General features: G+C 46.7%; 1 protein-coding gene and 1 long non-coding RNA gene across 7 annotated transcripts; one reads left to right on the top strand and one right to left on the bottom strand.

The window, feature by feature from the left end:
• The first annotated feature begins 37688 nt into the window (after window positions 1-37688).
• DZIP1L (DAZ interacting zinc finger protein 1 like) lies at window positions 37689-834663 on the top strand. 5 transcript variants are annotated; one of them, XM_078665841.1, is made up of 19 exons: window positions 37689-38013; window positions 162379-162969; window positions 188230-188314; window positions 289076-289200; window positions 319221-319382; window positions 380619-380753; window positions 417652-417786; window positions 437687-437821; window positions 448832-448966; window positions 478412-478474; window positions 482614-482748; window positions 493491-493521; window positions 536635-536748; window positions 570347-570480; window positions 657924-658116; window positions 723937-724096; window positions 772962-773176; window positions 830544-830683; window positions 832845-834647. In XM_078665841.1, the coding sequence occupies exons 2-19, from the start codon at window positions 162439-162441 to the stop codon at window positions 833022-833024; spliced, it is 2808 nt and encodes a 935-aa protein (XP_078521967.1). In that variant the 5' UTR covers window positions 37689-38013; window positions 162379-162438; the 3' UTR covers window positions 833025-834647. The 5 variants fall into 5 exon arrangements, with proteins under 5 accessions (XP_078521967.1, XP_078521968.1, XP_078521970.1 ...); XM_078665842.1 differs by having other exon boundaries at window positions 162430-162969; XM_078665844.1 differs by lacking the exon at window positions 482614-482748 and having other exon boundaries at window positions 832845-834663.
• Window positions 834664-1002130: 167467 nt separating this feature from the next.
• On the bottom strand, window positions 1002131-1009638 carry LOC144792675 (uncharacterized). 2 transcript variants are annotated; one of them, XR_013602594.1, is made up of 4 exons: window positions 1009553-1009638; window positions 1009217-1009340; window positions 1003984-1004086; window positions 1002131-1002293 (listed from the first exon to the last, which is right to left on the bottom strand). It is a non-coding gene; the product is annotated as an uncharacterized LOC144792675 (long non-coding RNA). The 2 variants fall into 2 exon arrangements; XR_013602593.1 differs by having other exon boundaries at window positions 1009217-1009638.
• Between the last annotated feature and the right edge of the window lie 56498 nt (window positions 1009639-1066136).

The raw sequence follows: 1066136 nt of genomic DNA on the forward strand, positions 1-1066136 counted from the left end.
ACTGGTGAATATTCCTGCTGTTCACCATAGGCCCCCAAAATGGCAGAAAACCCTTTGCGAAGTCTGCAAATTCCTGACCCGCGGTGTCGTCTTTACTCACGACACCTCTAGCTGTCCTTGTCCGATGGTAATCTGCTCTGGCCGTGTAGGTGGGAGGCAGCAGAAATGAGATGAAGCATGTACCTGAGAAGTCAGGGGGCAACCATGTGTAGGCTTGGTCGTGGCAGACGAAATACGTGCCTTTGGCTGCTAAGAGTATAGGGGAAGTTCGGGAAGCGAACACATATGTTTCCGTGCATATGCTCTTCATAAGTGACCTCGGTGGGGTACTATTCAAACTGGGCGGGATTTCTTTGCTGTCTGTCCCTTACTCAGGTAAATCCCATTTTTAGTTATGTTCCAACGACTGTATGGAGTGAGTTCATCTTTGGGGATCGTTTGATATGTGTCGAACTCCCTACTCATATTTCTTATCCCTGCTACTAGTGCCTTGTTACTGGAATCGCTCTCAGTGGAACGGGTCGGGTATGGTTCTAGGGCGAATAGGAACATGGTCTGGAAAGCCCACAGAGAACCATAATAACTGAATGGCAGGATGAAGTATGGGATACCCTTATCCGTTGTGTGTGGCATGAGTCCACATATCCAACAATTCGATGTGTTCATTATGGACTGGTGTTGGTGTAGGAGTTGAATGAATGAGTTGTTTACAAATTCGAGTCTTCTGGCAGACTCGTGTTCAGGTAGAGGGTGAAAGGAGTGTGGAGAGATAGTAGGAGGAGGTGGTGGCCGGGTGTCATTTGAAAAAGTAACTTGGAATACGAATAGAGTATAACCAGTCAAAAACATCGTCATGCTACACAACATTAAAATACATGTTATCAAAAACCTTCTTTTGGCCAGTACAGTGCATAGTTGTCTTTCAATGTTCGTGAATCTGGTAGGTCTCTTTACCCTAGGAAACTCCATCCTCTAGTTGCTGCCCGCGGTGGTAGATTGATTCTGCCAGGGAGTGCGCTCTGTTCAGTCCGGGGTAACTCCCTTGGACCAACCAGAACCGTTGACCTAAACGTCCCCAGTTGCATTCCCCAGACTTCAACCGCGACCCTAGCAGCAGAACCGGATGGCGGTTCGAAAATCAAAAATGAGCAAGTTCCCTGGGCGAGAGAGCTGAAAAATCAAAAATAGTTCTTAGGGGAAAAGAAATTCACATTAGTTTGCCTTTTATTAGTCTCTTTGTCTAGACCTTAGATTGTATCGTCGTTTCCCAGGTACGGTGTGGTCTTCAAACAATGTCTCAGGTTCGGTAGTGTCCAACTGCATTGACGGTGGCACAAGTCCTTGTAAAATATGATCACTCTCCTTTTCGGTACCAGTTTCTTTTAAACGTGCATCGCTGAAAGGGATGAAGCGAGGTATGGATTCTGTCTCAGAGTCGGCAAGTCCTTCATTGACCCACCGGTCGTATGGGAGGGGTAGAGGGACCCGTTTACAATGGGTCCCGTGCACCCAGTTCTTTTTTGCTTTCCACCCGAACAGCTGATCTCGTGGAAAGAAGTACCAGGTACGGTCCGGTCCACTTCGGCTGTCCGTTGTTTGTGCGCTAATAATTCCGCACCAAGACCCACGTGCCGGGTTCGATGGAGTGACCTGGATCGTCAGAGGCTGGCGGAGAGGAACTGTGAACCTGTTGGTGTAAAACACGCAATTTAGTTGTCAATTCGCACAAATAGTCAAGCAGTACGGGGTGTTCTATTTCGCTGAGTTTCTTTGGCCTTGGCACGCCCCAGACGTTGGCTGGGCGGCCAAACACTATCTCATGGGGGCTAAGTCCTAATCTGGAATGGACGGTCATTCTGGTTGACAAGAGTGCTAGAGGCAAGGCGTCAGGCCATTTAAGACCTGTACAGGCTTGGATCTTGGCTAATTTGAGCTTTAACGTGCCATTGTAGCACTCTACTAATCCAGCTGATTGGGGGTGGTTCGCAGCGTGGAACTTTTGGTGTATGCCTAGACACTCACACACTCTCTTCATCACGCGTCCTACGAATTCACTTCCATTATCACTCCAGACGATTCTAGGCATACCGAATCTAGGGAAGAATTCTTTGACAAGGGCTTTGGCAGTTGACAAGGCGGTATTGTCCTTAAGGGGGTACGCTTCCACCCACCTTGAAAAAGCGCAAACAACAACGAGCACATACTTCAGATTGTTGCACCTCTCCATGTGGATGAAATCGAGCTGCAAAACCTCGAACGGATACGTTGGAGGCGCAAAATTACCAGCTGGAGTTGGGGTTCCCTTACCGGGATTATGCTTCAAACACACCATACATTTTCTGACCACATTCTCTGCATATTTTGGGATATTACTATTCTGCCATACTGGGGCCAATAGTTTACATATTCCTTTCGAACTGATGTGCGCAAATCCATGAGCCATTGTTACTACTGCAAGTACATAGGCGTTAGGTAATAGCCATCGCTGGTGTTCTGACAATTCGACCCAACAACCATTCGCATCTAATCTACCTTTACTTTCTCTCCATTCATTCACCTCTTTCTCAGTTGCCTCGGCTTGTATAGATTTCACGATTTCGATGGTGTCCTCACACATTCCCACATCAGTAATCCATCTAGCGGGACCTACAACATACATCCGACTCATTGTGTTCCTTGCAGTCTCTTTCGCAACCTCGTCTGCAAATGCATTCCCGCGGCCAACATCGTCTTGAATCTTTTTGTGTGCACTGCACTTCACAATGGCAACTTGTAGTGGCAAGGTCAGTGACTCGAGGAGCTCATTAACTAGCTGACCATGCTGTATCTTTGCACCATGTGACGTCAGGAATCCACGTTCACGCCACAATCTCCCAAAACTGTGAGCCACACCAAAGGCGTATTGGCTGTCAGTGTACACATTCACTCGCTTTCCTTTCCCTAACACACATGCTCTTGTAAGTGCAATTAGCTCTGCAGCTTGTGCAGAATTGTGGGAAATGCGCGCGGTCTCTATAATGGTGTGTAATGTTGTTACGGCATAGGCTGCAGTCGTATCACCATTTGGCAACTTGAAACATGAACCATCAACCCATAAAGTATCATTGCATTCAGGAAGGGGAGTGTCCTATAAGTCTACTCTCCCTTTTGTCTCTTCTTCTGTCCTAAAGCATCAGTCATGTTTATCAATCTCGTCTGTTTCTGTCGGGATGGGTAGTAGCGTAGCGGGGTTGAGTGTATCACACCTCTTTATGTGGATGTGACTTGCTAACAGTGTAAGTTCGTAACTGGATAGTCGAGCGCTAGTGAGATGTTGTGTCTTCGTCCTGTTTAGCAAAATGTCTACTGCATGCGGGACCATAACGATCAGAGTATTATTCATGACTAATCCAGCAGACTGTCGAATGCAGACAGCTGCTGCGGCGGTAGCCCTCAGACAACTTGGTAGGGCTTTAGCCACAGGGTCTAGAGTTGCCGAAAAATACGCGCATGGGCGCTGCTTGTCCCCAAAGTGTTGTGTTAGGACTGATAATGCACAACCTTCCTTCTCATGGACGTATAATGTAAAAGGCTTACTGTAGTTGGGGTTTCCCAACACAGGAGCCGAACACAATGCATCACGCAACTCGTGGAAACTCGTCTGACAATCTTCAGACCAGGGCATAGGATTGGGCGTGTCTTTACAGAGTAGTGCCAGCAAGGGTTTGGCTAGTAGTGAGAAATTCGGTATCCATTGTCTACAGTACGATGTAATGCCCAAGAAGGCTCGAACCTCTCTCTGTGTCCTTGGGGCACTCAGCTCTGCAATTGCCTGTATTCTTTCTGGTGTCAGTCTCCTTCCCTCCTTCGATAAGATGTGACCTAGGTAGGTTACTTCTTGTCGACAAAATTGTAGTTTGGAAAGAGAGACTTTGTGCTTCATGTCACATAAGTGACGCAATAATGACAACGTGGCTTGTTTGCAAATTTCTTCAGTGTCTGCAGCGATCAGCAGATCGTCTACATACTGAATCAGAGTTGACCCATCTGGCAGAACAATAGTGTCCAGTTGTGTTTTCAGGGCCTGACTGAATATTGATGGGCTTTCGCAGTAGCCTTGAGGAGCGCACTTGAAGCGGAAGCTTCGTCCTCCTAAATTGAATCCAAAAATATCTCTACTCTCCTCAGCAATCGGGATGCTGAAGAAAGCGTTCTTCAGGTCAATCACCGAGAACCAAGCTGCTGAAGCTGGAACCATTGTCAATAAAGCAGTAATGTCGGGGACAACTGGAAACTGTGGGATAACTACCTTGTTTACTTCTCTGAGGTCAATCACAAACCTGTACACAGGGGGCTGTGAAGGATCAGTACGCTTTAAGACTGGTAAAACCGGACTGTTACAAACATTTCCTGTTGTTTCTTCGATGACATCTTTGTCAATCAGATCATAAACAATCGTCAACAACGCTCTTTCGCATTCGCTGGATATTTTGTATTGGGGAATACGTGGCAACCTAACGTTGGCTTTCAATGTTATGACATACGGTGCTATCTCCAAACGACCTACATCATTAGAACCATTAGCCCAAAGTATATCAGGAAGACACGACAATTCAGTTGCAATATTTTCTTTTGACACATACATTGGAGAAACGACTTTCTTACCTAAAGTAAGCTGTACTCCCAAGGGAGAACAGTACAAAGTCGCATACAACCTCTTTAGTAAATCCAAACCTAACAAATTTTCACCGCAACCTGTTGTCAAAATGAGGGGTGCTTCTAATTCGCATGGGCCAACAGAAACGGACATGGGACTAGAGATCGGGTTTCTAACAGGGGCGCCAGAGAAACCTACTGAGACATTCATTTCGCCAGACAAAGGTGCGCCAGGAAGTTTTGAGTGCATAATAGAACTTTTTGTAGCACCAGTATCCAGCAGAAATGGCTCTGACACTCCTGAGGTAATTACCTCGACATAAGGTCCATTCTGATCTACTGGAACTGAAACGACTCCCTCTCTTTGTCCATGGCTGTCCTAGCAATCATTACCCTCATTTTCGTGTTCGGTGTAATAGTCGTCAGCATAGTACTGAGCTGACCTAGACGATGCATTATTCTGTTGGTCAAAGCTGTTCATGGAATTCTGAGGCGGAAAAGAAGCTGTGTTCTGGGAGAAATTTCCACGGCCCCTACCTCTAGGGGCATGTTGAACACCTCTTCCTCTTACACCTGAAACACCGTTTGAACGTCACGCAAGAGCCGGACAATTACCTTTAAAGTGACCCTCTTCCTTGCAATACGCACATTGATTCGGGCCATACGGAAGACGCTGATGGGAAAACTCGTTTCCTTGCGCGTTTCTCGAATACTGCTGTTGTGGTTGATAATTGGGCTGACTAGCCACACGAGGTGGATAGGCCTGCTGGAGAAGAACCTTAGTTTTCAAATCTTTAGTCTTTTTGTCTACCTTATCTAGCTCGTCTTTGCGCCTATTTTCATAGTACTGGGCTGTAGCTAAAATCTGCGCTGACGTAGAGACAGCCCAAGCACTCTCTGAATCTTTTAGTTTAGTACACAGTTCAGGAAGCAAATTATGTACGAATTTGTCTACAAACAATCTTTGACCACCCTCGGTAGCCATATCTTGACCACTATGATCGGTGTAAGTCTCCTCAAATCTCGTGAAAAAGTCAGACACATTCTCATCTTTCTTCTGCTTGCACGCAGATAGCTTGTCCCAGTTTACGCGTACTTCAGGCATTATTGTTTTCATGTACGCTATAATCCTACCGGGAAGTTCGGCTATTAACGGCTCAGGTTTAGAACCACCAATTTGTCTAGCATCTATAGCGGTAATATTAGCCCATGAATCACCTAGTTCTTGGTCATGGTCCGTATGACGAATTTTACTCCATAAAGGATGTGGGACAACATTCCCAAACAACATGTCTACATCCGCTAAATTCATTATACATGAGCTTGCAGTTTGCGATAACTCCTTATAATACCCAGTCGGGTTTTTACGGGGATCAGGTAGTGTCTGTTTGAGCGCTAAAACTTCTGATCTTTTCCAGGGGACATGTACCCATACACGCTGGAAATGTGGCAGAATTGGCGGTACTACATTCGCATTGCCTTCCCTCCAAACCGGAGGAACCTCTCTCATGGGGTACTGTCTCGCTCCTTTCCTACCTGATACGTCGTCTTGGTACAATGATCTAGAGACGTTTCCCTTACTCCTATAAGAGAGCAATAACTCTATCGCTTTCTCAACATCTGCACCTACAATCATACCTTCATGGAACTTAAAGCGTGTACGCCATAGTTCGTCCATTGTGCATTTGGGATCATTTGTCTTCAAATCTTCACACAGATATACACACATCTCTTCGAATACGTATCTCTGAGTGGGTGCATTCCATTGACGGAAAACTTCCATAACAGACTGAACATCATATCTAACAGTATCCGCAATCCATTGGCGTGCCAATTCATTCAGCACTTTTCTTTCCTCGTAATCAGGCAGTTGACTACGTAACTGTCTATCTTCTGTTTTAGGGGTCGTTTTAGGCGACCCGAAGAAAGGTGAAAGCAGACCAGTGACGGTACCTGTCACTCTTTGTCTAATAGAAGGAGAACCTTGCGGAGGGGCAAGTGCATCGGAAAAGACAGGCTGAGGCAAAGAAGAAATCGAGGCCATAGCAGAGGAAGTTGAAACAGTGGCAGACGTAGTATCATAGGGAACAGTTGGAGCTGTAGGCAAAGTCGTAGAAGTAGATGGAGTAGGTAGCAAAGATGGCGGCCCTTGAGAAGGCTGCGCCGGAGAAGTAGAAACCAGCTGAAGAGGCGCTGGCGTTCGTGCAAGAGCTGGGTTACGTGCGCCGGGGCGCGGTATAGTAAAATGCTTTGGTGGTGCGGTAGCGTCTAACGCATACGGCGGAGGTGAGCTCAATAATTGGGACATTAACGGATCTTTCTCGGATCTTTCCTCTTGACCTCGTCCCTTATTTGGTAACATCGGGTAGCATTTATCTACTGCTAGTTTCTTGCTCCTAAGTATTTGTTCGCTTTCTTGCTCTTCCTCTTTATCCCTGTATGCAACGGCAGCTTGCACCATTGACATACCTCTTTTCTTCCTTTTTGCTAATTTTATTTCTTTCTGTTTGGCTTCTTTGCGCCATAAGCGAAAAGAGTCAAACATCGCCGGCCGGGCTTTTTTCTTGAACAATTTGACCTCTAGGTTATCTAATATTTCTGAGTCAAAACTACCATATTGGGGCCATTTTAAAACACCATCCTTGGGGGTGTATTTTATCCACACTTCATTATATGTGATGGGACCTACGCCATGCTTCACATAGAGCTCATACGTTGGAGTTCCAATCGGAGGAACCGGACAAGAATCCTCTAATCGGGAGTCCTTACTACAACCAAGACAAAACAAGTTTCCAAGTCTGCTAAAACCAGGCTTCTTCGCTCACTAGTCTAGCTTCAAACTTCAAAGGAATATATGTTACGATATTTCTCGTGAAAACACGAGTCCTTCGGCTTTGGGGCTTGCAAGTACCAAATCAAAGCGTATCTCAAGGATACCAAAAACTAAGGATCAAACTAAGGACTGGGAGACGCTCCACTTATACTTAACTGAAGTATTTGAAGATCGGTGACGTCGCTAGAAGACTCATCTATCGTTTCGCTCTACCAAGGATCACTGGGTCCAAAACAAGGCGATAGTCAGGGCAGCAGTCCTTTGTAGCCGTCGGGACGCGGGGAACCTCGCAGCAAAGACCTTCGGAACCACGTCGACATACAGGGGTCGCTGAAGTGGCTGGCCGTCCTCTCGAATTTTCACACGAAGCTCCTCACGAACATCTGGCTTGGACCGTCGCCGCTTGATACCGCCCCGAGTTGGGCGCCAACTGAGGTGCCGGGTTTTTAAGAACCCGGTGGTGCCAGGGGATAACACCCGAAGACCTCTGAGTTCTCCCTTGTTCCGGACCACAGAAACACGGAGTCTTCTAGTCGCAGTCAGAGATCAAGTTTTATTGGCAGCTACCAAGTAACATGTGTCCTAGAAGCACGACAACGCGGATCGTGTGTTCTCAGGAGACTGTTTGTTTTTACAGAACAAGCCTTCTCCTTATATACAGAAATAATAGCTGCAAGCAAGAATTCTTGAGTTTATGATATGGCTGTACACATATTTCTACAATAATACAAAGAGCGAAGTCATGTAGGCAAGCCCATATTTTAGACGTCCAATTCGTGATAGATTACCCGGTCAGGCCCGGAACTCCCATCAGATATCGACAAAACCCCAATAAAGAAGGGCACCTCCTAGTCATAAAACTGGCCATAAACAGGGTGCGTGGACAGGTGTGTGTGTGTAGAAAACATGATTTGTACGTGGAGAATGGTTTGTGGTATGTTATGCATTGATGCTATCGTATTCGGCCACTGGGCGAAGAGCTGCCCAAACAGGTTTGGCTGGAGGCAAGGGAGTCAGTTGGGACAGGTCAGGGGGAAGTCAGGGAGAGGTGGACGTGTCCTTTTAGATCAAGCTCGACCTTACTCAATTGACTTATCATGAGGGCAAGACACAAGATGGATGCCATTTACAAAATGGAGTCTGAGGGGTCGGAACGGAAACTACGATTTAGGGGTGTTGGCATTCCTCGATCATGACGCAAATGATTAGGAATGATGTCCTAATCATTACCGGTCTGTTGATACCAAATTCGTCATGGGATATTGATATTTTGTGGCACGGGTATTGGATCTCGATATCGTGATAACAGTAGGGTCCAGAATTTCAGAACCACATATCCTTCTGGTAACTTTCTCAATTCAAATAAATGACTAACCTATCCACCACTTAAAATGTACTTGCGTGTTTCACTATACTAATTTAGCACTAATCCTCTATGGGTCCTGGAGTAGCGTGCTACTCGCCGAAAAAGCGCTTCGACGCCTCATCAGGGGTAGTAAGTGCTATATAAATGCAATTACAATACAATACGATCTCGCACTGCACTGCTTGAGCCTGCACAATATATTTAGTGTAAATTGACTGCCTGCATAAATATCGGATCGCAATTGATAGCCTGCATAATTATTTGCTTATCGCTAAGGTATTCCAGATAGCAGCTTTGTATTGCCAAGGTGCGCTAGTCCAACTTGTAATTGTGCTGCCTGCTGATTTAATTTGCCAGATTTTGCCGACGCCACTGCCATTTGCCTCGTACATTTGTCTATCGTGCCCCAGTCCGGTTTCATTATTGGCTTGCAGCCATCTTGTTTGTTGTTGTTTGAGCCTCCCTGCCCTGATCTCCGCCCCGCTCCCAGCTGACCCTCCCTCCCACTGATACTGATCACCACGCTCCGCCGTAGCTGCGCTGTGACCGTCCTGCTCCCAGCAGAAGCGGTCGCTCCACAAGCTGCTCCACGCCTTCACCTGGTACAGGGTACAGTAGCGATCTCGCACTGCACTGCTTGAGCCTGCACAATATATTTAGTGTAAATCGACTGCCTGCATAATTATCGGATCGCAATTGATAGCCTGCATAATTATTTGCTTATCGCTAAGGTATTCCAGATAGCAGCGCGTATTGCCAAGGTGCGCTAGTCCAACTTGTAATTGTGCTGCCTGCTGATTTAATTTGCCAGATTTTGCCGACGCCACTGCCATTTGCCTCGTGCATTTGTCTATCGTGCCCCAGTCCGGTTTCATTATTGGCTTGCAGCCATCTTGTTTGTTGTTGTTTGAGCCTCCCTGCCCTGATCTCCGCCCCGCTCCCAGCTGACCCTCCCTCGCCCGTCCCTCCACCACTATCTACTTATGAGAGATGCATTTGCGCGCAGCGTTCACGCGCAGCGGATGCGCGCCGAAGGTGCGCCAAAGGTAAGCCCGTCTACGCCCGTCCGCGCCTGGACCGCGCCCAGCGCCAGACCCCCTGGTCCTCGCAACACCCACCCCACTCGCTTAACGTATGACGCCGCTACTCTCCTCGCCCTTAACCCCGGACGCACCCCACAATGCTGCGTAGCTACCCCAGGACACACCCACGGACCATTCGTATGCCACTCATGCAAGTTCGCCTGCATCAGGACCCACACCAAATCGTCCTCCTCCAAATACAGCTCCGACCCCACCCACCTGAAGTGCATCCTGCTGAACACCCGCTCGATCCACAAACACGCCACTGAACTCTGGGACCTACTCGACACCACATCACCAGACGTCGCCTTCCTTACAGAAACCTGGATGAACGCATCATCAGCACCCGACATCGCCATAGCCATCCCGGACGCTTACAAAATCATCCGAAAAGACCGCACCAACCAAACAGGAGGAGGCATCGCTATCGCCCATAAGAACACCATCCGAATCACAACCAGCTCCGACGATAACCTCGCGACCGCCGAACACCTTCACTTCCAGATCCACACCGACCCCAGGACCACACTAAGAGGCACCCTCATCTACAGACCACCAGGAACCCGCACACAATTTAATGAAGACATCACTGACTTCATCAGCCCACATGCTCTTACCTCCGAGAACTACATTTTACTGGGAGACCTCAACTTCCACCAGGAAAAGAATAACGACAACAACACCATCACCCTTCTGGACAACCTGGCCAATCTCGGACTCAAACAACTTGTTGACACCCCCACCCACCTTGCCGAACACACGCTCGACCCCATCTTCACCTCCAGCAAACACATCTCCTTCGACCACACCACGGCTCTCCATTGGACGGACCACAGCTGCGTTCACTTCAGCTACAAAAAGACCATGACCCACATCCCACCACAACCTATTCCTCGAAGAAACTGGAACAAAATCACCACCGACCAACTCCTCACATCGCTTAACCAAAACCCCCCCGCCATATCACCAGACCCAAACCAAGCTGCCACCAAACTCACACAATGGATCACCCACAGCGCTGACAAATTAGCACCCTTGAAAACCACCAGATCAAACAAGGTAGCAAAAATGCCCCTTGGTTCAACGATGACCTTAAGAAATCCAAGAAACTCTGTCGTACCCTCGAGAAAACCTGGAGAAAAAACCCAACCACGAACAACCTGACCACCTTCAAGGACGCCACCCGCAAACACCACCAACTGATCCGATCCACCAAGAAATCAGCATTCAAGGATCGACTCGACAACAACACCCACAACAGCAAAGAATTATTCAACATCGTCAGAGAATTTACCAACCCCACCGCCGGCACCAACGACATCACTCCCTCCCAAGACCTCTGCGACTCCCTATCCTCCTTCTTCCACAACAAAATCGCCGACATTCATAACAGCTTTGGAAACCTGTCCGAAGAACAACCCACTCCACCCACCTCCGAACCAAAACAGCACTCTCACAACCTTTGCGCCTGGAACCCAATCACGACTGAAGACACTATCCGCCTGATGAACTCCATCCACTCAGGATCACCAACCGACCCATGCCCCCACCACATTTTCAACAAAGCAGACTCCATCATCGCACCCCATCTCCGCGATGTCATCAACTGTTCCTTCAACTCCGCCACCTTCCCAGAAAGCTGGAAACATGCCGAACTCAGCGCCCTTCTGAAGAAACCCACAGCGGATCCCTCTGAATTTAAGAACTACCGCCCCATCTCACTCCTCCCCTTCCCGGCCAAAGTCATCGAGAAAGCCGTCAATAGTCAGCTCGCCGCCTTCCTTGAATCCAACAACTCACTTGACTCCTCACAGTCCGGCTTCCGAGCCAAACACAGCACCGAAACCGCCCTCATCGCTGCTACAGACGACATCCGAAAGCTACTGGACAACGGAGAAACAGCTGCCCTCATCCTACTTGACCTCTCCGCCGCCTTCGACACAGTCTGTCATAACACCCTCATACAACGCCTCAGCAACATCGGAATACAAGGAAAAGCGTTGGACTGGATCATCTCGTTCCTCGCCGGAAGAACCCAGAGAGTCCGCCTCCCCCCATTCAAATCAGAGGCAACCGAAGTCATCTGCGGCGTACCACAAGGGTCATCACTCAGTCCCACCCTCTTCAACATCTACATGAGTCCCCTCGCATCCATTGCGCGACAACACAACCTCAACATCATCTCCTACGATGACGACACCCAGCTGATCCTCTCCCTCACCAAAGATCCTAACACCGCCAAAACCAATCTACACGAAGGAATGAAAGAAGTAGCCGAGTGGATGAAGAACAGTCGTCTAAAACTAAACTCGGACAAAACGGAAGTCCTCATCTTAGGATCACCCCCCTCGGCTTGGGACGACTCATGGTGGCCACCGGCCCTGGGCACAGCACCCATACCTACAGATCACGCACGTAACCTGGGCTTCATCCTAGACTCCTCCCTATCGATGACCAGACAAGTCAACGCCGTCTCATCATCATGCTTCAACATCCTTCGCATGCTCAAAAAAATCTTCTGCTGGATCCCCACCGAAACAAGAAAGACAGTCACCCACGCACTAGTCACTAGCCGACTAGATTATGGAAACACCCTCTACACCGGAACCACAGCCAAACTACAGAAAAAACTCCAACGCATCCAAAACGCCTCAGCCAGACTCATACTGGACATCCCCTGTCAAGCTCACATTTCCGGTCATCTGAAAGATCTCCACTGGCTTCCCGTCAACAAGAGAATAACGTTCCGTCTCCTCACCCACGAACACAAGGCCCTCTACGACCTTGGACCCGAATGCCTCAACAAACGACTATCCTTCTACTCACCCACCCGCCAACTACGTTCATCCAATCAAGCCCTCGCCACAATCCCGCGCATCAATAGATCCACCATGGGAGGAAGATCTTTCTCCTACTTAGCGGCCAAAACCTGGAATTCTCTCCCCACTCACCTCCGCCTCACACAGAACCACCTCTCCTTCAGAAAGCAACTAAAAACCTGGCTATTCGATAAATAATACACCCACCCTCACTCAAGCACCTTGAGACCCTCTGGGTGAGTAGTGCGCTATACAAATTATTGAACTAGAACGATACTTCCTCGTTGCGGCCTTTGCAATCCTCTCTAAGCTGTTTCCATGTGGCCAAGGCAACCCAAGCTTCGTAGAACTTGTAAGTTAGCTATCTCATCCACAATGCCCTGGCTTTTCACCCGCAGACATACACACAAACATCCACGCACACTCGTTCTCATCTTTGAGAATTTTCCTGCCTGAAACTGTTTACCACAATACTTTCTTCCTCTTTGAAGATTCTCTCATTTATGTTTTTTTGATTAGGTAGAATATTACGTAGGCCAGGCAAAAAGGGTTGTTTTAATAAGGCATATGTATATTAGCCTCGGAGCTGTTTTGGTTGCTAAATTTCAAGGCCTTTCATATTATTTTGCATATTTTTTTGGAGCGCTGTTAAGGCTCCGTAGAGTGTCAAAGCGCTGCACAAGGAGACACACAGAGGCAAAAATGGAGCCAGACTTTGTAATTTCGATTTTGATTTTTTGCTTATATTGTATCCTATGACTCATAACTACAAAAAAGCGTGAGGACAATCTGGATTAAAGGGTTACTTTACCCCAAACTTGCGAAGTGCCCCTGAAACTTTGCATAAGGAGGTAGTGAAAAATAAGGGCAAATACTTGGAAGATGACGTTTAACGATGACATAGGAATAAAAAGACAGCTAAAATAGAAAACTAAACATACTGTGCCTATACATACAGAAGAAAAATTGGTGCACAACACGTACCATAATATGTTATGAATGTGGATAGGAGATGGGTCTATGCCATACCAGAAACCAGTTTCACATAACATTCATTAAAAAAACACAGCATTGTTAAAAAGATTTGTCCTGACACAAAAACAGAATTTTACTCGGTATGTGGATGTTGCTGCAGGCAGAAAAAACAAATACCACCTCTACGAAAACAAGCATTTTCAATTATAGTTGTTTAGATGTTTATATATTTTGAAAAGTTGTTCGCAGCATTGAGTAATTGGGGCTTCATTTAAAGGTGTTGAGAGGAGTGCAGGGTCCAAAGGATGGAGAGCAGTCAGTGTCCAGAGGGCAGAGTGCCATGCAGGCTTGATAGGTAACTGTGAATGGGCCTGGTTGAGCAGTGGTGGTTGGGCTCAGACTGCCCTGGTAATAGGCAGGGAGGGACACTAGAATTATGCAATGTTGCTGCAGCTGTGTATTCTGCATAGCTGTAGATTTGGCTATGAACGTTCCACACAGCGCGTTCCACACAGCTATAAATTAGCCTCAATTTGTGAAGAACATTCATTTTGGCAAAAAGTGCAGTATTGGCTCTTCTGCCTTTTAGCCATCAGATTTATGTGAGATTGGGTTCTCAGCATTGGCAGTATTAAAGACGAAGTACAGTTCAAGATTTGAGGTGGAGCACAGAATGCATCCAAAAATTGACCGTTTCTCTGGAGAAAAACAGGCACACCCACACATTAGTTCAGAAATTTGTTATTATCCAAATAAGCTGTGCCAAATTATGTTGTGTTTGTGAAGAATAATGTACCATTGTGCGTTTTGGGGTAATTCTTTTTGGAATCTTTTTCTTTGAACTGTGTAGTAAGCCTCCGACTCCGAACCACAGTCACCCACAAACCTTTGATTTGCTAAACCCGGTTTAATAATATTCCCCCACAGTAAAAATGATTTGCCATGGGAACTGGGGGTGTTTATGGTTGTCAATGATGAAGAGGACCAATTCTGAAATTTTTGTCAGGAGGGGGTCCTTATGCCTGAAAATTTTGACAGGGGGGTCTCGGCATCCAAAAGTTTGAAGACCTCTGCTGTAGGTTGTTTTCATCTTCCCCAGTTGTCCTTGTCTGTGTTGCTTTCTGTGTTGCTTCTTCCCCTCTCACTTCCGTGTACATATTGCTTCTAACGCCCAAACCTCCCTTGGCCATGCCCTCCACCCCCAGCCCTCTAGTGGAGTAGTGTGGCTCACTGGTTAGAGGCGGCAGGCCAGAGAGAAGAAGTCGGCCCGGGACCAGGGTTCAATTCCCGACGCGGCAGGGTCGTGGACCTTGGTCAGCGGACTCGATAATTCTCGCTTCGGTGCTTACTCTAATCAGGGGTTCCACTCGGCAACTCTGGGCATTAGCTTGCCTAATCTCCACAACGGCCCCACCAGTTCCGGGGATGCCTGGCTCCACCTTGGGGACTCCCAGCAAGGGACCATCCCACAGGGAAAGCCAGGACGGGTTCCCCAGAGTTATACAGCGCCAGGAGACCTATGGACGGGTAGCAGTGCGCTTTACAAGCTCAAAAACCTTTACTTTTTTCTCTGTTTCCCTTATTGCTTCAGCTGCATAGTGTGCACTGGCATAGATGCAGTGGCATGGAGTGTTGTAGTGTAGAGAGGTGTAGAATGCAGTGGCATAAAGTGGAGCAATGCAGAGTAGAGTGGCATAGAGTGTAGTTGTGTACACTGCATTGGCGTAGAATGTAGTAGAGTGGCATAGAGTAGAGTGGTCGGAGTAGATAGCAATAGCATAGAGTGCAGTGGTGCACAGAAGACTGGCGTAAAGTGTGGTGATGCAGAGTGTAATGACGTAGGGTGTGGTGGCGTAGACTGTAGTGGCGCACAGTGTAATGCCATTGAGTGCATTGGGGTAGACTAAGAGTGGTACAGAGTAGAGTGCAGTGGCATTGAGTGCAGTGGCAGAGAGTGCAGTGTTGCATACTAGAATGATGTGGAGTGCAATGGTGGGATCACTGACATAATATTGAATACAAAAATATAGACTTACCAAAATTACGTTGACAAAATATAGAATGCGAAAATATCGAATTCCTATCTACAAACAGGTAAGTACAAAAATATTGAATCAAAAAGATTGTTGTAAAAAATATAGTTAGTCAAAATATCGAATTTTTTTAAATGTCTTACAAGTAATTTAAAATTAATGAAATAATAAATATAATTAACTAAAACATACTTAAAAATACTTAATAACCTTAAAATTTATAAATAATTAATTTAAGTTAAAAAAACATACAATTTTATTTTTTAATACATATATATACTAACTTAATATTAATTAAAAAAAATACGCATTTTTACTGTAAGATAGCGGGAGGGTAAAATTTACTATTACCACTCAAGTGAGTGCAACAGTAGGGAAAGTGTTGGATAGCGTAGGGGTAAAAATGACTATTCCCACTGAAGAGAGTGCAACAGTAGGGAAAGTGTTGGATAGCGTAGGGGTAAAAAATACTATTCCCACTCCAGAGAGTGCAACAGTAGGGAAAGCGTTGGATAGCGTAGGAGTAAAAAATACTATTCCCACTCCAGAGAGTGCAACAGTAGGGAAAGCATTGGATAGAGGGAGGGTAAAAATTACTATTCCCACTCCAGAGAGTGCAAGAGTAGGGAAAGTGTTGGATAGCGGGAGGGTAAAAATTACTATTACCACTCCAGAGACTGCAACAGTAGGGAAAGCATTGGAAAGCGTAGGGATAAAAATTACTATTCCCACTCCAGAGAGTGCAACAGTAGGGAAAGCGTTGGATAGCGTAGGGGTAAAAATTACTATTCCCACTCCAGAGAGTGCAACAGTAGGGAAAGTGTTGGATAGCGTAGGGGTAAAAAATACTATTCCCACTCCAGAGAGTGCAAGAGTAGGAAAAGCGTTGGATAGCGTAACGACTATCCTTCTACTCACCCACCCGCCAACTACGTTCATCCAATCAAGCCCTCGCCACAATCCCGCGCATCAATAGATCCACCATGGGAGGAAGATCTTTCTCCTACTTAGCGGCCAAAATAAAAAAATATACGCATTTTTACTGTAAGATAGCGGGAGGGTAAAATTTACTATTACCACTCAAGTGAGTGCAACAGTAGGGAAAGCGTTGGATAGCGTAGGGGTAAAAATGACTATTCCCACTGAAGAGAGTGCAACAGTAGGGAAAGCGTTGGATAGCGTAGGGGTAAAAAATACTATTCCCACTCCAGAGAGTGCAACAGTAGGGAAAGCGTTGGATAGCGTAACGACTATCCTTCTACTCACCCACCCGCCAACTACGTTCATCCAATCAAGCCCTCGCCACAATTTTTAATATGTAATTAGATACAATTACATTACTTCCCACCCTATTCCCCTATAAACCTACAATCCACTACAGAAAATAAATAAATAAAATAATCATAATTATCAAATATTAAATAAATAAAAATTAATTACCAATTATTAAAATGAATTACCAATTTAAAATTAATTAACAATAAATTAAAAATCAATGCCAATAAATAAAAATATTTACTTAATTACAACTAAATTACTTCCCACCCTATTCCCCTATAAACCCACAACCCGCTACGGAAAATGAATTAATAAAATTAACATAATTATCAATTAATCAATTCATAAAAATTAATTACCAATTAAAAATTAATTAACAATAAATTCAAAATGAATACCAATAAATAAATAAAAATATTTAATTAATTACAATTACAATTAAATTACTTCCCACCCTATTCCCCTAAAAACCCACAACCCGCTACAGAACTAAAAAGCAAAATTAAATAAAAAATAATTACTTAAAAATAATATTTAATTTAATATCATTAAATTACTTCCCACCCTATAAACCCACAACACGCTACAGAATTAAATTACGCAAAAATGAAATAACATAAAATGAATTACTTAAAATAAATTAAACATACATTACAAAAATAATATACACTTTTCACACATATACTAACATACAAAACACTTTTAAAAATTTGATATTATAAAAAATTCGATATAATTTAATGCCTATATTATATACTTCGATATTTTAAACTTCTATGTTTTGACAATCAATATCATATTACTTACCTTCAATTCGATATTTTTAACCACTATATTTTATTCATTCGATATGTTGTTCATTCTATATTTTTACTTTGATATTATGTCCATTCCATATTTTGTATTCGATATTATGTCTAGTTACCCAGTGGTGTATAGTAGAGTCCATTGGCGTGGAGTGCAGTGACGTAGAATGGTGCTGAGTAGAGTGGTTTACAGAGCAATGCTGTACAGTAGAGTGGTGTAGAGTAGAACAGAGTGGTGTAGAGTTCAGTGGCATATAGCACATTGGTGTAAAGTGTTTCAGAGTAGAGTATAGTGTTGTAGAGTGCAGTGATTCAGAGTAGATTGGCATAGCATTCATTGGTTTTGAATAAAGTGGTGTAGAGTTTATTGGCGTAGAGTGTAGAGTGGAGTGGCACAGAGTAGTTTGTTCCAGAGTAGAGTGGAGTGGCACACGGTAGAGTAGAGTGGTGTAGAGCAGAGTGGCACAGAGTGCACAGTAGATTAGAGTAGCATACAGTGGATTGGCATATAGTGCACTAGTGTAGAGTGGAGTAGTACAGAGTAGAGTGCAGTGGCATAGAGTGCAATGTGGCAGAGAAGAGTGGCATAGAGTGGAGTGGTTTAGAGTGCAGTGGCGAAGAGTGTAGTGGTGAAGAGTGCAGTGGTGCATAGTAGATTAGTATGGGGTAGAGTGCATTGGCCTGGAGTGGAGTAGTGCAGTGTAGAATGATGCAGAGTAGACTGGAGTGGTGAGGAGTGGTGCAGAGTAGAGAGGAGTGGGCTTCAGTGAAGCATGCATGGTGTGGCAGCTACTGCCATTACAGACAACTCATTTTCAATTGAATGACCATTATATTTGCACACACATACAGTTTTACTGCTAAAAGTATACAGTGCACAAACGATAATGTGTGAAAATGTACAGATGTGTTTTGATCGTATTAATATATTTATTTCTACCACAGTTCAGAATTACCCAAAAATGTTCTTCATTTGTGCTTTTCGAATTCTGATATATTCTGAAATTTCTACAGAGTTCCTTTGCAAGCATATAAACTTTGTTGTGTGCTAGAACAAATAACAACATCGCACAGTCATCATCAAGCACAACCCCAGTAGCCAGAATGATTGTCAAATAAATCCTCTCATTCAGAAGTCAATTAAAGAGAATTAAACACCAATCTCCCTGGAAGACCGAGCCTTACATTTGACCCCTGTTTTTGAATGCACAGAGTGTATGCCACTACACTCTATGCCACTCTAGTGTGCATCACTCTCCTCTACACCACTGCACTCTACGCCTAACCACTCTAAGCCACTCTACACCATTGCACTCTATGCTACTGCCACTCCACTCTACAACATGCTACTCCACTCTATGGCACACTACAACACAACTACACTCTACAATGCTGTATGAAACTCTCTCTATGCTCCACTTTACTCCACTCGATTCTAGGAGAAACTACTTCACTCTACTCCATTCTATTCCACTCTAATCCACTCCGTGCCTCTCCACTCAATTACACTCTTTTAGTCCACTCTACTCTGCAACACTCTATAACACCCTACTCCACTCTGTCATTCCATTCTCCAACATTATGCCACTCTATGGCAATCTACTCTGCTCTACTCCCCTCTACAGAACACCTCAATCCACAGCACTCTATGCCACTTTCACTTTAAGACACTCTACTCCACTCTGACACTCTATTCCACTCTATGAAAGTCGACTCTATTCTACTCCCACCAGGACACTCCCCAACACTCTACACCACTCCACTCCACTTAACTCTACTGTATGTCACTCTACGACAATCTATAGCACTCCACTTTACTCCATTTTATGACAGTCCACTGCACGTCACTCTCCTTTACTCCACTAACTTTTAAACATGCTGAACAGCAGACACACTGATGTACAACATAGCTAAAACATATTGGCAAAACCAATACCTCTTGCATAGGTGATACCTATTGGCTTTGACAATGCATGTTTCCATTACAGACAACAGCATTTGATACTTATAAACAGACATTTCCAAATACCAGGTAGCCAAACAAAGGGCAGAAGGAAAAGGGGTGACTAAAAGTAGGAATTTTTCTTCAGAAATGTATTTAGATAATGTCAGAACAAAATACCTATTATCGGTGTACATATATCATCACAAGGTATTGATACAGTACTTTGTAGCTTTGTAAATCAGGTGCAGCTACTGGGTAAGACATACACTTAAGTAGATCAAACAGATAGTAGCAAAGGGGACATTACTGTATGTTTACATTTGAACTAAACACATAAACAAGAATTGACAAACCAACTTGTCTGGCCTTTGCAAGCTAGTGCAATTTTGTTTTTAATTTATTTTTTAGTGCAAGCTTATGAGACAAAAAAAAACCATGCTGCTGCGTAATATTGCAGCCATATGCTTTAAATATAAATTTAACACAAAAAAATAACCATTGTATATAATTAAATATAGCAATATGGGTACTTCCTAGCAGTAGGTGTACATGTCTAGAAATGCACTATTGACTTTGCATTACTGCGATCTCAATGCATAGTTTTAATATGCAAGGATGGCTGTAACAATAAAAAGGATCATGATTGGACACTAAAAGCATTTGGAAATTAAATCATTGACCCAGTAGCTCTGAAGTGCCCTCTCCTTTTATTCAGGTGTGCATATGTGCATGGGTGTTTCTTCAGGCGGGGTGTTTGGGGTGTTACACCCCCCTAATAAATGTATTTTGCAGTACATAGTTGGGTGCAGCTGCTATGAGTCGGGGATGGTGAGGTGTTTGTCGGATTTCACTTGAGACACACACGCACACACACGCACACACACACACACACACACACTCACTCACACACTGTCTCTCTCTCTCTTTTAAAGGTCTTAAAATTGTTATTTTACAAAATATTGGAAGTAGCGCTCGCAGTCCGCACTCCTCAACCTTCCTACTGCTCTTTAAGCCCCCCTGGGTCCTGCTTTGCTTCTCGTACAATGTATTTTAACAGGCGTGGTTGTAGGGAAAATTAAAGCTCACGCCCCACCCCCAGTCTTACTGACCAAGCTACGCCCCTGCACATATGACCAAGATAAACCCTGTTGCTCACAGTGTAAGTGGGCCAATGGCTAAATTGGGCTAACCATAGAATTGAGACCGCTGCACTCCAAGATAATCCAAAGATAAATTGATGCTATGGGCTAACCCCATACTGTCTGAATGGGCAGAAGCAACATGTGAATGAAAAACAGATCAATGGACGAAGAGGTCAGACCTAAAGCTTCTCTATGTATGTATACGGTTACCTCTTTTACTTTTTACTTGATGCTGACAAAACAGCCAACCCAGTGCTTTAAATGGGCCGGTACTCACTGGTACTGAGTACCGGCACTTCTTCATTTTCTCCCCTTGAGTACCGGCACTTTTTTCTAGAAGAAAGAGAGTACCGGTACTCATGGGGATCTGACGTTAACCGAGGCAGCGCGCTCCCTTTATCCCTCTAGTTATACTACGGCAGCACCTTTCAAGCACTGCACGGAATCAATCACAGGAGCTCGTCACCAGGACCCAGCATGAGCTGCTTTGTAAATCCGAGCAGGGGTGTGTCTGCTGAGTCATTTGCTTATCCAAAGATCTTCCACAGTGGGCGCTAAGAGGGGGCTGTAAAATCTACTGGATGGCGGTGGGAGGCACTATTCAGGACATAACAAAAGAACGTATGGGACGGCTTTTACAGTCGCCACGCATCTGAATTGCTTTCTTGGACACTTCCACACTCGCTGATTCCTATTTCATCGACCTTGGACAGACCTTAAGACCAATCAAAAATGTGGAGATTGGCACCTGTTTCCCCAGTACAGACGTTGTCAGGTCTGGCCCTAACTTCGGTTTACAAATGTTCCAGGAGTGACTTGTTTATTTATTTTATGCGTTTTTATATAGCGCGGCCTTTACCCGAAGGTGTCAGAGCGCTTCACAATAGGAATAGTAATGATACATGAGGAGAAAATTACAAGTGAACAAATTACAAAAGCAAACGTTAAGTTACATGAGGCAAAAGTGACAATCGTGAGCAAACAAAATACAAGAGGTAGCAAACGATACATTACAGGAGGAAAAAGTGATATGTGTGTAGGTTACAAAAGCATACAAAGTACAAGTAGAGATATTAGTACTGCAATAAATGGCAGACACTCCAGCACAAGAACAAACGTTATAGGAGGCAATGGTGGCACTTGCGCAAGTATCAAAAGCAAACAAAATGTAAGAGGTAGCAAACAGTATGTTAGAAGAGAAAAGTGACGTGTGCATGTTACAAAAGAGTACCAGTACTGGACAGATGGCTCAGTGGGCTGTAGGCCACCGGTTCGATTTAAGGCAGGCTGAAGCAGCATGTAATCCTTAGGCGGTTGATAAAATGCATGCAGATTTTGTGCATACAACCTTGGCACAGTCAAAAAGCTAACCCCGCCCCTTGTTCCCCCTTAGCCCCGCCCTAAACTCCGCCCACTGCTCCTTTTGGTGAGTACCTGCACTTATTTTTTTCCATTTAAAGCACTGAGCCAACCTAACTCTAGGCCAGGCCTAAAAATAGCTCTGGAATTGAAAGTCATCTGTACACTCATTTAGCACCTGCATCCTTAACATTCCTCGGCAAGTGGTTGTGTATTTATAAGACAGTGCAAAGCTGAAATGGCCACATTCGGCAGACAGAGAACTCCTGGTAGGCCGAGAACGAGAGGGCTGCCTTGAGGGGTGGAAGGACTGAGTGATCGTCAACTGGTTCAGCCTGGCTCCGAGAGGGCACGAGCAATTTCTTGTGGATGTGAACTTAATTAGCCCACTCCCCTTAAAAAAAATCCTCCTGGAAACAGTCAGACTCACTTGGTACAATAAGGGCTATTTTTAGATCTCAGTCCACCGCTATGGGCTCCAAACTTGTACAGTGTATTGTGCATGTACGTTTATTACATATTTGATATCAAGATGAATTCATACTTGCTTGCTAAACAATACCTACTCCAAATTTGGGTCGAAATTGTAAAACGTGTATCCAGGAACACATTTGAAGGGCGGATGTGGCAGTGTTACTGTGAGCAGCATGTGAACAGAGCAGCTCCGCGGGGACACCAAGCCCTCTGGTAGCTCAGTAAACAAACATACTGAAGCCAGCACCCTGGGGGCCTGAGATCATTACCTGTCTCACAGACAACCCCTCACTTCTCCAGGGCCCGCTGGCTTTTAATGAGAATAAACATGCTCCTCTAATGAGCAACTCGACTTTCCTATTGTGACACTCAGCAGAGTCCTGGGCACGTGGACAAGACTTTCGATCATACCGCAGTTCACATCTGCCAAGGTCTCAACAGTATCTACCGCGCGAGGAGGGGGCGGGGCCTTCCTCACCAAAATAAACTATATAAAAAAATGTAAATCAATAAATGAAACAAAGAAACGTCTGAGGTTGTCGCTGATGTCCTAGGGAGGTTTGGAAACCCGTAATGGGCACTGAAGGTGTCTTTATTTTACAGTACCAAAGTTCGACTTTTTGTTAGCGCCATGTGCTAAATCTATTGCGACGTTTAGTAAACATAGAAGAAAGTCTCCTGCAAGCCAACAGAAGGCGGCTTTCTTTCGCTCTCGTTGGTTCATTAACCTAGCGGCTATCTGGTTGGGGACACTGGATGTTTCCCTAGGAGTACACCCACCTCACAGAAATAATCCAAGTTCACTGGACCGTCATTCATGGAACAACTTGCCCTGCATTGTTGGGCTTTTTTCAACAGGTGCCATTGTGCTAACATTGTCACCCACTGCATACAATCGGGTGCTAACTGTGTTCAGTCCAATTCTATGTCAGGAAGCGAAGGCGAGGATTTTGCTTGTCCTTTCTCCATTTTATTGGACAGCACGTTAAAAGAATAAAGAAAAAACTTCAACCATGAACTACCCTAAGCAACATGGCAGCGGTAGTCATGGTAGCACAATAACCAATCACAGTCCAAGCAACATTATAAAGGAATCCCACGTCGGTAGTCCTTTCTCTTTCTCCATTGCTGCCGCGTCAAGATAAGTCCCGTTTTTCCACAGCTTATTCTTGTGGCGTGGCAGTTCTTGAATATTATTTCCATTGGGTCATCCACACCCTCTGGTTCTCCAAGGCTATCTATGTCTCATGGCCTGGAGGATTTCAGGGGACGTTGGTCTAACGACTCACTTTCGAAAGACGCTGAACTCCTCATTCAGCGAGCCTGGGCCCCTAGTACCACTAAACGATACCGATCTGCCTGGAACAGATGGGTTCGTTGGTGTGTGGCAAAACACCTGGATCCTGTGGGCTCTTCTGTGACAGAAGTAATTAACTTCCTTGCTAAGCTTTTTCACGACAAACTTTCTTACTGTACTATCAATTCTTTCAGATCAGCAATTTCTGCGGGTCATGCCCTTGTGGATGGCTCTCCTGTGGGAGAGCATCCTTGGGTTTGTAAACTCCTCAAGGGTATTCGCCTGTCTCGCCCCCGGAACCTCGTTATTCCGGTCTTTGGGATGTGAATGTGGTTTTACGATTCCTTCTATCCTGTCAGGATAACGAGTACCTTTCACGCAAGGAGCTTTCGGCTAAATTGGCTATTCTCCTCTGTCTCATTTCTTGCAAAAGGGCTTCCGATGTTCGCGCCCTTGATGTTTCTGCCAGAGTCTTTACCCCTGAAGGGGTTACTTTTACCGTCTCCAGAAGAACTAAGTGCAATACCAGGTCAGTATCTTACCCAGCTTTTCCGGATTCACCTAAACTGTGTGTTGTTCGTTGCCTCAAAACATATGAAGATGTGACTTTAGAAGTCCGCCCCCCGGGCGAAAGACAATTGCTAATTGCGATAAAGAAACCTTTCAAAGCGGTTTCTTCTCCCACCATTGCCAGGTGGGTCAGGTGGATCATGTCTGAGGCTGGTATTAACATTACAAACTTCGGCGCTCATTCCACTAGAGGCGCTATGGCTTCCAAGGCTGTCCAAGTTGGGGGCAGATTGGAAGATATTATGAATGCAGCGGATTGGTCTTCAGATTCAACTTTTAAAAAGTTTTATTTTAAGCCAATCCATGAGGCGACTTCTTTGGTGGTGAGTAAGCTTTAAACAAGCAAAATCCTCGCCTCCGCTTCCTGACATAGAATGAGAAATTTCCTAGTTTGCACAAAGGAAAGTTTCAATTCTATTAAGGACGCGGAGGCGAGGATTTTCCCACCCTGGCTTTGTCTAGCCTTTTCCCTCCCTGACTTATGGATTCCAGTATTGTTTCTTCATATGAGGGAAGTAATTTTTTATCCTATATGTTGATGTATACATTGATTGATATGTTTTACTTGATATATCTTGTTTTACTGCATTTATCTTTGCCTATCTCCTTTACAATGTGCTAGATTCTTGTCAACATTGTTCTGGACGAGATATTATCATTATTTCTCTTTCCTAGGCTCCGATCAGAAAACGGACTAGAGGGTAGAGGACTTCTTTCCAGCGGCAACAACGAAAGAGGAAGGACTACCGACGTGGGATTCCTTTATAATGTTGCTTGGACTGTGATTGGTTATTGTGCTACCATGACTACCGCTGCCATGTTGGTTAGGGTAGTTCATGGTTGAAGTTTTTTCTTTATTCTTTTAACGTGCTGTCCAATAAAATGGAGAAAGGACAAGCAAAATCCTCGCCTCCGCGTCCTTAATAGAATTGAAACTTTCCTTTGTGCAAACTAGGAAATTTCTTATTCTACGCAGTGAAAAGATGTCAGTTCCGTCAGGACTTCAATTCGCCAGTGTTGCAGCGACTCCGGTTATGTCGCTGCCAGAGAATGCTTTGATTACTGGGGGTAATCCCCATTACTCTTAGTCCTACTCGTCCTCGACCCAGTCATCACACAAGTATGACTGGGTCGAGGACGAGGGACGTATAGGTAATGGTGGCATTTGTGGATGATGGCCCTAATCTCGACTGTTGACTGGATAGGAAGACGATAGGCAAATTATCGGTCTGTAATTCCCTTGTAGGTTCATGTCGTTTAGAGTGCTGTCTTTGGTTGTAGGTGTTTGCATTTGTTTTGGGATTGTGCATCTCTTTAGTTCCGTTTGTGTGCATGGGATTTTATATACGTGCAGACTTGCGCGTTTGGTTGTCTGTATATCAGTTGGTTTTGTGTGCATATGTGTCTGCATGCCTGTTTATAATTCTCTCCATTCATGTGTGACCCAGGGATTTAAGTTGGGCGGGTCCTGTCAATGGTCAACATCGGCAGTAACTACAACAAAAATAAGACACTGAAACTGGAATCTACCTGGTACTATATTCATATATCTAATTGCATAAGCAAAAACTGTGATTCCTTTCTCAACAATGTGTGTAAAAACTCTTAACGCAATCCAAGCAGGTGACCGTATTACCGTTTCACACATTTTATTTCATGATGCATGGTTTATCTATTCCTCTTTCATTTACCCAGGTGTATTTCTGTACTTTTGTTCTTGATGCAACCTCAGTCCCATGGGCGTAGGAAGTGTGGGGGACGCGGGGGACATATCCCCCCCAGATTTTTGAGTGGGGGGGACACAGGGGACAAGGGTGGAGGAGCGAGGGAACAAAAGAATTTCCCCTCTCCCTTCTGTTGTTCGCAGGGCCATTAGCGCGCGAAAGCGCTACCTAATGGCCCTGTACTTGACCTGTGACCTCACCTGCCTGCAGTCAAAGAGGCCGCCCGCCCTCTGCCCTTTGTTATTCTGCAGTAAGGCTGTTACTACACACATTCAGTCAACCTGTATCTCATGTCCCTCCTCATGTGTTTTATTCCCATAATCGGGGTATGTTTACAAATGCGCCTCATAAAACACTCATTTAAAAGTGACCTTTGTGTTTAAAAATAGGCTTTACTTTGCTGAGCCCTAATTTGAGTTTTAATCGAGTTTCGTTGATTAGCTGGTGGTTCCTCCAGCCATCCGCACTACTGGGCTCCTCTCCCAGTCATCCAATGAGGGGAGCTAGCGCTACGCCCCACAAACAATCATGACAAACAAATGTGGGTGTTCGCACTTTTAAAGATAAAAGGTAGAGCACAGATGCTTTTGCTCAGTACATTAATATTGCAAGCAGTGTGCCTCTGATCGACTCATTCGAAACAGAAAATCAAGGTTACCATGCACATGCTGCATCTAGTGCCAGGGACCCTAAGGTAATGGAGGCTAAAATGATGTGGCAGAGTTGACTAAATTATGTGAGACGTAAAAAATGTAATTATTTTGTATACTATTCAGTAATTGTAAAACATGCAGCACACAAGGCACTTACGGACTCACTCGAACCCACGTGTGCGATAACCAGGTCAGAAACCAGACAAGACCCCTGCTCCTCCTGTGGGTGACCCGTGTGCTATCATAAACACACAGGGGCAGATTTACAAGCCCCTTGCGCCACTTTTGCGTCACTTTTCCCATGTTAAACGTGACGTAAAAGTGGCGCAAGGGGCTTGTAAATCTGCACAACAGTATTTACCAAACCTACACCACCAGGTGGTCCATGTGTGGAGTAAAAGGGTTCACAAAAAGAGACATGCCTCCTCAGCCCCGCCCCTGCTGGTGTATTTATATTTTCAGAAAATGTAACGGATCACTGAAAGAATATCGACTGAAAGAATATCGACTACCCAAAATATCGTTGAGAAAATATCGAGTACAAAATATCGAGTTTCTATCTACAAACAGGTAAGTACAAAAATATCGAGTACAAAATATCGTTTACAAAAATATCGTTGTTAAAAATATCGACTTTACTAATAACAATGTTTAATTACATTAATATAAAAAATTAATTACTAAAATATAATTAACAATACTTAAAATAACTTTTAATAATTAAATAATTAATGAAAGTAAAAAAATATTTTTTTTTCATCATATTTCTTAAAACATATATATATAGTAACAAAATTTAATTAAATAATAGGCAAAATTGTATATGTACCCCAAAAACCCCAAACTGACCCTGAACCCTAAAAATACCCCTTTACCCAAAAACTGAAAACTGACCCTGATCCCTAAAAATACCCCTTTACCCAAAAACTGAAAACTGACCCTGAACCCTAAAAATACCCCTTTACCCAAAAACTGAAAACTGACCCTGAACCCTAAAAATACCCCTTTGCCCAAAAACTGAAAACTGACCCTGAACCCTAAAAATACCCCTTTACCCAAAAACTGAAAACTGACCCTGAACCCTAAAAATACCCCTTTACCCAAAAACTGAAAACTGACCCTGAACCCTAAAAATACCCCTTTACCCAAAAACTGAAAACTGACCCTGAACCCTAAAAAAACCCCTTTACCCAAAAACTGAAAACTGACCCTGAACCCTAAAAATACCCCTTTGCCCAAAAACTGAAAACTGACCCTGAACTCTAAAAATACCCCTTTACCCAAAAACTGAAAACTGACCCTGAACCCTAAAAATACCCCTTTGCACAAAAACTGAAAACTGACCCTGAACCCTAAAAATACCCCTTTACCCAAAAACTGAAAACTGACCCTGAACCCTAAAAATACCCCTTTGCCCAAAAACTGAAAACTGACCCTGAACCCTAAAAATACCCCTTTGCCCAAAAACTGAAAACTGACCCTGAACCCTAAAAATACCCCTTTACCCAAAAACTGAAAACTGACCCTGAACCCTAAAAATACCCCTTTGCCCAAAAACTGAAAACTGACCCTGAACCCTAAAAATACCCCTTTAATTTAACATAATTAGCAATTAATCAATTAAATTAAATTAATTACCAATTAAATTGTAAATAATTAACATATATTATTTAATTACCAATTAATTAATTATTACTACCAATTAATAAATTTACATATTTAATTTATTATAATTAAATTACTTCCCACCCTATTCCCCTTAAACCCACAACCCGCTACAGAAAATACATTATTTTAATTTACATAATTAGCAATTAATCAATTAAATTAAATTAATTACCAATTAAATTGTAAATAATTAACATATATTATTTAATTACCAAATAATTAATTATTACTACCAATTAATAAATTTACATATTTAATTTATTATAATTAAATTACTTCCCACCCTATTCCCCTATAAACCCACAACCCGCTACAGAATAAAATTACACAATAATTAAAAAAAATTATTAATTAAAAATAATTATTAAAAAAATGACACTTTTCACATATATTATAACATAAAAACACTATAAATAATTAAATATTATTGAAAAAACTATATTTTTTACTATCTAGATTATATACTTGGATATTTTCACTGTCTATATTATTTACAGTCGATATTACTTCACTTACCTTAAAAACGATATTTTGACTGTCGATATTCTGTCTAGTCGATATTTTCTCCAAACGATATTTAAAACTCGATATTCTTTCCAGTCGATATTTTGGAGTCGATATTATGTCTGTGCACCAAATGTAACCTATGTCCCTCCCACTCGTAGCTATAAAACAGTCCCCCAGCGTGTGACCCGTGTGTGCAGTAATTATTGCTTTTTGGGTTATAACTCAGCTGCCTTTTACCCCGTTGTTTGATAAGCTGCGGATCAGTAAGATGCTCTAGTAGAATGAACAAGCATTGCTTTTTTTGTGCCTTAACTCAGTTTCGATTTTAAATGCCTGTGTTGTTTGTTTTGATTTTCCTGTTGTGTGACTGATGACGCACAAACCACGTACCCCCAGAGTATAACTCTGCTGCTGAAGCCACGTTACTGAAGTGCAGCCACCTACACCTGTCTACGTTAGCAGGCCAAACTGTGGGAAGTAGGCCAGAAGGCCAGTTCATGGCATAAACACATCACTCCAGCAAGTGCTCAACCCTCTGAGCTTTCTTGCTGCGGACACCCTATCTGTACATTGTAGGAGACAGAGACTATTCCTCTGGGTAAAGAAAAAGGAAATTGAAAAAATATATTTTAAAATGTCGACTTTACCTATGAGTTTCTCTCTAAAATCACGGAAGAAAGTGTGATTTCGTGCCGCTTATGGAAACAAAGGCCAGTGAGCTGTTTAGTAATTTCTCAAAGTTGCAGAGAAGCATCTGGGGACATTTTAGGCGTCTGGGGAGATTTTTAGGCATGTGTGGCTACCATCAGTCCCCAACCCTCTCCCCCAAACATATGAACTTTAAAAGTATAGTGTCTATTTTATAATGCAAATCACAATCTGTTGTATCCAGTATGTATTATATCTTGCATTTAACTGCCGGTGTCTGCATATGTGCACAGAACTTTAATAAAGAACTGCCTCTGAAAGACTTGATTAATATCATGGTACACATTTGTTTTTAACAGTACAATCAGGTTACAAGGGCACCATACTAGGGCCCTTCCTCTCCTGGTACCTTTCTACAGTTTTAAGATCTTATTAGAGTTTCTCGTTGCCCAAATGGGTCTAATTGCAGATATTTTTATGTTTCCCTCGTCTTGATTTTGCTCATGAGAATGTGTCACTCATAGTTGTTAAAATGTCACTCATAATTACACTGAAATTATGAAAATGGCACACATATCAATCTGAAACCTTGGCAGCTATGTAAGGCTTGGCCAGTCTGGGAAGGGCAGAGAAAGAAAACAACTCTGTCTCTTTTCCTTCATGCCCAGAGAAGGCAAGGACAGTGTCCGCTTCTCCTGCTCTGCCTCTGGTAGCTTCCCTCCTCCCCCCCCCTCTCTCTCTCTCTCTCTTTATTCCTCCCTCTCTTTCTGTATCTTTCTCGCTTATCCTTAAGTGCTGATTTCAAAAGACAGCTGTTACATACACTCTCTTGCCTCTCCTTTTCTTTATTTGTTCCCCCGTGAAATGGATCCAAAAAACGAGCAGAACACTTTGGCTGGAAATGTCCTCCTTTTCTGACAGGGTTCTATTCCAAAGTACAACCTTGGGCGGAGAGAAAAAAGTATCAAAATAAGAAAAATAATTAAATAACCAAATAAAGCAATACAGAGTGGTCAGCAGACAGGCCAGATTGTTATTTACACCCATGCACCTTAGCGCTGCTTTACAGAGTTTTCCAGTGAAGCACTACTTTCTTTTTATCTTCTTTCTTTGAACAACATTGTTTTCCCAGAGTGGGGAAGTGCACCATTCATAAAGGTACTGCAATACCTGGTTGAGGGGTGGACTGGAAAATGTTTAATATGAGCGTTTTCTACTGTTATAATCATTTTAGCCTATAAAATGTGTACAGCAGCTCTGTGTTGAAGGATTTGGTCTTTTTTAAACCAAACTGCTTACATTTTGAAAGGATATAAGCAATGGACATTGAAACGGGTCCCTTCCTGGTCCTGTAGTCATATCCTGAACTTTTCAGGCAAAATGACTTACTAATTTTTGAATAATGAGTTTAAAACCGTTAAGGTAACCACGTTGTTACATGCTGCTTACATTTCACATGCTTTGCTCATCCTTGCATTCAGTGTTTGCTTTTTACAGGGTGTTACGTTTTTTTCAGGCAGCATTTTAATCTTGTCCAATGCATAATTTGAATCGAATCTCAGCACAATTGGGTTGTAGCTGAAGGCAGTGCCAGTTTCTCCCAGTGGGGCAGTATGGTGTTCAGAGGGGGAGAGGATGCGGCACTCTGGCCAGAGCTGCCAAATTTGGTACTGGAGCACCATTTTCAGCCTTCATGACCAGTCCATCCTGACAGAGCTCATTCCGATGCTACACCTTAGAAGGCCCAATAGACCTTAGAAGCCCTGGTGTCTGAGCACCAGCAGGTGGACCCTAACGGTGGCAAGTGTGGGTTAACCTTGAAGGCCTGTCCACCACAATCCATGCAGTTCACCTCCAGTCTTGTGAGCAGGCATACGAAGAAGCACACACTAGAGCGACAGTGACTCTGTCACTGAGGTCACAAGACCCTTGAGGCCAGTCCACCTCGTCCATTGGTACCTCCATTGGACTTTTTCAGCTCTAGTAGTACAACTTACCAGGGGTTGGTAATGTTGGATTTGCATGCACATTAAACTTAGGGGGTGATTATAATGGTGGTGAGACTGCCACATCACCGCGTCGTTGACAGTCCCACCGCCATTGATGACTGCATTACTGCCCGCCATATTACAATATCGAGAAAATAACACAGGGTCGTGGCTCAGTGCCAGCAAGACTAAGCCAAATCAATCAAAAGAACAACACAAATGCCAGTACTGGACGTCACTTAAACTTATTCTAGCCGACCTTTACGAGAAAAAACATACAGGTCCGTTACATTACTTCCATCACTAGTTTATTGATTAATTTTTTCACTAGTGGAACTCTTATTTGTTCATCATATCAAATACTTTTTCGTGTATGTACAGATAAAAAACATTACAATACATAAAGTTTTCAAAAACAGTACATTTAACAATTTTACAACACATCCAACTCACACAATGGCCACTTCATTCATCATTCATCCTTCCCAAACATACAAAAATAAACATTGTTGGTCCTAAAGTCAATAGTGGATTCTCTGTCCATATAAATGGTTAAACTTTTGTTGTCTTCATTGGATGTTTAATGACTATTTACAGATGGAGTCCTACTTCTTCAATGTAGTTAACGTTATATTTCAAATGACAATAGGCACCAAATAAGGGTCGAAGCGTTTCGAACCCCTGAATGCGGGGTTCTCCTCAGGACCTACACGTTCTTATCAATATGAAACACCTCCTAGCTGTGATGGATGGATGTGCCAAGCCACTCTAGTTAATGTAGTGGCGCCGTGGTCGCATCATGTTAAATCGAGGCTTTGGATGCCCAGACCCGTTTGGATTTCTGTTTTTTCTTTTTTAAATTCGTCCTTATTTCCAAAACGTTTGCATCCTTCACGGTAAACCGTCAGTCTGCAACAGCCTGTTGCAGACTGTAAATAGTCATTAAACATCCAATGAAGACAACAAAAGTTTAACCATTTATATGGACAGAGAATCCACTATTGACTTTAGGACCAACAATGTTTATTTTTGTATGTTTGGGAAGGATGAATGATGAATGAAGTGGCCATTGTGTGAGTTGGATGTGTTGTAAAATTGTTAAATGCACTGTTTTTGAAAACTTTATGTATTGTAATTTTTTTATCTGTACATACACGAAAAAGTATTTGATATGATGAACAAATAAGAGTTCCACTAGTGAAAAAATTAATCAATAAACTAGTGATGGAAGTAATGTAACGGACCTGTATGTTTTTTCTCGTAAAGGTCGGCTAGAATAAGTTTAAGTGACGTCCAGTACTGGCATTTGTGTTGTTCTTTTGATATTACAATATCGGGCGGTTGCTGGCAGTCGGAGAGACCAATCGCCACGCACACTTCTCCCTTCCATAGGGAAGGGAGAAGGCTGGGATCCTTGTGTCTTGCAGAAAGGAGATACAAGTGTGTATCTGCTCTTCAGGAAGGATATACAATGCAGAAAGGGCCAGAATAGCCACTCTGGCATTACCTTTGTGGGCTGCAAGCTAATGATGCTTAATTTAAGTTGGTGTCTGCAGGTGAGGCGTAACTGTATTCTTTGTTAGAGACCGGTACATTATTTAAACCATCAGACTAAAACCGAACAAGAGAAAGGCATCAAGAGTTGTTGGCGGAAGGAGGAAGGGAAATATGGAAAACAGAGAAAAAGGAGAAAGCAAAGATGAGAAAGTACCTGGAAGAGTGAGATAATGTGGAGGGAGGGTATGTTGGTGGATTAAGGAGGCAGGAGATGAAATAAGATAGACAGCCTTGGTATTCAACAACCCTGCTCCGCCACAGATTCCCTCACTACCACCACCCCTTAATAGTGCTGCCCAAGTCTCCATAACCACTCTCTGATGCATTTAATTAGTTATATAGCGCCACTCATACCAGTGCAGGGTGTCAACACTTTACATCATTCACACTACACAGAGGCAGTCAATCATAGGTGTGTAAATCTGTGTATAGGAAATGTTAAATAAAACTACAGGGTGTAGGAGTCACATGTCATCCATACTTGTAGACAGTATTGTTTAAGAGTGCTAGTTCTGGATGTTGGAAAGTGGGTTAATAGTAGGGGCAAATGTATATCTGTCCCCGGCAATAAGGACACTACCTCAATATATAGCTCCGTACCAGTCTTCGAAAAGTATTCTCATGCTCAACCCTTGGTAACGTGGCTGTGAGCAGGTATGTAAAGCATTTAAAAACACCAATTCAGTAAGTAATTAAGACACAACACACAATAAAAATCCAACACCAATTTATAAAAATACAAAATATTTTTTTCTTTAAAATGAAAAAAATCCAATGTAGGGAACCGGGAATACGACTTTAAAAAACAAAAAAATTAGCATGATGTAGCACATAGAAACGTATATCCCCTTTTGGTACATCTGGTCACGCTGGACCTGCTCAAAGTCAAAATTTCAGACCAACCATGATGAAGCCCTGCGGGACTACTCCTTGCTGTAGGTCTCGGTCAAAGTTTTTACCTTCTGACTTAGAAACTTTTCTGGAGCTTTTCTTCACGGGGTCTGTCGAAGCTCTCAGCCAGCCCTGATTCGCTGAGGGTTCGCCGGTTTGCCTCGCAACGAAGTCCCGGTCAAACTTATGGAAGTCCAACCTCCGAAGCTTTCCAGCCGTACGAGCTAGGGGTGCAGGCTGGCACACAGTTGATGGTGGGTGGCTTGTCTCTCATGGTTGGCACCGGTCACCTTTTCTAAGTTTGGAATTAGAAATGTTTGCAGAGCTTTTTCTTGCATGGTCCCTCAATGCTTTTCACTAGGCCGGATTCGGTGAGGGTTCACCAGCTTGGGTTTCCGCAAAGGCCCGCAGGGAGCTTTTCAGCCAGAGGAACCTGGGTGGCAGGCCAACTCATGGTTGATGGTTGTCGGCTTGGCTGGCCAGAGTGAGTCGGTCCACTTATGGAGCTTTTTACCAAAGTTGCTCCAAACTTCTCCAAACCTCTTGAACTTCTTCCTGAAGTTTTCCAAGGGGTCTCAAAGTGTCCAAAACTTACTCCAAGGGTCCGGAATCTCCAAGATGGTCCTTGAAATGGACTTCAGTTACCACAATCCACTTGGACAAACCCCATTCAAATTACCTGGTAGTTCTCCAGGCTGGGGGTTCTTGGTGGTCCAGGTGTGCTCTGTTAACCTTCAGCTTGCAAGGAGTCCACTCTTTAGTCTTTTTGAAGCAAGGTAGTCCATAGGACTGTAATTCCAGATTGTGCAACAGGCACAATCTTCAGAGTCCAGAGCTTGGTTGGTGCAAATCAAACTCCTCAGCAGGGACCCTTCTTCTCCCAAGTTTGAAGCAGCATCATCTGAGAGGCTTTGTTCTTTTCAGATACTTATTCCAAGTTCTCTGGGTCAAGAAGGAGAACACTGTTGTCCAATGAGGTGCAGGGGAATGCTCCAGGGTATGACCACACCCTCTAAAGTGTGGCATTATTTTCCCAAAGAGAGCACAATTTCTCCAAAATTCATCATGGCTGATTTTCCAGCAGAGGGAGCAGAACTAATAACTAAATCAGCCTACAGGATGGCTTCATCTACCTAGGTCCACTCCCCTTATACCTGGGAATTCCTCCTTAATCCCCTCATCCGACTGTGGGGAGAGAGATGTAAATGAAAGTGATTTCCCCAGCTTGTCTCCTCTATCCCTTGAAGAGCATTATGTACTACCCCTCCCCCTGGCTCTGGCATTCCCATGACCAGCAACCTCTACTCCCAGACATGCCTCCTAACTCCAGGGGTCATTTATCACCTCTTAAAACAGCCAGTCCAATCCACTTACCTCTGACAAATCAACGCAGGGCACTAGAGGACTGAATTGTGACTTGCAGACAAGAAAGTCTTATAACTTCTTGTCTGTACACTTTAGAACAAATTCAACAATACCACATTGTTGCATTTATCAGTAACATTCTTCTGAGTCTTTTAATCCTAGTTGTATGGCTTTCCTTTCTCCAGTTATTAATTAATAACCTCTTGCAACGTTAACCTATGGGCTGGGGATCTGCAATGGAAAAATTACCTGGCCAATTGATCCAATACCAGGGCCTATAAGAGGATCCTCCTTATACCACAGGACCCCCACCCGTAGAATACACAGGAAAGACTTTAGGGGTTCTGATTATATCAAAATATTGCAGATCCTCACTTCACAGTGCTCCTAGCACAAAAGCCGATTTTGGGCAGCATTATACTACAATGTAGGCAGTGAAATGTGCAATTTCACTAAACCCAGGGCATATAACACTCATTTTATAAGGGTCCTCCTTGTAGATACCTTACCTCTAACCCCTGGGACACCTAGGGGAACCCCTGGGGATACCTAATATGCCCCAACATTGTAGTTTATCAATTTGTAAGTGCCCTAAACCCAAAGGTCAAGATTGGGCACAATTTGCATTTTAAAAGCAGTCCTCCAACATGGGCCTGCTTTTAAACTGACCTCAGGCTACAGCAGTGCACACATGCAAGTGCAGGAAGGGCTGCTGGCCTCTAAACCACTATGCCCTAATATATACTAGGGACTTAAAGTTAGTTTAAATCTGCATGCCCTATTATGTACTAGGGCCTTTGTAAGAGAGGTCATGTCAATCATAGGGGTACTCTAACCCTTAGTGCACCCTAGTGTATGTAGGTGTTTTTACTGTATTTCTACGTGTCTCTTTCAACATAGCACTGGCCCTGGGCCTGGTTAGTCAGAGGCCAGGGTCAGCAGAGTCAGGTACCACCAGTACCAGTCAGCAAAAAGTTGGGGATTGCCCAGGGCACAGATCGCTTTGCAACACTAGAGAAGCACAAACCCAGAATTTAAAACATAACACCATGGTTGGGGGTTCTCTTTAATAATCAGAATTGATTTCCATCCTAATGAACCCATTTTCCAACCTTAGGATAATGAAAGACTGGGTAAAAATCATAACATTCTAATCTATACCTTGCAGTTTTCATGCAGATCTTTGATGACGGTTAATAGCTCACTGTTCAATGTTAGGATTTTAACTTATAAACTGCAAATAGCAAAAGAATCTCTCAGACAAAAGCAGTAACTCACTGACCTATTTACATTATATGCCTTTTTTGATCTGCGTGGTACATGTTCTTTGCAGCAGGCAAATTAACACGTGGTTACGTTACCATGTGACAAAACTTCCAGTAGTCAGACCTCTGATCTCTCTCAATAAAGATCATTAATCACCGAAGTTATCTTCACATTTTTATTGTTGCCTGAAAATTGCTGGAGACCAGGAATGCAGCAGCAGGTACTTTTCAAACCATAATGCACTTACAAACATGACGCCCTCACCCGAAGTCAGCGACCTTTTTTGCTTGGTGCATGAAGATGCAAGATTCATATACATGTTTTTTTAACATTAGGTCTGATTACTATGTGAATGTAAATATCAATAAAGCATACATGCAAACTGTGACTACATGCCTGCTTTTCTCAATATTTCACTTCAAAACTATGCGACTGTATTTGTTTAACGGGCGGTGATTTGTATAGGGTCAATGGAAAATCCACAAGGTTGTCCCTGTCCCCCCCAGAATTTTAGTGTCTCCTACGCCCCTGCTCAGTCCTGTATAGAGCATTCTGCAAAAACATAGCTGTTTCTAGGTGAGCTCAGAGTGTGGTTGGATGTTCATGAGGAGGGGGGGGGACTGAGAGCCCGGGAGTTGAAGCCCTGACGGCGCACCGAGTCCCGGAAGAAATAACCAACTGTACGGTTTAAAGGGCGCAATGAGCAAACCCCTCCCGAACTGCATGCTCCGTTGGATAGCATTTCTCCCGGTTGCCCCGGCAACGGCGTGGCTTCAACATATCACCGAGCTACTGTATTACTCAGCAGCTGGCCCAAGCGAGGCAAAAACAGCACACAGACGCTGGGAGACGGCGGTCAGGTACTGGCTGCGACGAGACTGTAGCGTAAAACTAACACGCCTCCCTTGCAAGACCAGGCAGTTACCGACAAGCGGCTGTCTGTTCTAAGTGTTTACAAATAAGTACATTCTGAGGCCGTCCCTGCACAGACTGGATTGGATTGCACCATTCCTTTTTAGCCAGACAGGAAGAGGGGCTTACGTCACCACTCTTCCTCCTCGCAGCCCCTCTCTGAAGAATTCTGGGAATCCCGCCTCCTGTGAAGACCACAGAGCTACAGATGCCTTCCTAGGTAAGGCGACATTTATGGTTTAAAAAGAATGTAAAGTAGATGCCTGAATGAAACTTGTAAGCACCCACGCCCCCCCTCCCCCCATAACGTCTTGTAAGCATACGCGGCGCTTACTTCGCGTTTAAAATCCAACTTTGCTCGAGCGAACGGTGATGCTAAAAGCGTTGTGAAAAACATGTTTTGTTTACAGTGTGATGTTCACCATGCGTATGATTCTAAAAATGATGCAGGCTTGGAATATGGTTTGCAGTTATATGCTGTAGGTCTGAAGCAACAGACCGTTCAACTGACAATTCAACTGACCGTTCAGAATGTGATGACAATCACATGGCAGACTCATCACACTGTACCAACTGCAGCGTAAACATTGCACGCGGAGCCTCCCTCGCGTTACAGAGGGCTTTAAGTGGAATAAAAAAAGCGGCGGGCGGGGGGAGTGAAGCATATTCTCTCAGAAGAGCGTATATATCAAACCGCAAATAGTCTTTTTTTTTGGGGGGGGGAGGGGGGCTCGGTTTAGCTGGGCACGCGACGAGACAAGGGCAAGATCAAGCACAATATTATCCACAAAGTGAAGAATCACGTAGCACTCCTCTTGGCTGATAAAGCTGATTTATTCAGACCGTATCTCTCCTGTTCCTACGCGTTTCGAATACCTAGTTCGTGATCACGGTAGTTAAACAGAGTCCTTTCCTTTCTGCTTTATATACTAGATATAATTGATTGATTACATGATCTCCATGACAACTACTGTCTAGGAACACGGTAATCTGTCACGTAACGTACGTATTGTGCGTTTCAAACTGTGTAACTTTTAAATATATACTACACAGTACTAACATGCTTAAGAAGGCGAATAATGGTCATAGTCCCGAATGTACTCTGGGGGCGCTGCGTGGGATTAACCTAGTGCAACAAGAAAGTCGCAATCAGTAAGATTGTAATTGTAGAATTACTAGCCGCATAATGCTTCATTAAAGGCTACAATGGATGTCTAGCATATGAAGCAGAAATGAAAGAAGGCCTCTGTTTAACTACCGTGATCAAGAACTAGGGCCCCCATTAGGATGGCGGGCGGACTTTGCCCACCCGCCATCCTCGCGGAAAACGGGACCGCCCGCAAGCTGAGCGGCATTGCCGCCATGCATATTATGATGCGCCTGCCACACTGGCGGGCGCATCATGGCATTTATAACATTGCGTCGGGTGGTGTTTACACCAGCACCCGCCGCAAAGTTATAAATGCATGGCATGCATATGCATACACAAAGCGGCAGGCACCGCGTGGTGCCTGCCGCATTGTGTATGCAAATGCAGGGGGGTACCACAGGTACCCCCATGTGCACCCCCCACCTCGACATCACCATGGGGGGCCTGCAACGGGCCCCCAAAGTGAAGACCGCATGCAATGCCGCCACGGAAAAGCATCTGACAACGTCCATCCTAATATAGCTGGCGGTGTCTGATAGATACCGCCACCATATGAACCCTTTTACGCCCCTGCTGTAAGGCGACCAGGGCGGAAAAGCGGCGGACGGTGTTTCCGTCCGCCACGGTCCCCCCCGCCATAGTAATATGGCGGGGAGCAAATGGGTGGCGGGCGGACAAGGATGTCGGACGGATCGCCGGCGGTGGCGATCCGCCCGACATCCTAATGGGCCCCTTGGTGTTCGAAACCCGTAGGAACAGGAGAGATACGGTCTGAATAAATCAGCTTTATCAGCCAAGAGGAGTGCTGCGTGATTCTTCACTTTGTGAATATATATATAGTTAAAACCTAGTTTCCATAGGAAAAGCATTTTTTGATATGCTAATAACTTTGGCGTAGTTTGACGAATCTTCCTGAAATTCTCCCAAAAAAAGTCTATCCAGGTCAGCTCCTATCCTGAAAGTTTGGGGGTAATTCGTCAAGCGGGGCTGAGAAAAAAGGAGGGTCCCAAAAGTAGTTTTCTCCATGTTAATTTCCATAGGAAATTTTGCGACAAGCTACAGCTCGAACTGCTGAACAGAATTACCCCAAATTTGGCAGAAAGGTAGAGCTTGGTTCAGAAAGCGACCTTTTTTTTTTTTAAATGGTGTAAATCCGTTCAATAGTTTTTGAGAAATTCAAAAAATAAGAGTGAAAAAATAATTTTCCCATAGGAAAATTTGTGCAAGGCTACAACCAAAGCTACTGAATGGAATTACTCCAAATTTGTCAGAAAGGGAATTACTCCAAACTTGGGTCAGAAAGCGACCTTTTTAAAAATGGTGTAAATCCGTTCAGTAGTTGCTGAGAAATTAGAAAAATAAAAGTTTTGCTTAAGTTCTGTGCGCGAGCTTCACTGTGATTGGCTGCCAGCACTCCAACATTCCAGGAAGTGTTGGCAGCCATCTTGTGACTCGGTAGAAGCGAGTTACCCAAAAACAGAGAAACAAAGGTATAAAACAAGAGAAGGGGGCAGGGTAGAAACACCCTAACCCCCTAGGCCTGCTCAGGGGGTACCAGAAGGACCGCCAGGACCAAAAAAAGCATAAAAAAAAAAAAAAAAAAGGGGGGGCGTGGCCAAGATGGCGTCGGAGTAGGACGCTTTTCCTTGTCTCTCCGGCGCCGATCCGGCAAAGCTGCTAACAGCGCGGCACCTGGTGCCCAGCTCGGCCCCTACTCGGTGGCGGAGGTCGCCGGGACGCTGCGGTGGAGCGCGGTGCCGTCGGCGGGGTGAAGGATCGCCCAGGGAGGCTGCGAGACAGGCGGAGCTCTGCGGCCTGCGGATCCCCGGTCTTGATTAGCGGAGGCCGGCCCGGCGTGACGCGGGGCCCACCGCGACGGAGGGGGTCCTTTCTGCGCCCCGCCCCGCCCTGGGTCATCTGGCATCGGACCGCCTGGGCTGCGGGCTGTCGGCGGAGGCAGCGTGGGGCGGCTGCGAGCTCCGGTGGAGCCTGAAGGTGCCGGCGAGTGGCGGCCTGGAGAGCAGAGAGGTCCCGGAGGCCTCGGCGGGGGGCGGCACCACTGAGCCCGCCGGGATCCAGAGGTGCATCTGTGGAGCGGCAGGGACCGGGCTCCGCGAGGGCCCCAGGAGGCCTAATCCTGGTGAGTGACCCCCCGCTCTGGACAGGGGAGGTGCGGAGGGAGCCCGGCCCGCAGAAGGGGCCCATCGAGGGACGTCTTGGGAGAGCTGCCGGCTCCTGGTGTGGCGGCGACTTCGTGACTGCCCCTGGGGTGGTGCTTGCCCTGGGCCCTTCTATGGTCTGGCACGGCGCCGCTAGTGCTGTGGGGGTGTACCCACGAGACGGAAAGAACTGACTTGCGAGAAGTGTGGGGACCCGGGAGCACGGGCCGGGAGGTGTGGTGGAGGCCCCGGGCGCTTCCCAGAGGCCGCATTTACCCGGTCAGGAGCTGCTGGACTCGACGCGTGGAGACGGGCGCCGACCATGTGGGGGTGTTAACGGTGGTCAGCAGTTCAAGCAAGGCGGAAGCGATCGAGGCTGGCGCGGCCTCCTACGCTGTTGCAGGACTTTACAGGCTGCGTTTGGGGCCCGTCTAGGTGGTGTGTGACCCGAGGGGACTGCGGCTGCCCATTGCCTGTGACCGGACTCCCAGAGGAGGCTCCAGTCCTACGCTGCGAGCTGGTGCGGACTAGGGGTGCTGTTGGGGGTGCGTACCTGGAGGCCCGGAGGTGCTCTGGTTGAGGAGCGTGGCGCCGCCATTTTGCCTGGCTCAGCCGACTGTTTCAGTGCGTAGCGCTCGCTCATGGACTTTTGCTGTCTGGATTGCCTTCGTGCACCGCCTACCTAGGGCTTATCGTAGCTGCCTGGGGGCCTCCTGACTCCTGGGCTTTGCGCTCTCCTACCTCCTGGTATCTGGACGCCGGAGATTCGCCGGGAGCTTCTGGCCAGGAGCTGTGTGGTGGACACGGAGTGGGACTGCCCGCCGGGGCCAACTGCTGCATCTGCAGGCCCGGATCAGGGTACTGCTTGGTTCTGGTGGTGATTAGTGGAGCGTTTGCCCTGGTGCAAGGCGCCCGGCATTATGGCTAACCAGGCCCGCAAGGGACGCGTTCTGAAGGACGGCGCGGCTAGATCGTCGCAGCAGCCGGCGTCCCCCGGTGCAAGTGGGTCGCCTGGGATACCCGATGACGAGGCCCCGGCCACTAAGGCTTTTATGACCGAACTTTTTGCTTCCATCAAGGAGGACATCTCTGAGCTGCGGGCGCAGCTGGCCTCTGATCTCCGGGAAGTCCGGCGAGATGTTGATGGGATTGGAGAAAGGGTGGCGACTCTTGAGGACCATGATTTGAGCACGGCCAATGATGTCCACTTACTCCAGCAAGATGTCATTCGCCTCACGGAGCAGAACTTGGACCTACAGGCACACATGGAAGATCTTGAGAACCGCTCCCGGCGGAATAACATTCGCATTAAAGCGGTACCGTGGGATGGTGAGTCGGGTGACCTGCGAGGCTATGTGCAGGAGCTGTTGCTGCAGATCCTGGATGAGGATGAGGTGAAGACTATCCAGATGGATAGGGTCCATCGCGTTGGTTTGCCCAGGAGAGGGGGGGGGCCGCCCCCTGACATCCTTGTCTGTGTACATGACTTTCAATTGAAGGAGCGCATCCTCCGGAAGGCTAGGGCCATCGATTCGCTGCACTTTCGGGGCCATCATCCCCAGCTTTTCCAGGACCTTGCTGCGTCTACGCTTCAGAAGAGGAGGGATTTTCGGCCGGTGACTTCCTTTTTGCGGGAACGCAACATCGCCTACTCTTGGGGGCACCCGTTCAGGATCATCTTCAGGTGGCAGAATCGTCTGATGCAGATGCGCTCCCTTCGGGAGGCGAAGGAGCTCTTGGGTTTGGAGGAGGTTGCCCCGTCCCAGGGGTCGAATGCATCCCCGTCTCGGAGGCGGCGTCGGTCTTCCTCGTGGCATAGAGTGGGGTCCTCTCCGGCGAGGGGGCGCCCGGACCGCGATGCCAGTCAGCAGGAGAGGGGGAGTGCAGTGGCGTCAGTGGCTTCAGCGACGGTGCCGGCGTCACAGGCCAGCTCTGGAGCGGCGTGACGGTGACTTGATTCTGCGGATCGGCGCTGGAGGGGCATGGACCCCCCCGGTCTGGGTGAATGGATGTACTTTCGGAGAAGACTCCCCAGACCGTGACCTTGGGAGGAACCGAGATGGTCTTCCTGACCAGTCCCCGAAGTGGTCGTAACTTCGTGACCTGTGGACCACTGGGACTGATGAGTATTTTCTTCATTGTTAATGTTTTGTTTACGCTTTCACTGTTTCCTTTTCCTTCGGCCTACAGGGGACTTCGGCTGATGTCTCCTCGCCAGCCCTGGGAGGACTTTTGTGGACTTTGGATGGGTTGTCTGGGGGTTTCCGGGGGGGGGAGGGTCTTGGGGGGGCTGTTTGGGGTGTTGGGGTTGGGGGTGTGGGGGGGTTCTGGTGGTGACGCGGGCTTGTTGTGGGTTGTGTCATGTGATGGTGAGAGGATGGGTGGGAGGCGCTGTTGGTATGAGAGTTGCGGGGTGATTTTGCATGGGGCTCAAGGTTGGAATTGTGGGGAGGAGGGTTGGCGGGAGTATGCTTTTCATATGTGCTGTGACCAGGGTTCCTTCTGGCGGGGGTGGAGGGCATGTTCCAGAGTCATGGAGGATTCTAGTTTTGTGTCTCACGATGCCTGTTAGCTTAGGGACCTGGAATGTTAAGGGGCTGAACTCCCCGCAGAAAAGGCAAAAGGTATGGAAGTATATAACTGACCACCAATTGGATATAGTGGGACTTCAGGAGACTCACCTTGCTCGCAAAGATGAGCTGCGTCTTAAGCATAAGGCATATCCCCTAATATACAGATCCTCTGCGTCCACGAAGCATAAGGGGGTGGCCCTACTCTTCCATACTTCGCTGCTTTTTCAACCTGTGGCGGTACGCACGGATAGGGAGGGCCGTTGGTTGATGGTGAAAGGGCTGGTGCAGGGGAGGCTTTGTACTTTTGTTGTGATGTATATTCCTAATGCTGGCCAGAATAAGTTCTTACAAGACCTGTTGCATAAAGTGAGTGATTTTGTAGAAGGGCGGTTGTTCCTCATGGGGGACTGTAATTTGGTGTGGGACAGGGCGCTGGATTGTTCAGGCGCTCGCAGGGCGGATACTGGTGTGTTCTCTGAGCTGTCACGGCAAAAGATTGCGGAACTGGGGTTGGTTGATGGGTGGCGGTTTATGCATCCAACGTCCAGAGATTACACGTTTCTTTCTCATGTACACCACTCATATTCACGATTGGATCATATATTCCTCAGCCAGGCTCTTAGGGGAGATGTCCGTGACTCCACCATACTGCCCATCTCGGTCTCGGACCACAGCATGCTGGTGCTTACTCTGCGCTGGTCGTCGGCAGACACCGGGCAACGGAAATGGTATTTCCCAGCTTCGGTACTTCGGGACGAGGATTCTAACAAGGCGCTGCGGGTGGCCATTAGGGAGTTCTTTACCCTCAATCCGCCGTCCGATACCTCGGTATCCAACACATGGGATGCCTTTAAGGCGTCCGTCAGGGGCACGTGCTTGGGCCTTAATGCACAACTTAATAGGTTGCGCCGCAAGGATCGGGAGGCCCTGGAGACTGAGCTGGCATCTCTCGAGCGGGCGCATAAACTTAACCCCTCGAGGGTGACCCTCCGGCCCCTCACGGCGGTACGGGGGAAACTGAGGGCACATTACAATAACAGGGCGGAGTTCACACTACTGAGATTGGGCCGACAGTCCTACTCCTGTGGTAACAAGGTGGGGAGGCACCTGGCCCGACAGCTTCGCGACAGGCGGGAACGTGAGTACATTGGGGGGATCCGCGACTCTGTGGGTCAGTTGCAGCACCGGGACGAAACAAAGGCGGCCATTTTCGGACGATTTTATTCGGATCTATACGGGGGGGAAAGGCTGGGAGCAGCTGCCCAGAGGGAGTACCTGGGGCGTCTGCACCTTCCGCAGGTGTCCAGGGAATGGAACGAGCTTTTAGGGGCCCCGATTACCAGGGAGGAGGTGTTAGATGCTATTGCGAACTTGAAGCTTCACAAAGCACCTGGCCCAGACGGTTACACCGCTGTGTTTTATAAATCCTACGCTTCCGAGATCTGCGATTTCTTGGTAACCCTTTTTAATGACATGGCTTCCTCCGGTTCCTCTACTGGCTCCTTGGCGGAGGCGATGATTACGGTCTTGCCAAAGCCGGGGAAGGATCCAGCGCAATGCGCCTCCTTTCGCCCGATAGCGCTTCTTAATTTGGACGCCAAACTATACTCGGCGATCCTGGCACGTAGGCTACAAGACCTTATGCCGGCGCTAATCCATCCAGACCAGTCTGGCTTCATCAAGGGGCGCCAGACGCATGATAACACTCGTCGGGTGGTGCATCTAATAGAGAAGGCAGAAAGATTTCGTATTCCGGCAGTCCTAGTGGGCCTGGATGCCGAGAAGGCCTTCGATAGGGTGGACTGGGGATTTCTGTTCAATACCATGACTGCCTTTGGTTTCTCGGAGGCTTTCATCACTATGGTGAAGGCTAATTTCTGCTGCCCCCGGTCCCGGGTGACGGTGAATGGTCATATGTCGGCGTTCTTTACTCACGCTCGGGGCACTAGACAGGGTTGTCCTCTGTCCCCCCTGCTGTTCGCGCTGAGCATCGAGCCGCTGGCGGTAGCGGTGCGGGAGCACGTCGGGATCCGAGGTCTGCCGTTCGCGGGGGAACAGCACAAGATTTCGCTCTTTGCGGACGACGTCTTGTTCTCTATTACTGATCCGGAAATCTCGCTGCAGTGCATCCGGGAGGTCTTATTGGAGTTTGAGGCCGTGGCCGGTTTTAAGGTCAACTATGGCAAGTCCTACATCCTGAATCTTACCCTTTCGGAGGTCGAGAGGAATCGGGTACGGCCGCTGACTCCGCTGGCCTGGGCCACAGGTTCAATCGTCTACCTAGGGGTCCATCTGACTCCGACAGTGGGCGGGCTGTTCCAGGCCAATTTCCCATCTTTGTTGGCGAAGACCCGGACGGAATTGGACAGGTGGAAACCAAAATTTCTGTCGTGGCTGGGTAGAGTTCATGCCGTGAAAATGGTTCTCCTCCCTAAATTTTTATATTTGTTCCAGGCATTGCCTATCCCCATAGACAGCGATTTCTTTCGACGGCTCAAGACCCATGTATTGCGCTTCATTTGGCAAGGGGGTCAGGCACGGGTCTCCTATGCGGTTCTCCGTCGGCCGAGATCTGAGGGTGGAGTCGGGCTCCCTGACCTGCAGTTATATTACAAGGCGGCGCAACTGCGAGTGTTGGTGGAGTGGTCGCAACAAACCTCCGAGAAACATTGGCTCCATATGGACCGATGCGTTGCCGGCAGGTCGATCTGGGACTTAGCCTGGAAACCGAAGAAGGACCGCCCTCTCAACGCATATATAAGCACTCCTACGAGCACAGTGTTGAAGGTGTGGGACTCGCTAGCGGCGGATGACCGTTGGACCACGTTCCCTTCGCCATTTACGCCCTTGCATTACAACCCGGCTTTCCCTCCGGCGCTTCATGAAGGGCCGTTTGCGGTGTGGAGGGAGGGGGGGTGTCGGGCGTTGACCCATCTGTTCCACGGCCTGGACACCCTCACTTTCACTAATTGTATGAGAGATTATGGGGTCCCCCAGTCTGAACAATTCCGGCATGTTCAGCTGCTTCACTGGGCTACGTCACCTGGGGTGGTGGAAGCGGCTACGAGACCGCCGACACCGTTTGAAGCCTTTATATTACGCACGTCCGCCATGAAGGGGGCCATTTCCTTCATATACCAGTTGTTGCTCAAATCGACGGTAGCTCCTCGACCTCGTTATATGGGGCAATGGGAAGAAATGCTGGGGCGAGACATTTCGGATGTGGAATGGTCGGCGCTTTGGCGGGACCTGACAACCTTTAATCATTCCTTGCACCTGAGGGAAGCCCACCTCAAGACGGTCATGCAATGGTATATGTGCCCGACTAGGCTTCACCGCATTTTCCCGGCGACCTCGGATAAGTGCTGGAGGGGCTGCGGACTTTTGGGAGACTTCCGCCACATCTGGTGGGACTGCCCGGTGATCCGTCCGTATTGGGAGGAAATCCTCTCACATATAAAGGAAGTGCTGACTTATCCCATTGATGAGTCTATGGCTTGTGTCCTGCTAGGGCTGCGTGACCCTGGCCTGGTTTATCAGACCAGGGCCGATAAGAAGATTTTGTGGCTATGCCTCGGCGCTGCAAAGCTCACGCTGGCTGCGGCCTGGAAAAAGAAGGATGCCCCGGCGGTGTCACTATGGCATGCACGACTTTGGAGGTTGCTCAGTTTGGAAAGAGTGGCGGACATCTTCCTTGGCCAGTATAGGAATTTCCGATATCAGTGGGGTCCCCTGGTTGACTTTCTCTCTAAGGGGTTACCCTCGGCGGTATGCCCGGCTTCATTGAGATCGATGCACCTCTTTCAAGTATAATATGGATGTGGAATGAGTGCTGAGTGAATGGCGTCACCACCAGGGGGGAGGGTGGGGGTGGGATGGGGCAGTTGGTTGTCATGGTTTATGGGCTGTGGAGGGTCCGCGGACTGATTATCTGCACCGCCTGTGTGGAACTTGGAGGATTGGGGCCCAATTTATTGCAGCTCTGGTTCTCCTGGACGGCCTGGCCTACTGATGGGCTTGTAAGCCGCTGGTACTGTGGCCTAGATACTATGTTGTCTCGCTCCTGGCCTGGATATGCTTGTAATATAGTCTGGGTCACTGCTGATATGTGCACAATGCTTTGCCCTGATCTGGAGTAATGTGCGGTTCCTCCGCAGCCCTATGTTTGTCTGTTTCTTCTTTTTTGCAAATCAAAAATAAAAAATTTTACAAAAAAAAAAAAAAAAAATTGGCGCAGGGGTCGCGGGTTTCCGTGTTTTATTTTAATGAGGCCCGTGGGTTGGCTAGGTCTTGGGGGTATTTGTTAAAAAAATAATTCGGTGGCTCGCTGGGGCTCCCGCAGTCCCGGGGCTTCAGATTTGTTAAAAAAATAATAGCGGGGGCTCGCTGCGGCCTTCCGCAATCTCGGGGCTTCAGTTATGTTGGGAGGGGGGTTCAGTAGGCTGTGGTAATTATATCGGGCCCCCGCAGTCCCGCGGCTTCACTCATGTTGGGAAGGGGGTGCAGTAGGCAGTGGAAATTATATTGGGAAAACAACAATGCACCGTATTGAGGCATTTCTTTAATATAATGTGGAATAATGTTAATTTATTAGGCAATGTTCCCTTTTGTTACAGAGTCACTTTGTTACAGGAAATTTATTAATATGTGGGAGGTCATGTTCTGTATGTGTGTGTGGAACAAAATTAATGTTTAATTGTCTGAGGTGGTCCAACAACAGGCTTAATGTTTATTGTGTGCGAACCATCGAAAGTAGAAGGGTTTTTTGACATTCACTTCTCCTCTGCAGAGTATCAAGGACATCTAATCTGCTCACATGTTGTAAGGAGGACCTCCCTGAGCTTAATGTTGATTGGTTGCGAACTATTGAAAGTAGAAGTGTTTGCTAGGTATTCCCTTCTCCTCCACTGAGTAGGAGGGACATCTGATTGGCTGATGTGTTCCTAGGATGAGCTTCCAGAGCTTCATGTTGGTTGGTTGTGAGCTATTGAAAGTAGAAGTGTTGGCAGGCATTCACTTCCGCTCCGCGGAGTAGGAGGGACATCTGATTGGCTGATGTGCGCCAAGGAGGACTTTCCCAAGCTTATTGTTGATTGACTCTAAACCATTGAAAGTAGAAGTGTTGCTAGCGATACCTTCCCTCTCCGTGGAGTATTAGGGGCATTTCATTGGGTATCATGTTCCAAGTGGGACCTTCCGAAGCTTAATGTTCATTGGTTGTGAAGCATTAAAAGTAGAAGTGTTGGCAGCCATTTTCTCCTCCTCTGCGGAACAACGTGTTCATTTTATTGGCTAAAGTGTTCCGAGCACAAGTTTGCTCCTTATTGGGTGGGAACGGTTCACTGTTGTCAGTCATTTTGTGACGCACTTCCAAAGGAGTACCGGAAAACAAAGTAGTAGAGGGGAGGGTAGGAACACTATTAACTCTGTACAGTGTTCACAAGGTGGTGGACAGGGATTGTGAAGGTAAACATTGTTTTTTTATATGTTTTAAGGGCCATTTATATAATTGCTGTGGGGTGTACAAATCACGGCGGAAAAATAACAGTGTCTTGCGGTGTTTTTTTAATCAAGTTTGTGGGTGGAATACTTCCCAGGAGCACTATTTACTTATAATGTGGTGTTTACTTTTCTGACGGGGAGGTGTGGTTGTGCAGCAAAAAATTCAGTCTAGGTTTGAAACGTTTTTATTTAGCAATTACAAACAAACTTTCTTCGGAAACTTACGCTGTATATATCAAAGGGGTGACAAATAAAAATGGAATTTCATAAAATATCAGTTAAGCGTGGCAACACCCTCCTTTTTTCTGCTATAGTTTGTAAAAATGTTGCCCCATATTCTTGATAATATAAGAGGGCATCAGTTTGTTTTAGATAAAGTAGAATAGAAGTGCTGCAACAAACATTCCCGCACTACATTATCTGAGGTCAGAAGAACAAGTAAAAAACAGTCAACCACAAATGACTTAATTTTAGATAGAAACGTATGCATTATCATTTTTCAAATATGTATTTTGTATAATTTAAGAACGTTCTGTCGTAGTGCTTAGAGGTCGCACACTGTTCCGCTAACAAATCACATACTCATTTAAGAATATATAGGATAGTACTATTATAATATACAGTACTGGTCCTATATATTCTATAGGGAGAACGTGAATAGGAACCGCAACTGAGAAGAATAGAAATTAGAAAAAAACATTCAGAAATGTAGGGTTTATCAAATATTTAATGTAACAAAGTATGTATGAAAGCTATATTTTTTTATACTACAATTTCGTAAAATATGCTCACTGAAAAAATATCTTATCAAGTACGTTCTAATATTAAGTAAGCTGAATTACAGATGGCGCTGACAAATCTCCAATTCCTCTTCTGTAACAACAGGACAGTCTATTACAATATAACGAATGACACCATTGTTACACAAAAAAGAACAGGAAAATAAAGTTATCTATAGAACAGAAGATCCTTAACTAAATACTTTCAAGCGGTAATTATTTTCTGAGTGTCTTTTCTCCGGGACGTTGAAAAGTTTGATCTTCGTGGCGACGGGTCATAAACTCCTCTGCGATCATTATGACTGTGAAAATTATAATATACATATTCACAGTATACGGTCAAAAGGAGGGAACAGACTAAAAACCAGAAGCGGGTGACGTTGGTTATATAACTTTACCCTTTGTGCCGACAGGTCATGAACTCCTCTGAGATCAACATGACTGTTCATATTATAATATACATATTAACAGTATATGATCCCTAGGGGAAAACAGACTTACAACTGGAAGGTGGTGAATTTCATTGTAAATGTTTAGGGTTTGCGCCGACGGGTCACCAACACTTCTGAGGTCAAGTACAGTGTCAATATTATAATATACAAAGTCACAGTATATGAGCTCAAAGGAGCCAGAGAAGGAGCAATGTTTGCTGTAATCTGTCTGTTTCTGAAAACAAGCTGATGACGTTACAGAAAAAAAGGCAAAAACATGGAATAACACTTTTTTCAACATATAAATGTTTAAATATTGACAAATTGCTATGTATTATAAATATCTACTATGCCATAATCAAACAACTTACAACTCCGGAATATGTTTTGTTAACGCAAAACAAGAATCCGATGCTAGAAAAGGGAACCTGCATCACAGAATGGGCACGGAGAAATAACTTGTGAAAACGAAACTAATCGCACAATGGGTGTGGTTTATATCATTTTTGGTTGTTGAGTAGTCTATGGAAGGAAGATGCGGCTCCGCCCGTTTAGATGTCACGTTTTACAGTTTACACGTGCTCACGTTTAGCTGTTTACCTTGTGCGCGTGTTGGGAAAAGTTACAAACTGTGAAGCTGTAAAGGTTTAAATTTCCATCGTAACATGATTAAGGTCCTTAATATCTACGTACGTTGGAGAGCTTAAAAAGTGTTACCCAGTAAACTGTCATTTGCATTCTCATGATTAAAAACATCTAAATAGAAGACCGTAAAAAAATGTTGTTAACAATAAAAGAAAAAAAAAGTGCTAATATTTGTCATCACTATGCTGTTAAATTAAAAAAATGCCAGCATTTGTAAAGCGTAAAGCTACCACCGGAAAGGTGTGCCGGTACTCGGGGCGTTGGGAAGATTAAGCAAGGTTTTACCCACGGTGAGATAGTGGTGGGCTAAGATGCTGCTGGAGTCGGGAATCAAACTGTGAACGCTGTTGTTCGGAGTCAGGTATTATAGTATGTTAATTACTGCTAATTAAGTTGAAAACATTGTTAAATTATAAGTAGGGCTCCTTGTTTTCCGTTTTTACTGATTTTTCCAGATAAATACAGACAGAAAAGTATTTATTTTCCTCTCTGTATTTATTTTGAAATGTGGATAAAAACGGAAATTGGGTTATTTTTTGAGAGATTCTAAATGCTGTCAATGATGAGTACCAGGCCAATAGGTCTGTCGTTCTTAAAGTAAAAGGGTTAAAGCAATAAAAGACTTTTAGTAAAGAGCCTTAAAGAGGAATATATATGATCATATAAGAAAACATGCACATTTTAATATCAAGGTTGTGTATAGTTTATTGTATTGTAATTGCATTTATATAGAGCTTACTACCCCTGACGAGGCGTTGAAGCGCTTTTTCGGCGAGTAGCACGCCACACCGGGACCCATAGAGGATTAGTTTTTTTTTTATTAACTTTATTTTTGCATTTTCAAAAGATAACATAGGAGAGGTTTGACTGGGCGATACAGAGCACTAACACCAATGACACAGAGCGCGAGCGTGGCCCGCATACACAGCAATAAAACATGTCAAAGGAAGAGCAATATCCCAAGCATGACACGTATCAAATAGAAACATCAAACAGCAATCATTGCACAGTACAGTCACAGGTCATAGATCAAGATAAATGAGGTCCGTGGGGAAAGAGGCAGTTATTGGCTAGGGCATCAGACAATGAGAGCTGTCACGGAGATGTTGCATGTGCGGAATCCAACTATACAGGTACATAGAGGAGTAGTGGTCGGAAGTAGTGCTCACTGGCGATAGTACATTTGTGTGGAAGCAAGCGCAGTATAATTATGTATCGTCACCACCATGTGCTTCTCCCCCACTCGGGATGTCCTCGTCCGCTCCCTGGGCTAACAGATATGTGACTAGGGGACCCCAGATGTCTTTAGGTCTACTGGAGATCGGGAGTGTCTCAGCAAAAATGCTATACTGTTCCTTACAATAGGTCAAATCTGCGAGCCAGACCTTAAATTTTGGGCCCTACCACGACCCCATCTACAAGCTACGCGGCGTTTCGCGAGAAGCAAAGCAATGTCAAGGAATTTCCTACAGGACTTGGGGATGTGCAGCGTATGTCCCAGTAACATCAGCAAAGGGTCTAGGCCTATGGAGACCCCAGTCATGGACTCGAGGGCAACATGTACACTTTGCCAGTAGGCATGGATCTGGGGGCACTCCCGGGAAAGATGAAAGAAACCAGCATGTTCCGCGCGACAGCGTTCGCATCTATCATCCCTGGACAGGTGAAACCTAAATTTCCTCACCGGGGTGTAGTATAGTCGTTGTAAGAATTTATAGTGGATAATCCGGGGTCGGCAGCTGGCGGATATCCTACACGTGAGAACGCAGCAGTAGAGCCACTGTTCATCAGTAATCTCTGTAGCCAGGTCAGTGGCCCAGTGCGAGCGGGCCACCCATAGAGGATTAGTTAGTGTTGAATTAGTATAGTGAAACATGCAAGTACATTTTAAGTGGTGGATAGGTTAGTCAGTTATTTGGATTTGGAATGATAGCAGAAGGATAGAGGAGGAAAAAAATGTTTGTATTTATATAGAGCTTATTACCCCTGATGGGGTGTTGAAACATGTTATTCAGAAAGCCCATAAAGGATTAGTGGTGAATTAATATGGTGAAATATGAAAGTAATTTCAGTGGTGAATATTAGTCAGTTATTTGGAGTGAGAAGGTTAGCGGAGGAATAAAAGGGAAAGAATGGTTTGCATTCATATAGTACTTGTTACACCTGATGGATGTTGAAGCGCTTTTCTGGCGAGTAGCACGCCACTCCGGAAGTCATAAAGGATTAGTGTTGAAAATTAGTATAGTAAAATATGAAGTAATTTGAGTAGTGGATATGTTATTCAGTTATTTGGGTAGAGAAGAGTAGGTGGCGGGATAGTGAAGGGAAAGAGGTTTGTATTTATGTAGCACTTGGTACCATGAAAGTAATTATAGTGGTGGATATTTTAGTCAGTTATTTGGATTGAGAAGGGTTGGGAAGGGGTAGAAAAGAGGGAATTTTAGAAAGGTTTGTTTTGGGGGATCGGTAAAAGAGGTGTAAGATGATGCAAGGAGGGGTAGAGTAGGAGAGAGTCTAGAAAGGGTTATTTTGGGGGTCATAGTATTGGTATGGGGTTTGGGGTTAAATGAGAGAGTGGATGTAGAGGATATATTGAGCCAAGTATAGGCTGAGAAATAGGGAAGTGCATTGGAAATGCTAAATTAGAAGAAAGTGATAAAGATATAGATCCATAAGTACATTGAAAGTATATAGATGCATAATGGAGGTATATATATTGGGCAGCATTTCTGGCCCTGACCCTGGTCAGTGTCGAATAGGCTCAAACAGGCTACTGCCCTTGTCCTCTCCGCCCTTAACAGGCTCAAACAGGCAACTGACTTTGTCCTCTTCCGCCCGGATGTATGTCGTTACCACGCATACTTTTACAACGCATGCCTTTACCACGCAACTTTTACAACGCAAGTCGTTACAACGACTTGCGTTGGGGGGCGCTGGATAGTGAATAGTTTAATTTACTATTCCAACTCCAGTCCCCGTGGATAGTAGGGAAGGTTTTGGATAGTAAATTAAACTATTCCCTATCCTACAGCGCCCCCCAGCGCAAGTCGTTGTAACGATTTGCGTTGTAAAAGTTGCGTGGTAAAGGTAGTGCGTGGTAAAAGTTGCGTTGTATACGCTGTTTACCCATCCGCCCTTAGCCTTGACGCCCGGGCTGAGACGCCCTAAGCCTGGCCTTTTATAGCCCTATTAATCAGGTGACCCCGTCAGCGAATGGGAACCCTAGCCCTAACACTATCCAATCACAACACTACCCTAAAATGTGGAACCAATAGGAGACCAGGACCTTACAGCCAATCTTAGCCCTAGTCCAAGCACCCAATCAGTTCAAAAACTCTAATCTCTACGTACAACAGAGGCCCTAGCCCTACCAGTAGTCCCACCCCAAGTCCAAGCAACCATTGGCACAGGAAGCCCTTGTCCCTACTTCCAGTAGGATTCCCGCGCAGTCCTCTTTCTCTTGCCATGTTCAGGGAACCCATGTGACAGGCCGGGTGGAGATATAAGTCCATTTCTCCCTGCCCTCGGTGCTTGTTATCTAGTCGTGTGGTTCCTGGTCTTTGGCTAGGGGCTATTATTGTACTTTGGGAATTGCTGTTTTTCACGGGCTCGTGATTTTCCCTTCCTAGTTTCTTGGCTCTTAGGAATTCCCTTCCCTCCTTTGGTTCTTTAGTTGAGTAGTTTGTTACCCTCCTAGGTTTGATCGTGACCCTACCTGTCCTGGTGTCTTCGTGTTTTGTTGTTCGTCTGGTTGTTGTCTATTTTGTTTGTTTTGTGTTTTTGGAGTCAATTTTATCCCGGCTGGGAACAAGGAGTGGCTGGGGCTCCGGCGCTTCTTGTGGGAATCGGTGGTCCGGCTGGATTACCCTAGTGATTCCCTGTTGTTTGCGTGTAAAACGCTATCCCGCACTTCCGCCTCATTGTACTTTCCATCCACATCGTTGTGTGGAGGCGGAGTGCTGTTTTGGGCGTTTCCGGGTTCCAGACGAAGCGCACAACGAAGCCAGTGTTGTGCAGCGCATTTTCCCCTGTTCTGGTCCCCAACTCCTGTACGCGTGGAGCACTTTTATGGATCTTCCATAACGGAAGTTTTTTCAGTCGTTTTCACGACTTTTTCCTCCATACCCCCTTTGCTTCCAAGTCTCCAGACGCGTAATCCCTGGCGCCAAGCCCTTCCCTCCCCTGTTCCCTTTTTGCCTGCCGGACCAGACGTAATATCTCCTGGACGGAGCTCTCCACCAGGCATTCACCACAGCATTCGTGGGTAAGGAGGAGTGTGAAGGGGTCGGTGTGTGGGGGCATGAGAAGAGAAAGAGGTACTGTATTGTTTATCTTTTTGTTTTGTGTGGCAGACGGTGATTTATCCTGTTCCCTGTGGGTAAAGCACGTGGAGAATATCGGTCCTGGCAGAAGGTCCCTGGAATGAAGATCTAGGATCCCTTGTCTGTCTATCCCTTCTTTCCCGCCCCCTGTCCCTTGCCACTCTGTTGACCCATGGTAATATCTACGGTGTGGGTCATAGAGGGGCAGGTTCAGAGGAACGGGATTATCGTCGCTCCTGCATTGCACGGGCATAGTTGGGCAGGAACCAACAGAATAACAAGCCCACGTATTAATTGCATTGCCTGAGCGACGATGGATGAATCTGTGGGGGCCACGGCAGGTACGGTCCCCACTTTGCAGGATGTCATGGGTGCTTTGTCTGCCCTACAGGAGCAGATACATGACTTACGACAGGAGAATGTAGCCATGAAACAAGAGGTCGGGCACTACTTAGCAGGGAGAAAGGGCAGCATAGGACCCCCCAGGCTCCAGTGATACATCCAGCCACCTTTCAATATGGTAGTGGGCAGGGATCTGGTGGCGGGGTACCGGTAGCAGTTACTGTGAATACTCCTGTTCCTGTACCATGGGCGCCGCCAGAGAGGTTCACAGGGGATAGCGCTAAGTTTGGCACTTTCATGAATCAGTGCCAACTGCACTTTATGTGTAAACCAACTGCTTTCCCCAATGATTCGGCTAAAGTGGCATTCACGATATTATATTTGGCTGGTACTGCGGCTCAATGGGCTATACCCCTGGTAGATAGGGACGATCAGGTATTGACCAACTATCCCGCATTTAAAGAGTTGATGCACGGTTTGTTTGCGAAACATGCCTTTATGCAGGCAAGTGACGCAGAGCTATTGAAGCTAAGGCAGGGACGACAGGACCTGCTGACGTACATTTCCACCTTTAATCGTCAAGTGTCTGAAACCCATTGGCCCGAGGATAAGAGGACCTCTTTGTTTTATCAGGGACTGTCCGAGGATCTGAAGGATATAGTATCACAAGTGGTAGATCCCCCGGTCGATTGTGCAGCCTTCATTGATCTAGTGGTCAAGTTGAATCATCGTCTGGCAGAGAGACGGGGGGAGAAGAGCCGCTATCAGACGCCACGGGGAGGGTTTGTGAGGTCTGATAATAAGTCCACCGGAGCAGGAGAGACGAAAATTGTGTCTGAGCCTATGGAGATAGGCGGAGTAAGAGGGCCCTTGTCTGACGATGAAAAGAAACGCCGTAGAGAGTTGGGCCTGTGTTTGTATTGTGGCCAAGGTGGGCACTTTGCCAGAGAATGCCCAGTGAAACCCTCTGGATCTTCTTATAGTAAAAAGGTGGCCTGTTTGTATCATGTGAGGAAGGAAAGACAGTATGAGGTGCTCAGAGCGATCGATAGGGCTCCTAGGCACTTCATCATAAATGCTCATTTGTTACTTGGCGGAGATAGCCGAGTGCCAGTATCGGTGTTATTGGATTCTGGGGCTACAGGGAACTTTCTTGATATCACGCTGGCTGAAAAGCTGATGGTTCCTTGTTGTGTAAAAGACCAGCCAGAACCTGTGAGGGCAATTGACGGTACCGAACTAACGTCTGGGTCAATCACTAGGAGGACAGTGCCTTTGTGTTTGGTGTGTGAGAACGGTCACTCGGAGATGGTGTGTTTCGATCTCATTGACGCTCCTTCCTTTGGGATGGTATTGGGTGTGCCGTGGTTGCAGGAGCACAACCCCAGGATAGATTGGGTGCAACGGTTAGTGTCTCTTGACTCATCACATTGTCTAAAAAACTGTTATAAGGAGGCAGGTGAGAGGGAGTTGTCGTTGTCCTGTGCCGCCACTGATATGGATGTAGTACCATCACAATACCAGGCGTTTAAGGAAGTGTTTGATGTAGATCAGGCGCAAGGCTTACCCCCTCACAGATCATTTGACCTTAAGATTGATCTGATCCCCGGGGCGCCCCTCCCTTGTAGCAGGGTGTATGCTCTTTCTGAACCCGAGGAGCTGCACCTTAAGGCGTATCTTGATGAGATGTTGCGACTGGGATTCATTCGTCCCTCTTGTTCGCCCGTTTCCTCGGCGATCTTCTTTATTCCTAAGAAGGAAGGCACATTGCGGGCATGTGTGGATTATCGAACGCTAAACAAGGCTACAGTAAAGAACAAATATCCGCTTCCACTCATCCCTGTGTTATTGGACCAGCTCCGCAGCGCAAAAGTGTTTACTAAGTTGGATTTGCGGGGCGCCTACCATCTGGTGCGTGTGCGAGCAGGGGATGAGTGGAAGACAGCGTTTAAGACAAAGCATGGCCTGTATGAATATTGCGTAATGCCGTTCGGTTTATGCAATGCGCCGGCGGCCTTCCAGTTCTTCATAAATGAAGTACTTCGGGAGTTCCTGGATCGGAGCGTAATTGTATATCTGCATGACATCCTGATCTTTTCTGAGACAGGGGCTGAACATCAACGACACGTGATCCAAGTACTGCATAAATTGCGTGAACATCATTTATACGCAAAGCTAGCAAAGTGTCAGTTTAGCACCACGCAGGTGGAGTTCCTGGGGTTTGTGGTGTCTGCCGGAGGGGTTCGGATGGATCCGAGAAAGATTGAGGCAATTACTACCTGGCCTGTTCCAACGTCAGTGAAACATATTCAGGTGCTGTTGGGATTCGCCAATTTTTATAGGCGGTTTATTTCCCATTTCTCGGACATTGTGGCCCCCCTGACTCAATTGTTGAGAAAGGGTGTTTCTTTTGTGTGGTCCCCAGAGGCGCAGGAGGCCTTCCAGCGGTTGCTGGGGGCATTTACATCGGCGCCGGTTTTGATCCACCCTGATCCTGCCTTGCCTTTCTTTGTGGAGACGGATGCCTCGTTATGTGCAGTGGGAGGGGTGTTGTCCCAAAGAGATGTTGAGACCGGTTGTATGCATCCCATTGCCTATTTTTCTAAGACCTTGCTGCCCGCAGAGCGCAATTACACCGTGGCTGAGAGAGAGCTGTTGGCAGTTAAGTTGTCTTTCGAGGAATGGAGACATTATCTGTGGGGGGCGCGGCATACCGTTACTATCTATACGGATCATAAGAACCTGGAGTTCTTTCGTTCTGCGCGAGCCTTGACACCACGCCAGATGCAATGGGTTCTCTTTTTTAATGAATTCGATTTCATTATCACGTACAGACCTGCAGCACAACAGGCTAAATCTGATGCCTTGTCACGTATCCATGTAGACTCAAGAGAGTTGGGCCAGGGTAGGGAGAGTAGGCCCATGATACCTGAAGACAGAATCATAGGTGTGGTGGATGGGGAGGTTTTTCCAGCATCAGTAAAGGAACAACTGCGGAAGATGGATCTCACCCCATGGTTGTCACTATCCCAAGTATCGGTCCAGGATGGTCTGTTGTATTATGAGGGTAGGTTGTTGGTTCCCCCTACATTGAGAGAACAGGTATTGGAGTGGTGTCACTTGTCTGCCTTGGTGGCACATCCTGGGATACCTAAGACGAAGGAGATGTGCGCGAGGTGGTTTTGGTGGGATACACTGGCACAGGATGTTCAGGGGTATGTGACAGCATGTCCGGTTTGCGCCATCAGTAAGCCCTCTCACAGTAAGCCATCGGGGCTGTTGCATCCCTTGGAGGTACCTCCTTCTCCCTGGCATACCATTAGCATGGATTTCGTGACCGAGCTTCCTTCTGTTTCCGGATTCACCGCTATTTTGGTCGTGGTTGATTTGTTTACTAAGATGTCACACTTCATTCCTCTTCCTAAGATCCCTACGGCTAGAGAGATGGCTTTAGTGTTTATGTCTTCTGTAGTGCGGATACATGGGTTGCCATCTGCAGTGGTGACGGACAGGGGGGCTCAGTTCGTTTCCCATTTTTGGAAGGAGTTGTGCTCAGTGTTACGGGTGGAGGTCAGATTGTCTTCCGCTTATCATCCACAATCTGACGGCCAGACTGAACGAACCAATCAGACCATGGAACAGTACCTTCGGTGTTTAACATCTTCCTTGGCATGTGATTGGGTTACGGCTCTGCCCATTGCTGAGTTTGCGTATAACAATAGTCAGCATTCCGCCTTAGGCATGACTCCCTTCTTTTGTTCTTTGGGTTACCATCCCAGGGCATTGGCCATTCAACCTACAGGGCGCGTACCAGCCATAGATGATGTGTGTAAACGTCTGGGTGAGATATGGGACATCGCCCGGGAGCAGTTGCTGTCTGCTAAGGCTACTATGAAGTTACAGGCAGATAAACATCGTGCTCCCGCACCTGGCTATCAAGTTGGTGACCAGGTGTGGTTGGCTACAAAGAACCTGAGGCTTGGGGGGTCTCGCAAACTACAACCTAGATATGTAGGACCTTTCCCGATAGTACAGATCATCAATCCCGTGGCCATGAAACTTGATCTGCCCGGTGATTATCGGGTTCATCCTGTGTTTCACACGTCCCTGTTGAAGCCCTTTATGCCATCCTCACAGGTGTTACCTCCTCCTCCACCTATAATCGTGGATGGACAGAAGGAGTTTGAGGTCCGGGCCATACTGGACTCGGAAAGACGGAGGGGCCGTCTATTCTATTTGATCGACTGGAAAGGGTATGCCCCTGAGGACCGTACCTGGGAACCGGCTGGGGGGGTTTACTCACCCCGTCTGGTCCGTTTGTTTCATCGTCAACATCCATCCAAGCCACGCCCGGTGGGGAGGATTGTTGGGCGGGGGTACTGTTAGGATTCCCGCGCAGTCCTCTTTCTCTTGCCATGTTCAGGGAACCCATGTGACAGGCCGGGTGGAGATATAAGTCCATTTCTCCCTGCCCTCGGTGCTTGTTATCTAGTCGTGTGGTTCCTGGTCTTTGGCTAGGGGCTATTATTGTACTTTGGGAATTGCTGTTTTTCACGGGCTCGTGATTTTCCCTTCCTAGTTTCTTGGCTCTTAGGAATTCCCTTCCCTCCTTTGGTTCTTTAGTTGAGTAGTTTGTTACCCTCCTAGGTTTGATCGTGACCCTACCTGTCCTGGTGTCTTCGTGTTTTGTTGTTCGTCTGGTTGTTGTCTATTTTGTTTGTTTTGTGTTTTTGGAGTCAATTTTATCCCGGCTGGGAACAAGGAGTGGCTGGGGCTCCGGCGCTTCTTGTGGGAATCGGTGGTCCGGCTGGATTACCCTAGTGATTCCCTGTTGTTTGCGTGTAAAACGCTATCCCGCACTTCCGCCTCATTGTACTTTCCATCCACATCGTTGTGTGGAGGCGGAGTGCTGTTTTGGGCGTTTCCGGGTTCCCGACGAAGCGCACAACGAAGCCAGTGTTGTGCAGCGTATTTTCCCCTGTTCTGGTCCCCAACTCCTGTACGCGTGGAGCACTTTTATGGATCTTCCATAACGGAGGTTTTTTCAGTCTTTTCACGACTTTTTCCTCCATACCCCCTTTGCTTCCAAGTCTCCAGACGCGTAATCCCTGGCGCCAAGCCCTTCCCTCCCCTGTTCCCTTTTTGCCTGCCGGACCAGACGTAATATCTCCTGGACGGAGCTCTCCACCAGGCATTCACCACAGCATTCGTGGGTAAGGAGGAGTGTGAAGGGGTCGGTGTGTGGGGGCATGAGAAGAGAAAGAGGTACTGTATTGTTTATCTTTTTGTTTTGTGTGGCAGACGGTGATTTATCCTGTTCCCTGTGGGTAAAGCATGTGGAGAATATCGGTCCTGGCAGAAGGTCCCTGGAATGAAGATCTAGGATCCCTTGTCTGTCTATCCCTTCTTTCCCGCCCCCTGTCCCTTGCCACTCTGTTGACCCATGGTAATATCTACGGTGTGGGTCATAGAGGGGCAGGTTCAGAGGAACGGGATTATCGTCGCTCCTGCATTGCACGGGCATAGTTGGGCAGGAACCAACAATAGATCCATAAGTACATTGAAAGTATATAGATGCATAATGGAGGTATATATATTGGGCAGCATTTCTGGCCCTGACCCTGGTCAGTGTCGAATAGGCTCAAACAGGCAACTGCCCTTGTCCTCTCCGCCCTTAACAGGCTCAAACAGGCAACTGACTTTGTCCTCTTCCGCCCGGATGTATGTCGTTACCACGCATACTTTTACAACGCATGCCTTTACCACGCAACTTTTACAACGCAAGTCGTTATAACGACTTGCGTTGGGGGGCGCTGGATAGTGAATAGTTTAATTTACTATTCCAACTCCAGTCCCCGTGGATAGTAGGGAAGGTTTTGGATAGTAAATTAAACTATTCCCTATCCTACAGCGCCCCCCAGCGCAAGTCTTTGTAACGATTTGCGTTGTAAAAGTTGCGTGGTAAAGGTAGTGCGTGGTAAAAGTTGCGTTGTATACGCTGTTTACCCATCCGCCCTTAGCCTTGACGCCCGGGCTGAGACGCCCTAAGCCTGGCCTTTTATATCCCTAGTAATCAGGTGACCCCGTCAGCGAATGGGAACCCTAGCCCTAACACTATCCAATCACAACACTACCCTAAAATGTGGAACCAATAAGAGACCAGGACCTTACAGCCAATCTTAGCCCTAGTCCAAGCACCCAATCAGTTCAAAAACTCTAATCTCTACATACAACAGAGGCCCTAGCCCTACCAGTAGTCCCACCCCAAGTCCAAGCAACCATTGGCACAGGAAGCCCTTGTCCCTACTTCCAGTAGAAAGCCTAACCCTACTCTTAGGCCCAAAAACAGTCCAGCAACTAATCACTCCAGAAGCCCTAATCGCTACTTCCAGTTGAAAGTCTAACCCTAGCCCTAGTCCCAACAACCAATAATACAGGAAAACCTAGTCCCTACTTCCAATAGAAATCCTAACCCTAGCCCCAACCCTACATTGATTGAATCACAGACCCAGAAACCAATCAGAACACTCAAATACCCAACCAATGAGGACACTAACCCTCATCCAATAGAAGCATCAGATACGACCACCAATCAGTGTACACATGTACCAAACAATATCAGACCATATAAGGTCCCAGCGACCTCAGACCAGGTTTGCTGGCCAGGGAGTTGAAAGCTGCTTTTCCTGTTCAGAATCTCCTAGGAGTCAGACAGGCTCAATCCACACTTTGGACTTCTGCAGGTAAAGGCCCCACTAACTTGAAATCTAACAATACTTTTTGAATAAAATGTTACTCCCTCTACTGGCCAAAAAACGAAGTGCACAGTCCCTAGTAAACACAGTTTAAACAGCTCACAGAAGCACCCTCTGATGTAGAATATCCCTGTTGCTGGGGGGTGGGGGAGGCAGGGGGGCTAGTTTCACTGGCTTGTGAACACAAAATGGTGGCTGGGGGTGCACTGTTTTAACATATAGGTCTTAGCACAGAGCAAAGGAGACATATGGAGAGAAAATTGAAAGTCATCAGCAATGAGAGGGACAAACTACTGTAAATGAGTTTGGACTGCAAATCCCACAATTCAACACGTTAAATGGAAGCAGTCATGGGCAGGAAAAAACACAAGTTTAAAACACAAAACAGGTGATAAAATATCCAATAACAGGCAGGTTAAAACTAAAATTTTTAAACTGTAAGAACCACAGGCAAAGACAGAAATCACAGAAAGGGAAAATCGTTTCTTTAAAAACTTTTGTTTTGGGGAAGAGACAGCACTAGTCTGCCTCCTTACCACTTCCTGGACTCTGCTCACCGCAATCTGGGGAACAGTTTATATGACTGAAAACGGTCAGTCCTTCAGCCATGAGTGCATATTTATCAGACAAATAAATCTGGAAGTATACTCATTTCAGATTCATTTTTTAACAAAGCCCAAAATATATATGGGTAAATACAGATATAATCATTTAAAAAAAGTATGGATAAATATAGACGGAAATGCCCAAAAAATAAATACCATAAAACCAGGAGCCATAATTATAAGTTATAAAAGACTACTGTTAAGTTTGTTTTCACTATAAAAAGTTTATACATGTTTTTAAAATGTACTTAAAAACATTATAGGTTATAGGGATATTCTGAGTTAGAAATTAGAATTTAAAAAACCTTAGAAATTCACTGAAAAAACCATAGGTTTCAGGCTTGTTATAGTTAGCTGGACATTTCACTCGTACAAAACCATCGAAATTCCACCGTTATAGTTAGTTCAGCTAACCATAACTCACACCCCTGCAATGCACTGCTCATGACGTCCCATATTATATCATTCATGGCATGGTCAGAGACATTACTGATGATATCACTGATGACATCTCAAATGAAATCTCTGATGACATCATCCACATGATAATGTGATGCACCTCCTCACACCCCAATATAACCTTTGAAACACCCATTCTAAAATATAGACTACTATTTTTGAAACCATTGACACACCAATGCCAGTTACTACATACCCACTCACTGACTCCTAGGTCTACAGACATCCACTCATTCACCCATACAACCACACACACATGCAGTCACTCCTCATTACAACACTATCATATGCAGTCATACACCTATTCAGACAGTCACATACCGCCACTCATCCATGGAGTTAATCACAGACCTAGATAGTCATGCAAAGAATCAATCACACACCTATTTACTCACCTGTACAGTTATGCACACACCACCTCACTAATTCATACAGATAGTAGTGCATATAAGTGATACAAGAACACACTAATTCATACAGCCACTCTCGTAATCACTCACTCACATATAGTTATTTATATACACCAGCACTCACATAAACTGCCTTTTACATATGTAGCTACTTACATGTATCACTGAGATCTCCATTCACTCACGAACTCACCCATACACACACTCACCCAGTCATAGAGCTGTTTCCACAGGCACTCTTGAACCCATGCACCCAGTGAATCAACTAGTCACACATTTTTGCACAGTCACACTCCTCCAACCCACCCACACATACACACTCGGGCACTGCTACAAATACTCAGGCAAACAATAACCCATATAAACAGTCATGTAGCTACTGACTAACCCATGTACTAGCTTACACAACAACAGACACACTGATACAGACATTCACACAGTTTAGTCACTAATGCTTGCATTCATTAAGACACGTTTAATCAGTGACTTCTACAATCAGTCACAGACCTCGTAAATCCTTCATCCAGACACTTATACACCCACTGATTCTTCAACGCACCTTGGCATATATATAAAACATATTTAAACTTTACAGAAACACAAAGTCACTGGATGATGTTATCAGTGATGTAATCAGTGATGTCAATTGAGATGTCATCAGTGATGTCACTGACCATGCCATGAATGATGTAATGTGTGATGTCATGAGCCGTGCATTGCGGGGGCGCTAGTTATAGTTAGCTGAACTAAGTGTAACGGTGGAATTTCTATGGTTTTGTACTAGTGAAATGTCCAGTTAACTAAAAGACCCCTGAAACCTATGGTCTTTTCAGTGAGTTTCTAAGGTTTTTTTAAATGCTCATTTCTAACTATAATGGGCCTTAAACCTATGGTTTTTTCAGGGAAAAAAATAAATATATATATATGAATTACCTACTGGCAGTCACCAGTAGGTAGTTATACTTAGGACCTTGTTTCTATTCAAAAAGCATTTTTTCTTTTGCCAATATCTTTGGCGCCGGTTGATGAATCTTTGCGAAATTTTCAAAACTAACGGGGCGCTCCGGTCAGCTCCTGTCTTGAAAGTTTCAGGTTGATTGATCAAGCGGGGGTTGAGAAAAAGGGGTCTCCCAAAACGCGTTTTCTCCATGTTCATTTCCATAGGAAAATTTTGTCGCAGCTACAGCCCGAACTGCTGAACGAAATGACACTAAATTTGGAAGGGAAGTAGCTCTTTTTCCAGAGTGCACTCTTTGCTTTAAATAAATTTAAAAAAATCAATATTTGTTGACCGCGTTGGATCCGCGAACCCTCCAGATCACGTGCTTGATTCTGATTGGCTACCAACACTTCAAACCAAGAAAGGTTGGCAGCCATCTTGTGACTTGGTTGAACCTAGTCACAAGAAAAGGGGTCAGGGTAGACACACCCTGACCCCCTAGGTCTGCTCAGGGGGTCCCACAGAAACCATGAGGGCCCACAAAAGAATAAAAAAAGTTTTTTAGGGCGGGATTCGCATAGGGTCAGCAATTCCCTTCGAAAAAACGCCCCAGAAAAACAAAGCTCTGTCCCCCCGCTTGGTTTTTCAGAAGCCCCCGGGTGGGCCAGGTCTCAGGGGCAATGCCGAATTATTATGCGGGGGCCCGCCACCTCCCCGGGGCTTTTTAGGAAACTACGTGTGGGGGCTCCTGCCACCCCACGCTGCCCTGGGACCGTCACCTCCCCGGGGCATTAGTTTATTATGGGGGGCCTCTCGCCCCCCTCCCAAGCCCCAGGGACGCCACATCCCGGGCTTTATACTTGATGGAGGAGGGGCCGTGCGGCCCCCCTCCCGGAGCCCTCCATGGCCCTGGCGCCTCCTCCCAGGGCCGTCTCCAGCAATGTCCCGGGGTGCCCACCCTAGGGACATTGCAGTTTCCAATGACGGGGTGGAACACTGCTCCCGCCCAGCCAATGCAAACTTCCGCTTTGCTTCATGGAAGCGAGAGCAGGAAAACTAAAGCAGATTTGCTTTTGGGCAAAGGGAGCTGCATGTTTGTCCAAAAGTAATGCCGGCTTCCGCAGGAGGTGGGGAGCCAGCAGAAACTGCGGGGCATTGGGGCAATCTCTGTGGTCCCCAATGTGAGGCCAGGCCCCGGGGGATGGGGTTCCCGTGGCCAAAAGTGGCCCAGGGAAGGCTGGCCACGAGGCCACCCTCCCGTAAGGAAATAAAAAAATTGAAAAGCGGCAAAGCACCGGGGGATTGGGTCCTCGGGACCAAAAATGGCCTTGGGAGGGGGGGCCACGCAGCCCCCTTTCCATTTTTTTCTTTACTTTTTTTTAAAAAGGCTCAGGCCCGTGAGGATAGGGTCCCCAGGGCCCAAAAAATATTTAGAGAAGGGGAGGCCACACAGCCCCCCTTCTGAATAAAAGAAAAGCGAAGCAGGCATCTCGCCGGAGGCCCTGCCCTCCTCTGCAAACTTGCCTCCTGGCACGTTTTCGGTTGGGGGATTAAGTCCTCTTGAATCCTAAGGGTCCTTCGGGGACAACTAGCCGCCAGGTAAGCCCCACACAGTGGGATTACTGAGAGGTGGTCTGAGGCCATGCCCCTTTTTGCACCACTCTGCAAACTCGCCTCTTGGCGCAATGCTGTTGGGGTGATGAGGTCCTTTTGTGTACTGAGGACCTCAGGACTAAAGTGGACTTCATCCCCCTGACCAGCAGTGCGCCAGGAGGCGCGTTTGCAGAGTGGTGTAAAAAGGGAGCGTGTCCTCGGACCACTCTCAGCAATCCAACTGTGTGGGGCTTACTAGAGATAACAGGAGGGCTAGTTGGCACCCAGGGACCCTCAGGAGGCAAGGGGACTTCATCCCCCAACCAAGAGCGCGCCAGGAGGCGTGTTTGCAGAGTAGTGGAGAAAGGGGGTGTGACCTGTGTCCACCTCTCAGCACTCTCACTATCTGGGGCTTACTGGAGGTATCAGGTTGGCAAGTTGGCCCCTATGGACCCCCAGCAGGGAAGGAGACTTTAATCCCCATCCAAGAGCACACCAGGGAGTGCGTTTGCAGAGTGGTGGGCAAAGGGGGCATGGCCTGCTTTGGGAACTTACCAATCCTGCTGTGTAAGACTTAATGGACATAATAGGAGGGGTAGTTGGCCCCTGTTAGAAATGGGGGTCTCTAGTTGGCAGAGGTAGGTACCTTTTGTCCATATAGGGACCCTTGCTTCTAGTCAGGGTAAGGGGGATTCACACTTTAGGTAACCCCTGCTCACCCCCTTGGCAGTTTGGCACGAGCAGACAGGCTTATCCCAAAGGCAATGTGTAAAGTATTTGTACCAATACTCACAGTAACACAGTGAAAACACCACAAATGGACACCAGATCAGTTTAGAAAAATAAAATATCTTTATCTAAACTAAACAAGACCAAAACGACAAAAATCCAACATACAAAAATTCTGTAGAATGTCTTTAGAAAGGTTGTTGCAAAAAACTTGTAGATGATGAAATGCTACACTTTACTCACAAATTATCTGGGATGCGTAACGCGAAGCAAACAAAAGGGGTCGCAGAGAAGGCAATGCATCGATTCTTCCTGCGCTCCGGTTCCGATGCGACAAGATGGCACCTCGATGCGGTGCGATGTGACAAAATGGCGTCTCTGTTGCGATGCAACAATGTGGAGGCAATGTGTGCACATCCGATGACCGTGCAGCGAACCTGGTGGTTTTCTGAGCCGGGACAGGCCCTGCGACACGCTTCTCTGGTGACGTGACGACACACTCTGTGACGGCGACACGCTTCTCTGGTGTTGCGGCAGCGTTCAGCGGCTGTGCGGTTCCTAAGCGATGTGACAGCGGCTGCTGCGGTGGCGTCACGCTTCTCTCTCGTTGTATCGCGCTTCCAGCTCCTCACAGCAAAAAGGCCTCACTCACAGTTGCAGGCCCTCCTGGCAGACTGGAACTCCAAGCAAGGAAGTTCAGGGAAGCTAGGGGTGAAGTCCTTTTGTGCCTGGGACTTCAGAAACAGGAGGCCAGCTCTTCTCAGGCCCTTGGAGACTTTTCTTCAGATGGACACAGCACACAGCAAAGACCTTCTTCAAGCAGGGGACACAGCACACAGCAACGTCCTTCGTCCTCTCCTCAGTAGAAACCCCAAACTGCAGGCCAACCCCAGACACACAGCAAGGGCAGTACTTCTCAGTCTCTTCAGCTAATCTTATTTGGCAGGGATTACTCTTGATCACAAAATAGTCCAACTTTCAGGGGTTTCAGCTCTCATATTTATACCCCAAAAGTCTTTGTTCTCTATGTATGAAGGGTCCTGGACCCAGTCCAAACCAGTCCTGGGTGCACTCTGCCAGTGCACAACTTCTTTCTTTGTCAGTGTGGGCCAGGATCATCAGACACACCACTGGAGGTGGAGCCAGCATTGTGAAAGGCACGTACATCCCTATTCAGGCCCTGGTGCTACTCCTCCCACCACTCCAAATGCAGATAGGTGTATTCAGCCTAGTGCTGACTCACCCAGACTCCTGGAGCCACCCCCAGCCCCTGTCACTCTCAAACCAGACAGTCAATATACAACCAGGCAGAGGCACACAGAAAGGTTGAACAAGAAAATAGCCACTTTCTAAAAGGGCTATTTTCAAACACCAAATTAAAAAACCATCCTTCCTAAAAGATGTGTTATTACATTCTGAGTTCAGGGATACCAGATTCCAATTTTCTAACTCACTCCTATGGGAACATATGCAGGTAAACATGTTACACAGTTTACCCTTTCTGGCCTATGGCCAAGATAGCCTTTCAATAGTGAAAAACGAAATTGGGAGTATTTTACTACAATGACATGTTACACGCACTAGTACATGTCCTACCTTTCATATACACTGCACCTTGCCCAGCGGGATACCTTGAGCCTACCATAGGGGTTGTCCAATGTGTAAGAAAAGGGATGAGTCAGGGCTGGCAACTGGGTACACTGGCCAGGTCAACATGGCAGTTTAAAAAATTGCGCCCAGGTACTGAGGTGGCAGGCCTGAGACCTTGTTTCAGCGCTACTCATGTGGGTGGCACAATCAGTGCTGCAAGCCCACTAGTAATATTTGGATTACCATCCCTGGCACACTCAGTGCGCTTTACTATGGACCTACTGGTAAACCAAATAAGCCAATCATGGATAACCAATCACAATAACAATTTACACAGAGAGCATATGCACTTTAGAACTGATTAGCAGTGGTAAAGTGCCCAGAGCCCTATAGCCAACAACCACAGGCCAGGAAAAACAAAGGAGTAAGAAGCAAAAAGTTTGGGGATAACCTTGCAAAAAGAGCCATTTCCAGTACAACCCCATTCCAGCCTAAAGCCAGGGTAGATCAATCGATATCTCGATGGGATTCCCTGCCTGGGGCGATAGAACACGAAAACTGTCCCAAACAGCAAGGGACTATTCCTGTTCTACATCTTCATGAACCCAGTTGGATCCCTCTATCTATACTCTCAGGGCCCACTAGGTTAACCCATGGAAGACCCTTCTCCTCACCTGGGGACCCAATCTGTGCAGTGCCTAAACCTACTTTGCCCACAGATGTGTTTGCACCGGTAGACAGTACCCACCTGGCCAAAACAGTGGTCTGACCCAGTCCACCCCCAGGTGTTACTCCAGCCCCCCCTCCCAGGGGCAACTCTGTCCACCAGGACAACCAGCCACAGTGGCCACTGACAGTGATGTGAGCCAGGCCTCATGCCTGTCTGGCCTCTCCAACCTGTGTGGCATCAGAAAGTGGGGGGCAGTAGTCCCAGGTGCCTGGTACCTTTTCTCCACTCTCCCTCCTGCCAAATCAGGTATAGCATCCTGACACAGGCCCACCAGCCCAGGATTCGCATCCTCAGGGCACAACTCTCCCACCAGTTCAGGACCTCTCTCCTGAAACTGGTCTCCCAACCTAGGATCTAAATCCTCAGGTTGAACCGGGGCCAGAGGCAAGGACTCCCTTCCTCTGCACCCCCTTCCATAGTTCTGCACCCTCCCACCTGGAGTGGTACCCCTAGAAGCCAAACCGGTCAGGACACTGCTTACAGTCATCCTTCCCTCCAGGTCAGAACCTTGAGACGGAACCCTGTTGCAGAGCACTTACCTGGCATGTCAGGACTTCTAGGGACTCACACAGTATCCCCCCGGTCAGGACACTGATTACAGATTTCCTGCCCTCCAGGTCAGGCAGAACTTGAACCTGGACTCCCAACCAAGGGACTAAACCCTGCTGTTGAACACTTGCCTAGCACACCACGATTTCTGGGGACTCACACAGTATACCCTGAGTGTAACACATGACCCAAGTGTCGTGTGACAGTCTGCCTGGTGCAGATCTCCCAACCTTTGCCCACCTGACAGTGCGCGAAGATCCCCCAGGACAGAAGTGGTGTCACCATGATCACTACTAGGAGGCTCAGCCCTTCTGGCTGGCCCCTGACACACTGGTTCTCCCACTGGGAAACACATCCCCCTCTCACAATAACACAGTGAAAACACCACAAATGAATAGCACACTGTGGTAAAGTGCCATCTTTCTTGCATTGGTATGCCCCCACTTTTTTCTGAACTGCTGATGTGCTTTGACTTAGTGTGCCTTGGGCTCCTGCCAACCAGGTACCCGGGGCCTGTGTTCCTTCCCAAAACTCTGGCCACCTGTCAGCCCCTAGTAAATGGTACCCTAGGTACCCAGAGCATGGTGACCAGAGAAGACCCCTGAGGGCTGCAGCACTTATTGTGCCACCCTCAGGGGCCCTGTACCCTGAAACCCACACCCTGCCTTTGCAGGCTGAGTGTCTAAGTACAGAACTAAACAAGGAGTCGACAGAACCCACTGCCCTGGCATACTTCAGTCATCCCTCTAGCTGGGCGCCCTATGCCTGAGGTGTGGGCACAGGTGCATGAGCCCTGTGCCCTTACAGTACCCAGGGCCATTCCTGGGCACTGTAAGTGCAGTGATGCCATTAAGAGTATATGGTGCTGGGAGGTAGTAATTACGAACTCCACAGCACCATAATGGCTACACTGAAGACTGTCAAGTTTGGTACCAAACTTCTCAGCACATTAAACCCGCACTGATGCCAGTGGGGGATTTAATGTAAAATGCACCAGAGGGCATCTTAGAGATGCCCCCTGAAAACCCAACCTACAATCCACGTCTGGGCTGAGTGGCTGCAGAGGCTGCCACACAGCAGACATGTTGCTGGACCCCTGGGTGGAGAGCCCCCCCGCTCTCCTGGGCCTGCAACAATGCACATCCTGGGCGAGGTGCTAGGTCTCCTCCCCCAGGATGGGCAGGCGGAAGCTTCAAAGGCATGCCGCCTCTGTGAGCTTCTCCAGACCATTTGCTGTACTCAGCAACTGGCCCCCACCGGTTCTAACCCCCATTCTGGCAGAAAGACTGGCAGGTTACCCTACATCAGGAAGGGGGGTTTGCCAGCCTGTGCCAACCCCACCCCTCAGGTGAGAGAGGCGAGGTGAAGCACAACCCCGGGCTTCGGCCATCCTGAAGATGGGGAGTCCTGCCCAATCACAGCTAGGCTCCTGCCCCCCTCCCACAGGAGAGGAGCAGGCTAGGGGGTGTACCCACCCCAGGACAGGGACCTATTGGTCCCTGCCCTTGCCCTACCTGTAATGCCCCTAAAATTAGTACTTAGGGGCACCCTGAACCTTCCTTCCTCAGATCCAGATATAAACAGAAGAAAGAAGATCAAGAAGAAGAAGACCTGCCGTGCAGCTGGTAACAACAGGAAGACAACAACTGACTTGGCCCCAGCCCTACCGGCCTGTCGAACCTGGAACCTGCTCCTGCCTAATCCCGGCGACTCCTGCGGACAGCAACCTTGGGACACCCAGAGGGCCTGCCTGCCTTGACCCTCTTAAAGACTAGGACTCCCATCAGCAGAGGCTCTGCTGCAACAACACCCCTGGTGCCAGCCAGGAAGTTCCGGACCAGCCCACTCTGCACCCGCCAAGCCCGGCCCGTGCCCGAGTGATCCAAGACCACGAGGACGTCGCCCCGGTGACTGGGACCCGAAGTCCAGAGCCCAAAGACCCTCCTTGACGAACCAGACGACGCCTGCAGACTCAGAACCAGGGCCCCCCCTAACCACGGCCAGCTGAGGGTAAGCTTTCCCGACACCCAAAGACACCCCTGCACCCGGCGCCCTACAGACCCCTGTGCCTTCCTTTGGGGTACCTACCTGTGCGCCAAGATCCCAATTTACCTCTCGAAGTGGTAGTCGCCCCTGAAGAGTCTCCATCCCCGAGCCTGCAGCCTTTGTTCATTTGTTACCTTTCCCATTGAATAACATTGAGCGCCCGACGGCTCAAAAGCACCCTGCACCCAGCCGCCCGAGTGCCGCTGGCCGTGCCACCTTTGCCCTATCCTACTTCCCCATTTGCCCTGAGCAAGTGACCAGGAGCCCAGTTCCCACCGCCGCATGGCATGCTAGCCAGCAGCCACCAACCGGAGGCCCCCTGCCCCTCATTGGATAACATTGGGCCTAACTACCTCTGCACCCGGCCGCCCCTGTGCCGCTGAGGGTGAACCAACTGTACCTACCTGACCCTCTGGGACCCCTGAGTCTATGCCCAGAACCTTAACTTCACCTGTCGAATACTCACCTGGAAACTGGTAACTCACTTACCTGCCATTGGATAACATTGACTGGCTTGACTTGAAAAATCTTCTAAGTGTGAAGTTTTGGAAACTTAAAATATTCATATAAAATCAACCGAATTCCGAAGTACTCGCCTGTGATCAGGAGAGAAGCCAGTACTGTACCTTGTAGCCCAGTACTGAACCGCAAAAGTACTCCTCACCCGGTTTACTAGTAACCTGTATTTTCTCCATAGGAATCCATTGTCTGCTTTTCTATGAAATTTCTTCTAAGTGTCTACTTTTGAAAACTTGAAATTTTCTTTAAAAATCATACGAAATACTGAAACGTAATCACTTACCTGTTTTAAGTTGAGACCCCAGTGCTGGACCTAGGAGCCCAGTACTGGATTACAAAAATAACGAGATCGTACTTTACCGGCAACCTGAATTTTCTCCCATTGGATAACATTGCCAGATTTCTGTTGAAAGTTTCTAAGTGTGAACTTTTAAAATAGCTTTATATTGCTGAATGTAGGAGAGTAGGGTCTGCTTCCTATGGTCACCCCCACTTTTTGCTGTGATTCTCTGGTTTTTCAACTTTAATGTGGCTGTGGGCCTGCTAATCAGACCCACATCCTAGCTGTTCTCTCTCTAAATTGATACCATGTACTGTACAAACCAGATGGGTTACTGGGTCACCCTTGTGAGCCCCTGTATAGGGTACCATAGGTACCCAGGGCATAGGTGTACCCTAGGCCTACCAGGGGCTGCAGCATGTATTGTGCCACCCCTGGTTTGCCTTCCAAACTGACACCACAGGTCTGTTCACACAGCCTGGGTAAGGTGGTGTAATCACCCCTTACTTAGATATAGTATACCTATATCTACATTTACATATAGACACATATACACCTACAAGCCACTCCTATGGTAGGCCTCGACAATCCTGGAGGCAGAGTGCTTGGTTTTATGTGAGAGGATGCCCTAGCATGAGCTGAGCCCCTCTGCAGCTTTTGGAACCATCTCCTTATAGCTGTTCTATGATATAGCCATACCATTTACTCTTAAGTGCATTATAATCCTCGCGGTTAATGCTAACTTTGGTTTGGCTTTATCAAAACATGTTGTGTAAGGTGTCAAACACTTTGGAATACTACCCCCCCACCTATTCTTGCAGCGGGGGTAGCATTCCACCCTTCTAGAGGGAGAAGACTTGTAGTTACTGCTTGCTTTACCCGGTTAATGTTAAACAGAGCCTCAGCATCACAAAATAGATGCTGCTGCCACAGACACGAGTCTGACCTCCTGCTGCTGAACGAAACTCCGGCAGGGGAGGCCTGGACAATAGGTTTCCTGTCCAGGGAGGTGCTGGCACCTCCACAGACAGGGTTTTTTTGTATTGGGGCAGGGAGGGCTGCATTCAGTGAATGCTTCTAGACACTGCCTGGGGCACACAAGGTGCTCCATGCATAGCCCGGTTCAAACCAGCTGCTGGGGCACTCCAGCCTCATCTCTGGTGCGAAACTGGACAAAGGGAAAGGGGTGTAACCACTCCCTTCTCAGGTCTACCCATAGGGGGGACCTAGTCAGGTAATCATTCTTTTTTTTTGTTTTTTTTTTTGGTTATTATAAACTTTTATTCGCTATCAATGCGTGCACACAGCTTTCGCCTACAACCCTGGGGCCGGCAGCAATCTAGAATCACATCAATACAAGTTGTTGCTCCATTGTTCCAGAAATTATGCTAAAAGTATTACCGGCGTCACCCGTTCCAGTTACCTGGGTTTCAAATACCATTACAACAGTTTAATGTATTGACGCCAAGGTCCCAAATCGATACCCCCCAGCACCACAGGAGGGTAGCTACAGCTTTCTCTAGCGCTGTATTGATAGTCTCTTTCAGTGCGCGCTGTCAGCTACGTGTTCAAAGTCTAACTCCCCTAACCCAACTTGTCCACAACCACCCTCCCCTCCCCCCTCAACTGCCAGTGTGCCTCTCCCCGACTGCTAATGCCTACTCAAATGTATGTGTCACTAGCCTCAGTCACGTCCTCTCGCCCCCATTCCACCCCACCAGTCATTCATCCACTCTGTGTTCCTGACCTGGAGGATCCCACACGCATGCACCTATGTGTCCTAAGTCTCTGTTGTCTGCATTACCCTGGCGTCCCTCCCTCCCGGTGCCTCCATGTAACCCGAGATAGCTCAGTCCCCGGTGTCCCCCTCCCCCTCCCGCCGCTCCTCCTCCTCCTCCCGATCCTCCACCGCGGCGTTCCTGTTCGAGACGTATGTCAGGTACTGGTCCCAGAAGTTCCGTGGTCTGCTCACCGGCGGCAGTAATTCACTATACAGTTGGGATTGTGTACAACTGTACAACAGAGCCCTTTCCCATTCTTTTTTTGTTGGAAGCGGGCCGCGCATCCACTTCATTGCTATCGCTCTCCGGGCCAGAAGTAACCCTATGCCAGCCAGGCGACGTGTAGCTGGGGGTAAGGCTCTGGTATTCCCCAGCAGAGCCAATGCCGGGTCCACCGGGAGGTCCCTTCCCAGAATCCGCTCCAACTCAAGGAAGACTTCTTCCCAGAAGGCGTTTATCCCGGGGCAGTTCCAGGCCAAGTGCACGAAGTCCGCCACTGACGCACTGCAGCGCTCGCATTCCGGCGTCTGCCGTAGCCCATACCTGTGCAAGCGTTCCGGAGTGTAATATACTCTCTGTAAAAATTTAAACTGCACTAGCCTATGTCTAGCATTCAGCGACACCCGTTTCGTGTTCTGACAGCAATATTGCCACATTTCGTCGCTTATCTCCACCTGTAAGTCTCGCTGCCACGCCTGTCGGGCTTTCGAGGGTTCTCGCTTTCGGTGACACTGCCCCATCCTGTACAGTCGCGTTATCATCTTGCCGCTCGTTTGTGTTTTAATGACGTAAGACAGTTCTGGTAATTCTGCGGGTTCCTCCATATCCGGCCCCAGCAGCACCTGCAGCGCTGCGCGGACTCTATGCAGATTGAAACGGTGCAGCAGCGTCGTAGTAATCTGGGATAGATCCACCTGTTCCCAGGTGACCACCTTCCCGTCCCTGAACAGGTCCCCCAGCTTGAGTATGCCTAGCTGATTGAGGGCGCGCGTGACTCCTTTTTCTCTCAGCGGTGGAAGCCACAAGGCCCATTCAATCGGGACCAGGGGGGAGTACAGCAGTGTGCAGTCATGGCTCCTGGCCAAAGAGTGCCATGCGTGATTCGTACTCTTAATAGAGTCCAGAGCGCCGACCCGTCGCGTGGCCGGTTCGAACACCGTAGCCGCTGGATGGAGGGGTTTTGTGAAGAGCGTCTCTAGAATCACATGAGGAACATTACCTTCCCCATGTATCCAAGTGTGCAAGTGCATTGCTTGCGCGGCCCTGTAGTACTGTTCCATGTCCGGGGCCCCCAGGCCGCCTTGGTCATATGGGAGAGTCAGGACTTGCCACTTAACCCTCGGTTGCTTACCTCCCCATGCCAGTCTCGTGAGGGTCTGAGTCAGCGTTTTAAAAAATGCCTTAGACAGTACCACCGGAAGGGTGCAAAAGAGAAACAAGAATCTCGGGAGCACTAGCATTTTCATGAGCGCAATACGGCCCGCAAGGGACAGCGGCAGCCTACACCATCTGTCTACATCGTCTACCAGTTTCATGTAAGCCACTCCGTAATTTTCCCTGATCAACACCTCCGGGTCTGGGTGTAGTTTAATGCCTAAATACCTGACCGGATCCTCCGACCACTGCAGTGGGTAGTCCATGACAAATTCCTTTGTCACAGGCGTCAGCGGGAATGCCACCGATTTAGACCAATTTACCTTTAGACCAGATAGTGCCCCAAATTGCACTACCTCCCTCAGAACTGGCGCGAGGTTAAGCTCCGGGTCCCGGACATACAAGAGCGTGTCGTCAGCGTACGTGGATATGCATATCCTGTACGTGGGGAAATTAATACCTTCATGGCTGTGGTACTCTCGGAGCGCACACGCTAGGGGTTCCGCTACTAGAGCGTATAACAACGGGGAGAGCGGGCAGCCCTGTCGAGTGCCCCTGCCAATCCCAAACGCCTCCGTGACCGTATCGCCAATTCGCAGCCTGGCCTTTGGTTTGTAGTACAAGGCGCCTATCATTTGTAAAAAGGGCTCACCCAATCCCAGTTTCCTAAGTACTCTGGACATGAAAGGCCACTCGACAGAGTCGAAGGCTTTCTCCATATCCAGGAATATCGCTAATGCTTTATTCTCCGGTTTCACGTGCTGCATCGTCCCCAGGACTGTGCGGATGTTGTATGTGAGGTTCCTAGATGGGATAAAACCTGCCTGTTCCGGGGCCACCAGCTCCGGGGCGAGGAGTGCGAGACGCGTAGCCAGCACCTTCGCGTACAACTTAGCATCCACGTTGATCAAGGAGAGGGGTCGGTACGAACCGCATTCCGTGGGAGGTTTCCCGGGTTTGAGTATCGTTACGATGAGTGCCTCTCGCATCGTCGGGGGCATGGAACCTTCTACGCATATGTCATCAAATAATGCTGAGAGGTAGGGGACCAAGAGTTCTTTAAACGATTTGTAGAAGCCGACAGTGAGTCCGTCAGTGCCCGGTGCGCTGCCCACCCTCATACTATCTAATGCCTCCACTATTTCCTCCCTCTGGATGGGCATCATGAGGAATTCTCTTTGCGAATCAGACAGTTGTGGCATCTGGATATAACTCAGGTAATCGTCTATCGCCCCTTCCAGCCCCGTCGATTTTGATGTGTATAGAGCGGAGTAGTACCGCCTGAATTCCCCTACAATCTGCTCCTCATCTGTGAGGGTCTCTCCCAAGCTCGAGACCAACTCGCCAATCAACAGCGGCCGCCGCTCATGTTTAACCATCTTGGCCAGGAGAGAGCCAGGCCTTTCACCCTCGCCATACACACGGGCCGTGGCATATTTGCCCATGTGCTGTACCTCTCTATCTGCCTCTGTGTGATATTCTTTTAACAGTTGTTTAATCTGTTCTAGTGCGTCTCCCTCTGGTTCCGCCTGGTGTTTCCCTTCAAGGTCCTTCAGTTGACCCTCTAAATATGTGAGTCGCTGTCTAATGGATTTCAGGACACTGGAGTGTTTGGCCATGGCTATCCCGCGTATGTAGACCTTGAAGGTTTCCCATAACGTCTGAAAACTGTCTACAGAGCCCGTATTCGCCACAAAAAAGTTTTCTATTTCTTCCGCAAGCTCCCCTCGGAACACCTCGTCCAGTAAAGAATACGGGGGGAAGCGCCACGTAAATGGGGGGATACCGCGCACCGGTGACTCCAGGAGCAGGAGGAGAGGAGAGTGATCAGACAATGTGCGTGGCAGTATGAGACAGTCCTTAATGTTATTGGATAGCTGTTGTGAAACAAACCAGTAATCTATTCTAGTGTGCAGTGCATGATACGCTGAATAGTGTGTGTACCCCCCTCTGGAGTGATGTCTACTGCGCCACACATCCAAAAGATCTAGGTGCACCATCTCAGTGCAGAGCGCCGTGGCAGCCGCCGACGGGCACCTGCTCGGTCCAGCAGATCTGTCCAGATCCGGATTTAGGACCAGGTTGAAGTCCCCACCCCAAAGCATATACGCACAATCATACATTTTGCATTTCTGAGCCAAGTCAGTGTAGAACTCAGGTGAATCGTAGTTTGGCCCGTAAACATTCACAAGCAGCATATCGTGCCCCCGCCCCCTACATCTGCAAACGACATACCTCCCCTCTGGGTCCGACTCCAGCGACTGTAGTGTGAGTTTGGAACGCGGGTTCACCCATATTAGTGTCCCTCTCGAGTGTGTGGTGAAGCCCGCTGCAATACTATTTCCCGCCAACCCCTTGTGTTGTAGCATCCTGCTAGTGAGAGGCAAATGTGTCTCCTGGAGGAGAGCGAGGTCTACGTTCTGCCTTCGTAGGTAACTAAGGACCTTTCTCAGTTTCCTATAGTCATTGAGGCCCCTGACATTCCATGTCAGTGCCCTCAAGGGGGCCCGCGTCGTTTCGGACCGTGGTGCTATTTCCTCAACCCCTGCCATTACAAATAAAGTGTGTGATAAGGCTGCCCAGCAGTGGTATCCGTCGGACCCTAGGAGCAAGAGTTGGCAGGTGACACAACAGAAATTTGCCTATCCCAGGCCTAGTGGGACTCCCCCAATTCTCAGGTGGCAGCAACTCGGTATTCAACCCCAATAACAACTGACATTCAATAACAAACCCCAACAGTCCCCCCACCTCCCACAGCAGACCCACCCCAATTTGGCCTTGCAGAATCCCATCCCACCCACCCACCCCCAGTAACAAGTAGAATGCTCCCATTTGCACAACGCTCAGAATGATTAAGGTCATTGAGAAGACAGGGGTACGTGTCCAGTCCTTTCAAGTCTTCTCCCGCCGCCGACCGCCGAATCTAATTAGAATCAGCTCAGCGTGCTGCCGTCAGCCATCAGCCGTTGCTGCCAGTTCTAGTGCTGCCGTCTCAACTGCCGCCCTTTGTCCCTCCTGTATCTCCTCCTGTGGAGGGCGACGCGGTCTGCGCCGTCGTTTCTGCTGTCGCCATTGCCCTGCAGTGCTGGTCTCCGAGAAGTTCCCCGGTTGCGAGTCTCCCGCTGGTTCAGGTTCCTCGATGCCTAACAGCCTGCAGGCTTCAGTGAGAGACCGAATCTGGTGCACTTTGTTGTTTAATTTAAATACAATCCTGAACGGGTGTCCCCAGCTATAAGTGACACCAAGGCGTCGCAGTTCAGCAGTAACCGGTCTGAATGATCTACGCTTTTCCAGGGTGATGGCCGCCAGGTCCTGATAGAGTGTCGGCGAGTGTTCGCCATAGGAGACGGAGCCCAGCTGTCGCGCTTTGGCGAGAATCTCCTCTTTGGTGCGATAGTCCTGTAGGCAGACTAGGATATCCGCCGGCGAGGCACCCGAGGCTCTAGGCGGACCAGTCCGATGGGCTCTGTCTATTGTGATAATGGAGTCATCCGATCGGCCCAAAATGTGGTTGAAAAGACCCTGCGTGAACTTAAAGAGATCCGCCGTGTCCGGAGTGGGTTTTACACCTCTAATTCGTATGTTATGCCTCCGAGACCTGTTTTCCAAGTCCTCCACATGGGATTGTAAGTCGACCTGCTGGTCATGGATGCGGATAATTTCTTGCTGGAGCGCTTCCATCTCGACGTCTCGCCCGTCACTCTTCGACTCTAGATCCGCTACTCGCTCGCCGATGGCGTCCGTGTCTCGCCTCAGCTCTCGAATCTCTCTCTTCAATTCAGTCTTAAGTAGCTGGAGATCTTCCCGCAAGCCACCGAATAGCGATTCCAAGAAAGATCTCGTGACCGGCTCGTCATTGCTTTGGGGGCTGTTGCCCGGTGTGCCGGTCGTTGACTTAGCGGACGCCGCCTGGTTTCCAGCGCTGTGAGGGTCCGGTTTTTTCCCCCCCACGGAGATGGGCGTAAGCAAGTCCTTTATTGTCCTGTCTTTTCGCACCCTGCCATTCGCCATGCCTCCACAGCCTGTCTGCAGAACAGTCGGTCGTGTGCTCTGTCCAGAAACCCGTCCCAGCACCAGTAGCTGTGTACCAGACGGTCCGGTGCTAATAGTCCACCTCCCTCGCACCGCTGTCGGTCCCCTCGGTTCCCAGCGCCTCCGCTCCTAGGTCCTGATCGCCTGCTTGCCCCCCAGATAGTGCTCGGGGCGTTAACCCATACGATGTTGTCCCCGTGGGAGAGCAAGTAACCAGGCCGGGTGGTGTCTCGAAATGGCAGTCCCCTGGGCACCACACCTCAGCAGCCACTCCAGGTCACAAGTGCGGCGTCACACACTGGGGGTCTCTTCAGCAGCAGCACCACTCCGGAGTCTCCACTCCTCTCCCCTCCGCCACTCGTTTCCTGCTGCGCAGGGTGGGGGGACCCCTGCCCCTCACCGATGACTAAGGCTGCTGCACACCCAAGTTCCAACCCACACCCCCTTGCGTGTGGGGGGGCAGACGTGTGATTGCAGCGGTGGTACGTGTGCACCGGTCAGAAGTGTCCAAATGTGCTTCCCATTCAAGCGGAGCTCTGGTCGCAATCACCCGGCCCTAAAATGGCGTCGCCTAGAGCATGGATCGCCCCCAGTGCCAGGGGAGGCTCCAAGGGCGGCAGTCCGCAGCCTGGGGGGTCGGCGCTATGCCCAGCTGCTCCTTGCTGACCCAGAACCGTAGTCCGGAGCGGCGGGGGATTGTCTCCGTCACCCCCCTCTCCTCACCTCAGGCCGCTTCTCGGGCTCTCCCGTTGCCGCCGTAAACTCCGCTGCCGCCCTCCAGCCGTCTCGTGTGAAACCCGGGGACCCTGGGCAGGTAGGTGCAGTTGCTCGGCAGGTCCGCAGAAGCCTCCGCGGGGGAGCCGCGGGAGGCCTCGCACTCGATCGCGCGGGTCAGGCCTGCCGCTTCCCGTCAGTGATGCCTCAGCGCCGGCGTGATGGCTCCGCCCCTCTCGGCCTCGCTGTCACTGCTCCGTCCGCTGCAGGTCCCCGAAGGCCGCAGCTCCCTGGTCTAGAGGCTGTCCGAACGTAGCACAGCTGGACCGCAGCGCCGCCTCATCGATGTCCACCCCAAGCTGGGAACTGGTCTGGGGTCCCAATGAGGCCTCTCGGTACCCGGGAGGATGCTTTAGCAGCTATAAATCGGCGGTCGGCGGCGGGAGCTCTGCAGAAGACGTCCGCTCACACCGCCATCTTGGCCACGCCCCCCATCCGGCCCCCATTCTTAGTATAAGTATAGGAGCTGTGTCCCTGGGACTTTAGATTATCCTGGACGAAACTTTGAAAGACATATCTTGGACCTTCGACATTCCATTCTGACTGAAAGATGGAAGACATCTCCCTTGTGGTCAAGGAGTGACCACCCTGTGAAAACAGGCACCAACAGCAACTTTGCCGGTCAACAGTTTCAAGGCTCCCGTCGGAACCCGAAGACTCTGCGACACAAGAACTGGACTTCCAGACTTCTCTGACCCGACCCACATCCACAGCAAAGCTGAGACCCGTGGCGGACACAAGAGACGTGGGACCGGACATCTTGGACATCCTGCATTTTGCTACCTGCACTCCTTTCCTGAAGCCTCAGTAAGTTGTGCATTGGGGTACGAGAAGCCCCAGCCCCGAGCACCATTTGCACTGAAGCCCAGGCCCCCATACTCTGCGAGTGTCCTGTGGGCCCCGCCTTTGCATTTGAGCTTGACGCGTCTTCCTGGTTCCTTGCCCGTTGGCTTTTGAGCCCCCTGAAGACCTTCCTTTGAATTTAACTTGCATGCCTGGTTGCTCCAGGCTTGCTCCAGCATCCCTGAAAAGGAGAAGCGCCACAGACCTTGCTGGTCTGTAACAGAGCCAATCTCGACATCCTGCGTGAGTTGCGGTTGCCAAGGCTTGTTGGGTCCAATTCGGATACCGACACTGCAGTCATCTAGATCCATTGTGGGACAGCTCGAATCCAGCGCCTGGTCAACGTTGATGCCTCCTGGACCTCGTGGCTGAAGAGACAAACTCACCTTCTTCACCTGCAAAGCACCTGACATCGCCTGGTTCCTTCCTGGTACCTTTCTGGTCACTGGCTAGTGACCCAGACTATGTCCCCTCTGCTTTCAGGTTCTTCACATCTCCGATCCACCCTTGGATCCACCCGGACACTTTTCCTCTGGTCGCCTGCAGCACTTCTTTGTAGCTCTCCATAGAAAAGACGACGAAACCCGAACACGAAAAGACACCTATGCACCCGGCTTCCCTGGGTGAGGTAACACGAGTACTCCGGTGCTCCCTTGGGCCTTGACTCTCGAAGTGTCCTAGTTTAAAAGGATTCCAACCTAGTCCATCCGGAATTGTCCTTAAATTGTATATTTGTAACTTCTTCGTTTCCCATAGAAAGTCAATGGTAACCCACGTCTGTGTTTAGACACTGCACGCGTCTCCCTTGGGCCTCCTCCTTCCTATCCTTTGGTCGAGTAGAGTAGCCCCAGCGATTCCACAGGCCCCAGGCCTGCTTTCTAACTCTCACGTGGTACTTATACCACTTTCTTAGTATATGGTTTGTGAGGCCCCTAGGGCATAATGTATACTGTGCAACTTATCGTATATTAACAGTGTGACTTGTATTGTATTTTTACCTCTGACCTCATAAAGAGTGCAGAGGGGTTGTGTTTAGATTAAGTACATATATATTTGATATATACCTTGTGTGGAGTCCTTTCATTTGGTATTCAAGGGATTATACATGGTAAAACAACTTGCTTAACTCTCCTACTGAAGTCTTAGCCTGAAGACTGCTGGTTCATGCTACCACTAGGATAGCTTTCTATAAGGTTGACTTTACAACCACCATCAATAAGGGTTGATTAGACTGGTGCAAGGTGCCCACTTGAACTAGTGGACATCATATGCCAGGCTAAATTCTCACATTGAAAAATCACTGCAATAACTAAAATGTTTTTACTAGATTGTTTTCAGCTTAGACCCCAGGACTGAATCTAGGATCCAGTCCTGGAGAACTACCAAAGTTTTTACGTCTGATGCGTACATCAGTATTCGAAAGATTATGAGGGCCCGGGGGGGGCTGATATTTTTTTTTTAAAGTATGCCGGAAACCTTCGCGGGAGTGTACTCAACAACTTCCCAAAGTTTCATGGCGATCAGATGAATGGTGTAGTAATGCATAAAGGACAAACAGACAGACAGACAGACATACATTCGTTTTTAGATATATAGATAACATGCAGGGAGTGCTCCAAAACCAAAATGCTATTTTGCTCCCATATTAGTAACTCTATGCCGCTAATCTTTCTTTCCTGCTCTTTCAAAACAGCTCAAACTGAGCTTCAAGCTGTAGAGCACAAAGGGCTGACAAAGAAGGCTACACTTTACCACATCCAGCGCACTTTACACGTTCGCTTTTTACAAAATACCACTTTTTGCCCACTTCTTAATCTTACGGAAAAACCTGCACCCTGCACTAATATAAAGCTCAGTTGGGCTACCTTCCTCCCATGAGTGATGTTGTATTAAATGTTGCACATGTTCCTTTTATTTCGATTAACATGCAGGGAGTGCTCCAAAACCACAATGCTGTTTTGCTTCATTAGCAGTAACTCAATGCAGCCTCTAACGTTTCTTTCTCGCTCTTTCAAAACAGCTGAAACCAAATCTAAAGCTGTGGAGGATAGATGTCTCCGAGAAATTGCCACCCAGAGCTGTGGAGGAAGTTTCTGGGGCTTAAAATCATTTTTTGCCCGTTTTCAAATATCACATTGAAGGCTGCTCTTTACCCTAATAGGGAGCTTTATTTATAGCATACACAGCTCAGATAGAATCACAGGGGCTCGTGCCATATACAGCGCATTTTGTATGTCCTGTTTTTACAAAATAGCACTTTTTGCCAACTTTCTCCTCCTATGGAAAAAGCTACATTCTACGCTAACAAAGCTCAGTTGGACTTCCTTCCTTCCAGGGTTGCACACAGACATGCTGTATATTTGGCTGAAACTCCTACACTACACTATAATATAATTGTAATTTTAAATTTTGTTTAACTTTTGTGTGCGCAGCTACCACTTTCCAGAACACATTTTTTTCTCGTCTCCCCATTATAATACAATATTATTTAATACAATATATTTCTCACATGTTATATTAAATGGTGCACGTGTTCCTTTTTATTTTGATTAACATCTAGGCAATGCTCCAAAACTAAAATGCTATTTTGCTTCATTAGCAGTAACTCTATGCAGCGCCTCTAACGTTAAACTAAACCTAAAGCTGCAGAGCACAGAGGGCTCAGAACAATTGCCACACAGAGCTGCGGAGGGAGTATGTGGGAATAGACTTTTTTTGCCCATTTTTAAATATCACAAACAAGGCTGCACTTTATGCTAATAGGGAGAGTTTTAGCACAGAGAGCTCTGGATGGAGTCACAAGGAAACATGCCACATCCAGCGCACTTTACACGTTTTCTTTTTACAAAATACCGCTTTTTGCCCACTTCTTAATCTTACGGAAAAGCTACACTCCTTTTAGGGGTGATAGTATACTAAATGGTGCATGTGTCCCTTTTATTTTAATAAACATGCAGGGAGTGCTCCAAAACCAAAATGTTATTTTGCTTCGATAGCAATAACTCCATGCATCAGCGCAAACCCTTCCTTCGAGGGTCCTAGGGAAATTGCCCCAAACAGCTCCAGAGGACGTCCCAGGGGCTTGATTACACATACATGCCCTTAACCACAGCTTTCCAAACTTTTCATGTTGGTGACGCACTTTATAGACATTCCTGATTTAGTGACACAGTAATGCAAATCCTAAGCACTGGCCTACAGCCTACCTTTGCTGAGAAAACAGCAACGTATGTCACACACAGAATTGAAAACAAGCATTTGCAATGCAATAGGTCTCGTATTTTCAAGAGTTTGAGTTATTTGCATTGTAAAATGACAATACCATCTATTTATCTGTTTTAAAAACAACACATAAATAAACGCCATTGTCATTTACAATGGCAGTGGCTCAAACTCTGGTAAATGCAGGACATATTGCATTGCAAATTCTTGTTTTTAATTGCTGGCGAGAGGGCGGGACTGGTTACACCTGGAAGGGAGGAAGGGGGTGCAACACAGAGGGTGTTGATTCCTGTCATATCGCCCTCCCGCCAGCAATAAAAAGAAAGAGCTAGATGCGACAATCGCTGACCCTCTCATAGTGCTTATTGGACAAATTGTAATGAATATCTATTTACAAGGTTTCTGACTCTCAAGTGATAGTTTCACGTTTCCTCCATTCAACATTTTGTATTTTTATGTAGTGAATTACGAGGTTCGTGCTATTACCTTTCAAAGTATTAACTCTAATCCAGTGCCTGTCGTTGTTAAAAGTTTAGGTTGAGATTACATTTCCATGTCACGGGACTGGATTTATAAAGGTAAAAAAGTCGACAGAATGAAGGCGTTTGCTTTCGCATAATAACCAAGGCGTCCTGAACTTACTGCTTTTTTATTTAGAAACTGAGAAAAATCGATTTGCTTCATGTTTACTTTGTACACAATTTTGGCAGAGGCACCTTTCTGTCATTTCCTAGTTTCTCGAACTCACAAAAAGTCAATAATCTATTTCGAATTGGCAATGTGCTATTTATATTCAAACTGTTTCCGCCACCTGTAGTGCAGAGATGGTTAGGGACAGGTTTCCGCTTTGAATTGCTCACTCCGAAGTCTTGTTAGGAACAGGTGATGAAGAAATCAAATGGCGCGAGGTTGGCTAGAAGCCAGCCTTGCAGCATGGTGGGAGTGCCTAGGAGTCCCCTTACCTGTACACACCTAGTTACAGTGGCGTTGATCAACGCAACTGCTTTTGTTGTGGAATGTCTCACAGACTGGGCTCTCTCTGTGGGACAAGCTTGAAAAGTAACAGAGGCCACACAAATTGTGTGTGCATACTAGTCTGTGCCCCCAATAGAAGATTTGATGCAGTGGTTGGTACGTTTTTTTTGTTTCATTTCCTCCTCGGTCACAATTACACTGGATTCCTCTTACTCTCTCTTTTTGTGCCTCTGAAGGGCTGAGAATAAGGTGAATGAATATCTCCGAATTTCAGTTCTTGTTCTAAAAAGATTCTAAAATGCGTTCTAAATGGATCGGGCGAACAGTGCTTGTACATGAGACTAAAGCCCTAATGTTGAACTATTTTTTTATAGGAAGGCTCCTAAAGCATTCTACCATTCTTATGAAATTTAAGCACAATTTAAAGTTACTTGAATGTTTGTTGGTGAATATTTTGGCCCACGGTCGAGTCACAGGTTTCAGCCACACTTAGTATGTTCGGGCTCAAATTCAAGAATCGGTTTCTGCAACAGAAGTAAACGAAGTGATCGATGTCGTGGGGTCCCATTTACATATTTATATGCATTTATGTAGTACGAACCTAGCTATAGTGCAACAGAGTGCTTTACAAAGATGCTTTTAAATGGTATGATTATGGTGGGAGATGGGCAAGGGGATTAGCAGCTGGGGAATTATCACCTGGGGAAGGGGGGTGGTTACACGTAGATGAAGTGTTGATTGAGACCCTTCCTGAAAAGAAGGGGAGAGGGAGCTTGCTGTCCATGAGTGGGCAGGGTGTTCCAGATCCCTGGATTAAAGGCTTGGCATCTTGACTTCTCATTCCTGCAGCTTTATGTCTCGAGCTTTACGTGGTTGTATCAGTGAGTGTTATGTGGCCACTGGAAACTCCATTCTTATTTGCCAGGTATAGTGGTGTGCTTGCATTTACAGGTCTGTACGTGATCGAACAGATTATGAAAATGATGTAGGCTGAAGAGCCCTACTCAGGAAGCTAGATATAAATTGAGACAATCATAAGATCTAAGAAAGGACAGATGCAAAGTCCTAATTTACTCCTGTTTGTCTACTTTACAGAAGTTCTATGCATAACATAGGCCCATGGGAGTTACTGGGTATAATTGCATCGAAATCACAAAACACCCATCTTAAGCCAATGCAAATGTTCAGATCAGCCCGTCATTGCAGACGTTAGCAACTCAGATGATATCATAGGAGCCCATCCAGCTCTGAAAGATCCCTAACCTATAGCCCACTGGGAGAATGTTGGAGTGAAAAAGAATGTGAAGTCTGGCCTTGAAATTATCATCATCACTGTAGGAAAGGGACCCTTTTTGACATGGTCACCTGCACTTTTTGCCTGGCATTTGATGTAATTTTGATTGAAGTGCTCTGGGTTCCTGCTAACCAGGTCCCCAGTGCCAGTGTTCAGGGTTGTGGAATTTAATAAAATAACTACTTGTCCATGGGACAAGTTTCTTCAGAAATCTACTTGTCCTGTATAAGAATCCACTTGGCCCTTTGGTGCAGCGATAAATTATGGCAGCAATCTTATTATATGAGAGCTCTGATAATAGCCTTTCTGATTATGCCGGGGCTCATACTAAAGTAGGGTTTGAAATCTAGCAATTCCTGTATTTTGCCACCTTTCCACAGATCTACATACTGGGGCTGGAGGTAGCATTAAGCAATAGGTCCAGGGTTGGGATGTGCTTTGGGGTCTGTGCAAACCTACTAATTTGCTTTTGTTAGGAGTTTTGGCCAGCTCTTTTCTAATATTTTCCCATGCTTAGAAATACTAGAAATTTATTCCTGACAAGGGCAGAAATAAAAATGTCTTCCAAAGTTGGGGAAAAAACATGGTTGGAGGGAAAGTGAACTTGTAAACGCTCAACAGATTTTTGCATGAGCAAAATCTACACTTGCATATTTGCTCCTGCTAAAGGCAGTTCACAAATATCTTCTAAGAGTACGATTTCCTGGCCTACTTTTGTAAATTATTGAGAATTGTGAAAGCTGTAAATATGCACTAATAAAGGGCATATACCAGAGGTGCACTTTTGTGACTTTATTTAATAATTGGGCCCCTAATTGGCTCTTGAATTAACCTAGACCTTTTTGTTTTTATTAAAATTCTGTCTCTCTTCCTCTATCTATAGACTGGCTTCACTGGGAGTGACAGCATTCTGCTCTTTCACAAGGACCATATTGGCACACAAAGTAGCTTTGCTCAGTGCCGTAGACTACTGTGGCAATGTGTGCTTTTTGAGAACCAAAAATATTATAGATTTTTGCCAATGTTTGTTATAATGATGAGGTCCTAGTAGCTCCCACCACAATAAAGTTTTACAAAAATCTTGCCAGAACAAGACATGCATTGAAAAAACCAAAACGCGGACTGTTGGACCTGGCCCTTTTTGCAGGGTTAGCCTCCAATGTTTTGCCTTCTTCCTCGTATTATTTTTTACATGTTTATGTTTGTTTTTGGACTCTTTGTATATTACCACTGCTAACCAGTGCTAAAGTGCATATGCTCTCTATCTAAATTGTATTGGTGATTGGTTAAACCATGATTGGCATCTTTGATTTATAAGTACGTCCCTAGTAAAGTGCACCAGGTGTGCCCAGTGCCTGTAAATCAAATGCTACAAGTGGTGGGCCTGCAGAACTGATTGTGCCACCCACTTGAGTGGCTTCCAAACCTTTCTCAGGCCTGTCATTGGAGTGTCTGTGAGTACAGTTTTAAATTGCCATTTCGACCTGGCAAGTGCACTGTTCGAACTGGAAGTCTCTAGTTGGCAATGGTTTGCGCCTTTGTCCAAATAGGGACCCTTGCTTCTAGTTGGGGTAAGGGGGCTACACTCCAAAAATAATAACCCCTGCTCAACCCTGTGGTAGCTTGGCACTTGCAGGAAGGCTTATCTCGGAGGCAGTGTGTAAAGCAACGCACACAGTAATACAATGAAAACACTACAGATGGACACTACACAGGTTTTATAAGCATAAGTATTCTTTATACAGACTTAACACAAGACCCAAATGACAAAAATCCACAATACAGTATTTGGAAAATGACTTTTAAATGTTAAAAATAGCTTAGTTCAAAGTTTTTTTGTTTTTTTAAAAAAACTTTATTTTCAAGTTTTGCTGAAAAATACAAGATAAAAATCTCCCCCCCCCCCCTCAAGGCATCATTAAAAACATTTGTACACAGATCGACGGACTCATTATGGTTTATGGTTTTGTCAAACCGACACCGACACTCCCGCAGGGACTAGCGAGGAAGCTCGGAACCCTCTTGACGAAACCGGCACTTACTAACAGGTCAGTCCTCAGACACCCCGGCAGCATTATGGCGCGTTAAAACCCTGAAAGCCACCACCTAAGCGATGCGTATTCTCGCTCTTACTAGCGTTTTTGATTTACAGATTGCATGACCAGATAGAAAAGCGGCGCACGTAAGCATGATTACGAATATCCTTCACTATTCTCACATAGGTTTTGGACTATTTTTAAGGTGCCACCATAACACGACACGTTTCCAACCACCAACCCCCCCCACGTTTAGATCCTAAACATCACCCAGACCCCATGGACCCACCCCAGCACTCACCACGACCTATTTCTCACTTTATTTCAGTATCCTTTCCCTGATGAAGAGGCGGATATGCCTCGAAATGCATTGGATGTTAAACAAAAGGACAGTGCTGACACATCAAATATGTAACGAATATTTGCAAAAATGTCGTTAAAATGAACAAATGATTTACTTAAGAAGAAACTAACCAAATACTGCTGAATAAAAGCACATTTGAAACCGAAGAACTAACTCCGGAACCTCTTTTTTAGGAGAGGAATTAGTGTGTGCGTCACAGGATGGGACAGTGACTCACTGATCCCACTAACATTTAGTTTTACATGTCTGAGTATGACAACATCTGAAAGCACACAAGGCTATTGTAGCAACGCGGTTGACCCAATAAACTTACATATGACGTTGTGAGGAAAACCTGCCCAACCCAGCTTCATGCACATTTCAAGGACCCATCAGTTGGCCCCTCCCCTCCCCCCTCAGATCCACTCTCAGAGTACAACTCACCGCTCGTCCCCTCAGAGTCACTGGGTGACGAGCACCCCTCCGCCGCCAGTCCTGCCTTGCACATGGCTCGCCACGCCAACAATACCTCCTCCAATTTCTCATCCCTCCTAGTAAGCTGCATGTGTGTTTCCTCTGCGAGCGTCCACTCCTGCACATCCCTGAGCCATGCATCTACATCTGGGCCCCGCTGTCCCATCCATGTAATGGCGACCCTGCGCCTAGCCAGCACTAGCATTAATTGCAATAACTTGTAGGATAGCTTCCGTTTCCGGGGCCTCGGGACCAATGCCAACAGCCAATGCACGGGTGTGAGCTCAATCCGGAGGCTTGTGGTAGCCTTCACACGGGCCACAACCACTGACCAAAAACTCCCCACTAACGGACATTCCCAGGCCAGGTGCAAGAACCCCGCCCCCCTTGCGTTGCATCTGGGGCAAGTGTCCCTGCCGCTCTCCGAGAAGCGGCTGATCGACTTCGGGGTAAGGTAGGTGCGGTGCAAGAAATTGAAATGTATGAGTTTAAAGCGCGCATTACAGGAGACCCGCCGCTTGAGGGCCCCTATACGCGTCCGCTGACTCTGATCCAGAGGCACCCCCAGATCCGCCTCCCAGGCCGCCCATGTCGGTGGCACTGGAGGAGCAGAATCCCGCTTCATAGCTGCATACAGCAAAGTTATCAACCTACGTCCTCTGCCGCAAGAGAGTATGATATGTAAGGTATGGGTCATCGGAGGGATCTCCGGGCACTGAGGCCAGATCTAGCGCACTATAGACCGCAGCCCCTGGTAATGTATGTATTGTCCGCCGCTAAGGCCAAACGACTCCACTGCCTGCTCGTATGACACAAATCACTCCGAGGGATATAGGTCTGCCAGAACTTCACAGCCCCCATTTCTCCACTCACGGAAGGACATCCGAGTGTCCAGCTCTACTATCGGGGCCAGTATCCAGAGCGGCAGTTCTCTGTGGAAAGGGGCAGACTGTAGGACCCTTTCTATAAAACGTTGCCAGACGCCCACCGTGTGCCTGACCACATAGGGCAGCTCAGCGTCGGCTCCAGCCCCGCGCATCAGTGCCAACCTAAGCTCCTGCGCGGTCGACCTCCCTGCAAGTAACCGCGTCTCCCATACATCCGCGTTTGCGAACCATCTGGCCGCCGGAAGTATCTGCGCCGCTTAGTAGTAAAGGTCAAATTGCGGGGACGGAGCATCTGAATCAATCAAACACTCACACCCAGTCAAAAGATCTGGGTTTAATCCATCACCGTTCTTTAGCCCACTCTGCCACCCCAGTTCAGACATGGCTATATGCAAATCAGTCTGACCCTGTGCCTCATGGGAACAGTCCAGCCCGAACTGCCAAGCCATGTCTTCCCTGGACCGGAAACAAGCTTCCGAGGACCGAGGGTTCAGATGCTCCTTCCATCACCACCCCCTTTTGTACCGCTTTTGGCCGCCATAAGTGTGGCAGGGTATGCTCAGACGTGAGTCCCTTGCTCACTTTGCCACTGGATTCAAGCAAGCCGGGCTGAAGACGGCTGGAATGCCAGAAACCGGTCTCCGGAAGCTTGTTTCCGGTCCAGGGAAGACATGGCTTGGCAGTTCGGGCTGGACTGTTCCCATGAGGCACAGGGTCAGACTGATTTGCATATAGCCATGTCTGAACTGGGGTGGCAGAGTGGGCTAAAGAGCGGTGATGGATTAAACCCAGATCTTTTGACTGGGTGTGAGTGTTTGATTGATTCAGATGCTCCGTCCATCACCACCCCCTTTTGTACCCCAATATTTATACTACTAATTTATTTGTTCTCTGAAGGCAGAGCGTGTCTGTACATGGCCAAAACCAGTTCTGTCCTCACTGGGGCAGCTTCTGGCAGGATGTGGAGATAGCATTGTTGAAAGCAGACATGGCCTCAGTAGCTGAAAGGAAATCTCCTCCCCTACTCTCTATTCTATGAGGGCTCAGGGGAGTGAAAGGAAATCTCCGCCCCCTACTCTCTATTCAGCCAAGGTCCTATTCAGCCCAGCCCTGAATCACCAGACTGCTGGAGCCCAAGCCCTCCTGTCACTCACAAACCAGACATGCAATACACAACCTAGCAGAGGCAGGCTGGATGGATAGGTAAGAAAATATCTACTTTCTGAAAGTGGTATTTTCAAACACAGAATGTAAAAAATCACCTTCACTAAAAGATGTATTTTAACATTCTTAGTTCAGGCATACTGAATACCATTTTCTACCATGTTCCCTGGGTCAGTTAGGATTATACGATGTTATAATCAGATTCCCCATTCTGGCCTATGTGCACAGGTAGCCTTGCAATAGTGAAAAGCGAAATTGGCTGTAATTCAATATTAGGACTTGCCACACACACACATCAGGGCATGTCCTACCTTTTACTTACAATGCACCCTGCCATTGGGCCTACCTTAGGGGTGGCTAACATGTAGAAAAGGGAAGGTTAAGGGACTGGTAAGTGGGTGCACTTATCAAGTCGACATGGCAGTACTAGACTGCACACAGGCTCTGCAAAGGCAGGCTGAGACACACTTTACAAGCTACTTCTGTGGGTGGCAGAACCAGTGCTGCAAGCCCACCAGCAGCATTTGATCTACAGGCCCTGGGCACACATGGTGCACTGTACTAGGGCTGCCAAGTAAATCAAATTAGCCAATCATGGAGTCACTAATCCATTACAGCAATTTACATTAGGGAGCACTTGCACTGTGGCACTGAATAGCAGTGGCACAGTGTCCAAAGCATGTAAACCAGCAAAAACATATCAAAAACAGAGGAGACCACAGCAAAAAATGGAAGGGAGACTTACGCCAATGGTACCAGGTCTAACATGCACCCACTTGCCAGGCCCAAACCTTCACTTTCACTACATGTAAGTCACACAAAGGTAGGCCCAACACAGCTCCAGGGGCAGGGGGCAGTGTATTTATGGAATATTTTTTTTTTTTAATTTAGACACACCATGACAGAGCTTATGCCTACAACCACTGGCCGGCAGTGAGTAAAATGCAAATGGGAGGTACACAGTTATGTGCCTACAACCCAGAGGCCGGCAGCAAGTCTCATGAAAAGAAAGTCCAAGCCTGTGAAAAGCAGTGTGCAATGACTGTGGTGTAGCCCTGTGTATCTAAAATTTGAAACAATAAACACCCAAAGAAAAGCGCCCCGCCCTGCCCACCCCCCTCACTCACCCTAAGCCTCCTCCGCATCACCATGTGACCATACTCTGTGTCCCCGGTACCCAGCTGGGGCTCTTTCCGAGCACAGACACAACAGTTTCTCCACAACGTGGTTATGTGGTGACTTCCTGATCGTTAGATGTTAGGCGCAGGATTCTTAAAAATTGAGTCATTTCCCTAAATTATTTTGCTAGGATAGTGATAAATGGTGCCTATAACTCGGTGTAGGTTTCAGCCCTGTTGTCGATCATCATTGACATGTGCTCCATGGCTAATGCAATCCACAGTCTCCTCAGCCTTGCAGTGTGGTCTGAAACTATCTCAGTGCCCCGATTAGCTAGCAGGACCAGTCTTGCAGTGTTCAGAGCTAAGGCTATTTGCCACCCTCTAAGCGAGCACAAGGGAAAGGTCAGGGGATTGGGGAGACCCAAAAGGGTATAGACCAGGAAGCATAGGGTAGCCGTATTGAAAACTTTGTCTATGTCATTACGGAGCAGTTCCCAATACCTAACCAGTTTCTGGCAATGCAATAGAAGGTGTATCAGGGATTCTGCCTGCACACACCCTCGCCAGCAGGATGCCAAGCGATCTTTGTTCCATTCATGCAGTCGGGCTGGTGTTAGGTATCAATATGATGCTACTTTGTATGCCGCCTCCGTGTCCGCTGTATCAAGTGCTGTGTTATGGTTTTGTAGTGTATGTCCTGCCATTCTTTCTCATATAATGTTCAGCCCAGTTCTTCCTCCCATCTCAGCTGTCCTTTAGATTTGGATGCTATAGGGGTCGCTGAGAGAAAAACATATAGTTCCGAAATTACTCTTTTACCATCAGTTTTGGTTATAAACCATTTTTTAAACCGTGTCATTGGGCGAGATGCTCCCGCCCGCATATCCGGTGATGTCACCCAGTGTACTGCCTGATTATATGGGAAGAGATCAGCTGCCTGTAGCGCGTATTTCCTCTGAAGTTGATCGAAGAGAATGATCCCGTTGTGGTCAAACATTGAGCCTACCCTTTTGCAGCCCTGCTCTCACCTTCGCTGAAATATTTCAGATTTACAGCCGGGGAGGGAGGGAGAGTCCTGGGTGTCCACCATCGGCCTCATCGGGGAAGGGAACTTTGAACGTTGTGAAGCTATGCCGGAGTGCCAAAGCATCCCGTAACTTTGAGGTGGTTGCCGTTACTGGGGAGGAGTAGAGCCCCATGATCTGTGCTTGCAGGGAAGCCAAATCTCTCTCCATATATTTTGTCCCGCAATCGTTTGGTCCCTGAAGGACCAATGTTTCTCTGAAAAGGTACGATTATACTCCAATACATAGCGGAGTTTGGACGCTTGAAAGTATCTCGAAACCATTGGGACCCCCATTCCTCCTTCCGGGTTAGGCTTGGCAACAAGGTGGAAGCTAAGGCGTAGGTGCTTGCTGCCCCATATGAAGCAAGTGATGGCGCTTTCTGCAAGGTCACTGGGGACGAGGACATGGGAATAGTCTGATATCCAAATAGTAGGCACGGCAAGATCATCATCATCTTGACTTCAGCGATGTGCACGGCCTGAGAGCAGCCCTCCCTTGACCAGCTAGCTTAGGTCTTATTAGTTTGTGCCAGTAGAGGGCTATAGTTAGCCACCAGCGTTTTTTCTGACGTGCGGACCAAAAGGATGCCTAGGTATGGTATAGTGTCCTCGGCCCAGGTGAAGGAAAATTGCGTGTGCCGTGTCGCTACTATGGATGGGGGGTTGTGGGTTGCAGAGAGGTTCAGTATCTGGGACTTTATGATATTGACCTTGAACCTGGAGACAATGCCAAAGCATCTAAATTCCTCTACTAGACGGAGAGCGAGATCGTGGGATTTGTTAGGGAGAGGACCATGTCATCAGCATATAAGCATACGGTGTGTGTGTCTGCCCCAAACCGGATCCCTGGAATCAATGGGTTGTCTTGGATTCTTTGTGCCATTGGCTCTATATAGAGCGCAAATAGCACCACGGATAGGGGGCAGCCCTGTCTCGTCCCCTGGCATATGGGAGAGAGCCTGGAGGAGAACCCATTGACCTTAACCAACACTCTGGGGGCATAGTAAATGCAATTTCTCCAAGCTAGGAACCTGTCTCCAAATCCAAACCAGCATAGCGTGCTAAATAGGAATGGCCAGTGGACTATGTCAAATGCTTTTTCGGCTCGACAGGGCATATGAGAACTGTGAGATGTATGAGGCGTTTTGTGTTGTCCCCACATTGCCTCGAGGGGGATAAACCCGGCTTGATCCGGGTTGCTCAAACTGGCCATGAGGGGATTAAGGCGTGCTGCCAGAATGCTTGTGAATATATTTTTGCATCCGTATTGAGCAGCGATATGGGGCGGTAGAACCCACACTCCATAGGATCTTTGTGGGGCTTTAGGACAACCGAGATAGAAACTTCGGATAACTAATCAGGTAGGCGCCCTGTTTTGAGAAATGATTTGAACAGTCATTCCAATAGAGGTGCTAGGATCTGACAGAACTTTTTATAAAACAGTGGAGTGAAAACATCGGGCCTGGTGCTTTGGAGAGTTTAAGGCGCGCTATTGCATAAATCACTTAGTCTACTTGGATGAGGCGGTCTATCTGGGAAGCTATCTCAGAAGGAAGCTGTGCTAGCTGCGCTTCCTGAATATATGAATCTCTGTCTCCGGATGGAGAGTCCTCCCCATACATAACCTGCTGTAGAAAGCTTGAAAAGCCTCAGCAATCTTGGGATTTGAGCATGCCTCTATCCCAGAGGGGTTCCATATCGCTGCAACCGTTACCGAGGTTTCTTAATGGCGCAGTCTGTGGGCTTTCATACAGCCTGTTCGGTTACTGCTAATAACAAATTTGTGCCAAAGGCATAGCATGTCATATTCTGCTCAGTCTTGGTCGAGGCGCCGGAGGGTTAAGTGTTGCCTTTCCAGTGCCCTTCACACACCGGGGGTGGGCGCCTGTGCCCTTATGGATTGACTCGGGCTCTGCTACTGCCGCCTCTATCTGTTTCTGTTTTTCTGCGTGCAGCTTGTCTTCTCCCATGGAGATCGCTATAAGTTTGCCTCTTACTACTAAATTTAGTGTCTCCCATACTGAAGCAAACCAGGCCTCTTTGCGGTAATTTAGACTAAGATAGTTTGTGATAGTCGTGTGAATCGCTTTCACGGCCTGGTCAGATTGTAGCATGACGTCTCGTAATTGCCATCGAGATGGGCTGATTTGGAAGGCACTGAGTTTCAGCGATAGCGTGATTTGGGCATGGTCAGACAGGGAGTGAGGCTCAATGGCAGTGTCTATCACACAGTCCCTCCGTGTATCTGTTATTAGGAAATGAACAATGTGGGCATAGGATTTATGGACAGTTGAGTACAATGTGTTGTCCCTGGTGGCGGGATGCATGAGACTCCAAATGTCTAAAAGCAATCTGTCGGTTAGCCATTGCAGCCTGCCGGGCGAGAGAGCCCCTGACTGTGTTATGCGTTGACTCGGCCGATCTAGGTTTGTGTCCATGACTAGATTGAGATCGCCTCCTACCACCAAGGCCCAGCTGGGAGAGGTTAAGACCTGTTTAAGAGCGTTTTTTTTTTTGTTTTTTTTTTGCAGAGTTTTATATAGCGCGAACTAGAACCGAACCGAATCAGTTATCAGAGCGCTTTACATAGCACCAGTTACGTTACATGAGGACACACTTTCATGAGGAAGTGTTCCTGATTATCATTCGATGCGTATAGGAAGGCCACTGTGAACTGAATGGATCCCCACTGAAGTCTGATCCCTAGTGCTCTGCCTTTGATTTCGATAAATGTTGAGGTGACCTTCCCATTAAACTTCTGAGCAAGCAGTATGGCTACCCCTATTTTAATCGTGGCTGAAGACCAGTACTGTTGTGGTAACCACAGGGAGCGCATGCGGTGAGTATCCCTAACTAGGAGATGAGTCTCTTGAAGCATGCAGACTTCGCAGCCCGATCGCTCCAAGAGAGACATGATCGCCTTGAGCTTTTCTGGGCTATTAAGGCCTCTTACATTAAGGCTTAATATACAAATGGATTATGACATGTGGCTGCGAGATACCATATATCGTCGATCCTGTTATGCCTGCATCGCTCTAGTGTGGTGGGAGGGGAACACTCAAACTCTCTGGCCGTGTTGCCGTTAGTGCAGAGGAGAGAGAAATTAAAGAAGACCGAAAGATACCCACAACTGATATAAAGGATACAACAACAGTGATCACTGATGTCCAAAGTTCGTCTGTTCCAGTGGAATGGGGCGGTCTGTGGCCATAGAGGACATGTCTACCCCACCAGGGAAACCTTTGAGGTATTGCAGAATCATACATGAGACTGGCAGTAAGGGTGACGTCTTCAGTGTCCTCGATATACCTGCTGTCCCGCCGTCGTTGCTAACACCACCCGACTCCCTCTACGACCTTATGTAGTTAGACTGCCCCTACCTCAGGAAGCCTCAGAGAGGGCAGAGTCCGCTGAGAGGGCCTGCAGGTCTGCTGGTCTTTCTTTGCAGATGGTATCCGGGTCCCGTTTCGTTCTGTTTCTGGCATTCTTGGCTGTCTGCCATGTTTGTCGTTTCATTTTGTTGGCACCAGGGGAGGAGGGCCACTACTCTGTGCCCTCCGGCATGTCAGTGTGCAATAGGGCGCAGGCCTACCTGAGGGATCTGATCTGGTGGAGGGCTCCCTCGAGCGGAAGATGATACGGAAGGGGTGCCCCCATGCATATGGTATGTTGGATTTCAGTAAGTGTTCTGTGATTGGGCGAAAGTCCTTGTGTTTTTGTAAGGTGATCCGGGAGAGATCTTGATATAGCACTGGTGTGTGACCTTTGAACTGGATTGGGTGTGCGTCTCGAGCTGTTTTTAGGAGTCTTCCTTAATTTGAAAATCGTGTACTCACACCAGTATATCCGCTGGGGGTCCTTTTCCTGTCCATTCGGGTCCCACTTGATGGACCCGGTGTAGCTGCAGGTTGGATTCCTCTGTCTGTCCCAGGACATGCCGGAAGAGGTCTTTGACGTATTCTCATTGGTTGGACCCTTCTGCTTTCGATGGTACTCCCCTGAAGGTATGTTGTTTCTCCGGGAGCAGTTATCCAAACCTTTGTTATGTGCCTGAAGGTCCAGATGCTGCTTTTTGAGTCTCAGGACTTCCTGTTGTAACCATTCAAGTTCTTCCTCTCAGTTAGACTCCCTGTCCTCCCGCATGGCCACTCTTTCGCCCACCTCTTCCATATCGCGCCATATCTCCTGCAGACCTGTCGCTAGTTCTGTTTTCATTACATGCAGGTTGGATTGCAGGGAGGTGAATAGCGATTCCAGGAAGGACTTAGTCACCGGACCCTCCCCATCTTCGGGGTCCAATTTGAAATCAGCGCCTGCACTTGTGTGTCTGTCCTCCGTGGAGGAGCTTCCCTTCTTGCCAAACATCTCCTTGAGGGAGCGATCTTTCTAGGATCTGTTCACCGCCATGCTGCTGAGTCTCAAAGAGTTATTGGCACTGGGAGTTCCTCCCCCTCCCCCCACGGGCGACCCTCTCTTTTCGATGTCCTGACATGGTGTATCTGTGAAGCCTGGTAGCCAGGACCCCCGAGGGCCGGCGGAGCGACGAGCAGAGGGACGGCCCCCACCCGACACCAGGCCGCGTGGAGTCGCAGAGGACCCCAACTTGCCCTCCAGCCTGGCCTCGTCAAGCAGGCTTATTTGCTGCTTTCTCTCCCAATATAGCTGTGGCTGCGCTGATCGGAGGGGCAAAATGCGCCGGGAGGCACGATGGGGCTCTGTTCGCTGTGTAGGCTGGCCTCGGCCCAGTACCACAATCTGAGCCACAACAGAGATTCCTGATCTTCAACCTGGCTGAGCACTGAGCAGCCCAGCTGTGTCCGTTGTATGACCTGGAGTGCCGCTCCAACCTCAGATCGCGCTTCAGACCACACTTGAGTCATCTGCCCTAGCAGTCATCTGCAGTCTAGAGAAATAGAATGTGGCACAGACATAGAAATAGTTTCTTCTAATGGTTTCACCTTGTAACGGTTAAGCATCAATTCTGTAGATTTTTCCACAAAACTTATTATAGATAATTATATGCGCTTTAGGGTCTGTTTAGAGGAGGAAGCGGAGTGTGAGGATATCATAAAATGCTTTTAATGCAGTTGCCACCAGGATTAAAGAGCAGTTGAAGATTCCCCTATAAACCAATTATAATCAATTGAAAGTTTGGTTTGATTCAAGAAGTACCAACGCACTTAGATCCCTGAAATTGGCACTAAACAAACCAGAGAGAATCTGGGAGGAGGTGTAAGCTTGTAAACGAGAATACAAGGCGGCTTTAAGATCTAGGACACAAGCAATAAGAGATAAAGCATGGCAAGCATTAATCGCCGCCAATAAGCTATGAGATAGTACCTCATTCTGGGAAATAATTAATAGTCCTTTTTTTAGGGGCGAGTCCAGTACTTTGAGGTTTCCATACCACCAAAAGAATGGGTTGAGCATTTTGGGAAAATGTATTAAAATTATCCAACCTAGGGCAATTAGCAAGAGGAATAAATTCATGCAGGAGAGAAAAACATCCCCCTTGTTTTCACCTTTGAAGATGTGATTAACCCCTTCCGTGCTCACGACGAGCTGAGCTCGTCATGAGTTGCGCCGCTCGCATGCTCATGACGAGCTCAGCTCGTCATGTAACGCGGCTTTTGGAAAAAAGCCGCACAGCGCAAAAATGACCGCAGCACGCATGCGGTTAAAGCTATTGATTCTAGTCACAGTGGGAAGGCCCCAGCTCCGAATGGTGTCCCATTTGACCTTTTCAAAATGAACTAGGTATTATGGGCTCCACGACAAATGTCCTGCGAGCTGTTTGCAGATCCGGTGTTTTAAAGACTTGAACAGCGTCCTTGATTGTTCCAATATAAAGAAGGGGGATTGAGCAGATCCAATGCGATATCAGCCTATCTGTCTCCATGACTGTTCACTGAAAGTTGCAGGCAGAATACTACTATACAAATTAGAAAGCTGAGCAGATGAAATGGAAGGATTCTATGGCATACAATATGGTTTCCGAAATGGGTTAGGGACTGTTGAACAGTGCCTAAACCAAAGTATCTTTTTTTTTTTTTATTTTTATTGAATGCAAGCAGATTTAGAAAGCAGTTGTTACATCTTGAAAAAGCACAAAGAATGCGCAGTCGAGCTCATACAAATTTCACAGTACCTTCTAGCAGTAAAACATGAAAGGATACATCATTTTTCATTTTGTTGAACAGTTCTAACGGTAACATAGGTGTACATCAGGGCAGACATCAAGAAAACATTGTCATAAGTGTGTGAACATAAAAGCAGCGGAATATACCTTTATTCTAATGTGTGGTTGGGAGGGTAAGCAAATGGGATTCCCAGCAGTGACGGTAATGTGTGCAGAGGTCTAGGCGCAGTGGGCAACTCGAGGGCATAAGGCTAAGCAGCCATCGCCAGTTCACCCGGCACTCATCCACACCACAATGCACCAGGGTCGGACAGGAAGGCAGGGAAAACCAGGCAGGACAATCATCCAGCGAGTCATGGGTGTTCAACAAACCAAAGTATCTTTATAGGCAAATATTCACCAGCTAAGAGGGAACCCATCTATCTATCATTTGTTGATCTGCATCGCTATTTTAGCTGGTTAATCACAGCAAATGGCACCTGATGACTGAGATCAGTTTTGAGCAGTCAATAGTACATTTCTTGACCCCTTAACTGCCGGGCCTCCCTCACCTCCCCCCAGTGAGGAGCCCTTTTTTGGCTATTTGGGGTAGTTTGCTCTTAGGCCCCTGTAACCTTTTGTCCACAAAAGGTATCCACATCAAATTTGTGTCCTTTTCTTCCAACATCCTGAGGTTTTTAAAAGTACCCAGGATTTGTGGATTTGCCCGGAGGGGACACAAAACTTAGCCAAAATACAGCTAAGTTTTGGGTTTTTGCTGAAAAATTGGAAAAAAGTGCTGAAGTAGAAAGTGCCTATGTTTTTCCCCTGCAAATGGTATCGGTCAAGCATTTGTGGTTATATAATCACCATTTCCCCAGCGTTCAGGATTAGGCAGATGTTTGTTAGAAAACCAAAATTTTCTACACCGTTTTGGCATTTTAGTAGGCATAGCCTATTTTTTAAAAATATTTTTTGTGCTTTCAACCTCCTTTCAGTTAGTGCTGAAATTGATGTAAAACCAATAATGGATCCCAGAAAGCTATACATTTCTGAAAAGTAGACAGACTTCTGAATTCAGCAAGGGGTCATTTGTGTAGATCCTTCAAGATTTTTCTACAGAAAGTAACAGTTCAATAGATGGAGGCAAGATGGCCGCCGGCAGTCCGTAGGGGGTAGCAGCTCTTAAGCCACTCTCCTATGCTGACAGCCTGATGTAATGGTGTACTGACCTTGTCCACGTTAGATCTCCAAATTGGGCATATTTTGGACACAGAGATGCTCGAGGGTTTTCACAGGCTGGTGATTACTCCTGTGTGGCTGCCTGTGGATGCACAACTAAAGAGAAAGCAGAGCGACGCCTGGGAATCAGCGGCATCTATAATTAAGGAGACAATTGCTCTTCTTCTTGAGAGCTGGGAAGCCGTTAAGCGTGTCATGGCCCCGAAAGTACAGAGGGCAGTGAAGGAGGTTCAGGAGAGAGGGGAAGAACCCGGACTGCTAAGTGAACCCGACATCCCTGCAGCGAACCTAAGGGCCAAGGCACGACAGAGAGCTCAGGCCCGGAAGGAGGCTGCAAAGAAGCGTGAGGAAGAGCGCTTCATAGCGACTGAGAAAAGGAGAGAAGATCGGCGCAAGGAGTTACCTGGGGGGGGGCACCGTGGACTTTGGTGCCGAGTCCTTGAGAGAGGCGATCCTGCGGCAGCCTTTGATCTTCGAGTCCTTTTCGCCGCGTGGAGAGCAAGCGCTGCCAGTGTTAACAGCGTTGACGGTCCTGCCGCTGAAAACGATGGAGGCAGAAACTGTACCCGCGGAGGTTGAGAAGAAAGATGCAGTAGAGCCGGCAGCAGTACTGGTGTCATCAGAGTGTATGGCATTGACTGTAGAGCCCACGATGTTTGATGGGGCTGCTGACGTGGCTGGGGAAGCGGCGGGATCGGAGACAGCGGGATCGGAGACAACGGGGTCGGAGACAGCAGTGATCACAGTGCGCCCTGCTTCAGCCGAAGTTACAGAGCAAATGACCGAAGCTCCCTTTGTAGGCGGGGCCGCCGGCAACGGAGGCGATGTTGCGAAAGATGTTGCGAAAGACGGGATCAACGACGGGGTCAATGCGTCACAGGAGTCATTCAAACCACAGCAGACTGATGTACAATCTGATGTAGATGTAGATGTAGATGTAGTATCAAGTTTGCAAACAAGTGAGCAATCGCGAGAAGGAGCAGTTTGTTTGGTAAAGGAAAAGAAGTTACAACTGAAAACAAGCGATCTCGATGTAGCAGCGACTAAATCTGTGATTGATCAGCGAGGTGACCTACAAGGGGGCAGGTTGGCGACAACAATAGGACATTCTGATCGTTTAAACATACAGGTGGACGTGAAAGAGGGGGAAGGGCAAGCATCCTCTAGGCAAGCAGGAGCTTCATATGTAACCGAGTATGTAACCAAACATAATGGCCAGCAAAGGGGAGTATTCATGCAGCAAAGAGCAACCATTGGCACTCCAGTAAACGTAGTAAGCATACCAATCACAGTAAATTCGAGCAGTGGTGCAATCCCCAAGGAAAATATTAAAATGAAGTCTCTCAGGCCGGCTAGATCTGTTAGATCTGATGATGTCTTATTATCAGACTCTAGGAGGTTGAATCAGGAAAGAAATAAAAATATCTTCGGACAACTATCTGTCACAGGGTCACCTAGCGACGAGTGCTTCTTTACAGATAGCGATGATGATAAGGAGGAAGAGGAAGAGGAGCACGATGAAACGGACTCAAGTTCTACCTCGCCTGCAGAGTCAGAGCAAGATCATTCTTTGTCGAGCGGTTCCGATGAATCAGACATTTATTCCTCAGGATTAGAGATGGAACAGAATACTCCTTTAAAAAGAAACCCGAAAATCAAAAATTATAAACCCAGGGGGAGGCCTCGCACGAGAATTAGTAGAGTAGAGAATACACCACAAAGAGGAGTAGCTAAAAACCTGGACTGGGATAAGACGGTCATTTCGCAGAGTCATCAAGATGGGAATAGTGGTGCTGGTTTGCATGAGGTGAAGGAACGTGAGCAGATTCAGGACCAACACCAAGGTTTTTCAGAATCACACACAGATAGATTTGATCTTGTACTCTCTACATTGAAACAGATACAAGGAGAAGCTCGGTTGGAGAGTCAAAGAGCCAAGCGGGCTAATAAGAAAATACAGAGATCACTCCACAAAGTACATGAAATGTATACTGAAGTCACTGATAGATTGACGGAGGTCGAACAGAGGACTGGCAAAATGGAAGATGAGGTGGTAAAGCTGCAGGAATCTAGACAGGGGCAGGAGAAAACGGAATCTGATATACTTTGGAAACTTGAAGATTTTGAAAATAGGCAGAGACGTAACAACATAAGATTGCTTGGAGTGGAGGAAGGGAAAGAGGGAGGAGATGTAAGAGCTTTTGTGGTGGAGTTGCTGAAAGGTGCCTTTCCAGAGATGGATAATTGGGACTGGGATAAGGAAGTGCAACGTGCGCATCGATTTCCCCTTACGCAGAAAAAGGGCAATGTGGGCTCAAGAGCAAGAGCTATTCTTGTGTATGTGGGAAACTACCTGTTAAGAGTGGAAGTAATTATGAAGGCTAAACCAATGAAGAAACGAACATATAAGGACATAACTTTTTTTGCTCGTCCAGATTTTTGCCACACAACAGTGGAGAGAAGATGGCGTATGAGGCAACTTATAATACCATTTCAAAATGTAGGGTGTGAAGTGTATTTGCTGTTTCCTTCTCGCCTTAAAGTAGGTCGTAATGGTCAGTTCAGAGTATTTTTCTCTGAAATAGTTGCGCAAGAGTATTTGACCTTTCTTCGAGAAGAGAGAACACATAGGGAACAGAATACGCAATCCGATCGGATTGAAGACATAAGACAAACAGCTTGCATAACAAAGAAATAAAATTCTAAAAAAGGAGGACAAGTTCTTTACACCTAGAATGAACGTTTTAAGAGATGGATCATGGGGGAGTGGCTGAGGGAAAGTCCCCTGGGGGGGCTCGGCTGTCACACATAGGTCAGGATTGACCTATTTGCCAGTAAGGGAGGGGGGTAGGAGGGGGAGGAGGGAGTTGGGGGGAAGTTAGGGGGGGCACAGGACACGGCACGACACATAAGAGAGAGATGTATCTCAGAAGGGGCAACAGCAGAAATGGGAGAAAGGGTAGGGAGGCGAAAATCTGAAGGAAGAAAGATAAGAAATAACGATGCTAGAGTGTTTATAAGATGTTGGATAACAACAATGGCTTGGGTGTATATGAGATTAGATGTGGGAAAAAGTTATACTATAAGTTAAGTTATGGTTGTTAGGTGTGTAACATGGAATGTATGCGGTTTGAATGATGCTCAAAAAAGATCAAGAATATCATTAGCCTTAAAACAAATGAACGTGGACTTTGTATGTATCCAAGAAACACATGTTATGGTAACACAAGCATATTTTCTTAGTCATTTAGGATTTCATTTATTAATAGATTCTAGTCAAGGGGTAAAAAAAAGAGGGGTAGCTATTTCAGCTAGAAATAAAAATACCTTGACTAGGAAGAAAGCACAGGATAAATGGGGAAGATGGGCCATGGTTGAGTGTTTGATAGATGGGGAGTGGACAACGCTCGTAACTGTTTATGGTTCAACGGAGGATGACCCCGTTTTTAGATGTGGAGTTAGCTAATTGGGCACCGAAAATTATTTTGGCAGGTGATCTTAACATAAATGGGGCAGATGGATTAGGACTGGGCTCTTTTGGAAAATATAAAGGTCGGAAAAGGAGAGTTAACCAGGCACTACATAGTTTAGTCATAAATAATGCTCTCTCAGATGTATGGGGGAAAAAGAGATTGGATAATAAAGGTTTTACATATTACTCAGCCCCACACCGAACTTGTGCAAGACTGGATTATTTTTTTGTGTCAAGTACTACCATATCGAATTCAAATATTGAAAGGCTGCCACGGATCCTCAGCGATCATAATCCCTTAGTACTTACAATAGCAACAAAAACAAATCCTAGACAATATACAAACTGGACTTTCGAAAGAGGGCTGTTAAAAGAGGATAAATATATAGAACATATGAATAAATGGATTAGCGATTTTTTTTTCATTAATAGGGATAGCGCAGAATTGGGGGTGGTCTGGGACGCCTTTAAAGCACGGGTACGGGGGGAAACGAAGAGCTTTAATTCTTATAAACGGAAGCAGGAGCAGTTGAGGAATTTAGAGTTATCCGAAAAGGTACTTAAGGCAGAGGAGGATTTAGAAAAATGTGTTTTGATTGGAAGTCAAATAGATAATGCCTTGATAGAACTTGTGAAAGCAAAAGGCGAAGCAGACAGTGATATAGCTAGCAAAGCAGCGAAAATATACACTACTAAAAGGGAGAAGTGTTATGAACTGAGTGAGTCAGTAGGGAGAACTTTGGCTACCCGGACAAGGCAGCAAGAAGCGGCAGGAACAGTGAGAGAAATTAGGGATACATCAGGCAGGGGGTATACAGATTCGAATGAAATAAGGGAAGTATTTAGGACTTTTTATGAGAAGTTATATGATGATGAATTAGCGTGGGGAGACACCCGGAGAGTTAAAGAGGACATGCAGGAGTATCTTCAAGAGATCGCGGTAGATATATTGGAGGAGGATGACGCAAATGGCCTAGAGGGGGTCTTGCAGACAGAAGAAATTAAGGAGGCAGTATGGAAACTTCCCTCAGGGAAAGCAGCGGGCCCTGATCAAATACCTATAGAGTTTTACAAAGTGTTTTGGGATGTGTTGGAAGAAGAGCTAATAAAGATCATGCAGCTAGCACAGTTGGGTGAATCAGCACCCAAATCATGGGGGAGTGCCGAGGTGGTAGTAATATTGAAAAAAGGGAAAAATCCGGAGGAACCAGGATCTTCTAGACCGATCACCTTAATGAATGCAGACGTGAAAGTATTTTCCAAGGCATTAGCATCAAGACTTGCCAGGGTTATTCACAAAATAGTCAGTAGTGCTCAACATGGATTTATACCGGGAAGAGGGACTACTCACCACATACGCTCTAAAAGTAATAACTCTATTTGATGTTACAACAGTCACAGGAGACCCGATGGCACTAATGTTACTTGATGCAGAAAAAGCATTTGATCGGGTATCCTGGGATTATCTTTGGTATGCATTAGAGAGAACAGGTGTTAAACAGGGATATCTCAAAGCAATACATATTCTATATTTAAACCCGGTAGCAACTTTACGTGTGAATGCTGGGAACACGGGGCAATTTCGAATAAAAAGGGGTACAAGACGGGGGTGCCCCTGCTCACCGCTTTTGTTTGCTATATATATGGACCCACTAATCCGTAGAATGGAGGCGTCTGAGATGATTACACCTTTAACAACACTCATCGGGCACTGTAAAATCTTAGCCTATGCAGACGATGTCGCTGTAATCACTCCTAATCCTACTGAATCTATAGAGTATGTGGAAATTGAGGCGATGAAATTTGGAAAGATATCTGGTTATAAATTAAATACCTCCAAAACACAGATAATTAAAAACTCTTATACTATCTGTACAGATAACCGAGTGACGCAAGAAGGCATATACTTAGGGGTAATTATCTTGGCAGACTTGGACTCCTTAGTAGAGAAGAATACTTCCCCTTTAATCAAGAAAGTGGAGAAAGACCTGGACAGGTGGGACAACTTGCACATGTCAATTGTGGGGCGGACGAATATAATAAAAATGCTGGTTCTCCCAAAAATTCTATATCTATTCAGAGCCATACCTTTGTTATTCGATGTCAAATTATAAAAAAATTAGAGTACATAATCAACAGATTCATTTGGGCAAAGGGGAAAACGAGAAGAGCCCTCAGATTCATGACACTCCCAAGAGAGAGGGGAGGCTGGGGAGTACCAGAATTAAAGCTTTTTTTTTGGGCGGCAGCTCTTCAAAATATGATTGGTTTGCTGGGAGGGGCAGAGTCAGAAGGCTGGAGTGAATTTGGAACACTGGCAATTTATGGACTAACCTTGGGAATAGAAGTAGAGAATGTGTTTTTGAAGTTTACAGAGGCTAGTTATTACAAAAGGACAAAGTTCAAGACGCTAATAGCAGCATGTACAATTTGGAAAAGCTTTATAAAAAGAGCAGGCTTGGGGAAATATAATGTATATACTAGATTTATAGATAATCCAAATCTTCCACAAGAGATATTCTCAGGGTCCACATTCATTGAGTGGGAAAGCAAGGGAATTAGAAGTATAGGGGATGTAATGGGGGAACAAGGGGTTTTTCAATTTTCAGAATTGCAGGCTAAATTTAAGCTAGACACCAGGCAATTTTTTAAATATTTACAAATTAGGAGCTTCTTGTTGAGTAAAAAGGGGGGTCCATTGGGCTTTAGGCACGATCCGATTATGGAAGTGGTTCATTCAGGGGAAGATTGTACTATCAAGAGGTTTTACGCCGAATTGATAAAATCAAAACAGGATGATTATGAAAAATGGAATGAAAAATGGAAAGACAATCTTAATATTAGCGGGGAAAGCTTTGGTATCTCTTTAGAAAAGGGATATTCTCTGTTATGCTCGGCACCACTGCAGGCGCAACATTATAAAACGTTATATCATTTATATTATACCCCTGCAAAAATAGCACAATGGGGAGGTACTGTGGGTATTAAGTGCTATAGGTGTGGAAGTCTGGAAGCTGATCTAAAACATGTATTTGCAACGTGTCCTCATCTATATTCACTTAAAAAAGATATCGAAGGCTTCATCAACATTTTAGGAACTCAAATTGTGCTAACTCCCGGAACAATATTATTAGGAGTGAATGTGGAGGAAGAACAACTAGCAAGCGGGAGGGAATTTATATTTGTAGCACTATCAGTTATGAGATTGTGTATAGCGTCTGCATGGATTGACCCTATTCCCCCTACTTTTCATAACTGGTTGGCCAAACTAATAACAACATATAATGTGGAGAAAGAGATCTATGCACGGAAAGGGAAAAGGGGAAGGAAGTTGGGTAAGCTAATATGGGGCCCCATTACACGATGGAAAGAGGGTGAAATAGAATAAAAATTAGATGCGAGTAAAATTCGGATGATTTAGGATAACATATAAGGTATCAAATGCTACTATTGTAATATTGTGAGAGACATAAAAGGTAGACAGCTGATTATGATTTAACTGCATATAAGTGAAGCTATGGAATATTATAGAATGGAAACTTCTTTTGATCAGATTTATGCTTTCAGAACATGGACTGCTATTTTTTTTTTATTATTCTTCGGTTGGGCGCTGCTCTTTTTATTGTCACTGTTCTTTTTGTTCTTTCTCTCATTGTGATATATTTTGTTTGAAACAATGCCGTGCCCTGTATGTAACAGCAAAAACTTTCAATAAAAAGATTTTTAAAAAAAAGAAGAAAGTAACAGTTCAAATTAAAACATTGAAATTGAGTTGAAAAAAACTGATATTTGTGTCTTCATTTTCACCTGTAACTTCTTCTAAGTATGACAGATTTTTACAATCAATATACTGTTATGTCCACTGGACCCTTATGGTTGCAGGGGTATATAGGACTTGTAGGTTCACCAAGAATCCAAAGTGCCCAGAGCCAAAAACTGAGCTGCGCCTTTCTATGTTTTTTCATTGTGTACCGGGTATACAGCAATTCACTTGGTAAAATAAAAAGATTGAAAAATAGGTATCAAGGAAAACGATGTATTTCTGAAATGGGAACAACATATGTATTTTAGAAGCAGTGGTTATTTTCACAACTCCATATATGTGGGTACCTATACTAGCATGTGAATTAGAGGGCATTTTTGACACTAAATTCTTTTTTACACACTGCCTTACATTTGGAAGATAAAGCCATAGAAAGACAATTGGCAAAAACACTTGTATTAACCTAAGTCGCCCGGTAAACATGGTACCTCACTTGTGTGGGTAGGCATTGTGCCCGTGACAAGACATGGCCCAAAACGCAACATGGGCACATCATTTTTTTCCAGTGAAAACTCATCTTTTTTTGCAGTGTGCCTAGCTGTGGTTTTTGGACCCTAGCTCAGCTGGCACTTTGGGAAATCTAGCAAACCTGTACATTTTTGAAAACTAGACCCACAGGGCAATCCAGGATGGTGTGACATGGGTGGCTTTCACCAGGTTCTGTTACTCAGAATCCCTTGCAAACCTCAAACTTTGTAAAAAAAAAAAGAAAATCCCACCTTTTCCTCACATTTCTGCACAGGAAAGTTCTGGAATTTGCGTGCATCCACAAAATTCCACCCACCCCGCATTCCACAAAATCTCTCGATAAAAATGGTACCTCACTTGTGAGGATAGGCCTGCCTGTGACAGGAAACGGCCCAAAACGCAATGTGGAGAAACTACCTTTTTACAGTCAAAACTGACCTTTTTTGCCAAGTGCCTAGCTGTAGATTTTGAACCCTAGCTCTGCCGGCACCTAGGGAAACCTAGCAAACATTTTTGAAAACTAGACACCCAGGGAATCTAAGAGGGGGAGTCTTGTCTGGCTTTCACCAGGCTCTGTTACCCAGAATCCCTTGCAAACCTCAAAGTTTGTAAAAAAAAAAAGAGAACAAAAAAAAGAGAACACCTTTTCCCCACATTTCTGTGACGGAAAGTTCTGGAATCTGTGTGGATCCGCAAAGTTCGACCCACCTCACATTCCCCAAAGTCACTCGATAAAAACGGTACCTCACTTGTGTGGGTAGGCCTAGCGCCTGCGACAGGATAGAGCCAAAACGCAATGTGGACACTCCACAAAACAGACCCTTTGTTTTGCAAAGTGCATAGCTGAAGATTTTGAACCCTAGCCCTGCCAGCACCTAGGGAAACCTAGGAAACCCTTACATTTTTGAAAACTAGACAACCAGGGGAATCCAGGATGAGGTGACATGTGTGGCTCTCGCCAGGTTCTGCTAGAATCCCTTGCAAACCTAAACTTTGTAAAAAAACAAAACGCATTTTTCTCACATTTCTATGATGAAAAGTTCTGGAACCTGCATGGAACCACAAAAATTCCACCCACCCCGCATTCCCGAAAATCTTCCTATAAAACAGTACCTCACTTGTGTGGGTAGGACAGGAACCAGCCTATAACATAACGTGGAGATGCCACATTTTTACAGTGAAAACTGACCCTTTTTTTGCAAAGTGCTTAGCTGTAGATTGTGAACCTTAGCTCTGCCGGCACCTAGGGAAACCTAGCAAGCCTATACATTTTTGAAAACTAGACACCCAGGGGAATCCAGGATGGGGTGGCTCACACCAGGTTCTTTTACCCAGAATCTCTTCGAAACCTCAAACTTTTGTGAAAAAGAAAATACATTTTTCTCACATTTCTGTTGCGGAAAGTTCTGGAATCTTCGTGGATCCATAGAATCCCACCCACTCCGCATTGTCAAAGTCTTACGATAAAAATGGTACCTCACTTGTGTGGGTGGGCTTAGTTCCTGCGGCAGGAAACGGCCCAAAACGTATTGAGGAGAAATTTGGCTATCACAAAACGTCATGTGCGGTATCATTTTACTCGGGAGACTGAGGGGAACCTGAGTGGTAGGACATTTGTGCTGGCGCATTGATTCCAGCTAGAAATGTGATTTTTTTTTTTTTTAGTTAAGTTTGAGATTTGCAGGGGATTCTGGGTAGGAAAACATTTGGGGATCCACACAAACCATACCTCCCTGAACTCCCCTGGGTGTCTAGTTTTCAGAAATGTTTGGGTTTGGTAGGTTTCCCCAGATGGCTGCCGGGCGGGGGACCAAAGACGCATGTGCCCCCTTTGCGAAACCAGATTGTTTTCTGATCGTCTGCGTTTTTGGTCCTGGGGTTGGCAGCCGTCAAGGGAAACCTACCAAACACACACATTTCTGAAAAATAGACACCCAGGGGAGTCCAGTAATTGGAACTTAGGTGAATCCCACTGTTAGAAATGGGATCTCTGGTTGGCTAAGGCTTGCACCAAGGACACGTGGGAGCCCCGTGAGCGCAAGATGCAACAATGCCCCCTCACCAGGTTGAGATCCGTGGCTCTAGGAACAAATGCCACCACGCTGGGGTTGGCGGCTCGCTGCCAACCGGGGCCGCTATACCCTCCAAAAATGCCCCCAGAATTGTAGGAGCCTCTCGTGGGCTTGAAAGAACAATGCTGCCACCACTGGGGGAGCGGCCAGCTGGGGCCGTTCTACCACCAAAAATGCCCGGGATCGTGGGAGCCTTGTGGGCTCTGAAATACAAAAATACCCCCTTTTGTACCGCTTTTGGCCGCCATAAGTGTGGCAGGGTATGCTCAGACGTGAGTCCCTTGCTCACTTTGCCACTGGATTCAAGCAAGCCGGGCTGAAGACGGCTGGAATGCCAGAAACCGGTCCACGGAAGCTTGTTTCCGGTCCAGGGAAGACATGGCTTGGCAGTTCGGGCTGGACTGTTCCCATGAGGCACAGGGTCAGACTGATTTGCATATAGCCATGTCTGAACTAGGGTGGCAGAGTGGGCTAAAGAACGGTGATGGATTAAACCCACATCTTTTGACTGGGTGTGAGTGTTTGATTCAGATGCTCCGTCCATCACCACCCCCTTTTGTACCCCCGTGCAGGTGGAGCCTTTTGGGCTCTAAATACAAAAATGTCCCACACGTTGAAGTCCCGCTCGGGGGACTCACGAAATGATGCCCCCCCCGAAACGAGAGTAAAGGGGGGAGCGGCCCACTGCTTCCTGGGGCCACTCTTTAATAAAAGAAGTGCCCCCGACGGTGGAGCAAGTCCCCCTATCAGGCGGGGCCGCTCGAGCAGAGTAGAGGGTCTTGGGCCTTGCAGGGTACCCAGAGTCTGGAGCCCTACTCACCGGGCTGGAGGCCTCGCCGGTCAGCTCTCTCCCTCCGGGCCTCCGCTCTCCGGGATGCATCGTAGGGAGTCCGGGTAGGCTCCCGTCCTCCTTCCTGCCTTGCTTTCAGGGGCAGCCAATGGCAGCGCGGCCCTTAGGACGAGCCTCTAGGCTCCGGGGCGCGCTGGAAAATGGCGGCACGGCGATTCCTTGTAAAAGTACAGGGTAGGCTCCCGTTTTAACGATGAGGTCCCTGGCGGACTAAATCGGGGTGGGCACCCTTGTACGGTGAAACCAGGACGCCAAGATGCTGGGTGGGCACCTGCGCTCTTGGATAGAAAAATAGCGGCGATTCTGCAGGGTGGCCCTTGCTCTGGAATTGCAAAAAGGGGGGATCCCCACGCCGGGGAATCCCTCGAGTTAGGGATCGCAGCGCTGGGCTGCAGATGAGAACAGCAGCGCTCTTGGGCAGGTAAATCAAGCTCTGCCCAGGCGCTTTAGGGACAAAAGTTTACAAGTCAAAAAGAAGTCCAGCAAGGTCCTTAGGCAGGCAGAAGGGCAAAAGCTGGGCCCAGGGGCCAGCTCACAGGGTCCTCCAGGCAGGGAGGCAGTTCCCAGTGGCGGTCCTCCTGGCGCCCAGCAGCCGCAGCAGGCCCCCCCCCCTTTAAATTAGGATCAGGAGAAGAACATTTTGTAAGGAGTCACAGCCCCTTTTTATACACACAAATCCTGTGTTTGTAGGGTGGGGGGAAACCAGTCGCAGCTGGTTTTGGAGCACTCTGTTATGCTCAGCCCCCTCACTATTCACTGGCCAGACTAGAGTCATCAGTCGCACCACAGGGGGCGGAGCCAGCATTGTGTGGGGAAAGCCCAGCCCTATTCAGGTCCCAGGTGCACTCCTCCCTCACATCAGTCATGCAGAGCTCTCCACTCACCACCGGGGCAGACCCATCCTGACTCCTGGAGCCAGGCTCACCAGCCAACTCCAGCCAATCACAAGCCAGGCAGCCAATTCACATAGATTACACAGACATGCCAACTTCTAGAGGTGGCACTTCCACACTAGACATATTAACGCCGCACACATCATCGCGCAGCATTTAATCACACGATTCCGCACATACCAAACTTGACCCTGCACTCCCCATGCATCAGGAACTACCAGGGACACATACATTACCCATGCATTCCTATGAGAGGGCAGGCCAACCTCACCACACGCACGCACTTTACCTGGGACACAGTGGTATAGTGCACAGAAGCCAAAAACCACTAACATCAAGTCACAATTAAAAGCAAAAAGTTTAGGGGGGAACCTGCCAGAAGGGCCAAGTCCAACACCCACAAATTTTTTAGCCCACAATACCATGCAAACTTCAAATTTTGCTTACATTTAATTTTTCACAAATTTATGTGTGGGAAAGTTGTGAGATCACTGGTCTGGCACAAATTTCCTTCTAACCAGAATTCCCCCAGGTCTCCCGATAAAAATGGTACCTCACTCAAGGATGGGCCAAGTGCCCGCAACAGGCTAGGGCCCAAAAAGTATTGTGGGTAATCAAATTACCTATCACAAAACAATCTGTTTTTGCATGGGGGAGTCACCTGAGTTTTTGGCCCGGGGCTCGGCCGCCAGCTAGGGAAACTCACCAAACCCACACATTTCTGAAAACAATACACCCTGGGGAATCTAGGGAGGTAAGGCTAGCGTTGATCCACCAATGTTTCCCTACCCAGAATCCCCTGCAAGCCTCAAACTTTGCTGAAAAAATAACATTTTCTCACATTTTTGTGTGGGAAAGTTGTAGGATCACCGGGCTGCCACAAATTTCCTACCACCCAGTGTTCCCCCAGGTCTCCTGATAAAAAAGGTACCTCACTCGTGTGGGTGGGTCAAGTACCCGCGACAGGCAAGGGCCTTAAGCATATTGTGGCGCCGTCAAAATTACCAATCGTAAAACAACCTGGTTTTGCAGGGGGGGTACCTTGGTTTTTGGCCCTGGGCCCAGTGGCTATCTAGGGAAACCTACCAAACTCACACATTTCAGAAAACTAGACACCCTGGGGAGTCCAGTGAGGTATGGCTTGTGTGGATCTCCCAAAGTTTCCCTACCCAGAATCCCCTGCAAACCTCAAATATAGCTGAAAAAAAATCACTTTTTCCACACTATTTTATTGGGGATCACCGTGCCGGCACAAATGTCCTACGACCCAGCGTTCCCCTTGCTCTCCCGAGTAAAATGATCACTTACTTGTGTGGGTGGGCCAAAGGCCTGTGACTTGGAAGGGCCAAAAATATATGGATTAAGGGTATAGCACCGCAAATTGTAAGCGCTGCATTTTTGATAAAATAAGTTGTTAGCTGATTCTGCATTGGACAGCCACACTAGTGAAATATTATTTTACTTGGGTGACTAAGGGGAACGCTAGATGGTAGGGACATTTGTGACGGCACAGTGATCCCATACAAAAATGTGTAAAAAAAGTGATTTCTTTTTCAGCTAAATGTGAGGTTTGCAGGGGATTCTGGGTAGGAAAATGTTGTGGGGTCCATGCATGATAGGTAATTTTGATGTCTTCACAATACGTTTCGGGCTGTTTCCTGTCATGGATAGTAAGCCTATCAATACAAGTGAGCTACCATTTTTATTGGGAGACTTTGGGGGATGCTGGGTGGGTGGAAGTTTGTGGATCTACACAGATTCCGGAACTTTCCATCAAAGAAATGTGAGGAAAATGTGTTTCTTTTTTACAAAGTTTGAGGTTTGCAAGGGATTCTGGGTAATAGAACCTAGTGAAATCCACATAATTCACCCCATCCTGGATTCCCCTGGCTGGCTAGTTTTAAAAAAATGTATAAGATTGCTATGTTTTGTTGGGTGTCGTCTGCGCTGGGACCCAAAATCCACAGGTAGGCTCATTCCCAAAAAAAGTAATTGCCTAGCAGGCTTTCTGCCTCCCTGAGGAGGGGGGAATCGGGGGCTATTGCCCTGATATGTCCCCAAGGGGGGCAGAAAGACTGTGGCAATTGGGGGGGGGCATTGCGATGCCCATTCTTGGCAGCCCCTACGTATAAAAATGCCAGTATAATTGCTGGCGTCTAGTTGGCTCTCTGTTCCCCGGCAAATCAGGGGATAATGCCCCCATCGGCCTCATGGGGGGTGGCAGGAAGACTGTGGCATCTTTTTTTGGGAATGTGGGGGCATTGGCATACCCATTATGGGTAGCCCACACCCCTGAATTTTAGAAAAAATATATCCATTCTGCCTAGTGGGCTTTCTGCCTCCTGAGGGGGAAGATCAGGAGTATTGCCCTATCTGCCTCCAGGGGATGGGGCAGAAAGACTATGGCAATTTGATTGGGGTGGGGGATTGGCAGCCCCCACCCCTACGTATATAAAAAAACATCCCTGGTGCCTAGTGGGCTTTCTACCCCCACCCGAGCGTTGATCAGCGGCTATTGTCCCTATCTGCCTCCTTTTTTGTGGGGTAGGGTGTGGGCATTGGCACCCCTACTTCTGGCCTATAAAAAAAGAACCCCTGCCATCTAGGGTGCTTTCTGTCTATCCGGGGGGGGGGGCAGTTTGGGGGATACTGGGCAGAAAGACTGTGTCTCAAAATTGAATGGGGGAGCAACGGCCCTTGCCCAAGGGGCTGCTCCCCTCTCCCTGGTGGCTAGTGGGTGGAACTCTGCTTGGGAAGTGCCCTCCTGGGTCGATTCCCAAGTAGGGATCCGCTAGGGAACGGTACCATTGAAAAGCAGAGATTCTCTCCTTTCCAAAGATACCTCTCCCAAGTGTTTCGGTGCTTGGGGGGTGAGCTAGCCCCAAGAGCACTGAAACAATTAAACTGAAACTAAGTTTGTTTAGTTTTCAATGGAACCGTTCCGTCATGAGCACCGAAAGGGTTAAACCTGAATGGCATAACAGAAGTCGCAAAATACCAGTCGAGCAGAATCCTAAGCTAAGCACAGAATTTCAGCTCCCCCCCCCAGATCTTTCTGTACACACATATGTGTACAGAAAGATCTGGGGGGGGAGGTGAAATTCTGTGCTTAGCTTAGGATTCTGCTCGACTGGTATTTTGCGACTTCTGTTATGCCATTCAGATTTAACACTTTCGGTGCTCATGACGGAACGGTTCCATTGAAAACTAAACAAAATTAGTTTCAGTTTCATTGTTTCAGTGCTCGTGGGGCTAGCTCAGCCCCCCAAGCACCGAAACACTTGGGAGAGGTATCTTTGGAAAGGAGAGAATCTATATATATATATATATATATATTACCTACTGGCGGTCGCCAGTAGGTATATATAGTTAAGACCTAGTTTCCATAGGAAATCCGCAACATTCTATTGGGAATAACTTTGGCGCCGGTTGATGAATCTTAGCGAATTTCTCAAAGAAGATGGCCCGCTCCGCTCCGCTCCTTTCCTGAAAGTTTTGGGGGGATTCGTCAAGTGGGGGCTGAGAATAAAGGGGGGTCCCAAAACGTGTTTTCCACGTGTTATTTTCCATAGGACGATTAGACACGGCTACAGCCCGAACGGCTGAATGGAATTACTAGAAATTTGGCAAAATGGTAGAGTCTGATTCGCAGATCACGCTTTTGCTTAAATGGTGTAAATCCCTCCAGTAGTTCCTGAGAAAATTAAAAGGAAAAAAAATTATATATCTGGGCGGAGCCTAACCACACATCTCATCGTGAGATCTGATTGGCTGTCAGCACTTCATCCAAGAAGTGTTGGCAGCCATCTTGGGACCAATATACATGATAGCACCTCATTAAAAAGCATTGCAGTTAATAGAAGGTTTTAGGACTTTAGTTACATTATAAACCATTTGGCGATGGTACCATACTCATTTTAGGAATTGTGGTGTGTTCTAAGGTGATTTTACCATGTGAAAAAGCCTTCTGCTGGGATATCATGAATCATGTTTGAAAGAAAACTATCATCTCATGCTTTTCCCACAGTGGTTTGGAAAGGGGATCTATAAGCTAAACTGAAAGCATATTTTCTGTAAATTCACATTATCTTTCTCAGTCATGTGAGAATGAAGTCTGACATTCTCAGTAAAACATGTACATCCAACAAGGACAGAGACTGTCAGTTGATTCCTTTGTGTTCTACTGCAGCCTCCTAGAGTGTTCTAAAGAACAACTAGAGCGCTAACAGTCCTACTTATTACAAAGGTATGGCACACCTGAAGACATCTTGATTGGAATAAAGTGGTAACTCTTAAAACATTTAATTTTAAAAGGAACAAAATGAGAAGGTATATTTTGCCATAGAAAGTATGATTAGTGCTGCAGAAAGAAAACTTAGGGCACATTTTGAGTGACTTCTCAAATCCTCTTCTATTCCATTAAAAAATTCTGACATGCAGTCTCCCAACATGGCCACCAGAGACAAAAGAGCCCAAATGTAGCCCAAATATCACCCAGATGTAGCCCAAATATAGCCCAACGACAGAATGTCCCAGAGTGTTCTAAAGAACAACTAGAGCGCTAACAGTCTTACTTATGACAAAAGTATGGCACACCAGAAGCCATCTTGATTGGAATGAAGTGGTAAGTCTGAAAACATTTAATTTAAAAAGGAACAAAATGAGGGGGTTCATTTTGCCATAGAAATTATGATTACTGCTTCAGAAAGAAAAATTAGGGCACATTTTGAGTGACTTCTCAAATCCTCTTCTATTTCATTAAAACAATTCTGACATGCAGACTAAAACATGCACTTTGAATACCAGCAGCAGACTTCCCTGGTGAGCAGTAGCTTTACTACAGTGATCTAATGAGCAACTAGAGTGCTAACATTCAGAATTTATGGCAAATGTGTGACACATCTGAATGCCTTCTTGATGGAACCAAAGTAAACAAGCATTGAAAATGCAATAAATCTCGCCCTCGTTTAAGTTAAAGCCATTATGTTTGTAATGAGGTGGCTTTTTAGCTTTGCTTTTATTAGCGATTTTCAAACTTTCATGTAAATAACATGCATATGTATGCATATATGTATATGTATGCATGCATTTATATTTGTATTTATATAGATAAGCAGATTATATATGTTTATATATGTATGTATACATATATATAGACACATACATATATATAAATGCATATGCATATATATGCATATATATGCATATATATGTGTGTATATGTCTGCGTGTAGAGAGAGGTAGAGAGGTAGAGGTAGAGAGGTAGAGACTAGTAGAGAGAGAAGTAGAGAGAGGTAGAGAAGTAGAGAGTGAGTAATAGAGAGTAGAGAGTGAGTAGTAGAGAGTAGTAGAGTGAATAGTAGAGTGAGTAGTAGAGTGAGTAGTAGAGAGCATAGGGAGTGAGTAGTAGAGAGTAGCAAAGAGTAGTAGAGAGTGAGTAGTAGAGAGTGAATAGTAGAGAGTGAGTAGCCGAGAGAGAGAATAGTAGAGAGTAGTAGAGAGTGAGTAGTAGAGTGAGTAGTAGAGAGTAGTAGAGAGTAGTAGAGAGTGAGTAGTAGAGACTAGTAGAGAGTGAGTAGTAGAGTGAGTAGTAGAGAGTGAGTAGTAGAGAGTAGTAGAGAGAGAGTAGTAGAGAGTGAGTAGTAGAGAGTAGTAGAGAGTGAGAAGTAGAGAGTGAGTAGTAGAGAGTGAGTAGTAAAGAGTGAGTAGTAAAGAGAGAGTAGTAGATAGAGAGTAGTAGAGAGTGAGTAGTAGAGAGTGAGTAGTAGAGAGTAGAGAGTAGTAGAGAGTGAGTAGTAGAGAGTAGTAGATAGTGAGTAGTAGGGAGTGAGTAGTAGAGAGAGAGTCGTAGAGAGTAGTAGAGTAGTAGAGAATGAGTAGTAGAGAGTGAGTATTAGAGAGTAGTGGAGTAGTAGAGAGTGAGTAGTAGAGAGTAGTGGAGAATATTCCAAAGTTTGGCACAGCACCACTTGCACAACAAGTCCAATCAAATCATATCACTAAGAGTCTTTATTGAAGCGCTGAATCTTGGTGTATATTCAAATGCTTTTATTTTCCTTAAGTTTATGTACCACAGCCAGCCGACGCGTTTCGTTCTGTACAACAGAACTTCTTCAGGGCGTTCTTATTTCCTTCAAGTTATGTCGGTATCCTGTTGTCATATAACTAGATATTTCTTCCAAATGTTAGACGAGACGTAAGTACATTCTTATTCAAAGTGACTAGGTATCAATTTTACCCACACAATTCGGGCAGACTTGAGTAATTTATAGCATCCTCAAAGTCAGTCTTTCAAAAATTCCCAAGTATAGGACATGATAATCCAAATCCAAATGTTTCTCAAGAAAAGTCATTTTCAATTGTTCGGAATATCGGCATTTGGGCAGATATGACCCACGGACACGGTTTATGACTTTTCTTGAGAAACATTTGGATTTGGATTATCATGTCCTATACGTTGGAATTTTTGAAAGACTGACTTTGAGGTTGATATAAATTACTCAAGTCCATGGATGCTGCTAGGAACGCCCCAAGCAACACCCATTGCACACCCCTTTAACGCAGGACACTGCGTTAAAGGGACTGATATTAATCAGGCAGGATTACGCCACAAAAAGTGGCTTAGTCCTGCCTGATAAATATCACTCAGTCTTCTGCGCCACCGGAACGTCACAAAAAGTGCATCATTCATGGCATGGTCAGTGACATCACTGATGACATCACTGATGACATCTCAAATGACATCACTGATGACATCATCCATGTGACAATCAAATACACCTCATCACACACTAGTATAATCTTTCATCACTCACTGTAAAATAGAAAGTGCAATTTTTGAAACCATTGACACACCAATAGAAATTTCTAAACACCCACTCAGTTATTCATAGAACTATACACACATCTAAACTCTTACCTATAGATTTAGTGTTATATGCAGTGAATAATCAACAGAACACTATCAAATATACGTATACGCCTATTTCAACATTACACACCAGCACACATTGTATTCACTTATAAAGACATCCTTCTGACTTATGCAAACAATTGATTATACTTACATTTACTCACCTACACACTTATACAAACACCACTTCATCTATTTATATAGATAGTAACTCACACTTAGTGTGTTATAAAATCACTATTACAAGTATAAAGTTATCCATATAGTGACTCATACAATCATTAAGTCTTAGACACACTTAATTAGATATAACTGTCACATACACTGCTTTTTTTTTCAAGTTTAATGGAGATGTACCATTGAGAGAAATATTTCATCACCACCACACCCATAAACATATACAGTCACTGAAACAACTGGTATAACATGTAGTCTTAACCTCATATACCTACTGAATGAACTATTCACACATTTTTTGGCAATATCACACACCCCCACCAAACCACATAGACATTCATTTACCCATACAAATACTCAGTTAAGAAACCAATAACAAATATAGTCTTTAACATAGCAATTAAGACAAAGCAATAAAGACTTTCACACAGTTTAGTTACTACACATTATATATAGAGAGACTCTACAAATTAGTCAAGGAAACAATCAATGACACTGTTACTAAATCCACCATCCACACATTTATATTTATATATCGACTCATTCTTCAATGCAAAGTAGTGTATTTATAATACATATTTAAATATCAAAGCAAACCACATTCACCGGATGATGTCATCAGTGATGTCATTTGAGATGTCATCAGTGATGTCATCAGTGATGTCACTGACCATGTCATGAATGATGTTATTTGTGACATCATCAGCAGTGGATTGCGGGCGCGCGAGTTATAGTGAGTACAACTAACTATAACGGGGGAAGTTCAATGGTTTTGTATGAGTAAAAGGTCCAGCTAACTATAATATATATATATTTATATATACATGCGCGGACCTTCGCGGGCGCAAGCTGCATGCTGATTGGCTGCCAATGTCTGTCAACACTCCAAAACAGAAATTGTTGGCAGCCATCTTGTGCCTCGGTAGACTGAGGCACAAGCAAGCAGAAAAACAAACGTGTAGAACTCAAAAAGGGGGCAGGGTAGAAGCACCCTGACCCCCTAGACCTGATCAGGGGGTCCCACTAGGACCCCCCAAGGCAAAAAAAATAAATGTTTTTTTCGAAAAATCACGGGGTGCGCGTATCGTGCGCGCACGGGTCCGCGTACGTACGCGTACGGTATGCGGACGGTGCGCGTACCTTTCCGAGAAAGCTGCATGCTTATTGGCTGTCAACACTCCAAACCAGGAAGTGTTGGCAGCCATCTTGTGCTCATTAGACTGAGGCAAAAGAAAGCAGGAAAACAAATGTGTAGAACACAAAAAGGGGGCAGGGTAGAATCATCCTGACCCTCTAGGCCTGCTAAGGTGGTCCCACAAGGACCCCCAAGGCCAAATATATATATTTTTTAAACCCGGTATGTTTTTTTTTAAATTACCCCCCAGGGGGACCAAATCGCAGGGGCATAGTGATAAAGAAGTATGGGGGGTGCCCAATCCCCCCCACACTGCCCCGGGGCAAAGCAACACAGCCCCCTGGCGCATACTGGAGGCTCCTGGTGGGCTAGTTGGCCCCCAGGGACCGCCAGTATGCAAGGGGAATTAGTTCCCCCTCTGCAAACACGCCAGTGGGCTGCGTTGCAGAGAGGTGTAAAAAGGGGCATAGCCTCATTACACATCTGTGCAATGCAGCCCCCTGGCGCATACTGGAGGTTCCAGGTGGGCTAGTTGGCCCCCAAGGACCCCCAGTATGCAAGGGGAATTAGTTCCCCCTCTTCAAACATGCACGGGGCTGCGTTGCAGAGAGGTGTAAAAAAGGGTGTGGCCTCATTACACCTCTCTGCAATGCAGCCCCCTGGCGCATACTGGAGAATCCTGGTGGGCTAGTTGGCCCCCAGGGACCCCAGTATGCAAGGGGAATTAGTTCCCCCTCTGCAAACGCGCCGGGGGCTGCGTTGCAGAGAGGTGTAACAAGGGCATAGCCTCATTACACCTCTGTGCAATGCAGCCCCCTGGCGCATACTGGGGGCTCCAGGTGGGCTAGTTGGCCCCCAGGGGCCCCCAGTATGCAGGGGGAATTAGTTCCCCCTCTTCAAACATGCACGGGGGCTGCGTTGCAGAGAGGTGTAAAAAAGGGTGTGGCCTCATTACACCTCTCTGCAATGCAGCCCCCTGGCGCATACTGCAGGTTCACAGTGGGCTAGTTGGCCCCCAGGGACCCCCAGTATGCAAGGGGAATTAGTTCCCCCTCTGCAAACACGCCCGGGGGCTGCGTTGCAGATAGGTGTAAAAAGGGGAGTGGCTTCGTTACACCTCTCTGCAATGCAGTCCCCTGGCGCATACTGGAGATTCCTGGTGGGCTTTCAGGTCTTATATAGTTAGGAATTAGCATTAAAAAAAACTTTGACATTCACTGAAAAAACCTTAGGTTTCAGGCATTATATAGTTAGGAATTAGCATTTAAAAAACCTTGCAAATTCACTGAAAAAACCTTAGGTTTCAGTCCTTATATAGTTAGGAATTAGCATTTACAAAACCTTTAAAATTCACTCAAAAAAAATATAAGTTTTAGGGGTGTTATAGTTAGCTGCACATTTCACTCATACAAAACCATTGAAATTGCTCCTATATAGTTAGTTGTACTAACTATATTTCGCGCACCCGCAATCCACTGCTGATGATGTCACATATTACATCATTCATGACATGGTCAGTGACATCACTGATGACATCTCAAATGACATCACTGATGACATCACTGATGACATCATCACGTGACAATCACATACACCTTTTCATACACTAGTAAAATCTTTCATCACTCTTTGTAAAATACAGAGTATCATATTTGAATCCATTGTCACAGCAATACAAGTATCTAAAAACCCACTCAGTGATTCATAGATGTATACATACATCTAATTACTTACCTGTAGATTCACTCATACATGCTGTCAATGAACAATAGAACCCTATCAAAAATACTTATACACCTATATCGACATTACACACCAGCACACATCCTATTCACATATGAAGTCATCCTACTCACTTATGCAAACAATGGATCATACTTACATATTTACTTAGCTACACACTTATACAAACACAACTTCATCTATTCATTTAGATAGTAAGTCATACTTGGTGAATTATAAAATCATTATTACAAGTATACAGTTATCCATACAGTCACTCACACACACAATCATTGAGTCTTATATATACTTATTTATATACAACAACTGACACATACACTGCCTTTTATTTTTCTAGTTTGTTGGACATGTACCATTGAGAAATATATTTGCTCATCACCACACCCATAAAGATATTCACTCACCCAAACAACTGTTAGAACATGTCGTTTTAACTTCATATATCTAGTGAATCAACTATTCACACATCTTTGGGCAGTGCAAGAGTATCAGGATCTTCAGTTATCCCATCTTGTCTAGAAAGATCATCTTCAAAAATATTCTAGGAACCAGGAATATAGATTATGCAAAAATCATATTGCGAGAAAAAGTATGCTAAGTAGGCCTGCCTGGTATTCCTGCACCGCATACCCTGAAGAAGAAAATGTCATTACTGTTGTCAGTGCCAACTTGAAGGGTTCCTTCCAAGGCCATCAAAATATATTGCCAATCAATGCAAGCATGTTGTAAGGCCAGAAGGTCTCACTGTAAGACTGAATTAATGCGTTCACATAAATTTAGGACAAGAGACCAATAAAAGAGGGGGTGCTCATGATCATCTTCTTCTTGGAGTTAAAGTGAAACAGTTCCAGCAGCTGAGCCGGAACAGTCTCGCTCCAACAAATCTACTAGTTGGGCCTGGATGCTTGAGAATGGGCGCTTGGACAAACAATTTCTTGAGTTCTAAAAAGGCTTTATTTGCTTCTCTGATCTAGTGAAACCACTGGAAAAGTTCTTAATTAACTGTCTGTAAAAATTAGCCAGACCCTAGAGAGCTAGAGTATCCTTGCTGGAAGTTGGATCAGGCCAATCTTGTACAGCCATTATCTTGAGTGGATTCAGAAATAGACCTTGCTCTAACAGATGCTGTTCAAAGTACTCAACTTCTCTCTTTTTGAATTTTTCTGGCTTACAAGTTAACTTGGTCTTTCGAGGATGACTAGGAACTGAAATAACATGCTTTTGATGCTCTGATAAGGATTAACTTAAAATCAGAATATGGCTGCAAAAGGCATGCCTTTGTTAATCTGCAGAACAGGGTTGTCATTTTGTCTCTAGGACTTGATGCACATTGCACTTTACCAGTCTCTTATAGAAGAGCTTCCTGAAATATATGGCCTAGAAGCTATGCATTGCATTTTAACCACATTGTAAACTGCTTTATACTAGTAGGCCAATCTTTTGTTAGTATTTTAATTCATAGATATGTTGCCTGTTACTGTTTTTTTCTAAGTTGTTTTCATATTTTAAATAAGGAAGCTTTTACTTTAAGGACTCATAGGTTGATTCGTTTTTTTATACTTATGGTTTGAGAATGAAAAATGTCCTAACTATCGTAATGGATAGTTTCAATTCTATTAAGGACACAGAGGCAAGGATAAGGCTGTACTTTTTTTTCCACCATCAGCCATTATAACATTTTATTTAAACATCACAAACTACATTTCCCAAGAAACAATGGGAAAGAAATTGAAGAAACTAGTATCTGTGATCTTTCTTCCTGTGAACACAGCCCAGAACTTCAGACTTTATTCCTCTTCGAAAAATCTGCCCTTGAATGAGAGACACACGTATGTAATACGTTGTTTCAGATGGACGGTCAAAGTTTCAGACTTCAGGCTCAATTTTTAAATCTGTATTCAAACAAGTCAAGGTAGACAGAGTATACCCAAATATTCCATGATCAAATACTTTATTCAGGGTGGGAGTAATATGAACATACCACTGCGGGTCGGCTAATCCTCGCCTCCGGGTCCTTAATAGAATTTAAACTTTACTTTAAGATAGCTAAGACACTTTTCATTCTATTTCAGGACAGAGAGGTGAGGATTTGGCTGGTTCAGAGCTTTTCCACCACCAAGGATGGCAGATTTTTAAAGTAAAACCTCTTGTAGGTATAGTCCCAGGACTAATCCGCTGCATTAATGATGTCCTCTAAATGGGCCAAAGCCTTGGCTCCCCTAACCGAGTGCGCCCCAAACCTGAGGGTGTCTATACCAGCTTCCTGCATTGCCTATCATACCCATCTGGCAATGGTAGTGGAGGAAACCGCTCTATGCGGTTTTGAACGAGCAATAAACAATTGTTGTTCAACGTGAGGACGAATCTCCGCCGTCATAGATTCATATGCTTTAATAGCCCGTGCCACTCACAATTTTGTAATACCTGGAAAGGATGGGTATGAAACCATTTTGGAATTGCACTTTGTTTTTTGTGAAATAAAAAAGGTTATTCCTTCTGCAGTAAACACACTACCTGTTAAATCCAGTGCTCTCACATCTGACACGCTGCGACAGGACATCAAACACAGTAATGTAGCTAGCTTAGCTGACAACTGTTTTCTTGACAAATATTTGTTTGAGGGCCATGTCTTAAAAAGGCACTGAACCTTGTTGGCATCCCATAAAGTTGAATACCTGGTTTCAGGAGGAATGGATAACCTGATATCGTAGTAGTTTGCAAACCAATGGATGTTCCCCCACAGGCCGCCCTTCTACTGGTAAATGGCCTGCGGAAATAGCCAACCTAAAGTTGTTAATGGACCTGTAAGCTAGCCCCTCTGAGGCCAAGGAAGCAGTTAATTTCAGGATGTGGACAACTTCTGACCACTCAGCATTCACTTTCCTTTGATGACACCAACCATTGGGACCTGGCAGAACGATGTAGATTGCTCATGCTGTCTGCCCAAGATTTGGCGACTAAGGAGGCAGCTTCTCGTGAAATCCCTGGGACCTGCCTGCATTCCCTCCAATCTGCCATGCCATGAGACAAAAGGAGTCTGATAGGACCAGCTGATGTGGATTCCCGTAGGGATTCTGGAGGAGATCTGAAAATAGGGGTGCAGGAATTGGAAAATCTCCAAAAATTCCCATCAGAACTAGAAACCAAATTTGAGATCTCCATACTGGTGTGATTAGCACCAGATCGCCAGTTTTCAGATCTGCATTGATATCCTCATTATCATGGAAAAGGAGGGAAACACATACCTCTTCTCCTTGCTCCAATCCTGGAGGACGGCATTGGTCCCCACTGTTTCCGATTCTGGGCGCCAACTGCAATATCTGTCCAGGTGACGATCTAATCGGGAGGTGAATAGGTCTATTGTGATCCCACTTGGATTGTAGTGGCTGAAACACTCTTGGGTGCAGTTGCAAGAAACTGGTGTCTTGCCAGTGGCGAGAGTTCCAATCCGCCACTTGGTTGGATGCCCCAGGAAGATGTTCCTCGGAGATCTGCTTGTCAAGTTGATTTGATTTAGTTCTCATCTGAGAACAACAAATATTTGACGTTTAATATTACATTTTGGTAATAAAATTGTCGTTCTAATACAAATTTAAAAATGATTAAAAAATGTATACATATTAATGCACACAAATTCATTAGGTGGTGCCTTGCAGATACAAATCAGATTCTGAACAGAGTTAATTTTGCGATTTGTTCTGATTGGTTTAAAAAATCTCTTGCTAGCTTCTACGATAGACACATTTGGGCAAACAAAAAATACGTGTTCTAAATCTTGCACCCTGCCTTTACATAAATCACAGATATTAGACCCTTTTTCTTTTGGATACCACTTAAAAGTAAATTATTTCAGAGGCAGTATCCCGAGGCGGAGTAATATAATACTTCGCCTGGCTCCCTGATTTAAGTTAAAAAAGATGTACTGTTGCGGTTTCTTAAATACAATAGTTTTTGCATATTGTTTGTACATTGATAGTTCGGAGAAATGTTGGATATCAAGATCCATGCTTAACCTTGGTGTTAGCTGTTTAAAATAAAGTTTCAGATGTGCTGGTGTCCAAGATTTCAACATGTCAAGAGTAACATTTGATAATTTAAAAGCGATAGATAAGTTTCTACAGAATACATACTTTGGCGATTCTTGCACAAATGTCTCAATTTTTAGCAAGGATCGTAGAGTTCCTTGATCCGCATGAACCTAATTGTATGCCCATCTTATTATGTTAGTGATCCCTCTTGCAAAAGAGCTGACTAATGATAATTGGAGACGAAGAGCTTGTACCAGCACAGCTTGTGACGTCTTCGTCAGATTCCGGAGGACTTTCCCTACTTTCAGGTCAAGTTGTTTCCATTGATTTATTGGAATGTATTCCATTGCATATGCAGGGGAGGGGAATTCGTATCGCCCGACGCCCGAGACATCTAGATTTCTTGCAAGGGCAAGAAGTTTTAATGTCTGTTTCGTCCAAAGGACAAGAAGACTGTGCACTGTGGTAAATCAAGACAGACGGAAACAAAGTGCTTTATATGAGAGGCAGTTACATTACACAAGGATTCATATTGTATTGCTGTAGGCACGGGGAGATTAAAAGATATGCCCAGACTCACAGGTTGTTGAACAGACAAGGAGAACCGAACCTGGTTCCCCAGCTTCCAAGTCGGCCGCTGTGGCTGTTAGGCAGCATCGTCTCCATTGCATATGAGCATGATTAAGTTCAAATTGGCAGGTTCAAACTGAAATTGCACAGCGCTGTCAGTAAGAGGTTTTTGTCTTTCTCCACGAAGCCTTCATGCAGCTTCCAGGCGCCTCTTCTGGCTCTTTCAATCCTTAGAGCAAGAGGGAAACATGATACAGCTTCTGCAGTCTGAGAACAGCCCGCATTGGAGGGTAAGAGCCTGGCGGACCCTGCTCTTACCTGGGCTCTCTGTTCACCCTTTTGATGTGCTGCCCTTGGGCCGCTCAGATTCAGCCCCCAGGTCGCTCTCCACTCACTTGCATTTGACTCCTGCAGTGAAGTAATTCACGGGCCCCTCCCTTCGCACATTGCTTTCCCTCTGCACTCATCTGGTGCCTGTGCTCCCCCCCTGGCCTCACCTGCAGCCCCTGCTCCCCGCCCCTGGACCTCTCATGTTACAACGAGGGTGTGCAATAAAGCTCCGGCCAGTACTTCCCTTTCCATGAGCCTCTCACGTTTCACACGGTACCAGCACAATGCCTTTATCTCTCCTCATGGCTTATCTGGCCTTTGAGCCTTAATTTCAATTAAATAACGTTACCAAAACCTTGCAGTTAAAATTGTCGGAGACTTTACATGCTTTTCTGTGCAACAGTAAGCGTGACTTTAGGGATGCACTGGGGCGCTAAACTATGGGTGATCTCTTCAATTTAACACTTGCCCAGGATCACACAATGTGGTTAAGTGGTTTTGATTAGTGGCTCCGCGCCCCCATGTGGCAGCCGATAATAAAGCCACATTTCCATAAGAGCCTTGTGCGTTGTGTGCCTACATAAGGCAGGAATGTACTTCAAAATGTACTGGGAGAGGTAAATAAAGCAGCATGTACGGTAGGACAGTGTGTTTATGGAAGGAAGTTTTTTCTGTTGGAAAGTAATCATATTCGAAACAAATAAATACACAACATGGAAAAGTTCCAGGTAGAAGCTTCTTAAAGCAGAAACAGCTAACTTTGAAAACCTCTCAGGAGTGGCAGCATAAGCAATTGAATGTGTACGTATGCTGTGTGCCAGCCGGCATAAATTACAAAAGTACAAACTATAGAACATCCTCTACTTGCTATGTAACACCCTAACCACCTCGAGCTATGTCTACCACCCTTACCTTCTCCTGTTTGCAGTCTCAGAACTCTGTCTTTTTTCTAATTCCCTGCTCAACTCATCAACTTTCTCTTGCTGTGTCAAGTCTCTGCCATTGGTACAGTTTAAAATTGTGACCCAGTCTAACCCCCATGCTGGATTTCTTACCCAATCATAGTCCCCTTTCTTTTCTTGCTGTCCTCCCTTCTTTCTGCCCTCTACCAACCATCTAGTTCCCTGTGTTTCTCATCTCCCTTTTCTTTTATACGACAAACCATCTCTTTTCTTTAAAAATCAGCATAGCCCTAGCTTTGTTGTATTCCCTCCCCTGAAGCCATAAGTGGTTCCTTCTTTAACCCGTATCATGTGCCGCCGATTTTGCGGAAGTGTAGCACTTCCGCAAAACGGGCGGGCCGTGCACTGGGCAGGTAGTGCTGCCGTCGGCCAATGGCAGCATGGAAGGGGTTAAGACCTCTCCATATTTCGCTGTGAACTAATGGTCCATCAGTGGTTCCCACTTTAACCCCTGCCTAAGGGCATCACTGCCTTCCTCTGCGATTCCTACTTCCACCTGCCCACCCCGTTACATCACTGCAACGCTGTGTAACTCCTCCCTCAGGGCATCACTGCATCCCTCTGTAACTCACCTGCACCCCCCATACATCACTGGCTCTCCATGTAACCGCTTGGTCATCACTGACTCCCACTGTAACACATTTTCCATCTCTAGAACGAGCCCAAGTAATGTTGATGTGAATGTTTGCAAATGTTGTTACCTCTGTCATACATGTGATGGAGGGTTTTCCATGTTCTGGTGTCAGGGCATGCCTAGAACATATTACACCTGGAGGACTGACAGGTGCTTCATTTTAAACGTCTTGTGTACAGTGCACAGGTTCAACACTTGCCACACTGGTCACTATTGACTTGTTCACTGGCTGCTGTCCTGAGGGAGACACCTACGGATTTGTGAAGTATTAATCACATACTGGGAACATGATCAATTTTTGGAAGCTGAATACTGGCGCAGCCACCGCCATATTAACCTCATGACCAAGGTGACTGCCACGTTTACTGTGAGTTCATCATTTTCATCCTATTTTTCCATTCCTCTTTCTTCTTTTACAAATGTCCTTAAATCTCCACTCTTCCCATCTCTCTCTGACTTTTTATGTTGTCTTTCTAACAACCAACTTGGTCACCCTTTCTTTAATTTGCCATTGATTTTTGACCCTATTCCATAACCTATCATTCCTTTCTGTCTATCTGCAGACTTGTGAGTTGGCTTTCCGGTACAAAATGATGGTTGAGCACATCTCAATAGCACTAAGTCAAAACTATTCGTAAATTGTTGTTTCTGGTCAAAATGGTCTGTGTCTGCACCCAAGTCCTTTCAAAATGCCCCCACAATTTATTTGCTAGAGTACTCTCAAGCCTCTATCTGAAAAGATGGGGAACGTTTTGAAAACAAACAAGTTAATTCTTCTGGCTTTTGTCATCAGGCCCCCAAGTTCTTTTTTTGCTAGATTTGTCCTTTCAGTCACATTATTCATGGTTCTCCCTGGATGTATGCTTATACCACAATGTTCTTTATTTTAAAAAAAATGCAACGTTTGGTTTTACCTGATTTGTGACAATCTTTTATATTCATTGTAAATAGCTTGTACAAAAACATACGTAATGTTAATATGTAATATTGATTTAGTAGTATAGCATACACCGGGTAAAGTATAATTTCTGAATCGTTTATGCTTCCTCTTTGTTGACATTGTTCTCCCAATACTTCAGCACTAGGATGTCTAAAATGCCTCTAAGATGAAAGGCACACTTTTGGCGGTCAGTTTAATTGATTTAGGAAATGGGTTAGACAAGTAGATTTCTTTGCAGGACAAGTAGTTTTCTGCACAATTTTATCCACTGGACAAGTACATTTTTTTAAAAATTCCACACCCCTGATATGATAGTACCGAGGGAATCTTTGAGCTATATACTTGTAGAAGAGAAGAGAAGTGTCTTTGCCCAGTAGAGGAGTAAAGTCGTTGGAGAGCCCCTAGATGGACATCTGCTTTTCGGCCCATGTTTTGCAAGTGGGGCAGATTTTGCAAAGATTGAGAAAAAATTCTCCCAAGATATGTATAGTCTTTTACAATTTCCAGCGGTTTTCCCCCTAAAGACCAGTTGTATTTGACGTAACCCTTCCTTCCTGTAAACAGGACAATTTTTGTTTTAGTGACGTTAGGTATTAAATAGTTTTCTTCTGTATATTTAGTGAGTGCCTGCAGATATCTTTGAAGACCAAATGGAGTTAGATCCAAGATTACTACATCGTCTGCATACATCATAGAATTAATTTTATACGCTGCAATTTTAGGTGGGAAATTATTAACCTGATTGAGTCTTTCCAGCAAGTCACCGAGGTATAAAGAGAACAGTAAGGGAGCTAGGAGGCACCCTTGCCACAGGCCGTTAGGTGTAGATGTTGGGCGGGTGAGACCCTTCTCCCTCCCCATTTGGACTTGACACCATGTCCCAGAGTACAATGATATTATTAAATGGAAGAGATTATCTGTGTAGGAGAGTAGGGTCTGCAATCCTATGATCACCCAGATTTTTGCTTTTTTGCTGCACTGGTTTACGACTTTCCCTGGCTGTGGGCCTGCTAATCAGACCCACAGCCTAGCTGTTCTCTCTATCCAAATTGTACTCAGGTACTGAATTGGCACTGGGCCCTCTCCAAGTCCCTGTACCCAGGGCTGAGGTGTACCCAGAAGTCTCCCAGGGGCTGAAGCATGTATTATGCCACCCCTGGGCTGACTAACTAAACTGACACAACTGGCTGCACGACAGCTGGGGCAAGGTGGTGTACTCACCCTTTGCTTTAGATATAGTATACCTATATCTAACCCTAAAATGGACACACAGATCTCCTATCAGTCACTCCTATGGCAGGCCTTAACAATCCTGAAGGCAGAGTGCTTGGAATCGTGTGAGATGGTGCTCTGGCATGAGCTGAGCCTGTCTGCGGCTTTCGGGATCCATCCCTTAGCCGTTTCCATGATATCGCATACCATATACTCTTAAGTGCATTATAACCCTCGCGGTTATATGCCAACTCTGGTATCGCTTTATCAAAACATGTCGAGTAAGGTGTCATACGAATTGGAATACTAACCCCTCGCCAATTCTGGCGACGGGGTTAGCATTCCACCCTTCTAGAGGGACACGACATGTATGTAACCCCTAACCCCGGTTAAAGTCAGACATAGCCTCAGCTCCACAAAATGGATGCTGCCACCGAGACACAAGTCTGCCTTCCTGCTGCTGGGAGTCCTCCCAGAGCAGGAGGCAAGGACAAAGGGTTTCCTGCCAGGGGCGGTGCCAGCACCGTCCCAGACAGGGTTTTGTGTATTCCAGGTAGGCAGGGCTACAGAGGAAGGTGACTGCAAGTGGCACCCCGGTGCTCACTGTGCATAGGCCGGCTGAAACCAGTTCCAGGGGCACTCCAGCCCCTGGCCTGGGGAAAGCCCGCCAAGGAAGTGGGTGTAACCACCCCCCTCCTGGTCCCACCCCTAGGGCAGGACTTAGTTGCGTGCCAGCCCCCTTTTCCCAGATAAAGGTAGGGACTGGCCCCCTTCCAAATCAGATCATCTTTGGAATCAAGATACCGCTTTCCACGAAAGGACTTCACGATTTCTTCCTCAAGATTCTCCCTTGTGGCTAAGGAGTAGTCACCCTGCATCCGCAGGCACCATCCAAGAACACTGCGGTCTGCTGCACGTCCTTCCTCCGGAATCCGACTGCCCAGCTCGACGAGACCCGGCTTCCCTGGCACCTCTGACCTCTACCCACCTCTACAGCACAGCTGAGAACCGTGGGTGCGACGAGACCTCGAGGGACCGGCCATCGCCAAGACTGCACGACTTCTGCACAGCAAGCCCACCGAGTAATTTCCTGGTGAGTGCTTTGGGGTCCGAGAAGCCCCCACCCTGAGCAGCTCCAGCACCGAAGAGCAGCCCCCCAGCATCTCCACGATCGGCGTGGGGCCCTTCTGCTTTTTGCTGCTCACCGCGTTGTTTGGCTACTAGCCCGCTGGCTTGTGGCCTTCCGAACGACGCCCGACGACAACACTGCTGCTGGTCTGGTTGCTCCAGACTGGCCCTTGCTTCCCTCCATCGGAGAAGTACCCTGGACCCTCCTGGTCCGGCTAAGACGCCATTTTAGGTCCACCGCGTGGGCCTTGCATTTGCCAAGACTTGTTGCCCAATCCTGGGTCCAGCGACGTCGACAGCAAGAACCTTCGTGGGACAGCTCGCACCTCCATCCTGGTCGCCGACAACGCCTCCTGGTCCGAGAGACTGCAGGGCCCAGCAGCGCCCACTCACCTGACTGTGGTGACTTCGCCCGGTGCCATCCTGGTGCCCACTTAATCACTGGCTAGTGATTCAAGAACTTGGTCCCCTCTGCTTTCAGGTTTTCTTCTTCCTTGATCCAGGCTTGGATCCATCGAACTTTTCTTCACTGGTCGCCTGCCAGCAACTTCCTTCTTCCAGGCTCCTGGTCCGGCACGAGGATTCCCGACGTCTTTTCAGACCTATGCAGCTGCAGCCCCTGGGCTAGGTAACTTCGGCATTTCGGTGCCCCAGCATAGCCTCACTATCTAAGGGTCAGGATCCACTGTCGTTTTCTCCCTACCAGGTCGGGTTCGCCCGTGAACACTAACTTTGTGAATTCTAGCTTCCATAGACTTTGTCCCGCATCCCGCGTGAGAGTGCACACTCTGCACCCGAGTTCCCTAGGCCTCCTGCTAGTAATCTAAAGGTTCAGTAGTCCAGTCCTAGCGATCCCAAAGCCTCTGAGAATCGTTACTTACCTGCTAGTAATTCGCATTCCACTTTTAGAGTATATGGTTTTTCGTGCCCCTCGGGCATTTGTGTATAACGTGCTAACTTAAGTATTTTCATAAGAGTTTTGTTGTGTGCTTAGCACCCTGTCCTCATAAAGAGTACAGGGTTGTTGTGATTCTAATAAATACATTGTTTATTTTCATAACACTTGTGTGGTGTCCTTTCACGGGGTGTTCAAGGGGTAATGTGATGGTAAAACAGCTGGCTTAACACGCCCTCGAGAGTCTTAGCCTTAGACTGCTCGTATCCATGCTACTAGGATAGCTGGTCTATAAGGTTGACTTACAACCAATCATCAATAAGGGTTGTTTGGACTGATATATAGTGATCACTAGAATAGTGAGCACTGCACATCAGGCCAACTTCTCACATTGGTGAGCAGCGGTTGGGATTTGAGCTTGCTGTTGTTTTACCACACATGCCCTAAGAATATCTTGTGAAAGATCACATAAGTACTAAAGGTACATATAACTTAGCTTAGAATACTCTGAGTTCTACTGAACCAGCTGTTGTAGCTCCTAGGGCCTAGCACACCCTAAACTACAACTCTAGCAAGGGATCAGTAGGCAAACATATAGTGTAGGTAAGTGCACCACTTACACCTCACTAGAAAAGCATGTCTACCCAGGGAGAATCTACTGAGACTCCCCTGGTCAGTGTTGACCCTCCACAGGTCACTTCAAGATATGCAGCTCTCAGTTTCCAGGAGATGAGACAAATCTGTGTCTCCAGAAAACTGAAGCAGGGGTCTAACCCCACCATTCCCTTTTTAATAGGTCTCTTAGAGACTTATGATGCGAGAAAGCTTTCTCAGCTAGATGGGAATATGCCAGCCTTAGAGGGTACCTCTGGGGATCCAGACCTCCCCAACATTGCCAATGCAGTTGAGGAGGAGGATCAGGGGGAACTCTCTGGGGACGAGGTAGACAAAGGTCTTGAGGTAGTCAGAAGGCTAACCAGGGCCAACTTAGACTTGCTTGGGCTAGGATCTGGGGGACCCCCAGTACTGACCCTAAGTAGGCCTAACCTTGGAGTTAGGAGAGATATATCTCTTTCTAGGGACTCCAATAGATCTCTGCACTCTAATGCCTCTTCTCAGAGGAGAAGGAACTCTCCCCAGAGGAGATTGACTTCCCCTCAGAGGATGGAGCATGAGGCTAGGATGAGACAGGCTACTCTGAGGATTGAAAGGGAAGAAATTGCCCTGGCCAAAGAGAAGCTTGCCCTGGCAAGAGAGCAGCAGATGAGTGGGTTAGCTCCCACTGGTGGCAGCAATCTCCCAAGAGATAGAGAGAAGGGTTTAGATACTAAACACCTGACTAAGATAGTGCCCCCCTTTAAGCAAGGGGATGATATCCAGAAATGGATGGCTGCTCTGGAGAGGGCCTGCACTGTGCAGTGCATTCCCCAGAGTCAGTGGGCAGCTATACTGTGGCTCTCCTTTGATGGTAAAGGTAGAGATAAGCTCCTCACTACAAGAGTGGAGGATGCTAACAATTACCAGGTCCTGAAGAATACACTGGTTGATGGGTTTGGTTTAACCACTGAACAGTACAGGTTGCTGTTCAGAGACACCCAGAAAACTCAGTCTCAGGACTGGTCTGACTTTGTGGATAGTGCCACTAAGGCTTTGGAGGGCTGGTTGCTGGGTAGCAAGGTTACAGATTACACAGGATTGTATAATCTTATGATGAGAGAACAAATTTTAAACAATTGTCAGAACCAGTTGTTGCACCAGCACCTTGTTGATTCAGATCTGACCTCTCCCCAAGAATTGGGAAAGAAGGCAGACAAATGGGTCAGGACAAGGATCAAGCAGAACCAGAACCAGAACCAGGGTGGTCAGAAGAAAGCAGACCAGAAGGGTAATGCAAAGAGTGAACAAAATGACCAGAAGTCTTCACCAGGTCCCCAACAAACCAAAGAGGGTGGGGGTCAGGCTTCCCAGAAGAAGAAGACTCAAGAAGGCCAGTCAAAAAGGTGGTGCCAGTACTGCAAAAGTAAATCTCACTGGTTTAGTGAGTGCACCAAAAGAGGAGGACAAACTCCTGCCACTACAGCCCCTAAGGCAACTGCACCCCCTAGTACAGTCAGTAGTGGTAGTGTACCTCCCAAGGCATTAGTTGGGTTAACCTTGGGAACTGAGGGGTCTGACAACTTAGTTGGCACACTCACTCAGGCTGTCCTTGTCTGTACAGGGGATATGGATATAACCCCTGAGATAAGTCCCAATACTTTGGGCAAATACAGGCAGACGCCTTTGATTAATGGCAAAATGGCTCAGGCCTATAGGGACACTTGTGCCAGTGTCACCATGGTGACACCTAACTTTGTGGACCCTGGACAGATCATGCCAGGTACTGATTTCCTGGTGACCAACGCCAGCAATGTCACTACTAGTCATAGTGTGGCAATTGTGGCTTTCTCCTGGGGTGGAGTGAAGGGACAAAAGAAAGTTGTAGTCAGTTCAGACCTCCCAGTTGATTGTTTGTTGGGCAATGATTTGGAGTCATCACAATGGTCAGAAGTGGAGCAGAGGACTCACATGGAAATGTTAGGCTTGCCAGCACATGTGCTTGCTGTGACTAGGTCACAGGCCAGAAAATGCCCCACTGAACAGGTGCTGGATCCTGAAATGATGGACCAGACACCTTCCAAGAAGAAGAGCAGTAAGGGTAAGGCTTTGCCTTCCCCCTTGCCCCAGGTTGAGGATCAAGTCTCTGAGGAGGCTGATCTGGAAGAGCTGAGGGAAACTGAGCCTAAAGAGCTTGAACTTGATCAAGTTGAGTTTCTGGGCTCAGGGGGACCCTCCAGAGCAGACCTGGGGAAGGAACAGTTGAGCTGCCCTTCCCTTGAACCCCTCAGACAGCAGGCTGCTGCTGAGGCTGCAGGGAATGCCACAGGTGCCCACAGGGTATACTGGGAAGATGGACTCCTGTACTCTGAGTCAAGAGACCCCAAGCCTGGTGCAACCAGGAGGCTGGTCATCCCCTTGTCTCTGAGAGGTTTCCTTCTCACCTTGGCCTATGAGATTCCCCTTGCAGGTCATTTAGGTCAGACAAAGACTTGGGACAGGCTTGTCTCACACTTTCACTGGCCCCATATGAATGAGAATACCAAGGAGTTTTGTCGCTCCTGTGTCACTTGCCAAGCCAGTGGTAAGTCAGGTGGCACAACAAAGGCCCCCCTCATACCACTACCTGTGGTGGGGGTTCCCTTTGAAAGAGTGGGGATTGACATTGTTGGTCCAATGGAACCCCAGACAGCATCAGGGCACAAGTTTATACTGGTGGTAGTGGATCATGCCACCAGGTATCCTGAAGCTATTCCACTTAGGACCACTACAGCACCTGTAGTGGCAAGGGCCCTAGTTGGAGTGTTCTCCAGAGTGGGCTTCCCTAAGGAGGTTGTTTCTGACAGAGGTACAAACTTCATGTCAGGATATCTGACTGCAATGTGGAAGGAGTGTGGTGTGAACTACAAGTTCACCACACCCTACCACCCACAATGCAATGGGCTTGTTGAGAGATTCAACAGGACCCTCAAAGGGATGATTCATGGGCTACCTGAAACTCTTAGGAGAAGATGGGATGTCCTGATCCCCTGCCTCTTGTTTGCTTACAGAGAGGTCCCACAGAAGGGGGTTGGCTACAGCCCTTTTGAGCTTCTGTATGGGCATCCTGTAAGAGGACCCCTGTGTTTGGTGAAGGAAGGATGGGAGAGACCTCTCAAAAAGCCTGCAACCAACATAGTGGACTATGTACTTGGTCTCCGCTCCAGGATGGCTGAGTATATGGAAAAGGCATCTAAAAACCTTGAGGCCAGCCAAGAACTTCAAAAAGCTTGGCATGACCAAAAGGCTGTTCTGACTGTGTACCAGCCAGGACAGAAGGTGTGGGTGCTGGAGCCAGTGGCCCCAGCAGCTCTGAAAGACAAATGGTCTGGGCCCCACACCATCATTGAGCAAAAGGGAGAGGTTACCTACTTGGTGGACCTTGGAACTCCCAGGAGCCCTCTCAGAGTGCTCCATGTTAACAGGCTCAAAGCATATGTTGACAGGAAGGACATGAGCTTGCTCATGGCCACAGATGAGGGACAGGAGGAAGAGAGTGACCCTCTCCCAGACCTGCTCACTCAGAATCCTGATGATGGATCAGTTGATGGTGTTGTCTTTTGTGGCAGCCTCACTGAACATCAGCAACAGGATTGCAGGCAAGTCCTGCAATCCTTCAGACATATGTTCTCTCTGACACCCAGCCAAACTGATTGGTGTACCCATGATGTTGACACTGGGGACAGTCTGCCTGTCAAGAGTAAAATCTACAGACAGCCTGATCATGTTAGAGACTGCATCAAAACTGAGGTGCAGAAAATGTTGGAGCTGGGAGTCATTGAGCCCTCAGATAGCCCTTGGGCTAGCCCAGTAGTTCTAGTGCCAAAGCCTCACACCCAGGGTGGTAAGAAAGAGAAGAGGTTTTGCGTAGACTACAGAGGCCTCAATGCAGTCACTAAGACTGATGCCCACCCAATACCAAGAGCAGATGAACTTATAGATAAATTGGCTTCTGCCAACTTCTTAAGTACATTTGATTTGACAGCTGGGTATTGGCAAATCAGGTTAGCTGAGGAGGCCAAACCCAAGACAGCATTTTCTACCCCTGGAGGGCATTATCAATTTGTGGTAATGCCCTTTGGACTGAAAAATGCACCTGCCACCTTCCAAAGGTTGGTGAATCAAGTCCTCACTGGGCTGGATGACTTCTGTGCAGCATATCTAGACAATATTGCTGTCTTTAGCTCCACCTGGGAGGATCACCTGGTCCACCTGAGGAAAGTGTTAGAGGCCCTGCAAAAGGCAGGCCTCACTATCAAGGCCACAAAGTGCCAGATAGGGCAGACACAGGTTGTATACCTGGGCCACCTTGTAGGTGGAGGCCAGGTTCAGCCACTGGAGAGTAAGATACAGGCCATCAAGGACTGGACTCCTCCAATCACCCAGACTCAGGTTCGAGCTTTCTTGGGCCTGACTGGGTACTATAGGAAGTTTGTCAGAAATTATGGGTCCATAGTGACCCCTCTTAATGACCTGACAAGCAAAAAGATGCCAAAGAAAGTTCAGTGGACAGCAAGCTGTCAGAAAGCATTCAATGACCTAAAGCAGGCCATGTGCACAGCACCTATCCTAAAGAGTCCAGATTACTCCAAGCCATTCATTGTCCAAACAGATGCTTCTGAGTTGGGTGTGGGGGCTGTTCTGTCTCAACTGAATTTTGATGGTAATGATCAGCCTATTGCTTTCATTAGTAGGAGGTTGACACCCAGAGAGAAAAATTGGTCAGCTATTGAGAGGGAGGCCTTTGCTGTGGTCTGGGCCCTGAAGAAGCTGAGGGCCTACTTGTTTGGCACTCACTTCACCATTCAGACAGACCATAAGCCCCTCTTGTGGCTAAATCAGATGAAGGGTGAAAACCCCAAACTGCTTAGGTGGTCCATTTCCCTACAGGGGATGGATTTTACAGTGGAGCATAGACCTGGTACTGATCACAGCAATGCTGATGGGCTCTCCAGGTATTTCCACTTAGAGCAAGAAGACTCACCTGGTCAAGGTTAGTTTATTGTCCCAAAGTTTGGGGGGGGGGGTCATGTAGGAGAGTAGGGTCTGCAATCCTATGATCACCCAGATTTTTGCTTTTTTGCTGCACTGGTTTACGACTTTCCCTGGCTGTGGGCCTGCTAATCAGACCCACAGCCTAGCTGTTCTCTCTATCCAAATTGTACTCACAGGGGTGTGGAATTTTTAAAAAAATGTACTTGTCCAGTGGACAAAATTGTGCAGAAAACTACTTGTCCTGCAAAGAAATCTACTTGTCTAACCCATTTCCTAAATCAATTAAACTGACCGCCAAAAGTGTGCCTTTCATCTTAGAGGCATTTTAGACATCCTAGTGCTGAAGTATTGGGAGAACAATGTCAACAAAGAGGAAGCATAAACGATTCAGAAATTATACTTTACCCGGTGTATGCTATACTACTAAATCAATATTACATATTAACATTACGTATGTTTTTGTACAAGCTATTTACAATGAATATAAAAGATTGTCACAAATCAGGTAAAACCAAACGTTGCATTTTTTTTAAAATAAAGAACATTGTGGTATAAGCATACATCCAGGGAGAACCATGAATAATGTGACTGAAAGGACAAATCTAGCAAAAAAAGAACTTGGGGGCCTGATGACAAAAGCCAGAAGAATTAACTTGTTTGTTTTCAAAACGTTCCCCATCTTTTCAGATAGAGGCTTGAGAGTACTCTAGCAAATAAATTGTGGGGGCATTTTGAAAGGACTTGGGTGCAGACACAGACCATTTTGACCAGAAACAACAATTTACGAATAGTTTTGACTTAGTGCTATTGAGATGTGCTCAACCATCATTTTGTACCGGAAAGCCAACTCACAAGTCTGCAGATAGACAGAAAGGAATGATAGGTTATGGAATAGGGTCAAAAATCAATGGCAAATTAAAGAAAGGGTGACCAAGTTGGTTGTTAGAAAGACAACATAAAAAGTCAGAGAGAGATGGGAAGAGTGGAGATTTAAGGACATTTGTAAAAGAAGAAAGAGGAATGGAAAAATAGGATGAAAATGATGAGCTCACAGTAAACGTGGCAGTCACCTTGGTCATGAGGTTAATATGGCGGTGGCTGCGCCAGTATTCAGCTTCCAAAAATTGATCATGTTCCCAGTATGTGATTAATACTTCACAAATCCGTAGGTGTCTCCCTCAGGACAGCAGCCAGTGAACAAGTCAATAGTGACCAGTGTGGCAAGTGTTGAACCTGTGCACTGTACACAAGACGTTTAAAATGAAGCACCTGTCAGTCCTCCAGGTGTAATATGTTCTAGGCATGCCCTGACACCAGAACATGGAAAACCCTCCATCACATGTATGACAGAGGTAACAACATTTGCAAACATTCACATCAACATTACTTGGGCTCGTTCTAGAGATGGAAAATGTGTTACAGTGGGAGTCAGTGATGACCAAGCGGTTACATGGAGAGCCAGTGATGTATGGGGGGTGCAGGTGAGTTACAGAGGGATGCAGTGATGCCCTGAGGGAGGAGTTACACAGCGTTGCAGTGATGTAACGGGGTGGGCAGGTGGAAGTAGGAATCGCAGAGGAAGGCAGTGATGCCCTTAGGCAGGGGTTAAAGTGGGAACCACTGATGGACCATTAGTTCACAGCGAAATATGGAGAGGTCTTAACCCCTTCCATGCTGCCATTGGCCGACGGCAGCACTACCTGCCCAGTGCACGGCCCGCCCGTTTTGCGGAAGTGCTACACTTCCGCAAAATCGGCGGCACATGATACGGGTTAAAGAAGGAACCACTTATGGCTTCAGGGGAGGGAATACAACAAAGCTAGGGCTATGCTGATTTTTAAAGAAAAGAGATGGTTTGTCGTATAAAAGAAAAGGGAGATGAGAAACACAGGGAACTAGATGGTTGGTAGAGGGCAGAAAGAAGGGAGGACAGCAAGAAAAGAAAGGGGACTATGATTGGGTAAGAAATCCAGCATGGGGGTTAGACTGGGTCACAATTTTAAACTGTACCAATGGCAGAGACTTGACACAGCAAGAGAAAGTTGATGAGTTGAGCAGGGAATTAGAAAAAAGACAGAGTTCTGAGACTGCAAACAGGAGAAGGTAAGGGTGGTAGACATAGCTCGAGGTGGTTAGGGTGTTACATAGCAAGTAGAGGATGTTCTATAGTTTGTACTTTTGTAATTTATGCCGGCTGGCACACAGCATACGTACACATTCAATTGCTTATGCTGCCACTCCTGAGAGGTTTTCAAAGTTAGCTGTTTCTGCTTTAAGAAGCTTCTACCTGGAACTTTTCCATGTTGTGTATTTATTTGTTTCGAATATGATTACTTTCCAACAGAAAAAACTTCCTTCCATAAACACACTGTCCTACCGTACATGCTGCTTTATTTACCTCTCCCAGTACATTTTGAAGTACATTCCTGCCTTATGTAGGCACACAACGCACAAGGCTCTTATGGAAATGTGGCTTTATTATCGGCTGCCACATGGGGGCGCGGAGCCACTAATCAAAACCACTTAACCACATTGTGTGATCCTGGGCAAGTGTTAAATTGAAGAGATCACCCATAGTTTAGCGCCCCAGTGCATCCCTAAAGTCACGCTTACTGCTGCACAGAAAAGCATGTAAAGTCTCCGACAATTTTAACTGCAAGGTTTTGGTAACGTTATTTAATTGAAATTAAGGCTCAAAGGCCAGATAAGCCATGAGGAGAGATAAAGGCATTGTGCTGGTACCGTGTGAAACGTGAGAGGCTCATGGAAAGGGAAGTACTGGCCGGAGCTTTATTGCACACCCTCGTTGTAACATGAGAGGTCCAGGGGCGGGGAGCAGGGGCTGCAGGTGAGGCCAGGGGGGGAGCACAGGCACCAGATGAGTGCAGAGGGAAAGCAATGTGCGAAGGGAGGGGCCCGTGAATTACTTCACTGCAGGAGTCAAATGCAAGTGAGTGGAGAGCGACCTGGGGGCTGAATCTGAGCGGCCCAAGGGCAGCACATCAAAAGGGTGAACAGAGAGCCCAGGTAAGAGCAGGGTCCGCCAGGCTCTTACCCTCCAATGCGGGCTGTTCTCAGACTGCAGAAGCTGTATCATGTTTCCCTCTTGCTCTAAGGATTGAAAGAGCCAGAAGAGGCGCCTGGAAGCTGCATGAAGGCTTCGTGGAGAAAGACAAAAACCTCTTACTGACAGCGCTGTGCAATTTCAGTTTGAACCTGCCAATTTGAACTTAATCATGCTCATATGCAATGGAGACGATGCTGCCTAACAGCCACAGCGGCCGACTTGGAAGCTGGGGAACCAGGTTCGGTTCTCCTTGTCTGTTCAACAACCTGTGAGTCTGGGCATATCTTTTAATCTCCCCGTGCCTACAGCAATACAATATGAATCCTTGTGTAATGTAACTGCCTCTCATATAAAGCACTTTGTTTCCGTCTGTCTTGATTTACCACAGTGCACAGTCTTCTTGTCCTTTGGACGAAACAGACATTAAAACTTCTTGCCCTTGCAAGAAATCTAGATGTCTCGGGCGTCGGGCGATACGAATTCCCCTCCCCTGTACTCAGGTACTGAATTGGCACTGGGCCCTCTCCAAGTCCCTGTACCCAGGGCTGAGGTGTACCCAGAAGTCTCCCAGGGGCTGAAGCATGTATTATGCCACCCCTGGGCTGACTAACTAAACTGACACAACTGGCTGCACGACAGCTGGGGCAAGGTGGTGTACTCACCCTTTGCTTTAGATATAGTATACCTATATCTAACCCTAAAATGGACACACAGATCTCCTATCAGTCACTCCTATGGCAGGCCTTAACAATCCTGAAGGCAGAGTGCTTGGAATCGTGTGAGATGGTGCTCTGGCATGAGCTGAGCCTGTCTGCGGCTTTCGGGATCCATCCCTTAGCCGTTTCCATGATATCGCATACCATATACTCTTAAGTGCATTATAACCCTCGCGGTTATATGCCAACTCTGGTATCGCTTTATCAAAACATGTCGAGTAAGGTGTCATACGAATTGGAATACTAACCCCTCGCCAATTCTGGCGACGGGGTTAGCATTCCACCCTTCTAGAGGGACACGACATGTATGTAACCCCTAACCCCGGTTAAAGTCAGACATAGCCTCAGCTCCACAAAATGGATGCTGCCACCGAGACACAAGTCTGCCCTCCTGCTGCTGGGAGTCCTCCCAGAGCAGGAGGCAAGGACAAAGGGTTTCCTGCCAGGGGCGGTGCCAGCACCGTCCCAGACAGGGTTTTGTGTATTCCAGGTAGGCAGGGCTACAGAGGAAGGTGACTGCAAGTGGCACCCCGGTGCTCACTGTGCATAGGCCGGCTGAAACCAGTTCCAGGGGCACTCCAGCCCCTGGCCTGGGGAAAGCCCGCCAAGGAAGTGGGTGTAACCACCCCCCTCCTGGTCCCACCCCTAGGGCAGGACTTAGTCGCGTGCCAGCCCCCTTTTCCCAGATAAAGGTAGGGACTGGCCCCCTTCCAAATCAGATCATCTTTGGAATCAAGATACCGCTTTCCACGAAAGGACTTCACGATTTCTTCCTCAAGATTCTCCCTTGTGGCTAAGGAGTAGTCACCCTGCATCCGCAGGCACCATCCAAGAACACTGCGGTCTGCTGCACGTCCTTCCTCCGGAATCCGACTGCCCAGCTCGACGAGACCCGGCTTCCCTGGCACCTCTGACCTCTACCCACCTCTACAGCACAGCTGAGAACCGTGGGTGCGACGAGACCTCGAGGGACCGGCCATCGCCAAGACTGCACGACTTCTGCACAGCAAGCCCACCGAGTAATTTCCTGGTGAGTGCTTTGGGGTCCGAGAAGCCCCCACCCTGAGCAGCTCCAGCACCGAAGAGCAGCCCCCCAGCATCTCCACGATCGGCGTGGGGCCCTTCTGCTTTTTGCTGCTCACCGCGTTGTTTGGCTACTAGCCCGCTGGCTTGTGGCCTTCCGAACGACGCCCGACGACAACACTGCTGCTGGTCTGGTTGCTCCAGACTGGCCCTTGCTTCCCTCCATCGGAGAAGTACCCTGGACCCTCCTGGTCCGGCTAAGACGCCATTTTAGGTCCACCGCGTGGGCCTTGCATTTGCCAAGACTTGTTGCCCAATCCTGGGTCCAGCGACGTCGACAGCAAGAACCTTCGTGGGACAGCTCGCACCTCCATCCTGGTCGCCGACAACGCCTCCTGGTCCGAGAGACTGCAGAGCCCAGCAGCGCCCACTCACCTGACTGCGGTGACTTCGCCCGGTGCCATCCTGGTGCCCACTTAATCACTGGCTAGTGATTCAAGAACTTGGTCCCCTCTGCTTTCAGGTTTTTTTCTTCCTTGATCCAGGCTTGGATCCATCGAACTTTTCTTCACTGGTCGCCTGCCAGCAACTTCCTTCTTCCAGGCTCCTGGTCCGGCACGAGGATTCCCGACGTCTTTTCAGACCTATGCAGCTGCAGCCCCTGGGCTAGGTAACTTCGGCATTTCGGTGCCCCAGCATAGCCTCACTATCTAAGGGTCAGGATCCACTGTCGTTTTCTCCCTACCAGGTCGGGTTCGCCCGTGAACACTAACTTTGTGAATTCTAGCTTCCATAGACTTTGTCCCGCATCCCGCGTGAGAGTGCACACTCTGCACCCGAGTTCCCTAGGCCTCCTGCTAGTAATCTAAAGGTTCAGTAGTCCAGTCCTAGCGATCCCAAAGCCTCTGAGAATCGTTACTTACCTGCTAGTAATTCGCATTCCACTTTTAGAGTATATGGTTTTTCGTGCCCCTCGGGCATTTGTGTATAACGTGCTAACTTAAGTATTTTCATAAGAGTTTTGTTGTGTGCTTAGCACCCTGTCCTCATAAAGAGTACAGGGTTGTTGTGATTCTAATAAATACATTGTTTATTTTCATAACACTTGTGTGGTGTCCTTTCACGGGGTGTTCAAGGGGTAATGTGATGGTAAAACAGCTGGCTTAACACGCCCTCGAGAGTCTTAGCCTTAGACTGCTCGTATCCATGCTACTAGGATAGCTGGTCTATAAGGTTGACTTACAACCAATCATCAATAAGGGTTGTTTGGACTGATATATAGTGATCACTAGAATAGTGAGCACTGCACATCAGGCCAACTTCTCACAATCTGGGATTCCCATTTTTGGGAGTTTTTTTCCAAAGCTTATCTCTGTCTTCCTTGTCAAATGCAGTCGTAAAGACGACAAAGGCTGCATACACTACCTGTGACTTATTGATGACGTATTTTTCCATTATTGTTTGCAGTAATGCGATATTGTCTATAAACGAGTGTTTTGATCTAAACCCGACTTGATTAACCCGAATGGAACCAGTTGAAAATGCCCACTCTTTGAGATGGTATAAAACAGCTGCTGCAAATATCTTCCCAGTAGCGTCCAGGAGAGCTATCTGCTGATAATTGCAGGGCAGCAGCCTGGAGCCCTTCTTATGGATTGGAATTACGATGCTCCCCAGCCAGGACTTTGGGATTTCCCCTGTTTCGAATATGTAGAAGAAAATGCGAGCTAGAATCATTCTCCACTCTTTAGGGTTGTTTTTTAGGACCTTAATTGGAATTTGGTCAGGTCCCATTGCTGCTGACGACCTTGCCTTTTTTATGTAATATTCAATTTGAAAAGGAGATGGAGCCTCATTATATGTACTTTTTTCCTTTCCTCTCTTGCTTTGTGTTAGAGTCCTACTTTCAGTCTGTCCATTTGTTTTCTATAAGTTGGTTATATATATTTCCCATTCTGATGGCGGTACTGGATTTGCTTGTAGTGATTTTTTTGTACCCGTTGTCCAGGCAATAAATCCAAAATGTTCTCGCCAAGTCAGCGATTGCTTTCGACTGCATTCCTCCTAAGTGGTTGATGTAGCAGACTGCCGCCACATTGCCCATTTTTAGAAGGACGCAACATTCAACTTTGTCTTTGGTCCAACACTTCACACAAAGGATCCTGCCATCAGTTCTAGACAATTTATGTGGATGGCCCTTTCTGATGATGACCATTTTCCTCCTGTGGAGAATTCCCTGCAGCTGGCTTCCCAGCGCGAGTCGCTGACATCTAATTCTATTATACAGTCGGGTTGAGAGCCGAATATGGCCTGGCCATTTCAGGCTTCCATATGCAGGATCCAACATTGCATTTCCTCCTACGCTTCCTTCGAAAGTGGGGCAGATTGGGAATATGTGAAACCCCCCTGGAGGTGTGAGAGCTTGAGGCGCTGCAGTGCCCGATAATGCAGGGTCCTGGGAAGATGGCCTCTATGGAAGAGGACAGGAGGCCCACTATATGGGCGAGGTGACGAAGGCAAATGAAAGGTTTGTTCAGAGTTTCCCATAATTTGTGTTTGATTTTAGTAAAGTTCCGTGATGGAACGCTCAAGTTAGATTTGAAAGAATCAACCATGAACCCCAGAATTAATTGTTCCCCTGCAGTAAGTCTCTTAAAATATAGCTCCCCTCCATCTTGAAGTGGCGAAAGACCAGCCAATCATTGAACTCCTTCAAATTGATGATAGATCGCTGACCCCCATCCCTCTTGTCCACCAGGAAGAGGTTGCTGAGAAAACCATGAGGGTGTAAGGACTTCTTTGTAATAGCACCTTCATTCAGAAGTTGCCCACTCTCCTCCCCTACCAGATCCATTTGGTTGGAGGAATAAGGAAGGGGTAGGGAGGGAGTTGGAAGGGAGAACCGTAAAACTCTATATGTAAACCCCTTCCGGTCGGAAGGACCCATGCGTCAGATATAAGAGCCTCCCAATTGTGAAAGAAGTCTCCCAATCTCCCCCCAAGTCTGATCCCTTAGGAAGGTTGAACTCTCATCTTGAGAATTGTTGTAGGAGCCTTTGCCTTTGGCATTTTCTTTTGAACCTTGGGGAGTGGAATCCTGCCACTGTCTTCTCCGGACGACTTCAGCTCTGACAGGGGCTTGCTGAAAGGAGCGTCCAGTCGAGTACCCCCGACCACGACTGGTGCTGGCAAAAACACAAGAGGCTCAAGGGAATGACTCAATATTCAAGTACCTGAAATGAGTTCAAGCTGTCGTCTTGTATGGGAGCAGGAGGTATGCTCCTTGGAGGTCAAGTGTGGTAAAATACGTAGCTCCTTGCACCAACAACTAAAATGTCCTTAATGGGGAGTAGAGGGTGATGAACCTCGGTAGCCCATACATAGGTTGAAATCTTTAGACTTCTTAGGCATTAAAACAGATGCTCAGCAGGAAAGAAAGAGTGGACAATCCGATTATTCTGAAGATATTCTTTCAATTGTTGTTTCATAACTTTTTTTTGCTGAGATGAGAAAAACATTCTCCTAAAGTGAAATCATAGCATTAACAGCATTAGGCAAGGTGGGAATGGAGAAATCCAAATATCTGTGTGGAGGTAGAGCAACTGCTGCAGGTTTTTGGAAGACATCCAGAAATTCTTGGCATGGACTGGGGACTATGGATGCCAGGGCTGTTGTGGACGTGGACTCCATTTCTGAGGACTCCTGCTCGATAGGTTACCTGTACATACCATCAGGATAACTGTTTTTTACAAACCTGGGGAAGGACAAAGAGAGCGTCTGAGTCTCCAAGTTGCTGTACAAGTTATGACGTTCCAACCAAGGAATACCTAATGTGATGTTATAGTTAGGTATAACAATTTGATTAACTGCAACCATCTCTTTATTGCCCAAGGAATGCATCAAAGTAACGATCATAGAAGTCAAGGAGAATCCATCTACGGTCTGGACATGCTCTGAAGAGGCCTTCCTTCTGATTGAGAATTGAAATTTTGAAATCCACTCCATATCCATATACATTTCTGAGGCCCCTGAATTCAACAAGACAGGCTGGCCTTCCAAGAGTGATCTAAAGGAATATGTGTAGAATATACAGGTGAGATCTGGATCCTGCTGAAGAATTCAAGGGCTTCGAATTTGGAAGAAGAGACTCTCCTGTCGTTTTCTGCCTTGAAGGCTGAATTGCAGCTGTCTTACCATGTGACCTGGGACTACACAGTGTAAACCTAGACCATTCTTGCGCTGTTGGTCCTTTTCAGAGCCAAAAAGAGGGCCACTAGTTGAACCAATTTGCTTTGGGTTCGTTCCCTTGTGAAGATTCAAGGTCGGGGCGTGGCTCAGGTCATCTGAAACACTGAAATGGAAAGATATAGGTCCAGGCCAGCTCTATGACTCTACAGGTTTCTTTCCTGAAACCTGTGTTCAGTTAGTAAGACTTGATCCATGAGATGGGAAACATAAGTGGTCCTTGGAGTTTAAACTAGTTCGTCTTTGAAGTTTTCCTTCAGCCCTCTCCAAAACAGGTTTATGTTAGTGCGCACAACCCAAGTAGTTTTGGCAGCCAATTCTCGTAAACAGGTAATATATGTGAGAGCATCCGAATTTCCTTTGAAGATGTTGCACAAAGCGTCTTATGCAGAGGTTCTTGATTCGGTCCCTCAAACATCCTCTGGAGTTCCTACAAGAAGTTGGAGTAATTATTCAAGGTAGGGTCTTCTGCAGAAACCAGCAAATTGTGCCCAGGCTAAAGCAGCTCCTGACAAAGATCCATTCAGGTAGCCAATCTTTGTGCAGTCAGATGAAAATTAATCAGGATGAAAGGCATTATGAGCTACTAGGCCATCCAGATATTCTTTCAGTTTAGCAGGATCACCAGAAAACGTAGGCATTGAAGGACTAATAGCGGGTATGTCTCCAGTCTTCAACAGAACTGCGAGACAGACAGGTTCATTCTTGTTTTTTAATTGATCTAGCGCCAAAAACCTATTGAAGAATAGTCGCCAGGTCCATGTCCAGATCCATTTCGGAAACTGCAGTCAGCAAGCAACCTGTTCAAAGCTAGAAGCTGTGTCAACTTTTGAAGCCCGAGCTTAGGCTGTCTGAGGTACGGAGGACTGCATCCTGAAGCCAAGATGTAATCACACAGGTGGATCATGTTACAAACAAGTGCCCAGAAGAAGCCGTCCGTGTCAAATGAGGAGAAAGCTGTAGGGATTAAAACAAGCTCCTTGCATGATGCAAGAACTTTAATAGGAACATGAAGGATTATAGAGCGCATGAAAGATTTTCAGAAGAATCACCCCACCACAAGAAACGGGAACCGTTAGTTAGCACGAGTGAAGATCTGCCAAAGAAAAATGCATACTTTGCAACTCACTCTCCAATCAAACTGGAGCCCTTATATATGAAGAAAATAGGAACAGGAAATGATTAACTGGCAGATGCATCAAAAATCGGTATTCCAAGTCCTTATTAGCGAAAAAGAAGGAATCGCTAATAAGGACATGCAAACCGCGATGCATCAATAAAATCGCTAAATATTACCGAATCGGTAAAAATCGGTAACAATAGCAAAAACATTGCTGCGAGAACCAAAATAAAGATTAGCAAATACCGAATTAGCAAATACCGAATCGGTATTTGCGAATTTGGTATTAGCGAAATCGCAAAAAGACGCGGCGCATCAGAAGCAGGCTGATGACATCACAACCAGGAAGTAGCACATCCCATTCTTCACTCGGTGCCCTGAGGAGCTCAGAGGAGGAGGCGGAGCACAGGAGCAGAGGAGCAATACATAGCCAGCAGTGACCAGGACCTGCACAGCAGTGCATAATGGAGAAAGAAGCACCCAAGGGAAAGGACACCCCCAGGAAGAGAAAACGAAAGTTCTCTGACAAGGAACTTGAGATCCTAATAGAGGGTGTCAGCAGCAGGCATGAAAGGCTGTTTGGCAAGCTCTCCCTGAAGGTGCCAGAGGCGGAGAAGAGGAGGATGTGGCTGCGCATCAAGGACAGCGTGAATGCTGTTGGAGTCACCCACCGCAGCATCGACGACCTTAAAAAACGGTGGTACGACCTCCGCAAAAGGCCTAAGGAGAGGATTGCGGAAAGGGTGAAGGATGCGGCTGGCACAGGTGGTGGGTCCTCCAATGTGACACCGAACACAGCCCTCGAGGACCTTGTGGAGTCGACAATCGAGCCGGAAGCTGCTGTGGGGGTCACCCAACTGGACACCTCGGGTACTGCGGAAGGTGGACAAGGTAAGATGCATGCCAGCGCAGATATGCAGCGTCTTGTCAACCCCTGCCCATTTCCCCATGCCAAACACAGTACACATGTAGCCGTGCCTAAAGCACAATCCCTCAACAGTGTGTTGCATCAATTGGAGTTGTAGTCATAACATGAAAGAGCGCATGTCTGACCCCTGAGGTGTATGATATGAAAACAGCAGCAAAGGCCCAAATGTCAGTTCACATATGTCCTTTATGTAGATGACAAAAGCAAAATAAAACAATATCCACAAATGTATAACAATGCTCTGTTTCACACACAGATGCCTCCCCCATGGAATCAGATGACAGCAGCCGCCTAGTCATCTGTGAGAACCCAGTGGTGACCGATGCGGAGAACACGCTGGAACATGGAGGCAGTCCTTCCCCTTCACCACCACCGCAAACATCACCACCAACACCACCACCACAGCGGACAAGAACACCACCACCACAGCGGTCAAGAACACCACCACCACCACCTCCACCACCACAGCGGTCAAGAACACCAACACCACCTACACCTCCACCAGTCCTGTCAACCACACATACCCGCAGGGCAAATGTCCCCTCCCTGCAGGAGATGGAGACGGAGCAGAGGCCAGCAGCCCCAAATGTACAGCAGCAGGCTGTCATCACCCCAACCGCCCGAACAGCAGCATGTCTGCGAGCTAGACACCGGGCCGGATCCCTGGGTAGGGCTGCAGCAACAACAGTTGATCCTGCAGATGTGTATGGAGTCGTGGAGACCCGGATGCTGCGTGTTCAGCGCCTGCAGGGGAGAAACATGGGTGCAATGAACATGAGCATGACAAGAATGTCCAATAGATTTGCATCAATGACTGACGCTGTGCGTGAGCGTGAGCTGACCACAGCCGCTGTAGAGGGCAACAATGACATTAAGGAATGCCTACAGGAACTCACACGTGCTGTTGTTGCAGGCCAACGGAGTGAGCGCAGGAGACATAAGCAGTACTCAGTAACAATGCCACAATTAAGGCCATCAAGAAGCTGTGCAACAGCGCAGCTGTGCTAGCCCGCCGATCGGTGTCCCTGCAGGTTGACTTGGGCCATTATTGTGGGGATGTGGCAAGGACCCTCGATAGAGTGACCACTGCAGTGGAGCATCTGCAGTCTGGAACAGCCAGTATCAGCAGTGTGGGAGGGGATGAGGTGAGTGAGGCAGCCTCAAGTGTGAGCAGCGTCACCATGCCTGAGACAAGCGGGAGGAGGCTCAGCGTGCGCAGCGCACCAGCCACTGAAAGTCATCAAGGAGATGTTGAGGAGTCACGGGACAGGAGGCTGGGTGTCCGTGGCAAACGTAAATAGCCATGATGCAATGGCCCCCTGGCCATGGTGAGGTAACCATGGGCCAACTGTACAGCCACATGCAGCACCTGTGTTGTCAATGGACATTTCATCTTTTGATTTTATTTACGCTGCTTCATGTTTCTGTTACATTAATCAGCACCAGTCAGGTGTTAATGGGCATTAAACCCTTGCAATGCATCATCTTGTCATGGCTCTTCCTTACCTGTCTCAGAAGTGATGCCGTGTGATGTATGCCCGCCTCCTTTGCCCTTCTGCTGTGTTGGGCACATGTGCCTGTCGGTGTTGGCGGGGGGTGGGGGGGGGGGGGTTGCTGTGCACGTAGCTTGTCTTCACCGTACACCTCTATGGGTATCCCCCTTCTTGTTGCGATGTTATGCAGGATGGCACAGACAGCTATGATCTTGCAGCAAGTCACTGGGTTGTACTGCAAGGCACCTCCTGTCTTGTGCAATATTCTGAAGCGACTCTTAAGGATGCCGAATGTGCGCTCCACCACATTCCTTGTGCTGATGTGTGCTCTGTTGAAGCGCTGCTCTTGTGGTGTTGCTGGGTTGAGGTAGGGAGTGAGTAGGTACTCACGCAACGCGTAAGCGCTGTCACCTGCAGGATGGGGAGAGAATGGTTAGCGGCATGAATGCAATGGTACATGTGGGGATGGAGTAAATGATGTTGCATCAATACGTGCCTAGTAGGTGTCCAACTCCAAAATCACAGTTGATCAGGCGCCTGTGGATGCCACTGTGATGGAAGATGTATGCGTCGTGTGTGCTCCCTGGGAATTGGGCTGCGAGGTCCATTATGATGTGCTTGGCATTGCACACAACCTGCACATTAATGGAATGGTATGACTTCCGGTTGCGAAAGATGTATTCGGTGGCTGAGGGATGACAGATGGGGACATGGGTGCAGTCGACACACCCTATCACATGGGGGAATTGTGCCACCTGGTAGAGCTCACGCTTGGTGCGGTTCAACTGCTGGGGGGTTGTGGGGAAGGTGATGTGGCATTGTATCGATGCTAGCATGGCATCCAGGAACCTGTGGAGGAAGCGTGATAGTGCGCTTTGCGACACGCCTCCGGCTTCTGCAGTTACCCCCTGGAAGCTTCCAGACGCCAGCAGGTGCAGTCTGCATAGGACCTGGACATGGGCTGGTGGGTCCTACGGGTCTGGTGCTGCAGTTGTGGTGCCAGATCTGCTATTAGACGCATGATCATGGCAGGGCTTAGTCTGTACTTATCGTACACCTGCTCCTCTGTTTGCCCCAGCAATGTTATGCGCACCTTGAAGACCCTTTCCTGGATCATCCTCCTTTGCTGGGCCTGAGCATTGATCCCCCTCCTCCGAGCAAGCACGTAGGGGGCAGCCATTTTGGTTGACTAACGGGGTTTCCAGGCTCATTTTTAAAGGGTTACTGATTGTCAGCACCTGTCATTTTTTTTTTTTTCTTCATTCGAATCACTTTACCTCCAGTTTGAGATTCCCCTTATTTTGCTCATGCTAAATATTGATTTTTGAGGTTTTTGGTATTTGCGATTTTTAATGCATTCCGTTGCGATTCTTTATTAGCGATTCGGTATTTCCGGGGCCTGCTTTGGTTTTCGTTATTTCCGATTGGCTGGATAGCGATTCGGTAATTTACCGAGGGGGATTTTTTTAGCGATTCTTTAATATTTACCGATTTGTGTTGATGCATTGCATTTGGGGGTTTTGCGGTCGGTATCGGCCTGTTTTACCGAATCGCTATTTTACTGGGAGGTATTTTGCTTGATGCATCTGCCTGTAAATGAATAAATAATAATAGAAACAAAAACAAGCATTTGCAATGCAATAGGTCTCGCATTTATTAAAGTTAGAGATGTTGGCGTTGAAAATGGCAATGCTTTTTAATATTTTTTTATTTGCAGTGGAGTAATAATATTTGCATAGCACTATTGCTATCAGTATAAAAAAGTAAAAGTAAAAAACATTGTCATTTTGAACGGTAATAGCTCTAACTTTAACAAATGGAAAATGCTTGGCAGTTAGATGCTCCCTCACCCCTCTGCGATTGCAGTCTAATGGACCTGAGCATTCAGAAGACATGGGTGTAAAAGCTATTGCACAGGTCTTTCTACTTTCAACAATTATAAAAGTGCGAAAACTGTTTTGTATTGGGAAGGTAGCGCAAAGGGTTAATAGACCTACTGTTAGTGGTCAAGGTAAATGCTTGTTGCTCTTGGAACAATGTAAGTAAATGTACTTTATGTGAGTTATTGCTCTGTGTGCACTGTTCCTGCAAGGAAGGCTTGGGCAGATGGCGGGAAAGGGGCAGAAATGTTGGGAATTTACCAGTTTTGTTTGCCGTAAACAAAATAATTTCAGTGGGCATTGTGGCACAGACACAACCTTGGCTATTAATCAAGACTAAATATTTTTTTTAAGTAGCCAACAGAAAACAAATACACAGCAACTTGCTTTTAAACATTAGCGCGCCGCATTGGCTGAGCACTGTATGTACCCAGCGGATTTTCTGTAGTGGAGATTGTTGAGGCAGAACTTCGTTTCTATTGTAGTGTTCAGGGTGCAAGCTGCAGAGTCTTCCTACAGTGCAGGCTGATTCTATTGAAGAGGTGCCTGTGATAGGAACACTGTGCAGTGTCTCTGTGCCTGAATTAGCCGCCATGCCATGTCTCTGAATCAGCCGCCATGCCATGTCTCTGAATCAGTCTCTGAATCAGCAGCCATGCCCTGTCTCTGCGCCACACAGTTCAGATGCCGCAAAAGCAGAGCCTGCCCTTCCAGTTAAAACAAGCCCCACCTTAATTTAAAGAAGTGAAAAGCAAGCATACACAAACCAAAAGAAGTCCAAGACGAGCATAATAAATAAATAAATGCGCACAACGAGTGCCGTTTGATGATTTCATAGGTGGGACATGTCTACTTTAGAGGCAATGCAACAAAAAAACTATAAGGGCTCCGTAAATAAAGGCGCAGAACGAGCCTGCTCGATGCAGTTTCATAGGTGGGAGGGGTGTGTTTTGCGGGCAAGCTATGAAAAATTATACGGGGCTGTTAAGGCACACAGTGAGCACTGCTCATGCTGTGTTGGAGGTGGGAATGGTCTGCTTTACAGGCACAGGAAGACAAGGGCAGCTCTAGCGAGTGGTGTGTGTGTTGCGGCCTCCGCAATTGCGCTGCTCATGCTGTGTTGGAGGTGGGAGGGGCCTGCTTTACAGGCACAGCAAAACAAAGGCAGCGTCCTGTGAGGAGTGTGTGCGGCAGAGGCCGACCTTGTGAAACTAAAAGCGTGCATGGCGCACTGAAATAAAAAATGAAACTAAAAGAGCGCAAGGCTCGCTTGAAAATAAAAACAACACAAGGATTCGTCAATGCAGGAAAGTATGCTACAGCCTATAGAACTTGAGGAAAAGTATGGGGCTCGCAGGTGGCTCACAGGAGCCAAGAAAAGCCAGGTAAGGGAGGGGTGGTATGTAAACCCTTTGCAGGCAGTACCTAAAACAAACCCAATCACCCTTAAAAGTAAGCCCAAACAAAACAAATATCCTACCAGAAAAAGCCCAGCTGATGGTGGACATCGAGCGGAAGCCGCGGTGGGGAGACAATAGTAAACAAGCATTTACAATGCAACGGTTTCGCCTTTGGAAAAGTTAGAGCTATTGGCATTGTAAATGACAAAATTTGTATTTATGTGTTGGTTTTGAAAACAGATAAATAAATGGATTGTCATTTACATTGCCAATAGCTTAATCTCTCGCAAAAGTGAGACCTATTGTACCCTACGGACGAGCTCAGCAGACAGCAATTACTACCACACACACACACCCAGAGCCACACACACACACACCCAGAGCCACACACACACCCCCAGAGCCAGCAACACACACCCAGAGCCACACACACACACCCACCCAGAGCCACACACACACACACACCCAGAGCCACACACCCAGAGCCACACACACACACCCAGAGCCACACACACACACACCCAGAGCCACACACACACCCAGAGCCACACACACACACCCAGAGCCACACACACCCACTCAGGAGAGCAAGCACAGCGAGGGTGCAGGGAAGCAAGCACAGCGAAAGGGCAGGGAAGCAAGCACAGCGAGGGGGCAGGGAAGCAAGCACAGCGAGGGGGCAGGGAAGCAAGCACAGCGAGGGGGCAGGGAAGCAAGCACAGCGAGGGGGCAGGAAAGCAAGCACAGCGAGGGGGCAGGGAAGCAAGCACAGCGAGGGGGCAGGGAAGCAAGCACAGCGAGGGGGCAGGGAAGCAAGCACAGCCAGGTGGCAGGGAAGCAAGCACAGCCAGGGGGCAGCGAAGCAAGCACAGCCAGGGGGCAGGGAAGCAAGCACAGCCATGTTTCCAGTGCTTGGCTATTCTGAACAATTGGTATCCGGCCTGCCACTCAAACGAAAACAACTCCCAGAGTACCTTAAATAGCTAAATGAAACCACAGAAGTAGAAACATTATGTCCTGACTACACGAGAGAGGCTGCAATTGTAACTGCGAGGGACAAATACCACTGAACTGGGAAGAAGACGGCGTACAACTATAGTGGAGGAATAACAACCTCGTACACTACTGCATACCACTGTGCTTTGGATGTCCCATGCCTGCCATCCATGTTGCTTCATCCCACCTCCTTTCCTTCGGTCACTCGTTGCTTCTCCTCCTCATACCCAGACTGTGCTCCTTCCTTCCCCCAGCTGCACCTTCCTACTGTCACCAACGGCTTCTCCTCAATACCCCTTGTACTGCTCCCCCCCCACCCAATTAGTGCCATCAGTGTTACTCCCCTAGAACAGAATGGCTAAAAAGCAGTAGTAAAGCCACTAGGTCTCAAGAGTGAAATATATTGGCTTTGCTAATGCTCGTGTTTGAGGTCTTGCCTGACAGCATAGCTGTCCCCAAGACCTACTGTTACCAATAACTTATTTATAAGCAGAATGGGCTTTACATCCATCCGAAAGTACACTGAATTATCACACATGAAATTCTCTATCCCACACATGCACTATTTACAGAAAGCAATCTTTTCTGGTATCAATTGACAACGCATCTGTCAGCAAGATGTACTGTTACAAATTCTTTAAAGTGGGATTTGGCGTCATCCAGTGGAGTAATACTCTCTGACCTCAAGCTAGTGCCTATTTGCTTTCTACCTTCCAGGAAATGCATGAGGGACAAGGGCATTTGAATTGTACACTCAATCATCGCGCTGCTTGTCACATTCAATTATTTATTTCCTATATGTATTCCATACAGAGAACAATCCTTTTTCCCAGCACTGGCAAGGCCAACACGACAGGATTTAATGTAATAAACAGCATTTGTGCATGCAGCACATGGAAATACATTTGTGAATGTGTGTGTTTACATAGATTGGCAAATTAAGTTGAGACTTACTGGTGTTGTCAATGCCTGTTTCGATCTGAGATTCCACAATTTCCCACAAACTGGGAACATGACACAGGTGAGGACATGTAACCTCGTCTCCAACACACCCTCGTATTGAAAGCTATGAACATTGGAACATGCAGCTCGTACTGCAAACCATCTTTTTTTTACATTTTCAGCTCATTCTAAATATGAGATTAACATTTCAGTATTTTGATAAAGAATCAATTTGCTCCAAATTTAACATGTATACCTTGTGTCTGCATTAGAGCTCGTTCCAACATCCGCCAAAACTTACATCAACAATCATATACAGATACGGTTCCTAAAATAAGATAAATATTAATTACAGCGTACATGTCAGCAGAATGGGGACTTTATGGTCTACTCTAGATGCTGGGCATTCAAGGTATATAAATGCAGAGTTTTCGATGTACCTGTAAAAAGCAATGCACACCTAATTCTGCCAAATCTACATAGTTTAAAAGATCTCTATGTATGAAGAGGATCTGCGAGGTCAGTGTAAACTGAGGGATAGATCTGATCTCTTAAGGTAGGAGCTAGTGAGATCTGTCACCTGATACATGGCTATGCTGCTCAAGATCTGTAAGTGGAAGTCACTTCAAGAAATAAACAAGTGTCCCGTGTGCAGTTTGCTGCTCGCTTCTCATGTGTCACCCTCAGGCAGTACGAGACGACAGGAGGTCACCCTCAGGCAGTACGAGACGACAGGAGGAAAGCCATACCAGGAAGAGAGCTCGTAAGGGGCTAGGTGGGAACCAGAAAAGGACAACGTTTGTTCGAAGGGCCTGGACTGCAACATACTAACAGCAGCAGAATACAACCCCCTCCGACAGGAGAATGAAGCAACAGGGCCAGTCGACACACAGAAACTGCAAAACAGAACCCAAGTGACACAACAGGACCAGCACTGTGCCATAGCAAAACGTGCTGTGCCAGAAAATCATAAGAGTGTCAGGCCAAAACCACCCCAGTACCTGAAAAGGACCAAAAGTACCCAAAGAATAATTCAGATTTCTCAGAAATTCAATACGACAGTGCCTATAATAACTTGTACCATAACAGTGTCTGACGGAACCCTGCCGTGTCTGAGTATATCTGTAATAGTGCCAGAAACAACTACACCACCAAAACAAAACCAGAGACAATGCATAAGCAACTACGATGTCATCAGTGGCAAAAGAGAACCGCCAACGGACCAGAACCGTTTGCAAGCAAAAAGATTGGCTTTCTGGATAAGAAAGTAAAGTAAGCAATAGGCAAAGAGAAGGGACTGCTAGCTGCACATATAAAAAGCAAGCTGCTGCTGTGTATAGAACCACCGGTGGCTGGGGAGCCCAGCCTGCTTTCAGCAAGTAAACACTCCGTTCAGCGTCGTCAGTGTGACAAAGTTCCCAGAGAAAATAACAACAATGCTGCGTGCTTAGTTTCACAAGCACTGAGTGCTGGGGCAGACTGACCTGGTGGTGACAATTACGGCTGGCATGGCTGCAGAAATCCTTCGGGGCGCCCCGTGCCCTCTGCAGCTCGCCTCCTGCTCTGTCTCTCCCGGGCAAGGCTCGGACTCCTCACCGTGCTGGGTGCAGTGCCGACGCCGTCACGAGCTCTGCAGAGGGAGAGGCTCCGGCTGTGAATCAGAGGAGCAGCCGTCACTCCCCTCCATCAACCCTGCTCTGTCCTCTCACAACATGGCGGGCACTGATTTCACCGTGCACAAGACGCAACAAGTGTCTCTGGGCTATCAACCACCTGCAACAGTTTGAACTGTACAAAACATAAATCGGGCCCCATGCATTTCAACTAAAGTTCCAAAGAACATTGATGTAAACAATCCCCTGTTATTGCCTTCTGGATTTCATATGAACTAAACTATTGTTGTGTCCGTTATTGGCTTTATTCAGAGTATTCAGGGCTCCACACTTCCTAAAAGTCACTCATTGAATATCACTTTTTCCAAAACCCTTGCCATTCGCAAGAATATTTAATAATTACCTTCAATCTGCACCTCCCATTGGTGATTGTACTAGTTAACCCACCAGGACCAACTGTGTCTCAGAAAGGTGAACCCTTTAAGTTGGCAGAGAGCGGTGATCACTTCACGTTATATAATTTCCCTCTGTACCTTTGTTCAGTGATCTCCATTCCCTTCATTACGTGCATGATTACCCTCTGAAAGTTTAAAGTAAACACTCTGTTCAGCGTCGTCAGTGTGACAAAGTTCCCAGAGAAAATAACAACAATGCTGCGTGCTTAGTTTCACAAGCACTGAGTGCTGGGGCAGACTGACCTGGTGGTGACAATTACGGCTGGCATGGCTGCAGAAATCCTTCGGGGCGCCCTGTGCCCTCTGCAGCTCGCCTCCTGCTCTGTCTCTCCCGGGCAAGGCTCGGACTCCTCACCGTGCTGGGTGCAGTGCCGACGCCGTCACGAGCTCTGCAGAGGGGGAGGCTCCGGCTGTGAATCAGAGGAGCAGCCGTCACTCCCCTCCATCAACCCTGCTCTGTCCTCTCACAACATGGCGGGCACTGATTTCACCGTGCACAAGACGCAACAAGTGTCTCTGGGCTATCAACCACCTGCAACAGTTTGAACTGTACAAAACATAAATCGGGCCCCATGCATTTCAACTAAAGTTCCAAAGAACATTGATGTAAACAATCCCCTGTTATTGCCTTCTGGGTTTCATATGAACTAAACTATTGTTGTGTCCGTTATTGGCTTTATTCAGAGTATTCAGGGCTCCACACTTCCTAAAAGTCACTCATTGAATATCACTTTTTCCAAAACCCTTGCCATTCGCAAGAATATTTAATAATTACCTTCAATCTGCACCTCCCATTGGTGATTGTACTAGTTAACCCACCAGGACCAACTGTGTCTCAGAAAGGTGAACCCTTTAAGTTGGCAGAGAGCGGTGATCACTTCACGTTATATAATTTCCCTCTGTACCTTTGTTCAGTGATCTCCATTCCCTTCATTACGTGCATGATTACCCTCTGAAAGTTTAAACCACATCTTTTCATTCCAGGCAGCAGACTCATCGTGCACCAAGGTCTATGGGGGCCCTCAAGGCCATGAAACGGGCTAACTGCCGGGCTGAATGTAAACAACTGTATAATGGCCCGGACGGCGGGAGGGGGCGGGAGAAGACACGGACGGCGGGAGGGGGCGGGAGAAGACACGGACGGCGGGAGGGGGCGGGAGGGGGCGGGAGAAGACACGGACGGCGGGAGGGGGCGGGAGAAGACACGGACGGCGGGAGGGGGCGGGAGAGGACACGGACGGCGGGAGGGGGCGGGAGGGGGCGGGAGAAGACACGGACGGCGGGAGGGGGCGGGAGGGGGCGGGAGGGGGCGGGAGAAGACACAGACGGCGGGAGGGGGCGGGAGAGGACACGGACAGCGGGAGGGGGCGGGAGGGGGCGGGAGAAGACACGGACGGCGGGAGGGGGCGGGAGAAGACACGGACGGCGGGAGGGGGCGGGAGAGGACAGCGCATCTGAATTCACTTTCAGTGAAAGGGGAGGGAACGGGAAAAAACGTAACTCCGCCCTGGGAAAAAATCTCGGGAACGCCCCCGAATCTGGTCCGGCCTTGACGGACAGATCCGGCACTCAATGGCTAGCCTCCATTTATGGAGCTAGCCAATGAGAGCCGGGGGACGTTCCCGAAGTGCTTAGTGTCGACATAGGATTTCACCTGCGCTGAAAGGCTGCGCAGAGCGCAGCCTTTCGGCAGGCGAAACCCAAAAAGGCAGCAGTATCACAACTGTGGCATTAAGAGGAAATGGGAGGAAGAATACTATATTTGAATCTAAGCAGATAGGGCGCTTAAGCTAAATGCAGACAAACAGTAACAAAGCAGGAAACCAGGAAATAAATAGCCCCAAAAGAACACGTAAATAACCATAGTGGAATGAGACATTTCTCAACACATTGTAAACTGCTATGTGAGAGGAACAGAAAAGAGAAAGGAGTAACAAAGATGCAGGACTAACCACTAGCAAGCAATGATTTTAAGAGGACACTGACATAGAAAAGGAAAAGCTACAGCAAGAAAGGCTTCAGAAATGTTTGCTGCACTTTAAAAAGACCCCAAAATAAATAAAGTTGGCCCCAGTCTGTAGAATATCCAATAGTGCCTTCGTAAACAATTTTCTGTAAGTACTATTAGAACATTGCTTTGGTTCCTACCCTTTTAGTAGTATTTTAACAATAACTCATAATCTCTGCTTGAACATTTCAGTTATTTATCTCTTAACTGTTTTACATTGTGCTTGGATGTCTCCTGTATACTGGCTCCTCTTGAGCTCAGATAATCTACCAAACTGTGAATCGAGAAATATATTCGAGAGAATCAGTCTAACCTTTGTCTATCTGTAGATTAATTTGAGATTTGAGGAAGCACAGCATAAGTGTGTTCAGTCTCTATCTTTTCAAAATCAATAAATCCAATGAAAAATGCAGGCAAAAACTTCAGAGATGCAAGATCACTTACCAATCCCTGACTGTGGAATTCATGTTGAACTTGCCATTGTGTGCAATCCAATTCTATCTTTGTGTATTTATAGAAACAGTGGAAAAAAGTTATGAAGGCAGAAATTGCTGTGATAAAGTTGAATTAGGCAATGGATTAGGAAAGAACAAAATAAAAATTCAGTTACTGACATTGGCATTCACAAAGCCACTTGACCTGTTAGTATGTAACTGAATAGCTTATTGCTCACACCTAGTGGTCTCTAGAAAACCTGACGAGTCCATCTTCCATTTCAGAGAAACTCTGAGGCTCCGTGGCACGACCGGTGGAGAATAGCCCTATTTTATGCCTTGAAAAGCAAAGCTATACTATGCTCCATTTTATGAACGTTTTGTTTAAGTACAGTGATAAATGTATTGGTTTGGACCACGCTTAGTTAACCATATTCATTCACAATACTTTCATATGCTTTTGTAAGTAAGAGTGGCTCATTACTTTTATTCATGTTTAGTACATGTAATTATGTTTAATAAATGTATTTTTTTTCAGCCTTCCACCCAGAACACTTACTTTCCATTGCTATCTTTACGTGGATTACAGTACTTTCAAATGCCTGGACAGACACTTCAAATGCCATACCAGCAGTCTCCCAGCATCGGACTTCTTTCCGGGAGCATGCAAGGAAATATGGGGAGCTATCCAGCATTTCACTTCCGATCACGGAGAGACAGCATAGACTGGAGACGTTTCAGTGCAATTGATGTAGACCGAGTGGCTCGGGAATTGGACGTGGCAACTCTACAGGCGAACATCAACAGCATCACGTTCTGTAACTTCGACTCCGAAAAGTGCCCCTACTGCCATCAGCCAGTGGACCCGGTGCTTCTGAAGGTCCTAAAGATGGCGCAATTAAGCATTGAGTATCTGCTTCACAGCCAGGAGTATCTCAGTACCAAAATGGCAATGTCGGAAGAGCGTCTGCAGGCCACTGTGCAAGAGCATGAGCAGACTAAGAACGAGATGGGAAAGATGGCCGAAGAGCTAAAAGATGTGAAGGAAGAAAGCAAGAAAAGGAAGAAGATGTTGAGCGAACAGCAGCTTCTTCTACAGGTACAAGCAGCAACCAATAACTACCATAAGGTAAGCTCCTAATTCATAGTAGAGTATTTTGTGTTGCAAAAAATCGGAAACAATGATTACTGTGGCATACTTCCTTAATACACAATAATTACCCAAGATATATTTTCTCATATGAAGTCTTTGTGGTTGGGCCTTGGTAATTGGATTTTTTTTACAGTGAAATAGAATCAGTCCTTCTTTAAACTTTTAATTGCATCCCTTCAAAATTGAAGTGTTTTCCATTGGAACAAATTACGTGCATTTTTACCGGGAAAGCAACACTTTGGTGTTACTCCTATAGACAAGGGCAAGTAAATGTACATTTCTCAGCACATTGTAAACTCTTTCAGTGGTGTATATTAACCTTATACCCAACCCTTCACCCCTTAAACTCGAACCCCGACACCCAAAACCCCAAATCAAGTACACCAGTATTTAAACTTATACTTTAAACTCTATACCCATAACATCTAACATTCAACCTTCTGATCCTTAACCTACATACCATTAATCCTCATTCCCTATACCTTTAACCCCATATTTCCTTAATCTTTTACCTCTTCTCCCTACACCCAAAGCTATAACCTTGTGCTCCAGGGCCTTAACTTTGCATCACATACCTGTACCCCTATACTCTTAACCCATGTACCCCTAGCCCTACTGCTTAACCTCATGTCCCAAACTCTAAAATGCTAACACCTTACCCTAGACTTTTGACCCCTTCTTTATACGCTTAACACTTTATCTCTAGCCCCTATATCTCTAACAAGTAATCCCTGCACTCCAAATCCTTATCCTTGTACTCTACACTCTGTGCTCTCAACTTCTAACACAATGCCCATAAACCCTATACCCTTAAACCTCACCCCTTAACTTCTTTCACACAGTCCTTACTTTAGTATATTTTGGGAACAAGCACTTTGGAAGTATTTATTTGTATAATGAACAATTGAGAAGTGTTTTTTTAATATGTTACTTTCAAAGATTTGACATAATGCTGTTTTTATACAACTTTTTTTTTTAATCAGTCAGGTTTTACAATGCTGATATATACTATTCTTCGACTAAGGGAGAATAGAATAGAAGGCAACAGATGCTATTGAGTACCCTTGTCTATCTATGTAGATCTGAACAAACAAGCAAGGCTAAGCTTTGTTTTTCTGCAGAAGTAGCCACTGTGTAGTTATACGAGAGCCAGGCTTCTTTTCACAAGAGTGTTTTTTTTGTCAATAGCTTTGGCGCCGTTTGATGAATCTTAACAAAACGTACCCCAAAAAATTCATCCACCTCATCTCCTTCTTGGAAACTTTCACTGAGATCCTTCATGCAAGAGCCGAGACAATAGTCATATCTGTTTCCGTGGGAATCCTGCAAGACTTCCCTTAGGATAAAGAGATAAAAATGAATTCTGATTGGCTGGTCTCGCAGGAATCCTATGGGACCGAGCAATGTGATTGGCGGCCTTAACAGGAAGAAAATGTTGCAGCTGCCATTACAGGACTTTTGGACTCACTCCCAGAGTGCTAAAACACTCAAAAAAGCACATAAGGGGCCAGAGTAGAAAAATCTGGACCCCAAGCCCTTGTAGGTTGGCTTACATGTGTTTCGCTGACATTACAGCTCTTCATAGAGGTTTAGCTTGGTCCAGGCACAAGGGAGCACCCAGTATAAGTCAAAACAATAAATACCCTTTCAGATTTTGAGCGCCACATAAATTATGAAAAAAGGTAGCACGGAACTCTAGGTAGTTCCCAAGAGTAGGGGTAGAGTGGCTCTTGTATAGAACACCCAAAAACACCAACTACACTCTGAATCTACTCACCTGAAATATTTGTAAAGTTTTTAAGCATAGGATTAGCACAGTGCCTTCCATACCGATCAAGAAAGTGAGAAAGTCTTTCGCCATTTTTACAGCAAAGACCTTGAGCATAGGATCAGTAATGGCCATCCTTGATGAGCTTAAAAATGACAATAGCCTTTTACCGCTCCAAGCAGAGAGTTTTAGCTTTGTCCAGACACAAAGGAGCACCCAATACAGGTCAAAACAATACCCTTTCAGGCTTAGAAAGCCAAGTAATTTATGCCAAAAAGGCAGCAAGGAACTCTGGGATATCCCAGATGTAGGTGGAGAGCAGCTTCTGTATAGAGCACCCTACAACACCAGCGACCCTGAATCTGCTCACCTCAAATTTCTAGCGAAGTTTATTTTATTTTTTGTAAAAAACATTTTTATTTTTGCTTTTAACATGTACATACAATCGACAATTACACTTTAATCGTGTTTGGAGCAATAGCATCAAATGTATCAGTTATCCCATTCTGCACCATCCCACGCTCCCTTCCCTGGGCTTTATTCCATCCTGGCCTCCTGCCACTCCCATCCAGTCTCACAGACCTGATAGGTTCTGCCTCAATCATTTAGTTCCTTGGAACAGAGCGTTTAGACAATACACAAACCTTAACCAAGCCCATACTGAGTTATCGATCCACCCCAAATCTTATCAAACTTGTGGGTGCACCCTCATGCACTATTTAACTCCCTTTCTGCCACCATATACACGTCCATGCCTTTGAACCATTGGCTTTTCTTGGACAATTGTTTCCTACAATACATGGCAATATCTCTTTTTGCTAACATAAATCCCAGATTACAGAACAATAGCTGCACAGACTTAAGACCGACATCGCATGGAATCCCCAGAAGGAGGTACTGTTATCAATCCACCTCAAATCTTGTCAAACTTTTGGGTGCACCCTCACGCACTATTTACCTCCCTTTCTGCCACCATACACACGTCCATGCCTTTGACCCATTGGCTTTTCTTGGACAATTGTTTCCTACAATACATGGCAATATCTCTATTTGCTAACATAAATCCCAGATTACAGAACAATAGCTGCACAGACTTAAGACCCACATTGCATGGAATCCCCAGAAGGAGGTACTGTGGGCTGGCTGGGATAGTCACTTCCAGGACTACTTCTAGTTCCTCTTTAATGGCCGTCCCATATTTAACTACTCCAGGCTCATCGCAGAGAATATGCAGGAATGTTTCCCTTCCAACCCTGCATCGTAAATACTGCATGTATGCTGCCCTACCCATCTTATGGAGTAGTCTTCTATTATAATAGATTCTATGAAGGATTTTTAATCAAACAAATCTCAGTTTAGATTGAATAGCCACTTCTCGTGGGTGCATCAAGGCCACCTCACAGTTCACGTCCTCCATAGTCCCCAAGTCTTTCTCTCAGGCCCCCCAGCGGTTCCCAAGGGTGTACGGCTTATTGTTCAACATGGTGTTGTAGATATGAGACACCACCCCTGGGTCTAGTTGTCCACTGAGGACCCAGTTCTCCAAGAGGCTAGGCTTGGTAATTGAGGCCCAGTCCAAGTGTTCCACGTGTAGGGTGTGTCTTAGGTCTAAGTAATTGTAGGGTTGCGTGGGATTCAATAAGTATTCACTTTGTAGGGTTTCAAATGATTTCCCCATAGGCGAGAGATACCTATAAGGTTCCACCTTTGAAAGTATGTGCCCTTTCATAGTTGTGTATGCACAGTCACCATGCCATACCAACCCAAACGTCTATTGACTTGGGCCCATGCACCGAGAATGGCTCGGTGGGTTGCAACAGAAGTCGCCTGCTCTTGCGATTGCCTTAGAAATAATGCAGATATGAGTGGTCTTCCATAACTGCCCTCTCCAGCCTATGCACTGGGTCCAATCTCGGGGTTAAAGGTCAACAATTTACGGTTTCTTATATGAACACAGTGTGATCCCAATTCTGTAACTAATTATTTGATTCCTATATGTTCAAAACAGCCATTCTACCTATGCATAACTGTGGAGTTTGTGGTTTTTTACACATTTAGGTTGTTGCAGGGATTCTTCGGAGTCACAGAACTATGCTTGGGATTATGGAACCTTACCACCTGAGTATTCGTCAGCCCGGGACCGGTAGCTATAGTTTCTCACTTGCCCGTCTGCTCACTCACAGAGGTACGAGTGATTAGACACCCCAGAACACAACACATCTGGCCCTCTCAGAAATCACGGTTGAGGACACAGCTTATCACTCTCACACTCTTACTGTTCCACAATAAGTTCTGACAGAGGCATGAGGAATGTTTAAAATGTGTAATTTAATTATCGGCTCTAGTATGCAGTATTTGCACCACAACAAGTTTTCATTGTGTTATGTAGGGGTCCCCTTATTTTTTCAAACCACTGGTCAGGCCCTAGCACCTAGACAAAACATGCAAATGCAGCTATTGTTTGGGAACACGTATGTTTGTCATCTGGGTATGCACAGATAGGTAACACACACTTGGAGATGGACCTTTCCAGGGAAAAGAACGTGACAGCACCTCAGATGTAGAACTTTCATCTGTGTATACTAAGGTACAGGGTCTGATGCTAACACCTGGAGATCTTCTGATATTAATAATTTCGCTTCTGTGGAAGGGGTGGAAGGTTAGGCTACACATACGTATATAATGACCGCTTCATTTCTGATTTACGGTCTACTTGCTATGCTAACCATATTTGTATTGGGCATTTTCCTACTTGTTGTGGTGCAAATACTGCATACTAGAGCCGATAATTAAATATGGTTGGTTCCAGAACCAATCGCTCCCCGGCCCGGGCCCGCTCCAGAGCAGTATCAGTACCTGCTCTAAGTGCCATCTGCAGACGAACCTCCCCCTCACAGCGGACCCATTTACTGAGCTCCGCTCGCCACCTCTCCACCGTGGGACCCCTACTCGCCTTCCACTGGGATGTTATGGCTCGTTTCGCTAAAATCAGACCCAGGTCCAGGAACTTACTAGTGATTTTGTTCTTTGATGTATGTGGGAACCAGTTTAGAACGCAGTGTGCCATTGTGGGTTGTAAATCCATCTCAGTGACCTCTCGCAGGCTCTCCACTACCCCCTGCCAAAAGGAGCCCAGTGCCAGGCAGGACCAGAACATGTGTTGGAAATCGGCCACCTCTGCCTGGCAGCGCGGGCAGGCCGCTGAGTGTGTCGGGAAGTACTTATGTAATTTGTCAGGGGTAAGGTATGCTCTATGCAGGATGTAAAAATGCACCAGCTGAAACCTCGTGTTGCGTGTCCCTTTCCAGGCCCGCTCCACTATACCAGACCACGCCGCCTCAGGAATCTCCGTCGTTAAATCCGCCTCCCATCGCGCTTTCAGAACTAGTAGCGGGGTTAAAGCTTCCATAGCCATGCGCTTATAGAGGCACGTAATAGCCTTAACCTTCACCGTGGCCATTACCACGTACTAACAGCCCATGGACAGTGGCAGTTCCGTCATACCCGTCCTCCAATGTTTACTGATCGCCGCTGACAGCGCCGCATGAAGGAGGAAGTCTCCCTCCGGAAGTCCAAAGCGATCCCTCAAGAGATCGAAAGGCATTAGCACTCCGTCATCAAACAGATCTCCAACGGTCGCTAGACCCTGATGTTCCCAGTCTTCCAGACGGTGCCATGTGCCCCGATGCGGGAGCGCCCTGCTGAACTTGAGCGGGATCTCGGGTGCGTATGAAACCGCAATATGTCCCCTCCGCAGATACCTATTCCAACACTTCCGGACCGTCGAGAATTCCTGGGTGAGATGGAGGTCCCCCATTGGGAGGCCCAGAACGATCCAGGATACTACCCGAACCGGTCCCGCCGGTTCACCGGATCCGTCCTCTTTTCTCGTGGCTCTCACTACCCATTGTGTCAACCACTGTAACTGGGATCAGATACATATAGAAGTGGTCGGAGTCTATTGCTTTCATAGACAACAAATGTCAACAGATATCACATGTCAAAGTTATGCAATTAAGAGTCCATAAGTGCAGTGCATATTTTATTTTAGCACATCATAGAGTACTAGGAATCAATCTATGAATAGTGAAGTATGAAAAAATCAAAAACTCAAAACATATCAATTGCTTCATTAGATCAAGGAGAGATTGAAAAAATACAAATTGAAGAAACAAATGTGTTAATCAAGTAGAGAGTAATTTACATTATAATATATCAAAGCGCTCATAAGTGAACAAGAAATAGGATTAGTTAGAGGAGATGGGTGTGATTGAATAAAGGTGGGGACCGGGTAAAGGTGTTGTGACTTTAAAACAATCACAGTGAGATTCAATATAGCCTTTACAGTCTGGGTTAGATCGGTGGTTCCGTATAGATCTTAAGCACAGGATCTGTATTTATCCATTGATTGTTCCTATGCTCAGAGAGATGCCATGGGCTAATTGTCTACGTTTCGACCCCTTGTGGTTAGGGTTGTTGAGAACCTCATGGTGGGGTCTTCCTCAGGACACGAAAGGAGCAGGAGCGCTTTACGTAGGGCCAGATCAATGACCGTTCAGATAGGACCTTCCTTGGTTCCTATGTGGTTGGAAATGGCTGGGACGTGGTAGCTTTCCAGGTAGTTATTCGGTATAATTTGGAATCATCTTCTGTCCAACGCTGGTCATGGGGGTGCGTGGCTAGACTCACCGACCCGGTGGTTTCTAATCGGCACCGTGGGGGCCGCCTTGCTCTGACGGCAGCCGCTGGAAGTCTGGGCTTACCGCGAGGTGCAGGCGCTCAATACTTCCACGGTGCCGATTAGAAACCACCGATCTCACCCAGACTGTAAAGGCTATATTGAAACTCTTCAAGTACAAGCTTTAAGTACATTTTTATCAAGAAGCAATACCCCACTAGTGATCAATATCAAGGCAAAAAAAAACCAAGATAATACTGAACAAAACAAATACTAGTCACAGGGAGGGTGAACTAAATCAATGTTCCCTGGCAGGGATAATCATCGCCTCCTAGTCCTTAATAGAATTCAAACTTTCCTTACAATAACTAGGACATTTTTCATTCTGTGGCAGGACTGGATTCAAGGATTATGTCAGTTCAAAGCTTGCTCATCACAAGCGGAGCTAGACCCACCACAGGCTTGAAATGAAACCTTTTTTTATTTCACAAAGATTTTTATTGAGAGAGATTGGCATGATATGAACAGTACATACAATAGCAGATAGAAATTCGCGGTATAATTACAAATGAAATCGAACAAGTGAAGAATAACATAAGAGGGGGGAGAAAAGAAAAGAAACAGGAAAGTAAATCATCCTATCAGTACAACACTGCTGCATTCATAATGTTCTCCAGACATGCACCCAGACTGAACACCTTTGAAGCCATCGCTCCTCGCGCAGAGTGCGCATCAAAAATCCAGTTCTCCACCCTCGTTTCCTTCATAAGCCAGGATGTGATGGTAGTCAAAGATACCCTCTTGTGTGATATCCTAAACGCAATCAAAAGCCTTCTCTCCCCCAAAGGGTGGAATTCCTCCGACATCTCATATGCATTAAGGCATTGCACCACACAGAACTTTGGAACATCTGGAAAAGATGGAAACTAAATGACCTTGGTGTTGGACTTAGTCCTTCTGTTAATGGTGAACAAGACCACACATGTCAGAGACACACCTGCAAGACACCAGGCACCACAACATGGCCAATCTTGCTGACAGTTCTTTCCTTGACAAGAATCTGTTTGGTTGCCATGACAGGAGCAGGTTGAGCACTAGGTTCACATCCCAGAGTTCCGAATATCTCAGAGCCGGTGGGAGTGACAAATGAATACCACATAGAAGGCGCCAGACAAAAGGATGTTCAACCACAGAGGAATAGGCACATGTCCACAGAAATAGCGGAACCGAACGCATTATTGGAGCAGTATGCCAAACCCTCCTTGTGCCAAATAAGCCAGAAAGTTGAGAATCTGCACTACAACAGCGACCATGAGATCGTAACCCTGTCGCAGATACCAATGATACCGTTGCGTCCATGCTTACCGATATCTCTTGTTGGTGCGGTCTGCCAAGGCCTTAGACAGGAGCTCTTCAGCCTTGCTTGAAAGGCCTGGGACCAACCATTGACTCAAGAAGCGCTCCATGCCATGAGCCGTGAGCAGCCCTCCAACACCATTTGATGGGGAAGGTCATCTGGGCTGAGCAGGAGAGTCGGAGTGGAAAATCCCAAGATAGTGCCAGTAGAACTGGAAACCAAACTTGGGATTTCCCAATCAGGGTGCCTAGGATTACCTTTGCCTGCTGGTGCCTGATTAGAGCTGACGCCCTGATCATCATGGCGAATGGGGGAAACGGGTAACTCTTTTCCAGACTCCAGTCCTGGAAGAAGCCAAATATGGCGCTTGCCTAAGGATCAGGTCTCCAACTGAAGAACCGGGACAACTGATGGTCCAGCCTGGATGCAAACATATACACTGTGAAAGGATCCCACTCGGTCTGGATCAGGGTGAAGACATCTGGTGTAGTTTCCAAATGCTGGAGTCCCAAAAATGATGAGACTGCCAATCTGCCACACAATTCACTGGGCCAGGAATGTGTTCTGCTGTGACTGAGATCTGGTGATCTAGACAGAAGTTCCAAAAACTGGCCGCGAGATCCGACAGTGCCCTGCATCGAGTCTCACCCAGATGAATGATGTAGGAAGCAGAGCTTCTGTTGTACATTTTGAGAAGCATGCACGGCTAAATCCTATCCCTGGTCCTGCAGATAACCGCGAACGAGCTGGCCAGGCACGCCAAACAATTTAGGAGTAACCTATGTTCTTGCAGAGACCACACACCACCTGAGAAGAACTTTCCACATCGAGTGCCTCAGCCTGACTTGCTGGCGTCGGACTTTATAATGAGGTCTGGGGAGGATCCGAAGATTGATTTCCCATTCCAAGCCTCCATATGGGAGAGCCATCAATGAGTTTCTTCTTGTATCTCTGTGGACAGGGCGACCTAGTGGGAATAGAGAGGCTCTTGTGTGGATCGGCTGCTTTGAGGCATTGCAGAGCCTGATAGTGGAGAGGTCCAGAGCCTGAATGATGGCTGAGAAAAGCCCCACTAGGTGTGCAAGCTGGCTGCAAGGACACGCATTGGCGAGACAGAGCCCTCCTGAGCTTGTGACAAATCTTTGCCACCTTGCTTGAGGGGATGCTCAGTGTTGCCGCCGTAGAGTTCATTACGAAGCCCAAAAAGGTGTCCTTTTGAGAGGGTAGGAGGAGTGATTTCCCCTTGCTGATGACATAGCCCAGGCTCTCTAACAGACTGATCGTGTCTTGCAGGTGCACCAACAGCCTGTGGGGATCTTGATCCATGAAGAACATGTCATCCAGGTAGCCGATCAGGCGCAAACCCTGTGCCCGTAGATGCTCCGCAACTTGTTTCAGAACCTTTGTGAAACGCCATGGGGGGAGGAAAGGCCGAAGTGAAAAGTGGAAAACTCAGTCCTTTTGGCACCAGAGGGACTGGAGAAAACACCTGTGTGGGGGATACACTGGAACGAACAGGTCGACGTCCTTCAGGTCCAAACAAACCATCCAGTCGGCGGGGCGAAGCACATTGCAAAGTAGGTGGATTCCCTCCCTCTTGAAGTGGCGATACACAAGCCACTCGTTGAATTTACATACATTTATAACTGGCTGCTGATCCCCTTCGGCCTTGTTGACCAAGAATATGTTGCTGATAAAGCTGTAAGGGTGCGGAGCAGTTGGGCAAATGGCCCCTATTACTAGAAGTGCAGTGACCGTTGCAACCACCAGTGCAGCTTCTTGGGCCGAGAACAGAAGGGGTCATGGGTGCACTGCTTGGACAAGAGAACCAAGGAACTCTATTTGAACCACATGGTTGGTCTGCAGGACCCACACATCAGTTGTTATCTGCTTCCATAACAAACGTCCCCCTGCTTTTAGAAGAATTGGCAGCCTGGTCAAAGACTCTGGATTCGCATCCTCTGAACCGCCTTTTGCTGGTTAGCTAGATTTTGCCAAATCTTGACTGGTTCTGGTATCCCGATAATGTCCCCTTTAGGTTAGTATTGTGAGGAGTATTGGCCGGTCAAGCGGCCCCTGCCTCGACCGCCCCCCCATAAAACCTGAGTGGCGAAAACTCTTTTGTTGGAGGACTGGGCCTCGTCCAAAGACGTGAACATATTCTCAGACTATCCCAGTTCTTTGATCAAGGTTTCCCTGAAGAGTCCCTCTTGAGCCACAGCGCCAGCCTCTGAGTTAGCCAGATCCCCAAGCTTTGGGTCCACCTTTATGTGCAAGGAAAGGTGCTGCTCCGTCGACAGTGCACAGGTCCCGTTGGCCAAAAATAATTGTGCGCTGCCCGAAGTTTTGGCGTCCTCTTCCATGTCAAAGATCTTGATGAGCGGGCCAAGAGCATCCAGCAGCTTATCCTGGCAGGCTTTCCAAGATCTATCAATCCCCTTCTTTGGGATCTTCATAAACGTGGACTAGAAGGTCGTCATCCTTGGCCTGAGCTTCAGGGTAAGAGCCACCTTTCCGTCTGAAGAGAGGTGCGGACACTCGGTCCTCAGTTGATTATGGCCCTCTTTGCCCATAGGGGCCCTGATTCGTGCCTCTTGTACTTGGCAACTTTCATGAAGGGAGCCCACTTTGAGGAGCTAGTATGCAGTATCTCCTCAGGATCAAGCAAATCAGTGGATTTATCTGGCGCAGCTGGGGTACCATGCTTTGCAACTGGAGTTAGAGGCAGAGGGGCACCAAGGCCTGGAGGGGCCCGCAGCATTGTTAGTCTCCATGCCTGTCATCATCAAGGGAATCAGGAAAGGGTCATTTGCATCTAAATTGGGTGTAGGAGGTTGGTGCTACCCAAGAAAGCCTCTCTAAGATGCTCAAACGTGTCCTATTCCACCCCGCCTCGTGAGGGCGCCTAGCTGTGATCGGATCTGGGTCTTGACTAAGCGGTAGGAGGGAGGCGAGGGCTGGAGAAGCGTGGGTGGCAGTCAGCTTTGCGCATGCTCTCTTTTGGGACAAGCAATGCTCCATGGGCGCCATGGCTTTCTCCACAGCCCGAAATATAGAGCCTCATATAAAACTTGCCATCCCAAGAGGGGCACTTAAGCAACATATCTTTGGATATCTCCATGGCAAGCCGTGGGAGAATACGGACAAACAAAGGCAGTAGTTATTGCAAAGGACCCACAAACCCCTGAGGGAGCGTTATCTTGGTGTTTTATGGTGGGTAACAGCAGGGCTGAAGCGCTGCAGGTTTTGTTTTAGGGCTGGGTGTCAGCTGTAGATAGGGGTGGGCAAAGCTGCATAATCAGATGAGTTACAGCCCAGGGACACACACCTCCTTATTTGAAAGGTTTCTTTGAAAGGTTTTATATAGCGCTGGCTAGACCCAGAGGTATCGGAGCACTTTACATGAGTATCAAACCATAGTTGCAGGTTACATCGTTACAAAGGTTACACAGTTATTAGAGCATAGCTACATAGGTACATGTTAGGTCGAGACAAACAATAAGGACATATACGTAAGGAAAAAAAGCAGGCAAGGGGAGAGATTCAAGGCGAGAGGGGGTAGGAGCAGGGGAAGTAGACAGAGAATGCAGGGGGAAAGAGGAGGGGAGGGTGAAAGACACAGCAAGAAAGAAGAGGGGGAGGGTGGCGGGGCACAAACCGGTAGGCGTGAAATAGCTGCGTCTAAAGTCCAGTAGACTGTGATCCCAGGGGAAGTGACATCGTTCCCCCATCTCCGTTGCGAGAGGCTCCCTATTACGCAGTGGACTCTCTCAGAGGGGTCTCTGAGACTCCAAGACCTACGTACTGGATCCTTCCCCAAAAAGGGGAGAGGGAGTGCTTTGGCGAGGGGCGCATACCATACCTCAACTGTGAGTGGCTCCCTTAGCGCTGTGGACACTCTCAGAGGGAACACCGAGACTCCAGTATCCCGATAATGTCCCCTTTAGGTTAGTATTGTGAGGAGTATTGGCCGGTCAAGCGGCCCCTGCCTCGACCGCCCCCCCATAAAACCTGAGTGGCGAAAACTCTTTTGTTGGAGGACTGGGCCTCGTCCAAAGACGTGAACATATTCTCAGACTATCCCAGTTCTTTGATCAAGGGTTCCCTGAAGAGTCCCTCTTGAGCCACAGCGCCAGCCTCTGAATTAGCCAGATCCCCAAGCTTTGGGTCCACCTTTATGTGCAAGGAAAGGTGCTGCTCCGTCGACAGTGCACAGGTCCGTTGGCCAAAAATAATTGTGCGCTGCCCGAAGTTTTGGCGTCCTCTTCCATGTCAAAGATCTTGATGAGCGGGCCAAGAGCATCCAGCAGCTTATCCTGGCAGGCTTTCCAAGATCTATCAATCCCCTTCTTTGGGATCTTCATAAACGTGGACTAGAAGGTCGTCATCCTTGGCCTGAGCTTCAGGGTAAGAGCCACCTTTCCGTCTGAAGAGAGGTGCGGACACTCGGTCCTCAGTTGATTATGGCCCTCTTTGCCCATAGGGGCCCTGATTCGTGCCTCTTGTACTTGGCAACTTTCATGAAGGGAGCCCACTTTGAGGAGCTAGTATGCAGTATCTCCTCAGGATCAAGCAAATCAGTGGATTTATCTGGCGCAGCTGGGGTACCATGCTTTGCAACTGGAGTTAGAGGCAGAGGGGCACCAAGGCCTGGAGGGGCCCGCAGCATTGTTAGTCTCCATGCCTGTCATCATCAAGGGAATCAGGAAAGGGTCATTTGCATCTAAATTGGGTGTAGGAGGTTGGTGCTACCCAAGAAAGCCTCTCTAAGATGCTCAAACGTGTCCTATTCCACCCCGCCTCGTGAGGGCGCCTAGCTGTGATCGGATCTGGGTCTTGACTAAGCGGTAGGAGGGAGGCGAGGGCTGGAGAAGCGTGGGTGGCAGTCAGCTTTGCGCATGCTCTCTTTTGGGACAAGCGATGCTCCATGGGCGCCATGGCTTTCTCCACAGCCCGAAATATAGAGCCTCATATAAAACTTGCCATCCCAAGAGGGGCACTTAAGCAACATATCTTTGGATATCTCCATGGCAAGCCGTGGGAGAATACGGACAAACAAAGGCAGTAGTTATTGCAAAGGACCCACAAACCCCTGAGGGAGCGTTATCTTGGTGTTTTATGGTGGGTAACAGCAGGGCTGAAGCGCTGCAGGTTTTGTTTTAGGGCTGGGTGTCAGCTGTAGATAGGGGTGGGCAAAGCTGCATAATCAGATGAGTTACAGCCCAGGGACACACACCTCCTTATTTGAAAGGTTTCTTTGAAAGGTTTTATATAGCGCTGGCTAGACCCAGAGGTATCGGAGCACTTTACATGAGTATCAAACCATAGTTGCAGGTTACATCGTTACAAAGGTTACACAGTTATTAGAGCATAGCTACATAGGTACATGTTAGGTCGAGACAAACAATAAGGACATATACGTAAGGAAAAAAAGCAGGCAAGGGGAGAGATTCAAGGCGAGAGGGGGTAGGAGCAGGGGAAGTAGACAGAGAATGCAGGGGGAAAGAGGAGGGGAGGGTGAAAGACACAGCAAGAAAGAAGAGGGGGAGGGTGGCGGGGCACAAACCGGTAGGCGTGAAATAGCTGCGTCTAAAGTCCAGTAGACTGTGATCCCAGGGGAAGTGACATCGTTCCCCCATCTCCGTTGCGAGAGGCTCCCTATTACGCAGTGGACTCTCTCAGAGGGGTCTCTGAGACTCCAAGACCTACGTACTGGATCCTTCCCCAAAAAGGGGAGAGGGAGTGCTTTGGCGAGGGGCGCATACCATACCTCAACTGTGAGTGGCTCCCTTAGCGCTGTGGACACTCTCAGAGGGAACACCGAGACTCCAGAGTAGAAATATTGGATCTTTCCCCAACAGGGGGAGAAGGAGAGCTTAGTCAAAGGGCACAAGGGACAGGGGGCTAGGCGGAGGAGCTGGCAGGGGGAGAGAATCAGGGGAGATGGGCTAGGAACAGAGGAAGTAGACAAAGAATGAAAGAGGGAAAGCGGTGGGGAAGGGTGAGAGATAGAGCATGAAAGAGGAGGGGGAAGGTGAAGGGGGTACACACCGGTAGACTAGTAAAAGCCGTGTTCAGTAAACAGTGCTCCCTGGTGAAGTGGTATCATTCCCACATCTGCGCTGCGCGAGGTTCCCTTTACGCAGTTGACTCTTTCAGAGTGGTCTCTGAGACTCCAAGGCCTACCTACTGGATCCTTCACCAACAAGGGGAGAGGGAGTGCTTTGGTAAGGGGCGCCGTACCATACCTCAACTGTGTGTGGCTCCCTTGACACTGTGGACTCTCTCAGAGGGGTCACTGACACTCCAGAGTATGAATATTGGATATTTCCCTAACAAGGGGAGAAGCAGTGCTTAGTCAAAGAGGAACAAGGGACAGGGGGATAGGAGGAACTGGCAGGTCAACAGAGGGGGACCAAACGCAAAAGAAAGAAAAAAATCACATTCATTACAGAAAGATAACACATTCAATGCCAGGGTAAATTAGCGATCCAGAAAAAGACAGGATCCACAAAAGGCAAGGGTCAGGGGGAACAAAGGGAGGGAGACAGCGAGTTGAAGAGTCCCTCATCATGTGCTTGACGAAATATTTTTCTTCCAACTCAAATTTTGATACTTGCTATAATTCTACAATGATGAACAACCGACTACTGCAACCATCACCAGGAGGAACAGGGGGAAACAAACAAGCAAGGTCTGGGTGAACATTTCACACCCGACGAGCGATACATTTTGCTTTAAAAGAAAATATTTCTTTGCACATCAGCAACACTAAACCAGTGGGTGTAAAGGAAATCACCATTGGCCAGAAAGAGTATCCATCACATATAACACACACAGAAAACATTGTTCCAAGTTAGAGGAAGAAAAGGTCTGGAAGGCTCAACTGCAAAAGCAGGAGAGAGGGGAGTTCCAATCCCACTTTCCAGAGGGATCAGGATTAGGTAATTCCGGGGTCATGTAAAGGCCCCCGACCTTTAGTTCTCCAAACTGGCACTGCTCAGCGACAGGGTACATCCTGGTATTAAATTATTATATAAAAATGAATATGAGACCAAATTTCATCAATAAACGGGAATCACATTTTAGTAGCTAGGTAATTATGTATTTTCTTTAGAGGTCATGCGTCTGTGTTTACGTTTTCCTACGTATTAAAAATGTAATATCATAAGATGAGCCACTCAAGGGCAGCGTTGTAAAGTGCATGGGGGGTGGCAATTAATCTCCCATCTGCACTTAAGTGGCTCTTCGAGAAAACAACTCTGTTACATCATATTCTCAGCAGAGGAAACTACAAAAAGTGCTGATTAAACTGATCCCAAATGCCCTTGTAAGAATGCCGTACCAAAGGGTATGATAGACGGAGCGTTTAAGCAAATCAAACACTCACCCCCAGTCAACTGATATGGGTTTAATCCATCATCATTCTTTAGCTCACTCCACCACCCCAGTTCAGACATGGCCATCTGCAAATCAGCCTGACCCTGTGCCTCATGGGAACAGTCCAACCGGAACTACCAAGTCATGTCTTCCCTGGACTGGAAACAAGCATCCTGGAACCGGTTTCAGGTTCATAACCCTCATCAGCCAGGCTATCTTGAATCCAGTGGCAAAGTGGAGTGGTGTGGCTCACTGGTTAGAGGCGGCAGACCCGGAAGCAGAAGTCGGCCCGGGACCAGGGTTCGATTCCTGACGCGGCAGGGTCGTGGACCAGGGTCAGCGGACTCGATAATTCTCGCCTCGGTGCCTACTCTAACCAGGGGTCCCACTCGGCAACTCTGAGCATCAGCTTGCCTAATCTCCACAACGGTCCCATCAACGCCGGGGATGCCTGGCTCCACCTTGGGGATTCCCAGCAGGGACCATCCCACAGGGAAAGCCAGAACGGGTTCCCCAGCGGTATATAGCGCCAGGATGCCGACTGGCAACAGTGCGCTTTACAAGTATACACATTACACATTACATTAAAGTGAGCAAGGGACACACGTCTGGGCGTACCAGCAAGGAACTATCCCCCCCCACAAATACCTACAGACCAGGAATCGCAGATACTGGCGATAGATAAAATCCCTATAATCAATCTTTCTCCTAAAATATTTAGCAGAGTAGAAAGGGAGGTTTTAGAGCGAGGTTTCAGCTTTGCACCAACTATAGTCCCGAACCAATTTGAATTTGAAAAGGATCTCAAATTGTTCTTTAGAAAGATTAGGCTCAAAGATTTTTTAGCAGAGAGGATCGTCCCAATTATAACATCACAGGGTTTCGGGGAAAATCCTCATTTACCCCGACTCTTGGACAAGTAGATAGTAATATTGAGATATTTGAAAAATCTGTTGCGATAGAGATAAAAAATCTTTTTTATCGCCCTAACCAATCTAGGAGTAATTTTTCACAAGAACATAGAAAGGTGCTTCAAACATTGACGGAGGACCACAACATTGTCATTAAACTCGCCGACAAGGGCGGCGGGGTAGAGATTTTTGATTATAAAGACTATGATTATAAAATGTTGAACCTCCTCAATGTAAAAAAACACTATATACAAGGGTCCCATTCCAGGAATATCCAACTCAAAAGAGAGGTAGATGAAATGCTAGACCTAGCTAAAAGCGAGAACTGGGTCTGTGAGGAAGAATTACATTTTTTATTTAACTCCGATCCTATCACTCTTGCAATTTATGGATTGCCTAAGATCCACAAAGATTTCATTGACCCCCCTCCATGAGACCAATAGTTAGTAGTATTGGCTCGAGTTTTGAACCCCTCAGCAAATATGCGGACTTTTTTTTAAAACCTATTGTTGCCAAACAAAGATCATACTTGAGAGACTCTGCAAATGCTATTGCTACTTTTGAGGGTTTGGGCTTCAATGAGGTGACCCAATTTTTGGTCTCCCTGGATATTGAAGCCCTATACACCACTTTACCCCAAGAAGATACCATTAGAACCATCTGGTCCATCCTGCAAACTGAAGACCTGGGTGGAGGCAACATTGATTTCATCATGAGCTGTGTCAGTTTGGTCCTCAAGAATAACCTCTTCCTCTACAAGAGAGACCTGTATCATCAGATTAAGGGGACCAGCATGGGCACAACTTGCGCCCCGAGACTGGCCTGTTTGTATGTCAGCCATTTTGAACAGGTCCATATTTTTTATGAAATGGCCCCCTTTTTTGAGAATATCAGTCACTGGTACTGCTTCATTGACGACATCATTTTGATATGGAGGGGTACCAGTGACCAACTGGAGGATTTCATAACTTGGCTTAACCTGGGAGATCAGAATCTCAAATTTACATCTCAATGGAGTAACTCACTGTGGAGAAGAAGCAGCCCTTACCTCCCCGGGGCGGCGTCCGAGCCAGGGGTCCCTGACCTCCGCGACCGGTCATGCAGCGTCCCTATCAAACAGGACTCCTCCCCTCTCTCTTCCCCTACAGGAACCGGCAGCAACCGCCGAACCCGAAGGACCGGAAGCAATCTCCCGTGACCCCGGAAGTGAGGCGACACTTGAGGAACCGGAAACGACCGCCTCTGACCCCGGAAGTGCTTTTCCGGAACCCTTCCCGGAACACAGAAAAGCCGTCAGCAAGGAAGGAGAGGCGTTCCAAGCAGCGGACTCGTGGCAGGAGACAGCGGCAAGCGAAGAACCACTGACAGTGAGCGGAGCAGAGCGGAAGAACCGAGACGAGGACGAGGAAGAGGACGTCTGGACCGAAGACTGGTGGCGTCCTCAGGAGGTGGCTGGAGAGCGGCCGCAACTCGCAGGAAAGTTGCGGCGGGGCACGTGAGTACACTTTATCCTTCTCCGTGTTTCCCCTGTATTTAGTTGTAAATAGGGCCTCACGAGCACGAAAGCACTGTATATTACAGTCTATCGCTGGCACTGTAGAGAAGACCCGAGCACCGTTTTCCCTACACGCAACACCCTTTTCCCGTTCCCTCTCTTGGCTGCCTTTGTCCATCCTACCCTACCGTCCCTTCCTCACGTTCGGTTTCTGACTCCCTCACACCCCGGTGTAGGTGGAAGTACTCAGAGGTCCGTTTCGCCCAGGACTAACAGCCCTATGCTTTTCTCTCCCCTGTATACCTCCGAGGAGTACCTGTACCCTACCTTGGAAAAGACGACATCGGCCCAGCAGAGGACCCCATCCAGACGACCCCGCCGCGCCAGACCCTCATCTCTGCTACCCCAACCTTGCATATCCACCCGGGACTCATCCAACAGCACTTGATCCGAAAGACTTGTGTCCTGAACTTTCAATAAAGTCGCTGACCATAGCACACTACATCCGGCCTCCCCGCCTGTTATTCCGGTCAGCCCAGACCCCTGCTCCACACTCACATATTAACTTTCTGGATATCTGTATCAAAGATAATGATAAGACACTAGCAGTAGAATTGTTTGGGAAACCTACCGATAAAAACACCTTACTTCATTACAACAGCCATCATCCCAAAGCCCAGAGAGATAATATCCCCTTTGGTGAATTTCTGCGCTTGCGTAGAAATTGTACAACAATTGATGACTTTTATTTACATGCTGAAGACCTTAAGAAGAAGTTAGGGGCTAGAAGCTATCCGAAGAAACTAATTAAAAACTCTTTTAAGAGAGCAAGATTCTACAATAGGGATGCTATGCTTGATCTGAACAAACAGAAAAACAAGACCAACAATACTGATAAAGTAGTATTTCTGAGTACATTTTCATTAGTTAGTAACCAAGTCAAGAATATAATTAACAGAAACTGGAGAATCATTAACGGAGACAGGGAGAGGCCATTTGAAAAAACATTATTCGCATTTAAGCGTAATGTTAATCTTCGCAATTCCCTGGTTCATATTACAGGGACAATGAAGATAATATTCAAACAACACTATTTCAGACCAAAGCAATTGGGAACAACAAATGTGGTTCCTTTTCAGTCTGCGAACAATGTAGAGTTGATAAAGAAGTTTCCTACAAGGGCTTGACTTTTTTCTCTAAAGATTTAACGAATTGTAGGACGGAAAATATAATTTATCTCCTGTTCTGCCCGTGTGGCCTCGGCTACGTGGGCGAGACAGGTCGTGAGCAGCGGTACAGATTAACAGAACACAAATCAGCTATACGAACTCGCAGAGAAAATGCACCGCTGACATCTCATTTTGTCCAATATAACCACAAATGTGAAGACTTTTGGTGGTTTGTATTGGAGAAAATCAAATACAGCAGGAGAGGAGGCAATGTTGAGAAAAGTAGAAAAATGAGGGAACAGTGGTATATATGCTGATTGGACATGGTTAACAAGGGCCTGAATTCCAGAGAGGACTGGATGTCGTTAATTACCTAAATAGTCGTCAAAGAAATCTTTATGCCCAGTTGAAAGTAGGTATGTTTAGATAGCAATTGAGAACATCTCAAAGCACAGTGCCTTTTCTCTCTATACTATCCGAAAAATATGTGACATCCTGGTAGGGAGAGTGCTTTTTTGATGAGTAGATCCCTTATCAATACATATCATATCTAGGGTGCCCTTTTAGCTAGGGCGATGGCTAAACATATTCCTGTGCCACTTTATAATGAAGAGAGTCTGCACATAAAGAGATTGGCTGTCACCTGCAAATTCTGAGGACTCCATGATGACTTCATAAGGGACCAAATCATCATGCATACAGTGAACACGTCCATTCATGAAAAGTTATGGGTCAGCGGAGAAGCCCCTCTCATGGAGATAGTGGCCATGGTCAAAAAGGCAGAATTCTCAAAGCCGTGCGCGGAAGCCGCCAAAAAGGACACTACCAATAAAGCCCCAGTGAGCAAGGTCACAGAAGCCACCCCCCAGGAGCGGAAGCAGCCGTTTGCAGGAAGCTCTCTGCAGCCCAAGAAATATATACCAAAGACGGCCGCAAACCAGAAGCCCCAAGGAGGGGACAGGAACAGTTGCTACAGGTGCGGCAATAGGACACACGCAGCCACCGACAAACGATGCCCAGCCTTCAGAGCCAAGTGCCTATACTGTGGGATCATGGGACACTTTGAGAAAGTCTGTAGGCGCAAACCCAAGAAAATGCCAGTCAGATATGTGGGGCAAGAGTCAGAGACAGAAGAGGGAGGTGGCGAAGACGACGATGAAAGTGTGCTGTGCATAGACGACCAAGTCTTAGGCATAGACTGCTCCCGGACACGTAAACCGCTGTGCGAACTCACCATGGGGGAGTCCAAGTAGAAATGGTCGCCGTCTCAGGTTCACCATACACTATCATACAACGTAGCATTTGGGACAGAGACTTCGCTCTGACCATTGGCACACATCTTCTGGCCCCGGACATCCATCCGGTTACCTTCACAGGAGAGTCCATTCCCATGGTGGGGTACCACCCCCTACAATTTGAATTCAAAGGCCGCACGGCGGAAGGGAAGCTCTACGTGGCGGAGAAAGGACCCTCAGTCCTAGGATGGGTGGATCAAGGGGAACTTGGAATTCAACTAAGCTCAGGAGGAACAACGCAAGTCCTAATGACGAGCCCCGCACAGGCATACGAAGCGGATCGGTGGAAGACTGAATTCCCGACAGTCTTAGGAGGCACCATCGGCAAATTGTTGAAGTTCACCCACAAAATATGCCTCAAGGAGGGGGCCAAACCAGTGAGCCACAAGGTACGGAACATTCCCTTTCAGAGTAGGGAAGCAGTGCAGCAAAAGTTGCAACACTTAGAAGACAACAGAGTGATTGAGCCGTTCGAGAGCGCAGAGTGGCTGGCGCCCCTGGTTGTAGGCAGGAAACCCAACGGAAAGGTACGCCTTTGCATTGACTTACCAGAACTCAATAAAAACATCTTGGTAGACAAGTTCTCGTTGCCTAGGATCAATGAAATGTTAGCCCTGACTAAGGGCATCAAATGGTTCTCCACCATACATCTAACCTCTGCTTATCACCCGATCGCACTACACCCATCGTGCAAGAAATTGACCTCGTTCATTACGCCGTTTGGGTGCTATCAGTTCCGGCGGATGCTGTTCGGTCTCGCATCGACCGCAGCGGTCTGCCAGAAATTAATGCATAAGCTTTTCAGAGACACAGAAGGGGTGCAGTATTTCCAAGATGAGATCCTGGTCATGGGGAGAACCAAAGCAGATCATGACGCCAAGCTCTCAACGGTGCTGCGCATACTAAGGCAAAATGGCCTCACCGCAGAGTGGGATAAGTGCAAGTTCGGAGTATCATCGGTCACATACCTGGGCCACGAAATAAGCGACAAAGGAATTGCACCTAAACAGGCAAATGCGAAGGCCATTAAGGACGCACCCACTCCCAGGAACAAGGACGACGTCCGTTACTTCCTAGGGATGGCGGAATTCTACAGCAAATTTGTACCTCATTTCACCACAAAAACACACAACTTGCGTCAGCTCCTAAAAGGGAAAACCGCTTTCACTTGGTCAGAGGCATCTCAGGATGAATTTCAACAAATCAAGGAAGACATCTGTGGGGCCGTACCTATACACGGTTTTGACCAACGGACGTTATCCATTCTCACCACAGATGCGAGTGACAGAGGGTTTGGGGCTGTCCTGATGCAGAAGTCCGATGAGGGTGAAATGACAACCGTCAGCTTTGCGTCTCGATCCCTGGCTCCGAATGAAGAGAAATTCAGTGTGGTGGAGGAGGAGATGCTGGTAGCAATTTGGGCAATGGAAAGATTCAGACAATTCCTGTGGGGCTCCAGATTCCTACTCAGGACGGACAAGCCATTAGTAAAAGTACTCACACCCAGAGGACATGCGACTGCCACGCCCTGCATAGCAAAAATGACCCTGCGGCTACTGGATTATGTGTATGATGTTGAATACATTCCAGGCACCAAGAACAAAGTCGCCGACTTTCTCAGCAGGGCAGAGGCAATGGAAAACGTACCTACACCAACGGAAGAGGTCGATTACACCATAGCATTCACGGAGGACCAAGAGGCAGTCATAAGCGCACAAGAGCGGAGAACGGCATACGAAGAGGACGCAAGTCTCGTAGCAGTCAAATGGTTCATAGTAGTAGGATGACCAGAGAAGAAACACTTGGACACAGAACTGCAGAAATTTTACGAAGTTCGGGAAGAGCTGTCGATAGCGGACAATGAGATATTTGTGCTGAGAGGTGACAAAGTAGTGCCCCAGGCCGATTGGTTAAACGGTTACTCACCATACTGTACGAAGGACATCTAGGCATAGTGAAAACAAAACAGAGAGTCAAAGAAACATACTGGTCGCCTGCATTTGACAGCCAGGTGGAGAGACACGTCAGAGAATGTGCACAGTGCAGCAATGCTGACAAGACACAGACCAGGATGTGACACCCGTTAGGGAAATTCACCAACCCTGTAAACCCGTGGGATGAGTTATCTGTGGACACATTAGGACCAATTTTAGACGCGCACAGTGTATCCAAGTATGCCATCGTGCTCGTCGATCGGTATTCCAAGTGGCCGGAAATTGAGATATGTGAGACAGTTGATACAGATGCTGTACTCGCCTTCCTCACTTCCATGTTTCTGAGAGAAGGGATTCCACGAGTCATTAAATGTGACAATGGACCTCAATTTACGTCTGACAAATGGAACGCATTCATGGAATGGGATGGAATAATGATTAAACACACCCCGGTATATCATCCTGCCGGGAACGGCCTAGCAGAAAGATTCAATAGGGTTATTATGGGGTCGATTCAGTCCGCCATCAACGTAGGAAAGAACCGGGAGAAAGAACTCAAGTGCACAATATGGGCTTATCGAATCACTCCCACCAAGACTGGTTATAGCCCATTCAAGATTTTTGAGGGGCCGAGACCCATTTACCAAGGACAATGTGGCATGGAAACAACGCACAGTACAGAGCAAATGGGCACCAGCAGTGGTACGCAACAACCTGGAAAAAGCACAGAAGATCTACATGGACCACCACAACAGAATGCACAAGGTCAAAGAAAAGTCGCTGGGAAAGGGGGAATGGGTCAGAGTGAAGCTCGCTCAGCTGAGGAGGAAGGGCGACAGCAAGTACAGTACGCCCCTGCAGGTATGAGAAATTTACACCAGGTCTGCCCTAATAACCGACAGGAAGATATGGTCCCAAGACAGAATGGCCAGGTGTAACAAAGTGATGAAGTGGGCCGAGACAGGAGCGACACTACCGCAAGAGAGCAATCATGGTAACTTGGAGGAGGAAGACATTAATGGGGACACAGAAACACCAAGTAGTGACGCAACGGGCATCAAAGCAGAAGAGGCGATCACCACCAGAACACAGATGAATTCAGAAGACACTGAGTGGCAGGCACAGCAAGAAGAACAAGGTGCATGTGGTCGGGACACCAGCGACCACCTACAGGAGACACCTAATGATGCCCTACCCAGTGGTAGCAGAGATGCTAGGACACGTACACCCTGCACAGGCAGGACCGTTGTACTGCCAAAAAAGTAATGTGAGTTTGACATGAAAACTTAACCTTCTAACATCATGGACTATAACATTTTCAGCACTATGTTATTGTTATAATTCTTTGCAGTGTTGCTAAAGGGGGGAGATATGTAGTGTTGCACTCTAGTGTTTTATGTCACAAGATGACGTAGAACGTTGGAAGCGCGGCGGCAATTGCAAGATAATTGCCCAGCCGCATTTCGAACCGGAGCTTTTCCCCGGCGCTCTCTAAATATAAAATAAATACTTTAAACCACGCATCGTGTCCGCCTCATATGTACCCCAGTCGCCTCACTACAGAAGAGCCCCTGAAATGAGAGACTGGGCTAAATATGCCTTTCCCGAAGCAGGGCTGGAAAGAATAACCGAGGCGTGTCATTCCCTTCATTCATGTAAAATGCACGTGTGTTTGTGTCTTGGCTGCGACTGCCGCTCCGCTGGGAAATTAATGCCTTTTATGCTGAGCTAATGTTTATCAACTTCAACCGCTTACAGATTTACAGCAGGTTGCACTGCTTCCTATTTTCGTGCTTGAGCTGCATTTCCAGGGCAGCACGCGACAATGCAGGCGTGCAGAAAATCCCGGGGATTCCAAACATTACACAATACCACGGTCTGCACGGGAGAAAATTAAAAAGGCAAAATCTTCAAGCCGTGCGACCAACCCAAAAGAATCGTCAAACCTGAGGTCCTGCATTAACAATACATGTACACAATGTGTGGCGTATAACCTGCTCTTCTTGTCCCCATTGTGCCTCCAATTAAAAAATAATTTTAAATTATATTCATTGCCGAAATGTCTGCTTGCTATCATACTAACTGAACTCTGAGTAAATGGCGTGTCAGGAGACAGAGGCAGTTAATGCACGCTATCAAAAGCGTAAATATAGGGAAATCATAATGCACACACATAATACCCCGCATCCTTTAGCTAAAAGTTACGCAACAATTGTGCAGAAGAAACAGTGTGCACTGCATAAAGTTAAAAAAAAATACCAAATGACTTCTGTCCTCATGGAACCAAACATGCAGGGTGCACCATAAAACAAAAGAGTGGTGCGCGCGCGCTTGTGTGAAATCAGACACAACAGATGGCACACTGCGCGCCGCTGCTCGTAACCGCAAGCCTTAGGCCAGTTCACACGCACAAGCGTGTGAAAAGGGCAGAGCGATTCCTAAAGGTCGTCTTCCTAGAGCAGCGCATGCGCGCTGTCTAGGCTCGACCTAAAACACTGTAAGTGCGACGGGAAGCCTGGGTACAAATGTATGTAAAGATTGCAATGATAACTGAGACAAATAGTGAAAGGGAAAGTCCTAGGAAGGGAAACAACGGTTATGTCAGATGGAAGTCCCTGATTGGATGGACTTTCTGGTCCTAGAACTTTGTTATTGTTTTAGACTCATGGATATGTAGCCCAAGTGTTACGTGTTCTGTTTTGACAGACTGCTGTAAAACTAAACAAGGAGAGAAAAGCCTAACCCTCGCCTCTGGGTCCGGCCATAGAATCAATGCACAGCATGTGAATCCAGTAAAGGCTTGATGCTGCAAAACAAAATGGTTACTTACCAGTAGTAGTAGTTTTGCACTTTCAACTTTTTTGGATTCACATGTAGCCCACCCCCCTCCCCAGAAATGTGAGGGGACAAACTGGTAAGGTTAAGGACGCATCAGGAGAAGAGGAAGCTCCAACTAATAAAGCTGTCAAGGGGAAAAAAGAATCTGAAGATGGCGCCCAGGCATGGGGACTTCTGGGGTGCCGTCTGACATCTCACGACCCTGAAATAATGTACAGCATGTGAATCCAGAAAACTCTTCATGTTGCAAAACTACTCCTATTAGTAAGTAACCATTTCATTCCTAGCAATAACACTCTACTACAAAAGTACCTCATTGTGATATACTGACTGAGGAAAATGAATAGGCAGAAAAAAAAAAAGAAAAAATGCGCGCATGTGTCACACTAGTGTTTTTCATTTCTCATGCAGTGCGAACTCTGCGACAAAGCCTTCACAAAAGTTTCCTACCTCGATTGCCATGTGGAACGCCGACACCCTGAGGTCACTGAGATTGGTAAGTGCAAGCATAGTGTTGGTGAGATGTGTACTCTATGTCACCATGTTAAAGCCAAAGATTTGAGTGTGCAGCTGAGTCTTGTTTGTGGTAAGTTTATAAAGACAATCAGCATGTGTTGGAAAACGAGGCAGTTTCTGTGAGGCCTGCACAAATAACATGTCACATTTGTCCTTCACTGGGAACCAAACACCCTAGTGTAGCGCCTGACTCTCAGAGGGTAGCGTTGCAGAGCAGCCTAAGGCTTACTCAACAGAGGTGGTGTGGGCTAGTAATGGCCATTACAGGTGCGCAGAAATAACACTCAATAATTGATTGTCCAGTCTGTACTTTGCTTTATAAAAGTAAGAGTACATTTATTAAACACATACACTACTTAATACTATGCACCAATTTACAAATATACATAAGCTGTTGGAATTATTTTGTGACTTTGCATAACTTCTCCACACCTTCCGCAGGGCGGGGGGGTGGGGTCTAGTACCACCACTCCCAGGTATGCACATCATCTCACCCCCTAATGCACAGGGTTGACACAACCTGGATCGAGGGCCTTGCCAACAGGCACCATCCCAATGGCGACCCATCCCATCATCTCAACAAGTATTACAAATAGGTACACCTGCCCTGGGGACACATAACCCTGACTGGGCCTGGTATACTGACCATACAGTATGCACCTCTACATCTTAGTAGCTATCAGTCTGGGCTGTCCCTCCCCTAACGCAGTAACAAGAATACATGTTTGGGCATCACTTCAAGTGAGGTACTCATAGTTGATAGCAGTTGTAATGCATTGCAATCACAGCCTCTAAAAGGCATCACAGGTCAAATCATAGTATTACGCAAATACAGCCAGAAACCCTAGCAGATACCTCCAGCAACATAACCCCATTTGGCTTATGATGTCCCCTAAGACAGGTATTTTACATAACACATGTGACTTTCAGTCCCTCTAAAAGGAATAACGTTAGTAAATGCATTTTTGGTGCAATTACACCTCTTCACCTCCAGGGGATGCCCTTCTCCAGACATCCCCAACTCAGCCCTTCATCCCTTTGGCGAAGTCCCTAAGGCACCCAAAGCTGAAGAACAAAAGTTCCAGCCACAGGATGCTGTTGACGCCTGGCTGAGCCCTTGAGGGGTTATTTCTATGAAGTCCCCAGAGACTTAACAAGGGACTTTCCATCTTCATGGTGGGGGATACTGCGTTGCTCCTGCAGCTACCCCCCGCACCCTTGCACTCACCTGGCGGTGACCCCGTCCTCCTGAAGCTGCTTTTCCTTGCAGGCCGGTCTGGGCCTGCAAGGCATTATGGGGCGCTTCATTTCCATGAATATTAGAGTGGCGGATCTCCTGCTGCTCTGGAGTGAGCCATGCTGCCCTTCTTCCTGGTGGCCTTATGCTGCGTTCAATCTCGGTGGGGGGCCCGATCCCACCCAGACCCCTAGTTGAGTGTGGGCAACTCGGGGATCCCACCCTGGCTGCTCCGGGGGCCTGGTCCCACCCGGGGGCCTGGCACCTCCTCTTCCTTTCAGGGTCCCAGTCCCACCAGGACTCCCTCATGGTCCCCACGCTGGAGGACAGCCCGGGGCTCCCACCCCCGGCTTCCCCCGCCGGCTCCCTCCCCGGCAGCATCCTCGGCACTGCAGTTCTTGTCTGCCCGCTCCGGCGGGCAGATGCGAAGACTCCCACCGGCCCGGCTGGACCTCAGGGAAGTGTGGCGGCACTCCACTGGCCTCCTCCTTCTCTTCGGGCCTAGGGATGGGGTCCCGGGCCTCTGCGCCATCTTCAGGGGAGGCTTGATGGCGCCCTCCGGCTTGGCTTCGTTGTTTGGAGTTGGGATCCCAGGCCCCGGCTTTTCTTCACGCGCGAGGGGGGTTGCGCGACGGTGGGCCCCTTCCTTCTCAGCGCCATAACTGGGGCCCGGAGTTGGGGGTCCTGGGCCCCCGACCTCTCTTCTCTGCCGCGTTCCCCCTCCCTCGATGACCTCGGGGTTCAGGGTGTGCTCCTGGCACCCCTAGGTGGCATTTTCATACGGAGTGCGACGGCGCTCCCTGGCTTTACTTCTTTCAGGGGCAGCCCCCGGGACCTGACCCTTCCCGGCATATTGGAGACCGGCCGCGGACCCCTCGCGATTCGTCGTTGGTCCTCGCAGAGGTCAAAGGTTGCCTACCTTCTGGGAGAGGAGCTGGTAGGAAGTCTCTGTTTGGCCTATCAAACAGTGACACATCACTTCCCTGCCTCGCTCCCTCCTTCCTACCCAGGCCTTTGGGTATGTTTGTTGGTGCCTGGCACCAGGTGCCAGCTGCTGATGGATGAACCGGTAGCTTCACCCATCTTCTGTTCATGGAGTGGAGGCCTTCGCCCATGGAATGCTTTTTGTGCAAGGCTGGGCCTCTGATGCTACAGCTTGAGGAGGAAGGTATTTAATTCAGCCTGGCAGGGTCAGACCTAGCCAGGTCCTGGTTATGAGCTGACTCAGAGAAATATGAAATTTCTAGATGACCCAAAAGCAGTACAAGTATGACTTTGCAAAATACTTCTTCTCACATAAGTTACAGTGGACTATAGTGCATGTCTGGAATTTGAAGGCCCTAAACAAATGAAACTAGCCCAGGTGCTCTCACCCTCATAGGAGAATAATGAAGTGAAAAACAGTAAAGCACACTGACTTTCCCTGGCAAGGTTCTTCCCACTGTATAAAGCCTATTCCATGTCGCACCCTGCTCTGCTTAATTCCTGCTACACCGTTCTATCTGTACCTGCTCCTGGGCTGGGCACGCCAGGAATCTCCCCTGCGCAGCCCCTACACGTGTGCACACGCATGTACACGTGTCTGCATGTAATCAGCCCGGTGCCTAGGCAGTGCTGCGGCCTAGTCAAGCCAGGTGGACACCGGTAAAATCCACATGCATTCTCTTCCATCATGAGTTCACTGTGGTTGAGTCCCAATTTATGAGGCTCTCCCACAGTGAAAGCTCCACAATTAAGTGTTCAAAAATCTAAAAATCCGGGCGACTCAGATAGTCAGAACCACCTTCTAACAGCATGTCTGAGAGGTGTGGTGCAGCGGCCAGGGCAGCTGACTTCAGAGCGCAGGGTCCGCCGGTCGATCCCCGGCTCCGGCAGCAGCTCAACTCAGCACCATGTGACTCTGGGCAATAGCTCACTTAATTTCCACAACGGCTCCCAGCACCTTGAGACCCGTAAGGGTGAGTAGTTCGCGCTTTACAAATACGGATTTACATATTTACATATGTCTTTATATTTGCCAAGATGAGTAGGCTTTGGAAAGGTATTGTGTACACTTATCGAAATGTATTTGTTCATATGAGCACACATTCTCAGTTCAAGTAATTTATAACACACATATACAAGTGTCTGCAATGGGGATATTGACACGGAAGGGAGAGGCCCAATATCCCATTGCCATCGAGAACTGTTCCATTTGCGATAAATGTATTATTTGATGTGCATTTGACAAAACTGTGATCAGTGAACATTGAACACAATTAATTACTTTTTAAAGATTATTCTAAAGTTTTCACTCCAGGTAGACCATCATCATTCAATGCTCCATGAAACATGCTCTCCCAGAATGATAATGCATCAAATCTAATGTTTATTCACTTGGTTAATAATGTGAGCAGACATTCTTGTAGACATTTATAATAATACAATATTCCATAAATGATTAGGATTGGATCCTTGAAAAGTCTTCAGAATGGTAAGACACTACTACACATTTATAGTGTCTGCGTCCACACAGCAAGGTAGTCACACAAATTGATATACATATCCTTCCACCCAACGTGAAGTAGATATCTTTCGAAGTCCATCTTAGCCTTAATAGACCTCTCTATAAGGACTGTCTCATCCACAAATGATTTTCACAGCCTCTTCAGGACATAGCACAAAGAATGCGTATTATTCTAGTGAGTACTAGTTTGAAAATAATGGGTGATTTATGAAATTCTTCACAATCTTTATCCTGGACAAAGCTGATAGAGTGACAAGACAGCGGTCGCCTCAAAAAGGGTTGAGAGAGCCAGACGCTTTGATTCTGTCCTGCCTGGCACTCCCAACCAATAGGTCTGGCTTATAATGGAGAGTGTCCTTTCAGTCATTATTCAGATCAGACTCTCAAGTCATCATACATATTCACTGTCACTCATCCATCCATCCGTACATAGATTTGTCCACTGACTTGCATTCTCACACTTACCCATCCACAATTAAATACAGACAGAAACTCAGCAACCTAAACAATGAACGTAGAGGAAAGAATAATCTGCCTTATCCAGTATTGGGGTATCTTTCATAGATTCACATACCTGAATCATTCCCCGTCGTCGAGGCGGGAGTACCACGGTAATAATATATACAATAGCAGCGTCGTATAAAATTATTTGTAGTAGGCTGAAAAGACTATAGGCCCAAATAGGCCCAAAACTTAGCAGCCTATCTACCTCATTATGTAAAAAGAACTGAAAAGTAGTTCCAACCAATCAGCTGACAGCACCCTCTAGAACGTTCCCAACAGAGGCAGTTCTCCTCAGATTTTCACCGCACATCGTGTGGAAGGGAGTCTCCCTGAGTGCCTACTCAGTTTTCAACCTTTTTTCTTCAGAATGTCTGAGAAGAAAGCTCTTTTCAAGGCCTGCAGGACCTGTGATAAGAAGAGGGTCCATGTAGATGATTCACACAAGGACTGCATCTACTGCCTACATCCCTCTCACATTGGGAAGGATTGTAGGATTTGCCGCACCTTCCCTGCCAAAACCATCAGGGACAGGGAGGCAAGTGTTCTACTTTGGCTCAAATAATCTTCCACAGATGATGAGGACAAGGCTTCAACTTCCAGCAAGAGAGCCAGATCAAGGGATAGCTCTTTTCCTGAGAGGAAAAAACATCACAAATCCTCTCATGGAGTGTCTGAACCCTTAAGGAGGTTGTCCTCTCCTCCTATGGAATCCCCAACTTCTCCAGGATCATCATCATCATCAACAACTGTGAGTACAGCCCAGACTAAGACTGTCTCTCTGGTGTCTTCTCACACAGTCTCTGTGACTTCTGCCATTTCAAGCTCTTCGGTGACGGTATCTACTTCTGCCATTACCTCACCTATTGTTTCAGCTAAGATTTCCTCTAAGAAATCTTCAATGGACGAAAAATCACCGTCGACGACCATTGCATCGACGACGATACCTTCGTTGACGAAGTCATCGACGATAAAAGTAAAGGGGAAGAGTGGAGAGTGGCGCCCGATTCTGGATCTGCGCAGGCTCAACAAATTCTTGAAGAAACAGAGTTTTCGCATGGTGACATTGGCAGACGTGTTCAATTGTCTCAACGAAGGCGATTTTATGGCTTCTCTGGACTTGGAAGACGCCTACTTCCATATCCCTATACACCCCAAACATCGCAAATACCTCCGATTCACAGTGGCTGGCGTCCACTTTCAATTCAAGGTGCTTCCATTCGGGCTAAAGTCGGCACCAAGAATATTTACAAAATGCTTGGCCCCAGTTTCTGCAGCGTTGAGGTCTCAGGGAATACAGGTGTTCCCGTACCTCGACGATTGGTTGCTCAAAGGACCATCGAAACAGATCACAAGACAAGCGGTCAAAAGCGCCCTTTGTCTATTCTCAAGTCTGGGCCTCACTCTAAATGCGAAAAAGTCACAATTACAGCCCCTACAGGAATTAACCTTTCTGGGAGCCTCTCTGGACACTCGAAAGTGCAAAGCATTCTTGTCTCAGGAGCATCAGGACAGACTTCGCAGACTGGCAAAGCAGATCTCAGCAAAAAAGTCACTTTCTGTCCGGTCGTATGCGTCTCTTCTAGGGATGTGCTCTTCAGCAATCAACCTAGTTCCCTTTGCAAGACTCAGGATGAGGCCACTGCAGGAGGGATTACAACAACAATGGCAACAACTAGGAGGATCTTTCGACGATCGCATAAAGGTGACACCCAGAATGAGGCAAGCTCTCCAGTGGTGGTCGAAAGAAAGCAATCTGTCTCCTACAGATGCATCAATGGAGGGATGGGGAGGTCATCTTCAGGACCTCCAGATTCAAGGCCGATGGTCTCATCAGTATCGGCAGAAGCACATCAACAGTCTTGAATTGAGAGCCATTTTCCTTTCTCTGCAAGCGTTCCTTCCGAGAATTGCAAATTCATCAGTACTGGTGCGTACGGACAATACCACCAGCATGTTTTACATAAACAAGCAAGGGGGAACGAGATCTCTATCCCTATCGCAGGAAGCTCAAGAGATGTGGGAATGGATTATACAGCACGGCATAACACTCAGAGCGGCGCACGTGAAGGGGGTTCAAAACTCCTTGGCCGACAACCTCAGCAGATCCCTCACAGGTTGCCACGAATGGGAGCTAGATCAAGAACAGGTAAACAGACTCTTTCAAAGTTGGGGCACACCAACTCTAGATCTGTTTGCGACAAGACAAAACAGCAAATGCCTGTTCTACGCCAGCAGATTTCCACAACGGGGGTCAAGAGGGAATGCCCTGTCCATGAGATGGTCAGGAATCTATGCATACGCTTTCCCCCCGATACCGTTAATACCAAGGATTCTGCAGAAGATGAAGAGAGAACATTGCGCTCTTCTCCTCTTTGCTCCTCGCTGGCCGAGGCAGTACTGGTTCCAAGAACTGCTCCTGTTATCTCAACGACCTCCAATTCATCTCAAACCGACTGTGTCCATGCTGTCAAGGGAAGGCGGTCAGATTCTGCACCCGGTTCCTCTATCGCTGCACTTGCACGCATGGCTCCTGACTTCTTAGAGTTTAAAGATCTCCAAATCTCTGAAGACTGTAGGCTAATCCTGTCTCAAGCCCGTGCTCAGAGTACTATCAGAACGTACCGTTTCAAATGGAAACGCTTTTGTTGCTGGTGCGAAGCAAATAATATTCATCCTCTTCAAGCTCCACCTGAGGATATTCTACCTTACTTACTTTCTCTTGCCAAGGCGGGCCTGGTATTCTCTTCTAGTAAGGTACATCTGGCCGCCATATCCCGATTCAGAAGAAGTTCGAACAAGCCTTCACTATGTTCATCTTCACTGATAAAACAATTTCTGAAATGATTGTTTCGTGCCTTTCCTCCAATTCGTCTTCCGCCTCCTGAATGGGACCTCAATATTGTTTTGTCCCAATTAATGAGGAGACTGTTCGAGCCTATCCATAGAGCTGAACTGAAATTCTTAACCTGGAAAGTGGCTATTTTACTTGCTCTCACTTCAGCCCGGAGGGTTAGTGAAATTCAGGCTTTCACCATTTCAGAACCTTTCCTACATTTCTCAAAGGATTACGTCACATTGAGGACCAATCCGAAATTCATTCCAAAGGTACAGTCTCAATTTCACTTAAACCAGCCGATAAAGTTGAAGACCCTTTACCCGGATCCTGTCACACCGGCAGAAAAGGCCCTCCACTCTCTTGATGTCAAACGATGTCTAAAGTTTTACCTTCAGCAAACTAAGGACATAAGAAAATCTAACCAGCTAATTGTTGCTTATGGACAGGTCACGCTAGGACAAGCTGTAACTAAAGCAACTATAGCTAGATGGTTATCCTCAGTGATACAATTCTGTCATGAAAAGGCTAATAGACCTTTAGTCAGAAAGGTCAGAGCGCATTCCACCAGAATTATGTCGGCGTCGACAGCGTTATTTGCTGGAGTCACGCTGGAGAACATTTGCCGAGCTGGTACATGGAAGAGTGTCCATACGTTTACAAGGCACTACTGTTTGCAGTCGGCATTACAGGATGATACAGCGGTTGGAGAGGCGGTGCTGCAGCATCTTCTTCATTAAGGTTAGACTCTTCTACGGTCTCTTACATTACATGGATGTTATGTAAATATGTATGATTTACCGTTATGTTCTGTTTATCAAATGCTGTCTTTATTATTAACAATAGTATAAGAAGGTTCTTCTGCATATGTGTATACTTACATTGTAGTGCTCTATAACCTTCCGGTTGTGTGGGGGATAGGTACAATTACGGTTTGTCTCCCACCTTCCGCTAACGACAGATATGACTTTACTGCTTGCTATTCTGATTCAGGCATGTGAATCTATGAAAGATACCCCAATACAGGATAAGAAAACAAGTTACTTACCTGTAACTACAGTTATCCAGTATTGGTATCTTTCATAGATTCACATGCACCCACCCTCTTCCCCGGCAAGGCAGTTCTTTTTTAGGGATACATACTTCTCACTTGTCCTGGGAAAATCTGAGGAGAACTGCCTCTGTTGGGAAGGTTCTAGAGGGTGCTGTCAGCTGATTGGTTGGAACTACTTTTCAGTTCTTTTTACATAATGAGGTAGATAGGCTGCTAAGTTTTGGGCCTATTTGGGCCTATAGTCTTTTCAGCCTACTACAAATAATTTTATAAGGCACTGCTATTGTATATATTATTACTGTGGGACTCCCGCCTCGACGACGGGGAATGATTCAGGCATGTGAATCTATGAAAGATACCAATACTGGATAACTGTAGTTACAGGTGAGTAACTTGTTTTCATCTCCAACGTGGCACGCATATGCTTACACTACAAAATAAGATTAAGCATAGCAGCGGGTGCTCTCTAGCAATGATACATAATGTATGGTTGTAGAAAGCTGGGTTTCTGTTGCAGTAACCCCGCAACTTTTTGCCAGACTACTGATGCACTTTGACTTGATGTGCACTGGGTCCCTGCCAATCAGGTTCCCAGGGCCTGTGTTCTTTTCCAAAACTGTACCTTGTACCCCAAGTTTGCGCGCACACACACACCCACCCACCCAGCCCATCAGGCCCTCCCACCCCAGGCTCCCTGTTTTGGTGCAGAACTAAGTGAAAAGTCGATATGGCACACATCCCTGTGTGCCATGCCTACAACCCACTGCCCTGGCATAGGCCAGCCACCCCTCTAGCTGGGTGCACTATACCAGACATTCTAAGTGCAGTAATGCCATTAGGAGTGTATGGTGCTGGGAGTTTGTCATTACGAACTCAACAGCACCCTAATGGCTTTACTGAAAACTGGAAAGCTTGGTATTGTAGTGTCAGCTAGGCCTGGTTTGCACACATTGCTATGTTAGCATGGCTTATTAGAAGTTAAACACCATTTTTACCTTTTGCTGCTTTTTGCACACAACACTGCATATAGCTGTTTTTGTAAGTTAGGCTGCGCGAATGTCTTCACATGAGAAAGGCTTGTTTTCGACATCCCTAGACTTACATCGTGACCTTAGTCTGCACAGTGAGTGCCGAAGCCTTCAAGGTTATCATAACAGAGTAGCTGTTGTTCGAACTGATCGATTCACGTTTTTAGACACAACACTTGGCAGATGCGAGCCAACTGAAATTCTGGCGCCTTTATTATTGCACTGCAGCCATGATTTCACACACTTAGAAGATTTCCGTTTCCAGTGATGCAGAGAGCTTTTGCTGATCCTGATGTGATTCACTGGTGCTGAGTTGAGAGGTAATGGGGTCCCCCAAACAAGCCTAAGGGACCTTCTTCAGTTCATGAAACATAGTTGCTAGATAGGGAGGGTGTTATAACTAGGCGCTATACGACCTGTTTTCACCATCATTGTAATATGATTTCTCCCTTTGTGTTTTATGGAATTGTAACAATGCTGACCGTATTATTTCTAATCATCAGTCTGCTTATGTTGGCAAAGATACTGCACCTGAGAGCACGTTGTTAAAATAAATATTTTAACCTTACCTATGTCTCTTTTTTTACTCCTGTTGTGGACCAGTATGAAAGTATAACGAAAGAGTGTTCTCACTTCCCACCATTCCTGAGTATATCCTAAGTTGCATGTTCTGGGTTGTCTAATCATTGGTTGCTTTGCTATAGGACGAAGAGCTAATGTGACCCTGATTCTAGCTGGTTGGCGTTATCTAGGTACGGAGGTGAGTTTTTGGTACACCACAATTCACTGAGGTCCTGGGTCTCTTTGCACAGTTCTGTGTAGGAGCGGAATCCTTGCAACATGGCGCACCTAACGTAGTGCTCTTAGTTTGAGACTCTCGAGTAGTGCTTCTATCAGTCCACGACCCACTCACTATTGTTGCCAGATGACAGTGGTGACGGACAAACTTACTTATATATAAATAGGTCCTTTCAAGCTTGACAATTTTAAACGGTTTCTATTGAATTGCTACCCAGTTGTGCAATTTTACTTTGCATTGTACTTATCTCTGTGTTCGTTATGGCCGTTGACAACCCGTAGCACAGTAGATTGGCTGTACGCAATCACTTGCAGGATTTCAACATCTCCTTGGAGGGCATGGCAGTAGTTTTTGTTGTATCTGCTGATGCAGGTTACTCGTTTGAGCTGTTTTACTCATGGGTTACGTTTCCTGCAGTCGATGCTAATACCAATGTGTTTCATACTTACACTCCCTCTGCTGTGCCCAGGGAGTACACTCCTTATAGGACACAGGAGATTCCCATTTCTGCTTGACAGCACAGCGTTTGGTTTAATGGCGCCCTCCCCACACTCAAACAGCGGTTAGACTGGGACTGTTGTCGATTCCAGTCGCTTCGTGGCCTGTTTTGGCTGGTTTTACCCCACACCCTGATGTGGACCGCTGTACAGCTCTTGAATTGAGATCCCTTTATGCTTCTGCTGTAGCAGTTGTACAGGGCTTGGTTCATTATGTTTCGCGCAACCTTCCGGGTGGTGCTCCTCGGAGGTGCGGCGCATCCAGTTGGGTTGAAGCTCAGTCCGGTTATGGTTAATGCGGTTATGGGCAAGTGTCCCCAATATAAGGATGCAATGCCTTTCTGGCTTGCTGACAAATTTGACCAACTGGAGGCAGTCTTTCCTAATACCACTCCTGTGGAAAAACACAAGATCCTAACGAAAAGTTTGCAGAAAGACCTAGTGCCAGAAGTGACTGACTGTACCACATGGGGTATGATTTTTGCGGCAGTTTACGCAAGGTGCTTCGGCACACCGTCTATGACTGTCCTACCCTCCGTCATTAAGTGCGTTCAGGATGAACACGGGCCGGAGGCGGCTGTGGAATTGGGGATGAGACTCGTAGGAGTGTTTGACGTAGTTTCCGATCTCGTCCTTGCTAATGTGAAGGGAGATGCGGTAAGCTTTCAGGTGTCCAATGACTTGCGCGATGTCCCAGACGCAGAGAAGACCCGTCAGTTACAGAAAATTATTACGGCAGCTAATAAGACCATTGGCCGTAATAGTTTGGGTGTTAAGCCTTTTGCTAAAAAACATTTGCAGCAGCAAACTCAGTCGGTGAATTCTAATAAAGACGATCGCCAAAAAGTTCCGAAACAAAATTGGAGTAAGAATAAAAAGCAGGGGAAGCAGCAGCAGAAACAGGGGTCCCGTCCTGCTTCGCCAATATCTGCGACCACTGAGCGTACATATGAGTTGCGCGACGACACTACGATTAAGTGACCTGATAGATTTCAGGTTTCCTGATCAACGTTCTCCTCGCTCTTTACATGAAACATCGGTCTCACCAACCGGTGGAGGAGGCGCCGGCAGAGGACAAGGTAACCAACAGAGCCATGAGCAGCCTTGCAAGGCCGACGGTAAAGGCAAGCAGGACGACTCACCACGTCAAAGACCTCAGTTTCAAAAGAAGAAAGTTGCAGCTTTAATAGCGAGATATGCCACAGATAGTGAGAACGCAGCTTCAGAATCTGACATGAGCACTGACGCTGTTGGACAGCGCGGCGGAGATTACCATAGTGCAAGAGGCGCTGCGTCCACTACTGAGGGTGACAGCGACTGACACGTTTGTTGTAGTTGAGACAGCTGACACTAGAGTGGCTCCCCCTGAAAGGCTTTTTGAAATCGACCTTTTAATTGAAGGTGACATACAACGTACTATAAAAGTTTTTTTTGGGGAAAATCTAACTACTACCTATGACATTTTGTTGGCGGAGGTCGACTGGCCCCCACCTTTTGTCTTATCTGCTCCGCAAGGGGAGGAGGTAATCCTCCCTAGTTTCGCACACACTGTGCCGAAGGAGCACTCCCTGCGTTTTGCAGAAGATTGGGATAACGTGCTTGCACCCGCTTTGTACCATACTCACTGTGGATGGGACAAATTTCCCCCCCGACATGAGATACATTTGCGGTCTATGCCACAGCCTCAACCCAAATACACCATGCGACGTGAAGCGAAAGCTCCCGTGGCAGAGATCCTTGAACAATTGGAATATCAAGGTGTGATTGAAACGTGTGTGTTTCCGATGAATAAACCTCTTTTTACTGTGACTAAGCCTGATGGCTCGTACCGTTTGGTAATGGATTACCGGCACCTAAACTCTCATTGTCGTACGTGCGTGGTGCAGAACATTCACCGTTCCGCTCTTGTGGATAGTCTTGTGCGCAAAAGGTTTAAAACCACACTTGATATATCCAATGGCTTTTTCGCCCACAACCTGTCCTCTATTAGTAGTCAATGGACAGCTTTTACCAGTGGTGGCAAACAACGGCAATTTCGTAGTTTGGCGATGGGCTATAAGAATAGTCCAGGCGTCTTTGCCACCCGCATTGTCTCTCTTTTGGAGAGACTCGACCCAGATGCATGTTCGTATGTGGATAACCTTTATCTCACAGGCGACGAGTTGTGACCGCATCTGTGTCGCGTTGACCGCATAATTTGTCAGTTTGCGGACTTCGGTTACAAATTCAACTTTGCAAAGACTCATATTGCAGAGTTTACAGTGTTGTTCCTGGTCTATGAGCTCAATAATGAAGGTCAAGGTTTGGCTCCTCACTTCCTGGAGAAGTGCGCACTTCTGCGCGCACCTACAACGCTGAAGAAACTACAGTCTGTACTGGGCTTTTTGAATTTTGGGCGTTCTTACATTACCGAATATGCCCAGCATTTCAAGCCTCTTTACGCTTTGGTACAACCTACTTTTTCCAAATCTTGCTGGCTGCCTGCTCATTCAGCCATTTTCCAATCTTTGCAGGCTGAACTAGAATCTAAATTCTTGTTGACTCGTGATAACCACACCAACCTGGTAATACGAATCGTCCCTGGTGCGGTGGGTTTCACGTACCTGACTTTTAATGAGGGTGACACAGTCCCTATCGCTTACAAGTCACACTTGTACACTTCGGCTGGGTTGCGGTTTTCCACTGTGGAAAAAGTTTTGACAGCAGTGCAAATGGCGATTCTCAAGGAACGTGCACTGTCGCAGGGAAAACGCATTTTGGTTGTTACTCCGTATCCTGCCCTGGAGGCAGTGACGAAAGCCAGTATACCTAATTCGAAAGCTTTTCACCCAAGGTGGATACAATGGGCTACGTCCTTGACATCCCCGGATGTCACTTCATTTTTGACGCCTCTTTGCAGACACAGGAGTTTTTACAGTATGAATTCGTTCATCCAGCTCCTCTGACCATGCGCCCGCTGGAGGATTTCCATTGTATCATTTACAATGACGGGTCGGCGCAGCCCGCGACGGGTTCAAAGCACGCATTTTCTGCGGCCTGCGCAATTGTGGTGGGTAAAATAGTGAACGGTGAGTTCAAATCCGATGTCGTGCATACACAGACGTTAGGGGACTGTACTGCCCAATTGGCTCCACGCTCTGATGCTTGCATTGGAGTACGCAGATCCTGGTGTGACTACTCTTGTTGTAAGTGACTCTTACTACTGTGTTCAATCATACAGTGACAATTTGTTCTTTTGGACTCAAAATGACTATCGTGATTCCAAAGGTCGCACAATAAAACATAAAATGATCTGGGTTCGAGTGGCGGAGCTTTAAGAACGGCTCCCACAGGTGTTTGTAGTTCATACTCTTGGTCACCAGCATTTTAGAGTTCATGCTGTTGGCAACAGTCTCGCGGATAAAGCCGCCAAGATAGCAGTTGCAAAATATTCAGTAGCAGCAGTTACACGTTCCAAAAGTAAGATTGATGATGACATCTTGGCAGCTATTGCTGCAACAGAGAAGGGAGGTAATTACCCAAAGGTTTTCCCTTCTAAATATTCTCATCATTTAAGTCCTGATAAAGTTCCTTATGTGAGAATTAACGACGTTGGTGAAAGGTTGATTCCCAACGCGGACCGCAGGCAGACTTTAATTACAGCAACCCACGAAGGTATGTGCATACCGGCGTGTCAGCTACTGTATCTCTCCTACTGCAGCGATACTGGTGGCGGGGATTGTACAAACAAACGCGTCATTATGTCCTTCATTGTGACATTTGCCAGCAGATTAAGCCTTCTACTGCTGCGTGCCCGCCCCAGACGCAGAAGGTACATATCTAATTGACCACTTGGTTGTGTTTACTTAGATCACTGCGGTCCTTTCTCATCTGATACTGCGTATAAGTACATCTTAGTTGCAGTTGATTCTTGCACGGGCTTTGTGTGGTTATAGCCCCAACGGAGTGCTGATTCTCGCACTGTCATCAGGGATTTGAGTGTCTTTGTGGGAATTTTTGCATGTGGTACCTTCCATTCAGACCAGGGTCCAGCGTTTGCCTCTAAGGCATACAAGGATGCCATGAGTTCTTTGGGGGTCCAAGTCAAATGTTCGTCTCCATATCGGCCTGAGGGCAATAGGTTTGTGGAGCGGATGAACCGTGACTTAAAGCAATCCTTGTAGGTTATCAGGTGCAGAAATGGACACTTGTTACAATTCTAAACCTTTGGTTAGAAAAAACTCTATAGCACCCTCAAAAACTCAATGTATCACGGTATTGCGGTATATATCTTTCATCCGCCCCACATTGTAGTTGTGGCATTTATCATTGGGTGCTATAGTACGTGCTTGGTGCCCGCCTCATCCAGAGGCTCCTCTGGTCTAGATTGCAGTGTCCAGAGATTTGTAGGATGCCCCCACTAGGTAAGGGTAAGTGAAATATGTGAGTAAAAAGGTGAGTTTAAAAATTATAGAATCACACCTGGAAATATTTAATAAATGGTGTGAGTCTATTGGAGTAAAACATAAGTGGTACTTGTAATAGATCGAGTTACTTGATCTATAAGTGTATTAAAGGTTTTGTCGACATGTTTCAGCCCCCCTTGGCTCGGCTGAGTATATGGGGCTTTCGTCAGGACTAACAGACAGACAAACAAACATCAAAATGTGTCTTTTACTTACACAACTTGTTTAGTATCTTTAGATTGCCTATTTGTAGGCATTCACTGACCAATCGCACTCTTTTAGTCTAATGGTAATTGGTTTTTGGCCTCGTCAGGGGGTTCAAGCTTCCTTGTAGCTCAGAGCCGCATGGCTAAGGATTCTGCCGCTTGTGCTGACTCTGCCCCTGAACCAAAGGTTTAGAATTGTAACAAGTGTCCATTTCTGCACCTGATAACCTACATACTTAACCTGGGGAAGTAAATGGACATTTATTCCTCCTCCCTACCTTCATGATTATCTAGATTAAAGCAATCCTTGACAGCTAGGGTATTAGGTATAGGCCGGAACTGGCTAGCCCACCTCAATGGCGTTCAGCGTGCACTAAATAATCTACCTAGAAGGTCTCTGGGTGGGCGGACCCCATACGAAATGCTCTTTGGTATCAAAATGTTTGTTCCGGACCTTGAGGGTCTAGACCAAGCGGCATCAGCCGCGCCCTTTGACGTAGATGAACATTGTACTGTTTTCCAGAATCTACAAAAGACCAGAGACAGTCTTGCAAAGGAACATTTACCCTCCACCTCTGAGGCTGCGTTGCAGATTCTGGTAGTTGGCTGGTTACCCCGAGTTGGTGAACTGGTCCAAGAGAAGGTTGAGAACAAGAAAGAATTCGGCCCCTCCTATCGAGCTCCAATTGCTGTGCTTGGCGTGCAGGGTACAAGAACAGTCATTTTACCTCCTCTTCCTGGACGAAAGGGGAATAGGTACATCTCCATTGACAATGTCAAACTACACAGAGTGGCCGATTCTTCTTAGTATGACACCTACAGTCTCTTGTCCAGCAATGCTGCGAAACTCTGTTTTGGGTCCGACACCTACTGCCAGGACAAATGTTTCCCTTGAGATGAATACAGTTACTAATCCTTTACTGAATCCACCGTCTGATGATCCACTTAATGATACTGAGTACACTTACCCCACTGACTTATCCATGCCTGATTTGGAGACCGGTGTGGCTAATCAATCACGTTTTTCATTTGACACCGGCTCTACCAACTCAAAGTCCCCTTCAAGAGTTTCGATTTTTGCTACTTGGTTTAAAAACATTTTTTTGATTCCCCCTTGGACTTACATTTGGCTGGTGCTTTTTTCAATTTTTTTGTTCATGTCCATTGGATTTGTGGTATATTAATCCGTCTTGTGAACGGACACTAGGTTAAAGAGAGATCTACAATTAGACTAATTGATGGAACATGGCACCGCACTCCTCATCACACAGAATGAATAGGGACCAGACATTTGTGATTATCACTGCTTGGCCTGTCTTAGATGGGATTGTATGGGATGCTGTCCAATTCCTGATACATGATCCCACAGAGGTTATTAATGTCCCTAATGTACTTCGTGTTTCTATGGGGGATGTGGTCAAGCAAAACATTCACTCTGATGATTGGGACGTCCAAGCCGTAGAGGCTCTGTTTTCTGATTTGAAATATTATGCTGCCTTTGATGCTGAAGATTTGTATTTAGATTCTGCTAACTATACAGATTTGTTCTGTTACCAGCTCTATGGTAATCATTTTCTGCACAAAGCAAACACCTTTAGAAATGTGGTTGATTACACGCAATGGGCACATTGACCAGCTCCTGTTGAAGGCAGCTCCAAGACACTTTTAAATACGTTTTCTTACTTCCAAAGTTAGACTTACCCACACAAAATTACTATATTCGAAGTCCTTTATTGACCAATTGGCTGTAGGAGCTATGAGCTGTGGAACGATACTATTGATCTTAAATCTTTTTGGGGTTCTAAAAACTGGCAAGTGCAAGGCACTGAGGCTTTGCACCGTGCATGTCACATCCCGAGCCATATGTTGTTTCTGATTAGACTATTTCACAAAAACCTGCTTTGGATTGGCTATGTCTAAAAAACTAAATGCTCCTTCTTTTCCTGATTTGGGTGAATACCCCCAATGGAATAATTACACCAGTAATTCCCTTATTCATTTGCAGACCCTGTTGCGAAACTCATCCTTTAATATTTCAGGTCTGAATCCTGAGGGCTGGCTGCTATGGCAAAAAAGGGCAGATTCCTGCCAGCACCGTTTTCTAGGTCTGACCCCTGGCTATACAGAGGTTAGAGTAGATCCCCATTTTGAGAGTGACCATTCTGTCATTACCTATTCAGTAGGCAAGCTATGCCAGAGCTGGCTTAAGCACTCCGCCTTAGCGTCAGTAAAATTACATTTATCCAAATTAACTGACACGGTTGACCTAAATGACTTTGTGAAAGGTCCTGCAAATGGCAGGTCCAAAAGATGGATTTATGCTATTTACAATGAAGTTTGGACATTGTCCCAAGTTGAAGCTGCTTCTAGACTACGAGGTATTGATCAAGCTAATTTAGAAAAGGTGCTTGCAGTTGTAGATAATAGCATTAACACACTTTCTTCCCATTACTTGAACACAACTTCACTACTTTTGCCTTTTAACTTGACTGTTAAACAACAATTTATGTCAATGAAAGATGCCACGTTTTCACTGTTACATATTGAAAAGTTAGAACCATTAGAGTTTTCTGTGGCCGAATCGAATTCTGCTGTTTGGCTTATCCATGGGTTATTAACTCTCCCTTTCCCTCCGTTTCCATTTGAAGCTTGCATGAAACATTTTGCCATAGGCAGATTTGAACCTTTAGGTAGTGCTTTTCTCCATGAAGTTTGGAATCTCCTTTTTACATATAGATGCTTAAGGGAAGGAAAGGAGATTTATTTGAAAGGTAAAGATTGCACTTCCACCCCTGATCACTCATTGGTCTGTCGGAATCTGCAATTGCACGGTTCCTGTAACATGACAGCCCTGAATTTGGCGTGTGGTTTGAAAGGCACTCCTGCCCCAGCTATTACACCTACTTTCACGTTGTTGGCAAACTGTAGTTATTTGTTATTAAATAATGAGGATTGATGTGGTATGCTTGCGGGAATTCCGTACATCGTGTTGTCTGCTGTAAGAATGTGCTGTTTCGCCCTCCGCATGGGAGGCTCGATGTATCCATCCGCCCTTCTATTCCGACCTTAAAAGCTGAGTTCAACAAGATGAGTCAAATAAGGGCTCTTTTGTCTCAGAAAGAAGTTGCCCTTACATCTGCGCGTGAAACATTTGTCCTTCACGTTGCTAACACTCGTACTGAGATACATGCCTTATTAAATACAGATCTGCCCCTGCATTTCGGTGCTTTGATTCACACGATATTCAATGCCTCTTCCACCACGGGCTTGGCACACTTTTTTAAAGTAGTAAGTTCTGTCCTTATGACTTAATTCCAAACTATATTTGGTGTGATATCGGCATTTTTTCATTCTATTTTTTCCATCCTGTTTGGCGGTTTCCCGTTAATTGTCGCTTTGGGAGCCAATGTTCTACTGTTGGTTTTCTTGCTGAAAAGTGGTTGCACATCCTGTGCCCCTCGACAACCTGCCCCGGCTGCTCCAGCTTCGTAACCGGATGCTTGAACACTATGGGTCGCTACCTCTGACTACTTTGAGTGTGGCATATGGTTTATCCTTCCGCTATTCGTACTTTACATGCGTGCAGCCTGTTTTCCACTGCCTGGATTGCGGTTTTGAATGGGCTTTGGATTTGTGTCTCTGCAACACGGTGTCTCTTAACCTGGATTATGATTTACTAATGAGCCCCTTAGTTGCTCATGAACTAGATTGTTCTGGAGTCGGGATTATGGCCTGCGCAGTGGCGCATGGAGTCCTAGGCAATCGGAATATATGGTCTGCAGCCCATGACTTCTTGGCATGCAGTTATCTCGAAGAACACCCGAGTTGTCCTCACGATGGTGCTAGAGGCTCTGGCTGTTGAAGAACATGCATGTTCTTTTCCATTACTAAACTGGATGGCTGAAATGTTCACTGACTAGAACGACTTCCTATTTGAGGCGGTTGCAACGCACTGTGCCTATACGTTGTTGTTAATAAATATAAGTAAAAAATATGAGAGAGGACCCCACAAGTTCCAGGGAACAGTGTACTTGAAACACTAAAAGTCAAAGGGCTATCCCTGGAAAGATTTGTAGATAGGAGTACTGCTACCAAAATACCGTACTCTTATCACATTCACTCACGGCAAGCACTAAATATGTTGTCAAAATCACTGGTCACAAACTAGATCATAACGTTTACAGTCTGTTTTATTAAAAATTCAGTAAGAGTTCTGTTAGATTCTACTGAAAACATTAGTATAGAAACATCTCATAACATGAAAGAATTATTTTTAAAAGAAAAACATAGTAAAATTACATATATACAACACATTAAAAATGAAAGACAAAGTACATTTTTCTTAATCCTCCAGAATAATCATACAGTATATCACAAATGAATAAGAAAGAACACACAAAAAAAACCTTATCTTCAATAGAGCAATGAATGTTGCTACATATTAACCGATTCAATTGCCTTTACATGAATACATTGGGACTTCCAGTATTATAAAGTAAAATATCTCTAGAATCCCCTAGGCTTTGTTTGAATTCTGTATGGTAAAGTGCGTCGACACGTTTCGGTGTTGGAGCCCGCAGATATGTTCACACCTTCATCAGGACAGTTTATTTGTTTGGGGTCATCAAGTTCAAACGACCGTTATCCTTTCTGTATATTAGAAAAGCATCAGTCAGTACATGTTTGTGATTAAATATCAACACCATGATATGACATACCGGTCAATAGTCTAACAGGCAGTTATGTCTCTTTACATCAGTAATCCTTGCCTTGGGTCATATAATATTGCACACATTCCGGTGTGTCCCTTAAAAATAACACCTGTTTTTTTCATACATATTTATTCTACTTCAAACTACATTTTATAAATTCATAGTGTTCAAACTTCTATCATCCATGGTATCTAGTCCCTCCATTATGTTGTAGTAAGTGACCAGCTTTCATACATCACTCGGGCCGACTGAGCTTATATGTACTGACCTCTTAAGTGTGTAGTACGGTTGTTCCTTGTATTCAATGGTTCTCAAATTCCATCATACGTTATTGTCAACTAGTCATCTCATTCAGGAGACTCAGTATTGAATCTAATGGGGGGATAAATCAAAATATAGATGGGGTTTTATTTGAATATGTAGATTCCTATTGCTCGTTTAATTTAAATATTTTTAGCAGGTAGTAACATATTACCGTTTCTTTTTGGTGGAAAAGACTGTATATGCAGCTCTTTATTCTTTTACTCCTACAGGCTACTGATTCGATACTCCAGATTGTTCCAGTCACTCCTTTCTCGTGAGGGTTCCTAATTAGGATGTATGGAAAAGGACTGGTTTTGTATTTCTTGTCACATACATTTCTTCTGTCTAATGGGCCCCTTCTCACTTCTTCCTTACCTTATATTATTAGAGGCACCTCCTTCCCCGTGGTTTCACTGTGCTCCGGGACTGCCTATCGCGTCCTGGTGCAATCTAGTGGAACTCGATAGTTTCTGCGGTGGGGAAACAATGTATGCCACTTTTGGTAAAACATCTCTTATGTTGGCCTTTTACAGATAGCCTTTCTGTCTACCTTTTTCCTCCTTTACTCACCCTCTTTAAATTTACTCTACCATGCTACAGATTCTTTGCCTGATCTCCAAGCCTGACTCTGGTTTTTGGGGGGGTCTGGCTATTTGTAACTATTTATATCAACGATTGTCATTGTTTACCACCTCACTGTATTGGGCAAAATATATCTCTCCCGAGATTTTCCTTCGTTTTTAAGTATTGTATCTCGGGTACATACCCTCTCTATATGTTTATGTTAGTTGTGATACATCGTGCCTTATCTCTTAGGAGGCCGATCCCCCCCTAGCATGTTTCTCTTATTTTTCATCTACTCTCCACATTTTTAACTTGTGAGTCTCTCTTGCGATTTTAATACCGCTACCTTATCGCCCCTAGTTAACCCAGCGGTCAACATTTCGCGAAAGTGCCCGATTTGCCTCTCACTGTCCTAATGCGGAACAGTTACCTCCCAAGTGGGTAGAACCCCGATAGGATCCCCACCCGCTCCCTAGCTCACCTCTTGTTTCGTTGGTTTCTTCACTACCACGGGTACGTCTCGTCTCAATTGTCCTATTTTACACGGACGTTTCCCTCTTCTATTTATATCACTCATATCTCATTGTTTGCAGCTGTGGTATCAGGCTGCTACTTTCTACTCGCGCATGCGCAGAGGGCATTCTTTTTCCTCGATATCTCGGCGGCCATCTTAACACCGTGTTTACCTAATCTAAGTAACATTCATAATGATAGACTTGTGATGGGTGCCCTGCCTCATTAGATATTCAGGGGGCGTACCCGTGCGGTTTACTATATTAGTGTATTTAATATCATAATCCGTTTGTATATGGCCATGGACGGTATATCGATTTTCATCTTAACTGTTACCTAGCACCTCTTATACATTGTTTTTAAATTGTTATATTTTAGAGGGCTGATCGTCCCTTACTTTAAATGACCAATCTGTTGTTTTTATTACACGTCTTATGATCACTACAAACCGGGCGCGTGAGTGTGCTGTATTTTTTTTTTATATATATATGTAAGAGCAGCGGCCATTTTAAAGTAATCCCCACTGTTGTGCACTGTTTATGATTATCATTCTAGATCTACTAGGGTGAGAGATCTTGTTCACTAAGGGTCTGAAGTCCCTTTTAGGGTACTCTACCCATGTCTCCATAACTTGTTTGGTACCTGTACATTGATAGCGGGTTGTTTAGTTGTTCACATACTTCCTTAAATTAGGACGTCCCAGTCCTCTCTGGTATTCAACCCATTTTTAATTGTCTTAAACTTTATCATATACCACTGTTCTTGTTGCTTACGCCTCTTTGTGCTATTACCCATTCTGGTCTGTTCTTTGATCTTTTCTAGGATTACCCATCTTATGTCTAACTCACTATGTTTTTTTCTCTTGCCAATGACTTACTAAAGGAGCACACTCCTTATTAAGTCTAATGGCTGATTTGTGCTCTCCTATTCTAACTCTAAGTTCTCGTCCGGTTTCCCCTATGTAGCCTTGACCACAGGGGCACAGGATCAAGTACACCAGGTTCTTGCTCCTGCAGTTAGAAAAGATCAACGAACAGACCAGAATGTGTAATAGCACAAAGAGGCGTAAGCAACAAGAACAGTGGTATATGATAAAGTTTAAGACAATTAAAAATGGGTTGAATACCAGAGAGGACTGGGACGCCCTAATTTAAGGAAGTATGTGAACAACCAAACAACCCGTCATCAATGTACAGGTACCAAAGAAGTTATGGAGACATGGGTAGAGTACCCTAAAAAGGACTTCGGACCCTTAGTGAACAAGATCTCTCACCCTAGTAGATCTAGAATGATAATCATAAACAGTGCACAACAGTGGGGATTACTTTAAAATGGCCGCTGCTCTTACATATATAAAAAAACAAAATACAGCACACTCACGCGCCCGGTTTGTAGTGATCATAAGACGTGTAATAAAAACAACAGATTGGTCAATTAAAGTAAGGGACGATCAGCCCTCTAAAATATGACAATTTAAAAACAATGTATAAGAGGTGCTAGGTAACAGTTAGGATGAAAATCGATATACCGTCCATGGCCAAATACAAACGGATTAAGATATTAAATACACTAATGTAGTAAACCGCACGGGTACGCCCCCTGAATATCTAATGAGGCAGGGCACCCATTACAAATCTATCATTATGAATGTTACTTAGATTAGGTAAACACAGTGTTAAGATGGCCGCCGAGATATCGAGGAAAAAGAATGCCCTATGCGTGAGTAGAAAGTAGCAGCCTGATACCACAGCTGCAAACAATGAGATATGAGTGATATAAATAGAAGAGGGAAACGTCCGTGTAAAATAGGACAATTGAGACGAGACGTACCCGTGGTAGTGAAGAAACCAACGAAACAAGAGGTGAGCTAGAGAGCGGGAAGGGATCCTATCGGGGTTCTACCCACTTGGGAGGTAACTGTTCCGCATTAGGACAGTGAGAGGCAAATCGGGCACTGTCGCGAAATGTCAACCGCTGGGTTAACTAGGGGCGATAAGGTAGCGGTATTAAAATCGCAAGAGAGACTCACAAGTTAAAAATGTGGAGAGTAGAGGAAAAATAAAAGAAACATGGCCTCCTAAGAGATAAGGCACGATGTATCACAACTAACATAAACATATAGAGAGGGGATGTACCCGAGATACAATACTTAAAAACGAAGGAAAATCTCGGGAGAGATATATTTTGCCCAATACAGTGAGGCGGTAAACAATGACAATCGTTTATATAAATAGTTACAAATAGCCAGACCCCCCCATAAACCAGAGTCAGGCTTGTAGATCAGGCAAAGAATCTGTAGCATGGTAGAGTAAATTTAAAGAGGGTGACTAAAGGAGGAAAAAGGTAGACAGAAAGGCTATCTGTAAAAGGCCAACATAAGAGATGTTTTACCAAAAGTGGCATACATTGTTTCCCCACCGCAGAAACTATCGAGTTCCACTAGATTGCACCAGGACGCGATTGGCAGTCCGGGAACACAGTGAAACCACGGGGAAGGAGGTGCCTCTAATAATATAAGGTAAGGAAGAAGGGAGAAGGGGCCCATTAGACAGAAGAAACATATGTGACAAGAAATACAAAACCAGTCCTTTTCCATACATCCTAATTAGGAACCCTCACGAGAAAGGAGTGACTGGAACAATCTGGAGTATCGAATCAGTAGCCTGTAGGCGTAAAAGAATAAAGAGCTGCATATACAGTCTTTTCCACCAAAAAGAAACGGTAATATGTTACTACCTGCTAAAAATATTTAAATTAAACGAGCAATAGGAATCTACATATTCAAATAAAACCCCATCTATATATTGATTTATCCTCCCATTAGATTCAATACTGAGTCTCCTGAATGAGATGACTAGTTGACAATAACGTATGATGGAATTTGAGAACCATTGAATACAAGGAACAACCGTACTACACACTTAAGAGGTCAGTACATATAAGCTCAGTCGGCCCGAGTGATGTATGAAAGCTGGTCACTTACTACAACATAATGGAGGGACTAGATACCATGGATGATAGAAGTTTGAACACTATGAATTTATAAAATGTAGTTTGAAGTAGAATAAATATGTATGAAAAAAACAGGTGTTATTTTTAAGGGACACACCGGAATGTGTGCAATATTATATGACCCAAGGCAAGGATTACTGATGTAAAGAGACATAACTGCCTGTTAGACTATTGACCGGTATGTCATATCATGGTGTTGATATTTAATCACAAACATGTACTGACTGATGCTTTTCTAATATACAGAAAGGATAACGGTCGTTTGAACTTGATGACCCCAAACAAATAAACTGTCCTGATGAAGGTGTGACCATATCTGCGGGCTCCAACACCGAAACGCGTCGACGCACTTTACCATACAGAATTCAAACAAAGCCTAGGGGATTCTAGAGATATTTTACTTTATAATACTGGAAGTCCCAATGTATTCATGTAAAGGCTATTGAATCGGTTAATATGTAGCAACATTAATTGCTCTATTGAACATAAGGGTTTTTTTGTGTGTTCTTTCTTATTGATTTGTGATATAGTGTATGATTATTTTGGAGGATTAAGAAAAATGTACTTTGTCTTTCATTTTTAATGTGTTGTTTATATGTAATTTTACTATGCTTTTCTTTTAAAAATAATTCTTTCATGTTATGAGATGTCTCTATACTAATGTTTTCAGTAGAATCTAACAGAACTCTTACTGACATTTTAATAAATATAATTTTTAATAAATCAGACTGTAAACGTTATGATCTAGTTTGTGACCAGTGATTTTGACAACATATTTAGTCAGACCCTCCAGTTTATCGCGATTTCGCGATTCACGAAAAAATCGCGAAATCGGCAGATTACCGCGATGGCCGCGATAATAACGATATTGGCCGCGATATTTCAAAACAAGCAATGCCTGGCTGTGCGCGCCGCCCTCCCCCCCACTCGTGTGTGTCAGCAGCTTCCCGGGAGACAGTCAGACTAAGCCTCATTAACAAGTGAAAGGTCTTTAAATGACCTGTGAAGTACTCGGGTGCGGCTGGCAGTTCAAAACTGCCAGCCGCACCCGAGTACTTCACAGGTCATTTAAAGACCTTTCACTTGTTAATGAGGCTTAGTTTTTCACGCCCCGCCTGTTTTCCTCGGCTCTGGCAGGTGTCAGGGGCTTGCGGTGGTGCAAGCTTTCATCAGACAGTACAAATACAGAACAAGCAGCAAATGTGTAAAGTTCAGCTGCACGACACACGACCCCATCTTGATGTACACATTTAGCCTAATATGTACAGACTGCAGTGCTGTACTATCTACTAATTCTTACACAGACTGTCAACACCGTCGAACTCTCCGGGCAGTACAGGATGTGCATATTCTGTACTATGTATTCTCTGCCTGCCGCGCATGATGAAAGGAGCGGAGGAAGTAGCAGTGAGAGTAAATTAGAAAGTCAAACAAAACCTTTGTTCAAAGTACCGCCTGTGTCTGATGCCAGTTCCAGCCATGTGTCTGTAGATAGTGTGGCTTTTTAGTAATCAAAATAATGCGCAGACTTTATGACAAAAATGTCAGTGAGAAAGTTGCAGCCACGTGTTACCTACAAATGTGCTTATTATTGCTTACAGCGCCATCAGCTGCCTGCCGCTCAAATGTTATGACTCAGACTCGCCAGCATTGGACACGATAACGAGGATGTTTATTGTAAAATGTCCTAAATGCTGAGTGAAACCCGGCCTCCCATGCTGAGGTACTGGCAATCGCCACTGTCCGGTAGGAGGCCTGAACCTAATGGATGGAAGCAAATTTCATATGCCCAGCTCTCCACTTGTTGGAGGGAGGGCAGTTCTCAGCTCCCCCACCTGACCTAGAAAACAATCTGCCCACTTGTAAGGGTGCGAGGGGCCGAGGCACACTTGCCTGGTCCTGCCAGGTTCACCGAGCCAGTGACTGGACTCCACTCTGACAGCACACGGGCTGCTCTGCCTCGGCCCAGAGACCCTCAGCCTGTAGCAGCTCACCAGCAGCAATGCCTAAGGCCAGCAAGCTGTGAACTGCTTTGAGGCATGATTTGCAGCGAGTTAGACCTGTTCTGTGCTCCAAGACAGTGAGAGACCGCCTCCGATAGTGTCCCAGCCTTCCGTACTGTGGAAGCCTAAGTAGCATAGTATCCACAGGTAAGTAGGGTTGACAGCTTTTACATGGAGGATAAAGGTGAAAGGTGGAGCGCAAAGGTAAAGAGGGGGAGCAAGAATGAAAACTGAGGGTATGGGGCAGGTGAGACGAGAAAGAAGGGGTGAAAGGGGGCGAGCAAAGAAGTCATAGAGGTGGGAAAGAAGGAAAGGGTAGTAGGGGGTGAGAGAAACTGGGCGAATGAAACTGAAAGGTGGAGAAAAGTAGAGAGGAGTGAGCAGGAGAGAAAGAGGGAGGGTGAATGCGCGAGAAAGAGGGCGAGAGAGGAAGGGGAAGAAAGACAGTGTCTGGAAGAACGAAAGTATGAGAGTTAGAGAGAGAAGAGAGGGCGAGGAAGGGAGAGAGGGAGACAAGAGAGAACTAGAGAGGCTGGGTGCTAGAGAGATCCGAAGATGGAAAGAGAGAGGGACAGGGGATAAGAGACTGGGCTGATGAGAGAGATATGTGTGTGTGAGAGAGGATGAGTGAATGAGGCACAGAAAGGAAGGGGCATGAGAAACAGAAAGCTGAATGGGACAGTGGAAAGAGTGTAACAGGAAGGAAGATAGAGGAGCTAAAAGCGGCAAAACACAACTAAGAGAGGGAGAATTGGGAGGCAGAAAGAGTGTAGGGAAGGACGGGTGACGGATGGGGTCACTGGAGGCCGCTTTATCAAGGTCCAGGGCCAAATAAAATGCCGCAAAATTGCCGCTAAATTTCCATTTTTGTGCCGCTAAATTTCCATTTTTGTGCCGCTAAATTTGCTAATCCATGCCGCTATATCCTGGGGGGTCTGTTTAGTGCTTGCCGTGAGTGAATGTGATAAGAGTACGGTATTTTGGTAGCAGTACTCCTATCTACAAATTTTTCCAGGGATAGCCCTTTGACTTTCAAAATTTCCTATACGTTGTTGGACTGAAGTGACACTTTTTTCTGCTTCATAGACACGTACTGGACCTGAGAATTTTTTTGACTCAATTTTTCGATTTCTTCCTTTTTCTTTGAGTTTTTTTAATACTGAAGTTTTTTGATGCCATGGCCACCCATTTATGTTTTGATACGTTTAATAATAGCTAATTCGGATTTTTACTACCAATTATAATGTTAGGCAAATTTTCTGAACTTGGTTCTGTTTCATTCGAATTTGAACTCTGCGTTCTCTAAATGTTGCCCCCTTTATTGTACGGTCTCCGATCAAGGGAGGGGGTAGTGTGGGCTAGGCCTGGTTTGCACACATTGCTATGTTAGCGTGGCTTATTAGAAGTTAAACGCCATTTTTACTTTTTGCTGCTTTTTGCACACAACACTGCATATAGCTGTTTTTGTAATTCTGATGGATACATCTGCCAGTGGATTCCTCACCTTGTGATTATCCCCCTGCGTCAGCAACGTTTGGAAAATTCTTTTGTAGCAAGCCGGCGTGGACGACGTCACAGGAGCACGGCATCGCGCGCGACTCCGACTGACGTCACTGACTCCTTATTAGGCCTACGTCGGCGTGATGACATCAGTTCCCTTTTTTCCGTGTCGTCGACGCTAACGGTTTCTCGGGATCTTCTGTTGTACGGATAGTAACTTTGTTGCTTTTGTGGATTACTGTATCTGTTTGGTGTTGCTGTCTTCTGTCGAGATGTCATCCAGGAAGACGGGCTTTAAACCATGCGATACATGTGGGAGGATGATGTCCATTACCGATCCTCATGGTGACTGTCTATGGTGTCTGGGTTTGGATCACGACGTCAAGGGTTGTCGATCCTGTTTTAAAATGAACCCAAAGGTCCTTCGGGAACGAGAGGCAAAACTGCTTGTTGCCAAGTTGAACGGTAAGGATACCGAGAGAGCTTCGAGGTCAAGATCGAGACGCTCGAGTTCGAGGTCAAAGTCGAGGTCGGCTCCGAAGTCGGCTTCGGGTCATGCTTCTGGTTCATCTAAAAAGAAGCATAGGAGAAAGAAGCACAGTTCGAGACATCATTCCAGCAGGGAGTCGGACTCGAAAAAGAAGTCATCTTCACGAAAACATCGTAAGGGCATGATATCTCCCTCTCCAGTTCGTAATCCTGAAGGTGAGGCTATGCCTTTACAATCTCGGGGGCCTTCGCCGGCTCCGGTATCGAATCCGTCTCCGGATCCGTATCAGTCTTCGGAGCATGAAGGAGAAGAAGTTCCTCAGGGTTCGACGACTCCGGTACATTATCCTGAGGATCAAGAGGTACAGGAGGAGTCGAATCTGGTGAAGCCTCCTCAGGAGCAGCCGGTGGGTTCTTACCCTCAATTTCCTGGTCCTGGTCAGGACCCTTCGCATTTTCTGAACGCCATGTATGGCGTATATGCGAGAGCAATGTACCCCTCTGGTGCTCCGACTGGTCCCATGGGTCCATTAGCTTATAATCTGGGCGTGCCGCAGGCTTATGCTTCGGCTCCTTTCCTGCCGTTTATGCCGACGCCGACTCCACCATGGCTTCTATCGGCGCCTCCGAGGTCATCGACTCCATGCACGGCTTCACCGGCTCCGGAGCGACCTCGAGATCCAAATTGTGGTTCGACGCCGGTACCAGCTTCACATTCGAAGGCGACTCCGGCTCCAGCTCCTCATTTGACGCCAGCTCCGACTCCATCGGAGTCGTTACCGGATCCTGCGACGTCGGTTCGAATGGAATGGTCGAGGCGTAGAGCGCAGCGCCTTTTGGAGGAAAGAAATTATGGAGATGCTGAGATTGAAGAAGGCGAGCTTCAGGATCAGGAGGATTATTTTGATGAGCTGCATGATGCAAGTGGTCTAGAATTTTCACCAGAATGGGGGTTGCCCACGGTATCTGATGCTCCTTCTAAGGATGTGGCGCCTTACCATGTGGTGATTAAGAAGGCTGCGGAACTCTTAAATTTGACTTTGCCATCTGTGGAGTACAAGTCGAACATTCTTACTGAAGTTCTCCATTCTCCATCCTCTGTGGTTGAGCCACTTCTTCCATTTACTGAGGCTCTTACTGATCCCACATTGGAGGTATGGAGTAAACCTCTTACTGCTCCTGCAGTTTCAAAGTCAGTGGCAAGGCGCTACAGAGTGGCGCCTGGAGATCCTGAATTCTTAGCTTCACATCCTTTGCCAGAGAGTTTGGTGGTTCAGGCTGCTTGCTCGAAAAGATCTGCAGGTGCTTTTCCCCAGGTTCCTGGAGATAAAGACTCTAAGAAGCAAGATCAAAATGCAAAAAAAGTGTTTTCGTCAGGCAGTATGGCCCTAAAATCGACAAATGCTACTTGTTTGCTAGGCAGATATATCCATTCTTTGATGGATACAGTGAAAGATCTATCTCCTAAGCTTCCTGAGGAGAATAGAAAGAACTTTAATGAAGTGATATCTGACACGCAAGCTGCAGCTCGCCAAGTCATACAAAGTGGTATGGACACAGCGGATTCGGTGGCTAGGATCATGGGGTCTTCGATCGCCACCAGAAGAGCTGCTTGTCTATAGACTTCTGAGTTTACTGCGGATGTTCAGGCTGCTCTGATGGATTTGCCTTTTGATGGCACAGGCCTTTTCGGAAAGAAAGCTGATGCTGCTTTGGAAAGGTTTAAGGATAGCAGAGCAACGGCAAGATCTTTGGGTTTGCAAACTAGAGGCTCTGTCGCCAAAAGATAAAAGGGTTTTGGAAGGTCTAATTTTCGTACCTATAAGCAGACCCAGCAGCAACAGCAGCAGCAAAATCCTTTGTACAGGTCCTACAGAGGCAGACAAAGGGGTCGTTCTCTTGGACGTCAGGCCTCCTCCTCTACTTCCTCCTCTTCTACCCACCCCCCACCTACAACAGCAAAGCAGCCCTAGACCCGCCATTCTGGATCATATGGGTTCTGTGGGGGGTCGGCTTACTTATTTTCTACAGGATTGGGAATCGGTTACATCAGATCTTTGGGTTCTCAATCTTGTAGAGAATGGGTATGCTCTTCCCTTTCGGGAATTTCCCCCAAATTACCCTCCTTGCCAAGTGTTTTGTTTGGAGGACCACCTGTTGCTCCTACAGGAAGAAGTACAAGCATTTTTCAAAAAGGGTGCGATAGAGGTGGTTCCGGAGCAGGAAAGGGGTCAGGGATGCTACTCCCGGTATTTCCTGATTCCAAAGAAGGATGGCAGACTTCGTCCAATCCTGGATCTCAGGATCTTGAACTTTTACCTAAAGCAGGAGAAGTTCAAGATGCTCACTCTTGTGCAGGTTCTTCAGGCGCTGATGGAAGAAGACTGGATGGTGTCAATCGACTTGCAGGATGTTTATTTCCGTATACCCATTCTGAAGTCGCACAGAAAGTATCTCCACTTCATGGTGGGATCGCAACACTACCAGTTTGCGGTTCTACCGTTTGGTCTTACTACTGCGCCTCGAGTCTTCACCAAGGTGATGGCTGTGGTGGCTGCACATCTCAGAAGGTCAGGGATTCCAGTATTCCCTTATCTGGACAATTGGCTAATCAAAGCAGATTCTCCAGAGATAGTGCTCCATCATCTGCAAGAGACAACTCAGTTGTTGCACAGGTTGGGTTTTTCGATAAATTTACCCAAATCTCACCTGGTGCCCTCCCAGCGCAACCTGTTCATAGGTGCGGTACTGGATACAACTGTATGTCGTGCATTCCCTCCACCTCAAAGGATTCACGCCATACAGGAAATGATTCCTTTATTTTACAATGGAGTGGTTGTTCCAGTCCTGAAGGTCCTTCGTCTGCTCGGTCTGATGGCTTCTTGCATTCTGTTGGTCAACCATGCACGCTGGCACATGAGGGCACTCCAGTGGTGCCTCCGCAGGCAGTGGTATCAACACCAAGGGGATCTCAGGGAGTCAGTGAGGATCTCTAGAGAAGCTGCGGCGGATCTGTCTTGGTGGGGAGTGGAAGGCAATCTGTCTCAAGGAAAGCCTTTTCAAACTCCTCCGTCGGTGGCCACAGTGATAACGGATGCATCCACTCTAGGGTGGGGTGCTCATCTGGGGGATCTGGAGATCAAGGGTCTATGGTCTCCAGAGGAAAGGTTGCTTCACATCAACCTTCTGGAATTGCGGGCGATACGTCTGGCGCTCAAGGCCTTCCTCCCTTGCCTTCGCGGTCGGTCGGTTCAGGTCCTGACGGACAACACCACCGCGATGTGGTATGTCAACAAGCAGGGAGGAGTAGGGTCGCGGTGTCTCTGCATAGAGGCTCCACGTCTCTGGTCCTGGGTTCAGGAACATCAGATTTGTCTGATGGCAAATCATCTGGCCAGTGTTCAGAACGTGCATGCAGACAGTCTCAGTCGGCAGTTCTCGGCCGACCACGAGGGGAGGCTTCATCCAGAGGTAGTTTGTCACGTCTTTCGGACGTTGGGGACTCCTTGGGTGGACCTGTTTGCCACTCGAGAGAATGCTCACTGCCCGTCATTCTGCAGCCTCCAGTTTCCGATGCAGGGAGCCTTGGGGGAAGCGTTTCAGTTGAGTTTGGACTCGCAATTCCTTTACGCTTTTCCTCCCATACCCTTGATTCCTCGAGTTCTGAGGAATATTCGCCAAGACCGGGCCTAAGTTATATTGGTCGCCCCGGATTGGCCAAGAAGGGTGTGGCACACAGATCTTCTCCACCTCTCCTCGTGCCCGCCGCTCCATCTCCCTTTCAGGGCAGATCTCCTCTCCCAGATGGAGGGGCAGGTTCTACACCCCCGCCTCCAGACCTTACACCTTCATGCCTGGAGATTGAACGGGGCAACCTGAATTCCTTTTCTCCCCCACCTGATGTGGTGGATGTCATTCTATCGGCCAGGCGTGACTCCACCAAGTCCATCTATTCTTATAGGTGGTCTAAATTTGTATCCTGGTGTGGGGAGAATTCTGTTGATCCTTTGAGAGCTCGTTTGTCAGAAATACTCCAATTTGCTCTTTCATTGGCGCAGCAAGGTTTTGCTGTAGCTACGGTAAAGGGATATCTATCAGCTTTATCGGCTTTTATCTGTTTACCGGATCAACCATCTTTGTTTAAATCTCCTGTTGTATTGAGATTTTTAAAGGGTCTGACAAATAAGTTTCCTCCTACTCCCTTTATTGTGCCTGAATGGGACTTGAACCTGGTGCTTACATATTTAATGGGTTCTCCGTTTGAGCCTCTACACAGGTGTCCTTTGAGACTTTTGTCTTTTAAGACTGGTTTTCTTGTCGCAATTACCTCGGCAAGGAGGGTAAGTGAGCTTCAAGCTCTTAGTTCAAAGCCCCTGTTCTTGACCATTCATGCTGAACGAATGGTTCTTAGGACCAGGGCTGCTTTTCTGCCTGAGGTGGTAACTCCCTTCCATCTAGGACAGTCCATTACCTTTCCTACCTTTTATCCTCCCCCTCACCCTTCCAAGGAGGAGGAGCGACTTCACCGTCTGGACCCCAAAAGGGCGGTGAGCTTTTATCTTGATAGGACAAAAGACTATCGAATGGATGACCAGCTCTTTGTTGGATTTGCTGACTGAAAAAAAGGAAGAGCTGTGCACAAGCGCACACTCTCAAGATGGATCATACTATGCATCAAAATCTGCTACGCCCTGGCTTGTAAGGAACCTCCAGAAGGTATAAGGGCTCATTCTACTAGAGCAAAGTCATCAACATCTGCTTTGTCTAGAGGTGTACCTGTAGAGGACATTTGTAGAGCGGCGACATGGGCCTCCCTCCACACTTTTGCAAAGCATTACTGCTTGGATAGCGAGATGAGGAGGGATGGACATTTTGCGCGCTCTGTCCTTCAAGATTTTCTGGTATAGAAGAGTGGACACCCTCCTCCGGGAGTGGGGACTGCTGTGGGAATATATTCAAAAGGTGAGGAATCCACTGGCAGATGTATCCATCAGAAGAACAAGTTACTTACCTTCTGTAACGCTTTTTCTGGTGGATACAGTATCTGCCTGTCGATTCCTCACATGCCCACCCGCCTCCCCGTTGTCCACTCTTCTATATCTGAGTTTATGACAATGTTTAAATGCATTGATGTGTTTATATATATATATATTTATATATATATATATATATATATGTTATATATAGTGTTTTTCATGCATTATTTTCACACTATGTGTGTATTTTTGGAAATTATGTACTGGGTACATTGTATATGTATATGTCTTCTATCATTGGACCGTCCGGGTGTCTCGAAGGCACGGAAAAAATGGCGGCACTGATGTCATCACGCCGACGTAGGCCTAATAAGGAGTCAGTGACGTCAGTCGCAGTCGCGCGCGATGCCGTGCCCCTGTGACGTTGTCCACGCCGGCGTGCTACAAAAGAATTTTCCGAACGTTGCTGACGCAGGGGGATATTCACAAGGTGAGGAATCCACAGGCAGATACTGTATCCACCAGAAAAAGCGTTACCGAAGGTAAGTAACTTGTTCGTTAGGCTGCGTGAATGTCTTCACATGAGAAAGGCTTGTTTTCGACATCCCTAGACTTACATTTTGATCTTAGTCTGCACAGTGAGTGCTGAAGCCTTCAAGGTTATCATAACAGGGTAGCTGTTGTTTGAACTGATCAGTTCACGTTTTTAGATACAACACATGGCAGATGCGAGCCAACTGAAATTCTAGCGCCTTTATTATTTCACTGCAGCCATGATTTCACACACACTTGGAAGATTTCCGTTTCCAGTGATGCAGAGAGCTTTTGCTGATCCTGATGTGATTCACTCTTGGTGAGCTGAGAGGTAATGGGGTCCCCCAAACAAGCCTGAGACCTTCTTTAGTTTATAAAACATATTTCCTAGATAGGGAGGGTGTTATAACTAGGCGCTTGTGAGGGGGAACAGTCGGATAAGGGAGTACCAGGAGTACTCAGCAAGGCTTAGCTCTCTGGATACCGACTATGTAGGAGGGGGTATTCAAGGTCAGACAAAAGGTAGGACCATTCTTAGAGGTTAGGAAGGTGCACTTTAATTCCAGTATTGTACCACCAGTCACAATTTATCCGTGCTTGTCTCTGGAGGGAGAATTCCCCTCAAATAAACAATTTCCGACCAGGGAGGGTGAAAGCAAGTACACCAAAGAAAAGTATCCGGGTCTCCGGGGCTGTCAGGATTCTTACTGGCTTCAACGTCCTGCCTTCAGTGTTACACCCAGTCGGTCAGCTTGGATTCTTCCAGCAAGGCCATGCGGAAATAAAGAGAAACAACCCTGAGGTTACTGATAGATTCTGGGGGTCCAGTACGGAAGAGGGGGGGAACGGGGAGTGAAGGAGTCACCAGGGTCCTACACCAGGTAATCAGTCTGTGTCCGACATAACAGATAAGTGAGGGTTCAATACACACACACACTCGGTCCCGTGACCTCCCTCAAGCCTCCCCTACCCCGTCCCACCCTGTGATGAAAACAGTCCCCTAAACCGGCCCGTACCTTGTCCAGACACACTTCTCCAGAAGTGCGGCGGGGCGGCTTGTGGTGACGGTGGCCTCCTGGCGTGTTGGTTCTGCTGGGCTGCCCGTCTTCTTCTCCTCCTGGATTCTCCTCTCGAGTGCTGCTCGGCTCTGTCGCCTCCTCTCACGTTCGTCCTCCGGCTTTCGCGCTCGCTGGTTCCAGTCGGGCTTCCTGATCCGCCTACTCCGTTACCGGTTGGCCAGACGAGAGTGACATCAGCACAGTCAGCTCCGCCTCCACTGTAGAGGTCCAGGCCGTGTTAAAGGGGCCGTAGGAGTCCCGAGTACTGGGCGGAAAGGAACAGCTGTTAAAGTCCTCGCCCCATCCACCGACGTCAAGAGAGGCCCCGTGACGGCGCTATACGACCTGTTTTCACCATCATTGTAATATGATTTCTCCCTTTGTGTTTTATGGAATTGTAACAATTCTGACCATATTATTTCTAATCATCAGTCTACTTATGTTGGCAAAGATACTGCACCTGAGAGCACATCGTTAAAATAAATATTTTAACCTTACCCGTGTATCTTTTTTACTCCTGTTGTGGACTGGTATGAGAGTATAACGAAAGAGTGTTCTCACTTCCCACCATCCCTGAGTATATCCTAAGTCGCATGTTCTGGGTTGTCTAATCATTGGTTGCTTTGCTATAGGACGAAGAGCTAATGTGACACTGATGCCTGCTGGTTGGGGTTTTCTAGGTACGGAGGTGAGTTTATGGTACACCACAATTCACTGAGGTCATGGGTCTCTGTGCACAGTTCTGTGTAGGAGCAGAATCCTTGCAACAGTATCAAACTTCTCAGCACATTAAACCCTCACTCAGCACAATAAACCCACACTAATGCCAGTGTGGGATTTAATGCAAAATGCACTCAGAGGGCCCCCTGAAAAACGTCCCGCCTCTGGTGGGTTTCCTGACTGGTACACACCAGCCTGCCACCACGAGACATGTTTCTCGATCCCTGCCTGGGATAAGAGTCTTTGCTCCCTGAGCCCAGAAACAAAGCTTTTCCTAGGCGGAGGTGGTCACACCTCCCTCAGGCCTGGAAGATCCATCATTGGCAGGGGAGCTTCAAAAGCCTTGCTGCCGTTGTTCTTTTTTTAACCATTTTTATTAAGTTTTCCATTTTGTACATTATATTAACAGCATTATCATATACCATTAACAGATAGTGATTGAATTCCAACTCTGGGGTGTGACCATCTTGGGTTTTTGTTTGTGTTTAGTTGGGTTATCTATTGTGTGGTCAGATGGGAATGTGTTGTATCTGCATTTGCTGCCTCTAGTTCTAGGGTTAATCGTTGGGCTAATTTTCTGTGGGCACGAGATGTGGATACAATATATTAACTGGGGATTAAACTGGGGGTGGATGGTTGGGATAGGGGTGTAGGACAGGCGTCTGTGTGTCTTTCTTTTGTGGTCATACTGTGATAGGCATGGGTTTGTTATTGCTGGGTTGAGAAGGTGTATCTGTTCACGAGGTGAGATCAGTGTTGTATCCGTATGGCAGATGCTGGGGGGGGGGGGGTGGAGGGCACGTGTGAGTTTATGGCTGAGGTGGTTGGGTCCAAAGGTCCCGTCTTTTTAGGTGAGTTCCTGGGTGATTGAGTTGGTGTCTTTTTGTGTTTGAAATTTTGAAGGAGTGTTGTCCACTCCATGGAGATCTGGCGTTGCCTTGTCCCGTGTGTTTCCTCGAGTCTAATTGCGTCTTCTTCTTCCACGCCCCATTTAATAACAGCACCCCTACAGGCCTCTAGTGGAGGCCCTGTAGGTGCGCGCCAGTGCATTGCGATGCATCGCTTTGCCAGGAGGAGGGTCAGCGATACGATCCTTTATTCCACCTTCCTATCCTTCCTACGCTTGGACATTCCCAATGCTATGGCCTCCCATGTGTTGAGGCCCATGATACCTGTGATTTCTTGTATTACGTTGTGTATTTCCACCCTGTAGAGTTGCAGGTTGGGGCAGTTCCAGAACATGTGCTGGAATGTGGCATTGGGGAGGTGGCAGCGTGGGTACCAGAATTGTGTCAAAGGATAAAAACGTTGGAGATTCGCTGGTGTCAGATATGCTCGGTGTAGTATGTTGAATTGAAGGTTTTTAAAGTGCTGGTTACGTGATACCTTCTTGGGGTGTTCTAATGCCATCTGCCTTAATTTGTCGTTCAGTGGGCACCAACATTCCTCCTCCCATTTCAGCGTGAGTTGGGTGAGTGTTGTGACCATGAGCTCTCAAATAGGTCTATAGATCTACAAGATGAGGTGGCGCCCTATACCCATAGTCAGTATTGTGTGTGGTGTTGGGTGCCTCGTGGGTTCCCCCCCCCAGGACAGATCCCAGGTCTGTTTACAGTCTGAGACGTTTTCTGTATATAGGAGAAATTGTCCAGGTGAGAGCCCGCTCCCCTCCGCCAGGTCCTCAAACGGAATGAGGTGTCCGTCTGCAAATAACACTCACTTCTATAAGGGAGTGTTCCATCCAGACTAGTAGGTCTCGGGCCGTGTAGTGGCCACGGCCGTGGTGCAAGCCCTCTAGCGGCAGCATTAGGGTGTATAGCGCCGTGTCGCGGGAGAGGCGATGAATTTGTTGCATGCAGGACCTAGCTACTGTCAATTGGATGGGATGGGTCTGATCAGGTGCCCAGTAAGAGTAAACAGTGTATCACTGGGATCGTCAGGGGTCCTGAGAAGTATGGTATAAAACGCTATATTAAAAAGATAATTAATATTGTTTTTCTGCTGCTCTTTTTCACAAGATGTAACTCTAGATGATAGAGGTCTCAAGTCGTTCCAATAATCTCATGAAAATTTTGACTGCATTTCTATTTTTTTTAATATAAATGTATTTTCACTTTCTATTTTTTAAAGTTACTGAAAACATACAATACAACAATTGTTGGTCGCATCAAAACTTTGCCATCGTCAACATAGACCCCCCCATTCCTTTTATTTCGTGATGGTTTATTTCAATGCCATTGCTCTTGCATAACAACTACATATCCCCTTTGGATCTAAAAGTAATGAAAGACCAGGTGTCCCCTCTATGTGAGTCTCTCCTCATAGCCCTGTATGCTGTGCACTTCGAGTGGTGCCCCTGATGCCTTCGCGCCGGCTGCAGAGGAGCGACGCGCTCCGCTTTTCATGCTTTGGCTGCCTTGCATCCTAGTGAGGAGCGACGCCCCTGCCCAGACATTCGGCCCGGTACCAGCCGCGCTGCCCACGGGTCTTCCTGGCTAGGGCACAGTGTGGATTATTGCGGAACTGCCGTTGGCTGGGTGGCAGCGCTCGACCCCCTCACTGGTCTATTTGCCCTGTCCATTACCGATGTGGGAGTCTAACTTTGGGATCCCAGTTGGGCCGACGTGATCTGATAGAGTTGAATAGCGACATTGACCGATGGGGACATTTCTATACCACGTCCCTCATGAGAGACAAAATGGCGTGGAATCCATGATCTTTACTTCCTGACCCCTTAAGATGGACGCTTAGCCAACAACAACAAACGTCCTGACCGCTTATCTTTTCCCTCCTGAACCACAATGACCCTATACAGACCAATTTAGACCTGCTAGCCTTGAGCGCCACCTAGTGGTCCTATCCTGAACTTCTCCCCTCAATGCTCATTTTATACGACCAGCTATAGTCTTATTCCTTTCAGACCTGCTAGCCTTGAGCGCCACCTAGTGGCCTTATCCTGAATTTCGCCCCTCAATCTGTTTATTTATATGACCAGCTTTGTTATTTCCTTATCATGACCCCGATAGGCCTTTATCACCCGATGTCCTATTACATGCACCTATATTCATAACCTACCACTATCCCCTACTATGCCTCCTCTTCAGCTATCCCAACATGGCCCGAACTCCTGGTCCATTCTCTACCCCCCCAATCTCTCGAAATACGCAAGAAAAAAATTCAAACACAACCTTCTCGTCCTTAACCCTGAAACTCTCATCGTGGACAACTATTACAGCCTGACCGCCCCTATTATTACCAACTACATTTTCTATTCCAAACGCCCCTCTAAATGGAAAAGCATTGTCCTACAATATCTCCCAGTCACGAAGTCCCTCAAAATCCTCCATGGCCATAAACTATCCACTTCTCCCTCTTCTACCTTTCCTGGGGAAATCAATATCTCCATTTTTAAAACCGGTAACATCCTCATCCAAACGGCCGTTCCCCACCTCAACACCTTTGAATTACACTTCAGATCACTGACCATCCAACTTCAAAACTCCGCTAATAACCTACCCCCCTCTCATCCTTTGCCCTCCCCCTTAACCCCTCTCCCTCATCCTATACTCCCCTCCGCCGATGCGCCCATGTCCAGCAATACCTTACAATTGCCGACCATCCAGCTTCACAATTCCGCTAATAACCTTCCCCCTCACATCCTTTGCCCTCCTCTTTTATCTCTCTCTCTCATCCTATACTCCCCTCTGCTGATGTGCCCACAGTCAACAATGCCTTACAATTGTTGACCATCCAACTTCATAATTCCCCCAACAACATTCCCCCCCTCTCTCCCCTTGCCCTCCACTTTAAACCCTCTCCCTTATCCTTTACTCCCCTCTGCAGACATGTCCACGACCAACAATGCCCTACAACTGCTGGCCATGTACACGTCCAACAATGCCTCACAATTGCTGCCCCCCCCCCCCGCATACCCCCAGGCCCGGCCTTCTCCCATGGACCCTCCTCTTCCCCTGATCCTCCCTACTCCCCAAAGCTCCCAATCCCCCACACATACGACCTGCCCACCCTCTCCCCTCATTCCCCACACCACGAGTGCTACCCCCCACCCCCTTTCTGACTCTCTCTGCCCTTCCTCTCCTACTCCACCCTATTCCTCCTCACCCAAACCCATCCTCTGTCCCCCCGAAACTCAATGCACCCACCAACCCGAACCGTCTCTCACTCTATTCCAGAACCGCCCCTTCACCCCCCCCTAGACCCATCCTCTCTCCCTTTGATTATCATGGCTCCCCCCTCCCGACCCGTCCCTCACCGTTCTTCCGAACACTCCTGCCCCTGCATTTCCTCCTTCTTCACTCTCGATGACCACATACCCACCTTCCCCCTCCATGCCCCTCCTCTTGCCCTACTACCACAGTCCTCCCATCTCCCTTTCTAGGAACCCCACCCTCCCTCCCAACAGCAAACCGCCCCCTACGACGAACATCGCTCATCCCGTGCCGCTCCCTCCCCCTTCTCCAATATCCCACCTTAGTCTTATATCTAACTAGCAACATTGAACACGATCTCGCCACTCTCACCAGAGATCTCGCTCATCTTAGATCTGATTTCTATTCCCTCAAAAACTGAGCCCTCCCACTTCGGTTAAACTGCGCTCGTACTAGACATATGAATCCCCCTACTCCCAAACCGTTTTGCACGACTCCTCTACACTGCCGCACACACAGACCTCTCCGCACCTCCTGCCCCCTCTCCCCCATGGAGATCCTCGACCTCTGCAAATCCTACCCTCACCCACTAATATCCGGCCTCCCCCGGCCTCCAGCATCCCTGTCATACTGGGGACTAGCCGAACTCCCCGCTCACCTTGCTCACCTAGGCCTCCTCCCCAACTCACAGCCATCCACTCCCTTCCACTCCCCCGAAACCTCTTCACTGCATGCTTGTTAATTGTCGGTCCGCTGTGCGACATGCCACTGAAATATCAGAAACTATCCTTAGTGAATCCATCGACATTGCGTTCCTAACGGAAACCTGGCTCAAAGATCACTAGACAAGCATCCTGGACTTCCTAGCCCCTCCGGGCTATTCTATTCTCAGGAAAGACCGGTCCATCCGAATTGGCGGTGGTGTTGCCATCATCTTCAAAGAGGAACTACAAATTTCCCTTGTCAATAATACTAATTACTCCACTCTTGAATACCTTGAAGCTGAACTCAAAATTCATGGCTCCCAATCCATTCGCCTTCACAACATATATAACCCTCTCGGCAATACTCATTCCTTCGTTGATGAGCTATCCAACATTCTTACACAATCCTCACTTTCCAATTCCCTCAACATTTTCCTGGGAGACCTTAACCTCCACTGGAATGAGCCCAGCGATCCCTCTATCACCCTCCTTGCCAACCTTCTCGAGATCAATGACCTAGAGCAACTCGGTCACTCCCCGACCCATTCCAAAGGAGCTATCCTAGATGCCATAATTACTAGCAAAGATCTAGCCCTCCTATCCAACATTGTTCCCATCGACTGGTCCGACCACCATCTCATACTGTTCTCTATAGCGGTCTCTGCAACTCCCCCGCCCACGAAAACCACTAAACCCTCGAAACTGACAAGAAATTTGAATAATACCCCCCCAGATGTACTGGAATCCAAACTCCATGCCCAACTTCTTGCCATCCCGCCCTCACTTAACACAAATGAGCTTACAGAACACTATAACAAAGCAGTTGTCGAAACCCTAGACCTCCTGGCCCGCTTAAGCTCAAAAACCAAAGAACCGTTCCTTCCAAATCATGGTTTAATACGGACCTTAACAATGAAAGACGCTCACTGAGACAGACGGAAAGAACATGGAGACTGCACCCTTCCCCCTTGCACCTAGCTCGCCTCAGACTTGCAAGATCCTCTTACAAAAAACACATCTTTAAACAAAAAGCATCCTTTTTCAGAACACAACATGACCAAGCCAAAAACAGACCCAGAGAACTGTTCAACATTGTTCGCAATCAAACCTCAGCCGCTCCGCCTGTACTTATGGCCTCGACGACCAGATGCGAAGAAATAGCCCTCTTTTTCTCTGAAAAAATTGCAAAAATAGATTAATCCTTCCTGCCGACTCTGACCCCTACCTCCATACTACACATCCCCCCTACCGCACCTGCTTCCTGCCCACTCCTCCCCGCCCCCTCCACGACCCTCCATAATACTGATCTCACTCCCCCCTCCTTTCCCTCCACCCTCCAAGATTCTAATCCCCCCAACACTCGCACTAAAAATAACGCCGCTTGGCATAATTTCCAGCCAGTCACTGAAAGAGATGTCTTTGACATCATTGCAAAACTTAAACCCTCCTCCCACAATAAAAACCCCCTCCCTTCTAAACTCGTCCAAAACCTCAAACATATCATCACACTTGCCTGGACCTCGATCATTAACACCTCCCTAGCCACCGGCTGTGTCCCCACCTCCCTTAAACTGGGACAAAGCACCCCAATTCTTAAAAAACCCTACGGCCCAACAGGTCCCCCACCCTTACGGATGATTCCCACATTCAACACTCCACACACCGGACTTCATTCCCTATTCGCAATCGCAACAACCGCCCCAACATGTCCCCCACCCTTCCGGATGACTCTCTCACTCAACATTCCCCACACTGGACTTCAATCCCTGTTCGCAATGACAACGAACACCCCTCACCCACCACCACCTTCCCTCCCAACAGGTCCCCCACCCTTCCGGATGATTCCCACATTCAACTCTCCACAAACCGGACTTCAATCGCTGTTCGCAATCGCAACAACCGCCCCAACATGTCCCCCACCCTTCCGGATGACTCTCTCACTCAACACTCCCCTCACTGGACTTCAATCCCTGTTCGCAATCGCAACAACCGCCCCTGTCGCCCACGCAACCCTCTTTCGGACCTCGACACTCTCACCCTCCTCCGCTCCTACGACCCAGCTCCCCTATACCACACATCCACCACACACCTCGCCATTCCCACGATACACTCAAATCCCCTTAGATCCCCCCACAATAAACAACAGAATCTCCATCCCTAATAACCTTAGAAAAGTCCCCCTCTCTCTAGAACCCTCTACCTCCCTCGACACACCCCGTCTCAAATGCACTCTCCTCAACTGCAGATCGGCCTCTAGACACTCCTCCGCCATCGCTGATCTCATCTTAACACTGGACCTTGACCTAATCATCATGACTGAAACCTGGCTAACCGAATCTTCTACACCTATAATGGACATTCTGGTTCCTCCAAACTACCACATCATTAGACTTGACAGGTCCGGCAAAATAGGTGGTGGAATCGCATGCATTTACAGGAACAACCTCTCTGTTCTGAAAGTCACCTCCCCCTCCCTACCCTCCCCAACTTCCTGTGAATACATCTGCCTCGATATTATCAGTGAGGGCAAATCGATATGCTCTCTTCACGGCATTTACCACCCACCCGGGGACAACCCCACCTTCTCCCAACAAATCATGGACATGATATCAACCAATTCCGGTCGGCAGCTCACCCAAATATACCTCGGTGACTTCATTCTCCACTGGAACGATCACAATGACGCGGTGGTAAATAGTCTTAAAAATGTCCTCAATGCCCTTGACCTCACCCAAATATGCAACAGCCCGACCCACGAGAAAGGCTCTATCCTCGACCTTATCATCTCCAAAGAAGACTCTATCCAACTCGAATCTATCCAACCCTGTGACTGGTCAGATCATCATATTGTCACATTCTTCATCAATGAAAAAGTCAAATTTAACCCGGCTCAATCCTCCAAGCCCAAAATCTGGAAAAGAGACCTGAAAAAACTCAACCCAAACTCTTTACCCCCTAACAGCTGCAATCTCCTACTTCCCCCTACCGGCACTACGGACGTTCAATCCTTGACTGACCACTATCTCAACGCGATGACCTCAATAATTAATGAGGCTGCACCTATGCAACTAAAAAGAGTCTCCACTAAAATCTCCAATTCATGGTACGACGGGAGTCTCAATGAGGATAGACGAGCCATGCGAATGGCAGAGCGCACCTGGAGATCAGCTCCCTCTGCACTGCACCTAAAAACACTGAAGAAAAAGAGAAACGCCTACTTCAGGAAAATTAAACGCTCAAAAACAGATTTCTTCAGCCTCCAGCTCGACCAAGCAAAAAACCGTCCGAGAAAACTGTTTGAGCTAATCAGAACACAATCCAAGGAACAACCCCAGCCACTCAGCACTATGCGCGAGGCTCCCTCCTGTGAAGACTACTCCGCTTTCTTTATCCAAAAAACTGACAACATAAAGAGCGATCTCCTCATTGACGCAAGCCTCTACTCCAAACCACACTGCATAGCACCCACTGAACCAAAAAACAATGCTACATGGTCATCCTTTGTCACCTACTCTGAAGAAGAAATTGGCAAACTGCTCAGCACCTTGAAACCATCCAATCACCTCACGGACCCCCTTCCTGCTAACGCTGTAAAAGACTTTACCCCTTTGCTCCTCCCACTCTGGACTAAAATTATCAACAGCTCACTTCAACAAGGAACCATCCCTGACTACCTCAAAGTTGGACAAGTCACACCTTTACTAAAGAAACCTACAGCCGACCCCTCTGATTTAAACAACTACCGTCCCATTACCAATATCCCCACTCTCGCCAAATTGTTGGAAAAATGCGCACAACTACAACTGACTAAACACATTGATCAGTTTGATCCCCTCAACCCTCATCAATCAGGCTTCCGAGCAGGACACAGTACAGAAACTGCTATGACCCACATATTTGACGACGCCCTTCAAATCCTAGATCAAAACGATACCTGCCTCCTCATCCTTCTTGATCTCTCTTCAGCATTCAACACCGTTAAACATGAGAATTTACTCGAACTATTAAACACAAGAATGGGTCTATCTGGGACTGTTCTCAAGTGGTTCACTTCCTTTCTACACAACAGGTCGCAGAAATTCAAGAGCAACAACCTGATGTCCTCGCCAATACCTGTTTCGTTAGGTGTCCCCCAAGGTTCCTCCCTATCCCCAACTTTGTTTAACCTAGTTATGGAACCTCTCACCACCTTGTTACAAGCATCCAATGTACACTTTCACATGTACGCCGATGATACCCAACTATATCTCAAACTACAATCCCCCAAAGACATTTTGCTCCTGAACTCAACGATCAGAAGCACCCAATCCTGGCTTGCCGATAATCATCTCAAACTCAATGCTCTGAAAACAGAGTTCCTTCTTATCTCACCTCCCGCGAAGATCTCTACCACTCAAATTTGGCTTAAACACCTAACTGCTCTCAATGTCCAACCCACCATCGTGGACTCAGCAAAATCTTTAGGCATAACACTTGACACCAATCTCAACATGCAGCAACATATCAGCAATGCAACTAAGGGAGCGAACTACCAAATCAATACCCTGAGGAAACTTAAACCCTTCCTCCCTGCCAAAGACTTCCAAACTGCAGTACAAGCACTAGTCATCCCTCGAATAGAATATGGCAGCATTGCCCTCTGCGGACTCCCCCTAACTACTACCGCACCCCTAAGAGCTTCTCTAAATGCTGCAGCGAGACTCATCACTGGGTCAAAAAAACACTCACATATCTCCCCTGACTTGAAATACCTGAACTGGCTGCCTTTTGAAGCCAGAATACATCTGAAAATCGTCTGCATGACGCACAAGGCTGTCCACCTGAGCTCACCCGGCTATCTCACTCAGAAGCTGACAATTTCTGGCGGCTCTAGAAACACCAGAGGCACAAACAATCTTCTGCTGAAGCCTCGAAGATTCCGGAAGGAAAAAACTTATAAACGCTCCTTCTCAGGAATGGCACCCAGGATCTGGAACTCACTCCCTCCTGAAACGAGGCTCATCTCCTCCACTACACTGTTTAAGAAAGAAATAAAAGCTATCCTCATGGCTAAATACACTTGAACTATTATTTTGGACACTTTTAAGACTCTGCACCGATCTGTACTACCTGTTCGACCCCTTTGCTTATTTGTTTTACTTGTATTATCTTACGTGATTACGTGACTTACGTGATTTTCTATGCTCCCACGTATTTGTACTATTAGCATTACTGACGTACCTGTTTGACTATGCTCCCTCATGTTCCCCCTTTCTATGTAAAGCGCTCTGATATCTGCAAAGATCTTGTTCGCGCTATATAAAACTTTCAAAATAAAAAAATAAAAATGCCCTCAACAACCTCCGTCCTATCTCCAACTTGCCCCTCCTCTGGAAAGCCCTTCAAAAATGTGTCCTTTTTCAGCTTGACAGACACATTGAACTTTTTAACTTACTTGACCCTCTTCAATCAGGCTTCAGCAAAGGCTGCAGCACTGAAACCGCCATGCTTAACATTATAGATGACATTCACCACTCCCTCGACAATGGCGAATCTAGCCTACTGATCCTCCTCGATCTCTCCGCAGCGTACGATACCGTTAACCACTCTGTTCTTCTCAAAGTCCTTAAAGAACGATTCGGCCTTAAAGGCATGACTCATAATTGGTTTGTCTCATACCTGCAGCACCGCGCTCAGCAAATTAAAATCCACAATTGCCTTTCGAACCCCCCCCCCCATCTCTCGAGGAGTTCCACAAGGATCCATACTATCTCCCTCTCTCTTTAAACTCTTCATGGAACCTCTCACCCTCATTCTCAAACAAGCAGGGATTAACTATCACCTCTACGCTGACGATACACAACTCTACCATAAGATAAAAACTCATGCTGACATCCTCCACCTCAACAACACCCTCATCAAAATTCAAGCCTGGTTCCACTCGAACCATCTCAAACTTAACCCCAAAAAAACTGAAATTATTCTTTTCTCCCCAAAAAACAACCAGCTCCCCATTCAAAAGTGGATTACAGACCTTAACGCCCTCAACTGCTCCTTGTCACTAGCCACCTCAGTCAAATCCTTGGGCATCTCCCTTGACAACCGCCTAACTCTCAACGTTCACATCAACAACTCTGCCAAAGGAGCCCTCTTTACCCTCCGTAACCTTAAGAAAATTAAGCCCTTCTTCCCAATTGATGACTTTAAACTGGCAGTCCAATCGCTTGCTCTATCGCGCATTGATTACGGCAATGCCATCCTCACCGGAATTCCCAAAACCTAGGCTTATCACGGACTGCAAACGATTTGACCACATCTCTCCCGCCCTTAAATCCCTTAAATGGCTCCCCATTGAAGGTAGATCCACATATAAAACCGCCTGCATTACGCACAAAATCCTCCACCAAAACACACCGACATACCTCTCCAATAAACTGACCAAAGCAGGCTGCACGCGATCACTGAGAAGCTCCAACTCCCTCCTACTTATCCCCCCCTTCAGAAAAAGAATTCCACTCAGTCACGCTCCTTTTCAGGCAATGCCCCACTTATTTGGAATGCCCTCCCAAAAGACCTCCGCTGTAACCAGTCCTACCCCAGCTTAAAAAAAGAACTCAAACTTCTTCTCCTTAATAAATACTGGGGTTTCTAATCCCTCCCTGGTAGCCTCGCCCCTCTGCATCACCCCACCTAGCTGCTCCGCATATGACTTGTGACCAACCGCCTGGCCAACTCCCTTTCCTTCTATCTGATCACCTAACCTCCCCTCCTCATGACCCTCAGTTCTCTTGCATGTTTTTTGTATACTGAGGCTTCCCGCCAAACTGTGACTGCTATTTTGTATTACTCATAGTGTCTAGCAATTGTTTTTACTTTTTTTTAATCTAGATGTCATGTATCCTATGTGGCTTGCTCTTTTATTATTCCATTGTCTGTGCTTATAGACACTGTACCTGTATGGAAACACCTTGTAAAGCGCTCTGATACTCCTGGGTCCAGCCAGCGCTATATAAAACCTCTTAAATAAAAAAATAAAAATAAAAATCCGGATTACTGATAGCCAGCTGACAGCTTATGGTCAAGTATGGCAATTCACGCCTGCTTTTTAGCCTGCTTTTTAGCTGCTGGTCACTTCCCCTCCAGCACCATCCTACAGTAAAATGCACTGCAGCAAGCGAAGAGGGTAAAACAAAAAGGCAGTGGAGAGCAGTGGGATCAACAGGAGAGACCCCCATTCCTAAACTGCATTCTGTGGGAAGTAGGGAATTAAAAATACAGCAGTGTGCAGATGGGCATGGGGTATGTGAGAAACCAACATCAGCTTGCATGTATGCAAATGGTGGTTTTAACACTCCCTAGAATTATAATTGCTGGAGGTTAGTTGAGAACCTGTATTTAGAATGTTATCTACAATTTGCTGTATTTATGCCGTCTTGCCAGAGATTCTCTAAATGATTGTCTGAATGTGGATACCTTTTTTCCCTCAAAACTTTCAAGATCCAGTTTCTACTTCTGAGTATTCCTAACCAGAACTGACTACCTTAGCACTGTCATCTGTGAGAATCAATGTGATGAATGACAACTGTTGAAGGGCTGCTTAAGGAAAAGCAAACACTCCTTAGGAAGTACTTGCATTTCAGCAGGTCTGAACTTCATGTCTTCCACTCGGTTCCACCCACTAGCAACACCACGTCTTTTCTGTTCTCTGTCCTCTTGGATACCATTTGGATACCATTTTCAATGTATGCGGAAGACCAGATTGTAGCCGCCGCTGCTGGCCCAGCTTCAATTTCCCTTAGCCTGCACCTATCGCTTTCGGATCACAGAATCAGTGTGGGTTTCTGCCTCTGTAGTTCTCCTACAGGTATCCCCAGGCTGAGGAAAGGCTGTCGCTAGCCCATAGGAACTGGACCTTTGTACTATTGGCTGGATCATTCTTGCTCCATCGCCGAGGGCTTGTTTCTTAAAGTATGAGTGTAGGAGCTATGGTTGGCTTACAGAGTACTAGGTCTGTGGCCATGAGACATAGCCTGGAGCCCACCAGTACTTTATTCTTGGGTTTTGGGACAGAGTGGGGAAGTGGAACTCTCTCTTTCTCGCTCTCCCTCTCTGTTTCTTTCTATTTTTTGTTCTAGCTCTTCATTTTCTCCTCACTCAGTATGTATGTATGCATTATTTATGTAGCATTGACATTGGCAGAAAGACCAGTGGAGTTCTGTATACCATCCCAAGATAGAGATATAGTGAACAAGAGATTGGAGGGATGGCTAGTTTCTAGGAGTAGAAGTGGACTGTCACTGCTTTGTAATGTAGGGTTTAAAAAGAGGAGTTCCCACATCTCTTTCCTAAATTGAAGTAGGATTAGACCAGTTCGAGTGGTTAATGGAATGCTGTTTAAGATCCTTGTTGCCTCGATGGAGAAGGCTTGTTGTGTTCTTTCTATTTTTGCCATTTTTTTTATTCTGGGAATGCCTGGCTGCAGATGTGCAGAGAGCCACTGGAGTGGCGATCCTGTGCGACAGATTGGAGGAGTGTGTGTGTGTATGGGGGGGACAGCCATATTGTTTTTCTCTTTCTGAAAGAAACACGTAGTGATAGATTCCTTACCTTAGAATTACCCCCAGGCGTCAGACTGGATCCGGAAAGTTTTTTCGTCAGCAGTACCCTTGCGCATCGGCAGGCGTCGCCGTGCAGCTCCGCGTGCGTCGTTGGCACTGGGATGATGTCGCTGGAGCTTCTTAGGCGCTCCTACACGCACTGACGTCAGTTCTTTCTTTTTCCGCGCCAGCAAGCGCAGATCTGGGAAGAGCAAGTACCCCAGTCAATTATTGACTGAGCTTTTTCGAGGCCTTTTACCTCATTTCTTCGAGACGATCGACTCCTGGTGTCGTAGGGATGCCCGCTTCAAGAACTGTGGGGACTGTCATCGCATGCCGGTGATAGACCCACACCGCATGTGTTTCTACTGCCTGGGGCGCGACCACGACTCCAAGTCGTGCCCCGACTGCCGGGCCATGGCGCCGAAAACTTTGTGGGAGAGGTCCCGAAAGTTGCTGGGAGTCCGGCAGTCGGCTCCGCGCCGCTCAAGGTCCTGGTCCCGCAGGAGGTCGAGGTACTGGTCGCAGAGCCATCACCATCGTTCTTCTGGTTCTAAGTCTTCGCACTTGGAGTCAGGTAAGTCGAAGCATTCCAAGAAGAAGTCGAAGAAGCGCCATCGCTCTTCGACTTCCCCTTGCCGGTCGTGGCTGAAGGTTTGGGTGGAGCCACCTCCCCGGCTCCGGCGGGGACTGCAACGTCGCCGCCTGCCTACCCGCCCTTCCTGGGTTAGTCGGCGACGCCTGCACAGGTGCAAGAATTTCTTGCTGCCATGGCCCCGCCGGCGCGCCTTCGGACACCGCGTGCCTGACTGGGAGTCCTGCCCTTCCGATGCTGGTTGTTCCGACCCCGGCGTCGCAGGACCTCCCTGGATCCGGGCTCGGATCCCGGGCGACAACGGTTGACTTGATTACACCTACACCGGCGTCATCCCCGGTACCACCTCCGACGCACGGCGATTCCGATGCCGATGGGGCCTTTCTACCCCTACGTCCGTCCTCCTTATTTTCAGCCTGTTTCACAGACTTCGGAGGAAGGGAAGGAGTGGGAGGGGGTCTGAGGACCCTCTTGCACTACAGTGCGGTGATGACCCGGACTGGGCAGAGGATTTGGGAGATGCCAGTGGTCTAGACATGTCGCCTGACCTTGGCATGCTGTCTCCTCCTTCCGTGGCTATGGAGGAGGGAGCAATTTACGCAGTGGTGTTACATAGGGCGGCCGAGGTTCTCCACCTTGAATTCCCTACAGTGGCCGTCGGGATTAACCGTTTCGTTTCGTGATGACACCCTGGCTGATGGGGGGCTATAGCCATGAGCGCAGACTACTGACCATTATACTGGCTTTTGGAATTTGGCAATATTGCAAGGGACTTTTTGTGGTAATCCGGCCCTTTATAGTGGATTAGAGAGATTTTGGGTTAACCCTTGGGCCTGTATATCTTAGAAGATTGTAGGACATTTGAATTGAACAGTTCAACAGCCCTTGTAATTTACAAAAGCTGTTGTTCTATTCACATTAATCGAACCTTGGAATTCATTGGCTCACACATATATAACTATTTGGACTGATAGTTGGATATCTGAGCCCTGACGAAGTTCCTTTCGGAACTAAATGCTTTGGCTGATGACCAATTTTTAATACTACAACTACAATAAAGGAAATATTTTTTAATAGACTTGAAGCTTATTGACTAATTCCTGGTGCACCTTCCTTCTTTGTACAAATTGAATATTCTGGTTTCCAGTGGAGTGGAAGTGCGGCGTACTCCGGAAGCTGTTGCACAGGCTGTTTAATTGTTTTTCTAAAATTTGGAACTGAGGTGCTGAACCGTGGTCAGCCGCATTTTGTTTTTCTATTTAGCCGACAGGACTAACCTCCTGACAGAAGTGCTTCAACCAGCGGCAACCTCTTCCGAGCCCTTTCTGCCTTTTAATGATGCACTATCTGACATTCTTTTGGGCACTTGGTCCAGGCCCAACACAGGGGCTCCTGTGGACAGGAACGTGGTCCGACGCCATCACCCGGTTCCGGGCGATCCCCTCTTTCTATCCCAACACCCCACCTCTGAGAGCTTGGCTGTCCAAGCCTCTGCATCCCAGAGCGGAGTCCTTTCCGCACCCTCGGATAGTGAATCCAAGTAGCTGAAGCAGCTTGGCAAGAAGCTGTTTTCTTCTGCCAGCTTAGGGCTGTGGTCAGTGTGAGAAAGTGAATAGATGTGAATATTGCACTCATTAATAAGTATTTTAATCCGTTTATTCGGTAGGTGTGCTGCGCTAGATTAGTGCCTGCCAACAGTGTATATCAAAGTGTGTGGCCTGGTGCTGAAAAATCACCAGGACTCTGGCGCGCACTACAATAAATTGCAATTCTCCAGTTTGATAGTTTGCATGTATTTATATCAATTATTCATCAATTATTAACTACATGAATAATTTTTCTTGGTATAATCATATTTCAAATATTTCAAAAAAGTAAATACATCATTACAATGCATCATCTGTACATATTACACAAACACAATATATTGCACAAAAAACCCAATGCATTTCGGGGCTACGGCCCCTTCGTCAGGGGTCTGCTGAAAGAAGGAAAGAAGGAAACTTAATTACTCGCGGTGCCTTGGGGGTTTAGTGAATTTTGCGATATTGACAATATTAAATGCCTTACCGGGTTTAAAGAGTGACTCGATGAAAATTCTATCGAGTGCTGTGTAACGTGGAGATAATTTTCTATATGAAATAAACCAAAAGCATGGGGTCGAGATTCATATTTAGGGAATTCTATGTGAAGAAAACGAGAGAGGCTTGCTCTCCAATTTTACCTGTTTCATCATAGGTTTTGATCTGAAAAAATATACAAACGAAGTTTTGAAAATAAAGTATTTGCACCGTATCCAATATATCCTGCTTTTTGGCAAAAATGCTGCTGGCTCACCTGTACATGATGTCTAGAGCCGCTGATAAAGAATCTAAAAAGAAATGTGCAAATTGTAGGAGTTTTTCTAAATACAAAGAACATGCCTGTTGATATTTATTAGGCGAAACGCCGTTTACCTGTGAGCCTCGGTTATTTTCTTTAAAGGTCTCACTGAGATGATGATGTCGACTAAACAAAACGGGAAAAGACTACGTTAGTAAATAAACGTGTGCTGTGGATGAATCTCTTTACTATGCGCATTGGCGTTTTAAGCTTACCGGCTTAGGGGAGATTTTAACCGGAATCGACGTCCTGAGCTGACTCGAGGAACGCGGGTTACCTTCTTGTAACCATAGTCCTTTCTTTAATGTAACTGCACCGGTGTTGAAACGAACGGAGGACTCGGAGCTCAGTGCCAAAATAGAAAAGGGACTCTATCATGGGTGTTACACGGTCGCCATCTTTTGCTAATAGTTTGAAAGTACCCAAGTTTAAGTAAAACAATGGGCTATTGATTACGACATTGTATATTACCAAGGGGGGTATCGGCGTATTATAATACTTAGCGGAATTTCATTAGTTGAATCACATATTACACTCTCTATGAATTCTGAGACATGTTGCCAATGATATACATAACGGTCATTCATAAAGACATACAAAACATTAAATGTCATCTCTGTGGACATGAAAATAAATTTATCAATCTGCCTATTTACAATCTACTGTGGTTGTATGCACGCTGTAGCGCCTATGTGATTTTAGGTTTATATTGGGTGTGTTCCTATCACTGTGTTTAGGAAGCCCCAGCTGGTCGGGTTAGCAGTATCTATAGTTTAATGTATATTTACAGTTTTATAGAAAGCAGGTCATTTCCAATTTATCATTGAGTCCATTCGGGGCCAGTGTCTGGAGTCTATACATCCAGAAGGTTTCTCTTTGGAGTAGGATCCTAGCATTATCGAATCCCAGCCGTTGGGGGACTTGCTCAATAATCTGGAATCGCAATTGAGCTATTGTATGCCCATTCTCAATCCAATGTTTTGCAAGAGGAGATGTGAGGTTCTTATTCCGTATCCGGCTTTTGTGTTCCGAGAGTCGTATTTTTAGTTTTCGGTCTGTTTTACCGCATATAACAGTCCACACGGGCATTTAATTGAGTAAATTACATGTTCGGAGTTGCAGTTACTGGTGTGCCTTAAACTTATTTTTTCTCCTGTGTGAGGATGTGACAACATTTGGCCTGATATCACGTTGTTACAATTTTTGCAATTATAACACTTTGTTGTTCCCTTATATATTTCTGTGTGTTTTTCTCCTTTGTCATGTTCTGCAGGCTTATTGAGAAGCTCTTTCAGGTTCCGTGTCCTATTATAGGCGAATAAGGGCCTGTCACTAAACAGACTTCCAAAATCTTGCTCTGTTTGTAGAATATCCCATCTTTTTTGTATGATCCTTTTTATGTCCCTTAAAGCTGTGGAGTGCTTAGACACAAAGACCATTCTTTTGTTTTCCACTTTCTCTTTCTTTTTCAAAAGTTCTATTCGTGGTGTAGCCTTAACTTTGTCCATATGTGCCTCCAATAGTTTTTTAGGATATCCTCTATCCAAGTATCTTTGTTTTTGATGCTCAAGACTCTGTTTACATTGTTCTTCGTCAGATGATATCCTCTTGATTCTCATAAATTGAGATGCCGGAAGATTATTGATGAGATTCATGGGATGAAAACTTCCGTATAATAGTGCTGTATTTTTGTCGGTGGGTTTTTTATACAATCTCGTGTTGATGGTATTCCCTGTATCTCTACTTGGACATCCAGAAAAGGTATTGATGTAGTGCTTATCTGACTTGTGAATTGAATCCTCGTGTTCGCTAGGTTCAGACTTTGAATGTTTTTTTCTAATTCTTTGGACGATTTTTTCCATATAATGAAGATGTCATCGATATATCGTTTATAATATACGATGCCTTCTTGCCATGTGCTATCCTCTAGAATATAGTCTAATTCAAACTTGGCCATAAATATATTTGCATATATACAGGCTCCAGGAAAGCCCATAACTGTGCCAGTGAGTTGAATGTAGTATTCTTGCTGCCATGCAAAGTAGCTGTTACTCAAACAGAACTCCAGCAGTTGCATTATGAGCTGCTTTGTCTCCATTGGTTTATCTGTTCTAAGGAGGGCCCATTCCATGGCTTCCAGTCCTTGTTTGTGAGGGATAGACGTGTACAAAGATACGACGTCGATCGTACATAATATCCAATTCATACAGTCTTCAGTTTGGATTGATGAGAGGCTCCTTAGAAAATCTGATGTGTCTTCCAGGTATGTTGGCCATTTTTGAATAAATGGTTGCATATGGGTGTCAATGAAGATGCCTAAGTTTTCAAATATAGGTGAACAGCCAGAAACTATCGGCCTTATTGGAGGATCGTGTAAATGTTTATGTACTTTCGGTAGAAAGTAGATTTTAGGCCTCCTCGGGTAAATTTGCCTCAGATACCGCTTGGTGGTGTTTGTGATCCAGTTTAGTTCTTCGGCTTTATCCAACATTAGATCCAACATTTCTGCAATTTCCTTAGTTGGGTCTTGTCTGAGTTTAGCATAAGTTCTTTCATCTTGCACATGTTCATTACCTTTTTGTATGTACTGTTCGGAGTCCATAATTACTAGTCCCCCTCCTTTGTCCGCCTTCTGGATTATGATATCTTTGTTATTGGCCAGAGAACGTATCGCACTGTGCTCAGCTCGTGTTAAGTTTTTCAATTTGCTTCTATATTCAATCTTTCTCATGTCTGCTTTGACTAAAGTTTCGAATGTGTCCAGACTTTTGTGGGACACTGGAGCTATGAAGTTGCTCTTGGGTTTGAACTGCTCAGTGGTGGTGACAGTTGTTGTGATTGGATTTAATACTGTGAAGAAATATTTTAGACGCAAAATTCTCATGAATTTGAAAAAAGCAACGTCCGTTTCTAATTCATTTGTACGGTACGTGTTGACGAAAGTTGGTCCTTTATTTAACAGCCTTTCTTCAAATTTCGTTAATGGATATTTAGAAATGTTTATCACTAAATTCTGCTCTGACTCCGTAGACCTGTCTTCTTTGCTTGTTCCCTCTCTTTTTCTTTTTCCTTGTCCTCTTCGTGTCTTTGGTCGTTCAATCGTGTCATTTCTTGGTCTGGAGGTTTGGTCGGGAGCTGGCCCTTTGATAAAAAAGGGTCCGGAATAACTGTTGGTGTTTTGTCAGTTAATACTGCCTTTTGTTGTTGTCCTTGTTTCGCCTGTTGTTGTTGCGTTAAAGGCTGTCTGGAGGTGCTTGCTTCACTGTCCGATACTATACTTTCCTGCGAAGATGTTGCTTGCTGTTTTTTACCTGTGTATCGTCTAGTGGCGTAGACTTCAGCCCAAGTATACGCCTCGTTCAATTTATAGTCAATAGTATCGCGTTTAAACTTGCGTAACTTTGTTTCTTGCAATTCTTTTCCGTATTTGTCCAATTTTATTTCTATATCCTCCAGATATTTTTTCCATGGATCTGCTTCCATTTTAGCAGACAATTCCTGTTTGATATTGAATATTTCCTCTTCTAGATCGCTGATTGTTTTTGCGAGTTCTTCTATCAATAATAAAATCAGATCCAATGAGCACTTATTTAATATTTCAAACCATTTCTCCATGAATTTTGGGTTATTGTTCAGTCTATAGAGCATTGGTCGTATTGCTAACCTGAGGCCTCTGGGGATTCTTCTGACACGGTGATACTGTATCAGTGTCGAAGCGTGTAGTCGCTGGTTTAATTCTCGTTTCGATAAATATTCCAATTGTTTCAGCTGCTGAATTGTGGAACCCCCCTGGGCATCGAAAGTTTTGGTTTCCTTTATGAGTTTGTAAATTTGAGTGGCTTCATCCGGTGTGTATACTTTAGTATTCGCTCTGTTGTCCGTGATTGCAGCTATTGTTTCGAAAGACATTTTTAAGGGTGGTGCAAATACCTCGTTTTGCAGTAAAGTAAACAATGAATAGATGTGGGTATTGCACTCATTAATAAGTATTTTAATCCGTTTATTCGGTAGGTGTGCTGCGCTAGATTAGTGCCTGCCAACTGTGTATATCAAAGTGTGTGGCCTGGTGCTGAAAAATCACCAGGACTCTGGCGCGCACTACAATAAATTGCAATTCTCCAGTTTGATAGTTTGCATGTATTTATATCAATTATTCATCAATTATTAACTACATGAATCATTTTTCTTGGTATAATCATATTTCAAATATTTCAAAAAAGTAAATACATCATTACAATGCATCATCTGTACATATTACACAAACACAATATATTGCACAAAAAACCCAATGCATTTCGGGGCTACGGCCCCTTCGTCAGGGGTCTGCTGAAAGAAGGAAAGAAGGAAACTTAATTACTCGCGGTGCCTTGGGGGTTTAGTGAATTTTGCGATATTGACAATATTAAATGCCTTACCGGGTTTAAAGAGTGACTCGATGAAAATTCTATCGAGTGCTGTGTAACGTGGAGATAATTTTCTATATGAAATAAACCAAAAGCATGGGGTCAAGATTCATATTTAGGGAATTCTATGTGAAGAAAACGAGAGAGGCTTGCTCTCCAATTTTACCTGTTTCATCATAGGTTTTGATCTGAAAAAATATACAAACGAAGGTTTGAAAATAAAGTATTTGCACCGTATCCAATATATCATGCTTTTTGGCAAAAATGCTGCTGGCTCACCTGTACATGATGTCTAGAGCCGCTGATAAAGAATCTAAAAAGAAATGTGCAAATTGTAGGAGTTTTTCTAAATACAAAGAACATGCCTGTTGATATTTATTAGGCGAAACGCCGTTTACCTGTGAGCCTCGGTTATTTTCTTTAAAGGTCTCACTGAGATGATGATGTCGACTAAACAAAACCGGAAAAGACCACGTTAGTAAATAAACGTGTGCTGTGGATGAATCTCTTTACTATGCGCATTGGCGTTTTAAGCTTACCGGCTTAGGGGAGATTTTAACCGGAATCGACGTCCTGAGCTGACTCGAGGAACGCGGGTTACCTTCTTGTAACCATAGTCCTTTCTTTAATGTAACTGCACCGGTGTTGAAACGAACTGAGGACTCGGAGCTCAGTGCCAAAATAGAAAAGGGACTCTATCATGGGTGTTACACGGTCGCCATCTTTTGCTAATAGATGTGAGAAAGTGCCATCTTTCTTGCATAAGTATGCCCCCACTTTTTGCTGAACTGCTGATGTGCTTTGACTGAGTGTGCCCTGGGCTTCTGCCAACCAGGTACCCAGGGCCTTTGTTTCTTCCCTAAAACTGTGTTGAAACTAAAACCCAATTGGCATCTCTGGCCACCTGTCAGCCCCTAGTAAATGGTACCCTAGGTACCCAGGGCATGGTGACCGGAGAAGACCCTTAAGGGCTGAAGCACTTATTGTGACACCCTTAGGGGCCCTGTACCCTGACACCCACACACTGCCTTTGCAGGCTGAGTGTCTAAGTACAGAACTAAACAAAGAGTTGACATGGCACACATCACTGTGTGCCATGCCCACAAGACCCACTGCCCTGGCATACCTCAGTCACCCCTCTAGCTGGGTGCCCTATGCCAGTGCTGTAGACAGAGGTGCATGAGCCCTGTGCCCCTACACTACCCAGGGACATTCCTGGGCATTGTAAGTGCAGTGCTGCCATTAAGAGTATATGGTGCTGGGAGGTCGACATTACGAACTCCACAGCACCATGATCGCCTCACCGAAGACTGAGAAGTTTGGTATCAAACTTCTCAGCACATTAAACCCGCACTGATGGCAGTGTGATTTAATGTAAAATGCACCAGAGGGCATCTTAGAGATGCCCCTGAACCTAACCTACAATCCACGTCTTGGCTTAGAGGCTGCCTATGCTGCCACACAACAGACATGTTGCTGGACCCGTGGGTGGAGAGCCCCCCGCTCTCCTATGCCTGCAACAATGCACATCCTGGGCGAGGTGCTAGGTCTCCTCCTCCAGGATGGTAGGGGGAAGCTTCAAAGGCGTGCCGCCTCTGTGAGCTTCTCTAGACCATTTGTTGTACCCAGCAACTGGTCCCCACCGGTTCTGACCCCCACTTTGGCGGGAAGAATGGCGGGAAGCACTACGTCAGGAAGCAGGGTGTGCCAGCCTATGCCAACCCCACCCCTCAGGGGGGAGGGGCGAGTTGAAGCACGACCCCGGGCTCCGGCCATCTTGAAGATGGGGAGCCCTGCCCAATCATAGCTAGGCTCCTGCCCCCCTCCCACCGGAGAGGAGCAGACTAGAGGGTGTACCCACCCCAGGACAGGGACCTATTGGTCCCTGCCCTTGCCCTACCTGTAACACCCCTAAATTCAGTATTTAGGGGCTTCCTGAACCTTCTTTACTCAGATCCCAATATGAAAAGAAGAAAGAAGATCAAGAAGAAGAAGACCCGCTGTGCAGATGCAACAACAGGACAACACCCACTGACTTGGCCCCAGCCCCACCGCCCTACCGGCCTGTCGACCCTGGAACCTGCTCCTGCTACATCCCGGCGACTCCTGCGGATAGCAACCTTGGACAACCCTGACCCTCTAACAGACTGGGACTCCCATGAGCAGGCTCTGCTCCAACAGTAACACCACCGGTGCCAGCCAGGAACCGCAAATCCAGCCCACTCTGCACCCGCCAAGCCTGGCCTGTGCCCGAGTGATCCAAGACCATGAGGACATCCCCCCGGCGACTGGGACCTGAAGTCCAGTGCCCAAAGAACCTGCTTGACGACCCAGACGACGCCTGCAGCCTCAGAACCCTGGCCCCACCAACCGCGACCAGCCGAGGGTAAGATTCCCGACACCCAAAGACACCCCTGCACCCGGTGCCCCACGGCCCCCTGTGCCCTCCTTTGGGGTACTCACCTCTTCTCCAAGATCCCAACTTACCTCTCGAAGTGGTGGTGGCATCTGAAGAATCTCTGTCCCTTAGTCTGCAGCCTTTGTTCCCTTTTTAGGTCTCGCCTTTTCCATTCTGCAGGAATGGATTGGAGAGAATTCTAGTGGTCAAAATACTCGTCAAACTATGGCTTTTTCGGTGCGGTTTTCTTCGAGTTCACGTGGCCACAGGCACGCGTTTTTGGGCCATAAACTTTTAAGTTCTCGTAGAGAGACCTATTGCGGTGAAACTCCTCCCCCCTAATTGCTCTCACTCTCCATCTGTTGCCACACGCACTAACCAGGCAGCCCACCCCCTCCCTCTCCAGTGCGCGCCCCATTCTCTCTCTGTTGCCACACGCATTAGTAGGCAGCCCACCCCCCTCCCTCTCCATATGGTAGCTCGAGTTGCAGGCAGCCCACCCCCTCCCTCTACATCGCCTGCCTCCTCTCTGCCCACGCATCGCACAATTCACTCACTTTCTTTTGCCACAAAGCCCTCACAAGCGCACACTCACATTTGTCTTTAAAAAAAAAACCTGCATTATAGGGGGCGTTTTGCTTTTCCCACTTTATTCCTGCAATACGTTACATTTTTTAACTTGTCTTTTATTCTGCTTCATGCAGTACCCGAGAGTCGCTGTACTATCTGCTAATTACTATCTCCCTAATTACATCCCTGTTCACGTCCGCGAGGCCGTGCTTCAAAGGGATCAGCAGTCCCGCCCCTAAAAGCTTCTTTCCTGACTCCACTCTTCCCCTCCTCTTTACTTTCCTGGTTTTCTTTCCGTTCTCTCTTCGTATCCCCCCTCACCCCCTCCTCTCTCTTTCTCTCTCTCTTGAGTCATGGGCAGTGCTATGAATCGTGTAGTGCTTGTAGCTTCATAAGGTCACAGGCTTTCTCTCCTTTTGTCATACCCCACAGCCATCTGTTGCTTTGCGATCGGCCTCAAGCCGGCATTTCTCCTCCCCTAATTATTCACTGCATGGCCGGCCGGCACATCAAAGGCTGCTGCTTCCCATGCGTCTCGTCACCCTTCCTCCCTTGTTGTTCTTTGCCTGCTGGTTTATTTTGCAGACCTTAGTTTTGAGTAAGTACTATGCAAGCAGCTTGAAACACCACGCACCATTCCCTCTTAGTTCCCGAGTTTGCACGGCAACACTTTGACTTAAAATGTAACTCCACTGAGCCGCTTTCAATTCTAATGTAAAGGAGTAGCAGAGGTGAACGCCACTAACACAGTTCATGGCAGTGTGCCTTTATTTATTTATTAAAGGTGCAGCTTTCACTTTGAGCTTGCATTTCTTTGTTCAGAATCAGCGCCACTTTCATGCCCCCTGATTAGTTAATTAAATACTATTAGTTTTGTGTTTTCCTTCATTACAGAAATTTAAAATAAACACCTGGCTATAGTATGAATGCAGCTCATTACAAGGAGAGCCCGGGTGCTTAATTTTGTGACACTGAGTTTATCATGATTATATTGTACACTACTCCGGTGTGGTGGGACTGGCTGACTCACTCTATTGTGGTTATGAAGATGAGCATCCAGACGCCCTGTGCATAGGAACAGCTGCCTATTCGTTTTCACTACACCCTGGCACCGGCTAACTCTCTCTCTATACCCTCCCAACTCCTTTCCCCCCCCCTCCATCGCTATCGTATTCCTTCAACTCCGATCTTAGCACCTACACATTCCAAAAGGACAGGCCCTCCCTCCCACTCGCTGGCTCACCCTGTAGGGCATGGCTGGTTATCAGCAGCTCTGGTGCATCTTCAGGTACCCGAAATCGAAATGTATAATCCTATTCATGGCAGACTCTGTACTAGAATCAGCTGCCTAACCAGTGATGTGGTTTTATGTCTTCTAACAATGTGACGTATTCGCCTCATCTCCTGCGTTCATTCTTTCCAAGGAGAGCCAGTCACTTTCTTTCTCTGGTTTCCGCTCGATTTTCTTCTACATACTGGATGCTCCATTTCCTTCTCCATCATGGGTGTAGGATGACCATTGCCAGGCACTATTATTAATTGATATGTACAATGCTGCAGTGGAGATTGTTCTATGACCCTCACACCCCCTCACCCTTACCCTCACCCTCACCCCCCCTCACTCACCCTCTCTCACCCTCACACACACTCACTCACCCTCACCCCCCTCACCCTCACACCCCCACACACCCTCACTCACCCACACACCCACCCTCACTCACCCTCACACCCTCACACACCCCACTCTCACACACCCTCACCCTCACACACCCTCCCCCTCAAACCCCCTCAACCTCACACCCCCTCACCCTCACATACCCTCACCCTCACACCCCCTCACACACACCCTCACCCTCCCTCACCCTTACCCTCACACCCCCTCACTCACCCTCTCACCCCCTCAGCACCACCACATTATCACTCAGCACCACCACAGCACCACTCGGCACCACCACAGCACCACTCAGCACCACCACAGCACCACTCAGCACCACCCAGCAGCACCACCCAGCAGCACCACTCAGCAGCACCACTCAGCAGCACCACTCAGCAGCACCACTCAGCAGCACCACTCAGCAGCACCACTCAGCACCATCACAGCACCACTCAGCACCACCACAGCACCACTCAGCATCACCACAGCACCACCACAGCACCACCACAGCATCACTCAGCAGCACCACCACAGCATCACTCAGCAGCACCACTCAGCACCACCACATTACCACTCAGCACCACTCAGCACCACCACAGCACCACTCAGCACCACCACAGCACCACTCAGCACCACCACAGCAACACTCAGCACCACCACAGCACCACTCAGCACCACCCCAGCATCACTCAGCACCATCCCAGTATCACTCAGCAGCACCACTCAGCATCACCACAGCACCACTCAGCACCACCACAGCACCCCTCAGCGCCACCCCAGCATCAATCTGCGCAACCATTCAACAACAACTGGTTCAAATATGTTCTCTCAATGTTTCAAGCGTTATTACAAATGTCACAAAAAGATGTTAATATTTCACTTCTGTTCTTGGATTTTCGTCACAATAAAATACACTGAACATAATCTTCACAAAAGTTATTTACAAAGGTTTAAGCTCTTGCCATTATAAATTAAAATCACTTTTATTTAAGTATTAATTATTTAAAAAAACTAAAAGCCATTGTAATTTGTAATATCTATACATCTAAGTCACGTAAATACAAAACATGTTGCATTACAAATGCTATAGGTGTCACATTTGCGAAAGTTATAACTATTGGCATTGTAAATGAAAAATCTATTAATTTAGCTATTTTCAAAACCAACACATAAATAAAAAAAATTGTCATTTACAAGACCAATAGCTCAAACTTTCCTAATGCGAGACCTATTGCATTACAAATGCTTGTTACCTTTTCCGTTGAATAACATTGGGTGCCCGATGGCTCAAAAGCACCCTGCACCCAGCCGCTCGAATGCTGCTGGAAGTGCAACTACTACCCTTCTCTACTTCCCCACTTGCCCTGAGTAAGTGACCAGGAGCTCAGCTCCCACAGCTGCGTGGCCTGCTTGCTTGCAGCCACCAACCAAAGACCCCCTCCCCTCCATTGGATAACATTGGGCCTAACTACCTCTGCACCCGGCTGCCTCTGTGCCGCTGAGGGTGTACCAACTGTACCTACCTGACCCTGGGGGACCCCTGAGTCTATGCCCAGAACTTTCACTTCACCAGTCGAGTACTCACCTTGAAACCGATAACTCACTTTCCTGCCATAGGTAACATTGACTGGTTTGACTCGAAAAATCTTCCAAGTGTGAAGTTTTGAAACTCTAAAATATTCCTATAAAATCTGCCGAATACCGAATTCCGAAGTACTCACCTTTAATCAGGAGAGAAGCCAGGACTGTACCTTGTAGCCCTGTACTGAACCGCAAAAGTAATCCTAACCAGGTTTACTAGTAACCTGTATTTTCTCCATAGGAATCCATTGTCTGCTTTTCTGTGAAACTTCTAAGTGTCTACTTTTGAAAACTTGAAATATTCCTTAAAAATCGTACCAACTACTAAAACGTAATTACTTACCTGTCTTAAGTAGAGATCCCAGTGCTGGACCTAGGAGCCCATTACTGGATTACAAAAGTAATGAGAACGTACTTTACCTGTACCTTGAGTTTTCTCCCATTGAATAACATTGCTAGATTTTCACTGAAAAGTTTCTAAGTGTAAACTTTTAAAATACCTTTATATTCCTTAAAAATCATTGCAATTACCAAAACGTTTTTACTAAACTGTTTTCAGTTTAGACCCCAGGACTGAATCTAGGAACCAGTCCTGGAATTACAAAAGTAATTTACAAAGTAATCAACTGCATTTTTTGTAGAAAAACCCATTGAGCTCAATGCTAGATTGTGTTTAGAATTGTGTTGCCTACTGCAACCTCTCTACCTGTTGTGTTTACAAAGTTATTTCCTTTCTGCAAAGTAATTACCTGAGATCACTCATAACTGAGAAAAGTATATTTTGATACCTGTTGGTTCTAAAAATAAAACAACTATATCTTTTGATATAAAAACAATTGCCCTGGACTTCAGTCATTGAGTGTGTGAAACCTTTTGCTGACTGAGCGTGTACAACAAATGCTTTACGCTGTCCTCTGGTACTGCCTTACTGCTCGACCAAGCTACCACTTTTTTAGAGTAAGGTCAGCCCTGACTTTAACCTCTGTTATATCTCTGGGGGTTGTGGCCTCTCTGTACACACTGTACCTTACTTTGGTCCAGTATATATAGAGCCACTTTCTCACATTGGTGGCAGCGGTGGGATACAAACTTGCATTTGTTGGACTACTTGGCTACAATCTGATCACACGACAGAACTCATAAATTGCCTTTAGAATTCTGAAATAGTTTTTTTCCAAAATACTAAAAGTCTGGTAGGGCCGTGCTTAAGTCCCATTAGGATTTTAGAAAAATAAAAGTCACTACAGCTAGGTTAGAGGGTTAGAACTGTCAGGTTAGAATGTCTCAACAGAACACAGATATTAGTGAAGATAACACCATGGACCTGGTGGTCGAGGAGCTCGACCTCAGACCTTACTTACACTTGTCCTTCAAGGAATTGAGGTCCTTATGCAAAATTAAAAAGATAGTCATGGGCCTGCATCCAACCAAACAAGGGCTCCAGGAGCTCCTGGCTGAGTATGCAAAAGGCCACCCCTTTGAGCAGGGTGACACCCAGTCAGAGGAAGAAGAGGAGGAGGATGAGAATGACCTCCACCATCTCTAGCGAAGTAAGGGCCCCCATGCCCTTAACTCCAAGAGACAACTTCCGGGAGCCTGGACACCACACAGGTGGGCTAGGCCCCGGAAAACACATTGGGGCGAGCCCCAATGAAGAGGACAACTTCTTAGCAAAGTTGGCCAAGAGATTAGATCTAGTGTCCAGACTCCTGGCTCTTGAAAAAGAAAGAAAAGAGATGGGCTTAGCCCCCATCTCTGGTGGCAGCAATACCAATAACAAGGATAGAGAGCAATCTTATGATCCTAAAATCCCATCCCCAAAGGGATCGTCCCTAAATTTGAGCAAGGTGATGATTTCACCAAGTGGTTCACAGCCTTTGAAAGGGCTTGTGACATGAGAATATTAAAGAAACCTCTCTGGGGGGCACTCCTGTGGGAACTGTTCTCTGGTAACTGCAGAGACAGGCTTCTGACCCTCTCTGGGCCAGATGCAGGGTCCTATGACCTCAGGAAGAACACTCTGATTGAGGTATTTGAGCTCACTACTGAGGAGTACAGACTTAGGTTCAGGGGGGCTCACAAAACCCAGACCCAATCCTGGATATATTTTGTAGACTACTCACTAAGGACACTGGATGGTTGGTTAACTGGACACAATGTGCATAACTTTTCTGGACTTTACAATTTGTTTATGAAGGAACACATTTTGAGTAATTGCACACATGAAAAGCTGCATCAGCATTTGGTAGACCTAGGTCTAATTTCTCCCCAAGAATTAGGAAAGAATGCAGACCATTGGGTCAAGACTAGGGTGACAAGGACAACCACTGGGGGTGACCAAAAGAAGGTGGTTACAAACCCTCCCCAGGGGAAAGGTGGTGAGATCCCCCAAGATAAAAAGTCTGAGTTTTCCAAAGGGCCCCAAAAACCTGTACAGGGGAGTGAGTCTCAAACTACTCCCTATGTGCCTCAGCCCTATAGGGGGAAGAGCCTTGATCCTAACAAGGCCTATTGTAACAACTGTAAGAAGTTGGGACATCTAACTGTAGACAAAAACTGCCCCTACAACAAAGCCCCTAAGGCACCCCGTACAGTTACTCCAGGGACAGCAAATCTACAGATGGGATCAGAGGAGTGTCCAGAGCAAATCTGGGAATACACTCAAGCTAGTCTAGTCTCCTTGGGGGAAATGGAGTTTGCCAATGTAGCTGGGTTACCACCCAACTTGAAGAAGTATTTGCAATACCCCTCTATTAATGGAACTAGAGTAGAAGCCCTGAGGGATACAGGTGCCAGTGCCACTATGGTGAAGGGTATACTGGTTTCCTCAGAGCAATACTTGATTGGGAAAACTTACCCAGTCACCAATGCTGACAGTGTTACCACTAATCGCGCTATGGTGACACTAGGTTGGGGGAGGTTACTGGTCTGAAACTAGTGGTGGTCTCCCCACAGTTACCAGCTGACTGTCTGCTTGGAAATGACCTGGAAACTTCAGCCTGGGCTGAAGTTGAGCAAATAACCCATGCAGCCATGCTAGGTATTCCTAGACTGGTGTGTGTGCAAATCAGAGCACAGAGCAAAAAGAAGGGCAGAACCCCTCCTGAGGCGAAAAGCCGGGAGCCACATTGCCGATATTTTTAATATTACTGTCACTATTTTCTGTGTTTTTAAACGCACTTACCCTTCTGGGCACTCTTCATTCGAGCTAGCTGACACCCCGCACAGCTGATTGAACGCTGCCGCGGACGAGTGTTGGTTGCAATCTTGACGCCATTCCTGGCCCAGCTGACACGCCCACTCGGGCTGGCCACGCTCCCTCTCCCGCTCATATAAACGCGCGCTGAATGAGAGCGACGCATTAGCAGAACCCCTCCTGAGGCGAAAAGCCGGGAGCCACATTGCCGATATTTTTAATATTACTGTCACTATTTTTCTGTGTTTTTAAACGCACTTACCCTTCTGGGCACTCTTCATTCGAGCTAGCTGACACCCCGCACAGCTGATTGAACGCTGCCGCGGACGAGTGTTGGTTGCAATCTTGACGCCATTCCTGGCCCAGCTGACACGCCCACTCGGGCTGGCCACGCCCCCTCTCCCGCTCATATAAACGCGCGCTGAATGAGAGCGACGCATTAGCAGAACCCCTCCTGAGGCGAAAAGCCGGGAGCCACATTGCCGATATTTTTAATGTTATGTTATGTTATGTTATGTTACAGGCATTTATCGTGCGCACAGCTGCTCCAGCAAAGGAGCGTCCTGGCGCATGACAAGGTAAAACACAACACCGCTAAAAGCAAGAACAGAAAAAGAGCAGCTGTGGGGCAGAGTTAAAATAGAAAGGTTTTAATAGCCTTACGAAACTGCAGAAGATCCTCCAACAAACGGATCTCAACCGGGAGAGAGTTCCAAATAGCCGCAGCTCTCACTCGAAAAGATCGGCCCCCGGCACGGCAAAGCTTGAACCGGGGAACCACGGCGAGAGCCTGGCCCAGGGATCGGAGAGAGCGTGTCGGGACATACAAAGATAAGAGGTTGGTCAGGATCTGGGGGGCAGTGCCTTTCAAAATTTTGAAGGCCAAACATAAGACCTTAAAATGGATTCTCATCCTCACCGGCAACCAATGCAGGGAGCGAAGGGTGTTAGAAACGGGGAAAAATCTGGGCAAGCCAATTATCGCTCTGGCTGCAGCATTTTGGACGCGCTGCAGGCGAGTGATTTCTGCCTGATTAGCCCCCACCAGGAGAGAGCTGGCGTAATCAAGCCGGTAGATTACCGTAGCCTGAATCACCAGCTGCCTGGTCGGGGCATCAAAGAATTTGAGGACAGGTCTTAAGCCCCTAAGAACACCAAAGCAGCAGGCCGCGGTTTTCTTTGTATGGCCAACAAAGTTAAGGCTAGAGTCTAGCCAAACTCCCAGGTTTCTTAGCTCCGAGACCGGAGTCGGAGATGGTCCCAATTCCGAAGGCCACCACCTGTCCCCCCAGAACTCCGCTCTCTTACCGACAATCATGATTTCTGTCTTACTTGCGTTGAGCTGGAGACAATTCGCAGTCATCCAGCTGGCCACCGCCTTCAGTCCATTCTGAAACCTAGGGGCATCCAGCTCCGCATCCCCACTGAGAGTAACCGCAAGCTGAGTGTCGTCGGCATATGAAACCATAGTCAAGCCCCACTGCTTTACGACCTCAGCCAGCGGTCTCACGTAGAGATTGAATAACGTGGGACTCAGCGAGGATCCCTGCGGAACCCCCATGACCAGAGGATGGAATTTGGACTGATAAGGTGTGATGGCATATTACTGTCACTATTTTTCTGTGTTTTTAAACGCACTTACCCTTCTGGGCACTCTTCATTCGAGCTAGCTGACACCCTGCACAGCTGATTGAACGCTGCCGCGGATGAGTGTTGGTTGCAATCTTGACGCCATTCCTGGCCCAGCTGACACGCCCACTCGGGTTGGCCACGCCCCCTCTCCCGCTCATATAAACGCGCGCTGAATGAGAGCGACGCATTAGCAGAACCCCTCCTGAGGCGAAAAGCCGGGAGCCACATTGCCGATATTTTTAATATTACTGTCACTATTTTTCTGTGTTTTTAAACGCACAAACCCTTCTGGGCACTCTTCATTCGAGCTAGCTGACACCCCGCACAGCTGATTGAACGCTGCCGCGGACGAGTGTTGGTTGCAATCTTGACGCCATTCCTGGCCCAGCTGACACGCCCACTCGGGCTGGCCACGCCCCCTCTCCTCACTCTCCTAACCTCCATAAATTATGCTCATCCATCGGACGCGCAGCGGGCGCGACGATTGCGCGCCAAAGGCGCGCATAAGGCAAGCTCGTCTGCGCTCGTCCGCGCCGAGGCCGGGCCTAGGGCCACCCCCCCTGATTCGCCTGTGCCTCACACATTGCCTAATACGGGCGTTCTCACATATACTTCTGAACAACTCCTAAACCTTAAGGCCTCAGCGGACGTGCCCCATGCCCTACCACACCTGCTTTACACCAATTCTAGCATTGGTCCTCACAAATGTCCTACTTGCACTATCCCTACCCCCCCCTCACTATTTCCCCCCGACAAGTGTTAGCAGCACTTATTAACGTGCGATCTCTCCCCAAACACAAAATTGAAATCTCCGAATTCATTGACTCACATAACTTAGATTTATTATTCATTACTGAGACCTGGGGTGATGAATCCTCCGGTCCAGAGTTCAAAGCGGCCACTCCGATAAACTACTGCGTTTGCAGACTAGATAGACCTAAAAGAAAGGGCGGAGGGATAGCCATCATTTATAAAGACCATCTTAAAGTCACAATTACGGACTCTAACTATAGTGAGTGTGAGGCTTTCTCCTTTACCATTGGCCTCTCTGGTAAACAATCACTCACAGGCATGTTAATCTATCGCCCCCTCGGGTCTAGGTTGAAATTTCTCTCGAATCTTGGTAATCTAATCGAGGTCTCAGTAGGAGCGCCACAATTTACCATACTGGGAGACTTCAACTTTCATCTTGAAGCGACTGACGACCCTGACACCTCGGTGTTAATTAACGACCTAGAAGCTGCTGGTCTTCAGCAAATTGTCAAACAACCTACCCATAAAGCGGGACATACCTTAGATGGGTTGTTTACCAGCAATCCACTCATTTCTGTTTCCAAGGTAATCCCTCTCACTTGGACGGATCATGCGGCCGTCTGTTTCTCTATAAAAACCAACTCCCTTCCACCTCCCTCCATATCACCTTCTTCCATCTCCTTTAGAGACTGGAAAAATATTAATCCTTCTCATCTCGCGGCTATGATGTCTGATAGTACTACCACTAACGAACAGGATCCTACATTAGCTTCCATCAACTATCTGAACAGCCTAAATATGGCCTGCATTAAGTTAGAGCGGTAACTGCAAACACAACAATGATGGACAGAATGTGGATCAATGTCACACATTCACCCCAGTCCAAAGATCTGGGCCCAAATCCATCGTTTTTCCACTCCACACCACCCTGGGTTAGACAATGGCGATATGCAAATCAGCGCTGACCCTGTGCCCCATGGGAACAGTCCAGTCCGAACTACAAAAGCCATGTCCTTCCCAGAACGGAAACAAGCATCCGAGGACCGGCCTGGTTTCGAGGTAACACCTCTCTTCAGCCCGGCTAGCTTGATTCCAGTGGTGTGGAGTAACTGGGACTCACGTCTGAGCATCCCCAGTACACTTAGAGCGGTAACTGCAAACACAACAATGATGGACAGAATGTGGATCAATGTCACACATTCACCCCAGTCCAAAGATCTGGGCCCAAATCCATCGTTTTTCCACTCCACACCACCCTGGGTTAGACAATGGCGATATGCAAATCAGCGCTGACCCTGTGCCCCATGGGAACAGTCCAGTCCGAACTACAAAAGCCATGTCCTTCCCAGAACGGAAACAAGCATCCGAGGACCGGCCCGGTTTCGAGGTAACACCTCTCTTCAGCCCGGCTAGCTTGATTCCAGTGGTGTGGAGTAACTGCATTAAGTTAGCTCCTATCAAAACCTCCTATCGCAGCAGAAAGCTCCCCTCAGCCCCTTGGTTTACGGAATCCTTACGACTGCAAAGACAACACTGCAGGAATCTGGAAAGGCATTGGCGCCGCCATTACGGTCCGATGGACAAAAGCGCCTACAAAAACGCCCTTTCCAAATATAAAAAACTTATCACCTCAGGAAAAAGTCACTACTATACTTCCCAAATCAATCAGGCGAAAAATTCTGCAAGACAATTATTTCAGGTGGTTACACATCTTTCTAACCCGCCCGCCCCTCGCTCTGATGGATCACAGATTCTCTGTGATTCTCTTGCCAAATTCTTCGAAGACAAAGTTAGTGCTATTTTTTCAGCCTTTACCCCTCTTCCTCCTCTCCCACCCCCATGTTATCCCCTCCCAATAAGGCACCTAACTTTTCCGTCTTCGAAGCTGCCACGGAGGAACAAGTCCGACAACTTGTCTCTCGCACCAAATCAGGATCACCTCTAGATCCTTGCCCTCCCGCCATCCTTAACCTCATCCCTGAAGCTATTTCCCCCGCGTTGACCACCATCTGCAATGCTATGTTTTTAACTGGCATATACCCCTCGGTTTGGAAGGAGGCTATCATCAAGCCACTTTTAAAAAAACCTACTTTAGATCCCCTCCTTCCCGCCAGCTACCGACCCATTGCCTGTCTCCCTTTTCCAGCTAAAATTTTCGAAAAAACCATGAATACACAATTATCGAAATTTATAGATAACAACAACCTACTGGATGACACCCAATTTGGGTTCAGACAGGGGCATGGAACGGAGACCGCGCTATTAAAAGCAGCAGACGAAATAAGGATGACATTGGACAAAGGAGGAGCGGCAGTACTAATACTCTTGGATCTCTCCGCAGCCTTCGACACGGTCGATCATGTCATCTTGATCGACCGTGTCGCAGCCATAGGAATTAAGAATAAAGCTAAAGAACTTCTTGCTTCATTTCTGGCTGACCGTCCACAGACAGTGAAGATGGGCCATCACACCTCCCAGACCTTTACCCTCCCCTGCGGAGTACCACAGGGCTCCTCGCTAAGTACGACACTCTTCAACATTTACGTTTCGGACTTAGCGAGGGTAATAAAATCTTATGGGATCGCCCTCACAACCTACGCGGACGACACTCAACTGGTGTTATCTGTATACAACGACGATACATCAGTTGCAGCAAATTTCCAAGAGGGAATGCGGGCAATCAGTTCCTGGATGTCATCAAACTGTCTTAAATTAAACTCTGACAAGACAGAGGTGATGACATTCGGGAAACTGGAACCAATCTGGTCCCCCCAATGGTGGCCACCCGAGATGGGAGCGCCACCTCAACCGGTTACCAAGGTCCGTAACCTGGGAGTCATACTTGACAATAAAATGACTTTCCATCAACATGCCAACTCTGTGGTCTCCTCATCTTTTTATATCCTGAAAAGGATTAAAAAACTGATTCCATACTTACCTCCTTCTGCTGGCAAAACTCTAATCAGTACTCTGGGCTTCTCCAGAACAGATTACTGCAACGCCCTTCTTCTGAATGCCCAAGAAAAAGTCCTCAACAGATTGCAGCTGGTCCAAAATGCCTCGGCCAGAATTCTACTAACCATTCCCAAGTTCACATCCGTCTCCCCTTACATTCGACAGCTGCACTGGCTCCCAGTGAGGAGCCGGAAAAAATTTAAGGCACTATGCATTGCATACAAAGCCATTAACAACTTAGGCCCACAATTTCTAAAAAAAGCCTTCTGCCCGCTTGAACACTCAAGAACTTTACGTTCGTCGTCAGCCCATCTGCTCAAAGTCCCGCGTACAAGAAGGGCCAATTGGGGAGATAGATGTTTTACCATCTCCACAGCCAAACTTTGGAACACACTACCCCTCTATATCAAAACTGCCCCCACGCTCATCAGTTTCAGGAAAAAACTAAAAACCTGGCTGTTTTCGGTATAACTTTCTGCCACAGTGACGGTTCTGTTCTGCAAGTGCCGAGACACCCTTTGGGTATTTGCGCGCTCTAAAAATCGCAATAAATAAATAAATAAATAAATAAATAAAGGGTGAACAAGTAGGTTCGGAGCCTGAAAGTATGGCCCAACCAACCAAGAGAAAAAGCAAGAAGACTGGGGGGCCAGCTTCTGCACATCAAGCCTCTCAGGACCCCTCTCCTCAGGGAGAGGACTTGGAAACCCTCAACGAAACTGAGCCCATGGAGCTTGAGCCTTACCAGGTTGGACTGCTGGGCCCAGGGGACCCACTAGGGAAGAGCTGTGCCAGGGTCAGCGAGATTGTCCCACTCTTGAAAGCATAAGGCAGCAAGCTGTTTCAGAAGCACAGGGAGATGTCAGTGGTACCCACCGAGCTTATTGGGAAGAGGGATTACTGTATGCTGAGGCAAGAAACCCCACTCCTGGAGCCACCAGGAGAGTGGTAGTGCCACGGAAGTACAGGGAGTACCTCCTAACTTTAGCTCATGACATCCCTCTAGCTGGACATCTGGGGCACAACAAAACTTGGGAAAGGCTAGTCAGTCACTTCTACTGGCCCCAGATGCACCAAAAGGTGAAGGAGCTTGTGAGCTCCTGTGTTACCTGTCAGGCCAGTGGCAAGACAGGTGGCCCCCCAAAGACCCCCCTGATACCACTGCCAGTGGTGGGGTTCCCCTTTGAAAGGGTAAGGCTAGACATTGTGGGTCCACTGGAACCTCCCAGAGCCTCAGGGAACAAAATCATTCTAGTAGTAGTGGATCATGCTACTAGGTACCCTGAAGCAATTCCCCTTAGGGTTACTACAGCTCCTGCAGTAGCCAAGGCCCTCCTGGGTGTCTTCACCAGGGTAGGGTTTCTTAAAGAGGTGGTTTCAGACAGGGGTTCCAACTTCATGTTTGCTTACCTGAAACACAAGTGGAAGGAGTGTGGTGTGCAGTACAGATTTACTACCCCATACCATCCACAAACCAATGGCCTTGTTGAAAGGTTCAACAAGACATTGAAAGGTATGATCACGGGACTCCCTGAAAAACTCAAAAGGAGATGGGATGTCCTGTTGCCATGCCTGCTTTTCGCTTATAGGGAAGTGCCACAGAAGGGAGTAGGGGTTTCCCCCTTTGAGCTTCTGTTTGGTCATCCTGTAAGGGGACCACTTTGTCTTGTGAAAGAGGGTTGGGAGAGGCCTCTCCAAGAACCCAAACAAGACATTGTGGACTATGTGATTGGCCTACGGTCCAGAATGGCTGAGTATATGGAAAAGGCATCCAAGACTCTTGAGGCCAGCCAGGAGCTTCAGAAGCACTGGTATGACCAAAAAGCTGCACTGGTTAAATTTTAACCTGGGCAACAGGTGTGGGTTTTGGAGCCAGTGGCACCAAGGGCTCACCAGGGCAAATGGAGTGGCCCTTACCCTATCCTGGAGAAAAAGAGTGAGGTCACTTACCTAGTGGACCTTGGCACAAGCAGGACACCCAAAAGGGTTATCCACATGAACCGCCTTAAGCTCTATCATGACAGGGCTGACATCACCAGCTGATGGTGACTGATGAGGAACAGGAAGCAGAGAGTGAACCTCTCTCTGACCTCCTTTCTTGCAGCCGAAAAGATGGGTCAGTGGATGGAGTAGTCTTTTCAGACACCCTCTCTGCCCAACAGCAGACTGACTGCAAACAAGTTTTGCAACAGTATGCTAGTCTCTTTCCCCTGACCCCTGGTCTGACCAACTGGTGTACCCATGATGTGGACACTGGTGACAGTAACCCAGTCAAAAACAAAATCTATCGACAATCAGACCAAGTCAAGGAAAGCATCAGAGCTGAAGTCTGCAAGAGGCTGGAGTTAGGGGTAATTGAACCCTCTGAGAACCCCTGGGCTAGCCCAGTGGTTCTGGTCCCCAAGGTGGAAAGAGCGATATGAGGTTCTGTGTGGACTATAGAGGGCTCAACTCTGTCACCAAGACAAATGCTCACCCCATTCCAAGAGCAGATGATTTGATAGATAAGTTGGGGGCAGCCACATTTCTCAGTACCTTTGACTTGACTGCAGGGTACTGGCAGATTGGCATGGCTCCAGGGGAAAAAGAGAAAACAGCATTCTCCACCCCTGATGGGCACTATCAGTTTACTGTAATGCCTTTTGGGTTAAAGAATGCCCCTGCCACCTTCCAGAGGTTGGTGAACCAAGTCATGACTGGTTTGGAGTCCTTTAGTGCAGCTTATCTTGATGATATTGCTGTCTTTAGCTCCACCTGGCAGGATCACCTGATCCACCTTGGGAAGGTTCTACAAATCCTGCAATCTGCAGGACTGACTATCAAGGCATCCAAATGCCAGATAGGGCAGGGCACTGTGGTGTACTTGGACCACATTGTTGGTGGAGGCCAGGTCCAACCCTTACAGCCGAAGAACCAGAGTATCATGGACTGGGCAGCTCCAACAACCCAGACCCAAGTCAGGGCATTCCTTGGCTTGACTGACTGGGTACTACAGGAGGTTTGTGAAGGGATATGGGACCATTGTGACTCCCCTCACAGAACTCACCTCCAAGAAAATGCCCAAGAAAGTAAACTGGACTGTTAGCTGCCAAAAGGCGTTTGACACCCTGAAAGAAGCCATGTGCTCAGCACCCATTCTAAAAGCAACAGACTACTCCAAGCAGTTGATAGCGCGGACTGATTCCTCAGAGCTGGGGATAGAAGCGGTCCTATCCCAGATCAATGAGGAAGGCCAAGACCAACCTGTTGCTTTTATAAGCAGGAGGCTACTCCCCAGAGAACAGTGTTGGAGTCCCATTGAGAGGGAGGCCTTTGCTGTGGTTTGGTCCCTGAAGAAGTTGAGGCCCTACTTGTTTGGAACTCACCTCCAGGTTCAAACTGACCACAGACCTCTCAGATGGCTAATGCAGATGAAAGGGGAAAATCCAAAACTACTGAGATGGTCCGTCTCCCTACAGGGAATGGGCTTTGAAGTGGAACACCGACCAGGGACTTACTATGCCAATGCAGATGGACTTTCCAGGTTCTTCCACTTAGACAATGAAGACTCCCTCGGACAAGGTTAGTCTCATCACCTTTCGTTTGGGGGGGGGGGGGGGTGAGAAAGTGCCATCTTTCTTGTATTGGTATGCCCCCACTTTTTGCTGAACTGCTGATGTGCTTTGACTGAGTGTGCCCTAGGCTCCTGCCAACCAGGTACCCAGGACCTGTGTTCCTTCCCTAAAACTGTGTTGAAACTAAAACCCAATTGACATCTCTGGCCACCTGTCAGCCCCTAGTAAATGGTACCCTAGGTACCCAGGACATGGTGACCAGAGAAGACCCTTAAGGGCTGCAGCACTTATATGCCACCCTTAGGGGCCCTGTACCCTGACACCCACACACTGCCTTTGCAGGCTGAGTGTCTAAATACAGAACTATACAAAGAGTTGACATGGCACACATCCCTGTGTGCCATGCCCACAAGACCCACTGACCTGGCATATCTCAGTCACCCCTCTAGCTGGGTGCCCTATGCCAGTGGTGTGGGCACAGGTGCATGAGCCCTGTGCTTCTACAGTACCGAGGGCCATTCCTGGGCACTGTAAGTGCAGTGCCGCCATTAAGAGTGTATGGTGCTGGGAGGTTGACATTACGAACTCAACAGCACCATGATGGACTCACTGAAGACTGAGAAGTTTGGTATCAAACTTCTCAGCACATGACTTAGACCCGCCACCCGATGAAGCTGCACTCTTGTTACCTTAGCACTGGGCCATTTCATTTTCTGGTGCTGTGTCCTGGCTTGACTCCGTATGCTTTCTGTACAGTTATGTCGTCCTCAGTTCAACAGCTGCGCACTTGGGGGGAGGGGCGGGAGGGGGGTCGGGATACTGTTTTCTATTAAAAGTCTGTCAATTATATTTTGATATGTTATTGCTTGCAGCGGTCCCCGGTGTTCGGAGCAATGCATCATATGTGTGTCCAGACAAATAAAATCTGTTTTCAAAAAACTTCTCAGCACAATAAACCCGCACTGATGCCAGTTTGAGATTTAACGTAAAATGCACCAGAGGGCATCTTAGAGATGCCCCCTGAAACCTAACCTACAATCCACGTCTGGACTGGGAGGCTGCCTAGGCTGCCACACAGCAGCCATGTTGCTGGATCCCTGGGTGGAGAACCCCCTGCTCTCCTGGGCCTGCAACAATGCACATCCTGGGCGAGGTGCTAGGTCTCCTCCTCCAGGATGGGCAGGGGAAAGCTTCAATGGCCAGCCACCTCTGTGAGCTTCTACAGACCATTTGCTGTACCCAGCAACTGTCCCCCACCAGTTCTGACACCCACTTTGTCGGGAAGACTGTCGGGAAACCCTACGTCAGGGAGGGGGGTGTGCCAAGCCCACCCCTCAGGTGGGAGAGGCAAGGTGAAGCACGACCCCGGGCTCCGGCCATCTTGAAGATGGGGAGCCCTGCCCAATCACAGCTAGGCTCCTGCCCCCCTCCCACCGGAGAGGAGCAGACTAGGGGGTGTACCCACCCCAGGACAGGGACCTTTGGTCCCTGCCCTTGCCCTACCTGTAACGCCCCTAAATTCAGTATTTAGGGGCTCCCTGAACCTTCCTTCCTCAGATCCCGATACGAAAATAAGAAAAAAGATCAAGAAGAAGAAGACCCGCCGTGCAGCTGCTATCAACAGGACAACACCCAGTGACTTGGCCCCAGCCCTACCGGCCTGTCAACCCTGGAACCTGCTCCTGCTACATCCCAGCGACTCATGCGGACAGCAACCTTGGCCAACCCTGAGGACCTGCCTGCCTTGACCCTCTAACTGTCGAGTGCGACCCGGTGTGAACCAAACTCCACAGGAGCGAAGACAAATACCCCTAACTTCCAAAAAACCGCACCCAGAATGTGATATCTAACACACTCTCTGTAACTGTTCTCTAAAAGTATGGGGGAATTAAAACGAGGGAGTGTCCACCACTCTCCCCATAAGTGGTTGAAGATGTTGGTGGGGTTAGGCAGTCAGGAGCAGCAGATGCTGAAAAGAAACAGCAATAAAGTGACGATAACACACACTATTTTTCTATGCTACACAATAACCTGTTTATACATTGACATGTGTTCAGTTCTTTACTCCACTTACCCCAAGTCTTTCCAGGAGAAAGAATGTAGTTAGCCACTAAAGAAGGTTCTCCAGGTGAAGATTTCAGTATCCAGCGTGATAGGGGAGGTATCAAGTGTAGGCACACACTCACCATTCACACCAGGGGAAATATAAGTGGAATGGGATAGCTGAAGGTTCACCAAAGGAGAAATAGAAGTGAAATCTTTTTTTAGGATAAGCGATAAAAATTAGCTGTGCCTCGTGGCTGGGAAAATGTACAACCTCAAAGCAAAGAACGGGATTTGGGGTGTTCCGCCTGGCTCCCAAGGACCAGAGAGAGCGGAGCAGACACACACCCAATAGGTGTGCCTTCCGGCTCCGGAGGGGTGAACGGAGCGGAACAGCAACACGCTCGATAAGGGGCACGAGGAGTGTTGTCCGGCTCAGGGAATAAGCAGAACAAGCAAACACTTGTGAATAGGTAAACGGAATAAACAAACAAACTTTCAAGAGTTGTGGCAGAGAGGTAGTGTGCTGCACTGCAATGCGGGAAGACTTTCTGCCACACACAAAAATAGGGATGAGGCTTCAATGAAATAATTGTAAGGGAGGCGCTGCAGCTGGTGGAAATGCTGCTAACAAATATCAGACATTTAAACAGGAATCCTCCAAGCCCAGATTTCGATAATCTGGAACACACAGTGGAACGCTGAAGGGGAGATGCCAAACAGGAACAGCGTGGATTCAAGGAAGGGGCGTGGTCACGTAAATGTCAGTAAGCCAAGCGACGGCTTGCGTGCAAGACGTTCTATTTACGGAGCTTAGGTAGCGTCTCTCATTAACATGCCCCGCAAATGAAGCCCAGCCCTGAACACATGTCAATGTCTCCGACATTGACCCTTACCCCTAACACTAACAGACTGGTACTCCCATGAGCAAAGGCTCTGCTCCAACAGTAACACCCCTGGTGCCAGCCAGGAACCGCAAATCCAGCCCACTCTGCACCCGCCAAGCCCGGCCTGTGCCCGAGTGATCCAAGACCACGAGGTAGTACCCCGGCGACTGGGACCCGAAGTACAGTGTCCAAAGACCCTCCTCAATGACCCAGACGGCGCCTGCAGCCTCAGAACCCGGGCCCCCACCAACCGGGACCAGCCGAGGGTAAGATTCCTGACACCCAAAGACACCCCTGCACCCGGCGCCCCATGGCCCCCTGTGCCCTCCTTTGGGGTATTCACCTCTTCTCCAAGATCCCAACTTACCTCTCGAAGTGGTGGTGGCACCTGAAGAATCTCTGTCCCCAAGTTTGCAGCCTTTGTTCCCTTTTTACCTTTTCCATTGAATAACATTGGGCGCCCGACAGCTAAAAAGCACCCAGCACCCGAGTGCTGCTGGAAGTGCAAATACTACCCTCTTCTAGGTGTCTACTTTTGAAAACGTGAAATATTCTTTAAAAATCCTACCAACTACTGAAACGTAATTACTTACCTATCTTAAGTGGAGATCCCAGTGCTGGACCTAGGAGCCCAGCACTGGATTACAAAAGTAACAAAACGTATTTTACCTGTAACCTGAATTCTGTAGTAGGGGATCTCTGTGCATAGTCATAATCTAGTGAATAATCCCGCTCATGTGCGGGGACCCCGGAGCAATCAAAAATAATCTCTTAAGCTGTCTTCTGTGCAGTCCTGCATAGACACTTAAGAGAAAATTAAAGACAAATAATGCAGCCTATACCTGCAAGGCTACACTGTCCAGTACTTCAACTAGAAATGCAAAGGATATTCCACCACTATCATATTCAACACAGTCTGCCAAATTTCAGCCATAGAGAAACTTCCCCTTCACAAAATCCTTGGAATGATAGAGAGGAAGGGATGGACAGACAAGCCCCCCATAGGCTGCCATTATGTGGCTTAAAAAGGGATACCGTGCCTTTAAGGAAACTTTCCAGAACTCTCGGTATCCCAGAATGCACAGCAAATCCCTCCACTTTCAGTTCTTTTTTCCGGCTCCTGCTAGCAGGACCCTGGAGCATTGAGCTCTCCCTTTTTGGGTGTTTTATCTAATTTGTTTGCAATTTCAAGTGTTTAGAGTGTTTCACTCGACGCTTTTTTGCTCCTTCTTCCTTTTGCTGGAGTTTTCTGGTGAGTTTGGCCACTCTTTTGTCAGATATGCCTTCCTTATTTGACAAATGCCTTGAGTGTGCCAGGAAGAAGGCCAAATCTGATCCACACAGGATGTGTATCCTCTGTCTCCCTTCTTCTCATGTCCCTGTGGACTGTGAGATCTCCCAGCAGTTCTTCAACAGGACCCTGAAGGACAGGGAGAAGACTCGGTTCCAAGCACTGGAGCAAAGAAGACAGCAAGGTCAAGGTGGGTCTGGGCATGGAGAGGCCTCTTCCTCTGCCCGTACTTCGGCCTCTGGGGGGCTCCCCAGGAAAGAGAAGGCCAGAAAACGGCTCAGGTCTCCGTCGATAGCCACGACGTCGGCGTCGAGAGGGATGACCACCGTCTGCTCCCCGTCTCCCCAGGGCTCTGGGTCGAAGCGACGTCGCCATTCGACGTCGAGGGGATTGACGTCGAGACCTCGGACGAGGTCGACGTCAAGGACCGCTTCGTCGTCGAGACGCCATCGACGTCGTGGAGGGTCTGGAAGGTACCGGCGCTCGCCGTCGAGGCGACACCGCCGTTCGGCGTCTACTCGACATTCGTCGTCGAGAACAACATCGTCGACATCGAGAAGGAGATCATCGACGTCGATAAGAAGATCATCGACGTCGAGAAGACGATCGACTCCGAGACGCTCGACGTCGAAGAGGAGGTCAGCGTCGAGGAGGAGAAAATCGACGTCCAGGGGGTGTTCTAAGGCCAGGACGTATTCCCAGGGCTCTGTCGTCAGCCTTTCCTCGGTTTCCACGAGCCCACGGTCGTGGCGGCGCCGTCGCTCGCCCACGATGAGGTCGGCCTCGAAGTCACCCCCGTCAAGACCGGCGCAGAAAAGAAGGAGAGTGGTAGAGTCTCCGGGCTCGGAGTACTCGCAGACCTTTTCGCCCTCACGGCCCAGGACGCCTATGCCTCCCCCGTTGCCCAAGGACCCTCCTCCGTGTAATCCTACGCCTCCACCGCCTCCTCCCCCTTCTCATAAGCCTCCTCCTCCTCCACCGCCACCTCCGCCGAGGTCTCTCTCTTTGCCTCATCTCCCGACACCGCCTACGGGGCCTCCACGTCCTAGGCTCCGGCCCCCTCCACAGCTCCCTCCTTTACGGCCAGTGGACAAACCGAGGCCAAGGAGGTCGAGATCTCGCTCCAGGCGGAGGGACAGATCCAGAAGTGACCGTCGGTCTTCCACACAGTCCAGACGGCGCCACAGGAGGGACAGGTCTAGGTCCCGCTACACGGACTCGTCCACTGCCCGGGAATATTCACCTACATTGTCGGACTCCCCTCGGACGAGGGTGTCTCCAGTAGACGACATCGTCTCCTTCCAAGAGGTGTTGTTACGTGGGGCGGCAAAACTGGGCATTGCACTCACGGTGCCCACACCATCGACTTCAGTCATCTTCGTAACCCTGCACGAGAAACAGCTGTCTCGCCCCTTGTTGCCCTTGGTGCCGGGGCTGGAGGAACCTGCCATGGAGCTCTTCCTTACACCTGCCTCTACAAAATCGGCACCTTCCAGGCTACAAAAGAAATACAGGGCCCCGGACTCAGACCCGGCGTTCCTTAGCTCAGGCCCTGTACCGGGCTCGGTGATCGTGACTGCGGGGAGAAAACAGCACGCCACCGCCCCTTCGTCGACGGTGCCTCCTGATAAGGAGTAACAAAATTTCAATTTGTCCTCAAAGGAATTATTTAAATTTTCTTCATCAGTTAATACAGTTGTCACTTAAGTGATCAATCATTCACCAAAAGCAAGGAAAGTACAGTATATTACTGTTGTTTATTTTATCAAAATTTTTATCAAAATTATTTTGGCATGGCAACAATGATACTACTACAGTCGATTAGTTTCCAGTAGTATATAACACCTTTTGCTATTTACATGGACTAAACAAAATACCATGCAAAAAAGAATTTTTCATTGCAGTACAATCTTTGTTATAGCACAAAATGATATAAATGCAAGCAAAACGGTGTCAGGAGTCGACGTTTCGGTCCCTCTTCGGTCACTCAATCCATAGGACCATCATCAGGACAAGTTGCACATATATATCACTAACCACCAGCCCCGCAACTAACGAGGCATGAGGAAGTTGAACGCTGCAGCTCCTACCTTAAAGTAATTGAATCTTCACAGTTTGACTCGGTTGAAACTTTAAAAATTTCGGCCAGCGTGAATAATTTTGGCAATCTTACTTGGGACATTTTTGTCCACTCAGGCCTTACAACCAACCACAAAGATTGTACTGCAATGAAAAATTCTTTTTTGCATGGTATTTTGTCCTTTGAGGACAAATTGAAATTTTGTTATTGATTATACCCAGTCCTCACGGGACTATTGGGTGGCTCTGTTTTTCATGTACATTCCTGATAAGGAGAGCCGCATGATGGACTCGGCCGGCAGGAAAGTCTGCGGTACGGCCTCCACTTCTATGAAGGCCGCGAGAGCCTCGGCTCTGTTGGGCCGTTACGACCGGGCCTTATGGGAGTCCCTGCAGCAGTTCCTGGAACACCTTCCCAGGGATAGAAGGGAGGATTTCCAAGAGATCATTAATGAGGGGATGAAGGTCTCCAACCAGGTGATAAGCTCGGCTGCGGATTCCTCGCTCTTGGCAGCCCACAGGTACTGCCATGGGATCAACCTGCGGCGCCACGCCTGGCTGCGTCTGACATCACTGAAGCCAGAGGCGCAGCAGATGGTCGCCAACCTTCCATTTTCAGGAGCGACCCTGTTCGGCAAACATGCGGATGAGGAGATGGCCCGCATGAAGGCGGAGCCTGAAACCCTGACGGCTGTCGGGTTGGAGAAGCCGAAGGAACAGAGGAAGACCTTCCTCCCGTTCCAGAGGCGTTATGGTGCGCAGGGCAGAGGGCAAGGTCGGCAGGCTGGACAGCAGCAACAGCAGCAGCAGCAGTACCAGCTGCGGCCATTCCAAAAGCGCCAGAGGGGCAGAGGTGGTCAGCTGTCCTCCTCCGCGAACAAGGGCCCGGCCGGGACTAAGCCCTGAGGTGCTACTTCCCCCTCGTCCGTTACCCGCTCCGGTGGGGGGAAGCATACAAAATTACTTGGCAGAGTGAAGAAAAATTACTCCGGACAAGTGGGTGCTGAATATTGTTTGCAATGGATACAGTCTCCGTTTTCTCAGCACGCCTCCAGCGATTCCACCAGTTTGCTCGCAGTTCCAACTGCGCGAGCTCCAGGCGGAGGCCGATACCCTGTTAAGAAAAAGGGCGATAGAAGACGTCCCTCTGTCTCAAAGGGGTAAGGGTCTTTACTCACGCTTCTTTCTGGTACGCAAGAAAGACAAGAACGAGTTCAGGCCCTTTCTGGATTTGCGACAAGCAAACAAATGGATTCGCAGGGAGAAGTTTCGCTTGCTGTCTTTGCACCAGATTTACCCTCAGCTGCAAAGGGGAGACTGGCTTTGCGCGATAGATCTGCAGGATGCGTACTTCCATGTGCCCATTGCACGGAAATACCAGAAGTTCCTGCGCTTCCAAGTCGGCACCAATCACTATCAATACACCGTACTCCCGTTTGGACGGAAATCTGCGCCCAGAACTTTTTCAAAGTGCATGGCAGTGGTGGCGGCACATCTGAGAAAGAACAAGGTGTTTGTTTACCCTTACTTGGACGATTGGTTGATCAAAGCCTCCACCTTCCAGGAAGCGCAATTGCACTCCAACAGGACGGCCGTGCTGTTGAACCAGCTGGGGTTGCACATAAACATGTCCAAGTCTGTCCCGACTCAGGTCCAGTGCCTACAGTAGTTGGGAGCCTCCATCAATACGCTGTCAGGAAGCGTGTCTCCTTCGGAGGAGAGACGCTTATCGCTCCTTCGGAAGGCTTAGGCTCTCATGGCTGTTCCATCTACAACAGTGAGGACGGTGTCTTCTCTACTGGGGTCGATGGCCTCTTGTATCTTCCTCACTCCACATGCATGCCTACACATGAGGCCGCTGCAGGAATGTCTACAGGATCAGTGGGACCAGAGGCGAGAGACCTGGGACGACAGGATACGACTGTCTCTGCATGCTCAGCAGTCCTTGAGATGGTGGTGTTCAGCAGAGAACCTCCTCAAGGGGGTTCCGTTCCACAAGGACATCCCCACTCAGACTATCGTGACGGATGCTTCTCTCCACGGCTGGGGAGTGCATTCCGGACAGTTACAGATCCAAGGAACGTGGTCCCCGACGGAGTCCACGTACCACATCAATTTCCTGGAACTCAGAGCTGTTCACTTGGCGCTGAAGGCCTTTCATCCGTCTTTGCAGACCAACTCTCTGCTTGTACAGACTGACAATACGACCACAATGTATTACCTCAACAAGCAGGGGGGCTCGAGATCGCGCACACTGTCACAGGAAGCACAGGTGATCTGGCACTGGCTGCTAGCCAGAGGACTGACGATAACGGCTACCCATCTGCCAGGTGTGCAGAATGCTCAGGCGGACGCACTCAGCAGACTGATCCAGGAAAACCCCAAGTGGGTCATAAAGAACGAAGTGCTCGAAGACGTCTTTGCCAGGGGGGGCACTCCAGCCGTGGATCTGTTCGCCACCGCCGACAACAGCAAATGCCGAGACTTCGCATCCAGATATTACCATCAGGGGACTCTGGGGAATGCGTTATGGATCAACTTGTCGAACAGCTTTCTGTACTCTTTTCCACCCATTCCCCTGATTCCGGCGGTGCTCATCAAGCTGTCCCAGTCCAGGGCGCGGATGATCCTCATTGCTCCGGAATGGCCCAGACAGTTGTGGTTCACGGACCTGCTTCACCGGTCTCTCCTTCCTCACATACGGCTGCCGTGCCGGCCGGACCTTCTCACGAAGTTCGGGGGGCAGATGGTGTACCCCAATCTCTCGTCTTTGAGTTTGGCAGCATGGCTCCTGAGATAGTGCAATATGGCCATTTGAATCTTCCTGAAGATTGTATGGACATACTGAAGGAGGCTAAGCGTCCATCCACTAGGACTTCCTATGCTTACAAGTGGAAGAGGTTCTGCATCTGGTGCACGTCCATGAGCTATGATCCGACGACATGCAAGAAAGATGTCATCATCCTTCCATACCTTTTGCATTTGGCGCAGTCTGGCCTTAATTTCCATTCTATTAAGGTTCATCTTGCTGCGCTGACTGCCTACAGGAAATGCCCTTCACAGACATCCTTCTTCCAGATTCTTGTGATGAATGATTTTTTGGAAGGCTTGAAGAAAGTGTTTCCTCCTCTTCGGCTTCCGTCGCCTTCGTGGGAGCTGAATGTGGTGCTGTCCAGGCTGATGAAGGACCCTTTTGAACCCATTCATAAGGCCTCGCTGCAGCACCTGTCTTGGAAGGCGGCGTTCCTCGTGGCCATTACATTGGCCCGCACAGTGAGTGAAATTCAGGCATTGTGTTGCCAGGAACCTTATACTATATTTCATGCTGCTAAGGTTGTGATGCATACTCACCCAAAGTTCCTTCTTAAGGTGATTTCTGATTTTCATGCTAACCTGACTATAACTTTGCCTACGTTTTTTCAGAATCCTTCCACTCCAGCTGAAAGGTCTCTTCATTCCCTGGATGTCAGAAGGGTGTTGAAATTCTATCTGGATAAAACCAAGGATACTCGTAGGTCAGACCAATTGTTTATCAACTATGGTTCGGTCAGGACTGGTCTTGCTACCTCTAAACAGTCCATCTCTAGGTGGATTGTGTCCTGTATCCAGTTATGTTATCAAAAGGCTAATAAGAGGGCGTGGCTAGCTACGAGCCAAGATGGCAGCAGCATAGCGGAGCTCTGTAACTGACGAGCCATCTCCACCAAAATCCGCTCACCTATCCGTCTCATCGCAGCAGCCAAATAACGCCATCGGACACTCCTAAACCTCCGATACGCAAGGAGCTATTCAGTTTTCCAGTGTGACTGACCTACGCCGAGAAACGCCGTGTTGACAGCCGGGGCCTGTTTTTGCGCCACAGACCGGGGGCTCACGTAGGAGGCTGCACCGCCGAGACTAGCGGAGACCGGGGCAGGTGCCAGACCACGGGAAGGTACGTCGGACGGTATCGGATCCTAGCCGCAGCCGGAGCATTGCAAGCAAATTAACCCCGCAGCGGCACAGGGCTGGATAGCAGACTCCGAGGTGCTTATATCCTGGAGCGGACTTGGGAAACGGGAGGCGCACGGCGGATCCGAGCTCAGGGCGGGGAGAATCTCGGACGGCCTACGGCCTCACTGCGAGCTGTGGGGGACGGACGGCAGACAACCCCACGTCCTGGGGCATGAAAAGTGCTGCAAGCCGGCGCAATCGGAAATAACTGAACCGAGGCAGACTGGAAGACATCACCAGTTCTGGGACTAAAGCGTACTGCGCCACTGCGGCGACCACAGCGACATAGGGCTGAGGGCAGCTCTGATCTCCGCAACCGCCATCAGCCGCCATTACAGACAGGGAGCGCAGAGCACTGGCAGACTGACAGCGCATACCTGGCACCGCACCCTCTTCGGCAAGGACACTACATAGCCACTGCACATCCCTATCTCCTGCTCAGCTAACTATATCCAGCGCTATCCGCAATGAGTGGCAGAGGAACCAGAGGGCAGCAGGCCCCCAAACTGGACAAATTTGCGTATCACAAAGACCCGCCGGACACCGCAAGAGGGGACCCACAGCGCACACCGCCCCAGACCATGGGAACGCATAAGGACACTGAACAGGTCACCCTGCAAGATGTAATGGCGACGCTAAAGATGATACAATCATCGATGGGCACTATATCAACAGATGTCTCCCTAATACGGGCAGACTTTGCGAAAATGTCGGAAAGGCTAGTAACAGTGGAAAAGACAACCACCGGGCTGGTGAAAGACACGTCGGAGCTTCAACGGAAGGTTCAACGCCTGGAAGACGACAACGCCGCACTGAAATCCAAACTGGACAATCAGGAAGGCCGCTCCAGGCGCAATAACGTGCGTCTGGTGGGTTTACCAGAGACGGAAGGCGGCCCTGCCCTGGACCTCTATATGGAGGATCTAATCCAAAATCAGCTCCAACCCAAAGGTTTGTCAAACTTTTTCTCGGTCGAACGAGCCCACCGTGTGCCCGGAGGGAAGGCCAAACCAGGGGCACCACCCCGTCCCGTCCTGATAAGAATCTTCAACTTCAAAGACCGGGACGCCATTTTACAAGCCGCACGCACACGTCCGCCGATAAGAATCGACAACTCCGAAATTAACTTCTACCCGGACTACACGGCAGCGGTGGCTCAACAACGAAGGAGCTTCATAGACGTAAAAAAGGAACTGAGAGCCCGTGAACTCAAATATTCCATGCTTTTCCCGGCGAAACTGCGCGTCGAATCAGAGGGAAAGACGTGGTTCTTTGAGTCGCCACAGGATGCCCAAGACTGGTTGGAGGGATGGAGGCCCGCCAGAGGACCCAGACATCGAGGCCCACAACGCGGAAACGACAAGGGAAGCCCAAGGATATCCGAAGAGGCGGAATAGCCAGGGAACAACGCAGGACGGATTTGTTGGACTCCTCTTGACACTGGACAGGCGGCACCAAAACCCCTTTTTTGACCTGGAACTCCCGAGTTCACTCCCAGCCTGGGTGAAGGGAGGCGGAAAGGGCGACCAGTGGAGTGAACATTTATCCACTGAAGCAGGTAGCCAGCCATGGTTAGAGACTGACCGCGGGTGCGTGGGCCCATGCAGGTAAGAAATTCTAAACTGGACAGACACTGCATGGTATCATTGAAGGAGGGGCTCGGCAACGGACACAGAAGTCTCACCCCCACGAACATTCCTAAAAGTTGGGACTTTAAGCACTCTGCTCAGTTGGGGAGGTGGAGGGTTCTTTATCCACCGGGCAGGGAGGCAGGGAGGGGGGACGAGGGTTTACGCATTTCACAGTTACCTTGTTTTTTGTTCTTAGTTAACGGCTTTGACACTCACTCATGTACACATACAACATACATTCAGACTCTTCTTTATACACCTCGACACGTAGCCTCGACTGAGCCGCGTTCTGGGGAGCCGCTAGCGGATTCAACATTATACCGCACCCACCTCAGGAACCGACCATTGAAGGGCCAACAGTCCGCAATGGATAGTGCCAGATATACAGCACCACCACGAACACAGCAGTCAGCCCCACAATTACACTTGTACAGAACACACCATGACGGAACGAACAACGCTGGGACTTGATCCCTCTAGAAATAAACTGGTCTCCCCACCACTGACAATACTTTCCTGGAATGTGAATAGGCTAGGTCATAAAATTAAAAGAGGACTAGTTCTCCAGTACTTGAAACGTAAGGCACCGACAATAGCCCTACTACAGGAAACGCACCTGACAGGCATGGCGACGAAGGCACTAAACCGTTGGGGGTTTAAAATGATCACCCACTCAGAGTTCTCCTCCGGCTCCCGGGGAGTTGGTATTTTAGTCAACAAGAGTGCCCCGCTGGTAATTAAAAAGACGTGGGCGGATGATCAGGGGCGCTTTGCAGCAGTCACATGTCAGTGGGAGGGACGAAACTTTAATATAATATCAGTATATATTCCCCCAACACTTCACCAGGGTGCTTTCCACGACTTAGGGACATTTTTGCTCGAGCTCCCAGAGGGGACCTAATCATGGGAGGAGACTTTAACGCGGTGCTCGACACGGCGATAGACCGTCGACCCCCGCGACCCCCGGCGAAACCCAATCAACTTTTAAGAGATTTTCAGGATGCGATGGGGCTAGTGGACATGTGGCGACTGAAACACCCCAATGACCGCCACTACACATTTCACTCGGGAGCCCATAATAGCCTCTCCCGAATAGACTACATACTAACACTGGCGACTCCGCCAGAACGAGTGACAGCGATAGAACATTTACCGAGAGGTATATCAGACCACTCACCAGTGCTGCTCACCTACACTACACACCCTATGAGGCGGCAGAGAATATACCCTATTTACCCAGGTTACTTAAAAAACCACAAAATTTTCAAGACTTTAGACACTGCAACCACACACTACTTTGAGGAAAACTTGTCGTCAGTCAACTCTCCCTCGATCCTCTGGGAGGCCTTTAAAACTGTCATTAGGGGGCAGGCCATCTCCACCATCACTAGACACAAGAAAGACCAAAGGGAGGCAATAGAAACGCTAGAATCGGCAGTCTTGACAGCAGAAATAACCCATGCAGCAAACCCCACAGACGATACGGCGCACACGCTCACTATGGCATCGAGCGAATACAGAACCTATGCAGAAGAAATGGCTAAAATTAGGCACACAGACACGTTACATAGGATCTATGAACTGGGTGACAAAACAGGGAAAATGCTGGCATGGCTGGAAAGGAAGGAAAGAGCAGACAGGTGGATAGCCCAACTAGCCCTACCTGATGGCACACATACTTCCTCCCCCCCAACGAATAGTGGAGGAACTGGCCTCTTACTCATCATTTAGCTTTTATTCGATATGCAGAGATATCTTATAAGCACATTTACAATACAAACATAACAATGCACACAATAAAAAAGCTAGCTATAAGAGTCAGTATTAGAACACATTAAAAAGAATAAAAGGGCATAAAAATGCCCGAGGATAATTTAAGTAAAAAGGAATTAAACCGCTACTGACAATCTCTTACAACGAATAAGCCAAAACTGTTTTAAAAATTTTGCTGTTCCACAAACAATAGAGGGGGAAGTGTCCGTAGTTAAAATACGCAATGCTTCCAAGTGGCTACGTGTGCCCAAATTCCGGCAAAGAGGTTTCAACCAAAAAGCCCTAGGCCTTGCATAATCCGGACACTCAAATAAGACATGTGCAATGGACTCAACCCTACTCGGGCAACATGCACAATTGGGAGAGGTACGGGCCACTAATGACCATTTTGATACCAAGGCACCCAGGGGGAGGGATCCAACTCTAAATTTAAAATAAAGGGCTCGGTCAAAGGGGAGAGTAATCAAGTCTAGGTAGGGTTCAAAGGCCACAACATCCTTGATTTGTAAGAAGGCAACAGTTGACTTACAGTGGTTAGAGTTTACAATTAGGCGCTCCACAGTCCATTTCCAAAAAAGCGCTTTAACAGTTTCTTTTGGAGGGGCTGAGCGTGTTGACCAACAGTCCCCTAGACCAATCTTTTCCAAAAGACTTTTTGTTTCCCTTAACCACCTTATCTTGGCCCATCCCCCCATACTCATTATTTCCCCCAGGCCATCAGCATAGGATTTTAGTTCTTCACCCCTCCAGATTCGTGTCCATAGTAGAAGCGGGCGGAGCTGGGCTTGATCTTTAATGTTTTTACAGCCCGTGTCCAACAGCACTGGTACAGATGGAGTGCTCAGTGGAATGGAGATAAAGGATTTCAGCAGCTTGGTCTCCGCTGTCACTAGGGCATCCAAGCGGCAGTGACCCCACAGTTCGGCCCCATACAAGGCTGATGACACTACTTTGGCCGTGTAGATGTCGATTACTGGGGTAAGTGATCTCCTGGGTGAGGCCCTGAACTCCCTCATGAGTGCTCCTCCTACTCTCTTATGGTTAAGGACCATTTTATCAATGTGGTTTGCCCAAGACATCCTATCCGTAATCCGAATGCCGAGGTAATCGAATTCGGCCACTTTCTCTAAGGGAACAGAGTTGAGTGTAGGTGGGCGGCCCAGTTTCCTGGGGGGGTTTAGGACTAAGTATTTTGTTTTGTCCACATTTATTGTTAAGCCTTTGGCAGCACAGAATTCCTGGAAGCGCGTTAACAATTTCTGCAGGCCTTGGGGGGTCTTCGAAATCAGGAGCGTGTCATCCGCAAAAAGCAAGGTGGGGATGCGGACTCCTCCTAGACAGGGAGCGTCAGCTGGTTCTTGTTGAAGATGTTTTACCACCCCATTCACATATAGTGAGAATAGGGTGGGCGCCAAGACGCAACCCTGTCTTACGCCCCTGGACACTGGAATCTTTTCAGTGAGCTCTCCGTTTTTACCCCAACGGACCTGTGCAAAGGTATGGGCATGAAGGCTAATAAGGAGGGACAAGATGTAAGGGGGTAGTCCCAGCTCGTAGAGCACCCTCCAGAGTTCTTCCCGGGGAACTAGGTCAAAGGCAGTCTTCAGGTCAATGAAGGCCAAATAAAGACTGCCCTTGCCTAGTTCCACCACCTTCCACCCCAAAAGTAACAACCTAAACACCTGCTCTATTGTCCCCATTCCCGCCCTGAAGCCTGCCTGAAAGTCTGATAGGATTTTGTTCTCCTCCACCCAAAGGAGAATCCTACCAAGGATAGCTTTGCCAGCTATCTTTTGGGTGGAGTCTATCAGGCTTATAGGGCGGTAGTTCCCCGGGGTTTCCCTACACCCTTTTTTATAAATCGGGACCACAACCGCCCCTTTCCAGGATTCTGGCACTGCCCCTCCTCTCATGATGGCATTTAGAAGGGTGGCAATGACCCTTTCCCATTCCACTGGGAATGCCCTCATGAGGTCCCCCGGAAGGCCGTCTGGGCCCGCCGCCTTGCGAGGCGCTACCCACCCTATGACCCCCTCAATCTCTAAGGGAGTGAAGAGATCATAGGCGTGAGGTTCAATCACTAGAGTAGGGTTTATCCCAACATTCAATTCCCCATCTGGAGGGAGATATAAAGTCCCAAAATGTTCAACCCAATTTTGGGGCGGGATATTACAGGGTCTCATAGATGCATCGGGTTTATTCCGTGTGCCTATGAGATTCCAAAAGGCCCTTGAGTCCCTACTTTTACTAGCCTGGAGCAGGTCTTCCCAGAATTTATCTTCCCACTCCCTCCTAGCAGATTGGATGGACTTGTTATAGGCCTTCCTCGCTTCCTGTATTTCACTTCGGGCTTTGTTCTTAACTGCCTCTACTAACTTTGCCTTGAAAACCCTGCAAGTTTGGGTATACCAACCAACAACTGTTTTTTTAAGTTCTTTGTTGCCCGACTTGTAAGGGTGTGCAGTAAACACTTTAGTTAAGGCTTCTATCAAGGAAACAAATAGCCCACTGGCACTACCTGGCCCTTCTAGAGATGTTCTAAGGGTTGTTACCGCATGATTTAGAAGGGTTTGAATTTCCCCTATCTTTGCCTCGGAGAGTACCAATTTCGCCCATTTTATACGTCTACCACAAGGGGAGACTTCAGACTCGTCCGGGCATGCGGCTACCAGGTTAATGTTGACCTTCCTTAAGGGGCGCCACCACTGATCCATGCTTAGGGAGAGTGAATTGTGGTCACTTTCTGTCGTGGGGACCACCTGCATGTCCCTTACGTAAGACCATAGGTTTACATCTATTTGAAAATAGTCTAACCTAGAAGTATGCCCTGGTCTATTAAACGTATGGGCACCCCCCCTATCCGAGGGTGTCCTCCCATTAGCTGCCCTTAAGTTAAGTTCGAGGCTCAGGGAATATATCTGGAGCGCCACTTCTGTCCACCTTCTAATCGGTGGGATTTCCAAGGCCGGGATCCCCAACCTCATATCCTCCTCATCTTGATCGAGGGAAACATCCGAGCCCAAGGGCTCGAAGGTACAGTTCATGTCTCCCGCAACCAGGGTACGCTTCTTATGTGGGGAGTTAGTTAGTAAAGACTCAAGGAGAGATATTACGGGAGACTTTCTCCCACCCTTGGTTCCCCGGGCATAAACATTATAAACGTTTAAGACAATTCTTCCCCTTTGATCTATTAGGGTAATGTTTTGTATATCCGGGCTCCCTGTAGGGAGCTCCACTACTCTACAGTCTAAGGAAGCTGCAACCCAAATGAGAAGGCCACCCGAAGGTCGCCCCCTCCCTGTTTCCGAGGTTTGCGCAGGGGAGAAAAAGGAGGAAAACCCCACCCTATGAACTGGCACCAGGCTCCAAGTCTCTTGGAATAAGCACAAAGAGTGCTCGTCAACCCAAGCAGTAAATTCAGGTAGAGCCACTTTTCTTGCAATCCCTGCGACATTCCAGCTGAAAACCTTAAAAACTAGGTCCATCCCAGCTGGAATGTCACGGGGCGCCAGAATACCCCTGTCATTGGGACTCCTCGAAAGTATCTGAGGGGAACAGGGATCTTGTGGGATGACTATAGAGGCTCCTATCCCGCTTGCAAGGTTAGTTTGGGTGGATGACGCTCCGGCTAGCTCTACTCTACTCCCTGTTTCCAGTCAGTAGGGGCCTGGTGTCCACAAATGGTTCTCCCTAATACCCCCCGTGACCCCAGCCCAGTTTTGACCAAAATTTGGGGGACTTAAACTTCCTCCAATTGGGCTAAAAGTTTGTCTGGGGTAAAAATAAGAAAGATCTATCACTTTCACCCCCGGAACCCCCATATTTTTAATAGGAGTACAAATCGATGGTACTACTCTTGGGTCTTGGAAGTTTATAATTATACAATCCCCCTCCTGCGTTTTTTTCCCCTGCCCTACCCATCCCACTCTGCGAACACTTAGAATAATGCCATCCACACCCGACGGGATTGGCTTGTTTGCCTTCAGCCAGTGGATACACTTGTTCTTGAGTGATTGATGGTTTTCCAACTGGCCTTCCTTTAAAGGGGGCACATTAACCATGACAGCAACAAAAGGTTGACAGTCTGGTGGGAGATTTACTGGGGGGATCCGTCGTACTGGATTTCTGGGGACCGGTAGGGAAGTAGAAGGGATAATAGGTTGAGTTACGGGCCTAGAGGCTTTCCCTGTCGTTATCCCATTGGATTTGTTGCGCGCCCCTAGTTTTTGGGAGTCTTCCTTGTTGCCACAAACTATCTGTGGATGCTTTTGTGGAAGGGACTTAGACTTATTTTTGTCAGGCTCTGAATGTGTAGTTGGTCCTTTGTGACTTGGGCCTGCTTTGGGACGGGGAGGAGATTTAAGAGCTGGAGTTGATGGGCTATTAAGAACAACTTTATTTGTGGATGTTTGGGACTTAGGGTCTCTCTGAGCTGGTTGTTCTTTCCCCTTTACACCCAAGTCCTTATTTTCAGTCACTCTATTTATTTGTTTAAATGTTGTTTTGAGTGAGTGAAACCCATCAAGGGTTGATTGCTCTAATTTGTCTATCCTCTCCCCTAGTGCCTTAACTTGTAATAGTAACGGTTTCAAGAGGGTAGATACCTTCTCCAAGATATTTTCAAATGTTACTGAGTCTGAGGGCTTAGAGACCTTGGCAGTATTTGCATCTTGGTGTAGCCTCTTGGGAGAAATCAGAATTTCCCCATCTATGTCAGTTTCATTCAGCATAGGCGCACCCCTTATAGTTATCAGACGAGATCCAGAAGGCTTTCTTACTCTTTGGTAAAGGGCGGCCTGCCTCACTAGCCTGCCCTTTTTGCGTTTTCGTGGCTTTTTACCTAGGGGCCTATTCTCCTGCCTAGTATCGAGAGTTTGGGTGTTAGGTGAGGCCCCAAATAACTCCCCTTCTGATATAACTATAGAGTGTGTGAGCGGTTTTGGGGACTCAGGGTCACTGATAGCTTCGCTTGGGAGATTTAATGATAATGATGTGGACATCTTACTAGGGCCACCATCTTCCACTGTAACTATAGGGAGAAGAGCGGCCAATTTTTCCAGTCTATCTATATTGTGCTCTACACCAGCCAACTGGGGAGGGTCTGTGGAAACACCAGGCACACTAGGTGGGGAAACAAGTTGGACCCGAACACTGGCCGGTGTAGGCGACTGGGCAGCAACCCCCAAGGATGAACGTCTTGAGGGGAGGTAAACCTCGGATAAACGCCGCTCCGACATAGCAATCTCCTTTTCAATCACCGCCGTCACCCTAGTGATGAAGAGGTCCATAGATCCTATGACAGGGCTCGCAGCATTTAACCCCCTTTCGCCTTCGCTCCTCAGAAGTTTTCCTGAACGGGTAGACATGGTTTGGTGAGCAATACGGGAAAACACACCAGGCGTATGTACTCACTGATAGTGGAAAGGTAAGGGACGTGGCCCAGCCCAGCCTTGACAGCCCCTGACTGCCACAGACTGCCCGCCCTTTGCTCGGGCTTCGCTCGGCGTCCCGCTCGCGTCCCGCTGAGCGACAGGCAGTTCGTTTATAATGGGCGTTGCAGGCAGTGGGCGTGTCTCAAGGTGGGCGCGTCCGCTCTCAGGGCTGGGTAAGCAGGGACTCCTGGTCTTCTGAGTCCCTGCTAGTGCCGGCGAGTATGTTCCTTCCAGGCGCCTCCCAGTGTAGCGTGCCGCCTTCACCTCTCCCTCCTCCAAGCCTCCAAGCCGCGAAGCGGCACCCGCGGAGCGGGTGCGGCGAGAGGTAGCGGCAGAACAAGCAAACAGAGCAGGCACAACCCGGCAACAGGTCAGACTCCGAGCGCAGGGCCAACAGCAACCTTTTCGCTATGTCCAGGTGGGTCCCAGCAGCTAATGCAGACACGCGCCTTTTCAGCTGGACAGGCGGTGGGCGTGTCTCAAGGTGGGCGCGTCCGCTCTCAGGGCTGGGTAAGCAGGGACTCCTGGTCTTCTGAGTCCCTGCTAGTGCCGGCGAGTATGTTCCTTCCAGGCGCCTCCCAGTGTAGCGTGCCGCCTTCACCTCTCCCTCCTCCAAGCCTCCAAGCCGCGAAGCGGCACCCGCGGAGCGGGTGCGGCGAGAGGTAGCGGCAGAACAAGCAAACAGAGCAGGCACAACCCGGCAACAGGTCAGACTCCGAGCGCAGGGCCAACAGCAACCTTTTCGCTATGTCCAGGTGGGTCCCAGCGGCTAATGCAGACACGCGCCTTTTCAGCTGGACAGGCGGTGGGCGTGTCTCAAGGTGGGCGCGTCCGCTCTCAGGGCTGGGTAAGCAGGGACTCCTGGTCTTCTGAGTCCCTGCTAGTGCCGGCGAGTATGTTCCTTCCAGGCGCCTCCCAGTGTAGCGTGCCGCCTTCACCTCTCCCTCCTCCAAGCCTCCAAGCCGCGAAGCGGCACCCACGGAGCGGGTGCGGCGAGAGGTAGCGGCAGAACAAGCAAACAGAGCAGGCACAACCCGGCAACAGGTCAGACTCCGAGCGCAGGGCCAACAGCAACCTTTTCGCTATGTCCAGGTGGGTCCCAGCGGCTAATGCAGACACGCGCCTTTTCAGCTGGACAGGCGGTGGGCGTGTCTCAAGGTGGGCGCGTCCGCTCTCAGGGCTGGGTAAGCAGGGACTCCTGGTCTTCTGAGTCCCTGCTAGTGCCGGCGAGTATGTTCCTTCCAGGCGCCTCCCAGTGTAGCGTGCCGCCTTCACCTCTCCCTCCTCCAAGCCTCCAAGCCGCGAAGCGGCACCCGCGGAGCGGGTGCGGCGAGAGGTAGCGGCAGAACAAGCAGAACATACAAGCAGAACAAGCAAACAGAGCAGGCACAACCCGGCAACAGGTCAGACTCCGAGCGCAGGGCCAACAGCAACCTTTTCGCTATGTCCAGGTGGCCTCTTACTATGAAAACATATACACTGCACAGAGTAATGTAACAGAAGAAGATTGCACTGACTTCCTACACGACATACCACTCACCACTATTTCACAGGAGGAAGCACAGGAATTAGAACAGGACCTAACAGCAGATGAATTGGGAAAGGCACTGGCAGCATTACACACAGGCAGAGCAATGGGACCGAACGGTCTCCCGGTGGAGTAATATAAAGCACTGGCACGACAGCTCATCCCTAATATGCTTTCCATGTACACCGACTGCCTATCACAGGGTACCTTAGCGGTTGATCAGCGATTGGCCACCATTGTCGCAATTCGCAAACCTGGCAAACCGCCCGACCTGACGTCCTCTTATCGTCCGATCTCACTAATAAATGCGGACGCGAAAGTATTGGCGAAACTGCTGGCACTACGCCTGCAACCATACCTCACAACATTAATCCACCCGGACCAGTCGGGCTTTATGCCCGGGCGGAACACATCGCTTAATCTGAGACGCCTGAATGGGGTACTACACCGCATTCCTGACCTCCGAGAGGAGACAGCCGTTCTGTCCCTAGATGCAACCATGGCGTTTGACCTCGTAGAATGGCCATTCCTTTTTGCAGTGCTCAGGAAGATGGGCTTTGGCCCCAAATTTTGCGGCTGGATCAAACTAGATTATTTTTGATTGCTCCGGGGTCCCCGCACATGAGCGGGACTATTCACTAGATTATGACTATAACAGAGATACCCCTACTACAGAACTGGAGTTACAGGTAAGAAACTACTCATTTTCTCCCATTGGATAACATTGCTAGATTTTCACTGAAAGTTTCGAAGTGTGAACTTTTAAAATACCTTTATATTCCTTAAAAATCATTGCAATAACCAAAGCGTTTTTACTAAACTGTTTTCAGCTTAGACCCCAGGACTGAATATAGGATCCAGTCCTGGAATTACAAAATTAATTTACAAAGTAATCAACTGCATTTTTTGTAGAAAAACCCAATGAGCTCAATGTTAGATTGTGTTTATAATTGTGTTGCCTACTGCATCCCCTGTGCCTGTTGTGTTTACTAAGTTATTTCCTTTCTGCAAAGTAGTTACCTGAGATCACTCATAACTGAGAAAAGTATATTTTGATACCTGTTTGTTTTTTCTCAAAATAAAACAACTATATCTTTTGATATAAAAAACAATTGGCCTGGAGTTCAGTCCTTGAGTGTGTGTGAACCCTTTTGTGTGTACAACAAATGCTTTACACTGTCCTCTGATACTGCCTTACTGCTCGACCAAGCTACCATTTTTGAGAGTAAGGTCAGCCCTGACTTTAACCTCTGTTATACCTCTGGGGTTGGTGGTCTCTATACACAATGTACCTTACTTTGGTCCAGTATATATAGAGCCACTTTCTCACAGTCGGTGAACACTGCATGCCTCTTGGGCCGTTACTCCCACTCGGTGTGGGACACGGTTGCGCAGGTGCTGCATTACTGTCCGGAGGAGGCCCAGACAGTACTTTCCCAGGCTATTGCAGCTGGGAGGGACACAGCTAAGTTCACCATCCGTTGTGGGCTTGATACCGCCTACTCGCTGGGCAGGGCAATTTCCATTACGTTGGCGCTTTGGTGCCATGCCTGGCTGAGGACGACTGGCTTTTCGGGGGATATCCAAAACACCTTGATGGATATGCCTTTTGATGACATTCGACTTTTTGGCAACAAAGCTGACAGTGCGTTGGAGCGCTTTAAGGATTCACGGGCTATAGCCAAGTCCTTGGGCCTCTCTACCTCTCGGCCACTCGGCTGCCTCGGCCTTCTGCTTTCCGCTCCTTTTGTTGCCACGGAAGGGGTGCCCCAACACGTTTGTTCCAGAGCCACAGGCTGGCGCAGCAACCACATCAGCGCGGCTGCGGATGTGGGAACTGTCAAGGCAGTTCTGGGTGCCAGCAGGTGGGTCAGACCACTTCCACCCCCGCAGCATCCACGTCAAAGCCTTCCTAGTCAAAGCTTTCAGGCCCATCAGACGCCAGTGGGCGGCAGAATACACCAGCATCTCCCCCACTGGCGCAACATGACTTTGGACAAGTGGGTGCTACAGGTAGTTTGAAGGGGCTACTCCCTCCCCTTCGAGACCACCCCTCCAGCCATGCCACCTCAGTACCACTGAATGTCGGGGGACCATCTTGCGCTTCTTCAGCAGGAAGCCACAGCCCTCTTGGCCAAAGTGGCCATCGACCTCGTTCCTGGGCCAGAAGTAGGTCTTGGTTGCTATTCTCACTACTTTTTGGTCCCCAAGAAGGACAAGGGCCTGCATCCTGTCGTGGAACTCAGGGACATCAACAGCTTCCTCCGGAAGGAGAAGTTTAAGATGTTCACGGTTGCTCAGGTCTTGTCTGCTCTCGACCCTGGAGACTGGATGGTAGCGTTGGACTTACAGGACGCTTTTTTCCACATCCCCGTACTACCAGCCCACCGGCGTTACCTGCGATTCACGGTAGGCCACGAGCACTTTCAGTTTACCGTGCTCCCCTTCTGCCTTACCAGCACACTCGGGTGATAGCGGTGTTCGCAGCTCATCTGCACAGATCAGGTGTTCCAGTCTTCCCCTATCTCGATGACTGGTTGTTGAAGGCGGGCTCGCCCCAGGCAGTCGATTCCCACCTCCAGACTACCGTCGACCTCCTGGATTTGCTGGGGTTTTCCATCAACATGCCGAAGTCGCACCTGATGCCCTCTCAGAAGCTCCTGTTCATCGGAGCGGTTCTGGACTCGCCGCAGTTTCAGGTTTATCCTCCCGAACAGCGAGTCTGGGATATTCAGGGTATGATTCCAATTCCCGGTTTTTGGTCAGTATGACCCTTCGGCTACTGGGCCTGATGGCCTCCTGCATCCTGCTGGTGGATCATGCCAGATAGCATATGCAGTGGGACCTGAAGTATCAGTGGGCACAGCATCAGGGCAACCTGTCCGATCACGTCCAGGTCTCGGAGGGCACTGCACGACAATTGCAGTGTCGGCTCATGAATCGTGATTGGGTCAATGGCAGATCCCTCTCCCTTCCCCAACCGGTGCACACAGTTGTGACCGACGCGTCCCTTCTGGGATGGGGCGACCACATTGGAGAGGCGGAGATCAGAGGCCCCTGGTCTCCAGCGGAGTCCTGGCTCCATACCAACCTTCTGGAGATTTGAGCGATCCGACTTGCACTGAAGGCATTCCTTCCCTCTGTCCTGGGGAGACTACTGCAGGAGTTCACGGACAGCACCACCGCCTTGTGGCACTGCAACAAACTGGACAGGGTGGGGTCATGGACCCTAAGTCAGTAGACGTTGCGCCTCTGGACATGGCTGGAACATCAGGGCGTTTCCCTGGTGGTTCAACACCTGGCAGGCTTTCTTAACGCCAGGGTGGACGAACTCAGCTGCCTGTGCATGATGGATCATGATTGGCGTCTGAACTCGGATGTGGCGCAAGGTCTCTTTCAGGAGTGGGGAGAGCCTTGGTTAGATCTATTCGCCACCAAAGAGAACGCGCAATGTCAGTTCTGCGGGTTGGAATTTTCAAGGCGGCACTCGCTAGGCAACGCTTTTCGTCACAATTGAAGTTGCGGTCTACTTTACGTCTTTCCGCCTATACCACTTCTACCTAGAGTGCTGAAGAAGATCAAGAGCGACCAGGCCCAAGTCCTTCTTGTGGCTCCGGACTGGGCTCGAAGAGTATGGTATCCCGAGCTACTCAGCATGGCTATCGATCCCCCGCTTCGTCTGCCTCTTCGGGAGGATCTTCCGTTGCAGCAGCAGGGGAGGGTCCTCCACCCGAACCTGTCCAGCCTCCACCTCCTTGCGTGAAGATTGAGCTGTGGCAGTTGACGTCTTTTGACTTGCCTCCGAATTTTGTGAAGTTATCTTGACAGCCAGGCGTCCCTGCACTACAACGGTATACGCCTGTAGGTGGAACAAATTTGTGGCATGGTGTACAGCAAAGGCTGTGGATCCCCTTTCTGCCCCTTTTTCAGAGGTCCTTCTATTCCTGCTTTCTCTGGCCCAGCAGGGCTCTGCTTTGGGCGCTATCAAGGGCCATTTCAGCCTTTTTACGGCTTCCAGATCAGCCTTCCCTTTTCAAGTCACCTGTTGTAAAAAAATCTTAAAAGGCATTACTCATCTTTTCCCTCCTGTTCCCTTCATAATCCCTTCATAATGCCTCAGTGGGACTTGAACCTGGTTCTAACATATTTGATGTGTGCTCCCTTTGAGCCACTTCACAACTGTCCTCTTCGTCTTCATGTATTGAATACTGCATTCCTTGTGGCCATCACCTCTGCCAGTAGAGTGAGTGAGCTCCAGGCCCTTTATTCTAAACCTCCTTTTCTCTCTGTCCATCTGGACAAAGTTGTTCCAAGAACTTTTCTGCCAAAGTTTGTCACTGCCTTTCACATCGGGCAGATCATCACTTTGCCCACCTTCTTTCTGCATCCCTCTAAAGAGGAAGAACGGCTCCACCGTCTGGACCCAAAACGTGTGCTCTCTTTCTATCTTAACAGCACGCAACAGTTCGGGGTGGATGACCAGCTCTTTGTTGGCTACGGGGGCACCAAGAAAGGTCGGGCGGTGCACGAACGGACTGTCTCTCGGTGGGTCGTTCTGTGCATTAAGGCTTGTTATTCTTTGGCTAAAAAAAAGCCTCCGGTGGGGCAGCGCACCCATTCTACCAGGGTGACGGCAGCCACTACTGCTTTGGGACGGGGTGTTCCCTTGCATGACATCTGTCAGGCAGCTACGTGGGCCTCGCTGCACATGTTTACTAAGCATTACTGTCTGGACAGCCAAGTCCGGAGAGACAGCTTCTTTGGCCGTTCTGTTCTCCAGGACTTTCTGGTGTGATCTTGGTTCGCAGACCCACCACCGGGGTTGGTATTGCTGGGGTATCTATTCTAAGGTAAGTAATCTATCACAACATGTTTCTTTTAGATGCACAAGTTACTTACCTTCGGTAACGATATATCTGTAAGAAACATTAGCAGTGATAGATACCTTACCGCTATACCCATCCTCCCTGTTTTGCGAACTGTATTTTTAGGGTTAAGGTCACCCCTTTCAGGGCCCTAGTTTCATGGCACCAGTGGTCAGTTTCTTGCATGGCTCTGCGTTCCTGGCGCAGAAAGTCGTGTACAGAACTGACGTCAGCGCATCTAAGTAACTCCAGCGACGTAATTCCGGTGTCAACAACACACGCGGAGCCACACGACGACGCCTACCGACGCGCAGGGGTACTGCTGACGAAAAAGCTTTCCGGATCCAGTCTGACGCCTGGGGGTAATTCTAAGGTAAGGAACCTATCACTACTAATGTTGCTTACAGATATATTGTTACCGAAGGTAAGTAACTTGTGCTTCTCTCTGTAACCTACGCACTTACTCTAATTTTTCACCTTAATTAGACATGCTGAGAAACAGGTGATACCTAAGTTAGCATAGCGTATGTGTGATCAAATAGGAACAGGTTTTTAAAGCATAAAGCGCCCATGCTAACTTCCCTATATTTTACTTTATTGCCAGAAAACCATAAGAAGAAGCAGGTGGCTCAGTTGGAAGAGTGCATAGAGGATCTAAAGCTTAAACTGAAACAATCCCAGGCAGTTTTAGAGGAAGAGAAAGCAGCAGAGCAACGTCGTAGGACTCAGGTATGTGTTTGTAGGGGCTGTAGTCCAGTGAACCAATCGTCTTTATGAAAGCCTTTTGAAGATTGCAGACTTGTTCTTCTGTTGTGGAGGTACCATTTTCTCCTTTCCTGTTCAACTCTTTCAGATTGTTTTAAAACCTTTTCTCATCATTGCTATAAACATTTACATTCGTATTTATTAAACCATTAATTATGCAGTGTAACCGACTCTTATTGGTGTCAGTAAAAATAAAGGCTGCTCTTTTTCACTGCTGGCTCGGGCTTATCCATGGCCGCCAAAATGCGAGGTTTCTTTGATTGTATCGACTGAAGGATCCTATAACTTCATTTGTCCTGGGGTATCACCGGCAGCTACTTAGCACTGCTGCTCGTTTTGTAAGAACTACTTCTGTTTCAGAAGACAGCTGGCGGATGCTACTCGTCAATAACCATATTTACCCTGTGCATGTGGACACTTGACCACAGTTACAAATCTGTCTGGCCAGACCCTTTGGATCTTTTAACCCCTTCGCTGCTAGGCCTTTTCCCCTCCTGTGCTGAGGCTTTTTTTGGCGTTTTGGAGTAGTGCGCGCTTAGGCCCTTGTAACTTTTTGACCACATAAGGTATCCACGCCAAATTTGCGTCCTTTTCTTCCAACATCATGTGGATTCTAAAGGCGCCCAGGGTTTGTGGATTCCCTTGGAGGAGTCCCAGAAATTAACCAAAATATAGTGATTTTTTTGTTTTTTTCAGAAAAATGGGAAAAACGGGCTGCAAATGAAAGCCTCTGGGTTTTTCCCTGAAAATGGTATCACAAAAGGGTTTGTGGGGCTGAAATCTCCATTTTCTCAGCTTTCAGGGAATGACAGTCTTTTGTCAGAGAACCGAATGTTTTCACTCAGTTTTGGCATGTTTCTGGGACATAGTCTATTTTTGCTATTTTTAGAGCTTTCCACCTCCTTCCAGTTAATGGTAGAAATGAGTTTGAAAGGAATAATGGATCCTGGAAAGCTTTACATTTTCGAAAAGTAGACAAAATTCTGAATTCAGAAATGGGTCATTTGTCTAAATCCATGAAGGTTTCGTTATAGAAACTAACATTTATATTTTGGAATAATTGAAAATTTGTTGAAAAAAACAGCCTTTTGTCTCAACATTTTCACCTATAACTTTTTCTAATTTTGACAGCTCTTGGAAAGCAATATACCGTTACATCCGTTAGACCTTCCTGGTTGTGGGGATATATAGGACTTGTAGTTTCACCAAGAACCTGACGAACCCAGATCCAAAAACTGAGCAGCAACTTGCAATGGTATTTTTTCATTTACTGGGTATAGTGTACTTTGTCTTGGAAAATGTATACATGGAATAATCTGTATGAAAGACACCTATGTATTTATGAATTGGGTACAAATTATAGCGTTCAGAAACAGTATGTAATTGCACATTTTCAAAGTTGGGAATACTCATACTAGCATGAGAATTATTGGTCATTTTTCATAAAGATTTTTTTTTTTACACAATGTCTTTCATTCAAAGGGAGAAATGCATGAAAGCTCAATTGGTAATAACAGTTGATTTACAAATCTGAATTACCCCAAGTGTTCCGATAAAAACGGTACCTCACTTGTGTGGGTCTGCCTTGTGCCTGCGACAGGAAACGGCGCAAAATGCAACGTGGTCACACCTAAATTTTGCAGTCACAAATTGACCCTTTTTTGGCAAAGTGCCTACCTGTAGTTTTTGCACCCTAGCTCTGCCGGCACCTAGGGAAACCTAGCAAACCTATACATTTTTGAAAAGTAGACACCCAGGGGAATTCAGGATGGGATGACTCGACTGCCTACCACCAGGTTTTGTTACCCAGAATCCCTTGCAAAGCTAAGATTTTGACAAAAAAAAAACACATTTTCCTCACATTTCTGTGGTGGAAAGTTCTGGAATCTGCGTGGATCAACAAATTTCCACCCACCCAGCGTGCCCCCAGGTCTCCCGAAAAAAATGGTACCTCACTTGTGTGGGTCAGCCTTGTGCCTACGACAGGAAACGGCACAAAATGCAACGTGGTCGCACCTCAATTTCCCAGTGAAATCTTAAGCTCTTTGGACAAAGAGACTACCTTTTGTTTTTGAGCCGTAGCTCAGCCAGCACCTAGGGAAACCTAGCAAACCTATACATTTTTGAAAACTAGACACCCAGGGGAATTCAGGATGGGGTGACTCGTCTGCCTACCCCCAGGTTTTGTTACCCAGAATCCCTTGCAAACCTAAAAATTTGACAAAAAAAACACATTTTCCTCACATTTCTGTGGTGGAAAGTTCTGGAATCTGCGTGGATCAACAAATTTCCACCCACCCAGCGTGCCTCCAGGTCTCCCGAAAAAAATGGTACCTCACTTGCGTGGGTAGGCATAGTGGCTGCGACATGAAACAGCGCAAAACGCAGCATGGTCGCACCTCAATTTCCTAGTGAAATTTAGCACGTTTCGGACAAAAAGATTACCTTTTGTTTTTGCGCCGTTGCTCTGCCAGCACCTAGGGAAACCTAACAAACCTATACATTTTTGAAAACTAGACACCCAGGGCAATTCAGGATGGGGTGACTCGTCTACCTACCCCCAGGTTTTGTTACCCAGAATCCCTTGCAAACCTAAAAATTTGACAAAAAAAACACATTTTCCTCACATTTCTGTGGTGGAAAGTTCTGGAATCTGCGTGGATCAACAAATTTCCACCCACCCAGCGTGCCCCCAGGTCTCCCGAAAAAATGGTACCTCACTTGCGTGGGTAGGCATAGTGGCTGCGACATGAAACAGCGCAAAACGCAGCATGGTTGCACCTCAATTTCCCAGTGAAATTTAGCACGTTTCGGACAAAAAGATTACCTTTTGTTTTTGCGCCGTTGCTCTGCCAGCACCTAGGGAAACCTAGCAAACCTATACATTTTTTAAAACTAGACACCCAGGGCAATTCAGGATGGGGTGACTCGTCTGCCTACCCCCAGGTTTTGTTACCCAGAATCCCTTGCAAACCTAAAAATTTGACAAAAAAACACATTTTCCTCACATTTCTGTGGTGGAAAGTTCTGGAATCTGCGTGGATCAACAAATTTCCACCCACCCAGCGTGCCCCCAGGTCTCCCGAAAAAAATGGTACCTCACTTGCGTGGGTAGGCATAGTGGCTGCGACATGAAACAGCGCAAAACGCAGCATGGTCGCACCTCAATTTCCCAGTGAAATTTAGCACGTTTTGGACAAAAAGACTACCTTTTGTTTTTGCTCCGTAGCTCTGCCAGTACCTAGGGAAACCTAGCAAACTTATACATTTTTGAAAACTAGACACCCAGGGCAATTCAGGATGGGGTGAGTCGTCTGCCTACCCCCAGGTTTTATTACCCAGAATCCTTTGCAAACCTAAAAATTTGACCAAAAAAACACATTTTCCTCACATTTCTGTGGTGGAAAGTTCTGGAATCTGCGTGGATCAACAAATTTCCACCCACCCAGCGTGCCCCCAGGTCTTCCGAAAAAAATGGTACCTCACTTGCGTGGGTAGGCATAGTGGCTGCGACATGAAACAGCGCAAAACGCAGCATGGTCGCACCTCAATTTCCCAGTGAAATTTAGCACTTTTCGGACAAAAAGACTACCTTTTGTTTTTGCACCGTAGCTCTGCCAGCACCTAGGGAAACCTAGCAAACCTATACATTTTTGAAAACTAGACACCCAGGGCAATTCAGGATGGGGTGACTCGTCTGCCTACCCCCAGGTTTTGTTACCCAGAATCCCTTGCAAACCTAAAAATTTGACCAAAAAAAACACATTTTCCTCACATTTCTGTGGTGGAAAGTTCTGGAATCTGCGTGGATCAACAAATTTCCACCCACCCAGCGTGCCCCCAGGTCTCCCGAAAAAAATGGTACCTCACTTGCGTGGGTAGGCATAGTGGCTGCGACATGAAACAGCGCAAAACGCAGCATGGTCGCACCTCAATTTCCTAGTGAAATTTAGCACGTTTCGGCCAAAAGACTACCTTTTGTTTTTGCGCCGTAGCTCTGCCAGCACCTAGGGAAACCTAGCAAACCTATACATTTTTGAAAACTAGACACCCAGCGCAATTCAGGATGGGGTGACTCGTCTGCCTACCCCCAGGTTTTGTTACCCAGAATCCCTTGCAAACCTAAAAATTTGACAAAAAAAACACATTTTCCTCACATTTCTGTCGTGGAAAGTTCTGGAATCTGCGTGGATCAACAAATTTCCACCCACCCAGCGTGCCCCCAGGTCTTCCGAAAAAAATGGTACCTCACTTGCGTGGGTAGGCATAGTGGCTGCGACATGAAACAGCGCAAAACGCAGCATGGTCGCACCTCAATTTCCCAGTGCAATTTAGCACTTTTCGGACAAAAAGACTACCTTTTGTTTTTGCACCGTAGCTCTGCCAGCACCTAGGGAAACCTAGCAAACCTATACATTTTTGAAAACTAGACACCCAGGGCAATTCAGGATGGGGTGACTCGTCTGCCTACCCCCAGGTTTTGTTACCCAGAATTCCTTGCAAACCTAAAAATTTGACAAAAAATACACATTTTCCTCACATTTCTGTGGTGGAAAGTTCTGGAATCTGCGTGGATCCACAAAATTCCACCCACCCAGCGTGCCCCCAGGTCTCCTGAAAAATATGGTACCTCACTTGCGTGGATAGACATAGTGGCTGCAACAGGAAACGGTTCAAATCGTATGGTGGTGAATTCACATTACCTTATTGCAAAACTACCTTGATTTTGGGGGGGGGGGCATCTGAGTTTGTGGCCCGGGGCTCGGTGGTATTCTTTGGAAAGTAGCAAACCCAAACAGTTCTGAAAACTAGACACCCGGGGGAGTCAAGGGAGGTATGGCATGCGTGGGTCCCCCAATGTTTTCTTACCAAGAACTCCTTACAAACCTTAAAATTAGGTAAAAATAGCACTTTTCCAAACTTTTTGGCGTGGGATCGCCGTGCCGGCAAAAAAGTCCTACCACCCTGCGTTCCCCTTGTTCTCCCGAGTAAAAGGATACCTCACTTGTGTGGGTGCCCCAAAGCAGAACACCCCAAAAATTAATTTTGAAAAAAGTAGTTTTTAGTCATATTTAAGTTTTACAAATTAAGCCCCCCAGCCTGAGTCACATGCCTTTGGCCCACCCACACAAGTGAGGTATCATTTTACTCGGGAGAACAAGGAAAAAGCTGGGTGGTAGGACATTTGTTCCGGCAGCGAGATCCCACCCAAAAAAGTACGGAAAAGTGGGTTTTTTGACCAAAATTTCAGGTTTGCAGGGGTTTCTGGGTAGGAAAACATTGGGGGACCCACGCATGCCATACCTCCCTGGACTCCCCCGGGTGTCTAGTTTTCAGAACTGTTTGGGTTTGGTAGTTTCCAAAGATGCCCGCCAAGCCCCGGGCCAAAAGCTCAGGTGACCCCCTCAAAAAATAAGATTATTTGGCTAAAGGTAATGTTTTGGTCGCCACAGTATGAATTGGGCCTTTTCCTAAAGCAGCCACTATGCCTACCCAGGCAAGTGAGGTACCATTTTTATCGGGAGACCTTGGGGAACGCTGGGTGGGAGGTAATTTGTGTGAGCCCAGTGATGCCACGCTTTCCCACACTAAAACGTGTGAAAAAACTGATTTTTTCCAAGCACAAAATGAGGTTTGCAAGGGATTCTGGGTAAAGGAACGTTGGAGGATCCACGCAAGCCATACCTCCTTGGAAGCCCCCGGGTGTCTACTTTTCAGAAATGTGTGGGTTTGGTAGGTTTCCCTAGATGGCTGTCTCGCACGGGGCCAAAAACCCAGGTAACCCCTCTTGCAAAAGCTGGTGAACTTAACATTTTCACCATTGTTCCTCAAAGACACACACATACAGGTTGGATTTGGCACGAGGGCGAGTGATGGTTCAGTACATAAAATTTTATTAACAAGATATTTCAAAAAAATGAAATGGTCTGTCAATAAATAAATGCATAAAAACCGAACCAGTGACTCGCAACTCGTGAGCTGTAAAGCCACGACAAGGCACCAACCGTTTTACAGGCCATTCACGCACCTTTCATACCTGATACAAACCAGACCATTGACAGCATCCGAATGGAAAAGCAACACATTACAACAATCACAATAAGGGACAAGGTACACCCTAATGCAGAAAGAGAAAAAAAACAACTATTACTGCACACCCATCTAATCCGCAAGCACACACACATACTGGTTGGATTTGGCACGAGGGTGAGTGATGATTCAGTACATACAATTGGATACGCAAGTAATTTCATTTAAAATGAAATACACTGCGTATAATTGAAAGTATGATAAACTGAACCACTGACTCACAGCTCGTGAGCTGTAAAGCCACGTCAAGGCACCAACCTCTTTACAGGTCATTCATACACCTTTCGTACGCGTGACACATACAAAACATTCACACCGCCAGCCGCGGACCCATCACATTTCAACACTCACACCAGCAAACAGCGCCATTCAAGGGCCCATCACTTTCACACGCCCACATTTCTGACACTGCAACTACACAAAATGATGGACTGTGTGGAGTGTCACTCAACTAGCAGTGTGTGTAGTGACCAACAGAAAGTAACTACTCACACACCGCCTGCCGAGCGCCAGTCCACCCACACCACCATCCAAGCACCAGACCATGCACACTGCCAGCCAAACACCACTCAGCGCACACCGACAGCCAAGTACCACTCCACACACACCACCAGCCAAGCATCACTCCACACACACCACCAGCCAAGCGCCACTCCACAAACACAACACCAGCCAAGCACCACTCCACACGCACCGCCAGCCGAGCATCACTCCACGCACACCACCAGCCAAGCGCCACTCCACAAACACAACACCATCCAAGCACCACTCCACACACACCGCCAGCCAAGCATCACTCCACGCACACCACCAGCCAAGCGCCACTCCACAAACACAACACCATCCAAGCACCACTCCACACACACCGCCAGCCAAGCACCACTCCACACACACCGCTAGCCAAGCACCACTCCACACACACCGCCAGCCAAGCACCACTCCACTCACACCGCCAGCCAAGCACCTAACCATGCACTCCGCCAGCCAAGCAAAAATCCACGCACCCCCCCAGCACAACTCCAATCCATGCACTATGCCAGCCAAGCACCAGACCACGCATACCACCAGCCAAGCGCCAGTCCACGCACACCAACAATCCAAGCACAATCCTGCACACACCACCATCGAAATTAGAATTTTTTAAAGAAATACCACAAATCAAATGTAGAAACCTACAAATCTGCTAACACAAATTCAAAAACTAAATGCTTTGCACTAATGCAAACCTTAAAGCAGACTAAAAAATATTACAGAAAACAGACCAGACAGTACACTTACAAGCTCAATGAAACTCCCAAAACTTCTTTTGTGTGTGGTACGATTTAAAACAAGCTGGCACACACAATCCAGGATTTGAAGGACAGTCAGGACAGTGCATACGAGACTCCCTCCGCACTTCTCTTCGCCAACAGACTCTACATCTTTTAGTGGGATTGTCTTTTGCAGTTGTGGGAGGAATGTATTCTGGAAAGTGGCGATCTTTCAGTCTAGCCACTTCCTCCACCATTCCTAATCTTGCCACACTTGCCTGTTCCACTAGTACAAGGCTGCCTATTATAGTCTCCTGAAACTTAACAAAAGGCATCTTTGACTCAGGACAAGATTTCTGGAAAACAACAAAAGCATTAAAGGATGCCAAGTGGAAAAGATGGATAGCCAACTTCTTGTACCAAACGTAAGCCTTTCGAAGAGCAGCATAAGGTTCCAACCTCTGATCTACTCTGTCAACACCACCCATGTGCCTATTATAGTCTAAAATGCACACAGGTTTACGCACTTCAGCAGTCTCACCCCGAACTGGCAGAGCTTCAGTGCTTTCGTCATGGATAGTAGTCAGCATGTAAACATCTCTCCTGTCTGAAAACTTCACAGCTAGAAGCTTCCCACATCGCAATGCAGTAGACTGTCCCCGCACAAGCCTTTTGCAAACAAGTTCTATTGGGAAACCTTTCCGGTTACTGCGCATCGTGCCACATGCAACAGTGCCCACTTTGGCCAACTCCTTGAACAAACGCACACTAGTGTAGAAGTTATCTACATATAAATGGTGGCCTTTGTTAAATAATCGTCTACCTAGTTCCCACACAATTTTCTCAGTCACTCCGAAAGTGGACGGACAAGCAGAAGTGTTAATGCTGGAATCCTTACCGGTGTACACCCTGAAATTATAAACATATCCAGTATCACTGTCACACAGCATATACAGTTTGATTCCATAGCGTGCCCTCTTACTAGGAATGTATTGCCTAAAAACCAAGCGGCTCTTGAACAATACCAAAGACTCGTCCACAGCTATTTCTTTTCCAGGTGCAAAGATCTCAGGAAAACGATCAACAAAGTGATCAAGGACAGGCCGAATCTTAAAAAGACTGTCACAATCAGGGTGATCGCGTGGCAACGCTAAATCATTATCAACAAAATGCATCATGCGAAGAAGAAGCATATATCGATCACGAGTCACAACTGCTGGAAATATAGATGTTGCCATCAAGGGACTAGTGGACCAATAAGAAGACATTGATGGCTTCCTTAGCAAGCCCATCAAAAAAGTTAATCTCAAAAACTTCTTCATCTCTTCAACATATGTGGGAGACCAATGGGTAGCTCTAGAATGGGGCTTAAGGCTGGCACTGTGGTCCCTCAAATACTGCTCTGCATACAAATTAGTTTGCTCCACAATCTCCTGCAAAAACTCATCGTCAAAAAACAACTGAAAAAAATTGAATTGGCAAAAAATTGTCAGTATTCACTCTACACCCTGGAACACCAGTGAAGTCTGGCAATTCCGGCTGCACCATGCCAGGGGCAACCCAGACGTCATCACTAACATCAGGAGAAGAAGCCACCCTAGCCTGCAGGCCAGATGCCTCTTGCTGCACTACATCAACGGGAACACTAGCATCCCCAGATGCCTCTTGCATCACTACACCAACAGGAATACTAGCATCCCCAGATACATTTTGCATCTCTACACCAACAGGAGAACTCACATCCCCAGCTGCCTCTTGCATCTCAACATCAACAGAAGAACTTGCATCCCCAGATGCCACTTGCTGCTCAACAACAACAGAAAGACTAGCAGCACCAGATGCCTCATGCTGCTCTACAACAGGAAGACTAGCAGCACCAGATAACCTTTGGCGCACCACAGCAATGTGAAACCTTTTGGGCGCAGCCTTTACCACACTTGCCTCTTCCCGACGAGAAAAAAAGGGAAACCTTGAGGACCTAGGCTGCCGCTCACATGGCTCTTGCCTCTCTACCGGCACATCAATGTCCCTCTCTACCACAGGCACTTCATCAGCACTAGAAGAAGAATCATCATCCGATGATACCATGCGAAGAGAAAACTCACTGCCTGAATCTTCTGCACCTACCTCATGCTCCGATTCGGAGTCAGTGTCTGGACCATGGTCAGAGGAAGACTCAAAAAGCAAACTAACAACCTGCCTAGCAGTCATCCTGCGAGCAGCCATTATCCTTACAAAGCAAGAAGACTACACACACAAGTGAACAACAACCTACACTGTGCAAAGTAAGAAGTAAACAAGGTAGAGTCTTCACACAAAAATCAATACACTCAAAAACAATTCAAATCTAACCAAATATAAGAACACTCACCAGCACCTACTCTGCTGAAACACAGCAAAAAGAAAGGAAATCCCACTGGAAAGAAAAAAAAAGTATAGATTAGACAAAGTACACATCAAGCAGCAATACAAAAAAAAAGTTAACAATCAAGAAACACAAAGCCACACAAACAGCAATAACTTCACTTTTCATAAAAACACATTCATCTAGGAAAAGTAGTACAAAAAACATTTACTTACTACACAAGCTGCAAAACCAGCATTAACTGAACCACAACCTACACCAATACAAACAGCAAAAGCCTGGATCAAAAACAAAGAAGAAAAAAAATAAATTAATACTACATTTCACAAACAACATAACAAATGAATAAACAACACACAAATTTACCCCCAAAATCACATCCACACAGATGGGCCATCAAAAAGGGCAAAACGGACAAAAGTACGGGTTGATTTGCCCACGGGGGGGGGGGGGCCAGAAAATCTAAATTTAAAATCCGACCCACCTGGAAGCGACCCTTGCCCAATGGGTCACTTCCTACAATCTAAAATAAGATCCCTGGTGCTAGTGGGGGCATTTCCACCGCACAATCGCAATGCTGTGTGCGACCGTGAGGCAGAAATGCCCTGCAAAGAGACATCAGAAGAGAGGAAATTCACTTACCTCTCCCCTGATGCCTCTTTGCAGCCCCAAACCCCCCCAAATATCTCAAAACCAACCTAACACCTCCAGGCGCAGGAAGCAAATGGCTTCCCGACCGCCTGGGAATCCCTGAAGATGTTGGCGCGTGCTGTGCGCGCTGACGTCATCAGGGATTCTCATGGGGAGGGGGGACAACAGAATTACTGTGGTTAACTGTGATGCTGGACAGAGGCACTTGCATCCTTGATTTTCACAAGCGCAATCCAAAAACAATTCCTATGACCAGGAGCTTCTTTCTCCCCATCTGCTGCTCTCATCAGTCTCTGACCATTTATACACATAAGAGGCATGTGAACTCACACAGAAGATCCCCGTTTGGCAACACCCACCAACTAGCGGAGTGCACCATCTTTCCTAAATTTACCCACTATGATGGACAGCTCACTCAAGGGACCTGTGCACACATTGGTGCGATGGCATAGTAACACACACGGTCACTGGAGACAAAGCAAGCGCTCGAGTTGCAGCACAAATTCAGGAAAACAATCATCAGCCCAAAAACATTTGTGACCTTCCCACTATGATGGACAGCTCACACAAGGGACCCCTGCGCACATCTGTGCAATTGCATAGTAACGCACACATGGACACTGGAGACAAAGATGGCGCTCGAATTGCAGCACAAATTCAGGAAAACAATCATCAGCCCAAAAACATTTGTGAGCTTCCCACTATGATGGACAGCTCACTCAAGGGACCTGTGCACACATCGGTGCGATGGCATAGTAACACACACGGTCACTGCAGACAAAGCAAGCGCTCGAGTTGCAGCACAAATTCAGGAAAACATTCATCAGCCCAAAAACATTTGTGACCTTCCCACTATGATGGACAGCTCACACAAGGGACCCCTGCGCACATCTGTGTGATTGCATAGAAACGCACACATGGTCACTGGAGACAAAGATGGCGCTCGAGTTGCAGCACAAATTCAGGAAAACAATCATCAGCCCAAAAACATTTGTGAGCTTCCCACTATGATGGACAGCTCACTCAAGGGACCCCTGCGCACATCGGTGCAATGGCATAATAACACACACAAAGGTCACTAGAGACAAAGCAGGTGATCGAGTTGCAGCACAAATTCAGGAAAACATTCATCAGCCCAAAAACATTTGTGGCCTTTCCACTATGATGGACAGCTCACACAAGGGACCCCTGCGCACATCTGTGTGATTGCATAGAAACGCACACATGGTCACTGGAGACAAAGATGGCGCTCGAGTTGCAGCACAAATTCAGGAAAACAATCATCAGCCCAAAAACATTTGTGAGCTTCCCACTATGATGGACAGCTCACTCAAGGGACCGCTTCGCACATCGCTGCGATGGCATAGTAACACACACATGGTCACTGGAGACAAAGCATGTGTTCGAATTGCAGCACAAATTAAAAAAAATTAAAAAAAACAGCCCAAAAACACTAGTGAGCTTTGCCTAGGCAGGACAGGTGTGTTTTTTAGCCACTTCAGATAAACACAAAGTAATAGAAATGAAGGACAGAGGCACTTGCATCCTTGATAAATATTAGCACAATAATACTATGTTCAAAATGTCCCCCATAAGCATTTTATTTTGAAAAATCGACCATTCCTCAACATAGGAGGCACACAAAGACATCCAAATTAATGATCCCCCAAAAAGGGGAGCGACCCTTCCCCAAGGGGCCGCTCCCCGAACAACGAAAGTGGCAAAAAAAAAAATAATTTAAATCCCTACCATTCCAGCTGCACGATCGCACGATCGTGCAGCAGGAATGCTCTAAAGTTGCATCGAGGGAAAGGAAAGGCCTTTCCTTCCCCTCGATGTACGTTTCAGCAAATTCCCCCCTGCCCCAGCCGCAAAACAAACCTCTTTGCAATCCGACGCGCAGGAAGCAAATGGCTTCCCTGCGCGTCGGTAAACAAAAGGAACCTCCAGTGACGTCAGCGCGCCTCGCGCGCTGACGTCATTGATGACGCGGGCGGGGAGGGCGGGGGGAGGCAGGGGAAGGTCTTCCCCTGCCATCCCGGCAGAAAAGCAGAAAATCGGGCAGACTCGGGGGGAGCGCTGGCGCTTCCCCCGAGGGTGGGGCCCATGACGAGCTGGGCTCGTCATCAGCGTGCGAGCGTCCTGCTCCATGACGAGCCCAGCTCGTCATCAGCCCCGAAGGGGTTAATCGCGTAGAATCCCGTCAGATACCTTTTAAGGAGCTACCACAGTGAATCAATTTCGGTCGGAATATTGTGCTGACACTTTAGGGTCACTTACACGCTCTGGCCAGAATCAGATCCTACACTGTCTGCGTCGTTGGGCTGACTATCGCCTTGATATTTAAAGTGGGACATGGTTTACACAGGAATTTCCTGCCCTGATGAAGTTCCTATAAAAGGAACGAAACGCGTTGGCTGTAGTGTTATTTTAACCTAAAGAAGAATAAAGATATTTGAAAAGATCATACTGGCTAACGTGACTACATACATAGTGCTGCCTCCATTCTCCTTCAATTTGTGTCTCTGGATTTTCAGTGAGACCCAACTGCAGCAGGTCTCGGAGGCTACTGGCACATGACTCTAATACCTTGTGGACACTATGATTGAGGTGCTAAACGTATCGTCAGCTGCAGTATCAATATATTCTGGTACACATTTTATAATTAGCATGTTTTACTACATAATTTATATATCAATGCCGTATAATTCGGTTTTTCATGCCGCATAATCCTCGTAGCCGTAACAATGTTATAGCTCTGCAGAGGGGTTTTGGGGCTGTCATTATGATGATGAAATCAATATTTCCTGTGCCATAGTTTATGGCTATCTGAGAAATTACTTTTTATATCATGGCATTTTGTGCAATAAAATCACCAAAAGATGCAAACACACAGAGCCACAGAAGGCTCAAAGCTGATGCCTGGCTTAGCTCTAGGTCCACAAACAAGACGAGCCTCCATGTGGCCTCTGCTGTTCATGCTCTTACCTCACCCTTAAACCCTCCCCCTTCTGCAGGAGAAGATTTTCTACCCATCGCCATGGTCATTTACCTGATAGTGAAGACCCTCCAGAGTGCTGTGACAATGGTTTGTGAGAGATGTGATGGTAATGCTTTTTCAATCAGTCTGTTGTGAGAGCGGACAATTTGAAAAATCGCCAGCAATATGGTCCTAGCGATGCACTTTTACAGCATTCTAAAATTCATATAGCCTGCATAGTGTGGTTGTGTGTGAAAGTCTGCTAATAGCTAAACTGTGGCCATTATTTGTGTCACCTGATCTCCATGGGTTCTCCCAGACCATTGTTATGTAACTGTGTGTAATTGCCTTCACTGAAGGTGATGAGCATTTCCTAAAATACGTTTCTTTGTTAAGTCAGGGAAATCAGGTGATGTTAACATTCAAAATAGACTACCCTGCCTTCCATTAAATAAACTATTAATTTTGTTATAGAAAGATGTCTTAATTCTAATAGATATTAAAGTATGATGTAAATTGGGAGAGAGAGAGAGATAACCCATGTTATGGCAAAATTGTACAATGTGAAACCAGGAAACATGAGATTAAAAGCGGCATCCCCTGAACTAAATTCCAGGCAACTACTTTATTTAGCTGTATCTTATTTTCATCCGTCATCATATTTGAGACCACCTTGAAATATATCTGTTCAGAATATACGCTGCACAAACATCTCTCTCGTACTTGGTTTAATAGATTATGAGGCTGCACCATCTGTCATAACCCAGGCAAAACACATATGTTTCATAAGGCAACTCACTTACCTCTTGTTTCACTAATGGTATTGGTATCCGGGTGAAGAGGTTGGGGGGAATGTTCTTAAGTTATTGCTTAGAAACTATCAACGATAGTGAAGGCCCTTCAGAGTGCGGTGAAAGTGCTGAGAGAGGGATGTTATGCAATTCAGGATGTTAATCCAGGAGGATTATTGCAGATTTTCATAGCATGTCAGTAGGGGTCACTTACTGCACCAGCTTTTTATGGCTTGTGCGACGGTGTTTTATCAACTTAATTGGAAAAAAAATCGGTGATACCACTGCAGCTGTGTGGACCTGAGCATGTAAGACTGGAGTAATCCGTCTGAGCTCAGATGCTGTCAACTCTGTTTCACCGAACAGTCTGATTCCTTTCTGAAACTCTTGAATTTGTCATACACTTCTGTCTATTGCAAATGATTGTCAGATTTCTACAATGTTTGATTTTTCTACTCTGCCAAGCCTCTGGGATTTGTTCTACTCTGCTGTCTGTCAGATGATTGTCAGATTTGTATACCTTTTGGTTTTCCCATCTTCCAAGCAGATTTTCACAATCTGCTTGGAAGGGGCAGAATGGGACAAGCTTTAGCACGGGCAATAGGTCAAGCCTTTGAGACCTTTTGGATTAGCCAATGTTTTTGCCGGGTCTCGTGGCTCAGAGGACTAATGCATTCATTGAAGTGGCCTGTGTTCGACCTCATGGTCATAGATTCAAATCCCGACGGGTCCGCTCAGCCTTTCATCCATCTGAGGTCGATCAAACGAGTACCATTGAGTTGGGTAACAATAAACATCTGTTATTTAGCACCAAGATGCCTAAGGGTGAACGTGCGCTTTACAAATACACATGTTATTTTATGTTTTATCCCCGCTGTAAAGCATCCCTGATGCTGAGCAGTATCGCAAAAATAATTAAGTAAAAAAAGCATTATGGTGTCATAGTCACATAATTTTGTACGCTTAATGCAAGAAATGTTGTTCATTAAATTAAAAAGCAAGAAGTAGCGCAAAAGCTTTATTTTTTGGGTCTCCGAGCATGGGTTAATGAGGAACAACATAAAGGGTGGGGTTGGGAAGCAAAGTGGTGAGAATAGAAACAATGCGGATGGCGAGGTAGAGATGAGAAGCAACGGGCAAAAGAGGAGGGCTCAGGGGTAGGGAAGCAACGTCAAGAGTAGAGGAGGGGAGAAACAGCAGCAGCGATGGGGGCATGTATGAGGGGAGGAGAAGTCATGGGCTGGAGTAGTAGGGCATGAGTTTGGGACGCAGCACTGAGGGTGGGTGTGCGGAGGAGAAGCAGCAGATGAGATAGCAATATGAAGTGGGTGGGGAACAAACACACAGGTGACAAAGAAACGCACCAGGAAGTACATGATGGTGAGTGCAACATGGGGGGGAGCACACTGGAAGCAACATGGAATGCAGGGGTAGAAAAGTGCGCAAGGGAGATAGCTGGAAAAAGCATGCACTCCAATGAAGTGTTTTTTAAGTTCAAAAGAAGTTTATTAAGGGGAGACAAGGTAATATTTCAAAATAGGAACATAATAATGTGGGGAAAAACAAAAGAAGGAAAAGGGAAGCAGATGATGATTAATTGAGAAGAAGGAAGAAAAACAATGCAATATAATAGTAACAATTCAAAACATAATGGATTAATCATGAGTATCAATAGGTAAAAAGCAGATATTGTAACATATGAATAATAGAAACAAATGCAATTAGAGTCATGCAATAAAACAGTTTAGCCGAACATGAGGAAATGGAAAGGGTATCAAGGGGGTTTAGAAACCTCCTGCTGATCAGGTCGTGGACGAAAGGAACGGGTTGTACAATTATCCAAATATAACGTGATAGGAAGCCATAACTCAGCACGTTTAGCTGCCAACTGTGCAGGAAAAACAAAAGCATTATCAAGTCTGTGGTTGTGGCAAACATTATACCACCAAGCTTTGAAGGTGATATTGGACGTAGACTTCCAGTTGACAGTAATTTGTTGAAAAGCAACTGCTAATAGTAGGTCTACAATACGGACATTTAGGTCAATCTGATCCCAACAAGGGGAGAGGCTTCCCAGAAAAATTCGTGCATGTGAAAATGGAATGCTGGTGGAGAAGATAACATTAATTTGAGCCCAGACTTGTAACCAGAAGGCATGTACCTTTTTGCAAAGAAACAACATGTGAAACAAAGTAGCATTAGGGGAAGAGCATGACCAACATGTGTCTGGTGTAGTAGGGAAACGTTTGTGAAGGGTGGAAGGAGTATGCAATAAACGATTGTAAATAAAGAATATAGTTTGCGTCAGAGAAGCAGCTCTGGAGGTTTTACGGATCTTCGTCCAGATCTTATCCCAAAAAGAAGTTGGCCAAGATAAGGAAAGATCATTTTCCCAGTGCTCCTCCACTGTGCTTTTGAGTCTGGGAAGGGTGTGTGTATGAAAGCGTTTGTATAGGACAGAAGCTTTTGGGAGGGTAAGTAGAGTAGAATGGAGTTGAGTAGTAGGATCAGGGGAAGATGGAGAAGGGTGTGATTTGGGAAGTTTGTTGTAGACCTCCATAACCGATGCTTTAAGGAGGAGATATTGGTGAGCAGAAGAGAGGGGCAATTCAAAAGTGGAGCGAAGAGCATGAAAAGGCAAGAAAGTGGATTGTGAAAACAATTGGGAGATCCAAAGCAAACCCTTGGCTCTCCAGGATTTCCAGAAAATAGGTTTGCCGCGGATTAAAAGGTATTTATTATGCCAAATGGTGGAGGAAAGGAAATCAGTAACACAAACAGGAGGAGGAGGACGGGAGGATAAGAGAAGTTTGAGAGTGAATTTATGTATGGGAGAAAAAATTGAGGAGGGTTTGCGTGAAAAGGAGATACACTCAGCAAAAGAGAAAGGCGATAGGAAAAGGCGCTCCACCTTAGTCCACAGTGGGCAAGAGGAATCAGGATCTTGTAACCAAAAGGATGATTGGCGCAGCAAAAAAGCTCTGTGATAGGCCAGGAAATTCGGAAAATTAACACCACCCTCCGAAGCCGGACGAGTAAGTCTAGCAAGAGACATTCTGGGTTTATTCTTATGCCACAGAAAGGAAGATAAAACTGAGTTTATTTTTTTTATGAACTTAGCTGGAATGGCGACAGGGATATTGGAGAGAGTATAGAGAACAACAGGGGATAGCATCATTTTGATAGTATCTAAGCGACCCCACCAGGACAGATAAAGAGGGTGCCACTTAGCCGTGAGGTCAGATAGTTTCTGAATACACTTGGTTAGGCATAAGGAAACAGTATCAGGGATGGAGGGGGTTATATGCAATCCCAAATATTTGATATGGGAAGAACTCCAGGTGAAGTTGGAGGCATTGAAGTCATGCTTAAAGGTGAACTTCGTCAATGGCAGAATCTCACACTTATCATGGTTTAATTTATAGCCAGATATTGAAGAATAATGCTGTACTTCTGCTAAAAAAGCGGGAATAGAAACAGTAGGGTTCGAGATGAAAAGTAGAATATCGTCTGCATACGCAGCAAGCTTAATGGAAAGATCCTTAGTCTGAAATCCGTGAATATCAGGATTTTGGCGAAGTTTGGACAAAAAGGGTTCTAGGGCCAGGTTAAATAAAAAAGGTGAAAGAGGGCATCCTTGACGGACACCTCTACCAAGATTAAAATAAGGAGATGTTTGACCATTGGCAAAAACTGCAGCTCGCGGACGGGAGTATAAGAATGAAATTAAGGAGACAAATTTAGGGCCAAATCCGAACCAATTAAGAGTATGGAAGAGGTAAGGCCATTCTACCCTATCAAACGCCTTCTCTGCGTCTAAGGCTATTGCTGCAAGGGGGTATTGGAGACGTGAGGATTTTGTTAAAATGTTAAATAAAAGTCTTGTGTTGACAGTAATGTAACGCCCCTTAACAAAGCCTGATTGTTCATCTCCTAAAAGGTCAGGAAGCAAGTGATCTAATCTAATCGCCAGTGATTTAGCAAAAATTTTGTAGTCTATATTGACTAGGGAAATAGGTCTGTAATTTTTACAATACTGGGCGTCTCTCCCGGGTTTAGGAATTAAACAAATATGTGCATCCGAGAAAGTACCGGAGGAAGAGCCAAATTCAGCAAAGGAGTGGAGGAGGGAATGGAGTTTTGGAATGAGTAAATTTGAAAAGTGAAGGTAAAACTCAACAGTAAAACCATCAGGGCGGGGGCCTTGTTAAGTTTTAAACGTTGAAGGGCAGCAAGCAATTCTTTTTGTGAAACATCAGATTCTAAGGAAGAAAGGTCAAGAGGAAAAGAGGAAGGGGTTAGAATGGTAGAGAAAAAGTGAGCAAGAGATTGAGGAGAAGAGGAGGTGTCTGAGGTGTATAGGGTCTCATAGAAATGGGAGAAAGTAGTAAGAATGTCAGCATCCTTGTGTTGTAAATGTGCATCATCATCATAAATCGATTCAATGTTCACCTTGTTATGCTTGACCTTCAAGTAATTAGCAAGAATCTTTCCAGCTTTGTTCCTACCACCATAAAATTTAGCACTGGATTTAAGCAAATATAAAGAAGCATCTTCAGTAGACTTTTCATTAAATTTGATTTTAGCAGCGACCAGAGATGTCAAACTATCCGAGGAATGGGAGGTAAAGTAGGCGTGTTCCAATCTTTTAATGTCATGAAGGAGGTTCTTGGTAAAATGGCGAGCAGCTTTTCGTTTGTTAGCAACATAACTGATAATGAAATCACGTGCAGCTGCTTTAAAGGTGTCCCAGAGGGTATGTCGTGAAATGGGTGGGATATCACTGAAAAGAAAAAATTCATCAAAAAAGTTAGAAAAAGAAGTGGAAAACTTGGGATCCAGAAGGAGGGCATTGTTAAAACGCCACCTTTTAGGACCGTCGATTTTGGGTAAAACCTCAAGACTGACCACCACAGGGGCATGGTCGGAAAGTAAAATCGGACCAATTTCTGCCGCCTGAAGCGTTTGAGAGAGTGCATGGGAAACAAAAATATAATCAAGACGTGATTGGGAACGATGATGGGGTGAATAAAAAGTAAACTCTTGTAAAGTCGGGTTACATAAACGCCATGAGTCAACGAGTTTATGTTGCAAAATGGCCTGAGTAAATAGTTTGTGTGATTTTGTGGGAATATAGTAGGCATCAGATTTCCTGTCCAGAAAAGGATCAAGAGGGTGATTACAGTCTCCTGCAAGGATAAAATTATCATCCATGAATTGGGTAATATGGGGAGAAAATTCAGCCCAAAAAAGGGGTTCACCGTTTGTGGGACCATAGACATTAAGGAGGGAGATCGGAACACCTCTAAGTGATAATTTGACATGAGTCCATCTGCCATTAGTATCTGAGGCTTGAGAAATGAGTGTGAGAGGGAGCGACTTGCGACATAAAATGGCAACACCATTACGTTTACCATCACCCTGTGAGTAAAATACATCACCTACCCAACCTCTCTTAAGTTTCTCAGATTCCGTGTCTGTAAGGTGAGTTTCTTGAAGAAATGCAATATCAATATTTAATTTAGCTAGGTGAGATAAAATGCGCTGTCTTTTAACCGGGGAGTTGATACCCTTAACATTCCAGGAAACAATATTCAAAGACATAATTTACACAATAAAGCAATAACTTGGTGCATGGAGAAATCCAAAATAGAAAACAAAAAAGAGGAGATCAGAGAAAGAGAAGGGAATTATCAGAAATGTAAGGAGAGTAAGAAGAAGGAATTGAAGAAGAAGGAAGCAATGTGCAATTAAAAGAAAAACAAGAGTAAGGAAAAAACCCAAGATTAAAGAGTAGAAAGTAAAGAGAAGAGAAGCAGTGTAGATAAATGGATGGAAGAGCAAAGAATATAAATGCTCGAATCTGAGGAGAGAAGAAATACAACCTGAAAAAAGAAAATCATCATCATTATGCATGAATGGAAAATGATTGAGCGAGGAAGGGGAAGGGGAAAAGATCAAAAAACAAAGGAGGTACAAAAAACATGGGGAGAACATACCTACAACAGAGAAATACGAGAAGGAGTTGAGGGGAGGAAGGGGCCAGGTAGGCAAGGCAACACAACTGAGGTCAGCCGGGCAGGGAACCGGGAAGACGTCATCAGACAACGAAGGGTTCCTGTGGAAACATAGGCAGGAAAAAAGAATAGGGTGTTACATAGGACCGCATCTATACAAAGACCATGAAACACAGCTTGTGGGAGAACAGCACGAGGATAAAACATTCAAAACAGGCAGGAAAATTCAAAAAGGGAGTAGCCATTATAACAGAACGTAGGACTAGCATCAAAGCTGGCTAATAGAAACAGCTATCAGCCATAGGCGTGAAGTAAACAGCAACATTGCAATGCGAAACAATGGAACATTCAAACAAGCGAGAAAAAGGAGCATCAAAAAAGTATTAAAAGTCAACCAGGGGAGGAGGACGAAGGACCAGAAGCATCCATGGCAGAGGTGTGATGCGCATTAATGAAGCTTTGCAATCTCACTGGGTCTTCATATGTGGTAGTTTTGTTGTTATAGGTGACTTTGAACAAACAAGGATGGTATTGGCCATAGCGAGCACCCATAGAGCGAAGGACTGCTCTCATGCTTAGAAAGGCTTTCCTGCGGTTGGCAGTGGCTTTAGCATAGTCCTGAGCGAAGAACAACGGAGAATCAGACCATGTCAATTTAGGAAGAGCCTTGGCAGCTGCAAGAACTTTCAAGAGATCAGTGTACTCCAAGAAATAAAGAATTACACCTCTTGGCCTTTGTGACATGGAGAGTGACGTAGGTAAGCGGCCTAGACGATGTGCGCGCTGGATGTTGAGAGACGTATCCTCTGGTAAGTGGAGCAATTTAGGGAGGAAGGATTTAAAGAAAGCAGGCGGATCAGACCCTTCAAGACCTTCCGCCAGGCCGTAAATGCGAAGATTATTGCGCCTGCCTCTATTTTCTAACTCCTCCACCTGCTTCTGAAGAGCGCCCACCTGCGAAGACAGACGTGTGACTGTGGTTTGAGATTCTTGAAAGGATGCGACGGAGTGCTCCACCGAAGAAACTCTTGTTTCAATTTGGGACCAATTGTCTGTTAGAACCTGAAGTTTGGCAGTAGTCTCCTCCATGAAAGGGCGCAGCGACCCAATTTCCTCGAGAAAAGGGCGGAATGATCGGATTTCCTCCAGTAAGAGCTCCATAGAAACTGGAGATGATGACTTGGGTGGCGAAGGGGGATGTTTCTTCAGCCGTTTAACAGTTATTTTCCCTGAGGATGGCTGAGAGGACGAATCCATGGCTGCTTCCGAACCTGATGATGCAAGGGAATCCTCTAATTGGGAGAAAGCTGAAAACACTTTAGAGTTCTTTACAAAAGCCACCCTTGTAGTCGATTTGGAGGAAAAGCAAGACATATGTTTTTGTCGTCCCATACAAAGACACTGAGATACTCACAAGAGACGCAATGTAACAGCAGAAAGAAGAAGACACTTTATAAGGCTAGTATAGCTGCTCGTAATTCAGTTCGTTTATGATGCGTCAAGCACAATTAATATGAGGGAGGAGTTTAAGCTGGAACATCCAATATGAACATTGAGAGGATAATTCAGCCAAGTCAATGTTGCCAATACAGAGAATACATATTCGTATGGTGTAATTGCATAGTCAATTGTGTCATAGAAGAAGTGCAACCAGCTGAAGCAGGAGGAACATCCAAAAAGCAAAACCTGCAGTAAGTTGTGACAAAATTTCCAGCGAAATGAGAATATCCAGGAAGGAAGCCTCTACAGCGTTGAAATATGTCGCATGGAAAATTCTCTGCTGGTGGGGGCCGCAAGTAATCTACCGCCTCCACTCTTCAATAAAAGGATGGTGTAGAGTAACGAGAACATTCCAAACAGTGGCTAAAAAATACTACATTTTGCCAAGAAAACTCATAATGCGCAGTGAAAGCGGAGTCAGCATATCACTATATAGCCAAGAGTACTCCGAGGTGCTCAAAATGGCGGTCGCGCTGTGGGAAAGGCTAGTCAGTCATAAGTGCACAACATTCCTGAAATATTGTAGCAGGCTGCAACTTCGTGGGGGTTATAGAAGTGAATCCAGGATTGCAGCAATTTGCAGGCGAAGAAATAAAATAAATGCACACTCGCCTTTAGGAGAAAGACGCTCCGTGTCGGGACCCGCAAGATGGCGGCCGCGACCACCGGAGCGCCCTCAGAAGTATAACAGCGGAGAACTCCGCCGTCCGCCCAAACAGGAACGTCTCAGTAGTCACGGAACATGGCGTAGGCTGTCAGACGGCAGGACCGGACTTCCAGTGCAGGAACAGAGGGTATTAAGAGGTGAGTCCCCCGGTGCCGCGTCGGAGCTTTACTCAGGCGCCGCCATCGCCCACTGCGCCAAGCCACGCCCCCCCCCAATGAAGTGTTTAACCCAAAAGATCTAAGTAGTTCTTGAAAAGCAGTAGAATCATAGAAGCCAACCAACCAGAAGAGATCGTAATGAGGGTATGCTCAATGTGTGTGACAAACACACTATTGCCAACACAAAAAAGAAGCTTAGAAATGAGTGACAGAAAAGCCAACCAGTGATAAGCAATTGGCAGGCTCCAAGCACCTGCAGGTGCTTGGTGAGTCCACCACCTGACTTGCCAATGGCAGAGTATGAGCTCTATTTAAAAAGATTGCTACATACATTTTTGAAATATGATGTGCCATATGGAATTGCAAGCCTTTGGTACACATAGTGTCTTTAGCTAACATTTAGGGATCTTGTGCTGGAAAATCTGTTTATTATATGCTGAAACAACGGTTCCTATGGCGAACAAGAGTATCAAGGAAATTATGATATTAATATGGGCAATCGCTATGAATGGCAGGGTTAATGTGATGTCAGAATGAGACCAGCATTGGCATAGCCAATAGGTCTCGCATTTGGGACCTTATAAATGTTTAGTCATGCAACAGTTGGTGTTGTTGCACCAAGGATATTCTGCCATATAACTAAATACTTATACGGTCCAAAAAGCGAGACCTATTGGCTATGCCAATGCTTTTTAATTATTTATTTAAAAAATTTTTTTTGCAGTATAGAACATTTTTTTTTAAAGTTCTTTATTGAGCATATAATATTCATACAGCATATGCCTGTTCAGTCAAAGATCTTCAGTATATAACATTCAACGAACTTCAACGTAACAAAGCCAAAGGTTACACTAGTTGGTAAGTAATAACGGGCACTATGCATCAAGCAGAGGTAAAACTGTCAGTCGCAATGTATAATAGCTCTCCCCACATCCAACACCCCACATATAAGGCTTTACTATCTGAGCATCGTAGGAAATGTTAGACCCAGAATCCATAATTGTCATGTTCAATCAGAGTTCAGATCAGCACATGTCAATAAATACTCCCGCAGCGGAGCCCAGACATCCCTGGGCCTTGAGGAAAGTGGAAGTTCTTCTGCATATGTCTCCAACTGGTCTCTGCAGTACACCATATCTTTTAACCAGCTGTCTGCGTTAGGGTGCAGTCTACTATCCCATATAAACAGACTGCGTCTTTTTGCCAATAGTAAGGCCAGTTGTACAAATTTACCCATCATGCCCTTTAGTTGGGGATCGTGACCTAACAGACACAACGATGGAGCATTATGCAGGGTTAGTCCTGTCATCTCGGTGATAAGTGCCAAAACCTTTTCCCAGTACAGAAAAACTGGCCCACATTTCCACGCAAAGTGTATAAAATCGTCCCCCTCGCGTCCACATCGTTTACATTCATCTGATGTCCTGAGGCCTATCCTCCGTAGCTTGTGGGGAGTGTAGTATGTTTGATGGATAAACTTAAGGTGAATGATGCGGAGGTTACTGTTTGATGTTAATCTCCCCGTAAGTGAGCATATCTTTATCCATTCCTCCTCTGTGATGGGGGGGATCTATTTCATTGTTCCAGCGAAGGAGGCTAGCCTCTTTTGTGTCGCCCTGTATAATTTGGTGATCAGTTTCTTTTTCGTTGGGGTCGTGATCAGTGTCTACAGAGCCGACAATGTCTCCGGTTCTTCTCTATCTCCCTCTCTGCCTCCCTCCCTCTCTATCTCCCCCCTCTCTCTTTATCTCCCTCTCTACCTCCCTCCCTCTCTATCTCCCCCCCCTCTCTCTATCTCCCTCTCTATCTCCCTCCCTCTCCATCTCCCTCCCTCTCCATCTCCCTCCCTCTCCATCTCCCTCCCTCTCCCTATCTCCCTCCCTCTCCATCTCCCTCCCTCTCATCTCCCTTCCTCTCCATCTCCCTCCCTCTCCATCTCCCTCCATTGATTTCCCTCTCTCTACCGATCTCCCTCTCTCTCTCTCTCTCTCCCTCTCCATCCCTCTCCCTCTCCATCTCCCTCTCTCTCTCTCCATCTCCCTCTCTCTATCCATCTCCCTCTCTCCCTCCCTCTCCCTCTCCCTCTCTCCCTCTCTCTCTTTCCCTATCTCCCTCTCTCTTTCCATCTTCCTCTCTCTTTCCATCTCCCTCTCTCTTTCCATCTTCCTCTCTCTTTCCCTATCTCCCTCTCTCTTTCCATCTCCCTCTCTCTTTCCATCTCCCTCTCTCTTTCCATCTCCCTCTCTCTTTCCATCTCCCTCTCTCTTTCCATCTCCCTCTCTCTTTCCATCTCTCTCCCTCTCTCTCCCTCTTTCTCTCTCTCTATCTCCCTCTCTCTCTATCTCCCTCTCTCTATCGATTTCCCTCTCTCTCCATCTCCCTCTCTCTCTACCTCTCCATCTCCCTCTCTCTCCATCTCCCTCTCTCTCCATCTCCCTCTCTCTTTCCATCTCCTTCTCTCTTTCCATCTCTCTCTCTCTCTCCCTCTCTCTCCATATATCTCCCTCTCTCCCCATCTCCCTCTCTCTTTCCATCTCCCTCTCTCTTTCCATCTCCTTCTCTCTTTCCATCTCTCTCTCTCCCTCTCTCTCCCTCTCTCTCCATCTATCTCCCTCTCTCTCCATCTCCCTCTCTCTCCATCTCCCTCTCTCTCCATCTCCCTCTCGCTCTCTCCATCTCCCTCTCTCTCTCTCCATCTCCCTCTCTCTTTCCATCTCCCTCCCTCTCTCTTTCCATCTCCCTCTCTCTTTCCATCTCACTCTCTCTCTCTCTCTCTCCCTCTTTCTCTCTCTCTATCTCCCTCTCTATCTCCCTCTCTCTATCGATTTCCCTCTCTCTCCATCTCCCTCTCTCTCTACCTCTCCATCTCCCTCTCTCTCCATCTCCCTCTCCCTCTCTCCCCATCTCCCTCTCCATCTCCCTCGCTCTCGCTCTCTCTCTTTCTCTATCTCCCTCTCTCTCTCGCTCTCTCCCTCTCTCTCTCCATCTCCCTCTCTCTCTATCTCCCTCCCTCTCCGTCTCCCTCTCTCTGTCTCCCTCTCTCTGTCTCCCTCTCTCTGTCTCCCTCTCTCTGTCACCCTCTGTATCCTTCTCTCTGTATCCTTCCCTCTGTCTCAATCCCTCTGTATCCGTCCCTCTGTCTCCCTCCCTGTCTGTCTCCCTCTCTCTATTTTCCCTCTCTCTCCCTGTCTTCCTTCCTCTATCTCACTGTCTCCCTCCCTCTGCCTGTCACCCTCTGGCACCTCACCCCACCCTCCCAGCCACGCAGGTCTTTTAGAAAGAAGCAATTTTTACATAGAAATTTGACTGAGGAAATTGAGTAAATGCCGAGCCAGCAATGCATTTCTCTTACCAAGGACAGACAGGCAGTTTTTAAATTGGCCCACATTTATTGACAGAGATTGTTTTTTTTGTTTTTGCTTTTCAGTATTTTCGTTTTGGGACATGTTTGCATCGATTGGCTACTGTGCACTCTCCTTTCAGATGTCAGTACTTTATAATTTAAACATTGAGGGAACAGGTAAATAAAAAAAAATCTAAGGATCTCGCGTTTTTGAGGTGTTAAAGGCGTCTTTAAAAGACCATTTACTTGTTAATGGGGCTTTGTTGTGAATCTCCCGCCCCCACTAGAGCAGAGTGTCTCGGAGTCACTGCTGTGGCTGACTCTGAGACACTCTTTCAAAGGAATGCCTCCTAATTAGCAGTTATGTGCTAAGTGCCTCATCCTGCGACACACCCACCACTTGCAGGCGACACACTACTGTGTCGGGACACAGAGTTTGGAAAGCTCTGGTCTAAACAGATGCTTCTGAGTTGGGGGTAGGTGCTGTGCTTTCACAACTGAATAAAGATGGTCAAGACCAGCCAGTAGCATTTATTAGCAGAAGGCGGACCCCTAGAGAGAAACGTTGGTCACTATTGAGAGGGAGGCCTTTGCTGTGGTTTGGGCCCTGACGAAGCTGAGGCCATACTTGTTTGGTACTCACTTCAAGATTCAGACAGACCATAAGCCCCTCTTGTGGCTAAACCAGATGAAGGGTGAAAATCCCAAACTGCTTAGGTGGTCCATTTCCCTACAGGGGTTGGACTTTACAGTGGAACATAGACCTGGGACTGACCATGCCAATGCAGACGTACTCTCCAGATATTTCCACTTAGAACACGAAGACTTAACTGGTCAAGGTTAGTTTAATGTCCCCGCGTTGGGGGGGGGGGGGGTTGTGTAGGAGAGTAGGGTCTGCTTCCTTTGGTCACCCATGCTGTGATTCTCTGGTTTTTCAACTTTAATGTGGCTGTGGGCCTGCTAATCAGACCCACAGCCCAGCTGTTCTCTCTAAATTGATACCATGCACTTTAGGTGCATACCAGATTGGTTACTGGGTCACCCTTGTGAGCCCCTGTATAGTGTACCATAGGTACCCAGGGCATAGGTGCACCCTAGGCCTACCAGGGTCTGCAGCACTTATTGTGCCACCCCTGGTTTGCCTTCCAAACTGACACCACAGGTCTGTTCACACAGCCTGGGTAACTGTCTATCTTACTTAGATATAGTATACCTATATCTACCTTAACATATAGACATATTGACACATATACACCTATAAGCCACTCCTATGATAGGCCTCGACAATCCTGAAGGCAGAGTGCTTGGTTTTATGTGAGAGGGTGCCCTAGCATGAGCTGGGCCCCTCTGCAGCTTTCGGAACCATCTCCTTATAGCTGTTCTGGGATATAGCCATACCATATACTCCTAACTTTGGTTTGGCTTTATCAAAACATGTCGTGTAAGGTGTCAAACACTTTGGAATACTACCAGTATTATCTGCCCCTTTGCGACCGGTATTTTTGCATTTGGGATGCATCATCCCAAATGCAAAAATCGCAATTTAAGGAATCTCTAAATTGAGATTCCTTAAATTGCGATTGCATTTAAGGAATCCCAAATTGAGATTCCTTAAATGCAGTGCAACAAAGTAAAAAATTAGAGATTTCGCTAATAGGGGGAGCAAATTACTATGAAGTTGAACTTCATGGTAATTTGCGCACACACATGCCCTTAGGGCATGTGTGTGCGCAACATATGTGCACAGATTAATTTCAATGGTGCATCAGGGTGTCCTTTGGACACCCCTGCACCCTTGAAATTGCATTCTCAATTTGAGAATTGAGAATGTCTTCCCATTCATTCCTATGGGCATCTAGGCCCATAGGAATGAATAGGGAGGTATTCCTTAATTGCGACTCGCAATTTGCGAGTCGCAATTAAGGAATATTAAGAAATCGCAATTTTTTTAGTGATTTCTCCATGCATAGCATTTTGCTATTCCTTATTAGCGAATCCTTATTTTTCGCTAATAAGGAATCACAAAATGGATGCTTGATGCCTCTGGGGGATAGTCCCTTCTACTGTAAGGAATGTGTAGGACACCACGCAGATCTCAGTTGCCTACTCCGCCAGGTCCCTGGACCAAGAGAGGACCAGGCCCAGGCAGGACATGGAGGAGATGTAGGCCGCAGCAGACAATAAAGGGGGATCGCAGCACTCGACCAGGCCAAGCATCCAGCACCAATCAGGCCGCCCCACACTCCAGCCCCACTTGCAGCAGGAGTATCGGGGGGGGGGGGCACACCACAGGAGCCCCAGGTGAATCACGTTTTCGAATCACAGCATGGGTCCTAGGCAGGGGTATAACTTCACAAGGAGCACCTAGGGCTCCAGGATCGCAGCTCACGACCGGGAAGAAGTGGGGGCTCCGGATCTTCAATGTCGCGAGGAGTCACCTCTCCCCCAAGCAACACAAGGCAGAACCAAGGCACCGGCTGCACCCAAAGAGCCACAAAGCTACAAAATCACAGAGTCTCGCGTCACCTGCCTATGGATCTACCTAGCACTGTGCCCCCCAGCTGAGTCCTGGTCCAGCGGTGCCGTGCATGACCGCAGTCCACCGCGGCACCAACTCTGAGCCCGGGACGAGCACCTCAAGGATATCCAATGATTAGCGGCACCTAACCGCGGGCACACCGCACCCTTCTCCGGCATCGCACGTACCAGCAGCGTCGCCTCACTGCTCTCGCCCCAGCCGTGGCCCCACCTCCGTCTAGCCCTTTACCGCAGTCGGGACGCCTCCAAGTGTAGTCAGGTCGGAAGTCAGCCGATGAACGGGGATGATTCGCGGGGAAGCACGGCCCAGGCTCTACTCGCCGGCACTACCACAACATCACTGTCGCTGCTTCAGATTGGGGTTTGGCCATTCCCACAAAATGGCGTGGGCATGGGGGCAATATATATGGGAAACTAGGGGCAGGATACAGACTGATGAACAGGATAGTTGTAGGATTACGAGTGGGCCTCCGAAGCTCGTCTAAAGCACGTCAGCCATTATGGACCGTTTGGCCACGCCCCCTCATGGTGCTTCACTTTTGAGCCCGGCCTTCTTGTTCTCCTCCTCTGCATCAGATATGGAGGAGTCAAAAGTGGGTTCTCTTATTCAACATCCTCTTGTCTGTCCATCATGCCACATGATTGAATCACCTCTATATGTACAGGTAGTAGTACTACCTCAGTTGCTTTCAGATTCATCGGTTCCTGAAGAGGAGTTTTTTTCATTTGTTGGATGGCGGCAAAAGGGCAGTCCTGGTGTATCTTGGTCGAGTTGCATTTTTCAGAATTGTGGATTCATTGTTTTCACGGCCAGACTGGGATCCAAAAGCGGTCCTGGCAAACAGCTCGGCCGGCCAGGCGGGGTAGCTTTGTTAGGGGGTTGCTAGTTGTAAGCACCACTCCTGTCTCACTGCTGCAGCTTTTGTACAGGGGCCGATATTGCAACTATGCTGCAACACTGGCTCCTGTTAACAAAACCAGCCCCCAGGGTCCTAAACCGCCTGCCACCCTAGTGGCCCACCCTGAAAACGCCTGGTGCCCGCTACAGCCAATCCGGCCCTGAATGTTTTCTCAACTGTGGATCAGCTAGAAAGGGTTGAAAACCTTCTGTCCAGTCAAGTTGGCCCAAAATACTTGGAGCTTTGATATTCCTCAAAAGTAAAGTCTGGTATGGGAAAGTAGACAAGGAGTTAATGTCTCAATTACATACTGGTAGCTTCATTATTCAGTCTTATCCACTTCAGTTTAGTCAATATATCCCACCCTCCATTCCTGTAAGGGTGGTAATTTGTGTACCATCATTGGTTTGGCTTTGTACTTAAGGATGTGATGCTGTCGGGCATGGCCTTTATAGAAGGACTACTGAAGCGTTCTTTTATTAAAATATGAAAATGGGACTGAGGTCTGTGGAAGGCGATTTTTCCTATATATATTAACTTGAAAGGCGAAGAAAAGACTGAGACTAATGGAATTACCTATTAGTAAGTAATTGAGGCATTATAGCATGCTGTTAGCAGTTGTGGGTATATTTATAAAAGACTGGCCACCATACAAGGCATTTTCGTTCAACTTTTACCCATCCTTGATAGGGTTTTGTTACAAACATTAATTGATTTTGCTTCTTTGTCTGACAGGACTTAGAGGAGATCTCTCACCTAAAGGAGGATGCAAGAAAAGATTTTGAGAAGTGGAAGGAGGAGGAGAGAACCAGGTTTCAGGAGGAGATGGATAGTCTGAAACACCTTTTCCGCACTGAATTTAGGAGCATTGAAAGTAAAAACTCGACCTTGGAAGAAGTAAGTAAAATACACCAAACAGAAATATCGTGAAGGTTCTAACATATGCACACAGTGCAATACAATTAAATTGCAATTTATTGATTTGACATACTGTTTTAAAAATGAAACCTTTATTGGTTCATAACTTTTCCCAGAGTACAAGTAAGATGTTTTGGTCTCTGTTAGTGTCACAAGCTGACTGTTACTCTACTGCAGGGGTCTCCAACCTTTTCTGCAGTGAGATTTATTTCTGCTCAAGGAAAGTCCACCCGAGCTACTAGCAAATGTTATCACACTAAAGTAGCGACCACATATATTAGACTGACAATATTACTAACCTAAGCAGGATTATCAGTAGTAACCATCCGAGCATTTCAGGTGAGGTTCCATGCTTTAATGCCAGGGAAAAGCTCATAAATATTAAATGCCTCCACATGGGTAATAAAATACCAGCCAAAACACTGCCTGTTGTCTGGTACAAAGGGCATAGCCACAGCAATAAGACTCTCCAACTCAGCTTCAATTATCACGCAACTATCAATTTTAAATGTATTTTGGAACTGCAGCCTTTCATCTTCATCCGCATGTCAGTTTTTGAAAGTAAACCTTTTTTGTAATCAAATACCAGTTTCCACTTGAGCAAACAAGCTCAATTTGAAAGACGAGGCCCTTTTCTGAAAAAAACATGTTTTCCCTGACATTCACCTATTCTGGTTCAAATGCCCAGGTATTACCATCATTGGTCATGAATGCTTACCATAACACCAAAGATACCGGTCACTTGCTAATAATGCCCACATATATATCAGGGGACCCATTGCACCAAGGTTGAAAAACATCATGGCCAGCTTGTCCACTATATATCTGTCACTGTCATTATTATGTAATGTAAGGGGTGAACACCATTATGTCAGGGATGGCTAAAAGTATATCAGTCATGCTCTTAATATGTCAATGGTACCAAGTATATAAAGAATGCCCTAAATATGTCTAAATTGGTCATTGATTTGCCACTGTCACGACTACGCAATGAACGGACACGATTATCTCAGAGATAAACACCATATGATGGGGGCTAGCATATCCTTTTGGCTGTCTTTGACGCCAGACATAGTTTCCAAGGTGTGACACAGTTTATTAAGGAGGAATACAATTTCACACACACTTGCATACAAGCACACAGTGAATACATGAGGCTCTTACTTGCCTCCGCTTTAGACCCATATTCTGCTCTCCTCTGCTCTTGGGTTGAACATGCACCCAACTAGTACATTTTCACTCCGTCTTCTGCTATCCTACAATTTGTAGGTGTGAGGGTCAGCACTGGGTATTGCTCAGGCTACTGCTGCATCTCTTCTTTCTTGGGCCACTGTACACACACAGTGTTACTGATAGGGAAGGGCGAACATCATGGCCAATCTCCTTGTGACTCAACTATATTGAGGGTGGAGATAGATGGTCATTTGTGTCCCCTGTGGGCTGAAACAGTATGTGATTGAGTGTTTTCATGAGGCCCTGCCATTGATTTGGCTGGTTACCAAACTAAGGGATGTGACATGAGAAGTCTTGCCTTTAATATTATGCACAGACTCTCTAATTGAGACACTGGGCTTGGATTCACCTCTGAAAGCTACTTCGGGGTGCTGGTTTTCTACCAGTAGCTCACTAGCTATTCGTTGGGACCCCCTGCTTTACTGTATGTTCTCTTTGAGATTTTCCTTGGTAAAATGTGCGTCTTGTATTCATCTCCAGGTTTGTGAAGTCAGTGATCCTGCTGGCATATTAATCATAGCAGAAAGTGTGTTGCTTCTTGTCTATGGCAGTGTGTATGGAAACAAGTATTTTTTTTCCATGAGGTCGAAGTTGCCTTGTTGATAGGTCCTGTCTGGCTTATCTTTCCTGTTCCCACTCTGCCATCATCTTACAGTCTTTAGTCTATGGTGACTGATCTTATATTTGATGATCATGTGCCTGTATTTTGAGTTCTGTTTTTGATAGTAATTATATATTCTGCTAATAAGTTGTTGTGTACTTTTTGTAGTATCTCATTTTGCTTTATATCTGTGTTTCTTAGCGGACTGAATATTGATGTTTCATTTTATAGCAGGCTCAGGTGATGTCGTTCTGAGTGTCTCTGACCTTTGTGGGAAGTGTGTATCAGTCTATATTATGTGGAGGGATTTGAGCAGAAAAAACATAGTGCCTGGTTTAGAGTTCTGTAGATGGTAAACTCCGTCACAAATGTGATGGATATCCAGTGCACCCAATTGCAGTTGGCATAGGATATAATTTAATTGAAATACTGTGAACACAATATTAATCAAATTTACGATACAGTATCCCATACACACACTCTAAATCAGTCTCTTGTTATTTTTCTAGAGGTTTTTTTTTGTATTACTTTTGGTAATCTGCATTACTTCTGGTCTTCTTGCCTTTGCTCCATTACTTCTGTCTCCCTGTCCTTGCTTTATTACTTACATGGTGAAAACATCCCAAAGAAATATCGAGATGAGGCATGTCCTAAAACAAGAAAAAGACAAAACCACATAAAGTGATGCAATAAGCAAACAAATGTATTGACATATCTGGAGAATTTTACCTTAAGTTAATACAACTCTGCCCCAGCTAATGCCTCATTTTCTGAAAACAATGGTGCTGCACAATGATAGGCCCTTCAGCTCACGTAGCAGCACAACAAACATCCAACAAGCCTATGCCTGCTGAGGAGGCTCAGGAAGCAGCAGATGCCTTCGTTTAATTCCTTGGGCAATTGGCGAAAGTGCTGCCTTAGCTATGTCATATGCTTTAATAAATAAATTAGCAAACTTGTCTAACATCTGCCCCCAACAGATCAGGAGAAATACCATCCCAAGAGAATAGAGGTAGACTAATTTACTGATCCAAATGTAACTGCGTCACAATCTTTGGGAAAAAAAGGAAGGTTTGGGTTTTGTTTCCAAAGCATCGAGTAGTAGGGGAAAATATGGTTCAGTACATACTAAAGACCACCGATACTTCAAAAACCTCAAATTCATATTCACAGTAAGAAAAAACGAAATAATAGGAAAGTAAATCAAATGGAATACAATCTAGTGCCTCAAGTGGAGGATGTTGCATTGGATCAAAATTTCATGGGGGTAGCAGAACATTTCTGGGTGGATTAAAAAAAATTAAACCCTTTCAGGGGGACAGAAAAATCCAACATTTCTGAATTTCACCAAGACTGACGGAAGAACATAATGACTGTCCATTGTATTTTCTGGGTAGTAACCATCTAACCTTTATGAACCCCTCAAGAAGGTAATCTAGAATTTTAGAAGGAGAACATATGAGAGAAGTTAGCCCGAAATGCAAGACCCAGATCTGAAAGACATAGATTGATGAGCATAGGAATCTACTGTGGACATCCACCTAGATTGCTGAACTTCCAGGGCTGCTGCTTCTGAAAAGACCTAATTGTTGCAGTCCACTCTTTTTCGCTTCCAAAATCCTAACCTCAGGCGGCATAGTTGCAGTTAGGACAGCTGAAGAGAATCAAGGGCTCCACTGCTAGGCTCAAACTTTGGGGAATTCATTACGGTAATTTCACTCTTTCCCTCTGGACTTTTTGGCATGACCTAAGGAATGCTGGGAATTCGTAGAACAACTCATGTGTCCACGTAGGCACCGATGCCTTCACATCCCCCAATATAGCGGACCATGAATCTAGGAACACAACTAATGTACCCGCAGACTCTCTCAAGACTCAAATAGGTCTATCAGTGATAGACTAAACCTTCGACAGATGGATTAAAGCAGAGTATAGGCATTACTTCGCGGGAGGAAGCAAACACCATACAGAGTTGACCCAACTGCTTATTGTCCACCCTTCTCAGATGTACAGCTGTCAGGAAGGAAATGCAGGATTCTGCTTACTGGAACATGTTTGTCACCTAAGCCCCTCAGATTTGATCCCTTCTTGTCTGCTGATGTAAGGTTTTGCGTAGTAACACTGAATTTGGTTGAATTTGGTTGAAAACCTGCCCTCTGTCGAAAGGAGCTGGGGGTTCTGAGAGTACCTTTACAGCAAAAATGGCTTGATCCAGCCAACATTCCAGCCTATTTGAACGGATTGTGGGGCAAGAAGGGGATAATTGGGATCCTTTGATTTGGGGTGCCAATTATTGTAATAGATGATAAACTAAAGGCTTGAGATTATGCCAGGCCCATGTCACTAAGAACACTGGATTCTATGTGCCCCAAAACTTTAAACCAGGCCTTCACCCTGTAATAATGCTCTCACATGACTCGTAATCCTCTGTGCCCTGTGTTTTGGAAGGATCATGATGTTAGTGTTGTGTGAAATTCTTCTCCATTGAATTCCTGCGCCTGAGATAATTTTACTTGTGATTTTGGAGGGTTGCTTAGGAAACCGTGCTTCAGAAATACTACACACACCTTAAAATATGACCCTTGGGTGGAATGAAGGGGCATGAATGAGCCAGTTGTACTAATCCAGATGCAACTTAATGCCTGTCCGATGCAGTAGTTCTACCAAATGAGCCATTAGTTTCGTAAAGACCCTCAGGACTTTCTTTAGATGTAAGGGCATAAGAGTAAATTGGTAATATTGGCCTGGCTTGACAAAGTCGAGAAATGTCTGGTAAGGATCCCATATTGGTAGGTGGCAAGAGGCTTCCTGTAGATCTACTGAAAAGAGCAACTCCTGAGGTCTCACCATCCTCAAGACCTCCTATATTGTCTCTGTTTCAGTTTCAGATTTGATATGCAAACATTGAGTCTTTTGAGGTTCAAAACCAATTTCTATGAACCAGATGCTTTTAGTACCCCACAAATTATTGTGCATAATCTGCTTCCCCAATCGTTCTTGCGTACCAGACATGCAGCGTTCTTTTGTAATAGATCCACTATCCGTTGCTGAAAAGCAGTTTTTTCTCCAGATAATTTGGCCTGGTGACCATCAACAACCCGGATTCTACAGTATGTGACATGAACTTTGATGATAATTGAAAGTACCCATGGACCTTTTACCGCTTGTTCCCATAGAGTCCTAAACAGGTGAAGGTGCCCCCCCCCCCACTCTGCCATTGCTTGTGGCAGTGGAGGAGCCATCCAGACAGGAATGCTGCTGCTTTTTTCTCTGATACACCACAGAGTACTTTTTGGGATTTGCTATGAGGACAGAAACATAAAGAACCTCCAGACTGCGATTTGGATGATCAATGGTTAGATGATCTGATTTTAGTTTGCTTTGAAACGGAAAAGCTAACTTTTTGTTCTGAAACATTTTCTTTAACTCTTCTTCAGTGTTTTGGTTGTATCAGAATGCTACTCCCTCACTCAAACATTGCAATGGGCAGCAACTGTCAGAAGTCCTGTGAAGGCTGCTTTTGTGATGGAATCAAAAAACATATTTGTGAGGTAATCTACCTATTACTCCAAAATTACCAGAGTAGCTGAACACTTTCATACTTACAAAATCAAGTCATACAGATTATCCAAATCCTGTTTACATTATATCGCCAAAGAAGCTGTATACACTCAAGCTTTCAAATTTTAGATCTGACATTTACCATTTTCAAGGTGGCATCCGCTCAGCTATCCATGGAGTCTTTTGAAGTTAACTCATGGGCTGCCAAAGGCATCCTTCCTGCCAAATTTGTCAACATAACACCTGCATTATTTGATTCACTACAGCCCAGTTCCTCAGCATCGACTGCATACAATCGTGCCTCGAATTTGGAGGGAATATGTTTTTTCTGACCTTTCGGCTAAAGTTGAATTACACTCCAGCACTGAATTATAGAATGGCGGTTGCAGGTTAGATAGAAGACAATATTTAACAAAAATGTCCTTCACCTCCTCTGAGGGTTTCTAAAGGAAAGACAACCCACATAACCCTTAACATGTACCAATATTCATTCTTATGACTGGGTCTGACCAGAAGCCTGTTTCTTCTTCAGAATCCAGTTGTGGGGACCCTACATTGTGTGACTTCCTTAAAGCCAATGCTGCTTTTAGTGCTTGTAATATGAACTTGCTCTGGACCAGACCCTTCACCATTCCCCTGGGGAGAGCGAGAACTCCAAGGAAATCAGGATTTTGAACTAGAACAGTAAGCAACATTTCCCCTGCCTTATTGCATACATATTTACAAGAAACCATTGACCCACAAGCTGTCCACAGAACATGATGTGTTAGAACCTACTGACACCAAATGAAGGCTGTCTAGTTACTGCAGTGTGGAGATAGCGCACCTTTGAAAGACATTCTCTGCCCCCTCCTCAAGCTGTTTGTTACAAAAACAGTTCTATCACTTTAGAAACACAAACATAGACACAAAAAGTAGAAACCTATACCCTTTCTTCCCAAAGCTTTCTAAAAAGAACACAGAACACACAGCTCTTGTAAGCGGACTATCGGATGTGACTTTTAGATGGAAATAACTGATTGTCAAGCACATTCTCTCAATCATTTTTGATAGATTTCTTTCTGATGCTTACACAGAGTATGATGCAATTTGAATTGTTTCATGGCCAAGAAGACTCTGATATTCCAATTGATTGTCCTGTTGAATACCCCTTTTCAAAGCATAGTTCCTACTCCTTTATGGCGGGTCGAAACATTGAAAGATTTTTAAAACGTGCCAGTACCTAATCACCACGTTGGGCAAGAACTTTGTTGATTAATGGACAGTCCCAACACAAGACACTTTGTTGGACTTTGATGTAACAAGGCTTATTGTACATTGATATTGATAGTTTCTTTGATCCTTTTATTGTTGCTTATGTACTGTTCACTCATTGCATGTGGAACTCTGCACCATACTTGGAGCATCTTTTATAATAATATTGTAGATGTAATTTGATCGAGACTCCTAGCTGCAGATTCCTTACCTTTAAATTCCCCAGGCGTCAGGCTGGATCTGGAAACTTTTGCTGTGGTATACCCCTTGCACGTGACATCTGGTGGCTCCATTCGGGTCCGCTTGACGTCATCGGTGTCGGTTATGACATTGCAGTGCCTACATAGGCGCCACCCAGGCGCGCGGACGTCAGTTCTTTTCTTTCTATGCAAGTTAAGCGCCGATCCGGGAAGAGCTACCCCTCTGCCTCTTTTTGGCAGGCTATTCTCTCGGCTTTTGTCAACATTTTTTGAGTAGTGAATTTGTGTGCGAGGGTTGTCTGGTAGGAAGACAGGTTTGAAACCATGCAGTATCTGTTCCAGCATGATGTCGGTTACCGATCCCCCACCGTATATGTCTGTGGTTTTTGAACGCGACCACAATTCAAAGTCGTGTCCAGACTGTCTGGCGTTGGCTCTGAAGACCTTGAGGGAGCGGTTGATGAAGTTGCTCGCGATACCGTTAAGTGAGACTCCGAGGAGGTCACGGTCCAATTCAAAGAAGAGGAGGTCACGGGAACGCTAACGAAGCCCTAAGTCTTCTTCCTCTCATTCGAGGTCGTTTGGCCACTCGGGGAAGAGGCACAAGAAGAAGAAAAGTTCATCCTCATCCCTGATAACACAAAGCCGGGACGACGTCCAACGATGCAGATTCCAACATCGACAGAACACAGGGGTTCTATTTTGTCGCCTGAGCACTTTGTGGATGTGTTAGGCTCAGGAGAGGAATGGGAGGAGTCTGGAGACCCACTAGAGAACCAGGATATCTCTGAGGAGACTATGGACTGGTATGGGGAACTTGGGGAAGCCAGTGGTCTGGATACTTCCCTAGACACTGGCATGCTTTCTTCTCCTATAGAGTAGCTACGGAGGAAGGGGTGTCCTATGCTATGGTGATTAAGAGGGCAGCTGAGGTCCTTAGACTGGAGCTCCCCTCAGTGCAGGTCAGGACTAATCTCCTGACCGAAGTGCTTCAACCTGGGGCTTCCACCTCTGAACCCCTATTGCCATTTAATGAGGCACTTACGGGGTTCTTCTGGGAACCTGGTCCAAACCTAGCACAGGGGCTCCTGTGAATAGGATGATTGCACGGCGCCATCGCCCAGCTCCTGCGACCCAAAGTTCCTCAGCCAACATGCCACCCCAGAAAGTTTGGTGGTGCAGGCCTCTACTTCACAGGGCGCATTCCCTTCTGCCCCTCTGGATAGGTAATCCAAGAGACTGGACTCATTTGGGAAGAAGTTGTTTTCTTCCTCCAGTCTAGGTTTGTGGTCGGTGAACACTACATGCTTATTGGGCCGTTTTTCCCACTCTCTTTGGGAGACGGTTTTGCAGGTGCTGCCACAAGTCCTGGAGGAGACTCGGGCTGTGCTCTCCCAAGCTGTCAAGGATGGGAGAGATGCAGCCAAATTTGCTATACGGTGTGGTTTGGATATGACCGATTTGCTGGGCCGATTAATTTCAATGACGGTGGCCATGCAGAGCCACGCCTGTCTTCATACAACTGGCTTCTCAGGGGATGTCCAGTCCAATTTGATGGACATGCTCTTTGATGGAACCCGCCTTTTTGGGGAAAAGGCAGATTCGGCCCTGGTCTGGTTCAAGCTACACCAGATCCTTGGGCCTCTCCTCTACTCCTCGTGGCCAATCTTCCTTTCGCTCCTTTCCTGGCAACACAAGGGTTTCCAGCCGCATCAGCACTATACCAGCCACCATCCCGCACATACTGCCCAAGCTGTGCATGGATATGGACGCAGTACATTCCGTCCTCTGAATGGAGGCCAAAAGTTGTCTACCACACTGCCCCCAGCAGCCGTAGCCTCCAAGCACTCCTAGGCCGATTCTGCAGGACCACACTACTTCAGTGAGAGGCAGAATTCGTCATCATCTCCCCCGCTGGAGATCTATAATAATAGACAAGTGGGTCTTTCAGATCGTCCAGGAGGGTTATTCTCTTCCTTTGACTTCTCCAACTCAGGAACAGCTGGCGGAGGATAATTTGAAACTGCTCCAAGAGGAAGTTACAGCTCTTTTGGCCAAAGGAGCTATAGAAAGGGTCCCAGCTTCGGAAGTAGGCAGAGGCTGTTATTCCAGCTACTATTTAATTCCTAAGAAGAAGAAGGGGCTATGCCCATTTTAGATCTTCAATCTCTTCATTAAAAAGGGGGAATTCTGAATGCTCACATTGGCTCAGGTCTTGTCTGCCCTGGACCAAGGAGACTGGATGGTGGCGTTGGACCTGCAGTATGCATATTTTCACATTCCCATCCTGCAGAGCCACAGGCGTTACTTCAGTTCAAGGAAACCCACAAGCACTTTCAGTTTACCGTGCTCCCCTACAGTCTTACCGTGCCCCTCGGGTGTTCACCAAGGTGATGGCGGTGGTTGCTTCTTATCTGCATGGGTTAGGGGTTTCAGTCTTCTCCCACCTCCAGACTATGGCAGACCTCCTGCATTCGCTGGAGTTCCCTATAAACGTGCCGAAGTCACACCTGACTCCTTCTCAGACGCTCCGTTTCATCTTAGCTATTCTGGACACAGCGCAGTTTTGCGCTTATCCTCCCGAGCAGCAAGTTCAGGATATTCAGGTTATGATTCTGATGTTTCAGCCTTTATCCTGGCTTTCGGTGAGACTGAATTTGAGGCTGTTGGGTATGATGGCCTCCTGCATCCTGTTGGTAAGACCCGCCAGGTGGCGTATGAGGGCTCTTCAGTGGGATTTGAAGTTCCAATGGGCACAGCATCGGAAAATCTCACCGACGTGGTTCAGATCTCGGAAGGAACTGCGAAGGATCTGCAGTGGTGGTTAACAAACCGTGGTTGGGTCAAAGGCAGACCTCTCTCCCTTCCCCAACCAGATTTCACAGTTGTGATGGATGCGTCTCTTCTGGGTTGGGGCGGCCACATGGGAGAGGCATAGTTCAGGGGTCTCTGCTCTCCGGCGGAAGCAGGGCTCCATGTAAATTTGTTGGAGCTCCGAACGATTCGGTTGGCATTGAAAGCATTCCTTCCCTCGGTCAAGGGGAAGTTGGTGCAGGTGTTCACTGACAACACCACCGCTATGTGGTACTGCAACAAGCAAGGTGGAGTGGGGTCGTAGACCCTTTGTCGAGAGGCCCTGCGTCTCTGGGAATGGCAGGAACAGCAGGGCATAACCCTTGTGATTCAACATCTGGCAGGTTCTATGAACACCAGGATGGACGATCTCAGCTGTCGATGCATTCAGGATCACGAATGGTGTCTCCAGTCGGAGGTGGCGCAGGGTCTCTTTCAACTGTGGGGAGAACCTTGGTTAGCTTTGTTTGCCTCCGAAGAGAACACGCGATGTCAGCTGTACTTCGTGTCGGAGTTTGCAAGAGGCTATCGCCCGGAGGCGCGTTTCGTCGCGAGTGGAGTTCAGGCCTGTTGTACGCCTTTTTGCTCATACCACTCCTGCCCAGGGTTCTGAAGCAGATCAGGAGCAACCGGGCCCAAGTTATCCTTGTGGTGCCGGGCTGGGCAAGGAGAGTCTGGTATCCAGAGCTTCTGAGCATGGTGTCGATCATCCGATCAGGCTGCACTTCTGGAGGATCTTCTGTCACAGCAGCAGGGGAGGGTTCTCCACCCGAACCTATCAACTCTGCACCTCCATGCGTGAAGATTGAGCAGCAGCAGTTGATGGCCTTTGACCTACCTCCCGAAGTCTGTAATGTTATTCTGGCGGCCAGGTGGCCCTCCACTAAGTCGATATGCGTCTTTCGTTGGTGGAAATTTGTACTATACTGTACAGAAAGGTCTATTGACCCTCTTTCTGCTCCTCTTTCTACTGTCCTTTTGTTCATTCTAACCCTTGCCCAGCAGGGCTCTGGTTTGGTAACTCTCAAGGTTTACCTTTCTGCTCTGTCTGCTTTTTTGCAGCTGCCAGATCAGCCCTCTCTCTTTAAATCTCCTATTGTTAATAGAGATCTATAAGAGTTGGTTCATTTATTTCCACCTTCACCCTTTGTTATGCCACAATGGGACCTTAATTTGATCCTCACTTATCTGGTGTGTGCTCCTTTTGAGCCTTTGCACAATTGTCCCCTCCGGCTGTTGACCATCAAAACAGCCTTATCCAGCTCGTCCCCTTATCTCATGTCCTTTCCGGACAAGGTGGTGCTTCGTACCAGGCCATCATTCTTACCAAAGGGTGTTACCCCATTCCATCTGGGTCAGACCATTACTTTGCCCACCTTCTTTGCTCCCCCACATCCCTCTAAGGAGGAGGGGTGTCTCCATCGACTGTACCAAAAAAGAGCGTTGTCGTTCTACCTGACCGCACAAAAGAGTTCCGGGTGGATGACCAACTCTCTGTGGGGTATGTGGGAGCAAAGAAGGGAAAGGCAGTGCAGAAAAGAACCATCTCTCACTGGTGTGTTTCTACATTAAAATCTGCAATGCCTTGGCAAAGAAGCAGCCCCCTGAGGGATTAAGGGCCCATTCCACCAGGGCAAAAGCAGCGACTACTTCCTTGGCATGGGGTGTCCCAGTTGAAGACATCTGTCAGGAAGCGACGTGGGCATTATTGCACACGTTCGCAAAACATTATTGCCTTATTTATTTATTTATAAAAAGTTTTCTATAGCGCGAACAAGACCCTTGGGTATCAGAGCGCTTAACATCAGATGGCATCAGTTAAAACAACAATGTATATAAAAAGCAATAAGATTGTAAAATTAGTTAGTAATACTTCCATACCTAGTCTATAGGTAGATAATATAAAGAAAACGATAAAGGACCGGTACATGATTAGACACGAATAAAAAATGTTCAGAGGTAGTAACTGATTGCTTTTAGAGACTTTTCTTTAGGACTCTATCTTCTCCAGTCCCATGGTTTGTCTCGTGCCGAACGCCGGTGTCATCTTACCGTAGGTGATTTTCTATATATTTCCTAAATTTTTATCTAATAATCACCTCAATGTTAAGTCTTAGATGGCGAATTGCCTTACCTCTGATGGTCAAGTGCTCAGGGAGGGGCATTTGCCTGCTCAGTCCTGCAAGACTTTTTAGTCTAGCTCATGAGTCTGCAACCCACCACCGTGATGGTATGGCTTGGGCATCTGTTTCAAAGGTAAGGAATCTGCAGCTAGAAGTCTCTATCGGATCAACAAGTTTCTTACCTACGGTAACGCATTATCTGGTAGAGACTCTATCTAGCTGCAGATTCCTTACATCCCCACCCATGCCTCCCCGCTTTGCGGACTGATGTTGTAGGTCTAGGGATTCTCCCCTTTCATGGCCCTAGTTTAGCACACAATTTCGTCAATCACTTTGTGGCTCTGCTCTTCTGGTGTGGAAAAAACAAAAAGTACTAATGTCCGCGTGTCTGGGTGGGCCTATGTAGGCACCGCGGCATCATAACCGACACTACTGATACCAAAGACGTCACGCGGAGCCGAATGGAGCAAACGGATGTCGCGAGCAAGGGGTATTGCGCAGCAGAAGTTTCCAGATCCAGCCTGACGCCTGGGGAATTCAAAGGTAAGGAATCTGCAGCTAGATATATTCTCTACCAGATAATGCGTTACCGAAGCAGACTAGAACATAAATCTGTTATGTTTTTTTAAACAAACTTGATTAATATTTTTGTTAGTACAAACAACAGGCCACAGGCTTGGCAGCATTGGAAGGTACACGCTCATTATACAATAAGATATTACTCAAAACATCACATTAAGGGCTTAATAAGTCTTACTGCAAGCATGTGACATTTGTTCTCCAACCTGTGATCAGGTGCACCCCCCCCCCCTTTAACTGCTGCACAACAATGTATAACAGGCAGCTACCTCCGACAGTCCCAGCACCCGCCATAGACTAGCCCTGGCAAGCCCTATTATCTGTAATAGGTGTAAGCACCCACAACCCCATGGGTGGTGTACAATGCTTGTTTGTGTGCCTATGTGGCGCCCATGAAACCCAGGGGCTTAATGCCTTCTAGGTACTATCGCCATCAGGAAGGCTAATTCCCCACAGGACCATAGATTGCTAAGGGGTACCTGACTGTCCAGCTGGGGAAGGCAGATCAGGATTCTGCAGGGCGTCCACAAATGTTTCCCAAGCTCGGGCCATGTCAAGTGACCAGGGACCACGTTGAGCCTCCCAGAGCTGCACTACACTCTCATAACCTGCCCATGTCACCAATTCCTTCTTCCAAACCGCCACCCGGTAACCCCTCGGGATCTTCAAGTTTCTCGCAATTTCTCTTTTTGCAAAAATAAAAGCTAAGTCTTTGAACCCACTCGTAGCTTTATTTTTAGCAGTATGCGGAAACTAACTCAAGAGACAATGACCATGTGTGCACAGAATCTCCTTCTCAGTAATCGCAGCAAGCGCTCCAGTAATTTCCTTCCAATAATTCCCTGCCTCCCCACACCTCCGGCACTTTGCTCCTTCCACTGCAAAGTCTTTTAATCCTTCCAGGGTTGAGATATCTTCTGTGTAGCACATAGATATTAATAAGCTTAAACCAGCATTTCTGGAAACCTTACGGATTCGCTGCAGGATCGCCCTCCAGTCTCCTTCTGGAATGGGAATTCCCCAGATCTTCCTCCTACTGGGTTCTAAGGGCTCCTAGAGGTAGGATCACTTTCCCCCGGATTGTAGCCAAGTATTGGCTGCTTTTTGTATGGAGTGGCTCCGCTATGGCCATCCACCAATGTCTGCGGATGGCCGCCATTACTGCACTACGGAGGAGGAAGGAACTGGCTCTGAGGTAGAACATGTTGCAAGCAGAACTCTTCGATTGGGAGGAGCATCTCATCTTCAAAAAGGTCCGAAAGCGTTGACGCACCTGTCTGTACCCAGTCCATCAGCGCTCGCCAAACCCCCATGTGGCAGCGCTTCTAGGAATCCAAGGAGAATATATGGGGAGTATGGTGATAACAATCTTGTCCTTTGCAGACTCCAAGTCCAACAGAGGTGCAACACTCGCAATTCAGTGGTATTATCCCCAACCCCGGAGTGAGAAAGCCTGAGAAGTACCCTCATCCAACAGGAAAGGTCAGGTAAGGAGGGGCCCAGTGGCCTCCCAGGGGTGAGTCTCCCTGCAAAGATCTGCGTTAGCCACTGAAGATGTGCCGCCAGATAGTAGGTCTCAAAATCGGGAACTGCCAGTCCACCCTCCTCCCCTGGACGCTGCAATGGGGCCAGTGCTACTTGCCTACGGCCTGTACCCCATAGGAAGCCTGTGATAAGTGTATCGATATCCCGAAACATCGGGCAAGGGATCCAGACCGTCAACACTACAAAGAAATACAGCAGACGGGGAGGACTATTCTCTTTAGTAAGGCCGCTTGACCCACCACCAAAAGGGTAACATTTCCCAAAAGTCAATACTGAAGCGGAGCGCTCGAAAGGCCTGCCCCACATTTCACTCCAGCAGATCTGCTGGGTCATGATAAATCCATACCCCGACATAGGGCAAGCACCTAGGTTCCCATTGTAGAGTTCCCAAACTCTCTAGAGGGTCTCTGGGTACCAACGTGGGGAATATGCAAGATTTTTGCCAGTTGACACGTAAACTGAAGCGGGAGCCAAAGTGCTCCAATAGCCTCAGAGCGCCCGTCAGGGCCCTCACCGCGTAATGCGGGAAAATCAAGAGGTTATCTGCGTACAACGCAATATGGTGCATTTGGGCTCTGATTGCTATACCCTCTTAAGAATTCTCAGCTTGAGCATGGGAAGCCGACGGCTCCATGGTAAAGCAAAAAGCAGCAGCAACAGAGGGCAGCCCTGTCTAGTGCTACGCCCCACTCTGTAGCTCCCCGAGAAAACAAAACCCGTCCTCACTCTGGCCGAGGGATACGCGTATAGCAATGTGGTCCAGTTTACAGTTGACCAAACGATTCATCACGCTGTAGAGGAAATCCTATTATAGGCTATCAAATGCCTTTTCAATTTCTACTTCAAAGATCGCCGCTTACCCTTTATCGTAGGAATCAGCCTCTAACAGCATGAGGAGTCTGTGGATATTGAGTGCCGTATTTCGCCCCGTGATGAATCCCGCCTGGGCAGAATGGGTTAGGGTAGGCATATGGTGAAGTGAGTTGGGTGGCTAGATTCCCACTCAAAATGTTGTCATCTATATTTAGGATCGAAAAATTGCCGGTAGGCCTTCTTGTTGTTAACTAGTGGCACAATCTGGGCCTCTTGTGTGGAAAGGGGAGTAAGTCTGGGTCCTTGGCAGACTACTAGTGGTCTACTAACTTGGGGCAAGGACGTCCACATAAGTGGAGTAAAACTGGCCCAGTAGCCCTTCAGTGCCTGGTGTTTTGGTCCGGGCAATGGACTTTAGGACAGCACGGATCTCCTGAAGTGTAATGACTCCCAGTAGATCTTGAGCCTCCGCAGGGGTAATATCAGGAAACTGCAACGGTGCTAAAAAAAGCCTCAGCATTGGCAGTCAGCATTGTACGATAAAGGGCAGAATATTATTAACAGAACACCTGATCCATGTCTTTCTGCCTGTAAAGCTTACAGCCGCAATCAGAGTCAAGCTCCACTATTACTGAACCCTCGTGTTGCAGTGTTTGCGAGCCATGCAACTAGCGAGCCCGTGTGGTCCCTCTCCGCATATGCCCGTACCATATAGTTCTTATAGTGAAAACATCACAGTCCACCTGCTTCGCAACTTTCTCCCTAGCCTCAAGTTGTGCATGCTGCAATTTGGGATGATCCAGTTGGTGCTGCTCAAGGGCATGCAGCTTTGCTTCGGAGGATAAGACTTCCATCAGCAGGGTCCTGGGGACTCCCACCAATTAAGAAATACAGGTGTCACGTACCACCCTCTTAAATGCGACCCACACCACTTGGGGTGGGGGTGCGGGGGGGGGGGGGGGTGACGCAGAACCAGCATTTTCATCAAAATAATGCTGTATCGCATTCCCAATCGCGCCCCGGAAAACCAGATCCTCTTGGGCCTCCAGCTTTAAACTTCACAACGTTTTACAGGGTCTGGCTCTCACCCAACCTAAGCCCAGCAGCAGAGGGTTATGGTCCGAGATGGCCTGTGATAAATATTCAGTGGCACGGACATCCAGCGTGCATAAATCCACAGTCAAACGTACATGTAGGTCATGCAAGGAGAAAAAGTAAGAATAATCTCGTTCTCTTGGGTGGTGCGAACGTCCGGAATCAAACAGGCCCCACTCCCTCTGCCAGGCAGAGAACGTGCGAGCCATTCTAAGTGTCGGGGAATCCCACAGCAATGGGTGAGAACAATCTAATATGGGATCCGCCACGTAATTATAATCCCCCTTCCCCCCCAAGAGGACCAAGCCCATCAGATGAGGTGCCAACGCCCTAGAGAGGTCAGCAAAAAATGCTGCCTGGTCCCCATTTGGCCCTTATGTATGCTACCTATGGTTTCCTCTCACCCATCCAACCATCCAGTAACTACAGCATATTGGCGAGCAGGGTCAATTACATGCCCTATATGTTGGAAGGGGACCCCCGAACGCACCCACACCATTGCTCCTCTTTCAAAGGACAAGTAAGTGGTTTAATAGGTCTGTCACCTCCATCTACGCTGCAGTGCTGCTCCCTCTTTGGCAATGAGGTGGGTCTCCTGAAGGAGCACTATCTGAACCCCTCGTCTGTTGAGATATGAAAAAACGTTGTGTCTCTTAATTAGGGTGTGCATTCCCCTAATATTTTAGGATAGAACTTTGTAAGCCATGGGCCGTCGCCATTGTGTGTATGCGACTGAAATCAAAGGTCATCACTGGACTCTGACAACTTGAGGGAAGGCAGCCCTCCCACTCCTGCATTGAAGGAGGCACTTAAAACGAGCACAAACGATAATGCCCCCCTCAACATACAAACACCCCAGGACAAGCAGGTAAGTACCTGCCATCCAAAAAGACAGTCAATGTGCATCCATTTGTGGGTAGACCCACTGAAACCTAAAAGCGAAATGGGGGTAATGACCAGCGAAGAACGCTGTGCCAGACTCTTTCCCTCCCAGCCAGCTGCAGGAAAGTTGGATCAGAACCCCATGAACCCCAGACTTTAACAGCAGTGTAACTCCGAAACAATTTCAATCACCCAAAATGAGTCGACATTAGTCTTACAGTATGTCATCGAAAAAAAACATCTCTGAGGTAAATAGATCAACTAACAAGAATCATAAAGACATTAAAATCAGAAGGCACAGCAGGACTAAATGGAATCCGAAATGCTCTCTTTAATGGAGAAGCAACACATTGGGCCCCTTACTTTATGCCATTCTTTAATGAGCTGTTCCTGCCAAATAGGATCCCAGAGTAATGGAAGGGCATTATTTTTTGCCCAATTTTCAAAAGTGGAAATCCGCTACAGCCAACCAATTATAGACTCATTGCATAAATAGATGTAGAGGCTAAGCTTTACGTAGACTGCATACTTGAACATTTTAACAAATGGTCAGACGACAACAAACTTATCCCTTGGACCCAATCAGGGTTCAGGGTCGGTGCAGGCACGTTAACAAATCTTTCTGCACTAACTCTTCTAGCAGAAAATGCCAAACATAAGAACAAGTGGCTGTTTGCCTGTTTTGTGGACCTCAAGTCCGCTTTTGACCAAATGCCTCGAACACGCTTATGGGAAAAAATGGCAAAATGGGGCAATCCAAGTAACTTACTGAACGCCATCAAAGAATTGTATAGAGGAACATGGGCCAGTTAAAAAAAGGGGATGACAGTTGGGTAACGAAGAAAATTGACCCAAATAACAGTTTAAAGCAGGGGTGTGTGTTAGCTCCTAGTATGTTCAATTCATATTTATCTGATGTTGAAGAAGCTTTCTGGAAAGTAAATAGTCACCCACCAATGCTGGCTAAAGAGGAAATAGAATGCCTTCAGTACGCCAATGATATTGTGAGGAACTTCATCCACAACAAAATCCTGGCCAACTCCAAGGAACATTTCGGTGTCATTCAAGAATTCACCAACCCACGCAGCGAAGCCACAGACATCACCCCATCCCAAGCCTCTGCGACAAGCTTGGAACCTATTTCCACCTCAAGATCAAAAACCACTACGACAACTTCATCGACCATCCGCCAGGCGCCACAGATGGACTCCGCCCCTCAGAAACACCATTCAGCCCACCATCTCCAACTGGACACCGATCAAGGCTGAAGACACCGCCTCAACCATGAAAAACATCCACTCGGAAGCCCCCACTGACCCTTTCCCCCTCACATCTACCACAGAGCCGCGGCCGCCATCGCACCTAAACTGCAACACACCATCAACACCAGCTTCAAAACAGGCACCTTCCAAGATGACTGGAAGCACGCAGAAGTCAGACCGCTGCTCAACACCACCTTCAAAACAGGCACCTTCCAAGATGACTGGAAGCACGCAGAAGTCAGACCCCTGCTCAAGCAGATCACAGCTGACCCCACCGACCTCACGAACTATCGGCCCATCTCGCTCCTTCCCTTCACAGCCAAAGTTGCAGAGAAAAAAGTTGACAGGAAACTGACACAATTCATTGAAGAGAACGTCTTTCTTGACCCGTCCCAATCCGGATTCCGAAGCAACCACAGCACAGAGACCGCCCTACTCACCCCAACAAACGACATCCGCACCCTCCTGGACCAATGCTACTCCGCAGCCCTCATCCTACTCGACCTATCAGCGGCCTTCGACACCATCTCCCACCGCACACTAGTCACCAGACTACACGACGCAGGCATACAAGGAACAGCCTGGACTGGATCTGATCATTCCTCACCGGAAGAAGCCAAAGGATCAGACTCCCGCCCTTCCTCTCCGACCCCACGCAAATCCCCTTTGGAGTCCCACAGGGTTCATCACTGAGCCCCACCCTCTTCAACATCTACACGGCCCCCCTTGCAGCCATCATCCGATAACATGGCCTCAACATCGTATCCTACGCCGATAACACCAAGCTCCCTCACGAAAGACCTCACCACTGTCAAACTCAACTTCCAGAAAGGAAAGACGTCGCAGTCTGGATGACCAACAGCTGCCTGAAGCTCAACACCGGGAAGACAGAAGTCCTAGTCCTTGGTACCACCCCTTCTGCTTGGAGCAGCACCTGGTGGTTGACCGCCCTCGGAAGCCCACCTACCCCCTCAGACGATGCCAAGAACCTCAGCATACTCGACTCATCACTCACCATGAACCAATAGGTCAACGCTGTCACTTCCAGCTCCTTCAACACCCTCTGCATCATCCGCAAGACCTTAAAGTGGATCCCCCCTGAGTCAAGGAAGACAGTCACCCATGCACTCATCACCAGCAGACTGGACTATGGAAACGCACTCTACGCCGGCATCAACAAGTCCCTACTCTGCAAACACCAGACAATACAGAACACCGCCGCCAGACTCGTCCTAGGCATCCCCCAACAGAAACACATCCGCCAACACCTAGGAAGTCTCCACTGGCTCCCTGTGGAGAAAAGAGTCACTTTCAAAATCCTCACTCATGCCTACAAATGCCTACACAACAACGGACCCAAATACCTCAACGACAGAATCAACTTCCACATACCCAAAAGAAACCTCTGATCTTCCAACCTCGCACTGGCCGAAACCCCGCGCATCCACAGAGCCAGAGCAGGTGGAAGATCCTTCTTTCACATTGCAGTCAAGACCTGGAACGAGCTACTGGCAGACATCAGACACGCCCCCTCCCTGAACACCTTCAGGAAGACCCTCAAGACCTGGCTCTTCGGCTAAACAGATCTGCGGACCCGCCCCCCCCCCCCGCCTCCCCCCCGTCAGCATCTTGAAACCCTCATGAGAGAGAAGGGCACTTACAATTCCTTGATTGATTGATTAAGCCAAACCCCAATTCGGTTACAACGCTGTATGAGTGCATTAGCTAAATACATGGAAAAGCAAGGTCTAGAACTAAATTTGACCAAGACAAAGGAAGTACTGTTAGTGGATGTCAAACATAAGACATACTCTTGGTATTGGGATAGAAGAAAAGTCGAGACTGTAGCCACATATAAATATCTTTGATTTAAATTCGAACAATAATTGAGTTATAAACAGCATCTTATAGCTATGCGGGCAAAAGCCCAAACACTCATATATGGCTTCAAACTATTAAAGAAATTAGGCTGTCCATCCTATGGCCATCTACTATTGGTTATGTGCGCACAACTAATGCCATCGGTGACCTATGGTACTGAAACCATGAGGGATCATAAAATCCCAACCTTAAACAAAATCCAAGCAAAAGTTTATAAAGCTGTCTACCACATCCAGAAATTAGCATCTCCAGGACAAGTTCGATTTGCGTTAGGCTTGCCCAACCACATATTCCGGAGCAAAGGCACATTCATTAAAGTATGCGGGAGGCTTCGTGCAACTGAAAGTGGTTTTATTAATAACCTGTGTTGGAAAGAAATTGAGGATCAAAAAGAGAACAAAATACAAGGCTCCCGAGGCTGCTATCTAAACAAGGCTATAGAGGAACTTTGCCCGCAAGACATTTGGAATCCCGGCATTGGGAAAGATGCCTTTAATGAAAAAATTAAGCTAACAACAAAATACCTGTCCCACTCTATAGAGCAGAATACTCTATTACAAAGACGTTACGCCTGGACAGTGATTAATTCATATTGTACCTGGAATCCTCAGGAATATTTACTAGCTCACTTCTCAATGGCCCTAAAATATCAAACCCTGGAAAGACCAGATTCAAAACCAAGACCAGGCCCCGACTAGCCATTGCGGGCACCGGGCAATCCCCTTGTGTGCCGCAAGGGTGGGGGCCGATTTTGGGCCCTGGGGGCCGTTTTTGTTACAGGGACGTTTCTGCAGCATAGCTGCAAAATCGGCCCTGTAATAAAATCGTCCGAAACCGGCCCCGCAAAAGAGCTTGGTCGCACCCCCAGGGGGCCGGCCGAGCACTTTGAAAGGGCCGGTTTTGGTTCTCAGTCCGGCCCTGACCAAGACTGCTGATTGTGTGACATCAAACAATAATCTTTACCATGTATTCTCTGTGCATGCCCAAAGTTCTTGAAAGAAAGAAAAATATTACAAAACATTTTTTTTATAAACATGAACATTCGACCAGGCAGAGAAGCTGTAACCACTGGGTTAGGCGGGTCTTCAATCCCCCTAGTTTGCAGGGGAGTAAAAGTTTTAAATCTGAACCTAAAAGAATTAGGCCAAATTCCAGTGGAAAACCAAAACTGATTTTTAGACCTTTAGGAAATCTCAAAAGCACTTTATGGATAATGAACAGTATTTGTCGACCAATGTTTAAAAAAGAGCCACAGTCTTATATTTTTAAAATTTTTTGATTGGGTTCACAATGATGATTATTTTAAGGTTAAAGCACTTTATGGACAACAGAATTGAATTCTTTTTCACTAAACGTCCAACAATGATCCATGGTTTTATACTTTCTTTCCGTGAATTTCACTAGGATGTTATATGTATTTAAAGTATGTTGTTTTAGTGTAATGGTTTTAAAAGACTGAACATTTGAATAAAGATTAAATGTGTCAGACATCTGAGTAACGAGGAACTTGGCATCCTGGTCTGTTAAAAGAGGGTTTGGAGAGTAGGAGGGGTCATGGCGGGGCAATACCAGTGAAACAGTCACAGTTTCTCTTAATCTCAGCTGTTTCCCTCAGCTTCCTTTGCTTGGGCAAGGGTGAAATATCGGTGGGTGGTAATAACAGTGATAATGGTGATGAGCCAGCTGGAGGAGCTTGGGTTGTTGGAAAACCTTCTAGGCTGCAGCTCTGTGCGCTTCTGTTAGAGCAGATGAGTCGGCGGGAGAGGAATGTAGGGGAAGGTCGAGGCTTTTGGCCTCAGCAAGCAAGATTGTTTTGTCGATAAGTTCCACTGCCCGCTCAGTAAATCCATCCACGGTGGAATGTTAGACTTTGGCTGTGTTAGGTGCCCCCAACTTGCCTATGCCCACATTGTAGCCTTTATCAAAAATCACATGAGGCCTAGCAGAAACCAGTTGGATGCAAGTTGGGTACAAACCCTAACAAGCTTTTACCTTGCCGGCCTAAATGAGAAAAAAATCATAAAGGGCAGACACATGTACCCAGCTGGAAACTGCATCCCATCTTGCTTCTTCCACATGAGTGGAAACATGTCTCATGTGACCAGGGGGCACAGCGCCACAAGCTAAGACAGGCCCTCACTTGGCCTGGGCGTCACCATGGGGCAGCCTGAGCACGTCCCGTGGGTAGATGAAATGCGCTTTATAATGCAGCAAGATATCGGGAAAGCCTCCTATCGCCCTCGCCTCCTTAGGAATCCTGGGACAGGTTGTCCCCCAACAGCAAAGCGGCCCGCACCCTGGGTAGATGAAATACGCTTTATAGTGCAGCTGGATGCGGGGACAGCCTCCTACAACCCTCTCCTGCTTAAGAATCCTGGGACACGTAGTCCCTTCAACAGCAAAGCGTCCAGCGTCACGAGTAAGAGAAATGCGCTTTATAGCTCAGCAAGACGCCGGGTCAGCCAACTACCAGGAATAGTAGGATAGGTTGTCCTTTCAACAGCAAAGCTCTTTCATAGCAAGCGTTGGCATTGCCAATAGTTCTTGCCTTTGGGACCTTATAAGTATTTAGTTATGCAGCAGGTCCCAAAGGCGAGACCTATTGGCTATGCCAATGCTTGTTTTATCCAGTATTATAGGTGTCTTTAATAGATTCACATGCCTGAATTATTCCCCGTCGTCGAGATGGGAGTCCCCGGTACATAAATAAGTAATGTCCCATAGACATATAGAGAACAGTAGGCCATATGGCCTCACTTTTGTAAGATATCTATGTCCTTTTGTAAAAAGGACCAAACTCTGGAAAAGAGCTAATCAGCTGTCACCTCCCTCTAGAACCTTCCTGGCAGGAGCCTCAGTCCCTTAGATTTTCTGCCGCACGTTGTGCTAAGGGAGTCTCCCCTGAGCTCTGCTCAGGTTTGTTGCTTTACAGCATTTTCAGCAGTTTAGGATATTGTTTCCTGTTTTCCTCTTCAAAGAAAATTAATATGGCTGATGCTCCTAAGAAGGGTCTCTTCAGAGCTTGTACCTCTTGTGGAAAAAAGAGGTTACACATTGATGACCAACATAAGGACTGCCTGTACTGTCTATTTCAAGATCACGTGACTAAGGACTGCAAGGTATGTCGAAGCTTTTCTACTAAGACTCTAAAAGACAGAGAAGGACGCCTTTTGATCTGGCTCCAAAGGCTTAAGTATAGAGACAATCTGGATTCCTCTGAGGGAAGTGAGGGTTATGTTATGTTATGTTATGTTAAATTTTATTTCTATAGCGCACGGCTACTCAATAAGAGTGTCCCGGCGCTTTACTTAGGCAGCTTAGTGTAAAAAAACATAACACCATAAAACAGAGACAGACAGGGGAAAGAAAGACCTCCTAAAGGTTGAAAAGCCAGGTCTTGAGGCTCTTCCTGAACAGGAGCAGATTAGATGTGCGCCGCAAGGCCAGAGGCAAGGTGTTCCACAACTGAGGGGCCCTCAAACTAAAGGAGCGACCCCCGGTACGGGCCTTCCTCACTCGGGGGACCACGGCCAAAAACAAAGATTCCGACCGCAGAGATCGAACCGGGCGATAAAAGACGAGCCTGCGCTGTAAATACCTTGCTCCAGAGCCAAAAAGCGCTTTGTGAGCCAGGGTCAACGCTTTAAACATAATCCGCTTCCGGATGGGCAGCCAATGAAGCGACTGTACCAACCCGGATGCTCTCGCTCGCCTATGGAGGCCGAAGATGGCGCGAGCCGCAGAGTTCTGCACAACCTGCAGCCGCTGAACAAGATACTCCGGAAGACCTAAATAGAGGACGTTGGCATAGTCCAATCTGGAGCCAATTAAGGCTTGCACAGTGATCTTTCTATGCTCTTCTGTGAGCAGAGGCAGGAACTTCCGGAGCATCTTAAGAATGCCAAAGCAAGTGCCCGTCAAACCAAGAATATGTGATCTCAGCGTCAGATTATTATCAATCTTAACTCCCAGGTTTTTTGCCACCTGGGATGCCTGAGCAGGGGGACACATATCCATTGGCCACCAGGCCAGCCAGTCAGGGTCCAAGGAACAACCAAAGAACAGTACCTCCGATTTGCTGGAATTAGCTTTGAGGCTGTTCTGCTGAAACCAGTTGAAGACCATCCCTAAACAGCCCCGAATGCTCTCTCCATCAAAAGCCTGATCTTTCCTACACGTGAAGAGCAATTGAGTGTCATCAGCGTAGGACACGATCTGGGCCCCAAAGGACTCCACCAGTGCCGCCAGAGGGGTCATAAAGATGTTAAAAAGAGTCGGGCTCAACACAGAGCCCTGCGGAACTCCGACTCCCAAAGGCGGCATCTCAGCGGAGCTCGGGGAGGCCCAGACCGTTTGTCGGCGACCCTCAAGAAAAGATGTAAACCAGTTGAACACCGTCCCCCTCAGACCGATGTCATAAAGTCTGGCGAGGAGCGCCTCATGGGGGACGGTGTCAAAGGCCGCCGACAGATCAAGCATGACAAGCATGGCCTTGCCTCCTGAATCCAGTGTCTCCCTGATGACTTCTGACACCTCCAAGAGTGCCGTCTCCGTACTTAAATTAGGGCGGAAACCGGTTCTTCAATCTCCTCAAAATTGTCTCTCAAAAGACCTAGGGTAGCTTCCCCTGGCCCCTTGGATACTCCTCAAAAGAAGGCAGCTAAAAAGTCTTCAGAGGTCAAGGCAAAAACAGCTTCAGAAAAGGAAGTTCACACCTTTAAGAAGCCTGCACCGTCGACGACGACGGTATCGTCGACGACATCATCAGGGATAAAGAAAGCAGTATCTCCTGTTTATGTATCTACGTCGTCGACCACAGTCTCGACGACGACAGCGTCGTCGTCATCATCATCGACGACGACAACTCCATCGTCGACGGTGGGTAAGGCTGCATCGTAGACGATTGTAATTAAAAGATCGTCGTCGACGACCAAGATTCCGTCGACAATAGCCTCGCCGACGACAACGTCGACGACGAGACCATAACCGTCGACTTCGTCGCCGTCGACAAAGATACCGTCGACGAAGACACCGTCGACGACGGGAACATCTATACCGTCGAGGGCAACATCATTGATGACGACGGCTGTCGTCGCTACTCCGTCGACGATCTCACCGTCGACGGGCCCGTCGACCCTGATTGATTCTGGCTTTCAGTCAGCTTCGGTGTGTCTGAAGATTACCAAAAAGACGCTGACGCCAGAGCTAACTTCCCTTAGCCGTGTGCAGCTATTACCACCAGCACGTCTACTTCAGGATGAAGATTCTGACGATGGGGATATGTTCCAATTGGCCACTAGCCTATCAGAGCTAAATGTCAAATGCCAAAGCTCGGATGAGGAGGAAGTTGAGGAGCAGGTGATCCGTCCGCCACCTACACCTATGGTCTGTCTGCCAGCTTCCCTGGTTACAGATCTAAGATACCTTATAGAAGACTACAAGCAGAGGTTCCCAGAATCTCTGGCACCTCAAGCTCCCGCAACGGCTCCATCGCCGAGACCAAGACCCCCTCCCCTAATTATTCAGAAGGAACGGGTGGATATACCAGGTCCTCAATCTTCGGAGAGCAAAGAAGAGGAAGAAGAGTAGGAGGAACATGACTGGGAGGATTATGTTGCAGCCTCACCAGCATCTCCGGATCCTGCTTCAAATTCGCCACCATTTGATATAGGTGGTTTCCATAATGTGGTAGAGAGAGCCGCTAAGCGGTTCCAGATTACAATGGAGTCTCAGGAACAGGAATGTTTCCTGTATGATTTCAAGGAGCCATTAAACAAGTCAACGAGAACAATTCCTATGATTGATTATCTCTGGAAACAGGGGGAGCAGATCATGCAGAATCCCGCCTCAGTTTCACCTGTAATCTCTAGATTGGACAAAAAATACAAGGCTCCAAATTCGGCACCGGCCTGTCTGACAGGTCATCCTAAACCGGATTCTGTGGTGACGCAGACGGCCCAGAAAAATTCTAGAAATCCTTCTTCTCCTGTATCGGCTCCTCCGGATAAGGACGAAAGAAAGCTGGACAGCATAGGAAAGCGTTTTTCAACAATGTCGGCAATGACTGTCAAGGCTGCAAATGCCTTAGCCCTTCTCGGGCGCTATATTAGACAGCTGTGGGCAGACATAGCCCCATACCTGTCTGAGTTACCTGACGCATCCAAAGAAGAGGTGAAGAAAATACTCATAGAAGGGGAAACATCAGCATCAGAGATTATAGACTGTGCTATGGATGTTGCAATGACAGGATTTGGACAGCTGGCTGGTGCAGCAGTTTTAAGACGTCAAGGATGGTTAAAAGCGACCTCATTCCGTCCAGAAGTGCAGTCAAAGATCTTGGACATGCTATATGATGGCCAGCTGCTATTTGGCCCCAAAATTGATGAGGCGTTACAAAGCATTAAAAAGGATATGGACACTGCAAGGGCCTTAGGCACACTTCAGTATAAAAGTCAGCCCTTTCGAGGAAATAGAGGAAGAGGACAATCTTACAACAAAGGAGGTTTCCAGTAGAGATCCTCTTATTCGTCCAACCAGAATAGGCCGCAATACCAACAGCGCCAGCAACAACAACAAGGCCAACAGTCCTCATACGGAAAGTCGTCCTTTCGAGGCAGAGGGCAGAGAAGAAACAACGGGCGAAGACAATGACCTCTTACTTCGGCCAGTCCACACTTAATTTCCCTTAATAAAAATTGGAGGAAAAATTACCTATTTCCTACAGAATTGGAAAAAGATTACTACGGACCGGTGGGTCCTTCAATTAATACAATTCGGCCACTCCATGGAATTCATGAGCATCCCTCCACAAACCCCGCCTCGCCCAATGCATCACAAAAACCTAAGACTGCTTCTGCAAGAAATCTCTGTTATGTTGCAGAAAGGAGCGATAGAGAGAGTTCCACCATCCCAAAGAGGGAAGGGATTTTATTCCCGTTTCTTTTTAATCCAAAAGAAGGAAAAGAAATGGAAACCAATCCTAGATCTCAGGGCTCTTAACAAGTTTCTGAAGAAACTGTTGTTGTAAAGCTTTATTCGAGATATATACTCATAAAAACACAAATGTACATTTAAAAATACATATTTGTTAAAATCAATATTTCATTCATACAATGTATTTAAAACAATTGTGCAAGCTTTAACAATAAAAGGTTGTTTGGTCTTTAAAACAAATTTAAATTTGGATTAGCACATATTGCCCTCCGCCTAATGGACCATGCCCACCCCAAATACTTAGATGTTCCCAGTACAATAGGCATATCAGTGGTGGTACAAATGATTCGTAGGCCCTCAACCCCACTAGATACCTCAAGGTTTCGGCAAACTGGGGCCAGCCATACTCTTCTCGGGATAACATATGCCTCACACAAAAATAAAAAGTGGCCTATACTTTCATTGGTTGCACCACACACCGGGCAGCATGAGGTATTCGAGCTCCGCCATCTACCCGTCAGAGATCTCAGGGGAAGTGAACCAGACCTTAGCTGGAAAAATAACTTCCTATCCATTGGGACAGTAATACTGTCCCAATAAAGTTCTAATGTAGGACTCATTTTAATTTCCAGAAACCTCCCCCCCATTGTATCAAATGTTGTACTTCTCCAGAGTCTTCCATCTATGTAGTCCCAATATAAAGTTTTAATAGTGTTTTTACTTGGGAATACTTCCCCAGATGGATTATCCCAGAGATTAGGGAGGCCAAGCTCACCCAAAGCAGCCCTGAGTTTCTTCAGCCATGGTATTTTGTGAAAGGTGTCAGCTTTAATTAGGGCTAGAAACCCGTCGGCATAGTGCCGAATCTCTGGGGTGGTCCAGAGGCGTCTCCAATAGAGAATAGGTCGTAGATGAGCTCGGTCACTAACAGATCTCCTCCCTAGATCGAGGACGAGCGGAATTAATGGTGCGCTCTGGGGAAGCCCCGTTATTCCCCTTAAGAACCTATTCTCTGATGTTTGCAGAGGAAGAAGCCTCCCCAAACCCCACACTTCTGCCCCATATAGGGCTGACCCTATAGCTTTGGCATCATACACAAGAAGAACCGGTTTTATGGGCTTGGTCTTTGATTTTGTTTGCTCTACCCGTAGAGCCCCTGAGACCTGCTGGTGCCTTAGTACCGCCTTTCCTATATGGTGAGACCAATCTGGCTTACTAGATATCTCGACCCCAAGATAGGTAAAAACACTGACTACCTCGAGCTCACTATTGTTCAGAGATATCCTTGGGCGGGATCTACGCCTTTGGGAAAAAGCCATCAGCTTGGTCTTGCCAACATTAACTTCAAGGCCATGCTCCCCACAAAAAACATCAAATATATTTAGGGCGCGCTGCAATCCAGCCGGGGTTTTCGACAATATTAAAGTGTCGTCAGCGAACATCAGGATCGGGACCCTGAGGCCCGCTAACGAAGGTGCATCTACACTTGCGCCCAGCATCCTACCCACAATTCCATTAATAAATAGGGAAAAGAGCAAAGGCGCCATTGCACATCCCTGTCGTACCCCCCGTTCGACCGGGAAGTCGACAGAAGATTCCCCATTCAACCCCCACCGGACTTTGGCAAAGTTGCACTCGTGCAACCGCATGATCAAGGTGAGCAACTCGGGCGGGACCCCCATTCTGCTCAAGACTATCCATAGCCTGCTTCGTGGGACCAGGTCGAAGGCAGCCCGCAAGTCGACAAAGGCGACATATAGGCTGCCCTCGCCAAGCAACACCGTCCCCCACCTCAGCATGGTGAAACGAAATATTTGATCTACCGTGCTGGTCGCCCGTCGGAAACCTGCCTGGTAGGTGGACAAAGCATTATTATCCTCTACCCAGTCCATCAGTTTGTTTACCACCATCTTCCCCACCACCTTTTGGACGGTGGCAATCAAACTTATCGGCCTATAATTAACCGGGAGGGACCGATCTCCTTTCTTGTGGATGGGTATTATTATCGCTCCCTTCCATGTTTCGGGTATTGCAGCCCCCATTGCAATAGCATTTCCCAATAGGGTCACATACCTGACCCACCGTGCTTTATCATTTTTGAATACATCTGATGGTATTCCGTCTAAACCCGGTGCCCTAGCCCCTTGTAAAGAACAGATTACTAGTTCTACTTCTTTAGGGGAAAACAAACTTTCCATAGAAAACACAACTGGAATTACCTCCGCAGCCAAACATTCCTTATTTTCTGCATACTGGGGTTTGAAATACTCAACCCAGGCCGCCTCATCAACATTGTTATCTGGTTTATTTGGGTTGCCACCTCTGCCCCACTTCACAATTTTCCAGAATTGCCTGGAATCCTTAGCTCCTGAGGCCACCAACAATTCATCCCAGTACACTTCGTCCCATTTTTTTCCGGCCTGGCAAACACTAACATTATAGTGCTTCCTGGCTAGACCAATCTCAACCCTATCCCTACTTCTAATTGCTCTACCCAAGGCCAATCTTGCTACCCTACACTGCTTATTGAACAACCTAGCCGGTTTAGGTAGGACTTTCCTGTTTGTCTTAGAAGGTCTCATAAAATGTGGTTTTAAAAGGGAAAAAAACTTATCATGTATGTCTGTAGTTACACTAGACCCAGGAATTACGGGGCTTGCTGTCTCCATGGCGGCGATTGCAGCATCCAGCTCTGAATTTATGTAGGCCATAGATTCTGCATTCGCCAACACACTTGGCCATTTAAGCCTACGCATATCGTTGGTCATAACCGGTAGAACTTCATCTCGAGGTTGCGGGTTGCCTAACGTTGGCGTCCACCAATTGTGGGTGACACAGAGGGGATTGTGGTCACTTTCCAATCTACCCTCAATTACCATATCGCATACCCCCTGCCATAAATAGAGGCTACAGATAACATAGTCTATTCTACTTTTGTTATGGCTGTTGTCAAATGTACAAACACCTTCCTGGTCGCCCCTAGTCCTTCCACTTAAGGCCCTCATCCCATATTCCAAGCACATAGCATTCAAAAGCAAAATATCCTTCGTCCACCGTTTAACCGGAGCCAAGTTTAGAGACGGAACACCCCATACGTTGTCTTCCTCTTGCCCTAGAGGGTTTTCCGTATTATCCAACGGTTCGAAGGTCCTATTGAGATCACCAGCCACTACCACTCTGTTTCCCAGAGACTTTGATTCAAGGTAAGTGGACAGGGCCTCTAGGGTGGGGGAACTCCCATTATTAGTACCCCTAGCATAAATGTTATATATATCTACCACTCCCTGCTTATCCGATTCTATTCTTAGCAGTTGTATATCCCTACAACCCAGGTCCAACACTTTCACTTTGATTTGTAGACCTTGCTTTACCCAAACTGTTAAACCTCCCATGGGTCGACCTCTAGCACCTTTGTTAGCTGGAATGGAAACATTTAAGTAGCCTGGGAGAAAAATAGGATCGCAGGCCCATGTCTCCTGGAATAGACAGACTTCAAACCCCTTAACAAAATCTATCCAATTTTGGGACAATAGCCTACTACCTAACCCCGCAATATTCCACGAGAAAAACTTCCCTGGAATAGGGTTGTCTCTATTTCCCGCCTCCAGAGCCAACATGGAGGAAACATTGATCGGGCTTTCGGTATTCCTTTCCTGATCACTTGCAATGTCTACAAAATTAGCGTCAGTTTCCTGGATATCAATCGTACTTATTGTGAGCGGGACTTCTCCCTCTGTACTTTACATACACACCCCACTGCTTCCCTTCAAGTTCACAATCTCTCTACCAATAATCACTTCTTTGGGGTACACCTTTGTATCCAAGGTTGGCACGATAAAGTTCCCATATAAGTCCCCCCCTGTCACATTTCCCCCAATGTCCAGGGAATCATTCGACCTTCGTCAACAACCCCAACCCAAGTTTTTTGCCCCATCATGGGAATTGTAGGTTGGACCGCTATAAAGGTTTGGTCTTAACAAGGACACAGTGTGGGGAACAAAACCCGTCAGTGATAAACGACTTAAACTACCCAATTCGTTATTCACGCCAAATTGGCCACCAATTGGTCTTGGGTAGATAAAGGTGAGATCCACAATACCAATCCCACCACTACTAGTGCCCCAGCCCGGCCTCGTTATCCAACCTACAACCCTTGGGTCTTGGAAGTTAATAATAATACATTCCCCCCCCAAATTTTTGGGAGTGCAACCTATCCAATTGACCCTTCTTACCCCGATGATCAGACCATCAACTTCCCCAGGCAATGGTCTATTAACCCTTAGCCAATGCATGACTTTTTTTTTTAACATTTGGAAGCTTTCTCTCTGGCCTACCAATAAAGCTGGAGCATTGGTAAGGACAGCCACATAAGGGTAAGAATCTGGGGTGAGATTTATAGGGGGTATCCTGGGTGGGGACTTTATCACAGGGAGTATGGGGCGGCTATTGTCTTGAGCAACACTGCGGGATATTGGGACATTTACTAATACCTGGGAAGCCTTAGAATTGTTCATTTCAGCATTACTTTTTCTGGAGCTGTTACTACCACCGTCTACATGACCAGGACAAGGTTTCAGGGTACTGTTGTTCAAAGGGATAACATTTTTGGGACACTCCTTACTACCTTTAGCCATAGTGTCAGGGGGTTTAGTTTTCCCACCATTCTTACTACCTAGAGTGGCTGGCAGTTCGATGTTAGTCTTACGGCTTTGTCCCGTTCCATGTGTCCCAATTACAGTGCTCACCACGGGCGAATTGAGATCGACCGTGGGGGCACTTTCAACCTGCCCAACCGGTTGCTGGGGGTTCCTACACTCCCCCCTCCTAATATGGGACTTAATTAGTGATTTAGTGGAGAAGAAATTATCCAGAGTGGCCTGTTCAAAGTGATCTAATCTATCCGCTAATTTTTTAACACGTTCCTCTATAGGAGTCAGAAGGGACCGCATTAGTCTCTCCAACTCGAGGAGCAATTGCGGAGTAAACAGTGGTGTATCAGGTGACGGAATCACTATAGGATCTGGACTTAGTATGACAGCTTCCCCCTCTCCCGTCAGTACCCCACTAGAACTATTATCAGGGAGGTCCTGTGGGCGTGTAGATATTCCCACTTTTCTAACTTTTATCGGGTGTTTTGGAACATGACATTTCTTTGAAGCAGCACTCCTCTTCCTTTTAGGACAAGGTTTTGGTTGTACAACTTGGGGTAAAACACTAGATTGGGCCATGCATAGCTGTACAATAGGTGGATTATTAAAATTACTAGAAGGGATTACAGGCAAAATAGTAATATCAGATTCCAAGGACAAAACTGCCAATGGCTCAATAGTTGGAGGAAAGGGGTATGATGTTTCCGATACAGCTGGTAAAGTTATAGATGATAGGGGGGTAACCAATGCCGGGAAACTTTGTACAGGGCGTTTGTTAACAGGGGTTTTCAAAAGTTCGATGGATAATCTCCGCTCTGCACGTCTTTCCGCCAGAGCAATTTCTTTATCAATGTCTGAAGATATTCGTTTATAGTATGTGTCCAAAGGACCGGTGGTGGCAGTCCCCGCTTCGTTCAAGGGGGGCAACAATGTGGGAATACTAATAGAAGAGGACATACTGAGGGGCCTCCTACGCTTTCTAAGAGGCTAAGAACACTATAAATATTAAAATGACTTACAATACACACGGTTAATAAGCTAAATATCCTAAAAACCAGAGCAGGAAAATGTCAGTAAGGTGGCCCAGCCCGGCCTCTTTCGGCCCCGGACGGCCACAGACGGTCCCACCCTTGTCCCGGGCTTCTCCCGTGCGCTCTCCCGTGCGCTCCCGCGCTGCGGGACACAGCTGATGAAGATATACGGTTAGAATGAGAAGGAGGAGGAACCTGCAGGGAGAGCGTCCCAGGTGGTGGCAATTGGGGGTTGCAGGCGCTCCTGGGACTGGTAGTCCTGCGCCTACAACACGCTCGCAGCCCTGCTCAATTAACCTCCCAACACAAAATCCCAGCGTAGAATAACTGACTCCTCAGCCAGCACGAACAGCCCACATGAAGCGGGACCCGCGCAGCGGGTTCCGCGAGCAGTAGAGAGGAATGCGGGGAAGAAATCAGCTGCTTACAGTCCCAGCTTGGAAGTAAAAAACAACATGGAGCAATCCACAGGAGAACCAGCGGTGACGGCTTTTACCGTGAGGATGGCGGGGAGGAGCCTGCAGGGAGAGCGTCCCAGGTGGTGGCAATTGGGGGTTGCAGGCGCTCCTGGGACTGGTAGTCCTGCGCCTACAACACGCTCGCAGCCCTGCTCAATTAACCTCCCAACACAAAGTCCCAGCGTAGAATAACTGACTCCTCAGCCAGCACGAACAGCCCACACGAAGCGGGACCCGCGCAGCGGGTTCCGCGAGCAGTAGAGAGGAATGCGGGGAAGAAATCAGCTGCTTACAGTCCCAGCTTGGAAGTAAAAAACAACATGGAGCAATCCACAGGAGAACCAGCGGTGACGGCTTTTACCGTGAGGATGGCGGGGAGGAGCCTGCAGGGAGAGCGTCCCAGGTGGTGGCAATTGGGGGTTGCAGGCGCTCCTGGGACTGGTAGTCCTGCGCCTACAACACGCTCGCAGCCCTGCTCAATTAACCTCCCAACACAAAGTCCCAGCGTAGAATAACTGACTCCTCAGCCAGCACGAACGGCCCACACGAAGCGGGACCCGCGCAGCGGGTTCCGCGAGCAGTAGAGAGGAATGCGGGGAAGAAATCAGCTGCTTACAGTCCCAGCTTGGAAATAAAAAACAACATGGAGCAAACAGTCGTTTCGCATGGTAACGATCCAGGAAGTTTTGCAGCTTCTGGAGGAAGGGGATTTTATTGCGTCATTGGACTTACAAGACGCTTACTTCCATATACCAATTCACAAAAATCACAAAAAGTACTTGAGATTTGCAGTAGCGGCCAGGCATTTCCAATTCCGTGTCCTGTCCTTTGGACTCAAGTCTGCGCCCCGCATCTTCACCAAATGTCTCTTCCCAGTGGCGGCATATCTCAGGCAATGCCGTCATCAAGTATTTTCCTATTTGGATGACTGGCTAATCAAGGCACCATCCTTCGAAGACGCGTCCAGGTCTTCCAACGCCTGTCTGAATCTCTTCAATTGCCTGGGTCTCACGATCAATCAGGAAAAATCAATCCTGCGACCATCTCAAACTATCAACTTTTTGGGAGCAACCTTGAACACGACCTCCGCAAGAGCGTTCCCCTCTCAGGAAAGGCAAAACAAGCTTCTCGGGCTAGCGACTACAGTAGCCTCAAAAAGAGTGTTGAAGGTCCGACTCTTCAAGTCCCTTTTAGGGATGATATCTTTGTGCATCCTGTTGATCCCTCACTGTCGCCTACGGATGCGTCCTCTGCAGGAGGCACTTTCGAGACAGTGGGTCCAGTGCACGGGGTCATTCGACGACCACGTGAGAGTGACTTCTCAGATGGTAAAGGCCCTAAGATGGTGGATGTCTTCACGGAACCTGTCCCGAGGTTTGACATTCCTACTTCCAGCGGCTCCTCATGTAATAATGACGGACGCTTCCAAAGAAGGTTGGGGAGCTTTCCTGCAAGAACTGCAAATAAGCGGAAAGTGGTCAACCACAGAGAGAGAGCTCCACATCAATCTGCTCGAGTTGAGAGTGGTATTCTTGGCTCTACAGTCGTTCCTACCAAGAATCAAAAACTCCCTAGTGCTTGTCAGGACGGACAATACCACGACAATGCACTATCTCACCAAGCAGGGAGGGACGCGCTCGCTGACACTCTCTTGCGAGTCGCAAAAAATCTGGAACTGGTTGATAATAAACAATGTAGCCCTAAAGGCGGAATACGTCCCAGGAATGGACAATGTGCTCGCAGACTCGTTGATCAGACACAAATCATCATCTCACGAGTGGGAGTTAGACCAGAAGATTCTCAACCAAATCTTCTCGAGATGGGGCACACCACATATAGATCTCTTCGCTCCGAGGATCAAAGCCAAATGCCCACACTTCGCAAGTTGGCATCCCCAATCAAGGTCTCTAGGGAATGCATTTTCCATCGCATGGCGCAACGTCTTTGCGTACGCCTTTCCGCCATTTCCGATGCTTCCCAGAGTCCTCAGGAAGATGAAGGTGGAGCCGTGTACTCTCATTTTAATAGCCCCAACTTGGCCAAGACAGCATTGGTTCACAGAGCTACACTGTCTATCCCTGGAACCGCCAGTCCGTCTGAGGCAGAGTCCATCTCTACTCACTATGCACAGCCGGCAAGTTCAACACCCGGATCTGAAGTCTTTCAAGTCAGCCGCCTGGCTCCTGAGTTCCGAGAGTTTCGGGATTTAAACATTCCGCAGGATTGTAGAGACATTCTAGCCAAAGCACGAGCAGATAGCACCACCAAAACGTATTCCCTGAAGTGGAAGAGGTTTTGTGTTTGGTGTGCAGATCAAGAGATACATCCCTTCTCTTCTTCGCCGGAACAAATCCTGCTTTACCTGTTACATCTGGCGAAGGCAGGCCTAGCCCACTCTTCAATTAAAGTACACTTGGCTGCGATATCCCGTTATAAAAGAACTGCAGCGGGACCTTCCCTTTGGTCAAGCAGATTAATCAAACAATTCTTGAAGGGACTATACAGATCTTTCCCTCCAGTGAGGATGTTGCCACCTACATGGTATCTGAATGTAGTCCTTAATCAACTTATGAAGCATCCATTTGAGCCGGTGCACAGACCTGACTTGAAATGCATCTCTTGGAAAACAGCGCTACTTCTTGCGCTCACTTCCTCAAGGAGAGTGAGTGAGTTGCAGGCACTTTCAATTCAGGATCCCTTTATGCTATTTAAAAATGACAGGGTGATCCTTAGAACCAATCCGAAGTTCATCCCAAATGAAAACACAAGCCTAAACTCAAAACAGAAAAACAATGGCTGCAATTGCAATCCGTTACTAAAAAAATTAGAATCGCTCCCGGAAATATTGTCCACCCTAATTGAAGATTTGAAAAACACGGCACAGGCCAGGCCCCAGAAAATAACCACTTCCTTGCATCCTCAAACTCAGAGTAAGTCAGCTATAACCAAAGCACATTCACACAACGCCGACTGATCAAGCTGCAATACGAGTGGTACGAGAACAAATCATTCACCCCATGATGCTAAGATAAGCAGTCAACGAGAACACCCCTTTACTGCCGTTCAAGAGCAGGTACCAGGCACCCAGAGAAGCGTCGACAACTCTGCCTACTTATCCGCCTCAAATTTGCCAACATTGAAAGTCCAAGATAAAATAACCCTATTTAGCACCGAACCTGTGTTAGCTAACTCACAGAGTCGCGCGGGGCCCTTAAATACGACCATACAAACCACGAAGGAAGGAAACTCTATATCAAGGAAGAATAAGAAGAAATTAAAGAAATTAAATAAAGCTAACAAAAAGGGCAACACATTATTACAGTGGCTAGGAACAGATAAGAGCGAACTAAAAGCCAACCTATCTCCTTCAACAGAAAAATCTGTTCATTACAAAGAAGAGACTACAGAAAAACTAGATGCGACCTTAACTAAAGCTAGCAATGTCTATAATTACCCGCCAGACCAAGCTAAGAATTCAACGATTCCTATGGAAAAAAAAGATATTGCAGAGAACAATAAAAACAAAAAAACCCACAGTACTTTCTCTAAGGCCAGGGAAAATGTTATCAATCCACTTAACAAAAGCACTACGCTAATCGAAAAAAAATCTATTGATCAGAATCCAAAGCATAAAACAATAAATTACCATGATGAAATCTCCTTGCCTAAAATAGAGGAGGAAGTAATAAATACTGAAATATTTATAGAAGTGCTACCAACTCAAGTTAAAATGAGGGACGAGAATGGAAACAAAAAGCAAACAGACAAACCCCGGACTCTCATGAAAAGAGACGAACATACGAGGCAGCTCCCCCAAGAAATAACGAGAGAAAGCGGCCATCTCAAGGACGCCTGCCTCCCGAGCCCTAAATCAAACAGCCAAGACGATTTAGGTTTAAATCTTTTTATTGAAAGACAGTGATCAATCAATCAATCAATACATTTGTAGAGCGCGCTACTCACCCGTGAGGGTATCAAGGCGCTGAAGGGGAGGGGGGGGTGCCGCTACTGCTCGAATAACCAGGTCTTGAGGTGTCTCCTGAAGGTGAGATGTTCCTGGGTCAGTCGTGCAACAAGATACGTGGTTCACAATTACTATACAGGTCAATACCCATAGGGCCCAATAAGATCAAAGGGCACAAAAAGGCCCTGGCGGTAGTAGCAAAGTCCGACCTGTCTGGAAAAAGGCAGCAATATGCAACATCATTTTTAATAACTACCCAAAAGGAACTCCCCCCTCCCTCAGACCCCATCCCCTGCCCCCCCTGAGCCCCTCTCCCGCCCCCACCCGGCCCCTGTCCAGTGCTCATGTCATCTCCCGGCTGACTATATACCCAAGCCGATGAAATCCTGCCAATAGCGAGTGTCTCAAGAGTCTGTGGCCGCTGGCTCAGTGAGACGCAACAATCGAAGGTAACGGGGACATGTGATTTCTGTGAATTCGGTAAGCAGCAAGGATCGAAATGGCTGCCAAAGTTCTTCAAATTGGTCTCTATCCCCTGCCAGGGTGAGGGACAATTTTTCCATACCCAGCACGTGCCACATCCTGTGGAGCCAGCCTGTGGTGGAGGGAATCGTGGCGGTGCGCCAGTGTGAGAGATTATGTTTTGCAGCGCCGACCCTAATGCAATGGCTATTTGGCACCCCTACGAGAACGCAATGGATACGTCAGCGCATTGGGGTGTCCCAACAGAACGTATGCGGGGAAGCGTGGTATGTCAGTTTTGAAATGGGTGTCTACTTCATCGAGTATTTGCGTCCAATATGATTGTAGGTGTGGGCATTCCCATAACAAGTGTACCAGGTTGCCAATTTGGCCGCAACCTCTCCAACAGTTCCTATATTTGGTGCGATCCATCTCGTGCAACCGCTCTGGGGTGTAATACCAGTATGTGGAGATTTTCATGAAAGTCTCAGTGAGCCCCGTGTGATACGCAGAATGGCTTGCTCTGTAGGAGATCCCTCCCCACTCTTTGTGGCTGAGAGCCCTACCTAGCTCCCTCTCCCAACGTTCCCGGTCCGGATTGTGGATGTGTGTAGGCGGTGTTTGAATCATCTTGTAAATGTTGGAGATAAGTTTGGCGTCGGAGGTGCGCGTCAGTACCCACCGCTCGTATGGTGTGAAACGTCTCTCCGCGGTCTCCCGAACCTGCGGCTGTAGCGCCCAGTGCCTCACCTGGAGGTATCGCAAGCGTTCGGACTCGGGGAAGCCATACTCCTGCTTGAAGAGAAGAAAGGGGAGCACCCCGTCTGGGCCGTATACATGATATAGGAACCGGCAGCCCGCTGGGCGCCAATGCGCAAAAGCCCCCTTCTCTATACCCGGGACAAAGTCTGGGTTGTCCACCAGTGGCGTCAGCGGGGTGGGAAACGTGGTCAGTTCCTGAGTGCTGTTGGTAGCATCCCAGACCTCCAAAGGGACCCGAGTAACATGGGAAGCATAGAGGTTTGCAGGCCTGTGTATCTTCCGGAGGAATGGGATCTCCTGTAGTGGATGACCCGCCACCGCCTGCGCCTGAAAAAGCCAGTGCTTTTCAGATTCCCACCGGCTCCACTCCACCAAATAACGAAGTGGCGCCGCCTGGTAATATTTATGCAGATCAGGAATGCCCAACCCTCTGGCCTCCGGGGCCAGCATGGCAATCGCCTTCTTCAGTCTAGGCTCCTGGCCTTGCCAGATAAACTGGGCCAGGTCCGCCTGAGTTACCCGAATCCACCCAGCGGGGGGTCTTAGCGGCAGGGCTCGGAAGAGGTAGAGGACTTGTGGCAGGATGGTCATTTTGACCGCAGCTATTCTCCCAAGCCAGGAGAGAGGAAGATGTTTACAGCGGTTCAGTTCCTCTCGGATCCGCTTGCAGAGGGTAGCGTAGTTCGCCGTCGTCATGCCCGCGAGTGTAAGGGCGAGCTGAATCCCTAAATAGGGAACGGTATCAGTCGCCCACTGAATGGGTAGGAGGCTCCGCAAGAAAGCCCTGGAGGAAGCGGAGACTGACAAGTCCAACGCAGTGGACTTATCCGTGTTCATTTTGAACCCAGCCACCGCTGCAAAGGCGTCGAGCTCGGCATTGCAGGCCGGAAGAGCAGAGCGTGGTTGAACTAGGGAGATCAATATGTCATCAGCGTAGAGACTGATGGTATGCGCGTCGCTGCCGAACTTTATGCCGGTGGCGTCCTGGTTTTGCCTTATCCTTTGAGCGAGTGGTTTCATGTATAGGGCGAATAGGAGGGGCGATAGCGGGCACCCCTGCCTCGTCCCTCTCTCAATCGCAAAGCTGGTCGAGCTGTAGCCATTAACCCGCACTACTGCGGTGGGGGACCTATAACAATTAAAGATAAGGGTACCGAACTTCTCCCCTATCCCAACCTTGGCCAGAACCAGTTCTAGATAGGGCCAGTGTACGCGGTTCTCGGGATCGACTGCCAACATCATTTGTTCACCCGGTAAGCGGGAGGCTTTTTCGATCAGATGGACCACCTGTTTGGTGTTATCCACTGTCTGCCGTTCAGGGATAAAGCCCGCCTGATCTGGGTCAATAAGGCCCGGGAGACAGGCGGCTAGACGTGCTGCCAAGATACCAGTATAAAGTTTGAGGTCGATGTTAAGGAGCGAGATAGGACTGTAGGCCCCGCATTTAATCCTGTCCTTTCCAGGCTTCGGGATGACCGAAAGAAATGCACGGAGATCAGGCGGGATGGCCCCGGGTTCGGAAAAAGTGTTAAAAAGGCGGGTGAGGAGTGGGGCCAAAGTGGTGCAAAAGGTTTTATAAAAAATGGCGGAAAAACCATCCGGGCCTGACGCTTTCCTTATCTTGAGCCGGGCAATAGCGGCAACCACCTCTTCCATGCGGATATCCCTCTCCAGATGCTCTGTCTGTACCGGGGCGAGGGAAGGGAGCGTGACCGAGTCTAAGTAACGCGTCGCAGCCAGCACGTTTGGGGGCCGCCGGAGTATAGCTCCGCATAGAAATTGCGGAAGGTCTCCGCAATCAGCGCATCTTCCGATACTTTGGACCCATCCGGCCGAGATATTTCCTTGACATTCTGTTGTTGCCGCGCTACCCGCAACCGGTTGGCCAGCAAGCGGCCGCATCTATTTCCACCTGTATAATAGGCGTGTTTGAGTCGCAGCGCAACGTATTCAGTGCGGTCCATATCCATAGCCGTTAGAAGTTGCCGCGCCACCTTGAGTTGTTTCCAGATTCGGGGGGCCCCGGTCCGGAGGTGCATTTGTTTCAATTCATGCACCCTTTGAGTAAGCTCGTCCCGCTTATCTTGTCTAGCCCGGTTTTCCGCGGAGGAAAGGGCAATAAATTCCCCACGGAGCACTGCCTTTAAGGTGGCCCATTGAGTTGCGAGGGTGGTGTCTGAGTTAGCATTGTGGGTCAGGTAGTCTTGAATAGCGGTCTGAACATGTTTTACCACGTCTTTCCGATGTAGTAGGGTGTCGCGGAGTCGCCACACTCTGGAGAGGTGCGATGTAGGTGGCAGGGTCAGTGTTGCGATGATTGGAGCGTGATCCGATAGTGAAATGACCCCTATATCAGTGGATGTAGTAAGAGTGCATACCGGACCTGTGGCTAAGAAATAATCTAATCGTGCATACGTTTTGTGTGCGTTGGAATAGTTAGAGTACTCCTTCTCGTGTGGATGGCCTAGGCGCCACAGATCGTGAAGGTCGAGGTCTGTCAGTCTCTCTATGCAAGTGGAGGATAGTGTCCCTGCCTGGTGAGTGCGTTGGCCTGACCTGTCAAGGACCGCGTCGAAGACCATATTCATGTCACCTCCCAGTATGATATGCCTGTCCGGTGTGGCTGTGATATCGGTGAGGGCTGAGTGAAGGAACTGTTCTTGGCCCTCGTTAGGGCAGTGCAAGGAGCCAATCGTGACCGTGAGGCCGCCTAGGGCAACGCGGTATGCCAGTAGTCTACCTCGCAATTCCGCGCTCTTATGAAGGACTTCCCCTTTGAAATGGCGCGCCACCAGGATCGCCACCCCTGCAGTTTTAGTAGGGCCAGAAGAGAAGTACTGTCCCAGAAATTTGCGTGAGCGGAGTCTATAGCAATCTCGGGCCAATAGGTGTGTCTCTTGGAGCAGACAGATGTCAGCTTGCGTGTTTTCCAAGTAGGAAAGGACTGCTCGTCTCTTGACTGGGTTATTAAGACCCTGCACATTTAGGGACAGTATCTTAAGTGGTGGGCGTCATGGTGTGTAGTGCATTAGAGCATGGTTGCGTTGTCGGTCATGTGACCTCTGGCAGGGGGATAAATGGAAGTCCCCAAGTGGCACCTGTTGGCCTGTGTGGAAAGGAGACCTTGAGTAGAGAGACAAAAAGAGAGCACTGGACTACCCACCCTCCCCACCCCTCCCCCCTCTCTGGCCCCCCCTCCCCATCCCCTCCCCAAGCCCCCAACTGCAACTCCCCCCCCCCTTGCCCACCTCCCCCGCCACCCCCCTGGCCCCCACCCCAACTTGCCCCCCTCCCCCCTATCCTAACCTCAACTCAATGTCCCAGAAAAGCGGCATTGTCTCAGTCCTGTTCAGCAGCAGCACAGAGCTGTGGTAAAGTACTTACAGGAACATGCAGCCACGCCGCTGCCCGCTGCCCCTCCTGCCTCGCCCCGGACATGTGCAATAGCAAAGCTGAAGTGCTCTCCCCCTTTCGAGATGTTCATTCTGCGGACGCCGTGTCTCTGACTACCTCCTGAATGGCATTAACCATCTCTCTTTTAATGGTCTGCGCGTCCGGCTACAAGTTCGGTGGCGATGACCGTCGCCGGGGGACTCGCTGCCAACCATCTCCGAGGGGCTTTTGGGAAGCTTTAGACGGTGTGTTGTCTTCCTTCTGGTCGATGCCTAACAAGGCGCATGTCTGCTGAAGGGAGCGTAGCTGTTGTAGTGCGCCGTCCCATTTAAAGATGAGGCGGAATGGGTGTCCCCATGAGTAGGAAACTTCTTTGCTTCTGAAGAAGTCTGTGGCAACTTTGAAAGCCTTGCACTTCTGGAGCGTAATTGCTGACAAGTCTTGAAAGAGTGCAACCGGGCGGTCACGGAACCTCGGGTTGCTGCTTCCGGGCTTCTTTAAGGATACGTTCTTTAAGGGGAAAGTCGGGCAGAAAGGCTAAGATGTCTGGGGGAGGGCCTGGCGATCGACGCGCCATTCCCACTCTGTGCGCTCTGTCAATATTGATTTCAAAGTCCTCCGATTCCCCAAGGATCTCTCGGAATAAGGCCTCCAAGTAGCCCGCAACGTCCGACCCCTCTTCTTTCGTTGGTACCCCCCAGACCCTTATGTTGTTCCGCCGCAATCTGTTCTCCAAATCTTCTGCGTGGGCCTGAAGGTCTACGTGCAGCTCCTTCAAGCGCAATACCTCCTGTTGCAGCTGCTCCACTTCTTCACTGTGAGCCTGGTCGTTTCCTCTATGGCGGCCACCCGCTCCCCCAAGCCGTCCACCTCTCTTCGGATCTCGCGGACTTCTCCGGCTACTTCTTGTTTTAAGGTGTGAAGTCATCCCGGAGGGAATTAAAGAGGCTTTCAAGGAAGGATTTGGTTATGGGTACTTCGCCCTCTGTAGAGTCAGTGGTCTGCTTGGGAGCGCCCGGGGATGCCTGTCCCTTGTCTCCTTTAATCTGTCCCTTGCTTAACATCTCCGGAAGGGTACGTTCCCCCTTCTTGCGTTGGCCCGCCAATGGGCACGGTCCGTGAGGGCACAGATCGTGCCGATCTTTTAATGCTGCTTTGTGCCCTGAGCAGATCCCTGACGACCCCCAAACCTTTGCACTGTGCGTGGAGGGGCCTTAGCCGCCGCTCGTATCGACCACAGCTGGCGCACCCCGGGGCAAGCCCTCTTAGGGCATTTGGTAATGGTGGTGGGGGGAGCGGAGGAGTCTAAGATGTGCGGCAGCTGGAACTTTCCCCTTCCAAGCTCTCTATATCACTGGGTGCTGGCTGTAGGTAATATGAGGTATTCGCGGTGAGTTGTGGGGCTGGACCACCGCTGCTTCGACCTCTCTGTCCGGGGAACGGGTCTCAGGCAAAACGCTCTGGAAGAGACGTGTTTGTTTCCACTGGTGGGTCACTCCGCCACAGGGTAGGCAATGGGGTCTATCATTCCTGTAACCCCCCGATGCGTGTCTCCCCGGGCCTGATTCTTGGCGGCGGTGTGGGGCCCACTACTCCTGTTGCTGCATCCCTCTGCCGCTCCTCACCTCTTGTACTGAGTCCGGTCCGTGGGGCATAGGAGTCCTGTATGTCCGGGTGAGGCGGGCAGCCCCTAAAGATCTCCCTGTCGTTGTGTTGCTGGGCATGGGGGCCGTTGCACTGCTCCGTTGGTGCTCCGCCGGGGCCCCGTGAGTGTGGGTGGAGTCAGCCCGCCGGACCAGGCCGCGTGGCAAGCACAGCCACTACTAGCACCAGGCCGCGACCTCGGCCCCGGCCCCGAGCTCAACGTGACCGGCGCTCAAGAGCGCCCCAGATGGTGGCCCCACAGCTAGCTCCCCGTGGGCCTACCGCGGCACCTCCGCGGCCGGGCCCCCCGCTGCAGCCCCTAGAGCGGGCCCTCCTCCGGCGAAATCCGGGAGCTCTGCCTAAGTCGTCGTCTCTGGGGTGGGTAAGTTGCTGCGGGGGCGTCACTCCGCCGGCTAGGCGCAGCTCACAAAGCCCCTGATGGTGCGTCGAGTGCCCGCCGAAGGAATCTTCCTGATGCAGGCCGGCCTGTTCTCCCGCCGTGCTAGGCCGCGACCCCGGCCTAGATTTTGGCACCGCCGGTGTCGGGGCGCCGCTCCACCGCTGGGACTCGCTACACACCCGCCCCCGCTACACGCCCGCCCCCGGGTGTCGTTCCTCCGGGACAGCAGGGGGGCCACCGGGCACCACCGGAGTCGATGTAGGGGTCGGCGCCACTGCCAGAAATCCCCTCAGACCTTGCGAGGCGCTCCGGTATCTACCTCCCGTTCTCTAGGGCCTCCGGTACCACGTCCCCAGTTGCCGATGGCGCCGCCGGAATGCTGTTTCCGCCACACAGACTGCGGCCACCGCTGCACCCCAGGCTGCCGGGGGTTCACCTCTATTTCCCCACCCCTGCTATGTAGTCGCGGGGGAGAAACGCTAGTTTTTACCCTCCGGGCCGGGTCGTGTCAGAGGAGCACTCGGGATATGCGTCCGCTCTCTCTGCCATCTTTCCCACGCCCCCCCAGCCAAGACGATTTAGAGTTCTCAATTAATGAGAAGTTCTACACCGAGAAAATAGTGGCACAACCCAAACAACAATACCTGAATAAATTAAAACCAAACCCTCGAGAATTATCTCATCACTCTCAAGAACATAAAAAAATATTACTGTATCCAGAATATGTATCTCAAGGAAAATGGAACACTTGAAATAGAGGTAATATCCTAAAACTATGCTCGCACCTCCCTGGATTAGAAAATATAATATCAATGGGTATTGAAAGCGTAACTTTTCTTGAACCTGAACAGGGCCAGAAAAACGAAACAACTGTGGTAACCTTCTACAACAAAGATCAGGCCTCAATCCTAATGAATAACAAAGACCTACTGAGTAACTGGGGCATCCAGGTTAGTTTTCGTACCAACATCAACTACCCAGAGTTCCTAAAAGATAACGTATGGAACTCACCAACGGCTGGCAATAACAAATTATTGCTAAACCAGGACAAGAAGACCCACCAGCCCTCTCCAACATTATGTAGCCCAAGACCAGGAACAAAAACAGTGCCCTGGATTGAGAATCCACTCCAAATAATAGCGCCAAAAGCGGGCGGCCCACGCAAATGTCTACTCACGCCACATAAATCACAAGATTGGTCTTGGATTTCTCAGGCCTTAGGGTAAAACACAGAAAACAAGGAACGATGAAAAAACCATTTATGACAAAGTACAATATCTTAATATTTGCTCCTGGAACATTCGAGGGTTAACAAAATAGAAAAATCAACAGCTAACCAAGGGCCTCCTGAAGACTCAGGACATATTTGCTCTTCAAGAAACCTGGGCCCTGGAAAACACCTTCTGGGAGGACTTTACTGTTATTGAGTCCCATGCTATTCCTTCCGTCGTGGGTGGCCACGCCGCAGGAGGTGTGCTTATCGCTGTGAAGAACACACTGGTTGCAAAGGTAGCATTGCTCTTTAAGGGCCAGGGTGACTACATTTTTATCAGCATCGAGATTCAGTGCCACGAAAAGGAACAGCTGAGACGGCGAAAAATCATTCTCGGTTGCGTCTACTTGCATCCTTCTAAAGTAAGACGAGAAGACACACTGAGCAAAATGCTCCCCGACATAAACAACCTCGAGGCTCATCACCCAAACGACATATGGCTGATAATGGGCGACTTTAACACCCATCTTATGGAGGTAGCGCCCACTCTTTCTCTTCAACCATCCTCAACCGACGAAATGTGGTCTATTCCAGTGATAAAATCTCAGTTCCAATGCAAGGAAGGTAAAGGGATAAAATTGTCAACGCATCTAATCCAACTAGGCCTTCGCATTTTAAATGGCAGAATTGACTCAGATCAACCAGCGGCATATACTCACGCATCTTCCTCTCGAAGGCCACTTTGGATTACATATGGATCTCGCTAACTCACTTCCAGTTGGTACAGCAGTTTTTGGTAACTCCTTCATTGGAAAGCGATCACGCAATTCTCACGTGCAAAATTGACCTCTGGCATTCACATCGCCCAAAAATTCCCTTAATTGGAAAATAATCTATTTTAGAAATCATCAAAAAACTAAGATGGTCTGAGGACGATTGGGAAATAATGGAAGCAAAGGTGGATGAACTTCTGACCAAATGGGAATCTGACTGCAATTGTCGTCTGACAGCACCGTCATGGGAAATCATTGTGGCCGAGTTTAGAGAACAACTAGCCTTAAAGTTAACAAAACGTCAAGGCAAAGGCATCCCGGTTTCATCCTCCGTTTCAAAGCAAAAACACCTCATAATTACCACCAAACACAAACTAAATAGGCTACAGCTTAATTACGCCAACAACGAAAGTGCATACAAATCTCTGCGGGGTGAAATAACAGTTGCCCGAAAAAGAATACAGGAAGGCCAGGTTCATCCTCAAGAGATTGGAAGAAGAACATCATTGGGCAACTGCCCATGAGATCATAAAATCAAAAGATCAAAGAAAATTCTGGAGTTGGATGAACAAGGCTGCTAAAACCACTAAACCACCAAGCACAACAAACATCTCTCCAGCTGACTGGGAGGTTTATCTCAAAGCACTATACACAGAACCGAATGGCATAATCTGTAATGGCCTCTCCACCTTTACCCACTCTAGTTCCCACGATGACACGAAGTTGACTTCTAAGATAACCCCAAACCAAGTTGCGCTCATAATAAAGAAAATGCGCTCAGGGGGCGCCCCAGGACCTAATGGCATTCCCACCCAAGTATACAAAGCCGCTGCCCAGAAATGGGCCAACCTGCTGGCTCCTCTTTTCGAAACAGCCATACTGGGTGGATCCATCCGGGTTTCCTGGCGAGGATCGTTACTCGTCCCCATTCACAAAAAAGGCTCTCGCTCCAGCCCTGATAATTATCGGATGATTGCTCTTCTCGACGTAGATGGAAAGGCGTATGCAAGTGTCCTTTTATCAGAACTAACAACCTGGGTGGAAAATTGCAACTTAATTCCCTTCACTCAAATCGGCTTCCAAAAGGGCTGTCATATTTAAGACAATTTGATCTGTTTATCCCATATGATTGAGTCCACTCTAGCCACGAAAGGCAAATCATTATACTTGGGCTTTATTGACTTTCGGAAGGCTTTCAATAGTGTGATTCGCCCCAAACTGTGGGACAAATTGGCAAAATGGGGCATCCCTCAGCCCCTATTGAATGCTCTCATAGCTCTACACACAGATACCTAGGTGAAAATAAGAGTTACCTCGAGATGGTCATCAGCCGATAAAATCTTCACCAACAGAGGCCTAAAACAAGGATGTATCCTTGCACCCTTACTCTTCAATCTGTATCTTGCAGATCTCCCTGAATGGCTAGCCGGATGCCGAGCTTTCCCCCGCGAATCGAATCAACAAAAATCCAAACCTTGCAGTATGCTGACGATACCATCCTACTTGAACCCAGGTGGGCCTCCAAAGATCATTCGACTCCCTCGTGCAGTATTGTAATATCAGCACATTGGAGATTAACATCACCAAAACCAAAGTGATGACAGTTTCGCCCTCGAAAACAAGAAATAGTACTTGGTTTATTGAGGGGAAGGCACTGGAATCAGTTACTGCATATAAATACTTGGGTGTTTGGATGGACCACAAGGGGAGACCGGCCGGGCACATTACCGCAATGCAGAGTGTCGCCCGCAGCTTGGAGGGGGCTTTCATTAGAACAAAGAGAGCCCTCCACTCCCCGGATTTTGCCCCACTTACAAGACTGATAGGCGTAAAACTCTTGCCGACAATAGCTTTCGGTGCTAAAACTTACAAAGACAAATTGTCCACCTGGCTATATAGAGCTCAGTCAGCATGCTTCCGCAGAGTGTTCCAATTACCAAACTCGACCTCTCACGCTCAAATCCGAATGGAATTTTCTTTGAATCTTAGCTTGTCCGGACGCGGCCACGCTGAATCTAGTAATTACCTTCAAGACGGGGAGTACCTTACTGATGTGGTGATTAGGAGTTATACATGCCTCATCCCACCTTGATTTTTGCTCACTTGTAGTGCTCACCCCCGGTTTTATTGTCCTAAACCGTTCATGTTTGATATGGTCGCAGTCCATGCCGAGTATCTACGTTACAATACAGTTATGCCTCCAATATATGGCCCACTGATCAACCCACCGGCAGTCTTGATCTTATGACTAACTGCTCTGGAATATTATTTCTCTTCTCCCACTTGGACTGTTACCACTTTTATCCATATTGGATGCAATTGTGATTTTCTGCAACCCGACTGACCACGTCTCTTCCAATAGTTAGAAGATTTAGAGGTTTATCTGCCCACAAAGTGGATGATTTTTGTGATCTGCGTTTCCTTGGTTACGCCATGGGAGACTGCTAAATAATATAGCCCTGGCGAAGTTCCTACGGGAACGAAACGCGTTGGCTGAGGCCTTTTAAAGATTTACAATAATAAAGGAACTTGTTCTAACTACTATACCTGCTGCGGACTTCTTATTTTGGTGCACCATCCATTTGATATACACATTGGAGATTAACATCACCAAAACCAAAGTGATGACAGTTTCGCCCTCGAAAACAAGAAATAGTGCTTGGTTTATTGAGGGGAAGGCACTGGAATCAGTTACTGCATATAAATACTTGGGTGTTTGGATAGACCACAAGGGGAGACCGGCCGGGCACATAACCGCAATGCAGAGTGTCGCCCGCAGCTTGGAGGGGGCTTTCATTAGAACAAAGAGAGCCCTCCACTCCCCGGATTTTACCCCACTTACAAGACTGATAGGCGTAAAACTCTTGCCGACAATAGCTTTCGGTGCTACAACTCACAAAGACAAATTGTCCACCTGGCTAGATAGAGCTCAGTCAGCATGCTTCCGCAGAGTGTTCCAATTACCAAACTCGACCTCTCACGCTCAAATCCGAATGAAATTTTCTTTGTCTTCCCAACACTGGGTCATGAGTGCAAGATTTATTGCTTATAGTCTAAAAACAAAACTAGCTCGCCCCCATACTCTAAAGAGCAGTATATGGTCATTGCTTTGCAATCCGGACACATCTTGGAATAAATATTTGTCATATTGCTTGGAATCACTAAAGGCCCAAGACATATGGTCAGCCTTGCTACCCATAGAGACGACATCAAAACTTTTGACCAAACAAGCAAAAATTCTGTCCTATGAAAACGATGCTCAATCAGTATTAAAGCTCTTTCATGGCAGTTGGGCTTCTAAACTCTACGCTCCCAAAACATTACCGCTCTACCTTTCATCGCCAATGAAACCATATGTTAAGCACCAATTAATGAGGTTTCGTTTTGGCCTAATTCCACTGATGGCGTATAAGTTCGGACAAGGATATAAGAAAGCAACTCCTACGCAATGCCGTTTATACAAACAAGAGAAAGAAAACCTAATTCATATTCTGTGCATTTGTAGATGCTTGATTGCCCTACGAATCTTCTGGCTTCATCCGATCTGGCTCTCTTTTAATATTAGGACATGCCATGAAGCACTAGAACTGTGCATAAGGGGAGACTCACCTCAGATGGCCACTCGTTTTGTAAAATTTATGTCAGGAATCAACAATTTATTCCCACCAGGTGACCAAGAATGACCTCCAATCTCTAAAATTAACTGCCCCCTTTTTTCTATGTGCTCACTGTTTTTTATTTGAATTTGATCAATGCTTCTCTTTTAATTGTAATTATTGTCTGTGCAAATTGCAACAATTTTAATTAATTATGCAAATAAAATACTTACTTACTTACTGATACAAAGCATGGGAATCTTCGAAAGTTCCAATACTGGGGCAAGAAAACAAGTTACTTACCTGTAACTTTGGTTCCCCAGTATTGGTAACTTTCATAGATTCCCATGTGCCCACCCTCCTCCCTGGGGAATGCTCAGCCTTCAGCAAAAGCGGTTACTGTTACACAACGGCTGCAAAAATCTGAGGCTCTCACCTGAGGGTTCTATGGGGTGAGGCTGATCTGATTGGTTGTTGCAAACTTTGGTCTCTTTTAGACAAAGCGGTAGATAGGCTACAAAATGAGATGAGGCCTAGGCCTTACTTTCTCTTTTGTACATACTGCTATGGTATTTATTGTTTACCGAGGCTCCCAGGCTGACGACGGGGAATGATACAAAGCATGGGAATCTATGAAAGTTACCAATACTGGGGAACCAAAGTTACAGGTAAGTAACTTGTTTTCTTACCCCTACTCATGTTTCCAATCAATTAAATCAGCACATCCTTTCAGTAATTCTGTGTCATTATCATGTTGCACTTGCCCCGACCTCGCCCACACCCTCTTGCCATTGCCTATTATCCACCCATTTCAATGTCAACGTTCTTGGTTCTGGAATGGTTGATATTTCATCTGGATGGGTGTAAGGGAGATACTACACCTAAAGTTTTATGTTCCTCTCTCACTGACTGTTATTTGCACATCTTCGTGCCCTGTAACTCTGTTATTGAATAATTTTTACTCCTCATCTCGTTCGGACTCGCTCTCCAGTGTTTCAGAGTAGTTCTGCCATTACGTACGGAAGTCTGGCAATATCGCATCTCACATTGCTGCCAGTGGCTGTTTCCGTATCCCCACTTGCCTTCGCGGCGGAGCACTATACTTTCGGCCTGTGCCCAGCAGAGGAGTGATTGAAACCAGGCCTTCGCGGCCGGGGGTTCAGGGGATTTCCAGCGTCTCATAAATAGACGTTTGGCCACTATGAGCCCCAGGTCTATATATCGGGTTGTCACTTTACGTTGTTTGGGCCTTTGATATAAACCTAACACGCATGTCTCCCATGTCCAATCAAATGTACGTTCCATGCATTGAGCCAGATGCTTAGTAACTATATTCTAGTATGCACGGATGACCATGCAGGCCCACAGCATGTGTAGCAGGTCCTCCCCTACCATATCACATCTTGGGCATCTGGCATCGTTTCGGTTAAAATAGCGGTTTATTTTGGGTGGTGTCAGATAAGCTCTGTATGTAATGTAATACTGAATGAGCCGGAATCTGGCATTACTGGGGATACGCGTTGGGTTCACCAGAATATTCTCCCGTTCCGGATCTGTACCAGGTCTCTGGAAGTTGGTGTCCCAGTGGGCTCAGAGCGATAGCAGTTGCGGTGCTGTATGCAGCTGCAAGGAGTCCGCCAACTACCTGGTAAGATGTCGGCCTGTGCCCAGTCGTGTAGCTACTGAATTGTTAAGTGGGTGGCAGGTTCCCGCGCCATATGACCCCATGACATGCACAACGTGTGTACAACCGCTGTATGTAATAAAAACTGGCCTGTGGTAATTCTGATTCTTCAGCGAGTACCTCCAATGGCAACAGTTGGATATCGCTGTACAAGTCCCCCAGAGTGTGCAATCCCACCTCTTCCCAGTGGGACAGTTCTGCGTCAATAAGTGCTTGGCGTCTCCTTGACATACCAAGTATAGGGAGTGATGGCACATATGGGGTTACCAGTTTTGTGAGTTGTAAACTGCGGCAGAAGCAGTTGTAAGCTACCCGTGCTAGTAATCAGGCAGGTGATTTTCCCTTTCTGCCTGGATAAAATAGTGCTACTATCTGGGAATGCGTAAAACCCAGCGCAATTGTGGCAGTGTCTTCTAGCCATCTGGCCACCCATTGGAGCTGTGCCTCTATGTAATACTGCTCCATATTAGATACTGTGAGGCCCCCTCGATCGGTCGGGGTGTACATTTTGGTTAGTGCTACTCCACTACTTGACCCCTGCCAGTTTAATTGCCTCATATCGCGTTCGAACCCTCTGAAAAACGCCGGCCTGACATGTATTGGCAAGTTCGTGAAATGGTAAAGGAGGCATGGAAGCACTACCATTTTCAAAAGTTCAGTATGTCCCATAACTGCCAGAGGTAGCGTGCCCCAAAAAAACATCTGTGCACGTATTACTGTAACAGCTCGTACCAGGTTGCCTTCAAGTAGGTCCACTGGTTCCCTGTATATGAGTATCCGGAGATAATGGTATACTGTCAGTTGCAAAATGGGATCAAATTGATAAGGCAAAAAATATTCCCTCAGATTCTATCTAATGCGATGGATCCAATATTACAGTGTTTAGATCCTGAATTATGCCCGAATCTACTTCCACCCCTGTTACTGGAATTACTTGGAGAAGTCAAACTTGCTTGGACTCAATCCACCCCCTATAAAGAGGCCCTAGTAAATATATGGTTTGACACTGCCTGTTGAAATTCTTTGAAATAGCTTCATAGGGCCCTCCAACAGCAACCAACAGACCAAGCACAGCTTAAGATTATGGAAAAGGCGTAAAAGTTAGCAAGAAAGACCAGGGAAATTAACCTTAAGGAAGCCGCTTGGAAAAACCTGGCTTGAACAGCAATTTCATGAACACAAGGGAGTTCTGGAAGGTGAATAATGCCCCTTTTCTAAAATTAATCCAGAGATAACTTTGGACTCTCATTTTAATGAGGAGGCGTGGGTGGCCCATTTTGAACAGATCTTTATGTCCTCCAAGTCAAGTACACAAGATCAAACCAGCGTTGCCCTAACGCCAAAGGAGTATCTGGTATTCTCTCTGAAGGAAGTAGAAAAAGCTCTGGGAAAATGTAGAAGTACTAAAGCCTCTGGCTCAGATAGGGTACTCATCCATTTTTTCCTAGAGCATCAAGATCTGTGCGCCCCACTTATACAACACACGTATTTAATGCCTTATAAAAATTGGGTCCCATGGCCTCCTGGAAAACCAGCATCATGTTCCCAATATATAAAAAGTGAGATAAATCAAAACCCCAGAATTACAGACCAATTTCCCTCTTGGCTAGTACTTCATAATTGATGGGCTGTATTTTGCTAAACAGGTTGGAAAAATGGGCTAGGGAAAAAAACATCCTGATCCCAGTATGGGTTCCAAAGGTGGAGAGGGACAATCGATCAGGTTCTGAATTTAAGTTTGATTATCTCCAAATACACCTCAGCAAATGTTGGCCAAACCTAGGTGGCATTCATGGATCTAATGTCAGCATTCGACTGTGTGAGTCATTCCAAATTGTGGAAGATAATGGAGGAGATGGGTATTGACTTAGTATTAATCAACTTTATTCGTCAGCTGTATTCCCATGCCACCGCATTTGTGTGCTATGGAAGAAAAGGGGAATGCACTAGTTCTTTCCAGATTGTGAGGGGTGTCAGGCAGGGATGCATTTTCGTCCATTTTTATTTTCAATTTATACAAATGGGGTGGAGGCCGCTCTTGCAGGTTTTGCATAGGACGTCCCTTCTTTTACACACTTTATCTTCTGGTCTTGGCATATGCTGATGATGCGGTTTTAATAGCCAGAACTGGGGTAGTCTTACAACGTCTTATAGTGGCACATATGGGTTTTATAAAAACAGTGGATCTAAAAATAAATGAGTCAAATCCTTTGTTTTGATTACAGGGACTATGCCCTCTATGACAACCCCATCTTTCTATAGAGGGACTCGTGAACTGGATGTGGTGGACACTTTTCCCTTTTTAGGGGTATAATTTGACAAAAAACAACTGAGGTCAAATATAGTGGAAAGTAGGGCCCTTGTGATGGAGAGGAGTATGGCTGCTATCTCTGGGTATACGAGAAAGCTGGGCTCAAAACCAATTGTTCCTATTAAAAAGATCTACAGTGCGAAAACCATATCTGCGGGGACGTATAGGGCGGGGCTCTGGAGAATGGCGCATATAGAATCTTTGCAAAGGACAGAGGATTTTTTTAAAGAGGGTTATGTCCCTTCTGGGTTCCTGCTCAAGTTATGTTTGCCACCTCGAATTAGGTTTACCATACGTAACTGATATAATAAGACTTATCTTGTTACTGCACTCTTTCTGTAGAAGGAACTCCATCAATTAAACGCAAATTATAATAAAAAAACTGCTTTGCTTTGGACAATGCACATAAAATCACATGGCTCCAGTACGTAAGGTCCACTCTGGCCTCATTAGGTTTATCCGATTTATTTATCAGTCCTAGTGCATGGATTACATTTTCGAAGTCGCGAATAAAGTCATTATTTTTATCCAAGGCTCAATATGAAAGGAAAGAAAAAAAAATGATGCTAAAACTAGTCATGTTATACCAAACAACCCTGCTCTTATTGGAATGAGAGTATTTGTATCTAGATAAAGTAAGAAATTCCCAGCATAGATTAATCTTGTTGAGGTTTCGGTTAAATCTAATTCCTTTGATGCTGGGTTTCGCCGCAAAGAGGTATGGCCACAAAGATCTGTCACCTTGCCCCTGCAACATAAACATCTTGGAACAATCTGATCTTCACTTATTTTTCTAGTGTGGTTTTTGCAAGGAACAGAGATCAAGATACATGCTACCCCTTCTGTGACGTTATAATTTTAACCAATGTTGTCCACCTTTGTACTTCCTTAAGAAACTTGCTGACACATTTAGTTGTTTTCCCTGCCACTTTTCTATGAGCCTGTAAGAGGAGGAGGAACTTTTATATAGCTGAGTAGTTGTAGATATCGAAAGTAGTCGTTTAAAATGGTTAACTTATGCACCAAGCACTTTATGAATCAAATCGGACTGAAACCTGATGGGGGAGGAATGTCGTACTTAAAGTCGTATTAGTCAATTGGTAGTTCGGCGGTACGGACTGCAGTTTTTGGAGCCAACAGACTAAGGTTAGTTTTAAAGTACTATCATTATGAAATTTTTAACGTTAACTTTTATGGTGTATTTTTAATGAAATGGTATGCTGTGTTACTTTTTTTATACTGTTCTTTTATGATCTATGTTAAACTGGATCGAGTAAAGTTATAAATGATGATGTTATTGCCACGGAGTGAATTTCTTCTTTCTCTACTTGTTGAAATGAAGCCCAGCATTTCACTGGAGCAGCCACTGGGTATCCATAGTAAATGGGATCTAACCTGTCTCTATTTAAGTTAATGCTGTCAGATCTTAGTGATTTCGGTAATAAAATACCCTGCAATAGGGTTGCAGAGTTCTTGAGCGGACTGAAGAGAACCTGGGATCCAATTAGGCTGAGTGAAAGATCTTAATGAAGAAATAACTCACACAATATATTCTGAGATACAATAATAACCTTTTCAAGATAGTTGGACTTAGCTTTCCTTTGATGAATTGGAAAGCCAAGTGTTATTTGTTTTTACGATTAAATCTAGTAGGTTTGACTGGTAAAAAAGTGACCTAATCTAGATTTGAAAAGTAGTCTTTGAAACATAGCAACCTTCTGTACATTAAAACAGAGATAATTTACTGGCCGATACATAAAAATCATTCACAAATGTGTCTTCCCACTTAGGAGGGAGGTACTCTAATAAAACATAAAGAGAATGATCAACTGCTAAAGTACACTTAGTTACTAGAGCCTCATAAATTCCGCCAGCTTTGTGTTCCAGCAAGGTACAGCGTATTCCTTCCTAAATATCAATACGATGCCCACTCGGTGCAGGGTCTGTTGACATAGATAATCTACATAGGTACAGCATTGTGCATCCCGCTTGATGAGTAATTTGTAGAAGGGTGTATCCATTAGAAGAATTTACTTACCTCACGTGCGTATACTGAAAAATACTCAGAGTTCCCACAAATTCATCATCATTCTCCTTTCTCCTATCTTTTGAAAATGTTTTTAGTATTCTGAGTGGACCCATTTGTAGGAGAGTAGGATCTGCTTCCCCACTTATTGCTGTGTTTTACTGGTTTTTCAACTTTAGTCTGGCTGTGGCCCTGCTAATCAGGACCACAGCCTAGCCGGTCTCCCTCTAAATTGATTGCATGTACATTAGCTACACTCCAGATTGGTTACTGGGTTACCCTTGTGAGTCCCTAGTATATGGTACCTTAGGTACCAAGGGCATAGGTACCCCAGAAACCTACCAGGGGCTGAAGCATGTATTTTGCCACCCCTGGGAAGCCTTCCAAAATGGCACCACAGGTCTGCACTTGCAGCCTGGGTAAAGTGCTGTAAGCACCCCTTACTTAGATATAGTATACTTATATCTATCTACCTATATATATAGACACACATTAACCTATAAGTCACTCCCATGGCAGGCCTTCACAATCCTGAAGGCAGAGTGCTTGGTTTTGTGTGAGAGGGTGCCCTAGCATGAGCTGAGTCCCTCTACAGCTTTCGGAATCCCGTCCTTATAGCTGTTCTATGATATAGCCATACCATATACTCTTAAGTGCATTTTAATCCTCGTGGTTAATGCTAACTTTGGAATGGCTTTATCAAAACATGTCGTGTTTGGTGTCAAACACTTTGGAACCCTACCCCCCCTCCCCTCCCCCCCGCCAGTTCTGTTGGCGGGGTAGAATTCCACCCTTATAGAGGGAGAAGACATGTGCACACTTACTTACCCAGTAAATGTTTAAAAGAGCCTCAGCATCACAAAATGGATGCTGCTGCCACAGACAAGAGTCTGCCCTCCTGCTGCGGGACGAAACTCCGGCAGGGGAGGCCTGGACAATAGATTTCCTTTCCAGGGAGTTGCCAACACCTCCCCCGACAGGCTTTAGTGTTTTGGGGCATGGTGTGTTGCATTCAGTGAATGCTTTTCAGGCACTGCCTGGGGCACACAAGGTGTCCATGCATTTCCCAGTTCGAACTGGTTGCTGGGGAACTCGGCCCCAGCTCTGGCGCGAAACTGGACAAAGGGGAAGGGGTGTAACCACCCCCTCCCCAGGTCCTCCCATAGGTGGGACCCTAGAGTTAGTCCAACCCCTAAACTTAGTATAAGTATAGGAACCCAGTCACTGAGACTTTAGATTACCCTGGAAGAAATTCTGAAACATAATTCTTGGACCTTCGACATTCCATATCGACTGGAAGACGGAAGAAATCTCCCTTGGGGTAATGGAGTGACTCCCCTGTTCAAACAGACACCAAAGAAGCATCTTGCCGGTCTGCATTTTCAAGGCTCCTGACGGATCCTGAAGAATCTTCGACACAGGACACGGACATCCAGACATCTCCGAGGCTGACACGATCCCCAGCAAAGCTGAGACCTGTAGCTATCCTGAGAGACATGGGACCGGAACTCCTGGACATCCTGCACATTTGCTAGTGCATCGACTTCCCAAAGTTGTGCATTGGGCTACTTGTAGTCCAGGCCCTGAGCACCTTTTGCCTCGAAGATTGTGGGCCTACACTCCACGAGTGTTCCATGGGCCCGCTGTGAGAAGTTAGCCTGGCATATGATGTCCACTAGTTCTAGTGGGCACCTTGTACCAGTCTAATCGACCCGTATTGATGGTGGTTGTAAAGTCAACCTTATAGAAAGCTATCCTAGTGGGAGCATGAACCAGCAGTCTTCAGGCTAAGAATTCAGTAGGCGAGTTAAGCAAGTTGTTTTACCATATATAATCCCTTGAATACCAAATAAAAGGACACCACACAAGGTATATATCAAATATATATCAAATATATATATATTTAATCCAAACACAACCCCTCTGCACTCTTTATGAGGTCAGAGGTAAAAATACAGTTCAAGTCACACAGTTAATACACAATAAGTTGCACAGTATACGTTATGCCCTATGGACTCGCTAACCATATACTAAGAAAGTTGTATAAGTACCACGTGAGAGTTAGCAAGGAGGCCCAGGGCCTGTAGAATTGCTGGTGCTACACTAAACGACCACGGGTTAGGAAGTAGGAGACCCACGGGAGCCGCGTGCAGTGTCTACACACAGGCGCGGGTTCCCATTGACTTTCAATGGAGTTCGTAAAAGTTACAAAGTTACAAGTTAAGGACGCTTCCAGATGGACTAGGACAGAACCCTTTTAAGACTTAGACACTAGGATGGCCAATACCCTCGAGACTACCAGAGTACTCGTGTTACCTCACTCACGGAAGCCGGGTGCATAGGTGTCATTTGATGTCGGGTTTCGTCGTCGTTTTCTATGGAGAGCTGCAAAGAAGTGCTGCAGGCGACCAGAGGAAAAGTGTCCGGGTGGATCCAAGGGTGGATCGGAGATGTGAAGAACCTGAAAGCAGAGGGGACAGAGTCTGGGTCACTAGCCAGTGACCAGGAAGGAACCAGAAAGGAACCAGGCGATGGCGGGTGCTTTAAGGTGAAGAAGGTGAGTTTGTCTCTTGAGCCACGAGGTCCAGGAGGCATCGGCGATGACCAGGAGCTGGATTCGAGCTGTCCCACAATGGATCTAGATGACTGCAGCGTCAGTGTCCGGATTGGACCCAACAAGCGTTGGCAACCGCAACCCACGCAGGATGTCGAGATTGGCTCGGTTGCATATCAGCAAGGTTTGTGGCGCTTCTCCTTTTTAGGGAAGCTGGAGCAAGCCTGGAGCAACCAGGATCGCAAGTCAGATTCAAGGTGGCGACTTCAGGGGGCTCACTAGCCAACGGGCAAGGAGCCGGGAAGACGCGTCAAGCACAAATGTAAAAGCGGGGCCCACGGGACACTTGCGGAGTGTGGAGGCCTGGGCTTCAGGTCAAATGATGCTCGGGACTGGGGCTTCTCGTACTTCAATGCACAACTTACTGAGGCTTCAGGAAAGGAGTGCAGGTAGCAAAATGCAGGATGTCCAAGATATCCGGTCCCACGTCTCTCGTGTCTGCCACGGGTCTCAGCTTTGCTGTGGATGTGGGTCGGGGTCAGAGAAGTCTGGAAGTCCAGTTCTTGAGTCGCAGAGTCTTCGGGTTGCGGCAGAAGCCTTGAAACTGCAGACTGGCAAAGTTGCTGTTGGTGCCAGTTTGAACAGGGTGGTCACTCCTTGACCACAAGGGACATCTCGTCCGTATTCTAGTCAGAATAGAATGTCGAAGGTCCAAGAGTTCTGTATCAAAGTTTCGTTCCAGGATAATCTAAAGTCCTGGGGACACAGCTCCTATACTAAGGATGGGGGCTGGATTACCTGACTAGGTCCCTCCTATGGGTGGACCTGAGAAGGAGGTGGTTATGCCCCTTTCCCTTTGTCCAGTTTCGCGCCAGAGCTGGGGCTGGAGTGCCCCAGCAACTGGTTTGAACCGGGCTATGTATGGAGCACCTTGTGTGCCCCAGACAGTGTCTAGATGCATTTACTTTATGCAGCCCTCCCTGCCCCAATACACAAAACCCCTGTCTGGGGAGGTGCACCTCCCTGGACAGGAAACCTATTGTCCAGCCCACCCTTGCTGGAGTTTTCTCCCAGCAACAGGAGGTCAGACTCTTGTCTGTGGCAGCAGCATCCATTTTGTGATGCCGAGGCTCTGTTTAACTTTAACCGGGTGAAGCAGTAACATACATGTCTTTTCCCTCTAGAAGGGTGGAATGCTACCACCGCCGCCAAAATTGGCGGGGGGGGGGTAGTATTCCAAAGTGTTTGACACCTTACACGACATGTTTTGATAAAGCCAAACCAAAGTTAGCATTAACCACGAAGATTATAATGCACTTAAGAGTATATGGTATGGCTATATCATAGAACAGCTATAAGGAGATGGTTCCGAAAGCTGCAGAGGGGCTCAGCTGATGCTAGGGCACCCTCTCATATATAACCAAGCACTCTGCCTCCAGGATTGTCGAGGCCTACCATAGGAGTGGCTTATAGGTGTATATGTGTCTATATGTAAAGGTAGACATAGGTATCCTATATCTAAGTAAGGGGTGATTACACCACCTTACCCAGGCTGTGTGCACAGACCTGTGGTGTCAATTTGGAAGGCAAACCAGGGGTGGCACAATACATGCTGCAGCCCCTGGTAGGCCTAGGGTACACCTATGCCCTGGGTACCTATGGTACACTATACAGGGGCTCACAAGAGTGACCCAGTAACCAATCTGGTATGCACCTAAAGTGCATGGTATCAATTCAGACCGAGAACAGCTGGGCTGTGGGTCTGATTAGCAGGCCCACAGCCACATTAAAGTAGAAAAACCAGAGAATCGCAGCAAAAAGTGGGGGTGACCATGGGAAGCAGACCCTACTCCCGCTTTCAGCATTTCCCCTCAATGCGCCTTCGCGATCCCTAGTCTGTTGGCTAGTGGGTCCCCACGAAGGAATCTACTTTATTTCTAGGGCTTCCCTGGTTGCTCCAGATGTGACCTGACTCCCCTCCAAAGGGTGAGTCCCTCAGACCTTGCTGGTCTGCACCGAAGCCAATCTTGTCATCTTGCGTGGGTTGCTTGTTGGGTCCAATCCGGATACCGACGCTGCAGCACTTGTCATCCGACGTGGGACAGCTCGAATCCAGCTCCTGTTTATCGTTGATACCTCTTGGACCTCGTGGCTGAAGAGTCAAGCTTCACCTCCTTCACGTGAAAGCACCCAACATCGGCTGGCATCTTCCTGTCGCCTTCCTGGTCACTGGCTAGTGACCCAGACTCTGTCCCCTCTTCTTTCAGGTTCTTCAGATCTCCGATCCACCCTTGGATCCATCTGGACACTTTTCACCTGGACGCCTGCAGCACTTCTTTGCAGCTCTCCATTGGAATCGACGACGAAACCCGACACGAAAAGACACCTATGCACCCGGCTTCCTTGTGTGAGGTAACACGAGTACTTCGGTGCTCCAGTGGGTCTTGACTCTCGAAGTGTCCAGTACTCCAGTACTGAAAGGGTTTTACCGTAGTCCACTCCTAAGTGTCCTTAAACTTTAAAACTGTAACCTAAACTTTCTCCATAGAATCAATGGTGATTCGCGGCTGTGTTTAGACACTGCACGCGTCCCCTGTGGGTCTCCTGCGTCTCTACCTTGGGTGGTTCCTGGTTGCCCCAGCGGTTCTACAGGCTCTAGGCCTGATCTGTGTGTTGAGAGCGGTACTTATACCACTTTCTTAGTATATGGTTTGTTAGGCCCCTAGGGCAAAACGTATACTGTGCTAGATTACTGTGTGCTATTTAAGTTTTTGTATTGTACTTTGGCCTCTAGCCTCATAAAGAGACTAGAGGGGTTGTGTTTAGAATAAATACATATATTTTATATATATACCTTGTGTAGTGTACTTTCATTTGATCATTCAAGAGATTATAGACTGGTAAGACAAGCTGCTTTACATTCCTTCAAGACTTAGCCTGAGGGCTGCTCTCCACAGCTACCACTAGGATAGCTTTCTATAAAGGTTGTCTTAAACCTACCATCAATAAGGGTCGTTTGGACTGGTTCAAGCTGCTCACTAGAATAGTGGACATCATATGCCAGGCCAACTTCTCACACCATTTACTTGAGAAATGTTGCCCTTTTGTTGGCGCTCTTTTTCTCTCTTAGCCATTTCTGAGCTGGGAAATATAGTGGTAATGTAATGCCATAGCCAGCACATCACTTCTAGTGATGAAGATGGCAGTGCAGGTCCGGCTGTTGGGATTCTGCCCCACCTAGAGCCTGGTGGGTGAACTGCTTGCAACCATTCCAGCTCCAGTTTGGCACTTGAGGGGCTCTTCTAGGTAGTGTGTGTCCAGGAAGATAAAGTAGCTATTGGGACATGCTTTACTGAAGATATCTATCTTATTTTTATTGACACCACTTCTGTCCCTATTATGCACACCTTATTCTCCATCTCTGCATTTTTTTGCCTAAGGCTCAACAGTATTGACTAACTTTTCAATCTTCCGTTCCAGAAAATAAAGGAACTAACTTCAAGGAAGGTGGTTAAATCTAACCTTGGGAATATTCAAGATGACGAAGATGTCAGACATGAACCCCGGCTGACACAGAAAGAGCTCAAAAACATGATGGAAACAGTTGCTTCAGAGGTAATGGTGGTGCTTGATAGAACAATTTATATTTTGCTAGAGTTGTGCAGTTGGATTTCTTAAGGTAGCTACAATAGAGCACAATCACTTAAATTCCCACAGGTATCAGCCCTGACTCCGTAATGGTTATTCGTTTTTTGCATTTTTTGTGAACTCTTTATGCATCCCCTTATGTGCAATTACCTTTGGAATGCAGCTACCTCTTGCGCTCCAGTACCTGAGTACAATTTTCTAATGTGATTTACAACACATCTTGATTTTACCTGAAGCCAATTTTCCATATACATCGGAAAAGACAGTCACAATGTTTTTGTAGAAATGCTAATGGGAGGGTTTAATAATAGTAATTTGCTCATGCAATTATACTTCCACAAGCTACGTGAAGAACTTTTTCCACAAAGCAATATCCCAAAGGGAAGTGTGAGGGTATGGTACAATGGTGACAGGTTAGAAGGAAAGATTTTGCTCATTTGCATATCTAAACTTTGAGGTCAGTGCTGCGATAACCAAAAATTGTGATTTTGGTACAAAAATGTTTGAAATAATACATGGGTTGATTATGGGTCATCAATAATATTTAATAAACTCATCCCTCTGTGATTCAAAGTCATCCCACTCTTCTATTAAATTGTGATGCAAGATGTTCAAATATTTGACACTGTACGCTACAACTCTAGATTCCTAGATGAAATTCTTAACTGGCCTTACACCAACATGCAGGTTATTGGTGATTTGAATATATGTTAGATGGATCTGACAACCATTCTGCTGCACACCAAATCGAAATTGTGAACGCTTTGGTGATCACTAAAGCTTGTAATTGACCTAAAAAGATAACAGGACGTACAACCGATTTGCTTTGATGCTTTGATCATTTCTTTGTCATATTACGCATGAAAAACGTACATTTAATCTACATACCAAAGAACAGGCTTAAGCCAACTATGCAGTGCGACTTAATGCAAAGCACTACACAACAATGACCCTGAATCTCTTATAGGGAAATTCTGCCACCACATACGAAAAAGTAGGCACTACAAAAGTATGAGGAAACCAAACAGGATCTCAGCCACCTATAAATTGTTCAGCCCTAGACTGTCAGAGTTGAAAAGACAATGTCAGAATCTGGAATGCCGATGGCAACAATGTCTCTCTCAAAAGTGTCAAATATCTTATCAGGAAGCGGTATGGATAGAAAAAAAGCAAACATTGGTTGACATATTTACTGCTTCCTAAACCAGCTGCAACTCAATTTTGAACAGTCTTCAGTTGTCTTCACTAGGGATTGATAGGTTCAATGCCCAGGACATGTCCAGATTAATTTTAAATCCTGAGGTTGCTTCAAAGGACCTAAGCAGTGATAGCAGGGCGGGCAGATAGGTTCGTCAGCAAATAGTGCTACTTTGTGTTCACTCCACCCAAAGGGGATGATATATATATATATATATTACTTACTGGCGGTCGCCAGTAGGCAGTTATAGTTAGGATTGATTTCCATAGGGAAATCGCAACATTCTATTGGGAATAACTTTGGCGCCGGTTGAGGAATCTGCCTGAATTTTTCCTCAACTTTGCCTCGCGGCTCTCCGCTCCTTCCCTGAAAGTTTGGGGGGGATTCGTCAAGCGGGGGCCGAGATAAAAGGGGGGTCCCAAAACGTGTTTTCCCCATGTTAATTTCCATAGGGCGGTTGGTCGCACTTTTAGCTCGAACGGCTGAATGGATTTTCACCAAACCTGGCAAAATTGTAGGGACTGGTCGCCCGATGTGCCTTTGCTATGTCTCAAGATATGTGATCCAGAGGATTTTGAGTAATTTAGGTTAAAAATGTTTTATATATCTATAGCCGCGCCCCGGTAGGGGCACCGGGGAGCGCTCCCGGCGCGCCACGCGACTTGCGCACGGAAAGCTGATTGGCTCTCGGGTGTCTGTAAACATTCCAAACAGTCCGGAGCGGCCGCCATCTTGTGTCTCGGTAGGATCGAGACACAAGAGGTGGCAAAAAACAAAGGGGGAAATGACCAAAAGGGGGCAGGGTAGACCCCCCCTGACCCCCTAGGTGTGATGTGGGGGCCATAAAAGGGACCCTCGGGCAAAACATTTTTTAAAAAGTTTTTTCGGTTTTTGCAGGGGGAGCGCCCGGTACGCGCACCGGGGAGCGTACCGGGGAGCGTAGCATGGGGAAAACCCCGTTCATTCACTGCGTCACCTCTACGACCCTTTCTTGCGTCAATATACCCATTTTGCATACATTACACCTGACGTAGGTATAATGTGGCGCAGGGGTTTACAAAGTGACGCATCTACCTAGATGCGTCACTTTGTAAATATGACTCAATAAGGTGCATTTTAACAGCACTGGTGCGTCACAAAAAGTGACGCACCGGTGGCGTAAAAGTGACGCATGGCCTCATAAATGAGGCCTTCAGTCTTCTACTCATGCGTCATATTAAATATATGACGTATTATTTCGCAAGTACTTTGAGATATGTCAGTATTTCAGACGTATCTGTAAGCACAAAAGTGATGCATTGCTGGAGTCTGTCACAAAAATGATGCAACTCCAGGAATGCATACTTTCACATGGGGCCAGGCCCCATGTGAAAGGGCCTGCACCAGTCTTACGCCTGCTGTGAAACAGGCGCAAGATTAGGACGCAACAGCGTCATAAAAGTGACGTAGTGATATCTCATAGATTTTACTGCATCACCTCTACGACCCTTTCTTGCGTCAATATGTCCCTTTTGCATACATTACACCTGACGTAGGTAGAATGTGGCGCAGGGGTTTACAAAGTGATGCATGTACCTAGATGTGTCACTTTGTAAATATGACTGAATAAGGTGCATTTTTAACAGCACTGGTGCGTCACAAAAAGTGACGCACCGGTGGCGTAAAAGTGACGCATGGCCTCATAAATGAGGCCTTCAGTCTTCTACTCATGCGTCATATTAAATATATGACGTATTATGTCGCAAGTACTTTTAGATACGTCAGTATATCAGACGTATCTGTAAGCGCAAAAGTGATGCATTGCTGGAGAGTGTCACAAAAATGATGCAACTCCAGCAATGCATCTTTTCTTACCCTTCCACACCCCTGTTCCTTTTCTACATTTTGTTTGAATAACCACATTCCCCATGTTCACTCTCCTTCTCCTTACTTTCGTTCCCAACACTCACCTTCTTTCAGTTCCCCTACTTCACTTCCTTTCTCCTCTCATACTTTTCTGTTCTTTCTTACTCATTTTCCTTTCATTTATCAATGCACTCCACTTCACTTACTCTTTTTCATTTTTTTAAGAATATAGCTCTTAGATGAGAATTGGAGGTAGTTCTGAAAAGAACTTTTTTTTTTCTTCTTTTTTCTTTTTTTAGAACTACAACAAAAACAGGGAATGGAAACTGCTCAACAGGAGCAACAAAATAAAATAAAAATTAGGGCTGGTAACGACAGTGATGGTTCTCCAATGCTCGAACCATGAGCAGAACACTTTGCTCCCCACAGGAAAGTAGCTGATCACAGTATCTGCATTTAAGGGCGCCTTTGTTAAATGCAGGCTGAATGTTCGGAACCTGCTCTTGTGATCTCCCCCTCACCGATGGTGTTCGTCCTCCGGTTGATGTAGAGGCCCCATCACTGGGAACCTTTTGTGCCAGAGCCCTGACACTTTCCCGGGCAAAATTCTGGGGGTGCCTTCTCTCCACATGGCGAATCATTGTGGAGTTCCCCAAAAAATATTTTTTATTGGGGTTACCCCGTGACAGGACTGTGTGACAAATCCTGCACTCCACTTTTGGAGCATTTACCTTCTTCTGGTGATCAGGTATGGAAAAAAAATTCCAGATGAAATGTTATTTGTATTTTGGCTGAGGAGGCTCTTCATCGATGAATTCATTGGAGTCATCTTCACTGCTGGATGGTCTGGCAGCCATGATAATCCAAGATATCCAACAAAGAACCAACAGCAAAACAGGCAGGTCTTTCAGTCACAAAAGTGAAAGAAGAAGTGAAGGAAATGGATGGGGATTTCATTCTTTATAAAAAAAATGTTAGCAACCAATGAAAAGTGTTATTTTCAGGTCACATGACCCGACGCGCTTACGCGTAGTCGCGCTCCAGGGCGCGCCCCGGGGCACGCGGCGTAAGCGCGTCGAGATGTTGCGCGATCGTATGCGCCCAGGTGCGCTTACGCTGTGCGTCATATGACGCATCACGCGTCTACGCGATACGTCACGATGTTGTTTTCGTTCGCGAGAATAGCGCTAACGGGACGCTCCCCGGTACGCGCCCCAGGGCGCGCCGCGATCGTATGCGCACGCGTGCTTCCGGGTGCGCTTACGCTGTGCGTCATATGACGCATCACGCGTCTACGCGATACGTCACGATGTTGTTTTCGTTCGCGAGAATAGCGCTAACGGAGCGCTCCCCGGTACGCGCCCCAGGGCGCGCCCCAAGTTAAAAATATTTTTTTTAAATTATTTTTTATACCTATAAAGATTTTCTAATAAAAAAAATTGAAATTCACTGAAAAAACCATAGGTTTCACACCAGTTATAGTTAGGAATTAGCAGTTAAAAAACCTATTAAATTCACTGAAAAAACCATAGGTTTTACACCAGTTATAGTTAGCTGGAAGTTTTACTCGCATAAAACCATTGAAATTCCCACATTATAGTTAGTTGGACTCACTATAACTTGCGCGTGCAATGCACTGCTGATGACGTCACATATTACATCACTCATGACATGGTCAGTGACATCACTCATGACATCACTGATGACACCATCCAGTGAATGTGTCTATTTTTAAAAAATAATTATGTATTATATATGTATATGTAAAAGTTGATGGAAGAATAAATGTTTAAATAAGTGTTTACATGGATGTTTTTTTAAAATACATATATTAGAGAGTAATGTTTAAATATTTAAATATATGTATTAGTGTTTCACTTTGTGTATAAGTGGCTGCATGGGTTGCTGAGTAGCTACATGTGTATGTATATGGGTTATTATATGTTTTTCTTAGTATCAGTATGAGTGTTTGTGTGGTTTGGTAGGGGTATTACTTAGCACATAGATGCATGAATGACTGACTCTCTCTTTGTATGTGTTTTGAAGACAGCATATGTGCAGGACTGTATGGGTGGATGAGTGTGTATATGTGTGTGTTAGTGAGTGAATGACTGTCTCACTAGTGTCTTTATCAGTAACTACATATGTTTTAATCTAGTATATGTGAATATTGATGTATATAGGTGAGTATATGTGAGAGTGAGGGATTGTAAGAGTTCCTGTTTAAATTAGTATGTGTTTCTATAAGTGATTGTTTAAGAGAGTAAGTATGTGTAAGTCTCCTTAGAAGTAAAGTGGTAGTGTGTGTATAGCTGTATATGCAAATAAATGGATGTTACTCCAGTATTGGAACTTTCATAGATTCCCATTGCTTGTATCATTCCCCGTCGTCGGAATGGGAGCCTCGGTAATCATATATATATATATATATATACCTAGGTAAATACACCCTAGTAGGTACAAAAAAGTAAAAAATAGGCCTAGGCCTCATTATATTTTGTAGCCTATAGGTGTCCTTATGTAAAAAGACCCAAACTCACCTTAGCAACCAATCAGATTAGCCTCACCCTGTGGAACCTTCCTGAGAAAGCTCAGAACCTCAGATTTTCTACCGCATCGTTGGTGACAGGGAGTCTCCTTAGAGCTCTGCTCTAACTTCTACTTTGAGGTATTATTTAAACTGTTTTCTGACAGGATTTGTTCAAGATTTAACAATGGCTGATAAGGAAAAGAAGCCACTTGTGGCAAAAAACGACTTTATGTTGAGGACAAACACAAGGACTGTATATATTGTTTATACCCTGATCATAAAGCAGAAGATTGTAAAATATGCAGGATGATGTCTGTTAAGACCCTTCGTGATCGTGAAGGAAGATTACTTATTTGGCTCAGGAAGTTGGGAAAGAAGGATGTAGGGGTATCAAGTGATGAGGAGGATGCCAGGTCAACGTCTTCTAAAACGTCTCTAAAGAGGGGTAGATCATCTGTGGAGGTATCATCTGAACCCCCCTCAAAGGCTGTGCGTGGGACCTCTGATAGGTCTGGCAAGCCCGAGCCTGGCAAATCTCCTCACGGAAGTGTAAAGGAGAGGGAAAGGCAAGCACCTCAGGTGCAGAAGGCAAAACTTGATGAGGGCTCGGCCGGGCCTACACATCAGGATAAAGTTTCTAAGTCCTTCAAGAAGCCAACTGTAGAAGCCTCAACAGTGGTTAAAGAAGGCTCTAAGGCCTCTTCAGTGACTTTGTCTCCTCATCCGTCGGCGAGCCATCCAGCGACGACGAGGACGTCGACGACGAAGGCGTCGACGAGGACTTCAAAGACGATGCCGTTGACGAAGACTGGGGCGACGACAGCGTCGACGACGATAACTACGTCGACGGTTACCACCTCGTCGACGAGGACGATTCCGTCGACGATGACAATCCCGTCGACGATGACAATCCCGTCGACGACGGCAATCTCGTCGACGACGACGAGCCCGTCGACGGTGACGAGCCCGTCGACGGTGACGGTCCCGTCGACGGTGATGATAATCTCGTCGATAGCCCCGTCGACGATGGCAGTACAGCCTAGGGATTTGGTGGACTCATTTATGACGCAGTCGACGGCAGGTGCAAGGGAAAGCACCAGGAAAAGGAAGATAACTCCGGATATGACTTCACCTAGAAAGGTGGATTCATTACCCCCAGCCCTATTATTTGACGAAGAGGACTACTCAGAGGAGGAGAATGAGATGTATGGAGATGCATATAGTCCATCACAGTTGAATCTTAAATACCATGATTCTGACCAAGATGATGGTTATTATTATCGGCAAGAACAGCGACAGCAAGACCAAGTCGCATACCAGGAATCCCAGGGGCAGCAGGGCACGGTTACTATGCCTATGAGTCTGCTGACAGACTTAAGAGCTATGCTGGAAGAATATAGAAGCAGACAAGGGTCGCGGCCAGTGGAAAGTCAAGTGCAGGTTCAGCCACAGGTGGTGGCAGCTCAGTCTGTGCCTCCGTCACATGTGGATGAAGAGAGGGAATATCCTAGGCATACACCACACCGGGATGACACCTCGGATAAGGATGGAGCAGGTGACAACCAGGATCAGAACCCGGATAGTGAATGGAACCAGTATATTATTCCGGATCCGGCTTCTCCGGTGCCTGACCCGATAGATTCACCTCCGGCGGAGGTGGGAGGTTTCTTCAGCTTAATGGAGAGAGCCACGGCACGCTTTAAACTAGCCATGCCTTCAACATCTACTGATTGTTTTTTATATGATTTTAAAGAGGCTTACCGTAAGGCAGTGCGTTCGATTCCCATTATAGAACATATATGGAAAGAGGGAAAGAAGGTGATGCAGGCCCCGGCGACGGTCATTCCAACCCTACCACGCCTAGAGAAGAAGTATAAAGCTCCTGATGACAGTCCCGCCTGCTTGATTGGACAACCTCAACCAGACTCAGTCATATCACAGGCAGCACAGAAAAAATCGCGAAATCCTTCGGCCACCCTCACAACTCCACCAGACAAGGAGGGTAGAAGGTTAGACAACGCTGGGAAGCGTTTTTCATCAATGGCTAGCTTGCTGGTCCGGGCGGCCAATGCCCTGGCGATTTTAGCAAGGTACGACCGTCAGATGTGGAGTGATATTGCAGCCTATGTAAACCTACTGGCGGATGACCCTAAGGCTGAAGCACAAAAACCTTTGGAAGAGGGGCAACGTTCTTCTTCAGAAATGATTGACTGTGCGATGGACATTGCAACCACTTCTTTCCGTGCTCTGGGTAGCGCGGCTGTTCTTAGACCGCAAGGTTGGCTACGAGCTACTTACTTCCGACCAGAAGTTCAAAATAAGATTCTGGACTTACCCTTTGATGGGGACATGTTATTTGGAAAACAAATCGATGACACACTGCAAGGAATAACAAGCATTGGAAATGCAATAGGTCTCGCACCATTAGAGTTAGTGCTTTTAGAATTGTTTATGGTTTTTTTTTTGTAAATGTTTAGCATTTTTGTTTCCTGTAGCCAATGCTAAAGTATTACAAATAAAAAAAGCCATAAACATTTCTAAAAGCTCTAACTGAAATGGTCTGAGAACTATTGCACTGTGTGAGGGTGAGGGTGAGTGTGAGTGAGGGTGAGTGAGGGTGAGGGTGAGTGTGAGTGAGGGTGAGTGAGGGTGAGGGGGTGAGGGTGAGTGAGGGTGAGTGAGGGTGAGTGAGGGTGAGTGAGGGTGAGTGAGGGTGAGGTGTTGAGGGTGAGTGAGGGTGAGTGAGGTGTTGAGGGTGAGTGAGGGTGAGGGTGAGTGAGGGGTTTTGGGTGAGTGAGGGTGAGGGGGAGTAGTTGAGGCTGAGTGAGAGTGAGGGTGAGTGAGGGGTTGAGGGTGAGGGGTTGAGGGTGAGTGAGTGAGGGTGAGGGGTTGAGGGTGAGTGAGGGTGAGGGTGAGTGAGGGTGAGGGGTTGAGGGTGAGTGAGGATGAGTGAGAGTGAGGGTGAGTGAGGGGTTGAGGGTGAGGGGTTGAGGGTGAGTGAGGGGTTGAGGGTGAGTGAGGGTGAGTGAGGGTGAGGGTGAGGGGTTGAGGGGGAGGGGTTGAGGGTGAGTGAGGGTGAGTGAGTGAGAGTGAGGGGTTGAGGGTGAGTGAGTGAGGGTGAGGGGTTGAGGGTGGGTGAGGGTTTGAGGGTGAGGGGTTGAGGGTGAGTGAGTGAGGGTGAGGTGTTGAGGGTGAGGGGTTGGCGATTCTAAGGTGGCCCCTTACTGCAAAACTGGTTGCGGAAATCCTGGTGCATGAGCTGGACTGCTGCTGGGGCGCATTGGTGCTGTTACAAGGGTGTAAGTGCAGCAAAATCACCCGATTGAGCGCTGGGCGCTGCGCATCTAAAATGACGGCAGCGCACTGAGGGGGAGACTTCCACCGGCTGCGGCAACGGGAGATGTGCACTCTGTTTGTGAGCGGCTGGGAGGCGATTCGGCGTGCAGACTCACAGCGGAAAACTGCGGAGGCGGCAGTCCTGGGGGAGAAGTCTGGAGGGCGAGATCGCCTTAACCTGTAGTGTAGCTCCTATTTTCCCAATAGGCTCTGCGCATTGGAATAGTACCTACAGCAGTAAAGGCCTAGGCCAGACGTTAACTAGGTCTACTACTGTCGAAACTAGACTTAATTTTTGGGTTTGCCAGCTAAGCTCAGAGTTCGCTAGAAACTTTCTCGAATGTTCAAGGAAGGATGAACTCCCCTGATTAGACAAGAAGGGATTTAGTTTCTGACAACCATAGAACATGACAACTTTGCTCTCCCCTAATCAAGAGTCAATCTCGAGAGTCGTGTGAGCACAAGGCAATTATTTTACTCAGTCAGTACGTGCATTCTTAGTCTCATCAGAATGTAGAGAAAAGGAAGAGACGGGCGTGTTCAATAAAAGATGTTATTTATTGATCAGTCTCTTTTCTCGTACAAGAGAAATGGATCGATATTATTGCAATACTTATAGTTAAGTAAAGTGCATACATTAGAAGCAATAGTATAAAATAATATGGTTTCTGAGCCATATGATGTTTAAAATGATTAAAATATATTTACATACACATATACATTTGACTAAACGTACTCAACTGGTGTTTCTAAATACGCCTACCCCGTGTACCTGACCTAAGTCTAATGCGTGGGCGGGAATAGAAAGTTACAGTTTAGTTTAAGTTTGTTTTTGCCAAGTGAATAACTAAAGAATTCTCTAGGAGGGGTTATTCAGTTCTGTACCTGGAATTTAGGATGAATGAGGAATGGTATCTCTTTCTCTGCTCTCGATATTCCAGGCTGCCTGCGAGGGCTGCCCAGAAGCGCCGGTGCTGGGTCTCTCGGCTTGAGATAGCAGCGCGTCTCTCAGCGCGTCAGGAAGACGGGGCTGCTGCCTGCGGGGTCTGCTTCTGCTCTCGGCTTCGGCAAGTATGGCTGCTCCGTCTTGTCACCACGCGTGTGTTTGCATAGGGCAAGGTCGGCAATATTTATACCTTAAAGGTGCCGAGATTGACGTAAGGATGGACATAGGTACGTCAATAAAGATGTCATACGACTTGCTCGTTAGCACATTCTTTACTAAAGTTCTCTGTGAAATCAAAACAATGGCCGCACGGATTATCCAGGTTGTCATAGGTTTGATTTGTTATGAGAACGTCGTATGCCTTATCAGGGGCTGGAGGAATATCGCTTGTCTAATTAGATCTCAAGCGTTATGACCTAATCAGATAACACGTTCCTGTGCCGTAGTGTGACTGCGTCAGATAACGGTATCTGCATCATGGGGGATTTCTTGCCTCATGGGCTGACTGTTAGTTAACTAGCTAGTAAGTTTAACCAGAATAGGGTCAGGAATAGGGGGATCGAATCAGAACCTATAGAAATACACGACACCCACTCCACGCTAACTATGGTCATATCTACTAATCTATGCATAGTATAACATAGTACAACATACTATAGAGTATAGTGTATACCTTACCACCCCAAAATACATAAATGCATTTCGAAATTTTCAAATATACTGAAAAATTGCAGTCATATATATTGTATGCACTTAAGCTATGAATTAAATGCAAAAGTGAACACGCATTGTTATGCATTATTGATTGTTGGTATATGAGAAATACACATGAAATGGCTCTTAATATGGCTATACAGAAAAAAAGTCGAAACCATTTCATCACATAAAATCTATTGCGAACATACCAGCGGGCAGCTAAAGTCTATAAAGTCTATAAAGTATCTAAAATAGAAATCTTAGTTCTCTAGGAATAGTCTCTTACTTTAAGCAGAAAATCAGTGTCCCGGGAAAAAATATATAGAAAAATATTTTAGGGGCTTGCTGAAAAAAGTTGCTGTCCGTGAACTGGATTGTAATTGTTCATGTGACTTTATTTTTAAAGTTGAAGGCCGAATTCAGGGAACGCCGTGTGCGAGTTTACTCAAAAGTCTCTATTTCTGTTCCGGAGAGAACATCATATCATTCAGGCTTTCGAAAAAACTGTCAACAGCTTCATGGGAAAGTTCCTCTAAGTCGGAAATAGGGGTAACCATGCATTCATGCGCATGATTGTCTCCATTGACATTCTGATTTGCATTGCTGACAGAAGGTCGTACCTGTTCGATGCTGCTTTCATCTTGAACTTCACTACTCTTCAATCGCAGTGGTGAAGATTCCAGGAATGCCGTCATCAGAATTGGCAGCCTTTGAGGGCAGCACAGTGCGTGAACCTTGGTAGGAACCAACAGTGTATCTGCATCCACCGGCGCATCCGATTGTAGCGTCAGACAGGTGTCTAACACGCATTCTTCTCCGCATAGCAGACACCTTAGTACAGGTAAAACACACCTTTGCCACATTGGTCGAAATGATAGAAACCAAGTCATGTTTAGGTCTCTAAGCCGGGATAGTCCCAGGATTTTTGATATCCGGTCCCGGTATCCAATGGCTAGGATCGTATCTTCCATTGTCGCGAGAGTTTGATCTGTGACATGGGTTGCCATAACGAAAAATAAGGACTAGGAATAGGATTCCTGCAATTAGTCCTAGGATCAGGGGAAGTCCGCCAAAAATCGAATGGACGAAGTCTGGAAAAATACCCAGTATGGCTTTGAATGGTGTTAATGCCATCGAAAATACTGTCTTAAATACCTTTGAGACCCCTGTGGTATCAGAAATATTTAAGATTTCGCTCAGGATTTCCGCGAAATGTACGGGGGAATTAGTTGATAATAATGTATGTATCTCTGCAGTCGTCCTTGCGACTTGTAGATCATACGTTTCTTTAGATGACGTGAGCCTTGTAGGCGTCTGAAGAAGCACTGTTTTCATTCTGCTTAAAGTGTCTATTCGAATAGAAGTAATTTTCAAACTGGGCCATGCCCTCGCCTCCCTGTCTGGAAAGGAGCTGGGAAACAAAGAACGTCCACAGCACTTGACCTTCGCCGTCGTAGTGACGAGATAAGGAGTCCCGGGCATAAGACTACAGCATCTGCGGTCTACAATAAGAATGTAACTCCCATTATAGAGTCTTTGAAAGAATGGTTCTATTTCAGTTGCAGGTGCGCCTTGCTGGTGACATGAAAGGTTGTATGAATTCCCTTCACAGGCTCCGTGCAAACTAATACCGTTACACAGAAGCGTGCCGCTTAGTGACATAGCACAATTGATGCCACTAAGAAACACTTTCTGTCCTTTGTTACTGATACATGCATGTGAATAGGGCAGGTTCCATGTTGTTTTAAGGTACCCCTTTCCCAATTTCTCGTACATGCCAGCCTGTATATATTTTTGGCAGTATTGAAACCTGAAGGTTGAGATTGGAATATTTATGATTCCGTGGATTATCCATTCACTGACAGGTCGTTCTGACATTGTCAACGGTAATCTTTCTAGTTTTTCAATGCTCAAGATTGTATAATCAGCACCCTTCTGCGCCATACCGATTTGTCTATCAGTAAGGTTAAAGATTTGAAATAGTGACGTTGTGTTGATTAAACGCCAAGGCACATAGCCTGAACGCAGATTTTGTAACGTCCAGCCAAGCTGTACAATAGAACGCAATTGTGACTGACCATGTTGTAATAACAGTAAGTCTTGCGATAATATATCGATTGCTGAAGACACAATGCTGTCCAATGAAAAAATTCTGGAGGACAGAGTCATTAACCCATTGTCCACTACAGAAAGTGATTTTTCCAAATTAATACGGTCAATTTCCCGTATTCTTTCTGCTGTCTCAATTTGAGTAACCTTCCAGGCCTCATTGTATGCTGCATATACAGAGGCTGCTATGAAACGCTTTTGACGCTGTTTGCGTGGTCCCTTTATGAAATCACGCAAGTCAGCACCATCAGTAAGTAAAGTTAGGTGTTGCTTAATTTCAGGCAGTGTGGAAGTTTGTAGCCATTGAAGGCATAATTTGCCCACACTGTAGGTTGTTATTATCCCTGGGTGATGTCTTTGGGGATATCTAGGGTCTGGCCTGTTCATTTTGAACCCTGTGTTTTATTCAGGAATCTATCTTGACAGTTATTTGTATCTGTGGGCCAGATCAACCATTGTTTCCAATCAGGATGTGTTCTGTTTTGGTTAAGTATATGGTTTATGTCTATTTCTTCATCTGTTTCAGAGTTATTGCTAAACATTGTTGGCTTTGGAATAGACAGGTTATTTAAATCTTTGATTTTGGCTAAGCCAAGACAGGTGGTTTGTTGAACGGTGTCATTTAAAAATATCATTTGTTCTGGGATCATGCAGGCTCTAAACAAAGCTTCTATACCCTGTACTTGCCACTCTTTTGTACCCCAAACACTTTTCCAATCAACATGTTTGTCCCAATAATCAAATCCAAAAGTATTCATTTTTTCAAAGAAAGAATCTGAATATATCAATTTTGTGTTGGTTATCATGGTTTTCATCCCTGTCTTGTTTGACAATTTGTAATAAAATGTTTCAGCATTAGTTATGTTAAAACCTGAAAAATATGAATATTTGCCATACACGGTTCTAGAGCTCCCTTTTGGAGGTGTAGCACAATGTTCCCATTGATTAAAATTTAAAACATTTCTAGGTTGTGCAGATTTATGCAAGAAATGGTTACCATAATGGTTATAGCAGTACATGCTGTCATAATTTGTAGAACCCTGCAAATAATCATGTTTTGTAAATTTAGCAGACATTACTAAGTCAGACATCATATTGTTTATACTTTCAAAGTCCCAATCATCAGCAAATGAGTTTGGTTTTGCAAAGTCACTCAAGGAGATCTTGATTTGGTGTGGATATTTCAGGATCTCGACCGGACCATAAATTTCATAGTCAGTGTTGTCCCAGGCTACCCCACCAGATATTGGAATTGCTGTGAAGTTGGCTGAAGAAAGTTCTGAAGAAAGTTCTCTTTTCTCGACGTGTGAAGATGTGTGTGGTTTGAGGACCAAGTTGATGTTCTGACTTGCTGTGTCCATTTTAGCATATTTTCCCTCAATGAAGCGTCCCAAGGTAAATACCATGATGAGCCAAAGTATGAGGATAAATGCACCAAAACCCACCCAAAATTCAATCCATGGAGAAACTAGATATGTTTCTTTCAGTTGTTTCAAAAGTTCCTTCGCTTTGTCTTTAAAGGATTTTGATGATGGCTGTGTCTTTTGTTCGCTGAAGCCTTCAGAGGAATCATCGAAGTTGATGAAGTAACCGGATGCAGTTCTGTCAATTGTTCCAATTGGTTCAGGATTTTTGTTTCTTGCATTTTCACTTGGTACTTCTGTATAGATTGGTGTGTCTCTGCTAAATGTCTTTATTTGGGTTTTCAGAGGTCTAAGTTCTATTGCATTGTTGCATAGTCCTTGTTGTTCTTCTGTAGGCGTTTCAAATGTGATGAGCCTCTTTGATAGGACCTCTGTACTGGTAGCAAACCTTGGTGTTCTGCTACTTATTGGGAGTCCACTTGGCCTACTGTTGGTTATCGGCCACATGTTGTGGTTTTACCAGGTCGATGGATACAACTCGGTTCTCCTTTTTTCCAGCAAGTGGCGGTAGTACAACTGATCTTGTCCCGTTGACAGACAATACAGGAACTGCTTTTCTGTAAGAAGGCCCAAATTCCTTCTTTACCGCGATCTTCTCCCTGACTAGATCCCCGACTTTTGGAATCCAGACAGGTCTTGCTGGGACAGGTGGTGATTCTTCAGTGGTCGTTGGCTGTTCTTTCAACTGTATGTTGCTCAGGTCTTTTCTTGTTTTGTTTAAGTCCTGCAAAATAGCCAAACGGTCTTTGACATCAAAGCTTTTTTCTGTTACCACTGAAGTCTGACTATCAAGGTCAGAGATCAACATCCTAGTTCCGAATAATAATTCGTACGGACTGAATCCCTTCAGAGAATTTCTTGGCAAGTTATTTAGACTACGTTGGACACTTATTAGATGTTTGACCCACCCAGCTCCCGAACCTAATATCCTTTCTATTATAGATTGCTTTCTGTCTTGGTTTTTTCTTTACACCATCCCATACCCTCAGGAAGGAAGTGAGAAGATTCCCGCTGGGCTGTGCTCATTTGGCCATTCTTTCCCCCCCCCAGGCTGGATTGCCTGAGAAAAAGAAAAAAAAATGGTCGAACGTAGCATGCTCTTAGCGTATATGCCATTTAGACTCGCAAATCTTGTATAACAGTCCGGACGTCAGCCGAGTGCTGTGGATCTACATTATAAGTGGGAACTAGCCTGTATATGTTAATCGCAAGCCATTCTTTTTAGTGGTGATGTTATCTGCCTTGATACGACGAGGTATTAAACTGCTTCTCTCCCCACTGCGATCTCTGTTGCAGTTTGGGCAGTTTTTTACAAACATGGTGTAGTGCAGGCTCATGCCTGGCCACCAGTACCGTGATTGTAATTCTTCCAGAGAATCTTTTAATTTAAGGTGTCTGAGACCCTCGCCCATGTGTGCGTCTGCGATTAACAAGTTTCTCCTGTCCATGTTTGGAATCACTCTATCCCCCACTCCAGGGATTCGAGCAAAAGGAATGGAGTTTGCATCTATGATGTATGTGTAATTGAGTGGATAGTTGATCGGTAACGCCGAGCAGTCGCCTTTTGATGACGTTTTTACTGCCAGCACTGTTTCGCCGTCAATGTATTTTAATGTACGCTTTTTTCGATCTACGGGAGCCGGTTTACTGGCTGCCGCTGCGGCTGTTTCAGCCAATGAATTCCCTACAACGTGAACGCCATCACGCTGGTGACTCAGTGAGTGTGTCACGTGAGTCTTTGGTAGTTCTTTTTTCAAAAGAGCTACCTGTTCCCAAAGCAATCTCTGATTTATTGGTGCATCCGTGTCATCTTTGTAATCGTTCTGAATCCAGGTCTGCAAATCCTTGTTATATGCTTTGACGCAGAAATATGAATCTGACACTATAAGTGTCGGGAATTCGCGATCCGCATTATCTAGCGCCATTTTCAAAGCTAATATTTCAGTTTGTAGTTCTGAATTAGTTTCTACTGAGTGTGATTTTGTTAATAGAGGTCTTAGTTTACCTCCGTGCCACACTTCTTTTGTAATCTCACATGTGGGATTGTATGCATGTTCTCCCCAAACGGAGGGTTGAGCATGTCCGTCTGTATAGATTACACAGGCGTAATGTCGTAGAGGCAGAATGTCGATTGGCAGAGGATACGTTTTTTCATATTTTAGATTTTTTAATTCTTCTAGTTCTGGATCAAAGAAGTAATATACTTTGTCCGTTGTGATTGAATTTACCCATTGTAACCATTCTGGATCCAATGTTGTTGTTGGTAAAGTACACGGTGTTGTTAATGCCTCAAAGGCTGATTCTGCTGTTCTGACTGTGATATGTCTACCGTCAGCTATGTCTTTTTCTCTAGCTATTGCGGTTTGAACTGCTTGAACAATTTTTCCTTTGTTGTTGAATCTCTGTTCAGCTTTTGTGTACAAATGTGATTTGAATGCAATTGGTACCTTATCTCCCTCATTAGAGGTTAGGTATGTGAATCCGTATCTCCCTGGGATGACTCGGATCACAAGGTTGCGTGTATTATCACGGGTTTCTAATTTTGTTTTAATTAGCATGTCTGTTTGTAAGGATCTCAAAATTTCTGTGTGTGCTTGAGTCCAACTGGATCTTTTAAAGTCTGGTTTAATTAGATCGTAAAGGGGTTTGACCCTTTCTGCGTAATTTGCAATGTAAGTTCTTCCGAAATTTAGGAAGCCTAGAATTGACTGTAGGTTTTTTAGTGTTTTAGGAGCTTGGATTACGGCACATTTCTCTAGGAAATTGTCTGCCAGGCTTTTGCCTTCACTTGATAACTCATATCCTAAGAATAGGACCGTCAGATGGGCAATTCTGGACTTTTTGAAGTTGAATTTGTAACCCTCTGCAGCGAAACCAAGTATTATGGTGTTCACTCTTTTCAAGTGAGTCTCCAAGTCATCATCTGTTAAGTAAATGTCATCGACATAAGATAATGCTTCATCATCATATAGTTGTAGTAATTCTGTTACTCTCGCTGAGAATACCCCCGGGCTGTTCTTGTACCCCTGGGCTAACCGACAGAATTGTTTTTGAGTGCCATTTACTGAAAATGCAGTTAAATATCTGCTCTCTGGTGCTATGTTTTGACAAAAGAATCCGTTGGAGATGTCCAAGGTTGTTTTGTATTTTTTGCGCACTATGTTATTCATTAGTGCAGCACTGTGTGAGTTTTGCACTGCAAAAGTTTTGCAACATGTGTTAAGGTGTCGGTAATCCAAAACTAGACGGTACGAATTGTCTGGTTTGGAGACCGGAAACAAAGGATTGTTCATTTGTGAGGTGCAAGTTTCAATCACCCCCTGGTATTCTAGCTGATCTAGTATTTCATTTACTTGTTTTTTAGCTTCTTGCTTAATTGGGTACTGCCTTTGTGCAGTAGGTTGTGATTTTAACTGGACTTTGTGAGGAGGAGAATCCTCATCCCATCCTACGTGATTTTTATATAAAGCAGGTGCTAAGGCCACTGCCCACTTTCTAGCAAGTGTGTATTTTTTATGAATCGGTATTTGATTCGAGAAGGCAGGCATAATTACTTCTTCGCCATGAGGGCACTCCCTGACAAACTCCGGTGGCCAGTCTTTTTCAGCTAGAAGGATGTCATAGCCCTTGGATAGGTTATCCCAAAATAGTCCCCTTATTTGCCTAGTCTTATCTCCCTCTATACGTAATGTTATCTCGTATATTTTGTGGGGCTTGCTAACTCTGGTATCTGCAGTTTCCACTTGAAGGTATTCATTCGTGTCCACTGTCTCCAGATGATTCATAAGGACTTTGCGAGCTATGCTCACCTCTGCTGCGCTGTCTAGCATTGTCTGAGCCCATTCTCCGTTTTTCAGTTGTGTCCTCAGTATTCTCGGCATTGTTAACTACCTTGATACTGGCTACCTTCTTTTTTGGAAATTGTGATTTCTTTTTCAGTTGAGCAGGTTCCTTGTCTTTGGACTTGGCGTGCTCTTCTGATCGTCCTCTTCTTTCCGATTTCTGCGAGGAATTCTGAAAAGATTGAGACGGACGTGTATCAATGTCTTGATATCTATCAGGTTTTTTAATATTATCCCTATTTCTAAGGTTATATCTATTCCCAGAGGGTTCACTCTGAGGTGACCTTTGTCTCGGGTTTGGAGATTTCTCTCTTCGCCTAGGAGACCTTCCTCTGGACTGGAATTTCTTTTCTTTAGGATTGGATTGTTTATTTCCATCCCAGTTCTTTTTTGGTGAATTATTATTAAAAAATATTTTTTCTGGACTTGTAGTCAGTTGCGGTTTTACTGGTATTCCACCTAGACTATCTCTGCCTAGTTCTTCATAGGATTTTTCTATGATTCTGGCAATTTCAGCTGGTTGGTCTGCTATATCTGTCTCTTTTAACCTCTGGCGGATCGCCACGTTTGCTGCTTCACCTTTTATGTTGGCTAATAATATAGCCGAGACCTGCTTGAAGTCTTTTAGTAATTTCATACCAAGAGTTAAAGCAGGTTCTGGACCGTATTCATCTTGAATTTGTTTTAGCACATCTGATATTACCGAAATGGATGGAACACCGTGCGTTTTTGTGTAGATGGAAGCAAAGACTGTACCCCAAGTGTCACAGTCCTCAATGTGTGGTGCGATTCCCATTGGGAGACATATAGTCAGAATCCTGTGCTTTTCTAATGGGGTGGTGTCAGGAAACACCGCCTCTATTTGGGTGATTTTCTGTGCCAACCAGAATGGTATCTGTTCCCGTTTAGCTGGAACTTTACCTAGGCAGGATTGGATGTTCTGTGGTGTGATTTTATTTGTGTTCCCCTGGTGAGGGGTCAGCTGTGGAATTTTAATCGCTGGCTGAATTGTTGAAGTCCGCATTACATATTGAACTAATTGTCTGTGAATTTTTAGTAGTTGTTTTAGCTGTATTAATAGCTCTGGTGCAGTCATCTCGTCGATGTCTGGATGTGGTGTGTATCCGGCTAAGACCGGCCACGTTGCTCCTGGTCTTCCTAAAGGACCGAGCCTTGTAATGTGATTATTATGTTTTAGGGCGCCATCAAATAAGAGCAAATGCTCTTGGAATTTGAGTGGTACTTCCACCTCCTCGGAAGGAGTGTACGTTTCAGGAGGTTCCTCTACTTTGTAATAGTGGAAGTACTTTGTTACAGCATTTGCTGCTGGAAAATGTATCCATGTATAGTATACCTCTGTCTGCCGATATTCGTGTGCCTCAATTACGAATATGACTGTGCCACCTCTAGGTGTCAGTCCATTTTCTATAAGTTTTAAGGTTATAGATCTCCTTTTGGCGACCTGGATGAGTATTATATCCGGGTCTGCTGTTTGCATGGTAGCATCAGCATCTGCTATTTCAGTAGCTAATCTAATTGCCTCTCTTTCTCCATCACTGTCTCCCATTTTACTGACAGGATGGTATTATTTTTATTTGCAGATCAGGTTTCTTTATGGAAACAGAGATTAGGTGCACAATATTTTGGAACTGTTTTATCCTTCAACGTTGACTAGACCAAGAACCATACATAGGAGTTCCCTCCTGCGAGGTTTTGGAGGATATAATAACCTTTCACCCACTCCAGACGTCTTTGGAGTATTTGGGAGAAGGGGTCTGAGTGAGAAAGCACGACTGAGTTACTCTAAATGTCTTACGTTAGTTTTATCGCCCTTTCCAAACACGTTGGGCGCCATGTAGTGTAGCTCCTATTTTCCCAATAGGCTCTGCGCATTGGAATAGTACCTACAGCAGTAAAGGCCTAGGCCAGACGTTAACTAGGTCTACTACTGTCGAAACTAGACTTAATTTTTGGGTTTGCCAGCTAAGCTCAGAGTTCGCTAGAAACTTTCTCGAATGTTCAAGGAAGGATGAACTCCCCTGATTAGACAAGAAGGGATTTAGTTTCTGACAACCATAGAACATGACAACTTTGCTCTCCCCTAATCAAGAGTCAATCTCGAGAGTCGTGTGAGCACAAGGCAATTATTTTACTCAGTCAGTACGTGCATTCTTAGTCTCATCAGAATGTAGAGAAAAGGAAGAGACGGGCGTGTTCAATAAAAGATGTTATTTATTGATCAGTCTCTTTTCTCGTACAAGAGAAATGGATCGATATTATTGCAATACTTATAGTTAAGTAAAGTGCATACATTAGAAGCAATAGTATAAAATAATATGGTTCCTGAGCCATATGATGTTTAAAATGATTAAAATATATTTACATACACATATACATTTGACTAAACGTACTCAACTGGTGTTTCTAAATACGCCTACCCCGTGTACCTGACCTAAGTCTAATGCGTGGGCGGGAATAGAAAGTTACAGTTTAGTTTAAGTTTGTTTTTGCCAAGTGAATAACTAAAGAATTCTCTAGGAGGGGTTATTCAGTTCTGTACCTGGAATTTAGGATGAATGAGGAATGGTATCTCTTTCTCTGCTCTCGATATTCCAGGCTGCCTGCGAGGGCTGCCCAGAAGCGCCGGTGCTGGGTCTCTCGGCTTGAGATAGCAGCGCGTCTCTCAGCGCGTCAGGAAGGCGGGGCTGCTGCCTGCGGGGTCTGCTTCTGCTCTCGGCTTCGGCAAGTATGGCTGCTCCGTCTTGTCACCACGCGTGTGTTTGCATAGGGCAAGGTCGGCAATATTTATACCTTAAAGGTGCCGAGATTGACGTAAGGATGGACATAGGTACGTCAATAAAGATGTCATACGACTTGCTCGTTAGCACATTCTTTACTAAAGTTCTCTGTGAAATCAAAACAATGGCCGCACGGATTATCCAGGTTGTCATAGGTTTGATTTGTTATGAGAACGTCGTATGCCTTATCAGGGGCTGGAGGAATATCGCTTGTCTAATTAGATCTCAAGCGTTATGACCTAATCAGATAACACGTTCCTGTGCCGTAGTGTGACTGCGTCAGATAACGGTATCTGCATCATGGGGGATTTCTTGCCTCATGGGCTGACTGTTAGTTAACTAGCTAGTAAGTTTAACCAGAATAGGGTCAGGAATAGGGGGATCGAATCAGAACCTATAGAAATACACGACAAACCTTCCTGTGGTGCACTACGCTCCCAAGATGGCAGTTATGGGATGCGGGCGGAGGCCTGATGCCGACGAAGGTGAGAGGCAGACCGAGGCGGTGAGGCGAGGAGGTGCTGAATGCTGGAGTTTCTTTGTAGCTCGGGACCTGGTTCAAGCAGCTGTAGGGACCACCAGCAACCAGGTTTGATGTCCTTGCGTGGCAGGCCGCGTTGTTTGGGGGAGCACGTTTGGGTGAGGTGGCGAGCCTGCGAGTATATTGAAGTTACAGTAGGAGAACGGGTGCGTTTGCCTGTGCTGGATTTTATTCATGCAGTCAGGATTAGCACGGTCGGGCAACTCATGTGTGGGATAAGAGAAGGGCGATCCAGCACCGGGCTAAGGGGGAGCGTGGCAATTACAGCACCGGGCTAACGAGGACAGATCCAGCACCGGGCTATGGCAGAGGAGATCCTCCGGACCGGGCGGGGTAAAGAAAAGGGGAGCCAGCAAGAGGATAAATAAACGGAGACCTCGCAAAACCGAGTTAAAAAGGGGAGAACGATATATCAAGCACTGGAGGTAAAAAGGGGGAAACATCGCGAAGGTTAAAAGGGTAAGAGTTAGTAAAAGCGGTGCAAGTTTGAGTAAGAATAGATCATCCAGGGCAGCTAAAGGAAACAAGACGGAGGGAAGAGAGGGGAGGGGGGAGGAGAAATGCGTCTCGGCCGGAGCAGGGGGCGGAGCAGGGAGAGCGGGCTTTGGAATGTAATTGACACGGCCGGCCGGTCGTGAAACTGAAAGCATGGCCGGCCGGCCGTGAAAGCCTTTGATGCGGCAGGGGAAATGCGAGACGGCGGGGAGGGGGCGGAGCGGGTAAACAAAGACGGACGTGCACGCGCTTTTAAGCTCAATGCGCATGCGCATTGAGCTTAAAAGTCACGGGCACTGCAAGGAATCGCCACGATTCCTTGCAGTGTGGATAAAGAGTGGATAAGTCCCAATACTCTCGCTTGCTCGATGCGCATGCGCATCGACAGGCGAGACCTAAAAAAGGACACAGAGACGGCTAGGGCTCTTGGTACCTTACAATATAGGAAAACACCGTTCCGTGGGGCAAGAGGAAGAGGCTTCACTTCGACAAGAGGTGGTTATCAACAGCAATGGTACTCGCAGCAGTCGCAGTCGTACAGACCTCAGTATGGCAATCAGTATTATCAGCGGCAGTCACAATCTCAGTTGTTCTCTCGTCAAAGTAAAGTCCACATTTGTAAAGCGCACAATCACCCGTAAGGGTCTCTAGGCGCTGGGGGGCCGTCGGGAAGATTAAGCGAGCTATTGCCCAGAGTCACATGGTGCTGGGCTGACCTGCCGCCGGAGCCGGGGATCGAACCGTGGTCCCCAGATTCCAGCGTCAGTCGCCCTGGCCGCGGCGCCACACCTCTTCCACAGTCAGAACTCTCGTGGACGTCAAGGGCGTCAAAGCAAGGACGCTGGCAAGCGTCAATAGCGGCCTCCTGACTCTGCCAACTGTTCCTCCGCTCCATGGGTCTCCAGTGGGCGGCAGGATAACTCAACATCTGAGCAGCTGGGAAGAAATAACATCGGATCAGTGGGTATTGAACATCATCCGTCATGGGCATACGTTAGAATTCCAGGAATTTCCACCTACAAGAGCTCCCCACGCCACTACTTCAAAACATCTAAACCTTCTGCAATTGGAAGTGCAACAAATGCTTCGGAAAGGGGCGATCCAACGTGTTCCCCTATCGCAAAGAGGAGAAGGTTTCTATTCAAGATTTTTTCTGATCCGCAAAACAAAGGAAAAGTGGCGTCCGATCCTGGATTTGAGGGAGCTCAACACCTATCTCTTAAAACTGTCGTTTCGGATGATTTCGCTCCAGGATATCTTGCGCCTCTTAAATCCAGGCGACTTCATGGCTACGTTAGACCTGGAAGATGCCTATTTTCATATCCCAATCCACCCAGCTCACAGACGTTTCCTTCGCTTCACAGTAGGCAAGAGTCACTTCCAGTTTATGGTGCTCCCATTTGGATTAAAGTCCGCACCCCGGATATTTACAAAGGTGCTGGCCCGGTAGCAGCGTTTCTGAGAAGACAGTCGATGGAAGTATTCCCGTACTTAGACGACTGGCTGCTGAAGGCACCAAGTTTCCAAGCGGCAACAGAGGCGGTGGAAACATGTCTAAGTCTCTTCATTCGGCTGGGTTTACAACTCAACAGAGAAAAGTCGGTTCTTCGACCGGCGGGTACGGTGAAGTTCCTGGGAGCAATACTCGATACTCAGGTGTGCAAGGCCTTCCCTTCGGAAGAGAGGCAAATGAAACTCATATCTTCAGCCGCTCGATTGCAAAAGAGAAGTTGGATGACAGTCAGGATGTACAAATCTCTTCTAGGGTCGATTTCATCCTGTATTCAATTGATTCCGCACTGCAGGCTGCGAATGCGCCCCTTGCAAGAGGATCTAGACCTTCAGTGGAAGCAGGTGGAAGGGTCTTTCAACGACAGGGTAACTGTCACCCAGCATATGAAACAGACGGTTTCATGGTGGATGAAAAAATCTCACCTCTCGGTGGGTCTCAGTTTCAGAGAGGCGCCGGCTCCTCGCGTCATTACAACAGACGCCTCCCTTCAGGGTTGGGGAGTGGTCATGCAAGATCTCCAAGTCAGTGGACACTGGACGCCAAAAGAACGTCGCTTGCATATCAATGTTCTGGAGCTACGAGCTATTCGGTTGGCAATGTTGGCTTTCCTTCCAAAGATTTCAAATTCTGCCATCCTAGTGCGTACGGACAACACCACCGCAATGCATTAGGTCAACAAGCAGGGAGGCACAAGATCGCCACTGCTTTCTCAGGAAGCCCAGCTGTTATGGGAATGGGCAATCTCACAGAACATCATGCTTGTGGCGGAACACCTTCCAGGAGTATGCAACACGAAAGCGGATACGTTGAGCCGCCTGAAGGCAGTCTCACACGAGTGGGAATTGGACAATGCAGTGGTCAAGGACATCTTTTCCCGCTGGGGGACCCCAGCGATCGACCTGTTTGCCACTCCGATGAACAAGAAATGCCGGTGTTACGCAAGCAGGGCACACCATCGAGGATCGCTGGGGAATGCCCTTTTGATGTCTTGGTCCGGCGCATTTGTTTACGCCTTTCCGCCATTTCCCCTGATTCCTCGAGTCCTCAAGAAGCTCAAGATGGACAAGTGCAGGATGATACTGATAGCGCCCGCCTGGGCTCGCCAGTTCTGGTTCACGGAGTTGCTTCTTCTGTCAGAAAAACAGCCCATTCATCTTCACTCCAACCAGACTCTTCTATCAATGTCCAATGGCCAGGTTCTCCACCCGAACCCGAGCTCGCTTCAATTGACAGCATGGCTCCTGAACACAGAGAGTTTAAGGATCTAGACATTCCGGAGGAATGCAGGAACATCTTAGGACAAGCACGAGCTCCTAGCACTAATAAAACATATAGATCGAAATGGAAAAGGTTTTATTTATGGTGCCAGAGAGAAGGAGTGCATCCATTCTCATCAGCTCCACATCAACTCTTGCCATACATTCTTTCTTTGGCAAAGGCAGGTCTGGCTCATGCGTCCATCAAGGTCCACTTGGCGGCTATTTCCAGGTATAGAAGAACAAGATCTGGTCCTTCTCTGTTATCAGCAAGAGTGATAAAGCAGTTCCTGAAAGGACTCTTTAGAGTGTTTCCGCCAGTTCGGCCTCCACCTCCGGTTTGGCATCTGAATGTGGTCCTGGCTCAACTGATGAGATCGCCATTTGAGCCGATACATAAGGCGGACTTGAAGTTCCTGTCATGGAAAGTGGCGCTTCTTCTGGCACTCACCTCGGCAAGGAGAGTGGGGGAACTTCAGGCTTTAACTATCAAGGAACCTTACTTGCAGTTCAAAAATGATACTTTGATCCTCCGAATGAACCCCAAGTTCATTCCGAAGGTACCGACAGACTTTCATCTTAATGAACCGGTGGTTCTGAATTCCTTTTTTCCTCGGCCTTCAACCCAGGCTGAGAGGACACTTCATTCTCTGGACGTTCAGAGATGTTTGAAATTCTATCTTCAACGCACAGCTGGTTTTCGGAAGACGGCCCAGCTGTTTGTCGCTTTTGGAGCCCCAAGGAAAGGCTTTCCTTTGTCAAAGCAGGGAATTTCCAGATGGATATCGAGTGCGATCCGTTTCTGCCATCAGGCGGCAGGCAAGCCGTTGGAAGGGCAGGTGAAGGCGCACTCCACAAGATCAATCTCATCGTCTACAGCACTGTTTGCGGGAGTATCGATAAAGGATATTTGCAGAGCGGCCACCTGGAGCAGTTCTCATTCATTTACGAGACACTACTGCCTTGAGGCGGCTGCAAAGGGGGATTCGGCTGTTGGTCAAGCAGTCCTGAGAAATCTCTTCCAGTAAGAGGTGAGCTTTCCTCTCTTCCCTCCTTCCTGTTTTTCCTCACATTTCGTTGATTACGCTATGGTTACTGATTGATGATTATTATGATGTGTTATATCATTGGTTGATGATAGATTTGTAACTATGAACGAAATGTTTGAGGCATGCTAACTGCTATCTACTCTGATACAAGCAATGGGAATCTATGAAAGTTCCAATACTGGAGTAAGAAACTTACCTGTAACTTTAGTTCTCCAGTATTGGTAACTTTCATAGATTCCCATGCGCCCACCCACCTCCCCTGGGAAAGCTCACTTCTGGTCTAGGTGACTCTCTAGCAAGGCAACGGCTACGAAAATCTGAGGTTCTGAGCTTTCTCAGGAAGGTTCCACAGGGTGAGGCTAATCTGATTGGTTGCTAAGGTGAGTTTGGGTCTTTTTACATAAGGACACCTATAGGCTACAAAATATAATGAGGCCTAGGCCTATTTTTTACTTTTTTGTACCTACTAGGGTGTATTTACCTAGGTATATATATATATATATATATATATATATATATATATATATATATATATATATATGATTACCGAGGCTCCCATTCCGACGACGGGGAATGATACAAGCAATGGGAATCTATGAAAGTTACCAATACTGGAGAACTAAAGTTACAGGTAAGTAACTTGTTTCTTCAATAGTTTATTTGCATGTGTGAGTATGTGTGTGAGTAACTTTTGGATGCCTGTCGTTGTGTAACAGGATGTATAGGTGTATCACTACATATGATGAGTGAGTATATGTATGAGTGACTATATAGAACTGTTGGTGAATGAGTGGATGTGTATATAGATGGTGGAATTATTGAATTGGTTGTTGTAAGTGGTATGGGTATCTCCATTTTTTTGAAAATTTTAGTTTCTATTTTTGAATATGTGTTTCAAGGGTTACATTACAGTGAAAGGAGGTCTGTCACTCTGTCACAAGGATGGTGTCATCAGTGATGTCATGAGTGATGTCACTGACCATGTCATGAGTGATGTAATATGTGACGTCATCAGCAGTGCATTGCACGCGCAAGTTATAGTGAGTCCAACTAACTATAACGTGGGAATTTCAATGGTTTTATGCGAGTAAAACTTCCAGCTAACTTTAACTGGTGTGAAACCTATGGTTTTTTCAGTGAATTTAATAGGTTTTTTAAATGCTAATTCCTAACTATAACTGGTGTGAAACCTATGGTTTTTTCAGTGAATTTCAATGGTTTTTTAATAGCAAATCTTCCAGCTAACTATAACTGGTGTGAAACCTATGGTTTTTTCAGTGAATATATATATATATATAAAACATTTTTTAGCCCTTGTCCCTAATCTGTGCTTGGGGAGCGGTGTAGGAGGCCATTATTCAAGAGACCATAACTGGACCCAGTCCTATTTTCTGGAAGACTGCCTGCAGAAAATTCAGTCAACGCAATCAAATGCTTTTCAGCATCTAAAGTGAGTAGACGAGGAGGGATACGCTGGTGCAGAACTTTTTCTAGTAGGAAAGCCACCCGGTGTGTGTTATCCGCTCCCAGTTGCTGGTGGATGAACCCCACCTGATCTGAGTCGAGCAGGCCGGGCAGATCGGGTTCTAGTCGGTTTGCCATAATTTTAGTGTAAATTTTTGCATCTGTGTTCAGGAGAGCGATAGGGCGGTAAGATGTGCATAGATGAGGGGGTCTTTGCCTGGCTTGGGAATAAGAGCAACCTCAACCGTACACATATTGGGTGTGAGGCCTTTGCTGTCAGAAAGCGAGTTGAAAACACGAATAGGAGGTCTTTTAGCTGAGGCAAAAACATGCGGTAAAATGAAACTGGGAAGCCAGCTGGACCTGGGTTTTTGCCGGTTGGTAAGCCCTTTAATGTTCACGGACAAGCAGAAAAGAGGGAGAGTATGTTGCTGGGGGATGGGTAAGGCTCTTTCACATATAGGGCAGTGTCTGCTTGTCGCGTTTCGAGATAGACAAAGTATCCTCTGCACTTTTAACCTTTGCAATGTGTGCCCTTGCTGTCTGCATACATAGTCAACGCGCAAGGACTGTTCCCACTACATAGTATCTCTGCTTCAGTGCCAGTAATGACCTTTCTGCCTTGTTCGTCCGGTGCGCCCTAAGATGGCCCCGGAGTATAGCAAGGCATCGGTTGTGGCTTCTACAGGGTGTTGAATGATCCAATCGCTCCATCGCCTTGATTTCACTAGCCAGGCCGGTTCCAACCAGTCTGGCCGTTCGTCTGCGCGCCATCGCAATTGAGGTGATGACGCTCTGGGTTACTGCCTTAAATGTGTCCCAAACGATATACTGCGGGGTTTCACGTACTTAGATAGAGGCAAAGTACACCAAGATCGGGGGCGTGGCTTAGCGGGCGTTGATGGCGGACGTGGCTTGCTAGAGCTCCCGCCGGCCCGAAGATTATCCTTTCTATTCTCCTGGCCCCCGGACCCGAAAAGGGCATTAAGTTTGGGGTGATAGTGGTGGAAGATCCTGGGAATCATCCGGTGCCGAGAGCGGCGCTCCGGGACCCTTCAGAGCGGCGTGACACGTCGGAGCAGCGAGCGGCCTGGTGCCGGCCGGACAAGCCGGGGCCTCGATTTTGGAGCACCTGATCCGGAGGGCTCGCCTGGAAGCCGGCGGCGCCGCACCTCGGTCAGGACCAGGGCCTCCCTGCAGTCAGCGAGCCATCGCGGAGTCCCCTGCCTCTCCCCATAGTACCGGCGGCGGAGACGGCTGCCCAGGGACCGCCGCGGAGGAGCTGCGGCCTACCTGGCCTGGGCGAAGCCGGGGCCTCGAGTTTGGTGACCCCCGCCCGGAGGCACCATCGCCTACCCTGGAGCCGGGAGTGCAGGCGCAGCGGAACCCGGGAGCTGAGGGATCAGAAGTGCGCTGAGCCCAGTCTACTGCCTTCCCCACACCAGTGGTCGCCGGAGCGGTGGACAGAAGACCTGTGGATAGACCCGGCGGGGCCCGTGTCTGCGCCGAGGCGAGTGGGCCGGTGGACCCGGCGTGGACCTGGCGTCGGCCCCGCAGTGGGGTCCAGCAAACCGTGAGTGTCTTTCCCCCCCCCCCTGGTGCAGCCCCCCCCCTCCCATCGCATTGCAGTGACTGCTGGGGGCGCGGAGCCGAGTGAGCCGATTGGGGGCCCTGAGCAGGCTGCCGGGCCTGGATATCCCCGGACTATAGTGGGGGCTTGCGAGGTGCACCAGTGCGGGTGGAGGTGGAGGACACGTGGGGAAAGGTGCCCCGGGTGGCTCTCGCTCACGCTGGACTTTGGCCGGCGGGGGTCTGCGGAGACGAGTCGTGGGCCCCCCCCCCACCTCACTCTGGGTGGACGGAGACGGTGAGCGGGAGGAATATATCGCCTGCGAAGGGGCCTGGACTGTCAACTAAACTTGGCAATTGTCGGAGGTGGGGACTGGCCCGCTGAAAGGATCCGCTGTTGAGGCCACTTTTACCGGACTTAGCCTTGGCCATGACCAGAGGGGGGGGTGGACCCGCTAAGCAGGGGCCCATCGACAAATTCACGGAACCGCATGGCGGCCCCGGAGCGCAGGGCGGCCAGGGCCAGGGGCCAGATAACGCGGCGCTAATGGCAGCTATCACCCAATCGAGGGACATGCTGGACGCCAAGATTGGGGCAGTTGGGGCGGATGTGACCCTCCTGAGACAGGACCTGCGCAACGCTGTGGCGCGAATAACTGAGACAGAGTCCAGGATCTCCGTGGTGGAAGATGATGTCGGGACCCTGAAAAAGAAAGTGGCGGAGATGGAGAGTGTTCAAAAGGGCCTCGCACTTCGGGTGGAGGATGCCGAAGGACGGGCGCGCAGAAATAACCTTCGCTTCGTGGGTTTTCCGGAGGACTGTGAGAAGGGTGGCATGGAACGCTTCCTTTCCCAATGGCTGGAGAGCTGGCTCCCCCCGGATACCCTGTCCCGCTGCTTTGTGATTGAACGCGCGCACCGGGCCCTGACGCAGAAACCGCCGGTAGGTGAACGACCCAGGCCGGTGATCGCCAGGATACTGAACTTCCATGACAGAGACACCATTCTGCGGGAGGCGAGGGCCAAAGATTCTCTGTTATTTGAAAACCATAAGATCATGATCTTCCCCGACTACACCAAGAAGGTGCAACAACAGAGACACTCTTTCCTGGCCGCCAAGGCAAAACTTAGGGGCCTGAAGATTCAGTATTCATTACTCTTTCCGGCCCGTCTACGAGTGGTCTTTCAATCCCGGACTCACTTCTTTGAAACACCAGGGGATGTCTTCAAATGGACGGATGAAACGGTGAGGGTCAGGCCTCATGTCCAACCGGGCCTTGATCCGGGACACATGAGCGACTCATCGCAATCCCAGGGCGAGCGGACCGCCCAAAGCCAAAGGAGTAGGAAATCAAGATCGCGGCGGCGCACGGTCTCCAGCACTGAACCTAAGACTGCTGCGCCCACTGATCCAGACCTCTCGGGCGGCGAGGGCTGAGGGGCGATGGGTGGTCTGGCCCACCTACGAAGCCAGCTTCCTCGGCTGAGGGGAGTGATCTGCATGTACATCGCTCTGTGGACAGCTGCACACTGAGTACACTGATACGCTTGGCTGGTTATTACACCAATTGTTGAGCCCATGGAAAGGGTTCGGGGCGCTCCGTCACAGGGGCTACCTGCCTCCTACGTGGTTGGGAGTGGTTGGGGGGACGGGGGGTGTTTAGCGTAGCGGGTGTTTGGGATCCATTGGTATGGTAGGCTTTGGGCGCTCTTTTTTGGGCCCGAGGTCGCCCATGCCGCGACAGATACTTCAGTGTTCTTTGAGGTATTGGGGGGGGGGGGGGGGAGGGGGGCAGTTGGGGGACTTGGTTGGGGATACAGTGGTTGGGGCAGGTGGGGAGGTTGGGATGGCTGGGTGGGGTTGGTGGCCGGGGCGGGGGGGGGAGGGCGGTGGGGGGTGTAGATGAGGTTGAAACAGTGTCTGCGTTACATAGGCGATTGTATGGTATGTGTGTGTGGCTCCAGGAGCCCAGGGCTCTTCATGTTCTTCCCATGGACAATGGTTGATGCCCAACGGTCAGGCCCCCAACGGGCAACGATACGAGTAGTGAGCTGGAATGTTCGGGGGATGCTGGATAAAATAAAGCGAGGGGCGGTGTTGCGGCTGGGGAAGAAGGAAGGGGCGGACATTCTCCTCCTACAGGAGACGCACCTCCGGGGCACCAAGACCCTCAGCTTGCAAAGATATGGATATCAACAAGTGTTTCATGCGGGCTTTGCGAGGGGGTCCCGGGGGGTGGCGGTCCTGATTCACCGTAGGCTCTCATATGTACACGATATGCACATGGTAGATATGTGTTTGTCAAAGGAATGATTGGAGACGAGCCGATGATCTTCGGTAGTGTGTATGCTCCGCCCCCGTTGCAAGATGCACTTATCGAGAAGTTGTTCGAGGTGTGGGCTGCTATCCCGGATGTGCTGGCGGTTGTGGGGGGAGACTGGAACGATGTGATGGATGGACGGATGGACCGCTATAGGCCCGGTAGGGAACCCCAGGTTGCGACGCCGACGAGGCTTCACGGCTTAGTGCAGGGCATGGGTTGGATTGACACATGGCGCTATCAGCATGCTTTGTGTAGGGAATACTCCTATGTGTCGGCAGTCCACAAGTCCTTCTCCAGACTAGATTACTTGTTCGTGCCGCTCCCCTGGCTGGCGAGGGTCGCCTCCACGGCGGTTCTCCCCCGTGGTATCTCGGACCACTCCCCCGTGTCCTTGGACCTACTGTTGGACAAGAGGCGACAGCCTTTCCGATGGCGCCAGTCTGCGTGGCACCTGCAACAGGATAGCTATCGCTCACATTTACGCGAAACCATTTCCAATTACTGTGCGGAGAACGACGGGCCGGAGGTGGATGCCGCCACCCAGTGGGAGGCGCTGAAGCCGGTGATCAGGGGGGTGGACATTGCTTGGTGTGCTGAGGCCCGCAGGACCTGTCTGAGAGAGGTGGATGAGGCAGCGAGGCGGGTACAGGACCTCGAAAGAGACTGTACTAGGAGTGACACTGATGAGTCTGTGGGGCAGCTCCTGCTGGCACAGCAATCATATTCGTCCCGGTTTCTCAATGAGGCACGGCAGCTTTGGCTGACCACACAGAGCAGAATTTATCAGTGGGGGGATAAATCCAGCACCATGCTATACCGACTCTGCCAACATACCTTTCAAGCTCAGACTCTGCCGGGCATTCGAGATGAGCAAGGTGACCAGTTGTCGGCCCCTGAGGACATAGCGGCCAGTTTTGCACGGTACTACGCGGCTCTGTATGCCCCCCGAGAGGTCCTCCCCACGGCGGACATTGAATAATTCTTGGCTGACCTCCCGCCGCGCGCGCTCCCGGATGAGGTCAGGGATCAGCTAGACCTCCCCCTATCCCTCGAAGAACTAGGCACGGCGCTTGGGGGTTTGAACTCTGGTAAAGCCCCAGGGCCAAATGGGTTTCCATGTGAATTTATGAAAACCTTCCACCTCCAATTGGAGGGGCGCTATAAGTTGGCGCTAGAGGCAGCCAGAGAGGGTGGACGCCTCCCAGCGGACTGGCGGCATGCCGAAATTGTTGTTTTCTGTAAGCCCGGGAGGCCCCCTGAGCACCATTCATCGTACAGGCCGATTTCTCTTTTAAATTTTGAGGCTAAGGTGTTGGCCAAGGCCTTGGCCAACCGTCTCCTCCCATACATCACTGATCTGGTGCACCCGGACCAGGCGGGGTTCATGCCCCATAGAGCGACCAGACATAACATTCGCCGCGCACAGGTGGTGGTGGAGACGGCCCGGGCCGCGAAGATCACGACGGCGCTCCTCCTGGCCGATATTGATAGGGCGTTTGATTCCCTCAGCTGGGTATACCTTAAGGCGCTGCTGTCCCGCCTCAATCTCGGGCCAGTTTTTCTCTCGTATCTGAACCTGCTCTATACAGACCTGACCGCGTCGGTGAGAGTGGCGGGAGCGGCGTCCAAACCCTTCCCAATCGGACGGGGCACCAGGCAGGGCTGCCCCCTCTCACCCTACCTATTCGCTCTGGCCATGGAACCCCTGGCGGCGTGGGTGCGGATGGATGCACAACTCTGCGGGCTGGAATGGGCAATGGGCCCCTCTGATCTCATCGCGCTATATGCCGATGACGTCCTATTCTTCCTTACGGCCATTAATAGGTCCGGGCCCAGAGTACTAGAGATAATGAGGACTTTCGGGGAAGTTACAGGATTACACCTAAATGTGCAGAAATCTAAGCTGTGGGTGCTGGGCGACGACGTGGGACTGGGTGCTTGGGCTTCGACGCTGCAGACTGCGGTGGGTGGCCTCAGGTATCTGTGCGTCTTTATCACGGACACTCCAAATGTGGCATGGGAGCGCAATGTGGTGCCCGTATGGGACAGAGTGCGCTCGGACATGAGAACCTGGTCCAGAATGCCATTGAACATTTACGGCCGGTCGGCGATCTTTAAAATGGTGGCCCTGCCGCGCCTCCTGTACCAGCTGCAGAACCACCCATGCCCTATAGCACCACAATGGTTTTGTCAGGTGAACGCTGCATTGAGTCATTTCCTCTGGGCCGGGGGTGTGGCGAGAGTAGCCCTCCGCACTTGCTTCCTATCTACGTACTGCGGGGGCCTAGCCACCTCCGACATTTTATCATACTATCAGGCGGCGCACCTACTGGTGCTTAACGACTGGTGGTATGGGGATCGGAGTGACCCGACTTATGCCCTGGAACGGTACCTGATGGACCCAAACACGGTCACACCATCCTTTACTCGGCGGCTATCAGGAAAAGGCTCCCCATGGTCACCCAGGTGGTCTTCCGTGTGTGGCGCGCAGCCCTGCACCGCATGGGGTGGTGGAACAAATTGACGCGGGAGACCCCGCTGTGGCAAAATGGACGACTACCAGCGCTGGCGTCCCTGCGGGGATTCGAGGGTTGGGATGCTATTGGCATATCTGCGCTCGGCCACGTCATGAGGGGCACCACCCTTAAATCTTTCCAGGCTTTGAGGGAGGAATATGCCATGCCCAAGACCCAATTCTTTAAATATCTGCAGCTGCGTCATGCGCTCTCTCCATCGCTGGTGGGATTAGAGTCCCTGCCCGAGTTTAGCCCCCTAGAGGCCAAGGTATTTATGGGGGAATTGGAGGAAAAGAAAATGTCCAATATATACCAGACCCTGGTCACACACTGCTCCTCCTCCCTGGATGGGCTACGCGCGGCGTGGGTGAGGGATATTGGAGCGCTCGAAGAAGAGGACTGGAGGGAAGCCCTAGAAGCCCCTAAGGGGGCTGCTATTGCGATGCGTCTCCACTTTATTCAGTTTAAATATTTACATAGGGCCTATTTTACCAGAGAACGGCTGTGGAAAGCAGATTTGATTGCCTCCCCTGAGTGCTTGAGGTGCGGACGGGAAGTTGGGACGTTTGTTCACACTGTGTGGTCATGTGCAAATCTGGCGAGGTACTGGATGGGTATCTGGGACTGCTTGGATGAGGTCTTGGGCTGGGACCTTCCCCGATCACCGCAACTCGGTTTGCTGCATATTATGGAACAGGTGGGGGGCAACATCTACAAACGCCACCTACTGGTTTTGGCCCTCACAGTGGCTAAGCGAGATATAGCCAGGGCCTGGAAGGACCCCAGGGCCCCTTTGTTGGAGGTTTGGAGACGGGGGTTGGACTTTTGCATGGGGTTGGAGCGTCCTGTCTTTGAGGCCAGGGGATGCCCTCGGAAGCATTTTAAGATATGGAAAAGATGGGCGGACTACAGAGGACTGTGGCTGGAATCACCGACGGCCCAGGACACTGGAGAAGATCTATAGCAGTTGCATCCTGGGTGACAGGGAGCACACACATCTTGTATTACCTAGCTTTATGCCTTTTAGGTTAGCAGACACTGTAGGGGGAAAGGGGTGGGACCGGGGGGGGGGTGGTAGGGTGTTGGGAGTTTGGGGGGCGGTTACCTAATCCAATATTGCTTGTACTGACTGCATATCCTTTTCATGCCTCGGCTCATTAGTCCTACGATGTAATGTGGGACGGTGTCCCCCCTTTGTGTTTTGTCGGTACTTCAATAAAATTTTGTTCTGAAAAAAAAGTACACCAAGATCGCCCACTATATCTCATCTACGTCAACTGAGTTGCGTAGAATATGGGGGGGTTGGGGTAATTGCCGTCGGGGTCGCATCGTGTTGTTGTGTCCCTGCAAAAACAGTTCCAGATGTGCATGATTGGGTGTGGAGATATTGGGATAAGAGCAGATTGTAGGTCTCATATGAGTGGATTGGGGAGGAAAAAGTGATTGATGCGGGAGTACGAATGGTGAACGTGTGAGTAGTAAGAGTAGTCTCGTGTGTCTGGGAATTGGTATCGCCAGGCGTCTGTGAGGCCCAGATCCGTGAGAGTCCTCTTCAGTGCTGCAGACATTGCCCCTGTGCCATGGAAGGATGTCGAACTGCGGCCTAGGTCAGGGTCTTAAACACAATTAAACCTCCCCCCCCGAATTAGTCGGTCTCCTTCTCGTGACATCTGTTCTTTCAGTACATTTCTGAGGTATACGTCCTGTGCCTGGTTAGGGGCGTACACATTATGCAGCGTGAGGGGTTGTGTGTTATGCTGAATCACGATTTTCCAAAACCTGCCCCCCCTGTCCCTCACCACCCGCGATCTCTGTAGGTAGAGTCCCCTTTGCATAGAATTGTTTTAGTTGGGGAAGATACCCAGAATTGTGCAGGGTACTTAGGATGAGCCATTCGACATGTGTCGGATTGCAAAAGGTGGGTCTGATGTAGTAAAATAATGTCTGGTTCTTGGTTAAGTAAATATTGCAAGTCCTCCACCCTCCTCCTTCCCTAAGTGTAGGAAAGAGAAAGAAGGGGGGAGGCAAGAAAAGAACAACTAAAGTTATAGGCCTACAGGGCCATGAAACTCCATTCCAGTCCGGGAATACCCATATCCAATCGCCTCTTAGCTCTACGATGTGGCTATGGGATCACGAGGCATCCCACCTGTTGAGAGCCTCCCGAGTCTGGCAGTGGGTTCATGCGCCTTTACCAGTCACCGCCTGTGGTCTTTGGGAGCAAGGGAGCCAGACCGCCAGTCCCCACGCGGTAGCCGGCTCCCACCTGTGAGCCCATTTCAGGGAGGTGTTGCCGCTAGGTCGTGGCAGGCAGGACTGGGGCCTCAAGGACAGCAGCAGTCAGGAGCAACAGGAACAGACACTTGTGGAAGGCCTCCAGTGGAGGCAGAGGGGTGGCCTGGAGCGGCGATGAAGGCCCTCAAGCAGGTGCAGCACTTGCCGTTGATCAGTTGCGTAGCAGGCGGAGGTAATGCTCCTGGCCACGCAAGGCCCAAAACTTTCGCTGCACTCGGCTGCGCTGCAGGCCCGGCCCGCCCCGCCGTCCAGCCACGGGCAGAGCCCAAGGCCGTGGCTCCCTCACTCTCTCTCCCCCAGGGTTGTGGCTATGCACCCGGATCCGCCACGGGCGCCAAAGTCAATAGATAGGGCGCCCCCTCACCTGAGGGCAACACAAGGTCCAAGTCGAGGGCCCCGGCCAGCCAGCAGGGCCGTAGATGTGTTTAAGTTGTTTCCACCAGGCACCAAGAGCAGCTGCTGGAGTCCTGGCAGGTAGGGAGCCCCCGAAGCTCACACTCGGCTCCACAACGTCACGGCGGGCCTCAAGATGGCGGGCGTCGCGCGACGGTGGAATCCAGCGGCAAGATCAGTCCTCACGGAACCAAGGAGACGTTTTCAGCTCCCGTGCCTCCCACCGCCTTTCCTTTTGCGTGGGCGATCCTCGACAGGGGTCCACCAACCCCGATGCTGGAGGATTGGGTGGGTATAGGCTGCGGGGGTACGGAGACACGAGAGTTTGTGTCTCACTCCATTAGCGGCTTGGCCACGCCCCTCCCTTATCACTTTTCAAACCAGTTCTACCAAAAATGGTTTGCAGCTCTATCTGCCAGCACATCACTTCTAGTGATGATGATGACCGTGCAGGGCCGGCTGCTGGAATTGTGCTCCACCTGGAGCCTGGTGGGTGAACTGCTTGCAACCATTCCAGCTCCAATTCGGCGCTTGAGGGGCTCTTTTAGGTAGTGTGTGTGCAGGAAGATAAATTAGCTATTGGAAAATGCTTTACTGAAGATATCTATCTTTATGTAATGACCTCACTGATGTCCCTATTGGGCACACATTATTCTCCATCTCTGCATTTCTTTTGTCTAAGTCGCAACAGTATTGGCTAACTAACTTTTCAATCTTCCTTTTCAGAAAATAGAGGAACTAGTGTCAACGAAGATGCTTAAATCTAATCTTGAGAATATTCATGATAACGAAGATGGCAGACATGATCGCCGGCTGACACAGAAAGAGTTCAAAAACATGATGGAAACAGTTGCTTCAGAGGTAATGGTGGTGCTTGATAGAACAATTTATATTTAGCTAGAGTTGTGCATTTGGATTTCTTAACGATGCTACAATAGAGCACAATGACTTAAATTCCCACTGGTATCAGCCCTGACTCAGTAATGGTTATTAGTTTTGCTTTTTTTTTTAACTCTTCATTCATCCCCATATGTGACATTACCTTTGCAATGCAGCTACCTCACTGTCTCCAGTACCTTAGTACAATTTTCTAATGTGTTTTACCACAAATCTTGATTTTACCTGAAGCCAATTTACCATAAACATCGGAAAAAGAGACTGTCGCCATGTTTTTGTAGAAATAGAAATGGGAGGGATTTATAATAGTAATTTGCTCATGCAGTTGCATTTCAACAAGCTACGTGAATACCTTTTTTCATAAAGCAATATCCCAAAGGTGAGTGTGATGGTATGGTACAATGGTGACAGGTTAGAAGGAAAGAATTTGCTCATTTGCATATCTAAACTTTTGAGTCAGTGCTGCGATAACAAAGAATTGTGCTTTTAGTACAAAAATGTTGGAAAGCCATAATACATGGGTTGATTATGGGTCATCAATAATATTTAATAAACACATCCCTCTGTGATTCAAAGTCATCCCACTCCTCTATTAAATTGTGATGCAAGATGTTCAATTATTTGACACTGTGCCTTCGTCGTTGCAACAATGTAGAGACTTGCAAGCTAGAACTCTAGATTCCTGGATGAAATTCTTAACTGGCCTTACACCTGCAAACCAAAATGCTGTTTCTTGGTGATTTGAACATATGTTAGACGGATCCGAAAACCATTCCGCTGCACACCTAATCGAAATAATGAACACTTTGGTAATCACTAAAGCTTGTAATTGACCTAAAAAGATAACAGGATGTCAACCTCAGATTTGCTTGGATCATTCCTTTGTCTCCTGAAGTTGTGTTTTCAACTCCACCCTCATAATAGTCAAGAAAAACTTCATGCATGTTCCCCATCTCCTGTACCTCCGAGGGTTTTAAGCGCCAGGACACTCCACGGAGTAGCTGAGCGCTATATAAATCTCTCCTTAACATAACATAACATAACATTTGAAACTGATGAAGTTATGCAAATTAGCTAATGTCTTTTCCCAGCATTTTGATGTGTCAGATAAGTGATCTGCAACAACCTCTAACCATAGTATTTGCACGCACCTTAACAAATCGTTGGTAAGCATTATAATACTTTGGTGGTAAAAAAACAAAAACACGCATTTATTCATTAATTTCTAGTTTTGCGGTATGGAGGGTGGAAGGGATGGACATCGATCTCCAAATGTGTTATCATATCTGATAGAGACATCTAGCTTCAGATTCCTTAACTTAGAATATCCCCAGGCGTCAGACTGGATCCGGAAATGTTTTGCAGCAGCACCTCTTCGCGCCAGGGGACGGCGCCACGCGACCCCGCCCTGAGGTCGTCCACGTACGTGACATCAGCGAGGTCATTTAAGTCTCTCCCGGTGCGCTGACGTCAGTTTCCTTCTTTTCCGCGTGCAACACGGATCCAGAGTGAGCGATTCCTCTCGCCTGTTTTTAGGCCCCCTTTTTGACGCTTCGCGTCAGGAACAGTGTGCGATGCCTTCGTGCTTCAAAACTTGTAATTCCTGTTTGCTGCAGATGTCCGCGACGGACCTGCATCTTATTTGTACGTGGTGTCTGGGCGAGCACCATGATTCCACGGACTACGAAGCCTGTCAACGCCAGAAGCCGGAGTCTCGGCAGGAGCGCCGTATGTAGCTTCTCTCTGCACGGCTGTCCCTGTCTGAGTCGTCTCGCCTTCGGCCTCTTTTCATTAATGGCAGGTCCCTCTACCGTCCGGTTCAGCTGTCGATCACCCTCTGGGGTCCGGGGTCGTTGTTCGCCACATGGTAAGTCGAGGCGCTTGTCGCCGAGGTCTTCGACCTCCTCTTCTTCTGTTGTCAGGGGCGCTGGTTCCCGGAACATTCCGGATGTGCGCTCCCGACAGTCGCCCCCCTCTATCCACCCTTTCCGGGTGTGGAGGCAACTCGGGCCCAGATGCATGCTTATGCTGCGGCTCTGCAGGCCTTCTTTGGGTCTTCTCCCATTCTGGGGCATCCTCGGAGCCTCTGCTTCTTGTGGGATCTCCAACGGACTCGGACACGGGTTCCCCCCGGTGCCAATTGAGCCTTTGCCCCCCAGGAACATCGGAGATGTGGTGTCATTAGGGTGCGGCCTGGTTGGGTCCCCCTCTACGGTCCACATGGAGTCGTTAGGGCGCGGCCCAGCTGGGTCCCCCTCTACGACCCACGGCGCCTCTGCCACGCCACACAGCCCTGCTGGGCTCCCTGTGATGCCGCAGGTGGTTGCCGGTGCTCATTGCCCTGCCTTGAGAACACCCCAGGCTTCCGGGCAGGTAGCCGCCTGTCCGGAGCCGGGTCAGCGCCGTTCCGGTGCCGGAGGCTCGCCTCCACTGCTCCGCCTCCGCTCCTTTCTCCGTAATCGAAGCCTGTCTTCGATGAGGCGGAGGCGGCGCCGGGGCAGTGCAGAAAGCTTGCCTCGCCCGCGCCGGCACCTTCTCCTTCTTCGGAAGGGGAGCTTATCATAGTTGCGGCGCTGGACAGCGCCGACTCGACGCCAGATGGAGCCGAATCGGCGACTGACGAGGCACAGTCTGTGCCGGCACACGTCGTTTTTGCACCGTGTTGATGCCGGGTTGTGGACTCTTTTCTCGAGGCCTCTGGAGAGAGTTCAGCGCTGCCTCACGCTCGGCGTCGCCGGAGGTATTGTTGCCAGTGCCCCACTTTGAATTTGTGGAGCCTCCTCAGGAGCTCCCAGCTCTTTTCGAGGCTGCGGGGTCTGGATCCATATCTCCCAGTATGTTGGAGCTTTTATGAGTTTTTAGCAAGTTGCCCATAGGTTCCTCCTTGCTTCTGCTTACTTGGGTGATTTTCCAATTTGACATATGCTCCCTTTTTGGTGTTCAACGCTGTAAGTGTCTTTTCTGGAGTGTTGGTCTCGGATTCTGAGTCTCTCCCACCATTTGTTAACTTGGTGTTTTTGGCCACTTCCTTCGGATATATCTTTCTTCCACATTTTTATACTATTGTTGAGGCTACGGGACGGCTCTTCTGATGGCAGTGGTCCTTGACTACTGCCTGCGAGTCTATATTGTGGGTTGTTTCTCACTTTTGCTTCATGCTGCCCTGTCGGGCACTCTTATGCTTCTTGTGTGAGCCACTTTAAGGGCTCTATGGCCATTTACATGCTGCATATTTCTACCTGCTCAGCGGGTTTACAATTGATGATTTTTGTCCCTAATTACCTTTTTTTGGGGGTATTGTGTGGGCACTTGGCATGTTTCTTGTCTCGCAGGCTACTCCCAACGCATTGCTCAGGTTCTAGCTCTTGCCTTTGGGCTCTTAACACCGGCTCCTTCGGCTTCCTTCTATAGGCTAGTCTGTTAGGCTCTGGTTGCATCTCTTCAAGTTAATTTCGAGCTTGGGTCGGTGTACTCGTCGTGCGCCATTAAGCGGACCTTCTTCCTCTCTCTTTGCTCTGGTATAGGGCTCATGCCGTTCTACCTGTCATTTTTATACGGGTATGGTGTGGCGCCATTCTGGTATTTTTAGGATATCTTCTATCCTGTTATTTATGCACTTGGAGCTGCTTAGGTTGCTGTCTGGCTGTTCCACCACAGCTTCCCCCCTATATCTGTCACCTTGTTGCCAGATTGGATGCTTGGCGCTTTCTGTTGTTCTGTCGCAGACCCCCCCCCACCCCATTTGAGGTATGGCTGTGGTATCTATTCTAAGTTAAGGAATCTGCGGCTAGATTTTTCTATCAGATGTACGATTTACCTACCTTCGGTTACAATGTATCTGGTAGAGACGTTGTCTAGCCACAGATTCCTTTACGCCCACCCAGCCTACCCGTTCTGCGACGACCTTGTCTAGTGGTGTTCTCCACTGGCCCCTTAAGTTGCCGTTGGGTTATCTCTCAAGGGGGTTGAGATTGTTGTACTCCCCTGGGTGTTTCCATATACAGTTAACTTCTGCTAAGGGGCGTATTTCCTGTTATAGGGTGCCTTTTGATTCATGAGGAGGTTTGTTTTCCTCTCCAGTTACCTTCCGTCTTCTCTGCTAACTCGGGGTCCTGGTCTCCTCGTGGTCCTCCTCTTTGAGGGTCGGTTGTGCTCTATTTCCAACCTCCATTTTTAGAGGGAAAAGGCCAGTCTTTTCCTACCTTCCTGCAGGGGACTGTTGTTCTGTCTGTGTTCCGTTCTTACTAGACGACACAGTTCTACATGGCACTATCAGTCTATTTCTGTCGGTTGAGATGTTCTTCCCTGTTGCACTCGGGGAAGGGTCTTCGCTTAGCTTGCGGGGCTCTTTCTCACAGCTTCCACTTATATGTAGGCAGTGTCTAATTCTGTCTTTTACGATGGTGTCTTCCACCATTCTCCTTCTTTATTCACGAATTTTCATTCCTCGCACACTGTTCCCATACTTTCACAGGTTTTTGTTGGCGGCTCCGCGTTGTGCCGCGAAAAAGTTTCTCCAAAGAAAACTGACGGCAGCGCGCCGGGAGGGACTTATATGACCTCGGTGACGTCACGTACGTGGTGCTGTAGCAAAAAATTTCCAGATCCAGTCTGACGCCTGGTGATATTCTAAGTTAAGGAATCTGCGGCTAGACAACGTCTCTATCAGATACATTGTTACCGAAGGTAAGTAACTCGTACTTTAAGGGGTGGCAAACACCTGGGTCGAAATGTCTTAAACCGGTTACACTTTATTACCTTGGAACAAAACGCTGCAAAAAATATGACAACGCCAGAATCAAGTGCGGAAATGATTAATGCCACTTTGCTGTCAGGAAGCTTTCGGTGTTTACATTCGTTCTTTGCTTTTTTGACTTTACATTGCTTTGCTGTTCCTTTATGATCCTTTGCTTGTCTACCTTTACTTTGCTTTACCTTCCTTCAGTAACCGTTGTTCTTTTCAATTTTTTCTTTTTTCACAACTATCATTGTCGTTCGTTTTTAGTTATTTATGATTTTTATCCCTTCTGCATTCCAATCTCTTTCTCTGTTTACTTTTTAGCCTTGTTTCCCTTTTTTCACTTTCTTTTTCATATATGCTGCCTTCCTTTTGCCGTCATCATTTCGTTTTCTTACTTCCTGGTTTTCTTTTTTTCATTTTCCTTCCTTTTTTGTCTTTGTTACATTATCTTTCGGGTCTTCTTTCATCTATATAAAGCACTTCTTCGGAGGTAAAAAACTAAGATTTTCATTCATTCTTTCAATTTCGAGACTTCCCTCGATTCAATCGAATGTGCCTCATTTACATCAAGTTTGATAAGGGCATCTTTGTTGGCACGTGCCCTTTGTACACTTCACTAGTTCCTTAAAGCAGAAGAAGTCCCTAGAGCTCTAGTCGGTACCTAGAGGTTGTCAAGTGCAGAGTGTCAGTCCCTCTATAAAAATGAAACTCATCTCTTTGGCAGATAAAATGGATCTGATATTTGGAAATGCGATATGATGCTTGGCTCTGAAAGTGAAACGTTCATTTAGAAAGCGTGAACAGCAGCAAATAAACAATCCTTTATTTAAAGCATTTCCGTCGACGCATCCACGTGCCTCTAAGTATGCCCGCAGCTGTAAATAAAAGTATATACATGTATTTATGCATTGCTAGCACTGGCAGTTGTATCTTAATGAACTTAATGTGAAGAGGTGTGGTGCTAAATAATAAATTTCTACACTGAACGTGTTTAGCATGTTAAGCATCTGGCATAAACAAGCGCACGCCGCCAGATGCGTTACAAGGGGGGATCCGGGCTGTGTGAGGCACTCCCAGGCCTGGGGTGATTCCGGGTAGATTACGGTGATTAGATGAGTGTGGCTTCCTCTGAATAAACAACCCCCTTTCAAAATACCTAACACACGGGTTCCGCTTTGCATGATACTTTAATGCTAGTAGTTCCTGAACAAACTTAAACATTACCTGATTTTAATTATTTCATAAATTATACATGGGTATCTAGATGTTGCAGAACATTTTAAAAACTGTGACTCAGGACAACTGAAGACCTGTCTCCCCTACCATACGTCCTCACTTATACTTGATTACATGTGTAAACAAGCGCTCGCCATTGCGGGATGCAAAAATAAGCACGTGGTGCCCTGTCTACTTTTGGGAGGGCCCATCCGAACTGGATCTCATGGCTTGTTTATATAACAGGCCTCCTTGAGAAAAGAAAGTGCTTCACGACAATCGTGAAGCAGGCGATCCAGTCCGGATGGGCCGGACCAAGAGGAGAAAGGGAGTCAACGCAAACAGCTAATTTCCAATGGTAGACCACCGTTCAGCATAAATGGTGACGCCAGCCAATGGAAATGAGGGGCAGGGCTTAAAGCCCTTTTCCGAAATCCCTCTCTCACAAAATTTCCCGCCAGCATTCAGCGCATGCGCTGCAACGCAGGCGAGACCTAAAAAAGTAGGCACTACAAAAATATGAGGAAACAAAACAGGATCTCAGAGCCATCTATAAATTATTCAGCCCCATACTGTCAGAGTTGAAAAGACAATGTCAGAAACTGAAATGCCGATGGCAACAATGTCTTCTCAAAGTGTCAAACATCTTATCAGAAAGCCGTATGGAGAGAAAAAAAGCAAACATTGGTTGACAGATTTACTGCTTCGTAAACCAGCTGCAACTCAATTTTGAACAGTCTTCAGTTGTCTTATACACTCTTCCAAGCTGTCCCACGGCTTTGTCGTTATCACTTTTCTTTCTTTTCAAATCTGTTTATTGAAAGTTTGAAAACTTGTACCACAGCATGGACACATATGACAAGAGGTGCACAAGTATATGTCTTGCATTAAAGGCTACACAAGCATGGTAGAAACATGAATAGTGCTCATTTTACATATAATATCATTGCGACTTAGGTCATAACCGTGCCGTGCTGGTGAAGCAATAGCTGTGGGCTGTAGGTAAACAAGAAGGAAGAAGAAGAAAGAATTGAGGAAGTGAGGGAAAAAAGGAAAAGAAAAAGAGGGCCAGGAGGAGGGCAGGCCTATCTCAAATGGGGTCAATGAGGCTTCTAGGGATTCTTCTGTAGTGTTTCAGTACTCAGGAACAGTGACAGGTCTTCAAGTAGCTGGTGGGCTTGGAGCAGAAGGGGGGGGGGAGTGGAGCAGGCATGCTCCAGTCTAGAGAAGTGATCGACCAGTAGCTGCCAAATACGTGTGACTTTGGTTTCTGTGTGTGGTATCCGGCACAAGAGAAGTTTCTTCGCTATACCATGCCAGAGCTGGTAAACCATAGGGCGATGGAAGATGCAGAGTGCTTCTCTTCCAGGGGATCCTCATCAATATTCATAAGCATTAGAATATTCCCACCCATGCGCGGGACCCCGGAAACATTATATTATATGTGCCCCACATATATATATCCATATATATATATATATAAATATATATATATATATAAAAATAAGCAATTGCAGCCTAATAAACACCAGAGCTGAATTATGCTGTAAAGAATTTCCATAAACCATGAACAAGCATGCATTATAAACATGAAAGACAACAACAGCCTTGTTTTAGAACTGTTTTAATGCTCAGAAAGCAGTGGAAATTCTCATGAAACACTGAAAGTATAGGAAGCTCCCAGGCTGCATTGCAAAACTACAGTATAAAAAGACTGAAAAGCTAACCTGCATCAACATGCAGCAAACTGACACTGTGCCTTTAAGGCACCCATGACCCCCAGCTTCCCATCATGCCTCAGGGGTGACAGTTAGGTCAGTTGTTCTTTCCGGCTCCTTCAGGAAGGACCCTGGTAACTCAGCTCCACTCTTTTCTGGCTTTCTGTCTGAAAATTCCTTCATATTCTGATTTTGTTTGGCTTACTTTGACATTTTACATTAAGTCAAGTAAGTATCTGTCTTTTATTGACAGTTTTTTTGAGGCATTTTCACTCAAAATGCCCTCACTCTTTGACAACTGCCCTTCTTGTGGCAACAAGAAGGCTAAAACAGACAGTCATGATGTCTGTATACTTTGTTTGCCTGATCATCATGACCCAAAGACCTGTCCTCACTGCGAGCTCCTGTCAGAAAGAGCTCTTAAGGACAGGGAGAGGAATCGCATTTATGGCCTAGCCCAAAGGTCATCCAGAGGAAGATCTCCGGTGAAGAAGGGCTTCAAGAGGGCTAGATCACATTCAAGGGACAAGTCTTCACGTCCTTCAGCTTCAGCGTCGGGCTCGGCGTTGAAGAAACAGCTACCGGTGGGTCATTTATCGAAAAAACGACCGTCGACGGCGGGCTCGCCGTCGAAAAGAAGATCATGTTTGTCGCCGACGTCGAGGATTCCAGCTCCGTCGTTGAAATCCCCTCCGCCGTCGTCAACCAGGCGACGATCGGCGACGAGGGAGGTCACACCTCCGCCATCGTCAACAGGGTGACGATCGGCGTTGAGAAAGGTGACTCCTCTGCCGTCATCAACCAGGCGACGATCGGCGTCGAGGACCATAACCCCTCCGCCATTGTCAACTCGGCGACGATCGGCGTCGAGGACGAAGACCCCTCTGCCGTCGTCAACCCGGCAACGATCGGCGTCGAGGGGCGTTACACCTCCGCCGTCGTCATCCAGAGGACGATCGGCGACGAGAAGTGTGACCCCTCTGCTGTCATCAGCAAGGCGACGATCGGCGTCGAGGCCCAAGATCCCTCCGCCGTCGACAACCAGACATTGATCAGCGTCGAGGAGGCGATCTTCGTCGGCGTCGAGGGTGGTCAATACCCCTCCACCGTCGTCGCATAGACAATCGACGTTGAGAGAGGAAGCTCCGTCATCGGCTGGTCATCGCCGTTCGGCGTCGAGAGACCATCATTCCTCGCTTCGCTCGCCGTCGAGGCATTCGACTCCGAGATTGCTTGCTCCGTCGACGCCCAAGAGGTTTTCGACGTCGAGAGAGAGGGTTCCATCGTCGGCAATGCAGCACTGTTCGACTCCGAGAGACCAACGTTCGTCACCGTCGAGGCATTCGACGTCAGAACACCCGACGTCGAGGCCTCATGAAAGGGCTGATTCGACGGCAATGGACTCTGTGATTATGGTGACTGAATCGGCTTCGCGCCACTCCTCTTCATCTTCTGGCTCCTCAAAATCACCCTCAAGATCCAGAAGTCCGGCCAATAGATCACCTTTACGACGGGCAAATCCTTCTTCGGAAGTGGTGAGGTTGTCCCCTAGGTGGAACCAACCGTTGGATCGTTGGCGAGAATCAGGGGCTGCCAAGCGGATGCGACAGTATGCCAGTCCTGAGCACAGGTCTCCACTCCAAAGATTGGTGGCAGAAGTGGACAGACGCAGCCCTCCCAGGCGCCAAGCAGAAAGATCGCCTGTGAGGAGGACATCCAGATCTCGTTCTCCCAGAAGAGAAGAGCCGATCAAGGCTCGTTCTCCCAGAAGGGAAGATCCAGCCAGATCTCGCTCTCCCAGAAGGGAAGAGCATCCAAGAAGATCATGTGAAAGGAGGCACGGTGCTCACCGCAGGAGTCGAAGAACTCCATCTTCTTCTTCTTCTTCTTCTTCCTCAACCCGGTCTTCCAGGAGAAATTATTCTCCCACGCTTACAGATAGCCCCATCTCCAGAGTTTCTCCAGTGGACGACATCAACACTTATCTAGATGTCCTGCAGAGAGGGGCTAAGAAACTGAACATTGAAATGTCTGTCCCCCAAGTGGCTAAGACAGTGATTTTTGAAACGCTGCATCAAAAATCTGTTTCACGTCCATTACTACCCTTGGTCCCGGGAATTATGGATCCTGTCAAAGGCATTTTTCTAACTCCAGCGACTATTAGGGCGGTGCCAGCTCGCATACAAAAAAAATACAAACCAGCTGACTCCGACCCAGTCTTTGTGAAAGCTGACCCTCCAGCAGACTCTGTGATTGTAGCAGCGGCTCGGAAGACACGTGCAGTGGCTGCCTCCTCCTCAGTTCCACCAGACAAAGACAGCAAATCACAGGACTCATGGGGTCGAAAGGTATGCAATTCTGCTTCTTCTTCCCTGAAGATCTCCAGTGTGGCCGCTCTATTAGGTAGATATGATAGAGCCCTATGGGATTCCATGGATTGGTTCAAGTCCAAACTGCCAAAAGAGGACCAGAAGGACTTTGAAGAGACACTGACAGAAGGCTGCCTAGTGTCTAACCAAATAATTAGCACAGCGGCGGACGGCGCAGTGCAAACGGCTCATTCTTATTCCCATGGAGTTTGTGCCAGGAGGTCTTCTTGGCTGCGCCTTACAGGCCTCAAGCCTGATGCACAACAACGCATCTTAAACCTTCCTTTTTCTGGTTACTCTCTCTTCGGTGAACACGCTGACGACGAGTTGAGTCGAATGAAGACCGAGCTGGACAGTGTGAAAGCGGTCGGTCTAGAAAAGAAAAAGGAGTTCAAGCGCCGCTTTAAGACCAACAAGGGCAGAGGGGCTCAACAGAGGGTTCAAACCCCTCAACGGTCCCAAAACAAGAGTCAAGGCAAGACCCAATTTCGAGGAGGCAAATCGGGCAGAAGTAGAGGAGGTCACCAGCAGTCCTCTAACACGGCGAGGGGAGGAAAGGCTTGAACAGTGGCTTCCTCTGGCGCCGTTGCCCACTCCAGTGGGAGGAAGTGCTTCACAACATCTGGCAGAGTGGGTCAGCATCACAAAAGATCGTTGGGTGCTGAATATACTGCACAATGGATACACGCTACGTTTCCGTGCGCTCCCAAAGAACATTCCTCCGAAGAAATCTCTTCCCCACCAGCTGGACTTGCTCCGGAGAGAGGTGAAAATTCTTCTGCAAAAAAGAGCTATAGAAGAAGTACCTCCCTCTCAAAGAGGAAAAGGAGTCTACTCCAGATATTTTCTTGTTCCCAAAAGAGATCAGGAGGACAAGTTCAGACCCATCCTAGACCTTCGTCTTCTAAACAAGGTCATAGTCAAGGAAAAGTTCTGCATGCTACCTCTTCACCAAATATGTCCACATCTTCAAGTCGGGGATTGGATGTGTTCGGTGGATCCGCAAGATGCATACTTTCACATCCCGATTGCACTGCGTCATCGAAAGTACTTGAGGTTTGTGATAGGCAACAAACATTACCAGTACAAAGTGCTGCCCTTCGGGCTCAAGTCCGCACCACGAGTCTTCACCAAATGCATGGCAGTGGTGGCAGCTTTCTTCACAAAAAAGGTCTTTTCATCTATCCGTACCTGGACGACTGGCTCATAAAAGGTCCATCTCCAGCACAGGTAGCAAACGATTTCCAGCTTTGCCTGCACCAGTTGCACAAACTCGGGCTCCACGTCAACATGGAGAAGTCAGTCCAGCGGCCAACACAGTCCATCCACTACCTAGGCTCCGTTCTGGACACAAAATTGGGAAAAGCGTTTCCTTCGGAGGAGAGACTTTTTTCTATGCGGCAGAAGGGCAGAGTTCTGCTCGAGTCTCGAAACCCAACAGTCCGACAGGTTGCCTCCCTGCTAGGTTCCATGCCGTCATGCATCTTTCTCATACCGAACGCCAGGTTGAGAATGCCTCCTTTACAGCAGGCCCTGGAGGACCAATGGGACCAAGCGACAGGACGTTGGAGGACCGGATCAGTCTACCCCAAGCAGCGAAGGCTTCCATCAAATGGTGGACTCGACCGCAGAATGTTCTAGTCGGAGTACCTTTTCATCAGCCTCTCCCAACGCAGTCAATAGTGACAGACACTTCTCTTGAAGGCTGGGGGGCACACATGGGGTGCCTTCAGATTCAAGGTCGGTGGTCGGCGCAAGACCAGACCTACCATATCAACATGCTGGAGCTCCGAGCGGTGCATCTTGCTCTCAAAGCTTTTCTTCCAGCGATCAAGACCAACTCTGTCCTGGTTCAGATGGACAATACAATCACCATGTTCCATATGAACAAACAAGGAGGCACACGGTCAAGCCCTCCCTCCCTGGAGTCACAGGCGATCTGGCACTGGCTTCTCGCTCGGAATCTCTCAGTGGTAGCAGTGCACCTTACAGGCGAGTTAAACGTCAAGGCAGACGCACTCAGCAGGCACTTCGAAGATCAGCCAGACTGGGTGCTAAACGACGAGGTAGTAGACGAGCTTTTTCGTTGTTGGGGTCGTCCAGCTATAGACTTGTTTGCAGATGACGAAAACAGAAAATGCCTTTGCGTCCAGATTCCACCTGCCTGGGACGCAGGGGAATGCTCTGTTGATGGATTGGTCAGGGACATTTGCTTACGCATTTCCTCCCCTATCGCTGATCCCAAAGGTGGTTTCCAAGCTCCTCAGGTCGAACATGGAGATGATTCTAATAGCTCCAGACTGGCCACGGCAGTGGTGGTACCCGGACCTTCTTCATCTGTCTGCGTGTCCACACAAACGGCTGCCTTGCAGACCAGACCTGTTGAGCAAAATGAACGGGAGGATTCTGCATCCCAACCTCCCGTCACTGAACCTGACAGCACGGCTCCTGAAGTCTTGCAGTACGGACATCTGAACCTACCTCCTGAATGTATGCACATTTTAAAAGAAGCTAAGAGGCCTTCCACAAGAGCGTCTTGTGCGTTCAAGTGGAAGAGGTTTTATATGTGGTGCAGGGAGCGTCATCTTTACCCTACTACGGGGCAGGAGGAGGTTGTTCTACCATACCTCCTTTCCCTAGCAACATCTGGGTTGAAGTATGCTTCCATTAGAGTGCAGCTGTCAGCCATTGTAGCGTATAGGAAATCACCAAGCCAAACTTCTTTCTTTCAAGTTCCAGTGGTCAAGGATTTCCTTTAGAGGTTGAAGAAAGTCTATCCCCCTGTACGGAATCCTTCTCCTCCTTGGGAGTTGAACCTGGTTCTATCCAAATTGATGGGGTCTCCTTTTGAGCCCATCCACAAGGCCTCATTGCAACACCTCTCTTGGAAGGTTGCATTCTTGGTGGCAATTACATCAGCGCGAAGAGTAAGTGAGATACAAGCGCTGTGTACAAAAGAACCCTACACTGTTTTCCACCACAACAGAGTAATCTTAAGAGCACATCCATCCTTTTTACCTAAAGTGGTCTCTGATTTTCATGTTAATCAGTCCATTTCTCTTCCATCCTTTTTTCCAAACCCTACGACCCCTGCTGAGCGGTCTCTGCACTCTTTGGATCTCAAGAGAGTGCTTAAGTTTTATTTGGAAAATACCAAAAGTATTACGACGACGGATCAGCTCTTTGTCAACTATGGTTCAATGAGAACAGGCTTTCCAGCTGCCAAAAGATCCATCTCCAGATGGATTGTTTCCTGTATTAAACTGGCTTATCAGCTGGCGGGCAAGCCTTTACTGTTGTCACCTAAAGCACACTCTACTAGGGGGAAAGCGGCCACAGTAGCTTTCTTACATGATGTCCCTATGTCTGAGATTTGCAAGGCTGCAACCTGGAGATCAGTTCATACCTTTACAAGGAATTACTGTCTTGAATCTGTTTCCAGGACTGATACACAAGTAGGACAAGCCTCTTTGAGGAATCTATTTGGGTAGCCAGCGGCCTGTACACGCTTAGTTTTTTTCTAGGCTTAGTATTGATATTACTGTTTTTCATTATTCCTTTGCCCGCAGGGAGATGAGGTGAGGCTCACTATTCTATTCTAATGCTTATGACTATTGATGAGGATCCCCTGGAAGAGAAAGATTAGTTACTTACCTGTAATCCTAGTTCTCTTCCAGGGGTATCCTCATCAAAGTCATTAGCAACCCTCCCGCCTCCCCGGGCAAAGGATTATTTTATGTTGGAGATATGGTTAACCTGAATGTTTCATGGTTTTTTCAGTCTCCACAAAGAACAACTGACCTAACTGTCACCCCTGAGGCATGATGGGAAGCTGGGGGCCATGGGTGCCTTAAAGGCACAGTGTCAGTTTGCTGCATGTTGATGCAGGTTAGCTTTTCAGTCTTTTTAGACTGTAGTTTTGCAATGCAGCCTGGGAGCTTCCTATGCTTTCAGTGTTTCATGAGAATTTCCACTGCTTTCTGAGCATTAAAACAGTTCTAAAACAAGGCTGTTGTTGTCTTTCATGTTTATAATGCATGTTTCTTCATGGTTTATGGAAATTCTTTACAGCAGAATTCAGCTCTGGTGTTTTTTAGGCTGCAATTGCTTATTTATATATATATTTATATATATGTGTTTATATATATATGGATTTATATATGTGGGGCACATATAATATAATGTTTATGGGGTCCCGCGCATGGGCGGGAATATTCTAATGCTTATGACTTTGATGAGGATACCCCTGGAAGAGAACTAGGATTACAGGTAAGTAACTAATCCTTCTTCCAATGGAGGGTTAGTAATTGTTTAGCTGTGCCAAGCATTTGTGTAATAAGATGCCAATTGAGTGAGTCAAGGCGGTGAGTGTCAGGGGTCGTATTCACTATATAACCACAGCAAAAGTGTTCGGTATGGGGAAGCCAATAGTGCCTTTAATGTGACGTAGGATTTGCTTACCGTAAAGGGTCTGCGAGGGGCAGGACCACCAGATATGAATGAAGTCCCCAGCCACTGACTGGGAGCGCCAACAAGAGGGCGAGGAGGCAGGGAACATCTGTTGCAGGCGCTGAGGAGTGTAGTACCTTCTTGTCATTAGCTTGTAAGCAGTTTTCCGCTTGGGTATGCTTATGTATATTTTAAGTATGTCGTGCCATAGCTGTTCCCATTGTTTCAGGGGATTCTCCTATGTAGTGCCAACGTGCCATTGTGTTTGGTATGAGTGGAGTCTGATTGGGGTAGAGCGTTGTAGTACCTGGTAGGTGCGAGAGATCAGGCCTCGTGAGCCCTCATTAGAGCATACTAATGATTCAAAGCAGGTAAGTGGCCGATTAGCCACTTGCATGTTTAGAGGTGTCAGCAACCAGCGTGGTTTTGGCTAATATTGTAATCTGGCCTCATCAGGTAAGTGAAAACTGTGTTTGAACTGGTCGAAAATTTTGAACGTTTCTCCCTCAAAGAGATCTTAAATCGTACGGCATTCACCTTCTCTCCACGCTGCGAAGGAATGGGACTGTAGGTCAGGGGGAAAGTCGGGGATGCGTGCCAGAGGTGTGCTGGGGGAAGGAAAGGAGGTAAGGCCCTTTACTGCGACTTTGTCCCAAAGGTCTAACACTGTTTTCGTGGGAATGGCTATGTGAGCACTACGTGTCCGGGCAGGCCGCGAAAACCAGTCCAGGTCCCAAAGTGGCCTGCAGGGCATCGCCCGGTCCATGTGGAACCAGTGTTTCTCACTTTTGCAGACCACCCACTCTGAGATGAATGAGAGGTGTCGTGCTGGATAGTACTCTGGAATGCTGAGGCATGCCAGACACCCCCACCCCCATCCCTAGGAAGCAAAAGGAGTTTATTGGTAAATCTCTGACATTTCCTGCCCCAAATGAAAGCAGTGATTTTGCGCTGCAGACGCATTATGTCTGCTTGTGGTATGGGGGTTGGCAGTATTTGGAATATGCATTGTATTGTCGGCAATATGTACATTTTAACTGCGTTAATCCGGCCAAGCCAAAAGATTGAGAGAGATTTCCAAGTTCTTAGGTCTTATAAAGCTGATTTCCTACACTCTGGCCAGTTTGCCTCTGTCCCTGTCGATAGGGAAGGGAATGTGAAGTCCTTTGAAAAGTGTTGAGCGTTTGCAAGACCGGCATGTCTTCCCCAGGGATCAATAGGTTCAATATCCGGGACTTGTCCAGATTGATTCTAAATCCTGAGATCACCTCAAAGGACCTAAGCAGTGATATCAGCATGCTCAGAGAGTTCCTGGGATCTGTCAGGATAAGTAAGAGATCATCAGCGAATAGTGCTACTTTATGTAGGTTGCCCTTGATGTCTCCTGCCTGTCTGATAGCGATTGCCAGTGGCTCTCCCACTAGGGCAAAAAGTAGGGGCGAGAAAGGGCTACCCTTTCTGGTGCCCCTATATATATGTATGTGCTCGGTGAACCGGAACTTGACCCTAATCCGAACTTGGGGAGTGGTGTAAGAGGCCATTTTTCTAGAGACCATAACTGGGCCCAGTCCTATTTGCTGGAGGACTGCCTGCAGAAAATCCCAGTCAGCATCTAAAATGAGTGGACAAGCAGGGATATCCCGGCGCAGACCTTTTTCTAGTAGGAAACCACCCAGCGTGTTTTGTCCACTCACTGTTGCTGTAGGATGAACCCCACCTGATCTGTGTTGACCAGGCTGGGCAGATACGGTTCTAGTCGGTTTGCCAGAATTTTAGTGTAGATTTTTGCATCTGTATTCAGGAGAGCGATAGGGCGGTAAGATGTGCATAGTGAGGGGGTCTTGATTCTGAGACTACCTACATCGGGTAAAACCGTGAGTTTACCTCTACATGCACAGACATCCCCAAGGTTAGGGTACGCCTTAGGGTGCGTATACCGCCTGGGGAGTTTTTATTTTTATTTTCTGGTCCTGATGAAAGCTTTGCTGAGCTAGCGATTACAAGCAGAAACATGTCGACCTACACACCTCACAGGATACATTTGGCTCAAACTCATTGCCATTAGTGTCCGAATCACTTGCTTTTAACAATCGTGGTCTGACTCTTTATTAAAGTTTCGTTGGAGTTCAGTCCGCCATCTTTTAATTCACTTATCCCTCTGAGCACCATTTTACATGTACTCTACATACCAGCTCCGCTGTAATCCAGGCGTGGCAGCACACCAGGGAGACATTTGATCTTCTTGGTGGAACCCTATGATGAAGCATGTCATCAACTATGTTGATGAGTAAGTGTTCTACTTTTTAACAAAAGTTGCTTTTCACTTAGTCATTTCACCCTTATATTGTGTATCTCCTTTTTCTCTTTTTCTCCTTTTCTTTATATATTTGGAAACTATATACCTGAACAAGATCACCTTGGGTTGGTTTCTTTTATATTTTTGGTCACTCCCATGTTGTTCTAGAGTCTTTCACGTTTAGTGCAGTGGAGAAGGTGTAGAACGCCTGTTGTTCGTTGCGTTTCGAGGTAGCCCAAGTATCCTCTGCCCTTTTAACCTTTTACGATGTGTGCCCTTGCTGTCTGCATTATTTAGTCGACAGGCGAGGACTGATCCCACTTTGTTCCCTCCTTCATAGTATCTCTGCTTCAGTGCCTTGTTTGCCCGGTGCGCCCTAAGCTGGCCCCGGAGTATAGGTCGTGGCTTCTCGAGGGCGCCGAAAGATCCAGTCGCTCCAGCGCCTTGATGTCACTAACCAAGACGCTTTCAACCAGTCGGGCCTTTCGTATGCGCTCCATCGCAATTGAAGTGATGGCGCTCCAGGTTACCACCTTAAAGGCATCTGAAATGATAAAGTGCGGGGTTTCAGGTATATTGTTAGAGGCAAAGTACGCCAAGATCACCCACCGTATCTCAGCCACATCGACTGGGTCGCGTAGAATATGGGGGGCGGTAATCGCTATCGGGGTTGTGTCCTGTTGGCGTGTCCTTGCAAAACCAGTTCCCGATGGGTGTGATTTGATATGGAGATATTTGGGATAAGGGCAGATTCTAGGTCTCATGTGAGTGGACTGGGGAGGAAAAAGTGGTTGATGCAGGAGTCTGAGCAGTGAACATGTGAGTAGTAAGTGTAGTCTTGTGTGTCTGGTAATTGGTATCACCAGTCGTCTGTTAGTCCTAGATCCATGAGGGCCCTCTTCAGTGCTGAAGACATTCTCCCTGTACCATGGAAGGATGTCGAACAGGGTCAGGGTCTCAAACCAAATTAAAGTCCACCTCCCCCCACCCCCCGGAATTAGTCGATCCCCTCCTTGTGACACCTGTTCTTTCGACAAATTTCTGAGGTAGGGGTCCTATGCCTGTTTAGGGGTGTACACATTAGGCAGGGTGAGGGGTTGTGTGTTATGGTGAATCACAATTTTTAAAATCCTTCCATCCTGTCCCTCACCACCCGCGATCCCTGTAGCTAGAGTCCCGCTTTGCATTGAATTGCAACCCCAGCCGTTTTAGTTGGGGAAGATGCCCAGAATTGTGCCGGGTACTTAGGATGAGCCATTCGACGTGTCGGATTGCAAAAGGTGGGTCTCTTGTAGGAAAATAATGTCTGGTTCTTGGTTAAATAAATATCGCCAGACCTGACGCCTGTTGTTGGGGACATTAAGACCTCTCACATTGAGATATTTAATACAACAGGGGATACCCATTGTCAAGGATATGGGGAATTTCCACCAACATAGGACTGGCCTGTAGATGCATATTTCCCGGAGCTGGTGAGCACTTTCCGGCGGCATCTGTTTGCATGTATAGTGAGTCTCAGGAACGTCATCCATATGGGGGAGGGAGCGTGGAAGTCCCAGGAGAGCTTGCCAAGGATTGTAGTAGTAGCTAAGAGTGGCAATAAGTCATGAGTAAGACCCAGCGTGAAGGAAGAGTAACCTATGAAAGACCCATCCTCCACCCACGGCCTCCCGTGAGTGTAGGAAAGAGAAAGATGGGGAAAGGCAAGAAAAGAACAACTAAAGTTATAGGCCAACAGGGCCAAGAAACTCCATTCTAGTCCTGGAATACCCATATCTGATTGCCCCTTACGTCTAGGATGTGGCTAGGGTATCACAAGGCATCCCAGCTGTTGAGAGCCTCCAGAGTCCTGCAGTGGGTTCATGCCCCTTTCCCAGTCGCTGCCCATGGGCAGTGGGAGCCACACCGCCAGTACCCACGGAGTAGCTGGCTCCCCACCTGTGACCCCATTTGAAGGAGGTGTTTTCGCTGGTAGGTTGTGGCAAGCAGTACTGGGGCCTCAAAGACAGCATCAGTCAGGAGCAGAAGGGACAGACACTTGCCAAAATCCTTCAGTGGAGGCAGAGGGGTGGTCCGCAGCGGCGATTAAGGTCCCCAAGTAGCTGAAGCACTTGCCGTTTATCAGTAGTGTAGCATGGAGAGGCAGTGCTTCAGGCCGAGCAAGGCCCAAAAGTTTTGCTGCTTGGCAGCGGCGCTGGCCCGGCCCCACCCCTTGGCCTCATGCGGAGCCCAAGACCTCGGCTCCCTCACTCTCTCTCCCACAGGGCTGTGGCCAGGTGGTCCTCCCACCCGGATCTGCCACGGGGCACCAAAGTGAATAGATAGGGCACCATGAGGTCCAGGTCGAGGGTCCCGGCCAGCCAGCAAGGGCGGAGATGTGTTTCGGTTGTTTTCACCAGCCGCCGAGAGGACCTGCTGGAGCCGTGAGATGGCAGGTAGGGAGACCCCGAGGCTCCACAACGCCACGGCAGGCCTCAAGATGGTGGGCGCCACCCGACGGGGACCCCAGCTGCCACGGCTAGATCAGTCTCCGGAGAGCTAAGGAGACGTTTTCAGCTCCTGTGCCACCAACTGCCTCTTCTGTTGCCCGGGCGATCCTCGGTGGGGGTCCACCAACTTAGATGCTGGAGTATTAGCCGGGTACGGGCCGCAGGGGTACGGAGACACTAGAGTGTGTGTCTCACTCCATTAGCGGCTTGGCCACGCCCCTCCCTTATCACTTTTCAAACCACTTCTACCAAACATGGTTTGCAGCTCTATCTGCCAGCACATCACTTCTAGTGATGGTGATGACCCTGCAGGTCCTGCTGCTGGAATTCCGTCCCACCTAAAGCCTGGTGAGTGAACTACTTTCAACCATTCCAGTTCCAGTTTTGCGTTTGAGGAGCTATTCTAGGTAGTGTGTGTGTGCAGGAAGATAAAGTAGCTATTGGATAAAGCTTTAATGAAGATAGCTATCTTGTTTTTATTGACCCAACTGCTGTCCCTGTTAGGCACACATTTTTCTCCAACACTGCATTTCTTTTGCCTAAGCTCAACAGTTTTGGCTAACTAACTTTTCAATCTTCCTTTCCAGAAAATAGAGGGAGTAGTGTCAAGGAAGGTAGTTACATCCAAGCTTGAGAATATTCATGAATACGAAGATGGCAGACATGAACACCAGCTGACAGAGAGAGAGCCTCAAAGCCTGGGGGAAACATTTGCTTCAAAGGTGATGGTGGTACCTGATGTCAGAACAGTTTATATTTAGCTAGAGATGTGCAGTTGGATTTCTTAAGGTAGCTACAATAGAGCACAGTCTCTTAAATTCCGACTGGTGTCAGCCCTGACTCAGTAATGGTTGTCCGTTTTGCATTTTTTGTGAACTCTTCATGCATCCCCTTATGTGAAATTACCGCTGGAATGCAGCTACCTCACTGTCTCCAGTACCTTAGTTCAATGTTCTAATGTGTTTTACCACAAATCTCGATTTTACCTGAAGCCAATTTTCCATATACATAGGAAAAATCGACTATCACCATGTTTTTGTAGAAATGGAAATGGGAGGGTTTTATAATAGTAATTTGCTCATGCAGTTGCACTTCAACAAGCTACGTGAATACCTTTTTTCATAAATCAATACCCCAAAGGTGAGTGTGATGGTATGGTACAATGGTGACAGGTTAGAAGGAAAGATTTTGCTCATTTGCATAGCTAAACTTTGGGGGCAGTGCTGCGATAACAGAAAATTGTACTTTTAGTACAAAAATGTTTGAAAGCCATAATACATGGGTTGATTATGGGTCATCAATAATATTTAATAAACTCATCACTCTCTGATTCAAAGTTATCCTACTCTTCTATTAAATTGTGATTGTAGATGTTCATTTATTTTTCACTCTACCATCGTTGTTGCAACAATGTAAAGACTGGCAGGCTAGAGCTCTAGATTCCTAGAAAAAATTCTTAACTGGCCTTACACCTGCAAACCAAAATGCAGTTTATTGGTGATTTGAACATATGTTAGGTGGATCCGACTACCATTCCGCTGCACACCTAATCGAAATAATGAACACTTTGGTGATCACTAAAGCTTGTAATTGACCTAAAAAAGATAACAGGAAGTAGAACCTCAGATGTGCTTGGATCATTCCTTTGTCTCCTGAAGTCGTGTTGTTACCTCCACCCTGATAATAGTCAAGAAAAACTTACATTTAATCTACATCCCAAAGAACCGACTTTAACAACTATGTAGTGCGGGTTAATGCAAAGCACTACACAACAATGACCCAGAATCTCTTATAGGGAAATTCTGCCACCACATAACAAAAGTTGGCACTACAAAAATATGAGGAAACAAAACAGGATCTCAGAGCCACCTATAAATTATTCAGTCCCAGACTGTCAGAGTTGAAAAGACAATGTCAGAAACTGAAATGCCGATGGCAACAATGTCTTCTCAAAGTGTCAAACATCTTATCAGAAAGCCGTATGGAGAGAAAAAAAGCAATCATTGGTTGACAGATTTACTGCTTCGTAAACCAGCTGCAACTCAATTTTGAACAGTCTTCAGTTGTCTTATACACTCTTCCAAGCTGTCCCACGGCTTTAGGTCTTTATCACTTTTCTTTCTTTTCAAATCTGTTTATTGAAAGTTTGAAAACTTGTACCACAGCATGGACACATATAACAAGCGGTGCACAAGTATAACTCTTGCATTAAAGGCTACACAAGCATGGTAGAAACATAAATAGTGTTCATTTTGCATATAATATCATTGCGACTTAGGTCATAACCGTGCTGTGCTGGTGAAGCAATAGCTGTGGGCTGTAGGTAAACAAGAAGGAAGAAGAAGAAAGAATTGTGGAAGGGAGGGAAAAAAGGAAAAGAAAAAGAGGGCCAGGAGGAGGACAGGCCTATCTCAAATGGGGTCATTGAGGCTTCTAGGGATTCTTCTGTAGTGTTTCAGTACTCAGGAACAGTGACATGTCTTCAAGTAGCTGGTGGGCTTGGAGCAGAAGGGGGGGGGAAGTGGAGCAGGCATGCTCCAGTCTAGAGAAGTGATCGACCAGTAGCTGCCAAATACGTGTGACTTTGGTTTCTGTGTGTGGTATCCGGCACAAGAGAAGTTTCTTCGCTATACCATGCCAGAGCTGGTAAACCTTAGGGCGATGGAAGATGCAGAGTGCTTCTTCCAATGGAGGGTTAGTAATTGTTTAGCTGTGCCAAGCATTTGTGTAATAAGATGCCAATTAGAGTGAGTCAAGGCGGTGAGTGTCAGGGGCCGTATTCACTATATAACCACAGCAAAAGTGTTCGGTATGGGGAAGCCAATAGTGCCTTTAATGTGACATAGGATTTGCTTCCAGTAAAGGGTCTGCGAGGGGCAGGACCACCAGATATGAATGAAGTCCCCAGCCACTGACTGGGAGCGCCAACAAGAGGGCGAGGAGGCAGCGGACATCTGTTGCAGGCGCTGAGGAGTGTAGTACCTCCTTGTCATGAGCTTGTAAGCAGTTTCCCACTGGGGTATGCTCATGTATATTTTAAGTATGTCATGCCATAGCTGTTCCCATTGTTTCAGGGGATTCTCCTCTGTAGTGTCTATGTGCCATTGTGTTTGGTATGAGTGAAGTCTGATTGGGGTAGAGCGTTGTAGTACCTGGTAGGTGCGAGAGATCAGGCCTCGTGAGCCCTCATTAGAGCGTACTAATGATTCAAACCAGGTAAGTGGCGTGTAGCCACTTGCATGTTTAGAGGTGTCAGCAACCAGCGGGGTTTTGGCTAATATTGTAATCTGGCCTAATCAGGTAAGTGAAAACTATGTTTGAACTGGTCGAAAATTTTGAACGTTTCTCCCTCAAAGAGATCTTAAATCGTACGGCATTCACCTTCTCTCCACGCCGCGAAGGAATGCGACTGTAGGTCAGGGGGAAAGTCGGGGATGTGTGCCAGAGGTGTGTTGGGGGAAGGAAAGGAGGTAAGGCCCTTTACTGCGACTTTGTCCCAAAGGTCTAACACTGTTTTCGTGGGAATGGCTATGTGAGCACAACGTGTCCAGGCAGGCCGCGAAGACCAGTCCAGGTCCCAAAGTGGCCTGCAGGGCATCGCCCGGTCCATGTGGAACCAGTATTTCTCACTTTTGTGGACCACCCACTCTGAGATGAATGAGAGGTGTCGTGCCGGATAGCACTCTGGAATGCTGAGGCATGCCAGACACCCTCGCCCCCATCCCTAGGAAGCAAAAAGAGTTTATTGGTAAATCTCTGATGTTTCCTACCCCAAATGAAAGCAGTGATTTTGCGCTGCAGACGCATTACGTCTGCTTGTGGTGTGGGGGTTGGCAGTATTTGGAATATGCATTGTATTGTCGACAATATGGACATTTTAACTGCGTTAATCCGGCCAAGCCGAGAGATTGAGAGAGATTTCCAAGTTCTTAGGTCTTATAAAGTTGATTTCCTACACTCTTGCCAGTTTGCCTCTGTCCCTGTCGATAGGGAAGGGAATGTGAAGTCCTTTGAAAAGTTTTGAGCGTTTGCAAGACCGGCATGTCTTCCCCAGGGATCAATAGGTTCAATACCCGGGACTTGTCCAGATTGATTCTAAATCCTGAGATCACCTCAAAGGACCTAAGCAGTGATATCAGCATGGTCAGAGAGTTCCTGGGATCTGTCAGGATAAGTAAGAGATCGTCAGCGAATAGTGCTACTTTATGTTCACTGCCCCCAAAGGGGTTGCCCTTGATGTCTCCTGCCTGTCTGATAGCGATTGCCAGTGGCTCTACCACTAGGGCAAAAAGTAGGGGCGAGAAAGGGCTACCCTTTCTGGTGCCCCTATATATATGTATGTGCTCGGTGAACCGGACCTTGACCCTAATCCGAACTTGGGGAGTGGGTTAAGAGGCCATTTTTCTAGAGACCATAACTGGGCCCAGTCCTATTTGCTGGAGCACTGCCTGCAGAAAATCCCAGTCAACGCGATAAAATGCTTTTTAAGCATCTAAAGTGAGTAGACAAGCAGGGATATCCCGGCGCAGACCTTTTTCTAGTAGTAAACCACCCAGCGTGTGTTGTCCGCTCACTGTTGCTGTAGGATGAACCCCACCTGATCTGGGTTGACCAGGCTGGGCAGATATGGTTCTAGTCGGTTTGCCAGAATTTTAGTGTAGATTTTTGCATCTGTGTTCAGGAGAGCGATAGGGCGGTAAGATGTGCATAGTAAGGGGTTCTTGATTCTGAGACTACCTACATCAGGTAAAAACCGTGAGTTTACCTCTACATGCACAGACATCCCCAAGGTTAGGGTACGTCTTAGGGTGCGTATACCGCCTGGGGAGGATTTATTTTAATTTTCTGCTCCTGATGAAAGCTTTGCTGAGCTAGCGATTATAAGCAGAAACATGTCGACCTACACACCTCACAGGATACATTTGGCTCAAACTCATTGCCATTAGTGTCCGAATCACTTGCTTTTAACGATCGTGGTCTGACTCTTTATTAAAGTTTCGTTGGAGTTCAGTCCGCCATCTTTTAATTCACTTATCCCTCTGAGCACCATTTTACACATCCTCTACATACCAGCTCCGCTGTAATCCAGGCGTGGCAGCACACCAGGGAGACATTCGGTGTCCTTGGTGGAACCCTATGATGAAGCATGTCATCAACTGTGTTGATGAGTGAGGGTTCTACTTTTGAACAAAATTTGCTTTTCACTTAGTCATTTCACCCTTATATTGTGTATCTCCTTTTTCTCTTTTTCTCCTTTTCTTTATATATTTGGAAACTATATACCCGAACAAGACCACCTTGGGTTGGTTTCTTTTATATTTTTCGTCACTCCTATGTTGTTCTAGAGTCTTTCACGTATGAACGCCTCCTCATCACCCGACATCGACATCGCCATCCCAGACGGATACAAGATCATCCGGAGAGACCGCGTCAACCAGACTGGAGGAGGCATCGCCATCGTACACAAGAACACCATCCGCATCACGACCGACTCCAACGACACCTTCGCCGCCGCCGTGTATCTCCACTTCCAGATACACACCGATCCAAAGACCAGTTCCCATCCCAAAGCAGACCGTGAAAAACTTGGGAGTGCTATTCGATCAATCCCTGACATTTAAAGATCATGTCAACCAAGTTGCCGGTACATGCTTTAGGGCCATTGGACTATTGCGAAGGGTGTCCCCCTATCTTTCCGACAACCATAGAAAGACCCTAGTCCAGGCACTAGTTATCAGTAGATTGGACTACTGTAATGGCCTCCTTTTATCAACCAATGAAGGCCAATTTAACAAACTACAAGTATTCCAAAACACGGCGGCGAGGTTAGTCCTTAACGTACCATCTAGGACCCCCTCCCGACCTCTACTGGCTGAACTTCATTGGCTGCCAGTGCGGCAACGCACCAAGTTTAAAATTTTGTGTACTATTCATAAATGCTTGTTAGGAAATGGCCCAAAATACCTCACAAAGGCCTTTTTACCCTATGTCCCAGGCCGCTCGCTACGTTCCAGTAACCTCCAGTTATTACAGATCCCTAAAATAAAGAAATCCCGACAAGGAGGCCGTGCTCTGGCACACGCTGGACCAGCTCTTTGGAATTCCCTTCCTCTTACATTAAAACACATTACCAACCACTTGTCCTTCCGAAAAACCCTTAAAACTCACCTTTTCACCAGTAGTTAATCACCCCTCATGCCCCAGCAATTCTCTGCAATGACCTGGTACAGTACTTGCTCCTTCTTTATGGCAAAGCGCGGAGATACCCCTACGGGGGTCTATTCATGCGCTATAGAAGCACATAAAATAAAATAAAATAAAAGACGACCCTCAGAGGCACCCTTGTCTACAGACCCCCGGGACCACGGACACAATTCAGCGAAGACATCACAGACTTCATCAGCCCGCACGCCCTCCGCTCCACTGACTACATCCTCCTAGGGGACCTCAACTTCCACCTGGAGAACAACAAGGACCGCAACACCGCCGCCCTGCTGGACAACCTCGGACTCAAGCAACTGGTCAACACCCCCACCCACTACGCCGGCCACACGCTTGATCCCGTCTTCTCATCCAGCAAGCACATCACCTTCAGCCACTCCACCGGACTTCACTGGACCGACCACAGCTGCGTCCACTTCAGCTTCAAAAGAACCACGACCCACCACCACCCGCAACAGGTTCCTCGCAGGAGCTGGAGCAAGATCACCGCCGAGCAGCTCACCACCTCCCTCAGCCAGAACTCACCCGCAAGCACAACAAACCCCAACAAAGCAGCACGCAACCTTACGCAGTGGCTGACCGCCTGCGCTGACGACCTCGCGCCACTAAAGAACCCGCCCAGCAGACCCAGAAGCAAGAAAGCCTCCTGGTTCACCGACGAACTCAAGGACTCCAAGAAGAACTGCCGCACCCTCGAGAAAGCCTGGCTGCTCGACCAGACCACAGACAACATGACCGCCCTCAAAGACGCCACCCGCAAGCACCACCAGCTCATCCGCACCACCAAGAAGAAATCACTGAAGGAACGACTGGAAAACAACGCCCACGACAGCAAGGAACTCTTCAGCATCGTCAAGGAGTTCTCCAATCCCAGCACCGGCAACAACGACATCACTCCTTCACAAGATCTCTGCGACTCTCTCGCCTCGTACTTCCACCGCAAGATCGCCGACATCCACAACAGCTTCGGCGCACCTTCCACGCACCGGACCGTCGAACCAACGCCCCCCACCGCCACCCTCCGCACCTGGACCACGGTGACCACCGAAGACACAGCCGGCACGATGAACACCATCCACTCCGGATCTCCGACCGACCCCTGCCCCCACCACGTCTTCAACAAGGCCGACTCCATCATCGCACCCCAACTCCGGGACGTCATCAACTCCTCCTTCAACACCGCCACCTTCCCGGAGAGCTGGAAGCATGCCGAGCTCAACGTCCTACTGAAGAAACCAACAGCAGACCCCACCGACCTCAAGAACTTCCGCCCCATCTCGCTCCTCCCTTTTCCTGCCAAAGTCATCGAGAAGACCGTCAACAGACAGCTTGCAGCCTTCCTCGAGACGAACGGATCCCTCAACCCCTCGCAGTCCGGTTTCCGAGCCAACCACAGCACCGAGACCGCCCTCATCGCAGCCACCGACGACATCCGAGCCCTGCTCGTCAACGGGGAAACAGTGGCCCTCATCCTCCTGGACCTCTCTGCAGCGTTCAACACCGTCTGCCACCGCACCCTAGTTCAACGCCTCAGCAACATCGGTATCCAAGAAAAGGCACGGGAGTGGATCATCTCGTTCCTCGCCGGAAGAACACAAAGAGTCCGCCTCCCCCCGTTCCGATCCGAGGCCACCGAAGTCATCTGCGGCGTACCGCAAGGATCATCGCTCAGCCCAACCCTCTTCAACGTCTACATGAGCCCTCTCGCAGCCATCGCACGCCAACACAACCTCAACATCATCTCCTACGCCGTCGACACCCAGCTGATCCTCTCCCTCACCAACGACCCCGCCACCGCCAGAACGAGCCTACACGAAGGGATGAAAGACGTCGCCGAGTGGATGAAGAACAGCCGCCTGAAACTGAACTCAGACAAGACGGAAGTCCTCATCCTGGGACCATCGCCCTCCGCCTGGGACGACTCCTGGTGGCCTCCCGCCCTGGGCACCGCTCCCAAGCCAACAGACCACCCACGCAACCTGGGCTTCATCCTGGACTCTTCCCTCTCGATGACCAGACAAGTCAACGCCGTCGCCTCATCGTGCTTCAACACCCTGCGTATGCTCCGAAAGATCTTCCGCTGGATCCCGACCGAAACCAGGAAGACGGTCACCCAGGCACTCGTCACCAGCCGACTGGACTACGGGAACACCCTCTATGCGGGAACCACAGCCAAACTACAGAAAAGACTCCAGCGCATACAGAACGCCTCCGCCCGACTCATCTTGGACATCCCCCGACGCAGCCACATCTCCGGCCACCTGAGGGACCTGCACTGGCTCCCCATCAGCAAAAGGATCACGTTCAGGCTCCTTACCCACGCACACAAGTCTCTCCACGACCTGGGCCCCAAGTACCTCAACGACCGCCTGACCTACTACACGCCCACCCGCCAGCTACGTTCTACAAGCCTCGCCCTCGCCGCCGTACCACGCATCCGAAGATGCCGGAGGAAGATCCTTCTCCTACCTGGCAGCCAAGACATGGAACTCCCTCCCCATCCACCTCCGGCTGACACAGGACCATCTCGCCTTCAGGAAACCACTCAAGACCTGGCTGTTCGAGCAGTAGCGGACCCCTCCCTCAAGCGCCTTGAGACCCTTCCGGGTGAGTAGCGCGCTATACAAATGCTATGATTGATTGATTGATTGATAGGGCAGTGGAGAAGGCCCAAGTATCCTCTACCCTTTTAACCTTTTACAATGTGTGCCCTTGCCGTCTGCATTATTTAGTCGACAGGCAAGGACTGTTCCCACTTTGTTCCCTCCTTCATAGTATCTCTGCTTCAGTGCCTTGTTTGTCCGGTGCGCCCTAAGCTGGACCCGGAGTATAGGTCGTGGCTTCTCGAGGGCGCCGAAAGATCCAGTCGCTCCAGCGCCTTGATGTCACTAACCAAGACGCTTTCAACCAGTCGGGCCTTTCGTATGCGCTCCATCGCAATTGAGGTGATGGCGCTCCAGGTTACCTCCTTAAAGGCAACTGAAACGATAAATTGCAGGGTTTCAGGTATATTGTTAGAGGCAAAGTACGCCAAGATCACCCACCGTATCTCAGCCACGTCGACTGGGTTGCGTAGAATATGGGGGGGTGGGGTAATTGCCATCGGGGTTGTGTCGTGTTGGCGTGTCCTTGCAAAAGCAGTTCCCAATGGGTATGATTTGATATGTAGATATTTGGGATAAGGGCAGATTCTAGGTCTCATATGAGTGGACTGGGGAGGAAAAAGTGGTTGATGCAAGAGTCTGAGCAATGTGAGTAGTAAGAGTAGTCTTGTGTGCCTGGTAATTGGTATCACCAGTCGTCTGTGAGGCCTAGATCCATGAGGGCCTTCTTTAGTGCTGAAGACATTGTCCCTGTACCATGGAAGGATGTCGAACAGGGTCAGGGTCTCAAACCAAATTAAAGTCCACCTCCCCTTCACCCCTCCGAATTAGTTGGTCCCCTCCTTGTGACACCTGTTCTTTCGACAAATTTCTGAGGTAGGGGTCCTATGCCTGTTTAGGGGTGTACACATTAGGCAGGTTGAGGGGCTGTGTGTTATGGTGAATCACAATTTTTAAAATCCTTCCATCCTGTCCCTCAACACCCGCGATCCCTGTAGCTAGAGTCCTGCTTTGCATTGAATTGCAACCCCAGCCGTTTTAGTTGGGGAAGATGCCCAGAATTGTGCCGGGTACTTAGGATGAGCCATTCGACGTGTCGGATTGCAAAAGGTGGGTCTCTTGTAGAAAAATAATGTCTGGTTCTTGGTTAAATAAATATCGCCAGACCTGACGCCTGTTGTTGGGGACATTAAGACCTCTCACATTGAGATAGAGGTATTTAATACAACAGGGGATACCCATTGTCAAGGATATGGGGAATTTCCACCAACATAGGACTGGCCTGTAGATGCATATTTCCGGGAGCTGGTGAGCACTTTCCGGCAGCATCTGTTTGCATGTATAGTGAGTCTCAGGAACGTCATCCATATGGGGGAGGGAGCGTGGAAGTCCCAGGAGAGCTTGCCAAGGATTGTAGTAGTGGCTAAGAGTGGCAATAAGTCATGAGTAAGACCCAGCGTGAAGGAAGAGTAACCTATGAAAGACCCATCCTCCACCCACGGCCTCCCGTGAGTGTAGGAAATTGAAAGATGGGGGAAGGCAAGAAATGAACAACTAAAGTTATAGGCCAACAGGGTCAAGAAACTCCATTCCAGTCCCGGAATACCCATATCTGATTGCCCCTTACTTCTAGGATGTGGCTAGGGTATCATGAGGCATCCCAGCAGTTAAGAGCCTCCAGAGTCCTGCAGTGGGTTCATGCCCCTTTCCCAGTCGCTGCCCATGGGCAGTGGGAGCCACGGAGTCCCCACGGGGTAGCTGGCTCCCCACCTGTGACCCCATTTGAAGGAGGTGTTTTCGCTGGTAGGTTGTGGCAAGCAGTACTGGGACCTCAAGGACAGCATCAGTCAGGAGCAGAAGGGACAGACACTTGCCAAAATCCTCCATTGGAGGCAGAGGGGTGGTCCGCAGCGGCGATTAAGGCCCCCAAGCAGCTGAAGCACTTGCCGTTTATCATTAGTGTAGCAGGAAGAGGCAGTGCTTCAGGCCGAGCAAGGCCCAAATGTTTTGCTGCTTGGCAGCGGCGCTGGCCCGGCCCCACCCCTTGGCCTCATGCGGAGTCCAAGACCTCGGCTCCCTTACTCTCTCTCCCACAGGGCCGTGGCCAGGTGATCCTCCCTCCCGGATCTGCCACTGGGCACCAAAGTGAATAGATAGGGCGCCATGAGGTCCAGGTCGAGGCTCCCGGCCAGCCAGCATGGGCGGAGATGTGTTTCGGTTGTTTCCACCAGCCACCGAGAGGACCTGCTGGAGGCGTGGGATGGCAGGAAGGGAGACCCCGAGGCTCCACAACACCACGGCAGGCCTCAAGATGGTGGGCGCCACCCGACGGGGACCCCAGCTGCCACGGCTAGATCAGTCTCCGGAGAGCTAAGGAGACGTTTCCAGCTCCTGTGCCACCAACTGCCTCTCCTGTTGCCAGGGCGATCCTCGGTGGGGGTCCACCAACTTAGATGCTGGAGTATTGGCTAGGTTCGGGCCGCAGGGGTACGGAGACACAAGAGTGTGTGTCTCACTCTATTAGCGGCTTGGCCACGCCCCTTCCCTTATCACTTTTCAAACCACTTCTACCAAACATGGTTTGCAGCTCTATCTGCCAGCACATCACTTCTAGTGATGATGATGACCGTGCAGGTCCTGCTGCTGGAATACCGCCCCACCTAAAGCCTGGTGGGGGAACTACTTGCAGCCATTCCAGTTCCAGTTTTGCGTTTGAGGGGCTATTCTAGGTAGTGTGTGTGCAGGAAGATAAAGTAGCTATTGGAAAAAGCTTTAATGAAGATAGCTATCTTGTTTTTATTGACCCCACTGCTGTCCCTGTTAGGCACACATTTTTCTCCGTCTCTGCATTTCTTTTGCCTAAGCTCAACAGTTTTGGCTAACTAACTTTTCAATCTTCCTTTCCAGAAAATAGAGGGAGTAGTGTCAAGGAAGGTAGTTACATCCAAGCTTGAGAATATTCATGAATACGAAGATGGCAGACATGAACACCAGCTGACAGAGAGAGAGCCCCAAAGCCTGAGGGAAACATTTGCTTTAAAGGTGATGGTGGTACTTGATGTCAGAACAGTTTATATTTAGCTAGAGATGTGCAGTTGGATTTCTTAAGGTAGCTACAATAGAGCAGTCTCTTAAATTCCGACTGGTATCAGCCCTGACTCAGTAATGGTTGTCCGTTTTGCATTTTTTGTGAACTCTTCATGCATCCCCTTATGTGAAATTACCGCTGGAATGCAGCTACCTCACTGTCTCCAGTACCTTAGTTCAATGTTCTAATGTGTTTTACCACAAATCTCGATTTTACCTGAAGCCAATTTTCCATATACATAGGAAAAAGCGACTATCACCATGTTTTTGTAGAAATGGAAATGGGAGGGTTTTATAATAGTAATTTGCTCATGCAGTTGCACTTCAACAAGCTACGTGAATACCTTTTTTCATAAATCAATACCCCAAAGGTGAGTGTGATGGTATGGTACAATGGTGACAGGTTAGAAGGAAAGATTTTGCTCATTTGCATAGCTAAACTTTGGGGGCAGTGCTGCGATAACAGAAAATTGTACTTTTAGTACAAAAATGTTTGAAAGCCATAATACATGGGTTGATTATGGGTCATCAATAATATTTAATAAACTCATCACTCTCTGATTCAAAGTTATCCTACTCTTCTATTAAATTGAGATTGTAGATGCTCATTTATTTTTCACTCTACCATCGTTGTTGCAACAATGTAAAGACTGGCAGGCTAGAGCTCTAGATTCCTAGAAAAAATTCTTAACTGGCCTTACACCTGCAAACCAAAATGCAGTTTATTGGTGATTTGAACATATGTTAGGTGGATCCGACTACCATTCCGCTGCACACCTAATCGAAATAATGAACACTTTGGTGATCACTAAAGCTTGTAATTGACCTAAAAAAGATAACGGGAAGTACAACCTCAGATGTGCTTGGATCATTCCTTTGTCTCCTGAAGTCCTGTTTTTACCTCCACCCTGATAATAGTCAAGAAAAACTTACATTTAATCTACATCCCAAAGAACAGACTTCAACAACTATGTAGTGCGGGTTAATGCAAAGCACTACACAACAATGACCCAGAATCTCTTATAGGGAAATTCTGCCACCACATAACAAAAGTTGGCACTACAAAAATATGAGGAAACAAAACAGGATCTCAGAGTCACCTATAAATTATTCAGTCCCAGACTGTCAGAGTTGAAAAGACAATGTCAGAAACTGAAATGCCGATGGCAACAATTTCTTCTCAAAGTGTCAAACATCTTATCAGAAAGCCGTATGGAGAGAAAAAAAGCAATCATTGGTTGGATTAACTGCTTCGTAAACCAGCCGCAACTCAATTTTGAACAGTCTTCAGTTGTCTTATACACTCTTCCAAGCTGTCCCACGGCTTTAGGTCTTTATCACTTTTCTTTCTTTTCAAATCTGTTTATTGAAAGTTTGAAAACTTGTACCACAGCATGGACACTTATGACAAGCGGTGCACAAGTATATCTCTTGCATTAAAGGCTACACAAGCAAGGTAGAAACATGAATAGTGTTCATTTTACATATAATATCATTGCGACTTATGTCATAACCGTGCCGTGCTGGTGAAGCAATAGCTGTGGGCTGTAGGTAAACAAGAAGGAAGAAGAAGAAAGAATTGTGGAAGTGAGGGAAATAAGGAAAAGAAAAAGAGGGCCAGGAGGAGGGCAGGCCTATCTCAAATGGGGTCAATGAGGCTTCTAGGGATTCTTCTGTAGTGTTTCAGTACTCAGGAACAGTGACTTGTCTTCAAGTAGCTGGTGGGCTTGGAGCAGAAGGGGGGGGAAGTGGAGCAGGCATGCTCCAGTCTAGAGAAGTGATCGACAGTGGCTGCCAAATACGTTTGACTGTTTTCTGTGTGTGGTATCCGGCACAAGAGAAATTTCTTCGCTATACCATGCCAGAGCTGGTAAACCTTAGGGCGATGGAAGATGCAGAGTGCTTCTTCCAATGGAGGGTTAGTAATTGTTTAGCTGTGCCAAGCATTTGTGTAATAAGATGCCAATTAGAGTGAGTCAAGGCGGTGAGTGTCAGGGGCCTTATTCACTATATAACCACAGCAAAAGTGTTCGGTATGGGGAAGCCAATAATGCCTTTAATGTTACATAGGATTTGCTTCCAGTAAAGGGTCTGCGAGGGGCAGGACCACCAGATATGAATGAAGTCCCCAGCCACTGACTGGGAGCGCCAACAAGAGGGCGAGGAGGCAGGGAACATCTGTTGCAGGCGCTGAGGAGTGTAGTGCCTCCTTGTCATGAGCTTGTAAGCAGTTTCCCGCTGGGGTATGCTCATGTATATTCTAAGTATGTCATGCCATAGCTGTTCCCATTGTTTCAGGGGATTCTCCTCTGTACTGTCTACGTCCCATTGTGTTTGTTATGAGTGGAGTCTGATTGGGGTAGAGCGTTGTAGTACCTGGTAGGTGCGAGAGATCAGGCCTCGTGAGCCCTCATTAGAGCGTACTAATGATTCAAAGCAGGTAAGTGGCGTGTAGCCACTTGCATGTTTTGAGGTGTCAGCAACCAGTGTGGTTTTGGCTAATATTGTAATCTGGCCTCATCAGGTAAGTGAAAACTGTGTTTGAACTGGTCAAAAATTTTGAACGTTTCTCCCTCAAAGAGATCTTAAATCGTACGGCATTCACCTTCTCTCCACGCCGCGAAGGAATGCGACTGTAGGTAAGGGGGAAAGTCGGGGATGTGTGCCAGAGGTGTGTTGGGGGAAGGAAAGGAGGTAAGGCCCTTTACTGCGACTTTGTCCCAAAGGTCTAACACTGTTTTCGTGGGAATGGCTATGTGAGCACTACGTGTCCGGGCAGGCCGCGAAAACCAGTCCAGGTCCCAAAGTGGCCTGCAGGGCATCGCCCGGTCCATGTGGAACCAGTATTTCTCACTTTTGTGGACCACCCACTCTGAGATGAATGAGAGATGTTGTGCCGGATAGTACTCTGGTATGCTGAGGCATGCCAGACACCCCCGCCCCCATCCCTAGGAAGCAAAAAGAGTTTATTGGTAAATCTCTGAGGTTTCCTACCCCAAATGAAAGCAGTGATTTTGCGCTGCAGACGCATTACATCTGCTTGTGGTATGGGGGTTGGCAGTATTTGGAATATGCATTGTATTGTCGGCAATATGGACATTTTAACTGCGTTAATCCGGCCAAGCCAAGAGATTGAGTGAGATTTCCAAGTTCTTAGGTCTTATAAAGATGATTTCCTACACTCTGGCCAGTTTGCCTCTATCCCTGTCGATAGGGAAGGGAATGTGAAGTCCTTTGAAAAGTGTTGAGCGTTTGCAAGACCGGCATGTCTTCCCCAGGGATCAATAGGTTCAATACCCGGGACTTGTCCAGATTGATTCTAAATCCTGAGATCACCTCAAAGGACCTAAACAGTGATATCAGCATGGTCAGAGAGTTCCTGGGATCTGTCAGGATAAGTAAGAGATCGTCAGCGAATAGTGCTACTTTATGTTCACTCCCCCCAAAGGGGTTGCCCTTGATGTCTCCTGCCTGTCTGATAGCGATTGCCAGTGGCTCTACCACTAGGGCAAAAAGTAGGGGCGAGAAAGGGCTACCCTTTCTGGTGCCCCTATATATATGTATGTGCTCGGTGAACCGGACCTTGACCCTAAGCCGAACTTGGGGAGTGGTGTAAGAGTTAAACAAATCAGAATGGGTTTGGGTCTCAGGGAAAATTTTTTAACGACCACTCAACAATACATTCCCCGAAAGTAACTAGACACAATACAAAAAGTAGTGGAGGGTCAAGAGGTATGGGATTCACAAGAGACGACTATGTGGTGGGTAGTGATATTAGTTCACTAGACCGGGTACAACAATCATAGTTACTGAAAAATACCCATCAGTAGCTCTTCCTGGGCGCCCTTTTCATCATGTGGGTTCCTTCTTAACCATGAAGGACAGAAAAGAGTTTAGTCATGAATGACAACAAGGGAACCAGTGATATTATATCTGGGTCACAGGTGGCTACTGAAAAGCAGTGCGAGAAAAAGTGAAATAGTGCAAAGGTGCAAAATAGTGATGTTTTAAAATTAGATGGCTCTGAGGAAGGTACTTATTTATTGGAAACCACATGATGAAAAGGGCGCCCAGGAAGAGCTACTGATGGGTATTTTTCAGTAACTATGATTGTTGTACCCGGTCTAGTGAACTAATATCACTACTTTTTGTATTGTGTCGAGTGGTGTAAGAGGCCATTTTTCTAGAGACCATAACTGGGCCCAGTCCTATTTGCTGGAGCACTGCCTGCAGAAAATCCCAGTCAACGCCATAAAATGCTTTTTCAGCATCTAAAGTGAGTAGACAAGCAGGGATATCCCGGCGCAGACCTTTTTCTAGTAGTAAACCACCCAGCGTGTGTTGTCCGCTCACTGTTGCTGTAGGATGAACCCCACCTGATCTGGGTTGACCAGGCTGTGCAGATATGGTTCTAGTCGGTTTGCCAGAATTTTAGTGTAGATTTTTGCATCTGTGTTCAGGAGAGCGATAGGGCGGTAAGATGTGCATAGTGAGGGGTTCTTGATTCTGAGACTACCTACATCAGGTAAAAACTGTGAGTTTACCTCTACATGCACAGACATCCCCAAGGTTAGGGTACGTCTTAGGGTGCGTATACCGCCTGGGGAGTTTTTATTTTTATTTTCTGGTCCTGATGAAAGCTTTGCTGAGCTAGCGATTATAACCAGAAACATGTCGACCTACACACCTCACAGGATACATTTGGCTCAAACTCATTGCCATTAGTGTCCGAATCACTTGCTTTTAACGATCGTGGTCTGACTCTTTATTAAAGTTTCGTTGGAGTTCAGTCCGCCATCTTTTAATTCACTTATCCCTCTGAGCACCATTTTACACATCCTCTACATACCAGCTCCGCTGTAATCCAGGCGTGGCAGCACACCAGGGAGACATTCGGTCTCCTTGGTGGAACCCTATGATGAAGCATGTCATCAACTGTGTTGATGAGTGAGGGTTCTACTTTTTAACAAAATTTGCTTTTCACTTAGTCATTTCACCCTTATATTGTGTATCTCCTTTTTCTCTTTTTCTCCTTTTCTTTATATATTTGGAAACTAAATACCCGAAAAAGACCACCTTGGGTTGGTTTCTTTTATATTTTTTGTCACTCCTATGTTGTTCTAGAGTCTTTCACGTATAGGGCAGAGGAGAAGGTGTAGAACGCCTGTTGTTCGTTGCGTTTCGAGGTAGCCCAAGTATCCTCTACCCTTTTAACCTTTTACAATGTGTTCCCTTGCATTCTGCATTATTTAGTCGATAGGCAATGACTGTTCCCACTTTGTTCCCTCCTTCATAGTACCTCTGCTTCAGTGCCTTGTTTGTCCGGTCCGGAATTTTAGTGTAGATTTTTGCATCTGTGTTCAGGAGAGCGATAGGGCGGTAAGATGTGCATAGTGAGGGGGTCTTGATTCTGAGACTACCTACATCGGGTAAAACCGTGAGTTTACCTCTACATGCACATACATCCCCAAGGTTAGGGTACGCCTTAGGGTGCGTATACCGCCTGGGGAGTTTTTATTTTTATTTTCTGGTCCTGATGAAAGCTTTGCTGAGCTAGCGATTACAAGCAGAAACATGTCGACCTACACACCTCACAGGATACATTTGGCTCAAACTCATTGCCATTAGTGTCCGAATCACTTGCTTTTAACGATCGTGGTCTGACTCTTTATTAAAGATTCGTTGGAGTTCAGTCCGCCATCTTTTAATTCACTTATCCCTCTGAGCACCATTTTACACATCCTCTACATACCAGCTCCGCTGTAATCCAGGCGTGGCAGCACACCAGGGAGACATTCGGTCTCCTTGGTGGAACCCTATGATGAAGCATGTCATCAACTGTGTTGATGAGTGAGGGTTCTACTTTTTAACAAAATTTGCTTTTCACTTAGTCATTTCACCCTTATATTGTGTATCTCCTTTTTCTCTTTTTCTCCTTTTCTTTAAATATTTGGAAACTATATACCCGAACAAGACCACCTTGGGTTGGTTTCTTTTATATTTTTCGTCACTCCTATGTTGTTCTAGAGTCTTTCACGTATAGGGCAGTGGAGAAGGTGTAGAACGCCTGTTGTTCGTTGCGTTTCGAGGTAGCCCAAGTATCCTCTGCCCTTTTAACCTCTTACGATGTGTACCCTTGCATTCTGCATTATTTAGTCGACAGGCGATGACTGTTCCCACTTTGTTCCCTCCTTCATAGTATCTCTGCTTCAGTGCCTTGTTTGTCCGGTGCGCCCTAAGCTGGCCCCGGAGTATAGGTCGTGGCTTCTCGAGGGCGCCGAAAGATCCAGTCGCTCCAGCGCCTTGATGTCACTAACCAAGACGCTTTCAACCAGTCGGGCCTTTCGTATGCGCTCCATCGCAATTGAGGTGATGGCGCTCCAGGTTACCACCTTAAAGGCAACTGAAACGATAAAGCGCAGGGTTTCAGGTATATTGTTAGAGGCAAAGTACGCCAAGATCACCTACCGTATCTCAGCCACGTCGACTGGGTCGCGTAGAATATCGGGGGGGGGGTAATCGCCATCGGGGTTATGTCGTGTTGGCATGTCCTTGCAAAAGCAGTTCCCGATGGGTATGATTTGATATGGAGATATTTGGGATAAGGGCAGATTCTAGGTCTCATATGAGTGGACTGGGGAGGAAAAAGTGGTTGATGCAGGAGTCTCAGCAGTGAACGTGTGAGTAGTAAGAGTAGTCTTGTGTGTCTGGTAATTGGTATCACCAGTCGTCTGTGAGGCCTAGCTCCATGAGGGCCCTCTTCAGTGCTGAAGACATTGTCCCTGTACCATGGAAGGATGTCGAACAGGGTTAGGGTCTCAAACCAAATTAAAGTCCACCTCCCCCCACCCCCCAGAATTAGTCGGTCCCCTGCTTGTGACACCTGTTCTTTCGACAAATTTCTGAGGTAGGGGTCCTATGCCTGTTTAGGGGTGTACACATTAGGCAGGGTGAGGGGTTGTGTGTTATGGTGAATCACAATTTTTAAAATCCTTCCATCTTTTCCCTCACCACCCGCGATCCCTGTAGCTAGAGTCCCGCTTTGCATTGAATTGCAACCCCAGCCGTTTTAGTTGGGGAAGATGCCCAGAATTGTGCCGGGTACTTAGGATGAGCCATTCGACGTGTCGGATTGCAAAAGGTGGGTCTCTTGTAGGAAAAGAATGTCTGGTTCTTGGTTAAATAAATATCGCCAGACTTGACGCCTGTTGTTGGGGACATTAGGACCTCTCACATTGAGATAGAGGTATTTAATACAACAGGGGATACCCATTGTCAAGGATATGGGGAATTTCCACCAACATAGGACTAGCCTGTAGATGCATATTTCCCGGAGCTGGTGAGCACTTTCCGGCGACATCTGTTTGCATGTATAGTGAGTCTCAGGAACGTCATCCATATGGGGGAGGGAGCGTGGAAGTCCCGGGCGAGGGAGCGTGGAAGTCCCAGGAGAGCTTGCCAAGGATTGTAGTAGTAGCTAAGAGTGGCAATAAGTCAGTCAGTCAGTCAGAATACTTTATTTCGATAAATCAATATCATAAAAAGACGATAGTACTATACAAAACTTACACAAAATACAATACATTAATTATACATGCTAAAAACAGAGCTAATTATACACAGTAAGAAATATATCAAAGTCTTTAAAAATATCCTTAAAATTTTTTAAATGAGGTCATGATAAAAGAGATACAAAACGTCATCCAATATAGTTCCCCTAATCACCATCACATAGTGCAAAACATTATCTTTAATTTCATCCCAATACATTTCACGACCTTTTAGGAATTCCCATTCATATTCTTGTTCCTAATCCTAACAGCACCCACTAGAAAACTAGCAACGTGAAAAATAATTCTAGGGGTCTGCAGTAGTTGCAGGTACAAGAGAGCTGGCTTAACCTGCAAAAACCCAGCCTCCTTTAAAATTGGGACCAGAAATTTTAGCCTTAATGCCGTGTAATGACCACAGAACATCAAAAAATGCATTGTGTTCTGGGTGGAGAAGTTATCACAAGAACACGGCATTGAGTTATCAGGGGAGCTCCAATTAGGGAAATATCCAAGATTCAAATGAATCATATTAAAACGGAATTGAGTTAAAAGAAACCTATGATATGGTCGATTCACAATATTAAGATACATTTCCAGTCCTTCTTGGCTGATATGATGAGGTTAGTCCTCACAGTAGTTTTTTTTTAATTCCAGTTGTTCTCTCTCCAGGCTTAACATTTGTCCCATTGCACTCTTAATTAGTGCAATGTCCTTTAATGTTATTGACTCAGGAGAGAAAAAAAGCTTAGGTCTCCCTAGCCTGACAAAACTATTTTTAATATATGTCAACCACTGAATTTTATTTTTTGTATCTAGATGTAAACAATCTTTCAAAATGACATGATTCAGGGGAATTTCCTGATTTAGCCAGGTCTTCATCCAGGCTTTTAAAGGGGCCATTTTTATCATATCTGAAATACGGCCCACCCCAAGTTCTGGATGAATAGTATACGAGGGGGTAGACTGTGGAACTGAAAGGACGGACCTCAAGAATTTGTTTTCGGTGACCTGCAAACAATCCGGGGAACCATGTCCCCATATTGAACTACCATAGGTAGCCACTGCGAGGCATTTTGCTTTGTAGATTTTCATTAATACAGCTATTGGCCTAGCCCCCAGTTTTTTCGAGAAGCCCTGGAGGGCAGAGCTGGTTCTCGCCAAGGAAATGTTTCTGTTTTTTATCTGCGGACCCCAGTTCCCTCTCTCATCAAATGTAATCCCCAGATAGGGAAATGTGGGAACTCTACAAAGTTCCTCTTTTCTGCAGGTAAACGTTTTAGAGTACTTCTTCCTAGAGCACCTTCCCATTATCATTATCTGAGACTTCTTGACATTTATTTTAAGGTCCAGGGAACCCATGAAGTCCTCAAAAACATCCAGGAGGCGTTGTAATCCAACCCCTGTCCGCGAGAGAAGGACAGTGTCGTCCGCGTACAGGAGAACTGGGATACCGAGTTCTCCTATACGCGGAATGTCAAGGGTGGCCTCCTTTAATGCGGGTTCCAGAGCATTTATATATATCGTAAATAAAAGGGGAGCCAGGATGCACCCTTGCCTGACCCCCCTTTCTGAATTAAAATGACTAGAACAACGGCCCTCCGAAGTGACCGTAACAGAAGCTAATAAACCAGAGTGTAAATCTGCTAGAAGGTTAACCAGAGCCCTGTCAAGACCCATGTTGAGTAAAATATTCCACAACTTTGAGCGATTTACGAGGTCAAAAGCTGATGAGAGGTCCATGACCCCCAGGTACATGGACCCCTCCTTGGTCCTTGTATATTTATCTAATAGCAGATGCAAATTTAGACATTGGTCTATTGTGCTCCTCTTTGGTCTAAACCCATATTGGACATTTGATAGAACCCCTCTATCATTCACCCATTCATTCAATTTAAACAGAATGACCCGTCCCAGAATTTTGACTGAGGAGTCAATTAAGGAAATGGGTCTATAACAGGAGGGGTCCTGCCTATTTCCCTTCTTGTAGACAGGGATAATGATCGATTTTTTCCAAGAGGCCGGTATATTATCGTGGGATAAAACATTAAAAACATTACACAGTATCTTTGCCCAAAATTTTGGTGGCTGCATTTATTGTCTACACCCCTCACATGTTGAGAAGGACTGTAGGATTTGCCGTACCTTCCCTCCAAAAACAATCGGGGATAGGGAGGCAAGGGTTCTTTTGTGGTTGTAATGATCTTCCACTGATGATGAGGACAAGGCCTCTACCTACAGCAAGAGAGCCAGATCCAGGGAAAGCTCTTCTCCTGAGAGAAAGAAAAAACTTAAACCCTCTCAGAGAGCCTCAGAACCCTCCAAGAGTGCATCGTCTTCTTCGCGAACAACAACTGTGAGTACAGCCCAGGCTAAGACTGTTTCCCTGGTGTCTGTTCATACTACTACTTTGACTTCTACTTCTTCTACTGCTTCTACGGTCACCACTTCGGCTATTACCTCACCACTGATGTCTGTAAAAATTTTGTCATCGCCTGTGAAGCCTTCGACGACGGAAAACAAGTTACCGACTGTCCCGTCGTCGACGACTGCCCCGTCAACTAAAACCTCCGGTCCGTCGACGAAAATCCCGTCGACGAAGCCAACATCGTCGTCGACGAAGACACTGACGACAATCTCGTCGACGAAGGACTCGTCGACCAAGAAACCATCGACGACCTCGTCGACGAAGGACTCGTCGACGAAGACACCATCGACGGTCTCGTCGACGAAGGACTCGTCGACGAAGGACTCTTCGACGAAGACATCATCGACGCCCTCGTCAACGAAGGGCTCATCGACGACCTCATCGACGAAGGGTTCGTCGACGAAGATAACATTGACGACCACGTCGACGGCAAAATCATTGCCATTGACGACAGTTCCATCAGTGGACAAGCTATCGACGGTTCCGTCGACGGAGAATCCAATAACAATGGCTTCATCGTCATCGACTACTGCGACGGCAGTGGCATCTGCTCATCTGTTGCCCAGTTCACCTCCGACAAAGATCCATTATACGCATTTTTAAATGAAAATGTATCAGAGGCACGATTATTCTCACATTTCTCCACTCTTACCCTCACATCTTTTAGAGGCATATGTGGAGGAAGATTCAGATGAAGGTGAAGAGGATGATGGTCCTTTTGGCATTGCCCGTCACCCTTCTCAATTGAATATCAAATATCAGGAGGACGATGAGGATGATGTCCATGGTCATTATGCGCATGAAGATTTCTCGACGTCATATCAATCGCCCCCTGCCAGACCTCCAAGATCTGAGGACACTGGTCATCTGCCATCTACTTTAATTCAGGATTTACAAGCGATGTTGGCAGACTATCGCCAGAGATTTCCTCCAACTCCAGTTGCACCTGCTGTGCCGTCTACCCCAGTTGACGTGCCAAGGCCTCCGTCACCGTGGGCATCATTGTCCCCAAGACAGGATACTGGTCCTGCACCTCAAGATGACACGGATACTTCTCATGATGACGATGATGGCAGGGAAGAGGGCGAATTGCCAGATAATACACCTATAGATCCATGGGAGGATTATGTCATTCCTATGCCTTCACCGCCTGCGCCCCGCCCTTCATATTCTCCACCTGAGGATATTGGCGGATTTCACAATATTATGCAACGTGCAGCTAATAGATTTGAATTGACCGTCACAGTTGAGCAGTCTGACTGCTTTTTGCATGACTTTAAAGAGGGATATCGCAGAGTTACCAGGGCTATCCCCATTATTGAATATATATGGAAGGAGGGCCTCAACAGCATGAAAATTCCTGCAGTCCTTCCACAAATAGAGAAAAAGTATCGAGCACCATCGGATACTCCATCTTGTTTACTAGGTCACCCTCGACCAGACTCTGTCATATCCCAGGCTGCACAGCAGAAGTCCAAGAATCCTTCTGTTCCCATTTCAACACCACCTGACAAGGAAGGCAGGAGACTGGATGCCATTGGGAAGAAGTTCTCTGCAAATGCAGCAGCCTCCATTAAAGCTGCCAATTCGTTAGCTATCCTGGCCCGTTATGATAGGCAGATGTGGTCCGATCTGTCTGAATACCTTGATTTGATCCCTGACGATCATCAGCAAGAGGTGCGCAGGATCGTACTGGAGGGAGAAAGGGCAGCTTCGGAAATCATTGATTGCGTCCTTGATATTTCGAACACCAACTTCAGACAATTGGCAGGAGCAGCAGTACTTAAGCGTCAAGGTTGGCTCCGGGCTACCACCTTCAGGCCTGAGGTCCAAACAAAAATCTTGGACATGGCGTACGATGGAGATTCACTTTTTGGAAAACACATCGATGACGCTTTGCTGGCAATAAAGACAGATACAGAAACAGCTAAATCCCTTGGTACCCTGCAATACAAGAGGGGATCCTTTAGAGGAGCAAGAGGCCGTGGTTACTCCTCCAGGGGGAACTATTCCAACCAGCAAAATCGCCAATACCAATCTCAGTACAAACAACCGTACTATCAAACCTCTTACAGACAGCCTGCCTCTGGATCTTTCTCTCATCAAGGAGGGAAACGACGCTCAAACAATCAAGGGCGTGATTCCAACAAGCGACAATGAGCTTTGCCGGACATCAGCCATTCATCCTCCCCTTCCCGTGGGCGCCAAAATTTCCGCCTTTTACCAACAATGGCGGACAATAACTTCGGATCAGTGGGTCCTGGATCTTGTCAGGAATGGACACACTCTGGAGTTTTTACAGAAGCCACCAACAACGCCGCCCAGGGGTCCCCCTCCCCCTCGTCTACACTTACTCTTCAAAGAAGCCTTAAAGATGCTACACAAGAATGCGATAGAACGAGTTCCTCCTTCTCAGAAAGGGAAAGGATTTTATTCTCGCTTCTTCCTCGTAGAGAAAACTTCAGAAGAGTGGCGTCCAATACTGGATCTGCGCAAACTCAACAAATATCTAAAGAAACAGAGTTTTCGCATGGTAACGTTGACAGACATTCTGAATTGTCTCAACAAAGGGGACTTTATGGCTTCTCTGGATCTGCAAGACGCCTACTTCCACATCCCTATTCACCCAAAACACCGCAAATACCTAAGGTTTCAAGTGGCTGGCGTCCACTTTCAGTTCAAAGTACTTCCATTTGGCCTCAAATCGGCCCCCAGAATCTTCACCAAATGTTTAGCCCCAGTGGCAGCAATGTTGAGGTCCCAGGGAATACAAGTTTTCCCATACCTCGACGACTGGCTGTTAAAAGGACCATCGAGAAACTCCACAATGGAAGCGGTCAGGAGTTCCCTCTCCCTCTTCTCGATTCTGGGTCTGACTCTCAATTCGAACAAATCTCAGCTTCAACCTCGTCAGGAGTTGACCTTTCTGGGAGCGGTCTTTAACACATGCCAGTGCAAGGCGTTCTTGACTCAGGAGCGGCAGAACAAACTGTTAAAACTAGCAAAACAAATATTTGCAAGAAGGTCACTTTCAGTTCGGACATTTGCTTCCCTTCTAGGGATGTGCTCCTCTGCAATCAGCCTCATCCCTATGGCGAGACTCAGAATGAGACCGTTACAGGAGGAATTACTTCGCCAGTGGAGGCAAGTCGACGGATCGTTCGACGACCGCATCAAAGTAACTACCAAAATGAAGCAAGCCCTTCTTTGGTGGTCGAAGGCGCACAATTTGTCACCAGGCCTCACTTTTCTCCAAGACATTCCAGAGTTCACCCTAACTACGGACGCTTCCATGGAAGGTTGGGGAGGTCACCTTCAGGACCTTCAGATCCAGGGACGATGGTCTCGTCAGTACCGGCAGAAACACATCAACAGCCTAGAGCTGAGGGCCATTTTTCTGTCCCTGCAGGCCTTTCTTCCAAGGATTGCAAATTCGTCCGTGCTGGTCGTATGGACAATACCAACAGCATGTACTATATCAACAAACAGGGAGGAACAAAATCTCTCACCCTGTCGCTGGAGGCTCAGGAGATGTGGGAATGGGCCCTACGCCACAACATATCCCTCAGAGCTGAACATGTGCAAGGCGTCCAGAACTCTCTAGCCGACAACCTCAGCAGAGCTTTCACAGGCTGTCACGAATGGGAGCTCGAACAGCATCAAGTAGAGAGGATCTTTCAAACATGGGGAACACCAACGCTGGATTTGTTCGCCACGCAGCAGAACAGCAAATGCCTGTTTTATGCCAGCAGGTTTCCTCAACAGGGGTCAAGGGGAAATGCCCTTTTGATGAGATGGTCCGGAATATTTGCGTACGCTTATCCTCCGATTCCGCTCATTCCGAACGTACTGCAAAAGATGAAGAGGGAACATTGCACTCTCATCCTCATTGCTCCAGTTTTGGTTTCAGGAGCTCCTTCTGCTATCTCAGCAGCCTCCACTTCGTCTCAAACCGACAGTGTCAATGTTAACAAGGGAGGGATGCCAGATCCAACATCCGGATCCTCAATCACTGCACTTGCACGCTTGGCTCCTGACGTCCTAGAGTTCAAGGATCTTAACATCTCCTCAGACTGCAGTGCGATCTTATCACAAGCCCGTGCTCAAAGTACCATCAAGACATATCGTTTTAAGTGAAAACGATTCTGCTCATGGTGTGGAGAAAATAATGTTCATCCACTTCAAGCTCCTCCTGAAGCCATCCTTCCATATCTGCTGTCTTTAGCTAGGGCTGGACTGGTTTTTTCGTCCATTAAGGTGCATCTGGCGGCGATATCCAGGTTCAGGAAGAGTTCCAACAAACCATCCTTATGTTCATCATCTTTGATCAAACAATTCCTTAAGGGGCTGTTCCGAGCTTTTCCACCAGTTCGTCCTCCTCCTCCTGAGTGGGATCTTAATATTGTTCTTTCTCAACTTCTAAAAGACCTTTTGAACCTATTCACAAGGCGGAGCTAAAGTTTCTAACTTGGAAAGTGCTATCTTACTGGCTCTCACTTCAGCCCGCAGAGTCAGTGAGATACAGGCCTTCACTATTACACAGCCTTTCTTACAATTCTCTAAAGACTTTGTGACGCTTAGAACTAACCCAAGATTCATTCCAAAAGTACCAACTCCATTCCACATCAATCAACCGGTCAAACTCAAAACTTTTTTCCCGGATCCTACAACTTCAGTGGAGAAGGTTTTACATTCTCTGGATGTGAAACGGTGCCTGAAGTTTTATCTTCAAAAAACAAAGGACATCCGCAAATCTAATCAACTTTTTGTTGCTTATGGTCGAGCCACCTTGGGTCAAGCTGTAACGAAGGCAACTATAGCTAGATGGTTGTCTTCTACGATTATCTTCTGTCATGACAAAGCCAACAAACCTTTAACAAGAATGGTCAAAGCGCATTCCACCAGAACAATGTCAGCGTCAACGGCCCTTTTCGCTGGAGTGGCGCTGGAGAACATTTGCCGAGCTGCTACGTGGAAAAGTGTGCACACTTTTACCAAGCATTACTGTCTGCAGTCGGCAGTTCATGATGATACAGCAGTTGGAGAAGTGGTACTGCAGCATCTTCTTCACTAAGGTTAGACTTTTGACAGTCTTTTATTCTTCATTTGCCTGTTTTAAGCATATGTTTTCATTATGATGTTTTAGCATTTTCAAACGCTGTCATATATATAATGTACTTATGAAGGTTTTGATGCATATGTTATGTTAACAAGTTTGTGCTCTATTACCTTCCTGGTTGTGTGGGGATGTATATGGTTTATTTTGTCTCCCACCTTCCTCTAACGACAGACATGATGTCACTGCTTGCTACTCTGATTCAGGCATGTGAATCTATGAAAGATACCCCAATACTGGATAAGAAAACAAGTTACTTACCTGTAACTACGGTTATCCAGTATTGGTATCTTTCATAGATTCACATGCACCCACCCTCCTCCCAGGCACGGCAGTTCTGTGTTATGGATACTCATTCTCACTTGTGCTGGGAAAATCTGAGGAGAACTGCCTGGGCTGGGAAGGTTCTAGAGGGTGAGGACAGCTGATTGGCTGAGGCTACTATTTCAGGTCTTTTTACATAATGATGTAGATAGGCTGCTAAGTTTTGAGGCCTAGTTAGGCCTTTAGGCTTTTCCAGCCTACTACAAGAAATTTTTAGGCACTGCTATTGTATATATTTTTACCGTGGGACTCCCACCTCGACGACGGGGAATGATTCAGGCATGTGAATCTATGAAAGATACCAATACTGGATAACCGTAGTTACAGGTAAGTAACTTGTTTTCTTATTTTTCACTCTACCATCGTTGTTGCAACAATGTAAAGACTGGCAGGCTAGAACTCTAGATTCCTAGAAAAAATTCTTAACTGGCCTTACACCTGCAAACCAAAATGCAGTTTATTGGTGATTTGAACATATGTTAGGTGGATCCGACTACCATTCCGCTGCACACCTAATCGAAATAATGAACACTTTGGTGATCACTAAAGCTTGTAATTGACCTAAAAAAGATAACAGGAAGTACAACCTCAGATGTGCTTGGATCATTCCTTTGTCTCCTGAAGTTGTGTTTTTACCTCCACCCATTATAATACTCAAGAAAAACTTACATTTAATCTACATCCCAAAGAACAGACTTCGACAACTATGTAGTGCGGCTTGTCACCTGTGGCAGTCCCTAGGCCAACTGGCCTTGTTGGGGCTAGGACGCCCTGTGTCTCAATGTCAGGGGCCTAAACGGTGCAGGTGCCCACTACTTGCTGGGCACCTGTGAGCAATCCCAAGCGCCTAAACGGTGCAGCTGCCCACTAATTTCTTGGCAGCTGGGAATCATCAGCAAAACTGTGGCAGGGCCCTCACTGACCCTTTGGCGCAAACTGCGCCCACTGCTGGAGCCACACAGGCTCTGGAAACACTCTACACGCGTTGGAGCCACACAGGCTCTGGCATAACACTTGTGTCCCCCAAGAGCCTCACAGACTCTTAAAAACAATTATGGCCCATGGAGCCCTCAGGCTCTGCAAACCATGGCCCCTCGAGCCTCGCTGGGCTCGTAAATACAACTGCCCTCAAGAGCCTCACTGGGCTCTAAATAACGATGTGCCCCCTAGAGCCTCCGTGGCTCTACACTGCGCGGTCCAGGCAGACTTGGACTACGTTCCCTGCTGTGCAAGTGGCATCTGGCACTTTAGGGCTGTCCGGTGGGTCCAGACGACACTTGGTATCCCTGCTGTACGGAGCAATGGCAGCACATGTTGCAGGTTGACCTTTGGGTGCCTGGGCAACCTGGGAGACTGCTCTGGGCGCTCCTTTGGAGGACACTGACTGACTGGGCTCGCGCCTGCTCCCTTGCTGGGACTGTATCTAGCAATGCCCGATTTATGATGGTCCCCTAGAACTTCCTCCATCGCACCCTGCTCTTCATCAGATGTCTCGGACTCATTTGGATGTGTGTCTGTCCTGCAGACTTTCAGGGGCTGACTGCGTACACAGGGCCCGGAGGTGCCCTCAGGTGCGAGACTTCTGTGTTTGTGACACACACATTTCAAATTGTTGTGGGGCGCACTCATCCCACAGTTGTGTGTATTGGGGAACATTGGCCGGCCTAACGCTCGTAAGATGGCAATCACATATTTACTGCTGGTATTGGTGCTGGTCCGACACTGGGTGGCGATGACGTGGATGGGTCTACGCTCCTCTGACGAAGAAACCAGCACAGGGATGTAGGGAGGAACTGCACACAAAGCATAGTAGGAAGGAGGCCAGGATGCGTGATGACTTAGGGGCACATGCATCAAGGTAGGCTTCTGCGATTCCTTAATTGCGCTTATTAAGGAATCGCAAAAGCCTATGCATGTAGATATCCCTAAAAAAATAGCGATTTCTAAATATTCCTTAATTGCAACTCGTAAATTGCAATTCGCAATTAAGGAATACCTCCCCATTCATTACTGTGGGCCTAGAGGCCCATAGGAATGAATGGGGAGACATTCTCAATTTGCGATTCTCAATTTGCGATTCTCTAATTGAGAATGCAATTTCAAGGGTGCCAGGGTGTCAAAAGGACACCCTGTTGCACCCCTGACATCTACATATGAGTACATCTTGCACACACACATGCCCCAAGGGCATGTGTGTGTGTAAAATGGAACTTTGAAAAATGCACTTTAGTGCATTTTTCAAAGTTTTTGCAAATTACCATGAAGTTTAACTTCATGGTAATTTGCGCCCCTTATTAGCGAAATCGCGAATTTTTTTTCTTTCATGAATTGCATTTAAGGAATCTTAATTTACGATTCCTTAAATGCAATCGCAATTTAAGTAATCGCATTTTTGTGATTTCTTAAATTGCCATTTTTGCATTTGAGATGATGCAAATCCCAAATGCGCACCCTATTAGCAAAATCGCTAATTTTTTTTCTTTCATGCATTGCATTTAAGGAATCTCAATTTGCGATTCCTTAAATACAATCGCAATTTAAATATTGGGATTTTTCATCCCAAATGCAGAAATACCAGTCGTTTGCAACCGTTTTTTCCTTTAATGCATGTGGGCCATAGTCACATGGAGGGTCTTGGGAGAAAGGTTTGTACCTCGAGATGATGCACCCTCAAGTGGGGAAAACACCGACACGGACAGTTAGACTTCCTTTGACCTCAGGGCATGAGGTGTTCGATGTGGTTTGCCCTGGATAATGTGCAGTCCTGACGCTGGATGGTCGACTCTTGAGGGATTGTATCAGTTGTTTTTCTGGGGGGTAGCGGGCACATGCATCATCGTTTCAAATAGCGATTCCTTATTTGCGATTTTTAAGTTTTATTTTAATTTGGAATGCATGATTTTTTTCGCAATTCTTTAGCGATTCGGTAAAAATCGCAATTTTTACCGAATCGCATGATTTTTGTGATTTCTTATCTGCGAATTCGCATTTTGCGAATTCGCAAATTGCGAAAAAGCACACATGCTGAATTTCATTGTGACTACAACCAGGAAGGCAGGAGAGTAATTGCACACAGCTGCTCCCAGGTTTGAAGTGGAGGTTTGGCAGTTGGAAGTTGGAGCTCTGCCTGGAGGTCCTGCAGCAGTGTGTGTGTGTGCAGTTTTTTGAGAAATGGCTAATGAAAATGCTGAAGCAGAAATCCAAACCAGGAAAAGAAAAATTAAATTCAGTGACCAGGAACTTGAAATACTTATTGAGGAGGTCACTGTGAGGAGGACCAACTGTTTGGTAAACAATCTGTGAAGGTGCCTGAGGCAGTGAAAAGGAGTCTTTGGCTTGCTATCCAAGCAAAGGTGAATGCTGTTGGTGTTGCACATCGTGATATAAACAACTTATAGAAACGCTGGTATGACCTGCGCAGTCGTGCCAAGGAAAGAATAGCAACCAGGATGAAGGCTGCCAAAAAGACTGGTGGAGGAACCCCAAGGGATAGGCCCAATACCACCCTTGAAGACATTTGAATCGGACACATTTTATGTATTCTGGGAAAGTCATCTGAATCAGACACTTTCTATGTTGTCTGCAAAAGTCATCTGAATCGGACACATGTTATGTTGTCTGTGAAAGTCATCTGAATCAGACACATTTTATGTTGTCTGTGAAAGTCATCTGACTTGGACACATTTTATGTTGTCTGTGAAAAGAATCATGATCTCTGAAAGTATACTGAAAAGAAAAGGAATTGTTTTGACAACTAAGTTTTTGCTGCATCCAAGCCTTTAGCACTAGGCAGTTAGTGATTTTTCAACCATCAACAAACTAAGCACGAACGGGGCATGGCTAGCCACACATGGAGTGAGGCGCATTTCTTCGGACCTCCTGTATCTGACTGCATCCTGTAGAACTGTGGTACTCATAGTACGGCGTGCGCCCGGGCCGCCAGCGGCCCGGTAGGCCTTCATTGGTGGCCCACAGACCTTGCCTTGCAGTTTCCACGGCCAGCAGTAAACACTGATGACTGCAGGAGCATACGTAGTAAATATGTATTAAATAGGTATTCACTACTTATTAGGGTGGCCAACTGGCATGGGTGCAAATTCAGGATTGTGAGTGAGTGTAAAAATTCAGGACAAGGGGTCAAAATTCAGGACAAAATTTCAGGACAGGAGTTCAAAATTCAGGACAAAAATTTGTGACAAAAGGTATGCTTCGCAGACACATCAGTGGATGTCATGCAATAGTGTATAAATAAATAGGCAAGGAACATAAGTACAAGTCACTTCTCCTGCTCTGTCACTTTCTTCTGCCCGGTCTCTTCTACCCGGTCACCGCTCCTTTGTCATTTCCCCTGCCCCATCACTGCTCCTGCCCATTCACTGCTCCTTCCCGTTCACTGCTCCTGCCTCTTCACTCCTCCTACCCGTTCACCCCTCCTGTTAATCCCTAATCACTGCTCCTCCTCCGTCACTACTCCTGCTCCATCACTTCTCCTGCCCCATCACAGCTCCTGCCCATTCACTGCTCCTTCCCATTCACTCCTCCTGCCCTTTCACTGCTCCTGTCCAGTCAATACTCCTGCTCGATCACCGCTCCTGCCTTGTCACTTCCAGTACCCCTCACTTCCCCTGCCCCTCACTTCCCCTGCCCCTCACTTCTTCTGCCCCGTCACTTCTGCTGCCCCATCGCTTCTGCTTCCCCAACGCTTCTGCTGTCCCAACACTTCTGCTGCGACGTCACTTCTCCTTCCCCGTCACTTCTCCTTCCCCGTTCACTGCTCCTGTCTGTTCACCGCACCTGTCCGTTCACCGCTCCTGTCCGTTCACCGCTCCTGTCCGTTCACCGCTCCTGTCCGTTCACTGCTCCTGTCCGTTCACTGCTCATGTCCGTTCACCGCTCCTGGCCTGTTACTGCTCCTGTTCATGCCTAATCACCTCTCCTGCCTGGTCACCTCTCCTGCCTGGTCACCTCTCCATCCCTGTCGCATCTCCTTCCCCGTCGCCTTTACTGCCCCATCGCCTCTCCTGCCCTGTCACTTCTCCTGCCCCATCACTTCTCCTGCCCCGTCACTTCTCCTGCCCCGTCACTTCTCCTGCCCCGTAACTTCTCCTGCTCCGTCACTTCTCCTGCCCCGTCACTTCTCCTGCACTGTCACTTCTCCTGCCCCGTCGCTTCTTCTGCCCTGTCACTTCTCCTGCCCCATCACTTCTCCTGCACTGTCACTTCTCCTGCCCCGTCGCTTCTTCTGCCCTGTCACTTCTCCTGCCCCATCACTTCTCTTGCCCCGTCACTGCTCCTGCTCCGTTCACTGCTCCTGCCCGTTCACTGCTCCTGTCCTTTCACAGCTCCCGCCCCTGGTTACCGCTCCTGCTCATGCCTAATCACCGCTCCTGCCCATCACTTCTCCTGGCCCGTCACTTCTCCTGCCCGGTCACCTCTCCTGCCCCTTCATCTCTCCTTTCCTGTTGCCTCTCCTGTCCCGTCACTGTTCCTGCCCCGTCACCTCTCCTGCCCCGTCACCTCTCCTGCCCCGTCACCTCTCCTGCCCAGTCACCTCTCCTGCCCAGTCACTTCTTCTGCCCGGTCACCTCTCCTGCCCCACACCTCTCCTTTCCTGTTGCCTCTCCTGCCCCGTCACTGCTCCTGCCCCATCACCTCTCCTGCCACTTCTCCTGCCCGGTCACCTCTCCTTTCCTGTCTCTTCTTCTGTCCCATCACTGCTCCTGCCCTGTCCACTCTGTGTACAACATTGACAAATTACACAAGGGGGCAAGTTCCCCACAGTACTCTGTTTGGGTAAAGCTCCTCAGTTTTTTTGGACATTTGTACACGCTAGCCAGCAGCGTGTTTAAGAGGCCCCGTTCCGCTTTGTGGCCGGAGCATTGCTGGCAAAGTTGTGGACTTGACCAAGGGATTGGTAAGCTCCGGCCCGCCTCTGACTGCACAAGCTGGGACAGGGCTGTTGCCAGGAGCAGCTCGACACTGAGCGAGGAGCCGGGAATGATTGCATCCCGATTTGCGGCCCACCCGGTGCGTGCAGGAGTGGCTGGAACGTCAGCGGGGACCTGAGGGGGTCAGAGGACACCATTCCCACACGAGGCTAACCATCAACAATCACCATTTCTCCCCGAGAACACGAACATCTATTTTTTGTTACCCCCGTGCATTGCCTTTCCACATTGGAGAACTCTGGGATATGTAGTCAAAATCCCCAGACTACAACAGGTGTGCACGTTTCCAACTGTGTGCGGGGCTCTCCGACCAATGAGAGAGCTGGAGGAGAGTATTAAGGAGGAGATGAAACAGTATTCCGTGTGTGGAGGCATCTGACGAGGCGAAGGGTCGCCGAAATGCATTATGCCCAGGGTCCATTTTTAAGGCTCCCTAAGAGGATTTCCCCCGTGTGGCCTCTCAACTTCTCATCTTAGCATCAGATGTTTTTTGTGTGTATATATATATATATCGGGTCTGGTGGCTCAGTGGATGAATGTGTCCGCTGCAGGGGTCTTTTTTTTTTTCTCCAGCCTCGACCCATCCCCCACTGACCTCGCCCCCCACCTGTGTGGCCCTCGGCCACAAACACACTTTAAATTTGGCCCTCAAGAGAAAGTTTGTGTGTACCCATGCAGTAGAATTTGCACCCTCTGGGCATGCTCACCCCACAGAGCCTCCGGGGATATTTGAGGTGTCCCAACCCAGAAGTCGAAGGAAGGTGGCGGTTGCTCCGATGGCCTAAGAGGTGAAGCTGGGCCACGCTGTAGCCGGCGGTGAAAGCCAAGATGGCAGCTCCCTGTCTCAGGCGTGGCGGCTGGAGAGCTCTAGGCGCAAAACAGGACGCTGCGTCTGCCCATGAATCCCTTGGGGGACCTGACACAGCAGACAGGAGCTGAATCTCTGCAAGGGCAATGAGAAACTCCTGGCTCTGCCTGGGACCACGAGACACACATGACTGCCTTCACGGCCAGAGCTGGAGAGCTCTGCCAGGGGACAGTCTGAAGGGGTGCCGAGGAGGGCCCTGCAACCACTTTATTGCCCTGGAGGGAATGGACGGGGCCCCAGGGGAGAGTGGAGGTGGTGCTCCTATAATATTGTGCGCCGCCTGCGTGGAGAGAAACCTGCAGGCCCTCTCCCCTTCCTCCCCCTGAAACTTGGAAAACAACCACTCTCTTGCTGCTGGACTGTGTGCCCCCCCCCCCCACATTACGGCAGACCTCATGACAATCCCATCGGGCTAAGTAGCCCTGCTGAAGACTCTTCCCTGCCCCAATACTGACTAACTGCCTGGACAGACCCTTTTGCGACAGCCTACGTGCCTGAAGGCAGCACACCCTGCGAACCCTTGCTGGTTAGCGGAGGTCTGACCTGTCATCTACTGTACCCCCGAGGGGAGACTTGTGGGGAGACCCCAAACTTGGGAGGGTGGTTTTGTCCATGCTTGTTCCCCCTATCCAGGAGCCACATGACGGACTTCCAATGGAGCCTATGCTGGTGCACTGGAGGTTGATCCTGGTGCCTCACCTGGCCCTCCTCATTTGCTGAGACCCGAACATCTGAGATGGGCCTTGGATGACAGTCGTACTTCGGCACTGATTCTGCTCGATCTCAGTGCCGCGTTCGACACTGTCTCCCACCAGATCCTGTTGAGGCGTCTGGAGGAGGTGGGAATAACGGGCTCCGCCCTGGATTGCTTTGCCTCCTTTATTTCCAGGAGGACCTTCCAGGTAGCCACCTCTCCCTTTGTCTCCAGAGTCTATGCCACCAAGCAGGGGGTACCACAGGGCTCAGCTTTGAGCCCTACCCTCTTTAACCTATATGTTCAACCACTGGCGACGGCGGCTAAGAAAGGGGTTAGAGCCCAGTGGGCCACGGACTAAAATTATCTACTACAACAAGTGGTGGTGGGCCATTTGGGTGTTCCACCCCCTGAATTGAGTGTCGTCCAACATAAGAGGCAGGAGGTTTGATGAGGTTTTAACACAATTATTTATGAACTAGAATGTATATAGCTTTGATTAACAGTTTGTACAGATTCTTTGATCCTTATGTACTTTGCACTCTGGCTGTGCCTTGTTGTAGGCTTGGTTGATATGGTTTTGTCGCTCACATGCACATGCTTACAAAGGTCAGACAGAGAACTAGCACAAACCCTACCACTAGGCATGGTGGACCATACTCGTTTTTGTGTATGGTTTATGTCTTCGTCTTTTTCTTCTTCTGTGAAAGTATGTAAATGGAGAATCACTGTATGCAATATCTTTCTATAGAAGATCATAAGAGCGATGTACTGTGTGCTCATGATGGCAATGCATTGTGTTTTATATTGTTCCTGTTAAATATTGTGAAACTTTTATGACCTATGGCTGAAATAAAGTATTTCTTCTGGGTGTCTGTCTACCCTTGCTGATCTCTACTCCCTGTGGCCCGCCCGCTGCCATGCCGTGCCGTGCACGAGGGATGGGAGACCCGAAAGCAGAGGTCAGGGAGCCCCCTCGCCCACTCAAAAGTGGGAACAATCTGATGGGGAGCTGGGGCACATTCCCCATGATCAACTGCATCCTATCCTTCTAGCCATTAAGGACCCCAAAGAATCACTGGATCATACAAGGTATACACTGGCAGTTGACCTGGGTCTCCTGCAGGCTGATCAATGCAAACTGAGGGAGCGGCTTACTACTACAGAACTTACCTTACAGGAGTTGATCCCTTGGACCGACGACCTAAAAGTTCAGATGACTGATGTCTTGAGACTGGTCCTGACCCTCGAGGTCAGAGCAGATGACCCTGAATGCAGGGCCCACAGGAATAACATCTGGGTGGAGGGCCTGCCGGAAAAAGTAGTAGTGCCGACATTGTAACCTACCTTGAGAACTGGGTTCGGACAGTAGTGACATCAAAAGGTTTGTTCTCCTTCTTTGCATTGAAAAGGGCACAAAGGGTACGTGCCTGCAGCCCTTGGTGGTGCACACAGGCCTGTTGTAGTGTGCCTGCTACATTTTAGAGATCAAGACCTCGTTCTCCACTGCACCAGGGAGCTGAGTGAACGGAAAGTTGACAATAGCAAGGTGATGATATTCCAGACTTCACCATGGCAGTTCAGAAACACAAAATCCTTCTTCGTGGCAGCCAAATGGGAAGTAAGAGACATGAATATCAGGTATGCCATAATTCACTCTGCATGCCCGTTCGTTGCCACTGACCAAGGAGCCAAATTCTTTTTGAAACCAAGTGAAGTGTGGGGCTGGCTGGACATGGCACCAGAGGAGCGGGAAGACACCAGAAAACCCTGAACACACCCTTAGAACAGGAGAGGATGTAAAGGTGCGCCATCCTCGGAACCGGTGCAATGAGATCGCCAAAGAGCAGTGGAAACTGCTGCCATGCTTACAAACTTTAGCCCAGAGCGGCGCACACAGGCAGATGAGACAGCCTTGAGTGAACAGGACACAGACTTTGAGTCTGACTCCTCCTTGAACACTGACCAGAGTGGCGATCTTCCAGTGGTCACGCCACAACCAGATGATATTGTCCACTGATACTTCAATCCACAGAATATTCTCTTTCTGGGACTGAAGGAGCTTTGTCTATGCTTTCTTCTCTAGAACTGAGTGAATGAGGGGGAGCTCCTGCTACCTGGCGATCGAGTGGGGGTTGCTGATGTTCACTTCTTCCTTGGCCGATTGCGGAGGTGCCTCACCGGGGCTCTGGTCCCTTCAGCTTGGAGTCTTTCATGTCTCCCACCCTCCGAGAGGTATTTTAGGTGTGTTTCTGGCCTACGGACTTAACTAGTTAAGTGTGGTAGTTTGGGTGGAGGCATGTTGCCTTGCTGTCCAGCGGAGGGGGTGTTGGGTTATTTTTAAGTTTATAGTTTTTTATAAATGATAATCTATGGTTGTTTGTCTGTGCCTCCCTCCTGCTTGGCTCTGAGAACTGGTTTGAGGAGAGTGTGCGGTAATCAAATGGGGGATAATATGAATATGAATGTATACAGACTTATGTGATGGAATGTGAGAGGCTTGAATAGCATGACTAAGCACTACAAAGTGTTGGCATATCTGAAACGCAGGGATGTGGCCCTGTTACAGGAAACGCCTTTGGATGCTAAAGAGGGAGGAGCCCTGTGCAAAAGATGGAGAGGTCATGGAAAATATCCCACATACTCGGCTTTTGCTAAGGGAAAGCTGATATGGGTGAAGCCAGACATTCTCTTTCAGGCCACCAGTAACATGAGAGATATGGAGGACGGTTATTCCATACTATCGGGCAGGCTAGATGGACTGAATATCTATTTTGTCAATGTCTACGCCACTAACGTTGATCAGCCTTTATTTTATGATGCACTTTCACAAGTTTTGCTCCCTTCCTGCAGTAGTCTCTCCTTATGGGTGACAACGTTTATATTGATATTGATCTGAACCCTTCCCACCCACTGCTTCAAGATGTCCCAGCAGTGCACCTGGCTATGAAGTTCTCTACCTGGCAGCGCCACTGGGCGTTAATAGATGGCTGGCAATACCACCATCCACAAACGCAGGATTTCTCCTTCCACTTGGCCTTGCTTGCACTACAGCTATGCCTCAACACATTTTTAATCTCGCCGGAAATGCTGGGAGCTGTAGCGAACATTGAATATTTAGCTAGGACCATCACCGACCACAGTTCCTTATTGTTATCCCTGCGATCGGGTAGAGCACGCACCTGTATACCTAGTTTGCGACTTAAAACCACCAACTTGGAAGATGCGACCTTCTGCAAGATAATTGGGGAGGGGATCTGGACATATTTTATTGAGGCTCTGCCTCGTCCCTGGGAATGAGCATTTAATGTGGTAATCTGAGGGCAATGCCTGTCTGAGTCAGCTGGGATATGACGCACCCTTTTCTGTGATATTACTACCCACGAACGGGCCCTTAGGGAGCTTGAACCTGAGCGAAGGGAGAGACCGGACCTGCTACCAGAGCTACTGGAGGCGAAGGAGAGGGTGGCAGAGCATGTGCAATGCCTCCGATGCTTTGACTAGAAAGCCTATATCGTTAGGACGCATTCACAGGTTGACATATTGGGCACATTGCTGGCCTGGTTGGCTAACCCGACCAGGTGAGGTTCCAAGACTGGGAGGTGGTGACGCCTGAAGGTTCGAACCTGTACACGCAGGTTGAGATTAACCAGAACTTCACAGATTACTATTCTAGCCTTTACGCGGAGGGGATAGCGCATAGATAGGAGTGGAGAAGAGACTGGGAACGGGTGGGACAAGGTACAGTGGGCACACTATATAAAGATGGTATTTTGCGACTATTTGAGATCTACAAAATGAATTTAACTTCCCAGCTGGGCAGGTTCTACTCTATGGCACCCTGACTGTGGCGGTGCATTGGATTTTGAGTGGGGGGTGGAGCCTTAGCTACTACACGACTGCCAATTTCTCTGCACTGCCAGTGACATGCGCCGGCTGGTTTCGGGACTCTATAGTGCTCTGCGCTCGGATCGGTCTTCTTCCCTCTCAATGTTCTGCGAGCAGTGGTAATCCAACCTGGGCTCCCTGATGACAGTCGGAGACTGGACTAGGATGTGGGAGGCTTCACCGAAGATCTCTTGAAATACCATGTTTCGGCTCCTACACTTTTATGTCTTGCATCAAAGGTACCCAACGTCCCTAAAGCTCAGCATTTATTTTCCCCGACCCAGCTGGACTGCCAGTGATGCTGTCGCGATCACAGTGATATTCTCCACATGCTTTGGAGCTGCCCCTGCTTGACTACATATTGGTCTGAGGTGGTTCTCATGCTGGCAGGGCTACAGACCGGTCCTTGACTCCTCACCTTGTCTCTGCCTGCTGGGCCTCTGTCCCGCCCTGCCAAACACTAACTGGTTTATTGACCTTGCCCTGGCCCTGTCTCTCGCCAAACGCCATATTACGATGAACAGGAAATGGCCAGAGGGACTGAGCAATGGAGTGCGGATACATTACGCTGGGCTGCCTGGGAGGGAGCAGCGCTGTGGAGAGGAGTGAGCCAGGGCAGAAGACCCATGGAATTTGCGCGAGGATGGAACATGATTCTAGGTGATTTCCAGGGGAATGGATTGGAGAGTAATAAAGAGGGTGTCGGCTAGAGCGCCCACTCGGGTTGAAGTCCCAGGCGGGCAGTCTGATGGCCAAAGTTCAGCCCTGCTTATCGCCCTCACCGGTGTCCCTACTTTGGTGAGAGCCCGGTGTGTTTTGACGGACCTGGCCTGCTTGAGGGGGTAGGACCTGCCCAAGTTTTGACCCCCCCTGACCTACTGTGGGAGAGGGGGGAGGAGGGAGATACCGCAGAGAGGGGTAAGGATGAGAAAGGGTGGGGGGAGTTTGTATTTTGATTGAGTGAGTGTTTGTTTGATGTCCCCATGGGAGGCCATATTTGACGACCTTAGATGCTTCTATGTGAGAATGAAGGTTCCACCTGGGTAGGTTTCCTAAGCATCATCATATATCATATGCAAATACTCACTAGATTTATTATGCACTTTATTTGAAGATCTGTCTGTGCTGTCAGCCTAAAATGGCATTTGGTTGGTTACTGTTTCAATGTATGATGGACAAAATGACATTAAAATTCTGTTTAAAAAAAAAAACTACGTGTGAAGGTCATCTGATCCTTCTTGCATGGTAAAATGGTCCCTGATCAGCCTGCCAATTCGAAGTAGTAGGCACAGCCAGATGTCAATTCCTTGGCATTCTGTGATTCTCTAAAGTAAACATTGAATGATAAGATTACTATTTACTAATTACTAAAACATTTAATATCAGTTCTATTTTATACTGTCTCTATTCATTTATTTATTCAGTGTTTTATATGGCGCGGACATGACCCGAATAGGGTATCAGAGCTCTTCTCATTTACATAGCCTTAATCTTAGGACAGCAGGTTTGACACAAACGTAAGCAAAAATAACAAACATACAACAATTTGAGTGAGACATTTCTGCTTACAAAATCATATATCTATATATATACATCGATTAAAGATAGAAACATTTGTGCTTTCACAATCATATATACAAGTCCTAACGACTACTAGAGATCGATATGTATTAACCGGGTGTGTGACCAAGAAAGTAACCTAACAGTGTCTAGTCTACTGTTATTATGGGAGGAATTTGCTCATAAGAAAGGTCTTAGCTTCTTTTTTGAAGGCTGAAGTAGACGAGATTTTTCTAATGCTGGGGGAGAGTGAGTTTCAAATTCTTGGTGCCGCACCAGAAAATGCTCTGTCATGAACTCTTTGAAGATCTGATTCAAAAGTATAAGTTGCCTCTCAGTCTGAACAAGTAGACATTTTATCTATAAAGGGACAAAATCATAAAAGACGAGTCATTGCCAAAGCCAATTGGTCTGGCTATTTTCTAAATTAAAGTGTTTCTTCGTTGATTGGTTGCAGTGTTAAGTCATAATATTTTCTGCTGTTCAGTAAGTCATTTGTATAAATCCTTTGCAATTCTGTTACATGTAACCTCTAATATTATATTTTGTTGTGAGTCTTTGGTAGGCCTTCGAAAGATGCAATGTTTGTGATTCAGTTTAAGCAACCTTTATCCAAGTTACACAATCAAGAACATTAAAGAAACGTTGGTATGATTGAAATCATTCCCTTCAAATGTATTGATATGAGAAATCTGGACTGTATGTACACTTGATGCCTAAAATGAGAAAAGAAATGGGAAGCTGCATATTGTCTTTCCAATTTCTCATTAGTAACGTTCTACATTGTGCGGTGATGAGTAGCCTTCACCTTCCAGATAACCATAGCTTTCATATACGGTAGGAGATGATGAATTGGGATCGAGGATGAGAAAGCTCATAAACGTCTTGTGGTGCCCAAAATGTCTAATGTCATCAAACTTTTTACTCAATATTTGTTTCCACAATATACTCCATTTAATAGTTACCCTAAAGGCAATGAGTCTCAAACGATGTATAATAAGGTGTTTCTCCCCCCTTTTGATAGAAATCACAATGGAAGCAAATGATGAGAGACGAAAAGAACAAATACCGACGTGAGAGGGCAGAGGTAAGTCAGTTATGCATCACTCTCTGCATGTAAATGTTTCTTGGTAATTGTAGTGGTATTCCGAAACTGGACGCATTGGAGGAGGAATTGCCAGGGGGAAAGTTCTGGGTGAAATCTTTCAAGTCCAAAACTGACCTTGTGTCACCCTTAAGTGGATAATACCCCTGTACAATGCTTTCATTGAGATTTCAGAGGTGTATACCAAGTGAATAAATCAGGGTTGGTCTTTGGGGCTAGTGGAAGGTTCTTATTTTTAATCCCTTAAGTCACCACCAGAAACTAGGAATCAGAAAGGGAACTAATGACACTGGTCTTTCCAGATGTGTGGAAACTGCTGCAAACAGCTCATTATCTAGAATATGTTACTTGATTAGTAATCCCCAGTTACCAAGATGTTACCGGTGTACCTGAGTACAGACTAACAATAAATGGATTGTTCCTATTAACACTTGAAATCTTATTGACCATTATGGTTGAAGAATCCCAATTAAAAAATAAAAATAAAAGTCTTCGGTTTGATTTATACTAAGACTGTTTCATATTTATTATGAATCTGTGTGTCTTATACGAAAACAGTAAGGCCACAATGAAAGATTTATTTCTAATTTGTTAAAAAATACATTAGTTTGACAATATTGCACTGTGACATGTAAGACACAAATAAAGTACATACAAGTAAGATAAGCAATCACAATCAAATGCTTTGCTTCATCCATGCAGGACTAGTTTTCGATCAAATGTCTATAAAGTGCTTTATTCTATCTTTCCTATCTAACCAAGTGGCCTGAGCTATGACTTCCCACAGGATGGCAACAAACGAAAGTCGGTATTTTATGTATAAAATGCGGACTTGCACTTTTGTAATCTAACAGCATAAGTAGTGGTATGATCTGTTCTTCTGAAGTTTCTGTAAAACAGGCAGATACACAAGTAATGCAGATTAGTCTTCAGCAACATGCAACTCCTAGGGCAGAAGCATTTCCCTGCAAGTTTAGCACCTCAAAGTGGCACTATTTTCCATTAGTGGGAGTTTGAGGCCATAATATTGGCAGCTGATTCGGCCCACCAGGTTGCCCATCACAGTTCAGTCTGGCACTGAGCATAGCAATATTGTGAGGGGTAGCAAGGTCTATGCAAGCATACCTTTAATTCACGAGCATCTTGGTGACATGTTTAATGTACCCCTAGTTCCTATATTTGCCGTAGCTACTCCCTTGGACAACATATCTCAGTCGGAGATTTGGTGCCAGTCTCTACTGGAGTAGCATCATGTACACATGTAGTTCTTGTTCATAAATAAACATCATGCTTAAATGTTCGGAGTGCCTCCATCCTGGTAAGCATGCCCATGAAATCCTCTATGCGTATCTCATGCTGGAATAACAACTCCTTCACAGTGGGCTTGGTAACATTCCTTCTCCCACCATCTAGAGCAGTGATAATCAAAGTGCGGCCCACCTGACCATTACACGCGGCACCCTGGGCAGCAGCAGCACTAGTCTGCCGTTTACTCGACTCATCCCTAACATGAACAAAAAAGTTAAATATACAGCAAACACTTATTTAAAGGTTCACTGCAGTTAGGCAAAGGAAGTAACTAGGCCCTTAACTTTAGGAACACCTTCATTTGTAATTACAGCCACTTAGATATACATGCTTTGCTTCCCCTAAGCCCACTTTACACCCCCCGTTGGCATCAGTGTGGCCCTCAGTCACACCGTAGACCAAATTGCGGCCCCTGGGACAACATTTGTGTGTACCCATGACATAGAGCATAGGCGGCTTGTTATTTCCAGGATTTGAACAGACATATGGTTCCTACACCTACTCTGGGACATCATAAAAAATGGTGAGACCCAAAGGAGTTTGTACCAATAGGTGTGAGGCCAACTACTCTTAGGTTCTCAAAACGCCTCATGAAAACTGTTTATTGAGGGTTTAGTGTTAGGCCTTTTAGCCCTTGGATAATGAAAGGACGAGTTTTTTGTAGGATCCTCCAGAAAGGGTTCATTTCAGTCACCTTAGAACATTCCTTCAGCATAACACCTTAACTCCGCTTTACTTTCTGAGGGAAATATACTGTATACATGTTGTAAGGAAGGAGGCTCTACCTCAAGAAACTGAAATTTAAGACAAATCTGTTTTTATCTATCCCAGCTGTATTCTTTGTTTGTTTAAGAGAGTTCATCGCTTTGCATATTGATACATTTATTATACCCATATGTAATTCAAGGAATATCGAATGTAAACGTTTGAAAAGGCAGACGGTAATATATGTAATCTACTAATATTAGCATACTTAGTTGTCCAACTAACCAACTATGGTAGCAGGGGGTTACATTTATCCAGTTGGTAATTTAATTCACTGTTTTCTCTGTCCTTTGGATTTAAAGAGACTATATAGGGCACACAGAGAAGGTGTCTTCCGTTAGTTTATAGTAGAAGCCACTGCCATCAATTGCATCTTCCTCCATCTCAAGAACCTCCTGTGTTAACATGGTTCAACCAGTGGGGCAGCTGAGTAATGAAGAGATGCACTGGACTGAGTGACTTCAAATGTCAGATTCTCCAGTATTAGGGTGTCTTTCATAGATTCACATGCTTGAATATTCCCCGTCGTCGGAGTGGGATGAGTATCAAGCACAAACTCCTTCAATTTCGTAAACCATCTGCTGGCTGGAGTGTGTTAATTTTTGGCCCTGATGTGACATTTCTGTTCATCCCAGCTCTCATCCAAAACATTTATTAAATGGGGGTCACACAAAGATTTATGGAGTCCCCAGTGTTCTAGTCAAGCCAAGGTTGACTAGAACTAGATGCATTTGCTTTCTGTTATACTAAAGTCAGAGCCAGGTTTTTACAGAACTGAGTACGTTCACAGCAAGAAGACTGGACACATGGTTATGTAAGGCCAGGATTTGGGTTGATAAAAACCCCAGCATTAGAGGGAGTTGTGGCTCTCCCTAGATAAATAGTCAGGAAATGTTAGCAGTATTGGGAGTATCAAAACGTGTTGCCGCTTCTGGGGAGTAGTTGATTTGTATTGGATTCATTCTTAATATGTATTCATACATTGACAATAATTTTGATCAATTTATGAAATTGTATATCTACAATCATGTATTTCACATTTTTCCTGTTACAACCTTGATGAAAAAAGAAAAAAACGTTTAGCTACAGTACATTGATCCATAGTGTCCTGTGTATTTTCACTTAAGCTGGTCTCAAATTCGCAATTAGGCTGTACATGTAGACGTTGATTATTTCATTCATTCACTTCTTGATTTGTTAATTAATGTAATAATTCATCAGCCAAATTCCAAATAACTTGTGCTTGTATTTTTCCTAAACTTAGCCTCATCACTACTTATCAGAAAAATATCTCCCACTAACGAGATAAAGGATGATTCACGCCAATTGTATTTTCACTTTTTAATATGCTTTTTTACCAATTTAAATCTTTGCTTACTCAAACTACGTGGTGCCCTGTTGAACATAGTGTTTAGAGCAGAATAACTGCAGATCTTAAGTGATTGTTTGTGTCAGCTTAGCAAGGCCTTTTTGGAATATCATGTTTGAACTGTTCATTTCTAAAAGTTGTTGGTAAAGAAAATAACCAAATATTGCTAAATGCTAAATTCGTATGCATGTAAAGATGTGAACACAAACATCAAACAACTAGGGTGTATTGGCAATTGTCTCGCAAGAAGCTGTGAAGATTATAATGCTCTGGATAGGGGATTTGTGGTGTGAGTGGTACAGAATTATGATAGAAAGTGTTCAATGCTCTAACAAAGCTCTTGATACTTGAATAAACTTTCATCTGAGAAGCTCAGAGCATTGTTTAAAGATACCTTCTGGCACAAACCCAGTTTGTTATTTAAAGGAAATGTGCAGTGCGATATAAGAATCACAGACAGATACTAGTGAAACCTAGCAAGATGGTGCATGTATTTCAGCAGATATTAAACCGATCATTTCACATTACCTGTTGGGCCTTCTAAAAGCACCATCGAATTTTAATTTTCCAGGCTGATTTCACTTACTTCTTACATTGTTAGCAACTTGAAGTTAAGTATTAAGTACTTTTTTTGCCAATTACTTATCCAACTCTAATGTCACGCCTATTAATTTTCAAGCTAACAGGTGAGATTGAGAGACTTCGAACTACTTTGTCCAAGGAGCAAATAAAAATGTCAGAATATGTGCGTCAGAAAGTTGACTCACTCCAGGCCATGCACCAGGCAAAAGAAGTGAGGACCCAGCCAGAGCTGGTGAGTTTCCTAGCTCATGATAAGATTGTCAGTCCTTCGTACCATGACTCTTTCTTGTTTTGTCATATGTGATCGCAGTTGCAGCCTCAGTTGTTACATCGTGGTTCTTTTTCTCCAACTACAGATGATCCACTGTATACCATTTATGAAGCAGCTTCATATTACCGTGAAGTATTTTTACAGTTTTCAAGAGCAATCTCCCTTCACTTTTTCCACTTCTGAGAAAAATGGTGATGACATTGTTCCTGTATGGCTCCGATTTTTCATCAAGGCTCCAGGTTTATGATCTGGAAACTGATGGAGGGAGATTCCTTTGTAATTTGGGGGACTGAGAAAAAATTTCTTTCACATGAAGGTGAAATATTATCGACCTTTACACATGTACATTGCTCCACAGTTGTAACTGAACATAGGATGATAGTTTTAGTGCCTGTTATGACTTCGACTTGGAATTGCAAAATGCCATCCTTTTCATTAAAGCCAAGTGAATATGGCTTTCACAGGTATTGTTCTATCTCAAGAAAACATTTTAGACAATTTATCTTCAAATATCAAATTTATAAGGCCATATGAATTGGACACTTTGCTGGCTGGAGGCCGCCTTATTCAGCCTGAAACCACCCTGGTGGGACTCTGTCGTGACTACAACTCCCCACAGCTGCTCGCATGGGGCGGTGTGGTCATCGCGCTTATAGCGCTGCCTTTCCCCTTGCAGTGCGGGATGCACCCTGGAAAAGCTCGGGCCAAGGGCAGGCCCTTATACGCCTGTCTGAGACCAAATGAGGGCGAGGGACCACTCCCCTAACAACAGCTCTTCTTTGGGGTAAGGAAGTGACTGCCATTTTTGGTTCTCACTCGGTGAGAAGTGACTGACTTAGATGTGTTGGCAACAGATGTAGGGCTGTTGTACGATCTAGTTAGAATTGGCTTGTAAATATCAGTGAAGGGGTATTTTAAAATTTGCTCTGTTGCTTTATATTTACGTCATCATGGTTAAAAGGAAAATGCCGAGGGATGATGCCAAAATTACCCCCCGCTCCCCACAAAGCACAAAGTGTACAGCAATTCACCATATGTTGGAAAGAGCTATTGGAGTAGTCAGTACGGAAATTGAACTGTCTGAAAGGAGATTAGCTCTGAATAATGGTTCTATTATACCTGATGCTGCAATGGAACCAGATAATATGTAAACCCCTAGTATTAACTCTTATTCTGAGGTGGACCCCATACCTGCCTCTGACATGAGCAATGTAATAATCTACCCTGCTAGCACGACCCATTTGTGAGATGAATCCACCTAATAATAAATAAAAGGACTAAGGGGGCGTGTCAGAATAAAACTGCTGGTAGCACTCAAAAGTCTTCCAAACTACTATCAAAATAAAAAGGGCCTAAAAATGGGAGTCTAAATCTGATGTCCCCGTCTTTGCCTTTACCTGTTTTAGGAGGCGTGGAACCACCTCTAGTCAACCAGAATATTTTTGATCTTTTTGCAGATAGATGTTTTGATAAATTTAAGAAATTAATAAAGCTGGAGCTCTTGCCCCTTCTTGCTCACCTTGACACCATGGCAGCGTGGATCACAGCGCTAACAAATTTACTGGGGCAAAACGTGGAGGCAGTGGTACAGAAAGCTAAGGACAGGGATCGAGCCCAGGAGGCTTCGTCTCCAGCCTGACAGATCCAGAATACACAGGTTCCTAAGTCTCTAGTTGAGACTTTTATAGACCAAACACTCATAATTGCCCAGAGTTTCGATTTCCGAAGAGTATGGCTCTCTTTATGTCTGTCCGCCATTAGGGCTTGGGCGAGTAGTAACCCAATCTCAGGGTGGCCAACATTCACCTGCACCTACCATGACAAATAGATTTGCCCCTTTGTCTGGTTTCAATGAGCAGGATTGACATGAGTATTTTATAGAACTAGGCTCCTCCTCGAAGGCCCCTGATACATTCGATAGTCAACAAAGTGAAGGGAGGAATCCGGTGAAGACCCCCAAACCAACTCACTCATCTTTGGTATTTAACTCAAGGAATGTTGCAGGAGTAAGGGATACATTGGGTAATGATAATTGGCTAAGAATTTAAAATTGTGTGCACCTAATATGTTTGCAAGAAAACTGGCTTATGGAAGGCTTCCATGAATTTTTACCCCTGCTTTCCATTCAGGCTCTGGTAGAGCAAAAGGAGGCTTAGTGATGCTAATTTCGAACCCTTGACTGTTGACGTTAAGAAATCCTTCACTAGTTCCCCATGTTATCAAATGGCGCATTTACTTAATGTCCATAAATATGATGTGATTTTGATTAATTTTTATAATAATGTTTTTAACAACACACAAAGTGCAGTGTTGGTGAATCTAAGAAAGGACCTGGAGCAATTAGGAAGATATTATGTATATATGGGCTGGGGACTTTAATATGAATAAATGTAAATATTGAAATGTGTGGTTATCACGATTGCTTTGGGAAAGATTTGTTGTACTTCCCACATGATCGCTATGGTCGCTATGGTGAATCTTTAAATGATGACTTGCACAGTTTAAACATGGGGCTGATGGAACGGGATCAGGAGGGGTTTAGCTCCCCACTACCAATATTCACAGTAACAGCCACTTTCTATAATTGACCATATTATAGTCTCCGTAAATGTCTTGAACTGGGTTAAATCCCTTCAGATAGAACCATCTACCCTTAGTGACTATTCAGTGCTTAACCTTACATTTAATATTTTTTGTATTCAGGAAGTTGTAACTTAGTATCACTAATTGAGACAGCGGGCAGAACCTGCTTTAGTTTGAAGTGGACAGACATCGGTGATGTCAGGCTTCTAGAAAATGTAATCAGGTAAAATCAAGAAGCGTTTAACATATGCACTGACTGGGAGCTAAATGATGATTCCCTGCTAACAGCATTCTAATAACAGATAATTTGAGAGCACCCTGTAAGGAATTTTGTAGTACTGGTAAAGCTCATGGGTGGTTTGACAAACATTGACCAACATTGCACTAGAGCCAAATCAGAACCTAAGGCAAGCTTTACAAAAAATCCCCAAGGATAAAGAGGAGATTAAGCAGTTAAGAAGGGCTTGTAAGAGAGCTCCAATTGTAGGGAAGAAAGAACTCTTAGAACAGGCCTTATGAAGATCTTGAACGTGCAGCTGGAACGGGTGACTCCATTATTTTTTTGGAAAACTATAAATGCCTACTTCTTAAAAGATAATGCTTAGCCAACTTGAGAGGCCTCTGTTGCTTCAGGAACGTGCATTAGACACTTTGGAGGGATTTTTAATCTAGATAATATAGAAATTGGTGCAACCTTAGTCAGCACCCAGCCACCTCCATCATTCTTACCCCTAAAGGAGAATAGCTTAGAAGAAATAACCCTGGCCTTAGAAAACAGTGCTCTTGGGAAGTAGTCAGGCCCTGATGGGGTTCCAGTGGATGCCTTCAAGTCTCATATACCATTATGGGTGCCTAGTTTAACCCAAGTTTTTAATGTAGCAGCAAACGGATGTGTCCCTTCGACATGGAGCAAAAGCGTAATGGTACCTACTTTTAACAAAAGGGACTGGGGGGACGCAAGGGGCTACCGCCGACATTTTTACTAGACTAATCGTTAAAACAATGGGAAGGGTGATCTTAGGCATGTTGGAAGCCTGGGCCCAAGATGGCTGTATTTTAACAGATTCATAGTATGGTTTCAGAAAAGATATCTGCACTAGTGGTGGGTGTGTGTATTCATTAACCTCAATCTAATTATCAGTAAGTATTCTAGGGCATGACAGGGGCACCTTTGATGTAGTAAAGTATGCCAAATTGAGGCAGACCCTAAAGGACTTGGGAGCACCAGAAGATATTGTTTGCCACCTCTCTCAGCTGTACAACTCCCTTTCAGCAAGAGTACGCTTTGAGAAGAATGGGAAATGCACGGAAAAATTCTGTCTAACAAAAAGAATTAGGCAGGGCATTCTTGTCCTATTCTTTATGTACATATATATAAGACCAGTTGAGTGCCTACAATATAGCAAAATGCTTTGCAATATGGTAGAGTTTTGCTTATTCAATAATATTTTCCTATTCCAAAACACCCTGTACCAACAACAACGAGGTGTGGCGATGGGGGCCAGCTTTTCCCCAGCTATGCCTGTTTATACATGGGCTGGTGGGAGGAGCTGGCCCTACACAAAGAACATGCCACATGCGTCAGAAATAACATCAGACTGTTTCTGAGATATATAGATCATCTATTCTCAATTTGGCAGGGTACCAAATCAGAAGCTAAGAGGTTTATAGAAATGATTAACATCAACAATTTGAATTTGCACTTCACATCTTCTATCAGTTCACCGTCTATCAATTTCTTAGATGTCCAGGTACTGATCAGGGATGGGAAGATGGAAACTAGATTGCATACAAAATCAACAGCTGGCAACTCAGTGTTGCATGCAGGGAGTTCTCACTTAATACAAAGTATACCCTTTGGAGAGATGCTTCGGCTGAAGGGTATCTGTACTCGAAAAGATGATTTAAAAGCTGGCCAACTAGCCAGCAAACATCGGTTTTTAGCAAGAGGATACTCAAATAAATGCATTGATAAAGCCATCAAAAAAAGCAATATGGTTGATAGATTAACTTTGCTAAACAAACCACAATTGCTAAAAGATAATAGGACAGAGGAAACAGACACTTTTAGATTCATCCTGAGTTATAATAGACAAGAAAAGGCAATAAAAACATAATCAGGAATAATAGTTGATCTAGTAGTGGGCCCCTTACTCCCTAAAAGAGCCACCATTACCTACAGCTGGGCACCTTCTATGAAGGATGCCCTTGTTCAAAATGATCCAGGTAGCCAACCCACTGGCACATGGCTATCACAAAAAATGGGATTTTTTTTAATGTAAGACGTGTAAGGCGTGTCAATTTGGTGTAAATAAAACATCCTGCAAGACACCATTTTGTGACCTAGAAAGTCAAATCAATAAAGCCTTAACATGCTAATCAGATTTTGTAGTCTGTGCTGGAATGCCCGTGTGTCCTCTGCTATGTTGGAAGCACTGTGCTGAAGGGACATAAAAGAGTGCTCCAGCACAAAAAATCTATTAAGAACCAAGACCCAGCCTACCCTGTGGCCCGTCACTTTGGCGAGATGCACAATGCAGACCCCAAGGGCACATAATGTTAAGCAAGCCCCGGGGGTGGTGGGCCCCGCATATATGTGTTGCAAAGGCCCCTGGGACCTGGCCCACCCGGGGGCCCCAATTAAATAAAGTTTGGGAGCCTGCGCTTCATTTTTTAAAAAAATTCGGTGGGATTCGCGACCACAGCGCGAATTTCGCCGAAATTAAAAAAATAAAATGCTTTTTTTGGTCCTGGGGGTCCTTCTGGGACGCCCTGAGCAGGCCTAGGGGTCAGGGTGTTTCGACCCTGCCCCCTTTTCTTTTTTTCACCTTTGTTTTTCTCTTTGCTTGTGACTCGGTTCTACAGAGTTACAAGATGGCTGCCAACACTTCCTGGTTTGGAGTGTTGACAGCCAATTAGAATACAGCTAGTGGTCGGCAGGGGTCGCAACTCCACCGCAGCCATAGATATCGAAACTTTTATTTTTTAATTTCTCAGCAACTACTAAACGAATTTACACAATTTAAAAAAAAGGTCGCTTTCTGAACCAAGCACTACCTTTTTGCCAAATATGGGGTAATACCGTTCAGTAGTTTCAGCTGTAGCCTTGCCTAAAGTTTCCTATGGGAGCTTGATTTTTTTACTCTTATTTTTTTAATTTCTCAGCAACTACTGAATGGATTTACACCATTTTAAAAAAAGCTCGCTTTCTGAACCAAGCACTAACTTTTTGCCAAATTTGGGGTAATTCCGTTCAGCAGTTCGTGCTGTTGCCCGTCTCAAAATTTCCTATGGAAATTAACATGGGGAAAATGCGTTTTGGTACCCCCCCCCCCCCCCCCCGCCCCCCTTTTTTTCTCAGCCCCTGCTTGACGAGTCACCACCAAACTTTCAGGATAGCAGCTGACATGGATAGACTTTTTTTGGGAGAATTTCGCGAAGATTCGTTAAACGACGCCAAAGTTATTAGCAAATCAAAAAATTATTTTCCTATGGAATCTAGGTTTTAACTATAACTACCTACCTAATTCTGTTTCCGACGTGGAGGGTAGAGATCTTAAGCTGAACAACACTTATACAATGATTTGCGGAGGGAGAAAAAAGAAGAGTAAAAGCCCTTTTGTGGCAGGCCAGAAGCTCAAACAAGCGTGCACGTTTAGCTATCTGGGAATATTATTTTTACAGGAGGGTCCTTGGGTCCAGCATTTAAAGCAACAAATCTTAGGTTTATAAGAGCCTCTGATGTGGTCTTTACTCTCATTTAGTCTTTAGATTTGCCTATAAACATGGCACAAAACCCATTAGAGAAATGGTGAAAATATATTAAAGTACATGCCTCCCAATTTCATTGTATGGAGCGCCAGTATAGGGTATGGCTAGTAGTAAATTGAATCATTCACAGGAGAACTCCTTCCTGTGCAGGCTTTTTGCAGTGCTGCGCTCGACCCCCCGCATACATTAACCATAAAGAATTAGACATTGTGCAAATTGAAGACTCCATCCACCTCAATATAAACATTGAATGGTATATTATTTGGGTCAAGAAGAGCACAAAGTTTACGAGAGAGATCATTAGGGACTGTCAAAAACGAGATCATTATGAGAAAATTCTGAGGCTGTGGTATATTAGCAGCTTATTTCAGGACCTTGACAATCAACCAAGCATTCAATCCCCTGCAAGTACATTGCAGAACAGCAAAAAAAAATAAGGGCAGCTTTTATTATGAAGGAGGCCATGAGAGAGCTATGAGCTAGATCTAAGACAACAATGGCTAGATACAGCCAGGGACCATGGAAACAACGGATACAATTATATTTCAATAAATCTAACTAAGATGCAGGATAGATTCTGTTTGACTATGCTACGCTTTCAGGTACTACACTATATGGTTGTATTTCCTAAATCAGAGGCTTGGTCAGGACACTTACCTAAGTGCCCTTGCAATGGAAAAGCGAACCAATCAACCATTCATCTTATGTTGATTTGTACACTATATAAAGACATTAGACTACGGGCACTGTGGCCACTATTTCTATCACAGAGGCTGGTGCATTATTAGGAGGCTTTTAAATGTTTATGTAAATTGAAAGACGTCCGTTGCCCCAGTATTCGACTTTCATAGATTCCCATGCTTTGTATCATTCCCCCGTCATCTGAATGGGAGCCTCGGTAAAATAAAAATACCGTAGCAGTAGGTACAGAAGAGAAAGAAAGGCCTAGGCCTCATCTCATTTTGTAGCCTATACACCTCTTTTTGTTAAAGAGACCAAAAAGTTGCAACAACCAATCAGAACAGCCTCACCCCATAGAACCCTCCTGAGAGAGCCTCAGATTTTCTACTGCACGTTGTGCTAAGGGAGTCTCCACTGAGCTCTGCTCATATTTCTATTCAGCTTTGGATTTCTCTTCTTTTTCTGATAAGGAGAAGAAAGCTTTATTTAAAGCTTGTGCCACCTGTTCAAAGAAGAGGCTGTACATTGACGACAAGCATAAAGACTGTATATACTGCTTGTATCCAGATCACAAGGCCACAGATTGTAAGATCTGCAGAACCTTCTCTACCAAGATCTTAAGAGACAGGAAAGGCCGCTTGTTAACCTGGTTACAGAAGATGAAGTCTCGTAAGGAGGTCCTATCATCTGACAGTGAGGATTCTTTCTCAGCTACGTCCTCCAGAAGAATCAGAAAAAGGGGTAGGTCCTCCCCTTCAATATCATCTGAGCCCCCTCTTAAGGCCTCGCAAAATACCTCTGATAGGTCTGAAAGGCCCCTATCTCCTCACCGAGGTGTAAAGGAGAGGCTGGGACAGACTACTGAGGTGCAGCCATCAAAGAAGGTGCAGAAAACTCCTTCTCTTACTTCTCCACCATCTGAAAAGGAGAAGGTTTTAAAAAAAAAACTACTGTCCCTCAGGAAGGAAAATCAGATAAGAAAAATCGCCCGTCGACGACGAAAACATCTGGTACGTCGACGACAACTTCCAAAATACACTTGGGCTCAGTTACAGCTCCGTCGACGGCAGCTTCGTCGACGGAGGCTGCAATGATATCTTCGTCCACATTTCAGGTACCTGTTCCCGTCTCATCGACGATGGTGCTGACATCTTCGACGTCGACGATGATGACACCGACGATGGTGTCGACGGCTGCAACGTCGACGAGGACGACGACGAAAACCTTGATGATACTGACGACGAGCTCGTCGACGATACCATTGACGATCAGTCCACCTTCAACGACATCCATCACCCTTGCCTCCAACTTTACTTTTTGAGGAGGAATCAGATGATGAGGATGGCCCTTAGGGGGATGCTTATAGCCCATCCCAACTGCGAGTGAAATGTCAAGACTCCGACTCTGACGACTACTACACTGAAGAACGCCATTTTGTTCAACAAGAGAGGCCTCAACATCAACAGAACATGGTAGCAATGCCTTCTTCTCTTATAACGAATTTGCGAATGATGTTACAGGACTACAAGAGAAGGTTTCCGTCCCAAACTTCGGACCAGCAAACGCCGCCACCTCCTTCATCCATTCCTGTTACTCCTCCAATTACAGTGACACCTCACGTTTCTCGAGCTACGGAGCCGGAACCAAGAGAAAGCTATCAGGAAGTTATTGCTGTTCATGACGATGATGACTCAACTGATGATGACCATCAAGTAGATCAAGTACCAGACCCGGATAGAGAATGGGACGAGTATGTTATTCCAGATCCGGCCTCACCATTGCCGGATCCCGTTGACTCTCCTCCAGCAGATATTGGAGGTTTCCATAACCTTATGGAGAGAGCGTCAAAGAGATTTGGACTTTCTATTACGACAGTACAGTCAGAGTGCTTCCTTTAAGATTTCAAGGGACCATAAAAAAACTCCATCCGTTCAATACCGATCATCGAGCATGTGTGGTCTGAAGGTACTAAGGTGATGCAGAATCCAGCTACAGTCATCCCTGTTCTTCCACCACTGGAGAAAAAGTATAAAGCTCCAGAAAACAGTCCCGCTCACAACTTTTTGTCGCTTTTAGCGCTCCAAGGAAAGGTTTGCCCCTATCAAAGCAGGGGATATCACGTTGGATTGCCAGCACAATTCATTTCTGTCATCAGGCGGCAGGAAAGCCGCTTAAGGGATGGATCAAAGCTCATTCGACGAGATCTGTTTCATCGTCTACAGCTCTGTTCTCTGGTGTTCCTATCAAGAAAATTTGTAGGGCGGTTACATGGAGCAGTGCCCATTCGTTCATGAAGCACTACTGTTTGGACTCTTCCACAAGGAGTGAGACAGCAGTTGGACAAGCAGTCCTGAGGAATCTATTCCAATGAGCGGTGAGCTTTCCCTTCTATCCTTCCTTCCTATATTGCACATTTTGTATCTAATAATATTTTACATCTATTGTTACATGGTGTATTTACTGTATAAGATAATACTTCTACTGAGATGTGCTTTTATGTAGGTAACAAAATGTGCATTCATTGCTTACTGCTAGCTACTCTGATACAAAGCATGGGAATCTATGAAAGTCCAATACTGGGGCAAGAAAACAAGTTACTTACCTGTAACTTTGGTTCCCCAGTGTTGGTTACTTTCATAGATTCCCATGCGCCCCCCCACCTCCCCTGGGACAGCTCAGCCTTCAGCAGGTGTGGTTACTGTTACACAACGGCTACAAAAATCTGAGGCTCTAAGGCTCTCTCAGGAGGGTTCTATTGGGTGAGGCTGTTCTGATTGGTTGTTGCAACTTTTTGGTCTCTTTTACAAAAAGAGGTGTATAGGCTTAGGCCTAGGCCTTTCTTTCTCTTTTGTACCTACTGCTATGGTATTTTTATTTTACCGAGGCTCCCATTCCGACGAGGGGGAATGATACAAAGCATGGGAATCTATGAAAATAACCAATACTGGGGAACCAAAGTTACAGGTAAGTAACTTGTTTTCTTCTTGCTGTATAATTCTCACTTTTATTAAGTCTGTAATTAGAAGGTGAAAGGCATTTAGTTATTTAGAAAGGTTGTGCTATGAAACAGCCTAGACCCGGAAATAAAATGATGAAATGTATTTATTGGGTACATATGTTAGGAAAATGATCTTACTCCAATTATGCAGAACTTTTCATTGTTTTTAGATTAATTTCTATCACTGACTTTATTTGTGTTTATTGGTTTATCTTAATGGTATTAGGATTCATATGAAATATCTTCTACTTGAGCATTTTCCTTTGCACCTTTGTTTTTATATTAAGGCGTTGCATCATTAACATATATTGCTAAATTGCACTGAATGTTCACTTTTGCACTTTATAGTAGTTTTGTGCTATTGCGTTTATTTGATGAATAATGTTGTCTGCTTGTATGCTTTTATGGATTTTTGAATAACCCGATTAAAGATTAGTTGATAATTGAATGGTTATTTTCTTGAGGTTGGATTGTAAAAGTCAACATTTGTATTTAAAGTTTTAAAAGTTATTTAGGTGTTTGAAAAAGCTATAGTTGTTTGCCTTGTAGTACCCGTTGCTTTCCCTCTGACACCTTTCATGAACATTGAATAGTCATTCTTTTGAAGTTAAAAGAAGAATCAGATAATGTCAGTTTTACAGTATGTGACCTGTTTCTTTTACTTCCACAGATAAAGGATGTGGCAGAAAGTAACACTGGAGGTGGGTCGAGTGATGTTTTCCCTATTGCTGTTACCCATTTGGTAGTTGGAAACAAGGCAAAGAAAGAGAGCGGTGGAACTTATGGCTCTTTCTCTGAAGCATGTCACTTGCCCTCTTTTTTTGCAACTCTGTTGATAAACATTTGCATGCATAAAAAAGGTTCCCAACATACATTTTGTAGCAGTACATATAATGTACTGCGCCTCTCTTTACATGATTACCGACAACAAGGGCCTTTCACCTCAATACTCAACCTAGTTTGTGGAGTACTCAATCCAGGCCTGCCTTTCCTTACTAGGCTTCCCCGGGAACGCCCTCGACTTATGAACGGATTGTTCCACTGTAGGGCAGTAGTCCATGCCACGTGTCCATCTCGCCACCAAGGGGAGCCCTCTCCGACCTCCATTTTTGTGCAATGTCTCTTGGCTACAATAAAACTCAGCTTGGTGCTCCTTCTGCCACCCCATTCATCCATCTTTCCAAGAAACAATAATTTGGGTTCTGGCATAATCAGCCTTCCCACCACCTGTGTTAGTATGGTGCTAAATTGTCATGCCAATATTTTAATATTATGGGACACTCCCATGTGTGAAATAATGTACCCCCTGGCTGTTTTACATCTCAGACAGTGTGGGTCAAGGCTTTACTTCACTTTGCTAAAAAGTGTGGGACTATAATTTACTCTGTGGAGGTATTTCAGTTGAGTAAGTCTTAGTTGCATGGAGATTGCCAACATTCTAGGAGCCATTTTCACCTCTGTCCAATCCTATGCTAGTGTGCCTACATAACATTCCCATCACCCCTTTAGTGTTATCAATGTGTCTAGGGTATTATTTACCAGTGTGCAATAGATTTGTGAAATTCCTTTCCTCTCATCCTAGTTTGTGTAACATGCGCCTCTAAGGGATTGTACTGCCGGAGGGCCTGAAAGGGGGTGAGGGATGCCTCCAATGTATTGCAGAGTTGCAGGTATCAGTAACATTTTTTATGTGCATATCGTAGGTTTCTACTAGGTGGTGGAACATGTACATATAGCTACCCATTCAAACATCCCCTAGTTTGGAGACACCTATGTTATCCAGGCTTTGAAGCATTTGAGTTGTGGTGCTTGTCATAGCCATGTTCCATCCCACAGCGATGTTTCTGCTGTTGGCACTCTGTGCCACTTTATCCATCACAATGCTTGGTGTCAGCATTATAATGAGGTCTGTGTCGGAGAGGAAAGGGTGGTGTCTTTTTACAGGCCATAGAGTGAAATAAGTGTGGCACGTTGTTCTAGAGCCCGCATCTCCATGGCAATGGGCGGGTCATTCCAGGCCGCTTGTAGCCAGTCTTTAATAGGTACTATCTGACTGACCAAGTAATAAATATTCACTTCTGGGATGCTTAAGCCCTTGTCATAGGGGTTGAGTTCGAACTTATGGTAGGAGATTTGCTGCTGGCCTTCTCCCCAAGGGAACTACACTATTGTAGATTTGAGTGTTTGAAAAAACTGGGCTGGTGTATGTCGTGGGGGAAGTTTTGGAATTTCTATAACAGTCGCTATCAATTTGAACGGTTTTCGTGAGGTCAGGGGGACTATGCTTAGATCCTTTGCCTTTTGCTTGGGTAGGGTTATATATATATATATATATATATATATATATATATATATATATATATATATATATATATTCACTGAAAAAACCATAGGTTATACACCATATATAGTTAGGAATTAGCATTTAAAAAACCTTATTTTACTCACACAAAACCAATGAAATTCCATATATAGTTAGTTGTACTAACTATATATCGCGCACCCGCAATCCACTGCTGATCATGTCACATATTACATCATTCATGACATGGTCAGTGACATCACTGATGACATCACCGATGACATCTCAAATGACATCACTGATGACATCACTGATGACATCTCAAATGACATCACTGATGTGTGCAAGCAGTGGATGACCTCCTTCAAAATGAGGACATTTTACACCCTCATAGATTACAAGCTATGTTCAATGAAAATGACGACATTTCAGACAGTGAAATGTTAGAAATGTTATTACATTTTGAAACACAATCACAATAATAAATAATTGCTTGAAAAATAAAAAAAAAATAAAAAATAATCAACAAAACCAACAATCAATTAACATACAGTATTTGAAAAGTCTATCATTCATTTTTCATTGCAGTACGCTGCCCAGAACGCTTCCCGGTTCGCGGACCGGGCGCTACCCACGGCCCTTTTAAAACCTCCACATTAAACCTAGGGGGTCAGGGAGGATCTAGTATGCCCCCTTATGGTTATTTCCCCCTTTGTTTTGGCCTCCTCTTGTCTCTCAATCCTACCGAGAGACAAGATGGCGGCCGCTCCGGACTGTTTAGAATGTTGACAGACACCGGAGAACCAATCAGCTTCGCTACGCGAAGTTCCGGTACGCGTAAGGTCCGCGAACCGGGGCGCTGCCCGGTCCGCTGTTACAGATATATATCTTTTTTTAAACGTTAATTTCTCAAAATCCACTGGAGCACATATATTGAGACCTACAAAAGGCACATCGGGCTACCAGTCCCTACAATTTTGCCAAGTTTCGTGCAAATCCATTCAGCCGTTCAGGCTAAAAGTGAGGCCAACCGCCCTATGGAAAACTCAATGTTAAAAACACGTTTTGGGACCCCCCTTTTTTCTCGACCCCCCCTGGACGAACCCCCCCCAAATTTCCAGGGGCTGCTCAGAAACAAAATGTTCCATTTTCCAGAAAATTTCAGCCAATTCCGTCCACAAACGCCAAAGTTATTAGACATAGAATTTTCAAAAATCCCATAGGGAAAAAATCCTAACTATATATACCTACTGGCGACCGCCAGTAGGTAATAAACGAACGAATGTATGTCTGTCTGCCTGTCTGTTTGTCCTTTATGCATTACTACACCATTCATCCAATCGCCATGAAACTTTGGGAAGTTGTTGAGTACACTCCCGCGAAGGTTTCTGGCATAAATGTTTTTGAAATATCGGCCCCCCAGGGCCCTCATAATCTTTTGAATACTGATGTACACACAAGACGGAAAAACAAAATATCGTGTATCCACAAGCACTCGAATAAATGAATAGAATTAAAACAGCATTCATCCGATCGCCAGGAAACTTTGGGAAGTTGTTGAGTACACTCCTGCGAAGGTTTCTGGCATAACATTTTTTTAAATACCGGCCCCCCAGGGCCCTCATAATCTTTGAAATGTTTTCCATAAAAACAAAAAATTGTGAATCCACAAGCACTCGAATAAATAAATGAAATTAAAACAGCATTCATCCGATCGCCAGGAAACTTTGGGAAGTTGTTGAGTACACTCCCGCGAAGGTTTCTAGCATACATTTTATTTTTAAATATCGGCCCCCCAGCGCCCTCATAATCTTTAGAATACTGATAAACGTTTACAGTTTCCGATGCGACTCGCTTTTGCAATGACCATCAACAAAGCACAAGGACAATCGCTGCAAGTGTGTGGACTAGATTTGGAGAATCCGTGCTTCTCACATGGACAACTGTATGTGGCCAGCTCACGCGTCGGAAAACCTTCTGATTTATTCGTGTACGCACCAGACAAAAAAACAAAAAATATCGTGTATCCACAAGCACTTGAATAAATAAATAGAATGAAAACGATACTTTGAAATGTTTTCCATATTAAAATGAATACGTTTCAATAAAAATGACACAATGTAAATTGAATGTTATCATAACAATTTTCCTTGAATTTCCTGTCTTCTGAGATCGCAGCGACGGGTAAGCTAGTATATATATATATATATATATATATATATATATATATATATATATATATATATATATTACTCAGGAAGTCAGCCTTGTAGCATGAAGAAGGACGACAGCGGACCCAGGAAATTTCTGGTGCAAATTTTATTTAGTGCAAGTGCGCCCCCGCACCATAGCCATGACGCGTTTCGGGTCTTCCACGACCCTTGATCACATGACAGCGCTTCGGAGTGATGATTCAAAACTTAAAGTGGCAGTGCACCGTGGACAATACACGTCATCATCGAGGTACACAAAATACTATACATGCGTCAAAGTTCATATACTAATTTTTCAAACAAGCAGCAATAAATATACTGTTTTAAAAAAAATATAAAGTTAAGAACAATTCCCCAAATAAATACATACGATAAATATATTAAAATATCATACATAAAAACATCATGAAAAAATGTGCAAAATATTGCTGCTATAATAGCATATGGCAACTTTCGACAATTTATCTCCAACTGATGCCATTCTGGGGAAAACCTTTTTGGGAATACTAACTGTAAAATACATGTATTCTAACCAAAGACCCAATTGTCTTTTAGTATAGAATATAGTCCCAACATAAGGCATGAATTAACAAATATTACTTTATGTATAATTGTCGGAATATATTCCATTGTGCAAAGCTGTGCAAAATAAACAATATAAAATACAACCCGTGTATTTGTGCAAAAGTGCTAAACTTGAATCAATAACATTTAAAATATTAAATGCTAAAATCAGATTCAAAAACAATAATATATATATGAAAGACTAAAATGTTGTATCAAATAGCTACTGCAAGTACATTATCATTGAAAATTCATGCAAAGAGATTTAATCATTAACCTGTAATCAATATCATATAAAGAACCAAAGATTTCAATGAGTTGAATGTACATGTATGCTTCCCATTACAAACATGTATAAAGGTCTTCCCCTGCATTCAATCCATTAGGATGCTTACTGTCTAAGTTCAAAATGTAATACGTTTCAAGTTTGCGGAGAGCCCTATCCCTGTCGCCACCTCTCCTTAGGGGCATAACAGTGTCTATTGCATAATATTTCAAAAGACTGGAGTTTTGTCCATGGTACTCCTTAAAATGCCTGGCAACAGGGTAACTCTCATCACAATGTATAATAGCTCTTAGATGTTGAAGTACTCTCTTGTGGAGTGGAAGTCTCGTGCTGCCAATATATCTGAGTCCACAGGGACATTCAAGAACATATATCGCGAACTCAGTTTTACAGGTTAGATATTTTGAAATGCAAATCTCATTCTCGGAAAAAGGAGAAGTATACGTTTTCTTATTAACCCCATTCTGACAGGCTTTACAGTTGGAGCATTTGACAAACCCTTTCCTACTACTTAGCCAGTCTGTCTTGACTAGGATTTCAGGGCTACTATTAGTCAAGCTAGTCTGCATAGAGCCTGCTTTCTTAAATGTTATGGTAGGAGCCATAGTCGTACCCATTTTTAACACAGGGTCATTCTTAATGAGATCCCAGTGTTTGGTCATAATTTTTCTGATATCATGATGTTGTTTATTATATGTTATGATAAGTCTTATAGTATCATCAACAGGAACCTCCACGTTGTTCTGTTTCATCGCATATATATATATATATATATACTAGCAGCCCGTCCCGATGTTGTCCGGGTATGAATTGCTGCCGGCCAGTAGTATATTGCTTTGTAGGATTTCGTTTTGATAGCATTTCTTATCTGTGACAGGCCTGTGAAACGCTCCGATTCACAGTGCACTGCTGATGCACTTAAGAGTGCACGTTTAGTAGTGTGTGAACTCGAGTTGCCCTACTTTATTTTTCCTTGCAATATTATATAGCGCGAACTCGACAACATGGCATGAGCACAATTTACATTACAGAAGAACACATTCATTTGTGGTAGGCACGGGGAGTCAAAGCGATTTGCCTGGAATCACAGGATGTTGAGCTGATGCCGAGATTCGAACGTAGCTCCCCAGCTCTAAAGTTCGCAATTCTAGAACTTGTGGCGGGAGGTGTGTCTAAAAGTGTATGTCGGTGCTGGCCATCAATGAGAGAGACCTGTGCATTTTTCAAATGGGTGTTGAAAAAATATGAGTATGTTGCTGGAGATGTGGGCCGCCGTGCCACCAATGTACTTACCAGGGGAGGGTAAACACCCATTATTCCGCAACTTTCTTTCCGCATACCATCACTCCGCATACTTTCATTACGAAAGTACCATGACTCCGCAATGCCATTATAACGCATGGCAATACATTTTATATGCTTTTACCACGCATACATTTACAACAATATTCATTGTAAATGCATGAATGGTAAAAGCATGTTTTTTTTAAAATGTTTGGATAAGGTAAGTATGGGTATAGGGGTATATGTTTTGGGGTACTGAGGTATATGTTTTGGGGTGTTTGGGTATTTTAAGGTTTCAGTATAGTATTGGGTTATGGGGTACAGGGGTAGTTTGGGGGTTTAGGGATAGGTATGGGTTTTGGGGTACAGGGGTATTTTTAGGGTTCAGGGCTAGGTTTGGGTTTTGGGGTATAGGGGTATTTTTAGGGTTCAGGGGTAGGTTTGGGTTTCGGGGTACAGGGGTATTTTAAGGGTTCAGGGCTAGGTTTGGGTTTTGGGGCACAGGGGTATTTTTAGGGTTCAGGGCTAGGTTTGGGTTTTGGGGTACAGGGGTATTTTAGGGTTCAGGGGTAGGTTTGGGTTTTGGGGTACAGGGTTATCTGTAGGGTTCAGGGCTAGGTTTGGGTTTTGGGGTACAGGGGTATTTTTAGGGTTCAGGGGTAGGTTTGGGTTTTGGGGTACAGGGGTATTTTTGGGGTTCAGGGGTAGGTTTGGGTTTTGAGGTACAGGGGTATTTATAGGGTTCAGGGCTAGGTTTGGGTTTGGGGGTACAGGGGTATTTTTATGGTTTAGGGATAGGTTTGATTTTTGGGGTGCAGGGTATATTTATAGGGTTAAGATGGGTTAGTGTTTAAGGGTGTTGGGGTATTTTAAGGAGTAAGGGTGGGTTATGATTATGTGGTGCAGGGGTATTTAAAGGGAGCAGGGTGGGATTAGCACACGATATGAGACATGGCATGAAGGGCGGAACGTACCACACGCCCCCAGCGTTTGTCAAGCCCCCAGCACACGCCCACAGCACAACGCAGACACGCCCACAAGGGACTATTTTGCTGGCACGGTTCTTTTACCTTTTAAATGTATATGGTGGGCATCTGCATAGCCTATGTCCTTCTGCTGCAACTTCCCTTTCCAACGCTGTATTGGGTGTTGTGATTGGTGCTGTGGTTCCTGAGATTACCAGCCTCAAAGGTTTGGGCTCTCTCTTTATTATATTAGTATGGATATATATATCCGTTGGGAGCAGAAACGTTATGGCGGCACAGCAAATAAAGAAATAATCACCTGGAATCTCTGGTCCGTATTTTGGGATGAAGTGAATGCGGAGGGAATCGATATAATTTGGTAGTTTGTTTTGCACAACTACACACGGAACCCCCTTCTCGTCGAGTGTCAACGCGCAAGCGGAGCAACAAAGCTGAGTTCGCTCGCCCAAAACCTCAATCCCAAAAGGATACGCAGCGTTTGACCCCTCCTGAGCTCAAATACTTCCGGATACCATCGGCATAGCACGGAGGAATCGAGTCGGTGGACGTGGCAACTCACGGCGGGAGCCAAGGTACGAACGTGTGAGCATTTCTTTTTGCAGGAGTTTGTAAGGCATTTACCATCGTACATTCGCGATACAGTGGATTTCTTGAGACAAATTGAGGGGATGGAATGGAAAGAAAACTACCTTTTAATGACAATGGATGTGACACGAGTATTATTCATGAGGATGGACTGAAAGCCACTAAATATTATTTGTCTCGAAGAGCTTCGGGTCACATAGAACATAATAAGATGTTGCTGGATATGTTAGAGTTTTGTCTAACAAACAATAACTTTATGTTTAACAACCTTCTTTTTCAGCAGACCAGAGGAGTTGCCATGGGGGTCAGCTTTTCTCCCAGTTATGCCTGTCTCCATACTGGGAGGAGGTGGCCCTCATCAGCACTCACAGTCACAGTGTCCACAAACATGTTCGTACCTGGCTTAGATTCATAGATGATTTGTTTGTAGTTTGGCAAGGCACTGAGCAGGAAGCAAGGTCATTTGTGGAAGCACTCAATAAAAACTGTATTAACCTTCACTTTACAATGACCATAAGCGCCAATTCAGTTAACTTTCTGGATACTGAAATCTATATTAGTAACAACAAAGTGGAAAGTAAATTATACCCCAAAGAGACAGCAGGTAACACTACTCTCCACGCGTCCAGTGCCCATCCCAGACACCTTATTGAGAGCATACCCTACGCATATTCTGCACACCCTATGCAGAATATGTAGCAACGAACAAGACTTAAACACAGACCAAGCAGAGAGTACAAAAAGATTCAGAGAAAGATGGTACAGCCAGCAAACCATCGAGAGAGCCATAATTAAATCAATGGATCCAACGAGAGATTCTCTACTAAATGTAGAACGTAACATTGAACAAAGAAACATCAAAAGGGAGTCAGATTCCACATTTAGAATGATAACAAGATTTAGCAATCAACACAATCCGATAAGAAAGATCATTCAAAAAAACTGGCCGTTGGTGCTGAGTGACAATGTGATAAGACCCCTGCTGCTGCAGAGGGTGTCCATCACACACAGTTAGTCACCCTCTATGAGGGATACCTTAGTAACACCAGCCCAGAAGTAATAGAGAAAACAAGCTAGCTACAGACTAACAAGGGATTTTTTAAATGCCATACATGTAAAGCCTGTGTTCACGGTGTGAATAAAAATGTTTACACAACTCCATTCAGTAACAGGCCCTACAAAATACAGAAATTCCTCACGTGTAAAACCGAGTATGCTGTCTATGTGCTGGAGTGCCCTTGTGGCCTCCAGTACATAGGCAGCACTAAACTACAGGTCCATAAACGCATCCTCCAACACTTAAGAGCTATCAGTAACCAGGATAACACTTATCTGGTGGCACTCCACTTCAGGGAGGCACACAATTGTAATAACTCACGCCGTAAGTACTTTGTTATTGATAGCGTCCCACCGAGCAGACGAGGACGGGACAGGGAAAGTAAGCTGCGTAGAATGGAAACAAGATACATACTGCAGTTAAATTTTAAGGCACCGGAGGGCCTTAATGCCACTGAGGATCTGTATACATGTTATGGGGAATAAGGAGACTATGTGATATCTTTGGGGAACAAGTATGTGTTTTAACGGCTTTTAAGTGTAATCATATATCTATTTACTTATTTTTTTTATATAGATAATTATTTATATGAGAAATTATGTATATAGTGCAATTCAGTGAATATATATCAGCAAGACTACAATTGATTTTTTTGCCAAATAGAGATTTGATAGCCACAATGCTATATCGCTTGTAGGCGTATGGAGTATACGACAAGACAATTATTAGTAAACATGTCTGTATAGGGAGTTTGAATATGTTATAAAACAGTACCATAACACTGAAATTTAATTCAATTTTAGAGGGTTTTATACTTATATATTATCATATTTATAGGCGTTATATATTGTGATACTTATTTATTGATAATGAACACATTTTTAATGTATTTATACGAATATTTAGTATGCGTGATATTGCACTATGACTCTGTATACTCAAAACAAACATTTGGGAAAAATCAATGGACCAATTGTCAATTGCACTTTTATGACCAACACGTGAACACATCCCACAAACAGATCAATTCATGTGGAGTTATGTTGATTTTAGCGCACTCATACACAGTATAGTTTTTATAATTTTGCACACTGGCACTTATTCACAGACAAATAGACATAGGGTGATGAATGTGCACAGGGGTAGGCAGTATTTCCATCCCATGGCTTTCTGCGTATTGTACAGGAATGTAGCAATTGTTTAAACAAGATTGATATGTTTAAACTGGAGGTTCGGTACCTTTGGTTTAGGGTAGGATAATCGTCCGTCCTGAAGCCTTACATTTGTAAACAATGCTCTCTTTTTTATTTTAAAGGATTGTAGGTATTATACCTTCATGAATTAATACAATCAAAGTGTTTGCACTAATTGTAGTAGCTGTACCAACCGAATTGATAGGCATTGTGCTAAACTTGAACTTCTATGTCTACGATCCTGAAGAACGCTACGTAAAGTTTTTTCATGCACTTGTCACTTTAAAAATGTCTGTATGGACGTAACCTGTGTCATGTGATCAAGGCTCCGTTGGGAGCAGAAACGTTATGGCGATACAGCAAATGAAGAAATAATCACCTGGAATCTTGGGTCCGTGCCGTATCTTTGGATGAAGTGAATGCGGAGTGAATCGATATATATATATATATATTGAGGAAAATTGAATTTTGCCTTGTTATATGTGCCTACGTGTTCCCCATCCTATGTTATATGTGTATGATCGATATGCATATATCCCCCTATGATCGATTTAAGACGTAATTATAGTTGTGTCCAACTCTAGTATGCCAGTATCCAGTTCTCGTGAAAGCAACGAGTATTAGGCCTATGTTGCCAACGTTTTACATTATGCACGTTAATTCACCGCATTGTTCCCGTTTCTAGGCCTCAAAAGGGCCCGGACACCAGATTCAAGCTCCAGTCTCCTGAACCCACTCCGAGGAGTGATGCAGCCCCCACCTGCATCCCTGACCCTTCACTTACTTCCTGCCGCGCAGCGCGGTGCCCGGCCTGGCTCTGCCTGCCTGTCTGCCAAGAATATGTTATGCCTCTAGTTATCAGTTCAGCTCTCCGTCTTCACATTCCTAAGCTAACGAACCGCATAAACAGCTTCAGCTATAGTCTAGTCTTTCTGTCTCCATGCAAGTGAATTACTGTATTAATATTCATAGAAGATTCATAGCACACGCAATACACGAAGAATATATGCATGCACCAGCCTTTGTGTCCAGTAGCCTTTGCCCTGATAACTTTTAGATTCTATCAACATGTACTCCAAACACCAGATACCAGATACGCTATAGGTACATGTCGTCCTGACACCGCAGACTTTAGTCTCCTCTTCTAGTGCAGAAGTCATAGCCCCCAGTTCTCCCCGGTAACACGTCATTGCCCGTTTGCACGCACCACTAGGTTAAAGGTCCTAGCTACTCAGGTCGCCCCCTCCATGTTTCCGCCCACTCTATGACACTTCTGTGACGTTCACATCACATGTCTACGTGCACGCCCTGTGCACGCCTTCTTTTCACGCCCATGTCTTCTTATCTTACGTTTGTCATAAGTTACGCCTACTGTATGTAATGTAATAGAAATGTCTTACTATATATATGTTGAATTGTGATGAAACGGGTGCAGCTGCCTTCCTTCCTATTTTATTTCAGGCTGTCCCGTTCCAGTCCCTTCCCCTTTGCCTGAATAAAGCCTGTTCAACTCGGATACATCGGATCCTGCCTCTTATTTATTGAGCTATCTGTTATTGTTAATATATTCAAAAATAGTACCGGTAATTAATTATTTATTTACCACATAAATGGCGCCCGAACAGGGACGTGCCCTTTCCCCACGCGCTGGCGATGTACGCAGGTCCCCTGACCCTCTGCAGCCGTGACGGAACTCTACTGCGCACCGGTAGATATTTCTGCTTCAAGTCTCCCTCAGGCCCACGGAGGAGACGGAGACTGCGGTCCGGCATCCAGACGAAGCGGTGTGGAATGCGGTTCGTCCCGACCAGAGCCCAAGCCGAGAGTGCAAGGTCCGAAGTATCCGGAGGCCCACCTGTTTCCGAAGTTCGTAGTCCGACGTCGTAGCAGTCCAGTCCAGTCCGAGGCCTTCCAGTTTCTGCTTCCCGGTGAGTACCGTCGCGGGGGAAGTATCTAGACAGGATCATTAGTTTGTTCCTGGTCCGATGGGTTTGGGTACACAGATCCAGTCCGAAGTATTCACCTAGGTGGGTACGGTATGACGTGTCTCTTTATGGGACCGGTATGTTCTGTACTGTTTTAGCAGTGCATCCAGTAATTCTAGTAAGTTTCGTTCTCGAGAAATTCATGTGTTCTATTTTCAGTGTACCAGGTAGTATTTCTGTTCGAACTGTTTTTAATGTATTTCTATGTCGTGGTATGAGTGATTTGTTTGCCATATTATTACTGTGATTATTGTGTATTGTGTTCCAAGTGTATTACCGAAATGCCTCTGTTCTCGAAATTACGTCAGTTAAAGACCAGAAAAGGGTTACTCGAAGAAGCAGTTCCTGTCCCTCCTAGGGACAGTCCAGGACATTTTATGTATCACAAGCATGGCTTAGATGCCATAATATATCTAGACTTATGGGCGGACTATACCAAGGAACTAGAAGAGAAATATAGATGGCCCGTATCAGGTACATGGGATGCCGAGTGCATCATGAGAGTAGAAGAAGCATTATGGAAAAAGAAAGCCAGACAGTCCCAGAAAGATGCCATCGAGTTATGGCGCAAAGAATCTCATAAAAGAACCGAAAAAGAATTCAGAAAAACAGAATTAAGTAGGGAATCCTCAAAAAGAGCCCAAGAAAGGGAATTAATAGAAGAAGGTGAACGAGTTAGAGCAGAACAGTCAGACAGACAGAGAAATGCCATTATTAAAGGTATGTATCCTCTTCTTGCCGAGGGCTTGCCGAAGGCAACCCCGGAAGCACCCTGTAATTTACCGCCACCATTGGTCCCGATTAAGCTACGTCATAAACCGACCGCAGCTGACATATTTCTTTCGTCCTATTTGGACGACACCATCCCAGCCTATGCAAATCCTGTTCCGCCTGCTCCCGTTAATAATGTAATTCCTGTCCCGCCAACTACTGTTCCCGGGGGTCAAGTTCATATTCCAGCACCCCCGGACCAGCCCACAGTAAATGTACCCGTTTTACCAGTCACTCTGCCAGCCCGTACAGTATTAACTGACGATTCCAGCTCAGGAGGGGCTGAAGGAGGTGCTCCTATCACCCCGCCTCAAGTTAGACGACTGACGCTGCATGACGTAGCGTTACAGCGTACGCCAAAAGTGGCGACATACACAGATCTCAAGCGACTTCTTACTGACTGTATATATGATCCAGTTCCAGGCGAAGATCACATGATCTTATATTCAGTACGTTTAAGACGGGTGGCCAGCTTTTTGATCACCCTGCCTGATATGAAGGAACATCTAAACAGAATATATTGTTTTATCCGTACAGGAGAGAATCCAGGAAGTATTCACGAAGCTATGTCACAAAGGAAAGCCGAGGTTCAACTTATGATTTTAAAGTTCTTGATTAACTGTTTAATAAGAGAACAAGATTATCCAGATAAAGACCAAGACGAGATGAAAGTCCTGACCAGGTGGAGTGACAATATAGCCGAGGGAAAACACAAGACACAAGGTAGTGTAGAGAGTATGTACAAGAAAATTCGTAAGGAAATAATACGTATACACCAGAAAGAGGAAGCAAAACGAGCAACCGAGAAAGAGAATGACTCTTCCAGTGAAGAGGTAGACAGCGAGAATCCCTCCAGAATAGCGTATGTAGGTAGAACTAGACTTTCCGACCGATATTCACGCCTAGATTACAAGAAAGCTTTTCCTCCTCCAGTACCAGAACAGTGTTCTCTTGAGCAAGTATTCCAGGCCACCGTTCAAATTCTGAAATCACGAATAGGTTATGGCGAGCTTAGTACAATGCATGAACAAGAACTAGCCCGATCAGCAGTCCGATGGACTAGTGATTCTACCACGTTTCCAGATGAAATAGTGGCCCAAATGTTTCTGAAACTACCCCCGGCCGAGCAACGTCTGGTGAGCACATATATGATTCAGCACCTCATTACACTGTATGAGGAACAACATTCTGATCCAGGTCCTTTACATGATGTACTGAACGAGTTACTCCAAAACAAATGGAAAGGTCTAGGTACCGATTTAATTAGTGTCATACTAGAACAGCGCCACAAGTACCGAACGTTTCTGAATCCACATTTTGTTCATGTCTCACCCCCAGAAAATATATCATTCTACATAGACAGACAGAATCCGTTACGAGAAGTACATCCAGCCAAGAAAGAGGGTGGTGGTCTAGAACGAGTATTTGTTTACACCCCTATCACAAAAATAGAACTTCTGGAAATGAAAAAGTTAATACCTTGTCACGATAAAGATCCAGCAGGGTTTCACCGTGAATTAAAGGACATGCTCAGTATGGGAGAATACACGTATCCTGATATCATTAAAATGTTAAAGGTCCTGTTGCCTGCGGGCATATATGAAAAACTCAAAGAAAAAGAATGGGAGGTGGGAGAGAAAAAGATAGATTGGACAGCATTAGAAACTGAAGATAATACACGAGTACCAGGTACCGGTCTTGGGGATAAAGCTAAAGCTTTGCCCGAATTGTTAATACAAGTCTTGCCAAGATTACTAGCCACGAAAAAGGAAGATTGGGATGCCATCTCAGCCTGTAAACAGAAACAAGATGAAGATACTAGTGATTTTTATTCTAGATTTGAGAAATGTTTCATTATTAATAGTGGTCTGAAAACAAGTAGTGAGTCGTATCCCCATCTTTTTGTTACCAAACTAGTCGAGAATTCAAGTCCACAAGTTAAAAATAGAGTATTGAAAGTCGAAAGTACCTGGCAAGCTAATACTCCGTCACAAATGCTCCAGATGCTACAGTACCACCAGAACAGAATCAGGGAAGAGCAGGAACACGAAAAGAGACGTATGAAAGACACGAAAATGAAAGTATTAGTTGCACAATCTGTTCCACAAGACAGTCAGAAGAGGGGTCCGAATCAAGCCAGTCATCCGACAGCTCCCGTTAAAGGGACATGCAATTACTGTAAACAGCTAGGTCATTATATAAACGAATGTGCAGTTCTGAAACACAACATAGCTACAGGTAAGACGAAAGAGAGACCACGTCCGCATAGACAAGAACAAGTTTCACAGACTTCCCAGTCACCGCAGAATGCACAACATACAGCTACAGTACCGCAGCCTATAGCTGCAACACAACACGTTACACAGCAGATGTACCAGTATGCACAGTCAGAGTATCCAGATTATCAGCCGTATTCATGAAACAGCCTAGAGAGGGAGGTAGGCTTGCCTCTCATCGAGATTCCTGTAGATCAAGAGGGTCCCTATGTACACAGTCAAGTATTAGGGAAAGACAGAAAGTTCTGATTGATACAGGGGCAAGTAGGACTACCATCAGTCATGACGAGGTTCCAGGGGCTCCGCTCTCAGGCTCTAGAAATGTTTCCCTTGGATTTTCAGGAAAACCTATTGTTAATGAAATATCGAAACCAGTTACTCTAGAAGTCGGTCCATTGTCCCGAACTACAGACTTGTTACTCACGAAATCATGTCCAGAAAATTTATTAGGCATTAGGACCCTGAAAGAATTAGGAGCAGTAATATTCTGCTCCCCAGAAGGGGTGCGATTGTTCCTGAGAGATTTTAAAGGTCATTATGTATTACGTGATTTTGATCCAAGATTATTGAATGTACCGCAGCATTTATGGGCGCAAGGTCCAACTGATGTAGGTTGTATGCATATCACACCCCATCGTGTTACCCTGAAGCCAGGTGTTGTATTACCACGAATCCGACAGTACAAATTGCCACCTGAGGCTGTAGCAGCCTTATCTAAAATTATTGACGAGCTTATTGTTCAAGGAGTGGTTGTAGAGACTGACTCCAATATATGTAATTCTCCTATCATTCCGATTCTGAAACGTACTGATCCAAATGCACCTCCAGTTTATCGATTAGTGATTGACCTTCGAGAACTTAATAAATGTATCATACCCCAGTACCCAGTGGTTCCAGATATTTCTTCCCTATTGACAGCCATTGATTCTGAAGCTACGTTCTTTACAGTTATCGATCTCAAGAACGCATTCTTTAGTGTCCCCATTCATCCAGACAGCCAGTTCCTTTTCGAATTCTGTTTAAATGGAAAAAGCTATAAATTTACACGAGCTCCTCAAGGTTTCACAGAAAGTCCTAGTATTTATAGTCAAGCACTTAAAAGACAACTAGACAATATTCACATGCCAACTGACACTGCCCTGCTCCAGTATGTCGATGATCTACTGATCACAGCCCGTTCTGAACGTGACTGCGAACGTGCGTCACTTACAGTCTTGTATTTCTTGGCCGAGATGGGGCACAAGGTGTCCCCTTCCAAATTGCAATTCTGTGTCCAGCAAGTGGTCTACTTAGGACACTTACTGTCCAAGAGGGGTAGGCAGTTGACACCTGACCGTATCCAGTTAATAGCACGTCTTCCACAGCCCAAGACACAGAAGGAGGTACGAGCTTTTATCGGCCTCACTTCTTACTGCAGACAATGGATTCCTCAGTATGCATTTTTAGCCAAGCCACTGATACAGTTAACGACACAGGAGGCAGCCGTATCGACTGTCCTCCCTTGGACCCAGGAACATACACTTGTTTTCAATGAGTTAAAGAAAGCTTTATGTAATGCACCCGTTCTAGCAACACCAAACTACAGTAAGCCTTTTACACTTTTTGTTACTGAACGTGATGGTACTGCATTATCTGTTCTCACACAAGATCAAGCAGGACAATACAAGCCCTGTGCTTATTTTTCTAGCACATTAGACCCAGTAGCCCAGGCTCTGCCTGCGTGCCTCAAGTCAGTTGCAGCCACAGCACTAGCTATCAGACAAAGTGATTCCATAGTGTTAGGACATTCCCTGACAGGACAAGTTCCACACTCCGTGGAAGTTCTTTTAAACCGAACACAGACCCAGCACTTGACAATTGCACGTTTAACAGGTTATGAACTGACACTGTTTCAGCCACACATAGAAATCAGACGCTGCAACATTTTAAATCCAGCTACACTGTTACCGTCAGTTACCCCAAATCCTGCCACACATGACTGTGTGGAAGTTGTTAACACTACGACAAAGCCAAGACAAGACTTGACAGACATTGCATTACCTAATCCCGACCTGACACTTTATGTGGATGGTTCATGTATGAGAACGAGTACAGGAGAACTAGTAGCCGCGTATGCAGTGACTACTGAAACCGAAGTTATAGAAACACATCGTATTGACACCCTGTCTGCTCAAGCAGCAGAGCTTGTCGCTCTGACCCAAGCCTGCATACGTGCCAAGAACCTGAAAGTTAATATATACACAGATTCACGTTATGCATTCGGAGTCGTACACGACTTTGGAGTACTCTGGCAAGAAAGAGGTTTTATGACTTCTCATGGAACCAAGATTCAGCATGGCCCCCTCATTCAAGCTCTGTTAGATGCAATACATTTACCGACAGCTATCGCCATAATGAAGTGCAAGGCACATACGAAAGTCACTGACATCATTTCCCAGGGTAACGATCTAGCAGATCGAACAGCCAAGCTTACAGCCCAGACTCCAGACATTCCAGTCAACACGACACCGACACACATTCCAGATCAGACTACTTGTATGACCGTTAAGGACCCAACACAAGATGTGATAGATATACAGTTACATGCCACTCCAGAAGAAATCAAGAATTGGTCTGAACAAGGAGGGGTCCAGACAGATCAAGGATGGTTGACGAAGGGAAAAGCCACATGGTTTCTCCCCGACTCTATGGTTCAAGTCATTATTAACACCGCACATAGTCCAGCACACTTAGGAGAAAAAGCCATGTTAGACAGTATTCCGAACCTCTGGTTCAACAAGCATTTACGAGCAGCAGCCAAACAGAAAGTGCGTACCTGCATGATCTGTTGTCAGTTCAATCCAGGTAAAGGTATCCCGGTGGAACAAGGTGGATTCCATCCTCCTGACCACCCTTTTGAAGTCCTCCAGATGGATTATATTCAGATGGAGCGATGTCGAGGTTTCAAGTATGTTCTCGTAGTTGTATGCGCTTTGTCCAGGTGGACAGAAGCATATCCAGTTCCAGATTACACAGCTGCGACCACTGCCAGGCAGTTGGTTCGTGAGTATTTCCCCCGCTATGGATTGCCTAGGGTCGTGTATTCAGATAACGGCCAGCCATTCTCATCCGAGCTCATGAAACAAGTTTCCCTTCTGTTAGGGTACCAGTGGAAGTTCCATTGTGTACGCCATCCTGAAGCAGCCGGTCTCGTAGAGAGACATAACCAGACTCTGAAAATCCGCATCGCCAAAGTATGCGCAGAGAAAGGCGTAGATTGGATGGTCGCCCTGCCAGTCGCCCTTTTTTATATGAGAATGGTCGCTCATTCCCGTTCAGGTCTATCTCCATATGAGATAGTGTTTGGTCGTACCCCAAATATGTGGGGTACACCTAGACCACGTACAATTACCGATGTTGACAGTAATATGCTGACAGATTATTTGGCCGCCTTGATGTCTGCACTACAATCTTGTCGTTCACAGGTCGCCGCTGCATTTCCAGACAACACCGAAGTGAAACCGCACGAGGTCGTTCCAGGTGACTTCGTCCTTGTGAGAAATTTTGATCGTTCAAGTCCGCTGGAGCCCCGCTGGAAGGAGCCCCGCCTTGTTCTTCTCACCACCCGGACAGCAGTGAAAGTCGAAAACAGAAAAGGGTGGCTACACGTGAGCCACGTCAAGAAATTCCATGGACTTAAAGCAAAAACTTTTCTCAAAGACTGCCCCGTTCTCAAGGACTGCCCAGACACTGAATTTAAACTTCCCTTGTTAGAGAAAACTCCGCAGCAGGAGTATAAAACAAAGTTGAGGTCTAGTAAGTCAGCCAGTTTAATTGTCTAAGTCCCTCTCGGGTGAAACGGTTAGACAGGTTCCTGACATGTATGAGATAGACCCACACAGTGAGAGAGTTAGTCAAAACTCTAAGAGATGTATCGTTACTCTGTTTTTTCTGACATTTCTGAGTCTTATGGTTACTTGCATAAGTTATGCTTTATATTTATGTTTTCCTATTTCACATGTACATATGTTTTCTAATGTTACAGTAGAGCACACATTTAGTGACCTGCCTCCTCACGAGTTATCATATCGTCTTGCTATGCGTAATAATACTTTTATCCGAATGCTGCACTATTCACACCAGACCAGCAATGCCACTAATTGTTGGGTGTGTGGTCGACTCCCCCCTTTCCAGACATCGAAGGGAGTTTTGCCACTCTTTCCCTATCCATTTTCACACAATGGTTCATGTGGAGCATGGTCCACGTTAACGTCATCCCCAAATGATATGTCCCTTCTGAATAGAACATGTTTCCCAGACAAGCAAAGTCTTTCCCATAGAACAGGATTAGATCTAGAAAATGAAGTATATGATTTAGGTAATTATTCCTCGAATTTCATGGTTCTGAATGTTCAGTCCGAGACTACTCCAGATTTGCCTGCTATTTCAGTTCTACCAGTTAAAGGCGAATTATGTGTCAGAAAGAATGGTTCTGCACATGTAGGACATAGTGATTGTACCACTATGGTCGAGTATAGTGACAGTGGGAAATCTATTTTCAAAGCCTCACGTCATTCTTATTTTGTGTGTGGTCAGACCGCATATGTACGTCTGCCCCTAGATTGGGATGGAACATGTTATATTGCCTTCCTACTGCCACCAGTTTTCCTAGCCCCATCCGATTATCACAGAAACACACATCTAGTACACGTTAGACATAGAAGGGAGACTGAGTCCCCAATTGTCGATCAAACTGAAACTGCCTTAGAACAATATCAAGACTTCAATAAAGGTTTCTTTTTCTTCATAGGTCCTGTCCAGAATAGTAAGTTAATACGTAGGCTAACCAGAACCCTTGAAGCAGTAGTGAATGAGACTACTTCCGCTCTAGGTAACTTAACTGAAGAACAATCTGCTATTAGATTTGTCGTGCTCCAGAATCGTCTCGTCCTTGACGTCATACTGGCCGATAGGGGAGGAGCTTGTAGAGTCATCGGATCTAGTTGCTGCATTTTCATTCCTAATAACGCGCCGTCTGTTTATTCAGCTATAACCAGACTTCATAAAATCGCCCATCAGTTACACCAGAATCCAGGCACCTGGACATGGTCCGGTTGGCTCTGGAGTATAATATCTGCCTGGGGATGGAAAGTATTATCATTCCTGGGTATAGCAGTAATGATCATATTCAGTTGCTGCCTCTGTTTACAATGTGGCCCTGCGATTTGCGGCTTGTGTGCTACCTCTTGTATTCCTAGTCCTAAGTCCCGTTCCAAGACAATTCGAGACGAGCAAATGATGCTCTATGAACAGATAGATGGTATCATGAATATTGATGTTTCCTGATGGAAACGTAGGGCACAAGGAGGGAATGAGGAAAATTGAATTTTGCCTTGTTATATGTGCCTACGTGTTCCCCATCCTATGTTATATGTGTATGATCGATATGCATATATCCCCCTATGATCGATTTAAGACGATTATAGTTGTGTCCAACTCTAGTATGCCAGTATCCAGTTCTCGTGAAAGCAACGAGTATTAGGCCTATGTTGCCAACGTTTTACATTATGCACGTTAATTCACCGCATTGTTCCCGTTTCTAGGCCTCAAAAGGGCCCGGACACCAGATTCAAGCTCCAGTCTCCTGAACCCACTCCGAGGAGTGATGCAGCCCCCACCTGCATCCCTGACCCTTCACTTACTTCCTGCCGCGCAGCGCGGTGCCCGGCCTGGCTCTGCCTGCCTGTCTGCCAAGAATATGTTATGCCTCTAGTTATCAGTTCAGCTCTCCGTCTTCACATTTCTAAGCTAACGAACCGCATAAACAGCTTCAGCTATAGTCTAGTCTTTCTGTCTCCATGCAAGTGAATTACTGTATTAATATTCATAGAAGATTCATAGCACACGCAATACACGAAGAATATATGCATGCACCAGCCTTTGTGTCCAGTAGCCTTTGCCCTGATAACTTTTAGATTCTATCAACATGTACTCCAAACACCAGATACCAGATACGCTATAGGTACATGTCGTCCTGACACCGCAGACTTTAGTCTCCTCTTCTAGTGCAGAAGTCATAGCCCCCAGTTCTCCCCGGTAACACGTCATTGCCCGTTTGCGCGCACCACTAGGTTAAAGGTCCCAGCTACTCAGGTAGCCCCCTCCATGTTTCCGCCCACTCTATGACACTTCTGTGACGTTCACATCACATGTCTACGTGCACGCCCTGTGCACGCCTTCTTTTCACGCCCATGTCTTCTTATCTTACGTTTGTCATAAGTTACGCCTACTGTATGTAATGTAATAGAAATGTCTTACTATATATATGTTGAATTGTGATGAAACGGGTGCAGCTGCCTTCCTTCCTATTTTATTTCAGGCTGTCCCGTTCCAGTCCCTTCCCCTTTGCCTGAATAAAACCTGTTCAACTCGGATACATCGGATCCTGCCTCTTATTTATTGAGCTATCTGTTATTGTTAATATATTCAAAAATAGTACCGGTAATTAATTATTTATTTACCACAATATCTATATCTATATATATACTCCCACATATTTTGAAGTGTTGATCTGCCATTACAGTTGGCTGTTTGCACCCATATGTCATCCTGTAGTCTGGTCAGGGGGGTTGTAGGTGGCTTTAGTCCAGTTGACAGTGAGACTGGCGGATGTCAGTGCAAACCTGACGCATGTGGCGCAGTCTGGACAGGGAGACCTTGGCGTCTCTGATGTAGGCCAGGAAGTCATCTGTGTACAGTGATAATACATCTTTGGCGAATTCTGGCCACCGGAAGCCACTGAGCATCGCATCAGATTCATTCCACTGATGGTTCGATTACCAGGGCAAAAAGGAGGAGTGACAGGGGGCAACCCTGTCTGATTCCTTGCTCCGTATTAAAAACTGTGGACAGTTCCCCATTCAACCTTAGCCCTGTGCCCAACTTCTGTTGGTACAGAAATATTGAAAAAATGGGGCGCACAAGTGCATTCACTTTAACAAGAGGAACATGAACCACCGTTGAACCATGTGTAAGGCTTTTTCGAAGTTTGTCGATACCAAGGCTCTACGGTCCGTGGCCTCTGCAGCCAGCGCTAGAGCATTATTCAAGCTATGTGGGCAGTGGCGGTTGCTTTATGTAAGCATCCATACTAATATAATAAAGAGAGAGCCCAAACCTTTGAGGCGGGTAATCTCAGGAACCACAGCACCAATCACAACACCCAATACAGCGTTGGAAAGGGCAGTTGCAGCAGAAGGACATAGGCTATGCAGATGCCCACCATATACATTTAAAAGGTAAAAGAACCGTGCCAGCAAAGTAGTCCCTTGTGGGCGTGTCTGCGTTGTGCTGTGGGCGTGTACTGGGGGCGTGACAAATGCTGGGGGCGTGTGGTACGTTCCGCCCTTCATGCCATGTCTCATATCGTGTGCTAATCCCACCCTGCTCCCTTTAAATACCCCTGCACCCCATAATCATAACCCACCCGTACTCCTTAAAATACCCCAACACCCTTAAACACTAACCCATCTTAACCCTATAAATATACCCTGTACCCCAAAAACCAAACCTATCCCTAAACCCTAAAAATACCCCTGTACCCCAAAACCCAAACCTAGCCCTGAACCCTATAAATACCCCTATACCTCAAAACCCAAACCTACCCCATAACCCTAAAAATACCGCTGTACCCCAAAACCCAAACCTAGCCCTGAACCCTAAAAATAACCCTGTACCCCAAAACCCAAACCTACCCCTGAACCCTAAAATACCCCAAAACCCAAACCTAGCCCTGAACCCTAAAAATACCCCTGTACCCCAAAACCCAAACCTAGCCCTGAACCCTTAAAATACCCCTATACCCCAAAACCCAAACCTACCCCTGAACCCTAAAAATACCCCTATACCCCAAAACCCATACCTATCCCTAAACCCTAAAACTACCCCTGTACCCCATAACCCAAAACTATACTGAACCCTTAAAATACCCAAACACCCCAAAACATATACCTCAGTACCCCAAAACATATACCCCTATACCCATACTTACCTTATCCAAACATAAAAAAAACATGCTTTTACCATTCATGCATTTACAACGAATATCGTTGTAAATGTATGCGTGGTAAAAGCATATAAAATGTATTGCCATGCGTTATAATGGCATTACGGAGTCATGGTACTTTCGTAATGAAAGTATGCGGAGTGATGGTATGCGGAAAGAAAGTTGCGGAATAATGGGTGTTTACCCTCCCTCGGTAAGTACATTGGTGGCACGGCGGCCCACATCTCCAGCAACATACTCATATTTTTTCACCACCCATTTGAAAAATGCACAGGTCTCTCTCATTGATGGCCAGCACCGACATACACTTTAGACACACCTCCCGCCACAAGTTCTAGAATTGCGAACTTTAGAGCTGGGGAGCTACGTTCGAATCTCGGCATCAGCTCAACAGCCTGTGATTCCAGGCAAATCGCTTTGTCTCCCTGTGCCTACCACAAATGAATGTGTTCTTCTGTAATGTAAATTGTGCTCATGCCATGTTGTCGAGTTCGCGCTATATAATATTGCAAGGAAAAATAAAGTAGGGCAACTCGAGTTCACACACTACTGAACGTGCACTCTTAAGTGCATCAGCAGTGCAGTGTGAATCGGAGCGTTTCACAGGCCTGTCACAGATAAGAAATGCTATCAAAACGAAATCCTACAAAGCAATATACTACTGGCCGGCAGCAATTCATACCCGGACAACGTCGGGACGGGCTGCTAGTTTAAGTATAAATCTATTCTGATCTGGTTGGATTGGAGTCTTGATTGCCCTTACCAGCATATTTGCCAGCACCTTTGCCAGGATCTTGGTCTCTAAGAACTGGCCTTGATGAGTCACATTTGTCTGGTGGGTTTTGCAGCTTAAGAATGACTGATGCTGTGACTCCTTGGAGGTCTTAAGGTAGTTGCCAGTGGTCTGTATACATATCTAGAAGTGGTGTGATGAGGTGCGAAGCTACCTCTTAAAGAATTCCAAAGGGTATTTGTTAGGGCAGGAGATTTCCCTGCGGGAAGTGACTGGTCGGCCTCCTGTATTTCAGGGACAGTCAGTGGTTCCCCAAGGCTCTGACTATCAGAGTTGGAAAGGTTGGGCAAAATCAGGTCCTCCACAATCAGCTGAGTTCGCTCCTGTCTGGGTGTACATTAATCCACATACAGGCAGGCATAGTAGGACACAAATTCTTGGGCAATCAGTTGTGGGTCTGTAATGTTGTGGTTTACTTGGGAGGTAATACTGGTGACTAGCCGTAGGTCTTGTTAGCTATGTGCCAGCCAGCGCAGACGTTGCCCTCCTTGTTCAAGACTTTGTATACCTTATTTTGGGATGCTATGTAGGCCCGAGTGATTGTGTTTAACAGTTTGTGCCGTAGCGTTAGTGTCTCAGCATTTCTATTCTGTGTATGAGGTGATCATCCAGGGGTCCTTCCAGTTCCCTTTCAGCCATAGCTATGTCATTTTCTAGTTCAACTATGTTGTTGAGTCATCTGTAGTCTGTTCCCTCAGAGCTGCCTTCATAGACTACCTCAAAGTCACTGGATTACAGACCATGCCCTTGTTAATGTCTAAGTAGTGTTCTATTTGCTGTTGGAGGAATTCAGCAAAGGGGGCGTTTCTGCAGCCACTAGGTTTTCAGCCTCCATTGAATGGCCTGTCGCCTATTGGGCTGTTTAAGTGTTATCAGTATCGGAGCATGGTCAGAAATAGCTCGTAGGAGAATGCGGGTGGTTGCCAGTGTGGTTGTGTCAGCGGAGGGCCTGTAGAAGTAGTCAATCCTAGATAAGGTTTTGTGTGAGTGAGAGTAAAAGGTGTATTCCGTAGCGTGGTGGTGCAGCAGTCGCCAAGTATCGGTGCGGGCCAGCGATCTGACCCATGTGTTCAGGTTCAGTATAGTGGATTTGAGAGCGTAGGCAGAGATAATGTCAGCCTTGTGATCCATGACTGAATTAAAGTCCCACCCCATCCCCCCATAGCCGTATGCTATGAGATGGATCACAGCAAGATGTTTATAAGTGCATGGAGGATGCCAACTATTAGCAATGGGAGGGACGTGGGCAGGGGCATAGACCAAGGAGACGGTCCATTGTGTCTCTCCCATTTGCGCTTTGATCACTGTGAATTTGCCAAGGTTGTCACAGTTTGTTTTTGTGACATTAAGGAGGAATTGTTTATGAAGTAAGGTAGTAGTCCTGGACGTGCTCATGTTCTGGAACACAGTGGTAAATCCAACGTGGTAGAGGAAGGGACAATTTACCCAGTGGTTGTATTTCCTGGAGTAGATATTGAAATATTGTGCCCCTTTTAATCTTATTCTTTAGGCTATTGACATTCGAAGAGAGTCCTTTGAATGTGCCGAGTGAGGTCGTTATGGGGGATCTGTGGTGTGTTGTGTTGCTTGTGAGGTGCCCATTTAGCTGCCTTTATAATGGGAAACTGAACACACAAAAATCAAATGTAATAAACCCCAACCCCCCTCCCCCTACACTTCCTAAATTGAAGTATCCATCGCCCCTTCCCAAACATGTGAGCATACGTTATGCGGTGTGTGGTTCTGGTAGTACACCGAGCGAGCTTCAATGCGTGTAATGCAATGTATCACTGCTGGTGACCCATCCAAATCAGTGTGTTTATTCATGGATGAACAATGTGATCAGTCCAGTTTCTACCCCCTCCCCATTTTGGCACTTGGCCAATGCAGTTACCTTTTACTGTAGAGGATGTGGAGAGTTCATACAGTGGCAGCAAGGCCGAAAGTCTCCTGGGGGACTCTGACTTGGGCTTCATGATATGATGGAAAGTTGCTCCAGGCCACCTTCGTCCTTGTCTGAGCCATGGCGTTGTTCGTGTTGCGCCTCCTCACCTCCCCTCCCAGACTGCTGCTGACAGCGGCATGAGCCTCCTGCTCTGCCCTGTCTCATTGTGTGGGGATGCAGCTGTTGTTGGGGCCGTTCTCCCTTGGCGGGGGCTTCAAGCTAGGACTACACCCACTGGGGTTCCAGATATCCCACAATTCACAGACTGCCGGTGGCATGTCAAAAACATAGGTCTTTTCATTGTTCATGACTTTCAGCTTGGCAGGGAGCATCAGCATATAGTTCAGCTGCATCACCTTCAGTTTTTGTTTAACATCAACGTAAGACTACAGTTGTCTCCAGAGCTGCATGGTATAGTCCTGGTATATGGTGATTTTTGAGGATTCTAGCATTGGAGTGTCCTGGAGCTGGGCTTGCTTCAAAATAGTATCTCAGTCTACATTGTTCAGAAAGCAGGGAATGAGTGGTCGGGGAAGGGGGTGGGGGGTGGGAGTATGATTTGCGGGGGTGGCCACGGCGCAAAGGATCTGCAGGCCCTCTCGATGATGAAGCACGACTGGTCACATTTTCAGCCAATTTGTTAGGAAGCCTCGGTATGGAATCCATCTGGTATCCCAATGAAGTGCAAGTTGGTTCGTTGTCAGCACACCTCTGCGTCCTAGGAAATAACATTTTTATTTCAGGTGAGCTGCATCCATCGTCAATGTTTGTATTGAGTCCTCTGTGGTGGAGATCCATTGTTTGGTGTTGGTGACCCTGTCTGCGACCTTGCACAAGTCTTGACAGAGCAACTCAACTCCAGCCCATTGCATTTGCGTTTCCGTGGTGGTATGCATGTCGCAGATGGCTTTAAGGATTTGTCATGGGGTGACCTGTGGGGTTGCCGCATCCACAGGGTAAGGGGGTTTGCCATATTTGTGGCGTATTTATCAATTGTAGCCTGTATGATACTTGCCTACTGGCTTGTTTTCAATGTCTTGGTGGCAGGTGGAGGGGAGGACCAACCCCTCAGTTAGACCAGTGAGAGTGAGCAGGTGTAGGTTTGGGCTTAGTCGCCCCTCCGTCCCCTGGTGTGCCTCTGTTTACATAGCCCTGCCTGAAGGTTCACCTGCTCAGGGAGGTAATCAGTTACAGGAGAGGGTGCCTCTGGCTCAGTCTCTCTCTCTCTTCGGGTGTCAATATCTCCTTGTAGGGATCCAGGATCAAAAGGGTCCAGTAGCCTAATATACTGTGGGCTCTGTGTCAGTAGAGACAGTGGATGCATAGATTCAGGTCTTGCTGTTAACGGGTCTGTGGAGCATTAGGAAGAGCAATTCCAGGGGTGATGGTAAGGAGTTGAAAGCTCTGACAGCAAAGTTCATGAGAAGTCTTTGTGTGTCCCCTGTGGACTGCCCTTTCTGACTCGAGATGAGTCTTTAAAAGGATCTGCTAAGAGCATCTGAAGTAGCTTACTCCTTTGACATTTTTCGTTTTTTCATGGTTTTTAAGGTACTTATACCTATTGACACCATAAAGGCAGCCTTCCCTCTTACCAAATTAGAGAGAGGGGATGAAAGTAATCCCTGAAAGGATTATCCGTATGAAGACGATATCTCCACCACAGTCACAGGGTCTAGTGGGGACCTTTTTAAGGCATTTCCGTCATTATGGCAATTTCCTATTAAGTTTTAAAACACCACCTGGTAGATGCTGAGCAGAGCTCAGGGAGACTCCCTTCACACGACCTGAGGTAAAAAATCTGAAGGACTCAGCCTCTGTTGGGAGTGTTCTAGAAGGTGCTCTCACCTGATTGGATAAAGTTCAAGTTTGGTCTTTTTGGGCCCAGAGAACAGATCCTGCCAGTATGGGAGGCACCAAGGAAGCAGCAGGGCCAGAGGCCCACAAAGATATGGGCGGACCCTTCCCGACATGGACACAGAAGGAATCCTACTGGTGTAAAGGAAGAGTGTTCGTAACGGTGGTGTGGGAGCACTCAGTGTTTGATAAAATACCCCTCACACACCAAAAGGCCCCTTGGTGTCATGCTTCATCATTGGGGTCTTCGCACCCTTCTAACGGGATGCGGCGTGCTGCGACTACGCGGGAGCACTTATAGTAATGACTATATGTGGTGCATGTGAGTGGGTATATTATATATGTGAGTGGTGGGTTGAGGTGAAAAAATTAAAAAGCACCTGGCTCGTGGGTTGACTAGAAAAAGTTTATTCAAGACCCCGGGCTGGTACTATTTATTAAAAGAAGTGAAGTGCGAGGTGAAACTGTCGTGATTATGGACAGTACCTCAGGTGTGCGTCGACATGTTTCGGAGGCAAAGCTCCTTCTTCAGGACGGGGGCACAAGTTCCCCACCTTACTCACGTTTCACTAAATGTAGAAAAAATTTATTTTATGTGATTTTTAACAAAAAAGTGAAAAAACTATATATACATGTGTATGTAATTAAAGGCTACTATGTGCCTACAGCGGGTAGTATGACCAGAGCTTCTATAACATTATTAGGGTGGTTTATGTTTCTATGTTGTATGTGTTTGTAAGCGTCCCCTTTTTCTCACAGGGCTATTAAGCATTTGGTTTGTTCTAGGTGATTGCACCTGTTTGAACTGCCCATGTCCTGGGTGACCATGTTTTCTTTTCTTTTTTCAGGTGATGCTATTCGCATCGACTTGACTTTTCACCTCAACCCACCACTCACATATATAATATACCCACTCACATGCACCACATATAGTCATTACTATAAGTGCTCCCGCGTAGTCGCAGGTTGCAGCACGCCACATCCCGTTAAAAGGGTGCGAAGACCCCAATGATGAAGCATGACACCTAGTGGCCTTTTGGTGTGTGAGGGGTATTTTATCAAACACTGAGTGCTCCCACACCACCGTGACAAACACTCTTCCTTTACCCCAGTAGGATTCCTTTTGTATATACGATTATGTCTGTGGAGTAAGAATCCTTCTGTGTTACTCTACCTCCCTCTTTTGTTAATTTATTTGCCCATTTGCAGTTCGCCATAGACTATTCCCGTCGAGCATCATTGCCGACGGTCGTCTACGGCGTAGGTGATCCATGACTGTGGACGTGCGCTGTCTGTGGCGGTTTCCGGCCTCGTCCGACCATACCTGAAGGCATACAATACATTAATTACACAGGTTCGAGGTCAGTGTAAGAGAATACATCAATGACCCTTTTCTTCGCGGGTTTTGACCTTCTCGTTGCAATTTCTTGGGCTGAACAGTGCTGTCTAGCGCACTCTGTTCCAGCAGTCCACACTCTCTCAGTTGTTGGATTCGTAGTGCATTGATTGTCTCTTGTGCCTCTCTCTGTTGACTTGGCTTCCCTAGTACTGGAGTTTCGGTCCTGTCAATGCTGGGGAACTTCCCATGTAATCTATAGAGACCAATGATGTAAAAAGGGATACTATGCTGGACTGGGAAATCATGTGCTTTGCCCATCACAGTATAATAGACTCTGGTAAATGAGTAGATGAAAACGGAAAAGGACGAGGAGTTAACAACTGACATCAAAATGAGTGAGAAATGGAGCAGAAAAGCAGCATGATTTAATGATCTGGTGAAGACTGAGGGATTGTCACATAGAACAAAGTGATTGAGCTAGACACATATATGAATACGTGATAGGCAAGGGAAAGAAGTGAAATGTGGGTACAGGGAAATGAGGGGGCACTAAAGAAAGAGGAACGGATTAGGGGAAACATATAGTGTTAAACCATGAATTGGAGAAAATGTGGAAACAAACACGGAAAAGCAGTAGATTAATAATGTGAGCATCCACATTAAATTCCTGTCCTCTTTTTGCTGTCTGGCAACCTTTACACATTGCCTTCCGCTAATTCTCCAAACATACTGTGTTATCCATTCTAAAACACAAACTACTTTGCTGATAAATACTCCACGCTTAAAGGGTAAAATCAGGAACCAAACAATATTTGAATTCCAGTGTTTTGCAAAATTATAAATTCAGTACTACAGTATTTTCAAATTTTTTCTGTTCTGTAACTGATTTTTATAACATGATCTCCGCAAAGAATTTACGATTAAAAATGTTATTTTACATAGCAAATACTGGTTTTACAGTGAATTGTTCAACCTCTAGGATTTATTCCTGTCGTGAAATACTGATTTTACAGGTAACTTTTACAATCCCTGCCCTGCATTCATATTGGATTAGAACAGGCACAATTGATTATTTCTCAGTTTTCCAAATGCAAGCTCTAAACTAGAAGAAATTTAAGAAAGGAAGATTGGAAGTGTATGATTTATGTAGGGAAAAAACTAATCCCGTTCTAATTTAGCATATAATGATCCCTTTATGTCATTCATACAAAAAAAGCTCAGTTCGAGTTATTCCCAGTTCCAGATTTGGCCGGAAACTCAAGTTTCTCCATTGGCGCACTGTTGTGTAGTTTTTATTTTACACTTTATTTCTTTGCAAGTAAGGAATTCTGTCCTCATTTTTTAGATGTAATGTGTTCCTTTCTTTTTTTTGGGGGGGGGATATGTTAGTTTGTTTGCTTTTTTAGTTTTGAGTTGTGCCTGGTGCCGGTAGGCACTCTGGAGTTAGGCAGAGCTTCCTGGCTCCCGCCACTTAATTAATGGGATGTAAGCTAAAGCATGTCACTAGTTCCTTTTCGTAATGCTACACAGTAGAATGGCATTCCTACTGCTAGTGTGTGTTAATGCTGCAAACTGAATAGCCCTTCAAATCACAGGCTTCTCTCAACTGCTTTTTTGCTTTAGTCATGCCGGTCTTGGGTGTGTGTGGACCTCATTTCTCCTATGTATTGTTAGTATTTTTGGCTTCCTTTCAAATTGTGTGTCCTTGTAGATTGCCTCGTTTCAGAGTTTGTATCTTGTAGTTTTATTTTGTTGCACCAATTTGCTTGGCCCTGCTGTATTCAGTTCTGCCTGTAACTGGGCTGGACGCAGCACTGCTTGGAGTAGAGTAGAGTTTCCTTGGTCCCATGGCCTAATCCATTGACTCTCAATATGTGGCTATTCTCTCTTATGGTGAGCAAGGCACAGGTGTGCCTTGATGCACTGAAGCCATGTGTAAGCAAGCTCATCTGTGCCTGTCTGTGTCCAGTGGCCAGCTATTATGGATCAGCGAACGCCCACCTATTCTACTTGGTTAAGTTTTGAATATCTCTCTTTTTCAGCAAGAAATTCTTTAGATACCAACTCCTAAAATGCCTTACATAAGGAAGAACGTTTGTTATCCCTTTTGTATTCTATTGCATGTTAACATTAAATAGCACTTACCACCCCTATGTGAGGTGCTGGAACCTTTGCCTACATGGGTAGCAGGTTAAATTGTGTAGGGTGAGTGGTTGGGAGTGTGTTGTCTTTGGTTTTGATACTAAGTGGGAAATGTTTATATGTTGTCTGTGATGACCATCGAGATGCGGTCATGGTGTAATAAGAAGCAGTGCTTAGCAGTGTGATGGATGAAGTGTGAGAGATACACACGCAGTTTATGGTGCTCAGTGAGTTGGCAACTTTGAGTAGCTCTGCAAGTTACTTAATAGTATTATGTTCATAGTAAACTTAAATGGTTATTACACTGGATTGTCCATACTACGATATTTTGTTTAAAGTTAATGGACCTGAGCTTGCATAGGTTAAGAGGAGAAATAGTGGAGAGATCTGCTGGGATGAACCTACTTAAATATCGTCCCATACCTGATGAACATTGTGGGATGTCAAGAAGTGGTCCTAGTATGTACCTAGTTGGGACCTGCAGTGAAGGGCTAAATTAAACTCCTGTATTTGCCAGCAGCATTTGACAGATCTCTTCAGTTATTTAATGCCTGCTCAGTTGTTGGCAAAGGGGGGGGAAGAACCATATGTAGGACAGTGCTCCTTTTTGACCTGGTTACGCCCACTTTTAGCTTGGTATCTGATTCAACTTTAAATGAAAGTGCACTGTGTTACAGCTAACCAGGTCCCCATTACTAGTATTCTTTCCCTAAACTCTACAGTTGTTTCTCAATTGGCACTACCTTTAAGACTCCTGTAAGTCATTAATAAATGGTATCCCTGGTCCCTAGGGCATTGCAACTAAAGATAGTCCTCAGGTCTGAAGCATGGATTGTGCCACCCTAAGGACCCCTCCCCAAGAGCATGAAAACTGCCATTGCAGGCTGCGTGACTTGGTGCAGACTATAGTGAAGAGTCAACATGGTACACAACCCTGTGTGCCATGCCTTCTGACACTGCATGTGGTATAGGTAAGTCAGCCCCACAGCAGGCCTTTCAGCCCTAAGGCAGGGTGCACTATGTATACCCCATATGTCAACATATCTACCAGAGTAGATATGCCCCTGTGATATATAATTACATTCTTAGATATTACAAGTGAACTGTGAAGACACGTCAAGGCAATACGCTGGACACTCGTGATTACGAGTTCCCCAGCTACTGGTGGCTTCACTGTAACCCCAGATGTTTGGTACCAAACATCTTGTATTACTAAACCCACACTGATGACAGTGATGGATTTATTAATATATGCAACCAAAGCACACCTTAGAGGTGCCCCCTGAAAACCTACCCACTACTAGTATGTTGACTGACTGGTCTTAACCAGCATACCACCACAGACTAGTTTCTGACCCCCTAGAGGTGACAGCCCACAGACTCAGGGGTCCGGGTCAAGCCTGCTCTAGGTGGAGGTGTTTACACCTCCTGCAAGCAATATCTGCATACCAAGACAGGAAGCTTCGAAGGCTTCCACCGGCCTCTCTTGGTAGCAGAGATGTTACCCCCCTTTTCTGGCCCCACGTTTGGTAGAAAGACGGACGGGTAAACTAGTAAGATACAAGGTGTGTCCAACACCAGGCTAGTACAACCCCTAAGGTGGGCTACCTGATGTTGACACCACCTTTCAAATTCCACCATCTTGTTATGGCTGAATCAGATACTCTAGGGACAAGGTTATGCCCACATTCCACAGGAAGGGGCCATACAGAGGGTATAGATAGCCTAAATGTAGGCAGCCCATTGGCTACTACCTCCCACTCCCCTTAACCCCCCGAAATTGAGTTTTCAGATGACACCCCTGAGCCCAAGGACGAGTTTTGATGTATCAAGAGAAGCAGGACGAAGAAGAGTCACTGCCCAGTTAGAGCTGAAGATGAGCTACGAACCTTTGGCTCAAAACCCTGCCTGCTCGCAACTCTCTCGACAATCGCAATAAGAGTGGCTCATCCTGCAGCTCGAGAATACCACAAACCTGGGTAGCCTGCAGCACTTCGAAAATCTCCTACAATCTCCCGTGGGCTACAGGAACAACTCCCCTGCAGACCGTAGATGCCTAAGAGCAGACTCCGGTCCACCCTCTTGCAGCTCTCCGGTCCGACCGATGCCACAGCCGACTTAGAAGAGGTACCCATGCTCTGGAGGGTTAGATCTGTCTCCCCACCAAGTGAAAAGACACCAGGACAAACGGAAGCCGTGCAGCACCACTACCTGGGATACTGGATTCCCTGCACCAATAGTGGGAGTCCATTACGTATACTCACTGCACAATGACCAAGCAGCCTTTGAGAGACTTCAGCATCACTGAGACCCACTTAGTGAGTGGCCCAGCTGTTCTGCTTTTACATCCTCAAGCTGCCACACCACAACCACAAGGACTTCCTTTCCCACAGAGCCCAGCTGACCTACCTACTCTGCACACGAGCCACCCAGCTAGGGTACCGACTTACTGACTGTGCTTCTTTGCTCCCAGGAAACTTCTGACCAGATCCCCCTTTAATAGCGCCCAGACTTGTCCTTAAGTTCCCTTTTGCAGCCTGTTTTTAGGTGCTTTCCCTTCTCTGTAGTGCGGACAGCTATCATCCCGACCAGCACCATGCTTCCAGCCGAACCAGAGCAGGTAACAATAATTTGCCAGTGATACTTTGGACCCAAGGCCCACGACAACTATAAGTCCAGAAGGAGACCCCCAGAAACTGACTGTAAATATATGTATGCATACTTGTCTGTTTCCCAATAGGAAATGCATTGTGTGTAAAGACGCATTGTCCTAAAATCTTTACTTTCCTGCAGACGTTGATAGCAATGAAAGTACTTACTTGCAAATGAAGTTCTTGGTATCACTATAAATATAAATACGATTGTTATTTTTCTAAACTGGTCTGGGATTTATTGTTGAGTGTGTGTCTCATTTATTGTCTGTGGGAGTACATCAAATGCTTATCAGAACCCTCTAATAAGCCTAACCGCTCTTCAACACTACCACAAAATAGAGCATTAGTATCATCTGGTTTTGACTCTGTAAACCAATAGGAGGTTTGCCTGGACTCTTGGTTGGCCTGAAGCCATTTGCACTGCTACTAATGTGGATGGTACAATGGTGCTGTTGTCCACAGGTGGCATTTATCTTCCAGGACCTGGGTGCAAAGTTACACCATGCACTAGGGACTTACAGGAAAGTGAAATGCTTCAGTCGGGATTAAGCCAACCTATACATGACTAAAGGAGGAGCACAGGTACTTTGCTACAGGTTAGCATTGAATAAGTGTGTTTTGGGGCACTGCAGGGAGTGACGGGTAGTAGCCAGTGGGCTACCTACCTTTAAGGGACCACTCTCTGTGGGGTAGTGGGCATAACCCTGACCCATAGGATCTAATTCCGCCGAGGGGTAGTGGGCATAACCCTGACCCATAGGATCTAATTCCGCCGAAAACCAATATGGTAGAATTCTCCTAGTTGTGTGCACTAAAGTTGTCCACCTTAGTGGTGGCACTAATGAGGGTGAACACACCTCCTGACTAGCTAATTTTATTTGTATCAAAAAGGGAGGGACAGAGGGCTCTTGAAGGCCCAGCAAACGATCCCCCAGGGGATCAGGAAAGAAGAAATGGTATGCAGTTCCTTAGAGAGAACGCAAGAGAAGGGGAAGAGGCTGAGTCAGTCTACTGCCCTGACCCCATGGTAGAGACAGGGAGTCTCCAAATTTGGGAAGTGGGGCCCTCATACACCCGGCTGGGTGTCATGCTTCATCATACAACATACTCCTCGTTAGGCTGGCCCTGCAATGCCTGACGGGCACCATATGAGGGGCTCTTTCTCAGGCCGTGTGGTATAGATGTGAGTTACAAGTGTGCAGAAATAGTGCAGGAAAGGCTAAAAAAGGGGGTTTAGTAGTGCTCCAAATCCAATTTAATCTGCGAGCCCACTGATCCCAATTACAAACAGAAAATGTGAGCCACCGCTGAGATAGTGTCCAGTAGTGGCTACGAAATGGAGGTCAACATGTTTTTTGCCTAGTGTGTCTGGGGGATCACATGGCAAATCTTCAGGCCCAATAAATGTATACTATCTACACAGTGGTTGGTTCAATATTAGTATCACCTGTGACTCAAGCACTCAAAGCAAACTAACAATGAGGTACCTTTTATGTAGGCCAACCCCATTTGGGCTAATACCTAGCTCCTTAGCAACATAGGCGGAACGTACGTTAATATTATCAACGTCAGATGAGCAGTGGCTGTCTCCCCCGGAACCTACCCCGCTCTCCGCCAGATCGGAAGAGCTAATTTTATTGCCTGTCTTGATGCTAAATTGGCCCAGGGCAGGGGGTGACATTTCCCTTGTCTGGGGAAGCCTGGGTCGCACATCAATGTCAGTGTGCTCCTTGAAGCTCCCTGCCTTGACATGTTAATCTACGTGCCCTACTTTTTTGAGGATGTAATAACACCTTCTGCCAGAGAAGGCATTGTTCCTGACCTCCTGAGGAAAGCGTGGCCTCTCGCCCCTGGGTGGCAGAAGCTCGTTTATGGTGGCAGGCTGGACAGGAGCAGTCTGCCAGCACACTAGAGGACTAGTAGGGTTAAGTGGGTACCTCTAAGGTACCCTCTGGGTACATGTACATATAGAACAAGTTACTTACCTTCGATAACGCTTTTTCTGGTAGATACAATATCTGCCTGTGGATTCCTCACCTTGTGAATTCCTCACCTTGTGAATATCCCCCTTGCGTCAGCAGCATTCGGAATTTTTCTTCGTAGCACGCCGGCGTGGACGACGTCACAGGAGCACGGCATCGCGCGCGACTCCGTCTGACGTCACCGACTCCTTATTAGACCCACGTCGGCGTGATGACGTCAGTTCCTCCCTTTTTTCCGTGCCTTCGAGGTACCCGGACGGACCAACGACAGCAAATATGCAAATATACAATGTACACAGTACATACAAATCAAAAACGCACACAAAGTGCGCAGCAAAATTAGCAAAACAGCAGAAAATATACACACATAAAAACCAGGTATAGCAGAGTGGACAACGGGGAGGCGGGTGGGCATGTGAGGAATCCACAGGCAGATATTGTATCTACCAGAAAAAGCGTTACCGAAGGTAAGTAACTTGTTCTTCTGATAGATACATCTGCCGTGTGGGTTCCTCACCTTGTGAATAGAGTCCCACAGCAGTCCTCACTCCCGGAGGAGGGTGTCCACTCTGCTACCCCAGGAAATCTTGGAGAACAGAACGCGCAAAGTGGCCGTCCCTCCTCACCTCGGAATCTAAGCAGTAATGCTTCGCGAAAGTGTGGAGGGAGGCCCAAGTCGCGGCCCTGCAAATGTCCTCAACAGGAACACCTCTAGACAAAGCAGATGTTGCAGACTTTGCTCTAGTAGAATGTGCTCTAATACCCTCAGGAGGGTCCTTACCCGCCAGGGAGTAGCAAATCTTGATGCACAGGATTATCCACCTGAAAAGTGTGCGCTTGTGCACCGCTCTGCCCTTCTTGCAGCCAGCAAAACCAATAAACAGCTGGTCATCCATCCGGAAGTCTTTAGTTCTGTACAGATAAAAAGACTCCGCCCTCTTAGGGTCCAGACGGTGTAGTCTCTCTTCCTCCTTAGACGGGTGAGGGGGAGGATAGAAAGTAGGAAGGGTAATGGACTGTCCTAGATGGAAGGGAGTTACCACCTTAGGCAGAAAAGAAGCCCTGGTCCTAAGAACCAGTCTTTCAGCATAAATGGTCAGGAATGGGGGCTTAGAACTAAGAGCCTGAAGCTCACTCACCCTCCTTGCCGAGGTGATTGCTACTAAGAAGACCGTCTTGAAAGACAAAAGCCTCAAGGGACACTTGTGCAAGGGTTCGAAGGGAGAACCCATCAAATAGGTCAGCACAAGATTCAAATCCCAATGAGGAATAACAAAAGGAGTAGGAGGGAATCTCTTAGTGAGTCCCTTCAAAAATCTTAAAACCACAGGAGACTTAAAAAGAGAAGGCTGATCCGGCAAACAGAGAAATGCCGACAAAGCCGAAAGATACCCCTTGACCGTGGCAACAGCAAAACCTTGCTGCGCCAAAGAAAGAGCAAACTGCAAAATGTCAGACAAATGAGCCTTCAAAGGGTCAACATCTCTCTCCCTACACCAAGAGACAAATTTAGACCACCTATACGAATAGATGGACTTAGTGGAGTCACGCCTGGCAGAAAGAATGACATCCACCACATCGTGAGGGAGAGAAAAGGAATTCAAGTTGCCCCGTTCAATCTCCAGGCATGAAGGTGTAATGTCTGGAGGTGGGGGTGTAGAACCTGCCCCTCCATCTGAGAGAGGAGGTCTGCCCTGTGAGGGAGACGGAGCGGCGGGTGAGAGGAGAAGTCGAGAAGGTCTGTGTACCACACCCTTCTTGGCCAATCCGGGGCGACCAATATGACTTGGGCCCGGTCCTGGCGAATCTTCCTCAGAACCAGAGGAATCAAGGGTATGGGAGGAAACGCGTAAAAGAGTTGATTTTTCCAACCCAACTGAAACGCATCCCCCAAAGCTCCTTGCATCGGAAACTGGAGACTGCAGAATGACAGGCAGTGAGCATTCTCGCGAGTGGCGAACAGGTCCACCCGAGGAGTCCCCCACATCTGAAAGATGTCGTGAACCACCTCCGGGTGAAGTCTCCACTCGTGGTCGGCAGAAAACTGCCGAATGAGACTGTCTGCACGAACGTTCAGAACTCCGGCCAGATGATTTGCCATCAGACAAATCTGGTGATCCTGAACCCAGGACCAGAGACGCAGAGCCTCTCTGCAGAGACCCTGCGACCCTACTCCTCCCTGTTTGTTGACGTACCACATCGCAGTCGTGTTGTCCGTCAGGACCTGAACCGACTGACCGCGAAGGGAAGGGAGGAAGGCCAAACGTATCGCCCGCAATTCTAGAAGGTTGATATGAAGCAACCTTTCCTCTGGAGACCAAAGCCCTTTGACCTCCAGGTCCCCCAGATGAGCACCCCACCCGAGAGTGGATGCATCCGTTATCACTGTGGCCACTGATGGAGGAAGTTGAAAAGGCTTTCCTTGTGACAGATTGCCTTCCACACTCCACCAAGACAGATGTGCTGCAGTTTCTCTGGAGATCCTCACTGACTCACTGAGATATCCGTTGTGCTGATACCACTGCCTGCGGAGGCACCACTGGAGTGCCCTCATGTGCCAGCGTGCATGATTGACCAACAGAATGCAAGAAGCCATCAGACCGAGCAGACGAAGGACCTTCAGGACTTGAACAACCGCTCCATTGTAGAATAAAGGAATCATTTCCTGTATGTCGTGAATCCTTTGAGGTGGAGGGAATGCACGACATACAGTAGTGTCCAGTACCGCACCTATGAACAGGTTGCGCTGGGAGGGCACCAGGTGAGACTTGGGTACATTTATCGAAAAACCCAACCTGTGCAACAACTGAGTTGTCTCTTGCAGATGATGAAGCACATTCTCCGGCGACTCCGCCTTGATCAGCCAGTCGTCTAGATAGGGGAACACAGGAATCCCCGATCTTCTGAGATGCGCAGCCACCACTGCCATCACCTTGGTGAAACCTCGAGGCGCAGTAGTAAGCCCAAAAGGAAGGACCGCAAACTGGTAGTGCTGCGATCCCACCGTAAAACGGAGATACTTCCTGTGCGACTTCAGGATTGGGATGTGGAAATACGCATCCTGCAAGTCGATCGACACCATCCAGTCTTCTTCCATCAGCGCTTGAAGAACCTGTGCAAGTGTGAGCATTTTGAACTTCTCCTGTTTGAGATAGAGGTTCAAAATCCTGAGGTCCAGGATTGGCCGAAGCCTGCCATCCTTCTTGGGTATCAGGAAATACCGGGAGTAGCACCCCTGACCCCTTTCCTGCTCTGGAACCACCTCTATCGCACCTTTTCGGAACAGTGCCAGGACTTCTTCCTGCAGGAGAAGAAGATGGTCCTCCGAACAATAATCTTGGCAAGGAGGGTAATTGGGAGGGAATTCCTGAAAAGGAAGTGCATACCCATTCTCTACGAGATTGAGAACCCAAAGATCTGATGTAACCAATTCCCAATCCCGTAGAAAATGAGTAAGCCGACCCCCTACCGGACCCACATGATCCAGAATGGTGGATCTAGGGCTGCTTTGCTGATGTAGGTGGGGGTTGGGTATTATTGGAGGAAGTAGAGGAAGAGGAGACTTGACGACCACGTCCACGACCCTTCTGTCTACCTCTATAAGATTTGTACAGAGGGTTTTGCTGCTGCTGCTGTTGTTGCTGGCCTTGTCTGAAGGGACGAAAGGAGGATCTACCAAACCCTCTAAACTTCTTAGTGGCAGAACCTCTTGTCTGGAGACCCAAAGATCTTGCAGTAGCCCGGCTATCTTTGAATCTTTCCAAAGCCACATCCGCCTTCTTCCCAAAGAGGCCTGTCCCGTCAAAAGGCAAGTCCATCAACGTGGATTGTACATCTGTAGAGAAATCGGAGGATTTCAACCATGCTGCCCTTCTGGTGGCAACAGTAGAGCCCATAATCGTGGCAACAGAGTCCGCTGTGTCCATGCCACTCTGAATTACCAAGCGGGCTGCAGCTTGAGTATCGGAGACCACTTCATTAAAGTTCTTTCTATCATCCTCTGGAAGCTTAGATGACAATTGTTTCACAGAGTCCATCAATGCATAAACATATCTCCCCAAAAGGCAAGTAGCATTAGTAGATTTTAGAGCCATGCTACCTGAGGAGAAAATCTTCTTTGCAGATTGATCCAACTTTTTAGAGTCCTTGTCTGCTGGCACCTGAGGAAAAGAACCTGCAGACCTGTTGGAACAAGCGGCCTGTACTACTAGATTCTCCGGTGAAGGATATGAAGAGAGAAACTCGGGGTCACCAGGTGCCACCCTGTAGCGTCTTGCTACAGACCTGGAAACCGCAGGAGCATTCAACGGTCTCTTCCAGACCTCCATAATTGGTTCAGTTAAAGCCTCAGTAAATGGAAGTGTAGGCTCTATAATGGATGAAGGAGAGTGTAAAACCTCTGTGAGGATGTTAGGTTTGTACTCAACAGTAGGTAAGGTTAGATTGAGTAGATCTGCAGCCTTCCTAATAACAACATGGTAGGGTGCCACGTCCTTAGATGGTGCATCAAAAACTGATGGTAAACCCCACTCAGGAGAGAGTTCCAGACCACTAGCACTATGTAGGTCTTCAAAACAGTCCCCTTAATCTAGAAGTTCACCCTCCTCTACATCAGAATCTTCATACCTCTTTTCTTCCAAGAGACGCTGAGCTCTGCGTCTCGACCATTCCATACGAACCGAAGTCGATGGATCCGGTAACGACTCCGACGGAGCCGGATCCGGCGTCGAACGAGGAGCCGGGGCAGCTGGAGGACGAGACTCACGGACTGGTGTGGCACCTCGATCCAAATCACGAGGTCGATCCGGAGCCGGCGAAGCCGTATGCGGAGTCGATGACCTCGGTGGAGCCGTACCGAGCCAAGGTGTATAAGGCGCCGGCATAAACGGCATAAAAGGAGCTGGGGCGTAATTCTGAGGAATGCCCAAGTTGTAAGATAATGGACCCATGGGACCAGCCGGTGCACCAGTGGGGTACATTGCTCTCGAATAAACTCCAAACATCGCATTAAGGAAATGCGAGGGGTCCTGTCCAGGACCAGGAAAAGGAGGGTACGAACCTACTGGTTGTTCTGTAGGAGGTTGCTCCGACATCGGTTCATTCTGACCCTCTTGATTTACAGGGACTACTACCGGAGTCGGAGCCCGAGGAACTTCCTCTTCTTCTTCATGCTCCGAAGAATGGTGTGACTCCGGATCCGGTTCTTGTTCCGGAATCAGGGAACCTCCAAGAGACTGCAAAGGAGAAGGAGATATGAAGTCCTTATGATGCTTACGAGACTTCTTATTCGAATCCGAAGACTCTTTTCCAGAATGATGTCTTGAGCTATGTTTTCTCCTCTTGTGCTTCTTCTTCGAGGAGCTCGAAGCATGACCCGAAGCCGACTTGGATCCAGACCTCGACCTCTCTCTGGAACTCGACCTCGCCCTGGACCTCGACCTCGAAGCCGACCTCTACCTCGACTTCGAACGTGACTTCTGTCTCGACTTCGAGCGTCTGGACGTCGACCTCGAAGATCTCCCAGTCTCTCTTCCCTTTACCTTCGCAAGAAGAAGTTTAGCTTCACGTTCTCGTAACGCCGTAGGATTCATCTTGAAGCAGGATCGACAGTTTTTAACATCGTGGTCCGATCCAAGACACCATAAACAATCGTTATACGGATCGGTAATAGACATCATACGAGCACAAGACCCGCACTGTTTGAATCCTGTCTTCCTCAACGACATTCTCGACGAAGAAGAATTACTCAACATAGAAACAGTAACACAAAAAAGATACTATGTGTCGCAGAAGATCCCAGAAACCATTAGCGTCGACGACGCGGAAAAAAGGGAACTGACGTCATCACACCGACGTGGGTCTAACAAGGAGTCGGTGACGTCAGACGGAGTCGCGCGCGATGCCGTGCTCCTGTGACGTCGTCAACGCCGGCGTGCTACGAAGAAAAATTCTGAATGCTGCTGACGCAAGGGGGATATTCACAAGGTGAGGAATCCACACGGCAGATGTATCTATCAGAAAAGCCAACACTGTCATCGGTGTGGGTTCGTTAATATGAGGTGTTTGATAAAAAACACCATATGTTTTAATTAAGCCATTATGTAGCAGGGTAACTCGTTTTTACCAGTGCCCGGTACATATCTTCCAATGGCTTCCCTGTTCACTTGTACTGTCAGTAATTGAACTGGCCAGCACAGGGGCATATCTGCTCTTGCAGATATGTCCTCACCCTGCATTAGGGCTGTAAAGCCTACTGTAGGGGTGACTTACCAATATTACATGCAGTGTTTAGAGGCATAGCACACTAGTGTGTGCCATGCTGTGTTTTAACTTTTTAGAGCACCATATCACGCAGCCTGCGGTGGCAGTTTGTATGAGTTTGCCAAGTGACTTAGAATGGTACCAGAGGTACCACTTACTAGGAGCTCACAGAGGTGCTAAAGGCCTTGTCCCTTGGGGATCAAGTGACGAGTTCTCTTGTTTTGGGGAAAAAATACAGGAACTAGGGACCTGTTTAGCAGGAACCCAGTGCACTCCAGTCAAAGTTGAATTACATTCCAGGCAAAAAGTCAGTGGACCACTGCAACAAAAACCCAGTTTCCAACAGTAGGTGAACCAAGTAGCAAAATCTATGGGTCTTTTTATTTTTCGATTTTATTCAATGCAGTCCCTTTTTATCCCCTCTTCCCCTGTTGTGCTAGGGTCTCTGGGGATGTGTCCCCTGTCCCATTATAGGTCCTTTCATTTTCTTTGTTCAGATACAGTGGCCAAGTCCTTGCATCGTATAATTGTGGCCACAACATATTCCTGAAGTTGCAGTCACCCATTGAAGTGCTTCAGTGCGTGAACCCTGGTTAGGGTTTTGGTTATAAATGGCAGACTAGAAAATCAATCAGATTGAAATGTTTTTCAACATTTGGTTCTACAAACCGAGGTTCATGAACCTCTATGAACTATTGGTCCACATAGTTTTATAAATGTACTTTATCAAGCTCAAAAGTAAATGTAAATACTAATGTGTCAAAATCTACTTAATGGTTTTATCATCAAACCAAACGAAGGCACTACTTGTGCAAAGTTCTACCTTCTTTCCAAGTTTGATGTCATTGCATTTAACTGTGACGTAACAATAACCACACAGATACTATTGACTGTGTATTATGTATGTGTATGTATATATATATATATATATATATATATATATATATATATATATATATATATATATATATATATATACATATATATAAAATACATACATAAAAAAACACACACACACATATATGTATATGTGTATGTATGTATATATATATATATATATATATATATATATATATACATACACATACACATATGTGTGTGTGTGTGTTTTTATATGTATGTATTTTTACATTTGTTTATCTTTTTATTACAAATTCTTATTAAAACATGAGATTGATGATAGGGGTAACTTCCTCTGACCACTGACCTAAATAGTTTAACCCGATGGACCGTAAATCAGCTGTGCTATCTATCAAAGTGGGGTGTAAAATCACATTTTTTTTTCTCACCCGGTACAGTGAATCCAGTAGTCAAAAAGCCACAGCACAAAGAGCTGAAGGAGGAGGTGGAGAAGAATTTTGAGGATGATGGAGTGGAGACGGAAGAGGAGGAAGAAGAAGAGACAGACACTGGTAATTCAATACAAGTAATGAATGTGTATGCATATGTCAAAAGAATCATGACTACTGTTTTACATTTTACTCTTGAACCACAATAATACTTAAATAAATCCAAAACAGTAAAGAGTTCTTCTGAAGATATGAAGAGATCACAACTGAAACCAATGAATAGGGACAACTGTGGACTTGTTAGCTCTGCTCTTAAAGAGATCAGTAGCGTTGGGTGAATGTAAATTTCTCTTACGCCTCTTTTGAAAGTGGTTGAAAATATCCTTGAGCTGCAGAAAGGATCTGAAAAGACAAGGGAGAACTAAAGACCAACTGCTGTTAATTCAAGTAGGAACTCTTGTGCAGAGTTCCCTTTGAACTGCCACTGCTCGAAAGAAAAAACTTGGAAGACTCTCCAATTAAAATGTTCTCTGTTGGAACCTAAATATGTCAGGTCACCTAGGGTAGCCTGGCCTAGGGTAAGACAAAATCACTAGAGGCACATGTGTAAAGGTTGCAGACCACACAGCAGTAATTCAATGCAATAACACGCAAAAACGACACTACACCAAAATTTGTGTAAAAATACGAGCTTGTTTATAAAAATATTCTCTGCTCTCTTGTCTTCAGATATCACAGTTCAGTACATTACATTTATCCATGAAATTATGAAGATTTTCAAAGTTGCCAAATTATGTCATTAATCAGCATTAACAGCACATTACATTAGTCTCCAAACTTTGCTAGACTTGACTACTCTGAAGGGTTTTATACCTTTACCCCCTCTCCACCATTGACTCCAGAAGAATGGGCTAGCCTCACTCACTTTAGTTTCTCCAAGCAAGGGGAGGTTGGAATATAGTTATTTAATCACAAAACGGGGAACATCCTACATTCAAAGTTAAGTTTCAGAAGATCCTTTCAAGAAACTAGATGGGCATTACCCAGTACTAGCCCAATCCTAATATAGCCAACCGGAAGTCTTTGCTCCTTTAAGAGAGACGCTAAAGCCTCCAAGTTCCCCCTCACGACCTCTCCTTACTTTGTTTTATGTTGGGCCCACCGGCCGGTGTCTCCGTTTGCTGGGGGGGAAAAAGACAAAAGGACCCAGACTCCTCCGGCCGAAGTTGCGTCCCCTCGTCCCTCCTCCTCGTTAGCGCGGAGTCAGGGAAAGAGGACACACCAGTCGCACCTCTCCGCTTGAAGTGCGCTCTCCTTTGGAAACCGGGCCGCCCCGCTCCCTCTCTTCTCAGAGAAGCAGGGGCCCGCCTTGATGTAGCTCCCGATTTAGAAAAGGGGGTGGTGATGAACAGAGTGTCTGAATTAAGCAGACCACTCTTACCCAGTCCAAAGATCAGGGCTTGATCCATCACCGTTATTTAGCTCACTGCCCCATCCCAGCTCAGAACCTGGCTATATGCAAATTAGTCTGTCCCTGGCCCAGTGCATCATGGGAACAGGGCAGACCAAACTACCAAGCCAATTCTTCACCAGAAAGGATACAAGCTACCGGGGACCGGTTTCTGGCATTTCAGCCTCGTCGGCCCGGCTTGCTTGAATCCTGATGGAGCAGTGAGCAAGGGACTCATGTCTGAGTATACCCTGCCACACCTATAGTGGCCAAAAACGATTTAGAAAAGGGGGTGGTGATGAACAGAGTGTCTGAATTAAGCAGACCACTCTTACCCAGTCCAAAGATCAGGGCTTGATCCATCACCGTTATTTAGCTCACTGCCCCATCCCAGCTCAGAACCTGGCTATATGCAAATTAGTCTGTCCCTGGCCCAGTGCATCATGGGAACAGGGCAGACCAAACTACCAAGCCTATTCTTCACCAGAAAGGATACAAGCTACCGGGGACCGGTTTCTGGCATTTCAGCCTCGTCGGCCCGGCTTGCTTGAATCCTGATGGAGCAGTGAGCAAGGGACTCATGTCTGAGTATACCCTGCCACACCTATACTGGCCAAAAACGATTTAGAAAAGGGGGTGGTGATGAACAGAGTGTCTGAATTAAGCAGACCACTCTTACCCAGTCCAAAGATCAGGGCTTGATCCATCACCGTTATTTAGCTCACTGCCCCATCCCAGCTCAGAACCTGGCTATATGCAAATTAGTCTGTCCCTGGCCCAGTGCATCATGGGAACAGGGCAGACGAAACTACCAAGCCAATTCTTCACCAGAAAGGATACAAGCTACCGGGGACCGGTTTCTGGCATTTCAGCCTCGTCGGCCCGGCTTGCTTGAATCCTGATGGAGCAGTGAGCAAGGGACTCATGTCTGAGTATACCCTGCCACACCTATAGTGGCCAAAAACGATTTAGAAAAGGGGGTGGTGATGAACAGAGTGTCTGAATTAAGCAGACCACTCTTACCCAGTCCAAAGATCAGGGCTTGATCCATCACCGTTATTTAGCTCACTGCCCCATCCCAGCTCAGAACCTGGCTATATGCAAATTAGTCTGTCCCTGGCCCAGTGCATCATGGGAACAGGGCAGACCAAACTACCAAGCCAATTCTTCACCAGAAAGGATACAAGCTACCGGGGAACCGGTTTCTGGCATTCAGAGACTCTGTCCATCACCACCCCTTGTTGTAAATAATTTTGTACACCCTAAGCGTGGAAGGGTATACTCAGATGTGAGTCCCTTGCTCATTGCACCATCAGGATTCAAGCAAGCCGGGCCGAAGACGGCTGAAATGCCAGAAACCGGTCCCCGGAAGCTTGTTTCCTTCCCAGTGTAAGAATTGGCTTTTGTAGTCTGGTCTGCCCTGTTCCCATGATGCACTGGGCCAGGGACAGACTAATTTGCATACAGCCAGGTTCTGAAACTGGGATGGTGCAATGAGCTAAAAAACGGTGTTGGATCTAGCCCTGATCTCTTGACTGGGTGAGAGTACTCTGCTTAATTCAGAGACTCTGTCCATCACCACCCCTTGTTGTAAATAATTTTGATGTAGCTCCCAGCGCTTAAGCGGGAAGCCCGGTGCTCGGCGGCTGCTCCCCGAAGATCACCTCACCGGCTGCTGACAGGATTTCCCCCGCGAGGACGCAATCGCGCATGCTCGGGGAGTAAGCGGATCAGCCAACAGAGTCTGCTCCGCAGCGGCCTGCTCGGTCCTAGGCCCCTCCTGTGATGGATCACCAGTTCAACTTGGAATATGCGCAGTGGCGCCGGGCACTATACAGCTAGCCCCCTTTTTCTCTTTCTTAAAGCAGCGCTGTCACGGAAGCGCGATCAGCGCCCCAGGGGTCCCGCTCACGGCGGAATCAGGGAAGACGGCTCAGCCCCAATAACCCTGTCATCCCACTCTTTCTCCTCACGAGTGGGGAGGTTTGCTCACACGCTGCAGGACCAAACACCGGTAAGGGGGTCTCGGCGTCACGCAGGGCAGGAACCTGCTTCACACCATGGAGAGAGGGGGTTAGAGGTGGAATCTCTCACATTTGGGCCCCCAGATCTCCAGTTACAGCAGTAATCCACTAACCCTCCATACTGGACAGGAACAGGTGCACAGGAGAACTCCTTGTTTGGTTCCCACAACAGGGATCTCCGCAGCTCCACAGTCCACTGGGATTGACCCCTTCACCTAACTTGGGCACCTCCCTGACCAGGGTCAGCAGGACAAAACTAACTCGGCTAGGACAGCAGGAATGGGGGGCGGGGAACCCAGACAGAGGGCAACCCTTGTAGAGCAGTCCACCCTTAAGGACCCTACCCCTTCCAGACCTCAGCCTTCACTCTAGCTGTTCCTCACTGGCAAGACAAAATGGTTGCCCAGCATTCCACCTTTTATAGGCTGACCCTCAGAGGTCCAGAAGGGACCAGAAGGTTCTGGAATGCCCTACTCTATCCTATGGGACAGGTTCTAGGTATGTCAGTTATGACAGTTGGTAGCCATCATTTTGTGACTCCAAAGAAATTCCTGTCAGGAAAGGCCTCTAGGCCTGAGGTGAAAAACTATAAGGGCGAAAGAGCACCTATCCCCTAGTCCAACACCTTGAAAAATCTAGTGGACACAAAAATGAATAAGGTTATGAGGGGCAAAAAGGGAACAAAAATAAATAATAAATTGGAGGGACTACGCAAAGGGCCAGACAGGTCTAACACGCGTCCCCCCCCAGCTGAAAGTGGGGAGAGCTACCCAACCCCTTGGGAGTCCTCATCACTAAGGCGGAAATACCTGGAGAGACCGTCTGCATTGGCGTGGTCCACTCCAGGCCGATGTTCCACCCGGAAGTCCATTCCCTGTAGGGAGATGGACCATCTCAGCAACTTGGGATTCTCCCCCTTCATCTGCATTAGCCAACGAAGGGGTCGGTGGTCAGTCTGAACCAGGAAGTGCGAGCCAAACAGGTATGGCCGCAGCTTCTTCAGAGCCCACACCACCGCAAAAGCTTCCCTTTCAATGGCACTCCACTTCTGTTCCCGGGGAAGCAGACTCCTAGATAGGAAGACTACAGGCTGATCCAGGCCCTCTTCATTCAGTTGCGATAACATTGCCCCAATGCCATGTTCTGATGCATCTGTCTGGACAATGAACTCCTTGGAGAAGTCTGGGGCCCTCAGGACCGGTGCTGCACACATTGCCTGCTTCAACTTTTCAAAGGCTTGCTGACAAGCCTCCGTCCAAACTACCCGTCGAGGTTGTTTCTTTGAGGTGAGCTCTGTGAGGGGCGCTACAATAGTGCCATACCCCTTCACAAAGCGACGGTAGTAGCCTGTGAGACCCAGGAAAGCTCGGGCCTCAGTCTGTGTCTTGGGGGGGTTCCCAGGCCATGATTGCCTCAATCTTTGCCTGCAGGGGCTGCACTGTCCCCCTACCCACCAAGTGTCCAAGGTACACAACCGACCCCTGCCCAATCTGACATTTGCTGGCCTTGATTGTCAATCCAGCTTGTTTCAGGGCCTGGAGAACTGCTTGCAAATGTTGCAAATGGTCCTCCCAACTGCTACTGAAGACAGCAATGTCATCCAGATAGGCAGCGGAGAAACCCTCCATTCCGGAGAGGACCTGATTCACCAGCCGCTGAAAAGTGGCAGGTGCGTTTTTGAGCCCAAAGGGCATCACACAAAATTGGAAGTGTCCCTCAGGCGTGGAAAAGGCTGACCTTTCCTTTGCTCCATTTGTCAAGGAGATCTGCCAGTACCCTGAAGTGAGGTCAAAGGTACTTAGGTATTGGGCAGCTCCTAGCCGGTCAATTAACTCATCCGCCCTAGGGATCGGATGGGCATCAGTTTTTGTAACTGAGTTCAGTCCCCGGTAATCCACACAGAACCTCAGTTCTGGCGTGGTGCCTGGTGGAGCGGCTTTTGGCACGAGCACCACCGGGCTGGACCAGGGGCTGTTGGAAGGTTCTATAACTCCTAGCTCTAGCATCTTGGCAACCTCTCCATGGATGCTAGCCTTCACCTTGTCGGACAGCCGGTAGGTCTTTGACTTCACTGGTGGGCTGTCCCCTGTGTCCACATCATGGATACACAGGTGAGTCCTTCCCGGGACAAGGGAGAACAACGTAGAGTACTGCTCCAGTATCTGGCAACAGTCTTCCCGCTGTTCATGAGTTAGGGTGGGAGAGAGAATCACTCCCTCCACTGACCCATCCTTTTCTTGAGACGAGAACAAGTCTGGGAGAGGTTCACTTTCCACTTCCTCTCCCCCATCAGTCACCATCATTAAGATGACCTCGGGCCTCTCATGGTGGGGTTTGAGTCGGTTGGCATGAAGCACCCGTAGGGGCTGTCGTGGGGTCTTAAGGTCCACCAGGTATGTGGCCTTACCCTTCTTCTCCAACACCTCAAAGGGGCCTGTCCAGCGATCCTGGAGGGCACTAAGCTCTCCAGGCTTCATCACCCACACTTGTTGGCCAGGCTCCAATTCCACCTGGTGAGCATTGTGGTCATACCACTCTTTCATGACTGCCTGGCTGGCCTCCAAGTTGTCAGAAGCTTGCTTCCACAACTTCGCCATTTGGCTCCTGAAGGCCAGCATGTAGCTCACCACATCCTGGGGGGGTTTCCTGGGAGACTTTTCCCAACCATCCTTCACCAGGCTGAGAGGACCGCGTACAGGGTGCCCATACAGAAGTTCAAAGGGGCTGAAGCCCACTCCCTTCTGTGGCACTTCCCTGTAGGAGAATAGCAAACAGGGTAGGAGGACGTCCCATTTCCTCTGCAGACTTTCAGGCAGACTTCTGATCATGCCCTTCAAGGTCTTGTTGAACCTCTCGACCAGTCCATTGGACTGGGGGTGATAGGGAGTGGTGAACCGGTAGGTCACTCCACACTCCTTCCACATTGCCCGCATGTATGCTGACATAAAGTTGGTCCCCCTGTCGGACACAACTTCCTTGGGGAATCCCACTCGGGTAAAGATCCCCATCAGGGCCCTAGCCACCACAGGTGCAGTGACAGTCCTCAGATGAATTGCCTCTGGGTACCGTGTGGCATGATCCACCAGAACCAGGATAAACCTGTGACCAGCTGTTGTTGGTGCATCCAATGGCCCTACAATGTCGATGCCCACCCTTTCAAAGGGGGTGCTAACGACTGGAAGTGGTTCCAGGGGAGCTTTCAGCTTCACTCCTGTTTTCCCACTGGCCTGGCAGGATACACATGTCCGACAGTAAGTGTTGGACGCCACTTTCATCTGAGGCCAGTAAAAGTGGGGGACAAGCCGAGCAAAGGTCTTGTCCTGACCTAAGTGTCCTGCCAAGGGTATTGCATGAGCCAATTCCAGCAGAAAGGCTCGGTATTGTTGCGGGACTACCAAGGCCCTTGATGAACCAGGTAAGGGTACCTTGGGTTCACTGTAGAGGAGTCCATCCTCCCAGTAAATATGGTAGTGTCCCGTAACATCAACTGCTGCCTGGGCTTCAGCCTGTCGCCTCAGTCCCTCCAGGGTAGGGCACTCCCTCTGCCCCTTACAGAATTCCTCTCTAGTAGGCCCCCCTCCACATGCCACTCAGCAGGGATGGGTTGGTCCTCCAGAGAGACTACTTCCCCCTCCACGGACTCCTGGTCCACCACCGCAGGTGGCCGATCTGTCACATGGGGTGTGGAAGTCGAAGCAGGCTCTTCCTGTCTTCGGGTCTGTCCCTTTTTGGCAGCGGGTTGGGCCTTTGTTCCAGGCTCCAACCCAAGCGAACTCCCTCTCCGGGCAGTCGCAGACCTTGTGCTCACACAGGCCCAGTCAGGTGTACCCAGCATCGCAGAGTGCGTCCGGTATTCCACCTCTCTCCAAGCGTTGTGCTCCATATCATTCCCCAGCAGACAATCAACTGGCACGGCAGGGCTTACGGCAACTCGAAGTGAACCTGTAACCCCGTCCCACTCAAAGGGAACCTCAGCCACGGGATAGTGGCCCATTCTGCCGTCAGCCATCGCGGCGGGGTGGAGTACATTGGGAATCACCTGCTCTGGAGACACCAGTTGACTTCTCACCATAGTCATACTGGCTCCTGTATCTCTCAGAGCCTCCCCTCTCTGGCCATTGATGGTGACCCATTGCCCATACTTAACAGTATTTGGGGGCACCTGGATATTAGGAACCATCTCCCGTTCCCCCAGGGACACTAAGGTGACACCCGCCCACTCACCCCCCTTATCTAAGGGCAACTCCTCCCCGAGCGCTACACTAGCTACTCCCGGTGGTTTTCCTCCGGTGGGAGGGGGTGGTCTCTTTGGGCATCTGACATCTCCCTTATAATGTCCAACACCACCACACTCGAAGCAGTGGAGAACCCTTGGCTGCTGGCTTTGGCCAGGATTAGGGTTCCTGGGCGGGTTTGCCTTAGGGGTGAAACCTGTTCCCTTTCCCTGGAAATTGTTTTGGGGACCTTTAGGGAACTCCCGCTTTTTATCTCCCCCCTCCTTCTTCTGAGGGGCGCCCTGTCCGGCCTTTTGGGAATCCCCTCCAGTCCCCTTTGAGGACACCCGGGTACTTGCCCAGATGTCCGCCTCCTCTGCAAGCTTCCGGGGATTGGTCAGCTTGCTGTCCACCAGGTGTTGGCGCAGCTCGGGAAAGCATTTCTAGAGGAGGTGCTCTTTCAAACATAGATCATACAACCCCTCATAATCCTTCACCTCACTGCCCTTGACCCAGCCCTCTAATGCCTTTCTTGCATAATCAAGGAAGTCCACCCAGTTCTGGGTGCTTAACTTGTGGCTCCCCCTGAACTTCTGGCGATACCTTTCTGGGGTAAGCCCAAACTTCCTGACCAATGCTAGCTTCATGGTGGGGTAGTTGGTCTGCTCCTCTGATTCCAAGGCCAGCAAGGTGTCCCGACCAGTAGGAGGCATGTACTTATACAACCCACCCCCCAGTGCTTCTCCTGGATCCCATGGGCTCTTAAGGAGACCTCATAGGCTGCCAGCCACTTGGCTATGTCATCCCCCTGACTATAGCTGGCAATTATATCCTTAGGCAGGTAGGGTCTGGACTCCCTGGTTGGTTCTCTGGTTTCGCTGCCACCATTTGGAGTTGGAAAGGGTCCCCGTTGCAGGGCCTGGAGTTCTAACTCTTTTAGTTTGAATTCATGAGCCATTCTCCGCTCTTCCTTCTCGTGTTCTAACCTCCTCCCCTCCCTCTTTTCTTCCAACTCCATTTTTGCTATTTCCCACCTTAACAGTCTATCCTCTCTCCTGTCAGCTAACGCGGTTTCTGACAACCCTCTCGATGACACACTGCTGCCCTCCCGTGAGGTTGCCTTGGGGCTGATTGACATCTCACCCACCCCCGGGGGACATTCCGCAGTCCTATCAATGACAGTACCTCTGTCCGATTCCTCCTCTTCCACCGTTCCCTCCTCATTGCGCGCTTCCACCCAAGCCCTCAAACTGGTCTGGAGTTCCCCCTTCTTGGCACCACGCTTAAAGAACACTCCCAATTGTTGACAGAAATCTTTTAGCTGGGCCAATGAATAAGTGTCCAGTTTTTCCAGTGCAAATTCCATTTTGCAAAAGGCAACACAAGGTTAGGCACACAAAAAGAATAGAGTGGCAAGGGCAACCTGAAGCTACCTCCACCCCACCAGGAACAAATTTGGAAAAACAAAAGTAAAAATTAGGAGGGCCGCTACGAGAAAACTCCAGGTGTAGGCAAGTGGATTACACTAAATTACTACAGAGTAGTTGCAACCACAGTCAAGATCCCACCGCTAGACACCAACATGTTGGAACCTAAATATGTCAGGTCACCTAGGGTAGCCTGGCCTAGGGTAAGACAAAATCACTAGAGGCACATGTGTAAAGGTTGCAGACCACCCAGCAGTAATTCAATGCAATAACACGCAAAAATGACACTACACCAAAATTTGTGTAAAAATACGAGCTTGTTTATAAAAATATTCTCTGCTCTCTTGTCTTCAGATATCACAGTTCAGTACATTACATTTATCCATGAAATTATGAAGATTTTCAAAGTTGCCAAATTATGTCATTAATCAGCATTAACAGCACATTACATTAGTCTCCAAACTTTGCTAGACTTGACTCCTCTGAAGGGTTTTATACCTTTACCCCCTCTCCACCATTGACTCCAGAAGAATGGGCTAGCCTCACTCACTTTAGTTTCTCTAAGCAAGGGAAGGTTGGAATATAGTTATTTAATAACAAAACGGGGAACATCCTACATTCAAAGTTAAGTTTCAGAAGATCCTTTCAAGAAACTAGATGGGCATTACCCAGTACTATCCCAATCCTAATATAGCCAACTGGAAGTCTTTGCTCCTTTAAGAGAGACGCTAAAGCCTCCAAGTTCCCCCTCACGACCTCTCCTTACTTTGTTTTATGTTGGGCCCACCGGCCGGTGTCTCCGTTTGCTGGGGGGGAAAAAGACAAAAGGACCCAGACTCCTCCGGCCGAAGTTGCGTCCCCTCGTCCCTCCTCCTCGTTAGCGCGGAGTCAGGGAAAGAGGACACACCAGTCGCACCTCTCCGCTTGAAGTGCACTCTCCTTTGGAAACCGGGCCGCCCCGCTCCCTCTCTTCTCAGAGAAGCAGGGCCCGCCTTGATGTAGCTCCCAGCGCTTAAGCGGGAAGCCCGGTGCTCGGCGGCTGCTCCCCGAAGATCTCCTCACCGGCTGCTGACAGGATTTCCCCGCGAGGACGCAATCGCGCATGCGCGGGGAGTAAGCGGATCAGCCAACAGAGTCTGCTCCGCAGCGGCCTGCTCGGTCCTAGGCCCCTCCTGCGATGGATCACCAGTTCAACTTGGAATATGCGCAGTGGCGCCGGGCACTATACAGCTAGCCCCCTTTTTCTCTTTCTTAAAGCAGCGCTGTCACGGAAGCGCGATCAGCGCCCCAGGGGTCCCGCTCACGGCGGAATCAGGGAAGACGGCTCAGCCCCAATAACCCTGTCATCCCACTCTTTCTCCTCACGAGTGGGGAGGTTTGCTCACACGCTGCAGGACCAAACACACCGGTAAGGGGGTCTCGGCGTCACGCAGGGCAGGAACCTGCTTCACACCATGGAGAGAGGGGGTTAGAGGTGGAATCCCTCACATTTGGGCCCCCAGATCTCCAGTTACAGCAGTAATCCACTAACCATCCATACTGGACAGGAACAGGTGCACAGGAGAACTCCTTGTTTGGTTCCCACAGCAGGGATCTCCGCAGCTCCACAGTCCACTGGGATTGACCCCTTCACCTAACTTGGGCACCTCCCTGACCAGGGTCAGCAGGACGAAACTAACTCGGCTAGGACAGCAGGAATGGGGGGCGGGGAACCCAGACAGAGGGCAACCCTTGTAGAGCAGTCCACCCTTAAGGACCCTACCCCTTCCAGACCTCAGCCTTCACTCTAGCTGTTCCTCACTGGCAAGACAAAATGGTTGCCCAGCATTCCGCCTTTTATAGGCTGACCCTCAGAGGTCCAGAAGGGACCAGAAGGTTCTGGAATGCCCTACTCTATCCTATGGGACAGGTTCTAGGTATGTCAGTTATGACAGTTGGTAGCCACCATTTTGTGACTCCAAAGAAATTCCTGTCAGGAAAGGCCTCTAGGCCTGAGGTGAAAAACTATAAGGGCGAAAGAGCACCTATCCCCTAGACCAACACCTTGAAAAATCTAGTGGACACAAAAATGAATAAGGTTATGAGGGGCAAAAAGGGAACAAAAATAAATAATAAATTGGAGGGACTACGCAAAGGGCCAGACAGGTCTAACATTCTCCATTTGTTCTGCTTGTTTCTATTGAGAAGATTCCAAAGCACGTAAGCACTGCCCTTCCCCTTCACCCTTACAGACGGGGGGATAAATCTGACCTCTTGTGTCGGCTCCTGGGGCCCTTTAGTGGCTCGTGGATGGGAGCCGCATACAAAGAAAGAAGGGGTAGTGGTGCAAGCTTGGACCTGAGCCAAGTAGAACCCAAGAGCATTCCTCACTGTGCCCCCAGTCAGAGAATCCGCAAAACCTGGAGACCTGGGGGAAAAGGTATTTTCAGCATGGAGTCTTGCTCCACTTTCTGTGAATGTAACCTGTTGGTAAAGTTCACCCACGCACTGGTGAAAGTGTCTACCATGGTGGTCTACTGGAACACCTGAAAGATCATTTTGAAGAGGTGGCTACGGATGGCCAGGAACGCCTCCAGCCAGTTAATTAGAGCTGGTGTGCATACCACAGACTCTGTGGTAAAGGCCATGGGTTCCTCGGGTGCCACCCCTTCCCATTCATTTAATTCAGAAGATTAACTTCGCATTCAGCAATGGGAGGCAGCTGCCCTATTGGAAAAAGGAGCAGTGGTGTTTGTTTCAGGTTCTGAACTGGGATGGTGCAGTGAGCTAAAAAACGGTGATGGATCAAGCCCTGATCTGTTGACTGGGTAGGAGTGTTCTGATTAACTCAGATACTCTGTCCATCACCACCCCCTTTTTGAAACTATTGGAAAAAGAAGCAGTGGTGTTTGTTTCAGCTCTGGAAATCAAAGAGAAGTATTACTCCTGCTATTTCCTGGTTCCAAGAAGGGATGATTCTGCATCTGATTCTTGACCTCATGCTCTTGAACGTTTACCAATGCAAGGAAAAGTGTAAGATGCTGTCACTAGTTCAGATGCTTTTGACGCTGGAAGCGGAAGACTAGGCGGTGTCTCTCAACTTGCAGTGAGCATATTTCTACAAACCTATTCTTTAGTCACACATGAGGTTCCTGCCTTTCTTGGTAGGTTCCACAGTGTACAAGTTTGTGTTTCCTCCAGTCTGGACTGACATTGGGAGCCAGAACCTTCGCCAAAGCGATGACAGCCATTGCAGCACATTTACAAAGGTCATGTATTTCTGTGTTCCCGTACCTCGACAATTGACTGTTCAAAATAGGGTTGCTGCAGCTCCTGTCAGACCACCTAAAGGACACACATTCTTTCTTTTGGACTTGCTTTTTTTTTCATCAACATTCCCGAGGTGCAGTCCTGGACACAACTTCTTTATGAGATTTCCCACCTTCCCAGAGGATCTGGGACATTCAGATATGATTCTGGTGTTTTCGGAGGGAGCTCAAGTTCCAGTCATGACAATTCTTTGCCTGCTAAGTCTGCTGGCTTCCTGCATTTTGCTCATCACATTAAGGCTGCCACATGAAGAATTTCCTGCCGTGCCTCAATATTGCAGTGGTTCCATCACTAAGCGATCTAGGAGTACACAGCTACAGATGTCCTCTGGGAGAAACATTGTTTACAACGCTGTCTCCACAATGCAGTACCTTTAAAACGCGGTCATTACAAAGATCGCATTGTTACCACGCACACCATTACATTGCAAGTCATGTCAACGACTTGCTGTAGGGGGTGTGCTGGTGTCTGTTGTTGCACAAACTGGAGTAGGAATAGTAAATAATACTATTCCTAAATCCTGCGCGCCCCCTACAGCAATTCGTTGTAATGACTTGCAAAGTACTGGTTTGCATTGTAACAACGCAGTTGTTATAACGACCTCATTGTAGTGGCATGCAATGTGTTCACATTCATTGTAAGGAGACATACTCGTCCTCTGGTATTTGGTTGAGGAGAAACTTTCACAGGGGAAGCCCTATTACCTACCAAAACCAATTAATTCATGCAGTATGGGATTAAGATTGGTTTGTGGGTTCCTGATGTAAAATGTAACATTGTCTGCATATAGGGAGACTATTCTATGCTGTGTGGGATAATGGAGGGCTCGTTATGTTATGTTATGTTATGTTATGTTAAGCTACATTTATAAAGCGCACTGACACCGGAGGTTTCCTGGCGCTGAGATTGGGTATGTGGGTGATGGCAGAGGGCTAGTGGGAGTTCGAGAAGAGCCAGGTCTTTAAGCTCTTTCTGAAGCTCAGCAGGGTGTCAGAGGTTTTGATTTGTAAGGGGAGGGAGTTCCACAGTTTGGGTGCCAGATAGCTGAATCTGCGGCCACCTAGTTTCTTTAGTTTAACCACCGGAGTGGTGAGGAGGTGGAGATGGGCAGAACGGAGGTTACGGGCCGGGCAGTGCGAGTTGATGAGGGATTTCAAAAAGGCCGGGCACTTGGTCTGCCGGGCCTTATAAGTTAGGCAGCCGATTTTAAAAGCCGCCCTTTGTTCGATGGGCAGCCAGTGCAGCTTGGACAGAAGGGGTCTAGCAGATTGCCATTTAGGGGCTTTGCAGATGAGCCTTGCTGCCTGGTTATGCACCAACTGGAGACGATGGAGCAGGGACTTGGGTAGACCCCAGTGAAGAGAGTTGGAGAAGTCGAGGCGGGAGAGAACAAGGGAAATGACAATTTGCACCAATGCTTCATGGGAGAGCAGGTGGGAGATTTTACGAATTTTTCGTAACTGGAACATACTGGCTGAGATGATGGCTCCGACATGGGTTTTAAGAGAGAGGTCGGCATCGATGGTAACGCCCAGGCTTTTTACCGAGCTCGACGGGCTAGGAGGTGTACCTAGCTCATTTGGCCAGAAGTGTGGGCCCCAATATGCCGGGCTTGTGCCAGGCAAGATGAGTTCCGTTTTTTCGGGGTTTAATTTGAGCTGGTTGGAAATCATCCATTGTTGGATGTGGATCATCACTGCCTGAAAATCAGATGCCGCATCAGGGGTGTCTAAGGGGAAGATAATCTGCAGGTCATCTGCATAGTTAAGGACAGTGCATTTCCAGTTTCTCAGTGAATGGATTAATGGCCGAAGGTATAGGTTAAACAGTAATGGTTCCGGATGATGTTCCGGATGATGTTGTCTCAATGTAGCCGCTAATGGCTCGATAGCGAGTGCAAAGAGAAGGAGCGATAATGGGCCCCACTGTCTTGTTCCCCGTGCGATTAAGGGCAAGTACACACCATTGATGAGGTCCTTCGCCCTCGGTTGAGTGTCTAATAATCTCACCCAGGAGAAGAAGCATGCCCATTGATTGTAATATGCCAAGGAGGTAACCCCCATTACTGCCAGCTCAGGGTTCATGTCTTCCATCACGGAAAAGAGGGTACGGAGATTGTAACACGTGGCCTGACCAGGAATAAAACCCGCCTGATCAGGTAGTACTAAAGACTCCATTAGAAGACTTAATCAATTGCAAATCACCTTGGCTGTGGCCACCTTATTGTCATCTAGAGGAGATGAAGATCAGAAGCCTCTGTTTTTCACAAGAGCCAGTTTAGAACTTCATCTTGCTCAACCAACGAGCGATTCAGGTTTTTTCAGGTTTCATAGTCTTTATTTCGATTTAGAAAATCATAAAAGACACATTGTAACATATTTTAAAAATTCCAAAATTTTCAGATAATCTTAACGGTATACATTTGAAATAGTTATAATTTAAAAATACCCCAACATCAACTTAATACAAGAACTAAACGGAGTAAAAAGAACTTAAACAAAACAAAACCACATTTAAATTTTTTTTAAATATTATTAAACTACATGGAATACAAAGACAGACATGTCCAAAGCATCAGAAATTTATAAAATGCAAAGGATTTAAGAAATACAAATAAACAAAACCATTCCTAATACAGGATACATAATACATTGTTATTCTATGTTGAAGAGGGAGGAAAACAGTTGATCTTAAAGTGGGGGCGGCGGAGGCTCTAACAAAATATGTATCTACTTTTTTGACCTGATAATCCAAGCCCACCCTAGGAATTTGGCTAGGCTCACCACAATCACCTCAGAGGTGTTGGTTCTTAAAACCCAAACAGCCTCAACAGACTTTCTAAAAGGGAGGCGCTGGAACAGGGGTTTTAGCCATTTAGTTTGCGGTGCTTTGTAGTTAGGGCAGGCAAACAAAAAATGGCCCTCGGTTTCCTTGTGACATGGACACCATCTACAAAAATCAGTAGCACCATTGGTCCACTTATTTGTGAAGGTGTTTAATGGCAAAGCTCCTACCCGAAACTGATGGTAGAGTTTCTTATCCAGCGGGTTAGTAATGACATCCCAATAAGACTCACAGGAGGGATCCAACTTGAAGGTCAGAAACCTTCCCGTGAGACTAGTGGAACTGGAGACTGAAACACGTTTTTGGCGGAGCGAAGCCCAATACAATGCCTTGAATTCCGGTTTGGAAGGAAAAGCGCTAGTGCTAGGAGATATCCACAACTGTTCGAGCCCCATATCTACTAGAATGTTTTTTACCATTATAAGCCCAGGGATTCTCCCAGAGCCCCTGATTGACCTGACTTCAGCCAGTTCCTTTGCGAAAAGGGTGAGATCGGGGGAGGTCCATATGCAATTGGAGCCGCATTCACCCAACCCTGAAAACTTTCCTACCCTCCTTTTGTAGCCGATCTGTTCAAATCTTTACAGACAACTTGACTGTGGTGTGCTATATCAAAAGGCAGAGAGGTGGGGTTGTCTCATTATTCCTGCCTGGAAGCTCTGAGGCTTTGGTGGAAGCGCAAATGCATGCAATCTGTCAGGTTGCAATCCACCCGACAGGCTCACTGAACTCCTGAGTTGGTGTCATCTTGCTGACCATGAGTGGCATCACCACCAGAAATGATTCAAAACATCTTTAACCTGTGGAGCTCTCCTAAGATGAACCGCTTGGCCAATTGCAAGAACACCGACTGCCCACAGTTATGTGCCCTCCAGCCTTCATTGCATGGGGCTTTGGGCAATGCATTTCGGTTGGTGTCATATTTTTAGCTTCACTATGCATTTCCCTCCATAGCTTTAAGGCTTCAGCTTTTGAGGAAATTGAGCCAAAACTGGGTCCAACTTCAGATTGCACAGGATTGCCACCAGTGGTGTGGCATACAGACCACTTGAGTGTTTCCATGTGTCCTTTTTCCTTGCTACCTCTCAGGGCAGAAGAAATCAGAGGAGAATGAATCGCAAATTCTGTTATTTTCAAAGTCTAGGGTTCTGGTATATCGAAGACCCTCATTCACATGCAACAAGTGGTACGGTATATCTTTGTTCTCTGCCCTGTTGGCTATGTGAGCAGCCTCATCTTTGGGCCTTTTATCACTCGAACACTGGGTTCTCCAAGTGTTCTCCTTTTTCCACTTGGAGGTAGACCGTCTTGTTATATGGGGTTATGTGGCCCTTAGGATACATTGTTGACATTGTTAAGTTAGCATGAGTTTGCTTGCCCTATTGTTGGAAATGGGATCCCTGGCTGGCCAGGGCTTTCGCCAAAGTCAGTCAGAGACCACCACTCCCAAGTCAGGGCAAGGGAGTTACACGCCAAGATAACCCCTGCTCACCCTCTAGGTAACGTGGTGCGAGCAGCAAGGCTAAACTTGGAGGCGATGTAAGTTAAGTATTTGCGCACGCACCCCAGCAACAACACCCAGGCCCACCACAAAGGAAACTCCACACAAGGTTATATAAAAATAGCCTTTGTATTACACCAAAACACATTAGATAAAACACACACTTTACAATGTGCCAGAGGCACGGGCAGAATTTACAGGGGATATGTACAAGACAGGGCCACCTGGACCACTGTCAGGCATCAGCACTTTCAGAAGTAACACTTTTTAGAAATAGCACTTAGAAGTTAGAATATAAAATGTAAAATTACTTTTGCACAAAATAGCACACAACCAGTAATCACTGGTAACCAGGACCTCACTAGCACCACCTGTACTAGGAAGAAAAACAACCACCTAAGTATCACAATACCTGTAGGGGTGTAAGAACATGGCACATGACGTATTAAAACACATTCAGAGGTGCAGGGGAGGAAAACACATGATGCACCAACAATACATTCAGAGGTGTAAGAACAAGGCACATGACGCATAAAAACACATTCAGAGGTGCAGAAAATGAACAATTGCGCCAAACTCACATTAGTCACCACCTGTGACTGTCCCTAGGCCAACTGGCCTCTCTAGGGCTAGGACGCCCTGTGTCCCAAATGTCAGGGGGCCTAAACGTGGCAGCTGCCCACGAAGTGCTGGGCAGCTGATGCAGACAATGAGGGGGCCACGTGGGAGCCTCGCAGGCTCTGAATAACCAAAATGTCCCCCTGAGCCTCTCTGGGCTCTTAAATAAATATGCTGCTGTGCGTCGGAATCCCCTCCTCAGGGGACTCACAGAACAATGGGCGGTTTGAGCCTCTCTGGGCTCTGCATAAACAAAGATGGCTCGAGCACCAGAGGCGGCCGTCTCGTTGGAGTCCCTCCTCGGGGGACTCAAATGCAAAGTGACCACGGGCCTCGAACACACAGGCCCTCGCACTGGAGGGGAGGGGCGGGCACCGGCAATGTGCCCCGATGCCCCCCTCTCCTTTACGCTGCAGCGGCCTCACTCACCGGTCTCTTGCTGGGTCTGCGGGGGCGGGGGAGCACTCACGGCCGGTCTCCTCCTCACCCGGTCCCGCTCCTGGGGGCCGGGTCTTCACACGGGCGGCGGGCGGGGCTCCTCTTCCACCACGGAGCCCTGCCGGTGTCCTCAGCTGCTTCTCCCTTCACTGCTCGGCTGCGGGAGCGGGACTTCCGGTTCGCCTCTCCCGGCGGGGGCTGCAAAACACTCCTGGGCTGCGGCGGTGATCTCAGGGCAATGCCGGGTGGGCACCGGTTTCTAAATAATTAAATAAACCGGGGTAATGCCGGGTGAGCACCGGCTTCCAATTAAAATATAAAGCGAGGTGGGCACTCGCTCGACCAAAAATCGGCAATTAAAGCGGCAAATGCCGGGTGGGCACCGGCTGCACAAGAAGCGCTCCCAAGCGCTTAGTGGCCGTATAAAGCGCTCCCAAGCGCTATGTGCAAAGTAAAGCGCTCCCCAGCGCTGGCAGAGAGAGGAAAGCGCTCCCAAGCGCCAGGGGACAGGATCAAGCGCCCACAGCGCTAGGGGTCAAAAGCAAAGCTCCAGCAAGGTCTGGGCAAGGCTGGGCCCAGAGCCAGCTCACTGGGTCTCCAGGCAGGGAGACAATCCAAGTGGCGGTCCTCTGGCCCAGCAACAGCAGCAGCCCCCTCAGGCAGGATCCTGGAAGAGAACCTTCTGTGGGGACACAGCCCCATTTTTATACATCATTTCCTTTGTCTGTAGGTGCAGGGTGGGGGCAGAACCAGTCGCAGCTTGTCTGTGAGCACTGTTGATGGGCTCAACCACCCTCTCTATTCACTGGCAGGGCTAGGGTCGTTAGACGCACCACAGGGGGGCGGAGCCAGCATTGTCAGGGGAAAACCCAGCCTCATTCAGGACACAGGTACACTCCTCCCCAGCCATCAGCATGCTAATCTCCCACTCACCACCGGGCAGACCCATCCAGCCTTCCTGGAGCCTGGCATGCCAGCCAGCTCCAGCCAATCACACGCCAGCACCCTCACAGCACACGTACAGCCATGTCTAGGAATGGCACTTCCCCACTAGACACATACATGCCGCATACACCATCTCGCAGCATTCACTCTCACGAGTTCACACATACCAAACTCGAGCCCGCGCTCCCCACGCATCAGGAACTACCAGGGACACATACATTCCCCATGCATTCCTATGGGAGGGCAGGTCTATCTTACTCCACGCACTCAAAGTGCGCACGCACTTTCCACTGGGACACAGTGAAAGTGCGCAGAACCCAAAAATCACCATCACCAGGTCACCATTTCAAGCAAAAAGTCTAGGGGTGAACCTGCCACAAGGGCCAAGTCCAACACCTATGCTGCTGCTTTTGCACATGCCTCTGCTGGAGTTTGTTTTCACGACACTTTGCCTCTGCCCTGTACACGATAACAGATTATTTTTCACGTTCTCAGTTTTCCCTTCAGTTCTGTCTGAACATTATGTGCAAGGTCGATCAGCATTGTATCTTTTTATTCTGTTCTTGTCAGTCATAGTTCTGTGTATGAGCAGAATCCCCGCAACAGTCTGGTTTTATGACAGTTGTGATAAAAATGCTAAAGTGTTCAGATGGATACATCTGCCTGTGGATTCCTCACTTTTTGAATTCTCCACTGCGCCAGCATTTCGTCAAAATGGTTTTCTCGCTCTCCCACGTGGACGAGGACGTCACAATGGCACGGCTCCCCTCGCGACTCTGTATGATGTCACTGGAGCCACACTTAGAACTCGTTGGTGTGCTGAAGTCATTTCCCTTTTCTTCCGCGCCATCGACGCGTAATGGTTTTCTGGGACTCTCCATTTTCTTTACAGTTACTTTGTTATTTGCTGTTTCTCTTGGTGTTGCAGTACTTTGGCGACATTAAAGAATTCGTGTTTCAAGCCCTGCAGAGAGTGTGGGGGTCATATGTCCATCACTGACCCTCATGAAGACTGTTTGTGGTGTCTTTCTTCGGACCACGATATCGGAGGCTGCTCCAATTGTCGGAAGATGAATCCGAAGGCTTTGAAGGAGAGTGAGGCAAAGCTATTTATGGCGAATGCAAGAAAGGAAAAGAGGATCTGAAAGAGGTCAAAGTCAGAATCGAAGCCATCGACTTTGCATACTTCGAAGTCGAGGAAGCATAGGAAGAAGAGAATGCACGGTTCCCGGCGTCGTTCATCGAAGGATAGAGCTTCGAGGTCGCCTTCTCCGGCTTCCCGACGTGGTTCTAAGGACTTTATCACGCCGTCGCCTTCTCCTTCTCGTCAAGCGACTTCGGCACACTCTCTGTTGCCGAGGGGTTCTCTAGCGCAGTCACCGGCGCCAAGGCTATCTCCGGTGCTGACAGATACTCAGGAGCCAAGCTCGGCTTCGCTTGTGCCTACGACCTCACCTGTTTTGGGTCCCACGGCCCGATGCTGACTCGAGTGGATTCAGACTCAGCCTCTTTTCCTGGGCCTGGGTCAGATCCTTCGCATTTTGTAAATGTGATGTATGGCAAGTTTGCCAAAGCAGATTACCATGGGTCCACTTGCTTTCAATTTGGGTGTTCCACAACAATATGCCCAGGCACCCTTCGTGCCTTTTATTCCAACTGCGCCATTTTGGCAGTTTCCACCTCCGAGATTCTGGATGCAATTTTCTCAGTCTGCAGTGCCATCTGGTGGACCTTTTCCTCTCAGCTTCGATCGGTGTTGATGGCTTCCTTCGGCAGCTCTTCCATCGACGCCGGTGCCAGTGTCTTCGGCGCCACGCTTGGCGCCGCCGTCGCCAGTCCCGAAGTTGCGGTTAAGAAGAGAGGCTTAGTGGCTGTTGGAAGAGGAAGAATTTCAGCAGGAGGAACGTAAAGAGGGTGAAATTGATGAGACTGTTGATGAGTTTGAGGGCCTTCAAGAGGCAAGTGGTCTGAACACCTCCCCAGAGGGGGAGCTTTCTTTTCCAAAGGCCTCTCCTTCACCTGATGTAAGGCCGATTCTGATAGATACATCTGCCGTGTGGATTCCTCACCTTGTGAATATCCCCCTTGCGTCAGCAACATACGGAAATTCTTTTTGTAGCTTCGCGTCGACGTGGATCCGGACGTCACAGAGGCACGGCATCGCACGCGACTCCGCTGACGTCACCGACGCCTATAATAGGCCCACGCCGGCGTGATGACATCAGTTCCCTTTTTTCCGCATCGTCGACGCTAACGGTTTTCTGGGATCGTACTGTAGCTTCATAGTAACTTTGTTACTATTATTCTATTATTACTGTATCTATCTCTGTTTTCTTCGAGATGTCGTCGAAGAAGACTGGTTTTAAGGCTTGCGGTTAATGTGGCAAGACAATGTCTATTACTGACCCACATGAATGCTGTGTCTGGTGCCTGAGTTCCGACCATGACGTCGAGGATTGCCCTTGCTGTAAGAAGATGACCCCGAAGGCCCTACGAGAGAGGGAGACGAAACTCCTCGTGGCAAAACTAAAGAATAAAAAGGTTAAAAAGGCTTCGAAGTCTCGATCTCGACGTTCGAGGTCGAGGTCTCGATCGAAGTCGCGATCGGAGTCGTCTTCAGCTCATGTGTCAAGGTCTTCGAGGAAAAAACACAAGAAGAGGAGCCATGAGTCACGTCATCACTCAGAAAAGGACTCTGGTTCGAGGCCGAAGTCGCAGGTCAAGCTTCTTAGTAAGGAAGTGGAGATTTCGGCGTGGGAGGATCATGACTCTGTGGGTGAGGCTTCACATCCGAATTCGCCCGAGTCACCGAAGCAGGTTCATTCTCCGGATCCGTCCGATCCTTCTGGTCAGGAGGATGAAGGTGAGGAGCAGGGGGCTGGTGAAGTCGAAATTCCGGTGCCTGCGGGTTCGTCGGTTCCCGGACTCGATGAAGAGGTCGACGTCGTATCGACTCCACCTCCTCTGGAACAGCCCGGAGGACCATATCCAGAATATCCGGCTCCAGGTCAGGACCCTTCACAATTCCTGAACGCCATGTTTGGTGTTTATTCCAGGGCGATGTACCCGTCTGGTGCACCTGTTGGTCCCACGGGTCCTATGGCTTTCAACTTGGGTGTTCCCCAGGCTTATGCTCCTGCGCCCTTCATGCCTTTTATGCCGGCTCTACCACCGCATTGGCATTTTCCGACACCTCTGGTGTCGTCGACGCCGAAGCGTATGACGCTGACTCCGTCGACGCCGGTTCCATCGACGCCGATAGCTACGACTCCGAAGCAGGATTCTGTTTGACCTCGTACAAAACGACCTCATCTGACTTCGGGTTCGACGCCAGCCCCGACCCCGTCGGAGTCGATTCCGAATCCTTCGACTTCTATTGTGAAGGAAAGATCTCGGAGAGAAGCCCAGAGACTTCTGGAGGAAGATCAATATCGTTATACAGAAATGGAGGAAGGGGAGTTAGAGGAATCTGAAGATCCTTTTGAGGATCTAGGTGAAGCCAGTGGACTTGAACTGTCTCCTGAGTGGGATTTAACCTCAGTATCAAGTGTACCTTCAAAGGATGTGGTACCTTATCACACTGTCATCAAAAAGGCGGCAAGTTTGTTGAACATTACTCTGCCAACTGCTGATTATAAGCCAAATCTTCTGACTGAGGTTCTTCATTCACCCTCCTCTATTATTGAACCAATGTTGCCCTTTAATGATGCGTTGTCTGAACCCATCTATGAGGTTTGATAGAAGACTTTGTCTGCTCCTGCAGTTTCTAGAACAGTGACGAGGAGATACAGAGTTGCACCTGGTGACGCTGAATTTTTATCAACACATCCCCTGCCTGAGAGTTTGGTTGTGCAGGCTGCCTGCTCGAAGAGGTCTGCTGGTGCTTTTCCGCAGGTTCCTGGGGATAAAGAATCCAGAAAGCAGGATCAAACTGCCAAGAAGGTCTTCTCCTCAGCCAGTATGGCGTTAAAGTCAACCTACGCAACATGTCTGATGGGAAGGTATATCCATGCCTTGATGGATTCTGTCAAACAGTTGATTCTGAAAATCCCTGAGGATGACAGAAAGGATTTTCAGGAGGTGATATCGGACACTCAGGCAGCTGCGAGACAGGTGATTCAGAGTGGACTGGACACTGCTGATTCGGTTGCTAGGGTCATGGGATCTTCCGTAGCCACTAGGAGGGCCGCATGGCTTAAAACATCGGAGTTCTCTACAAATGTTCAGTCTGTTTTGATGGATTTACCTTTTGATGGTTCAGGATTGTTTGGAAAGAAAGCTGATGCTGCCTTGGAGCGTTTTAAGGATAGTAGGGCCACTGCGAAATCTTTAGGCCTTCAGTCCAGGGGTACTACTGGAAGGCGCTTCAGAGGATTTGGGAGATCTTCCTTTCGTTCCTACAGACCATCTCAGCAGCAGCCACAGCAACAGCAAAATACGCTGTACAAGTCATACAGGGGCAGGCAAAGAGCCCGTCCTAGAGGCCGTGAGGCTTCCTCCTCCTCTTCCTCTTCCTCTCCTTCCCAACCCCCTGCCAACGCAGCAAAGCAGCCCTAGATCCGCCATTCCGGATCATGTGGTCCCAGTGGGGGGCCAGCTTACCCATTTTCTACAAGATTGGGAATTAATTACATCGGATCTTTGGGTTCTCAATCTTGTAGAGAATGGGTATGCTCTTCCCTTTCGGGAGTTTCCCCCAAATTACCCTCCTTGCCAGGGTTATTGTTCGGAGGACCATCTGCTTCTCTTGCAGGAAGAAGTCCTGGCACTGTTTCGAAAAGGTGCGATAGAGGTGGTTCCAGAGCAGGAAAGGGGTCAGGGGTGCTACTCCCGGTATTTCCTGATCCCAAAAAAGGATGGCAGGCTTCGGCCTATTCTGGATCTCAGGATCTTGAACCTTTACCTGAAACAGGAAAAGTTCAAGATGCTCACTCTTGCACAGGTTCTTCAAGCGCTGCTGGAAGAAGACTGGATGGTGTCAATCGACTTGCAAGATGTGTATTTTCATATTCCCATCTTGAAGTCGCACAGAAAGTATCTCCGTTTTACGGTTGGGTCGCAACACTACCAGTTTGCGGTCCTTCCGTTTGGCCTTACTACTGCGCCTCGAGTCTTCACCAAGGTGATGGCAGTGGTGGCAGCTCATCTCAGGAGGTCGGGGATACCTGTATTCCCGTATCTGGACGACTGGCTGATCAAAGCGGTGTCGCCGGAGAAGGTGCTCCATCATCTGCAAGAGACAACTCAGTTGTTACACAGGTTGGGTTTTTCGATAAATGTACCCAAGTCTCACCTGGTGCCCTCCCAGCGCAACCTGTTCATAGGTGCTGTACTGGACACAACTGTATGTCGTGCATTCCCTCCACCTCAAAGGATTCACGACATACAGGAAATTATTCCTTTATTTTTCAATGGAGCGGTCATTCCAGTCCTGAAGGTTCTTCGCCTGCTCAGTCTGATGGCTTCTTGCATTCTGTTGGTCAATCATGCACGCTGGCACATGAGGGCACTCCAGTGGTGCCTCCGCAGGCAGTGGTATCAGCACAACGGAGATCTCAGGGAGTCAGTGAGGATCTCCAGAGAAGCTGCAGCGGATCTATCTTGGTGGAGCGTGGAAGGCAATCTGTCACAAGGAAAGCCTTTTCAGCTTCCTCCATGGGTGGCCACAGTGATAACGGAGGCATCCACTCTCGGGTGGGGTGCTCATCTGGGAGACCTGAAGGTCAAGGGTCTTTGGTCTCCGGAGGAAAGGTTGTTTCACATCAACCTTCTAGAGTTGCGGGCGATACGTCTGGCACTCAAGGCCTTCCTCCCTTCCCTTCGCGGTGTGTCAGTGCAGGTCCTGACGGACAACACGACCGCGATGTGGTACATCAACAAGCAGGGAGGAGTGGAGTCGCAGTGTCTCTGCAGAGAGGCTCTGCACCTCGGGTTCAGGACCATCAGATTTGTCTGATGGCAAATCATCTGGCCGGGGTTCAGAACGTTTGTGCAGACAGTCTGTCGGCAGTTCTCTGCCGATCACGAGTGGAGGCTTCACCCGGAGGTGGTTCGCGACATCTTTCTGATGTGGGGGACTCCTCGGGTGGACCTGTTCGCCACTCGCGAGAATGCTCACTGCCTGTCTTTCTGCAGTCTCCAGTATCCGATGCAAGGAGCCTTGGGGGACGCGTTTCAGTTGAGCTGGAACTCACAACTCCTTTACGCGTTTCCTCCCATACCTTTGATTCCTCGGGTTCTGAGGAAAATTCGACCAAGACCGGGCCCAAGTTATATTGATCGCCCCGGATTGGCCAAGAAGGGTGTGGTACTCAGACCTTCTCCACCTCTCCTCTCACCCGCCTCTCCGTCTCCCTCACAGGGCAGATCTCCTCTCTCAGATGGAGGGACAGGTTCTACACCCCCACCTCCAGACCTTACACCTTCATGCCTGGAGATTGAACGGGGCAACCTGATCTCTTTTTCTCTCCCGCCTGATGTAGTGGATGTCATTTTGTCAGCCAGGCGTGACTCCACTAAATCCATCTATTCTTATAGGTGGTCAAAATTTGTTACTTGTGCAGGGAGAAGTCTATAGACCCTTTGATAGCCCATTTATCTGATGTTCTCCAGTTTGCCCTTTCTCTGGCGCAACAGGGGCTTGCTGTTGCCACAGTGAAGGGCTATCTTTCAGCGCTGTCGGCCTTTATCTGTTTGCCTGACCAGCCTTCATTTTTTAAATCTCCTGTGGTTTTAAGGTTTTTGAAGGGCCTTACAAATAAGTTCCCTCCTACTCCTTTTATTGTGCCTCAGTGGGACTTAAATCTTGTATTGACTTTTTTGATGGGTGCTCCCTTTGAGCCTCTTCACAAATGTCCTATGAGGCTTCTTACTCTCAAAACGGTATTCCTCGTTGCTATAACCTCGGCAAGGAGGGTAAGTGAGCTTCAAGCTCTTAGTCACAAGCCCCCTTTCTTGACCATTCATGCTGATCGAATGGTTCTTAGGACCAGGGCTGCTTTTCTGCCAAAGGTGGTGACTCCTTTCCACCTTGGTCAATCCATTACCCTTCCTACCTGTTATCCTCCCCCACACCCTTCCAAGGAGGAGGAGAGATTGCACCGTCTGGACCCCAAGAGGGCGGTGTCTTTTTACCTGGACAGAACTAAAGACTGTCGAGTGGATGACCAGCTTTTCATTGGCTTTGCTGGCTGCAAGAAAGGAAGAACCGTCCATAAGAGGACTTTGTCAAGATGGATCGTCCTCTGTATTAAGATCTGCTACTCTTTGGCCGGTAAGGAACCACCAGAGGGTATAAGGGCTCATTCTACTAGAGCTAAGTCTTCGACCTCTGCATTGGCTAGAGGTGTGCCTGTAGAGGATATTTGTAGAGCGGCAACTTGGTCTTCCCTCCACACTTTCGCGAAGCATTACTGCTTGGATTCCGAAGTGAGGAGGGACGGTCACTTTGCACGCTCTGTCCTCCAGGATTTCCTGGTCTAGAAGAGTGGACACCCTCCTCCGGGAGTGGGGACTGCTGTGGGACTCTATTCACAAGGTGAGGAATCCACACGGCAGATGTATCTATCAGAAGAACAAGTTACTTACCTTCGGTAACGCTTTTTCTGGTAGATACAATATCTGCCTGTGGATTCCTCACTGATCCACCCGCCTCCCCGTTGTCCACTCTTCTATGCCAGAGTTTCTATTATTTATTTGTTTATTTCAAATGTTTTGTTGCATTTGCTTCACACTGTGTGTGTGTTACTTTGATATTTGTATTGCGTATACTGAGTATATATCTACTGTCATTGGTCCGTCCGTGTGCCTCGAAGGCACGGAAAAAAGGGCGGAACTGATGTCATCACGCCGGCGTGGGCCTATTATAGGCGTCGGTGACGTCAGCGGAGCGCGTGCAATGCCGTGCCTCTGTGACGTCCGGATCCACGTCGGTGCTAAGCTACAAAAAGAATTTCCGAATGTTGCTGACGCAAGGGGGATATTCACAAGGTGAGGAATCCACAGGCAGATATTGTATCTACCAGAAAAAGCGTTACCGAAGGTAAGTAACTTGTTGTTCTGCGCTGCAGAGGTTCAAAGACAGTAGAGCCACTGCAAAATCATTGGGTCTTCAGTCTCAAACCAGGGGTTTTGGATATAAAAGATACCATGGTTTTGGTAAGGAGGCTTCCTTTTGTGACCTGCAGCAGCCTCGGCAGCAACAGCAGCAGAATCCTCTGTACAGATCTGACAGAGGTAACGGCGGAGGTCGCCTGCGGGGTGCATCCTGTCAACTCTCCTCCTCTCCTGCCCTCACCACTGGTGCCACAGGAAAGCAGCTCTAGATCCCCATCTTGGAGCATGCTGGTCCTGTAGGGGGTCGGGTGTCCCATTTTCTTCAAGATTGGAAATCTATCCCTTCAGACCTTTGGGTTTTGAATCTTGTGGAAAATGGGTACGCCTTTCCCTGCTAGGATTTTCCTCCTCCTTACCCTCCTCGCCAGGGCTGGTGTTCAGAGGGTCACTTGTTGCTTCTGCAGCAGGAAGTTCTTCCCTTATTGCAGAAAGGTGCAATAGAGGTGGTTCCGGAGAAGGAAAGGGGTCATGGTTGCTACTCCCGGTAATTCCTGATTCCCAAGAAGGACGGCAGATTAAGACCTATCCTGGACCTCATGGTCTTGAATTTTTACCTCAAACAGGAAACACTCAAGATGTTGACCATAGCTCAGGTTCTTCAAGCGCTGCAACAAGAGGACTGGATGGTGGCGATCGACTTGCAGGATGCTTATTTTCACATTCCCATCCTGAAGTTGCACAGGAAGTATCTCCGTTTTATGGTGGGGTCTCAACACTACCAGTTTGCAGTCCTTCCGTTCGGCCTTACTCCTGCGCCTTGAGCTTTCACAAAGGTGATGGCTTTGGTGGCAGCTCATCTCAGGAAGTCTGGGATTCCTGTTTTCCCCTATCTGGACGACTGGCTACTCAAAGCAAAGTCATCGGAGATGGTGCTTCATCATCTGCACGTGACAGCACAGCTGTTGTGCGGCATGGGCTTCTCGCTAAATGTGCCCAAATCTCACCTAGTGCCCTCACAGCGCAAACTGTTCATAGGGGCAGTACTGGACACTACTGTATGTTGAGCTTTCCCTCCTCCACAGAGGATTCTCGACATTCAAGATATGATTCCTTTGTTTCACGATGGATCAGTTGTTCCAGTCCTGAAAGTCCTACACCTGCTCTTTCTGTTCGCTTCCTGCATTCTGTTGGTCAACCATGCACGCTGGCACATGAGGGCTCTCCAATGGTGCCTCCGCAGGCAGTGGTATCAGCATAACAGAGATCTCAGGTAGACGGTCAGGATCTCCAGAGACACTGCCGCGGATCTGACTTGGGGGATTGTGGAGGGCAATTTGTCGCTAGGAAAGCCCTTTTATCTTCCTTCACCGGTGGCCACAGTAATCACCGACGCCTCCACTCTAGGGTGGGGTGCTCACCTGGGTGATCGGTATATCAAGGGCCTTTGGTCTCCGGAGGAAAGGTTGTTTCACATCAACCGTCTGATATTGCGGGCGATACGTTTAGCTCTCAAGGCCTTTCTTTCCTCCCTTCGCGGTCGGTCAGTTCAGGTCCTGACGGGCAACAATACCGCAAAGTGGTATATAAGCAAACAGGGAGGAGTAGGGTTGGATCGTCTCTGCAGAGAGGCTCTGCGTCTCTGGTACTGGGCTCATGACCACCAGATTTGTGTTATGGCAAATCATGTGGCAGGAGTGCCAAATGTTCGTGCGGACAGTCTCAGTCTGCACTTTTCGGCCAATCACCAGTGGCGGCTTTATCCGGAGGTGGTCCATCTCATCTTCAGGATGTGGGAGTTTCCTCGGTTGGACCTCTTAGCCACTCACGAGAACTCGCACTGCCCATCGCTCAGCAGTCTCCAGTTTATGATGCAGGGAACGTTGAGGGATGCGTTTCAGTTGGAATGGAATTCTCAGCTCCTTTCTGCGTTTCCCCCCATACCCTTGATTCCTCAAGTTTTGAGGAAGATTCACAAAGATGGGCCCAAGTCATATTGATCGCCCCGGATTGGCCAAGTAGGGTGTGGTACACAGATCTGCTTCACCACTCATCGCACCCTCCGCTCCGTCTCCCTCTAAGGGCAGATCTCCTCTCGCAGTCCCAGGTGCAGGTTCTACACCGCCACCTCCAGAGCCTGCTTCTTAATGCCTGGAGATTGAACAGGGCAATCTTAGATCTGCTCTCTCCCACCTGATGTTGTGGACATTATTTTATCAACCAGGAGAAACTCCACAAAATCTGTTTATTCCTCCAGGTGGTCCAAGTTTGTGAAATGTTATGGAGAGCGGTCCATTGATCCTTTGAAGGCCTGTTTGTCTGATGTGCTGAGTTTCTCTCTTTCCTTGGCACAGCAGGGTTGTGTTGTGGCCACGGTAAAGGGTTATTTGTCGGCTTTCCGTTGTTTGCCGGACCAGCCGTCTTTGTTTAAATCTCCAGTTGTTATAAGGTTCATTAAGGGCCTCACCAATAGTTTTCCTCCCATTTCCTTCATTATGCCTCACTGGGATTTAAATCTTTACTAACTTTCCTTATTGGTTCACCGTTTGAGCCTCTTCATAGTTGTCCGTTGAGGCTTCTGTCTTTCAAAATGGTCTTTCTGATCGCTATTATCTCGGCCAGTAGGGTAAGTGAGCTTAAGGCTCTTAGTTCCAAACCTCATTTTTTAACTATTCATGCTGAAAGGATGGTTCTCAGAGCCAGGGCTGCTTTCCTGCCTAAGGTGGTTACTCCTTTCCATTTTACCTACCTACTATCCTCCCCCTCACCCTTCCAAGGAGGAGGAGAAACTTCATCGCCTGGATCCCACGAGAGCTGTCAGATTCTATTTGGACAGAACCAAGGATCTGGACTGGACGATCAGCTCTTCGTGGGCAATGCTGGACATATGAAGGGCAAGGCTGTTCACAAGTGGACACTCTCCAGGTATATCATCTTGTGCATCAAGATCGGCTATGGCTTTCCCAAGAAGGAACCTCCTGAAGGCATTAGAGCTCATTCCACCAGAGCTAAATCTTCTTCTTCTGCTTCGGCTAGAGGTGTTCCTGTTATTGACATTTGTAAGGCAGCAACTTTGGTATCCCTCCACAACTTTGCAAAGCAGTACTGCTTGGATTTGGATGTTAGGAGGAATGGCCATTTTGCACGCTCTGTGCTTCAGGATTTTTTGGTATAGATTGGTGGACACCCTTCTCCGGGAGTGGGACTGCTATGGGATTCAATTCAATAGGTGAGGAATCCACAGGCAGATGTATCCATCAGAAGAACAGTTACTTACCTTTGGTAACGCTTTTTCTGGTGGATACAGTATCTGTCTGTGGATTCCTCACTGACCTACCTGCCTCCCCGTTGTCCACCTTCGTATACCAAAGGACTTATTGGTTATTTGACATGGTTGTTTCCCTATATCTTTTTATTGCCTTGCTATTGGTTTATAGGAAATGCTTTGTTTCTTTAGCTTTTCTTATTTTTCTTTATAATGTGTGTATTTATGTATATATTGTATACTGTGTATACTCCAGTTAAGTTGTCGGTACACCAGTTTGCCTCGGAGGCACGGAAAAAATGGGTGGAACTGACTACAGCACGCCAATGAGGTCTTCTTGTGGATCCGGTGACATCATATGGAGTTGCGAGCAGAGCCGTGCTATTATAACGTCCTCGTCAACGTAGGAGAGCTAGAAAAAAGTTTCTGTGGAATGCTGGTGCAGGGGTAATTTGAAAGGCTGATACTGTATCCACCAGAAACAGTGTTACCGAAGATAAGTAACTTGTTCATCTGCTCCCATAGCAACCTGCTCATTACTCTTGTTTGTCAATAATGGAAAAGGATCAGTGGCCCTAGTTGGCTGTTGTCTTAAATTCCCCATGTTTGGTGCTCCTCCCATGCCCGCTCTGCTTGTATTTTTCACTTTGTCCCACCATATTCCACCTGCCAGTCCCTTGAAGTATTTGACTCTAGCACAAAGAGTAAGGTCAGAGAATAAGACATTGCGGAGGGAAATTCTTGACTTCTCTTTGATGCCTTGAGGGCAGTGTTAGTTGCCATTCTATTTGCCTACTCTGGCTGCCATATTGTCTCTCATAGAGCGCTCTCTATGTTTCCTTGTACTTTGGGATGCTTCTGAAACAAGATGTAGAGTAGAACATCAAATACAGCCCTACTCCCTATTTATTAAACCGTGCTGTTCAAAACATACAGGTAAGAATGCATGGTTTGTGCTGCACGGTTCTTGAGATGCTGCTGTGAGTTCCCTATAGGGCCCACTGTAGTTCTCCCCTAAGTTAGCCTAACTGTACACGTTGTAGGCTGCTTTTGTTTTGCACAAGTAATGAGTTCACACATTTGTTTTTGTGCCATTCTATCTTTTTAGAAATAGGCTGCACGTGTTTTGTTATTCAGCTCTTCTGCTGACATTCAGTCTTAACATTTTGTGCAAGTTTAAACAACATAGTCCCCTGTTTTTCTCTGGGATCGGACACTAACACCTAGACATGATAGAGAGACCCAGCTGTTGTTTTCGAGCATGGTATTTCTTATCACATAAGCAGTGACTTTTCGCTTTGAATATAGACAGGAGAATTTCTAGCAGAGTGAAAGGTCCTGAGATGCAGATTACCTAACTACAAATTCCAGGTATGGGGGGTCGGTTCAAATCCCAGTGATCTGATATATCACTGTGCTCAGGTAATGAGACTAGACTAGGCAGATATATCATTAGGCATGATAGAGCTTTTCATTGTACTGTTTATTAGTAATGCTAATTACCCTGCTAAGGTTTGTATATTTTCTAATTGCAGCTCAGTTGCTTCATAATAGATGTGATAGTTTCAATAAATATTGCAAACTGTTCTCGTGACTCATTCTTGATTATTATGGACATGCAAAAGAACTAAAGGAGATGATTTGTTACCACGGTTCCCTGAGGGGATTGGAATGTTGTGTTCTGGGGTGCCTACTTACCTTTTACTCAGGAAAGGTTGGGGGCAGGTAAGCCATTATGAGCGAGTCGGATTTGGGCCCGTAGGTACTGATGTGCTATGGTGACACAGTCCCTGCATACTGATGTCCTGTGGTCCCAGCCATTGTTCTGTTTCTAGACAGAATCCCTGCAACAATGCCTTCCACCGCCCCGCACATAGGCTATTACTTTTACTACACAAAAAAAATAAAACGATTTTTGATCCTGGGGTTCTCAAACATTTGTTCAGCATTTAAAGCGACTTTTAGGTATGCTTCTTAATTTTTGTTTAGAACTTTTATTTCATTTTCTGACTTTTCTTTTAAATCCTCATATTTTATTCACTCCTTTCTTTTTAATACTCTTAAATTGGTAAAAGCACCTTTGCATCTGCAGTGGGCCTTTTCCAAATATTGATCCTGATATTATGTGCAAAACTCTTTCAGTGAGTAACCACACCTCCGATTGACCACCTTACGGTTGATCACATGTTGTTCCAACATCAATCTACACATAAATTACGGCATTGCTCTCAGAAACCAACATCACAAAAACTCTTGCAGTTGGTCCCACACTATAGAGAAGGCTCTCTTTGGAGAGAATAAAACATTTCCAATCTGGAAAACTACCTTGCTCCAAATGAGAAGACCTTTGAGAAAGGGTATCAGAGCTGAGGGTCTCTGCCTTGGTCATGGTCCCTCCAGCGTTAAGGCCTAATCAGGTCCCTTTTTGAGAGTCTCTGACAGGAAACCTTGGGGCATATGTATCAAATACTGTTATTGCGATTCTCAGATAGCGATTTTTAGAGAATCGCAAAACGGGATGTAATTAATAATTTGCAAATATTTTGAAATTCCTTGGCATTCCTTAATTGCGAATCGCAAATTGCGAGTCGCAATTAAGGAATGGTTTCTCATTCATTCCTATGGGCCTAGAGGCTAATAGGAATGAATTGGAAGACATTCGCAATTTGCGAGTTCCCATTAGGTACTCGCATATTGCGAATGCAAATTCAAGGGTGAAAGGGTGTCATAAGGACACCCTGTTGACCCCTGAAACGAGCATGTGTGCACATTTGGCGCAAATACATGCCCTAAGGGCATGTATGTGCACCACATGGCACTTTGAAAAATGCCAAAAAGTGCATTTTTCAAAGAAATCGCAAATAACCACCATCTTGAACTTGGTGGTAATTTGCGATTTCTTAAGGAGAAATCTCACAACTTGGGTGCTCTCTACATCGCATTTGAGGAATTGCAATTGGCGATTCCTTAAATGCATTAGCAAAATAGGGAATCGTAAATTTTGCGATTCCCTATTTTGCGAGGGCCTTTCGGGATGATACATTCCAAAAGTCTTTTTCCTGTTCGCAAACGGGCCGATTCTGAGAATCGGCCTGTTTGCAAACAGGAAAAGGGCTTGATACATATGCCCCCTTGTCTCAAGTGTGTCTTAGACTGAACCTGCTAAATGAGAGTAATGTGAGAACGGTGCACACCGTACCGGTCTTTCAGAGGCATAGCCTTTTTCGAAAATATCCTCACTGCTTTTATTCGGAGACAATATCTTATGATTGCCCTGTAATCTATGTAGAAGATTTAAATTAACATCCAATAGGGCGTGAAATGTGAGTTGGGCGATTTTTAACAAAGCTTTCAATCCAATGTCTTGTGAAAGCCTACAGACAATTGGATAAATACCTGAAGGGAGAGATACTTCACTCTATGCTGCCTCACCTTTTTATGGATGTATTGCATCATCTTAGGATGTTGACAGGAAGACCTGCAAGTGTTATTGTTTATGTATTATATTTGTTTTTTTGTATAAAGCAAAAATGTGACTTGAGTGTGCTTTTGATGGGCAGATCCTCTTTTAACTTTACCTTGTAGCTACTTTCCTGATTTATAACTACATTTACTTTCTGGTCCCTTCCTGCAGAGTTGAAGAACTCTTTTGATAAAAATCTTTTGCTGTCGGAAGCCTTGCGGCTAAATCCTAACTTTATCAAGCAGGTCCGATCAGCCTCGGAGGAGCGGCTTGCGGAGAAGCTGAAAAAGATGGGTGTGAAGAAGGTACGCAGGAGGCTTATTATTCTAAATTGGGATTTTATTGTATCTTGTGAAATATTTTTGAATCAGAATTGCTAATTTGTTGGTTCTTGACAGTTAGTGTAAGTATTTGTCAGTCTGTAATTAAAGGGAATTCACTGTTCTGTAAAGGGCCCATAGACTATCCTTATTGCCATACATTTTATATGCTGTTTCCTGTCAAACATCAGGTTGTCTGTAAAAAATGAAACCTCAGTGAAGATTTGTAACACTTCTTGTGAGACAATCTAGTAATATTTCCTAATTTTTGGCAGTTACTTACTGGTTGCACCGAAAAACAGTTGTGGGGCCAACGTCTTCAATCACAGTGGGAAATTCACACTGAAAGTCTAGACTAGTTTCCACAATTGAATGACTCCAAAATGGCCCAGAAAGAACATATCGTTAATAGCAGTATTGAAATGATGCTTTAAAGTTGTAGCTAGTCCTCAACCAATATCTTGTGGCTGGAATAAAACCAGTACCATCTCCTAATTTTGGGAAACCTATCCTAGGCATTTTTGAGTTCTGTTTGACAAGATCATAAAAGAAATCTGATAGAGACTTCTAGTGGCAGATTCCTTACCATAGAATATTCCCCAGGCATCAGAATGGATCCGGAAACTTTTGATGAGCAGTCACCCTGTGCACTGGTAGGTGCTGTTGTTCAGCTACTGGTGGCATCGGTGTGGTCTTCCACGCTGGAAGTGACATGTGTGATGCCTACATAGGCACCACCTCAGCGCACTGATATCAGTTCTTTTCTTTCCACACTAGCCAGCGCAGATCTGGAGGGAGCTACCCTCAGTCACTTTTTGAATTACCTTTTTTCGACCCTTTTGTCGAATACTTTTAAGACTTTGTCTCCTGGTGTGCAGTATGTCCACCAAGAAGGCAGGATTTAAGCCGTGCAGCTCCTCTCACCGACCGAGAGATGTTGGTGATGGACCCGCATTTGCTGTGCCTTTGGTGTTTGGAGTGCAATCATGACACCAAGACAAGCGTGGGTTGCTGCGTCCTGCATCCTATGGCCCTGAGGGAACGGTCCCTCAAGCTCCTTGCTGTTCAATGTCATATGACCCTGCGAAGTTCCAGATCTCGGCCACAACGAAGGTCCCAAGATCATTCACTAGGGTTGTGCCCGGTGATCGTCGGCTCACTCCAAGTCGCTGGCAAAGTTCGGGTATGTCCCACAAGAAAAAGAAGTCAAAGAGGTCTTCGACTTTGTAGTGCAAGACTTCGGACGAGTCGCAGGGCTGTCGGCACTTGAGGCCAAGTCCTGTGGTGAAGCCTGTTTGTGAGCTGTTGTGGCGCTTCCCTGAGTTTCTATGAGCCGGAGCAACCCACACCCATCTGAAAGAATTTCATTAGGCCATGCACCTAATTTTTGGGTGGCCCTATCCCTCTGGAGCACCCTCAGGCCCTATGGGTCTGGGAGGGCCCCCTACTTGTCTTCCGCCACTGAGTTCACCTTCGGTGGCTTTCTGGACCAAGGTATCCAGTGACAGATCCAGTCCTTTCAGGGGCACCGCCTCCATCATCATTCTTGATTCCGATACGGAGCCGAACAGGTACCGTCCGACGTCAGTTCCGCTGCTGATTGGGGATTGGGGGCAGGCCACCATATTGGAGCTAGTGCCATATTAATGTAATCAGGCCTAGTTTGAGTTTTTATTCGGAGGAGTCTGTGGATTCTTATGGATATCAGAAACTAGAAGATCCAGACGACACCGGGTATGAGAATCTGGCAGATGCCAGTGGACTAGACACTGACTTGGTCTCTCTCCCTACCTTAACTACGGAGGAGGGTGCCTCATTTGTGTAATAGTGGTGATGTGGGCAGCTGACGTGCTGGACCTTACGCTACCTTTAGTATCACTCAAGACAAACATCTTCCCGGAGGTGCTTAATCCTGGAGTTGTCCCCTGCGACCATTGCTCCCATTTAATGAAACACTTACTGATGTCCTACTCGGGCCTTGTCCAAGCCCTGCACAGGGGCTCCTGTGCATAGGACAATTGCGGGCTGTCATTGCCCCACCCCAGGGGACCCCACCCCAGGGGACCCCAGCTTCCTAATACAGCACCCCACCCCGGAGGTCTTAATGGTCCAGGCCTCCACATCCAAAATCAAGTCCGGGAACTCCGCAGGATAGGGAGTCCAAAAGGTTGGATACCTTCTGGAAGAGGATGTTCACTTCTGCCAGCCTGGCAATGCATTCTGTGAACACCGCGTGCCTCTTTAGCCTATACTCACATCTGGGACTTGGTTGCGCAAGTGCTGCCCATGGTCTTGGAGGAGGCCCAAGCCATACTCTCTCAAGCAATTGCTGATGGGAAGGATGTAGCCAAATTCACCATCAGATGTGGTCTGGACATGACAGTCTCCACACCTGGTTGAGAACCACTGCCTTTTCGGGGAATGTCCAAGCCTCACTCATGAACATGCCCTTTGATGACTCCCGTCTCTTTGGGGAGAAGGCAGAATCAGCGCTGGAGCACTTTTAGGACAGCAGGGCTACGACCAGGTCCTTGGACCTTTCCATGGCTCCTCGCAAACCCCATTCCACCTTCCCCGGTTTCGTGGCAATGGAAGGGGTTTTCAACCACCCCTCTACACTTTCAGCCACCACGGTCAACAAGTTTCACAATCTTTTTGTGGCCAAGGAGCACATTGGACACGTAGCCATACGTTGTGCCAGTCCACCACCCCCTGGCAGCCTCAGTATCCAAAGGGTTACTCCCTCCCCTTTGTGACCACCCTGCTGCCCACCTGCGACTCAATGATGGAGGGCCAACTCTCCTTACTCTGTCAAGAAGTGTTGGCTGACTTGGCCAAGGGAGCCATAGAGAAGGTGATGGCATCAGAAGTAGTTTGTGGTTGCCATTCCTGCTACTTTCTAGTGCAAAGAAGGAAGGAGGCCTTTGTCCTATTCTAGACCTGCACCTTTTTACCTGTCCTTGAAAAAGGAGAAATTGAAAATGCTTCTGCAAGTTCTGTCTGCCATGGACCCTGGAAACTGGATAGTAGCGTTGGACTTTCATGAACCATGTTTCCACATTCCCGTCCTGCCTACTCACAGGCGTTCTTTGCTGTTCATGGTGTGTCAAAAGCACTTTTAGTTTGCTGTGCTCCCCTTTGGCGTTATCAATGCCCCCTCAGGTGTTCACAAAGGTGTTGTTGATGGTTGCAGCTCATCTGCGGAGGTTAGGATTTCCAGTCTGCCTCCACCTCGATGATTAGCTGTTGAAGGAAGGCTTGCCTCAGGCAGTTGTCTCCCACCTTCAGACTATGGCGAACCTCCTGCATTCAATGGGGTTCACTAAAAACGTGCCGAAGTCACACCTGACTCCCTCTCAGATTCTCCCCATCATGGGAGCTGTTCTGGACATGGTGCAGTTTTAGCTCTATCCTCCCGAACGACGGATATTCAGACTGTGATACCGAAGTTTCAGCCTCTAGCCTGGATTTTGGTGACACTGACTCAAAGCCTGCTGGGCCTCAAGGCCTCCTGCATCCTTCTTGTGACATATGCTTATTGGCATATGCTGAATCTTCAGTGGACATTGAAGTTCCAGTGGGCGCAGCATTAGGGGAACCTCTTCCATATGGTCCATATCTTGGACGGAACTGCAAAACACATGCGGTGGAGTCTAACAAACATTGATTTGGTCAGTGGGAGACCCCTCTCTCTTCTCCAACTATAGCTGGCAATGCTGACAGATGTGTCACTCCTGGGCTGGGGTGGCCATCTGGGAGAGGTGGCAATAAGAGGACCAGCAGAATCTGTGATCCACATCAATATGTTAGAGCTTTGGGAGATCTGATTGGCATTGAAAGCCTTTCTTCCTTCAAGCAGAGGAAGGCTGCTTCAGGTGTTAATGGAAAATAATTATTGGTCCAACAAAGTGGGGTAACGGGTAATAAGGAAATCAATGATACTTCGCTTCATCGTTGGGTCCAAATGAAAGGAGGTGTTAAGTCACTGGTTCAAAGACTCTCGGGGTCCAGTCCGACAGACATATCTCTGGGAGAGAGAGGATCAGGGACAAACCCAGGAAAAAACTCTGCTGGTTTTGCTATGGTTTCTCCCACTGGGGTGCCTTTGACATCTTTCACTGCTCCTCAACAAGTAAACCTAGTCACGAACCCAGCTATGAATACCTTGGCTTCGGAACCTCTTGATGATAGAGCTGCTCATGGCTCAGGGGGAAGCTTGGAAAGTAGCTTAGAACCGTCACTTGCTCTCATTTTTCAGGCCCTAAAGGAACAGAGGCAAGAAGCACAGGAACATTACTCACAGCTTCGAATTGACAATGCAGATATCCAACAGGCTCTCCAATCTGTAACCTCTAAAGTAGACTCTCTGGCAAGCAAGGTGATAGATCTTCAGCAACGAGTTACGGAAACGGAGGCTACCATACTCCAAACAGCAGATCTGGCACAGACCCATGACAATTCAATAAAAGAACTTCAACTTAAGGTTGAAGATTTAGAAAAACGCCAGAGAAGGCAGAATTTGAAAGTATTTGGGATTCCAGAGGGGAAAGAGGGCTCTGACCCTCGGGCTTATCTAGCATTGCTATTTCAGAAGGCGTTCCCAGACTTAGTAGATTGGGACTGGGACAGCCAGATACAGCGGACACATAGATTACCTTTGGGGGCACCAAAACAAGGCTCTAAATTCCCACGGCCAATATTAATTTACCTCAGTAATTTTCTACTGCGCCAATCGGTTTACTTAAAAGCGCGACCTAGCTCTCCGATAACATCTGATACTGTTACATTCTTTGTCCGCTCAGATTTATGTAAAGCAACGATGGATAGGCGCTGGGTCATGCGGCAGCTAATGGAGCCTATGAAAGCGCTAGGAGCACAAGTTTTTCTACAAGAACCAGCACGGCTGAAGGCACTTAGGGGTGGCCAAACACATTTTTTCTCTTCAACAGATGAGGCTAAGAAGGCACTTGATACATGGCACCAGGCGAAAGGCGGGAAACACTAGATAGATAAGGGGAAAAGTACGAAATTTTTTGAATGGGCATGAAATTGATGCAGTTTGCCAAATGTATAAAATGGTTGCTTGTTTATGTAGGGTGGTGGCGCTTCTATATCTATATTTTTTGATTTGGGTGAGGGGGCTGCTCAGGAGAAGCTCTGTCTCCCTCTGGCTGCTCTAGAAGCAGCTGTTGCTGGGGGGAATTCCTTCCCCAAGGAACTGGGGTGGGTTATCGAGTGCAGGGTGGGGTTGCTTGGGGGGAAAAATGGAAAAAGTATTCAACAAGACAGCTATACAAAAAAATGTTAAGATACTGTTAATCAAGCAGGGAAAAAACAGATGGAAGAGAATGACGGGTTATACTAAACAGAAAAATTGCCATTGGTATGATGAACAAAATTAAATGTATTATATGGAATGTGTCTGGTTTAAATAGTAGACTTAAGAGGCAGTTAGTACATGAGGAACTGAAAATACATAACTCACATATAGCAATCCTCACTGAGACACATCTCGCTTATAAGGATCGGAAGCTGTTAGACCAGCTGGGTTATGAAACAATTATTTGCACTTCACAAGCTTGCTCTATAAGGGGGGTGGCTATTTTAAAACAAAAGGAATTTCGTTGTACTCTTTTAAAAACTTTAACGGACCGTGCAGGTAGGTGGGCAATAGCCCAGGTTGAAATACAGTCCAAAAAGTATGTTATAGTTGTGGTATATGGACCTAATCTCGATGAACCTGTTTTTTTTTACTCACTTAATATGGAATTATTAAACTGGGAAGGTGAAAAGATGATCATAGGTGACTTTAATTGTATTATGAATCATAATATAGACTCTAGTAGATAGACATCTGCCCGTAGAATGAAAAAATCTAGATCAACTGTAATAGAAATAGGAGACTACATTTGGTGACTGACCTATGGAGATTTTTACACCCTAACACTGCTGTCTTTACTTATTACTCATCGCCGCATCAGTCATACTTTAGAATCAATATAGTATGGGTATCTAATAATATAGCCAATACAGCTGGGATAAAATTATGCCCACGTATAACTTACGATCATAACCCCCTTATTTTTAGCTTTCAAGCTTTACTTGTTGAAAGAAACTTAAGAACGTTTACTTTCCCAAAATATTTACTAACTGATGAGCTATATGTGGAGACTATCAATAAGCAGCTTAAACTGTTCTTCGAAGAAAATAAGGATTCTTCTACTTCTATTGTTATCTGGGACACTTGGAAGGCGGTGGTACGTGGTTTGACACTACAGTTTATCTCACAACAAAACAAAAAGAAACAAGATCAAAAACAACGTAACATATCATTATTGTTACAAGCAGAGTCGGCCCATATAAATGCAGTCCGACTTGGCTTAGCCAACCAGGAAGAGCTGTTTCAAAAATTAATTGATCTAAGGGTACTTGTAAAAAAAAATATTCAGGGAAAATATGGTCAATAGACTTAATAAATATAAGTCTACACAATATGAATTTGGCGAACATATGGGAAAGGTCCTTGCGTATAAGGTTGCTGACGATCATGCTAAAACCTATATCAAAGCAATTAACGCAGAAAATGGGACTCTATTTACAGAACCAAGGGGTATTATAGAAAAGTTTTTGACTTATTATAAGAAACTTTATACTCCTGAGTACATTGCTAATGATCATGATATACAACATTATCTTTCTAACACAAACTTGCCAAAATTAAAAGCAGAGGAGGTCAGTATTATGGGTAATGATATTAGTTGTGAGGAAATAGCATTGGCAATTTCTTCGCTACCCACGGGTAAAGCTAGTGTGGAGGCACGATCCCCTTGGAATTTTATAAAGTTTTTAAGGCACATTTAATTAAGCCTTTTAAGGACTTAATACAAGATATTGGACACAATGGATTAGTAACTGAATCATGGAACTTGACGCCATTTTTTTATTTATTTTTTAAGGATAAATCTCCTATTGAGTGCGGGTCTTACAGACCTATATCGCTTATCAATTCGGACACCAATTTTTTTTCTAAAATCTTAGCTACCCGACTAGCACCAGTAATGACTGAGTTAGTATCAAGCCGTCAACATGGATTTATACAGGGCAGAGAGACTACGTCCCATACAAATACGGCTATATCTGCCTTCGATTTAGCGGAAAAAAGGGGATTCACTTGGGAATGTTGCTTTTAGATGCACAAAAAGCTTTCGATCGGGTGGTTTGGAAGTTTTTATGGGGGGTATTGGAGAGGGTGGGCTTAGGGGGGCGATACAAACAATGGGTTCAAGCTTTATATCGCAATCATTGCGCTAGGTTAATGTACCTCGGCACACAATCAGAGGTATTCCCTATACACAGGGGCACTCGCCAAGGCTGCCCACTTTCACCTTTATTATTTGCACTTTATATTGAACCTTTTATTTTCTCCCTGCAAGCTTACCCTCAAATCACCCCAATAAGGCAAGGTACAAGTATTTTAAAGGTAACAGCCTATGCAGATGATTTAGCTATATTTTCACTTGACCCAGTAAGAGCAATGATAGAAGTAGAAAAAGAAGCAGATAGCTTCGGCAAACTATCTGGATACAAGCTGAACGCACACAAAACACAAGTGGTGGTTAATTTTAATACTGGGGCTAGCCTAAATGGGGTCTGTTCAGTAGCTGTTTATCTGGGGTTTAGAGTAACCGCGCAGGTTAACCAAATAATCTCATTAAATTATGAGGTATTATTTAAAGAAACAGCGGCTCTCTTAAAAAAATGGCATAAACTCCCGATTGGCATTCTGGGTCGTGCAAATATAATTAAAATGAAGATATTACCAAGATTTATATATCTTTTTAGGTCTATTCCTTTACGAGTTCCCAATAGTTTTTTTAAAAGGCTAGTGGCCTTTTCAGTATCTTCCTTTGGGGTTACAAGACTGCACGAAGAGCTATGTTTTTACTGAAGTGCCCTTTTGAACAAGGGGGCATAACATTCCCAGACTTTAAAATGTATTTCTGGTCTTCTTTTACAGCACGCCTCCAGAGCCTATTAGTGCCCTCTTGTCCAACTTTTTTTCATCAATTGCTATTAGGTGAAATTAGCAATATGTATATTTATAAGACTACTGACCCCAATTACTTTAAGCAGGTTAAATTTAAGACGATACAGGATACAATTTTTATCTGGAGAAATATTTTTAATAACTGTGGCCAATCTTACTATCATGATAAACTACCGCTGTGGAACAATCCATTGCTCCCGGAGATTTTTCACGATAATATACTACGACATTGGGCGGAGTTAGGGATCAAGACATTAAGTGATTTATATGATCACGCAGGGCTTGCATCATTTGAGAAACTACAAAATTTGTTTAAACTGCCAGACTATATGTTTTTTAAATATTTACAAATTAACAGATTTCTGGGGACACATCTGAAATTGACTAGTATTGCGGAGTCGGATGTATAGGATTTCTTATATCAGAGCAGTGCTAAAAGTAAGATCGGTGGCATGTACAAAATCCTCACTAGTAATCGAAAAGGGGACAGCAATAAACTGGCCCAAAAATGGAGCATGATGCTGGGCGAGGAAATCTCAGAAAAAGATATCGAGCAAAGCCTACATACAGTGAGGGAGTCTGTTCATGCTACTAATCTACAAATGCAGCAATTCCGTACTATTTGTAATTTATATTACACATCTGAACGAATAACTAAATGGGCTCATACTAATCAAACTAGTACACATACGAAATGCCCTAAATGTGATCTTCCGGCTGCAGGTTTGATACACATGCTTCTAGAATGTCAAGGGATATTATTTTGGGACCTTGCAAGTACAGCTATCAACAGAATCAGCTATTATTGATATTGTCTGTGATGGGTAGATTGATTATTGTTAGAGCTTGGATTGATGTACAACCTCCTAACTTTAGGGATTGGTGGGCTTTGTTGAAGGAGACACACTCAATGGAACAAGTACTGGCAAAGCCTAGGGGCTTACAGGCCCTGAATAAATGTAATTCTGTTTGGGGACCCATTTCAGAATGTTTTTGAAAGGAACTAGAATGAGCAGGTTATATATGATGTTTTTTGTATTAGCTTAATCTTTATACTATTTGAATATATGCTCTATGTCTTTCTCTATTTCTTTATAATATTACTATTGGTTAAATGCTAAAATCCCTGCTTAGCAATATTGTACGAAACTAGGAATACGGTGTATATTATTTTTGCTGACTTGTTAAATAAATAAAAAAATATTTTTTTTTTAAAAGGAAAATAATTATCGCCATATAGTACTGCAACAAACCATGGCATTTCCCTAGTGGTTCAACACCTGGCAGACTCTCTGAACACCAAAGTGGATGTACTCAGCCATCTATGGCTAGTGGATCACGAATAGTGATTCCATTCAGAGGTGACACATGGTCTTTTTCAAGAGTTGGAAGAACTTTCCACAGAGAATGAGCAATGTCAGCAGTTTTGGGTACTGGAATTTCCAAAGCAGCTCTTGCTCAGAGAGCACCATTTATCTTGAGTCAAGCTCCAGTCTCCAGTACGCTTTTCCACCAATATCACTCCTGCCCAAAGTTCTCGAGAAGATCAGGAACTACCGGGCCTAAGTCATTCTTGTGGCTTGGATTGAGCACAGTGAGTTGTGTATACTGAGCTAGTGAGCCTGAGCACCGGTTCTCTGATCAGGCTGCCTCTTAGGGAGACTCTTCTGTGGCAGCAAAAGAGCAGGGTTCTACACCCGTACCTAAAGAAGTTTTATATGTGGAGATTGAGCGATGACAAATGACAGTCTTTGACTTCAACCCGAAGTCTGCAATGTTATCTTGGCAGCCAGATGTGCCTTCACCAACACAGTATACACCTCCCATTCAAACAAGTTTGTGAACTGGTATACAGTCCAACATGTTGACCCTTTGTCTTGAACCCCTTTCCCAAGTTCTTCTGTGCTTTCCTTGGCCCAGCTTGACTTTGCTTTGGTCATGTTGAAGGGTTATCTTTCTGCCATCTCTGCATTTTTGTGGCTGCATCATCAGCCATCCTTCTTTAAATCTCCTATTGCACATTTATTCTTAAAAGGCCTCCAACATATGTTTCCATCAGCGCCTTTTATTATGACCCGGTGGGACTTAAATTTAGATCTTACATTCCTTATTTGCGCTCCCTTTGAGCTGCTCCACATCTATTCACTCAAACTACTCACCATCTAGATAGCCATGCTGGTAGCGATCACATCTGCCCGGAGAGTCAGTGAGTTACAGGTACTGTCTGCACATCCTTCATATCTCCCTTTCACGTAGGCCAATCCATCACTCTGCCTACCGTCTACGCTCTGCCTCACAGCTCTAAGAAGAGGAGAGACTCCGCGGATAGACCCCAAAAAAGCAGTGTTCTACCTTAACCCCCCCAAAAAGATCCTGGTGGACAATCATCTCTTTGTGGGGTACGTTGCAGCAAAAAAAGGGAAGACTGTGCAGAAACTGACCATCCCACTATGGATGGTGCTCTGCATCAAGATCTGCTGTGCTTTGGCGAAAAAGCAACCTCCTGAAGGCTTGGAGCTCATTCTACCAGAGCAAGGCTGCAACCATTGCATTAGCTTGCGGAGGTCTTTTCTTGGATATCTGTCAGACAACCACAGGGGCTTCCTTGCATCCATTTATGAAGCACTACTGCCTTTATAGTCAAGTCTGCGAGATGGTCACAGTGCCCATTCGGTCCTGCAGGGCTTTTTAGTCTAATCCATATCGCAGTCTCACCTCTGCAGAGGTATTGCTTGGGTATCTATATTAAGGTTAGGAATCTGCGGCTAGAGGTATCTGTCAAATGAACAAGTTACTTACCTTCGGTAATGCCTTATTTTGTAGAGTCTCTATCTAGCTGCTGATTTCTCACAGACGATACCATCCTTTCTGCTCTGCGGATGGACCTTAGAGTAAAGGTTTGTTCCTCTTTTCTAAGGATCCTAGCTTAGCGCACCAGTGGTCAGTGTTCCTCTTGGCTCCCCGCTTCTAGCGTGGAAAGTCGCAAAAAGAAACTGACATCAGCACGCTGGAGTGGCTCCTATATAGGCACCGCACATGTGCGTTCCAGTGCAGATGACACAGACGATGCCACGAGGAGCAGAACAACGCCACCGACTGGTGCGCAGGGGTACTGCTCACCAAAAGTTTCCAGATCCAGTCTACCGTCTGGGAAATATTCTAAGGTAAGGAATCTGCAGCTAGGTAGAGTATCTACCATATTAGGCGTTACGGAAGGTAACTTTTTCATCAAGCAGTTCCTTTCTATGGTTTGACCATGCCACAGCCTGAAGCTACTAAGGCCTTAATTTCCTCCTAAGCAAATCTCTATTTAGACGCAAAGTCCTGTTACAACCAAATCAGCATTATAACTTGGGTGCTGTGTGCAGACTCCTGAAGTATTTCCACAAACGATCTTCATTAGCTGAAATTTGGAAAGATACTGACAGGCAAATATAGTGGATTCAGAGTTTTGCAGACCACTAATCAGGAAGTGAGAGAACACACACTATCAGTACTCTGTCCTTATTCTGAGATCTGGAACTCTGACTGAGGCTCAGATTGTGCACCCAGTAAATAACATAAGGTGCAGTGTCAGTTTTTTTTTTTTAAACATCTATTTATTAAACAAAAAAGGACATTACACAACTTAAAACTGACCAGAGCACATTGAGCAACTGCAAATATACACATAGAGAACATAGACCTCCATATTAGACAGATAAAGCAAAATATAAAGAATGGGTTTAAGCGTCTTCCGAAGCCACACTGGCAGGATCCACTTCAGGTGGTGTACAAATGTCCCCACGGTAAGCATTCTAGACTCCCCAGACCTTACCCCACATGCGGGGCCGCCCCCTAGACACATACACAGACCTCTCCCGGAACATACACCAGTCGAGGTTCTCCATCCACTTCCCAACCAGAGGCGCCCAAACAGCACCCCAGAGTTGAGCACTATTACGCTTGGTTTCGCGCAAGCAAGAGTGACCCAGAGCTTGCCATGGCTCGAAAGGTCGGAGGGCTCCCAAACATTCAGCAAACATCGACACGCCTCCAATTCGATCCGCACACCCCTCACTTCACTCATCTTCAAGTGTATCCTCGTCCAAAAATCACGGACCTTCTCACACTCCCACAGAATATGTAGGAACGTTCCAGGTCTTCCACACCCTCTACGACAATCCGCAGACACAGCCAACCCCATCCTCAACAATCCAGGAACCGTGGTGTAGGAGCTGTGCAGAATCCTGAGTTGGACCAATCGAAGTCTCATTGGGACCGCCACCATTCTAGGGGATGACACCGCCTCCCTCCAATCTTCCTCATCCAGAACAAATCCATCTGCAACCCACTGTTCCCTAAGCTTCACCAAGGGATCCTCAGTATGTTATGTTATGTTATGTTAGGGCTATTTGTATTGCGCACGGCTGCTCCAGCGAAGGAGCGTCCCGGCGCACCGACAAGGTGGCGAACACAACACAACAGAAAACAGAAAATATTATTTAAAAATGGGGGTATGGATTTTAACATAACTCAGAGAACAGAAGGGTTTTAGCGGCCTTGCGGAAGGAAAGCAAGTCGCCAAGGGTCCGGAGTTTCAAGGGGAGAGCGTTCCAGAGCGCGGCTGCCCGCACCCTAAAAGAGCGACCCCCCGCCCGACTGAGTTTGAACCGAGGGGCTGCCGCTAGTTCTTGGTCCAACGAACGCAAAGTGCCGCCCGGGATGTAAGAGCACAAAAGTTGGCACAGTAAGGGAGGCGGTAGGCCCTTCAGAATCTTGAAATGTATGATTAATCAGTTTACTGTATGTCAATGATATTGCTCTGGTAGGCATGTGACCATCCAGCAGTCGGTCCTCTAGCGGGGAGGCCACCGGAGGCTTCTCACCATGGGGGATTACTGCGCGTAAAGCATGACTAATCTGAAGGTACCAAAACCGTTCAGTATCATGCAGCTGATACTTGGCCTGCATCTCCTCAAATGTCAACACCCCATCCTTACCCCACACATCTCGCACCTGCGCAATTCCAATCAAATCCCAACGGTCAAACCCTTTAGTTTTCCACAGAGTCCCCAACCTCGCTGAGCTCCACAAAGGTGTAGCCAGTGTTATTTGCCCCGCCCATTTAAGGGCCCTGTTAGCCTCGTGCCATACCCTCGTCGCCGTCGATGGAGGACCTACCAAAGGGAAACGACCACATTTTGCATATAACACTCTAGTATACTCTCCCCCGGGCACTTGGCCACGGTCCATCGCGAAGCCCGGATCCATTGGAGAGCCATAGATTGCTTGATTAATAGGCGCCAACAGGGACGCCCAATAGTATTTCCTGATGTTAGGCAGACCGATACCCCCGTAGTACCAAGGTAACATCAATTTTGACAATGCAATACGCGGCCTCCCCTCCCACAGAAGGCCGCGCTGCAAAGATTCGATCTCATTAAAATACGACGGGGGCACCGGGTCGAAGGAATTCTGCAGAGCATACAAAAAGCGCGGGAGGACCATCATCTTAAAGAGGACCGCACGGCCCAACAAGGAGAGCGGTAGTGCTTTCCACCTAGCAACGTCACCACGCAGTCTGGCCAGCGGGGGCAACAAATTCAAACTGAAGCGTACCTTGGGATCCCTCGATATCTGTATACCCAAATACCGAAAACTGACCAATTCCAGCATCATCGGGCAATTCACTGGCACCCTAGGAGGATCACCACTTAACACAAAGAGGACCGACTTCGCCCAATTAATAGCAAAGCCCGAGTACCTCCCGAAAATCTCAAGGATATCCATAAAAACCATCAGGGAACTGCGTGGGGAGGTCAAATATAACAGAATGTCATCAGCATATAACGAGATCTTATCCTCCCATTCCGAAGTCCAACGCAATCCTCTAATCGAACGGTCCCATCGTACCCAGGCCGCAAGGGGCTCCAGGGACAGGGCGAACAAGAGTGGTGAGAGAGAGCAACCCTGTCGAGTGCCCCTCCCAAGTAAAAAGTCGCGGGACCTATGGTTGTTTACGACTACACGAGACGGGGGGGCTGAGTAGAGAAGGCGAATCCATCCGATAAACTCGGGGCCAAACCCCAACTTCTCCAGGACCGCAAAAAGGTACGGCCATTCCACTCGGTCAAAGGCCATAGTGGCATCCAAGGACAACAACACCGCCGGTTCATGGATGCGGGACGCACCTGCCATCACCCCGTGGAGCTATCGGAGACTAAGGGCGGTGTTCCGACGCGGCATAAAACCGGACTGGTCTGGATGCACCAGCGTCGTGATAACCTTTACTAGACGGGCGGCAAGCAATTTGGCTAGCACCTTAGGCTCTACGTTCAAAAGGGAAATCGGGCGATACGACGAGCAGTCCAGACGCGGCTTACCCTTCTTGTAAATGACCACAATATTCGCGAGGCGTTGATCATAAGGTAACTCGCCACGGTCTCTACTTTCAAGGTACATGTCTTTTAGGCACGGAGCCAAGCGGCTGGCATGTTGCTTAAACAATTCAATGGGGAGACCGTTCGGGCCGGAAGCCCTACCGGAGCGAACCCCCCTAATGGCCATTGCCACCTCATCATTCATGAGGGCGGAATCCAAGAATTCCCTATGCTCGACAGATAGAACCGGCATCGGGATGTCCCGAATCATGTCGGCATTCTCCTCCTCCGTAAAGTCCCCTGCCGAGGTATAGACCTCCTCAAAATACCGGGCAAATTCATCCACAATCAACTGAGGATCCGACGACACCGCACCCGCAATACGCAGTTCCGGTACCAGCCGAGACCCCCAATCACCCTTTTCCAACCAAGCTATCAACTTCCCGGTCTTGTCACCATTTTCATATATTCTACTCTGCGTAGTAGCGTGTTGCGTCTTTGCACTGTCACGTGTCAGGGTCCTGTACTCATCCCGGAGCAACCCGAGGTGGTGCCCCGCCCTAGAGTCACTCCCCGAGGAGACAGCGGATTCTAAGATCAATAGCTCCGCCTCCACTCTATCTATTTCCACCCTGCTCTTCTTCTTCTGCCCAGATACTTGGGAGAGAACCTCCCCCCTTGCAACAGTTTTATCCGCTTCCCACAGGGAGCACTTCGACGTAATCGACCCCTCATTCTCCCGAAAGTAACGATCCGTGACATGCACAAGTACCTTCCCGACAGCAGGGTCCTTCAGGCGCCATCGGTGCAACCCTACCAACATCACCCTGTCCCATTCGCACTCGAAGCCAAATCGGCGAGTGATCAGACACTTCCTGTGCCAAATGAGTCACCTCCTGAATAAAGGCCCCCTCAGACGCCGGTAATAAAACATGGTCTATCCTAGAAAGTGAGTGGTGCGCCGCAGAGGCGTGAGTATAGCCCACAGCACTAGGGTGCCGGAGTCGCCATCCATCCACCAAACCTGACGCGGCGACAAGATCCGCCAGCCATCTACGGGAAGGCAAAAGCACACGGGGGATTCCTGTCTAGCTCACCATCCATTACTGCGTTGAAGTCCCCGCCCAGTACCATTGTTCCAACAGGCAGAGTGAGAAACGCCCGGCCCAAATCACAAAAAGTATCCGCCTGTAACGCGGGGGGGACATAAATAGACAGAAACGTGACAGTCCTACCCTCCCAAAGCCCCGATGTTTCAACATATCGGCCTCTATTGTCTGACCACGTCGACTGGATAGTGAGAGGAAAGGAGTTTTTCACCAAGATCCCTACTCCTCTAGAGCCAGAAGTAAAACCAGCATGAGCCACTAATTTGTAGCCCCCTCTGTGAAGCGCCATACATCGTTTGCCCATGAGATGGGTTTCCTGCAGCAACACCACTTCTGGCGAGTGTCTTCTAATCAGCTGATTCACCATAGTGCGCTTGATCTTATTGCCCAAGCCATTCACGTTCCAGCTGAGGACAGAAAACCCCAAACCCAACCTAGTGGAAGCCATTCATATCTCCAAAAAAGGACAGGATATCCACAGGCACCCATAGCAGACTCTGGTCACACAAAACAAACAATCCAACAAACAAAAACCCCCCACTCCCAGACCGCAGTGTCAGTTTTAACTTGATTCTCATTTACCTCTTGGTATTAAGAGGTGGAGTGGATACGCTTATAAATAGGCTATGACATACATCCAGTGAAGCTAGCAAATTACCCGATTATGAATATTGAATTACCTCCTCATCCATTCGTCATCTCATTTCTTAGTTGGTGCAGTTGTAAGTGTAAGCCTCACCAGAATAACCCCAACGAGCACCACTATTCAAAATGTCACCCTTTATTGTTAATTAGTAAAAAGAGAGCAGGCCTTCTACTCATTCCTGGAGTTCGTGCTTGGTATTTTCCTGCTGTCAACCAGTCAAAATTGTCCCTTCGTTTTTATACTTGTATACTTGAGTATACTCGTCTAAGAGTATAAAAAAAATTTGTTTGAGCCACCCTTCTTTAATGCCCGCTATTTTCTGTGCCTTTTTGATAATTAAGATAATTTTAATAAAAGGGATATAGATTTATTCCTTACTTACTATATATTTTGTAGTTCTGTCTAGGTAATAAATATTTTTCAAAAATGCATATATAATTTATGTTAAGATTCTTTTTTCCCTTCCGGTCCTTCAAGAAATTATATATAGTAACTGTGTTGCTATTTCGTTTGTGTGCTGTTGCTCAAGTGGGGAAACTAAAGGATAAGCGAATACACCTTTCTTCTTATCTCTCTAATGGAGCGTCTTTAAGAAATAACCTCTGCTGGAGTTCACAATGTTTCTGATTGATAATAAAATCCATTTTGGAGGCTTTCAACAAACAAGAAGATCAGAGGGTCTGTCAGTCTCCTGTCCGAAGTGATTCCTCCAAGGTCTCTTGTTCTTCGCAATTTTTGATCTCTTCTTGGTAATCTAGTAGCTATGATATAGATGAATTGGAGACTATAGCCCCAAGAGTAAAATATATCCAAAAGGGTGAATCAAAGGGACTGATTTCTTATATTTCCTCTAATATACAGCTACCTGCAGACGAAGAACAAATTTCTACCAGTATTGACTGTTTCAGGCAGTTGATCAAGCCAGTCTTTTCTTGATTTCCTGCTCAGGGGCTTCTCAACAGGGAGTGGAGTGGACCAGGTTCATAGGAAGGCTCTATCCTCTCAACAAGGGAAACATGAATCTTCCTCAAAAACTGTCAAGTAGATTAATTATTGTCTAACTTGACAAGCCAGACAGCCAAATTATTATCAGAGGAAGCGGTGATTCCAGAACGAGTAGATAAGAAGGCGGATGCTTCTTTAAAAGAGCCCTTGTCAGGTTTGAATCTGGGATCGAGGGCAGAAATGTTTTCAGTCTGTGCCACTCTTTAGCTAAGGATTTTCAAGCTCTATCCTCAGCAATAGAAGAGAGAGAGGATACATTGCGTTTTTTTGCTGCTACCGAAGCACAAGCAAAATGTCTTTCTGTCGTACGCTTTACCAATCTTAAGGCTTCAGCTGTGGCAGCAAGTGAAATAGTAGCGACAATAAGACAGCACATTTTTGAGATGTTAGAAGCTAACTCCTCACAAACAAATGTGTCTTGCAAAGATGCCTTTTTTAGAAGACAAGTTGTTTGGGTAGGAGCTGGAAAATATCATCAATAAATTCTTTAAGAGTAGGAAGAATACTCTCCCCTTCAAATCTGACAGAAAGAATTTTTCAAAAAACTAGAAGTCTTATGATCAATCCAGAGGAAAAGATTTGATCCTCCCTTTAACAATAATCTTTTTCAGCCCAATTCTTCAGTAGATAATTCTAAGAAAATCGCAGGGCTCAAAAAACAATCAGCGTTCCTGACTATGCCTTCTAGGGAGAGGCACAGGAAATCGTTAGTTGGAAGGTGACTTTTTTGGCACCCAGCAAGATCTCGTCATAGACAATTGGGTTCCTTTAGTTGTGTCTCTAGGCCAGTGTTTCCTAAACTGGAGGTTGCAACCCACTGGTGGTTCGCAAGCTGCTTTTTGCTGGGCCGCGAAAATCCAAACAATAAATAAAGATGCCTTTAAATACTATATTTGTCTTGGCACATGTGCTGCACTTCAAAGACAGACACCCCTGCAACCTACGGAGTCCATTCTCCTGGGTTGTCAGTGAAGCAGCCATATATACGACATATAGAGGGGCATTACGCATCCGCTTGATGACCAGCTCTAAAACTGCTGAAACAAAAGCTATTGGCATCAAACATGTTGGAATCATACCCCAAACTGGTAACCTGCAAGCTTTGTGGGGGCCCTGGTATTCCAGCCTTCAAACTCAGGTTAGCACAAAATGATTGCTGCCGACCAGACACAACAGTTCTGACCTCCTGCTCCTGAGCCAAGCTCGATCAGGGGAAGGCAGAGCAATAGGCATCTTGTAACAGGGAGGTGTGACCACCTCCCAGACAGGATTTAGTGTATTAGGGCTCAGTGGGTGCGCTTACCAGCGATTGAAAGTCTGCATGAGGGCCACATTTGGTGTCCCTGTGCCTAGTCCAGTTCAAACCAGTCCTGGGAGCAAATGGCTCCCGCTCTTCTGCGAAACTGGACAAAGGACATGGGGGTAACTTCTCCTCTGTCCCCTGAATCTTTCAAACCCTCTCCCGTGGGTACTTAAGGGTTTACCTGGCTGTAGGACCTTCGATTTGTTGAGGACAAGATTCTGACCTCAAACAACTGCACTTCGACCATCTGGGCACTCTGCACTTCGCTGGACTTTGTTTGGGCCTGACTATGTCTCCCTGTCAGTCTGCCACAACATATGTCCCTTTGCACCATACAGGATCCGGGCAGGACCTGTGGAGCATCAAAGACGACTGAAGTTAATCTCCCTTGGAGTGAAGTAGTCACACCCCTGCATTCTCAGGCACCGCAACACTGGTGACCAATCTGCTGATCCAAAGCTCCTACTGACTGCGAAGGGTCCAGCAACACAGGAGGTGGGATTCTACGTCCCTCGAGGCCCAAGCAGCCCTTTCACCAAGTTTGACGCCAGAATCCCTTGTGTGGGCTGCAATACCTGAACCCCTGTGCACCACCTACATTTGCAAGTGCATGTGCTTGTTGGCAATTCTTTAACAAGAGCATTGGGCACCGAGTAGCTCCAGCCTCCGTGGCCTGTTGTTTGCTTTTCTTGGGCTCCCCTGGTTGCTCCAGGCTTGCCATGACTCCTCTGTGTGTGGTGAGTCTCCTGGGCCTTGCTGGTCCGAACCACACACTTTCTTGACCTTCTGCATGGGTTGCTGTTGCCAAGGCTTGTTGCTGCTCCAGCCGGACACTGACCCCTCAGCACTCAACATCTGTAGTGAATGAGCCACTTTAGTGGTCTGATGGTCTGTGATGACCCTCGATTACCACCATTGTGTACTGATTTTAGTGTGCTATGTTACTTTAGCCTTAATGCAGGATGGTCTTACATTACAATAATCTTGCCAAAGAATAGAAGGTATGGGATGTCGAGGTGCAGAGTTGTTGGTGATGGTGCACACATGTGCTCCATAGTGGATACTGAGGGATTAAGCGCATTGTGTTATTTACGTTAGGTGAATTATGACTTTAGCCTATTGGCTTTGACATGGTCTAATATCATTCTGCTTTCCAAGTAGTAGAGGCCTATGCTTGAGCAACTCCATATTCTAAACTGCAGCCATCTTCTGAGCCTCTGTAGGTGAGAGGTTATATTTTAGATTACATGTGTTGTCCACCAGTAGTGAACCAGACAGGACTGGTTCTTATCGGGTGGAATGTGCTCTCTTCGTGCCGAGTCAGAGCAAAAAGCTTGGCCAGCTGCTTGTTGTGCTCTCAGTACGAGGTGGTACAGGAATCCAGTGAGAACTGTGGGCGGAGTTAGCTAGAAACTTCGATGGAGAGCTGCATTCTATATTAGAGAAAGGGGGTCCGAGAGAGGCAGAGATTCTGAGATTCTGAGATGGTGAGAAGCTGAGATGCTGGTCTGGTGTTTTGGCGGTCTGATGATACATCACGGTGCAGACGTGGAGTCGTGTTTGTGCAACAGAGAGTCCGGACCCAACCAGAGAGGGAAAGAGCGACGGACCCTTCTTTAGATGACAAGACGCCTAAGATTATGGTGAGGTGTTCCAGGTGTACTTATGGTATCTAACTATGTCTTTTATTTTCAGGTCCTATGTATATGTATGTGCCGGTGACTGCTATAAATGTTCACTGTGATATTTAGTTATTTCTTTCTTTTGTCATCCTATTATCATGTAATAAAGAAACCCTAGAGCATATCATTTGTTTGCATTCCTTGTGAGGGAAGGTCGGACCCTTTTTTACCAAGTACTTCCAGAGGGATGGGCGATTCCCCTCTAATGGGTAATTGTTGATACGGAAGGGAAATCGACTCCCATCAGGGATGTCTAAATTCTAATTATTCTATCCAATACATTGCTAGGAGGAGCATGCACTGTGTACCCTCTCAGATAGAGGTGTTGTGACTTGCTCTGCGTACCCTCCCAGATGTGGAGGTGTTGTGACTTGTTGTTATTTGCGAGCTCCTCGGCAATGGTCGTATATGTTGTCAGTGTTTATTCCTTTCTTGGGTAAGTATTGTGAAATGTGGTGTCTTTCTGGAACCTGAGAAAAGATGTGGTAAGTAATGACCTGGTGACTGACAGAAGCACCAAAACATACAGAGAAGTAGGTCATTACAACATCCTTCGTGGTACAGCTCGCAACTGGCTCCTGGTCATCCTCAACCTCGCCTGGTTCCGCAACTGCAGAGTCAAAGTCACCGTCAACTATCCTGAAGCACCCGACATCGATGGGGATTCGTCTACCGAGCCCCTGGTCACTCCCAGGTGACCCAGATGCTGTCCCCTCTGCTTTAAGGTACTCTTCAATAAGAATCAACGTTTGGATTCCAACGGACATTCTTCTCCCTTCCAGCAGCAGCTCTTCTTCGAAGTCCTCAATTGGGTTTGACTGTGGTTTCCATCGCCACTTCACACCTATGTACCCGGCTTGCCTGGGTTAGGTAACTTGGGTACTTTGGTATCCATGGGTGGGGTGGCTCTCCAACCATCTGTCTCCCACGGGGTTTCTTCGTAGCCCACTGGGAAGGGTCCTTAATCTCTAAAACTCCAACCACAACTTTCACATAGAGTTGTACAGAGCAAACAGTTGTGTTCCCACACTGTACCTGTCCTCCTTGGGGTACTTATCTACTCACCTTGGGTGGTTCCTTGGGGTCCCAGTGATTCTACATCGTCTCGACATCATCCTGACTCGAGTCGTGGTTCTTATACCACTTTCTTAGTATATGGTTTGGTCCCCCCTTGGGGCCCACTGTGTATTAGTACTATTTACTGTCATTCCTTTGCTTAAGTATTGCGTGCTTTGTGACTATCTCTGTGTATGAGATACTGAAACATACTAGAGAGTATTATATAATAAATACATAGTTTTATAAATACCTCGTGTGGTTCTATTTTATTTTAACTATACCATAAGATTGCATTCTGGTAAAACAAGTTGCTTTACACTCCTTCAAGACTAAGCCGGAAGGCTGCTCACCACAGCCACCACTTAGATAGCTTTCTAAGGTTGTCTGAGACCTCTAAAATTACCATACCAAGAATTGTCTGGACTGGTGCAAAGTACCTGTGAGAAGTTGGCCTGGTATATGATGTCCACTATTCTAGTGGGCACCTTGCACCAGTCCAAACAACCCTTATGGTGATGGTTGTAAAGTCAACCTTATAGACCAGCTATCCTAGTGGTAGCATGGACAAAGCAGTATTAGGCTAAAACTCCAGAGAGCATGTGAAGCAAGCTGTTTTACCAATATAATCCCTTGAATACCAGATAAAAGGACACCACACAAGGTATGTATATAAAATATATATGTATGGCGTGGCCAAGGAAGCCAGCATGGCGGACGCAGCCTAGGAGAGCTCCGTCCCGCCTGCTAATTATCCGTGCAATTATCCTGTTTCTCCCCCACCCTGAGACGTCCCAGTAGCGACAATTAATGGCAAGCCCTGGGCGCAGTTTTGGCAGCTTTGGTGATCCGGGGACCGGAGATCGGGTCCCGAGGCCGTGAGGCCTATATCGCGACGTGACGCCGGGGACCTTGAGTATCGCGGGTCCCGGCGGCGGCTGCAGGACAGTAGCAGACGGCGGTGGGCAAGTGGCACCGCTGCCCCGCCGGAGCTGGCGGTGCTCTGACGGCTCTACCCGGCCCCCACTGCCATCGAGCAACGGAGGGCTGCGGAGGACGACGGCCGGGTGCCCGGCCTGGGACCCACAGCAGCGGTGCGGCCTGGGCAGAGGCGTGGAGCCGGGTACTAAATTTTGGAGATCCAAACACCGGTGGCTGCGGCGACATTCCCCAGACGTGACTGGCCAGATGGGGCGAAAGTAAGAAGGTCTGCGGGCCCGAGGGTGCAAAGTGGGGCCCCGTGGAGTGGCAGGAGCAGTGGGGCGGGCGGCAATTTTTCGGCGGTCACATCGGGCCGTGGTGGTTACGAAGGATGGGCAGGATACCCCCCTCGAGGACGACAGTGGGCCCCGGACTTAATAGAATAGAGGTGGTTGGCGGGAGCTGACCCAGCCGCCTCTGGCCCTCCTCTCCCTGGTCCACGAGATATCCGGGGGCTGCCCACGCCGAACCACGGGACATTGATAGAAAAGTGGTGGCGGCTGAGACACTGTCCTGGCACCGGGGCTTCCGCACCAGGCCATTGGGGCTATATGAGATGATAGGGCCAGTGGCACCCCCAGTCGGCGGTTGGACCGGGCCGCGGCATAGTCCTGGGGGAGCAGTGCTTGTACGGCGGAGGGGATACAGCCGGGCTCTCTAGCAGTCGGGACTGGTAAAGGCGACCTAGGGCGCCACTATAGACTCAGGGTACGCCGGATTCATGTGGTGGACGCGGACGTTGGTGACATAGAATCTATAGTTGAGCGGCGATTGGCCCTTGACCAATATCGGCCCTGGATGTGTGAGGCCACCGGAGGGTACACAGAGCTGGCCTTGAGAAGGAGCCACGACCTGCACGAAGCATTGAGAATGGAGCTGGGTGGTACTGACGGTAGATACAGCGGGAGCCAGGAGCTGTAAGGAACAGCGGCGAGGCACTGAGCGGAGTACTAAAGCGGCTGCTGGCTGATCTCTGGACCTTGTGAACGTAGTGAGACCTTGCAGGGGGCCCTCCCCCGGCGGCACTGGAGCAGTCGCCCAGTGGCGTAACCAGCGGGTTCCAGGGCAGGTGCCCCCGGCCGCAGCCCACTATGACCAGAGGTGGGAGTGGCGGAGGGGCCTCAAAACAGGGGCCATAGACAAGTTCACGGGGCCGAGTGGGGGTGCTGGGGCCTCAGGAGGTCATCAGGCACCGGGACCGGACAATGCGGCTCTTATGGCGGCGATAACCCAATCCAGAGATATGTTGGATGCAAAAATAGGGGCAATGGGGGCGGATGTCACACTGCTGCGCCAAGACCTAAGAAATGCTGGGGCCCGTATCACGAAGGCCGAGACCAGAATTTCCGGGGTGGAGGATGACGTGGCGATCTTGAAGAAGAAGGTGGCCAGTATGGAAGGGATCCAGAAAGGCCTAGCACTCCGGGCAGAGGATGTGGAGGGGCGGGCTCGGAGGAACAACCTGAGATTTGTTGGATTCCCGGAAGGCTGCGAAAAGGGCAACATGGAGAGTTTCTTGACCCGGTGGCTGGAGAACTGGCTCCCGCCGGAGTCCCTCTCATGCTGCTTTGTAATAGAGCGGGCACATAGAGCTCCTATACAGAAGCCACCAGTCGGATCCCGCCCCCGGCCTGTGATAGCCAAGCTGCTGAATTATCACGATCGGGACACTATCCTGCGACAGGCGCGGGCGAAGGAGCCCCTTATGTGCGACAATCAGAAAATCCTGATATTACGGGACTACACCAAACTAGTGCAGCAACAGCGGCAGTCATTTACAGGGGCCAAAGCACGCCTGCGTGATCTTAAACTCCCCTATGCATTGCTGTATCCTGCCCGCCTACGAGTGGTCTATCAGTCCCGTACTCTTTTCTTTGACACCCCGGAGGAGGTGTTCAACTGGACTGATGAGACTGTAAAAGTGAGGGCTCATACTCCGCCGGGCCGAGACTCAGATTGTTCATCTGCGACTGCACCACCGCCGACCCCCCGACGATCACGGAGCAAGAGTAACTGGAGATCCAGATCTAGAAGACACTCTACGTCCCGGGAGGCGGTGGACGAGACAACAGCTGCCCCCGACCCCCTGGTGAAAGATCATTGAACACTGGACTGATATAAGGCAGAACTTTGGCGCACTGCTACATCTGTGGTCCTCGAGATGACCGGGGCTTTCCTACTGAGGGTTACTGAAGCTACAGGGAATGACCATCAGAGATATTTGAGAGATTGTGATTTGTTAGACAAGGGGCGAGTGTGTGGGTGGGGGGTGCTGTATCAAGGGCGGACACATTCCCCGAGTTCAGTAGAGTTTGTTCCTTGGGGGGGGGGGGTAGTTGGGGGATTGGGTAGGTAGTTTTTGGGGATCCATTGGGATAGATGGTTTCCGGTCTCCCGTTGGGGGTCGGCGACAATCTGTGCCGCAACAGGTGCTTCAATGTTGCTGAGGTATGGGGAGGGGGGAGGTTGAGGGGTGAGGTATGGCGGTGGGGGCTTGGGAGGGGGGGAGTGGGGAGTGGTGTGGGCGTTGGGGGGGTTTGTTTGGTTTGCACTGCACAATGTCATTGAGGTCTCTGCATCTGGTGTGTACACGTCCGCTATGCCCCTGGCTTGGGCCTTTGATTTACATGCGCTTGGATGGCGGTTGAAGGTCCCCGGCAGATGACCCCTAGGGCTTCTATAAAGATTCTGAGCTGGAATGTGCGGGGAATGCTCGATAAGATTAAGAGGGGCTCAGTCCTACGGATGGGTAAAAGGGAAAGAGCGGACATCCTGCTAGTGCAGGAAACGCATATGCTGGGCAACAAAACGCTTAGTCTGCAGCGTTGCGGTTACCACCAGGTTTACCATGCTGGGTTTGCGAGGGGGTCCCGGGGGGTGGCCATATTGGTGCACCGCAGGATATCCTATGTCCACTCGACACAATGGATTGACCCACAAGGCCGGTATGTGTTCATTAAGGGGATGATTGGTGAGGAATCACTGGTGTTTGGGAGTGTGTATGCCCCACCCCCACTATGTTCCATTGCCGACCGGCCCAACACCGCAGGAGTGAAGAACGTCCCAATCCTCTACCCTCACCGTGCCCCCCCCAACACCCGCAATCAAAAGGGATGGTGGAGTACACGACACCGGGAGAAGGTGGGTAACAAAACAAGGGAACCCAAGGTCTTGGGGAACACAACTCGTCTCCTCTGGCTTCTTGGCAGCTGACAGCTTGACACAGACGAGAACGCTAAAATGAAAGAAGGAGACAAGATTAAACACACCCCTACTACTATTACCAGTGCCAAGTACACACACGAACCACCGACCTCCCTGCTTACCCCAGATAACAAACGGGAGTAGCTTGATACGAAACAGGAATTCTTCCACTGCAATCGTATTGGTTGTTTCTTGCGTAACCCCAGACCAACCACGCCCCCTCGGGAAACACCGAGAATAACAAAGGGGGTGGAATTCACAATTCTTAGGACAAAAAAAAGGACAGGGGAAAAATGGTATCACAGGGAATACGAAAGACACCCAAAAAAAACCTGGAATGTAAAAAAGAACACGAAGGTAGCACAAAAACGGCCGTTATTCAGCTCCTTCGTGAAACCACCCAAACACAGCATATAACAAGATGGTTTGGATACAAAAAAGGGATAATAACGGGACGTTAAAACTCAAAGGAAACGCAGCCGCGAATCCCAGAACGTCACCGAAGATCAAAAACAGGTCCCCAATAAAGGGTTCTGAAATGCCCAAGGGAATAGGAAAACAAGGGAGCAGGGGAAAAAGGGGATCAAAACCCAGCACTAGAAAAGACCGCTGGAACGGAGCTCGAAGGAAGGGAAACAAGGTAGAACCACAGGAACAGGAAACACACGGCAAGGGACCAATAAAGAAACCAAGCACCTGTTTCCTGTTGGCAGCCCCCTTTTAAATCGAGCTCTAGGGAGCGTCCATAAATTCGCATATGCACTTGGCACTTTTAAGAAAAACCGCTAACGGGGAACTAGACAGAAGGAACCAGGCCCCCTTGAACCCCAACAGTACCCCCTCCCGAAAGCCTCCCTACAGGCCTTGGCTTCCCAGGGTGCAGGCGATGAAACAGAAGAACTAACCGGGCAGCATGAACCCTACTTGCCGGAACCCAAGAACGGTCCTCTGGGGGATAACCCTTCCAGTCAATTAGGTAATACAGCCGTCCCTTCATCCGCTTGGAATTCATAACAGTTTTAACCTCATACTCCACGTTATCATCTATTAAAACGGGGGGAGGAGGTGGCAACTCTTGAGAAGTGGTGACGTATGGCTTCAACAAAGAGGTGTGAAATACAGGATGAATACCATACTCAGCCGGTAAAGCCAACCTGATCTCAACTGGATTCACCACCTTCTGGACAGGAAAGGGACCTACAAACCGAGGCTGTAATTTTCTTTGTCCTGGCAACTTCAGATTCTTCGTTGATAGCCAAACCCTATCCCCAACTGCATACAGAGGAGCTGGCCGTCTATGCCTATCTGCCTGTACTTTCATGACTTTCTTGGACTCAAATAAATGCTGTTGGGCTTTCTTCCAGATTTCAATCAAACCCCTACTCAGGGAATCCACTGCTGGTACCCTCTCAGATGGCTGAATAGGAATGGTCTTGGGATGGAACCCCATTGAACAATAAAACGGTGACATGCCTAAAGCTGAGTGCATGCTGTTATTATATGCAAACTCAGCCACAGGAAGGGCTTGTACCCAACCCCCCGTCAGTGACGTTAGCAAACAGCGCAAATACTGCTCCATGGTTTGATTGGTACGTTCTGTTTGCCTGTCGCTTTGTGGATGGTAAGCTGTTGACAAACGTACTTCCATCTTTAATGATCGACACAGGGCAGTCCAAAAATGTGAAACAAACTGTGCCCCTCTATCTGAAACGATGGCAGTAGGAACCCCATGCAGTCGGATCACTTGGGCCATAAACACATCAGCCAATTCTCTAGATGTAGGTAACCCTGGCAAGGGAACGAAGTGAGCCATTTTTGTGAATAAATCCACAACAACTAAAATGGCCGTAAACCCTGAATCAAGCGGCAAATCGGTCACAAAGTCCATACTGACCGTATGCCAGGGGGAAGGAGGCACTGGCAATGGGTGCAACAACCCAGACGGAGACATGTGCGAGGACTTACTAACAGCACACACCGGGCATGAGGCCACAAATACCTGTCCATCATGGGCCAGAGACTTCCACCAAAACCAACGCATACACAGCTCTTTGGTCTTATTGACCCCCGGATGCCCAACCAAGGACGATGAATGACAATATGTAAGAACCAGTGTACGCAATACGGGGGGCACAAACAACTTCTTTGCCTGATACAATAACCCATCCTTTAACGTGATTCCAGGTTCCGACAGCCACGGAGCCAGATCTAACTGCTTCATTTCATCCTGCACTTTAACCATGAAATCGTCCATGGACGCACAACCAACTATCTTATCATCAGGAATCATAAAACAGGACTCCTCCGTCTTGTTTCCTTGTGACGGATCCGCATAAATCAGAGATAATGCGTCAGATTTCCCCTGTTGAGCAGCTGGCCTATACGTGATGGTAAAATCATATTCATTGAAGAATAGCACCCATCTCATCTGTCTGGGAGTTAAAGCCCTAGCGGACCGGAAAAACTCCAAGTTCTTGTGATCCGTATAGATGGTAATGGGGTGACGAGCCCCCCAAAGGTAATGGCGCCATTCCTCAAAAGACAGCTTTATGGCCAATAGTTCCCTTTCGGCAATCGTATAATTCTGCTCAGCAGGTAGTAGTTTCTTTGAAAAGTACGCAATTGGATGCATCAACCCAGAATCATTGTCACGCTGAGACAACACGCCCCCAACGGCTAGCTGGGACGCATCCGCCTCTACATAAAACGGAAGAGCAGGATCAGGATGCATCAACACAGGAGCAGATGTAAAAAGCCCAATCAATCTTTCCAAAGCCAACTGTGCCGCAGGCGTCCACTCAAACACCACTCCCTTCTTCAACAATGAAGTCATAGGCGAAACAATGTCAGAGAAATGACTGATAAAACGCCTATAGAAGTTGGCGAAACCAAGTAACACCTGTATATCCTTAACACATGCGGGTATGGGCCAGTTAACTATAGCTTCGATCTTCCGGGGATCCATCTTTATACCATCCGCAGATATCAGGAATCCCAAAAACTCAACATGTGTCGCACCGAAAGTGCATTTATCCAGCTTGACAAATAAACGGTGTTCCAATAACTTAGACAAAACCTGCGAAACATGAGCATCATGTTCCTCAAAGGACGGGGAAAAAACCAAAATATCATCAATGTAAACAATCACACTGACATCCAAAAACTCACGCAAAACCTCATTTATAAAAAACTGAAAAGCGGCAGGGGCGTTACACAAACCAAAAGGCATAACACAATATTCAAACAAACCAAACTTAGTACGGAACGCCGTTTTCCATTTGTCGCCCTCGCGGACGCGAACGAGATGGTAAGCGCCTCTTAAATCAAGCTTCGTGAACACCTTGGCATGTCGCAGCTGGTCTAACAACACCGGTATAAGAGGTAATGGGTACTTGTTCTTTATTGTGACCTTATTCAACGCTCTGTAGTCCACGCAAGCGCGAAGATCACCCTCCTTCTTCGGTATAAAAAATATGGAGGAAGACACAGGCGAAGAAGAAGGCCGAATAAACCCATTCTTTAACATCTCATCCAAATACTGCCGTAGATGTTTCTCCTCCGGCTCCGACAACGCATAAACCCTACTACAGGGCAAAATGGCCCCCGGAACCAAATCAATATGGCAATCAAGAGCCCTGTGTGGTGGCAATACACACGCCTGATCCTTATCAAACACCTCCTTATATGCCACAAACGAAGGAGGCAAACCGTTCTGATCGCAACCACTCGCTGCACAAGACAACGGAGACACCCTATCAGTCGCCTCACAATAACAGTGAAGAAGACAATACTCCGAATCAAGCGTAACCAGCCTCCGCGCCCAATCGATTCTGGGATTATGGGCCTGTAACCAGGGTACCCCGAGTACCACCCCAAATGCTGGTGCGGCAATCAGATAGAAACAGACCGTCTCAGAATGCCCATTATCAAATGTCATCAACAAAGGTTCGGTTTGTCGTACAATCGACTGAGAGGTTAGCTTAGTGCCGTCAATAGCCCTCACGGGTTCAGGTTGTTTCTTCATCACACAGGGAACCATCAACGACTCGGCCAACCCAATGTCCATAAAGTTCCCTGTGGCCCCACAATCCAATAATACCGACAAGGAAGCTCTACCACAAGATGAGTAAGCGAAGCAAGCCGATACCGTGAAATGATGCGGGACTCTTTGAACCGCCCCTTGTACGTTATATGGGTTACAAAAACCTCTTTCATGGACTAAAGGACTCTCGCAATCCCTTCCCACGAAAGCCACAGCCTTATTCTCCGGGATCCGGGACGGTTTCACTGGACACTCTCGAGCAAAGTGTCCACCCCTCCCACAATACAAACGCAACTGCAACAAGCGCCTTCGCTCCTTTTCCTCCTTGGATAAGGGACCCCGCACCCCACCCAAAGGCATAGGTTCAGGATCTGTTTTCACGCCCCCATTCTCAGATGTTTCTCTCTTGGTTACAGTTGTCCTTGGGGGTTGAAACCTGATCTTTTCCCCTTTTCTTTCACTCATACGATGGTTGAGTTTGACAACCAAATCGATGAACTCAACACAATCTTCAGGGGGGTCTACAACCTGAGAGACTATATCCTTTAAGTCCTCGCACAATAAAACAAATGGCCCCTGATAAAACAAAGAGGTTCTTTTTGCCATGGGCCATTGTGTCTCTGCTACTAGGCGATTGAAAGTAGCCACATAACCCAAAAGATCCTGCTTACCCTGCCGGAGCTTTAACAATTCAACATCGCTTGCCTGCATAAAAGCATGCTTAGCAAACAGACTATGCATCTGGTTCTTGAAGGCCAGGAAACTATTCAACACAGCGTCATTGTTTTCCACTAAGGGGACCGCCCAACTAGCTGCAGTACCCGAAAGATATGAGATCACAAACGCTACTTTAGTAGTGTCGTCAGGAAAAGCGGTTGGTCGACACATGAAGTGCAAATGGCACTGGTTTATAAATATAGCATATCTGCTACTATCCCCGGAAAACCTCTCTGGAGCTGCTAGAGGCACCGGCACGGGAGTGTTCACTGTAACGGACAAAGGAGAAGGAGACCCACTCTGCCCCCACTCCTCTGATATTGGAATGTGGCTGGTTGAATCAATGGGGGCTTAGCCTTAACGGAGGGATCCCTCCCTCTTCTTTTAGTGCTTTCCTTCACCTCACTCAGTGTCCCCCGTAACTCCTGATTCTCCTGACGCAGGGATTGGACTTCACCCTGTATGTGCGCTAAAGCCTGCATGATTTCCTGCATCGAAGAAGCTCCCCCTGCTGCCTCCTCAACCATTCTTCACTCGGGCGGTGCGTTAATTCGTGGGCTTGGTTTTCTGTTCCGTTGCCGACCGGCCCAACACCGCAGGAGTGAAGAACGTCCCAATCCTCTACCCTCACCGTGCCCCCCAACACCCGCAATCAAAACGGATGGTGGAGAACACGACACCGGGAGAAGGTGGATAACAAAACAAGGGAACCCAAGGTCTTGGGGAACACAACTCGTCTCCTCTTGCTTCTTGGCAGCTGACAGCTTGACACAGACGAGAACGCTAAAATGAAAGGAGACAAGATTAAACACACCCCTACTACTATTACCAGTGGCAAGTACACACACGAACCACCGACCTCCCTGCTTACCCCAGATAACAAACGGGAGTAGCTTGATACGAAACAGGAATTCTTCCACTGCAATCGTATTGGTTGTTTCTTGCGTAACCCCAGACCAACCACGCCCCCTCGGGAAACACCGAGAATGACAAAGGGGGTGGAATTCACAATTCTTAGGACAAAAAAAAGGACAGGGGAAAAATGGTATCAAAGGGAATACGAAAGACACCCAAAAACAACCTGGAATCTAAAAAAGAACACGAAGGTAGCACAAAAACGGCCGTTATTCAGCTCCTTCGTGAAACCACCCAAACACAGCGTATAACAAGATGGTTTGGATACAAAAAAGGGATAATAACGGGACGTTAAAACTCAAAGGAAACGCAGCCGCGAATCCCAGAACGTCACCGAAGATCAAAAACAGGTCCCCAATAAAGGGTTCTGAAATGCCCAAGGGAATAGGAAAACAAGGGAGCAGGGGAAAAAGGGGATCAAAACCCAGCACTAGAAAAGACCGCTGGAACGGAGCTCGAAGGAAGGGAAACAAGGTAGAACCACAGGAACAGGAAACACATGGCAAGGGACCAATAAAGAAACCAAGCACCTGTTTCCTGTTGGCAGCCCCCTTTTAAATCGAGCTCTAGGGAGCGACCATAAATTCGCATATGCACTTGGCACTTTTAAGAAAAACCGCTAACGGGGAACTAGACAGAAGGAACCAGGCCCCCTTGAACCCCAACACACTACAGTGGTCGCTGGTGGAGAAGCTGTTTACGGTGTGGGCCGAAATTCCTGAGGCGCCGGTGGTGGTAGGTGGCGACTGGAATGATGTCATGAATTGCCGAATGGATCGCAGTAGACCCGGGGGAGGACAGGTGGCAGGCACGCCCACTAAGCTAGGAGATATGGTGCGGGGGATGGGCTGGGTAGACACGTGGCGTTATCTGCACACACATAGTTGGGAATATACATATGTTCGGCGGTCCACAAATCATTTTCTAGACTCGACTACATCTTTGCTCCCCACGCAGCGTTAGGAAGAGTAAACTCAGCGTCCATATTGCCTCGGGGACTCTCTGATCACTCTCCAGTTACAGTAGACCTTTTGCTAGACATGGGGCGGCGGCCTTTCCGATGGCGTCTTTCCACGTGGCATTTGCAGCAGGACGACTACCAGAAGCATATGGGGGAAGCCATTGCTCACTACTGGGAGGATAATGTTGGTTCAGTGACAGATGTTGTGACACTCTGGGAGGCCCTGAAGCCCACACTTCGTGGAGTTGACATCGCCTGGTGTACGGCGGCCCGTAGGAAGCGTGGAGAGGAGTTTGTGAAGGCCGCAGCGCATGTAGAGCTGCTAGAAGACTGCTGCAGTGTGGCTAGGGAGGATAGAGACGTGGGGCAGCTGCTATTAGCACTGGCGACACGGAGCAGAATTTATCAATGGGGTGATAAGTCGAGTACAATGCTTCATAGGCTCTGCCAAAAAGCATTTCAGGCGCAGACGCTGCCGGGGCTCACAGATGAGGCTGGTGCCTCGATCTCGGCCCCGAAGGAGCTGGCGGACAGCTTCGCTCAGTATTATGCCGCTCAGTATGCCCGGCGAGAGTGCCTCCCTGTGCCAGCCATTGATAAATTCATAGCGGACCTCCCGCCACGTGCAATATCGGAGGAGGTGCGTGAGCGCCTCGAACTTCCCTTGTCGGCTGAAGAGCTGGGCACGGCCCTTGGAGAGCTTAACAACGGAAAGGCCCCCGGGCCTAACGGGTTTCCAAGCAAATTCTTTAGGAGTACCACCTCCAATTAGGTATGCATTATAAGAGGGCGTTAGAAGCAGCCAGGGAGCAAGGTCGCCTGCCGGCGGACTGGAGGCATGCTGAAATATTGGTGTTCTGCAAACCCGGAAGGCCCCCAGACAAGCATGAGTCCTACCAACCAATTTCTCTTCTAAACATTGAAGCTAAGATACTGGCAAGGCGCTCGCGAACCGGCTCCTCCCATATATAACGGAGCTGATCCACCCGGACCAGGCTGGGTTTATGCCCCGTAGGGCGACGAGACACAATATTCGGCGCACACATGTAGCGGTGGAGGCGATTAGAGGCGTGGAGGTTCAGGCGGCGCTTCTGCTGGCGGACATAGACAGAGCCTTTGACTCCTTGAGTTGGGTCTACCTGTTTGCACTCCTCTCGCGTCTTAACTTTGGGCCCTGCTTTATGTCGTACCTGAGGCTGTTATATACAGACCTGATGGCCTCGGTGAGAGTGGCAGGGGTCACGTCAATAGCATTTCCCGTAGGGAGGGGTACTCGACAGGGGTGCCCCCTCTCGCCGTATTTGTTTGCTCTTGCTATGGAGCCGCTGGCGGCGTGGGTACGTGTAGACGCACAATTGAGAGGCTTTGAATGGGAGGCAGGACCATCGGATAGAATTGCGCTCTATGCGGACGATGTCCTGTTTTTTCTTACTAATTTGAATAGATCGGGGCCCAGGGTCTTGGAGATCATGCGAATATTTGGCGAAGTGTCGGGTCTATACCTGAACCCACGTAAATCTACCCTATGGGTGCTGGGTGATCGCACAGGTCTCTGATCATGGGCGTCTGCGCTGCAGGTAGGGACAGGGGGCTTAAAGTATTTGGGAGTGTTTTTGACGGACTCATCTGCAGTCTCCTGGGAGCGCAATGTAGTGCCGGTCTGGGACTGGGTTCGGACCGAGATGAAAACATGGTCCTGTATGCCCCTTAATATATACGGCAGATCGGCTATTTTCAAAATGGTTGCCCTTCCACGCCTGCTGTACCAGTTGCAGAACCACCCATATCCTGTTCCGCCGCAGTGGTTTCGGCAGGTTAATTCGGCGCTGGGACAATTCCTTTGGGCGGGGGGTGCAGTGCGAGTTGCGCTGCGCACCTGTCTTTTGTCAACATACTGCGGAGGGTTAGCAATGTGAGATATTCTGTCTTACTATTAGGCGTCCCACCTCCTGATCCTGAACGAATGGTGGTATGGGGATCGGCGGGACCCGGCATATGCTCTTGAGAGATATCTAATGGAGCCCGACACTCTACACACAATTTTATATTCGGCAAGGTTGAGGAAGAGGTTGCCCAAGGCCACCTAGGTGGTCTTCCAGATCTAAAGGCAGGCGCTGCGTCGTATGGGATAGTGGGGTAGGCTCACTGAGGAGACCCCGCTCTGGCAAAATGGTCGGCTGCCAGCTTTGGCGTCCTTTCAGGGATTCCGGGGCTGGGATTCTATAGGAATTTCAACGCTGGGACATGCTCTAAATGGCACGGCCCTTAAATCATTCCAAGAGCTTAGCGAGGAATTTAGCATGCCTCGGACCCAGTTTTTTAAGTATCTGCAGTTCTGCCATGCCATTACGCCTAGTTTGGAGGGCCTGTATTCCTTACCCGAATTTAGTCTGCTGGAGGCTAAGGTCTTTATGGGCGATTTGGAAGAAAAGAAAATATCCCGTATTTACCAGACCCTGGTTACACATTGCTCCTCCTCTCTTCATACCTTACTGGAGTCCTGGGAAAGGGATGTGGGAGAGTTGGAGGAAGAGGATTGGCGAGAAACACTTGAAGCCCCAAGAGGAGCGGCTATCGCTAAGCGCTTGCGATTCATCCAATTCAAATACCTGCACAGGGCATACTATACCAGAGAGAGACTATGGCGGGGTGGTCTGATCGAGTCCCCCGAATGTTTGAGATGTGGTCAGGGGGTGGGTACCTTCCTACACACGGTGTGGAGCTGCGGAGCTCTGGCGAGATTCTGGACGGAAGTTTGGGACTGCTTGTCTGAGGTGTTGGGCTGGGACCTTCCTCGTACCCCACAATTAGGCCTCCTACATGTCCTTGAGGGGGTGGGCGGCAATTTGTATAAAAGACATCTACTACTTCTGGGTCTTACCGTTGCCAAGAGAGACGTGGCTCAGGCCTGGAAGGACCCCCGGGCTCCTCCGGTGGTGGTGTGGAAGAAGGGTCTCGACTTTTGTATGGGGTTGGAGCGTCCTGTTTTTGAAGCCAGGGGCTGCCCTAGGAAACACTATAAAATATGGAAGAGATGGGCAGATTACAGGGGTCTATGGTTGGAGCCCCCAGTGCAACAGGAGGAATTCACAGGGCTGGTGGGATAGGGCCACGGGTGCGGCATTGTGTACTTGGTCGATTTCGGCCGTTACCGACCAGTATTTGGTGATTGAGATGTAGGGGGCCTATATTTTACAGAATCTGTAAATTTACCTATTCGGTAAATTTACCGATTCTGTAAAATACCGAATCGGTATATTTACCGAATGGTCAATCTATATGTAGGTGACACTGGAAACAGTGCCACAGGCCCCTAAGAATTCGTTATTTACCATGTAATACTATTGCATGGTAAATAACACATTTCTGTGTACATGCACATCTGTGCATGTACACCTGTGCCACATGGCACACACGCCTGAATCAGACAAAGTGACACCCTGTCCCCCTTGTAAATTCGGTCATTTTCCTCATGGCCCATGGGAATCAGTGGCAATTACCGAATCGGTAAATACCGATTCGGTAATTACCGAATGTTACGGATTCGGTAAAATATATGGTAAATATACCTACATTGCATTTACCGATTTGTAAATACCGAATCGGTAAAATTCGGTATTTACGAATCGGTAAATGCCATTTACCTACATCGGGCCCTATAAGTTGCACAAATACAATTCTGCCCTAGGGGCCTCACAAACCATATACTAAATAAGTGCTATAAGTACCGCTTCAAGAAAGGTGAGTAGGCCTAGGGCCTAGGAAATCGCTAGGGCTACACTGAACAACCAAGGGATTGGAAGTAGGAGGCCCACGGGAAGCGTGTGCAGTGTCTAAACACACACGCGGGTTACCATAGAGATTCAATGGGAAAGTAAAAGTTACAAAGTAGTAGATTTTGGACACTTCCGGATGGACTACGGGAAAACCCTGTTAAACTAGGACACTTGGATAGTTAATACCCACGGGAGCATCGGAGTACTCGAGTTACCTCACCCAGGGAAGCCGGGTGCATAGGTGTGAATTTGTGTCGGGTTTCGTCACTGTTTCCTATGGAGAGCTGCAAGAAAGTGCTACAGGCGACTAGGAGAAAAGTGTCCGGGTGGATCCAAGGGTGGATCGGAGTCGGGAAGAACCTGAAAGCAGAGGGGACAGAGTCCGGGTCACTAGCCAGTGACCAGGAAGGAACCAGGAAGGAACCAGGCGATGTCGAGATGCAATCAGGTGAAGAGGTGAAGCTTGTCGCTGCAGCCATGAGGACCAGGAGGCGTCGACGATGACCACGAGCTGGAGTCGAGCTGTCCCACGACGGATCTAGCTGTTGGCGGTGTCGGTATCCGGATTGGACCCAACAAACCTTGGCAAATGCAATCCACGCAGGATGGGAAGATTGGCTTCAGTTCAGACCAGCAAGGTCTGGGGAGCTTCTCCTTCGCAGGGAAGCTGGAGCAAACCCGGAGCAACCAGGAAAGCGGTGTAGTTTCAAAAGGATGTCTTTAGAGGGCCAACTAGCCAACGGACTAGCAACCGCGAAGACGAGTTGAACTGAAATGCAGGTGCGGGCCCCACGCGGCACTCGTGGAGTGTGGAGGGTTGAGCTTCGGTGCAAATGCTGCTCTGGTCTGGGGCTTCTCAAACCCCAATGCACAACTTCAAAAAGCAGGTAGTCCAGGATGTCCGGTCCCACGTCGCTCGTGTCCGCCACGGGTCTCAGCTTTGCTGTGGATGTGGGTCGGAGTCAGAGAAGTCTGGGAATCCAGTTCCTGCGTCGCTAAGTCTTCGGGATCCGGCTGGAGCGTCGACAAAGCAAACCGGCAAGTTACTATTGGTGCCTGTTTGCACAGGGTGGTCACTCCTTGACCACAAGGGAGATGTCTTCAGTCTTCCAGTTGATGTGGAACGTCGAAGGTCCAAGAGTTCGTGTCAAAGTTTCTTTCCAGGATAAATCTAAAGTCTCTAGACTCAGCTCCTGTCTTTATACTAAACTAAGGGGCTGGATTACCTGCTAGGTCCTTCCTGTGGGTGGGACCTGGGAAGGGGGTGGTTAGTCTCTGTTGCTCGAGTTCTGGCAGGAACTGCAACAAAGCAAACGGTGAGGCGCTGGATGGTACCTGTTTGCACAGGGTGGTCACTCCTTGACCACAAGGGAGATTCTTCAGTCTTCTACGTCGAGTAGGATGTCGAAGGGTCCAGAGTTCTGTATCAAAGTTTCTGTCAGGATTATCTAAAGTCTTGGGACTCAGCTCCTACCTTTATTCCAAATCAAGGGGCTGGATTACCTGCTAGGTCCCTCCTATGGGTGGGACCCAGGAAGGGGGTGGTTACACCCCTTTCCCTTTGTCCAGTTTCGCGCTAGAGCTGGAGTGCCCCAGCAACTGGTTTGAACCGGGCTAAGCGTGGAGCACCTTGTGTGCCCCAGGCAGGGTCTCATTTCTCCGCCCTCCCTGCCCCAATACTCTAAAAGTCTGTCTGGGGAGGTGCTAGCACCTCCCAAGGCAGGAAACCTATTGTCCAGGCCTCCCCTGCCAGAGTTTCGTTCAGCAGCAGGAGGTCAGACTCGTGTCTGTGGCAGCAGCATCCATTTTGTGATGCTGAGGCTCTGTTTAACTTTAACCGGGTAAAGCAGTAACCAACATGTCTACTCCCTCTAGAAGGGTGGAATGCTACCCCCGCCGCCAGAATTGGCGGGGGTGGGTAGTATTCCAAAGCGTATGACACCTTACACGACATGTTTTGATAAAGCCAAACCAAAGTTAGCATTAACCGCGAGGATTATAATGCACTTAAGAGTATATGGTATGGCTATATCATAGAACACCATCTCACATAAACCAAGCACTCTGCCTTCAGGTTTGTTAAGCCTGCCATAGGAGTGACTTATAGGTACATATGTGTCTATATATAAGGGTAGATATAGATATACTATATCTAAGCAAGGGGTGATTACACGACCTTGCCCAAGCTGAGTGATCAGACTGTGGTGTCAGTTTGGATGGCCAGCCAGGGGTGGCATAATTCATGCTGCTGCCCCTGGTAGGCCTTGGATGCACCTATGCCCTGGGTACCTATGGTACACTATACAGGGGCTCACAAAGGTGACCCAATCCCAATTAGGTATGTACCTAAAGTACATGGAATCCATTTTACAGAGAGAGAAGATAGCCTGGAGCTCTGAATAGCAGGATCCCAGGCCAACTAAGTCAAAAACCAGCTAAACACTAGGCAGAAAGTTGGGGTAACCATATAGTCAGATATCCACCTTCCTACAGTACCCACTTACATTAGTGGTTAGCATATACCAGGCCAGCCTCTCACAGACACCACTTCTACTTCTACCATCTGGGCACTCTGGACTTTGTTTGGGCCTGACTTTGTCTCCCTTCCAGTCTGCTTCATCTTCTGTGCCTGTGCATCATACAGGAACCTTCGAAGGCCTTTGAAGCATCAAAGACACTTGAAGATATCTCCCTTGGAGTGAAGGAGTCTCTCCCCTGCATTCGCAGTACCGTACCTAAGTTGACCGGTCTGCAGATCTTGAGCTCTTCCGGACTCCGTGGGCTCTGTAACACAGGTGGTGGTTTTCCACAGCTCCCGAGCCCTGCCCTGCCCTCTCACCAAGTTTGATGCCAGTATCTCTCATGGGGGTTGCAATAACTGAACCCCTGTGCATCGTATCCAACTTGCAGTTGCAAAGGCTTGTTGGCTTCCTTCCAAGAAGATCTTCAGGCTCCAAGTAGCCCCAACCTCGGGTATCTCCTGTGACCAGAATCTTCAGTTACACTGCATTGTGACCTGCATTTTTTGGTGAGCTGCTTGAGGCCCTCTTGCGACTCCTGTGCCTCCGGCCTGTGGGTCCATTTGAGGGTCACACTTCTTTCTTCTGGGATACCCTGATTGCTCGGGCCTGTCTTGACTCCCCTGCTTTTGGTGAGTCCACTGGACCTTGCTGGTCCCGACGTTACTCCTTATTTGATTCCGGCATTGATTGCATTTGCCAAGGCTTGTTGGTGCTCCCGTTGGACACCGACCCTCAGCACTCAACATCCTTCGTGGGACAGCTCGTGGACGGCTCCTGGTGCTCCTCACCGTCGCCTGGTCCTCACAGCTGCAGAGTCCAAACCCTCGTCAGCCATCCTGCAACACCCGACATCGGAGGGCATTCGTCTTCTAAATCTCCTGGTCACCCCTGAGTGTCTTAGACTCTGTCCCCTTTTCTTGTAGGTACCTTTCATCAAGAGTCCATCCTTGGATTCCATCGGACACTTCTTCCTCCTCCACAGCGGTACTTACCTGAAGTCCTCCATTGGGTTTGACAACGGTTTCCGACACCACACATATGCACCCAGCTTCCCTGGTGTAGATAACGTGGGTACTAGGGTTTCTATGGCTGGGGTGGCTCTCCAACCTTCTGTCTTCCAAGGGGTTCCTTCATAGTCCACTGGGAAGGGTCCTTAATCTTTAAAAATCCAACCATGACTTGAACATAGACTTGTACGGAGCACGCAGTCGTGTCCCCACACTGCACGTTCTACGTCCTCTCGACATCGTCCTGACTCAAGTCTTGGTTCTTATACCACTTACCTAATATAATGTTTGCTCCCCCTCCCAGAGCCCTCTGTGTATTTCTTGCTAAAAAATTGTGTTCATTGTGTTTATCTCTGTGTAGGAAAAATTTGAACGAACTGGAGAGTATTATATAATGGCGCGTGGCTTGCCAGCCAAGATGGTGGACGCAATTCTCTAGAGCTCCTCACATCTCACTCCATTATCCTGATAAGATCACTGTGTAATACCACCCGCTTCCCTGAGACACAGGGGATTTGATGCCCGATACTTTGGTATACGAATCAGCCTGAAAATACCAGCAGCAGCACCAAACACGCGAGCGCTGCCTCAACCCGGGCCTTCGCCGTGCAATGCACGCCACTGGGGGAAAGCTGCGGACGTGACCAGGACGACAGCTCCCTGTTGGGCACAGTGTGACGCGACGCGCCCTGCACCGGAAGACTTGGATGTGCCCATAGACCTGCCGGAGGCATGCCGAGTGAAGACTTGTCTGCACCGGAGGAGACGACCCCTGCAGGGGAGCAGAGAACTCATACGGCAATATCGCCACCTGGCCGGCTCTCCGGGTAAGAGGCACCATTGGACACAGCAAGGAGGCCGCCAGAGCAGCTCAGGGCCTCAGCTCGAGATCGCTTTCCTCCCCCTCATTCTCCTCCCTCCACCCGCTCTGGGGAATAGCCAACGAGGAGGGAGATAAGCCGGGGAGCAGCCTATGCCTTGGGACTGTCCTAGTACGGGCAAATTAGCCCTCACGTGCAAACAAAAACTGCGGCTGCCCCAGGCACAGGCATTAGTGGTATCAACGGAGTGGCCCACAAATCCTATGGTTCACACACAGAGAAACACTCTGTCCCTTTGGGTGGGCTGAGACTGGCGGGACGGCGCAAGCTGTACTCAGTAGGGCACGTAAGCTGTAAGAACAGACGAGTCACAAACCTATGAAGGCCCACACGGGGGCGCTCACAAGAAGCTGCACAGAATTGGCACAAGACCCGCTTAGGAAAATACACAACGTGAGTAATGCGCTCAACACAACTGTATTGAAAGAGGCAGCTCTTCTACTAATCATCAAACAAACAGAATACTTAGGTCGCACACACTCAGAACACAACCCTCAATTACTACAACTCACATGGGACACAGGACGCCCCCTGATCCCTCTGTGTCGCCTGCAGCCAGCAACGCTAGAAGGCCCAGCATTCCACGCCTCGCTAGGAACACCAATACTCGAGCATTTCGAGATTAACGACCAGTCCACTAATGATCGTCTTCTTGAGTGGGACGCCTTTAAAGTGACCCTGAGGGGGTACTGTCTAGGTGCTAACCATAGTATAACCAAACAAACTAAATATGGCACTCAGCAATGTCTTACTTTTAGAGACTAAACAGGCAGAAGAGAGCATGAGCGGAAAGAAGCTAGATAAACTACGGACAGACCACGCTGACCTATTACAGCAACTCCTGTGCCACAACAATGCAGCGCGTTCAGCACGCACGCACACACGCTATGGATAAAGATGACCCCAATAATTACAGACCCATATCTCGCCTCCCGCTGCCGGTCAAGTTGCTGGAGAAGGCCATGAACAGGCAGCTCGGTGCTTTTTTTTCAAAGCACTAATGTGTTGATGGACCATTTGTCAAAGGTAGGGGTGGAAGTGAGGGCTTGGCTCCTTCTGAAAACCTTCTTGGCGGATAGAATCCAAACAGTCGAGATGGGACATGGCAAATCCAAGCCATTTTCCCTCCCATGCGGGGTGCCGCAGGGTTCCTCCATGAGCCCAACGCTTTTTAATGTCTATGTCAGTCCGTTGGCGGCATTGATAAGGTCCTTCGGGCTGCAATTAACATCTTATGCAGACGACACACAAGTTGTGTTGTCCATTCTACGAGGGACCAAAGACATGATGGCTACTAGATGTCATGACTGTTTGAACGGTATCTCTGGCTGGACGGCCGCTAACTGCTTGAAATTGAACAGAGGCAAGACAGAGGTTATTATATTTTGGAATAATCCCCAGTTCTGGTCTCCTGACATGTGGCCGGAGTCTATGGGAAAATTACCAGCTCCTGTAGACAAAGCCAAAAACTTGGGTGTGATCTTGGATCATAAACTTGATTTTGGTGACCTGGTCAGCGGGGTGGTATCTACCTGCTTCTATCTTCTTAGGATACTGAGAAAAATTGATGGTTTCAGGACAGCTGTCTCAGCCCTCATTTTGTCCCGCCTTGATTACCGCAATAGTCTGTACCTTAATTTGAAAAAAAAAACATCTGGTCAGACTTCAGACAGTTCAAAATGCAGCAGCGAGACTGCTAATTGGGATACCTAGGTTTTCCTCTGCTCGAGATGTTCTCCGGCAAATGCACTGGCTTCCAGTTGCAAAACGATCACAATTCAAGGCAATGTGCACGTTTTTTAAGGCTCTGAGTAGCTATGGCCTAGAGTTTCTTACTAACTGCTTTGAATTGTATGTGCAGGGTAGAGTGCTGCGCTCCGCCGATGGAAGACTGGTAGCCGTTCCCCGAATATTGAAGACCAGCTGGGGAAGCAAAAATTTCTCCTATGGTGCGGCAAAATCCTGGAACAGTCTGCCAGGGCATCTTAGGAGGGCCTCTGAGCTCCTTTCCTTTAGAAAGGGACTGAAGACCTGGCTATTCACGGTTTAGGCCCCCGCTTACAGTGAGTCAGTGTGTAGCGCCAGGACACCCAAGGGTATAAGTGCGCTTTATAAGCTTCGATAACATAACATACAATAACATAACATGGAGGACCGCACGGGCAAAATGCTAGCATGGCTAATACGTCAAGAGCAGGCACGCCACCCAATAGCTGCCTTGAGAACAGACGCGGGGCTGATGGTGCACACACAACATAAGATGCATGAGGCAATGACGAACCACTACACTGGGTTATACCAATCCAGGTGTCCACAGACAGCTCACCGCACCACCCTATTCTTAGCACCGTTACATTTACCAGAAGCCATGCCGGAACAGAGGGAAAACCTGAACATACCTATCACGGAGGAGGAAATCCACAGCGCAAAAATGGAGTTAGCAAACGGCAAAACCCCAGGCCCAAACAGATTCCCTGCGGAATTCTACAAGGCCTAGACCACTGTACTAACTCCTTACCTGCATGAGTTATATAAGATGGCCATGTATGAATGTATAAAGCGCAGGAATCACCCCCAAAGGGGTATCTCCGCCATCAGTGAACGTCGTCTGCCTCCTTCAATGAATGTAGCTAATTTGGTGTCATTACCCAAACCTGATATTGACCCCAATGACCTAGGCTCGTGTAGGCTGCTGGCGCTTCTCAAAGTCGATTATAAAGTAGTAGCAAAACTACTGACAGACCGGCTTGCGCAGGTGGTCCTCACTCTGGTTCATCCAGAACAGAATGGGTTTGTGCCCTTTAGAAGCACATCCCTAAACTTCAGGCGATTCTTTAGGATCGCCACCTACTCGACCACCCAATGGCCAAGAGCAGGCTGCCTTGTACTGAACCTCGAAAAAGCATTAGATTCCTTAGAGTGGTGGTTTCTGTTTGCTACGCTGGACAAATACAAACTAGGAGATTCCTTCCTGGGCATAGTTAAGCTCTATACAGCGCCCCCACTGTGAGAGTTAAAACAGGCCCCCACATATCGAGCCCGCTGAATATCAGGAGAGGGGTGAGACAGGGATGTCCCCTTTCCCTGCTGTTCTTCTCACTGGCAATTGAGCTGCTGGCGAAGGCAATGTGCTCTGGGGTAGGAGATGGAGTCCTTTTTGGGAGCCGGTCTGCATACAATTTCATTACACACTGATGATCTCTTGGTGTACATAAGAGACATCCAACACATCAAGCAAAACCTGGCGTCGATCTTAGACAACTTTGCTTCTGTATCAGGGCTGTGCATCAACGCCTCTAAATTCAGCCTATATCACTTCAGCGGACAATGTGCGGGATCCCGCTACGTACTCAACGGGAGCCGAGTCCGTTGGTGCGCAGACACCTTCTGATACCTCGGACTCCGTATATATCGGAACCCAGCAGACTTACTAGACAGAAAGCTAGACAGGGCCCTAACTGCAATTCGATCGCAGTCGGCATTCTGGAGCACCCTGCCACTGTCGGTGACAGGGAAAGTAGCTGTAACAAAAATGGTGATACTGCCCCGCCTATTATATTACTTCACTAATTTCCCATATTACATCCCACCATCCTTTTTCTGCTGCCTTGAAAAGCTAGTTAAAGATTTCATATGGGGTAACTCTAGACACTGTGTGGCAATTTACAAGCTTTACTTGCCTGTAGACAAGGGAGGCTTAGCAGACCCGCACTTAGAGCAGTACCATCTAGCGGCTCAGCTACAATGGATTTCCAGGTGGCTGGCAGAATGCAACAACAAAGACACAGCAACAATGCAGCCGCCCCTACCTAATGCGGAACTAACAGCACCCTTCCACCCCTGCTCCAAAACTAAGCGGTCAGACTCCCTGTTACGGACAGTAATGCACAGATGCTACTGTAGAGCAAGTTTACCCCTTATGCACCAGCCTTATCACTGGAGGGCACGCCCAGGGGCATTAAAGTTACCACAGCGACAGGGCTAAAAGATTGGCACAAGGGTGGGGTGCAAGACATAGGAGACCTATACTGCGAAGGCGCACTCATACCATACACAACACTGGTGGCAGAGGCCGATTTTCCGCAGGCCGGTTCTTACTCCACTGCTCCCTGCTGGCGGCACTAACCTCTAAATTGAAGATTTAACAGCAGAACCAACGGCGCACCTCCAAATACAATACCTGTACGTCATGGGACAGGGGTACAGCTTACTAAATGGTTTGCTGAAACCCTCAGACACCATACAGCAGCCAGTCTATCTCCCCTCCGCCAGTGCTGGAAAGCAGATATGGGCCATCAACTCACAGACCCGAAATGGACCTCAGTACTAGTGAGCCCGACACAAGTCCCCAGGAAAGCACCCATGCGCCAAATCCAATTTTACATTAAGCACAGGTCATCACACGCCTGCGAAAATTAATCAATACTTTAAACGTGAAGACTCTGCATGCTCCAGGTGTGTGCACGCGAAGATGTGGATCTACTGTACAAGCTATGGAGATGCCTCACCCTAGCTGGATATTGGTCAGCAGTGTCCGATACACTGACACAATACACTAGCCGTACCTGCCATTCGAGTGCCACACTTATCTCTTATACTTATACAGCAGAAGCCGCTATAACAGATTCATGTCCAGGTTTATTGACCTTGGGATGACAGTGGCGAAACGATTGATCAACAAACGTTGGAAACAGCGTGACCCTCCTTATATAGGAATGTGGAGAAACTCGATGCTCTCCAGGGCAGAAAGTGTAGCACTCCGCCGTGAGGACACATTGGGACTTTGCAAAGTCTCCCTTGCCACTGACTGGGTCACAATCCTGATCGCTCAGACCCCCCTGCAAAGCGCTGATACCCCGCCCTGGCCTGTGGGGGAGACCGAGCCTCAACCAGAACAAGATCCTGCAGGAGAACACTGAGGAATATCATGCCCACATGTGCACCCCATACTATAACAGCAATTACCGCCAGAATGCAAACCATGCACACGAACGCTAGAGAAGCGAACACTGTGGTATATAGGAGCTAGCCTCATGTTTCATACCTATTCCCTATTAAGTATTATTTTGTCCCTGTTCAGTTACAGCCCGCCTCCACAGTTTAACAGAACGCTAGTTTGAATACAAGTAGCAATATAGGCAAGCGCGGCAAGCCCCATCAATGTCGGTCGGCTGACTTTTTGGCACATTCCCGCAACCTGCCATGAAACAAAAAAGCCCAGAGTATTATATAATAAATACATATTATTAAAAATACTTGGTGTGGTTCTTTATCACGTAATCTATACTATAAGATCCTATCCTCCTGGCCACAAATTGTAGTAATCAGGTACACAAATGTAGGTTTCCTTCAGGGACTTCTTTAATAAGTGTACAGCTTCACTTCTCTATAAACTCCAGCATAATGATCACCAACAGCATTTCATTGAACATAAGCAACCTCCCATTCCAATGACATAACAATGCCCAATTACCCTTCAACTCTACAGTGCATTTCCACACTTTCTGGTAAAACAAGCTGCTTTACTGTCCTTCTGGTCGAAGCCTGAAGACTGCTCTCCACAGCTACCACTTAGAGAGATTTCTAAGGTTGATCACCATAAGGGTTGTCTGGCCTGGTGCAAGGTGCCCACTTACATAAGTTGACATCATATACCGGGCTAGCTTCTCACACTGAGGTACAGGGATTTGAAAAGAAAGGATGTCATTTTTTTGTAACACAACACAATGTAAATACTTGTAATTGAGCTGTAATTGTAGTTGCATTTATATAGCGCTTACTGCCCCTGACGAGGCATTAAAGTGCTTTACGGAGGGCAGCATGCTGCTCCAGAATCCAAGGTTAGTGGTTAGTCCAGTGTTATTGGTTACTCTTAGTTTCTTGCGATCAATAGTGGGGGGTATGTGAACGCATGCACATAGTTGGTGGGATTAATAAATGAGTTAGAAGAAATTAGATATAATTAGGTTGCATAGGTATACCTTTCAGAAGGAGAGATTGTGATCCTGTAAATGTGTTGTGGGCAATTTCCAGAAATACAGTAATAGAAAATAAGGCACACTTGCGTGTATCAGAGCAGATTGAGCTCAGAGAGAGGAGACATGCAGAGGATGATGACAGGGAAGGAGAGGATATATGAAAGAAAGAAGAAAAAAAAGGAGAGGCAGCAAACAAATGTTTAATTAAAGGTCAGTGTTTCATTCAAGACTTAAGGAATTTAGAGAATATTTTTGGAGACCGCATGCAGTTTGAGATTGCTTAGTCATATTTACCCTGCTTTACGGAAAACAGAATAATTTTGAGACCGCATGCAGTTTGAGAATGCTTTCTCATCTTTATCCTGCTGTATGGAAAACAATCTAAGGATGGAGGCAATGCCCATGCGCGCATTATGGATTAAGGGAGGAGTCACTCTACATCATGTGACTCAAAGCTTATTAGAAGAAAGACAACCTGTAATGTCCAAACCCAACACTAGATTGTAGGAGTATGCAAACCATATAAATAGACAACACTGCATTCTATTAACATGATAGAGCGCGCAGGTCACCCGACTCGGTTTACCATACTCACCTGGGCCCATAAAACAAGACATAAACTCGTAAGTGAGTCTAACCAGGTAACCTGTGCGCTTTTCCTTTTTGACTCAGTGATTTATAAATTTCATTTAGGACCTATACCTATACCAGTGGTTCCCAAACTTTTTTAACCTGTGGCTCCCTTGACCTAATTGGCAGTTGGCTGTGGCTCCCCACCATTTTTTACCGGTGGGCTGGTGGCAAAAGAAAGAAAGAAAATGGGGCTTCGCTTGTTGCAAATGAAGCCTGTGGGCAGCGTTTGTGTGTTTATTCATGCATGAGTGTGCGCGTTTGTGTGTTTATTCATGCATGAGTGTGCGTGTGATCATGTTTGTTTTTATAGCGTACTATTACTCTGGTGTTCTGGCGCTCTGCACTTCTGACATCGCTGCGCAGGCGGCCTAAAGTCTAAAAGTCAAAAATCACTTGGCAAGGGCTACGTCTGTGAAAACACAAACCATTGTACCCGCATTAAGCAGGTGGCATTTGTAACTCCCCTGCACATCTTGCGCCGGATAAGCTGCAATACGTTCACCCTGCATTCAGGCCCTGGTAGGGCCTCAAAAAGACGCATAATATACACACGCCCAGACGCTATCTTTCCCACATCGTGCACGGGCCCCTGGCTCCTGATAACAGCGCACCAGGGCGCTGCGGCGCACAGTTTGGGAACAACTGCCTTAGACAATAGAGGGTGCCTAGTCGCATGGTATAGTCATGTAAACGCAATTCAGTGGTAAATATGTAGCCTTTCCCCAAAGTATGAGTGCAATGCAGTTCATGGGTCTACTAATGTAACCACCAACTGTTTAATCCTGGGCAAATTATTCTTTCCATGTGCCTCATCCACTGATTTGACAATATGGCAGCACTTTGAAACAGGCTTCATGTATGACATAGCTATTAAGAGTGTGCTCCCTGGACAAGTCCTGAGCATGGGTAGAGGAGGGGAGAAGATGGAGCTCGAGGTCAGAGCTACCCACTTTGGAACTGTGGAATCAGGTTTGAGTCTGATTTTGGCTCAACATCCTGTGATCCTGGGCAAATCACTCAATCTCTCCGTATCTAAAAAAGGAGCATGTCCTTATGAAATGTCATTGGTGCTCATGTAAAGCACTCCAATATGTTTGGGTTGGGTTTGCTCTATATAAAAATTGAGGTGAAAAAATGAAAAAATTAGTTTCATTTACTCTTTCAATGCTATTTGCATCTAAATACCGGAAGGTGCTTGTGACTCCACAAGGAGCATGACCCCCCTCCTGTGCTGCAACACCTTCCTTTCTGCCACTGACCAGCATCTCTTTCACAGCTTATCAGCAGCTGAAAGAGTTGATTGCCTTTTTATTAAATGGTTAGAACTGCCAGGTGCCAAAATGCGGGATTATGGGCATCATCTTTTGCCTTTGAGTAAGAAGTGCCTGGATCTTCATTCGCAGGCGGGCCTCACACCTATGTCTGGGGCTTTAAGGCCCCGGGAAGAAGGGGCCCCTCCCCAGGGTTTAGCAGCCACAGTGGATGTGGGCCTCTTCCCCTAATCCTCCCAGCGCTACACATGCCTGTGAGGCCCAGGGGAGAGAATCCCTTCTCCGGGCCTCGCAGTGCTACAGCATAGGTGTGGGGCAGAAGATGGGGAAATACTTTTGTGAGACCCCATGTTGGTGGGCTGAGCGCGGGGCCCTGGGCAGCTGCCCATGCTACCCATGCCTAGCGCCGGCCCTGCGCCTAGTAACTATATATTAACAAATACAGGAAACGCCCTTCTCCCCACCGCTTACCTCATGTCCTGCTGATCGCATTCCTGGCCCTGCAAGGCTGGAAATCCAATCCCAGTCAACGGTACTGCAATTTCTCCCCACGGGGTCAGGAAGGAGGGTTAGGACAAGGAGATGACCTGTGCGTAGAGCTGTTCACCGAGCTAATGCGGTATCTCACTGCCCTAAGATTGTGGCCAGTCAGAGGAAAACAAAGATGCCAAGTGCAATGTTGCCTTAAAATATACCTCAGTAGAGACTGAGGCTCAGGATTAACATGCACATAAAGCCCGTGCTGAGTAACAAGGCCCAAGGGGAGGGGGAACATTATGGTGAGAAACTCTCAGCTCGACTGGGTTGCAGCTACTTGAAAATAAATCATTCTAAATTGGGCAGAATTATGGCATTAGATGTAAGCAAACAGCAGTACCACTGAGGCCGAAACCCGCTCTTCAGGCTCAGGTGCGTGTGATATTGAGGCAGAGATGGGACCCGTTCCTTGGGCTCTGGCTGCACGCAAAATTGGGGCTTTTGAATTTGTGGCGGCCCGTACAACAATGCAGGCAAGAGATACATGTGGGGTAGATAGCGGCTGAAACTCACTCCAGGGCTGCTGCTCCACTTGCAGGTAGGTAGGTGAGGGTGCCGACAGGTCCAAGGAAAACAGGGCTGGGCTCAGTGCTGGCTGGGCTCCGACGAGTAGCCGATTCCTGTGTGCGCTGTTTGTGCACCCGCCGCCGCCGTGATGCTCTGCTTCAGAAAGGCAGAGACTAGAAGCAGGGCAACCTATTCATCGCGGAGGTGGGGGGGCGAGAGTGACACATGCTTAGTGCGACTTTCACACTTCCTCTCCTACATCGTGCGCGGTGCCCCTGGTTCCTGATAACGGCGCACCAGGACGCACAGTTTGGGAACCACTGACCTATACCATTGACTTACCAATCCTCGTCACCGGTACCTAAAGTCCTATTGGATCAGGGTGTTAGCTAGAGAATAGGTAACTTTTAACATTTGCACTAATATAATAACCCTAAACTCGGGAAAAGTTTAAACTCTTTTAAATTGTCATAATCCAAGCATTGAATAATATAAAATTCTCAATTAGGAAATAATGATTAGAATGAAAATGTGCAGAGTTCTTATAAAGCAGTCTTTACGCATTTGTCATTTAGGGTAGGGGAAGAGAAGGAATCAGAGCAATGACATACTCATTTAACATTAGGGTGGGAAGAGAGAAGGAATCAGAATAATGACATTCCCATATAGTATATTTACCTAGAATGGTGTGAAGAACTAACCCTGGCCACGGGTCAGTTTAAAGGACAGAACCCCGAAAGTGCAGGCACCATAAAGGCAGACAGGTGCAGATCAGAATCAGGACAGGTAAAACCAAATTGGATCAGGACAGGACCACCACAGGCTAAGACTGGCACCCGCAGTTAAAGTTGCAACGCCTGCGTTACTTCCTTTCTGCAGCTAACAGCCAGAACCCGGTAAGAGTTATCGATTTCTCCGACAAAGTGCTTCGCCAGCACTTCAGCTTGCAAACCCCGATATGGGTTTCAAACCTTCTGACAGAGTGCTCCGCCAGCACCTCTGCTCCTGATTGTCTATTGAGTGCGTTGGGTCAGTGACAGGTCAGCTTTTCGGACAAGTCGGACAAATTAACTAGCTAAGCCTACCCTAGTTATCCTATTTTTCAGGTCAGTGTACCACCCCCCAATGTTGCAAGTGTAAGGATCACCAATTTTGATTGGACAAGGAATGAGGAGAGGTCATCACACCATGCCAAATGACACTTTTCTTTTGAATATTCTATAAACGTTCCCGCCCATCAACTTTTATTTTCCCATGTATATTTTATTCCATCCGACAATGAATGTTCCAATATTTGTTACATTTTAGTCCATTTTAGAACTCTAGTTTCCTCCGTAGGGTCAAGAGGTAGGGTTCCCACAAGCATCTTCTAGCAAGTTGGCTCTTTGGCAGCGTTTCAAAGGTCACTCTGCTTCATGGACTTTGTGATTTGTGCGCAGTCGCAATTTTCTCCAAGATGGAGTTCAGCAATAGGCATCGGACCCAAATTGATTTACATGTAAGAATAGAAAAGAAACAGTTTGAGAACACAGAATAAATTAATGCACTGTATACCACTTATCTCTACTCTATTCCCATTACTTTATATTTAACTATTGCGTTAGTGTTAGACAGAACGAACAGCTTAGCAAAAGCAGCAGTGCAAGCTTCATGCATGCTGTAACACAGAGCAGCCATTTTAGTTTTAATGAGCAGAAGCGAAAGTTTCCCTCCAAGCGAAAGATACGTCATGTCACGTGAGTGTGATAGACGCATGCGCAGTAGAAAATTCCGCATAGCAGCAGCCATTTTAGTGCAAGCAGATTATAGTTAGTAAAAGCACATTAAAAAGCTTCCCTTGGATACTAGTTGTGTCATGTAATGCAATTTTTTAGTACACAAAACATGTTAATTAGTACATTAGCGTTATATCGAGAGGACTGAATTCAAGCAAGTCGCATTACGCGCGAATCCTTGCTCCATCAATCCCCTCTTTGATGATATTTTATATCATCACCAATTAATGAAACAGATGCCAACTTTTCACATTTCACCCAACTCAATCTCTTCAAACTTTCTATTTTGTTTCTTTTCATTATTTGTGTGAAAGTTTTTCACTTTCTTGAATATAGTTTCATTCAACACTTCTAATTCAAGTTCATCAATATTTCTCTTTTTCCCTCTCTTGTTTACTGTATATGTTTTTTTGTGCTTACGACATTTGCAACAAATTATTATCCCTAAAATCAGTAAGCCTATTCCCCCATTGGCATCAGTATTCTACCTACAAAACGTTTTCCTACATTAGAAATCCAACTACCTATAGAGGAGAGACCATCGGTAAATCATTTCTATGCACTATCAACCTCCAGTGGTTTGAGCTCTTTTTCCAAATGTGTAATACTTTTTACATACCCTTTAATTTCAACACTTTTGTCAGGTATGTAAGTGCAACAATTTTGCGCTTTCAACATTCTACAGACTCCGCCCTCTTTTGCTAATAATGTATCAAGAGCAAGTTGATTTTGTAAAACCATTGATCTGATCGCAACCAATTCGGTATTGACCATCAAGAACCCTCCAGCAGTATCAGTTGATAACCGATCCACTACTGTTGACAATTTGCAAATTATTTGCGTTCTTCAGAGCCACTCCCACTGTATCAATGCACTAAATATATCACCTACTATTTCTCCAAAACCAGCTCTTTTGCTACGTATTAATCCATTAGTTTCTTCATTGTTTCCAGTGATTTTGTTTACATGATATATCTTTGGGAAGACCATTCCAAAATAACAGCTCCCGTGTTCACATTCACTGGAACCAACAAATATGTTGTTATAATACCTGGTCCTTTCCCTATGGAGACAGAGTTTCCCTTTCTTTTCGAAATCCAGCAACATAGCAGCATGAGTCTTGCCATTTGGGGTGAACCCCATATTTTCAGCCCATTTAGGAATTTTATGATTCTTATCATTAGCCTTTCTTTGGAAATTCTTTCTCCTTTTTTTCAACCATATTCAAAAATATTTTCTCTTTTTCTTGTAACAAGCATTTTAAATTATTCTTGTGTGCTTCAGCTATATCTATGGTACCTATAGTTAGAAAATATTCACCCATATAACGTGTTAGATCACTCTTAGTATGTACAGGATTCAGGTTACTACGTAGAGGAAGTTCAGAGAATATTACATCTGAATTAGAATAGTAATACTGCAAAGGTCCTTTCTTATAGAATAAACTAGCTAAAATACTACATGAAATGCCATATGTTATTGGTAAATGGTGGTAAGTAACACCTTCAGCTACCAAAGTAGGTAACTTCAAAGAAACATAGCAATCTCTATTTCCATAGCTTCTACATATCTTCATGTCTCTACTCATTATGTAAGGAATAGCTATTGTCAGTCCTAACCATACTATGAGTACTATCGCTATACTACATGTGCATATTCTACAGCATGTTTTTAAACAGTTTCTTTTCGGTCTTCCATTAACAGTATGATCAGCTATTTCCGACCAAGGAGACTCAACCCCTCTTTGTAGCTTTTACACAGTCTTTTAACCTGTGAAATTCTCAAGTGGTTCTCACTTCTCCGTTAGTCTGATCAACGACTAATTTGTCATCACTTTCGTCACTTATTTCTAAGTTTTCGAAATCTTCAAGAACAATGTAGGTCCATTCAGGGCCTCTGAATTTGTTATTCAGCCTTTTCAATCATGGACTTCTCCTTCTTGGTTGTACTGTGGATTGTTCCGTTTGACTTGTTATCTCATGTACTTGTTCCGGTTCTTCATTTATTGTTTTTAGACGAAATCTCAGTCTTTTGACAAACCTAGGCCACTTGTCTCCCTTTCTGAGTCTTTTAGCTGGCACTGTGCTCTGGCCTTCTTCCAGTGCTCTCTTATTTTCATTCAGTTGTGGCACATCTATTTCAATGCTGTCTTCTGTATCCTTCTCTATCTGACTAGGTCCAGGTCTTATTTCTGTTTCTTCTGCCTTGTTACCAATCTGGCCTTGTTCAGGAGTATGCTGAGATTGACTTTGATTTGATTGACCTTCTTCCTGAACAATTTTTTCCACTCCTATCTGGTCCTGCTCAAGCTCTTGGAACCCTTGATTTTCTTCTGCTTGAGCTTCCACCCTATTACCTATCTGTCCCTCCTCAGACTCTGGAGCTGTGACAGGTATTTGGCAGACCCCCCAGGATATAGCGGCATGGATTAGCAAATTTAGCGGCACAAAAATGGAAATTTAGCGGCACAAATATGGAAATTTAGCGGCAATTTTGCAGCATTTTATTTGGCCATTTTTCCTACAACAAACACAGATATCTTAGTTTTTTTTTAGTTATTTAACAACATGAAGCTATGTATATTTGGTTTATTTACAATGTAGACACTTTGGTAACTTTGTGGATGTCAATTGAGGGTGGTTGAGGGTAGCACGCCTTTAGCACCCGTGGCAGCATCTGCAATAAAGGGGTTGATGCCTACCCACACACACCACTGAGCACGTGTTACAGCAACATGCATAGATAGATTCGGCAGTACTCAAACTGGTACCCCTCAGTCTCCAAGCGTGCAGCCGCACAGTCTGGGAATCCGTATAAAGGACCCTCTTATCTTGGTGCAGAGCGGACCGCTCTGTATGGACGCGGAAGAAGACGCAGCATCCTGAGTAGTAATAGATTGGTAAAACAGCCATTCCACGTCCAATCTGGGGCAATGTCTATTAGCTGTGCAGGATTCTCTTGAACGTTCCGCACTACATTTGACAGGAGTGGAGTCTCCAGAAATACAGGCTGAACCTACCGGCATCCCCCAGGGAGTTACATGGCACAACACGGAGAACATTTCAGTTCTGGGACAGGGTGAAGAGGTGGTGTCCTGTCAACTTATCAAAATTGTATTTCACAGCTAGCATGTATTTTCTAACACAGACATTTCTGAAAGTGGCGCGAGGCTCCGATTTCTTCTCTAAAGCACCGTTTACTGTGTACTTTAGGAAATGATATTGCATTTAAGAACCATCTGATCGTGTAGTGAAGGAGCCACCCTCAGCCCGACGTCTTGTCAGAGCCCGGTTCCTCGTGTACAACCCTTTGCGCTCCCTCAAGAGAGACGGGGACGGACTGAAGATCACTGAACTGAGAGTCTGAGACCACACACTACACTTTTTTTTATAGATATTAGATGCAAATACTTTTACTTTCAAACAAATGCCTTTTACAGAATATATGCAGTTCCTACAAGAGTTAATAACGTCCACATCAAAGCTTCCGTCGCTTTTTCCGGAACTGCTCATTGTCAATATCTTCGATCATATCCGGGGGCTCGGCCGTCACAAACCCCTCCTGCCTTCCTGGGCTGCCACCTGCTTGCTATGCATTTGGGCTTGCTTATGAGCTTTACTCTTCTGTTTATCTTGCTGAATTGTGTTTTCTGTTTCCTCCTCTACGTTGCTTCCCCCCTTTTCTCTCCTGAACGCTGCTCCCCTGCGTTACTTTCTGCATGCTGCCACCTTGATTTGTTTCCTGCATAACTTCCTGCCCCTTGTCTTCATGAGCTACCTGATGCAGTCCTCTGTCGCGTCGTGCACGATGCACTCTTGAGCTGTTAACTCCCTCTGATGCTTCCAGCGTGCCGTCTCCCGGGGGTGCCTCCTCCATGCTGCCTTTATGAGGTCCCCCTGGCATGGCATTTCCCCGGGCTTCCTCATTCATGTTGTTGGCTTCATCTGCTTCCTGCCTAGTTCTATTCTGGGATGCCGCCAGCAACACACCACACTTTACTGAAAAAAATAAGCAGCACGGTCTCAGAATGTTAGTGTGCACTGCCATCTGCTGGTCCAGATTTCTCATCCATTGTGATGTTTGCTCTGAATCAGTTTCGAAAAAAATCCTATCAATCTTTTAGTGTACTTTAATAGCGGCTTTTGTAAAAATGCCGCGATTTCTTCTAAAGTGCCGATTTCGCGGGCACTTGTGTAAAAATCGCAGCATTTTTACAAAAGTGCCGTTTCGCGGCAAATCGCGAAATCGCGAAATCGCGATATCCGGGAGGGTCTGATTTGGAATGTCTGAGTATATTGATTTTCCCTCATCTGATCCTCCTCAAGATTACCATTGGCTTGATTTTCTATAATCTGAGTACGTTCTTCTAGACCTATCTCATCCTCACTATCACTCTGACTGTCTAGATAAGTTTGACTGGTGCTCGGTTGTTCCTCTTCAGCTACTTCAGGATCGACACCTTGAGACCCCTCAGCTACACAACCTTTAGCTTCAGTTTCATCAGGTTCAGTCACTCTTTTTGTGTGACTGGCATGGATCCAGTGTGGAACTCCTTCACACTTTACAGCTGTGGTGGTAAACAGAATTACTTGTCGTAGTTTTCCCCACCTCGGTGCAAGGCAAGATTTTCGAGTGTGTTTCTTTAACACTACCTAATCACCTGGGTTCAGGTCATGCGGTGGAGTTGCTTGTCTGGCGACAGCGTCTTCCCCAACCTGGTGAGAGATAGAACGCACTTGGTCAGCCAGTTCTTTGCAGTACTCCAGTACTAAATCATCAGATATATTTAGCAGCTTGTGTCCTGGCACCCATGCTTGCCTCATTGCTCTTCCCATTAGTATTTCATGAGGACTCAAGCCTGTGTTCCGGTCTGGAATACTTCTGAGTCCCATCAGAACATGAGGTAAGGCATCTGGCCACTAGTCGGGTAGATTCATACATCTTTCCCAATCTCGACTTGATTGTGCCATTCAGTTGTTCTACCACTCCAGAAGCCTCTGGGCAGGATGCACAGTGCAGCTTCTGTTTAACATTGAATGCTTCACAGATTAGGCCAATTATTTCATTATTAAAATGGCAGCCTCGGTCTAATTCAATCGTTATTGGAAAACCGAAACGTGATATGAGTTTTCGGAGTAGGAGTTTGGCTATAGTGATGCTATCATTCCTACGTGTGGGGTAAGCTTCCACCCATTTTGAAAATAGGCAGACAATGACAAGAATGTATTTTAGTCCTCGACAAGGGGGTAACGGAATGAAATCAATTTGCAATCGTGTGAAGGGACCTTCTGCCTTCCCAATTTTTCCTGGTAGCACTACAGTTTTCTCTCCAGGATTCATTTGTTGGCAAACCAAACACCTCTGGCAAAGACTCTCTGCTACATTCCTGAATCTCACATTGAACCAACTCTGCCTAATCATGGCACCTCGCCCTAAATGGGAATCTCCGTGGAACATCCTAGCCATAGGAGCAAGCAAACAGTCTGGTAACACAGGCCTACCATTAAGGTGAACAATGACACCATCTTCAACTCTTCTCTGACATCCTATCTTTCTCCACTGCTTCATTTTGCAAGTCTCTCACTTGTTCCTACGTTCTCACACCTTCAAGCAACATAAGTTGGCAGCTGTCTCCGCCTACTTCAATTTTCTTGTTTACAGCAATTCTAAATTTGGCATAATGTTGGGCTAACTGGTCAGCATATCGGTTACCAGCTGTCACTTTGTCATTTCCAGATTTGTGAGCAGCACACTTGACCACAGCCACTTCTTTTGGCAATTGAATCGCTTCAAGCAAATCTTTTACATAATGACCATTTTTAATAGGAGTACCTGAAGAAGTCAGAATCTCCCTTTGCATCCAGAGCTGGCCATACTCGTGCACAACCCCGTAACCATACTGGCGATCAGTGTAAATGTGCAGGCTTTTGTAAAGCAATCAATTTGGCTCCTTGTGCAGACTTGACTCCGGGTAAATAGTGTCACGGTTAGCGGCGGACAAGAAACCCAAGTAAAGAATCCACAAGCCACTAACCTGAGGTATTCAGCCAGCGGGGACCACAGCTTGGACGATAGTCCTTCCAATGCCCAAGAACACTGACCCTCCCCGTGCGAATGTACACACCAGGGACTGTAAGTCTTCCGGGAAGGGGAAGGATAGTTGATCTGGGATATAGTGGAGATGACGCCCCTCAAGGTCTGGTCGGTTGTCTTCAATGGCACCACTGTTTAGACACACAAGGACACTCGATTAGAATACAAAGATATATAGGTCGCCCCTGCTATCTATTATGTACTGATTTAGCGTACACTTACAAGAAACCCACGCTCTGGTATCCGGTTATCTATGGAAGATTCTTCCGTGGGTTTCAGCGGGTCTGGACTGTTGAATCACAGCACAATCCAACCGGCTGCCAGTCGCGCTCCCCAAGTAGTTTGAGTCACTACCGGTGAACTGAGTTCAAAGTGTTTCTCAAGTAACTGGTTCTCTATCGTTTAAACAGTTTCTCCACTCGGGTCAAAGAATATAAGAAGGAGGGATTCTCCACTCGGGTCACAGAAGATAAGAAGGAGGGATACTAAACACTGAGTAAGCACGGCCGTGCAAATAGACAGAGGGTCTACCTCTACTCACTAGAAAAGAATACAGGGTCCGAGACGTCCGCCCAGCGGGAAGGAAAGCGTCCGCTCTCGCACACACTCGAAGTCCGCCCAGCGGGAAGGAAAGCGTCCGCTCTCGCACACACTCGAAGTCCGTCCAGCGGGAAGGAAAGCGTCCGCTCTCGAACACACTCGAAGTCCGTCCCGCGGGAAGGAAAGCGTCCGCTCTGCAGCAGCAATGTACACCAGGATAGCTTTACACCTACTCGATACGAAACCGGAAGGATTGACAAGCACCCGGCTGCAGCAAGGGAGTGGTCTTATCGGCACCCGGGAGGCGTGTTCCGGTTCGCCATGACCCAGGGCGTTCTGGGAGTTGTAGTGCTGCCGCCCTGTCGCACTATTCTCCCTCTGTAACTGCCTCTCCGAGAAATCGCTACAAATAGGATTCTTCAATTGGACCCCCCAACGTGCACACTGCATAGGCAGCACTCAAACTTCCTTCCTCATGTCTCATACATGAGCCATATACAAATAGCTCATATTCAGAATCAATTAGTGGCTCTTCTCTTATGTTGGGACGTGGTTTTGTACTGTATTCAGACAAGTCAAAACAATCATGTTCGACTTCTCCCTTCACTTCTGCAAAATGTGAATTAGGTAGCAGTGTTGCTGGGTTCAGAATATTACACCTAGCAATGGTTACATTTCCTGCACCTACAAGGATACGCTCATACTTAGTCAGCCGACTAGGAGTGAGATACTGGGTCTTGGTCCTGGTTAACAGGATCACAACTGCATGTGGAACATACACTCTCACTGGATGTCCCTTAATAATAGACTCACTTTGTTCAAGGCTCATGCAGGTTGCAGCTACTAGATGCTTTCAGGCATCCTGGCAATGCAGATGCCACCGGGTCTAGTGTGGAAGAAAAATATGCCACAGGACGTCTCATCAGACTGTGAGTTTGGGTCAAAACTGAAAGTGCACAATTATCTTGTGTGTCACAGAATAATGCAAAATCTTTCGAATAGTCAGTTCATCTCTAATGCTGGAGCTGTACACAGACATTCTTGTAATGTCAAGAAAGCAGTCATGCTTTTGTCATCCCATTCTACTGGGTCTTTTGCTCTTTTCTTTGTCATTTGCATCAATGGTTTTGCTAGGACTGCAAATCCCACAATCCATTGCCTACAGTAACCTACAACTCCAAGAAACATTCTGATCTCTTTCTGAGTTTAAGGTGAATTCATGTTTTTGATTATTCTGATTCTTTCTGAGGTAACCCTTCTGACACCTCTTTCTATCTGGTGCCCCAGATATTTCACTGATGTGGTACAAAACTGTAATCTCTCAGGTGACACTTTATGTCCTCCTTCACTTAAATGATTCAGTAAAACAATGGTATCAACAACACAGTCATTTCGAGTTTTAGACACCACCAATAGGTCGTATATATACTGGACCAGGACTGACTGTCCAGGCAGCACCAAAGAATCAAGGCACTTTTTCAAAATTTGATTAAAAATCGATGGACTTTCTGTATACCCCTGAGGAACGCGGTTCCAGACGTACACATGACTGTCGAATTCAAAAGAAAAAAGAAATTTGCTATCTGACTGCAATGGAATCGAGAAAAATGTGCGACACAAATCAATTACGGTGAACCATCCAGCCTCCCACGGTATCTGATACAGATTCACTGCAGGATTTGGCACAACTGGACAGCATGGGACAACAATCGTATTAATTTTGCGAAGGTCTTGTACTACCCTATACTTGCCACTCGGTTTCTTTATGCCAATTATGGGAGAATTACATGAACTGCTCATTATTTCTTGTAAAATACCTGTTTTAACCAGGCGCTTTATTTCTGCTGCAACACCTGCTTTTATCTCTGGGCTCATTTTGTACTGTCGAGTTCAACATTTGCCATTAATCCTACATCTTTTCCAGTAAAATCCCACACTTTAGGATTTACAGTGTCTTGTAACTCTTTTGGTATATCTTCTATGGTCAATGTTTTATTTTCAGTTTCCGGTTTTGCTAACATTAATTTATAAACTCCGTCTTCGTCTGGGGTTTGAATTTCAACACCACTTGGGGTGCAAAAAATAGTGCAATTCATTTTGCACAATAAGTCTCGGCCTAACAGGTTTACTGGACTTGAATCACATACAACAAATCTGTGCATTTCTTTAAAATTGCCTATTCTAATTTCCATTGGTTCTGTAACTGGGGTACTAATTTGGTTATTAGAAACGCCCACTACTTGGATCGCTTCTCCATAGGGGAGGGATAGGTTTGGAACGTCTGCTGTTCTCACAGTAGAACGGGTATCACCAGTGTCCAATAGAAAGGAGACATCGTTTCCTTCAACCTTTCCTTCAATGTATGGACCTGACTGATCTACCGGCAAGGCGGCGCCAAGTACGCACTCCTCGTCCTCCCCTCTCAGGCACCGTCAGTAGATGTCCTCACTGAAAATCGTATCACTCAAAAGAAATTGTAAGGTTGCTGTATCTCTCCTTTCACTTCCCTCCCAATTTGTGGTATCCACACTCTGGTGTGCTTTGCTCCTAAAATGTGGCATAGGTGCAAGGGGTAACTGGTTTTGTATTACCTGCTGCTGTTGCTTCCGTGGCACCTCATTCTGCGTCTGTGGATTCAAATCATTAGTTTGGACAGTGTTATTTTGCACAGCCTTACACTCGTTCTTCCAGTGCCCTAACTTGCTGCACCCATGACAAGGGAATTTCTTCTTGGTTTCCTCTCTATTGAATTTTCCCCTTGGCTTACCCCCATTACCACTTTGATTCTGGTTATTGTTTATTTGGCTCAATTGAAGCTCTTGTTGCTCGGCTAATTTCACTTGTGCACACATTACTTTTTCCTTAAATTCTTTTCGTTTATTGCCTAGTTCATCTTCACAATATTTTGCATATTTAAGGATTTCATCAATTGGCTTGGCCTGCCAGCAAATTTTATGGTCTTTAATCCATTGCAAAATTTCTGGCCTTAATCCTGACACAAACCGATAGATGGAATGTGTCATGTCTTTCATATCGATATTATCTAGACCACTATACTGTTTGAATACTTGTAATAGGCGTTCATAATATGCAGGCGCAGATTCATTTTTATTCTGAGTAATTCTATCTATTCTAGTCCAATCAGTCTCTTTTGCAGGCACCTTCCCTTTGAGGTAGAGTATTACCTGATTGTACTTCTTCATAACTTCATCAGAAGGTGCCCCTGTCTTTGGGTCCCTAGGGTACTCATCACTAGGTCAATCAATAGCAATTTTGCATTCTGTCCACAGATCTACAGGAACGACAATGTCAAATAATCCATCTAAATCTTTTAAAAGACATTTTGAAACCTTTACAAATCTCTCAACTTTTCTGTACCATTCTACAGGTTTTTCTCTCAGTTTTGGGAACTCATTTGTAAATGACAAAATATCCTGTCGGGACCATGGGACATGTACATAACCTCCACCTGGTACCTCTCTCATGGGACGTAACCTTTCCACCTTTTCTGTCTCTTTTAATACATATTCAGAAGCAGTTTGTTTTGATCGAGCCTCTTCCTTTTTCTTTGCCCATCTAGTTTTCCATTTTTCTAGGTCACCCCATTTCTGTAATAATGACAGCAGCTCCTTGATTTGTACTTTTCTTCCTGACACATTCATATTTTCTAAATCTTTGTCAGAAAATTCTACTCGATATGGTTTCCTTAACACTTTAGATTTGTCAATGTCAATTCCCATATTAGCTGCCATATCCATTAGTTTTTCATGAAACACTCTTGTATTTCTACTAATGCTTTTACATATGAACAATAACTCATCTTCACTGAATGTATTTAATCTGTCCAGTCCCACATTTCCAGCCATCATTTCCTCTAATTCGACTCGTAATTTAAATATATCCAATACTTTTGGCTGTGACTTTGGTGTCTCTATTTCTCGTGTCCATCTCTCTATTTCTTCTGGGGTTACTACTGTGGCATTTCTTGTACCTGAAGGTGTCTCCATTTGTACTTCCCGAGAATTTATAGGAGTGGTTTTCCTGACCGAATCACTCACTGGTTCATTTATCGGCATATCCATCAGGGAAATCACTGACTCACATTCGCTCGCTTGATCATCAACTATTAAAGGTTCTTTCCTAGGTTGAACTACAGGTGTAGTCAGAACGGGAGTTTTAGGACTAGCCTGCTTATCTCCGTACAAAGGAACAACTGGGCCAATAGTTACTGGAATTGTTAGGGCTTCAGGACTTGTATTTAATTGGGAAATTTCCTGAATCTACTCACTTCTTTGTTTATTTAATGCTTCTCTTTCCCTGTCTTGTAATACTTTTTCTAACAAAGTCTAATGTACCACTTGTGGTTTCAAAAGCGGAGCATTTGGATTAACTGTGCTTGGTTCCTCATTATAAGGTGGTGGATTTTTCAATAACAGATCCCCTAAATAATCATCATCCGATTCACCACTAGTCATTAAATGTTTCGTTTTCTCATTCTTTTTACTTCCAGTGGGTTCTTCTAAAGTTAATACAGGATACAATCCTTCCACTGACATAGACTGTCTCCATTGTTTCATTAATTTATCTCTTGTATCTTTTGGAAATTGGGGATAAAACCTAAACCAATTACCATTACTTCTTGGTCCATCTTGCTCAAAAGCCTCAGTTTCCCATTTCTCCAATGCCTTATACTGCGTTAATTTAGGTCTGGGATCTAATTCATTCATGCGAGTTCTCAAATTGTGCAAAGTTCTGCCATTAAATGTATCATTTTCTGGAAATGCTAAAACACCATCATCTTTTGTATACGCCATCCAATTTTCAAACCACACACAAGTGTGATAGCCCGTTTCTACCATCATGTATGATGCAGGCGTATTTGGTGGTGGAATAATAATCCCTTCTCTTGTTTTAATTGCTTTATCTTTCTTGAAATAATTCTTAATTCTTTAAATGATTGACATCTTTCTCTTTCCTCTGTACATGATAAAAGGTCTTCCTCTTATATGCTGTTCTTGTGCAAACCTTAAATATCTCCTATCGGGTCTATTTCCTAGGAGTGGACCGATATGCCACATATATTTTAAACGCAACTCTTCAGGATAACTCTCAATTTGTTTACAATACCAGCGCATCTTTTAATTTTCAGTGACCAATCAAAATTTAGAATTCAAAATATTCCAACCAATAGTTGTGTGGCTTCTCTCGTGAGACTAGTTCTCACGCTCCTGTACTCACTCCTCCTTTACAATTATTACCTCAGCTACACACCTGCTGTCTCAACCAATACCAGCGCCGCTCTGAGTGACGTCAGCGCAGCTCTGCGACTAACTCCCTCTTTTGCAAGGTAATACGAAACTTAATTTCTTTCACTTTTAATGCAGATTTGTATTATTCAACAACGTAAAAACATTTGCCACTGTACCTGAGTGTCTAATTGAAAGGAAATATATATTTCACTCACTACGAGTAAATACCTTCCGCTTACTCTTCATATACTACGAGTAGATCCCTTCCGTCTACCCTTAATGCAAGCATTGGAGAACCTGCTACTCCTTCAGACTTATCCCTTCTGGGAGGTACTAAGGCCAAAATTTCACCAGCGAACCCCTTTGCTATCAATCAAGCTCAGAAGAACCTGCTACTCCTTTCGTGTGACCCTTTCTAGGTGATATCACACCAAAAGTGTTGCTAGCGAACTCTTTGCTATCATTTATTCACACATTTATATAGAAAATCCCTAAATAGTGCTTCCGGTTTTACCTAACCATGCACTTATTTCCTCTAGGTAAGTGACCTCACTGCAGTGTGGCTTCCATTTACCACCCGCTATTCTGCCCCCGGGGATTCCAGACAAAACATATAACAGGTACAAACAATTTTGGTTAATACATAAATCAATACAATCAATAATACAATATGCAAAAAATATTTTTCATTAACCAACTAACTACCTATCTTAACTAAACCCTAACCATCATGCTGCTACCCAAAGAAATACTGATAGAGCGCGCAGGTCACCCGACTCGGTTTACCATAACCACCTGGACCCATAAAACAAGACATAAACTTGTACGTGAGTCTAACCAGGTAACCTGTGCGCTTTTCCTCTAATCAGTGATTTATAAATTTCATTTAGGACCTTAAACTTTGACTTACCCATCCTTGTCACCGGTACCTAAAGTCCCATTGGATCAGGTTGTTAGCATGAGAATAGGTAACTTTTAACATTTGCACTCATATAATAACCACAAACTCGGGAAAAGTTTAAACTCTTTATCTAAATCTTTTAAATTGTCATAATCCAAGCATTGAATAATATAAAATTCTCAATTAGGAAAATAATGATTAGAATGAAAATGTTCTTATAAAGCAGTCTTTACGCATTTGTCATACAGGGTAGGGGAAGAGAAGGAATCAGAGCAATGACAATCATTTAAGATTAGGGTGGGAAGAGAGAAGGAATCAGAATAATGACATACCTATTTAGTCTATTTACCTAGAATGGTGTGAAGAACTAACCCTGGCTACGGGTCAGTTTCAAGGACAGAACCCCGAAAGTGCAGGCACCATAAAGGCAGGCAGGTGCGGATCAGAATCAGGACGGGTAAAACCAAATTGGATCAGGACAGGACCACCACAGGCTAAGACTAGCACCCGCAGTAAAAGTTGCAACGCCTGCGTTACTCCCTTTCTGCAGCTAACAGCCAGAACCCGGTAAGAGTTATCGATTTCTCCAATAAGGTGCTTTGCCAGCACTTCAGCTTGCAAACCCCGATATGGGTTTCGAACCTTCTGACAGGGTGCTCCGCCAGCACCTCTGCCCCCGATTACCTATTGGGTGCGTTGGGTCAGTGACAGGTCAGCTATTCGGACAAGTCGGACAAATTAACTAGCTAAGCCTACCCTAGTTATACTATTTTTCAGGTCAGTGTACCACCCCCTAATGTTGCAAGTGTAAGGATCCCCATTTTTGATTGGACAAGGAGTGAGGAGAGGTCATCACACCATACCAAAATTACACTTTTCTTTTGAATATTCTATTAACGTTCCTGCCCATCAACTTTTATTTTCCCCTGTATATTTTATTCCACCTGACAATAAATGTTCCAATATTTGTACAATTGTAGTCCATTTTAGAACTCTAGTTTCCTCCGTAGGTCAAGAGGTAAGTTTCCCAAAAGCATCTTGTAGCAAGTTGGCTCTTTGGGAGCGTTTCAAAGGTCACTCTGCTTCATGGACTTTGTGATTTGTGCGCAGTCGCAATTTTCTCAAAGATGGAGTTCAGCAATAGGCGTCGGACCCAAATTGATTTACATGTAAGAATAGAAACGAAACAGTTTGAGAACACAGAATAAATTAATGCACTGTATACCACTTATCTCTACTCTATTCCCATTACTTTATATTTACCTATTGCGTTGGTGTTAAGCAGAACGAACAGCTTAGCAAAAGCAACAGTGCAAGCTTCATGGTTGCTGTAACACAGAGCAGCCATTTTAGTTTTAATGCGCAAAAGCGAACGTTTCCCTTCAAACGAAAGATACGTCATGTCACGTGAGTGTGATAGACGCATGCGCAGTAGAAAATCCTGCGTAGCAGCAGCCATTTTAGTGCAAGCGGAATATAGTTAGTAAAAGCACATTGAAAAGCTTCCCTTGGAATCTAGTTGTGTCATGTAATGCAATTTTTTAGTACACAAAACATGTTAATTAGTACATTAACGTTATATCGAGAGGACTGAATTCAAGCAAGTCGCGTTACGTGCGAATCCTTGCTCCATCAAACAGATGCCTACACGATAAGTAATATATTCCTTATACTGCACTGTTTTGTTCAGAACTTATTGTAGAGGTCCTTAATGACCTCTGCACTGGGCAATTATTGTATGCACAATAATGAAAAGATAGGTGGTGATAAAATTGAGGTGTTGTTTAGAGCGAGGCGCATGCCACCAACCTGGATGTGTGGACTGTGGATATGACCTGAGGTCTGCGGAGTATCATTTGTGCAATTGTGATGAGATATGGGTTATGCCGAGGTTGTGTGGGCTATGTTGAAGAGAATTGGGTAATAGTGAAGTGTGGGCTGTGGTAGAATTTTGTCATCTATAGTAAAGCAGTGTTCCTAGAGAGAGCATTTGTGATTTGGAATGATGTGTAGGAATGCATAAGGCATTGTGGAATTTGGTGAAATCTGTGTCTGATTTATTGTAGAGAGAGTGTCTCTGTAGCAAGTGGGATTTATGCTAAGGTAATTAAGTATCTGAAAGACACACGTTAGTGATAGATTCCTTACCTTAGAATTACCTCCAGGTGTCAGACTGGAGCCAGAAAGTTTTCATCAGCAGTACCCCTACGCATCGGAAGGTGGCGTTGTGCGGCTCCGCATCCGTCGTTGGCGTCATGGTCACTGGGATGACGTTGCAGTAGCTACTTAGACACCGCCCTCCCGGGCTGACGTCAGTTCCTTCTTTTTCCGTGCCAGCAAGCACACATCCGGGAAGAGCAAGTACTCCGAGTCACTTTTTGACTGAGTTTTTGTCTCCATTTTTCGAGTCTTTCGACTCCTGGTGCTGAGTAGGGATGCCCGGTTTTAAGTCTTGTGGAGTCTGTCGCCACATGATGTTGCTGACTGACCCCCATGACGTGTGTCTCTACTGCCTGGAGCGCAACCAAGACCCCAGGTCGTGCTCCGACTGTCGGGCCATGGTGCCGAAGACTTTGCGGGAGCAGTCCCGAAACTTGCTGGAAGCCTGGCAGTCGGCTCCAACCCATTCGAGGTCCTGGTCGAGGACAAAGTTGAGGGACCGGTCACGGAGCCACCATCACCATTCTTAGGGTTCCAAGTCCTCGCTCTCGGGGTCAGGTAGGTCGAGGCACCCGAAGAAGAAGTAGAAGCGTCATCACTCTTCGACTTCCCTTCCCAGTCTCGTGACCCGGCTGAGGGTGTGGGCGGTACCACCCCTTCGGCTCTGGCGGAGCCTGTGCAGTCGTCCCTGGCCTACCCACCCTTTCCGGGTCCAGGAGCGACTCCGGCCCAGGTGCAAGACTTTCTTGCAGACATGGCTACCCTTTTTGGGCCATTGGCCCCTGCCGATGCAGGCACCGCGGGGGTCCTTGCCCTCTGCTGCCGGCTTCGGCCTCGGCGCTGCCGACGACTTTGGTCACAGGATTGCAGGACCCCCAAAGATCCAGCCCAGGATCCTGGTTGATGCCCGTTGACCTTACGACTCCTCAGCCGGCGTTGACTCCCCTGGTACCGCCTATGACGTTGTCCAGTCCCTCGGATGACGTCGGTCCCGGTTTCAGCCCCAAACTGAATACAGCGCTGGTCCAACTTCGTTCGACGCCTATTCCGACGCTGATGGGGGATTTCTATCCCTATGTTCAGCCTCCATCTTTTCAACCTATTCCTCAGGCTATGGAGGAAGGGGAGGACTGGGAGGGGTCTGAGGACCCTCTCACACAGCAGTGTGAGTTCGATCAGGGAATGCCAGTGGTCTTGACGAGTTGCCTGACCTTGGCTTTCTGTCTCCTCCCTCTGTAGCGTCGGAGGAGGGAGCGACTTATAGTGTGGTTTTGCGTAGGGCAGCCGAGGCTCTTGACCTCGAACTCCCTACGGTGGCCCTGAGGACTAACCTCCTCACTGATGTGCTCCAGCTGGCAGTTAGCTCTTCGGAGTCTCTGCTGCCGTTCAATGAAGCACTAACTTATGTTCTTATGGGCACTTGGTCCAGGCTCACCACAGGGGACTCTGTGGCTAGGAACGTGGCCAGACGCCACTGCCCGGCTCTGGGCAACCCTGCTTTTCTGTCCACCCACCCCGAGAGTCTGGTTATCCAGGCCCTACTTCCCAGAGCACATTCCCTACCACCCCTCCAGGTAGGGAATCCAAGAAGCTGGAGCAGTTTGGTAAGAAACTGTTTTCATCTGCCAGCTTAGCGCAGCAGTCGGTGAACACTGCATGCCTCTTGGGCCGTTATTCCTACTTTCTGTGGGATACGGTTGTGCGAGTGCTGCCTCAGTGTCTGGAGGAGGCCTGGACACTGCTCTCCCAGGCTGCTGCTGAGGTGAGGGATGCAGCGAAGTTCACCATATGGTGCAGACTGGATACCACGGACTCGCTAGGCAGAGTGATTTCCACAACAGTGGCGCTTCACCGCCACGCCTATCTGCAGTCCACTGGCTTTTCGGGGTATGTCCAAAACTCCCTTATGGACATGTCCTTTGATGGCCGTCGCCTTTTTGGTGACAAAGCAGATGTTGCGCTGGAGCGCTTTAAGGACTACCGGGCTACGGCCAAGTCCATGGGCCTTTCCACCACGCGCATCGCCACTTCTGCTTTTCGTCGCTTATGTGGCCACGGAAGGGGCACCAGACACGTTGGTGCAGCCAGGGGGCCAGCGGGCGGGTCAGTCCACCTCCAACCCTGCAGCATCCGCCTCAAAGGCTTCCTAGTCCGAGCTTTCAGGCACATCAAATGCCAGTGGGCATCAGGATTTGCCATCACCTCCCCCACTGGCGCACCATCACATCGGACAGGTAGGTACTGCAAATTTTCCGAAGGGGCTACTCCCTCCCCTTCGAGACTACCCCTCTAGCCATGCCACCCCAGTACCACCACATGTCGGGGATCATCTGCAACTTCTACAAGAGGAAGTTACGGCCCGCTTGGCCAAGGGGGGCATAGAGCGCTTTCCTGTGCCAGAAGTAGGTTGTGGTTGCTATTCCCACTACTTTCTAATACCCAAGAAGGACAAGGGCCTGCGTCCTATCTTGGACCTCAGGTACGTCATCCGCTTCCTCCGGAAGGAGAAGTTCAAGATGTTGACGCTGGCTCAGGGCTTAACTGCTCTAGACCCTGGAGACTGGATGGTAGCGTTGAACTTACTGGATGCATATTTCCACATCCCCGTCCTGCCGACCCACCGGCATTACCTGTGGTTCATGGTAGGCCAAAAGCATTTTCAGTTCACCGTGCTCCCCTATGGTCTTACCAGTGCCCCTCGGGTGATCACGAAAGTGATGGCGGTGGTCGCAGCTCATGTGCACAGATCAGGGGTTCCAGTCTTCCCCTATCTCCATGACTGGTTGTTGAAGGGGTGCTCGCCCCGGACAGTCATCTCCCACCTGCAGACTACGGCCGACCTCCTGCATTTGCTAGGGTTCTCCATCAACTTGCCGAAGTCGCACCTGGTTCCCTCCCAGAAGCTCCCTTTCATCGGGGCGGTTCTGGACTCAACGCATTTTCGGGTTTATCAACTTGAGCAGCCAGTCTGTGATATTCAGGCTATGATTCCGATCTTTCAGCCTCTATCTCAGGTTTCGGTCCTGATGGCCTGCTGCATCCTGTTGTTAAATCATGCCAGATGGCATATGTGGGCTCTTCGGTGGGACCTGAAGTCCCAGTAGGCACAGCATCAGAGCAACCTGTCCGATCACGTCCAGATCTCGGAGGGCACTGCACGACAATTGCAGTGGTGGCTCACGTATCGTGATTGGGTCAATGGCCGATCCCTCTCCCTACGCCAACCGGAGCACACAGTAGTGAAGGATGCGTACCTCCTGGGATGGCCCCACATGGAGATCAGAGGCCTTTGGTCTCCGGCGGAGTCCTGGTTTCACGTCAACCTTTTGGAGCTTTGGTTGATCCGACTTGCACTGAAGGCATTCCTTCCCTCTGTTCGGGGAAGTGTGGTGCAGGTGTTCACAGACAACACCACCGCCATGTGGTACTGCAACAAACAGGGGGGTGGGGTCATGGACCATATGTCATGGGATTTGCTTCCCGGCAGGCCGGCTTTCGCCCTCGGCACTCCACCGAGAAGGTTGTTATTTCTGTGATGGACGACCTCAGAGAGGGACTTGATACCAATACGCCCCAGGCCCTGGTCCTTTTAGATCTCTCCGCCGCCTTTGACACGGTTGATCATTCCATTCTTCTCACCCGTGTCAGGGCGGCGGGTGTCGAGGGTCCTGCCTTGGCCTGAATCAGCTCCTTTCTGAGGGATCGCTCTCAGGCCGTCCATCTGGCCCAATTCATCGCCTCCCCTCACTCAGTCCGGTGTGGTGTCCCCCAGGGTTCTTCCCTTTCTCCGTTATTATTTAACCTATATATCTATCCCCTTATTTCTGCACTTCAAAACATGGAGGTCACCGTATACAATTACGCTGATGACCTCCAACTCATCTTTCACCTATCACATTCCCCTACCAGTATACTCAACTTCCAGTCGGTCATGCTGTTCATCAGTGATTGGATGAACGGCAATCATCTGAAATTAAATCCGGATAAGACGGAACTTGTCGTTACTGGTAGCACTCCTAGTCCTTGGTCCCCTAGTTTTTGGTCCCCTTCCCTGGGTTCTTCCCCCACTCCCTCTCTTTCTGTAAAAACTCTAGGGATCTCACTCAACAAGCACCTCACCACCCACACTCAGATCAATTCTGTTGTCTCCTCCTGTTTCTTTGCCCTTCGCACCATACGTAAAATCTCCCGGTTCTTCTCTGTTCCTGCCCTTAAACTTATCCTGATGGCGATGGTTCTGTCCCGGCTGGACTATGGGAACATTGTATATAATGGAGCCCCCGCCTACGCTTTCCACCGTCTCCAGCTAGTCCAAAATCAGGCCGCCAGCCTGATCCATGGCCTGCCCAGATTTCATCACGTCACTCCCCTTCTTCAATCCCTACACTGGCTCCCTATCAAAGAGCGGGCTCTCTTTAAATTGGGATGGACTACTTTTCAGGCCTTGGCGGGGACTGCCCCTGACTTCATCTCCTCCGCCATCAGTACTTACTGCCCCAACAGAGAACTCCGCTCCTCTACTAAATCTCTGCTCTCTGTCCCCCGGTTTAAGAAAAAGAAATCCGGGGGCTTGAAATTCAGGGTCCTTGCCCCTATCTTTTGGAACTCTCTTCCCTTCCACATTAGATCTATCCCTTCCTATTCTGATTTTCGTAGAGCACTTAAGACTTTTCTTTTCTCCCGTGCTTTTCCATCCTAGCATCTTGCTCCACTTACCACCCACCTCTGGCTAAGCGTCCTCCCAGCGCCATGAAACCGCATGGTATAAGTGCGCTATATAAATTGTTGTAAATTCAAATTCAAATTCAAGTCAGGAGGCTCTGCGCCTCTGGACATGGCTGGAACATCAGGGCATTTTCTTGGTGGCTCAACTTCTGGCGGGTTCTCTGAACACCAGGGCGGACAAACTCAGCTGTCAGTGCATGATGGATCCCAAATGGTGTCTGCACTCGGACGTGGTGCAAGGACACCGCAGCAGTGGGGAGAGTCTTGGTTAGATGTATTCGCCATCGAAGAGAACTCGCAATGTCAGCAGTTCTGCACGTTGGAATTTCCAAGGCAGCACTCACTTGGCGACACATTTCGTCACAAGTGGAGTTGCTGTCTGTTGTACACCTTTCCGCCCATACCACTTCTGCCCAAAATGCTGAAGAAGGTCAGGTGCGACCAGACCCAAGTCATTCTTGTGGCTCCGGATGGGGCACGAAGATACTGGTAACCCGAGTTTCTCAGCATAGCCATTGATCTCCCGATCCAAATGCCTCTTCGAGAGGATCTTCTGTCGCAGCAGCAGGGGACGGTCCTCCACCTGAACCTGGCCAGCCTCCACCTCCATGCATGGAGATTGAACGGCAGCAGTTGAAGTCTTTTGACCTTCCTCCCGAAGTCAGTGATGTCATTCTGGCAGCCAGGTGTCCCTCCACTAAAAAGTTATACGCCTGCTGGTGGAACAAATTTGTGGCATGGTGCACAGCAAAGGCTGTGGATCCTCTTTCTGCCCCTCTTTCAAAGGTTCTTATGTTCCTTATTTTTTTGGCCCAGCAGGGCTCTGCTCTGGACACTATCAAGGGCTATCTTTCGGCCATTTCAGCCTTTCTAAGGCTTCCTGATCAGCATTCTCTTTTCAAGTCCCCTGTTGTAAACAGATTCTTGAAAGGCATTACACACATGTTCCCTCCTGTCCCTTTCGTGATGCCTTAGTGGGACTTGAAGCTTGTTCTGACTTATCTGATGTGTGCTCCTTTTGAGCCACTTCACAACTGTCCTCTTCGTCTTCTAACTTTATAGACTGCTTTCCTGGTTGCCATCACCTCTGCCAGAAGAGTGAGTGAGCTCCAGGCTCTTTCTTCTAAACCTCCTTTTCTTTCTGTCCATCCGGACAAAGTTGTCCTAAGAACACGCCCATCTTTTCTGCCCAAGGTTGTCACTACCTTTCACATCGGGCAGACCATCACTTTGCAAACCTTCTTTCCGCCTCCATATCCCTCAAAAAAGGAAGAGAGGTTCCACTGTCTGGACCCAAAACGTGCGCTCTCATTCTATCTGAACCGCACACAACAGTTCCGGGTGGATGATCAGCTCTTTGTTGGCTATAAGGGCACCAAGAAAGGTCAGGCCGTGCACAAGCGGACCATCTCTCGGTGGGTCATTCTGTGCATCAAAGCATGCTACTCTTTGGCTAGAAAGGAACCTCCTGTAGGGCTACGCGCCCATCCTACCAAGGCGGCAGCTGCCACTACTGCTTTGGGACGGGGAGTCCCCTTGCATGACATCTGTCAGGCAGCTACATGAGCCTCGCTGCACACGTTTACCAAGCACTACTGCCTGGACACCCAAGTACGGAGAGACGGCTTCTTTGGCCGCTCTGTTCTCCAGAACTTTCTGGTGTGTTATTGGTTCGCAGACCCACCAGTGGGTTTGGTATTACTGGGGTATCTATTCTAAGGTAAGGAATCTATCACTAACGTGTTTCTTTCAGATGAACAAGTTACTTACCTTCGGTAACAATATATCTGTAAGAAACATTAGTTAGTGATCGATTCCTTACCGCCCCACCCATCCTCCCCGTTCTGCTAACTGATTTCTAGGGTTAAGGTCATCCCTTTTAGGGCCCTAGTTTCATTGCACCAGTGGTCAGTTTCTCGCATGGCTCTGCGTTCCTGGTGCGGAAAGTCGTGTACAGAACTGACGTCAGCGTGCAAGAGCGGCGTCTAAGTAGCTACCGCAACGTCATTCCGGCCACCACGACGTTAACGACGGACGCAGAGCTGCACGGCGCCACCTTCCGGCGCGCAGGGGTACTGCTGACAAAAACTTTCCGGATCCAGTCTGATGCCTTGGGATAATTTCAAGGTAAGGAATCCATCACTAACTAATGTTTCTTACAGATATATCATTACCGAAGGTAAGTAACTTGTGCTTTGCAGCATGAATCTTTCTGGATTCACATGCGGTGCCATATTCCGCCATCTAGTGGTTGTGGATGAAATCGTCTCTGTTTCCTTCTCTCTTATCCTTTTTCCCCCCTTGATGACATCAGACATGTGCCAGGGAAGCTCCACATGGTAGGCATCTTCAGTTTTGTTTTTCCGCCGTTGGGTCTGGATGCAGTCCAAATAACTCCTAAACAGGCAGGAGGGGATATTTTTTCGAACAAAATTGAAGCAGAAACTGAGCAAACAGACGAAACACCATTGGGCATCAGTGGACACTTAGGAAGATCACCATGTGTTACACTGAAGATCTTGTGCTTTTTCACTGAAGGTCTCTGTTTTTTCTTAATGCTAGTGGACCACAAAGTCCTTGACCTCATGGTTGAAAATTGCTAGTAGGGCATGGAACACACACCATTAAAGTTTTGTTCTAGTGCCCCCACATGTTTGGCAAAAAGGCAGCCGTCATGTTTTCAACTTGTGTCTGCCCAAGGACCACATGGCGGAAGCTGATACCCCTGCCCGGGATATAAAACAAAGATCATCAAATTAAGGAAAAACAGAGGTAGCTGTACTACTCAATGGCACGGGCACAGAAACAGACACCCAAGGCAAAGAAGCCCTACAGCATCAATGGTGCCAAAATGGCATAGTGGCAAGATTAAGATGCCAAGACAGTCGGCGCTCAGAGGGTAAAGATGCAGAAGACGCCACTGTTGAAGGATGGCCAAAGTCGGAGGCATAATGGGGAAATCGGAAATGTGGCCGAAAGGGTCCGACCCCAAACACTAGCGGCGTTCGTAGAGCTCAAAGACAACAAAGTTAAAACATAGGCCCAAAGAGCCCTTCCAAACCAAGGACTAAGTAATATTGCAAAAAGAAAACACTCAGAACTGACCCAAAATGCGACCAAGAGCACTGGAGGGAGAAGTCAACTGGCGAGGAGGACACTTTGTACCGGAAAAAAACATTGGTGGTCGATGTTAGGAAGAAAGTGTTTGATGTTGAAATGAATAATAGGCCCCTTAAGGCCGAACTGTAGGCTTTAATAAAAAGAAAAACTAAGTTTAACAACTCCTTAAAAAGATACAAGATCCCCTCCAGCCTTTGAAGGAAACACCGTTTGATGTTGAGACTAAAGTGAGCCACAGTTAGTACTCCCACCAACACTAGAGATGGGAGAAGTGCAGGAGGAAGCCTTCAAAATGAAGAGTAGTTTGACAATAGCCACTACCAGGAAGGGAATGTTAAAGGCCGACATCTCTGAGGATTGGCAGGACGATTATGCACAGAATTCTCGAGGCCCTCGCCACTGGGCGACTTATCTCTGTGCAACGCAGTGCTAAAATAGGAGCAGACACCTACGCGTCACACTTGAGGAGCAACATGGGGAGGTTTGCATGCTGCTTGAAACTCTGCTGCTGTCACAACATGGAGTCAAATTCTCCCAGTGCTGCCCAAGCATGCTGGACCAGGAAAGGAAAACCTTCAAGGAAGCAGCCACGTTGAAGGCTGTTAAACAACGTGTAGAAAAAAAGTACAAACACTACACAGAACCCCACCTACATCAGGGTATCAATGGCTGCTGATTCCATTATCTTCTCAATGGCACGCAAGTGAGCCAATTTTACTGGCATCAGTGGGCCCTCCACCTGAAAGTGAGATCAAGCAAATGAACATGGTCGGCAGGAAGATGGAATCGTTGACAGCTGTCCAGTGGAGGATTGCTAACTCTAGTGCCCTCCTGAATCGGTATATCCACCAGCAGTCAAAGGAGAAGGAGAGTCCTCTACAACATTTTCCAGAACTGAAGTTGAAGAGGGGGAAAGGCAGTAAGAAATACCTGCTTGAAGTCAGACCTGGATGCAGCTGACACCTTCAGCATGCAACTCTGCACCTGGACTATATTCAGGAAACACGCCTGGCTGACTGTATCTGGGATCAAGCAGGAGGTCCAGGCAGTTGTGGTGAATATGCTCTTCATAGGGAAGTACCTTCTTGGATTGGCAGTTGAGGAGTCCCTTCAGAGAATGAAGACGGACGAGACAGCCAAGTCTGTGGGCGCACTATAATTCAAGGGGCAATTTACGGGAACAGTCACTCCACGGAGGAGATGGAGTGCATGAGACTGCTCACAACCATCAACTTCCCATATATCCTTCACCAGACAGCAACCAAGGCACAGTACACCAACACAGCTGATATGTGCTGGACAACAGAGGTAGCCTTTTAGAGGGAGAGCACATGGAAAAGGCACAGCACGAGAAGCGCTGGCCACACCTGCAAGTCACTCCTCAGACCTCCCACCTCTGCACTCACCGGGCTGCGGGATGGGGCAAACTCGGAGGATTTCTCATGGCACTGCACACAACCTCCGACAATAGATAGATACTCAAAATAATCCAACATGGGTGAGACCCCCAAATCTGAAAGGACACTGTACACTTGAAATAACAAAGCCACCTACCTGCTTTGGTAAAAAGAGCTATAGAAATGGTACCACCATCAGAAAGAGGACAAGGGGTGTGCTCAGCCTACTTCTTGAACCTAAGGCTCATCCTGGGCCTCAGAACCCTGAACAGCTACATCAAGACACAAATGTTTCAGATGACAGCACTGCTAGAGGTCATCCCACTCATCAGAAAGAGGGACTACATCACAACAATAGCCCTCAAGGATGCGTACCTCCAAGTGCCAATTAGCAAAAGACAAAGAAGTTCTTCAGATTCTTGATAGAAAAGATGCACTAATAGTTTATGGTGTTGTCCTTCGGCACACAGAGTGTTCACAGAATGTCTGGCCTCTATGACAGTGCACCTAAGATGAAAGCGGGATCCATATCAGCACCTGCCTGGATGACTGATGCATAAAGGCATAATCTTATGCAAATACAAAGTGCAAATACAACATAAATAAAGTCATACAATGCTGCACTAACTCAGCTTTTCTATCATCCTGGAAAGGTTACCCACAGTACCACAAAGGGAAAAAAATCCTAGGAGCCAGACTGTAATCAGAAAAGGAGAGAGCATTCATTGTAGAGAGGGTCCAAGCAATGACTCAAGAAGTTCACCTCTAACAAAAGAGGCAAGCTCTGCAATGGAGTACAGTGGTGACATTTATGGTATGATGGTGTCAGGCATACCACTTATAATAAATACCAGGCTCCACATGAGAATAATCCATGATCGGTCAAAGCCAACAGGGATTTGAAAAGATCTGTTGGATTTATTTGCATCAGAAGAAAACACAAAATGCCAAGGCAGGTACCGAAACTGCCATAGCTGGGGAATGCCTTATCGATAAATAGTCAGGTATTTTCATATACGCTTTTCCACTCCTCCCTCTGGTCATAGAGAGGCACAAACAGGTGACCATGAACCTCATTCTGATCCCACCGCCATGGGCCAGACAATCATGGTTCTTTGACCCTAGTGGAGTTGGCACAGAGAAATGTGATGTCGCTACTAACACAACAGAACATTCTTCCATGCAAGGAGGCAAATTTCTCCACCCAGAACCAAATACCCTGAGCTTGGCAGCATGGCTCCTGAAAACATTACATTTTGGACACCTCAAATTGCCTAAAAGAACCATTGAATTTCTCAAATTTGCAAGAAGATCGACACGCAGGTGAAGGTACATCTGGTAGTCATCATACACAAGAGGTGTTATAGGAAGGTTTTTTTCCCCCAAATACCAGTGGTCAAAGGTTCCTGGAGGGACCAAAAAGACTGGTGCTATCCAAAGAAGCAACCACACCCACATGGAACCACAAACTGGGCCTTTCGCACCTGATGAAACTACCCTTTGAACTCTGACATAGCACAGGACAGTAATTCCTTACCTTAAAACCAGCCTTGCTGGCAGCCATAACATCAATCTAGCAGAGTTAACAAGCTGTAGGCACTACCAGTGCAAGAACCATACATCCAAATACACAATGACAGGATAGTAATTAGAACTAATCTCAACTTCCTGCCCAAGGCGCTAGCAATTTTCAGGTCAACCAAACAATACAACTCCTGGTATATTTCCAGCACCCTAAGTCACAAGCAAAGTGCGCTGTACTCTTGCTGGATGTCAGGAGGGCCGTTTCTCTCATTTGCACCAGTGACTAAGGGGTCGGCAAAAACTAAGGCGACCATAGCAAGGTAGACAAACCAGACAGTACAAAGATGCCACACAGCAGAGGTATAACTCTAATGAAAAGTCCAAGAGCACACTCCAAAAGGAGGAAAGGGGCAACACTGGCCTTCATAGCTAATGTACCATTACCTCCTCGTTAGTCTTCCTCGCCACATGACTAACAAAGTGAGCTTCAGCTCCACACCAGAACCCTCCAAAGCAAAACGTCAGCCTCCCATGCCTTCCATCCCTTCCCAATATGGCTGACCTATTACATCCTTGACCTCTATAAGAGGCGGGCCAGCCCAACCCTTCGGCCTGTTTTTTTTGTTCTGCGCTGCAGACTTTCCAGAGCATTTTCGATCAGGTAAGTTGGGCCGAGGACCTGCTCCAGCAGGTCCCAGGGCCCTGATGTGGAGGTGCTGCTCAAGCGGGCTCAGTCGCTGGTTCCCACACTTTCTGGCCCCCGCACTGTACTTTGTGTTTTTTGACGCCCTGCTCTAGCGGGCTCCGGTGGTTGCAGGCGCCTGGGGTTTCCTTTTATTCCCCTTATTGCTTTCTGCCCTGCTGTAGCGAGCTTTGTGGTTGGCTACGGACCTGTGTGCCAAGTTTTACTTAGCATAGTGCCTCCACACGGTGGAATTGTGCTTTCTTTGCATCAGTTAACGCGCATTCTGTTATGACCCGGGTGGCGTTGTGATGTTGGTGAAACTTGCTGTTTTCAGTCGTGCGCACGCTGCGTCCCCGAGCTCAGGTAGCCCTGCCGGGCGGTGCTCGTTGGCCCACCGGGAGTTTTTGGGGATCAAGCGACTGGTCCCCTGCCGTGGAGCTCCCGTTTCCGTTGACCCGCAGCCTAATTACGGGGCTGCGGTGCGCGCTGCATTCCACCCCGGGCCCGGGAGTGGCATACAGTCACCTACCACTAAACCGGTCCATGGGCTGCAGCGCAAACTGGACGAGTTTCATAATTTGGGTCTGCTGGCTGTGGAGATTGCGGTCGGAGTTCGTGTCCCGTCTCGACACTGTGGGCAAATTCTCCTGTGTTGTGGGGCTCTGTGGCTCCCGCCACCCCCACGCCTTGGGGCGTTTCTGCTCGGCTTCTGCGGGCTCCAGCTGTGCAGGTGGGCTCTGCGGAGGAGCTTAGCTTCCTGGCCGGTTTTCCTTTTGTGTGCTGCTTCCATTGCCTCGGTGGGTCCCGGTCCCAGGGCTTGCCGCGTATTCTCCCGTTCCTATGGCCATCTACTATACTTTGGGTGTTGGTGTTTTTGCACCTTCATGCTTGTGGCCGCCGGTGTTTGAACTTGGTTCGGGACTTGCACATGCGCACCGCTTGTTTCTCCCGCTGCGTGTCTGTTGCCCTGGTTTACTTGTGTCAGGGGAGTGCGCATGTTCTATTGGGGGCTCTCGTTTTCTGCAGTACATCAGGTTCACCTTTTGGTGGTTATTGTGTGTGTCCTGGTGGGGTTTCCGAGTTCGGTCATTACCATGTGTCTGCGTTTCCCATACTCCTCTCTTGGGGGGTGTGGGGTTATTTTTCCCACTCTGCGATTGTTGGGTTTCCTACGTGTTTTGACCTACTACTGTGCGCTGTGTGTGGGTGTGACGGACCTGGTAGATAGCCTTATGGCTAGTGCGGTCGTCCTAGTGGCTGGGGTTGCCGGTTCGTGTCTCGGCTTCGCTTTTCTTCTTCCTGTGCTTCTGGTCTGTCCACTCTCATTCTCCTTTATTATTATTTTTTGGACACATTGGCCTTTCAATCAATGTCATTGAATGAGTATATGTTGGATGCGTACTTCAGGTCTGGCGCACTGTCTTTGTGCTTTTTGCCTACTTGTCTTTCTGTATCTTGCACGATAGTTGGTACATAGGTTTTCTGCTTGCTCCTTTGGTTAAGTTGCCTCCCTGTTTTCACCTGGCTGTGGCGCTGTGACCTGGGAGTTACGGTCTCTGCTCTTACTCCTGGGTTGTGTGTTCCTGTCCGGCATTCTCACTTTTTGAGTGTTTTTTGTCGGGAGAGAGGATGTAGCCTTAGGGCTTGTGCGGTCAAAGTCGTAGCCGGGGAACTGAGTTCAAGGGTCGGCAACGACGCTCATCATCCTGTGATTCTGGGCTCTTCACTTTTAGTGGGGTCATGGTTACTTTTTTATACGGCTGGGTTCTGCATTGGGGCCTTCCCGGTGTTTTCTCTCTCTTCCTTTCTGAGGTTGGCAGTGTGGGGTCCATTGGGGTTGCTCCACGCTTTCTGTTGGTACCATCAGTTTTGGCCGTCATGGTGGTTTCGCTGCCATGGGTGCTTTGGGCCTGTGGTCCGTTCCTCCTTCTCTCATTTGTTGTGCAGGGTTTGTCCTGGTTGTTCCCACTTTTGGAGTCCTTTCATGGTTCTGCATGGCTGTTGGGGGTGGGCTGCTATTGGCGCCAGTCCTCCTTCCCTAGGTTGCCTCTGTGGTCACTGTGTGGCTCTTCTGGGCACGGCGGATTCGTCCCTCCTCGTCGTCTGCTTGTTTGTGGCAGGAGTGTGGTTCTCTACTGTGCAGCTTGTTCTTGGGCTCCTTGGCCCTGCTGCTGGGGTCCCCTTCCTCCCGGTTGTGGGTAAGTTTCATGAGCCTCGGTTGCGGTAGCCTCTTGCATGCTGCCTCTCTGTTTGTTCCCTGGTTTTGTTATGCTTCCCTGGGCTCGTTTTCATGCAGGTCACTTGTTGCAGCTTCTCCTGTACGTAAGTCGCTGGGCCCTCGTGTTTGAGATTCCTTCTCCTCTAGTTCTCCTGTGGGACCTTCTGTGTTCCGATCCTTTCTAGTGTCACCTTCATGGAATTGTGGGGGATTCTAGTTGTGTCGGGGGTCGTTCGCCCACTGGCTGGTTTGCATTCGGTTGGTCTGGTGAGGTTGTTGGATGTCCCCTTCCTTCCTGTCTGTGGCGCCCTCTCGGGTGACTTTGTCCACGGTTCTGTGGCTTGCTGCCACAGTGTTTGAATGCTGCACCTTGACTTTGGATGTCTCCTCCTGCTTCCCTTGCTTTGGCGGCCAGGGCCCTGTGACCTTGCTTCCCTGAATGTTTCTGGTCTTGTGTGCTCTGTTAGTTGTTCGCGTCTTGATGGGTGCCCACCTGGGACTCCCTGGTGCGTTGGGCTCGCTCTGCTGTGGGTTCCTCGTCTTGTGTGTGTTTTGGCTCCACGTCTTTGGATTCTTCCTTCTTGGGCCGGTGGTCTTTCTGTTCTGGGTTCCCCTTTCCGGTTGGTGGCAGCCTTTGCCGTTCTTTGGGGCGTGCGTGAGTTCCTGTTCGGTGTGGAGTCCCTTGGTCTGCCTTCTGTTGGCCGTTCCTTTGGGGTTTGCCTCGGTCCTGCGGGGGCTTCTTGTTGCTCTCTTGGTCGGTTTCTCCCCTGCCTCGTGCTCCAGGGGTTTGCGGGGTTCACCCCTGTTTTGTTTTTTGTTTGTGCTGCCCTTGCCTAAGTCTTTTTCCTCTGGCTGCGGCTCTGCCGCCCTGTCTGCACATGGTCTCCCCTGATCTCGGCAGTTCCTCCGGGTCGGGCCTCTTTAGTGCCTGGATGAGTATGGTCCATCTTAGTTGGGCCTGGACTGGGCTTTTTGTCCTGTTGGTGGTGCTCGCCGGGGTGCTTCTCTGTTGGCGCATGCTGCCTGCGATCGGTTGGCTTTGGACCTGTTGCTCGGGTCCGTGGTGTACCTCTGGGGTAGCAGGTTTTGTGCCCGTCCCCTGCTTTCTGGTTTTCCCTTGGTGCAGCGATGCTTTCGGGTGTCCGAGGGTGCTGGTGAACACGGTTTTCCTCTCCCAGGCTTTGCACTCCTGGTGTGGACTTTGTGCCCTCCTTCTTCTTTGTCCCTGGTTTTGGGGTCCTGGGGCCTGCTGGCTCGGGTTGCTCCCTGGGTGTGTTGGCACGGCTCGGGCTCATTCGCCCAGCTTTTCTGGCCTTCTCGCCTTTGGTGTTTTTTTGCCTGTGACTGTTCCTCTCTGTGCACTCCTGTTCCTGTCCGGTTCTTCCTTGTTCGGCTGGACCGGGCCTGATTGTTGGCTGGCTGTGTGGCCGCCTGGGTGCTCGCTTCGGCGGCTCGCTACCTTCTTGTGGACACATTCCTGGGAGGGTTTGCTTGGTCCCTGTGTGGGGCGCTCTCGCTCTTCCGGGTTGCGTTCCCGCCCACCCCTGCCTGTCTCTGTGTGTTTTTTTCTTGCATAGGTGCCTCTTGGGGCCGTTCGCTTCCTTTTGTGTTTCTTGGCCTTTCTCCTGGTCCCTTCCGCTCTTCGAGTGGGCAGCCTTGTGGGTTTTCCGCTTTTCACTGTTGGCCGGTTGGGTTCCCTTGGTGGCCGGGTTTCGTCAGTGTCGTTTCTGGTGCCTTCTCCTGAGTTTATTTGGCTTTTTCGCCCCTTGGTGTCGCTCTTCCTTCTGAGGGGTCCTTTGTGCGACTGGGGTCCGTGTCCCACCTGTTTCTTGCCTTGCGGGGTTGTGGTGACCTTCGTTGTAGGCGTCGGGTTCTGCTGCCCCGTTTTCCCGGAGGTTTCGGCTCCCGCAGTTAGTGGCCCATCGTGCGGTGTTGCTGTGTTTCTGTGGGTCTGCGTCTCTTTTCTGCTGTGGCTTTTTTGCTGGATCACTGTGGTGGGGATTCCCTCTTTTCCCTCGCTTTGGGCTGTCCGATGGGCCGTCCTGGTGTGTTTGGCCCGGCTTGCAGCTTTCTGTTCTGGGGCATGTTGGCCGTTGCTTTTGGCTCTGTACGGTCTGGTCCCGTGCCTTCTCTGTCCTCCTTCTGCCTTTGGTTAGGGCAGTTTTTTTTCTGGTGGCACTTTGTGTCTCGGGGTTTGGGTTCTCGTCCTTCCCGGTGACTTCTGTCCTGGGCTGGTTCTTCCTGCTCGTGGTTGCCTCTCTTGGGTGGTCCTGCCACTCGTCTGGTCTGTTTGGTTTGCCTTTTTTTTGTGGGCGTCCAATTCTGTTTTTTTTGTGAGTTTCCATGAAGCCGCTTGGCTTTGGTATGTTCTCACTTTGTTAGTCATGTGGCGAGGAAGACTAACAAGGAGGTAATGACCTGGTTACTTACCGGTAATCTTCATTACTCCGAGTATAGTCTTCCTCGCCACATGAGTTCCCATCCCTCCCTCCCTCCCTGTTGGCTTTCGGCTTCATGTTTTATGCTTGGTATTTTCAGGCTGAAGGGTTGGGCCGGTCCGCCTCTTATAAAGGTCAAGGGTGTAATAGGTCGGCCATATTGGGAAGGGATGGGAGGCTGACATTTTGCTTTGGAGGATTCTGGTGTGTGGCTGAAGATTACTTTGTTAGTCATGTGGCAAGGAAGACTATACTCGGAGTAATGAAGATTACCGGTAAGTAACCGGGGCAATAATCAACATCTGTATGGCTTCCACATGGTCCTCAGTACACACCAAACATGAATGTTTCAACGTCCAAATAAGCAAGGAAGCACAGATCGGACAGCATGTACTTAAACACCTATTTGCAAGCATAAACGTATTCTCTGCCCAACCTCCCGCAGGACAAGAGAATACTGCTGCACAATCAGTACACATCATGTGAATACAGAAAGATTCACACTGCAAAACTGAATGCTTACTTACATGAAGAAGGAGTTTTGCAACTTGAAGACTTTCTGGATTACCATGTGGCTCTCCCATCTACGCCAGAAAACGGATATAGAGATTTTCAACATGGAGGGTAGACATATTAACCAAGCACGAAGGAAGCTACAAACATAAGGATGTCGGGTAAAAGAATCTGACGATTGCGACTAAGCAATGGAACTTCCTGGCTGCATTCCTCACATCATCAATGAGGGGCACAACACCAAATGATCGCCAACGGCCACTTAAACGTACAAAAAAAAGAGAAGGAAGGAAGGAAACAAATATAATTCTGGACCTAACCACTAGATGTTGGAATAATGCCCAGAATGTGAATCTAGAAAGTCATCAAGCTACAAAACTACTCCTACATGTTAGTAACCATTTTGCTTATGAGGCGTTTTGGCCTGAGGTAAAATAATCTGTTTTAATATGAGATGTAGTCTAAAGAAAGGTTGAGTTGCTAAATGTGAGATGTGTTTGGGACCATGATGCATTTCATGGGTAAGGGACTACCAGTGATCCAGTACTGGGTTGCACTGTAGTGTTCTTTACTGCAAGGGCGTGGAATCAGCAACCCTTTAGGGGCACACTGGGTTTAATTCCCGATGATTTTGATTTTTATATTTTTTTATTGTGAAGTGTTATTTAGTTTGCAGAGTGTAATAGGTGTTATATTTGTTATTATATGCAAGAATTGGTTTTCTCTTCTCTTATAATGTATATCTATGTATGTATAGGAAAGTGCCCTGTTTCACATGGTTACCCCCACTTTTTGCCTGGTATCTGATGCAACTTTGACTGAAAGTGTCCTGTGTCCCTGCTTATCAGGTCCCCAGTACCAGTGTTATTTCCCTAAACAGTAAAGTTGTTTCCCAAGTGGCACTACCTGTAGGACCCCAGTAAGTCCATAGTAAATGGTACAGCTAGTACCCATGTCATTGGGACTAAAGAGTGTTGCCGAGGGCTGTAGCATGAATTGTGCCACTTAAGGGACCCTTCACCAAGAGCATGCAATCTACCATTGCAGGTTGCGTGTCTTAGTGCAGATTAAAACAAAGAGTGGACATGGCACACACCCCTGAATGCCATGCTCTAAGACACTGCTTGTGATATGAGTAAGCCACCCCTACAGCAGGGCCCTATACCCCATGTGTGGACATCTCTCAGAGTAGATATACCCTGTGATATCTAAGTCAATTCTTGGATATTTCAAACTAACGCAAAGCCTTGTCGGGTATGTGCTGGACACTCGTGATTATGAGCCCTCCAGCTACATGATTGCTTCACAGTAACCCCAGATGTTTTGTACCAAACATCCTATATTAACGAACCAACACTGAAGATAGTGATGAATTTATTAATATATTCACCCTGGTGGCTCCTTAGAGGTGGGCCATGAAAACCTACTAACTACTAATGTATTGACTGACTGGTCTTAACCAGCCTACCACGACAAACGAGTTTCTGACCCCCTGGAGGTGGGAGTCCACGCTCTCAGGGGTCAGGAGCAAAGCAATGTAAAGGCAGAGGTGTTTACATTGTGGAAATGTGTTTTATTTTATCTGAAATCCCTTTTGTCTTGGCCACAGTTTGTGATATTCAATGATGATGAAGCAGAAGTTGAATGAGACATGTGCAGGCTGGAGATTTGTTGCCTTGCGGGAGTGCACCCTGTTTGCCCCTGTTTTGCTCCTTGAGGCTGTTGGGGAGCTTGTACCTCACATGGGCCATTTCATGAGCTGCAGGGGGTAAGCAGTCACGTTGAGCGACCGCTGGGGACTCCATCTCCCATAGCCCCCTTCATTTCTACCAGCTGCTCTCACTTAAAGTGTATTTAAGTCCTATGCTGCCCTACTGCATAGGTTATGCCCAGGCAAAGCCAAGGCCAAGGGCAGGCCTGTCTGCACCTGTCCGGGTCCAGAGTTCATGCCCTCCTCTTGATTGGTGGATCCAGGCTCCTCACGTTGAGAATAAATGGTTAAAGTACTGTTCTGATATTATATCATGGGTAAGCGTAAGCAGCTACAAGATCATATGGGTAGCAAAGCAAAGACAGGAAAAACTGCCAGTGTAATCACTAATTATATTACGGACGCTATGGGCAGAATAAAGGAATAAATTGTTAGTGCAGAAGCGAGATTTGTGGCCACAAAAATTGATTTGCAGGATGTAATCATAGAAGCTATAATCAAGTCAACTATTCCGAATCTCGAAAAAGTGTTGCCAACTATGGATAATATAGTAAGACTTGGCGCATAACCCCAAACCACATCCATGCCGTCATATTGATAGATTCACTGGAGATAAATGAACATTCAGCTAGTGATGATTTAATCCCACCTTCTCCCAAAAAGAAGAAATGCAAGCAGCCATCAAAAATATCTATAACCACTCCATCAAGGGTTACTAATTTGAGGAAAAAGAAGATATTTTCAGAAGGAAACAATAGAGTGTCTCAGGACTTGATATATTGGTTATGATCCCAGTTTCCCCAAAGGCCTGTAACTATTATTAAAGTAAACTTGATAACATTGAATCGAAATTGCTGACTGAAACCAAGGAAATCAAATAACTTGTGACTCGAATTGAGCTATCCGTTATGGATATTTCGGGTAAACACAACTCAATTGTTGCGGGCCACAATGCCGCAAACAAAGAGCCACATGTGCAGTCCACCTACACCTCTGCTCTTGGTAGAGAACACACATCTTAAAGAGCGGGAGACACTGAGCATTCAACAGGTGAACAATATGGAAAAACAGAAAGGAGCTTCCTCCACCAAACCGCCTTATACTATCTGTGAACCAGGTCACAAACAGAAGCGGATCCCTGAAAAAATAAGAAATAAAGAAAATCCTGCATTTGCCGAAACGCGTTGGTATTCCTCAAATCATTACCAGTGTTTTGTATATATGACTCTAATTTTATTGCAAATTGTGTCCTGACAATACAGATTTTGAAAAATGTAATAAGCTGTTCAACCATCTATCATATATAAGTTTGTGTATCCGATCTGTACATAAATATAAACTTCTTTCAGGTGACACCATAATCGGTATCAATATGTGGTTCTAACCATTGCAATATATGTTGTAATGTATATTTATTTATGCTTTGAAGCAAATTATGTATAAATTGAATCTATTCATATATATTTTTTTTTTCCGATTTATATAAAACACAAAAAGATCAATAAAACAAAAAATATTTTTTTAAGTTGATTCATACAGTGTATATTATGTGGTTGTGTGTCTAGAGTTTGCACGCTACTCTATTGTCAAATCTGAGCCCGGTGCTAAAGTTCTTTCAAAGCAGAAGACATCCTAAAGGTAGCCAGCCTATTGGCTGCTACCTGTCATTCTCCTTAACACGCTAAATTGAGTATTTAGGTGGGTTCCCTGAGCCCAAGAACCTAGATTTGACGGATCAACAAAAGGACAAAGAAGAGTCACTGCCCAGAGAGAACTGAAGGTGAGCTGTAAACTTTTGTCGCGAAACCCTGCCCACTTGCAACTCTCACGACAATCATGACAGAGTGGCTCACCCTGCAGCTGGAGAACTCCCACAAACCGGGGTGGCCTACAAGCGCTTCGAAAATCACCAACAATCTCTCTTTGGTTAGAGGAGCTACTCCCCTGCAGTCTGCAGGAACCGAACAGCAGAGACCGGTTCACCGCCTTGCATCTCCCTGGCCTAGCCAACTCTGCAGCCGACCGAGAAGAGGTACCGGTGCTTTGGAGGGTCAGATCTGCCTCCCCACCCAATGAGAACACACCAGGACCAACCAGAGCCGTGCAGCACCACTCCCTGGGGTGCCGTATGCACCGCACCAATCACCAGCAGTGTGAGTCCATTTCGAATCCTCACTGCACCACGACTGAGCAGCCGTTGGGGGACGTCAGCATCACTGAGACCCACTTTGTGAGTGACCCAGATGTCTTGCTTTTGCCCCCTCAAGCTTCCAGACCACAACCGCAAGGGCCTCCTTTGCGCACTGAGCCCAGCCGACCTACTTGCTTTATACCCTAGCCGCCCAGCCCGGGTACTGACGAACCAACTGTGGTCCCTTTTTCCCAGAATCCTTGTGCCCCGAGCCCCTCTTTTGGAGCTCCTGGACTTGTCCCCAAATCCCCCCTTTCTGCCTGTTTCTAGATGGCCCCCCTTCTCCAAAACGTGCACAGCTACCATCCTGACCTGCACCTGGCGGAACCGGGACAGGTAACAACAATTTGCTGGTGGTACTTTGGACCTTGATCCACTACGACCGGAGGTTCTGGAGGAGACCCCCAGAAACCGACTGTAAATATTTGTATGCATACTTGTCTTCCCCCCCATAGGAAGTCCATTGTGCGTAAAGACTCATTGTCTTAAAACATTTACTTACCTGTTAATGTTGATAAGAAAAAAGTGCTTACTTACAAACGACCTTCTTGGTATCACAATATATATATATATATATATATATATATATATATATATATATATATAAATAAATAGGAGTGTTATTTTTCTAAATTGGTCTCGGTTTTTTTTGTTGTTGAGTGTGCGTCTCATTTATTACCTGTGTGAGTACAACAAATGCGTAGCACTACCCTCTGATAAGCCTAACTGCACGCCCACACGACCACAAAAGAGAGCATAAGAATGATCTGTTTTGGACTCCCTAAATCAATAAGGGGTTCCCCTGGACTCTTCTCACAGCGTACTTATTTTAGTGCACTATATATACAGCCAACTTCCTACAGTATGCCTCAATAAATATTAGTTTTTTGTAATTTCTGAGATTTTAGGAAGGCCTTCCCCATTATACGCTTCTCAAGCACAAATTAAGCATTCTACATTCAGACTGAATACACTTGTAGAAAACTGCTTTTCTGACCTTTTGGGCTGACTTAGTACATTACATAGAAATGTCTTTTCTGTTTCAGGCTGCACGAGGAATCTCCAAACAGACTTTCCAAAACTTGAAAGCCAATCTCCAAACCGAGCAGCAACAGAAGGCCGTAAAATGCCCAGAACTCACGACCCTGAGGGCAAAGCTAACCAAAGAGGTCGCACGGAAAGTGAAGCAGGTGGAGAGAGGCGACAGTGTCTTACCTCTGCAGCCTTTTAAGGCTTCCAGTAAGTTACATGGGACAAGAGAAACCTGTGGCCTGCAATGCTTCTCCTAATAGTTACCTTTCAAAGCCTGCTTCAAATCCTTTTTTTTTTTTTTTTTTTTATTGAACAAGCCGTAGGAAAACATTGGTACATTAAATTCTTCATAGTTAGACAAAAATTTACAAACAATATACAAGAGACAACCCTAGACAATAGAATACCACAGCGAAAATATAACAACTGCAATAACATACCGATATTAAAGTGCTAGTACAAGAGAAGCAACTGATATTATACATCGAACTTTCTACTATAATTCATATAAACCTACCGCTATAATGCAATGAGGATATACAAAGATGTTATTGCCATTCTTAAAATATTAGTACAAAAACGTGCTAAATTGACTAATATATAAACATCTAATAAAAAGCATCGATATTACTATGCGGTTTATAAAGTGCTAGTGCAATAAGGTGCAAGAACCAGCGATTTAAAGTAGCAAAAATATTATTGTAATTCTTAAAGTGCTAGTGTAGTAATGTGCAAAATTAGCTTATATAAAGTGACTAGTACAATAAAGTGCAGAAACAGCCGATGTATAGCAGCAAAAATCTTATTACATTTCATCGATATATAGCAGCAGAAATATTATTACATTTCTTAAAGTGCGAATGCAATAACGTGCAAAATTAACTAGTATATACGATAAAGTGCATAAACAGCTGGCATAACGACATAAATATGTGTTTGCAGTTTTTAAAGTGCTGATGCAATAACCATTAAAATCGATTCAGATAAAATAATCAACTTCCTTTTATCAATTCAAGATTCTCAAAATATTTCCAATTCTTTTCAAATCTGGCTATCGCGCCCACTCTACCTGCATAAGCTCTCTCAAAATTGCATGTTCTTCTCATTTTATTAACCCATTTTAACTGACATGGGATCACCATAGATTTCCAATTTTGTAAAATCAGAGACCGAGCTACTGCAGTAGAAATAAAAATAAACACTTCTTCTGATTCATTGAACCTATTCCTTTCTTTGCAGATACCGAAAAGGGCCACCTCCGCTTCTGGTAATAGAATTTTCCCAGTTGCTATCTCCAAGTCTGCAAAGATCCCCTTCCAGAAAGATTCTAACTTTGGACAAGAGAAGAAGATATGATACCAACCCCCCTGGTCCCTAGTTTTGCACCTAAAACATTTATTTTCACATTCAGGGAATATTCTCTGCAAGGCTTCCGGAGTGTAATACGCCAGCCAGCGAGAGAGAAAAGACATTCGCATATAATTAGCTGCTCGGAGGGCTTTGTTTCCTAAGTGGCATATTACCTCCCAATCTTTATCTGAAAAAACGCACTGTAACGAGAGGCTTATCTTTTCTAAATGATCAGCAATTATAGGAGATAATCCAGAAGGCATTAATTTTTTATACCAGAATCCAATACCCTTGTGTTTCTCCCCATATAAAGCTGTTAACAAGACATTGGGTGTTGTATTTAAGCCTCCTATTTCTTTTCTTATAAAATAAATCAGTTGTAAGTATTCAAAAAACATGAGCCTTCTGGGATGTGTTCTATCTATAACCGACTGCCAGCTAATTACCGTATTTTGAATGAGTAGGTGCCTTATTTCACAAAATCCGGCAGATTCCCATTCTAACAGGTGATTCGGAGATATCTTGAGACCCATTTTAACGCATTCCGACAATTTCAAATAAATGGAACCATCTGAACCGTATTTTTTAAATAAAAGCCGTAATCTTGAAGAATACCCCATCAATGTCATATATCTTGTTTTCTTAGGAAGTTTTGCAGTTTTTAAAAAGAAAAAAATTTGAGAACCTGATTCCTTTAGCATTCTATCCAAAAAAAAATGGTCTCTTGTCTGTCTGATCCTTAATAATCCTGCCACTATATCGAAAAAAGCTGCTTCATAATATGTCTTAAAATGGGGGAGAGCGAGCCCACCTTGATTTACAGATAGTTGTACTACCGAAAGCTTGACTCTTGAGGCCTTTTAATTCCAAATAAACCTCCTCATCATAGATTCGAGTTCATTAAAAAAGGCCGTATTGACTTTAATTGGAATATTGCTAAACAGGAATAAAAGCAAAGGCAATACATTCATCTTTATCAGAGCTACTCTGCCAATCAAAGACAAGGGCAATAGGTCCCATTGTTCAAGTAGGCTCTTAATTTTGTTCTTCATTTTTATATAGTTTAATTGAAAAAGTTATTGATACTCACTGGTCACAAAACACCCTAGATATCTTATTGGATCCCGTTGTTGTGCTTGGAACTGAAGATCTAACGGAAGAAAATCTATACTTGAATTTAAAATAAGAACTTCCGTTTTTTTCTCGTTGATCTTATAACCCCCGATCTTCTCATATTCCTTAAGATCTTTCAGGAGATATAAAATATTTTCTTTATCGGGAGCCAGATACAAAATAATATCATCTGCAAACAGTTTTAACTTTGACATTCCGGCAATTGGAGGGTATATTACGTCATTATTCCTTATTTTTATTACCAAAGGTTCGATAAAAAAAGTAAAAAGCAAGGGCGATAAGGGGCAACCTTGCCTAGTGCCGCGGTTTATTTTTATCTTCCCTGCTTGCCTAGTATTAATTATCACCTGGGCTGACGCTCCTTCATAAATATTCTGTATCATACTAATAATTAGGGCAGGGAAACCAAAATAACCTAAGGAAGAAAATAACGCTGACCAATTAACTAAATCAAATGCTTTTTCAGCATCAATCATTAGGATGCATGCAGCGATCGAATTAACATTTAAATAGTCTAGCGCCTGAATCAAGTATTCTGTGTTGGCTGCCATATATCGCCCAGCTATAAATCCCGTCTGATCTTTGTGTATTACCTCCTGGGCTGCCAACACAAATCTTTGAGCCCAGATCTTCATAAGAATCTTATAGTCAGAGTTTAAAAGACTAATTGGTCTATAGGAATTCACATCCTCCGGATTCTTATCTTTCTTCACAAAGCTAATAATTGTGGACTCTTTAAACTCGGATGAAACCTTTCCACCAATTCTAATAAAATTAAATACATTTTTTAATGGATCCTCCAATTCCTTCAAGAAGACCTTATAAAATTCGATCGGGAATCCATCCATACCTGAAGCCTTTGCTCCTGCTGTTTCTTTTATACTATTTTGAATTTCCAGTGAATTTATTTCAGAGCCTATTTGGTTACGCCTGAAATCGGAGATTTTGGGAATATCCAAATTATCAAAATATTCCTTGATCATCATTCCCTCTACTTGAATTTCTGTAGAGTAGATTCTCTCATAATGATCAAGGAATATTTTCGCAATGCCCTCGCTCTGGGTATTTATTCCACCTAGAGGGTCTTGAATTTTCAAAATGATAGAGGACTCTTGTTTTTTTCTAATTGAATTAGCCAAAAGCTTTCCCATCAGTTGACTATCTTCATACAGCCTTTGCTGAAAGGCCTTTGAGCTGTTTATCTCTTCTAGAACAAAAAAGTCCCTGAGCATTGCCTTGGCTTGTTCCCATTTATTAGGCATTTGATTCAATTTTAATGCATGCTCCTTTTCAGCAGCACACTGAAGGGCAGATATTTTTTCCTTTCGAATATTAGCCTTGTTACTGGAAAATGCTATAATCTGTCCCCGGGCTGCTGCTTTAAATGCTCCCCATACCGCAAAAGGCTCTGCGGAGTCATTATTTACTAGAAAAAATATTTTATCCAATCTTTGAAGCCCTCTACCCATATCATATTCTGTAAAAGGGTGCGATCCATCTGCCACCTAGAACGCGCCCCTTCAATACCCTCCAGTATCAATTCAATTTCAACCCTCCCATGATCTGAAAAGGGATTACAACCTATCAATGCGCTGGAAATTTGAAGTGATCTAGAGCATAAAAAAAAATCTATTCTGGAGGCTGTATGAAACCTATTGGAATAACATGTGTAAGACTCTAAATTGGGATTAAAGGAGCGCCAAGAGTCCCTCAATTGGTACTCTGTCATAAAAGCCTCCAGTACTCCTTTCGTCTTTGGTTTTAGTTGCTTCTTGTTCTTATTAGAAGTATCCCTCTTTAGATCCTGGATGTAATTAAAATCACCTCCTACTATAATTTGTCCCATAGTGCCCCTCAAAATTTCACTAATTTCAGTCAAAGCCAAGGTGTCATCAAAAATTGGGCCATAGTAATTTACAAAGTTGAATACTTTTCCCGACAATTTTACTAAAACCCAAAGCCATCTACCTTTAGAGTCTCTTTGCATCCGTAGAATTTCCCAGGGTAAATTCCTAGAGAAGTAAATAGCAACCCCCCTCTGGGCAACCCCAGCGGAGGAAAAAAACCCATGGGAAAAATATCTTGGCAGAAACAACTTTGGAGAGTTTGTTTTCAGGTGAGTCTCCTGGAGGAAGACCACCTGGGGTTTAAGGGCAATTACCCATTTCAACAGGGCTCCATACTTCTGTTTATTAAGCAGCCCATTCGCATTAATGGACAGGATATTACATGTATCAAATCTCATCCTTAAATCTGTAAAATTCTAAACATGTTCTGTACCAAACAATATTAAAGATAACAAACCTACTAAGCTTGTAATTTTTGCTGCATTTACCCCCCCCCCCCCCACCCTGAACCCCCCCTGGAACGTGGGAACCCCCCCCCCCTTCCACGCTGCCCACCTCCCGCCCTCTGATTTCTTCTTCGGGTGTCTTCGTGATACACCCTGGTGTGACCCAATAACCCAGGAGCACCCGCCTTCAAACATTTTCTTTTAACTACCGCATCCCCTTCAGACTAGAACCTTGGATTCCTCACATTATATCCCCTTTAAGCCTTTAAGCCTAAGCCCTTGTGGATATTTCATTGAGAAGAGTCTGAGCCTCCTCTAAGTCGGTAAACAAAAAGAATTTTCCCTTTACAAGAACCTTCAGTTTTGATTGCTGCGCAATCGAGGCCTGGGCGCCATTGGCTTTAAATAGCTGCAGCAATTTTACAAACTCTTTCCTTCTCTTGGCCGCAGCCGCTGTCATGTCCGAAAAGATCCTACATTTAGTAGTCTCAGAGATTGTAAACTGACGTTGTTGATAGGCTTTAGAAAGAATCTGCTCCTTGATCCTGAAATCTGCAAAATTCAATAAGATAGTTCTGGGAAAAGGAGAATTCGCAAAACGCTGAGCTGATACTCTGTGTGCCCTGGTTATCGTTAGGTCTCCCTCAAAGTCTGGAAGGACTACTTTCTGAATGAAGGAATTAACCCAACGTACCGTGTCGGAACCTTCTGTTCCTTCGGGAACACCCACAATCCTCAGGTTTGATCTACGAGAGTGGTTCTCTAACTCCTCGAGTTTATTTTCCATGGAGATCCTCTTCTTTGTAGCCTCTCTCGTCGCTCCAGATACCAGATTCATTTGATCTTCCAATGTTGATATCCTTGATTCAGCTTCCTGAACTCTATTAGGGAGTGCCAGAGTTATCTCTTCCAACTTATCTATTCTAGTGTGAATGGCAGCTAACTCCGCTCGCTGATTATTTTTAATTTCGCGGATCTCGTCGAGAATTAGATTGAGCATCTCGCGGATATCTAACTGATATTTCGCCTCAGATCTTGCTTCAGAGCCCAGTAAACTTGAGTCGAGACCTATTACTTCCTCATTCCCGGGAGTTGCAGTGTGCACGATATCACTATCACTCGCTACCTCAATTGCTGTTGGGAGTTGGGTTTGAGGTACTGTTACTATCATGTCGGGGCCTTTAGATAGGGCACTAGAAGCTGGTAAGTCTAACGTAATGGAGACCAAAGGAAGCTGTGATGGATGAGGAGGGAGAGATTTTGGAGTTGTTCTTTTTGCGAAAAGCGGAAAGTCCTTCACTTCCTTCACGCCAGTACTCCTCTCTCCCCTCGCTTCTTCTACTTGAAGTGCTGGAAGAACCGATATTGGAGAAGGATTTGGAGTTGGAGTTTGAGGATGAGGATGCTCTTCCACCTCTGATTGAGGGAGCGGGCTATAGCATTAATATCATCCAAATTACCCCCCTCCGTTCCTGTCTTTTGCTGTGCTTCGTGCTGCAGGGGAGTAGAGGGGGGGGGGTGATTCCTCATCTGAAGATTCAGGTGTTGTATCTTCAACTACAGAGCTCACCTCCCTGTTGCCATCATTGTTTTTATCTCTGGCTGCCTTACGTGCAGCCTTTCTAGCCAGGGCAAGACGAGTTTTAGCCTTCTGTCGGGCAGCTGCTTCTATTTTACTTAGTTTGGCTGCATCATCTCCCTCCTTCTGTGGTTTGCCCATTTTTTTTTTTTAAAAGCACACTCTTTTTCTTTTAGTTCCTTTTGAAGTGTCTTTCTTTTTTGCAGAAAGGAGAAAAAAAAAAAGGGCTTATAAGCTTATAAAGCTTTAACTATAATAGTCCTCTATGGGCTTTAATGATCACCAAAAGTTTTTCCACCCCTAATAGTTCTTCACAATTTACAGGGGGCGAGTATCTGAGACAGCAACACCAGTAGCGTATTTTCTCCCCTTCAGTCCAGTCAGCCCGCAGGAGACTTTGAATCCAGCCCGACTGATCCAGCAACAGCAGCAGTGATACCGCTTAAATGCGCTCACCTCGGGAAGACGGCCAGAGGAGACAGCCGAGCTGCGCGTTGTAATTTATCTACCCGAGGCAGACCGAGTCAATGGGGCAGAGTCTTAAGCGGTACCTCTTCACCTCTCCTTCGCCGCTCTCGCGCACATTCCTTCACTCGCGGCTTGACTCGGTGCTCGCGGCTCCCGGCTCGCTGCTCCCGGCGCCCTGCTAGCGTCTCCGGAATGCGAGCGCCATTACGGAGGCGGGGTCATGGATCACGGGTCACAGGCTAGGCAGAGGCGTGGAGAGCCTGCTTCAAATCCTGTTGGCAGACATAATGTGGCACTTTGGCGGGAACATGAGGCGAAAATCATTGGTGAACTTCTCACAAGAGGAAATGTGCTAGTGGTGAAAACGAACCTGATGGAATGAGTTTGGGCCTAGAGAATGTACAGAAAAGTGAATGTGCACATCTTGCATTCAACAACCATGTTCCAGTCCCAACAGCTTTTGGAAATCTCAAACGTAATTTGAATATGTTTTTAAATTGCCAAGTAAAATAGAATGCTTTTCAAGTGGGTTTCAATCTCCTTACAGCCATTATCATCATAAGACACCATAAGTAATGCTGCAATGTTGCCTCCTAACAAAACCTTCATGTCTCATGTATGTACTGCTATAGAACCAAATAACTTGCCTAGCTCCCAACTAGCAATTGCTAACCTCAGGGTTACGTAATGGTCCTAACTCTGGAACTTTAGTCGTAGGCGAATAAATGAATGATCAAAGGAGGACAATTTAAAATTTGATTTAGATTTGTGTGTATGTTATATTTGAAGTGAATTAATTGAATTTGTCACAATTCATAGAAGACTGACAATTACAAAATAACTGTTTTGAGAGCTGGTCCTTGACTCAGATTTATTGTGAGTGCACTTAATGGTGTGATGTGGAGCATAGCATATTTTTTCTAGAAAATCTGACTTTTTTTCTGGAAACATTATGGTAAAAAAAGAGAGCTGCAGTACTAGCATACGGCCCACAGATGAAGAATAAGGATAGGGCTTAATTAATATATCAAAGTAGGAATACTCTATTTGTTCATTTGAAGATAGAATAGAATGGAAGTGGTAAATGCAGATATTTCACAAGATATACAAGTGAAAACAGAACGCTGAGGGGAATATCATTTAAATATTCGTATACCATACATGCTAAGAAGACCGTCAACAAATAAAATAAGACGTTTCTATAATTACCTTCCTAGAGTCTTTTAGTGAAAAATTATCATCCAAAGTCATTTTTACATTTGAAAAACAACTAAGTGATGCTTAAGTTAGGCTTAAGGCTCGTCTAAAACGTGATAAGGAAGACTCTCTTTGGATACAACTGAGGGAAGCTTCCTATAACGGTCAAGCAAAAATGTTTTGGTCTTTAATTGGCAAGGGCTGTGGGACCAGAGCCAGTGCCACTCCGATTGCCATTGAGGAACAGATTTGGGTTCAATACATTGAGAAACTGTACAGTAACAATAATTTGCAAGTACATAGGGTGGAATCCAATGAAGTTACATGCATATTTGATTGTCCCTCTGAAAAGGAAATTGAATTTGCTATTATGAACATGCGCTCTTCTGGTGCGATGGGGCCAGATAAAGTTCCCATCTCAGTATTGAAACAACAGAGTGAACTTTGGAGCAAGATCCTATTTCCAGTTTTTAAATTCTGCTTTTCTAGCGGAACAGTCCCCCCCTCCTGGAAAGGAAGTATCATTGTCCCCTTATATAAAAAAGGGGCAAGAGATCTTCCCCAAAATTATCGTCAAATCGCTTTGCTTGACGCCATAGGTAAGGTTTTCGCAAAATGTATTCTTACTTTAATGAATCAATGGGTAATTGATTTTAAAATTCTACCTATTGAACAAACAGGTTTCAGACAGAATCACGGAACTCTAGATAACCTGTCGGCACTACAAGTTCTCACAGAAAAATATGTTAAAGTCCGTGGTGGGCAGGTTTATGGGGCTTTCATTGATTTTTCCACCGGATTCGATAAAGTGGACAGGATATTACTGTGGAGAAAGTTATCTGATTTAGGTATGCCCTTATATCTCATTAAATTAATTTGTGCACTATATTCAGATACTTGGTGCAGAGTTCTACTGGGAGGTGAACGCGATCTATCTAAAATAATTTTTACCTCTAATGGGTTAAAGCAAGGCTGCCTTTTGGCTCCCTTGCTGTTCTCCCTTTATACAGTCGATTTACCTGTTGCCCTTTCAGCATGCGCTGGTATTGCTCCGTCTTTGGGGGGGGTTCCAATTGCATGCCTTATGTATGCAGATGACATCCTGATTTTGGACCTTACCCCGAATGGCTTAAATAATCGCCTGCAGGCACTGTCTGAATATGCCGAAAACCATTACCTATTGATAAACACGGCAAAAAGTAAAGTGATGTGTTTCTCCGGGAGGAAGAAACCTAAATTTCTTAATTTTCCTTGGTGTGTGGGGGAGCAAAAATTGGAAACGGTGAAATCATATACCTTCCTTGGTAAAATTGTCACAACTAATTTAAGTGACAAACCCCATATAGACAATAACTCCCGAAAGGCTATTTCACAGGGAAAGAGTTTAGTAGCCTTGTATAAAGCTACAGGTAGAAGGCATTTCTCTATTCTTTTAGATGTATTTAGAGCAAAAGTCCCTGCCTCCCTGTTATACGGTTTAGAGTTAATAGAGCAAAATAAATGGAGTTTTTTATCTTCCACGGAAGGGAAAATCTTGCGTAGTTTACTATCTGTTAGTTCAGCAAATTCAACCGTTTCCATGAGACAGGAACTTGGCCTACGTAGCAGCTGGGCTCAAGGTTTGGCTGGCTCCATTCGTTGGGTAGTAGGCATAGCAAAAAGTGAGTCTAACACCTTGAGATACCTTATAAAAAATGAATTGCTGGGAAAGCTAAATGAACATTCCTTGATTGTAAAAAACTTTAGATTTGCTGTGGCACAATTGAAATTGGATGAAGAAATTTTATTTTCGTTATCCTCTTATCAATTAAAATCTTTATTGAAGACTTCTTCATGGGAATTGGGGTTTTGTCATGACAGAGATTCCCGGCTGTCAAAAAAAGGTTGTACTCCTGTTATTGAGTCATGCATCTTGCGGAAAGCGCAACCTTATATGTACTGGAACATCCCTCATGGCGTTCGTCGCTTAGTGTACTTAATAAGACAAAACCTGCTTCCGCTGAAAGTTCTTTATGCCAGATGGTATGGTCACTCTCCTCTCTGTGCTCTTTGTCAGATGCATGACCAGGACTTAAATCATGTCATTTTTGTTTGTCCAGTCCTGATGCCCTACAGGCGTAGATGGTTACGTCCAATTTGCCTACAACTTAACATTCTTTCCGCCCTGTCATTTCAGATTGCCTTGATTAACCCTCCTAATGAAATGTTTTGTTTTAAATTGTACGGCTTCTTTAAATGTTTTTTGGATCTTTACTAATATGTTATTCTTTATTTGTGTTTAGTGTTAAAAGGACATTTTATGCATTTTTCTTTGTATGTATATTTTGGTTTTGTGTGGACCTCGAAAGAGTTCCTTTATCATAATAAATAAATACTGAAATACTGAAAACTAAGTGATGTCAATATACATCAAGACAGTTCGGCCAAGCTTCAGGCTATTGTCCTTTTTAGTAGCCTTGAAGTCACTAAGTCTGGCACACAGAAAATTGTGCTTCCATGGTTTTCATAGCATATTCTTGCACCATAGGGCAGGCAGTCTGGTTTTTAATATTATCCTTAGCTCAAATAAACACCCTAGTCATATGATTAGTCAGGAACCTTTAACACTTCTTGACAAACGTGTAACTTATTTCATTTATACATTGACCACTCATGCAACACATTATTACGTTTGATGGCTGTCTCCGGAAGGGCCTTCTGTTTAGTCCAAGTTGTTCCCATTTTTATAGGAGATGTGACGTAGTGACCACCCATTTAGTTTGCCTGGGGAAGATTGCCGGCAAATTCACCTCCTATTTATACAGTACATTTCTGAACTTATTAAAGATAAGTATACTTGTAAGCTACAATAAGAAGTGAATTGTGAATTTAGAGGCATCTAGTTGGAATGACTTTGTGCACTTAGTGAAGAGGTAAAAGCTGGGCCTAACTGAGACTGGACTGAGATTGCTGAAGAACTCTGCCTTACAGACTTAGGACTTTTGCCCTAGCGAACTCGACTTCCTGTGCATCGGGGGCTGTCAGCATAAGGAAGATCTCCTAAAGTAGGTAGAGTGCACCTCACTAAAGATCATGAATAAGATAACCCTGTAACTTGAAATCCTATTGTTGTGTAGTTCTTATACAAATCTATATAGGATCTGTGCGTTTAGACAACATAAACTAAGGGATTGGTGTCCAGACTGATTCCAGACACCCCCACAGGATAGGTTAGTCTGTAGACCAGCTAACTTACAGTGCCACTATGAGCCCCTCTTACCAAGGAGCAAATAGTTTCTGGCAACTATCGAACATGACAACCCTGACCTCTCTGGGATTGTGGAAAGAGTACAGTACTTTTTGCTCAGTCACTCAGGCTCACTTGTCTCTGAGAGAAACACAGAATAAACAGTGGGGATGTTTTTAATAAGCATTTATTGAACCTGCGTCATTCTAGTTTAAAGTACGCAACAACCATTAGACATAAACAGATATATACTGTTTAAAACAAAAATGCACAGGTGCACCACTTAATCAATAGTTCATATGGGACTAATTATAGGGTTCAAAACTAATAGATAACAAAAGCAAGGATCTTCAATTTGATTACTTTATTCCATTTTCTCGTTGTGTAGAAAAAACAATACAGTCGACGCGTTTCGTCCTACTATAGGACTTCTTCAGGGCAATGATTCCAATATCTATAGGGTCTTCGCCGGAAAGTATCATCAATCGAAAGAGCTATACCTTCTCCGACATGGGTTATATATGAGTGGCGATTTCAAAAAGCTATCCACGTATGAGGCACAACAATTCAAAGGCGGTTAGATGCTCAAAGTTAGGGGTCCATCAACATCGTCGTCTAGGTGTTGATTGTAGTCACAAACTGATCTTCAAAAGGATTATTGGCAGGTGTCAGCCTTGGAATAGTCATCAGTTTGATAGAGCGATCATCTTTGAGCTGAATATAAGTGCTCTATCCTTATTAAGAGGCCGGTACAATAGAACAGCAGGCAGCTTTGCCACGAGTAGCCCAATAGAGTGCAAGGGACAGGGTCGCAATCTGATAAAAGCGATCCGACAGAGCCTCAGGAAGCATCGTATCAACAGGCTCCCTCCAACAGAAAGTTCTGTTGGAGGGAGCCTGTTGATACGACCGACCTCTTAATAAGGTTTTGATAAAGCCAAACCAAAGTTAGCATTAGCCACGAGGATTATAATGCACTTAAGAGTATATGGTATGGCTATATCATAGAACAGCTATAAGGAGATGGTTCCGAAAGCTGCAGAGGGGCTCAGCTCATGCCAGAGCACCCTCTCATATAAATACAAGCACTCTGCCTCCAGGATTGTCGAGGCCTACCATAGGAGTGGCTTATAGGTGTATATGTGTCTATATGTAAAGGTAGATATAGGTATACTATATCTAAGTAAGGGGTGATTACACCACCTTACCCAGGCTGTGTGAACAGACCTGTGGTGTCAGTTTGGAAGGCAAACCAGGGGTGGCACAATACATGCAGCAGCCCCTGGTAGGACTAGGCTGCACCTATGCCCTGGGTACCTAGGGTACACTATACAGGGGCTCACAAGGGTGACCCAGCAACCAATCTGGAATGCACCTAAACTGCATGGTATCAATTTAGAGAGAGAACAGCTGGGCTGTGAGTCTGATTTGCAGACCCACAGCCACATTAAAGTCGAAAAACCAGAGAATCACAGCAAAAAGTGGGGGTGATCATAGGAATCAGACCCTACTCACCTACAGTTGCTGAGGAAGCTTTTGATGGGTGTAGGCCTGGTGCAGAGCCAGTGTCCATTCCAACGGGCTGAAGCATCCCCTGGTGGCTCTACAAATGCTGACATCTGGATTGAAAAACGCTGAGGGCACTGCACTACATGGGCCTTTAACGGGTTCAGCAGTACATCTATGTTCGAAGGCGCAACCGATGGAAGTGTTAGACAGATGTCCAACGCGCATTCTTGTCTGCAGAATAAACAACGGAATATAGGCAAGGTGCAGTCGACCCAGACTGATCTGAATGACAGAAATCAATGCTCACTTGTTCCCAAAGCAGAGTTGTGCTCAGATAGAGTACCATGCGTTCACAGCAATGTCGCTCCAAGAGCGCTTTTTCCATCTCCTTGGTATTTGGGACGTACATTGCGTAGCAGAAAAATTGAAACCAGGATACCCACTACAGGTAGCAGGATCAGCGGAAGACCTCCAAAAATGCTTCCAAATACGGAGTGTATCAAAGATGGAATAACTCCGAAAATTGTCTGAAAGGTGCTTAATAGCCCCTTAATAGCGTCGTGCTAAGGGAGTCTCCTCTGAGCTCTGCTCAGCTTCTTTGTATTTCTGGATTTTTTTCCACAAATTTGGCTCAGAATTATCTTTCTGTAAGGGATTTTTACCATTTAGCCATGGCTGATACTCCTAAAAAGGGGCTTTTCAGACCTTGTGCCTCTTGTGGCAAAAAGAGGCTTCATGTGGATGACAGGCATGAGGACTGCCTTTACTGTCTCTACCCAGACCATTCAGCGAAGGATTGTAAAGTCTGCCACACTTTTTCAGCCAAAACTCTCAAGGATAGAGAGGGCCGCCTGCTGATATGGCTTCAGAGACTCAAGGACAGGGATCAAGCAGTCTCTTCAGGTGAGAGTGAGTGTTCCATTAGGAGCATACACTCTTCTCCCAAAAGGCCTAGAACGTCATCCCCAGGACCACCTCTACAGCCACCTCAAAAGAGGACGCCCAAGTCTTCAGAGGTTCGTTCTAAGGCCATTGCTGTGAAGGTTTCTCCACAAGATCCTGCCTTCAAGAAACCTTTGGTGACGTCGTCAGCTCTGCCTGTGACAACGTCGACAGCCACTATTTCCACGTCGATGGCGTCATCTTTAACATCAACGTCGACGACTAATACATACTCGTTGTCGACGGGTAGGTCTGTGCCATCTCTTATTGTGATCAAAAAGTTGTCGACGACGCCAACGTCAACAAGTGCCTCGTCGTCGACGAAAGTGCCATCGACGACTATGAAAACCTCATCATCGTCGTCGACGAAATCGTCACGATAAAGACCCCATCGATGACGACAGGTTCATCGTCGACGAAGACATCGTCGACGAGGCCGTCGACGGGTTCGTCGACGGCCACACCAGCGTCGACGAACCCGTCGACGGCGACTCCAGCATCGACGGCGACACCAGCGTCGACGAAGCAACCATCGTCGACGACGCAACCGTCGACGACGTCGTCATCGAAGAAGACACCGTCGACGACGGAATCTGGGTTCATGGTCGATGTTCCACCGTCGATGACCACTCCGTGGACGGGTTCGACGACGGTAGAGTCGCCTCCCTTGAAGTGTACTTATACGCACTTCAGGATGACCACGCGTACTCTCACGCCGGAATTGACCTCTCCGAGCAGGGTCCAGCCATTTCCCCCTGCTCATATTCTGGATACTGAGGACTCTGATGAGGGCTCTATGTTCCGACAGGCGACAAGCCCCTCTGAACTACACGTCAAACTTCATGAAAGCTCAGATTATGAGGAACGAGGACAGGATGATGTGGAGTACCAGGAAGAATTCCAACCTCCTCTGCCTCCTGTACAGCCTATGGTGTGTCTCCCAGCATCCATAGTGACAGATCTGCAGTTTCTGATAGCGGACTACAAGCAGAGGTTTCCGTCCACTGCTCCGCCTCCGCCAGTCGTGACACCGCCAGTTGTGACTCCGCCACCTAGGCCTCGGCCTACCCCTTTAGTCCTTCATCAAGATCTGGCTCCTTTGCGTCCTCCGCCATCCTCTAACGAGGAAGACGAAGAAGAGGAGCAGCAACGGGAGGAAGGGGAGCTCCAGGACACACAAGACGAATGGGATGATTATGTGATTCCAGGTTCAGCATCCCCTGTACAGGCACAAGCGGATTCACCCCCGGAAGACATTGGGGGATTCCACAAAATCCTAGAGAGAGCAGCGCTGCGATTCAAACTCAAGGTAACGGCAACACAACAGGATTGCTTCCTTTATGATTTTAAGGAACCGTTCCAAAAGGCTGTACGGTCCATTCCCATCATTGACTACATCTGGGAACAAGGGGAGAAAATAATGCAAAACCCTTCATCTCTGGCTCCAGTGCTGCCCAGACTGGACAAAAAATATAAAGCTCCTGACTCAGCTCCAGCTTGCCTTACTGGCCATCCAAAGCCGGACTCTGTCATTACCCAGGCCGCGCAGCGCAAGTAAAAAAATCCATTGGCTGCATTGGCTGCGCCGCCAGATAAGGAGGGTCGAAAACTGGACAACATAGGGAAGAGGTTTTCGTCCATGTCAGCTCTAACGGTGCGCGCAGCAAACTCTTTGGCACTGTTGGGACGCTACAACCGTCAAATGTGGGCAGATATCGCTCCATATTTGGATTCGATTCCAGAAGAGCAGAAGGAAGAGGCGAAAAAGATTCATCTAGAAGGCGAGCGTTCCGCCTCGGAGATGATTGATGTGGCGATGGATATCGCATCCACGGGGTTCCGTCAGCTGGCAGGAGCTGCTGCAGTCCTGAGGCGCCAAGGTTGGCTTAAAGCGACATCTTTCCGGCCTGAAGTTCAGACCAACGTTTTGGACATGCCGTATGACGGTCAACTTCTTTTTGGACAACACATCGATGAGATGCTCCAGGGTACCAAAAAAGATACTGATACCACAAAGGCTCTAGGTACTCTCCAATTCAATAATCCTTCCTTTCGGGGCTCCAGAGGAAGAGGTCAGTCCTCGAGAGGTGCCTATCAGGGGTACAAATCCACGTACAGCTCAAATCAGCAGTACAAACCCCAGTACCAACAACGACCGCAGCAAAACCAGTCGTCCTACAACAAGTCTTCCTTTCGCGGACGAGGAGGGAAGAAAGACACAGCCAGAAGGCAATGACTTCTCTCAGCCACAGGTCTCCATTTCCTCTCCAATTGCAAAAAACACAGTTGATGGACAGAATGTAGAACAATTTCATACATTCACCCCAGTACAAGGATCTGGGCCTAAATCCATCGGTTTTTTGCACTCCTCACCACCCTGGGTTAGACACTGGCTATATGCAAATCAGCTCTGACCCTGTGCCTCATGGGAACAGTCCAGTCCGAACTACCAAGCCATGTCTTTCCCAGACCGGAATCAAGCATCCAAGGACCGGTTTCTGTGCTATCAGCCTTCTTCAGCCTGGATAGCTTGACTCCAGGGTGGTGTGGAGTGCAAAAAAACGATGGATTTAGGCCCAGATCCTTGTACTGGTGTGAATGTATGACATTGTTCTACATTCTGTCCATCAACTGTGTTTTTTGCAATCTCCATTTCATCTCCACCTTGCAAAGTTGGCGGGAGAATTTCATCCTTCCTTCGCAATTGGCAACGAATTACAACGGATCGGTGGGTCCTCCAACTCGTTCAATTCGGACACTCTCTGGAGTTTGTGGAAACTCCTCCTCAAAAGCCGCCAGTGCCGATGCTGCACAAAAATCTGCATCTGCTGCAATTGGAACTCTCCCACATGCTCAAAAAAGGAGCGATAGAAAGAGTCCCCCGGAATCAGAAGGGCAAGGGATTCTACTCCCGATTCTTCCTAATTCGAAAGAAGGAGAAAAAATGGAGACCTATATTGGACTTAAGAGACCTCAACCAATACCTCAAAAAACAGTCATTCCGTATGGTGTCCATCCAGGAGGTGCTGCAACTCCTAAATGCGAAAGACTTTATGGTGTCTTTAGACCTTCAAGACGCATATTTTCATATACCCATTCAGAAGAACAACAAACAATTCCTCAGGTTCGCGGTGGCGGGCAAGCACTACCAGTTTCGGGTATTGCCTTTCGGCCTGAAGTCAGCGCCCCGCATTTTTACCAAATGTCTCTCTCCAGTGGCAGCACACCTCTGCCAACAACATCACCAGGTCTTCCCGTACTTAGACGACTGGCTCGTCAAGGCACCTACTTTCGCAGGCGTGACCAAGTCCTCCAACGCCTGTCTTCAGCTCTTCAATAATCTGGGGCTTACTCTCAACGAAGAAAAATCCATCCTTCAGCCGTCCCAGCGTCTCACTTTCCTAGGAGCTGTCCTAGATACTGTTCAGAGAAAGGCTTTCCCTTCACGGGAACGTCAATTAAAATTGAGGACCTTAGCCGCCCGGATTCAATCCAAAAAATCCATCACGGTGCGCCTGTACAAATCCCTGTTAGGAATGATGTCCTCCAACATCCTGTTGATTCCACACTGCCGCCTTCGTATGCGTCCACTTCAGGAGGCGCTATCCGCTCAGTGGATTCAATCCAGGGGATCTTTCGATGACATAATCCGGATAACTCCTACCATCGTCCATGCTCTGAACTGGTGGCTTCACCCACAGAATCTGAGGAAGGGTCTTTCGTTCATACTTCCAATGTCGCCACATGTGATAACTACAGATGCGTCTCTGGAAGGATGGGGTGCGTTCCTTCAGGACCTTCAAATCAACGGGCAGTGGTCCCTTGCAGAGAAGCAACTGCACATAAACCTCCTCGAGTTAAGGGCAGTCTACCTGGCATTAAAAGCGTTCCTGCCCAGGATGAAAGATTCCCCAGTGCTTGTGAGAACAGACAACACCACCACAATGCACTATCTAAACAAACAAGGGGGAACTCGATCTTTGACATTGTGTCAAGAATCTCAACGAATTTGGAAATGGCTACTTCAACACCACATTTCCCTTCGGGCAGAGTATGTCCCAGGGACGGACAATGTCCTGGCGGACTCTCTAAGCAGACAACGCTCGGTGTGCCACGAGTGGGAGCTGGATCAACACCATCTCGACGCTGTATTCTCCCGATGGGGCAGGCCTCGCCTGGATCTGTTTGCGACACAGCACAACGCAAAATGCCAACATTACGCAAACTGGCATCCCCAAAAGGGATCGCTAGGGGATGCATTTTCGATCGCATGGTGCAACTTCTTTGCATACGCATTTCCTCCGTTTCCCCTAATTCCCAGGGTCCTCTGGAAACTGAAGGCAGAGCGTTGCACCCTGATCTTGATAGCCCCAGCGTGGCCGCGCCGGCACTGGTTCACAGAGCTTCATCTACTGTCGCTGGAACCACCGATTCTATTCAAGTCTTGCCCGAATCTCCTCACAATGAACCAGGGACAAGTCCAGCATCCTGATCCAGCATCTCTCAGATTGCCGGCTTGGCTCCTGAGTTCAGAGAGTTTCAGAACCTAGACATTCCTCAAGAATGCATGGCAGTCTTAGCCCGGGCTCGGGCCGACAGTACCAACAAGACGTATTCTCTAAAGTGGAAGATGTTCTGTGTATGGTGTAAGGCAAACAAAATACACCCCTTTTCTTCAACACCTGCACAAATTCTACCTTACCTGCTCCATTTGGCGCACTCTGGACTGGCCCATGCCTCTAATAAAGTCCTCCTAGCGGCCATATCTCGGTTCAATCGTTCGTCATCTGGTACTTCCCTCTGGTCCAATAGGCTGGGTAAACAGTTTCTGAAAGGCCTGTTCAGGACATTCCCGCCTGTGAGAGCTTTACCACCCACCTGACAGCTAAACATTGTGCTTGCTCAACTGATGAAGCATCCCTTTGAGCCAATACTCAGAGCTGACATCAAATATCTGTCTTGGAAAACCGCTCTCTTACTAGCGCTAACATCAGCAAGGCGTGAAAGTGAGCTACAAGCCTTCTCTATTCAGGATCCTTTCCTGCAGTTCAAACAGGACAGAGTTATTCTACGAACCAACCCTAAATTCATCCCGAAGGTTCCGTCTACTTTCCAGCTGAATGAACCTATTGTCTTGAGGACTTTCTTCCCAAATCCGCTTTCTGCAGCGGAGAGGTCTCTCCACTCTTTAGACCTCAAACGTTGTTTAAAGTTCTACATCCACCGAACACAACAGTTTCGGAAATCCAACCAGCTTTTTGTTGCCTACAGCAGGCCCAGAAAGGGTCTTCCTTTTACTAAGCACAGCATTTCTCGATGGATCTCTGCAGCCATTACTTTCTGCCATCAACAGGCAGGTCATCCTCTGCATTCTAAAGTTCGAGCTCATTCAGCCAGAGCTGTCTCCACTTCAATGGCGCTCTTTGCGGGAGTGCCCATTATCGACATATGCAGAGCGGCGACATGGAAGACACCACATACGTTCACCAGGCACTACTGCTTGGATTCAGAACTTATGAAAGATGCAGCAGTAGGACAAGCTGTGCTCCGTCATCTATTTCACTAGAGGTGAGCCTTCTCGCTTTCATTCCTCCATCCTACTGTCTCTTCGCACATTTCTCTTTTATATGGTATTTTTGGTACTTGTTATTATTTCACAATTGATATTCTAATATTGAGTGATTTTACATATTGTACCTTACGAAATGTGCTAAGGATTGCTTGCTACTCTGATTCAGGCATGTGAATCTATGAAAGATACCCCTAATACTGGATAAGAAATGCGTTACTTACCTGTAACTGCAGTTATCCAGTACTGGTATCTTTCATAGATTCACATGCAACCCACCCACCTCCCCTGGAAGGGCTCACCTTGGTTCTCTCAGTAGGTACTACTTAGCACTCTGCTTACGAAAATCTGAGGGACTAGGGCTCCTTCCAGGAAGGTTCTAGAGGGTGGTGATATCTGATTGGCTCTTGGCTAAAGTTTAGTCCTTTTTACAAAAGGACATGGATATGTTACTAATGAGAGGCCTCTGGCCTATTACTATGTATATGTCTTTATGACATTACTCTTTAATGTACCGGGGTCTCCCACCCCGACGACGGGGAACGATTCAGACATGTGAATATATGAAAGATACCAATACTGGATAACTGTAGTTACAGGTAAGTAACGCATTTCTTTATGAACATCACAGAGCTAAAAATTAATAACAAAAGTCAGCTTAGTTCTCTAGCTTCCGCAAAATTGATAATATTAGCGGAGGTCACAAACTCGCATCTTTTATTTACATATGTCTGACTTACCCCATGCGGGCGGGATATATAGACTCTTGCAGCCTTTCTTCACTAGTACAGTTCTGTTCTATGTAGCAGAGTCCTCCCTGCGACGAGACCAATACGTTCTATTCTAAGCGTGTCTCGATATAGACAATAGATCTCTCTTCTAGGCTAACATATACCAATGCCGATTCCTTCCTCATTACCGCGTTTGTCCCGCCGCGTTGTCATCCGTCGCCATGCTGCATCCACAACGTGCATAATATCACGTGATGCGGGTGGCTAAATATATGTGGAAGTGAGTATCTAGTGATCTATTCTCTATATGTTTTTGATTTTCATTATCTGATTTGTTTTTTGTAGAGTCAGGTGCTTGCTTTGTGTTATCCTTTTCAGGACTACCCATTACTTTTGGTTTCATAGCTCTTGCGCCCAAATTATCTCTACCTAATTCGGCGTATGTATCTTCGATAATTTTTGGTAATTATTGCTCCTGTTGTGTAGTGCTTTCCCTCAAGCGTTGGCGTATAGCCCCTGCTGCTGCCCCCCCCCCTTTATGTTTGCTAACATAATTGTTAATACCTGGGAAAAATTGCCTAATAATTTCATCCCCAACTTCAGAGCAGGTTCTGCACCATACTCATTCTGTATTTGTCTCAGTACTTCTGGTATCACTATTATTGAATGGATACCATGAGTTCTGTTGTAGATGGCAGTGAAAACTGTACCCCAAGTGGTACAATCCTCTATCGGGAGAGCTGTCCCCATTGGGAAGCATATCATCAGTATTCTGTGTTTTTCATGTGGGATTTTCTGTGCAATCCAGAATGGCATTTGTTCACGTTTAGTGGGCATTCTTCCCATAACTGTGTTCAGTGTTTGTGGGGTAATTTTAGTTGCAGTTCCTTGTAGTTGACCTGCTGGGGTAATTTCAGTTGGTTGAAGTGTGAGTGTTCTCATAACGAACTGTGTCAGATTTCTGTAAAGTTTTATTATTTCTTTGTGAATTGGACATAGGTCTGCTATTGATAATGTGTCATCATCTGGATACTGTGTGTAATCCGCTAGGACCAGCCAAATCTCTTTTGTCTCTGCTGAGCGAACCGAGTCTCAATTTTTCTGTGGTCTGTGGGAGGGCACCTTTAAACCAGCTTATATGCTCCTGGTAACTGAGCGAACATCAGTGTCCTCGTACGAACAATATTCTTCCAGAGTTTCTTCTGGGGTGTTAGAATGAAAAGTAATTTTGTGTGCATCTGCAGGTGGGAATTTAACCCATGAATAGAATACCTCCATCCTAAATGACTTGTGTGCCTCAATCACAAATGTTACAGTCCCACCTAAAGCTGAGACTCTAAATTCTGCTAGTTTTAAAGTAAGTACATTTCTGACATTTCTCCTCTCCTTCCCCTGCTGCATTCGCTTGTAATGCTGGTGCAGCGTCATCTTTGACAGACATTGTTGAAAGAGATTCAAGGAAAACGAGATAAGGTTTTATGCACAATGTAGGGAACTATAATCCTTCAAGCTTTAATATACCTGCAGCCAATACATAGGATGTACCTACTCAGCTGTGGCAGATTTTTCCCTTCCCACACCAGACGTCTCTGGGTAAATGTGAGTAGGGGGTCTCTGAGAAAGCACGACTGAACTACTCAGATTTGACTGTTAAATGAGAACCAAACCAACATTGGTGGCTTCAAGTTGTGTAGTTCCTACAAATCTATATAGCATCTGCTCGTTTAGATAACATAAACTAAGGGATTGGTGCCCAGACTGATTCCAGACGTCCCCCTGGAATATGTTAGTCTGTAGACCAGCTAGCTTACAGTGCCACTATGAGCCCCTCTTACCAAGGAGCAAATAGTTTCTGGCAACTATCGAACATGATAACCCTGACATCTCTGGGACCGTGTAAACAGTTCAATACTTTTCGCTCAGTCACTCGTGCTCACTTTGTCTCAGAGAGATACATAGAATAAACGGTGGGGACTTTTTCTAAAAGCATTTGTTGGACCAGCGTCATTCTAGTATAAAATATGTGTGCTGCATCAACCATTAGATTTAAACAGATATATACTGTTATGAGCATCAGTAGAGTAAAGAAAAGGTAGAATTCTACCATAGTGCTAAAACAATGAATATATGCAGACATATAGATACATAACAGTAATAATGCATACTCCTACGATGCAAAACCTGACTAGATGTACTTAAGTGTACCTAGCCTATATGTAGGTGTGTAGCCAGAAATCCCCTTAGGATAGAGCCAACCCTATTCCCTAATGTGGGAGAGTGAAGGACCCTGTCTTGGTCTTGCGATGGACACCCCGCAAGGGATGTTAGACCACTGCGTGCAGGGGCCTCAGCGTCTCGTGTCAGCGTGTCAGCGTGGAAGTCTTTCTCCTCTGGGTTGCCCAGCGAAGATGTAGTGCTTATATACCCAAATGGTACCCTCAGGGGTTCTACCTAGAAGTACACTATGGGCATGTTGGGCAAGGATAACAACAGAGGTGACTCTTATACAGAGTTATTATGCAGAAGATGGTAATCCTACTGTGATACTGAGTCTCCTCATTCATAATACATGAGCCTAGTTTTTGGGGAAAATCCCAGGACGGTCATGTGGCACCTAACTAGGTAAAAGGTCAGAGCCAAATCCGTTATGCATAACAATGGTAGGACAGATGTAGGTAAAAGGTTGTGTAACTACCATGGCCTATATTTAGGTACATTGGGGTTCATGACACTATTGAGCTGTCTAGTATTTTGTTTTGCTTTGAAAATAGCAGACTTTTTTGTACCTACATGAAAAGGATTGGACTGGACAATCCATTATTGTGTCAGTTGTTTGACTGCTAATTTCCAAGCTCTTGTATTCCCTGAAAAGCCTTTGACTGCGTCCCCCTGCTACCCTGAGAGGCAGTTGCAGAAGGGGTGTACTGGGCCCAATTGACTGAGCCAAAGGATGGGAGAGCCTCAGGAGACCAGTGCCAATCAACCTCAACTACCACAGTTGAGCACAGTAGCCCCTGTCTGCTGTGTGGCCATCTGAAAGTGATCTGACAACAGCATGAGTGCACCTATTCAAGCAAGGAACCTTATAGTGTTCTCTGTAATTGCTTAGCTAGGCCTGTTTTTGGATTCGAGTTACTGTAAATATGCGCTTAATCTTTATTGCTTTATCTCTTTAGGCAAGACATTTTGCTCTGGACAAAGCAAGTTCTACGACTTTGTACTACAGTATCACACATGGCTTATTCCAGTAATGTAAAAAACACCTCTCGTTCGAGCTCACTTTCTCTCTTTTTATTTTATTGCTCTCATTCACTGCTCCCATTTGTGCCCCCCTTTTTCTTTCTCTTTTCCCTCTACTTGTCTCACTTTTGCCCATCTCTTTCCTGCTCTTTCTCTCTTGCTTACTCTTCCTACTCGTTTTCTATTTGGTTTCTCTCTGCTGCTTTGCTCACACACACTCTCTCTCTCTCTCTCTCTCTCTCTCTCTCTCTCTCTCTCTCTCAATTGCTCTTAGTGTTTCTTTCTCTCTCTCTCACCCTTTCTTCCTTGGGCACATTGTTTCTCTAGTGCTTCCTGTCACCCTCTTTCCCACTCATTCTTTCTTTCTTACAAGGATTCCAGTTGCAGCATAACTCATGTGTCCCTGGATGTGGGAAACCATGTTCAGCTCATGACTTACTATAACTTTGTAGTTACTTGAAGAAAGTGCGCTCTTTTTAGGTATAACCTTTGATACAGCTTTTTTGTTTCACCATACTTTTGTTTTTCAAAAACGTTATACATAATATGCATAAAGGGGCTTTTGATGAGCGTGCTACATATATTTGCTTGTTAAATTGTCATTCACATTTTGCATCTCCCATCAAAGCATACAGCCTGGGGCCACAAGTCCGCACACATTTTGCATGGGCCTTTTTTCTGGATTGAGATGCTGTGCATTATTCTGCCATCAAGTGGCTGGATTCAGAATTGTCTCTGTTTATGACATGTTTGGTTGTAGAAACTTGCAGTGCATACTCTTGCTATTTAGTATTGGGCTCGGATATTTGAACTTGTTCTTCTCGTCACAAGGTATAATAATTCCTCCTATGGTTGGTAATGCGCAAGGGCTTCAACTTCATTGTTAGATTGTTCTCTTTTCTGATGTTTGGTTTGGACTTGTTTACCAATCCACCTCCCGGTGAACGCCTTTTGGTATTTGAACGCCTTTTGGTATTTGTCGTTGAACTTCTTTGCTCTATCCTCTCCCGTTGGTACGGAAAAATACTTTAAATGCACAAGTTTCTCTTGGTCTTTGTTTTCACCGGGCTTGAACGACAGAGATTGAATGGACAACCTCCCTCTCGGCCTTGCCTCCCGTGGGGCCACGCGTCCGCACCTTGGATCTTTCCAAGGCAAAAATGAGAGGATGGTGATAGAAAGGACTCCCTTTCAATACTGCTCCCAGTGCCACTCTAAATATCCTTGGGCTGACCACCACCCGGTCTGTAAACTCTGCCTGTTCCCCCGAACATGAAGAGGATGTGTGTCAGGCCTGCCTTGCCTTCTGCTCCATAAAATCTCTTAGATATTGGCATGATTGGAGTCTCAACAGCGGTGCAGTGCCAGGAAATGGATAACACACCTGACATCTTCGAAGACTGAGACATCAAGGAAGAGTTGGAGGTTGGTCCGTCCAGAGGCAAGCCTCTCCAGTTCAGTCTGCAAGCCAACTTCCAATCTCAGTCAGAGGCATAAGAGCATCTGGAGGCTCAGTGGAACTCCATGTCTTTGACCATGAGTACAGCATCCCTCCCCGTGTTGGCACACCAACACCATGCACAAGCCTCACACCCCTCCTGTGGTGGTTAGTTGTTGAGACTAGTGACTAATCAGCAGATGTACAGTCCACCACTGCCTTCGGGCCAAGGTCGGCACATACACAAAGACTTGGAGCAAATAACCACTCCCTCCTCTGGTGCAGAAGGCCCAACACAAGCTGTGGTCGTCTTTGACACAGACAGTCCTGTCTACTCCGTCACTAAAAGCCAGCTTGGCTTCGAAGCCTATATCCATATTAGAGGCGCCAAGAACTCACTCGACTCCAAAAAGTCCTTCAGCGTGGAGCCACTCAGCACTGAGGCCTCCATCAACGGCAGTATCCAATGGCTATGAGCAGTCGATTGTGCAGCGTTTAAAAAAGTAACTCGATGCACCACAGAGACTCTTTGTTCACCCACACACTGGGAAGATATCCACAAGGTTGCATTCTAAGGTGCAAAACACTGTTCTGAGGAAGAGCAATCTCACTTTTAAGGAGCCGATTGTCTTTGAGCCCACACCTACTAGCACCCCAGACATCATCTTCTTCACAGAGACCTGGCATAACCCCGCCTCCGCGCCAGACACGGCCATCGCTATCCTCGAAGGCTACTAGATAACACACCGAGACTGAACCATCAAACAAGGAGTTGGAATTGCCACCTTTAGAAGGATACAATTCGCTGCACAGCCTCCTCTGATTACTCAACCCCGATAAGGAGCTTATCAACTCCCAACTTAACACAGACTGAAAAACATACCCATAGATGCACCCTTGCATACACATGACCAAGACCATGCCCCCACTTCTGCAACGCCATCCTTGACCTCATTGCCCTAATCACCATCTACTCCAAACACTACATCTTTCTAAGTGATTTTAACCTCCACCTTGACGACCCCCAGCGACACCAACATAGCCGACCTCCTGGAAAGCATGAGCAACATCAGCCTCAAGCAACTTGTCACAGAACATGCCCACATCGCCGAGCACATGCTTTACCCCATTTTCACGTACAGTGACAGAGTGAAGTACAACCACATCTCACAGCTCACTAGGACCTACCAACAACAGCACCACCCACCAACAAGATACGCAGAAACTGGAAAAAGACATCAGAAGCCCAATTGCACAACGCACTCAGTTCCCACCTCCCACCTCCCAGACACAACATCCATCTCAGGACATGCTACAAAGAACTTCTCCCAATGGATCAAGAATGCACTGATACACCCCCCAAATCCCCAACCCCACCCTGATTCACAAGCGAGCCAAACCCAATGGACCTCTTAGAAGAGCCAGCTGGTTCACAGAGGAGCTGAAATACACCAACGCAACTGCTGGCAACTAGAAAGGAAATGATGCACCAGCAAACAGACAGGAGACCCCATCATCTTCAAGACATCACTCAGTCAGTACCACCGCCTCCTGAAAGAAACAAAAAAGAACGCCCTAGCAGACCGCATAGAAACCAGCACAAACCACAGCAAGGAGCTCTTCAGCATTGTGAAGGAGTTATCCTACACCGCAGCCACGATAACGACATCAACCTATCCCAAGAACTGTGTGACTCATGGTAGACTTATCCAAAACAAGATATCAGCCACCTACGAAACTTCAAACCGCAACCCACCCAAACCTCCCCCTGACAGTATCACCTTGGTCAGGCCCAGGAACACAAACCCAGAACACCTGCTCACCCATTGGTAACCTCTCACAACAATCTCAATCATGAACTCCGTACACTCAGGAGCACCCAAGGGCCTCTGTCCCTACCACATCTCCAACTTCAGGAGGAAGACAATTGGCGACAAGCTCAAGAAAAACCTGAATGCTTCCATCACCTCTGCCTCCTTCCATAAGGACTGGTAACATCCACTGACTCAGCAGGACCAAAGAACTACCGACCCATCTCCCTGCTCCCCTTTCCAGCTAAGGTTCTTGAAAAGTCCATCAATCAGCAACTAACACAACAACTGTAACACAACAACCTCCTGGACCTCTCTCAATCTGTGTTCTGAGCCAGCCACAGCACTGAGACAGTCCTGATTGCTGCTACAGACTACATAAGGGCCCTCTTGGACCATAGTGAAACAGCAGCCCTCATGCTCTTGGACCTGGCAGCCGCCTTCAACACCATCGCCTATCACATTTAGATCAACACACTCTACCACATTAGAATCCAGGGAGACACCCTCAAAGGGATTACCCCATACCTCACAGTAAAAACCCAGAGAATCTGTCTCCCACCATTAACCTCTGAACCCAAGAAGATCATCCCAAAGGATGGTCCCTCAGCCCCACCCTTTTCAACACATACATGACCCCTCTGGCCAGCATCAGCAGATCTCACGGACTCAACCTCATCTCCTATGCCAACGACACCCAGCTCATCCTCTTGCTATCATAAGATTCCTCTATCCCCAGAGCCACCTTCCACAGATGTATGATGAACGTCACTGAATAGATGAAGGACAACTGTCTCAAGCTCAACACAGACAAGACGGAAATCATCATCTTTGGGCCCAACACCTCGGCATGGAATGACACGTAGTGGCCTGCTGAACTTGACCCATTTCCACCCCGACAGACCGCGCCGGCAGCCTCAGCGTCATCTTGCACAGCATGCTATCTATGAAGAAACAGGAAAATGCCGTCTCTCATCGGCCTACTTCCACACCTTGTGCATGCTCTGCAAGATCTTCAGGTGATCCCCTGTGAATACCAGAAGGACCATCATACAGGCCCTCGTCATGAGCAGGCTGGACTACGGGAACACAACCTACGTAGGAATCACCGCATGCCTCCTGAAGAGATTACAGACTATACAAAACTCATCCTCAACCTCCCCAGACTGACCCACATCACACCGCACCTCAAGAAGCTAAACTGGCTCCCGATCCAGAAGAGATACCCGTTCAAGATGTTGACCCACGCATACAAAACTCTGCACAGCGAAGAACCAGCATACCTCAACAAACAAATGACCTTCTGACCAAACACCTGCGTTCTGCCTCCCTCTTCCTTGCCGACACCCCCTGATTCGTCAACAGCGGAGGACCTTTCTTCTCCTGCCTGGTAGCAAAAGCCTGGAATGACCTTTCGCTGCACTTAGGACTACCCAATTCAGGAAAGGACTCAAGACCTGCTGTGTGAATGCACAGGGCTCTGCGAAGTAGCTAGTAACTCCAGTGCCTTGAGACCCTCACGGGTGATTTGCCACGCTTTACAAATTCAGATTGATTGATTGAACAACCTACTCCAAAGCACAAGAAATATCTGGACAGGGGCACTAGCCCATTTCCTGTACGCCTCCCAGCTCCTCCACATCCTCTACCTCCTTCTCTGTCTCCACCCTTCCTGCCCCCTGGTGCACCACAATACACCCACCACCTTCTCCAGAGGGTTCACAATACTTCTCTTATTGGGGGCAGGGATAGCCCCTCGTACCCTGCAGATGGGTACGAATCCCCGTATGAGCTTGAGCAAGGAGGTGAGCTGTGGGACGCCTACAAAGTCGATCCCCACGGAGAGACAGAATCCCCGTATGAGCTTGAGCAAGGAGGTGAGCTGTGGGACGCCTACAAAGTCGATCCCCACGGAGAGACAGATCTGGATCTCTACCCAGCCAAATCTTCCCATACACCTTGTATCACCAGGTCATTCATAGTGCTGCTCCTTACCATAAAGAAGACATGCACAACTTTCAGGAAAATAACTTCCTGGTCAAAACTCTTTCCAACACACAGCACACCCTGCAGTTTCTCCCAGTTCTCAAGGGCATACTCGAGCCTGCGTCTAACACATTTAAGGAGCCAGTTAAAGCTAGAGTCATCATGCCTAGGGTTGATAAAAAATACAACCCCTTGCCTAGCGATCCCACTACATCTGCAGCCAGGTTGTTCCGAACTCCCTGGTGGTTCACACGGAGCAGAAACTTGCCAGTTCCCAAGGAACTGGTGACTGCTGCCGCACTTCTTGAAAAAGAAAGCAAAAAGATTGATGCAGACTTCATGATAATGACTTCAATCAGCCACACAATGGAGAATTGCAAACTCTGTTAGCTTACTCTCACACTACGACCAAGCCACTGGGACAAAATTGAGGAACTCCTCCAGTACCTCCCTGACCAATACAGGCAGCGTGCCCAGGATCTGGTCACAGAGGGCAGGATACATTCCAGCACCACCATTTGCATGAGTTAGTTTTAGCACCTTCAGAAATACTGGCTTCAAAGCACAAATACTTATCAAAGTATCTGAATATTGTTATGTTATGTTATCAGGGACTTATAAAGCGCACAGCTACTCGATTGAGTGTCCCGGCGCTACGAAACCAAGACTTCTGAAGGTGAGCAATAAAGCCACTTCAAGGCACCAACCGCCTTATGGTCCATTCACACGTCACACACAAGACTTTCATACCGCCGCCAAAGGCCCCATCAGTGCATTACCATCAACATACCACCACCATGCTTGGGCTCATCACTTTCATAATCCACAGGACGGAATCAGTTTGACTACATTTTACTATCTGTCAAGTAACTGCCTCCTTCTTTCTGAACATTACCCAAACGCATGCCTGGTGAACCTTTATTAATGGCTCCCATGACAGGCATGTGAGGCTGAGGAAGACATACCTTACATGTGTCTTTAGCGCATTCTGTGGTAAATCTAACTCCTCCCGGTTTATGGATGCAATTTGGGGATGGCAGAGTATGCCTCTGAGGTGTCATTCCTCGAACTGAGTGAGTAGATCTACCTTTGAAACTAAGGCAAACATGCTGGGGAATACGGCTGAAGTTCCCGAAAGAGAACGTCATAAACAATGAAGAATGGTAGTTTTTGAGACACAGGATAGAATGTGAGAACCTAGCATTTGTTCCATTCACTGTTATGTGCAGTGTTGTGACTGTTATGCACTTATCTTACAGTAAATTGAACATCTACTAAGTTCTGACGGAGGATGAACATGTCAAGCAGGTCAAAATTTTACTCATACATGTAACGTTGGGTGCAGAATTCTTTGTAATGGTATGAATATTTTGTAAATTGCACTATAACGTGAGAGGGTATCCTGTTGCTGATGCAAGAAGAGTGAGGGGTGATCCATGGTGTAACCTAGTCGAATAGCCACGTGTTCAGGCTCATGTGGAATGCACACATTTTAGATATAGCGCTTGTGTGTGGAGGCAGGTCATTCTGCCCTTTTGGGACCAATTAGAAGTCTATTCTCCTTGCTGGGGTGCTGCCTATGCTGAGCAAAGGTGTCTGAAAGGTTTATAAAATATAAGCGGCATTGAGGTATGCTGGGCCAGTTCTGTGTAAGACTTTGACTGTGAGTGGTTTGGGAGTCAGTGAAGCTGTTTCAGGTGCCGGGGGTGTACATGTCGGGATGTTGAGGGAGGAGGCTGCCTGCTGCGTTCAGTATGTTTTGGAGTCATCTGCTTAGTTCAGTGAGACAGTAAAACAGTATCGGGGTGGGTGCGGCGCCAATGGGTTTGAATCTGTAGGTGAAGATGATGGGATGGCATGTGTCTCTGTACTACCTGTACTATCTGCCTTCTACCTATACAATATCCCTGTGAAAGCACGCCTATTCTAACCTGTTCATGTTTCTGTCCTCATAAGAGTCCTGACTAATCCTGTATACTTTTAAAGAACATTGGTTCTGTCGGGTAGAGCTGACATTGATCATGGGTACAGTAAATGTAAAAAAGAGAAATGGTAAACTCTCTTAACACACACAAATATTCAGATGACAGTTATGCATTTGCTGCTGCCGATGGATGAGACCTCGCTCCTTCCGTCAGCCCCCGCTGAAGTCGTCCTGACTCAATCGTGTACTTGGCAGATCATTAGCCAATGAGCTACTCTGCACCCGGCTTTAAATCTTCCCAGCCGACCTTCTCAGAACATTGGGACATTGTGCCTCAACGCCATAGGCTCTGAATCATCAAGCCTGTTAGGACTGTGTACATATAATTCCTGCAACCTTGTCTTGAGGAAGACCCGCCGTGACCACCAAAGGAGCACCTAAGGGTCGAAACGTCGACGCACTATTTAGGTCCAGACTGACCGGGTTTCTGTACTGAGAATGAAACTCCTGGATTAGAATCAAGCTCTGGCTTCCCTAAACTGTATATAAAAAAGTTGTTGATACTGTATATATTGTTCACTATCTTATCACTATGCACAACAGTCACCCATAGACACTTTAACCCCTTCGCTACTGCCGTCGGCCGTTGGATGTCGCGCGAGCTACCTCCCTGGTGCTGCGCACGTCCAACGGCTGACGCGGCCGCACCCGTTTCTTCGAACGTTCAGCACTGACGCTGAATGTTCGAAGCAGCAAACGGGTTAAGAATTCCCTGTACACAAATTATATTTCACAGTCTGTTTATTGTGAAAATTGTATTGCTTATCATGGAATGAAGTAATTCTGATAAACACTTGAGCTAACCCCGTTAAGCGCAGAACTGATTCATTGAGTACTGTCTTCTGAATATTTGTGTGTGTTAAGAGAGTTTACCATTTCTCTTTTTTACATTTACTGTACTCATAATCAATGTCAGCTCTACCCGACAGAACCAATTTTCTTTAATCGTCTAATTACCCAGGTTCTGAGGGACACAAGGTCACCCCATTTTTTGAACTACTAATCCTGTATACTTGCCAAGTGAACCTATACTAATGCTTTCCGTCCTAAGCTACTTGAAGCTCAAAAAAACATGTCTTTCATGCTCCTTCAGCGCACTTGCTGTGCTAAATCCAACTCCTTCCAGTTTGTGGGTGCCAGTTGAGAGTGTCCCAGTATGCCTTCTGAGGGCTCATTCCTCAAACTGAGTGAGCATATATACTGTTGAAACTAAGGCAAACATGCTGGGGAATACTGCCTAAGTTCCCAAAACTAATAAGCCAAACAAACATCTCTGGGACTTATTCACCGACACTACTTTACTACTTTTGCTTTGAAAGTGTGAAAACTCAATTACTAACTTATATCATAACCAATACTAAAGATGTGAAAACAATCATCACACACATTATTGTATCCTGTACCCTTTTTCACTAACATTGGTTTATGATACAAGTTACTAATAGATTTTGCATACTTTCAAAGCAATTAGAGGTTTTGTTGCTTAAGTTTCCATTGGACATTTCATTGACTTGTTACTCTTACTCTGGTTCTCATGGGCAATCAGGGCAGTCCTTGAGTTGAATACCTAGGTTCCCTAAAAAGCACTCAACAATCCAGTCAAGCCTTTATAATTTTGCCACACAAGGTATGCCATTACAATGCTGCTTAGGTTGCGTCCACCATTATGTGCAATGTAGGGACTATAATGCACTTATCAATCGGCGAACAGAACACCAACCATGTTCTGATGGTGGGTAAAGATGTCAGGCATGCTATGAGCAAGCCCATGATTTTCTCAAGTAGTGGCACAGAAATTCTACGGAAGCTTACCTAGTGAAGAAGTGGCCTACGTAAGGTAGGTATCCATGCACAGCCATTGACAAAGTTACATAATGGTAGCTCCACCTCAGTTAATTTCCCAATACTTCACTTTTGTATACTACAATATAAAGAAATCGGGAAATCACAGGGTTGGGTAAGATGGGCACTTGGGATAGTAAATGCGACTCTCCTGCCTCTTTCTATGCTTAGAGCAGACTTTACAACAATGACATGGTCAAGTCTTTATAGCTGTTGCAGGAATGTGATTAGCAAAGCGTCACTCCTGCAGCCTTGTCACATCCTCCAGAGTATATGAAGTGACAGCTGCTGCTTCTGTAGCAGTAAGACTTTCAGTGATGGACAACAGAAAGTCGAGGAAAGGCATGAGTCTTGCTGTGTTTGTCTGAGGATAAACATCATACACATTGTATGTTGCCATCCCGATCAGGTGGGTAAACAATTTCTTGTACCAAGTGTGAGTTTTATGATTCGCATTGTATGGCTAAAGAACCTGGTCATCCTTAGCCACTCTGCCCATGTACTTGTTGCAATTAAGTATACAGGTGTGCATGTGAGTTTTGGCCATCCGACTCTAAACCGTTACCTGGTAAATGCACTCCTGATTAATTGTAGTGCGCAAGTACACATCACTCCTATCCGAGGAACTTGACTGGCCGCAGTTCGTTGGAACGCAATGCAGTGCTCGGGGATTTTGGAGGTTCTTACAAATAAGCTCATGCATGAATCCTTTGCGGTGAAAACAAACTGTACCGCAGGCCATAGTGCTAACTTTGTAGTTCACTGCACAGCCCACTTCTGCAGCCCACTTCTGCATAGATTATTTTCTGATGGATACAGCTGCCTGAGGATTCCTCACCTTTTTAATTACCCCTTGCGCAGCTTTCCACCGAAAAAGTTTGCATTCCTCTGCCACGTCGATGAGGAGGTCACAATAGTACGGCTCCGCTCGCGACTCCTCTACCTTTTTTCCTCACTGTCAACGCACATTGGTTTTTCTTGGACTCTCCATTTCGTTTTTGGTTTAACATTGTTATAGTATGCGAGGAAACATCCTTAACAACAACTCCGGGGGCAACAAGTTCCGGAGTCACGCAAGCCGAACGACTTGCACAAACAATGAGCCTGAACCACGTGGGAAACTTTCATTACCATGCGGGCATTGCATCGCAATGCCTTTACATCGCAGGTATTACAACGCAAGTCGTTACAATGACTTGCGCTGGATGGCACTCTAACCTAAGGAAGAGTATGATTTACTATCCCAACACCTTCCCTACTGTACATAGACTGGTGTTGGAATAGTGAATCATACTATTCCTAAGTCCAGCGCAAGTCGTTGTAACAACTTGCATTGTAAAAACTGTGATGTAACGTACCGCAATTATTTTGATCACGTTGTAACGTCGCATATTCGAACCACCAATGTGCGTGGTTCAGGCTAAGACGGTCTAGTGTTCGTTGGAGCGTTGGAGGAGCAGGAAAGGTAAGATGGGCTCGGGTGGGGCGTTGTATGTTAGTTTTTAGGGAGTAGGAGGGGTTTTGGGTAGATTTGATGGGTGGGGGGTTAGTGCTAGTTTTTAGGGGGTGGTGGGGGGTTCATATTATTTTTTAGGGTTAGGGGGTCGTTTTCAATTTTAAGGGATGGGAGGGTTGTGTTTGTTTTTAGGGGATGGAAGGGGTTGGAGTTAGTTTTAAGGTAGTTGGGGTTTTATTAGTTTTTAGGGGTGGGGGTTTGTGTACGTTTTTAGGGGTGGGGGGTATGGGGTAGATTTTAGGGAGCGGGAGGGGTTGGGAAAAGAAGTTTTGGGGTTGGGTTTACCATGCATTCTTTTATCACGAAAATTCATTGTAAAAGAATGCATGGTAAACAAAATGGTTGTTGAGACGCAGTCGTAGTATGGACCACGTGGTTTAGGGAGTAGATATTGAGGAACTCTTTGTTCCAACATACAACCAGCAGTGCGATGGCTGCTCAGAACTGCGTTTAAACCTTGTAGGGAATGTGGGGGACATATGTCCATCACGGACCCCCACGATGATTGCCTTTGGTGCCTGTCGTCGGACCACAACGTTGAGGGATGCTCTTTGTGTCATCATATGAACCCGAAGGCCCTCAAGGTGAGGGAAGCAAAACTGATCATGGCCCGGGCGAAGCAGAACAAGAGGGGTTGGAAGAGGACAAAGTCGATGTCCAAGTCGCTGAAGCCACACACAAGAAGAAGCGGTGTCATGGCTCCAGACGTCGCTCTTCTAAAGACAAGTCACTGAAGTTGGGGTCCCCAGCCCTACGGCATCACAGGAAGGATGAGATCTAGCCTTCCCCTTCACCGTAGGTGATTTCGGTTCATTCTATGACTCTGAGGGACTCTCCGGCGCCCAGGTTCAGGCTTCATGTTCTTCAAAGCAATCTTCTGGTTCCTTTCTGTCCACTCTGGGGCATAGGAACTCAAAAAAATTGGAGCAGTCGGCGAGAAAGGTATTTTCATCAGCCAATATGGCTTTGAAGGCGACTAATGTTATGTGCCTACTGGAATGCTACATCCATGTGTTGATGGACTTGACTAAGGTAGTGATTACTAAACTCCCAGAGGATGTCCAGGGCGAATTTGCTGATGTGCTTTGGACACTCACGTTGCAGCCTGTCAGGTTATTCAGTCTGGGCATGACACAGCTGAGTCCGTTGCTAGGTTGATGGGTTCCTCAATGGCAACTTGGAGGTATGTCTGGCTGAGAGGATCAGGTTTCTCTCCAGATGTTCAGGCCACACTTTTGGATCTTCCTTTTGATGGCTTTAGACTTTTCGGGACCAAGGAGAATTCAGCGTTACAGTGTTTTAAAGACAGTAGAGCTACCACTAGATCTCTAGGTTTGTAATCTCAGTCTAGGGGTTTTGGATACCGATGATTTTGGGGCTTTGGAAAGGCTGCTCCATTTCGGGCTTGACAGCAGCGGCTGGAGCAACAGGCAAACCCACTGTATAGAAGATACAGAGGGAAAGGTAGAGGTCGTCTGCGGGGATCTGCTCACCAAAAAGTCTCCTTCACCCCCTCTCGTGTTCCCACAACTGGCTCCGCAGGCAGGACCGGACTGGGAACCAAAACCGGCCCTGGCAAAGTGCTCGGCCGGCCCCCACACCCCCCAAGGGGGTATGGGGGTGCGACCGCGCTCTTTGCCAGGGCCGGTCTTCGACCGATTTTGTTACAGGGCCGTTTTTTCAGCGTTGCTGCAAAAACGGCCCTGTAACAAAATCGGCCCCACCCTTGCTGCGACCGGGCGATTGCTCTGTGCCCGCAACAGCCAGTCCGGGCCTGTCCGCAGGGAAGTAGCTTTAGATCCCCCAACTTAGAGCATGTTGGACCCGTGGGAGGTCGTTTGTCTCAATTTCTACAAAATTGGCAATCTGTTACATCAGATGTTTGGGTTTTGAATCTTGTAGAAAATGGGCACGCCCTTGCTTTCCGGGAGTTTCCCCCTCCTGTCCCCCCTTGCCAGAGCTGGTGTTCGGAGTACCATCTGTTGCTCCTGCAACAAGAGGTACTGTCCTTGCTTCAGAAAGTTGTGATAGAGGCTGTTCCAGAGCAGAAAAGGGGTCAGGGATGCTACTCCCGTTATTTTCCGATCCCCAAAAAGGACGGGCGATTGAGACCGATCCTAGACCTTAGGATCTTGAATTTTTACCACAAACAGGAGAAATTCAAGATGTTGACCATAGCTCAGGTTCTACTGGCACTGCAGCAGGAAGACAAAATGGTGTTCAATTTACTGGATACGTACTTTCACATTCCCATCCCGAAGTCGCATCAGAAGTATCGCAGTTTTATGGTGGGGTCTCAAAACTATCAGTTTGTGGTCCTCTCGTTCGTCTTACATCCGCACTGCGGGTCTTCACAAAAGCGATGGCGGGGGTAGCAGCACATCTCAGAAGGTTGGGGATTCCTGTTTTCCCTTGTCTGGATGACTGGCTGCTCAAGGCAAAATTGCCAGAGAGGGTGCTTAATCAACTGCAAGTAAAAACACATCTGTTGTTTGACTTGGGGTTTTCGATAAATATACCCAAATCTCACTTGGTGCCCTCTCAGCGCAACTTGTTCATAGGGGCAGAACTACTACTGTGAGTCATGCTTTCAAGCCTCCTCAGAGGAATCTAGACATCCAAGCTATGATTCCATTGTTTTAAGATGGAGTGGCTGTTCCAGTCCTGAAGGTTCTGCACCTGCTCTGTCTGTTTGCTTCCTGCATACTGTTGGTCAACCATGCACACTGGCACATGAGGGCACTCCAATGGTACCTCTTTAGGTAGTGGTTTCAATGCAACAGGGATCTCAGGGAGGTGGTCAGAATCTCCAGTCACACTGCAGCAGAGCTGTTATGGTGAAGTGTTCCAGGCAACCTGTGTCAAGGGAAGCCATTTCAACCTCCTTCTTAGGTGGCCACAGTGATAACGGATGCCTCCACTCTAGGATGGGGAGCTCAATTCGGGGATCTGGAGATCAAAGGCTTTTGGTCTCCAGAGGAAAGATTGTTTCACATCAATCTTCTAGAATTGCGGGCGATATGTTTGGCTCGCAAGGCCATTCTTCCCTCCCTTCACTGTCAGTCGTTTCAGGTCCTGACAGACAACACTACCGCGATGTGGTACATAAACAGGGAGGAGAAGGGTTGTATCCTCTCTGCAGAGAGGCTCTCTGACTCTAGTCCTGGGCTCGGGTCATCAGATTTGTGTAATTGTAAATCGACTGGCGAAGGTGCTGAATGTGCGTGCGGACAGTCTAAGTTGGCAGTACTCGGCTGATCACGAGTGGCGTCTTCTTCCGGAGGTGGTCCATCACATTTTGAGGATGTGGAGGTTACCTCGGTTGGACCTGTTTGCCACTCACGAGAATACGCACTGCCCATCGTTCTGCAGTCTCCAGTATTCAATGCGGTGAGCGTTGGTGTACGCATTTCGGTTAGATTGGGGCTCACAGCTTCTTTACATGTTCCCTACCATACCCTTGACTCCTCGGGTTCTAAGGAAGATTCAACAAGACTGGTCTCAAGTCATATTGATCGCCCAGGATTTTCAAAGAAGGGTGTGGTTCACAGGCCTCCTTCACCTCTCCGCGCACCCTCCGCTCCATCTCCCTCTCAGGGCAGACCTCCTCTTGCAGTCGCAGTGGCAGGTTCTATACTCCCACCTCCACATGCCGGGAGATTGAACGGGGTAACCTGAGTTCTTTCTCTCTCTCAACGGATGTAGGGGATGTTATATTATCGTCCAAAAGACATTCCACCAAATCTGTTTATTATGGTAAGTGGTCCCGGTTTATTAGTTGGTGTGGAGAGAGATCAATTGATCCTTTCCAGGCCCAATTTCCTCATTTTCTGACTTTCGCTCTTTCCTTGGCTCAACAGGGTTGTGCTGTAGCAACAGCTAAAGGCTACTTGTCTGCATTGCCAGCCTTTATTTGCTTACCAGACCAACCCTCTTTGTTTATGTCTCCTATAGTCATGATATTTATTAAGGGTCTCACTAACAGGTTTCCTTCCACTCCATTTAGCATGCCTCATGGGATTTAAATTAAATTCTTATTTTCCTGTTTGGGTCCCTATTTAAGCCTCCGGATAGTTGTCCATTGAGGCTTCTATCATTCAAGACAATTTTTCTGATTGTGATTACCTCAGCCAGGAGGGTTTGTGAGCTACAGGCTCTTAGTTCTAAGCCTCCTTTCACCTTTATTCATGCAGATAAGATGGTTCCTAGGACTGGAGCTGCTCTCCTGCCTAAGGTGGTTGCTCCCTTCCACCTGGGGCAATCTACACTTTACCCTCTTTCTATCCTCCCCTTCACCCTTCTATGGAGGAGGAGAGACTTGACCCCCTGGACCCTAAGAGGGCGGTCAGCTTCTAGCGTGACAGGTCTTAAGACTTCAGGCAGGACGACAATCTCTTCATTAGTTGTGTGGGAAAAATGAAGGACAAGGCTGTCCATAAGTGAACGCTGTCCAGGTGGAACATCCTCTGCATCAAAATCTGCTTCGCCTTGGCCATGAAGAAGACTCCTGAAGGTATTCGAGCTTATTCTACCAGAGCTAAGAGCTAAATCTTCTTCGGCTTTTGCCTGAGGTGTCCCTGTTGTAGACATCTGTAAGGCGCCAACTTGGACCTCCCTCCACACTTTTTTTTTTATAATCATTTTATTGAATAAGAACAATACGTAGAACATACATTGTAGCAAGCATGACAATTAGAGTACAACACTGATCTGGCCAATCAGGCCTCATATGTCACATGTAGCGGAGCAGAGTATCAAGTACCATCAGATTTGGCCCAAAACATACAGTTAAGCAATCATGACAATTAGAGTACACCACTGGTCTAAGCAATCCGGCCTCTCATTCCAAACATAATTGACCAAATACCTCTAGGTTTGGTTTGAAACTCTAAACCTATCATCCCTATCCCTTCCTGACTCACTCCTCAGCAATATCCTCATCCAAATCTGTTTGTTCGTCCTCTTGCAGTGGTTCACAAATCTCCCCCCTGACACGTTCCACTGAGTCCAAATCTTGTTCCACTTACGTGGGCATGCCCTTGCTGTATGGACCGCCCTTTCTTTAATCATCACCATATCCATGTTCTTACACTACTGTGCTAATGTGGGAAGTTCTGCTGTGCCCCATTTCTGGGCTAAGTCTCTCTTCGCTACTAGCATGCCCACTGTAGAACAGGTTTGACCGTATCTAGTGAGGTCATTCGGTTCCCATACGTTTAGCAGGCATTTGCGTGGCTCAGGAACTAGTGACACCTCCAGCGTCTGGGAGATGGTACGCATTACTTGTCTCCAATACTCGGCTATACGGGGACATTCCCACATGGTATGTATAAATGTTCCTTCCTCCCCACACCCGCGAAGACAGTAAGGGTGTTGGGCCCGTTGTATTTTGTGTAGAGTAGTTCTTGTGTAGTACACTCGGTGTAGGATTTTGAGCTGCACTAGACGGAACTCAGCCGAAATGCCCACCTCCTTTGGAGATGCCAGCGCCTCGTTCCATTCCGAATCGTCCATATCTCCTAGTTCAACTTCCCATTTCTCTTTCAATTTTGATGTAGAGTCTGGTAGATTGTTAATCAATTTACGATAGGTGAGGGATGTGGCGCGTTGTTGCATGTGGTCCGTGAGAAGGCGGTCTTCCCGAGGGGATGCCTCCTGGACCTCTGTGTCTGCTGGTATGACCGTAAGCAAAGCATGCCTAATTTGTACATATCTATACGATTCAGTCGCTCCTAAGTCATATTGTTGTTGTAGCTGGGCAAAGGGAACCACCGTTTCTTTGTCCCATAGGTCTCCTACCGTTGATATACCAATGTTGTCCCACTGCGTGAAGCTCTTACTGTGTCTCAGTCGCCCCAAGGCTTTGGTGTCCCATAGTGGGGTAAGTTTAGTGATTTTACCTTTCCACCCTAGTTTAGCCTGTGCTGTATGCCACAGTGTGGTCGTGAGTTTTGTGGGACCCACCATCTTCGTTGCCAGTCGTTTGTCATATAGGGCTGCGAGCATACTGTTGGTACCCATCTGCGCCCTATCGGCCCTATATGCTGGGTCATCCTGGGGGGCATGTAGCCATTGGTTGATGGTCCTTGACTGCCCCGCCCAGTAATACAATTGTAGGTTTGGCAGTGCATTCCCCCCTCATTCCAACTCCTGTTCATTTTAGCGAGGGCTATGCGTGCTCGGCAAGTTGGACACCAGAGCAGACACCTTCCTGAAATACCACGGTGGTACCGGGTAGGGTGCATTGTCGAGAGCATAGAGAAATCTCGGCAGCGCCATCATTTTGTAAAGAGCTGCTCTACCCAGCAGTGTCAAAGGCAATGTCGCCCAGTGTTTTACATCATGTCTCAAACGTTCTAGCGGTGGTTTCAAATTTTTTTCAAAGAAGTCCGTCGGGTCCCCTGTGACGTGTATACCAAGGTACTTAAAAGAAGTCCCAGCTAGTCCTAGAGGGCAGTCAGTACCAAGAACGGGAGCCAGTCCCCGTAGCACATACAGCTCCGATTTTGCCCAGTTTATGGTATAACCAGAGGTCTTCCCCTGCGTATCACAAAGTGCCAGGAGTTCCGGTATGCCATGCTCTGGGTCCATCAGGTACACCAGCATATCGTCTGCGTAGAGTGAGAGACTATCCTCCCACCCCTCCGCCCAGGTGATCCCTTTCAACAGGGGGGTTGCACATATCAATGTTGCCAGGGGTTCAAGCACTATCGCAAAGAGTAGTGGCGATAAGGGACAAGCCTGACGTGTTCCCCTCGCCAACGGAATCGTATGGGAAATATGGCAGTTCGCCGTGCCCTGAGCAATTGGGTTGGTGTACAGCAAACGAACCCATGCTATAAAGTTAGGACCAAACCCCATGTGGGACAAGACCTCAAAAAGATATTGCCATTCCACCATATCAAAGGCCATTTTCGCATCGAGTGCCAATATGACCGCTGGAGCCGATTGTGACGGTGCTCTGGCCAACACACCATGTACTCGCCTTAGGTTGAGGGCCGTGTTTCTATGAGGCATAAAGCCCGATTGGTCTGGATGAATCAACTGCGGGAGGTGGGAGATCAGCCTATTAGCTAAGAGTTTTGCCAAAATGTTAGCTTCCGCATTGAGAAGGGAGATTGGGCGATATGACATACAGTCTGCCGGTGGTTTCCCGGGTTTTGGGATCGCCAAAATTGTCGCGGTTCGTTGATCTAACGGGAGTTCGGCCTTCGTCAGACAGTCAGTGTACATTGCCAATAGGGGCCCTCTGAGTTTTTCGGACATGGTTTTATACCATTCTATTGGGATGCCATTGGGTCCCAGTGCTTTCCCCGACTGCACCGCATGTATAGCTCGTTGTACCTCCTCAGCAGTGATATCTGCTTCTAGCTCTGTGGGAGCTTCTGTTGTCAGCGTTCGCGTCACAATGTGGCTAAGTGAAGCTCGAGCTGCTTCCGCCGTCACTTCTCTATCTGGGGTGTAGACAGCCTCAAAGTGCTCTGCAAGGCCCAGCACTATTTCTTCCGGGCGTGTTTGGGCTATCCCATCCTTGGTGTACAATTGTTGTATTCCCTTGGTGCTACCCCCTCTCCTGTCCAACCAGGCCAACATTTTCCCTGCCTTGTCCCCTACATCGTACACCCTATGTGTGGTTGCTGCAATATGTTCAACCGTCCAGTGTTGTAGATGCTCCCTGTACTGCTGCTGACGTGTATGTAGGGTGTGGGACGTGTCTGGTGTAGGGTCCGCCATATGGGCCTCGTTTGCTGCGTGTAATGCTAGTTCTAACTCGGACAACTCCCGTTGTTGCTCGCGCCTATATCCCGTAATGGACGTTATAGCCTGTCCCCGAAGTACCGTCTTGTACGCCTCCCAGAGAACAGCGGGAGAAGCCACCGATGCCGTGTTTTCGTCGAAGTAGTGTTTAGTAATTTTTTTGAGTTCCTTTTTAATTTTAGGGACCTTGTGATACGTTGCGTAGATGGGATAGATCCTTCTACGTGATTTCTCTTGGGTGCAAAGAGTTAATGTTAATGGGGAGTGATCAGATATCCCCCTGGGTTGGATTTCTACCTTGTCAACCTGCTGTAAGCCGTTCCCTCCCTCCACACTTTTGTGAAGCATTACTGCTTAGATTCAGAGGTGAGGAGGGATGGCCACTTTGCACTCTCTGTGCTGCAGGATGTTTTGGTATAGGTAAGCGGACAGCCTCCTCCAGGAGAGGGACTGCTTGGGGATCCAAATCAAAAGGTGAGGAATCCTCAGACAGATGTATCCATTAGAAGAACAAGTTACATACCTTTGGTAATGTTTTTTGTTGTTGGTGGATACAGTATCTGCCTGTGGATTCCTCACTGACCCACCCGCCTCCCCGTTATCTTCCTACTCATACCGAAATAATTTTGGGTATGAAATTCTTGTATTTCATTGTCAATTGAGATGATATGATGATTGTCGCTCAGAAATGTCTATATCTTGATTTTGCGGGGGAAAGATGGCGGCTGCGTGATTCTTGCGGGTAGCTGCTCTCCCATTCACGGCCGTAAGATGTCAAAACCAAACCCAAATACCTAAAAGAATGACTGCCTGAACAGCTTTTTTGGAAGGGAAAAATAGCATACGTTCAGATTCCTACAACCTCACTTACCTGGCTGGAGGTTCATCGCCCCAAACAGATGCAGATTCAACTCTCGCCGGCAGTGCTGACCTTAGCAACCCGAGCGCTGAGAGAGCTGAGAGCATCAGCTGTCGCGGACAGACGTGTGAGGAGGCTGGAAGTGCGGCGGCATAACACTGTGGAATCTGCAGCACTAGCAAATTCCTACGAGATATTGTGTACCTCTGCAAGTATGCCTCCGAACGGGAGGATGGTGAAGGACGCAGAAGGGACCGGAGGAATCAAGCCTGTCTCCACGGCCCGTCGCGCCGGAGAGAAACAACCCCTGGAATCCAGCGCGGATCACAATCAGGGCTGCACAGAGAAGGCGGCCAGGGGGAAACAGCAGCGCCGAGCGGAGCCAGCGAGCAGAAGGCAGAGAAGGGAGCTCGTGGCAAGGCTCCCACTGTTCCCGTGATGTTTGGAGGCAAAGGAGGCAATAGCTTTCCAGCACAGGCGAAATCAAGATTGTCCATTACCAAAGGTAAAAGCGCTGCTAATTTAAATACTAACTTAAACACTAAAATCCTTAAGGACACTGGAAAGAAAAAGGTTGCTGAGGACAAGGGGTCGCAAAACAATGATGAATAGCTCTGCGAAGACATATAGTGCGGGGTCAAGGGCTGAGGAAATTAACGGCCTTGCCACTGAATTAGCGAATACCTTTACCAGTGCCCCCCCCTAGCGCTCCCCCTAAGGTAAATAGCGGCTCAAAAATACTATGCTCTGAGGAACTTCCCGTGGAGGACGGGGGATAACCTGGGGGTTATCCAGGGGCCGATGGCAACAGGTTACCACACTCCCTGGTAAAAGCACCTTCTGATATGCCCTCTCAGGAACAAGCTGAAAGAACTGTCACAGCGACCCCAGAAGTGGATAACTTTTACTCAATGACGGATGACTCTGATATATCAGAGGACAGCTTGAAAAGCAGCCCAGGTGGGCTCTCAACAGACAGCGGAAACCCTGCTCAGAAGCCCGACACGCAGAGGCGTATATCCTTCCGCAGCAAGAAGAAAGGTCTAAAAAAACCTGGGGAAAGATCAAGGATTTACTTCCGATTGCAACCAGTCAAGCCAGTTGAAATGGGACTATTCGGCCTCACATTTAGAAGGAGCTCAAGAGTCTGAATCCTTACCTGTGCAGGGTAGTTCGAGTGGGGCTGACGGAGCCATAGGGGGTCAAGGCGGCCAACCGTCTATGGAACTGATCTACGCTACTCTAAAACAAATACAGTCGAAAGCCCACCATTCGGCAACCAGAAAACTCCAGGGCGCAGTCAGGAGGAGCGCATAGTACACTTGGAAGCAAGTGTGGAGAAATCTGACAAACAATCTGCTTCTAATGAAAGTACAATGACCGACGTCCTCTGGAAGCTGGAGGATTTCGAAAATAGACAAAGACGAAATAACCTACGGCTTCTAGGAATTGCGGAAAAAGAGGAAGGCGATGACATTCGTGGCTTCGTACTGAAGCTTTTTCGAAAGGACTTCCCTGAACTGGCTCACTGGGATTGGGATGCAGAGGTACAAAGGGTGCACAGGTTTCCTCTAATGCTCAAGAAAAGAACAGGCCAGGAAGAAAAACCAAAAGCCATATTGATCTTCTTTGGTAACTTTCTATTACGCCAAGCTATCCTTGAGAAAGCCAGGCCAGATGCAAGAAGATCTGCTGCAGGACACTCCTTCTGCGTGCGTCCTGACCTTTGTCATTCTACAGTAGAGAGGAGATGGAGACTCCGCTCACTTATCTCTCCCTTCCAGCAGCAGGGATGTGAGGTTTTTCTTCTGAACCCGGATAGGCTGAAAGTTATTTGTAAGGGCACGACTAGAGTGTTCACTTCAGAAATTCAAGCTCAGGAGTACTTGAACGAGCTCACGAATAGGAATTGAGGGCTTAGCTGGAAATAGGCAGCATCACTTTACGACGGTCTTTGGTTATAATTTTTTCTTTTGGGTTTTGTAGTGCGGCCGGGGTCTGGAGCAGCTAGGGGCGCAACCACATACAGGAGGCATCACAATGGTCTTCGTACCTATCTTGCCACTTTGAAGGGTGGGGGAGGGCTGGGCGGGGGTGGGGGGTGGCGATCTGGGACCAAGGGAGAAGCAGAATATTCACGGTTCATGGGATTGCACAATTTCACTGTTTGCAGGGCGGTTTGTTTTGGGCTCTACTGTTAGTATGTAATGAAGAAAATTAGAATAGCCTCTGTTAACATTTGTGGCTTAAATGATCCCCAAAAGAGGAGGAGAGTTTGTGTGGACATGCAATTCCTAAGAGCTGATGTTTTATGCACACAGGAAACTCTCATTGAAGGTAGCAGAAAGAGGCTTCTGGAGCTGTCCGGGTATTATATTGTAGCCAGCACAACACAAGAGACTCTCACAAAGGGGGTGGCTATTTTGGCACGGAATGGAGCGAGTAGCTTTCTTAGCTTTCCTTGACGCATGGCTGATGGCTTGGGTAGATGGGTAATTGTACAGGGGTGTATAGAGGATAAAATGTTCAGTATATGGTTCGGTGTTGGATGACCCAGCTTTGTTTGACTGGCTCAACTCCGAACTAGTAGGCTGGACCTTACCTCTAATTCTCAGCGGAAATCTAAATATTAATCTGAATTGCCAAGCTACCACCAGGAAATCACCCTATCAGGGCAGGAAGCCCAAAGTGTTTAAATCAGTATCTCAAATGCAAGCAGTGCATGGGCTAGAGGATGTATGGTCCTCGCTTAGGGGACTGAATTAGGATATACATTTTCTCTGCTCCTCACAAGGTACCTGCTAGGCTGGACTATTTTTCCGCTTCACAGGAGCTAGTCTCAAAAAGCACTATAGATCTATTCCCAAAGGTTATGTCTGACCACAATCCCCTGGTGATTGAACTAGATATTCAGCTCCCTCTCAGACAGGCTCGGTGGACATTTAATAGGGCCCTTTTAAGCAACACAGAATACATCCGGCAGATTGGAGAGTGGATCCCTAGGTTTATTGAGGACAACGTGGGAAGCACCAACCTAAGTAATGTCTGGGATACACTGAATGCGGGATAAGAGGAGAATCTGACAGGTTTGGGTGGGAGTCCCAGAGAGAAGAGAAAAGCCTTCTGCAAACACTATACAGAGACCTAGGTGTGGCAAAGGCCCAACTGATAGAGGCACTGTCTGCTGGCATGGAATCAGAGGCAACGCAGTTAAAAGTCACAGTCGCTAGAGCTGCAATCATACAAATCTCAGCTAAAAAAGCAGCCGGCAAATATATGGCGTGGAAAACCCGGGCTTACGAGAGCAGCAAGAGAATAGGTCACTTGCTAGCAGCACGCACCAGGGAAAAAATAGTTCATGCCAGAATAAGAGAGATTAGGGACCCGGGGGTGGGACTGGTGTCGGAGACAAAAGATATAATTTTAGCCTTCCAGAAATTCTACCAAAATCTGTACACCGAAGACTCTCGGGGAGGGCCCCGGGAAATTCAGGACTACCTATCGGGGTGGTCTTGGACCAGCTCTCAGGTGAAGAAAGAGAGATATTAGATGAGCTGATCACCTGGGAAGAACTTTCAATAGCTATAGATATGTCCCCCTCAGGCAAAGCTACTGGTCCAGACTTAATCCCAGGGGAGTTTTATAAAAAATGTAAAGAACAGATCATGGGTTTGATGCTGGAAGTCTTCCAAAGGGCTCAGAGGGACTAGGCTACCCCAGACACGTGGAAAGGGGCAAACATCATCGCATTTCCAAAAAAAGGCAAACCTATCGCCGAATTAGGGTCTTACCGGCCAATAACCCTTCTGAATAGTGATCTAAAGATTTATTCAAAAATTCTAGCTAACAGGCTGTCATCGGTCATAGGAAAGTTAGTCTCTCCGTTCCAGCATGGATTTGTGCCAGGAAGAGGTACGGTAGATCACATCAGAAGAATAATCACACTGTTTGACCTGGCAAGGGTGTCAGGAGACCCTGTTGCAGCAATCTTTCTCGATGCCGAGAAGGCCTTTGACAGGATCTCCTGGCCCTTCCTATGGGCCACTATGGAAAGGCAGGTCTGGGTAGCAAATATATTAACGCAATAGGCTGCATGTACCAAAACCCCGAGGCTATGGTCACTATGATGGGTGCGGAGTCGGATATAATTAAAATCACACGTGGATCACGGCATGGGTGTCCTTGCTCCCCCCTACTATTTGCGATATATATTCACCCCTTCATTAGGATAATTGTGGGGAACAATAACATACAGGCAATTCAAACTCTGGGGGGGGAGTCGAAGATTTTAGCATATGCGGACGATCTTGCCATAACAACCACTAATCTCAATCAGTAAGGCAAGTGGAAACAGATGCCCAAAAGTTTGGAGAAGTCTCAGGTTATTTTTAGAACAGGGGAAAAACAATGATTGTTAAAAATTCTGGCGATGCTTTGGTGGATAGTAGAGTTACAGAGACGGCTAGATACTTGGGGGTGGAAATTTCTGCAAATGTGGATGACATTGTGCAATGTAACTTAGAGCCCTTGCTACTTAAGACCAAATCTGATTTTAACAGAATGAATAGTCTACACTTGACACTGTTGGGAAGGTGCAATGTTATAAAGATGCTGTTCTTGCCCAGAATTTTATACTTCTTCAGATCCATCCCACTGGAGGTTAACAAAACCTGGCTCTCCGCCTTCAATCAAGCTATCTCTAAATTTTTATGGGCAGGGAAGCACCCGCGGAGAGCACTGAAATACATGACCCTTCCTAAGACGCGGGGTGGGTGGGCTGTTTCCGATATTCACATCTTTTATTGGGCTTCAAATCTTTGTCAGATGACTGATCTGTTGGGGAAAGGTCCTCCAGGGGTTCTAGTCGGATCTTATCCGTCCATTTATAGGTTACTGCTTGGGGAGGATGCACACGGATGTTTGATGCGGCATATTGATTTTGCTTACTTTAAAAGAGTAAAGTTCAAGGTCTTGCTGGGTGCTTTCAAAATTTGGACCGCGATTAGGAAAAAACTTAAGCTGAATAGGATCCACAGGTATACGCCCTTGCAAAATAACCTACTACTACCAGAAATCTTCAACGATGGCTATATGGAACTCTGGAGGGAGAAAGGGATTAGATATATTGGGGACTTAATACGGGATAACACAACACTAACATTTGATGCAATAAAGGAAGAATTTGGAGTGGGAAATAACCACTTCTTAAAATGTTTACAAATTAGGGATTATTTCCGAAAAAGAAGATTCAGGGTTATAAAATCCCCCTTATGGAGGCGGCGCTGGGGACTCAAGGGGTATCCATCTCTAAGTGTTACATACTGCTTAGTGATACAACGGAGGATGACCTCGCTAAACATATGGACCGGTGGCAGGATAAGGTTCAGGCGGACGCAGGGGTGTGTGAGGACTCCTTGCTGCTAACCTCAACAGCAGCCATCTCCACCAACATACAAGTTCAATGTTTTAAAACATGGTTAAACTTATATATCACTCCTTCTCGGATTTTCAAGTGGGGAGGATCTACAGGTATTTACTGCTCTCGATGTGGAGAGCTCGCTGCCGATAGTGTCCACTTGTTTGCTACCTTCCCGCGCTTAACTGAATTGATTGGCAAAATGGCGTATTATGTTAAACAAATTTTGGACTATGATATAACGCTGTCTCCACAAGTCATTTTACTGGGGGTCAGCAGTCAGGCTTTGACAGTGCACAGGAAGACCTTGCTTTTTATTATGATGGCTGTATATAGGCTTTCTATAGCAACTGTTTGGTTAGACAAAGATCCTCCATCAGTGCACTGTTCGCTGGGAAAACTGTTAGCTACATATCGTTGGGAGAAAGAGATATACAAACGTAGAGGCCTGAGAGCTAGGAAAAGAGGGGGGGATATTTGGTCTCCAATCAGCACCTGGATTAATGAACCTATGTATTAATTTTAGTTGAAGAAAACGGCCATATGTGCTTGAAACATTCCGGATATGGCGGAATTCTGGGGTGATACAGATCATTTTAGGGAGCTGACACAAGACTTAATTGTCTAAAAAGGGGAGTTTAGAGGAAGGGCATTCTTCCCTGCAATACCTGCTTTATTCATGTATTTTCTTTCAGGAACTCATTTGCTGTTTTCTTTGTCGCAATCTAATCCAAAGTATAGCCTCCCAAGGTTCTGGGAAAAAGGGGGGGGTTAAAACAAAACAAAAATGGATATATATTATGTTTATGCTTGTATGGCATGTATCATTTACAATTTTTTCTTTTCCCTTATGTATTTGTAACAAGCATATGATCTGGTTGACCAAATAAAGATCTTTAAAAAGAAATGTCTATATTTTAGAATTTCCAATTTCTTTTCTTCTTTGGATCGTATACTGTGTATACTTGTGCAAATGTTGTATACTGTTTATACCTTTAAAATATTGTTGGTTCAACCGTTCGCCTCGAAGCCACTGAAAAAATGGGTAGAGCTGACATCAGCATGCCAACGAGGTCTTCTTATGGCTCCAGGGACACCATGCGGAGTCGCACCATTGTGACCTCCTCGTTGACGTGGGAGAGCTATGAAAAAAGTTTCAGTGGAATGCTGCACAAGGGGTAATTCAAAAGGTGAGGAATTCAAAGGCAGTTACTGTATCCACTAGAAAATGCATTACCAAAGGTAAGTAACTTGTTCATACACACAAAGTTAATTGACTTTATGAAGGAATGGCTGACAAGCTCCCACACAATCGTTCCTGTGACTCCTAGTGTGGGAGTGCAACCCACATGGTTTAGAGTGGAGTCCTTCCCTGTATACACTCTCAAGTTATACACTTAGCCATATGAGCTTTCACACAGCATGTGAAGTTTGATGCCATAGCGAGCACTTTTGCTCGCGATTTACTGCCTCAACATCAGCCTCCCTTTACTCAGGATCAAAGACACATTGATGGCTATATTCTTTCCGGGAATATTAATCCCTGAAACCTGACAGACAAATATTAAACAACCTTTCATGGTTTGGATGGTCTCGGGCAATGCATCAGATTTTGTCATTAAAATTCAGCATGCACTCCAATAGCAAATTCCGATCTCTGCTCATGTACAGTGCAAAGATGGAGGTTACCCAAACTTTGGGCGTAAACCAGTAGGACTGCAAGGTTGAATACTGCACTAACCCCATTTTGAGCGTAAGGCCCACAAATAACTTTAACTACTCTAATGAAGTGGGAGTCCATTTGTGTACCCTAGATTGAGGCCCAAGAGTGCCTCCATGCTCTTTCATAAATTGTTTGGCATGCCAATTTGTTTGCTGCACAGTTTGCTCAAGGAAGTCAATATCTAAAAAGAGATGGATGTAGTCAATTGGCAAAAAATTGGCCCTATCAAGCTTAGGTCCAGCGTGGCCAGTGAAAGGCGGAACTTGGAGCTTAACTAAATTGGGGGGCTGCCAAGAGAGCTCTTTGTGTTTGCCGCTACACCTGCCTGCTCTCTTTGTTGGTCAAACCTGCTACAGTAGGCTCCCTGCACAGGCTGTGCTCACGAAGGGAAGGCATGACTGCCTCTATTGTGCACCTCAGAATCACTGGAAGATAAGTTGTCGAATGGGACTCTGCTGACTGAAAAATCACTTCCAGATTCTGCTACATTTTCCTCTTCATCAGATGCTGTCACAGTATCTGCTGTCAGTATCTGCTGTCTCAGTCTTTGATCCTACCTCAGAGCTGTCATCCATAACCTGAGTGAGGGCTTGGGCAGCAGTCATCTACAGATACACCAACTCTGCTACTGGCTAAAACTGTCCTTCTAAAACACTATCCTATGTAGAACGCAGATTTGTTGTTCTAAAACAGCCCATGTGTGTGTGCATGAGAGATGTGTGCAACAGTCCAGAAAGACGAAGTCGCCCTACCTTATCTTCTTTTCTAAATCTGTAGCTTCTCCAAAGACACTAAAAAAGGAAACAAAAAGACACAGTATTACTTCACCTTGCCACATAACCAGCATCAAAGGGCTTAGTGCTGGTGGCACCCAGTGCGACAGTCATTCTAAGTGTTCCTCCCCCTCCCCAATCCCTCCTTCTTGGTTTCAGTCTCTACCACCGGGCAAAGGGCCCCATATCTCTTCATAGCCCCTGTAGGAAAGTAGGATCTGCTTCTTATAGTTACCCCCACTTTTTTGCTAAATGTGCTACTGTTTTTGACTAGTCTGACTGGGATCCTGCTAACCAGGACCCCAGTATATCTGCTTTCTCCCTAAACTGTTATGTAATGTATTTAGGTACACTCCAGATTGGATACTGGGGTACCCTTGTCAGTCCCTAGTGTATGGTACACATGTACCCAGGGCTTAGGTACCCCAGAGGCATCCCATGGGCTGAAGCATGTATTATACCACCTATGAGAGGCCATGCAAAATTGAACTACAGGCCTGCCATTGCAGCCTGTGTAAGTTTGTGCATGCACCACTTACTTAAGATATAGGTTTACCATATCTAAGGGTCACTGCACTTAAAACCTATAAGCCACCGCTCTCGCAGGCCTTTACAATCCTGAAGGCAGGGTGCTTGGTTCTAAGTGAGAGGGTGCCACTGCATGAGCAGAACACCCCTGCACTCTATGGAGTCCATTCTCCCGAGTTGTCAGTGAGGCAGCCATTTACGACATATAGAGTGGCATTATGCGACCACGTGATCACCAACTCTAAAACGGCTGAAACAAACCCTATCGTGTTTGGGGTCAAACATGTTGGAATCATACCCCCACACTGGTACCTGGTGTGGGAGGAATGATTCCACCCCTCAGAAGCGAGCTTTGTTGGGTCCCTGGTGTTCCTGGTACCAGCCATCTAGTCCCGGGCAGCATAAAATGGTTGTTGCCGACCAGAGACACATTTCTGCCCTTCCTGCTGCTGAGCCAAGCTAGAGCAGGAACCTTTGTGGGGGCTGCAATACCTGAAAACCTGTGCACCGCATACATTTGCAAGTGCATACGCTTGTTGGCATTTCCCAAACAAGTGCATTGGCCTCTGAGTAGCCCCAACCTCTGGCACCAATTCCTACCAATACAGTGAACACAGGGTTAGTAGAGTTAACCTGCTCTGAGATGGGTGCTGGCCTATTCAGAATTCCAGCTCTAGCTGTTCTTATCTGTGATGGTGGCATGGATGTTGCCACCCTATTTGTCAGTCCTAGTAATCTGGGCAAATACAGACAGCAGCCTTTAATCAATGGTAAGGAGGCCATGGCATACAGGGACCCAGGTGCAAGTGTCAGTATGGTGACAGAAGATCTTGTGGCCCCTGACCAAATCACACTTTGAGAAATGTACCAAGTGACCAATGCAAACAATGTCAGGGCTGATCATTCCTTGGCAGGTGGTAATTTCAGCTGGGGAGGGGTAATTGGCCCTCAGAAAGTTGTGGTTAGCTCAGACCTACCAGTAGAATGCTTGTTGGCAATGATTTGGACACTTCAGCCTGGGCTGAGGTGGAACTTAGGACTCATGCAGCAATGCTGGACTTTTCTGCAGATGTGCTTGCTGTGACTAGGTCACAGGTCAAACTGACGAGCACTGAACAGGCCCTGGATCCTGTAACAAAGGATCAAGGGCCTTCCAAGAGAAGGAGCAGGAGGGGTAAGACTGTGTCTTTCCCCTAGACTCAGTATGAGGATCAGTCATTTGAGAGAGATGATCCCAGTCCCTGTGAAGGAACTGTCTCAGATTAACTTGAACCTGATCAGGTTGAGTTCTTGGGGACAGGGGGCCCTTCCAGGGCAGACTTGAGTTTGGAGAAGCAAACCTGCCCCTCTCTTGACCCCTCAGACAGCAAGCTGTTGCTGAGGCTGATGGGAGTGTCAGTGGATCCTACAGGACCTATTGGTATGATCTACTCCTGTACTCTGAGGGTAGAGCCCCCAAGCCCTTGTGCCACCAGGAGATTGGACATACCTCTGAAGTTTAGGGGCTTCCTATTTACCATGGCACATAATATTCCCTTAGCAGGACACCTAGGTCAACACAAGACTTGGGACAGGCTTGTCCCTCACTTTCACAGGCCTCACATGTCTGAGGACACAAAGGAGTTGTGTCGCTCATGTACCACCTGTCAAGGCAGTGGTAAGTCAGGTGGTAGCAGAAATGCCTCCCTCATACCACGCCCAGTGGTGGTGGCCCCCATTGAGAGGGTTGGTATTGATTTAATTTGCCCCATGAACCCTCCTACAGCATCGGGACACAGTTACATACTAGTGGTGGTGGACCATGCCACTAGTTACCCAGAAACAATACCCCTTAGAACTACCACAGCCCCTATGGTGGCCAGGGCCCTCCTGGGAATCTTTTCCAGAATGGGTTTCCTTAAGGAGGTCTTACCTGACAGAGGTACAAACTTCATGTCAAGTTATATCACTGCAATGTGGAAGAAGTGTGGAGTGAACTATACGTTCACCACACCCTATCACCCACAATGCAATGGGTTAGTTGAAAGGTTCAACAGAACCCTCAAGGGCGTGATCATGGGCCTCCCAGAAAAGCTTAGTTGAAAATTGAATGGCCTGTTGCCCGGCCTTCTCTTTGCCTACAGAGAGGTCCCACAGAAGGGGGTTGGCTAGAGCCCTTTTCAATTTCTGTTTTATGCATCCAGTTAGGGGTCCCCTTCGTTTGGTGACGGCGGGATGGGAGTAACCTCTCAAACCACCTAAACACGACATTGTGGACTATTTACTTGGTCTCTGCTCCATAATGGCTGAGTACATGAAGACGGCCAGTAAAAACCTTGAGGCAAGTCAAGAATTACAGAAAGCTTGGCATGATCAAAAGACTGTTCTGACTGTTTATCAGCCATGGCAGAAGGTGTGGGTGTTGGAGCCTGTGGCCCCAGCACCTCTCCAAGACAAATGTAGTAGACCCCGTACTATAATTGAGCACAAAGGTGAGGTCACCTACTCGGTGGACCTTGGCACTCCTAGGAGCCCCATGTGAACAGGCTCAAACCTTCTGTAGATAGGGCTGGCATGGGCTTGCTCATGGCTACTGATGAGGGACAGGAAGAGGAGAGTGACCCTCTCCCTGATCTCCACTCTCAGAACCCTGATGATGGGTCAGTAGATGGTGTAGCTTTGGCAGGCAGCCTCACTGACCAACAGCAGATTGATTGCAGGGAGGTCCTCAATTAATATAGGCACATGTTCTCTCTGATTCCTAGTCAGACCATCTGGTGTACCTATAAAGTGGACACAGGTGAGAGTCTACTTGTGAAAAATAAGATTTACAGGCAGCCTGACCATGTCATAGATTGCATCAGGACTGAGGTCCAAAAGATGCTAGAGTTGGGAGTTATTGAGCCATCAGATAGCCCTTGGGCTAGTCCAGTGGTCCTGGTACCAAACCCTCACACCCAGGGTCGTAAAAGAGAGATGAGGTTGTGTGTTGACTACAGGGGACTCAATGCAGTCACTAGGACTGATACTCTCCAATTCTAAGGGCAGATGAACTTATTGATACTTTGGCTTCAGCCAAATTCTTGGGCACATTTGACCTCACTGCTGGTGATAGGCAAATCAGACTAGCTGAGGATGCCAAACCAAAAACAGCCTTTTCAACCCTTAGTGGGCATTATCAATTTATTGTAATGCCCTTTGGTTTGAAGAATGCACCTGCCACAATCCAAAGCCTGGTGAATAAAGTCCTTAGAGGCCTGGAAGCCTATAGTGCTGCATATCTTGATGATACAGCTGTCTTTAGCTCCACCTGGGAGAATCACCTGGTCCACATGAAGAATGTTTTGGAGGCTCTGCAGAAAGCAGGCCTGACTATCAAGGCTACTAAGTGCCAGATAGGGCAAAGTAATGCCTCCCATTGGCTGAAGCATGTATTACGCCACCCATGAGAGGCCATGCAAAATGGAACTACAGGCCTGCCTTTGCAGCCTGTGTAAGTTGGGGAATGCACCACTTAAGATATAGGTTTACTATATCTAAGGGTCACTGCACTTACAACCTATAAGTCCCCCCTCTAGCAGGCCTTTAAAGTCCTGGAGGCAGGGTGCTTGGTTCTAAGTGAGAGGGTGCCACTGCATGAGCAGAACACCCCTGCAGCCTACGGAGTCCATTCTCCCGGGCTGTCAGTGAGGCAGCCATATACGACATATAGAGAGGCATTATACGACCACGTGATGACCAACCCTAAAACAGCTGAAACAAACCCTATTGTGTTTGGTGTCAAACATGTTGGAATCATACCCCCATACCAGTAACCGATGTGGGAGGAATGATTCCACCCCTCAGAAGCAAGCTTCGTTGGGTCCCTAGTGTTCCTGGTACCAGCCTTCTAGTCCCGGGCACCACAATGTGGTTGCTGCCGACCTGAGACACATTTCTGCCCTCCTGCTGCTGAGTCAAGCTCGAGCAAGGTAAGGCTGTACAATAGGCATCCTGTCACAGAGGATTTAGTGTATTATGGCTGGGTGGGTGCATTTGCCAGTGACTGAAAGTCTGCATGAGGGGCACATTTTTGTGTTCCTGTGCATAGTCCAGTTCAAACCAGTCCTGGGAGCCGTTGGATCCTGCTCTGGCAGGAAACTGGACAAAGGGCATGGGAGTTACCTCCCCACTGTCCAAACCCTCACCTGGGAGGGCCTCCTGAATCTGTCCGACCCTCTCCCGTTGGTACAAAAGAGCTTACCTGGCTGTAGGACCCTAGATTCGACGTGGAAAAGTTTCTGAACTAGAAATCACTAAACTTCAACCGTCTGGGCGCTCTGGACTTCGCTAGACTTCGTTTGGACCGACTTCATCTCTCTCTCAGTCTGAAGCATCCTCTCTGCCTGTGCACCATACAGGATCCGTGCAGGACCTGTGGAGCATCAAGGACAACTGAAGATATCTCCCTTGGAGTGAAGGAGTCATTCCCCTGCATTCGCAGGCACCACAACACTGCTGTACGGTCTGCTGACCCTGAGCTCCTACAGACTCTGAAGGCTTCGGCAACACAGGAGGTGGGTTTCTACGTCCCTCGAGGTCCGAGCTGCCCTCTCACCAAGTTTGAGGTCATTATCCTTCGTGGGGGCTACAATACAGGAACCATTGTGCACTGCATACATTTGCAAGTGCATATGTTTGGTTTGTTGGCGTTTCCCAAACAAGTGCATTGGTCTCCGAGTAGCCCCAACCTCTAGCACCATTTCCTACCAAGAACTTTGGCCTCCTCACACCGAGTGCTCCGTGTCCTGTTGTTAGGTGAAATCGCTCGAGGTCCTCTCTCAACTCCGGTGGCTCAGGCTCTCAGATTTTCTACCGCACGTCATGTGAAGGGAGTCTCCCTGAGCTCTGCTCAGTTTTCTTCTTACTTTGGTTGGTTTTTACCTTCTAAAGATGTCTACTTCTAAATCCTTTTTAGGGCTTGTGATTCCTGTGGAAAGCTAAGGCTGTTTAAGGAGGATCCTCACAAAAAATGCATATATTGTCTGTATCCAGATCATGAGGTGAAGGAGTGTAAAATTTGCAGAACCTTTCCTCAGAAAACCCTCAGGGACAGAGAGGGTCGTCTTCTCCTGTGGCTCCAGAAGATAAAGGACCAGGATAACCCCGTTTCTGAGGTAGGGAGCATAGCCTCGGGGTCTTCTATATCCTCTAGGAAGAGGAAAGCTGAGGTTGAGTTAGCTTCTCCTGGGGCAAAGGTGTTGAAGAAAGCCCAATCCTCTCAGGATTCTGGCGTGCCTTCTACTTCAAAAAAGGTTTCTCCACCTGTTAAATCTGGTCCTGATACGCCCTCAAGGAAAACTGGAAAAATCTACATCTTCCAAAGCAGCTTCTCATAAAATTTTACCTCAGACTACACCTTTGACCACTTCAGCGTCAAAGACAGCTTCACCGTCGCCATCTCTTCATGCTGTCACCTCCTCAACATCTACGGTGACTTTCTCCTCACCAAAACCTGCTATGGTGATGTCTACAGCCTCCTCACCGTCGACGTTGGTTCACGTCCAAGTTCAACCCATCTCGTCGACGAAGATAGTACCATCAATCGTCGACGCCCCGCCGTGGACGAGGATCCTGAAGGTACCGTCGACGAGTACTCCCTCGTCGACACATGCGTCGACGAATATCTTGGCGTCGACGAAAATAGTCCTACCGTCGACGGCATCCTCGTTGACGAAGATTACTTTACCGTCGACGACATTACCGTCGACGAAAAATATACGTTCGTCGACGACATCCTCGTCGACGAAAAATGCACTCCCGTCGACGACCTCCTCGTCGACGAAAAAGACGCTCCCGTCAACGACGCCATCGTCGATGAAGAAGACACCCACGTCGACGACATCATCATTGTCGACGGTAATATTACCGTCGACGGACACACCGTCGACGAAGGTTCTTGCTCCACAGTTGGATACAGGTTTTTTACCGTCGATGGCGGCACCGTCGACGCCCCCACTGTCAACCTGTACGAAAATGCAAGTATGGTCAGCCAAGCCATCCGCAATACTGCTGCCTTCGCCATCTACCACAGCTTCACTTTTAGAAAGGCGTGGTTCATCTTTAACAACTCTATCTCCATTAAAATTGCCAGGAAGGTTGCTAGATTCTGAGGAAGAGGAATCCTATGAAGATGACACTTTCCGTGCAGCCAGAAGCCCATCTGAGCTGCTTATAAAACTCCAGGATGAGGAGCATGAAGAGGAGGAACAATTCCTTGAGCCCTCTGGTCGGGCTCCTGTGTCTGCGCCTACCACGCCAATGCCACTGGATCTCTTGCATAATCTCCAATATATGTTAAGTGATTATTATCGCCGATTTCCTCCATCAGAATCAGGTGATTCTCACTACTCTACACCTGTGCCAAGGCCATCTAAGACAACACTGAGACCTCCAAGACCAGCTTTTCCGCTGCCAACTACGGAGACACAACCTGCAATACCTCCTTCGCCAGTGCCATCTCATCATACGCAGGGTGATAATACTTCGGAGGAGGAACGAGAAGAAGGCGAAGTGGACAACCAGTCAGTATCGTCGGAGTGGGATGAGTATCAAGCACAAACTCCTTCTCCAGCTGGCCCACCTACAGCGGATTCCCTGCCGGTAGACATTGCGACGTTCCACCAAATCATGGAAAGGGCAACAAAAAGGTTCCTCATCACAATGGAGGCTAAACAGGATGAGTGCTTCCTATATGATTTTAAAGATTTACCACAAAGACAAGTCAAGACCATCCCAATAATTGATTTTATCTGGAAGGTGGGCCTAAAGATAATGGCTATGCCAAACTCTCTACCTGCAGTTCTACCTCGGGTAGATAAGAAATATAAGGCGCCTACCAAGTCACCGGCATGCCTTATTGGCCAGGCTAAAACGGACTCAGTGGTTACCCAGGCGGCTCAGAGGAGAGCTAAGAATCCAGCTACACAGGTCACTGCTCCCCCGGATAGAGAGGGAAGACGCCTCGACTCAATAGGAAAGAAAGTCTCAACTATTGCGGCAACTACTGTCCGTGCCGCGAACTCCTTTGCAATACTTGGGAGATAAGACAGGCAGATGTGGTCGGACATATCGCCTTACATTGAAAAGCTTTCAGAGCCTGATAGAGCTGAAGCCAGAAAGATTTTACAAGAGGGAGAATGTGTTTCATCTGAAATTATTGATGCAGCAGTGGACGTGGCAGCCACAGGTTTCAGACAGCTGGCGGGTGCAGCTGTTCTGAGGAGACAGGGATGGCTAAAATCTACATCCTTTCGCCTGGAGGTTCAGTCTAAGATCATGGACATGGCCTATGATGGAGAGTTCCTTTTTGGGCAACATGTGGATGAGGCTTTACAAGCCATAAAGAAAGACACGGAGACTGCACGATCGCTGGGATCTCTTCAATTCCGTACGTCTTCCTTTCGTGGAGCAAGAGGAAGAGGTAATTTCTCTAACAGAGGAGGTTATTCACAACAGCGTTCCTACAACAACTCACAAGGTAACCAAAGATACCAACCATACCGACAACAAACTTATGGTCAAAGGAGAGGCAATTACTCCCAGTCAAGAGGAAAAATCTCTTATCGAGGAAGAGACAACAACAAGAGCAAGTGAGAAATACATCCTGCCACCACTTCTCCCCAACCTGAAGCAAATTGGAGGAAGAATATCCCTATACTTCTCAAATTGGTCCAACATTACTACGGACAGATGGGTCCTGGACGTGGTATCCAGGGGTCACATTCTAGAATTCGTCACAGCCCCTCCAAATTCTCCCCTAAAAGGCCCACCACCAGCTCATCTCAAGGAGCTGTTCTCCCAAATACATTCCATGACTCAGAAAGGAGCAATCAAAAGGGTACCTCAACATCAGAGAGGGAAAGGATTTTATTCGAGATTTTTCCTGATTCGCAAGAAGTCGGGGGAATGGCGCCCCATCCTCGACCTGCGTGCCCTCAACAAATACCTCAAAAAATTATCCTTCCGGATGTTAACACTTCAAGAAATCCTCCAATTTCTTTCAGAAGGGGATTGCATGGCAACACTCGACCTTCAGGACGCATACTGTTGGGATACGGGGGGGGCGGGTGCCTTCTGCTTAGTTTACCCGTTTTCCGGCTTCTTTATGCGTACCAAGTGCATGCTTGAATTCATGGACGCTCCCTTGGGCTCGCTTTAAATGGGCCTGCCTCCTTGAAACCGGTGCTTGGTTTCTATGATGGTCCCTTGCCTTGGGACTTCCTGTTCCTGTTTCCTTACCTTGTTCCTTCCTTGAGTGAGGTCGACGGCTGTTGATCTCTGTGGGCTGTGTTCCTGACATCCCCCTCTTTGCTTCCCTTTCTTTTGTTCTCTTGGGCTCTTGGTTTTGTAGAACTGGGGACGCCAGGGGACACGCGGCGGCGTAGTCCATCAAGAGCTTGGCGTCTTGACTTCCGGGTCTTTTGTAGACCGGCCGCCTTGTTATGTATCATTTGGGCGGTTTCACGAAGGGGCTGAATTATGGCCGTTTTTTGTGCTACCTTCGTGTATTTTAGAACACAATGGTTTTTTTTGGTGCTTTCCTAGCCTTGTGGACACCTTTTTCCCCCACCTACCTTCCCTATTTTGTCCTTTATCTTGTTCATGCCACCCCTTGGTTCCTCTCATTGCCTTTCCGAGGGTGTGTGCTTGGTCTGGGTTACCAAGTGGAGCTTTTCAACCAGGAAGACGATATTTCCCCTGTGTTGTCTGAGCAACTCCTGAGCTTGACCAGGGTAAGCTGGGAATTTGGTGGGTTCTTGTGTGCACTTGGTTCGTAGCAGGGAGGGTCTGGTGTGTCTAATCTTGTTTCCCTTTTGTGTTTGAAGGTCCCGGCTGGGGTCGAGTAGTCTGCTTCAGGGGGATTCGAGGAGACACGCTGCAGTACCCAGAACCTTGTGTTTCCCTGTTTTGTTTGCCCACCCTCTCCCTGCGTCGTGGTTTCCCATCACCTTGAGCTATACGTGTGGGTGTTGGGGAGCTACGGTGGGGGTAGGGGATTGGGACATTCTTCACTCCTGTGGTGTTGGGCCGGTTGGCAGGTGGAACACATATTTCCATGTGCCCATTTTTCCCAGACACCAGAAGTTCTTACTGTTCAGAGTGGCTGGCAGGGATTTTCAGTTCAAAGTTCTCCCCTTTGGACTACGTTCAGCCCCCAGAGTTTTTACAAAGATGTTAGCTCCTGTTGCGGCCCACCTGCGATTGGAAGGAATTCAAATGTATCCATATTTGGACGACTGCCTTATCAAGGCCAGTTCTTTCGTCACAGCAAGAACTCACGTTCAAAGATGTTTGTCACTACTTCAGAGCCTGGGTTTCTCAGTGAATTTCGAGAAGTCTCATCTGACTCCATCCCAAAGAAAGTCTTTCTTGGGAGCGACGCTGGACACGAAGCTCGCCCAAGTTTTCATTTAAAGAGAAAGGCAGTTAAAGATTCACAAGATGGCTTCTACATTACTAACAAGAAAGTGCGTTTCTGTTCGCAAGTTCAAGTCTTTCCTAGGGATGATCTCGTCCTGTATTCCTCTCATCCCCAACTGTCGCCTAAGGATGAGGCCTTTGCAAGAGGAACTCAGTCTTCAGTGAGTACAGGTAGTAGGATCATTCGAAGACGTTATCAACATAACCCCTCGGATGATGAACTCCATTCAATGGTGGATGCAAAAGTGCAACCTACAGGTGGGATGTGCATTCCTGACAGAGGTGCCCAGATTCATCGTGACCACAGATGCTTCTCTGGAGGGCTGGGGCGCCCACCTCCAGGGAATGGCAATCAGTGGCAAATGGAAAATACAGCAGAAAAAGTGGCACATAAACCTCCTAGAGTTACGAGCCATTTTTCTCGCCCTGAAATCCTTTCAAGCAATTTTAGAGGGTTCCACGGTTCTAATTTGAACAGACAACACAACCAGCATGCATTACCTGAACAAACAGGGAGGCACAAGCTCGGCCCGATTATCCCATCAGGCACAAGAGATTTGGAATTGGGCCCTGGATCACAACATCAATCTGTCGGCGGTCCAGGTCCCAGGGGTTGCCAATGTGCTAGCGGACTCCCTCAGCAGGTCTACTGCATGCAATCACGAATGGGAGTTACATCAGCCTACCCTGGATCAAATATTCCAAGAGTGGGGTCACCCCGACCTGAATTTGTTTGCGACAAGTCAGAACCGGAAATGCCCACGCTTTGCAAGCTGGATTCCCCACAGGAACTCATGCGGGGATGCCCTTTCGATGAACTGGTGTCGGATATTTGCATACGCCTTTCCGCCGATTCCTTTAATTCCCAAGGTCATCAGGAAGATGAGGAGACAACCATGTCGTTTAATCCTGATTGCTCCAAGGTGGCCCCGACAATATTGGTTCACCGAGCTTCTCCTCCTCTCGGAGTGCAGGCCAATACAGCTGCCTCGAATACCGAATCTCCTGACAATTCAAGAGGGCCAAGTATAACATCCGGACCCAGTTACTTTGAAATTATCAGGTTGGCTCCTCAACACAATGAATTCGCCCACTTAGACATTCCTCAAGATTGTCAATAAGTCCTCGCTAATGCTAGGGAGCCATCAACGATTAAGACCTACAAACTCAAATAGAAGCGTTTCTGTGCCTGGTGTCAAGCTGTTAATCTGCATCCCATTCATGCTAGACCAGAACAAATCTTGCCTTTCTTTCTGCATTTGGCTAGATCGGGTTTAGCACATTCTACCCTTAAGCTATTTCTGGCAGCCATTTCCAGATTTCGTCAGGACGGATCGAACTCTCTGTTTTCTTCAAGAATAATCCAGCAATTCTTTAAAGGTTTTTTTCGTATGTTCCCTCCAATTCGACGACCACCTCCATCTTGGCACTTGAATGTGGTGCTAGCCCAACTCATGCGTCACCTCTTTGAACCTATCCATAAGATTGATCTCAAGTGTCTTACTTGGAAGGTCTCTTTGCTTTTGGCTTTAACATCAGCTAGAAGGGTCAGTGACATTCAGGCATTCACATCAAAACCACCTTTCTTGCAATTTACCTCAGATTCGGTGGTGCTACGTACCAATCCTAGGTACATGCCCAAGGTTCCATCGGATTTTCACCTAAATGAGCCGGTGATCCTCAAGACATTTTTTCCAAATCCACAATCACCGGCTGAAAGAGCTTTACACTCTTTAGACATCAGAAGATGTCTCAGATTCTACCTTCAAAGAACGGCAACTGTTCGCAAGGCAGACCAACTGTTTGTGGCCTATGGAAGACTGCGCCAAGGATGCGCGGTATCCAAGCAGACTATAGCCAGATGGGTCTCTTCAGCAATTGGAATCCCTTGCAGTCCTTACCAAGAGCGCATTCTACAAGGGCGGTATCCTCTTCCACCGCTCTATTCGCTGGTGTGCCTCTTCTTAAGATCTGCAGAGCGGCAACGTGGTGCAGCAGGCACACTTTTACAAGACACTACTGTCTGGACTCAGCAAGTGATGCAGGTTCTTCGGTGGGAAGAGCAGTTCTTCGCTATCTTTTCAAATAAGGTGAGCCTTTGTTCTCCCTCCTCCTCTATGCTCTTGTTTAGACGCTTCTAACATGTTATTGGTTATTGCCTTGCATGCATATCTGCTGTATACGGTAAGCGTCTTACGAGCATGTTGTTTTTTCTTGTACTGCTATCTACTCTGATTCAGGCATGTGAATCTATGAAAGACACCCCAATACTGGAGAAGAACAATAGTTACTTACCTGTAATCTGTGGTTCTCCAGTATTGGTGTCTTTCATAGATTCACATGCTAAGCGCCCACCTCCCCTCAGAGGCTCTCTCAGGCAATTACTTGGTTCCACTCCTGTGCGAGAAAATCTGAGAGCCTGAGCCTCTGAGGAGAACATTCTGGTGGGTGCTGTCGCCTGATTGGCTGCAGTTTGGACTAAAAAAATGACTAGGATAGTCATGAGTGTGGAAGTTCTGTACACTTTAGCTTAGGGCTACTTTACTTCCTGGTTTGTTATTACCACGGTTTTGGTTTTTCTATATGTACCGTGGGACTCCCACTCCGACGACGGGGAATGATTCAGGCATGTGAATCTATGAAAGACACCAATACTGGAGAACCACAGATTACAGGTAAGTAACTATTGTTCATTTTTATTGATGCCTGAAAGCTGGACGTACAACGAACTCTGCGGGTATTTTGAAATGGTAAGTTATTGCTCAGCTAATCGAGATAAACGAGCTGGGCATGGACTGCTGCCCCCAGACAGCCTTGGTGGACGAAACTTTGTACACTGGTAAGCATGCATGCTTACGTTGCGTGCTGCGTCTCTGTTATCTGTTGCTGAGCGGGCGGAGATTCACCAGTGGATTATCAGACGATGTGGTTGTCTTTTCCCACTGGGAGGTGAGAGTTGATGTGACTACACTTTCATGTTAAGTTGGCCAACGATCTTTAAAGGTGGGTCATTACTGATGCTTACATATATATTTTTAGGATTCAATTTCCATTGTAAATTGGAATTTGCAAGGAGTGCATTGGCCGCTCCGTGGTGACCCAATAGGCCCATAGATTCCTAGCGCTCTTACCGGCCTCGAAGTTCCACAGCCTCATCCCTTGTTGGGAGGTGAGTCGATTGAGAACATATTGGGGATAACTTTCCTTATTCTACCAAACACAGTCACTGAGTGATACATGTTTTCACATAGGAGTTGCTCATCACGAAGGACTTCCTTATAACAAACACCTTAATTTTGCATACAAGATCCAGGAGATTGCCAGGTGATCCATTCTATTAATTTCTGTTTGTCTCCAGGTGAGTCAGTATCAATGCAAAATGTTTCAATAATGTAAACATGTTGGTATCTTCACACATGCTTTATAATAAGATTTTATTCTATTACACAAGCTATATTATATTTTACAAAAAAAGAGATGGCGCCTGGGGAAAAAATAAGCAGGCAGGATGACAGGGGAATAAAGAACAAAGAAAGTGTTATCCTGTCTGCAAAATACTTTAAATAACGGAGAAAAACTCCTCTCACTGAAGTGCTCAGACGAGTCACAAACATGAGCCTAGTGGAGGTTCCGCTCACAAAAATGACTATTAATAAAGATGCACAGAATTAGTTCAAATGGTATAAATTTGCATTGGATCCCAAAACATCAACTTAAATTGCATTTCTTATCTATTACTTTTATTCATGTCAAAACGATCAAACTAAACATATTAAGATAGACTTGCGGTGATGAAGAAGCCATACAGCAAATAAGCTGGTCAAAAGAAAAATGTAAAAAACACTTCTGATCTATCAGGCATACCCCATTTATACCACAAACAGTCAACACATCTTAAAAACAACACTGAGAAATAAACTCCTTTAGAGAGACCATCCTCAATTTAACATAACCGATCTACTTATATACAGTTATATATCACGTTGGAATAGTCTCAATATCTTACGTTAATATAAAAAACTAGAAAACAGTTACTGACAGGGAAGCTGTTAAATCACAGGGAAAAGATAAACCTACACAGTCAACACTTCAGACATTGTCTGTGGAAGATAGGCTTTTTTGTTAAAAAATTTATTATTTTAGAACTATGTTGAGAAATCATTCTGTTTTTACTGCTATTCAGTAAGCCACTTGATTTCACCAATTGCACTGCAAGAGCACGTTTTCATATCACATTAGAAACAGCCCTTCTTTGTTTGTTTCATGTAATTTTGATGTAATAAGATTGAATATACGAAAGAAACGTGAAACCAGACCCATGTGTGTTTGTAGTGATTTATTTGTGTAAAGGAGAGGGATACATTTCCTCCAGTGGTAATGACAACAAATGAACATGTAAAAAAAAAATTGTTCTCCCCAAAATAACCTATCGTTTATATACACTGTTACATACGGTACCCCATTGTTGATTAATTATTTAAAATAGCACTATCAAAGCAGTCCCACTAGTGTATGTTATTTAAATGTAAGATTTTTTTGGGCCACATAAAATAAACATGTATAGGTGGCAACAGATTTTCTATTTATTTATTTATTTTACTTTTATTTTTGTGGCATAAGCATGCTATAAAAAAAATAACCTTTATACCACCTTGCCAAGCACTGACCATATATGCCAGTGCTTATTTCTGAATTATTTACTCTTCCTATCAAACTTCTTGAAAATTATGATGAACATTTTAATGGTATTATCTGGCATCTATATCCTGATTCTCTGTCCATTTTGCCGACATTCACCGTTACATCTGTTCTCGTTACATTAAATGAAACGCATTCACCATTGCATCTGTTGTCATTACATTATATGAAGTGATACCAATTTCAATGGGGAAAACAACATCCGAAAAAACTTGCATTACACATTTTCCTTTCATAATGTATTCAACTAGCAGAAAGTTGTTTCTTGCTTTCCCCACATGACTGCACTTATTCATCATACCCTTCTAGCAATTTGACCTCAGGGATTTCTCGACAGAATTCCAAATTCAAAGATGGGCCCCCGAATTAGTTTGCCGATTGACCTCTGTATTACAGTTTAGTTTTTCCAATTCAACTCTATATGAACCTATTGCGCATTTTGTTCCTCAATATTGATAGAATAATAGATGGATAATAGTATATTCTTCATTATTGACTTGAAACAACATCTGCTATTCCAGTATATGACAAGCTTACATGATTCATCAGCTAAATTGCTGGTCTTGGAACCTGTTGACCTGGGTTATGGAGCTAAAGTTATCTCCCGGTACTTCAATTTGGAAACCTGCAAACACTGGCCATATAATGTGTTGATCCATTTGCATATTCACAAGCAAACCTCAAATCACAGCCTGGTTTCTGTAATCCAGTCTGAATTTATCCCTTACACCATACTGTTTTATGTTTTAAGGACACAATTTTGAGGCCCTCCTACTATAATGTGAAAATTCTCTGTAGATCTCTCCATTGTCCTCACTAATTTCTCATGTCTCCACCAGCGCAACTTCAAGTTGTTCATCCGGTTCCTGTAGTGAAAGCACATACTTATGATGTCTGAATCCATACTTGCAGAACCACAGAATTTTAGGCACTTCTGTACATGCTTTTAGTAATGGTGCTATCCATGTTGCAGTAGTAGTGGTGGTTGATTGCTCTCTGAATTTTGTATTTTGCAGGTAGGAGTCAGTCACAGCCACCCACACCAAAAGAGGATAAGGTTCAAGATATTAAATTAAAGCCTCACTCCCCAAAGCGCCCCAAACCTTCACCACGCAGTAAAGTTCCCAGCCCATCCAACACCACCCGAATTCTCACTCCTTCTACGACTCGCCCCAGGTAAGAACCTTAACTTTGTTTACAAATTAATCAAGTTATTTCTTACCATTGGTTGGTTTTACTGTCACTGTTGTTTAGCTGCTTCTTATTCCTGTCCTAGCTTGACAATCTTGTGCTTTCTTTCCAAAAGAGCTTAGCTTCTTTACAGTCTCTTTGGTTGTCTGGTTTATATTTCTGATGGATACATCTGCCAGTGGATTCCTCACCTTGTAAATATCCCCCTGCGTCAGCAACGGTCGGAAAATTCTTTGCAGCTCGCCGGCATGGACGACATCACAGGAACGCACAACATCGCGCGCGGCTCCGCTGACATCACCGACTCCAAAATAGGCCTACGCCGGCGTGATGACATCAGTTCGCTTTTTTCCGCGTCATCGATGCTAACGGTTTCGGGGAACCTCTGTAGCTGTTGGTAACTTTGTTACTGTTTTTCTCTGTTTGGCTTCTTGCTTCTTTGTTTCTCGCTGAGGATGTCGTCTAAGAAGACCGGGTTCAAGCCTTGTGGGGAGTGCGGCAAGATGATGTCGATTACGGACCCACATGAAGATTGTATCTGGTGCCTGAGTTCGGACCACGATGTCAAAGGCTGTTCTTCGTGTAAGAAGATGAATCCGAAGGCTCTTCGAGAGAGGGAAGCGAAACTTCTGGTGGCGAAGTTGAAAGGTAGAAAAGAGAAGAAGACATCGAGATCACGTTCGAGTAGGGCGAGGTCGAGGTCCCGCACGGCGTCGCCTTCGAAGTCGTCTTCTGGTCATGCTTCGAGGTCAGCGAAGAAAAAGCATGAGAAGCGAAGGCATGGATCTCGTCATCACTCCGGTAAGGACTCGGAGTCCAGGCCGAAGTCGCCTAAGAGGAGGCATAGAGAAGAAGAGGTGTCTCCTGCGCTTGGTGTTCCAGAAGGTGAGGCTTCACCCTTGGAATCGCCGGTGCATTCTCCGGCTCCGGTGTTGGTTCCCTCTACGGCGCCGTCCCCGGCTCGAGAGGAAGAAGAGGCTCCTTTACAAGAGGGCTCGGTGACTCCAGTCAATCCACCTGTGGAAGAGGAGGCGAATCCGGAACCTCTGAGAGGGCATCCTATGGGTTCTTACCCGCCATTCCCAGCTCCAGGTCAAGACCCTACTTCGTTTTTAAACGCGATGTATGGAGTCTACTCGAGAGCTTTGTACCCCTCTGGTGCACCTTCGGGTCCCATGGGTCCTTTGGCATATAGTTTAGGAGTTCCCCACTCCAGCTCCTTTTATGCCATTTATGCCGGCGCAGGCTTCGCCTTGGCATTTCTCGGCGCCGCCGAAGTCGTCGACGCCGATTCCATCTACTCCGGCTCCAACTCGACCTCATGAGCAGCAGCTTGGGCTTCCGGATCCGATCTCGACGCCGGCTCTGGCTCCGTCGGAGTCGGTCACGGATCCGACGGCATGCCTCGTGAAGGAAAGATCGAGGCGGGAAGCTCAGCGTCTTATAGAGGAGCAGAGATATAGAGAGGCTGATGCTGAGATGGAAGAAGGTGAGCTTCAGGAGGACTATTTTGATGATTTGAGGGAAGCTAGTGGCTTAGAGCTTTCCCCTTAATGAGAGCTGTCCTCTGTTTTTGATGCCTCTTCAAAGGACCTTGCACCATACCATGTGGTCATTAAAAAGGCTGCGGCTCTTATAAATTTGACTTTGCCTACAGCTGAATTCAAGGCCAATATATTGACTGAGGTCCTTCATTCCCCATCTTCGGTTGTTGAACCATTGCTTCCTTTTAATGAAGCTTTGACTGAGCCTATATTGGAGGTGTGGAACAGGCCTCTTACAGCTCCTGCAGTGGCTAAGGGTGTTGCAAGGAGGTATAGTTGCAACACCCTTACCCTACAGTTTCTGATGCAGGGGGCCTTGGGGGACGCGTTTCAGTTGAGTTGGGACTCACAGCTCCTTTACGCGTTTCCTCCCATACCCTTGATTCCTCTGGTTCTGAGGAAGATTCGCCAAGACCGGGCCCAAGTTATTTTGATCGCCCCGGATTGGCCAAGAAGGGTGTGGTACACAGATCTTCTCCACCTTTCCTCGTGCCCGCCGCTCCGTCTCCCTCTCAGGGCAGATCTCCTCACTCAGATGGAGGGGCAGGTTCTACACCCCCACCTCCAGACCTTACACCTTCATGCCTGGAGATTGAACGGGGCAACCTGAATTCCTTTTCTCTCCCACATGATGTGGTGGATGTCATTCTATCGGCCAGGCGTCACTCTACCAAGTCAATCTATTCATACAGATGGTTTAAATTTGTGACTTGGTGTGGGGAGAAGTCCATTGACCCTTTGAGGGCTCGTTTGTCAGATATACTTCTATTGGCTCTTTCTTTTGCGCAGCAAGGGTTTGCTGTGGCTACAGTTAAAGGTTATCTTTCGGCTTTGTCGGCTTTTCTCTGCCTGCTGGATCAGCCGTCCTTATTTAAATCTCCTATTGTTTTAAGATTTCTGAAGGGCCTTACAAATACATTTCCCCCTACTCCTTTTATTGTACCTCAATGGGACTTGAATCTGGTGCTTACTTATCTAATGGGTTCCCCTTTCGAACCTTTACATAATTGTCCCTTGAGGTTGTTGTCTTTTAAGACGGTTTTCCTAGTTGCAATTACCTCGGCAAGGAGGGTAAGTGAGCTTCAAGCTCTTATTTCAAAGCCCCCATTCTTGACTATTCATGCTGAACGAATGGTTCTTAGGACCAGGGCTGCTTTTCTGCCCAAGGTGGTAACTCCCTTCCATCTAGGACAGTCTATTACCCTTCCTACCTGCTATCCTCCCCCTCACCCTTCCAAGGAGGAGGAGCGGCTTCACCGTCTGGACTAAGAGGGCGGTGAGCGTTTATCTTGATAGGACAAAGGACTATCGAGTGGATGACCAGCTGTTTGTTGAATTTGCTGGCTGCAGAAAAGGAAGAGCTGTGCACAGGCGCACACTTTCGAGATGGATAATACTATGCATCAAGATCTGCTACGCCCTGGCTGGTAAGGAACCTCCAGAGGGTATAAGAGCCCACTCTACTAGAGCAAAGTCATCAACATCTGCTTTGTCTAGGGGTGTTCCTGTTGAGGACATTTGTAGAGCGGCAACTTGGGCCTCCCTCCACACTTTCGCGAAGCATTACTGCTTGGATACCGAGGTGAGGAGGGACGGCCACTTTGCGCGTTCTGTCCTTCAGGACTTTCTGGTATAGAGGAGTGGACGCCCTCCTCCGGGAGTGGGGACTGCTGTGGGAATCTATTCACAAGGTGAGGAATCCACTGGCAGATGTATCCATCAGAAGAACAAGTTACTTACCTTCGGTAATGCATTTTATGGTAGATACAGTATCTGCCTGTGGATTCCTCACATGCCCACCCGCCTCCCCGTTGTCCACTCTTATATACCTGAATTTTTGGTAATGTTTTTTAATGTATACATGTTATCCTCAAAAGGAATGTGTTCTTGGACATGTTTACTATGTTATATTCACACTATGTGTGATACCTTGACTAGTTTGTACTGTGTATACTGTGTATATTTCTATTGTTGTTGGTCCGTCCGTGTGCCTCGAAGGCACGGAAAAAAGGGCGGAACTGATGTCATCACGCCGGCGTAGGCCTATAATGGAGTCGGTGACGTCAGCGGAGCCGCGCGCAATGTCGTGCGTTCCTGTGACTTCGTCCATGGCGGCGAGCTGCAAAGAATTTTCCGAAAGTTGCTGACGCAGGGGTATATTCACAAGGTGAGGAATCCACAGGCAGATACTGTATCCACCAGAAAAAGCGTTACCGAAGGTAAGTAACTTGTTCGTTTCTGCTGCTTGCTTTTAGGGGGCTACTTTTTGTTTTGTTTAAACACTACATGAGATTCCATGTGTTTTCCAGCTATTCCCCCAAATGGTGCTGTACTTCAGGCTAAAAAAGGTCGGCAAAGGAAATAGGTCTATTAAGCAAGACCTATTGGCTCTGTCAATGCTTGTTGATTACTGGAAACATCCTCAGCTTTTTCACCTACATGGGGCAGTGAATCCTGATCTTGTTTGTTTTTGTTAGAGGATCAGCGAGTTTGAAAAATATGTGTTGTGTTGAATCAAACTTCTTCAAAGACAGAGGCTGTCAGAACCCACTTGGGGGCCCTTTGGGGAAAACAGGCTACTGGGTCTCAGCTGTTGGTGGTGAAGTCATTTGCCTCCGATGTCCCATGGTCCGTCCTACCAAGGCTCTGCAAACATGGCCAAGTGCAACCCCTTCGGCACTTGACTTTCAGTAGTAGTGATGGCGAGCAATCATAGGTCTCTCAGGGAGGTAGTGCTGGGAATTAATCAAGCTCAACTCCATGTAATCAACCAGCAGTGCAATAATTGATTTTCCAGCCCAATGCTTGATTTTTATATAAAGAAAGTAAATGCACTCTAAAAACAAATGATACACAAAAAATAATACACACTACAATGTGCATGTACCATTATACTGGATGTTGGCGTTGTGCCTAGGGTTGAAGGTCCCCTTCCCCTCATCCAACTGTGTAATCTATTATACGGAAGGTGCAGTTCTCTCCCTCTTGTTCAGAGTTTGTGTGACCAGTTTTATGGTCTTACTCCCAGAATGTAAATCTTACCTATGTGAGTCTTTTTCTCCCATCTGTCAAAGTCTGGGCCTTCATCTTCCATTTGGACCCTCTTCTCTCGCTCGGGGAAGATGTAGCCCCAGCTGCGACTTCATCGGCACGCCGGTCCTGCCTGTGAAAGCAACAGCTGCAGAGGCTGGTTGGCAGGTAGGGTCCTGCAACAATGGCAGTCTGGTCATTTGTAGGCACTAGTAATTCATTTGATCTCAGATGTCAGGGGCTGCCGAAGGCACTTATGAGGGCGGAGGTGTACCTCTCACACTACTCATGGCGATAGGGAAGCTGCTTATTCCATACAAGTCTGGTCTGTTCTCACAATAGTGCAGTCTGCTTATGCACATTTCAGGACAGTGTCACTGTATATGTCACTTGCATGGTCACAGCGGCCGGAGCAAGACAGTGCTACAGTCTAGCCTCTTCAGGCAAGAGTTGACTCTCTGATATGGGAGTACACCAGTAACTCTTTCTTGAGGCTTTCTGGGCAGATGGACCCTCTGCACTTCTGCTCGCCCTGGTAGTCGGCACCTCCTGCAGTATTGGCACTCCACTTCCTCCTTCTCATATGCAGGTCAGACTCTAGGCACTTCAGGAGAGAGTTCTTGATTCCAGGTCAGTTTTCTGGTGATGTCCCTTCTCCTCTTGGAAGCTAGCTGTCAGGTAAACACCAGCTCTGGTTGCACAGCATTCCTCTGGGCACTTTGTGGAGCACACCCTTCCTTGGTCAAAGAGAACGTTGAACTGGAATAGCAATTGGACCAGCAGCTCCAACTTTCATACACTTAGGGGAAGTAGATTCTCTGTATGCACTGTCAGAACTGGTTTTGTTTCTGGGTCCTCCGGGCTGTGGCTCACAATTGTACAACGTGCAGGGGACATTCCTGTCCCACCAAATGCAAAGTTTCTATTCTTGACTAAAGGCAAAATCTCCAGAGAGTAACTGCGAATCCTGTGGTACTTGGAAACTTGACTGTTTCCAATTTGTGATCCATATCTTGCCAAAAATAAAATTCTGAAGGATATTTCTAACAGAATCCTAATTTTTTGCATTTCCGAAGGTGCCAGAATGGATCTGTAACTTTTTAACAGCAAGAGCATCCGTGCACCAGCAGGTGGTGCCATCAGACTCTGAGCGACTGGACTCCACCTCCAGAAGTGACGGTGCAGAGCTGCATATAGGTATGACTCCGAGATTTTATTGCTGATCTGGCGCAGCGCTTCCAACTTTGTTGAAGTTTTCCAAGGCCAGATATTTGCTGAAAGACAATGTGGTAGGGGAATATCCCGTCCAAAAATAACAGGCTTCCAGCCATGCCATGACATCAGGAATCAGGTGTCAGTCACTGATCGATCCACACATTATCTGCCTGTGGTGTGTAGGTTCTGGACAGGACTCAAGTTAATGCAATAAATGCTCCCTGATGTACCCAAGGCTGATCAGGAAGCAGGGGGTGAAGTAGTATTTTGCCGAACACAAAAAGTGAAGTAGGTCACATTCCAGGAAGGCAAACTGCTCTAGCTTCAATGTGCTGGACTGCTACCACTCAAGGCGTGGCCAAGTCCAAGCAAGACTCCAGTGGCGTATGAAACTCGAGGGGGCCCTCCTGCAAAGTACATGGAGGGCCCCCCTTACGGCTCACTCAGGAGCTCTCCGGCCAGCATATATTGCTGAGGGGGCCCCCAGAAGCTCTGGCCCCCGCACTGCGGGGGCCTTTGTTATGCCCCTGCATGACTCGTCCCCATTCCACCACTCCTGCTGCTAGGAGAAGTCAAGCATACGGCACACCAAGGGTTCTGAGGCCAGTTCTGGTGCACTACAGGTTTTATTGGAGTGCCCTTGGACCCCATGGAGCCAAGGGTGCCCTCACTTGGGTTGCTTGGTAGTGGGTGCGAACTGACCCAATTGTGCCTCCAGTCCGATCCTTGCTGGTGCATGCCTCCACTACTGTGCCGGAGACCTCATCCATTCCATTTTCTCAGAACCAGCCCGACTCGAGCACTGCCCGCACCAGCTCCGACTCAAACTTCCGTTTCTGATCTGGAACCGTATTAAGCCCTTGCTAGCGCTGTGTCTCACTTTCAAGATTACAAAGACTCAGCCTCCAGCTAAGGATGATCACCAACCTCTGCCGCAAAGCTAATAATATTGTAAGCTTGAAGCCTTGTTCTACGTATGATTCTCACACCGTTCTAGGGGTCCTGGATATTTTGTACAATGAAGAGGACAATGAAGAGGTAGACAGTTTGATCCCACTGCTTACACTGATGCTAGTCTATACTTGGATCTGCAGAATGCCAGTAGCCTTGATACTTCCATGTAGACAGAGATAGACTTTCCATTGGGGCCCCGCACCGAACAGCCTTTGCTATAGTAGTCTGCTGATCAGCAGAAGTGTTTTTTGTGTTCAATAATCTTATTACATTTTAAAAGGCAAATAAATAGTTAAGTATATTACAAAGTGATACAGTTGATGAAAGTCAAGAATATCAATATAGCATGTAGTAATCACAAAAAGTACATAATATCATATGAAGATATGAAGAATTATGTCAATGAACCAAAATGGCCAACAAGTGTATCACTATGATAAAAGAAAAAGAATATGTGTAGTGAGAAAAGAATCAAGAAAAGAGAGAAAGAAGATTAGAAAGAAAAGAAGGGGGAAGGAAAGGAGAGGGAAGGAAAAGGAAGGAAGGATCTAATGTGGTACTACAAATATATGACAATACAATACTTAACTAGACGATACAAAGGGATAGTGATCGACCAACCCTTTCGAAGCCAAATCCATATATGAATCCAGATCTCTCCAGGGATTGCCAGAGATATTAGGGGTAAAATGAGCTTCATCCACCGAAGTATGTGCACTTCTTAAAAAAGAGACCCATGCCCACCAAATATGGTATGATATGGAAGAAAAAGACTTCCATTCCATAAGAATCACCTTAACAGCTACTGTTAATAAAAGATCCAACAATTGTAACTCTAAGGTATCTAGCGGTAGAGGTACTCGGGAAGCCAAAGGGCCCAACATAACCATGGGAAAGGAAAGCTGGAATTGGGATTGAAAGATTAACATAAGATGTTTATGTATTGAATTCCAGTAGGGCTGTAAAAGGGAACACTCATAGAACATGTGTGAAAAATCACCAGCAGTCAGACCACAACTCCAGCAAAGATCATCATCCTTTAGGTTTAGGGAATGTAAACGTACAGGAGTCCAATGAAGAAGATTGATTGAGAAGAATTTAGATTGAATTAAAGAAGGGGCAATTTTATTGTGAAGCGAAAGTTTCCCAATCAACTGCCAAGTCTCTGGAGATATATGTTCAATGAGTTCCTGATCAAAATGACGCAACCACTTTTGTTGGGTAACAGTAGGTAAGTCAGAGGGAGTGGAAGACAAAAATGTATACATTTTTGAAGCGACATGCCCAGATCTAAGCCATAAATGAAACAATGTAATAGTAGGCGAATTGGGCTCCAAAAGTAATTTAGCAAGAGCAACCTTTATTTTGAGAAAAGTATAAAAGTCTAAGTTAGTGAGAGAGTATTGTTGGGCTAAGGAGGGAAAGGGTAAAGGATCATTGTTAGAGTCATATAGATGACGAACTAGCGTAATCCCCTTAGATGCCCAGTAAGTTATCAAAGTGGGTTCAATAATGAGCTTAATTCTAGGATTACGCCACAATGAAGACCACCTCGATTTATGAATCGGGGAAGCCACTTTCTTGTCAATAGATCTAACTGCTGCAATGGTATCCAAGATGATTGTACGGGAAAACGGAATAGATAAGGTGGACGTAGTTAAAAAGGAAGAGGTTGGCAAGGGAAAAGAAAGATCCTGCTCAATCACCAACCAAGAAGGCGTATGTCCAGGGGCAGAGGAAAACCATAGAGCACCTTGAGAAGCTAAAAAAGCGACTTTCTCCCAGTTAGGAAAATTACAGCCACCCATATCATAAGGTTTCCTTAAACAGTTATACGCAAGTCTAGCTCGCTTATCATTCCATAGAAATTTAGACGTGAGGGAGTCAATCTCATGAAAAAAGGAAGAAGACAATGTTACAGGGAGCATAGATGAAACAAAATTTATAATAGGAGTAATCATCATTTTTAAGGTTTGAAGACGACCCCACCAGGAAATATGCTTAGGGGACCAGGTATCCAAAAGATGACGTACTTTAATTAAAGTTTGAGCCTCGTTGTAAGCCATCGTATCATAAAGAGTGCTACAAAACCAAATCCCCTAATATTTAAGATGTTTAGATTGCCATTTAAAATCAGCTGTACCCATATGTACAGGGAAACAATATGCATTTAGAGGGAATATTTCTGTCTTATCTCTGTTAAGGGTATATCCAGAGACACTAGAAAAAAGAGAAATAGTTTCTGTAATAGCGGGGATGGCCGACACAATATCATCTGAAAAAATGAGAACATCATCCGCATAAGCAGCTGTCTATATGCAATGCGATCCGAAAGTAAACCCCTTAATATCTGGATGGAGATCAATTAGTCGGAGGAGCGGATCAATAGATAATAAAAACAAAAGTGGAGACACCGGACAACCTTGTCGAGTACCTTGACACAAACTAAAAAACTCAGACGTAGCCCCATTGACTCTAATATTCGCTCTAGGCTGGGAATATAAAGACATAACCATGTTGACAAAAGATTCACCAAGATTATGTGCACGAAGAACAGCATGTAAAAAGGGCCAGGAGACCTTATCAAAAGCCTTCCCGGCATCTAAGGCCAACGCAGCTGCTGGAAGAGTAGACCGCTTGGCTGTACCCAAGATATGGCAAAAGGTACGGATATTATCTCTGGCAAGTCTACCTTTGATAAAGCCCGTCTGCGATGGATGAACCAAAGTAGGGATATAAGATTCCAACCTCTTAGCGAGGATCTTTGCACAAATCTTAGCTTTCATGTTAAGTAAAGAAATAGGGCGAAAGTTCTTAGGATCTGAGTGATCTTTACCTTCCTTTAGGATCACCACAATAGTGGCATCTGCCGCAGTGCCCGAGACCGAACCTTCTCGAATAAAAGCATCAAAAACAGCCTTAAGGCGAGGAACCACCGAAGGAAAAAAGGTTTTATAAAACATAATGGGGAATCCGTCCGGACCCGGAGCTTTACCCGATCGTGTGGCCTTAATGGCATGTATAATTTCCTCAGACGTAATCGATCCCCCCAATTTCTCACCATCCTCCGCTGAGACAGCCTGAAGAGGGATTGTACTAAGGAATTCTTGGCATTTCTCAAAAGACGACTGATTAGTGGGGGTATAAAGATTACTATAGAAGTCACGAAAAACTTCAAGGATTTCCTTAGGCTGAAATTTTTTAACACCAGACCTATCATTAATAGGGGGAGACTACTTACCTGCCGCCACCGCCGAGAGTCATATCCTGGGTTCTCCAGCTTGCCGCCACCGCCGAGAGTCATTCCGGGCTGCAATTAGGCTCAACAACAGAGGCCAGAGCCGACGCTGAAGCCGCCATTGCCGCCACCGCCGAGAGTCACACTTTGGGCATAGAAACCGCGCCGCCGCAGTGCCTGCCGGGAGTTGTAGTCCCTCCCGGAGCGGCGGCGCGGTTTCTATGCCCAAAGTGTGCGGAAGTGACGGGAAACGCGCCAGCAGCGCGCACAGAGGGAAATAAAGGGAGGAAGAGACCCGCGTCGCGGGACGCGAGCGGGACGCCCGGGGCGAAGCCCGGGCAAAGGGCGGGCCCTCTACGGCCCTCATCGGCACGAGGAGGCAGGGCAGGGCCAGAAACCCTGCGCGAGGTTTGCGAGGCATTCTACTGCTCAAGTAAGACTGTTCTATTGTAATATATATTTTGTCGTTGCCTGAGGGGTACTGGTTCCCTGTTAGCTACCAGCAGTATGCCCAAAAAGGGTCCAGCACCACTCCCACAGCCTGCTAACACAATGGAAAATTATTTGGTGCAAACAGTGAAAAAAATTAACTTACAGAGGAGAGAATCGCTGGGTCTGAGTCTCTCACCTGACTTACACCGTTTGTCGCCATCTTCATCCCCCTTACCTGAAGAAGCAGTGTCCCTTCAGACTTTCTTTGAGGCCTCTTCAAATTGCCCGGTTACACAGGAACCTGGCCCTCCAAATGATAATATGCTGTCTGGTCCCGAGGTCTTTATCGTGGAGCATGGAAATAACTCTGACAGTGATATGGAACATGATAATCGTGTTGACCTCACAGATGAAGACATTTCCACCACTGAACAAACTTCACGATTAGCCGTTGTAAAAAATAAAAATCCACCTAGACGGGGGGGATTAAGATCTGGGGCTAGGAGGAAGAGGGTAAACATTCCTAAGGCAAATTCAAAGGAAGCCGAAGGGGGAAGTGCGGAGATTAATGTTTGTTATGATGAAGATTTGTTTGTAAGATTTGCTGACCTAATAGATAGCAAAATCAAATCCATCGTTAAACCGTTACTCTCTAAAATCGATAAATTACAATCTGAAGTCAAAAAGCTGGGAACGCAGTTGAACAAATTAACAGAGGGAGTTGTTAATGTTACGACGCTGGTAGCAAACCTGGATGAAAATAGCAGAGGAAATGATGATCAGGAGAGGCAGAATACGGATGATGTAACAAATAACCTACCATCTCAGCCACCTGATCCAAAACCTGTTGCTCCCAATACTAATAGAGGGGATGGTCCACTAATGGTTGAGATACCCCCTGTACATGCTCAGTTAACTGACCCTCTTCAATTTATAGTTGAAGCGTCCCCTGTCGTTTTGGTATTGGCGAACGTTCCACCCTTAGAAGCCGGCACTGAAGAATCCCCTTCCTCTTTGTCTAACAAAGCCTTACAGTGGCTCACTACTAACATCAGGTTAGCTCCAGGGGGGGGTCAATTGCTGGCTCAAGAGATCAAAACTGTTAAAAGGGTGTCATGGCTAGGTAATCGCCCTAAAAAATTTAAGGGGGATTGCGTGGCAGTAAGTTTTTTGCATCCAGGCGTGTTGCCTAACATTCTTATTAACCTACTCCCACCCCAACGTAGGCAGGGTTCTGTTGTACCATTAACATTGAAGTTCTTTTATGGGGAACAGCAGAATGTCACCTACCCTAAAACACCAGCCTTCGGGTGGGATATTAATTCTGACCCAAACTATAGAAGGGGCTGGGAACAACAGCGGAATACTGTAAACCAATCCGCCCCCAGAGTATGTCAGAATCCTTTTGCCCAACCCCTGTTATTGTCTAATCGATTTGCACCCTTATCCTTTCTGGATCATAATGACTGACTCTTGTTAGATCACTCTAGCCAGATAGAGAATAGTGTGTCAGATCATTCTAGCCAGATAGAGAATAGCGTGTCAGCCTTCAGTATACTTACTTGGAATATAGCGGGCATAAAGTCCAAAGTAGGTAATGCACCTTGGTTGGCATTTATAACTAGGTTTGACATTATTGCTTTGCAGGAAACCTGGGACACAAATTCTTGTTTTTCTCCTGATGGTTACAGCTATTTTTGTATCCCTGCCGTGACTAGCACGGCAGGAAGAGCGAGGGGAGGACTGTTAAGCCTCTTCAAATTAGATATCAAAGGTAGCCTCAAGAAAAGGGACTCAGGATCTGAGCAATGTCTTATTGTTGAATTGTCTCGCGTGGAATCTCCTAATATTTTGTTTATTAATTTTTATAACTCCAATGCTGCCGACTGTACAACACATAGTCTTGGTAGATTGGATCATTTTCTGTCAGTCTATAGTGAGGATGTTACAGCATTTGAAATCATTTTTTTGGGGGATTTTAATATACACCCCTGCTCACTCATGTGTGTTTGCGATGACTCAGAATCCCCTCCATATGGCGTATTGGTCCATCTCGAACATAACAGACAGGGGGGCTGTTTAGAAAACTTTCTCGCTAGATGGAACCTTTATGAATCAAGCTGTGGGGAGGGGGGGAATAGGGCCCCTACCTTCAAGGGCTCAGACAATGACTCTGTTATTGATTATATTTTTATTTCTGCATGTTTTTTATCTAAGGTTTTAATGTATAGAACTGTGATTTCTATTTTTAGCGACCATAACCCAGTCTCCTTGGACCTCGTAGTGTCTGATCTTTTGGGGCGCAACCATGGTTCTTGCTATGGGATAAAAAAGCTTAAAGTTAAGGATCAGGGAAGGAAGTTGAAATGGGATAGTATAATCCCAGAACCCTTCATTCAAGAAATTCTTTTAGAAGCTGAGGAGGAGGTAGGAGTGTGTCTATCTAGCGACTCTAACGATGGGGAAGTGATCTTTGCATTTAGTAGCATATGTAATAAGATAAATGGCAGGCTTTCTGTGACTAGCAATCCCAAGCCGAAACCTCCTAAAAGATGGTTTGACCATAGTTGCTCGAAAGCACATTCCGCATTGCTTAATGCACTGAAAACCGTTCCAAAAGATCGTGACCTCATTAGCAACAGTAGAGCACTTTATAAAAAGGCCATTGCATTAAGGAAAAAACAGCTTAAAGATGAAGCTTGGGCTCAACTCACTGACCAAGCCATTTTAAAAAATAGTGGAGAATTCTGGAGGATTGTCAACCAACCTTTATTCACAGGGGAGGATAACTCCCCCTTAGAAACCAATATTCCTGATGAGGGTTGGATTAAGCATTTTAGAGACATCTATTCAGCTCATAATATTGCTGTTACTAGGGAACAGGAAGATAATACTATTTCACTAGGGAACTACTTGCACTTCGAAGTCTGTGAAGTATTATCTGCAATAGAACGTACCTTAAAGAAAAAGGCACCAGGACCAGATGGTGTTCCTGCTGATGCCTTTAAATGCTTCCCTAACTTCTGGTCAAGATTGCTCTGCAGGGTCTTTAATGCCTTAAACCGTGATAATATTCCCAAGTCATGGAAAACATCAATAATTATTCCTGTTTTTAAAAAAGGAAATAGGCAGGATCCTGCATGTTACAGACCGATTTCGCTGATTGATTCTTCAGTTAAAATTCTTGGGAGAGTCATATTGGTGAAATTGAATGAATGGGCTACTGAGAATGACATCTTGAGCAATGTGCAATATGGGTTCAGATCTAAAAGAAGTACCCTGGATCAGTGTCTTAATCTTCACCTTTTGATCGAGAAATACACCAGGGCCATGGACGGGTCCATGTACCTTGGGTTCATGGACCTTTCCTCGGCGTTCGATATGGTCAATAGATCCAAGCTCTGGTTGAAGTTACTCGATATGGGTCTGGATAGATCCATAGTTAATTTACTAGCTGATTTACACACTGGCCTTACTGCTAAAGTTAGAGTCACAATGAACGGAAGGTGTACAGACGTCTTTGCGTCTGAAAAAGGAGTAAGACAGGGATGTATCCTGGCACCACTGTTATTTTCGCTTTACGTGAACTCGCTGGAGCCAGCCCTTAGGGGCGTCACTAACGACATCCCACGAGCAGGAGAGCAGGGGATACCAGTCCTCCTTTATGCGGATGACGCCGTTCTTCTTGCTCGTACTGGGATGGGGCTTCAACGACTCCTGGACGCCTTTGAATCTTTTATGGCCTCACTTGACCTGAAAATAAATGCAAAAAAATCACAGGTTATGCTTATGGGGAGGGCCTCTAGGAGACCCTTCCATAAAATTTTCCTTTGTGGGCAGGAAAAGCTAGCACGTGTTTCCTCCTTTCCCTACCTGGGTCTCACCTTTGATGACAATGGTAGCTGGGGCCCTCAAGTTATAAATAGAGCATCAATGTTGGCTAGGACATCTGCTGCCCTCCAAGGGTTTTCTAAAAAACTGGGGGGTAGGCCTTTTGCAGCTATCAGCAAAATATATAAAGCTAAATGCATTTCAGTTGCATCATATGGTGGCTCAGTGTGGGGGTATAGGGGTACGGACCCCATACAGACAATGGAAAATAAATTTTTCCGATCTGTTTTGGGCGTCCCCCAGTCAACCCCGACCTATTCAGTTCACATGGAATTGGGGGAAGGCTACATTTCAGATCTCATTAGAACAGCTCCTTTAGTTGCTTGGATGAGGTTGTGGCTGAACCCAGAAATTCCTCTTAATCACACCATACTGAGGGACTGTATGAAACTAGATAACGCACATAGGATTAGGTGGTTGATGTACATCAAGGAAAACTTTTTGAAGCTAGGGAGGCCTGAATTTTATACTGCCACTGATTCTCTAACGCTAAAAGATATAGTCTACATTAAAACTGGAATGAAGGAGCTCCTAACCTTGGAGAGGGAAGAAATTGAGTTGAAGAAACCCTGTGTCAGGGCCAGTATATTGTTGGCTATACCCAATGGTCCTGACAATTATCTTAATGTGGTGACCCACCCTTACCACAGGTTTATCTTAACTCGTTTTCGATTTAATTTGATTCATTTTAGCTTGGGGTTTTATCCTGTTTGGAGCAGCCCTGAAAAGGCACCACCATGTTCTTGTGATCATTTTTCCGAGCAAAGTACCATGCACTTTATAATGTTTTGTAGCCACTATAATGAAGCTCGGAAAATGTTTCTTGTACCTATACTCAAGGAGGCAGGATTTATTTTGGTTAGACCTGCTCTTATTTACTTACAAATGCTACAAACTCCCAGGATCATGTTTTATGTGGCTAGTTTCCTGGTGAGAGCTATTAGAAGCAGGAATATTAGACTTAAAAATGTGCCTACTTGCCCTTGTAGTACAGATTAACATTTTAGCTAGTATGTTGACCTTTTGGGTCAGCATTCCTAGAACCGAAGTAACATGGTTAGTAGTTGCCTGTTTTAACTATTTTTCATGGGACACCCTGAGCATATTTTCTAATATTTTTTAGTATTTTTGCACTTTTGCACTTTAGCACTATGCACTTTCTACCAGCGAGGCTGATTTTAATATGTAATATTGTGTATGCTGGTCTCATTAATTCGTTGCTGGTTCTTTTTAAACTTGTCATTTTTAAACTGCTTCTTAAATGTTTTCAATGTATGTGTTATTGTTTTTACATTTGTCATTGTCTTTGTATGATATTAAGTTATCGCAATAAAGTATTTGACTGACTGACTATCATTAATAGAAGAGATTTGAGAGGACTTGAAGCTAGATTTCTGAAATGTTAACGTCGCTGCTAAGATTTTACCAGCACGGTTTTTCAATAATAATCGCTTGGATTTCTGGGCTTGAACCCCAATGTGAGCTCTCTTGGTAACGATAGTATTATACGAATATTTTAAATTTTTAATGGTTTCCAGTAATTGTTTATCTTTAGAACGTCGAAAAAGAAGCTCATGTCGTTTAATACTATCAGCCAGATCTGTAAGTTCCTTTTTGATATCAGCATTCCTTTTCGCCATTATTTTGATAATGTGCCCTCTAAGTGTACTTTTAAATGCATCCCACAAAACTATTGGTGAACTAACTGAGCCTTCATTATCAGAAAAGAAATTTTCAATTTCGTCATGTAGAGCCAAAACTTGAGAGTCATCGTGCAAAATCTCTGTATTCAGTTTCCAAGAGTGAGGTTGTGTTTTAGGAGCAAGAGTTAAGAGAGAAAAGGAAACAGCCGCATGATCTGAAACAAGAATAGGATGGATATGTGGAGAAGATGAGGATTGTAGAAGAGACGAATGAACCAAAAGATAATCAATACGAGAAAAGCTAGAATGAGAGGAGAAGAACGAAAAATCACTGCCTGTAGGATTATGAAGACGCCAAATATCTTGAAGAGTAGCAGAGGAGCACATATTTAACAATTGTTTGTGAGCTCTGGAAGAGCGGAAGGGGAAAGCAGAATTCCTATCCAACTAGGGGTCCATTGGTAAATTAAAATCTCCTCCCACAATTAGATTTTCTTTATGAGGAGTATGTGCTAATTTTTTAATGATCTCCCGCCAAAATGAAGAATCATCGCTGTTTGGAGCATAGATATTTAAGACATAAAGATCAACAACACCATCAGTAAGTCTAGATAACAGCCAACGACCCTCAGAATCATGCTCCGCAGAGACCACAGAGAGACCAGAATTTTTAGAAATGAGTGTTATCACACTATTCTTTTTCCCCAGGGCATCAGAGCACACCACATCAAGGACCCACTCTTTCCTCAGCAAAAGAGCCTCTTTATAAGATACTTTCGTTTCCTGTAAAAGTACCAAGTCTGAGGATAAAGATTTACAGTAATCCAGAATTTTAGCCCTCTTCACCGGATGATTCAGCCCCCTAACATTAAGGGAGACAACATTCAACCCAGACATAATCCTACATAAACAATGAAATCCGAACAACAATGATGAAAGAAGGAGCAATACAAAAACCAAGGCAACCATCCAAGGACCACAATAAATACCACACAAAAGGAGCACCAACAGAAGATCCAGGAAGAGTAAGAGAAAGAGAGAAAGGAAAGAGTAGAAGAAAAGAAAAGGAAAGAGAAAAGCAAAAGAGGGAATAGAAAGAAAAAAGGAAAGAGACCCACCAGGGGAGGTCTATGGAGGACCAAATTCATACCAGGGAGGACATGGAGGGGCAAGCAAGGGGACCGTCAGGAAAAAACATAGTAATGAAGCCAACGATCCCATATTAGAAATATTACAGATAAAGGCGTAAAAAGTGATAAGAAAACAGGTGCCAATGAGCCTTATAATTCATATTTAAGAGAGAACTAAAAGAGAGCACGAGCTAATCAAACAGGCCATAACAGCTAATAAAAGCTCTAAAAAAAACATCAGTCAGCTAGATATAAGAAACATAAACCAATATATACAATATAATAATCATCATGAATAAATACTAACAAGAAATAGCAATGAGAATAGTTCATAACAAAGAGTAAAATCTACAGCTATATATGCAGTATATAAGGAAGAACTGTATACTAAGCAAACAGATTAAATATTCAAAAGTAATTTTTTTGAGCAGAAAAAATGCATAGAGACGTAAACAAAAATAACTCAGGTCTAAAATATACCTATATATATCTCATTACAATAACAAAAATAGAAAAAACCAATTAGTGAGCATCAATAATCAAGAAAATTAGAAAACATAGCAATAATCATTGAGATGAAATAGGTTAAAGATGTTAATATATGAGACAAGACTAAAAATAACACAGCTAATAAATCAGGAATACATATAAACATCATAACCAGTGTAATCAAACACAAACAAACGGAAAAAACAAAACAAATATACACAAAAGAAAGGGAGAGAAAAAATACGAAAATAGATCAAAACAGAACATCAAATGAATAGAAAAGAAGAAGTGAACACATAAAAAGAAACATCCAAGTAAGAAAACAAAACATCTACAAAAAAACAACCACCAGGAACCTAAATAGTAAAAAAGGAATAAACATACATACTGAAAAGCTATATCAAGCAAAACATAAAGTAACTACTGTGAACAGTGATAGACAATACCAGAAAAACCGAAGTATGAGGAAACAACGGAAGATACATCCATATATAAAAATACAAATATAAGGAGAAGAGGCATATCTGAAAGTCAGAAATAATAAGCAAGATATCTAAAATAAAGTATCAAGGACAAAAGAACCAAGAGACATAAATACACATAGGAAAGATATGAACTCCACTGTAGTAAACAACATGTGCATGTGAACTAGAAAGCTAGGAATACCATCTTATAAACAATAAGAGCAAACATCTATCATGTATAATTGAAATCTATTACAGAAGCTAAGCATAAAGAGAGAAAAATAAATCTTCATAAGGACAACTAGAAATCAAGGGCCCGAAGGACCAGTAGTAGGAGAAGAATCCATCTTAGACTCAGACTGATTATCCAGAAATGAGGAGAGATCAGAAGGTGCATCAAAGATTCTCGGCTGGCCCTTAAAGGTGATACGAAATTTCGAAGGTCCTGCAAAGGAAAAAGGGATATTCATATCTGAAAGACGTTTCCGTAGGTTAAAAAAACCTTTCCTTCGAATTACATTGTCTCTGGCAAAGTCTTGTGATATAGCAATCCGGTGTCCTTCCCAAGTTACCACCTTGATCTTCCTCATGTGAGCCAAAATTTGCTCCGAGTGCTGATGATGCAGCGGTTTAAAAACTACTGCCCTTGGATGTGAGGAGGACTTGGATCTAAAAGTAGGTACACGATGAGCCCTTTCAATTTCAAAGTCCTTCTGGAATGAAATTTGAAGAGTAGATGGAAGCCATTGGTATAGAAAGTCTATCATCGAGGAGGCCGTTTTTTCCGCATCCTCAGGGAGACCAAAAATCCATAGATTACTTCTACGTTTGCGATCCTCTTGTTCCGTAAGATCCCTCCGCAACGCCGCCATTGAGCGTTCCATCTGCTGAAGAGACTTAGAGTGCTGTTGCACATTGTCTTCCGCACCACTAATACGTGTCTCCGCATTCGTAACACGGATAGATAGTGCTTTAAAATCATTTCTGATAGCCGCTACCTCAACTTGTAGTAAATCAGTATTTGTCTTGATAGATTGCGCAATGTCATGTACAGAATTTAAACGTGACAAAATGGTGTCCAATGTGGTACCAGTATCCTTCTGAGATGACTCCGGGGTAGGAGAAATTTGTTTACACCTCTTCAGAGCACCTTTAGAGTCTTTAGCAGTAGAAGGGGGACCCTTTCTGTCAGCCATAAGATATGTCCACAAGAGAAGTCTAATAATATTACCACACAAAAAATAAACCTGTGTGAAAAGAATCTGACCCAAAAGGACCAGAAAATGACAGAAAAATAATAGTAGCGCACATGGACCCAATAAAATCAGTAGGTAACCTGTAAAAAGAAGACACTGTCAATAGTGATAGTAGTAGAGCACAAAATGGCGGTCATTGACAAGAAGGGAGGATAAAGCCATATGAAATGTTGAAGGAGCGCTGAAAAAGTGTTGAAAAAATAGTTTGACCAGCCCTTACTGAAGAAAGAAACAAGTAAAGTAGTTCATCAACCATGCTTGGGCCAGAGACTTAGAGGAGAGAATGAGGAAAGACAAAAAATATCAGTCATGACGATATAAAGACTGAAGTGTCTCAAAACACTGCCTGTGATACAAATTGATGCCTCCATGAGCATGGTAAACGAGAAAAATAATAAAAAGCACCATAATCCAGCGTGGCATGCAGGAGACAGTGGCTTGTGTCAAACCTGTGAGGAGAAAACATGAGCGGCTCTACCAAAAACAAAATGGCGGCCGCTCGCGAAATTCAGGAAGCGGAGCTTTCAATTACTAAAAAAGCAGGTTCCTGCAGTTTCCGCCAGTAGATAGACGCTACAAACCGCTCACGGCATATTCCCGTAGCTGAAATGCCGAGTTTCAGGTGGCAGGCACCGTCAACAGGGATCCTAAATCGTCCCGACAGCCATCGATGCCCCGGAGCTACTCGCAAACCGCCATCTCGTCGCGGCGCGCAAGCCACGCCCCCGGCTGATCAGCAGAAGTGTTAAACTTACAGTTGCCTACTATCAACTATTGTTCTGTTTGGCAAAATAATCGTTTTCTCTGTAAGTTTGGCACTGAGGACCTTGAGCACTGTCTGCCTTCTGGGCGCTGCACACATTCCTTCTGGGTTATGGCCAGTGAAATCTTAGCTTGCATTGCTGATGAATTCAGGAATGCCTTCTCTCAGGCAATTAAAAAAAGAACAGGATTCTGCAAAATGTCTTGAGAGCCAGCCCCGACTTAACGGATTCTGTGGTCTGCGCCGTGGGCACTATTGTTGTAATTAGACCACATGTCTGGATGCACGCATAGGGTTTTCTGGTCACATCCAGGCACTCCTTATAGATATTCCTTTTGAAAACTCTTTGGAAAATAAGGCAGATTTTGCCCTCAGCCATTTTATAGAGAGGTGTGCTATGTCTCCTTTAGAGTTACTCTCTACGATGTGCCAGTTTCATCAATAATACCAAAAATTCTGAGAATACTCTTGAGGGCTTGCTGGTTGCCAGAGCCACCGCTTGCAACTCATACTACAGACTACACTTCCCTTTTGGACTCAAGAGGATGCTTTGGTAGCAGCCATACACCCCACTAAGCACTCACAGTCTGTTTCTTCCTCCTTCCTGTTGTATCCATTGCCAAAATGCCTTGATTCCCCCTGCCATCATTATGCACAACTGATAGGAGCAGAATCAGTTTTTTTGCCTGGCTGTGTGCTATAACCTTAGATCAGTGGGTGGTGCAGATTGTTCAACAGGTTATGTGCTCCCATTAACTTCCACTACCCTTCACAATTCACCTGTTTTTGTTCAGACTTCAGCAGAAAACATGCCCATCCTTGACCAGGATGTTTGGTTGCTACTGGACAAAGGGTCATAGAGAGAATTCTGGGAGCATAGACAGGCTGTGGATCCTAGTCTTGTTATTTTTTGGTGGCCAAAAAAATAGAGGACTCGGGCCAATCCTCGACCTTTAACTTCTGAACACCTTCCTTTGCTAGGACACGTTCAAGATATTGACTTTGGCCTGGTTCTTTTCGTTCTGGATTTGGGAAACTGTACTGTGTCCTTGGACTTGCAGGACCCTGCTTTCATGTGCCTATCTCGTACTCTCACATATGCTTCCTGTAGTTTATGTTGAAGTTGGAGAATTTTCTAGTTTGTAGGTCTACCATTTGGCCTCACCTCTCCACCTCAGGTGTTTACAAAGATGATCTTGGTGGCCGCACCGATTGGTAGAAGGCCGGTGATAAATGTATTCCTGTGCTTCGGGGATTGGCGACTAAAGGCGGGCTTGTCGCACTGAGACCTCCTACAGTCGACAGTCACCGTGCTGTCATCCCTGTTGTTTTCCCTAAATGAGCCGAATGCTCTCCTGCAACATGTGCACAGGTTTGCCTAACCCCACCCTCAGCAGCATGATGGGGACATTAAGATTATGATCCAGATGTTTTGTTCTTACTTCTGCGTTCCGGGGGAGACTGTTGTGAGGCTTTTTGGACCTGTGCATTCTGCTGGTCCCTCCCATGTGCCACAGCCTCATATCTTCTTACAGCGGACGCTGACACTCCCCCCGCGGGGGGGCATGGCTATTCTACATTGGTAATATGCAGCCTCTGCCACTCACTGCTTCTATGTCGCACCAGAGAGGCCTGTGCTGCAACTGGGAGACCTCTGCAGGCGGCTCCTGAGATTCTCCTGGAGTGATACCTGGGCCACTGTCTTGGGTAAAAATCCCTTGGGGACTGCTCGGGACCTCCCTGAGGCATGCAAAGACCCTATATTCTACAATATGGGCAGCCGGGAGGAGGAGAGGGAGCCCATAGCCTACCCTGAACCAGACGCCTTGCTGGGTAGAGGAGCAGGTGATGTGGATGTGTCGATGGTAGGTGCCTGGCCTCTGCATGCTACTCAAGCCGAGTGAGACCTACCACAGATGGTACTCGCACTCTGCCACCGCTGGTCCTGCCCCAGTGTGTTCCTTTACCAGACTCCATCAACCTGTTGCAGGTGAGAGGATTGGATACTGTGTGCTGCATGGGTCTGCACAAGTGTAGTTGGATACTGTTGTGCAGAGTTGCCCTGTCTGCTGTGGGAAGTATCTACATTTTGCTTTTGGAGTCCTTTGCAAGTGGAGTGGGGAGTTAAAGGAGGGAGCCCCAGTGAACGTAGAAGGCCCTGAGGTGCCTACCGGACGCCTGCGCGTCTCAGCTATTACCCTTGCCAGCTACAGGTATTCTGGACGAATCGATCCCAAGGGTCTAACAATTCTGGGGGATTGTGCATTGCTGGTCCAAGTCCCAGAGGACGTGGTGGCACTGCTGGGCAACTCAATTGCACTGACTGCTGCCTAATTTACTGTCACGCCTAGAAAGCTCTGTGAAAGTACATATCAAAACTACACAACATTATGGGCAAAAGAAACAAGTAACAACCAAAGTTTAACTTTGATCAGCGAAAGAGGTAGAAAGCGAACTGTGACAGATCCTAACTGCTATGATGCACAGTCTTACCAAGATAGATGGCAAGATCGACAAACTATCTTACAGGCTGGGCTGTATTTCGGAGCGGTTGGATAAAAAAGCTAGCGTCTGGATATGGTGGAGAGAGCCAGAGGACGAAAAGGTCACAGCGTCAAAATACCAGAAACGGATGGATAAAGTGCTTCTTATGCTTCAGACTAAGGCTGTGGATCGTGAAGCCAGGTTTTGCCTATATAACTTTGAGAATTTTGGGGTTGGCCGAGTTCACAAGAATCGGCAACATGGAACGCTACGTGGAGCAGCTTCCTATTGACCTTCTAGGGCGTAAGACTTTCTCAGACATCTTTGTGGTTGAGCACGCCACTTCTCCTTGGCGCCGTGCACGGTGGCTGAGATGGAACCTCATCCCATCATAGCAAGAGTTTTGAATAATAGGTACTGGGATCAGGGGCGGCTCCTCCATGTGGGTTTAGGAGCGTCACCCCACTGCTACTTTAAATGCCATTTTATGTTTTTGTTTCTCGCACTGCAAGAAAACGGAAGGCAGGGTTTGGTTGGGGGTGGGCGGGTGGGCGTTCCTGCTCCAGACAGGGGAGTAGTGGTTTGCCCACTGTTGTGGGCACTGACTGTTTGGTCGGCCACAGGGCTGACCAAACCAGTCACTCTGGATTTTCTCTATGTAGGCTGAATGCACCCTACATGGAGATAATGGCCTCCCCATAGACGCCTGTGGGATCATCGTCCTACCCAATCACAACGCTGCCATTGCAGCATTGTGATTGGCTTAACCCCTTCGACGCTGATGACGAGCTGGGCTCGTCATGGCGTAGCCTCCTCGCACGCTCATGACGAGCCCAGCTCGTCACGTAACATGCGATTTTAAAAATCTCAGCGTACGAGCGGAATTCCGCCCGCACGCATGCGGTTAAAGCAGGAGAGGGAGGCCGCCTGCTTCGTGTAAGCGCAGAGAGAGGAGACACAACGCGGGCCTGGAGGCAAAGGTACGTTTAATTTTTTTAAATTTTTTTTTAATTTAATCCCCTCCCCTCCCTGCAAGACCCCCCCCCACACACACACCCCCCTGTGAGGCATGCCGGACGCCACTGATTGTGATGCGGTGCTCCGCAAGGCTCTCTCCCACGAGGGCATGGAACTATCGATCTATCCTCATTTCACACAGCAGGTCTAGGAGGTTCAGAGGCAGTTCATCCTGACCAAGAGTAAACTGCAGGAACTGTAGCTGAATTATCACATAATGTATCCCACACATCTGCGGGTATGGTTGATGGGAAGGCGACAATCTTCAGGGATCCGGAAATAGTTATCCAGTTTCTCCAGCGGCTAGTGACTACAGGGACGAGCCATTGCTGGCGCCTCTTGTGCTCTAGGCATGAGGATGCCAATCCTAGAGATGCAAGATGAGCAGGGAATTGTACCTGACTTATCCCCTTACGATGACCATGTGACAACGGACTATCTTACACAAATCGCCAAGAAATTGCTTATGGCGAACGCCGGGAACACCGTATGGCCCCACTGTGACCCGTGGAGATACTTGAGGCACTATAAGACATGCCTTGTGTTAAAGTGCCGGACACTGACAGGCTAATGGTAGCCTTCTGCAAGGCTTACCAGGATATCCTGGTTCCGCACTCTCTTTGAAGAGATGGGTAAGGATAGCTCTGCCACCTTTGATGCGCGAGGCTCTCTTGGTCACCCTGCTGAAGCTGTGTAAAGCAGCTAACAGCTGTGTTTCCTACCGACCGCTGTCATTACTAATTGTGGAAACAATAGTCTTTGCGAAAACCCTTGCAAACTGATTGGCTCTGCTGTTTCCGGGAGTGGCAGTCCTGGAACATGCTGGCTTCATCCCTGGTTGGTCCCTGTCGTACAACCTCAGAGCCCTTTTCGGCGCTATTACCCGCATCAATCCAGAGGTAAGTGCTGCAGCGGTATACGTAGAGGCCGAAAAGGCAGTTTTGCAGTACTGCGACGCATCGGTGTGGGAGAAGCCTTTTTACAAATGGTCCAAATGCTACACACCCTGGAAACGGCACATGTCCAAGTCATTGAGATAGTCACAGATGCCATTGCTATCTCAAAAGGCACCTTATAGGATGCCCTTTGTCACTGTCATTGTGTGCTTTAGTGGCTGACCCACTATTGCTTTGGCAATATCATGCGATCAAGGGCCTCCGGTTCCCGCAATACAATTTGATCATCAATCTGCATATTCCGATGACACGCTCCTGTATGTTCGCAACCCAAGTATAATTTATCTCCAATTCTTCAGTAGGTCATTCTGTTCAACGTGCACTCAAGCCTTCAAATTATTTGGGTTAAATCCCTTAGCTTCCCCCTAACTGCGACTACAACCCTGGTACAACTAGAGTTGCCATTACAATGGATTACTGATTCGGTGAAATACCTGGGGATCCAGGTGCACACAGACCAGTCACTAGAGGACTACTGCAAAGCAGTGCAGAAGCTTTCCGAAGTGGTTGAGTGGGGGATTAAATTGACTTTGCCACTCAGTGGACGTATAGCTTTCATGAAAATGGTGGTGCTGTCCCGGTTTCTCTTCCTGTTAGCAAATATCCCAATCTTACTGCCACATGTGGGGTTTAGTAATCTGAGAGCCCTTGTCGTTCCCTCTACATCGTCTCTCCAAATCCCCCATTACTCGGGCCCACCGCCTCACCAATGTTACCTGCACGGACCGCGGCTGCTCCCGACTCTCAAAGACTGGCATGTAGACATGGCATACTGCAACAAGCAGTCAGATCTGTACCGTGAGTTACATCCAGTGTGTAGCAACCCAAAAGATATATGGGGGCCATATCAGGCCTACCTGGCTCGACTCAATAAGGAGCCGGACACCAGGGAAGAGGAGGGCGGGATAACAGTACATCATGCCTGCAACAATTGTAATGTCTAGTTATTCAGTTGTATCACTACAACCCTCATCATCCCACGTGTAAGTCATTTTGTTCTACTCTACACCTGGAGTTGGTCTGTGCCATACCAAATAACTTTGTATTGTAGTTTTTGTGTCTGGTTGCTGAAACTCAAAAATAAAGTTAAAAAAGTCAGCAGGCAAGAAAGATACCAACTTTCAAAACCAAGAGTATGACGTGTACGCTCCTCAGGGTTAACTGTCTGACGGGAGCAGAAGAGACAAAGTAAATGAATACAATTCCAGACATCTCCAGTGAAGCAGGTTTTGCTCACCTTCATGACTATCTTACAGCACACGATGGACCTTTTTAAAGCCTGGTCCCACAGCTCTGGCAAGGGCCACGTTGACATCATGTTCAACTCTGATGCTGCCTCGTAAGACCAATTCACCAGGCAGTGATCAGGACGCAGACTCAAAGGAAGAGGAAGGTGGGGTTGTGCATGAAGAGTAGGAGAGTGAAAGTAATAAGGATGAGGAATAATAGAGGAACATCATTCTGCCAAAAGAAAGAGCCAAGATATGCCCTTATCCAGACTATTCATTGAACTATATCACCCATCTCCATGCATTGTTGGAAATATCAGCTTGCATGTTCTACCTCTCAATGTTGTCGATGGCACAGCAGTGCTTTTGTACAACTTTAAAGAGCCGCCAGAAAGACAATAGTCTTTCCCAATTCAGGATCATATCTTCAAGGAGAAGTTAAAACTCATGACTGCACCTGCTTTCAAAGAATCCTATAAAGCCTAGCTCCGCTCCCCCTGACAGAGCTGCATGTATACTGGCGTCTGGGGCCGTAGGGTAAAGTCCATGGCAGTAATAGTCATAAAGCTAGGAAACGATTGACCTTCCTCAGATGGTATAACTGCCAGATGTAGCACAACATTTTCCTTTAGTGACTTGATCACTGTAGATAGGAACAAATACTGGCAAAGCAAATTGGTCTTGCCAACTTTAGATATGTTGGCTTTGTCAGTGTTTTATTAGCCGTATTGTAGAGATGCTACTGTGCAGCATGGTTGAAAGCAAAAAGAAAGCAATATGATGCAGGCAGCTTTGACAAGTCATATCTGCGCTGCACAGCTGCAGCGTCGAAGTCCAACATGGCAAAAGAAAAAACATTTACCAAGCATCTATTTGCATAAGCAAGACCTATTGCCTTTACCAGTACTTATGAAAAAAGCTCTACGATGCAGTCAGCTCTGGCTGCGCCCTAGTTGTTTTTTTCTGGGGCTAGGAAGGGGCAAGCAACAATTGGGAAAGGGGTTGAGGCATGCAAGAATGTGTAGATGGGTGTGGTGATGCAGCAACAGCAGGAGGGCAGAGGAAAGGCAGTCAAGCAACAAGAGCAGTAGTGGTGACAGAGGGGAGACCAGCAACAAGGATGGGATGGCTGAGTTATCAGAGACCAGCAACCACGATGGGAAGGGTACAAACAATAATGAGAGGGGGAATGGAGGTGCCAAATGGCAAACAGCGGGAGAGGGTTGCAAACAACAGTGACGGGGGAAGAGAGCGAATGATGATGGGCGTCTGACTGGTGCTAGCAACAACAGGCAAGCGACAATGATGATGAAGCCCTCAAAATAGATTGGAACCCGCCCTTGAACTCTAACATACTCACACCAGCCACCACTGTGCAATTCCCACTGTCAAGTTTAAAAGTAAATAATTAATAATAGTTAGACCTGCTACCCAAACGCACATTTTACTGGTCCCAAAACCTACACACTTCTACTGAAGCTTGAAATCTCATCTCAGACGATTAAGCCCCCTCCCCAAACACGTAATGTAGAATCACCCTTGGAAAATACACTGCAGGCTATTAAATCCTGACTAATATATGTACAATAAAACTGTGAGCAACGCAAAACATGGATTTACATATGTACCTAAAGCATTGTATACATTTAACAACTTCTTCCAAAAGTTTAAAAAAGGTTTATTACAGCTAGAGTACAGAGTAATATTACAAACTGTATGTCGCTTAGTAACCAAGCTTCAGAGAGAAAACAAGAGTTCTCCAGTATTAGGGTGTCTTTCATAGATTCACATGCCTGAATCCTTCCCTGTCGTCGGAGTGGGAGGCCCACAGTACATAAAAAAGCAATAATATGCCTATTAGAAACAAAAACCTTGGTAATAACCAACCAGGAAGTAAAGTAGCCCTAAGCTACAGTGTAAAAAATTTCCACACTTATGACTATCCCAGTCATTTTGTATAGACCAAACTGCAGCCAATCAGGCGACAGCACCCTCCAGAATGTTCTCCCCAGAGGCTCAGGCTCTCAGATTTTCTACCGCACGTCGTGTGAAGGGAGTCTCCCTGAGCTCTGCTCAGTACTTCACAACTTTGGCAGTTTTTTTCCTACTTAAAGCTGTCATCTTCTAAATCCCTCTTCAGGCCTTGTGAATCTTGTGGGAAGCTTAGGCTTTTTAAGGAAGATCCCCACAAGAAATGTATTTATTGCCTGTATCCAGACCATGAGGTAAAGGAGTGTAAGATCTGCAGGACCTTTCCTCAGAAGACCTTCAGAGACAGGGAAGGTTGTCTTCTCCTCTGGCTGGAGAAGAATAAGGACCAGGATAACCCGCTTTCTGAGGTAGGAAGTATAGCCCCGGGGTCAACTATGTCCTCTAGAAAGAGGAAAGCTGAGGTAGAGATATCTTCTCCTGGGGCAAAGGTGTCGAGAAAAGCCCAATCCTCCAAGGATTCTGGCGTGCCTTCTACTTCTACTTCACAAAAGGCATCTCCACCTTCTAATTCCAGACCTTGTACGCCCGAGAAAGTCTGGAAAGTCTTTATCTTCCAAAAGACTGTCCCAAAAAATGTTACCTCAAAAAATGACTTGGTCGACGGCAGCGTCGACGACGGCTATCATCGTCGACACATCTTCGACGTCGACGGTTACTTTTTCATCGCCAAAGCCTAAGATGGTGATGTATTCAGCTTCTTCCCCGTCGACGCTGGTCTCAGTGTCAGTTCGACCCATTTCGTCAACGAAGATAATGCCATCGATCGTCGACGCCCCATCGACGAGAGTCATGAAGGTCCCGTCGACGAGCGCATCGTTGTCGAAGTATACCTCGACGGTGCAGACCTCGCCGACGAAAGCCATCCCGTTGACGGATTCCCCATCGACGAAGATCACCTTGCCGTCGACAACCTCATCGTCGACGAAGATTACATCGTCGTCGACGAAGACTACCTCGTCGTCAAGAACATCGTCGACGAAGATTGCCTCCTCGTCGAAAACATCGTCGACGATGATTGCCCCATCGACGAAGGTTACTGTCCCGTCGACGACCACTGTCTATACACCTTCTCTGTTGATGGCACCGTCGACGGTTATCCCGTCGACGCCTCTTCTCTCATCCTGCAAGGAGCTACAAGTTTGGTCTGCTGCGGCGTCTGCAGTCTCCTTAGCCTCGCCGTCTACGACAGCTTCCTTATTGGAAAGATGGGGCTCCTCCTTGGCGGCTCCTTCCCCGTTGAAGTTGGCTGAGCAACTATTAGACTCTGAGGAGGATGACGAACAATCTTATGAGGATTAGAGTTTCCGCGCAGCTAGGAGTCCATCTGAGCTGCTTATTAAGTATCAGGATGAGGATCAAGAAGAAGAACATTTCCTTGAACCTAGTAGTCGGGCTCCTACCTCGGTGCCTACGGCACAAATGCCGTTGGATCTCCTCAGCAAATTACAATATATGTTGAACAACTACTATCGACGGTTTCCACCATCTGAATCGGGTGAATCGCACCTTTCGACGCCTATGCCTCAAGCCTCTACGGCAGCGTTTAGACCTCCAAGGCAATCTTTTCCGTTGCCAGCATCAGAAATGCGATCTACAGTCCTTCCTTCGCCAATGCCATCCCACCATACACAGGAGGATGTCACTTCTGAAGAAGACAGGGAAGAAGGAGAAGTGGATGATAAGTCTGTGCTGTTGGAGTGGGACGAATATCAAACACAAACCCCTTCTCCAACTGGTCCACCTACTGCGGACTCTCCGCCCGTAGATATTGGAGGATTCCATCTCATAATGGAAAGAGCAACAAAAAGATTTCTAATTTCCATGGAAACAAAACAGAATGACTGTTTCCTGTATGATTTTAAAATTCAAACACAGAGACAAGTGAAGACAATTCCAATAATAGACTTTATTTGGAAAGAGGGTCTAAAGATAGTGGCAACACCAAATTCTCTCCCTGCAGTTTTGCCTCGCGTAGACAAGAAGTATAAGGCACCTCTCACTTCGCCGGCATGCCTTATAGGACAGTCAAAAATGGATTCAGTCGTCACCCAAGTGGCTCAGAGACGAGCTAGGAATCCATCTTCGCAGGTTACCGCTCCACCGGACAGGGACGGCAGACGTTTGGACTCCATTGGCAAAAAAGTTTCAACTATAGCTGCAACTACCGTCCGTGCTGCAAACTCCCTAGCGATATTAGGGAGATTTGATAGGCAGATGTGGTCGGATATATCGCCATATATTGAAAAGCTTCCGGAACCTGAAAGATCTGAAGCGAGGAAGATATTGCTTGAAGGGGAGTGTACTTCTGCAGAGATGATTGATGCAGCAGTAGATGTGGCAACTACTGGTTTCAGGCAATTGGCGGGTGCAGCGGTGTTGAGAATGCAAGGATGGCTGAAATCAACATCCTTACGCCAAGAGGTTCAGGCTAAGATCATAGATATGCTTTATGACGGGGAGTTTCTCTTTGGCCAGCATGTCGATGAAGCCTTGCAGACCATAAAGAAGGACACGGAGATGGCAAGGTTGCTAGGGTGTCTGCAATTTCGTAAATCGTCCTTTTGTGGTGCCAAAGGACGTGGCAATTTTTCAAACAGAGGAGGATACTCTCAACAACGTTCGTATCAAACCTCACAAGGTATTCAGAGGTACCAACCGTACAAACAGCAAACATACGGTCAGCAAGGAAACAATTATTCACAAGCAAAAAAGGAAGTCTTCCTTTCGGGGACGAGAGTCCCCCCGGAACAAATGAGACGTACCACCTGCCACCATCTCTGCCCATTCCAAGGTCAAAAATTGGAGAAAAATATCCTGTTTCTTATCAAATTGGTCCAAAATTACTACGGACAGATGGGTCCTGGATGTAGTAGCCAGGGACCACGCTTTGGAATTTGTCAAATCCCCTCCAAATTCTCCTCCAAAAGGTCCACCACCAGCTCATCTCAAGGAGCTGTTCTCCCAAATATATGTAATGATTCGGAAAGGAGCGATCGAAAACGTACCTCAATTGCAAAGAGGAAGAGGGTTTTATTCGAGATTTTTCCTCATACGCAGGAAGTCAGGGGAATGGCGTCCTATCCTCGACTTGCGTGCCCTCAACAAATTCCTCAAAAAATGATCCTTCTGGATGTTAACACTTCAAGAAATCCTCCAGTTTCTCTCGGAAGGGGATCACATGGCAACCCTCGACCTTCAGGATGCTTATTTCCATGTGCCCAACCTTCCCAGGCACAGGAAATTCTTAAGGTTCAGAGTGGCTGGCAGTGACTTTCAATTAAAAGTTCTCCCATTTGGACTTTGTTCAGCTCCCCGAGTTTTCACGAAAATACTAGCTCCAGTGGCAGCACATCTTCGTTTGGAAGGCATTCAAATGTTTCCATACTTGGACGACTGCCTTATCAAGGCTAGTTCTCTAGGAACAGCCAGAGCGCATGTTCAAAGGTGCCTGTCACTATTTCAGTCTCTGGGTCTCTCAGTCAACCTCGAGAAATCCCATCTATCTCTGTCTCGAAGAAAGTCTTTCTTGGGAGCCACATTAGACACTCAACTCACTCAGGCTTTCGTTTCAAAAGAAAGGCAGCTCAAAATCTGCAAGATGGCTCTCCTACTACTACAAAAAGAGTGAGTTTCCGTTCGGATGTTCAAATCTTTCCTAGGGATGATCTCCTCCTGCATCCCTGTGATACCCAACTGTCGTCTCAGAATGAGACCCTTACAAGAGGAGCTCAGTCTCCAATGGGTGCAGGTTTCGGGGTCGTTCGACGACATGATCAACATAACTCCTCGTATGAGGGACATCTTTCATTGGTGGGTGCAAAGGAAAAATGTGCAAGAGGGATGTGCATTCCTGACGGAAGTGCCAAGGTTTACCATCACTATGGATGCTTCCCTCGAAGGATGGGGTGCACACCTTCAGGGAATGACAGTCAACGGAAAATGGAGTGTGCAACAGAGGAAGTGGCACATAAATCTGCTAGAGCTGCGAGCCATTTTTCTAGCCCTGAAGTCTTTTCGGACACTCATCAAGGGATCCACGGTTCTGATTCGAACAGACAATACAACAAGTATGCATTACTGAAACAAACAAGGAGGTACGAGGTAGGCCCTACTATCTCAGCAAGCGCAGGAGATTTGGGATTGGGCCCTGGATCACAAGATCAATCTGTCAGCGGTTCACGTTCCAAGGATTTCCAACGTGCTAGCAGACTCTCTCAGCCGGTCTGCAATACCCAATCACAAGTGGGAGATCTATCAACCGCCTCTGGACCGAGTCTTTCGAGAGTGGGGTCACCCGACCTGGATTTGTTTGCAACGAATCAGAACCGCAAATGCCTACACTTACAAGCTGGATTCCCCACAAGAGCTCATGCGGGGATGCGCTTTCGATGAACTGGTCTCAGATATATGCATACGCCTTTCCTCCAATTCCGTTGGTTCCCAGAGTCATCCGGAAGATGAAGAGACAACCATCTCGTCTAATTCTCATTGCGCCCAGATGGCCTCAACAATATTGGTTCACCGAGCTTCTCCTCCTCTCAGAGTGCAATCACATTCAGTTGCCACCAATACCGAATCTCCTGACCATACAAGGGGGTCAAATTTGCCATCCAGATCCAGCTTCCTTGAATTTAGCAGCTTGGCTCCTCAACACATTGAATTCGCCCATTTAGGGATCTCTGCGGATTGTCAAGAGGGTCTAGCCAATGCTAGAGCGCCGGCCACGATTAAGACTTACAAACTCAATGGAAAAGGTTCTGTGCCTGGTGTCACTTTGCCAATCTACATCCAATTCATGCTAAACCGGAGCAGATCTTGCCATTCTTTCTTCATTTGGCCAGATCGGGTTTATCTCATTCCAGTCTAAAGGTATTTTTGGCAGCCATCTCCAGATTTCGTCAGGATGGCTCTACTTCTCTTTATTCAGCAAGAATAATTCAACAATTTTTTAAAGGAATATTCCAAATGTTTCCTCCTGTTCGACGTCCACCTCCATCCTGGTACTTAAATGTGGTGCTCGCTCAGCTCATGCGTCACCCCGTTGAACCTATTCATAAAGTAGATCTCAAGTTCCTTTCATGGAAGGTTTCTCTACTTTTAGCACTGACGTCAGCACGGAGAGTCAGGCGTTCACGATCAAGTCTCCTTTCTTACAATTCACTTCAAATTCAGTGGTGCTGCGTACCAATCCTAGTTACATGCCTAAGGTTCCCTCTGACTTTCACCTTAATGAGCCGGTGATTCTAAAGACATTTTTACCAAATCCGCAAACAGCGGCAGAAAAGGCCTTGCATTCTATAGACATCAGGAGATGTCTCAAGTTCTATCTCCAATGAACTGCTACAATACGGAAAACAGATCAATTATTTGTAGCATATGGAAGGCTACGTCAGGGATAACCTGTATCCAAACAGACTATAGCCCGGTGGGTGTCTTCAGCGATTAGCTTGTGTCATCAGCAAGCGGGAAGACCTCTAAAGTCTTTGCCAAGGGCACATTCTACAAGAGCGGTCTCCTCTTCTACCGCTCTATTTGCTGGTGTGCCTCTCCATCAGATTTGCAGAGCGGCAACTTGGTCCAGCAGGCATACCTTCACCAAACATTACTGTTTGGATGCTGCAAGTGATGTAGATACTTCAGTGGGACGAGCAGTTCTTCGCAATCTTTTCAAATAAGGTGAGCCTCTGTTCTCCCTCCTCCTCTATGCTCTTTTTCGACGCTTATTCTTACATGTTATTCTCTTTTGCAAAGCATGCATGTATACTGTGATACAAGGAGCGTCTAATGAGCATTATAATTTGTACTGCTATCTACTCTGATTCAGGCATGTGAATCTATGAAAGACACCCCAATACTGGAGAAGAACAATAGTTACTTACCTGTAATCTGTGGTTCTCCAGTATTGGTGTCTTTCATAGATTCACATGCACCCGCCCACCTCCTCTCAGAGGCTCCTTCAGGCGATTATGTTGGTTTCACTCCTGTGCGAGAAAATCTGAGAGCCTGAGCCTCTGGGGAGAACATTTTGGTGGGTGCTGTCGCCTGATTGGCTGCAGTTTGGTCTAGACAAAATGACTAGGATAGTCATGAGTGTGGAAGTTTTTTACACCGTAGCTTAGGGCTACTTTACTTCCTGGTTGGTTATTACCAAGGTTTTGGTTCCTAATAGGCATAATATTGCTTTTTTTATGTACCGTGGGACTCCCACTCCGACGACGGGAATGATTCAGGCATGTGAATCTATGAAAGACACCAATACTGGAGAACCACAGATAACAGGTAAGTAACTTTTGTTCTTCTGAAAGGTGACAAACAAACATACACTGCTACCCTGCATTACATGGTTTCAGTCATAAGTAAGTTCCATTGACGAGAACTACAAACTTTCCAAATCACAAGAGTAAGGTGCTGAAAGGGGTCACAGCTTTGTATCTTCAGAATATCAGAAGAAGGCATGAAGTGTGCTAATGTGTCAATTTATGTTAGTGACCTGCTCTTGTGTGATGCTTCTGGCTCTGTAGCTCATGTGCATATCTCCTCCTTTTATGAGTTGTGTATCTGTTATCACATGTATACACGTGCCAATGCCCCCAGCTACACAACAAATCTGTGTGCCTTGAGTTTATCTTTCAAGATTAACAGCTGATAAGGCCCTCTAAAATCCCCCAACAAGTGTAGCGACAGAAAAGCATACCAAGTCGAAAAGCAACAGGGTGTAATACACTCTCTGCATTTAGTTTCTCAGCAGGCTAATCTGTTCCTGGTTCTGTGTCTCCTAGTCAGCTTGTCTTTAGGATTGGGACATAATTTGTCTTTTCCATAAGCTAGACCATGCATTTGATGGAAGTGTAATGATCATCGTTTTATTGTATATATTGAAAAAAAAAGTTGGCAGTACTCTGAATGCCTGCAGAGAGCTGGCACTTGTGAAAGAGAGATTGAGGAAGGGTGTTGAAGGCATGCTGCCAGCTCTATTCAAATGCACAAAAGCGGCACAAGGAGGAGATTGTTCGTAACACTTTCTTTTCGTGCTAGCCCAGGTTGAAAAAGTGTAGGCATTCCAGACAACAATGGGGATGGGTGAGTGGTGCATGGGGTCTGGTGGGAAAGCAACAACAACAGGAGAGAGAATTGAAGAGACAAGCAACAGTGAGAGGAGGAGTAAGAGACGGGTGGCCAACAGTGGTGGAATGGGTGCAAACAACAACATTGGGAGGCAGGCGGGTGCAAGCAAAGACAAGGAAGCAACATCGAGGGGAGAAGGTAAAAGAAAAGAAAGTACCTTAATACCAGCATGAGCAGGGGAAGGACATATATAAAGCAAATATTCAGAACTTGGCCATGCTCAATCAAACAAAAGCACATGAAGAAAATAAAACCGACAAACTGACCAATGAGAAGCAAGGAAATTAGAGCGACAATAAAGCTAACCAATGGTAAGTAATGGGCAGGTCTTTTTCATGTGTTTTTTAAGGGACAAAAGGCATGCTCACTGCCTCCGGGAAAACCTTGAAAGGAAGCTAAAGCCATTGTCAAGGAAGGGGCTAATGCCTCGACTGCCATTATCACTCCATTGATGGACCTCTCCAGCCCTGGAATTCAGCAGCAGAAAGTGGTTGCAGGCTTCAGGAGGCTAGACGGAATTAGGTCAACTTCCTTCTAATTGGATTTGAAAACAAAGATGCTTAATATGGCCTTTAATGGTTACATCATGTTTGGGAAACATGCAGACAATGCTCTGCAAAGTTTAAAAACAGATACTGATAGAGCAAGCCAGTTCTGAGCCTTATAGTTACAGACGTGCTTCTTTCATGTTCTTTCGTGGATCCAGCCATTCACAACCTATAAGTCAACTTATGACTTATATGATAGCCAAGATCATCAGTGCTTCCTCTCTGGGCAATCCGGCCATGACCAGGAATACTACTTGGGCAGAAGCCAAGTATGTGAGAGTAATGAAAAATGCTATAACTTCCTTGCTTTGTTGAATAGCATCCATCTTTTATTCAAGTACCAACCAAGCTACTGTTCCCATGAACCCATGGGAATATGTAGAAAGTTCATAACAACCAATCAGTAATAGAGTCCATACAACATCCAATCAGCAAGCATCAGCCTGGATATACAGTCCTTCTCCCATCTCTCTTCATCCTCATTCGTCGCGCAAAGTATCCCGATATCTTGTGATCATGCATGTTGTTTATTCGATTCCGTCCCTAGGGCGAAAAAAGCCATTAACCCCATTTCAGATAAGACTGTGTGAACAGTTAACAATGAATACCACAGTCATGAAGTTGAACAATCCAATGCATAGGAACACAAACGAAGTATAAAAAGCTATCTAACTAGGATTTGGAACATTATCAACCATGTTAGAAAAAATGCTGTTAAGGATAAATCAATACTTACTAGTGACAGGGAAAATCACGGGTGCTCAACCCAAGGGTGGGATAATCCTCGCCTCCAAGTCCTTAATAGAATTGAAACTTTCCTTTACGATAGCTAGGAAAATTTTCATTTTATGTCAGGACCAGAGGCGAGAATTATGCTAGTTTAAAGCTTGCTCATCACGAAGTTAGCCATAGCCAGTCCTGGTTTGAAATAAACCTTTTGAAGGTGGAGTCTGAAAACCAGTCAGTGCTATCCCACTAGCTTGCACTTGGGTTGAAGGCCTCTGAAACCTTTGCCCTGACTAAATGCTCTCCAAAAGGCCCAAATCAATGTCAGCTTCCAGTATGACCTACCACACCCAGCAGGTTATGGTGGGAGAAGGAATCGTTCTGTGTGCTTTACAGAGAGCTGCCAAGAGTTGCCTTTCAACAGGGGAGCGGAATTCCGCTGACCTCTCTTCATATGCCATGAGGCATTGCACCACACAGAATTTGGGTGAGTCAGGAAAAAACTGGATAGGAGAAGTTTCTGGTGTTACAGTTTGTTCTCCTCCTAATTGTACAGGAGTGGAAAAATTACTGCTAGAGATGTCCAATGCACGGATATCAGAAACTCATCCAGAAGAAATCTGACTAAGGAGGATAACCAGCTTGGCTGATAGATCCTTTCCAGGCAAATCTCTGTGGTGTTGATGGCTGAGATGGTAGAATGGAAGGTACTGATGGAATGATATGCCAAAACCACCTCCGTCAGGATGGGCAAGAAATTGAGGACGTTCACTACATCTGTGACCACTGGATTGAAACCCCATCACACATACCATCTAGTCTGACTTCATCAAGCCGATCAACAGCGATAGATTGTGCTGTTAGCCCAAGCCTTGGTTAGGAGTTCCTCAGTCTTTCTCGAAAGGTCTGGGATCAACCATTGTCCCGTGTAATCTGCCATACCATCAGAGATAATGAGGCTTCTAGAACCATTGGATGTGGCGTCTGATCCAGATTGAGGAGAAGAGTTGGAAACAGGGAAAGACTGATTGGAGGATCCCAAGAAAATTCCAGCAGTGAATATCACCACCTCCGCCCTGAGGCCCACGTGAGCATTGCGAATGGGGTAAATGCATGCCCTTTCTCCTAACTCCAGTCCTGGGGGAATGCATCTGTAGCCACTGCTTGAGTGTCCGCCCTCCAGGTGTAGAACCTTGATAATTGGTGGTCCAGCCTGGATGCAAACAAGTTGAAATAGGACCCCATACCTCCAGAAGAGAAGCAACACCTCAGGATGTAGTTTCCGGAGACTGAAATCTCGAAAATGACAGGAATGCTAGCCAGCCACTTGGTTTTCCTGGCCAGTAAGGTATTCTGCCGTGACCGGAATGTGATGATTCAGACAGTCATGCCAAAAACTGGCCTCCAGGTCGGAAAGGGCTTTAGAGCGCATGCCCCCTAATGATTGATATATCAGATTGCTGATATATTGTCCATCTTTAAGATGACACATGACTGGACCCTGTCTCGGGTCAAACAGCGGACCGCAAAGGACCCAGCAAGAAGCTTCAAGCAGTTGATCTGAAGTACTTCCTCCTTAGGCGGCCACACACCACCTGTGGAAAACTCTCCACATCTTGCGTCCCAGCCTGAGCTGCTGGCGTCAAATTGTATGATCAAATTGTGATCTGATGTGAAAGTTGCTCTCCCATTCCAGGCAGCAGTGTGCAATAGCCACCAGGTTATCTCTTCTTGTGCCTATACTGAGATTGTGACCTTTTGGGAGTATGTCAGGCCTTTCCGTAGGTGAACAGCCTTCACCCGCTGAAGTACACAGTAGTGTAGAGACCCCAGGAAGATCGCCTGTATCGAGGACAGCAGGAGCCATACCAGACGGGAGATTTGATGCAGTGAAATGTGCTGTTTGGATAGAGTATTTCTTAACTCGGTTCAGATCTTCAGCGCTTTCTGAGCTGGGAGACTCTGCATCACCTTGGTGGAATCTATGACAAACTCAGGAAACACTGACTCCTAAGAAGGGGTAAAGAGGGACATTTTTCGAACACCCTCTGCAACTGGATGAATAGTTGGCAGGGACACTGGGCTGAAAGGAGCATGTCGTCCAAATACACAATCAGATGGATCCCCTGTGCCTGAAGGTACTCCACGACCAGTTTGAGAACCTTCGTGAAGCAGTGCAGAGACCGAAGGTCAGAGTGGAAAATTCATATGTTTGTTGTCGTCAAATAAATGAGAGAAATCTTCTGGAGGGTGAAAAAATTGGTATTGCCAGGTAAGCATCCTTTAGATCTAGACACACCATCCAATATGATGGGTGTAGGACGTCGCTAAGGAGGTGAATACCCTCCATTTTGAAGTGGCGGTACACCAGCAACTCATTGAATTTGTGCAAGTTGATGACCAGGTGCTGACCCTCAACAGCTTGTCGATCAAAAAGATATTCCTAATGAATCTGTGAGTTTGAGGTGAAATAGGGCAGATAGCGCCCTTCTCCAATCACGCTGAAACCTCCGCATCTATCAAGGCCGTGTTTTGAGTGGAAAACTGGAGGACGCTTGGGTGGGTGTCTTGCCTGGGGGATCCTTAAAACTCTATTAGAAAACCTTGCATTGTAACCAAAACCTTCTATCCCTTCCCTCGCTTCTGAAACACTGTCCCCAGGTAGGGTAAAAATTGGCGAACCCAGACTGGTTCTGGTAGGAGCCCTTCTGGGACCCTTTACCCCTGGGATGGTACAGGTAGATTGGACGGCCGACAAATGGCCCCTGCCTAGGCCGGCCCCTTGAAAAATTGAAGGAATAATGTGCCTTATCTTAGGCTGTGAAAGTACCCTCGAACTTGCCCAATTCTCTGATAATGGGTACCCAAGGGGCTCCCCTGAACCACCTCGCTTGCTTCAGAGAGTTTCAGATCCACGCGTTTCCAGTATATTTTGAAAAGGAAAGAGCGGCGACACTCAGACGATAATGCACAATTCATTATTCCTAAGAAAATGAAGGCACATTGCGACCAACTCGAGAGTACCTCAGGGGAGATAGGGGCGCCAGACACCTTAACATCCTCAGCCATGTAGAGAATTTTGGTCAGTGGCGTCCAGGAGCTTGTCCTGGCACGTGCACCATGGCCTGTCAATCCCTGTTTTTTGGTCCTTCATGAATTTGGCGATTTTCTAATCTAACTCTGGTGTCGAAGCCTCCTTCTCGAGAGGTTTACAAATATGTGTAGCCACGCATTTTGTCACCTTGTCCGAGGGGACCCAGTCTGAAGACCTGGGTTGAATAATATTGTCAAGGTCTAATATGTCAGACACTTCATCTGGTTCTGAGGGCACTGGGAAGGGCAAAGGTAAGCCATGGTCTGGATGGACCAGTCTCATTGTGAGTGTCTGTCTGGGGATCGTCTTCCAAGTCTGGAGACACCAGTTGTACTGGCTCAGGGCCCAAACCAGCCTGATCCCAGTAGGAATAGAGAGAGGGACCTGATTAAGGAAGGCATTAATAGGGCGCGCAAAAGCATCCAAATCAATTCCTTCTTGCCTTTGGCGCTGGGCTAGGGCTGGGTCAGGTTCATGAGGATGAGAGGAGGGTTCTATGGCCGCCTGCCCTTGTCTGGTGTCTATTTTACATTCTTGAGCAATTTGTTGAGATAAGTGCAGTTCTAAGGGCTCCATGGCTTCTTCAACTGCCCTATAAATAATAATAAAGGCATCTATGGCCTTATAAAAATTGTCATCCCATGAGAAGAGCGCAATCTGATCTCCTTCTCCCTTGATAACCTTAGTGATATCCATTTGTGGGCATTAGGTGCTACGGGAGGCTCTTTGCGCAAGACACACTAAGGATGACAGTCAACAGAATATGGTGTGGGCAGAGCCGCACTGCAGAGGGTCCAAGCCCAGGAACACTCTCTCCCTTGGTGCCAATTACTAGGGGAGTATGTGTTTCCAATCATGTAGGTTTATAAAATGTGACTCTGTATGTGTGTGTGGGCAATTAAGAAGCAGGAGGGTGGTGAGGATTGGTTCAAACTAAAGAATTTATTGAAAAAAAAGGATAAATCAAGGTTGTATACAGGGGTCAGTGATAAGTCACTTGTTATGTTAGGATTTTCTTTCTCGCCAGTGGTCTTCTGTTTTGCACAGCTTTGTAAAACGTGATGATTAGTACTTCCGTCAGTCGCTAACCCAGAAAAGAGATGTACCACTTGTCGTCTTGTTGCTCCTCTCAGTATCTTTCGTGTGCAGAGGAAGGGACCATGTAGTAAAGAAACAGAAAAAAAAAAGAAAAGGCCTTCGTCAAGAAGATTGTCCTTCTGGACCTAGGAAGAGTTGGGGTAGGGTAGTGAGGGAGTAACAGCACACCACTATCCGTCACCCGTGAAGCAGTATAGCACAAGAGGATATTGCGCTGTTTACGGTCTTCCCTCCACCCGTTTTGCAGGTTTCCCTCCCGGAGGACCTCTAGTACATATTGTCCCGAGGCGGGCACGTACCTTCTGTAGCCACGCTCCTCCAGGAGCGTGGCTCGGTACTTCTTAGTGCCGGATCGGGTCTGGCGCCCTCTTGTGCAGTGTTGTTTCTCTCTGAGCTGTCGTGTCCCCGGTTCCTCTCTCGGCTTGAACTCTGGATTCAGGGGGCAGGACGAGAAGGTTGGATGGCGGTTCCGGGTTCTTCTCCTGCTGGTCGGCTTGTGCGCCCTCTCCCTCCTCTGGCCTCGTTTTCATCTCAGAGAGTGGAGAGTTCTGGGAAGGTGGGCGGGGTCAGGATCCTACATATCCAGATTCTTAAAGGTCCACAGGACCTCGGAAGATGCTTCGGACTGTAAAGAAAGGAGGGGTGAGCGGTATCGCGGAAATTCATCAACTTCATCCTCCTTGTCGAGTTAGTAGTTGGCACCTCGTGACACCTCCCCACCCCAGAATGTTCCTGTTCGGGGAACACATATATACGAGAAAGAAAGTCAGCATTACCGTTCTCAGGCCACCTCCGATGGCGTACCTCAAATGAGAAGGGTTGCAGGGAGAGGAGCCAGCAGAGGATTCGAGGATTATGCCCTTTATTGCGGCTCATCCAAAGTAAGGGTGCGTGGTCAGTGAAAAGGATGAAATGGGAGTCTTCCAGGTAATACCGGAGTTTATCCACCGCCCACTTAATGGCCAAAAACTCCTTCTCTATAATGGAGTATCTTTGCTCACGGGGAAATAGATTGCGGCTGATGAATAACACGGGGTGATCAATACCTTCCCGGGAGGTCTGGGAAAGGACGGCACCAATCCCCTGATTGGAGGCATCGGTTTGGAGGAGAAAGGGTTTGGAAAAATCTGGTGATCTAAGTACCGGTGCAGTGGTGAGGGCTATAGGGGAAGGATGTGAGAGATCTTTGTTTTTCACCTGTTGTTCGAGAAGATCGGTTAGGGGACTGGCTATGTCTGAAAAGCAGGGAATAAATCTCCTATAATAACCCAATAGGCCAAGAAAGGCCCGGACCTCTTTCTTAGTGGAGTGGAAGGGGGTATCGATTATCGCCTTAATTTTTTCACTCTGTGGCTCGATAACTCCGTTCCCTAGGAGATATCCAAGATACTTGACATGTTGGTAACCAAAACAGGATTTTTTGGCATTAACATGTAGGCCTGCCTGTTGAAGGGCCAAAAAGACCTCCTGCCAGTCTTGTAGGTGTTTCTCCCAACTGGGGCTATATATAACTATGTCTTCAAGGTAGGCTGCGGAATATCCTTGATGTTTTGAGAGGACCTTATTCATGAGTCTCTGAAGGGTGGCAGGTGCCCCACATAGTGACCTGTAGGGTGGAAAAGGCAGTCTTCTCCCGATCCTGTTTCTTTAGTGGCACCTGCCAGTACCCCTTGGTGAGGGTGGTAATGTATTCCGCGTCTCCGAGTCTTTCGATAAGTTCGTCCACCCTTGGTAAAGGGTAGGCGTCAAAGTTAGATACAGCATTGACAGCTCTGAAATCTATGTAAAAGCATACCGAACCATCAGGTTTTGTTACAAGGACTATGGGGGATGACCATTCGCTTTGGGAGGGTTGTATCACTCCCATTTTCAACATGTTGTCTACTTCAGTATTGATAGCCTGTCGTCTGGCCGCTGGTATGCGGTAGGGTCTTTGTTTGATGATTTAACCCGGTGGAGTGGAAATGGAGAGTTCGATGAGATTGGTTTTCCCAGGATAGTCTGAAAAGAGGGTAAAAATGGTAGAACGACCTCATATAAGGCTTTCTTTTGAAGGTCTGATAGTGTCTCGTTTATAGTCAATTGTTCTAGTGTGGTTTCCTGTTCCCATAGGGTATGTGTAACGTACGGTTTGGAGTATTGGACCAAGCCACATCTTAAAAAGATTTATATGAAACATTTGGGACTTTTTAGGTGATATCTGTACAAGGTAGGTGGTGAGTCCTATCTTCCTTGTAATGCGAAAGGGTCATTTCCACTCTGAACGAACCTTCGTTATGTTGGAGGGTAGTAAAACCAAAACCCAGTAATCTACTTTTAATTGTCTCCACTGCTTCCCCTTATTATAGAAGAATTGTTAATTTGTTTGGACTTTTTGAAGGTTAGCGTCAGCGAAATCTCTTAGTTTTTGAATCCGGGTGCGTAAGGCCGACGTATACTCAAGAAAAGAGCATGCCTCCTCTTGTTTTTCTTGTTCCCAGGCCTCTTTGGTGATCTCGAGGAGATCTCGTGGATGCCTCCCAAAGAGAAACTCAAACGGTGAACAACCGAGACTGCTCTGTGGTTGACTACGGATTACAAAGAGGGCTAGAGGGAGAAGCATATCCCATTCTCGTCCCTCGGTAGTAAGCATTTTTTTTAGCGAGGGTTTTAGGGTGGCATTATACCTTTCACAAAGATCACTGGTCTGTGGGTGGTATACCGAGGTCTTTATGCGTGAGATATTAAGAGTTTTATAGACTTGGGGCATTAATCGTGAGACAAAAGGGGTCCCCTGACCTGTAAGTAGCTCTTTAGGGAACCCGACTCATGAGAATAGCTCTACTAGTTTATCGCTTATGTTGGAAGTTGTGGGGGTCTTCAGGGAAAAGGGTTCAGGATAACGGGTTGCATAGTCTACATTGACTAAGGCATGTAAATTGCCCTTTTTTGGTACACGGAAGGGGGCCTATGAGGTCAATCCCAGCATGCCCAAAGGGGTTTCCTACGATCGGGAATGGCTGTAATGGGACAGGAGATGGCTTGTATGGATTCTTACGCTGACATACCTTACATTCTTGACAATATTTGGTGACTTGAGATTATATCCCTCAATCAATCAGGAGTTTGTTAAAGCGCGACTACTCACCCGTAAGGGTCTCAAGGCGCTAGGGGTGGGGGGGAGTTGGGGGGGTGCAGGTTCCATTCCATCAAGGAGGGGGTCTGTCGAAGAGCCAGGTTTTGAGGTTTCTTGCGAAGATGGGGAGCGATGTTGTCTGTCCGAGGTGGAGCGGAAGGGCGTTCCATGCCTTGGCCGCGAGGAAGGAGAAGGAGCGGCCTCCCGATCTGGTCTTTCTGGTGCGGGGACCACAGCGTAGGAAAGCTGGGCTGATCGTAGGGTCCTTTGGGGTGCGTGGAATTTGAGTCGGCTGTTCAGGTATGCTGGTCCGGTGCCGTGGAGGGCCTTGTGTGCGTGGGTGAGCATCTTAAAGGTGATTCCCGCCTCGACGGGGAGCCAGTGGAGTGTGCGCAGGTGCTGGGAGATGTGGCAGTGTTTTGGCAGGTTGAGGACCAGTCTTGCGGCGGCGTTCTGGATGTTCTGTAGCTTGCGGATGAGGTTTTTGTTTATTCCGGCGAGTAGAAGTTCTGTAGGATCATCTGTGTCGTTTTCTGTGTACCCCTGTGTCCGGCTAACAGATGTGTGTGTGCAAAGAACAATATCTGTTCTCTAAAGGGCTGGGGTACCAATAACTGGGGGAGGCTTTCTCACTATCTGATTTATATAAGAAACCATTAGAAATGTGAAAGCAAGGATAGACAGGTTTTTGTATGGTAGGGGCCGGTTTAGCTTGTGCGCAGGTGTGCTGTAGAGTAGGATCAATTTCCTGACTGTATCGGAAACTACGGTCAGCTAGCCAAGGGGCTTGAGAGAGGAGAGTGGTTTGGCTATGAGTAAGGGAACTGGGGTCTTGTAGATATTTTTTTAGCAGTTGTAAGAATAGGGAATTGTCTAGACCCAAGATTAGATCTTCCGGGAGCTTCAGTAATACCCCTAACCTGGCTTGAAGGGTTTTTCCAACCGGTAAGAGGGCAGGGAGGTATATGTCTGGGTAGGTGTGAACATCTCCATGAACACATCTTATGGATACGTGTTCCCTAGCAGGAGGAGCAGGGGAGGGTACCAGGGATTCCCTGATAACAGATTGCCGGCACCCTGAGTCAAGTAGGGCTCTTATGGGTTTTCCACATATCTTTACACCTACATAAAAACAGGGCCCCATTTCTTCTGTATACAATACTGTGTGTGGGATACAGTTCACGTCCATTGGTTCTTCGGTTGGCTTTTTGAGGGGACAAAAGCGAGCAATATGGCCCCACTCCCCACAGTCATTACACTGTGGACCCTTGGACATCGGTGTTTCGGGTCGGGAGCTTGGATCAACCTCTTTCATTGGTTGAGTCTGATACTAAATGCCCAAAATGTCTCCATTTGTCATTTGACAAGAAGTCAGTACCTAGCAGAAAACCTGGATATGCTGGTGGGCAAGGCATTTCCCTCATCACACCTGGTTGCAAAACTTCTAACATTGGCTGCAAGCATCTGTCACCAAAAGTCAGTGCCAGTCAGGACTTGCAAATCACTGGTAGGCTTAATGTCATCTTTTAAAGGGCTAGTTTCCTTCTGCTTGCTGCAGATGAGACCCATTAATCAAGAACTAGACGAACAATTGTACCAGTCAACAAGGTTATTGAGCAACACTGTGACAGTCTTCGTACAGCTCAAGAAAGCTGTGCTGTGGTGTCGTTTTTTAGGCCGCCCAAATACAGGCCTTTCCTTCCTCATTAACACAGCAGACATGTTTGTCATGTTCCCTCATTGGAATGCTAGGGAGTTCAAATGCACAAACTATCCACAAGAGGTGTCCGGTTTGACATGGAAAAGTCACTCCATATAGATTTAATGGAACCTTGGGCCTCAGGACTAAGTCTTCATGTGCTCCCGCCGTGACTAGCGAGCCAAGCTCTCTTGATAAGAAAAGACAACACAACTACATCGCCACAGAGAGAAGCATGACATTGTCGTCTCTGTGGGGGAAGTCGCTGCTGCTATGGGACTGGATTATTTACAACAAGGGGTGGTGAGGGACAGAGTCTCTGAATTAAGCAGAATACTCTCACCCAGTCAAGAGATCAGGGCTAGATCCAACACCGTTTTTTAGCTCATTGCACCATCCCAGTTTCAGAACCTGGCTGTATGCAAATTAGCCTGTTCCTGTCCCAGTGCATGATGGGAACAGGGCAAACCAAACTACAAAAGCCAATTCTTACACTGGGAAGGAAACAAGCTTCCGGGGACCGGTTTCTGGCATTACAGCCGTCTTCGGCCCGGCTTGCTTGAATCCTGATGGTGCAATGAGCAAGGGACTCATGTCTGAGTATACCCTTCCACGCTTAGGGTGGACAAAATTATTTACAACAAGGGGTGGTGAGGGACAGAGTCTCTGAATTAAGCAGAATACTCTCACCCAGTCAAGAGATCAGGGCTAGATCCAACACCGTTTTTTAGCTCATTGCACCATCCCAGTTTCAGAACCTGGCTGTATGCAAATTAGCCTGTTCCTGTCCCAGTGCATGATGGGAACAGGGCAAACCAAACTACAAAAGCCAATTCTTACACTGGGAAGGAAACAAGCTTCCGGGGACCGGTTTCTAGCATTACAGCCGTCTTCGGCCCGGCTTGCTTGAATCCTGATGGTGCAATGAGCAAGGGACTCATGTCTGAGTATACCCTTCCACGCTTAGGGTGGACAAAATTATTTACAACAAGGGGTGGTGAGGGACAGAGTCTCTGAATTAAGCAGAATACTCTCACCCAGTCAAGAGATCAGGGCTAGATCCAACACCGTTTTTTAGCTCATTGCACCATCCCAGTTTCAGAACCTGGCTGTATGCAAATTAGCCTGTTCCTGTCCCAGTGCATGATGGGAACAGGACAAACCAAACTACAAAAGCCAATTCTTACACTGGGAAGGAAACAAGCTTCCGGGGACCGGTTTCTGGCATAACAGCCGTCTTCGGCCCGGCTTGCTTGAATCCTGATGGTGCAATGAGCAAGGGACTCATGTCTGAGTATACCCTTCCACGCTTAGGGTGGACAAAATTATTTACAACAAGGGGTGGTGAGGGACAGAGTCTCTGAATTAAGCAGAATACTCTCACCCAGTCAAGAGATCAGGGCTAGATCCAACACCGTTTTTTAGCTCATTGCACCATCCCAGTTTCAGAACCTGGCTGTATGCAAATTAGCCTGTTCCTGTCCCAGTGCATGATGGGAACAGGGCAAACCAAACTACAAAAGCCAATTCTTACACTGGGAAGGAAACAAGCTTCCGGGGACCGGTTTCTGGCATTACAGCCGTCTTCGGCCCGGCTTGCTTGAATCCTGATGGTGCAATGAGCAAGGGACTCATGTCTGAGTATACCCTTCCACGCTTAGGGTGGACAAAATTATTTACAACAAGGGGTGGTGAGGGACAGAGTCTCTGAATTAAGCAGAATACTCTCACCCAGTCAAGAGATCAGGGCTAGATCCAACACCGTTTTTTAGCTCATTGCACCATCCCAGTTTCAGAACCTGGCTGTATGCAAATTAGCCTGTTCCTGTCCCAGTGCATGATGGGAACAGGGCAAACCAAACTACAAAAGCCAATTCTTACACTGGGAAGGAAACAAGCTTCCGGGGACCGGTTTCTGGCATGACAGCCGTCTTCGGCCCGGCTTGCTTGAATCCTGATGGTGCAATGAGCAAGGGACTCATGTCTGAGTATACCCTTCCACGCTTAGGGTGGACAAAATTATTTACAACAAGGGGTGGTGAGGGACAGAGTCTCTGAATTAAGCAGAATACTCTCACCCAGTCAAGAGATCAGGGCTATGGGACTGGAACATAAGAAGCAAGGTCCGGAACAACCAGTCAGATGGCTGTTCCCTTTATTGTTGCCTTGAATAGGAGCTCCATTAGGATCAAGTACAACATGTGTTCAGGAAACATGGGTTCCAGCACTGAATTTAATTGCAGAACAAAAATTGTCTGTGCTAAGCAATCAGGTCCTGGCAACCAGGGTTCAGGGGGCAATGCTTTTTTATTGAGGTGGTGAAACATTTGCCCATGCCTTTGGTCCTTTCTTCTCATTTCCAGAGTCCTGAGAAAGTCCAAGGCAGAGCACTGTTCACTGATACTATTTGCCTCAGTGTGGCTGTGCCAATTCCAGTATTCTACGCTAGGGTGACTGTCTCAGTATCCACTGACTAAATTGAAAAATAAATCCATTCCAAACACAGCGTTTAAGTTCTCCATCACAACTTAGTCACTCAACATGACATCTTGTTTGCCTCCCGATCGCTTAGAATTTGGACATCTCAAAATTTCCTCAAGAGTTCAGGGCATCACTGGGAGAGGCGTCTGCCCCAGCTACAACAAACATTTACAGTGCTTAGTGGAAATACTTCTGTATGTGGTGCAAGAGTAAGCGACTGAATCCTATGTCGGTGCGACCCCATCAAGTTATGTTCTACCTGCTACATCTGGCCTATAAAGCTCTCAAATGTTCGCCAGAGTTTATTTGGCCGCTATATCAAGATTTACAATAGAGGAGTATTTACTTTTATCTTTCCAGAGAGTTGTCAGACAGTTCAAGTTTGTTATTCTCATTCTTTGCTTAGTCCTTTAGAATCCACTTTCTCTAGCCAAAAAGAGGCTTCATCCCTCTTCCCACAGCTACAAAACGGTTTCTAAACCCCACCATCACTGATCCTAAAGTTTCCTAGCAGCGAACTCTATGACTACAAATTTAAGTTTCTTAATTTAGTCAACCCCACTGCTGCTTAATTCTTGTAAATAATAGTGTTCGATCAGTCTTCCACTTTGCAGTTTCTCACCACACCTTTCACATTATGCATTTGAATTGACTGTATCCTTCTTCGTCATAAGATTTTAATTTAGTCATTAACAGTTGAATAATTCCCTCTATGTTAGATGGGTCTTTTGCATTTTATACTAACAGTGCTAATATGCAGTCTTAAAAAGGCGTCTCTGGAGTCTGGCACTCTAAAGTTCTGAAAAATGTTGATTAGAATGTGCTCATGAATGGTGCTGATCATCATATAGACAGTTTCACTAAATGGTGATGAAGTGTTCCGGGTTCATGCATGCAGCATTGAATTATTCTTACATTGATGACTTCTCTGAAAATCCTACGATGCAGAGCCAGCACTTGAAGCAATCCTTTCTTCTAGAACTTACAGGTAGTAATTCAAGAAGAAATTCTCAAACAATTAAAAAATTATAAATGCATGTGAAGTTGCTAGCTTTGAAATGAGAAAATGTGTTGCAGTAAGACATTAATTGTGTTACCTGGATAGAAGCATTTCCACTCTACTGAAAAAACTTCTAGTTAATGTTGGCAGTATACCTCTTAATTTCCTTTTATTCAAACCTGTTTGTAGTGTGTATGTCTAGCAGCTGCAAATTCTAAAACCTCGGTTTCTCCACAGCACTCCGCCTTTCACTTCAGAGGAGGAATCTATGGGTGATGAAGGATATCTCGCCAGTCCAAGGCCGAATCAACCTCGAAGTAATCAGCAAATCCAATTTAGCCCAAGAAAACAGGAGAAGGAATTAACGTTAGCAGACTTGTCTGACACAGAGCTATCTGAAGTAGATTCCAGCCTCATTTCAACAGGACCGTTAGTGGAACGTACTAACCAAGGTATGGATAGAAGTTGGATGTGAAAGTCTGTAAAGGGTAAATCTCATTTACTGTGATTACCCTTTTCTTGTATTAATAAATTATTGATGAGGTGTCCCACCTCCCCTCCAGGCCCAATAAAGGAGAAGATACCAAATGCACTTCCTTTCTTTCAAAATCTAAAAGGTTATCAAAGTTGTAAAAGGTAAAGGGAGGTAGGATTCTAAGTACTGGTACAAGAAAAGGGTAATTAGAATAAATAAAATTACTTGTGATCCAGCGAGTTACCAGCAACAGGTAATCGAACACCACATAATCACCTGGGCCCTTAAATTAATTCACAACAAGCTGCCAATATCCACTGGGGTCATGTTTTTGTAACTCTCCAGATTAGTTATTTCTTGTCCCTAACTAATCTTTCACTGCTAAAAAAGTTCTTTCCTCTGGTCAATGAACCATTAGTTGAACTGGTTGATGGTGAAATGACATAAGATTTCAATATACTTACACATTTGGAAATGATCACAGAGTCGCGATGTATTTTAAAATTTTATCTCAGATTAAATCATGTAAACCGCTTGCACATTACAGAACAAACTCTGTCTCTCACAGGAAGGAAGATTCAAATAATCAATCAAAATGCATTAATTTATACTCTGCAATGACACTGCCTGAAAGGATACAGAGAAAAGCACATAAGCTCATACACAGTTAGGTTTATAGTTACCAAGTATGGTGTGAAAACCAAATCCCAGGCCTAGGAATTGGTAAGGGTCCCCCAGGAAAGGTCTGGCGAACAAAGACTTCAGGACAAGAATCAGGACAGGACAAGTGGCCTCTGTCACCGACGCATGCGTAGCACCCCTCCCTGACATTCTCTTCCTCCTCGAGATTCTTCCGCGATCTTCTTCTAGATTCATTTGCTTAAGATAATTAGTTCAGCTATACAGTTCTTCAGCTTCACTCGTCACTCCAACAGTATCCTCATTTCATCAGCATCTCCTGTCTGGATCTCTACTGACTAAATAAGAACTACCTAAATTATACCTTTCTGTGTGCTAGTACCACCCATTAATGTTTCAAATTTATGAAACTTCTAACTCTGATTGGACAGGCAAGGTGAGGTGATCATCACACCATGCTTATTTCCCATTACTTTCTTTCAGCTCTTTGCTTAAAATCCCACCCCTTCATTTTTATACATCAACCTTTATTCCAACCCATATTCATAATACCCACCGGTTCCCATGCATTTCAGTGGACTGTTGTTCCTGTTCTCATGAAAGTATCCACTTGCTGCCTTGGCCAATGTTGAAGTTGACATTGCGTCTTCCGGCTTGGATCCACTGGGCATGTGCGGTAAAACGAGAGGGAATAGTCTGTGGTTCATGTCATCAGGCCCATAATCAGTAGTATTAAAGAGTCAAAAAGACAAATGCTAAAATCAAAAGTAAATGGTTTCACTGTATACCACCTATCTCTACTCTAATCCCGTTTACTTATTATTATTCTTGCATTAGCATTAGTATAACAGCTGGCTTTAGTTCTTCAGCAAGCAGGTGGCAAGCATGTGAGTGTCAAGCGGCCATTTTGTTAGCTAATGCGCAAGTGCAGAAAGTTCCCTCCAAGCGACAGATACGTCATACTACGTAGATGCAGTAGACGTATGCGTACTACAGAATTTCTGTTAGCTGCCATTTTTAGAATACACTCGAGTTACCTATTAGTAAGACACATATGCAAGCTTCCCCTACAATAAAAAATGTTGTGTGGTGCATATTCATTTCACAATACAAGTGTAGTACAGGGTTAAAGTTACATGAGGAGATTGCTTTCAAGCAAGTCTCTTTTTTCACAAGTCCTTGCTCCATCACTTGTAAGTAAGCGGACCATGACCTCATCAATCTATTACTCGTACCACTTCTTACTATATAAGGGTATACCAGAGTAAAGGGAATCAAACCTATTCCTAGAACAGCAAGACTACCAGGTTGATGCAGAAAGTAAATGCAATACATTTCACAACATAAGGAGCAAACAAATGTCTTGCCTTACTATATGAGAGTACACCAGAGTAATTCACAGCAATCCAACCAGATTCCTAAAACCATAAGACTCCCAGGTTGATGCAGAAATTACAGTTAATACATTCTCTCACAACGTAAGGAGAATACAAACTTCTAGGTCATAGCTGCCACTAATATCCTGCACCCAAATTCCAAAGATTCACTGTCCGCAACATTCAAATAGTAATGTGAGATAGATGTAGATGTAGGGGCTCAGATGGCTGCTTTATAAATGTCTGAAATTTAAGCCCCAAAGGTTCTTCCCAGGTTACTATACCCAGGGAGAGATACCCTATACCACAATTGGCAATAATTTATCATCAGGAACATAGGCCATAGAATTCAAATTTTTATGCATCTGCTCAAGGCTGCCACAAGGGCCTTTTGACCATGTTGAAAAAGACCAATGTTGGCAGTTCTCACATTTTGTGAAGTCTTTAGTCCTTATCAAATAGACACTTCTCTTATAACATCCAGCAAGTGCAAAGATTATTCTTCAGGACTAGAAGGTATACGAAAGAAAGAAGGAAGAATTATTTCTTGATTCTGATGAAATGAAGAGTTTACCTCAGGACAGAAACAAAGACCTTACTTTTCCCATCTGAAAAAAGTTCTCAAGTAATGAGGCTTAATGGTGGGGGAGCCCAACTCACCTAACACTGAAAATTAGTTCTGTGAAAAAAGGGGTAAAAAGGTCCCAATCCCTTACTGCCCGTTTAATGAGTACTTAATTCGTTTTTGATACTTGCCCTTGACAGGGGGAGAGCCCCTAACCCCCTAATTTATGGACAAGGTTCAAAGTGGTTGTAAGGGCAATATTATTTTTATGATTCCTACAGGAAAAAAATTCCAGTCAAACAAAAGATCATTTTTGTAAATGCACTCTATCCGTGAGAGTGAGTGAGAGACAGCCAACATGTGTTTCATCCCTTTACCTGGCCATCCGGCCTGGGGCTTCCTCAGGGCTATTCGAAGTCATAGGCGTAAATGCTGGTATCGTCGGGTCTGTCCAGAAATGAGGTATCCTAATTTGCGGACAGACAAACGCCTTTGTCTCCTTTTCTTTAATGGACTGTGAAGATGATCTGAGTGTTACAATTGAGTACATTTTTCATTCTTTTAAAGCTATCTGAAGGAGAACCTCAAGCTGATCCCCAAAACGTCTATTTCCAGAACCTACCAAGCTTAGAGTATGCTACCATCTTTCTCTTTTCTGTCTCCACCTCAATTTCCTACTTCCTCCCACTTTCACACCCTCCCCCCCAACTCACTGGGGATAGTGGAGAGGGGGGCAGCCAAGCATAGATGTTGCGAACCTGTACCACCAGCGGCATAGCCAGGCTGGGCTGCTACCATGTACCGACATAACGCTGGTCATTATATGTTATATGTTTATCTGTTTTTTTATGTTGTATGTATAAAAGAAAAACTCCAATAAAAAATGCTTACAAAAAAAGAAATTAACTGAAAATGTTTTAAAATGAAATTTAAAAAAATAGAAGCATACTGAAAAAATAAAAATGGTTCAGCATGAGACAGCCCCTGTCCAGATTGTAATGGAGTCTCCAAGCTATTACTGGAAACAATTAATTACAAGGGAAACAGCCATCATTTAAAAAGGCACATAAACCTGTCCTAGGGAGGTGTGTCGCTCATGAAACCCCAGACAGCATTCCAAACATAACACCATGTTTACCTGGGATAAATGTATTTATTCATTTTTATTTATAACAATTCTTAAGCACACTGTTACCCGTAGGTGTCCTGGTGCTGTGTGACCCTTCCTAGGACAGAATCGGAATCAGTCTAATCTGTAAACAGACAAGTCTTTAAGGCCTTCCGGAAAGCCAAAAGATTCGACATACCCCTTAGGTACAGGGGGAGCTGATTCCAGGCTTTGGCTGCACTAACCACGAAGCTTCTTCCGCCCCATGTAGCTTTTTTTGCAAACGGCACATGAACCAATTTGGCATCCGATGAGCGTAGTGGTCTATTTGGAGTGTACCAGTACAGTCGATCTTTTAGATATGCTGGTCCACCTGCATAGAGTGCTTTATGCACATGACACAAGGCCTTGAACCGAGAGCGCTTCTTAACTGGGAGCCAGTGCAACTTCAATAACTCTTTCGCTATAGGGGCATATTTTGGAATGCCTAACACCAGTCTGGCAGCAGCATTCTGCACACCTTGCAGCCTCTGAAGTAGTTCTTCCTGGATGTTAAAATAGAGACTATTGTAGTAGTCTAGCCTCGACATGGTGAGGGAGGTGATAACAGTTTTTCGGCAATCTGTCGGTAGATATGACAGGATTTTCTTGCAGGACATGAGCACAAAAGACGTGGCGGAGGTCACTGCATTTATCTGGTCCACCCATACACCTAGGTTTTTAACCTTCCTCTTTGGGGCGGGGAGTGGACCCAGAGTATCAGGCCACCACTCGGGTGTCCAGAAATTGAGATCATTGCCGAAACATAGCACCTCCGTCTTGCTAGAGTTTAATTTAAGACAATTCTGTGCCATCCAGGACCCTACGGCAGTCATACACTCAAGGGACAAAGGGATTACCTGGAACCCAAGCTCAGCAACCCCATGGATTACCGTAGGCTTCTTAAGCTTGAATCTTCATGATAACTGTGTCTGCAAACAAAAAGAACAGAAAGTGCTTTTCGTCTCTTTCCTGATTTGTGGGCAGTCAGTGACTGTAGGAAGGGAACGTGGGAATGACTATTCTTTTTTTAATTGATTGGTCAAGGCTGAGGCACGTGGTATCTGGAGTGGAGGTGAGATACCTCACATAGTAAGTACTGGAACGAGAAAAGGGTTGAGCAGGTAAGAGGATGTCTTTAACCCCTTTGCAGCTAGCGCCCCCCCCCGTGCTAAGCCTTTTTGGGCTATTTGGGGTAGTTCACGCTTAGGCCCTGTAAATTTTGACCACATAAGCTATCCACACCAAATTTGTGTCCTTTTCTGCCAGCATCACAGGGATTCTAAAGTTATCCAGGGTTTGTGGATTCCCCTGGAGGAGACCCAGAAATTAGCCAAAATACAGCGAAATCATGTTTGCTTTTGGATAAATTGGAAAAAGGGTTACGGATGAAAGCGTCTGGTTTTTTCCCTGAATATGGTATCAACAAAGGGTTTGTGGTGCTGAAATCACCATCTTCACAGCTTTCAGGGACAAGCAGACTTTTGTCAGAAAACTAAACATTTTTACACAGTTTGGGCATTTTTCTGGGACATAGACTATTTTTGCTATTTTTTTTTGTGCTTTCAACCTCCTTCCAGTTAATGGAAAAAATGGGTATGAAAGCAAAAACGTATTGAGGAGACATCAAAATTACCTATCACAAAACAGCCTGGTTTTACAAGGGGGTCACCTGGTTTTTTTGGCCGGGTTCGGCGGCCACCTTGGGAAACTACCAAACCCACACATTTCTGAAAACTAGACAACCGGAGTAGTCCAGCGAGGTATGGCTTGTGTGTATCCCCCAACGTTTTCCTACTCAGAATCCCCTGCAAACCTCAAATTTAGCTGAAAAAAACCCAGCTTTTCTACATATTTGTGTGTGGAATCACCGTGTCGGCATAAATGTCCTACCCCAAAGCGTTCTCCTTAGTCCCCTGAGTAAAATGATACCTCACTTGTGTGAAGAGGTTACGTGATTGCTCACGGAGCCATAAGTCCTCTTCCTCCCATTCAAGGTCATCTGGAAGAGGCACAAGAAGTAGAAGAAGTCCAAGCAGACTTCGACTTCACCTCAATTGGGGTCCATCGTCGAGAGAGGTAAGGAGCACCAACTTGCCAAAGTCCACTTTGCGCCGCCCTCCATTTCCGGGAGCCGGAGCGACTCCCGCTCAAATGAAGGATTTTGACGAGGCCATGCCCTGCGTATTTGAGCGGAACAACCATGTTGGTGAGCCCTCGAGTCAGCCACACGGGGTCAGATGGTGCCCCATCGGGTTGAATGCCGTTGGCTTCAGCCACAGCACCGGTGGGGCCTCAGAGATCCAGTCTCGGATCCGGTTCGACGCCGGTCGTACCAATACGACCTTCCTTGGTGTTGAACCCAAAGTCGGTGCCAGCGGCGTCGCCGACAGATGTCAGTGGCGCAAGCCCCATCCTCATCCCGACGACACGGAGCCCGAATGGCGTCGTACAAAGCCGATTCCGACGTTCACAGAACCCAGGGGTTCTATGTTGTCGCCTGAGCACTTTGTGGACCTGCTAGTCTCAGGAGAGGAATGGGAGGAGTCTGGAGACCCTCTAGAGAACCAGGATGTCTCTGAGGAGACAATGTACTGGTATGGGGAACTTGGGAAAGCCAGTGGTCTGGATAATTCCCCAGACTCCCTGCATGCTCTCTCCACCTACAGTGGCTATGGAGGAGGGGACGTCCTATCCCATGGTGGTTGAGAGGACAGCTGAGGTCCTTGGACTGGAACTGCCCTCAGTGCAGGTCAGGACTAATCTCCTGACCAAAGTGCTTCAACCTGGGACTTTCACCTCTGAACCCCTTTTGCCCTTGAATGAGGCACTTATGGACGTTCTACTAGTAGCTTGGTCCAAGCCTTGCACAGGGGCTCCTGTGAACAGGACAATTGCACACCGCCATCAGCCAGCACCGGGCGACCCAAAGTTCCACAGCCAATACCCCACCCCAGAAAGTTTGGTGGTGCAGGCCTCTACTTCCCAGGGTGCATTCCCTTCCACTCCTCCAGATAGGGATTCCAAGAGACTGGACTCATTTGGGAAGAAGTTGTTTTCTTCCTCCAGTCTGGCATTGCGGCCGTTGAATACTGCATGCTTTTGTCTGTTTCTCCCACTCTCTTTGGGAGACGGTTGCCCAGGTGCTGCCACAAGTCCTGGAGGAGGCCCAGCATGTGCTCTTCCAGGCTGTCAAGGATGGGAGGGATGTGGCAAAATTCACCATACGGTGTGATTTGGATACGACTGATTCGCTGGGCAGGTCTATTTCAACGACAGTGGCCTTGAGGCCCCACGCCTGGCTTCACACATCTGTCTTCTTGTAGGATGTCCAGGCCAATTTGATGGACATGCCTTTTGATGGCACCCGCCTTTTGGGGCAAAAGGCAGACTCAGCCCTGGTCAGCTTCAAGGACTCTTGAGCTGCTTAATTTGTAAAAAATGAAGTGCCGGGGCTGAAAATGCTGCCAAGGAGGCTACAGCCCACATCTACACGGGTGTGCCCAACTTTCAACACCCGCACTGCCTCATTCTCTATCCCGTCACCATGCTCTGCTGTCTGTCCCCTAAGACATGCGTTTTACTTCTTTACCTACACCGACAGATGAGTACGAAAACAAAATGTACACCAAATGAAAATGCTTTTTTTTAACCTATTAATCAGTGCGGTCTGACTGGGTTTGTTGCAGGTCAGGAGGCGGCTTGAGCTCAGCAGGTCATGTCACTGCTACTGCTGCCTGTAATTAGTTTGGTCCAGTTATGAAGACGGCATAGGCATCCACTGCTCATATTGCTGTGACCCTGCCTGCTACAGCACAAGCACTGTCCCCACCCGCAATGCTGAAATGCCTGTGAGACGCGAGTATGGCTGTTGCACCTACTTTGGCTCAAGCACACTCAGCAATTAACATGCTTGGAGGCAGCGCAAGGAAACTGCAGGTGACCCCATAGCACCCAAAAGTTGAGGTGGGCCACAGCCGCATCAAGCACGTTGAGGATAGTACCAATGCAGGGCTGCAGGCCCCCACCACAATAATCCAATGGGAGGCTTAGGCTCAGGCTGTGGCAGGGTGCAGCAGACTCGGGGAATAGAATGCAAGCCATTCGTTAATGATGACTTCTTAGATTCATGACAGGCGTGACGACATCATCACTAAAGTGATGATACACAATCATGCCTGCCTGAACAGATGTAGGCCTGCCTATGAAAGCATACCAGCCTGTCACCATGCAAGGTATGTGGTTCTTTTTATTTTAAATTGGGCAATTAATATTGAGACCAGCACCTGCAGGACCAGAAATCATAGCCCCGGCCCTGTGAAAGAAGTGCCGGTGCTGAGCACCTGAAAGCACCTGCTCAAATTAAGCACTGTGGCCAGATCCTTGGGCCTCTCCTCCACTCCTGATGGCCAGTCTTTCTTTTGTGGCAACGGAAGGGGTTACCAGCCACGTCAGCCCTATACTAGCCACTGTCTCACACAGACTGCGCAAGCCGTGCATGGATGTGGAGGCGGTACATTCCGTGCTGGGAAAGGATGCCAGAAGTTATCTATCACACTTCCCCAGGCAGTCGCAGCCTCCAAGCACTCCTAAGCGGATTCTGGAGGACAATCCTACTCCAGTGGGTGGGAAAATTCATCATCACCTCCCCGGCTGGAGATGTATTATAACAGACAAGTGGGTCTTGCTGATCGTCCAGGAGGGCTATTCTCTTCCTTTTCTACTATTCTGCCGAGTCAGGAATGGCTTAAAGCTGCTCCAAGAGGAAGTCACAGCTCTTTTGACCAAAGGAGCTATAGAAAGGGTTCAAGTTTCCGAAGTATGCAGTGGCTGTTATTCCCGCTACTTTCTGATCCCGAAGAAGAACAAGGTGCTTCAGCCCATTTTAGAGCTTCGGACCGCCAATCTCTTCATAAAAAAGAAAAAATTTAAAATGCTCACATTGGCTCAGGTCTTGTTTTCCTTAGACCAAGGAGACTGGATGGTGGTGTTGGACCTGAAGGATGCGTATTTTCACATTCCCATCCTGCCGGGCCACAGGCGTTACCTGCGGTTCAAGGTATGCCACAATCACTTTCAGTTTACTGTGCTCCGCTTCAGCCTTACCAGTGCCCCTCAGGTGTTCACCAAGGTGATGGCAGTGGTTGCAGCTCATGTGCGCATGTTAGGGGTTTCAGATATCCCCTACCTTGACGACTGGCTGTTTAAGGCACCCTCGCCCGAGGCAGTCGTCTCCCACCTTCAGACTATGGTGGACCGCCTGCATTCACTGGGGTTCTCTATGAACGTGCCGAAGTCACACCTGACTCCTTCTTAGCTGCTCCCTTTCATCTGAGCTGTTCTGAACACAGTGCAGGTTTGGCTTATCCTCCCGAGCAGCGAGTCCAGGAAATTCAGGTTATAGTTCCAATATTTCAGCCTCTATTCTGGATTTTGGAGAGGTTGACTCTGAGGCTGTTGGGCCTCATGGCCTCCCGCATCCTGTTGGTAAGACACGAGAGATGGCGTAAGCGGGCTCTGCAGTGAGACTTGACATTTCAATGGGCACAGCAGCAGGGAAATCTCACCGACGTGGTTCAGATCTCGGAAGGAACTGCGAAGGATCTGCACTGGTGGTTAACAAACCAAGATTGGGTCAAAGGCGGACCTCTCTCCCTTCCTCAACCGGATTTCACAATCGTGATGGCTCCGTCACTTCTGGGATGGGGCGGCCACTTTGGAGAGATGGAGATCAGAGGTCACGTGTCTCCGGCGGAGCCAGAGCTCCACATAAACATGTTAGCACTCTGAGCGATTCGCTTGGCATTGAAAGCATTTCTTCCCTCTGTCAAGGAGAAGTTGGTGCAGGTCTTCATGGACAACACCACCTCCATGTGGTACTGCAACAAGCAAAGAGGGGTGGGGTCATTGACCCTTTGTCGAGAGGCCCTGCGGCTCTCTGGACATGGCTGGAACAACAGGGCATAACCCTGGTGGTTCAACACATGGCAGGTTCTCTGAACACCAGGGCAGACTATCTCAGCCGTAGATGCCTAGTGTATCACAAATGGGGTCTCCAGTCAGAGCTGGCGCAAAGTCTCTTTCAGCAGTGGGGAGAACCTAGGTTAGATGTGTTCGCCTCCAAAGAGAACGCGCAATGTCATCAGTACTGCGCACTGGAGTTTCCAAGGCGGCTATCGCTCTGCGGCGCGTTTCGTCGCAAGTGGAGCTCAGGCCTGTTGTACGCCTTTCCGCCTATACTACTCCTGCCCAGGGTTCTGAAGAAGACCAAGAGAGACCTGGCCCAAGTCATCCTTGGGGCGCCAGACTGGGCAAGGAGAGTCTGGTATCCAGAGCTTCTGTAGTAGGGGATCTCTGTGTATAGTCATAATCTAGTGATTAGTCCCGCTCACGTGCGGGGACCCCGGAGCAATCAAAATAATCTCTTAAGCTGTCTTTATGTGCAGTTCTGCATAGACACTTAAGAGAGAATTTAAAGACAAATAATGCAGCCTATACTTATAAGACTACACTGTCCAGTACTTCAACTAGATATTCCACCAAAATCAAATTCAACACAGCCTGCCAAGTTTCTCTCATAGACAAACTTCCCCTTTTACCAAGAAAGCCTCTGGAAGAGAGGAAGGGGTGGACAGACAAGCCCCATAGGCTGCCATTATGTGGCTCAAAAAGGGATACTGTGCCTTTAAGGAAACTTTCTAGAACTCTCAGTATCCCAGAATGCACAGCAGGTCCCCTCCACTTTCAGTTCTTTTTTCCGGCTCCTGCTAGCAGGACCCTGGGGCATTGAGCTCTCCCTTTTTAGGGTTTATTTCAATTTTTTGCACTATTAAAGTGTTAGAGTGTGTTCACTCGACGTGTTTTTGAACCTTCTTTTTTGCTGGTGTTTTTCTGGTAATTCTGAGCCCTCATTTATCAAATATGCCTGCCTTATTTGATAAATGCCCTGAGTGCTCTAGGAAGAAGGCCAAGTCTGATCCACTCGAGGTGTGTATCCTATGTCTCCCTTCTACACATGTTCCTGAGGAGTGTGAGATCTGCCAGACTTTCACCTCCAGGACCCTGAAGGACAGACAGAAGATCAGGCTCCAAGGACTGGAGCAAAGAAAACATCATGGTCAAGGTGGGTCTGGGCATGCTGGATCTGCTTCATCTGCCCATGCTGAGGCCTCTGGGGGGCTCCCCAGTGAGAAGAAGGCCAGAAAACGCCACCGGTCTCTGTCGACGTCGATGGCCTCAACGTCGGCGTCGAGAGGAATGACCACGGTCTGTTCCCCTTCTCTCCAGTCGAAGCGACGTCGACCTTCGACGTCGAGGGGACTGACGTCGAGACCTCCATCGAGGTCGACGCCGGGTACAGATTAATTCTCGTCGTCGAGTCATAGACCTACAGGATGCATACTTTCTTGTGCCCATTGCACTGAAACACCGGAAGTTCCTGCGATTCCAAGTCGGCGTCAATCATTATCAATACACAGTACTACCGTTCGGGCTGAAGTCTGTGCCCAGGACCTTTTCAAAATGCATGGCAGTGGTAGCGTCACACCTGAGAAAGAACAAGGTGTTTGTCTACCCGTACCTGGACGATTGGTTGATCAAGGCACCCTCCTTCTCGGAAGCTCAATCGCACTTCCAGAAGACGGCCGTTCTCTTGAACAAGCTGGGGTAGCACATCAACATGTCCAAGTCTGTCCCGATTCCGGTCCAGAGCCTCTAGTACTTGGGAGCCTCCATCAATACGCTGTCAGCAAGCGTGTCTCCTTCGGTTGAGAGACGTTTATCACTCCTTCGGAAGGCTCAGGCTATTATGACTGCTCCATCTACAACAGCGAGGACTGGGGTCAATGGCCTCCTGTATCTTCTCACGCCACACGCACGGCTGCACATGAGACCGCTGCAGGAGTGTCTAGAGGATCAGTGGGACCAGAGGAAAGGGAACTGGGATGACGAAGATACGACTGTCCCTGCATGCTCTACAGTCTCTGAAATGGTGGTGTTCAGCGGAGAACCTCCTCAAAGGGGTTCCCTTCCACAAGGACATTCCCTCTCAGACCATCGTGACGGATGCTTCTCTCCACGGCTGGGGAGTGCATTCCGGAGAGTTACAGATACAAGGAACGTGGTCCCCGACGGAGTCCACGTATCATATCAATTTCCTGGAACTCAGAGCGGTTCACTTGGCACTGAAGGCCTTTCATCCGTCCTTTCAGACCAACTCTCTGCTTATACAGATGGACAATATGACCACGATATATTACCTCAACAAGCAGGGGGGTTAGAGATCGCGCACTCTGTCGCAGGAGGCACAGGCGATCTGGCACTGGCTGCTGGCCAGAGGACTGACGATAACGGCTACTCATCTGCCAGGTGTGCAGAATGTTCAGGCAGACGCGCTGAGCAGACTGATTCAGGAAAACCACGAATGGGTCATAAACGATGAACTACTCAGAGACGTCTTCGCCAGGTGGGGCACTCCAGATGTGGATCTGTTCGCCACCGCCGAAAACAGCAAATGCCGAGACTTCGCATCCAGGTATTATCAGCAGGGGACGCTGGGGAATGCGCTATGGATCAACTGGTGGAACAGCTTTCTGTACGCTTTTCCACCCATTCCCCTGATTCCGACGGTGCTCATCAAACTGTCCCAGTCCAGGGCGCGGTTGATCCTAATTGCCCCGGAATGGCCCAGGCAGTGGTGGTTCACGGACCTGCTTCACCGGTCTCTCTCTTCCTCACATACGGCTGCCGTGCCGGCCGGACCTTCTCACGAAGTTTGGGGGACAGATGGTACACCCCAACCTCTCGTCTTTGAGTTTGGCGGCATGGCTCATGAGATAGTGCAATATGGCCATTTGAATCTCCCTGAGGATTGCATGGACATACTGAAGGAGCTAAGAGACCTTCCACTAGGACTTCTTATGCTTACAAGTGGAAGAGATTCTGCATCTGGTGCAAGTCCAAGAACTATGATCCGACGACTTGTAAGGAAGATGTCATCCTTCCGTACCTTTTGCATTTGGCGCAGTCTGGCCTTAACTTCCATTCCATTAAGGTCCATCTAGCTGCGCTGACTGCCTACAGGAAATGCCCTTCACAGATTTCCTTTTTCCAAATTCCTGTGATAAAGGATTTTTTGGAAGGCTTGAAGAAAGTGTTTCCTCCTGTTCGTCTTCCTTCGCCTTCATGGAAATTGAATGTGGTGCTGACCAGATTGATGAAGGAACCTTTTGAACCTATTCATAAGGCTTCGCTACAGCACCTGTCCTGGAAGGCGGCGTTCCTCGTGGCCATTACATCGGACCGCAGGGTGAGTGAAATTCAGGCGTTGTGTTGCCAAGAACCTTATACTGTATTTCATGCTGCTAAGGTTGTAATGCGCACTCACCCTAAGTTTCTTCCTAAGGTTATTTCTGATTTCCATGTTAACCAGACTATAACGTTAACTACATTTTTTCAGAATCCTTCCACTCCAGCGGAAAGATCTCTTCATTCCCTGGATGTCAGAAGGGTGTTGAAATTTTATCTGGATAAAATCAAGGATATTCGTAGGCCAGACCAATTGTTTATCAACTATGAGTCAGTCAGGACTGGTCTTGCTACCTCTTTACAGTTCATTTCGAGGTGGATTGTGTCCTGTATACAATTGTGTTATCCAAAGGCTAATAAGAACTTAGGGGGTAAGCCTAAGGCTCATTCCACCAGGGGCAAAGCGGCCACGACAGCTTTGCTCCGTAATGTTCCCATTGCAGAGATCTGCAGGGCTGCCACTTGGAAGTCGGTCTATACCTTTGCTAAGCATTACTGTCTGGACTCTGATGCCAAGGCAGGTGCTCAGGTTGGGCAAGCTTCGCTGCGAAATCTGTTCGCACAGTAGTGGTGTTGTGTTTCTTCTTCTCCACCGCAGCTTTGGTGTTAGGGATGGGCTTGCCATTCTATTCACTAGATTATGACTATACACAGAGATCCCCTATTACAGAAGGAGTAGTTTCTTACCTGTAACTCCAGTTCTGTAGTAGGGGTATCGCTGTTATAGTCATAAGCGCCCGCCCTCCTCCCCGGTGGAGAAAGATGTTCATGTACTGAATGCTACAGGTCCAGCTGTATACGCCTCCAAAAAGAACTGAAAGTGGAGGGGACCTGTTGTGCATTCTGGGATACTGAGAGTTCTAGAAAGTTTCCTTAAAGGCACAGTATCCCTTTTTGAGCCACATAATGGCAGCCTATGAGGCTTGTCTGTCTACCCCTTCCTCTCTATCTTCCAGAGGCTTTCTTGGTAAAAGGGGAAGTTTGTCTATGAGAGAAACTTTGCAGGCTGTGCTGAATTTAATTTTGGTGGAATATCTAGTTGAAGTACTGGACAGTGTAGCCTTATAAGTATAGGCTGCATTATTTGTCTTTAAATTCTCTCTTAAGTGTCTATGCAGGACTGCACATAAAGACAGCTTAAGAGATTATTTTGATTGCTCCGGGGTCCCCGCACGTGAGCGGGACTATTCACTAGATTATGACTATAACAGAGATACCCCTACTACAGAACTGGAATTAAAGGTAAGAAACTACTCCTTCTGAGCATGAGTGTCGATCCTCCAAACAGGCTGCCCCTTCAGGAGGATCTTCTGTCGCAGCAGCAGTGGAGGGTTCTCCACTCAACTCTGCGCCGCCATGCGTGGAGATTGAACGGCAGCAGTTGGTGGCTTTTGACCTTCCTCCCGAGGTCTGTAATGTTATTTTGGCGGCCAGGCGGCCCTCTGCTTAGTCTGTACAGAAAGGTCTATTGACCCTCTTTCTTTTCCTCTTTCTGCTATTCTTTTGTTCATTCTGAACCTTGCCCAGTAGGGCTCTGCTTTAGGAACTCTCAAGGTTTACCTTTCTGCTCTGTCTGTTTTTGTGCGGCTTTCAGACCAACCTTCTTTTTAAATCTCCTATTGTAAATAGATTTCTTAAAGGGCTGGTTCACTTGTTTCCTCCCACGCCCTTTATTATGCCACAATGGGACCTTAATTTGGTCCTCACTTACCTGATGTGCGTACTTTCAAGCCTTTGCACAATTGTCCCCTCTGGCTGTTGACCATCAAAACAGACTTCTTAGTGGCAAAGATGAGTGATTATCAATGTTAGAGAGGGAGCTACCCTTTTAACAGGAAAAGGATTGGGTCAACAATCTTATGAAAACAAAAAACTCCTTCTCCTGAGTTTGGCAGTTGATTAGTAGTGCTAAATGCCCTTGAGGGCATTTACATCAGTGGGGGGGGGAGACTACATTGTTGCGTAGGTTACCAAATTTACACCTTAATATGTATCAGACCAAAAATTAGCATGAAAATATTGCAAACACAAAAATTCAAAGTTTCATTCATTTATTTTTAAAATAATTAAAAAAAATTATAATGACACATTATTACAAAAACAATTTTATGCACATTTGTCTTTGCTGTTAGCCAGCTCAATTAAAAACTCCAATTTTTTATAAAAATGCCGTTAAGCATAAATACACAAGTCTACATATACATCATATTTATTAAACATAAGGAACAAACTGTCGACGCGGCGTTTCGGTGCCTCGAATACTCTTGCACCTTCTTCAGGACTTGTTCAAATAAATCATATCCAGGTACATATTTCCAACGTCGTCCAGATCTTGGAGGGGACTGCACCTCAATTGCAGTGGGGTTCCAGAACCAGGATTGGGTCAGCTGCAGATCCCTCTCCTTTCCCCAATCAGAGTTGATGGTGGTGACTGATGCGCCACTTCTGGGATGGGGCAGCCACCTGGGAGAGGCGGAGGTCAGGAGTTCTCTGGTCTCCAGCGGAGTCCAGTTTCCACTTCAACCTGTTGGAACTCTGGGCTATCCATCTTGCATTCCTTCCTTCTGTCAAAGGATGAGTTGAGCAGGTGTTAACAGACAACTTCACCATCATGTGGTATTGCAACAAACAGGGCTGGGTGGGGTCGTGGACCTTTATCAAGAAGCTCTTCGCCTTTGGACATGGCTGAAACATCATGGCATATTCCTGGTGGTTCAACACCTGGCTGGTTCTCTGAATGCCAGGGTGGACGAACTCATCCGCCGGTGCATGATGGATCACAAATGGCATCTTTACGTGGAGGTAGTGCAAGGTCTCTTTCAGCAGTAGGGAGAGCCTTGGTTAGATCTGTTCGCCACTGAAGAGAACGTACAATGCCAGCAATTATGCGCTGGAATTTCCAGATGGCGCTTGCTTGGTGACGATTTTTGTCCAAGTGGAACAGTGGCCTCCTGTACGCCTTTCCGCCTGTACCACTTTTTCCCAGAGTCCTGAAGAAGATTAAGCGTGACCGGGCCCAAGTCGTTCTTGAGTGGCTCCGGACTGGGCACAAAGAGTCTGGTACTCTGGTACCCCGAGCTCTTGAGCATGGCCATCATTTCTCCGACTGCCTCTTCGGGAGGATCTTCTGTTGCAGCAGCAGGGGAGGATCCTTCACTAGGACCTGTCCAGCCTCCACCTCCTTGTGTGGAGATTGAGTGGCGACAGTTGACAGCTTTTGACCTTCCTCCTGAATGTCATCTTGGCAGCCAGGCATCCCTCCACTAAGACGGTATATGCCTGTAGATGGAAAACGTTTTTTGCAATTGTGCACAGCAAAGGCTGTGGATCCCCCTTATGCCCCTCTTTCGAAGGTTCTCTTGTATATACTTTCTTTGGCCCAGCAGGGCTCTGCCCTTGGCACTCTTAAGGGCTATCTTTTGGCCATATCTGCCTTTCTTCGCCTTCCTGATCAGCCATCTCTTCCCTCCTTCTCCATGTATAATGTCCCAGTGGGACTTAAATATTGTCTTGACATTCCTTATGTGTGCTCCCTTTGAGCCTCTACATAACTGTCCTATCGGACTCCATACTCTGAAGGCCGCTTACCTTGTCGCAATCAACTCTGCTCGCAGAGTGAGTGAGCATCAGGCTCTGTCTTCCAAACCTCCTTTTCTTGCGGTTCATCCGGGCAAAGTAGTTCTTCACACAAGGCCCTCTTTTCTTCCCAAAGTGGTTACCTCTTTCCACATAGGACAGACCATCACTTTGCCCACCTTCTTCCCACCTTCGCACCTTTCCAAAGAGGAGGAGAGACGCCACTGTCTGGACCAAAAACATGCACTGTCTATCTATCTAGAACACAAAATAATTCAGGGTGGGCAATCAACTCTTTGTTGGCTATGTTGGTGCCAAGAAAGGTCAGGCGATACAAAAACGCTCCATTTCTCGATGGGTTGTCCTATGCATTAAAATCTGCTACTCCTTAGCGAAAAAAGAAGCTCCAGTGGGACTGCGTGCCCACTCCACATATAGTGCCAAGAGACCATTGGTTTATGTGCGCTTTATAAATCCCCTCAACATAAACATAAACACTCCACCAGGGCTTCGGCAGCTACTACTGCCTTGGGGCATAGAGTCCTACTCCTTGACATCTGTCAGGCGGCTCCGTTGGCATCTTTGCACACGTTCACCTAACATTATTGCCCGGACAGCCAAGTACGGAGAGATGGTTACTTTAGCCGTCTGTCCTCCAAGACGTTCTGGTGTGAACTTAGTTTGCAGACCCACCTCCGGGGTTGGCATTGCTGGGGTATCTATTCTAAGGTAAGAAATCTATAACTAATGTTCTCTTTCAGATGAACAAGTTACTTACCTTTGGTAATGATTTATCTGTAAGAGACTTATTTCTGATGGATACATCTGCCAGTGGATTACTCATCGTGTGAATATCCCCTGCGTCAGCAAGATTCGGAAATTCTTTCGTAGCTCCTCACGCCGACGTGGACGGCGTCACAGAAGCACGGCATCACGCGCAGCTCCGCTGACGTCACTGAATCCATAATAGGACCCTGTCGGCGTGATTACATCAGTTCCCTTTTTTCCTCGTCGTCGACGCTAACGTTTTTTTCTTGTGATCAACAGTAGCTCGTGTGTTAATTTGTTACTGTTACTTGTTTCAAGTTAAAACTTGTTTCCTTTTGACATGGCATCGAGGAAATCAGGGTTCAAGCCCTGTGGGGCATGCGGGAAGTTGATGTCGATCACAGATCCGCACGAGGACTGCGTTTGGTGCCTTTCATCTGACCACGACGTCCAAGGATGCTCCAGCTGTAATAAAATGAACCCGAAGGCGCTTCGAGAGAGAGGGGCGAAGCTACTTGTAGCGAAAATGAAGGAGAAGAGAGGTAGGAGACGTTCGAGATCCCGTTCGAGGTCGGCTTCGGGGTCGACTTTGGGACATGCTTCTCGATCAAAGAAGAAGCACAAGAAGAAGAAGCATGGGTCGCGACATCACTCTGGAAAAGAGTTGGATCCGAAGTCGAAGTCTCCGAGGTGTCAACATCGGAAGGACTGTATCCCTCCTTCTCCTGTTCCATCGAATCCGGAGTCGCAAGGTGAGCCTTCTCCTGAGGCTTCTCCGGAGCACTCCCCGGCGCCGGGTTCGAATCCTTCTCCGGCACCGTCGCACTCTCCATCTCGAGAGGAGGTTGAAGCTCCATTACCTGAAGGGTCTTTGACGCCGATGGATCTGCCCCGGGTCCGGTTGTCCCGACTCCTATTGTTCCACAACAGGTCCATAGCCACCCTTTCCAGGCCCAGGACAAGACCTGACGCATTATTTGAATGTGATGTACGGCGTCTTCTCAAAAGCCATGTACCCCTCTGGAGTGCCTTCTGGTCCATGGGTCCAATGGCTTATAATCTGGGTTTCCGCAGGCTTATGCACAGGCACCGTTTTTGCCTTTTATGCCGGCAACGCTTCCTGGAACTTCCCGGCACCGAGGCCATCGACGCCGATACCATCTTCTCCGGCTCCCGTTCCTTCTCGACATCATATGTTCCAGACTGTGCCTCCGGATCCGAGCACGACGCCGGCGCCGGCTCCATCAGAGTCAGTTATAGCTCCATCGACGCCGATCCCGAGGATGAGGTCTAGGCGTGAGGCTCAAAGACTGTTGGAGGAGCAAAGGTATCGAGCAGAGGATATAGAGGAGGGAGAATTGCAAGAGTCTGAGGACTTGTTTGAAAAGCTTAAAGAGACAAGTGGTCTGGAATTATCTCCGGAGTGGGAGCTTTCTTCGACTCCTGATGTCCCATCAAAGGATGTTGTTCCGTATCCCACGGTCATTAGAAAAGCGGCTGAGCTCTTGGATTTGAATTTGCCTACTGCAGAGTTTAAATCTAACATCTTAACAGAAGTGCTTCATTCCCCTTCTTCAGTTGTAGAACCAATGCTGCCATTTAACAAGGCTATTACTGAGCCAGTTTTGGAGGTGTAGCATAAGCACTTTTCTTCTCCTGCGGTATCAAGGACTGTAGCAAGGAGGTACAGGGTTGCTCCTGGGGATCCAGACTTTTTGTCTTCACATCCATCTCCTGAGAGTCTGGTAGTTAAGGCAGCCTGCTCCAAGAAATCTACCAGAGCCTTTCCACAGGTACCAAGTGATAGGGAGTCAAAGAAATTGGACCAATCAGCCAATAAGGTTTTCTCATCGGCCAGCATGGCTTTAAAATCTACGAATGCGACTTGCCTTCTGGGGCGTTATATTCACACTCTTATGGACTCCGCGAAACAGTTGGTTCCAAAGATACCTGTAGAGGATAGGCAGAACTTCAGTGAGGTTCTAGCAGATATGCAGGCTGCCGCTCGCCAGGTAATCTAGAGCAGTTTGGATACGGCGGACTCTGTGGCAAGGGTCATGGGTTCATCTGTTGCCACTAGGAGGGCTGCTTGGCTGAAATCTTCTGAGTTTTCACCTGATGTGCAGGCGGCTTTGATAGATCTTCCTTTTGATGGATCGGGTCTGTTTGGGAAGAAGGCGGATGCGGCCTTGGAAAGGTTCAAAGACAGTAAGGTGACGGCTAGGTCTCTAGCACTACAAACCAGAGGATCTTCAAATAAGAGATTCAGAGGATTCGGAAGGACTTCCTTTCGCTCATACAAACAGCCACAGCAGCAGCAGCAGCAGCAGCAGCAGCAGCAGAATTCTTTGTACAAATCGTACAGAGGCAGAAACAGGACCCGTGGTCGAGGTCGTCAGGCCTCCTCTTCCTCCTCCTCCTTTTCCTCTTCCTCTTCCCACCCCCTCCTGCCACAGCAAAGCAGCCCTAGATCCCCCATTCTGGATCATGTTGGTCCTGTGGGGAGTCGGCTTACTCATTTTCTACAAGATTGGGAATCGGTCACATCAGACTTTTGGGTTCTCAATCTTGTAGAAAATGGGTATGCTCTTCCCTTTCTGGAATATCCCCCAAATTACCCTCCTTGTCAAGGATTTTGCACGAAGGACCACCTAATTCTCCTGCAGGAGGAAGTCCTGGTGTTACTGAGAAAAGGTGCGATAGAGGTGGTCCCGGAGCAGGAAAGGGGTCAGTGATGTTAAAGCTGCAGCGGATCTATCTTGGTGGAGCGTGGTATATCAACAAACAGGGAGGAGTGGGATCGCATTGCCTTTGCAGAGAGGCTCTGCAACTCTGGTCCTGTGTTCAGGACCATCAGATTTGTCTGATGGCAAATCATCTGGCCTGAGTTCTGAACGTACGTGCAGACAGTCTCAGTCGGCAGTTCTCAGCCAACCACGAGTGGAGGCTTCATCCAGAGGTAGTTCGTCACATCTTTCGGACATGGGGAATCCCTCAGGTGGACCTGTTTGCCACTCACGAGAATGCTCACTGCCTGTCATTCTGCAGTCTCCAGTATCCGATGCAGGGAGCTTTGGGGGACACGTTTCAGTTGAGTTGGGGCTCACAACTCCTTTACCCGTTTCCTCCCATACCCTTGATTCCTCGGGTTCTGAGGAAGATTCGCCAAGACCGGGCCCAAGTCATATTGATCGCCCCAGATTGGCCAAGAAGGGTGTGGTACACAGATCTTCTCCACCTCTCCTCGTTCCCGCCGCTCCGTCTCCCTCTCAGGGCAGACCTCCTCTCGCAGTCGCAGGGGCAGGTTCTACACCCCCACCTCCAGAGCTTACACCTTCATGCCTGGAGATTGAACGGGCAACCTGAATTCTTTTTCTCTCCCACCTGACGTGGTGGATGTTATTTTATCAGCCAGGCGGCGCTCCGCCAAGTCTATTTATTCTTATAGGTGATCCAAGTTTGTCTCATGGTGTGGAGAGAAGATGACCCCTTGAAGGCTCGTTTGTCCGACATTCTTCAGTTTGCAGTTTCTTTGGCTCAGCAAGGATTTGCTGTAGCGACAGTGAAGGGTTATCTTTCAGCTTTGTCTGCATTCCTTTGCCTGCCGGACCAGCCGTCCTTATTTAAGTCACCTGTTGTTTTAAGATTCTTAAAGGGTCTTACGAATACATTTCCACCCACTCCTTTTATTGTGCCTCAATGGGACTTGAATCTTGTCCTTACTTTCTTAATGGGTTCACCTTTCGAGCCCTTGCCCAGGTGTCCCTTGAGGTTGTTATCTTTTAAAACGGTCTTTCTGATTGCGATTACCTCGGCAAGGAGGGTAAGTGAGCTTCAAGCTCTAAGTTCAAAACCCCTGTTCTTGACTATTCATGCTGAAAGAATGGTGCTCACGACCAGGGCTGCTTTTCTACCTAAGGTGGTAACTCCAATCCATCTGGGGCAGTCCATTACCCTTCCTACCTTCTATCCTCCCCCTCACCCTTCCAAGGAGAAGATTCACCGTCTGGACCCCAAGAGGGCAGTGAGCTTCTACCTTGACAGAACCAGGGAGTTCCAAATTGATGACCAACTCTTCGTGAGTTTCGTTGGCTGTAGGAAAGGCAGAGCGGTGCACAAGCGCACGCTGACTAGATGGATTGTCTGTGTATCAAGATATCCTACTCCCTGGCTGGTAAGGAACCTCCAGAAGGTTTGAGAGCTCATTCTACTAGTGCAAAGTCATCTACATCTGCCTTGTCTAGGGGTATTCCTGTGGAGGACATTTGCTGGGCGGCAACTTGAGGCTCCCTCCACACTTTCGCAAAGCACTATTGTTTAGATGCAGAGGTGAGGAGGGACGGACACTTTGCTCGTTCCGTCGTTCAGGACTTCTTGGTATAGAAGGCTGGACACCCTCCTCCGGGAGTGGGAATGCTGTGGGATTCTATTCACAAGGTGAGGAATCCACTGGCAGATGTATCCATCAGAAGAACAAGTTACTTACCTTCGGTAACGCTTTTTCTGGTGGATACAGTATCTGCCTGTGGATTCCTCACTGACCCACCCGCCTCCCCATTGTCCACCCTTGTATACCTATAATAGTTGCTCTTGCTTTTGTGCATGTTGTTTTTAAGGCAATGTCTTGTTTCTTTTTGCTCTACTGCATTGTCTTCACACTGTGTGTGTTACCTTGATTATTTTGTACTGTGTACACTGTGTATATATACTGTTGTCGGTCCGTCCATGTGCCTCGAGGGCACGGAAAAAAGGGCGGAACTGATGTCATCACACCGACGGGGTCCTAGTATGGATTCAGTGACGTCAGCCGAGCCGCGCGCGATGCCGTGCTTCTGTGACGTCGTCCACGTCGGCGTGAGGAGCTTCGAAAGAATTTCCGAATGTTGCTGACGCAGGGGATATTCACAAGGTGAGGAATCCACAGGCAGATACTGTATCCACCAGAAAAAACATTACCGAAGGTAAGTAACTTGTTCGTTAGTTATAGATTCCTTACCGCCCCACCCATTCTCCCCGTTCTGCAAACTAACTTCCAGGAATGGGGACTTCCATTAAGGGCCCTAGTTATGTCACCAGTGGTCAGTATCTTGCTTGGCTCTGCACTTCTGGCATTGAAAGTCATGTCAGAACTGACGTCAGCGCGCACGAGTGACATCTAAGTAGACACAGCAACGTCATCCCGGAGACCACGACGCCAACGACGAACGCGGAGTCGACTGATGCCACCTACCGATGCTCAGGGGTACTGCTAAGAGTAAAATTCTCTGGATCCAGTCTGACGCCTGGGTGTGATTCTAAGGTAAGGAATCTATAACTAGTGAATGTCTCTTACAGAAACAATGTTACCGAAGGTAAGTAACTTGTTCTTCAGAGGCAACAACTCAGCAGTAGGGCCAAGAGCACCTTGCCCAAGCAGCCTCATTCATACCAGAGGCAGCAGCAGGCTTACTATCACCTAGTCAGCAAGGAGTACAGGAGGGGCTGCTACAGAGGGGACAGTGGTGAGAGGGGCCAAGGAGGTTCCAACAAGGGGGCTGCCTCTTCCAGTCAGTGACGGCTCATTCCCTACTATCCCCCTCACTCCCGATCACCCATCATCTGTCAGTGGGTGATTATGCGATTTCCTACACTGCGGGGATATCACGTGGGACAGATGGGTATTAGCCGGAATACAGTACAGATACTGCTTCGACCTGCATTCCATTCCTCCCAATATCCCACTACAGCCACACTCTCTTTCTCTTCTAGGAAGAGGTGCATGCTTTTCTGCAAAACGGGTGGGGGTGGGCTTACAAGCAGTATCCCTGCATCACCAAGGGTCCGAGGTGTACTTGTTTGACTCCTCATTCCCAAGAAGAATGGCTCCATCTGACCTAACCTGAATCTCAAATACAGCCCTTCCTAGGCTCCATCCTAAATACAGTCACAGGCAAAGCCTACCCCATCAAGCAACGGGTCTTAGCTTTCCAGCACCTACTGCCTTTTTTTCATTCCTAGTTATATAAAGAGAAAAAACTCAAAAGCAACACCAGGTCGGACATATTCAAAGTTATACGTTTTTTTTTTCATTCCTAGCATTAGTTCACAGTTGACACTTTCATGGACCTTTTGGGAATGATGGCATCCTGCACTGCGATCGTTCCTCATGCAAGGCTGCACATGCACCCCTTCAAGAGTGTGTGGCAGTCCAGTGGTCACAATCGTAGGGTCAATGGGAAGATCTAATATTGGTTCAGGCCAAAGCGCATTTCTCCCTTCAATGACTGTCAGTCACAAACTTGGTGAAAGGCAGGCCTTTTGCAGACGCAGTCCTGCACTTGACCATCACCCAGATGCCTCTCTTACAGATTGGGGGCGCATCGCAACAGTAAACAGTCCTTGGACAGTGTCCATGTCAATAACCGCATCACCACATCAATTACTTGGAAATGCTGGCCATTCAGCTGCCCCCAAAGCCCTTCTGCACCTAATGTGCTGCAAGGTAGTCCTGATCAGATCTGACCGCATTACAGCCATGTATTACATTAAAAAACAGGGTGGCACACACTCCGCTCCCTCACCTAGTGCAGAGCATCTGGCAGTAGGCTATCTGCCACAACATTCACCTTTTAGCAAAGCATCTCTCAAAGACTTTGCAGACATGCTCAGCATGATGTATCAACAAGCCCACAAGTGGAAACCTTATTGGGGCACACTATGAATAGACCTGTGTCCATCCCCAGAAAACACAAAAAGCCCTGGTTTTGGTGCCAGATATGCACACCAACAGTCTATGGGGAATGCACTATAGATGAACTGGTCTGATATATTAGCCTGCACTTTTCTACCTTCTTCTCCCTTTTCATATTTCTTGCCTTTCCATCAGCTTCCCTCACTGCTTTCCACTTTTTTGCGCCATTCCACGTGCTTCTCCCCCTACTTCCCTTTGTGGTCAGGATGCTCATACAAACATCTCTAACTCCCATCTTAGTATCACCAACCTTTGCCAGACATCCCTGGTTTTGTGCTCTCCTGGATTTATCAGTTAACCTCCACAGGAGGTGTCACCTCAGGCTGGACTGTCTCACACACAGACAAAGTCCAGTCAGGCATCCAAATCCTGGGCAGCTCAATCTTCTGACTTGACACCTGAGATCCTAGAGTTCAAGTAGGTCCACCTTCTGCAAGAGTGTATGTCCAACTTGAAGGAGCCCAGACACCCACAATACAAGCCTGTAATGCAGCACAATGGGAGATGTTTGCCCATTACTGTATTTCCAACAAATTAGATCCTTTAGTAAACCCACGGTGTAGGGGATCATTGCCAACCATTTGCATTTACAAAGGCGGGCCTTGCCTATACCTCATTTGCCTACACTTGCCAGCAGTTGTGCCTACATGCAAAACAGGCAACACATCCTTGTTTAGGATACCAGTGTGAATGCCTTTATGGAGTGACTCATGTGGGTCATACCCCCCCACAGTACCCCAGGCTCTGACCTGGAACCTCAACATAGTCCTTATCAGATTTATGAGCCACCATTTGATCCTATGCTTTCATGCTGTCTGCAGTTCCTCTTTTGCAAGTTAGCCTTGTTTGTAGCTATCACCTTGTCTAAGTGCATCAGTGACCTGTAAGCACTCACGGTACATAAGCCTTACATCCTGGTCCTGCGGTGGCAGGGTCATTCTTAGAACTAACACTAAGGGCCCGATTTATATGTGACAGACAACTTGTTATTCTGCCAGGGCAACGAAGTATATTACCCCATTCCCCTGGTTCAGGGACCAACTGCCAAATTTATAAATGACCACCAAGCTGGCAGTCATTTATAATAATACATTGGCAGGAACTGCCATCACAGTACTTCCTGTCAGTGCTCTATGCTGTTTGGTCTAGGGCTCTATCAACATGACGGAGCCCTTCCCCAAACACTTTCCTTTTTTCTTTTAATACAGAAAATACCAAAAAGAAAAGGCCCTCTTCACCATGGGAGTCATCTTGAATAGAGAGGGGAGCATTATTGCTTTTTTAGTGTTCCTCACCACTGGGGTTAGCCTGGCAATGACGGACAGTAAAACAAAAATGGCTATATGTCCGCCGATCTAATTGGGTGGGCGGACATATAGACATTCCTCCAACAGCCCTTAGTCCATCAGTCATTAGAGATATTTGACTATAGCAGTAACAGAGTAGTCACTGCCATAGCCAAACCTATGGTTTGCCTGCATCAAAATTGGGCTGGCCGACCTTTATATTGGTGGTATATGTACTCCGTCACTGTAGTGACAGAGTATACATAATGCCAAGATCGAAAACCCCTAAGTTCCTCTCATAAGTGGTATCTCCCTTCCGCTTTAACCAAACCATGGAGCTCATGGTCTTCTTGCAGCCAGATTCTGTAGTAGGGGATCACTGTGAATAGTCATAATCTAGTGAATAGTCCCGCTCACGTGCGGGGACCTCGGAGCAATCAAAATAATCTCTTAAGCTGTCTTTATGTGCAGTCCTGCATAGACACTTAGGAGAGAATTTAAAGACAAATAATGCAGCCTATACTTATAAGGCTACACTGTCCAGGACTTCAACTAGATATTCCACCAAAATTAAATTCAGCACAGCCTGCCAAGTTTCTCTCATAGACAAACTTCCCCTTTTACCAAGAAAGCCTCTGGAAGATAGAGAGGAAGGGGTGGACAGACAAGCCCCATAGGCTGCCATGATGTGGCTCAAAAAGGGATACTGTGCCTTTAAGGAAACTTTCTAGAAATCTCAGTATCCCAGAATGCACAGCAGGTCCCCTCCACTTTCAATTCTTTTTGGAGGCGTATACAGCTAGACCTGTAGCATTCAGTACATGAACATCTTTCTCCACCGGGGAGGAGGGCGGGCGCTTATGACTATAACAGAGATACCCCTACTACAGAACTGGAGGATCTGGAGATCAAGGGTCTTTGGTCTCCAGAGGAAAGGTTGCTTCACATCAACCTTCTGGAATTGCGGGCCATACGTTTAGCACTCAAGGCCTTCCTCCCTTCCCTTCGCGGTCGGTCGGTTCAGGTCCTGACGGACAACACCACCGCGATGTGGTATGTCAACAAGCAGGGAGGAGTGGGGTTGCGGTGTCTCTGCAGAGAGGCTCTGCGTCGCTAGTCCCGGGTTCAGGACAATCAGATTTGTCTGATGGCAAATCATCTGGCTGGAGTTCTGAACGTTCGTGCAAACAGTCTCAGTCGGCAGTTTTCGGCCGACCACGAGTGGAGGCTTCACCCAGAGGTGGTTCGTCACGTCTTCCGGTCGTGGGGGACTCCTCAGGTGGACCTGTTTGCCACTCACGAGAATGATCACTGCCCGTCATTCTGCAGCCTTCAGTTTCCGATGCAAGAAGCACTGGGGGACGCGTTTCAGTTGAGTTGGGACTCGCAACTCCTTTACGCGTTTCCTCCCATACCCTTGATTCCTCGGGTTCTGAGGAAGATTCGCCAAGACCAGGCCCAAGTCATATTGATCGCCCCGGATTGGCCAAGAAGGGTGTGGTTTACAGATCTTCTCCACCTCTCCTCGTGCTCGCTGCTCCGTCTCCCTCACAGGGCAGACCTCCTCTCCCAGATGGAGGGGCAGGTTCTACACCCCCACCGACAGACCTTACACCTTCATGCCTGGAGATTGAACGGGGCAACCTGAGTTCTTTTTCTCTCCCTCACGATGTGGTGGATGTCATCTTATCAGCCAGGCGTGATTCCACCAAGTCCATCTATTCTTATAGGTGGTCTAAATTTGTTGCTTGTTGTGGGCAGAAGTCCGTTGACCCTTTAAGGGCTCGTTTGTCCAATATTCTACAATTTGCACTTTCCTTGGCCCAGCAGGGTTTTGCAGTGGCAACTATCAAAGGTTATTTGTCGGCCTTATCGGCTTTCCTTTGTTTGCCTGACCAGCCCAGTTGTTTAAATCTCCAATTGTTTTACATTTCATTAAAGGCCTTACCAATAAATTTCCTCCTACACCTTTTATTGTACCTCAATGGGACTTGAACCTTATTCTTACATTCTTGATGGGTTCTCCTTTTGAACCTTTGCACTCATGTCCCTTGAGACTTTTGTCTTTCAAAACGGTCTTCCTGGTCGCAATTACCTCAGCAAGGAGGGTTAGTGAGCTTCAAGCTTTTAGCTCTAAGCCCCCGTTCTTGACCATTCATGCTGATAGAATGGTTCTCAGGACCAGGGCTGCTTTTCTGCCTAAGGTGGTAACTCCTTTCCATCTGGGGCAGTCTGTTACCCTTCCTACCTTCTATCCTCCCCCCCACCCTTCCAAGGAGGAGGAGAGGCTTCATCGCTTGGACCCTAAGAGGGCGGTGAGCTTCTACCTGGAGAGAACAAGGGAGTTCAGGTTGGGTGACCAGCTGTTTGTTGGATTTGCTGGCTGCAGCTAAGGAAGATGTGTGCACAAGCGCACACTTTCAAGATGGATTATATTATGTATCAAGATCTGCTACTCCCTGGCGGGTAAGGACCCTCCTGAGGGTATAAGAGCTCACGCTACTAGAGCAAAGTCTGCTACATCTGCTTTGTCTAGGGGTGTACCTGTTGAGGATATTTGCAGAGCCGCGACTTGGGCCTCCCTCCACACGTTCGCAAAGCATTACTGCTTGGATACCGAGGTGAGGAAGGACGGCTACTTTGCACGCTCTGTCCTCCAGGATTTTCTGGTATAGGAGAGTGGACACCCTCCTCCGGGAGAGGGGACTGCTGTGGGACTCTATTCACAAGGTGAGGAATCCACTGGCAGATGTATCTATCAGAAGAACAAGTTACTTACCTTCGGTAACGCTTTTTCTGGTAGATACAGTATCTGCCTGTGGATTCCTCACTGACCCACCCGCCTCCCCGTTGTCCACTCTGCTATACCTGGGTTTATGTATTTTTATGTATATTTGTATTTATATTTGTATATATTTTGGGTTTTCATACCCTTGCTTCGCACTATGTGTGCAGTTTTAAATTGTATGTACTATGTACATTGTATGTATGTATATCTACTGTCATTGGTCCGTCCGAGTGCCTCGAAGGCAGGGAAAAAAGGGCGGAACTGATGTCATCACGCAGACGTAGGCCTAATAAGGAGTCGGTGACGTCAGCCGGAGTCGCGCGCGATGCCGTGCTCCTGTGACGTCGTCCACGCCGGTGTGCTACAAAAGAGTTTTCCGAACGTTGCTGACGCAGGGGGATATTCACAAGGTGAGGAATCCACAGACAGATTCTGTATCTACCAGAAAAAGCGTTACCGAAGGTAAGTAACTTGTTCATTAGGTCTCTATCACTGGGGTACTTCTATTAACCAGGTCATGCCCTAATAATCAGAGAGCAAACAATACAGGGGCAGGAGGGGTGCAATAAGAACTGGCAAACAACCTGTTTCTGATGGGACTCCCTATACCCTTGCTATTTAGTATTCCAACAGCAAATAGATTTGGGGTTCTAGAGGCAGTTGATTGACTCAAACCCCCATGTTATCAGGAGGAGGAATCCTACTGTCAGGGGGTGCCCAGTGAGAAGGACTTGCCAATTAGAGAGTTCCATCATGCTATCCAAGCCGGGAGAGGGGGGTAATGGAGGGGAGGAGTACCCCAAGGAAACGGAGAGAGGAAGCAATTGAGGTAAATCGCTAAAGGCAGTAATTTTCACACTCTCTGATAAACCCATCCTATGGGGTAGCACAGGCCAACGATACACTCACCCTAGTGGTCCCACATTTCTGTCCAACCGTAGATGGCAAAAATTAGGTTAGCACCAGTTCTAGGATGCAGTGAGGGTAGAGGGGATGCGTTTTCAAAAGGGATGTTGGTTCACTGGAGACAGATACCCAGCTCCCAAATATAGGTAGACAATTGGTCTCATCCAAGATGCGGGTACTATCATGGAACGTTGCGGGACTTAACTCCAAATTGGATAACCCTCACTGGGGGGTATTCATAGACCAATTTGATGTTTGCTTGTTCCAGGAAACCTGAGCTAGAGAGGACCCCCAACGGCTGGGATATGCGTCATTTAGAGTAGTCGCCACTTATAGGGTAAAGGGCAGGCCTTCCGGGGGGTCTCGGCAATTGGGTAGGCTTGCTCCTAGGTTGCACAGTCAAGCAGATAGTCATCTTCCAATGATATTTTGTGTATTGATTTCAATGAAGGATCAGAATTGCCCTGGTCAATGTTTATTCTCTGCCGGTAAGCAATCGTCAGGAATTGGTAACCCTTGATCAGTTGACCACCTTTTTTTCTACCATCCCTACTAATTTCTTAGTGATCATTGGTGGTGACTTCAGCTGTCAGTTTGATCCCCGGGATGGCCTGAATGGAGGAGACCGGAGTGCAGTGGACCTCCTCGGGGCAGTCCGTGAACCCAACATCTCGCCAATTTGGGCTTGGACTCCATTGACACTTCAGGTTAAATCCCTCACCCTGACGCACTCCCTAAGAGCATGTAATGGCAGAACAAAATCGTACTCCCCTGGGAACTATACGTTTAATAGAATAGGACATTCCTCCATCCTAGATTACATTGTGGTAGATTTGAGGTTTTGTCATAGGGTGGTTGACTTCGAGATCGTGTCTCACCATGACAGCAATCACAATGCTTTGATCCTAGAGGCGGCTATGTCGACCTCTGAAACTGCCCCTGACCCAAATTCTACATTTGATGATAGATTAACACTTATCAGCAGTAGGAGGAGAGTCCGGTGAACAGATATAATCCAATCTTTCGAAAAGTTATCCACCCTGTAAAAATCAGTTATCCCATTCTTAATAGCCACGGAACATTCAATTGCTAACGATGGCATATCAAATCTCCCTCACGCAAGTCGCGGAGACCCATGAAGCACTGACGTCCACATTGCCTAACCTCTTCTTCCCAACAAGCAGAATACGTAAGCACAGAACGGCCCGGCATCCCTGGTTTAGTGATCACTGCCAAACAGCCAAGCTAGCTCTCATCAATGCAATTAAAGTCAAGGAAAGACCTCTAATTAGAGAAAAGAGGGTGCTTTATAAAACGACAATTGCCGATGCAAAACAAAGTGAGAGCTTGATAAATTGGACTCCCTAAGAAGGGCTTTAGTAAATCATGATATGAAGGTTTTTTTGGATTGTTGTGAACACAGGCTGTTGTGAAAGGAAACAGTTAACTGAACCCAAAGACTAGTACAGCCTAGAGCCTGTTTTGGATGATATTCAGCCAGCTCTAACTAGAAAGCTATATTTTCAATTCAGGCATGGGGTCCTCCCGCTGCGTGCCTTTACAAACAAATGGGCTGGTGCATCCCTTTTGGGTCGTTTGGACTGTGGTAATGCAGAGGAGTCAGAATATCATGTATTTTTTCTTTTGTCCAGGTTACAGAAAGGTTAGGCATTGCGGGCTGATCCAGCTTTGTAGAAATTTGGGAACCCAGCATTGCACAGAGGCTTTTAGACTATTGAAATACAACATGTATTTGCAGTGTCACGATTTCTATTTTCTATGTGGTGTGTACATAGAGTAATTTTGAATACCAATCCATAGGTTTAGATGATAACTTTACAATGGCCTAACTGGATTTGGTCAATTTTAACCTATTTTTAATATTTTATGTTTTCATGCATGTTTTTGTCGGTTGTAATCTGTATTTAGCATGTTTAAGATTTGTTCATATTTATGATCATTGTATGGGGCGTTGCCCCTGTGTTGGTATTTAATGCAGGGCCACGGTGTCTGAGTATGCACCCACATGGATCTTTTTCATAATATGTTTTTGTAATGCACATCCACTTTTAGGGTCTTTTGACCGCAATAAAGTCTTTTTGAACTGAATTGATGTACTGTTGAAATAATGATCATTGATCAGTTGTGAAAAAACAGCCACAAAGATTGTAGTAAAAAAAACCTGCACTCTGTTAGTATTTAAGTAGATGTTTGCATCTATAAATAGGTCTGTCCATGACTGTACAGGTTTTTGAGTGGGTGTGTGAAAGTGTGTGGGTGTGTCAGTACCTGTATGAATGGCTTATAGGTGTGTGAGTGCATGTATGAGTACCTGTATGGGTGTGTTTGTCACCCTTAAGTTAAATTAATAATAAACATGTTTAACTTCACAAGTACATTTTATTAACATATTCGAATACAAATTAAACCAAACAATTAACAAACAAACATAACCTATGTAACTATTTACAAATACAGAAACACACTATATCTTGAACTTTTGATAACCTACTGTTGGAATTCACCCCTATACCTACACTGCAGCTGTATTTTTACTTTACCTCTCCAAATTTGTAACAGAAGGAGTAAGTTAGATTAAAAGTAAAAAATGTTGTAAAAAACACGTAATTTGTCAAGGAGGCGGAAACAATTTAAAGAAATAAGGATGGTTAGAAATAGACAAGAAGAGCAGCACTCCGAAACAAAATATTGAGAGTGTGGTTGATAAAGTGTTTCCTCTGAAGCGCAAACTATTTATTTTAATACTGAACAGAGTGAAAACACTGGATAAAGCAATATTTTCTATGAAGAAAAAAACAGGTTAATATTAAACTTGACTTTTGCAAACTTTTCAAAGAAGAATAAAAGTGTATGTCTACTACTGAGTCTTCCTTTAATGAAGAAAGCTACTTACAAGCAAATTAATTTGTGTATGCACCTGAAACAACTGGCCGATGTTATGAAGTTAAAGACAGTAGTCCTGTTGCAAAAGAATAGGTGTTCCCTAGAAATGTAGAAGAAGAGATAGGTAAAGAGGTAGACGGAAGGCATAGACATGCTCCGGTGTATAAATGGGAGTGCTGTAGTATTTGCTGTATTTGCCAGGAATACATTGATACAGTAGGATACCACCCATGTACTTGCAGTGCTGCTATCTATTTACTTTACCTCTGCAAATATTGGGACTAACGAGTACTGTACCTTTGTTGCTTCTTTCTCCACCTTACTTGCCTCTTTCTGCACTTTTCTTGCTTCTTTCCACACCTCTGTTGCTTCTTTCAGCAATTCTCTTGCTTGTTTCTGTACTTCTCTTGCTTGTTTCTGCACCTCTCTTGCGTCTTTCTCCACCCCTGTTACTTCTTTCTGCACTTCTCTTCCTTCTTTCTGCACCCCTCTTGCCTTTTTCTGTACATCTCTTACCTCTTTGTGCACCCCTTCCTTCTTTTTTCTGTACCCCTCTTGCTTCTTTTTGCACCTCTGTTGGTTCTTTCTGCACTTAACTTGCTTCTTTCTGTACCTTACTTGCCTCTTTTTGCACTACTCTTGCTTATTTCCAAATCTCTGTTGCTTCTTTCAGCAATTATCTTGCCTCTTTCTGCACTTCTCTTGCTTGTTTCTGCACCTCTCTTGCATATTTCTGCACCACTGTTGCCTTTTTCTGTACCTCACTTGCTTCTTTCTGCACCCCTCTTGCCTCTTTCTGCCCCCCTCTTTTCTGTTTCTGTACCTCTCTTGCCTCTTTCTACACCCCTGTTCCCTCTTTTTGCACCTTTCATGCCAGTTTCTGCTCCCCTGTTGCCTCTTTCTGTACCTCTGTTGCTTATTTCTGCACTGCTCTTGCTTCTTTACACACCTCTGTTACTTCATTCAGCAATTCTCTTGCCTCTTTCTGCACTTCTCTTGCTTGTTTCTGCACTTCTCTTCTTTCTTTCTGCACCCCTCCTACCTCCTTCTGTACCTCTCTTGCCTCTTTGCGTACCCCTCTTACCTTTTTCTGTGTCCCTCTTGCCTCTTTTTACACCTCTGTTGGTTCTTTCTGCACTGCTGTTGCTTCTTTCAGCATCTTCCTTGCCTCTTTCTGCACTTCTCTTGCTTCTTTCCCTACCTCTGTTGCTCCTTTCAGTAATTCTCTTGCCTCTTTTTGCACTTCTCTTGCTTGTTTCTGCACCTCTCTTGCGTCTTTCTGTACCTCACTTGCCCCTTTCCGCACCCCTCTTGCCTCTTTCTGCAGTCCTCTTTGTTCTTTCTGTACCTCTTGCCTCTTTATGCACTCCTGTTTCCTCTTTTTGCACCTTCCCTGCCTGTTTCCGCACCTCTCTTGCCTCTTTCTGTACCTCTGTTCGTTCTTTCTGCACTTCTTTTCCTTCTTTCTGCACCCCTCCTGCCTCTATCTGCATCTCTTGCCTCTTTTTGTACCTGTGTTGTTTCTTTCTGTACTTCTCTTGCTTCTTTCTGCACCTCACTTGCCTCTTTTTGCACTTTTCTCCTTTCTGCACCCCCTCTTGCCTCTTTCTGTACCTCTCTTGCCTCTTTGTGTACCTCTCCTTTCTCTTTCTGCACCCCTCTTGCTTCTTTTTGCACCTCTGTTGGTTCATTCTGTACTGCTCTTGCTTCTTTCTGCACCTCATTTGCCTCTTTCTGCACTTGTCTTGCTTCTTCCTACACCTCTGTTGCTTCTTTTAGCAATTCTCTTGCTAGTTTCTGTACCTCTCTTGTGTCTTTCTGCACCTGTTTCTTCTTTCTGTACCTCACTTGCTTCTTTCTGCACTCCTCTTGCCTCTTTCTGCACCCCTCTTCTTCTTTCTGCACTTAACTTCCTTTTTTTACACCCCTCCTGCTTCTTTCTGTACCTCTCCTGCCTCTTTGTGCACCTCTACTACCTATTTCTTCACCCCTCTTGCCTCTTTTTGCACCTGTGTTCTTTCTGCTCTACAACTTGCTTCTTTCTGCAACTCTTTTGCAAATGTCTGTATCCCTCTTGCCTCTTTCTGTACCCTCGTCCCTACTTCTCCACCTCTCTTGCTTCTTTCTACACTTTTCTTGCTTCTTTCTGCACTGCTCTTGCTTCTTTCTGTACCTCTCTTGCAAATGTATTTATCCCTCTTACTGCACCCCTGTTCCATCTTTATGCACCTTTCTTGCCTGTTTCCACACCTCTCTTGCCTCTTTCTGTACCTCTGTTAATTCTTTCTGCACTTCTTTTCCTTCTTTCTGCATCCCTCCTGCCTCTATCTGCATCTCTCTTGCTTCTTTTTGTACCTGTGTTGGTTCTTTCTGCACTGCTCTTCCTTCTTTCTGCACCTCATTTGCCTCTTTCTGCACTTGTCTTGCTTCTTCCTACGCCTCTGTTGCTTCTTTTAGCACTTCTCTTGCTAGTTTCTGCACCTCTCTTGCATCTTTCTGCACCTGTTTCTTCTTTCTGCACCTCTCTTGCTGCCTCTTTGTGCACCTCTACTACCTATTTCTTCACCCTTTTTGCCTCTTTTTGCACCTGTGTTCTTTCTGCTCTGCTCTTGCTTATTTCTGCAACTCTTTTGCAAATGTCTGTATCCCTCTTGCCTCTTTCTGTACCCTCGTCCCTAATTCTCCACCCCTCTTGCTTCTTTCTACACTTCTCTTGCTTCTTTCTGCACTGCTCTTGCTTCTTTCTGTACCTCTCTTGCAAATTTATTTATCCTTCTTACCTCTTTCTGCACCCCTGTTCCATCTTTATGCACCTTTCTTGCCTGTTTCTGTACTTCTCTTGCCTTTTTCTGCACCTCTGGCTTAGAGGTAGTTTTAATCCCCCTGCCCTATTATGTACTAGGGCCTTACATGGGAAGTCATGCCAATCACAGGGGTACCCCAACCCACAGTGTAGCCTAGTGTATGTAGGTGTTTTCAATGTACTCCAAGTGTCTTTAAGCATAGCACTGGCTCTTGGCCTGGTTAGTCAGAGTCAGTTATCACCAGTACCAGTCAGTAAGAAAGTTGGGGGCACAGGATGACTTTGCAACAAGGCCTCTTTCTGCACCTCTGTTGGTTCTTTCTGCATATATCTTGCTTCTTTCTGCACCTTTCTTCCTCTTTCTGGACTTCTGTTGCCTCTTTCTGCATTTCTCTTGCTTCTTTCTGCACCTCTCTTCGTCTTTCTGCACATGTCCTACCTGTGTGGGCATAGTTAGAAATTAGCATGTAAAAAAAAAACTAAATATTCACTGAAAAAGCCATAGGTTTCAGGGACGTTATAGTTACAAATTAGCATTTAAAAAACCTTTGAAATTTACTGAAAAAACCATAGGTTTCACTGGCGTTATAGTTAGAAATTAGCATTTAAAAAACCTTGGAAATTCCCTGAAAAAACAACAGGTTTCAGGGACGTTATAGTTAGTTGGACATTTCACTCGTACAAAACCAGAGAAATTCGGCTGTTATAGTTAGTTGAGCTAACTATAACTCGCACCCCCGCAATGCACTGCTGATGACGTCACATATTACATCATTCATGACATGGTCAGTGACATCCCTGATGTCATCACTCATGACATCTTAAATTATATCACTGATGACATCATCCAGTGACTGTTTGTTTCTGAATTTAAATATGTTTTATATATATGCTGTGGTGTATTGAAGAATGAGTGGGTGTATATGGATGACTTCTAGCCCGAGAACTGGACTTGCACGCAGTGAGGGGAACGGCCAGCAGCAAGGACTCTGTCCTAGCAGCCTGTGGGGCCACCAGTGACGCTTCTTTCCGCACCCAGAGGCGCCTTAAAACCTGTAGCGGGCTCCCGCAGCGCGGGAAGCACGAGAACCGGACTCTCACACCATGAGTGGAACGGCCAGCAGCAGCAGGGACTCAGTGTCCCATCAGCCTATGGAGCCACCAGTGACGTTTCTTTCTACACCCAGAGGTGCCGTAAAGCCTGTAGCGGGCTCCCGCAGCATGAGACGAGCACGGGCGAAGGGCGGGCCCGTCTGCGCCCGCAGAAGGCTGGGCTGGGCAACCCATCAGACACCTGATGATCGGGACACTCGAGCAGGTGACTTTACAGTAGCAGTACTCACTCTTAGTAAGGTTGTTTCCCCTGTATTTTGATCAAAGCCAAGAGGGACTAGAAGTGCTGGAAGTCTTCATGAACAGTGGTAAATGGACATTGAACTGTATGTATGTATATATTTGACATTTATAGAGTGCATGGCTACCCGTGGGCGTCCCAGCGCTAAGGGAGTATGAAGGGAGGAGGGGGTCTGTATGAACAGAGAGGTCTTCAGTAGTTTACGGAATTTCAGATGGTCAGGTTCACTCCGCAGGTGTAGTGGGAGGGCGTTCCATAGCTTGGAGACATTGAGTGAAAAGAGCCTGCCTCCGCTTCTAGCCTTTTTTATCCTAGAAATCGTTGCATGGTGGAGTTCGTTAGAACAAAGTGACCTGTTAGCTCTGTATGGGCTAATCATGTCCCTGTTGATTAGTGGTCCGTGGTTGTTTAGGGATTTGTGTGCTATGCAAAGGGCTTTGAAGTTTACTCTCTGCTGTACTGGTAGCCAATGAAGAGAGAGTAGAGCTGGTTTTGCTGAGCAGCGAGCGGGGGTATCAGTGAGCAGCCTTGCGGCACAGTTCTGTAGGACCTGAAGCTTGGAGAGGACTTCTTTGGGGTCCCCTAACTAGAGGGCATTGCCATAGTCCAATCTAGACAGGATGAGGGCCTGGGTGACTAGTCTTTTTGCGAGCGGGGGGAAGAGGGGAAGGATTTTACGAATAATTCTAAGCAGGCTGTAACAGGAAGACGCTGTCTTTCTTGCCTGGGTTTTGAAGGTGAGGTTCTTGTCTAGCCATATTCCTAAGCTTTTTATTTCTGTTTTGGGGGTGGGCAGTGGTCCCATTGAGATTGGCCAGAGCGTATTAAGACCGGTGCTTGAATGGTTGCCCAGTATCATGAGTTCCGTCTTCTCACCGTTGAGTTTCAGATGGGAGAGACTCATCCATTTTACTATTTCCTCCAGGCAAGGTAGGAGACCCTTAGCTTGTTGGCAGGGGTGGCTCAGGGCTACGACCAGTTGCATGTCATCAGCATAGGTCACCACGTGGATTCTGAATGGAGACACTATCTCTGCCAGAGGGGCCATGTATACATTAAAAAGGGTGGGGCTAAGCGAGGAGCCCTGTGGTACTCCACACCCTAATGGCAAGGTTTGTGAGATATGGTTGTCTGGGAAGACCTGGAAAGATCTACCCTCAAGGAAGGACTGTAGCCATTTTAGCGCTGTTCCGGACACTCCAGCCCTCTTGAGACGGTGGACCAGGAGAGGGTGATTGACAGTGTCGAATGCCGCGCTGAGGTCGAGGAGGATGATTGTGGCAGTGCCTCCTGCGTCGCAAGATTTTCCTTGTTTCCTCCACCACTGACAATATGGCGGTTTCCGTCCCCTGGCCGGGCCGGAAACCAGTTTGAGAGGGGTGGAGGGCGCCAATATTTTCTAGGAATGCCGAAAGGGCACGGTTAGTGTCTTTCTCTGTTGTTTTACTGATGCACGGCAGGAGAGAGATGGGTCAGAAGTTGCCCAAATCTGTGGGGTCTAGATTAGGTTTTTTTAACAGGGCCCGAACTATTGATTTTTTCCACTCGGTAGGAACTGTACCAATGTTGAGGGAGGTATTAATTAGTTCAGTGGCCATAGAGGCAATTGGGGGAAACGGGGTCTAGGAGGGAGCCACTTTTTAATGAGGATAGTAGGGTGAGGAAGGAATCCTGAGTTAAAGGTGGGATAGTCCTTAGTTCCGGTTTGTCAGGATGTGGGCCCTCATTTATGTGTCTGTTGGGGTTCATCGGGTCGTTTTGAGGAAGGTGAATGAGAATGTTCTGGATTTTGGAGCGAAAGAAATTCGCCAATTCAGTGCATTGGTGATTTGAGTCTGGGGGTCCCAGGGTTCTTCATTAGTTTGGTGGCGATGTGGAAAATTTCTCAGGCTGAGTTACTTTCTGCTAGGATCTTTACCTCGTAAAAGGAGGTCTGTACAGTTGTAATTTCTGATTTGTAGTGACATAGGGTCGATCTATATTCTCGCTTTTTAGTGGGGGAGAAGTCTCTCCTCCATCTTCTCTCTGCTTTTTTGCAATGCTGCCTTATGGTGCGCAGTTTGGGGGTGTACCATAGAGAGCGATGGGGGCCCATTTTCCTTTGTGTTGAGACTTTAGGGAGCACCAGGTTCAGAGACCATTCAATCCAGTTGTGAACATTTTTATTGTTTATTGTGGGGTCCGTGGTGGGACTGGGTTGTGATCTGTTCAGTTCTAGTAACCATTTCTCTACGGGTAGTTTGGACCAGGGTCGGATTAAAGCGCGCGGCGGGGGGAGGCAGGGTGCCTTATGAGGGTGTGTTCAAGGAAGAGGTATTAGGAAATGGTCGGTCCTTGGAAGGGGGGTGGGCTTGTACCCTACTAGATTTCCTAGGTTGGAGAAAAAGGGGTCGAGAAAGGTGGCCTCTTTCATGGGTGGGAAGTGAAACCTTTTGGAGAAGTTGGTAGGTTGCCAAGTCCTGGGCTAGTTCTTCTATGGCGAGGGAGGCTGTGGGGTCATAGAAGTGTATTTTAAATTCCCCCAGGAGGTTGAAGTTAGCTGTACGACTAGCAAGAATCCCTACTGTTTCTAGTAATGACTTTGCAAACTGTCCTGGGGTTCCCGGGGGGCGATAGAGCAGAATACCAGAGAGTGTGAAGGGGAGGGGGTGATATTGATCACAAAATGGGTATTTTCACAGTCCGATAACGAGCTGCCTATCAGACGACAGGTTAGGTGATCTTTATGTATGATGGCGATTCCACCCCCTTTTCCTGTCCCTCTGTCCACTCTTTGGATTGAGTAGCCTGGAGGTAGGGCTTGGACTATGTCTGGGTCTGAACAAGTATTCAGCCACGTTTCTGTGAGAAAGAGTATTTTGGGGTCCTCTTCGCTTAGAAGGATTGAAATTTCGGTTCTGTGTTTAGGAAGGGATCTGCAGTTGAGCAAGAGCAGTTTGTATGTTGTCTTGAGACAGGGAAGAGGGGCCAGGGGTGAGGGGATCACAAAATGGCAGTGTGGGCATCTATTTTGTGATCTTTGGATCGATATTGAATGCGAGCATTGTGGCTCAGGTGGGCTATTTAGGGATTTCAGCAGTGCACTGGAATAATTGTGCTGGCAAAGGGTTATTGGAGCAGGGGTTCTGGCCTCTGGACCCGTTTGGGCGTGGCCGGGCGCAGACGGGCTTACCTTTGGCGCGCGCCCGCTGCGCGTTTGAAAAGGCAACTGTTTTTATGTGGATATGAGTTGGGCACTAGACCGCCAACTCACGCTCCACCGGAAGTGGTCGGACCAGGTCCCCCCCTCCACTCAAACGAGACTTCTCGCGGTGGACCGGGGAGAGTGCCCTTCATGTAGAAGGTGAGGAGATAAGTGTTTTAAAATGTGCAAGAGGTTAAAACTAATAATCAGTTTTAAAAGAAGAAGTGCAAAATAAGGCAAATATAGTTTAAAAAAGTGCTGGTATGAGACTCGTAATCAGTCCCAAGAGCTAAGCAGGTGGCGCCGGCAGAGTTCACTCAGCGTTACTTAGCAGGTAGGCAGAGTGCCCTCTGTCATGCACTTCAATTCAGCCCTCGTATCTGCTGCGCGTTCAATGGAACTAAAGTCATCTTGGCCTAACAGAGTTCTTAATCGCATATTATTGTATTTTAAACTTGCCAAGGCTAGCCAGCATGGGGAAGAGGAAATTATGTGAAGGAGATACGGGTGATGCAAAAAAAGGAAAGTTAAAAGGGAAGAAGAAAAAGTTCTGGTCTCAGTGTTGCTGAGGGAGGTGTTATGGATAGGATAGATAGTCTACTATCCGAATGTGAGGGGTTATTGAATTCCACACACCCTGTCCAAGCTCCTAGGGATAGCATGCAACAGATCCTGAGCAGCAAACCACCTAAAGGGCGTGTACCCGACATGTTTAAAAAATCCACCATAAAGCCAACAACACCAGTGCCCCAGAATGGACCATAATTAAATATAACAGTAGAGGGACCCTCCCAGTGCCAGCCAGACACCCACGAAGCTTTCACCACTTTAGCATGTAGTAATAGATTTTCAATTCTGGCAGACCTAACTGACCCATTGGCAAATACCCCACACAATGAGGGATACACAATGGGCCTGGATAATACAGTGAGTAGCAGCCCCAACAATTACAGGTGTATGGGCAATCAAAGTGTAACCGGCACAGATAATATAGCGTCTGTTGCTAGCAACATATATCAGGAAAGACCCATAGATTATACTGTCCATCAAACAGTGTCTAATAAGTTGGTAACATTGATGAATGAAATCAGGGCCCTCATAGTGTCCGTTAGCATACTTAGTGACCCCATAAGTAAGGTGCACATAGCAGTGAATTTGATTAAATCATCAATGGGCACCCATCCGAGTCATAAATCACCCTTACATACAGTTAGGGGTGTTAGCAATTATCATGTGGTACAAAGTGTAGCTAAGACATCAAGTACAAGTGGACTTTTCAGGCCCCTAAATACGGATACTACGAGTAAAAGTCAAGAGCACCCCGGGAGGAAAGACAATTTGACGCCTATCCTCAGACCCCTGTTGCCCCCTGCTAAGGCTATTGTTCTGACTTTTATCACCAATGCTAATAGATACGATGGCCAGAGAGTGGTAGGAGAAGGGAGTAGTACATGAATCACAGCAAAGAAGGTGTACATGATTAATGTCCCCAAACTTTCAGGTGCATCCAATAGAGAAGACGTGTGATCACTCAAGAGTAAGTGCACTCAGTGGATTCGTTATGGCAGGGGCTGTCGGTCAATAATAAGCGATGACATCATTACAGCATAAAGACACTTATGCCCTAATTCCACATCCAACTACATTGCCCTGACACTAACTCATCAACACTTAGTGGAAAATCTCGTAAGCTTTGACATTCGTACACAAAATCTTACCCGTTCTAATATCAGACTAAAATACAATCCGCCAGAGTTGGTTCCGATTCCCAGTACGTCAGTGTTAGACCTGGCACCATTGGCGTGGGTCTCCCTTCCATTTTTTCTGTTGCCTCATGTATGTTTGCTGGTGATAGATGCTTTAGGAACTGTGCCACTGCTATCCAGTGCCACAGTGCAGTGCTCCCTATTGTAAATTGATATATGAATCAGTGGTTCCATGTTTGGCTATTTGGTTTACTTGTCAGACCCTAGTCTAGTGCACTGAGTGTGCCCAGGGCGTGTAAATCCAAATGCTGCTGGTGGGCTTGCAGCACTGTTCGTGCCACCCACAGAAGCAGCCTTGTAAAGTGTGTCTAAGGTCTGCCATTGCAGAGCCTGCATGCAGTCTGGTACTGTCATGCCGACTGGGCAAGTGAACCCACTTGCCAGTCCCTAAACCTTCCCTTTTCTTCATATCAGTCACCCCTATGGTAGGCCCAAGGGCAGGGTGCATTGTAAGTATAAGGTAGGACAAGCCCTGATGAGTGTGGCATGTCCTAATAGTGAATTACAGTCATTTTCGTTTTTCACTATTGCAAGGCTACCTGTTCTCCATAGGCCAGAATGGGCTGTTATTCATTTTATAATCCTAACTGTCTCAGAGAACATGGTAGAAATTTGAGTTTAGTATGCCTGAACTCAGAATGATAAAATACATCTTTTAGTGAAGTTGGTTTTTAACATTCTGTGTTTGCAAATACCACTTTTAGAAAGTAGGTATTTGCTTGTCTAACCATTTAAACCTGCCTCTGCTCGGTTGTGTATTCCTATGTCTGGTTTTGTGAGTGACAGAGCTGGGGAATTCCAGGAGACAGGCTGAGTCACCCGGTGCTGAATAGCGACATCTGCATCTAGATGGGAGGGAGGAATTGCACCTGAACCTTAAATAGGGCTGTGCCTGCCTTCCACAATGCTGGCTCCACCTCCTGGGGAGCGGCTGATGTCTCTGCCCTGCACACTGAAAGAAGAGAAGGAGTCCTGTAAACAAAGTGCTCCAGGACTGTACTTGCCTTCAACAGTGATGGCTCTTCCTCCTGTGGGGGTCTGATGTGCATGCCCTGCACTGTGAAAGGAAAGGAGAAGTCTGGTAAACAGAGTGCTTCAGAACTGGTTTGGACTGGGCAAAGGCCCCTCTCCCCTCAGAGAACAAAGGATTTTGGGGTATAAATATTGGGACCCTGATCCCATGAAATTAGATCACTTTTGGACTACTAGAAGAAACTTTTATTGAGGAGAGGAACCTGAAGAAACTGAGGAAAGACTATTCCCAAGCTGAAGTGCTGCTTGGGGGATTGGCCTGCAGTGGTTGCCTTACTGCCAAAGGAAGGAGGAAGGAACTTTGTGTACTTTACCTTCAACTTGTGAAGGATCTCCAAGGGCTTGGAAAAGAGCTTGCCTCCTGCTGAAGTCTCAGGGACAACAGACTTCAACCCCCAGCACTCTAGAGTTCTTTGGAAGTGCCTGCTGCTGTTTTGGGCCTTCTGAGGGACTGCGTGTCGCAAGGAGCTGGAAGTGCGACTCATCGAAGAAGAAGCGTGTCGCTGTCCCTGCCGTCGCAACTCCGAAGGAGGGTGTCGCCGCTGGAACTGTCGCATGAACCGCATCAAGAGAAGAATCTCGCAACGAGGTCGGAGTGTGTCTCCGTCGCTGTGCCTGCCGTCGCAACTCCGAAGGAGGGTGTCGCCGCTGGAACTGTCGCACTGCACCGCATCGGAGAGAAGCATGCCGCAACGAAGAGGAAGCGTGTCGCTGCTGCTGCTGTCGCAACTCCGAAGGAGGGTGTCGCCACTGTAGCTGTCTCATTGCACCCCATCAAGAGAAGAATCTCGCAACGAGGTTGGAGCGTGTCACTGTCGCTGTGCCTGCCGTCGCATCTCCGAAGGAGGGTGTCGTCGCTGGAACTGTAGCACTGCACCGCATCGAAGAAGAGCACCTTGCATCCCTGAGAAGCGCGCCGCAGTCGGAGCTGCTGCCGTCACATCGTGGATGTCGCCGCTGTAGTTGTCGCATCGAGCGGAGGCTTCACGCATCGTGGGAGAAGAGTGTCGCCGCTGGAGCTGCTGCCGTCGCATCGTCAGGGTGTCGCCGCTGCAGTCCACGCATCGAACCGAGACCTTCTCGCATCCCGAGAAGCGTGCCGCATCTGGAAGATCTTCACGTCTTTATTTCTTTGCACCTGAACTTTGCCGCATTTCCCTCGCTGCGACATTGTTTGTCGGGGAAGCGCAACGCAACCTAAGGTACATTGACGCAAAGTGTCGCATCAAAGAACTGAACGGAACTAAGCTTAAATCTACAATCCTAAAGTAATCATAGTGTGTATTTTTGTCGTTTATGGTCTTGTGGTAACTCTATATAAAGTCTACTTATTTTTTATATAAAACCTGTGTAGTGTCCATTTGTAGTGTTGTCACTGGGTTACTGTATGTGGTCACAACTGCTTAACTTGCAACGCCTCTGAGATAAGGCCTTGCTGCTCGTGCCAAGCTACCAAGGGAGTGAGCAGGGGTTATTTTAGGAGTGTAATCCCCTTATGCTGACTAGAGGAGAGGGTCCCTATTTGTCCCACGTACCTACCTGTGCCAACTAGGACCCCCAAATCTAACAGTCACCATTAAGGGAGGTAGATTGAAGGTTACTTTCACTCACTGGTAATTTTTCGGAGAATATAATACAACTATCTCCCAGCGAGTGCGAAGCTCCCATGACAATAAATCTAACATCTACAGAACCTAGACAGACACCTGACACTGGCCCGTCAATAGCGGGAGGGTGGGATAGTGGAACACTAATTACCAATGGGGGCGTTGGGGGGTATTTTATCTGGATTAACTACACATAGGCTAGCAATATTGTCATGGAACATCGCAGGGTTGGGCACTAAGGTTACGTCCCCTGATTGGTTAACATTTATTGATAAGTTCAACATCTGCCCTTTTCAAGAGACATGGATGGTGGACCCTCTCTATCGATTGGGTTACTTGAACTATCATATTCCAGCCAGAAAAGGGGGTAAAGGTCGACCTGCAGGAGGCTTTACGATCTGGGTGCGTTAGGAAATCAGTTATAAAATCCAGTCTCTTCCGACCCTGTGTGAAGATGTCCTTGCAATATGGCTGAGAATAAGCCCACAATGTAGCATTAACGTTTACAATGTCTACGCAAGGGGTCTTAGCGGGGGGAAGACGTCTGAGGTTATAACAGCCCTCCACAATCTTCTGGATATACATTCCTGGAACTCCCTAGTGTTGGTGGCTGGAGACTTCAACTCAACCTTTCAGCCTCTTGGTATTGAAGACCAAGACCACACAGGCGAGGTAGATACTCGGTGGGGCATCCCAAAACTGAAACTAGCACCCATAAAAAATGGACGGATGCAGCAATTCAAATTAAAGCACTCTGTCTCGAAAAAGGGTTGCGGGCAGCAAATTGGAGCACAACCCCCGATAGGCATGGGGCTAATACTTTTGACAACGGCCGTAGTATCAGCCGTATAGATTACTTACTAGTTAATCTAAAATTATGGCACGCCTTAGGGGATAGGATTGTGAGGAATCGTCTAGAGAGTGATCATAATCCCTTCTGCTCAACTCTAGATTTTCAAGTACAGAGCACAGTGGTCCAGCCAGTTCCTGAATTACTTACCCTAGATCTGATCCCCACTAACAATATGCAGCAATTAAAATGGGCTAAGCTCTTAGAGAACCCGGATCTCCTAGATACTATTAATAGTGACATTGATTTTACCATAGCTGACCTAGAGGCCTGCCGTGATCACCCCGAGTTCTCTAAGATAATTACCGCAACTCATTTTTTCCCATCTAAGATTGTATTTTTTAAAGCAGTATACAGATAAGAACATTAAAAGGAAAAAACCTAGTTCATAGTTTAATGAGGATTGTAGGCTGGTTCGTAAAATACTGGGAGAGGAACTCAAGACAGGGGTTCCAGACAAAGTAAGGGTGGCCAGGAGTAACTATAGGAAGATCCAGGAAAAGGCCAAGAAGCAATAGGACGAAAGCAGATTTCAGGATTTGAGACTGGCATGTGCTAGTAGTATCTCCAACCAGTATTGGAACATTGTAAATTGGGATGGGGGTGGACAGCCAGTCCCACCACAAAATCATGTAGCCCAGAATGAATGGGTCAACCACTTTAAACCCCAATACGCTTGTAGCGATAAAGAGGGGGACCCCGTTGTGACTTTACCCGTGGCTAAAGTTTACATTGCCCTCAGAGCTGTAATAGGGGGTAAAGCACCGGGTATAAATGGCATACCGGCTGGCATTTTTTTGCATGATAAACCGAAATGGTGTCAGTATATTATAATACTGGCTAATGCCATTGCCAAAGGAGCCCCAGTGCCTACTTCCTGGAAAGGGGCTGAGATTATCCCGGTATATAAACAAGGGGATAAATCCCACCCAGGCAATTATAGGCCCATAAGCCTCATAAACTCACTGCAAAAGGTCATGGGCCTGTTAGTGCTGAAGAAGGTCCAAGCTTGGATTGATAAGTATGAAATGCTTTCACCACTACAGGCAGGCTTTCGGGCCCATATCAGTACTATTTATCAGGTTTTTAGGTTTACCTTAATATATTGGCGGACAGTGGTTTTAGGTAAGTGTTCCTTGTATGCTGCATTTGTTGAACTTAAGTCAGCATTTGACTTAGTTTCCCGCAGCAAGTTATGGGCAGTGCTACAGGAGCTAGGGATGGCACCAGAGCTGCTATCTCTTGTCATTCGCTTACATGAGGACAATTTTGCCCAAATATGGTGGGAGTCACAGGGTAGTGTCACTAAACCATTTCCCATTGATAGAGGTGTGCGTCAAGGTTGCGCAATGGCTCCCAAAATATTCTCACTCTTTATCAATGTGATTGCTAAGTTTTTATCGTTAACTCCCACGGATACCCCCGTACTAGCGGGAATTCTTATCCCCATTTTAAACTTTGCGGATGATACGCTGATTATCTCAAAAACTCACAGCGGCCTTCAGCGTGTCTTGATGCTATTTGAGGAGTTTTGTAATCTTAGGGGTCTGGAAATTAATGTAGCCAAAACAAAGTTCCTGTCCTTTAATCAACACAAAACTTTCATAGAAAGTGCATGCATGCATAACCACCCCTTGGAACAAGTTAGGGCTTTTACTTACCTGGGGGTAATCCTCCAAAAAGACATGAAATGGAACAATGGACAACTTGATATGGCTATTTTAAAACTCCGGCAACTATCTGGGGCTCCACTTACTAAGTTCAAAACCTTGTTCACAAAGCCAATTACCCCTGTACTTCAGATTTATGGCATGAAAGTTGTGAGCTCCGCTGTATATGGGCCCGAGCTCAGGGGGTTTTGTGAACCTATCCCAGTTAGCCGCAGCAGAAACACGTTTTTACGTAGCATCACAGACCTTCCACAAAGTACCCCAGTTTGTCCAATGCTATTTGAATTAGGCAGAAAATCTTTGGGTGATATTGCAAGAATACGCCTACTACTCTATTGGCGAAGAATTTAGTGCTCGCCAGAACTAGCACCTTATGCTTCTGGCCTAAATGATTTAATCCTGGCAGATTGCTAACTCAAAATCAAATGTCTACAGGAGATTAGAACCGTATTAGTTAAGATCGGCTTGGCCATGTTGTGGGAAGACCCCTTCAATGCGTCTTTCCTCCCAAAAGAGTATCTGAAAGAAAAGTATTGGAAATTGGTTTTCTCTGATACCCATCGAAATAATGCCACTTCCAAGCTTACAGAAAGTTTTTAGGAAGTCAACTGTCAGCCAAATCTAGAGCAATATTGGGATGTGATAACCATACCACACGACCAGAAGCTGTATTTTCAATTCAGGGTGGGCACACTGCCAATAAGATTGCACTCTGCAAAATGGGTTCCATCTGGAAATAGCAAGTGCCTCTTGTGTCTGAACGAATAGTAGACCCTGGCACACCTACTGTTTGTCCAGCTTAAGTGCCCCCCCTTCAAGGATGGCTCAAGCCAATCTGTAGGTCTTTGGGCTTCAGAAGGTGCGCCGATGCATTACGAATTTTACTTACTGAAACATCTCCATGTATTACCATCACAATGGCTACGTTCTTGAGTTGGTCATGGACTATTATACCACGGCAAACCCTTGTAACGGAAGTATGCATTGAAAGAGCTATCCTCGCGATTACAGATATGATGCTGGTTATTACTCATCTTGTAATGTATTTATGTCTGACTCTATGGTAAAGTGCAAGGTCGCCGAAAGAACTATACGTATCTGCGCCATATTACTTTTATACCGAGTAACAATATTATCAATTTTATTCTCTGATTTTTAAGACACAGAAATGTTTTAATACTCGCTTTTACAGTTATTGTGAATATTTAATACTGTTTTAAAATTGCGCTTGCTTATTTACTTATTGTCTAGTGTGCTATGAAGTATTTTATGCATGTGCTTTATGATTTAACTGTCGAATAAAGCTTATTGGATTGGATGATTTCTAAGGTTTTTTAAATGCTAATTTCTAACTATAACGTCCCTGTAACCTATGTTTTTGTTTTTGTGTGTGTGTGTGTGGGTGTGTGTGTGTGTGTGTGTGTGTGTGTGTGTCTATATCAGTTTCAGTTTCAGACGTCTTTATTTCGAATATTTCTTCATAAAAGACAACAAGTAAGATATATACAAAATTCAACATTAAAAATACAATTCATTCAGAATACAATTCATTACACGCTAAAATTCAATTAAATGGTATCGAAAAGACGTTCCAAAAGTCAATCAAATTTTAAAATTCATTCTAAATAGCAAAATTGTAAGATAAATTCCTACATCAGTCTCATTTTTCACCAAGTAAGTGCCTAGCTCTAATGGTCTAAGCCCACCCTAGGAATTTAGCCATGCCTATGGACACCCACTCTGTAGTGTTAAATCTTAAAACTCCAAGAGCTTCTTCACACACCCGTAAATTGATCCTCCTGCAAATGGGCTTAAGCCATTTGCGACGGGGTGCGGAGTAAGCTGGACATGCAAAGAGGAGATGGCCGATAGATTCCTTTTGCTCACTACACCAGGGACAGTACATGGTTGATTGGTTATGCCATTTGTTTGTAAACTCCCTTACTGGTAGCGTGCCAACTCTGAATTGGTGATAGAGTTTTCTATATCAACAAACTCCTTAGAAAAGAGGGTCCGAGGGCAAATTTAACGACCCAAGCTAGACATGTGCCCCAACTCTAACAGCAAAAACGACAATTATATCTAGGGGTCAAGAAAACAACAAACTAAGCTCACTGTAACCACAAGACTCCTGCATGGAAAGACAACAAGTGTGTAAATGTATAAATTAGAGGTGAAGACCCAAGTCAGCTCCCAAGTGTGACACCAATAAGTGAGCTAAAGCTCGAGGGCATGGGTACTTTTTCCCATCAGTAGCCGCTCTGTACCGCCCTTTTTGTCATCATTTGGGTTATCCTTGCCCAGGAGGAAAGGGAAAAAGGAAAACAAGCCATGATGTTATTTTAGGCTGTTCCAAAAACCTTTTGGTGTGATAAGACGTCAATACTAAATATTGTCTTTTAAAATTTGAGTGGCGACTATGAAAAGCAGTGTGAAAACAAACAAGCGAAAAATAATTAAAATTGGATATGACTGAGTAAGTGTGGTGCTTTATTTTACTTCTCAGTTTTCCAAATCTAAAAAACAAAGTGCAAAAACAGATTTAACAAAATATCTGTGAGCAATGATGGTCGACATGTTCCAGCATTATAATGGTATAGTACCAATGCTTTCTTCAGGACCCGATGTTTACTACTGCTTGTTTAAAGTGAAATTAAAATGTCACCTGCAAGATCCAGGTCAGAATAAATCCACCAGCAGATTTCTATTCAAGAAAGAACAAAAATGGGTATACAAGCTAAACAGTGACAAGGAGGGACTCAATGAACCAATACCCTGGATGTCGCTTTAATCTTACATCATCTGAGTTCTCGTTTAACTCCAGAACTGGGTCAAAACGTGTTTCCGGTCATATAGTACCATAACAACTCTCTTGTTAATACAAGCTAGGAACACCAAACGGAGTGGACCAACAATGGCAACATATTTGGTAATTGAGACTTGTCCTGGATGTATAGAAACGACCTTTGTTCTATGAGTCTCTTTTTAAAAAAAAATAATAATAATTCTACAATTAGTCCACTGAACACTAATATGTAGAATCCACATGGTTTGCCCATTTGATATAGTCTTATCTGATAGGTTTGTTCCACACTAAAACCCCTTATTATTAGCTGGTTTTTTCAGAAATATTAAAAAAGTTCTTGTTCTGGGAAACGCTGTGGTAATTATTAAACTCCTAATCCTATTATGGATAAATAAAAATGAGACTTTAAAAACGTGCTTTTATATTATAAACCAGCACAAACGGTCTTTTCATCGATAATGCCGGCAATTCAAACTACACCACCCAGAATGCCGAGCATCACGTGACCGGAATTACGTGCTCTGACAGACTGAGATTATTAATGGCGATATCACGTCCGATCGGTGCCTCCCCAGACAGCACAGAAACACGTCTGGAGACACCGACGGACAGGTAAGCGACACCTCATTTACCTATTTGCCGTTGAATAGTAGCCTTGTAAGCGTCCCTGCGTTTATAGCTAAGCCATGGTCACCAGCGCTTTGGTCACGCCGTTATTCACAAAACTGTGGCACTGGCCACACGTCAGGCAGCGTTCTGTAAGCACCAACTCGGCCGTGATAGGAGTGCCTATAACGTTAGATGGAGTCTAAAAAAACTCATTTCCTGTCATTAAATGTGCCGTTTATAGAGGCTGTTACGCATGGGCTTTTGCACATTTGCACCTACTACTCCATTTTTATAGACTGTAAGTAGTTTGGACATACCGATGAAAAATTAAATCGTTTGCACTGGTCTGCTTTCACCATTGACAAAACGCCCATGGATTCAATAGTATATACGTGCTCATTGATAAACGTGCAGATTATGTACCTAACAGCATAAACATCTACGGTCCTAACAAACGGATAACACTGATTTTATGTTCATTTTTAATAGAATGTTGATTGATAGCCCTTTTTCCATGGTTTTTTCGATGTCTCCTTGTTTATTTATTTTTAGGGCGGTGCTCCTCTATACCTGAGCTGTAGCCAGGTGGGGTGAGGTGCCATCACCACAGTTTATGGGTGAGTGGCCATGATTATGTCTACCTGCTGTTACTAATGACTTACTGACAGGTGATGTCTTACGTTTGATGACGTCACGGTTTATTAGCTTATAAATATGCTAATATGTTTTGTGTCTTTATGTTTCATGTTTGCCCCTGTGTATCTATCCCTTCGACATGATGTGACAACAGTCTGTGGTGGATTTATTCTGACCTGGATCTTGCAGGTGACATTTTAATTTCACTTTAAACAAGCAGTAGTAAACATCGGGTGCTGAAGAAAGCATTGGTACTATACCATTATAATGCTGAAACATGTCGACCATCATTGCTCACAGATATTCTGTTAAATCTGTTTTTGCACTTTGTTTTTTAGATTTGGAAAACTGAGAAGTAAAATAAAGCACCACACTTACTCAGTCATATCCAATTTTAATTATTTTTCACTTGTTTGTTTTCACACTGCTTTTCATAGTCGCCACTCATATTTTAAAAGACAATATTTAGTATTGACGTCTTATCACACCAAACGGTTTTTGGAACAGCCTAAAATAACATCATGGCTTGTTTTCCTTTTTCCCTTTCCTCCTGGGCAAGGAGAACCCAAATGATGTCAAAAAGGGCGGTACAGAGCGGCTACTGATGGGAAAAAGTACCCATGCCCTCGAGCTTTATCTCACTTATTGGTGTCACACTTGGGAGCTGACTTGGGTCTTCACCTCTAATTTATACATTTACACACTTGTTGTCTTTCCATGCAGGAGTCTTGTGGTTACAGTGAGCTTAGTTTGTTGTTTTCTTGACCCCTAGATATAATTGTCGTTTTTGCTGATAGAGTTTTCTATCAAGACTTTTGATGATGTTATCCCAATAGGTCTCAGTATGGGGGTCAACCTTGTGGAGCCTCCAAGTCTCTGCCCCAGGTCCGTTGCACGAAGAACACTCCTCCAAGCTGCGAAGTGGGACCCGCGCAGCGGGTCCGGCGAGCAGTAACGGTAGTGACAGGCAAGTACGGTCAGAAGCTCCTCGTGGCCCAAAAGAATTCTGCTTGGCGTCCCACGGAGTTCGGGAGTACAGGGTTTTTGAATACACCTTGGTCGGGGGCGTGGCAGCAGGAAGAGCGGGCCAGGTGCTGATGGTTTAATCCTGCAGGGACTCCTGGGAATTCGAGTCCCTGCGGCATCGCTCGCAGCCCTGCAGCTTACTCAAGCCTCCAAGTCTCTGCCCCAGGTCCGTTGCACGAAGAACACTCCTCCAAGCTGCGAAGCGGGACCCGCGCAGCGGGTCCGGCGAGCAGTAATGGTAGTGACAGGCAAGTACGGTCAGAAGCTCCTCGTGGCCCAAACAATTCCGCTTGTGTGTGTCTATATATAGATATAGATATATATATGTATAGGCATGTGAACAAGGGCGGTTACGCCCGAAACGCGTCATTGCTGTTTTAACTACCATTCGTATGCTGCAGTAAAAGAAACTGTTACCTGAATTGTGGTCTGTCTCTGTCTTCGCTTCGCCGGTCCGAGGGGATTGGAAGTAGCGACTGGGCGCTTCATTTCATATATATTTCTTTTATGTTCATTGTTATCACAGTCACGTGCTTTGGGTGCTAGCTGTCTTAATGGTCCGTTCAAGTCTTGAACGTTGTCATGTGATCAAGCCACGTTTGTGGTGAAACGCGTTATGGCTGACTAGCGAGGAATAAAAACGCTACTTTGCACTTACTCTGGGTTCGTGTCTGCTTTTCGAGAACTGCCGAGGAAGAGCTTTTGGCATCCGAGTTTTCTAAGCGGCGCTTGGGATATATAACTGGTGAAGCTTCGACCAGTTACACACGAACCCCCAAACGACTTGTGGTAGCTGGTAAACAGGAGCCCGACTTCGAGCCACGGCACGGAGCCTTTTTTCTTCAATCCGGGAGGATTATACCAGCGTTATCCCCCTGCAAGAAATAACGAGGCACCTGGAACGCTCGCTTTTCCCGCGGTACCGGAGGGTGCACGGGACTACTAGCAGAACGTGAAAGGTAGGACCTCTAAAACATTGCGGGGTGTTTGGTGTGCGAAAAATCGCTCGATAAACGGAAGGAGACTCACATCCTTCAGTTCGAGTGGTGTTTTCAAGTTAAATAAGCGTTTCCTTTTCTCAACAATAACCAACATGTCGGCCGACACGTTAAAGGATCGAGAAGCGGCAGCCCAGGGCGTGTTTGTCAACACCGCCCAGGTTCGGGACCGCCCAGAACCATCAGGAAGTAATCATGCTAAACCCGACGATAGTTTAAAAAGCAAAATGAAAACTTTGGAGAAGTTGATGCGGGGAGAACAGGCTAAATGGTGGGAGCACAAATCACTGACAAGTTATTTGGAATGTGGAAGAGTCCCGAGGGGGCTACGGATTTTACTGGCACCCACGTATGAACAACCTAACCCTGAACTAATGAAAAGATGGGCACAAAGAAACCTTGACTCATCCAGAGAATTGATAATCTTACTTGTAGAGTTTGCGGAAATCGATCGTATTGAGCTGCAGAAAAAAGTGGTAACTTTAACGGATGAAATAGCTCAAATGGGAACACCTGAAGAAATAAATAATCTAAATGCGGAAATGACTAAACGTCTCAAAAAAGAAGAAGAAAAAATTAAGGCTCGTAAAGCCTACAAATTCCAGCGTGATCTCATAGACTATGAAAGTGGGCGCATTTTCACTTTTGCACGTAAATTCGATTCCATCAAAAGCGGTAAGAATACTGGGAGAAACAAAAACAGAATGCAAGCGGGTACATCCAATGCTTCAAATGTTTCAAATGAATCCACTCTATCGGATTTCAGCTCTGCCGCTGAAAGTGAGAATGAAGGCAATGCAATTAGGAAAGTACCTGCAGACCCCAAAGCGATTCCGTCACCAGGGGAGGAAATCATTTTTTTAGCCATGGATCGGCTATCAACCCTGCGACCAAGGAACCGGCAGAATCAAGCTGCAAACGAAGAAACCGCAAACGCGGTAAAAGGCGGAAAGCAAGGAAACGCGCCAACAAACAGCAATTACAGGGGCAAGGGAAAGGGCCGGTGGAACAATTAGCAACGGCAAACCAAAACTGCACTCCGATTTCCCTCACAGACCGCAAGTCTGACGAAAATACAAATTACACAAAAAATACAAACTCTAAAAAATCTCTAGAAAAAACAGTTATTAACTTAACAGAAACAGTGCTAACCCAAGCAGAGACACAAATTCTATCCTTGGGACTATCTTTCTGTAAAGAATCAAGTTTCGATTATGCCACCACTCGGATGGATGTGTACCAATTCATTAGAAAACTAAAGCTGTGTAAATTCCATACCATCAAACAATCAAATCAAGTTAACACTGATAATGATTCTCAAATGAACAGCCAAATGCCCATGGGAACTACTTCATGCACTGAGCCACCTTCAACTCTACTAACTGTGTTAACAGACCTGCACATTGAAAATCGCACTGAATTTTCGCAACAGTGGCCAGACAGCCAACCAGTTCCCGAAAAGAAAATCACGACCCCCTTCAAAAACAGATCTAAATTTAATCCGATCATGCCACGAGATGGAATTGACATTTACAATGAACATGTAATTAATGAACTGAAAAAATTGAATTTCAAAACGTGTGCAATGAAAAACAAAATATCTAGACAAAACAGAATGTATGACAATCTTGTAGCCAAACTACAACAGAATAACCAAATTGTCATCAGAAACTCAGACAAGGGAGGCAACGTGGTATTATGGGACAGAAACAAATACATGAGTGAGGCAATGTTACAATTAAATGATCGCAATTGTTACAAATTCAGCAGTGCGTCAGCAATTAAAGAGACATTTAATTTATTTCATTCTAAACTTCTGGCTTGGAAAAGTGCTGGTCTAATCACAAAAGATGAACACTTATACATGAAAAAAGACTACCCTATCATTCCAAATATTTACTTTATTCCTAAAGTTCACAAGGATGTTGTGAACCCCCCCGGAAGGCCCATCATTTCCGGGAGGAACAGTTTGTTGGAACATACTTCAAATTATATTGACTTTTTTTTGCAGGTCTATGTCATTGGATTAGCCTCTTACTTAAGAGACACTAGCGATTTTCTTGACAAAATCAAGGACTTTTTGTGGGACCCTGAATATCTACTCCTTACTCTGGATGTCTCATCTCTTTATACCTGTATAGACCATAAGGATGGTTTAAGAGCCTTAAGTTACTTTCTTTCCAAAAATCGACCAACCTCCCCCGAGCACAATCAAATGCTATTAGACATGGTGACCTTTTGTTTACATCATAATATGTTCACCTTCAACCAAGTCTATTATCAGCAAATGAGGGGGGTGGCAATGGGTGCCAGCTTCTCCCCCAGTTACGCCTGTATTTTCATGGGCTGGTGGGAGGAGCTGGTTCTAAAGGGCACTCTAGGCGCTTTTTATGATAAACCCGTTAAAATGTATTACAGGTATATTGATGATCTTATTTTTGTCTGGAAGGGTACTAGGGAGGAGGCCCAGGAGTGGGTCAACCTTTTGAATATCAATGATATCAACCTGAAATTTACCTGTACCATGAGCAACACCAACATTCACTTCCTAGACATAGAGATATACATCCATGATAACATTCTAGAAACCAAGTTGTATAGAAAGGAGACAGCGGGGAATTCGATTTTACATTACACCAGCTTCCATCCTAAACATCTTATTCGCAGCATCCCTTACGGGGAAATGCTGCGGATAAAACGCATCTGCAGTAATCCAACTGATTTGAAGATGGCACAAAACGAATGTAGGGACAGATTCCTCGCCAGAGGTTATCCCATTCATATCATTCAAACTGCCATCAACAAAACTGCTAAACTGGATAGAAACTCTCTCCTAGTCCCCAAGATCAACAACTTGCCCACATCAGAATCCCAAGTAACATCTAATACTGGTACGGTTAGACTCATTGTGCCTTATAGTGCCCAAAAAGGCGCTATAAACAAAATCATTAACCAAAATTGGGCCTTAATTCGTTCAGACCCAATCATAGGTCAAGTCATGCCTATCAAGCCTAGTGTTACATACAAAAGGGCTATTTCCCTTCACAATAGTCTTGTATCCAATTGTCCTGAGGTTACTCCTTCTAAGGACTGGTTGAAAAGTTCAAGAGGTTTTACCAAATGTCATTCGTGCAAGGCTTGCACTTACGGTATTAACAAAACCAGTTACCGTACTGCCTTCAGTAGCAAAGAGTTCAAAATAACCAAGTCTCTTCATTGCAAAACTGAGTATGCCATTTACATCCTAGAGTGCACATGTCCCCTACGGTATGTGGGAAGTACCAAGTTACCTGCCAATGTTAGGATATTACAGCACATCAGGGCTATTACTAACTCTGATCCCACCTACCCTGTTGCAAGACATTTTCGTGAGGTCCACAATAACAATCTAGTGGATCTCAAATATTATGTTATTGACACCATTCCGAAAACTAGGCAAGGAGGTGACCGGGAACACTGCATGCGTAAACTGGAGACGAGGTATATTTTGAACTTTAATAGTAAGAGCCCGGGTGGACTAAATAATACTGAAGATTTACACACATGCCTCTAAACATAAGACCTATTGGTAAGAGAACCCCCATAAGTGATCATTCGCATTTGATCTGTTTGTATGCAATTGAACTTCTGGTTATTTTTTGATCTTTTTGTTCCAATTCTAAACCTGTATAATGAAACCTGTCCCCTGTGTCCTTCTCCTTTTCGTTTTCGTTTTCATTTCAATTTATTGTTTTATCGACTAAATTCTGAAACTCCTTTAGTCGTATTGTCATTTTAAGTGGTTTTACAACATGGGTCTTGTAAACCACACACAGGCTTTTGGACCATGCCCCCTTGGCTGCCTCATTTCTCTCTGTTTATTCACGAAATCCTCACACCGAGGTTTTTTAATTATTATGCACACATTCACTTTATGCACTTAGTGACGGTTCCTTTTTGGGATATTAACCTTCCAGTTACATCATTTTGGGGTTTTTGAATCAAATCTCCATCAATGGGGAAAAGGGAGACCTTTCTTTCTTTGCAATTATGGTTGCACTCAGACGGACTATCATGTAAGCATTATGCCTGAAATCAAGTTATGACCAACCCAATATCACCTTGGGCAACATATTTGTATATTTGTGTATATATATGAAATATCAGAGGTTTTCTTATATATTTTTTATATGGAATTATATTTTGTATGAAAGAAAAAGCCTTCTTCTAAATAACATCGTTGTATTTTTTAACGTACCAACTTATGTTTACAAGCACTTTGCACTTTTTTCATAATACAACAATTATTAACATTGCCCACAAATGTGATGTGTGCTTTCGTTTTTAATCTATGTTGCCCTTGTACAAATTTATTATTATTATTCAACAATGATGTTGGTCAATAGCAATGATTAATTTCATACAAATTGTGATGCTGAGTCATTTTCCGAAATAATTGCAAAAAATGTATATGTATTTCACAGTAACTGAATCTCACCTTCCCATTATTACCCCTGGACTTTTGTGAATTTAGGTGTATATATATATTGTATATACTTACTTTTGATTCGAAGGTAAATTTCCTAATGTACTTCACGTTTATTTCTTTTATGTTCATTGTTATCACAGTCACGTGCTTTGGGTGCTAGCTGTCTTAATGGTCCGTTCAAGTCTTGAACGTTGTCATGTGATCAAGCCACGTTTGTGGTGAAACGCGTTATGGCTGACTAGCGAGGAATAAAAACGCTACTTTGCACTTACTCTGGGTTCGTGTCTGCTTTTCGAGAACTGCCGAGGAAGAGCTTTTGGCATCCGAGTTTTCTAAGCGGCGCTTGGGATATATATATATATATATATATATATATCCAGAATGTATTGTAACCGAAATTATATTATCAGCGCACAAGGTACTCTTCTTCTGGGTCCACGTTTCATACAGAAGATTGCAATTATTGTTAACTGCATCCTGTTGTTCTTTGAATAGGCACAAAACCCAAGCCTTACTGATCTGTGATACCTTGTCTTCTGCCTAGGTTCACTTGTAAATTCCATGGCGAGGTCTCTTGAGAAACAGTTGAGTGGTCCTCGCGATAAGCCTTTTGGTGGAGTGTCTGTACTATCTGGACCAGCCGCAGCATCTACTTCATCTGGAAACTTAGTCCGGAAGCTTCAGGTACAGCACTAAAGAGAGGTTATTTGTAACAATTGTTTAAAAAAAACACTATACTGTAAGCCTTTTTCTTTAAAATTAAGTACAGCTTGTAAGTCAATACAGAGATTTTCTTCAGCTTTGACCATTCCGACGAGAAGAGCGATGTCCTGTATGATGGATAGATTGAAGGATCTTGTAAGATAAGAAATGCAGTTGCCGAAGGGCATAATACCTGGGGCCCTATTGTGTAAAGGGCCCACTTTCCGTGTTAGCACCCAGCACACCTTAAAACAGGTGCGCCAGGCGCAAACAGGGAAAGTTCACCCTATTACTTGCAATGCTCTGCCCCCAGGGCTGCCGTAAACTTGCTCTGCCCTGGGGGCAGCGCATTCATGTGAAAAACTGAGAGGCTGCTTTGAAGCCGTTCCATGTTTTCAAAGTGCAGGTGCAAACCAGTTTGCACTTTTAAAGGGGATAAGAGATCCCCCTAGCAGGCAGGTGCAGTGAGTGACAGCACCTGCCTGCAAGGGGATATCTGAAGGGGGAGTCCATGGGACCTCCTTTCCTCCCTCCAGAGGGCTGCAATCAGGGGGCGCACAGATAGTGCGCCACCATTTAGATGGTGCACTCTCAGTGCGCCTCCTGAGAGCTTCTTTGCCTCTGAGTATGAGTCTAAAATATGGCCCGGGCGCTGAGGCAAAGGGATTCCCTCATTTACATGCCCCATGGCAAATGAGGGCACACCCTCTTGAGGAAGGGCTGGCGCAGTATGTGGCCAGCGCCTTCAGTATTACAGAAGGGTCCACACAAGCGTCTGCACCCCTTCTGTAATACCAAAGTGCCCCAGGGGTGTGCAAAACAGGCAAAGCCTTCTAAGCAGCATATCGAAGCCGTGTCCATGGTACCAAAACGAGGCTAGAACACTAGAAGCAGAAGATAGGACAGATTGTTTCAGTGCATGATGATACCAAAAAATAACTCTAAAACAAGTAAGTAGGAATTAGCTGGTTTATTGATACTGTCAGCTAAAGGAGTCAGCCAAAATAAAGTTGAGGATGGGGGATTATTTCCGTTAATTGCACTACGTATCACTGTGAGCTGTGAACTTGGTTATAGGTAAATCCCCTGGAAAACTATTGACTAACTATGAATACCTACACAGCAGTGATAAGTTGCATACCTGTTAACACTGGATTCGTATTGATTTACATGCTCGTACCAAAGATTATACTATATATTGGTATATGTACTGTAAATGCATAATAAAGTTTGTTTACAAAACATTAAAATAAAGGAGGCAGCCAACAGCAGTCAGGGAGCAAAACATATTTAGAAAGGAAGAAGTAAATCTGACGAATGTAGTGACAGCTAGCATGAAGATAAAAACTTGGAAATCAAACCAGGTGCTAGTTTAGTGGAAGAAGTGACAGAGGGAAGGAGTGTAATTAAAGAACATTACTTTTTATTTTGTTTGACCAGTCAATTGTAAGCATATGCAAAGAATAACTGGTATGAGAACAAGCTGTTAAAAATGTTTTATCTTGAATTTATTGTGAGTGATCATAGTCGATTGAGAGTCATCCTTGTTTAGTTCAGGCAGGCACTCAGTGTATTTCTGGAGGTAGGTGTTACATGATGGCAGTGTACGGAGAGTTCACTTATAGCTTGACAATTCATCCGCAGCCACTCCAACAGAGGCATCAGAAGTGGGATAGAAGGGTTTATGGTAGACAGGTCAAGCCTTAGGTTCATTAAGTAGTGCATGGTTCCCTATCACACAGAGTGTGTTTCTATCGAGATTGCAGCATATCTTCTACTAAGATTGACAACATCACCAGAGCCCCTACCAGGCATTCTTATATTACCACACAATCAGCAATGTCAGTGGTAACAATTTTGGTTGTGTTCAAGAAATGTTATCTGCATTGACAAGTTATGAAAGGCATTCATTTTCTGGTGCAAAATGTTGAGCTGCGAGCAGCAATAGATAGTGATTCAGTCTATGCAGCAAGAGGAATGATTTTGGTCAAGGAAATTGGTTGGCCCGTAGAATTATTATTATGTTGATGAAATACAAGTACCCAGTCACTGGTCTTAAATGTGCCAGAGGAACTTTCAAAGTATTGCCATATTTAATGCTCCAGTTCGCCCTTTCTCTTACCAGAAACTTTTTTCCTTGCAGGTGTCAGATGACAGCGACATTGATCTTTCATCCTTTGATGAGATAACAGAAGTAATGGATTTAGAGGAGAAGCCAAAGCCCCATCGGGCCCCCCAGCCATCTTTGAGGCACAGCAGAGACTCTGCAGGGTCTCAGGCTACCAACCTCTGGAGTCCCATTAGCCCCGGGACTGGCTGGTAACCTACATGATACATTCTTCCAAGAGTGGTCAATGCGCCTTCAGCCTTGTACAGTGCCAAACTGTTTCTGCACCATTGCAATAGTATCCATTCAAAGAAGTACACCAGCCTGAAAATAAGCCACCGAATTTTACACTCCGACCATCAAGCCTTGGACATTGGGAATCTCTACTCACCCTGGATCAATGAGGTTCTACGAAAGTGAAATACATCTGAATACATCCGAAAAGAAGAGCTCAGCCTCCAACAGAGAATCTTTGCTCGTTTGAGATTGGATGGAGGAACTTGACTCTGTCATTCCTAGTTCAGCGCAGCATAGCAGCTCCCCAGCTGTGTCCGTCGAAATCCAACCCCATCCTACAAAAGGGTGCTGCTCGAGGAGGATTTTGTCTCAGGTAGCAGCATTAAAGTTTAGAATAAATCTAGACCACCGGCAACTCAGCCCTCCATGTAAAATAGCGCTGCACACAGCAATAATCCAAATATACACCAGTGCTGTTGAGCTCTGCACCACATGCACATACATCGGAAATATGGAACACACCACTATTTTCGAACAAATCACACATTTAACTATGCCTGTCAGCCCTGAGCAGGACCAAGCAGAACGTGTCCATTGGAAGTTGCGTATTCATCCTTTAAAGGAATGGCCTAAAAATATGACGATTATTCCAGGTGTCTTTCCCTTTTTATTGTGTCATTACGTAACTCCTGGCATTGCCGTGGCACCCCTCATTCTCCATGCCACGATGATGGTGACTCCGCTTGCCGTTTTCAACTGCTTTCTGTGTACCTTCGTTAAGAGGAGCCTTGGTGGGTATTTGAATCAAATGTGTGCAAATTCATGCAGTGCCTTTTCCTATGCAAATTCGAACGCACAGTGTACGGGTGCCATATTCACAAACGTGTTCTGCACATTATTGGAGAGGTGGCTGCAAAGCCCAGTGGTGAAAAACCCAACTCTTCTAGTGTCTCAGGCGCATACTGAGAGAGGCAGGGACTGACATTTGACAAGGACCTCAGGCCGAGTACTTCAGATGGTGGACCTGAAATCCCGAAGAAAAGCATTTAATGGGTTTCTCTACTGAAGTTTTTTTTGTTTTTTTTAGCTGTGGCTGAGGCATATAAATGCATATTGTGTTAAATTATCGATACAATGCATGTTGACTGGTTTTATTTTTTCTTTAAATCGAATAAACAAAATAAAAGAATGCAAGAGTGCTGCTTTAATTTGGAGTAGTGGACCACATAGAGGTCAGGGTTGACCTCTGTGTGGCATAAACATTTATCTGCACCTAGTCTGATTTTGTGCAGGACAGCATGCACCCTATGTACACAATAACTTTGAGTCCGCTCACTGCAACAATTAGGACACCTGTTGCACACATTTCAGATTGTCATTTTGCACACTTGTGGGTGCACATCAGCTGATGCAAGGCCTTTTGGACAGTTTGTTAAATTGCATTTTGCACAGTTTGCTCAAATTTCGAATTGCTGTAGCGCAAACATACTGTGTTTGTACAGGTAGAAGGGTCACATTGTTGCTCGATCCTCTAGTATCTTGTAGCTTCAGGTTAATATAAAATATATAATTTTACGATTTATTCTCCTAAATGTTGTTCTTTTTCAGTTCTGGATAGATACCTTTCGATACTTGGCTGTAAGAGCCAAATGAGGTAATTTTCGGTTTGGCAGTTGGTTTGCCAGATTGTTGACGCCACACGGGGTCAGAGCATTTGCTCCTGAGGGAGGACTGCCTGCCACATTTAGAGATCCCTGCCTGCCTGGCAGGAGTTTCTGTACTTAGTGTGCATCTGGTAGTATAGCAGATTCTTTGTAGTCCCATTTGAAATTACCTCGGCTGCATTCACCTTGATTTTCAAAAGCAGTCCTCCAAGGTGGAATCTTGATTCTGAAAATCAAAATAACAATGGCCCTGTCCTGCAGGGAGATTTCTCCTTGAGCCATGGGGCAAGAAGCAGCTACTGGGCCCAACTGTGTAGTTTGAAGCCTTATAATAGTGATGTCCCGGGGCTGAACCTACTATGGATCTTGAGCAACTGGGCCACCTACTAACCCTCTGAACCTGACTTTCAGTGGTAGCGTGGGTTGAGCAGGCTTCTTGGGGTGGGAGTGGGGGTCAGGAAGAGCTATGAGCAAGCTGAACGCAAACTAAACACTCAAAATACATGCAGCAGCCCCAATAAATTAATGTCCAGCCAGATATTTGCTTTTATGTCAAAAGTCATAGTTATATATGAACACAAAGTGAAATGCAACATACACAAACAATCTACACAGCCCTCCAAAGGCTGGCACTCTAATAGTGTTTTGGCCATGTCCGTGTCCTGAGTCCCACGTCCCTGTTGAGTGCTATGAGCCAAAGCAAGTCTCCTCGGGGCTCTCCGGGCTAGTGATCAATCTAGCCCACTCCTGCTGGTGTCACTTGGACTACACAGAAAACTGCAGAAGAGTTCAGCACTTCTGGGTTGTGGTAGACTGTAGCTGCTATTGGCAATGAACTGTAGTCTTCTCGCTGCAGGCAAGGTGGTTGATCATCCGATGCGCTCCTGGAATGATGCAGTAAGCTCCTCTACGCCTTACTGCAGTTTGGGGGAGTCACTTGCAACCCATTTTTTTTTGTTGAATATCTTTATTGCATTTTTATTTTTTTCACGGTACAAACAAATCACGCATGTGTTTATATTGCACTTGCATATAAGATCAATATCACTGTGTTGCATATATGACCCTGAAAATTGCCCCATAGTGATCACAGCGTAGTCCGTCTCTATTTCGCAGAGGGTAATGTGCATTGGCAGTCTAGGATGGGCATCTGGTGCCCACATATGCTGTCACCTCCAGATTGAGGGGCAGGACATGTCCAACATACATATCTTCTTCCAGCTATAATTAGTCAGAAGCGAATAGGTCTACCAACACAGTTACATACAACTTGTTGTACAATACAATTGTTGAATAACAATAGACAATAAGGCACAGGTGATAGGAAGTGAACGATGTCACTGAATGCAAGATATCTTCGTTTTCCAACTTTTAAATCACAACTAATAAACGTAAAATAAAGACAAGCAAAAAGAAAAGGAGATATCAGATACACAATAAAATATATGTCTCCAGTGCGGTGTGTGCCTTTCGAGTAAAGTCATGCCAAGGGTCACGTGCTTTTAGCAGTTTTGGGTTGCTATTCCTAGTCAGTATGTGGTTTCGTGGTTGTCAGGGTATCATGTATCTGGTGTTGTGTCAATATAACAACATGAAGGAGTGCGGGATCATTGCTCATCTTGACGGTCACGTCTAAGGGTGCCCAGTGTACTCAGCCTATCCGCTCCACCCAGACAACAGTTCAGACATCATCTCCTGCTCGCTCTTTGGGGGAGCACACAGCGCTGTGCTAGTTTGTGTAGGAAGCTTCAGGATATCGTCCCAGGCCGGTGCGATGGGGAACTTACGCATTCCAGCCGTTTCTTCTCTATGAAGAATGGTACTCTCCGCCTGTGCCCAATTTTCTAGAGATTTTAGCCAGTGGAGTGCCACCGGAGGGTCTTTATGTTTCCATCTCTTGGTTATTAGACGTTTTGCTGTGATCAAACTTAAGCCACAAAATCTAGAGCTTACTTTGTAAGCTTTCGTGCGTTTGTAAAACCCCAGGATGCAAACCTCCCATGTGTGTGGCACTTCGGTGTTCATACAGCTGGTAAGAGTGTCCGTAATTGTGAGCCAATAGGAGTGAAGTAGGGGGCAGGACCATAACATATGCAATAGGTCAGCATCTACTAGTTGACATCTCAGGCAAGCAGAGGTGGCGACGTTAAAATATTTATTAATCTTGTCCGGCAAAAGATATGCTCTGTGCAATATATACGTTTGTATAAGTTTGAAAAGTGAATTATGTGGTATGTGAGTGGCACTGGCCAGGATGCGTTCCCAGTCTTTATCTGTCCAGGGCTGACCTCGGTCTTTAGCCCATCGCACCCAGAGTCTCTGTGGTGGTTTTAACACGTGTGTAAGTAGGGCCTGCACTAGCCAATGGATCACATGTGTCCCTTCCCCCATCACATGCAAACACTGCAGCAACTGATGCGTTTGTGGCTCAGTGGTCAGATCTCCCCACGTCTGTGTCAATGTCAGTAGGGTGGCTGCATGTAGGAGGAACTAACACACCGGCAAGCCAGTATCCACTGTCAGTGTTGCAAAAGACAGCAAGGCACCATCCGCATATAGATCTCCTAGTGTCTCCACTCCCACCTCAGTCCACGGCATCAACGCTATGTCTGTTACAAAGTCTCTGCCTCTGGGCATACCAACCAGTGGTAGTATTGGGGCATAAGGAACAGTGTTCTTTGTAAGTTGGAGGTTCCTTCGGTAGCATCTGTGGGCCAATTCCATATGTAACTGTGTTGGGCGGGGACATTTTGCAAGTGGGTGAAATAGGCTGGATATTTGTGTCTGTGTCCATGAACACGACGCAGTGGCGGTATCTGCCAGGTTCTTGACGCTTAGCCACCGTGCAACACACTGTAACTGCGCAGCTAGGTAGTACAATTCTAGATGGGGAACTGCCAAGCCCCCACATTCCGGTGGCGCATATAATTTCTACAGCACTATTCTGGGCCGTCCCGTATTCCATATTAAACCTCTGATTAACCCCTTCATTTCCCAAAACAGCCGCACCGGGACATGTACCGGCAGATTTGCAAAATAGTACAGTAGTCTGGGTAACACTATCATCTTAGTTAGGGTGACACGACTCATCACATTTAGACATTTAGTGGCATAGTCTTCCAAAATTGTATCTGCGTCCGTATGGAGGAAATGGCACACACTTGGTTGCCCTCCAGTATGGCCGCAGGGGCTCTGTAGATATATATGCCCAGATACCTAAACATTGTCGGGTACCAGGCAAACGCCACACCATTTATTGTTCTCACCAAAAGAATAAGCGCCCAATTTGGCCCAATTTACCTTAAGTCCTGAGACTTCTTCAAAGCGACGGAATATGTAGGATATAACTGGCGGTATATCATGCAGGTCTCTCATGTACAGCAACAGATCATCAGCATATAGGGACACCTTGTGGAGACCGTCTTCCAGGGGTATGCCCCAGTCTGCTCCGCTGTCTCGCAGCAGAGCTGCCAGGGGTTCCATGGCAAGGGAAAAAAGCAATGGGGATGAAGGGCATCCCTGTCTAGTCCCACGTCTGACCCTGATTGTATCTGACATGAGGTTGCCTGTGTGGACCCGTACCATAAGTCGCTGGTACAATAACTGTCTCAATTGTAAATATCCGTCTCCTAGCTTGTATTTACGCAGCACCGCTGCAAGATAGGGCCACTCCACTGAGTCAAAGGCCTTCTCCAGGTCTAGAACTAAGCACCCAGCACATGGCCAATTCTCCACCGCATATTTCTGAACTCTGAATAACCTACGGATGTTCAAAGAGGTGCTTCTGTTCGGAACAAACCCATTTTGATCACTATGGACCAGGGTTGGTACAAACGGGGATATATGCTTGGCTAGGGCAGAGGCAAGGATTTTATAATCTGTATTTAGCAAAGCCAGTAGGCGATAGGAACCAAGAATTTCAGGTTCCCTACCTGGTTTCAGGAGGGAGACCAGCGTCGCCTCATGTTGCGTATTTGTAAAGGCCGAGTCATCTAGGGCCGCTGTCTACACCTACAGCAGCTCCGGTATTAATATATCGGAGTAGGCTTTGAAGAATTCAGCCAGTAGCCCATCCGAGCCTGACGATTTGCCGTTTGATAGGGAGAAAATACTGTCCCGTAGTTCGTCTGGCAGCAAAGGAACACCCAGTTCGTCTTGCTGATGCTCTACCAGACACGGTAGTGTCAGGGCATTGAGAAACTCTTGTATGTCCGTGTCTGTGGCACGAAAGCACGACCGATACATCCTAGTGTAGTGCTCCACAAGGGTGTCATGTATGTCTCTCTGGGTATGAGCCGTATCGCCATGTGTGGTTTGTATAGACATCACAGGTGTAGTATCTGCGTCTTGTCGTATTAACCATGACAACAACTTGCGCGGCTTATCTCCCATATGATGGGTGCGCGCCGAATGCGCTGCATAGTTCAAATAGCGGAGTCGGTCAAGTAATCTGGAATGCTCCCCCCCTGTTCCGCGCTAATGACCCATCGTCGCTCTCCACGGCCTCCCCTTCCCTTCGGAGCAGGTCATTTTCAAGATGTGTGAGTTCAGTCTCTAATTGTCTGCGCATACCCGCCTGCACACCAAGTCATTCGCCTCTAACCACTACTTTAAACGCATCCCATTCCACTCGGGGCGTCGTGGCGGTGCCAGTGTTTTCCTCGAAGTAATGTAGTATATGCGTGGCCAGCAGATTCCGGAAGGGTGCTTCCAGTAACACATCTGGCTGTATCCGTCAGGTTGGGATCGGCGGCCGGGGGCGCTCCCATAACACTTCTAGTATGTGCGGGTTATGATCCGAATGTGTCCTTCCTAAATAATAGAGCGCAGACACATGTGGAATTAGCTCCTCCGAAAGCATGTACCGTTCTAATCGTACATGTAAACCGTGTGCGGCAGAGTAATAAGAGTACACTCTGTCATGAGGGTTACAATGCCTCCAGACGTCCCTAAGACGCCAGTGCCCCGCCCAGTTAGTCAGCGCCTTCATGGCAGTATGAGTGGTCGTGCCCAGAAGGGGTGGGAAGGAGTGGTCCAGGTCACTTGCATCCCATGCTTATGTGGAGGCTCGGAGCACGCAGGTTAGAACCCTCTACTCTTTCTAGTCACAAGCTATACACAGCAACAACCCTTCCTCATGGTAAACGGTGAACTAGGGAACTACCCTTTCTCTGCACAGCAGCATATGTGGTCTCCGACTTGTTTGTTTTTATATTTATATAGTGCAGCCTATTACCCGTGAGGGTATCCAGGCGCTGTTCATGGGCAGAGAGAGATTAAGTGATTTGCCCAGAATCACAGGATGTTGCGCCAACACAGAGACTCAAACCTGGATCTCCAGCTCCCAAATCGCCAGCTCTGGCCGTTGCCCCCCATCCTCTCCCTTGTGGCTGGAACTCAGGTGGATGATCCAATCTGTGGCATACTGAATCACCAACTATTCTCAGCTCCTGGGCGGATGGTCTGATCAGTTCAACAGCAGTGATATATTCACAGTGGCCCTCTACTAGGTAGCTGACTTTTGGTCAGAACATGTGCGTATGGCTCAGTTGGTCCCACCCATGCTGACATATTGGTCAGGTAGACTGCCTAATCATTGTGACAGAGAGTATCGCCGAGACGCCCAAGGGTAATTGTACGCGCTCTACAAATGGCATTAATAAATAAATAAATAAATAAATATCGCACCCCTTGCTCCGCAGTTCCTCTCAACAGGATCCCCCACTGCACCTCACCCGCTACAGGCATGCTCCTCCTTTTCAGGGTCCTCTAGACTTGGCAGGCAGGCTCCGGAGCTCCAGGCTGCAGGACAGTGGTCTTGATTTCCCTGGGTGATATCCCCTCACCCAGCAGGGAGGCTGGCAGACCTTAATCTCCAGGCCAGGTTTTAATGGGCGGATTTCTTGCTGAGCTTCTCCACGTCGAGGTACAGCCACTGCTGACTGTTTGGCAGTTGACCATTTTGGAGACTCAAGCTCCCATTCAGGTAATCCATTTGCAGACACAAATGTGATTTAGTGTCTCATGCTTTGAAGTTTGTGTTGCAGCTGGTACCTTCTGTGAAGTGGCCACTCCTCTGTCTTGTCCTTCGCCCGGGAAGCAGCCTGTCACATCAGGAGCAACTCTAATTCAGATAGCCTCACTACACAGGCCATGGGAGTTACTTGTGGGTTGCACCTGAATGTCAGCTTCACTGATGTCTGCCTAACAAAAGGTTACAAAGGCCCCCAAGCCTTGCTCTTTGATTCCCATATCAGCCTCATCTCCTTTCTTGGATTTGCCGACCACTGACCTTTCCACAATTAAACTACCCTTCTTGAGGTGCAAGGGAAGCCTGGACCTCTCTTCCTCTGAGTGTGTCCTACCCAAATTTCCGGAATGTAGCAAACCACAAATTTGTCTGTGGTGCTCCTCCACCTCCTCATGCCTTTTCAAGGTCCTGGATTTCTAATATTGAGCCCACATAGCCTCCATGTATTGGTCCACTCACAGGCACACATACATGACAGCACACAACTAACCAAGTTCTCTGCAGAGCATCATACTAATATGATGTTGGTCAAAGAGGGGTTGAGCACACAGCAATGAAACGTTACATGAGTGTAGTGGAGTGGTGGAACTCACTTCAGTGACACTGGTTAAAAGGTCTGTTCTCACTACTGATAATCCTTACTAAAACACGGTATGCTGCAACTGCTGCACTTATGCTACTTAACTCCTATTAAGGGCAAAACCCTTTTACCACTGCAAATTCCGGTCCATCAAGCTTGTGGCTGAGAGGTCCTTTGGTGAATGAACCACCAGATCAAGGATTTTCAATCTTCTAATGAGGCTGGAGAACCAAGAGTAGTATAAGAAGGCAGCTTGACTAGACTCTAAATGACACCTAAAATTGATTTGAGTTTTTGATGGTATAAACCTTTTCTCTTTCAGGGGTCACATATTCAGGAAATGGACCCCCTGTCCTTATTTTCACTGTGGCATACCTTTATGTTTAGTGCAACGAGTGCAAACAGTGACAGTGTGTCGTTGTACTGATGGTGCGATGGCAGTGCATTCGTGATTTCTAGCCTTTGTTTGAGAAAGTCACTCTTGTCAGTGCAGGTGGCCTACCTCACAAAAGGGCCAGAGATCCTCCTGCAGGCGGGTGCATTGAGTGATTGAGCCTGCCAGCAGTGGCTTGACTAGTGGGTCTGTGCCACGTCTTCCTCCCCCACTTGCAGGGTCGCCATTGGAGCCCGCAGTGATTTTGTGCCACCGCTTTATGGTGCAGTCTGTGTGCCTCGTGACAGTCTCTTCACCTCTGCCCATAATATGTTGTGGGTGCAGAGGTAAAGTGTTTGTCTCAATGTGAGAAGTTGGCCTGATATATGATGTTTCCAATTCTGGAACCACCTTGTATCAGTCCAAACAATCCCTTATGGTGTCTGGTTGTAAGTCAACCTTATTAGACAAGCTATCCTAGGGGTAGCATGGACTAAGCAGCCTTAAAGGCTTAACTTAAGAGGTCGTGTTAAGCGAGCTGTTTTACCACATACAATCCTGTAATATCAAATGAAAGGACACCACACAAGTATATATTATGAAAATATATGTATTTATTACTAAAAACAATCCCCAGTATTCTTTATGAATAAAGGGGCACAAGCGTTAAATCAAAAGCACAGTATAACATACAAAGTTGCACAATTTTGGATGAGGCCAAGGGGCCACTCAAACCATATACTAAAAAAATGGTATAAGAGAGACCATTCGATCAGTGGTTAGGCCTAGGGCCTAGGGAATCGCTGGGAGCAGTCGGGACAAGCAATGCTGAAGTCGGGAAAAGCCCGCGGGATTCGGGTGCAGTGCAGAAAGTGCACGCATGCATCAATGTTAACCAATGGTGCGTAAAAGTTACAAAGTTAGAGTTTAAGGACACTTCCGCTGAACCTAGAGGAACAAAACTTAAGACACAGACCCTAGAGATGTGTACCAGTGTGGGAACACCGGCGTTGCAATGTTACCTCACCCACAGGAAGTGGATGCACAGGGTCGAAGTTGAGTCGGGTTTCGTCACGCAGGCTCTTGGTGCTTGGAGCTGAAAGGGCTGCAGGCGAGGTGAAGGAGAAGTGTCCGGTGGAGTCCAAGGGTGGACTCAAGTCAAAAAGTACCTGAAAGCAGAGGGGACAGAGTCTGGGTCACTCAGCAGTGACCAGGGTGGAACCAGGACGGAACCAGGCAATGTCGGGCGCAATCAGGTGGTTGTCGAGGAGCTTCTCTCCGCTGTCACGTGGGCTCTGGGGCATCTACGAAGTCCAGGAGCAGGTCACGATCTGTCCCACGCAGGCTCTCGCCGTCGGCGCTGTCGGCTTCAAGATTGGAGCAAACAACACTTGGCAAAAGCAATCCACGCGGAACTGGAAGATTGCTTCTCACTCGGACCAGGAGGGTCAGAGTGGGGGCTCCTTTTCAGGGGAGCTGGTGCAAATCTGGAGCAACCAGAATCACAAGTCGAATTTCAAGTTTCGTCGGCACAGGGGCCACAAGCCAGCTGGCAAGGGACTGGCCAACGCGTTGAGCCAAAAGAAGCAGAAGGGCCCCACGCAGCACTCGTCGAGTGTGGAGGGCTGAACTTCGGTGCAAGAGTGGCTCAGGGTTGGGGCTTCTCAAACCCCGTTGTACAGCTTCGAGGGTCACTCGTGGGCTGCACGGTCAGCGTCTCGTGGTCTTTCCAAGATGGCGTGCCCCACGCTTCCGGTCGCCTCCACTGGTCTCAGCTCTGCAGGGACTGTGGATCGGGCTGTTAGAAGGCAGGCAAGCTTGATCTCGTCGATCTCTGTTGCTCGAGTTCCGGCGGGAACTGCAACAAAGCAGACGTCGATGGCTGGATGGTGCCTGTTTGCACAGGGTGGTCACTCCTTGACCACAAGGGAGATTCTTCAGTCTTCTACGTCGAGTAGGATGTCGAAGGGTCCAGAGTTTCGTTTCTTATGTTTCATCAGGATAATCTGAAGTGCATTGGCACTGCTCCCACTCTTATTCGAATCTGGGGGGCTGGATTACCTGCTAGGTCCCCTCCTTTGATCCTGGCCGTGCTGGGACGGGGGCTGGAGTGCCCCAGAACCGGTTTGGCCGGATTATGCAAGGGGCAGCCTGGTGCTCCCCATGCAGTGTCTGGTTTCTTTCAAACCTCCCTGCTACAATCCACTATCTCCTGTCTGGGGGGTTGTAACACCGCCCTACGACAGGAAACCCTTTGTCCAGGCCCCTTGGGCTGAGTTTCAGTCAGCTTCAGGGGGTCAGACTTGTGTCTGTGGCAGAAGCATCCATTTTGTGGATCTGAGGCCCTTTTAGAAATTAACCGCATTTAAGTAAAGTAACATGTCTTACCCCTCTAGAGGGGTGGAATGCTATCCCCGTCGCCAGAACTGGCGAGGGGATAGTATTCCAAATCGTATGACACCTTACACGACATGTTTTGATAAAGCCACACCCAAGTTGCTATATAACCGCGAGGATTATAATGCACTTAAGAGTATATGGTATGGCATTATCCTGAAACAGCTTAGGGATTTGTTCCCGACGGCTGCAGACAGGCTCAGCTCATGCTAGAGCTCCATCTCACATTAAACCACGCAATCTGCCTCCAGGATTGATGAGGCCTTCCATAGGAGTGGCTCACAGGTTTATATGTGTCCAGATATAGGTTTAGATATAGGTATACTATACCTAAGCAAGGGGTGATTACACCACCTTGCCCCAGCTGAGTGATCAGCCAGTTGTGTCAATTTAAGAACCAGCCAGGGGTGGCACAAGATATGCTGCAGCCCCTGGTAGGCCTTGGTGGCACCTATGCCCTGGGCACCTATAGTGCATGGTACAGGGGCTGACAAGGAGTCCATTTCCAATTGTGGTATGTACCTATAGCACATGTATCAATAATTTAGAGAGAGAACAGCAGGCTGGGGGTCTGATTAGCAGGCCCACAGCCTCAGTAGTCTAAAACCAGTGAAGCAAAAAGCAAAAATTTGGGGTGACCATAGGATAGCAGACCCTACTCTCCTACACTCAATAACTGGGGTGAACTGCCCCTTAGAATTGTGCCAGTGCCATAGGTGCACCAGTGCAATCTGCATTAAAAAAGGAGCTGCAAAGGTATCTCTGGGAACTTCTGCAATACCGAAGTGCTCCAAGTCACAGAAAACAGGCTCCAACGCCATTGCGGCTCTCTGGCACTTTATGTAATACAGCCCTAGGTGGTGAGGAACAGGGTAGCATAGTCTTTTAAATCGAGTATTTGGCAGGGTACGTGGCCTCTACAGGGATCAAGCTAACGGATTGACTGCTCTTCCTGGATGAGATTCTTATCGAAACTCACAACAATCAAGCTCCAGCAAACATAATTTGCCAATTTGGGCAACAATTTTACAAAGAATGGAAGTAATTTGCTGTCAAGGAACACCGTCTCTCAGCAGAGGCCACTATGTACGACTGGGTGAAAAAAGCTTCAGTTAACAGCAAGAAGACTATTGATGTCAACCTACTATTGGGCAAATAATCAACATCATTCAGCTTCTTAACATTTAGCAGCCTGTATTGCATTGACCACTCACCTCAAAAGCCTGTGCCTAACATATATATATATTCAAAGGGGTTTAGTTCCAACTGTTTATCTATTTATTGCTTATCAAGTGCATATTATAGGATCAGCCTCGATGATTGCGGAAATCTTGCTTTTGAAATACTCTGCCTTTAGAATTTGGATCAATTCTCATCAAAACTTTAATTAAAAATCCAAACTGCTTAATTAAAGCCTTTCTCAATAATAAGCATTGCTGGAGTCTAGTGAACACCAGCATGATTCCATTTGCTGAAAGTGCTCAGCAAATGCCATTTCTTTCTTTGGGGTTTGCGGTACAGGACAGTTGGCAGATGGCAATTCCAATGAAATACACAAAAATTGTGAAAACCTTGTTGGTCGTTTTAATGTATTCACATTATGCCCTCTAAGCTCACATACCCCCCCTTACCCCTCCTCCCACTGTAAGAGTCTTACACATGCTCAGAGGGACACCAATGTACTCGCGAATGGCTGAAAGCATGTCTACAAACATCTCACAGAGATAGACCTGTTACCCATGCCTTACAACTTAGTGTTCACCATGTCCCTCAATAGCTTGACATTGATAATACCAAGGGCCCCATCACGAGATTCATGGATGCCAGGTGTTAATTCTGGACTGTCAGAGTTAACAATACCAGCAGTCCTGTTAGCTCTGGGTTTGCGGAATTAACAGGAATTATGGGTTGGACCCTTAGAATCACTTGCAGAATTGAAGGAAACTTGTAATTGTACTCTGATCTTCTCAGAAATTCCTCATTTTTCCCTGCAGTTTCCTCTGGAGATTGTGGTCTTTCTTAGGACCTGGATTCTCTGCGCCAACGATGAGAGGAACACTCTGGACCTCATAATTCCAGAATTCCCTGATAAGGTTACGAGCCCCATCAGAAATTACGGCCACCTTGAAATGAGGGCCCAAGTAATAATATACTATGTAACAAGGACATTTTCAAATATCTGCTCACAGTCCCACAATATTCTAGTTAAATTGCCCCAAAAAGTTGTTTGCTGCTAGAGACGTTAAAACCATATTCACACCACAGAGACCTCTGTACACAGAACATGGTGGTAGCACAAGGGCAGAGTGGGTTATTAAGCTTGTTTAGTGATTTAATGACACTCTATATTAGAAGCTGGACACATCTTACCATATCTGCCATCACATAAAAAGAAATGACTGTTGAGTGTACTCCAACCTGCTTGTTTTGAAAATCCAAGAGTGCTCCAGATACGCACGGCTGCTGCAATCAGCCTATGCATGGCAGAAAACCACAGCTATGTAAGAATCAATTCAGTTCTGCACCACCGATAACCAGTCCTATACTTTAACATTTTCCTGGGTAAAATATTGGAAATTGGCTTCCAATGTTTTAACAAACTATGTTGTGTACAACAATGTTGTTGACATATACCTTTTTGTACTGTGTACTGCTTGTTTTGAAAATGCAGAGGGGTAAAATAGGCACTTAACAAAAGCTGAAAGAAACTCTGGGGGCAAATGAGAGTCTAATGATGTGTTATTATGGTTTATTGTTGTCAAGAGCACAATGTCCCCATCAAGATCTTTCTTTTGAATACCCCAGTGGATTGCAACAGTTGTATCTCTTTGTTATTTGAATTGAATGGATTAGACTGAGGCTGTACATTACAGTGGTTTCAGGAAAGACAGACTGGATTATGGTGTTGCTAGTAACATAGAATCATTGTGTAATGTTAAACGTAATCCAAAGGCATTTTTGACATCAATCCCAGGACCTATTAGAACCGTGAAAATAAGCCCTCCTCAGTCACGCTTTGGGTCAGATACCTACAAAGTATTACATTGTATGTATATGATATTCCCTGTGCATTGGGACGACGTGGAGTAGCCTAAAGCAGCAGATTGCATTGGAACGGACTTAAACCTCAATTACTGCATATGCCTCTGATGGTGAATTGATCATGAACCCCACACAGCACTTAACTTAATTTAGCGTTCTTGGATTTGTTCTTTGGCCAATACATGTTTGACTTTGAGTTTATCTGCATCTTCCTCAATGTGAGTGTGCTTTTTGTGTATTGTGAAGATTTTGTTCCAGCAAGTGTGTCAAATTATCCTAGCCAAACTTAGGTTCTGTACTGGAACACCATCCAGAGTCCAGGGAGGCTTGCTTTTCATTTGAGTGATCACCAGATATCTTTCCCTAACATTAAGTTACTGAATCTTTTCGAAAGCATTTTACATCTGTGGCATTCAAATAATGCATTTGCTATTGAATACGTTTTTATGAACTTGTCGATCATTGACTTTCGAAAACTTGAATTAAGTCATCCTTAAGATGATAATTTATGAATGGATGGCAGTACGCCAGATGTCTAAGTTTTCTTCAGAGATTCTTCCAAGGTTATCGTCATCCAGAAGTCATTTTGAGGAGCTAGTTTGTGTCATCTGTCAAATATGTCCAGTGGCGGCTCGCAGAGGTAACGCGGCGGGGCAGGGTTGGGTGGGGGGCTAGTGGAATCCGACAAAGGTGAGCGTAAATACATATCTGCCATCGTATGTCGGACTCCACTACCCCCCCCCCCCCCCAGCCCCTCCCCGCCGCACCCCCTCACAGTGTTACCTCTGCAAGCTGCCACTGAATGTATCTCTGAATAAACGAAAAATCGTTTTGTGAAATGAGAAATTCTGCATATTAGATATTATATATACTATGGCATTTGATCCTTTTTATGTGGCCCTACGAAAGAAGTCTTTAAAACCAGTTTATTTTGCAAATCTGATCAGTTGAGATGAGGATGCAGTGTGGTCTTTTTCAGAAAATTCATCTGTGTATTACTTTTGCAATGTTTTTCACAATACAAATGAGAAAAGCTGTACAAATTTGCTAATTGATTAATTTAATCATTATTGGTTTTATGTTTCATGTATCATGTGTTGTAAAAAAACATTTCTTCAACATTCCTAGAGGTGTATATATTTGTACATTTTTAAGAGATGGCTGCCGTTAAATAAAGAAAAAGAAAATGTTATTGTTTACCAGGAAGATGTGTCATTCTTGGACCTTACACATGAAAGCTCCAACCTGAATGATAAAAAGGCCTGTCCAGCAGCTCATGGTTGCTTGAGCACTTGGTTATGTGTAGATTTAACGTATGTCACTAAATTACAAGAGGGCGGAGCAAACACAAGAAGAATAGTTATTGTATTTAATCCTGGGCATTCTCTTTCCCAGGATCCTTTTTCTGCATTTAGCACTGATTAGGAGCACATTTTATTTAGTGAAGCTAACAACCAGGTAGTTATTCTCATTTCCAAGCTATGCTGATATTTTATCTTTAATATTCCAGCACATAATAATAGTTTTCCCCATTTATATTCTAAACAAGTGATGAACCCTTCATGGCTTTCTCGCCAATAGATATGAATATAACTATTTATAAGCATAAAGACATATCTTAATCTCTGGTATTAAATGAGAACACCATTAGTATCTTAAGATAAGATAAGATAAATATTTATAGAGCTCACTTAACTCGTGGGTGTCAAGGTGCTAAGCAGACACAGTAGGAAAGATTGAAAATAGAGAGGGAGCTAGCATTGACGATAGCAGGGGGGAGAGAATTCCAAAGCCTGGTAGTGGCCAACAAGAAGGCGCGGCCGCTCCACCTGGATTTACAGAATCTGGGCACCACGAGTTTAATCTGTGTGGATGATCTCAAGGTCCTCCCTGGGGTATATCGATGGAACGGAGATTTGAGTTGGGACGGACCCTTGCAATTTACTGCCTTGTACACTGTAGTGAGGGCCTTGAACGAGATACGTTCCTTACAGGGAGCCAGTTTAATGACCAGATGCCTTGTCTAGCAGATTGATGTTTAGGAATATTTAAGATCAATCTTGCTGCTGCATTCTGAACCATCTGGAGTCTGTTCAGAGATGCAGCGGTGATATTGAGATCGAGAAAATTGCAATAATCCAGCTAAGATGTAATCAAAGCGATGATAGAAGGCCGTTGCAATTCTGGAGGAATGAGTGAAAGGGCCTTTCTGAGGGTTTTTAAGATATAAAAGCATGTCTAACTGTACGATTGACCTGGACATCAAAAGAAAAACTCTCATTAAAAATGACCACTAGATTTTTAGCCATTTTTATGGGGACAGGAAGAGGACTGCATTCTGTAGGCCACTAAGCCTTAGACCAGATGGACTTCTGAGGCCCAAAAGTCCGTACCTCTGTTTTATCTGTGTTAATCTTTAAAGAATTGCTCTTCATCCAGCCAATAATGTTTAACATACACACATTGAACTTTTCTGCAACTATCTGCAGGTTGTTGATGACCGAGATAATGATTTGGGTTTTATCCGCCTAGGAGAGCACCTGAAATCCATTAGATCTCACCAGTTCAGCTAGAGGGGTAACAAAAAGATTAAAAAGGGTAGGGTTGAGCCAAGAGCCCTGAGGTACCCCACATGGGAGAGCGAAGGCTGTAGTTTTACATCCTCCACAGCTAAATGTGTACCTTTTGTCCATAAGAAGGACTGGAAAAGCTGCAGAGCTTTCCCGCAGGCATTGGATAATTTGTTTATTATATTTTTTATTTTATTTTAAAGGTTATATATATCGCTGGCTCGACCCGGAGGTATCAGAGCGCTTTACATGAGCATCAGATCATAGTTACAGGTTACATTGTTACAAAGGTTACATAGTTATTAGAGCATGGCAACATAGTTACTTGTAAGGTTGAGATAAACAATAAGCATAAATACATAAGGGGAAAAGCAGGCAAGGGGAAAGATTCAGGGGAGGGGGGAAGGTGCTGGGGAAGTAGACAGGTAATGAAGGCGGGAAAGAGGAGGGGAGGGTGAAGGACACCGCATGGAAAGAGGAGGGGCAGGGCGACGGGGACACAAACCGGTAGACGAGTCAAAGCAACGTCCAAAGTCCAGTAAGCTGTGAACCCAGGGGAAGTGGTATCACTTCCCTATCTCTGTTGCAGGAGGCTCCCTTTACGCTGTGGACTCTCTAAGAAGACTCCAAGGCCTACATACTGGATCCTTCCCCAAAAAGGGGAGAGGGAGTGCTTTGGCAAGGGGTGCCATACCATACCTCAACTGTGAGTGGCTCCCTTGGCACAGTGGACTCTCTCAGCGGGTTCGCTGAGACTCCAGAGTACACATTTTGGATCTTTCCCCAACAACTTAGTCAAAGAGCACAAAGGACAGGGGGCTAGGCAGACTAGCAGGCAAGGTGAGAGATTCAGGGGAGAGGGCATAGGAGCTAGGGAGGTAGACAAAGAGAGAAAGAGTACTAAATGGGAACAAGTATAATTAATGAGTTATTATATAGCGCTGGCTAGACCCAAAGGAATCAGAGCGCTTTACATGAGGAACAATAATGTTGCAATTTACATCAGTCAAAAGTTACACACGTACCAAGAAAGGCATTTAAAGAACATAGGGGACAAGGTGAATGGAGCAATGAAGGGTAAGGGGATAGGGTAAACGGGTAGGAGGAAGATAGGACGTAGAGACGAGGGTAAAATCTGCCCAAGGTCTGGCTGGGTAGGTGAGGGTGGGGAGAGTCCACAACCTATCTCCTCTTTAGCTATATGGTAGCTCCACCGGGCATCAGCCAAATCGCTAGGTCTCCACAGTCTGGGGTAAGTTCCGCAGGTTCCAAGTCCTGGTGTGTAGGCAGGTTAGGGGATAGGATCAAGGTCTGGCCAATGTCCATTTGCGCCAAACAGCCATATGAGGCTTTGAGAAATTTCGTCGACGGTGGCCATATCTCATTGTTATGACTGTGTACGGTACATGGTGGGTTACAGAGGTGCTCGAGTGAGCGAAAGAGGCATGTACTGTATGTAGGGAGACCCTCATAACGGATCGACTGCTTAACAGTATTGAGTTCCATAGACTTGGGGGAGGGGTGGTAACGACACTGGGTTGATGTGTACTGTACTAGCTGTGCCACGAAGTGAAGGGCGTTTCTACGGCCAAGGATCCACAGAGAGTCGTGAATTAAGGTGTCACCTCCACACATTTTCAGGAGTGTAGACCGGTCAGACAAGAGTCGCTGGGGGGTGAACATCTCTGCGGAGACGGAGTACAAAGCAAAGATGAAGATTCAGTGCTCACCTGCTAGCGCCTCGGCCATAGCCTCTCCAAAGCCCCGCAGTCGGCTCTCGCTCACTCGACCCCGAAGCAACGAGGACAGGAAGCCGGCGGCAGCGGTGATCTCCGTGCGCCCAGGGGAAAGGAGAGGGGAGGATTGGGTAGAAGAGGCGGCGGCAGAGTCCTGCGGCATGACGGGGCCTCTTGTAGATCCGTGGGGGCAGAATGTCAGCCGATTTGCGCCTTTTCCGGTTCTTTTGGATCGTTAGGGACGATTGGCAGGGCCACTGAGAGCGGAGTAAGTTGAAGTAAACATGGCTGTTCTTGGACAGGACTGATGGTGGGAAACTTCCTCCCTGCGTCTTCAGTCTGCGTGTTTCCAATACTCTGTTGTCTCCGGGCAGAAGGGACGGCAGCCTCTCCCAGGCCCACACGTCCTTGGTCAAGCCGGGTCGAGTTTTGTCTTATTTCGGATCCCCAGTCCTGCGGTTTGTTTGTTCATTAGAATGCTGCCGATAAATCAAGCAGAATTAACACCGCCGAACCCCCATAATCTACCTGCATCCGAATATGGTCAGAGGCCGTGATGAGAGCAGATTCCATGCTGTGACCAGCACGGAATCCATTCTGGAAGCAGTCCAGAATTTGCTGTGCATCCAAATACTTCATTAACTCAGTATTAATGGATTTTGCCTGAATTTTAGTAGTAGCAGGAAGAAGGGAGATAGGGCGGAAGTAATTTAGTTCCAGAGGGTCGGCATTGGGTTTCTTAAGGAGTGGATGGACAGTAGCTTCCTTCCAGATAGCTGGATAGCAGCCGGAAGTAAGTATTTCATTGTATATCTTGTGCATGAAATTGGCTGCTAAATCAGGTGCTGTTTTATGAGTCGTGGGCATTCAGGGGTCAGAGGGCACTCTGGATTTAAGGCAGAGTAAGAGATCTTTAATAAGTTGACTTGAGATAGGGGCGAAGGAAGACAGAACATTCTTCCTGGTGATCTGAGAGTGCTCCACCATACTCAGTTTAGCCTCAGCAACCATGACTTCCTCACTCGTGGGAACCTTGTCCGCAGAAAGAGCAAACTCTTGATAAATCTGCAGAACTTTCTCTTGAAAATAGGTTGCTATCTTATCACAGAAATCTTGGGAGGGGGTCATGGGCATTTGCTGGGGAGGTTCAGAGATTTCCTTGATTACTTTAAACAGCATACTGGATGAGTTATCAGCTGTCCTAATCTTTCCAGTGAGATAACAGGATTTAGCCTGGAAGATAGCATCCTTGTATTTCTGTAGCATAGAGAGCTGCTTGTTTTTCTCTTGAGGGCAGGGATTACTGTGCCATTTGCGCTCTTGTCTGCGGCATTCACGTCTCAGAACCATACGTTCCTCTGAGAAACATGGGGCGGAGGGTTTACTCGTTTTGATAATGCAATTTTTAAGAAGGGCGACTATGTATAGAGCCCTGCTTAACCATTCCCGGAAAACCCTCTGCTGTATAATGGAGGATATTTGACCTCTTGTCCGATGTTGTGGCTAAGGCAGCCTCCCAACTGCCAGCAGTGATCTTATTCAGTTTCCTGCCGGAATGGTATCTAAAGGGGAGAGCCTCTGTCTTCTTGTGGACTACCGGAGGGGAGATTGTAAATTTGACCAGGTAGTGATCCATCCACCTGAGGGGGTGGATAGTCTCAATCACCAGGTCATTGTGATTGCTAAAAATGCCATCAAACGTATATGAGCAGCAGTATGAGTAGGGGAATGAACCTACTGCTTAAACCCCATGGAAGTCATAAGCTCAACAAGATGAGTTGAGTCTTTATGTAGGTGATTTTGAAGGTGAAAATTGAAGTCACTTAAGATCGTATAGTGGGCAATGGTGGCGAACGACTTAAAGTCTCCACAAATTTTGCTCGCGGACGATAGACCAAATTTCCAGAGAAACAGAAGTTCGATCCTGAAGGAGGCCACTTCTAAAGTGGCGTCCGGGGCAGTAGTCACAACAAAGAGTGTACAGCTAAAGGAGTCCCTGGCCACCAGGGCTAGGCTTCCTGCTCTTCTACCTGAGCAGTCCAGTCTAAGTATGGTATAGCCCGGGGGATTGCGTCTACTAGATCAGGACCTTAGTGGTCTCTAGCCCATGTTTCAGTAATGAATAGGCAGTCAAGATTACTAGATTGGATGGTCAAGGCTACTTCAGTTTTGTGTTTAATCATAGAGTGAGCATTTAGCAGAGCACCCTTGAGTATCTTGTACACATCTAGGCTAGCCCTTGGTTCTTCCCACTATAATTTTACAAGACATTTTGATGTTTATCAGTACTGATGCCAGAGCTACCTTCTCTTGCAGCAAAGTCCTCTAGACATTTTACTGCTGAGTTCATTAAGCAAATTGGGTCATATAGAGCACGATCCACAGCATCTTTTTCACCAAAATACCTTGCTTGCACTGCTGTCACATCAATAAACCACCTGTGAAATTGCTGAGGAAAACCATGAAAATTACTTTTTATTTACCAATCAGGAATATTCAACTAGAATGGTGCATGGTCACTCAACTAGACATATTAAATGGATGTATTTACATGAAGAACTTTTGTTGCAGCTTTAACTATAAACTCTATTTGGAAGAGTTGATTTGATCTATTTGAGACAAATGCTTACTGAAGAGGTTTGACTTTCTTAAATCTCCAGACACCTATCAGACCAAAGGTTTATATCTAATTCTGCAGCTCACCTGTGGTTTATGACATCTGAATCTTGTGTTAACGGGCTATGTTTTTTTTACTTCAATGCTGTCATAGTCATAGTCAAAATCCTTTATTCGATCAAATACAAAATGATCATAAAAGGGATTTTCAATATTCAGTTCCATTTAAAATCCAAAAGATAATTCATTTTCATCTTACATTTTTTTTTTTATTGGATCTATAAAAGATTGGCCATTTCAAAAGTTCTACTCCTATTACGTACTTTTCATCCAGTGACTAGTTCTAGTGCAGAGTTTTTCCTTTTTTTCACGCACTCCCAGAGAAACGAAGCTAAAGTAAAACAAGTCAGACGATCTGATAGACTCTTTAAAAAATATAGTGCCACCCTACATTGTTTAACATTCATTTTCTGCAGTATCGGTTTTAGGTAACTGTTCCTCTCCTTCTTATACAATTTGCAGAAAAAAACAAGGTGCAGATCAGTTTGTCTTGACAAGCCATCACAAGGACACAAAGTCGATCAGCATGGTTATAGATTTTCCTGGGGTATCCTATCATAAGAGGGATCCCGTTCAGACGAAACCTAATCAATATAAATCTGTGATATGCTGTCATTTGTTGTCGTTTCACATACCTTTTTGCTTGTTGTATGAAGCTAAACGCCAAAGAGATTGCTCTTGCAGTTCCTCTTCTAATCAGGGCCTAATAGTCAGCTCTGGAGATACCTGTGTCTACCCCAGTACTTGGGGTTTCTTTCTCTCGAGCTTCATCAACAGTTTCATCAGACACAATTGGATCTGCCCTAGCCATCTAACCCAGATGCTTCAGCATGGCCTTCAGGAAAAGGCAGGGCTCCACAAAATCCATTGCCTCATTCTCCTCCCATGAAAATGCGTTGCTGGGAGGACCAATTGTAGTAAGCCCAGTATTGACATCTATGATAACCTGGACCCAACCAATTGGCATTACTATTTGCTGACTAAATCCCTGAAGACACTATTCATTAAGGACCACTGTTGCAGGAAGAGGGACATTTATTTTATTATGACCAAAGCAAATTCCAATTATGGAGTGTGTAGTCCTTAAGGAGGCTCATGAGGTGTGGCAAATATTGGGCTCCCTAAGACAGCTGAATCTTTATGTCCACCCCCACCTGAGATTATTGTGCTGGTTGCATCTTTCCTGTAGTGTAAATGTGATGGATGGTTGCCTTGAACCTTCAGGATGCATACTGTCACTGGCCTGTCTTATGTCTAATACTAATACTAAACCCGTCTAACCTTCAAATATATTACTGTCCAAACATCTAGAAAATGTGTGTGCACATGTCTCAGAAGGACTCTGTCTTGATTTAAATATTTTATTTGTTCAATACGTGATTCTAAATTAGCATATCTGATAAAGTCTTCTAGCTGCAGATTCCATAGTTTTGAATTCCCCAGGCGTCAGACTGGACCCGGAAACTTTTGCGTGAGCAGTACCTCTGCGCACCATCGGGTGTCTCCGTTCAGCTCTGCGTGGCATCATCAGCGTCATTGGCGCCAGATGTGGCGTCGCAGTTGTAGGAAGTTGGCTCTGTATACTGTACCAAAGTAAGGTAAAGTGTGCAAGTGTGCCCAGAGTCCAGGGAGTCCCCAGAGGTATAGCAGAGGCTAAATTAAGTACTAACAGCTCTCTTTGCGGTATTGTGGGCAATCAGTTAGGCTTATCCAGAGGGTGTGTTAAACATTTATTGTATTCACTCAATCAAGACTGAAGGCACACTCTCAGAGACTGAATCCAGACCAATTGGGTAAGTATTAAAAAGGTAAACTTGTGTTTTATTTCTAGAACCAAGCAGGACTTGTTACAGGTAGGTAAAATATACTTTAAATCATAGAACATTTCAAGAAGTGCAATCGGGAATAGATTTGCAATTGTTACAGGTTTGTATTGGTTTACAAAAGCAGTTTAAATTACACAGCAATTACTTTTGGAATACTTATTGATTACCACACCAGGGATCTCACAATACAAGGTACGTAAGACTTTTTAGGGTTTGCAGTTTGGTTACTTTTTCTCTCATACAAGGTCAGCTCAACAGAAAGTTTTTGGAACAGAACTCCTAACATTGGTTCCTATAAGAGAAAAATGATTATCGTTTTCACAGGTAAGTAAACATCTTACGAGTGGAGGTTTTGGGGGTTAGTACCAAGGTTCCCCACTGTCTAGGTAGGCACTCAAGTTGCACCACCAGTGCATTGGGGCGGCTGGGTGCAGAGTGCAGGGGCCTAATGTTTGACAATGGGGCTTAGGGGGCCTTTGGTCAGGGACTGCTTGCCAGCAGGCCACCTGGCTGTGGGAGCAAAGCTCCTGGGGTAGGGATCAGCGCTGCAGGGACCAACAATCGACGTAGGAGCTGCACCACCAGCGGCACAGTGGCGGCCAGGCTCGGTGTGCCAAGGTGACGTCAGGGGCCCTGTGGATTTCAATGAGGATCTCTGGTTTGGTAAAGATGCTGCAGGGAGGCTTCCTGGAGGCGAACATTGGCTGAAGAGGTAAGTTGGGATCTTGGAGGATGTCTGGACACCGTTGGTTGGGCCATCAAAGGCTGTGTGGTGTTGGGTGCAGGGGTGTCTATTGGAGTTGGGTTCTTATTACCAGCTCCAATCGCGATCGGGGGAACCCTTCAGGTTGAGACGGCAGTCGTCTGCTTAACGCTTTGGGGAAGTCAGGGATCACTAGATCCCAGGTCAGGATCGCTGGGGAGACCTCCTTGTGGTGTTGGCCACTCGAGCTCGGGCCATCGGCATCTGGTGAACAGTGGTGCAAAATAGCAGAGCCTGGATCCATATTCTGTAGGTGTGTCTTGTTTGAGAAAATCTGGTGCTCACAGGAGAGAGTCTTAAAGATGGTTGCAGGGCAGGTCCTCCGGGTTCTGGTGGGCTGCTGGACATGCCTGGGTTTCGCTGTAGTCAGGTCGGAGTTGGGATATGTCAGTAGGGCTGGGGCCAAACCAGTTGTTGTCCTCTTCTTCCTGGGTCAGCACGGCTCCTCGGTCCTTCCCCAAATCTGAGGAGGCAAGGTTCAGGGTTGCCCTAAATACAAAATGTAGGGGCGTTAAAGGGGTGTGCAGGTTGGGACCAATGTGTCCCTTCGTTGGGGTAGGTACACCCCCTTTTATGCCACCCTTCAGTGGGAGGGGGCATGAACATCACCTTAATTGGCGGGGTCCACTCATCTTCAAGATGGAGGGGACTGAGATGTGTGTTTCACCTTACCTCCCAACACCTGAGCGGTGGGGTTCGCAAAGATGGGCACACCTCTCCTCCTAGCTTGGTTTTCCAGCTTATTCTTCTCCCAAAGTGATGGGGCAGAACCGGTGGGAGCCAGTTACAGGGGCAGAAAAAGGCAAGGATAGCTTACAAAGGTGGCATGCCTTTGAAGCTTCCCCTTCATTGACCCAGCCCACACTGGGGGAGGAGGCATGACACCTCTGCCCAGGATGGGCTTTATTTCTGGCCCCAGAGAGCGGAGGCGCTCTACCCAGGCATCCAGAAACCTGTCTGGTGGTGGCAAATGGAGGACAGCCAATCAGGAACCACTGTAGGGCTGGTCATTTTTCAAGGGGCATCTCAAAGATGTCCTCTGAGTGCATTTTAAGTTAAAAAGCACACTGGCATCAGTGTGGGTTTAATGTGCTAAGAAGGTTGCTACAAAGCTTCTCAGGTTTTAGTAAAGCCATTATGGAGCTGTGGAGTTCGTAATGACCAACTCCCAGACCATATACTCTTTATGGCTTTATTACACTTACAATGTCTAAGAATGGACTTAGACACTGTAGGGGTACCGGGATCATGCCACTGTACCCTGACTTGAGGGCTAGTGCACTCTGCTAGAGGAGTGGCTTACCTAGGCCTCAGGCAGTGGGTTGCAGGCATGGCACACAAGGATATGTGCCATGTTGACTTTTCACTTTTCTCTGCACTAAAACACGGAGCCTGTAATGGCAGTGTGTGTGTGTTAAGGTACAGGGCCTCTAAGGGTGGCAAAATTGGTGCCGCAGCCCTTAGAGGCCTTCCCTGGTCACAGTGCCCTTGGTACCCATGGTACCTTTTACCAGGGGCTTACCCGTGGCCAGAGATGTGCCAATTGTGGGTACAAAGGTACAGTTGTGTGAGAGAACACAGGCCTGATTGGCAGGGACCCAGGGAACATCAAGTCAGGTTGCATCAGATGTCAGGCAAAAAGTCTGGGGTAACCATGCAAAAATGGGAACTTTCCTACAGAGGTCATCTATGGTCATCTATATAGGCACCCCCCGGCAATTGGACACTAGTTCCTTTCTTTCTGCACCAGTTAGCGCTAATTCAGAGAAAAGCTACCCCTCTGTCTCTTTTTGACAGAATTTTTTCAACATGTCAATTTTTCTATGTATGTAGAGGGATGACCCTTAGACGGATAGGTTTTAAACCATGTGACGCCTGTCACCGCGCCATGTCGGTCACCGACCCCACCTCATTTGCTTATGGTGTCTTCTTGAGTATGACCACAACTTGATGTCGTTCTTGGACTGCTGGGCCATGGCACTGAAGGCCTTGAGGGAACAGTCCATGAAGCTCCTTGAGGCCCGGCAGTCTACGCCATTGAGTGCGACTCCTCGGAGGTCCCAGTCCCGATCGAGGAATCAGTCGCGGGACCGCTCCAGGAGCCCAGCGTCCTCTTCGTCGCACTCAAGGTCCTCAGGAAACTCTGAGAAGAGGGATAAGAAGAAGTCCAAACAGGCTTCGACTTTGCCTCATCTGTCTGTCAATGAGACGAGTGGAGAGCATCGGCGCTCCAGGCACTGCTTTGTGTAATTGTTGCCTGGTCGCACTCTGCACCTCCCCCCATTTCCGGGACCCGGAGCGACCTCTGCTCAGGTTAAAGAATTTTAGGAGGCCGTGCTCTGAATATTTGAGCGAGCTGACCCCTCCAGTGTGCCTTCGTGCCCGGCTGAGTTGAAAAAGGCCCCATCAGGTTCCACACCGAAGGATCTGACCTCGGCGCCAGTGGGGTCTCATGGACCCATTTCCGGATCAGTGCTGGTCGTGCCAACACGACCTTCCCCGGTGCTTATCCTGCAGCTGATGCTCCCGGTGCCACTGGCTCCAGCCCCATTCTAAAACCCGACAGCTCGCCAGGCGTGGCTGAGAACATCTGAAAGAGACACGTTAGTGATAGATTCCTTACCTTAGAATATCCCCAGGCGTCAGACTGGATCCGGAATTTTTTTGCGTAGCAGTACCCATGCGCGTCGGTAGGCGTTGTCCGCGGCTCTGCGTCCGTCGTGGGTGCCGTGATGACGTCGTCGGAGTACTTAGACGCCGCCTCCGCGTGCTGACGTCAGTTCTTCTTTGTTCCGCGCCAGCTAGCGCAGATCTGGAAAAAGTTGTACCCTAGTCACTTTTTGACTAACCTTTTGAGATCCTTTTTGATCCATTTTCGAAGTCTATTTGACTCAGACGGTGCCGGTAGGGATGCCCGGGTTCAAGCCCTGCGTCCGACTACAACCGACTTATGTCGGTTACCGACCCCCATCGCCGGTGCCTGCACTGTTTAGGCCTGGACCACGACGACAAGTCCTGCTCCGACTGCCGGGTCCTGACGTCTAAGGCTAGACGGGAGCAGTCCCGTAAGCGACTCGAGCTTTGGCAGTCCGCCCCGTGCCGTTCGAGGTCCCGGTCCGAAAGGAGGTCGAGGGACCGGTCGCAGGGCCGGAGCCACCACAGTTCCGGGAGTCGTCATCGGTTTTCGGTCTCGAAGACCTCAGGTAAGAGGCACAAGAAGGCGAAGAGGCATCATCGCTCTTCTGACTCCCCCCGACGCTCACGCGACGCGGCCGGGGGTTCGGGTGACACCGCCCACGCGGCTCCGCTGGAGCCGCAGGTGTCGCGGCCTGCTCCACACCCACCGGTCCCTGGACAGGACGCGACGCCGGAGGAGATTGCAGACTTCCTCATGGGCATGAGGTCGCTCGCTCCTCCGTCGGGTTCCGCGGCGCCTTCGGGCCAAGCGGCTCCGACTGGGTCCCCACGTGGGCCGGGTGCTTCGGCCCCGGCGCCGCCGGGTGCTTTGGCCCCGACGCCGTCGGCGACTTCGGTCCCGACGCTGCAGGGCCCCTCTGAGTCAGGTTCCGGATCCGGGTCGCTGCAGGTCGACCTCACGACCTTGCCAGCGTCGGCCCCACGGGTGTCGCCCCCGGCGCCGTCCCAGGACGTCTTCGTCCCTGGTCCTACCCTCGATTTGTGTCCGGCGCCGATGCGGCGCCCCTCGGCGCCGCTCTCGACGCCGATGGGAGAATTTTATTTCTATGACCCGACCCCATCTTTTGAGCCTGAGTACCAGGCGGTGGGTGATGAGGAGGATTGGGAGGGGTCTGAGGACCCTCTGGCACGTGAGTGCCAGTCTTCTGCGGACTGGACAGGAGAGCTTGGGGATTCCAGTGGTCTGGACACTTCGCCCGCCACTGGTTTTGTCTCTCCTCCTAGCGTGGCTACGGAGTTGAGCTCCCCGTCGCGGCCGTGAGGACTAACCTCCTCACTGAGGTCCTTAAACCGCAGTCAAGCTCGGCTGAGCCTCTGCTGCCGTTTAATGAGGCCTTGTCAGACGTTCTTTTGGGCACTTGGTCCAGGCCCGCCACAGGGGCTGATGTCTCCTACATCCTTCTGGTGCATCACGCCAGGTGGCGGATGCGGGCTCTGCAGTGGGACCTGAAGTTTTAGTGGGCCCAGCATCAGGGCAACTTGTCCGACCATGTCTTGATCTCAGAGGGCACTGCAAGACAGTTGCAGTGGTGGCTCACGGACCGCGATTGGGTCAGCGGCAGATCCCTCTCCCTACCCCAACCAGAGCATGTAGTTGTGATAGACGCGTCCCTCCAGGGCTGGGGGGGCCACATGGGAGACGTGGAGATCAGAGGCCTCTGGTCTCTGGCGGAGTCCCAGCTCCACATCAACCTTTTGGAGCTGCGGGCGATCCGGCTTGCACTGAAGGCGTTCCTCCCCTCTGTCCGGGGGAGTGTAGTGCAGGTGTTCACGGACAACACCACCGCCATGTGGTACTGCAACAAACAGGGCAGGGTGGGATCTTGGACCCTTTGCCAGGAGGCTCTGCGCCTCTGGCAGTGGCTGGAAACATCAGGGCGTGACTCTGGTGGTTCAACACCTGGCAGGTTCTCTGAACGCCAGGGCGGACAAACTCAGCCGTCGGTGCATGATGGATCACGAATGGCGTCTGAACTCGGACGTGGCGCAAGGCCTCTTTCAGCAGTGGGGAGAGCCTTGGTTAGATCTATTTGCCATAGAAGAGAACGCGCAATGTCCTCAGTTCTGCGCATTGGAATTTCCAAGGCGGCACTCGCTCGGCGACGCTTTTCGTCGCGAGTGGATTTGCAGTCTATTGTACGCCTTTCCGCCTATACCACTTCTGCCCAGAGTGCTGAAGAAGATCAGGCGCGACCGGGCCCAGGTTATCCTTGTGGCTCCGGACTGGGCACGAAGATATCGGTATCCAGAGCTACTCAGCATGTCTGCCGATCCCCCGATTCGTCTGCCTCTTCAGGAGGACCTTGTGTCGCAGCATCAGGGGACAGTCCTCCACCCGAACCTGTCCAGTCTCCATCTCCAAGCTTGGAGATTGAGCGGCGACAGTTGAGGCCATTTGACTTGCCTCCTGAAGTCTGTAATGTCATTCTGGCAGCCAGGCGTCCCTCCACAAAGTCGGTATACGCCTGCAGGTGGCACAGATTTGTGGCATGGTGCACAGCAAAGGCTGTGGATCCACTCTCTGCCCCCTTTTCTGAGGTTCTCCTCTTCCTTCTTTCTCTTGCCGAGCAGGGCTCTGCTCTGGGCACTATCAAGGGCTACCTTTCTGCCCTTTCTGCCTTCTTAAGGCTTCCTGATCAGCCATCTTTGTTCAAGCCCCCAATTGTAATTAGGTTTTTGAAGGGCATCACACACATGTTTCCTCCTGTTCCACTTGTGATGCCCCAGTGGGACTTGAACCTTGTCCTCACTTATCTGATGTGCGCTCCCTTCGAGCCACTTCATAACTGTCCTCTCCGTCTTCTTAACCTTAAGACTGCTTTCCTGGTTGCCATCACCTATGCCAGGAGAGTGAGTGAGCTCCAGGCTCTTTCTTCAAAACCACCTTTCCTTTCTGTCCATCCGGACAAGGTTGTGTTGCGGACAAGACCCTCTTTCCTGCACAAGGTGGTCACAACCTTCCACATCGGGCAGTCCATCACCCTGCCCACCTTCTTTCCGCCTCCGCATCCCTCGAAAGAGGAAGAGAGGCTCCACCGTCTGGACCCAAATCGTGCGCTCTCATTCTATCTGGATCGCACACGCCAGTTCCGGGTGGATGACCAACTCTTTGTTGGTTTTGTGGGCGCTAAGAAGAGACGGGCGGTGCACAAACGGACAATCTCTCGGTGGATAGTGTTGTGCATCCAGGCGTGCTACTCCTTGGCTAAAAAGGAACCTCCTGTTAGGCTGAGGGCCCATTCCACTCGGGCCACGGCGACTACTACTGCCCTGGGCCGGGGAGTCCCCTTGCAAGACATTTGTCAGGCAACTACGTGGTCCTCTCTGCACACGTTCGCGAGACACTACTGCCTTGACAGCCAAGTCCGGGGGGATGGCTTCTTTGGCCGTCTGTCCTCCAGGACTTTCTGGTGTAATTATTGGTTCGCAGACCCACCACCGGGGTTGGTATTGCTGGGGTATCTATTCTAAGGTAAGGAATCTATCACTAACGTGTCTCTTTCAGATGCACAAGTTACTACTTGTGTAACGATATATCTGTAAGAAACATTAGTTAGTGATAGATTCCTTACCGACCCACCCATCCTCCCCGTTCTGCAAACCGATATATAGGGTTATGGTCATCCCCTTTCAGGGCCCTAGTTTCATGGCACCATTGTTGGTTCTATCATGGCTCTGCGTTTCTGGTGCGGAAAAGCTGTGTATAAGAACTGACGCCAGCACGCGGAGGTGGCGTCTAAGTACTCCGACAACGTCATCACGGCGCCCATGGCGCCGCCGACGGACGCGGAGCCGCGGACGACGCCTACCGACGCGCATGGGTACTGCTACGCAAAAAAATTCCGGATCCAGACTGACGTCTGGGGATATTCTAAGGTGAGGAATCCATCACTAACTAATGTCTCTTACAGATATATTGTTACACAAGTAGTAACTTGTGCATCTGGCTTTTTAGGGGATATCTAGGCCAATCTTATGGACATGCCCTTCGATGGGACTCGTCTCTTTGGACAGAAGGCAGACTCATCACTGGAACACTTCAGGGACTCAAGCTCAACAGCCAGGTCCATGAGCCTCTTTGTAACACCTCACTCTCAGTTTGCTTTTGCCCCATTAGTGGCAATGGAAAGGGCTTTCATCCTCATCAGCCGTACCCCAACCACCATCCTGGGCAGACTCCCCAAGTTGTGCGAGGACGTGGACATGATACATTACTACCTCATGGGAATGGTAGCCAGAAGACTTCCGCCACCCACTCATCAGCAGCTGCAGCCTAAACTCCTTCCTAGTTTGGTTCTGCAAGCCCATGACAGTCCAGTTGGAGGTAGAATTCAACATCGTCTCCTCCGCTGGCAGTCCATACCATCGGACAAAGGGGTCTTGCAAATCATTCAGGATGGCTACTCTCTTCCTTTTCTGTCTTTTCTTCCTCCTTTACTGCCAACTCAAGAACAGCTGGCGGAGGATCATCTGTTATTGGTCCTAGAGGAAGTTAGAGCTCTCCTGGCCTAGGGAGGCTATAAAGAAGTTTCCGATTTCAAAAGTAGGCAGTATTTTTTATTCCCACTACTTTCTGATACCAAAGAAGAACAAAGGTCTCCATCTAATTCTGGACCGTCAATCTCTTACTCATTTCATTTTTTTCATTTTCAAAAAACTTTATTCGATCATTTAAAAAACAATCATAAAAGCACATATAATACATCATTATTACAAAACATTTAGTAGAGTTAAAATCATACAATCAAAAGAAGGGATGGGCGGCGAAATATGCTGAGGCTGTGAGTTCACTGAAAACACTACATTAGAGTTAAAAAACCATACTTTTCCTAGTGGACACAGATTTCAGAATGAAAATCGCTGTGAAAAAGCACACATCCGGTTCGTCAAGTGCAAATAAAAGTCTCATAGCAGTTTTAACAGTGGACACAAAATATTTTTTAAAAAGCGGTTTAAGATAGGCAATACGGAGATGCAAATACAGAGGACAAAGTAACAAAAAGTGTTCGGTGCTCTGTTTAGAAGACCCATCACAGGGGCAGGGTGTTGACGTGTACTTTTTTTATCAGGGGGAAGGCCACCAGATTATGGACAATACCTAATCGTAGTCTGGTGAGAACGTACTGGTGGGATGGCTTGGTAACCACATTTAAATACTTGGAATAACCGGGACTTGCCTGATTATTAGAATAATAAAACTGATGTGTTACATACAAGCAGGTAGCATCCCTACATAACTTGGCTTTAACCCCCAGATAGACATGTTTAAGCTCCGTTTTAGAGATATCAGTGGCGCTAACGGGGTCCAGAAAAACATTCAAGTCAAATGCATCCCTAAATGTTGTTATGACATAATTAAGCCATGGGATCAATTTATATTTCTCTAAACGGAGACAGTCTTGAATGATTCTTCTGGTGAAACCAGTTTCCTCCTTGGCCCAGATAGATCTCCAGGCCATTAGTGGTCTTAAACCTATGAGATCAGACAAGAATTCCAACCCAACCTCTTGGTGAACCAACCCAGTAGAGGCAGAGGTTGGAAGACAGAGGAGTCTCTTCAAAAAGTTGTTTTCCTGTACTTGCAGGTCTCCATGACCACAGTGTCCCCAAACACCTGAACCATAAAGTGCCACTGAGGCACATCTAAGACGATAGATATGCAACATGTCCCATATCCGTCGACTTCCCAATGTAGAAGCAAATTTTAAAATACCGAAAATACCTCTGCCCATCTTAGCCTTGACATTAAGCATTGCCTGTGCCCACGTGCCCTTACTGTTAAAAGTGATGCCCAAATAGCAGAAATTATCTACCACTTGGATTTTTTGCTCCTCGAACTGAAATGATCTCAGTTTCCTAACCTTCTTCCCGCAAGCCATAATAAAGGTTTTGGAGTTATTAATTTTTAATTTCCTCCCCTTAATGAAGTCAAAAAATGTATCCATTAGTCTCAGCAGACCGACCGGTGTTCGAGATAATAAGACTGTGTCGTCTGCATATAGCAGTACGGGAATCGATTGACCCTCAACAATTGGTACATCAGCGATAACATATCTTAGCTCGGAATCCATGGCATTAATAAAAAGGGAAAAAAGTAAAGGGGCAAGGACACACCCTTGCCTAATGCCTGAATTGACCTTGATGTTATTGGTACATTCCCCCACTTGGCCAAATCTGATCTGGGCCGATAGGTTGATATATAATCCGGCCAGGTAGATAATTGCAGCTGGTGCGCCCATATCTAATAGCGTGGTCCACAGTAATCCGTGGTCCACCAAATCAAAAGCGCTGGAGAGGTCCGCAAAGCAGAGGAATAACGTGCCCTGCTTGGCACGTGTGTATTTACCTATCTCTTACTCAACAAGGAGAAATCCAAGATGCTCACGTTGGCTCAGGTCTTGCCTGTCACAGACCAAGGAGGATGTGTATTTTCATATCCCCATTCTGCTGGCCCACAGATGATAACCTGCACTTCAAAGTTGGCCATTAAGACTTTCAGCTCACCTTGCTACCCTTTTCGCCTTACCAGCACCTGTCGGGTGTTCAGCAAGGTGATGGTAGTCGTTGCAGCTCATCTGCGCAGGTTTGGGGTTTCAGTCTTCCCTTACCTCGATGACTGGTTGTTGAAGGCATCCTCACCCCAGACTGTCGTCTCCCATCTCCAGATTATGGCAGACCACCTGCATTTGCTGTGGGTCACTATAAACTTGCCAAAGTCACACCTAGGTCAGAGGCAGACCCTTCTCCCTTCCCCAACCAGATCTCTCAGTAGTGACAGATGGCCATCTTGGAGCTTTGGAGATCAGAGGACTCCACATCAGCTTGTTGGAGCTACAGACGATCAGACTGGCATTGAAAGCATTTCTTCCCTCTGCCAAGGGGAGGTTGATGCAAGTGTTCACTGACAACATGACCACCATGTGGTACTGCAACAAGCAGGGCAATGTGGGGTTGTGGACCCCTTTGTCATGGGGCTCTACGCCTATAGACTTTGCTGGAACAACAGGACATGATTCTGGTGGTTCAACAACTGGCATTTTCTCTGAACGCCATTGTGGACAAACTCAGCCATCGATGCCTAGTTGATCACGAATGGTGTATCCAGTTGGAGATGGCGCAAGGTCTCTTTCATCAGTGGGGAGAGCGTTGGTTAGATCTGTTTGCCTCTGAAAAGAACGCACAATGTAAGGAGTATTTCACATTGCTTTTCGTCGCGAGTGGAGCTCAGGCCTCCGGTATGCCTTTCCGCCTATACCACTACTGCCCAGAGCTCTCAAGAAGATGAAGAACGACCGGGCCCACGTCATTCTTCTGGCTCCGGGCTGGGCATGGAGAGTCTGGTATGTCGAGCTTCTTTGAATGAGCATCGATCCTCTGGTTAGGCTGCCCCTTTGGAGAATCTTCTGTGCTGCAGTAGGGGGGCCTCCACCCGAACCTGTCAACTCTTCGCCTACTTGTGTGGAGATGGAGCGGCGATAGTTGATACCTTTTGAACTTCCAACCAAAGCCTGTTAAGTTATTGTGGCAGGCAGGCGGCCCACCACTAAACCGGTATATGTCTGCTGTTGGCAAAGATTTGTAAAATATTGTACAGAAAGATCTAGTGATCCTCTTTCTGCTTCTCTTTCTGATATTTTTCTCTGTACTCTTACCGGTGCCCAGCAGGGCTTTGCTCTGGGTACTCTCAAGGGTTAACTTTCTGCTCTGTCTGCTTTTTTGTGACTGCCTGACCCACCTTCTTTATTCAAGTCCCCTATGGTAAATAGGTTATTGAAAGAGCTTGTACATATTTTCCCCCCCACGCCCTTTATCATGCTGCAGTAGGATCTCAGTCTAGTTCTCGCGAATCTCATCTGTGCTCCCTTGGAGCCATTGCACAATTATCCCCTCTGGCTGCTTACCATCAAGACAGCCTTTCTAGTGCAATAACATCAGCACGGAGGGTGAGTTAGTTGCAGGCTTTATCATCTAAGCTTCCCTTTCTCATGACATTCCTGGATACGGTGGTGCTTCGCACTTGACCCCTTTTGCTTCCTAAAGTGGTGACCCCATTCCATCTGGGTCAGTCGGTCACACTGCCTACATTTGTCGCTCCTCCCCATCCTGTAAGGAAAAGGAGCGTCTCCATCGTCGGGACCCAAAAAGAGCACTGTTGTTCTACGTTGACCACGCAAAAGAGTTCCTGCTGGACAGCCAACTCTTTGTAGGTATTGTGGGAGCTAAAAAAATTTGAGCAGTGCAGAAACTAACCATTTCGCACTGGGTTGTTATCTGTATCAAGATCTGCTATACCCTGGCTAGGAAACAGTCTCCAGAGGGCCTGTGAGTCCATTCCACCAGAGGAAAGGCGGGCACCACTGCAAAAGCTTGTGGTGTTTTCAGCCAGGATATCTGCCAGGAAGCAACATGGGCGGCCCTGCACACATTTGCCAAGAACTACTGCGTGGACAATGAGCTCCGCAGGACGGGTATTTTTTCAGTTTGGTACTTCAGGACTTTCTAGTCTAGTAATTTGTCTGCAGTCCACCGCCAGGAAGTATGGCTTGGGTATCTATTCAAAGGTAAGGAATCTGCAGCTAGAAGTCTCTATCAGATGAACAAGTTACTTTCCTTCAGTAACACATTATCTGGTAGAGACAATATCTAGCTGCAGATTCCTTACAGAGCCACCCATGCCTCCCTTCTGTGCTAAAGCTAGGGTTGCTCCTCTTACAGGGCCCTAGTTTTTGACACACACACAAGTCAGTGTGCTTCATGACTCTGTGCTTCTGGCATGGAACAAGTGAAAATTAACTAACGTCCATGTGCCGGTGTGGCGTCGATATAGGTGACCGCGACTACGCCACGTGGAGCCAAAAGAGACACCCAATGGTGCGTGGGGGTACTGCTCATGCAAAGGTTTCTGGATCCAGTCTGATGCCTGGGGAATTCAGAAGTAAGGAATCCGCAGCTAGATATTGTCTTTACCAGATAATGTGTTACCGAAGTTAAGTAGCTTTTTCTTTAATGTTAAGATTTAAGTCTCCATGATTCAACAAGCAATCACCAATACTCAGAGTACAGATCTCTTTGATAACACAAATGTTTATTTATTAAAAAAAACATACTTATTCATTCCCTCACACACCATGTAGTTACTCATTCTTCTACACAATCACATATACATAACAGCTTCAAATCCATGTTTGACGGGTCTTTATGCTGCATTAATAAAATTGTTGCTTAGTACATTTATCTATTTAAAAAATTGGCAAATGCATATGAATCTAATTTTTCAATTCTCGTGTTATATTATTATCATCAACTAAGTGGTAACAAAAAGTAAATTTTTCCTAAAGTAGTTAAATCCACTTGCTATTCTATTTTTTTGGAAACAGTGTAATTGTGTCCGTCCAGTTCTCATTTTTTTTGTTTATTGTGGCTTTATACAGTGCTATCAACACAAATTTTAGCGTGAAATGCCTACATTGGGACCGCCACATTCTTACAGCCCACTTTAAATCTATGTGACCAACGATAAATGGAATCTGTCGCACAAAGTCTTCGTTGTTTAAACCACTTTTTGGTCAATGTTAAGGTTTTTAAATTTTCATTTCTCGTGGGTCACCTGGATTTAAAGTGGGGTCTAAGAAAGTTGTGGTCCTGATGAAGGCATTCCTTATATAAAGCCACAATAAACAAAAAAAGTAAAAACTGGATGAACAAAACTGCATTGAAGCAAACAACGTCAGTTGCTAGATAAATGCATTGGTACATTTCGCTTTGAAACCTTGCCTAAATGGAGAGAGTCGGTCTGGTGTCAAGCATCATATTGTTTTAGTGTATGGGGACTTTAACACCAAACCCTATGCCTCACTGGTGGATCTTGGTGTTCTTCTAGAAGTTGCAGGAAGTATCATAGTTTTACCTGGCTGTTCCATTCTTGGATAAATCAAAGAGAGTAGCCAAATTATCTCCCTTTTTGAAGCAACGATCTGCGTTCCCTGAACGGATGTATGCTCTCCAATTCGCCTTCTCAATCCACTTTTCGTACTGGGAATTGTGAGAGCCTGGTCGATTATATGCTAGTAACTCTTGAATATGAGCACATGGTCGATGATTTTCTAGGCCAGAAAAGGATTGAAAGCGACCACTGATAGCTCATCTCAGACTTCCTTATGGATCTTCTGATAAGCAAAAGTCACCATGAGCCGTGATAAATCATAAGTTGTATGTTACAAAAAACTGAAAATCCATCACCTGGCAAAGTACTAACATCAAGAACACTGGTCATCATCTGTCCCTCTGTCATTGGTAACTCCAACGTAATCAGCAAAAGAATGGTGTAGTACGAGGAGTACACCGCGATGCCCCCCCAAGCAGAGGCATTCTCTACTGAGTTTTATCTGCGCGTGGGGAGAGAGGAGGCGGCATCACGCTGCCTGATAAGGGCTCGAATGAAGGTATTGGCCAGACTATCATACAGAGGACCCCTGAGGTGGAATGCAGGAAGTGCCAAGAAATTGGGGACATTAGTTTGGGTCTGTGTCCCATACATCTGTATACGGGACCTCGTGGACTGCAATATCCATCATGCAGTGCTCCTGGGAGATGCAGCGCAATTATCATACTCACCTGTAGGAGGAGGAGTAAAGGGACTGCTAATAAGGGAGTGGTCTCTGGAGCCCACAAATTTTCATTTGCCTGTGGGACCGGCACTGATGACGGCCATTGCGGCCAGAAACGCGTCTGCCACAGAGTTTCACAGACTACAGGAGTGCGTTTTGATTTTAAACCAAATAAATCCTTCATTTGAGCCCGGAGCATGTGTCCCGCTGATTTCCTTCTGAGGTCAGCATTGGTGGTATATATATATATATATATATATATATATATATATATTTATATTTATAGGATTACCATTACCGAAGTAAAGGATGACGAGGCCATGTCTTGCTTCAATATGCGTTTTTAATAGTCAGCTGCTGGATGCGTTTCGCCTGTCCTGCAAGCTTGTTCACCAACAGTTTGCAGTAAAGTTTTCAGCCATTTTTGAAAGCCCCAATTAGTGTGTCACATGTGCCAAACTACCATTGCAGTGTATTAAAAGACAGACTAGTAGTTCTCAATTCTAAAATGCAATATCGTAATAAGTTTTTTAAATGATCATTTTTAAATGTCATAATAGTTATGTTTTTTTTATATTGATTTTCTACAACATATTGAAAAAGAAATATTGTTTTTATATTTTTATTTTAATATATGTATATTATTTTCTTAATTTTTTTTCCTATTTTTTTTGGAGTCGCGCACCCAAAGCGTACCTTTCACGATCGCTGCGCGGAACCTAGCCGCCATTTTAGGAATGTTGTGAAGGATCCGCGTAGGGTGTGCGACGGGTGCGTATCTTCTGAGATGTGCGCGACTGCTATGCGACTGGTACGCAACTCCAGCTCCCGCGCATTAGCGACACATGCGCATTACTGTACGCGACGCTCACGCTGTGACGAGTTCCGTGTGACGTCATATATGTGTTGGGCGCGGTAGGTGTGCGACTCACACAATTATTTTTTATGTCTAAAATGATATATATTTGTCTTTAATATACATATTAGGGCAAGACATTATGTAAGCTATTCATAAAAATAATATATTTTTACTTGTAATAAACTATTTAATGCAATTTCGCGAAGTCGCGTAGAGTGCGTGCTGCCTGTGCGCAGATCCCATGTGAGTTGAAAACAAAATATTTGATTGGTTCATAACATTTCCCATTGTAACTATTGAAGGACCCAACCCATTTCAATCATTCTTCTTTGAGCTTTTTTGGGGAGACATCTCTGTGCTTCAAAGAACCATCCTTTTTATTTTTGGTGTTTATGAAAACCAAGAGAACATGGCTTCAGGACAGCAGCCACAGGAGGAGTTAGAACAAATCTAAGGAGGTGTTCAGAGTCATGAATGAACTTACTACAGATGACAGAACCCTCCCAGTTCAGACCCCCACTCAAGAGGCATGCGATACTCTCAATTCCTTTTTTGTGGAAAAAATCATCAAAATTAAAAACTCTATCCCTCCCCTTCCTCAGCCATATCCACTGGACACTTCCTCTGATCATCTCTTGACTCTCACCACCTTTCCTGCCTTAAATCCCATTTCACTAGCGGAACTCGCCACTCGTGTAAAATCTGGCTCCCCTAACGACTGCTGCCCGCCATCTGTGCTGCGGAGCATCTGCCTCAGCTTACCTGACTGTATTCTTCCCCTACTGAATGGGTCACTCAGGAGCGGCACTGTCCCTAGCTCTTTTAACCAAGGAGAAATTGTTGGAATAGAATATCGGCGTGGTTCAGCCGAAGAGAACACACCACCACAAGAGCGCCATTAGTCTCGACCAGGAACCATATTGTTGAAATCGGGAACGAATAGAGATTAGGTGCCCCCGAGGACTGGACCTCGGTCGTGGATCCAATTCAACCGGAAAAGTCGGCGGAAAATGGGGAACTTGCCAGATTTGACGAACAATTGCGGCAACAGTAAACAGCATCCTTCAAAATAAAATCAAGTCCAAAGACACTGCCGAGATGGACTACGGTTCCCACAATGCTACCCACAAAGGAAGTGATTCCACAAAACATCGCCACTGGAGGCATATAAGCATAGCGGAAAATGAACTGTGGTAAGACCGGCAGAGGCTTATGCAACGACGCACCTTTGAGAAAGTTCCTAGCCAGGAACGAAACTAGTCAGGACAAAGTCGTAAAGAACCTGTTTGCAAGGCGTCATTAAACTGATGAAAATTCAAGCTCATGTGTGACTCATGTTTTCCTTTTGTGAAAAGGAGAAATTGTTGGAATATATATATATATATATATATATATATATATATATATATATATATATGTCGTATTTACAAGGAGAAGAAAAGCTACAAAGGGTGCCTTATCCTCTCCTTGTAAATATGAAGGAGTGTCTAGCGCCATCACTATGTTACAAAAAGTGACATATTGTTGGTACAGGAAGCTTTTAAATCTGCCCCATAAGTGCTTAGGTACTGGCAGACTATTGCATGAGAGTGACAGGAGGTAAGCACAGAGATATCTCTCCAAAGATGCTCAAAGACGAATGATTGAAATGGTTGCAGTTCTTCAATAGGTACAATGGGAAATGTTATGAACCAATCAAATCTTTTTTTTTCAGGTCACATGGGATCCTATGACAGAGAGATTCCAAAACTACATAGGTATAAACTGGGTATTTTGAAGAGTGTATTAATACTTTGTAGCTTCTTGTAGGTCTGCATGCATAGTATATAAAGAAATTGACTTGTACTAGGGATAGTAGCTAGGCCAATCCTTAAGTATATGGCTAATAACTAGAGTAATTTCAGTACTGCAAAGAGAGTGCAAGATACATTTATATGTACTTAGGTTTTGGCAAAGTGATATGATACATACATAGTGCTGGATGGATGAACGGACAAGTGGTTGGAACAGACAAAAGGTTTTCTAGACTGCTTAGTTACTAACTGAGTATTTAAAATAGTGTATCAATTCTATGTAGGTGATTAGAAGTTTCCATACATACTGCAAAGAATATTGTAACTGTACTTGTTTTTCTATTTAGGCCATTCCTTTGATACATGACTAGTTAATAACATAATTTCATTGTTCTAAAGAGAATACATGCTTCCAGTAAGCACCACTGCGCTGCATTGCAAACAGTTAGTCTAGGTTGTGCCCCTTTTTACATCTCTCTGCAACGCAGTTCTGATGTGCTTACTGGGCCTACGTAGTGGGCTAGTTGAACTCTAAGAACCCTCAGGATTCAAGGTGACTTCATCTCTCAACATAAAAAGGTTATAGGGTGTGTTTACACAGTGGTGAAGGGAAGGGATAGGGTCTTATGCGACATGTGCAAACAAACTCTGTGGCGTGTTTTAAGTTGAGGAATTAAGTCCCCATTAATCCTGAAAGTCCCTGGGTCCTACTAGCCCACCATGTCTCTCTATTAAACATCATAGGGCTGCGTTGCAGAGAAGTGGTCCGAGGCCATGCCCCAGTTTACACCTCTCTGCAATGCAACTCTGTGGCACTTACTGCACAAACCTTTTGGGTTAGTTGGCCCCCTGGGACCCTCAAGATTCAAGGGGACTGTATCACCTAACTTAAAACACCCACAGAGCGTGTTTGCACACATGTCAACTCAGCCCTCCCCTTCTTCACCAGTTTGCAAACGCAGCCCATTGTGCGTTTTAATACTTAGTTAATCTTACCTTGACTGTAGTAGAAATGAAAAATGCTAAACATTTTTTTCAGTTGTTTTTTATAATTTAAATTTCTGAAAATGTCATATTTTAGAATTAGGATCTGTGAAAGAGAAGAAAAATACAGTTTTAATATATAATATAATATTTTTTACAGCACAACATAATTTTAACATTATATAAATTATTTTGTTTGCCTTTTTTGCAGTTCGCAGAATATATTGAATTTCACTACAAACAGTGATTTCAATGTTACTCATCACATAACAGCGGGCAAAAAAAACAAACCAATCAATAAGATTGTTTAAAAAAAAACAAATCTGTGTCAAAACTATTTTAAATATGCTCAACTATTTCTGAACATTCCATAAAAACTACATCGTCAATAACATACCATATAATACAAATCACACATATATAAAATGCTTCCTTCTAAGAGAATTTTCTTACTTGAATATGAAAGAACTCAAATAATAATTCAATGAACAATTCTTTTTAATTTCCATACACCGTAAATTATATTCTTTAAAAATATATGCTGTGAGAATGTGCCAGAAACAGTCCGTAATTCAAATGTATACCTTTCTTCTAGGCCAAATGGTATTCCTTCAATCCTTTATACTGAAATTGTCCAATAGTAATCGTATTAATACATTTTCATATATTCCTCATAGCCCGAATTATGTTCTTAAAACTTTGGCTTTAAAAATATTAGGTAGGAATTTGGTTATTCGTTAGGCAAACGTTGTTTAAAAACTAATTGAGGATCATTCCAATATGTCCATCCTTTATTGCATTTTAAATCGACAGTCTAATGTCCAGATGTTGTAGGAGGACCATCATGGAAAATAATTGCAACTGCTACAAAGTTTCTTCCTGTTATCGATACTTGACTTGCTACAAAATGTTTAATTAAAGTTTCCAGTTTTCTTCCATCAGCTGTACAATGTTGTATCATTAAAATGATATATTGTCCATATCTTCGTATAAATAATGTTGATAACGTTTCTAATTTGCATTGGCTACACTCCATGTTTTGATTTGCTGCTTTAACTAGGTTGTTGAAAGACACTGTTTTACAGTCTGGTAATGTCAAATATATAAATCTTTCAGTATCTATGTTCGTGCTACATGTAAACATACAATTTTCACATTGATGTTCCCATTTATAACAAAGGCCAAAAAGATTTTCAATTTCTATTCCTTCATTTTCCAAATACTGCAAGCATATACATTAGAAATGCCTGAGCATCTTGTTGGACATTCTGTGTCAATTGTGTAGAACCAGAGCATATATCCAAAAGAAGACGAATATCAGAAACGCTTTGCATTTTATTTTTATCAGTTCTCATTTTTTCATAAATACAATGCAACAAGGAACAAAATCTTTTTTCATGAATCTCCATAATTTGCTGTTGTAAACGTTCAAGAAATAAAACAACATTGACCACTACATTAGCATAGCAGTTGAAACCTGAACTATTTTCTAACTGATACCCAACAATCTCTTCAATAGTGTCCTTTTTCTTTTTTTTTGCAATCTCAACAGTATCTTGATTTGTTTCCTTCTTTATAACCTCACTACATATATTCTCATATCTTCTTTTTCAACTTACTATCCGCTTTTCAAATACAGGATATTCACCTAAATTGGGAGCATATGCTCTTCTTAACCGATTATACTCTTTTACACAGTTTGCATCTGCACTAATCTTTCTCTCATCAAAATCAATCAAATACAATCCAGATAAAGATCCGAATCGGGACAAAGCAACATATGCCATACCCCCTTTAAACAAGGTACTTCCAATGTTCACTAAAGCACTGTCTACACTTAATCCTTGAGATTTATGAATAGTCACTGCATTTGGAAACTGTTTTCTACAGATCTATAAATCTTTAACAAGCAAAAAATAACTGAACAACGACCAATTTGTTTTACTTCGTCAATTTGATCAAATTTTATTTTAAAAAATTGAATTCCATCTCTATTTTGATAACTAACAAAATCAACAACTTTACCCATTGCTCCATTTACAAAACCTTTTTCCACATCCAAATGACGCCTTAAAATTACCCGACAGTTTACACATACATATAGATTATTTTCAAAACCAGCCGTTTTAGATATAGATTTTTCTAAAGAATACAATTTGTTTTCAATTTTTCCTGTTAAAATAATAGTTATTCCTTCATGCTCTATTTTATCAATAGCCTCCAATGTTATTATTTTTCCATTTTCTAGCTTCAAAAGTTGTTAATTGAATATAGAACACTTGTGCAGTGTTGGCATTAAGCAAATTATAGATTTATTTTCTGCAATTTTCATATATATTTTTTCAGGAACTATTGGGCCCATCAGGATGACGGGCGGACATTGTCCGCCCGTCATCCTGCCGTGTGTAGGGACCCCCCGCCATAAGGGCAGGGGTCCAGTTGGGGGTATTAGGATGCGCCCACCACAGTGGCGGGCGCATCCTGTATCTTTAGCATTGCGACGGGCGGTGCTGAATGCACCGCCCGCCGTAATGCTAAAGATACATGTTGTGCATTACAAAGCACAACGTGACAGGCACTGCACGGTGCCTGACACGTTGTACTTTGCAATGCTGGGGGGGTACCATAGGTACCCCCCATGTGCACCCCCCATGTGCACCCCCCGGAGGCCCTGGAGGCCCGCAACGGACCCCCGCAGGGTGTCTCTGCATGCCTTTCCGTGGCAGCATTGCCACGGTCCCCCCCGCCATACTAATATGGTGGGGGGGTCATTGCTGGGCGATCCGCCGGCCATCCTAATGGGCCCCTTTATTTCCATTTGGAAACAAGTTTGTAAGTAGTCGAGTTTGCAAAGCTTGTGTGCCATGTTTTGCCATGTGTTGTCAGTACTCCAATTCTTATATCTTGAAGAATGGTTCCATAATCAGAATCATTTGCCTGTCGCATATTTGTAATGAGTTCTTTGTATTCAAAATATGACCAAATGTTAACGTTTTCAACAGTTCCAAAAGATTCTCTGGTGTCTTCATGCACAAGTGTTTTAAACATTGGTTGTCCTTTTACCGGAGTAAGTTGCAGTAGATCTCCAAAAACTATTACATGTTTTCCTCCAAATAAGACATTTGTACTTTGTTTTAAGAATTTGTTGCATTCTTAAATGCACAAAAGCAAGCATTAAGTTTGAGACCATGCTTACTTCATTAATATTTAGAAGTTTCATTTTCTATAGTACTCTTGAAACTTTGTAACAAGCTTCTCCAGATTGCTTGTGATATTCCAATTTGTTTTCATGCTCTACAGGTAGCATAAGTAAACAATGTAATGTAATGTCTTTAATGTTGTTTGCTGCCAACCCAGTTGGAGCCGTTACAACACAAGACAAATGTGAATCAGTTGTTTTCTATAGATAACTGGTCAAAACTTTAATTAAGAAACTTTTTCCTGTTCCAGCTTGACCACTGACATACATTCGGATAGGTTGAAATGATGAGCATGTGCATTCTTTCTTTTCATGAAGAAATCAATGGTCAATCTGTTGTCTCACTTGCTGATATGTTTCTTTCTGTTCAACATTTAGTTGTTCTTCCAAGTTTCCTAAGTCCATAATATCTTCTTGAGCTTGATGCATTGCTGTTTCCACTTCATTCATAGCGATTACCGCTTCATTTTCAAGAATTGGTTGTCCTAGTGGATCTTGACTCAGTGGAGCAGAACTTTGACTGTCTTGAGAACTGTCTCTAGCAATCTCAGCTGCAATAGTAGCTTCTTGATCAATTTCATCATTCAACATTTTCAGATAATTTGCAAAAACTGTACATTCTATGGTATCTTTACAAGCATTGAAGGAATCTTCATAGCTCTGAAAATCTCCAAGTAATTCTAATTCTGTACGCCACGGTTTGAAGAGTTGCAAAAGTGCTAAATAGTAAAATTCCCTTTTATCTTGAGTATCACAACTCAGTTTTCTGGGATTAATCAAATTTCCTTTACTTTGTTTCACCAAACATCCTTCGGAGCCAATCACTGCATATTGTCCATCATTTATTTTTTCTGTAGTATTCCGTTTAAAAGTGTAATATTGTAGCACTTCATAAAGACATATCTTCTCAAGATGATGACTTCTTTTTAGATAATATGTGTCCAACATGTTTGTTTTGACAATATCTGTACTTTCCGGATCTTTTATTGCTAAATATTCGATTTCGTGTACAGATTTAAGTACTTAAGACTTTGTCCGTCCGCCATCCTAATGGACCCCTAAATATACAAAAAACAACACATAACATATAAGAAATCGAAAGACACAATGGCAGAGGAAAAAATACATGCAATAATTGACACAGTACACAATCAAACATTAATGTCCTCTGAAATGTAGGCCATGTTGGAAGCGTCAACGGCGTTTCAACCCAAGGTTGTTTAGAGGGCAATTGCTGTTTGCATGCTCGGGGAGAAATATCTTGTGAACACGCATTTTGAGAACACGAACAAGCAAAAAATTTTGCGAAGGTGCGGAACGCAGGCTTTTGGGCAATTTCGCGTCCTCAGCGCAACGCAAAATTACCCAAATTCCGCAAACGGAACGGAATTTACCGCCCAGGCCTAATAATAAAGCGGAGTCTTCAATGAGAATGCTGTGAATGCTAATCAAATATGCTCTAAGTGACAGAGACCTAATCTTGGCCTCAATTGACAAACTGCAGAGCGAAATTAACCATCATCCTGACAAGGAATAAATAATTAAATTAGAAACGGACATGACAATTAGTCTACAGAAATATGAACAAGTCATCAAAGCGCGCTAAGCCACTAAGTTCCTTAGAGACAAATTGGGTTACCAAAGGGGGCAGATCTACACTTTTGCACGCAGGTTTGATAATTTCAGACATCAACAACTGTCAGAAAAGATGCAACCAGCACTGCAGAAAACAATGACTACCAGCAATTCAGATCTGAGCTCTGAGGTGGAAACCGATCTGGAGGAGGGCCCCAGTGGGGAGGCACCATGCATCACTGAGGAACTCAGTTTTTTACTGCTGGAACGGACCTTAAATATGAGACCGCGGTCCCCCAAAAAAGACAAACCTGGCAATTCCAAAGGAAGAGGCAGAGGAAGAATAGAAGGAGGAGGCGCAGAGCAGCCTATCGCACATGTGGGTCTGTCGCTGTGCGAAAGGCTGCTCTGTGCAAGAAGTGAATATGGTGGACGCCAAGACAAGTAATTAATCTTTCTGAAATGGAGTTAACCAATAACGAAAAGGTAATTCTCTCTCTCGGATTGTCATCCTGCAAACCCACTAATTTTAATTTTGAGCAAAGCAAAATTGACCTCGATAAATATATGTGGAAACTTATACAGCAGAAACCCTTCCACTCCCTCTCCAAAAAATCGAAGGATTTGACTGATTCCAACATTCTGCTAGCCAATCTAGTAGTGGGGGATTTGGAACTTCTTCAAGACTTAAACCAGCTCGAAAGGGAGGGCAGTATCAACAGCTCACCTATTGATGAGAATCTGAGAGTAGACACTGGGTGCAGAGTTCAGTCACTATTCAAATCCAACTCAGTGTTCACACCGATTATGCCAAGAGATGGCTTGGATATATTTTCTGAACTAGTCACATCAGACCTTAAACGACTGGCATCTGAATCGAGCCAACAATTTCATGTGAATTTTGCAGGTCGGACATGAGAATGTGAAGCTGTCATGCGGAAGATCTCTGCAAATAAAGAGGTTGTGGTTCATCAGTCAGACAAGGGGGGCAAGTTTGCGCTTTTTTGCCCCTGTCTCTGTACAAGGCTGAAGCGTATCTCCAATTGAATGATAGACATTGTTACTCCAGAATGTGCCCCAATAGTTTCAACTTGATTAAGGAGGGGTATCGTACTGAACTGGCAAGGTGGCGAGGGATGATATTGCTCACCAATGATGAATTCAAATACTTAAAGATCGAACACCCAGTCATCCTGGTTCTTTATCTAATCCCAGAGATCCACAAACATGCAACCAAGCCCCCAAGGAGACCTATCATATCTGCCATAGGGGGGTTGTTTTAGACCACCTCTAAATATATTGATTAATTTCTTCAGGAGCATGTTAGCAATCTCCCTTCTTTCATCCTTGACACAGGCGATTTCCGCAAGAAAATCTATGACATTGCTTGGGATGAATCATACATCTTTATGACCTTAGAAATGTCATCCCTGTACATCAGCATCAGACGCGAGCAGAGACTCAGGGCTACTAAACCCTTCTTAGGTGCCAGATCCATCTATGTGTACCAACATACCATGATGCTACTCCAAATGATGAAGTAGTGTTTGGATAACAACTTCTTATTTGACCAGCATCTTTACAAACAGAAACAGGGGACTGCTATGTGCACCTTCTTCCCCCCAGCTATGCAAATTTGCATATGTGCTGGTGGGAGGAGCAGGTGCACACCTTGGAATTCGCTAATGAGTGGGTGGACAACATAGTGCTCTGGTCACGTTACATCCATGACCTCTTCGTACTATGGAGAGGTCCAATAGAATCGGCTAGAAACTTTGTAGATCGTCTTAACAATAACGATCTGAACGTAACCTTTACCAGTAACATCAGTAGCAGCCAAGTCGAATTCCTTGATTTGAAGGTCTTTCTGCATTACAATTGCATCCACACTCAGACTTTCCGTAAGGAAACTGCAGGGAATTCCATCCTTCATGCACAGAGTTTTCATCCACAGAAATTAAAACAAAGCAGGCCTTATTCTGAGAACCTGCGCATGAAACGTAACTGCAGTGAAAGTGCCTGCCTCAAGCTAACACAGGCAGACTTAGACCTTAGATTTCGAGCAAGAGGCTCTGTTGAAAAACACACAGATCAAATAACAGTACATGTCTAGGGAAGCTTTGCTGTTCAAGAGCAAGAAGAAATGCAAAACCGACTCACAAAGCACAGTAAGAATGATCACGGGGTACAATACTTACCAACAAAAGGAGAGGAGTATCCTTTACTCACATTGGAATTTGGTATGCAGTGATCCTATTATTGGTTCATTTATGTCCAAACATCCTCTCCTCTGTTTCAGATGGGCAAAATCCATGAGGGGAGAATTATGTACCAGAAGCCTGGAAATGGCAAAATCTGAATCTTGGTTCACTGCATCTCTGGGGTTCCACAAGTGCCACAACTGTAAGGCTTGCACTATTGGTCACAAAACCAGTGAGATCTCTAATCCCTTGAGTAGCATGCCTCACAAGATTCGCCTGTCCTACAACTGCAGGAGTGAGTTCGTAGTGCACATACTACAGTGCTCATGTCCCAAGATATACGTGGGCAGCACCAAATACATGGTCCATGTTAGGATCCTCCAACATCTTCGTGCTATCAACAAGGATGACAAAACATACCCGGTTGCACGACACATCAATGAGATCCATGGGGGCAATTGTGCTGACCTGAGATACTTTCTTATTGATTCTATCCCTAGTCACATTAGGGATGGCAACAAGGAGTTCAAATTATGAAGGGTTGAGTCCCGGTACATTCTCATGCTTAATAGTAATATCCCTAACGGTCTTAACTCAGACGAAGAGCTTGACATCCATCTGTAAACTTTTGCAACCATACATATTCAATTAATCCTCCACTTTGTCTTTCAGCCCAGTTCTAGTGTTTGTAGCTGCATGCAGAATCTTTATGGTTGTTTTTTTTCCCTTTAGTAGTTTTGAGTTTCTTTACACACAACACATGTATTGTGCTGAGTTTTCACTCTTAGAGAACGTTCTCAGGGACTGACTAAGGTTGTGCAAACTGGACATTTGTTTTTATCTTTTCATATATTTTCATATTCTCATATAATTGTTTTTTAGATCCTCGTCTATTAGGGCTATTGTTACCCAGTTGATCTTGTCTTATTATGTGGTTTGTATATGCCAATTTGGGATATATTCTCGTTCCATCCTGACATGGTCCTTGGGGTATATTAGTCACTGAGAGGTCTGTTTTCCACGTTGTCGCATTTTGATCAGTGCTGGGTTGCTTAGCTGCGATGTCAAATCAGTGCCAATGGTGTCATGTCCTGAATAGGAAGTTTATTGCATGTCACTCAGCATGTTCTTGTTTTTATTTCAGGGGCAGAGTGTGACTTAGATTGTACATGTTAGCATATGCCTCTGTGTATTGATCACAAAATGTTATACTGATTTCAGTATTCTTTATATTTATGTATGTCTGCCCTTTTTATTTTTGCTTTAATCTTGTTTTTCATTGCATTCATATATAATGTATTTTCATTCTCACACAATTTCATTGAAAATCATTTGTTATACCCTTTGGAGAAAGTGCTCAACAAACATCAAATGTATCTAAAAGATAACAAATCACAAAAATTAAGGAGGGATGACAATGATTATAAAACCGGCAGGAAATTTGATAACATTCAGATCAGTCAACCTACTGAAAAAGTAGACCTGGGACTCCTGGTGAGTGGGGCATTAAATAGTGAGTCATATGTCTCTAGCATACGTAGTGAGGTCAATAAAGGTCCCAGTACTAGCTCCTCTAATGTCACAGGAAGTTTTAATGCAAACATCTCTTCAGCTTTTTTAAGGGAGGTGGAGAGATATTGAAAAGGCATGAAGGCCAATTTCAACCAATACAAGAAAACAAGAAGGAGTAGGAACATATCCACAAAGTTCAAGAACAGAAGGCGTGTCAGCCAGATCGAATTCCAGGGCACAGAGGTACTGGTAACATTAGGCGAAGGGGTACATTAATCTGATACTGTTGGTGGTAATTCCAATATCAGTGTACAGTCTGATGCTATTTCAATTGTGAACCGTTCCTGTCATGAACTAGACTCTTTACAAATAAATCTCGTCTCAAAAGGATTACGTTTTTGTCTTGCTTCTAAACCTAACTTTAATCAAAAGCATAAACATTTATTTAAATTTATCCGCAAGTTGAAATTAAAAAAAGTTATTTGCTCCCAATCCGAGACGTACTTCTAACTCTGTGGAAGTGACTCATACACCATGCCACAGAACAATCCATGACTTTGAAGACATCCAATTGTTGTTATCATTAGATGAAGATACATGGACTTCAACTCCTATTTCTCATATTTTCTCTGATTTGGGCCCTCGTTGTATTTCTTATGGAATCCCTGTCTCCGTCCTCCTTCACTTCGCTATTTGTGTTTCCAGCCACAAAATTGCAGGCAATACAATTTGCTGTCTGTGAACTTTACCCTCATCCTCCATATTATGCCCTGCTAAACCAGAGGCATCCAGAATATTTCCCTCTATCCCCAGTACTCAGACCCATACCACATATACATTTCTAGTACCATACATTTGCAACACTTACACAAGCACACTCCATGCACACGAGATGTCAGTGCAAGGGTATTGTGGTTTAAATAACAGTGGAAATTTACACAAGAAGAATCAGTAGACTGCACTCTCTGACAAAGAAAAAAACAGTTTGATCACACAAAACCAGACTGTGACCAGTCACAAAACACAGTACGCTTCTAGCACCACTATATGTGTTTCTCCCCAGACATAGACAGTAATCTTATGTCTGCTGTTCCTCTCCAGGCCACAAAACAGGTTCTGGATATTGCATTGCCAGGGACAGATGTAGGCCTCTGTGCACTAGATAAGGCCAACTAAATCTTTAGGATACCAGTTACACATGCAGTTGGACAGTAAGGCTCATGACTGTTTAGCATGTGGGTTCATTCACCTCCCAATACCGTTCCTTTGAGACATTTCCTTAGATGTCTCCAGTGAGTGAATATTAACTGAAAAAAAGTAATAGAAAAAAACACAAAAATTATGTGAAATACATTTTTCCCAACTCCCATGAATTAGGTAAGATTATGCTTGTGTAATAAAAATGTAGGCCAAGCCTAGTCACCAGTTCATAGGGGATGGTTGACTGAATCCAGTGATGTCGGTGTCACAGTCTTTGTCTCCTGGTGAGATTCTGTTCAATGTTTTGCTTTTGTTTCGGAACAATGAACTTTGCAGGCTACCCCAGAGCTTTGTGTGTCATTTACGTGTTGAGCTCTGCGTTACTGACAATAAATAGTTACCATATATCATCTATAAATATTCTCTCCCAGCCTTATTAAAGAAACATAAACTTATAAGATATAAGAGGTGGTGCACCTGATTACATTTTCTACTTTGCCATATCAGGCAGTGTCCTATGAGATATGTTATGTATGTGTCTTATGTACTCTGGGTTATACAGAGGCAGACAGCGAAATTTCTGTTGATGTCAGTACATTCCCTGGTACGTGGCTGAGTTTTGCTTCCTTGGAAAGCCAACAGTTAACTCGCATTTGTAACATTGTCACACGTAAACTACACTGTCCGTGTCTATTGGATTTCTGGCAATGCAAATGCCATGACAGGTAGTCTGTCTTGTGTGTTTTTTGGAAGAGCTCCTGTGAGAAATCCTTGTAGTGTTTTACAGAGAGACCTTTGTGTTTTGTCCCCTTTTTGGTTTGAGACTGGTTCTGCTTTGCTCGGCTGGGTAAGGTAAAAGGTAAATAGTTTATTGTGATGATTATTTAAAATCTTACAATATTACAAATCTAAAACAAAATTAAAAGCTATATTCATAAATAAAACACTTAAAATGTCATTGCATCAGGTTTGTAGATGGTTAAATATTTAAAATAGTTATGTCACCTAGTTTCCTTTTGACTATCATTAGGAACCTTACAAAGATAGCATTTAAAATGATATCATTCGAGTTCAGGCACTTAATCAAGGCCTGCCTGCATGTCCTTATGCCTCGTGCATTGAAAGGAAACTTAAGTAATGATTTTCTCTCCGGTAAGAGTTCAAGGCAAGTACACAGAAGATTAAGCATATCCTCCTCACCATTATTACACAGTCTACATTTCGTTTGAATTTCCGGTCTCTCCTACGGGGGAAGGTGACACAGGGTTGGCATTGTTCCAAATCTGGCTTTAAGGAGCACCTGGTTTTTTTTTCCTGTCCAAGGTGTTACCAGATATTGTTGGATTTCCTTCTTTTTATAGCCGTTAATTATCGCCCATGCGTGTTTTCTTTTGGTAAGGATAGCTTTGTCGTTTAAGATGGATAGGTTGTTTGCAGTCTTATTAATTATTTTCTTAAACGATGTCTTGGTTATATTGTTTTCCCATATTGACGTGACCGCAAAATCCTTTATTGCTTCCCTCAGGTAGAGCCCAGCAGTGGAGTTATTTATTTCTCTCCATAACAGGTGCGATATCTCATTTTGGTGGTCACTTTTTATTTGATTCCATACTTTTAAAAAGTGGCCTTGCCTTGCATAGTGCTGATTGGTCAATCCAAACTCCAACCTTACTTGGGCCGGGGACGCGTTCGCTGGGAGATGAAATAGGGCCTGATATACTCTGGTTATGATCTTGTTCAGAGTTTTACTATCCTTACCCATGACCACTTCACTACCGTATGCGATGGTCGGTAGGAGTTTTGCGCCAATAATACTCAGAAGAGGACCATAGGTTAGGCTGGAAAGTGACTTTTGCACAATTCTAAATGCTGCAGTTAATGAGTTCGCTTTTCTTTGAATGTAATTTTTTTGTAATCGATAGATGCCCTTCGCATCAAATAATACACCCAGGTATTTATATACCTCTACTTGCTCCAGCTCGGTTGTGTCCATGAACCATTTACTTTTGTATCTTCTCTTATTATTTTTGGTCACTACCATGATCTTAGTTTTTGTCTCGTTTATGACCATCCCGTTCTCCGAGTACGTATGAGTCCGCCTAATTAGGCGCTGTAGTCCGACTTTAGTATGGCTGTTAGAAAGGCGACCCCGGGGGAGGCAGAAGATGTCTGACTGACCACCCCTAGGTCCACCTCTCCGTCAAGAAGTAGCCGAGCGCTGCTGAGAGGCCTTCTGGGTGAGGGCCCTCGCCTAAGATCGTACAGCAGAGTAACCACACACTACAAATGGACACCACACCAGAGGTCGAGTTCGTAAGCTTTATCAGGGAATAAAGGCTGCTGGTTCTCAGCGATATGTACAAGTAGACCGAGGGGTCTGTAAAGTCTCGTAAAAGGGGATCAGGGTAGCGGGACAGTCTCGGTTGAGGGGTATGAAGGGATACCCTGCGCACAGCTCTCAATCCTCGAGCCGGGGGTTCCGAGAGGTCTAGCCACGGCAGAGCCAGCAGGCTCTCCAGATGGTTCGGCAACGGTGGGCCGCGGCAGTGCCAGCAGGCTCTCAAGATGGTTCGGCAAAGGTGGGCCGCGGCAGCGCCAGCAGGCTCTCAAGATGGTTCGGCAAAGGTGGGCCGCGGCAGCGCCAGCAGGCTCTCAAGATGGTTCGGCAAAGGTGGGCCGCGGCAGCGCCAGCAGGCTCTCAAGATGGTTCGGCAAAGGTGGGCCGCGGCAGCGCCAGCAGGCTCTCAAGATGGTTCGGCAAAGGTGGGCCGCGGCAGCGCCAGCAGGCTCTCAGGGTATCCTCGGGTTACAGGGACAATGAGTTCTTCTGGTGTCGGCCGTGACAGCGTCAGTAGGGCTTTCCAGTCCAGGATACAACTGCCGTCCTACTCCGGGGCTGGCCCAGATATAGGACTGGAGTCCTTTGATGTCCGGACCCTCGCGCCTGGGGGCCAGAGGGGCCGGAAAGATGGTGTCCAGACACCCAGCAGGGGGGTGGAGCCAGCACCCAGGGATGCCGGGGGCGATCGATACCAGCCGTCCGGGGAGGGTTGGAGGCCCATCGAAACTTCCCTCCTCTGGGATCTGTTGAGTGGCCACTCGACCACCTGGGTAGATCTTGGCGCCTCGATGTCGGGGCCTCGCTGGGGCCTGGGCCGGGGCCGAGGCCACGTGCTCGTGACGTGGTGGTCCCAAGATGGAGTCGGGCGAGGCCTCTTGCTCAGGATGTGATGGGCCCATGATGGGAGTCAGGCCGGTGGGGTGGCCCGTGGTGGTAACCGGACCGGCAGTGATGGGGCGTGCAGGATCGGGCGGAAGGGGCCGCCCGGGGCTCTGTGGAGGGCCGATGTCGTCCGGGGCCCGCCACGAGGGAGGGGTAGGACCACGCCACGAGGCCGGGTCCAACACGCGTACCCCCCAGCTGAAGGCAGGGGAGAGTCACCCATCTTCTTGGGGATTCTCCTCGCCGAGGCGGAAGAATCGGGACAGGCCGTCAGCATTGGCGTGGTCGTTGCCGGGGCGATGCTCCACAGTGAAGTCCATCCCTTGGAGGGAGATTGACCATCGCAACAGTTTCGGGTTTTCTCCCCGCATCTCCATCAACCACGGTAGAGGCCGGTGGTCGGTCTGGACCCGGAAGTGGGTGCCGAAGAGGTAGGGCCGGAGCTTCTTTAGGGCCCACACGACGGCGAAGGCTTCCCTCTCGATAGTGCTCCATCGCTGTTCTCTGGCCAGCAGCCGCCGGCTGATGAAGGCAACGGGGAGGTCGGCCCCTTCGGGGTTCACTTGGGAGAGGACCGCCCCGATGCCGTGCTCCGAGGCGTCGGTTTGGACCACAAACTCCCGGCTGTAGTCGGGGGCTTGGAGCACAGGGGCGGTGCACATAGCGGTTTTTAGGGTGTCGAAGGGTACCTGGCACTCGGGGGTCCAGTGCACCCTTTGTGGTAGTCTCTTTGAGGTCAGTTCTGTGAGGGGCCCCACAATGCTCCCATAGTTTTTGATGAAGCGCCGATAGTATCCAGTGAGCCCCAGGAAGGCTCGGACGGCGGTCTGGGTGACCGGGGGCTCCCAGGCCTGGATAGCGTCAATCTTTGGCTGGAGGGGAGCCACCTGGCCGCTCCCTACTTGGTGTCCCAGATACGTCACGGACCCTTGTCCTATCTGGCACTTGCTGGCCTTTATGGTCAGTCCGGCCCGACGGAGGGCCGTCAGGACCTCCCGGAGGTGGGTCAGGTGCGCATCCCAGTGGAGGCTGTACACCGCAATGTCGTCTAGGTAGGCGGCGCTGAACTCTTCTAGCCCGGCCAGCACTCTATTCACGAGTCTCTGGAAGGTGGCCGGGGCGTTTTTCATGCCGAAGGGCATCACCTTGAAATGGTAGTGGCCATCAGGGGTCGAGAAGGCTGATCGCTCTTGCGCTCCAGGTGTGAGGCCGATCTGCCAATACCCGGCCGTGAGATCGAAGGTGCTGAGATACTTTGCAGCCCCCAGGCGATCGATCAGTTCATCCTCCCGGGGGATGGGATGGGCGTCGGTCCTGGTGACGGCATTCAGCCCCCGGTAGTCAACACAGGACCGGAGCTCCGGGGGCGTGCCGGGTGCAGCGGCTTTAGGGACCAGGACAACTGGGCTGGCCCACGGACTGTAGAAGGGTTCGACTACCCCAGCGCTAGCATCTTGGCCACCTCGGACTGGATGCAGGCCCGCACTCGGTCGGGTACTCGGAAAGCTCGGTGTCTTACAGGCGGGCTGTCTCCGGTGTCTACATCGTGGACACACCACCGGGTGACTCCAGGGGTGAGGGAAAACAGATCTGCAAACTGCCCCAGCAGCTGCCGGCAGTCATGGTGCTGTTCGGGGGTCAGGGTGGAGGAGAGCATGACCCCTTCGATGGAGCCGTCCTTCTGAGTGGTGCTCATGAGATCTGGCAAAGGTTTGGAGTCGTCTTCAGCTCCGTCACCGGTCGCTAATAGCAGACTTAGTTCAGTGCGGGCAAAGTGCGGCTTGAGCCGGTTAGCGTGTAGAACCCGGAGGGGGTTACGGGGGGACTCCATGTCCACCAAGTAAGTGACGGGGCTCTTGCGCTCCACCACCTTGAAGGGCCCCGTCCATTGGTCCTGGAGGGCGCAAGGTTCAACCGGGGACATGACCCAGACCTGCTGGCCCGGCTCGAATTCGATGGACGAGGCGTTCCGGTCATACCAGCGTTTCATCTCCTCCTGACTTGCCTCCAGGTTGGCTTCGGCCAGTTCCCGGAACTTCCGAGTCTGGTTGCGGAGGGTCAGGAGGTACTGGTAGACATCTGGTGGAGCACCTCGGACAGCCGTCTCCCAGCCTTCTTTGACCAGGCTGAGGGGGCCTCGGACCGGGTGCCCATACAATAGTTCGAAGGGGCTGAACCCCAGGGACTTCTGGGGTACTTCGCGATACGCAAACAGGAGGCAAGGCAGCAGGACATCCCATTTGCGTCGTAGTGGCTCCTCTAGGCCCTTGATCATTCCCTTCAGTGTTCGGTTAAACCGCTCCACAAGTCCATTCCCTTGGGGGTGATACGGGGTGGGGAACTTATATGTGACCCCGCACTGTTGCCACAAGGACCGCATATACTTGGAGATAAAGTTTGTGCCCCGATCACTCACGACTTCTCGGGGGAAGCCGACTCTGGAGAAGATCCCCATTAGGGCTCGACCTACTACTGGGGCCGTGATGGTTCGGAGGGGGATGGCTTCCGGATAGCGGGTGGCATGATCTACCAGAACGAGGATGAAGCGGTGCCCTTGAGAGGTGCGGGGGTCCAGGGGCCCCACGATGTCTATCCCCACTCGCTCGAAGGGGGTGGTGACCACGGGAAAAGGCTGGAGCGGGGCTTTGACTTTCCCCCCGCTCTTCCCGCTGGCTTCACAGGTCGGGCAGGTTCTGCAGTGATTATGCACATCGTTGCGCATTTTCGGCCAGTAGAAATGAGTCACCAGGCGGCTGTAAGTTTTGTCCTGCCCCAGATGCCCGGCGAGGGGCACATCATGTGCTAAGTTCAAGAGGAAGTCTCTAAATCGGAGGGGAACGACCAGCACCCGGCTGGCCCCTAGTTCGGCAATCTTCTGCTCACTGTAGAGAAGGTCGTTGTCCCAATAGACCCAGTGGGACCCCGCCGGGTCTCCAGCGGCTTGAGTGGCGGCTTGTCGTCGAATTCCCTCGAGGGAGGGACAGGTGCTCTGTTCTTGTCGGAATTGTTCGCGGGTGGGGCCACCTTCTTGGCGCCACTGAGCTAGTTCTGGAAGGTGGCCGAGCTCGGTGATTTCTTCATGGCTGGGCCCCTGGGGGCCGGGTTCAGGGTCGGCGTCCTCGGGGACGGCGGGCGGTGGAGTTGCGGGCCACTCCGGCTCCTCGATCAGGTCTTCCTCCGTTGGGGTGGAGGCCCGGGCGGACATGGAGCGGGTGGTCGCACAGACCCACTCGAGAAGGCCTAGCATCCCCAGATGCTCTCTCCGCTCTACGCCAGCCCAGAGGGAACTTTCCAGGTCATTCCCGAGGAGGCAGTCCACGGGGGAATCGTCTCGGACAGGCACTTTCAGCATGCCCGACACCCCTCCCCACTCGAAGGGGATGCGGGCCATCTGGCACAAACTCTCAGAATTGTCCGCCGACCGTACTGGGCACAAGACGTTGGAAAGAATTTGTTCGGAGGTCACCAAGTGGCAGCGGACCGCCGTCACGCTGGCTCCAGTGTCCCGGAGGGCTTCGGCCCGACGTCCATTGATGGTGACCCATTGGCGGTATTTCTGGGTGTTACCTGGGATCGGGTCCCGGGGGATCCTGTCTCGATCACCCAGGCATGCTAATATCATGGCGGCGGGCTCCCACTCGGCCTGCTCGGTGTCGTCGCCTTCTTCTTCGCCCCCCTCTGCACTCAGGGCGGCGGCCGCGATCTGGCGGCTCGGGGGGCCGGTGGTGCCGGGTCGCTGGTTCATCGGGCAGAGAGGGTCGTTCGCATAATGGCCCTGCCGCTGGCATCTGTGGCACGTAACATTCGGGTGGGGCCCGGGTCTTGCTTGGGGCCCCTCCCTCCAACCCAGGGATGGCGACGGGGAGGTAGGGGATGACCCAGTGGGGGTGTCTCGGCCCCTGCTCTGGCCTCCTCCGCCGCTTCGTGGTCGGTGGTTCCCCGGGGATCCCCGGCCATAGTCTCCCATCGGATTCCGGGGAACTCGGGTGCTCACCCATCTATCCGCCTCGACAGTGAGTTTTCGTGGCTCTGTCAATTTGCTATCGAGGAGGTGCTGCCGGAGTTCGATGAAGCAGTTATTGGAAAGATGTTCCCATAGGATGAGGTCGACCAACTGCTGGTAGGTGGTGACCTGGCAGCCTCTGATCCACCCTTCGAAGGCTCTGCTGTAAAAGTTCACGTACTCCACCCAAGTGGTACCGGGGATTTTTTTACAGTCTCGGAATCGCTGCCGGTACATTTCGGGGGTGAGTCCGTAGCGAGTGAGGAGGGCGGTCTTCATGTGTTCGTACGAGGTCATCTCGGCGTCGGGGAGCTCTAGCAGGGCGTCTCTCCCCTCGTTGAGGAACTTTCCCCACAAGCCGGCGCCCCAGTCTTTGAGGGGTACTCGATGGGCGGTCATGGCGACCTTGTAGGCTTTGAACCACTGTTGGATGTCGTCGTTCTTATAGTATTCCTTGACGACATCCTTGTGTATGTGCACCTTCGTGTCCACCGGCGGGGGTGAGGTCTTGCCCCCGGCGGTGCCGGTTTCGTTTGTCTTGGCCTTGATTTCCAGTTCTTTGAGGCCGCGCTCATGCTCGAGCACGAGTTTCTTTTCTTCGAGGTCTCGTTGTCTTCGCCTTTCCTCTAGGTCTCCTTCCAGCCGTAGTTGCTCGAGGGCTAATTTCCTTTCTGCCAGCTGTATCTCTCCTTCTTGTCGGAGTCTGGCGAGCTCCAACTCGTGGAGCCGGTTCCTCTCTCGTTCTCGGGTGTCTCCGTGGGGGAGGCCCGTGTCTAGGTTTGTGGCTCTTTCCCCCGCTGGGTTCGCGTCGGTCTCCGGGCGTCCATTCGGGCCCGGGTTGTCTTCATTCTGAGGTGGCGCGTTATCGGCGTCCGCCCAGGCTTGCAGGGCTGATTTAAAATCCTCTTTGGTGTTGAGGCCCGTGGTAGCGATGCCTAGATCCTTGCAGAATTGTTTTAATTCCTTGTGGCTGTAATCTTCCATCTTTTCTTTCTGGAATTCCGTAGTTGGTCTGGTTTCCTGAGTAGTCATGGTCGCGGTGTGTTTTTCTCGGTAGTGAGTGAATTACTCTCTGTATGATCTGCGTCGGCTCGGATCCCGTCGCCTGCCACCAATGTTAGAAAGGCGACCCCGGGGGAGGCAGAAGATGTCTGACTGACCACCCCTAGGTCCACCTCCCCGTCAAGAAGTAGCCAAGCGCTGCTGAGAGGCCTCCTGGGTGAGGGCCCTCGCCTAAGATCGTACAGCAGAGTAACCACACACTACAAATGGACACCACACCAGAGGTCGTAAGCTTTATCAGGGAATAAAGGCTGCTGGTTCTCAGCGATATGTACAAGTAGACCGAGGGGTCTGTAAAGTCTCGTAAAAGGGGATCAGGGTAGCGGGACAGTCTCGGTTGGGGGGTATGAAGGGATACCCTGAGCACAGCTCTCAATCCTCGAGCCGGGGGTTCCGAGAGGTCTAGCCGCGGCAGAGCCAGCAGGCTCTCCAGATGGTTCGGCAACGGTGGGCCGCGGCAGCGCCAGCAGGCTCTCAAGATGGTTCGGCAAAGGTGGGCCGCGGCAGCGCCAGCAGGCTCTCAAGATGGTTCGGCAAAGGTGGGCCGCGGCAGCGCCAGCAGGCTCTCAAGATGGTTCGGCAAAGGTGGACCGCGGCAGCGCCAGCAGGCTCTCAGGGTATCCTCGGGTTACAGGGACAATGAGTTCTTCTGGTGTCGGCCGTGACAGCGTCAGTAGGGCTTTCCAGTCCAGGATACAGCTGCCGTCCTACTCCGGGGCGGGCCCAGATATAGGACTGGAGTCCTTTGATGTCCGGACCCTCGCGCCTGGGGGCCAGAGGGGCCGGAAAGATGGTGTCCAGACACCCAGCAGGGGGGTGGAGCCAGAACCCAGGGATGCCGGGGGCGATCGATACCAGGCGTCCGGGGAGGGTTGGAGGCCCATCGAAACTTCCCTCCTCTGGGATCTGTTGAGTGGCCACTCGACCACCTGGGTAGATCTTGGCGCCTCGATGTCGGGGCCTCACTGGGGCCTGGGCCAGGGCCGAGGCCACGTGCTCGTGACGTGGTGGTCCCAAGATGGAGTCGGGCGAGGCCTCGTGCTCAGGATGTGATGGGCCCATGATGGAGTCAGGCCGGTGGGGTGGCCCGTGGTGGTAACCGGACCGGCAGTGATGGGGCGTGCAGGATCGGGCGGAAGGGGTCGCCCGGGGCTCTGTGGAGGGCCGATGTCGTCCGGGGCCCGCCACGCGGGAGGGGTAGGACCACGCCACGAGGCCGGGTCCAACAATGGCTCAATAATATGACGTCATCCACATACATCAAATTCGTGAGACGCTTATCGGCTAATTTCGGGGGGTGCGCGTTCTCATCGTCCAGTATTCCAGTTAGGCTGGGTTGTTGTATTTCTCCTTAATGCTGATGTTTTTCTCAGGAATATTGGTCTGACAGTGGCGGCTGGCATCAACGGAAAGGGTGAAGGAGCGCAAATGCGCTCAAACTATTTTTTTTTAAAAAAGGGTGAGCGCATCTATAAAAATATATATATATATTGTAAGAAAACCCTTAACTGACAACAGGAACTCCTGCTCTGCACCACGTTGTGCTGCAGCCCTGCCACCAGGAAACGCCCTTGACCCATGAGGGTGCTACTCTCACCAGCATGAGTGCAGCACCCTGGTTGGAGGGAGCAGGCTCACTGGGCGCTCCACAGTACTCTGGAGGCCTGCACTTACTCTAACCCAGCTGTTTTAATACAGCTGGATTAGAGGTTTCAAAGTGCACGTCTGGCTGGCCATTGCAAGACTGCCGGCCAAAAAGACATGCACACTTTGAAAAGTGCCGCTCGCAGCCGTCTTGGTGCCTGAATTACCTGTGGACTGTTGCCGTTCTTTGGATGCCCGTGGACCTTGAAAAATCTGCCTGAAGTCTTGGGGGAGACCAGAGCCAGTCCGGCTAGTGGGTGCGGGACTGCGAGTCCCAGCAGGCTAAGCGCGTGAGTCACCAGCGCGCCTGCGACTCTTCCCGCCCCACCCCTCCCCCTGCTGCTGATAACGGCTCGCGGCCGTCTTGGTGCCTGAATTACCTGTGGACTATTGCCGTTCTTTGGATGCCCGTGGACCTTGAAAAATCTGCCTGCAGTCTTGGGGGAGACCAGAGCCAGTCTGGCTAGTGGGTGCGGGACAGCGAGTCCCAGCAGGCTAAGCGCGTGAGTCACCAGCGCACCTGCGACTCTTCCCGCCCCACCCCCTCCCCTGTATTTAACTCAACTTACATCCGCAAACGCGGGACGCGCGCGGGTTGGAGCTCGGGGCGAAGCCTGGGCAAAGGGTGGGCCCTCTGAGGCCCTCAGAGACCGAGTGAGGCCGGGCAGGGCCTACCCTTTTTCATCGCTTTTATTGCTATTAACAGTTGGTGCGCCTGTCCGCAATGGCCCAAAGCTCTGATAAAGCACTCTCTGAGACGACTGGGGGTTACAATAATGGTACACTTGACAATTATTTTACAAGGGCTCTCACTGATGCAGATAGGGAAAAGTCACTGGCAGAGCGCCGGGCAGAGCGTCGTCGCTCTGTCGAATGTATGAAGAACAGGGCTTCCTCAACGCCCTTTCCCTTACTGCAGGAGGTACTGGCAGCAATGAAGACCTCCTATCCCTGGAGAGTTTCCCACTTTTGTTACGTGATTGCACTCCAACACCCCTGGTCCCCACAGACAAGCCCATAAGTGACACTCCTCTCCTCAGTCTGATTTTGATAGATGTTGACCCGACTACCCGGACTCCGGTCCGGATTAAATCTGCTAAAAAAAAAACGAAAAAACCACTGCCTGTCAAGGTACATGGCCCACCACCTGCCAAAAGAAGACGGAAGCGGGGGGACCCGCAAAAGCCCAAGATCAGTCATACCGACTTTGGTAGACCCCCAAGGTTTAGTACCAGAACTGCCTCGGCCCCAATGGCCGCCCTAGTTAACTTGTCAAACTCGCCACCTCCCTCATTACTGTCATCAGTTGTACAGGCTGTGAACACTACTGTTCAAATTGACATCCCTGAAGACCCCTCCCTAATGGACGTCCCTATTGCCGTTTCACTGGATAACATGGAACACCTAATAAGGTCTTTCATCTTACCCATCATAGAAAGGCTGAGGAGGGTTGAGAAAAGGCTTGAGGACATTGAGCCTGCAATTAGTAATCAAGAGGGATTAACCAAGGTACTGGTGAGTGGGGTTGTCCCACCTCCAGCCTTGGTGACATTGTGCACTCCCAGTGCTTCTAAAGGTACAGCCCAACCTATTAAACTAACAAACCCCAAGCAACAGAGGGCTCCACCCCCTAAGCAGGGTAACAGTCTAGTTCCAAATACAGTTAATGCAGCTCCGAGGGGACCTGGAAAAGTATCTGCAGGAAATGCACGGGAGACCACACGGGGTACCACGAGGTATACCAAGTCACCTTCCCGTAAAGGCCCCCAAGTAGAATTACCCCCGAACCTGTCCCCTATGTGGTTGTTCTGACAGGGGTCCCTAGATTGCCAGATAACAAGAGGGAAGGGTTTTATCAGTTGAAAAATAAATGTATGCACTGGCTCAGCCAATTCAGACCACTCACGCATAACATCATGGGTGACATAGTGCATATCCGGCGTCTCTCTTGGCTGGGTAGTAGGGTCAAGGATAACGAGGGTGATTTAGTTTTTGTAAATTTTAGAGACCCTTGAGCGGTCAATTATATACTAAACTGGCCTCTAGGTAGTGGCAGCAATTCCATCGTCCCCCGTCCCTTGACTTACTTCTACCCCAGATCCCAAGTGTTCCCCCCCACCTACACTGGTGGCCAGGCACCCAATCAGATTATCCCTTCATTATCTTTTAACACTAGATACCCGCTACAAGTTCCACACCCTCTACCCGCTGCTGACCCCTTCGGGTGGAATATGGTACCTCCCAGGCTCAATAGAAACTCCAATAGGAGAATGGATCACCTGAGACCTTTTACACCCCTGGAGTCAGTAAATAGGTTTGATGTGTTCTCAGGTATGGACGATTGTGATTGAAGATTACAGTCTGACCAGGGCATGGGTGGCCAAACAAACGCCACTGGCGAGGGTGTGATCGGTGCGGAAATCCAATCTATCGAACCTCTCCCCGAGTTGGCGGACATCACTGTGACTACTATACCTGATTTCTCTGCTACGCCTCGCCTGCGAGCATATATCCTGTTTGTCCATTCTTTCCTGGAATTTGGCCGGACTTCAGGGTAAACAAGACTCCCCTGAATGGGGGTCTTTTAACGACACACAGGATGTATGCCTGTTTCAAAAGACATGGGCACGGGAGGACAAATGGCGATCAGGCTATGCAACCTTTTCAATTCCAGCTAAATGGGAGGGGAAAGGACGGCCCTCGGGGGGCCTCTGCATATGGGTGGCATCCCATCTGGGATGCAAGGCTAGGGCCCTCAAAACTAATTCATTGGATGCTCAGTGCGTGTTGTTGGAATGGTCGAACCATATTCAACTAGCGCTGATAAATGTATATTCCAGACCGATGGGTATAACGAAGCCCTCACCCACCTTTGATGAGCTCTCTCTATTTTTGCCCACAATACCTCAGGGTGCTAGGATTCTGTTGGGGGGAGATTTTAACTGTCAGTATGAGCCGTTAACCCTGACTATGGAGGGAGCACTTCTGGAGGAGGATGATCAGTGGGGAATCCCACAACTAGTTGGCCCCCCACCTAAGCCATGGTCTCCCTTAGCAACACAAATCCTGGCACTTACTCTCAGTAATTCTCTGAGGGCTTGTAATGGCCGAATTAAGAGTGACATCCCTTCAAAACCCACTTTTAATAAACCAGGGCAGGAGTCTCATTTGGACTACATCCTTGTTCAGACATCGGACTGGAACAAGGTCTCTGACTTTGTGGTAGTCCAAAGAACTGACAGCGATCATAACGCGCTGATTCTTTCGCTGGTTTCGCCCAGTGGTTCCACGGGTGATGAGCCGGCAGAGGCATCTTTAGATCCTAAATTAATTTTAACTAATGATAGGCGCAGAGTGAGGTGGGCCAAGCTCTTGGATAATCCTGCCCACATTTCGGAGCTTTATGCACGGATCCTCCCCATATTTGAACGCGTCGGGGCCCTTATTACTCAATCCTCTCCAGAAGAATTGTTTCCCAAGTTGGGCTCCCTCCATACGGAATTGGTGGATACCCTTGTGGAACTTTAAAACCCAATTGCGCGGAAAGGGCCCCGCAGGGGGCAAAGTCCCTCCTGGTTCAACTCAGCTTGTAGGAAGGCAAAGGCCGACCTCCTCGCTGCATTGAAGCACCCTAGGGACATAGAGACAATCAAGACTAGGAGGGCGGATCTGAAGCAAGTTATCCACCATGCAAAGGTGGAATGGGATTCTTCCAATTGGGAAAACATGTTGGCCTCCCTCCAGACTAGAGATGCTCGTAAATTTTGGCAGATTGTGAGAACTGGTTCTGCCGAGCCGACTCAAGCTGTGGAGGCCAATATAGCGGCTACGGTGTGGGAGGACCACTTCCGCAGCCTCTATGAAGAGGTCAGCCCTGGCTTGCCCAAGCTCCATGATGGGCTACCGTTTGAACACCTTTTACTCCCCGGCGGGTCAACCGCGCAATTTAAAACTTTGGAGGGCGCTGAGCCAATGCAATTCTCACTGGGGGAGGTTTTCAATGTAACATCTAAACTGCCATTGGGTAAAGCCCCCGGGCTAGATAAAATTCCGGGAGATCTATTTAAGCACCAACCTAGGGTCTGGGCCCCCTACCTGTTGGAAGTTTTTAATGCAATCCTTGGGGGAATGGCGGTCCTTAGTACTTGGCTGGGAGCAGAGATTATACCTATCTTCAAGAAGGGCTCTCCTCTGCTCCCAGCCAATTACAGGCCAATCAGCCTCATCGATGTTTCACAAAAAACCTTTGCGAGGCTGATACTTGACCGCCTGCAGGAATGGATGACGGACCACTCAATCTTAAGCACATTCCAGGCTGGGTTTAGGAGTAAGGTGTCAACTACGGACCACATTTTTCATTTGGCCCTCCTCTTTTGGAAGACGGTGCGGGTGGAGGGGGGTACGTTGTACACCGTCTTTGTTGACCTCCGCGCAGCCTTTGATTTGGTTCCGCGGAGTAAACTATGGACAGTACTCGCCAAACTCGGCATCCCCGCCACTCTTTTAGACATCATTGTTCGTCTACACACACACAATTATGCACAGGTGCGGTGTGGGAGGATGGGTAGCCTCTCAAAAAGATTTCCCGTTGGCAGAGGGGTAAGGCAGGGTTGTGTCCTTGCACCGACCCTGTTTTGCCTCTTTGTCAACGGGGTAATCGATTACCTAAATAATGTCCCTAACACAGATGCACCTAGGCTCGGCGGCAGCAGGGTGCCCGCAATTATGTTTGCGGACGACACCCTGCTGCTGTCGAAATCCCCAATGGGGATTCAGCGTATTCTGGAGGGTTTTGAGGGATTCTGTGGAGAGCATAGTCTCTAAATAAATGCCCTGAAGACCAAGTACATGATTTTTAATCCCCCCAAAAAACACGCCCCAACCCCTCTATAGGCCTGAACAGGTTAGAAAGAGTCTTTACGTTTGAGTACCTGGGTGTGCCCATGAATGATAAATTGGAATGGGGCGATCATCAAGTTAAGTCCCAGCTCAGATTGGCTCAAATAGCAGGGGGAATATTTAGGCTAGTCGACTCTAATATATCATCTGTTAGACCGTTAGCCCCCCCGTTGGAGATCTATAGACTGCAGGCCAGAGGTGCGATTCTCTATGGCAGTGAACTCTGGGGACATGCTTGCAAAAAAGAGTTGGTCATTGTAGAAAACAAGTTTCTTAGACAACTCTTAAAGTTACCGGCTAGTACCCCCCTTCTGCCCATCAGGTTGGATCTGGGTCTGAAACCTTTAGACGAAGTAGTGGGTGTAAAGCCCCTAACCTTTTGGAGAAGATTATGGTCCACTCCTGAGTTAGCCAACTATAGGCTGGAACTGACCAACGACCCCGCCACCGCCAGAGCCAACCTGCACGAAGGGATGAGAGAGGTAGCCGAATGGATGACGACCAGCCGCCTGAAACTGAACTCTGACAAGACGGAGGTCCTCATCCTGGGCTCCGCGCCCTCTGCCTCGGACGACTCCTGGTGGCCCCCCGCCCTGGGCACCGCACCCAAACCGACGGACCACGCACGCAACCTGGGCTTCATCCTGGACTCCTCCCTCTCCATGACCAGACAAGTCAACGCCGTCTCCTCGTCCTGCTTCAACATCCTGCGCATGCTACGCAAGATCTTCCGGTGGATCCCCACCGAGACGAGGAAGACGGTCACCCAGGCCCTCGTCACCAGCCGACTGGACTACGGCAACGCCATCTACGCCGGAACCACCGCCAAGCTCCAGAAGAGACTCCAGCGGATCCAGAACGCCTCGGCCAGACTCATCCTCGACATCCCCCGACGCAGCCACATCTCCGGACACCTGAGAGATCTGCATTGGCTCCCGGTCAACAAGAGAATCACCTTCCGTCTCCTCACCCACGCACACAAAGCCCTACACAACCAAGGCCCGAGCTGCATCAAAAACCGGATCAAGTTCTATACCCCCAAGCGCCTCCTCAGATCAACCAGCCACGCCCTCGCCGCCGTCCCCCGCATCCGAAGAGCGACAACAGGAGGAAGGTCCTTCTCCTACCTGGCCGCCAAGACCTGGAACTCACTCCCAACCGACCTGCGCCTGACCCAAGACCACCTCTCCTTCAGGAAGAAGCTCAAGACCTGGCTGTTCGAGCAGTAACGGCACCCCCCCCCCCCAAACCAGCGCCTTGAGACCCTACGGGTGAGTAGTGCGCTCTATAAATGACCTGATTGATTGATTGATTGAACTGCAGGAAATTCTTGCTCTTCCTGCTATAGAGAACATCCCGTGGTTTAAATATCTAAAAACTGAGTTTGCCCGGCTGGGCCTTTCGACCGTGGAGTGATCCTGAAGTGGCCTGCCAGGGATTGTCCCGCAAACATCTGGTGGCAACTTTTCATGCATGCAACCTTGCATCTCACACACAGGGTACACGCCCAGATTCTTTGGCTAACACTTTTTTTGGGGTGAAGGATTCCTACAAGTTTGAGTCAGTTCTTTATGACATCTTTCCGAATCTGGCCAGGAAATTATATCTGCAATGGCGGTATGGCACTCTTCCGCTAAGAGCATTTACCAGTAAATGGAATCAGCACTCCATGGAAAACTGCCCTGGCTGCAATTGTAGGCTTGAAGATGAATTGCATTTAGTCTTCTTCTGTCCTGCCTACATTGCGGCTAGAAGGTTTTGGATAATTCCTTTATGTAAAAATCTAGGGTTTGCTAAATGCTCTGAGGCCTTTAGAATTCTTAAAACTGACCTTTCAAATGTAACTGTTTTTGCAATGGCCAAATTTCTCGAAGCAGCATGGCACAAGAGATTGCTTCTAATTCCTAGGGTGTTTCATCCCTGATTCAGTTTATGTATCAGTTAGTGTACAAACTTCCTGTATCAGGTCATTTTATGTAAGATTTTAGCTGTTAAATCGCCTTCATTTTTAAATCGTATTTTTATATATTGTTTTAATTAATCAGTACTGGTCTATTTGATTCCTTTTATAGTATAGGTTGAGGTGTATTGGGGCATTCTCGCTTTTTATTGTGTGTTATCCTGCTATTGATGTAACACTGATGTCTGATTTTTGCTTGTACTAATTCTATGCTCATCTTTTATGGCAAATTGCCGAAATAAAGATTAATGAAATGAAATGCATATATTAACCCACCTTCCTCCCAGTCCTTGCTGCTTTCATTAAGCAGATGCCCGGCCCCATCCTGACACTCATTCAGGATGAGAGAACGTCAGGATGAAAACTAAAATGGTAATGATGAATTACCTTTTAAATTTTCATTTAAGGGGTAATTTAGTAACGGAGGAACTGTCCCTGTTTTCTGATACACCTGACAAGGATCTGGCCTCAGGGGGAACATGACAAGTGCACGCAGGACCCGGCAGGTAGCATCTCTTAATGTCAAATGCAGCCCAGAGTGGAGGCTGCACTTGTAGGTAGACTGTGATGTGTGTAAATGATGATACTGAATGTTCAGCACATATAGCTTTAATTTCCATAACTGTGAGATTTGTCAGCATTGTACAGTAATACAAATTGGTGTTGATTGAAGGTGGAATAGTTATTTTAGGCTGCAGTGCAGAATGATGCTTGTGTATGTATTTAAGTAAACCTTAATGTATGCCTTATTTGTTTTAAAAAATCCATATATCAGCTGCACACTCTTACACCTTACTAGGAACATACAACATATTCCATGTAGGGCCTGTTTCAAAAGTGGAATCAAAAAGGTACATTTTATATGAAACTACATAATCGTAGTTTCATATAAAATGTAGATTTTTTTTGAATTACCAAGGACAAAATAACACAACATAAGCAGTAATTAACAAAATATACAACGTAGAGAAAGGACAAAAAAGTATGGAGCAACAAAAAGAAAACATTATGAGTTGATATTGCTTCATGGGACTCAGTCTGGATTTTTCCCACAGTTTAGTACAGAATCAGCATTGCTGCTGGCCTCAGAGTCCCTCAGGCAAATTGTTAACAGGGTAACACTGCAGCACTGATAATGCTGGATCTCAGTGCAGCTTTCAATACCGTGGCCCATGGCCTTCTGATCGAATGGCTTGGGAATCTTGGTAAACGAGAGAAGAGTTTAAAGTGGTTAGCATCTTTTTACAGAGCCTTTCAGGTGGCTCAACAGCCTTTTATGTTGGAGGTTTTTCTGCTGCAGAACGGAGTGCCACAGAGCTCAGGGTTGAGTCCTACCTCCTTTAATCTTTACATGCGCCTCTAGCTGACTTAATCGAGCATTACACCTTTAACATTGTGTCATACCCCAATGATAAGATCTTGTCTGTCTGAACTAGCTGACTGAATAGACCATAGCTGTCTCAAACTTAATCCTGGGAAAACAGAGGTTATCATCTTGGGGAAGCAGTCACCTATATGATCCTCTGCTTTGTAACTGGATTCACTAGGGACTCTGACCCTAAGCTAAAATTTAAGAACCTCAGCAACTGGTCTGATGCAGGACTCCTGTTTGACAGTCAGATTACCAGGCTAGTGGGGAAATGTTTTTGACTATTGTAGACCCTGAAAAATTGTTTGGGACTCCTCCCAGAGGCCACGAGAAAGTTAGTGGTCCAGTCCTTGGTAATGTCCAGACTGGATGTATGACGTTACAACGCATACTTTTACCACGCCTACCATTACCACGCATTTTTTACAACGCAGGATCCATTACAACGCATACCATTACAACGCATGTATTTACAACGCAGGTACCTTTACAACGCAGGTACCTTTACAACGCATACCATTACAACGTAAGTATTGGTAAGTATATAATATTTTTTAAAATGTAATTTAATTAAAATTAATATAATGTAATTTAATTTAATGTAATTAATTTAATTTAATTTAATTTAATTTAATTTAATTAATGTAATTTAATTTAATTTAATCAATTTAATTTAATGTAATTTAAATTTAATTATATTTAATTTTTACCCTGTACCCCTTTACCCAAAAACCCAAAACTGACCCTGAACCCTAAAAATACCCCTTTACCCAAAAACCCAAAACTGACCCTAAACTCTAAAAATACCCCTTTACCCAAAAACCCAAAACTGACCCTGAACCCTAAAAATACCCCTTTACCCAAAAACCCAAAACTGACCCTAAACCCTAAAAATACCCCTTTACCCAAAAACCCAAAACTGACCCTGAACCCTAAAAATACCCCTGTAACCCAAAAACCCAAAACTAACCCTGAACCCTGAAAATACCCCTTTACCCAAAAACTGAAAACTGACCCTGAACCCTAAAAATACCCCTTTACCCAAAAACTGAAAACTGACCCTGAACCCTAAAAATACCCCTTTACCCAAAAACTGAAAACTGACCCTGAACCCTAAAAATACCCCTTTACCCAAAAACTGAAAACTGACCCTGAACCCTAAAAATACCCTTTTACCCAAAAACTGAAAACTGACCCTGAACCCTAAAAATACCCCTTTACCCAAAAACTGAAAACTGACCCTGAACCCTAAAAATACCCCTTTACCCAAAAACTGAAAACTGACCCTGAACCCTAAAAATACCCCTCTACCCAAAAACTGAAAACTGACCCTGAACCCTAAAAATACCCCTTTACCGAAAAACTGAAAACTGACCCTGAACCCTAAAAATACCCCTTTACCCAAAAACTGAAAACTGACCCTAAACCCTAAAAATACCCCTTTACCCAAAAACTGAAAACTGACCCTGAACCCTAAAAATACCCCTTTACCCAAAAACCCAAACTTATAATATTTTTAATAATATTATATACTTACCAATACTTACGTTGTAATGGTATGCGTTGTAAAGGTACCTGCGTTGTAAATACATGCGTTGTAATGGTATGCGTTGTAATGGATCCTGCGTTGTAAAAAATGTGTGGTAATGGTAGGTCGTTGTAAAAGTTGCGTTGTAAAGGTTGTATACCGTCCAGACTGCATTACTGCAATGTGCTATACTTTAGAGTATCACAATCTAGACTGGTGAGACTGATGAGGGTACAAAATGTGCCAGCTGGGTTGCTGCTTGACCTCCCGAGGTGGTCAGCTATGGCTCCAGCTCTTGTCAAACTGCATTGGCTGCCTCTGGGTCAGAGAGTGTCCTGTAAAGCTATGTGTTTCAGCCACTGGATTCTGAATGGAATATGATCTCGATATCTGCACCCTCTTGTTAAACCATATGTACCCGGCAGAAGTCTTAGGTCTGCAGGAGCCTCTTTAGCCATGATCACTACTGTAAATAATGCATGCATAGAAGGCTGCTCTTTAAGCCTGTTAGCTTCCAAGATGTGCAACATCCTGCCTCTGGCACTAAGACAGGAAAAGTCTGAACTGGTTTTCGCAAGAAACTCAAAACCTGGTTATTCAGACAGCCGTAATGGCTAGGTGTCTTGGACGCCTGAATGGGTTTGTACCTGAGGATGAATTTTTAGCATGGGGGCCCTTCAAACTGAGGCGGTCTATACATTACTTAACATTATTACTTAACATAACATATCAACTGCAAATAATTTTTCGGAATACAGGAAAATGATGCACACATTTGAGATCAATAGCATGAATTTTTATTAGGCTTCAAAATGAGCTACAGAAAATATACAAAGTATATCACATTATTTATATATACAATTCTTTAAAATAATACAAAATCTAAACTACAGAATTATATGGATGTTTGAAAATAATGAACAAATATACATTTTGCTTATTAAAATGGTTAAACTCAACAAGACAGTGCTTCATATACTTAACACATAGACAATATACGCCTTTACAATGAAACATGATATGGTCAAAAACAACCCCCTTGTTTATCGTTGGGATGAGTGTCACTTTCTTGTAAACAGTATAATGTCACCCACACTTAGTAGTAGCATGGCACAACCACAGCCTAGGTCAGGCACCTGTTGCTTGGCAGGGTGGCAAAGAAACACTATATTAAATAAAGATTCCCTGCCTTAGTCAGCCTGCGCCTAATCAAATTAATGGCCTGATCAGGTCATGATCAATTGACAGAGTCTGTCCAGGCTCGCTGCCACGTGGGACCTGAGGCCCACTACAGGATGTGAGAAGGCCCCCAGTGGGGATCTTCTCCCTGTACAGTTCTCCTATAAGCCCCCTCTTTTACTGCAGTTTAGACTGACCCCGTTTTTAGCATATATTTAGAATCTTTGTTTTGGGGCTGGACACCGCATCTGTTTGATATTATAGTTTGAGCAGGGGTGCTTTTTTTACATTCGTTAGGCAGGTGTGTGGTTGTGTGTTTCTGTTTAAAAATCTCTGAAGTTTGTTTGGCTTGCATATGAGTTTCTGTGACAGCAGAATATTTCCACGTCATAATCTATTGAGATTCCTATACCTTCCATTGTACACTAGCGCCATCTCATGTCCTTTGAGAAACCTGCTCCGCTTTAATGTTTCTGTCCCAGAAAAGTGAGAAACGGGAACTACACGGTTTTATCCATTTTAGGACATAGTTATTTTGCCTGACAATCTGAGGCAATACGGTAACGTGGAAAAATGACCAGAAATACGTTATTCTAACGTGAAATGTGTGCCACTTGGCAGGGTTGGGCTTGTTTTCTGCTGCCTGAGGTGGCACAAATGTGGTGCGTGTGGTCACAATTGCACATCCTGGAGGCCGTGTTTAATTTTGAGGGAACTCCAGTGAAATCTTGTTCAAGCTGGGAGTGGTCTTTCTATGAAAGGGAACCATGCCCAAGGTCAACTTCTAATCAATGAGCTTTCAGGAGCCAGAAAAAAAGCAGGAGGAAGGAGTTACTGAATTCCACTAAAAAGCCTGAAAGAACTCTTTGGAGGCAAGCCCTTTCCTCATCTGATGGTGAAATACTTTTGCCAATCCATGGCATTCCTCCTTTTCTGGGGAAGTAAACAGAGATTCTTTGGTGGGCATGTCAGTCCTATTCTTCAATCAAAACGGGTTGATCCGCAGTATCAGTGGGGAAAAAAGTGGATTCAAAACTGGGCCCCCAAGAATAACTGAAAGGTTCTTACTTGGTCTATGTTCTAACAATTTCATCAATAATGTAGCTATCAATAATAGTACAAAATAGAAAATCTAATTGTATACACACATGATTTTGTCAGCTCTAAATGCAGCCCAGGTCCATTCAGCCTAGCCCTGACTCATTCAGGAAAGGCAGGACACACCCCAACCGCACTCAGTGGCTGTCTGAAGAGAATGAAAATACCCAGCCCCTGTCACTCCAAAGCCAGACAGTCTATCCACAACCCAGCAGAGGCACACAGGATGGCTAAGCTCGAAAATACCTACTTTCTAAAAGTGGTATTTTGAAACACAGAATATAAAAATTACCTTTACTATAAGATGCATTTCTACATTCTCAGTTTAGGCATACTAAAATCCATCCCTCCATCTTGTCCCAATGGGAAGGTATACTTTGAAAATATCACCAAGTATTCCCCATCCTATCCTATGGGACAGATAGGCTTTCAACAGTAAAAACGAATTACACTGTAGTTCACCATCAGGACATGTCACACACACCAGGACGTGTCCTACCTTTCACATACACTGCACCCTGCTTGGCTTGGCAATTGGGTGCACTTTCCAAGTCAACATGGCAGAAAAAACTGCACACAGAAACTGCAGTGGCAGGTCTGAGATACCTTTACCGGGCTACTTCTGTGGGTGGCACAATCAGTGCTGCAGGCCCACTATTAGCATTTAATTTACAAGCCCTGGCACTCCCAGTGAATTTTGCTAGGAACTTACCAGTAAATCAAATATGGCAATCATGGAAACACCAACCCATAATACAACTTACAATAGGAGGACTTGCACTTTAACACTGGGCAGCAGTGAGAAACTGCACAGAGACACTAAACCAACAATAACAGAGTCAAAACCGGGAGTTCAGAAAGCAAAAAGGCTGGGGAAACACGTCAAAAGATGCCAGGTCTAACAACTTGTCTGTGAAATTAATTTTCCTAGTGGCAACCATGTCTACCAGAAGGATTTGCGAATTAGGAGTATTGATGTGGAAGCCACCTGTGTTTAGAATGTAGAGTTATGGTGTTGTTCTCAAACCTAATATGGCTCCACTTCTTAAACTAATAGAATAACACGTTTTGTTTTTTACCCATCCCTTCTTTCTAGAGAAGAAGAGTTGTTTCATCTGCTTGATGTTAAAAGTGCAGCAAGTGTTTTTTTACAATGTTTAGAACATTTAGGATGTTTGACCATTTATTTGTCGCTTTTAGAAGGTCTAATCTAGGGTTTGAGGCATCAAACATGTAATTCAGGGATGTATGTCATTACAACGCGGGCTTTACACCGTGCTACCATTACGACGCAGCCATCACAACGCAAGTCGTTACAACGACTTGAGCTGGAGGGGCTGGATTTAGGAATAGTATGATTTACTATTCCAACTCCAGACTATGTAACAGTAGGGAAAGTGTTGGAATAGTAAACCATACTATTCCTTAGTATGTAGCGCCATCCAGCGCAAGTCGTTGTAACGACTTGCGTTGTGATGGCTGCGTCGTAATGGTAGCGCGGTGTAAAGCACGCGTTGTAATGGCTGTCTCCCGTCATTCAGTAGGTGGATCTGTTCCACTATTGGGACTGTGTAATCTCTGTCAGACATGCTAGTTCCAGAGGCCATTCAAGACAAATCCACGAGGGGATCGTAGCCTAATGGGCAGAGGTTCAATGGATGCCTTTGGGAGAGATCTGGAGGGCAGCCATGTGGACTTCTGTTGGCACTCTTGTGAAGCATTATAGAACTGAGAGCACTGGGGTTGATGACCTCTCTTTTGCTCAAAATGTTTAGAAGGTTGTGTTTTCTAGTTACGTTGTGTTTGGTATTCACTAATTAAATGTGGTGTAATATTTGCAAGGCTGGCTGGGCTTGGTGGGTCTCATTAAATAATGATGGGCACCCGCATATGGGACAGAGGGATAATGCTTGATACTTACAGATATTCTTCATTATCTTTAGTTCTTCTGGTCCTTGTTTCAGTCATTATTTATGAACCACCCACCCTGTAGGCTAACTTTTTATATTGACTTGGTAATTACGGGAAGTACTTTGGGTGAAGAAACCCTTCATGGCACCCAGAGGATGGGTGGAGTTTCAATTTACTTCCTGTTTCTTTCTTTCTGCAAAAGGCCAAGATAACTCTTTGAGTAGTGACTGGGACAAGGACTAGGAATAAGGAATATTAGCGGTGAGTAACAAAACACTGCGGTACCAGAGGTCCCTAGAAGGACAACTGGTTGTGAAGGAAAGGAAGTGAATCAGAGTCTTTGGTGCTGAGGCAAAAAGCAAGAACTGAGGACACACGAAAGAAAGCAGCTTAAAACATTATATGCTGTGTATGGTGGATGCAGGTCCGGCTATAGAATGTTTTCTTTGGGTGGGCCATGAAGATGGGGGGTACTGGCCAAAAAACAACAATGTATTTAATCGATCTGATAATTTAGGTATTGGCATTATTTGGCATTTTTAACACAATAATCAGCACCCAACGAGCTACATACTTTGCTTTCTTTGATGTGCTTCCGGCTTTGGGGAAGGGGAGGGACGCTGCTTGTCAAATCTTTAAGATATAGCATTATAAGACTGCAGCATGCTCCTTCTCATGTGCAGCAGCAGAGATGTTTCTGCTTCCATACAGAACAACGTTATGGCTTTTCATGTTTTGAAAAAAAATTGGCAGCTTTTTACTGTGCAAAGCATTGAAGTTTAAAAATACGATGCAATAAGCCCAGAATCATAATTCAGTTTTCAGGCTATCCATGCTAGTCATTTGTGCATCATAGCAGCTAATAAACTCTGCTGACTTCACACCTCTCCCCAGGCCTGAAAGTAGCCTGTGCCAACCGTGCTAATCATTAAAATACCTGATAAGGGAAAGCATACAGGGCTACACTCCTGTGAAACATTAAGGTGAAAAATGCTTTTTTTCAGTTCTGAGTGGCCTTGGGCGGGCCAGTATTCCTTGAGTGGGCCTGGCACACCTGGCCCAACCTCTAGAACCGTGCCTGGGTGGATGCAACAGAGTCCTCTTGTATTTCTAGAGCCTAGGGGATTTGCTGTTGTTCAATAAAATGTGTTATGATACATGCTCTAATACGAACCTCGCCCCCTCCTGCACTATTCAAGTACAGTAAGAAATCAACACATTTTCTACATTGAAAAACTGTAAAAAAGAAACACAAAAAACTCCCTTTGATGTAGTTAGCAATAAAAGCACTAGGCGTCAGCATAACACCAAGTATGCCATTACTAATGTTAGATTAGACATTGTTTACACTCTATAGAGTTTGCCATTTTCTTTCAGATTGTAACTTAAAAATAACATCTAGAAAAGTTATTATGTTCAACAACCACAAAAGGAGAATCTCTCTTTAAAGAGCTGCAGGGGTAGCTCAACTGTAAACAATAAAACTGCACAAAACCTGTTTACCCAAAAATGTTCCCACGATATAAACTTGCTAATAATCCCTAATGATCAGCAGTACACAAAAACAGAAATTTTTGCTGTAATAAGATCTTTGTCCTCTATAAACCCTAATTTAATCCAAATGATTAAAACCATTCATGATTCTGCTGCAACAAAAGCCAAGCATCCAAATTCATCTTAATCTGGATGAAGGAGTGGCAAGCCTGGGTAACAGCACTGTCTTTGATATGGGCGGCGTCCTTGCCTGGGTGAAGACAGGTTCTTAAGTAAGGTAGTTGCGGCCTCCAGTTTGATTCATACAAGCTGGTGGTCTGTCTTTAGCAGCTGCATCCTCTGGACCAAGTGAGACTTCTCCGCTTGGGCAGACACGTGGCCGTTCTCCTCAACTTCGGCAATAGAAGCACGAGTCTCTTTGGCTCATGGAGGATTTTAGGTCGACACAGTGATGCTTGTTCTTGTAAAGTTTTGGCCAGGGAACAAGTCCTAAAAAAAGAAGTGGGGGGACTAACCTAGTTATTCAGTATTGATGGAGCGAGGGTGAAAACAAACATTCTTGTATACCCCTCATGAAGTCATCTTCCCATAACCGTAATATATATTAAATTGTGTGTTTTTGAAATTAACCAACGTAGAATAGAAAGCACATACACAAATATACGTGGGATACTAATTTGCTTGTGCTGCAAACCGTAATACATTAATTGGGTGAAACTGTCTTACTAATATAGTACCCAAATGCTATGATCTAATGAAAAGCTATGCATGTATGCTTTTTAAAGGTATAATTGTGGCAGAAAAGACGGAGAATGGTAAGAAAACAACGCATATATGTGGCTTATACGCTAGGTAACCACTAACAGGGTGAACTAAGATTGGGGGGATGTAAACAGAAGGGTTTTACTTCGAAATCTACCATTTAATTGTGTTTGTTTCTATGATAGTTCCAGTTATGGCCCATGAGGCCTAGTAAAACATGGAGGGTTTGCTAGACTCCAAGAAAATGTCTTTCTACGCATGGACGACTGTGCTCGAGAGATGTGCAAGCAGTCTGTGCCTGTGCAGCTGGTGTCAAGGTGAACGTGGCCTGAAGAGCAGAATGGTGCCAAGTTAAGATGTCCGTGTTGCGAGCCTGGGAAAGTTCAGTAAAGTGACAAGTTAAAGGACAAGGGTGAAAGAGTGCAATAACGAACAATCTGAACTTTATTGTGCATAGAACTATGACTAGGCGGAAATATGGACAATGAGGCGATGAGGTTATCATCATCCACCCCTTGAATGGACCAATGCGAATTTCAAAATTTAGCTAGATAGTTAGGGAAAAAGGGTATAAAAGAGGTTGTTTGGAAGAGAGAAAAAAGCTTGCTTTTGAATTACTTTTTGCACCACGACATACTGTCGGACTGATCGCTTTTTCTTGGTGCAAAGACTTTGAAATTTTCTCGACTTTAAGTTTTGATGGGTCGGACTCCTGATGGGTGGTGAACATCAAGAAAGAATAGAGAGGCTGTTTTGGGGGACTTTGCTGTTCTAATCCTGATTTCCATTGCCAAGAAGATTGGTAATATGTCTTTGACTTATTTTTTTTAACTATTCTGCTAATAAATGTAAATGTTTGAATTAATTTTCTCTTTATTTAGATGAAAAATAAATGTTTAAATTGAATTAGAACGAATGGTTTAGTAAAGTAAGGTCATGCTAGGAGATCTAAATCTAACAATAAAAATTAAATAAATGGAGAATTAAGCTAGTCTTGTTGTCCCTTAGTTAACTTTTACTAGCAGATCCATTGACAAAACAGTGGGGTGTCTTACATGTTTTTCTCGAGAATTAAAATCATGGTAAGATCTATTAAAATGCATATGTATATAATGTATAGAATTTAGATTAAATAGATGAATTACGACACTCCGCTATTTTCTAGCAGCTCATCCTCCGGTGTTTCACTGATCCTGGGAGCAGGGTGATTTGTGTGAATGAGTGACTCGCTGTGTTATGGACCCCACCGACGAGTAAGGTGCGATAGCTCCTGAGAGATATAGCGATGGTTTAGAGGTTTATTTTAGAGCAACGCTGGATCAGTATGGAAGTGACATCACGGCGTGAGACATCACGGCTCGTGACATCACAAGAAGTGGCGTCATAAGAAGTGACTGTAAATTCAGGTAAGGCGCACCGCGTGGGGTAGGTCAGAATTTAAGTTGGTTCAACTGGTTAATGTGTGGTTATAAGAAGTGACCTCAGATCTTAAGCTCTCACATATATGTTTAACAGGTCTATCATGAGTACACCGGAGCACATTTCGAGTATACAGGGAAACCCTCCTGATTTAGGTAGAAGATTCACACTTTTGTAAGCTACACATAAAACAATGTTGCCTTTTGTCAGTCCAAAATTCCTCTACCCATGGTGCTTTACAAGAAAAAAATAGTGTTATTTAAATTATTGCAACGCCTCCTCAGGGGTAGTAAGCACGATATGAATGCTATTTATTTTGTTTAGATACTGGGAAAGAGCAACACATCTGACATTCTTACAGTGCACGCATATCTCCTAAACGGGGACTGAACAAAGTGAAATGCTGGCTCTCTTAAGTATGTGTGAATTGCTAACAAGGTTTGAGCTTTTGTTTCTCCTCCTCTTCATTTGCATCAGGTGTGAGGCTCCTGACTGCTGCCAGTCAGGAGATTCAAACAAAAGGAGGCCTGATGACCTCTGAGATTTGGCCTTTGATTTGGGCCCACCAGGAGTCTGAACTAAGAAAGCCCCCGCCCCACCTGCACATTGTTGCGGATCAAAAGCAGACAACAACGGGCAGGCACTGCTGAATGTGTCCCAGAGTTTGCAAATTACACCGGGACAAATTCAGCATATTTTTCAGAGGGGCCCAACTTCTTGGCAGGGTGGTGTCCACCCTGTGAAAATAGTGGGTGGACGCTGTCCACCCGTGTTTACCCTTGACTTGTGCCCTGGTTTGGGGCAGTTCACAAGGGAATTGCTATGGGAGACATGGGAAATCATTTAATTTGAGAAGGCGCTTGCTGGTGCTCAGCACTTGCACATATTTATAACAGCTCACCTATGGAAAGCTGCCCATTTTAAACAATTCAATATACAACGAAGAATAATATTACCACAGCGTCAGGTGTTGTTAACTCACCTTTGGGAGACTGCCTGCCAGATACACACCAGCCCTAGTCACACAGCAGTTCTTTGAGTATTCTGAGGAGCGCTCCCTTCCTTGGTCATGAAAAACATAGAAATGTAATCAACTAGTGTGATTTGGATCTCACTTGTTTTTTTGTAATTCTTTTTATTAAACATAAAAACAAGCTTCAGATATACAGAATACATAGATACATATTTTGGTTCTCACTTTTTATAAACATTTTCCAGACATGGAATATGAGCACTCTGTTTAAGACTTCAGAACCAGTTTGGTTTGTGTCTCTTTCAAATGTAATTTTCTGGCTATTCCTCAGACACAGCGTATGTGCAAAGGGATGACTCTCACAGCAGGTGGCAATAGGACAAACTTCACACGGGAGTTTCCAAACAAGGATGATACTCAGCTGCTGCTGAGTATCGACAATACAACTTCGGCTCAGTCCATGGCCCAAGATATACTACGGTTCACAGTAAATTGGATGTCGTCCAACTTACTGAAAATTAATCCAGACAAAACGGAAGTTCTGGTAGTTTCAACCTCCACTTCCCCCTGGAATGATTTGTTCTGGCCACAAGAACTTGGACCCACCCCAAAACCGTGTCCCAGTGTAAAGAGCCTTGGAATGAAAATCGATCAGGAACTCTCGATGGCCAACCAAGTGTCCGCAGTGGTTGGCTCCTGTACTAACCTGATCAGGCAACTACGTAAGCTTGTCCCCCTACTCTCAAGGAATATGCTCCGGACCATTGTCTCAGCCACAATAGTGTCCAGAATCGACTACGGCAACGCACTATACCTAGGCCTCCCAAAAAACTCCATTAATCGTCTTCAGGTCATCTTGAATGACGCAGCTCGCTTGATATTTGGAGTACCGAGACGGACCCACGCCTCTCCCCTTCTTTATAGGCTACATTGGCTCCCTATGAAACAAAGAGTCGAATTTAAGAGCATGCGTATTTGCCATAAAGCAATCCATGGACAGGCGCCGGCCTATATAAAAGAGAGGCTTGAAGTATATGAACCTAAGCGCGCCCTGCGATCCTCCGACTCCTTCCTGCTATCCTGTCCACGTTTCAAACTGACAACAAAAGGAGGTAGATCTTTCTCAGTCCAAGCCCCCACCATCTGGAATAAGCTACCGGAGGTGCTTCGCAGAGAACCCAACCTTCTCCGCTTCAGGAAAACCTTGAAAACTTTACTCTTCAAAGATGCGTTTACATCCCCGTAGTCAGGTTGCTATCTCTATATTTCATCTTGTTTCTTGTTGCTGGACTCGGTCAGAAGCGCTTTGAGACCTGTCGGTGAGTTGGCGCGATACAAAACCCAGTTACAAATTACAAATTACAATAATGTGTGAGATCTCTGCACCTGACTGTCATTAACCTTCCTGAAGCAGTAATCAGAGACTGTCAAAAGGGAAAGCCCTGCCTCCCACCTTTCTCTCCTTAAACAACACAAAAGAAACTGTAGACCCACCCCTCAATGCAGTCTTTTGCTAACCAGACCCTCATCTTATTTCTTAGGGAAGCCTTGTCTCCGTCCTCCTTCACTTCAGTATTTGTGTTTCCAGCCACAAAACTGCAGGCAATACAATTCACTGTCTGTGAACGTTGTCCTCTTCCTCCATATTATGCCTTGCTAAGTCAGAGGCATCTAAAATATTTCCCATTGTCCCCAGTGCTCATACCCATACCACATACACATTTCTTCCACCATACATTTGAAATACTTCATGCACATGGGATGTCAGTGTGTGGAAAAGTAAATTTTGCCATGTTCTGTGTCCCTACGTGTCATCCATCATATGTTATGTGTGCATGATTAAATATGCATATGCATTCCCTATGTTCGACTAATGACGCAATTACAGTTGTGTCCACCTCTAGTATGCCAGTTTCCAGTTCTCGTGAATACTACGAATATCAGGCCTATGTAAAGCTACGTTGCCACGTTTCTCAATGTGCACGTTATTCTATTGAAAAGTCCCCGTTTCTAGGCCTCAAAAGGGCCCGGACACAAGATTCAGCTCCTGTCTCCTGAAGCCTCGCTGGGGAGCGATACAGCCCCCACCTGTATCCTCGACCCTTCACTTACTTCCTGCCTCGCAGTGCCCGGCTCACCCTGGCTCTGCCTCTGAGTCTGCCAAGAATATGTTATGATTCCAGTTATCAGTTCAGTCCTCCTTCTCTGCATTCCTAAAGCTACTGAATCGCATCGATAGTTTCCGTCATTGTCTAGCCTTCACGTCTCCACGTTAGAGAAACACTGCATTTAATGGTCATTTAATATTCTTCATCACGCACTACATGTAGAATAATGCATGGTCCAGTCTTAGAATCAAGTTAGCCTTTCCCCTCCTGACTTCTAGTTTATATCAACATGTTCTCTAAACATCAGATACTAGATGCTGTTTAGGTACATGTCGCCCTGACTCTCCAGACTTCAGTCTCTGCTCCTAGCACAGAGTTCATAGCCCCCAGCTTCTCCTAGTGATACGTCATTGCTAGTTTGCGCGCACCATCAGGTTAGAGGTCCCGGCTCTTCAGGTAGCCCCCTCCATGGTTTCCGCCCCATTCATGACATATTCTGTTACGTTTGCATCACATGTCTATGTATACGCCCTGTTACACCTCTTTTCACCCTTATCTTTCGCGACTGCTACGCGTCACGCCTTTTGCTCCACCCACTGCTACGCCTATTGCAATGTAATGCTATGTGTTTGCGTTATGTATATATGCTCATGCACTGTTATTAAAAGGTTACGTTCCCCTTGTCCCGATCCTGTCCCCGGCAGCGCTGCTGGGCCTAGCCATCCTATTCCTGTATTTGCTGTATTAAACCTGCAAAAACTCCTACTACCTCGAATCTTGACTCTTATTTATTGAGCTATCTGTTATTCATTTATTCATTCAAAAATAGGGTATTATTTATTTATTTACCACATAATGGCGCCCGAACAGGGACTTGCCCTTTCCCCACGCGTCGGTGAAGCCACGCCGACCCCCTGACCCTCTGCAGTCGTGACGGAACTCTTCTGCGCACCGGCAGATATTTCTGCTTCAAGTATCCCTCAGGCCCACGGAGGAGACGGAGGAGGCGGTCCAGCATCCAGACGAGACGGTGGAGGAACGCGGCGAGTCCCGACCAGAGCCCAAGCCGAGAGTCCAAGGTCCGAGGTATCCGGAGGTCCACCCGTAACTGAAGTCCGAAGTTCGTCGTCCGTCGTCGAAGCGGTCCAGTCCAGTCTGAGGCCTTCCGTTCTTGCTGCCCGGTGAGTACCGTTACTGGGGTAGTATCTAGACAGGGTCAATTTAATTGACTCTGGTCCGTGGGTTGGTGGTACACAGACCCCCAAACGAAGTGTCCATTTCGGTGGATGCGGGTCCTGACGTGTCTCTGTATGAGACCGGTAAGTTTCGTACTGTTTCAGCAGTACATCTAGTTCCTGTTCTAGTCAGTTCTGTTCTCGAGAAAATTCATGTATTCTGTGTTCCGTATTCTAGGTAGTATTCTGTTCGAACTGTTATTTTTAAATGTTCTTCATGTATTTTAATGTTGTGGTATGAATGGGGAATAAGTATCGTGTTCATTGTGTATTGTATTGTGTCTAGATTACAGTCCAGTCATGCCCTTGTTTTCTAAGTTACGGCAGTTAAAAACTAGAAAGGGTCTGCTGGAAGCAGCAGTTCCGGTTCCGCCTAGGGACAGTCCAGGTCATTTTATGTATCAGAGGCATGGCATAAGTGCCATACTATATCTAGATTTATGGGTAGAGTACACCAAACAGTTGGAAGAAAAGTATAGATGGCCCGTATCGGGTACATGGGATGCCGAGTGCATCATGCGAGTAGAAGAGGCATTATGGAAAAAGAAAGCCAGACAGTCACAGAAAGATGCCATCGAGTTATGGCGCAAAGAAGCTCATAAAAGAACCGAAAAAGAAATCAGAAAGTCAGAATTAAGTAGAGAATCCTTAGAACGAGCACAAGAAAAAGAACTAATCGAGATAGGTGAACAAGTCAAAGCCGAACAGTCAGACAGACAGAGGCATGCCCTTATTAGGGGTATGTATCCTCTCCTTGCCGAGGGCTTGCCAAAAGCGACCCCAGAGGCATCCAGTAATTTCCCGCCACCATTAGTTCCGACCAAGCTACGTCACAAACCGACCGCAGCTGATATTTTTATTTCGTCCTATTTGGACGACACAGTCCCAGAATATGCAAATCCTGTTCGCGCTCCGCCGGTCCCTGTAAATCAGGCACTTCCCGCTCCTCCAGACACCGGAGTACCTGTTACGGTACCCCCGGTCCAGCCCGCCATACAAGTCCAGCCTACATTTCCATTTCCCACTCTGCCAGGACGAAGAGCCTCAGTAGACGACTCTAGTTTAGGGGCCGCAGGGGGAGGTACTCCTCAAACCCCGCCGCCACACAAGCGTTTAACGACAGCCGAATTACATATGCAAGCATCACAGCGTACGCCCAGACATCAGACTGTAGCAGAAATAAGAAAATCCCTTGCCGAATGCGGCTATGATCCAGTCCCAGGCGAGGATAATATGGTTTTATATTCATTCCGCGTAAGAAAGGTGGCCGAGTATCTAGTCACCTTACCAAATATGAAAGAAGATCTAGACAGAATATATCGTTTCATCCGTACAAGGGATGATCCAGAAAGCATTGGCGAGGCCATGTCTCAAAGGAAAGCTGAGACCCAGCTCATGATATTAAAGTTTCTGATCAATTGTCTAATAAGAGAACAAGATTACCCGTCTAAAGATCCGGCTGAAATGAAAACCCTGACAAGGTGGAGTGATAATATAGCCGAGGGTAAGCACAAGACCGTCGGTGCTATGGAGAGTATGTACAAGAAAATCCGTAAAGAAATAATAAAGTTACACGAACAGCGTAAAGCAGCACAAGTAAGCGAGAAAGAAAGTAACTCTGATCCTGAAGAGTTAGACGACGAGAATCCCGACAGAATAGCGTATGTAGGAAAATCTAGATTTCCAGATCGCCATTTACGCCCAGAACACAAGTCTATTTTTCATCATCCAGCACCAGAACAAGGTTCCCTAGAACAAGTGTTTCAAGCTACCGATCACATTCTGAAATCACGAATCGGTTACAGTGAGTTGAGTACCATGCATGAACAAGAACTAGGCCGATCAGCAGTCCGATGGATTACTGATTCTACCACTTTTCCAGACGAAATAGTGGCACAAATGTTTCTGAAAATGCCCCCAGCCGAGCAACGACTGGCGGGTATGTATATGATTCAGCACCTCATTACATTGTATGAGGGTCAGCACTCTGATCCAGGTCCGTTACATGATATCCTGAACGAGTTACTCCAGTATAGATGGAAAGGTTTAGGTACCGATTTAATTAGTGTCATTCTAGAACAGCGTCACAAATATAGAACGTTTCTGAACCCGCATTTTGTTCATGTCTCACCCCCCGAAAGTAAACCATTTTACATGGAGAGACAGAATCCGTTACGAGAAGTCCACCCAGTTAGAGGAACGGGTGGCGAACTAGAACGAGTGTTTGTTTACACTCCGATTACAAAGATGGAACTCCTAGAGATGAAGAAATTAATTCCCTGTCATGATAAAGATCCAGCAGGGTTCCATAGAGAATTAAAAGACATGCTCCGTATGGGAGAATACACGTATCCAGATATAATTAAAATGTTAAAGGTCCTGTTGCCCGCAGGGGTGTATGAAAAGCTCAAGGAAAAAGAATGGGAGGTGGGAGAGAAAAAGATCGATTGGGCAGTTCTAGAAGCTGAAGATAAGGCACGAGTACCAGGTACCGGTCTTGGAGATAAATGTAAAGAATTACCAGAATTATTAATACAAGTTTTACCTAGATTATTGACAACTAGAAAAGAAGACTGGGATGCAATCTCAGCCTGTAAACAGAAACAAGACGAAGACATTAGTGATTTTTATTCTAGATTTGAGAAATGTTTTAGCATCAACAGTGGCCTCAAGACAAGTAGTGAGTCATACCCTCACCTTTTTGTTACTAAATTAGTCGAGAATTCAAGTCCACAAATTAAAAATCGAGTTTTGAAAGTCGAAAGTACCTGGCAAGCTAATACCCCGTCCCAGATGTTGCAGATGCTCCAATACCACCAGAATAGGATCAGGGAAGAACAAGAACACGAGAGAAAACGTATAAAAGACACGAAAATGAAAGTACTAGTTGCACAATCTGTTCCTCAAGACAGTCAGAAGAGGGGTCCGAATCAAGCCAGTCATCCTGCAGCTCCCGTTAAAGGGAACTGCAATTATTGTAAACAGCCAGGTCATTTTATAAACGAGTGTGCAGTTCTGAAACATAATATAGCTACCGGTAAGACTAAAGAAAGACCACGTCCGCCTAGACAAGAACAAGTTTCACAGATTCCCCAGCCACAGAATGCACAACAGACAGTTACAGCACCGCAGCCTATCGCTGCAACACAGCACGTTACACAGCAGATGTACCAGTATGCACAGTCTGAGTATCCAGAGTACCAGCAGTATTCATGAAACAGCCTAGAGAGGGAGGTAGGCTTGCCTCTCATCGAGATACCTGTAGATCAAGAAGGTCCCTATGTTCACAGTCAAGTATTAGGGAAAGACAGAAAGTTTTTGATTGATACAGGGGCAAGTAGGACCACAATTAGTCACGCCGAAGTTCCAGGGGCTCCGCTCTCAGGCTCAAGAAATGTTTCCCTTGGATTTTCAGGAAAACCTATCGTAAATGAAATCTCAAAGCCAGTTACTCTAGAAGTAGGTCCATTGTCCCGCACTACTGATCTGTTACTTACTAAGTCATGTCCAGAAAACCTATTAGGCATTAAAACACTGAAAGAGTTAGGTGCAGTTATATGCTGTTCCCCAGAGGGAATACGATTGTTCCTACGTGACTTTAAGGGTCACTATGTATTACGAGATTTTGATCCCAGATTGTCTAATGTCCCGCAGCATCTATGGGCGCAAGGTCCAACTGATGTTGGTTATATGCAAATCACACCCTATCGTGTGACTCTCAAGCCAGGTGTGGTGTTACCACGAATCAGACAGTACAGATTGCCACCTGAGGCTGTAGCAGCCTTATCCAAAATTATTGACGAGCTCATGGCTCAAGGAGTGGTTGTAGAAACTGACTCCAATGTATGCAATTCTCCGATCATTCCAGTCATGAAACGTACTGATCCAAATGCACCCCCAGTATATCGATTAGTGATTGACCTACGAGAACTTAATAAATGTATTATTCCTCAGTACCCAGTCGTCCCAGATATCTCTTCCCTATTGACAGCCATTGATTCCGAAGCCACGTTCTTCACTGTCATAGACCTCAAGAACGCATTTTTCAGTGTCCCTATTCATCCAGACAGCCAGTTCCTTTTCGGATTTTGTTTAAATGGAAGGAGCTATATGTTCACACGCGCTCCTCAAGGTTTCACAGAAAGCCCTAGCATTTACAGTCAAGCACTTAAAAGACAACTAGACAACATTCACATGCCAACTGACACTGCCCTGCTCCAGTATGTCGATGATCTCCTGATCACAGCCCGTTCTGAACGTGCTTGCGAGCGAGCATCCCTTACAGTCTTGTATTTCCTAGCCGAGATGGGGCACAAGGTGTCCCCTTCTAAGCTTCAATTCTGTGTCCAGCAAGTGGTCTACTTAGGACACTTACTGTCCAAGAGGGGTAGGCAGTTGACACCAGACCGTATCCAGTTAATAGCGAGTCTTCCTCAGCCCAAGACCCAGAAGGAGGTACGTGCTTTTATCGGCCTTACTTCTTACTGCAGACAATGGATTCCTCAGTATGCATTTCTAGCCAAGCCACTGATACAGTTAACGACACAGGAGGCAGCCGTATCGACTGTCCTCCCTTGGACATCTGAACATACACTTAGTTTCAATGAGTTAAAGAAAGCCCTGTGCCAAGCTCCAGTTCTAGCTACACCGAACTACAGTAAGCCTTTTACACTTTTCGTCACTGAACGCGAAGGTACAGCATTATCTGTTCTCACACAAGATCAAGCAGGACAATACAAGCCCTGTGCTTATTTTTCGAGCACATTAGATCCTGTAGCCCAGGCTCTGCCTGCGTGCCTCAAGTCAGTTGCAGCCACAGCACTAGCTATCAGACAAAGTGATTCCATAGTCTTAGGACACTCTTTGACAGTACAAGTTCCACATTCCGTGGAAGTTCTTTTAAACCGAACACAAACTCAGCACTTGACAATTGCACGTTTAACAGGTTATGAATTGACACTGTTCCAGCCACACATAGAAATCAGACGCTGCAACATCCTGAACCCTGCTACACTGTTACCATCAGTTACTTCGAATTCGGCCACACATGACTGTGTGGAAGTAGTTAACATTATGACCAAGCCAAGACAAGATCTGACAGATATTCCGTTACCAGACCCCGACCTGACACTTTATGTGGATGGTTCATGTATGAGAACAAGTACAGGAGAACTGCAGTGACTACTGACACTGAAGTTATTGAAACACACCGTATTGACACCCTGTCCGCTCAAGCAGCAGAGCTAGTTGCTCTGACACAAGCCTGCCTACACGCTAAGAACCGGAAAGTTAATGTTTACACAGATTCACGCTACGCATTTGGAGTTGTACACGACTTTGGAGTGCTCTGGCAGGAGAGAGGTTTCATGACTTCTCATGGAACCAAGATTCAGCATGGTCTCCTTAATCAAGCTCTGTTAGATGCCATACATTTACCGACATCTATCGCTATCATGAAGTGCAAAGCACATACGAAAGTTACTGACACTATTTCTCAAGGTAACGATCTAGCAGATCGCACAGCCAAGCTTACAGCACAGACTCCAGACATTCCAGTTAACATAACACACACTCCAGATCCGACTACATGCATGACAGTTAAGGACCCTACTCAAGATGTCATAGATATCCAGTTACATGCTACTCCCGAAGAAATCAAGAAATGGTCCGAACAAGGAGGGGTCCAGACAGATCAAGGATGGTTAACGAAGGGTAGACTAAGGAAATCAAGGGGGGGAGTGAAGAGGTGATGCCGGTGGGCACCGAGGTGGGCACGTCCTCCTCTTGTCAGGGTTTAAGGTTAATCATAAAGAGCCACCTCAAAATGGGTGGATGTGTATCCAGATGTCATTGGAATACAACATCTTTGTTAAAATACCCCTCACACACCAAAAGGGCCCTTGGTGTCATGCTTCATCATCGGGGTCTTCCCGTCCCGCTGCGGGGCGGGGCAGTGCTGCGACAAGCGGATACGCCGGAGCACCTTTTAGATGGAGGTGCTATGTGTTGGGAGTGAGTGTCAGTGGGGTCAGGGGTGATATCTGGTGTAAGTTAAAAAATACCTGGCCTAGTGGAAAAAAAGAATTTTATTAAACACTGGCTGGTATTATTAAAAGAAAAAGTGAAGCGGAGAGATAGAGCAGGTTAATGGGCTCTCTCTCCTACGTGGGTCAACATGTTTCGAGGCACCGGGCCTCTTCGTCAGGACCTAGGGGAGATCCCCCTGTCACTCACTAATGTATTCTCCACAAAGGTAGAAAAAACGTGTATGTACAAAAAAGTGAAAAAAACTATGTGAGTAACTACCAATTAATAATTACAACACATCTATACTATCACACTGATAATGTAGTATGCCTGCAAAATAAGAGTAAAAGATTAAAAAATGCGCCGATCCCAAAGTGCGCTTAACTCTAAATTACCTGTAAAGGAAAAAAGAGAAACACACACAACAATATTCTCAAAATAAGGGATCCAGTGTACACATTGCGGATTATTGAAGGGTTCCTTCAGCACTCACACAGTCAGTCACACACCAAGTAGGTAAACTACATAGATTCTAAATAACCAGGGGTTGTAGATAAGAAAGTGCATACTTATCAAGAGAGGGATCAATGCCTCATGAGCCAGCATAAGACTGAAGGGTATGATGGGGTATCAACTGCAAAGAAAAAATGGATATACTGTGATCCTGCCTTAGAAATGATATAAGGTAACTCAACTAGGTTGAGTAGGAATAGAAATACAGGTATGGTCCTCCTCGAGACGGCTATGCCGTACTTACTGTGCCCCCAGCACGATTGTGCTTCCTCCTTCGTCCGCGGCTTCCGTGGATATGAAGGGGGTAGTGGGCGGTGTGTTTATATACCCGATGGTAATTGGATAATTGATCTATTAACTTTAGCGGGAAGATCGCCAGGTAAGTATGGCCAGCAAGGGAGATGAGGGGGCGGCCATGTTAGGATGGTTAGGTATAGCCACAAGATAATGGTTCCTTGGCTGTGGTGCTCGTAGAACACCGATCATGGGTACTTTCCTGGAGTTCGGATCTGATTCAGGGTGAGCAAATAGTCAGACCGAGAGGAAAACACCGCAGCGGCGCTCGGCGCTATGCGGGCTCTCTCTGCGCATGCGCCGGGGTTAGTGCAATAGCGCGCATGCGCGTGGGGCAGTCACTACAACCGGTGCGCATGCGCAGCGTGCTTGCCTGATAGGACAAATGATTTTCCCAGCGTGGGCTCAAATAGGACCACGGATGAAGGAAAAAAACACGTGCTATTGTGAACACATATACTAATGGTTCTAATAAATATGTTTTAACAGTAAAAAGTGCGATGTATACGCAGCCTCAAGGGGTTGATTGAGGAGGACGTTTCTAGGAAATGGAGATGGGGATGTTGTCCAAAAGTTGTGACAGGGTCCCATATAAGTACACTATTTAACAACCTGGTTGGCTAGAAGGGGTTAGAATATATAAGGGGAGCATGTAATAAGTCAGTGTTGCAGTGGCCATTCTTTCGAACCAGGAGAAGTATTCTTCTATATACACAGGACAGAACGGAGTCCATTACTTTGCTGATAGTGGTGTCTGCACTATCATAAGGCACAGCACGCCTTACGTGTGTAGTTGGGACCACGGGATATCATCGTTCAGGCCAGTGCGATGTGACCCCAAACGGAACACCCAACGTTGTTCTTTTGATAGAAGCTCTCTGTCATTGGGGAAGATCTCAATAACAGTCCACTTTAGATCATGGACACTGTGTCCCATGGTAGAGAAATGGGCAGACATTTTCGTAGATGTCCTGTTGCAACGTAAATTGCTGCGGTGTTCTCCCATGCGAATTTTCACGGGTCTGCTGGTCATTCCTACATACTCTTTATTACACGGACAGGTGATCAAATACACTACATTACGACTGTTGCAGTTCGTGAATGCACGTTGCTCCCATGTAGAGTGGTTAGAAAAGGTGATACTCCTACTCTTCTTCGTGTACTGGCAGGATACACAAGACCCACAGGGATGGTGTCCACTAATTCCTGCCACTCTAGGGGGTTCAATTGCACCTGTTGATCTAGGTCTTGTGTGTACCAGAAGATCTTTTAAGTTCATTCCCCTCCTATGTGCAAACATCGGTTTAGGAAAGTTCAACTGGCCACACGATAAAACCCTCCAATGTCTGTTCACGATTTTCGTGATCTGGTTGGAGTTGGTGTTATAGGTGGTAACGCAGATCGGGCGTGGATCTGGTTCTTTTGCTTCAGTGTCGTCCAAGAGTGCTTCCCTGTTATTATTGCGTGCACGTTTCAGACCTTTCCGGACAATGTGTGCCGGGTATTGTCTGTTCAGGAGTTTACTCTCCAGGTCTGCAGCTTGAGTCTTAAAATCGTCTATGCTACTACAGTTGCGCCGTAAGCGGAGAAATTGTCCGTACGGAAGGTTCTCACGTAGGTGGCGCGGATGAAAGCTACTGTACAGAAGTAGACTGTTCTTAGCTGTCGGCTTGAAATGAGTGCTAGTTTCAAGTTTGCCTCCTCTGGGAAAGATATTCAAGTCTAGAAACACTAGATTTTCGTTGGAAGCAGTGTGAGTAAATCTCAAGAACTGATCTTGCTGATTGAGCCAGTTCATGAAACATGTAACCGAATCTAGGTCTCCCTTCCAGATAACAAAAATGTCGTCTATGTATCTCTTCCAAGTGAGTACATGGTGCCTATAGGGATTGCTCTGGTCCAGGATCTTGGTGGACTCCAGATGATGGACGTAGAGGCCTGCCAGGCTGGGGGCACAGGTACTCCCCATACTGGTACCGTGTCTTTGGAGGTAGTAGGTATCCTCATATTGAAAAAAGTTTTTTGTGAGGGTGAGAGAGATGCATTCGAGGACCACTTGTCTGGGGGTGTGGTAATCCCATGGAGTGGAGAATAATACTTCCTCTATTATTTCGAGGGTTTCTCTGTGTGGAAGACTTGTATATAGACTCTCCACGTCAAGTCCCACAAGGAGATCGTGTTCAGGGTCAAAAGGGACATCCTTGATCAATTGAAGGACTGCTTTGGTATCCCTCAAGTAGGTATCGGTACTCTGCACGATAGGACGGAGGAAAGCGTCTGCGAACTTGGATAGTGGTTCCAAAATGGAGTTTATACCCGACACTATCGGACGTCCCGGTGGATAGGGGGCGTCTTTATGTATTTTGGGTATGGTGTAAAAATACGGTATTTTAGGTTTGTCTTGGGTCAGGAACTCACTTTCCTTCCTGGTCAGCCAATCGTGTGCTCTTGCCTCCTCTATCATTATCTGGATCGAGATCCTCACTTCCTCTGTGGGATCTTCTCTTAATAGCTGGTAATTGCGTGCATCATTCAGTAGTTTTTTGCATTCCCTGTCGTAGTTAATGTATGACTGTACAACCGTTGCCCCGCCTTTGTCGGCTGGTTTTATCACAATTGTCTGGTTATTGGCAAGTTCCTGCAGTGCAGCCTGTTCTTGGCGGGAGGTGTTCCTAAAGGGGATCTTATCACTGTTCGGTAGTTTCTCAAGATCTTCCATTACTGCTTTTTCAAAAGCCAGAAGTTCTACAGGTATGGTGGAGTCTAGTGGGGTAAAAGTTGACTTTTTCTTCAACCCTGTGTCGGACTCCTCAATCCCTGTGTTAGTAGTATCCTGAAAGAAAGCCCGAAGTTTGAGTTTCCTCATGAATTCTTTCATCTCGTGGCAGACTTTGAATTTATCCATTTTATTTGTGGGTACATAGCCTAAACCTTTTGACAGAACCTTCACTTGGTCTTCTGTGAGGTCTTGGTCCGACAGGTTAACTACTAGGTTCCCCGGCTGGTGGAGGCTGTTTGGCTCCGAGTTGCTACACCCGGGGCGGTCTCTGGAGGTTGGTTCCAGTGGACCTGATTGCCTTTCCGGTTTCTTCCCCTTCTGGGGCCTCGGCGCTGGCCTAAAAAAGGCTGCTGCCCATAGTAGTTGTACTGGGGAGCTTGTGGGTCCCAAGGTGGGAAAGGGTGATTCATGAAGGGTGGAGCCGGTGGGTATTGCATATATCCCGGGGGTACCTGGTATGGTATCCACCCTCTTCCGCCCCTTGGAAATTGCCCTCTGAAGGAGGGTTTCCCTCTGTTTGTACCCTGATTACTATTTCTACTAGAATTGGAACTATTCGAGCTGGTGTCAGAGAACTTGGTGTCCTGATCACTGTCTTGACCTCTTGATACATAGTCTTTCTTAATGTATGGGTAGATCCGCTCATGTGTGAACTCCTCTGTGTCTTTTTTATGTTTTTTACTTTTACTTTTTTTCAGAGTGAGTTCGAAATCAGTCATTTCTTGGTTCAGTTCCTCGAGTCGTTTTTTCAGGGCAGTAGGGGATAGATAGCTTTTGATCTTAACTTCTAGTTTAGAAATTTCAATTTTCAGTTCTTGGGTCAGCTTGGTTGCTGTCTTCACAATGAGAACCAGCCAATCTCTGGTGCATCTCCAGCTGATCAAGGACCAGTCTCGTTTAAATTCTAGGTCATGGGTAAAGATGAAAGGTTCATTTTTAACTATTAATCCTGCGGGGGCTGTCTTGGATTTCAGATACTCCGACATAAATAGACCGTGGAGGGCCGTCTTGATCTGTGTTCTTCTAAGTACAGCCAGTTCGTCCCAATCACTATCGTTCGTGCATGGTTCGGTATTGCTTAGCCCTTCAAAAGGGCGGAGCGTGGCTAAAATTCTGTCAACTTCCTCATCGTCAAAAGTGAGGCCTCCTGCATCCTCCATGATGAATGGCTACTTAGAATGAGTGTGTGGTGACTATGTGTGAGTGTTTTTAGCGGTGATGTGCGTGAAAAGAATAAAGATATATAGACACAGGGCAACCTAATTGGGTGCTATGTGTAGATCCAGAACTTCTGGTGTCTCGGTCAACTCGAGAGAAAAAAGACTCCCACAGCTGCACGCTGTCTAAAGACTAAGGAAATCAAGGGGGGGAGTGAAGAGGTGATGCCGGTGGGCACCGAGGTGGGCACGTCCTCCTCTTGTCAGGGTTTAAGGTTAATCATAAAGAGCCACCTCAAAATGGGTGGATGTGTATCCAGATGTCATTGGAATACAACATCTTTGTTAAAATACCCCTCACACACCAAAAGGGCCCTTGGTGTCATGCTTCATCATCGGGGTCTTCCCGTCCCGCTGCGGGGCGGGGCAGTGCTGCGACAAGCGGATACGCCGGAGCACCTTTTAGATGGAGGTGCTATGTGTTGGGAGTGAGTGTCAGTGGGGTCAGGGGTGATATCTGGTGTAAGTTAAAAAATACCTGGCCTAGTGGAAAAAAAGAATTTTATTAAACACTGGCTGGTATTATTAAAAGAAAAAGTGAAGCGGAGAGATAGAGCAGGTTAATGGGCTCTCTCTCCTACGTGGGTCAACATGTTTCGAGGCACCGGGCCTCTTCGTCAGGACCTAGGGGAGATCCCCCTGTCACTCACTAATGTATTCTCCACAAAGGTAGAAAAAACGTGTATGTACAAAAAAGTGAAAAAAACTATGTGAGTAACTACCAATTAATAATTACAACACATCTATACTATCACACTGATAATGTAGTATGCCTGCAAAATAAGAGTAAAAGATTAAAAAATGCGCCGATCCCAAAGTGCGCTTAACTCTAAATTACCTGTAAAGGAAAAAAGAGAAACAATGCCCCCAGTCTTATGCTGGCTCATGAGGCATTGATCCCTCTCTTGATAAGTATGCACTTTCTTATCTACAACCCCTGGTTATTTAGAATCTATGTAGTTTACCTACTTGGTGTGTGACTGACTGTGTGAGTGCTGAAGGAACCCTTCAATAATCCTCAATGTGTACACTGGATCCCTTATTTTGAGAATATTGTTGTGTGTGTTTCTCTTTTTTCCTTTACAGGTAATTTAGAGTTAAGCGCACTTTGGGATCGGCGCATTTTTTAATCTTTTACTCTTATTTTGCAGGCATACTACATTATCAGTGTGATAGTATAGATGTGTTGTAATTATTAATTGGTAGTTACTCACATAGTTTTTTTCACTTTTTTGTACATACACGTTTTTTCTACCTTTGTGGAGAATACATTAGTGAGTGACAGGGGGATCTCCCCTAGGTCCTGACGAAGAGGCCCGGTGCCTCGAAACATGTTGACCCACGTAGGAGAGAGAGCCCATTAACCTGCTCTATCTCTCCGCTTCACTTTTTCTTTTAATAATACCAGCCAGTGTTTAATAAAATTCTTTTTTTCCACTAGGCCAGGTATTTTTTAACTTACACCAGATATCACCCCTGACCCCACTGACACTCACTCCCAACACATAGCACCTCCATCTAAAAGGTGCTCCGGCGTATCCGCTTGTCGCAGCACTGCCCCGCCCCGCAGCGGGACGGGAAGACCCCGATGATGAAGCATGACACCAAGGGCCCTTTTGGTGTGTGAGGGGTATTTTAACAAAGATGTTGTATTCCAATGACATCTGGATACACATCCACCCATTTTGAGGTGGCTCTTTATGATTAACCTTAAACCCTGACAAGAGGAGGACGTGCCCACCTCGGTGCCCACCGGCATCACCTCTTCACTCCCCCCCTTGATTTCCTTAGTCTTTAGACAGCGTGCAGCTGTGGGAGTCTTTTTTCTCTCGAGTTGACCGAGACACCAGAAGTTCTGGATCTACACATAGCACCCAATTAGGTTGCCCTGTGTCTATATATCTTTATTCTTTTCACGCACATCACCGCTAAAAACACTCACACATAGTCACCACACACTCATTCTAAGTAGCCATTCATCATGGAGGATGCAGGAGGCCTCACTTTTGACGATGAGGAAGTTGACAGAATTTTAGCCACGCTCCGCCCTTTTGAAGGGCTAAGCAATACCGAACCATGCACGAACGATAGTGATTGGGACGAACTGGCTGTACTTAGAAGAACACAGATCAAGACGGCCCTCCACGGTCTATTTATGTCGGAGTATCTGAAATCCAAGACAGCCCCCGCAGGATTAATAGTTAAAAATGAACCTTTCATCTTTACCCATGACCTAGAATTTAAACGAGACTGGTCCTTGATCAGCTGGAGATGCACCAGAGATTGGCTGGTTCTCATTGTGAAGACAGCAACCAAGCTGACCCAAGAACTGAAAATTGAAATTTCTAAACTAGAAGTTAAGATCAAAAGCTATCTATCCCCTACTGCCCTGAAAAAACGACTCGAGGAACTGAACCAAGAAATGACTGATTTCGAACTCACTCTGAAAAAAAGTAAAAGTAAAAAACATAAAAAAGACACAGAGGAGTTCACACATGAGCGGATCTACCCATACATTAAGAAAGACTATGTATCAAGAGGTCAAGACAGTGATCAGGACACCAAGTTCTCTGACACCAGCTCGAATAGTTCCAATTCTAGTAGAAATAGTAATCAGGGTACAAACAGAGGGAAACCCTCCTTCAGAGGGCAATTTCCAAGGGGCGGAAGAGGGTGGATACCATACCAGGTACCCCCGGGATATATGCAATACCCACCGGCTCCACCCTTCATGAATCACCCTTTCCCACCTTGGGACCCACAAGCTCCCCAGTACAACTACTATGGGCAGCAGCCTTTTTTAGGCCAGCGCCGAGGCCCCAGAAGGGGAAGAAACCGGAAAGGCAATCAGGTCCACTGGAACCAACCTCCAGAGACCGCCCCGGGTGTAGCAACTCGGAGCCAAACAGCCTCCACCAGCCGGGGAACCTAGTAGTTAACCTGTCGGACCAAGACCTCACAGAAGACCAAGTGAAGGTTCTGTCAAAAGGTTTAGGCTATGTACCCACAAATAAAATGGATAAATTCAAAGTCTGCCACGAGATGAAAGAATTCATGAGGAAACTCAAACTTCGGGCTTTCTTTCAGGATACTACTAACACAGGGATTGAGGAGTCCGACACAGGGTTGAAGAAAAAGTCAACTTTTACCCCATTAGACTCCACCATACCTGTAGAACTTCTGGCTTTTGAAAAAGCAGTAATGGAAGATCTTGAGAAACTACCGAACAGTGATAAGATCCCCTTTAGGAACACCTCCCGCCAAGAACAGGCTGCACTGCAGGAACTTGCCAATAACCAGACAATTGTGATAAAACCAGCCGACAAAGGCGGGGCAACGGTTGTACAGTCATACATTAACTACGACAGGGAATGCAAAAAACAAAAAACTACTGAATGATGCACGCAATTACCAGCTATTAAGAGAAGATCCCACAGAGGAAGAGAGGATCTCGATCCAGATAATGATAGAGGAGGCAAGAGCACACGATTGGCTGACCAGGAAGGAAAGTGAGTTCCTGACCCAAGACAAACCTAAAATACCGTATTTTTACACCATACCCAAAATACATAAAGACGCCCCCTATCCACCGGGACGTCCGATAGTGTCGGGTATAAACTCCATTTTGGAACCACTATCCAAGTTCGCAGACGCTTTCCTCCGTCCTATCGTGCAGAGTACCGATACCTACTTGAGGGATACCAAAGCAGTCCTTCAATTGATCAAGGATGTCCCTTTTGACCCTGAACACGATCTCCTTGTGGGACTTGACGTGGAGAGTCTATATACAAGTCTTCCACACAGAGAAACCCTCGAAATAATAGAGGAAGTATTATTCTCCACTCCATGGGATTACCACACCCCCAGACAAGTGGTCCTCGAATGCATCTCTCTCACCCTCACAAAAAACTTTTTTCAATATGAGGATACCTACTACCTCCAAAGACACGGTACCAGTATGGGGAGTACCTGTGCCCCCAGCCTGGCAGGCCTCTACGTCCATCATCTGGAGTCCACCAAGATCCTGGACCAGAGCAATCCCTATAGGCACCATGTACTCACTTGGAAGAGATACATAGACGACATTTTTGTTATCTGGAAGGGAGACCTAGATTCGGTTACATGTTTCATGAACTGGCTCAATCAGCAAGATCAGTTCTTGAGATTTACTCACACTGCTTCCAACGAAAATCTAGTGTTTCTAGACTTGAATATCTTTCCCAGAGGAGGCAAACTTGAAACTAGCACTCATTTCAAGCCGACAGCTAAGAACAGTCTACTTCTGTACAGTAGCTTTCATCCGCGCCACCTACGTGAGAACCTTCCGTACGGACAATTTCTCCGCTTACGGCGCAACTGTAGTAGCATAGACGATTTTAAGACTCAAGCTGCAGACCTGGAGAGTAAACTCCTGAACAGACAATACCCGGCACACATTGTCCGGAAAGGTCTGAAACGTGCACGCAATAATAACAGGGAAGCACTCTTGGACGACACTGAAGCAAAAGAACCAGATCCACGCCCGATCTGCGTTACCACCTATAACACCAACTCCAACCAGATCACGAAAATCGTGAACAGACATTGGAGGGTTTTATCGTGTGGCCAGTTGAACTTTCCTAAACCGATGTTTGCACATAGGAGGGGAATGAACTTAAAAGATCTTCTGGTACACACAAGACCGAGATCAACAGGTGCAATTGAACCCCCTAGAGTGGCAGGAATTAGTGGACACCACCCCTGTGGGTCTTGTGTATCCTGCCAGTACACGAAGAAGAGTAGGAGTATCACCTTTTCTAACCACTCTACATGGGAGCAACGTGCATTCACGAACTGCAACAGTCGTAATGTAGTGTATTTGATCACCTGTCCGTGTAATAAAGAGTATGTAGGAATGACCAGCAGACCCGTGAAAATTCGCATGGGAGAACACCGCAGCAATTTACGTTGCAACAGGACATCTACGAAAATGTCTGCCCATTTCTCTACCATGGGACACAGTGTCCATGATCTAAAGTGGACTGTTATTGAGATCTTCCCCAATGACAGAGAGCTTCTATCAAAAGAACAACGTTGGGTGTTCCGTTTGGGGTCACATCGCACTGGCCTGAACGATGATATCCCGTGGTCCCAACTACACACGTAAGGCGTGCTGTGCCTTATGATAGTGCAGACACCACTATCAGCAAAGTAATGGACTCCGTTCTGTCCTGTGTATATAGAAGAATACTTCTCCTGGTTCGAAAGAATGGCCACTGCAACACTGACTTATTACATGCTCCCCTTATATATTCTAACCCCTTCTAGCCAACCAGGTTGTTAAATAGTGTACTTATATGGGACCCTGTCACAACTTTTGGACAACATCCCCTCCTCCATTTCCTAGAAACGTCCTCCTCAATCAACCCCTTGAGGCTGCGTATACATCGCACTTTTTACTGTTAAAACATATTTATTAGAACCATTAGTATATGTGTTCACAATAGCACGTGTTTTTTTCCTTCATCCGTGGTCCTATTTGAGCCCACGCTGGGAAAATCATTTGTCCTATCAGGCAAGCACGCTGCGCATGCGCACCGGTTGTAGTGACTGCCCCACGCGCATGCGCGCTATTGCACTAACCCCGGCGCATGCGCAGAGAGAGCCCGCATAGCGCCGAGCGCCGCTGCGGTGTTTTCCTCTCGGTCTGACTATTTGCTCACCCTGAATCAGATCCGAACTCCAGGAAAGTACCCATGATCGGTGTTCTACGAGCACCACAGCCAAGGAACCATTATCTTGTGGCTATACCTAACCATCCTAACATGGCCGCCCCCTCATCTCCCTTGCTGGCCATACTTACCTGGCGATCTTCCCGCTAAAGTTAATAGATCAATTATCCAATTACCATCGGGTATATAAACACACCGCCCACTACCCCCTTCATATCCACGGAAGCCGCGGACGAAGGAGGAAGCACAATCGTGCTGGGGGCACAGTAAGTACGGCATAGCCGTCTCGAGGAGGACCATACCTGTATTTCTATTCCTACTCAACCTAGTTGAGTTACCTTATATCATTTCTAAGGCAGGATCACAGTATATCCATTTTTTCTTTGCAGTTGATACCCCATCATACCCTTCAGTCTTATGCTGGCTCATGAGGCATTGATCCCTCTCTTGATAAGTATGCACTTTCTTATCTACAACCCCTGGTTATTTAGAATCTATGTAGTTTACCTACTTGGTGTGTGACTGACTGTGTGAGTGCTGAAGGAACCCTTCAATAATCCTCAATGTGTACACTGGATCCCTTATTTTGAGAATATTGTTGTGTGTGTTTCTCTTTTTTCCTTTACAGGTAATTTAGAGTTAAGCGCACTTTGGGATCGGCGCATTTTTTAATCTTTTACTCTTATTTTGCAGGCATACTACATTATCAGTGTGATAGTATAGATGTGTTGTAATTATTAATTGGTAGTTACTCACATAGTTTTTTTCACTTTTTTGTACATACACGTTTTTTCTACCTTTGTGGAGAATACATTAGTGAGTGACAGGGGGATCTCCCCTAGGTCCTGACGAAGAGGCCCGGTGCCTCGAAACATGTTGACCCACGTAGGAGAGAGAGCCCATTAACCTGCTCTATCTCTCCGCTTCACTTTTTCTTTTAATAATACCAGCCAGTGTTTAATAAAATTCTTTTTTTCCACTAGGCCAGGTATTTTTTAACTTACACCAGATATCACCCCTAACCCCACTGACACTCACTCCCAACACATAGCACCTCCATCTAAAAGGTGCTCCGGCGTATCCGCTTGTCGCAGCACTGCCCCGCCCCGCAGCGGGACGGGAAGACCCCGATGATGAAGCATGACACCAAGGGCCCTTTTGGTGTGTGAGGGGTATTTTAACAAAGATGTTGTATTCCAATGACATCTGGATACACATCCACCCATTTTGAGGTGGCTCTTTATGATTAACCTTTAACGAAGGGTAGAGCCACATGGTTTCTCCCCGACTCTATGGTTCAAGTCATTATTAATACCGCACATAGTCCAGCACATTTAGGAGAAAAAGCTATGTTAGACAGTATCCAGAACATTTGGTTCAACAAGCATTTACGAGCTGCAGCCAAGCAGAAAGTCCGTACCTGTATGATATGTTGTCAGTTTAATCCAGGTAAAAGTGTCCCGGTGGAACAAGGGGGATTCCAGCCTCCTGACCACCCTTTTGAAGTCCTCCAGATGGATTATATTCAGATGGAGCGATGTCGAGGTTTCAAGTATGTCCTTGTAGTTGTATGCGCTTTGTCCAGGTGGACAGAAGCATATCCAGTCCCAGATTACACAGCCGCGACCACTGCCAAGCAGTTGGTTCGTGAGTTCTTCCCCCGTTATGGACTCCCAAGGGTCGTATATTCTGACAACGGCCAGCCATTCTCATCTGAGTTGATGAAGCATGTTTCCCTTTTGTTAGGGTACCAGTGGAAGTTCCATTGTGTACGCCATCCTGAAGCAGCCGGTCTCGTAGAGAGACATAACCAGACTCTGAAAATCCGTATTGCAAAAGTGTGTAAAGAGAAAGGTGTGGACTGGCTAGTAGCTCTGCCAGTCGCTTTATTTTATATGCGCATGGGCGCACATTCCAGATCAGGTCTGTCCCCGTATGAGGTCGTTTTCGGCCGCCCCCCTAACATGTGGGGTACTCCTAGACCCCGAAGTATTACCGATGTTTCAAGTAATATGCTGACAGATTACCTAGCTTCCTTGATGTCTGCCCTCAACTCTTGTCGTTCACAGGTTGCCGCCGCATTTCCAGACAATACCGAGGTGGCACCGCATGAAATCGTTCCAGGATCCATGGTCCTTGTCCGCAATTTTGACCGCTCAAGTCCGCTGGAGCCACGCTGGAAGGAGCCCCGACAGGTCCTCCTCGCCACCCGTACAGCCGTGAAGTTGGAAGGTCGCAAAGGCTGGGTGCACCTTTCACATATAAAAAAGTTTTATGGACTGAAACCCGTCTCAAAGAACATTTCCCAGGATTTGAAGGATTGCCAAAATATTGTTCTCAAGGACTGTCCCGCAAAAGACATTGCTACAAACCCTCCCCTGTTAGAGAAAACTCCGCAACAGGAGTATAAGCTGAAACTCCGGTCTAGTAAAATAAGTCAGCCAGTTTGATTGTCTAAGTCCTCCCCTAGGTGAAACGGTTAAACTGTTTCTGACATGTATAAAATAGACCCCCATAGTGAGAGAGTTAGTCAAAACTCAATTCGATGTATCGTTTTTCTATGTTTCATATTATTTCTCAGCATTATGATTTCCTGCACCAGTTACGCATTTTACCTGTGTTTCCCAGTTCTTCATGTAAATAAGTCTGCTAATGCTACAGTAGAGCACACGTTTAGTGATCTGCCTCCTCATGAACTCTCTTACCGCCTCGCTATGAAAAATAATTCTTTCATCCGCATGTTACATTATTCACACCAGACCAGCAATGCCACCAATTGCTGGGTGTGTGGTCGACTCCCCCCTTTCCAGATACCGAAGGGAGTTCTGCCACTTTTTCCTTATCCTTTTTCACATAATGGTTCGTGTGGAGCATGGTCCACGTTAACGTCATCCTCAACAGATATGTCTTTTCTTAACAGCACATGTTTTCCAGACAAGCAAGGTCTCCCCCACAGAACCGGGTTAGATCTAGAAAATGAAGTGTATAATTTAGGTAACTATTCTTCGAATTTCATGGTCCTGAATGTTCAGTCTGATACTACTCCAGACTTACCTGCTATTTCAGTATTACCAGTTAAAGGCGAATTATGTGTCCGAAATAATGGTTCCGTACACGTAGGACATAGTGATTGTACTACTATTGTCAAGTATAGTGACAGTGGGAAATCCATTTTTAAAGCTTCACGTCATTCTTATTTTATTTGTGGTCAAACTGCATATGTTCGTCTGCCCCTCAATTGGGAGGGAACCTGTTACATTGCCTTCCTACTGCCACCAGTTTTCCTAGCCCCACCTGATTATCATAGAAACACACATCTAGTACACATTAGACATAGAAGGGAGTCCCCAATTGTCGATTATACTGAAACTGCTCTAGAACAGTATACAGATTTCAACAGAGGTTTCTTTTTCTTTATAGGACCTATCCAGAATAGTAAGCTAATCCGTAGGTTAACCAGAACCCTCGAAGCTGTAGTAAATGAGACTGCCTCTGCTCTAGGTAACTTAACTGAAGAGCAATCTGCTATGAGATTTGTCGTTTTACAGAATCGTCTCGTCCTTGACGTCATACTGGCCGATAGGGGCGGGGCCTGTAGAGTCATCGGATCTAGTTGCTGCATTTTCATTCCAAATAACGCGCCGTCTGTTTATTCAGCTATAACCAGACTCCATAAAATTGCCCATCTGTTACACCAAGATCCAGGCACCTGGACATGGTCCGGTTGGTTCTGGAATATAATTTCCGCCTGGGGATGGAAAGTCTTGTCCTTTCTAGGTATTGCAGTAGCGATCATATTCAGCTGCTGCCTCTGTATACAATGTGGCCCTGCGATTTGCGGCATTTGTGCTACCTCTTGTATTCCTAGTCCCAAGCCCCGTTCTAAATCCCGTTCCAGGATAATTCGAGACGAGCAAATGATACTGTATGAAATGATAGATGGTATCATGAATATTGATGTTTCCTGATGGAAACGTAGTGACAAGGAGGGAATGTGGAAAAGTAAATTTTGCCATGTTCTGTGTCCCTACGTGTCATCCATCATATGTTATGTGTGCATGATTAAATATGCATATGCATTCCCTATGTTCGACTAATGACGCAATTACAGTTGTGTCCACCTCTAGTATGCCAGTTTCCAGTTCTCGTGAATACTACGAATATCAGGCCTATGTAAAGCTACGTTGCCACGTTTCTCAATGTGCACGTTATTCTATTGAAAAGTCCCCGTTTCTAGGCCTCAAAAGGGCCCGGACACAAGATTCAGCTCCTGTCTCCTGAAGCCTCGCTGGGGAGCGATACAGCCCCCACCTGTATCCTCGACCCTTCACTTACTTCCTGCCTCGCAGTGCCCGGCTCACCCTGGCTCTGCCTCTGAGTCTGCCAAGAATATGTTATGATTCCAGTTATCAGTTCAGTCCTCCTTCTCTGCATTCCTAAAGCTACTGAATCGCATCGATAGTTTCCGTCATTGTCTAGCCTTCACGTCTCCACGTTAGAGAAACACTGCATTTAATGGTCATTTAATATTCTTCATCACGCACTACATGTAGAATAATGCATGGTCCAGTCTTAGAATCAAGTTAGCCTTTCCCCTCCTGACTTCTAGTTTATATCAACATGTTCTCTAAACATCAGATACTAGATGCTGTTTAGGTACATGTCGCCCTGACTCTCCAGACTTCAGTCTCTGCTCCTAGCACAGAGTTCATAGCCCCCAGCTTCTCCTAGTGATACGTCATTGCTAGTTTGCGCGCACCATCAGGTTAGAGGTCCCGGCTCCTCAGGTAGCCCCCTCCATGGTTTCCGCCCCATTCATGACATATTCTGTTACGTTTGCATCACATGTCTATGTATACGCCCTGTTACACCTCTTTTCACCCTTATCTTTCGCGACTGCTACGCGTCACGCCTTTTGCTCCACCCACTGCTACGCCTATTGCAATGTAATGCTATGTGTTTGCGTTATGTATATATGCTCATGCACTGTTATTAAAAGGTTACGTTCCCCTTGTCCCGATCCTGTCCCCGGCAGCGCTGCTGGGCCTAGCCATCCTATTCCTGTATTTGCTGTATTAAACCTGCAAAAACTCCTACTACCTCGAATCTTGACTCTTATTTATTGAGCTATCTGTTATTCATTTATTCATTCAAAAATAGGGTATTATTTATTTATTTACCACAAGTGCAAGGTTACATTGGTTCAAATAACAGTGGGAATGTACACAAGAAGAATCAGAAGGCTGCACTCTATGCCAAAGAGAAAACAGTCTGGTCACACAAAACCAGACTGACCAGTCACAAAACGCAGTACGCTTCTAGCACCACTATACATGTCTCTTCCAGACACAGACAGTAATCTTATGTCTGCTGTTCCTTTCCAGGCCATAAAGCAGGTTCTGGATCTTGCATTGCCAGGGACAGATGTAGGCCTCTGTGCACTTGCTAAGGCCAAATAAAACTTCAGGATACCAGCTTCACATGCAGTTGGACAGTATGGTTCATGACGGTTTGGCATGTGGGGACATTCACACCCCAACACAGTTCCTGTGAGACATTTTCTTAGATTTCTCCAGTGAGTGAATATTAAAGGAAAAAGGTAATAGAACGAAATACAAAAATTATGTGACATACACTTTTCCCAACTCCCAGGAATTAGGCTTATGCTTGTGTGATAACAATTTAGGCCAAGCCTAGTCACCAGTTTATAGGGGATGATTGACTGAATCCAGTGATGAAGATGTCACAGTCTTTGCCTCATGTTAAAATTCTGTTCAATGTTTTACTTTTGTTTCGGCACAATCATCTATGCAGGCCACCCCAGAGCTTTGTGTGTCTTTTACGTGCTGAACTCTGCATTACTGACAATAACTAGTTACTATATATCATCTTTAAATATTCCCTCTCGGCCTTATTATTGAAAAATAAACTTATAAGATATAAGAGGTGGTGCACCCTATTACATTTTCTACTTTGCCTTATCTGGCAGTGTCCTCCTATGAGATATCTTATATATGTGTCTAATTTCCTCTGGGTTACACAGACCCAGACAGCTACATTTCTGTTGATGTCAGTACATTCCCTGGTTCGCTTCCTTGGAAAGCCAACAGTTTACTCGCATTTGTAACATTGTCACTCGTAAACTACACTGTCTGTGTCTATCGGATTTGTGACAATGTAAATGCCATGACAGGTAGTCTGTCTTTTGTGTATTTTTTGGATGTGCTCCAAGGAGAAATCCTTGTGGTGTTTTACAGAGAAACCTTTGTGTTCAGTTGCCTTTTTGCTTTGAGACTGGTTCTGCTGTGCCCGGCTTATCTGTTGTATTTCTCCATAATGCTGATGTTTTTCTCAGTGATATTGTTCTGACAGTGGCTGCTGGCATCAACAGAAAGTGGGGAGCGGGTGCGCCCAAACAAAAATTGAAAAAATCAGAATAGAAGGGCGGGTGCAGGTATAAAATACAATTAAAATATATTATAAGAAGACACTTACCTGACAACAGGAACTCCTGCTCCGGTACTCGTTGTGTTGCAGCTCGGCCACCAGGAAACTCCCTTGACCAATCAGGGCGCTGCTCTCACGAGCATGAGAGCAGCACCCTGATTGAAGAGAGCGTCCTTACTCGGCACTCCACAGCACTCTGGAGGACTGCACTTACTCTAACCCAGCTGTTTTAAGACAGCTGGGTTAGAGGTTTCAAAGTGCACATGTCTGGCTGGCTGTCGCAAGACGGCCCACCAAAAAGACATGCACATATAACCCACCTTCCTCCCAGTCCCTGCTGAATATAGCATGTTACATCGCATGCTATTACATCGCATTACTTTACAATGAGGTCGTTACAACGACCGCGTTGTTAGAACTCGATTCCTTTACAACGTAAGTGTGAGAAGTTGGCCTGGTATATGATGTCCACAGTTCTGTGGGCACCTTGTATCAGTACAAACAATCCCTTATGGTGGTGGTTGTAAGTCAACCTTATAGACAAGCTATCCTAGGGGTAGCATGGACTAAGCAGCCTTAAAGGCTTAACTCCAAAGGACATGTGAAGCCAGCTGTTTTACCATATGCAATCCTGTAATATCAAATGAAAGGACACCACACACGTTATCAAATATCAAAATATATGTATTTATTCTTAGAATAATCCCCAGTGCTCTTTATGAGCAATGAAGCACAAGCGTTTAAATAAAAGCACAGTTAAACATAGACAAGTTGCACGTTTTTGGATGAGGCCGGTGGCCACTCAAACCATATATCAAAAAAGTGGTATAACAATCACTAATCGATCTGGGGTAAGGCCTAGGGCCTTGGGAATCGCTGGGACTATGATGCACTAACAGCAGTTAGGGCGGGAGTAGCCCGTGGGATCCGGGTGCAGTGCGGGAAGCACAGCTTTCACCAATGTAAAGTCAATGGTGCGTAAAAGTTACAATGTTATTGCAAAAGGAGTCTTCCGACTGGACTAGGACTACCAAACTTTAGAATTAGGCACTAGAGGTGTGTACCAGTGTGGGAACACCGGCGCGAGTAAGTTACCTCACCCAAAGGACGCGGGTGCACAGGTGCCAACCTGTGTCGGGTTTTGTCACGCAGTTCGATGGTGCCTGAGGATGAAGATGCTGCAGGCGCCCAGAAGAGAAGTGTCCGGGGCGATCCAAGGGTGGATCGAAGTTGAAGGGTACCTGAAAGAAGAGGGGACAGAGTCTGGGTCACTAGCCAGTGACCAGGAAGGAACCAGGAAGGAACCGGGCAATGTCGGGCGCAGTCAGGTCGATGTTGGGTGCCTTGTCTCCGCTGCCACGTGGACTCTGGGTCATCGAGGATGTCCTGGAGTGGATCACAAGCTGTCCCACAAAGGCTCTCGCTGTCGGCGGTGTCGGCTTCCGGATCAGAGTCAACAAGCCTTGGCAAAGGCAACCCACGCAGGATTTAAAGAAGGCTTAACACTCGGACCAGCAAGGTCTGAGCGGGTGCTCCTTTATTAGGGGAGCGAGTGCCAATCTGGAGCAACCAGATCAGCTGTGTAAATTTGTAGGTTCGTTGGTTCTGGGGCCACTAGCCAAGGTGCAAGCGACCGGACCAACGTGTCAAGCAGGAAAGGGCAAAAGGGCCCCACGCAGCACTCGTCAAGTGTGGAGGGATGAGCTTCGGTGCACAAGTTGCTCGGGGCTGGAGCTTCTCAGACTTCAATGCACAGCTTCGAGGGAGCCTCGGGTGCTGCACGGTCAGCGCTTCGTGGTTTATTCAAGATGGCTGCTCCCACGCTTCAGGTCGCCTCCACGGGTCTCAGCTCTGCAGGGACTGTGGATCGGGCTGTTAGAAGGCAGGCACGCTGGGTCTTGTCGATCTCTGTTTCTCGAGTTCCGGCGGGAACTGCAACAAAGCAAACATCGAGGTGCTGGATGGTGCCTGTTTGCACAGGGTGGTCACTCCTTGACCACAAGGGAGATTCTTCAGTCTTCCACGTCGAGTGGGATGTCGAAGGGTCCAGAGTTTTGTTTCAAAGTTTCAGTCAGGATAATCTGATGTGCATTGGCACTGCTCCCATCTATATTCCAAATCTGGGGGCTGGATTACCTGCTAGGTCCCTCCTATGGGTGGGACCCAGGAAGGGGGTGGTTACACCCCTTTCCTTTGTCCAGTTTGCCACCAGGACTGGGGCTGGATGGCCCCAGAACCGGTTTGGCTGGAATCTGCCCAGGGACACATTGTGCGCCCCAGGCAGTGTCTAGTTTCTTTCAACCCTCCCTGCTACAATCCACTATCTCCTGTCTGGGGTGGTGTAACACCTCCCTGTGACAGGAAACTCTTTGTCCAGGCGTCCTCTGCCAGGTTTCGGCCAGCAGCAGGAGGTCAGACATGTGTCTGTGGCAGCAGCATCCATTTTGTGATGCTGGGGCTCTGGTTAGGATTAACCGCGTTTTCAGTAAAGTAAAATGTCTTCTCCCTCTAGAAGGGTGGAATGCTACCCCCGTCGCCAGAACTGGCGAGGGGGTAGTATTCCAAAATGTATGACACCAAACACGACATGTTTTGATAAAGCCAAACCAAAGTTAGCAATAACCGCGAGGATTATAATGCACTTAAGAGTATATGGTATGGCAGTATCACTGGAACAGCAGTAAGGAAATGGTTCCGAACACTGCAGACAGGCTCAGCTCATGCTAGAGCACCATCTCACATAAAACCAAGCACTCTGCCTCCAGGATTGTAAAGGCCTGCCATAGGAGTGACTTATAGGTATATATGTGTCCAGATATAGGTTTAGACGTAGGTATACTATATCTAAGCAAGGGGTGATTACACCACCTTGCCCCAGCTGTGTGAACAGCCAGTTGTGTCGATTTAAGTACCAGCCAGGGGTGGCAAAAGATATGCTGCAGCCCCTGGTAGGCCTTGGATGCACCTATGCCCATGGCACCTATAGTGCACTGTATAGGGGCTGACAGGGTGTCCAGTACCAAATTGGTTATGTACCTATAGTACATGTCTGTGAATTTAGAGAGAGAACAGCAGGCTGTGGGTCTGATTAGCAGGCCCACAACCACATTAAGTCGAAAACCAGTGAAGCAGAAAGCAAAAATTGGGGTGACCATAGGATAGCAGACCCTACTCTACTACAGTAAGTCATTAGATCGACTTGCTGTAGGGGGCCCGCTGGACTTAGGAATAGAATAATGTACTATTCCAACTCCATCCTGCCCAACAATAGGGAAGGTGTTGGAATAGTAAATTATACTATTCCTTAGGTTAGACCGCCCCCCAAGGCAAGCCGATCCAATGACTTGCATTGTAAAGGCTTTGCGTTCTAACAATGCAGTCGTTGTAACAACCGCGTTGTAAAGAAACGTGATGTAATGACAGCATTGTAAACCCTGTGTTCCATCCCTGTTGGTTTCATACATAAATGTAAAAATGGTAATGATAAGTTACCACTTTAATTTACATCTCGGGCCAATTAAGTGGGGCGATGTTCTTTCGCTCCAACGGTTCTGATACACCTAACAGGGAGCTGGCCTCAGGGGGAACCTGACAAGTGCACGCAGAGCATGGCAGGAAGTATCTCTCTTTGTCAAATGCAGCCCAGAGTGGAAGCTGCACTTGCAGGTAGACCGTGATTTGAGTAAATGATGCTAGGGAATGTTCTGCACATTTCAGTGAAAATAGCTTTTATTTCCATCTGTGAGATTTGTCAGCTTTGTACAATAATGAAAATTTGTGTTGGTTGAAGATGGAATGGTTATTTTAGGCTACGGTGCACGAATGATGCATGTGAATGTATTTAAGTATGCCTTAATGTATGCCTTATTTTTTAGAATGATGTCGAAACTGTATATTTGTTTTTAAAAGAATCCAATATCAGCTGCACCCTCTATTATTTTGAACATATTTCGGGCACAAACAGACAGAGTTCTGTGTTTTCTCGAGCGGAAGCACACCAGAATGAACAGAGTATTCGCAGAATTGGCCCGTTTGCAAAAAATGCTTTGGCGATACATCAAATCCAAGTTTGTTAATCGGTATCCGCAAATTAAGTTTGCGATTCGCTATTTGGAAGGGGCGTGTTTAGGGCATCCCTGCCAAATAGCGTATTCTAACAGTATGTATGAATGTTTTGTGACTGTAAATGCGATCGCAAAACATTCACATATTACCACCTACTTCAAGTAGGTGGTAAGACATTTGCAAATGGTAAGGGGTCCCCATGGGAACCCTTCCCTCTTGTGAATGATGTAAAAGCATTTTTACGAGCAGGCAGTGGTCTCCCGGACCAGTGCCTGCTCTTAAAAAATGAAAAGAAAACTTTTCATTTTTTTTTGTAAAGCATCTCGTTTTCCTTTAAGGCAAATGGTATGCTTTACAAAAAAAAATATTACTTTATTTAAAAGCAATCACAGACATGGTGATCTGCTGATCTCAGCAGGCCACCATCCCTGTGAGATTTGCGATTTCTAGGGGGTCGCAAATTGCGACCTACCTCATTAATATTTCTAAGGTAGGTCATTTGCGACCCCTTAGGAATCGCAGAAAGTGTACTGCACTCTTTCATGCATGCTGTTTCACGATTCCCTAATTGTCAATCACAAAGATTTGAAAATAAGGAACTGCAAAACATTTTTTTGATGCATCTGGCCCTTAGTGCCTTGAAGGGTATGAACAGAGTCTTTCCTTCAAACACCAACCAGACAGAGATGCCAAATCTGGCCAGTTTGCTCTCTCTCTTTGGGAAAGATTTTGTCACCTCAACAATTTGTTGGGGAGAAAGGATATTCCTTGTAAAGGTGGATGGAAACTCAGGATATCTGGGAGAGAGAGCATCTGCCAAAATATTCTTAGTTCCAGGAATATGGGTGATAAAAAAAAATCATTCTGGTTGAAAAAATAGGCACAACAGGCTTAATTATTTTTTTTAAACCTTATTGAATGTTTTACATGAACACAACCATAAGTGTGCACTCAGTAGCCAGCAAAGGAATCGTATATACATATAGTACAGTGGTAATGGATCAAGACATCGGCCCATCCACAGCACCCCCCACTCCAAAATCTGTAGCTAGGCGTTAAAACATTTACCCCCTCCCCTTCAAGATTCGCAGAATTTCCCCCAGCAGTGGCACTTTGAGAACCTGTCTGGAAGCCGTCAGCCTATAAGTCATGACAGAGTTCCAAAGCCTTAAGTCATCCTCTAATTTCTCATTTCTGCGACACCTCTTCATATGCACTTCCTCAGCTAGAGTCCATTCATGCACATCCTGAATCCATGCCGGGATCTCCGGCGCCCGCACCCCATCCATACAATTGCAACTCTACGCCTTGCCAGCACCAACAGTAATTGCTGGAACCTATACACGATCTTACTTTTTTTTGCATTTCTGTAGCAATCCTAGGAGACAGTGGGTAGGTGTTATTTGGACTCTACTATTCACTTTGCCCCTTATCTGCTTTGCTACCTCCGACCAGAAGTTACTGACTGCAGGACATTCCCATGTCAAATGCAAGAAAGTGGCCCCTTCTTTATGGAACCTAGGGCATAAATTGGACCCTTCCAGGAGCCTCAACCGAGAGTTTTAGTTTAAAAGGGACTAAGAAGTGGTCTGACCATGGGAGCGGGATGGGGGAATTTACTGCCAATCTCGTGAGATTGGTAAATATGGGGTCCAGCAGATGGCCCTTGATATGGGTGGGTAGGTTGCTTTGTAGCTGGAGACTTATAGAGACTAAGTCTGCTTTAAGATCAGCAGCTGTCTTGTTAGAGAGGTCATCGAAGTGGAGATTCAAGTCCCCCAAGACCGTGAAGTTTGGGGATAAGCATGCGAGGGAGGAGAGAGTGTCTATTAGGGAGTCACAGAAACGTTGTTGCGGACCTGGTGGGCGATACACTAGTATCCCTGAGAGGGTAGTAGAAGGGGGCCGATGGATGGAAAAATTTAAATTTTTGCAGTCCAAGATGGGGCTTTCTTTAAACTGGCAGGACAGGTAGTCTCGATATATGATCGCTATCCCCCCTCCAGTACCCGAAGGTCTGTTCTGGAACTTTATAAGGTAGCCGGGTGGTAGTGATTGGATGATATCTGGCTCAGAGTCTGAGGTGAGCCAGGTTTCTATTAGAAAGAGTGCCTCGATTTCCGAGTCCTGCAGGAGTAAATTGATTTCAGTCTGGTGCTTCGGGAGGGATCTGCAATTAAGCAGGGCCATGCCGAGACAGATTGGTTTAAGGGGGGAGTGTGGGGTGAACATATAAGTGCAATTTGGACAGCGAGAGTGTCCTTCCTCTAAGGCAATAGTGCCGCTACACGGAGCTGCTGGGAGGTCCCTTAGCCTATGCAGTGTTTCCTGGGAGTATTTTAGGGGTAGTAGAGTGGGTGAGGCATGGGTTGTGGGCTCTGGGCTCGGTCTGGCGCGGACGGGCGCAGACGGGCTTGCCTTAGGCGCGCCTTTGGCTCGCAAACGGCGCTCCCGCTGCGCTCGTCCGCTGCGCTTCCGGCCAAGGCACATTTTATAGGCGGTTGATGAGGGTGACGGTCAGGGGGGCGTGGCCTAAAAGGGGCATGGCCTGTGTCCTCGCGGTGCTCGCCGAGGGGAGTGATCAGGTGAAGGCAACGCGGCAGCGTTAAGCTCCGCTACCCGTGCCTATTATGCTGCTCAGGTGCCCTGCGGCGTGGTGAGTTAAAAGATATCACAAAATAACAGTGCTACAAGTAATTTTTTTTTTAAATGGCTATACGCTCTCCCGGCTTCCGCCTCAGCAGTTGTGGTCAGTGTCTAGTATCAGGCGCTCGTATTCAGCGTCTTATACTGGTTGCTGGGGGGCGTGGCCTAAAAGGGGCGTGGCCTGAGTCCTCACGGTGCTCGCCGAGGGGAGTGATCAGGTGAAGGCAACGCGGCAGCGTTAAGCTCCGCTACCCGTGCCTATTATGCTGCTCAGGTGCCCTGCGGCGTGGTGAGTTAAAAGATATCACAAAATAACAGTGCTACAAGTAAATTTTTTTTTAAATGGCTATACGCTCTCCCGGCTTCCGCCTCAGCAGTTGTGGTTAGTGTCTAGTATCAGGCGCTCGTATTCAGTGTCTTATACTGGTTGCTGGGGGGCATGGCCTGAGTCCTCGCGGTGCTCGCCGAGGGGAGTGATCAGGTGAAGGCAACGCGGCAGCGTTAAGCTCCGCTACCTGTGCCTATTATGCTCCTCAGGTGCCCTGCGGCGTGGTAAGTTAAAAGATATCACAAAATAACAGTGCTACAAGTAATTTTTTTTAAAAATGGCTATACGCTCTCCCGGCTTCCGCCTCAGGAGTTGTGGTCAGTGTCTAGTATCAGGCGCTCGTATTCAGCGTCTTATACTGGTTGCTGGGGGGCGTGGCCTAAAAGGGGCGTGGCCTGAGTCCTCGCGGTGCTCGCCGAGGGGAGTGATCAGGTGAAGGCAACGCGGTAGCGTTAAGCTCCGCTACCCGTGCCTATTATGCTGCTCAGGTGCCCTGCGGCGTGGTGAGTTAAAAGATATCACAAAATAACAGTGCTACAAGTAAATTTTTTTAAAAATGGCTATACGCTCTCCCGGCTTCCGCCTCAGGAGTTGTGGTCAGTGTCTAGTATCAGGCGCTCGTATTCAGCGTCTTATACTGGTTGCTGGGGGGCGTGGCCTAAAAGGGGCGTGGCCTGAGTCCTCGCGGTGCTCGCCGAGAGGAGTGATCAGGTGAAGGCAACGCGGCAGCGTTAAGCTCCGCTACCCGTGCCTATTATGGTGCTCAGGTGCCCTGCGGCGTGGTGAGTTAAAAGATATCACAAAATAACAGTGCTACAAGTAAATTTTTTTTAAAATGGCTATACGCTCTCCCGGCTTCCACCTCAGGAGCTGTGGTCAGTGTCTAGTATCAGGCGCTCGTATTCAGCGTCTTATACTGGTTGCTGGGGGGCGTGGCCTAAAAGGGGCGTGGCCTGAGTCCTCGCGGTGCTCGCCGAGGGGAGTGATCAGGTGAAGGCAACGCGGCAGCGTTAAGCTCCGCTACCCGTGCCTATTATGCTGCTCAGGTGCCCTGCGGCGTGGTGAGTTAAAAGATATCACAAAATAACAGTGCTACAAGTAAATTTTTTTTTAAATGGCTATACGCTCTCCCGGCTTCCGCCTCAGGAGTTGTGGTCAGTGTCTAGTATCAGGCGCTCGTATTCAGCGTCTTATACTGGTTGCTGGGGGGCGTGGCCTAAAAGGGGCGTGGCCTGAGTCCTCGCGGTGCTCGCCGAGGGGAGTGATCAGGTGAAGGCAATGCGGCAGCGTTAAGCTCCGCTACCCGTGCCTATTATGCTGCTCAGGTGCCCTGCGGCGTGGTGAGTTAAAAGATATCACAAAATAACAGTGCTAGAAGTAAATATTTTTTTTAAATGGCTATACGCTCTCCCGGCTTCCGCCTTAGGAGTTGTGGTCAGTGTCTAGTATCAGGCGCTCGTATTCAGCGTCTTATACTGGTTGCTGGGGGGCGTGGCCTAAAAGGGGCGTGGCCTGAGTCCTCGCGGTGCTCGCCGAGGGGAGTGATCAGGTGAAGGCAACGCGGCAGCGTTAAGCTCCGCTACCCGTGCCTATTATGCTGCTCAGGTGCCCTGCGGCGTGGTAAGTTAAAAGATATCACAAAATAACAGTGCTACAAGTAAATTTTTTTTAAAATGGCTATACGCTCTCCCGGCTTCCGCCTCAGGAGTTGTGGTCAGTGTCTAGTATCAGGCGCTCGTATTCAGTGTCTTATACTGGTTGCTGGGGGGCGTGGCCTAAAAGGGGCGTGGCCTGAGTCCTCGCGGTGCTCGCCGAGGGGAGTGATCAGGTGAAGGCAACGCGGCAGCGTTAAGCTCCGCTACCCGTGCCTATTATGCTGCTCAGGTGCCCTGCGGCGTGGTGAGTTAAAAGATATCACAAAATAACAGTGCTACAAGTAAAAAAAATTTAAAATGGCTATACGCTCTCCCGGCTTCCGCCTCAGGAGTTGTGGTCAGTGTCTAGTATCAGGCGCTCGTATTCAGCGTCTTATACTGGTTGCTGGGGGGCGTGGCCTAAAAGGGGCGTGGCCTGAGTCCTCGCGGTGCTTGCCGAGGGGAGTGATCAGGTGAAGGCAACGCGGCAGCGTTAAGCTCCGCTACCCGTGCCTATTATGCTGCTCAGGTGCCCTGCGGCGTGGTGAGTTAAAAGATATCACAAAATAACAGTGCTACAAGTAAATATTTTTTTTAAATGGCTATACGCTCTCCCGGCTTCCGCCTTAGGAGTTGTGGTCAGTGTCTAGTATCAGGCGCTCGTATTCAGCGTCTTATACTGGTTGCTGGGGGGCGTGGCCTAAAAGGGGCGTGGCCTGAGTCCTCGCGGTGCTCGCCGCGGGGAGTGATCAGGTGAAGGCAACGCGGCAGCGTTAAGCTCCGCTACCCATGCCTATTATGTTGCTCAGGTGCCCTGCGGCGTGGTAAGTTAAAAGATATCACAAAATAACAGTGCTACAAGTACATTTTTTTTAAAATGGCTATACGCTCTCCCGGCTTCCGCCTCAGGAGTTGTGGTCAGTGTCTAGTATCAGGCGCTCGTATTCAGCGTCTTATACTGGTTGCTGGGGGGCGTGGCCTAAAAGGGGCGTGGCCTGAGTCCTCGCGGTGCTCGCCGAGGGGAGTGATCAGGTGAAGGCAACGCGGCAGCGTTAAGCTCCGCTACCCGTGCCTATTATGCTGCTCAGGTGCCCTGCGGCGTGGTGAGTTAAAAGATATCACAAAATAACAGTGCTACAAGTAAATTGTTTTTAAAATGACTATACGCTCTCCCGGCTTCCGCCTCAGGAGTTGTGGTCAGTGTCTAGTATCAGGCGCTCGTATTCAGCGTCTTATACTGGTTGCTGGGGGGCGTGGCCTAAAAGGGGCGTGGCCTGAGTCCTCACGGTGTTCGCCGAGGGGAGTGATCAGGTGAAGGCAACGCGGCAGCGTTAAGCTCCGCTACCCGTGCCTATTATGCTGCTCAGGTGCCCTACGGCGTGGTGAGTTAAAAGATATCACAAAATAACAGTGCTACAAGTAATTTTTTTAAAAAATGGCTATACGCTCTCCCCGCTTCCGCCTCAGGAGTTGTGGTCAGTGTTCCCTGACCCCTATCAAGAAGTGTCACCACTCTTGACAAGCCTTCTTCATGACTAAGAGTTCTCATTCCAGGACAGAATAGTTTCTTTCTGCTCAGATGTGCGATATGTATAACTTCGAATGTTTAAGGTCATTGTCTGTCTGTTGTTGTAGGAGTACTGCTCCAATAGCTCGATCAGAGGCATCATTTTTCACGATACACTTCTTGGTAGTATCCAGATTGCACAGTATCAAAGCCTGGTAAAGGCTTTTTTTAGTTATATAAATGGTTCTTCAGATTGAGCGTACCACTGGAAACTATGATGAAGCATTTCCTTTAAAAGGAGTCACATAATTCCAATAAATTGCTGGTAGAAGTTGGCATGGCAGGACCTTGAAAACACTAAGTTTCAATGATATTGGAAGGAGTCGGGCAATCTAAAATGGTAGAAACATTTAGATGAGCCATAGATATTCCAGTATTATTTAAACAGAAGCCTAAATATTCAACCTGAACATTCCTGTTTACGAAATATTTGATTTTGGCGTAGCATGTTTAATACTTGGCAGATATATTGAGGATAAACCAGTAGATCTTTACAATAAACCAAGATGTCATTCAGATAGATAATAACAAATTGGTTTTAGTATGTCAGCAAAGATATGATTCATAAAATGGTGGAAGGTTGCTGGCGCATTACCCATCCAGAGTGGCATCACTTGATAATCAGTGTCCTAGGGGGTTCTGAAGGAGTCTTCCATTCACCCCCTCTTTGATCCGCAATAGGCAATATGCTCCGCAAAGGTCAAGTTTGATGAATATCCTATCACCTCAAACTGATTCTAGTATACCCTTAATTAAAGGTCATGGGTCCTTGATGGTAATCTTGTTTAGACCTATTAAGTCAATACAAAATCACAATTTGTCACACTTCTTTGACATAAAGAATATTGCGGCCCAGGCAGGTGAAGAGGATCAAGATATTAGACCGTTCTGTAGATTATTTTCCAGATATTGTCTTGAGGTACTGGGTTTTTCAGAACCGGTACCGAACCGGTAACCCAGCGGTGTCAGGGTACACACAAAGACCTCGAGTACTTTCCTGATTCAGACCACAGAAACTCAGAGTCTTCTAGGTGAAGTCAAGGATCGATTTTATTGGCTGCAACCAAGTAACAGGTCCTAGAAGTACAACACACGGGATGTATATTCTCAGGAGACTGCTCAATCTTACAAAGCCAGGCTTCTCTTTTTATACAAAATATTAAGCTTCAGGCAAACATTTTTGGATTTACAGTATACTATTCACATATTTTCATTACAAAGGAAAAGCAGAGTCATGATGACAAGCCCATATTTCAGTTCGTCCAGCCCACAACAAATCACCCGGCAAGGCCCAACATTTCATCAGATATCGGTGGACCCCCAATAAAAATGGGCACCTCCCCATCATAAAGCAAGTGAGAGAGAAAAGAGCAGGGACAGGTGTGAGCAAGATTCGGCAGGGTGTGTGCGATGAAATGGGTTTATGGCCTGTTGTCCCTTGATGCTATCTCATTCGGCCACTGGGAGAGGGACTGACCAAACAGGTTCGGCCTGGGGCAATGGTTCCAACTTGCCCAGGTCACAGGAAAGTCAATTAAGGTGTATGTGTCCTTTGGAATCGAATTTAGCTGTATCATAAGCCTATGTAAAGGGCAACTCACAAAATGGCTGCCGTATACAAAATGGAAGCCAAGGGTTCAAGACGAAAATGACGATTTCGAGGTGAAATCGTCACTCGAATATGACGAAAATGCTTGTACATAGTGTACTAGCCATTTTCGGTACTTTGATATAAAAATCGTCATGCTACGACGAAGTTTTATTCACGAGTTCAGAATTTTCAGAACTACAGTCTCAGGGCCTCTCTTACAGATTCAAGGAGGGAGTCGATTTTTCCAAACAGAACAGTGGTTCTAGGTTCTATGGGGATAGCCCAAAAAACATTCTTGATGTGAATGCAAGAAAACCTCTTTAGGTTTTTGGAAAAGATCAGCATATTCTTGATATTGAGCTGTGAGATTGATTGTACTACAATCCGCCACAGAGTTCTGGGGCACTTCCTTGGGGGTCCAATAATCTTCTGTTGTATAGCAAAGCCTGTGACAAAACTGGGAGGACAAGGAAATTGTTCTGGTTTCCCAGCTTACGAAGGGATTTTGAGAAACAAGTCATGATATTCCTAATTTCACACTATGGTTAGGATAAGCAATAAGGTTGAAAGTAACAACCTTATTGTGTTTCCAAATATCAACTTCAAAGTAAACGTCATCTCTTTTACTGGTCCAGAAACCAGAAGTGTTCCATCGACTGTTTGAAGTTGTTACACTGTCTCCCTAGGAAAATAGAGATTCTTCTTTTCTTGAGTTCAACCGGTATTAAGATACTATTTGCTGTCCAGCTGCCAATGAGTACCAGAATCCTCTCTATCATTCGAGTAGGAAGTTCCAGCTGCATTGGCAAAAAGGAATGTGAAGCTTGCATTTCTCTAGATATTCCAATAAAAGAGCTGTAAGATATTCCTGTCCTTTCCACTTTCAAAAAGGGTGGGGCCTGGAGTATCCTGAGAACTTCTGAGGACGAATTGGGCAATCGCGAATCAAATTTTCGGGTTTTCCACAGTATACACACAGTCCATGTTGGAATAAGTGCTCTATTTTGGTCTCTGAAAGATTTCCTTGGGCTAGACCAATTTGCATTGACTTTTCAGTAGGAGAAACCTTCAGAAATAGCATCAACTTCTCAGACAGGTAGTTGGGTGCCTCCGATGGCAGAAGAGGGTCGAGTTTTGCATCTTTCAGACCGTCGTTCACAGCAGGCAATGTTAAATTAATAAAGCTTTATCCATTATTGTGTAAAAGACGTTTGATAAGCTTTTGGACGACAAGGTGGATGACAATCAACATTGATTTGTTTCCTCGTGCCTCAAATGATGTTGCTGCTTGGCTTTGTTGGTGTGGCTAGACTGTTTCGGGAGCTTTCTGGCATCCATTTTTTCTTCTCGACTTGACGTCATTGTTCCTCTCTCACTCTACATGCAGTCATAAAATGGTTTTCTTTCCAGCAGCTTTTGTACACCTGTGCAATGACGGGGCATTTACTTCATGTGGAAAGGAGAATCTGCACAATTTCTTTTTCATTAGAGACTTCACATTATGGCCCGCTACGTTGTGTCTCTGCTTACTTTTCATGCTCAGTACTGATTCACTCTAGACTCCTCCGGCCTCCATATCAGCAACTTGTCGATCTGCGTGCTCTCCTGCTCTTGCAGTCATGAATACTCTTTTTAGGCTGAGCGTCTCAAGCAGCATACGTAATTTGAAGGAGTGTGACAGGTACCCATTGATTACTTGAAAACGTATGGATTCTTCGTCATTAAATTTGTTGGACTTGTAATGCTTGATGAGGGTCTAAAGTCTTTCAGCAAATTCATCCATCGTTTCTCCACCCTGCTGTCTGGATTTGTTGAAATGTACCTTTCATAGTTGACATTCGTACTTCATCAGCTTGTGGTATTTTCTTTATTGCTTCTTTTACTCCATGAACTGCAAGGTTCTTTAAGTATTTGATGATCTTCTTGCTATCTGCTTCTTCTAGCGCATTGAGAAAATCATCTAATTTTTCAATGCAGGCGTTCCATCTGGAGCCAATATTATGTTTTTGGGCGGTATTGAACAGAAGTGGCGGTTTCAAGAAGGCGGCAGTGCCGTATCTGGCCTTATTCTCATTTGCCACAGGAGACCTTGAATATCTCGTAGACTTCTTGTGCTGTGCTGAGCGCAACTGGCTACTTTCATGATCATAGCTTTGGGCATCAACAGCTCCTTATGCACAACCCTTGTGCATTCTCCTGGGTTGCTGTGCCCGGTGCTGAGGTCGGCAACTCTCTTTAATTTGGGGGTCTGGTATGTACACTTGCACTGTTTTTTCTAGGTTGCCGATGCCTTCACTTTTTTGGAGACTTCTTGCTTCTGCTTTTTAGTGTGCTTTCATACGTGGCTCTTGGCGGCCTTTAGCACTTCTCTGTACCTGGTTGTCGCTGCCTTTAGCGTTTCTCTGTATGAATGATGGCTGTGTTATGCCATGGCTCAGTATGTCGCTTTGGCTCCACATGCGTCAACCGTTAATTACCACCTCCGCCAAGGCACACTCGGCACGCACAGTTTTCTGAACCTTCAGCAAACCCTCTGGGAGAACACTCTTGAATCGTCGGTTGGAGATCCCCTGACTTATCAGTTGTAGCGTCCTACCCAGCCTGGTAGCATGTAAATGTTTTTGTCGCACACAAAGCTCTGTACTGCATGACTTTATTCCTCAGAGTGCAACTGTTAACTCTGCTTGCAATGTGTCATCAATTTTTATTTAAATGTATCTAGACACCCCTAACACTTATATCATCCTATGGAGTCCTTCGGGGACCAGTAGGGTCCCACTATAAAACTATGCACAAGACACTACAGCTCCCAGCCAGGATACTCAATCACAAAGAAGCCTGATGGCTCCTTAACTTCGGCCTTTGTTTTAGGCTCAGCTGGAATTTAAAATAACAAAACCCCCCTCCATGTGCTCAGCTGCTTGGAATGAAAGCAGACAACGTGCAGGGGCTGCTGAATATTTCCCACCGTCTGAAAATTTCACTGGGAAGAGTTCAGCAAATTTCTGTGGGGCCCAACGTCTTGGCAGGGGAGATGGTGCCTACCCTGGGAAAAGTGTGGGCAGACGCCGTATACCCGCATGTACTCTCGACTTGAGCCATAGATACATGTATTTTTCTGGAGTCTAGCTCCATGTTTTTCTTCTCTACTTCCTTGACACGATTTCCGGTAGCGCTTTCCGAGTATCACAAAAACCAAAACCAAGGAAATAGTGCCACCCAATGGGCTCTAGTGATATTACGTTCATAAATGGTTCTTCCTAAATGTAACTAATGTGAATAACGAAAGCTAAATGGAAAATTAGTACAATTACAACTTTCTCTGTCTCAAGCTGAAGGTGAAGGACTAAAAGAAAATGCAATTATCATTACAGTGTTTTAATCTACAGTGTTTTAATCGACATCATGAGTTCATCACAAAACATAGTAATGTCTTCTTAGCTCATCCCTGCTCTCAAAGTGTAGAATGGGAGGAACGGATAAGCAATTTTAAAACTAATCTGAAAGCGATGGATGTATTAGATTTCCCTTTTCCTGGAAAATGGCACTGTTGTTGAACTCTTTGAGCAAAAAAGGATAACATATATTTAAACACTTTCCACAAGTTCTTGATGTCCAGAGTGTAGCGATAGAAGATGTAAATAAAGGAGGCCAGGTATAGACTTGAATTAAGATTTACAAAAACTGTCAAGAAAAATGTTACACTTCTCCACAAAAAATGGATGAAACTATTAATGAGTTTGTATCCAGGATGAGGAAGTTAGCAACCAAATGTCAATCCAGAATGATGAGGGAAGAACACACAAACGATCAATTATTAGCCCAATGTTTATGTACAAAAATAAAATAACAGCTGTGGTCAGCAAGCAATCCAACTCTTAAAAAATAACTATAGCTAAAGTGGTGAAGAGTCACAAACATCCACGAAGAAGATGCAGCGCCTAGGTGCAATGAAAGTGCAGGAAAACGCTGTGACTGAAGAGAACCAAAAAGGGGTACTGAAGGAACGCAATTGGGAAGAGAAACACTCACGCATGGTACAAGAATCCAGGTGCACAAGCTAAGGGGCGTAAAACATGTCAAAATGTACATGAATCTGAATTCAAAGGAAATTATATCAGTGTGATAGCTTGCACTATGGCCATGAATTGAGAAATTGTTTTGCAATCGGGGCAGAATACAGGAAGTGCAGAAAAAGAGTCACTTCTCCCATGTATGTTGTGTAGACGGAGGCAGTAGATGTGGATTCTGAAGGCAACACTCCCGATATCTTGAGTGTGGATGAACAGGATGATGAAGTGAATGCACTGATAGATGTCCAAAACAAATATTCCAAAGAGACAAAGATGAGAAGCCACTAGGCTAGGATGAGTAGGCCAAAAGCAATATTCGTGGCATGGACAGAGATAACTCTTATGGCTGATTGAGGTTCCCTTATACTATATTCTTCACAGACCTGTTTAATGAATAATGAATAATGCAAAAACAACAGTTGATGGACAGAATGCAGAACAAAGTCATACATTCACCCCAGTACAGAGATCTGGGCCTAAATCCATCGTTTTTTTGCACTCCACACCACCCTAGTTCAGACATGGCCATATGCAAATCAGCCTTGACCCTGTGCCTCATTGGAACAGTCCAGCCCGAACTGCCAAGCCATGTCTTCCCTGGACCAGAATCAATCATCCTAGGACAAGTTTCTGGCTATCAGCCGTCATCAGCCAGGATAGCTTGACTCCTGTGGTGTGGAGAGCACGGGACTCACGTCTGAGCATACCCGTCCCACTCAGGGTGACAAATGCAAAAACAACAGTTGATGGACAGAATGCAGAACAATGTCATACATTCATCCCAGTACAGAGATCAGGGCCTAAATCCATCATTTTTTTGCACTCCACACCACCCCAGTTCAGACATGGCCATTTGCAAATCAGCCTTGACCCTGTGCCTCATAGGAACAGTCCAGTCCGAACTGCCAAGCCATGTCTTCCCTGGACCGGAATAAATCATCCTAGGACCGGTTTCTGGCTATCAGCAGTCATCAGCCAGGATAGCTTGACTCCTGTGGATTGGAGAGCACGGGACTCATGTCTGAGCATACCCGTCCCACTGAGGGTGCAAATGCAAAAACAACAGTTGATGGACAGAATGCATAACAAAGTCATACATTCACCCCAGTACAGAGATCTGGGCCTAAATCCATCATTTTTTTTGCACTCCACATCACCCCAGTTCAGACATGGCCATATGCAAATCAGCCATGACCCTGTGCCTCATGGGAACAGTCCAGCCCGAACTGCCAAGCCATGGTTTCCTTGGACCCAAATCAATCATCCTAGGACCGGTTTCTGGCTATCAGCCGTCATCAGCCAGGATAGCTTGACTCCTGTGGTGTGGAGAGCACAGGACTCACGTCTGAGCATACCGGTCCCACTCAGGGTGACAAATGCAAAAACAACAGTTGATGGACTGTGCTCTCCACGCCACTGGAGTCAAGCTATCCTGGCTGATAACGGCTGATAATAATATAAGAAAGTATTATAGCTAGAACCTGATATCAGTAAAGTTTAGAATATAAGAATACCTCTAGAAGTATCATTAATGACAGTGAGAAGGATAGACTACCCTAAGGTACATAATCGGGAAACACATGGAATTTATTTGTCAAAACAATATATTTATTTATTTATTTTATCTTTTGGAGTCATAATTTATTTGATAGATCACAGTTTCTATTTTTCATCAAGGATACATACTGATGGCTACATAGAATAAATAACACTAATAGACATTTGATATGTACAAATATATGATGATAGACGCAAAGTTGATGCTGGCAGTGCGGCAGATGTCATGCAAAAAACAGAAGAGGGGCCCTGATAACTATGCAAGCTAAGAGGGGAACAACCCGCCAGGGCGAGATAAATGACAAAAGAACAGGAAAGGGGGGTTCCCAATGGTAAAGAGGAGGTATTCAAGACTCTCTAAATAAAGAAAAAGAGCCAGAAGCCCACAAAAGACCTAGAGTAAATATCAAAATGTTTCTTTTTATTAACATGGAAAAATAATTCAGTTATTGAAATTTAATATACAGTACATTTCTTTGTCTTAATTTTGTATGAGGTCATCATAAAAAAGTACAAACAAGATATAAAGACACAGCCTAAGGACAACAAGGAGAAATAAACATTGGCACACAGCTCACTCACTCTTACAATCAACCCAAAAACATACCCATACCAGAACTCACACTCACATTCAAACAAGAATCATCCAAGAAAAGCGCCGATGCGCGTTTCGGAACAGTGCCAATACAGGCTTCCTTCATCAGGGCGCAAGGTGCTGATGGGATGTGTCGTGTATTGGTGCCTTAGCTCGGCAATGAATACACAGGAGCCAGGTACTGGTTTATATCTCTTTATTTCTATGTGTGCTCAGGGTGCCCCTTTGCGTCCGTCCTCTTCGTCGTCCCGATGTTCAGTGTCCTCTTCCTGTCTGCCCACAGGAAGTCGTGTCCAGTGACCTGGACGCTGCCCCGTGGCCCACAGGGTCCTAGTGCCCTGGGATGGTGGTCAAGTCACCACATCTCCCCCTTTGTTGCAAACGGAATGTCTTTGTCCCATGTGCAAGTCCTTGGCCCAGGGAGAGAGAGAGAGAGAGAGAGAGAGAGAGAGAGAGAGAGAGAGAGAGAGAGAGAGAGAGAGAGAGAGAGAGAGAGAGAGAGAGAGAGAGAGAGAAAGAAGTCTCTACATTTCTTCCAGTAGTCTTCTTGTCTTCTTGCACTCCCTTTTTGGTCTTTGTTCTCTGCTCTGTTCTTGTCCTCCGTTTTCCTCTTTTGTTAGTACTGTCTCCCTTTTTGGTCTTTGTTCTTGTTCCCTGTCTTCAGTTGTTATTGCACGTTCTTCTTCCTCCACTTTCAATTCCTTGAAGTGGGAGCTGTTCCTTGTTATTTTCCTGTTGTCTGAAGCTGCAGTCACCATTGACCCCTTCACATCAGTCACAAGTCACAACCAGCGGGTCTCTTGAGAATGGACTGTCCGACTTCCTTTGTTGTTTCTGTCGCACTACCACCAGATCCCCTTCAGCCAGCTGGTGTTCTGTTGCATTTCTCCTTTTGTCGGCATATTCTTTCATTTTTTGTTTTGCTTTGTGATCTCTGGCCGCAATGTCACTTCTGGTCGTGTTTTCCGTTACCTCTATCTGAGGTAACCTTGTTCTGCTCGATCTCCCCAGCACCAGCTCTGCTGGGCACTTGCCGGTGGAGCTGTGAGGGGTGTTCCTGTAGTCTCTGAATACTTGACAGAGCGCTTGTCCAATAGATATTTGCGTCAACTTCGCCCGCATGATGGCTTTCTTTATTGTCCCCATGAATCGTTCTGCCATTCCATTGGCCTGTGGCCACAGGGGAGTTATTTTCCGATGTTTTATCCCCAGGTATTCCAGGAATCTGCGGAATTCCTCTCCCGAGAATGGAGGACCGTTGTCCGTTTTCAGTGTTTGTGGGGAGCCCCAGGCAGCAAATATGTCATCTAGCACTGGTAGCGTAGCAGTTGCCGACGTCGACGATACTTCTCTTACTATTGGAAACCTCGAGAATTCGTCAATGACCACTAGTAGGTATTTTCCATTCTCCAGTGGCCCATAGAAGTCTGTTGCCAGCTCGGTCCATACTGCAGGTGGCAGTTCCGACATCTTTAGTGGTGTCTGTTTGGCGGGAGGTCCTGTTACTTGACAGGTGTGGCAGTGCGATATCTCTTCCTCTACCATGTTGTCCAAACCCGGGAACCAGACTTTTTCTCTCAGCATCTTCTTTGTCGCCACAATGCCTTGATGCGACTCATGTGCTAGTTCAACTGTTCTCTTTCTGAGCCGACGTGGTATTACAATTCTGGAGCCCCTCATTAATATTTCTTTCTCTGTTTCCGACAGCTCTTCGCTTATCTTTTTGAAAGCCAGCAGTTCCTCTTTATTGACTCCTTCCTCTGTGATGGTGTTGCTGTTGATGTGTCTCCACCTCTGCTGCCGTACCACCACTCCAACGGCTTTCAGTGTCGGGTCTCCTTTTGTTTCTCGCTCTAGTTCTTCATTTGTTATGGATGCCGGAGTGCTCCGTCTCACGATGAAGTTCAGATATTCCTCTGCCATCATGGTGCCCCCTTTTTGATAGGGAAGCGGATGCCGTGACATGTAGTCCGCTGGATTTTGATCCTTCCCTGGTTTATGGACAATCGTGAAGTTGTAGTCCATCAACCTTATTCCCCATCTTTCAATTCTTGGTGGTATCTTTGCCTTTGGGTTTCCATAGATTGTCACTAGCGCTTGATGATCTGTTACGATCGTGAACGGTTTTCCATATATGAACATGTGATAGTGCTCACATGCCCATACAACCGCCAAGCTCTCCTTTTCTGGTTGAGAGTATGCCCTTTCGATGTCTGACAAGCTCTTGCTTCCATACGCCACTATCTGTCGCGGCGAGTCTTTTCCTGGCTTGTGTTGGGCTAGTATCGCACCAAGGCCTACCGGGCTGGCATCCACTGTCAGTTCGGTGCAAAGTCTCGGGTCAAAGTAGGCTAGGTGGTCCACTGCCGTTACTGATGCCCTTATTTCTTCGAACGCCCTTTGACACTCTGTTGTCCAGTCAAAAGCTTGGCCCTGCTTCGTCAGTTCTCTCAACGGCGTACTCACTGTCGCAAAGTCCTTTATGTATCTCGCGCAGTAGCTGGCGAGACCGAGGAATGAGCGCACGTCAGCGACATCTTTTGGTTCTTTTGCCTTTTCAAGGGTGTCTATTTTGCCCCGATCTGGTCTCATTCCTTTCTTTGAGAAGACGTGTCCGAAGAATACTAGTTCTTCCCTGCCTAGCTCGCATTTTTTTTCGTTTACGGTCAGGCCCACCTCTACTAGCTGTGAGCACACCTCTCTCAACGCCTTATCATGTTCGTCATCACATCTGCCAAACACCAGGATATCATCACTATAGTTCAGACTGTTTTTGATCGGTCTTATTATTTGCCTTATGGTTTCCTGGAAGATCTCTGCTGCTGACGATATTCCGAAGCTTAGCCTCTTGTAGCGAAATAATCCGAGGTGCGTGGAGAAGGTTGTGATGTATCTGGACTGTTGGTCCAGCTCCAGCTGGTGGTACCCTTTGCATAGGTCGAGCTTGGAGAATTTCCTCATTCCGGTCAGGCGACTTATCATGTCATCTAGGTGCGGCCCTGGGTGTCGTTCTCGTTCTATGGCTGTGTTGGGTATTCTCATGTCCACACATATTCTTATCTGCGCAGCGTCCTTTTTAGGCACCGCCACTATTGGGGATACCCATGGCGTTGGCCCCTCTGCTGGCTCGATGATGTCCTGTTCCAGTAGTGCCTTTATTTCGTCCTCTACCTGAGGTTGTAGATGAATGGGCACCCTTCTATGATGCTGGGCCATAGGCCTGACCGATTCATTTATGTGTAGAGTTATTTGTCTTCCCTTTAGCTTTCCAAGTCCTTTCGTTAGTGACGGGTACTCTTGTAGGATGTTTTCTCTGTCTGACATGTGGTACATCATTTTTAGTAGGCCCATTATCTTGGCCGTTACGTTGCTCAGTAGGCATGGTGCAGGAATGTCTCCTCGTAGCACGTGTATGTCTTCCGTGACAGTCTTGCCCTTGTGCGTCATGGTGTCCGTGAATTTTCCCATGTTTGTTACTGGATTCTGTGCACCCCATGTGAATACTTTGACGTTTGACGGTCTAAGTGGAGGTTTCTTCTTCATCTTATCATATTCTGTGGCACACATGATGTTACATGTGGCCCCACTATCTAGCACAAATTCTGTTTGATGGGGCCCTACGTCGATGGTCACCCAATCCGTCTTTTTTATAGACTTCCTATCCACTAATCGGATGTGCTCCTCCTCCTGCCCTTCCTCTGTGGACATGAAGTAAAGGCGTTCTACCTTTCCCGCCGTTCTTTGGTCCTCATCTTCGTCTTCCGACCCTGCCGACGAGCTCCTTTCGGTCGCTTCCATGTGACGTACATGTTTGTTTGTTGTCACTCTTTGTTTTCCTCTTTCATTTCTGAAATGTGCCCCTTGACACATGGTGGCAAAATGGCCGGTTTTGTTGCATTTTCTGCATGTCTGACCAAATGCCGGGAATGCTCCTCGGTGTGGAAAGTCCAAACCGCACCTGTAGCATTGAGAGCCTTCTTTCGAGCCCTCTTTCCTTGCTCCTTGTTCCTTTGATCCTTTCTTCCAGTTGCCCGTCTTGCGGGTGTCTGTCATCCGGTGTAGATGTTCTCCCTTTCGGTCCATCTGCCTGGCTTGCACCATTGCCCTAGCTTCCGCTCTTGCCAAATCTAGAATCTTTTCTACACTCGTCGGTTCTTTAAGTAGTCTTGTGCGAAATTCTGTGTCGCGACAGCCTTCTATCAATCTTAGGCGAAGGGCCTGTTCATTGTCAAAGTTCTCAAATTCGCAATGAGCCACTAGTTTTCTCAGCCTTGTTGCGAAATCATCCATTGACTCGTCCTGCTGTTGAAACGCCATGTTGAAATTGTATCTCTCAAAATCGACGTTCCTTTGGGGATCGAACTTTGTCGTCAAGCATTTGATCAGCTTGTCATAAGTTTTTATTTCGCTCGGGGGCAGTGTGATGAGGAGGTCCTCCACTTCATCCCCCGCAAGGTTCAGGAATAGTCCCAGTTTCTTTCCGTCTACCACATCAGTCGCCTCCACATAGCGCTCGAACTTCACAATCCACTTCTCCCATCGAATTCCCACCTGTGGTTCTGACACACTGAACGGTAGTGGTGTGCGATACTGCGCACTGTGCTTTGTTTCTGGCATTTTCTCTTTCTTTGGCCCTTTTGTTGCCTTTGTACTGTTATTCCTTTATTTTTTTTTTCTGTTTTGCCTTTCACCTGCAGCCTTTGACTTCCTCTTGTAATTTCTCTTTGTCTATTGTATTTTATTTTCTTTTTCTTATTCTGTAGTCCTTATGTCTCTTTTCCTTTCTTCTTTGACTACTTTGTCACTCAATTCGGAGCTTTTTCTACTCCTTTTCCTCTTTTCCGGCGTTTTGCCTGTTTCCAAAATGGCCGCCCGTTATTCTGACCTTCCTATTGGCCCGGGCGCCTGACTTCAAGATGGCCGCCAAGTCTCGCGATCTTTCGCGCTCACTGCAACGTTGCCTGGCTTCAAAATGGCCGCGCAGCTGTGCAGCTTTTCTATTGGCCCAGACCGCCTGACCCCAAGATGGCCGCCGAGACTCTCGCGAGAGCTCGCGCCTATTTTCTTTTCTTCGCGCTCTTTCCTGCAGCGCTTACCCGATCAGGCGGGGGTCTCAGCCGGCAATCTTTCCCGCAGTCCTTTTTCAGTCGGGGTGGGCTCCCGCTTCAACGATGAGTTCCTCTTCCCCAGACAGCGATGCAGGGTGGGCTCCTGTGTTCCAGTTCACCTTTGTCGTGCGAGGGACGCACACGCGTGGATCTTCAAACCGCCTTGTCGCCAGTTGTCGTGTATTGGTGCCTTAGCTCGGCAATGAATACACAGGAGCCAGGTACTGGTTTATATCTCTTTATTTCTATGTGTGCTCAGGGTGCCCCTTTGCGTCCGTCCTCTTCGTCGTCCCGATGTTCAGTGTCCTCTTCCTGTCTGCCCACAGGAAGTCGTGTCCAGTGACCTGGACGCTGCCCCGTGGCCCACAGGGTCCTAGTGCCCTGGGATGGTGGTCAAGTCACCACAGGATGGATAAGCGAGGTCTTACAAGATCCAACAACCCAATCCTGGGAAGGAGTCTGTGAGAAGTTGGCCTGATAGGTGATGTTTCCAATTCTGGAACCACCTATTATCAGACCAAACAATCCCTTATGGTGTCAGGTTGTAAGTCAACCTTGTTAGACAAGCTATCCTAGGGGTAGCATGGACTAAGCAGCCTAAAGGCTTAACTTAAGAGGTTGTGTTAAGCGAGCTGTTTTACCACATACAATCCTGTAATATCAAATGAAAGGACACCACACAAGTATATATTATAAAAATATATGTGTTTATTACTAAAAACAATCCCCAGTATTCTTTATGAATAAAGGGGCACAAGCGTTAAATCAAAAGCACAGTTTAAACATACAAAGTTGCACAATTATGGATGAGGGCGGGTGGCCACTCAAACCATATACTAAACAAGTGGTATAAGAGATACCAATCGAACAGTGGTTAGGCCTAGGGCCTAGGGAATCGCTGGGAGCAGTCAGGACAAGCAGTGCTGAAGTCGGGAGAGGCCCACGGGATTCGGGAGCAGTGCGGAAAGCGCACGCATGCACCAATGTTAACCAATGGTGCGTAAAAATGACAAAGTTAGAGTTTAAGGACACTTCCGCTGAACCTAGAGGAACAAAACTTAAGACACAGACCCTAGAGGTGTGCACCAGTGTGGGAACACCGGCGGAGCAAAGTTACCTCACCCACAGGAAGCGGGTGCACAGGGTCGAAGTTGAGTCGGGTTTCGTCACGCAGGCTCTTGGTGCTTGGAGCTGAAAGGGCTGCAGGCGGGGTGAAAGAGAAGTGTCCGGTGGAGTCCAAGGGTGGACTCGAGTCGAAAAGTACCTGAAAGCAGAGGGGACAGAGTCTGGGTCACTCAGCAGTGACCAGGGTGGAACCAGGACGGAACCAGGCAATGTCGGGCGCAATCAGGTCGCTGTTGCGGTGCTTCTCTCCGCTGTCACGTGGGCTCTGGGGCATCTACGATGTCCAGGAGCAGGTCACGATCTGTCCCACGCAGGCTCTCACCGTCGGCGCTGTCGGCTTCAAGATTGGAGCAAACAACACTTGGCAAAAGCAATCCACGCGGAACCGGGAGATTGCTTCTCACTCAAACCAGGAAGGTCAGAGTGGGGGCTCCTTTTCAGGGGAGCTGGTGCAGATCTGGAGCAACCAGATTCACAAGTCGGTTTCAAGTTTTCGTCGGCACAGGGGCCACTCGCCGGCTGGCAAGTGACCGGGCCAAAGCGTTGAGCCAAAAGTAGCAGAAGGGCCCCACGCAGCACTCGATGAGTGTAGAGGGGTGAGCTTCGGTGCAAGAGTGGCTCAGGGTTGGGGCTTCTCAAACCGCGGTGCACAGCTTCGAGGGTCACTCGTGGGCTGCACGGTCAGTGTCTCGTGGTCAATTCAAGATGGCGTGCCCCACGCTTCCGGTCCCCTCCACGGGTCTCAGCTCTGCAGGGACTGTGGATCGGGCTGTTGGAAGGCAGGCAAGCTTGATCTCGTCGATCTCTGTCGCTCGAGTTCCGGCGGGAACTGCAACAAAGTAGACGTCGAGGGCTGGATGGTGCCTGCTGGTGCAGGGTGGTCACTCCTTGACCACAAGGGAGATTCTTCGGGCTTCCACGTTGAGTAGGAGGTCCAAGGGTCCAGAGTTTCGTTTCTTATGTTTCTTTCAGGAAATCTGATGTGCATTGGCACTGCTCCCACTCTTATTCGAATCTGGGGGGCGTGATTACCTGCTAGGTCCCCCCCTATGGGAGGGACCCAGGAAGTGGGTGGATACACCCCCTCCTTTGATCCAGGCCGCCCTGGCACGAGGGCTGGAGTGCCCCAGAACCGGTTTGGCCGGATTATGCAAGGGGCAGCCTTGTGCGCCCCAAGCAGTGTCTGGTTTCTTTCAAACCTCCCTGCTACAATCCACTATCTCCTGTCTGGAGGGCGGTGACCCCCTCCTGTGACCGGAAACCCTTTGTCCAGGCCCCATTTGGCTGAGTTTCGGTCAGCTGCAGGGGTCCAGACTCTTGTCTGTGGCAGAGGCATCCATTTTGTGGATCTAAGGTCTTTGTAGAAATTAACCGCATTTAAGTAAAGCAACATGTCCTACCCCTCTAGAGGGGTGGAATGCTATCCCCGTCGCCAGAACTGGCGAGGGGATAGTACTCCAAATCGTATGACACCTTACACGACATGTTTTGATAAAGCCAAACCAAAGTTGCTATATAACCGCGAGGATTATAAGGCACTTAAGAGTATATGGTATGGCATTATCCTGAAACAGCTTAGGGAGTTGTTCCCGACAGCTGCAGACAGGCTCAGCTCATGCTAGAGCTCCATCTCACATTAAACCACGCACTCTGCCTCCAGGATTGATGAGGCCTTCCATAGGAGTGGCTCACAGGTTTATATGTGTCCAGATATAGGTTTAGATATAGGTATACTATATCTAAGTAAGGGGTGATTACACCACCTTACCCCAGCTGAGTGATCAGCCAGTTGTGTCAATTTAAGAACCAGCCAGGGGTGGCAAAGGATATGCTGCAGCCCCTGGTAGGCCTTGGTGGCCCCTATGCCCTGGGCACCTATAGTGCATTATACAGGGGCTGACAAGGAGTCCATTTCCAATTGTGGTATGTGCCTATAGCACATGTATCATTAATTTAGTGAGAGAACAGCAGGCTGGGGGTCTGATCAGCAGGCCCACAGCCTCAGTAGTCGAAAACCAGTGAAGCAAAAAGCAAAAATTTGGGGTGACCATAGGATAGCAGACCCTACTCTCCTACACAACCCCCCCAAACGCAGGGACATTAAACTAACCTTGACCAGATAAGTCTTCATGTTCTAAGTGGAAGTACCTGGAGAGACCATCTGCATTACCATGGTCAGTCCCTGGGCGGTGCTCCACTGTAAAGTCCATCCCCTGTAGGGAAATGGACCACCTGAGCAGTTTGGGATTTTCACCCTTCATCTGATTGAGCCACAAGAGGGGCTTATGGTCTGTCTGAACTAGGAAGTGAGTTCCAAACAAGTAGGACCTCAACTTCTTCAGGGCCCAAACCACAGCAAAGGCCTCCCTCTCAATGGCTGACCAACGTTTCTCTCTAGGGGTCAGCCTTCTGCTAATGAAAACAATGGGCTGGTCTTGACCATCTTGATTAAGTTGTGAGAGCACAGCTCCCACCCCCAACTCAGAAGCATCTGTCTGTACAATGAACTGTTTGGAGTAGTCAGGACTCTTCAGGATAGGTGCAGAGCACATGGCCTTCTTCAGGTCATCAAATGCCTTTTGACAGCTAACTGTCCACTGAACCTTTTTTGGCATCTTCTTGGATGTCAAGTCATTTAATGGTGTCACTATAGACCCATAGTTTTTCACAAACTTTCTGTAATACCCAGTCAGGCCCAAGAAGGCTCTGACTTGTGTCTGGGTAACTGGAGGAGCCCAGTCCTGTATGGCCTGGATTTTGCTCTCCAGTGGCTGAACCTGACCTCCACCTACTAGGTGGCCCAGGTATACAACCTTACTCTGCCCTATCTGGCACTTAGTGGCCTTGATAGTTAGGCCTGCCTTTTGCAGGACCTCCAAAACTTTCTTCAGGTGGATCAGGTGATCCTCCCAGGTGGAGCTAAAGACAGCAATATCATCTAGATATGCTGCACAAAAGTCATCCAACCCAGTAAGGACTTGGTTCACCAACCTTTGGAAAGTGGCAGGTGCATTCTTCAAACCAAAGGGCATTACCACAAACTGATAATGTCCACGAGGGGTAGAGAATGCTGTTTTGGCTTTTGACTCCTCAGCTAATCTGATTTGCCAGTAGCCAGCTGTCAGATCAAATGTGCTCAGAAACTTGGCAGAAGCCAATCTGTCAATGAGCTCATCTGCTCTTGGAATGGGGTGAGCATCTGTCCTAGTGACAGCATTGAGACCCCTGTAGTCCACGCAAAATCTCATTTCTCTCTTTCCATCTTGGGTATGAGGTTTTGGCACAAGGACTACTGGGCTGGCCCATGGGCTCTCTGATGGCTCAATCACTCCAAGCTCTAACATCTTTTGCACCTCAGCCTTGATGCAATCCCTGACATGGTCAGGTTGCCTGTAGATCTTATTCTTCACAGGCAGACTGTCACCAGTGTCCACTACATGGGTACACCAGTCAGTCTGGCTGGGTGTGAGTGAAAACAAATGCCTGTGGGCCTGCAAAACTTGTCTGCAGTCCACCTGTTGCTGGTCAGTGAGGCTGCCTGCCAAGGCTACTCCATCAACTGAACCATCATCAGGGTTCTGAGAAAGCAGGTCTGGGAGAGGGTCACTCTCTTCCTCCTGATCCCCATCTGTGGCCATGAGCAAGCTCATGTCCTCCCTGTCCACAAATGCTTTCAAACGATTCACATGGATTACCCTGTGAGGGCTCCTGGGTGTTCCAAAGTCAACCAAATAGGTGACTTCCCCCTTCTTCTCAATGATAGGATAGGGTCCACTCCATTTGTCCTGGAGTGCTGCTGGGGCCACTGGCTCCAGTACCCACACCTTCTGTCCTGGTTGGAACTCTACCAGTACAGCCTTTTGGTCATGCCAAGCTTTTTGTAATTCTTGGCTGGCCTCCAGGTTTTTGGATGCTCTCTCCATGTATTCAGCCATCCTGGAGCGGAGACCAAGTACATAGTCCACTATGTCTAGTTTGGGCTTTTTGAGAGGTAACTCCCATCCTTCCTTCACCAAACACAATGGACCCCTTACAGGGTGGCCAAACAAAAGTTCAAAAGGGCTGTAGCCAACCCCCTTCTGTGGGACCTCTCTGTAAGCAAAGAGCAGGCAAGGTAAAAGAATGTCCCATTTCCGCCTGAGCTTCTCTGGTAATCCTTTTATCATGCCTTTTAGGGTCTTGTTAAATCTCTCCACAAGCCCATTGCACTGTGGATGGTAGGGGGTGGTAAACTTGTAGTTTACTCCACACTCCTTCCACATTGCTTTCAGATAGCTGGACATAAAATTTGTGCCCCTATCTGATAACACCTCCTTTGGGAAGCCCACTCTTGAGAAAACTGCAATGAGGGCTTTTGCCACCACAGGTGCTGTGGTGGTCCTCAGGGGAATAGCCTCTGGATACCTGGTGGCATGATCCACTACCACCAGTATAAACCTGTTCCCAGATGCTGTTTGGGGGTTCATTGGACCCACAATATCAATTCCAACTCTTTCAAAGGGAACCCCCACCACAGGTAGTGGTATTAGGGGGGCCTTTGTTGTGCCACCTGACTTACCACTGGCTTGGCAAGTGACACAGGAGCAACAAAACTCCTTGACATTTTCTGACATATGAGGCCAGTGAAAGTGTGAAACAAGCCTGTCCCACGTCTTGTTCTGGCCTAAGTGTCCTGCAAGGGGAATATCATGGGCCAAGGTAAGGAGGAACCCCCTAAACTTCAGAGGTATAACCAACCTCCTGGTCATGCCAGGCTTGGGGTCTCTAGCCTCTGAGTAAAGGAGTCCATCATCCCAATACACAGTATGGGTACCTTGGGCATCCCCAGCAGCCTCAGCAGCAGCCTGCTGTCTGAGGGGTTCAAGGGAAGGGCAATCTAATTGAGCCTGCCTCAGGTCTGCCCTTGAGGGTCCCCCTGTCCCCAGAAACTCAACCTGGTCAGGTTCAAGTTCCTCAGAGACAGTCTCCTCTTGGACTGCAGAATCAGTTTCCTCTGAAACTTGATCCTCAACCTGGGGCAAGGTGGAAGGCTCAGCCTTTCCTCTCTTGCTCCTTCTCTTGGGTTGTGGTTGGTCTATTGTTCCAAGATCCACCACTGGTTCAGGAAGGCACTTCTTAGCCTGAGCCCTTGTCATGGCAAGGACATGCTCTGAAATCCCTAGCATTTCTGCATGAGTCCTGTACTCCACTTCTGACCAAGCTGAGCTTTCAAGATCATTGCCTAACAGACAGTCTACTGGTAGGTCTGCACTCACAACAACTTTCTTTAGGCCATCTACCCCTCCCCAGGAGAAGTTCACAACTGCCACACTATGGGAAGTAGTGGAGTTGCTTGCATTGGTCACTAGGTAACTCTCACCTAGTACAATCTGACCAGGGTCCACAAAGTCAGGTGTCACCATTGTGACACTGGCACATGTGTCCCTGTAGGCTTGAGCCAGTTTCTCATTAATTAAGGGAGTCTGCCTATATTTGCCCAGGTTACTGGGACTTACTGCAGTGGGCAAATCTATGTCCACATCATATAAGAGAACTGCCTGTGTAGGGGTTCTGACTAGGCCAGATCCTACTTCAATACCCAGGGTCAACCCAGCTACACCCTTGGACTGTGTTCCACCACTGCTTACTGTACTAGGGGTTGCAGTTGCTTTAGGAGCTGGAGTGGTGGAGACTGGATTTGCCTTAGTGCATTCACTGCCCCAGTGTGGAACTGATTTGCAGGTATTACACCAAGGTGTCTTTGGACCTTTATTCTTCTTCTTCTTGTTTCCATTTTGGGAACCACCCTCCTTACTACTAGTTTGGGGGCCTGAAGACTTCTGGTCTTTTTCTTTATCTTTATCTGTCTGATTTCCACCCTTCTGGTCTGTTTTCTTCTGGTCACCACCTTGGTTCTGGGGTTTCTGCTTAATCCTTGTTCTGACCCATTTGTCTGCCTTCTTTCCCAATTCTTGGGGAGAGGTCAGATCAGAGTCAATAAGGTATTGATGCAACAGCTGGTTTGTACAGTTATTAAGGATCTGTTCTCTCATTATAAGATTGTACAATCCTGTATAGTCTGAAACTTTACTTCCCTGCAACCAACCCTCCAAAGCCTTAGTGGCACACTCAACGAAATCAGTCCAGTCTTGAGTCTGTGCTTTTTGGGTGTCTCTGAACAACAACCTGTATTGCTCAGTGGTTAGGCCAAACCCTTCAATAAGAGCACTCTTCAAAACAGAGTAGTTTTTGGCATCCTCAGGTCTAACTGTGAGGAGCCTGTCCCTCCCTTTCTCAGAAAAGGAGTACCATAAAATTGCAGCCCACTGATCCTGAGGAACCTGCTGTACCATGCAGGCTCTCTCCAGAGCAGTCATCCATTTGTGGATGTCATCCCCTTCCTTGTAGGGGGGCACCATTTTTGTCAGGTTTCTATTATCATAGCCCCTGTCTTTTTCTTTAGGAAGATTGCTGCCACCAGTGGCATCTAAGCCACTCAATTTCTGCTCTCTTGCCAAGGTAAGTCTAGCTTGAGCCAAGGTAAGTTTAGCTTGAGCCAGGGCTACCTCCTCCCTCTCTATCTGGAGTCTGACAGCCCTCATTCTGGCCCTATGCTCAGTCTTTTGAGAGGCAGTCATACCTCTCTCAGATTCTCTTGAGGCACTAGAAATATGAGAGTCCCCTGAGGGAGATCTCGCTCTTCTGTTGCCTGGGAGAATGCTATAGGGTCTGGGGAGGTGCTGGCCCTCTCCATTCCCCAGTAGGTTTAAGTTGGCCTGGCTAAGCCTGGCAACTCCAACCTGGCTACCCTCCTGATCCTGGTCTTCTGTGTCCTCAACCTCTGAGTCCTCATCCCCCTCTTCTCCTTCTTCTCCTTCTTCCTCCTGAGGGGTACCAGTTACAGGTGGGTTCTCTCCATTTCCTGACCCTAGGGGAATTCCCTTCGCCCTTTCTAAGTCATCCTGTTCTAGAATGGCTATCAGGATTGGACAGGTGGGGCTTCTGCCCCTTTTTAACCCTCTTGATTTGCACAAGGCAATCAAGTCCTTTCGGGTTAGTTTGTCATAGCTGGAAGTTGCCTGGGTAAGGTCAACTGTCACAGGAGTAGACCCTGAGGCTTTTCCTGTGTCAGACATGACTACTAGTGAGGTGTAAGTGGTGCACTTACCTACACTAAGTGTTTTCCTACTGTACCTTGCTAGTGAGTTGTAGTCAGGGTGTGCTAATCCCTTTAATCTACAACTACTAAGTTCAGTAGAACTTAATATGCTAAGCTTTTGATTTATATGTACCTAGAGGTACTTGATGTGATCTTTCAATTTGATAAAAGATTGCAATGGTAAAACAACAGCAAGCTCAAAACCGCACCGCTGCTCACCAATGTGAGAAGTTGGCATGATAGGTGATGTTTCCAATTCTGGAACCACCTATTATCAGACCAAACAATCCCTTATGGTGTCAGGTTGTAAGTCAACCTTGTTAGACAAGCTATCCTAGGGGTAGCATGGACTAAGCAGCCTAAAGGCTTAACTTAAGAGGTCGTGTTAAGCGAGCTGTTTTACCACATACAATCCTGTAATATCAAATGAAAGGACACCACACAAGTATATATTATAAAAATATATGTGTTTATTACTAAAAACAATCCCCAGTATTCTTTATGAATAAAGGGGCACAAGCGTTAAATCAAAAGCACAGTTTAAACATACAAAGTTGCACAATTATGGATGAGGGCGGGTGGCCACTCAAACCATATACTAAACAAGTGGTATAAGAGATACCAATCGAACAGTGGTTAGGCCTAGGGCCTAGGGAATCACTGGGAGCAGTCAGGACAAGCAGTGCTGAAGTCGGGAGAGGCCCACGGGATTCGGGAGCAGTGCGGAAAGCGCACGCATGCACCAATGTTAACCAATGGTGCGTAAAAATGACAAAGTTAGAGTTTAAAGACACTTCCGCTGAACCTAGAGGAACAAAACTTAAGACACAGACCCTAGAGGTGTGCACCAGTGTGGGAACACCGGCGGAGCAAAGTTACCTCACCCACAGGAAGCGGGTGCACAGGGTCGAAGTTGAGTCGGGTTTCGTCACGCAGGCTCTTGGTGCTTGGAGCTGAAAGGGCTGCAGGCGGGGTGAAAGAGAAGTGTCCGGTGGAGTCCAAGGGTGGACTCGAGTCGAAAAGTACCTGAAAGCAGAGGGGACAGAGTCTGGGTCACTCAGCAGTGACCAGGGTGGAACCAGGACGGAACCAGGCAATGTTGGGCGCAATCAGGTCGCTGTTGCGGTGCTTCTCTCCGCTGTCACGTGGGCTCTGGGGCATCTACGACGTCCAGGAGCAGGTCACGATCTGTCCCACGCAGGCTCTCACCGTCGGCGCTGTCGGCTTCAAGATTGGAGCAAACAACACTTGGCAAAAGCAATCCACGCGGAACCGGGAGATTGCTTCTCACTCGAACCAGGAAGGTCAGAGTGGGGGCTCCTTTTCAGGGGAGCTGGTGCATATCTGGAGCAACCAGATTCACAAGTCGGTTTCAAGTTTTCGTTGGCACAGGGGCCACTCGCCGGCTGGCAAGTGACCGGGCCAACGCGTTGAGCCAAAAGTAGCAGAAGGGCCCCACGCAGCACTCGATGAGTGTAGAGGGGTGAGCTTCGGTGCAAGAGTGGTTTAGGGTTGGGGCTTCTCAAACCCCGGTGCACAGCTTCGAGGGTCACTCGTGGGCTGCACGGTCAGCGTCTCGTGGTCAATTCAAGATGGCGTGCCCCATGCTTCCGGTCGCCTCCACGGGTCTCAGCTCTGCAGGGACTGTGGATCGGGCTGTTGGAAGGCAGGCAAGCTTGATCTCGTCGATCTCTGTCACTCGAGTTCCGGCGGGAACTGCAACAAAGTAGACGTCAAGGGCTGGATGGTGCCTGCTGGTGCAGGGTGGTCACTCCTTGACCACAAGGGAGATTCTTCGGGCTTCCACATTGAGTAGGAGGTCCAAGGGTCCAGAGTTTCGTTTCTTATGTTTCTTTCAGGAAATCTGATGTGCATTGGCACTGCTCCCACTCTTATTCGAATCTGGGGGGCGTGATTACCTGCTAGGTCCCCCCCTATGGGTGGGACCCAGGAAGTGGGTGGATACACCCCCTTCCTTTGATCCAGGCCGCCCTGGCACGAGGGCTGGAGTGCCTCAGAACCGGTTTGGCCGGATTATGCAAGGGGCAGCCTTGTGCGCCCCAAGCAGTGTCTGGTTTCTTTCAAACCTCCCTGCTACAATCCACTATCTCCTGTCTGGAGGGCGGTGACACCCTCCTGTGACAGGAAACCCTTTGTCCAGGCCCCATTTGGCTGAGTTTCGGTCAGCTGCAGGGGTCCAGACTCTTGTCTGTGGCAGAGGCATCCATTTTGTGGATCTAAGGTCTTTGTAGAAATTAACCGCATTTAAGTAAAGCAACATGTCCTACCCCTCTAGAGGGGTGGAATGCTATCCCCGTCGCCAGAACTGGCGTGGGGATAGTATTCCAAATCGTATGACACCTTACACGACATGTTTTGATAAAGCCAAACCAAAGTTGCTATATAACCGCGAGGATTATAAGGCACTTAAGAGTATATGGTATGGCATTATCCTGAAACAGCTTAGGGAGTTGTTCCCGACAGCTGCAGACAGGCTCAGCTCATGCTAGAGCTCCATCTCACATTAAACCACGCACTCTGCCTCCAGGATTGATGAGGCCTTCCATAGGAGTGGCTCACTAGTTTATATGTGTCCAGATATAGGTTTAGATATAGGTATACTATATCTAAGTAAGGGGTGATTACACCACCTTACCCCAGCTGAGTGATCAGCCAGTTGTGTCAATTTAAGAACCAGCCAGGGGTGGCAAAGGATATGCTGCAGCCCCTGGTAGGCCTTGGTGGCCCCTATGCCCTGGGCACCTATAGTGCATTATACAGGGGCTGACAAGGAGTCCATTTCCAATTGTGGTATGTGCCTATAGCACATGTATCATTAATTTAGTGAGAGAACAGCAGGCTGGGGGTCTGATCAGCAGGCCCACAGCCTCAGTAGTCGAAAACCAGTGAATCAAAAAGCAAAAATTTGGGGTGACCATAGGATAGCAGACCCTACTCTCCTACAGTCCTAATAACATTCAAGGCTGGCAAAAACTTGTCTGTGGGCAAAAAGGAATAATATAAAAATGGAGATAATTACAATACAATAAAATCGTGGGGGTAACTTACGAATAAGAGCAGAGACCAGATACATGCAGGAGCAGAAAAAAATCAGTTTGTGTGTAGATAGTGATTATAAAAAGCCCTTTTATATCCCATGCATAGAGCAAATACCCAGGTGCAAGAGGGAAAGTCACAGACCAGACAAGGAAGAAAGAAGATGGTACAAAAAGGAACCGTGGTGTTTAGCCAAAGGACAATATGTATAGCAAAAGGAAAGACCAGATTTCAGCCCCTGTCACCAAGATGGAATTAAATCTAAATGCATACCATGCAGAAAGTCTGCAAGCAGGGCCCTTAATAAGTCATGGGTATTCAAGGCGAGAGAAGTTCACCCTCAGTCTTAACACGGATAGCCGGAAAAAACAGAACTTCAAATCCGGAGGAGCCACAAATAATTGATGAAGACGGTCAAGGCTAATGAGAATGAATGGAAAGCATGCAGAATATTAAAATTGAAACTGGTGTCCAATGAGGGAAAAGCAGCAGTCTCTAATCTATAGTGTAGAAGGTGCAGGGCGCCTATAAAGACTCCCAGGTATCTAAATAGCAGGGAATCCAGGATGAAAGGAGGAGTTTACCTTAGATATTAGTCGGAAGTCCTGAATATGCAATCACTCAAAGGTAAAGACAAAATGCAGGAAACGATAAAGTGGTAGCTGTACACAGTGGGGTTAAGGATTCGAGACCTGAGAGGCACCAGGGGTCAATGCGAGATCCGGACCTGAAGGGAGAAAAATATGAGCAGGTATAGTGCGGCAGATGTCTACAACGCACGTTTCGGCATACACGCCTTCATCAGGTAGCCGTCTATTGCACATGTATCTATTTCTATACATTCAGGATGGTATACTGTTGCATCGAAAGATTGTGTTACTGGTATTACTTGATTTAAAAAAGGGTAATTCTTCTGACAGCACTGTAGGGATGAGTGAAAGGTAGGAGACCAAAATGTTCTGTGATATTAGGCCGCAGATGGGAGTTCGCTATATTTTCTTGTGCGCAATCGGCATCTGGGCTGTGCATTTGCGTGATATATTAACTCCAATAAGAGGGCGGTCTCCGATAAAAACACAATGCGGCTATGCACAGGTGGAGGCGTCTGGACACATATTTTTATGGAGCTACGGCCTGCCGGGAGGAATTTTCCTGGCGTATAACTGCTTCAAGTCTATAAAGACGTGAGTCCCGTGCTCGCCACGCCACTGGAGTCAAGCTATCCTGGCTGATGACGCTGATAGCCAGAAACCGGTCCTAGGATGCTTGATTCCGGTCCAGGTAAGACATGGCTTGGTAGTTTGGGCTGGACTGTTCCCATGAGGCACAGGGTCAAGGCTGATTTGCATATGGCCATGTCTGAACTGGAGTGGCTTGCTGAGCAGAAAAACGATGGATTTAGGCCCAGATCTCTGTACTGGGGTGAATGTATGACATTGTTCTGCATTCTGTCCATCAACTGTTGTTTTTGCATTTGTTTAAGGAATAATGCCTGGTGTAAAATTGTCACTTAAGGATCCTAGAGGATACCACAGAGTTACCGTAGATAGCATAAGGTACTTGTGGGTGCCGATCAGGTTAAGAGACAGGTTAGTAAAGAGTAAAGTATACATTGCACAGTCTGGACCAGTAATTTTGGGATGGGTGCTTCAGTACATTCTGAACATAGTCATAGGTCCCAGAGCTGCACATCAGATAATGTTGGTATCTGATGATGGGATAGAAGCAGTGTTCCACTTGGTCGCGTCCCTCTGTTCAGTTGGAATAGCACAGCATGATTCGGTAGGGAAGCCCCCTGGATCTGAGTCGTATGGAGGGCTTTCCTAGTGAATCGCACTGTTGCGAGTCAGACCACAGGAGTACAATGCAGCCATATGCTGACAGATTCGGTTTGTTTGGACTCCCATTGAACTCTATGGGAGCCTGTGTACCGATGCGTACACAGGCTACCATAGCAAAAAAGGGGTGGGCGGGGAAAAGAGTACACCCTGTGGTAGACACCCCATGTTGCCCACCACACTGTGAATGCTTGGATAAGGGGGACGCATGCGCACCCCCTTGTGACTGATTTGGAGGGCTCCGGGTGAATGGGAGACTGCTACGGCCCCCCGAAGTCCAATTCCAACAGTCGTTTCATCTCGCTGACACCAAGTCGATACAGCTGTCCGAATCATGTATCGTATTTGCTCATTCGGAATCCGGCTCCATTGCATGGCACAATACAGCTCTGAATGAGTTGGATGGACAGGATCTGGTTCGGAAACGATTTGATTGTATGTTCGTTCGGAATGGGTGATGACTTGGTCGGATTTTTAGGCTCCAAATCGGATTTGCTCGTTCCAGAACCCGTCTGGAGACCTTCCTATTGAGATCGTAATCAGCCCCAAGACTTGTCCCAGATGTGCCCTGGAAGGCCCTTGTTTTCTCCATATGGCAGGTGGCTAAACAGAGTTGGTCTCATTCTGGCAAAAGCTCATCAGTGAGTTAGAGTGAACACTACATAAAAGGGCCCTTCTTTCAATGGAAATGGGGCTGCAGGGTATGTATGTGCATCGAGAGGAAGGGAAAGCTGGTAATATTTTTGGACTTGGTGCTCATTCTAATGCTTAGAAATATAGCGATGCACTGGCAATGCCCTGATGGACGACCGGATACCTAGTTGAAAAGAGAAGTTGAGATAGCACAAAATAGCAGAAGGGGACTCACTTCGTGATGAAAAGCATCGGGTCTCCCAAAATAACCCACCTGCTGCTTATTTTATTGATGTACTTGCATCTTTCCCAGAGCCTATGCACTTGTTCCAGGGGGGCTCTCGCTTGATGGACTGTAGCTGGGACCATCTGCATGTTCTAGAACTTGTAGTAAAAAGTGGTATATTATTAACGGAGAGGTAACCTCACACCTGCTGAATAAGCTACACAATGTTTTGAAAGCAGAAAAGCACAACAGTGAGCTGGAACAAGTGGAGACATGATTTGGAATACTAGTAGTAGGGCTATGGCAAAGACGTTTCCTTTGTTACTGTTGTATGGTTGATATACCCATACGGGTGAAAACTAATCAAAAATAATATTTAATAGTATGTACTGCTGATTTGAGCTCATACAGTTAATTCAAATACGTGAGTACTGTATGTAATAAGGTGACAATGTCAAAACACTAATAAAAACATATTTTGAAGAATACTGCGCCGTGAGAATTCATCTCACCTCTGCCATCTTTTTCTGAGTAGTTTTATCCACATTAAATCCCCCGTAACTGCAAATGACTTACCTTCTCCACTTGCAGTCTTCTTTTCAGGAACAGCCATGATCCCATGGCTACCTTTGGTCGGCTTGATTTTGCTCCAGGTCTCGCCACCCTCGTGCCACCATTGTTTTGCCTTTAATTATTGTATCCAATCTGTTTTGTACTGTGGACTGCGTGATCAGCTCTTCTAATATCCATGAACTCACCCTCATGTGTATTGTGTAACACCCTTCAGATTCATCACCCCTGCCAACAAGTCAAATTATCCACATAGTGTTGTGAAAAAGTCGCCAGGCGCCCTCCAAAATCTACTTATCTACATTACCCAACTTGCAGTTCCCCTCCAGAAGCATCTGAATCACCCTTCTTAATACCCCACAGATGGGAAGCATGCAACCATTTCTCTAAAACCCCTGAGCCTTACCATCACCTCTTATGAACAATATGAACACTCTTCTACGTCATGTTACAGCTACCCTAGTTTTGACCTTCATTACCCATAGTCTTTACCCTACCCTCCCACTGCCACTGCTCGTTACTGGGTTAAGGAGGACATTACTTCAAAATTGCAGCCGGGGCACGCATTGTTTGCGCCCAGCGAGATAGAAGCTACTAGACTCAATGTGGCGTGCTTCAGCCTCTCTATGCCCCAGGACCTCCCCCACTGTGCTGTTCCTGAGCCATCCTGAGGCCAGGGGGCCTTGTAATGGCATTGCACAATATGGCCTGTGTAGCATCCTGCTACAAAGAACCACAGACACAGGTTCTACTTTTAAGGAGCTTTATTCTCTGCTACCTATCTCTACCCTGTCCCTACTCTAACTGCCTCTTCCCTTGTCCGTCCCCTCCTCTTCCTGTCCACCCCCTAGTCTCCACCCACAACCACTAGTCTGCTAACTTCACAACATCTCCCCCCTTTGTAACAAACAAAAACCAAATATACTGGCTTCTCAGTCCATTTCTTCAATAAGTCTTTTGGGTGGACGTGTGTCGCGATGAGGTCGTGGTGACCTAGCTCTCGGACCAGCATTGTTCATTGTCTCATGGACAGGACCCTTGGTATCACGATCATCTGAACGTGGTTCTTCTGAACTGGGAGTGTCCATTTCACTCACCATGGTTCCGGTGGTGTCTCGTGATAACTTCTTGAAATGCGAAATGTTTCTCGTGACTCGCCGATGCTCTGATTCCGCAGTCAGCATTGTTCTCTTCCTTTACGTGATTAGCAAAGGTTCATCCTTGAATGGGCAGTCGGTCTTCCTTTGCTGTTCTTGCTTGATGAGAACACGGTCCCCTTCATGTAAGGACAGTGACCTCGCTCTTCTCCGGCGGTCGGCATATGACTTCATTCTGTCCTTATTGCGTCTGTCCGTTATCACCATCTCTGAATGGTCTCGTGCTGGCGATGACGTCTGCAAGGCCCCTTCCCACGTTGGAATGCGATTCCTCATGGGGCGTCCTAGCATGAGTGTCGCCGGGGACTGCCCAGTCGTTGCGTGAGGGGTTGTTCTGTAGGCTCGGAGAACCTCGTTGAGAGCCACTTGCAGATCTTTGCCCTCCGTGGTAGCATGTTGAAACGTCTTCTTGAGTGTGGCCATGAATCTCTCGATTGTTCCATTAGCTTGAGGCCAGAGGGGTGTTATCCTGCGATGATGAAAATCCAGGTGTCTCGCAAAAGCTGCAAAGTCTTGCCCGTTGAAAGGGGGTCCATTGTCCGTTTTCACCTTCGTGGGAACACCCCATGTGGCAAAGACTTCATCAAGGACTTTGATGGTACTAGAGGCATTTGTGGATGGTACAAAGTATGCCATGGGATAGCGAGAATGCTCATCAATGATGGCCAACACATATTTGCCAGATGCCAGGGGTCCATAGAAGTCAATGGCGATCTCCTGCCATACTCCCGGGGGCAACGTGGTCATGTGCAGTGGTGCTGGAGGATCACTCTTGCTGGTGAGCTGACAGAGGTGACAGTCTTTCAAGGTCTCTTCTACCAGTTGATCCAGATAGGGAAACCATACTCGTTCCCGTAGTGCACGTTTAGTCGACACGATCCCCCGATGCCCTTCATGTGCAAGGGCAACCACTCCTTGCCTTAGTTGAGTGGGGATCACAATACGCTGGTCTCGCAGTAGTATGCCATCAGTGGTGGCTGATAGTTCACCACAGACATGCCGGAAGGCTTGCATTTCTCGTTTGATAATGGGATCAGTCTCTTCATCCTGAGGGTCATGTCTCCACCTGTTGTTTCGAACCCTGCGAAGAACTTTCTGCAGGACAATGTCTTGAGCCGTACTTTCCCGGATGGTATCCATGGGGATAGCTGGGGGTAGGGCTTGGTCAGTCACAAAATGTATGTATTCTTCCGCGATGGATGACTTGGAGACTGACGATGCAAGTGGGTGCCGGGACATATAATCAGCCGGGTTTTCCGATTTGCCAGGCTTGTGGATAATGGTGAATGTGTACTCCTGTAGCCTTAAGCCCCATCTTTCAATCCTTGGAGGCATCTTTGATCGTGGGTTTCCATAAATGGTGACAAGGGCTTGATGGTCTGTGATTAAAGTGAAATGTTTGCCGTATATGAAAACATGAAAATGTTCACATGCCCACACAACGGCAAGGCTTTCCTTCTCGGGCTGCGAGTAAGCCCTCTCCGGGTCTGTCAGGCTGCGGCTCGCATAAGCAATGATACGACGTTGATCTGAGTCTTTATTATACTGGGCCAGGATGGCACCGAGTCCGACGGGACTGGCATCCACAGTTATCTCAGTCTTTCTTTGCGGGTTGAAGTAAGACAAGTGATCCGCAGACTCCACCGCCTTCTTGATTTCCTTGAAGGATTGCTCACATTGAGGAGTCCACTCAAATGGTTGACCTTGTTTGGTCAAGATGCGGAGAGGATGACTGATCGTCGCATAGTCCCTGATGTAGCGAGCACAGTAACTAGCCATGCCTAAGAACGACCTGAGTTCACTGACGTCCTGGGGACTCTTGGTGTTGTTCAGGGTCATGATCAGGTTTCATGCCAGCGCTTGAGAAAATGTGGCCAAAGAATTTTAGTGTGTTCTGATGAAATTCACATTTCTCTTTGTTTAGAGTCAGGTTGGCCTCCAATAACGCATGACAGACACGATTGAGTGCAATATCGTGTTCTCATAGATCAGAACCATATACAAGTATGTCATCGCTATAATTAAGCGTGTTGGGAATGTTTTGGATAACTTGCCGAATGGCTTCCTGAAATATTTCGGCTGCGGAGGAAACTCCAAAACTCAGTCTCTTATATCTGAACAACCCCAGATGGGTTGCGAATGTGGTGATGTATCTTGACTTTACATCTAGTTCTAGCTGATGGTAACCTTTATTTAAATCCAACTTGGAAAACACTGTTGCACCATTGAGGGCGGAGATCATATCGCTCAGATGGGGTCCCGGATGTCGTTCTCTTTCGATTGCAGTATTGGGCAGGCGCATGTCCACACAGAGTCTGACTTTGTTGGCCGTGCCCTTCTTGGGTACTATAACTACTGGGGACACCCACGGTGTGGGACCATCCGTGCGCTCGATGATGTCAGCAGCTAACAGATCCTGGAGTTCTTCCTCAACAGCAGTCTGAAGATGGAACGGTACCCTTCGCGGATGTTGAGCGACGGGCCTGACTTGTTCATTGATGTGCAATCGCACTTGGCAGTCTTTCAATTTGCCTAGTCCTTGAAATAGTCTGGGAAATTGGCGGGTCACATCTTGGTTACCGCTAACCTTGAAGAGGATTTCCACTAGGTAAAGACGTTCAGCTGTCGGAAGGCTCAGCAGACAGTCTGCTTCTGGGCCCTTGATAACATGGATGACCGCTGAAATGGTTGTGTCCTCGTGCTTGAGGGTCGTCGAGAACTTCCCAAGGCAGGGAAGTGGCTTCTTTGCCATCCACGTGAAAACCCTCACTGGTGCAAATGTCAGAGGAGGACGTGGACTCATTCTTTCATATTCGGTGACCGGAATATAGTTCAAGGATGCACCGGAGTCTAGTACGAACTTTGTGTCATGATTGCCAACTGTGATGTCCAAACGAGGATACGTTTTCAGTTGGTCCGGATCTGCAGCTAGGTTCAGGTATTCGATGGTGTATGCTGAGTCTCGGGAGGAAGGTCTCAAGTCCTTGGATGGTGACCTCCGTTCCCACCTGGACCGCCGTGACTCTCTACTGGAGTGTGACGACCCAGAGGACTGCTCAGTCAGTTCTTGGACAGCTTGCGCATGATGTCTTCGAGTGTCGGACCGGGATGTCCTCGAAGTGCTGTTTCGTGTGTCAGACTGAGATGTCCTGGTTGCACTATTTCGTCTCTCCTTGTTGTATTCCCCACACATCGCTTCGAAATGATTAGTTCGACCGCACTTCCGACACCTCTGGCCCATGGCAGGGCAGCTATCCACATGAGGGTAATCATACCCACATCTGTAACATTTCCTCACTCTCTAGGGTTTTCTCTCTTTCTTCCATGGCTCTCGCCGCTGGTATCTTGACTGATCTTGACGGGAGGGCGGGCGTGACCTCCATTGTCTGTCCCTCGAACTCCTTCGATTGTCGCTTTTGGCGTGGACTCGTCGTACTTGTTCGTGACTCCCTTTGTGTCCCGTTTCGATATCAGCGGCATACTCCTCCGCCTGGTCATAGACTCGTGTCATCTCCTCTATGTCGTCTAGGCTATGTTCTTTCCTCAATAGTCGCCTCCTCAGTTGATCGGAGTGGCATCCATCTATTATTTGTGACTTAATTGCAGCATCTGTTGAGAAATTATCAAATTCACAATGCTTGGCTAGTCTCCACAGGCGCATCATGAACGTACTCATGGGTTCTTCCTTCCCTTGGCGAGCCGAGTGGAACGTATGGCGTTTGTAGTCCACATTTTTCTTGTGAAGAAATCTTTTGTTGAGTGCGTCACGCACTTTGTCATAGGTGTCCGCCTCAGCAGCAGGAAGGTCCTTGATTATTTTGACTATTTCCCGCCCCGCCAGGTTGCGCAGGGCAATCAACTTCTTCTTGTCCGCAGTCACTTCCGACCCTTCGATGTAGTCTTCAAATTCTTCCAGCCATTCTTGCCAACTGGGACCCATGCTTCCCCCAGTGGTCACTTTGAGAGGCTCGGGCGCTCGTAGGTGCGATCCACCTGCAACCTGGGCTTGACGTCGCCTTGTTGCGGTGGATTGGCTTCATCGTCAGACACCATGTTGTCCGAGGGGCGTCCCGCTTGTCTCACTGATGTTTGTTTTTCTGCTATTTACTTAGTCGTCGATGCTTGTCTTGTCACTGCTTGTTTTCAGTTTCTGGTATCAATGCTTGTTTAACTTTAGGTGCCAATGCTTGTTTGTTTGCCAATGCTTGTTTAACTTTAGGTACCAAGGCTTGTTTATTTTGCTCAATGCCTGACTTCAAAATGGCCGCCTACAGTTTGCACAGGGAAGGTGTCCCGAAAGTTGCCTGACTCAAAGATGGCCGCCGTGAGCATCCACAGGCACTACTTTCTCTCTCTTCATTCGACTCTTTTTCCTTTACCCAGGACTCACCGGCAGTCGTTTTCAGGAGCAGCACCCTCCGGATTCAGCTCCCTCAGGTCACCGCTACCTTCAGGTGAGGTTGGGGTGGGCTCCCGCCTTACTTTGCAGGGTCCTCGGCAGCAGCTTGCCAAGTCTCACGCATCAGGCATGAGATTTTCCGACGTCGGAGCTCACTCCGGCTCCGATTACTTCGCGCTCAGCAGCGCTCAGCAGCAGGCCTTCGTGGGGCTATCTACCCCAAGATTCACTCTCCCCCGGCCACAGCAGACATCAGGGTGGGTTGGGGTAGGCTCCCAGCTCACCTTCGGAGTTCCCGCTTCTTCGGTGCCGATAGCGTGCCAAAGCTCACGCATCAGGCGGAGCTCGCGCTTTCGGCGCGAAAACTTCTTTTTTGCTCGAGCGTTTCAGCGCTCGTAGTAGTGGCTCCCTCGGGCCCCCACAATCACGGGAGGGGCAGGATCACCTACTATTGCTCTCTTCTTCAGCTGGCAGCATTACACAGCAGCGGACCTTTCTCTTCCACGCTGCAGGGGACAGGGTGCTTTCATTCGATTCTGTGGGCTGCAGTCCTGCTTATCCCACCCTCGTCGCCAGTTGTAGCATCCTGCTACAAAGAACCACAGACACAGGTTCTACTTTTAAGGAGCTTTATTCTCTGCTACCTATCTCTACCCTGTCCCTACTCTAACTGCCTCTTCCCTTGTCCGTCCCCTCCTCTTCCTGTCCACCCCCTAGTCTCCACCCACAACCACTAGTCTGCTAACTTCACAACAGCCTGTAAGCGGCCCACCCTGCCAGTCGCCATTTCCTGGTTTGCCACGTGAGCTGAGAAAACCTATCTGGTTTCTGGAACCTGAGCGTAGCTTTGCAGTTCTGCCCACCTCCCCTGTTCCAGAACAGAGAGACTGCCTACCCTCACAATAGAGAGACTGCCTACCCTCAGAACAGAGACACTACCTACACTAAGAACAGAGAGACTGCCTGCCCTCAGAACAGAGAGACTGCCTGCACTCGGGACAGAGAGACTGCCTACCCTCAGAACAGGGAGACTGCCTATCCTTGGAACAGAGACTGCCTACCCTCAGAACAGGGAGACTGCCTACCCTCAGAACACAGAGACTGCCTACACTCAGAACAGAGAGACTGCCTACCCTCAGAACAGACAGACTGCCTACCCTCAGAACAGAAAGACTGCCTATCCTTGGAAAAGAGACTGCCTACCGTCAGAACACAGAGACTGCCTACCCTCAGAACACAGAGACTGCCTGCACTCAGAACAGAGAGACTGCCTATCCACAGAACAGAAAGACTGCCTACCCTCAGAACAGACAGACTGCCTACCCTCAGAACAGACAGACTGTCTACCCTCAGAACATAGAGACTGCCTACCCTCAGAACACAGAGACTGCCTACCCTCAGAACACAGAGACTGCCTACACTCAGAACAGAGAGCCTGCCTACCCTCAGAACAGACAGACTGCCTACCCTCAGAACAGAAAGACTGCCTATCCTTGGAAAAGAGACTGCCTACCGTCAGAACACAGAGACTGCCTACCCTCAGAACACAGAGACTGCCTGCACTCAGAACAGAGAGACTGCCTATCCACAGAACAGAAAGACTGCCTACCCTCAGAACAGACAGACTACCTACCCTCAGAACAGACAGACTGTCTACCCTCAGAACATAGAGACTGCCTACCCTCAGAACAGAGAGATTGCCTGCCTTCAGTACAAAGAAACTGCCTGCCCTCAGAACAGAAAGACTGTCTGCCCTCAGAACAGACAGACTGCCTACCCTCAGAACAGAGAGATTGCCTGCCCTCAGAATAGAGAGACTGCCTACCCTCGGAACTACCCTCAGAACAGAAACACTGCCTACCCTCAGGACACAGAGACTGCCTTCCCTCAGAACACTGAGACTGCCTTCCCTCAGAACACAGAGACTGCCTGCCCTCAGAACAGAGAGATTGCCTGCCCTCAGCTCAGGGCCCACTGTGTCAGAGAGACTGCCTACCCTCAGAACATAGAGACTTCCCACCCTCGGGACACAGAGGCTGCCTACCCTGAGAACAGAAATACTGCCAACCCTCAGAACAGAGAGACTATCTAGCCACAGAAGACAGAGTCTGCCAGCCCTCAGAACAGAGAGTTCCTGCCCTCAGCTCAGGGCCCACTGTGTCAGAGAGACTGCCTACCCTTAGAACTACCCTCAGAACAGAAAGACTTCCTACCCTCAGAACACACAGACTGCCTGCCCTCAGAACAGAGAGACTGCCAACCCTCAGCTCAGAGCCCACTGTGTCAGAGATTAGATCTGAACCTGAGGCGAGCATTGTTAGCTCATTCTTTGGTTTCAAAGGATGAAGGTTCCCTGAACCATTATACAGAACAAATGCCACTTTGATCGAGGACATGAGGATCGCTTCACCTCAATACGCTTCATTTCGGTAAAATACCATAAAAGAGACAAGCAATTCCAATAATATATAGAGACTTAATGCAGTACTCTATAAAAGGAAGAAATGACTTTAAAATTAAAAAAGAAACTTACAATAAGATAAAATAATGAGATATACAAAAACGGAATACACTTTGTCCTTACTGGTGTACTAAGAAATGTAAAATCAGTCCACGAGGATTGCACTTTGACATGCCATTAGAATACATGTTCACAGCATTCAAAAGAGAACCTGAGAAGACATGTTTCTATGAACAACGTTTTGCATGACGGAGTGTGGTTGACTCACAGAAACCGCCTCCTGTATCTGGCGGCAAACACTCCAAGGCTTTGTCAGCAGAGCTCATTCAGTGTTGACAAAGGAAAATCTGTTATTTGCTACTCAGTCCTTATCTGCTTTCATTTCAGAGCCGCCCAACGTGGCCGAGCCTGTTGGTGCCAGCCCACGACCCAGTCTTTTCTGTTCAGCATCTGAGTCAAATGTTGTTGCTTCCATTCTGTTCAGAGTGTGTTTGCTTGTTGGCTTTAGCACTGCCGGGCTGAGAAGGGATTCCCTCTTCTGGATGATTTATTTTGGTCCTTAGTATGGGGGCCCTGCTTCTGAAAACTGTGCCTTACGAGGAGTTAGAAGCCAGTACGTTTTGGCCTAGTTGCACTTCATATTGAAAATGACAAACCACCGGTGTGAATGATGTTGGTAACCTATCCTGCCTGTTTTTCCTATATACGTTGTGAATATAGGTTTCGTTCATAATGAAGACCATGTGGCTCGAATTATTGCACTGGATGTCTGCAGTTATATATGTTTTTTTGATGAACTTTTACATTTTTTTAAATGGACTTTTCTTGTATAATTTTATATCGTGACTGTTTTTAATTTGTGAATGGCCGAGATAGGTAAATAAGCAAATAAATCCATCTAAATCATTTTTGTAGTATATGTATTCTACATTTAAAAAGACAGGGTCATGATGAGAAATAAGCATCCCCTATGTCCAACTTTCTCAACATTTCAGACTCTGTGGGGCATATTTAATAGCCACTATCGCCACCAAACGTCACTTTTTTTGACGTTGTGGTGCCAATTCGGGCCGCACCTTATTTACAAGGCAATATTAGCAACTTAATGCTGCCTTCTAAATAAGCACCCTTTCGTGCTATACTTAACATGAAAGGGGTGGGCGTTTCTGCCACAAAACCCATTGATTTTGACACTGCCCATATTTACAAGAGTGTGATAAATATGGGGCAGCACCAAAAATAAGAACAGAGAAAATCTGGTCTTAACAGGGCGCAATGAGGAGAAATGCTTTATTTATCCTCATTTTTGCTGTCTCTATGTGTGCTGCATTGTGCAGCACACATAAAAACAGCAAAACGCCATGCATGATTGCGTATGTCCAGGAAGGTGTCCCTTCCTGCACATAAACAATAATTTTAAAAGCGACAAGTTGCAACTTCTATGTGTGCTGCACAAAGCAGCACACTTAGAAGTTAAAAATCGCCATTTAAGATTGTTTTTGTGGATCAAAGATAATTGCTTACTTTTTTCACATATGTGAAAAATCAGCAAGAGGTTTACAGCACACGGCTTTGTGTCGCGAGGATAGCGCATTGGACATTGAGTGTGACTCAAAAAGAAATGTGGCCAGTGGAATACTGCAATGGAGCAGCCGCAGTGATTTTTGCATAGTTGTAGATTTGCCACATTTGCCACATAATCCATCATCTGCTGCGTAATTGCAGATTTTGATAAAATAAAAAGTGTATTTCTAGTTCAAACAATTCAAAAGTTACTTAAATGCTATGACACTTGCTGCCCACAGTGGAAGGACCGTTGCAAAGGTTAACTGGTACCTTTTCTGTAGCATATTGCTATGTTTGGGTACTAGACTGGTACTAATGAGGTACAACTAATACCCAGACAGTGTTAAAAAGTTAAAAAATGACTAAATAATGAAGTAGTACTACCACAAAATGTGGCACAAAAATGCTGCATAATCCTTTTCTTGCCATATAATTTATTTAACCATGCTGCATAATTTGAGCGTCCTCTACCACATAATTCTAGTGGCCCTGAATATAACGTATTAATCTTGAAACCATTCAAGTCATTTTACCAGTTACTAAACTCATACACAATAGGCATGTGCACTTGCTTTTTCTCCCCATGGGGCACTATGACTTATTTATATCAAAGCTTCACATGAAATCCACCTTTTTGAATTTTGAAGCAGCATTGTCAGATTGTATGCGATGTTTGTTGTGTGATCTACATAGCGAGCATTTTGAGGGCTGGACTTGTACACGGGCTCTAAGATCCGAGCCGGCCCCTTGGCTCGGCTCTGGCTCGGCTCTTCCTGTAAATCTGTTGGGTCACCCACCTCTACATTGCACCCTGTGAGGGCAGCCCTCTGGGAGGAGGGGCTTGTGGACCCACCAGACATCCCCCTGCAGGCGCCTGCAGTCACTTGCTGTACGCACCTGCAGAGGGAGCTCTAACCCCTTTTAAAGTGCAGGCAGGTTCCTTGTGAAATATGTACCAGCTTTGAAGCAGCCGCTATGTATCACACTGAATCCCCGCGGCAGCCGTGAGGGCAGCGCATTCATCATAACAGGGTGCATTGTCCATGTTTGCACTCAGCGCATCAGCTTAAAGGCGTGGTGTGGCGCAAAGGATAGAGCGTCCTATGAGTAATACAGGTCATGCGTCCTTTTTTATACAATAGAACACATCTCCGTACCCCCTCATTTCACTGGGAGTAGAAAAGGCCCCAAACTACAGATGCTCGATGCGGGGAAACAACAGACTTGATGTGACAGAGCGAAGCTTACAAAGTTACACCTGATCTTGGCATCACTGTTTTTTTTCTTTCTGTTGTAATATTTCTTTTCTGTTATAATTTTTTATTAGCATTTCATGAATACAAAATTAACACATTCTATAACATGTTTCAATAAAGAGATATTGATTAATGCAATTATAAATAGTAAAACAAATACATCACTATTGAAATAATATCATATAAGGGAGCAGTTGAAATGTATAACGTATTACAGCAAGATAGAACTAATACAATTGGCATAAAGTATTAAATATTGACTGTATAATATTAAAGTAATAAGCCAACAAGAATTAAGCCAATAAATTATTAGTGAGTGTAAAAAAAAAAAAAAAGATTGTTTTTGTGCAGAAATGGACACCTTCCTGCATATAAACAATCATTCCCCACAGCGCGGGAACCATTGCACTATGGTGTAAGGGTGTCTGCATTGGTGCTTCACTACTAAATTTAGTGCCAGCGCAGGGGCTTCACTGTATTGTTGTAAATACAGTGCAGCCCTGCGTTTCAGAAGTGGTGGAGTGCGGCGTTACACCAAGAAGGCAAACGCCGTGCACCGTCACTTTTTTGTATTTATTCCTCTGTATTCCCTATAATGGTGAGCTGTAGTGAAAGAGAAGGTGTTTAAGTATTGCTTTCAAATGTCATCAGTGATGTCCTTAGTGATGTCACTGAACTTGTCATGAGTGATGTAATATGTGAGGTTTTAAGCAGTGCACTGTGGGGGCATCAGTTATAGTTAGTTCGGGTAACTATAACTGCTGAATGTTACTGGTTTTGTACGAGTGAAATCTGAGCCAAACTGTAATGTTCCTGTAAACTTTGTTTTTTTTCAGTGAATTTCTAAGTATTAAAAAAAGTGTTTAATTCTATGTGCTAACTGTAATGGTCCTGCAACCTTTTTTTCCGTGAATTTTTACAGTTTTTGAAATTCTATTTCTTAACTATAACGTCCCTGTAACCATTGATTTTTTTCAGTGAATTGCAACATTTTTCAAAAATGTATTCCTAACTGTAACCTGTCATCTTTGAGAGTGGGCATGTGAGTGGCTATTTAAGTAGGTGAGTGTGTGTTTGAATGGCTGTATCGGTCTCTGAGTGTGTTTGCGGATGTGTGAGTAGCTGTATGGGTCTTGCACTGGCTTTGTGAGTAACTGTATGGGTGTGTACATGGCTGTGTAAGTAGGTGTAGGAGTGTCTGTGTGGATCTGTGAGTGAGTGCATGAGTGTATGACTGGGTCTGTGAGTGGCTGTGTGAGTGTCTACGTGGGTCTGCGACTGGATGTGTGAGTGTCTGAGTGGGTCTGTGAGTGCTGCATGAGAGTCTGTGTGCATCTGTGAATCAGTGCATGAGTCACTGACTGGGTCTGTGAGTGGGTGCACAAGTGTTTTTGAAGGTTTATGAGTGGTTTGATGAGCCTCTGAGTGGGTGAGTGAGTGGGTGCATGAGTCTCTGAGGTTATCTGTAAGTGGGTGCATGAGTCTATGAGCGGGTCTGTGACTGAGTGCATTAGGTTCTGAGTTGGTCTGTGAGTGGGTGTGTGAGTGTCTGAGTGGCTATGTGAGTGGGTGCATGAGTCTCTGGGTGGGTATGTGAGTGGGTGCATGAGTGTCTGAGGGTGTGAATAAGTCTCTGAGTCGGTCTGTGAGTATGTGTGTGAGCCTCTGAATAGGTCTGTGAGTGGATGAATGACTAATTGAACGGATCTGTGAATTGGTTCATGAGTGTCCGAGTGTGTCTGTCAGTGGGTGTTGAAGTCTGCGAGTGGGTCTATGAGTGGTTGCATGAGTGTGTCTGTGAGTGGGTGCATGAGTGTCTGAGTGGGTCTTTCAGTGGGTTTGTAGTAAAAAACATTAGGGGCGCACATGGGAGCAAGTCCTCATTTCAGCTCCCCCTGTGATGGCCCTCTTGTCAATCTTGCCTGCAGTCTGCTACTTTCTGCTGAGTTCAGTTTTGTGCCTCCTATGCTTAATTTCTGCTTGTTTTTCTGCCTCTTCTCCCCTTGCTCCTGCCCTTTGTGTTGCCTCTTTCTGCTCATTCTTCCCAATATTGTCCTTCTTTCTGCTCGCTCCTGACCTTTATTCTGAATCTTACTGCTAATTTCTGACCCCTATTTTGTCTCTTGCTGCTCGCTTCTCACCTCTATTTTGCTCCTTTTTTACTCATTCTGCCCTTTATTTAGCTTTTTTCTGCTTGCTTCTGACCTTCATTTTGCATCTTTCAGCTCATTTCTGACCTTTAGTCTTCCTCTCTCTGTTACCTTCTGACCTTTATTCTGATTCTTTCTGATTGTTTCTCACCTTTATGATGACTCCTTCTACATGTTGCAGACCTTAATTCTGCATCTCTCTGCTCCCCTCTGTCTGCTCCCCCAGGACTGCAGGGGGAGCCTCAAGATGCCACGGTCCCAGCTGGCACCCTGCCTCCTGCTAGAGCTTGCATTGATGCTAAAAGCAGGGAGCTGCTGGAAATGCAGCACCCTGTGTGCAGGAGCAATACTTTAATCTATTTATCTGCCTGCATGTTTGCAGGCACAGAAAGAAATGAAGCCTCCACTTCCAGCAGGCGGGAGCTCATTGACAGCTCCCACCCACTAGAACCTGAGTGTTTGCTTTTGCTTCATGCGAGCTGTGAGCTCCCGCCAAGTAAACGCAAACAGCTATGTTCCCGGGGTGGGCCCCCCAGGACATAGCAGTAGCCAGCACTGGTGGGTGGAGGTCCCCAGACGCATTATTGACTTTGGGAGGGAGGCCACATGGCCTCCTCCTTTCTTGTACTTGGCACGGGGGAGGTGTTGGTCCCCAGGGCTCAACGGTCAACGTGGCCCCTCCCTATTCATTATATTTAAAGCCCCAGGGAGGTGGTAGTCCCTGGGGCCCCGGGGGGTGTGTGCGCCCCCCACATTAAATTAAACATAAGCCCTGTGGAGGTGGTGGTCTTGGGGCATCAAAATTCCCATTGAGGGGGGCAATGTGCGCCCCTACTTAAATTTAATAAACGTAGCATGCCCTTGGGACCTGCCCACCATGGGGCTTAATTACAAACAAGCATGGGAAACTGTGCCTTTAAAAAATGTTACCATAAATTTGTGAATTTTGCTAATTCACAGCAACTTATTAAAAACAAAATGCTTTTTTTGTCCTGCCGGAGTCCCTGAAGTACCCCATGCCCATGGCTTGGTGGTCAGGGTGTTCCTATATTGTCCACTTTCTTTTTTTCATATTTGTTTCATATTTGTTTATGGGAATCGGCTTCCTGGTTGAAGTGATGGCAGCCAATCAGAGCTCTGCAATTCTCTGCTTAAGCTTGTTATTATTCACAAATTACTAGCGATTGCTGGTATCCAAATTTGGATTTTCTTCTATTCTCAACAACTACGAACCAAAATCTACCTTTCTGCCAAATTCAGTGTTATTCCGTCCGGTGGTTTGGGCTGTATTTGTGTCGAAAACTACTATTGGAATTAACATGGGAAATACACTTTTTTTGACCACCCCTTTTTCTTGGCCGTCGCTTGACAGATCGCTCCGATACTTTCCATCCGCAAGAAGAACCAGTATGCACTTTTTCGGGGAAAATTTTGTAAAGATTCGTGAAACAGCACCAAAGATATAGGCAAGTCAAAACACGCTTTTTCTTTGTGACCATGGTCCTATCTATAACTACCTACTGGCAACCTCCAGTAGGTAATATACATATATTAGAAGGCACAAGCTGAAATGCGCCAGCCGTATATTTTTATGATATTTTCATCTATTTATACTTGGGAATTGTCATTTCACTACATTCCTGTGGGAAGAATAATCAGAATATATAAATTCACTGAAACACCCAAAGGTTACAGGGATGTTATAGTTAAGCTCAGATTTTACTCGTAAAAAACAGTGAAATTCAGCAGTTACAGTTACCTTAGATAACTATAACTTACACCCCCAACATGCACTGTTTAAGACCTCGCACATCACTACTGACATGGTTGGTGACAATTCTCATGACATCACTGATGACATCTCAAATGACATCACTCAGTGCCTCCATGGTCCCTGCTGGTTTCCCGCCTACAGTGGGAGTCGTGTAAGAGGCAAAAATATCTCAATAGGTATCACTATAAAAACAGAAACATTTGTATGAACAACATTACAAAAGATCTGGGCTCAGAGAAACTGAGAGACTAGGATTTGATTTTAGAAGTGCATATAGCATCATATATTCAATGGCATATTCAGGTTTAAACAGTACAAAACATTACCGTATCAGCATTGGAGGCATAGAATGCATAAGGCAACCCAAGGGGGCTAGTGCGCTACGTGATAGTGAGACGAACGGTGACGGCGCAGGTGACAAATAAGTGAAAGAAAAAACAGCGAGGGCGCAAAAAAAGGCAAAATTGGAAATTACAATATGTACAAAGTTACTGGTTCTTCCTTGGTGAATAAGTATTTACAATGAGTTTAGGAACAAGAGAGAGTGATGCGCCGTTAATTGTGCTGTATTGCTGGTCGACGCGTTTCGATCCTATTCATTTAGGAACTTCATCAGGACCGGGTTGTTGATTGATAAAGATGATCGCAATAGGAAACACGGGAGTTAGTCCTAGGTTGTGAAGAGATTCTGGGAAGGCAAAATTAAGTAGCACATGGAGGCACAGGTACGGAGCCCCGTCCTGGCTGGGGATGATGGGAAGCGGCATTCAAAGTCAGCACCACCCACAAAGCTGAGTTTTTCTGACGAACTTTTAGGAAGGCAAAATATCATGATGTCAGGAAAGAAGGTGGTAAACGTTGAACTGTTCACATGAAAGATTACCTCACTGAAAAGTGGTAATTATGTTTCTGTTAATTGAGGATTGACTATTAAATGAAAGGTGCCATTGCTATATCTACCATAATGCTCTGGATCTTACAGAAGCCATACAGGTTAAAACCTGTGACACGTTCTGTGCTGCTTTGTTTGAGAGCTACAACAAATAATGCGTTTGTACTTTAAAAAGATGTGTTTGTGTAGCTATTATAATGATGTGGTCCTTTCAAAATTATGTTAGAGGTAGAACGAAAATGGATGCCGAATAAAATCCTCCCAAAAGCAAAAGCAAATACAAAAACAGAACAATAGATCAATTTGATCTGAAAATTAATCGCTTAGACAGAAGGGAAGAATGTAAATGGAAGGTAAATCAGTAAATACTATGTGCTGCACATTGTATTAGTAGCTTCCCTTTGTTATGGCAGGTTGTGCTTACCCGGCTTGTTTGTCCTTATTTTGCACAATTAAAATACATTCACATGGGCCTGCAATAGTTCAGGGCTTCTCATTTTATTTTTCTACTTACAGAACTTTCTTTCCTTTTCATCCTTCCTTCCCTAATCCATACCGTTTGTATCCTAAGTGCACACAATAAGTCCTAGTCTGGCCACACGACTATTCTCCTAATAGTGATTGAACCCTCCTTTTAGGTGTCCAGCTGGGCATCCAAGTAAAAGGTTGAATATTAAGAGTGACTTCCCTTTTTGGGAATGGAAAAGCCTACGGCCATAAAGGTGTTCCTCTGCAGCGCGTTCTGTGGTATTTCAATAGGGTAGTAACATCTCCACTTCTGGGTGGATCCCTCTGCAATTGTACGGTGGGTACTGTGGTCTTTTGTTACAGTAGCAGACCTCACCAACACTTTATGTGTTCCGATGCCTTTCAACTAGGATAGTGACATCTTCACTTTTGGGTGGATCACTTAGGCCTAATATGGTGCAATCTCAGGTTAGTCTGCAGGAAAGCGAAATGTTCACTTCTGAGTAGATGTTCCAGAACTACAAGTTTGTGTCCTGTGTTTTTTTGTAACGGGTAGTAATATTTCCACTTCTTGGTGGACCCCAAAAACCACTACTCTGATTTTTGTGGTCTTTCACTAAGATAACAACATCTTTACCTCTGGCTGGACCGCATAGTCCTAATATTGTAGGATCTCAGGTGTGTCTGCAAGCTAGTGGTATCTCCACTACTCAATATACCCCACACACCTTCCTTTAAAAAAAAAAAAAATTATTAGTGTATCTGGTGCATACAAAAATCCAATCATTACTGAAAATAGCGTTAAAAACATCAATATGATTACAATACAATACATTTGAGCACAGACCATATTAAATTCCTCAGAAGTACATTAAAACACAGGAATATACAGTAAAATACCTTCAAAAGTTCATTATCCATATCCAATTAGAAAACATTATAAAAGGAGTTTAAAATCTAGCTTCCCTCCAGTTTTTGAGGGGGGCCCAGATGTTCTGACCCAACTCCCGCATCCTCTTACCCCTTTGGGAATATAGTGCTGCTTCCATATTATGGATCCCCAGTAATCTTGACAGCCACATCTGAAATTAGGGAGCCGCAGAGTCTTTCCAGCCAGCAGCCAGTATTATTTTTAAAACAGCCACACAAATAAATACAAAAGCTTCCTCCTCCTTTTTCAATCTCAAACTAGAATCGATTCCCAGGATCATAAGGACAGGGGACAGGGTAATTTTAATCCCTAGCAGCCCCTCCCAAAATCTTTCAATCTCCATACCTACATTACTAAGTGTACTGCATTGATAAAACATATGGACCAGGTCTGCCGGACCCTTGGAACATCTTGGACATTTATCATCATCTTTTTTCCCCCACTCAAATAGCTCGGCTAGAGTGTAGTATAAATTATATAGTGTCATATAATGTTGAGCCCTGAGATTTGAGGAGCGGAATGGATTGCCTGCCATCAATAAGGCTCTATCCAAATCAATGTCAGGGTCATCTAGTTTCAGGGCCCAGTAGGCCTCCACCTTCTCCATATCATCCTGCAACATAGGAATCAGTCCTGCATATTTCATACCGTTATTCGTACCTCCTGCCAAAATATATTCTAAGATATTACTTTTCCCTCCTGGTGTAATCCGGGGCCTGACACTGATTAAGGTTTGAGAGACCTGTAAATATTTAAAGCCTTGATTTGATGTTATTCCAAATTTCCGCTGTATATCTATAAAAGTCATCGGAGCTGTTCCCTCCCAAATGTGCCCAATACTCCTAATCCCTTGGGCCTCCCACATTGCCCAGATCCATCACTATTTAAGTGACGAAAAAGGTTTCCACAGGGGTTTATTGTAGTTAAACTTGGGGATTCCTAAGATTTTCTGAATCTCCTTCAATACCCTCCAAACGCTGTCCAGTACCTTGTACCTTTTTTTGTTGTAATATTGTTGTTCTGTTTTACGTAATAGGAGCCCAAACGCTTCCTTTCCCAATAATAATTCAAGGGCGGATATATATTCCCGGGTGTACTATGCGTGACCTCTGTAATGGTATCCAGAAGTAACGCCATCTGACTAAAAAGACAGGCCACCAAATAAAACCGGATATTTGGGACCCCTAGTCCAACTCTTTCTTGCGGTAAAGACATATATTTGAGGGATCTTCTTGTTTTCCCATAATGCCAGATACATTTTATAAAAACTGACTTGATTGACTTAAGCACACTCTCACCCACCATAAACGGGATTGCACAAAAGAGATATAATACTTTCGGAAGCATTGCCATTTTTAGCACGTTTGCTCTTCCAATTATGGACACATGAATGGAGTCTATTCTTTTTAACTCAGTTGTCATTGAGTCAATAAATGGCTCGAAATTTTCTTTAATTATAGACTCCATAGAGGGGCTTATCCTAATCCCAAGATAAATTGCTGAATCCGTATATCTACCATCCAATCTAGTAATATTACGGGAGCATTTTATTTGTGTCTTATTTTCATTCAGGAGATACCCCGAATGTCGCCCAAACTCAGTAGTTATTGCCCTTAATACACGCATAGCCGCATCCGGTTACGGAGTCATTATTGCCAAGTCATCGGCATATGCGAGTACTTTGATTTCGAATCCGTTACACATAACTGGTTTGATGCCCTCATGCCCCAGTATCTTTCTAATTAGCGGATCAATATAAAGGGCAAATAAGATTGGGGAGCAGGGGCACCCTTGACGCGTCCCCAGGAAGATATAAATTGAATCGGACCCTCCACCCATTAACTGAATTCTAGCATGTGGGTCCGAATACATTGCCTTAATTGCCTTTATTATTATGGGGCCAAAGCCCCTTCGCTCCAGTATCCCCCACAAATACAACCAGGTGACCCGGTCGAAGGCCTTTTCGGCATTGAGAAGGATCATGGCGATCTGGCCCCCCCCCGTGACAGCATGCGCATCAAAGAGCGTAATAGCTCACCTTATATGATCTGTTGTTCCTTTACCCGGGATGAACCCATTCTGCCACGGGGAGACCAAACCGCCAATGACCCCTCCCAGCCGATTTGCCAGAACCTTTGCATATATTTTGGTGTCTGTATTTATGAGGGATATTGGGCAAAATGATCCGGGGTCCTCCTTGGGCTTACCCTTCTTATGAAAGACAGCTATATTTGTCTCCTTCCAGGAATCTGGCACTACCTCAGAACAAATTATACCGCAAAATAGATCAAGTAAAATCGGGGCTAAAATTGTCTGGAGGCATTTATATACCTCGAGTGGAATATTATCAGGGCCTGTGGCCTTGCCTGCAGCTAAATCCTCCAGCACCTGGGTTATTTCAATCAATTCCAGTTCTTTATCTAACTTCGCTTTATCCTGGTCAGGGAGATTATGGCCCAGATCTTCATCGGCCAGACTGGGAGGATCTGCACTATCCTTTTCCTGATATAATTTCTGATAAAAATCTTTAAACACCCTTCTAATGTCTTCTACTTCCGTGTATTCCTGGTTGGCAATCTGAATTTTATCTATCATATTTCTGCTGAATCCTTGTCTAATTCTTAACGCTAAGAGCTTTCCTGCTTGCTCCCCTGTCTCATACATTCTGCCCCTCTGCCTCTGATAGTCATCAGCGCTTTTCTGAGCTGTTCCTTTATATACTTCCGCCTTGAGAGCCAAGATCTTAGATAAGCTCTCCCCAGCATCCTTCCCACCTAAAATCTCTTTTATATGCTGTTCTTCTGCCTGGACTAGCTGTTTCATTAATACCTCCTGCGCCTTTCTACTGTTTTTTTCTCTGGCTGGCAGAGAAGCTAATTGTTTCACCCCGTAAGGCTGCCTTAAAGGAGTCCCATACACAATTCCGAGGGGCACTAACCTATTCATGTCAAAATAGCTTTGAGCCAACTCCTAAGATGGTCTATGAATTCGGGATCCAGTAGCAGCCTTCTCTCAAATATCCATCTAGATGGGGTAGTATTAACCAGGTGATATTCGTAGCTTAAGATTAAGGGGTTATGGTCAGGTATTGTCTTTGGCATTCTAGTAATCCCAATCTTGGCCACCTCTGAAGATGACATAAAAAAATAATCTAGCTTAGTGTATTTTTTAAAGGGGCATGAAAAATAGGTGAAGCCCGGGTTATAAGATTCTTTATCTCCCCACACATCCACCAAGCTATGTGTATCCATTAAAGCAGACAGAGCTCTAAACACTTTGGGATTCCGCCCAGTATAGAGTAACCTCTAATTGCCACCCACAAAGTCTGCTGAGATATTAAAATCCCCACATACTATTAGGGGCTGCGGCCAATTAAATAATTCTACTTCTAATTTATCAACAAGATCTGGTTCGTCTTGATTAGAACCGTAAATTGTACACAAGGTTATCCCTATTTTCAGTTCCACAATCACCCATCTTCCGAGAGTGTCTGCTAAAAAACGCTTACCACCACCCAGGTTATTCTTGGCCAGAATTGCAACCCCCCTGACGGTGGAGGTCTGCGTAGAGCATACTAATACATCAAACCCCTTAACATTTAAAAGATGTCTCTTAGACCAGGGCAAATGAGTCTCTTGTACACAGATTATACCGAGATGATTCATCCCTATAAAATGCCAGAATCTTTGTCTTTTATACCAATCATTCATCCCCCCTATGTTCAGCGTACATATCTTACGTTTTCTCATCCATGGACATTTGTTCTAGATCTCCCAGCAGACCCAGAGACTGAGCAACAACAGGTATTAAGCCTGGATATTTTTTAACGCTCGCAGCAATGCACCAGATACATTTTACTTTTTCTTTTTTCCCCTTTTTGTCCTGCCCCCCTTAGCCCTTCCCCCCGTGCAACCCTACCACCATCACCTGCTGACCCTCCCTCCCCCCCTCTGTGAACCCCTTCCCTACCCCCAACCCATTCTTATATCTGCCTATCCCCCCTGCAGGACGCTCAGACCTAAGTCCGTGCATAAGATGTACGCAGTCCTAGCAGACCACAGTCCCTTACATGTAGCCACAAACTAACAATTTTACCCAGTTGACCCTTTGAACTTCAAAGGGAAAAAGTGAGGTAAGACATCATTCTTCCTATATGGTAATGTTTAAAAAAAGAAATAAAAGAAACACAAAAGTTCAAATTCAGGCTTACCCTCCCCGTTCCTTCCCCAAGCTTATCCCCCCACGCCATTTTTTCAATAAGTTCAAGTAAAGATGATTATCACCATTTCACCCCCCCAGCCCCCCCTTCCCCCCGCACCCCCACTGGCTAGGCATATCAGAAACTACACAATTATTTATCAAGAGAGTCCAGATATTCTTTTGCCATTATCTCCGAAGAAAAGTATCGAGTGGTTCCCTAGTTGATGATTTTAAGCTGTGCCGGGTTGACCAGATACGCTTGAATCGTTCTATCCTGGAAGGGTTTCAATAACTGCCTTAATCTCTACCGCCTTTCTACCGTTACATGGCAGAAATCTGGTCTTACAAAAAATGAAGCCCCCCCCCCACTGTCCTCCTAGCGTCTGGCCTGGCCTTATCAGCTATGGCCTGCCTTAACAAAAAGTTTCTGAGAAAGATTAATATGGCACGTGGTTTATCACCCTCTTTTACCGCTGTTCTTTGTTTAAAGGGTATGCGATGTGCCCTCTGGATCTCAGAGGCCCAATTCTACTTGGAAAGCTCTGGAAAGGCTGCCGAAAAAAGGGTGACCATATAAGCCCGGGTGTCAGAACCCTCTAGACCCTCCTGAATACCTAGAACTCTTAAGTTATTTCTTCTTTGTCTGTTTTCAGACTCTTCTAGCTTCCACTGGATGTCCTTAATCCGATCTTCATGAGACTCCACCAGGGTTACCGCATTAGCCGCATCAGCTTCAACAACTGTCATTCTTACCTCCAGAGTTACCACTCTTTCTCCCATATTAGAGAATGCCTTCGAAAGTTTTTTTACCACCCCCTGAATTTTTCGCATCCCTGCCTGTGCCTTGCGGCTATCTTGTTAAGCCTCTTCCTTATGTGCGAGGATAGCTTGGTGGATAATCTCTAAAGTGGGTGAAGATACATCCATTGACCCTGGAAGTGTTTTTCTAGATGCCTCTGAGAGTGGAGTAGTGGTGGAATAATCTCATGAAAGATCCTTTTTTTCCTTTCCCCTTTGAGTTGGTTTCTTAATGGATAATTGATGATCCTCCTCGCTATCCTCGGGGTCTGATTCTAAACTACTTGCTCCCTGCGAAGTGCTTAATGCATCATCTGACCATTCTGCTTCTCTGTCACAGAGAAAAAGCATTCACTAGACTCTTTCTCGCCTTCATCCTTATTTTTGTCTTCCATGGGGGTCTTAGCTGCCATTATGTTATTTATATTCTGCCTCCCAGACTGACTCATGGGGTGGTAGTCATAGAGGGCCTGGTAGGATCGGGTACCTGCACATTATGTGAGCTAACTCCATTGGTACTGATATTATTACCAATGTCCTCACTGCCGCCCATTGGAGGATTATTCAGTGTTAGCTCGTTCACAGTAAGCTGTTCCAACTGCTCATGGTGTGCAGCATTTCCCGAATTCTCACCCCCTACCCCGGCCGAATCCATCTCCGATGGGCTTACCGCCATCTGGATCTCCCCGGCTGGTAGCAATGTCAAGTCAGTATCCCTCAGACTTACTTCCATGGCGCTGGTGCCGGTGTCAGCCCCGAAATCCATTTCTCTATTTTCTGATTGTTTGGGTCCAAGCATTGCAGCCTCGTTCACTGGTCCCGCAGCCTGCTCCTTTCCTCTCTGCATTAGCTCGATTACCGTCCGGCCCTTCGTGGCTCCCGCGGCCGAAGTCCCGCCCCTTCCTCTCCTCGTCGGGTCGGGCTGTTGCAATCGATGTGGGTGGCCGGGGGAGCTCTCTCCTGAGACCGGGTCGCTGTCTCCCGGATTCGGCATCTCGAGCAGTGCGGACGCTGCCAGTGCCTCAGCTCGAGCCTTCCGATCAGCTGCAGCGGCCTTGGATCCAGCGCCGCCCGTAACCGGCTTCGGGGCCATGGTTGACTCCCCGTCTGCAAGTTGATGCACCAGACGCCTCAAGTAATATGCCACACAGCGCTACACAGTTGTAACAAGGTACTGGGGCCGAATCCCCTTACGAAGAAGCAGCATTCAGTCCGACAGAATGGGGGGGGGGGGGGGTGAAATATCCTTTTTATCGTGAAGGAGCCTTTCACAATAGGATCACATAGAAGTTGCCGGACCGCAGCCTGCTAGTACTGCTCACGTCCACCTAAGCGGCCGCCATCTTGTCCGATGCTACCCCCCCACAAACCTTCCACTATGGGTCCTGGGGTCTTTTACTAGCATAGTGATATGCCCACTTCTGGGTGGACTCCATAGACCAAATATTGTGGGTGTGTGAAGTAAGTCTTCCTCTGTGCTGGGCAGATTGATTGTAATATGTCACAAAGGGCAAAAGCCCTCCACCCTTGTTTATCACAGACATTTCTACCTCATCAATAAAATCTCAAACTTGCCCTCGTTTCATCTTCCATAACACCACCACTTCACTTAACTTCAACTCTTATCCTGTTATCCCCCTTCACACAGAGTTCTTCTTCCTATAATCATATCACCCTCAACTATTCCAATCATTGGTCACTATAAGCAACAAACCCATTACTAAAGATCTTCCTCTTCTCGTTGTGCACATTCCCTGCCAAAATGCTCGCCACATACAATATAGACCAACTCCTGGCTCCACTACCTGTATTTCTCATCTTGACGTATAACATCTTCAAGCAAGTGTATCCTGATTACACCTTATCTGTCTCCTATTTGCTCACAATCCTCATAGCTATCCTGCATACCCCATCCACTACTTGAACCACCATGAATCCTACTAACAGCGTTAGTTCTTGGGTCCCTTCGTTTTCTCCCTTTGGATGTATCAGACAAACTTGACCCAGCACAACAGCTATGACTACACTACCAAACCAGCCAGAGCAAGTACAATCACTGCTTATTAGATTGTCTAACACATTGCCTATAGAAAGATATAACCCAAGTTAGACCTGAAAGCCTGAGAATGGTCTTCCCTTCAACATTTTGCCTGCCTCCTCCCCTTTTCTGACTTAGTTTTTCTAGTATTAAGACTTTGTGCACTTTACCACTGCTAACCAGTGATAATGAGCATGTGCTCTCTCCCCTAAGCATGGTTACATTGGTTCATCCTCAATAGGCATATTTAATTTAGTTACAGGTCCCTAGTAATGTGGTGCTCCCTGTACCCATGGCCTGTAAATTAAAGGCTACTAGTGAGCCGGCAGCACTGATTGGCACATCCACTTAAATAGACCTTTAACCATGTCTCAAGCCTGCCACTGCAGGGCCTGTGTGGGCAGTTTACACTGCCATGCTGACCTGGCAAAATACACATTTTACCAGGCACAAACCTTCCCTTTATATAGATATAAGTCATCCCTAAGGTGGGCCTGGATAGACCAGATGGCAGAGTGCAATGTATTTAAAAGGCAGGAAATATACTTTTTAAGTTGTATGCATCCTGGTAGCAAAAAACTTCCAAAGTCTTTTTTCCTGCTGTAAGTCCTATCCATCCCATAGGATACAATTGGGGTTACCTTATTACATTTTATAAGTGTAATGTCCAATTTGAAGAGATAAGACTTCCAAGTCTGGTGTCTCTGGAATCCAAAGTTAAAATCCTAACATGTTGAAGTTGTATTTTAAACTACAATTCTGAAAATGCCACTTTCAGAAAGTTGGCATTTTTTTGCTTCAGCCTTTGGTGCCTGCTGTCGGTCTCTGATCACACGTCTGGGGTGGGTGATAGCTGGCCTATGTGTATTCGCCTAGACAGCCACACATAATGGAAGCTTAGGTGTGACCTAATGTGCCATCCTGGCAGGATGGGAGGGAGGAGCTGAACCCAGCCTCACCTACACCTGAATAGGCTGTGTCCTGTCCCCACACAAAGGGCTGCATACCCCCCTGTACTGAGTCTGGAGCCAGGGTAAGAACAGGAGGACCTCAGTACGCTTCAAAGGCTTGTCTTTGAATTCTTCCCCACTTCAAAGGGCCAACAGGGCAGAAGTACTGGACCTCTGACACCACCACTTCGGTACACTTCTGGAGCTGGATGAACTCTGCCAGGAAGAAGGAGTGCTGTGTTGCTGAAAGGACTGCTATTTTGCTGTACTCCTGCCTGCTGTGCTAACCTGATGCCTGCTGCCTTCTTGCCTGGATGAGGGGACTGGACCTGCATCATGTGAGCCCTAGTGACTTTAACGGCTAGCTGACTGTCCTCCTGATATGAAGTCTCAGGGACATAAAAGACTTCCAACCAACCAGCTTCTTCACCTAAGACTATGCCATATGTGATTCTACCCTGCCAAGTAGTGCCACTTCAGTCCTCTTGGAATGGGTCTCTGGTGTTTCCCCAGTGGAACCGATGCATCCACTGCTAAGCAACAAATTCCTCAGCAGAACTGACGCATCTCCTCAAATGAGCGGCACGTCTTTGAGTAGAACCATCACATCGCTGCTGTTGCGTGGATTGGACCCATTGCGAAAGATGTGCCTCGCCTTCTGAACCACCACTACGCAATGCTTTTACCAGAGCAAGCTCCTTGCATCCCTCATCGATGGCAGCCCTGACAACGAACCTCTGCATTGCAGCTTCACCCCTCATCGGAATCCACGCATTGTCTCCACTGTTCCTCACATTCTCGATCACCGGCCTGTGCATCGCAAGACCCGCCAACAGTATTCTCGATGGCAAAACATCAGGACCTCACACTGTAGTCTCGTCGCATCCCGTAACAATACTTTGCTTTTGCTGAGCGATGCATCTTCCACATGGATTGACGCATTGCTCTGCAATCAGGATTAAGGTACTTTTGTCCAGTGGAATGGTACGTGATAGAAATATCACGACCTTACCTGGCGCACAGCTTTTAAATAAAGTATTTCCACCTTTTCACGTTATTTTAATTTTTATCAATTTCACGCTGATTTTGAATTTCATTTAGTGCGTATTTTTATTTTAAATCACTTTTATCAATTACTCATTGATTCTCAAAAATCATTTTTACATATATTTTTGTTTCATATCAACTGTATAGTTGCTTAAAAGAGTACATTTGTTGTATTTAACATCATACAAACAACTCATTCAATTACGACGATTGTTGAAAAAATAATTGGCCCGATGCATTTCGGGACCCTCGTCCTTTCCTCAGGGGCCTCTGTAAAAAAAATCACGTATACCCGTTAGTTCTGCATGTTTACATTTTTACCATGTTTAATTTATATCGTTTAAGCCACTACTATTTTTTGAGAATACACCGTTCTTATATTATATCAGCATGTCATATTTACATTTCTGATTAACAATTCATTGCGTTGCCCAATATCAGTTACATCTGTAAACCTTTGCTGTTTGTCCAGAAACACTGTATGACAGAAACGAACGCGTTGGCTACTGTTACTATGCGCTTATACATTTCTTATGCACCATTTGCAAGTACAATTTTTCATAACGTTAAATGATATAACCATGAACCACTTACTGAATGTGATATGTTTAGGTTGTATGTGCCTCTGTAGGTGCGGGTCAATCCTGATAAATTTTCTAAAGAAAAAGTGCGGGTACAAAAATTCAGATACATGTAGCTGAGATTTTTTAACGTTATGATGCGGTTCTCAACGGTTTAGCCTTCATATATATGCTAAGTTACCTGGGTTTCTTGTTGTATACTAGCGTATCTGTAAAAACAAAAACGAAAACGGCAAACTGTAGTTTCAAATATCATGGGTTTCTGTTGGGCGCTAAAAAATAGTGCGTGAGTCTACTCGCTTTTAAGATTCAAGCTTACCGTCGATGAGATCAAAAGATTCTCATGGGAAAACAAGTGTACGGCTGGATTCCGAGCGTTTGCGGTATGCTCACGAGTTTGTTAAATACAACGCGAACGCTCGGAATCCAGCCGTACAGCGCCCAACAGAAACCCATGATATTTGAAACTACAGTTTGCCGTTTTCGTTTTTGTTTTTACAGATACGCTAGTATACAACAAGAAACCCAGGTAACTTAGCATATATATGAAGGCTAAACCGTTGAGAACCGCATCATAACGTTAAAAAAGCTCAGCTACATGTATCTGAATTTTTGTACCCGCACTTTTTCTTTAGAAAATTTATCAGGATTGACCCGCACCTACAGAGGCACATACAACCTAAACATATCACATTCAGTAAGTGGTTCCTGGTTATATCATTTAACGTTATGAAACATTGTACTTGCAAATGGTGCATAAGAAATGTATAAGCGCATAGTAACAGTAGCCAACGCGTTCGTAGTGTGCATACCAGGAGCGAGTCGCCCTCCCATAAAAGACACGAAACAAGGTATTGTCGTTCACCGCGTAGTCTTTTATTGAATCTTAAAGCAGTGTCATTAATCCTTTATTCATCTCGGATTATTAATCCTTTATTCATCTTGCTTATGGTAAATCTTTAAAATACTTTGCTTATAAATAAATCTCTAGGTTGTACATTGTCATTTCATTTTCAACCCACTCTCCAAGGGGCCTTTCCTTAACCTTCGGGCTGTGCCAGCAGGCCACAACCAAGATAGCCTGCTCTCCTTAAGTTGACCGCCCTCCGGTCAACGGAGCCACAGGTAAATAATCAACAAAGATAGCCTGCTCTCCTTAAGTTGACCGCCCTCCGGTCAACGGAGCCGCAGGTAAATAATGTGCCTCCATGAGACAACCATACTGGGGCATACCCCCTTCAATGTTATAAACATATACCAAGGCATCTTGGGTAGGGGAGGAGAGGTCAAGGACCACCAGCAGGTCAGTCCCCCCTCTCCCACCAGCCCAGAGCCCCACAATGACTGTTTGCCCTTTCCAAGGGGCATCCAGTCCATACCAAAATGGAAGTCCACCGCCTTTTCTTGCCTGGGACCCCGCCAAGCTCTTCCTTGTTGCCGGGATGGGTGGGTGGGTAATTCTTTGCTGGTCTGCTGCCGGAGCTGTAGGGAGAAGACAAAAGAGGATTAGCTCTGCCTCCCCCGAGGTTTTATACCCTCGGGGGAGGGAAGGTCGACCCTGCCTTCCTGGCGACTCTGGTCTCCCATGATAGGTTCACTTGGACCTGCTTCGCTGGCTGCCCCTCCCCTGTCCTGCTGCTGCCTCCCGGACATTCCTGCTGGCCTCCCGCCCCAGATGCCCACTAAGGGCGCCACGCCCCTAGGAGCGGGTGGCGCCGTCATAGTGTGCATACCAGGAGCGAGTCGCCCTCCCATAAAAGACACGAAACAAGGTATTGTCGTTCACCGCGTAGTCTTTTATTGAATCTTAAAGCAGTGTCATTAATCCTTTATTCATCTCGGATTATTAATCCTTTATTCATCTTGCTTATGGTAAATCTTTAAAATACTTTGCTTATAAATAAATCTCTAGGTTGTACATTGTCATTTCATTTTCAACCCACTCTCCAAGGGGCCTTTCCTTAACCTTCGGGCTGTGCCAGCAGGCCACAACCAAGATAGCCTGCTCTCCTTAAGTTGACCGCCCTCCGGTCAACGGAGCCACAGGTAAATAATCAACAAAGATAGCCTGCTCTCCTTAAGTTGACCGCCCTCCGGTCAACGGAGCCGCAGGTAAATAATGTGCCTCCATGAGACAACCATACTGGGGCATACCCCCTTCAATGTTATAAACATATACCAAGGCATCTTGGGTAGGGGAGGAGAGGTCAAGGACCACCAGCAGGTCAGTCCCCCCTCTCCCACCAGCCCAGAGCCCCACAATGACTGTTTGCCCTTTCCAAGGGGCATCCAGTCCATACCAAAATGGAAGTCCACCGCCTTTTCTTGCCTGGGACCCCGCCACAGGGCGAGTAGCTAACTGGCGCGCTCGCCCTCCCCCCGACCTAAAAATACTTTGTTGCTGGGTGCCACCTCGCACCCCACCCTGTTCCTGTATCAATTCATAGCTGATGACACACAGGGCCTCCCACAGTAACGTAAGAGGTAAACAGTTGATAACTTAACTTCAAGCTGACTGCCACTTCCTGCAGTGACCTGCCTTCCTTGTCAAGCTACCTGGCAGTACTGATCCTCAGTTAAATTCATAGATGATTGCAAGCTTGGGGAACATCTGGGAATTCTATGCTCCTGGGGGTTCTTTCCTCCATTATCAAATGCGATACCCAAGGGAAGATGATGCAAAGAATGAATAATGTGACGCATGCTCCGCGGCTGACTGAACCTAATCTTAGCTAATGAGGTATTGCAGTGAATGTAACAACCGACACTTAGTAACTGCGGGTGGTCACATTAAGAGGGTTATATCTAAATGAAGGCATACTTTACGCCCTTACAATGTGAACGCCTTAACCATGTACGTGTAAGCTGCTTCGGTAAATTATCTGATTAACATTAATCAATCATAGTAATGACATACCATGATATCAATAACCCAAGTACTCATAGGGAAACAAATTAATGTTTTCTTCCAGAAAATGAGGTTATCCGTTATTGAGACTAAGGTAACGTATAGCTAGTCCATCAGTAAATTTACCGCGTATTGACTGTACTCATGACGTCAAGATTTATAAAATACCTCGTTAAGGATGCCTGGTCTAACAGATTACGTAAATCCTTGCAATACAAACCATGCAACTGGCGAAGATCCAACACTTGTTGCTTTAAGAAATTGTTTACCAATTTATAATGAACGGGATCGCCCTGGGCCTATTAGTACTTAATGCTGAAAAGGTACATTACCCGCTTGAGGGCCACCCATATAATAACGGCATTTAAGAAAATTGTCTGAAATATTGAGAACAGGTCTAGTGTAATGTTTACCAATATTTTTGTTAAAGGTAACCCTCTGGATTTGAGGCCTTTCGGAAGGGCTAATAGAGCCAAGACACCAGGTCACGATCTGTGACAAACTGATTTGTTGAGGGAAATTGCAAGCCTAATCTATACCCTGCCTCCAAAGTAAGCCTGCTTGCTCTGTGCCAAGCTGCCACAGGGTTAGAAGTGTGGCTTAAGTGGTTGGAGCGGCAAACCCCGATGCAGAGATCCGGCCTGGGCCAGGGTTCAATTCCCCGCCTCGGCGGGTCTTGGGCTCAAATGTCCCTGGACCTGACAATTCTCGCTTCGGTGTCCACTCCAATCATGGAGTCCCACCCCGCAACTCTGGGCAATAGCCTGCCTAATCTCCAAAAACGGCCCCTCGCAGGGGGATGCCTGGCTTTCGCCTTGGGGCTGCCCAGTAATGGGCTATCTCGCAGGGGAATACCCGGACGGGTTCCCCAAGCAAGCGCTGCGACGCTTTCGGGCAGCCTTGCGCTCTACAGATCAAATTTCATTCATTCAACTCTATGAAATAACTGTTCCTTAGTTATGAACATAACTGCATCCATCCAAATACCTAAACATGAATACGTAATCCTTCTAGCTTAGCGCCCGTTCTCCAAGGGTCTTGAACCAAAATAGATAGCCTACTCCCCCTTAAATTAGAAAGCCCTCATATTAACGGGGCTGCCGGTAAATAATCGATAACTGCCACCACCTGTGGCGACCAAAGGTTTCCAGGTAGGGAAGGAAATACAGGACCACCAGCAGGTCAGCCCCAAATCTCCCGCCAGCCCGGAACCCATATGCCTTAACATAGGTGGATGCTACCTGGTTGCAATTATGTTGCTACTAATGTTAAGTGCCACTTGACCCTTAACGACTCAAAAAAGCGGAAAAGTGGGGGGGCCTGCTTAATTGCCATCCACAGGTCGGCATTACCAACGTAAATCATGCAATACAAGGAGAGGCCAGATTCTTGTAATTAATGCACACCCGTTTCATACCTCCAACCTAGCTAGCGTTTAGCGCAGGAAGACAGCTTGCACCAAGTGTAATATTTGTACCATATGTGTGAAGACGTTGTCGGCAGAATAAGAGAACAAAGACACTTAAAACTAATGCTAGTCCGGCTCCGAGGGCCCCAACCCCGGCTTTTCAATTTCTCATTATTTGATGCACAGTCTAGAGAAAAATTTGTACTGCAGACTGGGATACTGCAGCCGGGATATGAATAGTGGGGCTGCCAACTGCTAGACCGCTATCTAGGAATGCATACAATGAGATGGCTGGCGTGGCAGCGAGGTGGTTCCTATGGGATAAAATTAAAAACCAAATCGAACTCCCATGGCTACTGTGCTGACCCAGGTGCTCGGCAATTAAACTACCCACGACCCCGTAACTCGCTAAGCTGTCTCCTGGGATTATCGCTTAAAAAGAGTTCTGGAGGTAGCTTCGTGGGTCAGAATTGCGCATCCCAGTGGGGCCAACTCAGGCATTCATCCTTAAGAGATCAGTACATTCGATACCATTGGAACCTGAGCATCTGTAACCTCTCGGTGCTAGTCACAATTCAATATCAAGCAACGCAATATACACCATGTAAAACACAGCATGACTTCGTTCAGGCAAGCTAATGTATGCTGCGACAACACATACTTTCACAATACTGGCATTTGGGCACTTGTATTAAAACATAAATCACCTCTTCAATGATTTAACATACACGACTCAAAATAGGGGATACCTAAAAGTACCCCAGTGATGTAGATTCTATCGGGCTGACTTCCGACCCTTGGTTCCAGAATGCTTTTAAACGTAAAGCGTGCCCCTGCTGAAACTGAAGCTGCACTGCTTGTAAAAAATGCACCGGGTATGTTGTCAAAAATAATTGCCTGCAGGATTTCCCCGTTGGCCCTCGCAAGATGCCCTGGGGGTTGCCTGTCAGTTAATGCCAGCTGTTCGGCATATTTCTGCGCGACAGCGGCGGGAGGCGGATGTGTACTTTTGAAGATAAATGACCAGCCCTGGCTTTTTGGAAAATTAATTGTCCTGAAACTCTCGCGCTCTCTTAAAATGTTTGGAGGAATTATAGGGTCTTTGAAGATACAATGTATTCTGGCAGCTACATTATTCTTACTTGTAATTGTTCTTAAAAATCTGCCTGCAACTTAATGCCAACTGTTCGGCATATTTCTGCGCATCAGCGGCGGAGGCGGATGTGCACTTTTGAAGATAAATGACCCGCCCTGGCTTTTTAGAAAATGAATTGTTTTGAAACTCTCACACTCTCTCAAAAATGTTTGGAGGAGTTATAGGGTCTTCGAAGATACATTATTCTACTTGTAAATGTTCTTCAAAGTCTGCCCGCAAGTCATTCAATTACAGTAATTAGGTGTCTGGGATTTACATAATGGCAGGCCGAGACCATGTGAGAACGCACAGCTGTTACCACGCGGTCTGGCAGGCTCTCGTGGGCAGTAAAATGTCAGGGGACCATAAAATGGCCTTAGCGCGAGTAGAAGAGACAAAATAAAATTATAGAGATTTTCTTTCCCTGCCGCCTCGGCTATACAAATGTCCGCAGGTTTTGACAGGCCGACATACATTGAGACTGACTAAATGAATCGTCTCCTCGTGGTTTTGCTGCTCTCGAATTGATTCATAGGTGCAGTGGGAAAGCCGTGAGCTGTCCGTAAATGACAACCAAGCGCCCCAGCTAACTGCAGCCAAACATAATTTGGCATCAACTTTGACATTGTCAACCTTGGCACAGAGTTTATAATCTCCTGTCATCTTCAAAGAGCTCACTTAAGTCAATTTCCAGGAAGAGCTTTTCTCCGCTGCCTTTAACAGGGAGTGTAACTTATTTGCGTCTGTGCCAGTAGCTAGCATGTTCTTTACCGCTGGGGATGGGTATCTCCCGGATGCAATTAGACATTAATCTGAGCTAAAAATGCTGTTGTGGGCTATTTATATCAGAGAAAACATGCTATATAATTTTGTAAGAACAAGCATATCTCAGGCCCATAGGCCCCTCGAACCAGCAGTCTCAGAACTCCCTGCCTAGTGCTGAACCTCCAGGCTATCCCCTAATGGTACCGGGATCAGTGTAACCGCAGCAGATTTTTATACTTTTACTCGGTAAGCCATATGCGACCTGTTTTCCTGAACAAAACGTAAAGCCATAGTGTAAAATGCCTTAGCGTATTTGCTGTATCACCCTTTTAAAAATTCATCACATCAAAACTAATTCAAAGCCATGTCCGAGAATGGCCGCCACAGTGTTCATACCCATTGCCGCCATTGCTGCCCACGCTGTGTTTCCTTCCGACGGCCGCTGCCTGTGTTACTGGGCGACTTTCCTCCGGACCTGGGAATTCCTTCGACTGCTTTCCTTTGTCCCATGAAGCATTTCCTCGGAGCGAAGAAAAGGTGAATTAGTAAAAGTGTTACAAAATCAAACTTCTACTGCCCTCATGTGGGAATACGCGATCTAACAGCGCGACTTGTCCAGATAACCGGGAACTATCGTGTGGTGAAGATTTAGATTTCCAAACACGAGTAACTGTGTGAATTACTATCCCTCACACGCATCGCTCAGGCGACACCCACGACTCCACCACTCACCTAACGACTACGCTGTGGGGCCTTCTCCTTTCCCTCGTGCAGCGACTCAACTACCAACGTAATTCTTTGCTGGTCTGCTGCCGGAGCTGTAGGGAGAAGACAAAAGAGGATTAGCTGTCTTGTTTTCGTCTGTCAGATTCCTTCTGACAGTGGTGAGTTTTTGGATACCGAGGCAGTAGCCTCATTACTCCACAATCGTTTTGAATTTTTTAGTCGCTGTTTAGATTGTCTTATTGATGTGTGACGCTTTGTCACAGTTGAGGTTGCATCACATGGTCATCTCAGTGATGGGCCGCGGGTAGCGGTCGATTGAGTATGCAGAATTGTCAGCATGTTTCCTCAGGGGGTCTTGTCTTTGTCCATCAAGTTCCTTCTGATAGTGTTGAGTTTTGGTTGCTTGCCGAGGCTATCATGCCATCTGGCAGCTGTGGGTTTTGTGTACCTGCCGGCGTTTGCCTTCAAGCAGTGCTGAGTTTTTGGATGCTGCGTTTCTGTTTCAGGATTAGCTCTGCCTCCCCCGAGGTTTTATACCCTCGGGGGAGGGAAGGTCGACCCTGCCTTCCTGGCGACTCTGGTCTCCCATGATAGGTTCACTTGGACCTGCTTCGCTGGCTGCCCCTCCCCTGTCCTGCTGCTGCCTCCCGGACATTCCTGCTGGCCTCCCGCCCCAGATGCCCACTAAGGGCGCCACGCCCCTAGGAGCGGGTGGCGCCGTCATTTCTGTCATACAGTGTTTCTGGACAAACAGCAAAGGTTTACAGATGTAACTGATATTGGGCAACGCAATGAATTGTTAATCAGAAATGTAAATATGACATGCTGATATAATATAAGAACGGTGTATTCTCAAAAAATAGTAGTGGCTTAAACGATAGAAATTAAACATGGTAAAAATGTAAACATGCATAACTAACGGGTATACGTGATTTTTTTACAGAGGCCCCTGAGGAAGGGACGAGGGTCCCGAAATGCATCGGGCCAATTATTTTTTCAACAATCGTCGTAATTGAATGAGTTGTTTGTATGATGTTAAATACAACAAATATACTCTTTTAAGCAACTATACAGTTGATATGAAACAAAAATATATGTAAAAATGATTTTTGAGAATCAATGAGTAATTGATAAAAGTGATTCAAAATAAAAATACGCACTAAATGAAATTCAAAACCAGCGTGAAATTGATAAAAATTAGAATAACGTGAAAAGGTGGAAATACTTTATTTAAAAGCTGTGCGCCAGGTAAGGTTGGGATATTTCTATCACGTACCATTTCTCTCAAACAATTCCTACTAACTCAGGGACAGGCAGCCCTCAATCACCTAGCGGCACGCTACAGAAGGAACTAAAAATGACTCATTAAACACTTAAACTTGAAGTAACATTTTCGAAAAATAGGTGTTCCACAGGCCTACTTTCGTCATAGTTAAATTTAACTTTTGTCCAGTGGGCCTAACTGGGTCTCTGTAGCTGGCCCGTGCTCCATCACAGTTGGCCGAAACATTTGACTTTGTCTCTGTACGATGTGACCAGATATCCCAAATAGCGCTTTTTGCTTCTCAGCGCTATTTTTCACTATAAAGTTTGAAATTCAATATCTCATGTTCAACTTATTGAACTTGTGTCATTTTGGTTTTGTTTCATTTATTAAACTAAACTCTATTTTTCTAACCTGGTGTGGAGTCTTTTTGTGTGGTGTTGTCAATGATTTACTGTTTGAAGTGTTGCACAAATACTTTACACATTACCTCTAAACTTAAGCCTGACTGCTCTGTGCCAATCTACCAGAGGGTGAGCACAGGTTAATTTAGGGTGTACTTGTGCCTTACCCTGACTAGTATTGTGATTACTGCTTGGCCAGAGCTCATACTCCAGCCAACCGAGAACCCAATATCTAACAACTTAGACATGTATCCCTCAAGTACTTCACAGACAACAACATCAGAAAACAAATCAGACAATAGAAGAAACCTGTCAAAGAGATACCACCTACATAGGCATGCAACTCACAGCAACAGTCTGAGTGAACCTCTGAGGACTGCCCATGGTAACTACTAAACCAACCACTGAAACAGACGTATGTCAACCTCTGGGCACTTATGGCAAACCTCAATGAGTCAGCACATATGTTGGAGTGATCCAATGAACCTTGGGCACCCAACACCTTAGACCACTGGATACCATGCCATGACCACTACATCAAGAAAGTAAATCTACTCAACCAAGGCCTGTGGGCCTATATAAAATTCCTGTCCTACCACCATTTGACATGCATTCTGATCAAATCTAGAACCTTAAGGACAATGGAGTGCAAATATGCCTCCTGTTAAGGGCCCTCCTGCTGGACTTTCTCCTCATCACAGAAGCTCGAAGGAGAGATGATGACTTGTCTTTCTACCTAAAGATATAACCAATGGATACCTTACACTGTACAGAAACGGGCCGAAAATAGGTATTGCGGGGAAAAGGGGTCTAGAGGTAGTATGCCAAGTCTCACTGACAGCTACTATGATCAAAGATCATTCATCTTCAGAGTGTTAATACTTTCATATTCACAGTTCACAGCTTCCGACGTTCACTGTCTCACTACATATTATCCTGTCACCCCCAGGCAAAGCAACAAGGGTATCCTCATTGACTCCATATTGGAATTCACAATTGGCCAAACTACTCTAGGCACCCTTCAGAGTCAAAAACCTAGTTTTGCAAACATTATTACGGTCGGACAGCAGGCCTACTCAATAACCTGCACAACACTCCACTACCCTTTGCCTAGGTTAATGTTATATTAATCCCACACTCATATAAACAATAACTTTGGAGCTCAAATATCATCATCATGTCACCACAGCCACACATGATGTGGGAATACGTTCGATACCTCACTTCAGTCATAAGAAAACAACCTAGCACCTGGAGGTATCGTTATATAATGTACTTCTATTTAAACCTTCCAACAGAACCACCATTATCAACAACAGCCAAGGCCATCTGTTATCATAGTATGGATCAGCACAACATTGACAAATTATGGGCAGAATTCTCAGCAATGCTACTGCTACAACCCCTGATATCTGTAATCACATACAACCATTGAATCACTGACGTTTTTGAGGTAGTAGCCACTCCTTAAAACATTGAAAAAGGAGATTACAACAGAAGGCATGATGGTCCAGCTTTAGCAGAGGCCTACAAAAAAGGGAAATCAGACTCCTACAAAGATGCCATTTGAGAGAACACATGATACAAAAGAAAAGAGCCCGGAATTGAAGCAATATAGAATCTTCAAGACAACAATGAAAAACACAGGAAAGAGCTTAAAACGTGGCTGTTCTGTCTCTAATTCCTCCTCCGCCGCCTGGGTTATGCTGTGTTAGGTCTGTTAGCTCCGGGACACTCTGCTTGAGTAGCTGAGCGCTCAATAAAACTCCCGATAACATAGCATAACATAACTAACTGCTCCAGCCATATTTCAGGTGCCACTAACTTGTGAAAAGAACTGTTCAAAACTAAAGAAAAATAGTCGTAAAGCACACAAGTCGCTAACCATTCCATCATTCCATGTAATTGTGTGTTTTTTTATCGGCAAACAGTTTTTTTTAGATCATACCGACTTTAGTGTTCACAACACTGATTCCTCAGGGCGCTACTGTTTTTTGGGTTTAGGAGCAGGGCCACAAATGGAGAGAGTAACCTTAGCAAGTGGAGAAACAGAAGAGATAGATGATAGTCCACTGGCTCAAATTACTTTAAGGCCTTTAGATGTCTCTAGATTGGTTGTGGAGTTGGATGAACTCATTCACAAAAATTTGGATATAGCATATTTAGATAGGTATCATGAAAACGATCTCCAATTTTTAAGTAAAGAAATATCGGTGTGCTGGAAAAGCAGATGATAAATTGGCAGAGTTACCAAATGAGTATAGTATTGTCATATACAGGAGCAATGCATTGCAATAGAGGTTTAGGGTACATGACGATGAAGAAAGTATTGTCAATATGGGAACTTCTGGGTTGAAGATACTGAAGCAGCACAATTTTAGCTCCACCATTACACGTTACACAATAGTGCAATATATACATGCCTTCAGGGGAGACGCTTCGTGTTTGCAGCGGGGGCAACTTTGAGGACCACACGCCCCAGGAGTCAGCGGGCCAGAGAGCCTCCTTGCAGCCCCTCCCTCACCACCGCCTAAATACTTCTCGCGTCTCCCGCTTTGCGGGAGACGCTTCGTGTTTGCAGCGGGGGCAACTTTGAGGACCACGCGCCCCAGGAGTCAGCCGGCCAGAGAACTTTCTTGCAGCCCCTCCCTTATTACCACCTGGTGGATTTAACCATCCTCTCACAAGCGCCTCGCGGGACATGTGCGGGCGCGCGCTGGGCGAAGTCCGGGCCAAGGGTGGGCCCGTCTTCGCCCGTCATCGCCAGGAAGAGGCAGGTCAGGGCCCCCTCTCAAATATCGAGGATACGGGACACAAGGTACTCTCTTTCTACCATCGCCACACGACTGGATGTGAACATTTGTGGGGACTTGCCATTATTCCGTCATTATCAGGCGGTGAACTGTGGGGAACAACTAAGTCACTGACTGGGTAATGTCCCTTAAGTTTTATTTGGATAAACACTGTTATTAATGGGTAAAAGGAAGGTAATGGAGGGCGGGGGTTGCAGGAAATAAAAAGGGGAAAAGGTAAAAAAATCTATACATGCGGCCAGTAATTGTGTTCTTGACAGAATAGAAAGTATTGTAAATGAGTGTGAAGATAATCTAGGAGGCAAAAATTTAGCAACTGACATGGGTGGCGAGCACCAGGAGGCGGGGTTGGGTATTAATCCCCAAAGGGTTATTCCATCTATGTTTAAAAAAAAGCCGTCCCAACAGGCTAACCATATTTGTCATAGCTCATTGTTAGAAGGTATTGGGTTGTCTTCTGCATCAATCTCTCCAGTGCCCCCTCTGAATTCAATCGACAGTGGAGGTTTAAGCTATAAGAGACTGATGATGATGAGCCCTCTCCATTAATTCCCTGTTCCAATCGTTTCACAGTACTTGATTGTTTGGAGGAGGGAATAGTAACTCCAGCAGAGAGGGTTGGTAGTACCATCAGTGCAGCGGCGCCAGTGAGCCCATGCACTTGTAGAGACTCCCATGAGGGGCTATTGCAAAAAGTGGAAACTCTCCAAAGAGAGGTAGACTCCCTGAGGAAAATCGTTGGGGCCATAAATCTTAGGGCTAATTGTCCTTCAACTCTTCATGCTCTGTGGCCAAATTCTAGTTCCATCACAGCTGCCCAACCTAGGACTAGGCCTCTGACTGGCTCTCCTTCAAAGGTGGTCAGCGGGGGCCTTCTCTGCATTGTAACCGAGCAACTCCCGCTTCCTCCTTGGCTCCTCCCTTCAGTTCCAAGAAGACTTATGTTGAGACATTAAAAACTCCTGGGTTACATGGGGCTGTTCATAACATCAGGGGGCCACAGGTTCAGCATTCTGGGGCTGGTAATGATACGCTCAACATCAGGAGCCCACAGGGACATTTCCCCATAGGTAGGATGACAGACACTAGGACCAAAGTTTACATGGTCAAAGTCCCAAAATGTTCTCTCAGCCAGGAGTACGAAGTGAGGTACTGGTTTTCTCAGAACCGGTACCAAACCGGTAACCCAGCGGTGCCAGGGTACACCCAAAGACCTCGGGTACTTTCCTGATTCAGACCACAGAAACTCAGAGTCTTCTAGGTGAAGTCAAGGGTCGATTTTATTGGCTGCAACCAAGAAACAAGCGTCCTAGAAGTACAACACATGGGATGTATATTCTCAGGAGACTGCTAAAACTTACAAAGTCAGGCTTCTCTTTTTATACAAAATATTGTGCTTTAGGCAAACATTCTTCGAATTTTAGTATACCATTCAAACATTTTCGCTACAAAGGAAAAGCAGAGTCATGATGACAGCCCACATTTCAGTTCGTCCAGCCCACAATAAATCACCCGGCAAGGCCCAACATTTCATCAGATATCTGAGGACCCTCAATAAAAATGGGCACCTCCCCATCATAAAGCAAGTGAGAGAGAAAAGAGCAGGGACAGGTGTGAGCAAGATTCGGCAGGGTGTGTGCGATGAAATGGGTTTATGGCCTGTTGTGCCTTGATGCTATCTCATTCGGCCACTGGGAGAGGAACTGACCAAACAGGTTCGGCCTGGGGCAATGGTTCCAACTTGCCCAGGTCACAGGAAAGTCAATTAAGGTGTATGTGTCCTTTGGAATCGAATTTAGCTGTATCATAAGCCTATGTAAAGGGCAACTCACAAAATGGCTGCCGTATACAAAATGGAAGCCAAGGGTTCAGAACGAGAATGACGATTTTGAGGTGAAATCGTCACTGGAATATGACGAAAATGCTTGTACATAGTGTGCTCGTCATTTTCGGTCTTTTGATACTAAATTCGTCATGATACGACGAAGTTTTATTCTCAAGTCCAGAATTTTCAGAACCACAAACCCTCCTTTTGCCCTTACATAGGCAATTTAACCTAATCTCATGCTAATCCGAGTCCAGGTCTATATTCCTAAAGTCATTGAGATGTTGCTGTAACATCATTCTAGTACTTAGCTCGTCTCTTGATACAGGTTTCCTTACACATGATGCAGCACAGAGGCCACATATTGTAGGAGCACACTGCACGCACAGACAGAACAGGAAAAGAATGGCTAAGACCATCCCAATGACCATCAGAATTTTCCATCCCCAGGCGTATATCAGTTCCCAGAACCATCCCATTAAAGACCAATCTCCTTTATCCACATGAATGGATTCGGAAATCTTATGCAGTTTAGAGATGGCCTGGTACACTGTTGGAGCGTTATCTGGAATGAAAACACAGCAACTCGATTGGATCAATCTACATACCCCACCTCGGTCTGCAAGTATGACATCTAATGCGACCCTGTTCTGAAGGGTCATAAGTCGATCCGACTGGAGTTCAGCAGTCAAGTTACTAAGGGCACCAGCAGTTTCAATCACGGTGGATTCAAACACCCTTGTCAATTGCCTTATGTTCCTGCTGTTAGCCATCGGTCCCCAGAACGGCAGAAAACCCTTTACGAAGTCCCCAAATTCTTGTCCTGCAGTGTCTTCTTGACTCAAGGCACCTCTAACTATCCTTGTCTTGTGGTAATCTGCCGCTGCTGTGTAGGTGGTGTGGAAAAAGGGTTCAGGCAGATCAGGTCGTTTACCCCTTTCCTAGGTTTGCCCAGCGTTAGCCGCTTCTCACCCAACTCACGATTACCCAAATAAAGAGGCAGGCGCTGGAGACTGGAAGGCAGGAAACAGGAGTTTATTTCCGACGGAACAGAACACGTCAAATCAGACAACAGGGTATCTTCTCGAGGTGCTCTAACAAGTTTCTCTACGGCTCAGTCTTTTATACACTGGTTTATGATGTACAAACATTCCTTATTGCAATAAAGACACTTTGAAGTACAAAAAAGGGCATGTTTGGGACCCCAGCTCCAGGCCCATTCCCACACTGTAATGTAATGTAAGGGGTTATTTATATCGCGCAACTATCGCTCCAAGGAGCATCTTGGCGCCCAACTTGTATGGCTGATCAGATAGAATTCTTACACTAGGAGTCTGGCAGTGGTGTCAGGTAGAGTAAAGATCCAGGTTTTTAGTTGTTTCCTGAATTCAATTTCTCTATCCAAGGCTCTTATGTGAGTGGGGAGTGTGTTCCAGGCTTTTGTGCCTAGCACCGCAAGGGACTTGCCCCCACGGGTCTTAAGCCTGAATGGTTGAGCTGCCAGAAGATTGGCGTTGGTCGAGCGGAGAGTTCGGGTTGGATGATATCTGATGAATTTTTTCCGCAAATACAACGGTCCTAGTTTATGAATAGCCCTAAAGGTGATGAGCAGGATTTTGAATAGAATTCTTTTAATAATGGGTAGCCAATGTAAAGCCTTAAGGGCTTCCGTCGCTGATGATCTCCTGGGCCACTTTAATACAAGTCTGGCCGCCGAGTTCTGCACCATTTGGAGCCTATAGGTAACCTCCTTGTTGGTACCTGCATATAGTCCATTACAGTAGTCAAGGTGGGATGTGACCAATGCCACCACTACTGTTTTCCTGGCCTCCAAGGGAAGGAGGTCAAAGAACTTTCTCAAGCTGTTTATAACACCAAAGCACGTACCTGCCACCTTCAGTGCCTGCTGCTTAAAAGACAGATTCCAGTCAAAGGTCACTCCCAGATTGCGGGCCGTGGTGGCAGTATTGGGTGGTATTTCTGCTTTTTCAGGCCACCACAATCTGGGTATGAATTCATTGTTTGGGCCCATCGGTATTATCTCCGTCTTCCCGGTGTTACACTTCAAATGGTTAGTCCGCATCCATTCAAAGGTTGCCGTAAGGCAGCCCTTGAGTTTCTCTTCCCAGACCTGGTTGTCTTTATCCATAGTCAGAATCAATTGCGTATCGTCGGCATAGGCTATAGCTTCTATGCCAAACGATGCAATTAAACTGATCAAGGGTGCGGTGTAGACATTGAACAATGTCGGGCTAAGACTGGAGCCCTGAGGTACTCCTGTCGCAAGTCTTCTCTCCCCAGAGTGAAATTCTCCTAGTGTCACCACCTGTCTCCTTCCACTCAGGAAGTTCTTGAGCCATTCAAGTACCACACCTGTGATGCCAAAGGTTTTCAGACGGTCTATCAGGATGATATGTGAGACCGTATCGAAGGTCGCCGATAGATCTAATACAATCAGGACGGCCTTCTTCCCTTGGTCTAGGGCGGTACGGATGGTATCAGCGGTATGCAAGAGAGCAGACTCCGTTGAGTGCTGCGCTCTAAAACCAGCCTGACCGCTCTAATGTTGTTTTCCCCTCCCAAATGTGACATGTGATTGTAATCTGCAGCCGGACATTCCAACAGGGCACGAGGGCAGGAGGGGTACATCCACGAGACCCAGTTTTATGATGTGGGACTGGGTCGAGAGGCCAGGTGTAGCCGGGGGGGGGCCATCAGAAGAGAGGAAGGGTGTTCCTGGGAGGGATGCGGGGGTGTCGGTCAGGTCTAGGGGTGTGAAGGCCTTGATTAATCACCGCTCCTCTGATGTGAGGTGAGGTCCTACTGTAGGAAGCAATAAACTGCATCTGTTGGGCTAGGTGATGGCCTGGGATCAGGCCGGGCAATCGGGCAGGGAGGAAGAGGTTACCAAAAGGGCCCGTTCTATGAGTAGGATGAAAGAGCGAGGGGGCAGGGGTTCAGCACGGAGACAAGGTCGGGTTTAGCGGTGCGTTTATGGCCCGAACAGGAGAGACCGGGGGCTGTCGGGGCGCGGGGTGCTTGCGGGGCTGGAGAGAGAGAGAGAGAGAGAGAGAGAGAGAGAGAAAGAGAGAGAGAAAGAGAGAGAGAGTGAGAGAGAGAGGATGGCTATCAGCAATGGGCAGGGAGGTCATGATACAAAGATGGTTACTATCTATGTTCAAGATGGAGCCTAAAAGGGAACAAGATGGCGGGGCCACTGTTTCGTGACTTTCTTTACCTTCAACAGTGGCGAGGGTGAACACAAATGAACGCCGCTTATGTACATATACATTTTGTCATTTTCCACAGTCGCCGCTTTTTACATAAGCTAGATCATTTCCGTGTTTATCATACATATAGTCGTGTTTAGTCAATGAAATAGCGTTTCTCAATATTGGTAGACTTACATATAACCGTGTGTAGTTGATGCAACATACGAGGTGGAATACATATAAATTTACATTTGTCGTACTTAAAAGTGACCGATGAAACATTTTACAGGCAAAAGTGATTGAGGGAGGAATTTAGTCCAATACAAGCAATTAGTCAAGGGGTGTAGAAAGTTCCGAAAAAGGGGGGTCTTCGCCACAGTGTCTTTATTAGTATCGAGTCATCACTGGTAGGTTCTGGTAGTTCGTTTTCTTCCGTTGGCGCTGTTGAGCACCGGCGGTGGAGCTATAGGTCCAGCTCGGGTCCTTCTTTACACGTCGCAGGGTGTGATCTGTCCTTTGCCGTTAGGCCACAGTCCTGTTTTCCTAGCTAATCTCTCTTAAGGGTGCCTTATGCTGGGCACCTGCATTTCTGTCTCGGAGTCAAAATCCACGTGGAAAGGATAGAAGGGGTTTTGCCGGATAATCGGGGGAGGAGAGGGCGGAGTGGAACCGGATCTTTGAGGCGGACCAGGGGAGCAAAGGGTGATGCGCAGGCAGGTCCATCAATCGGGCTCAAAGGGGCGGGGACTTATGGCACGCGTGGGTCAACAAGTAGAGGGCTTCAAGGCAGCCCCCCATTCCTTCGTTTTCTGCGTTTGAGAGTGGTGCATCGTCCCGCGTCCCATTGCTCTGCGGCTCCATTTTAGGTCGAGGGCACACGCGCCTCGCGATCTGTGGTCAGGCTGTGCGTCACGTCCAGCCCCTCTCCTCCGGTGGCTGTGTATCCTTGAATGGGTACAAAACAGGTTTTAGCAAACTGGCAGGAGAAGGCATTTATACATTTCAATTCCGTCCCAGATCTAGGTAGCTGGGGGTACGTTTCATCGGTCACGGTCAGAAGTTATCACTGTGGAGTATGTATACAGGCGTGTCTACTGATTTTGAACTAGGTCTATTTGGCATTCATTCATGTCGCATGTGGCTTTCTGACCCTAGCCCTGGCAGTCTTTTATCATCATGAGAGAGGGGTAGAGGCTAAACACTCTTTTCTCGGGGAGCAACAGTTAAGCAGGGTCATCAGTTATACCTCGAGTTTACGGAGCTGGGGTCAAGCGGGAGGAACGGGGACGTTTTGGACATCCGTACTTGAGTGCGGAGGGGTGGGGCAATCTGGGCCTAGGAGATTGTGTTTCTCACGAGCTGAGAGCAGAAGGCCACTGACGTATAGTCCTCCTATAAAAAGGGCCAGGTTAGGGGGACATCAGTCGTCTTACCTGTCCTTTTCTTATTGCCAATTCGGGTTCTGTCATTTTTACAGAAAAGGAGAGGTAGTAACATGGCAAATTACAATCGTTTTAGTTTCTGGCAATTTTGTCGATCACCTTTGTGTTCGAAAAACCAATTAGGCTCGTGCCGGCGGGGCACAACATTACCACACAGAGGAAGAGGGAGCAGGGGTCGTTCGCATTTTAAATGAACTATTCGGTACACGTACAACATGAAGGGAAAGGACGAGAGAGGGAAACGTGTGCAATAATAGGCCATTTTGATGCACACAAAACACAAAACAGTAGGGGTCATATTATATAGAAACACAGACTGAGGGACAACGTAAATCCATATACCACGTACACATGAATTCAGGCGAGGGGGGGGTACATGTGTTGGACTTGGGCCTTAGGGCAGGTTCACCCCTAATCTTTTTGCTTTTATTTGTGACCCTGTGGTAGTGATTTTTGGGTCTTGGCGCACTTTTTCCCTGTGTCCCAGAGTAAAGTGCGTGCGTGTAGTATGGCTGGCCTGCCCTCCCATAGGAATGCATGGGGAATGTGTGTGTCCATGTTAGTTCCTGATGCGTGGGGAGTGCAGGCTCGAGTTTAGTATGTGTGAACTCGTGAGAATGAATGCTGCGCGATGGTATGTGCGGCTTGTATGTGTCTAGAAGGGAAGTGCTACTTCTGTACATTGATGTATGTGTGCAGTGAGGGTTCTGGAGCGTGATTGGCTGGAGCTGGCTGGCATGCCAGGCTCCAGGAAGTCTGGATGGGTCTGCCCGGTGGTGAGTGTGAGATCAGCATGAGTGATGTGTGGGAGGAGTGCACCTGGGTCCTGGATGGGCTGGGTTTTTCCCCACACAATGCTGGCTCCGCCCCCCTGTGGTGTGTCTAATGACCCTAGCCTCCCCAGTGAATGAAAGGGGTGGTTGGGCCATCAAGGGTACTCCCAAGCCAGCTGCAACTGGTTTCCCCCCCACCCTGCACCCTGAAGACAAAGGATTTCACAGTATAAGAAGGGGCTGTGTCCCCTTACAATTTGTTCTACTTTTGGATCCTTGCCAGAGGGGGCTGTTGCTGCTGCTGGGGCCAAGAGGACCGCCACTTGGCTTGTCTCCCTGCCTGGAGACCCAGTGAGCTGGCTCTGGCCCAGCCTTGCCCCCCTGCCTGCCTCCAGTCCCTGCTGGAGCTTTGCTTTCATGCCCCTAGCGCTTGAGAGCGCTTAAATTGCCTGCTAGCGCTGTGGAGCGCTTTATTTGACTTTCACGGCTGCCCACGCCGCATTTTTGCCGTGTGCCTTGCCCCCCTAAGCGCTGGGTGCGCCTTATTTTGATGATAGCGCTTTTGAGCGCTTTGCCAGGCATAGCGAGTGCCTACCTCGCATTATATTTTAATTTGAGGCCGGTGCCCACCCGGCATTGCCCCGTGGTCGTGACTTCATTATCGAGGGAGCCCACCCCTCGTTTGCCCAGCAGATCACCGCCACAGCCCCGGGACCGAGCGAGTGCAGCCGCTGACGTCACCCGGAGTGCCGCGCTGTGATTGGTTACAGCTGCCGGAGGCTCGCCGGGTGACTTGCGACGTGATTGGCTGCCTGCCTGAGATGCAGGAAGCACTCGAGGAGCCAGCGTCGTCGTTCTTTCCCCATCCCGGGCTCCGAGGAGCGAAAGGAGATCCCCGGTGCCAAGAGAGGAGACGCATTCGGAGTAAAATACCGGGTGAGTGCCGATAGACAGGAGGGGCGCCGGGACCCATTGTCGGGGTCCGCCCCCCCGTAGCACGATCCCGCACTGTGGCTTGTTTGGGAGCCACGAGGCTCCGGGGGCATGCCTTTGTTGAGCCTAGGAGGCTGCCCCCCACGTCCGCATCCCGTATTTCGAGCCTAGAGAGGCTCTGAAGGGCACATTTGATTTTAGAGTCCCCCGTGAGGGACTCCATCGTTGTGAAGGGCACAAGGGGTGATAGAGCGGCCCCACGTGGCAGCGGGTTGCTCCCCCTGGTGTCGCCCCATTTGTTTTAGAGTCCTGCGAGAGGCTCACAGCGGGCACAGTTAGTATTGAGAGCCAGAGAAGGCTCGAGGGGGCATTTGTTTATTGAGCCCTGAGAGGCTCTTGGCCCCCAGTTGTTCGTTGAGCCAGAGAAGGCTCACAGCGCCCACATTTGTTCTAGAGCCCCAGAGAGGCTCTTGGGTGCCAATCATTGTTCTTGAGCCCACGAGGCTCCAACGTTGCACAGTTGTATTTACAACTGTCCAGCACTTAGTGGACAGTTGCTACGTTTAGGCTTGTGTTCTTCGCTGCCTGCGCAGCCTTCCCTGACATTGGACTCAGGGCATTTCAGCCCTTGCGAGGCCAGTTGGCCTGAGGGACAATTCTAGTGTTGTGCTACGTGCACCCTGCGCATTTTATGATTTACTGCTTATGTGATTCCTGCGCAAATGTTCTACCTGCACCTCTGAATGTGTTTTAATGTTTCATGTGCAATTGTTTGTTATTACCTTTGCTAAAAGTGACCTGCTTAGGTGATTCTTTATGTTTTTATTCCCCTTTGCTAAAAGTGACCTGCTTAGAGGAATGTTTGTTTTACCTTTGCTAAAAGTGACCTGCTTAGGTAATTGTTTATGGTTTATTTCCCTTTGCTAAAAGTGACCTGCTTAGAGGAATGTTGATGTTTTATTGCCTTTGCTAAATGTGACTTGCTTAGGTGATTATTTTAGGTTTCCTTCCCTTTGCTAAATGTGACTTGCTTAGGTGATAGGTTTTCCTTCCATAGGTCCTGATGATAAGGTCCTAGTTCCCTGCGTGATTTCCCTACAGTGTTTAGGGTGGCGTAGGAGGTATTTACCCTTTACCAGTAGTTACTGGTTGTATGCTACATTTACTATTTCTGTGTTACAGTCATTATATGTTTATGTGCTAAGTGTTATACCTACAAGTGCTATTTCTAAAAAGTGCATACCCCTGACAGTGGTCCAGGTGGCCCTGTCCTGTACATAATCCCTTGTAAATCTTGCCCGTGCCTGTTGGCACATTGTAAAGTGTGTGTGTTATCTAATGTGTTTTTATTATTATAATACAAAGGCTATTTTTGATATAACCTTATGTGGAGTTTCCTTTGTGGTGGGCCTAGGGTGTTGTCGCTGGGGTGCGCGCGCAAACGCTTTACACATCGCCTCCGAGATTAGCCTTGCTGCTCGCGTCACGTTACCTAGAGGGTGAGCAGGGGTTATCTTGTTGTGTGACTCCCTTGCCCTGACCTTAGAAATGGCGATCCCTGACTGACTTTGGCGTGAGCCTTGGCCGCCCGGGGGTCCCGTTTCTAACAACATGCATTTACATACAGAATTCAAGACAAAACATAGAACAGTACTTGGCCAAAGACATTTCCTCCTGCATGCTGCGCATCCTTAGTTTCCTATTTAATTCGCCTGGCTGTCTTTTGCTGTTCGTCTCTGTTGCAAATACTTATACTTTCGTCAATTGTTCGGGAACTATCCTGGTCAGGTTAGTACTTACGGTGGGGTCTTTGAATCATTTTTAGCGGACGGGTATCCAAGCCAAGGCAACGGAGGGTGTTAGTTGGGGGAACAATGGGCAACTTCGAGTTTCATGGCGTAAGAATCTACTCGTAGGTGCACGTCATTCTTGGTTGCATTATTAGAGAGATGGTCGTTTCTAAGTAGGGGTGCGTTATATCTATGACTGTTCATCGTGTATAAGTGCTATGTCCAGACCCCCTTTTTCCCCATTCCATCGGCCGTCCGATCATCACTCAAGTCGTACAAAGACATCTCTCTTATCAGGTCAACGCGTGCAACGTATGTCCAGTCGAGTTGCACACATTCGGTCATACACACATGCATTCATATCACCCAAATCCGCGTTGCTTAGGTCTTCTCCACACTTTAGTCGATGTTCTGATGCGACCTGCAGAAAGAAGGGGAAGAAGAAGGGGTGGGGGCGGCGTTTAAAGACACATTCGCGCGCATAAACCCAAAAGGCTTTTTACTTACTACGTATTTCGACCTATCTCCGCGGGGTGCAGTCCCTTCCATCTCGGCGTTTTAAGCCCCGTGGGACTGGTGGTGCGGGAGGCATAATCATTTATGGACTGCACATTGCATAGATCGCCCACGTGTGGTATTGCGGATCTTGTGTGGGGGGGGTTGAAACAAAAGGGCAATCAGGGTAAAGTGGGTGAACTCGTGTTCTTCTTCGAGGAGTCGGGGTGGTCTACAGTGGTATCGGGTCTGGTTTAGGGGTATCTGAAACAATTTCCCTGAGATATGTGGCATACAAAGTAAAACAGAACATCGGGACCTTTATCGATTGCCTTAGGTTGCACAAAAGTAAAAAAACACACGCAACAACTTGGGTCGTTCACATTTTCAATATTCCTAGGTACTTTGCTTTTTTAACCTTTCAGTAAACGACTTGCTTTATTTCGCCTATATTTTACGTAGATCGGAAACAAGGGCTATGTATTCAAAAACTTACCAATCCAAAAACTACGACTGTATTTGTTGTCACAAAATCTTTATTTAAAAATGTTGACGTACAAATGCAGGCCTACGACCACGTGGGCCAGCCACGGAGTAGACTGGAACTGTACATGAGGGCATATTTATCTGCGGAAAACATAACTGAGTCGGTGGTTGTTTTATTTCATCAAGGTACGATAAGTGCAATAAAATCATATCGAAAATTCATTGTGGGTAAGTACCATCAGTGTCAAAAAGATTCGAACTTTCAATAATACTGTAATCAATGATGCGTCAGAACTTAATATCAAATTCACTGTTCGAATGTCGAGCAATACTCATCCCCTCCCGCCATGTGCTTAAAAACTGCATACATATCTCACGATATCAAGTCTGAGCATCCGGGACACAACGGGGAATCGTGAGTTTCGTTTTGTACCGGCGCCATTTTGGGTGGGGTCAGGCGGGTCCAAGTATAGTCAAACTGTCTCTACCAACTCGTGGTTGGACCAGAACTTCTTTTTGGCAGTCCAGAAGTTTCGTTAAGGGGCAACAGAAGGGACCGGTGACATGAACCATCAATCAAAGAAAAGGGAGGGGCAACAATCTTTCCTACCGGGTCGTACTGATGTTCCACCGGAACTGATCAAATCGGTAGTCTGCAGTATCTTGGGTCATTCAAAACTGAGGCTGGCGCCAGCATGAGGGCACCGACGTCTCGTGGCTACGTCTTGGTCGTTCTGCGGGTGATCATGGCAGTCACTTCCCATCGGTGGCGGTTGGGGGGCCCGCGGAGGTCGAGGGCCCTCCGCAACTCTCGTAGAATCTTCAAAGCTGAGGAGAACGTTTCTGAACGGAGGACTCGTTTTTCTAGCTGGCCAGCGACCAGGCCATCCTTGCACGCCAGGTTCGTTCCTGCAAGGTCGACCGCCATTTTTAGGAGTTCTGCAGCTACCGGCAGTCACTGGGTCAAATGAGCAGACGGACTCCAGCCTGTTGGGTGAGGCGTCGTAGCACCGCCACAGTGGACGAGACCCTGCTGGGTGTGTGGAGCGTCCCTATACTGCAAGAGTGGATGAACCCTTTGCCGGGTGTGTGGAGCGACACTGCACCGCAAGAGTGGACGAACCCTTTGCCGGGTGCGTGGAGCGTTGGGGGTGCAGCTGAGGGGCCTCCACCTGGGGAGGCGGGAGAGGCTCGTCCGCGCCGCCTCTCCCTCCCAGTGCACCCCACGGCGTCTCGCTGACATTTGTTATGGCCGGACCAGGCGATGAAGAAGAGGGGGGGGCCGGAGGCATATGCAAGACATCCCCCCCCGTGGCCTGCAAGGCGCCGGGAGAAGAAGGGAATGGGAGGACCAGTTCATTCCGGTTCGGGCCCATGCCTTCGGCGGCCGGCCGTTCCTTGCCACGGCCTCAGGAACGGGTCCCTTGGTTCATCCCGGGGACAGGCCTTGGCGCGTGGTGTCGCCTCCGGACTATTCGCGTAATGGTTCTCCACCCCACGCCGCCGCCGACGGCTTTTGTAGACTTTCTGACGCCCAAAAACCTACTAGAAAGTAGCCCAAAGTAGCCCGACATTGCTGCTTTGGGGAAGGAGGGACAGGAACGGCGTCAAGCAGACGGCAAAATGCATTGTGGGTTTGTTGTTGCAGCCGTTTGCCGTGTAAATAGTTGTTTAATATATTTTTGTTAAAAAATAAAAATGTTTTAACCTGTTACTTTGCTATAGTGTTGTATATTTCTAATATTTGCCTAGGGTTTGTCGTTAATTGGGTGGGGTGGTCGGTGGAGCCGAGCTGTCTCGCAGTCATCATGGCGTTGAGTTCGGCTTTCCTCACTAGTTTCATACTTCCTGAGGGGTCGTTCCTAATGTTTCCATTTCAGTAAGGTTGAAAAGAGATCTCATCAGTGGCCTACTGACTTTACTCGATTCCTTTTGTTTTTCCTAACGATTCTTGTGTTCTTTTATTTGCTAGCACGATACAGCGGCTAATCCGCATTTTCTTTATATATGTCCTTTTTATTAGGGGTGTGCTCCGGTGGAGCCAGATGGTCTACCTTTAATAAATGGTCCGGGCTGAACCAACTACTGAGCAATGGGGGGGAGATAGGCATGACGGGTTACAACGGGGACAAAAGTCAGCACTACCTAACCTTCACTACTTTGCGGAGACTAGGTAGAATATTTCTATTCTACAGTATTCGCAAATAGGGAATACCCAAAGAGAGAACCAATTCCAAACAGTCAAGTTCGGACAAACAATCAGTCAATCAAATGAGGAATAATATAGGCGCGACGGGTTACAACGGGGGCAAAAGCCTGAGCTACCTACCCTTCACTATCTGCAAAGAGAGAGATCTTCCTGTTCCTCTCTGTTTGTAGGCAGAGAAGATCCTTTCCAAGAACCAATTCCGAACGATCAAGGTCTGGTCAAACAATCAATCAGTGGGGGATAAAAATAGGCACGACGGATTACAACGGGGGCAAAAGCCTGCGTTACCTATCCTTCACTATCTGCAAAGACTAAACAGAGAATGGCGGCCCTGTGCTTGTTTGCAAATAGAGAATGATCCAAAAAGAACCAATTCCAAAACAATAAATGCTTGGATAACAATCAATCAAATGGAGAGGGAAGTAGGCGCGACGGGTTACAACTGGGGCAAAAGCCTGCGCTACCCACCCTTCACTATCTGCAAAGGGAGAATACTCCTATCCTTCCCCGTTTGTAGACAGAGAATCTCTCAGGACAAAACAATCCTCGAACAAACAATGTTCGGGCAAACAATCAATCAGTGGGGGAGAAAAGATAGGCACGACGGATTACAACGGGGGCGGCAAAAGCCTGCGTTACCTACCCTTCACTGCATGCAAAGGAAGAGAGAATACTTTTATCCCTCTCAGTTTGCAGACAGAGAATCTCCAAGAGAACCAACAATTCGGAGAGCAATACTAGTATTTTCCAATGACAATCAAACAATCAATTCGCAATTTGTCGTGTTTCCACGACCTTACCCGGACCGTATGGACGGTTTCTCGTCTTCCGTTTCCAGCGCCCGATCGTCCTCTATTCTCTGTAATTGCTGTAGCACTCCTGATGGTTCCCAGTCAGGACCGTAGATCACTCGAGAGATGTCTGTTCGGAACCGGTGAAGTTCGGATGATCGGCTGCCAGACAAGGGTCTATCGGGCAGGAGCTCTTCCCGATCGTTGCAGTCGTTCACTCTGTCGTTGGGACCTCTCTCACTGGATCCACGTGTCGCTGATGGGCCCCACGTTGGGCGCCAATTGTGGAAAAAGGGTTCAGGCAGATCAGGTCGTTTACCCCTTTCCTAGGTTTGCCCGGCGTTAGCCGCTTCTCACCCAACTCACGATTACCCAAATAAAGAGGCAGGCGCTGGAGACTGGAAGGCAGGAAACAGGAGTTTATTTCCGACGGAACAGAACACGTCAAATCAGACAACAGGGTATCTTCTCGAGGTGCTCTAACAAGTTTCTCTACGGCTCAGTCTTTTATACACTGGTTTATGATGTACAATCATTCCTTATTGCAATATAGACACTTTGAAGTACAAAAAAGGGCATGTTTGGGACCCCAGCTCCAGGCCCATTCCCACACTGACCGCTCTGATGTTGTTTTCCCCTCCCAAATGTGACATGTGATTGTAATCTGCAGCCGGACATTCCAACAGGGCACGAGGGCAGGAGGAGTACATCCACGAGACCCAGTTTTATGATGTGGGACTGGGTCGAGAGGCCAGGTGTAGCCGGGGGGGGGGCATCAGAAGAGAGGAAGGGTGTTCCTGGGAGGGATGCGGGGGTGTCAGTCAGGTCTAGGGGTGTGAAGGCCTTGATTAATCACCGCTCCTCTGATGTGAGGCGAGGTCCTACTGTAGGAAGCAATAAACTGCATCTGTTGGGCTATGTGATGGCCTGGGATCAGGCCGGGCAATCGGGCAGGGAGGAAGAGGTTACCAAAAGGGCCCGTTCTATGAGTAGGATGAAAGAGCGAGGGGGCAGGGGTTCAGCACGGAGACAAGGTCGGGTTTAGCGGTGCGTTTATGGCCCGAACAGGAGAGACCGGGGGCTGTCGGGGCGCGGGGTGCTTGCGGGGCTGGAGAGAGAGAGAGAGAGAGAGAGAGAGAGAGAGAGTGAGAGAGAGAGGATGGCTATCAGCAATGGGCAGGGAGGTCATGATACAAAGATGGCTACTATCTATGTTCAAGATGGAGCCTAAAAGGGAACAAGATGGCGGGGCCACTGTTTCGTGACTTTCTTTACCTTCAACAGTGGCGAGGGTGAACACAAATGAACGCCGCTTATGTACATATACATTTTGTCATTTTCCACAGTGGGAGGCAACAGGAATGAAACAAAACATGAGCCCGAAAAGTCAGGGGGCAACCATGTATAAGCTCTATCATGGCAGATGAAATAGGTACCCTTAGCTGCTAAAAACGCAGGGGAAGTCTGAGACCCAAAAACATACGTTTCAGTACAGACACTCTTCCCTAACTGAGCTCGGGGATTCTTGCCAGTACCTTGCAGGCATAGGTGACCCCGATGGGGTACAATCCAAATTGGGGAAGATCTCTTAGCTTGCTGTTTCTCACTCAGAGTAGCTCCATATCCGGTTACGTTCCATCTTATGTATACTAGTGCCTCATCTCTCGGGATAGTCTCATAAGAAATACCTTCCTTAATCATGTCTACTATACCCTTAACTAGAGCACTATTCTTAGGATTGTCTGTTACAGAACGTAGGGGGTAGACTTCATGTGCGTATATGAACATTGTTCTGTATGCCCACACAGAACCATTGTGGCTGAAAGGCAGGACCAGATAAGGGATACCTTTATCCGTTGTGTGAGGCATAAGACCACACACCCAACAGTTAGTTGTGTTCATTACAAGTTGGTGTTGGTGCAAGAGCTGAACAAAGGAGTTATTAATAAACTCTAATCTCCTAGCTGATTCGTGTTCAGGAAGGGGTTGAAAAGAGTGTGGGGAAACAGTAGAAGGAGGAGGTATAGGCGATGTAGTGGGTGCAAATGTTACTCGAAAAGAGAATAACACATAACTTATTAAAAATATCATCACACTGAATAACATGAAAATGCACAATATCAACAAGCTTTTCTTTGTCATTATTTTACAAATCTTGTGTTTAAAGTTCATTTCCTTGGCAGGTCTCTCCATCTCGAGAAACTCCATCCTCTCTAAAGTGCTGCCCGCGATGGGAGGTTGTTTCTGCTAAAGAATGCTTCTGTCAGTCCAGGGCAACTCCCTTAGACCAACCAGAACTGCCGACCTAACGTCGTCAGCTGCACCCCAAAGACTTTGGGCAATCGCGGCCCTAGCAGCGGAACCCGGATGGCGGTTCGAAAAACAAAAATAAGCAAGTTTCTCAGATGGGAGAGCTACACTTATAAAAATAGTACTTGGAGGGAAAAAAGATTTTTTTTTTATTTGTCCATAGGTCTTGGCCTCAAATTATAGCGCTTTTTCCCAGGTACTGTTTGGTCTTTGAAAAGGAGTTCAGGTTCTGTAGTGTCCAATCGGACTGACGGTGATACAGTTGGTTGCAAAATATCGTCGCTCTCCTGTTCAGTGAGTGTTCCTTTTACACGTGCATGACTGAAAGGCAGAAAACGTGGCACGGTTTCAGTCTCTGAGTCGGCGACACCCTCCTGGACCCACCGGTTATATGGCAGAGGCAGAGGGATCCGCTTGCAGTGGATCCCGTGGATCCAGGATTTATTCCCCTCCACTCGAACAGCAGATCTTGTGGAAAGAAGAACAAGGTGCGGTTCGGTCCACCTGGGCTGGTCGTTCTTGGTTCGCTGGAAATTCTTGACCAGCACCCAGGATCCAGGGTCGATCTGATGTCCTGGAGCTTCAGAGACTTGAGGCAGTGTATCATGCACCTGTTGGTGTAAAACACGCAATTTAGCCGTCAATTCGTACAGATAATCAAGTAAAACAGAGTGTTCTAATTCGCTGAACTTTGTGGGCCTTGGCACTCCCCATATGTTGGCCGGGCGGCCAAAGACTATTTCGTAGGGACTAAGTTTCACTCGCGAATGCACAGTCATTCTGGTGGATAGGAGTGCTAAGGGTAGAGTATCAGGCCATTTAAGACCTGTGCTCGCTTGAATTTTGGCCAGTTTTAACTTAAGTGTGCCATTGTAACATTCTACTAATCCAGCTGATTGGGGGTGATTTGCAGCGTGGAACTTTTTCTGAATGCCTAGCCCTTCACATACTTTCTTCGTCACACGACCCACAAATTCACTTCCATTGTCACTCCAGACCATTCTAGGCATTCCGAATCTGGGGAAGTACTCTTTCACAAGGGCTTTAGCTGTGGATAAGGCAGTGTTGTCTTTTAGGGGATATGCTTCTACCCATCTTGAGAAGGCACAAACCACAACGAGTACGTATTTTAAGTTATTGCACCTCTCCATGTGGATGAAATCTAGCTGCAAAACCTCAAACGGATACGTAGGAGGTGCAAAATGACCAGCTGGAGTTGGGGTTCCAATACCAGCTTTGTGTTTCAGACACACCATACAATTCTTGACGACATTTTCTGCACACTTGGGAATTCCTGAATTTTGCCATACTGGAGCCAACAACTTGCAAATCCCTTTCACGCTGATATGGGCCATTCCATGAGCCATTGTAACCACTGCAAGCACATATGCATCGGGTAACAACCATCTCTGATGCTCTGACAATTCAACCCAACAACCATTTGTATCCATTCTACCCGTACTTTCTCTCCACATGTTCAACTCTTTCTCTGTACCCTCAGCTTGAATAGACTTCACACTCTCTATCGTGTCCTCACACATTCCAACATCACCAACCCATCTTGCAGGGCCTGCAACATACATTCGGCTCATCACATTCCTTGCAGTTTCTTTCGCTATTTCGTCAGCAAATGCATTTCCACGACCAACATCATCAGTCACCTTCTTGTGAGCACTACATTTCACAATCGCCACTTGCAGAGGCATGGTCAGTGATTCAAGAAGCTCATTCACCAACTGACCATGCTGAATCTTAGCTCCATGCGAAGTCAGGAACCCACGTTCTTTCCACAATCGTCCAAAACTGTGAGCCACAGCAAATGCATACTGGCTATCGGTATAGATAGTCACTTTCATTCCTTTAGACAACACACATGCTCTTGTAAGTGCAATCAATTCTGCTGCTTGAGCTGAATTATGTGGAATACGTGCAGCTTCAACAATTGTATGCAAAGTCGTGACAGCATATGCTGCAGTCGTGTCACCATTCGGAAGCTTGAAGCATGAACCATCCACCCACAATGTACCATCACATTCAGCAAGAGGAGTGTCTAGGAGATCTATTCTCCCTTTCGTTTCTTCTTCTGTTCTAAGAAAACAATCATGCTGTTCTGAAGCATCTAATTCCTCTACAATTGGCAACAACGTAGCTGGGTTTAGAGTGTTGCATCTTTTTATATGCACATGACTCGCTAACAATGTCAATTCGTAACCTGACAATCGAGCACTAGTTAAGTGCTGTGTCTTGGTTCTATTCAACAACGTGTCCACTGCATGTGGAACCATCACGACTAACATATTATTCATCACTAGACCAGCAGACTGTCGAATAGAAACAGCTGCTGCTGCTGTTGCTCTTAAACAACTCGGCAATGCTTTAGCTACCGGATCCAAAGTCGACGAAAAATATGCACATGGACGCTGTTTGTCTCCAAACAACTGAGTCCAAACTGACAATGCACAACCTTGTTTCTCATGGACATACAATGTAAAGGGCTTACTGTAGTTGGGGGTACCCAACACAGGAGCCGAACATAATGCTGTGCGCAATTCAGAAAAACTTTCTTGACACTCTTCAGACCAAGGAATGGGATTGGGTGTATCTTTACACGTTAATGCCACCAAAGGTTTGGCTAATAACGAAAAATTTGGTATCCATTGCCTGCAATATGATGTAATGCCCAAGAAAGCACGCACTTCTCTCTGTGTTCTTGGCACACTCAATTTCGCTATTGCCTGAATTCTTTCTGGGGTCAGTTTCCTTCCCTCCTTCGATAAGAGATGACCTAAGTAGGTCACTTCTTGTCGACAATATTGTAATTTTGAGAGAGACACTTTGTGGTGCAAATCACACAAATGACGCAACAATGACAATGTGGCTTCTTTACAGGTTTCCTCGGTATCTGCAGCAATAAGCAAATCATCTACATACTGAATGAGGGTAGCGCCATCAGGTAAAACAATCGTATCAAGCTGTGTTTTTAAAGCTTGACTATATATTGATGGACTTTCACAGTAGCCCTGGGGAGCGCGTTTAAAGCGGAAGCTGCGACCTCCTAAACTGAAACCAAAAATATCCCTACTCTCCTCAGCGATCGGGATGCTGAAGAAAGCATTCTTCAAGTCAATCACTGAAAACCAGGTGGCAGAAGCTGGAATCATAGTCAATAGGGCAGTAATGTCAGGAACAACTGGAAACTGTGGCACAACTATTTTATTCACCTCTCTAAGATCAATCACGAATCTGTAAACAGGTGGCTAGGAAGGGTCAGTTCGCTTTAAAACAGGCAGAACAGGACTATTGCAAACGTTGCCTCTTGTCTCTTCAATCACATCTTTTCCAATTAGATCGTAAACGATCGCTAGCAAAGATTTTTCACCTTCACTAGAAATTCTATATTGGGGAATTCGTGGTATTTTAACATTGGCTTTCAATGTTACAACATATGGTGGTATTTCCAAAAGACCTACATCATTAGGACCAGTAGCCCAAAGAATATTCGGGAGAGATGACAATTCTGTTGGAAGTTTGTCTCTGGACAAATACATTGGAGAAACCACTTTCTTACCCAGTGTAAATTGTACTCCAGAAGGAGAACAGTACAAAGTCGCATACAATCTTTTAAGCAAATCTAATCCTAGCAAGTTTTCACCACAACCTGTTGTCAGAATAAGGGGTGCTTCGAATTCACACGGTCCAACAGAAAGGGACAAAGGGTCAGAAATCGGATTTCTAACTGGGGCGCCAGAAAAACCTACAGAAACATTCATTTCGCCAGACAAAGGTGCGCCAGGGAGTTTGGAGTGCATAATAGAACTCTTTGTAGCACCAGTATCCAACAGAAAAGGCTCTGACACACCTGATGTAATCACCTCAACGTAAGGTCCACTCTGATCTACTGGAACTGAAACAACTCCCTCTCTTTGTCTATGGCTGTCCTAGCAATCATTACCTTCCCAATGCTCATCTTCTGCATAGTAATCATCAGCATAGTACTGGGCTGTCCTACCAGATGCGTTATTCTGCTGATCGAACCTATTTATAGAATTTTGAGGTGGAAGAGACTGTGTGTTCTGGGGGAAATTTCCACGTCCTCTACCTCTAGACGTATGCTGAACACCTCTACCTCTTGTGTTTGAAACACCATTCGCGCGCTGTAACAGAATAGGGCAGCTATACTTAAAATGACCCTCTTCCTTGCAATACGAACACTGGTTGGGGCCTACAGGAACACGTGGCTGAGTATACTCGACTCTTTGCGAGTTCCTTCTCTCTACTGTTGAGGCTGCTGATAATTATTCCGATAGTTACTCTGACCACTATTGTTTTGACCACCACTATTCTGGCCACCACCACCACGTGGCGGATATGCTTGCTGTAACAAAACCTTCGTTTTCAGCTCCTTAGTTTTCTTTTCTGCTCTATCTTTCTCGTCTTTGTCTCGATTTTCGTAATACTGTGCAGTAGCCAATATCTGTGCTGAGGAGGAAACTGCCCAAGAACTCTCTGAATCTTTTAACTTTTTACACAACTCTGGAAGCAGATTGTGCACAAATTTATCGACGAACAGTCACTGACCACCTTCTGTGCTCATATCTTGACCACTGTGGTCGACAAAAGTCTCTTCAAACCTGGTGAAGAAATCTCAGACCGTTTCATCTTTCTTCTGCTTACATGCAGACAATTTATCCCAATTTATTTGCATGGCAGGCATTAAAGTCTTCATGTAATTAATAATCCTACCAGGGAGGTCTGCTACTAAAGGCTCGGGTTTAGCACCACCAACCTGTCGGCCATCTGCAGCAGTAATATTAGCTCATGAGTCACCTAACTCCTGATCATGATCTGCATGACGAATCTTTCCCCATAGAGGCTGTGGAACAACGTTCCCAAACAACATGTCTATGTCTGCTAAATTCATGATACATGACCCAGCAGTTTGTGACAACTCTTTGTAATACCCTGCGGGATTTTTACAGGGATCAGGCAATGTCTGTTTAAGGGCCAAAACTTCAGCTCGCTTCCAAGGAACATGCACCCACACACGCTGAAAATTTGCTGGCACAAGTGGTGGAACATTACCAGGACCAGCTGCTACTTCTTCCTTCCATACTGGAGGAACTTCTCTCATGGGGTACTGTCGCGCCTTTTTCCTACCGCTATCATGCTCAAATAGTGACTGAGAAGTGCCCCCCTTACTCCGATATGACAACAATGTCTCAACCGCTCTCTCGACATCGGGACCTACGATCATGCCCTCTGCAAACTCGAACCGTACACGACACAACTTGGGCGGGTTGTATTCCAGATCATTGTCTTCCAAATCCTCACAGAGAAAAACACACATTTGCTCAAAAACATATCTCTGCTTCGGTGCTTCCCATTGACGGAAGACTTCCATGACAGGCTCTACATCATACCTTACAGCGTCAATAACCCATTTATGCGCTAAACGATTCAGTAAATCTCTCTCTCGATAGTCAGGCAGTTGACTTCGCAACTGTCTTCGTTCCATGTTAGGGGTCGTAGTAGGCGACCCGAAAAAAGGTGAGAAAAGATTAGTAACAGTGTTGGCCATTCTCTGTCAAACGGAAGGAGAAACTGACGGAAGAACGGGTGGAAAAACAGGGTGAGATAAGGCAGGGGCAGAGGCAATAGCAGAGGGATCATTAGGAGAAACAAAAGGTGCACTAGGCAAAGTCGTAGAAAGCACAGGTGAAGCAGATGTGATCGGTGGGCCTTGAGGAGGCTGCACCAAAGGAGCAGGAGCCAGCTGAAGAACAGCTGGTGGGTGCTGTGGAGGAACAGGAGGCACAGGTTGCACAACTAAAGGTTGCGGAGGTGCCGTGGCATTTTGCGCATAGGGGGGGGTGGCGAACTTAATAAATGCGCCATTAACAGATCTTTTCCAAGCTCTTTTGCTGCATCTTGCTCAGGAGGCGGCAAAACTGGGTAGCATTTATCTATTACCATTTTACGTTGCCTGTGCAACTACTCACTCATCTGTTCTTTTTCATTGTCTTTATACTGTATAGCAGCTTGCATTATCGAAATACCCCTTTCTCGCTTATTTTTCTTCGCTAATTTAATTTCCTTCTGTTTGGCTTCCTTACGCCATAGGCGGAAAGAGTCAAACATCGCTGGCCGGGCTTTCTTCTTAAAAAGTTTAACTTCGAGGTTATCTAAGATTTCTGTATCAAAGCTACCATATTGGGGCCATTTTAAAACACCATCTTTTCTGGTGTATTTGATCCACACTTCATTATATGTGATGGGACCTACGCCATGTTTTACATATAATTCATAAGTTGGAGTTCCAATCGGAGGAACCGGACACTAGTCCTCCAATCGGGAGTCCCTATTATTACAACCGAGACAAAACAAATTTCCAAGTCTGCTAAGACCAGGCATCTTCGCTCACTAGTCTAGCTTCAAACTTCAAAGGATTATCGATTACGATATTCTCGTGAATACACTAGTCCTTTGGCTTTGGCACTTGCAAGTTCCAAAAATGATCCCAAAGGGAATACCCAAACTAAGACCAACTAAGGACTGGGAGATGCTCCACTTATACTTAACTGAGATATCGATGACGTCACCAGAAGACTCGTCTTATCGTTTCGCTCTACCAAACTTCAAGGGTCCAAATCAGGGCGATAGCCAGGGCAGCAGTCCTTTGTAGCCGTCGGGAAGCGGGGAACCTCGCAGCAAAGACTTTCGGACCACGTCGACATGCAGGGGTCGATGAAGTGGTTGGCCTTCCTCCAGAATTTCCACACGAAGCTCCTCACGAACCTCTGGCTGGACCAGTACTGCTGGTATTGCCCCACGTTGGGCGCTAACTGAGGTACTGGGTTTTTCAGAACCGGTACCAAACCGGTAACCCAGCGGTGCCAGGGTACACCCAAAGACCTCGGGTACTTTCCTGATTCAGACCACAGAAACTCAGAGTCTTCTAGGTGAAGTCAAGGGTCGATTTTATTGGCTGCAACCAAGAAACAAGCGTCCTAGAAGTACAACACATGGGATGTATATTCTCAGGAGACTGCTAAAACTTACAAAGTCAGGCTTCTCTTTTTATACAAAATATTGTGCTTTAGGCAAACATTCTTCGAATTTTAGTATACCATTCAAACATTTTCGCTACAAAGGAAAAGCAGAGTCATGATGACAGCCCACATTTCAGTTCGTCCAGCCCACAATAAATCACCCGGCAAGGCCCAACATTTCATCAGATATCTGAGGACCCTCAATAAAAATGGGCACCTCCCCATCATAAAGCAAGTGAGAGAGAAAAGAGCAGGGACAGGTGTGAGCAAGATTCGGCAGGGTGTGTGCGATGAAATGGGTTTATGGCCTGTTGTGCCTTGATGCTATCTCATTCGGCCACTGGGAGAGGAACTGACCAAACAGGTTCGGCCTGGGGCAATGGTTCCAACTTGCCCAGGTCACAGGAAAGTCAATTAAGGTGTATGTGTCCTTTGGAATCGAATTTAGCTGTATCATAAGCCTATGTAAAGGGCAACTCACAAAATGGCTGCCGTATACAAAATGGAAGCCAAGGGTTCAGAACGAGAATGACGATTTTGAGGTGAAATCGTCACTGGAATATGACGAAAATGCTTGTACATAGTGTGCTCGTCATTTTCGGTCTTTTGATACTAAATTCGTCATGATACGACAAAGTTTTATTCTCAAGTCCAGAATTTTCAGAACCACAGAAGGAGGTGAATCTCTCCGTAATAAGGCCATACACTGGCTGCGACATGTTAGGGGTTGCAGATCTATAATTAGGGAGGACATTTTTAGAGCAAGACTGCATTGAGTTGCAGCTAATCGACGCTGCTCTTGCAGAGAATTTATTGGTCCTGGAATTTCGCACCTCTTCCCCAGAGTTTTCTGCCATCCAGATTAGGGGCTCACCCCTTTGGATACCAAGGGGGGTGAGTGGCCATGAAACGCCGGGGAGATCTGGAGGGGGGTCGGGCCTGAATAGGGTAGATTGACCATTACTAGGTCCAACTGAAAATTGTAACATTGCTTCATTACCATCTAGCTGTAGTGAGATTAATGTCTCAGTTGCTCCTTTTTTTTTAGGACCTTCGAGTGCCCAGAGCCAGGTGGTTGAAGGAAGGTGGGAATCTTGTGATGGTTTAGCTGACATAGTTGTAGCGGCTGAAACTAATATGAAAACCCTTAATCTCCTTTCCTGGAATGTAGCGGGGTTAGAGAAGAAATTATTGCTCCCTGATTGGAATAAATGTATCAAACAGTTTGAGATTTGTTTATTCCAGGAGACGTGGAGTCTAACCCCCATTCACAAATCAGGCTACACCACTTATTTCATCCCGGCTATTAGTTCAGGCAAGGGCCGCCCCTCCGGGGGGCTTCAAATATGGGTCAGCATTAACTGGAATTGGATAATCACTGTCAACAAGTGCATTTCACGTGACATCTTGCACTTAACTGCTAGAGGCACATCTAACAGCACAGCATTAGATATTTTTAACATCTACGCAAGGGGTTCCGTGGGTGCCCAGCTTTCGCCGACTGTAACATCTTTGGAAAGCATGTTATCCTGCACCCCACCCCACTCTAATATTATTGTAGGGGGGACCTTAATTGTACGTTCGAACCGCTTAGTGCTGAGGATTTCCTGGGTATTGTTGAAGAGGATGCTAAATGGGATATCCCTGCTCTTAATTTAGTACCTATTAAGAAGTGGTCTCAGAGGGCAATCCAAATCAATGCCCTCGCTCTGGAATTCAACCTAAGAGCTGTAAATGGGAGAACAGGCTCAGAATTACATGGTTACACCTAACAAAAGGTTCAGGTGAAAGGATCACAATTAACAATTAGACACTAAACATTTGGATCAAAAGCTGAATAAGGAAAAAGAAGAAGAAGCCTATATATACACATTGACAAATATTCAAAACAATTATAATTTATTATATAAATATTTTTCTTTAAAAAAGATCCAAAAAGAAAAACAACAGCGCTCAAAAGAGAGTTGGCAAAACAGAAACATACAATTCACATGCCAAACCAGTGGCTAACAGACAAACATTATCAATACAAAAGGGACAACACAGATAAAATGATGTGTCCTTTATGAATTAAGGCCACAAAGAGCGTCAACGGCGTTTCAACCGCATGGAAAGTGGGCGGTCATCTTCAGGACAAGAAATTATTTTGAGCGTACAGTTTCTGTAGAATAAAAACATAGAAATTGAATTACATATAAAGAGTAGGCTTCTTCAAAGGAAAAGACTGGAAGGAGGAAATCACCAAGTAAAGATCATAAATCAGGAAAGCAGAAGGAACCAACACCACACCATTCGTGATTCCGTCAACCCCACACAACTAAACCAATAGGAAAAATAATAATGACCTTATTATACAGCCAGCCAATCGTAATTGAATTAGCGTGTGGATAGGAATTCCAACTCTGAAATTAAACAAATGTACATTTAGCCGCCCATCCACTAGGCCAAAAAACCAGACTTACATGGGGCAGATACCCTTAATAGGATAAGCTCCCCGTCCAGAATAGACTACATTCTTATGGATGACAGACTATGGAGAGATTTGTTAGATATGGAAGTCAAACCCTCCATAGATAGTGACCACAATCCCCTATGTTTAAAAATTAATAATGTCTGGCGGTCTTTTGGTGCAGAGGTTCTTGGCCCCCCTGTTCTTGCCCCCCCATTTTGTCCACCAGAGAGGTAACTCCCACTAACTGTATTAGACGCCTTAAATGGCTTAAAGTTTCCAAGCAGGAATATAAACTGGATAGCATTAAGAAAGTTCTAGAGGTTAAGAACAAGGAACTTGCGGTGCTTTCTAGGGAAATGGGGGCCCAAACCAACTTCAATCTGATTTATCAAGATACAATTGATACATTGAACTCATTTTTTATTGTTGAGGGGAAAGTGGGCTCAAGACGTGACCAGGCAAGGCCCTCCAACCCCTGATATTCCCACAGCTGTAGGGAAAAGAGGGTGGCCCTATCTCTTGCAGTTAGGAGAAAAGATTCCTCAGCAATTAGAATAGCAAGGAAGGAGTATTCCAGGGCTCAGGTGGAAGCTAAACGTAACTGGGAAGAAGATCATAGGCAGGAATTAAAGTACGCCTCTAAGCAGAGGGACTCAAAATACTTCTGGGACTTAGTTAACAGTAGGACTAGAAGTAGTACTGCCCCAATCCCTAACCATATTACGTCCCGACAATGGCAGGACCACTTTCCTAATCTTTATTAGGGTAATGAATTCTCTGTGCCTCTAGTATCTGAACTTCTCCTAACTCCCATTGGTCCCAATCACAACCCAGACTGCTTCGAGCTCCAAGAGGTGGAGCTAGCAATAAATAGTATTGCTCCTGGTAAGGCGGCGGGTCCTGACGGCCTTCCCAGAGACCTGCTTCTGTATTACCCGAAGCTCTGGGCCCTGTTTTCATTATACATCAATGGGGTGGTTGATTTCTGAAGGCAAGAACCAGCAGACGCTCCAACCTTGACGGGGAAGAAGACATGGACCCTCCTGTTCGCAGACGATACCCTCCTGATTTCTAAATCACCCGGGGGACTCCAGAAACTTCTGAACTGGTTTGGCGACATCTGCAATTCTCGGGGGTTGATAATTAATACTACAAAAATAAAACTCATGACTATCAACCCATCTAAACGTTTTAGAAATGGCATTACCCTGATTGATTCCACTTTGGACACTGTTGAGTCTTTTGACTACTTGGGAATCCGTGTCTCTAAGAATATGAGGTGGGGCTCCCATCTAGTCAAGATGCTCCTAAGTCACAAGCAGGTCGCTGGGGCTATCATCAGAGAGCAACATCTATCTAGGAGTAGGCCAGTAGCCCCTGCGCTCGCAGTCTATGACGGCAAAGCACTCCCTTCGGCCCTATATCGGTCCGAACTTTGGGGTTTCGAGAACGTCAGTGAGCTCGCCAAATCTGAAAACAAATTTATGAGAGATCTTATTTCCCTCCCTGTCTCGACCCCCTTGAAACCTTTATTTTATGATATGGATAGGCGTTCCATTCAGGTCATCGTACGATTGCGTCCCCTCCTTTTTTGGGCACGTTTAAGAAGAACCGTTGAATTGTCCAACTATGCGGCAGCCCTGGATGAACTGATATCAGCTGACACGAGGAGCAGGATTAAATGGATAACTGACCTCCGAAAGCTTTTAATAGATATAGGCCTTAGGGAGGCCTGGGTTAGCCAGGTCCCCCCGTCAAAGCAGGATCTTAAGCGAGCCTACTGGGATTGGGTCCAGACACACGAGATTTTGAACCCCCAAATAGGGAGACTTACTGAGGGGTTCTTTGAACATAAATCTATCTATAGACTGGAACCCTACCTGGACTTCATACAGGTCCCTAGGGATAGGGCTCTGTTTGTAAAGTTGAGACTAGAGACTCTTCCCATCGATAGTGTGACTGCTTCTTGGAAGGGGCCTAACTCGATACCTATGCCTTGTCCAGGTTGCGATTATCACAATGAGTCAACTGTGCACCTTTTATTCCCCTGCCCAGCCTACAGATCCTAATGAACAACAGAATGCCAGTACTGTCAAAATTATTCCCTTTTGGATTGTCAGACCATAAAGTTTATGCACTATGGTCAATTAACACCCCAATGTCCGAATGAATCTTTTGTTTTATTATTAGATTTTTCAAACAAGGATTATTGGTTATTATTTCACCAATTCATTATACATTACAAGACCTCTTAAACATGTATATATTTACACAATATTCACAAAATCTATACAATATCAAAAATATCAAAAACACAATTTCAATTTGACAATAATCATACCCACATTCATTCACAGCCATTCATATCATCATACTTAAACACACAACCGGGAATAGAAATATTCACAGTAAGCCATATACAATAAATTCTTATCAATGAAAAAACTTTTTAAATGAAAGTCTTTGTAAATTGCTCCTTTGTTAAGATGGCATATATTGTCTACGCGTTTCGAACTCGCACCATTCGCGAAGTTCTCATCAGGACAAAAAGCTGTAAGAAAAAAGGAGAGCAAAACCTTCCTTTAGGGTCATGTCAAAAAATTAGGGTAACCTTGCTCACAGTCTCCATTACTCAAGCCACCTTGTCTTACCTCTGAGGTTTCAAGAGCTGTCTAGGGTTTAAGAAAATCACCCGTCGAGACAACAAGTTTATCCAATATACACATCAATCTGTATAAAAAAGAGACAACCAATCACGGCCCGGTATAAGGTGACATCCTTCTAAAGAAACAGTGTTCAGTGACATATGTGAGTAAACTTACTTGTATTTTAGAGAAGAGGTCAAAAGGGGGGAACCCAAGTGCAGCCACTCCTGTAATGAAGTGCAATTTTTGAGATACAATTCATACTTTAATTGTCTGTTAGCAATTTTCTAAACACTAATTCTTACTTGTCAGAGTGTAGCTGCTGGCCACAAGGTTGATCACTGGAAGCGGGTACTCACTACAATAAGAGGAGTTTACGAGTGGTTAGTATCACCGATAATATTTTATTAAAATGCAGCGTGTTGCTATCAGATATTATTGCCCAGCGGTTCATACCTAATTCTGTGGCATTCTAGCCTTCCCGCTTCATTCCAATTATGTATGTTCTTCATGGTGCTGTTGTTAGTAGCAGCGCCGTCCCGCGACTTGATTCACACAAATGTATGGCCGCTGTCCTCAATAGGCAAGTGATCTCTAAAACAGGAGATGACCACGAGTGGTTAGGATGCCCAAACGTATGTTGTACACACATCTAACTTGTTGTCTCGAGTTCGTTTGACGAGCGGTAGAAAACTATTTCTAAAGCAAAGTAGCTTACCCGTTCTATTCGGAGCGAGTTTGTTGACACGGTGCTTTGATAAGTTGCAGCGCCGATCCCGCAACTTAATTTACGCCCACTTCCGGTTCCGCAAAGGTTTCTGGGAGTTGTGGTATTTGGATCCTTATATTCACAACATCTTTTTCATATAGGATGCATATTTTATCAATGTGCTCGGCTGCAATTATTGGAATAAACCTTGAGGATCAATTGAACATCAGGTTCATGTTTGTAATGTCTTTTATGAGATTCTCCCGGTGTCCGTGTTCATTTGTGGAATGGTGAACGTGTCAGCCATTTTGAAGTGGATTCCTCGGTGGGCAAGTTAGCATAGTTTGGTCATAATTACAATGCTTGCCAAGTATACCTCAAATGAACTGACAGTTCCTTATATTTATTGAAGATTACGACGAATCCGTAATTTTGCGTGAAAAACGGAAACCAATGTTATTTCAATTGAGTTTGTATATTTCGGTAAGCTCATTAAGTCCATGAGTGGCTGTGTTAAATTTAACAATTAACATCGCCTCTTGTTTGGACAGTTTTAGATCCAGATCTCCTCCTCTTATGTCTTTCTCTATTTTAGCGATTACTGTCCACATCACATCTGATTCCTTGTGGTTATTAATGCGCCAGTGGTTAACCAGTGGGGCTGTCAGTACATTATTGTTGATTCTCGATTTGTGTTGTTGGATTCGTGTCCGGACTTCCTGATTTGTCTTTCCAATATAGATAAGTCCGCACGGGCATCTAATACTGTACACAACATATCTTGATCTACAATTAGTGAAAGCTTCATGTTTCCATCCTATATTGTTATGACTGAAAAACGTGCCTTCAACAGTGGTACTACAGCAATTGCACGACCCACATTTGTGATGGCCCTGAATCGGGGGTAACCGCAGCATCGTTCTCAAGTCCGGGGTGCTTGTCTGTGGCAATGCTGCTCTTATCAGTTGATTGGCAATACTTGAGTTTTTTCGAAATGCGAAGAGTGGTTCCTTGCTGAATGTCTCATTCAGATTTTTTAATAGATGCCAGTTGTTCTTTACCACTTTCTTTAGCATATTTGAATTGGGACACCAGGTGGATACAAAGACAAGCCTTTCTGATTCCTTTTTCACTCTTCTCTCCAGCAGGCATTCGCGGGGAGTCCACCATGCTATCTTCATGGATCTTCTTAACAGTTTTTTTGGGTAGCCACGTTGTTTTAAATTGGCTGTAAGTTTTTCAGCATGCCTTTTTTACTCCTCCTTATCATGACAATTCCGGCGAATCCTAAGGTACTGCCCATACGGCAAGTTGTCCTTAAGGCTGCGAGGGTGATTGCTTTTATAATGTAAGGCTTTGTTCCCATCAGTTGGCTTCTTGTATAATGTCGTAGCCAGTCCACCCTCATGTGGATAAACTTCGACATCCAAAAATGGCATTTTGCTTTGCGAATAACTGGTACTGTATTTGATGGTCACTGTTTTGTTGTTAATCCAATCGAAAAATTTCAAAAGGTCATCTTCAGTTCCTGTCCATACAAAGAAAAAATCGTGGGGTGTTAATTGACCATAGTGCATAAACCTTATGGTCTGACAATCCAAAAGGGAATAATTTTGACAGTACTGGCATTCTGTTGTTCATTAGTATTTCGTGGCTCAGCCTTGCTTTTGGGGGCCCAGACCCAGTGGTGTTTTTTTTTTCAGCCTACAGATCGGCCAGAGACAAGTGGCTCAAACCGGTCTGCCAATTGATTGGCCCAATGAACCATCGTGCTGCACTCCGCATCTTGTGTACAGATACATCTTCATTGACATTGATTTGCGGGGTGGCCAAGTTTTTAGGCTGTGCATGGCTGATAAGAAATAAGACCTTGGCAAAGAAGGCAGTATGTCCCACCAGGTCCATCATGCTATGCGAACAGGGTTTGGGTTTAGAGTGCCAGATGTTCAATTTAATTGCTGCTACGTTTTTTGCTATAGTGCTCTAGCTTATAAAATGGTCTATGTTTTAATTGTCTGCATTTTTTTTAATGAATGGATTTTAACATGCAAATTAGAAGTGCAAAGTATAGTATGATGGATGCCATATCTTAAATTGTTGTATGTTCCCTTTTAACATTTTAACCTTTTTAACAATTGTAAATGCTTTTATGATATTTTATGTATCGAATAAAGCTCATACTACTACTACTACATGCCCTTAGCACCATATACTCTGTGCATCTTAACTTTATTAACGAGAAGTGAAGTATTCAAACATACTACTAAAATGCATGCACTGTAAAAAAGTAGAGATTCATAAATGTGTGCACCTAAACGTTTAGCTAAACCATAAAGAAAATGTAGTTCTCATACATATTTACACTTATGATTTGAGTTATGTTGCATTAATTTTAAAACTGCGTTGCATATGTAATCTTTAACTCATCTACCTAGGTTTGAGTTTAGAATGTTGCATTTATTTTGAAGTTATACCTGCAAATGTAATCATATGTTCAAAACGCTCATTTTAGAGCTTAACTAAGATAATTCGACTAAGCCTGAATTTGACATGCATTTTGTTAGCCTTGAATGTTCTCTTCTCTACAGATGCAGTTTCAAGGCTTCGTTAGCTAGAGAAATTAGTACTGTGTATTAGGGATAGTGAAGCCTTAGAAGAAAATCTTGGCAGGAGTGTGAGGAGTTAACAAGCTGAAGAAGCTTCCCATTCTTCGTGTATCGCAATGGTGGGATACTCAAGATAGTGTGAGTGTCTAAGTTTCATGGGATGAAAAAATCAGGAATTATTACCATTGTACAATGTGAATTTCAATGCCATTGGCACCTTGAGGTGTGGTCTAATGTTCGGGTGACGAGGATGTATCTGTATGTTTTAACTACGGTATACACTGTTAGAGTTTAGGGCAGATCACTTTGGACTTTGGGAGGGAGAGACCTCTCAGCTTGCCCTATTCTTATGAGCATAAAGCTATATGCTAAACACTTGTTACCTTTGGAAGATTTCTACTGAAATCTTCACTTTGCTGACACATTCCTGCATTTCTAAATTCCCTTTCCCTTATAGCCCCCATCATAGTAAGACTCAAGACTTAGTTTAAACCACGTTAGAACTATTCATGTTTAGGAAGGAGGAGCAGGGTTTCTCAGGGGAACTTCGAGTCATATTCTTCTGTATCTGGAGTCTTCTGACTGCAGTCTTGATTGGCCCTCTATTGTCCAGCCAGAATCAATATCAGCGCATTCATCTACTAGTTGCAAAGCTTCATGTTCATAATACGTACTTATCCTGACTATTTACTGTATTGATTATTAACGTGTTATAAACCAACTTTAGTTACTGAACCTTGGTTCTTATTGTGCAGCCAAACGGGCTACATGAACTTTAAATTGTTTATTGAATGCTAATAACCCCTTTGCCTCTCAGTCAACCACAAAGGTCTATTGGATATAATGTAACCGAGTTCGTACGTGCCATCAATACACAACAGGGTGTTGGTTGTAAACATAAAGAATTAGAATAATTTGGACAGGATAAGAGACAGGTGGATTAAAAAGGAACTAAAAGAAAGAAAAATCAGGCCATTGGAAGGACAAAGAAGGCAACTCTGCAAAATGCCACAAAAATGGGTCCTTTCCCTTTAAGGGAAGTGCATGGAAGGGGATATAAACATGTGCTCTGAAGTCGAGGTGATCTTCTCACATTTAAAAATCTTTTCCCAAAATTGAGGGAGAATTCCATCTGGTGGTACACTCAGGTTGAGGGGTTGGTGAAGATTTCAAACGTTTTTTAGGGTTGATTTGAATACCTTTTTCAACACTGTGGTTCCGAGTGATGTATGGGCTGAATGCAAGGTGTTGGTACAGTGGCCTAGTGCTGAGCCTCCGAGAGTAGCTTAGACGAGTACCCCATCTCCTCAGGTGTTCAGACAGTGACGTTGGTGATGCTAGCTCCTTTCATATGCTTCAAGTCGGCAACCAAAGGTCCATACAATGACTATACCAAGGCTTTTAGGTTAAGGGAAGTCTGCCAGATCAATATGAACGGTTCTAACCCCGTCCTACTGTTCTCTTGCCACTGATACTTCGAGATGACAGAGTTGACTGTTCTTTTTCTTGTTCTTGTGGTGCACTGCCCCTGCTTACCGCAAAGCCACTGGTCGCAAAGGCAGGACCAGAGGTAGCAAGTGGCAAGCCAGGAGCTGAAGCTGTGATTCGTGGCAAACTCTGCATGACTTCCATTCTGGTTGTTATCCCAAACATGACAACTTACCAAAGACCATGAACATGCTCAGGGAGTGTCAATTTTAAATCCGCCCAAATGATGGACCCATACTACCACAAAAAATAGATGCATCTGGATAAATCTGCCAGTTCCAGGTGACACACCTGAAACTTGGAGGACTCTGGTACAGTGACATGCCTTACAATGTAGGATATCAATATGAGTACTACAGAGATGCCAACCACAGCCACCCCAACCTATATCAATCGAATAAGAAAAATTGTAAGTACCAATACATGCATTTGTGTCAATACTTACACTCAGCAACATCTATAAGTATCCTCTGTGTCAATTCCACCCTGAAATTTTACCTCACCATCGCACTCACTTTTTCCCACAAAGGACAAGCTTCTACCAGGGGAAACAACCTTTACAACCCAACTTTTACAACGCACTACCATTACAACAAAACTTTTACAGTGCAACATCCATTACATCGCATGCCATTACAATGCAACCATTACAACGCATGACACTGCAACGCATACTACTACAACGCATGTCATTACAATGCATACATTACAACGCATAACATTACAAAGCATAGTACACTTACACTATCCAACACTTACCCTACTGTTGCACCCCCTGGAGTTAGAATAGTAATTTTTACCCCTACACTATCCAACACTTACCTTACTGTTGCACACCCCTGGAGTTAGAATAGTAATTTTTACCCCTACACTATCCAATACTTACCATACATGCAATGTAATGTTATGCGTTGTAATGGTATGCATTGTAAAGCTAGTATGCGTTGTATTGCAATGCGTTGTAAAGGTAGTTTTTAAAAATTCGTTGTAATGGCATGCGTTGTAATGGAATGCGTTGTAATGGATGTTGTGTTGTAAAAAATGCGTTGTAAAGGTATGCATTGTAAAAGTATGCGTTGTAACGTCATACATCCTTCTACCAGTACCGTTTCAACCATATAAATGACACATAAAGAGTATATACTCCAAAAGCACTTTAGACTTTTCAAGGTTATTGATATATAATTAACAGTACACAAGGGGGCATTGCTATGATGAGGAAGAAGGCGGCCGTGGCTCTGTAAGCTCTGCTGGACACTGCTCTTTCTCCTTGCTCATCCTCAATATTCCAAGCTCCAGTCAATGGCATGAGAAGTCTCTGTTGTCCAATGACTGCTGGGGAACACCACAATATCCCCTTAGTTAGTGGCAGCACCGAGGGCGGCCGCAGGGAGTTAGAGTGCTGCGGAGGAGTTAGGAGGCCTACAAAGGCCTGCAGATTGAGTCACCCGTGGCAGCCTGGCCAGTGGGGTTGCCCCTAGAGGTGGTCAGGACTGGCTCTCTGCCCACAGAGGAGAAACAGAGGAAGGTGAGGGGATGATGGAGGGGCACCATGCGGGTGTAACCAGTCCTCTGCATGGGCGACAAGCGAGGCAAGGACTGATTGCGTGGGCCCAACTGAAGATTCCTGCCTTGGCAAGAGAGCCATAGCAACTGTGAGCACTGAGGAGGCGATGGCAGAACCTGCTGAGTGCACCACACTTGAAGACAGGATGGCACTCAGTCCCCAACATTGTCTATTGAGACAGCCTTGCCCCACAAGCATCAGGTGGACTCCCAGAGGAGCCTATGCCAAAAGAGACAGGTGGCGACTCATGCTGCTTTGCCATGAGGTACAAAAGGGGGTGGTGATGGACGGAGCATCTGAACCAATCAAACACTCACACCCAGTCAACAGATCTGGGTTTAATCCGACTGATTTGCATATGGCCGTGTCTGAACTGGGGTGGCAGAGTGGGCTAAAGAACGGTGATGGATTAAACCCAGATCTGTTGACTGGGTGTGAGTGTTTGATTGGTTCAGATGCTCCATCCATCACCACCCCCTTTTGTACCACTTTGTTCGCCATAAGTTGGCAGGGTATGCTCAGACATGAGTCCCCTGCTCACTTTGCCACTGGATTCAAGCAAGCCTGGCTGAAGACGGCTGAAATGCCAGAAACCGGTCCTAGGAAGCTTGTTTCCGGTCCAGGGAAGGCATGGCTTGGCGGTTCGGGCTGGACTGTTCCCATGAGGCACAGGGTCAGACTGATTTGCATATGGCCATGTCTGAACTGGGGTGGCAGAGTGGGCTATAGAATGATGATAAATTAAACCCAGATCTGTTGACTGGGTGTGAGTGTTTGATTGGTTCAGATGCTCCGTCCATCACCACCCCCTTTTGTACCACTTTGCCATGCCTAACCTGCTAGAGTCTCATGTCCTACTATTAATGACCAGCCCTGCAACTTGTGAAGACCCAAATCTGGCATGAGGGGACTGCGGGGCCCTGGGGCAGCAGAGGGGATGACAACTCAGCAGATGCTCCATTAGACTGAGTGTCTGATGATCACCAGCGGTGTCACTGGGGTGAACCAGCAGTCTTGGAGGGCTGGAGATCACAACAGGAATCTGGCTGCTGCTTGTGCTGTCCGGTCGCCCTCTGCAGACAAACAGGCTGCCTGGGCTTCATCGGCTTGACCACTTTCTATCCCTAGCCCCACTGGGGCTTGTGGTTGCACAGGACTGCCTTTGAGAAACCAGCTGGATAATGTGGAGACTGGACGCTGCTGGTCTTCCTCCTTCCAGTCAGCCATCTGCGTTCCGTAACTGCGCAATGGGTAAATTGAGACAGAGCAGGCTGCCCTTGACCAGGCCCTGCCCAGGCAGGGATTGTGAAACCACAAATGCATGCCTCAGTGCCGAATGAGATTGCACAGATCCTGTAGGCGGACAGAATGATCCTGTAGGCGGTAAACTCCTCGCATACATCGCTGGATGCAAAGATCTACGGGGTTTGAGTGGACATTGGTGTACTAATATCGAGGATGAGCAAAAACGAACGGTACCTGCAAGCAGAGGCGCAACAAGAGTCAAATGTCGGTGGGGGGGGGGCTGGGGGGGGTGACTAAGAAAAAATTTCAGGGGGGCTGAATCTTTGGCAATCGGCAGAGTCGAGCTGCAGGGGCTCTTAGAAGGTGTGAAACAACAACAACGCCTCATTAACATGCACAAGGTCTTTTAAAGACCTGTGAAGTGCTCGGGTGCGGCTGTGAGTGGGCCCGGGAAGTGTCTCATCCCGGGCTGCCACACACGACGGGGGTGCTGAAGCCCTTTGAGGCCAATGGGTGTTGCGCGCCTGCCTGCAAGAGATAGTGACAACGACGGAGGCAGTCATTGAACTACTACAGCCAAAAACTAGAGATTTGGAGCATCATGTGCTTGAGCACAAGCACTGTCTCCACATCCTAGAGAACAGGGCTGAAGAGTCAGAGGGCTGAAGGGTAAGAGGGCCGAACTCTCCTCAGTAACATCTGTGTGGTGGGCATCCAGTGGGGGCCGAATGACAGGACATGGTTGCATACCTGGAAGACGGGCTCCAGAAGGAGGTGATCCCACACAGCCTTTCTACTTTCTTCACCCTCAAGTTGGCTCATCGAGTGCCCACTAGAGTGCCACCACCATGGATTGCGCCAAGTCCAGTAGCAGCTAAACACTTACACTTCTGAATAGGAGATATCATTGTTCGAGCAGCCAGACAGGCTGGCAATTTTGAGCTGGAGAAGAGCAGAGTCTTAATTTTCCCGGATTTCACTCTGATCATACAAAGGCACACAGCTTCCTACATGGGGGGGGGCGAAGAGAAGATCGGCAACATGGGTTGGAAATATGTCCTATTCTTTCCGGCTCACCTCCATATTGCACATGTGGGGAATCTCTATATTTCACTGATGCAAAGGAGGCGTGGGACTGGACTGAGACACTAGCAGCACCCTTACGGGCAGGAGTGGTCTCAAAGCTTCAGAGACTCACACAGATGGCAAAGGTGTCCGGTGATCCACCCTGGCACAACCCCAGACAAGTCACATATAGACAGTTACCAAGCTGCGTTCCTGAGGGTGACAGAGTTGCAGGGGGATATCCTGCCTCTGTGTTTGCCTCTGAGGCCAACACTGGCAAGGAGACAAGAGATCTTCAGAACACTTCGGAGGATGAATTACAAGGGATCCCTGGGGCACACTACAATACTTGCAGGAACTGATCTGACATTAATTTGCCACACGAATGATGATGGCTGACTGTGGCTGGTGCTTCCTGGTGGCCGCACAAAATGCCAGGAAATCTGAGGCACCATTCAAAAGATGAACGTACTCCACCTCCCGCTCGGCACTGAGACAACTATTGATGCGAGGGGCTCCTCTGTGACCACGCCCAAAAACTTTGATCTTATTTTTGGGAATTCTTGTTTCTCCTCTCTCTACCTGTCCTCTACCGGCTCACTCAGCCAATGTGGTACTGGTCGCACCCTTTCCCCCCTTTTCCTTTCTCATTCTGTTCCCTCTCTCTCTGCAAGTCTGTTAGCCACGAAGAGGCTTTCCTCCTCTTTTTGTTGTTTTTCCTTTGCATATGCAGGGGAGGGATATGGGCCTAGATGTATCAAGCCTTTTGCGATTCGCAAAGGCCGAAATTCGCAGAATTTTGGCCTTTACGAGTCGCAAAAGGCTTTTTAGCATATTTTCACATGTATGAAAATTTCGCAAAATAAGGAATCGCTAAAATTTGCGATTCCTTATTTTGCTTAAGCATTTAAGGAATCGCAAAATTTGCGATTCCTTAAATGCGATGTAAGTAGCTAAAATGCCCTATTTGGCATTTGTAAGAGTGGCATGTGACGCACATACATGCCCATAGGGCATGTATGTGCGCCACATGCACACACATGTACATTTCAGGGGTGCAGGAGGGTGTCTTTGAGACACCCCTGCACCCTTGAAATAATTCTCAAATTGCGATTAGCAAATTGCGAATTCGCAATTTGAGAATTATTTCGCTATCATTCCTGTGGGACTCCTGGCCCATAGGAATGCATTGGAAATAATTCCTTCATTGCGAATTGGCAAAATGCGAATTCGCAAATAAGGAAGACTAAGAAATCGCTAAAAAAAGCGATTTCCTACATACATTCCATTTTGCGATTTCTAAATAGCGATTCCTTAAAAATCGCTATTTAGAAATCGCAAATTGGAATCTTGATACATCTACCCCATGGTTTCTAGCACAGCCTGAGGAGAGATGGTAAAGTTGAGTTTCTTTCTGTTCACTGGTTCTGTATTGTTTATGGAAGACAAGAAGTCAACATACGCCTTCGTACTCTCTACATTGTCCTTGAAAAACATGCAGTCACCTAGTCGGCTATAGACCCAGACCCTGGGAGGGCAGGAGGGGTGGATGTGTGATGGCAAAGTTGCACAGACCACTCGCAAAGGGCAGAATGGCAGGTAGCATGGCACAACAGTCCATATACACCTTCATCATGTGTAACATATATGCAACAAGTATGGGGTCCCCGGCCAAGCGCAGATGGGTTAGCTCTTATCCAATGAAGTGAAAAGCACACATCACCCTATTGCAGGAGACCCATCTGACTGACCAAGAGGGGAGTTGGCTGCGTGCCCGGTGGAGGGGTCAGATCTTTTATACCACTTATTCTGAGTATGGGAGAGGAGGTCTAATATGGGTGGCACCTGTGGTGCCATTCCATATAGAATGGCAGAGGGCTGCCTCAGAGGGGCACTGTGAAGGAGTAGACAGCGTGCTATTTCTAACTCAACGCGGCTTGGCAACCTCACCTCTGGTCCAGTGGGATGCGTACAAGGCATATATTTGGGGGGTTTACCCAAAGACTTCTAGCTCCTAATTGAGTTGCATGGAGAGGGACCTACGAATGCAGGAGCTCTGTTCTATCATGGAGCTAGAGGCTTTCCGGGAACTGGTGAAGCAAAAGAGGGAACATAATGAGCTGGGGACCGGAGAAGCCCTGCACGATTACAAGGAGAACCTGGCGAGAACCCATGCAGCAGGACACCACACCAAGGAATTTGCTCAAAAGGTCTTCTGTGAACAGAAAGAGGCCACACTATAATCACTACTACATCACACCTGCAGGCAGACATAGTAGAGGTGTTTTACGACTATAACAAATTGCAATATGGACCAATTCCAGAAGTGAGTGCTGAATAGCTGGTGTTCTTCCCGGCCACCATACTCACGGCCAAACTAACCCCGGAAGGGATGCTGCAGATGGTGGGCCCCATTACTGAAGGGGAGATAGTGCTGGTGATGAAACAGCTGGCGATGAGCAAGACACCCAGTGGCAACAAACATCTCCTTAAAAATTTACAAAGGCTGCCAGGCAGAACTTCTCAAGCATCTGGCCAAGTTGTACGAGGTGGTGCGTGCAGCAGGTTGATTGCCAGAGTCATCATGTGAGGTCCAAATAGTAATGCTTCCAAGCAGGGGCCGCCAGGCTAGACAGAAGCGTGTCCTGGTCTCTGTCCCTCATTAAACTCGGTTGCAAGATCCTCAGTAAGGTTATTGTGAACCACATCCACTCCTGGTCCATCCAGACCAGAGTGGCTTCGTCTCAGGGAGAAGTGCTTCTCAGACCAAAAAGTAAATGTTACATATTATAGACTGCACACCAGTGGAGCTAGCCCATTTAATGGCGGTCTCGGTAGATATGGAAAAGGAGGTATACAGCATCTTGTGGGCCTACCTTTTCACGGTTCTTCACCACATAGGTTTCAAGGTCGGGATACTGGACTGGATCAAAGTGTTATACACGAATAACCAGGGCAAGAGTGTGGCTAGGACGCAAATACTCTGATCAATTAGCAGATACACAAAGGCACCCATCAGGAATGCCCTCTGTCACTGCTACTGTTTGCACTGGCAATGGAACTGCTGGCATGCCAACTGCAAACCGTGGCTGGAGAGCACGGACTGAATGCGGGTGGAATGTCATACATCATTTCACACTAAGCAGACGACATTCTGATATACCTGCGTTATGTCACCACCAACTTAGGTCCTACTCTGCCTCTACTGAACTTGTTTGGCGAGCGGTCTGGGCTGTACATGAATACGCAGAAGCCCTGCCTCTTCCAGCTCTCTGATCAGAACATATTGCTATTAGAACGGTCTGACTCAAGACCCTATATTATCCCAACGGCTGCAAACACTTTCTGGTACTTGGGGTACTTGTGGGTGCAAGTGTACCGGGATCCTAGGGATGTCCGCTAGGGTAACCTGAGTAGGGTAGAAAGGTCGCCTCCCTCCGAGCATCATCAACATTCTGGAAGTCGCTACCCCATTGCCTGTGGGACGCATAGCATTGGCAAAATGGTAGAAAATGAAAAAAATATAAAAATGGCTGGACATGAGAGGGGATGTTGGACGAGATGTTAAGGCAACCGCCATGCAAAATGCACCACACTTTTGATAAGTATGGTCCATCATTGCTGGTCCTTCTACTGGCGACACTGGCACACAGGTTCAGACTTCTAGCCTCACTTGCCCTTGTAGTGTCTTTCAGCTTTTGCTAATGTCGGGAAGGGGGCAAACTGGTCACAGTGGCAGCGTGCATCTATAATGACAATGGGGCTGCTGTTTGAGAATGGGACAATGCTCTCATTCGAAGAACTCTGTGAGACAGGCAATATCCCAGCGGGGCAATTCTTGACACATGAAGCACCCAAGGAAGACAAGGGGAGACCCGAGTAAGAACCAGACACAAGCCAAACCTACAGCCGGACACAACATAGGATCACCACCATTTCTACAGCCCAAAAGACCACTGTAGCCAGGACATACAGATCCAACTCACTGATGCTGACTAGAACAACATCCTGAATCACATTCCATGGATTTCTCCAAACAAGCGGCTCAAGCTCTTGTAATTCAATTTGTACACCATTCATATCTCACCCCCTAGTGCAACCACTAAAGATTTCGGCACAGCTTCAAACTTGTGTCCCCTGCTGTGACACAGACAACGTTGACTTCTACAACATGATGTGGCACTGCGCAGTGTTCATCCATTCTGGACTGCAGTCTGTACTTACATCACACATGTAACAGGCAAGCACCACATCAGTTCACCCGAGACATGTCTGTTAGGCTTGATGCCTAACTCTAGACAGACAAAGTGGGCATCCAGCTCATGGATTGTGTTAGATTTGGGGGTCTCTAGTTGGCACAGGTAGGTACTTGTGACAAATAGGGACACTCTCCTCTAGTCAGGACAAGGGGATTACACTCCTAAAATAACCCCTGCTCACCCTCTAAGTTCCGTGGCGCGAGCAGTCAAGACTTATTTCAGAGGCGTTGTAAGTTAAGCAGTTGTGACCACATACAGTAACCCAGTGACAACACTACAAATGGACACCACACAGGTTTTATATAAAAAATAAGTAGACTTTATATAGAGTTACCACGAGACCATAAACAACAGAAATACACACTATGATTACTTTAAGATGGTAGATTTAAGCTTAGTTTAGTTCAGTTCTTAGATGCGACACTCTGCGTCAATGTACCTTAAGTTGCGTTGCGCTTCCACAACAAGCAATGTCGCAGCGATGGGAAATGCGGCAAAGTTCAGATACAAAGAAATAAAGACGTGAAGATCTTCCAGATGCGGCACGCTTCTTGGGGATGCGAGAAACTCTCGGTTCGATGCGTGGACTGCAGCGGCGACACCCTTACGACGACAACAGCTCCAGCAGCGACGCTCTTCTCCCACGATGCGTGAAGCTTCTGCTCGATGCGACAACTACAGCGGCGACATCCAAGATGCGACGGCAGCAGCTCCGACGGCGGCACGCTGCTCAGGGATGCGAGGTGCTCTTGGTCAATGCGGTGCAATGCGTCAGTTCCAGCGGCGACACCCCCCTCGGAGTTGCGACGGCAGGCACAGCGACGGCGACGCGCTCCGACCTCGTTGTGAGATTCTTCTCCTGATGCGGTGCAGTGCGACAACTACAGCGGCGACACCCTCCTTTGGAGTTGCGATGGCAGCAGCAGCTACAGCGACACGCTTCCTCTTCCTTGCGGCACGCTTCTCTCCGATGCGGTGCAGTGCGACAGTTCCAGCGGCGACACCCTCCTTCCGAGTTGCGACGGCAGGCACACTGACGGTGACACGCTTCTTCTCGTTGAGTCGCGCTTCCAGCTACTTGTAACACGCAGTTCCTAAGAAGGCTCAAAACAGCAGCAGGCGCTTCCACAAGAACTCTGGGGAGCTGGGGGGTGAAGTCTGTTGTCCCTGAGACTTCAGCAGGAGGCAAGCTCTTTTCCAAGCCCTTGGAGATTCTTCACAAGTTGAAAGCAAAGTACACAAAGTTCCTTTCTCCTTCCTTTGGCAGTAAGGCAACCACTGCAGGCCAATTCCCCAAGCAGCACTTCAGCTTGGGAATAGTCTCTCCTCAGTTTCTTCAGGTTCCTCTCCTCAATAGAGGTTTCTTCTTGTAGTCCAAAGTGATCTAATTTCATGGGATCAGGGTCCCAATATTCTTATCCCAAAATTCTTTGTTCTCTGAGGGGAGAGGGGCCTTTGCCCAGTCCAAACCAGTTCTGAAGCACTCTGTTTACCAGACTTCTCCTTTCCTTCACAGTGCAGGGCATGCACATCAGACGCCCCACAAGAGGCGGAGCCAGCTTTGTGGAAGGCAAGTACAGCACTTTGTTTACAACACTCCTTCCCTTCTTTCAGTGTGCAGGGCAGAGACATCAGCCGCTCCCCAGGGGGTGGAGCCAGCATTGTGGGAGGCAGGCACAGCCCTATTCAAGGTTCAGGTGCAACTCCTCCCTCCCATCTAGATGCAGATCTCTCTATTCACCACTAGGTGACTCAGCCTGTCTCCTGGAATTCCCCAGCCCTGTCACTCACAAAACCAGACATAGGAATACACAACCTAGCAGAGGCAGGTTTGAATGTTTAGACAAGCAAATACCTACTTTCTAAAAGTGGTATTTGCAAACACAGAATATTAAAATAAACTTTTCTAAAAGATGTATTTTATTATTCTGAGTTCAGGCATACTAAACTCGAATTTCTACCATGTTCTCTGAGACAGTTAGGATTATAAAATGTAATAACTCTAACAGCCCATTCTAGCCAATGGAGAACAGGTAGCCTTGCAATAGTGAAAAACGAAAATGGCTGTAGTTCACTATTAGAACATGCCACAAACACCAGGGCTTGTCCTACCTTATACTTACAATGCACCCTGCCCTTGGGCCTACCATAGGGCTGACTAATATGAAGAAAAGGAAGGTTTAGGGACTGGGAAGGGGGTGCACTTGCCCAGTCAGCATGACAATACCAGACTGCACGCAGGCTCTGCAATGGCAAACCTTAGACACATTTTACAAGACTGCTTCTGTGGGTGGCACAACGAATGGTGCAGGCCCACCAGCAGCATTTGGATTTGCACGCCCTGGGCACACTCAGTGCACTAGACTAGGGTCTGACAAGTAAACCAAATAGCCAAACATGGAACCACTGATTAATACATCAATTTACAATAGGGAGCACTTGCACTGTGGCACTGGATAGCAGTGGCACAGTGCCCAAAGCTTCTAACACCAGCAAAAATACAAGAGGCAACAGCAAAAATGGAAGGGAGACCCACGCAAATGGTGCCAGGTCTAACAGATTGGCATTGGCATTGGCATGGCAAAGCAATTGCAATGAATTGTGGTTGCAGGGCAGACTGAGGTTCGCCATTGGGTGAAAGCCGAGGATGACATGATTCAGCAGATCCACCAGCAAGCAGAGGTGGGGCACCCACATTTTTGGCTGGGCTGTACTAATGCTGGCGCTGGAGCCTGACCCTGACTGGTGACTGCCCTGAGCTGCCATTACCATGGAACATCACTGGGACTTGCACAGGGAGGCACACAAAAAGGGCGCCTATCTATTATGTGGTTGGTTGCAACACAACAGGGATGGGCTTCTTGCCTTTCCTCCACCGCACGTTCCACTCCAGCAACACCAGAAAATGCACAGGAGTCCTCTCTGACCCACACCGCATCCTTTTAAGAGGCTGTAGGAAAGTGCCTCTTTTGGACATGGTAAGCCCCCACTTTTTGCCTGGAACATGATGTAATTTCGACTGGAGGTGCACAGGGGCCCTGCAAACCAGGTCCCCTGTGCCAGAAGCTCTTTCCCTAAACTGTACCTTTTGTTTCCCAATTGGCACAACTTTAATACCCCTTGTAAGTCCCTAGTAGATGGTACCCCGGTCCCTCGGGCATTGACACCGAAAAGGGACCCTAATGGTAGCAGCACAAATTGTGCCACCCTTGGGTCCCCTCACCAAGGCCATGCATGCTGCCGTTGCAATCTGAGTGGCTTGGTGCAGACAAAACCAAATATTCAACATGGCACACATCCAGTAGTGGCTCCTGGAGGGAGTGCTGCAGGGTGGTGGGCGGGACGGGTGGGGAGCAGGGTGGGGGGTAGTAAACTCTGCCATACGGCCGACCAGAGTTAAGTACATAACTAAATAAATACAACTAATTACATTGTGTGCGCTGCAACGCCCCACCCTGCCCCTCCCCCTCCCCCTACCCAACCCACCACCCCTCAGCACTCCCTCCAGGAGCTGCTACTGCACACATTCCTGTGTGCCATGCCCACAGATACTATAGAAAAGGGGAAAATGGCACAAGGAGGAACTGATATGGACAAATCTTCACAATAGATGACGGTAAATTCTCCTATTGGTCCTGTGACTAACGTCCACTGCGGAATTATTCAAATGTTTTACAATATCATCACACCCACGGGAGGATAAGATTACACATTTTATTTCTTGTAATCTGTTCAAATTATACTTTTTTCATTTCTTTTATATATATCACAAAACACAGGCGCAAAATCCTCTCCAAAAATTACATTATACACAACAAATAAGCCTACCTATGTACATATTTATACACAACAAATATACACCGTGGAACAACATATACACTTTATACAGCAAGAACATATACAAAAAAAAATATATGACATAAAAGGGAATGGTCTAATTTATATACATATCTCTGTTAAGTACTTCCTATCTAACACCCTATAGAACAGTATTACAAAAGTGTCCTCCTATTAATTCTAGGTGGTACACTGGGAGGAAGTCGAACACACCGGTTCCAAACGAAAACTTTGTGGAACCACACTCTTCACATGTGTCCAGTGAAGTATTTTTCACAAATAAATTGAGAACAACAGGACTCCTCCAATGGGAAAGTGTCGACCCGGTCGCGTTTCGGCCTTCCAAAGAATTAGGCCTCCTCAGGACAGGGCGACAGAAATAGGGGGAAACAAACTGGGACTTCACGGTGGCAAGCCACCCGCTATCTCGACAAACGCCAACTATTTCTTGCGTTGTCTTATCTTTTACTTATGGGGTCAATCGCAGAGCTCTAGAGACATCCTGTGTGCACAAAAATCCGGTGTCGGCAGTCCAAAATACTGCTGCAACACATCGCCATGAAGGTCCGATCTACAGATACTGCATGAAATAGAGGTAAGCCACCTCTCTAGCCGTCCCTATAGTCTTAAAGCAGGCTACACTATGTCTCCTGTAAGGACATATCTACATAAGCAGATATTTCCCTGCAATATCCATGGCAATTCTTGAATCTTGTAAGTGAACCGGGAAGCCATAAGGAGTGCATGGACTTTACACTTGTAATTATGAGTTCTCTAGCTCCACGATGGCTTCACTTTATTATGGGATGGTTGGTACCAAACACCTCATCTTAATAATCCTGCACCGATTCCAGTGTTAGATGTATTAATAATTGAACACAGAGGACCTTTTAGAGGGGTCTCGTGAAAACCAAGCCAGTCTGTCATTATCAGATAGAGGTCTGACCTCATGGGGTGAGCGCTAGGATGCTCAGAGGTCGACAACAAAGTGTGTCCTGGGCAGAGGATATCCCACCTCCCCCTGGTAAGGAAGAGCCATCCATAGCAGAACGCTTCAAAGGCCTCGCCACCTTTCAAACGCAACCCCAGCCTCTCCTGATAGAAGGAGTAGGAACCCCCCTCCTTTCCTCACCCCTTTTGGTGGGAAGACAGGCAGTAAAACCAACTTAGAGTAGTAGGGTTGCACCCCTCTGCCAACTCCATCCTCAGCTGTTGGAGGTGAGGTGAAGCACATTTTTCAGTTCCCACCACTGGGACTTCTCCAATCAGAGCTAGGGCTATGTCCCCCACCCACAGGAGGTGGGGATAATAAAGGCTGTAGACACCCCATGTAAGGGTTCATTGGCCACTAACTGTCACTCTCTTGTAAACACACCTACATTTTGTATTTAGGAGGCATACCCAGACCTTGAACTTAGATTCCGTGGACACAAGAAGAAGAGGACTGAAGAAACGCTTTTGGACTGAGAACTACAGACCTTGTGGTGGATTTTGGGCGCAAACTCCTGCCTGCTGCCATAAAACTGGACTATCGCCATCCTCCATCGCTGTGTGGCCTCCACAAACCATGGAGGGTCATCACCAAAATGACAAAGAACTCCCTCAAGATAGAGGTACTAATCACCCTGCAGCTGCAGACACAAAAAAACAGCAAAGTCTGGTCTACCTCCTCCAGCTCCCTAGCCTGACCGATGTCTGAGTGCCATCCAAAGGTACGCCCACTCTAGCTCAGCCTCTGCACCATGTATTGATGTCCCTGGATCCACCGGAGCTGCTAGGCACCAATGCCCGGGGTACAGGACCCCCTGCTGCAAAAACCTACAAAACCAAGTCCAGGCGGAATCCAACTTTATAGCGAGCCGGCATCCAATGAGGGACTTCAGGACTACAAAGACCCACCTCAGCAGTGCCCAACAGCTCCAGAATTGTCGCTCCAAGGTGCCAGCCCCTGACCGCGAGGTTCAACTTTAAGCACTTTTGTCCAGCTGCCCACCTTCACTGCACCCAGCCCCCCCGGCCGGGGCATCTTCATACCAGCTGTGCTCCCAAAGCACCCAAGCCCTTGTGACCTCTACTCTCCCTTGAGAGTCCTCAGACGTGCCTGCAAGTCCACCTTTGCTTTGCTTTTACAGGTTGTCCCCAGGCTTATTAGTGAGCTAGCTACTAAGTCCCCTTTTTCTATTTTTCCAGAGAAAGCCGGGAAGCTCCTGAGAATTTGGACTTGGCACTTTGGACCTTGGCCCAGAACGTTTACATTTCCAAAAGGGTAACCACACAATAACCGTGCTGCATTCATTTTTCCAATTGTATTTTTCCTTCCATGGAAATAGAAATGTATTGTGGGTAATTGCATACAACTTTGATTAATGCATTTTCCTGTGATTTCTTGTAGTGTGAAAAGTATTTACTTTGTACCCAAAGTTCTTAGTCTAAATATTTATATAGAAAGAGTAATATTTTTCTACTTTGGTTTCAACTTCATTTCTTGAGTGAGTGTATCATTTCTTATCTCTGTGAGTACAACCCTTTGATAAGCCACAAAATAGAGTGTTAGTATTATCTGCTTTTGCCTCTGTAGACCAATAAGGGTCTCTTTGACCTCTCTGCCCAGAGTTGGGTTTCCTACAGAGGCCCAATCTGAGGCAGGGCAGCGGCTCCTCTACACTACATGCCACATGAAACTGTTCAATTTGTGGCTACAGTCCATTCTGCTCTTCGCTCCAACAATGTATAAATATCTGAATATAAATGTGTTGCAATGGGCAAGTCTAAGACCTGATCCGATATCTTTCATACCAATACACCACAATCCAGTCCCTCTCGAAAGACATCTGGTTGGACTGCATAAACACTTGCAATTTGGAAGATAAAGTAAACAAGCATTTGCAATGCAATAGGTCTCGCATTAGAAAAGTTTGAGCTACTGGTATTGTAAATGACACATTTTTATTTATGTGTTGGTTTTGAAAATAGCGTAATTAATAGCTTTGTCATTTACAATGCCAATAGTTTTAACTTTCGTGAATGTGACACCTATAGCATTTGTAATGCAATATGTGTTTTATTTATGTGACTTAGATGTATTGATATTACAAATAACAATGTACCCAAAATAAGCTTCACACATTCACCAGCAAACTAAATGATACATTCCTTTGCAAGGAAAACATTGGTTTATATCGCACCTTTGTGAAACTCAAGTTACATTTAAAACATAGTCACAGAGAGGTTTACCACTGTACTATTTTTCTAGTTGGGGTTGCAGCTGCTCTAAACCTGCTGCTTTGGGTTCCTGTCGGGTTGTTTGAGAGGGAGAAGGCGGCGGGTTAGAAGCGAAACACTCGCAGCACGTGCATTAACCCCCTGCGCTATGTGTCCGGCTGGCGTCAGGCGCTGCTGGGTATAGGCTCCGGTGTGGGTTCACTGCAAGGGCTGTTCGTGTCACCGGGATATAGGAGGGTCAAAGGAGCATAAAAAAGTGAAACAACGCACAGTCACGAAGATGTCTGCTGCAGCCACTCGACCCCGCTGATCTATCCCATCACTGCTTCGGGGATGGGGCTGCCGGTGAAGGATCCGCACTGGGCTCCAGTCGCCGAGTGAGCTCAAGGGGAGGGGCCGAGGGAGGGACCAGAGACACACAGACTGGCACATTCACACACTGGGAGCAGCAGCCCGGCTTGTCCAGCTGCGGACCGCGGACGACGCCCCCCCAGGGACCGGACCTGGAGCCGTGAACATGGAGGCGTCCGACCGGTTCTCCTTCCTCACCCAGATGGACAAGTAACAAAGGTAGGAGACGGCCTGAGCTGAGCCTACAGCAGCCTGGCAGAGGGGGGAGAGTGGGCGCTGTGCAGTGCCTTCAGCACTTTTTCGGGCACTGTGCAGTGCTTCAGCACTTCTCAATCTATTTGTACTTTTAACATTGTGCGGGCATGATGCTTTTTCTTCGCGCGTTATTCAAAATAAAAATAAATCATATTTGCGTTGTAACACAATTGCAAACCCGAGGAATCTGGGTGAGGTGCCTGTACCCAGCTGAGCCCCTCGTCGCCAAGTGTAGCATACCTCTACTTCTCCAAATTATTTTGGGGACTTTTTATATATGGATATTTGAATAACACGGAGCAAGGGAATGGTCTTTTGTAACGTCAGCCGCACTTTACGCGGGAAAAGTGAGTGAGTACATGTGGAACCGACCCTTTTGGTTCTCGAATCATACTTCTCAGCGCTACATCTCGTGCAGGGGTCGTGGTTTCAAGACTGGCCGGTGTTTAGGGAGAACTGAAGTTACAGCGGAATGGGGCTAGTGCTATGAGATCCACTCTCTGTGCGCTGAACGCTACCTTCCGCTGTTTATTGACGTTTAAATGTCTGACTTTTCAGAGGCACGAGTGCAGTCTTCTAAAAGACCAGGGTCACAGTGTTCGTTCAGAGCAAAACAGCAGCTATGACCAAAAGCAACGAGTATACAGAGCAAGCCGTGAGCGTGCGCATCCGGAAGTTCGGAAGCATCACGCCTGTTGTGGGCGGGACTTCCGTCTGCCGCAAAGCCTGCGCCACGGAGTGGATGGCCCAGGAGCAGTCGTGACGCACAGCAGAAGTCAGGAGTGGCGGCTGAGGCCCCTGACGCGGTAAGATGGGGCGGGGTGGGGGCGGCGGCGGTATGTGTGTCTGTGTGCGCATGTGTGTATGCCTGTGTGTGTGTGTGTGTGTGTTTGCCTGCGTGTGTGTGTGCGTGTGTACATGCGTGAGTGTGGCTGTGTGTGCGCGCGCGTGATTGTCAGAGACGAGAGGCCTTACTTGCGGGATGGAGCTTCCGAGGCAGGGGATGTGCACGGCGCCGTGCGCGCCCTCGAGAAGGAATCTGAGACAGCGAGGCGCGTGGCCGATCGCTGTCTCACATTCCCCCAGACACGCCAGCAAAAGTTGTCTTCGCAGACAAAGCATGCTTCGCATGCCTTTTTAGGTCTGCTCGACCTAAAAAGGGGACTTGGGGTAGTACCAGGCCATATGGCTGCCGGCTCAAAGGGTTCCTTCAATAGTGTTAGCTTAAGCTCTGCTCTTGGAACCCCAGTGTTTCTACCACCCTTCTAGATGGGTGGAAAAACGTTAGTTGGTGTAGCAGGAACCCTATAATTTTCCTGCAGAGCATTCCGAAGATGGCTCCATAAATCAATACAATTAGTGGAGATTTAATCGAGATTTCCGAAACTGGAACAACATCTTTTGTCTTTTCCATCAGAAATAAAAGTGCACAATGAGAAATAAATTACAAGGTAACAAACACAACATCTTAAAAACCAACCAGAGGCCAATTCCTGTGTAAAAGAAACATTCCAATTGAACAATGAATTTCTTAGCCAATATGCAGTAATGTATGGAGTCGCAGTACACACAGACACCTGCAACATTGGCAACACAACTATGTACAACACAACTATTCACCCAAAAAATAGGTATGATTCTTTAAAAAAAAAAAACAGGTTTGCGACCTCACTGGTGCCGAACCAAAGCTTTCCAGGTGTAATCCTGAAAACTTTTTGTGAATTCCTTGTTCACAAGTATATTTTTGCTAGAGCACATAACAATGGAATCACACTTGTCAACTTATTTTTTCTTCACCATAAGAACGATTTTATTTCCCCCAAGGATAATCAATCCCCTTTCCTTATCCCCACAGTACTTGTCGGGGGAGTTCATTCCACTGTGAAAAGTAATATACTCCTGCTTCCAGAGGGAGTAATTCTCTGACCATGTTCATTCTACAGTAAGGAAGAGGGTAAAATAGCTTGTGAATGTCTATCAAATTGTACCTTTGTAGTTCTTCACAAACGTCCATTACATTACCACCATGAACGCCCATTCTCCATTCTCAGGAAGAAATGTAGTCACCCGGATGTTTCGACATGAGTAAACTATTTTAGGAGTTCAAAACTGTTGTTTTGCACTCGTGTATTATTATTTTGAGTTTTATGTTGCTCTAGCTAGAAACACACAATTAGCTTAATGAAATAGGCCAAACCATTTTCCAAAGAAAGTGTAACAAACACAACAGAACATATTATTAACAAGTCACTGAATTCGCCTGTTTTTTACCCCAGAAATGCAAATATTACGTTTTCCACGCAGTGCGCAAGACATATCCGCAGAGCATCCAGCTCAAAGCTTAGTGGTTGAATTAAAATAATGATTGGTTGATGTGATCTTGTGAACAAGTATCATTGAAAATACCGCGTGAAACCGTCTCCTGTATGGTGACGTGTTTCGGCTGCCCAATCAATGACTGCGAAATTCAAGGGTCACTGAAGCGCAGGTTCGAACTGAGAAACAGTTTTATTAAAATGAATTTCCAGCAGTCTGCACAGCTTTCAGTCAGGACAGACAACAAGGCGCAGGAAAAATGTAATCAAACCTAGAACAAAAGAAACTAGAAGCGATCCCTGAATTATCCTACATGTTTAAGTAAACTGCCCTCAGCATTTAGAAATGAATACTCACGTAAACTAACAATTGAATTTAGTAAAATAAATGGCTGTTTCGAAAACAACTGCACTGCGTTCATTTTGAAGCAGGTCGATTGAATGACGAATTTAATGGAATAACTTGATTTAATAGTTTAAGGAAACAAAGGCTCGCTGCGCGCCCCAAATGTAAAATGTTTGTTCGAGTTAATTGTCCAATTCAATGATTTGTCTGCAGTGGCAGTAATATACGAACCTTGGGTTTAATCCCTGCACGTGTGAAGTGTTTTACAGTTTGTCCGGACAATTTCGTCCAAACAACAGGTTTCTGTTCTCATCTTTTGCAGTTACAGTTCAGTTGCAGCTGCCAGTAAAAATAATTTAAATTTAAATCGCAGAGGCTGTGCGCACAAGAAAATGTAAGGGTGCCCGCGAGTGGTAGTGCGCGCTGCAAGGA

This window comes from Lissotriton helveticus, chromosome 11, assembly GCF_964261635.1.
Source record: "Lissotriton helveticus chromosome 11, aLisHel1.1, whole genome shotgun sequence".
Lineage (NCBI taxonomy): Eukaryota > Metazoa > Chordata > Amphibia > Caudata > Salamandridae > Lissotriton > Lissotriton helveticus.

Bases quoted from the DNA above. Each gene is read 5' to 3' on its own strand.
- DZIP1L (XM_078665841.1), top strand. From the start codon at position 162,439: ATGCCTGGACAGACACTTCAAATGCCATACCAGCAGTCTCCCAGCATC. The intron at 162,970-188,229 runs GTAAGCTCCTAA...TTTCTCATGCAG, and splicing joins CAACCAATAACTACCATAAG to TGCGAACTCTGCGACAAAGC. The intron at 319,383-380,618 runs GTAAGTAAAATA...CTTCCGTTCCAG, and splicing joins AAAACTCGACCTTGGAAGAA to AAAATAAAGGAACTAACTTC.